The sequence below is a fragment of the Bubalus bubalis genome, chromosome 15 (genome assembly GCF_019923935.1).
Source record: "Bubalus bubalis isolate 160015118507 breed Murrah chromosome 15, NDDB_SH_1, whole genome shotgun sequence".
Classification (NCBI taxonomy): domain Eukaryota; kingdom Metazoa; phylum Chordata; class Mammalia; order Artiodactyla; family Bovidae; genus Bubalus; species Bubalus bubalis.
The window spans coordinates 3,714,983-4,868,415 of NC_059171.1; the positions used below are offsets into that span (position 1 = coordinate 3,714,983).

Consider the following 1,153,433-nt stretch of genomic DNA (forward strand, 5'->3'; position numbering starts at 1 on the left):
GACAATTCTTTGATATACACTTAAGGAAAATCCTTATCCTTTTCTTTGATAAGAATTGGTTAGACTTGGCTGAATAAGCAAAAACGACCACTTCCGAAGCAAAACAAATATCAGGAAATCCATAATACCAGAACTTGATGGTAAATTTCTGATAGCATCAAGTTAATTTTATGTCTATTTTCCAAAACTATTTTAAAGTGCTAATTTTATATATTTACCAAGGGACATAATGAACAGGGAATAATCAATATCAATGGAAAAACATCTAAAACTCCCTGCTTGAGTTTAATTAACAATGTTAGTTTAAGTAAATGTAAAATTATAACAGAAGAAAGCATGGTAATCAAACAAATTCAGATGTGATTTTCCTCTGTGACTGGTTGACTTAATGAACAGAAAGGTAGCTTTTCCTTCTGACTCTAGGCATTTTAGACACTGGACACAGAGCAGTCACATCAGCAAGAGGCAGAGCAGGATACGGAATGACAAGGATCTCGGGATTTGGCAAATAGTCAGCTGCTTGAGGCTTTGGAGAGAGAAAAAACACTGAAGGGGGAGTCAGAAACCAGATTGTTAATGGTTAAGGGGAAAAAAAGAAAAAGATGGGTGATAAAACCAAGATAAGAATGCCAACTGTTAATATTGCTAAAGCATGGTCCTGAGAGGGACGGAGTAAAGGGGCAAACAAGGAGATTAAAGGTTCTTCCACTTGGGACTGTAGCTAGAAAACACCTGGGAGACATCTATGTGTTAATGATTACTCAAGAAAGCAAGTGTGCTTAACCACACAACCGAGCAGGCTTGTTTAGTAACAAAACCACGGAGAAACATACCCCCAAACCACAGAGTAAAGGTGGCATAAGACCCACATCCCACCCAGCGAGCTCGGTAAGTTAGGACACTCTCGCTGCACACACACAAAATAATAGCTTGTGGACCCAGCTTGACTGTGTAGGCACAAGTAAATTCCCTGCCAACCTGGAGGAGGACCTGATGATGGAAGCCTAGCATCTACTCAAGAAAGACAGAGAAGTCCTCACCTCCCCACTTTTCTTTTGATTCTAAAAGTGTAACCCAGTCAAGTTCTTGGGGTGTGGCACCCCCTTACCAGCTGACTTGTAAGCCTCACTTCTTACCTATCATTTTGCTCTTGCTGAATTCTTTTGAGATGTAAAGGACTTTGGTATCGGAGCTCTTCAGAGCCCCTTGAAACAACACCCAATGGTTTCAGTTCTAGGGAGAAGAGTACTGGAATGCTAGGTAAGAATGTAGAAAGAATAGGATCTTTCTCTTTTTATTCTCCTCATCCTCCTCCTCTTGCTCCTTAGAAAGATTAGTTGAGAATATTTACATGCTGAAAAAAATAGTGCTAGTGTGTACAAATGAGTGGAAAGTAAAGGTGAGATGTGGCAATATTTGTGAGCTGAGATTATCAGATGAGACCGTAGAGGATTGGGTTTACAGTGCAGGTAAAGTAATGAGTATTATCAGACCAAAGTTAAATGGCAGGTTTTTAGTCAAGTTCTAGGAATTATTAAATGAAGGCAGCATTTTTTAATTGAATATTATGTAGGTGGCAATTTTGAGAAAACAAGATAGAGAAGTAAGAAAGAGAGATGACAAAGAATAATAAATACAGTTTGTTCCTTCAGTAATCTAGTAAATTTGTTGGAAAAAAAGAGAGAGAGAAACAGTAGATATGTGCCAGGCACTGTGATGGACACATTAATGCATTATCAGAAAGATCCTCTGGAAGAGGGAATGGCTACCCACTCCAGCATTCTTGCCTGGAGAATCTCTTTGACAGAGGAGTCTAGTGGGCTACAGTCCATTGGGTAGCAAAGAATCAGACAAGACTGAGTAACTAATGCTTTCAATTTTTTTTTGTATGTAATCCTGTAACATTCTGGAAGGGAGCATTGTTATTTTCTCATTTTACAAACAAAGATAATGAAGCTGCAAAAGATCAAATAACTTGCCCAGCTCACAAAGCTAGTAATTGACTGACTTGGGATTCAAGCCCAGATCTGCTTGAATGTAAAGCTTATCCTTCATTCACTAAGGTACATATTTGAAAAAAAAAGTGCATAAAATCCTAAATGATCCTTGTGTCCTCTTGATAATTGAATATATAGAAAATTGAAAACTAGGCAGTTAGATTTCACAGCTTATGGTTTCCTTTCTGCCAAAATGAGACTGGTTGCTTTGAATAATTGTATTTGTTATTCTGATAACTTGGACAAGATAACGTTTTGAGTATCAAAAGGCCATGAACAAACTCATTTATATTGTGCAAATATCAAAATTGTAGGAGACAAGAAGATAAATTATTTTAATAATGTGATTATAATACTTAACTTGTACACATACCCAGACATTTATGTTCTGGGAATATTTTGCAGTTTGAGGAAAAGTAAAGTGGGAACAATATCCAGCTTCTGCTAGAAAAAGCAGAGATTTCCATACAAATTTAGATGTTTGGCAACTTTTTTAATTTGTGAGAGAAAGAAATGTAAGCCATTCTTTTGATATCTAATGTGTCATCTTGTCCTTTATTATGATGCGAATAGCAAGGCTGCCCTGGTGCTTGACATGAAGCATCTGGTACATTTGGACGGAAGCGTCTAAATTTTCTCTAACAATGCACGCATTGAATCTCAGACACTGCTATGTGGACATACTTACTGAACAAACTAAGGAATGATAATTTGCAGGAATTTTGTATTTATTTATACTTAATTTTAGAATTTCTAAAACTAGGGTCCACTACCTAAACAACGCTTACGCTTTCTTAGGTGGTCGTGAGTTAGGAGCTTTGAAAATCTACATGACGAACTGATGATCATGGAAAAAGTGACCACACAATGTGTTAACTCAGCTGGAACACATTTCAGAGCAGAAATGCTAAAATGTGTGGAAACGAGCCCAACAGGTCTCATTAGGGCTTGCCGAGGGCAACCAATGCATACTCCAGACTAGCTCTGAGTAACATGAGCTGCAAAAGGGCCCAGCTGTCCATTCCTGACTCCTCTGCACCCAGTCTACTCCACATCTTAATTTGCCTGCACAGGTGAACTGAGCATCAGAACACATGGAAAGGGAAAGGGAAAAATATTTTAGGATGTCTCAGGGAAAATCAGAAGTGAAAAAATTTATAATATTTTCAGACTGCAGATTTCTTGAGGGTAACAGTATATTTGATTTTATGTTTTAATAATGGAACTTTAAAAATAGAGAAAATTTAAAGAAAAATTTGTTTTGTGGTTAAATGATTAAAAAATATTTGCTGAACAACTTCTATATAGACTTGATCAAATACTCTGATAGGAGAATAAGTTGGACATAATTCTTGCCTTTATTAAGTAGAGCAAATGTATGTGATCAGTTCTACAATAGAAGAAGAATTTAATGCATTTTACATTAAGGAAAAACAATTTTAAGACCACTCAATAAATCTGATTAATTCACTAAATAATAACTTTTTAATGTTGCATATTAATATGAAAAAATGATAAGAATTAACATTGATAATAATTTGTTAACCTCACTCTACTTTATAAATATTTCTTGGCTTATCACTAATTTACATATAGAAAATCTTCAGTATACCACAATAATAAAAACAAAGACATAAATGCAAAGAATGCTTCAGAATGTAATCTCAGTAACTGAGACAAATGCAATTAGTTTAAATTCAAAAAGAACATAATATTTAATACATTTTATCAAATGTATGACCATTTGGCAGTGCCACAGAAAACCTAAGCCACTGAATAATATGCAGAATACAGCTAATAGCAATAACAGTATTTCATTTGAGGCATCCAATACCTAAGAAGTGAGCAAGGATATAAAAGTAAGTCAAGTAAGACCACAGTATTATTATTTTTTTTCTATTCTGTAGCATATATTTCTTTAGGAGAGATAATTTTATGGGTCGTAATTTTCTTTGCATGTAAACACTTCTGAAAGTGAGAAGAAAATGTCACAAATTGGTAATTTTATTTCACAGAATGTATTCCTGAAACTGAGCTATAAAGCTGTTGAGTGCTCAGGTGCGCGCGGTTGCTCAGTCGCGTCCAACTCTTTCAGGCCCCATGAGCTGTAGCCCGCCAGGCTCCTCTGTCCATGGGGTTTTTCCGGCAAGAATACTGGAGTGGGTTGCCATTTCCTCCTCCAGGGGATCTTCCAGACCCAGCGATCGAACCCACGTCTCTTGCGTCTCCTGCATTGGCAAGTGGATACTGTACCACTAAATGCTCCTAAGTTACATAGTGACCGAGAGGCAGAGCCGGAATTCAACACCAAGCTACCCCAATCCTGTGGCACTCACACGACAGCCTTCCTACACCTTTACCACTGACGACTGTGGCTGAAATCAACCTGGAAGTGAGCAGCCCAGAGAGAGGCTTCCAAAGACTGTTTCCCCAAGGTATAATTATTTTTATGACTAATTACTCAAAATTTAAACATTTTCTTTGTACTATGTCAGACTTCTTGCTTTCCCCCTCCATAAATTCAGCATTTTACTTTTCTTACATTTCAGGTTACTTAAATGAAAGTGAAGTTTTTATCTAAGAGTCATAAAATATTAACTATAAGGATGTTGCAAATAGGTATTCTAAAGCAATTAGCTGAGAAAAAAAAAATTGAAACCCACTAATGAAAACCTTGGGTCATTTAAGTCTATTTTTCCTCAAGGAAATAGTAATAGATTTCTGGATAAATCACTTAGTGAAAGATGCCAGGGTCATACTGAAGAGATTTTAAGTCTTCTGTGTCGTTCATGACAAATGTGTTTGAAGACTAAGCTTTAATAATAGGTTTCAATCTCTGTGGGTCTTGAACCTCTAATACCCTGTAACTCTCCTCAGATCTCTAAAAGACAGCCTTCTCAACTAGCATATTAGTGCCTAGCATTTAGTAGACAGTCAGTAGATAGAAGTTGACCAAATCAATGAATGAATGAACAAGTGAATGATTAGGATGAGAAAATCCCCAAATACACTCAGTCTGCATATGTTGACATTTTACATTTGATCTTAGTTAACATTTTAAAAGAAAAATAAATTGCAATTTCAAAAAATTCACACCATGTAATACAGTCATTGTTACAGCCCAGAGGCACTGGGTCAAATTTCCAATGTTGATGCTAGTTAGCTACGCAAGTTTGGGGAAAATGGCTAAACCTCTGTTTCTATTTTCTCTCTATAATAATATTAATATTAGTGTCTACCATGTAGTAGCTTTAAAGAGTTAAAGTGTTACTAGACACAGTGTGCTTAGAATTGTGCCTGTCAATTGCTCTATTGATATTTGCCATTTGTATTTCTAAGACCGAGTAACTTGAGACCTACTGAAAGCAGCTCTTGGGCCCTTCTCCTGTTTGTCTTTTTCTATTCCCCTCTAACCTTAAAGAACTTAATGATAGGAATGAAATCGCTAGGCAGTTTAGCTCCTGGCTTGAGCCCTCCCGAAGGCACAGGATGCTTTACCTAACCTGCTGACGTTTTCCTAGATACAAAGAAGTCAGAATGAAGAATTAGGCAGATGAAAGGTGACCAGTTCGTCCCCAGCAGTCCCCTCAGCAATCCTACAGACAGATCTCAGGGGCAAGATACCATCTAAAGGAAGAGGCAACATGTTTAGAATGGTGATTCCGCACAATGGGGAGTGAGGCAGAGCCCAGACTCCCGCCTTGAGGATCCGTGCAGAGTCTCCCTTCTTCCCTTTTAAAAACTGTGGTGGCTGAGCAGGATCTTTGGAGACGGTCTCTCTCCCAGGTTTGGAGAGTCCTCCCAGAGGGACTCTCTCTCCCCAGACTGCCGATTTTTCTGATGAGTAGGTTTCCTTTCTATCGACACTTGCCTCTTGAATTACTACCGGCTTACAAGTGGCTAGTGATTGAATCTGGGTTCAGTCACAGGGCCACCAAACCCAATTTTAAAATAATTCCATTTATCAAAAATGAGAGTAGGACAAAGGCCATATGATATCACTGATATATGACACCAACGAACCTATCTATGAATCAGAAACGGAATCATGGACACAGAGAACAGACCGGTGGTCCCCAAGAAGGCTTCATTCTTACTTCTTTTTACCTAAGAAAAGAATCAACAGGTTAAGCAAGGCATAGTGTGCATTCAGGAGTTCGGCTAAAGTGCCTAGTGATTTCATTTCTATCGTTGGGTCCTTTTAAGGTTAGAGGGGAACAGGAACGGACAAACAGGAAAGGGGCAAAGGACCGGGAGAAGGAAGGAGTGGGAGGCTGGGTTTAGCATATGAGAACTTTCATATGTATAATGGATAAGCACCAAGGACCTACTGGATAGCACAGAGAACTATACTCAGTATCCTGTGATGATAAACCATCATGGAAAACATATTTTTAAAGATGCTTGAGCCACTGGGGCTTCCCTAGTGGCTCAGATGGTAAAGGATCCTCCTGCAATGCTGGAGACCCGGGTTTCATCCCTGGGTTGGAAAGATCCCCTGGAGAAGGAAATAGCAACCTGATCCAATATTCTTGCCTGGAGAATTCCATGGACAGAGGAGCCTGGCGGGCTACAGTCCATGGGGTCATGAAGAACCGGACACGACTGAGCACGTACACACACACACACACATCTGAATCATTTTGCTCTACAACAGTAATTAACATAGCACTGTAAATCAACTCTACTGAAAAAATAAAAGTGGGTATAAAGAAAACGGTTACCATGGAGACGAGAACTCAAATAAGAGGCCCTTAGAGATCAAGGTCCTCTAGCATTAGCTTTCTTCAGTATGCGCAGAGAATTAGAAGTGTACACACAGCATATTCTAAGTTTTGAAATTATGGTTCAGAGATAGTAAACATGTTGCCCAGAAATAAACAGCTTATTAAAAGCCAAGCTACCAAGAGTTCTAATTCAGTAATGCCAGAATGATATTAAGTAGGAAATGCAAATTAAGAAGTATTTCCTACGTAATATCTTTAGAAATGAGGAAATTCTGAGAGAGAAATGGTGATGTTTACTGGGATATTAATGCATTGCCATCAGCAAAGTAATACTGGAAGAAATGTATGACCATGTGAGGACAAATACAAATTGCAAATAAGTAGCTTGATCCACTTTGTTGAAAATAAATGAAGAGATTTTGCTCCCTTCCTTTTTCTTACAACATTTGCTTTAAAAAACTTCTAAGTGCTTTTTCTTGTCTTCCAAGTGTATATAATTCCTTTTGAAACTAGACAGGCTTTTTTTTGTCAGCTTTGTGAACCAAGGATGTCTCTCCAAAGACCTTGCTAGCCATTTCTTTGAAATGTAAATATCAAAGAAGACAGCTTTCTATGGGAGAGTAGGAAGCTAACTTTGGCAGGACCCTTGCTCCAACTTGCAAAACTCCTGTCATAAAGACGGAGGACGTTTGTATTGCCTTTGGATAAAGTCAGTTAACTAATACCGATTATCACAATTACCTGGTGAATCTAAGGTGAACTATACATGTCAAATGATGCTGTCCAGCCCTCTTACCTGAGGACTAGCACTGTTTATCTTAAGAATTTGTAACAGGTGGAAATGAGATTTCTTTCTCTCTTCACAATCTCTGCCTTATAGTTTGGTTTAATGCTTGCTTAATAATAAAGTTGTTTTCTCTTTCTACTATTTTTATGAAGAAATTTTGGGGGTTGGGAGAAGATTTTGTTTTGAATTTTACTTCCCCAAGACTAGTTAACTGAGAAAACACATTTCTGTTATCAGTTTTGTTGTTGATTGTTGTTGTTTACTTACTAAGTCTTGTCTGACTCTTTTGCAATCGCATGGACTGTAGGCCTGGGTTTTCCCAGGCAAGCATACTGGAGTGGATTGCCATTTCCTTCTCCAGGGAATCTTCCCAACCCAGGGATCAAACCCACATCTCCTACAATGACAGGTGGGTTCTTTACCACTGGTCCACCAGGGAAGTCTGGGTGGTATTAAATTCAGTGATATAAATAATCCATTCATGATCAATATTTGGTATAGCATGAAGACTCTTTAGTTATTAACCAGGAATTATTTTCAATTTCTTGATTATATCAGTTCAGTTCAGTCACTCAGTTGTGTCTGACTCTTTGTGACCCCATGGACTGCAGCACGCCAGGCCTCCCTGTCCATCACCAACTCCAGGAGCTTGCTCAAACTCATGTCTATTGAGTCAGTGATGCCATCCAACCATCTTATCCTCTGTCTTCCCCTTCTCCTCCTGCCTTCAATCTTTCCCAGCATCAGGGTCTTTTCCAATGAGTCTATTCCTTGGATATATTTGACCTTAATAAAATCTGAAGAAATATACAAAGAGAGATAGGAAATATATCAAAATAATATCAAGTAATTAAAAAGCTAAATGATGGGATATTTTTATCATTTCAGTTAGACATCTACCTAAGCATTCTAGGTAATTAATATTCTAAAGGTTGAAAAGTATAAATAAATCAGTAAAGTAACAATTATGGTTCCATTGCTAAATGCTTTATCCATCAATTAATCAATTTATTCACTGAATATTTTATTAGAGCAACAACTGGGTGATAAACAGTATTCTGGTCTCTGTGAAGGATGCTGTGAAATAAAACAGAATGTTCTAAAGGACCTGGGGATCAATTAACTGTTGAGCGTGGCCAATGCCTCTCAATTTTACCAGCGGGACCTGGCAAAACCTTGGTCTAAAGACATACAGACTGAACTGAGCATGCGTCTTATTTGACCTGCATCAACATTCAGAAAACTAAGATCATGGCATCTGGTCCCGTCACTTCATGGGAAATAGATGGGGAAACAGTGGAAACAGTGTCAGACTTTATTTTGGGGGGCTCCAAAATCACTGCAGATGGTGACTGCAGCCATGAAATTAAAAGATGCTTATTCCTTGAAAAGAAAGTTATGACCAATCTAGACAGCATATTCAAAAGCAGAGACATTACTTTGCCAACAGAAGTCTGTCTAGTCAAGGCTATGGTTTTTCCTGTGGTCATGTATGGATGTGAGAGTTGGACTGTGAAGAAAGCTGAGTGCTGAAGAATTGTTGCTTTTGAACTGTGGTGTTGGAGAAGACTCTTGAGAGTCCCTTGGACTGCAAGGAGATCCAACCAGTCCATTCTGAAGGAGATCAGCCCTGGGATTTCTTTGGAAGGAATGATGCTAAAGCTGAAACTCCAGTACTTTGGCCACCTCATGCAAAGAGTTGACTCATTGGAAAAGACTCTGATGCTGGGAGGGATTGGGGGCAGGAGGAGAAAGGGACGACAGAGGATGAGATGGTTGGATGGCATCACCGACTCGATGGATGTTTGAGTGAACTCTAGGAGCTGGTGATGGACAGGAAGGCCTGGTGTGCTGTGATTCATGGGGTTGCAAAGCGTTGGACACGACTGAGTGACTGAACTGAACTGAACTAAGTGCACACCTCTTGCACGGAGCTCATTTCCCCTACTCCCTCTTCCCTACTTATTCTAGGAGGACTACAACCTTTGATAACAGCAAGCACATTCTCCTTTTATTATAAATTAGATCATCAGTACTGTTAGAAACGATGCGCTCATTGCTGCGAGTGCCTTGTGCTTTCTCAGGGATCAGTCTGTGCTCTGGATTGATAATGGTTTTCTCCTTGCTCCCTGACTACCCAGCAACATCTCTGAAGATTAAACTAATTCATTAACATATAAAAGCCAGATCCCAGAACACCCCAAAAGCTGGCTGCTCTGGAATAAATCCAATTCAATATAAAAGTCTTTTCCTTTTCTAGAAGAATTAATATTAGATTGCATGATTTTTAAATTGTGCTTTATCAATTGTTAAGCACTTACTAAAAAAGAAATATAGCACTTAATTCAAATATCTTTTCAATAAATAATATAGTATGTATCTACAAGATGTTCTTGTGCTGAATTTTTATCCTTATCATAGCTTTTTATGTGATCTTTGAGCAGTGATATAGTCATATCAGAGGATTTTGATTATTTATGCTTCAAACATTTCTTGTCATATATCTAAGCTACATATTTTCTTGTGAATAACAATTTTATAATTTTATATACTGCAATAATATATTTTTACTAACATTTTCTTCTGAATCTTTATAGTTATGTCAAAATATTAACTTTAAAATGTATGTTAAATTGTTTGATATTATCTGGCACATAGCTTTAGGATATGAAAATTACTCAAAGCTTCACCTCATCTGAAGTCAGATTATTAATATAAACGTCTTCAGATAGTTGCTTCATTCACTCGCTCTTGTGTTTATTCACTCATTTAATATGTACGCATTTTTAGTTGATGTTTTGTTGGCGCCCAGGTGCTGTGGGTGCAGTGTTGTGTTAGTTTCCACTGTACTGCAAAGCGAATCAGCTGTACACACGCGTATATCCCCGCCTTTCTGGCGTTCCTTCCCATTCAGGTCACTACATAGCATTGAATAGGGCTCCCTGTGCTATATCAGATGTCCTCATTAGTTATCCACTTTATACATAGTGTCAATGGCATCAACGTGTCAATCCCCATCTCCCAATTCCTCCTACCGCCTCCCTTCCCCCTTGGCATCCATATTTTTGTTTCCTGTGTCTCTATTTCTGCTTTGCAAATATGATCATCTATACCATTTTTCTAGATTTCTCATATGCATTAATATATGCTTTTATTTTCTCTTTCTCACTTCACTCTGGGTGACTCTCTCTCGGTCCATTCCACATCTCTACCAATGACCCAGTTTTGTTCCTTTTTATGGCTGAGTAATAATTCATTATCTTCCCTCATAGCTCAGTTGGTAAAGAATCTGCCTGCAGTGCAGGAGGCCTGGTTCTATTCCATTGTATACAGGTACCTGCCCTTCTTACCCATTTCTCCAGGGATGGACAGTTAGGTTGTCTCCATGTTCTAGCTATCGCAAACAGTTCTGCTGAGAAATTAGGGTACATGTAGTTTTTTGAATGGTGGTTTCATCTAGGTATATGCCAGTTGTGGAATTCCTTGGTCATATTTTAGTTCTATTTTTAGTTTTTTAAGGAAGCTACATACTGTTTTCCATAATGGCTCTATCAATTTACATTCCCACCAACAGTGCATGCTGCTGCTGCTGCTAAAGTGCATGAGGGTTCCCTTTTCTTCACACCTTCTCCAGTATTTATTGTTTGTAGATTTTTTTTTTGATGATGACCGTTATGACCAGTGTGAGGTAGCACCTCAATGTAGTTTTGATTTGAATTCTCTAATAATTTTGATGTTGAATATCTTTTCATGTGTTTGTTGGCCATCTGTATGTCTTCTTCAGAGAAATATCTATTTAGGTCTTCTGCCCATTTTTTTGGATTGAGGTATTTGTTGATATTGAGCTGCATGAGCTGCTTGTATATTTTAGAGATTAATCCTTTGTCAGTGGCTTCATTTGCAAATATTTTTAATATGTATCTACTGGGTACATAATATGTATCTATAGGTAAGAGACTCTATTAGGTACTGCCTGTTGAAATTAAGGTGATAAAAAGAAAGGTCAATAGATACCCATATAGTCAGGCTTTCCTGAGGAATCAGAAACGTAAGAAGAGAAATATATCTAACCTCTGGTCCTCAATATTTGCACAGAGGAACTCAGTTACATCATTTTGAGGCCATGTTCTGACTCTGCAGAACATTTGCCCTTAATCAAACATACAGCAAACAAATGTTTTTTTGATTATAAGACAACTGCTGAGAAGATCTGACCTAATGATCCTAGTGATTTTATTCTCTATTAGGGAAGAATAAGCGGTCTAAGGAACGTGAGGTTGTTTTGATAACTATAAAAAAGTGAAAGGGGTGTGATGACTCTAAGCGCTACTGTCTCTAACACTGCCCTGCCCGAAATCCTGCCTCATCACAGGAATGAGACGTGCTGTGGGTGGAGTCAGACACACCCTAATACAAGCCTGAGTTCTTCTCTTTATTACAAGTACTCTCTGTATTATCACTTTTTCTGCCTGAATGTTCTCATTTATGACATAAGTGTTGCCTATAAAAAATACTGGCCTAACCTAGGGAAGAGCGTTTTAAATCATGCCTAAAGTTTCTCCAAGGTATACTGAAAGAGACATCCTCCCACAATTTGGAAAAATTCATACACACTGAAAACTAGAAAACCAAACTTCTTAAGATACTTTTTTTCCCTCTTTCAATATTTTAGAGGGCAGTGTCTCCTTCTTAACAGGATTAAGTTGAGAGGGAGGTACACGTTCTTGGGTAAATATTTTTCTGGGTCCCTGCCAACATAAATAGGTTAATTAAGATGTTTAATATAAAACTCATGGGTCTCTATGAGATACAGCTGCTGCTGCTGCTGAGTCGCTTCCATCGTGTCCGACTCTGTGCAACCCCATAGACGGCCCCCTACCAGGCTCCTCCATCCCTGGGATTCTCCAGGCAAGAACACTGGAGTGGGTTGCCATGTCCTTCTCCAATGCATGAAAGTGAAAAGTGAAAGTGAAGTTGCTCAGTCGTGTCCGACTCTTAGCGACCTCATGGACTGGAGCCTACCAGGCTCCTCCGTCCATGGGATTTTCCAGGCGAGAGTACTGGAGTGGGGTGTCATTTCCTTATGTATCAATAAATGTTTAACTAGTGGGTAGATAAAAGAGTGCTACATATGTGCTGATCCTTCAGTCCCTGCATGTGAGGGTGTTTCCTGGTGTTTAGGCACTGGTTTATGTCTAGAAAGCATTTCTTCCTGTTTTTTAATGTCAAATGTTTCACTAGTAGCTGATTTCATATTTTCCACCATGAGACAAAGGTAGCATCACTATTATTACCTGTGATGTCATGGCTTTTGGAACCTGTTTATATTGAAACAATTTAGCCCTTCCTTCCTCTGCCATTTCCTAATCCCATTCATGTAATGCTGGTTACATCTTTACTCATGATCCTAGATTATCCATCATGATGTCGGAGTGTATTGACTCCCAATGACTTTCTCACAGGTTATTCTCATGCTTCAGATCCTCTAAATGCGAATCTTAAGCACAGAAGGCAGAAATGTGGAAAACCGTTCATTTTCTGATCATCTTAAATTTACGACCACAGTTTTATAGAGTAAACATAGAACACAACTTCCAGCTAATTTTTTTTTTTCTTTTGAAATCTTTAGACTGTAAATAACCACATTTCTAGAATTTGATATCTCTCAGTGGCGGCCGCGATCTCCCAAGGGATGTATGTAATAGCTATGACTGTGGGCATCTCCAAACACTGAACAACGAAGAAAAGTGTTTTCACCTTTTCCAGAATCACCGTGGGAAGCTTGTCTATTGCATTCATGGCAAGCTTATTACAGTGTATCACACTCGGACAAATGAAATGCCATGAAATAGGTAGGGGGTAAGGTGGAAATCCAAAACTCAAAACAGAGCCTTTTTTTAAGTACTATGAGTGATAAGTCACTTAAATAATATTAGAAGGAAATGCCAGGCAAGCATCAAGGGATGTGCAGCATTTTCTAGGATTTTTTAATATACCATATAGGGATCCTGAGCTATGGAAATTGGTTACCACATTGTCTAATGCAAAATAAGTATCTGAAATAACTCATTTCACATGAGAACTTTCAGTTTTTGTGTTTTTATTAGATACTGCAGACCATGAATTTGCCAAGGAAATCCTAGATCGTTAAGTGTAACCGAATCATGCAGAGGAAGGAAGATACCGGATACTTAAGAATGATCACTTACATGTCTTGCTTGGTAAGGAGAGCTGATCTTATTTTATTCCTCAAAAAAACATGTAGTATAGACAGGGTTATTTTCACTGCATTCCATTCCTGAAGTGGAAGACCACAAGCCAGCAATGTCTGGTATAAAGCAAAGCTCTGCATTTACACTGCGGCCATGTGATCAGGCTGATTTCAATGGGACCAAGCATGCCTCACTTGCTGAAAAGGAAACTGCTTGCCCAGGGCACCTTCCTGTCTTTTTCCTTTCCTCTGAGCTGGAACACAGAAAATCGAGCTCCACCATATCAGCCAGAAATTAAGGACTGTGGTGAGCATTGGGCAAATCGAACTGAGACCTGGGTCTCACAGAGATTCTTGTGAAGAAGACAGGCCCACCAACCTGGACGTGCCTGACACTCAGGTGAAAGGGAAATAAATTCCCATCTTAGTTAAGCCGCTGTATGCTTTTCACCATTTTTGTAGCTGATCGCACTCGATTGTTCTAATGAATACAGATGATCTTGTTCCCGGATGGCCTACCCACCTGGCATTGACTTTGAACTTGTGGAGTTCTAATGGGTCATGGTGAGTACTGGGTGCTCATTCTCCTTTGACTAAATTACCTGCAATTTCAGTGTATCCACCACATGCTGCTGCCTCTATTTTTGCTGATTTATCATGACAATATAGAGGATGTGAGCAAATCTTGCAAATGAAGGGGGTTATCAGCACAAATTGTTCAAACGGTCCACTTGTTTATAGCAAATTTCACACAAAAGACTGTATCTGTCTGTGCAATTCTAAAAATGCTAAGGCTTGAATCCCATTGCTTTTGGTTTTTAAGATTCACCCTGAATTTCTTTAAGAAATCTGCTTAGCAAGCAGGAATTTTATATGTATTCATATATATTCTGTGCGTGTGTGCTCAGTCGCTTCAGTCATTTCCAACTCTTTGTGACCCCATGGACTGTAGCCCATCAGGCTCCTCTGGCCGTGGGATTCTCCAGGCAAGTATACTGGAGTGAGTTGTCATGCTCTCCGACAGGGATCTTCTTGACCCAGGGATCTAACACACACCTCTTACCTCTCCTGTGTGGGCAGGAGGATCCTTTACTACTAGCCTGCCTGGGAAGCTGGAAGCCCATTTGTATATTTTACTTACCTATGTAACCATCCCCATGGAAAAGAAATGCAGAAAAGCAAAATGGCTGTCTGGGGAGGCCTTACAAATAGCTGTGAAAAGAAGAGAAGCAAAAAGCAAAAGAGAAAAGGAAAAATATAAGCATCTGAATGCAGAGTTCCAAAGAATGGCAAGAAGAGATAGGAAAGCCTTCTTCAGTGATCAATGCAAAGAAATAGAGGAAAACAACAGAATGGGAAAGACTAGAGATCTCTTCAAGAAAATCAGAGATACCAAGGGAACATATCATGCAAAGATGGGCTCGATAAAGGACAGAAATGGTATGGACCTAACAGAAGCAGAAGATCTTAAGAAGAGGTGGCAAGAATACACAGAAGAACTGTACAAAAAAGATCTTCATGACCCAGATAATCACAATGGTGTAATCACTGACCTACAGCCAGACATCCTGGAATGTGAAGTCAAGTGGGCCTTAGAAAGCATCACTATGAACAAAGCTAGTGGAGGTGATGAAATTCCGGTTGAGCTATTCCAAATCCTGAAAGATGGTGCTATAAAAGTGCTGCACTCAATATGCCAGCAAATTTGGAAAACTCAACAGTGGTCACAGGACTGGAAAAGGTCAGTTTTCATTCCAATCCCAAAGAAAGGCAATGCCAAAGAATGCTCAAATTACCGCACAATTGCACTCACCTCACATGCTAGTCAAGTAATGCTCAAAATTCTCCAAGCCAGGCTTCAGCAATATGTGAACCGTGAACTTCCTGATGTTCAAGCTTGTTTTAGAAAAGGCAGAGGAACCAGAGATCAAATTGCCAACATCCTCTGGATCATGGATAAAGCAAGAGAGTTCCAGAAAAACATCTATTTCTGCTTTATTGACTATGCCAAAGCCTTTGACTGTGTGGATCACAATAAACTGTGGAAAATTCTTCAAGAGATGGGAATACCAGACCACCTGATCTGCCTCTTGAGAAATCTGTATGCAGGTCAGGAAACAACAGTTATAACTGGACATGGAACAACAGATTGGTTCCAAATAGGAAAAGGAGTACGTCAAGGCTGTATATTGTCACCCTGCTTATTTAACTTCTATGCAGAGTACATCATGAGAAATGCTGGACTGGAAGAAACACAAGCTGGAATCAAGATTGCCGGGAGAAATATCAATAACCTCAGATATGCAGATGACACCACCCTTATGGCAGAAAGTGAAGAGGAACTCAAAAGCCTCTTGATGAAAGTGAAAGTGGAGAGTGAAAAAGTTGGCTTAAAGCTCAACATTCAGAAAACGCAGATCATGGCATCTGGTCCCATCACTTCATGGGAAATAGATGGGGAAACAGCGGAAACAGTGTCAGACGTTATTTTGGGGGGCTCCAAAATCACTGCAGATGGTGACTGCAGCCATGAAATTAAAAGATGCTTACTCCTTGGAAGGAAAGTTATGACCAACCTAAATAGCATATTCAAAAGCAGAGACATTACTTTGCCAACAAAGATTCGTCTAGTCAAGGCTATGGTTTTTCCTGTGGTCATGCATGGATGTGAGAGTTGGACTGTGAAGAAGGCTGAGCGCCAAAGAATTGATGCTTTTGAACTGTGGTGTTGGAGAAGACTCTTGAGAGTCCCTTGGACTGCAAGGAGATCCAACCAGTCCATTCTGAAGGAGATCAGCCCTGGGATTTCTTTGGAAGGAATGATGCTGAAGCTGAAACTCCAGTACTTTGGCCACCTCATGCGAAGGGCTGACTCACTGGAAAAGGCTCTGATGCTGGGAGGGATTGAGGGCAGGAGGAGAAGGGGACAACAGAGGATTAGATGGCTGGATGGCATCACTGACTCAATGGACCCGAGTCTGAGTGAACTCCTGGGTGCTGTGATTCATGGGGTCACAAAGAGTCGGACACAACTGAGCCACTGAACTGAACTGAACTGAACTGATGTAATCACATGGGCTTCTCTGGTTGCTCAAATGGTAAGGAATCTGTCTGAAATGCAGGAGAATTGGGTTCAATCCCTGGGTTGGGAAGATCCCCTGGAGAAGGAAATGGCTACTCACTCCAGTATTCTGGTCTAAAGAATTCCGTGGACTCTATAGTCCATACAGTTGCAAAGAGTTGGACATGATTGAGCAACTTCACTTTTACTTCATTTTCATGTAATCACACAGACATGAAATTAAGAGAACTGCCAGAGTCCAGCTCCAGCAGCCAGGGGATCAGCCTGAAGGGATGAGTGGTGTCAGCGGGAAATGATGTAGGCTCTGACTCGAGGTACAGGACTACATGTTTATTTCGAGCATCAGGTCCTCTTTTATACTTTTTCAAAAGCATTAGGTTAGAAGTTTGACATTTTCAGTTCCCCCTCACCCAGATTATTGTCTCATTGTTGCCCTTCAAACAGAGTTCCTGCTTCAGCAATTCTCTCAGAATTGTGTTTACTTGTGATTACATTATAACTAATGCTTATGTCTGGGCTGCATACCACATTCCTCAGTTTATTTCTTATCTTTTTAAATCCTGCTCGCCCCTAGCATCCTAAGCTCACTATCTCCTAAAAAGGCTTCTAACTATTCTTAATTATTCCTAAAATCTAAACTCAGCAAACTTCTTTTGACATAAACATTTCCCTCACAAACAGGTCTCAGATAACAATCTTTCCCATGGCCTCAATCTATGGCCTACAAGCTCATCCTGGGACATTCTTTGCAAAAATCCTTGAACAAATGTCGATGGTTACTTTATAGATTATTTTCTGGGCACAACTGCAGAAGGCTTTGTGCTTTCTCACGCTTCTCTCAAGAACAATAAGCAGCTTAACATTCCTTCCAGCCAACTCAACCAAAGAAAGGAAGAAACAAGTCAGAATCACAAGAGCTAACTCCTTCATCCTGGGTCCGTGCCTGTGGAATGAGGAGAGGGGGCTGGGGCCATGCCTCCATTTTGTCAGTAATGCCTCACGTAGCTCCCAACAGAGAGCTGTTTGGGAAGTCTTCAGCTCTAAATCTTCAAATGAGCAAAGATAAATATACATAGCACCTATGGAAGAGGAGTGTACTTGGGCCACCTGATGCGAAGAGCCAGCTCACTGGACAAGACCCTGATGCTGGGAAAGCTTGAGGACAGGAGGAGAAGAGGGAGACAGAAGATGAGATGGTTGGATGGCATCAGTGACTCAACAGACACGAATCTGAGCAAACGCTGGGAGATAATGAAGCAGAGGGAAGCCTAGCATGCTGCAGTTCACAGGGTTGCAAAGAGTTGGACATGACTTAGCAATGAACTACAACAACAAAATATATATATAGAGAGAGAGACATACATACATATATACATATATACAATTGACCCTTGAAAAATGCAGGTTTGAACTGCACGGGTCCACTTATAAGCAGATTTTTTTCAATGTAGATACTGCGGTACTACACGGCCTGTGGTTGGCCGAGCCTGAGAAAGTGGAATATCAACTATGGGGATTGGATCAAAATGGATTTTGATATCCATGCAGGGCCCTGGAGTCAATCACCTGCAGATATTAAGAGAGGACTGTATATATACAGTTTTTACAATGGTCATCTCATGTACATGATCCATATAAACATCACTAGAGACCTACCTAGAAGTCCCTTTTGTGCTCTGATCTGGAGTTGAAATTTCTCAACACACACCTGAAATGATCGCTTTTATCTAATGACTGCTGCTGCTGCTGCTGCTGCTGCTAAACCGCTTCAGTTGTGTCTGACTCTGTGGCCCCATAGGCTGATGGTTACAAATTCCCAGCATTAGTTTGATCCATTTCAGTTGTAGTGCTCTTTGTAGATTTCTCCTGCTAAATCTGTTGTCTGGCCGAAAGACTAGCAACAAAATAGCAAGTATGAAGGAATGAGATAAAGGAAAGATAAATTTGCTCTTGATAGTGAAAGTGGGTAGAGTATATGGGGCCATTTGCGGAAAAGTAGACTTGAGTGCTGAGACTCAATCACAAGTTTTGGTTGCCTAAATGGGAAGGCATAAAAAGTGAACGATACACAAAATCACTAAGAGTGGAAATAAAAGAGGTAAAGAGAAGCCCAAGTCACATTTTGCCTGCTTCCCAGGGTTTCTCCATCACAAGACACCAAGACCTTTGCTCCAGACAAGTGTTTTACCAGATGTATAGCTGATCTCAGCTCCCTGTATTTATTCTTCTGGAATAATCACGTCTTCAAAGGGAAGGGTGATCTTAAGGGAGAGATTATAGCTAAAGAGATTTTGTCCAGGAAATCCAGGAAGGATCACTATTTATAAGGTTAGAAGTTCATCTCTGCCACACAGCACGTCTCCTGCATGGGACAGTTCTAAAGCTGCAAGCATTCTCAATCACTTTGATTTATCTCTACTCCTTGGAAGTTATAAGAAATTGCTCTATTTGAAACTATCTCAGATTTGTTATTACGGATAAGATCTCATTTTTCCAGTTTTCCTGATCTAATCTATAGTTGAAATGTGAAAAGAATAAACAAGGAGGTTCTGGGTGAGGGTTACGCAGACATGAAGTCAAGAGAAATGTTTAGGAAGGCTCAGTCTAAAATCTCAAATAAGCATATGTACACTATCATGGACATAAAAAGTTTCCATTTTTTACATTTTACCAAGAAGGAAAGGGAGGAAGAGAAAGGAGAGGGGAAGAGAAGTTCCTATTTTGGAGTATTTGCTTGTTGCTATATTCTCTTCACATTGCATTAGATGTAGTATTACGGTTCATCTTTTCCTTGTTAAGGACTTTCCTTGTTTTTGATGACCTGAATAATTTGGGGACAGCACTGGTCAGATATGTCACAGGATGTCCTGCAGTTGGGGTTTATCCCATGGTCAGACTGTAGTTAAGAATTATGAGAAGGAGACCGTCGACATTCTTTCAACATGACATGACTGTTAATGTCCACCTTGATCACTGGGCTAGGTGCGTGGTTGTGTTTTCTCCACTGCAGAGCTACCTTTTGGCCCCTTTCCATACTATACTTTTTAGAAGGAAGATGCCACATACAGCCTACATTTATGGAGTAGGGATTTATGCTCTCCTTCCTTGAGGACAGCATATCTACATGAGTTATTCGGAATTAATCCCCATGGAAAACTTGCCCATCCACCTTCATTTGTGTACATATTCAATGTTTCAATTCAGTACAGACTTGTGCATGTTTATTTTATACTCTGATTATAATATAATACTAACACGACTTTGCTGCTCAAATGTGTGTGTGTGTGTTAGCACGTCCTTACACCACACTTACATTAGCGCTACAAGATGCCCCAGAACCACTTGTGCATTCCCTTCCCTAGCCATAAATCCAGCCATTTCTCCAAGCAGTCCTGGCTCCTTTAATTAGAGAAAGGGGCTATGAGGCAAGCTCTGGGCGCTATGTGCACTGGGCACTTTCGAAATTCTTGATTCTCTTCATTCACCAGGGACTGAGAACCTCGGTTCCTATCTATTGTTTCAGATTATTCTGTGCCTGCCCCTCAGATGCTGGTATTTTTATCCACAATCCCTGAGGTTCCCATTCTATACTGTTTAAGTGATTTCATCTATTTTCATGTGTTACATTATACCCTGTACATTGCTGGCTCATAAACTCTGAACTTTCCCTCCAACTAAAGACTCCAACTGCTTGATGAACATAAATGAATCCCACAGGTGACTCAAACCAGACATTACAAACTGAATTTGCCATTATTCCCTCACCAAATGGATTACTCTTCTCATAATCTCCATTAACAGCACCACTGTCTACCCGGCCAGCCAGCAGCTCACTAGAATTATTCTAGTCTCCTCTCTCCTTCTTCCTCCTACTCAACAATCAAGCCCTGTTCATTTTACATCAGGAAAGATTATCCAATCACCCCCTCTCTTTTTTATCGATCCAGTTTCCTTAGTTCCAGTCTAGTTCTAGTCTCTACCAATTGTCACGAGGGCTACTGAAAGTCTCAGTGTTTCCATTTTTGCCTCCTCAAAACCTCTGTCTAACCTGAGTTCACAAGGATTTGTTATAAACACTAATCAGATTCTTATCATTTCCCTATATATATCATATATTATTACAGTTTGAGCACTTGGCATGAGTCTGACAAAAAATAAAAGCATATACTAATAAAGCACCCTGAGCACAACAATACCCCAAGTTTTTTATTAGAACTGTGGGGGTGCTGGAGCAACGAAAGATTTCATTTTAATGGAGAGTAATATTCCATTGTACGTATGCACCACATCCTCTTTATCCATTCCTCTGTAAGTGGACATTCAGGTTGCTTCCATATTTTGGCTATCATACACAAGGAACACTGGGTGTATGCCTCCCTTTGGATCATGTTTTTCTCTGGATATACACTCAGGAATGGGACTGTAGTATCATATGGTACCTCTGTTTTTAGTTTTTAAAGGAATCTCCATATTGTTCTCCATGGTGGCTATACCAATTTACGTTTCCACCAAAAGTATAGGTGGTGGTTCCTTTCTCTCCACACCTTCTCCAGCAGTTACTGTTTGTGGATTTTTTTTTTTTTTTGGATGGTAGCCATTCTGGCTAGTTTGAGATGATATCTCACTGCAGTTTTGATTTGCATTTCTCTAATAATTAGCGATGTTGAACATCTTTGCAGGTGCCTCTTGGCTATCGGTATGTCTTTTTTGGAGAAATACATATTTAGGTCTTCTGCCCATGTGTTGATTGGGTTGTTTGTTTTGATGCTGTTAAGCATCATAAGCTGTTTATAAATTTTGGAGACTAATTCCTTGTCAGTCACATCATTTGCAAATAATTTCTCCTGCAGCAGTCTGGATGGACCTAGAGATTGTCCTACTGACTGAAGTAAGTCAGACAGAGAAGCACAACTATTGTGTGACATCCGTTATTTGTAGAATCTAAAAAGACATGATACAAATGAACTTTTACTAAACAGAAAGAGACCCACAGACTTAGAGAATGAACTAGCAGTTGCCGAGGGGAAGCGATAGTGAGGCCGTTTGGGATGGACATGTACACACTGTTATATTTAGAACAGACAGACTAAAGGGACCCACTGAATAGCACAGGGAACTCCGCACATTATCAGCAGCCTGGATGGGAGGGGAGTCTGGGGGAGAAGGGGTACGTGTGTGTGAATGAGAGTCCCTTCACTGTTCACCTGAAGCTATCACATTATTAATTGGCTATACACCAATACAAAATAAAAAGTTAAAAAAAATATTCCAGAAGAGGTCTCTCATGTTCTAGCGAATTGACTGGAAAAGGAATTCTAAAAATTCACATCAAGAAGGAAAGCATCATACTTACCATGATAGGAGAGTGATCTAAGAATCAATGTAATAGCACTTTAAGGGAAACCCAATGATCAAAATGCAATGCTGTTTCTTCAGGTAGTTATCCTTAATTGCAGGTAGCAGGGCTTTGATGTAACACTTTTTTTTTTTTTTTTTTTTGAGACAGACAATTTTCTGCTTCTAATAAAGCACTGAAATATGTGAATGATTTTCAAGTTTGATAAACTAAATTTTGGAACATGTCCATAAAACAGTGTCTGTTTGACTCATGTCTATGATGACGTGCTTTCTTGAGAGGAAGAGTAAAGCTGTGCCTGAAGTTAGCAAGCTGGCAACCCTGGGGAGTGCCGCAAGCATCTGAACAGCCCTCTCCCTACTCCAGCGGAAAATCAAAGAGGTAAGAACTGCTTCTCTATGTACCAGCAAAACAGAGCTGCCGCTGAGGCCTTTGGGACTCTGAACTGCTTTCACCAACAGTATCAGGCCAATTCAACGTGACGGATCCTTATATCTGCCCCTGGAGGATCACTCACTCATCGCAAATGTTTCTTCAACAGGCATTTATTCCAATTCTGTGCAAAGCGTGAGACTAACAGAGCTCCACTGCAGGTAGCGGCTTTCAGTATCATCCTGTTTAAGTGGACATCCCTGTATTTTCCATTAATAAGTGGATTTATGCCATAGCAAGTATTTAAGAAGCTAATAAAGTGTGTGTGTGTGTGTTTGCACACCAGAGGGTTGAAGAACACAGAAATAATGCCATAGATTAATTCCACGTTCCCACATTCTGTTCCAGATAACATGGCTCAGCTTACTGCCAACCAGGATATAGGTTTATTTTTTATTCTATCCACCACTATTGTGTCTGACACAAGTAGGGTAAGTAGAACTCACTGGCTCTCAGTGACTCTAGAATCTAATTAGAAAAATAAGACTCTCTTTCGCACACACACACATACAATCACACACAGAAACACGTATTGTTAGAGATATTTCCACAGCAGATATCCAAACTGAGTGATACACATAAAATAAAGATATTTGCCATCTATTTTTGCATAGTGTGAAGATGTCTGAGTGGATTTTCAACAGATTTCAAGAGTATGTTTGGGACTGAAACTGCATGCTCTGTGGCACTCATAGAATTCACCGAGGAGAGCCTTGGTGGCAACGTGAAGAGTTGACAATAATGAGAGAGGAACTGAAATGGAAATCCGAGAAGCTCACATTGACAGATGCTAACTACAGCAAGTCTTCCACGCTGATTAGGCAGTTTGGACACAGAAAAAACCGTTTCAAACGTGAGACTCGAGTTACAGGTCACGAGGGCTGGTGCTGCAGTGTGTAGGTATCGGCTTGTAACCGAGCTGCATCTTACTTTGGGAACCCTATGAAGCATATTCCAACATAAAGAGCAGGATAGATTTATTTGTACACTGGTTTATGAATTTCCAAACAATATAGCAGAAGTCGGTCAGATGCCAAGTGTGATGGATTCAGCAAAGGAAGAAATTGCTGTTTGCTAATATGATTGGAGGGAACCATTAGAACCTGATTTTAATTGAATTTAAGCCTTCCAAAATGTCTATATTTTGGATTAGAAACATAAGGAGTAAGGCTTTTTAAGACGAGGAAAGAGATACCAGGACTTTGCCTGTCTTATGGGCTGAATTCCAAGTTAGACCATTCTGTTTAGTTACTACTCTCATGCATTTGTGAGGGCTTAGCCCAGACTTCAGCTCACTGCATCTCCCAAGTTCCCAAACGTCAACCAAGCAGCTGCTTAAAGTTCATTTCTCTGAATTCTGCTATGTTTCCCTTTGTGGTATAACTTCTATTTTTATAATTTATTTTAATTGGAGGATAATTGCTTTCCAATGTTGTGTTGGTCTCGGCCATGCAATAGCGTGAAATAGCTATAAGTATACATATATCCCCTCCCTCTTAAGCCTCCCGCCCACCTCACCTCCATCCCCCTCCTGTAGGTCATCAGAGCCCTGAGCTGAGCCCCCTGAATATCGAGGCTTCCCACTAGCTGTCTATGTTACACATGGTGGAAACACATGTCCACTCTCTCAATCCGTCCCACCTTCTCCTGCCCCCACGTGGGTTTCTGTTCTCTAAGTCTGCATGCCTATGCCTGTCCTGCAAATAGATTCATCAGTACCATTGTAAATACACAACTCACCAAGCTTCACTTTCATCAGAAGATCGTGTTACCCTATCCTTTTCAAAGTCACACTGAATCCATCCCTCCAACACTTTTTTTTTTTAACCAAACAAAGCAAAAATAAAAATCATGCATTTTTTGGACTCTTCTTCCTCTCAGCAGGAATTCTCTTTCCACACTTCAGAGGCTTTCCTAACTACCCAGAAACTAACCCCTTTCTGCTCCATTCTCTTTCTGTGCAACTACTCACCTAGTTCCATTTTTTGTTCACATCGTGTAGGGAGCCTTCCTTTGCAAATAAGGAGAATATTCTACATTCTTCTGCCAAGGTGTTCCTCTGAAGTATTTCGATTGCCTCATCCTAAAATTATGTGTGTGTGTATGAAATTAGTTTTGACTGCTATGAATAACAAATACCTAAAAGCCAGAAACTAATTTTAGCTCTGCAGTAACTCTCATTTTAAAAGAGCTGAAAAAACGCTGTTTTGTACTTATGCTTTGTAATGTTGTTATGGCTAAACTTTGAGAATAAGATATTTAAAAAATGATGTCTGCATAATTTATGTCCTTGATTTTACCTCAACTTTTTTATGTCTGACTAATTTTTAGCATCATTAGGCAAATACTGCAGAAAGTATGATAAATTATAAATATTAGCCTACTAAAACATAGACATTTTCTTTAAGGTTTCTACATAGACATTATAATGTGTAATAGCTGAATTACAAAACCTGTGCTATTTTTCAATGACTGAAAAGGGTGACTTTTCTGATTAAAAAGATGTTTTGCATAAGAGAGTTTTATTAGTTCTTCATACTGCAGGAATGCAAATAATTATCATTTTATATCCATAAATTTTTCCTTAAAAGTTTTTACAATTAGTTTTTGCTGAAAGGCCTTGGAAATATTTTTATCTTCTGATAAATAAACATCGTCATTGAAACCTAAGATATTCAGATGGCCCCACCTTTATGACAGAAAGTGATGAGGAATGAAAGAGCCCCTTGATGAAAGTGAAAGAGGAGAGTGAAAAAGTTGGCTTAAAACTCAACATTCAGAAAATTAAGACCATGGCATCTGGTACCATCACTTCATGGTAAATAGATGGGGAAACAGTGGAAACAGTGGCGGACTTTATTTTGGAGGGCTCCAAAATCACTGCAAATGGTGACTGCAGCCATGAAATTAAAAGACCCTTGCACCTTGGAAGAAAAGTTATGACCAAGCTAGATAGCTTAATAAAAAGCAGAAAAATTACTTTGCCAACAAAGGTCAATCTAGTCAAAGCTATGGTTTTACCAGTGGTCATGTATGGATGTGAGAGTTGGACCATAAAGACAGCTGAGCACCAAAGAATTGATGCTTTTGAACTGTGGTGTTCCCAAACCTATGTCCATTGAGTCGGTGATGCCATCCAACCATCTCATCCTCAGTTGTCTCTTTCTCCTCCTGCCCTCAATCTTTCCCAGCATCAGGGTCTTTTCAAATGAGTCAGTTCTTTGCATCAGGTGGCCAAAGGACTGGAGTTTCAGCTTCAGCATCAGTTCTTCCAATGAACACCCAGGACTGATCTCCTTTAGGATGGACTGGTTGGATCTCCTTGCAGCCAAAGGGACTTGCAAGAGTCTTCTCCAACATCACAGTTCAAAAGCATCAATTCTTTGGCACTCACCTTTCTCTACAGTCCAACTCTCACATCCATACATGACTATTGGAAAAACCATAGCCTTGACTAGACAGACCTTTGTTGGCAAAGTAATGTCTCTGCTTTTTAATATGCTGTCTAGGTTGGTCATAACTTTTCTTCCAAGGAGTAAGTGTCTTTTAATTTTATGGTTGCAGTCGCCATCTGCAGTGATTTTGGAGTCCTCAAAAAAATAAAGTCAAATACCTTATGATTATACAGTGGAAGTGAGAAATAGATTTAAGGGACTAGATCTGATAGAGTGCCTGATGAACTATAGATGGAGGTTCATGACATTGTACAGGAGACAGGGAGAAAGACCATCCCCAAGAAAAAGAAATGCCAAAAAGCAAAATGGCTGTCTGAGGAGGCCTTACAAATAGCTGAGAAAAGAAGAGAAGTGAAAAGCAAAGGAGAAAAGAAAAGATATACCCATTTGAATGTAGAGTTCCAAAGAATAGCAAGGAGTGATAGGAAAGCCTTCCTCAGTGATCGGTGCAAAGGAATAGAGGAAAACAATAGAATGGGAAATACTATAGATCTCTTCGGGAAAATTAGAGACACCAAGGGTACATTCCAAGCAAGATGGGCTCAATAAAGGACAGAAATGGTATGGACCTAACAGAAACAGAAGATATTGAGAAGAGGTGGCAAGAATAAACAGAAGAACTGTACCAAAAATATCTTCAAGACTTGGATAATCATGATGGTGTGATCACTCAACTAGAGCCAGACATCCTGGAATGTGATGTCAAGTGGGCCTTAGAAAGCATCACTATGAACAAAGTTAGTGGAGGTGATGAAATTCCAGTTGAGCTATTTCAAATCCTAAATGATGATGCTGTGAAAGTGCTTCACTCAATATGCCAGCAAATTTGGAAAACTCAGCAGTGGCCACACGACTGGAAAGGTCAGTTTTCTTTCCAATCCCAAAGAGAGGCAATGCCAAAGAATGCTCAAACTACTGCACAACTGCACTCATCTCACATGCTAGTAAAGTAATGCTCAAAATTCTCCAAGCTAGGCTTCAGCAATATATGAACTGTAAACTTCCAGATGTTCAGGCTGGTTTTAGAAAAGGCAGAGGAACCAGAGATCAAATTGCCAACATCCACTGGATCATCGAAAAAGCAAGAGAGTTCCAGAAAAAAATCTATTTCTGCTTTATTGACTATGCCAAAGCCTTTGACTGTGTGGATCACAATAAACTGTGGAAAATTCTGAAAGAGATGGGAATACCAGACCACCTGATCTGCCTCTTGAGAAATCTGTATGCAGGTCAGGAAACAACAGTTAGAACTGGACATGGAACAATAGACTGGTTCCAAATAGGAAAAGGAGTATGTTAAAGCTGTATATTGTCACCCTGTTTATTTAACTTATATGAAGAGTACATAATGAAAAACGCTAGGCTTGAGGAAGCACAAGCCAGAATCAAGATCACCGGGAGAAATATCAATCACCTCAGATATGCAGTTGACACCACCCTTATGGCAGAAAGTGAAGAAGAACTAAAGAGCCTCTTGATGAAAGTGAAAGAGGAGAGTCAAAAAGTTGGCTTAAAACTCCACATTCAGAAAACTAAGATCATGGCATCCAGTCCCATAACTTCGTGGCAAATAGATGGGGAAACAGTGGCTGACTTTATATATTTGGGCTCCAAAATCACTGCAGATGGTGACTGCAGCCATGAAATTAAAAGACGCTTACTCCTTGGAAGAAAAGCTATGACCAACATAGGCTGCATATTAAAAAGCAGAGACATCAATTTGCCAACAAAGGTCTGTCTTGTAAAGGCTATGGTTTTTCCAATAGTCATGTATGGATGTGAGAGTTGGACTATAAAGAAGGCTGAGTGCTGAAGAATTGATGCTTTTGAACTGTGGTGCTGGAGAAGACGCTTGAGAGTCTCTTTGGCTGCAAGGAGATCCAACCAGTCCATTCTAAAGGAGATCAGTCCTGGGTGTTCATTGGAAGGACTGATGCTGAAGCTGAAACTCCAATCCTTTGGCCACCTGATGCAAAGAACTGACTCATTTGAAAAGACCCTGATGCTGGGAAAAATCGAAGTCAGGAGGAGAAGGGGACCACAGAGGATGAGATGGTTGGATGTCATCACTGACTGAATGGACATGAGTTTGAGGTAGCTCTGGGAGTTAGTGAAGGACAGGGAGGCCTGGCGTGCTGCAGTCCATGGGGTCACATATAGTTGTACACGACTGAGCAACTGAACTGAACTGAACTGAACCTGAAAATCGGAGATCTACTTGTTTTATGAAATTATGTTAGTTAGTATATTCTAATTATAATGTTATCATCAACAATTTTATAGTGACTATACTCCCTAAATATGCCAATATTATTACTGTTCACAAATATTCTAATAAGTTCAATCTTTCCTTAGCATACATATTTTTTTTATTTTTTTAAAAAATCCATTTAGTGATTCATGAAATATACGGATTTTAAGATGGTTTTGTATTGCTCCTTGCAGCTTGCATTTAAGCTATCAGTATCATTATAACCTGAAAGCACATGCTGCTTATTTGAAGAGACGCAGAGACAGGCCGTGGAAAAGGAAGGGATACACGAATAGCAATGCAGTTCACAGCAGCATACATTCCTCTTTTGGAATTCAGCAGGAACAGAGTGATGAGAACCTAAAACAAATCACATAAAAAATCTTACTCATATCTCACCATTATTTTAAATTTACAGAAAAATCTTAATTTTTTTCTAATAGTCACATTAGAAATTTCCTACCTTTTTGTTTCATAAACAAACATGTTTCATTTACTACCTTACCAGCTTTTTCATTTACAGCTAATTTGTGATTATCCTTGGTAGTGGGAAATTGATATAAAACAGACAGAAAACATATTGATAAAGTTCAATATCCACTTTTATTCCCCTGATTTCATGTTTGACTCAAAAATGCTTTTAGCACTTTTGCTGAATTTTAAAAAAATTTATTCCCCCCCAAATTTTCTGCATCTTTCAGACCACTGACTAAACACACATCAATGCTACTATTGCTGTTCCTGTGCTATTCGCCCATAGCGAATAGTGAAGTCGCTCAGTCGCGTCCGACTCCTTGCGACCCCATGGACAGCAGGGGATTTTCCAGGCAAGAATACTAGAGTGGGTTGCCATTTACTTCTCCAGGGGATCTTCCCGACCCAGGGATTGAACCCGGGTCTCCTGCATTGTAGGCAGACGCTTTACCGTCTGAGCCACCAGGGAAGGCCAAATTCACCCATAAATGGAGTTTAAAATTCTAAAAGACACAGAAACCCTGCTCTTTTATTTATGTAAATACCGGGTAACAGATTTGTATATTTGCAATCACTACAATTGCCCTAATTTTATTTATTCTCCTCTTCTTTGCTAACAAACCCTGATTTTCGTTTTTCTTAATTTTTATTTTATTTATTTTTTAAATTTAAATTTATTTATTTTAATTGAAGGCTAATTTCTTTACAACGTTGTGGTGGCTTTGGCCATATAGTGACATGAATCAGCCACGGGTCTACAAGTGCCCCCTTCCCTGAACTCCCTTCCATCCCCCTCCCCACGCCAACCCCCTGGGTTGTCTCAGAGCACCTGCTTTGAGTGCCCTGCTTCATGCATCGGGGTTGCACTGGTCATCTATTCACATATGGTAATATACGTGTTTCAGTGCTGTTCTCTCAAATCATCCCACCCTCACCTTCTCCCACAGAGTCCCAAAGTCTGCTCTTTGCTTCTGTGTCTCTTTTGCTGTCTTGCATATAGGGTCATCATACCGTCTCCCTAAAGTCCTTATATATGCATTAATACACTGTATTGGTTACAGTACTTAACTAGTGGCTCAGACTGTAAAGAATCCGCCTGCAACGTGCGAGACCCAGGTCCGACCCCTGGGTCGGGAAGAGTTAAACACAGTCACCTTGCAGGCTTTCCTCACCTTTTTGCCTTTTGACCTTCTCGTCTTCCTTCTGAGCAGAAGGTGGAGCGTCGATTTTGGTACTAGGATGAAAGCCACAGTCTCAGCTTAGCAGAAAAGACCCATGGAAGATGTTGGGTCCTTGAGGACTTGTTGAGGCAATGCCCTAGTCCTGGAAAATTGAGGTGTTGATGCAGGACAGCATGAGACAGAATTGGCAGCATTCACACCTATAAATCTTTCTTGACTGCTAATAACTGAATCCAAGTACAGAAATAACTTCCTTATTAACAGAGATTCTGAAATATGGGTAGCATATTAAGTTTTCTTAGGAAATATCTCTTTCAACTTAGCACAGACATTCATGGAGATGCTTGGGTGTTAATTTTGGTTGCTGAATATATTGACAAAGGCATACCAAAAAAACTTTAAAGTTGGCTTTCATGTTAAAACCGAAAAGTAAGACATACCAGATCATGCCATCTGCAAACTTCCACAAGACAAAGTAAGCTAAGCTAACTTTCTGGTTAGAAAGCCTTAGTTTGGGTGTAGTTAATAATTCTCTTCTTATTCTAATTGCATAATGTTGATCAATTGAAATAACATTCAATTTTTCTAAAAAATGTGTCTGAAGTTAATTTCACGGCCTGCCCCCACCACTTTCCAAGAAAGAGAGTGTGGGCCTTGTTATTCGTGCCAGCTTTGGTACTGTTTCAATTATCTCATGGTTCAGGGAGTTGTTGGGTTTTAAATGGATACTCCCGCTATGGGAAACGGCTGCTGTTTTTCACCATATTTTCTCTTATCATCCACAGATAATTAGTTCTGCCTGACAAAGCACATCACAAGGGACAACTCCAGAGCTTTCATAAGCATCTCAGCAGTATCTTCCTTATGGCTAATTCTTCCTGAACCTGCTTAAAACCGCTTCATTATAATTATTATTCCTCGTCACTTGTCCACACTATAAATATAGGCAGTATTAGCAATATATGTAGCAGATATCTGCATGTCATCTTTTTTAATGCTCCTGGGTATTAGTGTAGCAGGAAATTTGGGCACTAAAAAGCAAGCCTGTCCCTCTGACCCTCAGCATTGATACACATTCACCTCCACTGCAGCCCTGAATAGATCATTATTCTTGAATTCCTAAACATAGCAAGTCCTCCCAGTCTTTCCATAACCCAAGCTAATATGAAAGATAACAAATAGTCTCTCTCCTTTACAGTAATACTATAGCTACAAATCATAAGTGACCATCTAGGAGTACTAGCAAAATGCATTTTTAGATTCTAGGATACTATAAAATTTAAGCTGCAACATCTTCTTAGTAAGAGCTTCTCAAGAATGGAAAACACCTCTATATTAACTACATATATCTATTATAAAGCATGACAATCAAAATATGTTAATATGTGACAATGTGTTTCTTATCAAAGAAATATGGTAATAACATATTTATACTGAGTTCATGGGCTTGTCTGGCAGCTCAGACAGTACAGAATCCGACTGCAATGCGGGAAACCTGGGTTCGATCCCTGGATTGGGATGATGCCCTGGAGGAAGGCATGGCAACCCACTCCAGTATTCTTGCCTGGAGAATCCCACAGACAGAGGAGCCTGGTGGGCCACAGTCCATGGGGTCTCAAAGAGTCAGGCATGACTGAGCAGCCAAGCACAGCACAGCATACCACTGAGCGGATACTTAATCACATTTGCAAAAAAAGTCTGGCACCTTTGTGCTCTCTACTGAAAGTCTCTAGCAGCTCCTTTTCCATTTGGCCCCTTCTTCTACTTTGGTCTTTAATTCTAGACTTCTGAAACTTTAGTCCCTCTGATCTCGACAGGTAGTTCCTTTGGAGGCTCAGACACTCAAAGAGCTTCTGCTTTCAAAATCCATAGCAATTACTCTCAAGACTCTGAAAACGCAACTGAGAAATTTAGGGTACAGAGAGTACATTTTTCTTATTACCTACTGAGTAATTCCATTTGTGGATCTTGCTGTCACTTCCTGCACAGTATGCCCCCAAACTAACTGAGTAACTTTTTCCATCAGGAGTCACAACCCCAACATATCCTCCTGCTCTTTAAAAAAAAAAAAAATCCAGTAACTGTGTTCTTCCAGGAAACAGGCGGTATTCAATTATCTATTCTCTTTTCTCTTCAGTCTTCCAAAATCTGGTAGCGAAACAACATGGGAAACACTGATGAGCTCAAACTGGTTTTGTGTCTTTAAGTTGCTGATGAATCAAACCTTGAGCTATTCTACAGGGCCCACCCTAGGCATGTTCCAAACCAGGTTGCCCTGGAACCCAGAATCTTCAGTCTACAGAACTCAGTTAGAAATGTTGCACCTGGAGCCCCTTTAGGAAGTTTTCCAGTATGGAAATTCTGACCTCTAGAAGTAGCTTGATTGATGATTTGAGAAATCACCGATCAGCTTCTGCACCTAATCTTTTTAATCCCCCTGAACCCTGAATCGAGGAGACAAATTTGAGAGCTTTGGAATAAAGTTTGCTCTTTTCTGAAAAGCTGGAGCCATAGTACTAGCTTCTGTGTGCGTTGGGCAGTACCAGTAGCAATCTCAATCTCACCTCTCAAGTGGCAATCTTGTTATACGTGGTGGTTCTCAAACTCATGAGTTTCCTGGATGAAATTCAAAACTCCCTCCTTGCTCCGGACATGAAAGCAAGTGTCCAAAGAAAGGCAAGAGTCTAAAGAAAGTCAGGAACTGACATGTGCGTCTTGGTCTAGGGTGGTTGCAAGGCTAGTGGATCTCTGCATCTCCCCGCCAAAATCCTAAATGTTTATACAGAGTCCTTAATGGCGCTCAGCGCTCAGTCCCCTATACAGTACAAATTGTTCTCCTAAAGCGTCCTCCTTGAAAAGGCTTTTGATATGTGAACAGGGGGTGGACTGTGCATGACAAAAGGAGGTGGGGTGAGGAGCTTCCAGCTTGCGGGTGGTGGTGGCCAGGTCCCCTTGAGGACCTTCTCCAACCACAGGATAATGTTTTCCCCTCAGGCAAGAATAGCGGGAGCAAACCCCTCTGCAGCTGGGATGTTCCGATTACACAGTTCTCACCTATGAGATACTTTCAGAATCTTTCCCCTGCTTTTCTTCATATCATTTGCTTTAGGACAAAAATCACTTCTTTCCCTTGAACAATCAGCAACACTGACCTCTCTTGACCACTCCGGCCTCCTCGAAACTAGCCTAGTTTTCACTGCATTCTGGTAGCTCCTTTGCATCCTTAAATGTTGGGAGCTTGTTCAGAGCTTGGAGCAACACTGTCGAGTGTGAATTCTGGCTTTGCAGAATGGTGTGTAACCCTAGATAAATCATATCACCTCTCTGTGGATCACTTTCCTCATCCCTGAAATGAGGATACTAAGAATGTCGTTGCCATAACATTCATTATCCCTTTAGGTGATTTTATCCATATTTACAAGCTCTGGTTTAGATCACCCTCCTGAGCCCCAGATTATGCAACAGAGATTTTCATTCAGGTCTTTCACTCTGTCTTCTCTTCTCTCTCACACACCCTCACCTGCCACCTCTGTACTTCCTCCTACCTTTTAAAACTCCAAATTCTCCTATAAGCTCTAGCTTGGCTGCAACCAATGGGCAGGAGATAAGATTAAGTGCTGGGAGAGAAGAGAGCAGTAGAGGTGCAAAGGCAACCAAGAAGGAGATCAAGCACAGACAGATTTGTAGACCATGCAACAATGACTGGAGACCCTTCATCTAGAGGTGTGTACCAGGCATAGCCACTTGCTTCCTCTGTGTCTTCCCAGCATCAAGCACTATGAAGAAAGCATTGCGTGTCTGAAATAACGCTCATTTCCATGAGTAAAAGAAACTCATAGATGAGCAAAGAAATAAGTGAATAAATAAATAAATGATATTACCCATGCCTCTGAAAGGGTTTCCCCGGTGGCTCAGATGGTAAAGAATCTGCCTGCAATTCAGGAGACCAGGATTCAATTCCTGGGTCAGGAAGATTCCATGGAGAAGGGAATGGCTACCCACTCCAGTATTCTTGCCTGGAGAATTCTATGGACAGAGGAGCCTGGTGGGCTACAGTCCATGGTGTCGCAAAGAGTTGGACACGACTGAGCAAGTAACATTGTATGCCTCTGAAAATTTTTGTTTCTTGGTATTTCAGGTGGGCACAAATCAATAGCATCTATAAAAGTGATCTAATCTTGAGTAATTACTACCAGAAATAAAAGTTTCATAATTTATTGAATGGCTCTTTGGAACAAGCATCCTGCATTGTTTAAAGGACAATGATAAGTAATTTCATTCAATAGACACATGGACTTGGATACTTCCGGGAATGCTTTTAAGCTCAATGTCCTGCCAGATCCCTAAAAATGTAGATCTGTTCAATATCAGAGCTGTTTTTCATTTGGGCTGCATTTTGAAAGAATTGTCTTTAAAAAGGTTTAGGGCCTTGTTGCTCTTTTTTTCTTTTGTTTTTCCTTCTTGGCAGGATTATGTATCGTCATAGGATTTGGTGCCAAATTGCCTGGTGCTTTTTTAAAAGCAAAAATGTGTACCTATCTATGGGAATCTGTCCTTCATCACATCCCTTTGGAGAAGTGGCCTGCTTCTCCACCTGAGTGAAATAAACATACCAAGCCCTGGATTCTCACAGAGAATATCATTTCTGTCACCTGAATGCCTGGTATCTAAAGCATATGGATATCTATTCAGCAATACCTTCTATCAGGACTTCAGGCACCTGTCAAAGAATTCAACCATGATTTGACTATGATCTAGTACTTGGGAAAAGCTTGCCTGAAAATCTGATATTTAAGAATGTGTTGGGAAAACATTAACTGTCCAGGACTCCACATTCTCAAAAACCTAACACTGTGTGATTATAGCATAGAAAACAAAATCCTGCAGAAATGCTTTCACTGAGGTGAGATTTAATGTTAGGCTCTTAATTTTGACACAAGGATAACATAAAATATTTATCTGAAAATAATTCTATATTTATTATAAGAGAGTCTTTATAAGAGAGTCAAAAAGCAAAAAGAAATAAAATCCTTTAAGATCTCAGCATTAAATAAAGTTAATCCTTCTGGTGAATTTGTGTGTTTCCTTGATCAGTCAATACTATCAAAGGTTCAGAAAGATATGTAATCCCTTGTTAAAAAAACGAACAGTTGCCAAGTGCCTAGTAGATTGGTTGCTCCGCAACTTTTGAAGATAAGTTGTTCTATTCAACAAAATCATGCTTCTTAACCAGTTGAAAAAAAATGAAATAGGATCAATAAACAAATATTTTATGGAATTTAAGTATTTTAATCTAATTTGAGAATCTTTATATGACATACTTTGGTTTTATCTTATTTAAATCTGAGACTCGAATAAAGAAATCCAAGACTGAATTTTTGAAAGTCTTGTATAATCCATGTTGCAAGTGTCTCTGGGAGAAGTGAACTGAAGCACACATTTCTTTGAGTACAACTTCAGAGTCACATTAACAAAGTCTTAGCTCAAGATTATTCCGTCAGTTTTTCCCCATTACCCACCCCTAACCTTGCTTGAATAGGTTAAGAAGTAATTTTGCATATTGGATAATTGCAAATATTCACATGCTTTAGGCTACCAAAGGAGCATTTCTTTAACACAGAATAAATTTATTTCCTGTTAACAAAGGAAGGTCTTTATAATCATTATTTAAATTGTACACAGCTTGTAGTTTTAATAGTATAATCTACCTCTCTAATCTGTTATCTACTTAAATGTTACACTTGCCAATTCATTGTTATAGTCACTGGATTTTGTTGTTGATGAGAAAAATACATTGTAAATAACATTTAAATTAGCATATAATTATGAGATATTATGTTTCAGGATTCTAAAAAATGACCTTATCCTGAACAGTAGAGACTCTAGTTTTACTGGTAATTATACTCAACCTGAGGAACATCAAGCAACAGAGCAGGCTGACAAGAAGAAAATTAGGAGATGCATTATTTTTGGCAAATTTTTATCAACCAAATCTCAATACAAAAAGGAATGTGTTCTTAGTGGAAAATATAAATTTTAATGCCTATCTTTGTTTTCTCCTTGTAAATTTTCATTTAGTGTATTATAATATTTTGATAATAACCTTTTAAATTAATTGTGTCTTCAGTAAATAGCTGAAGAATATTTTTCTGATTTCTTCTGCTAAGCTTTAAAATAGGTTGTATCTATGGCTGTACAAGTGACAAAAATTACAGATTACCTTTATTTGTAAAAAAGAAAAGTGTCAAGTTTAAATATTAAATTTTATCTGGAATTTATCCATTTTCATTATTTCCTGGGCTTTGAACATAGTTGATTTAGACACTACTAATAACACATGCTCTTTAAGTTTTTTAGTTACCAATTCTTCTTGAAAACAAGCAAAAAAACGATGTGTATCAACTTTTAATGAAATCTTTTCCAGTTCTCTATGTGACAATAGAGAAAAGCCCGATGTTTGATTTTTTTGTAATTTGTAAAGACAAATGCACCTGAAATTGGCTCGCATGCAGGAACATGTGACTACTTATAATAAATGGTGCACTATTTTCCTGTGATGTGAAGCTTAGCTGGAATTTCTAAGTATTTATAAGTTTGTAGTTTGAAATATTCATATTTTGCCCAGTGGCTGACTAGCAGTTCATTATACTTTTATATGGAAAGTCTGTGTTTGATCCTTGTTATTCTTTGCTCTGGAGCTTTAGATGAATAAAATAACAAATAATTTACTGCCCAGAAGCCAAACAGCCAAAGGCTGTATCTTTTTAGATCTTAACAAGTTTGACCCCTCTCCACACTGAGGAGGGAGCTATGTGCAGGGGGAAAAAAGGAATCTGGGGAATACAGACATATACATACCATGCATAATTGACTGTTCCCTAAAATCTTTTTTAGCCAAATGTCTACTAGCACATTAGCTAGTACTACCAAAGATTTCTATTAAGTAAGTAAAAGTAAAGGTCAAGGAATTATTGCATTGCCATGTCCTACCCCTTCCACACATACACAATGAATATATATAGGAAGATATAAGAGTTCTGAGATAGACAAAAGAGAATAGAGAATATAAGAGGAAATTAAGAATATAAAACATAACATTTACATAAAAACAACCTCTTTATTATTTCAATGCCACCAAAACGGGAATTTGGAAAATACAAAGTTACACATGTCACAAATTAGATTTAATTATCTTCTGTAATCATTTTTTAACCAAATACCTATTGACATATTTGTTAGTACAAAACATGTACATGAGCAAATATTGATTATTTAAGGGCCCAATTCTGGAGTAAGAAGCTTACAGTGTATATGGTTACAGAATTTATCAGCATAAAATTATTTTACTGTACTTACCTGGCTTGTGAAAACTCAATCTCATTTCTAGAAAAATTTTGTTTTAAAATGTAAGCTTTGTATTAATAGGAATAAATAAATTTCATGGAAATTAAAAGTGCCTCTTGACAGGAATTGGTTAATAATAGCAAACTAATCTTATGCATTCATCTCTTGAATGCTATAATCCTTAAACAAACAGCAAATGAATAACCCTTACCTTAAAGGAAAAAAAAAAGTTGAGAGTTTAATTAAATTGATACTTAAAAGCAGATCATCTCTAAGCCCCATATTTTAAAACATACAAGTAAACAAAGATTTAAAAAAATCAATGGGAGAATCATACCTTTAACTATGCAACTATATCAGTGTACATAAAGGAGTTATTTCATACTTTTCAATTTGAGATCTTTGTGGACACAGTAAAATGCACATTTTTCCTCATACATCTTCAGGATTCTTCTCCTTAGGCAGAATTGTTTTTCCAGTGAAACCATACTGACTTCTGTTGCCAGTCTGGGTCAGAGGATAAATCAATTTCTTGATCTTTGAACACAAATGAAGATAGCTCTTTCTGGTGTTCTCTCTCTTAAAAAAATGTTACTTCTGCTGCTATACAGTTTTGTTAACCTCAGCAAGATTGTTTCCTGGAGTTTTCAGGCAACATTCAGCTTCACCAAAGAAACATGTTGCAAAGTTTGCAGTGTTTGTCTAACGCGCTTTTGGTCACCTGTCTTTCAGGCCTCCTCCGTGTGACCCAAGTCTGCCCACCTCGGGCACTCCTCTTACGCTCCTCACGTTGTGTATCTGGGGGAAGATTTTCCAGTTCCGCCAGCGGCCGCTCCTGGTCCCACACCTTCTCTTCCTCCCTCCTCCTTCCTCCGCCCTTGTTCCCTCCTTCCTTTCCTTCATCCCTCCCGCCCTTCTTTCTGCCCAGGATTCACTCTCCTCCACTAGCGTCCTCCACCCACTATCGTTTTCTGAGTTTCTTAGCTGTAGTGAGGGTATTATGTCATTAAAGCTATTTCCCCATTGCGGGGCCTTTAGCTCTCTCACTAGATAGGAAAGCTCTTCTGTTCCTTTAAAAAAATTTTTTTTTCATTCCTGTGTCCCTGAGCAGAGTCTTAGAATCTGAGTTTCTAATTATGAAGATTTTATGACAATACATTTGTCAAGCAGCTAAAACATAGCAAGCAGTTATTAAATAGCATGTATTTTCCTTTTCTGGTATTTTTCACTTGTGTTTTGCTGTGTTTTGCTTTGTTTTGCATAATTTCTCCTTGTTTGTCCCTTTCAGGCTCTCTATTACTTTATATTATGTTAATGCAGAAGAGCATGTTTTAAAACCGACAATATTTTTGAACTTTTCAGAGACCCGTTTCTGACTCTAGGATTGTCACGTTTTCATCTTTAACTCTTGGAATATAAAGAGATACAGTGGATAAACCTGTGGCTTCTAAATTTAAAAACTGACATAATTTATACCCTCTTTAGAATGGATGATTGACACATTAGCAATCGATGAATAATAATAAATGGTGCAGAACCCTGTACATGTCATCTACTGCCCTGTTTCCGCTCTGTGTCCAAAGTGTGTTTATCAGGAAACTCATCAGGGCTTTTTTGTGTACCCACTTGAGGTCACTTTATCATAGAACTACACTCAATCTAGTTAATGCAAAATAAACACATTCAAAATGAGAGTATTAATAGTCACAGTAATGTGTTTTAATCGTCTTAGAAATATAAGCATTTTATTAAATTTATATGGAAATAATTATGAGGATACACACATTATAGAGAATTTTATATGTATTTCATTCTACATATCTGATTTTTTGAATTCTACAAAATATGTGAAGAATAAAATATCTTTTAATATTAAATTATACAGAAACTTTGATAGTTCTTTCTTCCTTATTTCACTCATGCCATTTTGTATTGTTACTATTTATTTTCATATCTTTTAATGACTTTGACGAAAATTATTTGACAAGTTTTGGCATTTGCAGTTCCTCCGGTAGAAGTTTGGGAAAAAGTAAAAGAGACCATCTAAACTTGAAAGAGAAGCATAAGGGAAGTATGTTGATAGGCAGATATTGCACATATAATGGGAAAAAAGTAAAATGAATGAAAAATTAAAATCACTGTTGTGAAAAAATTGTCAAGCAAAACAGAAGCAAATGACTTGAGGGCCCTGGATGTAAAACTGTACATTGAATCCAAGATATTGTAGCACATAATTTTTAAGTATATATTCATTTGTTAAATATATGTGTGCACATATGATTCATGTATTTCAATATTTTCTAATGGGAAAAACATTGAGATTATGTAGCATAGACTTCAAAATAGATTTTTCTTAATCATCATTTGTTTGTCTTATTGCAAACTTCGTATACTTTATAGTATACTTTTCAATTATGATTCTTTCATAACTTGGTTCAGAATAGATATATTAATAAAAGGTCACAGTTCATAATTGCAACTTTGCTTTAAGAAGTTTCTTTCATTAACTCCTGAAGATGTGACCAGGATATACATGACCACATTTGCTTGTACAGATTTATGCTAAACAAAAAACTTAGCCCCTTCATCTCTGCTTTTGAAGATTTATTTCCTTCTCCATCTGTCTTGTGAAATCAAAAAAGTGAATGAAAATATGTGGGCAATAATATAGCCAAATCAATTCCCACGTATTTATTTTAGATCTACTTACTTAATTTAGAATAGCATATCTTTATTAACTGGCATCAGCAGCAGTATTTGAAAATATTTAGTATTTTATTCTAAAAATACTTCCTTGTATTTTTTGGAAATATTTTATTCTACCTGAAAAACTAGATAAAAGTTTGGTCCAGTTCCACCTGTAATACTAACAATGGAATGCTTGACAAATTTCTTCCCTCCTCTGACTTTATTTTCCTAATCTGTAAAATGAGTGTAACAGTATCAATGTCATGCAGCAGGAGGAAGAACTACATGAGAGGCTTTGTTCAGTGAATACTAGTTCCCTTGGTCTAAGTTTGTTTATTTTTGATGATGCAACTTAAAAAAAGAAAATGGCATGCTGGAAATAAATGGAATATTTTGAGCACCTTACTGTAATTACATAAGTAAATGGAAAAAAGCAGAGAGGATACTGATGTCTTGCTTTTTCTTCAGCAGAACTGCATTTAACATAAAGGGGAGTCATTTTATTGAATAATAAAAGTCTGACAATCACTGTGATTGGCTGACGGCCATTACTGCAGTGTAATTCTAAACAGCTTGTTTTTCAAAGTTCTTCTTGAATAACTTTCTAAAACCTAGGCACTGCCCAACCTAGTTTAAGGGTTCAAAACTCATTTTTAAAGTGGAGTTTCTCACATTTGAACACTGAAAAACGTGTATTAAAAGAATATTTTCTTATTAAATTATTAGAATCAGGTATTTTTTGAAATGGGAGGAAAATTTTGGAAAATTTAGCAAAGTAAGGGCTTAATGGCAGAAAAGAACTAATTCATGACTCAGAGAAAGAAAAAGACAACATTTGGAGAGATCTTATTTATTTATTTTAAAGAAGCCCAGTGTATTTTGCAAGTGAAAAGCACAGTGTTTGTTCTATACGATCCAGCTTAAAATCCTGCCATTTCTAAATATAACTTAACAGGGCTTCCAAAATTACCAGGTCCACTTTGAAGGATTCATCTTTCTCAGTCAGTATTTCTAATCAGCAACTCTCACTTTAAAGTAGGGATAATAAGTGGGGGTAGAGTTGGCAACTCATCAAAATAAATATTTAATGATATCTTAATGGTTATTTTGTTTCTTTTATTGAAATTGTGGATTCATACTTCATTTGGCCAATGAATTCTGAACCAGAATGCTTGAGGAATATTTTTTGCTGTTGAAGCTGTCCTAATGTGTACTTAATTTTCAGAACTGTCCAGGTTAGATTATCTTCGATGGAGGCGTTTTATCTTAACAGTCAACACTGGAAACACGGAGATATAGATCAGGGGCGGCAATCTGTGAACTGCAGAAGTGTGTTAATTGCTCCTTCTCAAACAGAGCAGTGCCAATTAATGCCACACAACCCAGATCCAAAGCAGCACGGGGGGACGGACCTGATATTACTAGTGCACAAATATGAAGAAAAAAAAAAAATAGATGTCTTCCAGTGCCCAGAAAACTGATTCTTGAACAGGCAGCAAGAGCAGATGCTCAGTGCATCCAGAGATTGGCCGATGGGATCTTTGTTCAGGCGACAGGCTTCCTAAAGCCAGGAGCAGGTGGAGAAATCCCCGCGTCGCCCTCACCTTCACGATCCATGGCTCTGCCACCTGGGCTCCGGCGGGGTGCGCCGCCGCCTCCCGGTCCTCTCTCCGCCGAGACCCCCCCACTTCCAGGGGACCCGTGACCCGGGCTCTCCGATCTCCCCCGCGCCGCCCCTGGGACTTCCAGCTCCGGCCCGCAACTTGGGCAGGAGTCGGGCCCGGGCCTCTACCGCGGGGCAGGACCTCCTCTGGGCGCCGGGAGGCGCGCGCGCGCGCGACGAGGCCGACCATGCCCGGTCCCCGAGCCAACGGACGATCGGGACCCCTGCCCGCGGGAAGAAACCCGGGACCCGGCTGCCTAACGCGGAGATTTCGTTTTGCCTTTCCAACTGCGGGTGTGCCCGGTCGGAGAGATGCCCTGCGCGCTGCTGGCAGTCAAGGCCCCTGACAACGCCCCCCGGTAGCGCGCCTAGCCAGGCTCCCCGAGATCCGCGAGGGGGGCGCGCAGATCCGGGGGGCGGGTGGGGAACCGCAGAGGCGATGGCAGCTGGGGAGGGATCGGGCGAGAAATCGAGGGGTGCGGGGAGGGCGCAGTGGGTGCGTTCGATCGCGCGTTCACAGTGAAACTTCTGGAGAGAGAGGGTTGGCATCTCTCCGCAGGTGACCACCCTGGTGTGGAAAACAGAGGCGAACAGGGGAAGTGGCGAGCGACAACAAGTTGGAGGTGGGCGGCAAGTTGGTGGCTTCCTCCGGGGCGTGCGATCGGCGACCCCCAGCTGCCCCAGGGCGCGCGCTCCCCCCCGTGGGCGGCGGTGCCCGGGCCTTGCTAGCCGCGGCCGGCCCCGCGCTGCGCCCCCTCTCGCCCGCCCTGCGTGTGCGTGTGCGTGTGCCTAGCGCCCGCGTGAGCGGCACCTGCTCGTCCGGGCTCACAGCGGAGCCGCCTCGCCGGGAGCTGCCGCTCGCGGGCGCCGGGCTCCGCGCTCCCAGCCGCCGCCGCCGCCGCCGCCGCCGGAGTGGGGCTCGGCGGGCCCCCCCACTTGGCAGCCCGGGTCCCCCCCGGCCTTGCCTGCGAGTCAGCCCGGCTCCGAGTCACGTGTCAGTGCCCGAGGCAGAGACAGAGAAACACGCGCTTCAGTCCTTCTTCCACCGCCATACTGTATTTTATCCTAAATCTCATTTTTATTCCAACATTTTACTCCCGCTCGGTGAGTACCTTCTCAGTGGCATTCTTGTCCTCTTCTTCTTCTTTTTTTTATTTTTATTTTTGTCCCCCCTTTGTTTTTTTTTTTTTTTTCTTCTTCTTCTTTTTTCTTTCTCCACTTCTTTGATTATTGTTTGCATTTGGGAAAGCTGGAGGAGCATGGTTTTGAGCCTTTTCCTGAATCCAAGTTTTTCTAGCATGCGACGGTTCTGTAGACGAGGCGCTGCGTCTGGGAGTCCGCGGCGACCGTGCCCGCGAGGAGCGACTCCCAAGTCCAGCAAAATGTGCAACTGGTTTGAAGGAAAAAGCGATATGAAGTATGGTGCCTGTTTTTTTTTTCCCCCTTTGTAAAAATAAAAAAAGCATGTTTCTAACTCTTTTTTTTTTTTTTTGCATACTCTTTTTCTGATAAGATTTTTGTATAGGTGGGATCTTGCGGCAGTGTTTACAAGTTTGTGGTTTTGCTATACGAATACAAACCACTGAGCAAAGACATGAATTTTCTTATTTATTTTTTTTTGTGTGTGTGCTCTTTTTTTGGAAGCCGGGGAGAACAAATTCGTTTTTTTTTCCCCCCCCTACTTGTTTTTGATATCCATTGATAACATGAAACTTTTCTTGCAGCTGGTTCCTGGGATTATTTTTAAGCAAATACTTTTTTTTCCTCCTTTAAATTAAGTGTGACTTTTACACATCTGCCTTTTTTAAAAAAAAAAAAACCAAGATCATTTTATGAAAGATATCCTGATATCTATATCTATATTATCCCTTCTTCCTCCCTCTCCCCTCCCTGTAAATCCATTTTCAAATGATGGCAGTGGAAGGTTTTTCTGGAAAAAAAAAAAAATGAAGTGCGGTTTGGTTTCCTTGTCAACGGAAGATGAAGTGAACAGCTGAGCAGCTCGCACAGAGCAGGTACTTGGTCCCTTTGGAGGCGTTTCCCGGGTTTGCAATGGCAACTCTGGTCCTGGCAAAGAAACGTGTGTGTATGTGTGTGTGTGCGCGCGTGTGCGCGCTCGCGGCCCCGGGCAGCGTCCGAGCCCGCGGCGGGGAAACCGCGCCGGGAGCCAGGGGAAGCCCGGGTCCGTGCCCGGCCTGGGCTGCTTCTGAATGAGCGTGAAACACCGCCCCTCGGTCGGCGGGAGGCGTCTGCGCCCCGGGCGGAGCCGGGCGGCCGGGTAAGTTCTCCGAGGGCCACTTGCGGAGCCGGAGGAGCGCGGGGCGCGGGCGCGGGCCGGGCCGGGGGCGCCCGGGAGACCGCGGGCAGCAGCGGCCGGGCCGCGTCCTCCGGAGGCGCCGGCTTCTGGCCGAGGGCCCGGGCCCCGACCTCTCCAGATCCCGGCGGTGGCTCCCGATGGCGCGGCGCCCGCTGCTCCTCTGCCCCGAGTCAACAACGCACTCGGTTTTCCCCTGCCTGTTTTGCCCGTTTGCTTTCTTCCGCGGTGGTGTCTTTGGAGCTTTTCTTTCCCCGTGGTGTTTGTTGCTCTGGGTTTAAGTGCCTGGCGTCTTCCAAGGTGGAGGAGATCGCTACTTTCCGTGATGGTCAGTTGGGTTTCATGTTGAGGATGAAAGCGCCAGTTTGCATGAATGAGGCTGCACCCATAGGAGGAGTGGTAAAGGGACAATGTATTGTCCCTGTTTTTAACCACCTGATAGTGGTCGCAAAGGGTTTCCGCTGAGAGCCCGGCACAGGACGGGGCTTGGGATTTGTGATGGTGGTGATAGAGTCCGTTGTGTTGGTGGCAGAGCACAGAACTCAGTGTTGAATGTGTTCTATGGAGTTGATGTTTTATGATCGTCGTGTTCGGTTCCCGGGGTAATCTGGTACTACTTCTTGCAGATGTACCACGGTTGCTAATAAAAAGCTTTCTCTGTACTTAACACAGTGACAGAATCTGTTGGAAAACTTGCTGTCCAAACAAATTTTGTGTTATACTTTAAATCTTACAGTCTGGAGGCCATTATTTAAATGATTTGATTCTGGAGTGTAGAGCTTGGATTCTGTTAAAATAAATATAAGGCGAGTGGAATAACTTACTTCTCAGATTAGGTTTTCTTCTAAGTTATCTATAGGCATAAAAACTAAATCCAGAGCCCATAATAAACATGTTAATGACATATGCTATGGCTTTTTTCAAACAAATATTTAAGTCTCTAAGCTCAGTTTGTGGAATGAAGTTTTATGACTGTGTTTCTTTACCCTTTGTGGTAACGGAGGAGGACAAGTCATGATTTATCTGTAGCAGGTTAAAAATTATCGTAATGTCTAGAAAGCTATGTATTTTTTAAATTCACAATGCATTGTCCCATTTCAGAGACCTTTGAATGTAGCAATCAATGTGTGTTACTCTTGTATGTAGGGTAGCTTCTCTCTGTTAAGAAAGTCCTGTTGCATTTATATAAGGAAGATAGTTTAAGTCCTGTGTGTGGACCTCCAGACTTGATATTCTGAAAGGCACTGTTCTAAGATTTGACACAAATGTTATGTAATAAAGCTTTAAGTTTTTATTTTTTTGGTTGTGGTAAGCATACTACTAAAATATAGTCTTTCATGTGGTTTAAACAGGGAGCAAATCATTTAAAATGCCACTTGCAACATTCTGTGTTTTTTAAATCACTTTCATCATAATAAAGTATTATGTAAGTAGAAATGCTCATTTATGTAAAAATGCAAGACAATGCACGTGTATAAGATTTCTTTGTAGGTTGTATGCACTGTACGTCATCTAGTTCCTTTAGAAGAGAGAAACAGTGAATGAGAAACAAAGCTTGAGTAATCAAACCATAATTTTCATTACGAGGATCACTTGCTGCCCTAAGGTGGGGTAACTGTCTTAAGGCTGGTACAGAATGCAGACTGCAATGTGTGATGTTTCCAAATGAGATTGAAACCCTGATGGGATGGAAGATATTCATAAGGTTTCAAGTGGGAACAGATACAGTAGTTGTGCTTTGAATTCTGTAAATAAAGATCATGCTAAGAGCCTTTAGTCGTATTAGGTTTTCATTAAATATTGCTTGTTTATTATACTACATACTTATGTTAAATTTCTATTATATTGAAATTTTGAAATCTCCTCCTCCATAAATTATGCTGGGGATTCTACAACTCTGTGTGTTGGTTTAAAATCTTTGAATGTGGCTTCCAAGATTTAGCACCGCCTACTGGTTTCTCATGGAAAAATAATGTTCTTAAATTCAGCAAGCAACCCACTTTGATTCTGATCAACTTAATCATGCAGATTACTTTTAACTGCTTACTGACAGCAAAATAAATATTTGGCTGCAAGAGAGAGGGTTTGGAATGAAGGTAGAGGATGAGGGAAAGAAGACACATAAATTTAAAGTGGCTACTGGACCACTAACTGACTTTAAAAGTATTTTATTACCTGAATGTGACAAATAAATAAATCACACATTTAAAGCCGCCTTCTACATTTGCTAGAACTTTTATAGGGGAAGCCAAAATTTGGACATTTTGAAAATCCTGGATTACTGCATTAACTTTATATTATATGTCCCACTCTTGAACATTGTAGAGAAAGAAAACCCTAGTCGGAGTTCTGTCTTGAGTGTGTTGTCTGTCCAAGAATTTTTAAATGAAGAAATTTTAATCATAAAAAATAGACATTTAATCATTTCATATTTTTTCCTACATGATTATAAGCTAGCAAGGAGCACACTAATTTTTTTCTTAGCGTGGATGAAGCAGCTACACGGTGATGCTGGTATATATAAGGGGAAAGGTTTCAAACACATATTTATAAAGGCACTCTTTTAACTACAAAAGATATATTGCTTAAAAAAAAAAGTTTATTTTTTCTAATTGTAATGAAAGGTTAATGGTTAAAAGAGTTACCAAACTTGTGCAAACTGATGATGCCATCAGAAGGTGAAAATAAGGGGATACAAAAATAACGCACTACATCTGATATACAAAAAAATATATTTTCCTACCTAGAACAACCATGTGCCATATGGGTAACTGCTTCTTTACTAGAACAGTTTTAACGCAGCTTTTTAAAAAAGAAGCTAGTGAGAAGAGTGTGGAGAAGCTCCCTATCGGAAAGCATTTGACTGGAGTGGGAGTGCGGTCATGCTTTGCTTACTGTTTACTAATACTGTAAGCAACTAATTACGCGGTGCATCACATCAAGTCAAACTACACTGGAAGCAGAAGAGAAGTGAAGTCGATGTTCAGAATCGTTTGCATGCTAAAAGGGAAATATTTACTTGCAATTTAATTTTTTCTCCTCTCTGACTTTTGAAAATTTTATTTTTTAAATGTAATTAGCGGTGCCTTTAAAGAAATACAGCTGTTTTTCTTTTATCCCATTGTCACTAAGAAAATTCTATTTTGTGTATAAAAAACCAAGGTAATGATAAAGTGTATTCTTCAAGGTGTCTATGGGGCTCTGGAAATAAATTAAAATCTAATTAAAAAAAATTCCTTGCTGGTCTGAGGTTGTTGTTATTATTTTCTTATTATTTCATTATTATTTGCTACTTCTAGTGACATGCACAAATACCTTTAAAATCCTATTTTCATAATTCAGTATGACGTTTTCATAAATCTCACTTACTGATAGTGGGGCAACAAATTTTCATATTAGTGACAACAAGGACGGTTAGCTTTACTGCGACGTGATTTTGAGGACAAGAATTATTGAAGAAAATGTAAGTAATAATTTGACTTTTGAAAGTACCAACAACTAGTTACATATTTAGCAAGTCTTATAAAAATGCCAGTCACCACTCTTCTTTTTATTATTAAATTTTGGCAGGTAGACTATGTACATCTAACCCCTGCTTTTAGTAGTCTTGCTTCTTCCTGAAGCTTTTTAGATTTTCAAGAAAATATTGGGGGGCATTCATTGTTTGTTTTGTCAGACTCACTGACATTGTGGGAAATGGATTTTGTGCTTCTCTAATTGTCCCATAAAATTAAAAGTCTTTCACTGACGATTCAGTTATTCTAGGACTTCATTCTGGCAAACACAGAGTTATTGATTGCCTTTTTCTTTCCATTCATAGACAGAGAGGGTAAGTAGGAGAACTTCAGTTAATTCAGGATAAATGTCTTCTGGACTGTCTTTGGAGCCTGTGAAGCTGGGGTCAGTACTGCAAGATTTATTTCTTGGGCCATGTAGAAATCTAAATGGAGAAGAGAATTATAGCAGAAATCATGGGGACCCTACCCAGATTTTCTGAAAGATGTAGTGAAATGCATCATTATGTACCTTCATACTTAAGAAAAACTGAAGGTTTTATTTGCATCAGTATGTTTCATAAAATCACATCTGACACATCTATTTCTCTACCTTGCTTAGAACAAAGTAGTTGAATATTTTGTCTAAATTTTAACAGTGGAAATTAATTGTGTTCCTACATCATCCATGTATTTAGACAAAATATTTATACACATTTTGATAGCCATATGCTAAATTATAACAGGAGCAACATATTTTTGAGTCACTTTGGAAACTTAACAGGCTGGAGTAGGGAAAGGCTATTTTTCATTAAATCAAGAGGAAAGGGAAAGAAAAGTAGGACTAACATGTCCTGAGGTGCCCTTCCTTTCCATGAGTAGGTGATGGCATCATGATTTTATTTTTGGGGGGAAACTGAGGCTTGGAGAGATGTAATTTGCTCACGTCTCCATAGGGAGTAAAGGGACACATGGCAGGAGTGTCTGAATTAGCACCCCGTGGCCCTCCTTCTGTACAGGAATGCTCCACTTGAGCAGATGGAATTCTCTTTGTCCGTTTCTTTTACTCAATGCACAACAACCGCTGTGTGCGTTCTTAGTCCGTTATCTTAGATGGTTGTATTTTGGCACGTTTTCACTACTGAGTGCTGCAGCCGGCAATCGCAGAAAATGGCACCATTTACAGAAAGACTCTTACTGGTGCTGAAAGGGTCTTCAAGTGACCAGGCATCACGCGGGTCAACAGGACTGTGGGGATTTTGAAGAGACCCAGTCCGTGGACATTGTGGAAGGCACTCATGCCCTGTGGTCAGGACCGAATAGATGGCCCTGTGTCCACAGTGCTTTTGCCGAGGTTGTGGGCAAAGCACTCTACAAATATTTAGCCCCAAATGTCGTCTCTCCTCTTGAAGCGTTTGTGGTGTGATGTGGGAGATTATTCTTTTACACAAGGAAAACTGAAGAGCCAATTCCTTCATAACACAGCCAGTCTATAAATATAGGTGTCTCCTCTGTCTACCAACATCTCACGCTCAGCATCATCTCCAGCTCAGAATTTCACTGTGACACACATCTGAGTGTGACATTTTTCAAGCTCACTTTATCTGTTTGTTAATAACATAAAACACGTGCCACTGCAAGATGTTATTTTAGGATGCTGTTTTTAATTGCCTCTTTGGATGTGTGAAAAAGGATTCTGTTATTAAACAGTCTCCTTGGAGCTTGAAAAAAGTGAATGTTTTTCAGTAGAAAATGGGAAATGTAGACTACACTGGGGGCAGTGTGAATGAACACCATGAAATGGATTTCAAAGTCGATGATCAGTTGACACGTCTACACTGGTTGGAGGCCAAGATGGGGAAACTATCAAAAGCTGCTTTTGAGTTTTAGAATCTGGATACCTTGAAAGCCTGGAGTATGAAACAAGCCAGGAGAAAATAAGGATATCTAGAAGGGGGCCTGATTCGCCTGGGGGTGGGAGAATGGTTCAGTTTTGGACGCATCACTGATATGAAGTTCCAGTATTAACCTGGGTAAAATGACTGATGTGCAATTGAAATTCAGATCCAGAGCTGGAAAATATACTGAAAGCTAGAAAAAGATGTTACAAGATTATTGACATTAACATTTTAGGAGGCAAACATTTGGGAAACACCTGTGTTTTCCTGAGTGGATGTAAAGGAATCTGCTTAAGGGCAGAGAAAGAGAATAAGGAGGATAGCCACTGAAGCTTAGGAGCGTGTGTGTGTGTGTGTGTGTGTGTGTGTGTGTGTGTGTTGTTCAGCAAGGCAAATGCTGTGTAGGCTTGAAGGAAGGTGAGACCTGTGAAAAAGACCCTTGATCCTGTGATTAAAATCCATTACTTTTAAGAAGAAACTCAATGAATGATACATATTAGACTCAGGTGAGAAAGCTTTCCATGATTCTGGATATGGTATGACATACTACATCAGGAGGTCAGTTCCCAAGATTGTATATGTCACATTCTTGTGTGTGTGTGTGTCTGTGTGTGCATTTGAAAATGTAACATGACTAAACAAGAAGATCAGTAAGAAGGTTTTCTGCAACTAGGTAAATTGATTTTAAATTACATACAGAAGAAATTTTAAAAAGCGGGAGTAGCTAGGATAGGTCAGGAAAAGAAAGGTAAAGAGGGGTCTAAGCTGTCAGATATTGAAATATACCACACATGCCTTTTAAGTACCTTTTACTATCTGGTTCCTTAAAAGACTTCCAAGCAGTGTGTCCAGAAGCAGTGAACACATCCAGTGCACAAATCATGGTTTCTAAACACTGTTTCCCATTCAAGGGGCCCAAACTCTGTGGAAACTTGGCCGATTCTAAGTCTAGGTGGAAAAAGTACCAGATGAGCCTGACTTCTCTCATTGTTCTGGGAAGTGAGGAAGTGTCTGCAAACAAATAAGGTTGTGTAAGCCTATAGTGTTAATTATAATGGTTACCAGGAGCTAGCCTGAAGGGCCTCTCAGTTGCCAAATTCAGATAAATTTGAGCATCAGTGGTTGTTGGTTCCCAAAATATGTGAGTTGCTCAGTCCTTTCTGACTCTTTGCAACCCATGGACTATAACCTGCCAAGCTTCTCTGTCCATGGGATTCTCCAGGCAACAATTAGTGGAGTGAGTTGCCATTCCCTTCTCCAGGGGACCTTCCTGACTCAAGGATCAAACCCGGGTTCTGCATTGCAGTCAGATTCTTTGCCGTCTGAGCCACCTGGCAAGCCGCGATGTCAGGCAAAATTAGAAATTGGCCCCTGGACTGGGAGGGCAAAGAGAGACTGTAGAAAGAAGTAGACCACTCCCTCTTGGTGGGTGGCAGTTTTAATCATCAGGATAACTTAGGTGCAAGGTGTGTCTTTGGCAGCTGCAAGGCAAGTCAATTTCTGCATCCACCTACCAGGAGCTTAAAAGTTTGTTCAGGTCTCCCCCACTCTCTGAATGGCCATGGAACCTTTTGTAAACGGAATGGTGTAAAGTGAAGAAGCAATCACCCTAGGACACATCTTGCTAACAGCTGCACAAAATAAGTTGAGGTAAAGCACAGATGCTGTTAGACACAAGTGAAGGTAGAGAGGCTTACTGCTGGGATGCCGAGTGCGGTTCCGGGGAAGGAGCTCAATGGAGCCCCTCTCTGCTCTGGTCTGTTCTGCCTCTGTAAAGCCTTGATGGAAAATAACGAGCGTTGTTTTCACGTCTTGCTTTTGTGCGTAAAATGAAAATCCTCTTTGGATTTGTTTCAGTTTGTGAAAATAGGTACTAATAAAGGTCTTCAGTAAAAGTAAAGCGGGGGATCCCTGTAGAGAAGCCTTCATGGGGTTCAGTCACCTCTCCTTCAGTCAGGATATTCTCAACAACACATGGCTCTCAAAGCTGAGGCCTGAAGGGGCTGAATATACATCCCAAGGACAGCAGAGGGGACAGGAAGCCTCTGACTGTTTGGGTCCCACTGTAGGGTCATCCAGTGGTCACATGCTCTCAGTGAGCTCCCGCAACAAGAGTGACTGTAACAGATAATACAAAATGAAAGAAAGTCCATGAGTCTGTTGTCATAGTATAAGTTAAAAAAATTAATAAAAAGCAATTCTGACAATAATTAATGCCCTCAGTGATCTCCTCCAACAAGAGTGACTGTAACAGACAGTACAACATTGAAGAAAGTCCATGAGTCCATTGTGATAGTCTAAATTAAAAAAATTATAATAAATGATTCTGACAATAATTAAATTGAAATAAATGGTTAGCCTGCTTTTTAGGAGGAACTCTTGTGTAGTTGATGAAAGACAGCTCTTCTTTAGTACGTCTAGCAAATGGTAGAATGAGAAAATTACTGTTTATAACTCCCAGTGAAATAAATGATTCAGGCAAGAATCATCAACAGGTGGTAAAACCATTAGTTACAAATATTTTGAGGAATAATGTGTTCTCTTTGTACTCAAGATTACTGTTTTAAAAAATATTTTACTAATATAGTGAAAATGAGTATACTACCCAAAGCAATTTATAGATTCAATGCAATCCCTATCAAGCTACCAACGGTATTCTTCACAGAGCTAGAACAAATAATTTCCCAATTTGTATGGAAATACAAAAAACTTCGAATAGCCAAAGCTATCTTGAGAAAGAAGAATGGAACTGGAGGAATCAACCTACCTGACTTCAGGCTGTACTACAAAGCCACAGTTATCAAGACAGTATGGTACTGGCACAAAGACAGAAATATAGATCAGTGGAACAAAATAGAAAGCCCAGAGATAAATCCACGCACATATGGACACCTTATCTTTGACAAAGGAGGCAAGAATATACAATGGATTAAAGACAATCTCTTTAACAAGTGGTGCTGGGAAATCTGGTCAACCACTTGTAAAAGAATGAAACTAGAACACTTTCTAACACCATACACAAAAATAAACTCAAAATGGATTAAAGATCTAAACGTAAGACCAGAAACTATAAAACTCCTAGAGGAGAACATAGGCAAAACACTCTCCAACATACATCACAGCAGGATCCTCTATGACCCACCTCCCAGAATATTGGAAATAAAAGCAAAAATAAACAAATGGGACCTAATTAACCTTAAAAGCTTCTGCACATCAAAGGAAACTATTAGCAAGGTGAAAAGGCAGCCTTCAGAATGGGAGAAAATAATAGCAAATGAAGCAACTGACAAACAACTAATCTCAAAAATATACAAGCAACTCCTACAGCTCAACTCCAGAAAAATAAATGACCCAATCAAAAAATGGGCCAAAGAACCAAATAGACATTTCTCCAAAGAAGACATACAGATGGCTAACAAACACATGAAAAGATGCTCAACATCACTCATTATCAGAGAAATGCAAATCAAAACCACTATGAGATACCATTTCACACCAGTCAGAATGGCTGCGATCCAAAAGTCTACAAGCAATAAATGCTGGAGAGGGTGCAGAGAAAAAGGAACCCTCTTGCACTGTTGGTGGGAATGCAAACTAGTACAGCCACTATGGAGAACAGTGTGGAGATTCCTTAAAAAACTGGAAATAGAACTGCCTTATGATCCAGCAATCCCACTGCTGGGCATACACACTGAGGAAACCAGAAGGGAAAGAGACACGTGTACCCCAATGTTCATCGCAGCACTGTTTATAATAGCCAGGACATGGAAGCAACCTAGATGCCCATCAGCAGATGAATGGATAAGAAAGCTGTGGTACATATACACAATGGAGTACTACTCAGCCATTAAAAAGAACACATTTGAATCAGTTCTAATGAGGTGGATGAAACTGGAGCCTATTATACAGAGTGAAGTAAGCCAGAAAGAAAAACACCAATACAGTATACTAACTCATATATATGGAATTTAGAAAGATGGTAACAATAACCCTGTGTACGAGACAGCAAAAGAGACACTGATGTATAGAACAGTCTTATGGACTCCGTGGGAGAGGGAGAGGGTGGGGAGATTTGGGAGAATGGCATTGAAACATGTGTAATATCATGTATGAAATGAGTTGCCAGTCCAGGTTCAATGCACGATACTGGATGCTTGGGGCTGGTGCACTGGGACGACCCAGAGGGATGGTGTGGGGAGGGAGGAGGGAGAGGGGTTCAGGATGGGGAGCACATGTATACCTGTGGCGGATTCGTTTTGATGTTTGGCAAAACTAATACAGTGTTTCAGGTTTAAAAATAAAATAAAATTAAAAATATAAAAAAATAATAAAAAACTAAAATAAAATACAATTAAAATATAAATAAAAAATAAAAAATATTTTACTTATTTATTTATTTTTTGTTCTCAGGATCTTCCTTGCTACACGCGGGCTTTCTCTAGTTGCAGAGAGCAGGGGCTCCTCTTTTGTGAGGTTCTGGGCTTCTCATTATAGAGGCTCCTCGTGATGCAGTGTTTGGGCTGGAGAGCCCGCAGGCTTCACTAGCTGTGGTGCAAGGACTTAGTTGCTCTGTGGCATGTGGGATACTCCTGGAGCAGGGGTCGAACCCATGTCCCCTGCATTTGCAGGTGGATTTTTTAACACTGGACCACTAGGGAAGTCTAAGCATTACTTCTTAATTTTATCTGGCATCCGCCTTCTTAAGCAGCTGTGTGATCAAACCTGGCATCACTAATAGACAGCCCGATGCCATGAGCCTCGGAGGGATGCAGTCTGAAGTCTTCATTGTCATTTGTGAGATGTTGTTGATGGAATGTTTGAGATGAATCTAAAACCTGTCTAGACAGAGGATGACACCAACTCGATGGACATAAGTTTGAGCAAGCTCCGGGAGATGGTGAAGGACAGGGAGGCCTGGTGTTCTGCAGTCCATGGGGTTATAAAGAGTTGGACACAACTGAGTGACTGAACAGAATAGAAAACCTGTTTAGACTTAGTTTCTCATTTACGGAAAAATATAGGGAAAGTAGAACCTGTTAAACTGAATGAGGAAACACACAAATTCACAGGGTATAGTACTTTTTATGGAAGATACCAGACAGGTGGCCTAGTCTCTTCAAAAGACATTGCTATTGTGGGGAGAGTTTTTAGATTAAAAGAGACTAAAGACAACCAAATACAGTTTTTGGAGATTTATTTTATTTATTTATTTATTTTTTTAACATAAGGCTGCAAAAGATCAAGTAAAGAATCCGCCTGCAATGCAGGAGACCCTGGTTCAATTCCTGGGTCAGGAAGATCCCCTGGAGAAGGGATAGGCTACCCACTCCAGTATTCCTGGGCTTCCCTTGTGGCTCAGCTGGTAAAGAATCCTCCTGTAATGTGGGAGACCTGAGTTCAATCCCTGGGTTGGAAAGATCCACTGGAGAAGGGAAAGGCTACCCTCTGCAGTATTCTGGCCTGGAGAATTCCATGGACTCTGTAGTCCATGGGGTTGCAAAGAGTTGGACATGCCCAAGCGGCTTTCACTTCACAGAAGATCAAAATTGGGTTGAACAGGGAAATTTTGCCCATGGGCTAGCTAATAAATGATATTAGGACATGCATGCTGAATGACTTAGGAATAAATGCCATGATGTCTGTGGCCTAATTTCATGAGTCATGGTAAAATGCATATGTGTGCATGTGTGTGTGTGTGTGTGTGTGTGTGTAAAACATCATTTGTTAATAATTTTTGAATCCAGAAAGTGACTATGTAGGTTTTATTGTATTATTTTTTCAGACTGAATATTTTCAGTAAAAGTGTTGAGTCTGTTAGTTGCCATTGAGAAAAAAATGTGCATATGAGGGTTAAATAGAAGCAGAAATCCAGATCTGTATTTCATGTCCCTTGGGGCCTTTGAAGATATGAGACAAGAAGAAATTTAGTTCAGGATCAATTGTAGAAATGAAATATTATTCAAGGGAGTAATATTGTTGGTGTGTGTGCTTGGCATGCTGTAGTCCATGGGGTTGTGAAGGGTCGGATATGACTTGGTGACTGAACAACAACAACAATGTTGTTGGACAAAGGATGTATTTTTAAGCTATAATAAAGGAAATATGCATGTATATTAATTTCTTTCAGAACGGAAACTCCTTAGCTAGAAGAGATAGAGGTATTGTGGGGGTGGAAATAATTTTCAGGGGCAAATTTCAAGATGTTCTAAGAAGGTTGGTATGATCAGTGGTAGCACAGGAAGACTGGTCACATCTTGGAAGAAGGAAGGGAATTGGATCAGTTCGTCAGTTAGCTAAATGCATTGTTTATTCAGCCCTGTCCTGGAGCATGGAAACTCAGTGGTAAATAAGACTAGCTAAGGGCCCTGTCCGCAGGGAGCTTACCATCTGATGATTAGTTTCCTCAGATATTCTCAAGGTGGTAGGTTGAGATTAACTAGCATGAGGGTAAGAATTTAGGGAATGTAGCAGAGAATATTCAGAAGGTCCAAAAAAGACTCTACAGCCATGGGGAGGAACTTGGCAAAATTAACAATTTGTTGTTACTAGTTGACACAATTGCATCACTCTCTCTGGCAATAGAAAATGTAATCTGAATGGGTCAAGCAGTGAAGTCTTCCTTAAGGATATTAGCAAGGCCTGCATGATGCAGAGCAAAGAGCTGTGCTTTCTAGGTGTAGTGTGTATTTCACGTCAGAGTGATCATAAACCTGGGCTGGGGAGGGAGATGTGTCAAAGTGATCATAAACCTGGGCTGGGGAGGGAGATGAGGAGACTAAGAACAGAGAGGATTAGAAAGCCTGGAGGTCAAGGTCTAAACCAATAGTGATAGGTTCACTGGTTCTAATAGGACGAAAGAGGTGTAAGGATGGATGGTTTTCATCAGAGGAGAATGTTGTATTTCCAGATTGTGAAAGTGGAGCAGAGTCAAATGGAGTGAACGTGTTTCACAGTTTTGGAAGGCTTGCAGTTAACTGAGGCAGATGCTGCTGAGGTTGAGAAGTTGAGAAGTGTTGTGAGAAGAAGCTGAGTGTTGAAGGGGTAATTTTTAACACTTTTAAAAAATTCATAAAGGGATGACAGGGAAGAAAGTGAAAAGGAAGACTGAAACGTGTGCTAAAAGGATCAGTGACATTCCTGGAGGTTTATGATCAAATGATATCATAAAGGAATTTTTGTTTTCTTTTGTGATTGCTGAGATTTTAGTCTTTTGGAACATTTTGAGGAGAGATGTAGATAAATTGTGTGTGTGCATGTGTGTGTTTATCTTGTTTGCATTTGATTAGATTTTTAGATAATACAGAAATAAATTCTGCAACCAAAAGATGGTTGCAGAAAAAATGGATACCGCAACCGAAAGTTCAGTGTTACAAGGATGTCCCTGATCAAAACCAGAGAAATAAATACAGGCTACTACAGTTCAGTACTTTCTAAACAAAGCAGCAAATGATTCCTGTTGAAAAGAACGTTACATAGTGTCTGCCTGTTATTATACTTTGGAGCCCAGTTCACACTTGCCTGTTTTTAATGAGGAGTCCAGTCAGCAGGTAGGTGGACTGTGGCTGTTGCTATTGCCAGGTCCGTTGCTGCAGCTGCTACTGCCTCAGTTCCATTGTTAGATCATCCCTCCTGGCCCAGACGGATGGCTGAATGCTTAGTCCTATTGTGTCTCATCTTTGTAACACCCTGGAGGAAATTTATCATTATCCTAGATAGCAATATTGGAGGAAACTGAGGATCAGACAAGTGTCTTGTCAGACATCTCAGAGCTGTCACATTGCTGAATAGAGACCTGAAACCCCAGACTTTTTGGCTCCAAAACTTGACAGCCCACTCCAGTATTCTTGCATGGAGACTTCCACGGACAGAGGAGACCTGGTGGGCTACAGTCCATGAGGTTGCAAAGAACAATTTGAGTTACACCCCTGTGCCTTATTTAAAATATGCAGGAAAAGAGATACTTTGATGTGTGCATGGATAGATCCGTGACATTTCGTCATAAACACACAACAGCTCCCTGTGTATGGAAGGTTTAAAAACACAGTGCTTTTGGTTAGAACTGTGCTATATACGTTCCAATTCTTGTCTTCTCAGAGTTCCATGTAGTATTTCGCTCTAGGCATAATTAGTGAGATTTTGAATACTTGCTCATTCATTTAGCCAATACTCACTGGGAATCTGCCATATCTAAGTCATTGTGTTTTAAGAGACTACAGAGGTTTATAAACAAGACCAAACGTTGGACCTACCCTCATGAACTGACCATCTACTCGGAGAAGGAAATGGCACATGTGAAAACTGACAATGCATGAATGATTAGAATTTAGAAGAGTAGCCGTGATTAGTTATGGTTATTTAGGTCATTAAGACACTTGCAAATTTTGGAATGGAGTGCCTCTCTCTTCTCAGTGACTTGGCAAGGTCCTTGGGTTGGGAGATTTGACAGCACTTTCTTGACATTGCTGTCCAAAGTCAGGAATATATGGGTGTGTGCAGGGGAAATGTGTAGCAGGAAGAGATGAGAAGCAACAGAAAGGTTTAGAGAGGGCCATCTGGAAAGAGAATGGGGAGATGACAGGGATCATGGGTTTTTGAGGAGAAGTAGATGCCAGAAGAAATTAATGTGTGAAACTTTGTATTTATACACATATTAGGCCCTGAAATAGAGCCCATTGTTTGGGGAAATGAATTTTGTGTTGGAATACGTTGAGATTATTAAAATTTCAAATAAAAATATCTTATTGGATTCTCAAATACAATAATAACTGTAAAATGAGTTCTGAAATGCCTATGCTTTTTTCTCTTTCATATGGATAACAGTATAGCTTTATTAATAATTTATGAACCAATAACATGAGAATAGTTTGTTTAATTTCTGAGCTCTTTCCATCATGTTTGCAGTCTTTTTTTTTTTTTCAGAATTGCGTTATCTTCCCTCCCTATTCCTGACCTCTCTCCTGACATTGTTGCAGTTCTAGAAAAGAAAAATAAAGCAGAAGAAAGGAAAGAGTAGAAGAGGGAAGAGGGGAGAGAGGAAGAGGCTGGTTAACAGCAGTGGCAAGCACTCTCCAGATCAGCACTGTCCAGGGAAAATACAGTGCAAGCCACAGACGCAGGCCTCCAGACGTAATTTTGCATTTTAAAAAGGACATTGAGAAAGTACAGATGAACAAATGAAGCTAATTTTCATAATATATTTTATTGAACTCAGCCTATCAGAAATTATCATTTCAATGAGTGATCAGTATGCAATTACTTTTCAAGTAGACTCCATTTATTCAGCTGAGTTTTTGAAATCCAGTTTGTGTTTGGCACTTAACAGCACAGTCCTAGCCAAGGTTAAAGTGTGGAAGGCTCACGTGTGCGAGGGGCTACCCCAGAGGGCCACTCAGATCCAGAGAGGCCAGAAGATCTCAGGACCATGTCATGGTTTTGAATTCTTTTTGGCATCTTGCTCCTTACCAGAGATTAGTCAGGACATAGTTTAAAATACTCTCTGATTCTCTCAATTTTAGCTATCACATTTTATTATGAAGCTGAACCAAAACACGTTGAAGTTCATTTTTACTAAAAGGTGATCCTAAAATATGGTCAGTTGGCCAAGAACATCAATTTCTATCCAGTAAGTATTTCCTGAAAATTTACTTTTATTTATTGTGAGTGTCATCAGATACGCCATAATGTAGGAGAATGGAGCTTTCAGTGAGGACAAATTCCATAAGAAGTAAAAATAAAATTCTGGGATAAAATGGTTAAAATGGTATCTTATTCTTATATTAAATAAGAGGCTTACTTTTTCTAATTGCACTCACAAAATAGGTTTCTTAATTCAATGAATAAAGTCAAACCAGGTTTGTTGACTCTATGTGGAATGGTACATTAATTGAAGCACCTCTAGTTTGTATAATATTAAGCAATTTGTATTGACTCCGAGCTTTAAAGTGATTTAGTATCTTTGGTTAAAAGATACTAAACCGGTGACTTGTGAACCACCAATAGTTTGAAATTACCATGTGTGAAGTATGAGCACTGGATTTTGGTTTATTATCTCTCATTGTTTCAGAGTGAAGCAGGTATTTCTCTTTTAAGTCTTTCAAGGTTTGTCCTTGTGTAAGCGAGGGCGGATATGCCTGTGAGTGCGTGTAAGAAGGTGGGGAAAGGACTGTGTGATTACAGACATCTTTACAAAATGCTCTTAGGTATCGTTGCCAGATGGAATCAAATTTGGGGAGTAGTTCTCATTATTTTTTTTCCCCATCTATTGGATACCATGTCTCTTTGTTTCTAAAAGATGCCTGATATTAAATTTCTTTGTTTTACCATTAGATGGACTTCCTGTTTTTGATATACATGAAAGGAATTGGAAATACTCAAAGCATATTAATGCCAGATCTTGGGTTCTGAATTTTTGACTGGATATGCTGTGATTTTGGTTCAGAAAAGTACAAAATCATTAATTTCACAGTATTAATGAACACATAATATTTTTTCCCTTCATATCAAAAGTACTCTTGTGGATTTAGTATCTTTATTCATCTAGTGCCCATTATAGGTCTAGCTATCAGATCTTCAATTAGGGGAATATTCCTTACTTCCTCTTGATCTAACAGTAGCAGTTTAATATATCTAGCGGATACCAAAATTCAATACTCTCAGATACATTTATAACATACTGGGAGAAAGGATAACTTTGGATTTGTTACAAATGAAAATAAGTTGTGTGGCCTTATAATTTCTTTTAATATTACGAGTGAGCAGTTTGATATGGAATATTCAGTTCAGTTCAGTTCAGTTGCTCAGTCGTGTCCAACTTTTTGTGACCCCATGGACTGTAGCATACCAGGCCTCCCTGTCCATCACCAACTCCCAGAGCTTGCTCAAACTCATGTCCATTGAGTTGGTGATGCCATCCAACCAATATGCTGCTGCTGCTAAGTCGCTTCAGTCGTGTCCCGACTCTGTGTGACCCCATAGACGGCAGCCCACCAGACTCCCCCGTCCCTGGGACTCTCCAGGCAAGAACACTGGAGTGGGTTGCCATTTCCTTCTCCAATGCATGAAAGTGAAAAGTGAAAGTGAAGTCGCTCAGTCGTGTCCGACTCTTAGCGACCCCGTGGACTGCAGCCCACCAGGCTCCTAGGTCCATGGGGTTTTCCAGGCAAGAGTACTGGAGTGGGGTGCCATTGCCTTCTCCAATCCAACTAATATGAATAGAATATTATTCATTCTTAAAAGTCAAATTTTAAATTTTACGCTCTACTAGATGATTTTTCTCCAAATAATTAAATTGATGTACATATTATAAATATATAACTTTTAAAAATAAAATTTAAATAAAAAATGCTCAAAACATCTTAAAGGGAAACACTGTTCTTACAATAGTGTTGATGTTGAAATGTTAATCACATTCTAGAGAGAAGGCTCAAAATTACATTTGCCTCCTTATTTATATTATTTGGTATATACCCTTTCAGGTTTTGTTTAAATAATTAATGATATAACTTATAGTATATACTTGTAATTATATGATACATTATATATTTATGTAGTTTATATATAATAATCTCATACATGTTTATATGTATAATCCATACAATTATTTATAGTGAAAACTTTTCTCCACTTAACCATATACAAGTACACTGTCATTACTATTATTTGCAGCCTAAGTTTAATGGTTAAATAGTATTTCATTGTAGTAAAGTACCTTACCATACTCCACTGTGAATATATTAGTTGGTTATTTTTACTTTTTCTTTTGATTGTTATTTTAAAGAATGTGTATTCCCATATTTCTCTCTTTTTGTGTTTCTTTCAGGGTTGTAGGAGTGTTTACTTTTGATTTATATGAATTCATATATTTTTGGTTATACTTTTGGTGAAAACACAAGCCTAGTCTTTCATCTCATATTCATTCAAGGAGTTTGTCTCCTTATCCAGCATTGATAGATAAAAATGACTGGGTTGGACTTAGTTACAGATGAGATTAAAAAAAACATAAATTAATGTGTAAGTGGTATAAGATCTATCAAAGGTATTCTTCAGGAGCAATTTTTACAAACAGTAGATGATAACTCTAAAACCTAACCACCAGGAAATAGGCTATGTAATTGCATTTTGGAAAAAAAGTGTTTTTTTCTTTTTTGCATAGGCAAAGACCTTTTGAACACTTAATTTTTAGAAATTGCAAAACATTTTAGAATTTAGAATTTAAAATGCTGTGTTGTTTTTTTCGTTGCTGAGTTGTGTTTGACTCTTGCGATACCAGGGACTGTATCCCGCCAGGCTCCTCTGTCCATGAGATTTCCCAGGCAAGAACACTGGGGTAGATTTCCATTTCCTTCTCCAGGGGGTCTTCCTGACACAGGGATCAAGCCTGGTCTCCTGCACTGGCAGGCAGATTCTTTAGCACTGTGCCGCCAGGGAAACTCCACTGGTTTCTTAATATTTTCACCACATATATATGTATAAGGTAAGTTTTGAGTACTGTAGTAGCTTATTAAGCACAAATAATAGCAATTGTTAGGAATATATCATTCACAGGTAAGAAGTACTTGAAATATATTAACTTAAAAATACTATTACATGGGAAAAGAGTAGAGACATCAGTACTTTTTGAAGTTGTAAATTATTTCCAACAACATAGTAAAGAAATGTTAGTTATTTTCAAAAGAAGCGAATGGAAATGAGGACACCTATGGCATCAACTTATTGCTGAGGGCAGTGGGCTTTTTACCTGCCATCAGGGCAGTGCCTGGTGCCTTGAATTTTTTTCTAGAGGAGAGAAGCTGTTCGTCTACTCCTCTTGAATCCCACAGAGCTGCCAAGATGAGCAGGGTCAGCTGAAAAGAACCGGGCCATTTGGTGTACTGTTATTTATTGATTGATTAATATTTTTGTCTGTTGTGTGAATCACAATAGAATTCTGGAAAGTACAAGATGAAAATGATAATTTTCTCTGAAGATTATCCTAATTTTAATTGAAGTCTTCAAATGCTTTTCTTTCATTTACTTATGGGTTAACTAGGATATTTTTCTATCACATTGTTGAGTACAATAGTCAAAAATTGTGCCACTCAAAATATAGTTTGAAGCCTGTAGGTTGCTAGCTAGGCACAGGAAATTGAAACTTTCTATCAATTTTATAGAATAATTTTATGTCTCATTGTATGTCTCTTTTTATTGTTCCTTATTTTTTCAAATAATTTTTTTTATTGTATCTTATAAAATACTGCTTTGCTATTGGTTGGGAATAAAGAAAAAAAAAGGTCATTCACCACAAGTTGGCTTCAGAAACACTGGTACAAAACTTATTTAGCACATTGTACGTATGCATTTTTAGTCCTTTCTAGATTATAAGCTTCTTAAACATAAAGACTACATTCAGTCATTCACTGATTCACATTCACTCATTCATTCATCAATACTTGTCAGTGGACACTGTTAGTTACTAATATGTGTGTTAGTCGTTGTAACCCCATGGACTGTAGCCCACCAGGCTCCTCGGTTCATGGGGTTCTCCAGACAAGAATACTGGAGTGTGTAGCCATTTCCTTCTCCAGAGTTACTAATATGCATAATAAATAAAGCATTGTCCTATGTCCTTGGACTGCAAGGAGATCCAACCAGTCCATTCTGAAGGAGATCAGCCCTGGGAGTTCTTTGGAAGGAATGATGCTAAAGCTGAAACTCCAGTACTTTGGCCACCTCATGCGAAGAGTTGACTCATTGGAAAAGACTCTGATGCTGGGAGGGATTGGGGGCAGGAGGAGAAGGGGACGACAGAGGATGAGATGGCTGGATGGCATCACTGACTCGATGGACATGAGTCTGAGTGAACTCCGGGAGTTGGTGATGGACAGGGAGGCCTGGCATGTTGCGATTCATGGGGTCGCAAAGAGTCGGACACGACTGAGCCACTGAACTGAACTGAACTGAACTATGCCTCAACATCTCCAACTACCATGAGAGTAGCTGCTCCAGTGTTTGTAGATCCAATAAACATTCTTAGAATTACTGTATAAGTAAATAAACATTTGTGTGTATATCCACTTACAGTGTTTCTGGCTCTTTAAACTTCTAGCTGTGTGCTAAGTTGCTTCAGTCATGTCCAGCTCTTTGTGACCTCATGGACTGTAGCTCGCCAGGCTCCTATATCCATGGGGATTTTCCAGGCAAGAACACTGGAGTGGGTTGCCATGCCCTCCTCCAGAAACTTATAGCATTGCAAGTAAATTGCCTAGCATTTCATAATCATTGCAGTCAAATCATATTGAATTATTTGTATAATTTAATATTTTGAATAAAAAGGAAAAATATATAGAGACTGATTCTCAGGAGTTCACTCAAATGATCTGAGAAAATACCAGAATCATCTATTGATAGGCATACCCCAGCTCAGAAAAAAATTAAAAGCAAAGAGGAGCACAAAAAAATAGTTGTCTTTATGTTCAGATTAAAATATCTAGAATAATACTGATAAAATATATAAATAATATCATGTGATTGTCTGAAGATATTTTTTCTCACAGAGATTATATTTGGATGCAGTTGGTTCTTGTTGAATGTATATAAACCTTCATTGTAACACTGTGTGTTATTACTGCCTACAGCTTCTCCCTGTTTATTTTACATAACCCTGATTGATATCAATTTTACTTGAATTATCTGTTTGTTATTTTCTTGTACAGAAATGTTATCTCACTATAATATGTTCCCACCGTACCAGAGTGACGTTTTGCTTTTTTATAATATTTGGTAATTCTTAAACGTATCTTTTTTGTGCATGCCATATGTTCAATGGCTGTCTCAGATTTCTTCACAAAGATTATGTGGGTATTTCCAAAATCATTTCCAAAAATAATTTACTCTGAAAACATAATTTTAGCAAGCAAAAAGAGTATTCACTATTACTAGGTTTAAAAATGAATGCATAATAGCTATTTAAATTTTTACAGTGGAGTAGGAAAATAAGCACATAGGTTTCTGAGGTTCATTGTTTCTCATAATATATGCTACATTGCCTAGGATTTGATTATTTCCCAATATGACCCTTTGTCTTATGTGTTTGGGTTGCTATAATTATACCACAGACCAGATGACTTATTAATAACTGAAATGTATTTCTCACAGTACTGGAGACTGGGAAGTCTAAGATCAAGCTCCTGGCAGATTCTTTTCCGATGAGGCTTTCTTGTTCCTAGACAGCAGTCTTCATGTTTCTCCCCCACATGATGAAAGAGGTGAGGGAGATCTCGGAGGTCAGTTCTACAGGGGCACTGATGGGTTCTTAAGGCCCCCCATGATAATCACTTCCCCAAGCCTAGCTCACACTTCCCCAAGCCTAGCTCACACCCCCGTGATAATCACTTCCCCAGGCCTAGCACCCTAGTACTCTCACAGTGGGGCTAGGGTTTCACCATATGGATTTTAAGGGGACATAAACATCCAGTCCATAGCACATCTGATGTTGATTATTTTTTCTAACGAGCAAAATCTGTGTTGACCATTTAGCATATCCTCAAAGCCATCAATCTCAGGTAATGCTCTCAATATACCATTATTGAATAGTTGCTACCTTGATTCAAGCCAGCTGCAGTCAGAACAGTTTATAAGTTTTACTCCCCACCCCATTATAGCTCTTGTCTCTAGTATCTAAGGGTAAGATAAATCAGAATGAGGAAGGCTATATGGTTTGAAATCAACTACATGAAGCCCTTTCTTGTTTAGAAATTAAGGATTGGTCTGTTTAAATGAGGATTGGAGAGGATTCTAAACACCTTGTAGCCCGAGAATATTGCACAGTCCCCCTCCACACGTATGCAAGGTATTAAAAGGAGAAACCACTGCTGCTCTTTTACCTGGATCTTCTATCTTTTCATTATTCTTTGATTTCCACTGCAGCTCATTACTTCAAGGAACAAGTAACCTAGATTTGGTAAATCTTTGCTAGGGACTCTGGGGGCTAGAAATAGCAGGACTTTTCTGAAACACCAGGTTAGCAATAGAAAGAACAAAGAGAAATCCATAATTTCAAGACATTTATTTTTGTAAGCCTACCTTAAAAATTGTGGTCAGAGAAAGAGAAAGAAATAACACATTACAAGTTTTAATCCAGCAAATAAATGATGAGTATTATATTAGTTTGTTAGGGCTGCCATAACAAAATACTCGGACTAGTGGCCTGAACCACAGAAACCCATTTTCTCACAGTTCCAGAAGCTACAAGTTCAAGATCAAGGCATCAGCAGGTTCGGTTCTCCAGGCCGGAATGCCGGAGTGTGTAGCCATTCCCTCCTCCCGGGGGTCTTCCCAACCCCGGGATCAAACCCAGGTCATTGCAGGTGGATTCTTTAGAAACTGAGCCATCAGGGAATCCTGATAAGGATAAATCCTAATCAGTTAATCCTAAATCAGTTCTTAGGGGAGTTGCGGTTGTGCTGCTCCTTAATCCCTTCAGGAGGAGCCTGCACTTTCCAGAAGGAGAGCTCTCAGCTCCTCAAGCAGGGAGAGCCTCGGAAAGAGCCTGCGCGCGTAGGCAGGAGACGTGCGGGTACTTCCTGCCCTGGCATTTGCATGGGCATCTGCACTCACGTGACACTTTCTTTGAGCCTCGGTTTCCCCATCTGTAGAAAATGGCTTTAAATCCCTTTGCCCATTCTCATTATTGGAGTGATAGACAAAAATGAACATTTAGTGCTATTCATTTACATTATTTCTTATTTAAATGTGCAATTTCAAAGCATAAGGAATTTTTTCCTTTTTTTACAAAAATCAGTTTATTTTAAGTAGAGGATAATTACATTACTGTGACACTGGTTTTTTGCCATCCATCGACATGAAGCACCACAGGCGTACATGCACCCCCATCCTGACCCCCCGCCAGCTCCCTCCCCACCCCCTCCCCCTGGGTTGTCCCAGTGCACCAGCTTTGGCTTCCCTGCTTCATACAGTGAACTTGCACTGCTGATCTATTTCACATGTGGTAATACACATGTTTCAGTGCTGCTCTCTCACATCATCCCACCCTTGCCTTCTCCCGCGGAGTCCAAAAGTCTGTTTTTATATGTGTCATTGTTGTTACGCTGCATATGCTCTCATCGTTCCTGTCTTTCTAAATTCCATATATATGCATTAATATATAGTGTGTTTCTCTTTCTGACTTACTTCACTCTGTATAATAGCTTCCAGTTTCATCCTCCTCAATAGAATCGACTCAGATGCGTTCCTTTTTATAGTTGAGTACTATGCCATTGTGTAAATGTACCACGGCCTCCTTATCCATCGTCCGCCAGTGGACATCTAGGTTGCTTCCACGTCCTGGCTGTTATAAACAGTGCTGCAGTGAACATTGGGGTACCTAAAACATGAGGAAGTTTTAAAGCAGGGATCACAAATAAGCTGAAACCACCCCTTTGTGACCCAAGAGGATTCTCTAGCAGCATGGCTACCTGAGAGGAGCAGCTCTATCTAATGATGAGTCTTTTGTATCCAGCATTCTGCATCTAGCTACCCTAGGGTAAAGAGATACACAAGAAGGAAGGAGGCCATGTAAAATGTTGACTACACGAAGTTCCCATTCCTTTGGGTGTTATGCAGTGTTCTGTTTTAATTTTGAATTAGAGAAGCCTGTTGCATACACACACACAAAAATGGAAATAAATAAAATGTTAAAAAAAGAGCTAACCAACAAATACTACAAATATGCCCCTTCCCCTCAGAAAGCTCTCCGTATCAGATATACCAGGGAGACTGTTTTTTCAAGAGGTATTGTCTTTTGGATACTTGCTGACGTCCCACAGATTCACATGCCGTTTTCAAAACAACGCTACTGCTGACTGAACAGAACATCACTGCTGATTCTTTGTGAGTCTCCTTTCACTGGCCACTTTGTGGCCCCAGATGTAAATTCCATGAAAGCTTTTTGGTTTACATCTGGTATATTGTGCAGAGCACATCTTTCGAATCAGACAGATCCGGGATCACATACAGGCTTTGCATCCTAATCTCAAAAGCTTCCTTTTGTCGTCTGGAAAATGGGGAGAGTAACGTCTGCGTCTGATGGCTGCTGTGGGCATGAACTTTAATAAACTGAACCAGCACACGATAATGTTTTTAATCAAGGGTGGCTTCTGTCTTTTAACTCAGTGGCCTTACATCCAGTTTAGAAGCATCTGGGAGTTGAAAAAAATGCTCTGTGCTCTGACTGTGGCCTTGAAACTCAGATCCCTGGCGATTTAGGGTAGAACTTGGAAATCTCTGTATTAGAACTTCCCCGTTTTTATTTTAAGGTGCTTTGGGGTTTTAAGCAGTGCTATAATCCTATCAGGTAAATAAAAAATATTACAAAGTAGGTTCAGCCTCCTGGTGTGCTGTTCTTTGACCTTTGTACCCCCAAGTGTGTGTGTGTGTGTGTGTGTGAGAGAGAGAGAGAGAATGCACGCATATGTACATGTGTATATGCACGTGTATGTATGTGTTCCAATACAATGACTATTTCTGAATAGGAAAGTATCATTATTTGTACAATATGCTCCTTCTTTGTATTGTCATCTTACTTTCAGTTGACAATTTATATTGTGTGATGGTGAAATAAGGCAGCTACTTTTCTCCTATGGCAACACCTATACAAAGGCACTTATTAAAGAGAAGTATGACAACCTCATTCGAATAAGTGTGAATCTGTGAAGCTGAGAACTTTGGATTGACAATACAGACACCAGGGTGGATACTCTGCTGTGTTATAATAAAAATGAATCTCACTTCTTTATATGCTGTCTAGCTTTGTAGTCTCAGAACAGTACAAGCTTTGTCATATACTTAGACATGTATATATATCTTCTTAATTATTTTTCAAAATTTAAAAATTACTTTCATAGATTTTCTGCATTGACAGCTGATAAACCTAGACAGTGTATTAAAAAGCAGAGACATCACTTTGCCAACAAAGGTCTGTATGGTCAAAGCTATGGTTTTTCCGGTAGTCACATATGGTTGTGAGAGTTGAACCATAAAGAAGGCTGAGTGCAGATGAATTGACGCCTTCGAACTGTGGTGTTGGAGAAGACTCTTGAGAGTTCCTTGGACTGCAAGGAGATTCAACCAGTCCATCCTAAAGGAGATCAGTCCTGAATATTTATTGGAAGGACTGATGCTGAAGCTGAAACTCCAGTACTCTGGCCACCTGATGTGAAGAACTGACTCAGTGGATAAGTCCCTGATGCTGGGAAAGATTGAAGGCAGGAGGAGAAAGGTGTAACAGAGGATGGAATGGTTGGTTGGCATCATTGAGTCAATGGACATGAGTTTGAGCAAACTCCAGGAGATGGTGAAGAACATGGAAGCCTGGCGTGCTACAGTCCATGGGGCTGCAAAGAGTTGGACATGATTTTGCAACTAAGCAATAACAACAAAGCCTTTGAGTGTTATCTTTAACATTTTGATAACTGGTATTCAATACATTATAGATTTCTCACAATAGATTCCTGTAGTAGGACTCTATATAATTAGTGCCAGAATGAACTGCTTTTTTCTCAATTAATGGGTCATCCATTAAAAATCTATCCCATTTGCCTCCAGAAAACACAAGAAGCCTACTACGATGTAAGCAAAATATATACAAAATCCAAGCAGAAATTAAGTGTACATCATCTGCTCTTCTGGGTCGTTCCCTCTACCAGTGCAGAAAATGGAGAGATGCTTGTAATGTATGGTATTATATTTTGTTTTCCTCTTTGGCAGAATCCAAGCTGTAAGGCTCTGGGTTGCTGAAAGTTTATTTTGTGATTGGCTCAACAGTTTTATATTCACAGCCTTGGTTCTTTTTTAATCAGACTCTGTACTGATCACGCTTACGTGAGAGACACACGTACACAGATGATTCATTTCACTGTTTCCATAAGTTGAATTGTTAACACCAGCATCATAATCAACTTCGCCTACGTCAGGTATGGGGGGCAATGGTATACAATGACTAATGCGATCTCCATGTTGTTCATATAATTCCAGCAAGTGATAATGGAGCTGGGTATGATGCTTAAATGTTGGTTTCCTCCTTAATGCATCTGATAATTTCATGACGACCAGTGAAGATCAGCACCCATTCCTGAATACCATCCATGTGCCAAGTATTCTGTAGTCGTTGTCTTTAGAATTGACACAATCCCTGAGAGGTAGATGCCTTATGATCCCCATTTTATAGATTATGGAACTGAAAATTTAGGTCACTTGCCCTATGTCATTTAGCAGAGCAGAGATTTGAAAATATGTGTGTGACTTTATACCTGACGGCTTTCTTGTGAAGAAAACTATTTTATCATCATAACCTCCACTTTACACTTGCTGTTACTCAAATGTCCTAAGAATCAGATTCCCCAGAGTTCCTTAGTTAATTCTCTAACAGCTCATCTTGGTTTGAAATGTGCAGTCCCAGCTTGGACTGGGGCCTAAAATGGTCTGTTGAGTGGTTGGTTGTGTAAATGACTGCAGCAACTCGCCTGTCTTCTCCATCAAGCTACTGAATAGTAATGTAATTAGATCCAGCACTGAGACTTTTCTTCCTCCCATGATGTTTTTATCATCTGGTGATTAGATTACAATGTCAGTGATTAGCATGCGTGGTTTCCCCACTGTAAGCAATGAGAAAGTCTGTATTCTATGTTTGAGGTTGGCTGCTGGGTTAATCCACTAACTGCCTGTACCTTGATCCAAAATGATACGCTGATGAATGGTGATGAATTCTATGAAATTCAGGAAACTGCTGTGTTGGCTGACATCAAGATGTGTTATGATTTGATATGGCTGTGTATAAATGTTTATAGTCAGTCCAGGAAAATATAGTAAGGATATAGAAAAGAGAATTCATGGATCTGGAGAACCATCTGTAGGGGGAAATCTATGCAGATAGTAGTTTAATAATGCTAACAACATTCTCAAAAGCTTTTTCAGTACTTGACTAGTTTTTACTTTCCAAGCAATATTTTAGCATATGTCATGCATTAATATCTTTAGTAATCACAGTAAGCATTGAGGAAATTGAAGCACAGGGAAAGTAAGCCCAGGTCCCAGAGGGGCAAAGCAAGGATTGCTGCTCAGGCAGTTTTATTCCAGATTCTGTTTGTTGGTTGTTTTTGTTGTTCTATAGATTATGGCAATGTTATGGAGATATAATTGACATAAAAATTGTGTATGTTATAGGTATATAACTTTATGTTTTGGGTATATAACTTGATGTTTTCATAAACATACAGGCTGTGAAATGGTCACCACACTCAAGGTAATAGTCATATCCATCACCCTAAGACTCTTGTGTTCTTAACCATTGTGAATTCTGTCTTACAGAAAACTTCATGTGGATGTAAATGCAGTTCTGAATATAAAATGCAGATTTAATTTCCACGAGGATACTAGTACAGAGATTAATAACTCTAAATATAAATTTTGAGTGAAAATTATGTTTTCTGGGAATTAGTGTTGTTTCCTGGCCAAAAATGCATACGTTTCATATATTTCACGTTTATTGTTTTTAAACATGAAAAATGCTATTGTAGCCATCTGTCTTGCCATCATGACCTCACCGTCTTTTGTTTCTTTATGTTTTATTTTTTGAAAACTATTTTTAACAAGTAAATTGATGTGATCCTCATAATTCCTTTGTGTTTTGGGGACAGGTGGTGTTTTCTAAACCCATTAATGAGGAGATTAATCACATAGATGTGTAAAGAGTAGCACAAAACCCCCGGCAAGTGAATCTGAGGCATAGAAGGAGAACACACGTTTGATCTCTGAAGAAGCAAAGGCTATTGCATCATCCAAATCATGATGACATAGCTTCACAGGCTGCAAGAACCAAGTTTTCAGAATGTGTCTGGGGAACTGCAGACGGAGGACAGGTAGCATGGTTGGGATAATGGAAAGTTGAGAACTGTGCGGATACAACAGTTCCTTTTGAAAAACAAGACATAATTTCAGTATCTCACTAAACAGTATTCTCTGTGAACTATACTTGAAAAAGATCATTATTCTCTTAATCATTCTTTTTTTCCAACTGCCTTTTCATATTTTGAGACACACTTGTATTGGCAATTTTTATCATGAAGACTTTCCTGAGAAGATTTATGTATGTAACAGAAATGGCATTTCAATAGTAATTAAGTAATAAGAAAACAATTTCCATTTATTTCAGTCTACCAAACAAAGTACATTTCTTTTAGCCTCTAGACATTGTTCTTTATGCTATGCCTCAAGAATTATCCTGCTTTTTTCTCCTTACTTTCTGGGTTTTTCTAAGAACAGAGACATAGTGGGTAACTCTCTTACTGAGGGAAAATAGATTTTTGCATGTAAGACAAAGTTGTTTTATGTTTAAAATGATTGTTATTTTGAAACACTGCATCAAAATTTACATAAGAGATCCCCATTATTCTTAAATTTATTTTATTTGGGATAAGTAGATTATGTTTTCCTCAAAAGGAAATTATGTGTGTGTGTTTCTGATTCAAGATAAAAGCAATCACTTAAAACACTGAAGCAAGATGCAAATTAAAAATCAGCTCTCATAAATCCATCCTTGTCATTTTCAAAACAAATCCATGACATGATTTTCATATGTTTGCCATTATTACACTTTAAGGAGTATAGTAATTGCATATTTGTATTTGGATCCTGTCCTCAGAGTATGTATTTGAATATTCACAATTAATATACTATATGGAGTTATGTGCAAAATAACTGTCAAAGTATGTACCATGAGTGTCCTCTGCATATGTTGTTAGTGAAAGAAGGATTTCCGTGTAAACAAAAGTATGCCTCTTTCACTGGTATTTTTGGAAGTTGAATGAAAAAAGTTCAGCAGTTTAATAAAAAAAAAATTGTCAATGTTAACATTCCTTTTCCACCACCCCCCGCATTATTAACACTACTTCAATTTTCTTTGTCTTTAGCTAATTTAATTAGCTATGGCTGTGGTTCATTATTGTTATCAATTGTCATAACTTGTACCTAATACTTTAGGTCTATTATATACAGAATATGCTAAATTAGGCCATATTTCAGTTGTACCCTTGGGTGGAAAAGATCAGGCAAGGTAATCAGACAGTTTATAAATCAACTTTGAAAAATGAAAATTGATAAGTTGCACGGAAGAGATTTATGTTATTTCATATGTACATAATAGGCAGTAGAGTTTTGGTATGTTAATAAGTTCAAACTGTCTTTTGTTTGCAGAATTTTTATAGATTAAGATGTAATATGTGTTTGTGCTTTATCAAGTTTATATAAATTAAGTAGATAATGTATTTGCATACATCTTCATATTTGATATCAATGCAATCACATATTTACCAAAAAAGCCTATTTAACTCAGTTCAGTTCAGTCTCTCAGTTGTGTCTGACTCTTTGTGACCCCATGAACCACAGCACGCCAGGCCTCCCTGTCCATCACCAACTCCCGGAGTCCACCCAAACCCATGTCCATTGTGTTGGTGATGCCATCCAGCCATCTCATCCTCTGTCGTCCCCTTCTCCTCCTGCCCTCAATCTTTTCCAGCATCAGGGTCTTTTCAAATGAGTCAGCTCTCTGCATCAGGTGGCCAAGGATTGGAGTTTCAGCTTCAACATCAGTCCCTCCAATGAACACCCAGGACTGATCTCCTTTAGGATGGACTGGTTGGATCTCCTTGCAGTCCAAGGGACTCTCAAGAGTCTTTTCTAACACCACAGTTCAAAAGCATCAATTCTTCGATGCTCAGCTTTCTTTATAGTCCAACTCTCACATCCATACATGACCACTGGAAAAACCATAGCCTTGACTAGGCAGACCTTTGTTGGCAAATTGATGTTTCTGCTTTTTAATGTGCTGTCTAGGTTGGCCATAATGTTCTTTCCAAGGAGTAAGCGTCTTTTAATTTCATGGCTGCAGTCACCATCTGCAGTGATTTTGGAGCCCAGAAAAATAAAGTCAGTTACTGTTTCCACTGTTTCCCCATCTATTTGCCATAAAGTGGTGGGACCGGATGCCATGGTCTTAGTTTTCTGAATGTTGAGCTTTAAGCCAACTTTTTCACTCTCCACTTTCACTTTCATCAAGAGGCTTTTGAGTTCCTCTTCACTTTCTGCCATAAGGGTGGTGTCATCTGCATATCTGAGGTGATTGATATTTCTCCCAGCAATCTTGATTCCAGCTTGTGCTTCCTCCAGCTCAGCGTTTCTCATGATGTACTTTGCATATAAGTTAAATAAGCAGGGTGACAATATACAGCCTTGATGTACTCCTTTTCCTATTTGGAACCAATCTGTTATTCCATGTCCAGTTCTAACTGTTGCTTCCTGACCTGCATACAGGTTTCTCAAGAGGCATGTCAGGTGGTCTGGTACTCCCATCTCTTTCAGAATTTTCCACAGTTTATTGTGATCCACACAATCAAAGGCTTTGGCATAGTCAATAAAGCAGAAATAGATGTTTTTCTGGAGCTCCCTTGCTTTTTCGATGACCCAGCGGATATTGGCAATTTGATCTCTGGTTCCTCTGCCTTTTCTAAATCCAGCTTGAACATCTGGAAGTTCATGGTTCACGTATTGCTGAAGCCTGGCCTGGAGAATTTTGAGCATTACTTTACTAGCGTGTGAGATGAGTGCAGTTGTGTGGTAGTTTGAGCATTCTTTGGCATTACTTTAACTGAATATTTCTAAAATACTCAAAAAAATTTATCTTGTCTTTTCAGCAGCCTGTTAAAATTTTCAAATATTGTGAAAGAAGTAGTTTAATTAACATGTCATATAATAGTTATAACAACATATATGTATATATGTACATGTATATGTGTATGCTGCTAAGTCACTTTAGTCGTGTCCCACTCTATGTGACCCCATGGACGGCAGCCCACCAGGCTCCCCCGTCCCTGGGATTCTCCAGGCAAGAATACTGGAGTGGGTTGCCATTTCCTTCTCTAATGCATGAAAGTGAAAAGTGAAAGTGAAGTCGCTCAGTTGTGTCCGACTCTTCGCGACCCCATGGACTGCAGCCCACCAGGCTCCTCCGTCCATGGGATTTTCTAGGCAAGAGTACTGGAGTGGGGTGCCATTGCCTTCTCCGGTATATGTGTGTGTATATATATATATATATACACAATAACATAAGTGTATATATGTATATATACATGTACATATATATACATATTTGTATATATACAAATATAAACTTACTTATATATATGTATATTTGTGTATATATATATTTGGGGGCTTCCCTGGTGGCTCAGTGTAGAGAATTGCTTGCTAATGCAGGAGACACAGGAGACGTGGGTTCAATTCCTAGGTCTGGAAGACCCCCTGGAGAAGGAAGGACAACCCACTCCAGTATTCTTGCTGAAAAATCCCATGGACAGAGGAGCCTGGCTGTCTATAACCCATGGGGTCACAAAAAGTCATACGTGACTGAGCATACATCTATCTATCCATCCATCTATATCTGTGATCAGAATTATTTGAGACAAGGATCATTTGAGACATTTTTGTTGAATTGTATGTTAACTCTCTTTCCAGGAAAAATCTATGTGGTGTGATTAACTCAGAGATACTGAGAATGTGGTCTGTGGGGCCACAGTTACCTCACTAGTGTTTTGTTTTGGGTTTGCCAGGAAGCAGAATCTGAGAGTTAATGTTTAGGTACCTTTATAGCAAAATGACAGAGTAATTGTTACCTACTGAGTCTGATAAAAATTTCCTCATCCATTCCCAAGACTGCAGTGAGGAACATGGACAAAGGATCTTTAAAGGACGTTTTAAAAAATGATTCATTTGAGTAACTATGCATGTGGTACAAACACACAAATAAATGGTACGAAAGGTATAAACCAAAATTGAAATCGCCCTTCTTCTCACTGTATCCACTTCTTAGAAGAAACTGTACCAGCTACTGCATGAGAAAATGTACATATTTTATACATTTATACATATAAAGACATATAATCACAAAGATTATTCATGAAGTCAGAATTTATAGTCTCAGTAAAATATTTGAAAGTAAATGATTGCTTCTGTAAATAATGCCTTGCATTTACACTTACCGATAAGGCATGTTAAAAGCATCCTCACCATTAAGATATCAGCCTAGGTGTAGTTATCGCTCTGGTCCACATGAAAGTGGGCCTTACACGTTCAACACACATATATGTATTTCTGAGAAAAATCAAACATTTTGCTAAATCATGCACCAAAATTTATAAGGTTTATGGGGAAAATGGACCTAGGTTTTTTAATCACTCAAAGTCTATATAACCAGGTCATGAAGAAAAATAGCACTGTTTTAATAGAGATCTCAGCATTGTTAAAAAGAAATGTTATTCCCAATAAATGAAGTAATAGAACAGATGTAAAAGTTAACCTTAGAATTGATGGAGGTGGCAAGTGGAAGGAGGCAGAGATAGGAAGGGATATGAAGATGAGCTGTGCAGTTATGAAGATGAGTGAAGAGCACAAAGGTCAGGAAGAAGCATGCAGTAAGCACATTAAGACTGAGTGTCTGAGTCAAGAGCTTCCCTGGTAGCTCAGCTGATAAAGAATTCACCTGCAATGCAGGAGACCCTGATTCGATTCTTGGGTCGGGAAGATTCCCTAGAGAAGATTCCCAGTATTCTTGGGCTTCCCTGGTGACTCAGACAGTAAAGAATCTGCCTGCGATGTGGGAGACATAGGTTTGATCCCTGGCTTGGGAAGATCCCCTGGAGGAGGGCATGGCAACTCACTCTAGTATTCTTGCCTGGAGAATCCCATGGACAGAGGAGCCTGGCGGGCTACAGTCCATGGGATCCCAAAGAGTCAGATATGACTGAGTGACTAACCACAGCACAGCATCTGAGTCAAGAGGATAAAGCAGGCATGATACGTTACAGAATTCCTGTTGCTTGAAGCTCTGCTAATGAACTTTGTGTTCACTTCTACTTGGTGGCATAGATCCTTAACTTCTTGGGCAAATAGTAAGTATGGTCTAGTTGCTAAGTCGTGTCCCACTCTTTGTGACCCTGTGGACTGTACACCCCTACCAGGCTCCTCTGTCCATGGGATTTCCCAGGCAAGGTTATTGGAATAGGTTGCCATTTACTTCTTCCAGGGAATCTTCCTGACTCAGGCATCGAACCCTTGTCTACTACATTGGCAGGTGGATTCTTTACCACTGAGCCACCAGGGAAGCCCTGATAATAGGTATAAACTGGTGCTCTTGTCAGCTTGAATAGTAAAACAGCCAAGAGTCAGTTTATTCAGTAATAGCCAGAGGAATTGCAATTGAGGATATTAGAACTATGGAGGACCACAGGCAATCCAGAGAACAAGGAAGGGGAGCTTACATTTTTAGGAAAAAGAGGGGACTTGGGGGCACTCTAATATCCAAAGGGCTTCCCAGGTGGCTCAGATGGTAAAGCGTCTGCCTGCAATGTGGGAGACCCAGGTTCGATCCCTGGGTTAGGAAGATCCCCTGGAGAAGGAAATGGCAACCCACTGCAGTATTCTTGCCTGAAAATCGCATGGACGGAGGAGCCTGGTAGGCTACAGTCCATGGGGTCGCAAAGAGTCGGACACGACTGAACGACTTCACTTTTGCTTTAATATCCAAAGAGTCCATTGAAGAAAGTATGGAGACTTCTCATTGGTTGGGTTACTACAGTCTCTGGCTGGGCTCATTGGCAGATAAAATTTTGTTCTCCCTAGGGGTTAGTAGAGTAGACAGTTCCGTCCTGTTGGAGATGTAGGCCTGCTGTCTTTTCCTGTTTGGAGTCATTGAGGATGCGTGATGGAGCATGAGAGCTCCCCCTATTTATGTGACGAGGGAAACGCTGTACAGTAGCAACAATATGAATGATTGTTCAGTCCAGTAGCCGCGCATGGCTAAGGAACACTGTAGATGTGATTACTGTGTGAGCAACTGAACTGAACTGAACTGAACTGTGTTGAGAAACTGAATTTCTAATTTCATTTAATTTTAACTTAAGTACATTCAATCCCTTCAAGTAACCAGTGGCGACCAGACTGGGCATTGCAGGTATAAACCAGTTGATTTTCACATTATACTAATATCATTCTCCTATTCACTAATCCATATAAGCTAATTCACTTTCTACATAGAGATGGTGCATCAGATCAGATGGATCTTATAACCAGTTTTCTATGTTATTGTCCTGAAAGAAAATGGAACGAGCTTACATATTTAGGTGCTAGTAGATTAATGTCTATAATAGTAGCAGAAAGGGTTGTGGTGCCTCAGAGTCCTGTTTAATAGAAGCCTGCTCATCACTGAACACTGCTTAGCCTCTGAGCTTGTGCAAACTCTCTGTGTCATTAATATGTAAATCTCATCTTCGGCAGGTAAGCTCTTTCAGAAGTGTGATCCACTTAGGGTGTCCTTGTTTCTCTGTGAATAATCGGTCCAGACAAGCACATTTTGCATTTTAATTTGCTGTGTGAGTTTGGTTTTTAAAACTACCATGCCTTTTAAGATCAATGTTTTCTATTACAAGAGAGACTATTTACAATTTCCAAAATAAAAGTTGTTTAGGAAATGCATGTTAAAAATCAATTTTGAAAATGTCTTAAAGTATTTAAAATATACTAAATATTAAATAATGTTTGAAAAAAATTATTCTTCAGGTTGTATGTGTACAATACTAAAAAATTATCAAAAGAAGATGACAAATTATTTAATGTTAAAGAACTGGAGGCTGACACTTAACCCTAGATCAGCAATAATGAGAAGGAAATCATTATGAGTTAAAATTGAGAATATACAGTTTTAAACCATTCATATCTTGGTCTTACATGTGTTTTCTTTTCAGATTTGTACAACTTGGACCATGTAATAGTAGGAATTCTCAGATCCACTTGAAAAACGGAATGCTCGGGAAGATTTTATAGGAGATCATTCTTGGAAATAGTTTTTCTCTCACTATTTGATGTTTCATAAACATGCCTGTTTTGAAATGCTCTGCATAATCAGGCTGCAAAATAATGGTTGAGAATAAAACTAGTGGGATATTTTATAAGCTGGTTCTCTGCACTGATCCAATAGGATAAGCACTGTATTAACATATTTTCTGGAAAAAATTAGACTCCTTAGAAGAGAGATTTTGAAACATTTTATTTCACCATTTATGAACAGTATGGGCAAGTCAGAGCCATTTCTCATAAGTGGTTAGTGTAGTTATTGACAATTTACTCAAGCCACTTTCCAAGTTGATAGCAGTGATGATGATGGTGTTTAAGTCTTTGTGGAGAGGGACGTGTAGCTCTTTATAATTGGAGAGCAGCCAGTTACGTTATCCCAGTAGAAATATTGCCCACCTAATATTTTGCAGAATGATATCTTCCTGGTATTCTCAACCTTATGGCACCTGTGACTGTCAGAAGTATCTTTATTGTATGCACTGATAAGGGGAAAACGCTGTCAATTAAACAATGCCATGCTCTCAGTTGGATGATATGACTTTCTTTCAGAGATGTTACGCAGTGAAGAATATGTGCCTAAAATGTTATAAAATAGGGCAATAATTTTATTACAAAAATCCTCTGGTGCAACAGCTTTTTGCAATACTGCAGATTGATATCAGGGTAGACCTTCACACCTCACATGTTAGAATTTAGGGACATTTTGCTCCCTCTGAAGGCTTCCCTGATAGCTCAGTTGGTAAAGAATCTGCCTGCATTGCAGGTTTGACCCCGGTTTGATTCCTGGGTCAGGAAGATCTGCTGGAGAAAGGATAGGCTACCCACTCCAGTATTCTTGGGCTTCCCTGGTGGCTCACCTGGTAAAGAATCCAATGCAGTGTGGGAAATCTGGGTTCGATCCCTGGGTTGGGAAGATCCCTTGGAGAAGGGATAGGCTACCCCCTCCAGTATTCTGGCCAGGAGAATTCTAAGGACGGTGTAGTCCATGGAGTTGCAAAGAGTCGGAGACGACTGAGCAACTTTTGCTTTCACTCTTCCACTACCTCTGAAGAATGTTCCCAGTGTAGGTCTGACATAGGTTCCCTTCCTCTTGGCTCCTACGAACTGTGCACAGCTCTGAGGAAGCCTATCTCAACAATTTATTGCTCTTCTGTATCTACCACATGGCTTCTGAGCCTCTAGGGCATATGATAAACACTCAAATTTGTTGTATTGTGCCCAGCACATGGTTGGTATTAAATGACTTTTTCACAAATGAATGCGTGGATGAGCAATAAATAGAAAGGGCGTGGATGACGTAGGATCCACAACACTGAATGAAGGTCTTCTCTTTAAACTCTTCAACAGGCTAATGGTATGCCTTTCCCACATCTGAATCACAGTTCAGTAACATTTTCCAGTTACCCTGGAACCTGTAACTTGGTGCACCCTTAGATCGTGTGAGGTCAGACTGAGGCCTGGAGTTCATTACAGTGAACATAAATTAAAAACTATAGGCAAGGAAAGTTGAGACTGTAGTTTGTGGGTTTTCTGTTGTTTTTTTTTTTTTTAATATAATTATCAGTGTGCATTTTTCACTCACGCTTTGTGTTAAGTACAACTTAAAATGAATAGAACACCCCTGTGATTTTTCTTTTTCTTTTTTTCTCAACAAAGTGGGGAAAGTAAGCACATTTCCCTCAAGGGAAGTAAATGAGGATGTACAGTGTAGCACAGCATATGTGAATCAAAGAAATAAAAAGAAATTCTAACATTGAAAATGATTAGCTTTAGGTGGGTCTCACGCAGAGAGTAGGAAAGAAATATAACATGAGCACCAGGCTACTGCTCTCCCCTTCATCCTAAGAGGTGCTGACAGCAGAAGATGCAGGCGGACATGCAAAGAGGAATCCTGAAGTTAGTCGGGATTTCTTCCTGTGCCTAGATGGTGTAGAACAACAAAGAAGGAGTCCTGTTTTTTTTTTTTTTGCTGTGATGGCAGTAACAGTTCGATGTTTTTCGTTGCGTTGATATTCCTAACCCAGTCGTCGAAATGAATGTCTGACTAGGGTACTCTGCAGAGTTTGGATGCATATCTTCCTGTGTGACATGTGTCATCCAGGTGTTCCTAACAAGGTAGATAAGTGTGATTAGACAATGGATAGATTATCTGATTATGTGGTTATCTACTCTCTTATCATCTCTTTAACATATTGTATTACTCCTTTAAGAGATTAATCAGCTACTATTATAAGCAGTTATGCCATCATAAGCTAAGACCACAGAATCCTGTTTGTTCCGTAGTAATATGTTCAGTCATTCAGTTTGTTATCTATATAAGTGTAAGGTATTTTGGAATGATTTGACTTGATATAATATGTATGGTTTTACTGTGAATCAAAGACAGTATTTCTGTATATGGCCAAATGCGATATTTTTTGTCCCTGATGAATCGACAGCTGGAAAGCAGATAAATTTTTGTAACGCTATCTTTTGGGAAATGTTTATCCCAGAAATGATTGATAGAGAGTTGGCTGTTCTTATTTTTCTTGAAGATTTGGTAAATGATAATAAAAAGAATAAAAACAATCCACTTCCAAATATCTTCATGATTTTTACTTAAGAACATAAATTTTATGCACACATAATAGCTATTTGAAACAATTTCCATATTAACCAATATTTTATTTCCCTCAGGTGATGAAACTAGCCACTCATTTTGAGTTTCTTTTGCAGTTATTTTCATGCAATTAAACCAAACATGAAGAACAATTTCTATAAACCACAGTCTGGAAAAATTAAATAGAATTTTTACATAAATGATTAGAAGTACATTATTAAATAACTATTTTTTTCTATACTTCATTAAAATTTATCTCAAATGTATTCACTTTATTCATCTAAAGTGCACTGTCTTACTAAATCTGAATGAACTATAAATCATTTAAAATAGACTACTAAATATATCATGATATTAGCTTGTATCTTGCTGAACCCTTTACACAACACCATCTTGAACACTTCTAGGTGAGGTGGAATGTATTTATCCTGCATTTTCTCCTAATACTATGGTTGACTGTAAAAGAACAATAATCACGATTGCCTTGGAGTAAATAGGCTTTGAGATTCATTAACCACCTTAGCTTTGCCTCAGCTATTAATCTGAGAATGCATTTATTACTTTGCATATTACAATGCAGTGGGGAATATTCATTAATTAGTTCCATTGGGAGGTTTTGGTACCACCATAAACAACATTTAAAAAATAAATTAATCTTATATGAACATAGAGAGTAGAATATATACATAATATACACAAAAGAAACAGAACTGCAAGTAATTATTTTCACATTCATAGAGGGACAAGTAGCTATTAGTCAACAATTCACAGGAATGAAGGAAACATAGGGTAGAATCTGATTCAGAGGAAGTCAGCAGTGTGTGAACTTGGGGAATCTTGGGTTTAGATACTTAGTGTATTGATTATTAACAGTGAAATCTTACTTTTCTTCTCTAAACCTGGGCTGCATCCATGTATGATGGAATGATGACAGTATTTTTAATTGTTTGAAGAATTTAACAGAAAGTATGGGTAAACCACGACCTTGTATTAAATAAGGTATTATAAAGTGTTCAAAGTAATGCTAAATAAATCTTATCTGTTTGGTATTAGATATCACAAGTCCAGGTGATAGAAATGTGTTTTTCCCAATCTTCTCATGACATAAAAGAACATCTAAAATTAAAATGAGAAAAACATAATATTTCTCATGTTTCAGTATTCATATACTTGGATGTAGGTTAACCGGAGCGCAGCTGGAGGGGACTTGTCTATACTCTTTGGATTCCGGTGCAGAGCATCTTCCTAGAGTCTGCCAATCTTGTTTTCTTGTTTGTTTTTAACACAAAGCCGACAGTTGCTGGGTTTTATGAAAAAGTGAATGTTAGTTGCTCAGTTGTGTCTGACTCTTTGCCACCCCATGGACTGTGGCCATCCATCCTCCATCCATGGGATTCTCCAGGCAAGAACACTGGAGTGGGTTGCCTTTCCCTTCTCCAGGGGATCTTCCTGATCCAGAGAATAAACCTCTTTTTTTCCTTTTTTTTAACTGGCTGAGCCACCAGGAACACTAAGTAATTTTTTTTGTATAATTATGATTTATTTTAACTACCCATTTTTGTGTTTAAATAGAATATGACTATTTTAAATATTTTGGAGTAAAGGGATACTGTGCCTTCATATTAGGCAAATAACATAAGCATTACTTAACCACTGTGTGCACTTCCCACGTGGTGCTAGTGCTCAACAACCCACCTGCCAATGCAGGACGTGAGAGGTGTGAGTTTGATCCCTGGGTGGGGAAGATCCCCTGGAGGATGGAATGGCAACCCACTCCAGTACTCTTTCCTGGAGAATCCCACGGACAGAGGGGCCTCTGGGGCTACAGGCTACATAGAATCATAAAGAGTCGCACACGACTCAAGAGACAGCATGGTACGCCAATCACCTGTGTAATTGGTACACAGATATCAGTTCCTGTAAGAGTTTTTTGAGGGACATTTGAGATTCCTTATCCCCTGGAGGAGGAAATGGCAGCCCACTCCAGTATTCTTGCCTGGGAAATCCCATGGACAGAGAAGCCTGACGGGTCTACAGTCCCCGGGGTCACAAAGAGTTGGACATGACTGAGTGCCTAACACTACTTGAGATTACTTATGTTCTGAAATAGTTAATCAGAAAACATAAATAGTATGCAGAAGTAATTATTATGCTTATAATACTAAAATAAGTAAAAAGTCTCTTTCAAGCATAAGTTGAAATTTGGCCATATAAATCAGTAAAAGTCCACATTATTTATTGAACACCTACCATCTTCCATCCTCTGTGTTAATCTGTGTCTTATTAACACACTAACTTTATTTATCCAACGATGTGTATTTAGCAATGCTTGTGTATTAGCTAGGTACAGAAACAAATATATAACCTGGATCCTGAATTAAAGTGCAGGGTGTTGAGTGCCATAATGAAAGGAAATATAGGGAGGCACGGATTTATTGAGCAGGTCTGCTTTATTGATCAGAGGATCCTGTGAGGGTTTCCTTAAGATGTGCTTGCTTGTATCTCAGTCGTGTCCAGGTCTTTGGGCCCTCATGGACTGTAGCCCTCCAGGCTCCTCTGTCCATGAAATTTTGGGTGATGCTTAAATCTGAGTGAAAAACGTGTAGAACAATTTCCTCTGTCTCGCTTTGGGAAATGAAAGAGCACATGTCCTCCTGTACCATGGAAGTTTATGCATAAAAGTATTTTATGGGCTTGTAAAACCTCACTGGAAGGATATATTAAATCACCTGGCCAATAGTAATCTGGCCCGTGATGTACGAAAGGTCCTTAAGGGTTCATATGCCGCTGACGACCAAGTAGCGTCTGATGTAACTGAAATGGGGGAAGGGACGGGGGAAAGAATGCTATAAAATGTCCAGGTCTTTGGTTGTGCACTGAGGCTGTATGAGTGTCTGTGACACATGTAACTGGATCCAGTAAATCCCTGAAAAGGGAGCCTTAGAAGAACCCAAATAAGCACCAGAGGATCAGAGGAGCTATTACCATAGCATCGCCTACCTGCCATGTCTACCTTGGAACGTTTCTCCAGTAACAGCATATGGTATGTTCAAACTCAAAGTGGGAATTTGGGGGTCATGTAAGATGGAGGCGTCTTATCGATCTCTTTCTCTGTCTCTCTTTCCCCCTCTTTCTCTGCCCCATCCCCTTCTTTCCTCCCCTTCTCTTTTTTACCTGTCGAAAGTGCTCTGTGGGCCACTAGGGTTATGCTGGCAAGATATGGAGAGGCTCTTTTCCCCTGTCTCTTCTGACCAGCTCAAGAGTGATCACCCAGAATGAGATAAAGGTCAGGGAAAGCACTTGCCTCTTCAGTACCGCTCAAAGATAGCAGGGCATTGTGGGCGAGGACAGCGGCAGCAATTTGGAATAGTCACAGTTAGAGAATCAAGAGCGAGCTAAGGGACGGCCTTCTTTCTACACAGGTGGCAGGCAGCACGTAGTTTGTGCACCTTCTTCTAACCCCATCCTGGAACCCACCCAAGTTGTGAGAGAATCTGCCTTCCTCTAGAAGTTTCTATCTCAGTGGATAGCACCAACACCCACCCAGTTGCTCAAGGTAGATGGTGTGACACAACCTTGATTCTGCTCTTTGCTTTACCCCTTCTTCCTAATCCTGAACGAGTCTTACAGGTTCTCTTACAAAATGGGCCTTGAACGTTTTCACCTTTTTTTCCTATCTCCCTCCCATTGCCCTAGGCCAACTTGCATCATTTCTGGCCTAGATTTACAGTCTCTTATCTAGCCTTTCATGTTTACACTTCCCAATCCATTCTCAACACAGCAGTTAGAGGTGATCTTTCAAAAATGTAAATCAGATCACACCACGAGTTGCCTTAGCCCTTCAGCAGCCTTTCCTTACACTTGGAACGAAGTCCGGCCTCCTTGCAGTGATTTACAAGGCCCTGCCTCGTTTCCTTCCTGCTTATCTCTCCAACCTTGTCTTGTTCCTTCTTGTTGATTATGTTGCAGCCACAGTCTTTCTCGGTTCCACAAGGGAGTGTTATTTCTGTCCAGAAAGTCTTGGCCAGTTCTCTGCATGGGAATTTTGCTCTTAGCTTTGTGCGTGACTGATTTCTTCTGATTTTTGAGGTCTCGGGTTTTATTGCACCTACTCAGAGAGGGTTTCTGTGGTCTCAGCCTTGCGTGGCCTCTCCCGCTCCCGATTTCCCCCTCACAGCTCCCTGCACATGGGCTTCGTAGCACAGTGTGTCCTCTGTAGCACAGGCTGCGTGTCTACTTGTGTGTGTGTGTTCGTTGCTCAGTTGTGTCTGAGTGAGTTGCTGAGAGCCAGGGATGGAACCCAGGTCTCCTGCATCACAGGCAGATTCTTTACCGTCTGAGCGGCCAGGTGCCGTCTACTTGGCTGATACCAGTTGGCCTCTGTAGAATGAATACTCCATGAGGACAGATGCCAGGCCTCTCATTTTATCCACTGTGTGTTTATCCCGAGGCCCTGTGCCTGACACATGTGCAGACCCAATATGCTTTTGAGAGAATGGATGACGGGGAAATAATAAGAATAGGTTTTTTAGTGAGTTTTTAGTAAGAGTAGGAGAGCTGATCACTATAGGTAGCAGAATATCAAAATTACAATTTTGATACTAATATATCAAGGGGTGAGCATGACTACCTGTTTATTTAGATCAAAGAGGTGTTGCATTTCTTCAAGTTAGGTCTTATATCACTTCACAAATTTCAAATGCTTATCAGGTTAGTGCTTGATATTTTATTTATAAATTTGTTGACTACTTAAACTTATCATTCACACCTTCATCTATCCTTATTATTTCAACTTATTCGTATTGCTCATTAAAAGTAAAGCAGCTATTACTCAATGCAACAGTTGAAATGCAAAGAATATAACTAAAAGAAACATAAAATTGCTGTACTTACAGTTTTAAGTTTGGGAGAAATTATTATTCAGAAGTCTATTAAGAAAGTATGAAAATTGATGCACATTTGCAGAGAGTTTTTGGAAAGTAGGTTACTTTGCATGTACTTCCCTGGTGGCTTAGATGGTAAAGAATCTGTCTGCAATGCAGAAGACCTGGGTTTGATCCCTAGGTTGGGAAGATCCCCTCGAGAAGGGGATCTTCTCCAGTATTCTTGCCTGGAGAATTCCATGGATAGAGTACCCGGGCAGGCTACAGTGCACGGGGCTGCAGAGTCAGACATGATTGAGTGACTAACGCTTTCACTGCATGTACTAGTTTGGATATTGCTTCATTAAACTTGATTCATTTATGTGTTTGTATATACTTACGTTGAGTGCATGGATGCTCAGTTGCTTCAGTCGTGTCCAACTCTTTGCAAGCCTGTGGACTGTAGCCTGCCAGGATCTTCTGCCTCCAGGCAAGAATACTGGAGTGGGTGGCGATGCTCCCCTCCAGGGGATCTCCCCACCCAGGGATTGAACCCCCAATTCCTGCATCTTCTGCATTGCAGGTGGATTCTGTACCCACTGAGCCTCCTAGGAAGCATTGCATTTATGTTTTCTTTCTTTGCATGCTAAGTCGCTCAGTCATATCTGACTCTCTGCAACCCCATGGACTGTAGCCCACCAGGCTCCTCTGTCTATGGGGATTCTCCAGACAAAAATACTGGAGTGGGTGGCTGTGCCCTCCTCCGGGGGATCTTCCCAACCCAGGGATCGGAACCTGTGTCTCTTACATCTCCTGCATTGGCAGGCAGGTTCTTGGGAAGCCCTATCTTTCTTTAGTAGTGCTCAAGAAAAAATGTATTTCTTGAAATAATTGTGATAAAAAAAAATAAAAACATTTGAAGCTGCCGTTCTAGGTGCTATCATTCTAAAAACTTCGTGTCTAATTTTTGCCAGCTCAGTCTCATGCAGAGTTGCACTGAGCGGGAATTCAATAGTTATTTGTAGGTGTAACCAGAAATGAGAATTTAATCAGTACTTAACAAACAAAAGTTATATAATCTTCTTCTCTACAATTAAAATTTATAAATTCATGTAAAAATGTTGTTTTTTGATATTTTCATCTGAGTGACCCCTGTCATATGAGTCACACTCTGTGATGACGTTTTCCCCCAACAGCTATTCTTCCTGACTCCCCTATTCCTCTGAAGGAATGATGGAAACTTGATAAGAATTATGGCTACAATAGCTATGGGTCATCAGGCACCGTGCAGCAAGTGTTAGAAATTGTTTTCATTATTGCAATAGTGATTTAGAAAGCAGGTTTTCTTCTTGGACTTTTAAAATTATTACTGTCATATGTGACAGTTATGTATCTGTTTATCAAATATCACTCAAGGGACTATTTTGTCCCTATCACTGCAAATTAAAAGTTACCCTTCTGATCCACCAAGAATATGTATTTAAACAGAGGACACAGACTCCTAAACAAATACCCTTATATAGTGAGATCAGTGCTTCAGTAGGCAGAGTGTAGAACGGTAAGGGTGTAAACTGAAGAGATGCTCTTTCATTTTTAGCATTCAATGTGTCCTGAAAGTGTTATTTCATCTGAGACATGAAGAATGAATGCAGGTTAACCCCCCAAATATGATTGAGGTGGTTCATGTTCCAGCCAGAGAAAATAGCATAGTGTGAGAGGATAAAGGTGGGGAGGGCCGTGAGATGGAGGGGCCAGAGCAAGGGAGACCAGCTAAGGGCTTACACCCCAGTCCTGGGGGTGGAGCGAGTATTCAAGTGTACGAGAGCACATTCAAAATTACCAACATAGAGTGATCTCAGTAGCACTGCTGAGCAAGTACACTTGACCTCTGGATGGCTGGGTTAACACTAGACTCTTGAGAATAAGACTAACACTGGGCAGCGAGAGTATGAAGTGACAAATCCTGTAATTTTTGTGTAGAGTTGGAAATGGTAATAGCATCAATATTTCTAAGAAAAACTTCAGAGTTTTGAAACAGAGGAGGTACCTGTACTCTCTTATATCATTTGCTGTATTAAATGTGAATGAGTCATCAAAGTTTTATTTCGTAGGCATGCACACACACACAGCATATGTAAGAATGTATGCACCATCCCCATTCTGTGACTTAAACATCATCTACTCTCTTCTTTAAATGGCCCTTAATACTCAGATCCCAGATCTTTCTTCAGTTTGATCTCATGCTATTCATTCACTCAGTTTTCATTTATAAAAATATTCATATGTTCAGAAAATCTTTCAATGATTGAGCCATATTTGGGGCAGATTATATAAAACGGGGTATACTTCCAGTCTCTTTGATAGGCAAAATAACCTGAAATGTAATTCTTTGCCTTTGAAGAGAAAAGAGGATGTGTTCAGAGTCATAATGGAAGTGCATGTGAATGGCCCTGCCCTGTGTCTTCGTAAGGAAACCAAGGATGGTCTCATCGAGGTAGTGGGACTTGACCTGGACCCTGAAGAATGAGCAGTTTCAGCATGTGGGGTGCGCAGTAGAGGACCGGCGGGTCTCCAGTGCAGAGGGGAAACACACGTGAAACGGGCAGTGACCAAGTTCCTCTTGTACGGCTTCAGCCACGAGAGAATTTGGAACGATTCATTCCATAATATTAACATCTTGTTTGGGATGTAACTGAGACTCACTGACTCCAAGATCAGTCAATGCTAATTTAACCCATACACCGTTTCTCATTTTTATCATCATCATTTATGTAGCTGCTCATATCTCTCACTTCATGTTAAAATGACTCAGGTTTATAATCTGAGTAACTGGAGAATAAATAGAGACTTCAGAGCCAAAAAAAGAGAATGGATCTTATAGAAGAAAGAGATGCTGTAAGTAAGAATAACTTACAGGTATTTCCTGTCGAGCATTCTCATTTTATAGATGAAGATATAGGTTACGTGACACCTGAGGTCAGGTATTCTTGTAGTGGCACCTGGAACTAGAACCCGAGGTTCCTGACTTGCAACGAGCTTCTCCTCATGTGAAGAAAATCTGATTATGTGATACAGGGTAATAAAACTGCCGAATTAATAAAATAGCAGAACTTAGTGTGACATAAATGAAGTGGACAATTGCTAATTGTCCCTTTTATTATACACCCCTTTATTGTACCCCACCCCTAATTAGTTACAAAAGTAGACAGACATAAATAACAAAGAAATAATTTATACTTCACTAAATAAAATTCAATCTAATAGAGTTCATAGATACAGGGTTCATTGTTAATCTCCATTAGTGCCAGCAGACTACATAATGATAAAGAAATTTATTCAAATTTCTATTTTTAAAAATATATATAATAATTCATAAAATTTTCGATGGTGCTGATTTAATTAAGGAAGTTTGCATTTTTGTTCATAATGTAATTAAATAACATAAAATTTATGAGATAATTTATACATGAAGAATTACCAACCCCATAACATTATTCAATATTACTGAACAGTTTTTGAAAATGACACTAATCCATTAATTTGGATGAGGAAAATAATAAATAATAGCATGTATAAACAGCACTTGTGTTTCTTTAAATGTAATTGTATTTGTGAATTTCATAAATTATCCTATGAATAATGTGAACAAAAGGAAATTGTAGTATTTAAAAACTTATGTATTTATATAAGTTTATATAAATTAGTTGTATAGTAAATTATTCTCTAGTTATTCTCCTTAGAGAGATTTTTAAAAACCATGAAGAAATGGAGTTTTTTTTCTTTCAATTTTCATGTTGCTGCTGCTAAGTCACTTCAGTTGTGTCTGACTCTGTGTGACCCCATAGACGGCAGCCCACCAGGCTCCTCTGTCCATGGGACTCTCCAGGCAAGAACACTGGAGTGGGTTGCCATTTCCTTCTCCAGGAGATCTTTCCGACCAAGGGATTGAACCCATGTCTGTCTCCTGCACTGGCAAGCAAGTTCTTTACCACTGAGCCACCAAGGAAAGAAATGGTTATTATTATGGACTCAACTTAATGTAAGTTATTTTACTACAAATAGCTACCACTATTGGGCAGGTATGCCTAACGCTCTACCAAGTCCTTTTTTTACATTGGAAGTGAAAGTGAAATCTGCTCAGTCATGTCCAACTCTTTTCAACCCCATGGACTGCCCATGGAATTCTCCAGGCCAGAATCCTGGTAGTCATTCCCTTCTCCACGGGATCTTCTCAACCCAGGGATTGAATCCAGGTCTCCCGCATTGCAGGCAGATTCTTTACTAGCAGAGCCACCAGGGAAGCCCTGTAATTCTAATAATGCTTACAAGTTTCTTTTTTATCATTTGCATTTCACAGATGAGGAAATGGGATCTTGGGAAGAAAAGGAAATTACTCAAACAACCATTAAATAGCAGAGGTGATACTTAAGTCCAAGCCTTTCTGATTCCAAAGCATTGCTTTTAACTTCCATGTTAAACTACGTTTGTTCCATCTACATCTATTTAGTGGGCCTCCATATAGCAGCAGCAGGTCGCCCTGGTGGCTCAGTCAGTAAAGACTCTGCCTGCATTGCAGACCTGGGTTTCCATCCCTGGGTCGGGAGGATTCCCTGGAGAAAGAAATGGCAAACCATTCCAGTATTCTCACCTGGGAAATATCATGGACAGCGGAGCCTGGTGGGCTATGGTCGTGGGATTGCAGGAGTTAGACACGACTGAGTGTCCCACTAAACCCCTGCCACCATCAAACAGAGGCGTTCTTTCAGATCCGAGTGATGCCAAGATACATGTTGGGCTTGACATATACATACTACTCTGTATAGAATGGATAACTATGAGAACTTACTATACCACAGGGAACCCTACTCGGTGCTCGGTGGTGACCTAAATGGGAAGGCAATCCAGAAAAGAGGGGCTATATGTAGCCATCTAGCTGATTCACTTTGCTCTACAGCAGAAACTAACACAGCGTTGTGTAGAAACTATACTCCAATAAAATTGGGAGAAAAAAAAAAGAATAGCTTTGGCCCTTTGAGGCTTCTCCGGGAAGAGAAGATGTTTAAACAAATAATTGCAATGGAATCTTCCAAATGCTATAGGAGAAAAGCATGAAGACATTGAACATAGCAAGAACACCAAATAGAGCATATTCTTCCTTCCTTGTATTTTAAAGGAAAGACTTTGTGTAAGAAATGATACTTGTGCTAAGACAGATGGGAAGTGTTGGATGGATGAACGAGGGGAAGGGTCACCCAAATTTGGGAATAAATAAGGGACCATGACATGGTGTGTAGAAACGTATAATTTTCAGATTGACTGAAGCAAGATATAAGACTAGAGGAAAAGGCACGTACATATCATAACTGACTTATGTCCAATTAGAAAAGTGAAAGTCACTCAATCGTGTCTGACTCTTTGTGACCCCATGGACTATACGTCTCTGGAATTCTCCATACCAGAATACTGGAGTGGGTAGCCTTTCTCTTCTCCAGGGGATCTTCCCAACCCAGGGATCGAACCCAGGTCTCCTGCATTGCAGGTAGATTCTTTACCAGCTAAGCCACAAGGGGAGCTCAAGAATTCTGGAGTGGGTAGCCTATCCCTTCACTGAGCTATCAGCGAAGCCCAATTAGGAAGTCCAAATAGAAGGAGGTTATAATATATCCCACAGCTCTTGTGATGCTATTGATGATTTTATAGGATAGAAGAAATAGTCACATTTTTCTGTGTGATCACTCTGGACATTCTGTGCAGTGCCACGGAAGAAGTTCACACCAGGGGGAAGGATTACCAACCAGTGGGCTTCCCTGGTGGCTCAGAGGTTAAAGCATCTGCCTCCAATGTGGGAGGCCCGGGTTTGATCCCAGGGTCGGGAAGATCTCCTGGAGAAGAAAATGGCAACCCACTCCAGTATTCTTGCCTGGAGAATCCCATGAACGGAGAAGCCTGGTGGGCTACAGTCCACGGGGTCGCAAAGAGTCGGACACGACTGCGCGACTTCCCTTCACGAGGCTGTGACAGCGGTTTGAGATGGGGGTAAAGCACATTCTAAGGTACTTTCTCTTGTTCCTAAAAATGTTTCTTGGGATATATGATCCCTAGTACATTAATAGAGCTCTGTTTATTTCTTATATGCTTAAGTTACATGCTTGCATCTGCCTCGATGTTGGATTATGCACATTGGAAATGCATGAGATGTTGGAAACACCTTCATAGATGTTGCATTAGGTCCATCACACTCTTCTTGCAAAGTTTTCTTTCCCGTGTTTCCAATTACACTCTAATTGAATGAATGACACATTAAAGGCTTTGTTCATAAGGAGACAGCTAAATATCACAGGATTCTGGGTGAGTCTTCCCTTCTTGCTCAGGAAATTGAAGTGCAGTTTCAGGAAACTGAGAAAGAAATACAGTTGAGTGGATTAGTCACATATACCTGGAATATAGGTATTTCAGATCAGATCAGATCAGTCGCGAAGTCGTGTCCAACTCTTTGCGACCCCATGAATCGCAGCACGCCAGGCCTCCCTGTCCATCACCAACTCCCGAAGTTCACTCAGACTCACGTTCATCAAGTCAGTGATGCCATCCAGCCATCTCATCCTCTGTTGTCCCCTTCTCCTCCTGCCCCCAGTCCCTCCCAGCATCAGAGTCTTTTCCAATGAGTCAACTCCTCGCATGAGGTGGTCAAAGTACTGGAGTTTCAGCTTTAGCATCATTCCTTCCAAAGAAATCCCAGGGCTGATCTTCTTCAGAATGGACTGGTTGGATCTCCTTGCAGTCCAAGGGACTCTCAAGAGTCTTCTCCAACACCACAGTTCAGAAGCATCAATTCTTCAGTGCTCAGCCTTCTTCACAGTCCAACTCTCACATCCATACATGACCACAGGAAAAACCATAGCCTTGACTAGATGGACCTTTGTTGGCAAAGTAACGTCTCTGCTCTTGAATATGCTATCTAGGTTTGTCATAACTTTCCTTCCAAGGAGTAAGCGTCTTTTAATTTCATGGCTGCAGTCACCATCTGTAGTGATTTTGGAGCCCAGAAAAACAAAGTCTGACACTGTTTCCACTGTTTCCCCATCTATTTCCCATGAAGTGGTGGGACCGGATGCCATGATCTTGGTTTTCTGAATGTTGAGCTTTAAGCCAACTTTTTCACTCTCCACTTTCACTTTCATCAAGAGGCTTTTGAGTTCCTCTTCACTTTCTGCCATAAGGGTGGTGTCATCTGCATATCTGAGGTGATTGATATTTCTCCCAGCAATCTTGATTCCAGCTTGTGTTTCTTCCAGTCCAGCATTTCTCATGATGTACTCTGCATAGAAGTTAAATAAACAGGGTGACAATATACAGCCTTGACGTACTCCTTTTCCTATTTGGAACCAGTCTGTTGTTCCATGTCCAGTTCTAACTCTTGCTTCCTTACCTGCATACAGATTTCTCAAGAGGCAGATCAGGTGTTCTGGTATTCCCATCTCTTTCAGAATTTTCCACAGTTTGTTGTGATCCACACAGTCAAAGGCTTTGGCATAGTCAATAAAGCAGAAATAGATGTTTTTCTGGAACTCTTGCTTTTTCCATGATCCAGCGGATGTTGGCAATTTGATCTCTGGTTCCTCTGCCTTTTCTAAAACCAACTTGAACATCAGGAAGTTCACGGTACTTACTGTATGATTAAGGCTGACATTTCAGACAATCATAAAAAGGCAGCTACTACTAAAGAGGCTTTGATAGAAGGTAGTTATTTAGGGAAAAAAAGTCTGGTGAGTACTTCACTCCTTATTTCACTATGAATTCCAAACGCATGAGATATTTAACTGTAAAGTGTCTTTCTCTTAGTCATGTCTGACTCTTTGTGACCGCATGGCTCCTCTGTCCGTGGAGTTCTCCAGGCCAGAATATGGGAGCGGGTAGCCATTCCCTTCTCCAGGGGATCTTCTCGACCCAGGGATTGAACCCTGGTCTCCTGCATTGCAGGCAGATTCTTTACCATTTAATTGTACATTGTACATTTAATTGTACATTGAAACAATAGAAGTATTAACTCAAAATTTAGGTGGCTTGAAATGTAAAGGGTTTCTTTTTAGTAAGTGATACAAAGGACAAAGATTCAAAGAGAAGAGATACCTTTAGCTGTATAAAATATAAAGTTTTTCTACTGTAAAAATAATGTGTACAAGTTGAAAGAAAAAAGTAAAAGCTGTTTTCAACATGTGAGATAGGAGTGGTTAATTGGCCAATAAATATGCAAATATATCCATATTTTATACTAATCTAATAAATGCCAAAAGGCAGTGAGAGGTCATTTTAGGCTATCTGTTGAAAATTATTTTTTCAGCTAACAATATTCAGTGTTTTTCTGAGTAAAAATGGACATTTGAATATACTGTTGGTTGGTGTGTAAAATGATGTACTTCTGGATTTCATTTTGATAATATGTATGAAAATGTTTAAAACTGTATATATTTAGTCATAGAATATGTATATAGATAGGTAGACACATCAAGTAATGTACCCAGAGAGATAGTCGTACAAGTTAATAAAAGTGGTGTTCAACAAAGGTATTTTAACAGTTATCAGTTTATGTGTAAAGTCAAAACATTTGAAACAACTTTAATTCCTATCAAGAAGGAATTAGTTAAAAGCTATGTAATTTAAAAATATAGCCATTTGAAAGTGGCAAAGCAGATTGATATTTGTGGACATGGAAAATCCCTTGATTTAGATAGATTCTGGCAATTAGGTTTTGGATAATTTTTTTTGTTCCCGTATTTGGATTTTTATTTATGACACATTTAATAGAGGAAAAATGCAGGCTTCCATCTTGTAGGAAAAACTCTGGTTTGAAGGAGACGTGTCTATTCCTGTGGCAGGCCTTCGTCTACGATACTAGCACGGGCGGATTCCAAACCTAGCAGCTAAGTGGCTCAAAGCCCCTGACTCACTCCAGCTTTTGTTGTCTGTGGCTTAGGAGCTGAGCAGAGTCAGGATTTGTATTTTAGTTTTTGCAATTCTGAGGGAGAGAAGGAGGACGGGCACTGCTCCCGTGTTGCTGATACGCTGCCTCCATTCTCTATCTGTCCGTTTCAGACGCTGACATTCTCTGTGCTGTTTCCCTTCCTTTGTTGCGGTCACCCTCGCTGCTTACCGAGTCCTATTAATTCTCCCCTCCATGTTCTTTTTATTCCACTTGAACCGACATCCTCATACTTTGGGCTCTTGAGTGCCTGGATGATGCACTAACTTTCCAATTGGTGCTTCCTTCCCTCTCTTTGTCTTTGTTCTAACGCCACGGCTAAAACGCTGCTGGAAATGTCCTGATACAGCTCAGACTCTTTAAGCTACTCCTCATCCCCTGCTGGAGAGTGGCTTCTTTGCTTTTCGTGCTTTTGCTGTTGACAGTGAAACTTTTAGCTGGGCAGCTATTGTTCCACTGATGCACACTTGACTTTCCTGTCTCATTTGTCTAAAATATCCTGCTGCACCTTTGATTACCTCGCTTTTCTTTCCTGTTTTTTGGCAGCTTTTTTACCTATTTAGTTATTTTTTTGTACCTCGCTTTAGTACAAACAGAAACATAAAGGAAAGCTAGATAACTTCCCTAATTTTCAGTGCATTAGGGGATTTTGGAAAAATTCCACAGTTAAATTGCTCATATGCTCTCAAGAGTATAGTCATTTCCAATTAGTCCTTTTTGCTTGGCCGTTTTTTAGTTTTGGCAGGTTCTACCATTTGTCCATTTGTCTTTTGATTCGACTGAAAAAAGGACTCTTGCTTTTAAGAACACTATCGCGTATAACTTCTATCTTTTTTTTTCTGTTCAGTATGATGAAATGACATGTTTCTGTCTCATATCTCCAACAGAAATCACCTGATTCCTAGGCTTTTATACCTGATGACCAAGATACAGTATGATATGGAGATTAAATGTTTGATCTGTAACGGTAAGAGAGAGGGATGGTTTAACATATTTAACAGATGTAAATATCTCTTTCATAACTGATCAGGATGGATGGCTTTGGGAAAATTCTTTAACCTCCTTAAGCTTTCCTTTTCTATCTTGAAAGAGCCGCCACATTTGAGTGATTTGCCTTCACTGGAATGTCTGTTCCTTTCTGTCGCCTTTTAAAAAATTTGCAGCATATTGTGTTTTTCAGTTTGTAAATTTTCTCTTTGTGCCCTTGCCCATTTACCTCTATTAAATCATTCATCTCCCTTTATTATTGATTTGTCAGATGTGTTTTTATTTATTTCTTCCAACTTTATTGAGATATAATTGAAATATTGAGACATAATTGAATTTCTCAATAGTCTCAGTTGAGTATTGAGATATAATTGAATTTCAATTGAGATACAATTGAAATACAATTGAATAAGCTTATGTTGCTTGGATACACTTGCATATTGCAAAACGACCATAACCATAGCATTGGCTGGCACCTGTATTGCATCACAGTTATCATTTTTTGTGATGTGAGTGTTTAAGATCTGGGCTTCCCAGATGACTCTAGTGGTAAAGAATCCACCTGCCAGTGCAGGAGACGCAAGAGACGTGGGTTCAATCCCCAGGACAGGAAGATCGTCTGGAGGAGGAAATGGAGACCCACTCCAGTACTCTTACCGGGAAGAAGTCCATGGACAGAAGAGCCTCGTCGGCTATGATCCATGGGGTCGCAGAGTTGGACATGGCTGAGCACACCCTAGGCTGCTGCTAGCAGCTTTCAAGTATATGATACAGCATTATTAACTGGAACTCCTGCATACATACAAGAACTTACTCATCTTCTAACTGAAAGCCTGTGTCCTTTGACCAAAATATCTCCCCTAATACCCCACCCCTCTACCCTCAATAGTTCCTGAGTAACTACCATTCTAGTCTGTTTCTATGAGTTTATTAGCTGACCACTCCATCAGGGTTTTCCAGGTCTTTAAGACCCTTTTCTGTACAGTTCTTCGGTGTATTCTTGCCACCTCTTCTTAATATCTTCTGCTTCTGTTAGGTCCATTTCTGTCGTTTATTGAGCCCATCTTTGCATGAAATGTTCCCTTGGTATCTAATTTTCTTGAAGAGATCTCTAGTCTTTCCTATTCTATTGTTTTCCTCTGTTTCTTTACATTGATCACTGAGGAAGGCTTTCTTATTTCTCCTTGCTGTTCTTTGGAACTCTGCATTCAGATCAGTGTATCTTTCCTTTTCTCCTTCGCCTTTTGCTTCTCTTCTTTTCTCAGCTTTTTTTATGGCCTCCTCAGACAGCCATTTTGCCTTTTTGCATTTCTTTTTCTTGGGGATGGTTTTGGTCACTGTCTCCTGTATAACATTACAAACCTCCATCAGTAGTTCATCAGGCACTCTGTGTATCAGATCTATTCCTTTGGATCTATTTGTCAATTGCACTGTATAGTCATAAAGAATTTGATTTAGGTCATACCTGAATGGGCTAGTGGTTTTCCCAACTTGCTTCAATTTAAGTCTGGTTTTCGCAATAAGGAGTTCATGATCTGAGCCACAGTCAGCTCCTGGTCTTGTTTTGTTGTTGTTGACCACATAGAGCTTCTTCTCCACCTTTGGCTGCAAAGAACATAATCACTCTGATTTTGATATTGACCATGTGGTGAGGAAGCAACAGTTAGAACTGGACATGGAACAGCAGACTGGTTCCAAATAGGAAAAGGAGTACGTCAAGGCTGTATATTGTCACCCTGCTTATTTGACTTATATGCAGAGTACATGATGAGAAACACTGGGCTGGATGAAGCACAAGCTGGAATCAAGATTGCTGGGAGAAATAACAATAACCTCAGATACGCAGATGATACCACCCTTATGGCAGAAAGTGAAAAGGAACTAAAAAGCCTCTTGATGAAAGTAAAAGAGGAGAGTGAAAAAGTTGGCTTAAAGTTCAACATTCAGAAAACAAAGATCATGGCATCTGGTCCCATCACTTCATGGGAAATAGATGGGGAAACAGTGGAAACAGTGTCAGACTTTATTTTTTTTGGCTCCAAAATCACTACAGATGGTGACTGCAGCCATGAAATTAAAAGACGCTTACTCCTTGGAAGGAAAGTTATGACCAACCTAGATAGCATATTGAAAAGCAGAGACATTACTTTGCCAACAAATGTCCGTCTAGTCAAGGCTATGGTTTTTCCAGTAGTCATGTGTGGATGTGAGAGTTGGACTGTGAAGAAAGCTGAGTGCCGAAGAATTGATGCTTTTGAACTGTGGTGTTGGAGAAGACTCTTGAGAGTCCCTTAGACTGCAGGGAGATCCAACCAGTCCATTCTAAAGGAGATCAGTCCTGGGTGTTCTTAGAAGGAATGATACTAAAGCTGAAACTCCAGTACTTTGGCCACCTGGTGTGAAGAGTTGACTCATTGGAAAAGACTCTGATTCTTGGAGGGATTTGCGGCAGGAGGAGAGGGGATGACAGAGGATGAGATGGCTGGATGGCATCACTGACTGGATGGACATGAGTTTGAGTGAACTCCGGGAGTTGGTGATGGACAGGAAGGCCTGGCATGCTGCAATTCATGGGGTCACAAAGAGTTGGACACGACTGAGCGACTGAACTGAACTGAACTGATGTTGTGATGTCCATGTGTAGAGTCTTCTCTTGTGTTGTTAGAAAGGGTGTTTGCTATGACCAATGCACTCTCTTGGCAAAACTCTGTTAGCCTTTGCCCTGCTTTATTTTGTACTCCAAGGCTAAACTTGCCTGTTACTCCAGATATTTCTTGATTTCCTACTTTTGCATTCCAGAGAGTATATTTCATTATTAATTATTTACTGAGAGAGTATATTTCACTGTTGATTATTTACTGAAGTCCCCTCAAAGTCTGGAAGACCTTCTTAGTTACCTAGTTCATGGATACATCTTTGGACTTAATTCACATAAGGGGTATCGTTTTGGCTTTCTGAGTCTCTTTTCATGATCTTTGTTTTACATACTTTCTCAGAGATGTGCTATACAAATGTCTCATGACTTCAGTTGGTTTACACGTCTACCTCAGGTTGGCAGTTGTGAGTCCTGAACCATAGTGATGGACAACTCTAGTTCTGAAATTTGGACTGTCCTTCTTAGTCTATGTTTAATGGTGTCACTGTAATTTAAGGACCACTTGAAATTGTGATGATCAGAAGAATATTTTGTAATGTTTGCAAGATATTGATACACTAGGCATGTAAACTATAAGAGTGTGAACGCCAAAACGGCCATTCCCTTAGACTGATTCAGCTGTGCGTTGTCTCCTTACCCTGGCAGCCTGGTGATTGCTCTGTAACTTCTCCACGTCCGTAAGGATGCTAAGCGCTGCAGTACTGAAGCAGAATTCTGGGGATGAACGATAAAAGATATGTGAGGGAGAAGTAACATATTACATAACCTATATAAAATGTGAGCAGATGTTTTTGAAAATCCTTTTTTATAATTTTTCAATTGTTGATTACTCACCGTGCCGTATGTCTGCTTTAGCTTGCATGTGTGGGTGCTTAGCTGCTCAGTAGTACCTGACTCTCTGCAACCCCATGGACTGTAATCCATCAGGCTCCTCTGTCCGTGGGATATTGCAGGCAGGAACACTGGAGTGGACTGCCGTTTTCTTCTCCGGGGGTTTTAGCTTGTGTATGCATGTTCAGTTGCTCACTCGTGTCTGGCTCTTTACCACCCCGTGGACTGTAGCCCGCCAGGCTCCTCTGCCCATGGATTTTCCAGGGAAGAATACTAGAGTGTGCTGCCATTTCCTACTCCAGGGGATCTTCCTGACCCAGGGATCCAACTCGAGTCTCTGTCTCCTGCAGTGACAGGTGGTTTCTTTAACACTAGCTCCACCTGGGAAGCCCCTTGAGGTTATACAATTGATTAAGAATCATCCTTGTAGTAGAGGGGTTTCTTTTCCTTCTGCTTCCATGGAAAACAAGCAGGCATAGCAGTCAGTAGTATTTACTGTTTTCATTTAAAAAAAAATGGTTTCATGGAATTTGATAAAGGAGTATTTCTGCACAGGATATTAGAGATTTTGCAATGGAGATTGTTGTGTACTTCTAAATTTATGAATGAAAAGGCTAATGTTTTGAAACTAAGCATTTGATTTAGAAAAAAAAACCTGCAAAGATGATGTAAAGTACAGGATACTACATTTTAGATATCAAAAAGTTCTTTATTTAACAAATAAAGGATTCATGAAGTTCCTTGAGGAAGGCTAAACCTTTTAAGGAAGACAGTTTAGTCTTCTGACTTGTTTACCATTCTTTAGTTTCTTGTGGGTTTTCTGTGCCAGAAATAGAGCCTTGAGACTTTGTATGGAGAGCAGGTTCCCTCGATAATGCCTCCGCTCACCCTCTCTGCCTGTGGTCAGTGCATACAGTTCGTTCTTTGGGAGCCATCTGGTGGGGGGATTGTTGAAACCCTTAACCTGCCTTAACTGTTGCTGCTTAACAGTTGCCTTCTCTGGTGGCTCAGTCGGCAAAGAATCTGCCTGCAATGCAGGAGACCATCTGCAACGTAGGAGACCTGATTTGATTTTTTTGAGTTCAGTCCCTGGGTCAGGAAGATCCCCTGGAGAAAGAAATAGCAACGCACTCCACCATTCTTGCCTGGAAAATCCCACAGACAGAGGAGCCTGGAGGGCTACTGTCTGTGGGGTTTCAAGCCTAGGACCTGACTTAGTGACTAAACCACCAATTGTAGCCAGTTGTATCTCCTGGAAAGGCAGTCAGGAAACTTCAGTTCTGAATTTCAGTCTGCCCCTCCAAATTTGTATGAAACCGTTTTTTGTTGCTGTAAGTTGAAGATGACTTGAAGTTGGGATAGCTGGAAAGTAAGCTCAGAATGTCCAGCAAGATTTCACTATCAAAGGACTCCAGGAATGAAAGCCCCAATGTTAACAGCTGACCACAGCAATAGTGCTGGGGTCCCCACACAGAAGTTGGTAATTCTTAGGGCTTTTTGTAAGGACTGTATTACCGATTCAAATTGGATAAAACTACACTGACATGAAGTACTACATCTTGTGAATTTCTTAGATATAATCAACATGATTCCACTTATTTAAACCTGCTTAGATGGCTGCGTTTCATAGTTTATCCAGATAATTAATTGTAACATATGCATCCAATGTAATCAACATGAGCAATGCATTTTGCAGTGTGTGTATACACATGTACACATACAAAGAATACACAGTATATTTGGGAGGATGTGAACTGCGATGCTTTTTTAGTCATATAGTTATGAATAAGTGTTTGATTTCATATCTATCCAACAAAACAAAGTTATTCAGGGTGAAAAAGAAACAATGAAAACAAATGACTTACATTAGGGAGGTTTCTTCCTGGTTGTTGTTGTTGTTGTTGTTTTCCCTTCAGGGTGAGTATTTGAATAGAGTTAGGGCCTGCTCATAATTGATACTTGTTCTGGAGTATAGTGATTCTGGCCTAATTCAGGTGATCAGCTTTTAGGTTGTAAACCTGCATATAGGTTTTCAACTATATGAAAAGTGATCAACTTTTAACTTCTATCTGTCTAAGAAAGTAAAGCACCATGTCTGTGCCAAAAGAGAAAGAGATGTGGGCAGGATCCACTGTATAACTTTTCCACAAAAGACTGCCCTGCATACACCAGATACAGATGTCACGAGGACTCTGCTTTCTGATCGGTTGGTATGCTTTTCCAGACAATAATTTCATTCACTAACCACAATGATAACACTTTACCATGTCAAAATACTAAGACATAATAAAATGAAAAAAAAAAAGAAGAAAGAAAAAGAAAGTCGTTCCAAGCTTAAGATATGAGTAGAAGACAACAAAATAATTGGGGATGACATGTACTTTAACAAAGCTTTTATTACACTGAAAGAAATCAGTTCAGTTCAGTCTCTCAGTCATGTTTGACTCTTTGCAACCCCATGAATCGCAGCACGCCAGGCCTCCCTGTCCATCACCAACTCCTGGAGTTCACTCAGACTCACGTCCATCAAGTCAGTGATGCCATCCAGCCATCTCATCCTCTGTCATCCCTTTTCCTCCTGCCCCTAATCCCTCCCCGCATCAGAGTCTTTTCCAATGAGTCAACTCTTCGCATGAGGTGGCCAGAGTACTGGAGTTTCAGCTTTAGCGTCAGTCCTTCCAAAGAAATCCCAGGGCTGATCTTCAGAATGGACTGGTTGGATCTCCTTGCAGTCCAAGGGACTCTCAAGAGTCTTTTCCAACACCACAGTTCAAAAGCATCAATTCTTCAGTGCTCAGCTTTCTTCACAGTTCAACTCTCACATCCATATATGACCACTGGAAAAACCATAGCCTTGACTAGATGGACCTTTGTTGGCAAAGTAATGTCTCTGCTTTTGAATATGCTATCTAGGTTGGTCATAACTTTCCTTCCAAGGAGTAAGCGTCTTTTAATTTCATGGCTGCAATCACCATCTGCAGTGATTTTGGAGCCCAAAATAATAAAGTCTGATGCTGTTTCCACTGTCTCCCCATCTATTTCCCATGAAGTGATGGGCCCGGATACCATGATCTTCGTTTTCTGTATGTTGAGCTTTAAGCCAACTTTTTCACTCTCCACTTTCACTTTCATCAAGAGGCTTTTGAGTTCCTCTTCACTTTCTGCCATAAGGGTGGTGTCATCTACATATCTGAGGTTATTGATATTTCTCCTGGCAATCTTGATTCCAGCTTGTGTTTCTTCCAATCCAGCGTTTCTCATGATGTACTCTGCATAGAAGTTAAATAAGCAGGGTGACAATATACAGCCTTGACGTACTCCTTTTCCTATTTGGAATCAATCTGTTGTTCCATGTCCAGTTCTAACTGTTGCTTCCTGACCTGCATATAGGTTTCTCAAGAGGCAGATCAGGTGTTCTGGTATTCCCATCTCTTTCAGAATTTTCCACAGTTTGTTGTGATCCACACAGTCAAAGGCTTTGGCATAGTCAATAAAGCAGAAATAGATGTTTTTCTGGAACTCTCTTGCTTTTTCAATGACCCAACAGATGTTGGCAATTTGATCTCTGGTTCCTCTGCCTTTTCTAAAACCAGCTTGAACATCTGAAAGTTCACGGTTCATGTACTGCTGAAGGCTGGCTTGGAGAATTTTGAGCATTACTTTACTAGCATGTGAGATGAGTGCAATTGTGTGGTAGTTTGAGCATTCTTTCGCATTGCTTTTCTTTGGGATTGGAATAAAAACTGACCTTTTCCAGTCCTGTGACCACTGCTGAGTTTTCCAAATTTGCTGGCATATTGAGTGCAGCACTTTCACAGCATCATTTTTTCAGGATTTGAAATAGCTCAACTGGAATTCCATCACCTCCACTAGCTTTGTTCATAGTGATGCTTTCTAAGGCCTATTTGACTTCACATTCCAGGATGTCTGGCTCTAGGTCAATGATCACACCATTGTGATTATCTGGGTCATGAAGATCTTTTTTGTACAGTTCTTCTGTGTATTATTTCCACCTCTTCTTAAGATCTTCTGCTTCTGTTAGGTCCATACCATTTCTGTCCTTTATTGAGCCCATCTTTGCATGATATGTTCCCTTGGTATCTCTGATTTTCTTGAAGAGATCTCTAGTCTTTCCCATTCTGTTGTTTTCCTCTATTTCTTTGCATTGATCACTGAGGAAGACTTTCTTATCTCTTCTTGCTATTCTTTGGAGCTCTGCATTCAGATACTTATATCTTTCCTTTTCTCCTTTGCTTTTTGCTTCTCTTCTTGTCACAGCTATTTGTAAGCCCTCCCCAGACAGCCATTTTGCTTTTTTGCATTTCTTTTTCTTGGGGATGGTCTTGCTCCCTGTCTTCTGTACAATGTCACAAACCTCCATCCATAGTTCATCAGGCAGTCTTACCTATCAGATCTAGGCCCTTAAATCTATTTCTCACTTCCACTGTATAATCATAAGGGATTTGCTTTAGGTCATAACTGAATGGTCTAGTGGTTTTCCCTACTTTCTTCAATTTAAGTCTAAATTTGGCAATAAGGAGTTCATGATCTGAGCCACAGTCAGCTCCCGGTCTTGTTTTTGCTGACTGTATAGAGCTTCTCCATCTTTGGCTGCAAAGAATATAATCAGTCTGATTTCAGTGTTGACCATCTGGTGATGTCCATGTGTAAAGGCTTCTCTTGTGTTGTTGGAAGAGAGTGTTTGCTATGACAAGTTTTTTCTTGGCAAAAACTCTATTAGCCTTTGCCCTGCTTCATGCCGTACTCCAAGGCCACATTTGCGTGTTACTCCAGGTGTTTCTTGGAAATAGTATGATATAATGTAATCTATTTAATTATCTCCTAATTAGTAAATAAATCTGTGTGGTTCTTAAATGATAAAGCATCTAAATTACTTCAGGTTAAGGATGGCTTTTTAAATTTGGTCTCTCCAAACATCCTACCCACCCCCCCCCAAAAAAAAAATTGAAATCAACAAGGAGAGCAAATAAGATTGCTTTTAACTCATTCCTACAGTAACTAAGAGACAAAGAATTTCAGACTTCAATATAGTTCTAAATGGGAAGTAAGTTATATGGAATCTTTACAACCAGTTCCAAAGCCCCTGCTGGAAGGAAGAATCAGGTGGAGACTGAGCAGTGGACAGGTGAGTTGTGAGGATCTTGCTGGTGGCAAATACAGATAAGGTCTTGTCTGAGAACAGGTCGGGCACCTGGAGGATCATAGCACAGGCTAGCAGAGAATATGAGGAATATAGGAGACGCTTGCCTAAGGGGGAAACAAGAGGAGGAGGAACCCTTCGGGGCTGTGAGGTGAAGGAGAAGAAAGAAGCAGATGGTAGAAATTAAGGGTATTAGAGAGGGGGAAGGAATATCATGAACTCATACAATGCACCATCCTCTTTCTGCCTAATAGTTACTTTAAAAAACACACTTTTAAAATAATTGAAAATACATTATAATAAAATGTATTATACTTAATATAAGAAAATACACTTATTACCCCAAAGAAGAAGGCACTCTTGAACAATAACACCAAAAGAGTTCAAATCTTTCACTCCTGAATAGAACCATTTTCTTGCTGATGCACAAAATCCCAAGATAATTTAAAATGAACAGAAAACATCAGACAGTATCCAACTACATTACTATAAAAAGAAAACAAAAGGTAAGACTGAATATTTTTATCAGATGGTTACACTTCCCAGAGACCATCCGCAGAGCGGAAGAAAATGTAACATGCCATGCATATCATTAAGTCAATATTCGCATATGTGAAGGAGCATTGCAAATTGGAAATTTGAAAACCCAGAATATGAATGGACAGAAACCTGAAGGAGATGAAGCAAGAGTTGGTAAAATCAGGAAATATAAGAAAAAGAAACATAAAAGTATTTGGAAAATAGGTGTTAAAATATGAACTGGTACAAAGATATTAATTTTTAAAATCGTTTTACTTATTTGATTTTATTTTTGGCTGTGCTGGGATGTTGTTGGTGTGTGGGCTTTTCTCTATTTGCAGAGAGCGGGCCTACTGTTCTCTGAGGGCATGGGCTTCTCCTTGCGGGAGCTGGTCCTGCTGCAGAGGCTAGGCTCCTGGGCTCAGCAGTTGCGGTTTCCAGGCTCCAGAGCACAGGCTCAGTAACCATGGTGCACGGGCTTAGCTGCTCTGCAGCCTGTGGGATCTCCACGGCTCAGGGATCGAACCTGTGTCTCCAGCATCAGCAGGAAGATTCTGTACCACTGAGTCACCAGGAAAGCCCAGGAAGACATTAATTTCATCACAAAGTTAATTGATCCATTAATCTAAAATTGCTTGAGCAGCAGTTAGCAAGATGAACATATTTTGAAGTATGATCCACCCTTTCTCCTTCATGAAGCTGGTGCTGCTGCCAAGTCGCTTCAGTCGTGTCCGACTCTGTGTGACCCCACAGACGGCAGCCCACCAGGCTCTGCCGTCCCTGGGATTCTCCAGGCAAGAACACTGGAGTGGGTTGCCATTTCCTTCTCCAATGCATGAAAGTGAAAAGTGAAAGTGAAGTCGCTCAGTTGTGTCCAACCCTCAGTGACCCCATGGACTGCAGCCCACCAGGCTCCTCCGTCCATGGGATTCTCCAGGCAAGAGTACTGGAGTGGGGTGCCGTTGCCTAAATACTATCAAAAGAGGGGGTGCGTGTTTTTTTTCAGACAGTTTGACATTCGTTAGTGAATGAAGACTTGGGGAATATTTATACAGTCTCTCTGTGGCGATTGCCAGAGGTTAACCCTGTGCATCCACCAGAGACACTGTACTGTCGCCTTGCCTCACATTTACAGATTCATGTTTTGTATACATAGATGCGTATATGTGTATCGATCTATCTGTATTTCTTCAATGGTTGCCAGTTCTTGAAGGCAGACTTCGTCCTTCCGTATTTGTGTTTCCATCCCCAGAACTGTCGCGATGCTTCGTGCATCCTTTGCTCACAGGTAGTGCTTGTTCCCTGAACGAGAGCACCCGTCAGCCCGCTGCTTCTTGCCTTATATCCTCCCGTGTTTAGCAGAGGATAACTTTTCTTTTTATGACGTCGTGAAATCCGTATGAATGCCAGGAATGGGATCAGAGAGGGGTGTTGACTGATCTCAGCAGGGAGGCTGTGGGAAGGACGAGGAGTGGTGAAGCTTGTGGTGATAGGTGTTAGGAGGAGATGGAACCCGGAGCTTCCCACTCTGGGCTCAATGGGGACAGCATGTTCCCAGGGAACATGGGGTGATGGCAACCTGGAAGCAGAAGGTGCAGCGGTAGCTACAGCTTCACAGTCTGTAAATTGTGGCTCTCGGCACCCCACTCCAGTACTCTTGCCTAGGAAATCCCATGGATGGAGAAGCCTGGAAGGCTGCAGTCCATGGGGTCGCTGAGAGTCGGACACGACTGAGCGACTTCACTTTCACTTTTCACTTTCATGCATTGGAGAAGGAAATGGCAACCCACTCCAGTGTTTTTGGCTGCCGTCTATGGGGTTGCACAGAGTCAAACACGAATGAAGCGACTTAGCAGCAGTCAAAAATACAATGAATTCCACACGGTCTAATTTTATGACCATCTATAGCATAGGATGCATTTCCTAGGTTGCATGCAGAATTGGAGGCCACGCTGTGAACCACCTTGGCTGTTCAGAGGTAAAGGCATCTTGTGGCAGACTCCAGACTGCCTGGCCACAGGTAGTAATAGCAACTTCCTCTCTTACAGCTACTGGGGATCAGCATACTGGGGATTTACCTGCATACATTAAAAATAGCATGGAGCTACTCAGTCACATTGTTGGGGTTTTCCCCCTGATTTTTAGCTTTACATTTCCAAAATTAATGGGAAAAGTCTTTTTACAAATTAAGGTGGAGGACTTCCCTGGTGGTCCGGTGGTTAAGAATGCAGGCTTGCAGTGCAGGGGACGTAGGTTCAATCCCTGGTCAGGGGACAAAGATCCCACATGCCAAGAGGTAACTCAGCCTGCGGGTGGCAGCTGCTGAGTCTGTCTGCTCTGGAGTCCACACGCCATGACTAGAGAGGCCATGCTGCACAAGGAAAGATCCCCCATGCCCCACTAGCTGTTGAAAACCCGACACAGTCAAATGCACACATAAATAAAAATTTAAAAAAATTAAAATGGGTCTTCCCTGGTGGATCAGTGGTAAAGACTTCACCTTCCAATGCAGGGGCTGTAGGTTTGATCACTGGTCAGGGGGCTAAGAACCTGCATGCCTCCTGCACAAAACACCAAAACATAAAACAGAAGCACCATTGTAACAAATAAAGACTTTAAAAATGGTCCATGTCAATAAACAAATAAATAAAAATTAAGATGTTTTTATGATCCGGAATAGAACATATTCTCACCAACCAAACATTTATACAGCTGATTATTCATTCATGACCACCTCAAGTAGAACATATTCTGATACTCTGATAACTGTAATTGATTCCATTCATGCATTGAACCATTGGGGCATTTTCTAGTTCCATCAGCACAGTAAATACTTCATAATCAAATCAGAGTATGCTTATCTGCAGAAATAAGAGTATGCTTCCCTAGTGGTTCAGATGGTAAAGAACCGGCCTAAAATGCAGGAGACCTGGATTCAGTCCCTGGGTCGAGAAGATAACCTGGAGAAGGAAATAGCAACCCACTCCAGTCTTCTTGTCTGGAGAATCCCATGGACAGAGGAGCCTGGCGAGCTACAGTCCATGGGATTGCAAAGAGTCAAACACGACTTGAGTGTTAACACTGTCTGCAGAAAAGACTAACCCTATCTGCAGAAAACTTTACTCAGATATATATATACATACATTTTAATATACCTACATTGTGTTTATAATGTGCCTGGAAGTGCTTAAAGCCTTGGCATGTGTCAGCTCATTGAGTCCTCATGGTAGTATGCCATGGTACTTAATACACCCATTTTAGAGATGAGGTGAGTGAGGTACAGTGAGGTTAATAATTTACTCAAGATCCCTCAGCTGATGGCTGCCAAGATTCACACTAAGGCAGTCTGACTGTGCCACACGAGCCAAAAAACTGCGTCATGCTTAGTACATTTTCTTCAAAATGGATTTTACACTGAAAAAGCAGTAGCTTAAAACCAGAAAAGTATGATTATTTTTTTATTTATTATTTTTTTGAAAAGTATTATTTTAGTTCATTGTTGAAGAATCAACAATGATTCTTAGTCAGCATGACTGTTTTCTAAAATGATTTACCAGTGTTTGTTAATATTATTGTAAGCAGACTGTTTAAAAATTACATATTTCCTAAACCAGAATTGAGACAAATAAAAAAGTCCCTAACCTGTGAATTTAGCCAATTTATAAAAGTATAAAATTAAGTAAAAATTATACTCTTGATTAGTTATCTTTATTTAGAAATTAAATCATGAGAAAGTTTGGACTTTTCCATAAAATTACTCTATCTAGAATTCTCTTCAGCTCTGATTTGATGTGTTAGAGACTGTGTTCCAAAATTCTAATTAGTGTTGATGAAGGTATTGCTGATTGTGACCTCCTGACTTCCTGAGATCTATCGAAAATCCTGGCCTCTTTCCTATAATCGATTACAATCAACAGGTATTTATTGAGCGTCTACTAAGTGCAACACTGTTACAAAGAAGTGTCTTTAGTAATGTGCAGTCTTGTAGGGACGTTTCGTTCTTCAAGCTGATGCAAGAAATGCTGCAAATGCCAGTATGACTCATTGCCACATGAGCAGAATAAACAGCCAGGGCTGTAGTCTCGGAGAGGAGAGAACTGTCTGAACTCTGCTTCACAGCATGGCTAACTATGTTCTCATGGCAAGACTGGTGTGCATTAGCTGTTTATGGGAATGTTGACTGTAACATTTAAACTCTTTCCAGCTAAGCCACAGACTTTCTATCTTAACAGGAAACAGCAGAAAGGGTGAACTACAGAGGCTCAAATTTGAGAACCATCTATATTCTAGGAGCAGCGTGTTATGTTTTACAAATATGTATTTTTAGTTAAAGCAATAGAGGCACAGAGCTTAAAAATAAAACAGTAGTAGCAGGCTTCTAAAGAAAACAGCAGATATAGACCCTACCCTCCACCTCTCTTCATTTAAAGAAAAGCAGTTTCAATAGTTCTGTTAAGTATTTCTTTTTATATTTACCTGCATACATTAAAATCATACAGGATGCTGCATGTACACACAGAAAGTGTATACAGGACATGACCTATTGATTTTTCTATAGCAGTGGTCAGATACACTTTCTCTTAAAAAAACATGCGCATGCACACAGCATCACGCATCTGTGCACGAGCACACACACAAATGCTTCCCCTCTGATTGCTTCCTGGCAGTTTTTAGTAAGTTCAGGTAGTGCTAGTGTGCTTGCTCTTATTTCTTGGCCATTTCTTCTTTGCTTTCATGGTCTCTGTTTCCTCTTGGTTTTATTTTTCTGCGTGTTTTTGTGGGTCTCTCTCTTCCTGTGTTGGGTGCTTCCTTGAATGTCTCATGACCCCTGGTTATGCTGATATTTAAGAATAGGCCCTGAGGCTCTGTGTGCTTGGGCTGGGCTTGGACCATTAAGAGGGCATGACGTGGGGAGCAGGACAGCTGAGTTGCCTAGAGGGTGACCCATGGTCTGGGCTGAACTGTCTGTTGAGATCCTCCCAGTATCAGTCTCCATAGCGTGTTTCTTTGAAGTTCTTCAGATTTTCCAGAGTGGAACGCTCAAGTTTTCCATCTGAGAGGGATGTGCCTCTCTATTCAAGTTCTGGAAGTTCAGAGAGAGAAAAAGAAAAGAGCTAAGGGTCCCGTAGTTAAATATATAGACTCAGTTACAGTCCCCCTGCCTCCTCATTTTGCTTCGTGAGTTAATTTGATGTACTCTTCCCTTTACTATGGTGAATGTGCTGCCCTCCAGGGTCTCTCATCGTTTGTCTCTCAGGAGACACCACCTTTCCAGATTGTCAGTCCTGGTGCAGCACCATGAGGGTGTCCCTCTCTGGCCGCTGGGTCAGAGGCCTGCCTTCTGAGTCCGGGGATCTGGGGGGACATGTGTCTGCACCCCTCTCTTGGCTGATTCTCCTTAAAGTCAGACTGCCTTGGTGCTGCAAGCTCTGTTGGCAATCTTTTATTTTTTTAATTTTTTTTATTTTTGACTAGAGGAAAATTGCTTTACAATGTTGCATTGGATTTCTGCCATATTGCAACGAGAATCAGCCATAATGGTACATGTCTCCTGTCTCTCCCTTCCCTCCCTCCATCCCAGCCCTCCAGGTCATCACGGGACACTGGGCTGGGCTTCCTGTGTCATATGGTAACGTCTCACCAGCTGTCTGTTTTACACGTGACAGTGCCTTATATCACTGCAGAGGGTGACTACAGCCATGAAATTAAAAGACGCTTACTCCTTAGAAAGAAAGTTATGACCAACCTAGACAGCACGTTAAAAAGCAGAGACATTACTTTGCCAACAAAGGTCCATCTAGTCAAGGCTATGGTTTTTCCAGTGGTCATGTATGGATGTGAGAGTTGGACTATAAAGAAAGTTGAGCGTTGAAGAATTGATGCTTTTGAACCATGGTGTTGGTGAAGACTCTTGAGAGTCCCTTGGACTGCAAGGAGATCCAACCAGTCCATTCTGAAGGAGATCAGTCTTTAGTGTTTTTTGGAAGGACTGATGCTGAAGCTGAAACTCCAATACTTTGGCCACCTCACGCGAAGAGCTGACTCATTGGAAAAGACCCTGATGCTGGGAGGGATTGGGGGCAGGAGGAGAAGGGGACGACAGAGGATGAGATGGCTGGATGGCATCGCCGACTCGATGGACATGAGTTTGGGTGAAATCTGGGAGTTGGTGATGGACAGGGAGGCCTGGCGTGCTGCAATTCATGGGGTTGCAAATAGTCAGACACAACTGAGCGACTGAACTGAACTGAACTGAATCGTTAGTGATGTTGAACATCTTTTAATGTGTTTATTAACCATTTATATATCTTCTTTGGAGAAATGTCTGTTTGGATCTTCTGCCCATTTTTGGATTGAGCTGTTTGTTTTTCTGGTATTGAGCCACCTGTATATTTTGGAGATTAATCCTTTGTCAGTTATTTTGTTTGCAGTTATATTCTCCCCTTCTGAGTGAGGGTTGTCTTTTAATCTGGCTTGTTTCCTTTGCTGTACAAAAGCTTTTAAGTTTACTTGGGTCCCAATTGTTTATTTTTGTTTGTATTCCCGTTACTCTGGGCAGTAGTTCAAAGAGGATCTTGACGTGACGCGTGCCAAAGCGTGCACTGCCAGTGTTTTCCTCTAAGAGCTTTATAGTTTCTGACCTTGCATTTCAGTCTTTATTCCATTTTGAGTTTGCTTTTTGTGCATGATGTTAGGAAGTGTTCTAGTTTCATGCTTTTACATGTAGCTGCCCAGTTTCCCCAGCACCACTTATTGAAGAGGCTGTCTTTTCTCCCTTGTGTATTCTTGCCTCCTGTGTCACAGATAAGGTGCCCATAGGTGTGTGAGTTTATCTCTGGGCTTTCTATCTTGTTTCATTGGCCTATATTGCTGTTTTTGTGCCAGTACCATACTGTCCTGATGACTGTAGCTTTGTAGAATAGTCAAAACATCTATTTCTGCTTTATTGACTATGCCAAAGCCTTTGACTGTGTGGATCACAATAAACTGGAAAATTCTGAAAGAGATGGGAATACCACCACCTGATCTGCCTCTTGAGAAATTTGTATGCAGGTCAGGAAGCAACAGTTAGAACAGGACATGGAACAACAGATTGGTTCCAAATAGGAAAAGGAGTACGTCAAGGCTGTATATTGTCACCCTTTTTATTTAACTTCTATGCAGGGTACATCATGAGAAACGCTGGACTGGAAGAAACACAAGCTGGAATCAAGATTGCTGGGAGAAATATCAATCACCTCAGATATGAAGATGACACCACCCTTATGGCAGAAAGTGAAGAGGAACTAAAAAGCCTCTTGATGAAAGTGAAAGAGGAGAGTGAAAAAGTTGGCTTAAAGCTCAACATTCAGAAAACGAAGATCATGGCATCCGGCCCCATCACTTCATGGCAAATAGATGGGGAAACAGTAGAAACAGTGTCAGACTTTATTTTTCTGGGCTCTAAAATCACTGCAGATGGTGACTGCAGCCATGAAATTAAAAGACGCTTACTCCTTGGAAGGAAAGTTATGACCAACCTAGATAGCATATTCAAAAGCAGAGACATTACTTTGCCAACAAAGGTTCGTCTAGTCAAGGCTATGGTTTTTCCTGTGGTCATGTATGGATGTGAGAGTTGGACTGTGAAGAAGGCTGAGCGCTGAAGAATTGATGCTTTTGAACTGTGGTGTTGGAGACTCTTGAGAGTCCCTTGGATTGTAAGATCCAACCAGTCCATTCTGAAGGAGATCAGCCCTGGGATTTCTTTGGAAGGACTGATGCTAAAGCTGAAACTCCAGTACTTTGGCCACCTCACGTGAAGAGTTGACTCATTGGAAAAGACTCTGATGCTGGGAGGGATTGGGGGCAAGAGGAGAAGGGGACGACAGAGGATGAGATGGCTGGATGGCATCACCAACTCAATGGATGTGAGTCTGGGTGAACTCCGGGAGTTGGTGATGGACAGGGAGGCCTGGCGTGCTGCGATTCATGGGATCGCAAAGAGTCAGACACGACTGAGCGACTGATCTGATCTGATCTGATCTGATGTCAGAAAGGTTGATTCCTCCATGTCTGTTTTTCTTTCTCAAGATTGCTTTGGCTGTTTGGGGTCTTTTGTGTTTGGAAAAGAAGTAAAACTCTCACTGTTTGCAGATGATATGATAGTATCCATAGAAAACCCTAAAGATGCCGCCAGAAAATTACTATCATGAATATAGTAGAACCCAAGATATAAAATTAATACACAGAAATCTCTTGCATTCCTATACATTAACAATGAAAATCAGAAAGAGAAATTACTGAAGCAATCCCATTCATCATTGCAACAACAACAAAAAATACCTAGGAATAAACCTACTTGAAGAGACAAAAACCTGTATGCAGAAAACTATTAAGACCCTGATGAAAGAAATCAAAGATGACACAAACAAATGGAGAGATATACCATATTCTTAGGTTGGAAGAATCAATATTGTGAAAATGACCATGCTACTCAAGTCATGTCTGACTCTTTGCAGTCCCATGGATTGTAGGCTGCATGGGTCCTATGTCCATGGGATTCTCCAGGCAAGAATACTGGAGTGGGTTGCCATTCCCTTCTCCAATGCTATCCAAAGCAACCTATAGATTCAATGCAATCCCTGTCGAACTACCAATGGCATTTTTCACAGAACTAGAACACAAAATTTCAAATCAGTTGTCATTCTTCTAAGAGCTTTCTATCAATTTACATGGGTGTTGCCCTCTTTCTTGTTCTTTGTCCATGTACTTTCATAAAATTTTGTTCTCTGTTGCCATGGTAATGATCTGGGGGAAGTACAGGAGATGATCATATCTGTTCAATCTGCCACAATGAAATAGAAGCAATTGTATTATTATTGCTGTTTTTTTTTTTAAATAATAAACTTCCTAGGAAGCCTGTGAAGTTATCTTATTTAGCAAATAAAGGCATCAGCTTTCAACTAAGGTTAAATGAAGCTAGACGGAAAAGCTTATACTTTTCCCACTGGATCTCAGGAAGAATAAAGGAACATGAAAAGAGAGGATTCCAAACTTTTCAACATTAAGGACAACTGTTTAACATTCTCTTCATATTTTGCACTTAACATAATTTTATCAACCAAGCTAACTGTATATATGAGGTTATACACCATTGCATTATTTTTCCATTTTATGTTTATCCAAGTACATAGACAGATTTTCTGAACAGCATTGAGTAGCTGGAATTGTCCCACAAGGCAGAGGTATCTTTCTTCCAGGTGTCAGTATCATCTTTTACTTTCCTTTAAGTCATCCTTAAGGCCATCAGGCTTCCTCTAACAGATTTTTTTCCCTAGAACGTTCCCAACTTCTGCCCACCACATAGGCTCAAGTGTGCTGAAATATTTGTAGGTTTTTGGCAGGGCAGCACCTCACTCCCATGTCTTAGTTGTTTTTGTGGCTAACTCAATTCCCTGACAACCTATTGGCTTAAAACACTTATGATCATTCATGATGGCACGCATCATGAACGCAGACAGCCCAGAAGCTCTGGCTAGTCTCTGCATTGAGTTATCTGGGGATGGGCTGGAGTAATCAGAGGTTGGGGGCAGGAATCTCCTGCACTAATACCTGAACATGGATGCTCAGTGTTACTTGAAATTCTTGGTAGTTTGTGGAGAACTGTGAAAGTCCTGAGGCTGTTCTCAATGTGTTCTCAGCATCTCAGATGCCAGCAGAGGATACAAGACTCCCACAGTTAGAGGCAAAAGACCAACTCAGAGCACAGCAGCCAGCATGGTTCTCACGTTCCCACTGTTACACTGTCCTCAACCCCCATGGAGGGCGGGGTGGGGGGGCAGGTGATTTAAGTGGATGCTGGACACATAGAGAATATACATCACAGCTGTGGAAGCTTCCGAAACCTCAGACTTTTCCGGGGGTTGCAAGGAAACTAGCTGCAGCTTTGTACTGGAAGGCAGCACTATCTTTATTAATATAGCTGTCAGTGGCGAATCTACCTTTGCTTCAGAGGGAGACACTATGTCTGCCTCACAGTGTTATTTGCTGACACACATTCTTGGAAAGGGAATCTGGAGCAAAGGACAGTCAGTGTGTCTGGGCTTCTAAGATGTGCAGAAACACACAAGACCTGCTGAGAGGCTTGTCTCAATGTAAGGAAGAAGCAGATAGATACTGAAAACAATCAGCAACTCCTGACACAGTGTTTGTTAGAAATAACTGAATTACAAAAAAATAATTTTATGTAAGTGTAATAAATCTGGTGTTGGAGAACACTCTTTAGAGTCCCTTGGACAGCAAGGAGATCCAACCAATCCATCCTAAAGGAAATCAGTCCTGAATATCCTGAATATTCATTGGAAGGACTGATGCTGAAACTCCAATTCTTTGGCCACCTGATGTGAAGAACTGACTCATTGGGAAAAAACCCTCATGCTGGGAAAGATTGCAGGTGGGAGGAGAAGGGGACAACAGAGGATGAGATGGTTGGATGGCATCACGGACTCAATGGACATGAGTTTGAGTAAACTCCAGGAGTTGGTGATGGACAGGGAAGCCTGGCGTGCTGCAGTCCGTGGGGTTGCAGAGTCAGACACAGCTGAGTGACTGAACTGAATAAATAAAAAGGAATTTAAACTTCTTATATTGGTGGCCTGAAAGCAATCCGGCATATTCTGCTTGGGGGCTTTGATTCAGAAAAAGCTTCAAATAGAAAATGTTCAAAGGGAGCAAATGCGATACTGAGGAAATCTTCTATTGTTGTCTTATTGTTATTATTGTCGTTAACTGTTTGAGCATATGCATATGACTTATCACATCTAAGATGCTTCAGTAGTTTTGGATGTCATATTTTCATAAGAACATTTAATACAATTAAAATAAATGTTTTGCCGGAGAAGGATAGACTCAGGACCATGCATGATGCCGTGCTTAAGTGATGTGGAGGAGTGCTGTAGGGCGGCGGGGAAGGAGCTTACACTGCTCCAGGATGTGGACTGAAGATCAATGAATAAAGATTGTAGGGAAGCAGCTTTACCCTCACCCCACAGCAGAACTGTTAATAATTAAAGCACAGACTGGGAGGAATCTTAATTGACAAAGAGAAAGTGCAGCTTTGAAAGCAAATGCAAAGAGCTTCACAGGCAAGCAAGCATGGAGGAATCACAACCTGAATACTCTCCTGCCAGGCACAGGCATTCAAAAGCTGAAGTAAGATGGACCAGAGTAGTGGCCTGAGGAGAGAAGTGCTCCCTGAAAGAGTGACAAGCATTGACTCAGTTTGCCGGTGAAAAACTGATGAAGGTCAAGTGCCCTGAACCTAACTGGCAAGGACCAGTTTGTACCCACAAGAGATGGCCAGTGCCAGTGGAGGTGCATAGAACCAGTTTGGAAGCGAGCACCTCCCGCCCCTTCCCACTCTTACCTGCCCTTCCTTCCTTCCTTCTCTCCATCCCTCTGCCCTCCTTTCCCTTCTTGCATTTTTTTCTTTCATCAGATAAGCACTTACTTTGTGCCAGGCCTTATCCTAAACCAAAGATTACAGTAGTCAACAGAATGTATAGTCTTTACCATCAAGAAACTTGCAAGTTATTGAGAGAAGCCAAAAAAATATATGATTGCAATTCATGAAAATACTCTGAAAGAAATAGACAGAGGGCATTGAAAGAGATTTGCAGGGAGAACTAAAGGAGATGAGGAGAACAGAAAAGTTTCTCTGAGGAAGTGATATTGAAGCAGAGAACCAAAGCTAACTAAGAGATTGCCAGGGAAAGAAAGCAGGGACTGTCGTAGAAGGGATGATGGGAGAGACCTTAGCAGACTCAGAAAACGACTGAAGGCTGCAGGGGGCTGGGGGAACGCTGACATGGAAAAGGGGTCTAAGATGGGCTGGGACAGCTGTGCAGGGTCCATAAGCTGAACTTGGCATCTACTTGGAGAACTAACTGATCGGTGGTGAGGAGATGTACACCAGGATGGACCTCCAGGAGGCTATGGCCACAGTCCAGGTGACGTATGTTGGTGGCAGACACTAAAGAGCTGGCCTTGGAAGAGAGATGTGGAAGGATGCTTTTAACATGACTGAGTAGAATAATTCACCAATGCTTCTAGAAGAGAGACATCATCCAGCAGCATTAATCTTTATGTATCATCAGTTGTATTTGGCCCTTTGAAAGCATGAAGGCTGACAATATAGGCTCTGGAGTAAGACTAACTGTGTCCAGATTTTAGCTCTACCACTAACTAGCTACATGGACTAGTAGTTATGAACTAGTTCATAACTACATAAACTAGGAAAACTAAACTCCAGGTCCCTAAACTTTAAAATATGTTGCAAACAAATAGTCTTTTTATATTATTGGGATATTGTCAGGATAGTGATGGTAATATGTGGAAAGACAGCATAGGCAAAATATCTGAATTTGGAACGCAAAAGTAGGAAGTCAAAGCTACCTGGAGTAACAAGCAAATTTGGCCTTAGACTACAAAATGAAGCAGGGCAAAGGCTAGTAGAGTTTTGCCAAGAGAATGCACTGGTCATAGCAAACACCGTCTTCAAACAACACAAGAGAAAACTCTACACATGGACATCACCAGATGTTCAATGCCAAAATCAGATCGATTTTATTCTTTGCAGCCAAAGATGGAGAAGCTCTATATAGTCAGCAAAAACAAGAATGGGAGCTGACTGTGGCTCAGATCGTGAACTCCTTATTGCCAAATTCAGACTTAAATTGAAGAAAGTAGGGAAAACCACTAGACCATTCAGTTATGACCTAAATCAAATCCCTTAAAATTATCAGTGGAAATGAGAAATAGATTTAAGGGACTAGATATGATAGAGAGAGTACCTGAAGAACAACTGAGGGAGGTTCGTGACATTGTACAGGAGATAGTGATCAAGACTATCCCCAAGAAACAGAAATGCAAAAGGGCCAAATGGTTGTCTGAGGCCCTACAAACAGCTGTGAAAAGAGGAGAAGCTACAGGCAAAGGAGAAAAGAAAAGATACACCAATTTAAATGCAGGGCACCAAAGAATAGCAAGGAGAGATAAGAAAGCCTTTTTTAGTGATCAATGCAAAGAAATAGAGGAAAACAATAGAATGGGAAAGACTAGAGATCTCCGAGAAAATAAGAGATACCAAGGGATCATTTCATGCCAAGATGAGCACAATAAAGGATAGAAATGGTATGGACCTAATAGAAGCAGAAGACATTAACAAGAGGAGGCATGCATACAGAAGAGAACTGTACAAAAAAGATCTTCACCACCCAGATAATCACGATGGTGTGATCACTCACCTAGAGCCAAATATCCTGGAATGCGAAGTCAAGTGGTCCTCAGGAAGTATCACTACTAACAAAGCTAGTGGAGGTAATGGCATTCAAATTGAAGCAATTTCAAATCCTAAAAGATGATGCTGTGAAAGTGCTTCACTCAATATGCCAGCAAATTTGGAAAACTCAGCAGTGGCCACAGGACTGAAAAGGTCAATTTTCATTCCAATCCCAAAGAAAGGCAATGCCAAAAAACGTTCACACTACCACACAATTGCACTCATCTCACAGGCTAGCAAAGTAATGCTCAGAATTCTCCAAGACAGGCTTTAACAGTACGTGAACGATGAACTTCCAGATGTTTAAGCTGGATTGAGAAAAGGCAGAGGAACCAGAAATCAAATTGCCATCATCCATTGGATCATCAAAAAAGCAAAAGAGTTCCAGAAAACCATCTACTTCTGCTTTATTGACTATGCCAAAGCCTTTGACTGTGTGGACCACAACAAACTATAGAAAATTCTTAAAGAGATTGGAATACCAGACCACCCAACCTGCCTTTTGAGAAATCTGTATGCAGGTCAGGAAGCAACAATTAGAACTGGACATGGAACAACAGACTTGTTTGAAATCAGGAAAGGAGTACGTCAAGGCTGTATATTGTCACCCTGTTTATTTAACTTCTATGCAGAGTACATCATGAGAAATGCTGGATTGGAAGAAGCACAAGCTGGAATCCAGATTGCCGGGAGAAATATCAATCACCTCAGATATGCAGATGACACCACCCTTATGGCAGAAAGCAAAGAAGAACTAAAGAGCCTCTTGATGAATGTAAAAGAGGAGAGTGAAAAAGTTGGCTTAAAACTCAACATACAGAAAATGAAGATCATGGCATCCAGTCCCATCACTTCATGGCAAATAGATGGGGAAACAGTGGAAACAGTGTCAGACTCTATTTTGGGGGGCTCCAAAATCACTGCAGATTGTGACTGCAGCCATGAAATGAAAAGATGCTTGCTGCTTGGAAGAAAAGTTATGACCAACCAAGACAGCATATTAAAAATCAGAGACATTACTTTGGCAACAAAAATCCATCTAGTCAAAGGTTCTTACAGTAGTCATGTATGGATGTGAGAGTTGGACCATATAGTAAGCTGAACTCTGAAGAATTGAAGCTTTTGAAAGATGGTGTTGGAGAAGACTCTTGAGAGTCCCTTGGACTGCAAGCAGATTCAACCAGTCCATCCTAATGGAAATCAGTCCTGAATATTCACTGAAAGGACTGATATTGAAGCTCTAACTCCAATCCTTTGGCCATCTGATGAGCAGAACTGACTCCTTGGAAAAGACCCTGATGCTGGAAAGATTGAAGGCAGAAGGAGAAGGGGACGACAAAGGATGAGATGGTTGGATGGCATCACTGACTCAATGACATGAGTTTGAATAAACTCCAGGAGTTGATGATGGACAGGGAGGCCTGGTCTGCTGCAGTCCACGGGGTTGCAGAAAGTTGGACACGACTGAGCGACTGAATTGAACTGACTGGGTGGCAGTGGTTGTACAGAGCAGGAGGCTTTCCACCTTTCCCCTATTGCAGGAAGAAACGTCCCCCACCTTCAAGTTTGTCAGAAGTGCCCCAGCATTCACCCGACCAGAAGGCTGTCAATGTGACTGGTCTTTCTTGATGTTTATTTTGCCGTTTTTATGTGATAACCTTAGCCACTTTTGATGTGTTGCAATGTTTATGATTGTTCCTTAGGTGTATGTAACTAGTACTCCCCAGAGTCTTACTGCATTTTTCTTAAGGTTAGAAAACCTGGTCTCTTAGCAAGTCAGAGATTTAGGTCTGTTTGAAGTTTATTCCTGCAACTTTGTACAATGATTTAATGACATAATTGAGTGAAATACTTGGTCCAAACCTAGAAGATTGTAATACATAATAGAACGCAGACATTGGTTATTAGCCAGTTGTAAAATGTGCTCTAGTTTTGTGCATCTGTGCTCAGTTGCTCAGTCCTGTCTGATGCTTTGTGACCCCGTGGACCATAGCCCACCAGGCTTCTCTGTCCATGAGATTTCCCAGACAAGAATATGGAAGTGGGTTGCCATTTCCTCCTCCAAAGGATGTTCCTGACCCAGGGATCAAACCTATATCTCTCATGTCTCTTGCACTGGCAGGTGGCTTCTTTAACACTAGCACCACCTGGGAAGCCTGTGGTTTAGTTTTAGTTATTGTAAAGTCTGTTCCTAAATTCTTTTCTAAAAAGAATTTCTTCTATTATTTTCCAAGAACCTGTAATAAAACATCCCTTCAAGTGTAATAATCCAGACATGTCTAAATGATGTGAACCAGCTCACCATCTGCTCACAGTTCTGCTGTTTAGGCAGGGATAACAGTGGAAAGAGCCGCCAGACTCTTCAGTTAGGCAGATAAAATAAACATGGACACCCAGACACCCTTCCTATGCATTAATTTGTAAGTCTTAAAAAATAACTGAGTGGGAGCAGTCCCTCTAAGTATTATGTCAAGTGAATATATTTTATAAAGGCTCTGTTTTAAGTGAAACATTCCAAAATACTAATGTTACTGAACTAATAAATTACATCAGTATCAATAATAATCACCAATAAGTTTCATGTGGCTTTATTGCTTCCTTAATTTGCTTAAGGGATGCCTCTATGTGCCTAAGAGTAAAAAAAAGTACAATCGCTAATTCATATGCTGCCCTGTGCGACCCCATAGACGGCAGCCCACCAGGCTTCCCGTCCCTTGGATTCTCCAGGCAAGAACACTGGAGTGGGTAATTAATATGCTAGGTAGTGAAATATCTGGCTGGGACACATTAGGTCGGGCACATCAGGCTGGCACAAGACATCTCTTCAGAATACTCATAAAGAAATTGGCCAGGTCGAGTCTTAGAGCTTGAGGAATGATTCAGAGGCTCATGGGAGTAATTAAAAGTAAAGATTAGTCTGTAATGGCCCTCCTAGCAAATGTATCAAGCCTGGACCAAATAATGTGCTGATAGACAAACAATGCCATGCTTTCCCCGGGGGATAATGCCTGATTTATCCCTCTTAATGCACCTAGGAGCTCCTGGTTGTCAGAATTCAGACATCATTAAAGATTATTCCAATATAGTTTCCCCAGAATAACAGCAGCAATTCGATCCTCTCTTGCTGTGAATAGAGCCCGTCTTTCTGTAGTTCTTAGTCATCTTGTGTTCACCTCCAGAATTTTCTCTCCTTGTTGTAGATTTGCATCATGAAGTTGCAGATGGGGAAAAAAAAAATTCTCTCAACCCTCTCTCTTGCTATTTGTCTTGATGTTATTGCAGATTTTGAGTTCAGAATCAATAGAGAGAGGGAATTGAAAAAAGAGAAAGTAAAAATAAATATCACTTTGTATTCATGCTTTTTAAAAATATACCTGTTTATTTCATACTCATGGAAGAGCTATTTCTTGAACAGAAGTAGGTATTCATTGTGACTAAAAGGACAGCATCATGAACAACAGTGAACTGTGCAGCCGGTATTGAAACAGCTGAATAGGGAAATGAAGAAAATGCTATTTTTTTGTTAAAAAAGGTATTACCAAATTGAGGTAAGAAATTAAAAGAAGAGTACCTGGAAGTTGAGAAATTAAGTTATACAGTTACTCTGTTCTTCCTTTCTCCCACTATGTGAAATTTACTATAGTTAGCCAGGTATAGTTACTTGACACTAGAATTCTCTAAATTTTGCAACTAAACAGATGCATTGGAAGAGACCACATCAATGGTTATTCCTCATCTGTTTGAGATTCCCATCAATGGGGAGTAATTACAGTACAAATCTCATTTAAATTTTTTACTTTGAGATTCTCCAGCAACTTACATTTTATCAATAAGCTATTAAAATATATTTATTTATCAACACATTTCTGAGATAGTAAGTAAAACTTTTAACTTCATTTTTACAGTTCTATTTTTTTTTTTAAAGACAAACACTTGAGGAAGTGAAAAAGATGAAAGTGGAATCTTGTAGTCTTAAAATGGAAAAAGAATTGAGGATATTCATTCTGTGTCTTATAATAACTTACCTGAGTTCTAGAAAATCAAAGGATGCTGCCAGTTTGTTTCAAAGCCAGGACCGAACTCAGATTTCTTGATGTGTTAGAGAATGTCTTTTTCACTCCACTATACGGGTGGCTCAGACGGTAAAGAATTTGCCTGCAGTGCAGGAGACCTGGGCTCAATCCCTGGGTCGAGAAGATCCCCTGGAGAAGGAAATGACAGCCCACTCCAGTGTTCTTGCCTGGAGAATTCCATGCACATAGTTCGTGGGATTGCAGAGTTGGATTCGACTGAGTGACTCACACACACACACACACACACACACACACACACTACATTTAGAAGAAGATTTTAAGTCTTGAAAAATTTCCCAGAGAGAAAATATGAAAAATAATACTACCTCTATTCAAAGTTTCTTCTTTATACATACATATTTGAACTACTAATAAGACATTAATGGGAAATATATGAAACACTCAATTTTTTGACTGTAAGGAAAATGTTTCAAAAATTAGTCCAAAGTTTATAAAAAATGAATATAGAATTTCTGGTTTTAGTCTTATTTTAAATTGGTTTATTATAAAGTCCAATTTCTTACTTCACTAAATAGCTAAGATAATATAGAAAAAGGAAATGGAGAATCCACTTACATACATATACCTTTTTAGTCTCAGGGAAGCAGGGTTTCTAGAAATCAAAAATTTTAATATCATGACAGCCAAATAGCAGTTAACACCTTGTTCTAGAATTTGAGTCTCCAGTCCAGATTTGATGCACGATACTGGATGCTTGGGGCTGGTGCACTGGGACAACCCAGAGGGATGGTATGGGGAGGGAGGAGAGAGGAGGGTTCAGGATGGGGAACACATGTATGCCTGTGGCGGATTCATTTCGATATATGGCAGAACCAATACAATATTGTAAAGGTTAAAAATAAAATAAAATTTAAAAAAAATGATGAGTTTTACCAAATATTTTCTGTGTGTAATTGAGTTAATAAAATTATTTTCTTCTTTCACAACACAGGAAAAAAAATAAAATAAAAAACACTAACTTATTAAAAAAAAAAAAAGAAATTCTTTTTGAACTCCAACTCCACATGAGCATCTGAGCAATTGATGACAAAGCAGAACTTCAAGTGTGTCCTGGCTTCGTGTTTCATACAAAATCTACTTAATTTACGTTCAGATTTAGTGTGGTGATATTGTATTCCAATTTTAAGTGTCCTTTTTCTATTACCCCATGAAATAATGGTCTTTTTTATATTGTAATGGACAAAATGTGCTCAGTATCTTAATTAATACAGAATTATGGGAATTTTGTTTAGAAAAAAGGAATCAAATAACATACACACACTGCTGAATTGCTGGAAAAAAATCAAAGTTTAATACTATAGTCAATACTGATTTTCTTTAGTATAAAAGGTGATTTCTAAAAGCAGAGTCTGCCATGTACTCAGAGACTTTTACTACAGATTTATCAGCAAGTTAAAAGCAAAGTAGGGTCTAATGAGTAGAAAATAGACTTGTAAGCAACTCAATTTCTCCCAACCTTGATATGTTAGAAAGTAACCATTCTAAAGTCATACTTTGGAAAACTGTCTCCGTTGTCTACCTCTTCTCAAGCACGTCAGATGAGTTTTGTATTTTCTCTGAAAACCTATTTGCCTTTTATTCTCCAGTATTAAATACTTTTTTAAGTTCTACAGTAAGAGAATAATGTTGAAAGAGTGTTCCCTGTATGCAATATGACAGAAAAAGAATCTCTAGGTGATGTTTACAAGCCATTATTACCTAGTGGGCCTTTTTTTTATCTCACCATATTCTTGTAAAAATGTAGTTGAGGAAGATGTTAGTCTGTCTGTACAACTGTGAAAACTGAAGCAGGCAACATTTCAATGGTGGATTTGCCCTTATATAATGTTGGCGGGGTTGGAAATGGGTGCAGCCACTTTGGGAATTTTGTATGGAGGTTCCTCAACAAGGTAAAAGGAGGCTTGTCACTGAGGCCATCCAGAAATCTCACTTCTGGGTATATGTTCAGAGGAAATGAAATCATGATCTTGAAGAGCTATCTGCATCCGCATGGTTGTTGGAGCATTACTCACAATAGCCAAGATACAGAAATACCCTGTGTCTCTACAGATGAAGGCAGTGGCACCCCACTCCAGTGCTCTTGTCTGGAAAATCCCATGGACGGAGGAGCCTGGTGGGCTGCAGTCCATGGGGTCGCGAAGAGTCGGACACGACTGAACGACTTCACTTTCACTTTTCACTTTCATGCGTTGGAGAAGGAAACGGCAACCCACTCCAGTGTTCTTGCCTGGAGAATCCCAGAGACGGGGGAGCCTGGTGGGCTGCCGTCTATGGAGGTCTCACAGAGTCGGACACGACTGAAGCGACTTAGCAGCAGCCGCAGCAGCTACAGATGAATAGATAAATGCGATGTGGTATATATATATACACAAAGAGATGTTACTTAGCCTTAAGAAAGAAACATATCCTGCCATTTGGAACAACATGTATGGACCTTGACTAAGTGAAATAAGCCAGGCAGAGAAGGACAGATGCTGTATGATCTCATTTATATGTGGAATCTAAAAGAGAGGAACTCATAGAAACAGAGTAATTAGGTTGTTGCCAAGGGCTGGAGGTGGAGGAAGTGGGTAGATGTTGGTCAAGTGGTACAAAGTTCCAGCTGCTGCTGCTGCTGCTAAGTCGCTTCAGTCGTGTCTGACTCTGTGACCCCATAGACGGCAGCCCACCAGGCTCCCCCGTCCCTGGGACTCCCCAGGCAAGAACACTGGAGTGGGTTGCCATTTTCTTCTCCAATGCATGAAAGTGAAAAGTGAAAGCGAAGTCGCTCAGTCGTGTCTGACTCTTCGCGACCCCATGGACTGCAGCCCACCAGGCTCTTCTGTCCATGGGATTTTCCAGGCAAGAGTACTGGAGTGGGCTGCCATTGCCTTCTCCAAATTTGCAGCTATCAGATGAATAAATTCTGCAGATCTAATGTACAGTGGGGTGGCTGATGTACTTGAAAACTTGCTAACAGAGTACATCTTAATGTTCTTACCACAGAGACACACAAACACACAGGTGAGATGTTGGCTGCGTTAACTGTGTTATTGTGGTAATCATTTTCCAGCCTGTGCATAAATACATATATCAAATCATCACATTGTATACCTTAAACTTATACAATGTTATATATTAATTATATCTCAACAGTGCTAGGAAAAAAATAAACAACAAAATAGAATGCATTTGCCTCATTGAGGTTCTGGAATGCAGACATTAGACTCAATCTCAGAAGCTCTGCTGGTCAGATCAAATAATCAACTTTCTGTGAGGATATTATGTCAGGTTACAGGAATTTAAGGTGCTAATATATTGATGTTGAATTTTAGATTATTACTCACTTTTGTTGTCAAGTAGTAAGTCTCCTGGTACAAAATAAAATAATTCTTACAATAGTAATATTATTTACTTGACACTTCTTTGAATTTTGGAGCTTCTGTGGTGCCTCAGAAGTTAAAGAATCTGCCTTCAATGCAGGAAACCCAGGTTCTGTGTTCAGGTGGGGAAGATATCTGGGAGAAGGAAATGGCAACCCATTCCAACATTCTTGCCTGGAGAATTCCATGGACAGAGGAGCTTGGTGGGGTACAGTCCATGGGGTTGCAAAGAGATGGACATGGACTGGAAAAAGTCAGTTTTCATTCCAGTCTCAAAAAATGTAATATCAAAGAATGTTCCAACTACCACACAGTTGCACTCATCTCCACACTAGCAAAGTAATGCTCAAAATTCTCCAAGCTAGGCTTCAACAATACTTGAACTGAGAACTTCCAGATGTTCAAGCTGGATTTAGAAAAGGAAGCGGAACCAAAGATCAAATTGCCAACATCTGTTGGATCATAGAAAAAGCAAGAGAATTCCAGAAAAACATCAACTTCTGCTTCATTGACTATGCTAAAGTCTTTGACTGTCTCAATCAAAACACACTGTGGAAAATTCTTAGTGACAGGAATAGCAGACAACCTGACCTGCCTCTTGAGAAACCTGTATGCAGGTCAGGAAGCAACAGTTAGAACTGGACATGGAACAACAGACTCGTTCCAAATAGGAAAAGGAGTACGTCAAGGCTGTATATGGTCACCTTGCTTATTTTAACTTATATACAGACTACATCAGGCAAAATGCTGGGCTGGTTGAAGCATCAGCTGGAATCAAGATTGCCAGGAAAAATACCAATAACCTCAGATATGCAGATGACACCACCCTTACGGCAGAAAGTGAAGAGGAACTGAAGAGCCTCTTGGTGAAAGTGAAAGAGAAGAGTAAAAAATCTGTCTCAAAACTCAGTATTCAAAAAAACGAAGATTGTGGCATCGGGTCTCATCACTTCATGGCAAATAGTTGGGGAAACAGTGACTCCAAAATCACTGCAGATAGTTACCGCAGCCGTGAAATTAAAAGATGCTTGCTCCTTGGAAGAAAAGCTGTGACCAACCTAGACAGCATATTAAAAGCACAAACATTACTTTGCCATCAAAGTTCCATATAGTCAAAGCTATTGTTTTTCTAGTAGCCATGTATGGATGTGAAAGATGGACCATATAGAAAGCTGAGAGACAAAGAATTGATGCTTTTGAACTGTGGTGTTGGAGAAGACTCTTGAGAGTCCCTTGGACTGCAAGGAGATCCAACCAGTCAATTCTAAAGGAAATCAGTCCTGAATATTCACCGGAAGGACTGATGGCTGAGGCTGAAACTCCAGTACTTTGGCCACCTAATGAGAAGAGCTGATTCATTAGAAAAGACCCTGATGCTGGGAAAGATTGAAGGCAGGAGGAGAAGGGGACAACAGAGGATGAGATGGTTGATGGCATCACTGATGCGAAGGACATGAGTTTGAGCAAGCTCTGGAAGTTCATGTTTGACAGAGAAACTAGGCATGCTGCAGTCCATGGAGTCGCAAAGAGTTGGACAAGACTGAGTGACTGAACTGAACTGATTGTTAATTTCATGTATCAGCTTTCTTGGAGTAAGAGATGCCTAGATACATGTAGACATTTTTTCTGGGTGTGTCTGTGAGAGTGTTCCTAGATTAGCATTTGAATTGGTAGAGCAGAAGCCCCCCTTCCTGGTGGAGGTGGTTATCCTTTCACTTGCTGAGGGCACAACCAGAACAAGAAGGCGGGGAAGGGTCTGTAGGGTCTTCAGCCCTGTGATCAGTGCGGTCAATAGCCTTCATGAGAGAGGTGGATAAATCCTCATTTAACTGGGTCTAGCCTAAGTATTCTTCCCGAGGGCTCCAACTGTTTTTGACTTTTGAAAATGTATTCTGAGTTCCAGAATATCGGTACTTTGGGAATTCTCAAGTGTGTGTGTTAAATGAGAATGTATAGGTATGTCAGTTTTGTATCACAGAATGGTGCATGCTCATGCTGAAAATTGTAATTATTTTTAAAGTTTAATTCAAAATGTTCTCGATGAATAGCTTTTATATGTAATCTACCAGAATGTATAAGACATACAACTTTAGATACAGACTCTGCCTTCACAGAATTTCCCTATAGTACTAAAGAGTTGCCAAACCTAAATTATTAGACTGCAAAGCTTGAGACGTCATATAAAGGTGATTTAAAAGTGTTGGAAAAGAACTATTTCTGGTTGGTGGAGATCATGTAAGAATTATTTGAGTTAATGTTAAAAGGTACTTTGAACTTAGATAGAAAGCATTGAGAGAAGTATATGAAAAAAAATTGTTTTAGAGAAATAATACATGAAGTGTGTAAGGTCAGGATGTACTTGAAAATTTGAGAGGATACATTGATGCAGGTTAGTACTAATTATTCTGGAGAATTTTGCTAGGACTGTTGGGTAGACACCTTTGAGGTCCAGACCAGGAGTTTAACATATTTATAGAGAAAATTTTCCTTATTTAAATTTCTATCCATAGAATGTTGCCTAACAGGAGACACTCAATAACCTATTTCTGTAAAATGAAATCATAAAAATATAATTGTAACTGTACAATCTGAAATGACTGTGTATGTGCTTAAATGCACTCACGTAGAGTTCTTTTTTTTTTTCAGGAAGTTTATTTAAATTTTTCAGAACCAATTTTATGGAAATAGATGAATGAATGAGATTTGCATATAATTTCACTGTAGACTAAATTGGAAGATTTTTTTTTCCCCTTTAGTAACCAGGAGCCTAAGTAAGGATACCACTTAACAAAATTATTATCATTATGGTAAGGTTTCATTTAAAAATATGTTGGGAGACATGGATTGAATATCATGAAATACCCAGGGTCAAGGCAAAAGAAGCAATTTGCCACAATTGCACAGGTCCACCAAAGGCCAGAGCTGCAAAGGGTACGTCTGAATCCTTGTGAAGGGTATAATTATCTCTGAGGTGACTTGTTTGCCAACATCTGTCAGCTGTTCCAGGGTGCCACATTCTGTTCTAGTTTTTAGCCTTAATATTTACAAGTCTCAAATATCTTAGGCATTTGAGTGGAGTTACATGCAAACGTATAAGCAGGTTTTTTTTTCTTCCTCCCCTGCCACCCCAGACATATGTTTTTCACAAAGAATTACATTTCCAGTTTCTGAAAAGGATTTTTTATTTGCCAGCAGAAACTTATGTTTTGATACATCAGTTTTCACTAAGTCAGGGTGTCTTAAATAGTGGGTAAAAGTTTTCCTGTGTAATAAGTAGAAGTGACTTACATTAAAAGATATCCTCTGACATAAACAACTTTTGAAGGTTATCCTAGGACCTTTAGAGTAACCTTAGCCCTACTTAATATCCCTATCTTTTATTTATTTATTTTTTCTAAGAAAATGGAACCTTCATGCAGCCGTGGTGGAGAAAGTAAACTGGAATTGAGTAACAGAAAGTTATCAGAATCAGGGAAGTTCTACTTATTGACTATGTAACTTTCAACAAATGATTTAACCTCTCTCTCTGTCACAATTTACTTTTCTTATTCTAAGGGCTTTGTATGAATAACTTATTTAATTCTCAGACCACTCCAGGAAGTAGATACCATAGCAGTCATAACGGAACACTGAGGTAGTAGTAGTTTATCAAAGCAGATAATATCTAAGGCTAGGAACTGAGCCAGGCGTCTCTCCCCAGGGCTCCCCTGGTGGCTCAGATGGTAGAGTCTGCCTGCAGTGCGGGAGATCTGGGTTCGATTCTGGGTCAGGAAGATTCCCTTGGAGAAAGGAATGGCAACCCACTCCAGTGTTCTTGCCTGGAGAATCCCCTGGACAGAGGAGCCTGGTGGGCTACAGTCCATGGGGTCACAAAGAGTTGGACACGACTGAGCGACTTCACTTTCTTTCTGTCCCCTGAGTCATAACCTTACCCATTTTCTTCTGTTGTTGTTCGTTCCCTAAGTTATGTCCGACTCCTTGTGACCACATGGACTGCGCCACCCAGGCCTTCCTTTCCTTCACCATCTCTCAGAGTTTCCTCAAACTTATGTCCTTTGAATCAATGATGCCATCTAACCATCTCATCCTCTGTCGTCCCCTTCTCCTCCTGCCCTCAGTCTTTCCCAGCATCAGGGTCTTTTCCAGGGAGTCGACTCTTTGCATCACCTGGTCAAAGTATTGGAGCTTCAGCATCACTCCTTCCTGTGAAAATTCAGGGTTGATCTCCTTTAGGATGGACTGTTGGATCTCCTTGCAGTCCAAGGGACTCTCAGGAGTCTTCTCCAACACCACAGTTCAAAGGCGTCAGTTCATCAGCATTCAGCCTGGACCTTTCAAGTACTATCTATTTTATGATTCTTTTGAGGCATAAATGATATAATACCTGAACAAGTAGATGTTTATTAAATGGTCGTTGATTCTGATTGTAAACTTTTGGAAATGAAAGATTTTAAAAGGTTTAATCTTTTACGAATTTTTATTCTTGATAAAGAAAAACTTGCTGGTAAAAAGACTGTGAGAACAGTGTGGCCAGTACAGGTTATTGGAAAACACTCAGGTGGCTGATAGAGCCCCCATTTTCAGCCTGAATTACTTTATGGAGCATTAGGTCACAGATCGTTGAATCTTAGAATTATAGTGGAAAATTTATGCAGGATTTCATTGTTTTTGCCTACTTAAATTCCAATTACCAAAGGCTATGCCTGGAGTTGAAGGGTCATAGTCAGAGCAATGACACTTGGAAGAAATGAAGACCCAGTTAATTATTTAATGGGACTGCAAAATGCTGTGTATGGCCATAAAATGCTAAAGTTCATAGCAGACAAATCTTTTGGTGTTATAAATTTTCATCATCATCATGGTGATACTGACATATGCCTTCTGGTACCAGGTCAGAAATTACATCATGCTTGGTTTGTGGTCAATTGTTTGCTGACTGCGAGTGACTCCAATGCAGTAGACCGTAGACTCACGTCATACTCAAAGCATCTTTTCTCTGATTCTATAAGCTTACCTAACTGGACAGGTACATTTCCTGAATTTGCATTGGCTTGGTTTCCCAGTAAAAATTTTAAGTGGGATGAAGTATTTGATTTAAGGTATTTTAAGCTAGTAGGGGGAAGCAGGTCTGGAGGACACATGGAAATAACTAGACATTTTGCAACATTGGGTCTAGAGTCCTTGTGGAGTATCTGTGTGAAAATTCTGGAAGATAGCTGGACATAGAGTACTGGAACTTAGGAGAGCTAGTGACTTTAAACGTCAATTTTAGAATCGTCAGCTTCTTTGGTGCTGGAAGAGTGGGCACCGAGTTAGACACACACCCACAGGTTTGCAGTGAAGGGGAGCACCGTGGCAGTAGGATTTTCTTATGGACCTCTTCCACCCTTCATTTTTTAAATCATTTTTTTAGTGATTTAGAGGGTGGGCATTTCAGAATTTCCAATATGAAATGAATGGTGGGAGTACTTGATGAATTGAGTCAGATTCAGTTATTTTCATTTGACTGGAATCAGTGTCTGAAAACAAAATGGCAATTTAGAGGAATAAATATTAAATTTTACATTGAGGTTGAAATGGTAAATACAGCTCTGCAGACAGAATAGGAAAGCCAGGCTTTTAAAAGGCTTGGTTTGAAAATGGACTAGATTTCTTTTCTTTTTTTTTTTTGCACACAAGCCATAGTTTTGCCTGGAGAATCCCAGGGATGGGGGAGCCTGGTGGGCTGCCGGTCTATGGGGTCAAACAGAGTCGGACACGAGTGAAGCGACTTAGCAGTAGCTGTAGCATAGTTTCTTTGTAACTCTCCTTCTTGCCCTCCCTACTCCCACCCAAACAAATTGTTATCTTGGGCGGTATCAACAAGAGATTCTCTATTTCAGAATCTGTAACTTGGGCTATTGTTTCTTTCCTCTTCTTCCTTATTCTTCAGATCTGTAGCACATTCAGAAGATGATGCCAGTTTGCCTGGGTGATGGGTGGATCTGCAAATTATGTACCATGACGTTAATGTAAACACTGTTTAAGAAATTAGAGGGGACATATCAGCTACATGTAAATGACTGAATGGTTGTTACTGTTTATGCTTTTTCACAATCCTTTTTTTTTTTTTTCAGTATTTCTGCACTAACTTATTCTCATAATTATCTGTCAAGACTCAATTCTAGAGACGCATTCGCTGTGAAAACCTGCCTGAAGATCCCAAGTGGATCTGGTGCTTCTTTTATTTTCTTTCTGTGTTCCTGCCCCATCCTTAGAGTTTCAGCACTCCCCACATGCACCTCTTCCCACTAGCCTGGATGACTGGGAGAGCACAGACCTCGTCTTAGTGTCCCCTGTTATTGATATCTGTAGTTCAAATGCCAGTTCAGTTTTTGATGGTGTGCTTTTGTACTGAATCGCACTGGAGGTAGAAATGTTCACGTTGTGCCGTAGGAAAGAAATAGGGCCAAAGGGCAGAAGTGACAAGGACACAGATTATTTAAGTTCATTACTAGCAATTAGAGCTGTCTGAAAATGAAATGACCTGCAGTTACAATGTAGGCAAAGCCCAAGGTGAATGATAATGCAGAAGAGATGCTGCTTAGCTTGACCTCTAAATCCCCCTCCAGCTCCTGTATTCTATGCCTTGCATTTTTCTCATGTGTCATTAACTACCCTCTTGGGTAGTCCTCAAAAGTACTTTCATATATATTATCTCATTTATTTGAACAAATTTCCTGTGATATATGTAGGGGCAGGGATTCTCATTCTAATGGTTCAGTAAAATGAGGCATAAAGATGTTAAGCGACTTGAACAGGGATACTCCGTCAGCATGAAATTTGAGACCAGAATATTATCTTCCTCACGGTTGTTTAACATTCTTTAATAGATAAAAAGATCTGAAATGATCCGATTTGGACATTTGGAGTATTACATACTCATTTATACATTCATTAAGAAATATATTTTTCCTTGTTTATGCTTTTATGCCTGCTTAATTTTTTAAAAAAATGATCATGCTACTACTTGTCTTTTTCATGCTACTTTTAGTAATTGTGTTTTTTATTGTTCTGAGCAGCAAGGACAACAGAAAAGCATATATATATATATATATATAAAAATATAAATCAGTGCCTAAGAGGAAACCGTGATAGCGTATCACGTGTTTCGGAAGTCTGGGTGTGTGATAGATGTCTCTCCGTGTGAGCATGCGCCCTGAATTTCCCATCAGGACCCCTGAGAGTGGAGTCAGGGCTACCACAGGCCAGTGGCCACGTTTGACAGCAGTACCTGGCTTCAGCTCACACCCTGGCAAGGCTAGAATCAGAGAGGGGTTCATTTGGATTGCATCAAGTACCCTTTATGCATTTTATTTTATTGGGTCCTGTCTGTATTCCTACTCTGGCGGCTATACATGAAGGATCACACTGAACATTAGATATTTCCTGCAATAAGGTTGAGAATCATATAAGAAAGTAAACTGACCGTTTCCGTTACCTACCCCTGGGTAACAAACCGCACAGAAACTGGTGTGACACAATAGCAGCTCTCTGTTCCTCATGGCCCCATGTAATGACTCTTTCTCTCTGGTCTTAGCTGTCATCAGTCGTGAAGCTACTTTCATCTGGTCGTAGGACTCTGAGAACTCTGGTTTCAGCCAGAGCCCCAGGTTAGCTCTCCTCCGGGTGGCCTGCCTACATGGCTATCTGGGTGTCTCATGGCATGGGGGTCTGAGCCTTCTAAGGGAGGAGTGGCAGCTGCCAGTCCTATTTAGGCCTGACGCTAATGTCCGAGGATGTGACTTCACGTTTATTATCAGCCACACTGTGCTGATGAGAGTAACTCACGAGGCCAGCTCAGATTAATGGTTGGAGCACTTCTGAATGAGTAAAGGGGTAAGGCAGACCCTTGGTGCCCTTTGTTGGTGGCCGTAGGTGTATGCAGCTTATTACACTGGCCAACCAGGAAAATCGTGACGTGCAAGAAGGAAGACGTGAGCTCTGGGATTACATCGCTGCTTTGTCAAGATAATAGAAATAGTCATCTAAAAGTTACATGAATGATGCTTCTCTCCATCCTGATTAAAAATTCTAACAATCCTGATTTTATTAGAGTAAACCAGGTTGCCATTAATTCTGTAGTTATGATTATGCCTTTCTTATCTGTTTAGTTATTGTTGTAATTTTGAGGTGATATAAATACTTTCTAAAATATAGCAGATGATAATTTTGGTATTGCAAGTTTCTGTCATCAATTTTTTTTTGTAATTGTTATTGATTTTTAAACTGTTTGTGCTTCTTTAATTATATTTAAATATGATCATTCCAACCAACTTTTATGGATGTATAGAAAATTGTTTCCAAATATTCCTTTATTATGTATTTGTCTTTGATTGGTTACTGAATTTTATTCAGATAGAAAAAATCATTTTTCAGATAGAATAAAGAATTAAGTCAAATTCTTCAATACCTATCTAATTTACTTATAAGTTATCACAGCAAAATCCTGAGTCACACTTGCTTTCATTTATAATTTATTGATCAATATATAATAAAAGTTCCATTTCTCCATATGCTCTTTTGCAATAGGAACATATGGCTCCATAATATTAGTCCAAAATGTTTGGACAGGTCTTCATTAATTCTATCTGAATTTTTCATTTTCTAGGCATTGATGCTTGAAAATTTCATTTTCAACATGTTTATTGCTTTATTTATGATATTGCATTAAAATAGCTATCTTAGTGGTTTTAAGATGTATAGACTGCTTTTTTTGAAGTTCATTACATCAATTCACGTTTTTGTACATTTAAAAATAAAATCCATATATGTTCATAAACTAATTGCTTGACAATAGACTTAACATTATAAACCACTTGACAGGAAATTTTGTCTCAACGTTTACTCATCTTGAACCTGTTTGTTTTTTTTACATAGTTTTCTCATCAGTACATACTTAGAATATTTTCGTAGGAACAGTCAGCTCTTCTCTGTTGATAGAAATTTGTGTGATACTGATGGCTGTAGGAGTTATGGTTCCAGGTCAGAAGTTTTTGATGAGGTTTTCTGTTTGTAGATGTTATTAATTTCAGTGTTTCAAGCCTAGCCTTCTGGTTTAACATTTCATTCTGGAAACCGTGTTTTTTCACTAGTGGAAAAATATAGTGTACTCTTTTATTGCAGCTTTTATATGCATAAGAATGTTTGTTCTGATTCACACTGGAGACTCAAAATAACATTTCCAGTTTACTTATGAGCTAAGAATATTTACAAACACTAAACTGAAAGCAGACTGTCTTTCAATGTGTTTATCAAAATGTTTATAGCTTCTTTTTCTGGTGACATCAAATAGTAAATATGGAACAAAGTCTGAATCTGTTTTTTAAGCATTTTTGCATAAAGAAAGTAGACAAACTCTAATTATTGGATTTTATAACTCCCAGTGGGCTTCCCAGGTGGCTCAGTGGTAAAGAATCTGACTTCCAAACAGAAGACATGGATGGGTTCGATCCCTGGTTTGGGAAGATCCCCTGGAGAAGGAAATGGCAACCCACTCCAATAGTCTTGTCTAGAAAACCCCATGGACAGAGGAGCCTTGTGGGCTACAGTCTATGAGGTTGCAAAGAGCCAGACATGAGTGAATGACTAAAATAGAGCAGCAGTATAACTCTTTGCATAGTGAAAGATACAGAATTTAAGTGTAATTTAGCAAATTGTCTTATCCTGTTCTGTAAAATAACTCCTATGAATTATTTTCTACATATATTTCGAATTGAGAAAAAATTTCAAAGTTTTTAGATGAATTGTGTACAATGTTCTGGAACAATAGTTTTCCAGCCTATTGGTCATCTATTCATGGTTGATGACATTAACTTTAAGCTAAATTCAGCATTTTTAGAAGGGTGGACTAGAACTGAGTACACTGGATTAGAGTAGAAAAGGGCAGGTTACACAGGCGTGCAGGAAGAAGTCGATGTTTGGTGTAAGTCCTGTTTCGGTTTTATACGTTTCTATGCAGTTGGTCACAGTGTACAATATGCCTCTGGCTGAGAGTCGTGGTCAAGTCGTTTTTAAAATTATCTGTCTACATGTCATTTTAATTCCTCAGTAACACAAGTACACCGCACTGTCGACCTAAGTTTGGTGTCTCCTGCTGTATTTTGATGAAACACAGGCTGCTTTAAAGATGAGCGACTGTTAGTCAGAAAAAGTGCGAAATTTTGGTCTTACAAATTTTAATTCAATATTGGCCTCCTATTTTAATATTAAAATACTTGTGACTATTGCCTTAACTCACGGTTTTCAGTTTATTCTTCATAAGCGTAGGCCAGTTGTCAGTCATTCTTGCAGTAATTTGACAGGAAACTTTCTGTTGATAGGAGTAAATCTATTTATTTATAGGACAGCAAGAACCGTAATATTAAGGAATATATGGTTCTGCTAATCTTATGTACTCATGGGCTGACAAGATACTTTCAAAATGAGATGATGGATAGTAAATCATGCCAATTCTTCCATTCTGAATGCAATTTAAATCACTAGTTTATGCTTAAATGGCTGTAGTTGTTGACCAAAGGTTAATATGTTGCTTTGATATTGAAGATTGATTTTTTTTTTTTTACTTTTTGTACTTATTCATGTATTTAATGTTTAAGCCTTGGCTTAGCATTCTGCTAAAGCAGCAAAGATGTAAGTCTTCCTTCATGAAGCCAACATTTTAGCTGAAGAGACAAACTATGATCCTAAAATGCATGAACTCCTTGAAGTCGACAGTGATGTATATGCATACTTGTAACAATTACACCTTCAGGATTTCCTTTGAGAAAACTCAGTAAGTATTGTTGAATGAACGGATAATTGAATGAATTAATTTAATGTAGGAAAAAAAAAAAAAACAAACTATGGCATTGCTCATGAGTTTAAATGCTCATGGAAAAGCATGAAATAATATGAGCTCAGTTGCTTTGGAAAAGATTTTAAAGGAGATTGGACCGCTACTGAGTTTTAAAGGCTAGAAAGTGGTGGGTCCTAGACTGGGGAGATGGTAGGAGCAAATCTACTCTCATGAGCTGGATGTGTTTGTAAAGCCTGGTCTTTGCTTTCTCTTTGCTCTTTCCAAAGGAAAACAGCTTTCTCCGTAGGCTTTCCCATTTAGGTGTTTGAGGTAGGCAGAATAAAAGGCTGCCTTCAAGTTGTCTACGTGCTTATCTTCAGAACCTGCGAATGGTATTTTATAAATGGAAGGACTTTGTAGATGTGATTAAGGGCATGGGCCCTGGGACTGGGGGGTAACCCTGGAGGATCTAGAGGGAAGCAGTACGAAAGGAGGAGCAGTCCTGTCTTCTCTCTGCTGCACGCTTTCTCAAGTTTGAGGACCTCGGTGGTCTATTTGCTCCGGGTGTGCATGGTTCCAGCAGCTGCTAGTAACTCTGAGCCGTTTTAACTGGCACTACCTTTGCTATTATTCAGCCTTGAAATCTGCCGCTCAAACCTTGTCCCCACTCACTTGTTATTTTTTATCAGGACCAGACATTGCAGTCTTTGAGCAGTTCTGGTTCTCACGTTCCACCCTCTTTCTGCTTTCTCCATTTATAATCCTAGCCTGATCATGTCTTGACTCACCAACTACATGAGCCTCTTCTCTCCCATCCCTTCCATCTAGTCTTACCTAGAGATAGCTCCACAATAATCTTTTAAAACTCCTTTTGATCTTGTTGCTGCCTGAGTCAAAAACTTTAAATGGTTCCCTGACATTTATGGGCTCCTCTGTAGTATAGCTTTTAAGCTACTCCACAGCCTAGTTTCTACGTCCATTTATCATGCCTCACATCCCATTATATTTCTACAGAAATCATCTTCACCAGCCAAGTTGGCTCACTGCACACCCCCTAAATATACCTCTTGGTTCTTTGCCATTGCGATTTTTCGCCTGTCATCCTTCTCACCTTCAGCGTAGTCCCTGACACACTTTGTCTATTCAGACCCTAGTCCTCTCTTGTTTCCTGTCTTTCCAGCTGGGGAATACTGTGCTTCTGGAATAGATTGTGGTGCTATTATCTTAATAACAATGAGAGGGAGACTTCAGAGCTCCGAGAGAACAAGACCAGTGAGATTTATATTTCCTTTGCTGCCTATCAAATGGCAGTGTCAGGTTATAGTAGGATTTTTTCCAATATCACTTTTATCTTTGGTCCTAAAGGTGGGAGTCTGCAAATATGAAGCTGTCCTAGACTTCAAAGCTGGGTCAGACAGACCAGGCTAGTCCTCTGGCAAGAAGTTGCTTTGACCCTTTGCTTTTCATTACTTTCCCTGGGACAGAGATTGAGAGCTCCCGGAGAAATCAAATTACAACCTCAGTAGGTAAATGCCAATCCTTTCCATTGGTGTGAGAAACAAAGGGATGCCTTTCTGCCTCATCAGCATGCAGGGACTTCTCCGAGAAAGAATGTAAACACCGGGCCTTAAGCAGCAGATGCGCTCATTATTCACTCTGAGAGCAAATCTGCAGGAATCTTACAGGAAAGGGCAGAACGATCTTGGTTGTCAGTCTTGATAGAGGAGAATAATCATAATCTGTTCTTTGCATCTTTCACACAAGAAAGAAGGATTGTTTCATGTAATCTAATGTCATCTGTGCATTTTGGGGCTCTGATTACTTTCCTAAGGATCCTTCAAGACTCCCAGTTCTAATTCTAAATCCCTTTTAGCTGTGTTACCTACAATGTCCTAAATTCTGCACCCCTGCAGTACCTAAAGGATCCATTGCTGATTAACCCCAGAGTGGCTGATGCCTCTTATGCATGGGCTTTTACTCTTTTTAAAATTGTATGTTGTAGTTTCATTGTCTACTTTTGTCACAGCTTGATAGCTAAATCACCAGGTCCTGGAGGGAACCCACTGCTGCTTATTTTCCATTGTGCCTCTAGAGGTGTCCCCAAGAGCTTCCATTAAAATAATATTTGCTAAGCATTTACTGTGAGTCGAGCACTGTTATGCATACCCGCATCTTGACTACACGACATTCTTTTTCTCTTCTCTAGAATGCCACTTGCAAGGATCTGTTAGCAAACCCTGGAAGCTGCATCTAAAAACATAATGTGCTTGCTCCTCGAATGTTCACTGATGCCTTTGCCCTGGATACAGAATACCTTACCTGATTGGGCCACAATAATTCAGAGTTTAGGGTCAGTGATTGAGAGCTGTTTTTCACCAGGGTTTGCATAATCTCCATCACTGCAGTAGAAGTTAGAGTAGAGGGAATTTCAAGAATTTTGTCTATACCAGCCTCACTATCAGGGGACTAGGCTACTCTATTCTAGATTTTATTTTCCAAAGGCTTATTGCCAAGATTATCAATGTTTACTGGTGTCAGAACTGCCTCATTTTTCAGGTCATTAAAAAATGGATAATATGCAGAATGGTTTCAACTGAGAATTAGAGGGAAAACTTCTGTATGGATCCCTGAGAATAACTTAAACAGCTTGTGGCAGCTGTGAATGGTGGCAGGGCTAATCCTAGATGACATGAAGCTATCAGAAGTAGGGTACATCTTTTTTTAGCAAATGCTTCAGGATATTGGGCTCTAAGAGACAGTCCAATATAGTGAGGGGCTCTTCAAATAGCTGCAGTCATGAACTGATGGAAACATTTCATTTATCTTAGGGAGGCTGTTTTGAAGATCATTATTCTGCCTGTTTCAGCCCATACCCACACATTTACAAGTCATGATCACCTCCATAAGTGGCATCACTCTTAAGAGCAATCTGCAGTCCAGTGTAAAATGTGTCACATATGTGGAAGAAGTGATGTGGTAACCCATGGGCACCACACTTAGCAACAGTGGTACTTGTTCTCAGGGGATATCAGTTCCATAGGGCTTCCCCAATGGCTCAGCTGAAGAGTCTGCTTGTAATGCAGGAGATGCAGGAGACACGGGTTCAATCCCTGGTTCAGGAAGATCCCCTGGAGGAGGCATGGCAACCCACTCCAGTATTCTTGCCTGGAGAATCCCATGGACAGAGGAGCCTGGTGGGCCACAGTCCGTAAAGTCACAACGAGTCAGACACAACTGCGGTGGCCGAGCAGGCACAGCACACACACATCAGCTCAGAGCCTGGAGGGGAATGGGAGATGTGGCCCAGGCTCACATGAAGTAAGAACCGCAAGCTTAGACTCCTCAAAATGCTTCCCCCCTCCATTCCCTCTCCAGTGAAAGGAGGGTTAAAAAAACTCTGACAAAGGAAGCTCGGAAGGTCATGTCTCAGGATTTCTTCAGGGTATGAGTGGGAAAAAATCATGATTCTTTTGGGAGAGTTCAGTCCCCAGTTGGGCTGTGTGTGAGTGTGGAGGGTGATTTAACACCAGGCAGGGTGTGGAGATCAAAATGTGAAACCCCAGAAACCTCCTGGGACCAGCAGAAGCAAACACAAAGCCTCCTTACCGGGATGTTTCCACAGCCCAGGGGTAGCAGACCATCATCAGAAGAGAGAGAAAAGGTAAATATGAAAAAAGACACATTTTTGAACAAAAAGTTATTAATGCTATCCAAGAGACTTTGACTGAAGGAGCCACTGGATTGTACTTGAGTGCAAAGGAAATGGCACTCACAAAGACTTTCTTACAACTCCAAATAAAAAGACAAAGAAGCCAATTTAAAAATGAGTAAGGGATGAGAAGAGACATTTCACCAAAGAGGATAGACGAATGGACAATAATCATGTGAAAAGTTGTTCAAGACCATTAGCCGTTAGAGAAACGCAAGCCAACGTCACAAAACCCACTACGGTAGCTATAATCAAAAAGACCGAAAACAGTAAGTCTTGGTGAAGATGTGGAGAAAATAGTTCCCTCGTATATTTCAGGTGGGCCTGTAAAATGATGCATCAATTCTGGAAGACCATTTGGCAGTTCCTCAAGATGCTAAACATGTGGAGTTAACCGTAAGACCTGAATTTCCAGACCTAGGTATATACACATAGGAACTGACAACACTCTGATACAAAAACTTGTTCATCGGTGTGCTCAGCAGCATTATTCCTAATAGCTGAAGGTGGCATGACTCAAATATCCATCAGCTGATGAACAGATAAATAAAACGTGGTAAGGCATGTAATGGAATGCCATTTAAAATTTTAAAAAGGAGTGAAGTACTGATACATGCTGCAACATGGATGAACCTTGAAATCATACTAAGCGAAAGAAGCCCAAAACGCACATGGTATGAACCCACTTATGTGAAACATACAGAACCTGCAAATCCGTAGAGAGAGAAAGTAGATAAGAAGTCTCTAGGGACTGGGGCTAAGGGGGAAGGGAGACCGTCTGCTGGTAAATATGAAATTTTGGGAGAGGATGAAAATACTAATATCTTAAGTTTAGACACACCCTTATTGAGTTGGTGCAGAAAAAGCAATTTACAATCCAATGTATAAAATGTAGGTTCAAAAACTAGTTTTTTCAGGAAATTTTTGGAGATAAAGTTGGCCTAAAGTAAAATAAAATCATGAATAAAAGAAATCGTAATAACAATGCATTTTCTGTGGTTTATTGTATTACTTTGCAGTTTATTTCCTTTCTTGTTTGTTTCAGTAAACCATAGGTGTATCCACTTTACAAATTAAGAAAAGCTAAAATTATTACAGTGATTGTTGACGTTCAGTCCCTCAGTCACGTCTGACTCTGTGACCCCATGGACTGCAGCATGACAGGCTTCCCTGGCCTTCACTATCTCCTGGAGTTCGTGCAAACTCGTCCATTGAGTCGGTGATGCCATCCAACCACCTCATCCTCTGTTGTCCCCTTCTCCTCCTGCTCTCAGTCTTTCCCAGCATCAGGGTCTTTTCCAAAGAGTCAGCTCTTTGCATCAGGTGCCTGAAGTATTGGAGCTTCACCTTTAGCATCAGTCCTTCCAATGAATATTCAGGGTTGATATCCTTTAGGATTGACTGATTTGAACTCCTTACTGTCCCAGGGATTCTTAAGCATCTTGTCCAGCACCACAGTTCAAAAACATCAATTCTTCAGTGCCAGCCTTCTTTATGGTCCAAATTTGACATCCGTACATGATTACTGGAAAAACCATAGCTTTGAATATATGGACCTTTGTCAGAAAATTGATATCTCTGCTTTTTAATATGCTGTCTAGGCTGGTAATAGCTTTTCTTCCAGGGAGCAAGTGTCTTTTAAAATTTCATGGCTGCAGTCACTATCTGCAGTGACTTTGGAGCCAAAGAAAATAAAATCTGCCACTGTTTCCATTTTTCCCCCATCTGTTTGCCATGAAGTTATGGGACCGGCTGCTATAATCTTAGTGTTTTGGATGTTGAGCTTTAAGCCAGCTTTTTCGCTTTCCCTTTTCACCATTCTTAAGAGGCTCTTTAGTTCCTCTTTGCTTTCTGCCATTAGAGTAATACCATCTATATATCTGAGGTTGTTAATATTTCTCCCGGCAATTTTGATTCCAGCTTGAGCTTCATCCAGCCTGGCATTTCTCTGATGTATTCTGTATATAAGTTAAATAAGCAGGGTGACAATATACAGCCTTGATGTACTCCTTTCCCGATTTGGAGCCAGTCTGTTGTTCCATGCCCAGTTCTAACTGTTGCTTCGTGACCTGCATACAGATTTCTCAGGAGGCAGGTCAGGTGTTCTGGTATTCTCATCTCAGAATATTCCTGAAAGATTTTGCTGTTTGCTGTGATCCACACAGTCACAGATTTGGTATAGTATGGAAATAGATGTTTTTCTGGAATTCTCTTACTTTTTCTATGATCCAGCAGATGTTGGCAATTTGATCTCTGGTTCCTTTGTCTTTTCTAAATCTGTTGAAGTCTAGCTTAAAGGATTTTGAGCATTACCTCACTAACTTGAAATGAGCACAGTTTAATGGTAGATTGAACATCCTTTGGCATTGCCCTTCTTTGGGACTGGAATGAAAACTGACCTTTTCCAGTCCTGTGGCCACTGCTGAGTTTTCCAATTTTACTGACATATTGAATGCAGCACTTTCATAGCATCGTCTTTTAGGATTTTGAATAGCTCAGTTGGAATTCCATCACCTCCACTAGCTTTGTTCATAGTAATACTTCCTAAGGCCCTCTTGACTTCACACTCCAGGATGTGTGGCTCTAGGTAAGTGACCACACCATCGTGGTTATCCTGGTCATTAGAACCTTTTTTGTGCAGTTCTTTTGTATCTTGCCACCTCTTCTTAATATCTTTTGCTTCTGTTAGGTCCATACCATTTCTGTCCTTTATTGAACCCATCTTTGCATGAAATGTTCCCTTGGTATCTCTAATTTTCTGTAAGAGATCTCTAGTCTTTCCCATTCTATTGTTTCATCTATGTCTTTGCATTGATCACTGAGGAAGGCTTTCTTACCTTTCCTTGCTATTCTTTGGAAATCTGCATTCAGATAGATATATATTTCCCTTTCTCCTTTGCCTTTAGCTTCTCTTCTCTTCTCAGGTATTTGTTAGGCCTCCTCAGACAACCATTCTCTTTGGGCTGGTTTAGCCACTACTTTCGGTGTTAATTTGGAGTGAAAATGCAGAACAAAAGCTGTCTTAGGACTTTTCCTGTCTGCCAACATAATTGTTCTGCTCAGTCCATTTCACCCAAGCGATGTCTATAACCAAGTATTGCTGACTGTTGTGTGCTGTCTGATGTTTAGTAGTTAAGTCATGTCTGACTCCTTTGGGACCCTATGGACTGGGGCCCACCAGACTCCTCTGTCCAAGGGACTTCCCAGGCAAGAATACTGGAGTGAGTTACCATTTCCTCCTCCAAGGGATCTTCCCAGCTTAGGGATTGAACCCACGTCTCCTGCATTGGCAGACGGGTCCCTTACCACTGAGTCCCCAAGGACGCCTTCATGTGCTGTAGCCTTCTCCAATAAGAAGGAGGACTGGATGGGTCCTTTCCGTCTCACATGTGAATGAATGTTTCCTGCTTTCTTTGGCTTCTAAGTTCTTCTAAGCAAGGGAAGCATATTAACAGCGAAGCGGGTAGGAGAAGACTTGCATGTTATGTAGTAACCTGTTAGCATATACAGGCAAGTTAAAGACAGTTTAAAAAGTCACTCTGACACTCCTCCTATTGCATATAATAAGGCCAGAAAAGGAAAGAGTACTGAATAATTAGTAGTGAGTGTAAACAGTGGTGTTGCGTAGCGTGACAGATGTAATAAACTGCTGGTGTTGCTGCATTTCAGGTGACCACTGTGAGTTTATAACCCATTTTTTCTCTAAAAGTTTTAGTGCTTTCAAGCTCCCTTATTTTACACTGTAGAGATTATAATTAATATGAGAAAGAATATCTCTACTACATAGTAAGAGTAGAAGTGTATTGGTGAATACAGATAAATTAAAAACTAATTAATTTGAAATTTATGGACTCGTGGCCACTTATGCCATGACACAGTGAATGCTTTAGTAAGAAACTGCATTATTCAGCACAAGTCTTAGTGGGACTGACTGACAAATGTGGGGATGTAGGTCTCCTGTTGTGAATACAGATGGAGTCAGCGGGAGCTTATTGCCTTTAGTCATTATTTAATGACTGTATGGTGGTTGGGGACATTAGCTCTTCTTTCTTTCATTACAGCTTTCCTTAATCAATTTTTGAAAACTACATATTTTTATATTTTAAGAAATCCATATTTGCTAATGACCTCACCTTATGAAAATAGATGCCTTTGATTTTGTCTTTGTTATGCTTGTGAAACAGTTGTTATTTTTTTTTATTCAAAATTCTTATTTCAAGTAGGTCACAGAGTACACACACATTATACACACACAGACACACACATGTCAAGCTAGAAATAACCCAGAAAGAACATAAAAAGCAGTAAGAATCCCATTCAGAATAGTTTCTAAGAGATGTAAATGTAAAAAATAGAATTATGAAACTTCTAAAAGAAGTTTTCAACCTTTTTGGGTAAATAATGGCATATGATTTAGTGATAAATGGAATGGACTACTGATACATGAGAAAACATGAATGGATCTCAAAAATATTTTGCCAAGTAAAAGCAACCAGCCATGAGAGACTCCATGTTATATTAATGTGTGTGTGTGTGTGTGTGTGCACACTCAGTCCTGTCTGACTCTTTGCAACCCCATGGACTGCAGCCCACCAGGCTCCTCTGTCCATGGAATTTTCCAGGCAAGCGTACTGGCACTGATTTCATGTCTTCCTCCATGGGATTTTCCTGACCCAGGGATCGAATCCATGTCCTTTGCGTCTCCCGAATTGGCAGGTAGGTTGTTTACTACTGCGCCACCTGGGAAACCCTACATGTTATTTCTCTTCACTTATACTGAAGTCTAGGAAAAACCAAGCTGTAGAGACAGAAAGTAGACCCTTGGCAGCTTGAGGCTGAACGGGAGTGGTGATTGACTGTAAGTGAGCACAAAGCAATTCAGAGGGTTTCCAGGCATTGTATTCCAATACTGTGTTGTGGTGATTGCTGCTCAGCTGCATAAATGTGTTCAAACTGACGTGTGCGTTTAAGATGAGTGAATTTTCTGGTACTAGATTAACTCATTGGTGCTGTTAATAATTATTAGGCTACCCTCAAAGCAAGATTTTAAGATTACTTTCTATTATTAGTAGAAAAATTATATACATAAATGTGTGTGTGTATATGTATATATGTTTATTTGAAAGAAAGAGACTGAAGTTTGTAAAAGCATCCATCTGAAGAGAAGACTAGGAAGCCATTACCTGTGAGATTTCAGAATGATTTTCATTAACTTGGTCAATTTACTGTGATAGAACATCTGGCCGAGAAAACATTTTATCAGAAAAATGAGAAACACCATTGTCACACGGGCCACAACAGTAGTGTCCATATAACTAGTTTATTTACTACTTTAGACAGAACTTCGTGGTAAGTGAAATGAAATTTCATTTATAAATCATGATGAAAACGCACTGAAATATTTTGGGGAATAACAGAAGCAAAGATTTCACCCTGTATGAATGCCTTTCAAGGTACATCAGAAAACTGCTTGATAAAACAGTCAGAGCTAGTGTTGTTAATCAGGATACAATAGCCTGTTCACTCCGTTTTGCAGCAGGGTTGGCCTTTTCTGTGGCCAGTCAGCCCTCTCAGATAGGTGACGTGATATAAATATGTAGATACAGATATGGAGGTAGAGATAGAAAAATAATTATATACTTTTGCTAGATTGATGTCTTTCAGTCTAGCAATTATTCACTTTGACTGGGTGGATTTGCATTTTTCAGCACTGAAAATGAATTTGTCAATCATAAGTTTTCACAGTTTGAGGGCAAATTTATTGCTTTTTGTGTTAGCTGTGTGTTACTACACAGTCAGAGGAAGCACCTTAAAGCGTCAAACATTTATTGTCTCTGTCTCTAGCTTGGGAATCTGGCATCTGGTGGCCTCTGACTCAGGGCCACTCCCAAGGCTGTGGTCCAGTCATCTCAAGGCCCTTCTGAAAGCATGCTCTCCCAGGCTCGATCACGTGTGACCCTTGGCAGGTCCCGGGTCCTCTCTGGCTGCAGGCCACGCACTTGGCACATGGGCCTGTCCAAGGGGCAGTTCACGCTGTGGCAGCTGGCTTCCCCCCGAGCAAAGGAGCAAGACAGCATCCAAGTAGAAGCCAGTTGTTTTATTACTAATCTCGAGTCAATCACGTCACCTCTGCCACAGTGTATCCAGTAGAAACGAATCATTAAGTATCCACTCAAGGGGATAAGATTACACAGCGGCCTGAATACCAGGGGACAGGGATGCTAGTCATCTTCCAGGGCGACAGTCACATTTTGGTTTGTAGATTTAAGGGGAAACCTCAGTTCAGCTGCCAACTTTGTCTGAGATGTCATCAAGGATGAAATATATTTCCTGCAAAGAAACATTGAATTGTGTAGCAAAAATCAGACTGTATAAAAAATAAGAAAGGAGAGAAGAGATATATTCTATTTGGTGGGGGAATGAGAGACGCAGGATTATTAAATACAATAAACATCATGCCTCTCCATGTAAACTGTCACTGTTTGTTTATTTATTTTTAGGCAGAAAACTAGGTTCGACTAGAGCTCAGCTAAAACAAGCTTGAAAGCCCAAAGATTATTCTCCTTTTATCCATCTGTGTGCCAGAAATTTGGGGGAGAAGGAAAATATAGGGAAAAAGAAAAGAAAAATGTAATTTGTTTTAGTATTTGTTATTCTGTATTTAACAATACTAGATGGCAAAGCCATTGTGAATAAAAGGCTATTTACACATTTAAAGAGAGGAAAATAAAAACTAGGAACATGTAAGCATGAAAGAGGCGACTTTTGCGTCTCCTGTGTCCACTGGCTCTGTATCCTTGTCTTCTTTCTCATTGTAAAACTCATACTTGCCTTTTGATTACTTAATTTCCAAAGTACATTTTCGAGCTGCTCTGAGGACTTCAAAATCCAGGTTCATAATCAAATGTCAGTAATGACATTTTGTTTAAATATGAACATGAGATTTTAAAAATCTTACTACTTAAATGTGATAATAGTGTGGCGATCGTGCACCTGTGTGCTTAAGTAAACTGTTAATAAATGTTACAAATCTGAGTAAAAAAGGCCTTTACTTTTTCCTCCATAATAACTTGTTTTTAATGATATTTTATTTACTAGTATTATTTTGCTTTGCTATCTGAGTATTATTAAAATCTAATAATTGAAGATACACTGAGGGAAGATACACTGATGTTCTCTGTTGGTTAAATTCAGAGACCTAGCTGCATATTCTGTAATTAGTATTCTGCATAATCTGAATGTAATATCTTGAAACTAAGTTTACTCACTCTCAGGTAATATTTAGAGAAGTAGCTCAGAAGGAAGAACAGACTTTTCATCCTCTAAAGTGAACCTGCTGTCCCAGGTGGCGCTGGTGGTAACGAATCACCTGCCAGTGCAGAAGACGCAGGAGACCTGTGCTCCATCCCTGGGTTGGGAAGGTCCCCCCGAGAAGGAAATGGCAACCCAGTCCGCTATTCTTACCTGGGAAATCCCTGGCCCGAGGAGCCTGGCGGGCTGCAGTCCATAAAGTTTTAAAGAGTTGGACACAACTCTGCCCACACACAGTAAGACGACAAGCACAGGTGTTTGTATCTACGATTTCTGTTTTGAACACTAAAGTAAATTGAAAACTTTTTGTTTTTAGCCTTACCACTGACATTCATAAAAATGTTGACGCCATGAGGGACTGTTCCTTTGGTCTTGATGTTTTTGTATGATTCAGAAATTCTTTGTCTATGGCTCATGGAAATCCAATTTGTACGAGCCCAGAAGATGTTGAGATTTTACAGAAAGATTCCTATATTACTGAAAAGAAGGTTAAAAAGCAAAGCTGCATGAAAGTCTAGAGCTTTGTCCAGACTCTGCCCTATCTCGTCCTACAGTAGGTCTTCACCATGTGGCCTATGAGAGAGACAGTCCTCAAGGATCCACAGCAGAGATCTTGACCCTCAGAGTGGAAAATCCCCAATACATTCTCTGACAGTGCAGGATTAGGTCAGGTGTCCGCCCTGGGGCCAGTTTTCTGTGTCCAGAGGATCAAGACCCTGTAACGAACACTACTTGGGGCTGGTATTTCTCTTGTGCCAGTGAGCTACAACCCAGCAGTTGGTGTGATACGCAGACACGTAAGCTATAAATCAACTTCTTTAGCCTTTACGCCTAATACGTTGTGTATATTTTTTATAGAGTTCTATTAAAAATATTAAAGAAACACTGTCTCCGTGCTCCAGGATTACACTGGAAAAGAAGATAGAGTAGAAAGAGGAACAGTTTTCAAAGGGAGGAAAGGATGCTAGGAAAGTTTGAAACAATCACCTTTCCATCTCTCAGCCTCTCATATTTTTGAAGATTTAGCCTGCTATTTGTTGAGTATGTTGTGTCATCTAATCAAAGTACTTCACCTGCTAACACGCTATCTTGTAACTGCATCGGGAAGGGCAGATACATATGAATTGGATACCAGTATTAAATTTAGAATTCTTATACAAATAACTTAAATTTCCAAAATCAAGACTAATTTTTCTCAATGGAACATTATTTCTTTCTCAGAGGTAGCCTTTGGAAAGATGCAGTAGCCCATCTGATCCATTTTTCTAATTTCTTAGTGAGTTCTTCATGGATGTCATGCCTGACGTGAGCTAACTAGGAGTCTATGGCCTTGAGACAGTCTTTGTATTTTGGTTCTTTAAGGAAGAAATGAAGCTTACTTGCACAAACTCATTTTTAAAAACAATATGATATCTTTCAACTCAAGCTCAGTAGCCTGCACTCAATGGGATATGAGAAATCATATTGCTTTCATTATTATGCGTATGCTCTTAAAACATAAAAATTTCACTGTGCCATATATATATATATGGTTGTGTATGAGACATACACTTCTCTTTGAAGTAAAAAGAACCCATTGATAATAAGCTGCTTGTTTTCTGTTTATTTGTTAATAACTTTTAAGGCTTTGGAAAGAAGTTGAGCTTTGGAGACAGACTTTGAATCCCAGCTCTGACACTTATCAGCCAGCGTGAATATGGTCATGGTTTCTTCTCACCGTCTTTGAGCCCCAAGTTCTCCTGCACTCAGTTGCACTTGGGAAGGTTAAATGCTGTGAAGCGTTTCCAGGTGTCTTTGGGGACCATAGCATGGCTTAGAACACATGATTTCTCTTCCCTCTTCTTCTAGACTCTTGCCTCCACAGCACTCTGCAGTTTGAAAAGCTCTTTCTTATAATTTGTGCTTTTTGAATCTTGACTTCTTTTTATGGTAAGAAAGCTGTCTTCTCCATTTTTCAGTTATGCAACCTGAGAAACTATTGAAGTGGTAGAGTTTAAGCATGCATCTTGAAAGTTACTAAAAGGCATCTGATCCAGGCTTGCCTGTTGTAAGTCATCCTGTTGACTCAGCCCTGTGTCGTGATAAGCAGACCACAGTGGGATGGAAAGGACTTTAAGGAGAAATCACTGAGGATGAGGAAGACGTGAATCTTAGTGATGGTGTTTAAAGTTTAAATCGGGCTAAATTTAAACACACTTTAGGGCAATGGCACCCCACTCCAGTACTCTTGCCTGGAAAATCCCATGGACGGAGGAACCTGGTGGGCTGCAGTTCATGGGGTCGCAAAGAGTCGGACACGACTGAGCGACTTCACTTTCACTTTTCACTTTCCTGCATTGGAGAAGGAAATGGCAACCCACTCCAGTGTTCTTGCCTGGAGAATCCCAGGGACGGGGGAGCCTGGTGGGCTGCCGTCTATGGGGTCGCACAGAGTCGGACACGACTGAAGCAACTTAGCAGCAGCAGCAGCAGGGCAGGGAAGAGTAGATTAGAAATTAGAGAACAAATAAAATGATTTAATATGTGTACCCCAGTGAATTTTAGGCTTTTCAGTAAGGCAGTTGCACTTACTGCACTGTAATTTTATACAAAAACATGTTTACCCTCATTAATTTTTCCTCCAAGAAATAAACAATGCTGACGTAACAGTGAAGAAAGCACACAGTTGTCAGAGGAACAAAGTTTAATGTGCATTTCCATATCTTTTTGCATCTCTGTTACCTCTCCTGTTTACTTCCTCAGCACTTATGTAGCACATACTATGTACAGGACATTATTTCTAGTGCTGGGGTTTGGCAGCCAACAAGATAGATAAGCTCTGTACCTACATTAGGAATTTTATATTCAAATTTGGTGAAAATTTTGGTAAAAAAAAAATACAATTTAGAAACAAGGCAATCAGGTGAAGGCAAGTGCCATGAAGAAAATGAAAATTAAGTGTAGTAATTTCCTTTTTCTATTTTTAACTTAAAGCAAGACACATTCATTTTCTTACCGTTCTGGAGATCAAATGTCTGAGGCCACGGTGTTGGCTGGGCTGTATTTCTGTAGTCCTCAGGGGAGTATCTGTTTCCTGTAGCCCTCCAGGCTCCTCTGTCCATGGGATTCTCCAGGTGAGAATACTGGAGTGGGCAGCCATTTCCTTCTCCAGGGGATCTTCCTGACCCAGGAATCAAACAGGTGTCTCTCATGTCTCCTGCATTGGCAGGCAGGTTCTTTATTACTAGGACCACCTGGGAAGTCCATATCTGTCTGTCTATCTATCTACACACACACGCACACACACACACACACACACACACACACACACACACACACACTAGGTCATATTAGGAGATTCATAAAGTTCTTTGGGGGAAATGGTGTGTTCCCTCCCATAAGTGGTTAATCTGTGTGAAAACAAATCTCTTTTGGGAGGAGATAATACATTTGTTGTGACCCCATGATGTACAAATGTGGAGAACAATCAGACTGATTTTGTCACTTGAGTTCACTTTCCAGCGTTCGCGCGCTGGGCTGCTGTGAGCCGTGTTTCCACACTTCCCTGGCACCGGGGGGATGTGTGTCATCAGCCGGATGGAGGCGGCGTGAGTGGGAATCGCACTGTTAGCCATGCAGCTTTCAGTAGACTTGAAATGGGGGCTAAGCTGCTCAGAAGGGGAAGTTTCTTAGGCCTGAGTCCTGGCTTCCTTTTTCTAAGCGTTGTTTTGGATTGAAGACCCAGCTTGTGGTGGGAGATCTAAGTGCAACAGTTTCTTAAAAGCAGCCAGGACATTGGAATGTCCTAAGTACAACTGGAGAATTTCTAGATATATGAACAAAGGCAGTTTTATTTAATTTTTTCCAGTATGGATTCATCACATTAATGTTGCTCTGTCTGTCTTAAATATCATCTTCTCTTGGAGAGACAAGTGGGAAGGGATAGTTCTATCTCCACACTTGAGTATGTTTTTTTTTTCAAAAATGGCTAAAAAATGTAGGTTTTTAAAACACATGAATGAAAAAAAGAATGCCAAATGTAACTACCTCAAATGTTCTTTTTTGAGTAGATACTACTGTTTAACTTCACTCCCTTGACATTTGCTATATCCTTTATTCTGCTACCATCTTCTTCAAACTCTAGCATATGAATTATCAAAGAGTTTTTAGAAAGTTCAACAAGAACTAGTCTATCCTAAAGCTCTACCCTAAATTTTTTTCTTTAATCTAGCCACCTGAAAGCACTAAAAAGTAATGAGATATTATACATATATATATTATACATATTTATTATACATATATACATATATATATGAGATGAGAATACCAGACCACCTGACCTGCCTCCTTAGAAATCTGTATGCAAGTCAAGAAGCAAGAGTTAGAACTGGAGATGGAACAACAGACTGGTTCCAAATCAGGAGAGAAGTACATCAAGGCTGTATATTGTCACCATGTTTATTTAACTTATATGCAGAGTAGATCATGAGAAACGTGGGGCTGGATGAAGCACAAGCTGGAATCAAGATTGCTGGGAGAAATATCAATAACCTCAGATATGCAGATGACACCACCCTTATGGCAGAAAGTGAAGAGGAACTAAAGAGCCTCTTGATGAAAGTGAAAGAGGAAAGTGAAAAAGTTGGCTTAAAGCTCAACATTCAGAAAACTAAGATCATGGCATCCAGTCCCATCACTTTCTGGCAAATAGATGGGGAAACAATGGAAACAGTGACAGACTTTATTTTGGGGGGCTCCAAAATCACTGCAGATGGTGACTGCAGCCATGAAATTACAAGATGCTTGCTCCTTGGAAGAAAAATTATGACCAACCTAGACAGTATATTAAAGCAGAGACGTTACTTTGTCAACAAAGGACTGTCTAGTCAAAGCTATGGTTTTTCTACTGGTCATGTATGGATGTGAGACTTGGACTATAAATAAAGCTGAGTGCCAAAGAATTGATGCTTTTGAACTGTGGTGTTGGAGAAGACTCTTGAGAGTCCCTTGGACGGCAAGGAGATCCAACCAGTCCATTCTAAAGGAGATCAGTCCTGGGTGTTCATTGGAAGGACTGATGCTTAAGCTGAAACTCCAATACTTTGGCCACCTGATGCAAAGAGCTGACTCATTGGAAAAGACCCTGATGCTGGGAAAGATTGAGGGCAGGAGGAGAAGGGGACGACAGAGGATGAGATGGTTGGATGGCATCACCAACTCGATGGACATGAGTTTGAGTAAACTCCGGGAGTTGGTGATGGACAGGGGGGCCTGGTGTGCTGCAGTCCATGGGGTTGCAAAGAGTCAGACATGACTGAGTTACTCAACTGAACTGATATCAATGTATATTAATACATTATGTATATATATATGCATAATATATAAACATATTACATCTATATGTATTTATACATATAATGTATAAATACATATAGATACATATGTTAATAATAGTCATAATCATACTATGTATATATACTACATATATAGTATATATAATACTATGTATTATATATATAATATATATATTTGATATATATATGATATATATATATCATACTATGTATATATACTATATATATAGTATAATTAATACTATGTATTATATATTATATATAATATATATAGTATATATAATACTATGTATTATATAACACAATTGTATAATAATAATATCCACTTACTTTCATATAATGATTTTACCCTGTCCTCCTACTCTCATTTGAAAGCCTCCAGTGATTTCCCATTTTACTTGAACAAAACCCTGAATTCTAAATTACATCACGATCTATCCCCTGCGTACCTTTTTATTTCATCTTAATTCCACTCTTCTCTCTGAACCACGTGCTTCGGCCTTGGAGGTATCCCTTCACTTCTCTGGACAGACCACGTTCTTTGCTCTCTCAAGATGTTTCTTCTCCTTGGAAATGCCTTCCTCTTCTCATCCTTCATGGGTCTGTCCTCTTCTGTCCTTCAGTCCTTAAGAAGCACATTCCTGGAGAGACCTTACTCACCTGGGAATTGTCTCCACGCTGCTCCCTTTATCCAATTTGCCCTTTATTACTACATGTACTACATAGCATATATGCACATTTATAGGACTGAAAAAAAATGTTGATTATGGATCTTTGTTGGTTGCAGGCTCTCTTTCTCACTAGATTGAAGGTTCTACACAGCCAGGGACCCTACCACTTTGTTCTGTAGTATATACCCAGTGCTTAGCAGTATGGCTGCTGCTGCTGCTAAGTCACTTCAGTCGTGTCCGACTCTGTGCGACCCCATAGACGGCAGCCCACCAGGCTCCCCCGTCCCTGGGATTCTCCAGGCAGGAACACGAGTGGGTTGACATTTCCTTCTCCAATGCATGAAAGTGAAAAGTGAAAGTGAAGTCGCTCAGTCATGTCTGACTCTTCACTACCCCATGGACTGCAGCCTACCAGGCTCCTCTGTCTATGGGATTTTCCAGGCAAGAGTACTGGCGTGGGGTGCCATTGCCTTCTCCAGTAGTATGGCTGGCAGATAATAATTATAGAAGCATATTTGGATGAATTAGTGAGTATATGAAACAGTGTTCATTTTCCCCCTTCTCCTTACCCTCTCTTGTCATCCTTTGCAAGCTCTGAACGTTTTGGTCTGCTGGGCACAGAAAGGCAGCCGTGGGTGGTGAGTGGGAATGGCTCCTAACCCTAATGTTCTTCCTTCAACTGCACAGAGACTCAACCACAGTTTGAAAGGACAATTTATGTATTTGTTTTGCCATTTTTCTTGAGGCATTGGTAGTAATCAAAGGAGAATGGTGTTTTAACGGCAGAGGAGCAGACATCTAAGCAAGAAAAATAAATAAAATATATGAGGTTGGCAAAATCAAGTCACCATGTGTGTGTCACCCAGACTTTATGGGCTGGACCAAACACAGAATGGGGAATTAACAGAATTCTTTTGTTTTTTTAAATTTTCAAAAGTCAGGTGAGCCAAGAGAACCATTTGAACTTGACAAAATAGAGTAAAGCGTTTGACGAAGTGAATTATCTGCTTTAGTCCTGGTTGGCATAGAAGTTAGATGCTTCTCTTCCCTGGTTTTTAGTGGCCTAGGTTCTTAAAACAAGTTTGCAGAAAGGATTCAGAAAGAATTTGTGCCAGCAAATTAGGATCATGCACAATTTTTGAGTTGAGCATGAGGAGTTCACCTGAGCCTGCTGCTGGGTGTTTTCCGTGGACGTCGCTGACCCGTTGCTTTTCCTCCTGACTTGGGTCAAGTTGCTGGAGCAGAAATCGTGTTTGTGCATCCATGTTTCCTCCTCCTCTACTGAAAACAACCATTCCATTTTTTCTCCACTGCTACTTTGTTCCTGGGATTACAGTATGGGAACATGATCCTGGAGAGGTAGAATCCATCTTGTGATGATCATCATATAATTAAACTGAAGTAGAAATCCCAACATTATGTTGCAATTGGTTAAAAGGATTTAGGTCCTTGTATGACCACTGAATGAAACTTGGAGCCAGACATCATTTTATTACTCAAATAATATTCTTATGATTTGGGCCACAGTTAGTTGGATTTGCTATTATTTGGATGCTATAAGCATCCCTTATAGATTTGTTATTCTTATTATCAGCAAGGCTTCTGGGCTTCCCTAAGACAAGGGGGCGGGGGATGGCATATATGAAAGATTCAAAATTTCTTCTGAGGTGGAAACTTGGAGTATACATGATGCCAAAGAATTCTCCTGGTTAGAAATGAAGAAATATTCTAATGGAATAGTAAGAGATATTGGTTCTATTTATTAAATGGAATATTATTTCTAGACCAGTTAAGAAATTAAAAAGAGATTACAGGAGAGCATATTAAAAATCAATTACAATCAGATCAGATCAGTCATATCCAACTCTTTGCAACCCCATGAATCGCAGCACGCCAGGCCTCCCTGTCCATCACCAACTCCCGGAGTTCACCCAGACTCACGTCCATTGAGTCAGTGATGCCATCCAGCCATCTCATCCTCTGTCGTCCCCTTCTCCTCCTGCCCTCAATCCCTCCCAGCATCTGAGTCTTTTCCAATGAGCCAACTCGTCGCATGAGGTGGCCAAAGTACTGGAGTTTCAGCTTTAGCATCATTCCTTCCAAAGAAATCCCAGGGCTAATCTCTTTCAGAATGGATTGATTGGATCTCCTTGCAGTCCAAGGGACTCTCAAGAGTCTTCTCCAACACCACAGTTCAGAAGCATCAATTCTTCAGCGCTCAGCCTTCTTCACAGTCCAACTCTCACATCCATACATGACCACAGGAAAAACCATAGCCTTGACTAGACGAACCTTTGTTGGCAAAGAATGTCTCTGCTTTTGAATATGCTATCTAGGTTGGTCATAACTTTCCTTCCAAGGAGTAAGCGTCTTTTAATTTCATGGCTGCAGTCACCATCTGTAGTGGTTTTGGAGCCCAGAAAAATAAAGTCTGACACTGTTTCTACTCTTTCCCCATCTATTTCCCATGAAGTGATGGGACCGGATGCCATAATCTTCGTTTTGTGAATGTTGAGCTTTAAGCCAACTTTTTCACTCTCCACTTTCACTTTCATCAAGAGGCTTTTGAGTTCCTCTTCACTTTCTGCCATAAGGCTGGTGTCATCTGCATATCTGAGGTTATTGATATTTCTCCCGGCAGTCTTGATTCCAGCTTGTGTTTCTTCCAGTCCAGCATTTCTCATGATGTACTCTGCATAGAAGTTAAATAAACAGGGTGACAATATACAGCCTTGACGAACTCCTTTTCCTATTTGGAACCAGTCTGTTGTTCCATGTCCAGTTCTAACTGTTGCTTCCTGATCTGCATATAGGTTTCTCAAGAGGCAGATCAGGTGTTCTGGTATTCCCATCTCTTGAAGAATTTTCCACAGTTTATTGTGATCCACACAGTCAAAGGCTTTGGCATAGTCAATAAAGCAGAAATAGATGTTTTTCTGGAACTTTCTTGCTTTTTCCATGATCCAGTGGATGTTGGCAATTTGATCTCTGGTTCCTCTGCCTTTTCAAAAACCAGCTTGAACATCAGGAAGTTCACGGTTCACATATTGCTGAAGCCTGGCTTGGAGAATTTTGAGCATTGCTTTACTAGCGTGTGAGATGAGTGCAATTGTGCGGTAGTTTGAGCATTCTTTGGCATTGCCTTTCTTTGGGATTGGAATGAAAACGGACCTTTTCCAGTCCTGTGGTCACTGCTGAGTTGTCCAAATTTGCTGGCATATTGAGTGAAGCACTTTCACAGCATCATCTTTCAGGATTTGGAATAGCTCAACTGGAATTCTATCACTTCCACTAGCTTTGTTCGTAGTAATGCTTTCTAAGGCCCACTTGACTTCACATTCCAGGATGTCTGGCTCTAGGTCAGTGATCACACCATCGTGATTATCTGGGTCATGAAGCTCTTTTGTGTACAGTTCTTCTGTGTAGTCTTGCCATCTCTTCCTAATCTCTTCTGCTTCTGTTAGGTCCATACCATTTCTGTCCTTTATCGAGCCCATCTTTGCATGAAATGTTCCTTTGGTATCTCTGATTTTCTTGAAGAGATCCCTAGTTTTTCCCATTCTGTTGTTTTCCTCTATTTCTTTGCACTGATAACTAAAGAAGGCTTTCTTATCTCTTCTTGCTATTCTTTGGAACTCTGCATTCAGATGTTTATATCTTTCCTTTTCTCCTTTGCTTTTTGCTTCTCTTCTTTTCACAGCTATTTGTAAGGCCTCCCCAGACAGCCATTTTGCTTTTTTGTATTTCTTTTCCATGGGGATGGTCTTGATCAATTACAATAGGTTATCATTTTATCAAACACACTGTAGTTTTGTTTTAAAGGGTAAAGGAAAGATTAAACAACAAACAGATGGAAATATTTGCCAAAGTAGGCTTCAGAGAATTATTCCTGTTCTGTAATAAAATGTGGCTAAAGAAAATATTGCAATGAGATGCAGTTTTTTAAATGATAGGCATAAAGTCTTTCCTTCCTCAGATTGCCAGGTGTGAAAATATCTAATTTAGTAATACTATTTTCTTCCAATTTTCCATTATGTAAAACGTTAGTTATTCTCAGAAAGTCAAGCAGTAATGCAGAAAATTGCTCTGTTTCAACTATTGTTGTTTAGCCTCTAAAGCCATCTGTGGTTTAGCATTAAAGAAACGTATAATGTTTGGCTGTATAAAACTCATTTTTATTCTCTTATAACAGTGGCACTGGTGTTTTGTTAAACAAGCCAGGGCATGTCCAGTTAAATAATGAAATGTTTAGATTCTTAAATACATCACTTAGAAATATTTAAGGACCAGTTATATAGCTTTCAGGTTTTATTTTTTGTTGTTTAGATATTTTTGCTATTTCATAATAGAATTGTTGAAGGAGAGCTTTGCAGAAGTATTAAAAAATTTTCAGTGCAAAGAGTTTGTAGATGATTAACAGTATTCAATGTTATCATAGTCAGGCTGGCCTTTCGGGGAGATATTTGGATTAAAGGAGTCTATGAAGTCATTAGATGAAGAGGCACAGGTTAAAACTCATTTGGAAGAGACCCTTTATATCCAATAATGGCAAAAAAATGGTTAGGGCCAAAGTCTTTCTTTCTAACTAGTGATTTCCCCCATTATCTTAAAACATTCACTTTGAATTATATTAATTGCAGTGAAAGAGACTGTAATTTGGAAACGTAAAATTAGTGTCACTTCTAATGCTAGGAGTATTTTCAACACAAAGCCTGGCTGACTGTCTGTATCTAAACTGAAATATTCAAGTGAATTCACTTCTCTGGGGGGGGGAAAAAGTGAAGTACAAAGGAATGGAGAGTTGAAGAGAAAAGAGGGAAGGAGAAATGAGAGGAGAAAAATATACTTGTATGTGATGCTGAAAAGCAAAACTTAGTAAGTTCATTTTCCATTTCAACACATTAGTTCACCCTCCATGAGATTTTTGGATATTCTTCAAATTTCAGATATTGCTGTCTTATACCATTGAGGATCTAGGAACGTCAATCAGACTTACAGTGGTACACTTAAAAAACACAGTTAAAAAATATCTTTACATGAGTTCAAAAATTTAAAAAGTCATTTAAGTATAACTGTTCCAGAGATTAGATAATATGTTACGTGATTTAAGAGTTAGCATTAATAATGCATAAGGAGCTAATTGTTAGATGGCAAAAAATGTTACTAAGATCTACACTTTATACCACGTATTCAAGATGCAGGGACTAAATCCAAGGACAAGCCTACCAAAGGAAAACAGATAATGAATAAACAAAAATAATTTATATGGTGTGATGAATGGTTACAAATGCCATGGAGCGTGGAAGGGAGGTCAGCAGTGTTGGGATGGAGAGGTTACAATTTGCAATTAGGTAGTGATGGAGAAGATGACTTTTGATAAAGCCCTGAAGGAGATGAGAGTTATATGGATCTAGGGGAAATGATTCTCATTCAGGAAACAGAAGTGCAAAGGCCCTGGGGTGAACACGTGTCTCACATGTGAGAGGAATGGCAGGGAGGTCCGTGTGCCTGATGAAGAGTAAGAGAGAACACTCATAGAAAACTGAGCCAGAATAATAGAGGCGATTGTGTGCGATGGTGAAGCCCTTTTCACCGAGTGAGAGTAGAAGCTTCTGGAGAGTTTCGAGTAGGAGAGTAACATGATTTTGAAAGGATACCTAGTCAATTTTAAAAGGATACCTATGCATGCTGAGCTAATGCAAACAAGGGAGACCACTGAAGAGGCTATTGCAATAGAAACAGTGAGAATTGAGGGTGGTTCATACCATGGTAGAATTGAAGTGGTGGCAAGCTATCATGTATACTTGGATGGTTTAACTGACAGGCTTTGCTAAGATTTGAATTTATGAGAGAAAGAGTGAAGTCAAGCATAACCTAAATATCTTTGATTTGCATAACTGAAAAGGTGGAGTTGCCATTAGGCACAGTTTTGTCTTTTTCTCTGTCTATGTTTGATTATGTGCAAGCGAAAGCAGAGTATGGGGAGGGTTAAATGTATGCAAGTCTGATATTTGCTGTGTGAGTACAGTGGGCCAAGAGATCGCTTAAGGAGTGTTAAGGATGCTGAGGAGTTGGGTGTATATACAAAAATTTATCATTTTATGATGGGTCAACAATTTAACCCAGATAAATAAAAAAGATGGTGTGGGAGTGGAGGAGATAGGGCGGGGATTGCTTCATGGGAAAGAAGAGGTCAAGAGATTATGGCCCCAGTTCATTGCAAAGATCACTGAACTCACCAGCAATTATGAGTCAGAGCTGGAGAGAGTGACAGAAACCATGAGCTGACATCCTGCAGGAAGGAAGGCAGTTGACAAGGTGGTTGGTAGATTAGTAAAATGATGAGGGGTTATAGGTCGTATCTGATTTCACCACAGGAGATTTTAGGAAGCATGGAGGGACCTGAACTGGTAACAGGAAAAGCTATTGTTTCAAGGACTGTGGGAGAGAAAACAGCCACCTTGATTTAAAGAGCTGTGAGAGAAGCATTGTTCTCAGGGACAGACAGGAGTTCATTAGAGTAAGGATGATTAAAATATCCAGAGAAGAATGTTTGTGGGTAAAGAAGTTTGCTGATAATCAAACCTGAATTCTGGAAAAATCTAGCGACTTCAGAATTGGAGAGTGGTGGGTGGTGTCCATCAGGGGATGTGGAAAGCTGTAAAAGGTTTTTGTTGGGGATAAACCACGACCTTGGAGCCTGGGCTTCTTGTGATGGCAGACATGCGGGCAACCCCCGCTTGGCCCAGTTTTGTGATTACTCAGATCAAGTCGTGTTACCATCAAATCTCAGTTACCATAGAACTGTGCAAAGCAAGGACGGCTGGTTTTCTGAAATAAAAGGAGTAAGGAAATTAATCCAGCTCCAGTGGGCAGAGAAAGCCCACAGGCTGAATCTCAGGTTGGAAGTCAGGACAGCGAGTCTGTGGAGGCAGTGAGCTGATATGGAGGGACGTATGCAGAGCACCAAGACTACCGGTTACAGTGGTGGTTCTGTAATATTTTTGCATATTAGAAACATCTGGGGCCTTTAAATAAGTTTCAACCCTCAGGCCACACCCCCAGCACCAGTAGTTTTTATTATCCCCCAGGCTGGCTCCAACCCGCAGCCAAGTTTGAAGACCACCGTGCCGCGGTATCTCTTAATCCTACAGTATTCAAATCACTGAAGCCGTCTGTCATATGATCATTGCTGATTTCTCTTCTTCAGCTGCTATCTGTTCCAGCCTGACAGGACCTCAATTTTCAAGCGGTTCGTTTGCTACACAAATAGTTAAGAACTTCACAATCATCAACTGCATGAAATTATGCACATATGGAAGATTTATAATGCCACTTGGTGTTCATTTTGCATTTTAGTTGTGTATTATTGTTCTATTGCCTTCTTTGGTGGCTCAGACAGGAAAGAATCTGCCTCCAAGGCAGGAGACCCAGGTTGTAACCCTGGGTCGGTATTGCCTTTTATTGCCCTGTTTGAAACAGTGATTAGCCATCTGATCCAAAGAATGGGAATAAATGCATGGTAATTTAATTTTATGGATAAGGCAGTGGCACCCCACTCCAGTGCCCTTGCCTGGAAAATCCCATGGATGGAGGAACCTGGTGGGCTGCAGTCCATGGGGTCACTAAGAGTCAAGCATGACTGAGCGACTTCACTTTCACTTTTCACTTTCATTCATTGGAGAAGGAAATGGCAACCCACTCCAGTATTCTTGCTTGGAGAATCCCAGGGATGGGGAGCCTGGTGGGCTGCTGTTTACGGGGTCGCACAGAATCGGACACGACTGAAGCGACTTAGCAGCAGCAGCAGTTTAATTTTATACTTCACTTCCCTACAGATTTCTACTTAAAAATCTATGTGTAGAGATTTGTAAAAAGAAAAAAAAAATTCCTCTGATGTATTTTATTTTTTGCATAATTCTTATAATTTAAGGAATTTTTATCACTGAGCATGTAATATTTTTCTTTTTGCTATCAAAAATCACACATAAATACAGTTGCATATACCTTTTCTTGCTTCCAAACTAAAAATTGCACTGCACAAACTTAAACAGGAAAGGCAGACTTTATTTAAAGCTATCACAGTAGTGGAGAGAGGGTGAAAGTCACTCAGTCGTGTCTGACTCTTTGTGGCCCCATGGACTATACAGTCCATGGAATTCCCCAGGCCAGAATATGGAGTGGGTAGCCTTTCCCTTCTCCGGGGAATCTTCCCAACCCAGGGATCAAACCCAGGTCTCCTACATTGCAGGCAGATTCTTTGCCAGCTGAGCCACCAGGGAAGCCCAAGAATACAGGAGTGGGTAGCCCATCCCTTCTTCACCGGAACTTCCTGACTCAGGAGTTGAACTGGAGAGAGACCAGAACTGAAATCAACTCTTTTAAGAAGTGAAGGGCAAGAGGACTTTTAAATGCTGGGGTGAGAGGGAGACTAGAGGCCATCTGCATTTGCTAAACGTTTTTACTCAAAGGAAAAGCAAATTTTCTTTCACCTTTGTGTCAGAAGGTAGTTTTATAATTTGCAGCAAAGCGTAGGCAGGAGTTAGACTCTCCCCCTCTCATGGACACGGGGGATGGGGGTGCTGTCTCCTCTGGTGTCACATTTCTAACAACGGCTCCCAGGCCCTTGAGAAAGATTTCGCTGGGACTTAAAAGTAGCAACCAAGGCACATCTAGTCAAGGCTATGGTTTTTCCAGTGGTCATGTATGAATGCGAGAGTTGGACTGTGAAGAAAGCTGAGTGCCGAAGAATTGATGGTTTTGAAGTGTGGTGTTGGAGAAGACTCTTGAGAGTCCCTTGGACTGCAAGGAGATCCAACCAGTCCATCCTGAAGGAGATCAGCCCTGGGATTTCCTTGGAAGGACTGATGCTAAAGCTGAAACTCCAGTACTTTGGCCACCTCATAAGAAGAGTTGACTCACTGGAAAGGACTCTGATGCTGGGAGGGATTGGGGGCAGGAAGAGAAGGGGACGACAGAGGATGAGATGGCTGAATGGCATCACCGACTCGATGGACATGAGTTTGAGTGAACTCCGGGAGTTGGTGATGGACAGGGAGGCCTGACGTGCTGCGATTTATGGGGTCGCAAAGACTCGGACAGGACTGAGTGACTGAACTGAACTGAAAAGTAGCAAGAGGCTTCTAAACCAGATTTATACCTCAAAGGACAGACAGAGATTTTTCAATTCCAACTTTTCTAAAGTAAACACTCCAAGAAAAGGGAAGTTAGAGCCTAGAGTCAGAAAGATGTCTGGCTAAAGTTTAGTCAAGGTTATTTTCATCAATGGACATCTCATAACGTTAATTCTTAAGCAAGAGCTGTGAATTGCGTGGCGAGTGCAAGAATGCTTTCACGATTTGAATCATAGTAGAAAATCACTGTCAGAACATCAGAATGTTCTGTTTTGCTTTTAATTTGTGTTGTCACCATTAGGGCATGAGGGGTTCCATTTTCCTATATGAGTGCCAATATGGGTGTGGTTCAGGTCAGTTCAGTCGCTCAGTCGTGTCCGACTCTTTGCTACCCCATGAATCGCAGCACGTCAGGCCTCCCTGTCCATCACCAACTCCCGGAGTTCACTCAAACTCATGTCCATCAAGTCGGTGATGCCATCCAGCCAGCTCATCCCCTGTCCTCCCCTTCTCCTCCTGCCCCCAATCCCTCCCAGCATCAGGGTCGTTTCCAATGAGTCAACTCTTCGCATGAGGTGGCCAAAGTACTGGAGTTTCAGCTTTAGCATCATTCCTTCCAAAGAACAAGAGGCTATTTTCAGCTTTTATTTTGAACAGTGTATTTTTTACAACTTTATTTTATTGAAGTATAGTTGATTTAAGTGTTGTGTTAGCTTCTGGAGTTCAGCAAAACGATTCAGTTGTCCTTGTGCATAAATGGTTTGCCTCTGTGAATCCCGAGCTCCCTGTCCGTGCCGCCGCACTCCACCTCCGTCTTGGTAACTGCAGGTCTGTCCCTATGTCAGGGAGTCTGCTTCTGTTTTCTAGATAAGTTCATTTGTTTTCATATTTTAGATTATACACACAAGTGATATCAAACAATATTTGTATTTTGACCAATTTTTAACTGAAGAATGAATATCATACTTCTCATTATCAGTGAGAATGAACTTTAAAACATGTATTTATTATCCATTTGCAATTCCTCTGTTGGCAATTACCACTTCTTTAAGTTTTCTTTTTTCTCTTAAACTGTTTATGTTGTTTTCAAAACAAAACCGCAGTGTCACTCTGCTTAACAGTTCATAAATGGGAGAAAAATCAGTAAAACGTTTCAAGACTTAACTGCAAATCCAGGTATTTGTTTTTTCCCTGTACATTTCAAACCTGGTTGTGACTGAATTCCTTGGTTTTGAATAAGAGCAGCTGCAGTAAGAGAATATGTCTAGTTCGAAGGTATTTTCTTCATTTTTACTTCAGACAGAAGGAATTGCTGTGTCTTAGCTTTACTGAAATATTAGACACTGACGTTTCTGTTGCATAGAAGACACTCACTGCTCATTGGAGGGAGTAAAGGAGAGGATAGGTATTTTACAGGAAACATTAAATAACAGTCAAACCTCTGACTAAAGAAAGAAAACCTTTCTTCTCTCTGCCCACCGCTTTCTCCTGAAACACCCCCGCCGCCACACCTCAGCACACCCGGTGTGTATCTTAAATGTTTCCGCTTGTTACATTAAATGCTCTGGGTTGTAACACGTCCGCTGTCACCTCTTGTTTGCACACTTGGTCTTTTTAAAAGCATCCTCATTCCTACATGTTCATTAAATTCTGAAAGCTTCAGTTTTTCTCAGAAGGAGTCATAAATCACTGGAGAGAAGTAGCACATTGAAATGTAATTCTCCTTTTGATGGCTTCCAGGTCTCTTTCTTTTCTTTGTCTGTTAATTTTATCCTCCTGTTGCCTTTCAAATAATTAATGAGGCGATCGCCTGTTCTGACACAGACGGTATATGTTCATTGGGTTTGAAATACTGATATGAAACCCTACACGCTCATTCTAGAGAGAACAGTCATAAAACACGCAGTTTCAATGCTGTGTATTTAACTACAGACTTCAACAAAGGTAGAAAGGGTGGAATTTGGGAGGGGTGAGGGACGGTAACTTAAGTTCATTACATGTCTTCTGACTGCCAAGCCCTGAGGCAGGGCTAGTCTCACTTAAAAAAAGATCTGTGAGAACACTGTTTACATTTAATCTTCTCAGAATTTACCATGGACCTGACCATAGTAGGCATTCAATAAATTCTTGCTCTGCAGACATATATAGAAGTTTGGAAAATAAGGGACATTTAAACTGGTCTTATGTGGAATAAATGAGCAAGCATGAATAGATTTTTAATATAATATATAAATTTTCATAAATATTATGGATATCAAAACATCACATATTTTTGTCCCTAATATATATTAATTATAAAAATAATTATTTTAAATCATTGCCTAGGAACTAAAGCTGACATTTTATTGACTTGTTAATAACATGACTTTATTGCTGATTGAGAATACTAACAAAGCTAGTTAAATATCATGCAATGTATGTTAATTATGGAAATTATTGTAAATATAATTGGCATCTAGTTTCAAGAGGCCTTATCATTTGAATGGGAAGGGCTTGCCTTTGAAAAAATGACAATTTCTATCTCAACTCATAATCAATAAAATAACATATTTTTGTAGAATCTCAGTGAAGCTGCATGATAATCAATTATGCTTTCTCTAATGAGCTGTTAGTTAGATAAGAAAGGATATTACCTCAAATTCCTCATGGCTCAATTCCAAGAAAGTAATTAAAATAAAGATATAATTGTATATGTAATCCACACATACAGGGAATATATATATTCTATAGTGACTATGTTAAGAATATATATTAGCTGTATATATAGGATATATATGTGGAATATACACATATGGATTTGTATATATATGAAATATGTATTTATGTATGTGAACATATTTATGTTAAATGCATGTATATGTGTACATACATAATCTTCAAACACATCTATCCTGGAACCCCAGGTTACAAGTTTACAAATGGATGCTATTCTATTCTTAGCATAGCATTGATTTGAAATTTGAGTCTCCCTGATTTTTCCTACTAACATGGGATTGTTAACTGAGAAAACCCAGTTTAAAACCTGACCTCAAACCCTCAGGAAATAGCTTTTCATTCAGTCCTCCCTGTCCTCATCACGCTTGGGTGCTTTGAATATTAGAATGCTAATATTTTTTTAATTACTTCTATATTTCATTTTCGGAGAAGGCAATGGCACCCCACTCCAGTACTCTTGCCTGGAAAATCCCATGGACGGAGGAGCCTGGTGGGCTGCAGTCCATGCGGTTGCTAAGAGTTAGACAGGACTGAGCGACTTCACTTTGACTTTTCACTTTCATGCATTGGAGAAGGAAATGGCAACCCACTCTACTGTTCTTGCCTGGAGAATCCCATGGACCGGGGAGCCTGGTGGGCTGCCATCTATGGGGTTGCACAGAGTCGGACACGACTGAAGCGACTTAGCAGCAGCAGCAGCAGCATATTGCATTTTGCTTAATATGATAGTGGGGAAAGTAGAAAGAGGAATTGAAAAAGAACTACTTCTAGACTTACAGTGCAAGCCAGATAAATCATTATCAATACCAACGAACTCACCAATAAGGGTCATTTGTGAACAAAAAAAAAAAAAAAAGAGAGAGAGAGAGAAACAAAGAAAAAGCAACAGCTAATTGTGAGTCTTTACTCACCAGTGATTAGCTCTTGCATGGCTATAGTTACAGAACCATGTGTTGCTGGAGTTCCCAAATTCTCTGGCCTTTATTCTTCCTTTAACATGTAAGTACAAATTAGCTAAGTTTCCATCCCAATTATTATAAAAACAGTCAGCACTTCCCCACTGCTGCTGCTAAGTCGCTTCAGTCGTGTCCGACTCTGTGCGACCCCATAGACGGCGGCCCACCAGGCTCCCCCGTCCCTGGGATTCTCCAGGCAAGAACACTGGAGTGACTTGCCATTTCCTTCTCCAATGCAGGAAAGTGAAAAGTGAAAGTGAAGTCGTTCAGTCGTGTCCGACTCCCCGTGACCCCATGGACTGCAGCCTTCCAGGCTCCTCCATCCATGGGATTTTCCAGGCAAGAGTACTGGAGTGGGGTGCCATTGCCTTCTCCGCACTTCCCCAAACATCTATACAAATACTTGGGATCTGCATTTCTTCCAACCACCTCTTGGTCTGATTTCACATTTCCTCTGCATTCTCAGTCTTCTGACATCTTTGTACACACTTGGTTGATATAAATACATCTCTTTTCTTTGGTTCTCATGATCACAAAGCCCTTGAATTTAGCACAATTTTTCTAAAACCAGTCTGGGGGACTTCCCTCTGGTCCAGTGGCTAAGACTCTGTGCTCCCAACCCAGGAGCCTGGGTTCGATTCCTGGTCAGGAAACTAGACCCCACGTGCTGCAGCTAAAGACCCCTTATGCCATAACTAAGACCCGCATTGTAGGCAGATGCTTTACCGTCTTTGCCACCAGGGAAGTTTACTAACTAGGACCAGGGGCAGCCAAATAAGTAAATAAAATGTTAGGAAAAAAAAAAGGCAGTTTGGGTTGTACAGTATAGAAAACTAACAAATTGATCCTTAGCATATTATTAACAGTCCGAGGTATTCCCACTCTTGAGATTTCCCCCAGGCCATCATTGGTCAGTGGACATCCGTGTCCTCACTGCTTGTGACCCGTGCTTAGGTTCACAGTTCCCACCCTTCGACGACTGAAACCTTCTCCACTGTTTTCCTTCTTCCTAGTTTCTCCACATTTTATTATGTATGAAATTTAGTTCTCCACTTTTCTTGTTTGCAGAAAGCTCTGACTTTTTATACCAAAAGCAACCTGAAACGTGATTTTTCTGAGTAGTCATCCACCCTGGAGAAAAATTACATGCCTGTCTCTGCAGGCACATTGTAGGTTTTCTTTCTTCCTGGCCTAAGAAATTGCAGGATATTTTTTTCTTCTCCACTCTCTATAAGAAAAAAATAATAAAGGCCTCTATAGTCTACTTTTTAACTTATTTTGATTCCTTTTGAAAAAATAGATACCTGGAAAATATCACTGACATTTAAGAAGGATTTAAAGGTAGTAAATTGAGAGTTGAGCATTATTGTAAGTGGTGCTGAAGAAAATAAAAGTGAATTGTGATTAGATAACCAGGTATTGAACTAAAGAATGAAAAACGAGGGAAGAAAACTTTTTTTTTTAAATAGGCAGGATTTGATGGTGAATTTTATATGTGAACTAGATTATGTTGTTCAGAAATGCTTGCTTTTTGTATCCTGATTTCATGTAAGGAAATTAGTAGTATCCAGAGCTAAACTAACTTTTAAACTACCGGATGGGCAGGGAGTTTGTCACTTTCTATTAGAAACTTGGCTAAAATATTAGTAGTTCTGAAGCATATGGTGCCAGATCATTCCTTCTAAAAGCTTCTCTGATATTTTTGAAATTCTGTGGTCAAAAACCAACTCCTGTAGAAAACAAGGAGGACTACTGAAGTGGGGAAAACAGAGGCCATTTAGTCTGAGCTGGTCATTAGAGTGGAGGCAGCCCCCATCATTTGTATTGGGCAGAGGCTCAGAGGCAAAAGGGAGTGGGGAAGCTTAGAGTAATAACAATCTGGGAAGGTGTTCATATTTCTCTGAGGATGTTGACATGGGAAGCAGGAAGCACATGGTCCTGATTGGAGGACAGCTTTTGTGGCTGGTTGGAGAGAGTATTTGACCCTTTCTGGTCGGGCCTGAATTTGCAGTGAGGCCAGAAATCAGCGAAGCTGGCAGGCACTGACCCAAGTCCTGACCCCTCTGAGCTGCTTGCTAATGTGATTGTGGGCTGGTGTTCTTTTGTCACATATGGGTTGTCACTCCCCAGCCATCACCAACCAGAACCTGCTGATAAGACAAAGCCGAGTTTATCGCGTGTCTGAATCGGGGAGAATGCCACCTCACAAAGCTTTGACAGTGCTTTGTTGTGGGGGAGTTAAAGAGTCTGTTGAGAATTTTGTTAAAAAATACAGCGAGGTGCGGTGTTGGCTCTCCGTGTGCAGGGTCACAGTGGGTAGCTTTAGTTCTCTGTCTTCAAACGGACCATCTCCTCTTTGCGTCCTGTAGATGCCCTCGTCCTATGTTGAAGGTTGCATAATAGATGGAATAGTCCTGTTCATTTCATCGTCCTGTTTCCACAAAGCATTTCTCCAGAGTTGTACCCTATGTTCCTTGTGAAAGACAGTGAAGGGAAAGTCGCTCGGTTGTGTCCAGCTCTTTGCAACCCCACGGACTGTAGCCCGCCAGGCTCCTCCATCCATGGAATTCTCCAAGCAAGAATACTGGAGTGGGTTGGCATTTCCTTCTCCTGGGGATCTTCCCGACCCAGGGATTGATCTCAGGTCTCCCGCATTGCAGGCACTCTTTGCCCTCTGAGCCACCAGGGAATCACTGTAGAGAGATAATCTCTGCAAATGCTGTTTAATCCATTCAGAGGTTTCCGGTATGGGTCTGAGAAACCTTGGGTCATTCAGCACTTCATCTTGTTTGGTCCTGCTGATGATACAAAGGACACTTTCTGTGAACAAAATCCGTTAGTGAAGTTTGTGTGTCTGGAGCAAGATGACATCAACTATGCTTCTGCTGGTCCCAGGAGACTCAGAGCTGCCAGGGCGGTGGGAAGCACTCTTCGCTCTGGTGAGTAGCTGCAAGATAGGTGTCGTCCTCAGTCGCGGAGGAGTGGGAGGCTCCGGAGTGTCTGGAAAGTAGATTTTTTTGTGTTCAGTTTTATCTGCATGACAGACATGCCTTTTTTTTTTTTTGACTGTATGTGTCTTTCAAGTAACTTGAAGCTATATTATCCTCAAAACTATAATGTGGCATCTACTACTGGCTGAAAGGTTGCCTGCAGAGGTAGCAGTTATTCAAGGCATGAAAATTTCCCTAATAATAAGCTCAGATCAGAGAGTTCAAAGCCAAAAGAGTCCCAAGCAACCAGAGTATTATCTTAGTGAACAATGCTTTTAATCCCACACGTATATCCCAGGATACATGTTTCCTGGGGCTTGGACGTTGTATCCTGCTCACTGCAGTCATCTTCCCATTCCCTTGAAAAGGCCCCAGGCTCCTTATGTTAATTATTCCATCCAGCTTCCAGAGCTCTAAAAATGTGGCATACTGAGTCAAAAAAATGGTCCAAGAGACATTCCTCTCTTGCATTTATTTGACTGAAAGGTATACCACTAAAAAAAGTAGTAAAAATTAAACCTGCTTCAAGCTTAGTTCTTCATAAATCTAAAGTAATTAGTAGTTTCTCTAGCTTAAAAAAAAAAAATCAGTCAATCAAATCAGGTAATGAGCTTTTGATAGGGACACCCACTTACTATTGCACAACTGAATGAATCTGTAACGATTGATCAGCTCCTTATTTCACTTCCATCTGTTTCTTAAAGAGACTTAGAAACATTGGCATTGTTACTTCTGTGGAGTATACATGTGGTGGGAGGCCTAAGTAGTTGAATTGGTCATGGAAGAAAATGGGAAACTGGAGGTTGATGTGCTGTAAGGTAAGAATTAAGAGAGTACAGATATTTCTTACTTTGTGGGGGAATGTGGCTCTGTTTTTAAGTTGTGTTTGACTCTGCAACCCCATGGACTGCAGCACACCAGGCCTCTTTCCATCACCAACTCCCGGAGTTTACCCAAACTCATGTCCATTGAGCCGGTGATACATCCAGCCATCTCATCCTCTGTCGTCCCCTTCTCCTCCCACCCTCAATCTTTCCCAGCATCAGGGTCTTTTCACATGAGTCTGTTCTTCACATCAGATGGCCAGAGTATGAGAGCTTCAGCTTCAGCATCAGTTCTTCCAATGAATATTCAGGGGTGATTCCCTTTAATGGACTGATTGGATCTCCTTGCAGTCCAAGGGACTCTTGAGAGTCTTCTCCAACACCACAGTTCAAAAGCATCAGTACTTTGGTGCTCAGTCTTCTTTATGCCCCAACTCTCACGTGACTACTGGAAAAACCATAGCTTTGACTATGTGGACCTTTGTTGGCAAAAGTGAGAGTGTGAGACCATAAAAATGACTGTGCAAGCTGAAACTACACAAAATAATTTTGATAATCATTGTGCAAAATTATGATTGCTCTATGACCTTTGCATTCTTGTCAGAATGTCGAAAACTCTCTTACTCTAAAGTATAAATGCATAAGTAAATTTAAAAAATTGTAAAACTAATATTTAGCATACTGTAAGTTAAATCATAATGTTATATAAAAAACATTAGAAACATTGAGAATTATTTTATTTTTTAAAATAACATTAATTTTAGTTTGAATAGTACTTGTCTACATCTTCTTAACATGTATTTTATGATATGGAGTGAACATATTTTCTTTGCCATGGTAAATTGTTGTGTTCCTTCCTAAGAGTGGATCAGAGTCTAATATTTTATCCATTGCACTTGGCATACCAAAATGTATATCTAAAAATTTCTTTAATGAAAGTTGGAGTATCCTGTAAGAAGCCTGACATGGCTCCACTCCCCTGCACAAAGTAAAGCCAATCTATTGACACCAGGTTGTGAAGGGAAGTGCAGTGTTGATTGTAGGTACCAAAGAAGGAACTCAGGCAGCTGATGCTCAAAAAACTCAGACTCCCAGCTGAGTTACAGGGAAGCATTGTAAAAGGCAAGTTGAGGGAAGGGACTCACAGCGTGTGTGGCCAGGTCATGCACAGTCCTCTACTTGGTTGGTGAAGGACAGCTTGGTATCGCAGGGGTTAGCATTATCATTCCTCAGACTTCAGTAGGTTCAAGAGTCTTGTGCCCATGGCCATCGTGTCGTTTACTTCCTCTGGTGGGGGTTTTAGCATCTGTAAAACAACTCTGGACATGTGCATCAGATATCGTTATCTAGATACTTCACAGAGGACCTGAAGACTCTGTGACTGACGTATGGCTGCTTTACTGTTGAAAGTGTGACCCGTTCTCCTGGCCCAGATGCTATTTTCTCACTACGTGTTCACAGCCTTTCCATCAGTAATTCTTGAGCCAGGTTTCCATGACTCAGGGAGGCCTGGGAAGCTCTGGATTTTCTCCCTATGAGAAGCAGTCAGAAGACGTGGTGGTGGGTCGCAGGGTCTGTCCCAGGAAAGCCCTAGAGGGTCCTCTTTGGTTATATAAGATCAGTGGAAAGGCATTTAAAAGTATATGTAGGCAGAAAAAAATATAATACATAGCTTTGCATTCTTATAAAAATATCTATGCAGAATTTTAAAAAGTGACATGGTTTTAGGGAGGGGCAGTGGCATCTAGAGGGGGTTTAATTGTAAATCAAATAATGGGCATTATCATTTACATGATTAGTGTAACACGTAAAGCTTAAGCAGTGGAGTATATGGACATACTAGGCATTAAGGCAGGGAACTCAGTGGCTTTGTGTAACCAAATCATTGTAGGCTCTGGAGGAGCCCCAGGGCATTAATATGCATGGACTGATTTTTATATGAATGGAGTGGATTTAAGAATTCTGGAAGGAGGGTATTCTGTCCAGTTTCTCCTGGGGAGTGTCAGGGATGATGGAGAGCCATGGTCTCAGTTTCTTGACCCCACTCTGGTGACCAGGTCAGACCCTTAGGAAAACAAAAAAGGAGAGCTGTAAATACGAGTAAGATGTAAATGTTTTTTTTTTTTTGTTTTTTTTTTTTCCCACAAGGGACTAACGCAGGGATCAGTGGTTCAGTACACAGGCGGCAGTGTGTGGCCGGAGTCTGGGCTACCAGTGCTCTTAACATCCCTGTGCAAAATAAACTCTGGCTCTGGCACAAGTCGACCTGTTTGGATGCTTAGGTGTGAGCAGCTTTTGGAAAACGAGACAGTACCAGAGGGAGGGACGCTTTCTATAGAGCACTGGCAGGAGATCCACTGCTGACGGGAGTCCTCCAGAGTCCTCTGAGGTGATGAGCATTCACAAGGATGCCGGGGCAGAGTCATGGGAAATGACCAGTGAAGAATTTATACTGGACGCTGGAGGCACTCTCAGAAATAATTTGTGAGTCTTTGAGATGGAGCACCTTAAGTCCTACAGTTTTGTAGATGGGAGTCTGTGAACCAGAGACACTGAATTTGAATACTAAAATGATTTTGTTTTTACCAACATTTTGCTGAGGTTAGGGAGCATTCAGGGTACATTTCCACTTATTATGATAAATTAAATTATTCTCTATGTGTGTTTGTCTCTTCCACTAAACTGTAATCTGACTGATGGTCAATAAGGTGACATATTGATGTTTCTGTCTTAGTAATAACACAACACCTGGCACGTATTAGAAATATAAGAAGTGAGTGTTAGCTCAGTGAATGAATAAGTGAAAGGGACAATATGTAGTTGTCATTCAAATTACCTTGCTGCTGCTAAGTCACCTCAGTCGTGTCCGACTCTGTGCGACCCCACAGACGGCAGCCCACCAGGCTCCCCCGTCCCTGGGATTCTCCAGGCAAGAACACTGGAGTGGGTTGCCATTTCCTTCTCCAATGCATGAAAGTGAAAAGTGAAAGTGAAGTCGCTCAGTCGTGTCCGACTCTTCGAGACCCCATGGACTGCAGCCCACCAGGCTCCTCCATCCATGGGATTTTCCAGACAAGAGTACTGGAGTGGGGTGCCATTGCCTTCTCCGCAAATTACCTTAAGTTGGGTAAAATGTGCTATCATTATTTGCTGTGTTTAAAAATAGACTGAGTTAAAGCTTAGTAATGAAGAGCCACATTATAAACAATACAGAAACCATTTTCAGATAACATTTAATGGCTTTACAAGTGTGTTTTAATGAAGTTTAAGATATAGCTTCCCCTATAATTGCTAACAACTGTGTTGTTGTAGGTTTAAGATCATGCCTGCTTATCAGAAGTCTTATTGACTTATACTTGTTCTGTTTATTGATTACTTAATTAGTTTTCCAAGATAGCTAATCAGGGGGAGATGTAGGTATTTAGGTGTCTTTCATTAAACCATGCTAAGAAATTTAGAACAGAAATGTGTGACCTGAAGCTAAAGCTTAGTAACTGCAGAAATTCCATGGTTTTAACATAATAATCATGAGTAATATCATTACAATTGAATATTTTCATTGTCTTCTTCAGAATAATAATATTTTCTTTTTTGGTCCTTTCGTTGGAGAAAGATATCATATGTACACATCTCTGATTGTATGATAGTTCAGTTTCCATCTGAAACATAGGTTAGCAGAAGTATATGCATATTTCTATGGCCTATATTTGAAACACAGTCTTTTCTTTTTATTAGAAATTTATTGATAAAACATAAAATTCACCATGTCTTTTCCATGTTTTAAAGTGGTATTTTAAAGTCTGTATCAATTTTGCATTTCTGGTCACCTGTTAATGTGATATTATTGAGATATTTTACCTAGCAATCCTTTAACTTCAGTTAATTCTTTTGAAAATACTTTTTGTAAACAGTTTAAAACCACTGGAAGTTTTTAATCATATTCTTTGTTTTATGTGAAATGAAGTCCCACAAATAGTTATGCTCTTTTAAAAAGGAGTGATTTCTAATTTTTTACTTTTTTTAAAAAGTTATAGAATTATTTTGCTTCTTCAACATAATTGTACATTCTGATAGAAGGATGGCTGTTTTATGTTTTGTAATATTATAGTTTATAACGTTGGGTCAGAATAAATGGGGTTGTGCAGTGATGAAAGCAGAATGTTAATGTTGTGTATGTACTTTTAGATAAGCACATTGATTCCAGAGAATTCTAGATGCTGACTTGACTTATGGTAAACCCAAATAGTTTCGGATCTTGGAAATTTTATGTACTAATGATAAAAGCTTTTGTTGGCAAGTTACATTATTTTCTTATTAAAATTATTTTTCATTTGATGTTTGGGAAACAAAAGTTACAGAGCTGATTTGTGAAAACTACTTGAACCTAACAGTGAGAAATTGAGATGATAAAACTAGAAGATAGCATTAGCTTTTCTGTTTTAAGCTTAAAGTTTACGAGATACATGAACTATTGAGTAAAAAAAAAAAATGCCACTCATTTATTCATCCTTTCATCCAAGCATGAAAGCATCCTTTCATAAATAACCAGTATTTATTTAGCATATAATATTTGCTCATGTGAAAACTGAATCAAGAGAGCTTTTTGTTTCAGGGTAAATTGTTTTCATTTAAAAATTCTTACCGTGGAGTACTAAAAGACTTGTATGTACCTCTAGCTGTCACTGATTCCTTCCTTTAATAATTCATCAAGTCATTCAGCTGATATTTATTCAGCAACAGATGCTCATTTACATAAAATAAAAAACAATATGTTTGGGAATGCAGGGAGATGAAAAGCACATAGTTATTTAGAAAGTATGAATAAGCTTTAATTTAGTGGGATATATATGAGGCAATTAGAAAAAAATCTATATAGTTTTTATTGTGTGAAATGTGAAGAAAGGGAACAGAAATTGCATGACAAGGAAACAAATAAAAAAAATGTGTGTTTTCCAAATTCCTTGAATTGTAGTTGTTTGTTTTCTTGTTATTTATAGATGCTTTAGAAAGAGTATAGATTGGATTCATAATGTGTCATTTGTCATATTTACTTACTAAAAAGCTTATATTTCACTTTCTAATCCCATTCTTACTGTTCCTCCATTATTGGTAAGGAAACCACACTGGCTGGTAATTGAGTGTAACAGTGACCATTTATCCCAGGAGGTGACATAGCCTCCTTTACTGAATAGTCAACACCAGTGGGATGATTTGGATTGAGACGCTGAAGGTACAGTAAAATATTACTGTGAAATAAATGAAGGCATTCTACAATCCTTAGGGGAAGAAAACAGGAGAAGAACAAGTAGCTCCAGGACCTTAAGGCAAAGAGATTTCAAAAAACTAGCAACCGTTTTCAATGGCAAAAATTATTCCAAAAATTTTCAGAATAAACCTTAGATGTCTATGACTATGCTCAAAGAGGATTTCTTAAGCAAATATTTTGGCTGTGATAAGTTTTTAGGACATTTTGTAAATGATACGTAAAAAGAAAAATATGGTTTTCAAACCTAGATTTTGGGTGGGTCTGCTAGGTAGGTTGATGCTGGAATCCTGTCTACCAGGCTAAGTGTTTTCAGATTATCATCTCCCAACAGGCTCTGGTCAAGCTTTAGTGCCGTAGGGATTCAGTGGAGCTCCTCCTTCACCCTCCTCAGGGCCAGTTTACCCTTCCCCGGCTGCCTGGAGTACCAGGGGTCCCTCCCTTCAACTTTAGGAAATTGCCTGGCCAAGGTTAAGTCTCCTCGAAGGGGACAGTCCATGGCCATTGACTGGCTGAGGCAAGACTGGCCCCCTCACTTCAGTTCAGCTGGAGGAACTACCCCTGTTTGATAGGGGAGGACATTGGACATGGACACTCAGCACAGATACTTTGAGGATTAAGGACCTTGGACAAAAATGAAGGACAAAGCCTTCCCGTAACTCTAGGAGACTTGTTCGACAAAAGCAGAATACTTATCCTCTGGGGAGGAAGTTCAGTGACCACAGTTCTGTATCCTGGTGCTAAGATCAGGAGCAAGAAAACTGGGGACAGACGCTGTAAGTTACCCTGGGGGAACATTTTCCATTCTTAGTGTGTACCTCGTGGGGCATGGAATTAACAATTTGAAAGCCTTTGAGAGCCTTCCATCTTGGGTGAATGCGGGAAGAGTCACATCTTCTATTACAGTATCTACATGGGCAAAGCCCACTCACCTCCATCCTGCAGAAGCCGCAAGGCAAGCTTCAGGCAACGGTAAATGGGGGCGCGTGCTCGCAGCTGCCATGACGCTTTGCGTTCATTCCAGAGGAAAGGGTCTTTCTCTGAATTCGGAGTAACACAGAGCCTGCTTTTTGAGAATTCTTCTGTGCATTTGCTTGAAGAGTAGGGCTTGCCTTTCTTCCTTCCCTTTTGATTCAGCCTCTTACGGGTATATTTCACCCTGGCCTCTAATATGAGTGGTCAATTTCTAAACGCCCCGGACAGTGGTCTTTGCTTTAAAACCTAGGAAAATACATACAGTGGGTCTTTGATCAGAAAAATGAAAATAAAGTAGAAAGTCTATCTTTCCTTCTAAATCCTAGTTTATATATTTTCACTCTTCAGAGCCAAATTTTTAAAGATACATAGCCATGTATGTTTTAAGTAATTTGTATTGATTAAGGTGATATTAATTAAAAATGATATGACATTAAGAACACACATTTCCTCTTTCTCCTTCTGAAAATTGTTCAAGGCCAGGAGGAGAAGAGAAAACAAACTTCTAATTATATTTTTGGAGACAGTAAATTAGAAAGGTTGCCTGACCCATGCAGAGGAGAAGAGAATTAGGAAGAGAGAGGAGTGGGAGCCCTCCCTGTGTGCCTCTCAGAAAGCCAGTCAGATTCACTTTTCTGAGGGCACATTCTGAGACAGAAGACCAGGTCCTTTATTTGAAGAACTTAGAGTGGGGTGCTTTGTCCGAATCAGGAACTTCCTGGAATGTAGATGGTTTCCCACAGAGGGTGAAGATAAATGAAGACTATGCACCTCAAATGTATTTTTAGGACAAGTCTGTCTCCATAGCAGGGGAATTAAGGAAGTCCTGGAGTTGCCAGTTTCGATTAGCTATCAATAAATAAAGGTTTATTGAGCCTCAACCCCAAACTCTATTTAAGAGGAAGAAAATCCCACTCATCTTGGGACTTAATTCTAATTCCTCCTAAATACAAACAACATATAAATAGATCAGCAAGGAAAAACTCAGAGACTTAAAGAATGAATAATCAAAAAGGAACCAGCAAAATGTCTGTAAAAGCTTCTGTTAAAAAAAAAAAGACAGAAAGAAAACAAATACAGAAGTCAGAAAACAAACAAAAAAGTAGGTACTAAAAATCTGTAGCCACATAGTAGAGAAAACTTTTGTTGGAAATTTAAAAATCTTATCCATCTATGACCAAGTACCAAACAGAGAAACAAGAGTTCATAGGATTTATGGAAAGACAAGGAACTTGTTTTTACTACAGGTGAAGTCTTTGAAAAATCTAAAACAGTCTTCATCCCAGGTTTTTACATGCCTTTGATTTGATGGATCCTGGCACTTTCTAGGTCTCTTCATAGAGTGGTCAGCAGAAGGTTTCAGATAATGGTCAGATGATCCTTAAATGGTTTGCTGACTGAGGATGTCCAGCCATGCCACCAGAATGAGGAGGAACGCGGTGTACTTCTCAGATAGTTTGTGCATTCATGGCAGTGAAGCTGGAACAACCTCTACTCAAAAGCAACAGTAAGAGACTGAAGGGTGTATTACTTCATGGATTTTAATAATCCAGCCCATTTTAGAGATGTTAAATGGGAAAAATGCACATATTAAAACAGACAGAATATATTAAAATGAACGGTCAGAACCAAGATAAATATTTGTGATATAAATAAATATAGGTTAATTATACCTATTAAAATGAAAATAATATCATATTCTATCACAAATCAAAGCTCAATTTTGTCCTTTAAACAACATATATTTCCATAATACATTGATTCTTAATGATTGATTAAGGGAATTCTAGAAAAATATATAATTCCACTTCATTGACCACGCTAAAGCTTTTGACTGTGTGGATCTAAACAAATTGTAGAAAGTTCTTAAAGAGATGGGAATACTAGATCACTTTACCTGCTTCTTGAGAAACCTGTATGCACCTCAAGAAGCAACATTTAGAACCAGACATGAAACTACAGACTGGTTCCAAATTGGGAAAAGACTACATCAAGGCTGTATATCGTCACCCTGCTTATTTAACTTGTATGCAGAGTACATCATGGGAAATGCCGGGCTGGATGAATCACAAGCTGGTATCAAGATGACAGGGAGAAATGTCAATAACCTCAGATATTCAGCTGAAGAACCACTCTAATGGCAGAAAGCTAAGAGAAGCTAAAGAGCCTCTTAATGAGGGTGAAAGAGGAGAGTGAAAAAGCTGGCTTAAAACTCAACATCCGAAAAACGAAGATCATGGCATGCAGTCCCATCACTTCAGGGTACATAGATGGGGAAAAAATGGAAACAGTGACAGACTTTCTTTTCTTGGGCTCCAAAATCACAGCGGACTGTGACTGCCACCATGAAATTAAAAGGCGCTTATATCTCATCTGGTAAAGAGTCCACCTGCAATGCAGGAGACCCCGGTTGGATTCCTGGGTTGAGAAGATCCCCTGGAGAAGGGATAGGCTACCCACTCCAGTATTCTTGGGCTTCCCTTGTGGCTCAGCTGGCAAAGAATCCTTCTGCAATGTGAGAGTCCTGGGTTCGATCCCTGGGTTGGGAAGATATCCTGGAGAAAGGAAAGGCTACCACCCACTCCAGTATTCTGGCCTGGAGAATTCCATGGACTATACAGTCTGTGGAGTGGCAAAGAATCAGACACAACTGAGTGACTTTCACTTTCTGCTCCTTGGAAGAAAAGCTATGACAAACCTAGACAGTGTATTAAAAAGCAGACACATCACTTGCCAATTAAGATCCATATAATCAAAGCTATGTCTTTTCTTTTTTTTGGTAGTCATGTACAGATGTGAGAGTTGGGCCATAAAGAAGGCTGAGCCCCAAGGAACTGATGGTTTTGAGCTGTGGTGCTGGAGAAGACTCTTGAGAGTCTCTTGGCTAGCAAGGAGATCAAACCAGTCAATCCTAAAGGAAATCAGTCCTGAATATTCATTGAAAGGACTGATGCCGAAGCTACAATTTTTGGCCAATTGATGTGGAGAGCTAACTCATTGGAAAAGACCCTGGTGCTTGGAAAGATTGAGGGCAGGAGGAGAAGGGGCAACAGAGGATGAGATGTTGGATGGCATCACCAGCTCAGTGGAGAAACTTGATTGTAAACAAACTCTGAGATAATGAAGGAGGGGACAGCCTGTGTGCTGTAGTCCATGGACTGCAGAGAGTCAGACACAACTGAGTGACTAAACAATGATGGATAATACAAGCTTGACAATGAAAATATGGGCAAAGACAAAACAAATGCTAATAAACAGCTATTAAAGATTGTGACTTTAAATTGCAAAATGTTGATTAAGGACAATAACTGCTAATTGAAACACAATCATAATGTAAAGTATACATAATACAATGAATCCTGTGGTCATGTATGGATGTGAGAGTTGGACTGTGAAGAAAGCTGACCGCCGAAGAATTGATGCTTTTGAACTGTGGTGTTGGAGAAGACTCTTGAGAGTCCCTTGGACTGCAAGGAGATCCAACCAGTCCATCCTGAAGGAGATCAGCCCTGGGATTTCCTTGGAAGGACTGATGCTAAAGCTGAAACTCCAGTACTTTGGCCACCTCATAAGAAGAGTTGACTCACTGGAAACGACTCTGATGCTGGGAGGGATTGGGGGCAGGAGGAGAAGGGGACGACAGAGGATGAGATGGCTGGATGGCATCACTGACTTGATGGACGTGAGTCTGGGTGAACTCCGGGAGTTGGTGATAGACAGGGAGGCCTGGCGTGCTGCAATTCACGGGGTCGCAAAGAGTCGGACACGACTGAGCGACTGATCTGATCTGAATACAATGAAAATAGAGCAATTACAATAATTTTGTATACAAGCAATATAGCTTAAATCCATACAAGCAACCTGTAAAAGGAAAGACCTCCAGAAAGAGCAGAAACCATGAGATAGAACCAAAGAGAACAGAATCACATTATTAGCAAACAGTAATTGGCCACCTGATGTGAAGAACTGACTTATTTGAAAAGACCCTGATTCAGGGAAAGATTGAAGACAGGAAGAGAAGGAGAGGACAGAGGATAAAATGGTTAGATGGCATCACCAACTCAATGGACACGAATTTGGGTAGACTGCGGGAGTTGGTGATGGACAGGGAGGCCTGGCATGCTGCAGTCTGTGGGGTTGCAAAGAGTCAGACATGACTGAGCAACTGAACTGAACTGAATTTGCCTGTCCCAGTGAATGATAAACTAAAGCATGGAAGAGTTAAATAATGTAGTTAGTAAGTACATTATATTAATATTTCTATACTACTATAATCTAAAAAGATCAAATATACCTTCATCGTAGGAACTGATAACGTCTTAGGTTGTAAAGACAGTTTCAATCAATCAGTCCAAGTAGAACTAATTCAGAAAGCATTCTCTAATGAAACTCATCAAAACAAGAAACTAATCACAACATTAAAAAGTTACTGTCTGACTAAAATAATAAAAAAATAATTGATAACAAACTTCTATTTGAAAAAGTAATCTTAAAATTTTGTAGAAACCCTAGACAATTAATAAAATAGAAATTATTACTATTAATATCTAAATTTTTGGGGTTAAGGCAAAACTCAAGAGATATATTCACATACCTAAGATTTATATTAGGATAAAACAAAAAAGCACTTAAATATGCTAAGTATCTAGTTTATGAAAACAATGGATTTAAGAAAAGTCAGCAACATTAATATAATGTTTTCACTATTTTCACTATTTCACTATTCACAGTTTTCACTCCAATCCCAAAGAAAGGCAATGCCAAAGAATGCTCAAATTACCGCACAATTGCACTCTTCTCAAATGCTAATAAAGTAATGCTCAAAATTATCCAACCCAGGCTTCAACAGTACATGAACCATGAACTTCCAGATGTTCAAGCTGGATTGAGAAAAGGCAGAGGAACCAGAGATCAAATTGGCAACATCTGTTGGATCATCGAAAAAGCAAGAGAGTTCTAGAAAAAAAAATCTGGTTCTGCTTTATTGACTATGCCAAAAACTTTGCCTGTGTGGACCACAACAAACTATGGAAAATTCTGAAAGAGATGGGAATACCAGACCACCTGACCTGCCTCTTGAGAAATCTGTATGCAGGTCAGGAAGCAACAGTTAGAACTGGACATGGAACAACAGATTGGTTCCAAATAGGGAAAGGATTACATCAAGGCTGCATATTGTCACCCTGCTTATTTAACTTATATGCAGAGTACATCATGAGAAACGCTGGGCTGGAAGAAGCAAAAGCTGGAATCAAGACTGCTAGGAGAAATATCAAAAGCCTCAGATATGCAGATAACACCACCCTTATGGCAGAAAGCAAAGAAGAACTAAAGAGCTTCTTGATGAAAGTGAAATAGGAGAGTGAAAAAGTTGGCTTAAAGCTCAACATTCAGAAAACTAAGATCCCATCACTTCATGGCAAATAGATGGGGAAACAGTGGAAACAGTGTCAGACTTTATTTTTCTGGGCTCCAAAATCACTGCAGATCGTGACTGCAGCCATGAAATTAAAAGATGCTTGCTCCTTGGAAGAAAAGTTATGACCAACCTGGACAGCATAGTAAAAAGCAGAGACATTACTTTGCCTACAAAGGCCACTATAGTCAAAGCTATGGTTTTTCCAGTCGTCATGTATGGATGTGAGAGTTGCACTATAAAGAAAGCTGAGCACCAAAGAATTGATGCTTTTGAACTGTGGTGTTGAAGAAGACTCTTGAGAGTCCCTTGGACTGCAAGGAGATCCAACCAGTCCATCCTAAAGGAAGTCAGCCCTGAATATTCATTGGAAGGACTGGTGCTGAAGCTGAAACTCCAATCCTTTGGCCACCTGATATGAAGAACTGACTGATTTGAAAAGACCCTGATTTGGGGAAAGATTGAAGGCAAGAGGAGAATGGGATGACAGAGGATGAGATGGCTGGATGGCATATCCGACTCAATGGACATGAGTTTGAGTAAACTCCGGGAGTTGGCAATGGACAGGGAGGCCTGGCGTGCTGCAGTCCATAGGATCGCAAAGAGTCAGACACAACTGAGAGACTGAACTGAACTGAAGTGTTGGCATTATTTCTAAACAATAAAATCTGAAGAAATAGCTAAAAGGAAAAAATAATCAGAACGTAAAGATTAATGAGGAGAAACTAGCCTTACCAGATATTGAAATTTTTATAAAACCGTGATTATCTGAGAAGTGTGATACTGTACATAAACACAGAGGGACTGCTGGAACAATAAAGCTAAAACGAATAAAAACAGAAATAGAGAGCACACAGGCAGGAATTTATGATAAGATCAAAGTGACATTCAAATTGGGTGGATTATACAATAAATTATATTGGGCAAAAAGAAGAAAGAAAGAAAATTCTATCCCATGTGTACTACTTTAAACCCACAACATTCCAAATTAAGCAGAGAATACATGTATAAGTAAAAGAAAAATACGAGTAAAATATTGGAAGAAAAATCACTACATGTACATATATATGTCTATGCAACATATAAATGTGTGTATACATGCATATATGTACAAGATTTTTTAAAATATACAAAACAACTCAAACCCAATTAAAAAAATACATGAACACTTCAGAAATATTCCGCGGACACAGTACCATAAGCAAAACACGATAAAATGCAATGATGAAAGTGACAGGCTGTGATACATGTTTTTCTAGGATACATGAAGAGTGAATATAAGTTCCTAAGAGAAAGATGTCTTCGGCATTGGCAGGCAGGTTCTTTATCACTAGCGCCACCTGGGAAGCCAAGAGAAAAATGAACAATTCATTAGAAAAATAGGCTAAAGATATGAGGTAACAATTCACAAAAATAAATAGCTCTTAAACATATCAAATTCCTTCAAAATCCCTCTCTGGTGTGTGGCTTCCAAGAGGCAGATGCTATCATCCAACTTGGAAAGCAAGTTGGCAGTTATTACTGAAATTATTGCACATATCTGAGAATTTCCCAATAGATATATTCTCATATGTATAAGGGGATATGGGCTAAAATGTGTTCAGTTAATATTTTCTGTGATAATAAAACATTGAAAACAACATGAATGCCCTTCAATAAAAAAATTAATCACATACTATACAACAACCCATCTAAAACATTTCCAATGTATTTCCATATTTACAGGTAATATGAGAATAGTGTTTCAGCTGTTTATGGTCTACCCTATAGAATAATGTGCCCCTTAAAACAGACCTGAGGAAAACTCAGGTACTGCTGTGTGATAATCACTCGGTCATATTAGATGATATGCCAACAGTATGTTCACTAATTTTATATCACTTGTATGCAACTATTTGTATCAAAGACATGCAAAGAATATTCAAACATGTTCGTTGAATGTGCACGCTATGTACCTAACTTTATAAAGAGGAGGCTGATAAAACTTGCATCTTGGAGGAAGAGAACTTTCCGGTCTGAGAGAGAATTGCATGTTGGGAGATTTTCACTGACTGCCTTTTTGGTACCTCTTGAATTTTGAACCATGTCATTTTGCCTTATCTTAGGTTGAATAAAGAAGATTATTAATTTCCGGGGAATCTACACATTGATCAAAGATGTTGAATTAGCCAACCAATTTCTTAATAATCTAAGTCTGGTTAACTAGGCTTTGCATATTAAAGTACAATGAAGCTTCTTGTAGCCTATTTATGGAATGTAACCCAAGAGTATAGGATAGTCACTAGCTGCATATAGACAATTATGAATATTTGAGTGAGAAATTGCCTACATTCCGCTACCCCACTGCCTAGCAATTTTTTTTTTCTGTAGGTACACACATATTAAAATTGTATATAATATCTCCTTGAAGTTTTAAATGTAATGAAAATTATAGGTTGCTTTGATAATAGTTCATTAAAAATTGAAATAAGATTTAGCTTTTAGCATAACTGATCATGTTTAGTAAAATTCCTTGACTAAAAAGCAAAGACTCTAATGCTTTGTAAAAATATTATTTTCAGTTTGGGAATGGCACATGCATGTGAGTACTGATGTATGTAATATCTGTGTCTTCCACTTTGCTAACTTAGAAGTCCAGGTAATCAGACATTTGTAGAAAGTTTTTTACTCAAGTTTCTATCATAATTTATCAAAGCCAATCTTTAGTTTGATTTCCCAGAAATTACTGGAACTTCTCTTGTTAATCAGTTTACTCTTCAGCATCTCCGATATAACTATCTGAATGCCTGGTTTGCAATTTACATTTGCAATTTACAGAAATTCTGCTTAAGAAAGATATAGAAAACTACTACTGGTATTCCTTTCTGTAATCATATGTCATGTACTCAAAATCATTCATTAGACTTTTCTCCAAAACTATTTGTGTATATCATGCTCAAAATTGAGAAAGATAAATTATTTAATTTCTGTAAGTTTTGTCAAGTTATTATTAACATTTGTATTAACATGTTTTGTTAATTGATACAGAAAATTAGATATAAAGTTAGGAAAGGTGCTTTTTATCAATTACATGCATTCTGTTAAGTGCATGCATGCACGCTGAGTTGCTGCAGGCGTGTCTGACTCTCTGCAACCCCACGGACTGCAGCCCGCCAGGCTCCTCTGTCCATAGGTTTGTCCAGGCAAGCGCAGTGCAGTGGGTCACCAGGCCCTCCTCCAGCCATTCTGTTAAGTTCAGTTAGAGTAAAAGTTAAATCTTAACTGATGTATTTTTTTGTCCAATATCCTTTCTACCGTTTGCTTAAACATTGTTAAATTTAATTGTAGTTGTTTCCCTGGTGGATCTACTTATTTTTATTTCAGCATGTGCAAATGTTTATTCTCATTCTGTACCCATAAATTCGATGATTTAAACTCAGCAGCTCTCAATAATTTGAAATTTAAGACACTACCCTTTTTTACTTTCAATATCTTGGCCACCTGATGCGAAGAACCAACTCATTGGAAAAGACCCTCCCTGATGCTGGGAAAGATTGAAGGCAGGAGGAGAAGGGGCCGACAGAGGATGAGATGGTTGGATGGCATCACCGACTCCATGGACATGAGTTTGAGCAAACTCCAGGAGTTGGTGATGGACAGGGAGGTCTGGCGTGCTGAGGTCCATGGGGTCGCAAAGAGTCGGACACGACTGAGCAACTGAACTGAACCCTTCTTTACATCTAGAACCTTTATTGGTCTCTATTCTGACCACATTAAAAATAAGCCCAGATACGAGGCTTCCTATTTCGCAGAGAAAATAACATATTAAACCCTTTTTTAAACACAACATAATTTGAGATTACTAGACAGCTGCATTTATTTGTGTGTGTGTGTGTGTGTGTGTGATCATTTGCTAGGCACAGTTTTAGTTATAGATCAGATTAATTTTGAATAGCACATGTTAATTAAAATTTAATAACACTTCATTTAATTAGGTTAGGTATTCTCAAAATCACTCCAAAGCTCAACTTTATGATTTGTAGAAGCAAAGATACTTGTTATTCAAGATAATGATCCCATGTTAAACGGAATATGGTGAGAACAGCAGGGGTGGAGTGCATGTAAATCAGTACCAAATATTATTTTGTGATATTTTAGCTACACGCAATCCTTGGCTCATAAATTAACTGATCTTTCATAACATGAGATACAGTTATAAGATTGAAAACACTGCATTAGATGCTTAGGGCAAAGCAAAGATGAACAAAACAGCCTCTGACCTCAAGGATATTAAATCTAGTACAGGGTTAAACAAAATGAATTTTATGATTGCATATTAGAATTGCTGAAGTAAGTGCTCAAAGGCTCTGTAATTCAGCCACTGAAAGTGGGGTTTGGGTATCTTGCTGAGCTTGGAGTCTCTTTCCTCACCGTGTCAAGAGGGCTGCGCTGATTCTGGGTTACATGGTAAGGTCAGGTGGAAAAGGCGGGGAGGAAAGACTGGATGTGTTTCTTTAGCAATGGGGAGGTATTTTCAGAAGCTCTCAAGCACATTTCTCATCACACCACATTAGTCAGAACAGTCCCTGTTTCTAAACCACTAGCCAGCAGAGGGAACGGTTTTTCTCCCGATTGTCTTACTGAAGAGGGGTTTCAACAGAACAAAACCAGGCCTCTGGGACCAAGGAGGAATGGAAAAAGGCCTAGATTTGGTGTGGGTAACCACTAATATCTGCAGTAGTATTAAAAACTTTTGAGGAGCAAAGTGTCAGGATCAAAGCTGTGCTTGCTGCCTTGGCACAGTTGGGAAAGCTCATGCTAAGGTTCCTGGGGGCTGGCTGTGTTATGCTTCCGATTTTGTTTCTTCCCTGCCTTCTCTTTCTTTATTTGTTCTGTATTATTTCATGTAATTGTCATTTCAATGATTAAATATTTATTGCCCTTTTTTTCCTCTTAAATATCATTTCCTTTCATTTCCAGCTTAGTTTTACCGTTATCTCTTTTGCAGACTAATTAAATATCATAAAACCTGTCTGTCTTCATCCCCTGTTGACCCCCTCCAATCAGATTGGCTACATCATTTGTGAGGCCAAGTGCAAAATGAAGGCTTTGTTTTCAAAAATGTATTAAAGCTTTAATATAAAGCTTAATAAAACACCTTAGTAAAAAGGCAACAGCAGAGCATTAAACTCAGCACGTGGCTCTGCAGCAGCACCTGCAAGGGCTACGTTCCCGTGAGCCTGGGCCCTGTTGACACCTTGTCCGCCACCCTGTCCCCACAGGGATCTGTTCTGTTATCCTCAGCACGAGGACCTGCACCCTTACCGTGAGCTGAACATTATGGCCTCATTGTCTGTGCCTACAGCACCCGAGTTTGTGCTCTCAGCTCCCTGGACTCCAGCCGTAGACGTTTCCTTTCACCGCCCTTCTTCCACCACGTCACTGGACATTTGGCCATGTTATGCGGTTGGCCAAAGACTTCTTCAAGCTTTTTCCATAACATCTTACTTGAACAAGCTTGTTGACCAACCCAGTGTTTGCACTGTCATTCCCTTTGGCCCTGTTCATTTTTCAAATCACATTATTCATCGCATCCTTTGAAAACTTCCACTGACTTTGTTAACTTCGGGAAGCTTCCATTGTGTGGCCCTGCTTTTTTGTAGCCATGGTAACATTTATAAATAAATTTTTTCTTGTTTTGCATACTTTTTTTTTTTTTTTTTTTTTTTTTTACTGTTTTCCTGGCCATTTGCTCAGGAAGATCAAATATTTTTATTTGTTGATTAGAATTTTACTGTCTGGTACATTGTCAGGCACATATAAAGAATTTACTCAGCAACTGAATGGCAGAATGGGGGCTATGAAGATAGAGCGGAGTACAGGCCAATTCTAGGTTTTGTTACAATAATGTTTATAATATGGACAATTGGTGAGATTCTATGAAACTACTGCTTTCATTTCATTGTGTATAAAATTCTAATGTATTTTAAATTAAATCAATGAAAGATGATTTGTCACTTTTCTCCTGATCTAATTCTTACAGATTTTATTGGTGCAGAATAGAGTGGCCTGCAACACGGGTTGGTTTTGATATGGATAAGACTGTTTTGCTTAGGAATGGCCATTAACAGGGTTAAGTGAATTGAAGTGCTTAATACACTCTGCACTGATGCTCAACCAAGAGCATTTTCTTAAGGGAATTTGAAATGTGCACGTTTCCCTGTGTGACTCAGTCTCAGACAAGTATACCCCTGAAGCAGATGCTGGAACACAGCGTTCAGGTGGGCATCTTGAAGGAGGTCTGTCTCCCCTCTCGGCTCACAGAATCAGTAGATTGATTCTACTTATAATTAAAGTAAAGAAATGGTTATATTTATTCTTGATGCTAAGATTGTTTTAAGTCAGCTGGAAATAACTTCTCAATGCTAAGAGAACTTTCTTCCTGGTACTTCGTCTTCATAGTGAGTTTAGATGGTAAAGTTTTTCTTAGAAATGTTTGATTTTCTAATGGGTCAAAGGTAGTTTTAATACTTTAGACCCTTGGTCTAAAGGCAGTTTGAATACTTGTAATAGAATCTGAACTGCATTTATATTGTGAATAGTTGACCAAATGCATAACCTTCTCTCCTTCTGAGGAGAGGGACCAAAATTCCTTCTCGTTTTCTGTGATAGCAAGACATGGGGGGACTTCCTTAAGTTCTTCTTAAGCTTACTGCAGATACCAAGTGACATGCTCAGAGTGCTTTGCTGGTCGTCTTTTAAACTTCCCATTCCTTTATTCATAGCTAGGAGACAGGTCTTTTAGGAAGCTTCAATATTTTCCAAAGGTAAGTAAAGCTTTTATTAGCAGTTTTTGAGTCATTGGTGCATAGAAAAAGCTTAGGAGAGATGAAGCTATTTGAAGCGAAGAAACACATTTTATTTTTCATCCTTTCATCACTTAAATATATTAGAATGTGTTCCTGTTCAACTTCCAAAGGAAATGTATCTTTTGAATGGTGTTAGTCACAGAAGAATTGTTTTTCAAACCGTACAAATTCTCTAAGGAATTTTGTGAAAGTAGAATTCAAAATGTAACCAGTTTTATTCTCTTTCTTGTTCTCCAAATTATTTTAAATATATATGTAAGATTCTTGCAATATACTTAAATACAGGAATGGTGTCAGTTGTTAAATACGTTTTCTTTTTTAAAAATGTAAGCTAGGTAAGTGCTTTATCCGTATTCACATCCCAACAATTATAGTAAAATTTCTGAATTTTTGCAATAGTAATTACTTTATAGGAAAGCACATATAACTATCAAAGTCAGAATAATGATATGAGATTTAGATTTTCTATATTTGCTTAGGTTTATTATGAGGGGCATAATACCAAATGGTAATGCGTGTTATCTTATGTAGACTGATATGAACTATAAGTAGGTACACAGTGGGCATTCTGTTGCTGTTCAGTCGCTCAGTCGTGTCTGACTCTTTCAACCCCATGGACTGCGGCATGCCAGGCCTCCCTGTCCCTCACCATCTCCCAAAGTTTGCTCAAGTTCATGTCCATTGCATCGGTGATGCTGTCCAGCCATCTCATCCTCCGACTCCCTCTTCTCCTTCTGCCCTTGATATTTTCTAGCATCAGGGACTTTCTAAGCTTGAAATTTTCCTTATCTATTCAAGTTGCCAATTCCCTATCCACTCTTGTCTCTCTCTCCATGTATGTATGTATAGCATATATACCTACACATGTATGGCCTATAATGTGCATATATATGTGTGTGTGTGTGTGTGTGTGTGTGTGTATGTATATATGTATGAGATGGCTGGATGGCATCACCGACTCGATGGACATGAGTCTGAGTGAGCTCTGGGAGATGGTGATGGACAGGGAGGCCTGGCATGCTGCAATTCATGGGGTCGCAAAGAGTCGGACACGACTGAGCGACTGAACTGAACTGATGTGTATATGTATACATATGTATATATACATGTGTATATACACACAGACGAAACAAACAGACCTCTTTCCCACTCTTTATATCACTGTAATAAAGTTGTGTTCAATATGTAATTACAGTTGACCTTCGAATAATGCAAGGCTTCGGGGCATCAGTTCTATCTCCTGCAGGAGAAAATTCTCCTATAATTTTATAGTCAGTCCTCTAAATCTGCTGGATTCTGCCAACTATGATTGTGTGGTACTGTAATACATATTTATTGAAAACAATCCGGGTATAAGTAGGCCCATGCATTTCAAATATTTGTTGTTCAAGGGTCAACTTTACAATACATGTACATGTATATGTATATACACACATATATATAGTATGTAATACATATATAACACATATGCAATTATATACATATATAATACATGCACTATATATACATATACACATGTGTATATATTTATTTACAGAGCCTTCCTAGGTGGTGCTAGTGGTAAAGAACTCACTTGCCAATGCAGGAGATGTAAGAGACGTGGTTTTGATCCCTGGGTCAGGAAGATCCCCTGGAGGAGGGCATGGCAACCCACTCCTATATTCTTGCTTGGAGAATCCCATGGACAGAGAAGCCTGGCAGGCTACAATCCATAGAGTCACACAGAGTCAGACGTGACTGAGATTTAATCGTAAGATTACAGAACTCTCCCCCTTCTCTGCATATTACCACCATGCTAACAGGGCTCTAGTATAGTTATGTGGTGATTTTAGCTGAAAAGGCTTCAAGACACAGACCTAGATGTAAAGGAATGGACGGAAATATACCATGCTCAAAAGAAAACTGATGTGCCTCTTTTAATTTCAGACAAAGCAGACATCAGAATGAGGAAGTCTATCAGGGGAAAAGGGAGTACAAAGAAGTTTAGCAGCTTGCCAGTGACAGAGCCAAGGCTCAAAGACAGAAACCCTACCTTCACCAGAACCTGACTGTGTTAAGACTGTCTTTTATGAAGCTGAGCCAGATGCCTCAAATCTAGTTGGCTTCATTCATCAGTAAGCATTGTACAGGGTGACCGATTCCTGGCACTCTTCCTCCTGTTTTTCCCAGATCCTTTCCCTAATCAGTTTCTGGACTCTTGAACTCCAGTTCCCTGTTGGATCTCAGACCTTCCTCCCCCTTTGCTATAAGGCTTGTTTTACTCTGCAGATCAATTTAGAGTTGTTGTGATGCTTGAATAAACTACACTGCCTCCATCACTTAATGTGATTTAAATGAGTGAAAAGGCTATTATTATAGTAAAGTTAGTGACTTGGTCTGCAAATAGAATTTGGAAGTATCAACTATCCTTGGGTTATGGGAAGAAGCTAGAGGAGATGGTTACAATAAGGAAACCATATTTTTTTCCTCCTAAATTATCATATTTATTCCACCAAGCAAAGATGGACTGCAGTACTTGACATGATTCTTAAGGGCAAGGGTCATAACTTACTCATCTCTGTTTCTTACAACTTGGGATTTGCAAATAGAAATTGTTTTAATGAATGTTAGAGGAGTTGTAGTCCTTCATAATTGTTTAAAATAGTAAAACATGCCTCAGGTTTTAGGAAAAGCTCATAAATGTATGATAAATATATTGTCTAGAAAATTAAATCTATTTCTTACAAAGGAGTGCAGTATGGCATTCAGATAGCACATAAATAAAATAACTCTGTTGTGTCATAAATTTGGCCTAAATCTAACAAGCTAGCTATAAAAAGCACTTCCATTTTCTTGTTCCTTTAAATTTAAAATCGTTTGATAGAGGATTTTAGATGACCTAGGTTTCTGAAAAAAACCATCTTTGGATCTTTGAATCACGCTTCCTTTGATCTCCATATATGTCCCTTAACAAACAGAAAGTCATTCCATTTCTTAGCCTAGGGCTGAGCTCTCTCAAAAAGAAGTCTGCTTTCCTCTCTGCAATTCAGTGCAGTGTTCAGTTGGTAGACTGGTACAGTAGTGGGTAAAGGCACTTGAAATGTAGTTCTAAATTAAATATCCTCAAATAAACCAAATTAAGAAAAGCAAGGACTGCCTACATGACCACTCATAGTGATTTACTAGGAAAGAAAGTTTCTCTGGTATTCTGATTTCCATCATTCATCATCAAGCAAGTGTTTTGTCAGTTAAAATTTTAAACCTGCCGTCTTAAAGCAGATGAGCGCTCCAGCATGACTCAGTGCTAATTATTCTGGTAATCACAGGGCTGGAACACTAGAATGTGCTAACAGAGCTTGGAATGTCACTACACCACTTACGTAATCATCTTTTTAGATATTTTTCAGTCTCCTGTGTTACATAATTGAATCACATAACATACTTAGTAGAATATTTGCAACCATAGAGCTGTGCTGTAGTGCATTCTGACCTCTGTGTCCGTTTGTGATCATGTGTGTCTGTGTTTATGATAGCGTGTGGGTTGTGAATGATGAGACTTTATCTACTGAACAGATATTTTGAAGAATTAAAGGGTCTCTATTTCACTAGCTGTTTTAAGATTCGTGTATTGGTGATTTGCAGTATTCAACTAAGTCAATTGGTTATTTGACTATTTGACTATTGAATATCTTGGTTGTTTTACTGTTGAATCAATCAGATTTTTTAATTGATCCATGGCTGGTTTCCCTCTTTCTCTCCCTTCCTCCCTTCTCTCCCTCCTTACTTCCTTCCTGCCCGCTTGCCTGCCTGTGACTGTAGATAACACCATTCACAGTCTGTACTTCAAACAAGATGAACTTCGACTGGTGATATAGTTTAGGGCCATTTCCTACTGACCTTTCTTAATTACTCCATGACTCAGTTTCCTCATTTAAAGTTAACTTCATTAAGTTTTCTCAGTATATTAAGAACCAAATCTGTGCAGTTTCATTGTGAGGGCTGTATTCCTTTTGAAGTCTTTCAAGTCTTTGTATTTTTCAGTATTATGCTTATCAGTGAGGCTTCTCTGGTGGCAGTAGCGGTAGAGAATCTGCCTGCCAATGCAAGGGATGCAGGTTCAATCCCTGTGTAGGGAAGATCCCCTGGAGCAGCATATGGCAACCCACTCCAGTATTCTCACCTGAAACATTCCAGGGACAGAGGAACTGGGTGGAATACGTTGTATGGGCCCGCAAAGAGTCTGACATGACTGAACGACCAGACACACACACACACGTGTCAGGAAGGATTTGACTTAAGATTAACTCTTGGTAACTAGTGTGATGCTCTTGTTTTCACTAGGCTTAGTTTGGCTATCATAGACCTATTCACGCTTTCTGGCATCTTGCTTGCCTCCTACTTCGGGAATGCATGGATATTGATCCCTGCATGGCTTCTCACTTGAAGAAATTGGTTGTAGCCCTTAATTGCCCAGCTGGGATTCTGAATAGATTCATAATTCTGTCACTGACACGCGCCTCCCACATGACCTGTACCACCATGCTCTCCTCAGGACGTGGTCCCAAATATATCATGCAGGCTTTTTACCTACTGAACTGTGACTTGCTCTGGTACTCTTACAAATTCTAGGAAGCTTCAATAAAACTATGTAAATAATTCCTCTATGCCCAGATTTTAAATTAGCTTTCCCCTTGTAACATAAGGATTGTTGTACTAGTGGAGAAAGAGTGCCATTTTTTCCTACGCCCACGTTTCTGTAGAATGTTCAGTGGAGATCACCAAGTTCATGTCTAAGATCCTCTGTTATGGGGAAAGAGCACCTCACCACTCACCCTTGAATACCACCTTCATTATTTCATTGTCGTCAAGCTACATGTATTTTTAATGAGCAAGTGATTCTTTTATATTGCAATCTTAATATCCCAGTCAATCTTATTCACTGAATTTTAGATTTCCCCTTTCCTGGATAAGTTCCTGTAATTATACTGTTCTCTGACAGCCTCTGCAGTGACTTCATAGCTGATGAAATATCCTAAACTCATAGCTTCCTGACCTCCTCAGCTTCCCTGGCATTTCACCCGCCTTTACTCCAGCCACCAGTGGTTATACCAAGGCTTGAAAATCATCACCCTTCAGAAGTACTCCACCTTCAAGCTGACAAGTAACAAACTGAACTGACAACTGACAAATCTGATCGTGAATTTAACCCTGTTATATATTCTTCTTCATTTATCCACCTCTATTCCTCTGCTGGAGATGAAGATAATTTGTTTTAAAGTTTCCCAGTTAGTATCTCAAGATGGCCTGCTTCTTGGCCTCCAAGAGCTACACTTTGCTGCCACCATTCTTTATGGATAGCAGGTAACTTTTGGTTTGTGCCTCTTGGGGAAAAATCAAGAGTAAAAACATTTTGTTATGTGTTATTTAAAAACAATAAATAATTAACACTTATTACAAACTACTAAGTTTATTTCATATTTACAGTTTAATATACATATATGATCGCATATATTATAGTGCCATATATGACTGTATAGATTACAAGACCTGGATTTCAGTGAAAACTCTCTTTATGACTCTAATCCTTGATATGCTGTTTAAGATAATCTCATGGTCCTTTATAAACTGTATCAGATTCTAGCCTTTCTGATTACTTCTCTGCTAATAGCCACTTACTGTCCTAATTGAACTGTTCATTCCTTTTCTAAGAGATAAAATTAGAGTGTTTTATCTTTACACTTAGCCAATTCCTTAACTTTTCCTATCCCAAGCCAAATAATTGCTGCAATAGACAGTTGAAAATTTTAATCCTCTAGTTTATGCCTTAAACATTTAGTTTATTCTATTTTAAAAATAATATTATAATTAGCAATATAATACAATTATAATAATTAGCAATAATTAGGTATTTTAAAAAATTTATACCCACTTAGTACCTAAATATTTTCATATTCTATAGCAACATGTTTTAAGATCAGAATATTGACATTGTGTATCAATTTTTAATAATTTATAATTATAAAAATTATAATTATGTTTTTTATATAATTAAGATGAAAATGTAATCAGTGTATGATAGACACTGAAATGAGAGTGATTTTAAAACATAAGTTTTTTCTCACATAAAAGTAAATCTTTTCCCTTTAAGGGTAAGACTTTGAATTTGCATACATTAGTTCTGTGCTAATCCCACTAGATAAAACTGGTTGCCAGGGAGGCTTTAAATATGGTCATTTTCAAATATATCTGCTATATATAAAGCAAAATGCCTTCCATGAAAAAAAAAAAAGTCTTTTTTTTTTAAGGCAGCCATCACTTCAGTTCAGTTCAGTTGCTCAGTCGTGTCCGACTCTTTGCGACCCCGTGAATCGCAGCACACCAGGCCTCCCCCTCCATCATAAGCTTGTTTAAATTACAAACTCTTCTACTAAGGATGTTGATGGTTGTTGAGAGGCAACTAGCAGTTCCGCCTTCTGTAAGTAAGACTTCTCTGGTCTTCAGAAACATCCTTTTTTGAGCTCTCATCATAAGCTTAGTTCAGTTCAGTTCAGTTGCTCAGTCGTGTCCCACTCTTTGCGACCCCATGGACTATAGCCTCCCAGGCCTCCCTGTCCATTAACAACTCCCGGAGTTTACTCAAACTCATGTCCATCGAGTCAGTGATGCCATCCAACCATCTCATCCTCTGTCATTCCCTTCCCCTCCTGCCTTCAGTCTTTCCCAGCATCAGGGTCTTTTCCTATGAGTCAGCTCTTCACATCAGGTGGCCAAAGTATTGGAGTTTCAGCTTCAACATCAGTCCTTCCAATGAACATTCAGGACCGATTTCCTTTAGGATGAACTAGTTGGATTTCCTTGGAGTCCAAGGGACTCTCAAGAGTCTTCTCCAACACCACAGTTCAAAAGCATCAACTCTTCGGCTCTCAGCTTTCTTTATAGTCCCAACTCTCACGTCCATACATGATTACTGGAAAACCATAGCCTTGCCTAGATGGACCTTTGTTGGCAAAGTAGCGTCTCTGCTTTTTAATATACTGTCTAGGTTGGTCATAACTTTCCTTCCAAGGAGAAAGCATCTTTTTATTTCATGGCTGCAGTTACCATCTGCAGTGATTTTTCGAGCCCAAGAAAATAAAGTCTACCGCTGTTTTCACTGTTTCTCCATCTATTTGCCATGAAGTGATGGGACCGGATGCAATGATCTTTGTTTTCTGAATGTTGAGCTTTAAGCCAACTTTTTCACTCCCCTCCTTCACTTTCATCAAGAGGCTCTTTAGTTCTTCTTCACTTTCTGCCATAAGGGTAGTGTCATCTGTGAATCTGAGGTTATTAATATTTCTCCCGGCAATCTTGATTCCAGCTTGTGCTTCTTCCAGCCAAGCATTTCTCATGATGTACTCTGCATAGAAGTTAAATAAGCAGGGTGACAATATGCAGCCTTGATGTACTCCTTTTCCTATTTGGAACCAGTCTGTTGTTCCATGTCCAGTTCTAACTGTTGCTTCCTGACCTGCGTACAGCTTTCTCAAGAGGCAGGTCAGGTGGTCTGGTATTCCCATCTCTTGAAGAATTTTCTACAGTTTATTGTGATCCACACAGTCAAAGGCTTTGGCTTAGTCAATAAAGCAGAACCAGATGTTTTTCTGGAACTCTCTCGCTTTTTCGATGATCCAGAGGATGCTGGTAATTTGATATCTGATTCCTCTGCCTTTTCTAAAACCAGTTTGAACGTCTAGAATTTCACAGTTCCTGTATTTTTGGAGCCTGGCTTGGAGAATTTTGAGCATGTCTTTACTAGCGTGTGAGATGAGTGCAGTTGTGCGGTAGTTTGAGCATCCTTTGGCATTGCTAGATCATAAGCTAGATCCTGGTAATTAAAAATGAATGGAGTATAATCTTTACCCTGGAGATTTTAAGCTAATCCTTGTGATAAGGAGAGGCGGAGGACAGGAGTAAGATACAGTGTCAACTTAGGAATTGTTGTTCAGTCGATAAATTGTGTCTGACTCTGCAACCCCATGGGCTGCATGCAGCAGGCTAGGCTTCCCTGTCCTTTACTATCTCCTGGAGTTTACCCAAACTCATCTCCACTGAGTAGATGATGCCATCCAACCACCTCATCCTCTGTCGTCCCCTTCTCCTCCCGCCTGCAATGTTTCCCAGCATCAGGGCCTTTTCCAATGAGTCAGTTCTTCGCATCAGGTGGCCAACGCATTGCAGCTTCACCTCAGCATCAGTGCTTCCAATGAACAGTCAGTGTTGATTTCCTTTAGGATTGACTGGTTTGATTTCCTTGCTATCCAAGGGATTCTCAAAAGTCTTCTCCAGCATTACAGGTCTAAAACATCAATTCTTTAGCACTCAGCTTTCTTTACAGTCCAACTGTCATATCTCTCCATGACTGCTGGAAAAATCATAGCTTTGACTAAATGGATCTTTGTCAGCAAAGTTAAGTCTCTGCTTTATAATATTCTGTCTATATTTGTCATAGGACTGGGGTCATTAATGCAGTTTATAGGGGAGGGGTGAGAAACCTCTAGAGAAGATTAGGTATTAGTGAATGAATTTTAGTTTAATTAGAATTTTCCAGGTGAAGAATGGGCTAAGACATTCTAGGTAGTGAGGTGTATCAGAATACATATCAGAATAAAAGGATTCCTCTTTGGAGCTTTTAAAGCAGTAGAAGTCCATAAATTGGGGAGCTCTTTCAAGAGAGTATGGAATAGCAACTTCATTGGGATATCTTGATATAATAACTTTTGTTTTGCTTTGTTTTTGTTTTATTGTTAGATTATATTTTGAGAGTAGAATAAAAAAGAATCAGAAGAGCATGTACTATAAATAGTTTGTTTAATGCCACTGGGAAAAGTAATTCGGAAAGGATTATAGTTTGCCAAAAAGATATTAGAGTTTGCTTTAAAAGGTCCAAAACTTTTACACTGAAAGAACTGATGGGCTTTGGTTGCTACTTTAATTAATACTTGAGTTTGTCTTCATTTAGCACTTCCACAGTGGGGTCGATTATCGGGAATCGTCCTGACCGTACTCATTGCCACACGGCGCAGTAGGCAGTGTTACAGGGAAGCAGCGTGGGCCACGACGCGCACGGACATCTGCAGGGAACGTCAGGGTTAGCTCACCCTCTCACTAGACTGAGAAGCTTGTCAGTTTTCAGAGTGACTTCTTTCAAAACCAAGCAACGTCAGGTTTTCTTCAATGTGAAGCTTTTAAAGAACTCTTCGTGAAGTTGTCGTACGGTGCTAATGCACAATGAACATCATTCATTAAGCCTACACTAATCTGACAGCCATTATACTTCAAATAATCACTACCTGCTGCGCTGCCTTTATCCTTCGTGAGCTTAAATCTCACCTGTCAACAGCAGTCACTTTGGAGTGTGATATTTGTATATACAAAAGCCTTGCCTTGGCAGATGTGTACTTGAAAGGTAATGCCTTAAGCCATGAACTTCTGTACTTTTGTTCACTTCATTCATTGCCTTTTTTTCCATAGAATTTTAAGGTTAATGTTCATTGTGTGATTTTTGTGTTTGTTGTAATAAAAGTATTTTCTTTTACTAACGCAATATAAATCACTGTTGCTGCTGCTGCTGCTACTGAGTCGCTTCAGTCGTGTCCGACTCTGTGTGACCCCATAGACGCAGCCCACCAGGCTCCCCTGTCCCTGGGATTCTCCAGGCAAGAACACTGGAGTGGGTTGCCATTTCCTTCTCCAATGCATGAAAGTGAAAAGTGAAAATGAAGTCGCTCAGTCGTGTCCGACTCTCAGCGACCCCATGGACTGCAGCCCACCAGGCTCCTCTGTCCATGGGATTTTCCAGGCAAGAGTGCTGGAGTGGGGTGCCATTGCCTTCTCCAAAATCACTGTTCAGATTAGATCAGATCAGATCAGTCGCTCAGTCGTGTCCGACTCTTTGCGACCCCATGAATCGCAGCACACCAGGCCTCCCTGTCATTAAATAAGCAGATTCTATTAGAACTTCTTTATCCTCATAAAAATTGAATTTACCATGAGTTTCCTGGATTTTAAATGACAACCATGTTGTGGAATTCCCCTGTGCTTTGTATACTGAGAATAGAGTGATTTGATGCCTTTAGATGCAGACATGGGTCTTTCGGTTTTTAGAAAGTCTCTTCCTCATTGGAAAGCATATTGGATACAGCCCTTCAAGACATTTTAAAAGCACAAACTGGTAAATCAGAAAAATAATATATTATCATGAATACATAAAGAACTTAAAAATCATAAATAAAACTGATATCAAAAATTTAGCAAAAATATGGATATTAAATTTGTCAGTGCAAATGGGTAATAAATACGTGAAAAAATGCAAAACCTTACTGGGATAACAGAAATGCGAATTAAAAGCGTGATGAAATACTAATATTTCTACTTATCTGATTATAAAGATGAATAAAAAGTATTAGGTTCAGTAGTTTGGGTCCATAAAAACATAAACACGTTAATCTTCTGTTTACAACAGAATGGTTTTTAGTCTTTCTGGAAGACCGTTTGGCTATATATACTACAATTTAATGTCATGTTATTTACATCCCCATTTTGATAATTTTATAGAAATAACTGCTAAGGAAATGGTAGTGCAAGGGCATGAAGATGCAGAACATGGCTCAGGTGACAGGTTTATGGGTCCTAAGAACTAGAAACGTCCAAAGCTATCATCCACTGAGAACTGGCAGAGTACCATACGGTGCCTTCATCAGATGGTTATTAAGCAGCCACTGTGCTGTAAGTGGGGCTTCCCAGGTGGCACTGAGGTAAAAGAACCCACCTACCACTGCAGGAGACATAAGAGATGCAGGTTCGATCCCTGGGTCGGGAAGATCCCCTGGCGGAGGGCGTGGCATTCCATTCCAGCATTCTTGCCTGGAGAATCTCGTGGACAGAGGAGCCTGGTGAGTTGACAGTCTATAGGGTTGCAAAGAGTTGGACATGACCGAAGCAACTTAGCATGCACGCATGCATATTGTAAGTGATGAGTAAAACAACAGTCTCTTTCTCTTCCAAATACTCTTCCCTTTGCTTCCTTCACAGTATACTTATATTTGCCTCTGAGTATCTGGATTTTGCCTGTCTTGGAAGGTTCATCTTCCCCAGCCTAGCTGTTAAATTCTGGATTTCACGAAGTTCTACCTCTCACTTCCTTTCTCATACTCCCCCTCAGTCACTCTTTTTTTCTTTTTTCAAATTGTCGTTGTTGACCAAGTCATGAGTCATGAAATCAATACAGTGAGTAGTAACCAAGAATTTGAACATTTATTGCAAGGAAAATAGAGTGTGCAGAGGTACAGATACACTGGCAATTTTGAGGAATTTCAAGAATTTCTGTAAACTAAACTGTTATATACATCTGGGAAAGATTTATGAGTTGAGTCTGGTGAGAAGACCCTGGAGGGCACTGTATGCTATGCACAATGGACAGCATTTTATCTTAAAAATGATGAAGAGACACTGATATTTTAAGCTAGATTTTTTTTTTTTTTTGGCGGGATTTATTATACTTTCTCTATGGGTTTCCCAGGTGGCGCTAGTCATAAAGAACCCACCTGCCACTGCAGATGTAAGAGACACAGGTTCCATCCCTGGGTCAGGAAGATCCCCTGGAGAAGGAAATGGCAACCCACTCCAGTACTCTTACCTCGAGAATCATGGAACAGTTCATAGGGTCACAAAGAGTTGGACACAGCTGAAGTGACTTAGCAGCACCAGCACTCCATGAACAGGAAGAGTTGTGCAGATTTATTCCATTTACTGAAAATGTACATAAGACATTGTAACATCCTGATGTGTAGGATGATATTTATGCTCATCAGAACATCTCTGCAGAAACTGATCTTGTATCAATAATACTTTAGGAAATAATTCAAGTAGCTAGTCACCATAATATTCATCATTGTAATTTCAGGGATATTTCACTTATAACACTTATCTGTGATCTTTACTATTAAAGCAGTAGCCCAGAGCACATGTGTCTGAAGTTACAGAATGAGGAGTGTTCATCTTATCCTGTACAGTTAGGATATGTGTGACTTTGGCGTCCCAGCATTAAATTCTTATAATCCTCCTCATATCATCTGGACGTGTGCACACATGCTAAGTAGCTTCATTAGCGTCCAACTCTGTGAGGCTGTGGACTTTAGCACACCAGGCTCCTCTGTCCAAAAAAACCCAAATTTACCTTTTAAAGTAGCAGCTATTTTTGATAGATTATAGACTCTGTGAAATTGGACTCCACATATTTCTTCAGGCATCCTCAGAAATCCCCAGAAAGCTCTGTCTTCATTATGCATACTGAAGTCAATAATTGTGCTCATAGTCAGAGTCCATGGCAGAGATGAAGAAAGGCCTTGTGAATAAGAAAACCTTACCTGAAAAGCCTGTGCACATTAACTTTTCCCCAAAATCTTGGTCAGTGAAGTGCATTTTGCTATTACTAAGCTATGCAGAAAAAAGTCAACCAGTTTATCATTGTCTTATTTTCTTATATCAATGACAGAGTGGGAATAAATATTATACATGCCCTGACTTGTGAAGGGCATACATAATATTCTGTAAACAAGTGCATAGCCTCCATCTTTTCTGGATGATTCAGTCATGATTATAGTCTTGCAAATCATAATGATTCCTTAAAGTTATACAAAACATTATGGTAAATAGGTATAGGCTGTATTATATGAATCATGGGCAATTACATGTTTGTGTTATGAAGTTCATAAAACAGTGAAAGCTATTTAACTGTTCATGTAATAGCCCCTCCTGCAACATTTGGCAGTTCTTGAATCTCCTTTTTGTAGGTCTTCTACTTTCCATGTCTTACAGGATTTTAGCTTCTCTTGGTGCTGTAGCCAATGTGGCTTTCTCAAATAATGTCTTTCCTTATAAAGAAAAGACAGTGACTTTCATGTGTAAAACAGAAGGGCATTTGTTAAAATGTCATCTTGAAGTGTCATCTCACTTTTTCTGAGCCTTACGGGTCTGGTTGCCTGTCATATACTTTTCTTTTAGTACTTTCAGGGTCAGAGTCTCAAGAAAATACAGGAGTCATCTGGGAAGGGAAAGGGTCTACAGCTGGAGAAAGGGAAATGAAAGCATTATACAAGGGTTGATCCAGTGCTCATTATTTTTAGATAGTCTGATTCAAAAAAAAAAAAAAAAAAGACAAAGGCAAAGGAGGAGAAGACATTCACAAGCATGAGAAATGAAAACAGAAGGATTATACAAGGTTTGATCCTATTAAAAAAAAAATCAAAGACACAAAAAACTAGTAACCAAATTATCAATGAAGGAGCAAGTTACTAAAGAGCCATCTTGACTTTATTTTTTGCGAAGAATATTGATATAATATTCAGGTATTTAAGGATTTTCACCTTTCAAATGTCTCTGAGTTTGTGATTTTGAACTTTTGCCTACTTGCCTGTTATTGCTGGCTGCTAGCGTCTTCCTAGTGACTTTCGTAAGAGGATCTAAGAGCTGAGAAGGACTCTGATACAAGTACGCCTGGATAATGGCAGCCAAGATGTGTCCCCAGAGCCCCATTCTTTGGATTCAGAGATGAGCCAGAGGGAAGGAAGGGTGACCTGGAAACTAAGCTAAGATCCAGAAGTAAACCTAGACAATTAAATCTTATAGAAGGTCCCTGGGTGTTTTCTCTAAAAATATATCAGTGGTCCTTTTATTTCACACCACTTAAGCCTAAAAACAGACTGTACTACCTTCCTGAGCTAAGGAACAAGGTTTCCAGAAAAGGAGAGAAAGACAGAAATACTCTTAAAATATTTTATGGAAGCATAATCATAGCTGCTCTAGACTCCATTTACCTGTGGTTAATTATGTACTACTTACTTCTTTTGGTTTTCTTTTTTTTTTCATTGCCAGTAAAATTATCTAAAGCCTAACTATGAATTAATACCTTTTTAAAAATTGTGGTCCAAACAATAGGAGATCTGTCCTTTTAACAGAGTTTAAGAGAACAATACATTATTGTTGACTATAGATATTATGTTTTACAGCAGATATCTGAGTTATTTACCTTATCTTACTGAAACTTCGTGCCCAGCAATTAATAACTCCATTTTCCCTTCCTTCTGAATTTACACTTTTAAATAGATAATTCATACCTTACTTTTATGTGCTAATATGGGACAGCTAACTACATTTTTTCAGTTGTTTGATCAGTCTTTCATGAATATCAGTGAAATGACATATAAAAGTAGAGAGCCAGAGATGTCTTAATATTAATGTTCTTCTTATAATTGAAACACCTGTTTAAGGCATGATGGATACTATTAACATGAATTAAAAGCAGAGTTTATCTTTAGAAAGTTCCCAGACTAATAGGGAAAATAATACATACATCTTAATAATAACTAAAATAGAAAAATATTAAGAACCATTAATATTTCAAACCATGGTGTTGGAGAAGACTCTTGAGAGTCCCTTGGACTGCAAGGAGATCCAACCAGTCCATCCTAAAGGAGTTCAGTCCTGGCTGTTCATTGGAAGGACTGATGTTGAAACTGAAACTCCAATAATTTGGCCACTTGATGCGAAGAACTGACTCACTTGAAAAGACCCTGATGCTGGGAAAGATTGAGGGCAGGTAGAGAAGGGGATGATAAAGGATAAGATGGCTGGATGGCATCACTGACTCAATGGACATGAGTTTGGGTGGGCCCCGGGAGGATGGACAGGGAGGCCTGGCATGCTGCAGTCAATGGGGTCGCAAAGAGCGACTGAGTGACTGAACTGAAACAGAAACTGAAGGACCATCAGAAGAACCATAAAGTCTTCTAACTTGACTGTGAAATGACCACTCATTGTCTACCCCCATTTCTTTAATAGTAGTCCATGGAGATTTTCCTTATCTCCTTACCTGGCTGGGTCAACAATGATCTCCTCCCCAATAGGTAGATTGGTCTAGAAAGCTTGCAGACACCTTCATTTCTAGAAAAAATTTATGACATGTTGCAGTTTGCGTCTGATGACCTTGACTTTATAGAACTGAGTCAAATGGCTTATGTGGGAATTGGAGTCGTGATAGCTATCTTTGGAAAAGTCAATGGCTGAAAGTTTTCAGATACAGATAATCCCCTAGAGTATTCACCTCAATTCATGTCGTGTTGGAGAAGACTCTTGAGAGTCCCTCAGATGGCAAGGAAATCAAACCAGTCGATCCTGAAGGACATCAAACCTGAATATTCATTGGAAGGACTGATGCTGAAACTGAAGCTCTGATAATTTGGCCACCTGATATGAAGAGCTGACTTCTTTAAAAAAGATCCTGATGTTGGGAAAGATTGAAGGCAGGAAGAGAAGGGGACAACAGAGGACAAGATGGTTGGATGGCATCACCGACTCAATGGATGTGAGTTTGAGCAAGCTCCGAGAGATGGTGAACAGGAAGCCTGGTGTGCTGCAGTCCATGGGGTCTCAAAGAGTCAGGCACAACTGAGTAACTGAACAACAACAAATTCACCTCGATTGTATTTTTTTAAGAATTTTACAAAAAGGCTAGATTTAGAAGTCCATACTTTATCCTTTTTTAAAAAAATAGACTTTGGCCCATTTAGCTCACCAGAATCAATATTTAAAATCATTTATTTATTTATTTTTGATATTTGGCAAAACTAATACAATTATGTAAAGTTTAAAAATAAAATAAAATTAAAAAAAATAAAAATAGGAAAAAAAATCATTTATATATTTGATCATCAAAAACTTGGCAGAAGGAAAGCAGAATTTTGTGGCTTTATTTTTGTCTGTCTCAATCAAGCTGCTAATATGCTCTCTGATATTCATATGGGAGAAATTTCATTTCCTGATTGCATTTGGTGCCTGTCAAGCTGAATATGCTTTCATTTTGACACCTACATTGTACTTTTTAACTTCCATACTGTTTTCTTGGGCATCTGCTTGTACATGGGCAATCTTTGACTTATGCTATCCATACTTTTGCAGTATTAATTATCTCTGCATTGACTCTCGGTACAGAGAAGGCATTGACATTTTGAGGCAAGAGAATTATTTTTAGGTAATTCTTCTAGCGTTTAAGGCAATAATCACAGTAGAAAGTTTCTTTTTAGATTTATATTTAAATAATCTGACTTTGATTAATGGTAACATGTAGGAATGATGCTAAAGCTGAAACTCCAGGACTTTGGCCACCTCATGCGAAGAGTTGACTCATTGGAAAAGACTCTGATGCTGGGAGGGATTGGGGGCAGGAGGAGAAGGGGACGACAGAGGATGAGATGGCTGGATGGCATCACTGACTCGATGGACGTGAGTCTGAGCGAACTCTGGGAGATGGTGATGGACAGGGAGGCCTGGCGTGCTGCAATTCATGGGGTCGGAAAGAGTCGGACATGACTGGGCGACTGATCTGAACTGAACATGTGGGATAAATGTAGAAGCAGCTTTTACAGTGTTTTCAACCTGGATGCCAACATCATAGCATACATTTTGGTTATCTCCTTTTTACTCTCTGCGTCCTCTTGCTGATACCATGGACCTTTCACTACCACTTTAACTTGGTGTAACTGCCCTCCAATCTGGCTTGATTGTGAAATGAAAGGGTTCAGCTTTGTCTACCTAAGGAACTTAGTAACAAAATGAAACAAATCAAACTCACTTTAGAAAGAAAGAACTTTCCGTCTTGTCTCTCTTCAGTGAGTTGTTAAAGACAAAACAAAGGAACAGTGTTTATCTGTGTCCACAAAATGTGGACTTAACCCCTCTAATTTCTGCTTTGTTAAATGTATTGAGTCAGGAACAAATGGCATATGTAATAAGTCTTGGTCAGTTTAGAAAACTCACACGTAAAAAAAAAAATCAGAAGTGATTACATTCAGAAGATGGTGAACTTTTATTAAAAGAAAAGTCTACCATCAACATGGCATTGTCTTGCTACATTGAAACATAATACATCATTTAGGGAGCATGGGGCAAACCCATAGTTTTGGTGATGAGAATCTGCCATAATCACTTGAGGTATGAATTTAGTGAGTGGAACTATGGTTTCCCAGATTCTGATTGACTAAGGAAAAGTGTCTTTCCTCTAGTTTACATCCCAAAGTAACCGCCTTGAAATCTATACTACAAGCTGGGGTCTTATTCCCCTTCCACATAGCACAGTTGACAAGCTAATAAAGAGCCCTGAGAAATGTTCTGTCTCTAATACACTCCAAGTACCACTCAGTCATGTAAATCCCTGTCCTTCTCTGTATTTACCTTTATTAGATTCAGAGTGTTTTTCTTTTTTTCTCCACTTTTGAGAGTCATCCGTTCTTTCCCTCAAAATTACAGACCTAACTTAAGAATATAGATAATATATTATTTCTCATAAGGAGATAGGCTCAAAACATGAGTTTTCTACCTCTAATCAAAAGCATTTTACTTGTTAAGAAAGCCCCAAAGAACATCCTTTTATGATGCTTTCCAAATTTCACTTGGCCCTGTCTGTTTGGACAGGAATCTGTTATGGGCTTCAGGGGATTGCAATCAGTATAGAATGCAGATAATTCTGGTTTTCTTGGAGAGAACCTCTTAGTTTTACCGCTAAATCCAGTATTACGAATATGCGATGCTAACGTGTCCTCTGAAGCCTCATTCTGCCACGGTTGCCTTTGCCATTAAGCTTTTAATCACTTGGTCCTTGTTTCCAGCTCTCACACTCCTTTGTCTCTGTATTCAAGCACTCTGCTTCGTAGCTTTTGCATTTATTTGTCCCTTTTTCTGGATCATCATATACCAAGTGTTTGAATAACATTTCTTAATATTATTAAAAATTAAGCTCATATATAACGTACTTGCCCTATATCTCCCTTTGCCATGTTTTAGTCTTCATCGCGCTTGGCGCTTTCCAGAACCGTGCTGGCTACATAGTAACTACCAGCCACACGTAACTTTTAAATCTGTTAAAGCCAGATGAAATTAATAGTTCAGCTTTTCAGTCATACTAGGCATATTTCAAGTGCTCAATGGCCAGCTTTAATTAGTGGCTATCTTATTCCATATTACAGATCTAAAATTATTATGTTCAATTATTCCTTTAATCTTGTATTATCTATTTCCTCTCTATGTGTACTTATGCCAACTCTCTTTTTGCCCTTCTCAACTAGAATAAAAACCACAGGAAACCTGAGATGTTGTTTATCTTCTTTACTGGTATTTCTCCAAGCCTGGAACTGTTAGGCAAATAGTGGATTCTCGGACACTTGCTCAATAGATAAGTTAATGAATATTAAGAACTCGAATGAATGGCTTTCAAATGTGCCACTCCAGAATAGTGGTCAACATTCAAAGGATGTTTCTCAATATGGAACTGATTTAAACATGGAAAATTATACTATAAGTCATCTACTGAGAGTACAAGACCATCCTGGGAACTTTGTGTATTTTTCAAGCTTGTTTGGTTACACTGCTCTCTACACTACAGTGACTTCTCTTTGTGGACTACAGGAGAATTTTCTCTCAGTGTTCAATTCTAGGAACAGTTATATTTCTTCTGAGTAGCTTTTTTGTCTTAATGCTGTGCACCCTGCAGTGAAATGCTTTTCACTTGCAATGACCCCTATATCCATTGAAGCTAATATCATTGTCCACCTCCAGAAAATGTGCAAAACTCTAAGATTCAAGTTTTTTGTCTGTAGATACAATTCAGGCTTATTTTATTTGCCTTCCATTTCCATGAATTTCTTCACTTTTCCCTTCAATTATAGCCTGGCATGAGAAAAATTATTTTTGCAACAGGAAAAATATGACTAAATTTATTGGAAGGATAGATAGTAATATTTTATTTCATATCAGGGAAGAACTTCATTCTAAGTTTCTATATGCATTAAGGACAGGATAGGATGCCTTTTAAGTATATAAAGAGTTAAATGTTCTAGTAGATCCCTTTAGAGTAATTGGGGGCTTATTTAAAAATCAGACAAATCTGTAATATTAGGAATGTTTCAAATTTCTTTAGATGACGTACTCGAAGAAAAAGAGGCCTTATTTTTTTTTCATGGTTTGAAACAGCTTCTGATGACAGTTTAAGTAGAGCCGTAACCGTAGCTGCAGCTGACACTAACCGCAGAAAGTGAGGGCCACCGTTCAGAGGCCATGGCGGGGCCGAGCCGTGGCCACGTGGTGTTGGGAGACGGTGCTCACTGCGCACTTAGCAGAGCCTAGGAGAGCAAGGCTGTCCTCAGACACTCGCCTGAACACTGCGCTATTTGCAGTCAATTAAATGCAAGACTGAAGCCCACACGTGCATTATTATTGGCTTGGTCATTTATTTTTATTTGGGGATAATCATTCTGTGCGAGCCATGTGTGTGCCCGATTGTTTTAGTCTGCTTAGTCTTGGGCTTTCCAAGGTAGAGTTGGTAGTAGGTCATTGCAGTTGACTGTGTGTGATGTCTGATCATCTTTGCAAAGGTTTAATTTGATGGCAACATTTTTACTCTAAACCTACATCACAGAATTATACAGAGTGGAAAGCTAAACTATTGCTATTTCATTTTCACAAGTATTTGAGTGCTTATTTGGTTCATTTCGATGTTGTTAGAAAATTAATACAGCATTATTTTTCTGATGCTGTTTCCCATTGTAGTCACTCTAGAAATGGAGCTAATCACGCCAGCTCATTCAAGGAATATAGCTGCAGGAATGAATGTGGTTTTTTTCCTTTATATTGAAATGGTAGTTTTCTAATAGAGGTACTGAATGTTGTGTATTCAAATATCTTTAAAGGAATACTTAATTCAGAATTGAGTGCAAAGAAGCTGTAGAAGATTATTCATCCATGTAGATACAATTATATCGTGGTAGATAATGGATTTGTGTTATTCTGAATGTCTATACATGGTTACAGCGAGACTGAAGTTGTTTTTATAACTTTTCAGTACACTGAACGAAAGAAAAGTATGACAGTAGAAAGCATCTGATAAATTAAATGTGACATGTTTTTTATCTGTATAAAATGGTTTCTGAGCAGCTGGTAATTGTGAATATTTCAGCAGTCATCTTTGATGTGGAATACTTCTTCTGTGTTCAAGACTAATGAGTTGTGAGTCGTACTTCATCAAACTGACAGTCTCCTTACTCTTGTAAACAGGCGCGTGATACACCTTGTAAAACTGGGAAAAGATGCTCAACTCACCTTTGGAGCGCACAGAGCTGCTTCTTTTTTCTCTCTCTCTGTTTCACCATCAGCTTTTCCTCCAAGGACAGATAATATAAAAGGAGCCTCACATGCTCTAGGTACTTGCTCATCCCCAGCATCGTTCTGTGCACCAGGGTACATGCCACCCATTAGACGCTTTTCACCTTTCACGTCCACTGGAAAGCAAAAAGTGAACCTACACATTGGCCAAACTAATAAACGAGTGCAGCAAGAAATCAGAGATTGTTTAAATTGTTTTGATATGAAATGTTTGGCTTTCTGGTTTTAATATAAATTCTTTTTAGAAAACAAAAGATGCCTTATATTCGTCCAACTTTTATAAAACTTTAAAGAATATTTTTACAACACCCATATTCTTAATAATTCCATGAAATGGGAAGTTTACACACTATCCCATTTTAGAGGTGAGGGAAGTTACACAGAGATGAATGCTCATAACAGACAGTTGTGCTTTAGTATGTAGTTCTAATTTCCTAAGTGATAGAAAGAAATTAATCTAACTGCAGTAGGAACATGAAAGTACACAGAATAAGAATTATCCAAAGAGAACTAAAGATGTTAAGATCAATTAATCAAGAGGTACATTTTAATATATCTAAAAGGCTGAAATTAGCAGTGATGCCGGAATGACTAAACCACCTTGGGGCTGATTGAGTGTTATTAGCAATATTAACCCAACTCATTCTCCAGAGAAACATTTAAGATCTCTATTAAAATAAGAACATGACTGTAAACTTTGAGTGGAGATGAAACTTACTGTGCAGCTGCTGCCAGGCTTTCAAGTCAACATGCCTTCTGATCTGTTTCATACTCTGGGATTCTATGTAGTATTACTGTGAAGAAAGAAATCCAGCGCTGACTAACAGATCGCTTCGCTGCTACTCATCTATATCTTCAGGCAATCTTCCAGGGATAACAATTTAGAATTTCAGGAAGAGAAATAATGATGAGACTTAGTAATCTTGTAGAAAGTGAAAGTGAAGGTGCTCAGTCGTGTCCAACTCTTTGTGACCCCATGGACTGTACCCCATCATGCTCCTCTGTCCATGGGATTTTCCAGGCAAGAGTACTGGAGTGGGGTGCCATTGCCTTCTCCAGAGGATCTTCCTGACCCAGGAATCGAACCCAGGTCTCTCCCGCATTGTAGGCAGATGCTTTACCATCTGAGCCACCAGGGAAGTCCACCAGGGAAGTTCTACTCTTGTAGAACATGATGGTTTTTCCAAGGAATTTCATTTTGATGTTTCTGGAAAATAGGTGAAAATTGGTAACCTGAAATCACTTCCAGACATTGTAAATAAAATACAGTATCTTGTGTACAGGCATACAAGAGTTCACAAACAATTAAGGGATGTCCTCAAAAACCATGAAAGTCAAAGAGCACCACATACCAAAAGAACCCCAAAACTCAGACCGGGTCAGACGTGGTCTGAGGGTGGGGTTAACTCAGGGCTGAGGGGGAACTCCATGGAGTAGACCAACAGCAACTTGGGACTACCAAAAGGCTGTAACCTAGATGGACTAGAAAATTCCTCCTTCAGCACAGGGAAATGACAAGGAAACTTTGCATTAGCTGAAATTTCCTTTGGCCCTTCCGAGCCCTGCTGGCAGAAAGCTGTAATGCAAATCAGATGTCTTCATGAAATCACTCCTTCACTTTATGAGATAGGCATCACGTCTCTGTTAAGCTTTGCCTTTTCTAGACTAAACATTACCAGTCTTTCAGGTATATTTATGTGGCATGATTTTGATTATTAGATAACCACATTAACTTTCCTCTTAACTTGGTTAGCGTGTAGAAATTCTGAGTTCAAATTTTAGCTCTTTGAGCCCACTTTCCTTGACTTTAAATTTGAGATAATTGTTGCCTGAGTCAAAAATGAGGTTAGTAGACATGCAGTTCCTTAACACCTGCTGATTAGTAAGTGCTTAATATTTTCCTTTTTAAATTGCTGTTTGTTTTGTAAACTGATTCACTTTGTTGTACACCTGAAACTAATCCAACATTGTTAATCATCTATACTCCATTATAAAATATCAGTTCAGTTCAGTTCAGTCGCGTCCAAATCTTTGCGATCCCATGGACCGCAGCACGCCAGGCTTCCCTGCTCATCACCAACTCCTGGAGCTTACTCAGGCTTGTGTCCATTGAATCAGTGTCGTCCCCTTCTCCTCCCGCCTTCAGTCTTTCCCAGCATCAGGGTCTTTTCCAGTGAATCAGTTCTTCGCATCAGGTGGCCAAAGTATTGGAGTTTCAACTTCAGCATCAGTCCTTCCAGTGAATATTCAGGACTGAACTCCTTTAGGATGGATTGGTTGGATCTCCTTGCAGTCCAAGGGACTCTCAAGAGTCTTCTCCAACACCACAGTTCAAAAGCATCAATTCTTTGGTGCTCAGCTTTCTTTACAGTCCAACTCTCACATCCATGCATGACCACTGGAAAAACCGTAGCTTTGACTAGACGGACCTTTGTCGGCAAAGTAATGTCTCTCCTTTTATTGCTGCTTGTCTGTAAAGAATCAGTTTTGCATTTATATACCTATAAGCATCTTATGTCAATCTGATTCAGTAGGAAAGAAAACCATTGTTTAGATATGCTTCATTCTTCTTGAAGTCACTATTCAATTCACTATTTGATAATAACAAATATCAATTATTTGGAAGTTGTTGAAGTTAGCGTCTTTGAAGCCAAACAGCCTTTGGTTATTGAACTCCACTTCTTAACACTAACTTCAGTGGGAATCTGGAAAATTCATTTAACGTCTTTTTCAGTCTTCCTATGTGTAGAATGTAGTAGGCAATAATAGGTCATACCTTACAGAATTGTAATGACGATTTAGTTATGTTACATACGTAAAGTGATTAACACAGAATATGCTCTGCTGTGCTTAGTCGTGTCTGACTCTTTGCATTCCATGGACTGTAGCCCGCCAGGCTCCTCTGTCCATGAGGATTCTCCAGGTAAGAATACTGGAGTGGGTTGCCATGCCCTCCTCTAGGGGATCTTCTCAACCCAGGGATCAAACCCAGGCAGCCCACATTGCAGGTGGGTTCTTGACCACCTGAACCACCAGGAAAGCCCAACACAGAACATGGCACATGGTAAAGAGTAAATGTTATTATTATCATTATAGAGATAAGAAAAAAAATATTATAAGCAAACAGCACTGACCAGTTAAGTGCAATATAAACATGCACGCACACTAAAATTGATGTACTTTATCTTCAAGGAGAACTAAACTGTTACTCAAGAAACCATTGCTGAGGAATGCTTTTAAAAGGAAGTAAAGAAGAAAAGCCTATCATAAAGTCAGTTAAATTCACAATAGCAAAAATTGTTAACAATACTTTGACAGTGAGTGAGGATACAGAACAGTTTAAAGATCCCCTGGAGCAGGAAATGGCGACCCACTCCAGTATTCTTGCCTGGAAAATTCCATGGGCAGAGGTGCCTGGAAGGCTATATAGTTCATGGGGTCACAGAGAGTCAGATACGACTGAGCACACATACACACACATAAACTCAAAAAGCATGGTCATCCCAAGTCATTTAGTATGAGAACAGCCAGGCCTACAAACGTTAATCAATGTGAATGCCTCAGCACGGAGATAACAGAGAAATACCTAATATATTTCATAGAAAATGAAAATGAAACCAAAAGCTTGGGTCTTTAAGCTGTGAGTTTCCATTATCTAAATAAATCAGTGAAGTAGGTGTTTATTTCCAAGTGGATAAGCCAAGGGTTTCCATAATTGCTTACTGAAGAGATAAACACTTGACCTAAGCTTCGTATACCAAATAGCCCTTGATGTGGGACAGTGGGACTCAGCTAGCCAAGGTCACGCAGATCCGTCTCATGTCGCTTCTGCGTGCCTGAGTCGTATTTTGTTGAGTCAAGTGCTTTCTTTGGCTTCCTGTGGCCTATCAGTATATTACAGAAAAAAGAATGACCTGCGTGGGAAAGTCTACTGAAGCTGGTGTTTCCTCCCGACTGTAATCGCTATGTATAATGTCTATCAGATAAACAGAATCCCGGTCTGGCCCCCAGTTTTTCTACTGTTTGGAATTTGAAACAAGAGCCACAGTGGAAGTATGCAAATCTCTCAAATGCAAAGAAACCCTAAGAAGTGATATAAAATGCTCAAACATTGATTATTTGGTAGACATCAGAGAGGTAAAGAATTACGTCACTCTAAATTCAGAGTGGAACAGAAATTGACAACTCCTGATCCCAGCATTAAAGAATAATTTCTATCAAAGGGGTGTATTTTAAAGATTTAGTTCTGTAAGTTACCTCTTAATGAAAATTCATGGGAAAATCCTCCCACAGAAAGTCACAAAGGATATTTACTGTCAATAGCTTTAGACTATTACCAAGTTATATTCACAGTGGTGTGAAATATTAGTTCTGTCAGTTATTTACAATTTATGGGACTTTTGCAGAGCTTCAGCAATGCAGATAAGCATTGCTGTGCTCACTCAGAATATCGGATACATCCTCCTCACACTTTGAAAAGCAAATAAAGTACATTTATCAATGCTGACATTGATCCCTTTTTACCTAGCTCAGCAGAGAATCATGTAAATAATACAAAATTGAAAAACTGGAAGACCAAACAGAATAAGCAGTCTTGTATTTATAATTGAAATATTTAAAGGAAGAAATGAGTTAAGTAATTCATGGGGTCGCAAAGAGTCGGACACGACTGAACTCTGATTTAAAGTTATTCCTTTTCTTAATTCTCCCTCTCTAAAAAAAAAAACTGCATATAAACAGATGACTAACCACAATCCCATATGTTTTCACAAAAATAAAAAAGAAATTACATATATAAAATGTAACATTGTCCTATGGAATCTCCACTGAGGTACAGCAATTGCTTTACTGATCATGCTTAGAAAAATCCCCAGTGTGTCCAATTTCACATTAAAATGACTAGTACTTCTTAAAATGTTTAGTACTTCTTAGAATGTTATTTTGTGTAATAGGAATTTCATTTTCATAATAAATCATTTGCCATGGTGAGAGGGAACTTGAAAAGGAACTTACTTCTTTGGTTTATCTTTTCTGGCATTGCAGTCCATGATCTCACAGAGAAATATACGATTAAGTATATATTAAAAATTAACTTATTAAGAAATGCTTGTCTTTCTGACATATAATCAAGAAAAAAAACATGTTTTGGTACATTACAGTTAGAAAATTGTATTGTTTTTCATAAGAAATACTGTTTACCATACTTTCAAATTTTACAGTTTTCCTTTGCTGTCTTGTTTTCTATGTAAAGTAGGATAGTACATGTAGACACCCTTTGGGCACTGACACAAGTGAATAAAATGACTTCAGCAGGGAATGGGTAAGATTATGGCATCCCTCTGGTTCTAGTTTAACCAGCATTAACACTTACCTTTTATACTTATTGTTAAAATTACTTGGAAGGCAAAGAGAATACAGTCTTGTGATGTACTAGGCTAGGTACAGCCACCAACTAAGGCTTCCCATTCTGAAGGAGATCAGCCCTGGGATTTCTTTGGAAGGAATGATGCTAAAGCTGAAACTCCAGTACTTTGGCCACCTCATGCGAAGAGTTGACTCATTGGAAAAGACCCTGATGCTGGGAGGGATTGGGGGCAGGAGGAGAAGGGGACGACAGAGGATGAGATGGCTGGATGGCATCACTGACTCAATGGACTTGAGTCTGAGTGAACTCCGGGAGTTGGTGATGGACAGGGAGGCCTGGCGTGCTACGATTCATGGGGTTGCAAAGAGTCGGACACGACTGAGTGACTGAACTGAACTGAACTGAGGAAGATGTTCCCAGAGCCTGTTAGCTCCACCGTACTCAAGTGCTTTGCATTAGGAAATGTCAGCCTCTTCTCCTAAAGGCAGTTTGGAAAAACATCTTTAAAAAGGTAAACAGAATTCTATCCTATTTACGAAAAGGTGTTACACTTACCCAATAGCATCTTTTGAATATACAAGGGTCTTCTCATGTCTTCCCTAGGCAATTAATGAATTTCATTGGTTGAAATATTACCTTTGAAAGTGAAAAGTGAAGTCGCTCAGTCGTGCCCGACTCTTTGTGACCCCGTGGACTGTAGCCCACCAGGCTCCTCCATCCATGGGATTCTCCAGGCAAGAGGACTGGAGTGGGTTGCCATTTCCTTCTCCAGGGAAGTAAAGTCTAAACTCCTTTCGAACGTGATCAACACCCTCTTTTAAAACCCTCTCCAGCCCCACTTCTCTCTGCTCTTCTTTCTGGTTCCGTGTTCTAGAATACGGGACTCATTCCTTCACTTATCCAGGAGTGGAAATCAAGCACCGACGAGCCAGGCCCTGAGCTCGATGGCGGGGTTAAGTACCAGTGGCCCAGAAGGACCCGGTCCTGTTCTTGGGGGTCTCTCAGAGGTCAGTGGGGATGTCCCCAATAACTGTGACTCTGAGGCCCGGCGCGGGGACACTCAGGGATGAGCGTGAGGGCGGCAGGTTTCCAGGCCGCCTGCTGCTGGGAATAAGCTCTATCAGTGCTCCCCCTGCGGGAGTCCTCCTTTCAGCCCTCCAACCTGCATTGCTTTTTCGTTATTTGGGAACACCCTTGTACCTTCTATGAATTTCTTTTATTTTGCTTCTCCATAATTACTCTGAATGCAGTGATTTTCCTGTGTGGATGCTTTCACCCTGAACTGAAATTTGTAACAAGTGCACAATTTTATCTCCTTTGCAGGCCTGGCCCTTGGCAAGGTGTCCAGCCCTGTGGCACTTATTCAATGGGCAATGATAATAGTGAATAAAACAGTGCAATAATAATAAGGAATACAGTACTACAGTAATAATAATGAGGAATAAAACACAGCATGGCTTAATTGTTTAACATTATATAAATTAGTATTGAAACAAGTTGACATCCAGCCTCTGACTTGATTTGCCAAATTCAGAAGATTGTTAACCTCAAATGCTTCTATTAATTGTGTTAATTATTGACTTACAGGCTAGTTTTTCTTCAAACATAGTTTTATTCCTACATGTTGATTTTTGTTTTTAAAAATGGGTTCTGTTTACCCAGAGAGTATATTTGTATTTATAGTAGGGACTTAATAAATATGTATTGCATGAATGAATGAATGGTTGTTCTTGTTGCAGGAGAAATTGATAAATGACATTTTCTAATGTTTCTTTCAGGCCTGGAATTTTTATGCCAAAATATTGATTTTATTGGAGACTTGAAAATGAATACAGTCCCTAGCTTGAAAGTAAACATGTCAGAATACATAAAAGTATACACAAGTAGCATTTCTAATAATACAGAGTTTATATTTATGAAATATTCACAGTAAGTATGTTTACCAGTGTGGTATTTTTTAACTTCTCCATCTTTTGATTATTAGGAAGTCTAAGCTCTCAATCTCTTTGCAGTCCTTCCCTTTTCTTTTCCATTTTTGTATCTTTCTGTGCAGATGCTGTGCTTGGCCGTTCTCTGCCACGCCATGCATGTCACGCCTCTGGTGTGCCTACCCTCTCTCCGTCCTCCCTAACCATTCATGCCCTTGCTGTCTCTTTGTTGCTACTTCATCTTGATTCTGGGCTTCAGAGGAACCTGCCTAATCCTCCACCACATCCTCTCTAAGGTGAACGTTCTGTCTATTGTCAGTTGGTTAAAATCTCTTCGTTTATTTCAATTTGTAATGGAGGATAACTGCTTTAGGGTGCGGCGTTGGTTTCTGCTGTGCAACAACGTGAATCAGCCATGTGTATACATACGTCTTCTCCCTCGTGAGTCTCCCAGGTCATCACAGAGCACCAGGCTGAGCTCCCTTGCTCTACGGCAATGCCCCACTAGCCCTGTACTGAACACACAGCAGTGTGCACGTCAGTGCTCCTCTCTCAGTACATCCCATTCTCTCCTGTCCCCACCGTGTCCCCAAGGCCTTCTCTGCATCTGCATGCCTATTCCTGCTCTGCAGATGGGCTCATCAGTATCCTTTGCCCTATCCTTCATATTTTCCCTGAACCTTTTTACCCATAGGTTCATCTTGGCTCCAATCCAGGCAACGGTCTAGGCCTCTACTGCCTGTTTTCTAAGCAGAAAAAAAAAATCAAATATGCATAAACTGCATCCAAATATTTTAATCCTCTAATCAGTTGTGTTGCTTCTTTGACTGGAACTGGTGACTCTAGCTTCTCTGTAGAGGGTTAGGTTCTGCAGCTTTGCTCTCAGGCTCTGTTGCCAAAATCACTTTTGAGTCAAGATTTTACCTTTGATATCTCTGTGCTGGGCCATCTTGTTAAATGCTGTGACTTTTCCAGAGGTTGGTTTATTGTTTGAAGCGACGACTGAACTTGAAATTGGTTTGCATGCAGTTTTTTCCCGTGTCCTCTATTTACTGTTGCTTCATTTCAGTTAACCTTGCAAGAGTTCATTGAATGCCCACTGACATCCATTCCTCTCAGGTGGTTTTGCAGCTAGGTTGCCATGAACGTCACTTTACAAAGCGGATTATTTTACTCAGTCGGTTGTCCATTTAATGTAGAGAAGTATATGTATGGTAGTGAAGAAATCATTGCACATCGCCAAGGCAGTTAAACCACCAGGAACTATTACTGCTTTACCGACCTTGACAATTTTTCTGGAGTTCAAAATAACAAGAAAACCATGTTCCAGCAGCTTCTCAGAACCATTTATGTTTAATTCAGTCCCACTAATATTTATTGAGACCTAACTTGTTTACAGATTCAAGGTCTATGATAGAAGGTTTATGGCGTATGAGTGTGTGTGTGAAATTAACATGAGATTAGTGGCGAGTCTGACATTTCTGGCATACTCACCTGTAGTTAAAGTTGCCCCACCTTCAGGCTGAGCTTTGTCCAGATCTTCAGGCAACGCTGACACGTGCTGCCAGGGAAGAGCAGCCTGACATCACTGCTGTGGATTTGCTGCCTTACGCCTTGGAGTCCTTGTCTCTGACAGTAGTATCTTGGCACCCCCATATCCAGGAGGTAACCACAGAGATATCATATTTGCTGACTTCTCCTGGGTTTGTCTTCTTAAGTTTTGTCACATTTTCAGACCATACCTGGAACCAGGAGTAAAACCCATTTTGTTTGGTTAAGATTCCTGGTACCCCATTTAGCACTTACACCTGCCTCTGTGCTGGGCTAGGTCTGCAAATTAGGTGAGTCACCCCAAAACACTCAGCTGTTGCCCCTTTGTCATCTGTAACAACAACCTATATGGACAGCTCTGCTAAGCACTTTACATAGATTATATCCAGTTCTCACAATAACATTATGTGATGCAGTTTAAAAAACTGAACAGTAGAAGAGCTGAGATCCAAACTCACATTGGTCTCTGACTTAATTTGGGGTACCATAAGCCCCCCAGAATGTCTGTTGCTGCACCCTTTGGGGCAGATTGGATACCCTTGCACGGCAGGTCAATCATGTGTAGTTATCTGAGCTTTAGATCTTGAGTCGGCCTTCATATTTTTTTTTTCTCCCTGCAATGCAATCTTGTATCCAGTTAGTAGCAGTGATCGTTCTTAATTGCAATCAGTGGATACAGGCTTTAAATAGCAAAGGTATTCATTATAAGGGACTTGATAGCTCACAGAATTGGTGGGCGTCCTGGAAAACCAGGCTCGAGGCTGTGTCATCAGGAGCTAAGCTAACATGCGTGTACAGGAGCATTAGCCCTGCGACTACTATGCAAAGCATGGAGGAATGCCTCCCTTCCCAGTGAGGTTACGTCTGAGCCAGGAACTTGACCTTGCATCATTTGGGTCATTATTGCCCCTGATGCTGTCACCAGGAATAGCCAGAGGCTACTGAAAAACCCCCACACCTCCAACAGAATTAGAAGCTTCTTCCTCACATTATTCCCAGCCGAATGCAATTTCTCTGTTTCTGCAACTGGTTCTGTAGCGTGGATCGCACACCTCCATCTCAATTTAAGGGAATTTGGGTATTTCAGTTTGTGCTTTGAATGGAAATGGAGAAAGTCATATTTTGAAAATCTGTTCAAGCACCAAAGGGCTTTTCAGTAGGCGGTGTGCAACCCCGTTTGTGACTAACATCCAGCACAGTTGTCTGGCCCTGTAACTTAATGACCTCTGTGTACTTTTCACTCCTAAATATCTCCTCCAGCTGACCAATTTACAGGCCCCAAATGCAAACTTTAATAACATTTAATAATACATTAATAACATTTGCCGTACAGAACTATGCAGAAGCAGTTGCAATCGAGTGCTGTGTGCAAAGCTTTTTCTAAAATGAAAGGACTGTTTCCTAATATTACCCATAAATTCAAGTTTTACATTTTATTTTTCTTGTGTTTATAATGTTCTTTGGAAATCTATCCTGTCCTTGGGTTACCCAGTATTATACTGGTCTGCCTGGGGTCCCCACGATGAAATAAGCCAATACGCAAACAAGCAAATAATAAGTAAAAACAGATGATGAACAGGTCATGAGTGCATTGCTCTAGGGTCAGGGCACTGGTACAGTTGACGAAGGCGCATTAATCAGAGTGCTACACCATTTACAATGACGGGCGGCCCCTCCTCATTATTACTGGGACAATACGGCCAAATACGCAAAACACAGATAAAACTCTCCAGAGGAGAGTAGCCACAGCCAACAGGGACAAGGGCTTTGTGGTGACTAGAATGCTGTAATTAGCGGAGGGGACTGGAGCACCAGTGAAGGAGAGGGATGGATCGAAGAGTTATTTTCTCTGCTCAGAGAAGCTTTTTCAGGTATCTTTGTTCAGCAACAAAATGGAGTTATTTTGGAGGAGAAAATGACCTCGGGCTTTCAGGACCTGGGACCACCTTAGGTTGGGAGGGGCCTCCTGGAGCTGGGGGGTTGTGCTGTAGCGTGGTTTTTTGAAATCATGTTGTCAATAGCAAAACAAGCTATGAAAAAATAATGATAATTTATTGCCTTTTTTTTTGTTCTGAGTTACTCTTCCTTTGAACATTAAATATCATACAATATTACTGTAGGTGAACTGCTTGTTTATGATACCCAATTAAAGCCAGTTCAGGGATGAATAGTTATTTACTGTCATCTTGGATCTGATTAAGTAGGTTTTTTTTGTTTGTTTGTTTGTTTGTTTTTTTTGAATGTTCTAAACTGATCCATACCTGAGAGGATACTTGAAATATGAATTTATTGTCCTATATTCCTTTACGGAAAGTGATCATGATATTGAGTACTTATAATCTCATGGTTTTTCCCTTAGGCTGTTTCTTACTGTGGTTTACTTTGAATGTGTATTTTGTATTGGGGCATCCATTTTAAAAGGTGGTTAACTCTTCAGCACTTTGTACTTAGCATTACAGAATGCCATGAAACAGAGGGACCTTACCACCTCTCAGGGATGACTTGAATTTCCCTCTACTACATTTCTGACCAGTGGATAACTGGCTTACATCTACAGTATCCCTAGGGCGTGGCCACCTGTGTTCTTGAATACAGCCCGACTTTGGACTATGCTCACGGATGAACTGTCTCGTTATCAATCTGAACATGTTCCGTTGGCAGTGTCTTCTTTTTTGTCCCAGTTAGTTCCTTAAGATTGGGGAATTTTGTTTCCATTTCTGCTATCAGTTGCCCCACAGCTTTACTAGGAGGGCGTATAAGCTGCTTGATATTGCAGAGTATCTTGAAATATATATTGTGCTTATCTATTTGTAATAATAAACATTTTGGCATTCTAATACATTGGTTGCATTTTCAGTTTACTTAGGAAAGAAAAGAATTTAAGTTTATAGAGATGGAATGGGGTAGGAGGGAGAGTTTGCCAAGTGAAATAGAGAAGTTAATTTCACAGCCTGCAATGATTGTTATTATTTCTATTGAGATAGATACCTCCATGGTGGCTTCCTGGGTGGCTCCGTAGTAAAGAATCTGCCTGCCCATGCAGGAGCTGCAGAAGATGTGGGTTCGATCCCTGGGTTGAGACGACCCCTGGGAGGAAAGCATGGCGGCCCGCTCCACTGCTCTTGCCTGGAAAATCCCATGGACAGAGGGTCCTGGCAGGCTACAGTCCATAGTGTCCCAAAGAGTTAAACGCAGCTGAGCACACAGGCAAACATAATATACCTGTAAGCCTGACTTTCAACCCTGCAGTGGAGAGGGAGCTGCAGAGATTGTTCTCTTGCCCTTAAAGCAAGTTGATTACAAGAGCGCCTCAATTAAGAAAGTTTCATCCACCAATATCTTTTCAATTTCATTTAATTCTTGCTTTGTTTTTGGAGATACTAGAAAATGTTCTTTTTCCTTTAATTTGCTTTTCCAGGGCCAGTAATACAAATCCCCCTGTGCTAAGTTCAGAGGAAAAGATCCTCCTTGTTTTTAATTTCACCTGGGTCTTCCTTGGGTGACATTCTTCAGTAATGCAGATCCTTTGAAAAGCTGAGACTCCTTCAAAAGGTTGCTGTTTTTTATTATATTCCCTTCATTTATAGATACTGCACCAGAATTAATGAGGAATAAGAATTGAATAATGAAATCAGCAGGAGATACAGACATTATAAATACTGAATAGAAATAAATCTTTAAAAATTCCAGTGGTGGTTGGTGGTTTAGTCATGTGTGACCCTTGTGACCCCATGGACTGTAGCCTGCCAGGCTCCTCTGTCCATGGGATTCTCCAGGGAAGAATACTGGAGTGGGTTGCCATTCCCTTCTCCAGGGGATCTTCCCAACCCAGGGATTGAACCTGGGTCTCCTGAATTGCTGGTGGATTCTTCACTGACTGAGCCACCAGGGAAGTCCCCTTCTCTTCCAAAAAATCCCAATAGAGAGACCTCAAATAAAATTCGGATATTTAAAAGGCAAATTGACATGCTTTTGTGATGCTTGTGAGTGGGTAACACTTTGATTCCCATTTTATAAAAGAGGAAGCTGAGGATCAGACAGTTTAAATACCATACCCAGAGCCACAGGACTAGCTGATGCTTGAGACTAGGTAATCAGATTATGTGTGGAAATAAGGTGCATTTAGAAAGACTGCCAGGGAAATGGAAAGGGATCTCATACCCACTGAATGTAAACTGTGGGACAAATAATCTGTTGTCATTTGGTGCCCAATTATTCCTCATCCCAACCCTGTGGATTAGATTTTATCATTTCCGTTCTGCAGATAAGGAAATACAGGCTTAGTGGGGCCAAGTCGTTTTCCTACACTGCCCATTTGAGCAACCGTCATTTGACCATTGAGCTCTGACTGCAAAACCTATGGCTTTTCTACTCTACAAAAGAATTGCAGACTCTTTCTTTTATTTATTTATTTAACTTTACACTATTGTATTGGTTTTGCCATACATTGACATGAATCAGCCACAGGTGTACACGTGTTCCCCATCCTGAACCCTCCTCCCACCTCCCTCCCCATCCCATCCCTCTGGATCGTCCCAGTGCACCAGCCCCGAGCATCCTGTGTCATGCATCGAACCTGGACTGGTGATTCATTTCACATATGATATTATACATGTTTAAATGCCATTTTCCCAAATCATCCCCCCCCTCTCTCCCACAGAGTACAAAAGACTGTTCTATACATCTGTGTCTCTTTTGCTGTCTCGCATACAGGGTTATCATTACCATCTTTCTAAATTCCATATATATGTGTTAATATGCTGTATTGGTGTTTTTCTTTCTGGCTTACTTCACTCTGTATAATAGGCTCCAGTTTCATCCACCTCATTAGAACTGATTCAAATGTATTCTTTTTAATGGCTGAGTAATACTCCATTCTGTGTATGTACCACAGCTTTCTCATCCATTCATCTGCTGATGGACATCTAGGTTGCTTCCATGTCCTGGCTATTATAAACAGTGCTGCGATGAACATTGGGGTACACGTGTCTCTTTCAATTCTGGTTTCCTCGGTGTGTACGCCCATATGGCCGTGCAGACTCTTTCAAAGCAGGAAAATACTTGAATATAAAAAAGAGATTCTGGGCCTTCATACAGAGGTTTTTACTGTGGTCACTACTCCAGTGAGTCCTTTAACACACAGTCTTGATAATATGTGTACATGTTCCATCTAGGCTTTATGCCCCTATAGGACAGGACTTGTGTTTACTTAAGTTTTGTATCTCTTGTAAACATCCATCATGGCAGTATTCCCAATGCACCCCTTCTTTTACATTTTTCTCAATGATAAGCATATAAACTTACAGCTTCTTAAAATCTATCTCTCAACTTAAATAGATTCCAGCTGGGATGATATTTGTAATTTCCTAGTAGCTTGAACTTTCATCAAATTTCTACTTTTAGAAATGCAAATTTGCAATTAGTCAAATGAGTCACTCAGGAAGTAAGATTCGTTCTTTGGTCATATGGCATAGATAAATGTTACAAGGTATGTGACTGAACAGGCGTCCCAGGTGGTACTGTTGGTAAAGAACCCAGCTGCCAATGCAGAAGATGTAAGCGAGAGATGTGGGTCCCACCCCTGGGATCGGGAAGATCCCCTGGAGGAGGGCATGGCAACCCACTCTAATATTCTTACCTGGAGAATCCCATCGACAGAGGAGCCTGGTGGGCTACAGTCCATAGGGTCTCAAAAGGCTGGATGTGACTGAAATGACTTAGCACACACACGGGATTGAACGTTTACTGAATTTCTCACTTTTGGAAAAAGTTTCAACCACTTAAAAAGATTTGTGAGAATTTGTTAAAGAACTAGGAGTTCTCCTCTCAGTAGTGTTAACAGTGGCTGAGTAAATTTTTCAATAAGATCTTCTAAAATGAAATATCAATATTTTCACTCAGATTTGATAGTGTCAGAAAGTACCTTTGTTCCTCTTTGAAAGTTATTATATTACAAAATAATTACTTTATGTAAGAAGTTTTCAGTTTTCAAACACATGTATTTGTTATTAAATATTCTAGGATAGTTTTTGAGAGTCTGGAGTTATTGCCAATTGCTAACCTTGAAAAAGTGCTATTTGTATAGACCTCTGTTTGCATGCCTGGGCAATTCTCATTAAAATATTTGTTCATAGGACCCTTTTTTTAATCAGAATTTTTTTTCAAGATTTACTGAGGGGTAATTGGCAAAATTGTGTGATATTTAAAGTGCACAATGTGGTGATTTCATGTATTGTACATATACATCGTGAAAGGATTTCCCCGAGTTAAGATATCCACTGCGACATTTTTTCCTTTTCTTTGCTCAGAATACTCAAGTTCTCCTTTCTTTGCAAATCCCGGTTATACAAAACGGTGTTATCAATTACTATAGTCACCGAGCCATGCATGAGATCCTCAGGTCTGATCCGTCTTGTAACTGAACTTGTGCGCCCTTTCGCCGACTTTCCCTGTATCCTCCACCTCTGTCCCCAGCAGGCGCTTCTCTATAATGTTTCTCTGAGTCTGACTGTTTATATTCCACATGTCAATGATACTGCACACCGTTCTTCTCTTTTTGTCTGGCTTATGTTTTCACTTAGCATAATGCCCTCCAGATTCATCCAGTCTATTGCAAATGACAGGATTTCCTTCATTCTTAAGGTTGAATATCTACTTGTTGATATCTATCTCCCTCCCTCCCTCCCTATCTCCCTACCTGTCTCTCACATTTTCTTTATTCATTTACCTGTCAAGAGACACCTGTTTCCATGCCCTGCCTATTGTGAGTCATGTTGCTGTGAGCATGGGAATATGTACATCCCTTCCAGATAATGATTTCATTTCCTTTAGGTATATACCCAGAGGTGAGATTGTTGGATCACACGGCACTTCTATTTTTAATTTCTTGAGAGACCTCCATACAGTTTTCTAATAGTGACTATATTAGTTAATGCTCCCACCAACAATATACAAAGTCTTCACTTTCTCCACATTCTTTGCAGCATTTGTTATCTCTTGTCTTTTTGATAACGGATGTCATAACAGGTATGAGATGTCATCTTATTGTGGTTTTGATTTGCCGTTCTTACGTGATTAGTGATATTGAGCACTTTGTCATATGTCTGCTGATCACTTCTGTGTCTTCTTTGGAAAAATGTCTATTTAGACTCTATGCCCATTTTAAAACTGGTTATCGTTTTTTACTATTCAGTTGTATGAATTCCTTGTCAATTTTGGATATTAACCACTTATGGGATATATAATTTACAAATATTTTCTCCGTTCACACTGGTTGTCTTTTCATTTGTCAAAGGTTTATTTTGCTGTGTAGAAGCTTTTTAGTTTGATATAGTTCCACTTGTTTATTTTCATATCTGTTGCCTTTGTTTACGGCGTCAATTCCAAAAAAATTGTTGCCAAGACCAATGTCAAGGAACTTAACTTCTACGTTTTCTTTTATGAATTTTACTATTTCACGTCTTATGTTCAAATTTTTAAATGATTTTAAGTTGATTTTTGTGTATGGTATAGGTTGAAAATCATTTTTATTCTTTTTCATGTGACTGTCCAGTTTACCCAACATCATATATAAGACAGTCCTTCTCCATTGTATATCCTTGGCTCCTTTGTCATAAACTAATTGACTATATATGTATGAGCTTAGTTCTCGTATCTGCATTTTGTTCCATTGAGCTATTTTTGTTTTTATGCCGGGACCACAGTGTTTTGATTACTATGCATTGTATTATAGTTTGAAATCGGCAAGTGTGATGCCTCCAGCTTTATTCCTTCTTCTTAAGATTTCTTTGGCTCTCTGGGTTTTGTTGGTGGTGATTGTGGTTCCATACAAATTTTAGGATTGCTTTTCCTATTAGTGTGAAAATGACATTGGATTTTGATAAGGATTACCCTGAATTTGTAGATCACTTTGGGTCATATGAACATCTTAACAATATTAATTCCTCTCATCCATGAACATGGAATATCTTTCCATGTATTTGTGTCAATTTGTATTGAGTTCATCAATGTCTTATAATTTTCAGCATTCAGATCTTTCTCCTCCTTGGTTAAATTTATTCCTAAGTGTTTAATTCATTTTGATGCATTTATAAATGGGACTATTTTCGTAATTTCTCTTTCTGATAGTTACTTATTGTTGTGCAAGAACACAACGGATTTTTGTTGATTTTGTATCCTGAAATTGACTTAAATCATCTGTTCTAACAGACCGTTAATGGAGTCTTCAATGTTTTCTGTATTTAAGATCAGGTCATGTGCAGACACTGACCCCGCAGTACTGGAAGTTCTAGTTAGGAAAAAAAAAGACAGACATCCAAATTGGAAGGAAAGGACAGTGAAAGTGAAAGTGGCAAAAGCAGGCATCATTGTCTTGTTTCTGATCTTGTAAGAAAAGTTTTCAACTTCTCATCATTGAGAATGATGTTAACTGTGACCTTGTAACATATGACCTTGGTGTTGTTGAGGTATGTTGTCTTTACAGTTATTTTTCTGAAAGTGTTTTTTGTAAATTGGTGTTCAGTTTTGTAAAATGCATTTTTACATCTTTCTTTTGAAATGATTGTATGATTTTTGTCCTTCATTTTGTTAATTCAGTATATCACATTTATTGATTTGTGGATGTTGAACATTCTTTGCATCCCTTAATCATGGTATATGATCTTTCTAACATATTGTTGCATTTGATTTGATAATGTTTGTTAAAGAGTATGTTCATCAGGAATATTGGCCTATACATTTATTTTCCCTCTAGTGTCCACATCTTGCCTTGTTAACAGGTCAATTTTGGCTTCATAAAATGAGTTTGGAAGCATTTCTTTCTCTTTTGATTTTTGGAAGTATTTGATAAGGATTAGTATTTTTTTTCATATTTATTTATTTGACTGCATCAGATCTTAGTCGCAGCACATAGAACCTCCACTGTATTATGCAGGACCATTACCATTATGCCATGGCTTGCAATCTGCAGAGCATGAGGCCTCTGTGGTTGAGGCATGTGGGCTCAGTTGTCACGCGGCATATGGGATTTTAGTTCCCTAGCCAGGGATTGAACTTGTGTCCCCTGCATTGCAAGATGGATTCTTAACCACTGGACCACTAGGGATATCCCAGGATTGAAATTAAATTCTTTAAATTTTTAAGAGAACTCATCAATGAGGTCATCTAATTATGGACTTTTCTTTGTTGGGAGATTTTTGATTACTGATTCAATGTCTTTATTAGTAGTTGATCTGTTTAGATTTTTTATTTCTTCAGAATTCAGACTTGTGAGGCTGTATGCGTCAAGGAATTTATCCATTTCTTCTAGGTTGGTCATATTTTTTTTTGGCATTTAATTATTCATAGTGACCCCTGATGATCCTTTGTATTTGTGTGTGGTATCAGTTGTAATGTCTCATCTTTCATTTCTAGTTTTTTCTTTGCATTTTCCTTGTTTTTTTTCTTGGTAGGTTTAGCTAAAGGTCTGTTGTTTATCTTAAAAATATAGTTCTTAGTTTCATTAGTCTTTTCTCTTGCCATTCTGTTTCATTTATTTCTTCTCTAATCTTTTTAATTTCATTTGACTCTTTAAAAGACATTTCCTGGTGGTTTCCCAAATAAATTTTTAGAAGCTGTGTTAAGGATTATAATTTTATTCAATATATAATAATGATTTTTCCTTTGATTTCAGCTTGGGGAATGCCATCCTAGCTGAAGATGGTTTGTTAGAATTTTCAAGTTTGTGGAAGGCAATTTACTAAATGTATTCGGCAAACTCGGTAATCCTTTATGCCTGCCCTAAGGTTTGATCTCCTTTAAAATAAAATATAACACTAACTCCAGACAGCTCTTAGAATTTTTACTCAATGTTTTTAATGCACAGTGGGGTAGGATTGTACACTGTATGCCGTGAAGCAAACTTCCTAAGAAATCCTTTTCCTCCTCTTTCTCAGTGTCAGATTCATCCAGACACCTCTCTACGGCCATGCTAGCTCACTTCCCCTCAGTCTCTTTTTCAGAATTCCGGCTTTAGCTCCAGGCCCTTCTCATACCAGTTTGAGCCTCTTAACTTTACATTTTCTGTGGCATGTAATTCACTCTTACATACCTCATCTTAGCCTCTCAAGAGGTCTTCTAGTATTGTCTGCATTGAGTTCCTAAATCAATACAAGAGATTTTAGAGCCAAATAGAGCAATGGAAGATTCCCTCTTAGAAAGGATGGATAGCAGAAAGCTTGTGTTATTTGTATTTTGGTATTTTTGTCCTTATCAGAGTAAGAATTTAAGATTTTAATTTAATTTGGGGAAATAGTCCTTTGGGAAAGCCACATCAATAGGGGCTTACAAGTTGGATTTACTTGGCTAAATATACCATCTCTCAGCACTGTAGTGAATCTGATTTTTGTGAGCATCGAAGAGCACTTTTATCTCACACCAATCACAATTCCACGAGACCCATGTGTAAAATCAAAATGCGAGCATGCATGCTAAGTCACTTCAGTTGTATCCACCTCTGTGCAACCCTATGGGCTGCAGCCTTCTAGACTCTGATTAATTTATATGGGCAAGTGCAGCTTTTAAGAGGAGAGGTCTCTGTTTGAAATGCCTAGTTCATTTCCTCCCTGAGGATCTCAGGAGAGAGCCACATTTTATCCCAGGAAAATTGTTTACTGTGTCTAGAATCCAAATGAGGAGATCGAACGGTTCATTGTCCCATCATTCTCCCAGCATCATTTGGTCACTTAGTCTCCAACAAGGACTCTGCAGGGCAGCAGGTCTGCAATGATAAGTCTGTCATATGAACTACTTTCATGTTGCCTAGTCTTCATGAGAATGAGGAACTCCTGATTGACTGAATATATGGATTTGAAAGGCTTTTACAAGGACGTGATATTTTAAACTGATTTTACCTGAAAGTGACTATGAATTAGCGATGCAAAGTGAGTGTATGTGTGGAGTGGTGGGGTGGTAGAGACCAGTGGGAAGAATAGTTTTTCAAGCAGGGGGAATAGCTTAGCTAATGTGTAGACTGCAGGATTCATGGTATGTACCTGGTTAAAGTTTTTGGGAATTTGTTCTGCAGTAAGAGGAGGATTCTTTTTATGAGAGAACTAATATGATTAAATGTATATTTTAAAAAGGTAAGTCCATCATGGCTAGACTGTATGGTAGGGGTTGAGGGAGACCATCAAGGTCAATTAGAAGGCTATAACAGAATATGCAGATAGAACGTGATGGTCATACTGGCTTAGGACGTTGAAAGAGGACAGTGAAAAACGTAAATGGACTTCACATAGTTATGAGATCAGATCCACAGAGCTTAAGACTGCTTAGATGCGGGGGATGGATAGCGATAAACATAACTCTAAGGTTGTTGGCATTAATGGCTGGGTAAGTGGTGTTTAAAACAGTGGGTGATAACTAGGTTTGAAGGCAAGATACTCAATTCAGTTATGCACCAGGTACAACTGATTTAGGCTCTGTAAAATCTGAGTAACAGTCATCTAAACCATGTAAACTCCTCTACCCCAATATATCAAAAGTAGTTCCAAGGAGATCCGATGGTTCAGTGGCATTTGCCCTTTTATTCCAAGCTTGTTTCCACGTTTTGTCACTGTGTAGTCATGTTCTCACTGAAGGCACAAGAATGGAAGAGTCAAGATTGACAAGACCTCCTCTCCTTCTTTCCCCTTTTAGAATAAGCAGGAAGCAAATGCTTTCCTCTAAGACCACCAGGAGACTTCTTTATAGCGTTCCCTGGCCTTGGCCTCCCCTTGCTGCAAATAATGGTGAGTGCTTAGTAAAAGAGGAAGGGATCATCACCGTTGGCTTAGAACAGTGGCTCACAATCAGGTTAGACACCAAACTCCCTGTTAGTAATTTGAAATGAAATTCATGAACAATATAATCTACCTGTATACCCCATAAGAAAAATATATATATCATGCTCCATTGGTCATAAAATAGAAAAAAGGATGCCTAAATGTTTAGGCAAGATTCAAAATGAGGTAGCTGGATGCTTGCCACTGTAGGGTAAATACTGTTCACAGCCATCTGTGGACTCCCGCAGCACAGCACTGCCGACGAGCCCGGCACGTGCATGCTGCGTCGCTGTCGCAAACAGAATGCGTGCTGTTGCTATCGACCATTTTGCAAACTCTTGCACAAGTCTTGGTAGCACTCGGTGAATTTAACACACACACACACACAAACTAACAACCTGCTAAGTCTGATCCTGGAGGCACGTTGAAGAGTGTGTGGAATGGAGAACCGGTTCGTCCATGTGTGCTTTTTTCCCTCGGTTGCAGCGAGGCACTCCCAGGAACCGACCCCCTCCCAACACACACACACACACGGCCCCGTCTATGCCAATAGTGCCTCTGATCTTTGTGACAGGCAAATTTCCAGGGGAAAAAGAAGTGTGATTGGCACACTGTAGATCAGAGCAGAAATGTAAGAGCAACTGAAGGCGAAGAAAGATTGATTTTCCTGATTTTGAGTGGCATCTCATATATTCCCACATACTGCCAATAGCTATGACAGACATTCACCATAAACCTGAATTAAAGGTTACCCTGCATTAATTCTCATTATGTGTCTAGCCCTCAGGGATCTGATTAATTCTGTCCAGGGTAACACTAATTGTAAGATTAAAGTTTCCTTGCAAAATCTTGCTCAATACCTTAGGCACTGGGGAAATGTATCCACTGAAGACAACTTTTAATCCATGTTCTCAAGACTTGCAGTGAAATACCCAACTTATAGTTTTGAATCTCTAGAAAAAAAATTTCATCACTTTACGATGTTTTCTTTTAACTTATTAGCTCATACAGTTTCTCATCCTGTACCAAACTAGCCAGACTTCAACTATTTTTTTTCTTATTATTCACTGTAATCTAACTTGCAAAACATTTTTTGCTGAAGGGTATTTGCTCATTAAAAATCAAAACTTAAAAGCAGTTAAGTTGAAAATGATGAATTGAGAAACAAAAAGAAATTTAATTAGTATAATAAAGGTTAATTTCATTAAAACTTAAATAATTGAGTTTTTTCTTCTGCTACATGAAGGAAATAAGAATTTTTCTTTGCAATCTGGTTCTCCATCTGTATGGATAGCCCAATAAGAAAATAGTTTTTAAATAAAAAAATAATTTAGAAAAATCCATTGATATTTATAGAGCCATTAAAATTGCATTTAAGGTAAATTAGAATTATTTCACTAATCAATTTAAAGTAACAAATAGAAATAGATGTTGAAAAATGAATTTTAATTTGAAGAGTCATATTTTATTGTTTTCTACTTGGAATTAAAAAAAAAAATTGGCCACGTCATGTGGCATGTGGGATGGCAGTTCCCCGAGAGGGAATGGGACCCATACCCTTACTGGAAGCATGGGGTCTTAACCACTAGATAGCCAGAGAATTCTCTCATTTGCAATTTCTTAGTAAAGGCATTGGTTTTTTAATTTCTCAATCCCAAAACTATGTTGAATAAAAGTGGTAAAAATGGACGTCTTTTTCTTGTTCCTGAACTTGGGGAAATGCTTTCAGTTTTTTACCATTGAGAATGATGTTTGCTATGGGTTTGTGGTATATGGCCTTTATTTTGTTGCGTTCCCTCTATCCACATTTTCTGGGGAGTTTTTATCACAAATGGGTGTTCAATTTTGTTAAAAGCTTTTTTCTGTTATCTATTGAGATGATTATATGGTTTTCATTCTTTATGTTGTTAATATGGTATATCACATTGATTGCTTTGTGTATACTGAAGAATCCTTGCATCTCTAGAATAAATCCCACTTGATCATGGTGTCAGTTCAGTTCAGTTCAGTCACTCAGTCGTGTCGGACTCTATGTGACCCCATGAACCGCAGCACGCCAGGCCTCCCTGTCCATCACCGACTCCCGGAGTTTACCCAAGTTCATGTGCATCGAGTCGGTGATGCCATCCAGACATCTCATCCTCTGTCATCCCCTTCTCCTCTTACCCCCAATCCCTCCCAGCATCAGAGTCTTTTCCAATGAGTCAACTCTTCGCATGAGGTGGCCAAAGTACTGGAGTTTCAGCTTTAGCATCATTCCTTCCAAAGAAATCCCAGGGCTGATCTCCTTCAGAATGGACTGGTTGGATCTCCTTGCAGTCCAAAGGACTCTCAAGAGTCTTCTCCAACACCACAGTTCAAAAGCATCAATTATTCGGTGCTCAGCTTTCTTTATAGTCCAACTCTCACATCCATACATGACCACTGGAAAAACCATGTGATCCTTTTAATGTGCTGTTGGATTCTGTTTGCAAGCATTTTGTTTATGATTTTTGCATCTGTGTTCTTCCCTCTGCAGTTTTTTGGAAGAGCTTGAGAAGGATAAGGTATTAGCTCCTCTCTAACTGTTTGATGGAATTTACCTCAGATGGGAAGACATCTGGTCCTGGAGTTTGGTTACAGGACTTTACAGTGGAATTTTGAGAACACTCCAGAATCACAGTGTTTAGGCAGGAAGACAAAATTATGTGTGTCTGTGAGTGTACATGTATGTTTTATAAAATAATAAAGACTACTGCCTTAATGAATATGTGAAATTGTGTAACTTATTGCTATGAGGTTTGAGATCAGGAAACTCTAAAGCAGAACCAATTAGAAAAGATTAAGGAAGAAATTGCTTCCCTGGTGGCTCAGACAGTAAAGAATCTGTCTGCAATGTGGGAGACCGGGTTCCATCCCTTGAGAAGATTCCCTGGAGAAGAGAATGGCAGCCCACTCCAGTATTCTTGCCTGGAGAATTCCATGGTCATAGGAGCCTCGTGGGCTGACTGCAAAGAGATCAGACACAACTGAGCGACTAACATACATACATAAGGAAGAGGTTAGTGAATGATGGATTAGCAAGTGATGAGCATTTTTTTTTTTTCAGGGTCTAGAAGGAAATGATGAATATGTGACAGTGAGAATAATGATATGATGTTGAGGGCTAAGAAAATAGGGAGAAAATAAGGCAGTCTTGAACTGGCTATGGAGGTAGAATGACTTAGCTGCCCTGATAAAAGTATGTTAATGAAGAATATAAAATGGTTAGAAATATGAATGTTGAGAGAATAAGGAGATGGATGATTTAATGTCATAGATTCAGATGAAAAAAATGTCAAAATCTTCCAGAGATGCTGCTTTAGGTAAGAGGGTAGTGTTAGAAGAGTTCAATATGAAATAGATTTATGGTATCTTATTGGATAAGAGCAAGGTTAGAGGGATCCAGAATGGATGAAAAATTGATGAAGTAGTTCAATTATGAGGTGGCCAAAGACTAGAAGATTAAATTGCTGGCCAAAAAAAATATGCAGATACTAGAGATAGAACTTGGTAATGAAAAAAGACTTATGTGTATCTAGTTATCTATTTATGTATCTATAGGTGGATGAATATATGCATATATACACACGTTATTAAACCAAGTTAATCAATTTTATTAAATATTAAAATAAACATTATTTTAATCACTATTTTATAGTATATAAATTATTTTATTTCCTAGAGGAAGAGGGTGGCAGTGAGAAACTCTGAATTATAAGGTAAAAATCCTTAAATTATTTTTGAGGCAAGGTTTTAAAAGTGCAAACAAATCCAGACAGAAATTTCCATAGCTTAATGCTGTTGTCTTGTAGGTTTCTACTGAATCAGCAAAACTACATTTGTTAAATTAACCATATATCCTTGTGAAGTGAATAGAAGGAAGGGTTGAATTAGCTACTGGATTAGAAATGAATCACTTGTAGATGTAAAGATAAATTTATTTACGTAAATTAAGAAAGCATTTATTCTGCTTACAAAATGCTTATTTTATATATGAACTTAATATTTAAATCTTTAAGGTTCTTAACTCTCTTCAGGAATTGTTTCTTTTATTTTAGTATAAAATAGAGGCATCTTTAATGATAACTATTTTATATTTAGTTTTAAATTTAGTCATATTTTTTAGTTATAAAAATATTTCATATTTTATCTAGTCACTTTGAAAATACTGTATAATAAAATAAAAAATAGATTTTCCCCAGTTTGTTTAGAAAAATCAGACACTTTGAGAATCTGAATTCAATCCTGTAGTAGGTATACTCTGAGATTAAAAAAGAAATAAAATCCCTTTTCTAAAATTTAATAATTTCCAAATAAAATTTCTAAATATAATTTTAGAGTTGTATTTACTAGACAGGCATTTACTAGACATTGTGCAGTCTAGTAGTTATTAGTTATGTATGGCTCATTAAACTTAATGAAAATGAAATACAATTAAAAATAGTGTGTGTTCTGGCATTGTAACATGTAAAATATCATGTATGAAACGAGTTGCCAGTCCAGGTTCGATGCATGATACTGGATGCTTGGGGCTGGTGCACTGGGACGACCCAGAGGGATGGAATGGGGAGGGAGGAGGGAGGAGGGTTCAGGATGGGGAACACATGTATACCTGTGGCGGATTCATTTTGATATTTGGCAAAACTAATAACAGTTATGTAAAGTTTAAAAATAAAATAAAATTAAAAAAATAAATAAATAAATAAAAAATAAAAATAGTGTGTGTTCATCTCTTGCTGTGGAGCACAGGAGTATTGTTTGAATACTCTTTGACCATGTTAGGGTTTACTTGTTGCAGTTAATGTAGAATTTGGAAACCCATACTCTTCTCAACTATTAAGAAATATTTTCTTAGACCATCCTAGGTAAGCACTTGAGTTCAATGACAAATGTGAACATTTGTATTAATCCAATATTTCCTGTGACTATTGTAAGACATTGTTCAGTTCAGTTCACTTCAGTTCAGTTGCTCAGTCGTGTCCAAATCTTTGCGACACCATGAATCGCAGCACGCCAGGCCTCCCTGTCCATCACCAACTCCCGGAGTTCACCCAAACTCAGTGTCAGTGATGCCATCCAGCCATCTCATCCTCTGTTGTCCCCTTCTCCTCCTGCCCCCAATCCCTCCCAGCATCAGAGTCTTTTCCAATGAGTCAACTCTTTGCATGAGGTGGCCAAAGTATTGGAGTTTCAGCTTTAGCATCATTCCTTCCAAAGAAATCCCAGGGCTGATCTCCTTTAGAATGGACTGGTTGGATCTCCTTGCAGTCCAAGGGACTCTCAAGAGTCTTCTCCAGCACCATAGTTCAAAAGCATCAATTATTCAGCACTCAGCTTTCTTCACAGTCCAACTCTCACATCCATACATGACCACAGGAAAAACCATAGCCTTGACTAGACGGACCTTTGTTGGCAAAGTAATGTCTCTGCTTTTCAATATGCTATCTAGGTTGGTCATAACTTTCCTTCCAAGGAGTAAGTGTCTTTTAATTTCATGGTTGCAATCACCATCTGCAGTGAATTTGGAGCCCCAAAAAATAAAGTCTGACACTGTTTCCACTGTTTCCCCATCTATTTCCCATGAAGTGGTGGGACCAGATGCCATGATCTTCGTTTTCTGAATGTTGAGCTTTAAGCCAACTTCTTCACTCTCCTCTTTAACTTTCATCAAGAGGCTTTTTAGTTCCTCTTCACTTTCTGCCATAAGGGTAGTGTCATCTGCATATCTGAGGTTATTAATATTTCTCCCGGCAATCTTGATTCCAGCTTGTGCTTCTTCCAGCCCAGCGTTTCTCATGATGTACTCTGCATAGAAGTTAAATAAGCAGGGTGACAATATACAGCCTTGACGTACTCCTTTTCTTATTTGGAACCAGTCTGTTGTTCCATGTCCGGTTCTAACTGTTGCTTCCTGACCTGCACATAGGTTTCTCAAGAGGCAGGTCAGGTGGTGTGGTATTCCCATCTCTTTCAGAATTTTCCACAGTTAATTGTGATCCACACAGTCAAAGACTTTGGCATAGTCAATAAAGCATAAATAGATGTTTTTCTGGAACTCTCTTCCTTTTCCCATGATCCAGAGGATGTTGGCAATTTGATCTCTGGTATTAACATTAAAAACTACCTACTTGAAAAAGATATTGAAATATTCAGAAACACTCTAGTGAAATAGACACTGAAATGTTCGAGAAAGTTTAAATGAGTTATTCATTCCAATGGAGATTGAAGGCCAATAAATAAGGCAAAACAGAAAGCACCCATTATTTTTATTTTAGTATAGTTGATTGACAATATTTTGTTAATTTTAGGTGTACAGCAAAGTGATATATGTGTGTGTGTATATATATACACACACATATATATATTAAAGAAAGCATCCACTCTTGACTACAAACAGGACAAGAGAAAGCAGAGGACACGAAGATACTATAGAAAATGTGATTTTAGTTAGATATAAAGAAATGTTTCCTGGTGTGGAAAGTAATTGCACATTGAAAGGATTTATTGAGTGAGGTTATGGGATTTTTGGAAATCTTTAAAAATAGAATGCATTTCAGTCTCTCTAGGGAGATATGTGATATGCTGGTAGGCATTGAGTGTGAGGATGAATTAGATTCATTGCCGTGGTTTTTTCACACCAAGAATTCTATGAATCTGTAGAGGACAATAAAATTGGATAATTCACACTGTGTTCTTCAGGGAGTCAGGTTTCCAGACTGCTATTTCTAACAGTGAATCAGGGCCAAAATATTACCTAACGTTCAACAACTTTTCAAATTCGAGAAATTTAAAAAAATAAAAACCTGAAAAATACAAAATGCTAGTGTTTTGCCATTTTGAGAAGCAGTGTTTCTTGAAGTGGATTAGCATTTCCTTTCCTTTCATAAGAAGGAAATTACTTGAATCCTAATGTAAACACTATTCTTGGAAAATCTCATATTCTTATTATGCTACTAAGTTGAGAGAAAATTGCATTACTATGACTTGAGAATACATGCAAAATAATGATCTGTGCCTTTAATCTGAGTGGCAGAGTTTTACACATAAGCCCCACTCCTCATTTTGTGTCAAAATATTCCACCAGACTGACACAAGCTTGGTGTTCCAGCCGATATTCAAGCCTGTGGCTGTGGGCACACGGGTCAGAGCCACAGAGAACCGGGAAGCTGGGAAGTGGCCCAAGATACCCACTCGGGAGGCACTGGAAGAGACTGGATGGGTAGGAAACTGGGACAGTGGAGCTGAGCTTTCCGCCATGGAGGACGGTGTGGCTGCTTCAGAGCTGCAGTGATTCTAGTCACACATCCGGTACATCAAAGAAGAAATCCAGAGCCACAACTCACCCAAAAAGCCAATGACTAATTTTTTTTTTTTTAAATCCGTTGATGTAATTCTTAACCAAGTTTAAAATGGAAAACAGAAGCAGGTCAGGCTGAGTCATACTCACAAGGCAAAATTTGGAAGAAGCAAGAATCAAAGTCTGGAGACAGATGGCATTTTAAATCTGCAGAAAACTGTGTTTGAGAATAGCTGACCACATAAACAAAGAAAAATAAGAACTGACCCTGGAAAGAGAACACTCTCCAGGGAGATGAGTGGGTGAGGAAGTCAAGATAAAATTGTCTACTTGAGGCAATTGTCTCTTCGAGTGAGAAAGTCCTTTTGATTGACAGTGTGACATAGCAGAAAGTCCTTGCTTTGGGTTGAGACAAACCCAGGTTTAGGCTCACATATTGGCTGTGTGATTCTGAGTAAGATACTTAATCTCTATTTCATCATCTGTAAAATTCCAATAATAATTCTTATCATCCAGGTTACTGTATTTAAAATTGAACAATCACTGTGCAATTATAATGCAGTAGAGAATCAATGAACATTATTACATTGAAGCTTCAGTGGGTGGAAAGTGCTTTCAGCATTCATTCATTCACTGCATTATGCCTTCATTCATCTGCTCAATAATTCTTGAATAGACACAGACTGCTGGAGGCAGAGGATACAACCAGGAGATGGTTACACTTCCTTTACGATATAGATCACTGGTATCAAAGTATGATCATAGTACTCACCCTAGAGAGGAGGCACCAAGCTTTTAAGTCAAGTACAGAGAGGAACTGCAAGAGCTGGGCATCTCTTCTTACAGGGATCCTAATGGTTTCAGACCTCTCAACAAGTCCTGTGTTTGTAATTATTCTCTCCAGAGGAACTTCTTCCTTTTTGGATAACAGCACTTTAGCCAATCTCACAGGAATTGAGGTGCTGCTAAAGGTTTTCATACATATGAAATTCTGTTAGCGTTTGAGTAGGAATGCATGTTCACCATGAGTAAATAAGAGTTTCATTTTTTATTGGAATTAGTGTAAAAAGCTCTGGGGAAATAAAGATCTGAAAAGGGTGGTTGAGGGGTCAGAAAAAAACACGAATGCCTGGTGAAGAAGTTCTGTGGAAGGCCTGTGGAAAGCAGCTACCGCAAATGGGCATGTGGTTTTGGGCATGACGTCATCGTGAGTGAGCTGGGCAGCCAGATGTAACAGAGATAGAGCAAGGGCAAGCTGGAACCCACAAGGACAAACTCCAAGCTATTAGGACCATCTGAAGCCACGTCCGTCTGTTGCTACATCTAAGCTCAATGTGTCAATTGGTCATCTGAAGAATCCGGTGGCTTCTCCAGGGACCTGAAGATGCGCCTCACTCAGGACGCCCAGGAGCAGAAGAGGATGCACAAAGGGTGATTCTGGATGAACTGCCTGTTTGGCTGCTTTTCTGTTCTCATAATGAGCCATCAGATCAGCCCCCAAGTGAGTGAAACGCAGTGACTCCCCGGGCCCTGAGCAGGCCTCCTGAGAATAAGGAGTGATGCTTTATCCCGCCTTCCACACATCATGCGTATTCCTGTATTACCAACCTAACCCAATGCCACCCAGGAAAGAGACTTCCGGGAGATTCCATTTTCAGCCCTACTAGGTCGGCACAGGGCAAAACCACCCCTGAGAGAGGGAGGGCTTTTGGTATCGCTGTCCTCATAGCCAGCTCCTGCAATGTGGTTCCATTTAACCCTGTCTGTACCCTCGATTCCCAGTAGGAGGCGGAGGAGGGGTTGGGAAGTCTAGAGACAGGTGACTAAGGGGAGGCACTCAAGAATCACTTGGGGAGCTTTTTCTAACTTCTCACTTCTGTTTCTTCACCTCCCAACATACTGAGAGTTTAGTTATCGATTTTGATTTAGAGGAAGAGAACTCACCCTGCTATTGCTATACTCACACACAGAAATCACCAATGCTGGTGGAAACGTGCGTCTTCCATTGGGTGTATCTGTGTGGAATAAAGCTCAGGACCCCTGTTGTGTATTCCATAGTAGTAATTGTTTAACTAATGGATTCTTGGCTCCTTAAAGGCAAGAAGAGAGTCTTGTATAACTTTTCTTCCATCTTTCATGCATGCATGCTCAGTCATGTCTGACTCTTTGCGATCCCATGAACCATGGCTCTCCAGGCTCCTCTGTCCATGGAATTTCCCAAGTGGGAATACTGGATTGGGTTGCCATTTCCTTCTCCAGGAAGTCTTCCCAACCCAGGGATTGAACATGTGCCTCCTGCATTGGCAGGTGAATTCTTTCCCCTCAGTCACCTGGGAAGCCCTTCCATCCTTTATACTGTCTTACAATTTTTATTTAGTCTTGTTATGCAGTAACTCTCAGCTCTCAAACTCAGGTGCCCTCTAGGGCCAGATGTACAACACAAGCATAAGACCAAAGAGGAGGTGAGGGTTGAGTGCTAGAACTAGGGCAGCCGTTGTCCTTGTTCTTTAGTAGATAAGCCGTGTCTGACTCCTTCGTGACCCCATGGACTGCAGCCTGCCAGGCTCCTCTGTGCACGGGATTTCCCATGCAAGGATACTGGAGTGGGTTGCCATTTCCTTCTCCAGGGAATCTTCCCAACCCAGGGGTTGAACCTGCGTCTCCTACGCTGGTGGGCGAATTCTTTACCATTGAGCCACCTAAAGCCTTTCAAATGAGGGGACTGGAAGAGGAGGGCTGGGAGGGAGAAGTAAGAGTGAGAGTTTGAGATGGAGAGACCGAGTGACAGGCATGTGCCATTGCCCCCGCCCCACGCCCAGGTATAGTCGGAGCTGGGACCTCTGCATGCTACCTGCCATCGCTTCCCAGAAAATGGCAGATGTTACCATTTACATGTAAAAAGTTCTTTTATTACTAGGATCATAAGTTTCACTCGGTGTACCTTATATGAAATAATCCAGTATTGTGGATTATACCATGACCAAAAAATGATGTTCATAATACAAATATCTAACAGCTGTGACAATAACCCTGTAATGGAAGCTGAAATAAAAGTATTTTAATAGTTAATGAAGTAGCATATAACCTACTGAAAAAGCCCTTTATTGCAACTTATTTTTATAAGTTGGAAAAAGATAAGAATGTATTAATACCTAAGGTTGGCTTATTCTTCCCCCAACTAATAATATTAGGAGTTTAATAACATTAAAACTGTGACTGTAATTTGGTATTGAATAAAATTCCGTCTACTGTTATGATTAAGTTAAGTTACTAAAAGGGTAAGTGATGCTGAAATAAGAAAAATAAATGATATTTGTTAGTAAAAAGTTCTGTATCTTATGATAAATATTGTTTCATAAATGCTAGCTTATAAAAGTACTTTGCATTTTTAGAATTTTGCAAACAACACTTACTAGTAATATATGTTCTACACTTGTTCTTCAGTTCATAATTTTTTTCTAGTTGTTCAGGTTAAGTTTTTTTAAATATTGTTAAAGTGCTACATCAGAAAATTAATTGAATGCATTTTAAGAGAAATTAACATATGATTTAGCAAAGTTTACCATATATGAGATACAGAAATTTAGAGAAAATCTTATTTTCAGTTCCAAATAAATGGTTTTGAATTATTTTAGCTTTCTTTCTATGTCCCTCCCATGCATCCCAGTGCACGAGCCTCTTCTGGCAGTGAGAGGCATTATGAAACTTTCATAGGTAATAAACCAGCGATGACAGCTGACACATAAGGTTGGTGCCTTTAGAACTGTTTGCTGATAAACAGATAAATGAATGAATAAGTAAGTGAATAAATGAATGATTTCTACCCTTTATTAACTAGTCTTCCTTTTAATGGTAACCTATCTACTAGTCAGTTATAAAATTAAAATGCATAGCTGTTTGGGAGTTGTGAGATACACATGTCTGATGTATTTTATACTTTACATAATATTCCACCATTGCATATTTAAGACACAAATATTTCTCTCATATATTCATCCAATGTTTTTCTCATTCTCAGCTAGACACTGCTTGTTTTTCTTTTTCAGAGTGTCTTAATGACCTATAAATCAGTCTTCATCTATAGGATGAAACAGATTTTCAGTGTTGCAAAACTAATGTTGGCCACAAAAGTCAATACCTTGCCTGCAGTCTATAAGCTATTTATATAAATAATTGATGTTAGTAATTATAACCCAATTTATATCATGAATAAAAGGATAAAAAATTGAACAATTAAAAAGAAATTATTGGCAGCGGAAGGTACCACTGATAGTGCCTAGGAAAGTAAATTTATGTTATGAAAGCAGTGACGTTTATATGATGGAAAAAGAATAAACCTTTAAGGGTCAGTGAGCTTGCGTGTTAACTCAATACTGACATTCATCAGAGTTTTTGGTTTAAACAACAGAAAGCAAATACTGGTTTTAAACGTGAAAGATCGTTTTTTGGAAGGAAGTGGTCAGCTCAGAGAATTAAACCACAGATTTAGAAATTATTAGGAACCTAAGGCATCTATTTGGCGAAACCATGCCGTTGGAATAGAGGCTGGGAGACTCCTGTGCTGACACTGGACCCCGCTGACACCCCGGGCACAGACACAACACGTGGTGGTGCGCTGTGGCTGCAGTTACCATTGGTTTTTGTGTGCGTGCTGAGTCGCTTCAGTTGGCTCCCACTCCTTATGATCCCATGGACTGTAGCCCTCCAGGCTCCTCTGTCCATGGGATTCTCCAGGCAAGAATACTGGAGTGGGTTGCCATGCCCTCCTCCAGGGGATCTTCCCGACCCAAGGATGGAATCAGTGTTTCTTGTATCTCCTGCATTGGCAGGCAGGTTCTTTACCATTGGTGCCACCCAGGAAGTTGACTTTTAACCTGCCTCTAATTCTTCCAATTAGGTTGCATGGCATCACCAACTTGATGAGTTTGAGCAAGGTCCGGAAGCTGGTGATGGACAGAGAAACCTGGCATGCTGCAGTCCATGAAGTCGCAAAGAGTCAGACATGACTGAGCAATTGAACTGAATTCTTCCAAGGGAAGACATTAGTCCCAGATAATGTCTTCTAGTGGGTGACCTGAGTCACATGTTTATACTGTGATGCTGGTAGCCAGAGAAAGCAAGTAACTGGAATTTTCTGGTTCTGCTGTGGGAGTTGGAAGACCCTACTTCCAACTGGAAGCTATAGAAAGTTAGAGTTTATGAATTATATGTATGTAAAATGTGAAATTTACATGTATCAGAATAGCCAGTGACTACTAAAACCATTAGAAAGCTGTGTGACCCAAGAAGGCACATAATTTGACTTCCCTGGAGATAATTTTCAAACCTATCAAATAAAGACTGGGAAATCTATAATGTCTCCCTTAAAGCAGCACAGGTTTTAGGTTCACTTGGAAAGATAATGCAAACACACTGAACAAACACAACAACCAGTGAAGATCTGAGTCAGTGGGGGTGAAACGATGGAGTGCTGGCGAGGAAAATGTTCACGCTGTCACTAACGTGCGATACAGAGATGGGTGACTTGGAGGTTAGTTGACAAACGATGATAGCGATTCACCGCCTCCATGAACACCATAATATCAGCTAGATATTATTACTCTTAAGGCAAACTTTCACAAGAATGGTGGACAGGGTGAGGGATCTGGGGAGTAGCAGGAAATAGACTGTGACAAAACACAGCAATCTTTCAGGTTATTTACAACAGAAAGTGAGGCAAGCCACACTGTGGAGTTTAGAGAAAAACACTTTTGAGAAACTCTTTTGAAAATAAAGCCAGCTATATAGTGATTTAAGAGAAATGTACCTCATATAATATACCACTGTATGTTTCATAATTTTTCATAACTTTCAATATAGTTTACATCTGTCAGGAAAAAAATACATTTTTTTTCATATGCCTTAACAAATCCAAAGGTTAGAATCAGCATAGAAGTACTCACATATTTTTCAGAGTATTTTGAGTTTCACAAATTTTGTTACAAGACATAACAGGCTCTTCTTCTGATAAGACATAATACTTTTATAGCACCTTTCATCCAAGACCACTTCTGTATGTATTTTTATAAGTTTTCCCTATCCTTTTGATCATAATTTAGCTAAGATATCTGAGCAAATAAGTAAATCTGAAAGGACTCAAATGACACAGTGGGCTAGAATGCTAAGAAAGCTGTGTCTCATTGTTTAAATTTTAAAATTTGAAAAAAAAATTATATAACCACACCATCACCAACTCTTTGTGCTTAGAAATTCACTTTTTCTCTCTCCTTCTTAGTTTTCTCATATCATATGACAATAAGGGAGTATCCTAAATGATTTCTAAAATCATTCTCATCTCTGAATATGTGTGATTCCATCACCACTCCTTACTTCAGCAAGTTATAATCTAATACTGTGTGCAGAAGTTGTTTTGAACTGATATTTCTTGATATATTTAACTCTCCTGTTAAAAATGTGTATGTGAAAATGGAAAGTTAAATGTGCAAGAAACACAAATATCCATATATCTATTTGGATATGTGCTCTCTCACTCTGTCAGAAAGAGAATTATAGATATAGGAATATAGATCTCTATTTCTATTACATGAATATTCTAAAATTACAGTAACATTATTTTGTGGATATTTATATTTGTACTATAATAATTCCTGATACACAGTCTCCTCTCTGAAACCTTTAGGAGCGTGTTATGGAACTTATACTCTGCAAAGTAATATAATGCTTATACTCTGCTTTATATAACAGCCCCAGAAGAATTTGGGCGGCAACCCATAATCAAACACTCTACAATTATTTCTACATTCAAATATTTCTATATTAAGATGCATTTACTGTGCACAAATAAACTCTGCAGTTGAATGTTTGCCATGTGCATGTATTACACTTAAAAAATCAAAATGGTATTTAAAAAAGAAAAAATGCAGAATAGTACACTTAGAAAATAAAACCTCGATTAAAAAAAAAAAACCATGTTAGCCTTGCATCAGGCTCATGCCTAGCCTGCCAAATTAATTGGGATCAAGTCAAGTTTTGCCACCAAATGGGATCAAATGTTTATAAAACAAAACCTTTAGTTCTAAGAGATTTTTAGATTTTATCTATATCATAATAGATATTGAACTTGTTCGTATTTTGTTTGCCCAGAAACTCCCTTTTTGAAAACAGCTTTTGGGTTTGCTTTTCTGATCTACCTAGATGTTTTGCACTGAAGTTTAATGGTGTCTACAGACCACCTCCCTAGCTGGACACAGTTGCTTGGTCCACCTGGACCACGTTTGACTCCAGCTATGACAATCATATTTTTCGTTGGCATTTTTAACTTCCTGCAAAAAGGCCCAGTCCATCTGTCAGTTTCTCGCTGGCGGCAGAGGTTTGAGAGCCATCAAGAGCTGTTTTTGGCCTGTGGGAACAGCTTGGCCGCAGAGGGTTAATGAAGGGAGCCGCTATAGAGGCGCGGGGGTGAGAATTGGAGGGCGTCCGGTCAGCACTGCAGGCTGATTCTGGTTCCTGAAGCGTCCCATCTGCAACCCTCACATTCCCAGGAGTTTTGTGAGTCCCCTGGATTCGACAATCAGTGTATATTCATTTACCTGTAATAATGTGAACCAGGTTTCAATCATTTTCATCTGAAAGAGCCTTAACCAACAATGAAAAATCTTTTTTGAGTCACAGATATTTATTTTGAAATTTGAGCCTCTCCACCTGTCTTAAGAATCCTGCGGAGAAACTCCAAAATAAAAGTGAAAGTGAAGTCGCTCAGTCGTGTCCAACTCTTCACCACTCCATGGACTGTAGCCCGCCAGGTGTCCTCCGTCCATGGGATTCTCCAGGCAAGAATCCCGGCGTGAGTTGCCATTCCCTTCTGCAGGGGATCTTCCCAACCCAGGGATCGAACGTGGGTCTCCTGAATTGAGGGCAGACTCTTCACCGCCTTAGCCACCAGGGAAGTCTCAGAACAACCCAGGTGCCCACTAATACTTCATCTCTCAATGGACAGCATGTTTACTCATAGAGAATGCTGCGGCAGCAACTTAACCCTGAAATCTCCCTTGCTTAACACAACAGAAGTTTGTTTCTTATTGACAGTTCCTCTAAGTCGGTTTGAAGAAAGCTCTGCCTCACGTGCTCCCTCGCGGGCCAAGCTGACAGGTTCCACCATCTTTTACTTGTAGCTTGTGGGGAAGGTGGTCTCTCAGTCACCGTGGAAAGGAGGAGAGGACTGAGGCATGAAGCTCATGCTCTGACATGCTGGCTTCAGGAGTGACGCACACCACTTCCGTCTCTGACACGCTTGCGTCAGAGTGACGCACACCACTTCCGTCTCTGACACGCTTGCGTCAGAGTGACGCACACCACTTCCGTCTCTGACACGCTTGCGTCAGGAGTGACGCACACCACTTCCGTCTCTGACACGCTTGCGTCAGGAGCGACGCACACCACTTATGTGCACAGCCTGTTGTCCAGAAAGAGTCAGTGTCTGCACTGCTGGGAAGGACAGCACATGCGTTAGTGAGCAGCACCCACAGTGTCCTCTTGGAATCCAGTAAAGTCTAGACTGGAGAACCAGAATCAAGCTGAACAATTGCGATGGGCAGGGCAGACTTTTTTTTTTTTCCTGGGAAAATAAGTAATCGGTGTAGGTCAAAGGAAAAGAGATTGAAAGCAGCCTGTCTTGGGGACTGTGTGCCTGTTTTCTGTCAGTAAAGACTTCTGATGAGAGTTCTGGGTTCTGCGTGGTTTCTCTTCTTCAGTCATTTCCTAGAGGTCTTCTGATCAAGAGTTAATGATAGATGACAGGAACTGGGAAGGGTCAATGGGAGAGTAGGTTGTGGAAACATTTGCAGGAGAACTTTATTCTCTTTTAATCACTAGTTTTACCTTCACTCCAGCATGTTATTTTAGATTTCCTTAAGAGTATATTTATTTTGGACCTCCTAACACTGCAAATCAGCTAGCTGGGTTTCATATTGTAAAAGAACAAAGAAAACAAATGATACTAGTGAGTAGAAAATATTAATCTCTCACATAATGCTTTATCTTAAGTAGTTATAGGAAAGTGCTCTCCTATTAAAATAGATTAGCCTATAGCAAACCATTAAAAAATTCTAATGAATCCTTTTCTTCCCAAAGAAAGCTATTTAAGCATTCAATCAATTAATGTAATAGATTAAAATTGAACATCATTTAGGTGGCACAGTTTCAAAACAGAAGGATTAGAGACATTCAGATACTGAACATTCAACACAAGCTACAATTTCAGCAGGGAGCCTTGTTTGGCCTTTCTTCATTCTAATTCCATCAATTTCAAATTTCATTAACATCAATGGGACACCATTCCAACAGTGATGCTTTACAAAACCCTGCAAGTTTCGAATAATATTGGTCTTTGTCATCATTTTATTTCTAAGTATATGCGTTTATATTCTTTTGCTAGGAGGAATAACTCATTTCTCCCAATGGGTATTGAAGAATTAAGTTTAAAAGACAATGAGTATTCAATTTCACTATGTATAGCTGCTGCTGCTGCTGCTAAGTCACTTCAGTCGTGTCCAACTCTGTGCAACCCCAGAGATGGCAGCCCACCAGGCTCCCCCGTCCCTGGGATTCTCCAGGCAAGAACACTGGAGTGGGTTGCCATTTCCTTCTCCAATGCATGAAAGTGAAAAGTAAAAGTGTAGTCGCTCAGTCGTGTCCGACTCCTAGCGACCCCATGGACTGCAGCCTACCAGGCTCCTCCGCCCATGGGATTTTCCAGGCAAGAGTACTGGAGTGGGGTGCCATTGCCTTCTCCCTACTTAATCTGTTTTTATTTGGTTATGTCTGACTGTTTGTGATCCCATGGACAATAGCCCACCAGGCTCCTCTGTTCATGGAATTCCAGGCAAGAGTACTGGAGTGGGTGGTCATTCCCTTCTCCAGAGGATCTTCCCAATCCAGGAACCAAACCTGGGTCCCCTGTATTACAGGCAGATTGTCTCCAACTGAGCCACCAGGGCAGCATAACTTGGTTATGAGTAAAAATTTGGGTAAATAAGACAAAGACGAGTTGCATAACATTCTGAATCTACTGCCGAAATAGATTGTTAAGAATAAGAAGTTATTATTTTCATATAAATGAAAGGTATTTGCAGAGTACTTAGAACAATAGTAATATGGGAAGGTATACACACACCTCACCTCCACCCATACACACCTATACACACATAAAGTGGTGTTTGGTGTTTTAGTGTATATCGACCATGAATTGTGTAAATGGGAAAACATGATTTGTTCAGTAAAATTGGTGTTTTACAGTGGTAAGGGACAAAGGAAGTGGGAACAAAGGAAACCAATGAAAGTTTTGAGTTTTGAAACAGTAGGGGTGAGGCAGGTGATTATCAATGTAGAATCTTGAATACTGCTAGATATGGGCGGTTAGCTCCCTGTATTAGAACTTGAATGGTCACACAAACTACCAGTGGGCAAGTGATGAGAAATATTTTGACACTGCGAAGGAGCACACTTGCAGAAGCCTGGCAGCCGGATGCCAGGTTTTTATTCACTTCATGGGAATTAGGAGGTGAGGCTGGCTCTGTGGCCAGTAGCTTATCAGATTTATCAGAGGTTATCAAACAAAATCTTAGATTATCAGCGGTTACTTAAATGCCTTGTTTCAGAGACAAGAGAGGAAATGAGTCTTTCACTAATGAGATGACTATTGTTATTTCTGGGTAAAATATCCTCAAAGAATGGTAGTACTGAAAGCATGAATTATGAGGCAAACACACCCTGGTCTGTGATGCTGAGAAGGAGGATTGCTGTGATACCCCTTTTCTTCATAATCCATCTCTTGTATGCCTCCTCCCAGAAGCCCACTGATTTTGCATTATGTTTAGTTTCCTAAAAGTATCCTAGAATCTCTGTCTCTACTGTCTTCTCTTCCTCTGTTAAATCTTTGCAATTCCTCTTTATTCAGTTTACTATGTGCCAGGAGCTGGACTAACCACGATAATGTATTTAATATCACCTAGTTAAACAGATTTGTGACCACAAGCCTTGACACCACTTTCTTCTTCACCATGAAACGTATCTGCAGACAATATCCTAGGAGTGACATGTTTAGAGATTTTTCAGTGGAAATGTTTAGTGACATTTAGTAGCATTTAGAATCCCAGGGACGGGGGAGCCTGGTGGGCTGCCGTCTCTGGGGTCACACAGAGTCGGACACAACTGAAGTGACGCAGCAGCAGTACCCCTGACTCTTTCTTTCCAACAAATGAACAAACCAAAAAACAAAATTCCAGACAAAATTCTTCATAATTTATTATTTGTTTTGTATGTTTCTATATTATATTCTTTGTAATTGTGACAGAAACTGTAGAGAAAAGAGAGCCAATGTAAGATCTCTGGAGTTTAAATTCAGGAAAAAATAGAAAATAAATTTATAGTAATCATTTATATCTGAAGAAGAAAATGGCAACCCACTCCAGTATTCATGCCTGGAAAATTCCGTGGACCGAGGAGCCTGGCGGGCTATGGTCCATGGGGTCACAAAGAGTCGGATACGACTGAGCACACACACAGTCATTCATATGTTTATAGAGGAAACTTTTGACATCTTATTTAAGTGAACTTACTAGACACTCAAATTCAAAGTCCTTAGGAGGCTACTTTCTGAAACACTGATTGATAAAATTAAAAAATAATAATTATTAGGCTTTCTGGGATGATGGCCTCTCCATGAGAACATGCCTCTCGCAGAGGATGTCCTTCATCCCGCTCCAGGAGCAGAGGAGACTCAAGAAGAAGCACCTGGTGCAGAGCCCCGATTCCCGCTTCAGGAATATGAAGTGCCCGGGGTGCTGGAAAATCACCAGCGCCTTTAGCCACGCACAGCCGTTTTGTGTTGGCGGCTTTGCTGTCCTCTGCCAGCCTGCAAGAGGAAAAGCAAAACTTACAGAGGAATGTTTATTCAGGTAGAAACAGCATGAAAAGCACCCTGAATCAAGATGAATGGGAAACCATCCCATTAAATACATTTTGGATAAAAAATATTAGAGATGAGAAAAGCTTTAGATCAGTCAGCAATTTGGAAAACTGTTCATAAAGGTGAACTCTTTGAAGACGTCTGCCTTCATGGGCCGTGTTTCTGAAAAATAAGTAAAGTTGGTAAATTTTAATTTTGATGAACTCAGGAAACACAGTGAGAATTCAGTAAGATAGGATTCAGGAAGATAAGAATGACCCTGCATGCCACCAGCTTATAAGACACTTAACAGCTCTGATTAGCGATAGCATAGCCTTGCCAGAGAAGTATTCTACGTGAATTTAAAACATAAAAACCAAAATGATAAAAAAAAAAAAGTATTTAAAGTGGTTGGCAGCAACTGAAGTAATTTCTGTATACACAATGCTAGAGATTTGAAGATACAATAAAAGAGGCAGAACAGTGGAGACGTACCTCTTAATTGCTAATGGAGGAAGTCCCATACTCCTTCACAAACTCACAACATCAAACAAAAGTCCCTGGGCCCATTTATTTGTGAACATCGCTGACTGTTACCTACTGCCTAGGGAGAAGAAAGACAAGACACTGGCCTTCCGAGAACCCTGGCAGAGGAGGGGAGGACCTTGGACCACTCTCACTCAGTCATAAACACCCTCCTGGTGTGTGCTGAGTCTGGATATGTCATTGAGAACCAGGAACAGGGCTGCCCTGGTTGTTCAGTGGTAAAGAATCCGCCTGCCAGTGCAGGAGACGTAGGTTCCATCCGTGATCCGGGAATCGTATGCCACGGAGCAACTAAGCCAGTGGCCGCAACTGCTGAGCCTGCGCGCTGGGGCTGGGAGGCACCACCCCTGAGTCCACGTGCACAGCTACTGAGGCGCGTGCGCCCTGCAGCCTGCGCTCTGCAAGCGAGGCCACGGCAAGGGGAATCCCACGTACCGCAACTGGAGAGCACCGGCCGGCAGCAAGGAAGACCCAGCATAGCCACAAATAAATAAATACTGAAAAGCAAATAAACTAAAAATTATATATATATATCAGGATAGTATCAAAAATAGATAGGATCAAAAGTAAATAAAAATTATATATATTTATAAACAAGAATAGTATCAGATCTATTTTGCAAGTGGCAGCAGCAACAGCAGCCTGTGTAAGGTAGTAGTGTGAGAGCAAAGGAGCCGGCACAGCTGAGAAACAGTCTTTGTGAAGTCATCTTGGATGTTTTTCTAACTACCAGGTTTCCTTTGGTTTCTGAAGATTTTCAAGCCTAAAGTGCCCTCATGCCCATCGAGTCTATGAACCATCCGTCATCTATCCATTAAGGTTCTTTTCGGCTCGAGATATACAGGGTCATTTTCTATTTTTTGTCACCCGGAATCTTGACTGCAACCCGTGTAGGATACCCAGGTATCAGTGGATACAAACTGTCCCAGTTTCCACTCTGAGCCAGATCTCAACCATAGGATTCTTTACCATTGTGAACTTCTTAAAGTTTAGAATTATAGCTTACCATAAATTTACTGCTTGCAGTCTGGAAGAGAGCACACAGTGATATTTAAAAAAAAAAAACAAAAAAAAACACCTCTTGAATGAAGGATTTAAGTAGGCATTTTATGCATAATTCAGTGGTAGTTTGAGCCTCACAGATGCAAAGACCTGAAGCTCTTTTACAGAACACACTAAAGCTGGTAACAGGAAGCTATAGAGAGAATTACTTGATCACCTTCTTGGGAAAATTGAACACAGGCAGGGGTATTAATAGTGCAATGGTGGTAGGCAAGGATATGCCACATGCTTTAAGAAAGACTTCCATTTCTAATCATTTTTAATCAGTTTGTTAATATTCTAACACATACTAATGAACATTCAAGTTAATTTGTTGAAGTAGCTATAAATAATTTATAAAGATAATGTCATTCAATACAGGACTTAAAATATGTAAGAGTGAAATATGAAGTCTTTGGTCAAAACATATCCAATACTCTGTGATTAATGTACCAAAATCTTGGTTGATGAAGCAATGTGACAGCCATATTGAAAAAAATATTAGTGATTTTCATGTTCTCATCTTGCAACCTGGTGGAATTAAACAAGCAGAATAGAAGGAGGAAGGTAACAGTTTCAGAAAGGCAAAGCTTCTAGAATTCTTTGAGGAAAAAACTAAATATGTTTACAGGGAAAATGTACCATGCCTAATGTGTTTGCAGCTTTAAGAAGCCCTTTGTAAAGGCCACACACTAAAGACCATTTAAGATTTAAGTCACTGTAGGATGGCTTATTTTGTCATGAATAGAGAATCGACTTACAGGCAGGAAACAAGGGATAAAACAGCTGCTTCTTTGCATGGAAAAACTGTGAACTAAAGCTTGGTACTGGAAATAGTTGCATTTTACAATTTTACCAAAGATCTGACAAGAGTGTGTTTGTAATTGGCAGGTAATACTGAGGGTTTCCAGGTATGCCAGAAATATTTGTGAAGAAAATAAAATTGTGTGTAAGTTTTATTGTCAACAAATGTAAGATAATGTTTTGGAAGCAGGCAATGTGCATATGGCTAGAAGGTTACTGCTTAGGTCTGCGCATCAGAGGCAATTACTAGCGTATAGTGAGGCCTATGACAGAGACAAAGACAGAAACCCAGATCACAGCGGGGCTAGCACATATAAAGTACGACCTCTCTTGTTAATTGGACTTCTCTGGTAGCTCAGTTGGTAAAGAATCCGCCTGCAATGCAGGAGACCCGGTTCTATTCCTGGGTCGGGAAGATCCCCTGGAGAAGGGATAGGCTAACCAGTCCAGTATTCTTGGGCTTCCCTAGTGGCTCAGCTGGTAAAGAATCTGCCTGCAATGCAGGAGACCTGAGTTTGATCCCTGGGTTGGGAAGATCCCCTGGAGAAGGGAAAGGCTACCCACTCCAGTATTCGGGGCTGGAGAATTCCATGGATACAGTCCATGGGGTCACAAAGAGTCAGACATGTCTGAGTGACTTTCACTTCATTTCACTTCTCTTGTTAATTAAGCAGAATATTTGGTAAATTGTCAAGCTTGAGCCTCAAATGACTGGAATTAAAGAAATTTAATTACTCCGACTTGCATACAACAGAGTAACCAGATTAGTGAAGAAATGGGCCAATGTTGTAACAGAACTCACTGCAGATTCATTTCACTTTGATGTTCATGAATTTCTTTATTTCTTATTCATCAAGAGCATCTTCATATCTTTCTGATTGAAGTTCATGTTTATTTCTGACTTTGGAGGCCAGCTGTATTCTGCCATTCAATATCTCTGACCTTGGCTAAGAATAGAGCTGTACAATGGGGAGAAGGATTCAGGCAAGTCAATTTATCTGGCCTAAAATACTATAGCAACTTTGTTGTTGTTGTTCAGCAGCTCAGTCATGCCCAGCGTTTTGTAACCCCAGGGACTGCAGCACACCAGGCTTCCCTGTCCTTCACTGGCTCCAGGAGTTTCCTCAAATTCATGTCTACTGAGCTGGTGATACCACCTAATCATCTCATCCTCTGTCACCCTCTTCTCTTCCTGCCTGGAGTCTTTCCCAGCATCAGGGTCTTTTCCAATGAGTCAGTTCCTCCCATCAAGTGCCCAAAGTAGTGGAGCTTCAGCTTCAGCATCAGTTCTTCCAATGAATATTCAGTGTTGATTTCAAACTTAGGCCTCAGATGTGAAAATATATATATAGCAAAGCTGAAAAACAGCCACTAAAATGAAAAAAAAAAGTTTAATTTTCAAATGGAAAAATATGTAAAAGATAGAATTTTGGGATTAAGAAGTAAATCAAGTTAATAAAATTGAAGTTGGTCCTCATAGACTAAACACAGGTATATTGTCCAAATCTTGGATCATTTGTGAAAAACAATACATCAGGGGATTCTAGACTCCATATTTTAAGTATCATAAGTGGTATGAGATAAATGTACAGTTTATTTTAAGTGTTCTAGGAGTCTGAATCAAGTGCCATGAGTTCCACAAACAAGCAAGTTTGGGACACATTGAAATACATCAGTTAAGTTCAGTCTCTCCATCATGTCAGACTCTTTGTGACCCCATGGACTGCAGCATGCCAGGCCTCCCTGTCCATCACCAACTCCCAGACTTTACTCAAACTCATGTCCATTGAGTCAGTGATGCCATCCAGCCATCTCATCCTGTGTCATCCCCTTCTCCTCCTGCCCCCAATCCCTCCCAGCATCAGGGTCTTTTCCAATGAGTCAAGTCTTTGCATGAGGTGGCCAAAGTATTGGAGTTTCAGTTTCAGCATCAGTCCTTCCAATGAACACCCAGAACTGATTTCCTTTACGATGGGCTAGTTGGCTCTCCTTGCAGTCCAAGGGACTCTCAAGGGTCTTCTCCAACACCACAGTTCAAAAGCATCAATTCTTTGGCACTCAGCTTTCTTTATAGTCTGTGTTTAATCCCTGGATTGGAAAGATCCCCTGGAGAAGAGCATGGCAACCCACTTCAGTATTCTTGCCTGGAGAATTCCATGGGCAGAGGAGCCTGGGGGTTAGGGGTATAGTCCATAGGGTTGGAAAGAATAGGACAGGATTGAAGGGACTTAGCATGCATGCATGCCTAGTTACAGATGTAATGGGTTATTAAGGGAAGCTGCAGGGATTGCTTTGGAAAAATAGCCTTGATGTTTTGAGGAGACATTACTTAGGGCAGCTGTTTTCCCACAAAACTTTATTCTTTGAAGTTAATACCACTTTTCACAGTCTGAGGCCGTAGGAAATTTGTACCCGTCTTTTCTCCAGTAGGTGTGGAAACTTATGTCTCCAGGGAGAGGTTTTGTTTCAGTTTTCTTGAACGTGGGAGATGATCCTTTTCCATACTAACAGTTTTTGAAATATTCTTGTGTTTTATCTATCCCTTCCTCAGATACAGCCCACAACCTAGGAACCAGGAAATAGGATTATTTTCGTGTGAAACAGTTGTGAGTTTAAACTTTGACTCTCCAAGCACAGTCAAAATTCCAAATCCTTGAAACCAGTGTTGACTGATCTTATGCTTAGACCAGAACTCCCCAAAGTTTCAAGATACAGTTGGCTCTTGAGAAACATTGGTTTAAACTGTGCATGTCCACTTAAACGTGGATCTTTTTCACTGAATACGTAACAGTACTACAGATGTGCTGTTGATTGAATCTACAGATATAGAACCACAGATATTGAGGGCTGAGTATAAATTATATTTAGATTTTCAACTGATGGTAGGGTGATGGTGCCCCAACCCCACATAGTCCAAAGGTCTACTGTAAATTAAGATTACCAGTATTACTAAGTTGTCAGTGTACACCCTCTTGAAGAAGAAATAATAAAATGTGAGAATGGTGAGTGAAGATTTTCCCATGCCTTATTTAAAGGATTTAGCAAAGCAGTAAGATTATTGGCTGAATGATGCTGCCCATGTGGTGCTTTTGAAGTAGTGTTTAATAGAGTGGTCTCTTTCTAGAACACGTTACTTTGAGAATTTCCTGCTTGGAAAGATGAACTGTGTACTGCTCTTAATTATCCTTAAACAATGATAGTTAAATGTGGATTTTCACATAACAATTTTGTGAAAATTCCCTTTGAGGGAATTATAATATTTCATATCTTCATAGATATTTAAGAAGATATGTATATATTTACAATTTAATTGCATAGAAGCCAGCATCCTTCTAAGAAAAAAAAGGTGAGTCTGGAGAATTGAGCTTCATAAAAATCTCACTATGGTTGTGGCTGAGTTATTTACTTGTAAAATGGGGGAAATGCTTTACTCATAAACGATAGCTTTTTGGAATACAAAGCAGAATCTAGAGTGATAATTATTATATGGTTCCCACAAGATCTCACCAACATGCCATGATGAGATGGCAACTTCTGTCCTTGAGACACCTCATTTGGTTCTTTTCTCTGCTCTCCAGAAGAAAGTAAAAGTCCTTACCTTGCTTTGAGTTTGCTGTAATATGGCATATGATAATGTGGCATTATAGTTTATTGCTTCAGGTAAACTCACAAATTTTCCTAATTTTTGAGTGCTCACTAGATAACAGGTCAGGCGTTCTAGCTCTAGATTTCTATTGTTGGCCCATATACATTGAACTGGAGAAGGCAATGGCACCCCACTCCAGTACTCTTGCCTGGAAAATCCCATGGACGGAGGAGCCTGGTGGGCTGCAGTCCATGGGGTAGCTGAGAGTCGGACATGACTGAGCGACTTCACTTTCACTTTTCACTTTCATGCATTGGAGAAGGAAATAGCAACCCACTCCAGTGTTCTTGCCTGCAGAATCCCAGGGACGGTGAAGCCTGGTGGGCTGCCATCTATGGGGTCACACAGAGTCGGACACGACTGAAGCGACTTAGCAGCATACATTGAACTGGTGGTCGTCTGTGAACTTGGGTTTCAAATGCAGTTTTGCCCTTGGAAGCTGCCCGTTCTCTCAGTACCTGTTCTGCTCTTGTTGCTGCCTGCTCTCTCAGACTCTGTGGCTAGGTCCCAAATCACTTTCTCATTTAGATCAGGCTTCAGTCTGTAATAGGGAAATTTACATTTGAACAGTGCATTCAAAAACAACAAAATTCTAATTGCCTCCATGGGAACTCTCACTCTGGGAGGCATTGGGAAGATACTTAACAATTTTTGTACTCCTCTGATGGATTAGTTAATGATGATTTAATTGTAGTAATTATCAATAATAACAGTGGTGAGAGAGGTGACCAAATTAGGACCAGATTAAAGTGTTTTTCTTTGGTTTAAAAACAGTGCTTTATGTCACTTTGATTGATTGCACAACTTTCACTCACATATGGTGAGGTCAAGAGTTGTTAGTACATACATGCAAGTACTTGTCAATAAAAGAGGAATACTTCTTAGAATTCATATTACTCTGACAGTGTATTTATATATATATATTACTGTTATCAGCTTTAGTAATAAAAACAACTTGCAATAAATTTAATGACAATTTAAAAAATTTCACAGGTGCCAGCTGTGTACTGCATTGAAAGATTTTCATCTGAACTGTACTGTCCTCCAATCTCAGTGAAAATATTGCTTATTTTGTCTTAATACTGGTTGATTAATGCTGGGAGGTTTCTATTGAGAGTTTTCATGACTGACCAGATTTCATAGGATATTTAGCGAATTGTGTTTTATCCATCTCCCTATCATAAGAAATTTTAATGCTGGTAGTCTATATATTTCTTGAAAGATTAATTTATTAGTAGAAAGAATATGCACTTTGGTTAGAGTTCTGTCTTTGCCCCCATTTGATGCTCTGCAGGTAACTTAAACTTTAACTTCCTCTAGCGCCTAAGACTATCTATTTGTGAAATGGGATGAATAATGTCCGTTTTACAGACTTCTTCAGTCTTCACACCCAATCCTTTATTGATCCCTGTAATTTCTTCCTGTAGAAGCATATTTAAGAAGCATGATATTTCTGAGCTACATAAACCAATGCATCTTCTCCCTTGGTAATCTCTGGTCCCTAGTTGCCATAGGTCTGCATCAACAACCACCCGTGTGTGACCGTCACTGGAGAATTACTTTCATGTTACAGAGAAGATAATCTTTCCACCTGAGTTCACTAGACCATGAGGCTTCCTGCCTCTGTGAATGAGGACCAGAAAATGGAAGATAAACTTAGATCACATGGGAAGAAAAAGAGGATAGCTTGTTCCTTTTACTCATTTAGAGTGTAGGTCAAACAAAGCATGCCGCCAGTACATGTACAAGCAGAAGGGGCTTGGTGCTCAGGACCTCAGCGCCCCCACCCTCACTGTCCCCAAACTATTCCAAGTTTGTGTGTGTTAGTTGCTCGGTCCTGTCCGACTCCTTGCAACCGCATGGGCTGTAGCCCGCCAGGCTCCTCTGTCCATGGGATTCTCCAGGCAAGAATCCTGGAGTGGGTAGCCATTTCCTTCTCCAGGGGATCTTCCCGACCCAGGGATCAAACCCAGGTCTCGTACATTGCAGGCAGACTCTTTATGGTTTAAGCCACCAGGGAAGCCAAGTTAATCTGTGACCTAATTAATAAGTTAATTGACCTGTTTTATCCTTCGTTTTGAGGCTTCCCTGGTGGCTCAGATGGTAAAGAATCTGCCTGCAATGAGAGAGACCTGGGTTTATCCCTGGGTCAGGAAGATCCCCTGGAGGAGGGCATGGCAACCCACTCCAGTATTTCATGCCTGGAGAATCCCATGGACAGAAGAGCCTGGTGGGCTACAGTCCATGGGGTCACAAAGAGTCGGACGTGACTGAGCGACTAAGCACACATCTCTCATTTTAATTGTCTTGATGCGTCTAACATGGCCTGCTATCTTCTTGATACAGTTTTCTTCACTAGTTTCTGTGGTGCTGTTTTTCTTTTATTTTCTTTCTATATACCGGATCATTATGTAGGTAGCTTGCTCTTTTCCCTTCTAAGTATTAATGACTTTTTATGTAAGAAGAAAACTAAAAGCATCTTTTGAAACATTTTTGGTCTGTTGATTACATAAGTTTCACTTATGATTGGAAATGTAATTTCTGTCTAATGTGGTTTTTGAATACTTCTAAATTATAAATAAATTATACGATCAAATTAATATCATCAAAAATCTATTTTTTTGCATTAGAGATATTTTCACTCTTTTTTGTCCCTGTAATGGACATATCGTATATGAGAATGTTGAAAAGTGAACATCTGCTGGTTAAAATACATTTGAGATGGGAATGAAATATACGTTCTTTCTCAACATTAAATCCACTCGGTGATAAAAAATTATTGCAGTAAAGTTTTTTTTTTTTAATTGCAATATGACTAACATATCTCTTTAGAAATAGTTTTTCTTAAGGTTGGCTTTCATTTTTCCCTTGGTTAAACATGGTTAATTAAGTCTATAAAAATCTGTACATAATACATACTGAAGCATAAAGAAAATCAATCAGCTAACCAGATTATTCGACGATACCTTAGATTATCAAGCATTTGCAAGTTAAATTCAACATTACTGTAAAAATTTAAAGAATTAACTGAAATTAACATGGTTTATCTGTTCTGTTAGTGAAGAACCAACATTTTAAAGTTCTTCAGGCTATGTTATATGCTTGTTTGGGTAATTTTAATTATTCATTTTTATTTAAAAAATAAATGATGTTAAACATAGAGTGTTTGATGAATATAAAAATATATGCTATTGAATTATAGATCATCTCCCCTCTAGCTGCCAACTTGAAATGCCAAGCGTTTCACTGATCTTCATGCTTCATGTAATGTAGAACCATCTATGTTCGCTGTGCTGCCATATGGAAAGTGGCAATACACGTCAACCATCTAAGCGTCATAAAGCCAAAAGGTGTTGCTTCGTTTGTGAACTTCTTTGTAGTAAATAGTGATTAGCTCTCCTCTCCTATTTTCCTTCTTGACTTGACTTGACGTTAGGCAGGCAGCACCCCAGGGAGGGTGTTTATTGGGTTTCTCCCTGGCAGGAGAGTGCGAGCTCAGTGAAGGTGGCAGCTGGTCTTTCTGACTTGACGCGATATTCTCAGCACTTAACATAATGCGTGGTTAGCGTGAGTGAATGCACTTATTTTCAGACTTTGGTTTCTGTGCTTTTGAATATAGTTATTAATTAAAAATGAGCCACCCCTAGGTCTTCATCACTGCTTGGTGCCTGAGGGTGTCAGAAAAATATTAAAACATGTTGCCTCCTGTCAGAGGCTTTCAGCACAACTGAAGGTACAGATGAATGAATATGGATTAGTATAAGACATTATATAATTAAGATACTGCTTGAATTTCACAATGTATAAATCATGTAGGTATTCATTAACGAGGGCCTTCCAAAGAGAAGCAGAGTCACGGAAGTGATAGCAAAGGAGAAGGTGTGGAGAAGAGCTATGTGCAAGAAAGAGGGGAACTTTGGTTTCTACATGACGGAGTAAGACTTTGAAGGCTTGAGGAAGGAAAAATCATAGAGCATTAGAAGGGCAAGAGGACCCAGGACTCATTAAAAGAGGGAATAGAGTGGCTGGAAGTTGGATAGCATTTCTATGTTCACTGAAAGGCAAGTGAAGTACTCTTTACCTTAAAGAGAGAGAGAGGAAAAAAAAAAAAAATATATATATATAGGGATCTAATGAATGTTTGTAAGGAAAAGAATCACCTCCTATTACAGGAGCTAAGGTAAGTTGTAAATCAGATAAACTCAAGTACAGTGTGAAATTGAGTGAGGGAAGATCTGGAATTTAGGTGGACACAGCAGGGATTAAAGAGAAAGGGGAGTGATTAATATCAGACAGTCAATAAAAAAGAGGTGAGCAAACTAAACCCATGCTGTCTAACTTGGGTAAAGATGTAAATTGGGGTTCTATGGTTAGGGATTAGACAATTGAGAGATAAGGGTTAGCTTTTAACATGAAATTTTGAGATGGTAGCCAGAAGTTACATGGTACTATCCCCCCAAATAAGGAAACTACCTAAATTCTATTATGCAAAATAACTTCCCAGGTCCACCTACTGGCATATACAGTCACACAATTTCATTCTCTTTAATTGTGCCTCTTTCTCCTAGAACATTTCCACCTTATAAATTTTACTTACAAATTTTACTGGGTTTTCAGTAACTCTCATTTTTAAAATGTATTCTTATAAATGAGTGTTTAAGCAGGCTAGCCTAGATATCAAGAAGAGTGAAACATTATATAATCATTTTAAATACAAAATTACTTATTTGAGAGAGATATAAAGTTTCTCTTTCTTTAAAATGTAGATGATACTTCTTGCCCTACCTAGCTCATGGGGTTGTTTCAAGGATCAGAAGGGATGATGGGTATGAAAGCACTTTGAAAACTAAAATCCCTTACAAATGCAAGCTATCATCATTACGATTATACAGTGCCCTCTATGTGAACCTGAAACAATTTTCAGTTTTCATCTATCATGTCACTCTTCTAATTCCTGTAGAGCATGTCCCACAGATTTTTATCATAGGACTCTATTTTAATCAACGACAAATGCATTTTCATGAAAGCATAATATTGTTTCTATAATAGATATTCTTTGAACTCTGGATGAAGACTAATACACATTTCAAGGACCATTATACTTCTGAGAGTTTTTCCCCATCTCTTTCATTTTATAGCTTCCTTTTCCCCTATTACATGGATGCAGTGAAATGATTTCAGCAGGTAAAGTACCATATAACAATGTAACTGTCCATCCCCTCCTCCTTTCTCCTCGCCTAACCTTTTGCCCCCTGTGAGTCTGGGTTGTAGGACAAGCGCCATCCACGGGGCCCACCCAGTGGCGCCAGGCTGTCCTAGAAATCAGACCAGACAACGAAGGTGTTGTAGAAACACAGCACCGTCAGCCCCATCATTTAAAGCAGAGGCGTGGTTCCAACCAAACCCAAAAGCTATGTGTCAAAGAAAGTTCTAAGTTTTCTTAAGTCTCTCTCACCTGCTGTATGCGCGTGCTAAGTCACTTCAGTTGTGTCCGACTCTTTGCCACCCTATGGACTGTAGCCCACCAGGCTGCTCTGTCCATGGGATTCTCCAGGCAGGGTTGCCATACCCTTCTCCAGGGGATCTTCCTGACCCAGGGATCGAACCCATGTCTCTTTTATCTCCTGCACTGGCTTACCACCAGCACCACCTACTGCTCGATGCTTACAACATTTGTTTGGGACATTGACATAATAATGACAAATGTGATGCAATTACTTGGGTAAGCACAAGTTTTATAATTCCCATCTCCTTCTATCCCCCACAAATCCAGGAAAGGAAACAGTTCATTCAAATCCTCTAGATATACAGTATATATTAGAGCATTTTACAAGCATATGGGTAATCAAATGCTACATTTACATATGCTAAAGTTGCCAGTTTTGGAAAAAAATTAGCAAATCTAATTGTTGTAATACTGGACTACTTTTACTTTCCAAAATACTTTTATTAAAGAATAAAAGCATTGCTGGTTGAAATAATAAATGCAAAAAGTTAAACTTAACTTCTAAGAGGTATATAAATGTATTTTTAGATAAGCCAAATTTTAGATATGTACTGTTATTTTTTTAAAAGTCATTAAAGACCAGCTAATCGTAGGAGAGAAAAGTTATAATAAAATGAACCTTGGGTATTATTCTTCCTTCATCTAAAGATCATTTTAGAATGAAAAGGGCAGGGACTCTGATTCCCCATCCATTTACCCTCAGTCCTCAGTTCTGAAGGAGTTCTTCCCAGGTTCTGGAAGGAATAGGCCCACTGTTCCTGGGTTCTGGCCCACTTGTGTCTTTATTCCTTGCGCACTCTTTACTCCTATGCCCACCACTGCGTAGCTTGTATCGTTGTTCCTGGGCACCTCTTCCCTAGATTCTTCCCAGGCCCTTTCTTGAGGCTGGCTCTCTTTGTATCAGAGCCTGATAAGCAGGTCCTAAGTTTGTGAAGCCCGTGGTGCTCTGCCTTGAGACTTTCCTAGCTGCACCCAGGAAAGGTGCCTGAGATGTTGGGGCCAGCCTTGGGTGTTAGGTAGTTCTCAGACATCCCAAACACTGCACCCAGGAAGCTGACCGGTGGCTGGCCCTGACCTTGACCATTCTCCCTTCTGATCTAAGTTTGTTAGTCGATCTCACCATGCTTCTAAGCGACCATAGGGAGGGACTGATTCCAGGAAGAGATGCTATCTTCTACCCCCTATATCGTTCTGCTGCTCACAAGACGCCCTCATTATATTCCACCCTGATAACTTGAACTCTCTCCCTCTCTCTCCTTTTTCCTAGCACTTATTCAAAGAAATGCAAACATCCACTTAGGGAAGAGGGCATCTGTCAGAGTTGGCTCTCTTCTGATACTTGGATTAGGTCACCGAGTCACCGCAGATTTATAGAGGAAAGAGAAACCCAGCACTTGACAATTTGCTATGATTGCCACAAGCTCCAAACCTGTAATTACTGTTGCTACTCTGAGACCTTCAAGTGAAGCATCCATCTTTAGCTTTTGCTCTTAGCTATCCGGACTTTCCTGCCATATTTTTCTTGTTTGCCTTTGTTAGAATTTACAGTAGAAATACAAGTGTTAAGAATCCAGCTGAATGTTTTAGGATGAGTACAAAGAATGAGTTTTTAAAAATTTGTTGAATGTCCATCATGTATTAAAATGCAGAGGGGAAATTTAATCAGTGGTAATCAAAGTAATTGTTCATTGTGAAAAACATTGGGGAGAATTGACTGGCATTTTCAGTGTTTGAGCTCATCGTGTCAGACTTTTGTAGCACTTTATAATCTAGCATTTCAATAGAGCTCCATGATAACTCCAAGGTGTTATCTTTACTCCATATAAAGATGAGGACACTAAGCGGCTTCACAGATGTTTACAGATGAGGATCGGAGAAGGCAATGGCACCCCACTCCAGTACTCTTTCCTGGAGAATCCCATGGATGGAGGAGCCTGGTGGGCTGCAGTCCATGGGGTTGCTAAGAGTCGGACACGACTGAGCGACTTCACTTTCACTTCTCACTTTCATGCATTGGAGAAGGAAATGGCAACCCACTCCAGTGTTCTTGTCTGGAGAATCCCAGGGACGGGGGAGCCTGGTGGGCTACCATCTATGGGGTCGCACAGAGTCGGACACGACTGAAGCGACTTAGCAGCAGCAGCAGCACAGATGAGGATACTGGGAGGTCAGGAAAGCTCACAGATCAGGCTGATTCAGCAACTAGGGACTCTCAGGCTGTAACACCAACTTCGAGGTTCTGTGTAGAGATCCCCGCGGGGCAGTGACCACTTCCTCACTTAAATTCTTTCTTGCTTCCGCACTGTGTTTTGGGTAAACAAGCAAGGGGAGTTCCAGGTCTTTCCTGACATCACTCCCTCCTGCGGCTCTGTTCCCCTCTAGCTACGTCCCTTCCTGCCCCTCTTGTAGAGCCTAGCTTTTGGAAATTTTGTCCCTGCTTTTTACCTGGATAATTAACTCTAATTTTTTTGGCCAGATCCTTTGGGGAAGCCGAAGTGTAGCCTGAGTTGGCTTCCGAAGACGCCTGGTACTGTCTCTGTTTCAGCCATTAATGCTGTTAATAGACTGCTCTGCTTCCCTTAGATTAAGCTTCTCATGATAAAGACTGCCTCTTTCACTTTTGTTTCCTCTTTCTCTTAATCTGTAAAATAAATATAATAATAGCTGCCTTGTAGATTTATTGGGGGGATTAGAGGCAATATATGTAAGTAAAGTAACTAGACGTGCCAGAGACATGGTAATAAAACTAACAATAACTCATATTTATTAAACTCATTTTCTGTCTGCCAGGTACTATGGAAGGCATTTAACATGTATTATCTATAATCCTTAAGTAACGATTTTATTCAGTGATCTGGACTCAAAGCCAATATAAGCAGCGAGCCCCTTTAATTTTTTTTTTTTTTTTCCTGCAGCCATGTTATCACACATTCTGACCCTGAGATCTGGTACTATGTTAGGCAGAGGCCAGAGTTTTTCAGACCATTGCTTATAAACACAATTTAATTTCCACAACTGGAATTTATTGTGCTATTAAAATTTCCAAGCTGTCCTTAATTCAAATAAAATTCAAAATGTCTCCCATCCTCTCTGTTCAAGGCTACCACTAGCTCTAGCCCTGCGTTTTAGAACAATTGTTTAATTGACTGGGTTTTTCTAGTCTCAGTGATAGGTAACTCTGTTACTGACAAGAGCTAGCAGCCTTGTGGTAGGCTCTTTGGAGCCTTACTATCTCTCCCATACCCCACTATTTGGGACCTCAGCTCTCTGACAACGGGCATATGCATTTTAGCTATCACCCAGCTCCAGCACAGAGTAATCAATCCTCTAACCTCCTTCTCTTACTTTGGCAGGAAGCTCTTTTCTGTAGGAGCCCATAAGGATATCTGCTTACTTTCTGAGAGATGCGCTGAGCCTATAGGAGATGCAGGCATTCCTGTCCTGCCCAGTAATGGAATGCAGGTCTGCTTTGCTGTCTTCCAGCAAGCATTCTGCTTTCTAAATTCTCCAGGAGGGAAAGGGACGGTCATCTCGATGTTCAAGTGTTTCCCCAGACTCCAGGGGCCACAAGTCAGCTTGGTCCAAGGTCTTCTCATCACAGAAACTGTGATGAGGAACTGCAGTTCTGATTTCTCATGCAGAAACTGGCCGGCACATTTCTGCTCAGCAAGCCTGTGGTCAGAATCGAGACACTGGTCTCCAGGGTTGAAAGTGACCCACTCAGTTTTTTAGATCCCTTGGAGCTGGCCCTCTGGCCTAAGTGTGTGCCGTGTGTGCAGGGGAGGGGATAAGCCTAAACCCCTCCCTTGGATCATGTCTCATTGCCTTAAAGGCTTTCTCTCCCCATGCACTCCAAATTTCTGCATTTGAAAATCCGGATGAAGGGCTAGGTTTGTAGCCAGTTTCATTGCTTGATTAGAAACACTAGGAGGGGTGCCTAGCAGCTGTTCTTTAGGATCCTTTCTCTTATTGTTCTCATTTTAGGCTTTAGCTGAAATGTTTGAAGTGACAGGAAAAGCCCTGCTTCGCGTCTTGTTACATATATATAAAGCCCTCATTTACATCCGACGAAACTGTGTCTCTGGAAGTTAGGTTATTTTTCCTATGGCTTCTAAACTTATTTCGTGAAAGTCAAAACCCAATTTGCCCCTAGGTTAGTCTGATCCCAAACGGACTGTTCTGTTCACTGCCCTGTTTATCTCCGAATGCAATCGTTCAACTGGAAGTCATGACCAAAGGGCGTCTACAACCTGAGACACACATCAGTGGCACTCCTTGGGATTTATTTAGATACTTCCCGCGTAAAATGGAGCTCTGATGCTGTAGGCATATCAAGGCTTTTTCCAACTTAATTGACTCCTGCCTTGGTGCTGAAACTATTAGTAACTATTAGTGATTTTCTCCCAGTAAGTGAAGAAACATCTGATATAGCAAGTTTGGTACCCTGCTCACTTGCAGAATTCAGTAAATATGTGTTAAGTGAAAGACTTCAGGGATTCCAAGTCGCCGGGTGCAGCCAGTCCTTGCAAACCCTGACTACTGTGGAGTTGTGTTGACTGTGGTCCATCCGTCCATCTTACATTCAGGGAAATGTCTTGAGCATTTTTATTAGGTGACTGCATGTCTCTTACATGCAACCAGGAGAAAGACCGGTTGTTCAAAAGCAGCCTGATTGTGTCAGAGTGGAAAATTTAATCAGCAAGAACCAATTCAAAAGAGCCAAGTTGTAGCAAAATCTAGAGAATTCTAACTCTAAATGTAAAATCCTTTCCTGCTTCACTGTAACCTCAACATTCTTTCAGTTGTTAAATTAAAAAATGCTGATAAATGGGCACTGCAGAATAGCTTAATTTTTCTCTCAATGTTCAGAGGGGAAAATTCTGGATATATCCCAATGATCTTTGAGGAATTTTAGAAACTCTTCTCTTGATCAAATTAATTTATTAAAGATCAATTAGTAAAAATGCCGTTGGAAATAGTCTCTTTCTTATAGATAATATTATTCATTTGTAAAGAGAATCTATGGAAGAGATTTACATATGAAATTATGAATGAAAAACAAAAGTATTAAATTCAGCTACAGCTGACTTATAGGGTCTGATATCTTTATACCTAGCGCATTTGCAACACACACCAAACATTTGAAAACATTTCTGTGTATGAGATTCTAGACAATGTAAAACCGTACTGAGAAAAAACCCATCAGTAAGTAGTTGCCAGAAGGAGTCAGGAAGGGGGATTGAATGCAGGGGGACACAGAACTTTTCCAGGAGTTGGAAATGCTTCATATCTTGATGGTGATATGACTATTTCTCACTTCAAAAATTTATCAAATGGCATTCTTGACAAGGGTGAATCTTTTGTATCTAGGTTGTATTTCAATAAACCTGGGGGAGCAGGGGAGAAAAAAAAATGTTATTGAGTTTAGGCTCTTTCACGTGTATAATCTTTTATTCTGACAAAGTATATTGGGCCATCGTGAAGAGTCTATTTCAGTTATGTTCTCCATGTAATAAAAATAGACTCTTAAGTTTCAAATTATTCTAAAGATCGTTTAGTTTAATCTTTGCTTCTTTTGTTTTCTCTCCACTGAGTCAGTTGACATTCATAGCTTCCTTCTGTGTTTCGGGAACTGTGACGGTGCTGGATACGTGAAGTTGCATAAGGTCCTTGCCTCGGGAAGGTGTATTAGGTGTCTACTGCTGTGTAACAAATTACCTCTAACTTTTAGTGGCTTTAGATGACACACATGTATCATCTCACAGCTTCTGTGAATCAGAAATCCAAGCACCACTTGCCTTCTATTTCAAGATGTCTTACAAGGCTGCGGTTGAGATGCCAGTCAGGCCTGGGACCTCTCATCTGAAGGCTCAGCTGGTAAAGGATCTGCTTGTAAACTCACTAATGTGTTTGTTGGTGAAATTCAGTACCTTGAGTGCCTTTGCACCTAGGGCCTCAGTTCCTTGCTGGCTGTTGACTAGAAGCTGCTCTCAGTAACTTGGCTAAAGGCCTCCTCTAATACAACCCCCTCATTAAAGGGCACAGACTGAGAAGGCAATGGAGAGAATTGACTAGAGAAATGAAGTTATAATTTTTATAATTGAACAAAGGTGATAACTGGAAAAAAGCTATGGGTTTTTCCAGTAGTAATTTAATGATTGTGAAAGTTGCACCATAAAGAAGGCTGAGAGCTGAAGAACTGATGCTTTAAAATTGTGGTGCTTAGAGTCCCCGGGGAGAAGGCAATGGCAACACACTGCAGTACTCTTGCCTGGAAAATCCCATGGACGGAGGAGCCTAGTGGTCTGCAGTGCATGGGGTCGCTAAGAGTCAGACACGACTTCACTTTCACTTTCACTTTTCACTTTCATGAGTTAGAGAAGGAAATGGCAGCCCATTCCAGTGTTCTTACCTGGAGAATCCCAGGGACGGGGGAGCCTGGGGGGCTGCCGTCTATGGGGTCGAACAGAGTCAGACATGACTGGAGCAACTTGGCAGCAGCAGAGTCCCTTGGACTGCAAGGAGATCAAGCCAGTCCCTCCTGAAGGAAATCAACCCTGAATGTTCATTGGAAGGACTGGTGCTGAAGCTGAAGCTCCAATACTTTAGCCACCAGATGCAAAGGACCGACTCATTGGAAAAGACCCTGATGCTGGGAAAGATTGAAGGCAGGAGGAGAAGGGGATGACAGAGGATGAGATAGATAGCATCACTAACTCAATGGACATGAATTTGAGCACATTTTGGGAGACAGTGAAAGACGGGGGAGACTGGCATGCTGCAGTACATGGGGCTGCAAAGTCAGACAGGACTTGTTGACTGAACAACAACAGCAACATCAACAGAGAGTCATGTCCCTTCAGCATTGCCATATAATCTTGATTAGAAACAAAATACTCAAGAGAAAGGAATTAACAAAGATATCAATACCAGGAAGCAGGGGATCATTGGAAAGCATCTTAAAAGCTGCTTACCACAGGAAACCTGATTGATTCAACTAACTACCCAGGCTTAATCCATCAGAAAAGCATCAGCAAGTACTTTAATTCTTTTTCATATTACAGAATAGAGAATGTAAGTGGGGGCCTTCTAATCAGACTGTTTAACTTCTGGTTCTACCACTTACTAGCCATATGTCTGGGAATTTATTAAACTCTTTAAGTATGAGTTCCCCAATACCTGATAAACTTTCCTTGAAAATTAAACACAGCAATAAATGTAAAGCTTTAGCATGGTGCCTGGCAAATAGTAAGCACTCAATGAATATTATTATTTATTTTAATCTGGGTACAAATCTTACTCCTTACCTGAAATCTAGCTCTCTGAAATTTCTTCCTGTTAAACTTAGTTGAAAAGATGGGACTTACTAATCAAGTCAGATTCACTTTCAAATGTTAGCCCTGCCTTTAAATTACATCAGAAGACAGCATATGTGTTGCCTCCATTTTTCCCCCTCCCTTGCACATTCCAGGTCTCCTTGGAATGCTCCTATAAATGTTCCTTGTATAGCACGATTTCAACTTGTGAGTCACTCTCTTCTCAACGTGTTTGTTAGATTATATTCCATCTGTAAATTGTTGTACAAAACCGAAAAAAAATTTTCAGGTATATTTTAATCCATGCAAAACAAATAATTATTTATGAAAAAAAGAGAGGGAGGAAGGAAGAAAGGAAGGATTATTACTAATGGATGGATAGCCTATCATCATAGAACAATTTTAAGTAATTTGATTTTGACTAGTACAGTGATATTCATGAAGATGATTCTTGGAAATGATAGTAGTTTACAAATGATCTAATGGTGGATATTAATATTTACCTCCTCACTAAAACATAGATTCATGAAAATAGGCATGAAACAAACTGAAAATGAAGTGCAGCCATGCAATTTGATACATCATGATTCTTTTATCTGTTTCATTTAACATGAGTCTGATGATTTGGCAATAATATACTCAGAATACATAGAGTAAAAAATCCCATTTCTGTCATTGCTCAATATTAATACAAGCCTAAAAGCAAGTTCTGAGGTTGAATTGTAATTTATTCCTTTCTACAAAGAAAGAGATATTTCTTATTTTTTGAATAAAATATTTCATTCAATGCTTATTTTGATTAAAATAAGCATTTAACAGCTTGGTCAGATTTTTTTCTTAGAGTTATAAATATGCAATGTTTATCCATATGCTATGATGAAATCTTAACCCAGTATAAATATGATGCTATAAATGTTTTTAACTATGGATTTTCATGACTCAATAAAATATTCTTTCTTGATAATTCACAATTTTGTGCAGAGGATATCCACAAAAGCATAAAAGTAGCTTTAATTTTTTTTTTAACTAAGTGAATAGTTCTTATAAGTTCACACACAAATAGAAACTACTGTTTAAAAAAAGTCAGGCATAGCGTTTTCTGTTTTTGCTCTTTAGAAAATATAGTGAAACTAAGTTCATCTTTAGTTTGGCTCATAAATTAAACATGAAATATATTTTTAACAGAAAGATCAATATTGTTTAGTTCTGCTTGCTAAAATAATACATGTTCCTGGAAAAACATTTTGCAGACACTCAAGATATAAAGAAGAAAATAAAAATTCAACATAACCCATAGATAACCACAATCCACATTTAATGCATATTCTTTCAGACATTTATCATATGCCCATTTTTTATTGAGATAGTGCTTTATTTAATAGTTTTTAAAATGTCTCTCATTTATTTAAACATACGTATGCACATAGTAGAGATTTAAGCTTTATGTGTTTTTTGTTCCTAGCTTTATTGCAATGTTTAAGATGTTCTATTTCTACTACGACCCCAATACCCAATTCCTGCTTTCCCATTTTCAATTAAAAAATAGAATAAAATATTTTGAAATGCAATTTCTATGTATTTTTCTAGTGTATTATGCAGTCTGGTTGTTTTCAGTAACTTGGAATTTTGAATTGAAAATATTTGAGGGTTTCTGTAATCAGATATTTATGTTTGTTTTCTTTTGTAAAAAGAAGTGCCATTATAATTAGTTTCACAAATCTTCAGTGTAAAATGTAAATGAAGTAATTTAATGTCAGCATTTGCCTTTTCCTTCAAGTTACAATAGGAATTCAAAACAATAGCATTTATCATTTTTCTATTGAATACATTTAACATATTGCAAATATTTACATTATCACCAACATTTTTTTAAAACATCAACAAAACTTAGCATGCACATGGGATCCTGAGGTAATGGATATTAGTATGAGGGTAAACTATTTTACATAAATGAGTTCTCTTTCCTTTTTGAGATTGATAGTGAAATAAAGGTCTTTTCTTTGGTTAAAAAAAAAAATCTAGAATGAGAAATATGAATTAAATATACCTGTGAGGAACTACTTCACTTATATTTTCCAGAGATATAAATTTAAGTCAACTAATTTTAATTTATAGATTGTTAAAATGATCTTCCTTTTTAGATAAGCTTCTAATCCCTGACATGATCATATATTAATTTGGAAGTTGATTTTTGTAAACAATTTTAAAGGAAATATATTTTTTAAAGTATTAAATATATTAACTTTATTTAATTCATTGTTTTGTTGCACATCAGCTATTTATCAGTTAAATATTTATCTCATGGCTTTGATATGAATTATAGCAAAAGTATATTAACTGTTCTCGCAAATTCAGCAGGTTGTTAGAAACATGTTGAACTTGTCATGGACCTAGAGTAGATCCTAGATCAGGATGCTTCCAAAATGAAATGAGAATATTTGTGGATCATTTTTAATTGAAAATGTTTCCATTGTAAGACTGACTTGTCTTATTAAGGACTTCTTTAAAATATATATACTAATGTGTATTTGAAATAAGGCTTGTCTGACAAAAACATTTATATGGTTCTTAAAAGTTGACTGACCATCAGATTTGAATTCACTATTTCATACAGTAATTCTACCTTGCTTTAAAGATGTGGAAAGGTAAAAGTAAAGTTTTGTCTTTTAACATTTCAGTTCAGTCGCTCAGGCATGTCCGACTCTTTGTGACCCCATGGACTGCAGCATGCCAGGCCTCCCTGCCCATTACCAACTTCTGGAGTTTACCCAAACTCACGTCCATTGAGCCAGTGATGCCATCCAGCCATCTCAACCTCTGTCGTCCACTTCTCCTCCTGCCTTCCCCTTCTCCTCCTGCCTTCAATCTTTCCCAGCATCAGAGTGTTTTCCAATCAGTCAGTTCTTCACATCAGCAGCCAAAGTATTGGAGTTTCAACTTCAGCCTCAGTGCTTTCAATGAATATTCAGGACTGATCTTTACGATGGACTGGTTGGATCTCCTTGCAGGCCAAGGGACTCTCAAGAGTCTTCTCCAACACCACAGTTCAAAAGCATCAATCCTTCGGCGCTCAGCTTTCTTTATAGTCCAGCTCTCACATCCATACATGACTACTAGAAAAACCATAGCTTTGACTAGATTGTAACATTTAGCCATCTGAAACAGTTTCATTCACTCATTCATTTTAATAAACATTAAAAAAAATACCTTATGTTTTAAGTTCTAGGTATCTAAGCACTTGCAAAGCAGAAGGGAATGACAAGACATATTAAAAGGAAATAATTAATGAAAATGGCTTTGACACAGATACTTTAGTCTTATCTGTATTTGAAATGTCTGGTTTCTCTTAATTAACAGAGAGGAGCAACTCATACATTTATATATTTAAAAGCTTTTCAGTAAGCTTTATGAAATTTTGTGAAATATGGCTTTAGAAAATATTACTTTGAAAAAAATAGTCACGTTACAATTACTGAGATTTTCTTCTAGTTTTATTTGCAATTAATACACAGGGGACCTAATACCTAATGTGTAAATATATTTCCATTAAATGATTAACTTATGGACTTCCCTGGTGATCCAGCGGTTAACAGTCCACCTGCCAACGCAGGGGACACGTGTTTGATCCATGGTTTGGGAAGATTCCACATGCCACAGGACGATTGAGCCAAAATTGCTGAGCCTGCAACCCCTGAGAGCCTGTGCTCTGCAACAAGAGAAGCCGCCCCAGAGAAGCCTCAGCTGGAGAGTGGCCCCTGCTCCCCACAACTAGAGAGGGCCTTGTGCACAGAACATAAGACCCACTGCAGCCAAAAATGAATAATAAAACTTCCTTTAAAAATTAGCTTAGTCCAGCCTTGTTGTAGAAAGAATAATGGCCCCCTAAAATGTCCACCTCCTAGTCCCCACCTCCTGAGAAAATGTTGCCTTCCATGGCAGAGGGACTTTGTTGATGAGATTAAGGATCCTGAGATAGGAAGATATCCTGGATGATCTAGCTGAGACTGGGTGTATTCATAGCATCTTTACAAGAGATCAAGGAAAAGACCATCAAGGACTGAAGATGTCATGAAGAAATGGAGACTGGAGGGACATGCTTTGAAAGCAGAGGAAGGGGCTCAGGCCAAGGACGAGGCAGGCGAAGCAGTTACTGGAGCCTCCAGAAGGAATCGGCTACCTCATATTTTAATTTTAGCTCCATAAGTCTCGTTTGGGACTTCTGCTTTGCTGAACTGTAGCGAATTAATGTATATTGTTTCAGCCACTAAGTTTGTGATAATTTGTTACAGCAGCAATAGGAAACAAATACGTATTTACACGTAATAACACTGTCAAGGCCTCTATTTTGCTAATTTAATTAGAATCCTAAATTCATTCACCAGGTCAATCACTGCAGAGATGCTTATCTAGTAAAATGTGAAGGTGATAGTCCCTCAGTCCTGTCTGACTCTTTGTGACCCTGTGGACTGTAGCCCACCAGGCTCCTCTGTCCATAGGATTCTCCAGGCAAGAATACTGGAGTGGGTTGCCATGTCCTTCTCCAAGGGATCTTCCTGACCCAGGGATCGAACCTGAGTCTCCTGCATTGCAGTCAGATTATTTACCGTCTGAACCACCAGGGAAGCCCCTAGTCCATCAGAATGGAGAACCTTTTTATTATTTCCAGAGAAACATAGGTAGGTAGCTTCTAACTCTACCCATCTTGACAACTAAGTCTTGAAAGCAGCACAAAAGCAGGCAGTGGTGGAACCTGGGCCAGGGCCATTGGGTTTCTTGATAGTCAAGTGTGCCTGTGTTAGCTGCCCAGTCGTGTCCGACTCTGTGACCCCATGGACTGTAGGCTGTCAGGCTCCTCTGTCCATGGATTTCTCCAGGCAAGAGTACTGGAGTGGGGTGCCATGCCCTCCTTCAGGGGATCTTCCTGACCCGGGGATCGAATCCACATCCCTCGCATCTTACGTCTCCTGCATTGACAGGCAGGTTCTTTACCACTAGGGCCACCTGAGAAGCCCTTGATTGTCCCAGTTTTTGTTTAACAGAATCTCCAGATACCCCTTGAATTTTAGAGAGCAACATGAGAATAAAGCATTTGACTGTGAATATCTCAGATGCTTCCTCAATTGTTACACACTCAAAAAAGAACCTCTCCCGGTAAATAATGTGAGCAGTGCTGTTTGGATATCAATCTCAGACAAGCAGAAAACTGAACCCTATCCTGCTCTTCCTGTTTTCTGGATGTATTCAGTGTCAGAGAGATGGATAGTCTTTTTTTTACTGGGTGAGAGGAAAAGCTGTAATAGGTTCTGTGCCATTATTTTTGAAACTCCAGAGTTCATTAAAACTCTCTTTGGCTTTCTTCACTGCCATCTTTCTCCCTCCTTATGAATTATTCAAGGCAGATTCCAGTTGAGGTAAATAGTTTGATTTGAAGGTTTTTGTATCTGGATTTAGATGCAACAAGAAGTGTTAAATGCTCAGAATTTTAAGTGTACAGAATGGCACAGGCTCAGCTATTGAGATGGAAGGCATTGCCGTGAGCACTCGGGGGCCGCTGCTGCGACTTCAGCTTGGTGCTATTTGTCGTTCTGAAGTAGGTAGGCGTTATGATGTCTGAGGCATAAATCAGCCTTTACAGAGTGCGCAGTCCCCAAGCACTTGGAACATTCTAATCCACATCTCAGTTAACAGAACATTTTTTGATTTTTACAAGCTAAAGTTTCCCTTTTTTATTTAACCTTGCCAATGCATTATTAATCTCTATTATTTTTCAGGTATTATATACTGAACAATGTGTTCTCTTGGATAAAATGGAGGTTATAAGTTTTGAGTTTTTCTTTCAGAAAATAATGTGAAAGCTAAGAGGACCTGGGAAACATCTCATTTTTATAAAACTCAAGATAAGCGTGGATTTTTCTTTCACAGTAGGCATCTCCTCCTTGCATTCTCTGCCTTAATTTTAATTTTATAAACACTCAGCTCATGGTGTTACATACCTGAAAACATGATGTGGGAAACACATGGCTGAAAACTATATTGCTTTAGAACTAATGGTCAGAATTGTTTTGGTGCAATGTAGCACATTTAAAAACCAATTCAAGGAAATCTTATTATACTTCTGTCATTTACTAAAATTCACTTCCCTAATGTCAGTTCCCATTAAAGCAGTCTCATAAAAATTATGTTCATAAAATTATGCCCAGGTGCTACTGCTTTTAGGCAAAGCATTTTACTCATGTTCTCTGCTCTAACACGATGTCATTAGCAGTAGGGGTTTCATTTACTAAAGAATAATGAGAACTAACATTTATTAATTACTATATGCTAGAGCATGTGCTAGATACCTCACATGCCTTGTCTAGCTTAATGCTTTGGCTTTTCTGATCTTACAGCTAAAAGTAGCTTCCAGAGCAGTAGTCTTGAATCATCCTCTCTGACATCAAAGCCCATGCTCTTAAATACTCTGCCAGTAATTGAAAATTCAAACACGTAGAACACAGATTTATGAAGTTGCCAGTAAAATGTAATATGGAATGGTGGAGACGATAGCAAACTGATTATAAATTAAATGCATTTATATTAAACTACACACTGGGCAACCAATCCATATTTGTGGATTGCACTCAGCTTTCCAGTTGAGCTATTTCAAATCCTAAAAGGTGGTGCTGTTAAAGTGCTGCACTCAATATGCTAGCAAATTTGGAAAACTTATCAGTGGCCACAGGACTGGAAAAGGTCAGTTTTCATCCCAATCCCAAAGAAAGGCAATGCCAAAGAATGCTCAAACTACAATTATACTCATCTCACACACTAGTGAAGTAATGCTCAAAATTCTCCAAGCCAGGCTTCAACAGTTCATGAACCATGAACTTCCAGATGTTCAAGCTGGTTTTAGAAAAGGCAGAGGAACCAGAGATCAAATTGCCAACATCCATTGGATCATGGAAAAACCAAGAGAATTCCAGAAAAACATCTACTTCTGCTTTATTGACTATGCCAAAGTCTTTGATTGTGTGGATCACAACATACTGTGGAAAATTCTTCAAGAGATGGGAATACCAGACCACCTCACCTGGCTCCTGAGAAATCTGTATGGAGGTCAAGAAGCAACAGTTAGAACTGGACATGGAACAACAGGTACTGGTTCCAAATCGGGAAAGGAGTACACCAAGGCTGTATATTGTCAACCTGCTTATTTAACTTATATGAAGAGTATATCATGTGAAATGCTGGGATGGATGAAGCATAAGCTGGAATCAAGATTGCCAGGAGAAATAGGAATAACCTCAGAAATGCAGATGACACCACCCTTATGGCAGAAAGTGAAGAGGAAGTAAAGAGCCTTTTGATGAAAGTGAAAGAAAAAAGTGAAAAAGTTGGCTTAAAACTCAACGTTCAGAAAACTAAGATCATGGCATCTGGTCCCATCACTTTGTGGAAAATAGATGCGGAGACAATGGAAATAGTGAGAGACTATTATTTTTTTGGGCTCCAAAATCACTGCAGATGGTGACTGCAGCTTGAAATTAAAAGACCCTTGCTCCTTGGAAGAAAAACTATGACCAACCTAGACAGCATATTGCAAAGAAGAGACATTACTTTGCCAACAATGGTCTGTCTAGTCAAAGCTATGGTTTTTCCAGTAGTCATGTACAGATGTGAGAGTTGGACTATAAAGAAAGCTGAGCAGCAAAGAATTGATGCTTTTGAACTGTGGTATAGGAGAAGACTTTTGAGAGTCACTTGGACTACAAGGAGATCCAACCAGTCCATCCTAAAGGAAATCAGTCCTGGGTGTTCACTGGAAGGACTGATGCTAAAGCCGAAACTCCAATATTTTGGCCATCTGATGCGAAGAACTGACTCATTGGAAAAGACCCTGATGCTGGGAAAGACTGAAGGCGGGAGAAGGGGCTGACAGAGGATGAGATAGTTGGATGGCATCACCGACTCAATGGACATGAGTTTGAGCAAGCTCCAGAAATTGGTGATGGACAGGGATTGGAAGAATTTATGTAAGATCCAGTCTGTGACATTAACTGTCTTATAGTCACAAATAGGGGGATGATGGCTGCTAGTAAAGGCAGCTGAGGCAATACTTCTAAGTCAGCTTTCTATTTTTGTAGGTGATTGTTCCCAGGTAGCATTAATGGTAAAGAACCTTCCTGTCAATGCAGGAGACCTCAGAGACACAGGTTGCATCCCTGAGTTGGGAAAATCCCCTGGTGGAGGGCACAGCAACCCACTCCATTATTCTTGCCTGGAGAATCCCTTGGACAGAGGAGCCTGCAGGTTGTGGTCTATAGGGTCACAAAGAGTCGGACATGACTGAAGTTAAGTTAACACGCCTGCACTTCCCAGCCATGGTAGAAGGTAGACATGGATCATTTTTGAGGGATGAGGGGTGAACTGTATGTAAATTTTGCACATGAAAATATTAAGATAGCAGAGTACTTAAATTATCCAAGAAAAAGCTATGAAAAATCTCTGCAGTTACCATTAGTTTCATTAGGTGTGGAAATCCATTTAAGGGACCTTCATTGCCTAGTTTTCAACTAACAAAAAAGGATAGGAAAACATTTGCTATTTGTTTGATTATTTAAGGAGAAAATATATTTTCTTCTGAATTAGCACAATCTTTCTAGATACATTTAGTTAAGTTCTCCCTTCTCAAAAATCTCCAATAACTCTTCATTTTATTTACAGCAGAAATCCTTAATGTCATGAGTTATTTAAATCTTCTGGGCTTTAATTGCTATGTTGCTTAGTGTGTGGTTTGTAAGATTTTTTTCACTGGCTGTGATAATAAAATTTGAAATTTGAAAATCACTGACACTGTGCTTGATCGGGTCCCTATTAGCTCTAAAATCCAACAGGCCAGCAGCCATTTGTGGCAATATCCTCATTTATTGATAAATATTTCTGCTATAATGCACTTAATGCATTCCCTCTATTGTATTACTTCCTTTTTTCACATTTTTATTTTTAAAATTTTTTAAAATTTAAATTTATTTATTTTAATTGGAGGCTTATTACTTTATAATATTATATTGGTTTTGCCGTACATCAACATGAATCCGCCACGGGTGTACACGTGTTCCCCATCCTGAACTTCCCTCCCACCTCCCTCCCCGTACCATCCCTCTGAGTCATCCCAGTGCACCAGCCCCAAGCATCCTGTATCCTGCATTGAACATGGACTGGCGATTTGTTTCTTATATGATATTATACATGTTTCAATGCCATTCTCCCAAATCATCCCATATTGTATTACTTTCTATTTCTAAAAATACATTTCATTGAATCCTTGACTCAGTGCTGGATGTGGGAGCAGCTTACTTACCACTAGGAAGCATCTGAAAATGTATGGGGAATTTTCTGTTTTCTCCATAAGTAAAATAATGGAGGGAACCTGTTTAGTAGCCAGAGGCCAGGGATATCGTTAAACATCCTACAGTAGACGGGAAAATGTTGTTGTTCAGTCGCTCAGTTGTATCCAACTCTTTGTGACCCCATGGAATGCAGCACACCAGGCTTCCTTATCCTTCACTGTCTCCTGGATCTTGCTCAAACTCATGACCATTGAACTGATGATGCCGTCCAACCGTCTCATCCTCTGTTGTCCCCTTCTCCTCCTGCCCTCCATATTTCCCAGCATCAGGTTCTTTTCCAATGAGTCAGCTCTTTGCATCAGGTGGCCAAAGTATTGGAGCTTCAGCTCAGCATCAGTCCTTCCAGTGAATATTCAGGACTGATTTCCTTTAGGATTGACTGGCTGGATCTCCTTGCAGTCCAAGAGACTCACAAGAGTCTTCTCCAACACCACAGTTCAAAAGCATCAATTCCTCGGTGCTCAGCCTTCTTTATGGTCCAGCTCTCCCGTGGGTCCATGACTGCTGGAAAAACCACAGGTTTAATTATGCAGACGTTTTGTCAGCAAGTGATGTCTCTGCTTTTTCATATGCTGTTTGTCATAGCTTTTCTTCCAGTGGGCAGGCGTCTTTCACTTTTGTGACTGCAGTTAGTGTCTGCAGTGATTTATGAGCCCAGGAAAATAACTCTGTACCTGTTTGCATTGTTTCCCCATCTATTTGCCGTGAAGTGCTGGGACAGGATGCCATGATACTGGTTTTCTGAATGTTGAATTTTAAGCCAGCTTTTTCATGCTCCTCTTTCACTTTCATTCTGCCATTAAGGTGGTGTCATCTGCATATCTGGGGTTATTGATATGACTTCTGGCTGTCTTGATCCCAGCTTGTTATTCATCCAGCCTGTCATTTCACAGGATGTACTCTGCATATAAGTTAAATAAGCAGGGTAACAATATACAGCCTTGATGTACTCCTTTCCCAATTTTGAACCAGTTAGTTGTTCCACGTCTGATTCTAACTGTTGCATCTGGACCCGTATACAGGTTTCTCAGGAGGCATGTGAGGTGGCCTGGTGTTCACATCTCTTGAAGAATTTTCCAGTTTGTCATGATCCACACAGTTCAAAGACTATGAGCACATGGATCACAGCCTTGTGTAACTCGATGAAAGTATGAGCCATGCCATGCAGGGCCATCCAAGACAGACAGGTCATGGTAACGAGTTCAGATAAAATGTGGCCCATTGCAGAAGGGAATGGCAAAACACTTCAGCATTCTTGCCATGAGAACCCCGTGAACAGTCTGAATAAGCAAAAAGATATGATCTTGAAAGATGAGCCCCTCCAGGTTGGTAGGCGTCCACTATGCTATTAGGGAAGAGCAGAGAAATAGCTTCAGAAAGAATGAAGAGGTGAGTCAAAGTGAAAATGACGCCCAGTTGTGGATGTGCCTGCTGGTGAAAGGGAAGTCCGATGCTGTAAAGAACAATATTGCGTAGGAACCTGGAATGCTTGGTCCATGAATCAAGGTGAATTGAATGTGGTCAAACAGGTTGGAAAATACTTTCATGAAAAAGATGATTAGTACTTCTTATGCAAAATATCATAATCAGTCATTTTCTTTTTTTTTTTAAATTTTATTTTATTTTTAAACCTCAAACACTGTATTAGTTTTGCCAAACATCAAAAAGTTTGAAAATCACTGAAGTAAATCTAATTCTTTTTCTGATTGGAACTTTCCTTTCAGGCTTTGCTCATGCTTTCTCTGAGCACATCTTTCAGTTACCCTGTCCAAATCCTGCTTGTTTGTTTTTTTAAGGCTCAGCTCAGATCTCATCTCTTTGATGAAGTCACTTGTAAACCTCCCACTTAATGCTCAAAGGTCTTTCTCTTCTTTAATGGCCCTTGTGTAACCTCTCTCTTGAATGCAAGTATGAATAATCTCCAAAGGCACAGGCAGGTGGAGAATAATGTCACTCCCTGTTCCATTTCTTCTTTCCACGTCACGTTTGGCAAAGAACCTTGTAAATGGTCAAGGGAGTTGGCTTTTGTTTTGTTTTATTTATATCAAATTGAAATCCTACAGAGAATTCAATGATAAATAATGAAATAATGCCTTGTTCTCAGCCACAAAGGCATATCAAACATGTTACCTGAAGTGAAGAACCTGAGAGCTCACCTTACATTGTGCATTTCTGTTAATTTCACTTCAGGAATTAAATGAAATCTGTTCTTTAATATCCTTTGCTGTTTGTTGTATCTTGAATCCATGACTTAAAATTCAATATGCAGACTATGTAATGGTAATAAAGAGTTTTGCTTTCTAGAATAAAGTTATCTTCATGACTTCTCTTAAAAAATAAAAAGTATTTACTCAACCACCTACTAGTTGACTGAAACAACACCAAGTACATCGGCCCCCTAGTGATAGAGGAGTTCACGCCATCCTTCAGCTGGATGATTTTGACTTTAAGAGGCCAGAAGTGCTGACTCCTGCTGGATGCTGGTGTGAAATTCCCTCCTGCTAACATCGTTTTCAAGACTTTCATGTGGAAACTGTGCTCCTTCAGATTTTAAAGTCATTTCAGAAAGACTAACACGCCCTTTGAATTGTAGTATGAAAGAGGACTTTGACATTAAAGTTTTAATAAGAGAATAGAATTATTTCTTTGAATATACTAATCTATTTTGAAGAGGTGGCAAGAATACACAGAAGAACTCTACAAAAAGATCTTAAGGCCCCAGAGAACCCAGATGACCAGATACCCCTCCATTTCCCTTTCTGTGAAATGGGGGTAATCATAGCACAAATAGCATAGGTTTGGTTTGAGGGTGAAATCAGGCCTAAAAATGACACACAAAAGCCTGACTTACAAGTGATAAGTACTAATACTCGCCTGTATGATCCTTTAATGTTCTTTTTTGCAGACACGGGCATCAGGTTGCTTTTAGAACTTGATTTCTGTGGTGTATTTCTATGTCTCTGTGTACACTTTCACTGAGTGGTAAATCCTTTAGTGGCTTCTGTTCCTGTTAGTGGGCATCAATGATGGTGGGATATGTGACCCTACACAGGTTCCTGCCTTCCGCATGATGGCCAGTGATTTCAGAGTTGAATATCAGTTAAAAAGCCAAGAAAAGTCTTATATTTTTCTAATTTATATTATGGTAAATTTCAAGCATACAAAATTAGAGACCGTGATTGAAGGGAACATGTATACCTATAACCTAGGTTCAACAATGATCAACAGTGGCAAGCAGTGTTAGAGCAAATAATTCGCAGACATAATGAAACTATCTTGACTCAAGACCGAGCAGGTTCAGTTTCCCATGAATTTTTTCTGCACCTCTTTTTAAAATAAACTTTGCTGAATGTCTGTCACAAAGAACTATGACTGCTGGTGGTGTTCTGTCTTCAGACAGACAAGCCGGAGAAAACTAACTGAATTAACTTTTACTGGAAAATGAAATTTTAAATTATAAATGTTTGAAACTGTTTCACTTTGGAAAGCTGATTCTATTAATAAAGCATGTTGATCTTTCATCAGCATAACAACAATGATATTATTAGCTGTAAATATTAATCAAGTACTCAGAACTAGACACATCATCTCAGTTCTCACAGCAACCTTATTAAGGAGTACAATAATTTTTTATTATATAGATGAAAAATTGAGGCTTTTTCCTGATTATAAACTGTCCAAGAGAAGTGGCAAGACTACAACATAAATACAATGCTGTCTCCAGAGATTACTCCTAAGCACTATTTATTGTTCTTTTTCAGTCACTAAGTCATGTCCTACTCTTTGCAACCCCGTGGACTTAAGCACATAAGGCTCCTCTGTCCATCACTATCTCCCAGAGTTTGCTCAAATTCATGTCCATTGAGTCAGTGATGCTATCTAACCATCTCCTCCTCTGCTGTCCCCTGCTCTTGTTGCCATCAATCTTTCCCAGCATCAGGGTCTTTTCCAATGAGTCAGCTCTTCCCAACAGGTGGCCAAAGTACTGGAGCTTCAGCTTCAGCATCAGTCCTTCCAATGAATATTCAGGGTTGATTTCCTTTAGGTTTGGACTGGTTTGATCTCCTTGCAGTCCAAGGGACTCTCAAGAGTCTTCTCCAACACCACAGTTCAAAAGTCCATTCTTCAGTGCTTAGCCTTCTCTGTGGTCCATCTCTCACATCTGTACATGACTACTGGAAAAAACATAGCTTTGACTATACGGACATTTGTTGGCAAAGTGATGTCTCATTTTTTAATACTATGTCTAGGTTGGTCATAGCTTTTCTTCCAAGGAGCAGGCATCTTTTAATTCCACATCTGCAGTCACCATCAGCAGTGATTTTGGAGCCCAAGAAAATAAAGTGTGCCACTGCTTCCACTATTTCATTTTCAATTTGCCGTGAAGTGATGGAACCAGATTCCATGATCTTAGTTTTTTGAATGTTGAGTTTCAGGCCAACTTTTTCACTCTCTTCTTTCACCATCATTGAGGCTCTTCAGTTTCTCTTTACTTTCTGTCTTTAGTGGTGTGATCTGCATATCTGAAGTTGTTGATATTTCTCCTGGCAATCTTGATTCCACCTTATGATTCATCCAGTCCAGCATTTCACATGATATACTCTGCATAGAAACTAAATAAGCAGAGTGACAATATATAGTCTCATCATACTCCTTTCCCAATTTTGAACCAGTGCATTGTTCCATGTCTAATTCTAATTGTTGCTTCTTGACTCTCATACAGGGTTTTCAGGAGACAGGTAAGGTGGTCTGGTATGCCCACCTCTTTAAGAATTTTCCACAGTTTGTTGTGATCCACACTGTCAAAGCCTTTACAGTAGTCAATAAAGCAGACATTTTTTTTCTGAAATCCCTTGCTTTCTCCATAATCTGATCAATGTTGGCAATTTGATCTCTAGTTCCTCTGGCTTTTCTAAACCCAGCTTGTACATCTGGAATTTCTTGGTTAGCCTTATAATCTAGGAATAGAAAGGGTATGAAATATTTTCTTATTTAAAGATAAAAAATTTTTCAATATATTTATCATTTTAATTATACCTGCAATGATATAACTTTAATATACATATTATACATATGCATGTGTGCTCAGTCCCTTCAGTCATATCTGACCCTTTGTGGCCCCGTGGACCATAGCCTCCCAGCCTCCTCTGACCGTGAGAGTTCCCTGGTGAGAATACTGGAGTGAGTTGCCATGCTCTCCTCCAGGGGATCTTCCTGACACAGGGACTGAAACAGCGTCTCCTGCATCGCAGGCAGATTCTTTACTGCTGAGCCACTTGGGAAGCCCACGTTATATATATAAGCTAAGTCATCTGCTGCGCTGCTGCTGCTGCTGCTAAGTCGCTTCAGTCGTGTCCGACTCTGTGCGACCCCATAGACGGCAGCCCACCAGGCTCCCCCGTACCTGGGATTCTCCAGGCAAGAACACTGGAGTGGGTTGCCATTTCCTTCTCCAATGTATGAAAGTAAAAGTGAAAGTGAAGTCGCTCAGTCTGTCCGACTCTTAGCAACCCCATGGACTGCAGCCCACCAAGTTCCTCTGTCCATGGGATTTTCCAGGCAACAGTACTGGGGTGGGGTGCCATTGCCTTCTCCCACTAATAGATCTAAATATATATAATGGCACAAAGTGATGGAAAGTTCATTCCTGTCCATTCTGTTGGCGTCGGGTCAGTTAACAGTATCTATGCAGCTCTACTGTGTTTAGTTATTTTGGAGCCCAAGCAGATCGAGGATTCTGATTTACCACCTGGCTTTTTGAAAGGAAAGAATTTGCAGTAGGTTTGTAATGCATGATCTGCCTCACTTGGGGATCCCCAAAAAGAAGGAAAGGTGAACAAATCAAATCTTTTTGTAAGCAAGCTGACTAACGACAGGCCTTCTATAAAAACACTGGTGATATTTACCATCTGGAGAGGTTTTTTGTTTGTTGGTTTTGTGTTTCATCTATTGGAATGTTCCTGGTTAGACTAAAATTACGTGCAAATTTATGACACATAAATCTCTGGAAACTGTCATATAAAGGACATAAAAATGAAGTATCAAATGGTGATGCTTCATGAAGAAAATCTCTGTTGTATTAGGGATGTCTGTATTTATCTCTTAGACATTCATGTTCAATCTGGGCAAGAATGAATCCTAAAGTGGTCCTAAACGTTCCTCTGCTCTGCCTTGCCTTCTGGTATCATGGAGATGATCAATAAAGTTTGACATTGAATAAGATCTATGAGTTTGTGTGTGTGTGTGTGTGTGTGTGTGTGTGTGAGTGTGAGTCTGAGTTGATAGTCCAGGGCTCACAGTGTTGACCTGATAAGTATAAGAAAGGTTCTCCACTGCTGCTAGTTTAATGGGCAGAAAGCCCACAGGATTACTCAAGATGAAATTTTGTGGGACTGACCTGGAAAGACCACATGATACTTCCTCTTCCTGTCTGGAACTCAGCAGTATGGTGCCACATTTCCAGGGCAAGAGAACCCTGGGAAATACAACCCAGCTGAATATCCACAAGAAGAGGAGACTGTGGACTTTAGTGAGTGGCTGTCAGTTTGTTAAAATTCATTCTAGAGAAATGACTAAACTATTTGGTACATTTTTATTCATAAGAATAATTAAAATGTAGCTCATACTGATCAGTTGCATACTTTCTACTAGGCTAATCAGCTCATTTATTCATCACAATAGCTCTTTGAGTTAGAAACCAATGTTGTTACTTTTTACATGTGAATTCTGAATCATTTGTTGTTGTTTTGTAGTTGCTAAGTCATGTCCAACTCTTTTCAACCCTACAAACTGCAGCACGCCAGGCCTCCCTTGTCCTTCACTATCTCCTTGAGTTTGCTAAAACGCATGTCCGTTGAGTCAGTGTTGCCATCCAACCATCTCATCCTCTGTCGTCCCCTTCTCCTCTTGCCCTTAGTCTTTCCCAGCATCAGGGTCTCTTCCAATGAGTGGGCTCTTTGCATCAGGTGGCCAAAGTATTGGAGCTTCAGCTTCAGCATCAGTCCTTCCAATGGATATTCAGGGTTGATTTCCTTTAGGATTGACTGGTTTGATCTTGCTATTCAAGATACACTCAAGAGTCTTCTCCAACACCACAGTTAAAAGCATCTGTTCCTTAGCACCCTTAGTTATATATTATCGCCCAGGGACACAACACCAGGACATGGCAGAGGCAAGATAGGTAGGCCCTTCTGACTACCATGGTGCTTTTCAAAGTGCTTAAACCTATCAGTTAAGAAGTCTAGGAGTAAGAATGTCATGTAGGTAGGGTTTCTAGATTTAAAAAATATAATAACATGCTGTATTGCTGCTGCTGTTGCTAAGTCACCTCAGTCGTGTTTGACTCTGTGCGACCCCATAGACGGCAGCCCACCAGGCTCCTCTGTCCACAGGATTCTCCAGGCAAGAACACTGGAGTGGGTTGCCATTTCCTTCTCCAAACATGCTGTACTAGGGACATGCTTTTACTAAAAATATATTTAGTGTTTACCTGAATCTTAAATTTAGCTGGATGCCTTATATCGTTCTTTGCTAATTAGTTCTAGCAACTCTACATTGTATGTAGGATTAAAATTTAAAATAAAAAGAGAAAGTATTGATCTTGCATTATGCTGCTGCTGCTGCTAAGTCGCTTCAGTCGTGTCAGACTCTGTGCGACCCCATTGACAGCAGCCCACCAGGCTCCCCCGTCCCTGGGATTTTCCAGGCAAGAACATCTTGCATTATACTTTTCTATTAATGTTTAGAAAAATATTACCTTTGAATGCATAGCAGTGTGGTGTAATTAACCATAGACGTCCTCACTTGGGACAAGGAGTTAGATAAATCTGTCTTGATTATATTATGGGGGGAAAATGCTTGATTTCCCGTAATGAGATGACCAGGGTTAGAAGCCATGCCCACCCCTTACTAGATCACACATAATGTTGCATAAGCTAACTTTAATATAAAATATCTTAGCATTTGAAACAAAATTAAATATATATTTTTATATCTTGTTGAGTTCTCTTTACCCATCTGTGATATGCTATTTTGTTCATTATATATTAAAAATAGTTAAATATTATACTAGGTTCTCTAGGATATATAGGTTAAAATTATCACTATTTTTGATTCTTTTTAATGTGAATAATTTATTAGCTAAACTGGACACCATTGAGAAGTAAAGGAGTATCTTTAGTTATTATCCCAGAAAACAGGTAAAAATGAGACAGTGATGAGGAACTGGAGCAAAAGTCATGACTTTGGGCCACACTGTCTTAGGATTCCAGATTATAATTGGTCCAATCTTAGAGGAGAAAAGCTTTCACAGACTTCATTTAACATAATCTTATGTTATAGACTGAGAAATCTGAGGGTGAATAAACAGTATTTTCTATAGATTAACAAATCTCATTGAAGTTGATGACATTTTTTAATAAGGAGGGATTAATATGACAATTTTCCCATCATTCACTGCACATCTATAAATAGGACCTAAGGACATTACCCTCTAAAACAATGTTAACTTCAGCTGAGACTCTAAAGGCTAGAATTAAATCCTGCACATTCGTGACAGGTATCTGTATTCATTCGTTTAGAACACATATTCATTTCTTCTAAACCTACTAAGAATGATGTATGTTTTGTGTGAAGTTTATTATATATGTATATATTTTCATCTTATAGCCCAGACTATCATTTTTATATCCTAATGATTCTATGTTGTAGAACAAATGGCCTGTCTCTCCTTGACAGACACAGAGCTGAACCAAGAAATGGCCAAGCCATAGAATCTTCATTAATATGGCCCTCAGTAAACATAAGAGCAGAATACATCTTTGGTGTTTTTAGAAATAACTAAGTATTATTTCACTTGAAATTACTATATTATTCTTTGTCTTTCATATGTCAGACAGCAAAAAATACTCTCTATAAATTCGCCTCCAATTAGCATATATTTAAGCTTTCTCTTTTTTCTACAATATTAAGTAATGTTGAGAATCTGTACTCTACAACAAGCCTAACTGAGTTCCTTTGCTGATGCTAATAACCCTAGCTTTTGAAATATGGGCAGGTTTCTTAACCATTCAGTGTTCTCATCTATCAAATGGGATTTATAATGACTGCATAATCTTATTTGAATAAGTAAATAATATAGTTTATAATAACAATTAAAAGAATGTTCTGTCATATATTAAGCACACAGTAAATAAATTCTAGTCATTGTATTATGTCGTTTCAACAAAATAAATCTCTTATCTCATTGCCCTGTTATTTTTGGTTTATTTCTTTTAATAAACAAGTTCACAAGCGTGAACTTGTGAATGATACACCAGTGAAAATAAAAAGAAATTGCTATTTATAATATCCAGCTTTTAATTAATTGTTAAGGCCAAACTCTAATAGAGAATGACTCTGTTAACCTACCACAGTGATACTATGTTACCTTTTTGAGCATTTTATGAAGTGAAGTGAAGTCGTTCAGTAGCGTCCTACTCTTTGCGACCCCATGGACTATATAGCCTACCAGGCTCCTCTGTCCATGGAATTTTCCAGGCAAGAGTACTGGAGTGGGTTGCCATTTCCTGCTCCAGGGGATCTTCCCAACCCAGGGATCGAACCTGGGTTTCCTGCATTGTAGGCAGATGCTTAACCGTCTGAGCACCAGGGAAGTCCCTAGCATTTTATAGATTAAGTTTAAAAAAAATGATTTAATAAGAGCCATTTTCTAAGTTTGATTAAAGTGTGTTTATTTTATCGTTGTCATCTTAATGCTTAAAGAAAATATTACTGAAGTATTTAAGTTTGAATTTTAAAGTGTATATTAAACCAGAGAAAGGAAATGCAATTATTTTCTGCTTGAATTCCAAGCTTATGATATACATACAAAGGGAGAAAGGAAATAAACTTTAGGATGAATCTCGTTTAAGTAAGTTATGGCTGTTTTTCTGAAAGTAAGAGTTTTTTTTCAGAAGCACTCAGTGTTAATAAATACTCTTATTCTAGATTTAGAAACTAAGACAACATTTTTTTTCCCCAGAAATTGCTTGAAAATGAAATAAATGCCATATGGATGGGAATTTGGCAATAACTAGGACAGTGTTGTTTCCCCCCCCTCCAAAAATGTGTGCTGTGTTCAGAATGAGCGAGTCAAACATTTTATGCCTGACTTTTTCGCACCCTCGCGTGGCTGAGGACCCTTAGTCCAGCACCTGTGCTTTCCGCGGCCCGGCCTGAATCGCAGAACGCGATTAGGGAAAGCGGAGGAGCCTGCTGCCTGGGTCTGCTACCTATGGCGCTTCAGGCTACCTCTCAGCTGGTATTTCTCTCTTTTTAAATTTTCAACAAGTTAATTTTGTTATCCTTTCAGTGGCTTTTCCAATATTTGTCATCAGTTTCACCACATTCTTTCTATTCCCTTTAAACCGGGTGATCTCAAGTTCCTTAATTTAAACAGAGATGGCTGAAGGTTTTTCCTGGTTTTGCTCTTTAGAACAAGCAGTTTAGTTCGACATTTTCTACCACTGTCTGTCTTCAAGTTACTTTGGCAAGCAGATCCCTCACCATCTTGAGGATTAAATGAGGTGATTCATGTAAAATGCTTAGCGTCATGCCAGGCATGTAATAATGATAACTATTATTTATTTTTTTCCATATTAAATAGTGGGGAAAGGTTCAACAATGGATTACTTGTTTAAAACCCATGGGTTTTTTTCCTTTTGTTTTTTTCAGTAAAAATACTTACCTTTCTAAACAAGATACATTTCCAACTGTAATAACTGCATAAAATAGTGGTTAGAAGCAAGGGATGGAAGTCAGACTCTCTAGACTCAGATTTCCCCTTTGTCACAGGATGAATATCCAGACACTTAAATTTGCCTGTTTCCTCACTGATCAAGATGGGTTATAAGAGAGTCTATAGCCAGGGCAGTGAAGAGGAGGGCGAATGTTAGTATATGTGTGGTGCTTATAAGAGCCTGCACGTGCTGAGCACTCAACAATGTTAGCCATGACTGTTCTCACGGCGTTCAGCATTCATTATTTCAGCAAATATGTTGAAACTTTAATCACTATGACTTTAGAATATAAGACAATTTAAAGTATATTCCTTCTAAAGAGTAACAAAAATTAATTAAATAAACACAAAAGTACAAAACTGCAAACTCTATTAAGAGCTAGCGAGCAAAGCATCCAGTGCATTGAGGGGCCTGATTGACCGTGGATCGAGTGTGAGGCCCTAAGGTGAGGAGGTGCTCACTTGAATTTCATTTCATTTTATTTTGTTTTGATGAAGGTACTGTTTGGTTTTCTGAATGCAATAGAGGCCAAAGCATCATCTGTGTTGTTTACCTGATGTTCACTTAGATTCTTCTCAGAGGGATCCAAGACTGTCCCTTGTTAAGGAAAGCAGGGTGCTTTCACTCTAGAGAGATTTTACTGTGGTTTTCATTTATATCACAAGTGAATTGCAGATCCCAAAGGCTTTTACATTGTAAGATGATATTAGTAATTGGGATAGTAAGGTCCCAGTTTTACTTCTTTAATAGCCTCCTAATAACAGGCTTTTTTTTTTTTTCCTTTTTTTCCAGCCTTTATATTAATGATAAGAGTAATCTGCAATCTCCCTGAAATAACTTTTATGCTAAAAGCAATTAAGCAGATATCTTCTTGGCTCCTTAGAGAGAAAATAGGTTTCGACACACAGGAAAAACTTTGTCATTAAGGGCCCGGGTAACTGCAATTCTCTAACAGTTAATAGTACAAGGAATTGGGCTCAGGTGGCAGCATACAGTATAAGGTAAAAACATTTTGCTCCAGAATTCCAAGGTGCTTTCATAATTGGTGAACTTAACGGGTTTCCATGGTGGCTCAGGTGGTAAAGCATATGCCTGCAATGTGGGAGAGCCAGGTTCAATACCTGGGTGGGGGAGATCCCCTGGAGAAGGAAATGGCAACCCACTCCAGTACTCTTGCCTAAAAAATTCCATGGATGGAGGAGCCTGGTGGGCTACAGTCGTGGGGTCACAAAGAGCTGGACACGACTGAGCGACTTCACACTCATATACCAAGAGGTTATGAGAGCAAAACCCAACAGACTTCGGAGGATGGACAGCACGTTCATGAAAAGGAGAGCAGAGAGAGAAATCAAAAGGGAGGGATGAAACAGAGAAAAAGCGAGAGGGTTAATGAAGGTCTTGCTAAAGAGACATTTACTATAATCCCTTCCTCACTGCTGCTTGGTCAGTGTGGTGCTCATCATATGTATTAGTTACATAAATAATAATGTGTAAAGTACTGAGATTTCTCTGTTCAAAATCCACTGTCAAAAATAGAAGTCTCCAATGAAACTGTCATGTTAAGACCGCTAACAGCAAGTCTTGGGAATTTAAAAATATTCATATATTTTCTTTTATTTTATTTTATTTTTTAGCTTTACAATATTGTATTGGTTTTGCCATATATCAGCATGAATCTGCCACAGGTATACATGTGTTCCCCATCCTGAACCCTCCTCCCTCCTCCCTCCCCACACCATCCCTCTGGGTCGTCCCAGTGCACCAGCCCCAAGCATCCAGTATCATGCATCAAACCTGGACTGGTGACTCGTTTCATATATGATATTATACCTGTTTCAATGCCATTCTCCCAAATCATCCCACCCTCTCCCTCTCCCACAGAGTCCAAAAGACTTCTATACATCAGTGTCTCTTTTGCTGTCTCGTATACAGGGTTATTGTTACCATCTTTCTAAATTCCATATATATGTGTTAGTATACTGTATTGGTGTTTTTCTTTCTGGCTTAATTCACTCTGTATAATAGGCTCCAGTTTCATCCACCTCATTAGAACTGATTCAAATGTATTCTTTTTAATGGCTGAGTAATACTCCATTGTGTACATGTACCACACTTCCTTATCCATTTTTAGGTTATTTTCAATAATTTTAAAGTTGTCCATTTCTCAGGTTTTGTTATATCGTGTGTACCCTTTGCAACCCCACGTGCCATAGCCCACCAGGCTTCTCTGTCCTTGGAATTTTCCAGGCAAGAATACTGGAGTGCATTGCCATTTCCTACTCCAGGGGCTACCTTGTGTAATTTTCATTAATTTAAAGAATTATATAGATTTTGGGGTGAAATGGAGGCATTATTCTGACTGCTCATTATGTATTTTAAAAAAACCCCTCTTCATGTCAGACATAACTATACTGACACCCAAATTCTATATATTTAGAAATGTTTTTGGGTGAGCAGTTTAACTTAGTTGGACTTCCATCATCTTTCCGTGTATGCTTTGCATGTGAAAAAGGAGAATTTATCTCACTTTGTCTTATTTTTTCATGATTCTCTGGAATGTATTCCTTGTAGAAAGCCTTACATTTAAAGTTGTCAAACACAGTTGATCTTCAATTAGAACATGCATAAAAGTGCAAATTGTTATAATGTCTATTTCATGCTTTGCTCAAAATGAAGGAGAAATGCGTAAGGTTTTATATGAATTGAATAGATAATCTTCATTTCACAAATAATTTGCATATAGAATGAGTGTTATTATAGGGAGTTACTAATGTAATCAAGAAGATCAGTTTCTTGTTTTCCATTTTAAGTCATGATCTGAATCTTTCATCATTAAGAATGTGGCTTAGATTTTGCTGACTGGAATATATTATTATTTCTAATCTTAGTTTCCTTTGTTTGGCAAATATGTTGGTGGGGTTTTCTACTTATTGAAATCTCGTTTTGGTATTTCAGAATTTTTATTATATTCAATGTAATCTCAAATCTTTTTTTAGGTAAAGAAATCTTAATATGAATTTGTAAAAGAATATACTTTTTTATGATTATAGTAAATAATGTATCTTATTTTATTTATAAATCTGTAAATTTTAAGAAATTCCTTTTATACCATGCTTCTTTTTTTTTTTTTATTTTATCTCTGTGCTTTATTTTTTTTTTTTTAAACTTTACAATATTGTATTAGTTTTGCCAAATATCGAAATGAATCCGCCACAGGTATACCTGTGTTCCCCATCCTGAACCCTCCTCCCTCCTCCCTCCCAATACCCTCCCTCTGGGTCGTCCCAGTGCACCAGCCCCAAGCATCCAGTATTGTGCATTGAACCTGGACTGGCGACTCGTTTCATACATGATATTATATCTGTTTCAATGCCATTCTCCCAAATCTTCCCACCCTCTCCCTCTCCCACAGAGTCCATAAGACTGATCTATACATCAGTGTCTCTTTTGCTGTCTCATACACAGGGTTATTGTTACCATCTTTCTAAATTCCATATATCTGTGTTAGTATACTGTATTGGTGTTTTTCTTTCTGGCTTACTTCACTCTGTATAATATACTTAACTACAGTGTGTTACAAACTGATTTCATCATGCTCCTCCCCCTTGGTCCCCTATGAGATTCATTTTCCCATAATCTCATAATTTTCTTAAAACTTATATTTACCTCTGTTAATATAAATTCTACATCAATGGTTATTCATTGTAGTAAAGAAACATTAACATTTTTCTGTTTTTATCCAGTTTTGGTCTATTTCCGATGGTTTTTCTTTTATTTTATTCAGAGTACATTAATGTGATTTTCCCAGGAAAGGTTTGCTGAAAATAGCCTCTCTTATATGTCACTGTGGTTTATAAAGTTTATTTATGTCAGTATTTCAAATGACTAAATATCTTTAGTGTGTTTAATGGTAGGAGAAGGAAAGCAAATAGAGAAGTAGACCAAGTGTGACTGACGGACACAAACCGTGGAGTGTCTGCTATTCCTATGATTTTGTACTTTCCACTGTGATTTTATAGCATCCAAGATAAATGATTTTGAATACAGTTGATGTACAGATTTATTTAGGATTCAACTACCAAAATTTACATCATTATTAAAATTTAATAAAGTTCTGGTGCCATTTTATCACTACCGGTGATGTCTGAATATCTGAAAAGAAGTGATTTTTCTTTCTTTCTTTGCGTTTTTATGGCTTAATGGTATTTATACTTTATTTTCACTCAAAATAATTAAAGAAAAATATTGTTCTGGGGGGTGCTTTAGAGGTCCATGTGAAGTCGCTTCAGTCGTGTTTGACTCTTTGCAACCCCATCAACGGCAGCCCACCAGGCTCCGCCATCCCTGGGATTCTCCAGGCAAGAACAGTGGAGTGGGTTGTCATTTCCTTCTCCAATGCATGAAAGTTAAAAGTGAAAGTGAAGTCGTTCAGTTGGGCCTGACTCTTAGCGACCCCATGGACTGCAGCCCACCACGCTCCTCCATCCATGGGATTTTCCAGGCAAGAGTACTGGAGTGGGGTGCCATGGCCTTCTCCAATTATATGGCTTAGAAAATCTGGAATAAGAGAGGTGATTGCAGTGATTCTGTGTTCTAGTCGCATCCCAGTACTGTATTGGTTCCTATCCCTGAATGTATATGGTAACCATCTGGAGCTCTTTAAACAAGATTAGACCTATACCCTGTTGCTGCTGCTGCTAAGTCACTTCAGTCATGTCCAACTCTGTGCGACCCCATAGACGGCAGCCCACCAGCCTCCCCCGGCCCTGGGATTCTCCAGGCAAGAACACTGGAGTGGGTAGAGTGGGTCCTAGGCATTCCTAATTTTTATATCTATAGTGATTATGATTGTGATGGCCTGTCAAGACTGAAAATATTTCATGCATTTAATTTTCCAGAAAGAATATAAGAACACAAGTCATTTCTTACTAGCAGAATTGAAGTTAGAATTAGGCCACCTGGTACTCTCATTTTCAGTTTAAACACAAACTCGGTGAACAGTTTCCTTGCCTGGATCCACCAGCCTGTTCTGCAATTCTAACTGAATTGCTAAACTCCTCTGAGTCCTAGAGGCACTGTGTCCGAATGTGCGGACCACGTCTAGAAATAAAAACTGATATTCCTGTATAGATAACAAAAATAAATTGCTGAGTTGTCATGGCAATACCACTTAATTATTTAATTATGTGTACCCTTGGGTGTATACAATTTTTACGTGTATTTTTTATAGGAAATGCACTCATCCTCTGTTATTAGCATGCTTCTTTCTTATTCATTTATGAAGTATTCAACCTTTAACACATCTGTTACTCTTGGATACCAACATCAGTCATCAGACTTCTTCAATGCCAACAAAAGTACATGATTAAGGATCATTTAAAGATAAAAGAAAGGTTACAGATATCATTGTATTGTATAGCATCACTCTTATCCTTGTACAAGCAACATATTGAGTTAGTGAGTTCGGCTTTGCTGAAGGTCATTGAAAACTAGGATAATTGCTTTCCTAGTTTGCCCTATTGTAATAGTCCTAGTGTGTGCTTTTCCAGACTTAATTATTATTAGTGACCTTTTACGAAGTGTGTTCTAGGTTGGATGATACTTTTTTATGATCAGTCTATTTAAAATGAAAGCCAGTACTTTTTAAGTCAATTCTTGTACCAAGTTACAGAGAAAAGAGTTTTTTAAATTCATACCCCAGGAAAACACAGCTTTCTTAGATGTTTTATATAGTTGACACAAGTTCTTGCCTTAGAGCAATAAACCAACCAATCAGTATTTAAGCTTTTTTCTTCCCTTGCTTCCTTTTCTTATTTCAAAGAAATATTTGAATATTTACCGAATATCTACACTGTGTCTGACTGAATGCTAGGAAATGAGTGCAGAGTAGTGAAGGGGATGAGGAAGCAATGAATCTGAGGAGGTGCTTGAGACAGCATAGGAGCAGCTGCACTATATGCACCAATTAGGAAAGGAAAAGAGTATTTTTAGATGCGTTCCTGGAGAGTAGAGTCCATTTCTTTGTGTTCCAAACATATGTATGAAGTGAAAAATCTGTTCTTGCAGACTCTTCATGTCCAAAGCTCCATGAACCATTTTGACAAGGCAGGGTGGAAAATGAAAAGTCCAAATTAGAATCCGCAGTATTCAGTAGATGGAGGAAAGATGCTGGGAACATAGTCCATGTAAAACATGGACTATTTTCCTTTGATAGTGACAGTAATTTTCTTTTGGGCTGCAACAAAATTCAAGGGGCAGAAATGGTATTACAAGATCAGATGGAGACCCTTAGCCCTCCAGTGTCTTTTTTCTTCTGTGGCATGCTTTCCTTGGTGGACTGAGTTTTTTCATGGTCCTTATTGCTGGGACTACAGTCATTTTTTTTTTTTCTTACTCTCATTACACGGTATGAGATTACTACCTACCTTCAGATACCAAGTTGGCAAAGGGTCCTCCCTATGCCGTCACCCCATGCTTGTATCCTGATGTTATCTCAGGGTAGAGAAAACAGGCAAGACAAAGGCCTGTCCCAGAGATACACTACATATTGATACTGATCTTGTTCCACCCCAGTTCTCTCTTTTCGACCCTATTCCAGAGAACACCTAGTAGCTTTCAATTGGGAAAATATTAAAATCCCAAGTATTTTTTTAATTTATTGCTTGTCTCAGCGCATAAGCTCGTGGAAATCAAAAGTCAAGAATTTTGCCTTTCTATTCTGTCCCTCATATTTTTTTTTGTTTAAGAGTAAAATCACCTTCTTGAAGGCATAAAGGTCTTCTTTCTCCTTAAGTGGCTGAACAGAGGATGATCAAATGACATAAAGGAAATGTCGGATTAGAAGTTGACCCTGTAATGCATCACCTGGTTTTCCTGGCGTAGAGTAATTGCTGGCCTCTTTATATTCCAGTTAAAGTGCCCGAGTACACACACTTGAGGAGAACGGTAGTATCTACTCTGGGCGTCCTCACACACCACACAGTGGTGCTCAAGCACTGCGCTCATGCATCCTCATGCACGCCATACGCCGCGGTGTTTAAAGTCAAGACCGTGAGGCAAATGGCTGGATTTGAATTCTAACTCTGTCACTTACTGATTATGGGACTCTGAGCACATTATTTAGGCTCAGAGTGTATCTGTTTCCTCATCTGTAAAATGGAGGTAATAACAAAGCCTTATCATCTTCTGTTGGGAATAAAATGATATAATCCATATGGAATGTACAGCACAGTCCTTGGCATATATTAGGCACTCAATAAATGTTAGCTAGTATTATAAATGTTTAATGGCAAGTTAATTTGCATGTTATCCAGAACTGCTATCTGAATAGAAATAGAGGAAGTTGTCAGGAGAGGAAGTTCTGACCCCAGACTCCCTTCCCCAATAGAAATGAATCATTCCCTTGCTTGAATGCAACGGAGTCTATAAACTCCAAATTTAGTACTTAACTAAAACTTACATTCACTTGAAGGTAAGTGGGACTCTGAATTTAGTCTTCTAGTTTTAATGTAGTTCCATTAAGATCCTTAAATTCAGTGAATGTAGTTGACTCTCTGTCCCCTTTCCAGAAACCAGCCTCTCGCCTGTTGATCTCCTCACCTCCCTCATAGTGCTAACATCTTTGAGCTTTTCTCACCATATCGCCTGAAACCTCCTTTAGATCTTAAGTGGCCCTCCCCTGCACTGTCTCGAGGTCTCCCTGGGATTTCCAGCACTCTCTTGAGCCACAAACTCCCTAGTTCTTTCCTTAAGGCGTCATTTCCTCTGCAGCCGCCTCTGGGGGCCGCTGTTTTCTCTCCAGTTATGTGGAAACATAAGGATGTCAGGGAGATGTTATGAGCATCTCAATTCATATTTCTGCTTTCTAGGCTTTTTTTGTTTCTTATTTTGTCCAGCCTCCGCTTTTCTGTAGCTGATAGCTCTCTAGCCACGCTGTGTTTTATTTTTTCCTGTGACCCTCTTGTAGATTTGTGGAGGTCTTTGCTTCATGGCTTAGTTTCACGTTCATAATTTATGCCATGAGTAGAGCACCCAAACCTCCTTGGTCCCTTTAACATCAGTGCTCATGAATTCTGCCCTAGGAAACTTACCGTGTCATCACTTCTGGTTTTGCTTTTGTTGTTCTGCCTGGAACTCGCTCGCTCTCCAGCCTTTTCAACTCTTTTTGTCCCGTTCTGCACGTGTAGCATCATCCTTCCTACCTGCGTTAATCTAATGACTTTCTTGTCTAGTCCTATACTGAGGTGCCTGCTAGAATTGCTAATACAAATTATCTTAACTTGTACGTATTCTTCAACAGCTTCTTGTCTGATTTTGCAAAATAGCAATTCAAAACTTTTCTCTCCAGCTAATTATCAAAGTAGATGTTCTATACTGGCTCCACTGGAAACTTGATCAGCCTAATTGTGGGCTCCAACTGCAGCATCAGTTGATAGGAAACAAAATTGTGTGTGTGTGTGTGTGTGTGGTGCTTGGAGAATAGCGTCAATAATTGACAACTTGAGGTGCAAAGTAAATATGGGTTTGGTTGCTACCACTGCAGCATCTGGGCAGCAGCACTTGAGGTGATAAAACTGGGAAATAAGACATACTCACTGGTGGCTCAGCTGGTAAAGAATCTGCCTGCAACGCGGGAGACCCGGGTTCGATACCTGGGTTGGGAAGATCCCCTGGAGAAGGGAAAGGCTACCTACGCCAGTATTCTGGCCTGGAGAATTCCATGGACTGTATAGTCCATGGGGTCGCAAAGAGTCGGACACAAATATCTTTTCAGCCAAAAAGATGTACTGTTACCCTGAATATCTTTATACTTTGGAATATATATATATATATATACACACACACACACACACACACACACACACACACACACATAAATATAAATCTAGGGCTGTTTACTAATTTTGCAGTCCCATTTTACCAGGGAAGCCCCATTACAAAGATAAAAACAAAGAGGAATTTGCCTCCAGTTATTCAAAATGGAAAAGAGCAAATGTGTATGTTTTATTTTTGTTTTAGGTTGGAAAGATTTGTTAACGAAACCACTCATTACACACAAATAATTTCAATTCTTTATGGAAGATTATCTGATTTAATTTCATGATACACTTACTAAAAGAAAGGAAATAGAAACAATAGAGAGAAGTAACAGCATATACTCACCAAATTGGGTCAACCACCTACACCCAGATTTGAACAGAACTGGGAAGCCCCTCATATTAACAGCCATGTGGAGTCCATTTGGGAAAGGGTCCGACCAGGGAGGTGTGGCCACTACCCCCCACCCCCCACCCCCATCCCGACACCCTGGATGAGACTTCAAACTGCAGCTTTGGGGGCTTCTGCTTATAATCCCAGGTCGCAGGTTGATCTCATCATCAGTTTGTAAGCAGAAATGCAGCTCTGGTTTTTCTTTTTACAAGGCTGTCTTTTCCCCTTGTGAGTCAGAACATTTCCTTAGGCCCAGAGGAGGATGGAGAAGGGGTTGCCTAGAACCCCAGGGACTTAAGAGATTGCAAACCCACTCCTCTGTTATCTAAAGTGCTGGTTGACTTGCTGGTAACAATTGGTGTGTTTACCAGCAGACATGTAGCCCAGGAGGATCCAGGCAAGGTCAGCAGGGGGTCAGGGTCTTGTCCCCCTACTTCTGAAGCCTAAACAAAACTACCTCCATTTTAATTTCCCAAACAGCATACATGGGAGGAGCGTTTTAACGAGATGATGTAGACAACAGTTTGCCTCAGCAGTTGGAGTAGCAGGTCAACCAGGTGTCCAGCCTCTGCCTCAGCGCCTCCAGTCCTTTGGACACTCTCTTCAGAGTCTTCTTTGGAGAAAGAAATTGATAAGTTCTTATTGCACTTTATCTGGGAGTGACTCTCAAATTTAGACTTCCACAGAAGCTCTTGGGGGGCTTGGGAAAATGATGATTTCTGGACTGCATCCTAGAGATTTTAGATTCTGAGCTTGCCCAGCAATCTGCATTTTAATTAAACATGCTGTGTTTCTCTATTGCTGCTGCTCCAAAAATCACATTTTGAGAAAACACTGACCTACATAATGATGTCCAAACAAATTTACATGAAACAACACACTCTTCAAAGTCCTTTTTTTACTATCGTTTTCTGCTATCTGCTCTTAAATATGTGGTGCTTAGGTATTACTTGTCTTCTCGTGTTCTTTCTCCATGCTTTGTATGTATACATATGTGTATACATACATACATACATATAAAATTATTCAATATACTTTGCTTATATTGAAATTATTTTTAAAATGAGTTCTGTAGAATATATAAAATTAATGTATTATTTATAATTTTATTTATAAAGGATGTTTTTATTTCTCAAAGCTAATATTGGACTAAAAAAACATTCAGGTGACCAGATGGTCATTGATCATAAGAGCTCTTGATTCTGTGTTCATAAAATTTCCATCACTTCTAAGGAGTCCTGTGTGTATCTTGGCTTCATTCTAACATGGGCTGTGAAAAATTGGTTTCATTTCAGATTTAGAGTTTAAATGATTTTCTTTCTTTTGTCTTTTTTAGAATACAGCTAATCTGAAATGGCTCATGGTTAAACAAAACTTAAACACAGAGCTCTTGTTCTAAATGGATTCAGTCAGCCTTAATCCAATTAAAGACCTCTTTCTTTCCTTGACCCTTTGTCAATGTCTTCGCTTATTGCATTCAGAAATTAAGTTAGAAAATCTGCTCTAATATCTCTATCAATTTCTATCCTTTTTTATTTGTTCACAATACATGCTCACGTGCACAGACATACATAGACACACACATATAATATATTCATGAGATGAATGAATTCACAAAGGTAACACATGTAAGTGGGAAGTTACCTGCTATAACTACCATAAGACCTTCTCCTAGTTTATCTGCCAAACAAGACATTGAATATGAAGGCAATTAGCTGTTGGTTATGTCTACTAAAATGTTTCAAATTATAATTCGTAAACCACTTTCAAGATAGAATTGGCAAACTATTTTAAGGGAGAAATTGCCTATTGTTCAGTTTTTCTTTTATATATTTCCCTGGTTTATTTTCATGTGAAAGATTTATAGGTTTTTTTTCCCATATGTTTGTTTTAACAAAATTTATGTTCACTTTTCCTTATCCAAAGAAAGCCAAGCAAAGCGAAACAAAACCCAAACCCCTTTTGATAGGGAAGGCAGAGTGTCTGAGTGAGAGGGTAAGGAAGGGGCAAGAAGAAGCATATTCTATGGTTTAATGCTCTGGGCTTACAAAAGCCTGGTGTTGGAATGGTAATTGGATTTCTGAGCATTGCTTTTGAGAATAGTCTGCTTAAATCATTGAAAAGGAAATCATTGCAGAAAAGAAGCAGTGAAGAATTGCACAGGCTGTTTGAGTACTTACAAAATAAGAATAACATAAGGAACAATGAAGAATCGGTTTAGTGCTGTTGAGATTTGATGAGTTTAAAAAGCTGATATAGTAGCTGTGGTTTTGATCTTTATTCCATTGTTGAATAAAGTTCCAGTGTATTTTGGACCAATATCTTAAATAAGAACTGAAATAAATGAGCCCTTTTAAGTGTTTTTAAGGGAAGAAAACCAACATTTTTCCTCCAAAGGCTACATTATACTTCTGCATGAAAAATAGATGTAGACAGGTATACATCTATTTTTAGTTTGTTTCACATGTTTACTGCTGAGGCAGTTGAATTGCTTTTCTTAACATGTTAGAAGACCCCTAGGTCCTGAACTTTCATGTAAATATAGTAGCAGGCACAGAGGAAACATTTCCAAATTATATAGAGGTCGGGGCAGGTGTTGGGGGAGAGATTAGATGATAGAAATGGGGGAAAAATCTAGGTATTAGCCTCTTAAATCTCCAGTTAAGTTTTGTATCAGCAATTTTAAATAAAATGTTGCATTTACTAGGCAAATAGAGTTTACTACTGTCTTTTCAACAATAGCCATTATCACTGTGTGGATGGCGCAGATGTGGGCAGAACTCTTACCTTCAGATAACCTAGACGTGTTGGAAGTGGAAGTGGCTCAGTTGTGTACGACTCTTTGCGACCCTACGGACTCTACAGTCCATGGAATTCTCCAGGCCAGAATACTGGAGTGGGCAGCCCTTCCCTTCTCCAGGGAATCTTCCTAACCCAGGGATCAAACCCAGGTCTCCCACATTGCAGGCGAATTCTTTACCAGCTGAGCTATCAGGGAAGCCATTATCATTCCTGCCCCCAAATTTTAGCATTTTGCTCTAAAAGAAGAGGGAGGAAACAACAAAAGGCACAGCATGGACTTCTACAGAGAGTTTGCTAAACAAATTGTCCCATTTTTTATAGAGATTATCCAACTTAGATTTTCACTTTCCCTTGTTAGATTTGCCGCAGTAGGAACATTTGTTGAGTGCGTGCTCTGTGTTAGACAATCTGCTAGTTACCTGAGTTCTATATTTAGTGTGTTCTTCACAATAACCTTTTCTTGCTTTTACAGTGAGAAAATGGAAATCTGGATAGTGTTGAAAATTTTTCAGGGATGTCCGTAGCTTGGATTTCAATCCATTTCTGCCTGCCTCAAAAGCATGTTTTTTTTCCCCTTTTATCATCCTGTTGTATATTTTAAGCATTAGTTAAATTTGAAGACAGTTTTGTCTTGGGGGAATATTCACTGCTTTTTGGAGATCCTTTTTATTTCTATACTCTGTTGTTAAGTTCACATGCAAATGTACTCTTCTTTTTGTTCAAAGTGAGGAAAGAAAGTCACTTACAAAGTGATAATGTGCAGAGACTAGAAAAACATTCTTACTCTCCACCTGAGACTCAGCTTTAGAGAGACAGTAAGAACCACTGTGAGAAAACCAGTGTCAGTGGCTTACTCTAGTGTAAAATCTGAAATTATTTCATGAAAGGATTTTCAGGGAGGAAACTTTAGAACTTAGAAGCTTCATGCTTTACCTGTGAACTGTCATTCCAGGTCAGGCTTTAAGTGCCTAAATTACCAGCATTAGAGAGTTACTCATTTGAAGTGAAAATTCAAATACAATTTTTTCTTTCTCCCGAATAATACACTTGTGCTTTTTTATTTTTTTATCAAGTTCTCAGGGTATAAAATCAAGGTAGTTTTGTAAAAATACATAAAATAGTGTAATTATATAAAGAGCTATTTATAAAATCATGCATCACAAGACACAAATGTATTTTTTAAGTAAAATTATGAATAATAGCTTTGTTTTTAATATTGTGAGCATTCTTTATTTTAAAATTTCCTGACTAGATAGATTCATACTACATAATAAGCAAAAATATGTGAATTACTTACTAATTTTCAGATTATGGCAGTGAGGAAAATGTTCCTGTAGCATGTTTCTTTCATACCTGGGGTTAATTTCGTGTATTTCTCAATGAGATGGGACGCTGCCGGCCACAGCATCAAAGCAGCGTGTAATTGCAGACACCGTGTCAGCTCCTGAGGCACTGCGCCGGGTTTCATGATGTCACATTTGCCCTCTCTGTGATGTTAGGCTTGTGAGTTTACCTCCTTGAGCGTGAGTTTCTTTTCAGTAAAGTAGGACGTTAGCATCCATCTCATGATAATTGCAGGGAGAATTAAGCCACCAACGTAGGAGTGTGGTGATGGCAGCTAGCATCGTCAGTGCTTAGCTCTGTGCCCACAGTCTTCTCATATTTACAGGCCTGAGTACATTTATCCTCACAGCAGCCTTGTAAGGTATGTCTGTGCAGGCCACTTCCACTTAACACATGGGGGCGACTACACGGCATTGGAAGCCAGACGCTTTTACTCCATAGATCAACGTAGAACGTACTTGGTCAGTTTAGCGAGCTGACTCCCCCCACCTACAACACAGTAAATTTCTCTAACAAATAGGCCCGCCATCTATCCTCCATCTCTCCATCTGCCTCTGTAGTCGTGCTTGAAATTGTGTTTCCCGAAATAATATGCTACCATCCTGACCCCCAGGACCTTAGAATGGCACCTTATTTGGGGAACAGGTCACTGCAGACGTAATTGGTTACGATGAGGTCTTACTGGAATAGAGTGAGTCCCTAATCCAGCCTGACTTGTATTCTTATAAGAAGATGATGCGAACATACAAAAGAAAATGCCGTGTGAAGACGGCTGCAGAGATAGAATTATGCAGCTCCCGACAAGGGAGCAGAAAGGATTTTAGGCCAACTTCAGAATCCAGAAAGAGACGAAGACTACCCAGAGCGTCAGAGGGAAAATGGCTCTGCTGACGTATTGTGTGGGGCCTCCAGCCTACAGAACGTGAGAAAATTAAATTTCTGATGTGTTAAGCCACCTAGATTGTTAACTTGTGATCTTCTTTATAGGATGTCTAGGAAAATAATGTGGGAAATATATAATATGTATTTGATATGTATATAAAATTATATATATATGATTGTAAGCAATGTGTTAGGTATGATAATCACTCCGTCCATGTTTATCCCTATCTTTTTATAGGTTAGTGGTATGGGAATCTGTGCTTATGGCAATCTTGTAAGAAAAACTTCTTCTGTATATCATTTTCTAAAGTTAAAAATCTGCAAACCTTGAAATTCTTGTATACTCCATCAGGAGACAGATATCTATGGCTGTAAACATAGGTTTTTCTTTCTTTGCACCCTAGTAGCAAATGCACCTAGAAATTGCCATTCATAATACTCACAGCACTTAATATTTATGTCACTCAGATGGGCATCTGTATGACTGTGCAGTATTTATTTCATACGTGGTTTGTTTTTTTTTTTCCTGTATTTCAATTGTAAAATCTTAGAGAAAAGGGATTTTATTTTGTACTGTTTTAAAAAATATAACACCTAAAACAGAATGATGTTTATGCATGGGGTATAATTTTTTTCAAATTTTTTTTCAAATTCAAGAACTATTTTTACAATCAGTGATATTCACATCAGAAGTTTGTAAGCGAGAGTCACCGTTGTCCACCTCCATGGTGTCTTTTATTCTCGAGAGAAACAGTGCAGAAAGGCCTACTAGTGTGGCGGGAAGGCTGGCACAGCAAGAGGACCAGCGGCCGTGCGGCCTAAAACCCGCACAGCTGTGCCTCACAGGGCAGGAGGGCGCTCAGACCAACACGCGGCCGAGCTGGCTTCTCTGAGGCGTCTCTGATGGGCTGTCTTCTCTCGTGCTCCTGCATGCTCTTCTCTGCACAGGCCTGTGTCCTAACTTCCTCTTCTTACTGCTAAGACACCAATCACGCTGGACCAGGGTGCTCCTTACTGTCCTCATCTTAACTTAAAGGCCTCTTTAAAGACCTCATCCCCAAGTGCACTCACCCTCTGAAGTCCTGGGGGTTAGGACTTTAACATTTGAATTTTTGGAGAAACACAGTTTGGCCCAAAATAGAAGGTATGAAATAGCTCATGTGTGTATGGATTTTTAGGACTAAACTAGCTTTTTAAAGCCCTGAGAAATATTTGAATATAGAATCCATATGGCTAGTTATTTTACTTGAAAGGATTTGAAGTCAAGTGAAGTCAAGTCACTCAGTCGTTCATGACTCTTTGCAACCCCATGGACTGTAGCCCACCAGGCTCCTCCATCCATGGGATTCTCCAGGCAAGAATACTGGAGTAGGTTGCCATTTCCTTAAACAAACATCAATGTTTAATAGTAATAGAATTGTTTCTCAACCTGGTAATTTTCTTCAGGTAAGAAAAATAAGTGTATTTAGTTTGAGATTTCATTTTTGTTGATATTTATTTTGTTAAAATAACCTGCTCAAACTAGCGATATATGTTTTGATTTTGTATAGTTTGTTCCCTAATATTTCAAGTAATAATATCTCTAGAAAGTAATGAATATTTATTAATTTCATTAATATTCTGAAGATACTAATACAACTATTCTAAAAAATATAACATGACCTAGTCACTTGCACCCATTGGTTTTAGATGGAATAAAACGGCATTAGTCTTTTAAAGGATGTAATGTTTCAGTCTGAGAAACTTTGAAGAGTAAAGAAAATAGCTGGTGTGGAAAAAAAGGAAGCTTTTACATTCTTTGATGTGTCGGATTCTGTGATTCTAGGAATCTGTGATTATTTCACTCTGTACCAGAGCTTAGTATCTGACACAGATATTACAATTTATAGTTTTATGTAACTCAAATTTATTTCTGTATGTGAGAAGAGATGTGATTCTCTTTTCTAAAAAACATCTAGTAGAGACATAACATTGTCACTGTTACTGGTAGAGATGTTACAAATCTTGGATGAAAATTTTTTCTCAAAGTGCAAATTTATGGTGCCAAGTGTATTGACTCTCATTCAGGAATCTCCCAAAAAGAAGAACATTAAGTAATAATTTGTGGTTTGCAGAATATTCACAAAATAAGAGAAAATAGGGGCTTTTAATTTGACTCCAGAAGCATACATTAATGTAATGAAATTAAGCGTATGCTACAGTTACTTTATGGGTTTCCTAGGTGGCACAGTGGTAAAGAATATTCCTGCCAATGCAGGAGCCACAGGAGACGCAGGTTCAATCCTTGGGTCAGGAAGATCCCCTGGAGGGGAAACTGACTACCCACTCCAGTACTCTTGCCTGGAAAATCCCTTGGACAGAGGACCCTGGTGGGCCACAGTACATGGGGTCATACAGAGCCAGACAGGACTGAGCACACATATACAGTGACTGCATCAGCTCAGTCCAGTCACTCAGTCACGTCCAACTCTTTGCCTGCAGCACGCCAGGCCTTCCTGTCCATCACCAACTCCCGGAGTTTACCCAAACCCATGTCCATTGAGTCGGTGATGCCATCCAACCATCTCATCCTCTGTCGTCCCCTTCTCCTCCTGCCTTCAACTTTTCCCAGCATCAGAGTCTTTTCCAATGAGTTAGTTCTTCACATCAGGTGGCCAAAGTATTGGAGTTTCAGCTTCAACATCAGTCCTTCCAATGAATATTCCGGACTGATTTCCTTTAGGATTGACTGGTTTGATCTTGCAGTCCAGGGGACTCTCAAGAGTCTTTTCCAGCACCAAAATTCAAAAGCATCAGTTTTTGGTGCTCAATTTTCTTTATGGTCCAATTCTCACATCCATACATGACTACTGGAAAAACCATAGCTTTGACTAGACAGATCTTTGTAGGCAAAGTAATGTCTCTGCTTTTTCATATGCTGTCTAGGTTTGTCATAGCTTTTCTTTGAAGGAGCAAGCATCTTTTAATTTCATGGCTACAGTCAGCATCTGCAGTGATTTTGGAGCCCAAGAAAATAAAGTCTGCCACTGTTTCCACTGTTTCCCCATCTATTTGCCATGAAGTGATGGGACCAGATGCCATGATCTTAGTTTTCTGAATGTTGAGTTTTAAGCCAACTTTTTCACTCTCCTCTTTCACTTTCATTAAGAGGCTCTTTAGTTGTCCTTCACTTTCTGCCATAAGGGTGATGTCATCTGCATATGTGAGGTTACTGGTATTTCTCCTGGCAATCTTGATTCCAGCTTGTGCTTCATCCAGCCTGGCATTTTTCATGATGTACTCTGCATATAAGTTAAATAAGCAGGCTGACAATATACAGCCTTGACAACTACTTTATATGTACCCACTATATAACAAGATCGGGTCATGTGAGGTGCTTTACTTAGATTTTGTCATTTGTATCTGAAAACATCATAGATCCTACTGCTTCCTTTTCTCCGGGAATCAGATGTTCAAAGCAACCACTCCCTTGCTCAAAAAGAGGTAGAGGCCAGCCTGTCTTCCCTGAAGCCCACTCGCCCTCACTTCTAGAGCTGCCTTTTCTTTCACTCGTCAGACGAGGCAGCACACCAGGTTTCAAGGTCAGAATCAAGTCTCTCCTACTCTTTTCAGCACAGTTTTCCCCCAGATCACGCCCTTCCGGCTTTCATAGGAGACTCAGGATTGGAGAGAGAGGATGTTCCTTCTTTGGAAGCACAGCCATGGTGGATTAATTATCTCCTACCAGCAGACTAATAGGAGTAATTTTTATTCCAGTTTGCTCCCTTGCTTCTGATGTGTTCTCTGTACTATCCTTGTAGAGACGCTCTTATTTCATATGGTGTAGGGGGTGTATCTAGAAGTTGCCAACTAGATTAGATCAAATGCTAATTTCAGGCCTATGTATGCATAATAGAAGGAGTTTTGCATGATATGAGTTTTTTGATATGGTCTTTTCTTTCTTTATTATGGAGACTAGATTAATTGTGATTGATATTTTGTTCCTATATATGAGTGTTTCTGTGCTTCCCTGATGGTTCACACAGTAAAGAATCTGCCCGCAATGCAGGAGATGCCAGTTCAATCCCTGGGTTGGGAAGATCCCCTGGAGTGGAAAATGGCAACCCACAGCAGTATTCTTACCTGCAGAATCCCGGGGACAGAGGAGACTGGCTGGCTATGGTCCATGGGATCATAGAGAGTTAGACATGACTGAAGTGACTGAGCGCACACAGAGAGCATGCACACGCGTGTGTGTGTGTGTGTGTGTGTGAGATGTTCCTGATTTTAATAATTAAGGCACAGATAATTATACAAGTATTAATATCTTCTTCAGTCAAAATTAATAACATGTCAGATTCTTATGGTTATACCTAAGATAAATGTTTTTGAAAATGTGTTAGCTTCTTTGCATTTAAAAAAATCAGTTGATTTGCTATGCTGGATTTATACTTGATAATCCTTCATACGTGCATACCAATAGCCTTTACTTTTAACTTCAAATTATTTAAAGTAACATAATACATGATGATGTGTGTATTTATAGTTATTATTAGAAACAAATTGTAAAACAGCACATTATAGAGTGATTATTAACTCATAATATCTCCATGTTATGTTACTTCATATTTTTAAATCATTATAATTAAGGCAGAATGTAGGAACTTATCATGAAATATTATGAGAAAGAAAAAACTTAGAGCATTTCATATGCAAATGACTTTCCATATTAGAGTTTTAGGAAGGTAATAATTTGGAATATTTATTGACCAACACTAGTGATATTTATTAGGATTTTGAATGCAAGCTTTCTTAAAGAACTGAAAAAGTATATATTTGTTAAGGGTAAAAGTCATCTCTTTTATGGTATCTATGAATAAAATTTTGACATGGCCCTAAAAACTCTGAGACAGAATAGAAAAATGGTTAAAAATAAAACCTGAGTTCAAATTCTGCTTAAAAAAAAAATTCATTGTCTTCTGAGAAGAGATGAAAGATAGTTTCTGCTTTGTATAGGGTAGTATTGGAGGGCATGAATAAGATAATGGTACATACGTGGCAAGCACGCAGGAATGAGGCCACAGCAATTCCCCCACCTACGAATGAGTTCCATTCTGAGAGCATGTTTGTACATTCAGAAAGTTACCCTAGGTACCCAACTAGCACAACCAGCTATATACTACTGCATTGTAATGTGTTTGCAAGAATTTCCACACAAATAAGACATATAAAACAAAAAATAAACAAAACTGTTTCAATCTTATGGGACAGTAAGCGCAGTCCTGAAAAATACGGTCGGACAGTACAGCAGCCGGCACACGGGGGCGGGCGCCAAGCGAACCGTCTAGAAGAGTTTGCCGACTGGAGGAAGGAAAGGGGTGGGAGACGGTGGAGCTGAAGTTTCACCAGCGACAGGAGCTGGAGGGCGAGCTGCAATTTCACTCGTGCCTGATGTTAACGGCACAAGTTCTGTTTTTTGTTGTTGTTGTTTTTGCCGGATTCAATCCTATCTAAGCACTTAAAGAAGTGATCCAGTGACGTCTGGGTGGTAGCTATATTTCCCTGAACATAGATGACATAGCAGCCCCGGATTGCATTCTGAGCAGCTCCTGCAGCCTTCCCGTACCTTCTACCCCTGGGTCCTGTGCCTCAAAAGCTAACAGCGCCTCCTCAGATCCCCTTGCCATCTCCTGCGTTGTGCATCTCCTCGTCCTTCAGTTACTTCTTCCTCTTGTCTCTTTTTGTCCTTTCTCTGGGCCTCCGCTTCCATCAGGTCTTCATTAGTAAGCTCCACGTTCAGGTCTTTGAAAATTTGCAACTTGAAGGTTCATGTGTAGGCGACTGGCTGTACTCTTACGGTTAATCTGCTGTATTCTCCTGTCCCTGCCAAAGACAGATCAATTTTCTGTCCCTATAGTTTTACCTTTGCAAGAGTGTCATTATGAATATAAACATACTGTATATAGTCTTTTTAAAGTCTTGCTTCTTTTTTCACTTAGCAGTGGATGCTCGTCCACTCTGTTCCACGCATCAGTAATCCATTCCTTTGAATGCTGGGTAGTATTCCATTGTGTGGATGTCACAGTTTGCTTATCCATCACCTATTGAGAGTTTGCCATTTTGCATTCTCACCAGAAATAAACGAGAGTTTTAACTGCTTGACATTTGGGGCATTATTTCTATCAGGATTGTGTCTAATAGTTATGAAGTGCTTCTATTTTACAAACTCTTATAAACTTTAAATTTTCTTGCCATACTCATTTGCGTATAAATATGAAAAAGACTATAAATATGTGTCATTGTGATGACACAGCTAAATTTAATTGGTAACAAAATATTTTATGGATGCTCCATTTTTAAATTAGTATCAGTTTATTTTAGCACTTTCAATTTGATTCTAATTAAATGCTTCAAATTTAAAAGTTGCGTATAGAATATTTTCCTCAGTATCAAAACCTTTATAGTGTTTTTATTATTTGTTCATTTCCTCATTCATCATATGATGACGGTTTTTGCTTGCCTTCTACATATCAAGAACTATAAAAAATTTTAAGGCACACAAGTGAGTAATATCTCCTTCCTACCTCAAGGTGCTTAACTCAAATTTGGGATGAAGTTTCCATCAGTTCAGTTCAGTTCACTCAGTCCTGTCTGACTCTTTGCAAGCCCATGAATTGCAGCATGCCAGGCCTCCCTGTCCATCACCAACTCCCGGAGTTCACTCAAACTCATGTCCATCGAGTCAGTGATGCCATCCAACCATCTCGTCCTCTGTTGTTCCCTTCTCCTCCTGCCCTCAATCTTTCCCAGCATCAGGGTCTTTTCCAATGAGTCACCTCTTCGCATCAGGTGGCCAAAGTATTGGTGTTTCATCTTCAGCATCAGTTCTTTCAATGACTATCCAGGGCTGATCTCCTTCAGGATGGACTGGTTGGATCTCCTTGCAGTCCAAGGGACTCTCAAGAGTCTTCTCCAACACCATAGTTCAAAACCATCAATTCTTTGGTGCTCAGCCTTCTTTATGGTCCAGCTCTCACATCCATACATGAAAAAACCATAGCTTTGACTAGACGGACCTTTGTTGGCAAAGTAATATCTCTGCTTCTTAATATGCTGTCTAGGTTTGACATAGCTTTTCTTCAAAGGAGCAAGCGTTTTTTTTTGTTGTTGTTGTTTGTTTGTTTGTTTGTTTTTAATTTCATGGCTGCAGTCACCATCTGCAGTGATTTTGGAGCCCAAGATAATAAAATTTGTCTCTGTTTCCATTGTTTCCCCATCTATATGCCATGAATTGATGGGACCAGATGCCGTGATCTTAGTTTTCTGAATGTTGAGTTTTAAGCCAACTTTTTCACTCTCCTCTTTCAGCTTCATCAAGTTCGTGTTTGCTTTTGGCCACAAGGGTGGTGTTATCTGCATATCTAATGTTGTTGATATTTCTCCTGACAATCTTGCTTCCAGCTTGTGCTTCATCCTGTCCAGCAATTTGCATGATGTACTGTGCATATAAGTTAAATAAACAGGTTGACAATATACAGCCTTGATGTACTCCTTTCCCAATTTTGAACCAGTCCATTGTTCCATGTCCGGTTCTAACTATTGCTTCTTGACCTGCATACAGGTTTCGCAGGAGGCAGGTAAGGTGGTCTGGTATTCCTGTCTCTGTAATAATTTTCCACAGTTTGTTGTGATCTGCACAGTCAAAGGCTTTAGCATAGTCAATGAAGCAGAAGTACATTTTTCAGAAAAACATGCACTTCTGCTTCATTGACTGTAAGGATTAAGACAGTGAATAACAGAAAACAACCAGGATTTGGTCATGAAAGAATTTTCATAGCATGCTAGAGACTTCTATCTATTTATCTCCCATTTACTGAGAGGGAGCCAGCATGTTATGTGGGTCAAGTATATACTTTGTGCTTTGGTTTGTGCAGTCAATATGCCTGGCTTCCACCTCTGGCTCTGACAGTCCTCTGCTCTGCATCTGCCCCTCTACCCATCAGTTTCCTGATCTGTAAACGGAGGAGGTGATACAGACAAACCTTACAAGGCTGCTGTGAGAGCTGATTATATCAATGCCTGTAAAGATGAGAAGATCGTGGACACACTGTTAAGTACTTAGTATTTAACTAAGATCCACCTACCATTATCACATTGCTACATGGGCTGGTGAATTGTACTCACAATTTTTATGAGATGCATGTCTAAATGCCCTACTTCACAGAAGAGAAACTCATGCTCAGGGAGGTTAACTGACAAGACAAACATCACACAAGAAGTAAATGGCACCTAACAAAGCACCACTGGAGATGTTTCCTGCAATTATAAAATATCTTCAGGGAGTTGCGCCTCTGTGACTCTAGAAATTAGGGACTCACTGATACTAGTTAGGTTAAAAAGCCCAAAATGAAGACAAGGAGAATAACTACTGTGTCCTGGATATTTTTATTTTCAGTTAATGTGTGGTAATTCATCTCTCACAGCCTGGCGTTTCTGTCTAATCCACCAGTGAGCCTGGCTGGCTGCCTTGTGGTGAGCGCGTGGACTAGGAATGTGAGTTTCCTGTTTGTTTACTTCGTCTTTGCCTGCGGAGCCCTTGGTTCCTGCTGGCACAGAGTGGGTGCTTGGGTCATGTGCTGTGATCACAATCTCAGTGCCTCTGGAGACAGGCACACTCTGAGGAAGGCAGCGGTGTAATTCTGTCACAATTTCTTAAGTTAATTCTTTCGCTGCAGAACATTTTCTTTGACTCTTTCTTGAAGCGTGCAGCCCTTTTTTTTAACTTTAATTTTCCCATTTTTTGATATTGGCTTGGGTAGAAAAAATGCCTCACTATCCTTTTGTTTATGTCCTAGTAAATAAATCAACACAAACTTGATGAATAAGAATGTTCAATGCCAGTAAAGTGGTGACGTACCGCGAGGATGCTAATGAACTGAGGAAACCACGCCACACCTAAGCAATCGTGTTACATAGCTCTGCCTCACTGCGGATGGATGAAGCCCCCATATTTTCATTTTTTCCCCCATTTTTCAGGGAAAGCTAGAGTAGTGGAATCTCATGTTTTATTTTTGTTTTTTGTGGATAAGTGATAAAAATACAAAACAAAACGTTGCACGGGCCAACAGTATAAGAGCCAGCCAAAACACTTTGCCCTCCCAGTCTGATACCTCTGTCTAGGTAAGGAGAATATCGGGGGAGTATTCAGCAGTGGATCCATTTGTCTACCTGTGATATCATCCCAGAGGTTGTAGTGAAACCATGAAAGAATGTAAGACTTCCGGAGAGTTGGATAAAATGGAACAAAGAGCCCATGTTGAACCCTGGGCATAAAAGGTAATGAGAGAAGGGTGTATAGCGAAGCAGAGGTGGTGGATCTTCACAGTGGAATATTACCCAGCCATTGAAGAACGAAATAATGCCATTTGTAGGAATATGGATGGAGTTGGGGATTATCATATGGTGTGAAGTAAGACAGAGAAAGACAAATATCATATGCTTGCTTATATGTGCGATCTAAAAAATAATGGCACAAATGAACTTATTTACCAAAAAGACACAGTCTTACAGACTTAGAGAACAAACTTACTGTTACCAGGAGCTAAGAGTGGGGGAAGGATAGATAGGGAGTTTGGGATTGGCATGTACAGAGTGCTATTTTTTTAAAAAAATCAATAAGGACCTACTGAATAGAACAAGGAATTCTGTTCCATACTCTGTAATGACCTAAATGGGAAAAGAATTTGAAAGCTCCCTGATGGCTCAGAGAGTAAAGAATTTGCGGCACCTGGGTTCGATCCCTGGATGGGGAAGATCCCCCAGGGGAGAGCATGGCAACCCACTCCGTATTCTTGGCTGGAGAATCCTAAGGACAGAGGAGCCTGGTGGGCTACAGTCCATGGGGTCACAGAGAGTCGGACACAACTGAGCACACCACATATGTATCACTGAATCACTCTCCTGTACACCTGAAATTAATACATTATTAATCAACTATACTCCAATATAAAATAAAAAAGGAAGAAATGATCAGAGAATAGGAACAAGTTTAGAAGAAAGAAACATCATATGCTTCCAAAATAGCCAGTGAAATAAAGAATTTGAATTTGCTGGGAAATTAATCCGAGGATTTTTGGTAGACAAAGAATCATCATGGGCAGCGTATGCTACTGTTTTGAGAAATGTAGACCAGGAAGGGAAGAATAGGTGTTTAAAGTAAGTAAAAGGGGAATAGCTATTAGGAAGGAGTTTACATTTATGAAATGGACTTAAAGATATTTATTGCCAGGGAAATTTCTATAATACTTACTCAAAAGGGGAAGGAAGCTACCTTTTTCCCCTGATTTTATTTAGTTATTTATTTTAATTGAAGAATAAATGTTTCGACAGAATTTTGGTTTTTTCTGCCAAATATCAACACGAATCAGCTACTGGCATACATATGTCCTCTCCCTTTTAAACTTCCCTCCCCATCCCACCTGTATAGGAGGAGACGACTTTTTATTAACAATTGCCAAGTGCCAGCTCCACATGTTTTTAGATTATCTCATTAACTCTCCTAACTCTGCTGAATGATAGCTAAACATCCTTCTGTTACAGGTGTGGGAAACTTAGTTTCATAGTAGTTGCATATTTTTCAGGAAAATATATGACTTTACAATCAGTATTTTTCCTTTTGTTAGATATTCATCCAATGGCTGTTCTAGAAAGATTTAGGTTCATTTAGAAGGATAGTTAGTACATAATTATGAAACAGGAGATAGTCTTTACTTTTTTCTTTAGAGCACTATACATTTGAGCAGTGTATTTGACTTTTTAATTTTTCTATTAAAACTGTTTTACATGTTTCATTTGCTTCTTGCATATCAAGAAGAGCATATCATCTTCTAGTTCTGTTTAGGAAATAAAACATTAAAAATTTTCCCCTCATCTTTTAACCAGATAAAGTCAAATGAAAGGGAGATGTCTGCTGATATTTAATATTAATTTATATCTTCTTATCAATAATAGGTTATACTATAATATTTAAAACTTTGTATTTGATCAGGATCAAATTACCTTCATTTTATTTATTTGCAGTGTGTTTGAATGAGTTGAAAAACATGGGCTCCCTCTTGTGACAAAATAAGTTATTTTTAACATTTTTCTGTGCCAAACTAAATCAGTCATCTGTGTCCTTTACTTGTTTTCTAATAATATTGTATATAAAATTATTTTATAATTTAATAGCATAATTTTCTTTGTTAATTAATTCTTCCAGGTTTTTGAAAAAGAGACCAATATTAGATTCTGATTTGTATTAAAATGTGTATATATTTTAATATATTAAAAGTTATGTTGAAAATACCAAGGAAAAGAGGAAAGAACAAATTTGCCTTCTTCTTTTGTATTTTGTATGTAGCAATATTATTAGATTTTTTGAAAACTTTTTGGAGAAATTAAATTAATCCTTGTAATATTTTGGCTGATTGGCACTCCCAGGTACGCCTACTATTTAGTTTATATTTTGAATGTTCCCGTGTGACAGATGTGCTTGTATTTCCCATAATGTGTGGGATTTCTCTTCGTTTTGCTCTGCGATCTGTCCACACTTACTGTTTCTGCATTGCCCAAGGAAGCGGTGTGCACTGCGAACTATTAAGAACGTCCATAATGAGGAAGCCTAACAAGAAAGAATTAAAACTACAGCTATTTTTAAAAGGAAAGACTATATGTTGTGTGTCTATGCCTGTGTGTTTGCATGTGAGAATGTAGTGGGGGAAAAAATTGCTTAATGGTTAATTTTATGGACCCAGCTCTGAAGGGTCTTTCAAGATCATTTCAGTACCAGGCTGTGAAATAAAATAACTAGATTTAATCTTGGCCCTGTTATGAACTACTTGCATAACCTTAGGCAAGTCATTTTCCTTCTTGAAATGTGTATTTTCTCACCTGTATAATAAGATAATTAAACCAAATCAGTGCTTTTCAACTTATTTTCTACAGGAACGCATCTGTGGGAAATAGCATATTTCCGTGACTCACTTGTGTATTAAGCATAGAGGCACTTCATGGGGTCATAGAACAGGGACTTTGGCAGCTTGTGAGTGTAAAGACTCGAGTGAGGACACTGTAAAGCGACAGCCCGAGAGGAGCACGCTGTTCTGAGCTGCCAGCGGCGCCACGTAAGGGCCATCCCCCGGTTAATCACAAACAAGCTAGAGTCCATGTTTCATATTTAAATTCTGTGATGGCTAAGCCATTTTGGCATTGCCATACTGATAGGTGGTATGAGAACCAGGACTGGGATTTTACTCTCCCACCAATGTAGTTCCTCTTTTGTTTTAAAATCTGTAATTCACAGATGGCCCAGCGTTGTGCTGGAGTCAGGAACTATAGGTTGTATATAACCCATCAGTTTCAAAAGCTTAAATTCAGGGCATGGGCTTGCTTTCCACCCCAAGTTCTGTCAGTCTACTATTTTCTACTATTTTTTCTTTTCCCGCAGCCTGATTCATTTATGGTACTCGTGAGGCTCCGGGAGGCCTTTGAGTTTGTGTTCTGAAACGGCATACCAGGAACTGGTGTCCACTACCAGCTGGTGTCCCTGGTGTTGCCTTTTGCCCCAAGAACTTCACCAGCAATTCCTCAGGTTGAGCCACAGACTTCTCTAGGGATCTCCAGGTTTTTACCTGCTCAGGAATCACTTCACTTCTGAATCATCTTGTCTGGATCCCTACATCCTTAGTGTCATACTCCTAGACTTTCTCCTTTTTGAGTGACACCTGTGTGGCCTGCTCGCCTTGCCCTTGAATTTCCTTGACTTCTGCGCTACATATCTCAGATTGTGCACAGTCTGTGGCTCATAGACCAATTCTTCCTCTTTTTCCCTGTACTTTGTCCAAGCACTGATTCATCTGAGATCAGCTAAAACGAGCCACAGCAATGGGTAGCTGGATATTTAACACAGTCATTCATCTACTCCTAGTTTAAGCTAAACACATTCACTGAATGGCTCCAATGTAGTAATTAGCTTCCTTTTGTGTTAAAAATTTTGGTACCAGATTAAAACCTTTTGTGGGAAGCTCAGGACAGGGACCTGTTTCTGATCCTTCAGAGAAATATGAAAAAATCAGATGGACATGAATATCTTGATGTGGACAGCCAGAGCTACAAATGCATGTGTATTTTTGTTTGTTCAAAGACATCTATTTTTTTTTTGTTTTTATCTTTCTTAATTTATTTATTTTTTAATTGAAGGATAATTGCTTTACAAAATTTTGTTTTCTGTCAAACCTCAACATGAATCAGCCATAGGGACACATACATCCCCTCCCTCTTGAACCTCCCTCCCTCCCCCTCCCCATCCCACCCCTCTAGGTGCTGCAGAGCCCCTGTTTGAATTTCCTGAGCCATACAGCAAATTCCCATTGGCTATCTATTTACATATGGTAATGGAAGTTTCCATGTTACTCTCTCCATACATCCCACCCTCTCCTCCCTCTCTCCAAGTCCATAAGTCTATTCTCTACAAACACATCCATTTTTTGCCTTCTATGTGTTGAATACTATTTTAAGATTCTCCTGAGAAACATAGATTTGAAGGCAAGGAATACATTATAATGTACATTATGCAGTGGACAGTGGGAGAACACGCATATAAAATACTGTACATAAACAACCGTGTGAGCCCTCACTCTGCCTGGCAGCTCTCGAACTAAGAGGACTTGCATATGGCTTAGTATGTGAGTTTATATATAAGTGACCAGAGTCGATATCATTTTTGTTGCAGTTATTAAAAGAGATAAATTGCTAGGAGTGGCTACATAGGTGGGAGGAACAACCTTCCATTTCTTAGCAACCACTGTCCAGTCCAACCACCCTACCCTCCATTCACACAGACCTAGTTTCTTATCCTAAGCATTATATGACTCGTGTTCCTGTGCATATGTATGAGTGTGTGTGTGTGTGTGTGTGTGTGTGTGTGTGTGTGAGCAGATGTGTGTGTGTGTTTGTGGTAGGCAGAGTTTAGAGGTTTCCTTGTTTGGTTGTTGACATGTCTGAATTGATGAACAATTCATGGACAGTTTCCATTTGATGACTTGTTAAAAATGTAAATTCTGAAAAGGTGAATTTTTTGCCTCAGTTCAGTTTCTCGGTCTCCAGATCAGATCAGATCAGTCGCTCAGTCGTGTCCAACTCTTTGCAACCCCATGAATCGCAGCACGCCAGGCCTCCCTGTCCAACACCAACTCCCAGAGTTCACTGAGACTCACGTCCATCGAGTCAGTGATGCCATCCAGCCATCTCATCCTCTGTCGTCCCCTTCTCCTCCTGCCCCAAAGTGCAGAGTTTATGAAGATGGATGATGAACAGCATACAAGATTTCATACAGGATTATTCACAGTCTAGAATTTGTGCTGTCTTGACAAGCTATTGGTAGAAACATGTCTTCTTTTGTTTTTCTGCAACAGAGAAATAATGTCAGAGTATTTCCTCTGTGACTATTTTTTTTAATGTTAATAATACGCTTATTTAAATAACCACACCTAAAGCATTATATATCATGTAATGGGTATTTTAAAATAAGTGAGTTTTGAAATAAATAAGGCTAGGTCCCTTCACTGTTCACCTGAAATTATCACAGCATTGTTAATTGGCTGTACCCCAATACAAAATGTATACTGTATACAATACAAAATGTTTTTGGTATTAAAAACTAAAAAGAAACTTTGCACCAACTAGGAAGTGCTGTAAGTATAACATCAGATTTCAAACATTTTGTACAGGATGGGGGAAAATCTCCTCTGTGACTCTGAACTGGGGAATCCTAGACCCTAGGTAGGTAATAAAGAAATAAAAGCCCAAAATGAAGATTAAAGGGAGCAACCATCATGCTCAAAACAGGGACTAAGAATCTCTTTCAGGTGAAAGGATATATGAGTTTCACATTTAAAACTCTGTGTGATACTTGATGCAGAATGGATGCTGGGGTCATAAGAGTTCCTTTCTCCTTCTCTCTACTTTCAGTTCAGTTCAGTTCAGTTTCTCAGTCGTGTCCAACTCTTTGCGACCCCATGAACCACATCACGCCAGGCTTCCCTGTCCATCACCATCTCCTGGAGTTCACCCAAACCCGTGTCCATCGAGTCCGTGATGCCACCCAACCATCTCATCCTCTGTCATCCCCTTCTCCCGCCCTCAGTCTTTCCCAGCATCAGGGTCTTTTCAAATGAGTCAGCTCTTCACATCAGGTGGCCAAAGTATTGGAGTTTCAGCTCCAACATCAGTCCTTCCCATGAACATCCAGTACTGATCTCCTTTAGGATGGACTAGTTGGATCTCCTTGCAGTCCAAGGGACTCTCAAGAGTCTTCTCCAACACCACAGTTCAAAAGCATCAATTCTTTGGTGCTCAGCTTTCTTTATAGTCCAACTCTCACATCCATCCATTACTACTGGAAAAACCGTAGCTTTGACTAGACAGACCTTTGTTGGCAAAGTAATTTCTCTGCTTTTTAATATGCTTTCTAGGTTGGTCATAAATTTTCTTTCAAGGAGCAAGTGTCTTTTAATTTCATGGCTGCAGTCACCATCCGCGTTATTTTGGAGCCCCCGCAAAATAAAGTCTCTCAGTGTTTCCATTGTTTCCCCATCTATTTGCCATGCTGTGTTTGGACTGAATCCCATGATCTTAGTTTTCTGAATGTTGAGTTTTAAGCCGACTTTTTCACTCTCCTCTTTCACGTTCATCAAGAGGCTCTCTGCTTTACATTCTCCCCAAAGAAATTCAGAATATCAAGTGCTATAAGGGCGGTGTTTATCCCCATGTATAATGATGCTATGAAAGTATAGAACAAATAGGAGATCCAGTCCCTTCCAAATAATGGAACCAAGGTATTAAGCTCAGAGTACAGGGCCTGTGGACTGTCTGATTTTCTTCTTAGTTTCAGCTTCTATGCTAATTGCAGAATGACCTCCTCTCGAGAGATTAAAAAGTAAATCCTTAAAGAACAGAACTTTGCCTCGCCTAAAACATGTCTGTCTGTACGTAGCTGTACCTTTTTATCTTTTTAAATTGCTGCTGTCATTCAGGACACAGCAGGACAGGACGAGGTGCGTCCTTACCAAAGACAGAAGCAGGGGGCTCTGAGGCACCTTAGCACCTTCAGCACCAGAGAGAGAAGGGATGCGGTGTTCCTTGATGGATTCGGGGGAGAAAAAAGCTTATGATCCTATTTGAGTGCGGCCTGCAAAGCTCTTTCCCATTACTCAAAGCCTTTCCTTTATAGCTGTAGTCTCTCTTCCAACCATAAATGTCCCCAAGAGTTCTTTGGCTAAACTAGCAGCTGAGAGAGGGATTTGCTGCTTTTAACTCTTCAATGTCCATGTGCAGAGCTTCCCAGCCGGGGCTGCCTGAGAATTTCTGAATTGTAACTCAGAATGTTAGTCGTTTGAAGCTAAGGTTCAGAGGCAGCGCATTTTCATATCATGGGTGTTTAATAAATCTCAACTGAATAAAACAATGGACTTAATTAAATTTTTATTTTTTCTCAAAGCTATCCTCTCTCCCATAATTGATTTGCATTATTAATTTTATTCTTCCATCCAGTCTTTTGAGTTTGCTCCTAATATGTGGAGGCAGTAAGGGGAAGTGGTGTATGGCAGGGTGTTAATACATTCAGCTGCTCAGGTAATGGCCTCATTATTGCTTTTCCCACATTCTAGTGCAAAACTTTAAGTACCTGTCTACCTAGAGTAGACTGTGATCCTTGATGGAGGGACCATATCTTCCTCATTTTCATGACCCAGGACACAGACTTATGTCTGAATTTGTAGAAGGTGTTTAGTAGGAAAAAAATGAATGAATGGATGAGTTATAGCATCATTCGGATATTTGTTTAAAATATATATGAAAAGTTCTAGAAGTCTTTAATTTAAGCATATATTAAAACCTTTGCCATTACTCCAAAAATGCTGTTTAAAATGATACCGCCTAAGGGACTGGGTCAGAATTCAGTAAAACTAATAAGGAAAAATACATCATTTGGTTCTGAGGCAGTTTACATATACATTAAAGAATGATTACTAGGGAAATGACTGCTTTTAAAGGATCTGGGAGGACTGGGAAACTTTTGACAGGGGAAATCAGAAATGTGCAGTCCAGTGAAGAATTAAACTACTGGGAGTAATAATATGGGCTGATGCACTCAATATAGCAGTAATGCCCTCTGAGAAGGATAGGAAATAATTCAGTTCCTCCAGCCTGCATAGGAGCTAAATACAGTATGACAAGAAATAGTAGCAGTACTCATTATGTCTGATTGCTAATTACCCCTTTGAATGATTCAGTTATGCCTGCTACTAGATAATTAGTTTAGTAATTTATGGCTGCTGCGCAAACTAGTATTTTAATTTTTGAAGCACAACTTTCGCAATACCTACAGTTCAGATAATATCTTTCTTTTTTATTCAATTTTAAATTGCTTGCTTGAAAGCCTATAAAAGAGCGAAAATCCTTGCATTTTTTCCCACATGTATTTCATGCAAAAGTTAGACACTTTATGGAATTTTATTTAACTTTAAACTGAAGGAAAATAACATCTTATTGAGTCCTGTTTCATTCTGCTTAGTTGTCCCAATTTTGTGGACAAAAGGGGTGAAATATTTTAGAAGAGTCTATAAGTCACTTAATTTAACTGCTGCCAAATTTTATGGTCCAAAGACACTGAACTTTTGATAATTCACCTTCTCCTTTTTATAGGACTTCCTAGGTGGTGCTAGTGGTAAAGAGCCCACATGCAACACAGGAGACATAAGAGACTCAGGTTCGATTCCTGGGTTGGGAAGATCCCCTGGAGGAGGGCATGGCAACCCACTCCAGTATTCTCGCCAGAAGAATCCCATGGACAGAGGAGCCTGGAGGGCTACAGTCCATGGGGTCGTAACGAGTAAGACACGACTAGAGTGACTTCGCATGCACGCGCTTCACATTTTATAAATTTGTGTTACAGGCGTGGGTTCTGTTCATGCCTGGGTATCTTCTTTCAAAAGCAAGGAGTAGCAGACAGCTGTGCCCCACTTCCACCCGAGTCTGGTGTTGCACACAAATGAGTACAGAACTAGATAGGTAGGTTCTAATATCATCCTCGATTCTCGTTTGAGTAAATGTGATTAATTCTAGCCAAAGAAAGTAGAGCTGAGTCACTCTGGGTGCATTTTGGTCTTGGACTGGTTCCTTCTTAAATCCACCTGGAGTCCTCCAACACTGAACCTACACTGATGGGTATTGTAGTGCGGGTAATGGTCACTGTCTCAAAATATTTTATCACTATTCATAAACACCTAGTTTTAGTTCAACATTCCCATCAACTTATAGATTGTTTCCCAAATTCAGGTATTGCTAAAAATCTACATCTGCAGGAGTGCCCTGGTGTTCCAGTGATGAGCTAAAAAATTCTGACTCCAAAATAATGTCAGGTTTTTGGCCCAAAGGCAGCATTGATAAGTTAAATTCACATGACAGTTTCAAGTTAGTTATATGTTTATTTTCTTTATTTGTGTACATAGTGGACATATTTGCAAACTGTTGAATAATATTGTAAATTACTGACTTAAAATACGCCTTACTTAGATTTTGGATGAGGACCTGAATTCCGAGTAGCTGATAGAAAAGTTGTGACTTAAAATCAGTGTAATTAAGACTGGGTAATTTTCACAATGAGAGGGAGCAACATCTTAGAATAACAAATTTTTAAAATCTTATTAAGCATTTGGTTTTGCCATCCCCACTATATCAAAACGAGTGTTCTGAATATTAGTTCACAATACCCCAGACACATGTGCCTTATGGCTAAGACTTTTTAATCTAGCCTCTCAAAATTAAGACTATCTGGCACTGCTTGCTTCTCCTCTTTGCTTTCTACTTGGCGCTTTGCTTTTAACTGTAATACAATTCAAAATCCCCAAGGTTTGTACTTTCTCTATTGTTCTTGTACCTGATATTTACCAGTGAGGGATCAATGTTCTAAAGGGCAGTCCTGACAGTGTTATTTCAGTGAGCATCAGGCTGGTGTTTATTACAGACTGAATCTATGCCCTTTATTGCCAACAGTCTAACTTGAAATATGTGTTCCTTGACCCATTTAATAAATGGTTCCCCACAGATAGAGTGGTGTGCAACTCTTCCCTTTTTCTCAAGATGGCTTTAAAAACATCTCTTATCCATAAGGCAGTCTGTCTAACCATCAAAGCATCATCTTGACCTTCCCAGCTTTGATCAGGGTGGCAGTGGTTGTTGATGCTTTTTTCCCCTAAGTTGCTAACTAGAGAGCCAACAAAACGGTATGCCACTAGGGTCTGAAGCCAGGCAACTGTGTTCACAGGTATAGCTCATTCTTTACTTACTTTAGTTCTAATTGTAGATAATCTAAAATAGAACACAGCTGTTAGAAAATGTATATGTGTCAGTTATGTTAGGCACAAAATGTACGTATAGATTTCTGCCTAATTATAAAGCCCAATAATATATTACATTTTAGTCTATATTATAATATTTTGATTCTCCTCCCACTGGTAAAAAAATTAGAGAAAGCATTGGTTATCAATATTGATATATTATATTGTTAATTGAATTGTTTATAAAACTCTTTAGAAGGAAAATACTAAATCATGGGTTATAAGTCTTAGCCAGCTCAAAATTTTTTCAAGAGTTGAAGAAATATCATCACAATTTTCAAAAATGCATTGTTCACAAAACATTATTTTATTTGGTGCTGAACTTCTAATGTATTCTTTACACTTCTTCCTTGACCTTTAATTTTCTAAATGCAAAATATAATAGATCATGAGATAAAAACATCTAAAAAAAAGGAAAATGTTCTTTACATTTCCGTATATGTGTATTACCTGTAATTAAGATATTTTTGAACATTATTCCTCAGAGGAAAAATCAGTTCATTTCCTGATCTTATAAATTTTATTTGAGTGGTCGGTTTTATCTTATTTGAGTACACTGTTTAAATAGTTTCAGTGCAGTATTTCCTAATGCATCTCATCAGTGCTTCTAAAGAACTAATTAGCTTGACAGAATTTGATAGTTTAAGAGCTAAGAACTTTTTACGCATGATAAATGGTGTTATGTTGCATCAAATAATTTTATATGAATAAGCAATATTTTTATACTCACACCCTCACAAATACATGTGTGGATGTATGTGTGTGTTTGTGTACATACACATATAATAGAATACGATTGGAACTCTTGGCATTTTCCAAGTTCAACCTTTAGAGGTGCTTAATAGTCCGTATAGATTCATGTATAGTCACTTTAGACATGATATCTCTGAAAGCAAGGGGATGAAGGAGAGTGAGTGAGCGCGGACGTAATGACTGATGAGGAACCAACGTTTTAGCACACACGTTGTTTATTTGGTTACGCTTAGTGAGCCACATGCCAAGAATACAAACAGGAATGTAAACAGGAACAAGCCAACTCCATGCCTACAGTGAGTTTAAAATCTAACCAGAGAGATAAATGAACATACATAATTTACAGTCAAAGCGAGAGACGGCAATCAGAGAAATAGACTCAAAAGTGCTAATCTGACCCAGCGAAAGGAAAGGACTACTAATTTAGCCTTGAACAATTGTCTCAGACTGATGCTGACATTGTCCTCATTCAGGGTCACAGTGTCAACGTCATGAGTTTTGTTAATGTTATTTCAAACAAGTTTCACAGGTTTTTAAAGATATTGCATACTTTGGGAGCATATCGATATAAGCAGACATAAATAAAACAGTTGAGAGCCTTAAGAGAAAATGAAACTTTGCCTTTCTATATTTGCAACATTTTGTACCATTTTATGTGTGTATGTATGTATACTATTTGCCAAACACAGGGTAGGCTAACTCAGTCTCAAACTTAAAAGGCTAGCAGAAGTTACAGTCTGGTATAAAGGCATGGCTAGGATTAGATGGAGAAGGCAATGGCAACCCACTCCAATACTCTTGCCTGGAAAACCCCATGGATGGAGGAGCCTGGTAGGCTGTAGTCCATGGGGTCTCACAGAGTCGGACACGACTGAAGTGACTTAGCAGCAGCATCAGGATTAGATACAATAGAGGACCTCCTGCACCTCCAGAATTCCAGTATCAGAAGCAGCACACCTCTGATTTCAAGGTAGACTGGATACTTCCACCAAGAACAAAATGAATATAGTGTAATGTGAGTGTCCCACAGAGGGGTACCAGCAAGAAGAGGGCAGAGACTCTTTCAGGTAAGGCAGACAGCTGGAGAAGACTCTTGTGAGTCCTTCAGACTCTGAGGGGATCAAAGCAGTCAATCCTAAAGGAAATCAACCCTCAATATTCATTGGAAGGACTAATGCTGAAGCTGACACTCCAATGTTTTGGCCACCTGATGCAAAGAGCCGATTCATTGGAAGAGACCCTGATGCTGGGAAAGATTGAAGGTAAAAGAAGAGGGAAGCAGAGCAAGAGATGGTTAGAAAACATCACCAACTCAATGGAAATGAATCTAAGCAAACTCTGGGAAACAGTGATGGACAGGGAAGCCTGGTGTGCTGCAGCCACGGGGTTGCAAATAGTCAGACACAGCTTAGCGACTGAACAACAAAAATGGACAGAATACCTTTCCAAACCAGAGTCATTCCACAGATGCAGGGTGGGGGCAGCGGTAGCTCGCATCATGTAGATAGACAGTTAGACATCTAGAAACTGTGTTTGTTTGGGAAGGTAGGGCACACGATTTTGAAACTCTGGTGTGAGCTTTTGAATTCTTCCAAGAAAACTGAACAAATACATACAAACTACTGTTACATAATCTCGTGAACTTCATAGACTATGTGAAAGCTTTACCAGGTTAAGGACCAGTGGGTAAGTGGAGTCAGGGATAATGGAAGGAGGGCATTTTCCTTCAGTTGCTAAAGAACCTTACATCTCAGATCAGCCTGATGCGTGTTCAATATAACATCCTTGTCTCTTTGCGATCTCATGGACTGTAGCCTGCCAGGCTCTTCTGTCCATGGAATTCTCCAGTCAAGAATACTGGAGTGGGTTGCCATCCCCTTCTCCAGGGGATCTTCCCAACCCAGGGATCAACTTGGGTCTTCCACAGGGGAGCCCTCCCTGATGGACACCGGCATTAAAACCACGATGTGGAGGTCTGCGGCTAGAAGTCACTTGGCTGACCTGGTCATGTGCATTGCCGGGATCTTTGGTGGCAACTCTCTGTGCTCTGTCTCACTTGGCCTATTCTCTGTCATCTAATTTAAGAACCAATTCATACATTTAATCTTTCGGGAAGCTCACCCTTACCATTCTTTGTTCAGTACCTTTTTTAATCTCATAATTCTCTTCTGTAATAAAGTCACAGCTTTGGGGGACTGTGACTTGTTTATTTCTGAATCTCCGTTTCCAGCACAGTGCCACACACGTGGGAGAAAATCTTTGTCTTGTGAATGAATAAAAGCCAACTGCTATATTGTATACAGAAAGTTTTGCTCTGTGCTAGGAACTAAGATACTTTTCACAGCTTCAGAAATTAAATCAATGCATAAAAAATTTCATGTAATCTGCAACAAGTTTTTTTATATGGATTGAATTGGGATGCACACACGCGGTATAATGTAAAATGCACTGCCATGCACAGGGGAACAGAAATGAACCAAGCATAGCACAGCGTTTGGGAACGCTGACTGGCGAACAGTTCTGAAGTAGAGGTCTATTATGTAAGCAAATCTCAGGGTGTTAATCTGTCTCCCCTGATTGTTCAGCTGGCGCTTCAAAACAGACTGTGCTTTCTTCACCTTAACTCTTTTTTCTTATTGAAATATCTCAAGGTTTCAGGACGAGCATACCTTGAGTCTGGTATAAAAGATAAGGCATTCACTGTGGAATACAAAACCAGAAAAGTGGGATTATTTTCCTCCAACAAGAAAAAAAAAGTTTATTATGAGAGAAGAGGTTTTTAATTAGAGTAGGGAAAACAAGTTCAAATACAGTAGGATAAATCTGTGATTTAGCTGTCTTCCAAAAGTACTAGCCTTTGTTCAAATAAGTACCCCAAATCACTGATGTTTGTATTTGTAGAGAAAACATATAATTTTATAGGACTCTGGACCATGTTCTTAGTTTCAAAGAATTATGTCATTCAGGACTTAAATATCAAAAAATAGGTTTAACCTAAACCTGATAGAACACAAAATCAATCTCAAAAATCTACGATAATCAAATATCAAGAGCTTCTTTATATTTACTTATTTTCCTAAACATTAGTAAAAAGTTTCAGTTCTTCAGTCTCTTGCTTTTAGGAACTTTCAAGTTAACTGGACTGAAATCATCTGCATGTCAGCTTGCATATACATTTTCACATCTGTTTTGTCATTGTACTTGAGGTCATAGAAACACACGTATTCTCCAAACATTTTACACAAAACCTTACCCATGGTCATTTACCTAGTCTGATAGCTTAAAATCTTTCTAGTAGCCTCTCAGTTCCCAACTGTTTTCATCTTTGCTAGTTTTTTCTGCCTAGAACCCTAAATCCAATCTCAGTTTTATCTGGTAACTCTTTAGCCCTTACTTATCTTTTAGAATTCAGCTCAAGTCTACCTTCTGGCATTTTTCAGTCTGTTTCAGCTGTGCTTTGAGTACAGTGTACACAATTCTAAAATACCTTTGTCTCTGCCCCACTTTGGCTTTTGGAGACAGAAGCTGTGCAAGAGGTTACTCACTAGTGCACAGCAGATGTTGGACCACGGCAAGTTCTCAAACATTTTGCAGTACATTAATGGATGACCTTTCAAGCTCCAATCTTACAGCCATTCTAAGCACTTCACAGTTATTAACTCATTTAGTACAACATTCATCTGATCTTGCTGTCTGTCTTATACCAAAGAGGAAGGCAGAGAAAACTAAAATAGAGATTAAGCCGCTTTTCTGAGGTCAGACAGCTGGTAAGTGGTGCAGTAGTTGTTAAAATAGAATAATCACGATAATTGTGATAACGACCCTAGGCCTCTGCTGCAGAGCACACTCTCCTGAATATCTCCTTTTCCTCACCTGATATATCTTTGAAAGTACTGGATGATTGACCTTGTTCCCAAGAGAATGATGAATGATTTATTGCTCGTATGCCTGCTCAAAGTACTTATTAACCTCAATCTTGTCATTAATTCAATAAATATTTATTGCATCCCTACCCTGAGGCATGCACTGGGAATATACAAATGAATAAATACACACTGACTACAGGTGACTGAGACTCATAAAAGCAAAATGTTTTATAACATTTTGTATTTTGTTAACATTGTGTCCCAGGAATGCTTGTCCTACATTACTTCATTTTAGAATAAGTGCAATGACAATTTTCAGAAAAGCTTAAAAATTTATCTTCTACCAGGTAGACATTTGACTCTGAGAAAGATATTAAAGTACATTTTGTAGTGAATTATCATAATTGCTCTCCATAGCTGCTCAATTTTAGGAGTTTGTTTGCATCTATACATTTCTCTGCAATTCACCAAGTTTATAAAGCTATCAGAAAATAAAAACATTTCTCTGCAATACACAGTTTATAAAACTATCAGAAAATAAAAAGCCTATCTAAAATTAAGTATCTCTATTTTATTTTTCACTGACAATGAAAATGCTTATCTAATTTTTTAAAAAATTTTATTCTCTGTTCATAACCAAGCACAACTTTAACACTTCTCGCATCTTAGTTTCCTTTCCAACTGTCATTCTGAAGAATAAGTGGAATATAGAGTTTGGAAGTTATATTTGCTTTGCATGAATAAAAAACAATAAAAGCTGTTTGCCCCATCCCTGAATTATGTAGCGATGACTCTTAGAGCAGATAAGGGACATTACAAGATGTCATTTTTACAGACACTTTTCTAAACCTGGCCATGCATAATATAAAAACTTGAATATACTTTAAAATTTTTAAATGCTCTCTGATGGCAGGAGTGGCTTTCATTTTTGTGTTTATTGACAGCATTTTCCTTTCCTGATTTGACCATAGTCTAGTAGGCCATTTCACTTTTTACAAACTGTCTTGCGGCTCTTAACGTATAACATGTCGTTTTGCAGCATTATAGAAAAGGGGCATAATGCTGTGTTTCCGTGTTAGAAACATTCCTTCCAAGGAAGAGAATCACTTTATAATTGTGCTGTTGTATGGCACCATTTTAGATTTATAAAACTTTGTGGCTTGTGTATATTTAATGCATTCTGTTATATTTTTTGCCTTGTCTATTTCACTACCCTAGATATGGGAGTCACTGAGCTATTGCTTATTATTAATGGCTTTCTGTTTCAACTTTAATTATACTCCTTCTTATATTGATAACAAACATAATGTTATGCTAAAGTACAATAATGATAATTCTTCAAAAATTTACTAATTATGCAATCTTTTAAGAAAAAAAATATTTTAAAGTAAATCCTCTAAAAGAGAGCTTTGAGTGTATCAGGATAGTCTTTTAAAGCATTGATGGAAATAATTACTAATGGTGACCAAAGGGTTATATTTGGAAATTACAGGTGATGACTAACAAAGAAGATTTAATGCTTTGTTCAGATTTTTACTGTTGAAAATATGATTCATGAGTATATTTATGCTGTTCCTCAGAAATTACTTAACTCTTTCTAGCTTCTGAGATATCTGTCTACCTATGGATCTCACCTTCCTAATGAAATGAGTAATATCATTGTTAGATAAGGCTTGTACCACAGTGCCTGGATTTAGAAAACAATAGATAGTAGCTAAAATTACCTAAATTTGTGCTCTTTTTAAGCCTAATTGTTCTTTCCAGATGCTTTTCTCCTTTTCATTCATCTTGAAGAAATGAACTTGAATTACTCACCCTTTTGAACTGAATATTAGGTCAGAAAAGGTTATATTTCTTTTCCTTGGTGTTTCTACAACTCCTTTGGCTTTCTTATATTATGACCAATTACCACATTATATGCAGTTAACTGTCTTCTGATTTATATGATGATATCCACAAGATATCAAGCTCTATCTTATTTATGCTTTTAGCCCTACTGCCAAGGATAGTGTCTGGCATAGAGCAGATCCTCAATAAGTATTTTTAGACTTCTGAAGAGTTTACAATATAAAAGACCTTAGGCATCTGTGCAAAAATTTATTCTTGCAGTCAAATAAATCAATATTTTGCTTAACTTCAGCTTAATTGTCAGGAAATAATGTTGAAATAATCAACTTCAACTGCACTAATCAACTTCAACTGCACTTTTCTTTACTAGTTCCTTAAACACAGCAGTTGATTCTTTGCTATTTAAATGATATAACTAATGTCAAATATGATTGACATATAGTCTTGAATCTTCATATCCAGGTCAAGTATAGATAGTTGTAGAAATTTCCATATAGGTAAAACCATGACATCACAAAAGTACAATTCTAAATTTCCAAAGATGGCTCAAAATTAAATCTTTCCATAAATCATTTTAAAGAACATTGTTTAAAGTTTCATACTATATCTAAAATTGTTGTAATGTTACAATATTATATATGATATAACCATGACATAATAATATTGGTTATATCAAGTCTTGAGTCTTGGGACAGGAATTCATTTCTCTTTTCAAAATTTTCTTCACATGACACTGTTACATGCTTTCTCCTAGTATAGAGCTAATCCATTATCTTGCCTTTCTCTCTTCTTAATTAAAAACATACACTGAAACGAATGAGAAAAATTCAACATAAAATATATTTCAAAAACATGTAAAAGGAAAAGATAGATCTAGGTTGGAACCTACTAGTATTTATAATGTTATCTTAAGTTTATGACTGATAAAAAGAATGAAATAGCACATAAAGAGAACTTTGGTTAATTTGAAAAAATTTTTAAAGATTTTATTATGGCCTTAAATATAAAATCAGAAAATATATATTTATAAATGGATCTTTATAAAGCTATTATAAGTGGATGATTTTTATTTGATCACTTTCTACTCCAAATGAAGTACATACTTTTTTTTGATTGAGAAAGCACAAGAATATAGTTTTCTCATGGAAACAAAACCATAATGATCAATTAATTTGATTTTATTTTTAAATAAAAGCATCTGGCATTAGATACTCATAAGACTTAGTAGTTAAGTGTAAAAAAGGATAAGAAGTTAAGTAACAAATCTAAGTCAATTTATGTATAAATACTTTATAACATTTTATTTAGTTTCTACTCTGTATGTACATCTAATGCAATTGATATACATAATAGATAATTGTATATGATATGACAAATGCGATGATTAAAGTCTACAAATTGACCTTGAGACCATCTAGAAGTGACATCTGACCAAAACCAAGGGGTCTAGATTTTTCTAGAAAATGTCGCATTTGGGTTGAGTCTTGAAAAAGTAGGAGGCATAACTATGAAAATAGTAAGGAAAGTGAAATACATTTCAACAGGTAAGAGATTAGGGCAAACATGGCAGATTAGGGAATTGTGAGGAAGTTTAAGCTGTACATGGAAGTGGAGACATAAAAATGAGGAGGCAGGAAGCGTTTAAATCCATAAGGACTATTTAGGTCACATTAGGGATTTTATCTTAAAGGCAATGGGGAGTTATTGAAAGAAGTTAAGCAGCAGTGTCTGCATATCTGAGGTTATTGATATTTCTCCCAGCAATCTTGATTCCAGTTTGTGTTTCTTCCAGTCCAGCGTTTCTCATGATGTACTCTGCATAGAAGTTAAATAAACAGGGTGACAATATACAGCCTTGACGAACTCCTTTTCCTATTTGGAACCAGTCTGTTGTTCCATGTCTGGTTCTAACTGTTGCTTCCTGACCTGCATACAAATTTCTCAAGAGGCAGATCAGGTGGTCTGGTATTCCCATCTCTTGAAGAATTTTCCACAGTTTATTGTGATCCACACAGTCAAAGGCTTTGGCATAGTCAATAAAGCAGAAATAGATGTTTTTCTGGAACTCTCTTGCTTTTTCCATGATCCAGCAGATGTTGGCAATTTGATCTCTGGTTCCTCTGCCTTTTCTAAAACCAGCTTGAACATCAGGAAGTTCACGGTTCACATATTGCTGATGCCTGGCTTGGAGAATTTTGAGCATTACTTTACTAGCGTGTGAGATGAGTGCAATTGTGCGGTAGTTTGAGCATTCTTTGGCATTGCCTTTCTTTGGGATTGGAGTGAAAACTGACCTTTTCCAGTCCTGTGGCCACTGCTGAGTTTTCCAAATTTGCTGGCATATTGAGTGAAGCACTTTCACAGCATCATCTTTCAGGATTTGGAATAGCTCAACTGGAATTCCATCACCTCCACTAGCTTTGTTCGTAGTGATGCTTTCTAAGGCCCACTTGACTTCACATTCCAGGATGTCTGGCTCTAGGTCAGTGATCACACCATCATGATTATCTGGGTTGTGAAGATCTTTTTTGTACAGTTCTTCTGTGTATTCTTGCCATCTCTTCTTAAGATCTTCTGCTTCTGTTAGGTCCATACCATTTCTGTCCTTTATCGAGCCCATCTTTGCATGAAATGTTCCTTTGGTATCTCTGATTTTCTTGAAGAGATCCCTAGTCTTTCCCATTCTGTTGTGTTCCTCTATTTCTTTGCATTGATCGCTGAAGAAGGCTTTCTTATCTCTTCTTGCTCTTCTTTGGAACTCTGCATTCAGATGTTTATATCTTTCTTTTCCTCCTTTGCTTTTCGCTTCTCTTCTTTTCACAGCTATTTGTAAGGCCTCCCCAGGCAGCCATTTTGCTTTTTTGCATTTCTTTTCTATGAGAATGGTCTTGATCCCTGTCTCCTGTACAATGTCACGAACCTCATTCCATAGTTCATCAGGCAGACTATCTATCAGATCTAGGCCCTTAAATCTATTTCTCACTTCCACTGTATAATCATAAGGGATTTGATTTAGGTCATACCTGAATGGTCTAGTGGTTTTCCCTACTTTCTTAAATTTAAGTCTGAATTTGGCAATAAGGAGTTCATGGTCTGAGCCACAGTCAACTCCTGGTCTTGTTTTTGCTGACTGTATAGAGCTTCTCCATCTTTGGCTGCAAAGAATATAATCAGTCTGATTTCAGTGTTGACCATCTGGTGATGTCCATGTATAGAGTTTTCTTTTGTGTTGTTGGAAGAGGGTGTTTGTTATGACCAGTGCATTTTCTTGGCAAAACTCTATCAGTCTTTGCCCTGCTTCATTCCGTATTCCAAGGCCAAATTTGCCTGTTATACCAGGTGTTTCTTGAATTCCTACTTTTGCATTCCAGTCCCCTATAATGAAAAGGACATCTTTTTTGGGTGTTAGTTCTAAAAGGTCTTGTAGGTCTTCATAGAACTGTTCAACTTCAGCTTCTTCAGCATTACTGGTTGGGGCATAAACTTGGATTACTGTGATATTGAATGGTTTGCCTTGGAAACGAACAGAGATCATTCTGTCATTTTTGAGATTGCATCCAAGTACTGTATTTCAGACTCTTTTGTTGACCATTATGGCCACTCCATTTCTTCTGAGGGATTCCTGCCCGCAGTAGTAGATATAATGGTCATCTGAGTTAAATTCACCCATTCCACCACCCTTATGGCAGAAAGTGAAGAGGAACTAAAAAGCCTCTTGATCAAAGTGAAAGTGGAGAGTGAAAAAGTTGGCTTAAAGCTCAACATTCAGAAAACGAAAATCATGGCATCCAGTCCCACCACTTCATGGGAAATAGATGGGGAAACAATGGAAACAGTGTCAGACTTTGTTTTTCTGGGCTCCAAAATCACTACAGATGGTGACTGCAGCCATGAAATTAAAAGATGCTTACTCCTTGAAAGGAAAGTTATGACCAATCTAGATAGCATATTCAAAAGCAGAGATATTACTTTGCCAACAAAGGTTTGTCTAGTCAAGGCTATGGTTTTTCCAGTGGTCATGTATGGATGTGAGAGTTGGACTGTGAAGAAGGCTGAGCGCCGAAGAATTGATGCTTTTGAACTGTGGTGTTAGAGAAGACGCCTGAGAGTCCCTTGGACTGCAAGGAGATCCAACCAGTCCATTCTAAAGGCGATCAGCCCTGGGATTTCTTTGGAAGGAATGATGCTAAAGCTGAAACTCCAGTACTTTGGCCATGTCATGTGAAGAGTTGACTCGTTGGAAAAGACCCTGATGCTGGGAGGGATTGGAGGCAGGAGGAGAAGGGGACAACAGAGGATGAGATGGCTGGATGGCATCACTGATTCAATGGACATGAGTCTGAGTGGACTCCGGGAGTTGGTGATGGACAGGGAGGCCTGGCGTGCTGCGATTCATGGGATCACAAAGAGTCGGACACGACTGAGCGACTGATCCGATCTGAAGCAGCAGTGGCTGCTTGGAAAATACCCTGATGCTGGGAGAGATTGAAGGTGGGAGGAGAAGGGGACGACAGAGGGTGAGATGGTTGGATGGCATCACGGACTCAATGGACATGATTTTGAGCAAGCTCTGGGAGTTGGTGATGGACAGGGAGGCCTGCGTGCTGCGGTCCATGGGGTCACAAAGAGTCGGACACGACTGAGCGACTGAACTGAACAGAAGCAGAAGTGCCGGTGTCAGTCTTACCTCCTTTTTTCTGCAGCCAAAGATGTTGATAATCAAAGAGGAGAGGGAGTCTGGAGAGAAAGGAGCGTGTTTCTCCTTGGATAGCCTCTATTTTCTCTAGGAGTAAATTGCTGAAGTCGTCCCCTGAGAGTGAGGATGAAGAGCACGGAGCAGCCTGTTTATGGACTGTGCTGAAGACTTCACAGTATCATCTGTGGGGAAATGGGGCAGAGAACTGACCCACGAAGTTGTAAGAAGCGACTGGTACACACTGTCAAGCTTTCTTTTCAGTCTGTCATGGCACTGGTTCACATCCAAGAAAGGCCAGGAAACACAGCAGCTGAGTCCCTAAGGCACAGACATCTGAGTTTAGGTTGATTTAAGATTTGGGCTTTAAAAAACATAAGAAACGGGAACAGAGGTTAAGGATATGGGAAGGCAGCCAAAGTGATAGCTGCAGAGTCTTGACTAGATATAGAAGGGAGTGAAGACAGGATGGAGCAACAGATAGAAATTGATGCCTCCTAGTCTAGATCATGTTTAGAAAACACAAGGGTATGAGAATCTTAAAAGGGTATATGATCATGTTGAAAGTGTAGAGTATTGGAGTTTACAGTTTTAAAGGTGGAGGAATTCTGGGAAAGTTCGAGAGAGTCACCTTAAAAACTTTCAGAAACAATGATATAGTTTTGTAAGAGTTTTAAATACATTTTGTAAAATGTATTTAAACAATCTTAAAGGATCCTATCATTATTATCTCTATGATTATTCACCAGGAAATAATTCAAAATGGCACAAATATTCTTGATAACCTAAGATATTCACTGCTGCTGCTGCTAAGTCACTTCAGTCGTGTCCGACTCTGTGTGATCCCATAGACGGCAGCCCACCAGGCTCCCCCGTCCCTGGGATTCTCCAGGCAAGAACACTGGAGTGGGTTGCCATTTCCTTCTCCAATGCATGAAAGTGAAAAATGAAAGTGAAGTTGCTCAGTTGTGTCCGACTCTTAGTGATCCCATGGACTGCAGCCCACCAGGCTCCTCTGTCCATGGGATTTTCCAGGCAAGAGTACTGGAGTGGGGTGCCATTGCCTTCTCCAAAGATATTCACTAGAGCTTTGTAAAAAATACCAAATTATTACAAAAAAGCGAGTGTGTGTGTGTGTGCATGTTCAATACCTCAGTCATGTCCAACTCTTTGGGACTCCGTGGACTGTAGTCCACCAGGCTCTTCTGTCCATGGGATTCCCCAGGAAAGAATAGTGGAGTGGGTTTCCATTTCCTCCTCCAGAGGATCTTCCCTGACCCAGGGATCCTGCAATAACAGAGAAGGGTTTAAATGAATTATGACAAACAAAATATCTGTGGAAGTATTAATTGGTAGAGTCTTTATGGAAGCAATTCAGTCTTGTCCATCAATTTTAAATGCAAATGTCATTCAATCAGGAATTCCACTTCTACAGATTTGCCCTAGAGATATATTTATGTATATGCAAAATGAACAAGGCAGTTTGTAGCTGCATCATTGGTAAAAATAAAGTAGGGAACTCCCTGGTACATCCATTTAATGGGATATTAGTACTCTTGCCTGGAAAATCCCATGGACAGAGGAGCCTGGTGGCCTGCAGTCCATGGGGTCGCTAAGAGTTGGACAAGACTGAGCGGCTTCACTTTCACTTTCATGCATTGGAGAAGGAAATGGCAACCCACTCCAGTGTTCTTGCCTAGAGAATCCCAGGGACAGGGGAACCTGGTGGGCTGCCGTCTATGGGGTCGCACAGAGTCGGACACGACTGAAGCGACTTAGCAGCATGAAGCTATAAAAATTTAATTTGAAAACTCTTTCCTAATGTGAAATGTTCTCCAAGATACATTGTTAATAGAAAAAGTAAAAAACACGGTCAGAACAGAGTATGTGGTATAATGCCATCTTATATTGAAAGGGAAAAGTGCATACATGTATTTACATACATATATGTATGTATACAAATCAGTTTCAGGTGAGTTTAGTCACCGATGAGAAGAGATTTTGGAGGGTGAGGAAAACAGAATTGGAAAAACTCTCATAGCTATTTTATTATAGATCTTTTTCATTCTCTGAATTTTGAATCATAAAAATGTATTACTATTTGGAAATTTAAAAAACCCAAGTTATATAATAAATCTAAGCATATAAGTTGTAAATTTTTATTTTAGTGATTTGTAAATACATTCAAAATAATTATCTTGGGGACACAGTAGAGAAAATTCAAAAGATAAAGCTACATATAGCAGGCATAGTAAGATAAGAAAGTACCCCCAAAGTATCAGTGTGGATATAACAAGTGGTAGGATTGCATTTCAAGCAATATTTAGTCTCTACTTTTTGTTAAAGAACAATTGTGTATATATCTCAATGCATATACATTGTGTACATTTTGGTAAATTGGAAAGTCGTTTTAAAAAATACTTTTCAATAATTCCTGAAACTCCATCCTTTCAAATGTGGAAATGATATTTCAGATTACAATAAAATTTAATAGAGATAAGTGTGATCCTTCTGCTACATCTTTCATTTGAATAGAAGATCGGTCTTGTGTGACAGATATACCTGTGAAGAACTTTTATCTGTTATCATAAATAAACTATATTCATTGATATAAATTAAGAAAAAGTTGCAAGAATAAGTCTCCAAGAAAAATCTAATGAATAATAATATAGATTTTTAGAAGGCCCTCATAACTCATAACTGAAATGAATGGCTATTTTGTTTTATATCTTCAACATAATTGACAATAAAGAAATAACTTACATTAAACATTCAGAGGAGCATATCTTAAAAGTACAACCTCTGCAAAATTTTGGTTTCAGGCAGAAGGTAAGAATTTTAGTAAAACTGTAAAGTAAAATCTGAAATACCACTGTATTTTTTCATTTGCTAATTTACAAGACTATTTAATGTGTAGTCATGAAAGAGACCAAAGAGATATTAGACTCATTCATAGGACAGAATAAGTATTTTTAAAAATTTATATTTAATGTATCCATTATAATTACAATTAGAGTCTTTGAAATATTCTTTAATTGAGTTGTAATAGAAACTTTTGCAAATTTTTTTTAATTGTAAATTTTTTTTTATTTTATTTTACAATATTGTATTGGTTTTGTCATACATCAACATTAGTCTGCCACATGTGTACACGTGTTCCCCATCCTGAAACCTCCTCCCACCTCCCTCCCCGTACCATCCCTCTGGGTCGTCCTAGTGCACCAGCCCCAAGCATCCTGTATCCTGCATCGAACCTGGACTGGCGATTCTTTCCTTATATGATATTATACATGTTTTAATGCCATTCTCCCAAATCATCCCACCCTCTCCCTCTCCGACAGAGTCCAAAAGACTGTTCTGTACATCTGTGTCTCTTTTGCTGTCTCGCATACAGGGTTATCGTTAGCATCTTTCTAAATTCTATATATATGCGTTAGTATACTGTATTTGTGTTTTTCTTTCTGGCTTACCTCACTCTGTATAATAGGCTCCAGTTTCATCCACCTCATTAGAACTGATTCAAATGTATTCTTTTTAATGGCTGAGTAATACTCCATTGTGTATATGTACCACAGCTTTCTTATCTATTCGTCTGCTGATGGGCATCTAGGTTGCTTCCATGTCCTGGCTATTATAAACAGTGCTGCGATGAACATTGGGGTACACGGGTCTCTTTCAATTCTGGTTTCCTCAGTGTGTATGCCCAGCAGTGGGATTGCTGGGTCATAAGGCAGTTCTATTTCCAGTTTTTTAAGGAATCTCCACACTGTTCTCCATAGTGGCTGTACTAGTTTACATTCCCACCAACAGTGTAAGAGGGTTCCCTTTTCTCCACACCCTCTCCAGCATTTATTACTTGTAGACTTTTGGATCGCAGCCATTCTGACTGGTGTGAAATGGTACCTCATTATGGTTTTGATTTGCATTTCTCTGATAATGAGTGATGTTGAGCATCTTTTCATGTGTTTGTTAGCCATCTGTATGTCTTCTTTGGAGAAATGTCTGTTTAGTTCTTTGGCCCATTTTTTGATTGGGTCATTTATTTTTCTGGAATTGAGCTGTAGGAGTTGCTTGTATATTTTTGAGATTAGTTGTTTGTCAGTTGCTTCATTTGCTATTATTTTCTCCCATTCTGAAGGCTGTCTTTTCACCTTGCTTATAGTTTCCTTTGTTGTGCAGAAGCTCTGAAATTATGTTAGCTTTTATCCTTTCCTCCTCATCACCACTGTTGTTAACATCTTGTATTTATAGTGGCACATGTATTATAATTAATGAACCAAAAAATATTGATGCATTGCAATTTATTAAAGTTCATAGTTTACCTTAGGCTTCATCCTATGTTGTACATGAGTTCTGACAAATGTATAATGACAAGTATCCACTATTATGTTATTATATAGACTGTTTTCACTGGCCAAGTATTGCATTTGCACAAATTACAATACCGTTTCCTATCCCTGTCAGCAATGAATGAAAGTTCCTGCTGATCCGCTTCCTTGCTAGCATTTGGTGCTGCCAGTGTTTCGGATTTTAACAGTCCTAATAGCTGTGTAGTAATAGCTATTGTTTTAATCTGCAATCCTCTGTTAACAGATGACGTTGAGCATGGTTTCATGTTCTTACTTTTTGTCTGTTTATTTATTTATCAGTGAGGTGATTGTTCAGATGTTTAGCCCACGTTTAGCTGTATTGTTTTTCATATTGTTGAATTATAAATGTTCCTTGTATGTTTTGGTTCCTTGTATATTTTGGTTCCTTGTATATTTTGGTTACCAGTTCTTCCTCAGATGTATATTTTGTGAACATTTTCTCTCAGTTGGAGACTTGTTCCATTCCCTAAACAGAGTCTTTTGTACAGTCTACATTTTTATTATAATGAAGTCTAGTTTATTTTGTCTTTCAGAGATTAAAATGTTTTTATATCTAGAAAATCATCACTAAATGTTAGGGCACTGAGATTTTCAACTATGCTATCTTCTAGGAGTTTTATATTCTTGCATTTTACATTTAGGTGTATAATCCATTTTGAGTAATTGTTGTGAAGAATGAAAGGTCTGTGTCTCCATTCACATTCTTGTACGTGGATGTGTAGTTGTTCCAACATCATTTGTTGAAAAGCTTTCATCAGAAAAAGGTTTTTTTTTCAATTTTATCCACTGATTTTCTATTTCCATGCACAAATTGCCGGGATTCAAGTTCGTTTCTACTCTGTACCTCAAGTTTTCTCCCCAGAATACTATACCTTTAGAAGAAGCCTTCCAGCTTTTTACCAACCCCTTGTCTAATGGATTAATGTCTTTCATAGCATCCCTGCACCTTATCATCAAGTCCTTATTAATGGGTAGGTGATGAATTAATAAAGCAACTCATCACTGGGTTGGATAACCCAATTTTTAATTCATTCATTCAAAATACATTTCATACTCACTATATATCAGATATTGAACTAAAAACTATACCGAACCTAAAATTATAAGATTTTGGTCTAGCTCTCTTGAGCAATATACAAACATTGATATCCTCTTTTATGCAGATTTTGATAGATGTTACAATGCCCCTCTTCTGTCTTTCAGTTTAACACTTTCCTGTTCTTTCAAACATTGCTAATGTGACAGTGATGTACCTTAATCAGAATGAAATTTCATTTGTCTGTGTTCCTCTCAAAACATTATTGACTCAGATAGATATCCTGCTCTAGAAGTCATCTGTCTGGTATAGAGTGCAGTGCATCTATTTATTTTCTGTGACCTGAATGAAATCTCTATGAAGCAAGACTTAAATCTTTGGTATGTTTGCAGCCAAAATGTCATAATACACCATTATATTAAATTCACTATGAAGTTAGTGTTTGCCTGGTGGTAATGTCCAATATTGTTTTTAAATATGGAAAATCTCACTATGAGATGCCTTGAGTGAATTTAGGAGTTGGGGATTAATTTTAATTGAATCAAGTATTATACAAAATTATCTGAAGAGGCAACATACTATAATAGGAAAAATGCTGGATTTGGCATTGGAAGACCCAACTTAAGCTTGTTTCTGATATATATATACTAGCTGTTCTCAAGTGAGTAATTTAAATTTTTTGAGCACCAAGTATTTCTCTGTGAAATAGTGAAGATAGCAATACTTTCCCCATCTATCTTCTAGTGAGCTTTGGGAAATATGCACTCATTTCTCATGCTGGTATGGTTATGCTCAAAATCCTTCAAGCTAGACTTCAGCGGTACATGAACTGAGAACTTCTGAATGTGCAAATGAGGTTTAAAAAGGACAGGGGAACTAACTATCAAATTACCAACATCCACTGCATCATAGAAAAAGCAAGGGAATTCCAGAGAAACATCTACTTACACTTTGTTGACTACATATTCCCAGAAGCCTCTTTGTAGTCCACCTTGCTGCTGCTGCCGCTGAGTCACTTCAGTCGTGTCCGACTCTGCAACCCCATAGACGGCAGCCCACCAGAATCCCCCGTCCCTGGGATTCTCCAGGCAAGAACACTGGAGTGGTTTGCTAGTTCCTTCTGCAATGCATGAAAGTGAAAAGTGAAAGTGAAGTTTCTCAGTCGTGTCCGACTCAGCGACCCCATGGTGCAGCCCACCAGGCTCCCCTGTCCCTGGGAGTCTCCAGGCAAGAGTACTGGAGTGGGCTGCCATTGCCTTCTCCCGTATTCCACCTTAGCAACCACTAATATTCTATGTGTCCTAATGGTTTTGCCTTTTCCAGAATGTCCTATAAGTGGAATCATACCAAATGTGACTTTCTTCACCTTTGATAATGTTCTTTGACACTTACCCATGCTACCATATTTATCTATACTTTGTTCCTCTTTGTTGGTATATGAAGAAAAGGTGTCTTTAATTGTATCAAAATCCAATTAATATATTTTGAGAAAAAGAATAGAAAGTATTGCTTTTATGAATTTTTCTTGTTAAGTTACTGAATTGAATAAAAATATGTAATACAACTATTACCATAAAATAAAACAATGGCAATTTAATAGTTCTCCTAAGCCCTGTACCATCATTTCGGAAATATATATATATCTTTCTTTCAGATGAAAATTGAATTCCCAAGGGCATAGTTTTCAGAAAATATAACTTGGTGATGTTTTTAGTCATGTAGTTTGAAATGAAATTAAAAACAGGAGGTGGCTTTCTTGAAACATGTGGGACTGAAGGCCAAGGTATGACTGACTGTGTGGGATTCTTTTTTCTAGTTGCCAAAAAAAGCTTTTTTGAGCTGAACAAGACAGGTATAAAATTAAAGGAATTGCACACTTCAGATTTTACTAGCAACATGAAATCTTGTTGGCAATTTGCTGCTTTACAGACTTCGTGGCCTGCGGCTCGGGGTGGGGTGCCTCACATGTGAGTGCACTTTATTGTCCCAGCGACTCTCTGAATGATCTGGTGGAGTCGCTCTTAAGGCAGTGGCCTGCCGGCGGCCTGCCAGCTTGTGTTCCAGAGCCTGCCTCTTTAGATCTGAAAGTTATTCCATTTCCTTTTTTTTGTTTTGTTTGTTCCTAATTCATTGGCCATGTGTGTAATTATAGGTTGGAGGGATGATTACACAAACGAATTACAATCAAACTTGGCTTGTGAGCATACAGAGCTTTGGTTGTTAATCACAATTATTTAAGCAGGAGCTCCCTCTCCCTGAGATGCAGATGCCACATTACTCTCGTTGACACTTCCGCAAATCAGACTCTGCTGATGTCTCATGAAGACCATGTCCGTGTCCCGTTCAGCAGGTCACTTTTATATAACATTGGATGTTGCTTCTTGGCTTTGAGATTGCTAAGACTGGAATCAGTACACAGACCTGGTATCAGAAGTAGGATTTCTCCTCAAAATTGTCTTAGAAAATCAAATTGTACCACACCTAGTGGGAAATATATTGAATTCGTGTATTTCCACATTATTGCTCTAAACGGAAAAATGGATTTTTAAAATAAAGTTTTTGATTTAAGGCTTTTTAATGTAGACAGAAGACAACAGGATTAAAAGATTCCCAGTCTCTCAAATGTCACATTACCATAAATTAATACATACAGAATTATCATACAGCCAAAAGCACTTTGCAGAGCACACCACACTTGAAAGATACAGTATAGACTATGTATCCTCACTATGTCTTTGAGCAAACCTCCTAACCAAGTGAGCATCAGTTCTGAATCTATAAAATGAGAGTTCTAACCTTTCTCAAGGAATTTTATGAGGAAAAAATGAATTATATTGGTAAAGTTCTTGGGACATTTAGTTGGCTCATAAAACATAGAGGATTGTTTATTATATAAGAGAAATAAATCCAGTAGTCTTGGCAGTATATTGAATTACAATACTTTGCACAGTGATTTACACATAGAAATTAGGGGCTCAGTTGAGTGCAGTTCAGTTGCTCAGTTGTGTCCGACTCTTTGCGACCCCATGAATCGCAGCGTGCCAGGCCTCCCTATCTATCACCAACTCCCACAGTCCACTCAAACTTATGTCCATTGAGTCAGTGATGCCATCCAGCCATCTCATCCTCTGTCGTTCCCTTCTCCTCCTGCCCCCAATCCCTCCCAGGATCAGGGTCTATTCCAATGAGTCAACTCTTTGCATGAGGTGGCCAAAGTATTGAGTTTCAGCTTCAACATCAGTCCTTCCAATGAACACCCAGGACTGATCGCCTTTAGGATGGACTGGTTGGATCTCCTTGGAGTCCAAGGCACTCTCAAGAGTCTTCTCCAACACCACAGTTCAAAAGCATCAATTCTTCAGCACTCAGCTTTCTTCACAGTGCAACTCTCACATCCATACATGACCACAGGAAAAACCATAGCCTTGACTAGATGGACCTTTGCTGGCAAAGTAATATCTCTGCTCTTGAATATGCTGTCTTGGTTGGACATAACTTTCCTTTGAAGGAGTAAGCATCTTTTAATTTCATGGCTGCAATCACCATCTTCAGGGAATTCGGAGCCCCCAAAAATAAAGTCTGACACTGGTTCCTGTTTACCCATCTATTTCCCATGAAGTGATGGGACCAGATACCATGATCTTCGTATTCTGAATGTTGAGCTTTAAGCCAACTTTTTCACTCTCCTCTTTCACTCTCATCAAGAGGCTTTTGAGTTCCTCTTCACTTTCTGCCATAAGGGTGGTGTCATCTGCATATCTGAGGTTATTGATATTTCTCCCGGCAATCTTGATTCCAGCTTGTGCTTCCTCCAGCCCAGAGTTTCTCATGATGTATTCTGCATAGAAGTTAAATAAGCAGGGTGACAATATACAGCCTTGACGAACTCCTTTTCCTATTTGGAACCAGTCTGTTGTTCCATGTCCAGTTCTAACTGTTGCTTACTGACCTGCATATAGGTTTCTCAAGAGGCAGGTCAGGTGGTCTGGTATGTCCATCTCTTTCAGAATTTTCCACAGTTTATTGTGATCCACACAGTCAAAGGCTTTGGCATAGTCAATAAAGCAGAAATAGATGTTTTTCTGGAACTCTCTTGCTTTTTCCATGATCCAGCAGATGTTGGCAATTTGGTCTCTGGTTCCTCTGCCTTTTCTAAAACCAGCTTAAACATCTGGAAGTTCACGGTTCACATATTGCTGAAGCCTGGCTTGGAGAATTTTGAGCATTCCTTTACTAGTGTGTGAGATGAGTGCAGTTGTGTGGTAGTTTGAGCATTCTTTGGCATTGCCTTTTTTGGGGATTGGAATGGAAACTGACCTTTTCCAGTCCTGTGGCCACTGCTTTGTTTTCCAAATTTGCTGGCATATTGAGTGCAGCACTTTCACAGCATCATCTTTCAGGATTTGAAATAGCTCTACTGGAATTCCATCACGTCCACTAGCTTTGTTCGTAGTGATGCTTTCTAAGGCCCACTTGACTTCACATTCCAGGATGTCTGGCTTTAGGTGAGTGATCACACCATCATGATTACCTTGATCATGAAGATCTTTTTTGTACACTTCTTCTGTGTATTCTTGCCACCTCTTCTTAATATCTTCTGCTTCTGTTAGGTCCATACCATTTCTGTCCTTTATCAAGCCCATCTTTGAATGAAATGTTCCCTTGGTATCTCTAGTTTTCTTGAAGAGATCTCTAGTCTTTCCCATTCTGTTGTTTTCCTCTATTTCTTTGCATTGATTGCTGAGGAAGGCTTTCTCATCTCTCCTTGCTATTCTTTGGAACTCTGCATTCAGATTAGGGGCTCAGAGGTTGTCTATTACACTACAAACTTCTCAGTTAAAATGCACTTATGACCTATTCACAATAAGTACTTTAATATTTATCATTTTATATAAAATATCCTAATAATTATCTTGGATTGGCTATTTTCTCATCTGCTGCTAGTCCAGTAGCCATGCACTGATGTACAACTTGTAAAAACTTTTTGTTTTTCAATTCATTCTTTCATATGACATTCAGCACTCATTCATTCATTTATCATTTATTAGAATCTACTGTGTCCCTGGCTATACATATCTGTACATAGAAAGTGTTCGACCTCTCCTTTCCTCTTTCAAGGAAGATAAATATGTGAATTTCTATAATACATGGAAGTAAAATGTTACCAAACACAAGTGTGCTCTACTCACTGTGAAGCCAAAGAAACCAAAATGTGGGGGTTAGGGGCAGAGAAAGGTTTATTGCATGACCATGCAAGGAAACAGGTGGCACATAACGCCAAGAATCCCAAGCTCCCTGAAAGTCTTCAGCAAAACAGTTGAGGCAAAGTGAGGGAGGGGCATGATTCATTATGGCAAACTTCTTGGTGTTGGAATCCTTTGTTTTTGCAGCTGTCCATGTTGGTCAGGTCATGATGTACCTGTGACCTCCACCAAGACAAATGTTAATCTCTATTCTGCAACCTTTTAATATCTATATGAATGGACTTTTAAAGGTCAGAGCTTTGAGAATAGGCTGTACTGTACATTTCAGGCTATAGATAGCATTCTTTAGGACACAGAGCCAGCATGGCTAAGCACAGGGAAAACAGTAGATCTAATATGGAGTCTGATTTTTTTCTTTCCTATTATAGAAAGCTTTTGGGTGGCAGAAGAAAGATGAAAAGTCCTAAGGGAGCTCAGAATTGTGGCACTATTGATTCTCTCTGAGAGATTGGGTAAAACTTTAAATTGAGAGGAAGAAACACTTTGGGACAAGCAGACAGAGAATTCTGGGCAAAGAAAACTATAGAACCAGAGGTCAAGCAACATACACTATGTTAGTACTAGGAACCTAGTCCCAGTGGTGTGACTGGAACACATCAAGTTCATAAAGAAGGACTGGGGAAATGAGATTGGAAATACAGTTGGATCAGAACAAAGAGGGCTATGAATGCAAATGAGATCTTTGTGCAGAGTGTGCACTCAAACCTGGAAAATACTGGATGAGTTCATATCTTTTAATGAAATCAAACTGGGTACTATTTAGAGATTTAATGAGGAGGAAAAATACCATTTGACTTATTTATTTTTACTTTTCTGAAAGCTCTCCTTTGTTCTAACAACTCCAAAAATATTATTTTCTTCTGAAAACTGTTCTTTGTGGATTACCTACTGACTTCCTCCCTTACAAAGATTTATTTTAATGGATTCTCTTTGAAATTGTGCCGTAAGACTCTTCTTATGGCAACTGTGAGACCAAATCCTTGACCTTGGTGGCCCACAGCTTTAAAATTCTGTCAGACAAAAACAAAGAAAAAGTGAACAAGTTAGAAAGCTTTAAATGAATTTATTGTAGTCCTTTACATTCCTGAACATATCTTTGAGGCAGGGAGAGGTTCTTTGATTCATTCATGTACTAATAGTATGGTTTATTTTGCCTCCTTTTCATCTTTTCAACTGACTTATTCAGATTTTTTTAAAGAATTAAACTCTCATATGTAATAGAATATTTGTGCAACAAATTCTTAAGAAGTCCTTAATTTAAATTATATATTTAAAAACAAAGGAATGTCAAAGGAAACATTTTAGATTGAGCAGATAATCCAGTTAGGTAAATAATGTTAGAATACACAACTCTGTTTAGAAGAGATATGTTAGATTTTATAGGCTCTTACTAGCATAATTATCATCTTGAAAATATTTAATAGCTTTTAAAATACTTTTACCAAGAGACAAATGAAAAATTTAATGTACATTTAAGCAATTAACATTTAGTGCAAAATATTCAGATTTACTTATTACATTTATTAATAGATCTTCTTTATTAATTATTTTTCAAACTTTGGATGCTTTAAAGAATGAAATCTTTTTTATTTGATTTTTTTTTGCTTTTAAAAATAATCCTCATATGATAAAGTATTTTAAATATAATATGCATTATTCTGTGTATCTCACATTGTATATTTTATGTACATTTCTTATTTTAACAATGTGCTTTGAGTTTTCATTAATTACTAGAAATCATTTTAAGTTGAGAAAATCTTAACATTCCAACCTGTTAGATAAAGACAGTGTCAATTCAAGAAATGAAAATTTCCATACATTTATAGGTGTTGAGCTGTAATTATTTATGCTACATTTATTACCCTGGTCTGGCTATGAAACCTGCATTTCATGCAAATAAGTTCTATATGAAGTACTCTGTGTTATTGCTATTGTTATTATAGATATTATTAGGACTGTTATGCATAAAATCTATTTGTAAAAATCCCTGCCTCAAAGAATATTAATAAAATGGAATATGGTTTATCAATATGAAATTCTTGTTTCTGTTAAAGTGCCTTCTACTTCAGGGAATTGACCTTTCTGCTTTATTAAGTAACCCATGAGATTCTTGTCAGCGTAAGGTAAAGGATGAAATATAAATTGAGCTTATTTGCTGTTTCAGTAATTGATTTATTGTCAGTTTCACCACCGCTGGTACCATCTTTGCTACAGAATTTAACGTGGGAAAGAAAAGGAGGCTTACTAGTGAAATGCACTGTTGACTGAAGGTTATTTCAGAGTAGAAAGGCTGGATTAGCTGAATACAAAATGTTAATAACATAATTTCCACTTTAGTAGTTTCATGCTTGTTTCTGTAAAAGGTCTTATTTTCATTTGCCCCAAATTTTGGAAATCTCTGGAAATGGTTGAGTTAAAAAAAATCTTTTTAATAAAAGTTAGTAACTGTTCAGGTAAAGTAAATTTCTAATTATTTTTCCTGGCTAGAAATGTGTGTTAATTAGTTATAAAATATTGTTATAACCAGGAAATGGGAGAAGTGTAAGTTCATGAGCAAATTGCATGGTGCTTCAGTAAATTTTCTAGCTCTTAAAAGCGTTCTGTAAGTGGAATAAGTTCCTGCAATGGAGTTTCAAGCTTCGTGGGTCACCATTTAGGAGATATATTTGCAGTTACAGTATGTAGTAATTTCTCAGGCTTTGCCTTGACTTTGTCCTGAGGATGAAGACTCCCATTGTCTGGCGTTGTAAAGAGCCATCCCTGTACACGTTCTTCCTGGAAGCGCTTTTGCTGAGGAGACTTTTATGCTTTTAGGAGTATCTTTGACTAAGTTTTGTGTGGTGAGTGTACTCTGTACTCTGCTATTTCTTTGAAATAACCAGACAGAAAAATCACGAACGTAAGCTCCTTTCTAAAGGTATTTTAAAATGTATAAAACAAGTTTGGATGGATGGGGAAAATCTCTACTGCAAAATTTCTGAGGGCAAACAGCCCTAGCTTAGTGAAGGACCGGAAAAATAGAAAAATAGGTTTAGATATATACTAAAGAATGGGGACTATAGTTTCTTTCATATGGATTGTGAAAAGTTGCTAGCTGATTCATTAGACCGTGTTAAAAGAGGCTTCTAATAAAGAAGACGTTTTTGGTACCTAATGGCTAAAGAAGTCATTGGCAGCATGACTGCTGTTTTATTTTTGCAGTTGTCCTACCTTGTCACTTTGGAGTGGATCAAGTCTCTTGCACTAATGAACACGTTTGAGAAAACATATTAAATTAGCATATTTTGGTTGAATGCATGATAATTAAAAATATTATTTAGTCAATTAAATTTCTCAATTTAGCTTTAAGATTACTAAATGATATGAGGTGAAACATAAAGCAGTTAACAGGTCCAAAGGATTATACTAATAGCAAGCAGTCATTCAACAAATATTTGAGTTATTATTATCATGTGTCATGGATAAAATGGTGACTGAAAATGAATACAGCTCCTGCCTTTTCCGTACCTTATAATCTGAGATAGACGTGGCCGTGGGGTCCATATGGAAAATCACCATTAAGATGAGGAATGTAGTTATAGAGGAGCCTGTCTGCAAGATGGTGAGATCAGAGGCTATGCTCAATAAATTGTGAGGTGAAAATGAAAGGTGAAAGTGTTAGTCACTCAGTCGTGTCTGACTGTTTGAGACACCATGGACCCTGCCAGGCTCCTCTGTCCATGAGATTCTCCAGGCAAGGGTACTGGAGTGCGTTGCCATTCCCTTCTCCAGGGGATCTTCCTGACCCAGGGATCGAACCCAGGTCTCCTGTATTGCAGGCAGATTCTTTCCTGTCTGAGTCACTTCATTAAAATGAGAGATGAATATAATCCTATTTCATATATCCAATTGATTATTTACATCAAAGGAAAGCTAACATAGAATCACCTCTGGATAAAACTTTCATGTTCCACAAACAACCTATTAAATATCAAAACATGACTCAAGCTTCTACTTCCATACCCAACACCTTAACTCTGTGGAAAATTGGTCTTGCTTTCTAAAATGATCAAAATCAAGAAAATTGAAGTATCCTTCATCTTTTTTTAAAAAAGAAAAAGCTTAGCAAAATGGTTTTTCTTCAACTCATCATTATCCTTTGAGGTTAACTAATGGAGGTTTGCTCACTGATAATCTCTAAAGATTTGTCTTATTCCTCTTCATACCTGAAGGTCCTTGGCTCATACTGACTATCTCTTCCAACACATGTCTATCACAGTAGTATCTTTTCCACCTCATTGCTACATTTCTTAAATACATTTACTCTTTTTATAAAGATATCCATGGAACCAGAGCAAATACCTTTCCTACCCTCTCCCAGGCTTGTGTCTCACTAATTTGGGAACAATTGGAGCTCTAAAATGCTGCAGAAAGGCTACAGCATTAGAAAGTTTTAATTCAATTGTGAATGTTTTTATTTTGAAGAGGCTCTGTAGATAACTGCAGTAACTACCTGGCTGCTGCTGCTGCCGCTAAGTCGCTTCAGTCGTGTCTGACTCTGTGCGACCCCGTAGACGGCAGCCCACCAGGCTCCCCCGTCCCTGGGATTCTCCAGGCAAGAACACTGGAGTGGGGTGCCATTTCCTTCTCCAACTGTACCTGGCACTCAGGTGTAAACACACTTGTAGCATTCGATTTGTATGTGGTAATTAAGGCACAGTTTTGGAAGGTGAGGTGAATCAGAGAGAGAGCATAGAACAATAGGAACACAGGGAATACTTCTGGACTCTCCACACAGGGCAAAAACGTTGTGAAAGAAAATGTGGGGTCATAGTATGCCACTTTCTTTGTTTCTGTTTGTTTCACTTATCCCTTTATAAAGTATAATACAAGTTTCATCCTTACTTTATTCTCTAGATTAAAGCTCAAATCTTTCTGATCTTATTATCCCACTAAGCTGCACTGGTCATTTTGACCTAACTCACAGATGGCTTTGCACTTCTTTACATCTTTGTCTAAATGTTATTCCGCATGTTTGTTAAGTGCTGGATGTTCGAGTTTCTTCTTTAGCATCCAACCCTGTGTCTTTCTCACCACCAGCATTCTATTTGTTGAAATTCGATGTGAGTCCCGGTTCCCTTTCATAATCACTTTATGCAAAGGTAAAAATACTCAGCAGTTTTTGAAACTTGCACTTCAGACAAAAGAATTGGATTATAGCTTCATAGAAAGTGACTTTTAACATTTCATCTTGATTCTCAGAGCAGAAACAATAGCATTTTAGCATTATTTGTCATAAAATGACTACCAGTGATATCTTTAACTCCCTTCAGGATTCAGAGGAAAGATATGATTCCTGTCAAATAGACTTAAACAATAATTGCATCAGACCAAACAAGTAAAGTATGAGAGTATCAGAATGGAACCTCCTGTGTTTTCATAGTGAGGAGTAGTTTTCATTAATTTTGGTAATGTCTCCAACTAAATAATCATTGAATAAATGACACAGTTTTTAAAATTTAACTGCTCAAATAACATTTTAATTTTTCTTACTTTAAAGTTCTGTTCCTATTTCTTTCAAGCATGAATTCTCAGTGTGAAATTATCAGTAAAAGTGTGATACAGAGTATGAGTTAATGTGGATTAGAATCGTTTTAAAATCCAACATTTTAATGTATGTTGATACAGGTGTCTCTCACTTGTGCCTTTTACGTTTCTCTCCAGAGGTGTCCTCCTCAGGCTCTGTATCACCACCTTGCTTTATCCATTCAGAAGCTACACGCAGGACTCTGCATGCCTCTTGTACATTCCCCTCAATCTCACACATTTTGTAAACAATCCCTTTATTAAAATCTCCTAAATTACTCTTCATTCAGTGTGCTTCATTTTCCCGAAGCTCCTGACTGTTTATCATCGTTATGCACATACCACATGGCACTTGGATGCTCCTGATTTCGACACAGAAATCAGTCTCTCCTGCCTACCCCCATGAATACTGTAAGTGAAGGTGGGCAGCGTAGAATAAGCACCAAGGAACGTTTGGGTCAATCATTTTATTAGCCACAAAAATGGTGCAAGATTTTTCCCCAAAAAATGACTGGAACCTGTGTTTAGCATTCAAATAGTGTATGGCATTCCAAAACTAAGGATCAATTTCACCTTGGAAACAATGAGTGGTTATTTTCAGATTATTTTAATTCATATCTTCAAATTAGTCAGTCCCTGACAGTGTGGGGGCTTCGTTCTGGAAACCTCGGCATATTGTTAGTGGGTATAGTCTTATATCCTAACAGAATGATTGTTCTTATGGGAGAGGAAATTTGTGGCGCAGCCGGAAGAGCACTTCACAGCTCACTCGGCCACTACTTGTAGTATTGCTGCCTGCTTCCTTGTCTGGTTCCTATACGCTAAACACAACTTTTATCGTAGTCCTATGGAGAAGGAAACGGCACCCCGCTCCAGGACTCTTGCCTGGAGAATTCCACGGCCAGAGGAGCCTGGCAGATAACAGTCCATGGGGTCACAAAGAGTCGGACGCGACTGAGTGACTAACACACACACACACACACTTTATTGTAGTCCTAAAGTATCCTCGTTTTAAAAATTGAAGTATAGCTTCTGTCTAATATTATATGTTACACGTGTACAGTATTGTGTGATTCATAATTTTTAAAGATTACTCCAATTATAGTTAATATAAAATGTTGGCTATATACCCCATGTTGTATACCACATCCTTGCAGCTTATTTTGTACCTAAGAGTTCCAATCTCTGACTTTCAACCAATGTATCGTCCCCCCCTTACCTGTCCCCACTGGTAACCACTAGTTTGTTCTATGTGAAGGTGAAAGGCTCTCAGATGATTCTGACTCTTTATCTGTGAGTGTTGTGTAATTTTAGATTCCATGTGTAATGGTATCATAGAGTATTTTTCTTTCCCTGACTTATTTCATTTAGCATAATCCCCTGCAATTCTAGCCACGTTGTTACACAGTAGTTTCTTAATTAAAGTCCAACTGTTTTTCATTTGAGTCAATCTTCCCAGAGTACATTACTTAATCTGCTGAGAATTTGGAAACATTAACCACTTCCGATCATCAGAGTATATTTTAATGTCCAGCAGTTGTTACAGTCTATTTTGACTGAAGTTGGAAATTACATCCTGAGATTTTGCGTTCAGAACTGATCTAGGCAAATCGATTTTTATCCATAATAACATCATCGACTACTCTTACTGGAAAGAGAAAGAGAGAGAGAGAATACTGGAAACTATTTTTGTTTCCAAAGGAACTGATATCAATTAATTCCCAGGTATTTACTAAGAGCTTAAGTTATGCCCTGCTTAATATAATTAAGTATTTTCCTTTTTAAATCCTCTAACACATAATAAACTAGTAGACCAGTGGGGCCCAATCTTGAATCCTTCCTTGCTCCTACCGTTGTCAAATAAATAGGCTTTGGTTATTAATTATATTTAAAAGTGAATATAAAAAATATTAGTCAAAGCCTTTAAGAGATGTTCATCTAGTATATATTCCACATTTGGAACATTATGATGAATAATGAGACTATAAGGTAGAAAATACACTTTAATTGTGACTCATGACTGTGACTCATCTTCATTATCAAAAGCAAACTAAAGTGGGTTAGTGACGTTGCGTTTGACTGTACATTTGGGCTTGTAATGATCTTGACTCACTGAGGGGAAAAATGCTTAGTTTAAGAGCTGTCTATAGGATTCCCTTAGGAAGACAATTGTCTTTTCTAGCAAGGCATCTTATTGAGTGCCTTTAGCTTTGTAATTAAAGACTTGTGTGTGCAGCCTAAATTGGATAGAGTAGGGAAAACAGATAGGTTAAAAGCTTGGTGAGAGGAACTACTCTGCAGTGAGATATACAGAGAATTCTGTACAAGGTAGACAAGTAAGCCAAAGAGGAAATGGAGAGAAGAAAGTAAAGACGTGCAGCAAAAGAGTAGGGTTCAAAGTCGTGTTGTCGTTCCTACTGGGTGGAAAGAGAAGTCATTTTCTAGAGTTCCAGGCAGAAAGTAGAAGGACCAATAATAGTGGAAATGACTTTTTTTATCCCTACAGATTACCGATTCTGAGCAATAAAGCAGAGGTACGAATGTGTGCCCGAGGTACAGGTAATACTCTTGGTTTTAATTAGTTTGCTCTGTAGCTGAGGGTGGTGGCCTTCTAAAGAAAAGAGCTAGTAAAAGTGGCCCATGGAAAGTTTTAAAATGAAGCAAATAATTGACTATCCCTTTAATGCTTTTATATTAATATAATGCTTAGTATCTTCTGAGTTTACAGATCTCTGAATGTATTAGCTACACAATACATACTTTGTTACCGTAGCTAGTTATTATAATAAGAGGAGAAATGGGGTACAGGGTGCTAGTGGAAGGAGGTGAAGAAGTCTTGGCCAGGGCAGGATATAAAGGAAAACCAGAATGTGAGAACAGTCTGTTTTTAAAGGATTATTTCTGCTGTAAACATTCATCACGTTTAAAGGTTTCCTCCTATTCTCCTTATTTACTATTTTTGTCTCCAAACTCACTTAGTTATATACATTAAATATGTACAGCCTTTTGGTATATTATATCTTAATGACATTGCTTAAAAAGATTTATGGTTATCATAAATTGTATTTTTCTAAATCTCATTTTCCAAATGTTCACTAGATTATATACAAATAAAACTTATTTTTGTATATTGACTACATCCTACGGTGTTACAAAATTGAGGTATTGATCTTCTAGATTTTTTGTAACATTTGTAAGGATATTTTCCACAAACAATAATGTTGTTTAAGGACATTGCCTTTCCAATTTTATGCCTCTCATTTCTTTTTCTTGGAGTATTGCACTCGTTAGAAATTCCAGCATTGAAATAAAGTGGTAATAGGAGACTTTTTTTCTGGTTCCTTCTCCTAAAGGAACTAAGTTTGGCATTTCATGATTATGTAAGGTATTTACTGTAGAACTTTTCTGAGATGCAGTTTATCAGACTAAGTTCTCTTCCTATCTTGAATTTTATTAAAAATATATTTTCACTTATGCTCACAGAAATCCTGGAGCACAGTATTTATAATCAGCAAAACCTGAAATCAATCCAAACGTTCATCTGTAAGAGAATGGGTAAAATACTTGAGTGGATTTTAAACATAGTAATATATTCATACTAAGCAATAAAAAGAGAAACAGCTAACACATGGGTAAATCTTATAGACATTTTGCAAAATGTAAGAAGCTAGACAGGAGATAGCTTATGTTGCATTTCATTTGTATGAGGACATAGAAAAGTAAAACTAATATTTTGGATTAGAAGTTAAAATGATTGCTGGAGACTGGATAGTATGGTTTGATAATGAATAGACAAGATACTGGTAAATTGTTTTATATTTAGTTTAAATAAAATAAATAATAAAAAATAAAGTCAGTGACTTCCAAAAACTTAAATTTAAATAAAAATAATTATTTTTATTAGTCTCCAGGTGTTTTTTAAAATTTCTTAAGTAATTCATTGATAATAGTGTAACAAATTGTTTAGCCTCTGTGTGAGTGTTGGTATTTATTTTGGAATTTTTGCCTGCAGTTTATTACTAGACTCATAGCATTTTCATTGGAAAATAAGTTTGATATGATTTCAAACTTCTTAACTATACTGGAACTTGCTTTGTAGCTTAGCATGTGATCTATCTGAAGAATGTTCTATGTGTGCTTGAAAAGAATATACATTCTGCTACTTTGAGTGGAATATTTTCTCTGCCTCTCTGTCTGTCTAAGTCCCTCTGGTCTAATTTGTTGTTTAACTCTTTGTTAAAAACTTTTAACTTCTCAACTCTATTCATCCAATTTATCTTGAGTTCTTTGAACATCTTTAAGATCATTAACTTGAACCCCTTATCAGGTAGATCATTTATCTCCACTTCCCTTAGTTTTTCTGTGGTTTTATCTTCCACGTATTTGTTTGGAACATGTTACTTTGATGCCTCATTTCCCCTAATTTGCTGTTTTTCTTTCTGTGTACCACCTTGGTAAGTTGGTTTTGTTGCCAAACTTTGGGGAGTGGCCTTCTGTAGGAAACATCTTATGGGTCTCCCGTCTGGTGGCCAGAACTCTGTGCTCTGAGGATGCCCCCTATGTGCACTGCATAGGTCTTTCTCTTTTGGCAAATCTATTAACTGTGAGCAGTCTGGAAGGTGTTGCTGACCCCTGGCCTAGTTCATTGCCAGGCTGTCTCTTGTGTAGAGGCTACTGGTGCCTGGTAGGCAAGGTTGGGTCACAAGGCGACTTTCTGCAAAGCCTTTGTGGGGAAGATGCCTGGCCCACTGGTTGGAGAAGTTGGGATCTGGGGTTGGGGACTCTGGGGCTCTGGGACCCAGGTCTGTTGTTGACCTGGTGGCAGGTGGGACCAGTTCCTGACACTTCGGCTGAGCCACCTGAAGGGTCCAAAGTGCACGCCGGCCTGCTGGCTAGTGGGGCTGGATCCTGGGGAAGCTGACTGAGGGGTTCAGGTTGCCGTGAAGCTGAGGCTGGCCTGCTGGTGAGCGGGGCCAGGGCCCAAGGGTCCTCGGGCTAGTGCCAGCGCTGTGGCGTGCAGAACCTGGTCCCAGGGGGTCTGGGTGAAGGACAGTGGGCGTTCTGGAACTGGCATCTCTGTGTTAGTGGGTGAGGCCAGGGCCCAGGGGGGTCTTGTGAATGTGACTGCAGGTGAGTGAGGATGGTGCTGGAGTGATCTCCAGTCCACCTGTAGGTACAGCCTGGTCCTGGGGTCCTTGGCAGCAGGGCTTTGAGAGTCCTGGGGGCTACTAGTTGGCACACTGGTGTGCAGGGTGAGTCGTAAGACCTTTAGTATAGGGGTCAATTGCTAGGATGGCTGTGTGGTCAGGGGTCCTCAGGCAGCTGCCCTGCTGGTGCATGCGGCTGGGTCCCCTCCTGCCTAGCTGCTTGGCCTGATGTGACCCAGTGCCAACTTCTGGGCATGGCCGGGTCCCCAGGGTAATAAGCGAGAAGGAGGATTCCAAAATGGTGCTTGTCAGCTCCAGTGACCTAAAGGTAAGTGAGCACTCAGAGTGGGCTGATGCCAGTGTCTTATGTCCCAGGGTGAGCGCCACTTCTTGCCTGCCTCTCCGAAAGGCTTTCAAAGATCAGCACATGGATCTGAGCCAGGATCTTTTCAAAATTGCTGCTTCTTCCCTGGTTCTCAAAGGGCAACCCACTCCAGTGTTCTTGCCTGAGAATCCCATGGAGAGAGGAGCCTGGCGGGCAACAGTCCACGGGGCTGCAAAGAACCAGACAGGACCGAGTGACTAACGACAAGCACAGCAGAGTGTGTGAGGCTTTGTGTGCGAGGCTTTGTGTGCGTCCTGTAGGCGCCGAAGCTATTTCCCACCGCCCTCTGGCTTCCCCTAAAGCGAGTCCTCCTGGCCTCCAAAGCCGAAAGTCCTGGGGACTCACTTCTCCCAGTCTCGGACCCCAGCTCAGCGCTCCGTCTCTGTGCTCCCAGGGGAGAGCCTCTGCAACTTGCTCCCTCCCCTCTTTATGCCTGGTTCTTAACTCTGCTGCATCTCTGCCCTTCCACCGCCTCTTGTTCCTACTTTCTACTGTGGATTGTGGAATATCTTTTCTGCTGGTCTCCCAGCATTGCTTATTAATAGCTGCTCAGTCTGTCTGCTCAGTCACTTCAGCCGTGTCCAACTCTTTGCGACCCCATCGACTGTAGCCCGCCAGGCTCCTCTGTCCATGGGATTCTCCAGGCAAGAATCCTGGAGTGGGTTGCCATTTCCTTCTCCAGGGGATCTTCCCAAACCAGGGATACAGTTTTTCTGTAAATAGCTGTAATTTAGGTGTGCCCTAAGGAGGTGAATTTAGGATCTTTCTACTTTGCCTTCTTGACACCTCCCTTGCTTGATTGACTCAAATTTCCAGTGATTCTCAAGTTAGGTTGGAATTAGTACATTCTTAAAATTTCAGGTTCTAATTGCAAGTCTGCTGAATTTTTTAAAGAAGAATTTTAAGAACCAGAATTTGGCACTGCTGTTTTAGTTTAATTTATTAATGTTTAAATTTTAAGCTAATACAATTATATATCCTTAGATAATTTTTGTTTTACATTTTTTAAACATTATAATTCCTCAGCATTAGCTCCCGTGGTGAAGTTTGAATCTAGGACTTAAAATCTTTGCTCTACATATGTTATCCACAAAATAGATCCATTAAATAAAAGTGTTCCTTTGATTCAAAAAGGCAAAGACTGCTTTGTTATTCCCTGTACAGAGTAGACACACATGTACAACTGGCTAAAATATAGACATCACAACAAAAATAAGGGACCAGAGTCTAGTTTTTCTTGGTTGTTTTAGGACACACCCCCTGAAAGAAGCACATACTTCTCCACTGAGAACCCAGATATCGGTCACAATCTAGTCCCTTGTTTTCCATTAAAAGAAAGAAAAGAACAAGAAAATATCCTGGGGTCATAGAAATGCACTACAGCTTGTTTGGGCAGTACTGTATAAATGTGCCCAGTTGTTAGGCTTCATAAAATTGAATATTTAAGTGCTAATTTTATAACAACTAACTTTTAAAAGGAATAAAAAATTGAAAATTTAAAAATAAACTGCATTCTAATATTGTTCTAGAAACTTACATGCAAAACCATGTTAATAAAATTGATAAATACATTTAGTAGTGGGTTTCCTTCAGTTAATATATATGCTTACGCTTTACTTTAGTACTTAAAAATAAATAAATAAAAGAATACATAAAAAATTGGTAGAACCACATTATTGAAAACAGAGGAATAGCATCTTAATTCTTCTTTTTAAATTTTACAAATATGGATAAAAATAGTATCCCATATTATGTAGCATTTTAAAATATATCCTATGTAACAAAATTATTTTTGTTTTTAATCTTATGGTCTGTAATAAAGCTACCTTGCTGGTTTGGTTAGAATGAATACTTAGGACACTAATTTTATTTTGTTCCTGAATTTTTTTGTGTGCTTTTTTACACTCAAAGAATAGCTTTGTTTATTTGTTCATTTTTTCTGTTAAATGATTGAGCTATTTAACTGTATACTTCTGCAAGAATTTAGCTAGTCTTAAATCCCATTCAACGTATAGCAATCTCAAAACCTCCATCAGTCTGCAATTACCTACCCTTAAGTTGCTAAAAATGCTCTTGAATAAAGACCAACAGAACATAGACATGCACTATAATGATGTGTGTGCGACAAGGAATATTATTCAACAGTGTTCACAGTGGTACTTGCTTTTATTTTAACAGTTGCTATAGGGAGCTGTGTGTTTCATTTCCTGCTCTTATAGATTCCAGATGACCTCCACTAATGCACCCATCATTAAAAGAACTGCATTATTACCAAATAATTTGGTGTGTGATGGCATAAGTGTAATGATATTTGCACTTTCGTGAGAAATAGTGACACCCTTGTAGGTCACCAATTCACTATTGATAAATAAAAGTCCTAAGCAGACACAGTAAAAATAGCACTTTTGATTTTATCCCTAGATTGCTAAGATACTCAATATAAGAGCTATATTTGAAATTATTTTTCTATATTCTATCTCAATCAACCTCCATATTTATACTTTTGTGATTCTTTGCTGTACAGAATACACTTAAATGATCTTGACAATACACAAAGCAGAGAATTAGAGTAAAATCAACATGAAATGCAGCATTCATGGAGATTTAACATTTAAAGTAAAATTAAAATTGTTTGTTCAAATTTCTAATTGAAAATCTCAGTTTTATGTCTAAACGTGAAATTATATTCTTCTAATCTGCATACCTGTGTAACATGACAGAACCTCCCTGGTGGCTCAGCTGTAAAGAATCCACCTACAGTACAGGAGCCAATTGCTTGGATTGGACCCTTGGGTCCTCAGAAGATCTCTGGAGGAGGAAACAGCAGCCCCCTGCAGTATTTCTGGTGGGACAATCCCATGAGCAGAGGGGCCTGGCAGGCTGCAGTCGTGAGGTGGCAAAGAGTCAGACGCAACTGAGCAAGCTCGTAACATGCTATGGTGCTTTGCTAATACTCTGAAAAGGCAGAGCTTAGCATTTTTCCTCTGGAGATGAGACATCATGTTTTCAGATACTAGAACTGGTACTTGTTTTTTCCCTCTTCATCTTCTCCTTGAGTTGCAGAGTATTCGTTGCTGCTGCAACGTCGACCCTGTGAAGTCACTGAACACCTCTGAGTGCTTGGGGTCAATCAGGCTACGAGGCTGTAACTGATTAATAACTTTCTTAGGATGCTAATACTCTGAACATTTTAACAACCCCTTAATAGTCCTCTGTTCTCTGTTTAATAATAACACAAATGATTGTAAATCATTTCAATGATGTACCTTTGTCCTCAAGCTTAATTCCACCTACATGCAACCAAGCAAGGACATCATCAACTCAAGGGTGGTAAATGTGGTAATTGATGAAAGGATGAGATGATTAATGGGGAAGGCAGTTATTATCAAGAAAGAACAGAGAGATAGAATTATCATATTTTTGCAAAGCTATTAAGAGGCAAAACAGACTGAATTAAATTGAAAGCCATCTTTTAAGCAATGTCATTTTCTAAGACAGAATATAGTTATACTGTAAAATGTTTCACGTCTTCTTTCCCGTATCTACTTATGTACATTCTGTTCCTGTTAAAATGTTTAGATCTCCTTTTAGATAGACACTACTGAATTACATCAATCCATACATGTAAATAACTTTTCCATTTAATATTTCTGAAATTAAGTTGCACTTTTAAACTGCAATATGTTTAATACAGATTCTCTTTCTGGAAAATCTTTTGTTAAGTCTACAGGTTTTCTTGGCATAGATACCACCTTGAAAATCAAGAAAAAAACTGGATCATTCTATAAACTCGTTCATTTAACAAATATTGAGTGCCTCCACTACCAGAAATAAAGCTAGATGCTAAGAAAGTTGCAGCAAGGGCGGACAAAATTTCAATTTTCTTAGAGTTTTAGAAGGTAAAATAAATATGTAAGAAATTAAATAGAATAAAAACTAGTAAATTATCACTGCAGCGTAATGTAGATGTATTTATAATGCCATAGGATAACCAAAGAGGGAGTTAATCACTCTGGATGTGCTATTCAGAGGGGAAAGAACTTATCAAGTGAAAGGATCCAGGCAGGGAAAAGAACATAAGCGAAGGCAGGGAGGTGTGAAATGTCAGGGTGTGTACAGAGAATGATGAGCAGTCTAGAAGAACTGCAGTCTGGGGCCAATTCTCTTAAACATGAGTAATGAACAAAACACTTCCAAAGGAAAGAAACAGCTTACCTGTCTGTAGTGCTGACTCAAATTTTTTACTATGTTATTTCAAATCTGTAATATTTATTTCATTCTGCAACAGTAAAGTTCCAAATGTACTTATTCATTAAATATGAACAGAATCACAAAACCAATTACAATCTAATTATCAACATTAAAGTGATGTGTGAGTTTCATTTTGGAGCCCTGTGAGCTCCAATTAAGCTGTGAACTAGTTTCTGAACTAGTTTTTTTTTTTCACTGACCTGTGAATTAGATACAGATTAGTCAATTTAAGTACATCACAAATTATACTTATTATAATTAAAACTAACAATTGCACTCATTTCACACGCTAGTAAAGTAATGCTCAAAATTCTCCAAGCCAGGCTTCAGCAATATGTGAACCATGAATTTCCTGATGTTCAAGCTGGTTTTAGAAAAGGCAGAGGAACCAGAGACCAAATTGCCAACATCCACTGGATCATGGAAAAAGCAAGAGAGTTCCAGAAAAACATCTATTTCTGCTTTGTTGACTATGCCAAAGCCTTTGACTGTGTGGATCACAATAAACTGTGGAAAATTCTTCAAGAGATGGACATACCAGACCACCTGATCTGCCTCTTGAGAAATCTGTATGCAGGTCAGGAAACAACAGTTAGAACTGGACATGGAACAACAGACTGGTTCCAAATAGGAAAAGGGATATGTCAAGGCTGTATATTGTCACCCTGCTTATTTAACTTATATGCAGAATACATCATGAGAAACGCTGGGCTGGAGGAAGCACAAGCTGGAATCAAGATTGCCGGGAGAAATATCAATAACTTAAGATATGCAGATGACACCACCCTTATGGCAGAAAGTGAAGAGGAACTCAAAAGCCTCTTGATGAGAGTGAAAGAGGAGAGTGAAAAAGTTGGCTTAAAGCTCAATATTTAGAAAACGAAGATCATGGCATCTGGTCCCATCACTTCATGGGAAATAGATGGCGAAACAGTGGAAACAGTGTCAGACTTTATTCTTTTGGGCTCCAAAATCACTTCAGATGGAGATTGCAGCCATGAAATTAAAAGACGCTTACCCCTTGGAAGGAAAGTTATGACCAACCTAGATAGCATATTCAAAAGCAGAGATATTACTTTGCCAACAAAGGTCCATCTAGTCAAGGCTATGGTTTTTCCTGTGGTCATGTATGGATGTGAGAGCTGGACTGTGAAGAAAGCTGAGTGCCAAAGAATTGATGCTTTTGAACTGTGGTGTTGGAGAAGACTCTTGAGAATCCCTTGGAGTGCAAGGGAATCCAGCCAGTCCATTCTGAAGGAGATCAGCCCTGGGATTTCTTTGGAAGGAATGATGCTGAAGCTGAAACTCCAGTACTTTGGCCACCTCATGCGAAGAGTTGACTCATTGGAAAAGACTCTGATGCTGGGAGGGATTGGGGGCAGAAGGAGAAGGGGACGACAGAGGATGAGATGGCTGGATGGCATCACTGACTCGATGGACGTGAGTCTGGGTGAACTCCGGGAGTTGGTGATGGACATGGAGGCCTGGCGTGCTGCAATTCATGTGGTCGCAAAGAGTCGGACACGACTGAGCAACTGAACTGAACTGAGCAATTTAGTTTTATTGAGTGCATATTATTTGCTAAACCCTGCACTTTTTTTTTTTTTTTTTTTTTTTTTTGCTTTCAGGCATTATCTTATTCTTGCAAAGGCTTTTAAATTGGCTTCATGTTTATCATATGGATGTGTTCTTCCTCTTGGGTTACCCCACTCAAGCAACTTTGCTGATTGATACTTTTCTTCTAAACCTCGAATGCTGGAGTAATTAAGGGTTCCATCTTTGGTTCTGTATACACGCTTCTTTGGTAATCTTGTTCAGTGCCGTGGATTTCAGATCCTTCTCTATCCTAGTGACAGTCACCTTACAACAGTCACAACTAGCCGGTTGGATATGGAAATGTGATTGTTGCTAGGATAGAGAAGGATATGCAGTCCATGGCTCTGAACAAGATTGCACTCCTTGCCCATACTACAAACTCATATATTAGACTACTTACTTGACATCACCACTTGAGGAGCAAATAGACATCCTGTACTCAGCACAACCAAATTTGAATTCCTAATCTTCTCACCAGGCCTGTCTCCTTTACAGCCTTCATCATGTCAGTTGATAACAGTTCTATTTTTATCATTGTTGTTCTTGTTTAATTTCTAAGTCGTGTCTGACTCTTTGTAACCCCATGGACTGTAGCCTACCAGGCTCCTCTGCCCATGGGATTTTCCTGGCAGGAATACTGGAGTGGGTTGCCATTTCCCTCTTCAGGGAATCTTCCCAACCCAGTCATCAAACCTATATCTCCTGTATTGACAGGCGAATTCTTCACCACTGAGCCAGCCAGGAAGCCCATTTTTACAATTATTCAGCACAAAAAGTAAAAAAACAAACAAACAAGCAAAAAAAAAAACAACAACTTGGAGTTCTTCTTGAGTTATATTTTTCCTCTCATCTCAGATTCAAAATTGTCCAGGAAGCAAAATGTGTTTAACTGTCAAAATATATCCAGAATGAAGCCTGCTCTCACAACTTCATAGTTCCCACTATTATCTACTATGTTATCTGTTACTTTTGCAGTGGTCTCCTGATCAGTCTCCTTGTTTCTCTGCTTACACTCCTATAGTCCATTGCACTGTGTTCTGAAGAAAGCTGCCAGTGTGGTTATTTTATAATGTGAGTCATATCATGTCACTCTTCTAATTTAAAAAAAATGTATATATATGCAAACTTTTAATTTTTATGTTATTTTATATTGAACCATAGTTTGTTAACAATGTGTTAACAATGTGTTAGTTTTAGGTGTATAGCAAAATAATTCAGTTATAGGTGAATACATGTATTTTTTTTTTCAAATTCTTTTCCCATTTAGGTTATTACAGAACACTGAACAGAATTCCTTGTGCTGTACAGTAGGTCCTAGTTGATCATCTATTTTAAATATAATCGTGTGTTAATGTCAGTCCCAAACTCCCAGTCTGTCCCTACCCGCCTTCCCCAGTGCCCCTGCATTTGTTCTCCAAGTCTGAGGCTGTTGTCCGGCTCTGTTCTGTGCGTTTGTGCTCAGTTGCTCAGTTGTACTCAACTCTTTGTAACCCCATGGGCTGTAGCCTGCCAGGCTCCTCTGTCCATGGAATTTTCCAAGCAAGAGTACTGGAGTGGGTTGTCATTTCCTATTCCAGGGAGTTTTCCCAACCCAGCAATCAAACCCACATCTCTTCATCACCTGAATTGGCAGGAAGATTCTTTACCACTAGGCTGCCTGGGAATCCTGTTTCTGTTTTGTAAATAAGTTCATTTGCATCATTTTTTTTTAGATTCTGCGTATAAGTTATATATCATATTTGTTCTTCTCTCTCTGACTTATTTCACTTAGTATGATAATTTCCAGGTCCACTGGCAGATGAGTAGATAAGGAAGATGTGGTATATAATGGAATATTAATCAGCCATGAAAAGTAATGAAATAATGCCAGTTGCAGCAACATGGATGGGCCTGGAGCTTATTTTTCTCTAAGGGTCAAAATTCTGGCAGTGGCTTTTAGGGCCCACATGATCTGCCCCTTAACTCTGTGCCTGCTATAGTTAACACTCGTAGAGGATTCTTGTTTAAGACTCCCCTCCTCTAGACAAAATATATTTATTCTATAATAATTATGAAATGAAACAAGTAATCATAATAGCCAGAAAAAGATTACATTCAAATTTTTTCTTTTATTGAACTTTGTGTATATATATATATATATATATATACACACACACACTAGTAAACATAAATAAAAATTAAAAATAAAACAAGTGTTCAGTAAAAGTCCTTAGTGGGCAAATTATATTAATACATTTTTTGGAAAATAAAGGAAAAACATACCTATGTTTTAGTTAGTTGCAAAAATAAATGCTAACATTTTGTTTTCAAGCTTTCACTTCTGCAACTTTTCAATGACTTTGTCCAAATTACTCTTCTTTGTCTCTTCATGTTTAATAGACAGTATAAGTAGATTTGGTGATCTATCTGTGCTCGTAGCTGGCTGAAGAATCCTTCTATTAGCTTTGATTTTAAAAACTTTTCCACAGGAAGCAGAAGATATACACAAGCCTGGAGGCATATTCTTAATGTAAGACTAAAGTAGTTGCAAAAATATTTCCATCTCACAATAAACTCCAGAAAATTTATAAATACATAAAACAGCTAGTAATTACATCAAATGACGGGGACGAAGTACCTCACATTCGGTTTCTCCCTGCGCGTAGTCACCGTATCATTCTTGTTTACACCTAGCCTGCTGTTTAAGTGCAGGGATATGCAGCAGCACAGGGGTTAGAAATATGGATTGTGCCAAAAGTGAGTTCAAATGATCCAGAAAGTCACAAATTTACTCTTGAAAGAAATACTCATGCATGTCTCAGAACCTGTTTAACAAAGTTGCCTGAATTAATGTCCATGTAGAATGTTTTTTTTTTCTTTTTAAAGATAAACAATAAAAACGGAACAATTTGAAACTTACGAATAAAGCATTAAAATTTTAAAATAATGAAAACAACTGTGTAGATTTTAGGCTGATCAATAATATTTTTCAGGGAAAGGATTTTTTTTCATTGATACTAGTTAAAATTGCCTGCACGCTGGTGTATTGTTCCCACTGCCCACCCTTGGTAAGCCAATGGATTATAGGATGACAATAATGAGTTAAATTAGGTAAATATACTTTAATGAACTTATTTAGATACATTTGCAGAAATCAAGTTCTGCTTCACTTTGGCTGAATCTTTGATATACAATAAATACACTTTGGAACTGGTGGTTGGTTAATAAATTAAGGAAAAATTCTTTTATGTACGAAATTATTACCCAGTTTTTTAATATAGGGCAGAGGTCAATAAATTATGGCCCAGAGATCAGATCTTGTCTACCACCAGTTTTATTGAAACATAGTCTTGCTCATTCATTTACATTTGTCTATGACTGCAGAGAGATCCAACCAGTCCATCCTAAAGGAGATCAGTCCTGGGTGTTCATTGGAAGGACTGATGCTGAAGCTGAAACTCCAATACTTTGGCCACCTCATGAGAAGTGTTGACTCATTGGAAAAGACCTTTATGCTGGGAGGGATTGGGGGCAGGAGGAGAAGGGGACGACAGAGGATGAGATGGCTGGATGGCATCACCAATGTGATAGACATGAGTTTGAGTGAACTCCAGGAGTTGGTGATCAAACAGGGAGGCCTGGCATGCTGTGATTCATGGGGTTGCAAAGAGTAGGACACGACTGAGCGACTGAACTGAACTGATGACTGCTTTAAGCTACAGTGGCAGAATTGAGTATTTGAAATAGATACCAAATGGCCTGCAAAGCCTAAAATGTATACTCTCTGCCCATTTATAAGAAGGCTGTGAACACCTTTTCTATTACATTTGTGAACAATTTAGGTGTTAAAGTTTACTTTATAATTAATTTATTTATTGAACTCTGTTAATGAGAAACAGAAAAGCAAATAAAATTGATCTACTTTGGCAAAGATGTATGCAGTAAGGATTTACTATCAGAGAAAAATGTTATTGAGGCAAGTGTTTGTAACAGGGCTGTGAATTCAACAGAGGAAAGATGTTTGTTTCCATGTTTCCACAGAGTGAGATGATGAAACATTAACTCTGCTTTTGCATTAATATTGGAACCAAAATAGCATTACAGAGAAAGAATGATTGAAGTGTTAGCATCTGTGCCAGGTAGAGTAACAGGAAATAATTTATCATGAGATAATTTATAACTTCACTTTATAGAGACAGTTATTTTCATGGTACAATCACTTCATATTTGGAAAAGATCATAACAAATGTGATTTTTTCCCCCTTCAGCTTAAGTTGTATGACTTGCTTCACAAGTTTGGTGGTACAAATATGATTGAATGCTGTGCTTGTCCAATTAATTGCATGAGTTATCACCTATAGGGTTTAGCAAAGGGCTTAATATTAACTTTCAGAGGCCTCGTCAATCCAGAATTGCAGTGGATTTGAGGTTTCATAGTCTAAAAAAACATGTCCTTAGTCACTCAGTCGTGTCCAACTTTTTGTGACCCCATGGACTGCAGCCCACCAGACTCCTCTGTCCATGGGGATTCTCCAAGCAAGAATACTGGAGTGGGTTGTTATGTCCTCCTCCAGGGGATCTTTCTGACCTAGGGGTGGAACCCAGGTCTCCCACACTGCAGGTGGATTCTTTACCAATTGAGCCAGCTTTTAGAGGCCTCGTCAATCCAGAATTGCAGTGGGTTTGAGGTTTCCTAGTCTAAAATACCTACCAGTAGTTTGGACCCCGGTCAGTACCCAAGAGATTCCCATTTTCACACACGCCTGTTTCTTATTGTTGCCCCTGTTTCATTGCTACAAACTGCTCCTAAATATAAAATTTCAGTCTTCTCTGGGCCCTGGACTGAAACTCTGAGTTTTGCTCCTTTTCTTCCCAGGAGGCTCCTTGGACTCTTTTAATTGATCTATTTCCTCTTTCACATTCATTTCTTATTACCAAAGAACACTGGCTGTGGAAGTGTTAGACTGGAAGGTCAAATTGCCCCCCACTCCCTGTTCTCTGAAAGGTGAATACTTGCCAGACATTTGCATTGCTCAGAGGCAGTTAGTTGACTCCTATAAAGATTGTTTCCAGGGTAATTCTGGGCCCACCTTGGAAATAAATGGACTATATATAGCTTCCTGTTTCTAAAATAAGGCTTAACATCTGCCTCCCAGTGTTGCCCAGAAAGGTTCCTGGAGCCAAGCAGCTTCCGCGTGTTGGTGTTTGAAAGTTACCTCTAGACAATGAAGGCTGGAACTGTCAAGTAAGAACATGAGCCATTGAGACAAATAAATCTGTTGAGACATTTGACTGCAGGAGGGAGGAGAAAAGAAGACTGGGGCTAGACGACAGTGTGAGAAGAGAATACATATTTATTATGGGAAGGAAATGGATGTCTCCAGGAAGACTTTCCAGGAAGAAAAAGATTTGAGCTTTCAATTTATACTGAGGGAAAACTCAGAGGGAATACTTCAATTTTAAGAATGGCAGTTGGTGGTAGAAATTCTCTGGGAAGGAAGCAAGGATTTCTAAAGCACAGATAGAAGAATTCTGGAGGGATCATTCAAAATGATTTAAATTTGCCTTCATATACATTTCAAATATTCATTCATATTTTTAGACATCCTTCATATAGAGGAAGAATTTCATTTACATTGTGGAATTTTGTAAACAGATTTGAAGACCTCTGGGAGGAGTCAAAATTTGGAAGAACTTTTTTTCCCCCAAAACAAGAATAGATTTATTGTTTCCTCTGATAATATAAGTAATGCATGACAATAATTTTTAAGAATGAATAAAAGCATGGGTAAGAAAATGAAAAAAAAATCTGAAGTTCCATTACAAAAACCTCTTTTTGCTAAGTATTTTCATACTAATTTCTCTATAAGTATCCTTACATATAGAGTTGAGGGAAATAGAATTATATGATACACAGTATCTTGATCAGGGGTGATTTTTAAAAATAGTTTTAAAAGTATGATTCTCTTTTGCCCCTTTTCTTTATACTCTCTAACATTACATGTCTTCAACTCAGATAACCATAGTTAATTATATTGTATATTAATCTATAATTTAGAAGCCTTTATAGTTTTTTCTCTGTTGTTTTTCTAGCTTCCTCGGATATAAGTAAGAAAATCTTATTTTATCTATTTCCCTATAATTTTCTTTTGTCTAGAAGTCATAAAATTTCCTCTGACACTTTATGTGGCTATATATATGTGTATTTAAAAAAAATCTGTTTGGAATTAGCCTTTTTGTGATGCAGAATTAAATCTTCCTTTAAACTAGGGAACATTTGTATTATTATTTTTTTAATTTCTGTTGCTTCTCCAGTATTCTTGCCTGTAGAATTCTGTGGATGGAGGAGCCTGGTGGGCTGCTGTCCATGGGGTCGCACAGAGTTGGACACAACTGAAGCGACTTACATGCACGCATGCACTGGAGGAGGAAATGGCAACCACTCCGGTGTTCTTGCCTGGAGAATCCCAGGGACGGAAGAGCCTGGTGGGCTGCCGTCCATGGGGTCACAAAGAGTCAGACACAACTGAAGTGACTTAGCAACAGCAGCAGCAGCAGCTTCTTCATGAGTTAATATTTTTCCTTCTACTATGACTTGCGTTTGCATTTTCTTTCTCCCAGTTTTGTAATAACCTCCTCATTATTATATTTCCATGGCTATTTTTATCTTTTTGAATGTTTTCTCTCTGTTTCAAAATATATTTTGCTTTTCAGGAGTGAACAATATTTTGTCTTTTAGTTCCTGACGTTCTTAAGTCTTTAGGCTGAATTTCTCATTAGGGGGCTCCTTTGTCTTCTTTCTTTTCTTTCTCCTTTCTTTTTTCCATGAAAAGACAGGGATGAAGCTTAAATGCAAGATTCTAAGTGACAGAAACCAATGTGAGATGGTTACATACTGCAGGGTGCCAACCATATGGCATTCTGGAAAGGAAAATTATACAAACGGTTTTCTTTCCTCCTTTCTTTGCTCTTTTCCACCTTCTTTCCTCCCTTTCTCCTTTTCTTCATTTCCCTGTTCGGGAAAATTGCTCTTTCTTGTTGTGCAGTTATGTCACTGTGAAAGTGAAGTGAAAGTAAAAGTCACTCAGTTGAATCTGACTCTGTGACCCCATGGACTGTAGCCCACCAGGCTCCTCTGTCCCTGGGATTCTCCAGGCAAGAATACTGGAGGGCATTGCCATTGCCTTCTCCAGGGGATCTTCCTGACCCAGGGATCAAACCTGGGTCTCCCCCATTGCAGGCAGATTCGTTACCATCGGGGCCACCAGGGAAGCCCTAGGAGCCATCTATTCTAGTACTGTTTCCCGACCCTTTCCCTCGTTCTGAGATCTGAGGTGCTTCGTTACTCTCTTTTATCTTCTCATGTCTTTGGTGAAGCTTGGAGCAGGTCAAGTTAGTGGGATGTCTCAAGAGAAAACAAACCAGCAGAAGTGAGGAGCAACAGTGTCTTCTGCTGGCTGGCTATGTAACAACTCTGAAGCTCTCTGTCCTGCATTGAGAAGACTCTTGGGTCCCAATTCTTTATGGTCTCAAGACCAAGTTTCAGACGCAGGGATAAGACAGAAGTCAGACTACTTGGATAGCTTTCAAAGCAGGTCTTACTAAGCCAGGGAGACTTAGTAGGTGCTCCTTTCGAGGAGCGAGCTGCCTGGCCTCGTTGGGTGTGCACGGCTCCAGTTCAGGGCCACCATACCCCTAGGCTATCATGACAATGCATGTAGAATGCTCCAGCCCAGCCCAGGGACCAGGGAGAGTGGAATCTTCACTTCACCACCATGCTGCTTCAGTGTGGTCCACAGACAAGCCATTCTCTCTCCCTGTACCTGGCAGAGTGCAAATCCTCCTCCCACGACAGAGCCAGCCCTTCTGTGCATGCCAAATTAAGTCTCTCAGGAGAGTTTGTTAGATTCAGTCTGTGGAGTAGGGCTGCTGCTGCTGCTAAGTCGCTGCCGTCGTGTCCGAGTCTGTGCGACCCCAGAGACGGCAGCCCACCAGGCTCCCCCGTCCCTGGGATTCTCCAGGCAAGAACACTGGAGTGGGCTGCCATTTCCTTCTCCAATGCATGAAAGTGAAAAGTGAAAGCAAAGTCGCTCAGTCGTGTCTGACTCTTAGCGACCCCATGGACTGTAGCCCACCAGGCTCTGTTTCTTAATGCTTTAACAAAAATTAAAGATGAAAGCTTCAGGACAAATCTTTCTACTACCAAGTAATATTTTTTGAAAATGAATTTGAATGTCATAAAATAAGTAGTTAACCTATTATTTAAATCAATCTTATAGACCCTTACTGATGATTTTAGAGAGGTTTTAGATTCACAAGAGAACTGAGAGAAAGAGAAATTTTCCATATTCCCTAGCCCCTAAACAACTTGTTACCATTGGTGAACCTGCATTTTTGCATTGAAATTACCCAGATCCATAGTTGGCTCACTCTTGGTGGTATGCATTCTATGGATTTGGAATAATAAGCTATGACAGTGACCTATCATTTTAGTATCATAGAGAATACTATTGCTGCCCTATAAATCCTCAGTCCTCAGTCTATTCACCATCTTCCCAGCCCCTAATAACTGGGGCCGGTTATTTAGTGTTTATTGTATCTATAGTTTTGCCGTCTCTGGATTATCATATAGTTGGATGTAGCTTTTTTAGAATGACTTCTTCCACTTATTGTTTAGTTGCTAAGTCGTGTCCAACTCTTTGCAAACCCATGGACTGCAGCACACCAGGCTTCCCTGCTCTTCACCATCTCCCAGAATTTGCTCAAACTCATGTCTATTGAGTCGGTGAGGCCATCCAACCATCTCATCCTCTGTCGCTCCCTTCTCCTCCTGCCCTCAGTCTTTCTGAGCATCAGGATCTTTTCCTATGAGTCACCTCTTTCACTTAATAATATGTATTTATGGTTTCTCCATGTCTTTTCATAACTTGAATAGCACATTTCTTTTTAATGTTGAATAATATTTCATCATCTGGATGTACTAGAGTTTATTACCACTTTCCTACTAAAAGATATTAATTCCTTCTAAGATTGGCAGTTATGCGTGAAACTGCTATAAATATCCAGATGAAAGGTTTTGTGTGGATATAGATATTTAACTCCTTTGGGTAAATATCAAGGAGAATGATGGCTGAATACAGAAAGAGTATGTTTAGTTTTCCTCTTCACAGATCACAGCATTGTCATGACAAAGGGCCTTGTGTAACTCAATGAAGCTATGAGCCATGCCATGCAGGGCCACCCAAGACAGACGGGTCATAGTGAAGAGTTCTGACAAAGCGAGGTCCACTGGAGGAGGAATTGGCAACTCCCTGAAGTATCCTTGCTTAGAGAACCCCATGCACAGTATGAAGGCAAAACAATATGACACCGGAAGATGAGCAGAAGGTGTCCAATATGCTACTGGGGAGAAGTGGAGGGCAGTTACTATGGGATGGGTGGGAGGCAGTGCTGAGTCAGTAGACATAAATTTGAGCAAACTCTGGGAGATAGTGGAGGACAGAGGAGCCTTACACGCTAGAGTCCACGAGGTCACCAAGAGTCAGACATGACTGAGTGACTGAACAACAACAACGTTTAGTTTGTAAGACACCAGCGAACTACCTTCCACAATGACGGCAGCATTGGCACTCCCACCAGCAGTAAATGAGGATTCCTGCTGCTCCACACCCTCACCAGCATTTGGTGATGTCAGTGTTCTGGATTTTGACTATTCTAATAGCAAGAAGAGATAAGAAAGCCTTCCTCAGCGACCAATGCAAAGAAATAGAGGAAAACAACAGAATGGGAAAGACTAGAGATCTCTTCAAGAAAATTAGAGATACGAAGGGGACACGTCATGCAAAGATGGGGCTCAATAAAAGACAGAAATGGTATGGGCCTAACAGAAGCAGAAGATATTAAAAAGAGGTGGCAAGAATACACAGAAGAATTGTACAAAAAAGATCTTCACAACCAAGATAATCACGATGGTGTGATCACTGACCTAGAGCCAGACATCCTGGAATGTGAAGTCAAGTGGGCCTTAGAAAGCATCACTACAAACAAAGCTAGTGGAGGTGATGGAATTCCAGTAGAGCTATTTCAAATCCTGAAAGATGATGCTGTGAAAGTGCTACACTCAATATGCCAGCAAATTGGGAAAACTCAGCAGTGGCCATAGGACTGGAAAAGGTCAGTTTTCATTCCAATCCCAAAGAAAGGCAATGTCAAAGAATGCTCAAACTACTGCACAGTTGCACTCATCTCACACGCTAGGAAAGTAATGCTCAAAATTCTCCAAGCCAGGCTTCAGCTATACGTGAACCGTGAACTTCCAGATGTTCAAGCTGGTTTTAGAAAAGGCAGAGGAACCAGAGATCAAATTGCCAATATCTGCTGGATCATGGAAAAAGCAAGAGAGTTCCAGAAAAACATCTATTTCTGCTTTATTGACTAAGCCAAAGCCTTTGACTGTGTGGATCACAATAAACTGTGGACAATTCTGAAAGAGATGGGAATACCAGACCACCTGACCTGCCTCTTGAGAAATCTGTATGCAGGTCAGGAAGCAACAGTTAGAACTGGACATGGAACAATACACTGGTTCCAAATAGGAAAAGGAGTATGTCAAGGCTGTATATTATCACCCTGCTTATTTAACTTATATGCAGAGTACATCATGAAAAATGCTGGACTGGAAGAAACACAAGCTGGAATCAAGATTGCTGGGAGAAATATCAATCACCTCAGATATGCAGATGACACCAGCCTTATGGCAGAAAGTGAAGAAGAACTCAAAAGCCTCTTGATGAAAGTGAAAGAGGAGAGTGAAAAAGTTGGCTTAAAGCTCAACATTCAGAAAACGAAAATCATGGCATCCGGTCCCATCACTTCATTGGAAATAGATGGGGAAACAGTGGAAACAGTGTCAGACTTTATTTTTTGGGGCTCCAAAATCACTTCAGATGGTGACTGCAGCCATGAAATTAAAAGATGCTTACTCCTTGAAAGGAAAGTTATGACCAACCTAGATAGCATATTCAAAAGCAGAGATATTACTTTGCCAACAAAGGTCCATCTAGTCAAGGCTATGGTTTTTCCTGTGGTCATGTATGGATGTGAGAGTTGGACTGTGAAGAAGGCTGAGCACCGAAGAATTGATGCTTTTGAACTGTGGTGTTGGAGAAGACTCTTGAGAGTGCCTTGGACTGCAAGGAAATCCAACCAGTCCATTCTGAAGGAGATCAGCCCTGGGATTTCTTTGGAGGGAATGATGCTGAAGCTGAAAGTCCAGTACTTTGGCCACCTCATGTGAAGAGTTGACTCATTGGAAAAGACTCTGATGCTGGGAGGGATTGGGGGCAAGAGGAGAAGGGGCTGACAGAGGATGAGATGGCTAGATGGCATCACTGACTCGATGGACATGAGTCTGAGTGAACTCTGGGAGTTGGTGATGGACAGGCAATGGCAACACACTCCAGTACTCTTGCCTGGAAAATCCCATGGACGGAGGAGCCTGGTGGGCTGCAGTCCATGGGGTAGCTAAGAGTCAGACACGACTGAGCGACTTCACTTTCACTTTTCACTTTCATGCATTGGAGAAGGCAGTGGCAACCCACTCCAGTACTCTTGCCTGGAGAATCCCAGGGATGGCGGAGCCTGGTGGGCTGCCATGTATGGGGTCGCACAGAGTCGATCACAACTGAAGCGACTTAGCAGCAGCAGCAGCAGGGAGGCCTGGCGTGCTGTGATTCATGGGGTCGTGAAGAGTCAGACACGACTGAGCGACAGAACTGAAGAACTGTTTATAATTTTCTGAAAATGATTTTTCATTGATGCTACAGAATCAATTCCTATATTAAGCAGCAAGTAGCCTTATAACTGGAGAAGGCAATGGCACCCCACTCCAGTACTCTTGCCTGGAGAATCCCATGGACGGAGGAGCCTGGTGGGCTGCAGTCCATGGGGTCACTAAGAGTCGGACACGACTGAGCGACTTCACTTTCACTTTTCACTTTCATGCATTGGAGAAGGAAATGGCAACCCACTCCAGTGTTCTTGCCTAGAGAATCCCTGGGACGGGGGAACCTGATGGGCTGCCGTCTATGGGGTCACACAGAGTCGGACACGACTGAAGCGACTTAGCAGTAGCAGCAGTAGCAGCCTTATAACTCTTATAGATTCCTTTCTAGTTTTATGTTTCTATTGGTGCATTAGATCCAGCCCTTTATTCTTACTCCCTAGATGCTTGTCATTGTACTTTTTGGTAAAATTATGGAAATTGATAGGTGAATGGCAATTTGTGCTATCCTAGTTTTAAAGGCAGAATTTTTTGGAGAAGGAAATGGCAACCCACTCCAGTATTCTTGCCTGGAAAAGTCCGTGGACAGAGGAGCCTGGGTGGCTGCAGTCCATGGGGTTAAATGACTGAGCATGTGTGCATGAGGGTGGAGGGTCACGGGTTGGTAGCAATAAACTGGTAGAACTAAAAAAATATATATATAGGCAAAATTTTTCATACAAATTTCTTAGAAGTCATACAATAATTATAGAATCAATATTTAACTTAGAACTATACATAACTAAGTTATTTGGTACATTGCCAGTTGACAATAACAAAACTTTATTTGAGAGAATGAAAGTTTCAAATATATCACATAATGTAATGAGGCTTTTTTCCACTTCTTTTCTGTTTCTTCTATTTAAATTCAAAGTGAAGATAATTCAGACCCATGGTTTAAAAAAATAAATGATATATAATCAAAATCACTTTCCATCCCAAACCCAGTACAATAATTCCTGCTCTTAGAAGCAATTACTCTTAAGAAATTCATTTATATAATTCAATAGTATAAGTTAAAGCAGAGCTTTTAAAAGAGATTTGATTACAAAATATTTTTTGCAAATATTTAGATAACTATTTTATATCTCTGCTCCAAAAACAAGCAAACAAATGCTTCAATAAATCCTCTTTGCTCTCTAAATTACATTTAAACTCCTTTGCTTAGCATTCAAAATCTCTACAGTCTGACCTTAATTTGTCTTTTCAGCAGATCTCCAAACTGCTTTTTATATGTATGTAGTGCACTCATCAAACTGAATATTCTATGAAGCTATTCATGTTTTTTTAATCTGTTGAAAACCTTTCTCTTTAACTAACCATTAAAATGCCTCAAGCTTCCTAAAGTATAGTGGATACCATAGAAGATTGTGTTTTTACCTACTATGAATATCCATAATACAAATGGGTATACATTATAAAGTGAATGAATACATCTTTGACAAGGCATCACACATAATGGTTTTTTGTGTCATAGTTATATTTGCATTTATGGTTGTATTTGCCCTTTAATAGAGTATAAACTCTCAGAAGCATCCCAGTATACATATTTTCCATACCAGAGCACCAATTGGAGCAGACAAAGCATCCATTAATCTTTGATATACACAATAAAGACTAAGATCTTCACTTTAGCTCTTCCTTGGGGAAAAATTTTCTATTAAAAAAAATCACCTGCAAATTAGCCAAAGGTGAATACTTTATGCTGTAGATGTACCTAGAGTGGGACAGGGATTCTCCTTTTCACATTAGCTGCTGCAGTGTCAGAGAGATGTAAGCAGCTTTGAGACATCAATTTAAAAAGTGTCATACTGAGTTTGTGATGGCTTATTTGAAACTCTTAATTTTTTATTTTCTGTTTTTAGTGCTTATTATTCTTTAATATTTTAAAACTATCCATTAGACGGTGATCTTTTAAAGAAATAGAACTTGATATGAAACCATGAAATTTCATAATTTCCCATTTTTACCTGGCATAGGAACAGGTAACTAACTTATTTGCATAAGGCACATGGTATGCAAAAGTTGTTTTCCCTTTCTTATGGACCTTTCATTTCTATTTATCTCTACTCTGAAAACTTTAGGTAGGTACTCACCTTTCCTTGTCTTACCTTTTTCAACCTTAAAATTAAACAGTTTTGGGTTTTCTCTTCTCTCTGGCTTTGGGCTCCTTTTCACAATATGATCAGAATTGAACGCACAGGGCGGCTCCTCGGAAGGAGCAACGATGAGGAAGCGCCTGCGCCGCCGACCACTGGTTGCTGCGCTGCGCTCAGTCTCAGTTGCGCCCGACCTTTCGAACCCACGGGCTGCAGTCGGCCAGGCTCCTCTGTCCGTGGGAGTCTCCAGGCAAGAATACTAATGTCAGCACAAAGGAAGACTATTCTGAATTTATGATTCTTTATAGTTTGTAATTTGAAGTTTAATCATAGTGTTATGGGCCGTTTAGACCCCAGCCTCTTTCCCACGTAAAAAAGCAAGGTAGTGGAAGGGCCGTTTATATACGGGACACCAAAGATAGTCATGGTCCAAAGCGTGCACACCTGTTGGTACCGTCACTAGGTGCTCAGGTTTGGATTGGATAAGTACATTTGGAATACTGTAGGTTCCCTCAAAGGGCAGTGTGACGGGGTTTCCAGGTTATTGCCCCCTTCAACTGTGCTCAGATGCTTACCTCTAGAGTAACCGTCAGCTCATAACCATGCCCTGATTGGCACAGTTCTCTGACCAAGCAAAGGAAGCGACTGAGTGTATACGCAAATCCTTTCAAGGCATAACTATTATTCCTATATATGTATCTGGGAATATTTATCTAGATATATCTCTGTGTATCTAGCTATATTTATATGTGTTTGTGTATGTAGATAACTATGCATACAGTTAGATGAGATGCTTAACTAACTTAACTATAAATACATATACACACACACATACATATATATAGTTAGACAAATATATATGTATGCAGTTAGTACATATAGTTAAGCCCTGACTTAACTTTCTAAGAACACATCAAACCGCAGTCAGTCAGATCCAGAGTAATGTAATTGCTGTTTGTCTTCAACGTTCTCCCATGTTTTTGTGTTCATTATAAGTAATCAGTATAATGTTAGGACACTTGATGTTTTTGCCATGGTATTATGGCCTCTAAATCAAAAACAAACCAAAAAAAAAAAAAAAGGAAATCTTCCTCTCCTTCTTACTGAAATTCCCAGTGAGGCTACATACATAAAGAATAATTGATAAGAACCCAAATGTGCCTTAATAGCTGCTGGAACACTTAATATTCTAATTCAAACTCTGGAAAAACTGGGTCATGACACCACTTGGGCTTGTGATCTAGTAGTGGTCTAGTAAGGAACCTCTTCAGTTCAGTTCAGTTCAGTTCAGTTGCTCAGTCATGTCTGCCTCTTAGTAACCCCATGAATCACAGCACTCCAGGCCTCCCTGTCCATCACCAACTCCCAGAGTTCACTGAGACTCATGTCCATCGAGTCAGTGATGCCATCCAACCATCTCATCCTCTGGCGTCCCCTTCTCCTCCTGCCCCCAATCCCGCCCAGCATCAGGTCTTTTCCAATGAGTCAACTCTTCTCATGAGGTGGCCAAAGTACTGGAGTTTCAGCTTCAGCATCATTCACTCCAAAGAAATCCCAGGGCTAATCTCCTTCAGAATGGACTGGTTGGATCTCCTTGCAGTCCAAGGGACTCTCAGGAGTCTTCTCCAGCACCTCTTACTACCCCTTAAAACCTTCATCCAGACCTTGGGGTTCTTCTGCTGTCCGAGAGTGGATAGAGAACTGGTCAGCACTGCGGCATGCTATAGAAGCATGTCCTCAGAATCTGTATTCATACATCTGTGTGGAGAAGGAACTAGAGAAAGGGAGCTTGTAGACCCTCTTGAATCGGCCTGCTGCCTGAGTCAGCCTGCTGACCGAGTTTGCTAAGACAGGGAGCAAAGTATGGATTAGTATCTTCAACTCTTGGTGACTACACCTGCTGGGCACTGCAGTTTATTAGATGACACAAAATGAGTGTACCTAATTAACTCCTGCTTCCTAATTTGTACATATGTGCAGAATGGAAAGCGCGACCTTTGGGGAAGAAAGTTAACTTTCTCCCCTTTCATGATATACTAAACACTTAAGACTGTATACACAGGAAAAAACAGTGTGTACATTATTAACAGTGTTTTCTTTCATCTAAGTAATAATAAAAAAAAAAAGAGGAAATGAACTTCAGAAGAAATGAATCACTTTTAAGTTTGCTCTTATTTTTGTGTAGTAAAGAAACTGGAGAAGGAAATGGCACCCCACTGCAGTACTCTTGCCTGGAGAATCCCAGGGACGGGGGAGCCTGGTGGGCTGCCGTCTATGGGGTCGCACAGAGTCAGACTCGACTGATGCGACTTAGCAGCAGCAGTAAAGAAACTATCCCATTCCTATTTTCTGGAAGCCAATGTAACTTTGCTGTAATTATTAATCACGGAGAGCAACACGATTATCACATGTCCTGTAGAAGCTAATATAATACCCAGGTTTGTACGCTGGAAATTCATTAAAGAGTTTCATGTTCCAAACGAATAAGCTGTCTTGAGTTTGCATTTTGTAGACTGAGCGTCATCACCCTAGACTGAGCATCATCACCCTAGGGTATTATTTCCATTATATGATTAGCTCTTCAAAATTCTAACCACTTTATTGAGCGATATCAAGTCCTTCTTTTTATATTCAGTGTCATTTTCTGTGATTGAATTGAATAATAACCATTATTCATAATTCCATTAATTACCTACTTTGACTAAAAAGCCTCATTGCAACTACTAATGGATGTCTTTTAGGATTTTTTAACATGGCACCTTGAATAAAGCACTCAATGCTTGATTGAAATATGTACTTCTAACCTTCCTAGTATTGAAGCTGCCCATTAACAGGACTTTTAACCTCTAGTGAGGGATGTAGGAGATGCTTGAATTGATATACATTTAAGTTCAATCTTCAAAGCTTCCATAGAGCTCTGTATATGTTTTGTTCTTATTCATATCCCAATGAAATGGCTTTTTTCTAATATATTCTTTTAGGAAGAAAAGGATAATGATTACATACTTTTCAACATATTAAGTTAAAATGCTTTCTTTCCTGAGATGATAGGAAAGACATTTTATGATTCCATAAGGAGCAAGTCCAAATAATATCCAGCATGATAATTATATTCATAGCTTATTTTTTTGCTTTCACCTAGCTATGACTGGAGAACTCCTGTTTATTCAGGATATAAAAGATTTTTTGCTGATACTTTTCCCTTTCTATGCTGCCTTAAGACATGTTTCATTAGGCAAAACTTTATTAAGTATTTACTATTGAAATAGTCTTGTGAATAAAAAGTAGAAATACAATACTGAGAATATGCAACCATCTTTCTTCAGTCGTTTATATTGTGGTGGAAGAGCTTATAATGAATTTTTAAAATTGCTTTTCAAGCTCATGGTCTTCCTTGTTATCAATAAAATACTGATTTGGGGGAAATAGGAGTAAATATTAAGTCTTAGCAAATCTTAGCAAACCTTAAAGAAACAAAATGTTCACCACCATCATGCACTAGCATGACATATCCATCACCTCACAGCTTTATCATCCTCCACCACCAAGCGCACATCCTCGCAAGGATGCTTATCTACCCTTGTAGCAAATTTCGAGTGTATACACACACTGTTGTTCACTGCAGCATCACCTGTTCTTTGGGTCCCCAGGACTTATATAGAACTGAAACTTTGTACTGTTTGGAAAACATCTCTCCCTTTCCCCCTCCCTCCAGCACTGAAAATAACAATTTCACTCTCTGCTCTTATGAATTTGACTATTTAAGATTCTTTATGTAAGTGAGATCATTTCACAATGTTTACATATGTTAAAAAATCAACTTGCACACCTTAAATATATATAATTTTTACTTGCCCATATTACTTCTGTAAAGCTGAAAAAACCAAAATGAGAAACATTGGAAATCATTAATAAGATCTGAGAATTATTTTTAAACTTCTGTTAAAATATAGTTACTTTACAAAGTGTTAGTTTCAGGTGTAAAGTTATATATATATATGTGTATATATATATATATATATATAATTTTTATGTTCTCTTACAATATAGTTTATTCCAAGATATTCAGTAAAGTTCCCTGTGCTATAAGTAGGTCTTTATTGGTTATCTATTTATATATACCAGTGTATAGCTGTTAATCCCAAACTCTTAATTTATCTCTCTCCTCCCTCCCCTTTGTAACCATAAATTTGTTTTCTATTTCTGTGAGTCGATTTCTGTTTTATAAATAAGTTCATTTGTCTCCTTTTTTAAGATTCCACATATAAACGATCAATATACTATGATATTTTTCTTTGTCTGGCTTCCTTCATTTTGTATGATAATCTCTAGGCCCATGTTGCTGCAAATAGCATTATTTCATTATTTTTATGGCTGAGTAATATTGCACTGTGTATATAGACAGCATATTAAAAAGCAGAGACATTACTTTGCCAACAAAGGTCCGTCTAGTCAAGGCTATGGTTTTTCCAGTGGTCATGCATGGATGTGAAAGTTGGACTATAAAGAAAGCTGAGTGCCAAAGAATTGATGCTTTTGAACTGTGGTGTTAGAGAAGACTCTTGAGAGTCCCTTGGACGGCTAGGAGATCCAACCAGTCCTTCCTAAAGGAGATCAGTCCTGGGTGTTCATTGGAAGGACTGATGTTGAAGCTGGAACGCCAATACTTTGGCCTGATGCGAAGAGCTGACTCATTTGGAAAGACCCTGATGCTGGGAAAGATTGAGGGCAGGAGGAGAAGGGGACAACAAAGGATGAGATGGTTGGATGGCATCACCAACTCTAATGGACATGAATTTGGGTAAACTCTGGGAGTTGGTGATGGCCAGGGAGCCCTGGTGTGCTGCAGTCTGTGGGGTCGCAAAGAGTCGGACACAATTCAGCTCAGTTCATTTCAGTTCAGTTCAGTAGCTCAATCATGTCCGACTCTTTGCCACCCCATGAACTGCAGCACACCAAGCTTCCCTGTCCATCACCAACTCCTGAAGCTTGCTCAAAGTCATCTCCATCAGGTTGGTGATGCCATCCAAGCATCTCATCCTCTGTCATTCCCTACATATATATCACATATATGTTTATATATATGTCTGTGTATTGTTAGTGAATTGTGAGATACATACATCTCACATCTTCTTTATCTGTTCATCAGTCAATTGACAGTTATTTTATTTAAATTTTATTTACCTATTTCACTACCTTTCAACCACCTAAGCAGTTGTGTTTTTTTAAGCACCAATCACAGATGGTGGAGACCTGTTGTGTCTTATGCTTTTACAGTTTAATTTAGGGAACTCTCAGGCAAGGTAGAGTCAATCAAGAAAAAAATCATGGTGCTTCCTTACCTTCTCAGCGAGGAGATCTAACTTTGGATACTTAATTGAAGGGTCATTAAACTCACTGGCATTTCTTGAGCAAAAACCTGTTCTCTTGTTTGAGAGTTTATAGACAAGCTGATTTGTAAATTATTTTCTATAGCCAATATAATCTGAAGCAGTATAAATTTAACATCATATATGGAACACTAACTATAAAGCTGAAATATGATTTTTTAAATGCAATTTTCCAACTATTACAAGTGGTTGCTTTTCAGTGACGTTCAGAGCTGCAGTGTTTATTTTGCAACCTTTTTCTGGCCTTTTACTTCATGCCATCTGGTAAACTTTGCTACTAATCAAGGCTGAATAACTTATAACATTTATAATCAGTATGTAATCAAATCTGATGAAAAAAGCATTTACACATGCTTATTTCATTCATGTATATATAGGTATACATAGTTTCTTTAAGTAACTATTTTTAAGTGCTGCTATTTAATGCCTTTTCCTGTAGTGCTAGAACTAGAAAAGTTCTTTTTGTTATTGATGTCCTGATATGAATGGAAATATTCAAAATTAATGTGGTGTTAATGATGGCAATTAAAATCCTGGTCTTCATGCTTTTCTTGGTTTGTCCTTATCTTCAATCCAGTACTGATTTGGGGATTAATTCAGGTATTTGTAGGAAAACTGCCTTCTGAGGAGTCACTTCTAAATACTTGGCATCCAAAATATTACTAAATGAAAATTAATTGCTTTTCATAAAAAAGAACATTTTACAACACTTTGTAATCATATTAAAGTAATGACTGGCCTCACTAATGAAAATTAAATGTGATGCTGGGGGTTCTGACAGTGTGGCCTGGGAGCTTGGTTTGCATGTAAAATTGCGATTTCTATCCTCGCTGAGCAGATTTTTTTTTCTCAAAATAATTAGTTCTGTCAAATAATTAATGTTGTTGACAGGACTAAGTTGAGAATTTTCAACCTTCCTCACATATATTATAATTATTTGGAATGACAAGATGATAGTAAACAATAATCTTCAATTCTGGCTGTCAAACTTGATCAGGTCATTTATTTTAGTACTGAAGTTCATTGAATAACCTTGAATGTAACATATAAGTCATCATCTATAGTGCCATTACATGTGGAATATTCATTGTAGTCATCAAATTTGCTTTGTGTGTTTACTGTTTTTACAAAATACTGCAGTTAACAAGGAGATAAGTCCTAAGCCAGTATTCCAATTTTAATATACTGTTCTCTAGAACTCCTTAAAATGATGCAGTTATATAAATTGTTGTTTATTTTGCTTTTCAAAATTAAGTAACATTTAAAATATACACTGTTTACTCTTCCAATGTCATTTGCACATCCAATTTAACTTTCTTCATAGATATTTTAGAATGCCAGAAATAATACATCACATCTTATATGCACATTTACAGACAATTTACTTGCCGACATAATTCTTTATAAAACTGTGAAAGGTTGTGATATTACAATTAAAATCATCAAAAAACGTCCTATTTAATATTACTCTGTAAGTCAACGCAATAAGACAAACATAAATGAAATTATCATTTCCTACAGGTTACATAAATACCATTTATATAAACCAAAAACATCACTATAATAAACATCAGTGTTCAAGAAAGTTAGATTATATTGATTTATTAATCTATGTCTATTTTTAAGTCAGCATTTCTGGCTCTCTCTCAGTATCATAAAATCAAAATCTTTGGGGATGGCTTCCAGGTGCATTTTTTAGGAACTCCTTACGAGGTTCTTTTGTCCTTCCAGGACTGGGGCCTGTTGATCAGTATTTAAAAAATTAGAATTGTACCCAGAATTTAAAACTTTAAGTAAATGAAAATAAATTAAGTAAATGAAACTTTAAGTAAATGAGAATATACCAGCCGTGTTTCTAGAAGGCAGAATTGACTATTGTAAGATATAGATTCTTTTCAAATTAATTTATGGTTTGTACAGTAATCCAAACAAATGCCAATTTTTTAAAACAATTTAGGAAGTGGCATATTAATCGAAAGTTCATATCTAAAAGTAGTTACATCTCTATATACTATTTGAAATAAGTGTAGTAAGAGCAGCACTATTAGATGTTCACATAATATACATCTGTACATACAATACATAGCATAATCCTGATGTGTATAAGACTGTGTCATATCCTACAGAAATGTATTGCAGCCATTGGCTAACCAAATGTTTGTTCAGTATGTGGCCTTGGAATAATTGGCTTTTAGTAGGCGGGGAAGAATTAAATGAGGGTCTGTAAGTCCCATACATTCCTTGACCAAAATTGCCCTAAAAATGATTGAAAATGTTTCTGTATAGTCAGACTTAACACTAAAATAACCTTCCTAAAATTTAATTTGTATATTTAATTCAAATTCCAACAAAGACATCTTTTTAATTTTTTTTTTGGTTGATACCTCCAGTGCCATGCTGAATAGATGTAGTCATGGGAAATATACTTGGATTTTTTTTTAACCATTGAGGGAAGAGCTTCAGGTTCTCATCTTTAAAATGATGTCTGGTGTTGATACTTTTCTCTGCTTTCCTGAGATTTCATTGAAATTTAACATAGTGTAAGACCCTTTAAGATGTACAGTATGATGATTTGAAGCATGTTTATAAAAATCCACTCTTTTAAAGAACTGGAAAAGTGACTTAGAGTTTATTTTGAAGAATGAAGTTGAGAGAAAAAAAAAAATCAAATACCAAAATGAGAAACGTTGGCATTGCAATAGAGAAAATATGGAAAGTATTTAATTATTGTGAGAATTTATATAAAGAGGCCTCATTTGTTGCTATGAGGACTTACAGTTCTTCCCTCAATGATTAAAAAATAAATTCAAGTATATTTCCCATGACTGCTTCTATTCAGCATGGCACTGGAAGTATCAACCAATTAAAAAAAAAAATGTGCCTTTGATGGAATCTGAATTAAACATACAGATTAAATTTTAGGAAGGGTATTTTAATGTTAAGTCTGCCCATACAGCAAAATTGTATAGTTAATAAATAATATGGATACATTGGGCCATCCATCTATAAAAGGTCAGTTCTACAATTCTGTTGTTAGTATTCGGTGACGAAGTCATCTCTGACTTTGTGTGACCCCATGACTGCAGCATTCCAGCCTCCCCTGTCCTTCACTATCTCCCGGAATTTGCTCAGATTTATGTCTGAGTCAGTGATGCTATCTAACCATCTCATCCTCTTCCCCACCCTCCTCCTTTTGCCTTCAATCTTTCCCAGGGTCAAGGTCTTTTCCAATGAGCCAGGTGGCCAAAGTATTGGAGCTTCAGCTTCAGCATCAGTCCTTCCAATGAGTATTCAGAGTTGATATCCTTTAGGACCGACTGCTTTGATCTCTTTGCTTTCCAAGGGACTTTTCAGGAGTCTTCTCCAGCACCACAATTTGAATGTACCAGTTCTTCAGTGGTCAGCCTTCTTTATGGTCCAATACTCACATCCATACATAGCTTTGACTATACGCACCTATGTCGACAAGCGATGTCTCTGCTTTTTAATATACTGTCTAGGTTTCTCATAGCTCTCCTTCTAAGGAGCTAGTGTTTTGCTTTTTTTTTTTTAATTTCATGGCTGCAGTCACCATCTGCAGTGCTTTGGAGCCCAAGAAAATAAAATGTCACTGCTTCTTCTTTTTACCCTTCTATTTGCCAAGAAGTGATGGGACCAGATGCCATAATCTTAGTTTTCTGAATGTTGAGTTTTAAGCCAGCTTTTTCCTGCTCCTCTTTCACCTTCATTGAGAGGCTCTTTAGTTCTTTTTCACTTTCTGCCATTAGAGTGGTATCATCTGCATATCTGAGGTTATTGATATTTCTCTTGGCAATCTTGATTCCAGCTTGTGCTTCATGCAGCCCAGAATTTTGCATGATGTACTCTGCATATAATTTAAATAAGCAGGATTACAATATACAGCCTTGACGTACTCCTTTTCCTATCTGGAACCAGTCCGTTGTTGAATGTCTGGTTCTGTTACTTCTTAACTCACACACAGGTTTCTCAGGAGACAGGTAAGGTGGTCTGGTACTCCCATCTCTTTAAGAATTGTCCACAGTTTGTTGTGATCCACACAGTCAAAGGCTTTAGCGTAGTCAATGAAGTAGAAGTAGATGTCTTTCTGGAATTCCCTTGTTTTCCCTGTGATCAAACAAATGTTGGCAATTTGACCTCAAGTTCTGCCTTCTCTAAACCCAGCCTTTACATCTGGAAGTTCTCAGTTCACATCCTGCTGAAGCCCAGCTTGAAGAATTTTGAGCATAACCTTGCTAGCATACAAGATGAGCACAATTGTACAATGGTTTGAACATTCTTTGACACTGCCTTTCTTTGGGATCGGAACAAAAAGTGATCTTTTTCAGTTCTGTGGCCACTGCTAAGTTTTTCAAATTTACTGGCATCCTGAGTACAGCGCTTGAGTAGCAGCATCTTTTAGGGTTTTAAAGAGCTCACCTGGGGTTCTGCAACCTCCACTAGCTGTGTTTGTAGTGATGCTTCCTGAGGCCCACTTGGCTTCACACTCCAGGCTGTTTGACTCTAGGTGAGTGGTCACACCATTGTGATTATCGGAGTCATTAAGATATTTTTTCTATAGCTCTTCTGAGTATTCTTGCCACCTATTCTTAATCTCTGCTGCTTCTGTTAGGTCCATACCATTTCTGTCCTTTATTGAGCCCATCTTTGCATGAAATGTTCCCTTGGTATCTCCAATTCTCTTGAAATGATCTAGTGTTTCTCATTCTATTGTTTTCCCTATTTGTTTGAATTATTCATTTAAGAAGGCCTTCTTATCTCTCCTTGGTATTCTCTCCTTGGAAATCTGCATTCAGTTGGGTATATCTCTCCCTTTCTTGGGGAAGGAAATGGCAATACCGTCCATGGGGTCACAAAGAGTCGGACACGACTGAGAGACTTCACTTTCACTTTTTCCCTTTCTCTTGTCTTCTTTTCTCAGCTATTTGTGAAGCCCCTCAGACAACAACCATTTCTTTTGAAATACAAGAGAGCAAATTCTATCTCTAAAAAAGTAATGAAAACAAACCAGAAGACTGTAAAAATTTAGTGAAGATTAATTATTCAAGTATTAAAAGGCTAATTAGTAACATTTTAAAAAGATAGAGGAATGTATATTAATGGAGACATGAAATCAAAATGGCTTAATGAAAAATATTAATGTATTATCTGATTTCATAGAAATAAAAATGCCTTGCTGATGAAAATCACCATAGAACCAAGATACAAAGAGAATCCTAGAAGATACTTAAATAAAATAAAGAATTAACTATGGTTCTGTGCAAAGAGCAACTAAAAATTAAAAGAAAAATAAAACTAATTTGGTTTAAAGAAATAGTTGATGTATGGCAAAAAAACCATCAAAATATTAAATAAGTAAATATTTTTGAAAAGAAATAGACAAATAGCCTTAGCAAGCAATTCAAAGGAAGGCAAAGCATATGGATAATAAATATAGGAAATGATGCTAACAATCTATTAGTACAGAAATGTGAAGGGAAATAACAATGAGCTATCCATTGCACCCTTCACATTGGTCAAAAGTAAACTTTTAATAATCAATGCTTTTGTGGGACTAGAAGAATTGGCACCCTCAAACCTCAAATGTTTTTGGAACTGTGAGTTACTATAAATAATAAATGTGGAAGTTATTATCATCATATCTAATAAAATACAAATATAATTTTGCTCAGTAATCAGTTTTGATAATTTTTCTACATAAACAAAAATGCCAATATAGTAAGCATGCATATATGAGTGCTAAGTCGCTTCAGTTGTGCCCAGCTCTTCATGACCCTGTAGACAGTAGCACTTACAAGCATCAAATATTTTTAAATTATTTATTTATATGGCAAACACCAAGAAGTGTTTACCTGGTAATTATATAAGGGACTGGTTAAACAAGATGTATTAACATTTAATTTGTTGTAGAAAATAGTATGCAAGATTTAAAAAGAATGAATCACTGACCTGACGTTTGTACTGACCTGAAAAGATGTCCATATTGTATTGGGAAGTAGCGTAAACAAGTTGCAAATAATGTGTGTAATATGACACTCAGATGTGTTAGGTGAGTTATAGCACATGCAGGACACACACATGCCCACACACACACACATGCAGGACACACACATGCCCACACACACACATGCAGGACACACACATGCCCACACACACACACATGCAGGACAGACACATGCCCACACACACACACACATGCAGGACACACACATGCCCACACACACACACATGCAGGACACACACATGCCCACACACATACACATGCAGGACAGACACATGCCCACACACACACCAAGTGAAGCTGTATTGTTTCAAACGTAGCTAGTCAAAGAAGAGACGGAGTAGAGAATTTGGGATGATTTAATATTATATGAAACAAATCTAAATTGCATGAGATTAGAAATACTTTTAAGTGTTAAGCTTGAAATAGAATAAATAGAAACCATAAGGGAAATTCATTAAAATTTCAACAATAGTTGCTTGGTAGTAAGGTTTAAAAGGCAAGGTTCATAAAAATGTTGGCAACAATACGTTATGCATGGGAATCACTGAATATATGGTAACTACTTTTATTTTGCCATTTTCACTCATGTATAATACCATTATGTGTTTGTCTTTCTATTTTGTGTATCTTCTTTGTATTGGTTAGTGTATTGTGACATGGAACGCCATGACTCCTATTTAAGTCATAGTGGTGAGAAAGTTAGCATTGATTAAATTGACCAGGACATTAGATGAGCCTGTGCTCTGCAACCTCTCATCTGTTTCCCGGCATCGTTGTGACTTTCCTGTTACGACCAACTCTGTTCCAGCTGGATCATCCTGCTGTCTCTAATCTCCTGAGTGTTGACTGTGTGCCCAGGGATGGTAATAGTTGCCTGCACCTCCTTTCCAGGTTTATGAGAAAAGTGGTATCATTATTCCAGTTTTATAGAAAGAGTAAACAAAGGTGAAGGAAGGTAAATACCTTCCTCAAAGACATACGAGTGAGAGCAAGCCGTGCTCCATTTGCACCGAGGCCTCTGGCTCCAGATTTAGTGCTTTCAGTCCTGTTATTGCCTCCATGTTCATAACTTGATTCACAGTAAATTGGAGTTTTCCAAATGTTATCTGTCTCATTAATTATTATATATATGCGTGCATACTCAGTCTGTCCAACTCTTTGTGACCCGCCAGGCTCCTCTGTCCTTGGAATTTTCCAGGCAAGAATACTGGAATGGTTGCCATGCCCTGTTCCAGGGGATCTTCCCGACCCAGGGATGAAACCCGCATCTCTTGTGTCTCCTGCAGTGGCAAGTGGATTCTTTACCATTGTGCTACACGGGAAGACATGTTTATAATTCACATTATCATTTTCTAAAGCACTAGTAATCAAAATATTTTGTGAAGTATGAGGTTGTTAGATTTTTTTTCAGATTTGGGAATATATTTAGTTATGCCAAATGAAATAGTGATTTTTCTTATCTAACATCTTAACAAGGATGTTAAGTAGCATTTCTGAATCTAATTTGAATTAAAAATGGTCTTGAAATTTAGGTTAAATAATAGATTTAGTCACAATAGACTAATTTCCAGTTACTTTGTATTTTTCCCCCCCAAAAAGATAAATGCACAAAAAATAAATCTACACACATGAGATACCCATACTATTTGTGACTTTTAAATAGTTTAGTTGAGGTAGAATACAAGTAAAAATTTACCTGGTTGAAATATCATTTTTAGATTGAATCCTTTCAACCTAAGTCAATCTGCTCTTTAAACTTTCATGATATCTGATATTTTGTTTTTTTTTTCTGAAGGTAACAAAGGAAATATGTCTTCATATCCAAAATCTGTCACAAGGCAAAGCTCAGTTTAACCAAAAATTGTATATACTTACATAATCAGAGAAAAGCTGTCATGTAACTGGTATTTATTTAGAAACCACTGTTCTTTGAAAAAAGTATCCAAAATATACAGTAGAACTGTTTTTTTTTTTTTCCTTCTTTCCATTGACCTGGTAAATTCATGATCATGGTGCTGGTATTGTCCTTCACTCTTTCTCCTCTACACTTTCTCTGCTCCATCTCTTTTTTCTTAAAGAAAAACAGAAATGTTCTAGAATTCCTAAACTAGTGTCCCCAAAAGCTATTTATCCATTAAATCTAGAAATATAATTATTTAAGCTTAAGGTTCTGTTTTGATTGATTCTTACTAACCTTAAGTGCACTGAATTAAATTAAATCTCAGTTCATGAGACACGGGCGTCATTGGTCCATGCATGACCCGTTTTACTCTAATTAATTATTTAATTATCAGACACTGAAATCTAATTATGAATTCTTCAAACGTGGGTTCTCAGGAAAGCAGTATGTAGAGACTGCGGCTCGGCGGGAGAAGCGAGTAGCTCTCCAGCCTGAGACGCAGGCTGTGGCACCTGGTCAGCGGCTTGCAATTAGGAGGACACACAAAGCTCCGCCCGTGTACAGAGCATATTAATTCGCCATCAAGGATGGATGGTCAAGTCTCATTAAACACATAGGGCTTCTCGTTGCCCCTTTGTTGCTCCGTGACCCAGGAGATGAGCCCCAGGGACTCTACAGCTAACAGAGCTTTATTTTTCCCTCCAGTGGCAGGGCGTGTATGGCACAGAGAAAGCCTTGCCCTGTGTTCATAGAGGTGAGTTCTAGCCAACAACTTTGGACCCTGGCATAGACAATGACAAGGCATTTCCTTGGGTTTGTGTTTCACACCGTAATTATTCAGTCCCAGGTAACAGTGTACTTCACTGTTAGCCAAAAGAGAATGGGAGGGTTTTCCTCTGGAAGGCCTTGGATGCAAAGCTAATCCTTTTTAAAGGAGGGAAATTAAGGACGTATTTCATAGTTGATACCGGACAGTACATTGATGACTGGTATTTCCGAGACTCTGTATCAAAGAATTTGAATAAATGCTTACTAACATGATGTGTTAGAGTCTACACACTCTTGTCACTATCATAAAGTGAAATGATTCAGAGAAAAAAATTAAAGGAAGGTATGGTAGGCCCATAGAAAAGATCTTATAGAACTTCAGAAACACTACTTTTAAAGCCTATTATCCGTCAGAATGGAATTCTCGTTCAATGTGATGTTCAGGTTTGCACACTTTGAGAAGAAACAAGATCCTCAAATCTGTGAACAAGATAAACGAGTGCTTGAGACCTCCACCGAAGTTGCAATGAATGACTTAGTCTAGTGGTTTATACTAAAATGCATCACACCAGAAAGAGTGTTGTATAACGTAAATGCTCAGTTAGGTGTTTAACTGGCCCCTAGTACTCAACTCTGTAGCTATATGATCAATATCACTGGATATTTGAAACTTAGTTGGCTTCCATGTAGCAGCACCAGAGTTACAAGTCCCATATATTTCACAAAGTTTAAGAATCAATGAGATAATAATAATTAAGCATTTTGTTTCATTTAAATAAAAAATTGAAGGGAGATGTAGTGTGACACATATGCTGATCATTAACATTTATTAATTAGTACAATATGCCATTCTTTGGCAGTGCCTTTCTTTGGGATTGGAATGAAAACTGACCTTTTCCAGTCCTGTGGCCACTGCTGAGTTTTCCCAATTTGCTGGCATATTGAGTGCAGCACTTTCACAGCATCAACTTTCAGGATTTGAAATAGCTCCACTGGAATTCCATCACCTCCACTAGCTTTGTTTGTAGTGATGCTTTCTAAGGCCCACTTGACTTCACATTCCAGGATGTCTGGCTCTAGGTCAGTGATCACACCATCGTGATTATCTGGGTCGTGAAGGTATTTTTTGTACAGTTCTTCTGTGTATTCTTGCCATCTCTTCTTAATATCTTCTGCTTCTGTTAGGTCCATACCATTTTTGTCCTTTATTGACCCCATCTTTGCATGAAATGTTCGCTTGGTATCTCTAATTTTCTTGAAGAGATCTCTAGTCTTTCCTATTCTGTTGTTTTCCTCTATTTCTTTGCACTGATCACTGAAGAAGGCTTTCTTATCTCTCCTTGCTATTCTTTGGAACTCTGCATTCAGATGCTTATATCTCTCCTTTTCTCCTTTGCTTTTCACTTCTCTTCTTTTCACAGCTATTTGTAAGGCCTCCCCAGACAGCCATTTTTCTTTTTTGCATTTCTTTTCCATGGGGATGGTCTTGATCCCTATCTCCTGTACAGTGTCACGAACCTCCGTCCATAGTTCATCAGGCACTCTGTCTATCAGATCTAGGCCCTTAAATCTATTTCTTACTTCCACTGTATAATCATAAGGGATTATAAGAATCCCTAGATAGCATATTCGAAAGCAGAGACATTACTTTGCCAACTAAGGTCCGTCTAGTCAAGGCTATGGTTTTTCCAGTGGTCATGTATGGATGTGAGAGTTGGACTATGAAGAAGGCTGATGCTTTTGAACTGTGGTGTTGGAGAAGACTCTAGAGAGTCCCTTGGGCTGCAAGGAGATCCAACCAGTCCATTCTGAAAGAGGTCAGCCCTGGGATTTCTTTGGAAGGAATGATGCTAAAGCTGAAACTCCAGTACTTTGGCCACCTCATGCGACATGTTGACTCATTGGAAAAGACTCTGATGCTGAGAGGGATTGGGGGCAAGAGGAGAAGGGGACGACAGAGGATGAGATGGCTGGATGGCACCACTGACTCGATGGACGTGAGTCTGAGTGAACTCTGGGAGTTGGTGATGGACAGGGAGGCCTGGCGTGCTGCGATTCATGGGGTTGCAAAGAGTCGGACACGACTGAGTGACTGAACTGAACTGAACTGACAATATGCCAAGTACTGCATAAATTATCTGTAATATTTTTAAACTGGATTTTTCAAAGTTTTTGTGATTAAATTTTGAGTTTTAGCTAATAAAAAATATGAGCCTTTGTACTCAGAGGAAACCAAAAATGCAAAGAAGTTATGCATTTGCTTTAGATTATATTTCTTAAGCTACTGTTACTCCTTTTGTACCAGGTTGATGATGCATTATACAAATGCATTTGAAAAGACCCTGATGTTGGGAAAGATTGAAGGTAGGAGGATAAGAGGATGAGATGGTTAGATGTCATCACCGACTCAATGGATATGAGTTTGAGTGAACTCTGGGAGTTGGTTATGGACAGGGAGGCCTGGCGTGCTGTGGTTCATGGGGTCGCAAAGAGTGGGACATGACTGAGCAACTGAACTGAAATAAGACATGTTTAATAAAATCTTAGAATCAGTTATAAGAAGGATAAGTATCCATAAACATGTTAGATAAACATGAATGTGATTCTGGTTGATAAACAAATAAATTTTGGATTCCAAAAATATTCTTCTACTTACACATTTGCTTGCTAAAAATTTTAGAACAAAAAATCATTTTTCTAAGTACACATTTGTTTGCCAAAATTTTTTAGAACAAAAATAAAACATAAATAGCATGTTGATTACACATATTATTACATTGCAATAGGCATTTGTTTGGAGAAAGAGAAGTTTCTAAAAACAATGTATTTTATGCTACAGTTGAAAGAGGTAGGGGTTTATCTGCATGGATGGACACTTCTTTTGATATACATGTCACTAGTGTTGATGCCGGAGAAGGCAATGGCACCCCACTCCAGTACTCTTGCCTGGAAAATCGCATGGATGGAGGAGCCTGGTGGGCCACAGTCCATGGGGTTGCTAAGAGTCAGACACGACTGAGCGACTTCACTTTCACGTTTCACTTTCATGCATTGGAGAAGGAACTGGCAACCCACTCCAGTGTTCTTGCCTGGCGAATCCCAGGGACGGGGGTGCCTGGTGGGCTGCCGTCTATGGGGTCGCACAGAGTCAGACACGACTGAAGCAACTTAGCAGCAGCAGCAGCAGCAGTGTTGATGCCATACCTTCCCAGGTGGGTAAAGAGTCCACCTGACGACGTAAGAAATGCAGGAGATGTGGATTTGATCCCTGGGTTGGTAAAATCCCCTGGATTAAGAAATGACCACCCACTCCAGTGCTCTTGCCTGGAGAATTCCAGGGAAAGAGGAGCGTGGCTGTAGTTCACGGGGTCACAGAGACCTACACAACTGAGCAACGGAGCGTGCACGTACATGCTAGTACTCCAAAACACTCTTTAAGCGAGGGATCTTCTGAGGATAAGAAGGCGTTGCGTGCATTTGAGCTGCTCTGCCTCCTTCTCAGTGCCCCAGTACCGACATGTCCGCGACGAGCCGCCGCTGCAGGAGCCACGATGACGTAAGGCGCTGCGGCGGGGCCCCCACGGCTCTGAATTCGGATTCCGCCGTTTCGAAGTTGTGCCACTTCAGACAAGTTCGCCTTGGCGTGCCGTATGCGGTTGATCAGTGCCATGGGAGCAGTGCTGCTGGCTTGCTATGCTTTTTCAACTTCGGAGTAGTTGACTGACTGCCTGGGACCGTCTCTGACACGTTGGGGCACCAACCGGCAGCTGTTAGTAACTCCACGGAGACCGACAGGAGGAAATCTAGCTAAATCCTTGATAGTTCATTTGGTTCTGTTTGTTTTTTTGTTCCCCCTTGGTTGCTCCTTTTTTTTTTTTCCCTCCCCTCTTAATTTTCAGTCACCAAAAAGCTTTTGCCCCATGTCTTAGTTTTTTGTTGGTTTGTCTCATTTCTCTTCTTAGAGGTCATTACTTATGACCCACACACCCAACTTCAATGGTGCCCCTTCTCTGTATACTCTCTACATGGACAAAGCAAGACATATGTAAGTGCCAATATTGTTGAAGTGTTACTTTTTTAAGTGTTTAAAATGTGCATAACAACTGAAGGTAATAAGGATTCGTTTTCCACTGAATTTCAGTGCTTATATCAATGCCTTATTAGTATAGAGACTTACCAGCCAGAGGAGAGTGTTTAACAAGCGGTGAAGGTCTATGGGGGGTATAACTACTGACTCAGTGAGGTCTGTAGTCCACAATGCACAAACTCATGATCTCGAACGATTTCTTGAACATCCTTCTCTGAGGTTTAAAATCAGGAAATGACTTGTTACATTTAGACAAGGTTTCAATAGTTTTTTTTTTTTAATGATGCATACATTCTAAATTAACTTTCTTATTGATAATCACATAATAGATTAAATTAGTTGTTTCATAAAATGTAAAATATGGAAGAAAATTAATATTGATGAAAGTATATTGGGCTTCCCAGATGGTACTAGTGGTAAAGAACCCGCCTGCCGATGCAGGAGACATATGAGACTTGGGTTCGATCCCTGGGTCAGAAAGATCCCCTGGAGGAAGGCGTGGCAACCTACTCCAGTATTCTTGCCTGGAGAATTCCATGGACAGAGGAGCCTGGTGGGCTACAGTCGGACACGCCTGAAGTGACACAGAACACACATGCACACATCTAATATAAACTCCTTCTTTGAAGATCGGAGACACCAATGTGTCACACCCGTCTACGTCTCCTGGCTTAACTGTAGCTTTACAAAGTAAGGAAATACAACAGTGCATCTAAAAATAGCAGCATCCTTTACTGTCATTGCCGTGTCATAAGCACTAACACAAGCACTCATAATGTGGTAAGATCTTCTGACTGATTTTGTTCGATCTCCTAGTGTTTTTAAAGGTTAACAGTGGACATCACTTTTCTGACTCTAAGAATAGGTATTATGAGCCTTTATCCAAATTTTAAGCAGCCTTCATGCTGTGTGTGGGTTGCGGTGTGCAGATGTGGGCTACCCCAGAAAATACACAGGGTTTTGAATATTTTTGCATTATTATAGATGAGGGTGTCCTCTGGAGAGCCCCTAGAATTCTAGCAGATGGTCCTCTAGAAGTGGTTGTTACATGTAGAGTGTGTTATAGAAGTCAGAGATAATCAGATAACACTACAGTGAACACCCAATGAATATGCAATAGGTAAGAAAGTATCAGCATTCTTTTAAAAGTCATTCTGGCTTCTGGATTCTCAAGCCCATAAAATCTACTCATGTATTACAATATCTATGTTTTTCTGTACAAATCTTTGCGAAGTTGTGGACCTTACTGCTTGTGTTTATGACCCAAAGTGACATTCAATTTTATTTTACTGAATAAACTACAGTTATCATCTAAACAATAGCTACACAGGGATAGCTATTACTTCCAAATATACTTTAGTAAAATGCAGGCTTTTTCTTTATACAATGGAGGGAACCAGTCCCCAGCCAATTTTTTTTTTTAATAGAGCTTCTTTCCTGTTTGAATCTACTGTGTATTGTGGATGTTAAAAGTGTTTTCATAGAGAGGAATGTGTTTACACACCATTTTAAAATAATGAGATCCATTCCAAATATAGAATTGCATGTCCCTTAATCCAGACTGAGTACATACTCCTTTCAATGCTGTTCACAAAAATTGTGAAGATGTTTAAAAACATATCACTAACAATAATAATCTAAAACATTTCTTACATACCTCTGATTCTCAGAATTGTGCTTTTTCTCTCCAAAAGCATGATAATCCCTGCCATATTGTGTATTTTAATCTAGTTTACATATGTATTTAATTTATCTAGGCTCATCTATTTGATTTAGATGCTTTGCTAATGCCAAAAAGGACAGTAATCAAACTTTGCATGTGTAGGACATTTACATATGGAATAAATTTTCAGTTGAAAATTCTGTGTATATGTGTGTGTGTGTGTGTGTGTGTGTGTGTGTAGAATATATAGTATGGGCTTCCCAGGTGGGGCTAGTGGTAAAGAACCCATCTGCCAATTCAGGAGACATAAAAGATGTGGGTTTGATCCCTGGCTTGGGAAGATCCCCTGGAGAAGGAAATGGCAACCCACTCCAGTATTCTTGCCTGGAGAATTCCATGGACAGAGGAGCCTGGCAGGCTACAGTCCATAGGGTAGCAAAGAGTCAGACATGACTAAGCAACTAACACTTTCACTTTCATACAGCATCTCAGATTTGTAGGAGAAATTTCCAATATATATGTTCAAAAAGAGCCCTGACCAATGCTATTACTTGAGTACATGAAATGACACTTCGGATGAAAATTGGATCCGCATAGTCATTGTGGTTCCTCTGCAGGCTTTTGCAGACTTTTCTTGCAAAATCAAGGACTCAAGGAGAAGATACATAAAACATGAAAGTCATTTCTGAAAGTGTGTGTACAGACCAAAACACCAGAACTTCTGTAGCACCAGATCCTTGTGTATATGCCAGAGATGTTTAAGGGCTAGGTCATAATACCAAAGGCAAGATACCTGTCCAATCACAACTGCTCAAGAATACATGATAAATATCAACCAAGGCTGTGGTGTGGCATTTGTTCATGAAAATACCTCCAGTATGTTGATTCACAAGACAACCTTTTGAGAACAATATGCTGACTTTAATATTGCAATAATCTCAGATGCATATTATCTGGAGCTGTGCCATATCTCTTGAGTGCCCTACAAAAGCACTTTGGGAAACACTTGGTGTAGAACATTAGAAATCAGAGTTCAAATCCAGCCTCAGAGAAGTTATCAGATTACCAGAACATTGTCTGATAATCTGGAAGCATTCAAAGGGGAGGTGTAAATTATCCTTGACTCTACTCTATGTACCTGAAAATGGATAAATACTATATTCACTGAAAAAAAATAGTCCAGGGCATGAGTTTCTAACCTATCTGTATATTCGGAATAATAACTCAGCTAACATCTTTTAATCAATTCCTATGTGGCAAATGTTGCATTCAGTGTTTTACTACGCTTAAGTCTCTTAAGAGTCGTATCAGTGTTTGGTATTGTTATTTCTAAATTTTGGATAGGAAATGAGCATTGGAGATTAAATAACTGCTCAAAGTTACTCATGCACAAGGAAGCAGAGTTAAGACTGGAAGCCTGGTTTGTATAACTCTAGTAACAGCATTCTTTAAGAGGTAGGTTCACTCCTCAAGTGTGACGAGTTGTACCAGTTATGCTGATATTACAACCTAGCCCATGTGATCTGCCACGTTCGGGCTTACACTGCCTGCCACCAGGAGGTCAGTAAATAAAGGGACAAGCTGCCGGGGAAGGAGTAGGGACCTAATTCAGAAAGCCAGCAGGGCGAGAAGATGGTGGCTGCTGTCCCAAAGAAACCTCTTGCCCAGGTGTGGATGCTGTTCTTTTATAGAAAAAAGAAGGAAGTGAGGCAATACAATAATAAAGGCATTAGTTGTTGCAAGTATTTCTTGGTTGTGGATGTGTTAATTTCTTCTTTCTGGCAGCCATGCATAGACAGGTCTGGTCAGAATATTTCTTGTGAGCTGAATGCAAGTATGTTAGCATACAGTTCAGGCATGGGAGCGAGGTTCGCAGGGATGGGTCAATATGTATACTTTAAATTACAGGTAACATCCATTTAGTGATTCAGTTCAGTCACTGTCTGACTCTTTGCAACCCCATGGACTGCAGCCTGCCAGGCCTCCCTGTCCATCACCAACTCCCAGAGCTTACTCAAAGTCATGTCCATCCAGTCTGTGATGCCATCCAACCATCTCATCCTCTGTCATCCCCTTCTCCTCCTGCCTTCAGTCTTTCCCAGCATAAGGGTCTTTTCCAATGAGTCAGTTCCCCGCATCAGGTGGCCAAAGTATTGGAGTTTCAGCTTCAGCATCAGTCCTCCAATGAATATTCAGGACTGATTTTCTTTAGGATGGACTGGTTGAGTCTTCTTGCAGTCCAAGGGACTCTCAAGAGTCTTCTCCAACACCACAGTTCAAAAGCATCAATTCTTCGGCGTTCAGTCTTTTTCATGGTCCAACTCTCCCATCCATATATGACTACTGGAAAAACCATAGCTTTGACTAGACAGACCTTTGTTGGCAAAATAATGTCTCTGCTTTTTAATATGCTGTCTAGGTTGGTTATACCATTTCTTCCAAGGAGCAAGCGTCTTTTCATTTCCTGGCTGCAGTCACCATCTGTGGTGATTATGGAGCCCAAAAAATAGTCTGTCACTGTTTCCATTGTTTCCTCATCTATTTGCCATCAAGTGATGGGACCAGATGCCATTATCTTAGTTTTCTGAATGTTGAGTTTTAAGCCAACTTTTAGTGATTAACTTGTAGCAAAAGCAATATAATATGATGGTTGAAGTAAAAGAAACAGATCTCATATGGAGTCAGGTTTGTACTTCCTTATTATATATGGGGAATACAAGTGACTTAGGACACTTAAGTAGCATAGTTATCTTACCTAGAGTCTATCCTCCCCTTAACAATTATTTCTGAAGTAAAATCTTAACAAATGTTAAATTTTACTAAGCTTATGAATGTGTGATCATTAATAATAACTTTATATATTTCACTCCAAAAAGAGCATCCATAATTTTGATTTCTACATCCCCTGGGATTTTCTAATGTTTTGTGGAGATTCTGCATTACATAGTTAAGGCGAGGGGAGAATTGTGATGTCTTGTTTGTCATGATAGAAAATTATATCTACAGGGCTGGGATTTATTCCACCAAAGGGAAAGTATGTTCTGGAACCAATTTGTTTTTGTTTTTTGTGATATATGGATTGTGAGATGCTGTCATGAATAACACTGCATCTGCCTTCATAGCTGTTGATTTTGAGGAATTTGTAAACAACAATTTTATCTGATCTAGACATACAGTAGGCATTTTCATTATATTATTTTTATTGCTACTTGATACAACCCCAAAACATTCAAGTTTGTGGAGGGAAATTCACCGTTGCACTTATAGTAGGGCATTTTATTCATATTTTAAGAGAGTACAGAAATTTTAGGGGATGGGTTGTGGGATTTAAGACCTTTTACTCTAGGGCCAGTCTTCCAAAGCCACATCAATAATGACTGAAAATTGTTCATCTCTGCGGGCAGTCTGGTAGCCTACCTGAAATCACTCAGTGGTTTGGATCTAACTCTTGCGGGAACTGTCATGATTGACAGTTTGAACAAAGAAGACAAGAGTGGAATGGACCTGTTAAGTAGGAGTGAGTGAATTTCTCCTTTGGGCATGAGAGTGTTTACCTCCTGCAATTTAGCCTTAACTGACCTGAGAGTCTTAAAATGGAAAAAGGATGTTTTATTCCGTGGAGGCACGTAGGGGTAGAGCAGAATTTTATTTCAGCGAATACACAAGAATAATCCTCTTAGTATTTCTCCACTGCTGGCTTCATATCATGTGTCATGCAGATGAAGGTCACGATGCTTTTCCTTTGAATGGCCATGTTTTCCTTTTAGACTTGAGTAAGTGAACTATGCTCTACTGTGCTCTCCTCTGTGACTTGCTCGAGCGGGCTGCCCTTTCCCCCTCCAGGGTGTCTTCCCCACCCAAGCACAGAGCCCAGGTCTCCTGCATTGCAGGCAGATTCTTTACCATCTGAGCCACGAGGCCTCCCTGTGTGAGTCACGTTGCTGTTGTTCAGCTGCCCAGTCGTGTCCATCTCTTTGTGACCCATGGACTCCTTGTGACTCGTAGAAGGCAAACACAAAGTTGGAATTGGTAAATAGATGGGTCTTATATATTCTGAGAAAAAAAATATCAAAATAAACCTGGCATTCTCAAAGGACGTGTTCCCTGTCATTCTTAATACAGTGTTTAATATAAACCACAGATGAAGTCTTCGCAGCTTGTGGTTACTCCTGCTTCCGCATAAAGTGAGTACTTTCGGTGGTGAAGAGGCTTCTCGGTAAAGAACCCTTGGCCACTATAGTGTTCGGTGTCTTCCTTAAGTAACTTGGAACTCTTCTCTGGAAATACTCAAGATCTCAGAGAAAATGAGGGTAAAGAGTAGCACCCTCTCCTTACTACTGTATGTGAATGAATATTTTGTAAGCACTTAAACCAAGAGCAGGTATATAGTAAGTGCCCTGTGTTTGTTAGTGAAAGTCTCTCCGTCGTGTCTAACTCCTTGCGACCCCAGGGACTACAGCCTGCCAGGCTCCTCTGTCCATGGACTTCTCCAGGCCAGAATACTGGAATGAGTTCCCTTCTCCAGGGCATCTTCCCAACCCAGGGATCCAACCCAGGTCTCCAGCATTGCAGGCGGATTCTTTACAGTCTGAGCCACCAGGGAAATGCTTGTTAAATATACAGTATTGTTGTAAAACTGCTTTTGAGATAGGTTTGATAATTTATAGGCCATCTTTCCAAATTCAGAACTTTCTAAATGGAGGCCCTTTAGCAATGTTTGTTAACAGACATTTTTAAAAATGAAGGTGTGTGACAAATAATGAAGTGGTCCTGAATACTTGTTCTGTACTTTATTCTGACTGCATGGTACCAGTCCACTAAAGGATCTTTTCAAATAGGTCTTGGTTTCTACACGGGTGTGGTTAACTAGTCACAAACTGAGGTACTGGGTCTCATGGCCCATGGCTGTCTGACAGATAATGGTTCAAACAGCAGTTAGTGCCCTGAGACTGTGTCTGTCCTGGGCTCATGATCCCTGATAATACAGACAGAGCACCAATTTCAGCATCTTCGGTAGTTCAGAGGAAGCTTCTTTCTTAATCATTTCCTTTCGCAAAACCCTTATGTCTCAAGCGGGCACCAAATCTGATTGAACTATTCCCACCAGTCAAGTAGAAAGCATCTAATTATTGTTGATTTGACTTCCATGTATAACTCAAAACAATCTTCTGCCTAGATCATGTCGACCAGTGGAAAGTTATCCTGGAAGCACAATTACAGTCATTATCCTAGACAGTTTGTGTGACTAAAGGCTCTGTTTTGGAGAATAGACTATCATCTGTAGTAAAGGCTCAGCTGATAAAGAATCCCCCTGCAATGAGGGAGACAAGGGCTCCATCCCTGGGTTGGGAAGATCCCCTGGAGAAGGGAAGGGCTACCTACTCAAGTATTCTGGCCTGGAGAATTCCAGGGACTGTATAGTCGATGGGATCGAAAAGAGTTGGACATGACTGAGTGACTTTCACTTTCTCCTAGAATTATATCAACTTGTTCATATTCTGCAGGATATGAGTATAAGTGTATCTAAGGACTCATAAGTGTATTAAGTGCATATTTTTTATTTATACAGTAACTCAAATACCATATGACCTTTATCTCTTTGAATCTTTTGATTTTAATTTGAAGTTGATAGCTAGTTTTTCTTATTTATATACATTTCACTGGGATATTTTACATTGAATATAGTGATGAGATAAATAGACAATGTTTACATGATCCCTGATAGAACAGACACAACATCGATTACAGCATCTCTAGTGATTAGAGGAAGTTTGCTGGAATTCCAGAAAGTTCCAAACACAAATAGATTCTTAACCTTGGGTGATGTGAGCATGTAAGAACTAAACCATATCCCCTCTGAAACTCACGCATTGAAGTCTTACCCTCCAGTGTGATGTTGTTGGTAGGAAGAGCCTTTGGGAAGTAATGAGGTTTAGATGAGGTCATGAAATAGGGGTCCCATGGTGGGATCAGCACCTTATAAGAAGAGGAAGAGAGGCCAGCGTGGTGCTGTCTCCACCACATGAGGACAGAAGAAGGTGGCATCTGAAAGCCAGGAAGAGAGATATTGCCAGGAAATGAATGAGTTGGCACCTTGATCTTGGACTTTCAGGCTTCAGAACCGTGAGAAACAAATGTGTGCTGTTTCAGCCACCCAGCCTATGGTAATTTGTTCTATTAATAGCACTCCAGGATGACTAATGTGTGAGCAAAAAAAAAAGTTACACTTATTATCTGTTTCCTGAAAGTAAAAGTCACTCAGCTGTGTCCGACTCTTTGTGACCCCATGGACTATACAGTCCCTGGAATTCTCCAAGCCAGAATACTGGAGTGGGTAGCCTTTCCCTTCTCCAGGGGATCTTTGCCACCCAGGGATCGAACCCAGGTCTCCCGTGTTGTGGGTGGATTCTTTACCAGCTGAGCCACAAGGGAAGCACAAGAATACTGGAGTAGGTAGGCTATCCCTTCTCCAGGGGATCTTTCCGACCCAGGAATCAAACCAGGGTCTCCTGCATTGCAGGCAGATTCTTTGCCAACTGAGCTATCAGGGAAGCCCCATTTGTTTCCTACTTTATGCTTAATGCTTGGCCCTGCCCAGCCAGTGTTCTGTTGGATTGGTCATGATTTCCACATGGATCTGTCTGACCTCACACAAACCTAGGTGATGGTCGGTCTCTTAGAGATGTAACCCTCTGCTCAGTAATGATTAGATCTGCAGCAACTCATTAAACGTTTCCCAGTAGATGGTTTAACACTTCTCATGCCTCTGTTGACCAAATTTACCAAACGTTCCTGCCAGTGCAGGAGACATAACAGATTCGGGCTCAACCCCTGGGTTGGGAAGATCCCCTGGAGGAAGGCATGGCAACCCACTCCAGTAATGTTACCTAGAGAAGCCCATACACAGAGGAGCCTGGTGGGCTACAGGCCATGGGGTCGCAAAAGAGTTGCACATGACTAAGGGACTTAGCACACATGTGTGCATAACACAAAATTGATTAATATTCCAAATTCTTAACTAAGTTTGAAATGTTGTCTCACCAATATTCATTGCTTTCTAATTTTATAGTCACAATAATCAACAAAAATCATTAACTCTTTATAACTATAATTGTTACCTTATTTATAATTATATATTTATTTTTGCTCTCAACTACTTGAACTCTAAGATGAAAAATGTTTATTTCTTAGTAGTTAATGAATCTAATCAAATATACTCATTGCTATGAAGCTATATTAGCTAATACTGATTTACAAAATTAATGCCATTCTTATTTATGTATAGTAATTTTTCAATTTCTTACACAATTTTATTAAATATTTATATTCTGCCTCAAGCTATTGAATTAATTGTCTCATTTTTAAACCTTGCTATATCATATTGTCATTTTAAAATACTTTTCTTTCAATAGTATCTCATATTATTCCATTTTATGAAATTTATCATATCATATTTATTATTAGTGAGTCCTTATTAAAAGAAAGCTATTTTATATTTTTAAATATTTTTACATATAGATTAGTAGTTATAAAAGGAAATGAAAACTGGGTTTCTAGTTTCTTATATGGTGCTAATGCCACAATATTACACTCAATTTCTGAGGAGCATAGTTTAAGAAAGTTATAAAAAATAATTTGCTGTGAATATAAGCAATATGCTTTCAAGATCTGTATAAGTAGAAAATTTCATTTTTTTCCTGAATGTCTTTCATAGCTGTTGCAATTCAATTGCAATATTAAGATAGAAGGGCTCTCTATCTTATCAAATATTTTAATATGTAATTTTAAATTTCTGTATTAACAATTAAAAATTTTAATAAACAGTGGACACATGCTATTCACCAATATTTTAAAACACAATATGTGGATTTAATAAAGTATGCATTTAACAAATGAAATCAGAATAAATTTTATTACATTTTTTAATACTGAGGACTTTGATGATGTGCCCAGTAAGCTCCAAATATTAATTCATGTTCCCCGAGACCAGGAGAATTTTGCTGCTTCTATTATTAGCCTGTCTAGCTAAGCTCTTAGACAAACTTCCTTTCCTTCATTGCAGAGATCAGATTATCCCTCTCTCATTTAGCTCATGGTCTGCCCACTCCTCCCCTACAGCCTGCAGAGTCAGACTCAAATACGTGGGGAGGAGCTAGCAGGCATCAAACTATCACAGAGCAGGACCCCATGGGCTTCCCCTGGACAGGCCTTCACAAATCCTCTGCTCTGATTCCTCTCTGCAGTGCCTAGAGAGCTGTTTGAGGCATACTACTGAGTTATCTGGACAAGGAAATGGCAACCCACTCCAGCATTCCTGCCTGGAGAATCCCATGGATAGAGGAGCCTGGTGGGCTGCAGTTCATGGGGTTGCAAAAGTCGGACACGACTGAGCGACTTCACTTCACTGAGTTATCTTTACAGATATGCAAGTGAGAAGGTCGCTCAGTTGTGTATGACTCTTTGTGACCCCATGGACTACAGTCTGTGGAATTCTCCAGACCAGAATACTGGAGTGGGTAGCCTTTCCCTTCTCCAGGGGATCTTCCCGACACAGGAATTGAACCTGGGTCTCCCACACTGTAGGCAGATTCTTTACCATCTGAGCCACCAGGGAAGCCCTTATGATATGAAAACAGATATGATACGAAACATAGGAAAACAGATATGAAAACCCCTCACCAGACAGAAAGCGTTTACTACTTGCTGACCTCGAGCATTTAGCATCAGGCCTCCTGGAGTGGAAGGATTGATAATGTTATTCCCTGTGACCCCATCCTGTTTCCTCACCATCAGCCAATCAGAGAATTGTGCCTGAGGGACCACATGCCCTGTGACCCGCCTCCCTCACCTGGCTTTTTTTTTTTTTTCCAAATGTACAATGCAAAGGATTTTTTTTTTAATTTAATTTTATTTTTAAACTTTACATAATTGTATTAGTTTTGCCAAATATCAAAATGAATCCGCCACAGGTATACATGTGTTCCCCATCCTGAACCCTCCTCCCTCCTCCCTCCTCCCTCCCCATACCATCCCTCTGGGTCGTCCCAGTGCACTAGCCCCAAGCATCCAGTATCGTGCATCGAACCTGGACTGGCAACTCGTTTCATACATGATATTTTACAAGTTTCAATGCCATTCTCCCAAATCTTCCCACCGTCTCCCTCTCCCACAGAGTCCATAAGACTGTTCTATACATCAGTGTCTCTTTTGCTGTCTTGTACACAGGGTTACTGTTACCATCTTTCTAAATTCCATATATATGCGTTAGTATACTGTATTGGTGTTTTTCTTTCTGGCTGACTTCACTCTGTATAATAGGCTCCAGTTTCATCCACCTCATTAGAACTGATTCAAATGTATTCTTTTTAATGGCTGAGTAATACTCCATTGTGTATATGTACCACAGCTTTCTTATCCATTCATCTGCTGATGGGCATCTAGGTTGCTTCCATGTCCTGGCTATTATAAACAGTGCTGCAATGAACACTGGGGTACACGTGTCTCTTTCCCTTCTGGTTTCCTCAGTGTGTATGCCCAGCAGTGGGATTGCTGTCACCTGGCTTTTAAAAACACTTTGCGGAATCACTTTAGGAGGCTGGGGCCTTTAGGGCAGCCCCCATCTCCTTGCATGGCCCTTCAGTAAACCTTTCTCTGCTCCAGACATGGACGGTTCAGTTTGTTTGGACTCCCTGTTCATGGGACAGAGAACTTGGTGCTAACAAAACTGCTTTGAGGTCCTAAAATAGCCACTGCTGGGAGAGAGGAGCAGTGTGAAGTATTTCTGGAGGATAGCTGAACATTGATAATTAAAAAACTTTAAAAACATCTTTTTTTATTTTATTTTATTTTTAAACTTTACATAATTGTATTAATTTTGCCAAATAGCAAAATGAATCCGCCATCTTTTTTTTTACCCAGAATTTGCCAAAATGTCCATCTGAGATTTTTTGTGATCTAAAAAATTGGAAACAAGCTTAATATTCATTAAGAGAATGAAGAGTATTATGCTATAACTTTTTTACCATGCAACTCTTTGTTAAACCCACTTAGGTTATTTAATAACATAATCAAATGGGTATTGCAGTAATAAGTAATGGCACTTGGATGTAAATTATTTGCAAGTAAATTATGATGACTTTTTTTTTTGTAATTTACAATTTTTATTAAATGCTAGAAAGAAATGAAAAATACATCAAAGTTTTAACAATAAGTATCTTTTCAGGTTGGAGTTATATTTTTTTTCCTACATTGCACATATCCCCTAAAAATCTTTACTTTTGAAAAGTTGCTCTGATTTATTTCAAAGTAGGGAGCAGTTCGAGGTTTAAGAATTGAATCTTAATTGTAATTGTGACATTTGTCTTTAAGAATGGTAGAGGTATCACCAGATATACTGGTGATTGTCCTATTTTCACAAAATAGCGTTTGTGATGCTTAAGATCTATTGAAGAATTGTCACTGCGCCGGTGGATATAAGTTATATACTTCTGAATTGGGGATGGTTTTCTGAAGAATAAATTCTGACTTTCTTCTGGTTTATTTTGTCCAGGAAGAGATACTTAAATACAGTAGTTTATTTCATTTCAGTTGTTTTTCTAATTATAAATCGAAGTAATTTATAGCAATGCATTTTATGAAAAAATCAAGAATGTGTATGTGAGTTAAAGTATTTGAAAAACATCTTTCTGTAAATACTGAGAAGTTAAAAAGATACCCAGTGAATTCTGAATATCATTTAATGGTTAATTCCTATATCATTTGCTTCAGGAAGTTATCTTTGCTCTTCATATGCTCTTTTTTTTTTTCATATATCACAACTTTAGTTTTATATCTTGCAGCATTTGCCAGGTTTTACTTTATTTTTTATGATTTTTTTTGAATACTAGGTTTAAATTTCAGCAGATGATGAATTTTATGGTATGATTTGGTTTTATAAATTCATTTTTGGATCCCTTTAATCTCTTTTCAGGTTCTTGAATACAGTGTGTGTTAATATTATTGGCTGACTTTTTTGAATACCTGGGTATTTCTCATGAGTGTCTGAATGAATCTAAAATTTAGATTGTAAATTCAAGACCATAAAATGAAAAGAAGGGTATAGTTTACTGACCTGTTAATTTTGCCTGTTCCAAAAATATTTTCTCTTAGGTACATTTTAACATTGCCTTTAATTCATAATTAATGTACATATTTTAGATTAGAGAGTAGAAATATCTTTCAAATACAAATAAACATCTTTTTCTAAACATGTTCTTTAAGATTTTACAGAACAGTCACCAACTCAGTTTATATTTCCAGAATGAAAATCCTACTCTTAAATTAGTCCTCATGTGGCAGCTATTTGACTTTTTGTTTTTCTTCTAAAATATTTCTAAAACCATAACTTTTCATAAGTTTCTGGCACCAATATCATACCACAAAATACACAAATAGCTAATTTTTTTCTTATTTATATTCACCTTATGTTTTTAAAAGACCAGAGATTTGTTAGCCTTTTGGGTAGAGAAAACCATTAAATTTTACTTTAATTTTATTTGAGTAAAATTAAAGTCTTAGTACCTTAATCTCAGAAGCCACATTTTAAGTCCTGAAAAGTCACATGGGGAAACTGACTACCGTTTTGGATGGTGCAGACGTGGAGTTCTTCCATCACTCCAGAAGGTTCTGTAGGCAGTGGGGCTTCACAGTTTTCACGCTGCTGCTGCTGCTGCTGCTAAGTCGCTTCAGTCATGTCCAACTCCATGCGACCCCATAGACGGCAGCCCACCAGGCTCCCCCGTCCCTGGGATTCTCCAGGCAAGAACACTGGAGTGGGCTGCCATCGCCTTCTCTGTGACACTAACCATTAACTCCATTCAAACTTCAACTTAAAAATAAAGAGACGAATTTTGGGTTTAGTTGTACTTTCAACTAAATACATTTTAGTTCATTTTAACCTTATCAATTTTTTTGACGTTATAACATTACTTTGACTGTTGTCCTTTACTTCCACACCCCCCCCCCCCTTTAGAATGTAGGCATTTTCCAGTTCCTGAGAACTCCTTGGTTTTCCTCTTTATCACTGGTTTTCTGTAGCTTGATTATGATGTGTCTGGGTGTGGTTTTGTTTCTGTTTATCCTGCTTAGGATTCAGTGAAATTCTGGGATCTATAGGATCATGTAATTTTATCAAATCTTGTAGGGTTTTGGCCAATATTTTAATATTGCTGTTTCTCCAGGACTCCAAATATATGTCTGTTAAATAATTGATACTATTGTATGATTCGTTGAGTCTCTATTTATTTTCTGGTGTTTAATCTCTTTTAAAAAAAATATTTACTCATTTGTTTATTTTTGGCTCTGCTGGGCCTTTGCTGCCGCACAGGCCTTTGTCTGGTTGCTGTGATCGGGGCTCCTCTCTAGGTGCGGTGCTGGGGTTTCTCTCTGCAGTGGTCTCTCTTTCGGAGACGGGGCTCTAGAGCCTGCGGATCTGCAGCTTCAGCATGCGGTCCCGGTAGTTATGGCCCCCAGGCTCTACGAAACAGACCCATTAGCTGTTGCACACAGACTCAGTTGCTCCCTGGCATGTGGGATCGTCCCCGACCAGGGATCAAACCCATGTCTCCTGCGTTGGCAGGAGGATTCTTTACCACTGAGCCACCAGGGAAGTCCCAGTGTTTAATCTCTTTGATACATTTTGGATATTCACTTTTTCTACAACTTCAAATTCACAAACCTATTCTAGAGTCTCTTAAGGTATAACGTCTATCAAGTATAATTTTTGATTTTGGATATTATAGGTTTTGTCTTTATATGATCCACTTGATTATTTTTCTGTCTTTAACTTCTTTCCTGATTATCGGTCATGTTTTCTGATCTTTGGCTATCTAGGAGGTTTTAATTAGATTCTAAAGATTTTGTGTTTTATTCCTTAGTGTCTGGGTTCTAGTTTTCAAAAAGGAATATTATGCTTTGCTCTCACAGACAGTTGGTTGCTTTTGGTTTAGCTTGATCATCTTGAGAGCTGTTTTTAAATTGTGTTGGGGTGGTTCTTGAGTTGGGTTGCAAGAACTGTTTATCCCCATTACTAAGTCCCGACCCTTCGGATGTCTAAATTTAATGCTTCAAGATGCCTATTTGGACTTCCCACTGCTGCTGGTAGGAGCTGAATGATTCACAGCCTTTTGTGGTTCTGGGAGGCATTCAGTCACAGCTTTCCAATAACTTTTTAACCCGCCTCATAGAAATTCACCCACTGCATGCATATCCTGGGAATCAGCATAGATTCAAGGGATCTGTAAGACAGTTTGTGGGATCGCTTCTCTGTGTAGCTCTCTTCTCTGTAGAAATCTGCCTCACAGTTTCCTGCCTTAAACACTGATCTACCACTTAAATTCAATAAGGTCGGTGTCTGCTTTCAGTGATATACATGCATGCCCTCACACGTGCGTGCACACACACACGTGTGCACACACACACTCACACACTCTCACACAAACTCACACTCACACGCACACTCAGACACACGCACTCACACGTGTGTGCACACACCTCACACACAAAGACACACATTCGAACACACACACACACACATGCACACACACACACACAGACCAACTTTAGACATGATATATACTTTCCAGACAAAAATCTAAGGCTATCCTAGAACTTCCTTTATTTTCTGTTTGTTTTGCTCAGATACCATAGTTTGACACTTCCTGTGGCTTTATGTCAGAAAAAAAAACATTTGCTTCATGTACATTAGCCTTATTTTTCAATTGTTTGAGTCAGAGTTACTTTAACCTTGTTATTCCATCATGGCTGAAAGTGGAAGTCTTTCTTCAACTGATGAAGATTCATATTACATTTTAAAACTTAATTTTGCAGAGAATGTTGATAGTGTACAACACAATGACAAAAATCTGTCGTTAAAACCTAATAGAAACTGGCAAGTCAGTCTTCTTGTGAGAGATTAAATACATACAGATTTAAGGTGATCAAAAGTCATTAAATGGAATTATAAAATGGCAGCTTGGACTTATAGTTATGAGAGTCATCTGCATAAAGTATAAGGATGGTCTCAGAGAAAGCATGTTGACACAGTGAAAATTCAGAGTGCAACTGTGCCCCCATTTTAAATTTGACCCAGGCTTACTGTCAAAGACAGACCACTGGGATCTGTAAGCCATGTTTACAACTTAATTTAACAATTCTTGTGTTTGCATTTTGACCAATTTATTCCTGCCCAAGAAAGAAAACATTAGCTATAAGAATCATTAACTCTTGAAAGTAATTTTATGGTGTTTCTAAAAATATACATCATATAAGAGCAAAAAGTAATAATATTACTTCTATGTATTGCATTACTGATATTGACTTAGAGTTGTAAGAAAAATAATCCTTAATACGTTCTGGAGCCACAAACGGGATATTTAGCTTATTTTTTCTCCTCAGTGTGTTTAAAATCTACTAAATTATATGAAGAAGCTGAATGTTTAAAATACATGTGTACACCTTAATTATTTTTTGTTTGAATTGATTCTCAGAGAATTAGCTTGAGGCATGGGCTTCCTTGGTGGCTCAGTTGGTAAAGAACCCACCTGCCAATGCAGGAGACACAAGAGACACAGGTTTGATGCCTAATCTGGGTAGATCCCCTGAAGAAGGAAATGGCAACCCACTCCAGTATCCTTACCTGGAAAATTCCATGGACAGAGCAGCCTGGCGGGCTAAAGTCCACGGACTCACAAAAGAGTCAGACATGACTGAGCAGGCACACACACTCACTCACTCATGCAATAGCTCCAATTGCAAAACTAAGGAAAAAAAAACTATCAGCTTGCCTTTCCTTCAGCCCTAACCTTGAGTAATTCTTAAAGGAAGCTCTAAATGTAGCTAAGATAAAACAAGGCAACAATATAGTCCCTGTTTTTACTGATGCCATACTTTTAATTTTTATGTGAATTTCTGTTTATGAAGTCAACCTTCATTACAAGCAGATATATATATATATATAATGTGTCCAATATTTAGTAAAATTTTAGTAATCTAAGAATTCATAATTAATAACCTAATTTGAAACATTTTATGATACACAGTTGCTCTTGATTTTAGAATTAGCTAGTTTAAACAGGTAGTGAGTAAATTTTCAAGTATATCCAGTTTACATGCCTTTAAAATTTCCACATCTTTAGTGCTCAATTTAGAAATGCCATTTTTAATTATTTTTTAAAATAAAATGCACTTGTTAATTATTTTATAGCTGTAACATTTTAAAAGAGATTATTTGCACAGAAATATAATGTTGCTGATAAAATTTATCCATTAGCTAGTATTCAACATTGATCATCAATATTAGAGATTATATCCTTGCTGAAATTTCATTTTCACCATACTAGTTCTTTAAATTGTTTGGCACTTTAGAAGATGAGATCTGTCCAAAAAAAAAAAATATATATATATATATATATATCTCATGCTTAATACATATTGTTGGATGAATGGATGAATTTTCAAAAGCTTAAAAAATAAATTGTAAGTGCTGGAGTACTTGGAAATAAAAGTTTCATTAAGTTTAATTAAGCACAATTAAAAACTCTGCCAACCTCAGAAAGCAGTTTTTAGAAATAGTAGCAGTCCTTAGGCAACATATGAACTGACAGTTAAATGAATTAAAAATGAGGTTGAGAATGGATGTTCCCACACAGATACCCAGTCTCTACTATTTGTTGATCATTGATGAAAACTAACTATACACGCTGTTTCTTTTTAAATGACTTCTGAGGTTGGTTCTGCTAAAGAGAATATACAGAACTAATTCTGGTTAAATAATTTACTGTCAAAATCATGTTTTTTATGTTAAATTTTCTAATTAAATTTTATTTTTAATACCTTTTTTCTCTTCTACACTATTTATTGAAATGAATTGTTAATTTCCAATAGAAGGATTTTGGTAATGAAACAGCCAATATGTATACCTATTATAGAAAATGTAGAAATAAAAATGCAGGGTTTCAACAATAAATTACAGTACCATATTCCATCATCGGACCATAGTCATATTGGATTTTCTTTTTCAGTAATAGAAAATGTGGCTTGTTTCTCAAACTTGGTTATGAAATACTTCTAGACATAAAAATAAAAACCACTACAAGATGTTTCATCACTGTGTAGGCCTGAATTTTAGATAAATTAATCAGGAATGTATTTGTAACTGTATGCTAAATAATTACAATTATTTTTCTACTTCATTTTGCAATGCAATATTCATCTTTTATATTACCAAATTTTCTTCTCAATAAAATTAATAGTACTTGGGGATTTGAGGTTACCTGGTAACTACTGAACTACTGAAAAATTGCTAAAAGCCAGGGGTATCCATTCAATCTAATTATTTTCCTTTTGGTCTTTCTTTTGTTTAAGGATTGAAACAAGCTGAGCCAACCATGACTGGCAAAACACAGACCAGCAACGTCACCAATAAGAATGACCCTAAGTCCATCAACTCCCGTGTTTTCATTGGCAACCTGAATACAGCCATCGTCAAGAAAGTTGACATTGAAGCTATTTTCTCAAAGTATGGAAAAATAGTTGGCTGCTCAGTTCACAAAGGCTATGCATTTGTACAGTACATGAGTGAGCGCCACGCAAGAGCGGCAGTGGCTGGAGAAAACGCCAGGATCATTGCAGGCCAGCCGCTTGGTAAGTCCTGCTGACTGTGGCTTCACGTCAGAGTTCTACTCTCCAAGCACACTTGGACATAACGTTGTTGTTGAAACGCCAGTACTACCACGGTATTTATTTCTTAACCAGTTAGAGCGCCCTTACATTTATAACTGATATTGTTTTCTTGTTCTCATCTTATACTAATTATAAGTGTCTCATTTTCTCTACAAGTTATAAGCTTGAGATCTAGGCTGATTTGTAATACTTAGTACCACCACCAGGCTTAATAGGCAAGTGAAAGTTATGCATCACATTTAACTTTGTTTGACTTGATTAATGTCTTATCTTCCAGGAAATACTATGTGAAGCAAAAGAATCATAATAATTACTTTTTATACTTATAGTACTTATTCTGAGAGGCTAATGCATTCCCCTCACTTATTGTTTTTATTTTGGGAGGAGAAGGGATAGAAAATAACAAAAAGAAGTAAATCCTGAGAACTGGAAAAGGAGTATAAACTACCCTTTCTTCTCTTGTCCATCATGCCTTTTCAGTCATGTGCAGTAATCAGATTTATGTCTCATATCCAGAAAATAATATAACTCTTTTTTCAAAGAAAGGAGCATACAGTCTGAAGTAAAAAGAAAATTCTTAGGAGAAAATGTTTTGTAGTAAGTATGCAGATAAAAATAAAAAATTAGACAATCTTTTTTCTACTTAAGGAAAAAGTAGAATTAATACCTCAGTGATTCTCTAATTTATATCTCTTGTCACGTTCAGACTCTTGCATTAAACTAATTATACATTGTCTTCTTTTGGATATCCAACAAGCATGTTGGCTTCATAAGCCTAGAGCACAGAGCAGTACTCCTGATTTTTCACATCACAACTTCCTCCACCCTCACACTTCTCCATTGTAATAAGTGGAAGCTTCATTTATCCAGTTTTCAAATAAAATCCTGAGTGTCAACCTTGATTCTTCTCTTCCCCTCACACTCCGAATATAATCCATCATCACGTTTCTCACCATTATTATATCCCAAACCCAATCGACTTTTAAATCTATACCAATAGCCATCTTATACAGGCCACCATTATCTCAGGGGGACTTCTGAAATAACCCCTTAATTGGTCTGTCTCTTTCCACTCCTGCAAGAATACCCGTTTAAAAACATAAGTGAGATTATGCCATTAATTTTCTCTTCCATCTCTAATACATTTACATTGCTCCCAGAATAAAGTTTATATTCTCTGCCATAGCTATGATGCTACCACCTCTTCAACGCCTTCTCTCTGCCTTCCTGTACCACTTCAGTGTTACTGGCTGTCTTGATAGATATACCTCAGACATTCGAAAACTGTTCCTGCCTCAGAGGCTTTGGATTTACTGTTCCCTCTGCTCAGAAGACAGGTCTTTGCTAATTATTTTTCCCTGTTTTATTGTATGCCATTCTCAAGTTCTACTTTCTCTGAAAAGGTTTTCTGACCGACTTATCTAAAATAAAATAGTCTTCTGCCCTCTTATCTGCATTGTCTATTGGATTATTAAACTTTTTATTTTTTTTCATGGCCCTCATGTATCTGGAATTACATTTTTTTGATATTTTGTGTCCATGCCGTGAGGCTTGCATGATCTCAGTACTCCTGCCTGGGACTGCAAACAGGCTAAGAAGTGAAAGCTCAGAATCCTAACCACTAGGCCAGCAGGGAACTCCCTGCAATTACAGATTTTAATTTATGATGTTAATTCTAACATGTCCACCAATGTAAAGATGAAGGTGCATTTAAAAGAAACAAGATAAAAATGCATAGACAAATCAAACTGAGTGTAAAGAATGTTGCATTAAAGTTATATAATTTAATTATCAAAAATTTGGGAGAAGGTGTGGAATTCAATATAGTGCGAGTAAAGTCTGAGGTATCAGTTTTGAGGGGATAAAAGAAGTTTTATGTAAGTGCTTGCAATAAAACCTCAGAATACCATTACCATGTAGGAATATAGTTTTATTTATATTTCTCCAATTAACTTTTTTGTATTTTAAAGAAAAATAAAGCCTTCCAAAATATAGTGGTAAGTTTTTATATTTGTCCTTTGTTTTCAGTGTTACCATTCTACTCCTTTACCTTGATATTGGAATTTTTTGACCAATTATGCCTTACCTTCTAAATTGAAATCTCTACTTCAGGGCCACATCTGAGCCAAGTATCAGAGAAATAACCATTTATTACCTGTTTCATGATTATTATAAAACTAGTACATATTTGTAGAAATGCATTTAATTACTAATTAAAAAAATAATTGCCAATATAAAGTCAGTTAAAAGCTAATCTCCCAGAGTCTCTTTTCCTACATTGGAGAGCGGGCCATTTCCCCCCTCTACCCATCTTGAGTTCTTGTGAGTGGGCTAATAATAAAATTGACACAGCTCAGATTAACAGGAGAAAAAGAAACAAATTGTAATTCAGTCACATGGAGGTCTCACAGAATTGCCTGAGAAATGACCAAAGCAGGCAGCTTATATACTTTTTAGACAGAAATAAATAAATAAAACAATAAATTTGTAAAGAATTGATGGGACAAAGAAACAGGCTTTGGGACTTAATTAGTAAGGCATTTAAACAAAGTCTGAGCTTGGGTAGTACATTAGTAAAGAAGTTGGAAGAGTTGCTTTCATACAGGTTTTTCTGCCCAAATTCCCTATCTCTGAAAATAAGGCTGTCGTTCTTCCCCCAGTTGTAGGGAGGGCACCTTTCACATGAGAGAGATTTATTTCCTGACTTTAGAGAGACAGAGAAGTGGTTCAGCGTCCCTCTTGCATCAACTGCACTTTATTTAAAAATAATCCATATGCCAATGAGGCATCCTTTGGGGCCACCTATCCTTGGTCCAAACACCCATCACCAGCCTTTATCAGAGAAAAATGCAGTGGCGAAGAGGCAATAGCCACACTAAAAATTTAGCGCCTTACTTACCCAAGGGGGAAGGATGATGATGCCAAATCACTGTGCTTTGAGAGCCACAGAATTAAACCATGCTTCTGATAAGAGGCCAATTTTCCCTTTTCAGTCATTCTGGAATCCTGTCTCAGATGTGTCCTCCATTTAATCTCAGCACATAACTTAATCAGTCCTAATCACCCTTTCTGCCTCAATCCAAGTAAAAGACTTCATTCCTTTACTATAATTGAAATCTAGTCTCTCATTCCTTGTGTCTAATCAGAATGCCTTTTCATACAAAATAGGTGTTTTATAGCTTCATAACTTTTGCTTTTCAGGACTCATGTTTCAGTATACCGACCTGGTCTTAAACCATATTGCTAGAGACTCAGGCAAAGGCTTGTCTTCCAGATGTTCCTTATAGGAAGCTGGTTCCTGAAGAAAATACTTAGCTTTCCAGGAGGTATACCTACTCCTGGCTTTATATATTTTGTTTTTGGTGACGGGGGATACTTAGGTGTAGGTAAAATCACTTGCTTCTTGAAATTTTAGACTCTCAATGAGATTGTTTATGATTTGCAGCTCCTACTAAACCTTATAAGCTCTTAATTTCAAGTGAATTGATTATGGATCAAATAATAGACCCCTGTCGCATAAAATTGATAATTAACTTCATGTACCTCAACCTACATAAATATTTTTCTTTTATTTATAATGGGAAGAAAATTAATATTAAGGCATGCACTGGGCTAGTACTTTACCTATATTATCTTATCTCAGTGCGTATTCAAGTAACTTCTAAGTAGAAACAATCTTCACATCACCGTGTGCTTAAATTTTTTATAATGCAATTTAGAAATTAAACTGCAGTAGAGTCAGAAAAAAAATTAAACATCTTAATGTGAGTTCTCATAGTTCTATGGAATTATAGGTATACTCTTAAACTGAGAATTGATTATGCATGTGATGAAACCTAGCTTTTATCAAGTGGAAAATATTAACAGCCATTTTGTGTCTGCAAGTAAGGAGACACTGAAATGTTTTAAGTTGTTGAAAATTTTTTATTGAAAGAATAATCCATTAGCAGTTTGATGGGTGAATTAATGTGATATGAAACTAGAAACAAGGACATGTGTTGGGAGACTACTGAAAGAGTCCAGGTTTCAAATATAGAAATGAAGAGGGAAAAATTAGGAAAATGATGTAGAATCAATAAGACTTAATGGCTAGTTCTCAAAAATGGGTGAGCCAGAAAGAAAGAAGAATCAAGAATGATTCCCATATTTCTGGCTGAGTTCTCTGTTGAATTGCCTTGTGGATCATGAGGATGGTGGAGAATGATTTCCAAAGGGAAGAAAGATTTTTGCGTAGGACAGTGAGTTCAGGATTGAGATTGATGTACTTCAGGATATCCAGGTATATGTATCTCGTAGAATCTTGCAAGTTCAAACTAAGAGGAGGGATTTAGACTAAAAGTAAAAAATGCATGTCATCAACACAGTGTTAACACTATGGAGATGGATAAGCTCACCCCAGTGAAGTATATAGCATGAGAAGAGTACTGGCTGAAGATGGATATGTGGAGAAATCTTTGAGTCCAAATAACTAGAAGAGTTATCACCAGCCTTCTGAAAATCTCCATCTCAACTGCTTTTGCAGCGCTCTTCTCTCCCAATTCTAAATGGCAGTTACTGTGCCCTCCCTAAGCTCCCTGTATTGGTGACTGCTTTCTTAGTGATTGATCCTATGTCAGTTCCATTTCACCATCAGTACCAATGATTCCCAAACCCCCAAGGCCATGTGTGCAAGTATTCTGATTTATTCTAATATTTAAAAATCTCATTTAGGAGAGCTTGATCCTATTATCTTCAAAGCTGGAGTTTCTTTCCATGTCATTGTCTTCTATACTCAAAGTCATTTGCTCAGATGAGTAGCAGAGAAAACTTCATCCAACTTGCCAAATTTCAATGTCTGTCTTTGATAAAACCATTGACATAACCATCTTTCAACCAAGTGCAAGTCAGTCACTGCAGGCCCAGTCAAGATGATGTTACTCACTTGACTACATTCGTATACCTGAACAGTTAAGAACCAGAACTCCATATACCTGTATTATAAAATATTCTCTATCTTTCTGGTGAAAACATCTTTTAACCATGAAATTATCATCAAATTCTCATTTGAAATTTTAAGCAAGTATATATTTTACATTCTTCTCAAATTCACATAAAATGAGAAATTATTTTTTAAATTGCTGGATTCTACCAAAAAATTATAGTGCACAGAGTACTAAGGGAGTTCAGAAATTAGAGCTCAAAATATTGGAACTCTAATTTGAATTTTGAAAGTAGGTCACAGTCTAATGTTTTGATTAAGTTTTCTCTCTTGGATTTTTTATTCATACTATGCTGACAACATTTCTAAAATTTATACCATAACTTATGAAAAGGCACCTTGAATTAGTTCCATGGTCTAGCCATTTTACCAGCATGATAATGAACCCATGGACTATTTTATGGAATACGTAGTTTGTTTGCTGAAGTTGTTTCCCTTAAAGGCTTATAGCACATAAACTAGTAATTAAGGTGATATGTTTCCCTTGTGATTAGACGCCTATATATTTGTTACTCCAGAATGATTAAACAAAAAAACAAAGAAAAATATCTATTTCCTCAAACTGCACTGAATGTCTCCATTATTTTTTAAATCTGTGATCAAGTCATGCCCCAAACCGGACTGTGAATTTGACATGTTTACTAGGGTGCCTTCTCACCTCTCCTGAGCTACTTAAAGTTTATGCCTTTGTTTTCAGTTCACAGTTCACTCATTCAAACTTGTGTGGCATGTGGCATCATGCCAGCGGTGACCACAGTCTGTGACATATTTCAGAATGATCCTCTCTTCTTTTCTCCATTGAGATCTCTTCTTATTCCCAGGGCACAGTTGACCATCTGAAAAAATTTACCTGATAAATGCCCTTTATCCTTTGCTTGGAGAAGTGATATTTGAACACATTGCTGCTGCTGCTGCTGCTAAGTTGCTTCAGTTGTGTCCGACCCTGTGCGACTTTAGACAGCAGCCCACTAGGCTCCTCTGTCCCTGGGATTCTCCAGGCAAGAACACCGGAGTGGGTTGCCATTTCCTTCTCCAATGCATGAAAGTGAAAAGTGAAAGTGAAGTTGCTCAGTCGTGCCTGACTCTTAGGACCCCATGGACTGCAGCCTACAAGGCTCCTCCGCCCATGGGATTTTCCAGGCAAGAGTACTGGAGTGGGGTGCCATTGCCTTCTCCCTATTTGAACACATTAAAGGATTTTAAATAAATAAACTGGGTGGAGAGATGGATTTTGTGTACTGCTGCCTTCCTAGTACCCATAACAGCATACCTTGTGGGTATGATAAGGAAGAAATGTGGAAAAAAATTTAATTTTCTTGGTGTATACATCTTCAGTTCTTCAACACATCTTTTGCGCTACAGTTGAAAAAGTGATGCCCTTTTTTTATCCCTGGTGTCCTGCCTTTGATATGTAATGAATGATTGCTGAACTGTGGAAAAGAACAATTAATTGCATTTCATCCACAGTACTTGGGGATTTTAGAAAATCAGAATCTAACTGTGAAGTTATTCTGAATATGTTTTGTAAAAAAAACATAATTTTTATAATGCACAGCTCTTTACAAAAATGCATTTCAATTTGGTTATTTAACATAACTTAAATAAAAAAATTTAAAAGAGAATCCTCTTCTTAGTACTTCATTGAAATTGAATTCTAGGTTTTGTTAATGTTAGAAATATTTATTATATTTTTAATCCAAATTTAGCCAGTGGAACTACTTTTTCTCAAACACATTATGTGAGAGATGAAATAAACATTTGAAATGTCTAATACTGACAATTTTTATATGAGAGGTCATACATAAAGTGTCATCTTGTACCGAAATAGCATGCAGAGGTTGGAGACTAAGTCTAGATCAGTTCCAATTTGCACTGATCACAGTTGGCTTGATTACACACAGGCTATAAATAAACATTTGTAATGTCTTTATTTTTAGATAATTTCACTCATGATGGTTGCAAGAGCACAATTTATGAACTTAGGAAGTCAGTTATTAATAGTAGGAGAAATCCAACAGTAAAAAAATCATTTATCGGTCGAAACCATTTTGCTGTAACACCTGTAAACAGGTTCCTGTTGTTGAGGTTCAAAGTCTAGCTTAAAAGAAAGAACATAAAATAGATAATTAGATTAATTTGCATTTACACTATAAATCTCCTGAAATTGCTTAAGGAATTCAAAGAAAGTGCATGAATAAGGATTGCTAATTTTAGAGTAAATCTGGTGAATAATTTTAATCCTGACCATGAGAGAAGTGATGGAAAATGAGTTGATAAGAAGAGAGATATTGGAGAACAATCCTGAATATGGACAAAGAAGTAAGGAAACAAATGCTGGTAATACACCAGTATTGCTCCAAGCTGGTAATACTCCAGGCATGTCCTATGAGTAATGGCTTTCAAAAGTGCTTTTATTCTCAGCCACTATTTTGCATTCGGAGTGATCTTTTCAAAAGACAAATTTAACCATATCACCCTTTGATAAAAAATTACCAGTGGTTCCTCATTGTGCTCAGAAAAGAGACTGAAACCCTCCCTGCGGCCTTCAACTTTCCCTGCGATTTGTTTTCTGCCCATCTGTGGACTTGCCACATTGCCCTCTCAGCCTCTCTTGGCACTGCATCGAAGTCGGCTTGTTCTTGGAACAAGTCGTCTTCTCTCCGACACCAGGACTTTTGCACATGCTGTCTGAGCTTGTGGAATATCCTTCCTTACCAAGCTCCCGCCGTCCCACCTCACTTCTCCACTTTAGCACTCCCTTAAGTTGGCTGTTTGGCCTTCAGATCTCAGGTCAAATGTTTAAAGAAATCTACTTTGATACCTCAAAACTATTGGCATCCCTTTCTAGTGCATATCTTCTTTTCAGTTCTATTTTTATACTGACTATTTTGCAATTGGTGCCTGTTCCTTCTCCCCACAGGTCCGTTCCTTGAGAACATGGACGATGCATGTTTATATGCATCTTTCTGCCACCTTGCCGTGTGCTGACACTTTCATGATAAGTGCTCCATGTGTTCTGGGCGAATGAATGAACATTTATAGGAACAGGTGGGTTTCACTGCAGGCCCTTTTGTGCCCAGTTGCTTCAGTCGTGTCCAACTCTCTGGACTCCATGGACTGCAGCCCACCAGGCTCCTCCGTCCACAGGATTCTCCAGGCTAGAGTACTGGGTGTGCCTTCCTCCAGGGGATCTTCCTGACCCAGGGATCCAACCCGCCTCTCCTGCTTCTCCTGCACTGCAGGTGGATTCTTTACCACTGAGCCATTAGAGAAGTCCCAAAGGGCCTTTTACCCCCATTGAAAAGTGTAACACAGAAAAATAAAGACAGGGAAAGAAGGAGAAAGAGAAGGAAGAGAAGGCAGAGAAAGAAAAAGGGGCGGTTGCACGTTTCCAAGGAAGGAAGTAATTATAATGGGGTTGGTGTAAAGAGAAGGCTCTGTGGCTCCCTTGAGGGGGGATTCAGTCTCTCAAAGTCAGACACCCCAGAAACAGCAATGCAATGCATGCCAAGTGGCTTCAGCCGTGTCTGACTCTTTGCGACTCTATGGACTGTAGCCTGCCAGACTCCTCTGTGCGTGGGAGTCTCCAGGCAAGGATACTGGACTCTGTTGCCACGTCCTCCTCCAGGGGATCTTTTGGACCCAGGGATCGGACCTGCGTCTTATTACGTCTCCTGCATTGGCAGGCAGGTTCTTTACCACTAACGCCACCTGGGAAGCCCAAGCTATTCAATAGTCCTGCCTTTATTTTTCTAAAAATAGCCCAGTCTTTAATAAGCATCAAATATCAACATATATATGTTTTGTCCAAATGTTGTAGTAATGATATGTGGGTTTAAGAGAGATTCCATTCATGGAATGCTTCCTTTCCAGTCCTTAAAATGGCACCCATTAGTAGCTTTTTTACTATCATTAGTGGCTAGGTATTTTCACAGTACGTCATCATTGTCAAAGCTTCGCCAGCACAGATTATCTTATTTGATTCTTCACAACAGTGCTGAGAGGGATGTAATATGAATAGGTCATGTCTAGTCTGCTGGCTAGGAACTGAAGTTCAGAGAAAGAAACTTGCCTCCTAGCACACAGATGCTGTCTGCTGCTGGATGTCAAACTCACATAATCTCATTCTAATTGTTTTCAGTATTTATTCTTTCTGCAAGAAAAGATTACTTATTTATTTCTGCTTGGCTGTGCTGGATCTTACTGCTGCGCGGGCTTCCTCTGGTTGCGGAGAATGAGAGCTGCCCTCTAGTCGGGCACGTGTGCTCCTCATTGCGGAGGCTTCCTTGGTGAGGAGCTCAGCTTCAGGAGCTGCGGTTCCCGGGCTCCAGAGCACAGGCTCAACTGCTGTTGCACCTGGGCTTAGCTGCTCCGCCACACCCGGGATCCTCCTGGACCAGGGTTCGAACCCACATCTCTTGCATAGGCAAGGAGATTCTTTACCACTGAGCCACCATAGAAACCCCACTCTTCATTCCTGCCAGCAATTTTTTTTTTCATCTGAATATATCATTAAAGCTACTGCACATTGTATCATCCAAACCAGGATGCTTCTGAGAGTGAGAAGGGATGCTATCAATGATTGTGCTGTGATCCCAGGCTTACCCTAGGCACCCTGAAGGCATGCTCTTTATTATCTATTGCACCTTTCCTGAAAGTAGATTTGTCAACTAGCTTGTTATTTCTTATAGGACAGTTGTTCAGTATTTTAGTTAAAGTATAGTAGCCTCAGTGCCAGACAATCCCTAACATTTTAATAGTTAACACAGTAGAAATTTATTCCTTTCTCACATAAAATATAATCAATGTGCTAAGGAGGAGATGGGTGAGGATGAGAGCTCTGTCCCTTTTTAATCCAGGGTCCAGGCTGTAGGCTGTTCTTACATTTTGCGGTTAGTGGATACTGTAAGGAAGATGAAACTTTTCTTTCTTCTCGTCAAAGTTCGCTAGCAGATCTAATTATTAAATTGATATAAGAGAGAGTAACTGGAGAAAAACAAATTTGCTTTGTATGTACAGGAGCTTATCAGAAATACTAAACTCAAAGAAGTGACCAAAGCAGGCAGCTTTTATAGCTTTTAGACAAAGAAACAATAAATTTGTGAACAGTTGACAAGGTAAAGTGGTTTGGCCTTGGGATAGTGAATTATTTAAGAAGTAACAAAGTTTGTTTATACAGTCTTCACAGCCTCAAAATTCCTGATCTCTGGTAGTAAGGATGTCTCTCTAACTCGTGGTGCAGAGAGAGTGAGTACCTTTTCCATGAGAGTTGTATTTATTGATTTCAGGGGGACAAAAAAGGGTCAGAGTGTCCTTCTTGCATTGGCTGTCTCTCAAGTAACTCTGGGAGAAGGCAATGGCACCCCACTCCAGTACTCTTGCCTGGAAAATCCCATGGATGGAGGAGCCTGGTAGGCTGCAGTCCATGGGGTCGCTAAAAGTCGGACACGACTAAGCGACTTCACTTTCACTTTCTTGCATTGGAGGAGGAAATGGCAACCCACTCCGGTGTTCTTGCCTGGAGAATCCCAGGGACGGCGGGGCCTGGTGGGCTGCCATCTATGGGGTCGCACAGAGTCGGACACGACTGAAGCGACTTAGCAGCAGCAGCAAGTAACTCTAATTCTAAATAATATAATAATAAATATGCCAAAGTGGAATATTTTGGCATCTCCTGATCCCCATAACTACCATGTATCCAGAAAGATGTCAAACCAGGGGACTAGTGGGAAAAGAGGGCGGCACCCTGCCAGTTTTGCATTTCAGTCCTCTGAATAGTGCTCACCTGACTGCTTCTGTTTCGTTGCCCACACCTGGATGCCAGTGGCTTCCCAGGTGGCACTAGTGGTAAAGAACCCGCCTGCCCGAGCAGGAGACACAAGAGATACAGGTTCGATCCCTGGGTCGGGGAGATCCCCTGGAGGAGGGCATGGCAACCCACTCGAGTACTCTTGCTGGAGAATCCCATGGACAAGGAGCCTGGTGGGCTACAGTCCATCGCGTCTCAAAGAGTTGGACACAACTGAAGCAACTTAGCAGGCATGCAGCTTGACGCACACGGGGCTGCCACTCCCCCCAACAACCAGTAAGTCTTTAGTGGGCAGGTACTTTGCCACATCTGGTAAAGTAACTTGAAGCAGGTATTCATTCAGAATCCATTTCCTAATCTGTAAAGTGGAAATAATAGTGTTCAGTCCAGTGTGTAATACAGAACTCATATATTTGTGAAGGGCTTAGAACCTTGCTTGCTTATGGTATAAACCATGTGATAAAAATCTGTACATGGTGATTTCAGCCTCTGAAATCATTCTAGTGCTGTGAAAAATCCTCCCTATTCTGTTTTTGTTTGTTTGAGGGTTTTTTTGTTTGTTTGTTTGTGTTTTTTTGGCTGCATCATTCTGGGCAGATTTTGAATAGATGGTATAGATGGTCCGTAAGAGTAGAGTCAGTAACTGCTGAGAATAAGAAATTAATTCAGGTGATTGCAAGTGTGATGAGAGATGACTCTATAAAAGCAGATACTGAGAATCATAATTGGAAGGATGGGTGGATATGGAGAGGTAATTCTCCATGGCTGAAGCATTATATCTGGAGTCCTAAATCAGGCAGAGGTGAATAAAGGCCTGTGGGTGAAGAATAGTCTCATAAGACTAAAGAGAGATGAGACTGATGCCAGACTGTGAAGGAGCTTGCAAGATATATTATTGAATCTAATTATATAGAAATATTTATGAGATTGTATTCACTGTAATGAAGATTGGCTTCAAAAGAATATCTTATATTTGTTAACTATCATTTAAGTTGCTGTTACATTTTAGTTATGTAATATATTACTTAATATGCATATTGATTTCCTTGTACTGTTGAAATATTCATTCACTTCTTCCTTCATTTGTGAAAGAATTATTAACGGTCTGTACCAGCCAGGACATCAGCTAGGGTGAGCTCTGCTGGAAATGAAGATTACGCTCAGATTTAGTGCCATTGTACATGCTATTTACTGAGGATTTCATTTTTATTCTTTGTTGTTATAGTTATCTGTCATTAAGTGACATGGTGTCTGCACTTTGAAATTTCTGGTGGACTGTATATGGCCATAGACATCTTTAGAGCAATATTTCCTAACCTTGGTACTGTTTAAGTTTGGGGTCTTTGTTTTGCGGGCTTGCTCTGTACACTGTAGACTGTTTAGAAGCAGCCCTGACTTCTACCTACTCGACAGTACCCACTCCTAGTGGTGATCATGAAAAAGTCCTCTGAGGGGCAAAACCACTGCTGGTTACAGTCACTGCTGCTAAGCTGCTGCTAAGTCGCTTCAGTCGTGTCCGACTCTGTGCGACCCCATAGACGGCAGCCCACCAGGCTCCCCCGTCCCTGGGATTCTCCAAGCAAGAACACTGGAGTGGGTTGCCATTTCCTTCTCCAATGCATGAAAGTGAAAGTGAAGTCGCTCAGTTGTGTCCAACTCTTAGGGACCCCATGGACTGCAGCCCACCAGGCTCCTCCGTCCCTGGGATTCTCCAGGCAAGAGTACTAGAGTGGGGTGCCATTGCCTCACTAGCACTCTTTTAAAGTAATCATAGCAAAAGAAACTCCATTCATTTAGAAAAGTTTTAATGGTTTCAAATAAGATAACCTATGTGAAAGCACATAGTGCTTGTCATTATTTTAGCAATAACATTATTTATAATATTGATACATCTTTTCTGTTTGTCCAGAAAAAGAACACTCAGTAGGTGCATTTCAGAGAAACTATTATAGGGTGTTTATGGCCATAGCTTACCACTTGTATCACCAGTTTGTTTTAATCCTTAAAAACACAAAGACCAGAAACAAATTAATCCATCTGTGCAGTTGACAGGTTCATATGTTTATTGATTTAAACAGTTTTAAAAGCTCTCTTTCTCTTCGCATCTTTAGTATAGTACCTTGCAGAGATGTGATTTCTTTCATTCAATCTTTCCATTCAAGCATTTCGGATCACCACTAGAAATTGTGACGAACAAGCCTTATAAAAGTGGGAAGTGAAAAATATTGAGTGTTGAGACTGCTCAGATGCTCAAATATATGTGATTCAATGGTAGCTCTAAAAGCTTGTTAAGCAAAGAGATTAGAAGTGCAGCATCCCTAGGTGGTGCTTTCTCTAACAAATACATCGGCTCTCCCATTGCGTCTGCCCTCCTCCATTTTGGTGAGAGTTATTCTCCTTCCTATGCCTTCAGCTACAAATCAGATGTGATGTCCGAACATACAGTGAGGACAGACAGTCAGATAACCTCAGCCAAAATGATGAGTGCTGATGATTATTTTGGACAGGCTAGACCGTTGCAGAATACCTTGAGACATACACAATCCTTGTAGGGGCTTCTAAGTCATGAAAATCTTGTAGAAAACTTCCGGAGTACTGCTGGTAATAAGGAGCCTTTTTTAGTAAGGCATCATTATATAAACCTATTGCAATTTTTACTGATAAGAAATTAGTTTTTGCCTGCCTCAGTATCTAAAGAGTGTATTATTAACAGACATTATCAACTTTATAGTTTTACAGAGTTTTTATTTCCCAAGATATAAATTATATGCTAATCTTTCAGTTAATTTGAACATTAGCTGCAATAAGAATATGAACATTGAATTATTAGTGAATCTTTGAACCTACTTACCTCTCCACCGTTCTTTCTCCCCTGATGTCCAATACATCTCTATATTTTAAGCAACCAATTTTCCAACAATTTTATATTATCCAGATATACAAAATTGTTGCCAGTTACAAAATGTTGTATTTAGATGACCATTATATATGTTTTCAAATTTTTATTCACAACGCGGTGAAGGCTCTTGAATGTTATGCACAAGTGAAATACTTATTGGGTGGTATTCAATATGTCACTTTTATTTTATCTTTTCTGTAATTGACAGAAATGTGCTACTATTTTAAAATAGTAGGCTTTAGTAAGGACATTATCAGCTCTACATTATTTGCACTCACCGAAATTCTCAAAGAAATTCAAGATTCGCTTTGTTACATTTAAAAACCTTATCTTTCCAACATCTGTCATGGATTCTAGATTGTTAGTTTAATTAACCCCATTTTACAAACAGCAAATCTTATAGCATGCTAAATGTTATAGAGAGCATCGTTTCATGAAGACAGAAGTCTTAGAATTTCTTTCTAGTATTTTTCAAGACAATTGTAGGTTATTCTTAATTCTACTATCTGAACTATACATATAACATCTGGTAATTGTTTAAGAAGTCTTCCTCCTCTTCCTCCTTCCATCTTCATCTTCATCATTCACTGTTCTCAGATAATAAGTATTAAAAACAATACTCTGTGGACTGCAGCACAAAAGACTTTTCAGGTTTTCAGTAAACAGAACTACAATATTTCATGCTCTCTAAACAAATGCTAATTAGCAAAATCCCAGAATAAATTGAATCGCAGAGTTAATGATGTCAGCCCGGGAGACACATGCCCCCACATATGGCAGAAAGCCTGGGGGCTTTTCTTTATATTTCCTTTTTGCTTTGACTGCGCTGGGTCTCCATTGCTGCACACGGCGGGCTACTCTAGTTGGCGCGCGCGGCCTTCTCATTGCGGTGGCTTCTCTTGCAAAGCATGGCTCTAGAGCACGTAGGCCTGAAGAGCCACAGCACGTGGGCTCCGTGGTGCAGCTCACGGGCTCCAGAGCGCAGGCTCAGGAGCTGTGGTGCACAGGTCTAGTTGCCCGGCAGCACGTGGAACCTTCGCGAACCAGGGATCAAACCCATGTCCCCTGCACGGGCAGGCAGACTCTTAACCACTGGATCACGTCTTTATCTTTTCCACTTCTGAAATTGTGTATTTGACTCAATCACTGAACCTAGATTAGTTAAAGCAGGGCTAGATACTGTTCCTGAGCAATTTTTCATTTAATATTCTTACTGTAAACTCCTAAGCAACAGTTGCTGCTGCTGCTAAGTCGCTTCAGCCGTGTCCGACTCTGTGCGACCCCATAGACGGCAGCCCACTAGGCTCCCCCGTTCCTGGGATTCTCCAGGCAAGAACACTGGAGTGGGTTGCCATTTCCTTCTCCAATGCAGGAAAGTGAAAAGCGAAAGTGAAGTCGCTCAGCCATGCCTGACTCTTAGCGACCCCATGGACTGCAGCCCACCAGGCTCCTCCGTCCATGGGATTTTCCAGGCAAGAGTACTGGAGTGGGGTGCCATTGCCGTCTCCAAAGCAACAGTTAGAAAGACTTTATTTGCTCTAACCTGTTCGAATTTCTTCCATAGAACAAACCTAGACACACTAATAGATAAAATAAAATACCTTGTTATCCTTTAATCTTAACAAAATGTCTGTAAGTCACTTGGGAATTGATCTCAAAGTACCGTTCTAATAAAAGCATTTATTCTTTCCCCAGGATTTGTGTAATTGTTAGAGGCTAGTCAGCCCATATGAAGCACGAAAGGAACATGGAAACAGAAACACAATGCCACACCCAAATAAAGTGAAGTAACATAAAGTAACATATAACGTGAAATAGTGCCCTCAGAAAATAAAGTAGACTGCCCTTAGAAAATATATTGTGTAGTAAACTATGTACATATAAAATAGTCTGCAAAAGAAGATGGCAAATACAAGATAAAGCTTGTCATAATGCATATCAGGTACCATAAAAAATTAAGTATTATAAGTTAATTGGGGCCACTGTGGAGTAAAATATACAGGTGTGACATATACACAATAGAAGGTAGAAACTATAATGGTAAATCATATTGTAATGCACGTTAAGTATTATGGGAATTTTTTGAAAGGATTGCAATATTTTGAGACTGTTGGAGAAGGTCTTTTGGGAAATGTAGATTTCAATTTGAATAGCTTAGAAATATCTAAAATAGGTGCTAAATATTAGAGTATCAACTCTTGAAAAAATATAGATACTGCAATTCTGAATTTAAATGAATTGAAATTAAAACACAGAAATTGAAATTAATCTTTCCATTGTTTGTGAAAGATCGTGATTAAGAGCACAGGTTCTGGATTCAGGCCTCCTAGGTTAGAATTCTAGCTTTCCACAGACCAGTTGGATAATTTGGGGCAAGTTACTAAAGGTCTTAGTGTTGGTTCCTTGTCTGTAAAATACAGATAATCTTAAGAAAGTCCACCTCACTGATTTGTTTTAAAGATTAATGCTTCCATAGGCAATGGCACCCCACTCCAGTACTCTTGCCTGGAAAATCCCATGGATGGAGGAGCCTGGTAGGCTGCAGTCCATGGGGTCGCTAAGAGTCGGACACGACTGAGCGACTTCACTTTCACTTTTCACTTTCATGCATTGGAGAAGGAAATGGCAACCCACTCCAGTGTTCTTGCCTGGAGAATCCCAGGGACGGTGGAGCCTGGTGGGCTGCCGTCTATGGGGTCGCACAGAGTTGGACACGACTGAAGCAACTTAGCAGCAGCAGCATATGTAAAATGCTTAAAATATCACCCAGGATACACAAAGTGCTATAAAAAACAAAGGAAAGTGAAAGACTAGACATATTATTAGGCTTCCCTGGTGAGACCCAGGCTCAATCTCTGGGGCCCGGAAGATCCCCTGGAGAAGGGAATGGTTGCCCAGGCCAATATTCTTGCTTGTATATTGCTCCTGCTCTTTTTGTTCTGTCCAAGAAGTGTCTGTTTACTCAACTCTCATGAATGCATTCTCCAGGTTTCCTTCCAAGGAGACTTTTAAATTTTACCATTTATATTTAGGCCTTATCACTGTACATTTGGAATTGAAATTTTTTTTTTTTTTTTATGTTGCCTGTCAGTGAACAAATTCCATGGACAGAGGAGCCTGGTGGACTGCAGTCCAAGGGGTCACAAAGAGTCAGACACGACTGAGTGACTAACACTTTCACTTTCAGACGTCTGATTAAGTCCTGTCGTTTAATGATTTTGAACCCCTCCTAACACTGAATTTAGAAGATTGGAGCCCAGGTCTTTAATTTGAGCTTTCTGGAGGCGCTGAGCCTATTCACGAATTTACATGCCTGCGTTCTTAGTCATGTATGAGCAGAGCATGGGCTATGAGTCCCCCAGAAGGACTCATGTTCATTACGGCTCCTGCTCTTTTTGTTCTGTCCAAGAAGTGTCTGTTTACTCAACTCTCGTGAATGCATTCTCCAGGTTTCCTTCCGAGGAGACTTTTTTAATTTTACCATTTACATGTAGGCCTTATAACTGTATGTTTGGAATTGAATTTTTTTTATGTTGCCTGTCAGTGAACAAATTCACTTATTTATTCCCATACAAATATTCAGCTAATTATATTTTTAAAGACTGTATTCTTTCCATACTGCCCTGAAATGTCAATCTGAATATAGAACAAATATGTGCATACTTGTATATAATATAGAGTATATTATATATGTAATTAGACATAGAATTTTATTTAGTTTCACTGTATGTATATAGTTACATTTGTGCTATAGATACTGCACTGTAAATAGCGTTGATATTAATGTAAATGTCATCCTTTTAGATATTCCATCGCCTAATTCTTCATTAGGAGTTAGTCACTCAGTAGTGACCCCATGGACTGTAGCCTCCCAGGCTCCTCTGTCCATGGGATTATCCTGGCAAGAATACTGGAGTGGGTTGCCATTCCCTTCTCCAGGGGATCTTCCCACCCAGGGATGAACCTGAGTCTCCTGAATTGCAGGCGGATTCTTTACTGTTTGAGTCACCAGGAAAGTTCATCACTGGCACATGTATTGATATACTCACATGTCTTCTGAATTCACTTACCTTATGGTCATAAAAGGTACTTAACATGATTTTAGTCTGGTCAAATTTATTGAGACTTGTTTTGTAGTCTGGCCTGTGATCTTTCTTGGAGAATGTTTCATATAAATTCAAATGGAATATCTGTTCTTCCATTTTGGATGGAATGTTCTTTATACATCTAGTAAGTTCATCTGAACTAATGCTCTGTTCAAGACCAATGTCTCCATGTTGATTTCCTGTCTGGATGATCTGTTGATTGATGTAAGCAGGGTGTTCAAGTTCCCTACTACTATTGTAACTCTGTTAATTTCTCCTTTTATATTTGTTAATGTTGGCTTTATGTATTAAGTGCTCCTATGTTGGGTGCATATATATTTGCAAGTGTGTTTTCTTGTGGAATTGTTCCCTTTATCATTGTGTAATGTTCTTTATCTCTTGTTACAGTCTTTGTTGTAAAGTCTAATTTGTCTGATATAAGTACTGCTTCTAAAACCTTCTTTTTGTTTCCACTTATATGGAATATCTTTTTCCATCAGTTCACTTTCAGCCTGTGCCTGTCGTTAGATCTAAAATGAGTCTCTCATATGTAGGTTATACCTGGGTCTTACTTTTTTATTCAAGCAGCCACGCTATGTCCTTTATTTGAGTCTCTTTTCTACTTACATTTAAAATAATTATTGATACATATATCCTTATTGCCATCTTGTTAATTGTTCTCATTTGTAGTTGTTCCCTTTTGCTCACTTCCTCTATAGTAACTGTCTTTAGTATTATATTTGGATTTATTTCTCTGTATTTTTTGTGTATCTATCATAGATTTTCAGTTGTGGTTACTTTGAAGTTTGTATATAATGAGTTACATATATATGTCTATTTTAAGTTGATTATCTCTTAATTTTAAATGCATATAAGTTCAGTTCAGTTCAGTCACTCAGTCGTGTCCGACTCTTTGCCACCCCATGAATCGCAGCACGCCAGGCCTCCCTGTCCATCACCAACTCCCGGAGTTCACCCAGACTCATGTACATCGAGTCAGTGATGCCATCCAGCCATCTCATCCTCTGTCGTCCCCTTCTCCTCCTGCCCCCAATCCCTCCCAGCATCAGAGTCTTTTCCAATGAGTTAACTCTTTGCATGAGGTGGCCAAAGTACTGGAGTTTCAGCTTTAGCATCATTCCTTCCAAAGAAATCCCAGGACTGACCTCCTTTAGAATGGACTGGTTGGATCTCCTTGCAGTCCAAGGGACTGTCAAGAGTCTTCTCCAACACCACAGTTCGAAAGCATCAATTCTTCGGCGCTCAGCTTTCTTCACAGTCCAACTCTCACATCCATATATGACCACTGGAAAAACCATAGCCTTGACTAGACAAGAAAAGTCCTAAATGTTTACTTTTCCTACAGTGTTTTATATTTTCTATATTTTTATCTTGTGTCTTCTTTAACCACTTAAATTTTAGTTGTAGATGATTTGCTACTTTTGGCTTTTACCTTTATTTCTAGGTATATATATGGCTGAACCAGTAGCTTTACTGTTTGCCTCTACTGATGAGATTTTTTCTTTTTTTTTAATTTCTAGTTGTAGCTGTTTCTTTTCTGCTTAAAGGTGTCCCTTTAATATTCCCTGTAATGCCGATTTAATGTTAATAATTTTTTTTTTAGCTTTTACGTGTCTGTAAAATTCATTATTTCTCCTTCAATTCTTGTTTTTCTTTCTTTCTTTCAATTCTGAATGATAACTTCACTATGTAGATTATTCTTTATTGTCATTTTTGTTTGTTTGCTTTTTCATTTTTCGTTTTGGCACCCTTGAATACATTGTATAACCCCTTTCTTGCCTAAAAGTTTCTGTGGAAAATTCTGCTAATAGCCTTAGGGAGTTCTCTTATATGTAAATAGTTGCTTTCTCTTATTGCTTTTAAGAATCTCTATCTTTCTTTTTTGCCATTTTAATTATAATGTATATTGGTGTGAACCTAGGGATTCATCTTTTTTGTGACTTTGTCTTTCTTTGACCTGTGTGTTTCTGTTGGTGTGTGTATGTGTGTGTGAGGGGGGATTTTAATGTGCCTGTGTACTGAATTTAATCAGACATTATTCTAACATCTGTTGAGATGATCAACCATCCTTGCATTACTAGAATTAGCCTCACTTGACCACAGTGTGTGCTGCTACTGCTGCTAAGTCGCTTCAGTCGTGTCCGACTCTGTGCGACCCCATAGACGGCAGCCACCAGGCTCCCCCGTCCCTGGGATTCTCCAGGCAAGAACACTGGAGTGGGTTGCCATTTCCTTCTCCAATGCATGAAAGGGAAAAGTGAAAGGGAAGTCGCTCAGCCATGTCCGACTTTTCGAGACCCCATGGACTGCAGCCTACCAGGCTCCTCCGTCCATGGGATTTTCCAGGCAAGAGTACTGGAGTGGGGTGCCATTGCCTTTTCTATGCTAGGTGTATGTTAAGTAGGTTTGAGGTTATCTGATCATTTAAATATTTGGTAGAGTACTCCTGGATAACTATCTGTGTTTAGGTGCTTAAATTACCTTGTTTATATCTTCAATAATATTTGTAATATCTTACCTCTCCCTGAGGTTATCTGATCATTTAAATATTTGGTAGAATACTCCTGGATAACTATCTGTGTTTAGGTGCTTAAATTACCTTGTTTATATTGTCAATAATATTTGTAATATCTTACCTCTCCCCATGCATTTAATTTTCATTATGATGGTTGTCTATTTTGTTGAACTTTTAAAAAAATACTTCCAATAAATAATCAATTTATTATTTTTATGTGTTCTGTTTTCATCTTCAATATGTTTAATAATTTCTCTTTTCTAGATTTCTGAATGTGCTGCTTTTATTATTAATGTTGATTTTGTAATTGATATTATTAGCGTTACTTGTGGCATTTGATATCTTATGCTTTCATTCTTATTTTTTTAATTCTGTAATTTTATTTTTATCTACATTTTGATCCCAGTTACTTAATAGCATTTTTATTTTACCTCTAAGAATACCATTTTTTAAAATTAGTTTCTTGTCTTACTGAGATTTTCTTTATAGTCTAAGATGGAGCCACGCTTTGGTGAATATTCATGTGAGGATTCCATATTAACTTCAAGAAGTGAAGTCTCTAGTCTTATTTTTTATAATTTAATATACTGCAATAACTATCTTACCGATTGTGTTGTGTATTTTAAATGCTCACCACAAATACTTAATGGTTTTGTCCTAAGCCTGATTTAAGCAGATTCCTCAGGAAGGCTCATGAAAATAATAGTCCTCGAGTTTTTGCATTTTTCCTCAAAGTTCTAGTCTTTATTTTTGAAAGTCAACTTGAATTGATATGGAATCCATGTCTTACTTTTGCTTTACTTGATTCTTTCTTTTTTAATTGAAGTATAGTTGATTTACAATATTTTGATAGATACCAACAAATCACTTGTGATTCATGCATGTGTGTTCTCTTTGGGATTCTTTCTCATTATAGGTTATTAAATATAATTCCCTGAGCTCTACAGTAAATCATCACTGCTTATCTATTTTATTCATGTAGTGTGTATCTGTTGCTTTCCTTGATTCTTAAATACATTTCTGGATGGTTTTCTGCTATAAAGCTTTGCTGTAGGGCTATGATAACTGATTTTCTTGCCATTATAAGTGACTTGATATTTTTGAAGGAATTTTTAAACTGTGGATTAAGGATTTTTAAAGTATGTTTTGAAAGACACTTTGTTTAGACTGTTTGTGTTGGCTATTTCCGGTCAATATTCTCAGGCATGCAGCGTGTTCTTTTAGTATATATTTTAAAGTTTGATTTTAGGAAAGCATTCTTTAATTATAATTTATAGTTGTTACCTCATATGAGGTTTTTTGCTGTCTTCTATATATATAACTTTTCTCAAACTCTTTTTCTCTTTTTTCTTCACTTAATTTTTATTTTTAAAATTTGCCTCCTTTCTGTCCCTATTTCTCCTAAGACATCTGACGTGTTTATTTTTTCATTGTGTTAGATTTTCTTTGAGAAAATATTTTTCTATTATTTCCAGAACTTCCAAGTTCTGTTATGTATTTACAAATATCTTCCATTCAATTTTTTTTTTTTTTTGGCTACACCACAGAACATGCAGGGTGTTAGTTAAGGATCCAACCTGTGCCCCTTGCGGTGGAAGCACAGAATCTTAACCACTGGACCACCAGGGAAGTCCCCTCCACTCACTTTATTTCAGAGATTTTCTTATTTTAATTAGTGTAGTTGATTTGTAAGCTTCTACACTTTCTTTAAATTTTTAAACTAATTTAAAAATCATAAGGTATAATTTCGTTCTTTTCATGCATTTCTGGTGTACTTTTATTGCCTATATTAGTATTTTTTATCTTCCTTACTTTATTTTCTCTTAAAACTTATTTTGATACTTGTGTATCAATTGTATTTTCTTACAATTTTAAAATTAAATTCATTATCTAATATTTTCAGAAGAGAGGTCAGAATAGGTTCTGTAGTTTTACAACTTTAAAATTCATACCTTGTTTTCATGCGTGACTTTAAAATATGTCATCTTACAACTTGAGATCTCGTTCCTGGGTTCCTTTATTCAGTTTTACCTTCATTTTTCCCTTTTGCAGCCTTTCTGTTAAATTTAGAATATTTTTGTTCAATTTTGGGGAGAGATTTTACTTGGAATAGCATTGCTAGTTGTTGGTTAAGAGTTTAAAGGTCAAAGCTTCTCTGGAACAAAAAGGTTTGCTGAAAAATCAGACCCGTCTTTTCAACAAATTGTATCATAAAAGCCGTCTTAAGGTTTTGACTGCTGTTTCCATACAGCCTATTACGTTTGCAGGGAGTAACTGCTGGTAATGCTGGACCAGTTATTTTCACTCCTCTTTCTCCCACACGGATACAGTGATTGCATTTAGGTCTTTTCACAGGTGATGATTTTCTTGCATGCACTTTCTAACCCTTGGAGGTTCGTGGGCATACTTTTGTCAGGATCAGCTGAGCTGGGGAAAGCCGAGCTGCCAGATATCAAAGTAGCTGATTAAAACAAGAAGCCAAAGTGAGAATAATGGCCAAGCCTTTCATCATTTACTGTGATGAAAGGTTATAAGGAAGATGTTAAACTGAGGAAAGGGCCAAATCCTCCCTGTTCGCTTTTTCCCCAAGGGTTGCCACACTGGTTGAGGGTCAGGTAGATGGGAAGAGATACGGGGTCATCTCTGTCTTCTCATTGCTGAAGGAGACGTGAACATATGGATCCTGCCGTTTTATGAATGCAACACTAAAGGGAAGAGCAACGAGCAGGGCTTGGTGTGGAAAAGTCCTGAGTATTGAGTGGAAAAGAGCATCTTCAGGGTTTCCTGCCTCCTGCAGCTAGTAGGTCTTGGCAGAGACTCCGAGGAAAATATCTTGGAAAGGCTCCACACGAAGAGTTTAGAACAGAGGTCCCTGGGCTCGTAATGCAGAAGAGCGTGGCTGGGGAGGGCACCCCAGGTGCTCGACCACAGCTCTGCAGCTCCGCTCAGAGACCGCAGTGCGCTGGCCCTGCAGCACTCCTGGTGCAGGGAGTGCAGCTCCCGAGTCCCAAGACTCGACGTTACATATGCTGAGACCTGAAAAACCAAGAACGTTCCTAGCTGGGAGCTGAACTTTTCAACCTCCTCACTGATATTTGTTGCATATGTCATATTTGGATTGGTACCGCAACCCTCTGAGTTGCTGTGTTAGAATCCACGGTCCCAGCACCACCTGTCCGTAGTAATCTACATGGAGAAGGTTGCTTTCACAAGTTATAAAAACTGGGTTGGCAGTTATTTTGTTTCATCTCTTTAAAGAGTCCAGAGAAGTACTAGGGGAAATAACAGAGATATTTTCTAAAAATTGAACAGCCTTGATAAACACAGAAATTAAAGTTTAATCAAAATACATGAACAAAATTATTTGCTTTATGTTTCTTCCATGATATTCAGTGTGTATTTAGACTTCAAATTGTATTATAGCATTCCTTGCTTAACCACTTAGTCACTGAGTGAATTGAAGATCTGCCCATGGGGATTTAGTTAAATTAATGCTTATTCATTTCTAAAAAGATATACTTTTTATTATACAGCTTTCTACCTTAGTTTGCCAAAGCAAAAGGAGGTTTATATTATAGCAAAAATATTGTAGCCCTTCAGAAACTCATAAGATAGTCTCATTATTTCAGAATATAAAAGCTACAAACGGAATTTCTACAAATGCTATTATTCTGAAAATTTCTCTACTATTGAAAATAAATATTTACAATAAAAAAATAGACTTTCCAAATGTCTTAGTGAATTGTAAAAACTTTGTTTACTAGCTTAAAATATCCTAAGAAACATAGAAACAAATTATTTTTCAAGTTAAGAAAATAATTACTCCATGGCAATTGAATCTTTGTTCTATAGCTATTACTCATGTTATAAATATAACCTAACATTAAAAAAACATCAAGGAAAATTAAGTACAAGAAGAATTTTCAAAGCTATAGACATTTAGATGCAAACCCAGGAGGCATTAACAAGAGAACATGGCAAATCTTCTAGTTTTAAAGTTAAATTTACTGTATTTGTTATAATTTCCTGGGTTCTTTTTTATTCAAATTTAGATATATTCTAGATAAACTCTAGAGCAAACATACAAATGGTCCACAAAATTGGCCTTTTTAAATAATTATACCAGAAACATCAAACGTTTTTCACAATATAACTTTTTATATTTTAAGTAAACAAGCTTTTTAAAAAATGGTTTGTTGATGAGCATTTTGCTTCTGGTTTGAAAATGAGAATAATATATGACACAGCTCGTACCTCAGAATCTTTCGAGTCCAGATCTACCTATAGTTCATAGAATGAACAGATTATTTTATATATACTTTCTAGGTGAACATGGTGTAAGAAGAAAGGAAGTTGTGATAGGAGTAATTAGGTAAAGCTTTCTTTTCTACAAGGTGACTTTTCGGTTGAAACATTGTCATTAATGACTTGGTAGAGATGTAGGTAACCACATTCCTGTTAAGAAGAGTAACTTTACAAAAATCTGTAAGGAAAGAAAATTCTTAAGTAGATGGTGTGCTGAGGTAATTAAAGGCAGTGACTGCCTACACTGGAGAGCAAGGAAAAATAATTACAAAAGATAAGTACTTTTGGGGACAGAGGTCCACATCAAGTTGTTTAGGGTTGTATCCCCATTTCCTAGGCTACTGAATGGTGCTGAATAAATATTTGTAGAAATAGATCCCTGTCATTTCTTACATGGTTGGACCAAAATAGTAACTAAATGAAGGGGAGTCATTTAATCATTCATCCTCAACTCTGCTTTGAATGCCTACCGCAAAGGGAATAAAACATTGCCCTGGTTCTACAGATCTTCACATTTTCCTGGAGGCTACAGAATGACAGAAATATATATATAATTTCAGTACATTTTGATAAGTTCAAAAGTATTGTGATGAAGAAAGTAGGAGTAACTCTGTCAGAAACTTTTAGGGGAGGAAATTTCATGACTTGGTTATCAGATATGGAAAATGAAAAAAAAGAGAGAGAAAACAAATTTGAAAATAACTCCACAGTTGTGCTGAACTTGGAGCAATGTGGTTTCAGAAAAGTTCTGTGAAAGTAATAATAAGATAGCTATACTTCCAATTAAATTTAGGACATATATAGATGTTTGTTTTATCTGTCATGTGAATTTTAGTGAGATGTGTATTTGTTTGGGAAAATGGGGATATAGCAATGGTAACTGTCACAGTGGGATCATTGTTGTGTGTCTGTCTGCCTATATGGTCTCATCCATATACACGTCTTGTTCTTACGGGATAAAGCAAATTAGCCCAACTTTCTGATGAGAAGAATCGTACTTATAAGCAAAAACAAACAATCCTGTTCAGATTATATGCGGTCCTTTCTTGATATAGCTTGGGTTTATAATCATGCTGTTGTTTAAAACTGGTGCTATGATTTTGGATCTTTGTTTTGACTTTGGCTTCCTGATTAGACCCACTTTGTTCTTCATATTCCAACTGCCAACATCTCGATATAGCTTCATGGAGTGGAGCGCTCATATTAATTCTATCCAATTTACCAGCCTTGCATTTAAAATACTTCCATCAAATCATTACATATAAGAAGTAACTGTTTAAATAAAGTTATTATATTTAAAGAGTCTTCAACATGAAACAATGATAACAGAGAGGCGGCTATTCAATAAAGGAGTTTAAGATGCTGGACTGAAAGTCAAAAGGCATTAGAGAGGAAAAAGTCCACACGCAGACATAAACAGACAAACACGCACACATACAGAGACTCACACAGACACACGTAAATGATCTGTATGAGGAAGAAAGCAATCTTATGCTATCATTCAAAATAATTAAATGTCAAAATCTGCATATTTTGAACCATTTCAAATTCATATACAGTGAATACACAATCAAATCAAAATTTGCTAAGGAAACAACCCCACTCCTTGTTCCCAAGCATGGAGGCGAGGCCGATAGAATATTCTGGGACTGAGCAAGTTATTTTTTGCAGATTTCACCTAGGAGCCTTGCATCACCCCTTGAGTGAGGCAAGTTTAGGGGGCTGAGCTCTGTATCTCAAACTGTTTCAAGGCAAAAATAGTAACATGGAACATTAGAAGTGTTCCTGTAAGAATCCCTTGTAAATTATTTAGTAACCTCTAAAAAGAACTAGAGTAACCTTTTCTGGAGGTATGCAGAACACCATGAAAATTAGTAACTTCCTGGCCTCTATGCCTGGAAAAAATATGAATGAGAATTTAATGAAAATCAGGTCATAAACCCAAGTGAAATCAAGCTATAGGTGACAGTGGACCTTTAGGAAAATGAATGTTCTTGGCCTTTGCTGCCTATTTCCCATTTACACGTGTATCTATGTTAGTAGGTATTTATATTAGCCTACTGATATGAAGTGGTGGAGACAGAACAAGTAGCTGTTGTACAAACATTTGCTGAGATGAATCATCTTTCCATACACATAACTATTTTAAGATAATTTAGAATGCTAAATTGACCTCTGAAAGCCTTTAGAGCAAAGAATTAATGTGACATAATCACATTCTTAATGGAGTTTTATTTTCTCATATTCCTTTAATTCTCTTACTGAATTGAAGTTTAATAGGTTTCTTTTGGAAACTTGATTATCGTGATGTAATAGTAGTTTTATAATAACAAAATTCCTTGCAAAGTTAACCAATCATGGCTGAAAGACATTTATTCATGTTTGTAGGCAACAATGCTTTATCATTAGGTGAAATCATCTCAGTATATTTCACTTTAGGTTAATTAGACTATCACATTTAAGAAACTGAAAATGTAATAAATGTGACAATTTATTGCAATTTCTGGCAATTCATTGTGTTTTGCTTTTCCATCAGAATGAGTTCAGTCAAATGTGAGTGTGTCTGACTTATTTCACTGAGTATCTTGACAATCTCTATATCAGACACAGAAAGAGAAATGCTATCTGATACTGCTTATATGTGGAATCCTAAAAAAAAGTGTGCAAATGTACTAATTTACAAAACAGAAATAGTCACAGAGATGTGGAAAACAAACCTGGTTATCAAGGGGGTTAAGGAGGGACAGATGCATTGGAAGATGGGACTGACATATACGCACTACTCTATATAAAAGAGATATTAATAAGAACCTTCCATGTAGCACAAAGACCTCTATTCAATACTCTGTAATGATCTATATGGGAATAGAATCTAAAAACATGGTGGATATATGCAAAACTGATAAATCAGCATAACTGATTCACGTTTCCGTATGCTTGAAACAACACAACATTGTCAATCAACTGTACCCCCATAATTTTTTTAATCTAAAAAAAAATATGAGTTTGTATCTTTTGAAGACAAAATAGCAAAGTAATTTAATTGTTGTCCAGTGGGCTTCCCAGGTGGTAGTAGTAGTAAAGAACCCACCTGCCAATGCAGGAGACATAAAAGACGTGGGTGTGATCCCTGGGTTGGGAAGATCTCCTGAGGGAGGAGATGGCAGCCCGCTCCAGTTTTCTTGCCTGGAGAATCCCATGGACAGAGGAATAGAGTCAGACATGACTGGAGCAGCTTAGCTCGCACACAGGTTTCTATTGCAAATTCACAGGTTTTTCTGTCTTTGCAAGGAACACTTATAAATGAACACAGTTGAACAAAGCAAAAATATAAAACTTGCCAAATTATATTGCAGTAAGTGTTGGTATCAATCAAAAAATGCTAAAGAGATTCTAGGCATGTTGTTCCAATAATCCTTCCACCTTCTGACCTATTGTTTTCTTCAATGACTGGTACTTCTTGGGAGTCTTGTTCTCCTGCCTCAGAAAAACCCTTTTGCCCACAATATATTCCATTTTTTTAAATCACAAACCAAATGTCAGTCACCTCCAGCCTCATTTCACTACTTCCTTTGCAATATTCACGTGGGCTACAACATCTGGTTCCCTAAGATAAGCAATCCTAGATAAATCCAAGTGAGTAAAAGTTAAAAGTCTAAAGCATTCTTTAGGTCTAATATAGAATTTTTTATAAATTATTTCTTTCAAAAAATAAGGAGTATGGCAAAGTATCAGCCTTCAGAATAAGTCTTACGTTTGGTCTATTTAAGGAATTTTTCTAGGATAATTTTGAGCCTTTTTTTTGGGGGGGGTTTCATATGCTATCTCTAGCTCCTAACTTTGTATGACATGTTTACTCCCCCCCAGTTATATAACGGTTCCTTCCTTATCTAAATTGTGATCTCCATGGCTGTGGAGCCAAATCGCTGCTACATACCCCAGCATATTCCCAGTGGCTGGCAGGTAACCTGTTGGCATTCTTTGGGCTCCTGATTGGCCCTGGAGACCCTCATTAGGCTGTCCCATGCCACAGACTCACTGCAGGAGATTGCTCCCTTCTCTTTTCATAAACGATGTAACTCCTCCAAGAACCATTTTCCTAACCAATGAACACTTGAATGAGTTGACGTAATGCTAAGGTTTTGGTTAGAAATTTTCATTTAATATGTTCCAAGGTTTTATTTAGTTCACTGAAGCTTTCTCTTTTTTTGGAAATAGATTTAGCTTCTAAAATCTGACCTCCCCTCTTTTGGAAACAGCCCCATGCTGCACATATAGAACATTTCCTAAGTGCATGAAGATCATCGTAGGCTAATAATGTGTCGTCATTTAGAAATTCTGACAGTAATACATAACCCTGAAGCTACTGGCTAAGAGTTTAGTGTGAAATAAATATAGCATGTAGATACTTTCACTAGATACTGGAAACGATTGAAGGCAAAAGAAGGGAGCTTCCCTGGTGGCTTAGCGGTAAAGAATCTTCCTGCCAATGCAGGAGACGCGGGTTCGATCCGTGGTCGGGGAAGATCCCACATGACTTGGAATAAGTAAGCCTGTGCACCACAGCTACTGAGCCTGTGCTCTAGAGTCTGCGAGCCGCAAGTACTGAGCCCAAGTGCCAGAACTCATGAAGTCTGTGCCACCTACAGCCTGCCCTCTGCCATAAGAGAAGCCACGCAATGAGAAGCCTGCACACCTCGGCGAGAGAGCAGCCCCTGTTCTCTGCAGCTGGAGAATGGTCAGTGCAGCAACAAAGGCCCAGCACAGCCAAAATAGATAACAAATAAATAAAATTATTAAAAAATAAAAGAAGGGGATGGTAAAAGATGAGATGGTTAAATAGCATCACCGAGCCAACGGACATGAATCTGGGCAAACTACCACAGACAGTGGCGGACAGAGGAGCCTGGCGTCCTGCCATCCGCGGGATCCAGAGAGTCAGACATGACTTAGCGACTGATCAACGACAATTTACACCAGAAAGAACAGGGCGGTGTATAAAATTTTCACTGTTTTGGATAGTTTGCTTTTGTAAAAAGTCATGAACGTTAAAAAGAATGTCAGAACTTAAAATGACCTGATGCTCACTTGGACTTACTTCTCCAGAATATTTTTTAATGGAATTTTTGTACTCTCTTAGAAGATCGATTGCACTTATATACATTTGCAGGAACAATGTGACAAATGATAAAAACAAAATAAGGTCATTTTATTTCATTCAGGACAAGAGTGATTCATGCAAAATAGTATTAAAAATGACTATTTAAATTGCACATTGCCTGTACTTTTCAGAATTAAAGTGATATATGATGTAGAGATGATGGATGAGGGAGCAGTGGAAAGCATATTAATATACAAAGTAGCTTAAATTTTCTAAAAGGATATTTAAGATTTTTACACTACCTCATTTAATACTGAGAATAAAGCTGTGAGACAATTATTATTAATTTTTTAGATGAGAAAATGGCGGCAGAGACAGTTTTCTCCAAACAGCTAATGAGTATCAGAGTTGGACTCATATCAAGGCTACTTGACTTGAAAGACTGAGCTCCTAGCCACCATGAGGAATTTGTAAAAGATAAGAAAATTGGCTATATTGCTTAATCAGATTCCTAACACATTATTTAGAGTGGTAAGTTTTGTAACATTGGGCTCAGTTTTGGACTTCTCCCAGACTCTTGCAGTGACTCCTTGTAGGCAGAATATTTATTCATCCTGCTGATGAAACTCATTTTGGGACTAATAAGATGAATGGACGTGAAATGTGTTACTTCTAAGAAGCAACTTTCTTTACTCGTGGTGTTCAGACTTGCCACTTCTGTTTCTGACCATTGAAAGTTTAAGAACGTGACTACGTCGGGGCGCTGCTTTAGCCTGAGCCTCTGAGAATTCAGCGGTGCGGATCTGAACACTGACCACACGGACCGCAGTCTGACGCACAGACGTAACCCTGTGATTTAAACGGGAGATAAGTATTACAGCCACTGGTGTTTTGGGTTTAGTGGATCTTCAGCCTAACTTAGAGAAATCTGAATAATTCATTTACCAAGCATCTATGAAATACTCTGCTAAGCTGTTTCAGTTATGTCTTAACTCTTTGCAATTCTATGGACTGTAGCCCACCAGGGTCCTCTGTCTTAAGAATACTGGAGTGGGTCGCCATGCCTTTCTCCAATGAAATAATCCAAATCAATCTAAATTGATCATTGGTCGCATTTTACAGTAGAAAACCTAACTTGTCACAGTCCTCTTTTAATTTTTATAGAAAACAGGAAGTTGTTCTAGAAAGATGTATGCATCCCGTGTAGATGTGTGTGCTGTGTTTAGTTGTATCCGACTCTTTGTGACACCCTGGACTGTAGCCTGCCAGGCTCCTCTGTCCTTGGAATTTTCTAGGCAGAATACTGGAGTGGGCTGCCATTTGCTGCTCCAGGGCATCTTCCCAACCCAGGGGATCGAACCCTTGTCTCTTGTGTCTCCTTCCCTGGCAGGAGGATTCTTTCTCACTGTGCCATCTGGGAAGCCCTATGTAGATAGCGCTGGTTAAATGTAATCGAATTCTGTTGACATAGACAGGATACAGCTTGCCGGCATAGTTTTGTTTACCTGATACCAAGAAAGGGCTTCTCTAAAAATACGTATCCTTACAATGGTAGGGGACAGAAATCATTCATTCTGTATGAGCGTGGTTTCTCTGCATGGATGCTGTCCTGTAAATAATCCTGGGAGTGTTTGCTCATTACAACAGCAATGCTCTCCTGTGTTCATCAGAGTGATTTTCTCCCTGGTTGGATAGATCTGGGGTGGATCCTGAGTGACCAGTATTCACTGGATAGGGAGGAAAGGATGGAAGCCTAAAAGCAGAGGGAAAAGAGGCACAGGCCAAAGACTAAGAGGAATATCGCGACTTCCTTTATATCACTGTGATCACTTTATAACACAAGCTGGCATAAGAAAATATGTTATTTGAGCTGACACTTTCTCTTTAAACATTCTAATATATGTATCATGGTTGGTGGGTGAGAATGATGCACCATAATCTGAAGTATATGAATGACCATCTTTTAAATGTGTATCCTGCACAATTTTGGTGCTGCTGCTGCTAAGTCGCTTCAGTCGTGTCCAACTCTGTGCGACCCCACAGACGGCAGCCCACCAGGCTCCCTCGACCCTGGGATTCTCCAGGCAAGAACAGTGGAGTGGGTTGCCATTTCCTTCTCCAATGCATGGAAGTGAAAAGGGAAAGTGAAGTTGCTCAGTCGTGCCCAACTCTTAGCAACCCCATGGACTGCAGCCTACCAGGCTCCTCTGCCCATGGGATTTTCCAGGCAAGAGTACTGGAGTGGGGTGCCATTGCCTTCTCCATTTTGGTGCTAGAAACTTACAAAAGTATGTGTTTGCAATAGAGTTGACACCCAATGTCACAGCTATGATTTCCCGGACTAACGGGAAGAGAACAAAGGCTGATGTAATAGGCCACTGGTACATTTGAGTGAAGAATAAAGTTATGACTTCAAGTCACACTGCCCGAAGGAAGATGTTGCAATAGGTTAACAAGAAAAGCCATATAATGCTGTCATTAAGCACATCGCCCTGGGGTTTTCCACAAAGCAGAAATCCGGAAAAGACCTGCATCGCACAGCTAAGTTATGTGTTTGTTGTGTCAGCTACAATTTAGTCTGTGACACAACCTTATCCACCATGATAAATTTATATTGATAATTTGAGTTTATTGATATTATGGCTTTCTTTTTAATTTGTGTGAGTTTAATTTTATATGTTTAGTTTATCTGTTAATTCTATACCTAATTTATATATTGATATACATAGTTTATACTTAGTTTTATGTTTATCTATTTTTAAGTAGTGTCATAAATAGAATCTAACAACACTGAGGTTTGCAAGAATTTTGTTTTTCTCTTTATAGCTTTCTACTCATTAAAGAAATCCTATTCTCCAAGTATATATATATACACATATATGTATATTGCTCAGTCGTGTCTGACTCTTTGTAACCCCATGGACCGTAACCTACAGGCTCCTCTGTCCATGGGATTTTCCAGGCAAGAGTACTGGACTGGGTTGCCATTTCCTTCTCCAAGGGAAAATATATATATATATATATATATATATTAAGAATGGACATACTATATATATATATATATATAGTATGTCCATTCTTAAACTTACAAAGAGAGCAAACTATGAAGTTTGCAGTTAAGATTCACAAATGATTTTGCTTTATAAAACATTATCCTACTCAGCAGGGCACGGGATAGAAAAATCTGTGTCGGATGAATGAATATTTAGAGAGAATGAGACTGGAAGTCTTGAGTTCATAATCTACTCTACTGCAAGGAAGTTTGGGAAATGGTTGTGACAAAGCCTGCTCCTGAAAGAGCCCGATTTTAGTTTCATGTGCCATATGATAGCTATATTTGCAGCTGACATAATGCGATATGAAAGAGTATTTTTTGTTTGAAGTCCAGTAATCTCTACTGACAACATTTAGAATCCTTTAAAGACAATTGTTGTTTGATGTAACAACAGCAGTGGAAAGCTTCATTCACAGACACTAGCATCTTTATGCCGGGTGTTGAGAATGTTGACAAGCATCCAAGGTGAAGAAGGAATTATGAGTCCTAAACTCAGTCCATCCTTAACTGCTGCTTTCCTTGGCTCCTTATGCACTCAGATGTTGCACTCATCAACCCAGATTGGTGTTTTCAGATGTTCTCCTGAAGGAGAGGATGCTCAGAGACAGTGAGGGTCGGGGGACAAGTTCCAAGGGAGCTGCAGGGGCATCATGAGAGTGTTGCACATCAAGAGTAATGCACGTCCAAGCAATGCATTTGGGTTTTTTAAATTCCCAGAGATAGGTGCCCGTTAGATGCCCTGTAGTTCTCTCAACTATATAACCCAGCACCCCGGAGATCTCAGTGCATGAAAGTTCCTTGAACAGCCCTCCTTTTCCTGGAATATGTAGGCTGTTCGCTGGAATATCTGAGTATTTTGGGAGTAAAGTTGCCCAGTTTCTTGGTGTGATCATTTTAAACTCAAATGTTGAGTTCCTCAACAACTCAAATGTTTATTTGTTCCTCAAAGTAATATTAGATTCAGAAATTTCATGCACAGAAATTTCTTCCTTGAAACTGATCCAGCCAATGCACCTGTGTTCCTGGCCAAATTCCCTTTGATTCTGAATGATAAAAACCTTTTCCATTGAAAAAAATGCATCAAACTCTTTCTCTTCCTTTCAACTGACATTTATGATCCATCTGAGGCTGTAGTTTCTTGGTGAAAAGATCCAACTCTGCAAAACTGGCCTTTAAGAGGTGAGGAGTCACTATTTCTGAACTGTCGCTTACAGACTTTCTTTTTTAGAAGATTAGACTATTTCTTGTATTACATTAAAGAATGCCTTTTAAAAATCTGGTTTGGAATGATAGTTGCTATTTCTGTTAGCAGCACTCACTTCTGTACTATTTCTGTTAGCTGAAATCACTTCTGTGGGCTTAATTTATTTCCCAGTTTTGCAATTATCAGTTCTTTTTTTTTTGTTTCTTTCTGGGTATAAATTATGTTGACCTATATATACTAAAATTTGAATTTAAAATTTCTGGTCGCCGGAGATGAAAGTCCCCCTACAGAGATAATTAGGCAGCATGGATGTAGTTTTCAGCATGTGCTGTAAATTTCAGTGAGGACTGTCCTCTGTAATTGCTTTCAGCATTTTCTGATTTTGTCCTTGGCTCCACGCGTTGAGTTCAGCAGCAACCGGAACACATCAGTTCTCTTTCTTCTGAAGAAGGTCACTAGCCTTTGCCCTCTGCAGCTTCAACTGTCCTGAGACTGTGACAGAACACAGTAGCAACCAACAGTAACGTTATGCTATAAATAATCCAACAGCACATTAAACGGTAATCACATTTTCATGTAATTATATTTTTTTTTCTGAAAACTCATTGATTGTTTGTTCCCTTAAGCTCAAAATAGTACTTTACATTCATTCATATGGTTCTTTCTGTAACATTTCTGTTGAAATTATTGAGTGATATTTGCTCTTTATTTGGGAAGAAAAGATGATAAAATGGTATTTTTGTCTTCATATTAGTATTTTGATTAATGAAGTATTTTTATAGCAAATTTATAAGTATTTAATGCAAGACTTATTTTGAAATCATAAAAATGCACAGTGTGATGACGTAGAGAAATAACTGTATTTATGGAAATAGGAGCAGAATTTTCTTAGAAACAAACTAGACTTTTATTTAACCTCCACTGCAACTACAAAATACATCTAAGGATATTTGAAAAAAGCAGAAATAAGACTCCTTTGTTCTTTGCTTTTAAAAAAAATTTTTTTAAGTCATTAATACAGTCTTTGCTATAACCCTCTGGACAGTTTGAAAAATATTTATCTTTGATGAACTTAAATTTTTATTTCATGCTGATTCATTTCATGTAGATGATCATGATTTTAACTTACTATATTGAACTATTACTTTGAATAATCATGAGAGCATTAGAAATGGTTTAGTACAATGGGGAAGATTAGTATATGATTACCAAATAAAGAGTAACAAGGCCAAGGTCTGGCTGATAAATATTACTGTTAATGACAGTGAGAACTTATTTCAGAATATATGGGGCACATGTTGGGGAAAGTTAGACTTCTCAGGATATGACCAGTCTGTGGTCAAGTTTTTAAAGTACATGAGATCAAGTGAGAGCAGAAAACTAACACAAGTCAGCTGTGAATGAGTGAGAGATGGGAGGAAAGGGAGGATGCTCAGAGACAGTGAGGGTTGGGGGACAAGTTCCAAGGGAGCTGCAGGGGCATCATGAGAGTGTTGCACATCAAGAGTAATGCACATCCAAGCAATGCATTTGGGTTTTTTAAATTCCCAGAGATAGGTACTAACTCTGGCTAGTGTAAGCAAAAACACAGAATTTATTGAAAGACTATGTAAGAACTTATAGCATCCAGCAGAAGATTAGAGAACCAGCCATGGAAAACAATAAATCCCAAGTGACTCTAAGAAAAAGGACGAGGGCTTCCTAGACTCATGGGGGCACATTTTCAGTTTTTGTTCTTATGTATGATTCAAATTGTAAGAAGAGGGTGCAAATGCCAGGCTCGGGTTATCCAGCTACCTCTTAGCTAGAGAAGGGCAATACAGCTTGCATAAGGCTTGCCTGGGCTGCAAACAATACGAGAGGAGACAAATTCTCAAAAGAAGAATTACCCAAAGAAGGAGAAACGGATGCTATACAACAACAACTATTAATAATTCTAATAGCAGCAAAAGATCGAAGCTGTCTAAGGCCACGGATAATTCTATAGACACCTAGCAACTTCTGAAGGAACAACGCAACAGAAGTAGAAGTACCGTTCAGTTCAGTTCAGTCACTCAGTTGTGTCTGACTCTTTGTGACCCCAAGAACCGCAGCACGCCAGGCCTCCCTGTCCATGCCAACTCCTGGAGTTCACTCAGACTCATGTCCATCGAGTCGATGATGCCATCCAGCCATCTCATCCTCTGTCATCCCCTTCTCCTCCTGCCCTCAATCTTTCCCAGCATCAGTGTCTTTTCAAATGAGTCAGCTCTTCCCATCAGGTGGCCAAAGTATTGAAGTTTCAGCCTCAATATCAGTCCTTCCAATGAACACCCAGGACTGATCTCCTTTAGGATGGACTGGTTGGATTTCCTTGCAGTCCAAGGGACTCGGAAGAGTCTTCTCCAACACCACAGTTCAAAAGCATCAGTTCTTCGGCGCTTGGCTTTCTTTATAGTCCAACTCTCACATCCACACATGACCACTGGAAAAACCATAGCATAAAATATAATGATATTTTTATTAAGGATCCATCACAATCACAATTTCAGTTTCATAATTGTGATTACTAGCTGTAGCAATGGTTTTCTTCCCTAAAAAGGCTATGAAAAACTCTCATTAAAAAAAAAAAAAACTCTCATCAAAAATACCAAAGATAAAGCATGTCAGTTAATCTACTTTTTAAATTAGAACTAAGTATATATGAATACATAAAGAATTCTAAAGAATAATGTCTAGGCAATGGCTCTGGAAGAAGAAAGAAAACAAAATTGGCAAGCATGTAAACATTCTGTGTTTCTCTTGGAAACCTGATGGTTAAAGGAGCTGCTTTGGTTAAGGTCATCCACGTATTTTGAAGTATGGCTGGAGCCTGTGTCTCTGAACTGTTTTCAACTACGCCTTTCAGATTTAACTCAGCAGTCTTTCTCTGTTTCCAGCACAGAGGATGGTTTTATCTGCTGTCACCTTGCAGGGCTTCACAGCCATGCCAAGCTTCAGAAGCTGTAGTTCAGCTTAACGTCCAAGGGTTCACTTATTTGTCCTGCTTATGTTAGGGCTTCCCAGGTGGTGCCAGTGGTAAAGAATCCACCTACCAATGCAGGAGACACAAGAGACGCAGGGTTCAAGCCCCGGGTCATAAAGATCCCTTGGAGTAGTAGGCAGTGGCAGCCTACTCCAGTATTCTTGCCTGGAAAATTCACGGACATAGGAGTGAATAAATGTCCAAACTCAGTAGCCAAACACTTTTGGATTTAAATCCTGATCACACCACTGGCCACTTGTATGATGGAAATATGTGCTTCCAAGTCTCTTTCCATTGGTCTGCAAAATAGTTAATCTAAAAAATGCCTGCCATGTTCATGTAAAACAGTGAATCAGGCACTGGTGCATAACTAGCACTCAAGCAGTACTATCTGTCTCTACATCACTGTTCATTTCACTGGGCTGCTTTTCTTACAGAGACATTCTGGAAGAATTCCATCTGAGTGACCCTTGTCTGGGTTTTGATCAGTTGGGCAATTATAGAAAGCTGATGCATCTTGTTATTTAACTCTCAGTAAAAACCCTCTAGAAGACTGGTTACAATAATTTCCTTAGTTTTGTTTGTATTTTGACCTAGTAGTCCTACTTTTCGGAGAAGGCAATGGCACCCCACTCTAGTACTCTTGCCTGGAAAATCCCATGGACGGAGGAGCCTGGAAGGCTGCAGTCCATGGGGTTGCTGAGGGTCGGACACGACTGAGCAACTTCACTTTCACTTTTCACTTTCACGCTTTGGAGAAGGAAGTGGCAACCCACTCCAGTGTTCTTGCCTGGAGAATCCCAGGGATGGGGGAGCCTGGTGGGCTGCCCTGTATGGGGTCGCACAGAGTTGGACACAACTGAAGCAACGCAGCAGCAGCAGTCCTACTTTTTAATTGTCTTCTATTGTTTGATAATTAGGAATATAATTATACAGTATAAAAATTCCCCATAACTCGTGAAGCACAGTGACTTTGCATATAGTTTTCCTGACACAGGTTTCTATGTACTCTTGCCAGCCTTTAGAGCTGGGAATAATTCACATGTTTACAGTATAGACTGTAAGCTCAAAGATCACATATACTAATTATTCTAATTTACATATTATGACCCAACCCCAAATGGGCTTGACTCTCAGGAACAAAAGCTAGGGAAAGCAATAAAAATTACATCCTGGCATAGAAGTCCATCAGCAGAAGAATGGATAAGAAAGCTGTGGTACATATACACAATGGAATATTACTCAGCCATTAAAAACATATTTGAGTCAGTTCTAATGAGGTGGGTGAAACTGGAGCCTATTATACAGAGTGAAGTCAGAAAGAAAAACACCAATACAGTATATTAATGCATATATATGGAATTTAGAAAGATGGTAACGATGACCCTATATGCGAGACAACAAAAGAGACACAGATGTAAAGAACAGACTTTTGGACTCTGTGGGAGAAGGGGAGGGTGGGATGATTTGAGGGAATAGCACTGAAACGTGTATATTATCATATGTGAAATAGATTACTAGTCCAGGTTGGATGCATGAGACAGGGCCCTCAAAGCCGGTGCACTGGGATGACCCTGAGAGATGAGATGGGGAGGGAGGTGGGTGGGGGGTTTAGGACGGGGTGGGGGGGGACATATGTACACCCGTGGCTGATTCATGTCTATGTACGGCAAAAACCACCACAATATTCTAAATTAATTAGCCTCGAATTATAATTAATTATTTAATTAAAAAATTCTATCCTGGCTCAGTAGTCCATAATCATACCAACTTGGAAAATGTGCGAAAGGAATGAGCTGCCACATTTTGTAGCAGAAGAGTCCAATGGTGCAGCAGTGCAGGAAGTCAGAACTCTGGAGGCCATCCCGACGCACCTGGTCTGTGTCCTCTAAGCCTCGTGCACACAGCCGAGGCGCGTATCAGGCTGCCCTGCAGCTCCAGTCCTCTCCAGCACCTCCTGTTTACTCGCTAAGCCCTTCCCCTAAGGTCTCGTCTCCGATTCCCCACCACATCTGCCCAATTCCTGCCACCAGAGGGGAGCTTACCAGGTATCATATGAAGCCATCCCTGATTGATAACTTTTTATTTGCCTATGATTTTCCTCATTACAATGTAATTCGCACATGGAGAGTGAACTGCAGTTCTCCATCGCAGTTAGAGCTTGCACAGTCCTTTCTGCCTTCCTATGGTTAATTCTGCCATAACACTGATGCCCTCCATTTTTAATGGTATCAAAAATCTAGAAACAGAACTTATCCACGTCTTCATATATGAACACATACACTGGAGGCGGGGCGGGGTGAACGGGCTTCTCTGATAGCTCAGTTGGTAAAGAATCCACCTGCAATGCAACAGACTCCAGTTTGATTCCTGGGTGGGGAAGATCTGCTGGAGAAGGGATAGACTACCCACTCCAGTATTCTTGGGCTTCCCTTATGGCTCAGCTGGTAAAGAATCTGCCTGTAATGTGGGAGAACTGGGTTTGATCCCTGGTTGGGAAGATCCCCTGGAGGAGGGAAAGGGTACCCACTCCATTATTCTGGCCTGGAGAAATCCCATGGACTGTATAGTCTATGGGGTTGCAATGAGTCAGACACCACTGAGAAACTTTCACTTTCACTTTCTACACTAAAAATTCACCACTTTAATGTTTATATGAATACATTTATATTGATATAATCCACAAATCATTTAAAGGCAAGCAGAATTATATTATTTTTTTTACATGATCTTGAACCAAATTCAGTTCCTATGCAGATTATATAATCTAATGAGGTTCCTTAACCTGCTAAAGCCCATTATAATTCTCTCTAACCAGTGATGACCATTCAGGGTTGCTTGCAATGCCTGCCTGGTTTACTTTTAAATCACAATCACTTCACAGGGTCTTCGGCACATAATAGATTTTCGATATATGTGTTTTGAATGAATGAATCAAACAACCATTTTTTTCTAGAATATGAGGATCCCTACAGGCTTTGGTATACAGAAATATTTAAAGCATAAATATTGACTAATTTATAAGGTAATTATTTAATTTAACGGCACTTATTTAAATAAGCAAATAAATAAACACTTGAGGAATCCATGCCAATTGTCTTACTTGAGTGTCCCCAGCAATTCTACTATATCTACTTATTTTTCTGTATCAGGCCATGGCCCAAACCATCAGAGCAGATTGTGCCAATTATTCAAAGTCAGGACCTGGAACTGGAGTGGCGATTGGAGTCAAAGAAGCCAAGAATAATATCAAAATGTTATGAAAAAGTGAATTCCAACCTGTTGGAACTAGGGATTCCAGCAAGTGGGCAAATGAGTATAACAGGAATTTCATAGGAAGAGGTTCTCGAAAATGAAACAAATGGCGTTCAGCTTTAGCACCGTGCATCATTCATTCATTGAGCTGGACTCCTGACCCAGTGGTATCGCCATATCCTGCACGTAAGGGCACCAGCAGACAGGGCACTTAAGGGAAGTTTAGGAATATGGAAATAAGAATAGACTTAGTTGCCACTTTTTTCTGTACAAATTACTACTAACTACATCAACTACCTCCTTCTTATACAAAGTGTGGTCTGCAGACCCAGAAACGCCTACCTCACCTGGGAGACACTGGAGCCCAAATGGAGAGCTACTGAATCAGAACTTGTATTTTAGTAAAATTTCTAGGTTTCTTTTTTTTTTTACCTTTTTGCACACATGAAAGTTGGAAGAAGCATGTTAATCTCCTGAGATGAGCAAAGATTGATCAGAGACCAAGCAGAGAGGCCCTGAGGATAGGATTTAATTACCATAGATGTAGTGTAGGAGCCTGTAGTTCTATGGCACAGAGTTCACGGGCTATGAGGTCAGAATACTTGAAACTCACTTGGCCTACAGTGAAGTTTAGTTTTGGGAAATGAATTGCAGTCACTTGTACATGCGCAGTTCTAAGAGTACATATTTGGTGATTCCTTTGAAACAGGTGAATGGCGTTGGTGGTAGTACTGAGTGTAGCTGACTTCTTTTGAAACAGATCAACTACACAATACTGGTCTTGACAGCAAGGACACCCGGGAATATAGATACGGCCTGATGCCTTCAGTTGAAGACTGGTTGCTTCCCAGCTGGTATATCAAAGACCTATAGAATAAAAGATTCTACGTAAGATTGCTTCTGCATAAAATTCTATAGCATCTTGACCTGATTCTCATAAGAAAATAGGTTCATGAGAAAACAAACAAACAAAAAAAAACAAGAATAACAATGAAATGTCCCTGCGCACACTGAGACATTATACAGAAGAAAATTGAGGAAAATAATCATCATAGACATCTGCTAGGGAGGAAGTACAAATTGGAGGAGACAGACCGTTACTTTCACCAAACAAAAACGAAAACAAAAGCAACCAAGGGAATCTATTGCATAAGAATTTACACTGTGATGACAGAAACATTTGACTCTAAAAATTAAATAAATGAATTAAAGAAGAGGAGGGTTACTGCTGAGAATTTGATTATTATCCTAGAATATCTAGAATAAGAAACATTTAAAAATGTATAGCCAAAATGCAAAAAAGGTAGAAACCATGAAGGAAAAGGTTGAAATGAGATAAGGCATTTCAAAGTAGTGCCTTATAGGAATTATAAATAAAAAGTTAGAGATGAAGGAAAATCAATAAGTAAAACATAATAGAGAAGCATTTTCCTGAGAGTACATATTGAAAGGGCTATGGGAAAGCTTGATTACAAAAGAAATTACTTAGACATATCTTGCTAAAATTCTCAAAATCTAGGCCTAAAGAAGAAAAAAATGCAAGTTTTCATGCAAAAATAAGAATAACAGAATAGTCTATTATCAGACTTCTCATTTACAACACTATAAGCTTGAAGACAATAGAATAATTTGACAGATGATTACTGAAGGAGAAAGTGTACCACCGAAGAAATACATACCCAGCCAAAACACCATTCATCTGTCAGGAAAAAAAAAAAAAAAACTTGCAAGAGCACAAGGACTCAGGGATTATATCCATTTTATTCTCTGTCAAAAATGCTCCTAAGATCACTTTGTTAAAAGTACTCTTAATGAATCAAAACAGAAACCTCAAGAAAGGAGTAGGAGACTTGATAAGGCAGCAGCGGTAAGCAGTGAAGCTTGCCAAGTCCCGTTGTGTGCATGTGTGTACGCGTGTGTATGAACCTACATGAATAGTGTTGGGGTGACTACGAATTTGTAATAAAATAAAGATTTTTATAATAGAAGAACTGTGCTTAGATAAAAACCTAATAATTGCTTGGGATTAAGATTTTTAGACCATCTCAGAGCCAAGGTGGCAGAGGAGGGCACTCAGTGGAGGGAACGCATTCTACTGTAGGAAGCGGGGGCGGGCAGTGAAGAGCGAAAGCAGTTTAAAGGCATCAAACTGCAAGGGAAGCGAGAAGACGGAGGTGGGGGAGTAACCCAGCCGGGGAGGACAGGACGGATACAGCTTCTGTTTTATTTTGATGCGATAGAGAAACACGTGGTTGACTGCAATTGTGGAAGTGGAGACAAACCTCTCCTGAATGCAAAAGGAAACAGGGAACTAGACAGATAACAGTCATCAGACCAGCCCCTCTGAAAGAGGCCATGGTTAAAAATTCAGTTATCCTGAGTAGGATAGAAGTAGAATATAGAAAGATTTAATGCTAAGAGTCAGAGTGTTGTTAGAATTACTTAGATTTTTTCAGAGTTGACAGTGGAGGCTAATGTTTAGCATCAATTTTACTGTCAATGCCGTTTAATATTTAATGACCTAATAGTCACTTTAAATCTTTAGAATTGTAAAAGTAAACTCCTCATAGATACTGTTTTTATATTTTTCCAGCAACGTGTGGAAATCTGAAGTTCCTTACTGTCCAGATTCTGGAGTAGGAGCAAGTTATTTTTATCAGTCATCATTAACATGAAAACATATCAAAAATAGCCTTTTTTTAGAAGGGGAAGTTATCAGATGACTTATCTGCGAGAGATAATTGCTCATATTTATAGTTGGAATCTTTCAATGCATGTCTGAAAGTTCACTTTGAATGTCTGAAATGATCCCAAACTTTTCATGAGCTTGTTTAAATTTTTTTTTCAAATGATAGCTTGTTGTTCTATGCGATTTAACAATGTAAATGTATATCTGAAGTTTAACCTGACTAGTCAAGAGATTATATTTAACTCAAACTCAAATATATTTCAGAAAGTAAAGAGTAAGCATGCCAATATGATATAGCTATACATGATGACAATTTCTTTATCTAAGTCTCAGTTTTATCATCTGTAAAATGGGGATAATGTTTTAACTGCACACAGCCCTGGGCAATCTGAGTCAACCTGCGTCCTCATTTCTGAGTCCCTTTCTGCCTCCCACCACCCCGCTTCTCCACATCTCAAAATAGGCAGTTTCTTCAGCAGGACTGTGTTGGGGTCATAACATGTTAAATCTAGCCTAGTTTAGGCTAGTCTAGGGGTTGCATATCTTCAAAAAGAGAAACAGGAAGAGATACCTCTGTTAGAGAAAAGCTAAGAATGGTGAATGTATTTATCCACAAACTTACCTTAAATCACACAACCACAGGGTTGCAGCTGAGGATTAGGATGCAATAGAGTTGATTAAACGGAGAAGGCAATGGCACCCCACTCCAGTACTCTTGCCTGGAAAATCCCATGGACGGAGGAGCCTGGAAGGCTGCAGTCCATGGGGTCGCGGACAGACACGACTGAGCGACTTCACTTTCACTTTTCACTTTCATGCATTGGAGAAGGAGATGGCAACCCACTCCAGTGTTCTTGCCTGGAGAATCCCAGGGACGGGAGAGCCTGGTGGGCTGCCGTCTATGGGATCACACAGAGTCGGACACTACTGAAGTGACTTAGCAGCAGCAGCAGCAGAGTTGATTAAAAAAAAAGAGAGAAAATCCTGTTCTTACTCCATGGTTACCATAATTATCATAGCAATTGCACCTAGCAAGCCCACAAAATTACTATGGAATTCAAGTACCTAAAAATATGAAATACAATTCTAATCTCATGGAAACTGATATTAGATACAGAACATGGTTATATATGATTAATGTATATCATATATACATTATGTGTTCTTTGATTTGATATTTTTTAAATAGTTAAGCACATGGATAGGTGGCTCTCTTTTTATATTTGGTGTGACTCTTTGAACAATTTTCTGCAGAGGTGTAATTTTGGGTACCAAGGGGACCTCAGGGAAAGCTCTGTGCTTTATCTTAGAAACACCAGAAGTTTGGGACGGATTTAGAGTCTTTAGTATAAGCAGAAATAGAGTGATTAAATTGGGGAACTCTTCCCTTTTGTGTGTGTGTGAATTCCCAGAAGTCAATATGTTGCTGTGAACTTAGATCTTTTCTTTGTTGTTTTTATGTGCAGGGAATTGCTTCACTAGAAATAAAACTTTTCCTTAAACTGTGGCTAAAGATAATGTTTTAAAGGAATGTTTCTTTGTTATTTAACCTTAAAAGTTTATGATATTATGAATCTGTTGCTTATTTTAATAATAAGATTCTATATATATTTGGCAGATATACTTTATGGTTCAGTTCAGCTCAGTCACTCAGTCGTGTCCCCATGGACTGCAGCATACCAGGCCTCCCTGTCCATCACCAACTCCCGGAGTTTACTCAAACTCATTTCCATCGAGTCGGTGATGCCATCCAACCATCTCATCCTCTGTCGTCCCCTTCTCCTCCCACCTTCAATCTTTTACAGCATCAGGGTCTTTTCAAATGATTCAGCTCTTCGCATCAGGTGGCCAAAGTATTGGAGTTTCAGCTTCAGCATCAGTCCTTCCAATGAATAGTCAGGACTGATTTCCTTTAGGATGAGCTGGTTGCATCTCCTTGCAGTCCAAGGGACTCTCAAAAGTCTTCTCCAAAACCACATTCAAAAGCATCAATTCTTTGGTGCTCAGGTTTCTTTATAGTCCGACTCTCACATCCATACATGACTACTGGAAAAACTATTGCTTTGACCAGAAGGACCATTGTTGGCAAAGTAATGTCTCTGCTTTTTAATATGCTGTCTAGGTTGGCCATAACTTTTCTTCTAAGGAGCAAGTGTCTTGTAATTTATGGCTGCAGTCACCAACTGCAGTGATTTTGGAGCCCAGAAAAATAAAGTCTGATGCTGTTTCCACTATTTCTCCATCTATATGCCATGAAGTGATGGGACCAGATGCCATGATCTTGGTTTTCTGAATGTTGAGTTTTAAGCCAAATTTTTCACTCTCCTCTTTCACTTTCATCAAGAGGCTTTTTAGTTCCTCTTCACTTTCTGCCATAAGGGTGGTGTCATCTGCATATCTGAGGTTATTGATATTTCTCCTGGCAATCTTGATTCCAGCTTGTGCTTCACCCAGCCCAGAGTTTCTCATGATGTACTCTGCATATAAGTTAAATAAGCAGGGTGACAATATACAGCCTTGATGTACTCCTTTCCCAATTTGGAACCAGTCTGTTGCTCCAGGTTTTGCCAAATGTTTTTTTCTTTTTTTTTGAGGACCGTAATTTTAATAGTTAAAAAATTTCAGTATTAATTCAGGATTTCCTAGATTTTTACACTTATGTGAAAGCATATTTGAAAATTTCCATAGAAGGACTGACGATATATGTCTATACAAAAGATGTATTTATATAAACTATTTCAGGTGGCTGGATATTATGTTTTCTTACTTCTCTCAGATGTAATTTTTCTAACCATGTTTGTTTGGTCAATTCCAGCCTAAAGATCAATATAATCGATGAAAAAATTGATCCAAAAATATAAGTTAAATAGCCCTGCCTCTCTCTATTATCTCTTGATATACATCTCCTTTTGGTAGATGCTTGTATGTGCTCAGAATAATGAATCCTAGGACATAGGGTGACATTAGCTATCCCTTGCTCAATGTGGCAGTCAGTGTAGGAATGCCCCTGGATATTATCTGTTACAAATGAGAATTTGCCTTCTCGTGTATGCTTTCAAGAGTTATTAATACCGTTGCAAAATATATTTTGGATTAAATTTTTTGGATTAAATTTAAGTCTGCATTTTTCTAATGTTTAATATTGTCCTAATATGGACAATAAATATGCCCCAGTACCCCAAGGCCTGCATCTGTATCTGTAGAGAAGCTTGAGCCTTTATCCATGTGACATCCATCCAGACATTTAAGCACTGCTATCATTATCCTATGAAAGTCATATTTTCTCTGTGCTGAATAGTCCAAATCCTTTCAAGATTCTTCCCATGGATGGTTTCTAGTGTTTTATTTACGTGCTTATCCTTACCCAGTTCCTACCCAAATTGTTGGTAACTTTTGTGAACAATTGGGATTTTAATTGTATACAGACTTATTCAATTATTGTCTGAACATGAGAAAGTTTTCCTAGGTCCAAATCTCTTAAGCTATACTTTACCATATCTATGCAAATATGACCCAAATTTAATGGATGTCTTAGTTAGCAATGCTTTATTCTACATTGTAATGATTTTTCAATCAAAAAATATTAAAATCTTGTTCATATAAAATACTATTTAGGAAAATGCTCTTTCATGATGTGTTCATGCAATTTGTTTATCTCAATGTAATACAAAGGCATTATATTTATCACTGTTAGCATTCATTTTATTAACTGTGCTTCATAATTTCCTATTAGGAAATTGTTTTAATTTTTAAAAATTTTATTTTCTAATATATTAGCAACCACTCGCAGACTTCTATTATCTATCTTTCAGTGACTCATGAATGTGTGTGTATATATTCAGTTGTGTCCGACTCTGAAACTCCATGGACTGTAAACCCCCAAGCTCCTTGGTCTATGAAATTTTCTAGGCAAGAATACTGGAGCAGGTTGCCATTTCCTACTCCAGGGGATCTTCCTGACCCAGGGATCAAACCCACATTTTTGTGTCTCCAGCATTGGCAGGCAGATTCTTTTACCACTGCGCCAGCTAGGAACTTGACTAATAAATGGGGCGCTATAAAATGATATCTTAGACAAACTTTTCAGAGCTATATAAATGACCTAGGTGGATGATGATAAAATAAGATAATTATCTAATACTGTCTGAGTGCAGAATTTCAAAGACATAAATTTACCAAGCTGTTTATCTAACCATACTTCTGTAATATTGCCTATTGGACTAGCACAGGAAAATTTATGACATGTCTTGCCAAAGTTAAGATTTTCAATTGCTGTAGCTTTTAATTTATATAAATTAGTATTTATATAATACTAGTATTCAATTAGCAAATATTTATTTTAGATTATATTAGCATTTCAGTATCATTTAGTTTTACTATACTCAAGCTAGTTTCTAAAGAATTCAAATAACTATCTGAGAATTAGAGAGCTTCCATAGTAGTCCTAAACAAAACTCTTATTTCTTGTAGCTACAGGGTTGACATAGCCGAAAGTGAAACACAAAATGTAGTTGTGTGGATGGTTGTATTACAATTCCAGTTGAATTAACAGTCTCAGCAAATGTCTCATGTGACTCAAAGCATTCATTGATAAAGAATGAGACCCCGAATCTTGGAAAGTAAACTTCTGTTGTTCAACATAGATGAAACTGCCAATCTTGAGCCCCCAGATCACTTTGAGACGCCCATCCAAGTGGAAGTAGCTTTCCCTCCAGTATCTGAGGATGCTGATTTTCTTTTGTTTGAAACCTTGTGACAGCCTCACTTTGGATGAACATCTGAAAAAGGAATCCAGGCTGCAAAACCCACTACTTCCTCTTGCTATTGTACTCGTAATTGGAATAAAATATTCCAAGAGGGACAGATATGTAATACTACCTCAGAGAAAATAGCTTAAAGAGCAAAAGAATTGCAAATCTTTGTAAATATATATCAACAGAAATCTGAAGAATGGATGAGAATAGATTCAACCATGAAGAGTGGAATAAAAAATGAAGTCTGGCTGAATCATAGATAAGGATGGACCTGCTGGAGAGTCTGTTCTTATGAATTAGCTCTGCAGCTGAAGATGACTCTGAAAGATTACTTGGTTCATTGACTAAAAGTTATTGGACACCATGGTAGTAGTAGTAGGGCTTTCCAGGTGGTGCAGTGGTCAAGAATCTGCCTGTCAATACAAGAGACACACGTTCAATCCCTGGGTCAAGAAGATTCCCTTGAGTAGGAAGTGGCAACCCACTCCCTTGCCTGGAAAATCCCATGAACAGAGAAGACTGGTTGGCTACAGTCCATTGTATTGTAAGAGTTGGACATGACTGAGCAACTGAGCATGCACATATGCATTTCAGTGCAGTTCAGTCGCTCAGTCGTGTCCAACTCTGAGACCCCATGAACCGCAGCATGCCAGGCCACCCTGTCCATCTCCAGCTCCCAGAGTTTTCCCAAACTCATCGGTGATGCCAGCCAACCATCTCATCCTCTGTCATCCCCTTCTTGTTCTGCCCTCAATCTTTCCCAGCATCAGGGTCTTTTCAAATGAGTCAGCTCTTTGCATCAGGTGGCCAAAATATTGGAGTTTCAGCTTCAGTATCAGTCCTTCCAATGCACACCCAGGATTGATCTCCCTTAGAATGGACTGGTTAGATCTCTGTGCAGTCCCAGGGACTCTCAAGAGTCTTCTCCAACATCACAGTTCAAAAGCATCAATTCCTCGGCGCTCAGCTTTCTTTATAGTCCAACTCTCACATCCATACATGACTACTGGAAAAACCATAGCCTTGACTAGATGGACCTTTGTTGACAAAGTAATGTCTCTGCTTTTTAATATGCTATCTAGGTTGGTCATAACTTTCCTTCCAAGGAGTAAGCATCTTTTAATTTCATGGCTGTAATTACCATCTGCAGTGATTTTGGAGTCAAAAAAAAATAAAGTCTGACACTGTTTCCACTGTTACCCCATCTATTTGCCAGGAAGTGATGGGACCAGATGCCATGATCTTAGTTTTCTGAATGTTAAGCTTTAAGCCAACTTTTTCACTCTCCTCTTTCACTTTCATCAAGAGGCTTTTTAGTTTATCTTCACTTTCTGCCATAAGGGTGGTGTCATCTGCATATCTGAGGTTATTAATGTTTTTCCCAGCCATCTTGATTCCAGCTTGTGCTTCTTCCTGCCCAGTGTTTCTCATGATGTACTCTGCATATAAGTTAAATAAGCAGGGTGACAATATATAGCTTTGACATACTCCTTTTCCTATTTGGAACCAGTCTGTTGTTCCATGTCCAGTTCTAACTATTTCCTCCTGACCTGCATACAAATTTCTCAAGAGGCAGATCAGGTGGTCTGGTATTCCCATCTCTTTCAGAATTTTCCGTAGTTTATTGTGATCCACACAGTCAAAGGCTTTGGCATAATCAATAAAGAAGAATTAGATATTTTTCTGGAACTCTCTTGCTTTTTCGATGATCCAGCAGATGTTGGCAATTTGATCTCTGGTTCCTCTGCCTTTTCTAAAAACAGCTTGAACATCTGGAAGTTCACGGTTCATGTATTGCTGAAGCCTGGCTTGGAAAATTTTGAGCATTACTTTACTAGTGTGTGAAATGAGAGAAATTGTATGGTAGTTTGAGCATTCTTTGGCATTGCCTTTCTTTGGGACTGGAATGAAAACTGACCTTTTCCAGTCCTGTGGCCACTGCTGAGTTTTCCAAATTTGTAGGCATACTGAGTGCAGCACTTTCAGAGCATCCTCTTTTTAGGATTTGAAATAGCTCAACTGGAATTCCATCACCTCCACTAGCTTTGTTCATAGTGATGCTTCCTAAGGCCCACTTGACTTCACATTCCAGGATGTCTGGCTCTAGGTGAGTGATCACACCATCGTGATTATCTGGGTCGTGAAGATCTTTTTTGTACAGTTCTTCTTTGTATTCTTGCAACCTCTTCTTAATATCTTCTGCTTCTGTTAGGTCCATACTATTTCTGTCGTTTATCGAGCCCATCTTTCCATGAAATGTTCCCCTGGTATCTCTAATTTTCTTGAAGAGATCTCTAGTCTTTCCCATTCTGTTGTTTTCCTCTATTTCTTTACATTGATCACTGAGAAAGGCCTTCTTATCTCTCCTTTCTATTCTTTGGAACTCTGCATTCAAATGGGTATATTTTTCCTTTTCTCCCCTGCTTTTCACTTCATTTCTTTGCCCAGCTATTTGTAAGGCCTCCTCAGACAGCCACTTTGCTTTTTGGCATTTCTTTTTCTTGGGCATGGTCTTGATCCCTGTCTCCTGTACAATGTCATGAACCTCCATCCATAGTTCATCAGGCATAGTTCATCTGATCTATAATCAGATCTAGTCCATTAAATTTATTTCTCACTTCCACTGTATAATCATAAGGGATTTGATTTAGGTCATACCTGAATGGTCTAGTGGTTTTCCCTCCTTTCTTCAATTTAAGTGTGAATTTGGCAATAAGGAGTTCATGATATGAGCCACAGTCAGCCCCTGGTCTTGTATTTGCTGACTGTATAGAACTTCTCCATCTTTGGCTGTAAAGAATAAAATCAATCTGATTTTGGTATTGACCATCTAGTGATGTCCATGTATAGAGTCTTCTCTTGTGTTGTTGGAAGAGAGTGTTTTCTATGACCAGTGCATTCTCTTGGCAAAACTCTATTGGCCTTTGCCCTGCTTCATTCCATATTCCATGGCCAAATTTGCCTGTTACTCCAGGTGCTTCTTGACTTCCTACTTTTGCATTCCAGTCCCCTGTAATGAAAAGGACATCTTTTTTGGGTGTTAGTTCTAAAAGGTCTTGTAGGTCTTCATAGAACTGTCCAACTCAGCTTCTTCAGCATTACTGGTCAGGGCATAGACTTGGATTACCGTGATATCGAAAGGTTTGCCTTGGAAATGAACAGAGATCATTCTGTTGTTTCGGAGATTGGATCCAAGTACTGAATTTCAAACTCTTTTGTTGACCATGATGGCTACTCCATTTCTTCTAAGGGATTCCTGCCCACAGTAGTAGATATAATGGTCATCTGAGTTAAATTCACCCATTCCAGTCCACTTAAGTTCGCTGATTCCTAGAATGTCGATGTTTACTCTTGTCATCTCCATTCCAAAGTGGAATTTGAGCACTTCCAATTTGCCTTGATTCATGGACCTGACATTCCAGGTTCCTATGCAATATTGCTCTTTACAGCATCGGACCTTGCTTCTATCACCAATCACATCCACAACTGGGTGTTGTTTTTATAACTCCAGAAAGAAATAACTCTTTCTGGAGTTATTTCTCCACTGATCTCCAGTAGCATATTAGGTACCTACTGACCTGGGGAGTTCATCTTTCAGTGTCCTCTCTTTTTGCCTTTTCATACTGTTCATGGGGTTCTCAAGGCAAGAATACTGAAGTGGTTTGCCATTCCCTTCTCCAGTGGACCACATTCTGTCAGACCTCTCCACCATGACGATAGGTGCTGATAGAGGGCATCAGAGGGCAGACAGACTGAAACCACAATCACAGAAAACTAGCCAATCTGATCACATGGACCGCAGCTTTGTCTAACTCAGTGAAACTAAGCCATGCTGTGTGGGGCCACCCAAGACGGAGGCAGGGGTTAGGAATTGGCAAATGAGTGAAGGGGTCAAAAGGTTAATGCCCTATATAAATTACCAGTTATGAAATGACTAAGTCCTGGGGATGTGATGTACAGGCTGGTGATTGTAGTTAATGATACTGTATTTCATATTTGAAAGTAGATAGGAAAGAGGATTAAAATTTCTCATCATAAAAAAAAAAAGTGTAGCTCTGTATGGTGACCCATCTTAACTGGGTTTATTGTGGTGACCATTTTGCAATATATACAAATATTAAAGCAGTTAATTATACACCTGAAGTGAAATATCATGATATTTCACTTACATTGCAATAAATTTTTTTTAAAAAATCAAATGCAATGGACAGAAGAGCACAAAATTGTTAGTTCTCTTCATTTCTTTATCCCATTCTTCCCCCCAGTAACTGAAAATGAAAAGGATTGATTGCCTTGTGCTTTCATACATTGAACACAAAACCAATTCATTTGAATTAGGTCAGGGAGGATGTCAGTGATTTGGCTACTAGTATCCATCCATAATGGATGTATGATGGTGTGTGTTTTTTCATAGCAGCCATTAGACTGTAGGCCATTTGAATGTCTTTAGAAAAAAGAATGATGATCTTGAATTGCATAGAACATTCCGTGCTTTCTCATGCTATAGCCTTTACTCTTTACCTTTTTAAGAGAAGTCCTTCTGCAACAAGAGAATTGAAAAACTATATCCTGATGATATAGTGCGATATTGGATAAAAAATTACAAATACCCAAATAAATTCACAGTATACGAAAATCGGTGGAGTAAGTATGGAGACTATTAAAAAAAGCAATCAAAGCAAGGTGGATGTGTTTCTGACTTAGAAACAATTATAGACGAAGTGACTAAAGACTTTAGAAAGCTATGGCACAACAAATGATTTCTTCCTCCTTTATATATGCTAGAGCTGTTTGCTTTTCTCTTTGATTTATATATATTTATTATAGAACTGCATTTATGTTTACTGAATATATGTGTATAAACTGCATTTATTATTTGCTTTCCTTAGTTATTTCGCTTATGCTCTACAAATGCTTATCGACCTTGTGAATGTCTGTTCAAAAGTAATGTAACTAAATGAGACATCATATCCGTGATTTTTTTCAGATGTTACAGACATTTATGGTTCAATTATCTAAGTTAATAAACAAATAGAGTCAGACAGCTAATCCTGAGAGTATATAATCCAAACTTTACTGGGTAATGTAGTATTTTTAAAAAGCTGAAATGAGACAGGCAGTTTTCTAAAACCAATTGTTATATTGAGGGAAGTTATTTAAATTATTGAAATGCTCTATGCCTCGTTGTCTCGGGTTACACTGTTTTGTACAACCAGAATATTCTTTAGTCTGTGATTATATTAGGTTTTCCAGACTGACTGTGTTCCAGACTGATTATATTCAAATCATACATTTGAATATAATTATCTTCTTTGACAGTTTCTTTTTAAACTTCTCCTATATTCTGGAACAACTTCTTCCTATTCACCATTTTCATTGAATGTGGACCGAATTGCATCTTCGAGTCATTTAAATTATCAGCCTACATCATTTCTTGCCGTCATTTTCCCTCATGGCTTCTCGAGGACAAAGAATACTACTAATGGTATAGTTTCAGAGGCTTTTTGAGGTCTTTCTAGGATGCAGAATATAAAAGGAAAAAAATAACAACTTAAGCCGTAAGGATCCCTCAAATGACCTGCAGTAGTAAAGTGTGATGTTTTCTGCACAAAGAAATGTAAATTGGGATTTGCACTAGGTGTAATAATTGAAAGTGTATTGGAATCTAGAGATTAGTGGTTCTCAAAATTTGGATTGTTTTAAACATGTTAAATTTTAAAGGTCCAAGTCCTGCCCCAGATTTACTGGGGTAAAGGGAATAAGACTGAGAAATGGTAGACAGCTATGTTTTTAATGGGATTCTGATGCATCAAAATTAACCCTTTGTCATGACAAGTATTTAAGGCCTGAATATTGGCATGTCTTCCTACTTGAGTGATCATATAATACATTCTCTGAATAAGGATTCATTTGAGAGTGAAAGAGGGCTTTCTTTAATAATTATGTCAGTACAAAGGATAGGACTTTTGAAGCAAACCAAAACCAGTACTTAAAAAATTTTAAAGAGAATTGAGAAGCTTACTTCCTCTTGTGTAAAAAGCAAGTAACATCTTTTAGAATCAGTTTACATGCTGTTTCACACTGTAATACTTTGCTTTAAACTCCCCCTTTCAAAACTCATGTTATTTGTCTACATGGTACAAAGATAAATTGCTTTGAGGATAACAAAGATTTCTGAAAACAATATGAATAGCAAATCACAACCTGTCTTGTCTCTCAATCTTATTAAATCAACTCTTTTACGTATTACGGAAACATACGTGGAGATTTCTTTTTTAGTAAGTTAGGTTTACAGAAAGATTTTAAAAGATTGATTATATAGAACTTTGCCCTGCTCAATTTACAATCAAATAAATGAAAATAAAGTCATACTCATGAGCAGAAATAGGTTATAAGCAGAAGAAAACTAAAATGCATGCTGTACAAAAAAGACTTAGAGGGAAAAAATCAATGTTGAATGGATTTACTTGTGAGAAGGGAGTTTTTAGTAAACACTTAAAGAGAAAGAGGTGGCTTTTGGATTAAATAAGAAGAGAAGAATGATTCAAAAAGGAATACAATTAAAAAAAAAAAAGATTGTAATCAGCCTTTTGTTCTTTAGTCGCTCAGTTGTGTCTGATTCTTTGTAACTCCATGGACTGTAGCCCCCCAGGCCCCTCTGTCCATGAGATTTTCCAGGCAAGAATATTGGAGTGGCTTGCCATTTCCTTCTCCAGGGGATCTTCCAGACCCAGGGATCAAACCCACATCTCCTGTGGCGGCAGGTGGGTTCTTTACCGCTAAGGCCCTGAGAAGTCCAACCCCAGTCATGAGCAGGACCAGTTGCAGAGCTGGATGTCCAGAAATGTTTACTGTTTGTGATTATTAAATGTTGTCAAACTGGCCAGGCTATAGTGTCTAGTCATATGATCAGACACTAGTCTAGATGTGGTTCTGAAGATAGGTGTAGATGTGGGGAACTTTTACGCTTATTTGCCTTTCATATAAAGGATAGCACCCTTGATAAAACTGATGGACCTCATCCATTAAATTAAAAGCCTTACACACACTGAGGTTTCCTGGAGAAGAAGTAATCCTGATTGAAAAGCGTAACATAGAAATCCTTTCTGACACTTCAACTTGACCTACAGATTGTGGACTCAAGACTGTAACACCAACTTTTGCCTGAGTTTGCTGCCTTATGGACTGCCCTGTTGATTCTGGGTGTGCCTGCTCCTGAAGTTGTGTGAGCCTGTGTCTTAAAATTAAACACACACATACACATACATTCATTTTGTTGATTCTTTGGAGAGTATCATTACACTGATATTGACCAAATTAAGACCCATTATTTCAACTCATTTCACTGCTCACGCCTTCCCTCTTCTATTTAAATAATAAATAAAATGCTTTAACTACTAAATAAATGAATGCTTTCATAAATCAGTTTATTAATTAATATACAGAGTTTGAGAGATACCACTATACGCCCATTAGAATATGGAACAGTCTCAGGCAGACCACTATGCAGACCCCTGACTCTCATGTCCTCATAGCTCCCCATTCTTTAGCCCTTTACCCTAGATATTCCAGCTGCTTCAGTTTTACCAAACATATATCTGCCCCCTCAACTGAGAAAGTCCGCTGTATCTGCTTATCTCCACCCTCTTTCTACCTTCCTCTCCAGCACCTTGATCTGGGAAAAGCCTCCTGGCAAGACGCTGGGGCTGTTATCACAGGATTCATTTCACATGTTTCCTGTTTCTCTGTTTTTTCAGTCTTGTGCTGTCTGCTGTTCAGAGTCTGAACGTGTTTGCTTTATATGTATTTTTTAGATTTATGGCAATGGGGCAAGATGATTTTAGTAATTCTGTCATGGCTGAAAGTGGGAGTCAGTAATGCTTTACCTTACATTTTTAAGCCATACATAAAGCTACCTATTTGGGTATGTCTCCATTCTTCTGTCATCATACAAAATTGTTTAAGAATCCTCATCATATTCTTCTCTTTTGTGTCCCTAATTGGGCAACTGTTGTTTATATGGCATATAAGGTAAAAGTCCCTGGGATGTAGAAAATTCTGACTATCTTCACCCCATGTCACAATAATTACAATGCAATTTTGCTTTCATTTTGTTACGATGATGATGTAAGTCTCCAGCCTCAGATTTGTGAATTAAAATGGAAAAAAAATTAACTGTGACTTATAATAACATTACTTTTTTATTCTGCAGCAGAAATTTAAAATCTTTCTATTTAGTTCAGTGTTGCTGAGTCTCTCATTTACTCTCCCATTAAAATCTGACATATGCCTGTTGCTGGTCTACAAGTCAAAACTAAATGTGTATTGTCTATTGTTTGTCTATAATAAATATAAACATAAAATATTATATCTGAGATATTTTTATATAAAGTATGGAAAGCTGATTTTTAAAAAATCCTAAAAAGGTAACTAAAGATAGTTTGAAAGACTTGCCTCCTTCCACAAAATCCTAGGAGAGGACAATTGTTTTGCTTTAGTAGTTTGAGAACAGTTTTCTCCATGAAACAATTTGCTTTACATTTTTAGGCATTTGTGCTGGTCAATAACTGTCTAGTGCAGCATGGAAATGGTCTCCCTCACAAGATTGAGAAGGACAGTTCAGTCAATAAAGGATCATTCTTGTGGGGCTTATCTTGCTGACACAGCAAAAGTTCATTCCTAACGCACAGGTTCATCAGTGAGAACTGGTGTGCCATAATGAATACAGACTTGCATGCTCCCTTCTTTTCCTTAATCAGGTTAAGGTAATGAGAGAGAATTCTGTTATTGTATAGCCAAGAGTCTGTATTTGAAGATTAACAGAAGCCATGTCAATCACCTAAATGTGATGGTTAGTTTTGAGACAGCAATTAAAGACAGCCCCAACTTTGCTGACCCTACAGTCTAGCAATTGCAGTGCTGGCTGTGAAGCAGGTGTTTATTATAGCGCATCCCACCTTAACTGTAGAACAAAAAGAATACTTTATAATAGTTTGTCTACTAAATATTAAAGAGGAAATCATCAGTCATTTATTTGATCATGAAATTATCTACCATTTGGGATAACCAGTGTATATCTTCTTTTGCGTTGTTTGTTTTTCAGCTTTAAACTTTATTTTGTATTGGGATATAGCTGATAAACAATGCTGTGATAGTTTCCCATGAACAGCCAAGGGACTCAGCCACACATGCACATGCCTCCATTCTGCCCCAAACCCTCCTCCGATCCAGGCTGGCGTATAACACTGAGCAGTGTATATTTTCTTCAACCACTTACTTGTTAGTGAGAAAAAAAAAGACATTAACTCTATATTTTAAACTGTGAAAATGAACACCTTTCTTTTATATGCAGTGTGAAGTTTTTAATGTTAGTTTCTTCTCTGCTGTAGAAATATAAATAAATGCTGTTGACCTGAAAATATCACAACATTGTTTGTTAATCCTCTATACCCCAATAAAAAATTAAAAAAAAACACATTATAAATCAACTACACTTCAATAAAACAAATTAAAAAATAGTTCAGCTATTAAAAAAAGAAAACAAGCAGTGAACTTAAATACTAAGGAATCAGTTCAGTTCAGTCTCTCAGTCGTGTCCAACTCTTTGTAACTCCATGGACACGCCAGGCCTCCCTGTCCATCGCCAACTCCTGGAGTTTACTCAAACTCGTGTCCATCGAGTTGGTGATGTCATCCAACCATCTCATCATCTGTTATCCCCTTCTCCTCCCGCCTTCAATCTTTCCCAGCATTAGGATCTTTTCCACTGACTCAGCTCTTCACATCAAGTGGCCAAAGTATTGGAGTTTCAGCTTCAACATCAGTCCTTCCAGTGAACACTCAGGACTGATTTCCTTTAGGATGAACGGGTTGGATCTCCTTGCAGTCCAAGGGACTCTCAAGAGTCTTGTCTAATACCACAGTTTAAAAGCATCAATTCATTGGCACTCAGCTTTCTTTATTGTCCAACTCTTACATCCATACATGACTACTGGAAAAACCATAGCCTTGACTAGATGGACTTTTGTTAGCAAAGTAATGTCTCTGCTTTTTACTATACTGTCTGGATTGGTCATAACTTTCCTTCCAAATATTAAGGAATAAAAGTATAGGAAAGGCTTCTTAAAGCATGCAGTTTGATTGTTAAAAATCAAACTGTTTCACAGTTAGATATTTCTATTTAATTTTGGATTGCATGAAAACACATGACCAGAATTTAGGAAAATTATGCCAATGTTTATTTTGTCTGGGATTGCAGATAAATCAGTTGCTAAACTGAATGGCAGGTTGGGTATTTTTGCCCCCAAAAGTGAATGCCTTCAGACAACACGTTTGTTTTTTTGGGTTGACACAGGTGCCACTACTCTGTGTATCAGGGTAGCTTGAGATTAAGACGGTGGGCTCCAGAAGTAGCAAGTTTAAAACTGAATCCCACACTTGGTTACAGTGTGTGACCTTCACAATACTACTCCAGGCCTTTATGGCAGAAAATGAAGAATAACTAAAGAGCCTCTTGATGAAAGTGAAAGAGGAGAGTGAAAAAGTTGGCTTAAAGCTCAACATTCAGAAAACTAAGATCATGGCATCCAGTCCCATCACTTCATGGCAAATAGACACAGTGGAAACAGTGTCAGACTTTATTTTGGGGGGGCTCCAAAATCACTGCAGATGGTGATTGCAGCCAGGACATTAAAAGACGCTTACTCCTTGGAAGGAAAGTTATGACCAACCTAGACAGCATATTAAAACGCAGAGACATTACTTTGCCAACAAAGGTTCATCTAGTTAAGGCTATGGTTTTCCCAGTGGTCATATATGGATATGAGAGTTGGACTATAAAGAAAGCTGAGCGCCGAAGAATTGATGTTTTTGAACTGTGGTGTTGGAGAAGACTCTTGAGAGTCCCTTGGACTGCAAGGAGATCCTACCAGTCCATCCTAAAGGAGATCAGTCCTGGGTTTTCATTGGAAGGACTGATACTAAAGCTGAAACTCCAATACTTTGGCCACCTGATGCAAAGAGCTGACTTATTTGAAAAGACCCTGATGCTGGGAAAGATTGAGGGCAGGAGGAGAAGGGGACAACAGAGGATGAGATGGTTGGATGGCATCACCAACTCAATGGACATGGGTTTGGGTGGACTCCGGGGGTTGGTGATGGACAGGGAGGCCTGGCGTGCTGCGATTCATGGGGTCGCAAAGAGTCGGACACAACTGAGGGACTGAACTGAACTGAACTGAAAATGAGGAGAATTACATTGTACCTTATATCGCTTTTGTGACAGTTAAGTGAATGTATATAGATATTGCCTGAAGCTATGTCTGACGTATAATTAAACCAGCGACCATGACAATGACGCTGTTAGCAATAATAATAATATCTGGCCTTTCCACTAATATTTTGCCCGCTTGGCTCCGAAAACACATTGTAACAGAAGCTCTAAACCTCCGTGAGCGTCTTGTCCGGTCCCAGAAGAGAGTGACACGGTGATTGGCAGAACTCGGGGCCAGGCTGCTTTCCAGCCCACAGCATCCCCTGCTTTTCATGGCAGTCCCGCGCCCCGATGTCTTCCTGCTCGCTGAACTGGTGACTGTAGGAAGAAGCTGGCAGGTGTCTCCCCGGGGCTGACACCAGCCGCAGCACACAGCTGCTATCTGACGGCGCCCGGGTCCTCCTGAGCAGGGCGCAGGGCGGGAAGGCCATCAGACAAGCAGGCCGCCGGCGGTGCAATTACACCCTTCCCGGGGGAAGGAACCCGTCCGTCTCACGGCTTTTAGTCGGGCTGGCACTCTCCCCCTGTTTTGCAAGGTACATCCACAGAGTCCGAGCAGTTGATTGACTGAAGCTGAGGAGGAAAGGCTAAATGTCAGGCTTTTACGATGGAGCCGGTGCAGCTCTCTCGCAGCCTGGCAGGTCGAGTGACGTCTGGAATGAAGAGCGGCAGGGAGAGGCGGGTGCTGAAGGGAGACTGTGCTCGCTGGAAAAAAGCCCGCCTGTGCTTCGAGCACCTGTGGGGTTTGATTAGCGGGACAAAGCCTAGAATGTATACTGCTTTGCGCCTGCACAGTTATCTCACCATTCAAAAGAGAAACGTTCACAATTTTCATAAAATCCAGCTTTCAATCTCTGTACTTAAAAAAATGATAGTATAAATTCCTCCTTTTCAACAGTATAGTGAGATCCTGCTTAAAGATCATTTTATGTATTTATTACATTTTTATTATGCTGGTTTCTGCTTTAAGGGACGTGAAAATCTAGGAAAATATAAATAAATGACATTGATAAGATGGCAGAGAGTAGAGAAAATAAATTTAAAGTTAATAAGAAAATAAAATGTGAAAAGCTTGATTCATGGTATTTCCATGTAAAAATAAAGAAAATATTTTAAAACAATCAGAATTTAAATAGTACAAGAAAACAGTAAATAAAACATTCTTGCTTTAATTAAAATCAGCATCTAATGTTAACACCATTAGCTGTATGTGTTTCTTATACTAACTCTTCCCCCCCTTATTTTGAAATGAGAGACAATTAAAATTCATATATTAATGAGTTGGTTTATAGAAGTCATTAGATAAATTAAAACCAGTCTTCTTGCTTTTCGGAATTGAAGAAAACTGTGACAAGATGAGATTTATTAATTAGATTCTGTTCCACTTTTTTATTAGTTAAGTAGCTAATAAGTTTTCAAGAAAGAATTATGGTTATCCAGTTCTGTCCAATAGACATACAATATGAAACACAGTTAAATTTAAAATTTTCTAGGAATGAGAAAAAGAAACAGAGGGAATTAATTTGCAATATATTTTATTTAACCTACTATTCAAAATATCATTTCAACATATATTTCACCTTGGGCTTCCAGGTGGCATTAGTGGTAAAGAACCCGCCTGCCAATGCAGGAGACGTAAGAGAAACGGGTTCAACCCCTGGGTCAGGAAGATGCCCTGGAGGAGGAAATGGCAACCCACTCTGGTATCTTTGCCTAGAGAATCCCATGGACAGAGGAGCCTGGAGAGCTGCAGTCCATGGGGTTGCACAGAGTCAGACACGACTGAAGCCATGTAGCACATGCACACACAAGCAATATAGAAACTATTGAGATAATGTCCAAAATATTTCTTAAGTGGTTAAGCAATATAAAATTATTAATGAGATTTTTACATCATTTTTCATAGTAAGTTTTCAAACTCTGATGTGTATTTTCTACTTACAACATTTCTCAATTTGATCAATAGCCACATGTGTCTAGTCACTACATACCATAACCAATCTCGCTGATTTAGATAATTTACCTGTATTCATTCACTATATCCTTAACAGTCATAAATGAGATATTAATTAATGCTAGGTGTATTTTATATTCTAAGTTCAGTTCAGTTCAGTCACTCAGTCGTGTCTGACTCTTTGCGACCCCATGAATCACAGCACACCAGGCCTCCCTGTCCATCACCATCTCCCGGAGTTCACTCACACTCACTGGGTGTCTAATCTGGGAGCACCGGGAGAAGTGAGCTGCTGTGTGGCCCGGCCTCTGACAGCGTGGCGCCCCGAGGTGGCTGGACGTTCCCCACAAGGCTCAGGGCCGTGAGTGTGAGTGTTCCAGCTAAGGCCCAAGGTGCACTGGCGTATAACACCCACCGTCGCATTTTCACTCCTTTGGATTGATTAGGTGCTGGTCATTGAGGTTCAGTCCATATTCAAAAAGAGGTGACATGGACCTCAGCTCTCCATTCACGTGTCGGAGAATTTTAGCACATATTTTACAGTCGTTGCATAATTTTTCCTTCTGAAAACTTTGCTTCCCCATGCCCACAGTTGTGTGAGCTCTTTGAGTCCCCCTCAGTCTTCATTTATTGTAACTCCAGATAATGACTGTGTTCAGAGATTTCAGCAGAGATCTGCACGCCCAGAGCCTGATACAATGCCACCTTACTGCACACATAATTTATGGACTTGTGAGGATTGCCTTAACTGATCACACGGTAACTATTCTGCAGAGGCTTGGCACGCTCTATATACTCAGTAACTGTTAGCTTTAACTGTCCTAGAGAGCTATGACCATAATGATAAATCTTTGTTTCAGTTCCAGCTCCACTGCCTTCTACATGTTTTGCCTTCATTAAATTGCTTGAGTTCTCTAAGCCTCTTTTTCCCTTTTGTACAAGGATGATGACAATAGTCAATTTTATAGGATTTTAGGAATAATTCATATAAATGCTTATTATAATATCTGGTACACAGTAAGCAAAATCTTTTATGAAAATTTGTCCAGAAGTTTTAACTCCAACAAATTTCTCTATAGATTACTCCACGAAGAAAGAACTTTTAATCAACAATTCAGAGGAAGAGGTAGTTATCTACTCTAATCAGTATAGGGGCAAATCTGGGGCAGTTTAATTATGATATATATTATCATATAATACATTTGTGTCCTTGACATAGTCTAAGACTAATCAAAGTAAATTTCCATATTGATCTTAATAATACAGAGCATTGGAAACATTTACAATTAAATAAAATTAGGATAATTAGGTGTCTTCTCACATGACTGATTCTTATGCTTCTGTAGAACATTAAAAGAGCTCCAAACAATATTTCATTGTGGTTTCCCATTCTATATATTTCGGTGTATCCAGTACTTCCTAAGCGGCTAAGAATTGCTCTTCGTATATGTTCAACCGTAACTTCGTTGTCCAATCATGACTAATAGAGTTTAAAGCTGGTTAATTTTATCAATAAACATTGAAGAGTTATTGAATTACAAAAATAACTACTGTTACAGCAAATATAACTTGGATGTTTGTTCAAATTTTACTTTTATTTCCTGAACAGAAACAGATAAAAATCCATAAAGAATCACATCTTTTTGAAAACAGCACACTGGGCTGGTGAGTTATCTGCAGCTCTCACCCGCTTTACAATGTAACTGAAAAAGAGCCAGGCATCCTACTTAAGTTGTTAAAGGCTGTGTCATTTTTCTACATGACCCATTTGACTGATATTACTACCAACGCATAATATTTTCTGAAACACTGTTTTTACCCTCCTATTTAAGGTTTACATATAATGATAAGAAAACTGTTTTAAAATGTAGTTGAAGTTACTCAGTAAAAACATCGCTAAGATGAGAGTTAGGACACCCGCGTTATAGTCTTCTCTCAGTTGCTAACCAATTAAATGATTTTGTTGCTCCTGGGCTGGTTTGGGATGTAGTGGTTGGTATTGTTTAGCAAGTATGAGGGTTGTACTAAGTCACGGCAGTCGTGTCTGACTCTGCCACGCTATGGACTGCAGCCCACCAGACTCCTCTGTCCATGGGATTTTCCGGGCAAGGATACTGGAGTGGGCTGCCATTTCCTCCTCCAGGGGATCATCCCTTCCCAGGTATCAAACACACAACTCCTGGGACTCCTGCATTGCAGACAGATTTTTTTACCGCTGAGCCAAGGGGAAGCCCAAATATGAGGTCATTTACCTACAAATGTTCCTTGATTTCATAAACTACACATAGATTTGTGTCTCCTTATAACAAGCAATATTAAATATACAATTTTATAGACTAAAATCTATATAGAGTTTTGGATGTTATGAAATATTAATTTAAATTTCCTTTGTTCCTAAGTAATCAATAACATTCTTGACTTTCTTCCTGACTCCCATCTATCTGCATACTAAAAGACGTTGAGCTGCCTTAATAACAAATCAATAACAGTGATTTGGTCTTTCATTTCGTTATTTAGTGTTTTATTTTTCCAGTAAAAACTGGCCCAGTATTTTTTTGATCTTCTGATAAATAAGAATGCTCTTTCTGTGAAATGAAATAACTTTATAGACTTTTCGATCTTTAGTTCACATGTGAACTTATTAAAATCAGTCTTGTGGCTAGTTAGGGTAAGAATAGTTCCAGATTGTTAAGTTTGAAGTTTTTCTAAATTAAATGTTGAATTCCAGAATATGGGTAATAAATTTAATTGATGAAAACCATGTCTATATACATTAAACTTTCTTCCTATCTACTTTCAGACCTTAAGATGATCTTTAGATTGTTTTAAGTTTCTGGAAGAGTGAAGGAAACATCTCTGCATAATTATAAACTTAGTCAACAATAAAAACCCTACCATCATGACATACTGTATGACAACCTAAAATATATTGCATCATTAAATCCTTGCAACGAGGATGGAAGTTATTATTGAAAAGTTTAGAAAATAGAGGCTTAAAAAACAGTGAAGTTATTAGCCACATTTAATTCACCTGGGAAAGTTTAGAGCATGCATATAACCCATGTTCACAAAATTTTGGGTAGCCACACATCTGAGGATATTTTTAACTGGAAAAGAATTGGATGATATCAGAACAGATTATATGGAAGAATATATACAGAAAGCTTATGCAAACAAATACAGCATATTTCCATAATTTCATACCTTTCTTAAACACCGTCAGGGATTTGCTCTTTACTATACACCTTTACTCTTGCTCTTTACTATACAGCCACAAGATTCCCTGGTAGCTCAGACAGTAAAGTGTCCGCCCACAAACGTGGGAGATCCGGGTTTGATCCCTAGGTTGGGAAGATCCCCGGGTGAAGGAAATGGCAACCCACTCCAGTATGCTTGCCTAGAAAATTCCATGGATAGAGGAGCCTGGTGGGCTACAGTCCATGGGGTTGCAAAGAGTTGGACACGACTGAGCAACTTCACTTTCACTTTCATACACCTTTAGGGATTAAAGGATGAAGTGAGATGGCTGCATGGCATAACTGATGCAGTAGTCATGAACTGGGCAAACTCCAGGAGGTGCTGATGGACAGGGAGGCCTGGAGCGCTGCAGTCCACGGGGTCAAAAAGAATCAGACACGGCTGGTGACTGAACAACTGCCGGGGTCCAGCCCCGGCTGATCCAGGGTATTCGAAGAGGGGACGGCGTCGGCGAGGATCAGGATACAATAGCTTCAATTAGATATTAATTAGAGATGTAAAGAGTAATAGAATGAGGATAGCTCAGTAGGAAAATTCAGTGGAGGAAAGAGGCTGAGTAGCTTGGTTTACGTGGGAGACCAATAAAACTTCAAGACAAGAAGTTTGCACCACTTACATAGGCCGCAGGCGTCCTTCTGTTCTCCCGAAGGAGAGGAGACACTGAGGCCTCCCCGGTCGGATCTTAGAAGCCCAGGCATAATTAGTAAGCATGGCGGGTTCCACGCTCCAGATGGAGACTCAGCCAGAGTGAGAGAGAGAGCGACATGGGGAGACCAGTATTTCGAGAAACTGATCCCAATTCTTTATTTTCCATGGTCTACTTTTATACACTGAGATGTTATGCAAAAGTCACGTGGGGTCAGCAGTCCTGACTTTTATCAAAGTCAGGTGCTTCATACAAATGTATACAGAGGTCTTAGGGGTGTTACATCATCTTCTGGCCGGAGGGCCTGCTGACAATTTATGACCCTCTCCTTGTGACAGCGGTCAGTCAACCAGGACACTTATTTCTCCAGGGGTGATTATTCTTAAAACAGACGCCACCCAAATAAAGTTACATTCCTATAGGGTGAGGGTGTAGTGGGTTTTAGTTAAGGAAAGAATTTACTTAGCCTAAGGTCTAACGTGATTAATATCAAAGGTTAATACTTATTTCTTCTATATATTCATTAATATGTGTAAGGGCAGGGGATGTGGAGACTTAGCAACAAACATTGGCTCAACAAATGAAAAACCCTTCACCAATACAATTTCTAATCAGCCCACTATACTTATACTAACGGTTTTCTAACTTTTCTAAGGAACCTGTTTTTAGAAGGTTTAAAGCATCTCGTGCCTCTCACGGTTGGGAGGCTGTGAGCAATCTCATGTGGCCGGACAAGCCTGTCAGGCAGGCTAGAGAACCTTCAGAGGAGTTTGTAGGTTAAAACACTCTTGTCACGCCCAGGAGTTTTTGGTAACTGGAGCTCTAAGTTAACTCCTTCTCCGAAAGAGGTGGTGGGGGACAGCCCCCCGTAAAGTCAGAGGTGTAGGTGAGAGCACAAAGTAGTAAAGCAGGCAGGCTCTGGTTATGGGGGTAGATGCTCGAGGATTTCCAGGGGGACTCCTGAGGCTCGATCCCGCCTTTGCGTATGTCGAGCCTCCTTCCTCATGACCTTTGCCATGGGCGGAGTGCCTCACTCTGGCCCCCAACAAACAGCAACAAGGACTAAATGGATTACATTTAATAAGGATTAATACTGATTATTTTTTTCTTATTCTCTGAAAAATTTATTAATATTTACATGTATTTTATTTCAAGTTTCTTTTTCCATCAAGTAATATTATTTTGTAATCACCTGAGATACACAGAAGCAAAAGAAATTTGATGATGGATATGTTAAAGAGCTGAGATTGTGAGTTGAGAAAAAAATAAAGTATCACACAGGGGTAACAGATCCACTAAAACACACCTCTTTTCCATCTTCTAATATTTTCTTAGCATCATGAAGAAACTGCTAAACGGATGGTTTTTCACTTCCACTAAAAGTTTTTTGGTTTTGTTTATGTTTTGTGAATGGAATTTCCTAGAGCAACTCTGTTGTATGTCATGTTACTAGCATCTAGGGAAATGCGACCCTTGTTTCTGCCTCACTGATTGTTTAATGAGCAATATATCTGGGGTCCTTCTTTGACTTGAGACATTTAAGTCAACCTTCACCCAGAATGTGTGTTTAAGTCTTTGTGGTTGTTAGGGGTATTTTTGATAACGGCATTGACTTGTGTTAAGCAGTTTAGAATCTCGCTTTCCTCTTAAGCATCAGGCATTGATGTATGTGCCGTGATGTCACTCACTTTTTTCCTGCATGCATTAACCTTCATTCTCTGTGTTTGTGTCCAGTCTGCCTAATTTGGAATTGAAGCTCTCTGGGAAAAGTCTAATTTGGTGCTGTGCACATTCTAAAGTCATTGCATGAGCTAAGTAAATGTTTATCAATGAGTGTAATTGTCAACATTAATAGTAGATGTTATTGATTCATAGTAGTGATAATAATATGCATTGATTATTACTGGAAGTAGATAGACCTAAGTTTTCTTAATGAGTAAAATACAGTTGTGTGTATATATATATATATATAGATAAATATATGCTTAACAATGATTGTTTTCCATATCCACAGAAAATGTTTCTTGGATGACTGTTTTACACTTCGTTTAAGTATACTTTAAAATGACAATGGAAGTAGGCAGCATATATCTAAATATAGCAGGCATTTGAGTTAATTCAGTAAATACATTTTATTTATACATTAACTTATTTGTCAAATGTGTTGAAGACAAAGGAGACACAAGAGATGGTCTCTCTCTTCAATTTGCCTGTCATGCAAGGTACATACAAGCAGACACTTGCAGCTCAGGGCGCTAAATGTGGAGACGGGTCAGGGTGGAAAGTTAATCTAAGAGTCCCTTAGGAAACTTGCCTTCTATAAGTCTTTCTCTATTCCAAGAGGGGGGCCTTGTTAAGCATTATCATGGACTCGCCAAAGTTAAGCTTCAGAAGAACCATAAGAGATATTGCATTTCCATTTCCATGTGGGAAAACTGCAATTTAGTGATAGTTGTGATTAACTTGTCCAAAGTCTCAGAGCAGCGATTTGGATTCAGACTGGCCATACATGAGGCCAAAACTCTGTCTACTTAATGACTCCTTTATAAAGCTCTCAGATCCAAGCACTTAGAAAATTAGGAAGCCTTCCTTCATTTGATCTACTTATGGATGTATAATGAACCTATGGTTTGAATTATTAATAGATAGTATCCATAGAAGAAACATAAATAATATTTAAATGCTCAGTATCAAGCTAATACTATAAAATTAAGCTAGAAAATAATACTAGCATTGTTTAAAAAAAAACACAAAGAAGATTTCTATATGCTCTTAGGGCTAAAGGTAAATTTAATATTATTCTTACTATTTAAAAATATGTCTCTTGACCTGATAATACTCTGTACTTACAGGAGATGCACATTTTCTTACACTTTGACTCAGTAATTCTAGTATGTGTTTGAACACACACACGTGCAAATGTATGCACACTCAGTTGTGTCTGATTCTTTGCAACCCCACAGATTGTAGCCCACCAGGCTGCTCTGTCCATGGAATTTTCCAGGCAAAAATACTGGAGTGGGTTGCCATTTCCTACTCCAGGGAGTCTTCCTGACGCAAGGATTGAACCCGCGTCTCTTGCATCTCCGGCACTGGGCGGCAGATTCTTTACCACGTGCCACCAGAGAAGCCCGATGTCAGAGAACCATAGGATATATTTTTGTGATACCCATGACATTTCACAAAAATCATATGACTCATTTGATTCACTTTGGTTAAAAAGCAACATATGTGTCCAAGCCTGAAAAATGAATGTTTACAATTCAGTTCAGTTCAGTCCAGTCACTCAGACGTGTCCAACTCTTTGAGACCCTATGAACTGCAGCATGCCAGGCCTCCCTGTCCATCACCAACTCCTGGAGTTCACTCAGACTCACGTCCATCGAGTTGGTGATGCCATCCAGCCATCTCATCCTCTGTCGTCCCCTTCTCCTCCTGCCCCCAATCCCTCCCAGCATCAGGGTCTTTTTCAATGAGTCAACTCTTCGCATATGTATCATTACATACAATAGTCAGCAACCTCAGCACAGGCTTCAAGTAGCAGTACTAACTCTTGAGGAGCAAAAACTACAGACTAGCCCTGGCAAATTCAAGTCTGTTTTATTGGCGCTGCCATTCATCTATTTGTAGAACGAAAGGTTATGAAATAAACATGTATTAAAAGTGGTCATTTTATTCACCCCTTATGATGGCAACATTGAGATACAGCCTTTTCGACTAAATGTTATAGTGTCAAACTCTATTTTGTATTAATTTCTAGACCTACATGAGGCTAAAAGTTTCTTGAGATGGAACTGCAAGAGACTTAAGTCCTAGAGAATCACTCACTTCTTAAGGCATTGATAACTGATGTTAACCTACAATCCATTCCCACTTTAGAACTATTGCATTGAATTTCAGAAAGCTGTATATTAGCTTTAAATGTTATTTTTTAAAATCTGTTCCATAAACTGTATTCCTAAGATACTCATTCCACAAGATAGAAGAGAAATTCATGCAGAAAAGTTATGTTGCTTAAAAAAAATTAAATAAGTACATTTTTTCTATAACGCTTTTTAGAGCTTTTCATCTCCCAGAAAGGTTATAGAATGCAGCACTTCCAAACTTATTTGACTAAGAAATATTTTATGATTAGGAACTAAAATTAAGTATTTTCCAGACAAAATATTGCAATAGGCATAATATACTATTTTATTAGCTGAAATTTTAAATTAAGCATAAGTATATATACTTGAATGGAGCATCCATATGTAAATTAAGAACCAGTTCAATGGAAAATTCTAGATATCTCAGATTATTGTTGAAACTCCAAAACTGAGAACAACTGGTGCTAGTCCACAATCTGCTTAGAACGGGAAGGCACATTCATTACACCTGAATAGGCAGGGGTGCTCAGCAGTTTCAGGTCTCCTTCAACCCATAGAAGAGAAGGCCAGCAATTCATCAGGATGGTGGCCCAAAGCCTGGGGAGTAGAGTTGTCCGCCTCACTAGAGACTGAAATGTCATCCCTTGCGCCTACTTCCCTTCTGCGCCCATGTCATTCCTACAAACACACACACACACACAAACGCCCACACGCACACACACGCACACAGGCGCATGCCCACACACAGGCATGGGGAACGCGACTGCCTCTCTAAGCCAAAGGAACTACTTCACAGCGTCGTGGCTCACTACTTCGCTCTTCTCAGCTGGTGAGGTGCTGAGCTGAAGGAATGGGTAGAACTCACATGTGCATTTGGCAAAATGACTCTTCGGAGAACTTGCTTTAGGTCAATAAATTAAGGAATGTCCATGAACAAGGAGACCAGTACCAGAGTGTCATGCCTCAGATTTTTCAAGCTGTGGGCAGTTATAAATGGTTTACATGAAGGAATGAGGAAGGAGGCCTCTGTTTCTGCATGTCCAGAATGTGTAGAAAGTATGAGTTTAATGTGGACCAAGTGGCCTGAGCGATTATCAAACCACAGCGGCCACTGAGAAGGCAGAAAGAAGCTTTGGTGGGAGAAGTGTGAGAGTCCCCAACTCACCAAGGCATGGTCAGAAGTCTGCGCGGGCAGTGAGGTGTAGGGCAGTGTCCCTGAGGATGCCTCTAGGGAATCACAAGTCTGCCTCCCAAAAAGCTCTTATTTGCAGACATGCACAGTGGAGGGCCTGGTATGGTCAGCCTGTTAGCCAGATGAGACCTGCCGGGGAGCTGAGACGTCCACGTGTCTGCCTGAAATTCCCCTTCACGTGCACTGACCTTGGAAAACGCAGGAGATGCAGGTGCCAGGACAGCCGATGACTAAGCCTCGCTGCCTTCCCCGAGGCTTCCTCGAGAACCACACTTCGGACCCAAATGAAGAGGGGAGAAGAACGTTTAACTGGCTGTCAGGGTGAATTTCAGATGTATTTAGGACTGGGGTGCTTAATAAATAAGAGTTTTTGTTTTTGTCCTTTCCCCCATTACTTGCTAACAGGATTTTTTTTTAAATTAATGATAGTGACTGAAAAGCCATCACATGAGATCTATTCTAGAGCTCCAAGGATGACCCAAAGAGCACATTGAGCACATAGGCTTGAGTTTTTCTCGTCTTTATTTTTAAAGACTTTATTTTCTTTATTTTTAAAGCTTCTTTACTGAATCGTTTCCTATTAGACTCTGCTTACCTAATATGCCAGTTTCAGACATTATGCTTAATTTCTTTGAAACTGACTTTATGTTGAATTATCAAGTATTCATCGTTAAAATAATATAAATTTACTAACTTCAGATGAGGTTACCGATGTAACCATCTAGGAAGTAGCATATATTTCCTATACAGATATGTAATTTATAGGATAATAGCTAATGAGATAATAGTGTAATCCATTGTGAAAATACATATTTTAGAACATCAGACTTTGTATCAGGAAAATGCTTTAAAACAGCTAATGTTGTGTTCTGTCACCCTAATTCATAGCTCAAGGCCCAGTTATTATATTAATCATATTCTGCTGACCGTATCTAACACTGTCAGAGCGAGGGGGCTCGTGGCAACTTGGATTAACCGTCTGTGTCACACTTTAGGAGAAGAACAATAAGAATGCCAAAGGGGAAAAGGAGCACGAGTGTGAAATAAATTCAGACATTTGGTTTTGTAAAATTATTTAAAAAGTCATATATAATGTCTCCATGTCATGTAGCTTGTGGCAAAGACATCAGTCATCATATTATCTGTACATTGGACATGATGAATTGATTGTGTTCCAATGAGAGGACCTAATTACTTAGAGAAATGAAGAGGACATATGAGAGCTCTTTAGCTCCAATGGCCATATATTATCACTAATAACACTGAACCCTGTGTGGTTTAATTCCTCTGTCCTGTCTGTTTTGGAGCACATAATCTTCCTAATTCATTTCTTTAGAGACAAGTCAGATAATTAATTTATCCTCCTCCTAAAAGTAGCAAGGGAAAATATCACAGGAAGTTCAAGCAATAATGACCCAAAGTTTTGCACTTGTAATTTCAATTTCCAGTCCTTGTTAAACTTCCGTAGGTAACTAACATAAAGTTTGTGCATAATCATTGGTTCAGAATATAATTGTTAAAACTCATTTAGTAATTTCCGCAGCATATCTGACCATCAAATTATGTTGTCACCTTGCTATGGATATAAAACAAAATCAAGACTCAGAATTATTTCAACCATCTGGAATTTAAAGTCAAAATCTGTGAGATGAAATATAACGGGAGAAATGGAAACATATGTGTTTGGGTGTTAGTGATCATTTGTGTGAATGTAGTATATGGAGACATATGTTGACAAATGAACTGCTGAATAAGCCCAGTTAAGAGTGAGAACATCACGCAAGAAGGACACTCTTGTGGAAGGATTAGAGCTGTAGGCAGGTGAAACTATGGGATTTAATCTTTAAGCAGTTTTAAATTCAAGAAATAACATGTTAGCAGCCAAATATCAGAAGTGGAAATGACTGCGTTGCAAGATGGGGAGTGCTTTGTCTCTAGTGTCATTGCACATTTCCAAGCAATGACTGTACAACTATGTCAGGACGTCTGATTATATAAAAAGCATTTCTGCAATCAAATCTGGAAGACATGATTATGTCACTTGTGAAGTTTCTTTGATTTTAAGATTCCTGGATTGTATTTGTTCACTTATGTAACTCATCAACTCTCTCACTGGCATTTATATTCTGTCTTACTAAACCGTGGCTACTTACGTAAGTGTCTAGTTTCATGCTAGATTTTTTTCTTACATAGTGCTAAGTCGCTGCAGTTGTGTTTGACTCTGTAACCCTACGCACGGTAACCCACCAGGCTCCTCTGTCCATAGGATTCTCCAGGCCAGAATGGTGGACTGGGTTCCCATGCCCTCCTCCAGGGGATCTTCCCAACCCAGGGATCGAACCCACCTCTCTTACATCTCCTGCTTTGGCTGTTGGCTTCTTTACCACCAGCGCCACCTGGGAAGCCCTGCATAAGACTAGTAACTGCACTTTATTTATAATCTTATGTCCTAAAGGAGGCTGAGAAGCCTTGAACATAAACGCACACCATAAATATTGGGTATATTATAAACCTAATATAGTGCTTTCTTGAACAACATATAAGAGAAATACTCAGTGTAGTATTAAAATACCATTTTCATGAGAGAGAGCTCTCAAGAACTATGGGCTTGAGAGAATATACACCCAACGTACATGCTAAGAGATTAGTTCTATCTCAGTTTTATAGATGCTGACCAAACAACCCAAGATTCTTGGGTCAGAGAATGTTAACAGAGGACCCAAGACTCCTGGGTTAGAGACAGAGGAATTTATTACAGTACAGCAAAGAACATGATCATCAGCATATGTGCCTCCGTAATGCATGTGGGAGAAGATGCATATGGGAATGCATATGGGAGAAGATGGCAAAGCATAGACCCAGTGAGCTGCACTGCGGAAAATAAATTTGAGCTTTATAACACCAAATGTTTTATAATGGATAGTAATCATATTTTCCCTCTGCTCCAGGGGGAGAACATAACTTTATCTTCCTAGGCTGTTTGTTATTTGACTACATTTGGATGAAAAGCTAGTTCAAAGAAAGTTTAGTTGGTGCTTCTCACAAGACATCCACAAATGCAAGAGACTCATGAAGAATTGCCTCAAACTCATAAAATGTTTCTGCATTGTGAACAGAGAAGTGTCTGATCCAGACTTGCATGCAGCGCTTTGCAGTAATGACGGGGAGGGAGTAAGAAACCATGGAGCATGAATTTCATAAATTCATTGTGCTAGAAGTGACCTCAAGACTGGGAAAATTGCCTTTAGATAAATAATTAGCACACATCTGACTCAGATCGAATAAGGTGGATGAGCCTAGAGCTTATTATACAGAGTGAAGTAAGTCAGAAAGAGAAATGCAAATGTCATATATTAGTGCATATATATGGCATCTAGAAAGATGATGCTGAGGGACCTGTCTGCAGCGCAGCAGTGGAGACTCAGAGAGAACAGATGCGTGGGCACAGCGGGTAAAGGAGAGGGTGGGACGGATGGAGAGATCACATCACATCACCATATGTAAAATTAGATCGCGGAAATTTTCTGTATGATGCAGGGAGCTTAAATCCAGTGTTCTTTGGTAACCTAGCGGGGTGGGATGAGGTGGAAGAGAGGTTCAAGAAGGAGGGGACACGTGTATACTGATGGCTACGTCGATATATGCCAGAAACCAACACAACATTGTTAAGTAATTATCTTCCAATTAAAATAAATAAATTTAAACTTAAAGACAATAATTTGTGCAGAGTACAGAGAGCAGTGGCTAGCTACCGACTCATGATAGCTATAGCTATTTTTATTGCTAGAACACCTCTGATTTTATCTTCACAATAGTTTGTTTCTTCTTTGTGGTTCAGATGTTACTTTTGAACCTTTTTTAGTCTGTACTTTAGCTCTTATTTCACTGGTCACACGCGTGAGCAGCTAGCATGTCATTTTGGGGAGATGGTGGCCCTAACCAGGATGGGACACTTAAAAATTGATCTATAAAAGCACAATCTCCAAAAAGCCAGGTCCTCTATAAACATTTCTGTAACTTGGTTGGTTTTCATACTTCAGAGACCAGCAATTCCATTTAAAGAGCTAGGAAGATGACAGTAGATATTATCATGAAAATATACAGGAACAAGATCCTTTTTTACTTTAAAAGTTTGAGAGATAACAAGTTCCCTTTCCAAAATAACAGTGTTCACTCTATTCAGAAATAACCAAAGCCTTCATTCTCTTTGCTTTCTTTTTTTTTCCTTCTGTAGATAGGCAAGGTTTGTAAATTATACAGCTATGTCTATTTAGGATGCCTGGAATGTACGTTTTAAATTTCTTTAAATTCTGTGCAACTTTTTGCTATAAATAATTACTAATTTTAATTTCATGGAATCTGTTCTCATCATGAACGTCAGCTGCTATTTATGAAGTACTTAATTGGATGGGGGCCTTTGAATAGTATTGAACAATGATAATTAATGCATACGAAATCAAGTAGATGATTATAATGAGATAAAAACTTTCTCATAATAGTACCTGGAACAGAGGAAGTACTCCACAGCTTATAGTTGAACTGAACAGACTGAGTTTTTGAAGACAAAGAATAAAAATCACAATTTTCATAAACTGTTTCAATAATTATAAAATGAACTGAATATCATTTTCTTTATTAAATTTGTCATTTCTGCTTTCATCACTGTCTGATTTATGTACAAGGATAAGGATACCATCCGCTAATAGATTAGCATTATCACATTTAATAGGTGCATTTTTAGCTAGCAGGCTCTTTGTAAGTCCCTGAGACTTGCTTCCTGGGTAGATAGAATGCACTTAGACTCTAAAACTGCATTAAAAGCATTGACTTTAGACATGTACTTTTACACATTATGTTCTTACAGTAAACTTTAAAATGTTCCTGTTTGGATCTTATTCTTTTACTTTAGCAGACAAATAATGAAATGCCTATCTTATTTGTTTTCAAAGAGAAGACAGTGTCTCTAAAGGTTAGACTGAGGTCCCAGAGACGCTTATCCTTTCTGTTTGACAAAGTGATTCTGAGCACAGGTGGCAAAGAGAGCTGGGTGGGCTCTCCACTCTACCCTCAACTCTGCTGCCTTCACCATCTCCTTAATCACCAACTGAATCCTCAGGTTCCTCCTCTTGAATAGTGACCATTCCTATCAGACTAGAGTCTTGCATATCAAATATATATATAAAGGACTGAGCACAATCCTTTGCACATATTCAGCTATATTATTTCAGCTTGTCTGGGTCTCACTTTCTTTATCTCTAAAAATAAGATCAGACTATATGATCCCTAAGGCATTTCCAGCTCTAACTGTATTGGGTTTTTTTACCTAAGGTTCCTCATTTACTATTGCATATGGTTCTTCTTGCTTTTATTATCTTTTTAGAACAATTTTTGTTCATTTGTTTTTATCCACTGCCACTGAGTATGTAGGACCTAGGGACTAGAATACAAATGTATGATCATATATTCCACACCATCATGACAGACATCTAACGGACATGACACGTGAGGATTTTTCATCCATAGCCTTGCTCCTTTTCTAGCTCTGGTTCCCCTTTGATAACCAAATCATTGATAAGGACAAGAGAGAGAGACAGGGAGCAAGGGAAAAAGGAACCAGGGCAGAAATCGGGGTTAGATTGAGCATCCCGTGGATTCCACAACCTGAATACTCCCCAGATTAGGATTAAAAAGAAGGATGGACAGGGCATGACAGAGACCATAAGTGTCCAACAGAATTCAAGTTCCACGATGAAAGGCCGGTTTTCACTGAGAACAGGTCTTGACATTGCAGAAATGAGCCTTATGTTTGTAAAGGCCAATTGACACAGTGTTGTTAGACAACTCAGTTGTCTCTGAAAGTCTAGATATTATCTGATGTTACATTAGATATTTATTTATTTATTTATTTATTTTTGAGTTACATTTTTTTTTAATTTTATTTTATTTTTAAACTTTACATAACTGTATTAGTTTTGATATTTGGCAAAACATTAGATATTTAAAAGTCATTTAATTTTTTTTAAAGTTTAAAAATTTCTTCAGCATGAAAAATATCAGTAAAGCAGGGTCTCTAATATCTTTTACGGGACTAAGCAGAGTGAAAGTGTGTTAGTCTCTGAGTCGTATCCGACTCTTCGGACTGTACGCCACCAGGCTTCTCTGTCCATGGAATTTTCCAGGCAAGAATACTGGCTTGGGTTGCCATTTCCTTCTCCAGGGAATCTTCCCAATCCAAGGATCAAACCTGGGTCTCCCGCATTGCAGGCAGATTCTTTACTGTCTGACTTAACAATTGCCTATTTGCAGAAAAAATGACCCATTTTCTTTGAAATTGTATCTGTAGATGTTTTGATTTTTGAGAGGGGACAGTCATGCACATGGGGCTTCCCAGGGGGCACTAGTGGTTAAGAACCCAGCTGCCAATGCAGGTTACATCCAAGATGCAGGTTCAGTTCCTGGGTCAGGAAGAGCCCCTGGAGGAGGGCATGGCAACTCACTCCAGTATTCTTGTCTGGAGAACCCCATGACATGAACCATGGAGGGGAACCCCGCAGGAGCCCAGCAGGCTATGGTCCATAGGAATGCAAAGATTCAGACACGACTGAGCATCTAAACAGCAACAGCAAATCATAAAGATACATATAAATAACTGGTTAGAGACCTCATGGCCGCTGTCCTATGCAGAAGTCCAAATGGGTTTTCTTTTGTCTACCAATGTAGTTACAGATTTAGGACTTGGTGTATCATTTAGATCATTGTTGGTATATCTGAGATAGCCTTCTTTTTCTCTGGACTGCAAGTAGCTAAAGGATTATGTGTTGGTCGTTGACACAACACTAAGGCACAGAAAATGCCACCGTCTGTGCCCCTGAAGAAATACATGCTGAAACAGCACGAAGTTGAACACTTGACTTTTCTCTTTTGGTCTAAAAATTTCACAGATGTGGAAAACTATATGGTTACCAAAGGGGAGGAGAAGGAAGAGGGGTAAATTAGGAGTTTGTGATTAAAATGTATACACTCTTTTATATGAATAGATCACCAAAAAGGACATACTGTGTAGCACAGAGTACTATATTAATATCTCGCAATAACCTATAATGGAAGATAATGTAAAAAAAGAATATATATTTATATGTGTGCATGTATAAATGAATCACTTTATTGTACACCTGAAATGCACCATTGTAAATCAACTATATTTCAGTTTCTAAAAAGTAAAAAAAAAAAAAAAAATTAAATCAACCTAATATCTCTTAAATGAATAATTTAATGTCTCTTAAAATATTTCTATAAATCTTACATATTTTTTTCTCATAGAAATGCTGGTTTGGCTTTTCCAAAGGGTCTTCTGTGGTCTTCCAAGGTGAAATGTATGGAGTTCATTAGCTATAGGGCTTTTCTCCTCCAGACAGAATTCCTTGAGAGAATCTTCTGTCTCAGCAGTTCAGTGTTATAACAGAAATAAGCTAGCCCACCGCTCTCCTAATAGGATGTGGGCAAGGCACTTCCTCCCTCATGAACCTTGCAGAATGCTCTTGCCTCCTTGAGGTTCTCCTGAAACCCCCTAGACATGGTTAGTTGAAGTGTTCTCTCTAAGCTAGCAGTGCTTTGTAAACACTCATTATAACAGCCATGACCTTGTATTGCAGTGTGTTATCTTAGCCTCCTCTGTTAAACTGTAGATTGCCTCACTCTGCGAACAACCAGCATCTCTTAGTATGTCATCACGAGGGTGCCCTCCTTGAGTCCCGTACGCTGAGCGTATCAAGTCCAGAACATGCCAAGAACAGCACACAACATCTCTTGCAGTCACTTATATCCAGCCCAAATGAGAATGAACTGAACAGAATACTTTAAAATTATGACCTAAAAAGTATTATTTGCAAGGAACCAGCTCCTCTGTTAACATTCCCTGTATTATTCTCAAAAGAAAGAAATATTTTCCCTCATCTCAGAATCAGTTGATTGTTACAGATGAGGTTGTAGAATTAGATGAAGTTGTAGAATATATCTACTTCTAAAAATATATGTCCTTTACCATGATATATAAATAAATTCTCTGTGCATTTTAAATAAATTCTATGCCTAGCACAGAAATAGCGTACAGGGGACAAACATCCATTGTTTGGTTAATTTATTACTTTCAGAATGTTGACATAAGTTACAATATTGCAATAAAAAGACTTTTTCCTGTGAGATATTTAGTACCATAGTTAAAAAAAAAAAAAAAAAAGCACTGTGATCCTATAAATCTCAGGGCTCCTGAGGTGAACAGGGTTCCTTGAAAGAAAGCTGAGGTCGCAGTGGATTTACTTGGTATGTCAGATGAGTCGCCTTTGGGCACTGCGTTAGTTTCCAAGGGCGACTGTAACAAAATACCACATTGGGTGGCTTCAAACAAAAGAAATTTACTTTCTCTAGGTTCTGGAAGTTAGAAGTCTGAAATGAAGGGATTAAGAGTTGGTTCCTTCTGAGCTTCTGGGGCTGACCAAAACTCCTTGGCCTTCCTGGGTGTGTAGGCGCATCCTTCTCTCGGTCACCAGCATTCTCCTTGTGCGTCTCTGCCACTTACAATTTCTTTAGTCGTACTGGATTAGGGCTCACCCTAATGAGCTCATTTTAAACTGATTACATCTGCAAAAATCCTCTTTCCATATCTGGTCACATTCACAGGTACTAGGGGCAAGGACTCCAACTTACCTATTCATATCAGATACATATGTGTTTATTATATCAAACACAACTACTCATTCAAAAATATATGCTTACAATTCAGCGTCTGATAAGCACAGTTGAGTCAGGGTTTGTAATTCCAGCACTAGAAAAACGAAGACAGGCACCACTTGAAATTTGTAGCTTTCCATATACTAATAAACACCATTGGGTATTTTGGGGCCTTATATCTCTGTGCACTAGTATATCAGTTCTATATTAGGAAAGCAGTTGGACACAGTATATATGATAGACACACAAAATAACCGTTTTAAATTGATAGGTTTGAATAGGAAGATCATTAACCTTGTGATCTAGACACCTGATTATGCAGTTATGCAGTTATGACAGTATGAATATTAAAACCTAGGCTAGTCTCTTCACCTCCTTCTATGAATTCTAAAGTTTAATTTGTGAAAAAAAATTGCAAGAAGATGCTTATAATACATATTGACATACTGGTTTTTCTTAGGTAAAATTTTGAAATTGCCTGAAAATAAGAAAGTCTCTATTTGAACCAAGACCTCCCCCAGATAAACCTATGGGATTTTTCTACATGGCACTCATTCTAAACACCCAAGCACAGAATGGTTTCTGCTGATTAGATTCAGGGACTTTTCCTTTTAATTCTTATTAAAGATCTTCCTCATAATCCCTTAGCTTCCTAGCACACACTTAAGACAGTGGGGACTGTGAAATTGAACACATCTTCATGTGAACTCGCCTGTCAGCATTTTCTGAATTCATATAGAAGAGCCAAACTTGCATTATATACTAACAAGGGCAATTCATGCAATGGAAAATGTGGAAAGGACAGATAGTTACCTGTGACACAGCTAGAATACAAGGGAACAGCAAAAGATGTCACTATAATTTATGGACCTTGAAAAATTATTAGTAAACTGATAGAATCTATCTTTTTGATAACAGCTTGTTAAGCTATTTCATATATATACAATCCATTAATTTAAAATTTAATGGATTTATAGTATATTCACAAGGTTGTATGATTACCAGAGTCCATTTTAGAACATTTTCGTCACCCAGAAAAGGAGACCTCATGCCCTTTAACACTACCCCTTCCACTTCCCTCTCCACCGGAGCCTGAGCCAATGACTAGTCTACTTTCTGTCTTTATGTATCTGCCTATTCTGGACACTTCTTATAACTGAAATCATACAGAACAGGGTCTTTTGTGACTGGCTTCTTTCCTGTAGCGTAATTTTTTCAAGATTCATTCTTGAAGTGCCATGTGGATATACTACATTTTATGTATTCATTTGTCAGTTGATGTAAATTTGGATTTTTCTCCTCTCTGCCTATTATGAATAATGTTGCTCTGAACATTTGTGTGCACATTGGCTTTCTTTTTTCTTGGGTATACACTTAGGAGTGGAATTGCTGAGTCATATGGTAACTTTATGTTTAACCTCTGGAGGAACTGCAATACTGTTTTCCAAAGTGTTACCATTTTACATTCCCACCAGCATTGTAAACGTGTTTGACTGCTCCTCTCCCAGGCCAACACTCTTCTGTGCCTATGATTATAGCCATCCTTGTGGATGTGAAGCGGTATCTCACTATTTTTTTAATTTGAATTTTCCTCTTGGCTATCTAATGATGTTGAGCATCTTCTAATGCACTTAGTAGCTATTTGTATATCTTCTTTGGAAAAATATTTATTTTATCAGATCAGATCAGATCAGTTGCTCAGTCGTGTCCAACTCTTTGCGACCTCATGAATCGCAGCATGCAGGATATGATTTATAAGAATTAGCCCTTATTCTGCAGGTTTTTTAGTGTTTTATTTTTTTCACTTCCTAGACTATCTTTTTCAAACACAAAGATTTTTTTTTTTTAATTTTGATGAAGTCCAATTTCTGTATTTTTTTTTTGGTTGCTTGTACTTAAAGTGTCATATCTAAATGATCAAGAAGATTGATTTTAATCCAAGATAATGAAGATTTACATCTATGTTTTCTTCTAATAGTTTTATAATTTTAGCTCTTACATTTATCTTTTGTTCCACTTGAGTTGATTTTTGTATATGATTTGAAGTAGAGGCTCAAATTCTTTTTTTTTTTTTTCTGCTTCTGTAGTTCTTAGTTTCAGTTCAGTTCAGTTCAATCACTCAGTCATGTCCAATTCCTTGCAACCCCATGAATTGGCGCACGCCAGGCCTCCCTGTCCATCACCAACTCCCAGAGTTCACCTAAACCCATGTCCATCGAGTCAGTGAAGCCATCCAGCCATCTCATCCTCTGTCGTCCCCTTCTCCTCCTGCCCCCAATCCCTCCCAGTACCAGAGTCTTTTTCAATGAGTCAACTCTTAGCATGAGGTGGCCAAGGTACTGGAGTTTCAGCTTTAGCATCAGTCCTTCCAATGAACACCCAGGACTGATCTCCTTTAGAAAGGACTGGTTGGATCTCCTTGCAGTCCAAGGGACTCTCAAGAGTCTTCTCCAACACCACAGTTCAAAAGCATCAATTCTTTGGTGCTCAGCCTTCTTCACAGTCCAACTCTCACATCCATACATGACCACTGGAAAAACCATAGCCTTGACTAGACAGACCTTTGTTGGCAAAGTAATGTCTCTGTTTTTGAATGTGCTATCTAGGTTGGTCATAATTTTCCTTCCAAGGAGTAAGCGTCTTTTAATTTCATGGCTACAATCACCATCTGTAGTGATTTTGAAACCCAGAAAAATAAAGTCTGACACTGTTTCCACTGTTTCCCCATCTATTTGCCCTGAAGTGATGGGACCGGATGCCATGATCTTCGTTTTCTGAATGTTGAGCTTTAAGCCAACTTTTTCACTCTCCTCTTTCAATTTCATCAAGAGGCTTTTTAGTTCCTCTTCACTTTCTGCCATAAGGGTGGTGTCATCTTCATCTCTGAGGTTATTGATATTTCTCCTGGCAATCTTGATTCTATCTTGTGCTTCTTCCAGCCCAGCGTTTCTCATGATGTACTCTGAGTATAAGTTAAATAAGCAGGGTGACAATATACAGCCTTGACATATCCCTTTTCCTATTTGGAACCAGTCTGTTGTTCTAGTTCTAACTGTTCAGTTATATCCAGTTCTAACTGTTGCTTCCTGACCTTCATACAGGTTTCTCAAGAGGCAGGTCAGGTGTCTGGTATTCCCATCTCTTTCAGAATTTTCCACAGTTTATTGTGATCCACACAGTCAAAGGCTTTGGCATAGTCAATAAAGCAGAAATAGATATTTTTTTCTGAACTCTCTTGCTTTTTCAATGATCCAACAGATGTTGGCAATTTGATCTCTGGTTCCTCTGCCTTTTCTAAAACCAGCTTGAATATCTTACCTATAACCTGATTTAAACTCTTCCCTGTATATCTGATCTTTTCTACCTCTTGATTCTGCTACTCATAACTTCTAATTACTCAGTTTCTGCAACTCAAGCTTTCAGATGTTTCATATTATTTACTCTATCTTAAAGACTCTTGGCTTCCCATCTATCAGTTGATAAACTTTCTACATGTATCTCCAATCTCTAGTTGAGAATCTTGAAAAAGAAAATCTAGCTGATACTAAACAACAAGATCTCAACTTGGGCAGAACTTTTGAAAAATCTCCCTAGCAGCTTATCAGCTGATTTTTAATCTAGTAAATGCACATATTCTTTTTTGCATCTACCCTCATATATGCAATCATATGAGACAGCATGTGGACATAGTATATTAAATAATATGTAGCTATGTGCCTTTTAACTTAGCCGTGAAATTAAAGGATGCTTGCTCCTTGAAAGAAAATCTATGAACCTAGACAGCATATTGAGAAACAGAAGCAGAGACATTATTTTGCCAAAAATGTCTGTATAGTCAAAGCTATGGTTTTTCCAGTGGTCATGTATGGATGTGAGAGTTGGACTGTGAAGAAGGCTGAGCACCAAAGAATTGATGCTTTTGAACTGTGGTGTTGGAGAAGACTCTTGAGAGTCCCTTGGACTGCAAGGAGATCCAACCAGTCCATCCTAAAGGAAATCAGTCCTGGATATTCATTGGAAGAACTAATGCTGAAGCTGAAACACCAATACTTTGGCCACCTGATGTGAAAAGCTGATTCATTTGAAAAAACCCTGATGCTGGGATAGATTGAAGGCAGGAGGAGAAGGGGACAGCAGAGGACGAGATGGTTGGATGGCATCACCAACTCAATGGACACGAGTTTGAGAAAGCTCCGAGAATAGGTGATGGACAGGGAGGCGTGGTGTGCTGCAGTCCATGGGGTCGCAAAGAGCTGGACACGACTGAGCGACATGACTGAATAACAGTGTGCCTTTTAAGAAAGCAGAAGTGATAGAAATGTTAGAAGGAAAGCTTTAGGTACATAAGTACTTTTGAATTTATGTACCCAGTATAAATCTCTGTACATACAGACTATTTGTAATTTCATAGATTTTTTTTTTTTTTTTTTTTTTGGTCCTCAAGCTGATTCACTTAATTCAGAGTTGAGAATAGCTTAGGGATTATTTGCCTTAGGCCTAGGGGAATACTGCATATATTCCTTTTGCTTGAGGTATAATTTTTCCTTTGCAAGGTGAACATCTACCATCATAGCTGCCTCAGTTTAGCTCTAGTCCTCCTTCGTTTTCCTAGATACCCATGCATACACCAGTCTTTCTTAGGTCCTTCCCATCTGCTGGCTTAAATTTACCTCCTACTTGACTATATACCTCATGACTCACTATTCTGTCTCATCATGGTAGCATTTGTGCCCATTTTAATGCCTCTTGTAGCTCTTTCTACATCAATTCCCACCATGTTTTCTTACATACCTCAACATTTTCCACTTAGATTCCTTTGCATCCATATCTCTGCTGCAATCCTCATGCAGTTTATATATGTGGCTTATATATTGGAGCTTCCCTGGTGGCACAGAGGTTAAAGTGTCTGCCTGCAATGTGGGAGACCTGGGTTTGATGCCCGGGTCAGGAAGATCCCCTGGAGAAGGAAATGGCAACCCACTCCAGTATTCTTGCCTGGAGAATCCCATGGATGGAGCTCGGTGGGCTACAGTCCATGGGTCTCAAAGAGTCAGACACGACTGAGAGACTTCACTTTCACTTTCTAATTTTCCAGCCCACTTTCAATATAATCTATCATTCAACTCCCATGCCTAAAAACCATTAATGTCTCTGAACTATTTATCCTTATTTAATAATTTAAACTTTTGTCAGAAATGAAAAGAATCATGGTACAGTCTGCAAAAAATTAGACAGAATAGGATATCTCAGGCAATATAACCATGTTACGGTGCATTTGTTAGTCGCTCAGTCGTGTCCTACTCTTTGTGACCTCACTGACTATAGTCCGCCAGGCTCCTCTGTCCATGTAATTGCCCAGGCAAGAATACTGGAGTGGGTAGCCATTCCCTTCTGAAGGGGATCTTCCCAAGCCAGGAATTGAATCCAGGTCTCCTGCATTACAGGCAAATTCTTTACTGTTTAAGCCTCCAGGGAAGCCCTAAAGAGAGAAGCGTCCCAGGGTGGGCATTTAATGGTATCCTAAAACATCTAAATTATTAAATTACTCATTGTAAGACAAAAAAATTCTTCCTTTTTTGGTCCACAGTGAAAACTTTTCAAAGATTTACTTTATTATCAGTACTATATTATATATCTATATGTAATACTGAATATAATTAGTTATAAATAATTTCAATTTTCAGAATACATTGTTATAAATAGCACTGGGGAGAAAATAATTGATGCATTATACTTTTAAAACATGGGCAAACCACAGTCAGCCTATCTTTTTAAATAGAGAACATGTTTTATTATCATAGCACAAATCATCATTCCTCTTGTCTCCACAATCTTTACTTCAGTTAAAACCAAATGTGCTTTTGGCTAACAGAGGAGAGGAGACATTTTCAGGTTGACAGTCCTGAGGTTCTTTTAACTTAAATGATTCCAACCTATTGATCCTGCATCCACATCTTCAAATAAAACTGATTCATTTCATTAAATGGAATATTTAAACCAGAGAAGTCTATCAAGTTGGGGTTTCAGCTTGAATGAACCACCTCCATTTAGAAAATTGATCGTCCAGTCACACTTTTATTAACCTTGAATTTTTAGAGCATGGTTGCTTTTAAAGAGAGAGAGAGTGGGCAAGCAAGAAATCTTCTCCAGTAATATTTTACATCATTGACAAGTCTGAGTCAGTACTATAAGAGGGACATTAGGGCTAACTAACTTTGTTTATAATAACCTCCCCACACACAAGCTACATGAATAATGCACATGTTTAAACATGCAAGCCAGATGACCTGCAGAGCGGTAGAAGGAGGTATTATGACAGAGCTGCTAGGACTCCGTGCACACTGGTGATTCTAAAAACAGAAGAAAAAACTCCAGGAAAAATAATAATTCCTCAATGATAACTTTCATGCCTTAAATTATGAGAATAAGTTAATAAACTACTGAGCCATATTTATGAACAGTTGAAAATGTCCTTGAACAAGCAGCTATACAACTTGCCTCTTGACTCATTAGGAGGAATTGTTGGGATGCGATTTGCCTGGGTCTACAGAGTTTGGTGCCCAGAATAAAATGGACACAGGGTGACTATCTCAATCTAAGCAGCTCACAGAGCACTCGAATACTTCCTGGAAAACTGACTTATAAGGAGACCGTTTGGTGGAGTAGCGAGCATGCAGGTTGGAGTCCAGCAGAACTAGCTTTGACCCTGGCAGCTGTCCTTGAAGTTACGTATCTCTGGGTAAGTTTCTTAATTTCCAATAGCCCTTTCGTTTGGGTAATGTGCTTCCATAAATTTGCATGTTAGACAAAGTATCTGTAGTCATGACTTCTAAAATGCAGCCACTCTCTAGATAGTGGCAATAAAATATGAAACATAAGCACCAAGGGCCACAGAAAAATTCCATCTTCTGGCAAAAGCATTTCCCTCTGTAGAAAATCATAGGGAGTGAAATTGAAGTCAGAAAAGGTTTTTTTTTTAGAATGCAAGAAATCAGAGCAAAAAGGGTTGAAGGGTTTGTGCCATGAGCCTGATGTTTAAGAGGTGCATGTCCAAAAAAAAAAAAACACTTCATGAAAACTGATCAGGCATGAACTTCAGTGAGGTTAATCTTTCCAGGGAACAGAGTTCAGTTCAGTTCAGTTCAGTCGCTCAGTCATGTATGACTCTTTGCGACCCCATGGACTGCAGCACGCCAGGCCTCCCTGTCCATTACCAACTCCCAGAGTTTAACCAAACTCATGTCCATTGAGTCGGTGATGCCATCCAACCATCTCATCCTTTGTCATCCCCTTCTCCTCCTGCCCCCAATCCCTCCCAGCATCAGGGTCTTTTCCAATGAGTCAACTCTTTTCATGAGGTGGCCAAAGTATTGGAGTTTCAGCTTCACCATCAGTCCTTCCAGTGAACACCCAGGACTGATCTCCTTCAGAATGGACTGGTTGGATCTCCTTGCGGTCCAAGGGACTCTTAAGAGTCTTCTCCAAAACCCACTTCAAAAGTGTCAATTCTTCAGTGCTCAGCCTTCTTCACAGTCCAACTCTCACATCCATACATGACCACTGGAAAAACCATAGCCTTGACTAGACAGATCTTTGTTGGCAAAGTAATGTCTCTGCTTTTGAATATGCTGTCTAGGTTGGCAATAACTTTCCTTCCAAGGAGTAAGCATCCTTTTATTTCATGGCTGCAATTACCATCTGCATTGATTTTGGAGCCCAGAAAGATAAAGTCTGACACTGTTTCCACTGTTTCCCCATCTATTTGCTGTCAAGTGGAGGGACTGGATGCCATGATCTTAGTTTTCTGAATGCTGAGCTTTAAGCCAACTTTTTCACTCTCCTCTTTCACTTTCATCAAGAGGCTCTTTAGTTCCTCTTTGCTTTCTGCCATAAGGGTGGTGTCATCTGCATATCTGAAGTTATTGATATTTCTCCCGGCAATCTTGATTCCAGCGTGTGCTTCATCCAGCCCAGTGTTTCTCATAATCAGGGTGACCATATACAGTCTTGACGTACTCCTATCCCTATTTGGAACCAGTCTGTTGTTCCATGTCCAGTTCTAACTGCTGATTCTCGACCTGCATACAGGTTTCTCAGGAGTCAGGTAAGGTGGTCTGGTATTCCTGCCTCTTTAAGAATGTTCCACGGTTTTACAGAGTTTTACAGAAACTCAGACACCTGCTTCCCACACGTCTCCCTCTCTCCATCCAGTTCCCACACTTCAAGTGACATACATGTTCCTTAGATGGGACAAGAGAATTTGCTCAGCTAAGCATTTCTTAGACGTCTTATTAGTTTACTATCAAATGGACCAAAGGATAAAACAGCTCTAAAATTGCAACATCTAAGTCACCATCTTGTTTACTTGGCCCCAGTGTAAAGACAAGAAAACTCAGGGTATTATGGTTCATCAAATACACTGACACTTTTAAACAGGTCTACAAAACCTTTCCCTTCTCCAGGGGATCTTCCCAACCTTCCCAACCTTCCGAACCCAGGTCTCCCACATTGCAGGCAGATTCTTTACCAGCTGAGCCACAAGGGAAGCCCACTATTTTGTTGCATTGTCCATTTATTGTCATGGCTATTGGCAGTTTTGTGTTGCTTTGTATTCATATAACTTACTGTATTTTATTTGCTCCAGATTTTAGCTCTTTCAATAGTTTTTTTTTCTCCCTCAATGACTACAGTGATTCTAAAGCCATCTCTCTCTCCTTTCTGGCAAAGTCTCATTTTGAATCCTCCTTTGACACCTGGTTCTAAATTCCCAAGAGGGTTTGGGAAGGTGCCATCAGTTTTCCAGGGTTAGAAAAAACAGTCTTACTCAGCAGAGAACACCTATTTCCTCATCTGTTTTTGTTAAGCTATGCCTGTTGGCAATTTATGTACTTTCACTCCTATATTTCCTCAGGGGATTAGGTCCAGGACCCCCAAGGATACCAGAAGCCATGGATGCTCAAGCCTGTTATGCAAAACGGTGTAGTATTTGCGTATAACCTATGCACACACTGCAGTATACTTTGCATCATGTCTAGATTACTTATGTGTGTGCTAAGTCGCTTCAGTCATGTCTGACTCTTTGCGTCCCCATGGACGGCAGCCCACCAGGCTCCTCTGTCCATGGGATTCTCCAGGCAAGAATACTGGAGTGGGTTGCTGTGCCCTCCTCCAAGGGATCTTCCCGACCCAGGGATTGAACCTGTGTCTCCTGCGACTCCTGCATTGTAGACGGATTCTTTACCACTGAGCCACCAAGGAAGCTCTTCCTATAATACCCAATGCGATCAATGCTATGAAATAGTTGTCAGGGTACAGCAAATTCAAGTTTTGCTTTTGGGAACTTTCTTGCATTCTTTTTCTCAAATATTTTCTATCCAGGTTAGTAATCTGAAGATGCACACCCCGCAGATACAGAGGCCTGACTCTAACCTAAACATCCGTGGCCTTAACTGCTTTATTGTTATTTTTCCTGCTGGGGACCGTGTGGTGGGAGCAAGGCTTACAATGAAGGCAACCCAATTACAGAAACAAAAGCCAGTTTACTTCTCCTGTCTCTAGTTTTCTTTCCAGCCTGCTTTCTGATTCCTAGGGACAAATTTTTCCTCGTGCCAACTCCCTTCAAAAATTCTTAATTATCCAGGTCAGGGTATACAGAAGACAGGACTCCCTGGGTTTACAAGCCTTTTATGTTTTGCTTTCATTGATTTTCCTGGATATGCTCTTGCCTTAGCTTCCTTCTTCCAGCTCTTCAGCAATGACCAGTGTGCTCAGCTGGGCTCTCGGGGGGAGTTAGGAAGATCCGGTAGTTAATCCAGTGTAGACACACATCAATGTGCTTGGCACCTCCCAGGCCTCTTGCAATGTTCAAAGTTACCTTTGTTGTCCAGCAACAGAAATCCCAACTGGGAGTTTAAAAAAATAGTTGATTTCCATTCATGTACTTTTCTTTATTTCCAACTAATACACTGTGTTCAGATAAGAACATTTTAGAAGTTTTTTAGTTTTTGACGTTCAGATGATAGTGACAATAAAAATCACTTATAGTTTTGTTTTTTTTTTTTATAAATTTGTTTTCCAATTACCAAACTATTTCTTCACAGGTTTCATTTTGTTTCGTAAGACACATATCTTTGCTAACACTGACCTTCTGTATGGGTCAAGGACTTGCTTAAAATTTCTACAAAGGCAGACTCACAGATTCTACTAAAAACCCAGTGACTTGTATCTAGCAACTAGAGGGATTTGTATTGATCATTGGAGCAGAAAGGAAGAGATTGGCAGATTCTCCCTGTTCCTTAAAGAAGTGACATGCAAGTTTAAGGTAATATAAAATAAATAACAGAAAACAAATTAACAAACAAACAAAAATCCAAGAGGCTACAGATTCAATAAACTGTATATAAGCTTCAATAGGAAAATGAACTATTTTAAAAGCTGTTGCTGCTGCTGCTAAGTCGCTTCAGTCATGTCTGACTCTGTGCAACCCCATGGACGGCAGCCACCAGGCTCCCCCGTCCCTGGGATTCTCCAGGCAAGAACACTGGAGTGGGTCGCCATTTCCTTCTCCAATGCATGAAAGTGAAAAGTGAAAGTGAAGTTGTTCAGTCATGTCTGACTCTTAGCGACCTCATGGACTGCAGCCTACCAGGCTCCTCCATCCATGGGATTTTCCAGGCAAGAGTACTGGAATGGAGTGCCATTGCCTTCTCTGATTTTAAAAGCTAGCTTCTCTGAAATAAGAAAATTTGAACTAACGCCAGGTGTTCAGAGCAGTGAAGTATGTTCATAAATGTAAAAGCAGAGAGGACAGGCAAGTCTTTCTAAAGTAATGAAATATGGCTTAGTTAATCCATCGAGTGAGCTTCATCGCTGTGGCTTTTAAGCTTCTCAGAACTCTCTAAGTCTATCGCTGTTTGCCCTAGGCCAGACCAGCTCTCCCTGACTCCTCAGAACTCTCTATCACTGTGAAGTAATATATGAAGTAATATTCATATATTCTTGATATGAAAATCATATTAAGTTCAGATTTCAGTATCCATAACTAAAGCTTGATTGGAACAGGGCCACACGTCTTTAAGTTATTGCCTGAGGGTGTTTTTGCACTTTTAACAGTAGATGTGAGTAGTTGCAATAGGGACCGTAGGATCCATGAAGTCTGAAATACTTACTGGCCCTTCACAGCAAGAGTCTGCCCAGCCCTGCTCTGAAGCACAGAGATGACCCCATGATTCCTCTGCTCAAAGTCTTTTTCTGATGCTTCGTCAGCTGCAGGACAAACCAGCCTCCCGAGCGTCATGCTCAGACCGTGGTCAGCAGGGCTCTGCGTGGTTCAGCCCACCTCTGCCTGGGGCCCTGCGCTTTTCCTCCTGGGATGCCCCGTTCCTCCCTTTGGAAGCTTCCTGTTCTCCTTCCTTTAGCAGTGCCGAGGCCATCTCCTCAAGGGAGTTTCCGAGACTTCCCTCCAGAGCGGTGTGTCCTCCCTGACATCTCAGATCCCACATGTTACATTATTTTATGGGCATTGACTTATGCTGTCTAAAGAGCGAGCCCTGGATGTTACTTCACTAGCTGAAAAAGAGTACTGTTTATTTTTCTATCTCCAGTGAATATCACAATGTCTTTCACTTAATATTGGCTCAAGTAGTGTTTGTTGAATAATTTAAAATATCTGGCACATGAGTTAATTAGCAATAACTTAAGTCTGAAAGAGAACTTTTTGCATAATTTAAAAAAAAATCACTCTGTCACACAAATGCATTAATAACATAAAATTATTTCCAAACATTTAATTTTTAGATGTCATTACAAAAAATGTGATTTTCAGTTTGGGAATATTGCAGCAAAATATATACACTTAAGCTACTTTTTTACATGCAAAAATAAATTTCTATCATAGGGCTGGATAACACATTTAATAAATATTTAAACAACTAAGCTTGCCGTTATCCCTTATTAACATGTATCATTGACCATTAAAAATGTCATAAATGTACTGGTTATAAATAGAGAAAATTAAAACCTCATGTAGCTGAAATATTTTATGTACGCAATCTTGGCTAGAAGAAAAGATTTAGTATGGTGGCATTAAATTTCTAGATGATATTTTGTTTATATTTTGCACATCAACAAACTGTATAGCAAAATAAGCTGCTTCCTCCCACAGGAGTTAATAAAATAACCACGGTAAATATATCACTATTTCAATAGTAGTGAAATGTTCTTTTAAAAATTTAAGACAGTATTTATCTAGGGAACTTACCATGGCTAAAATTTACTTGAAATTATCGACATAGGAAAAGGAATTACTTTCTTTGATATTTCTAGGGGGGAAAAAATCTAGTGTTTTAAGTGTTTTATCATTCATTCCTTTTATCCCCTCCCTTTAAAAGAGCATTTTGATTTATTCAATTATATGGAAAGGGATGCGTGTGTTTTAAACAAGGAAAGCTTTGTTTCTGATATTTAAAAATGTTATTTTCCTTCAAGCTAATTGTTCCAAAAAGGGACACTACTTTTGTTATTGCAGAGTAATATGAGAAATTTGTTCAGGGTTTCAGTGCTCGCTAAATCGCTTCAGTGGTGTCTGACTCTGTGGGACCCTACAGACTGTAGCCTGCCAGGCTCTTCTGTCCATGGTATTCTCCAGGCAAGAGTACTGGAGTGGGTTGCCATATCCTTCTCCAGGGGATCTTCCCAACCCAGGGATCGAACTCACATCTTTTTGGTCCCTTGCACTGGCAGGCAGGTACTTTACTGAGGTTTAAGAGGATCAAAATATTCATTCTCTTCCCCTGATCTAATCTGAGGATAGGATCATGTTCTGTTTTGAATGTAATTTTTACACTGCTGCTCTTTGCCAAATTGATGGGTAGTATCCTAAGTACAGACATTGGTGGGTTTTCAGTCATTGTTTGACTTATTCAATCCTGAACTTTTAATTTGAAAACTTGTTATTTTTTGCCTTTATATTGGTTTTATTATTTTGTTTTGTTTTTTCACTAAAAGCAAAATAGCCGATGTAATCTTATATTGGGCTTCCCTGGTGGCTCAGACACTAAAGCGTCTGCCTGCAATGCTGGAGACCTGGGTTCGATCCCTGGGTCGGGAAAATCCCCTGGAAAAGGAAATGGCAACCCACTCCAGTATTCTTCCATGGGAAATCCCATGGATGGAAGAACCTGATGGGCTACAGTCCATGGGGTCCCAAAGAGTCGGACACGACTGAGCAACTTCACTTTCACTTTCACTTTCAATCTTATATTATACTCTGACCCTTAAGTTGGGCTCATCCTCAATTCACCAAGTATAATCTTTTCTTTAACTTTTTTATTTTATATTGGAGTATAGTTGATTAAGTAATGCTGTGTTGGTTTTAGGTGTACAGCAAAATGATTCAGTTATGCACAGACATGTATCGATTCTTTTTCAAATTTTTTTCCCTTTTAGGGAAAAATGTTTATAAACATTCCCTGAACTATACAGAAGATCCTTGTTGGTTATCCATTTTAGATATTCCATTGTGTCCTTGTCAGTCCCAAACTCCCTACCTAACTGCTTTCTTAAAGCATATAAAATAATAACACCTCTCCCGGGGATGAGCTGAAGTGTTCGTTCTTTTCTGTACAGACGAGTCGCAGACTGGTCGTGCGCTCTTTTCCCCCCTTTTTGGTTTATGTTAGCGTGTACTCCCAGCTTGACTTCTTCAGTTTATCTTGTGGCCATCCACTCTGTGTTGTTTGCCTGCTGAGCGCGCACTCTTTCTTTCGCACACCGGGTAGAAAGGTCTTCTCTTTAAGACGTTAATAGGTAAAGAGAGGTTGGTATTTGAGGCAAAATGTGTTTCCCAGAGGCTGCTCCTCACTGACCTTTGCTTTCCTTGCAGATCAGCCAGTCTGAATTTGCAGGCCCTAGGGCTCCATGCACAGCACATCTGGTGAGGCAACCCTAAGCCAAGATGATTTGGATATGACTGAGGAGAAGGAAGAGGGAGCTGGAAAAAGTTGTTGTCATAGTGATTTGTTTTTTGTTTAATGCAAAGCCCCATTGTTAGAAGGAACAGGATTCCACCATCCTGAAAAAAATGGCACCATCATTAGAAATAAACATCAACGAGAGCCTGTCAAAATGTCTGTGTATATTGGGAAAGGCATTAGGTTTAAGATTTTGTGTATTTCTGCTTAACAATTTGTATTATTGTGCTGTTAGTTACCATCAGGAATTAATTAAACTCAGCAAGAGGTTCAGGAAACAGTTAGTGAGTTCCTATGAAGCATAAAACAAGATTATGCAGAGATACCTAAGATGTTCTTCCTTCTCTCAAGAAGGTCCCCAAACAGCAGAGCTAAGATGCAGTCAGAGAGAAATATAGATACAATTTATAAATACAGATAGGACAGAATTAATATTGATAACACGTATCTTACTATTATATATTTTTACTCCACTAAAGTATGATGTATATTATTGCATTTAATAATTTAATCTTATGACAAGTGATCTTCAGTTTACAAGGGTGAAAACTGAAGACAGAGGGCTGTGGCCTCATGTCCCACAGGTCATCAGGAGTGGAGCCTCTCTTAGGCTAAGATATTTAGCAATAAGCAAAAATGCCTAGAGAAAGAGAAGACAGAGAAGAGGAAGCCAGCAGTGTGCTCAGTGCCCTGGCAGACCGCCATTAGAAATGGTATAAAAAGGAAAGATCCATTTTTACCAGCCTTTCTGAAATAATGACCTTGGAACAGATTCTGCGCAAAGTCTACTGATGAGTTCTTAAGCACATCAGATGAGGCTGATATCGCTTCCCTTCGCCCTACCCTGTCTTCCTGCCTTAAACGTAGGTTCAATGGCCAGAGTTGCTGCCAACATCTTGCAATGTGGGGAAAAAATGCAAGAGATTCTACAGACCTTGGCTCTATGGAGTTGATGAGCATTTCTAGTAGCTGCCCTCCTCCACACTATTGTTTCGTGAGAAAAAGAATGCCCTGCTGCTTGAAGCCATTGTAAAGCAGGTTTTCTGACATTTGCAGCCGAACAAATTTAAGAAACAAAATCCACGTTTAACCTACGGTGGTTCACTGAGTAAAGATTCCACCTGCAATGCAAGAGACACAAGAGACAGGGGTTTGATCCCTGGGTCGGGAAGATCCCCTGGAGGAGGGCTTGGCAACCCACTCCAGTATTCTTGCCTGAGAAGCCCATGGACAGAGGAGCCTGGCAGGCTATACAGTCCCTGGGGTCACAGAGAGTCAGAAGGGACTGAAGTGACTGAGCACGCACACACATTGATGCTATAATGCTATTATCTTCTTCCCTATGGACGTTTTTGCTTTCATTGATTTTCATAGCTTTACTTATTCTTGGTGTCAGGATAACTGTCTGGTGAGCCATAATACATTTCTTCTGTAGATAATTTCACTTCCTGTCTCTGTCCTATTCCCACTATTCCTCGAGGTTCCATTCTTTCCGCACCACCCCCCAGGTTTATGGAGATATAAATGATATGTAACCTTAAGTTCAAAGAATATGATTTTATACATTTATATATTGCAAAATGATTATATGACCTCACATAATTATCATTTCTTCTTTGTGATGAAAATGTTTACGGTTGACTCTCTTAGCAACTTGTAAGTATAAAATACAGCATTGTTAATTATATTCTTCACATTATCTGTTAGATCTCAAGAATTTATTTATCTTGTAACTGAAAGTTTGTACCCTCTGACCAGCAAGGCCCCATTTCCCCAGCTCGTGGCAACCACAACCGCTCTACTGTTACCATGAGCTTTGCTTTCTAAGAGTCCACGTACAGGGGACGTCATACAGCGTTTGTCTTTCTCTGTCTGACCTAGTTCACGTAGCATGATGTTCTTGACGCTCATCAGTGCTGTTGCAAACTGAGGAGTCCCTCATTTTTCATCTCATATATATGTGCCATATTTTCATATGCCAATTTCATATTTTCATATATGCCAGTATGGCATATATGTAGGCCATATTTTCTTTGTCTACATATCCATTGGTGGGCATCAGGTTATTTTCCACATCTTGACTACTGTGTCTGATGTTGCAAGAAACATGAATAATGACTCTCTCTTCAATGTCGTGATTTCATTTCTTCTGGTTATATAACTGGAAATGGGTTTGCTGGATCATAAGCTACTTCCCTTTCTTAATATCCTAGAGAACTCCTTACTTTTTCCATAATGGCTGTGCCACTTACATTCTCACCAACAGTTCACAGAGGTTCTCTTTCACCACATTCTCACCAGCACCCACTGTCTCTCGTCCTTTTGACTACAGCTGTTCTGACAGGCGTGCGGTGATATCTCACTATGGTTTTCATTTGCATTTCTCTGATGATTAAAGATGAGAATTTGTTCATATACTTGTTGGCCTTTTCTGTGTCTTCTAAACAAAAGTCTAGCTCCTCTAATATTGATTGGGTTGTTTCTGTTTTTGCTATTGAGTTCTATGTGTTCTTTATATATTTTGCATATTAACCCTTTATCAGATATAGGATTTTCACATGTAGTCTCCCATTCTGTTGGTTGCTTTATCATTTTGTTGATTTTTTTATTGTGCAAAAGCGTTTTGGTGTGACATAGTTCCACTTAAGAACTTTTGCTTTTGTTCTTGTGTTTTTGGTGTCATCTCCAAAAATTGTTCCTAAGACTATTGTTAAGGAACTTTCTCTCTATCTCTTCTTCAAAGAGTTTTATGGTTTCAAGTCTAATGTTTAAGACTTTAATACATTTTGAGTTACTTTCGTGAGTAGTGTAAAAAAGGGGCCCAATTTCATTCTTCTGTATTATGTGATTATCCAATGTTCTGAACACCATATGCTATAGGGATTTCCAAATTTTCCCATATGTTTGGGAAGTATTAAGCCATTATTTCTTTAAATAAGCTTTCTGCCTCCTTCCCCGAATCTTCTCGGATTCTGCTGGGAACTCCAATAATTTGCAAATTGATTCTTTTGAAGGTATCCCCTAGATCATATAGACTTTCTTCACTCTTTTTAATTCTTTTCTTTTTTCTCCTCTGTGTGATTTAAAAGGGTCATGTCTTCTAATCCACAAGTCTTTTTCTTCTGTTATTTTCATATGCTGATGCTATTCTATTTTTTTTAACTTCATTCATTGTATTCTTCTGCTCCAGAATTTCTTTATAATTTTCTTATAATTTCCATCTCTGCTAGCATTCTCATTTTGTTCATGTATCACTTTTCTAATCTCATTAAATTGCTTTTCAGTGTCATCTTGTTGCTCAGTGGGTTTCCTTAAAAAACTATTATCTTGAATTCTTTGTCAGGGGGAGCATAAGTCTCCCTGTGTTTGGGATAGGTTACCAAAAAATTAGTGTGAATTTTTTTTTGCTGATGGTTTCTTGATTTTGTTATGGTCTTTGAAGTTCTGCACCGCCGTCTTTCTTACGAGGTCCTCACTGCCTGCGGGGAGACACGCTTCTCACAGCCCGCTGACGGGGCGCCTGAGGCGTGCTCTGACCTCCTGCGCTGCTCCCTCTGTGGTCTTGCTCCTTCCTGTGGCAGAGTTCTTCAGCTGGCGTGTCTTCTCTTCATCCTGACGTGTTCCAGGCTGGATGAGAGCAGCCATCCTTTCGCTTCTCTGAAAGGCGGCACTAAAGCGCCAGGTGCTCACTAGCCACGTGCCAAAGCTCTCTCCTGCCCCCACTGTGGGGAGTGTCCGGGGAGCTCGCCCCTGGTTGGGGGTGGGTGCCAGTGAGACGCGTGCCCTGGGGGCGCCCCCGGCCGGCTGTGGGGCTCTGCAGTCCAGGTGTCCCCGGGGGCACCCAGGTGGGCCCCCTGGGGGAGTCTGCGGCTCAGTCAGCGGCTTCCCCACCCCTTCAGGCCCTCTGAGGGCTCTGCCTGCCTCTCCCCAGCCTTCCGGGTGCAGGCCGGCGGCTCCTGACCCCGCACTCGGGAGGAGACGGGCGGGAACAGCCGCTGGGGCAGCGTCTCCTGCGGCCGCGGGTGTGGGCGCCGCCCCCCGCCGCCTCGGGACAGACCGAGGGCTGAGCCTGGTCCTCAGCCGGCTGCCTGAGCAGTGCGGGGAGAGGGCAGCGCGCTGCGGGCACAGCCAAGCTGCTCCCCTTGCCCTCTCCAGTGCACCTAAGCTGCCTTTGGGGGCCCAGTGGGGCACTGGAACTCCTCTGCAAACGGGGACTTCCGCGGAGACGCTCTGGGCCGTGGTGATGGGCGGACACGCTGAGCCTCCAGATGCAGCCCGGAGGGGCCCCGTAGGACCCGCAGCCAGCACCGGGGTTTGTGTGCTCAGCACCTGGGCTGTGAGACTCAGCCTGGGCCCCTGGGCAGTTGCCGTATCTCACAGCCCAGCCCAGGCACTTTGTCTGCGGACGGACGCCTAAATGTTGCTGTTGGGGCAGGCCGGGGCGGGGGACAAAAACAACGGATGTTGGATCGGCCGGAAGCTGATGTCACTCCGTGCCCCTTTCTTCCCAATATCCTCACCACAGACGCTCTCCGTGAGTTCATCCACCCCCGGCTGTCTGCCGAGTAGCCATGTGCCTTCGCCTTTAAAGCACCCAGCTCCAGACATCATATGCATCAGACTCTCCAGTACGGATCCTAGACCTCTCACCTGCACTCCAGACCAAAACACATCCCGAAGCACTTTAAGCTCAAACCACTCAACACCTACCTCTCATCTTCACGCACAAATGTTTTGTTATCGTCTCAGTTGTCCAAGTCGGGAGCCTAAGTCCTTTTAGATTTCTCTGCATTCTCTTTTCTAGTCACGCACCAACCTCTGTCCATTTGTGATAAGCCATGAATCTAGGCGGGCCAGCCTTAAAGCTGCTCGCTGAGCCTACACTCTTGCTGCATTCACCACCTGAATTCCTGCAGCAGGCCCTTGATAGATCTCCCTGAATTAAGCCTGTCCTGACTTCAATCAGTCCCCCCGCGTTTTCTCCCAAACGATTTTCTATACTGAAACAGGCATTGGTTCCATGCGTTCACTACGATCCTTCCAGGATTTTCCAGAGCTTTTAGGACTTAGTGCATGCCTTCAGCATGGCGCTTCCTGACCTTTGCTTGGTTATGTGACCTGTTCTCTAGCTGTCCTGCCCCTGTACTCACATCCATTTATCCACTAAAGAAGCAGTTATTGAGCACGTGATGTGTGTGAGAACCAGGCTAATTGCTGGAGTTGAAGACTTCTCCTGACCTTCATTGTGCTTACAGATGAGTAAGGGAAGCAGACAGTTTTAAAAGTCAATGACAGGAGATGAGTAAAATAAAATAGATTTCTATCATTGAAAACAATGACAGGGACAATAGTTTATAATGGATGATCTGAAAACGTCACACTGAAATACAGCCTTCAAGTTAAGACTTAAAGGATGAAAAGGACTCAGCTACATGAAGTATTGAAAGTAATGATATCCTAAGCATGAGGATCAGGAATTATTAAATGTGTCAAAAAGGTAGAGGCTGGAACATTCTAGAAATTGTAAGAAGGCCTATGATGGAGGAGAATAAGCAGTGAGAAAGATATTAAATTATGTCTCAGTTCAGTTCAGTCGATCAGCTGTATCCCACTCTTTGTGACCCCATGAATCACAGCAGGCCAGGCCTCCCTGTCCATCACCAACTCCTGGAGTTTACTCAAACTTATGTCCATAGAGTCGGTGATGCCATCCAGCCATCTCATCCTCTGTCGTCCCCTTCTCCTCCTGCCCTCAATACCTCCCAGCATCAGGGTCTTTTCCAGTGAGTCAACTCTTCACATGAGGTGGCCAAAGTACTGGAGTTTCAGGTTTATCATCAGTCCTTCCAATGAACACCCAGGACTGATCTCCTTTAGAATGGACTGGTTGGATCTCCTTGCAGTCCAAGGGACTCTCAAGAGTCTTCTCCAACACCACAGTTCAAAAGCATCAATTCTTTGGCACTCAGCTTTCTTCACAGTCCAACTTTCACATCCACACATGACCACTGGAAAAACCATAGCCTTGACTACACAGACCTTTGTTGACAAAGTAATGTCTCTGCTTTTTAATATGCTATCTAGGTTAACTAACTAACTAGGTTGGTTGAGGTTAAAGCGTCTGCCTCTAATGCGGTAGACCTGGGTTCAATCCCTGGGTCAGGAAGATCCCCTGGAAAAGGAAATGGCAACCCACTCCAATATTCTTGCCTGGAGAATCCCACGGACGGAGGAGCCTGGTGGGCTACAGTCCATGGGGTTGCAAAGAGTTGGATACGACTGAGCGACTTAACTAACTAACTAGGTTGGCCATAACTTTCCTTCCAAGGAGTAAGCGTCTTTTAATTTCATGGCTGCAGTCACCATCTGCAGTGATCTGCATCATCTGCAGTGATTTTGGAGCCCCCAAAAATAAAGTCTGACACTGTTTCCACTGTTTCCCCATCTATTTCCCACGAAGTGATGGGACCAGATGCCATGATCTTCGTTTTCTGAATGTTGAGCTTTAAGCCAACTTTTTAACTCTCCTCTTTGACTTTCATCAAGAGGCTTTTTAGTTGTTCTTCACTTTTTGCCATAAGGTTGGTGTCATCTGCATATCTGAGGTTATTGATATTTCTCCCGGCAATCTTGATTCCAGCTTGTGCTTCTTCCAGCCCCACATTTCTCATGATGTGCTCTGCATATAAGTTAATAAGCAGGGTGACAATATACAACCTTGACGTACTCCTTTTCCTATTTGGAACCAGTCTGTTGTTCCATGTCCACTTCTAACTGTTGCTTCCTGACTTGCATACAGGTTCTCAAGAGGCAGGTCAGGTGGTCTGGTATTCCCATCTCTTCCAGAATTCCACAGTTTATTGTTATCCATGCAGTCAAAGGCTTTGGCATAGTCAATAAAGCAGAAATAGATGTTTTTTCTGGAACTCTCTTGCTTTTTCGATGATCCAGCGAATGTTGGCAATTTGATTCCTCTGCCTTTTCTAAAACCAACTTGAACATCTGGAAGTTCATGCTTCACATATTGCTGAAACCTGGCTTGGAGAATTTTGAGCATTACTTTACTAGCGTGTGAGATGAGTGCAATTGTGCAGTAGTTTGAGCATTCTTTGGCATGGCCTTTCTTTGGGACTGGAATGAAAACTGACCTTTTCCATTGCTGTGGCCACTGCTGAGTTTTCCAAATTTGCTGGCATATTGAGTGTAGCACTTTCACAGCATCATCTTTCAGGATTTGAAATAGCTCAACTGGAATTCCATCATCTCCACTAGCTTTGTTTGTAGTGATGCTTTCTAAGGCCCACTTGGCTTCACATTCCAGGATGTCTGGCTCTAGCTGAGTGACCATACCATCGTGATTATCTTGGTCATGAAGATCTTTTTTGTACAATTCTTCTGTGTATTCTTGCCACCTCTTCTTAATATCTTCTGCTTCTGTTAAGTCCATACCATTTCTGTCCTTTATCGAGACCATCTTTGCATGAAATATTCCCTTGATATCTCTAATTTTCTTGAAGAGATCTCTAGTCTTTCCCGTTCTGTTGTTTTCCTCTATTTCTTTGCATTGATCACTGAGGAAGGCTTTCTTATCTCTCCTTGCTATTCTTTGGAACTCTGCATTCAGATACTTATATCTTCCCTTTTCTCCTTTGCTTTTTGCTTCTCTTCTTTTCACAGCTATTTGTAAGGCCTCCCCAGACAGCCATTTTGCTTTTTTGCATTTATTTTCCATGGGTATGGTCCTGATCTCTTTCTCCTGTACAATGTCATGAACCTCAGTCCAGAGCTCATCAGGTACTCTAGCTATCAGATCTAATCCCTTAAATCTATTTCTCACTTTCACTGTATAATCATAAGGCATTTGATTTAAGTTCATACCTGAATGATCTAGTGGTTTTCCCTACTGTCTTCAATTTAAGTCTGAATTTGGCAATAAGGAGTTCATGGTCTGAGCCACAGTCAGCTCCTGGTCTTATTTTTGCTGACTGTATAGAGCTTCTCCATCTTTGGCTGCAAAGAACATAATCAATCTGATTTCGGTGTTGACCATCTGGTGATGTTCATGTGTAGAGTCTTCTCTTGTGTTTTTGGAAGAGGGTGTTTGCTATGACCAGTGCGTTCTCTTGGCAAAACTCTATTAGCCTTTGCCCTGCTTCGTTCTGCATTCCAAGGCCAAATTTGCCTGTTACCCTGCCGCCCCTGACCTCTGGCGTGGGGTTGCTCCTCTCAGCTGCCTCCCCCGACCTTGGGTGTGGGGTGGCTCCTCTTGGCCATGCTTCTGTGCGGTCTGTCGCATCCAGCCAATCTAATCACACAGACCACAGCCTTGTCTAACTCAATGAAACTAAGCCATGCCGTGTGGGGCCACCCAAGACGAGTGGGTCATGGTGGAGAGGTCTGACAGAATGTGGTCCACTGGAGAAGGGAATGGCAAACCACTTCAGTATTTTTGCCTTGAGAACCCCATGAACAGTATGAAAAGGCAAAATGATCATCTGAAAGAAGAACTCCCCAGGTCGGTAAGCCCACTATGCTACTGGAGATCAGTGGAGAAATAACTCCAGAAAGAATGAAGGGATGGAGCCAAAGCAAAAAACTATGTCTAATCTCCCCTCAAAATGACATGCGCTCTAGTGTCTCTTCTTTATGCGTGCTTTTATAACTGCAATGACATTATTGTTGTTACTGCTTTATTTTAATTAATACTACCTACAAGGCTTCCTTCTTTTACCTTTTTCAGGTTCAATTCTGGTCTTTTTTTTTTTTTTTTTTTTTCAAATTCCTCTAGGGAACAAGAGTTAGGTATCCCTTCCTATCTTCTCATCTCACACTGTGAATAACTCTGATAGTAATGATCACATTCCAGTATAATTACATCCTTGTTTCTCCCCTCAAACTAAATTCTTTATAGGCTTATGCTGGGATTTATTCATCTTTAAATCAACAGTAGCTAGCAGAGAACCTAGTGTATAATTAGAACCTAATGAATGCTTATTGGATAAAGGAGTGCATGAATAGTAGTATTGCTACTGTGTTATAACTGAGAAAATATTTTAAGAATCAGGAAAAAGAGAAGAAGGGAAGAAAGAAAGCACTCTGAATTAGGTTTGAAATTTCACTGGGCTTCTCAGAACAAGATGCAGACAGGGTTATCATTCTCTCCACTCTAGAACAAAAGAACAGAGGAGAAAGAGGTCAGGTACCTCCCCCAGTTTGGTACCTGAGTAAGTAAAAGAGCTCGGATGAGACCCTAACCTGGCTGGCTGAAAAGCAAGTGCTACACTTATAAGAAACACTTTCTGGAACAAACACGGACATTTCCACCGTAGGCTACAGGTATGTCCCTGTGGTTTTGGTTTGATTAAATCTAGTATCTGTGTAGCTCATTGTCAGTCAGTTTACTCAAGTCTGCTAAAATAACACTTCTTGAGAAGTGCTTTCCCAGAGCCTCGTTTAAGAGAAATCTCACTATTCTTGCTCTAGACCTTTTTTCTCAGTTGTTTTTTTTTTTTTTTTTTTCTTTCCTTCCTATTTTGTGAATAGCACTTGTCCCTATCTGGCATTTTCTACTCATTGGCGTACTTTTTATGAGAGCAGGGCCTGTATGGAGCCAGCAACTTGAGTGAGAAAGCTAAAGCCTAGCTTTTCCTTCTCAACAAGTTTCCTCAGATCAATTCGAAATAAGACGAATATTTTTCTCTTTTAAAATCAGGGCCCTTTACTGAAGAGCACGGCTTTAGACTAATCTATTAAAACCTCTAACGATAAATTATAAATTTCCATGTCTTACTCACTGGAAATATTTTATTTTGGCTGCCTGTAAGCTGTGAGCATTGGGAAAATATTCTAAATAACATGGGGCTTATTGTCTGTCAACACAGGATCTTCGTTTGGCTTCCTTTTTGTTGATCTTAACTTTTATCTTCAACCTCTGCTGCCTACACAAGGGGGCACATGGTAACCCATGGAATAAGGTGGGTCTGAGTGCCCTCCACGTCCACGTGAGATTGATGAGAAATACACCGAGGACCGTCTGCACTCCAAGGGCCAAAAACATCATCGCGTTTCCCTGCTTGTGCCAGCAGGGTGCACAGTATTTCTCGGCAATAATTCCCACAAACTCTTAATTTGAATAATTTATGCAAGGCATTTAGACTATTTCCACAAATATATTGAACATATAGGAAGAATAGCTACACATTCTTTTTTTTTTTTTTTTAAACCTCAAACACTGTATTAGTTTTGCCAAACATCAAAACGAATCCGCCACAGGTATACATGTGCTCCCCATCCTGAACCCTCCTCCCTCCTCCCTCCCCAAACCATCCCTCTAGGTCGTCCCAGTGCACCAGCCCCAAGAATCCAGTATCGTGCATCGAACCTGGACTGGCAACTCGTTTCTTTAAGACGTTTATTGTTTCTGAAATTGTGGGACGTTTTAATAGGGTTGTTTTCTTATTCCTTACCTTAACCTCAGATCAATTTGAAATTCATCGACGTGTCTCATCTGGGATTCGCTACCGACAGAAACGTCACGGCCAGGCTTCCTGCTCCCTTTCAGGGGATGAAGAATGCTCTGTAGCTTTTAGTTGTTATGTGTGATGGATGAAGGCGACCAGGGAATGCAACAGATGTGCAGGCAGGAAGGGTGTCTTTGAAAAGCCCCTTGGTGCCACCTTGTGGTAAAGACGTGGTATTTTTCAACTATTTTCAGATACTGGTTTCCTCACTCTATTTGTACACACATTATCTTCCTAAAATCCTTTCATTATCCCTGAAAATGGCAACCCACTCCAGTGTTCTTGCCTGGAGAATCCCAGGGACAGCGGAGCCTGGTGGGCTGCCGTCTATGGGGTCGCACCGAGTCGGACACGACTGAAGCGACTTAGCATAGCATACCTTCCTTAAAATCCTTTCATTAGCCCTGAAAAGGTGATTAAAAAAAAAATTATAAAGTAAATCAAAGAAGTGTCAGAGATTGATTTGGAAAGCATTTAACTTTTCAGCCAAAGTATTTTTCTTTATGTTTTTTTTTCTTTAATGTGAAATGCGGAGAAAGTCTTAACTCACAAGCTTCATTTAAGCATTTAAAAAAAGAAAAAAAAAAGACCATTATCTTTCTTTTTTTTATTATCTTTCAACTAAATCAATACGTCTCATTTGCGTTTCCCTGTTAGTGCGCAATATAAAGCAGGGGTATATTTGCGTTCCAATTAAAAGAGCATCAATCCTGTGACTGTTTACGGAGATTAAAATGGCTTACTAGAGCCTCGGCACTGTTGTAAGCAGTCCGCCAGAACTAACATTCAGCCTTTGGCCGGCCTTTCGCAGTAAGCGTCGTCACCCCAGCCTTCGCTGTCGTGTCCGCGGTCCCCAAGCCTGTGTGGGCCGACGGCCCAGAGTCCCGTCTCCACCGCCCGCGGGGGACCCACTGCTCATCGCCACCAGTCTCCAACCTCCGCGGAGGCTCTCAGCTGCGGGCAGGGCTCCCAGCCTGCAGACTCGGCCCTGTCCGGTTGCTCAGGGGCGGGGGGTCCGTGTCAGCAGCCGCAGCGGCCTCCAGTGCATGGGAGCCGTTCCTAGCCCTGGACTCTGCGGTGCTGGGGTCGAGCCCTGCAGACGCTCAGGCCCCCTGGAGGTCCATCATGCTTTCTCCCTGTGCTGTGGGTCCAGCCAGCATGAGCTCCTGACGCAGTATCCGAACACATCCCTTACTCCCGAGTGAAGAACACTACCCTGAATTCTGACCTTCTGTAAGTGATGGGACTGTGATAAGAGCCTGGGGCCCGTTGAGGACGGTCTTCCTATTGAAACGCATCCCTGCCAGGTCAGACCTACCGGAGACCAGGGGCAAATGAATTTGTCTGCAGGTTAGGTGGTGCTAGTGGTAAAGAATCTGCCTGCCAGGGCAAGAGACAAGACACGCAGATTTCCATCCCTGGGTCCGGAAGATCCCCTGGAGGAGGGAATGGCAACCCACTCCAGTGTTCTTGCCTGGAGACTCCCATGGACAGAGGAGACTGGTGGGCTGCAGTCCGTGGGGTCACAAAGAGTCAAACACAACTGAAGTGACTTAGCAGGCATTCATGCTCTTACACATAAGCTCGTTCAAGCCTGCCTCGCACTGGCGTCCATTCCCGTGGCCCTAACTCCCTCCCAGCTCGGCCCCAGCGTGTTCTCTTATCATGAGCACAGGCTTCCGCGCTGCTCTCTGACGCCTGACTCCCCCACTTGCTCCGGGTGCGTCCCTGTTCCTGCGACGCCCCTGCACCCTCACACACACAGCAAACACCTTCCTTTTTTAAAAAAGCACTGCTGACATCCTTCCTTTTTCATGAAGTTTTCTCTAATAAGTTAACCTGAAGGACGAAATTGAGCAGTTTCTTCAGTCATTGGATAGAATATATATCATTGTCAGCAAATTATCTGTCCCTCCATTGTTTGAGCAGGAACATGCCGAAAGCATGACCTTGCTCTGCATTTAGTGGGTGGTTGCATTTGTGTCTGAAATCTTGGGACTGAGAAAGACTGAAGGTGTATTTTATGTTATTTTACTTAAAAGCACAAGAATATAGCTCTAGAGCCTGATGTCATTCTGTGTATACAGAAAATAGCATGGCGTCCTGAATCACTTCATTGAATATTATTTACTTTGATGCTCCTTTAAAGATAGCTCTATATTTTAAGTGTTTCTATACAGAAGCGGAGGATCTTTCCCCTGCACGCACATAACTCAGATGTGACGAGTGTAAGCTTCCAAATGTTTATCCAACCTGAAGTTGCTGTTCTAGGGACCTTTATTCATGGCCCTGGGGGTTTTCATAGTTAATAGATGTTGTCTTGTGATAATGGATTTCTTTTTTTCTTTTTTTCTTTTTTGCAAGAGGAGTATAAAATGTCTAGTCATTAAAGAGTAGTATACTATAAATAAACATGCTTAAGGTCATTCTATGGAGCAAAAAACTCTGTGGTACACAGGTAAGACACAGAGTCATAGAATTGAGTTCTAATTCTGCTCCTGCATGAATGACTTCTCAGCATTCCATTTCAGTGAAAAATGTCAATGTTCACTGAGAAAGTAATGCTGTCCTTCTAGAAGTGGTATATTTGTGTGTGTGGTTGGGTGTGTGTGTGTGTGTGTGTGTGTGTTGTGAATCAAGATGATAAATATAAGTTGTTGTATAGGTGATTGCTATACTTTAGTTGTTCCATAATGTTTAATTTTTTATTAATTTTAATAAAATTAAAACAGCATTTCTCTCTCTCGTTTTTTGTTGCTTCCCATCCCTTCTTGTTTTCCTCTGCTTGTCTCTCCTTCCCTCTCCTTCCTTCTGAAAAAGCAGTAGAAGGTGAAAAAGAAGTGATTTGTATTAGTTTTTACTGGTCGATTGCTTCATTTCCTGGAACCCTCTCCGGCCAAAGTATAGATAGAATTTGCAGCCATTCAATACTAAATTTAGGAACATTTATAAAAGTAATCTTGGTTGGAGAGGCATTAAATATGAATTCAGACCCTAAAACGGATTTTAAATTGCAGGAATACATCTCATGTTCCAGGTTAGAGAAAATTAACAAAGTTTGACTCAGCAAATGATCACTCAGCAGTAGAAGAAGGACCCTGGCAGGTTAGCAAGCCTGGGCGTGGTGCTGGGTGGGTCACGGGCTGAGTGGGCCGTCTGACCACGTTTCTCTTGTTTCTGAAACATAAGATGGGGTGTGAGCTTTTCGCTCTGCCTCTCTGATACAGTTACCGTGAGAGGAAACTGAGGCAAACACAGACCTTTAGAAACCATTTAGTGCTCTAACAATATGATTATTTATGGAGGTGTTGAGAAGAGTATGATTTAGAATATATTTATTCTCAATATAATTATCTTCTCAATATATATATTTTCTTTCCTTTTTCCCTAACACATACAACTTTGAAACCTTCATATGATGCTATTTTATAATTTACATGAAGTCTATACCTGCTCCTAAAATTTCATTTACCAGAGAGTATGAAAATATGTTTATTTTCAAGGTTTTTTTAATAAAAAACAAAATCCATTTTACATCAAAAAGAAATAGGCCTCCTAAGACTGTTTAATTCCTATTTAAATACACACTTTGCTAATGACTATATGACTAAGTAATTACCTCATTAAAAATCATAAAAGTAATTTATGCCGAAAGATTGAAACTTTGGTGCTAGACCAGTTTTAAGGAAATATAGTTTATATACAGGTGGCTCAAATGGTAAAGAATTCACTTGCAATGTGGGAGACCAGGGTCGGATGCCTGGGTTGAGAAGATGCCCTGGAGGAGGAAATGACAGCCCATTCCAGAATTCTTGCCGGGAGAATCTCATGGACAGAGGAGCCTGGCGGGCTACAGTCCAGAGGGTCACAGAGTCAGACACCACTGAAGTGGCTTAGCACAGCACAGCACATTACAGAATTTATTTGGAATTTTTCTCATATATTTATAAACTTACTCAACTATTTATATCACCATGAAGTCATGGATATGCATATATAAATACATACATACATACATACATGCGTATACATACATACATACATACATGCGTATAAATACATATATATACACACATACATATATCACATATACATGTACACACAAATATGAGGCTTCCCAGGTAGTGCTAATGGTAAGGAATCCTCCTGCTAATGCCGGCAACATAAAAAACACAAGTTGATCCTGGGTTGGGAAAATTCCACTGAAGGACAGTACAGCAACCCACTCCAGGATTCTTGCCTGGAGATTCCTTTGAACAGAGGAGAGGAGCCTGGACGGCTATAGTCCATAGGGTCGCAAAGAGTCAGACACGACTGAAGCAACTTAGCACGCATACATATATACATATACATAACTGTGTATAGTTAAGCTACAGTTCAGTGCTTGGATGGCATCACCAACTCAATGGACGTGAGTTTGAGTAAACTGCGGGAGTTGGTGATGGACAGGGAAGCCTGGCGTGCTGCGGTCCATGGGGTCGCAAAGAGTCAGACACGACTGAGCGACTGAACTGAACTGAACAGTACCTTGTTGCTCACGCTGCTCCAGCTTTGACCATTCGGAGCTCTTTCGGTTGGGCCCTGTGCTTTTTGACATAGCCTCTTCAGTGTTTGAGTGTGTGTGCTGCAGGACTTTCTTACTCTCTGATGCTACAGGATATTCCAGGCTTGTGTTGTCTACCCTCCGTCCCAGTCCCAGAATCAGCCCTTCTCCAGGGAGCTCATGATTTTGCTCAATGGAGAAGGACTTTAGAAACTAAGATCCCAGCACTGGGTGTATCGCTGCTCCTGGCGTGCTGTTTCTCTCAGGCATTCAGATCTCAAAGTCCACATCCACAGTGTTATTTTACCATGGTTTATCTTACCTTGCAAAAACCTAGATGTGGTGTTCTATGATTAGGCCATTGGGTGCTTTTTGTAAATATCTTATTCAATAGGGTTTTCCAGTAAGTGACTCATGAGTTAATGCATAGAGAAGGTCATTAACATCCTAGAAGTTATTATATATATCAAAGAGGTAAAGTAATTATTTTTATAAAAATTAGCAGTGATATACTGCTAATATTTTCCATTTTGCTAACACTTTTTCTTCCAAGGGTGACAATATCCCAGTTTTCCTGGGCCTGAGGGATTTCCCAGAATACAGTACCTTGATTTTTAAAACCAGGAGAGTTTTAGCAAGCACTGTCTATGGCCCCCCTATCCAGAGCTCCTATAACCATGACCATTGGGTGTTAGGCATAGACTCAGGTAGAGATGAAGAGGTCTCTCTGTTTATGTGTTCGTGTGTGTGTGTGTGTGTGTGTGTGTAAACACTCACAAGCACATATGAAATTTGGGATTTTACCTGGCTATTTTCATCACATTATCCCTTGCTTAATGCCTGACTCACAGTCGTGTTAGCTGTTAAGTCATGTCCAACTCTTTTGTGACCCCATGGACTGTATCCCGGCAGGCTCCTCTGTCCACGGCATTCCCCAAGCAAGAATGCTGGAGTGGGCTGCCTTTTCCTTCTCCAGGGGATCTTCTCGACCCCAGGATCGAACCCAGGTCTCTTGCATTGCAGGCAGATCCTTTACCATCTGAGGCACAAGAGAAGCCCAATTCACAGTAGGCACTCAATAAATATTTGTAAGTTAAATGAATGATCAATTATATGAATCTGTAGCATGTTTCATTAATGCAATAATTATGTGGCCAAGCCTTCTGTTAGGCATTTACATATCACATTTCTGTTTTTAGAAATATTTTCCATCTGCTTTCTTTTCATCATAGTTCATTGATCCGTATTTTCTCTATCCTAAAGATATGTTGTGATCTTGAGAATAGTTTAGAAATTTTACGATTACAGCCACAGCGGTGGTGGGTGCACAACCCCATAACACAGAGAGTTACCGTTTTGATGGATAAAATATGGGCTTCTCTTTTTTTGAGCTTCAATTTTTTCCTATGTTTTTGATTATTTGTCTTTGTTTTCTTATGAATTCACTATTCCTCTTTTTTTTGGTAATGTTTACTTGTACATTTGTCTTACTAATCAGACCTCTTTCTTAGTAATGCTTTTAACCTGTTTTCTAATATAGGCTGAACTTTTTCTCTTGGATTGTGGTTTGTCTGCTTCCCTTCCCATACAGAAGTTTTCTATCTAGAGAAGTTTTGTTTCTCATGGTCAAATATATTTATTTTTATTTAGGATCTCTGGCTCTGGTGTCATCTGTGAGACCAAAAAAAAAAAAAAAGAAAGTTATTTATTACAAAAACAGCATCAAAAGGGGCTCGTGTGGTTTTCAATGTGTAACTCAAGTCATGAATACCTGGTCATATCCATTTCCAGAAGGCAGATGTCGCAAAAGCACAGCAGAAGAACACAGTGCCTGTGACGGAATCTCACATTTGCTTGCTTTGCCAGCAGTACATACGGTGCTTATCTCTGAGCCAGAACAAGACCTCTAATGCATTTTGTAAAGCCAGTAAGCAGCCGTTACCTGCTTTGGGAAGTAACTATGAGAAAGAAAATAGACCCAGCCTATTGCTGTGCTCCAGAACAAGACACAATAAAAATCAGTAAGCTTCAATATTCTTTTCAGAGAGCATATGATTCTTTTATTTGAGGCATCACATTTTCTTTGCCTTTGGTTAGAGCAGTATGAGAATTTTGGAAAATGTACATCGCTGTGTTACTTTGGGAGGGCTGTTTTGTGTGGTTCAGTGTAAGATGGAAAATTACCAAAATCATTTAAATGTGCTCTGAGTAAACAAGGGATAAAAAGAATATGACAACTTTGTTCAATGTGCTTAGAACCACATTGCTAATGTAAGTTTAAAATGAACCCATAGTGACACCATGCAAAGAAAAAGATTGTCACTGCATGTAAACTGCTTATATTTTCCAGTAAATATAATTTAGTTATGGAAGTAAAATACACTGTGCAGAATGGATTATGCTCACTCCTTCCTTTGAAGGTAGCTGCAGAGTGTTTACTTATGATCCAAGTTCATGGAGTGCAAACGCTCTTGAAAAGATTAGGGGTTTATGTGTTACTTTGATTAAGTAAATCAAATGCTGGAAAATATAAAATATATAGGTAAACATAGAATTTCAATGTCAAAGATTTTAAATGGAAAGAGTTATGCTTGTTTTATAGAATTACAATCAGAAAACTGAGTCTCTGTTTTCCTAAGACCTAAGAATGAATCCTTTAAAAAAATGAATGTTAGCACAGTAAGTTTAGTTGCAAAGAGTAGAAACATAAAAGGTTCACTTCTTTAAAAATATACAGCCCTAAAGATGTTTTACCATGTATTCATCCTTTCAAGAAATAATTGATTCTAAATATAATCATAAAATTTTGGCAGAAAGCTCACATGACATTTTCCTGACTTTTAATAATAATCCGGAAAACAATAGTTAGAATATACTGAATACTTACTTGCCAAGTGCAAGACACTGACTCTTAAGAGTCGCTCAGTGGTAAAGAATCCGCTTGGCAATGCAGGAGACACAAGAGAGATGGCTTTAATTCCTGGGTTGGGAAGATCCCCTGGAGGAGGAAATAGCAACCCACTCCAGTGTTCTCGCCTGGAGGATCCCAGGGACAGAGGAGCCTGGCTGGCCCTAAAGCTTCGGTCCATACGTTGCCAAGAGTTGGACACCACTGAAGTGACTTCACACACAAGAATCCATTAAAATAAAGCAATGCATTTGAGAAGGAGTTAGGCAAAGCTTTAAGCCCCTGAATATCTTTGCCAACAATTGCGGAAGCAGCAAAGCCATTTATATAGCTTTATAAATACATAGTGAGGCCATAACATAATAACCATGGTAACACGGAGCTAACATTGACCGACTCTTCCCGTGCGCATCACCACGCTAAGGATCATGCTGCGATATTTAACTTAGTAACTGCTCTTTCCCACATCTTGCAAGTGAAGATTCTGGGACTTATATAAGTTATGTGATCTGCCCAAACTCACAAGGTAGTCAGCAAAGTAAAGACGCAGACCCGTCCTGGCCTCAGGGCATCTGTGCTCGTCAAAGCTAACGTGCTCACCTGCCACCTGGGGATCCTGTTAGTGCTGCAGCTTCTGACCCAGAAGATCTGAGTGCAGCCTGCGAGGCCGTATTTCCAAAAACCTCTCAAATGATGCCAGTGCTTCTGGTCAGAGCTGGCTACGATGGCTCAGTGGGTAAAGAACCCACCTGCCAAGGCAGGAGACATGGGTTCGATTCCTGGGTTGGGAAGATCCCCTGGAGAAGGAAATGGCAAGACAGTCCAGCATTCTTGCCTGGAGAATCCCATGGATAGAGGAGCCTGAGGAGCCACCATCCATGGAGTCTCAGAGTCAGACATGACTGAGTAAACAGCAACAACAGTGCAAAATGCATGTGGAGCCTCTGGTTAATCACTTCTGAAAATGGCAGAGCATAACTCAAGTTCAGGTGTTCTTAGGGCCGCTGCGCAGGTCACAGTGTCACAGAACCAGCCAACCACACAGCGAGGACTGCGGAGTCAACATGACGCACGCTCTCTCTCTTGTCCACGGATAGCTAGTGCTTTGTGTAAATGCTGGGCTGTCCTAGGATATCAGTAATCTCTCTGATAATTTCTCCTTTAAGTTTAACTCTACATTAGAAAGAACTCATTCCCGTGCTTCTCCTGACATGAGAATTTCTCAAGGTTAGGTTCCTATTGTGCTTGGCACATAGAAGTCACTCAGTCTAATGTAGATTCTTTTGAGATCTTCAGAAGTTTTTTTTTTTTTAACTTTTCTGAGCACCACTTTCTTCATTTTACACTGTGAAAAAATTACGCTGCCTTACTTAATTAAAGGATCAATATTATCATCTCTCAAATATTTTGCAATCTCTCAAATATTTTCCTAATTTACACTGTATTACACTTGATCTTTGAAAGAAAAGTTATGACCAACCTAGACAGCATATTAAAAAGCAGAGACATTACTTTGCCAACAAAGGTCCGTCTATTCAAAGCTATGGTTTTGCCAGTGGTCATGTATGGATGTGAGAGCTGGACTATAAAGGAAGCTGAGCACTGAAGAACTAATGCCTTTGAACTCTGGTGCTGGAGAAGACTCTTGAGAGTCCCTTGGACTGCAAGGAGATCCAACCAGTCCATCCTAAAGAAGATCAGTCCTGGATGTTCGTTGGAAGGACTGATACTAAAGCTGAAACTCCAATACTTTGACCACCTGATGCAAAGAACTGACTCATTTGAAAAGACCCTGATGCTGGGAAAGATTGAGGGCAGGAGGAGAAGGGGACAACAGAGGATGAGATGGCTGGATGCCATCACTGACTCAATGGACATGAGTTTGAGTAAACTTCGGGAGTTGGTGATGGACAGGGAGGCCTGGCATGCTGTAGTCCATGGGGTTGCAGAGAGTTGGACACAACTGAGTGAATGAACAGAACTGAACTGAACTGTGAATTATTTCTTAAAACCAAAATTTTCTCTGCAGCTTTTACTCAAAATAATTTACTTCATAATGCTTGAGAAATTCCATATAGAAACTTTTCCACTCCTATGTCAAAAGTTACAGAATTTGAGGCCGACAAGCCACCTTTCATCTTTGGGCTTCATCATATAGTATTTTGAGACACAGTGTCTGCCCTTTCAAGTTAGAACTCTACAGTTTATAAGCTCTGTGCTGTGCTGTGCTTAGTCGCTCAGTTGTGTCTGACTCTGTGACAAAGTATCCTCTGTCCATGGGATTCTCCAGGCAAGGATACTGGAATGGGTTGCCATGCCCTCCTCCAGGGGATCTTCCCTACCCAGGAATTGAACTGGGGTATCCTGCATTGCAGGCAGATTCTTTACCAGCTGAGCCACCCGAGATTAAGTCGGTAAGCCTTCATGTCCTTGTCTGGAAATGAGATCCTATAATAGGAACTTCCCCAGAGGCATTCTTTTATGTGTAGCTCAGTTCAGTTCAGTCGCTCAGTCGTATCCAACTCTTTGCAACCCCATGAATCGCAGCACGCTAGGCCTCCCTGTCCATCACCAACTCCCGGAGTTCACTCAAACTCATGTCTATTGAGTTGGTGATGCTATCCAGCCATCTCATCCTCTGTCGTCCCCTTTTCCTCCTGCCCCCAATCCCTCCCAGCATCAGAGTCTTTTCCAATGAGTCAACTCTTTGCATGAGGTGGCCAAAGTATTGGAGTTTCAGCCTCAGCATCAGTCCTTCCAATGAACACCCAGGACTGGTCTCCTTCAGGATGGACTGGTTGGATCTCCTTGCAGTCCAGAGGACTCTCAAGAGTCTTCTCCAACACCACAGTTCAAAAGCATCAATTCTTCGGCGCTCAGCCTTCTTCACAGTCCAACTCTCACATCCATACATGACCACTGGAAAAACCATAGCCTTGACTAGATGGACCTTTGTTGGCAAAGTAATGTCTCTGCTTTTGAATATGCTATCTAGGTTGGTCATAACTTTCCTTCCAAGGAGTAAGCGTCTTTCAATTTCATGGCTGCAGTCACCATCTGCAGTGATTTTGGAGCCCAAAAAATAAAGTCTGACACTGTTTCCACTGTTTCCCCGTCCATTTCCCATGAAGTGATGGGACGTGTAGCTAGGCATGGCATATACTAGCTTTTTACCAATACCCCTGTTTGGGATTCAACCTGAAATCCTGGTATGATGTTTTTCTTAATATTTTATTAAATTACATTTTGAAATTATAAAAATAGTAGCTATGTCATAGAATTGATATGAGCAATACTGTTTGTTAAGATTAATTTTCAAATATCAACAAATTTAAAGCACCATCTCTCTGCCTGCTTAGTCCTTAGTAAGGACTAAGTAAGTTTTGTTGTCCCTATTATGAGTGGGATTAGTAGTACCTGCAGTGTAGGTTGCAATGTTGGTGTCAGCGTTGATCTTTCAAGAACAAGGGAGAAGTCATTCCCTCTGTGCCGGGATTCCGTGCTGAAATTACAAGGGTATAATCAACCTACACCTCCCTGTCTCTCCAGTGGACTCTGGGCCTAGCTCTTCACTCTTCCTCTAGGATAGGCTGCTTAACTTGCCCTCGGGACACTTTGCATATCCTTCGATGTTTGAGGTTGGAAGGGATCCTGGATGTCATTGAATTCCACTCCTTTGTTTCTACAGAGGTCTGTAAAACGAGTGTGCTAGCTGATAAAATGCTGGTACCACAGCCAAATGTTTCTTCACTTTTTTCAGTGTATTCTTTTGAAAACACGTGCATATTTTGCATGGTGAGGAGGATGCTTTGTCTATGTTGCATATGGCATTTCGTGACTTCAGGAAAACATCTTCCTGATCCCTGCCCTTGGGGAATGATAGCATAAATTACTGTAAAATTAGACTATGTAAGCAGAAGCCACTTATTTCCTTGTGTGCCATCATATTTTCTTTTTTACAGTACCAATACAGTACCAATGCCTAATAGGTATTTCAAAAATATTTAATAAGTAAACCTAGGCACATTTCCTTTTAAGTAGAACCATCTCATAATGTTCCACTTTAAGATGCTTTATGATATTCTATGGAAATTTTTCTGGAATGCATTATCACTTTTTTGCTATACTCTTTTTACTAAATTGAGTTTAGTTCACCTAATTTAACTAGTTTCAAGGAAGAGTGATGGAATCTTTCTCTCCTATTAAATCTTATTTCCCAACTATATCAACTTTCAGCAGCTAGCCTTCTTTTTCCGCTATCATGTTAAAAATTATGAAGCTTTTTTTTTAAAAAAAGGAAAACCAGGCAGCGTCTTAGTGCTTAGTTTGGGCTTTTGCACAGAACATGCAGTCAGTGTTGACATGAGGTTATGTGCTATCTCATTCATAAAAGAATTTCAACCACGGAGTCTCTCAACAAAAGTTTTGCAGAGTCAAATCAAGTTCGATTAGTCAGCATTAAACAATCGACTACATCTAAGTCAATAGGTTCCATGATAACTTGACTACAGAGCCTTCATTAAGAACAAAAACAATGTCCGTGCAGTCCAGCATTTGTTGTATTAATTTACACTATGGGTGGCAATAACCTCAAGGATGCTAAGACAGACTGTAAAGGGTGGGTTCTACATTTCAACCCTCTGAAAAGTGACTATTTTGAATGTGTGTGATGTCAACCTTATGAGGATTCCTAGATCTAGGGTGTGTTAATTCGGGCATTATTTTTAGGTCCCTCTTTTGTGAAGCTAATTTAACCTTTAACACAGTAGACATAACACTTATTATTCATGAAACTATATCTGTATAATTATTTTAATAATGTAGATAGTTTAAATATTTGAGTTAAAATCTTGAATGTATGAAATGAATCAGGAGAAGCCACAGAAAACTGATGCTATGTCCATAATAGAACTGTGGAGGGAACCATTCAAGGCAGAGGTAGTGGTGAGTGAGAATTGGACCTGTGCTTCGATAAACATGAGAGGACAGATGGGTTTGATGCCTCAAAGCGGATACAGCAGTGGGTGGTAATAACCTAGAGAGATGCAAGCGAAAAGCTAGTCCCGAGTTGTATTTCAGTATGAAATCCTTCTTCAAAGTTTATTCTAGGGAAAATATAGAAGTCTTTGCTTTATTGATAATGTCAGATAAATCTGAAGAGTGATTTTCTTCCAACTCAGAATTCAGTCTCAGACATGAACATTCATCATTTACTGGCCAGACCATATCCCAGGCACTGAACAATCTTTATAACCTAATTGGAGCCATTGAACTTCGGGCAGGTTTTTACAGAGGTGGTCAGAATTTCCCAGAAAAACAGCAGCCACAAATGTTGGAAGAGAAAGAATTCCCTGACAGGCCATGCACTCCACAGAATCTCATGTGCACTGGTATAATTTTTCTAGAAGAGTCCTTTAAAGCTCATAAAATAAACCCCTGGTTTCCTTACTATCCTGTGAGAAGGATCCAAGCATCTACGCAGTGTGTAAACTCTGCCAACATAAAGTCCTGGGGATCATGAAAAGCTTAGGTAGTATATAATGAGAAATAAAGCGAGAAAAAGTATTTTGGGGTTTGAAAAACAGACCCATTCTTATTTCAAGGCGTAAGATTTGGAGTAAAAATCCAAAGTTGTTACCTCTATGGGGATAAACTATTAGATGATGGATCTGAAGTCTTGTATAAAGTGAGAATTAGATAGATTTCACGGTTTTATGAGATAGTCTTGTAAAATTTTAAGTGACTATCTCTTTTGAAGGCTTTGTACACATCACATGTGCTCAGAATACAAGATGTGTGGCTAACTAAAAATTAATCATGATTGCAGTATACAAAGTTCTTAGTAACAATAATAATAGTGATAAGCCTAACAGAAATTTGAATGTGGCCCTGTATGAAGAACTTGTTCTTAGTTTCATTCCATTTTCAAATATTAGATCAGTTCTGTTCCTCAGTTATGACATGCAGTTGTATTTGTTATTTTATTGTTTAAAATTTCAATAGGACCAGGTTGTACATTAGGTAAAGAGTTGAGTTAAATTATAATATTAGTTCAAAAGCATGAAAAAATAGCTTGATCTAATTCACCACATGAAATAACGACTACCATATTCAGTTTTAAAAGGCATTGCTTGTTATGTATGGGAAGTATAGTGATTAGAACAGAGGTGTTTGTGAAATTAATAAATCTCCCAATCAGTATTTTGCAAAACACCCTTAAGTTTCACTTTTTCCAGTGGTAAACCGCCAACAGCAGCAGAATTGAATTTGTATTCTCTTAATATTGAGATCGTCACTGGCCTTCATAAAAGTTCTCTCGGGGGAGTGTGGGGAGGGAGTTTTCAATTGGGTGCATTAAGCAGAGGGCGCAAGGTGGGCACATGGGATCAGGAATTACAAACTCCTGGAAGGATGGTTTGCAGTTCACTCAGTTAAGAGGACAGCTGCCCAGGGGGCGCTCATGGTCAAGAACCCGCCCGCTGGTTCTGGACACGCTGGAGACTCGGGCTTCACCCCCGGGTGGGAAGACGCCCTGGAGGAGGGCATGCAGCCCGCTCCAGTGATGTTGCCTGGAGAATCCCATGGAGAGAGGAGCCTGGGGGGCTACAGTCCATGGGGTCGCAGAGTCGGACACGAGTGAGCGACTTGCACCCACGCAAGTCCGAGCGAGGACCCCCGGGCAGAAGACAGGGGAATGTGAGCACCCTGACCCTGAGCCCCCGGATTCCAGGCGGGGCCCTGGGCCGCGGTGCACGCGTCTGTGCTCCGTTCGCTCTGCCTGCTTTACGCTCTAAACGGTTTGTCAGTTAGATTCTGAATATCGAAATAAAGAGTACCGTATAGAAAAGTCACTGCCACTCTACTGCCGTTGTATTACTCAGCTTTAACCACACGATGGAGCCCTTTCTCCATTTTTCCTCATACTAATTTGGAAGGAACGATGCTAAAGCTGAAATTCCAGTTCTTTGGCCACCTCATCCGACGAGTTGACTCATTGGAAAAGACCTGATGCTGGGCGGGATTGGGGGCAGGAGGAGAAGGGGACGACAGAGGAGGAGATGGCTGGATGGCATCACTGACTCGATGGACGTGAGTCTGGGTGAACTCCGCGAGTTGGTGATGGACGGGGAGGCCTGGCGCGCTGCGATTCATGGGGTCGCAAAGAGTCGGACACGACTGAGCGACTGAACTGAACTGAACTGAATTTTGAAGAAAAATCCATGCAGGTAAATACTAGATGTAATAAATGACGTTTAAACTTACCAGAATATTCCTCTGAAAATTTTAGGTTCCTTTTGACAAGGGAATTAATTAAATAAGTTCACAACCAGCCACAGATTGTTTCAGATGAAATTTCAGATGGCTGAAAAAAATCAGCTCAGGAACATTGATTTTAATAATTCTTAGAGGAGACACTGAAAAAAAAAAACATAAATATATAACCACTTCAGAAAAGAATGCTATTTCATTGTGATTGATTGAATGCAAATTTTGTCAACATTTCACCAAAAGTTTCAACTTTCAGCTCAGGTTAGAAGGATCTGTTGACAACAACAACAAAAACACTCCTGATACACAAATAAATAATTCCAATATTTAATAAAGAGTTATCTATCTTATTTTCAATAAGAAATCATTAACTGGAAAGAGAAATAGAACAGTAAAGGGGAGTAACAGTGCTTACATCTCCAAATTGGGTTTTGAGTGACAGGCGGACTCAAACAGCACTGGGAAGTCCTGTATCATAGCAATCTGGAGTCCCAGTTGGAAAAAGGTCACTGGAGTGTATCTGTTCCACTGGTGGAACTTCAGAATTGCAGTTTCAGTTGTTGTTGTTCAGTCCTTCCATTGTGTCCAACTCTTTCCGACCCCATGAACCACAGCTCGCCAGGCCTCCCTGTCCATCACCAACTCCCAGAGTTCACTCAGACTCACGTCCATCAAGTGGGTGATACCATCCAGCCATCTCATCCTCTGTTGTCCCCTTCTCTTCCTGCCCCTAATCCCTCCCAGCATCAGGGTCTTTTCAAATGAGTCAGCTCTTCGCATCAGGTGGCCTAAGGACTGGAGTTCAACTTCAGCATCAGTCCTCCCAATGAACACCCAGGACTGATCTCCTTTAAGATGGACTGGTTGGATCTCCTTGCAGTCCAAGGGACTCTTAAGAGTCTTCTCCAACACCACAGTTAAAAAGCATCAATTCTTCGGCGCTCAGCTTTCTTCACAGTCCAACTCTCACATCCATACATGACCACTGGAAAAACCATAGCCTTGACTAGACAGACCGTTGTTGACAAAGTAATGTCTGCTTTTTTTTATGTTGTCTAGGTTGGTCATAGCTTTTCTTCCAAGGAGCAAGCATTTTTTAATTTTGTGACTACAGCCACCATCTGCAGTGATTTTGGAGCCCAGGAAAATAAAATCTGTCTTTGTTTCCATTATTTTCCCATCTATTCATCATGAAGTGATGGGGCCAGATGCCATGACCTTAGTTTTTTGAATGTTGAGCTTTAAGCCAGCTTTTTCATGCTCCTCTTTCACTTTCATCAAGAAGCTCTTTAGTTCCTCTTCACTTTCTGCCATAAGTGTGGTGTCATCTGCATATCTGAGGTTATTGATATTTGTCCCAGCAATCTTGATTCCAGCTTGTGCTTCTTCTATCCCAGCATTTCTCATGATGAACTCTGCATATAAGTTAAATAAGCAGGGTGACAATATACAGCCTTGATGAACTCCTTTTCTAATTTGGAATCAGTCCATTGATCCATGTCTGGTTCTATCTGTTGCTTCTTGACCTGCATACAGGTTTCTCAGGGGGTAGGTTAGGTGGTCTGGTATTCCCATCCCTTTAAGAATTTTCCACAGTTTGTTGTGATCCACACAGTCAAAGGCTTTAGTGTAGTCAAAGAAGCAGATGTTCTTCTGAAACTGTTGCTTTTTTGATGATCCAGTGGATGTTGTCAGTTCGATCTCTGATTCCTCTGCCTTGTCTAAATGCAGCCTGAACATCTGGAAGTTCACAGTTCACATACTGTTGAAGCCTGGCTTGGAGAATTTTGAGCATTCCTTAATGAGCGTGTGAGATGAGTGCAATTGTGTGGTAGTTTGACCTATCTTTGGCACTGCCTTTCTTTGGGATTGGAATGAAAACTGACCTTTTCCAGTCCTGTGGCCACTGCTGAGCCTTCCAAATTTGCTGATGTATTGAATGCAACACTTTCACAGCATCATCTTTTAGGATTTGAAATAGCTCAACTGGAATTCCATCACCTCCACTAGCTTTGTTTGTAGTGATGCTTCCTAAGGCCCACTTGACTTGTATTCCAGGGTGTCTGGCTCTAGGTGACTGATCACACCATCATGGTAAACTGGGTCTTGAAGATATTTTTTGTAGAGTTCTTCTCTGTATTCTTGCCGCCTCTTTAATATCTTCTGCTTCTGTTGTGCCCATACCATTTTGTACTTTATTTTGCCCATCTTTGTAGTTTGAGGGTTCCCACTTACAATCTCAGGCCTTAAACTCAAAGGATCATCAGTTTGCTCACAAACTGCTGCTCTGGTTTTACGTTACTCTTTCTTACAATGCTGTTTGCTTTGTCTTGCAAATCTTGGAGTGTTGTTAAGCCCTCGTTTCAGTTGGCCAGACCCCCTCTAGGGACTCAACACTTTCAAGACCTGCCTCCTTTGTTATCTGTGGTACTCCTTGTCTTGCTCTCACAGCAAGCAAGCCATCAGGCAAGTTCCTGGCAGGCCAGAAGCCTGTGTGCCTGCTTTTCCCTGAAGCCTGAACAGAGGACTTCCATTTAATATCCCTAACAGCCTGAACCAAGTCTTACAGTTATTAAAAACCACTGAGTACTTATACAGAAGTATGTCATCAAATTACATTCCACTGTATGTCTGTTTCTGCCAGATTTAGCATGTATTACCAGAGATTATCTGTCTTTAATCTTTGATTAATAATGTTTTAGAGTAGTTATTAATCAAATAATCTAGATAATGATTTAGATAATTTAGAATAGAGTAACACCACCATGAGATGTTTGGATGCCATCACCAACTCGATAGGAGATGGTGATGGACAGGGAGGCCTGACGTGCTGTGGTCCATGGGGTCGCAAACAGTAGGACATGACTGAGCAACAGAACTGAACTGCTCACCACCGAATATCTGGTGTTGGTGGAGAAGCTTACAGTTTACTGTGTGTTCACGGGCTTTATTTCACATGATGCTGAAGGACCAATCAAATCTCAAATTTCAAAGAAAATTTAAAGCCCTGATGGATTCTGGAAAAAGTAAAATTGGTACCATTACTTCCCTCCATCTTAAATATTTATACCGCCATTGGTATGCTTCTGTTCTTTAACAGCCTATCTTTAATTTGACATGCTAGGTAGCTTTAAATTATTGCAACCATAAAAGACATGGTTCATGTCATTTTTGGACTGGACTGAATGACCTAATCAGCGCCGAAGAGCTGATGCTTTTGAACTGTGGTGTTGGAGAAGACTCTTGAGAGTCCCTTGGATTGCAAGGAGATCCAACCAGTCCATTCTAAAGGAGATTAGTCCTGGGTGTTCGTTGGAAGGACTGATGCTAAAGCTGAAACTCCAATACTTTGGCCACCTCATGCGAAGAGTTGACTCATTGGAAAAGACCCTGATACTGGGAGGCGTTAGGGGCAGGAGGAGAAGGGGACGACAGAGGATGAGATGGCTGGATGGCGTCACCAACTCAATGGACATGAGTTTGAGTGAACTCCAGGAGTTGGTGATGGAAAGGGAGGCCTGGCGTGCTGCAGTTCACAGGGTTGCAAAGAGTTGGACACGACTGAGTGACTTAACTGAACTGAATGACCTAAAAAAAAAAAAAAAAAAAAAAAAAAGCTTCTAAAATCTTAAAATTTAGCATTCCTATCCCCAGTTCAGAATCCTATTTTTCCCATTAGGTGGTGCAATTCTTTTGGAACGATTCCCTTTTCAACTGTGATACTTCTCCAATTCTCTGTTCAGAATCAGGGTCTCTGAAATTCCTGCCTATGGCAATGTCTTTGTATCAGGACATTGTTTGGAGGAGCTTTAGTGCTAATACACTTGTTCTGAATCTCGCTGTCACCTGAATTTCCTCCCAGTCCTCTCCAGAAAGCCGTCTTCCTGAGCTCTTGGGCAGTGGCCGGGCTCGGAACCGGGGGCGGGGCGGGCAGCTCCCAGTGCTCCGGGTCTCTCGGCGCTACACGTGCCTCTCTTCCTGGGACGCTCTGTGCTTCCAGGTTTCTGGCTGTGTTACTGGCCACTCTTTATCAGTTGTTTTTTTTCCCCCCCCCGTATTTCCTTCACTTCTGACTCCATATTCTGATAAACTCCAGACTTATTTCTCTAGGTCAGACCTCTTCTCTAAGCTCATGCCTCGTAGCTAAAGTTGAATTCTTGATGTTTTCCCCTAGCCCACTGCAATGAATGGCATGATCGTCCATTCCCTGGCTCGTGCAAGTCAGGAAGCTGATGCCTGAGTCTGTTCCCCTTCTCCTCTAACGTCCCCAATGCCGACACATAAGCAGACTTTATGCAACGTATTCCAAATCAAGTACCCAGCTTAATTTGCTCCTATTTCTTTCTAATCCTATTGCCATCAGCTGAAACAGACCATCATGTCCCACCCAGACTATGGTATTAACCTTCTAATCTGTGTCATATTTTTCTTTCTTTTCCTTCGTTCAATCCATTCTCTAGAGCCTCAAAGTCATCTTACAAATAAGCATGGTGTTACTCATTGTGCGAAACACTTAAGTGAATTATTTTTGAATATAGAATAAAATCCTGTTAACCTACCTGGTCTGGTTTGACTGGCGCTTGCCTCTCCTCCAGTATTTCGAGTCACTTTTCCCTCTTCTACAGCCACCAGCCTTGAGGCATCTTCCTAACTTATTAGGTATTTCTTTTCAGCATAGGATGTATTAGGATTCATTTCTCCTGTCTTTTCTCATCTTTCAAGTTACAAATTGAGTAATAACACCTGAGAAAACCTTCCTTATTAGCTTGTCCCACTATATCTCCATTAGATGTTGTCTGTTTTCTTTACATTGCTTCTTCATTTGTGCACATTTGTCTTCATCCTTTATTACAATATAAGCATCTTTGGAGATAAACCAACTTGTTTTTGCTCACTCACTACAGGAAAATTTAAAAAAATTAAATCCTAAACAGTAGGTGGTTTGTTAATATTGAGTAAATTTATTGCTTACCAGCTGACATGGTAGTTAAATTCTGAAGAAATGACCATGGAAAATGACAAGCAGGATCATGAAATATTATTGATGAAAGTGTTGGGATAGAGTGCTGATCACTGAGCCAGCGTCAATGAGGATCATTGAGCTTTAAAAAACAAGTGAGAATAAGGGTAGATTGAGAGGTGGAACAGAAAGAATAGAAGACTTTTGCAAGAGAATTCACAGTCTCAAATTGAAGTATCAGTGAAGAGAAAGGACATGAGAATTTTCAGCATTAATATTTTGGTAAAAATAGCTATTGTTGTTCAATCACTCAGGCATGTCCGACTCTTTGCAACCCCACAGACTGCAGCACACCAGGCTTCCCTGTCCCTCATGGTCTCCCAGAGCTTGCTCAAACTCATGTCCATTCAGTCAGTGATGATATCCAACCATCTCATCCTCTGTCACCCCCTTCTCCTCCTGCCTTCAGTCTTTTCCAGCATCAGAGTCTTTTCCAATGAGTCAGCTCCAGATCTTACTTTTACTGGCTGTATAAAGCTTCTTCATCTTTGACTACGAAGAACATGATCAATGTAATTTCAGACCAACTGGTGATATCCATGTGTAAAGACATTTCTTGGGTTGTTGGAAAAGGAACACTCTTGACAAAACTCTGTGTTAGCCTTTGCCCTGCTTCATTTTGTACTTCAAGACCAAATTTGCCTGTCATTCCAGGCATCTCTTGATTTCCTACTTTTGCATTCCAATCCCCTATGATGAAAGGACATCTGTATTTTTTGGTGTTAGTTCTAGGTGTTGTCCGTCTTTGTAGAACTGGTCAACTTTAGCTTTTTAAGCATCAGTGGTTGGAGCATAGACTTGGATTACTGTGATGTTGAAATGCTTGCTTTGGAAATGAATGAAAATTATTCTGTTGTTTTTGAGATTGCACCCAAGTACTGCATTTCAGACTCTTTTACTCCATTTTTCTAAGGGATTCTTGCCCACAGTAGTAGATATAATGGTCATCTGAGTTAAATTCACCCATTCTCAGCCATTTTAGTTCACTGATTCCTAAGATGATGATGCTCAATCTTGCCATCTCCTGCTTGACCACGTCCGGTTTACCTTAATTCACTCCAGGCTCCCATGCAATATTGTTCTTTACAGCACTGGGTTGACTTTCACCACTAGTTACAGCCACAGCTAAGTGTCATTCCCTCTTTGACCCAGCCAATTCATTCCTACTAGAGCTAATAATAATTTTTCTCCACTCTTCCCCAGTAGCATACAGATTATTCTGCTCTAAGCCTAATTGCTGATTTCTCTGACCACAGTTCTCATTTTGTGGCATATTAACTTTGCCCAACATGAGGCTTATCTTTATAATACACTTTGAAGAACCCAGTAGAGAGGGGAAAATAAAGACCAGCAGCATGGCCATAAAGCTTTAGCAAAACCTCCACAATGAAGTGGACTATTCTTTCCCTGAAGCTGAGTCTTTGAACAAATGCAGTAAATGCTTAGATTATGAATTGTTTGAACTTCATTTTCAATAAGATATTGGCTTTGGTAATAAAAAAAAAAGTTTGCTTTTAAGATGAAAAAGACCTATGCTCAAACAGAAAGAACTATGGTGAGTAAACTTGATTGCTCAGAATATACATGGGTTTAAAAGGAATTTTGGAAACTTTTATGGGTCAGAAAGGGCTTTCCTGATGGCTCAGGTGGTAAAGAATCTGCCTGTGATACAGGAGACCCAGATTCAATCCCTGGGTCTGAAACTTCCCCTGGAGAAAGGAATGGCAATCCACTCCAGTATTCTTACCTAGAGAATTGCATGGACAGAGAATCCTGAAAAGCTACAGTCCATGGGGTCGCAAAGAGTCAGACACGGCTGAGCATGCATATGAAAGGAATGAATAAGTCAGATAATTCTTCCAAGCATTGGCGTGTGTATTATCACTTTGTTAGATGTTAAACATGGGGAAAATGACTGATGCAGTTTCCCTTTTTCTTCCACGTTTTTCCTCAATAAAGCTCAACTTCAAATTAGGAACTGCAAGAATTTGATGTTGAGAAAACTAAAGATCAGAACTTTTTTGTTTGGCATGGCTAAACTGGAAAGTATTTTAGTAAGAGTGGTAATAACTGTATTTTCAGTGCCTAACTCAATGGCTGTTGCTTCAGAAAATATCTGGAGGACAGCATAATTGCGCAGAATTTCAGAGAAAGATAAACATTTTAATTAATCCATCTGCATTTCCAAGGGATTAAATCCTATAATACAAGAAGAAAAGCTTGACCATGAAATTTGATTTTGTAAAAGTCAGGGAACTTTGGATAGTATTAGGTGAATAAAACATAATTATGAAGAGCTAAAATTAAAATGTATTGTGTACTGCTTTATACTATAGCTTAATAATATATTTTGAAAGAAGAAATGGTGACTGCTTTTACAGTGTCCCACAGGTTTTGGGTTGTTGTGTTTTCATTTTCATTTGTTTCTATGCAAATTTTGATTTCTTTTTTGATTTCTTCTGTGATTTGTTGCTTATTCAGCAGCGTGTTGTTCAGCCTCCATATGTTGGAATTTTTAATAGTTTTTCTCTTGTAATTGAGATCTAATCTTACTGCATTGTGGTCAGAAAAGATGCTTGGAATGATTTCTATTTTTTTGAATTTACCAAGGCTAGATTTATGGCCCAGGATGTGATCTATCCTGGAGAAGTTTCCATGTGTGCTTGAGAAGAAGGTCAAATTCATTGTTTTGGGATGAAATGTCCTATAGATATCAATTAGGTCTAACTGGTCTATTGTATTATTTAAAGTTTGTGTTTCCTTGTTAATTTTCTGTTTAGTTGATCTATCCATAGGTGTGAGTGGGGTATTAAAGTCTCCCACTATTATTGTGTTATTGTTAATTTCTCCTTTCATAGTTGTTAGCATTTGTCTTACATATTGTGGTGCTCCCGTGTTGGGTGCATATATATTTATAATTGTTATATCTTCTTCTTGGATTGATCCTTTGATCATTATGTAGTGACCATCTTTGTCTCTTTTCACAGCCTTTGTTTTAAAGTCTATTTTATCTGATATGAGTATTGCTACTCCTGCTTTCTTTTGGTCCCTATTTGCATGGAAAATCTTTTTCCAGCCTTTCACTTTCAGTCTGTATGTGTCCCCTGTTTTGAGGTGGGTCTCTTGTAGACAGTATATGTAGGGGTCTTGTTTTTGTATCCATTCAGCCAGTCTTTGTCTTTTCGTTGGGGCATTCAACCCATTTACGTTTAAGGTAATTACTGATAAGTATGATCCCATTGCCATTTACTTTATTGTTTTGGGTTCGAATTTATACACCGATTTTGTGTTTCCTGTCCAGAGAATATCCTTTAGTAGAAATAAATGCAAAAGAAACAAAAGAGACCATAGCAAAAATCAACAAAGCCAAAAGCTGGTTCTTTGAAAGGATAAATAAAATTGACAAACCATTAGCCAGACTCATCAAGAAACAAAGGGAGAAAAATCAAATCAATAAAATTAGGAATGAAAATGGAGAGATCACAACAGACAACACAGAAATACAAAGGATCATAAGAGACTACTATCAACAATTATATGCCAATAAGATGGACAACGTGGAAGAAATGGACAAATTCTTAGAAAAGTACAACTTTCCAAAACTGGACCAGGAAGAAATAGAAAATCTTAACAGACCCATCACAAGCATGGACATTGAAACTGTAATCAAAAATCTTCCAGCAAACAAAAGCCCAGGTCCAGACGGCTTCACAGCTGAATTCTACCAAAAATTTAGAGAAGAGCTAACACCTATCCTGCTCAAACTCTTCCAGAAAATTGCAGAGGAAGGTAAACTTCAAAACTCATTCTATGAGGCCACCATCACCCTAATACCAAAACCTGACAAAGATCCCACAAAAAAAGAAAACTACAGGCCAATATCACTGATGAACATAGATGCAAAAATCCTTAACAAAATTCTAGCAATCAGAATCCAACAACACATTGAAAAGATCATACACCATGACCAAGTGGGCTTTATCCCAGGGATACAAGGATTCTTCAATATCTGCAAATCAATCAATGTAATACACCACATTAACAAATTGAAAAATAAAAACCATATGATTATCTCAATAGATGCAGAGAAAGCCTTTGACAAAATTCAACATCCATTTATGATAAAAACTCTCCAGAAAGCAGGAATAGAAGGAACATGCCTCAACATAATAAAAGCTATATATGACAAACCCACAGCAAACATTATCCTCAATGGTGAAAAATTGAAAGCATTTCCTCTAAAGTCAGGAACAAGACAAGGGTGCCCACTTTCACCATTACTATTCAACATAGTTTTGGAAGTTTTGGCCACAGCAATCAGAGCAGAAAAAGAAATAAAAGGAATCCAAATTGGAAAAGAAGAAGTAAAACTCTCACTGTTTGCAGATGACATGATCCTCTACATAGAAAACCCTAAAGACTCCACCAGAAAATTACTAAACTAATCAATGACTATAGTAAAGCTGCAGGATATAAAATCAACACACAGAAATCCCTCGCATTCCTATACACTAATAATGAGAAGACAGAAAGAGAAATTAAGGAAACAATTCCATTCACCATTGCAACGGAAAGAATAAAATACTTAGGAATATATCTACCTAAAGAAACTAAAGACCTATATATAGAAAACTATAAAACACTGGTGAAAGAAATCAAAGAGGACACTAATAGATGGAGACATATACCATGTTCATGGATTGGAAGAATCAATATAGTGAAAATGAGTATACTACCCAAAGCAATTTATAGATTCAATGCAATCCCTATCAAGCTACGAACGGTATTCTTCACAGAGCTAGAACAAATAATTTCCCAATTTGTATGGAAATACAAAAAACCTCGAATAGCCAAAGCGATCTTGAGAAAGAAGAATGGAACCGGAGGAATCAACCTACCTGACTTCAGGCTCTACTACAAAGCCACAGTTATCAAGACAGTATGGTACCGGCACAAAGACAGAAATATAGATCAATGGAACAAAATAGAAAGCCCAGAGATAAATCCACACACATATGGACACCTTATCTTTGACAAAGGAGGCAAGAATATACAATGGATTAAAGACAATCTCTTTAACAAGTGGTGCTGGGAAATCTGGTCAACCACTTGTAAAAGAATGAAACTAGAGCACTTTCTAACACCATACACAAAAATAAACTCAAAATGGATTAATGATCTAAACGTAAGACCAGAAACTATAAAACTCCTAGAGGAGAACATAGGCAAAACACTCTCCAACATACATCATAGCAGGATCCTCTATGACCCACCTCCCAGAATATTGGAAATAAAAGCAAAAATAAACAAATGAGACCTAATTAAACTTAAAAGCTTCTGCACATCAAAGGAAACTATTAGCAAGGTGAAAAGGCAGCCTTCAGAATGGGAGAAAATAATAGCAAATGAAGCAACTGACAAACAACTAATCTCAAAAATATACAAGCAACTCCTTCAGCTCAACTCCAGAAAAATAAACGACCCAATCAAAAAATGGGCCAAAGAACTAAATAGACATTTCTCTAAAGAAGACATACAGATGGCTAACACATGAAAAGATGCTCAACATCACTCATTATCAGAGAAATGTAAATCAAAACCACTATGAGATACCATTTCACACCAGTCAGAATGGCTGCGATCCAAAAGTCTACAAGCAATAAATGCTGGAGAGGGTGCGGAGAAAAAGGAACCCTCTTACACTGTTGGTGGGAATGCAAACTAGTACAGCCACTATGGAGAACAGTGTGGAGATGCCTTAAAAAACTGGAAATAGAACTGCCTTATGATCCAGCAATCCCACTGCTGGGCATACACACTGAGGAAACCAGAAGGGAAAGAGACATGTGTACCCCAATGTTCATCGCAGCACTGTTTATAATAGCCAGGACATGGAAGCAACCTAGATGCCCATCAGCAGATGAATGGATAAGAAAGCAGTGGTACACATACACAATGGAGTATTACTCAGCCATTAAAAAGAACACATTTGAATCAGTTCTAATGAGGTGGATGAAACTGGAGCTTATTATACAGAGTGAAGTAAACCAGAAAGAAAAACACCAATACAGTATACTAATGCATATATATGGAATTTAGAAAGATGGTAACAATAACCCTGTGTACGAGACAGCAAAAGAGACACTAATGTATAGAACAGTCTTATGGACTCTGTTGGAGAGGGAGAGGGTGGGAAGATTTGGGAGAATGGCATTGAAACATGTGTAATATCATGTATGAAACGAGTTGCCAGTCCAGGTTCGATGCACAATACTGGATGCTTGGGGCTGGTGCACTGGGATGACCCAGAGGGATGGTGTGGGGAGGAAGGAGGGAGGAGGGTTCAGGATGGGGAGCACATGTATACCTGTGGTGGATTCATTTTGATGTTTGGCAAAACTAATACAGTGTTTCAGGTTTAAAAATAAAAGAAAAGAAAAGAAAAAAAAAGAAGAAATGGTGATAGTTCTAGCTTGGTTCTTTCTAGAGATTGTTTTGGCTATTTGCAGACTTTTGTAGTTCCAAGTGTGTTTTAAAACTGTTTGTATTTCTGTCCATTTGGGATTTTGATAACATCTCATTGAATCTATAGATCATACTGGACAGTATGGACATATTAACAATGTTAATTGTTCCAACATAAAAATGTGATATGTCTTTCCATTTGTTTGTGTCTTTTTAATTTCTTTAATCAGTGTTTTATAGTTTTCAGTGTATAGTTCTTTCACTCCCTTGGTTAAGTTTATGCCTGTGTATTTTATTATTTTGAGACTGTAGTAAAAATGTTTGTTTTCTTAGTTTCTCTTTCTAGATAGATTGTTGTAAATACATAAAAATGAAGCTAGCAGGAAGACAAGCATGTAGACCGATACAGAATAGAGAATCCAGAAATAAAACGATGCATATGCAGTCAGTTATTCTTCAACACGGATGCCAAGAACATACAATGGGGAAAGAATAGATTCTTCAACAAATAGTGTTGGGAAAACTTTCTATCTGCATACAAAAAAGAAGGGGAATTTAGACTCCAATCTTATACACAAAAAATGAACCCACAGTGAATTAAAGACTTAAACATACAACCTGAATCTACAAAATCCCTGGAAGAAAACATAAAAAAAACTTTGTAACTTTGATATTGGCAATTATGTCTTGGATATGACACCAAGAGCACAGGCAACAGCAGTAAAAATAAATAATAAGGACTGCGTCAAACTAAAAAGGTGTACCTGCAAAGGAAGCGAGAGTCAAAAGAGTGAAAGTCAGCAGAGAAAAGACAACATCTCATTCAACTGAACTGAGAAAACATTTGCAAATAAGATATCTGATAAGGCATTAGTATAGAAGGCAGGTAAGGAATTCCTTTAACTCAATAGCAAAGAAAAAAAGAATTAATTAATTTAAAAATGGGCAGAGAAACTGAATAGCCATTTCCCAAAGGACACAAATAGCCAACAGGCACGTGAAAGGATAGCAACACTAATCACCAGGAAAATGCAAATCAAAACCACAGTGAAGTATCACCTCACACGCCTGTCAGGACGGCTTTATCAAACAAAAGATAACAAGTGTCCGTGAGGAAATGGAGAAGTCAGAGCCCTTGTACGCCATTCGTGGCAATGTAAAATGATCCAGCCATTGTAAAAAATAGTGTGGATGTTCCTAGAAAAATTACAAACAGAGCTGTCATATGATCCAGCAATCCCATTCCTGGGTATTTATCCAAAATAATTGAAATCTGATCTCAAAAAGATATTTGCAATCCTGTGTTCATTGGCGCATTCACTCACAAGATTCAAGCTGTAGGAATAAGTTTAATGTCCATCAGCAGATGAATGGATAAAGAAAAAGTTAATACAATGAAATATTACTCAACATTATTAAAAAAAAAAAGTCTTGCCGTATGTGGCAATCTTTGAGGTAAGTCAGACATAGAAAGACAAAGACTACATGTTCCACTTAGATGAGGAATCTGAAGTAGTCAAACACATAAACCGAGTTCACTGGTGGCTGCCAGGAGCAAGGGGAAGGGGGACTGTGAATTGCTGCTCAGTGGGATGAAGTTTCAGTTGTACATGATGATTAAGTTCCTAGAGAGCTAATTTTCTACCTTGGGTTTGTAGTTAGCATGATATTGGACACTTTTTTGTGGAAAGGGTAGATCTCATGTTAAGTGTTCTTACCACTGTAAAAAATATTACATAAACAACAGATGGATGAAGTTGAGACTAATTCCTGGTACAATTCTGGAAAGCATGCACTTGTTTTAGGAACATTCTAGAAAAAATAGTGGTGATTACGAGAGGACAGCATGTGACTACTAACAAGCCCCTCGCTTCATTTCCTTTTCTGATGCATCAATGGGTAGATAAGCTCGATAAATGCCTTTGCTGCATCTCTGAATTTAAGCAAAGTCCTCTTTTTTAATTATTGAAAATACAGTAAGATCTATGTGCACATATATACATACACATGCTACATGTATGTCTATTTGCATGCATGCATCATGCACATACATACACACATAGACATGTGTCTTCTACTCTTTTCAGTATCTTTCTGTCTGAACATTTAATATATTCCAGTGTAGCAGTGACCTTGATTTAGTCTTGCTGAAAGCAATTCTTTAAATGCTATTATTCTGTAAAGTACTGCACGGAGACTGTCTGGAAGATAGTTTTGTGGAAAGCCATTGGTATATCTCCAAACAAGCATTATTTTGAATAGGAAATGAAGTAGAGCTTTCCCCAGAGGAGTATACAGTGTTTTTATCTCAGCAATATTGAGTTCTCACTGCACACTATTTTCAGAGCACATCTCTATAACGACTTTATGCTGTGTATATCACATTTCTGACCAGAATGAATGCAGTTTAGTTTAAATATCTATCTCACAAATGTTTATGATAGTAACTGCAATTGACTACTTTTTACTGGCCATAAAATTGGAGAGTTAGCCACAGATTTAGACTTGGGATAAATGAGTTTGTTTACTACAGCTGACAGAATTGAACATTTTTCCAAAATTCAGACATGACTGAAGTGACCTAGTGCACACGCCCCCCCAACATTGCCTGTGGTTGTTAGAATTCTGAAGACTTGCTCTTGAGTATGTCTTCATTTATTGCATTTTTCCAGAGATAACACTATAAACTGTATTACTTTAAAATACCCTGTTTCTCAGTAATAAAATTTACAGCTAGATACGATCACAAACTGATGACGCCCAAACACATCATGGATGGTTCGAGGTAACTACTTGCGGTATCAAGTAAATAAAGTGGAAATTGGATCTCCACTGTCTTTTTTTTTCTTTTTCTTTTGATCCGCAAAATCTGAGATACCAAAAGATCGCTGTTTCAATAAAAATAACATTTTAAAATGGATTTGGTATTCAACTGAAATACAGAAACTTTATAAAATAAAGTCCTGATTATTATTTCTTTTGATAAACATGTTATTCCTTTTTAAGTTAAGATAGAGAAAGAAAAAGAAAGTGAAGTTGCTCAGTTGTGTCTGACTCTTTGTGACCCCAAGGACTGTAGCCTGCCAGGCTCCTCCATCAGTCAAACCTAGGAATGAATACTTTTGCAACTTGCAATTGTTTTAATTTGGGGCAAGTTACTTAGCTACTTCCCTGGTGGCTCAGAGAGTAAAGCATCTGCCTACAATGTGGGAGACCCGGGTTCAATCCCTGGATTGGGAAGATCTCCTAGAGAAGGAAATGGCAATCCACTTCAGTATTCTTGCTTGGAAAATCCCATGGACAGAAGAGCCTGGTAGGCTACAGTCCATGGGGTCACAAAGAGTCGGACACGACTGAGCGACTTCACTTTCTTTCTTTCTTTCTTTCACTCAACTATTTTAAACCTGTCTTCAAAATGGAATTATAAGTTTGTACATTAAGAAGGGTTAACTAACAAATGATATATTGAATGAACTAAGCACAGTTCCTGTCAAACAAAATCCTCATTAATGAGTAGTTGTCTTCATAGTTGTAATTGTAAGGGTTACAGATGAGATTAAGATTCAACCAGATTAATTTTTACCTTAGACTAGAATAGAATTTTATAAGATTATTCTTTGTGCGCGAGTTCCAAACTGAAATGAGTGCGCACACAAACAGGATGCTCCATTCATGCGGTTTGTGTGCTGCCCTTAGACGTGTCCGCCTCATTTATGCTTCTTTCCTTCATGTTTTTGACCAGCAAAGCCTTCCCTTGCCTTCATACCTGCTGTTCAAAGACATACGCAGTAGTGAAAACCCAGCTGAACTGTTCTGTCTTCCTTGAAGTCTTTTCAGATATTGCAATTCGAATAAATCTGTCCTTGTCTGCCATTCCCATAGTATCTATTATGTTCAACTTTTGCAGCTATTTATGAAATATCCATCTGCCCCATTAGACCAAAATATGCATGTATTCAGTTCTATGTTCTCTGCTGCTTGTAACACAGCCTTGTGTACTCAATACATTTGTTTACCACAAAGTTTTCTAGCTGTTTCTGTTTGCAAGTCACTGAGGGAGTATAAAACGTAATAGTAAGTGATAACAGTGTGTGCTTTGTGCCAAGGATTTGACTTCTCACAGCTGTTACATTTCTGGTAGACTCTGCTACCAAGAGCACAGGTGTAGATCTAAAATGTTTTAAAAAGGCAGGGCGTAGGGGGACATGCTTCTAAATACTAATGAATACAATTCTCCTAAAGCCTATAGCTTACTCTGTGGGTTTCTCAGTGCTCAGATCAGAGTGCACAGACTTAACTATGTGTATATATATATATATATATATATATATATATAAAATTAAACTAAGGGATTCATATATTAGATACCTGGTTTCCACTGGCAATTGTTAAGTCCTAAGTCCGAGTACCGTAGACTATAATCAGAGATGGAAGGGAACCGCTTGGAGCATACTCAGTGACAGCATTATAGAGTGTCAGTGGTGAGGAATGATACAGAATATATTATAAGAATGGCAAACTGGACCTTTTAGTGGGAGAGCACCCAACTCTACTTACATCAATAGATTGTGAAGGGTTCCTACGGAGTAAAAATAAAGTGTTTATCACCAAGGATAAGCATGCCTCCAACAAACAGCAATTTGAAGCTATAAAATGATTCAGCATCAGCGGAGATGAATGCACTCATCGTAACAAATGGCTGTAAAACCATTAGGGGCTGCAGACAATGAACCCCAGGGGCTTACACAGGCCCTGATGGTCATAGCAGTGCATCCAAGCTGAGAATAGACTCAAATGTTTGTAAGCTATCTTTACCAAAACAAGTATTCTGCAACTATTTAAAAGGACTTTTTCAATAGTGGATAAAATTTTCCTAAATAATGTCTCACAGGTAATTAAAAGACATAGTCCATATATTGAGGAAATCCAGCTAGTCAAGACTCATGTTGATTTAACATCAGTTGGATGGACTTCGCTGTGCATTCAACAAGAACAGTGAGAACAGCAGTTAGTTCTCAGGCATATTCCGGAGTATCTAATTTTAGATTGTATGATTTGTTGAGCTTGGAATTGATATTGTGATGTGAAATGAGGAGAGGACTATCATATATCTGGCTTCCTGGAAGAATTGAGCACTGTTCGCTCAGTGGTGTCCAACTCTTTGCAACCCCAGGGAGTGCAACCCGCCAGGCTCCTCTGTCCATGGGATTCTCCAGGCAAGAATACTGGAGTAGGTTGCCATTCCCTTCTCTAGGGGATCTTCCCAACCGAGGGATAGAACCCATCTCTCCCGAATTGCAGACAGATTCTTCACCGTAGGAGTCACCAGGGAAGCACATAGGAGATACTGACTTTAGATTAGCTGTGATCAAACTAAAATTGCAGTGTTTAATTCATAGCCGATTAGACAGTTGAGCTAATCATTTCAAGGATTTGAAGTCATCAGCATACAAATTACAGTTGAAACCACGGAATTAGATACACATATCACCAGATAGAGTGAATAGAGTGTGAAGGCAGCAAATCCTCTAGGACTGAAGTTTGAACAGTGGAGAAGGTTCAGGAAAGAAGCAGAAGGAATGGTCAGCGAGGTCAGAGGGGAAACGACTGCGCAGTGAGTGACCGAGAACACCAGCAGCCGGGGGAGGTCAGCATGGGGAACGGACGGCCTCTCAGTTCTCATGAGCGCGTCCTTTGACATGCAAGTGCTGGGAAAGCGCTAAACCACTTTGTTCCGCTACGTTGGCTCCGCTTTCTTTTTTGAGCTGAAGCCTTTTACTCTGGAAGTCACACTCCCAGTTCTGTTTCTGAGCCCAGCAAGTCCACAGCTATATATTCACCATGTGGTTAGGGGGACCTGCTATCTGCCAGATGATGGTGATATACGGGTATGCAAAGGGAGTCGTGACTCCTGATTCTTGCCATTATGAAGGGCACATCCTAGTTACGAAGGGCGGTGCTTGTTGAACATTCACAGTGAGTTAATTAATGTGCTAAGTATTCTCTGCATGTTTTCTCAGTTGATTCTTACAATGATTCTATTAGGAAGGCTATCATATTATAACCTGTACTTAAGACAAAAGTGAAATAAATTTTAATTGCTCTGCTATGTTGGGAGAAGATGAAATAAGTCCAGTTATCTTTTATTTTACACCCTTTCCAACTTTCGTAGCAACTGCCATGGTCTGTAAGTACTGCCTTTTACAGAAGAGCTATTCCTTTTATGACAAAATTTTCAAGCCTTTTGTCTTCCTAGATAAATTTATCAAGATATTCTAACTGGGCACAGTGACCGCTTCTACAGCATTGTTGGGTATAGTCTTTCAAACACAGTGGGATAATTATCTCTTTTATTGTATAAATTCCAGGTCTCCTGACATGATTTTATAGCCAGCTTTTCTGCAGGTATACGCTGTCAAGAGATTTAAATAAAAGCCATAAAAACCTGTCATTCTTTCCATATAAAGTTAAATTATGTCACCTTGTCCTTGGATATGAATAATCTGGGGGTTATTGTTTCCTTAGTTCTAGTAGATCAAATAAAATGGTGCTGAAAGCACAGGTCTTGAAGGGATCTTATTCCACATGAGGCTCTTATGACACCAGGGATACACATACTCAATAAATTCCAGGGCCTGCTTCTATCACGGTTTTGTTCTAGAGATGAGGAAACTGAATGATTTAGGTTTCTCACTCTTAACAAACAACTTTATTGGGTCTTTTAACCCAATGTATGGATTTAGGGAACCTTTGGTTTTCTCATTCTGAGAAGAACAAAGACCACCTTTGGCTCGTGAACTCTGCTTATTCCTGACTTGAGGCCTTCGGGCAGCATTTATTTTTCAGCCCTCCCGCCCTAATTCACTTGTGTCTTGATATCTTTCTGTAAAGTACGCTTTTCCATCAAGAGCCCATTTGAGAGTCTAGTAGCCCTATACACTTTCTTTAGAGCTTCTGAATTCTTTTCTTGCCAGAAATCTGGTTGTTTTACCAAAATTTAATTTTGTACACATTGAAATAAAGCCACCTTCCTTTCTAACATCACTCTTTGAAGTTATTATTCTTATATTTGCTCTAAAATTTCTGCATCGCACTCCTAAAATGTGGAATCATGACCCTTATCAGTGCTTCCCTTCTGGAGGGTATAAATTCAAAGTTGGAAACATACGCTTCTCTCTCTGTACTTCGTTAAGCTGAAGCAACTCTCTTTATTATTAGGGAAGAACGTTTCCTGTGAGACTTGTAAGTGGGACAAGTTAAGAGCTATACACATTTCATTTATAAGAGTAAAGGAATCCAGAAGAAACCTCCAGTAGGAGCTCTTCCCTGTGACGTGTTGCTTCCGTCAGCTGGGTGACCTGTAGCAGGATCAAGTCGCCATGCCCTCTGTCCCGCTGGCCAACCTGTGTGGAACACATGCTCACAAGATTAGCACTTTGCCTTTTTATTTTTTTCCTTTCATCAGCACCCAAATGTTTCATCTGGGATCTTAGTTTCCTGACCAGGAATCAAACCTGTGCCCCCTGCATTGAAAGCACACCGTCTTCACCACTAGATCACCAGGAAGTCCCCACAGGCACTGATTCTTTTATAGCGTTTTTCTTGTTGACAAACAGGGCTATTCCATACTTACTTTTTAGACTGTTTTCTTTTTAACCAAGAAAGCCTTCCACAGCCAGAAGAAAATCTATCACTCACAGTGACATTGATTTTTTTAGACTGTGAGAAGAAGAAAAATATATAGCAGTATTAAAGTACATCTTCAAATCTATTTAAGAATAAGATAATATCTTGCATTCCCTGCAGAAAAAAACACCTTCACAGCTTATTTTTCTCTATTTCACCCAACCAGAAGGGCTCTTTATTTGACTTCTAACTATTGTGCTGTTGCCTGTCTTTATCTTTTTGAAGTTTGAGTTTAGGGTCATATATGAAAATTAAAATAAGAATGTAGTCAAACTTCTTTACTTTTCAGAAAATATACATAGAGCTATGTATACGTAGAGCTCTATATAATAGAGCTATGTTTAATGATAGTATCAAAGTTTACTATACTCCATGTTCCAAAATTCTGTGAGTTTATGATTCTACATGCATGTGAGACACACAAATTGTTACTTCACTTGATGTTATTATAGCTATTGATAATTCACATTACAGACGGTCCTAAATGTACACCTAAACACCCGAAAATGGTTTTTTAGTATTTCCTTTTTGTTAGGCTTATACACAATGAAAATGGGGAAATGGAAGAAAATCAAAGCTAAAAAAGAACCATATGTCTTAATATCTGTAGCTCATATATCTTGTGGTTGCTTATCACTTGTGTTTTCTTGCATGTTAATTCATTCAATGAGTTTGTGATGGGACGATACTGAAGGCAGGAATTGGAGTATGTGTACCATAGTAATTAAATTCTGTTGAATTAAAATATGTTTATTCCTTCATTAAATTTTACTGCTACTCAATAGAAAAGTGTTTCTGTCAATGAAGAAGATGGTGTAGAGAAAGCTGCTGCTGCTAAGTCACTTCAGTTGTGTCCGACTCTGTGCGACCCCATAGATGGCAGCCTACCAGGCTCCCCGGTCCCTGGGATTCTCCAGGCAAGAACACTGGAGTGGGTTGCCATTGCCTTCTCCAATGCACGAAAGTGAAAAGTGAAAGTGAAGTCGCTCAGTTGTGTCTGACTCATAGGGGCGTCATGGACTGCAGCCTACCAGGCTCCTCCGTCCATGGGATTTTCCAGCCAAGAGAAAGCTGGAAGACCAAATTTCAGTAATCTACTTGTTACTATTTAGACTCATCTAAATAGTAACAAGTAGATCAGTCTAAATAGTAACAAGTAGATAAGACTCCTTCAATTCAGTTTTTGTTTCCTTTAGGATGATTTTGGTTTTTCAAAACAATATTCCAAGGTGTTTAAGGACATAAGGAGCTAGTTTTGAAATGTTTACTATCGTTACTATTAGTATTGTTATTATTAAAGGCATCCAGAGGTCAGGTGAGCCTTTGCTAAATATTTTAATGCATTTTTTCTTGTTTTCACGTCACAGGTGAGAAAAACAAATAAAGTTTATTTATTCATTCTCTTAACTGATATTTACTGAGCAGTTTTTTTTTTTTTTTTTTTTTTGACCCCAGAGACTTGTTTTTATGTCACCCAGACAGGGAAGGTGAGCAAACAACGCCCTCCTTCTGGCCATGGCCATGGCTCTGATAGGCCTCCCACCCTGGGCGTGTTGGCCCTGCGCCCAGCCGGCTGAGAGGGTCCCTCCTGGTCAGCTGGGGGGCGGCGGGAAGAGAAAAGCAGGCATCGGCCCGGGGGTCCAACAGGGCACTGCCGCCCCCTCCCCACCCACCCTGAACCCCCAAGAGCTACGGGCCAGACAAGCCGGGAGACCTGAGAGGGAGCTCTGAAAACAGCCCACCCCAAAATTCTAGAAAGTCGGTGCACGCCCATTCAAAAGCAGGTGAAATACGTGCCCTCATGGGCCGGCGTGCTGACAACACATTGACTCACTTATTACCAGACCCAGTAAATGAGGTAAACTATATGTTAGAAGAGGATACGTTCTTTAGAAAATAAAAAGTTAAACAGAACAAGTGGAGCAGTGGGGAGGATCCGACTGCTGGAGTGACGGCAGGCAGTCTGGGACGGTAAAGAGTCACTCTTCCCTCCATTAGAGCTTTTGGTTTAAATTCTGCGGCATCTGACATCAGGACTGTGGTCTCTGCACTCTTACGCTTCATCTCGTCTAGTAAACTGTGCACGTTTCTTTGGTTTTCAGAGCTTGAATCACTGTGTTTCAGGTATCTCTTGTAAACAGGGTAGGGACCAGTTGTGCTTTATGAGCCAATTGAAATCTGTTTTTTCATTAAATGAGCATACCTAATGACATTTATTAGATTACTAATATGTTGGATCTCAGTTCTGTCATACTATCTTATAATTACCATGTGTATTGTTATCATACTTTTACTCTATTTTCACTCTATTTTTGTATATCCTCTTTGTTGTTAATACCATTTATTTCTTTAAATTTTTATACTATATTTGGTATTTTATACTATATTTTGATATAAATTTTATACTATATCTTGGTATGTATTTATATATGTGTTTATATGTGTTTTAATATATGTTTATATACTTATATATTTGTGTGTATATATATATACATGAAAGTATATACTATACTTTGGTATTTTATACTATATTTTGATATAAATTTTATACTATATTTTGGCATTTATTATATAAAAGTTTTGGAGAAGGAAATGGCACCCCACTCCAGTGTTCTTGCCTGGAGAATCCCAGGGACGGGGGAACCTGGTGGGCTGCCGTCTATGGGGTCACACAGAGTTGGACACGACTGAAGCGACTTAGCAGAAGCAGCAGCGGCAGCAGCAGAATTATGCTTATTATCCTCTTTCTGTTTCTGTATTGAATCTCATATTTACCTGTCAGGCTTCCCTGGTGGCTCAGACAGCAAAAAATCTGCCTGCAATGCAGGAGACCCGGGTTCGATCTCTGGGTCCAGAAGATCCCTTGGCGAATGGAATGGCACCCCACTCCGGTGTTCTTGCCTGAAGAGTTCCAGGGACAGGGGAGCCTGGTGGGCTGCAGTCCATGAGGTAGCAAAGAGTCGGACATGACTGAAGCGACACAGCAGCAGCAGCATATAAGGGTTTCTATCTTTGTTCTAGTTATTACTATGTTATTATACTTCTGTGTGGGTGCTAAGTCACTTCATTTGTGTCTGACTCTTTGCGACCCCATGGACCATAGCCCACCAGGCTCCTCTGTCCATGGGATTCTCCAGGCAAGAATACTGGAGTGGGTTGCCATGCCCTCCTCCAGGGGATCTTCCCGACCCAGGGATCAAACCCAGGTCTCTCACATCTTCTGCATTGGCAGTCAGGTTCTTTACCATTAATGCCACCTGTTTACAGTGATTTATTTCTCCTTTACTTTACTATCTCTTTTAAACGTTTATATCTCTTCTGTTTTTTAATTTGACTCCAACCCAATATAGATGCAATAGTTAATGAACTAATCCTACTTTCTTATCTCCTCACTTTTTCTTTGTTTCATTATTTTATTTGTCAGAGTATATTATATTTACATATCCTTCTTCTACAATTCTTAGTTTTATAATTAAAAATTAGAATTTTTGTTGTTTTTATTGCTGTTGTTCATTCGCCAAGTCATGTCTGTCTCTTTGCGATCCCGTGGCCTGCAGCATGCCAGGCTTCCCTGTCCCTCACCATCTCCTGGAGTTTGCCCAAGTTCACATCCCTTTATCAGAGTTTCTCCTCTTATCTTTTGACTGGGAAAAGCTCATCCTCTAGTGGATTCCTTCAGAAAGGTGCATGTGTTCTTTGAGATTTTGCACATTCAAAACTGATTTCTAACATATGATATAATTTATTAGTGGAATCTATAATGCAAATGAATTTATTTACAAAGCAGAAATAGACACACAGGCATAGAGAACAGACATGTGATTGCCATGGAAGGGGAGTCGGGGAGAGATGGGATGGGAGTTTGGGGTTACCAGGTGCAAACTAGTATATATGGAATGGGTGAATACCAAGGTCTTACTATAGAGCACAGAGAGCTATATTTAATATACTCTGATAAACCATAATAGAAAACAATATAAAAGAATGTAAATATATATGTGTGTGTGTAACGGAATCGCTTTACCATGTAATAGAAAATATACACAATATTGTAAATCAACTATATTTTAATTAAAAATAAAATTTTCAAAAACCTGAGTTTCTATTATTTTTACACTTGAAAAAGCTCATGTCAGGATTTTTTTTTTTTTTCTGGAAATTCTTCTTCATGTTGCATTGATTTATATTTCATTTTTGAGAAGTCTGATTGCCTGTTTACTTTTCATGCCTTTGTCATCTTTGGGGGTCCTGAGAATGTTAATTTTCTTTAAGGTCTAATAGTTTTAATCAGATGTATTTTGGAGTTGCTTGTTCTAGTTCAGTTTTTTCTGATAAGCGTTTGGCCCTTTTGATATACTGATTTAAGATTATTTTATGGAAAGTTGTCTTGGATTATAGTTGTAAATGTTAGTTCTGTTCCAAGGTTTTACTTTTCTTCCTCAAGGACTCCAAATATGCAAATTTTGCACAACCTTTGCTCCTGTCTGCGATGTTTGAGGAAATAAACGGGAGGCGGAGAGGGCTGGAACTGATGTGATGCGGCTGCGTCTGTAGCCGTGGGGAAAGAGTCCGGTGGGAGGTCTGAGGGGTAAGGAGATGTCGGGCACTGCACGGGCCGAATTAACTGGTCTGAGGTTTACAGCTGGTGGAGCTGATATTCAAATCTGTCTGCAACCTGTGTTCCTTGCACAATATGCTTTTCTCGAAGATTTTTATGAAGTTCACCCAAATTAAAGCTATAACCCAGATTCTTCAATTTTTGGATTGGTACAATAATGTTCTGGTGTGGAAATATGATTGGGGACCCAATTTATCTTTGGTCTTTGCCCTTCCCCTGAGCCAGCTAGACATTTCCCCTGCCATCCCTGCACACAGTTCTAGGAAATAATTGAACCCTTTTAACATGCTATTCAGACAAATAGACAATCCTTTATCTCATACCTTTGTAAATCTTTTAAAAATATAATAAATATAGCAGCTAAGACAATAAACCAAAGATTTATTAGAAGTAAAGAGGAAACAATGAAATAACAAAACCTGTAATACTGACATTATGTAGTGCCTATTATGTGCTAGGAACTATCGTAAGTCCATTATGTATATTCAATCATTAATTCTGCAAAACAGTCCTAAGAACTAGGTATATTGTCAATTCTATTTTAAAGATGAAGAAATTGGGCCCAGTTAAGCAGCCCATGGAATTTAGCTGATCTGGTTTATAGAACCATCTCTCTGCACAAGTATAAGTACATTATCTCTACAAAAATCTATTGAACTCTTAGAGAAAGGTTAAGTCCTTTCTTCTAGCTGCCTTTTCCTATCTCTGTATTTCTCTCTTGCTGTCATTCCTGGATAATTGACACGAGGCTGTTATCTCTTTCTCATATGACTCCACTTCCTTAGCAAAGGGATATGTCCTTCCCTTTTAACCACAAAGAAATAAATTTCATAGCACTTTTACTGGAAATAAACTGGGGTAAGGGCATGGATTTCTTTAAAATAACCTAGTGGAGATTGTATTGTCTCTCTTCTGTGTCTTAAATTTCTTTGTACATTTCAAATATCTTTGTGTCTAATTCATTACTGGGTTTACTGAAAAAGATAGGCAAGTCTGATTTCCCTTTTGTGTTGTCTTCCAGTTTGTTAGATACATGCTTTCTCATCAGGAACACTGGGAGTATCCAAAAAGAAAGAAGCATGAAGAAGCCTTTTTAACAAGTGTACTCCTTTTAAGCAGTGGAAACAGTGTCAGACTATTTTTTGGGCTCCAAAATCACTGCAGATGGTGACTGCAGCCATGAAATTAAAAGACGCTTACTCCTTGGAAGGAAAGTTATGATCAACCTAGATAGCATATTCAAAAGCAGAGACATTACTTTGCCAACAAAGGTTCGTCTAGTCAAGGCTATGGTTTTTCATGTGGTCATGTATGGATGTGAGAGTTGGACTGTGAAGAAGGCTGAGTGCTGAAGAATTGATGCTTTTGAACTGTGTTGTTGGAGAAGACTCTTGAGAGTCCCTTGGACTGCAAGGAGATCCAACCAGTCCATTCTGAAGGAGATCAGCCCAGGGATTTCTTTGGAAGGAATGATGCTAAAGCTGAAACTCCAGTACTTTGGCCACCTCATGCAAAGAGTTGACTCATTGGAAAAGACTCTGATGCTGGGAGGGATTGGGGCAGGAGGAGAAGGGGACGACAGAGGATGAGATGGCTGGATGGCATCACTGACTCGATGGACATGAGTCTGAGTGAACTCCGGGAGTTGGTGATGGACAGGGAGGCCTGGTGTGCTGCAATTCATGGGGTCGCAAAGAGTCAGACATGACTGAGTGACTGAATTGAACTGAACTGATTCAGTACTATATAGTCAAGTAAATGCTTCACTTGCTTCTGAGAGTCAGGAAGCAAACTCAAACAAATGAATGCATGGGGTTACAAGGATGGGTACAATTATAAGCTGATCATTAAAGCACAGGGCAGTGGGTGCTGTAAATAGAGAAGGTCAGAGAGAAGACTTGCGATCTTAGGTCAAACAAGAGAAGCCAGGGCGTCCTGACCCTCCTTCCCCTCCATGGTCTATCAGCGGAATGTTGGTCTGTGGCCACCTCTCTGCATCTTCAGGAAGGCCCTGCAGAGAAGTGTCAAGCATGCAGGTATTTGCACAGGCACATGAGAGACAGCATTCCTACTGTGTGCCTGGTACATGGAAGCCACTCTCCAGGAATACATTAAATCCTGGAGAAATGAGTGGTCACTTGAGGTGTGTCCTTTTTCTGGTTAATGTGGAGGAGTTGAAAAGTAAAACTCTTGAATGGCTTAAGTTAATGAGACACTGACCATAGTGTTTTTGTTGTGAGCAGGGTGAAAGGATCATAGCTTGTGGCAGTAGAAAGGCCATGTAAAGAATCATGGATTCATATCCTAGCTTTACCATCAAGTGGGCATTCATTAATTTACTCATTTAATTAACAAATGTTTACTAATCATCTGCTCTGTGCCAGGGACTGTTTTGGGGCTGAGATGACAGTCATGATAGAAAACAGGTAAAATTCCTAGTATCATGCAATTCACATTCTGTGGAGGGAGACAGACGGGACGCAAGATACATGCAATGGGCGCTATAGTGGTAATTACTAAACAATGGAAGGAATAAGAAATGTGAGGGGTCTGGTGTTCAAAATTTCCAGCACAATTGCTGGAGAAGTGCTTACTGGAGGAAGTGACATTTTAATGAACTACCTGGGACTCGAGGGGCAAGATGTTTAATCTCTCTGCCCTTTGTTTCCTTATCCCTAATTTGGGTTAGGATTAAACTGAATCATTCCTGCTAAAGGAAATAGCTGAGTAACGACACCTAACCAATGCTTTCTACACAGTTGTCCTTCTGACGCCCAGGCTCAAACTCAGCACCACAGAGGGTGGTGCCAGCAGGCTTTAAGTGCTTTAAAGGAAAAAAAAAAAAAAGACACACAAGAGAGCCAGTTCATGCTGGTAAAGATTATTTTGGCCTCTGATTAGACATTGCAGCATGAATGTCACCTGTGGAGATGGGCCCCTGCAGACCACATTAAAGCAAGTTTTCATTCGTGATTAGAAGGCAACCTTGGATTCCAAGGGCGCAGGATACATTTACCGACATTTCTGATGGCATCAATGACTGTCAGCGTCAATGGCTTAGGCTGCTCATCAGTAACAAAAAATAAGAAAGAAAGATGATGTTTCATTCATTCAGTACTAATTTGCATATGTCTTGATGCAAAAAAATTAAGCAATTCAGCCAACAGATGGTGCCAGAGAGTTGCTTCTCACTGTAAGGCCAAATTAAGTGTTTGCTCGAATTGTAACTATTTGAAGAATTGTTAACATAAGAAAAATCTGGAACTTTGTTAGATTCACATAGTACATGGAGTGGATGCTTATAAATCTGTTCAACAACTATTTAAATTTAGAAATTTCAAATGAGTTAGAAAGGAAAAAGTTAATTCTAATGTTTCATAATCATAATTAAACAACTTCAGCATTTTAGTAAAAATATTACACACATGACTTGAATATATATTCAATGTATTGAACTATGAATATGTATGTGTGTGTGTTTGTATACACACATGTATATATTTTAATAATGCTGGAACAGTTGAACACAAATTATGCATGGAATACATGATGATGCTCTCCACCTGTCTCTGGAGGTTTTCTCACCAAATTATTTCTCACTGAAGTGCGTTCTTCTGGATGAAAGGCCCCATGTCTGACCCACCCACCAGGCTTTTGATCATAATGACATTACATAGTTTCATTCATTCAGCAAATATTGTTTGAATTAAAATCTCACATAGTGATATTTTGTTTTCAAGACCTCCCACCTTCTGTATTATTTTTATAAAACATTGTCTTAATTAATAATATTTAATCTTCTCTTAGGTATACATACTGATTACCCATGTTTTATCCAAAACGTTGTTATAATATGGAGTATATGAATTTTTTAAACCATTAAGTTCTCTTAGAATAGTGCCAGGCAACACGGAGAACATGGTATAAATGTTGTTATTAATTAATTCATGTTTGTAACACTATTAGTAACATACGTAGAACCACAATATTTGACAACTTATTTCAAAGTACAAAGAATGATAAAAATATATATCACATTAAGACAGATAATAAAATTTAATGAACTCCAGAATGTACTTCTAACTCCAAGTTTTGGCAGTATTTAAGTTTAGAGATAGGAGCAAATGTTTTCTGTGTACTAAAAAGGGTTTGAAGTTGTTTCATCTGAGTGTGAAGTGTCAAAATTAAGCAATAGAATCTGCAGATTTGTCACTTGAAAGATATTACAGATTATGCAAATTGTCAAAAGTTAAGATAACTATTGAAAATTACCATAATTTCATAAAAATTTGCATATTATATGAATTTTAAAAAATAGAAATATACAATCTAGTAGAAATGAAGAAATAAAGATAATCATTGGAGTAAATTTGGGGAGCAAAATAGATAATTATTGCTACTGCTACTACTAAGTCACTTCAGTCATGTCCGACTCTGTGAGACCCCATAGACGGCAGCCCACCAGGCTCCCCCGTCCCTGGGATTCTCCAGGCAAGCACACTGGAGTGGGTTGCCATTTCCTTCTCCAATGCATGAAAGTGAAAAGTGAAAGTGAAGTCACTCAGTCGTGTCCGACTCTAGCGACCCCATGGACTGCAGCCTACCAGGCTCCTCCGTCCATGGGATTTTCCAGGCAAGAGTACTGGAGTGGGGTGCCATTGCCTTCTCCAAGATAATTATTAAGAAGGTCAAATTCTGTGAATAAAGGCTGGGGAAGAAAAACTGATTGACATTGGAAAGAGTAGCAGGAGTCTGAATATCTTGAATTTCAGAAAATGAGAATATTTGAATGTCTTTTATAGAAAGCATCTTAGAATCTTTGACCAGTACACTCAGATTTGTGTTTGACATGAAAATGGGATGTGTTGTTAAGTCTCAAGAGCACAGAATGTCCCATGAGGACTCCCAGCAGGAATCAGAAGTGCGAAGTGATTTGGTGGCAAATGTGTTTCAACACTAGATATGGCACTGGACTATAATTTTAAGAGGAGGGGAAAATTGTCAATCTCTTCTACCAAAGAGACTTTTGTTATCATAACTCCCCATTTTAAGTCAATCAATCTGATACCGAAAAACTTAAAAATTGTTTCTCTATCATGAGGCTCATTATTCTGACATTAAGACTACAGATACCATGTTTCATGATTCCATCACTTCCATTATTATGATTTAAGCTAAAGAAATAAGGACTGCAGTATTATTCATGCCAGAGTACACTCATAAACACTACTGGCTACTTTGATCCTCACTGAGTAGTTATAGTTCTACACTGCTGCTGCTAAGTCGCTTCAGTCGTGTCCGACTCTGTGCGACCCCATAGACGGAAGCCCACCAGGCTCCCCCGTCCCTGGGATTCTCCAGGCAAGAACACTGGAGTGGGTTGCCATTTCCTTCTCCAATGCATGAAAGTGAAAAGTGAAAGTGAAGTCGTTCAGTTGTGTCTGACTCTTCGCAACCCCATGGACTGCAGCCTACCAGGCTCCTCCGTCCATGGGATTTTCCAGGCAAGAGTACTGGAGTGGGGTGCCATTGCCTTCTCCGAGTAGGGCCTTAAACTTAGCCCAGGAGACTTTTATAGTAATCCCCTTTCAATAATTTCTATAATAATTGAATATAATTCTTTCAGACTTCCCATTTCTGCTTCCATCTGACTCTTTAAAATGGTTCTATCCTGGACATGTTTGCGTTTTCACCTGAATAAATTCTCCTAAGCAACAAAGTTAGGTTTCCTAACTCTATATTATGGGTCTAACACAGCCTGGGTAAGCGTCCATAAGAGGTAAGGCTGTTTTTCAATTCTAGGCATATTGATAACTTCAAGACTCTTGTTCGATCTATCTCCAGGGCCCATATGGTCTGCTTGTCTGGGACAGTTCTGATTTATGTCCTTCCAGTTCAGCATTTGTCCTCCACCAAAGTGTCCTACTTTAGATGATAAATTGAACGGTCACTCTAGATCGCATTAAGAACCCAGAATTACTTAATCAAGATTCAGACACAGAATCAATTCATGGAAAGCTAGAAATGTGGTTTCTACTTAAGAGCTTTACAAAATTTAAAAAGAGAATCCAAGCAGCTATTCAAGTTAGTGTCTAACAGATATTTGCATGAGTATCAGTGTGTACACCAGGTAGCCTAACACTAAAAAAAAAAAAGATATGAAACATGGGGGTGAGTACTAGGGATTAGTATTAGAAACTTGCGTGCTGCAAACACGATTTGTAGAAAGAATCCGTCCCTGACTAAAATTTACTAATAAAGGGTGCTCTTCTTCAAGTGCTTTTATAATAATTCCCCACCACTATTTTTCTAAGTGACTTACAACAAAATAGGTTATGTTTTAGGTCAACAGAGTTCTAAAAATATTATCATCAAAATAATTATCTCTATGTAGATGCAGACAAGCTGAGCATCTGGTCAGTTTTTGAATGACCCCTGGAGCCTTGGAGGTTGGCATTCCCTGTACTTGGAATTTTTTTTCCTTTTGAGGTTCTCGTTGCTTGCTTCTTCTCCATCAGATCTTTGCTCAAAGTCATCTTCTGATGCAAACCTGTTTAACTGAACTAAAACAGCACTCCCCTCATTCTCCACACACCTTATTTTTTCGTTCTTTGACTCTTCTCGGCACACCCGTGCTTTCTAACATACTGTATCGTTTACATGTTTCTGACTCTTTACCCACCGCTCTAAAATGGAGGAGGGCATGGCAACCCGCCCCAGTGTTCTTGCCTGGAGAATCCCACGGACAGAGGAGCCTGGTGGGCTACAGTCCATGGGTCGCAAAGAGTCGGACACGACTGAGCGACTGACACACACAAAATGCTACCCCATTGAGAACAGGTTTTTATTTAGCTTCGCTTTGTTTTTTAGTGTCTATTTCTTTCACTAATATTCTTGCAATATATAACATAATGTCTGACATATTGTAGGTCTTCAATAAATGTTTGCTGACGAAAAGAATAAAGACATAGATTCGGAATATGCTGAATTTCAGCTTAGAGATGAATGCTCTGACATTCTTGTTGGAAGCATGTTTCAGAGATTAACGTGGTGATTCATGGGAACGGCAGCATCCTTTGGTTACTCAGATATTAGCCATCTCGAGAACCAACACTGGTTACATCTTTTGTGCATACGTAGTACCAAAACTCACAATAATGCTACATGATGGATATGAAATTAAATAATATGACTCTTTCTTATAGTTATTGAAAGACAGGGGTTCTATGCATAACCAGTCAGTTGTTTTTTTGTTTGCTTGTTTGTTGTTTTGTCTTTCCTATTGCAATGGGACACTTTTGCAGTGTGATTGAACACAAAGTTTAAGACTGATGTTCTTTCTTGGATTGTGAATCCAGCCTCATTTCCTTGTAGTTACACCACATTGAAGAGCTGATTCCCAAGGGCCCAAGAGAGCTTACTTTCTGATATTATTGAGGTTCCCATTTGATAGGCAAATATTAATCAGTCATTCTATGGGCAACCGTGAAAAACACTTGTTCCCTTGAAATAGCTTTTTCCATTCAAAGTAATATGACCAATCTCATTTAGATTAACTCATGAAGATGGGACACTAAAGAAAAATAACATCACAGACTGACTACTGACTATATGCTAGGCAAACCCAGTCATCATTTGAAATTTACAAGGTTGTATTTTTTAATTAATTTTTTATTGGAGCACAGTTGATTTACAATTGTGTATGAATTTCTGTGTGCAGCAAAGTAAATTAGTTACTCATATATGTACTATTTTTTTAGGTTCTATTCCCATATAGGTCATAGAATATTGAATACTCTATTCCCATAGAGTATTGAATAGAATTTCCTGTGCTGTACCATAGGTTTTTATTATTTATTTATTTTATATATAATAGTGTGTATTGGGGGCTTCCCTGGTGGCTCAGCTGGTAAAGAATCCCCCTACAATGCAGGAGACCCTGGTTCAATTCCTGGGTCGGGAAGATCCCCTGGAGAAGGGATCGGTTACCCACTCCAGTATTCTTGGACTTCCCTGGTGGCTCAGATGGTAAAGAATCCACTGCAATACAGAATACCTGGGTTTGATCCCTGGGTTGGGAAGATCCCCTGGAGGAGGGCATGGCAACCCTCTCCAATATTCTTGCCTGGGGAATCCCATGCACAGAGGAGCCCAGCGGTCTAGAGTCCATGAGGTCACAAAGAGTCGGACGTGACTGAGTGACTAAGCATAGCACAGCACAGTGTGTATATGTCACTCTCAGTTTTCCAGGTTATCCCTCCACTTCCCTCCCACCTTGGTAACCAGAAGTTTGTTTTCTACATCTGTGGTTTGTGATTCAATTTCTGTTGTGTAAATAGGCTCATTTGTAGCATTTTTTTTTTTAGATTCAACATATAAATGATATATTTATCTTCCTCTGTCTGTCTAACTTCATTCAGTGTGCATATCTTTAGGTCCACCCATGTTGCTGCAATGGAATAATTTCATTCTTTTTTATGGCTGAGTAATGGTGTTCTTTGGAAGGAATGATGCTAAAGCTGAAACTCCAGTACTTTGGCCACCTCATGCGAAGAGTTGACTCATTGGAAAAGACTCTGATGCTGGGAGGGATTGGGGGCAGGAGGAGAAGGGGACGAGAGAGGATGAGATGGCTGGATGGCATCACTGACTCAATGGACGTGGGTTTGGGTGAACTCCGGGAGTTGGTGATGGACAGGGAGGCCTGGCGTGCTGCTGTTCATAGGGTCTCAAAGAGTCGGACATGACTGAGCGACTGAACTGAACTGAACTCAACTGAATATTCCATTGTATACATGTACAGTATCTTCTTCATCTGTTCCTCTGATGATGGACATTTAGGTGCTTCCATGTCCTAACTGTTGGAAATAGTTATGCAATGAGCAATGGGAATGCATGTATCATTTTGAATTATGGTTTTCTCCAGATAAATACCCAGGAGTGGGATTGCTGGGTTATATGGTAGTTCAATTTTTAGTTTTTTAAGGACTGTTATACTGGACTCCATAGTGGCTGTAGCAATTTACATTCCCACCAAAAGTGCAGGAGGGTTCTCTTTTCTCCACACCCTCTCTAGCCTTTATTGTTTATAGACTTTTTTAGGATGGCCATTTTGAATAGTGTGAGGTGATACCTCATTGTAGTTTTAATTTGCATTTCTCTGATAATTAGTGATGTTGAGCATCTTTTTAAGTTCTTTTTGGCTATCTGTATGACTTCCTTGAAGAAATGTCTATTTAGATTTTCTGCCCACTTTTTTGGAGGGAGGATTGTATTTCTGACATAGAGCTGCATGAGCTATTTATTTTAGAGATTAATCCCTCATCAGCTGCTTCATTTGCACATATTTTCTTCCATTCTATGGGTTGTCTTTTTGTATTGTTTATGGTTTCCTTTCTGATGCAAAACTTTTTAAAGTATACCTAGGTACCATTTGTTTATTTTTGTTTTTATTTTCATAACTCTAGGAAGTGGATCAAAATAGATATTGCTGTAATTTAGGTCAGAAAGTATTCTAGCTATGTTTCCAGAGTTTTATAAGAGTTTTATAGTGGCCAGCCTTACCCTTAGGTCTTTGATCCTTTTTGAAGTGGTTTCTTTTTTTGGTATGGTGTTAGAGAATGTTTCAACTTCAACCTTTTCATATTTAGCTGTCCAGACTTCCCAGCACGAATGACTGAAGTGACTGTTTTATCTCTGTTGTATAATCTTCCCTCCTTTGCCGTAGATTAGGTGACCATAGGTGTTGGGGTTAATTTCTGGTCTTCCTATTCTGTTAACATTTATCTCTATTTCTGTTTTTGTACCAGTGCCATACTGCTTTGGTGACTGTAGCTTTATAGTATAGTCTGATGTCAGGAGCCGGTTTCCTCCAGTTCTGTTCTTCCTCAAGATTATTTTAGCTATCTGGGGTCTTTTGTGTTTCCATACTAACTGTAAAATTTCTTTTTAGAATTCTATGAACACTGTCATTGATAATTTACAGGAACTTTATTGAATTCGTGGTTTCCTTTGGGTAGTGCAATCATTTTCACAGTACTGGTTTTCCCAATCCAAAAACATGGTATATCTCTCCATAGGTAGGTTTTCCTAGGTATTTTATTCTTTTTGATTTGATGGCAAATGAAATTCTTTCCTTAATTTCTCTTTCTGATCTTTCAGTGTCAGTGTATAGGGATGAAAAAGATTTCTGTGGATATATTTTGTATCCTGATACTTTACAAATCCATTGAGGAGCTCTAGTAATTTTCTGGAAGTGTCTTTAGGGCTTCCTATGTATAGTATCATGTCATCTGCAAATAGTGACAACATTATTTCTTCTTTTGCGATTTGGATTCTTTTTTACTTCTTTTTCTTCTCTGATTGCTGTGAGTATGACTTCCAAAACTATGTCAGATAATAGTGGTGAGAGTAGACATCCTTATTTTATTTCTGATCTTTGATGAAATGCTTTAAGATTTTCACTATTGTGAGTGATGTTTGCTGTTAGTTTGTCATATGTGGTCTTAAATTGCATTGAGGTATATTCCCTGTATGCCCACTTTCTGGAGAGTTTTTATCATAAATGTGTGTTGAATTTTGTCAAAAGCTTTTCCTACATCTTTCGAGATGATCATATGGTTTTTATTCTTCAGTTTTTTAATGTGGTGTATCACATTGATTGATTTGTGTATATTTAAACATTCTTGCATCCTTGGGATAAATCCTTCTTGATCATGATATATGATCCTTTTAATGTGTTGTTGAATTCTGTTTGCTAGTATTCTGTTGATGATTTTTGCATCTATGTTCATTAGTGATATAGACCTGTAATTTTTCTTTTTTCATGATTTCTTTGTCTGATTTTGGTACCAGGGTGATGGTGGTCTCATAGGATGAGCTTGAGAGTATTCCTCCTGCAATTTTTTAGAAGAGGTAGAGAAGGGTAGGTGTTAACTCTTCGTTAAATATTTGCTAGAATTAACCTGTGAAGCCATGTGGTCCTGCACTTCTGTTTGTTGGAAGATTTTTAATCACAGTTTCAACTTCAATACTTGTGACTGGTCTTCTCATACATTTTAGTTGTACCTGGTTCAGTCTTGGAAGATTTTACCTTTCTAAGAATTTGTCCACTTCTAGGTTATTCATTTTCTGGTCATATAGTTGCTTGTAGTAGTCTTTCATGATACTTTGTATTTCTGAGGTGTCAGTCAAAACTTCTTTTACATTTCTATTTTTATTGATTTGAATCCTCTCCCTTTTGGTCTTGAGGAGTCTGGCTAAAGGTTTATCAATTTTGTTAATCTTAAAGAACCAGTTTTTAGTTTGTATGAACTTTGCTATTTTCTTTATCTCTACTACATTTATTGGCTCTGACATTTATGATTTCTTTCCTTCTACTAATTTTGTTTTGTCTGTTCTTTCTCTAATTGCTTTAGGTGTAAGTTTACGCTCTTAACTTGAGTTTTTTCTTGCTTCCTGAGGTAACATTGTATTGCCCTAAATGTTCCTCTTAGATCTGCTCTTGTTGCATCCCATAGGTTTTGAATAATTGTGTTTTTGTTGTCATTTTTCTCTAGGTACTTTTGTATTTTCTCTTGATTTATTCAGTGATCCATTGGTTGTTTAATAATATATTGCTTGGTCCCCATATGTTTGTGCTTTTTACCTCTAATTGATTTTTTACCTTTAATTGATTTCTAATCTCATAGTGTCTCAATCAGAAAAAATTATGTTTGAAACAATTTCAATTTTATTAAACTTACCAAAGTTTGATTTGTGACCCAAGATGTGATTTATCCCTGGAGAATGTTCCATGTGTACTTGAAAAGAAAGTGTATTCTGCTGCTTTCAGATGGAATGTCTTATAAGTATCAATTAAGTCTATCTGGCTTATTGAGTCAATTAAGACTTGTGTTTCCTCATTAATTTTCTGTCTTGATCATCTGTCCATTGGTGTAAGTGGGGTGTTAAAGTCCCCCACTGTTGCTGAGGATTCTCCCTTTTATTGTTTTATTTATTTACCATATATATTGTGGTGCTCCTATGCTGAATGCATAAATATTTACAATTTTTATGTCTTCTTGGATTGATCATTGATCATTGTGTAGTGGCCTTCCTTGTTTCTTGTAACAATCTTTAAAGTCTATTATGAATACTGCTGTTCCAGCTTTCTTTTGATTTCCATTTGCACGGGGCCCCTTTTTCAGTCCCCTCCCTTTCGGTCTGCATGTGTCCCTAGGTCTGAAGTGAGTCTTTTGTAGACAGCATATATATGGGTCTTGTTTTTATATCCAGTCAGCCAGTCTGTGTCTCTTGTTTGGAACATCCAATCCATTTACATTTAAGGTAATTATCAATATGAATGGGCTTCCCTGGTGGCTCAGATGGTAAAGAATCTGCAAGCAATGCAGGATACCTGGGTTCAATCCCTGACTTGGGAAGATACCCTGGAGGAAGCCATGGCATCAATATTAATGTTCTTATTGCCATTTTCTTAATTGATTAGGGTCTATTTTTGTAGGTCTTTTTTCTTCCTTTGCTGTTTTGTTCTCTTCTCTTATGGTTTGATAACCATCTTTAGTGTTGCATTTAGGTTGCTTTTTCCTTTTTGTGTGTGTATTTATTGTAGTTTTTGACTTTGCTGTTCCCATGAGATTTTGATTTCAGTTCAGTTCAGTTCAGTCACGCAGTCATGTCCAACTCTTTGCGACCCCATGAACTGCAGCATGCCAGGCCTCCCGGTCTATCACCAACTCCCGGAGTCCACCCAAACCCATGTCCATTGAGTCTGTGATGCCATTCAACCATTTTGATTTAGCAGTCTATAAATGTATAAGGTTGTTTTAAATTGCTGTTCTCTTTTTCACCTACAGAAATTCCTTTAGCATTTGTTGTAAAGCTGGTTTGCTGCTGCTGCTACTGCTGCTAAGTCACATCAGTCGTGTCTGACTCTGTGTGACCCCGTAGACGGAACCCCACCAGGCTCCTCTGTCCCTGGGATTCTCCAGGCAAGAATACTGGAGTGGGTTGCCATTTCCTTCTCCAACGCATGCATGCATGCATGCTAAGTCACTTCAGTCGTGTCCAACTCTGTGTGACCCCATAGACAGCAGCCCACCAGGCTCCTCTGTCCCTGGGATTCTCTAAGCAAGAATACTGGAGTAGGTTGCCATTTCCTTCTCCACTGGTTTAGTGGTGCTGAATTCTCCTAGGTTCCACTTGACTGTAAAGTTTTTTATTTCTCTGTCAAATCTGAATGACAGTTTTGCTGGGTAGAGTATTCTTAATGGTAGACTTTTCCCTTTTATAACTTGAAATATATCTCACCACTCCCTTCTGGTCTGGAGGGTTTCTGCTGAAAAATCAGCTGATGACCTTATAGGTCATTAGTTTTGATATGTTTTCTTTGTCTTTAATTTTTGTCAGTTTGATTAATACACGTGTTGGCATATTCCTCTTTGAGTTCATCCTATATGGGACTCTGCTTCCTGGACTTGAGTGAGTGCTTCCTTTCTCATGTTAGGGAATTTTTTCAGATTTAATATACTCAAATATTTTCTCTGACCCTTACTCTTTCTCTTCTCCTGAGACACCTATAATGTGAATGTTGGTGTGTTTAATATTGCTCCAGAGGTCAAGATGAAATATTACTATTCTGATATTGAGGCTTAAAAAAACAAAAACAAAAAAACAGTCCTAAACTAGTTTCACAATGCTTGGTAGCAGTAAACATTCAAAAAGTGTTAGTGCCTTTTATTTTCTTCACCAGCCCATGGAGTTCCCTTGTATTTGAAAACTGAATGTAAATATATGAACTTACCCAAAATTGAGTATGGATTTCCTAGAAATTAGAGAAATTGTGAAAATTAAAGGAAGCATTACCTATATATTTGTAAATATCCCTTAAATGCATACAAAATGAGTAAAACTCATTATGTCTTAAAATGCATTCAGTTTAAGGAGCCATATGAGATTAATCAATTGTCTGTTCTCCCATTAAATATCTGAAGTAGCTTGGGAGGTTTTTTCTTTCATTTTACTTGATTTTGATTATAATTTTATAGCTAATATCATTCTCAAACACATAAGACAATGGAAAAATCTTCTACATGGCAGAATGAGCTCACTTTAAGATGCTGATTCAGATTTTACATGATGCTAAAAATTGTTTCAGTGATCACATTATGCAAGTGAAAGGAATTTCAGCTGCTGACACTATAAAGATTGCTTTCATTGTACTTTTATAAAGCATACCAAAAATCTATAGGCTTCAACAGACTTACCACATAGTGACAAATCCAGAAATTGCGGTGCTGCTTTAGTGATAATTTCTTTTTCAAATTGTTTAATTGGTGTTGGATTGTCTTCAATCTTTTGTACCCTCAAAAACTGTCCAGAGCAATGCCTGGTACATAGTAATTGTTTTATAAATGTTTGTCCATTTTTCAAATTAGTTTTCTTTTATTGAAAAACAAATGAATATGCTTTCATAGTAAAAACTTCCAATAGCTCAAAATAATTGCAATCCAAGGAAAGTGTCCCTTCCTTCCTAGAATCCCAGTCTTATTGCCAGATGAACATCATCCAAGTTTCCTGGAAGACTTCTAGCTGACAGAGAGCATTCGTATTGATACCTTTTACCTCATGATACTATATTAATAAAAGGATTTAAAACAATGTACACTAGCCAGTTTTAAAAGAACAGAATGGTGTTCATCTGCAAACAAATACCTTCAACAATTCCAAGGAGACCGATTTTGACGGAAGAAAGTCAAATGAGGAAACAGAGAAGAGAATGTCCCAAAGTGAAGCAACACTGTAAGGGAGAGCCAAGGGGTCACTCCAGGGTGTCTTTCTTATAAATGGGGGAACAAATCAAGAAGGAAGAAAAGAAGTTCAGGAGACCCTGCATCAAATTCCAGATGAGACTGTGCAGCGGGACTAGAGAGTGGGCAGTCCTGGTTGAACCTGGTGCACCAAGTGGAGGAGCAGCTGGAGAGGAGGAATACAGGAGAAGAGTATCTTAGAAGGAAAGAGTGTCCTTCATTTAACATAGGGTGCTATTCTCCCTTTTAAGTTCATATCTATTTTTAAAGTATGGATGACATTTCTTTGTAAAAGCAGATATTTTCATTCTTTTTCCTTCTCACTATTATTATGAAAATGTATACCTGTGAAACCATGGATAAGCCACAAAGTTTCAGAAACAGCAGGAAGTGTGCCAAATACAGAGTCACTGGTACTGATGACCACATAGGAAAAGGTTTGGACATTGTATTACAAGACGTTGGATTAGTCAATAGCCCAAGAGGAGAAATGACCCCTCAGAGCTGATGGCCTGTCTGCTGGAAGATGAAATTTTTCTGTGTGGCTCTAAGAGTTATAAAAAGATATAAATAAGGAAACATGAAATAAATAGTGCTATGGATTGAATGTGTTTCCTCAAAATTCATCTGCTGAATCCTAAACCCAATGTGATAGATTAGGAAGTGGAGCCTTTGAAAGATGATTGCATCCTGAGGGCTCCATTCTCAGGCGTGGGATTCATGCTCCTAGAAAATGGATCCCAGCGAATTCCTTTGCCCTGTTCCCACCATGTGAGGATACAATGAAAGGTCAGGAATCTGCAAAGGGTTCTCACCAGGACGACCATGCTGGCAATCTGATCTCAGACTTCCAGCCTCCGGAGGTGTAGGGGATACATTTCTCTTGTATACAAGGCATCCAGTCTGTGGTAACAAAAGTTACAGCAGCTCAAATTAAGACAAACAGAAAACTGATGATGGACCTTCTCTGTCTAGGATTCTTCTGACACAGGAAAGGGGAGGCATCAGGAGAGGAGTTGGGGGAAGAAAGAGAGGGAAGGAGAGAATGAGAGAGGGAGAGAGAAGACTGAATCTTGGACTTGTGTTTAACCGGGTTCTCCTTCTGGCTTTATGTCTCAGTTGGCAGCTGGATATGGGATCCCTCAAGAGGTAAGCATGCCCTGCTAGAGAAAGGATGAAGGGAAGTCTTGCTGGATGGACTCTGACTTGCTCCCAGCAAGGACAGTTTACCACAAGTGGGATGGCTGAGAAAGGACACCTGGGGGATATTTCTTTAGTACTAGTAGTTTTTGGCTGGATGGCATCACCGACTCAGTGGACATGAGTTTGAGTAAACTCCGGGAGTTGGTGATAGACAGGGAAGCCTGGCGTGCTGCAGTCCATGGGGTCGCAAAGAGTCGGACAGGACTGAGGACTGAACTGACTGAGTAGTTTTAGACTCTACCAGCGTTCTGTTGGAGAAGGCAATGGCACCCCACTCCATTATTCTTGCCTGGAAAATCCCATGGACAGAGGAGCCTGGTAGGCTCCAGTCCATGAGGTCGCTAAGAGTCGGGCACAACTGAGCGACTTCACTTTCACTTTTCATGCATTGGCGAAGGAAATGGCAACCCACTCCAGTGTTCTTGCCTGGAGAATCCCAGGGACAGAGGAGCCTAGTGGGCTGCCGTCTATGGGGTCGCACAGAGTCGGACACGACTGAAGCGACTTAGCAGCAGCAGCAGCAGCGTTCTGTTCATTGGCCTATCTCCAGGTCACTGAGCAAAGTGCTAGTCACACCAGAACAGCATGGTTGCAAATGGGTTCTCCAGAAAGCAGACTCTGGGATGAAATTAGTACCAGGGCTTGACTGTAATCGGGATCAAGAAAGGAAATGGCAACCCACTCCAGTATTCTTGCCTGGAGAATCCCAGGCAAAGAGCAGCCTGGTGGGCTGCCGTCTATGGGGTCACACAGAGTTGGACACGACTTAAGTGACTTAGCAGCAGCAGCAGCAGCAGAGAGGAAACAGGATTGGGCGGAGGGAGAAGTGGACTGTGATGCGACTTCGACATCGTCAGGCAATCCCAGGAAAGCGCTGGAGTGAATACTGTCTGTCCGAGTTGCTCTCCTTTGGGCCCAAAATGGGAGCGCTTTTATCCCCCTGCCTGGACAAGCAGTCTCTTGAGAGCCACCCTCAAATATGTGTCCTTGGTCAGTGCAGCTCTCTGCATGTGAGGCAATCTGGCGAAGACTGTCAGCTGAGAAAAGGCAGCTTGCTGGCAGAATTTTCAACTGCTGAGGCAGGTTCTTCCTTAAAGGGGAGCTAAGTAGTGTCATAATATGCTTGAGACATCAGAGAAGCCAGACAATGACAAAGGCAAGGGGAAAAAAAATAGAAAAGGAAAAGAGGACTATTTTAAAATCTGTGACAGTAGACGAGCAGGAGGGAGACAGTCAAGGCAAAATTTTTCAGGAAGTCGATATAATAACCATTTATCTTTACGGAGCTGTAATAGCCTCAACATCATTTATTTCTTTGATTTTATATTCAACCTGCTTAAGTTCAGAAGACTGATAATTATGAACCAAAATGCATTTGTTCTTCATACCAGTAATCAAAATTTAAAATAATAGAGAATTGGTGTTTGGGAGTAGAAAGTAGAGACAGAAAGAGCAGAGTTACAAGGCGAAGAGGGAAAGCAAATATCAAGTATGTTAATGGGACAAGAAGTGGAGGTTTAAGTAAATTATTCAAATTTGCATGGTTACCAATAGTGAAATGAAAACAGTGATGTGATTATATTTCAAGGAATGACACGGGAAAATAATAATGATAGTGTAAATAAGCTATCTTGTAATGTGAGAGCAGGAATCATATTATTGAGAGAAATATAAGAACCTTGCTGGAGGATGTTTTAGAGCTGTTGAAAGTTAAAATACTCGCAGGGAAATAACATAAGTAGAGGGAACTGAGGCAGAGAATGGCTGCTTTACTTATAAGTTTCCACACTATTTCTATTCCTAAGTATTTATGTATACAAAATATTTTTAAATTTTGAAAGATTTCTATTGTATATTTCTAAAAAGTTTCTCTGGACTTTTTAGATACCTAGGATCAGTCTTGTTGTTCTGCATCTTATTATGTTACAGTAAGTGTTTTTCCTTATTAGCTTATTTGTTTGCAATAGTATTCTAGTGAATAAATATTTCATTGTTTATTTAACTAGTGCCCAGTAGGGAACTGTAGACACAGTGCAGTTTTTCCAAAGATGTTGAATCCATATCTCCTCACACAAATGGTGTATGAGCATGCCTGTTTCATCATCTGCCCCATGTTTAAAATGTGTCTTATAAAACTTGTTACATTTATTAATGTGGCAGATAAAATATATATTCTTGTTGATTTATGTGCATTTCCTTAACTATAAATGAAATTAGTTCATATGCATAAGCTTTTCCTGTGATGCACATATTAATATTTGTTATTATATACTTAAGTATTAGATTTTTTTACTTATTTGCAAAACATATTTTCTAAGATAAAGTAAATGCATTATCATCATTTTAAATTTTTACTTGCATCGTGACCATTTTTAAATTTTTACTTTTAAAATCATATCTAGAAAAAGCTTTGTAGTCTAAATAGTATTGATATGCAGTCAAATAAATCAAACTTTAAAATGTTTCTTTCTCTATGTACTTCCTAGGAGGTTCTTTTTTTCTTCTTCTATTTAAAAGTTTTGGGCCTTGCTGTGCAGCATGTGAGATCTTAGTTCCCCAACCAGGAATTGCACCCAAGCCCCCTGCATTGGTAGCATAGAACCTTAATCACTGGACCACCAAGGAAGTCCCAGAAGCTCTTTCGTAAACAAGTTTCTTAGAAAATGTTTCTTCTAGAAATTTTGTGATTATATTTATATTTTTATCATTAAGACCGTGACCCACTTGAAATATTTAGAGTAAGAAATAAGGTATTGTTTCTGTGTCGGTTTACTTGTCTCAATATCACTACTTTCAATAAAACATATTTTCCCTACTGATATGAAATGGCACTTCATAATATTCATTATCTTGAAGCAATTTCTGGAGTATCTTTAGCATTTCATATATATGTATACATATATGTATATATAGGTTTCCCTGGTGACTCAGTATAAAGGATCCATCTGCCAATGCAGGACACATGGGTTGAGTTTGATGCCTGGGTCAGAAAGATCCCCTGGAAAAGGAAATGGCAACCCACTCCAGTATTCTTACCTGGAAAACCCCATGGACAGGGGAGCCTGGCAGGGTAGAGTCCACGGGGTTGCAAAGGAGTTGGATATGACTTAGAAACTAAACAACAACATGTGTATATATAAATATGTATATATATATATATATACACACACATATATATGTATGTATACATATAAATATATATATATATATGCTATGCTAAGTCACTTCAGTTGTGTCCGACTCTGTGTGACCCCATAGACGGCAGCCCACTAGGCTCCCCTGTCCCTGGGATTCTCCAGGCAAGAACACTGGAGTGGGTTGCCATTTCCTTCTCCCATGCATGAAAGTGAAAAGTGAAAGTGAAGTTGCTCGGTTGTGTCTGACTCTTAGCGACCCCATGGACTGCAGCCTAACAGGCTCCTCTGTCCATGGGATTTTCCAAGCAAGAGTACTGGAGTGGGGTGCCATTGCCTTCTCCAATATATATATATATATATATATATATATATATACACACACACACACACACACACACACACACACACACATATATATATTGCCAACAAAGGTCCATCCAGTCAAGGCTATGGTTTTTCCTGTGGTCATGTATGGATGTGAGAGTTGGACTATAAAGAAAGCTGAGTGCCAAAGAATTGATGCTTTTGAACTGTGGTGTTGGAGAAGACTCTGGAGAGTGCCTTGGACTGTAAGGAGGTCCAACCAGTCCATCCTAAAGGAAATCAGTCCTTGGTGTACTTTGGAAGGACTGATGCTAAAGCTGAAACTCCAATACTTTGGCCACCTGATGCAAAGAGCTGACTCATTGGAAAAGACCCTGATGCTGGGAAAGATTGAGGACAGGAGGAGAAGGGGACGACAGAGGATGAGATGGTTGGATGGCATCACCAACTCAATGGACATGGGTTTGGGTGAACTCCGGGAGTTGGTGATGGACAGGGAGGCCTGGCCTGTTGCAGTCCATGCAGTCACAAAGAGTTGGACACGACTGAGCGACTGAACTGAACTGATAAATACATATATACTTATAAATACTAGTACCAACTACCAAACCCAGCTTTATGATGGGTTTATATTTTCTAACATCTGATATGGCTATTCCCTTTCAATATTTATTTTATTTCTATCCCTCTTCCCCATTCACCCCCAATTATATCTGTTCTTAGATGTTTATTCTTTCTGGATCACATTTCAAGTCTCCCAAAATGATGTTTGGAATTTTATTATTTGTTTGCTTTTGGGGGAAAGAGTATACTATATTGAATTTTCAAATTAATGTGGAAGAATCACCACCTTTCCAATGTTGTTTGCCTATCTAAGAATAAAGTATATAGGACATTTATTCACTTAGGGTTATAGTATGCAATTTTTGCATCACTGCGGTTCATGGGGTCATAAGGAGTTGGACACGACTGATCAACTGAACTGAATTGATCATAAATGTGATCAGGCCATAGTTTTATTTGTTTTGTGACTATATCTTTATCAGGTTTTGGTCCAATGATATATGGAATTTTTTAAAGAGTTTTGAAGTTAAATTTTTTTTCTGGTCTTAATGAACTTTGAATTGGTTTAAATAATAGTAGAAAATATATATTCCATTGATGTTTGATTGGTTGCACCTATGAAATCATATCAGCACTACATTTTACCAATTTCTTAACTTCCTCTATTATAGTTGATCCGTTAGTGTTTAGTTTCTCATGATGTACTCTGCATATAAGTTAAATAAGCAGGGTGACAATATACAGCCTTGACATACTCCTTTTCCTATTTGGAACCAGTCTGTTGTTCCATATTCAGTTCTAACTGTTGCTTCCTGACCTGCATGCAAATTTCTCAAGAGACAGGTCAGGTGGTCTGGTATTCCCATTTCTTTCAGAAAAAGTTGGGTTAAAACTCAACATTCAGAAAACGAAGATCATGGCATCTGGTCCCATCACTTCATGGGAAATAAATGGGGAAACAGTGGAAACAGTGTCAGACTTTATTTTTCTGGGTTCCAAAATCACTGCATATTGTGACTGCACCCATGAAATTAAAAGACACTTACTCCTTGGAAGAGAAGTTATGACCAACCTAGATACAATATTAAAAAGCAGAGACATTACTTTCCTAACAAAGGTCCGTCTAGTCAAAGCTATGGTTTTTCCAGTGGTCATGTATGGATGTGAAAGTTGGACTGTGAAGAAGGCTGAGCGCCGAAGAATTGATGCTTTTGAACTGTGGTGTTGGAGAAGACTCTTGAGAGTCCCTTGGACTGCAAGGAGATCCAACCAGTCCATTCTGAAGGAGATCAGCCTTGAGATTTCTTTGGAAGGAATGATGCTTAAGCTGAAACTCCAATACTTAGGCCACCTCATGCGAAGAGTTGACTCCTTGGAAAAGACTCTGATGCCGGAAAGGATTGGGGGCAGGAGAGGGACAACAGAGGATGAGATGGGTGGATGGCATCACTGACTCGATGGACATGAGTCTGAGTGAATTCCGGGAGTTGGTGATGGACAGGGAGGCCTGGCGTGCTGCGATTCATGGGGTCGCAAAGAGTCGGACACGACTGAGTGACTGAACTGAACTGAACTGATTAGTACAAAGAAAAGATAACTCATGGATAACTGTGAACATAGATTTGAAAATTGAGAATTATTTTAATATTTTATTTATTTTTCCAATTAATTTTTCTAACTTTGTGATTTGTCCATTTGACTCTTAGTTTGCTTCATAAAAGTTTGTCTATTTTAATATTTCTTTCAAAGAACCACCTGTTGGATTTATATATTAGCTGTACTATATTTTCACCTTCCTAATGTCATTAGGAAGACGGGTGGGTCATGGTGGAGAGATCTGACAGAATGTGGTCCACTGGAGAAGGGAATGGCAAACCACTTCAGTATTCTTGCCTTGAGAACCCCATGAACAGTATGAAAAGGCAAAATGATAGGATACTGAAAGAGGAATTCCCCAGGTCAGTAGGTGCCCAATATGCTACTGGAGATCAGTGGAGAAATAACTCCCAAAAGAACGAAGGGATGGAGCCAAAGCAAAAAGAATACCCAGCTGTGGATGTGACTGGTGATAGAAGCAAGGTCCGATGCTGTAAAGAGCAATATTGCATAGGAACCTGGAATGTCAGGTCCATGTATCAAGGCAAATTGGAAGTGGTCAAACAAGAGATGGCAAGAGTGAATGTCAACATTCTCAGAATCAGAGAACTCAAATGGACTGGAATGGGTGAATTTAACTCAGATGACCATTATATCTACTTCTGCGCGCAGGAATCCCTCAGAAGAAATGGAGTAGCCATCATGGTCAACAAAAGAGTCTGAAATGCAGTACTTGGATGCAATCTCAAAAACGACAGATGATCTCTGTTTGTTTCCAAGGCAAACCATTCAATATCACAGTAATCCAAGTCTATGCCCCAACCAGTAACGCTGAAGAAGCTAAAGTTGAATGGTTCAATGAAGACCTACAAGACCTTTTAGAACTAACACCCAAAAAAGATGTCCTTTTCATTATAGGGGACTGGAATGCAAAAGTAGGAAGTCAAGAAACACCTGGAGGAACAGGCAAATTTGGCCTTGGAATATGGAATGAAGCAGGGCAAAGAGTAATAGACTAATTTTGCCAAGAAAATGCACTGGTCATAGCAAACACCCTCTTCCAACAACACAAGAGAAGACTCTGCACATGGACATCACCAGATGGTCAACACCAAAATCAGATTGATTATGTTCTTTGCAGCCAAAGATGGAGAAGCTCTATACTGTCAACAAAAACAAGACTGGGAGCTGACTGTGGCTCAGATCATGAACTCCTTATTACCAAATTCAGACTTGAATTGAAGAAAGTAGGGAAAACCACTAGACCATTCAGGTATAACCTAAATCAAATCCCTTATGATTATACAGTGGAAGTGAGAAATAGATTTAAGGGCCTAGATCTGATAGATAGAATGCCTGATGAACTATGGACTGAAGTTCGTGACATTGTACAGGAGACAGGGATCAAGACCATCCCCATGGAAAAGAAATGCAAAAAAGCCAAATGGCTGTCTGGGGAGGCCTTACAAATAGCTGTGAAAAGAAGAGAAGCAAAAAGCAAAGGAGAAAAGGAAAGATATAAGCATCTGAATGCAGAGTTCCAAAGAATAGCAAGGAGAGATAAGAAAGCCTTCCTCAGTGATCAATGCAAAGAAATAGAGGAAAACAACAGAATGGGAAAGACTAGAGATCTCTTCAAGAAAATTAGAGATACCAAGGGAACATTTCATGCAAAGATGGGCTCGATAAAGGACAGAAATGGTATGGACCTATCTGAAGCAGAAGATCTTAAGAAGAGGTGGCAAGAATACACAGAAGAACTGTACAAAAAAGATCTTCACGACCCAGATAATTACGATGATGTGATCACTGACCTAGAGCTAGACATCCTGGAATGTGAAGTCAAGTGGGCCTTAGGAAGCATCACTACGAACAAAGCTAGTGGAGGTGATGGAATTCCAGTTGAGCTCTTTCAAATCCTGAAAGATGATGCTGTGAAAGTGCTGCAGTCAATATGCCAGCAAATTTGGAGAACTCAGCAGTGGCCACAGGACTGGAAAAGGTCAGTTTTCATTCCAATCCCAAAGAAAGGCAATGCCAAAGAATGCTCAAACTACTGCACAATTGCACTCATCTCACATGCTAGTAAAGTAATGCTCAAAATTCTCCAAGCCAGGCTTCAGCAATATGTGAACCGTGAACTTCCTGATGTTCAAGCTGGTTTTAGAAAAGGCAGAGGAACCAGAGACCAAATTGCCAACATCCGCTGGATCATGGAAAAAGCAAGAGAATTCCAGAAAAACATCTACTTCTGCTTCATTGACTATGCTAAATCCTTTGACTGTGTGGATCACAATAAACTGTGGAAAATTCTTCAAGAGATGGGAATACCAGACCACCTTACCTGCCTCCTGAGAAATCTGTATGCAGATCAAGAAGCAACAGTTAGAAGCAGACATGGAACAACAGACTGGTTCCAAATAGGAAAAGGAGTACATCAAGGCTGTATATTGTCACCTTGCTTATTTAACTTACATGTAGGGTACATCATGTGAAATGCTGTGCTGGATGAAGCACAAGCTGGAATCAAGATTTCTGGAGAAATATCAACAACTTCAGATATGCAGATGACACCACCCTTATGGCAGAAAGGGAAGAACTAAAGAGCCTCTTGATGAAAGTGAAAGAGGAGAGTGAAAAAGTTGGCTTAAAACTCTACATTCAGAAAACTAAGATCATGGCATCTGGTCCAATCACTTCAGGGCAAATAGATGGGGAAATAATGGAAACAGTGACAGACTTTATTTTCTTGGGCTTCAAAATCACTGCAGATGGTGATTGCAGCCATGAAATTAAAAGACGCTTACTCCTTGGAAGGAAAGCTATGACAAACCTACACAACATATTAAAAAGCAGAGACATCACTCTGCCAGTAAAGGTCTGTCTAGTCAGAGCTATGGTTTTTCCAGTAGTCATGTATGAATGTGAGATTTGGACCATAAAGAAAGCTGAATGCTGAAGAATTGATGCTTTTGAACAGTGGTGTTGGAGAAGACTCTTGAGAATCCTTTGGACAGCAAGGAAATCCAACCAGTCCATCCTAAAGGACATCAGTCCTGATTATTCATTGGAAGGACTGATGCTGAAACTGAAGCTCCAATACTTTGGCCACCTGATGCAAAGAGCTGACTCATTGGAAAAGACCCTGATGCTGGGAAAGATTCAGGACAGGAAGAGAAGGGGACGACAGAAGATGAGATGGTTGGCTGGCATCACCGACTCAATGGACATGAGTTTGAGCAAGCTCTGGGAGTTGGTGATGGACAGGGAAGCCTGGCGTGCTGCAGTCCATGGGGTTGCAAAAAGTCGGACACAACGGAGCAGCTGAACAACAGCAATGTTGTTAGTTTCTGTATTTCTTAGATTTTCTCATCTGTTTCTTTAGATTTATTTCATTTTTTTTTAGTTTTTTTAGTTAGCTAATTAATTCAATTTATATTTTTTAATTTTGATATGTATTTAAGACTATAAATTTTGCAGTAGTGGCAAATGTGGCTTGTATTATAGGTATTGTTTTTTGGTGTTTTTTAAGAGTTTGAACAAACTGCAGGAGATAGTGAATGACAGGGAAGCCTGGTGTACTGCAATCCACGGGGTTACAAAGAGTTGGACATGAGTGAGTGACTGAACAACAACAGCAAATCATTATATTAAGACATTCTATAATTTTGTTTTTGCTTTCATTATATTCCATATTTTTATTTGAAATTGTCACTAGAAATCTAGGTATATATAATTCATAAATTGTGGAATTCCCTAAAGAATAATTGGAGCCTAAAATGTAGTAAATTTTGAATATATATCCAAGAGAATTTGAAAGAAAGTGTATTTTCTGTTTTCAGGGTATAGCATTCAATATAATCTTATACAGCTAAAATGCCTTACATATGAATTATATTTTAAACTTATAGTCTATAAATTCTTACCATTTTACCCTACTTGATGAGCCATAGATTAAAAAACATAAAGTCACCCACTTTTTTATATCTACTTCATTCTCCAAGTATTCTGTTTCCATTTTTGCTTTATACATGTTGAATGAAAAATCTTTATTTTGAATTATAAATATACACAATCTTGTCTTCTTTAGTGATTTGACCTTCAAGTTAAACATAACTTTTACTATTATAATAATATCTCCATTCTTTTTCTTTATATCAAGATTTAATTTCTAGACTCTGAGTTATATTGTTATAGGCGAGCCTTTTGTTTATAGCAATAATTATTTTTACATATTTGTCTTTTATTATGCATGTTTTTTTTTTTAGAAACAACAGGGGACTTCACCTGATTGTATGCTCCTTTGATTTTGCTCCATTTCTTCCCAGGTAAACCTGCCTGTCCAATCTAGTAGAAATTCTGCAGAGTGCTTTTTCTCTTTTCCTCGAGTTGAAGCAGCTCTTCATATTAACATTTTTATTTTGTCATAGTAGCATCTTTATTTTGTCATATTCATATCTATGTTAACATTTTTATTAGCATATTAGCATTTTTATTTTGTCCTCTCCTCATGGACCCGTACTAATGACAGTTATCCAAATTGGAAAGTTGCTTTCCTCATGATCTTACAAGACCTGCAAGTTCAGTTCTCATAGAAAGTTTAAAGTCAGTCCAGAAGTTTGCAGGCTCTGAAACCCATGATTCAACACACAACCTTTTTTCCAGCTCCCTTAACTTTACTCAATTTCTTCTACTTTTAAATATATGCACATCTTTAAACACTTGGGCTTCCCTTGTGGCCCAGCTGGTAAAGAATCCACCTGCAATGCAGGAAACCTGGGTTCAATCCCTGGGTTGGGAAGATCCCCTGGAGAAGGGAAAGGCTGCTGCTGCTGCTGCTGCTAAGTCGCTTCAGTCATGTCCAACTCTGTGCGACCCCAGAGACGGCAGCCCACCAGGTTCCCCCGTCCCTGGGATTCTCCAGGCAAGAACACTGGAGTGGGTTGCCATTTCCTTCTCCAATGCATGAAAGTGAAAAGTGAAAGTGAAGTCACTCAGTCGTGTCCGACCCTCAGCGACCCCATGGAAGGCTACCCACTCCAGTATTCTGGCCTGGAGAATTCCATGGATTGTATAGTTCATGGGGTTGCAAAGATTCGGACACGACTGAGCGACTTTCACTTACTTCACTTCAAATCCATACATTCACACGAACAAAAGATGGAAGAAGTATGCATATGTACAAACAGTTATACGGTTAGCACGTTAACACTACAAACCAGGCTCTGAATCAGGATCCAAGTGTAACAATGCAGGCTGTACTTACAGGAGGTTAAAGTTTGGAAGACAAGGTAGGGTAAGTGAAGTCGCTCAGTCGTGTCCGACTCTTCTGACCCCATGGACTGTAACCTACCAGCCTCCTCCATCCATGGAATTTTCCAGGCAAGAGTACTGGAATGGGTTGCCATTTCCTCCTCCAGGGGGTCTTTCCGACCCAGAGACTGAATCAAGGTCTCCCGCATTACAGGCAGTCGCTTTACCATCTGAGCCACCATGGAAGGCCCAAGGTAGGGTGGAAAGATATTAAAAACAGTTACAGTTCTTAATCCAACCCCACAATTGTATCTCCTCAAGATTTAAAAAATAATATACCTCGGTTCCAGCCAAAATGAAATCAATCAGAATCTCTGGAGTTGGGACTAACTTGACTCAATGGACGTGAGTCTGAGTGAACTCCGGGAGTTGGTGATGGACAGGGAGGCCTGGCGTGCTATGATTCACGGGGTCGCAAAGAGTCGGACATGACTGAGCGACTGATCTGATCTGATCTGATCTGAGAGGTGTTTTTAAATTTTTTCCAGATAATACTAACATGTAGCAAATGCTTAGAACACTGATAAACAAAGTTTTGCAAGCCTTTTTCTGAGGTCAGAGGCAAAGCTTTTTTGCCACTTTGCCTTCCATTGTTTACTCTACTCTCAGATCTGGTAAAAGTTATAAAGATAGGAGAAGTGGCAATTAGATGGTGCTCGGAATTTAGTCACTTATTTATTCTGCAGAAATTTATTGAGCGCTTGTTATGCACCGTATGCTGGATGTTCTGGTAGTTGCTAGTAATATAAAATTAGTTAAACATTGAGCTTGTTCTGTCTACTGGGAAAGACAAGTAAAAACTCTGATTACAAATCCTAATGATAAGTGCTGAGTTGTAAGATAAATTTCGGTTATCCAGGCGAAAGTGAGAAAGTGGAGTGGTTCTACTGAAACAGAGGGAAGAGGTCTGCCTCTGTCTTTTCTGTTTTTCCACTTAATTCATTTGTGGGAGAAAAAATGGGCAACTTGTCCCATGGTAGTTTTAACTTTAATCTTCTAATATTTTAAATATTTGTTTCCACTGCCCTGTATTTCCTATAAACTGCAAGTTAAATCTAAAGATGGATCTGGTTCTGGTTCAAGTTTTGACAGGAATACATCATAGATAGTTTGAGTACTTCCATCAAGAGGCCACAGGTATCCTCTCATCCCTCTTCTTGGATTTTAGTGACCATTTATGATCATTGCCTAAAATCTGGTATTTCATCAAGGACTCCAAAATGGCGATTTCTTCTTATTTGCTGTAATATTTATGTGAAAAGAACTTCTGATCAACTCTTTAGTTATGCTGCAGTACAGTGTATATAGGAAAATCAAGATAAATGCTCGATTCCTTATCAGTTTTCAGAACAATGAATTGGCTAGTATCATTTAAATGTGACTGATGAAGCATTTCTCTATCATTAGGAACCCATGTGCTTAAATATTTAATGTTTTCAATTCATTACAGAGATTCTCTTTTGTTCCTCCAATCTCTGCAACTTAAGTCAGTGTGAACCACTTCAGATTGGCTCCAGAGAAATCGGAAGCAGAGTCCTCTCTGAGAGCGTCTCTGCTTCTGGTGTGATCGAGTGTAACCAGCCGTCTTCTGCCTTTCCTGATCCATAGCCAGAGTTAGCCAGTCTTCAAGTATGTTAGTCGCAAATGATGTATAGGGAACCATTTTTGCAGCCTTTAACCTGAATTTGTATAAACTGGAGAGGATGCTGGTGATTTTCCGAGAGTGAACATGAGGAGTGGGTATTTCCATGTAGCATGGAGTGTGTGATGCTCTGTGAGGAAACAGTGCCCTCCTGACAAGCTTTTTCCCCTAAGCGTTCTCAGTAAACCTTTCAGGCAAATATTTGTAGGCTGTGTCACCTTTCCCCCATGGCTTATCTCCTTGGATAAGAAAAGCCATGTGATAATAGCAGGTAATTCTCTTATAGAGGAGTACTGTTACATGTCATGGAGCTGTGTATCTGTCAGGGTTTGATGATGAGCAGAAAATGATGACTGAAGAGTCACTGTGTTAGGGTTAGGGGATCAAACATGATTAAAACTTTATTTTGCCTCATCCTTCAGCTCACTTAAATGGTGCTAAATGCTACTGTGGGAACCCAGAGAAGGAAGTGAGAAGTGATGAATTCTCCTCGAGCGAAAGAGACAAGCATTCGAGAATGAAGATTTTTGTTGTTGTTGTTGTTTTAGGAAGATGGTTTTGAGTAAAGGTCTGGAAAGGAGTAATACTTTGGTTTTGGGGGTACGAACAGGAGATGGAGAATAGAGTGTAAGATATTATTTAAACAACTGGGACATCAGGAGTAAAAACTAGGAATTTCCAAGGGGTGGCTGATCCACATGGTTATGACATAGAGAGCCTCAGTGGAAGTTTGACTATTATGCTGAGACACTTGGGTTAGTTTGTTAAGGCAGGGGAATCCCTTAAAAGATATTATCTAAACTTAGGCATTGCTGTGAGAAGTTAAGAGAGAAGCAGATTGCTAAGACACTGTAGAGACAGAGCAGACATCTTGGTGAATGAATATGGGGGGTGGGATTTAAAGAAGACAAAAAGGGACTCTCTTGGCTGTCCAGTGGCTAAGACTCCACATTCCCAACGCAGGGGGCCGGGGTTCAATCCCTGATCATGGAATTTGATCCCACATGCTGCAACTAAGACCCAGCACAACCAAAAAATAGTAATAAAAAAAAAAGATGGCAAAATAATTTTGTTTTGATGACTGGTATTATTCGGTTGATAATGCAGTGAGACCATCCCAGGGTAGTCAAAGCTCGAAAACAACCAAATATTAAAGAACTAAAAAAGTCAAGCACTGTAAACAGGTCAACTAGGCAAGAATCATAGAGATTCACTAATAAGTGAGTTATTTAGCAGAATTGGGGTTAATTGACTTGCTCAACACCTCATTCATTTATTTAACCACTTATATGAAAGAATGATCATATTTATTCATTCACATTCTCTCTGCCCAGAATCATCTTCTCAGCATAGTACCCAGATGTCCACAGAGGTACTTTATATTGCAAACACACATATCAGCTACCCTTTCAAGTCTGAAGTCACTGTTCATTGTAACTTGCTATGTTCAAGAAACAGAAAAATAAATGTGGTCCTGCCCTTGGATCTGTTACAGTATAGAGGTAAGTTACAGCTAGCAGGTGATAGAAACTTGAAATAACCTAGTGTGAGTTTCATCACGACACCTCTAACCTGTCCTATCTTACGTGTCTGCTCTTCACTCTTTGATTCAATATTTTATACCAAAGGCAACATCACGTTTGCCCATTTTTGCTACAAGTTGACGTTATAACTGATCATGAAGAGTCTCTGTGCTCGGGCAGGGCCATGTGTGGATTCCCACTTCAGAGCCCTCATGTGAGTGTGTTTGTGAATCTGAGCATGTTTATGATCAACTCTGTCCAGAGCACATGTTAAGGAGTCATAAGCCCTCCTCAGTGAAGTGTGACAGTTCACCTCTTACCGTTCAGGCCTCAAGTTAAGGGCATGCTTCTATCACTAGAGGAGCTGTGTCTTTTACCCTGCTTCTATACATTAGATCAGGGCTTCCCGGGTGGCTCAATGGAAAAGAATCTGCCTGCCAGTTTAGGAGTTGCAGATTTGATCTCTGGGTTGGAAAGATCTCCTGGAGAAAGAAATGGCAACCCACTCCTGTATTCTTGCCTGGAAAATCCCATGGATAGGATGAGCCTGGTGGGCTATAGTCCATGGAGTCACAGAAGAGTCAGACACAAGTTAGCAAATAAACAGCAACGGCAGTATGTTAGGTTGTGCTGTGCGCTGAGTCACTCAGTCGTGTCCGACTCTTTGGGACCCCATGGACTGCAGCACGCCAGGCTTCCCTGTCTGTCACCAACTCCCAGAGCCTACCCAAACTCATGTCCATTGAGTCGGTGATGCCATCCAACCATCTCATCCTCTGTCATCTCCTTCTCCTCCTGCCCTCAATCTTTCCCAGCATCAGGGGCTTTTCAAATAAGTCAGCTCTTCGCATCAGGTGGCCAAAGACTGGAGTTTCAGCTTCAAATCAGTCCTTCCAGTGAACACCCAGGAATGATCTCCTTTAGGATGGACTGATTGGATCTCCTTTCATTTTCATCAAACTAAATTTAAATAAATATTTTACTTCTCAATACATCTCGGTAAATAGAGCAGCTCACATCTAATAGTGTGCCTCAAAAATGATGCCAAGGCCTTCTTCTCTTTTCTTATACTCATCTTCCTTAATTTAGTCTCAAAACACCCCCAGGCAGTTGAAGTTGACTCTTGCTTATTTGACATCAAAATTCTTGAAAGCTTGTTCCTCCGCAGGAGGGTTTAACTTTTTTCACTCTAAGATATCTTCTCTAACTATTTCACACGGACAGAAAAGAAAACCCATCCTCTTCCATCTATTGCCCTGATTTCCTCCTGCTGCTGGGATCCTGGTTATGAACTTTCTGCTCAGGATCAGTTCTAACTTTTTTTTCCCCTGAGAAGACACCTAAATAACTTCAAAGATATGTTTTGCCTTTATTCTTTTCCTGTATAAGGAATTACTCATAACTCTTTCTGCCAAGCCTTCAGTGCGTTTTGTCCACAATGCTTATAAACCTATTAACAATGGCTTAGTGTACCGTTCCTTTAGAAGACACTTTGGGAAAGGAACATCATGGATTACTTATCTTTCTTTGTGAGATGATTGCCAAAAATGTGAGAATTTTAATAATCTCACAGTAATCTCAGCTCCTCTCACCAAGAAGTTCTGATTTCTAAAAATGTGTTCTTCTAATTGTGTTGGACAAATTTGCAAAGATTTTGCTTTACTAACTCAACTATGGTTTAAAAAAAAAGAGTTACTGAATTTTCAGAATTGGAAGAGATGGTAGGTTGAGTTTCACGCTCTCATTTTTCAGGTGATTGCCCCGAGGCCCAGAGAAAGGTGGGCACTGCTAGATTCTGCAGGCTTCAGGAGGATCAGGTTAGGCCTGGACTTCCTGCTCCCTGCCCGCTCTCTCTGTTCATCACACTCTTCAGCATCACTCCTGATGTCAGCTCTCTGGGGGGATCCTCTGGCCTCTTCTTGCACAGACTCATTTGTATAGTCAGGATGATTATACAAGACTTTATAAGTATCAAAAAGGTAGTTTTTCTTATATCTTCAAGACTGAATAATCCTGGTAGACAGGATAATTTTCTTTATGCTTTAGCATATTTTAGCATATACTGGACACTCAATAAAAATCCAGTGTACAAAACAACTCTCATATGCGTATTAGTGTGGTCCATTCTTGCTTACTAAGTAACACAAGAAGTACAACCTTACAGAATATTTTAGAGTAATCCCTTCAAAGGAAACAGAGGTTAATTTAAACGTGGTCCTCAGATTTGATCTTGCTTACTTTTACATTAAATTCAATTATAAGAGGGCATATACCAATGTTTTTGGTGCAACAGTAAAAAAGACAAAATTCAGTTTTATCTATTAAGTTGCTTAGCGTTCTTAAAATATAAATATGCTTAAAGAACTAAAATAAAGCATTTTTCAAACATAAAAACCATAATTAACAAGATTTTCTGTACTGCCAGTTCCAAATTGTTTGATAAATATGTTATTCTGAAAGGTTAACAAATATATCAATTGAAACTTACTTGTATTTTCCCATGAAATTTGTTTGCTGTTGTAGTTCAGTCACTAAATCATGTCCAAATATTTGTGACCCCATGGATGCAGCATGCCAGGCTTCCCTGTCCTGCAGCATCTCCCAGAGTTTGCTCAAACTTATGTCCATTAAGTCAGTGATGCCATCCAACCATCTCATCCTCTGTCACCCTCTTCTCCTCCTGCCCTCAATCTTTCCCAGCATCAAGGTCTTTTCCAATGAATCTGCTCTTAGCATCAAGTGGCCAGAGTATTGGAGCTTCAGCTTTAAAATCAGTCCTTCCAATGAATATTCAAGGTTGTTTCAATTAGGATTGACTGGTTTGATCTCCTTACAGTCAAGGGACTCTCAAGAGTCTTTTCCAATGCCACAGTTAGAAAACATCAATTCTTTGGCACTCATCCTTCTTTACAGTCCAACTTTCACATCTGTCCATGACTACTGAAAAAACCATCCTTTGGCTATATATGGACTTCCCTGGTGGCTCAGATGGTAAAGCGTCTGTCTACAATGTGGGAGACCTGGGTTCAAGCCCTGGGTTGGAAAGATCCCCTGGAGAAGGAAATGGCAATCCACTCCAGTACTATTGCCTGGAAAATCCCATGGACAGAGGAGCCTGGTAGGCTACAGTCTATGGGGTCGAAAAGAGTCAGACACGACCGAGTGACTTCACTTCACTTTACTTTGGCTATATGGACCTTTGTCAGCAAAATGATTTCTCTGCATTTTAATATGCTGTCTAGATTTGTCATAGGTTTCTTACAAGGACCAACTGTCTTTTAATTTCATGGCTGCGGTTATAACCTGCAGTGATTTTGGAGCCAAAGAAAATAAAGTCTTCCACTGTTTCCATTGTTTCCCCATCTATTTGCCATGAAGTAATAAGACTGGATGCCATGATCTTAGTTTTCTGAGTGTTGAATTTTAAGCCAACCTTTTTACTCTTCTTTTTCATCTTCACAAAGAGGCTCTTTAGTTCCTCTTCACCTTCTGCTATGAGGGTGGTATCATCTGCATATTTCAGGTTGTTGATATTTCTTATGGCAATATTAATTCCAGCTTTTGATTCATCCAGCCCAGCATTTTACATGATGTACTCTGCATGTAAGTTAAATAAGCAGGGTGCCAATAAATCTTAATGTACTCCTTTCCCAATTTTGAACCAGTCCATTGTTCCATGTCTGGTTCTAACTGTTGCTTCTTTATCTGCATACAGATTTCTTAGGAGGCAGACAAGGTGGTCTGATATTCCCATGTCTTTAAGATTTTTCCAGTTTGTTGTGATCCACAGTCATAGTCAGTGAAGCAGAAGTAAATGCTTTTCTGGAACTCCCTTGCTTTTTCTATGATCCAGCGGATGTTGGCAATATGATCTCTGGTTCCTCTCCCTTTTCTAAATCCAGTTCGTGCATCTCAGATCGCATACTGCTGAAGCCTAGCTTGAAAAATTTTGAGCATTGCGTTGTTACCATGTGGAATGAGCACAATACCTCCGTAGTTTCAGCATCCTTTGGCACTGCCTTTCTTTGGGATTGAAATGAAAACTGACCTTTTCCAGTCCTGTGTCTACTTCTGAGTTTTCTAAGTTTTCTGGTGTAATGAGTGCAGCATGAGCTTCCCTGGGGGCTCAGATAATAATCTGCCTGCAATGCAGGAGACCAGGATCTGATCCCTGGATCAGGAAAATCCCATGGAGAAGGAAATGGCTACCCACTCCAGTATTCTTGCCTGGAGAATCCCATAGACAGAGGAGCCTGGCTACACTCCATGGGGTCGCAAAGAGCTGGGCACGACTGAGTGACTGACACTTTCACTTTTCTGAGTGCAGCACTTTAATAGCATCATCTTTCAGGATTTTAAATAGCTCAGCTGGAATTTCATCACCTCCAGTAGCTTTGTTCGTACGTAGTAATTCTTCCTAAGGCCCACTTGACTTCACACTACAGGATATCTGGCTCTACGTGAGTGACCACAACATTGTGGTTTTCTGGGTCATTAAGACCTTTTTAATATAGTTCTGTGTATTCTTGCCACCTCTTCTTAATCTCTTCTGATTCTGTTAGGTCCTTGCAGTTTCTGTCCTTTATTGTGTCCATCTGTGCATGAAATATTCCCTTGGTATCTCCAATTTTCTTAAAGAGAGTTCTGGCACCCCACTCCAGTACTCTTGCCTGGACAATCCCATGGACGGCGGAGCCTGGTAGGCTGCAGTCCATGGGGTCGCTAAGAGTCGGACACGGCTGAGTGACTTCACTTTCACTTTTCACTTTTATGCATTGGAGAAGGAAATGGCAACCCACTCCAGTGTTCTTGCCTGGAGAATCCCAGGGACGGGGGAGCCTGGTGGCTGCCGTCTATGGGATCACACAGAGTCGGACACGACTGAAGTGACTTAGTAGCAGCAGCAGACTTTCTAACGTTCTACTGTTTTCCTCTATTTCTTTGCATCATTTCTCTTAAGATTGCTTTCTTATCTCTCCTTGCTTTTTTCTGGAACTCTGTGTTCAATTGGTTATATCTTTCTTTTCTCTTCTCCTTTGCCTTTCACTTTTCTGCTGTTCTCAGCTATTTGTAAGGCCTCCTTAGACAACCATTTTGCCTTGTTGCATCTCTGTTTCTTGTGGATGGTTTTGGTTACAGCCTCTTGTACAATGTTATGAGCCTCTGCCCATAGTTCTTTAGGCACTCTGTCTACCAGATCTAATCCCTTGAATGTATTTGTTATTGCCACTGTATAATCATATGGGATTAGACTTAGGTAATACCTGAATGGCCTAGTGGTTTTCCCTAATTTCTTAGATTTAAGCCTGAATTTTGCAATAAGGTGCTCATGATCTGAGCCACAGTCAGCTCCTGGTCATTGCTGACTGTATAGAGCTTCTCCATCTGCAGCTGCAAAGTACATAATTAGTCAGATTTCAGTATTGACCATTTGGTGATGTCCATGTGTAGAGGCGTGTCCTGTGTTGCTGGGAGAGAATGCTTGCTATGACCAGTACATTCTCTTGGAAAAAACTCTGTTAGCCTTTGTCCTGCTTCATTTTGTACTGCAAGGCCAAACTTATTTGTTACTCCAGGTATCTCTTGACTTCCTACTTTTGCATTCCAGTCCCCTATGATGAAAAGAACATCTTTTTTGGTGTTAGTTCTAGAAGGCCTTGTAGATCTTCATAGAACCATTGAACTTCCTCTTCTTTGGCATTAATGGTTGGGGCATAGACTTGGATTACTGTGATATTGAATGATTTGCTGTGGAAATAAACCAAGATCATTCTGTTGTTTTTGTGATTGCACCCAAGTACTGCATTTGAACTCTTTTGTTGACTCTGAAGGCTACTCCATTTCTTCTAAAGGGTTCTTGCCTATGGTAGTAGATATAATGGTCATCTAAGTTAAATTTGCCCATTCCAGTCCATTTTAGTTCACTGATTCCTAACATGCCAATGTTTCCTCTTGATATTCTCTGCTTGACCATGTCCAGTTTGCCTTGATTCATGGACCTAACATTCCAGGTTCCTATGCGATGTTGTTCTTTACAGCATTGGACTTTACTTCGACCACTAGACACATCCACAACTGAGCCTTGTTTTCACTTTGGCCCAGCCATTTCTTTCTTTCTGGAGCTATTTCTCTGCTCTTCCCTAGTAGCATACTGGATACCTACTGGCCTGGGGAGTTCATCTTTCAGTGTCCTATCTTTTTGCTTTTTCATACTGTTCACGGGGTTCTCAAGGCAAGAATACTGATTTGGTTTGCCAGTCCCTTCTCTGTGGACTGCGTTTTTTCAGAACTCTCCACCATGACCTGTTCATTTTGGGTGACCCTGCACAGCATGGTTCATACCCTCACTGAGTTACACAAGGCTGTGATCCCTGTGATCATTTTGGTTAGCCTTTGTGATTATGTTTTTCTCTGTGGAGGCTGTTCAATTATAGCTCTTACTTCTCCTGTCTGCCCGCTGATGGATGAGGATCAAAGGTCTGTGCAAGCTTCCAGATGGGAGGCCCCAGCTGTGGGGAAAACTGGGTCTTCCTCTGGTGGGCAGGGCCCTGATTAGTAAATCAACAATCCCAAAGAAGTTTTCACACTATTGCAAAGATCTAGGCCCCACGTTAGACTGCTCAACCTGGTGAGCCAGCAAAGAGACAGGGAATCCCCAGTGAATCTGACTTTAAAGGACAGCAAGGTTTGATACAGAACTTCCACGAGACTGGGGGAAACACCGCCTCTTAGAGGGCACCAGCACAACCGTGCACCCACCAGGAAGCAGGGGAAGGAGCAGTGACCCCCAAGAGACTGAGGCCGACCTCCCTGGGAGTGTTTGAGGGCCCCTTGAAGAGCCTTGGGTTGGCAGCAGCCTGCCGTGGGGATGGGGGCATTGGCGAGCGGCAGTCCTGGAGTGTGTGTTGGCCTAAGTCCTTTTGAAGCCAGCCTTCTGCCCTGCCATCAAGCCTGTGGACTCCAGGACTGGACCGCCTCAGGCCAAGCAACCAATGGGGAGGAAGCACAGCCCCACCCATCAGCAGGACTTTCTTAGATATGTTTATTAAATGTAACTTTGTATAATATGTTTCAGAGATCACTTCGAGGAATTTCTTTTTTCAAAAATGTATATAAGCATAACCAATTTACCAGTTCAATTGTTTTTCCACTAATGTTTTTACCTAATTTATCTTAAATAAAACCTTACAAAATACTCTTTAAATACAGATCATAGGGGAACTATAGGTAATTGCCTGATTCCCCAACTAATAGTTTAAATTTCTCTTCAAAAGTACAAAAACTTCCATCCAAAACTTGGGAAATATTTTCAAAACTAAATTACTAACCGAAATTTTAGAACATGATATTAAATTTAGGGAAAGATATCTGATGGTATTCATGCCTCAAACAAAAACATTATCAAATTCAAACATATCTTTTCTTCTGGAAGACCAACTTTTTTTTCTTTGTCAGATTCCTTCATGATACAGACACATAAAAGTCGGTATTTTCTAGTCCTCCATTTTCCATAGATGCTACACTGCATGTCTTTTAATAATAACTTACAGATTTTGGGTTATCTTTTCTTAATGAAATGATGATCATGGGATATACTATTTTTAATGTCTTTACTTGAAAGAAGTTTTCCCTCTTGGAGATATAGTCTGATTCATAAAATCCCAAAGTGAAGGAATAGCTGACCTAGAAATAAAAGTGTTAAATTAGGGTTGCTTATCCTATGATTATATTAAAAGTGCAGTTTATTCCTTTCTTCAAATAATCTGTGAGATTTTGTGGCTGTCCATATGGCAGAAATAGATCTTAGTTTGTGACTTGCATGTAAATGTATTAATACGAAGCTTGATTGCAGACATGATACTTCTACATGTGGATTTTTTAGGAAGATGCTGCAGTCAAAACCATGGCCTAATATTCTTAATGTGCTCCAAAATCCCATGTCTCAAATAGCATTTAGTCAGGAGAGAAAACTGATCTTACAGTTTTCTGTAAAACTGTAAGCCATGAGCTGTCCAAATCTGTCTCTATGGATTTCAGTGTGTTACATGTATGAGCAGATGACAATTTAAGATCCCCACCCAATCCTTTAAAAATGTTATGGATTCCACTCAGCTAAATAATAGCAAGTTATGCCATAGTTATGACCAACAAAATGATTATCAAGGGCCTTCTGTGTTCAGCATTAATGAGGAACACCAGAATGAATAGAATGAACGAAGAGTTTATAATCTTCTAAAAATGTTTTCTGTTGCTTAAGCTTCATTACGTACACTTTGGAGGAATAAACTGGGAATTAGAAGAAAGAAGACGCAGAAAAATTTAATCAAAGTGGGACCATTTGAATTAAGCCTTAAAGACTTAGCTTGTTTTTTTCCAACTGTCAAAGTCCTGGATGAAATGAAATTTGACCTTGGTTTGTCCTTGCTGAGTAAGACAGTGAACAGGTAAAATACAGTGGAAGTAACACGGTTCAGCTATTTTCAGACAGTACTAAATACAGATTGGAGATGATATGAACAATTAAAACCTGGCCACGATTCTTCTTATACCTTTAAAAAGAGATAAAAGAAAGTATGATAAATGGGAATAAGAATAGATTACCTATTTTAAATGTAATATTGTAATATTAAGAATAAATAATTTGCCTATTCCTTAATGGTCACAACAAAATGTGTTTTTCAGAGACTTTCTGAATCAGAAAAATGTACCTACAACATACTCTATCTAACAATTTAAACTGGTGATAAACCTGGAAATGGAAAAGAACGAAGATTGCTTCTGAATGGAAAATGCTTAAGACCAGCAGTATTTATTGATACCTTGTGCAATAAAAGAAAATAAAAGATGCAATTACTTCAACTGCTTTCTCAGTTAAAGCAGTTTTCTCAGGAAAACTTCTTAGAGCAACGGCTAAACTGGCTCCCACATGAGATGACTTTTTTATGACATTTTCGATGCACCTTCAGCGCATGTGCTCCTCGTCTAAAGTATTAGCTTGAACGACTTTGCCTTTACCCACTTCAGATAGCATCTTTAAAGAAATAAATACATATAGCCCAAATGGAAAATAAAACCACTTTCTCTTTCACTCTTTATAGGAGGTTGAACTTCTTTGGATTGCTGGAGCTATAGACTTTTCAGGATGTGTGTTTCAAAGTGAAGTGATATTACTTTTCTCTCAAATTATCAGTCAATTGAAAAAAAATTAGATCCAAATTTCAAATTCCACCTATATTGTAAGTTATACAGGAATATTTTACTTTTTTCACTTTTTAAAAAAATATTGTCTATATGAGAATGGACAACAACTGATTATTAGAGCTGAATTTTCAGCTTTGTGGATTACCTACTATTCGAAGAACCTCCTGCAGCATTTTCTAACACAGACAACAATAAATGTGTAATAAAAATTTTTTCAAGAGGCTGCAAAAGGTCAGAAAAATTATTTGAATCTACTTCAACATAATGTTGTTTCTCAAGTCTCTTTCTTATTTTCACATTTCCCAAAGAAAGCTAATGCTGGTTGAGCATTAGAGCATAACATAAGTATTGGTAACAACTGCCATTTATTGAGAACATGACACTCTGCCAAGTCTCTGTGCTGGGCACATCTGTTTGTTTATTTGATACATATTTATGGAGTATCTGCTATACATCCGGTAATATGGAAAAATTAAAATAAGAGAAGTGACCACTGTCCTCAAAGAACTTATAATCAAATATTGAAATAGATGTCTTTAAAGCAATGATAAAGATATGCTATGGGAGTTATTATGGAAGAATAGACTAGCCCTTAGCAAAATTTTCTGGAGGAGTTGGGGACAGAGCCAAATGTTAAATGATAAATTAGGAGATTTTCACATAAAGGCCAAGAAAAATGACATTCTAAACAGAAAATTTGTATAAACAAAAGTATTAATGGGAAAACACTATGTGCTAAGGGAGCTACTGGATTTTGGTGTTGAGAAATTAGACTGATGAGTGGTAAGCCGGGGAGGGTATGTATAGTTAAAATCATGAACTGGTGTGACAGCCACAGATATTTAAACTTTATCCTATAGCTTTGAGAAACCAATCAAGAGTTTCAAAAGTTCTTCATTGCTTATATACATACCTTACATATATTTCAAAGTAGAGTTTGCATTTATGGGGATATATTAGCTGCAGAAATAAATTATCATAGACTAGGCAGCTTAATTATCATAGACTAGGCTTCCATGATAACTCCATTGGTAAAGAATCCACCTGCAATGTGGGAGATCTGGGTTCAATCCCTGGGTTGGGAAGATCCCCTGGAGAAGGCAAAGCCTACCCATTCTAGTATTCTTGGGCTTCCCTTGTGGCTCGGCTGGTAAAGAATCCACCTGCAACGCAGGAAACCTGGGTTCTATCCCTGGGTTGGGAAGATCCCCTGGAGAAGGGAAAGGCTACCCACTCCAGTATTCTGGCCTGAAGAATTCCATGGACTGTATAATCCATCAGGTCGCAAAGAGTTGGACACAACTGAGTGACTTTCACGTTCACATTAAGGCAGCTTAAACAATAGAAATTTATTTTTTTCACATTTCTGAAGGTTGGTAAGTCCAAGATCAAGTTGCTGTAAGGAGGGTTTCATTCTGAGGCTTCTTCCCTTGGCTTATGGGTCACCATTATATAGCTGTGTGCTCGCATGATTGCTTCTTTGTGCTTGAACAGAGAGGGAGAAGGGGAGAGACAGCTCTATGGTATGTCTTCTTCTGAAGACACTAACGCCATCATGAGGACTGTACCCTCATGACCTCTTCTCACTTTAATTACCTCCTAAAGGCCCCATCTTCAAATCACTTCACTTTTGGGGTTAAGACTTCAACACAGGAATTTGGGGAGGATGCAAACATTATGTTAACAGGAGAGCAAATGGTTGTCATCATAGTAAGGGGGTAGGATAATGAAGCCTTCACGTAGAGGAATAAAAGAGCAGTTACGAGATGAAATCAGTGGGTTTTGGCAGGACAAAAGGCAGTCCATGTTTTCCATCTTCATTGTCATCCAGCAACTCCAAGACACCAGTGAGGCTGCTGCTTAGCCTTTATCCTGGTTTCCCTCCCGCACATCACGCATCACCCAGTACCCACCCATTATTTCCACTGCGGTCCTTCACCCACCCTCCTGGGTACATAGTGACTCTGAACAGCTTGCTTCAAGTCCCTGATTCTCTGCATATTCTGGTGAAAGAAATAGATAAGTATGCAAAGAAATGCAACCCCGTATGCTAAGTACGACTGGATTATAGAAGAGGAAGCGACTAATGAACGTACAGTCAGTTCTCTATAATACAGCATATGCTTTTCTAAAGATTGCCACACTATAAAAAATGTGCAATTAAAAAAATACAGGACTAAGAAGATCTGGATTTGGAGCATAACGTTAAAACATTTCATTAGTGACACAGGTTTTACATTGATAGGAATCTAATAAAAGTATAGCACTGTTTATATATATATTGCTGTTGTTCAGTTGCTAAGTCGTGTCTGACTCTGCAACCCCATGGACTGCAGCTTGCCAAGCTTCCCTGTCCCTCACTATTTCCCAGAGTTTGCCCAAGTTTCTGTCCATTGAATCAGTGATGCTATCCAATCATTTCATCCTCTGCTATTATATATATTAATATATTGATATCAATATATAACTGTGATAAATATATATATATATATAGTGTGTGTGTGTGTGTGTGTGTCGCTCAGTCCTGTCTGATTCTGCAAAACTTCATGAACTGTGCAGGTTCCTCTGTCCATGGGATTTTCCAGGCAACAATAGACTCTGATGCTGGGAGGGATTGGGGGCAGGAGGAAAAGGGGATGATGGAGGATGAGATGGCTGGATGGCATCACTGACTTGATGGACGTGAGTCTGGGTGAACTCCGGGAGTTGGTGATGGACAGGGAGGCCTGGCGTGCTGCGATTCATGGGGTCGCAAAGAGTCGGACACAACTGAGCGACTGAACTGAACTGTTTGTCAAAGTGGATTGCTATCAAATATATAAATAACACAACATATAGGCTACTTTTACCTTAAAACCTGACGTTTGTATTTGCCACTGGAGAGTTGTAGCTGTGTATTTTTGTGAGGGACAGAAGGAACGGACAGCTGAAATCAGAGGGACGGTTGTAGCTCATGCAGATGGACGCGGCTAACGCATGCAGTGAGCTCAGCATGTCTGAGGGGTGTGTATGGTGCATTTTATGTGTTTCTATTCAGCCTAAGTTCAGCCAATGCCATTTTTGTATTCACTCCCTGTTTCTCATTGAGGAAATCACACATAAGCAAGATCAAATCATTCCCTTCTATCAATTGTTCTGGAACAAATTCACATTTTCAAAATAAGCATCAGAGCAGAACTGAGTGTAATTGAGCCTGGAGCAGATGGGGAAATCACCCTAAAGGTGGTGACTTGAAAATGTGTGAACCAGCAGAAAAGAGAGATGAGAGCTAGGTGAAAAGAACAGTGTGCATGCCCAGGGGGCCAGGTGTGAAAGGGAATTCCGCCTTTGGCAAATTTCTCAATGTGTGATTCTCTTATCTTAATCCCTTATACATATTTTCTATTGTTTTGAAATTTCTTTTTTCCTCATAGTAACTGTTCCTAATTTGCCTTCTTTTTTAACACTTGATTTGTTATTGTTTATAATATTGGGGGAAATTATTTGCCTTCACTTGATATCTCAAAAGCATCTCATGTGTGTTTGTTTTTTTTTTCTGTGTAATTCACCAGATAATATGACAACTTTGTGCACATTTCAAATGCCTTCATCTTAACAACTGAGCTGGCTTTGCCTCGGTGTCAAATATCACAAACAGTCCTTCCAGGTCCCAAATTAAGGGGGATTTACATTCTTGGAATGAGTAAAATTAATTCCATTTAAATACTTATAATGAGTAAAATTGCAACTTTATGAATTCTAATCCAGGGATAATCATGTTTTTATTTTATCTGTATTCTCAAATATTGCAAATGTAGTGACTAAAATTACTGTTAGAGTTCTAATTCAGTTAAAGAAATATTGCTCCCAGGGGTTTAATTTATTTAGTCTATTCAGTTCAGTTCAGTTCAGTCACTCAGTCGTGCCCGACTCTTTGCGACCCCATGGACTGCAGCACACCAGGCCTCCCTGTCCATCACCAACTCCCGGAGCTTGCTCAAACTCATGTCCATCGAGTCGGTGATGCCATCCAACCATCTCATCCTCTGTCATCCCCTTCTCCTCCTGCCTTCAATCTTGCCCAGCATCAGGGTCTTTTCCAATGAGTCAGTTCTTCGCATCAGGTGGCCAAAGTATTGGACTTTCAGCTTCAGCATCAGTCCTTCCAATGAATAATCAGGATTGATCTCCTTTAGGATGGACTGACTGGATCTCCTTGAAGTCCAAGACTCTCAGGAATCCTCTCCAACACCACAGTTTAAAGTCTATTACAAGTTAATAAGACAGAAGATGTGCTCTTATATTACATGGATTCATTACATTAATTAACAATCACTTATTAAATGCCTGCCATATGCATAATACAGTGGTATATGATTCTATTTCATTTCAATTCTTACATCGTAAGACTTACAATGCTCCCTCCTGCACTGAGTATCACGGATATATTTTAACAACACTTTTGAAGGAAGTACGCTGAATGAGAAGAAATACTTCAACAAAATACAACAATATTATTTCATTCACTCAAATGATTGTGTTAATTGATTTCCTGATAGACATGGTCCTTGTTTTTCCACATGGATGATCAAATTTGTTTTACAGTCTAATCCTTTGAAGATTAGACTGGAATCTAAGTTTCTCCATAACTTACTACTTCATACTGGTAAATATCTTTTTAGATGAAGCAGTCACTTGAGAAATGAGTATTGTAGCAATGAAAAAACATCACATTATCAGCAAGATCATCGAACCTATTCAAGCTGTGTAGTACACTGTCCCCTTCAGGGTGCTCTGAATTGGTTTATGAAATGTTCTAAATACTTCTTTTATTTTCCACAAAAAAATCTCTAGTACTTTAGTGTTCTGGGTATTCATTAACTCTCCCAGCACATTTTGAGGATGCTTATTTTACTCAAATCTCAGAGATAGTCACTGTAGTGACTCTTATTATCTAAGAACTGCTATGCAGAGTCTTTATTGTTTCCCTTGACCCTTCCTGACCTTTTGCTGATTTCACTTAATTCACTTTACTTTAGATATTTTGCAGCTAGAAATAGTATGGCTTAATAAACTTAGTATCAGTTAATTTTACTATTGTTTATTGGGATAAATCAAAGTAAAAGATTATAATGGATTAATGAGAACTCTAAATATTCACTTTATTTGGCTCTTTTCTCCAAACACATTCGATTAATAGGCTGTTTCTCTATTCTTCATTGTTTTCTTTCTCTTTTTGTTTAACTTTGGATGAATATTTGTAACATAAAACAATGTGGGTAAGTTAGCTGTATGTTTTAAATAATATGTCTTGTTCATCAGTATCAAATTTATTTGGAGTCCTAGGGCTTCCCTGTTGGTATAGTTGGTAAAGAATCAGCCTGCTCAGTGCAGGAGACACAAGAGACATGGATTCAATCCTTGGGTCAGGAAGATCCCCTGGAGGAGGAAATGGCAACCCACTCCAGTATTCTTGCCTAGAAAATTCCATGAACAGAGGAGCCTGGTAGGCTACAGTCCACGAGGTCACAAAGAGTGAGACACAACTGAGCATGCACACACACTTTGGAGTCTTATCATTCAAGGATGTTAGGTGGCAAAATGACAATGGACAAATACAGTCAAATATGTGTCCATTGATAATATGCAAATAAAGTAAATTAGAAATTACTAATGTAAAATATCAAAGAACACTTACAGCTTAAAATTACTTTCATAATCATATACAAATAATATAAAGGAGATCATCAATCTTTCAGTTTTATGACCAAATATTAAATAATTAAGGCAGGAAAATGAAGAGAAGTGGATGATAAAGTCTCAGGAGCTGGAGTGTGATCACCCAGTTTTTTGACACAGCGTATGGCAATGGCACCCCACTCCAGCACTCTTGGCTGGAGAATCCCATGGATGGAGGAGCCTGGTGGGCTGCAGTCCATGGGGTCGCTAAGAGTCAGACACGACTGACCGACTTCACCTTCACTTTTCACTTTCATGCATTGGAGAAGGAAATGGCAACCCACTCCAGTACTCTTGCCTGGAGAATCCCAGGGACAGGGGAGCCTGGTGGGCTGCCGTCTATGGGGTCGCACAGAGTCAGACACGACTGAAGTGATCTAGCAGTAGCAGATGCCAGCAAAGGTTCGTCTAGTCAAGGCTATGGTTTTTCCAGTGGTCATTTATGGATGTGAGAGTTGGACTGTGAAGAAGGCTGAGCGCTGAAGAATTGATGCTTTTGAACTGTGGTGTTGGAGAAGACTCTTGAGAGTCCCTTGGACTGCAAGGAGATCCAACCCGTCCATTCTGAAGGAGATCAGCCCTGGGATTTCTTTGGAAGGAATGATGCTAAAGCTGAAACTCCAGTACTTTGGCCACCTCATGTGAAGAGTTGACTCATTGGAAAAGACTCTGATGCTGGGAGGGATTGGGGGCAAGAGGAGAAGGGGACGACAGAGGATGAGATGGCTGGATGGCATCACTGACTCAGTGGACATGAGTCTGAGTGAACTCCGGGAGTTGGTGATGGACAGGGAGGCCTGGGGTGCTGCAATTCATGGGGTCGCAAACAGTCGGACACGACTGAGCGACTGATCTGATCTGATCTGATGCTAGTTCATATATTTCCAAAAGTTTATCAATGAAACTAAGTCATAGAAATGTGAATCTGCAGGCAAAAAAAAAAAAAAAAGAAAAAAGAATAACCACTTTAGTGTGATTGCCAGAATTCTTGTCCTTGTAAAAGTGATTTTTGAGGTTAAAAGGAAAAGAAATCCAGCATCTGTAAGCATTTTACTCTTATAACATTTTCACAGGCAAGTTAAAGCACTGTTTGGAGAATTTCCACATGGCTGGTATTTATTAAACCTAAAAGTTAAAATTACTTTCTTCAGTTTTATTGCGGTGCATTTTGTATTGTTTGTCAGGATAACTTTATAAACGATCTAGAAATGATAAATATGCTGCTGATGAACCACTACTGAGGAGAGCCAAAGGGACGTTGGTTCCTGTTACGTGTGAAGTATGGCATTCGCATTACAAGGAGGGTTATCTTTGTCTACACATCTCTCCTGAGATAGAATCCGGGACATTCTAGCCGTCTCTGGCTAGTTGAAAGTACAGATTATTTTTTAGGTTTCTGAGTCTGTTTGCCAGAGGAAAATTAAATTGCGTGTTTTAATAGAGCGGTTTATTTTCATGACTATGTAGCTGGGTGAGAGTGATTCAGAACAGGCACCGTGAGCTGCGTGCTTAGTCGCTCAGTTGCCTGACTCTTGCAACCCTATGGACAGTAGCCTGCCAGGCTCGTGGGATTCTCCAGGCAAAAATACTGGAGTGGGTTCCTCCACCAGGGCATCTTCCGACCCAGGAATTGAACCCAGGTCTCCTGCATTGCAGGCCTACTCTTTACTGACTGAGCTACCAGGGAAGCCCAAAGAAAAGGTACAGTAAGGATCAAAGATGAAGAGTAAAATCTCCAAGTTATTATCTGATTGTGTTCCTAAGGGATGAATCACCATCCCATTTGATTTAAGAAAGATCAGTGGTGTACCTCCTAGCTGCAAACACTGGCATTCTGTTTCTCCTGGGTCTGGTGTGGCAATGGCCAGGCCTATCACAGAAGAATGCTCTAGGTGCTACGGAAACCACAGAAGAGAATGGCTCCATCTCTCCTGAAAGAAAGGCAGGGAAGGGGTACCCCCACAGAAAGCAAGCTCATGCAAAAGAAGCAATGCTAAACTCAGTGGAGTGGGAAACTCCAGTCTGACTTTTCTATGTGCGTAAGTGCAAAAATCTAAACAAGAGTAAGTCAAATGCAGTAATCCATAGGAAAGATAACATTTAACATTGATCAATAATGTTGATAATCAATAGCATTGATTGCATTGAGTTTGTTGTAGAAAGCAAGTCTGGTGTAACATTTACAAATCAATAAAAATATTTCAGAATAACAGAAAAAAATCACATACATCAGTAGATGAATAAAAAATTTGACAAAATTCAATATTTAATCATGATTTTAAGGAAACTCTTGGAAATAAAGGAAAATGTCTTTAATGTGCTTAGGTGTTTCTGAAAATAAAAATATATGTAAAAAAGAGTTAAAACATACTTGCTGGTAATTATTGAAACTTTTTGTCCTGAAATCAAAGTGACAGAAGAATGCCCACTCTCACCATTAATATTTAGCGTTACACTAGAGGTCATAGCCTTTGTAGAAAGGAATAAAAACTATCCTTATTTACAGATAATGTGATTGATATATAAGAAATTAAAACAATATAGACTGTTACAATCAACTAGTTTAGCAATTCCAGAAGGTCAATGTACAAATTCAACATTTTTTGTCTATACCATCAAAGGCAGCAAACATGAAAATGCAATTTTAAATACAGTATTTAAAATTTTTCTTAAAAATCCCAGTATTTCAGAACAAATCTAATTGAACATGTGGACTGAAACTTTCAAGACCTGTTCATGGATTTGAATACTTGCTATTAAGATATCATTTCTAAACAAATTAATCCTTAGATTCAATGCAAACTTAATCAAAACCCCCAAAATTTTAAAATAAAGACTGATAATCTTATGCTAAAATTCAATATGGAAATACAAAGGGCTAAGAATAATAAACACTCATGAAACGAAACAAAAAAAATTGGTAGGCATATACCATTAGATATCTAAACTCATTATAAAGTTACAGTAGCTGAGACCATGTGTGTGGTACAAGGATAAATCAACAGACTAGAGGAAATGGGTATATAAACTCCAGAAGTGGATTTACCCATATATAGTCAATTAGTTCATAACAAAGGTAACTCTACATTTCAGTAGGAAAATAATAGTCTGTTTAAATGATGTGCAATAAATTGGATCTCCATTAAATAAAAGCTCTAAATCTCGATGCCCTACCTCACACCATACAATAAGAAATTACAGATCAAAAGATGAAAATAATAAAACATATATAAGTAACCATAATAGCATATTTTCATTATCGTGATGGGCACAAAGATTTCTTAAGAATAACAGACATAATAACTACAACAGGAAAGAATTGAAAATTTGGATCTTATTTAAAATTAGAACTTCTCTTTAGAGAGTGAAAAGCAAACCACAGTGCAGAAGAAATTTGATGTATTTTTTTTCTACTGCTGCATGATTTTTTCTCATTTATTCTGAAATATTTGATTGATTTTAAGTGCTGTATCAGACTTGCATTTCTAGAACAAACCCAATATGATCATGATATGCTCTCTTTTCTATGGATCACCACATATGATTTGCTACTATTTTGCTCTGGTGTAGATTTCTGCATCTATGAACATGAGAAAGCTTGGACTATATTTTTCCACTCCATCACTTCTTTTGAATGCTCTACCTTTCTGTATATATATATGTATATACAAAGAACTGTTATCCAGAATTTATAAACAATTCCTACAAATCAAATTCAAGGAAAAACACTGAAAACTCAACAGAGAAATGAAGAAAAGCTTGAAATAGCACTTTAAAAAAGAAGATATGCCAATGAACAAAATGTAATGGTTTTCAACCTCAATCACCAGGGAAATGCAAATTAAAAGTATAGTGATATCCCAGTACATAGCCACCAAAGTGATTAAAATAAATGTACTGACAAATGTTAGCAAAGATTTGGAACATCTTGAACTGCCATGCATATCTGGTAGGAATGTAAATTAGTATAAGCACTCTGGAAAACGTTATAAAGCTACAATAATTAAAGCAACTTTTTAGGCATATCTATTAACATCTGATTGTGCATTACCTTATGAATTAGTAATTCTATTCCTGTCTATAAATATATGCCCCTTAAAAAATATACATATTTACCAAAAGACTCATTCAAATATATTCACAATACAGTTAATTCTAAAAACCCCAAACTGAAAGTACCTAAAAGTCCATCAATAGTAGAATGGACAAAAAAAAGTTGTTTTAATTGATACAATCAACCACTACAATACTAATGACAATGGATAGAATATGTGGCACCCACCAACATGTTTAAACATCCCAAACATAATTTTGGGCACAAGAAGCCAAGTATATAGAGTGAAAGTCCCTCAGTCGTGTCTGACTCTTTGCGACCCTATGGACTATACAGTCCATGGAATTCTCCAGGCCGGAATACTGGAGTGGGGAGCCGTTCCCTTCTCTAGAGGATCTTCCCAACCCAGGGATCAAACCCAGGTCTCCCGCACTGCAGGCGGATTCTTTACCAGTTGAGCCACAGGGAAACCCAAGAATACTGGAGTGGGTAGAGGGTATGATTCCATTTGTAAGCAATGTGAAAGCACAAATAATTCGTGGTATTATTATTTGGTATGGTGGTTACTTTGGGAAGAGTTCACTGGGAAAGCACAGGATGGAGAGAATTTCTCGATGTGAATGCTGAGTTACATAGTGTGCTCATTTTGTCAAAATGTACCAAACTCCTCATGTATTCTGCGTTCACTTCTCTGTGTGTATATTATCTTTCAATACAAATTTTGCTCACATGCATATTGCATACAGAGGTATTAGTATGGGCTTTTTGGAAGAAGCAAACAGAAATATTTACATTTAATTATAAAACAAATCCCACTATAGTCTATTGTAGTAGACTGTGATCAATACTGTAAATAATTAATTATGTTGACATAAAAGAAGGAAAAGCAAATACCCAGATGAGGGTATTTGGAGAAAGCTTCAAAACAGATGTTCTCTTTGAATTAACTAAGGTAGAAGGGAGAACCATTCAGAAAATAGACATACTGAAAATATTACTAATTGACAGTTAAGTTTATGAAACAACCTAAATCCATGTACTCTGCCTATTTTATGGAAGATGGGGGAAGCTAAGAATATGAAAGAAAAATTGGTGAGTCTTGATTATGGCAGATCATAAATGTCATGCCAAGAATTTTAGATGGTATTCTCCAGTTATTTGGAAGCCACTTAAACAAGGCACCAAAATGGGAGGGGGTAAGGAAAACATTTCTGGAAGCAATGTGATAGCTAGATAGCCAACTGAAAGATTGGAGCTGAGAGACTTCTCCATTACTAGTGGAAAGATTTGAGTGGGAAAAGGTGATAATAGTATAAATGGGGTATGTTGGGAGATTAGTAATCACATGACTAGTTATAAGAGAAGGAGCCTTAGAATATGAGTAAAAAAATAGCTTAAGTATGGTATACCACTCACTCAATGTGGAAGACAGAATAGCGTTCTTAGAATATCCATGTCCTTGTCCCCAGAACCTGTGAATACATTAACTTAAATGGTAAACAAGACTTCGAAAATGTAGGTAAATTAAAGATCTTGAGATGAGAAGAGATTACCCTCCGTTATCTGGATTGGCCTTATAATCAGAAGTGCTCTTATAAGACCTACAGTATGATCTGGCCTTTTGAAGATAGAGGAAAAGGCCATAAATCAAGAAATGCCAGCAGCCTCTAGAAGCGGGAAATGGCAAGGAAATGGATTCTGCAGATTCTACCCTGAAGCATCTAGATGGAATGCAACTCTGCCTACAGTTTTAGATCTTCCACCTCCAGACTTGATAAGATTTGGTTGTTTTAAGCCACTGTTATTATGACAATATGCTACAGCCACAAAATGAAACTAATAAAAGATTTCGGTACCTAGAAGTGGGGTATAGTAAACACTTGGCAGTGGCTTTCGAATTGGGTATTGTAATGACTAGAGGCTGGAAGAAATTTTGAGCATTCTAAAAATCGTAGATTGCATTAAACAAATTGTTGTTAAGGATATGGATGCTAAAGTTGTTGCTAGACAGAACTCAAAAGGAAGTGGGTAGCATGATAGAGAAAATCTATATTGTCTTAGAGAACACTTAACTCATTAAGCAGAACATTGGTAGAAACAGGACATTAAATCTGAACTGAGGAATGCTGGTGAGGATTCTAAAGGAAAAGAGGAATATGTTATTGAAAACAGGAGGAAAGTGGATCCTTTTCATATAATGGTATAAAGCTTAGCTGTGTTCTGCAGTTTTGTGGAGAGCAGATGAATTGTTATGTGAACATATAATATAGCCATGTGGTAAATGATGAGCTTGGATATTTAGCTGAGAAAATTTTCAAGTAATAAATTGAAGGTATGACCTAATATCTTTTTGCTGTTTGTAATAAAATGCAAAAAGAAAGAGATAAGTTCAAGAAAGTACTGTTAAGCCAAAAGGAACCAGGATTTGTTGATGTGGGAAATCCCCAGTCTATTGAGACTGCAAAAGGTGCTAAAATAAATAATAATAAAGTTCACAGTCAGGAATGCTTTTTCTGAAGCTATTGCAAAGTATATGACTGGACAATTTTTTGCTAGTGCTTTGAGAGGATAAGTATAGTCTGTGTATTCAGTCACACAGAGAGCTCTTTGAAGAGATAATTAGCATGTGTCTCATGGATTCTTTCAGTTATCTCAGCAGAATCCAGAAATAGAGGTAGGATTGTCCACAAGAGAACCATGGATGATCTTGTCTGATGGAGTCAGACCCCATACCCTTCATGGGAGATCCACAAGGTTCTTAAGGGCCTTTTACAGGCAGAGATGCTGCCAGCTCGAACCGAAGGGACAGAGAAAGGACAAAATAAACAAAGGCCACTGAGCTCCCCAAATTCTGCAGTATTTGGAAATACTTTCTTTTGTGAAAAGGAGACAGTATGATACAATTTCTCTTTTGCAAACATTTGCTATCTTCAAGAAGGAATCAGAACATCTCTGATGGTGGAGCTTCAGGCTCAGTGGACAAAACCAAGGACCCAGAGGGTAGAGCTCTGGTCCTTGAGGGAAGAACTGAGAAACATGCAGTGTTCTTCCCAGGCCTTGAATCATGATGAAAGTTTCCCAGTTGGATTTTGGACGTTCAAGTCAATGAGATAAAATGAAATTTTGAGCTTTAAGTGGATGATGTAATGGTCTGAGACCTCACAGGACGCGTGCTGTACGTGGGATAGACATAATTCTTTGGGAGCTAGAAGGAAGACTGAAGTGTAAAGAATAACAGCTTTCCTGATATGTCCACATCCCAGTCTCCAGAATTTGTGTGTGTTACCATATTTGACAGATGGATTTGGCAGGTGTGAATAAATTAAGGATCTTAAACTACTGGAATTATCTGAGTGGGCCAATACAAATGTAAGAATCTTTATAAGAGAGAGGTAAGAGGGTCAAAGCAAGAAGGAAATATGGTGATGGAATAAGTGATTGGAATGATGAATTTTTAACGTGGAAGAATGGGGCATGAGCCAAGGAAGACAGAAAACCTCTAGAAGTTGGGGAAAAAAAAATAAAAAACAGAGTCTCCTCTGAATTCTTCAGAAAAAGTAGCAGCAGTGACCGCTGCTGCTAAGTCACTTCAGTCGTGTCTGACTCTGTGCGGCCCCATAGCCTAGCTAACACCTTATTTTCAATTTCTGACTTTCCAAATTATGAGAATAAATTTGTGCTATTTTAAGTCAGAAAATTTGTGGCAATTTTTGCAGCAAACATAGAAAACCAATATCCTAATTTATAAATAAATAACTGTGCAGCAACTGGTATATCTCAGATACTGAGTGGAATACCAGGGATATGGTAGCAAATAAGATAGACATGGTAGATCATAGTGTTATAACTTTATGGTATGTTGTAATCGGTCCAGAAACAATGAAAGAGAAGCACCCTTTTTTTTGCACCATGTTGGATTTGATATGACTTTTGAATATCTACATGAATATATTTAGCAATAATACCTATTAGGCTGGTCACTGTTCTAAACATTTTTTATTTATTAATGTGCTTAATTCTTATAACTATATTAATTATAAATAATAATGTGCAGATGCGATAGATGAGGAAACTTCTGCAGATGAAGAAACTGATATGTATATACAAAGCAACTCGCCCAAGATCACAGAGCTGGTGAGCGGCAGAACTGGTATTCAAATAAACCAAGTCAGTCTGGCTCAGAATATTGAGCTTGAAAGCACTTTTAGCAAATATAGAAGTTGAATCTGTAATTCTGCATAGTTGAATCTATAAATATTAATACATTGAATATTAAAAATTAATTAATATTCATATTAAATTTTTTTTCTGGTAAAGAAAACAAGAAACAACAATGGCATATAAGCCAAGAAATGGAGTTTTCAAGAAAAAAATAATAATTAATATTGTCAAGTATTGATTAATGATATCAAGTAGAATGAAGATTAAGCAGAAATGCCTTGATTTGGTGTTCTTTTCATAAACTTTTCTTATCAGCATTTTCTACATTTATATGTATTAGTCACTATTTCTTGGTAACATGTCAGGTCTTTGCACACACTTTTCGGCAATTTCTTTGTTTCATCTGTTTTCGTGTATGTAGGCAGCTGCCGCTAACCCATTCATGTGATGGTCACCAACTCACATACATGTATCTTGGCTTACGTTTCTGCGATGTCCTCTAGGACAGATATTATGTCTTCTACTTCCGTTGAAATTTCCCAAAATATCTTGTCCAACGATCTGCATGGAATGAGCTCTTGTCAGATACTTACTGACTTATTACACAAATTTCTATCACCACTCACTGCCACTTTTGCAAAACTAGAAGCAGCGTTTAGAATGTCAGGGTTCCGGATACATTTATTCTCTTTGATACAGACACATATCTTCATTAAAACATAACCTTTAAAGCCTTTAGACTTCCCTACTATCTATTAGTAAATAAAAGCTTAAGATCATGACCATTTTACTGTCTTCCTCTGCCTTTTATATCTTATACAAGTATACACTTAAGTTTTTGTGGGATGGAGTAATGAGGAATAGAATTCTATTAACTACTATTGTCTTAATTTGACTAATGAACAATTAGGTGGAATATGATGACAATTGGAAACAAACAATAACTTTTATCAACATTATCTGTTGAATACCAGTGGTATATAATCACTGACTTTCTATATCAACACATGTGTTTCCTAGAAGCTCTCCACTCATCTCAGTAATTCTCTCACTAACACTTTATGATCACCCATGACTGTTCTTTCAGCACATCATCCATGGCACTCCTCCATGTAACCTCAGAGGAGACAGAGTGGACCTAATGACTGTCAAAGACTATTTTTTTTTATACATTCTGAATAGGACTGACTACACATCTACTTTCAGCATACCTATTCTGAACCTATAGAATATATTCTTTCCTATTACTCAACTTATTACTCAATTCATGTCTATATTCCACACTAAAATAAAAGCTGCATAAACAATCACATCTGCTTTTGCTCAGAGCTCCAAAGTGCACAAAGTGCATATATTAGGTATATGGAAGAAAACAAGTTAATTTAATTTCAATGAAGATGCATATCTGGATATTAAATTAAATTAATATCTGGGCAATATTAATATTGCCCAGAAAGGCCAGCAGGCCCAAGGGAATCCACTCTGAAGTGCCAAGAAGCAGGTGACTCTGATGACCTGATGTCCAGGAGAGTGAATTTTGATCACGCGCTTTTGTGACCTTCCCTGGGACGTAGTGACCCCACAGAGGCCAAGAGGCAGAGCAGGGCCGAGTCTCCCCAGAAAGACCCTCCGGGGCAGCCAGGCTCCAGCTGGGTTCTTGAGACACTCTACCTCGCTTTGCAGTAGCAGGAACAGCAAAGAGTCGGACACGACTGGGCAACTGAACTGAACAGAGGCCCCAGGTGGTGGTGGCGGCCAGTAGAGAGGAGCCTCCATCTCTGGAAGTGAGGTGCAATATACGTGTTCACAGGTACTTTCACATTTCTCCCCATCATTGCCCTGCAGTGTGTTCTGCTTAGAAACAGGCCCTGGTAGGAAGCTAGGGACCCAAGAGGTGTCCATATCTGTGTTTTCCCTTCCTGCCCCCAAAGTCCCAGCACAGGGACGCTGCTGCTAGGATGCCCTGACTGCTGTGTTGATGGCGCAGAATGCAGCTGGTTGCTTCTTTCTGAATCCTGAGCTGGCTCCTCTGTAAGTGTTTCGGGGTGTGGACACTTGGCCAGGTGGGGCTGTGTCTCTGGGAGTGTAGAAGGATCTCGGGCTGGCGGGAGTGAGCTGGGGGCTTTCATCTTGGCCCAGTGCCTTCCTCAGAGGTGGGCCTCCCCCTGCTGGAGGGCTGTGAGCAGCTGCAGCCCCTGATGTTCTGCATCCAGGTTTTCACCTGAAATCGCCAGATGGCATTTTAGAAGTGGACTCCAACCCTGAGTCCTCAGCAGTGTGGCCGTGGACAGTTGTGTCCCCTCCGTCCGCCCGGTATTCAACTCCCCACCCTGACTTGCCAGAAGCATAGTTGGAATGTCTGTTCCAACCTGTGTGTCAGTGGCCAGTCTCTGAACTGTGCTTTTGTATGACCACTGTATTTGTGTCCTTAACCACCATGTAAACAATAAATTCATGACGACTTCTGCCTTTCAAAAAAAAAAAAGGCTTAATATTAAAATAATAAAGAATCAGGCTAACCTGACCCAGGTGGGAACATGGGTAGTTATGCTATCAGAAACTTGCACAGCTCTTCCAGAAAATAGAAAAAGCAAAACATAATTTTTTTTCATTTTATCAAAGTAGTTTTTCTGTATAAAATTAAGTATAAAAACATCCACATCTTCTTCACTGACTATACTAAAGCCTTTGACTGTGTGGATCACAACAAATTGTGGAAAATTCTTAAAGAGATGGAAATACCAGGCCACCTTACCTGCCTCCTGAGAAATTTGTATGCAGGTCAAGAAGCAGCAGTGAGAACCTGACATGTAACAACAGGCTGGTTCAAAATTGGGAAAGAAGTACGTCGAGGCTGGATATTGTCACCCCTCTTATTCAACTTCTGTGCAGAGTTCAATTCAGTTCAGTCGCTCAGTCATGTCCAACTCTTTGTGACCCTGTGGATTGCAGCACGCCAGGCCTCCCTGTCCATCACCAACTCCCAGAGTTTACTCAAACTCATGGTGATGCCATCCACTATCTCATTCTCTGTTGTCCCCTTCTCCTCCTGCCTTCAGTCTTTCCCACCATCAGAGTCTTTTCCAAAGAGTCAGTTCTTCACATCAGTTGGCCAAAGTATTGGCCTTTCAGCATCAGTTCTTCATGTGAAATGCTGGGCTGGATGAATCACGGGGTAGAATCAAGATTGTCTGGAGAAATACCAACAAACTCAGATATGCAGATACCACTCTAGTGGCAGAAAGCGAACAGCCACTAAAGAGTCTCTTGATGAGGGTGAAAGAGGAGAGTGAAAAGGCTGGCATAAATCTCCACATTCAAAAAACTAAGATTATGGCATCTGGCTCCATCATTTCATGTCAAATAGATGGATAAAAAGTGGAAACAGTAGCAGATTTTATTTTCTTTGGCTCCAAAATCACTGCAGACAGTGACTGCAGCCACAAAATTAAAAGATGCTTGCTCCTTGGAAGAAAAGCTGTGAGAAACCTAGACAGCTTATTAAAAAACAGAGACATCATTCTGCCAACAAAGGTCTCTATAGTCAAAACTATGGTTTTCCCACTGGTCACATATGGATGTGAGAGTTGAACCATAAAAAAGGCTGAGCGCTGAAAAACTGATGCTTTTGAACTGTGATGCTGGAGAACACTCTTGAGAGTCCCTTGGACTGCAAGGAGATCAAAGCAGTCAATCCTAAAGGAAATTAACTCTGAATATTCATCGGAAGGACTGATGCTGAAGCTGAAGCTCCAATCCTTTGGCCACCTGATGTGGAGAGCCAACTCATTGGAAAAGACCTGATGTGAGAAAGATTGAGGGCAGGAGGAGAAGGGGACAGCAGAGGATGAGATTGTTGAGTGGAATCAGCAACTCAGTGGACGTGAGTTTGAGCAAACTCCGGGATATAGTGAAGGAGTCTGGTGTGCTGCAGTCCATGGGGTCGCAGAGTCGGATGTGACTTAGAGACTGAACGATAACAACAAATCCAGGTAGTTACAAGCTGAAATCCCCCTTCCTTCTCCGTTATACTATTTTCTTACAATCATTTCCCTAGTTGGGCTTAGAAGTTAGGAACCAAAGGTTTTTAAAATTGAATAATCACCTTACACACTCTGTATTTGTCTTCATATTTTGTGAGCCTCTTAATGACTTGTATTGCACAATTCAGGTGGGCTTTCTAAAGCTTTTGAGGTATAATTTAAAGACAGCATGCAATATAGCGTTCACGGAGCTGAAGGAGACAGTTTGGGAAACAAAAGTGGAGACTCTTTTTTTCCATCTATAGCTCCTGTTTCTATATCTAAACCCATTTAAGTAAACATCTAAAAATGGTTTTTATGGCAGTAAGAGAAAAGAGAATTTCATTTACATATTTACTCTTCACATACTGCTGTGCTGGTAATGGCAGATGCAGAGTTTATTGAAATAGTCGTCTTTGAACACACATGCGCGGTCAAAGACTATCCAGGTGGCTCTGAGCCCTTTAGCAGACACAAATACACACAAAATGAGGGTTGGAGTTGGATTCCTGAAATACCCTTGGGCTATGTAATGCTAAATTATACCTGAAAATTCAATCTATTCAACTCAGCAGGCTGAAGTAGCTCATCAATGTGATAATTATAACTAAATATGAACAGGAAAGGAATTAGGAGAACAGGACTGCTGTGTATACTGCTTTATAGACAGGCTGAAATGAATTCTATTAGTATATACTTAAGATACTTTATGCACATTTTACATTGGAAATGCTTAGACATTTTGAAGTAACAATTTTGATATTATCGTTAGAAACCAAAATGTGCTGAATGTGATCCATAAATAGAAATTTGTTTTTGCTAATATGTTTTAAAAGTCCATAATCACATACCTAGTTTCTTTGCCTATTTAAACTATTATATTTTAAACAATGAAAATTATTGTAATGTCTAGCCTAGTATTTTCAATATTTTGTGTGTATGTGTACTTAACTTTTTGACCTAATTTTATCCATTTTTAGTTGAAAACTTTTTCTGGGTCATTCTGAATTGCTTAATTCATTTTCCTGAAGAATATTTTAAAAGTCCATAGTAGGGTTTCATGCATTCGTGATCATTCGTGTCCAACTCTTTGCGACCCTTTTCCCAGGAGAGAATACTTGAGCGGGTTGCCATTCCCTACTCCAGGGGACCTTCCTGACCCACAGATCAAACTTGCATCTCTTGCATCTCCTGCATTGGCAGGTAGACTCTTTATCACTAGTGCCGCCCAGGAAGCCCAGAGCCTCCAGGGAAGCCCCTGTACTTGACCTTGCTGCCACTGCTGCTGCTAAGTCGCTGCAGTCGTGTCTGACTCTGTGTGACCCCATAGATGGCAGCCCACCAGACTCCCCAGTCCCTGGGATTCTCCAGGCAAGAACACTGGAGTGGGTTGCCATTTCCTTCTCCAACACATGAAACTGAAAAGTGAAAGTGAAGTAGCTCAGTCGTGTCCGACTTCTGGAGACCCCATGGACTGCAGCCTATCAGGCTCCTCCATCCATGGGATTCTCCAGGCAAGAGTACTGGAGTGGGGTGCCATTGCCTTCTCCAGTACTAGATCAGATCAGTTGCTCAGTCGTGTCCAGCTCTTTGCGACCCCATGAATGGCAGCATGCCAGGCCTCCCTGTACATCACCAACTCCTGGAGTTCACTGAGACTCACATCCATCGAGTCAGTGATGCCATCCAGCCATCTCATCCTCTGTTGTTTCCTTCTCCTCCTGCCCCCAATCCCTCCCAGTATCAGAGTCTTTTACAATCAGTCAGCTCTTTGCATGAGGTGGCCCAAGTACTGGAGTTTCAGCTTTAGCATCATTCCTTCCAAAGAAATCCCAGGGCTGATCTCCTTTAGAATGGACTGGTTGGATCTCCTTGCACTCCAAGGGACTTTCAAGAATCTTCTCCAACAACACAGTTCAAAAGCATCAGTTCTTCGGCGCTCAGCCTTCTTCAGAGTCCAACTCTCACATCCATACATGACCACAGGAAAAACCATAGCCTTGACTAGACAGACCTTTGTTGGCAAAGTAATGTCTCTGCTTTTAAATATGCTATCTAGGTTGGTCATAACTTTCCTTCCAAGGAGTAAGTGTCTTTTAATTTCATGGCTGCAGTCACCATCTGCAGTGATTTTGGAGCCCAAAAAAATAAAGTCTGGCACTGTTTCCACTGTTTCCCCATCTATTTCCCATGAAGTGATGGGACCAGATGCCATGATCTTCATTTTCTGAATGTTGAGCTTTAAGCCAACTTTTTCACTCTCCACTTTCACTTTCATCAAGAGGCTTTTGAGTTCCTCTTCACTTTCTGCCATAAGGGTGGTGTCATCTGCATATCTGAGGTTATTGATATTTCTCCCGGCAATCTTGATTCCAGCTTGTGCTTCTTCCAGTCCAGCGTTTCTCATGATGTACTCTGCATATAAGTTAAATAAGCAGGGTGACAATATACAGCCTTGACGTACTCCTTTTCTTATTTGGAACCAGCCTATTGTTCCATGTCCAGTTCTAACTGTTGCTTCCTGACCTGCATACAAATTTCTCAAGAGGCAGATCAGGTGGTCTGGTGTTTCCATCTCTTTCAGAAGTTTCCACAGTTTATTGTGATCCACACAGTCAAAGGCTTTGGCATAGGGTTAGTCTTATTTAAACATTGTTGTTTGTTTGTTTGTTAGTAACTATTCGGTATTTGGTTGAATGGTGTCATCAACTCAGTAGACATGAGTCTGAGCAAACTCTGGGAGTCAGTGAAGGACAGGGAAGCCTGGTGTGCTGCAGTCCATGGGGTTGCAAAGAGTTGGACATGACTGAGTGGCTGAACAACAACAAAAGCATGTGATTAAAAAGATAGAATGTCATTATCCTTGAGATGATGCAAATATATCCAAATAAAAATGGGCAAATAAGACAATGAAGAAGATAGAACTAAGTCTGAATAATCAAATTTCAGCTAAAAGGAAAGGTGAAAACTGAGATAATATGCAATGGAAACCACACAAAGAAAGGGTAGCAAGCAAATATGAAAATGCTCAAAAACAATTATCACTCAAGAGATTCAGTGAAAATAAAGTCATTTCTAATGTGAGTTATAAAGGAGACATATTTTAACTGTATTTAGTACTCCTAAGTATTAACTGTTTCAAAAAATTAATGATTTCAAATACTTCTCTGATATCAGAGCATAAGAAATTGGAGGAAGTCCAAAGAAATAAATGAAGACTTAATAATAACATCCAATTATAGTTTACAAAAATCTTAGAAAAGTCTTTTCCAGATACCTAACAGTGTTTAATGAACCAAAATGAGGAACACAAAACTGAGTTGTTTGTTCATTGTTTCACTTTCAACAATGGTCAAGTATAAAGAAGTATCATTCAGGAAAGTTTTGATACTTTGATACGTGGCTGTCCCTGCCAGAAGCCAGAACTCTGCAGTTCATTACATCCACCCGGCTTAGAACGTAGTGTGACACCACTTGTTGCTATGGAAACACGTCCCTTGTGGGTCCTCGTCCACCACCACCTAACCAGCTACTGAAAGTGTCCCTTTAGCCTCACACTGCGTGTTCTAGTGAACTGGCTCTGGAGATATACCAGCCACTTCAAAGCAGGGCGCGGCCTCTTGTTCTCTGGGAGACTTCAGTTGGAACGCTTTTGCGCTCAGCCTCAGTTAACTGAAATGTAAAATGATGATGATGATAATAATAAATAATGTGAAGATGATGATAACAATGATATTAAGTCCATCATAGAACTGTTTTCAGGATGCACAGAGTAAGGCATATAAAACTTGTGGGAAAGAGCCTAGCACCTGATGTGAACTCCCTAAGTGAGTGTTAGCTCTTATTAGACCATACGGTGTTCACTCCCTGTGACGGGCTCCAGCAAAGGTCATTTTGTTGATTTCAGGACATTACCACTGACATTATGGTGGCCCTTTTAGGTAAGTCGTCTCCAGCCACTGCCCCGTGCAGTGCCCCCTCATTCAATCCTAAAATCATTTAGGTTTAGTTCCTGGTTACATGTTCTCAGCATGACTGTGTAAGTCGTGCAGCATCCCTGAATGTTACCTGTCCTTGTCCTCGTTTGGTTAAAGTCTGCTGCTGCTGCTGCTAAGTTGCTTCAATTGTGTCCGACTCTGTGCGACCCCAGAGATTGCAGCCCACCAGGCTCCCCCGTCCCTGGGATTCTCCAGGCAAGAACACTGGAGTGGGTTGCCATTTCCTTCTCCAATGCATGAAAGTGAAAAGTGAAAGTGAAGTCGCTCAGTCATGTCCAACTGTTAGCAACCCCATGGACTGCAGCCCACCAGGCTCCTCTGTCCATGGGATTTTCCAGGCAAGAGTTCTGGAGTGGGGTGCCATTGTCTACTTATTTCTAAATCAGAGTTAAGGATACCGAGGGAACAGGATTCTAGTGAAGATTAGTGACACAGTACATCACTAGCCTAGTGCTCCACACACGGTACACAGTAGCTCTCTCTTTCATTCACACACACACACACACACAGACACACACACAAAGACACACACACAGAGACACACACACAGACATACACACACAGGCACACACACACACACAGAGACACACACACAGACACACAGACTCATACACACACACAGACACATGCACAGAGGCACACACACAGACACACACACACAGACACACACAGAGACACACACAGAGGCACACACACAGACACACAGAGACACACAGACACACACACAAACACACACAGACTCACACACAAACACACAGAGATGCACACACAGACACACATACACACAGAGTCACACACAGACACACACTGACACAGACACACAGACATAGATACACAGACACAGACACTCACACAGAGATGCACAAACACAGAGATACACACAGAGTCACACACAGACTCACACACAGACACACACACAGAGACACACACACAGACACACAGACTCATACAAACACACAGACACACACACAGAGGCACATACACAGACACACTCACACACAAACACACACACAGACACACAGAGATACACACACAGACACACACAGAGGCACACACACACAAACACACACAGACACACACACACAAACACACACAGAGATGCACACACACAAACACACATACACACAGAGTCACACACAGACACACACACACAGACTCACACACACAAACACACACAGAGATGCACACACACAGACACACATACACACAGAGATACACACACAGAGTCACACACAGACACACACACACAGACACACACTGACACAGACACACAGACACAGACACTCACACAGAGATGCACAAACACAGAGATACACACAGAGTCACACACACACTCACACACAGACACACACACAGAGACACACACACAGACACACAGACTCATACAAACACACAGACACACACACACAGACACAGAGACACAGACACACACACAGACTCACACAGACACACAGACACAGACAGACACACACAGACTCACACACACACACAGACACACACAGAGGCACACACACACAGAGGCTTGCTTCTTCCCTCCTCTTTCTCTTTCTTTCTCTTCCTTTCCTTTCCATATGTGTTATTCACTCACTGTTAAAAGATATATCCTTCTCTTTGCCAGGTACTTTTATTTCAAACTGATTCCTACCATCCACAAAGGAAAACTGTTGATATAATCATTTGATTTTAGATGGGAACTCATCCTTCCTCATTAATCAACATTCATTGAATTTATGTTTAACTACAAAGTAAAAAGATTGATCCCATTAAAGGAAATCATATTGCAGGGGAGTAGGCGGGAAGATATTTTATAAAGCAAGTGAGCTTTGACCTCTGTCCATGATAGGCATAAAGCTGATTTTGAAGTCAAAACACCTCTATTCAATCTGGATTTTTAAAGAGGGTGGGAAAAATGAGGGATACGCCCACACAGGTCCTCTCTTTAATGATCTCTTGTCTCATTGTGTCTGCATCCTTCCGTACCATTCTCCTGGCTGAAAGTTTCCAGGTTCTGGTTCTGCTTTTAGTAAAGCGCCTCTTCTCCCCAGCCCCTGCTCCTTCTCTCTCTTGTCTTCCTACCTGGACTGCATCGTGGGACTCATCAGTGTGGCCTTACCTAATCATGTATACCTGAGATCCACGTTTTGTGCTTTAAAACAGGATTTAAGCCACTGGCCCCAGATATAAGATTTAGGAGTAGATGCACCATATACCCTGAGGTGAGAAAAGTAATGTAGAAAGGACTTGATGGGATGAAAAACCCTATGTAGAACCTAAGAAAGTCAACTTTGGTACAAGATGTGTCAAATATTGACAATCATGAGTCAGGATGTTTGCTTTAACATGTATCTGTGTGTACGTGTGATGATGAATGAGGCTGGATGAAGGATTCTTGTGTGTGTGATGCATATGTGAATGAAGTTAATTATTGTGTAGGTGAATGAAGGGATTGTTGCATATGTGAATGAAGTTAATTACATTGCTACATGATCCTTGAAAAGAGTGTTCAGGTGGATGTTAATTATAGATAATGAATTTAAAATGACATAAAGAAAAACTACAGATTTGATTGTACAATGAAATATTATTAAAATTAATAGCATTTGTGCCATTATGTAACTAGACTATTTCTGCCTAATAATCAGTAATGACATGGTATTTCATATCAAAAATATATATACCATACATCTCAGACAAACCCTGTTTTAATTTTGTTTCATGATGATAGGTTTTATGTTCATTGGTCTTATGGAATGAGCAATTTTTATAAAGGAGAACTTATTGGTTTAATAAAGGACAACCAGTTGCTTATTGGTTGTGACTTTGCTTATTTTAAAATACATTTAAAAATATATCTTCACATCTCTTCCCTGGTGGCCCAGATTGTAAAGAATATGTCTGCAATGCAGGAGACACAGGTTCAATCCCTGGGTCAGGAAGATCCCATGGAGAAGGGAATGGCAACCTGCTCCAGTGTTCTTGCCTGGAGAATCCCATGGACAGAGGAGCCTGGTGGAATACAGTCCATAGGGTCTTAAAGAGTCAGACATGATTGAGTGACTAACACAACACACACACACACACACACACATCTCTGAATAAACAACTTCATCTAAATCAGTGAATTTCTTCAGACCAATCTGAGACCAAAAGATAGATGTGAAATGACAAGTACTTGCATTAAGTAAAAAAGTAATTCTAGTCAAAAAGTATGAATTTGGCTATTGTACTAATTTATCAAAAAATAATCTGTGATCATACTGTTTTTGTAATTTAAGTTTGCTCATAAAAGTCATTTATTCAGCAAATGTTTACTGAGAGCCTACTTTATGCCCAGCACTGATATACTGTCTGGCGATACATCTCTGTAGAGAAGAAAGCTCCATCTTCTGGAAGCTTATGTTCCAATCGACAGAGACAGACAGGAGGGAAGTAAACAAGTGAATAAAGATCGTGTCGGGTGGTCACAAAGTGCTACGGAGAAAAATTAAGCAAGTCAGGCTGTGGACCATAAGGCGGGTTATATGTCATTCAGAAAAGGCCCGCCTTCTTTTTGAAATATTTTTATCTCACTATTATGGAAAACCCAAGGAAAATCCTCCTAGGGTTTCACATTTTATGTAGATAAATACAGATACTGACTGTGTATCAGTCTTGTTAAGAAATTATTGTTAAGAAATACCCACCGTGGTCTTGGACGGAGTCTTACTAAACAGTGCAGTTTGTTAGTCTGAAATCAAGGGAACCAGAGAAGAATTCCGCTAAAAAACTTAAAATGCTGTTCTTGGTATCTGGGAGTACAAACTGTAGCAATTACTTACATACAAAGTATTAATGACACAAAGAGTCCTTCTATTGTGAAGAGTTGTGGGAACGATTCCCTCCTCCTATTAACAAGTAGCTTGAGTTCGCTAACACTAAAAAAGAATTTTGTCCGTTGAAGATGTTTCCTGGTTTGGGCTGGAAGATGAAGGTTCCTGCATAGTCGAGTCATAGCATGCAGAAATTCTTTACTAGTGTAAATTCTTCTGTATTTTAAGTAAAAACTGCATTGCAGACACCCCAACGAGCATGTGCAGGCAGTTTGAAGCCAGACATTCCTGTGCAGGAGTTGAGAGGGGGTAGGCCCTGGGCTTCAGCTGGGCTCCAGGCACAGCTTTCAGAGGGGAGAGAGCCACACATACAGAGACGAAGCTTCCTCAGTTGAGGTGACGCTCTTCAGATAAGGATGCGCCCAAGACACTGTGAAAGCGTGCTGTGAAAATAGAGGTTTGCGGACTCACCCGAGGTGGCAGGGTGAGGGCAGGAGGGAGCTTCATGGCAGGCTTCTTTCTGGAGGGGGCCAAGCGTGGAGCCCAGAGTGAGGCACTCCCCAAACCTGAGACCATGGTGTGTGGTCTGCACTAGGCCTGAGGACATAACGTGGAAACATGCAATTCCTGCTTTGCCCGAGAAACGGTCTGGTTGGAGAATTAGACAAAACTAAAAGCAATAATGGCTTTAATTATCGAAACCACAAAGTGCTTTGGGAGCTCAGAGAGGGAAAGAACTTAGACGTTTCAGAGTAAAAGGCAAATCTAAACATTCTAGAGTGGCTGAAAGACATGGGAACCCGCAGGATGGTTTTTAATTTCTGTGAATATCAAACAGAGGTTCTTATATTTCACATTTAGATTTTTGAGGTTTACTATTCTTGCTAAACATATGAATCCTTTCTTAATCCAACATTGCTTCGAGCACAGCACTTTAGCAGCAGAGATTTTATTAGAGAACTTAACTGATACTGGTTGGGGGAGGTGAAGGAACTACAGTTTGCTCTAGAAGATTTGCATTAGAGAGAGTAGTTACAGGCTGTGGCGTCTCCCCTGTAATTTTATGAGAATGGTATTACCCTGGCTTTCCCTGTGTGACTGCTGGTTACCTTCTGTCAGTGAGCAAGTCTTACTGCAAAGCAGGAGCACAACCCGTCTCTTTGTCTCCGTGGTCAAAGCAATTACTTCTTAGAAAGTCGGATTTTTTTTCAGAATGACCATGTACAGGAGCAAACGCAGACATCAGAGATGTAAGTAAATTCAGAACCAACTTTTTCATATGGCTGTGGTGGGAGAAACATACTCGATTTCTTAAAAGACTAATCATGACTTCAGATATATCCTGGGAGTAGAAAAGATATTGTAGCTTTTTTCACCCTAACCTTCATCTTTATCCCTGTTACATGCTTGAAAGATGTTGGGGGGAATCGGACTGATTCACTTGTTACTATGGAAACCTTTGGAAAGGTTTACAAAATCAACAGAGAAACAGATCAAATGCAATTTCAGTCTAGCTCAGCATCCTTCATACAGGCATGGTAACTGGACAGTTCTCTCTCCCTCTTTCTCTCTCTCTCTCCCTCCTTAAAAAAAAAAACAAAAAAACAAAAAAAAACTTCCATTTATTCATTCAATTTCAGTCATAACTCTCAGGGGAAACAAAACAGTTCTGAATGAAGGGGACAGAATTAATTGTGAATGGCAAGCTGAATATGTAACAGGATCTTCATTGCCAAACTTCTTGGTCCAGAGCATGTTTGTAACATAATTCACTACAGGCACCGTTTCCAAGGGTTAAAAGGAGTCATCTGTAATCTAACCTAAAGGGACTGATTCTGACGGGAAAAGAGCAGCACCATCACCCTGGTCTAAAGTCCAGAACAAAGATGATTATGGAACTGAAAGCCTTTAGGATGCGGCTAAAAATCAGACGTCCTACAGTAAAGCTGTGTTTTATGGTAAAGCAACATGCCTGTCATGGAAAGCTCTCCAGGCACATCTGTCTCCAGGGAGCCCAACTCTGGATGCCTTGCTCTCCTGCGTTGCCTGAAGTAATTATCACCGTGGTGAGCCCACTGTGCCCTGTCACTGACTCTATTTGCCATCTTAGACAGGTGACTACAACTTGTTCTACAGCCCAAATCGGCACTTTTCATGATCCCTATGATACCCTTACGATATCAAGTATTTTAAAATATAGGAATACTATTAACATTAATCACTCCATCAAAAGACCAAACTATGATAGACGTGATCTTTTTGAGTGATTTTTATTTTTTGCTCATTTTTAATTTAAGGTATGAGCACTGACATTTCTCTTGCTCGAAGTTTTACGCAGCACAGAAGGCTCTGAGGGACAGGACTTCCAGTCTGATTTTCTATGGCTGATTGCCTTTTGATACTATTTCTTTCTTGTGATTGAGAAGCAACAAGCAATAATTTGCTACTTTTTTTCTTATAGAAGTGATTGGTACAAAATCTACAAATATATTGCTGATTAATTCCCTTGTGATTCCCTCCCACAAGAATGAATCTAAATTGTGCATGTACTTGAAAACCATCTTGCACCTTTACTCCTGTATCTTTTCTACACCCCCTCATTTCTTTCCATGTGAGTAATCATTGCCTTAATGCCCATGACAAATAAAAGATTCACAGAAAAATCATACTGAATCTCTCCCCCTAAAATGTGCTTGCTGAAGTCTGAGATTAAGCAGCAGGAAGAAATTGTGAATTACATGAGACAAGTTAGAAGATGTATAATTATACAGGTTGAACGCAGTAGGGTGTACTGAATGGTTTAGTTTAAAAAAAAAAACTAATGTGTTACTTATGTTTAATTGTTATCAGTTAGTTGTATTATATTGAATTAACTTTCTATATTCTAACCATATAAAATATTGGAGAGCAAGAATATAATAAAGTATATAGGAAGCTTAGCAATAAAAGGAAATAGAATCCTTAAATGAAGTTGTTTCTTATACTAATAACATTTGCCAAAGTGGAATGTAATACAATTATTTGCTATCTGAAAATATCTGAATTATCCTATCACCAAAATACAGTGCATTTCCATTTTAAATCATGTCTTTTATGTGTGTTTTTGATCATATGAAGAACATAAACTAACCTAGAGGCAATTGTAATCCAATTAAAGCAATAATTGCACACTTAACAAATTTCAATGTGGGAAAAAAAGTGTTCTTATGATTTTTTTTTGAATTGGAACATTACACAAGTAAAGTTTCTAAAGTCCTCATTCCCTAGCAATCTAATATAATGTCCTTTAGTAAAAATAATGCAACTTTCTTTTAGAAGCTCCAAGAGGAGAAATAGGAAAGGTGCAGAAGATTATGCCAGGGGTTTATAAAGAAGCAGGAGAGCAAAAATCCTGGAAAAGATATTTTAAAGTATACACTGCACCAAGTCCTTAGAAATCCATGGGGGACTGTGAAACCCACTCCTTAATCATGTCTAGATTGGTTATTTATAATTCCCTGTAGAGAAGGAGGAGAGAGAGGGAAGAGTCCCCTTTCCTTGCTCCATCAAAATAGAGCAATTGTTTTCGAAAAGGAAACTGCTTCAGTGTTCATTCAGATGGCAGATCTTACCTGTGCATAACTGCATGAGGGCTTTTAATTAGATACAGGATTTTTCAAGTGGTAGTAAAAACATTTCCCTGTGTCAGAGATGTATTTTGTCAGAGCCAAGCAGGTAGAAACCACTTTAAGGAACTCTTAACATATATAAGCCTGTTTGTACAAATTAGGTTGGGGAGGTAATCATCACCGGTATAAATTTTTCGTTTAGCATTTAAATATTGGATTTTTATACATACTGAATCAATCCATTTGCTGAAGTGTGTGGCTTATGTTTAATTTTCAAAATCTTTATTATGCATAAAATAAGGTACACCTGTAATCTCCTTTGCTGAAATTCTAGATGACCTTGAGAAAATAATTTTTGGTTTTTAAAAGAGCTGCAGAGATACATTCTTAAAGATGAATATGTTTTTGAAATAGAGGCTTAAGAGAAAAACTATAGTGGGATCCATATGATATTAGATATGGAATTTGAAAAATATTACAATCCTTGTACCATGGAAGACAGAACTGTGTACACTGAATTTTAAGTGTATAGCGTTTTGTTTTACTAACTAGGAACAGGTTTTTGATTGCTAATGATATGTTTGGGGGATCTTATCCATCATATTATGGAAATAGGTGATGAGATCACTTCAGGAATCTGAATCCTAGTTATAGTTCTCGGCTCACAATCTCAGCTGATACCTGTTATCTCTGTGGGTTGCAGTTTCTTCTTCTCTAACTTCAGAAGACTGTGCAGAGATGTTTTCCACGGTGTCTTTCATCTCTAACCCTCAGTGTTTCACAACATAGGCCTCTCATGTAAGCTTCCTACCGAAAGACAGGTGTAAATTCTCATCCCCTATGCCGTGGCTTTGCCTCGTGGGCTTCCTGTCCATGTGACCGTGGTTTTACTGTGAGAGACTCTAGTATCCATAGGGATGTCAATCACTGCCCGTATAATGATAAAAACATGTATATGTATATTGTATACACGTACATATATACCCACATGCCCACATTTTTTTGGTTCTAATGAAAACTAATGTACTTAAAAGGCTGTACTGGATTTGTAACAGCTTTTAATGCCATGTATCTTATATTTAAGACAGACAACCATATCACACAGGGATCTCGGGTTTCAATGTTTCAGAAGGTGTTTTCATATTCTCAAATACTGGGGCTTGCCGAACTAGAAGATGAAGCACAACCATAACCTTAAAGCACAGACACTGACGTCATTGTCACTCACGGCACACTGCCTTCCTGGTAACTGTAGTCTAGCCTTTATCGGGCTACATCATTATCCCCAATTCATCAGGCGCTCGCTCGCCTGTGTGTCTCTTCCCGTTGATGGGAGGCCTCACTTGCATCTTCATGTATAGAAGCATCTCTGCCATCCAGGAAGCAGGGTTTGCCCCTTCATTTCCCTTGGGTGTCTGATCAAGGGCCACCTTAGTGGCATTGGCTTTTCCTGACTACCCCACTGAAAAGTGAGAGCCGCTCAGTCACATCCGATAGCCCTCCAGGCTCCTCTGTCCATGGGGTTTTCCAGGCAAGAACACTGGAGTGGGTGGCCATCCCCTTCTCCAGGGGAGCTTCCCAACCCAGGGATTGAACCTGGGCCTCCTACCCTGCAGACGGATTCTTTCCCGCCTGAGCCACCAGGGAGCCTCCTATTTCCCACCCCATCTTCCGAAACTCCTTTTCTGCCATTTGCTTTATTCCTGGATAGTTCATATGCAAGGTGCCTAGGGTACTTGGGATATTGGAGGACCACAAAGGAGGCAATAAGTGGAGTTAATGAAAAGACGTGAGACTGAGATTAACAGGTACACACTACTGTATATAAAACAGATGAACAGCCATGGCCCACTGTAGGCTTCCCTGGTAGCTCAGCTGGTAAAGGATCCGCCTGCAGTGCAGGAGGCCCCAGTTTGATTCCTGGGTCAGGAAGATCCCCTGGAGAAGGGAATGGCAACCCACTCCAGTGTTTTGCCTGGAGAATCCCATGGACAGAGGAGACTTGCAGGGTACAGTCCATGGGGTCAAAAAGAGTTGGATATGACTAAGCACAGCACAGCATGGCCTATTGTATAGCCCAGGGAACTATATTCAATATCTTATAATAACCTATAATCAAAACTAATCTCAAAGATTATATATATATATACATATATATATATATATTTAACTGAATCACTTTGCTGTATACTTGAAACTAACACTCCATTGTAAATAAATTATACTTCAATAAAAAAAAAAATTTGAAATAAAAAGCATTGGGAGCACTGACTGGGTAGACCAAGTCATAGAATTAAATGGAATGGTATATTCTATGTATAATTAAATTGACATATAAAGTATATTTATTAACTTTTAACTGACTCATGCAATGCTTTGATTAAAATGACAGTTGTGAGAATGCTTTAATTTCGTTCCACTTTATACTAGGCAAGGTATCCAATCATTAATTGAATGACAGTCAAACAGTGGTCATCCAGAGGTCAGAAAGACATTATTTGAACAAGAATATTTTCTGATTTATCTTCTTATAAATACCCTTATATTCTTGATATGTTAACACTTTCTTTAAAAATCTTGTTATGAGAAAAAATAAGTTTATAGTTTGATAGAATTGCTACTAGACTTCTTAAGGCTTGGGCAGAGAGACACAAGATCACTGTACTCTCTGGAGTATGCTCTTAAATTCAATCCTTGATTTTTCTTTTATTGATGCTTATTGAGAATTCTGCTTTGACATCTGAAATTCCTCAAATCTTTTTTTCTCTCAAGTTCTTAATATGAATTCTATGACTGGTATGCACTGATAATTTGTGACTTTGTACATTCCTCCTTGGAATCATGTCTGCAATGGATAGAATCAGGATGATCTGACTGAGCATGTTCAATGGGACCATAGTTGCCAGTTTGGGAGCAGAGATGTTCAAAGGCTGAGTGATGAGACTCTTGATACAAATTGACCTTATATGGAAATGCATGTTGGTCTGCCCTGCATACCTTAATCATCTGCTTGGCTGTTACAGGCTCCAGCCTGCAACTGATTCTGTCTCTGGGAATACTTACTCATTTCTCTTTCTCTCAATCTACTCCATGTATTTTCCAATCTAACAATGCTCTGCAAAAGTAAAGGTCACTTTGTGAGCATTTGTACATTTTCTTTTAGCTGATCTACATTCAGAAAACAATGTGTCTCTCATATATCACCTGTTCTCTTAGGTTCTCTAGTCTAACAATCTGTGCTGCATTTTTATCTAGACCTGCCTAAAACCCATGGCATTGCCTCTGCCTCAGGATGTTCAGGTAAATGTTCTCTACAAACGGCATTTCTCTCTCAAAGAATGTTATAGTTAAAATTATGCTGTAGATTTGTATTTATTGAGCACAGAAGATACACATGTGGCAACTAGGCTCTTAGCAAAATAAGATTACTGTTAAACTAGATATCAACACACCTTTTGAACATATTGTCATGAATGCAGGGGTGTTTTACATGATTATATGAAAAGATGACCATTCAAAAGCGTTGATGGATAGTGGAAAAATATAGGAAGTAGTCTTTGTCCCACTTGGAAAGCAACTTTCTTAAAAACCATAATCTAGTATAATTATGTTTTTTGGACAGTCTATGCATTTGGTTGAGCCATTTTAAATTGTCATTTTTTGTAAGTAAAAAAACAGCAGTTTCACATTGTTAAATGCAAATACCAGCTATGACAGAAGTTGGCCCAAAATAGATGGGGCCAGATAGCTAAAACAGCAATGCAAGCTGACATTACAAAGGTCAAGGACATTTCTAGCTAAGCATGAAGGTGTTAGCTGCTCAGTCGTGCCCGAATCTTTGTGACCCCATGGACTGCAGCCCACCAGGCTCCTCTGTCCATGGGATTTTCCAGGCCAGTACACTTGAGTGGTTTGCCATTTCCTTCTCAAGAGGATCTTCCCAACCCAGGGATCGAACCCCAGTCTCCTGCATGGCAGGCAGGTTCTATACCAACTGAGCTACCAGGGAAGCCCTAAGCTAAGTATGAGTATTTCATATGCTAAAAGAGTAGAATTAAGTAAAACTATGTATTCATTGTTGTTCTTTATGGTAAGTAAATTTAACCTTCCCCAAAGAAAGTGTATTCAGCCTTGTCAACAGAGGTTAATTAAGACGACCTTTCTTTTGCAAGTGAAACATCCTACTGGGCTTCGAACAGGATCGAAATTTTTACCATTCTTCCACCAAACTTAAAATGTTTATTTTAAAAATTTGATTTCTAGTTTTACATGATTTTAATGTTAGAACTTTGCTTTCATCCAAATGAAAAATGGGACTTCTGTAAATGAATTAAAAATAACACCAAAAACAATAAAAATAACATTAGACATTTATTAAATTCTTGCTATAGGCCAAGTATTGTTTTAAGCATTTTGGTACTTCTGGCTAATGTAATTTATGTAATAGAATAATAATTGAACATATAAAAGCAATAATATAGTAATCCATGGCACTTTTGATTTTTATTGCACTTTCAAAATGTTATTTATAATTTTGATATCTAATCTTTAGGAAATTGTATGCCCAAAGTTAAATTAAAATACCTATTGACTAAAGTGAAAGAATAAGCTTATATGTCCCCTGAGGAAACTAAGAAATTAACTTTAAAAAGGCAAAATATAGTGTTTGATCAATATCCCTATTCTTTGAGTCATATAAAAACAGAAAAAAATATATCCTGAGGAAAAGTTTTACATAGGTATATATTCAAAGAAATGTTCACATATGAATGAATTTACTTTGCGTGCTCTCTTTTCTGCAAACAGATTAAAGATTTCAGGACTTAAAAAAGCAAAGTGCTTTACCGTGATTGAGTAATTCACTGAGAGTCGTTACACTCCTCTTGTTTTGGAATACCTAAATTGTTTGGCATAACCTTTTGATTCATTTTCCTTTTTGCAGTTATTGATTTTCTTGGCAGTATTTACTGAATTGTACTCTCATTCTGACTATGGAATTTCAGACACCTTTACTTATACAGAGCTACATTATATATGTATTCAAGTGGATTCAAAGTTTTAATGGTCTCTTACATTGATGCTATATTATCTCTAGAACTTCATTTGTATTTTAAAATAAAGATAAAATCCATATCTATTTCCTTGAACTCCTTATAGAGACTGTGGCATATATTTTTGCAATGTTTCATGCCTTAGGCTGCTTATCATTGGAAAGTATATTTTTATATTATATGATTCTTTTGACCCTCGGTGAACTTGAAAATGCCTTAGAGGAACAGCTGGATGTATTTCCTTAAATAAACACACATTGTTCTTTAAATTGCTAGTATCTGTCTTCTTAATAGTCTCCACAGGCAATGGGAATTTTGACTTTGAAGTCACCTCTGCTGGGTTCATGTAGCTGTCTGGCTACTTTATACCTTTTTGCTTCCATAATTGAACAGTGTCTTTCAACTCAAGTGTATTTTTAAATAAACTGTATGACAAGAGCATATAGTCATAACTTAACCTTTACCTGTACTTTTGGGTTATAATATTTTTGGTGTTTTATTTTATATGATACCAAACATAACCTAAATACAATATCAAAAATATACCACACCTGTGAAGGTACAGATCCCTGGATTTAATTCCACTTCATTTATAGTGTCAGGAATTAATGAGAGATTAGTTCAGAATGAAATAGAAATTCACATACAAAAATTCAGAAAACAGTTATTTTTATTTGGAGTGAAAGGAAAAACTCATTTCCTTTTTCACTTTGGCTTTGCTAAGGTAGCAAGGGAAAAATGGACACTGGGATTTTAAAAGTGGTCACAGAATGTTTCTCAGCACTGAATTTGTCCTCAGAGAACTTTTTATGTGAAAGTAGCCTTTTTCCAATGATCATTTCTAACAAAAAGAGTACACTCAGATTTGATTAATGGGTACAGAGTCTTCCAAAGAGGCTGTAGCAGTGATGCTCCATGAAGGTTTCTAGGATTTGCTTGTTTATTCACAATTTAGACATAAAGCATCTTCAGATGATTCACCGTGCCAGTTCTCCAGAACCCAAGCTTGATTTGGAGGGAGGAGGCTATTTGAATGGACCTGAAAATTTTATTTGAAATTGAGAGAAAAACAAGTCATTTAAAATTCTTTTAAAAATGTTCTTGGTTACTTGAATATTTAAGGAAGACGTTAATAAGCCAGCGCAGGAACAAGATATAAGAAACTGTGTCATGAAGATCATAGATATGGCTGCTGCTGTGATTTTATTGAGTCTATGGAAATGGGGCTTTGGAAATGGGAAACTTACTACGTTAGCTAGTGATCTATCAGGTTAGAGATGCTTATAAGTTGTTTTTGTCTGATGGAAACAGTCATCTAATGTATTTAGTTGGGGAAGCCATTAGACATAAGTGCAAAAGGAAATGTTTCTGCCCTACTCTCTACCTGTAAACAAGCCTTTTCCAAATAAAAATTCCTGAGTCCAAGTGAAATAAAGCCAGCTATTCTGAGGCCATCAGCTACGTCAGCTGAGGAGCTGGGGGGCTGTGAGGGGCGGCCATCCACCACTCCTGCCGTCTCTGATGGTAAACAGGGTATTAAGTTGTGAGCAATTAAGAAAGCAGGATTGGCCCCACGCAGATATGAAAGAAAGGATTTCAGTAAGCCCAGACACTTGCCTCTTCCCATACAGAGAAGATCACCAAATCTCTTTACGTGAGAGATCTGGGTTTTCTGAATTAACAGTAATCTTTTGATATTCAGATTACCTGCCCCTTTGCAGCAAACTTGTATATAGCCCGGCTTCTCCCCCACCTCCTCGGAGTCAGCTCTCTTGAAGTCACCTGGGATACTGCCTCCCAGACTCAAGTCCTAACATTCTCACAGAATAAAAACTCCCAACTCTTAGGTTACACCTATTTTTTTTTGAGTCAACATAAGTAATACTATTTCTCCTAGATTACCACTGACAGTAGTTAAATCAACAGTTGTAGTAATTTTCCATATACTTTAAGCCCAATTAAGTAAATCTTGCCTTGTTTATCTGAACATCAAAGGATCAGGTGGCTTAGAGCCCAAAATTCTCAGTAAGTTGCCCACATTGTTAACGTATATCAGAGTTAACCTAGGAACTGGTTGTACAGAAGTATCTAATATAATATTATTTCCCCCAAAGCATGCTCTAAATATTGTAATTCAATGTAGTCACATCATTATGATAATGTAACTTTATTTTGGGACCAGGATAATTAAAAGCCTAGAAATATATAAAGTATGTTGTAATGATGACTAGATCCCACTAATCTTTGGAGATCTTTTTTGTAATTTAAAAAAAGTTATTGGAGTATAGTTGATGGTGAATGATTGAAGGCAAAAGGAGAAGGGGGCTGCATAGAATGAGATGGTTAGATAGCAACACCAACTCCATGGAAATTTGAGCAAATTCCAGGAGATAGTGGAGGACAGAGGAGCCCAATGTGCTACAGTCCATGGGGTCCAAAAAAGTTATACACATACACATATCCACTCTTTTAAAATCCTTTTTCCATATATGTCATTATAGAGCATTGAATATAGTACATATGCTATACAGTAGGTCTTATTAGTTATCTATTTTATATATAGAAACTGAAGTCACTCAATCGTGTCTGACTCTTTGCGGCCCCATGGACTGTAGCCTACCAGGTTCCACCATCCATGGGATTTTCCAGGCAAGAATACTGGAGTGGGTTGCCATTTCCTTCTCCAGGAGATCTTCCTGACCCAGGGATTGAACCCAGGTCTCCCACATGGTAGGCACTGTAGGCAGACACTACCATCTAAGCCACCAGGGCATTTATATATATAGTAGGGTGTATATGTGCTTCCCAGGTGAAGTAGTGGTAAAGAATCTGCCTGCCAATTCCGGAGATGCAAGAGACACAGGTTCAATCCCTGGGTTGGGAAGATCCCCTGGAGGAGGAAATGGCAACCTACTCCAGTATTCTTGCCTGGAAAATACCATGGACAGAGGAGCCTGGCGAGCTGCAGTTCATGGGGTTGCAAAGGGTCGGACACAAGTGAGCACACACACACACAGTGTGTATGTATCAACCCCAACCTCCCAGTTTTTCTCTCCCCTCCTTTGCTTCTGGTAACTCTAAGTTGTTTTATTTTTTTTACATTTTTGACTCTATTTCAGGTCTTTAAATAAGTTCATGTGTATCATTTCTTGACTAAGATTTCAGTCACTGGGTGTGGACTGATACTTAGAATATGACTGCCAAACAATTCTTGGTTCTTGGAGACTTTCTGGTATACTGGACAATTTTTACACTTTACTATACTTTTACTTGTTCTAATTTAAATAAACTTTAACTGCCAAGTTTCCTTAAAACCCATGTAAGTCTAGAGGTCATTTCAGTTGACAAGCAAGCGTCATCACTCTGTGTTACCACCTAGAAGTTTTGTGGGTTACACCTTTCAGTTATTCTGAGTAAATGTCTACATCAATATTAAAAGTCTTCCTATTACTTGTCCATCTCAACTTTGTTGCATAGGTATTATAGCGAACAGATTTTTCAATCACTGCATTAAAATATATGTTAAGAGAGCATTGCTTAATTTTATGACTTTAAAAAGACTTATAAGGCATTCATTTCCAGATCAGATATTCCCTTGCTTTGTGTATGGATCCATTCCAGGCCATCCCACTTCGCACATTCCCATGTAGTGTGTGACGCTGTTCTGTGTATGATTCTTCTGTTTTGTGAAGAAATCTTTCCATTATGAGTTCCTTATATTGCTTCTTATATTTAGAACACCCTAACCCCCATCTTAGTTAATTCCTACTTATCCTTCAGGGGCCAGTTTAGACAATCACCTCCTGCTCATTAATTTCTCTAAGCTCCGCATGACTAGTGGAGTTGACCTTTATATGTATTCCTGTGTACTAATGTGTGCCTGTGTGTAAATTATAACATATCCAATCATTTAACTATAGCTCCTGAGGACAGAGACTAGACCCCCTTCTTCACTGCTACATCCCAGCGTGGTCTGGCATTGGGAGACCCTCAATCAATAGTTGTTGAAGGATTAAAGGAATAGATTGCTTTACTTATGCACCTGCTTCACAAAATAGAAACTACAGTTATTCCCCCCCCCCCAAAAATCACTGTGATAGTCTATCGATGAAATATCTCTTCCTTTTTATATTCAAAAATATCTGTGGATGATGTTCATGTTCTAAGTCCTTTTGAGCCTCAGCTTTTAGAGTTGTTTTTCTCTATCAACAACTCTAATATACCTAACAGGAATTAAAAGATGTATTAAGAGGAATCTAAAACCATTACATTATGTCTTGGGTAATTTAATATTGCTTACCCAAAATTAAAGGCACACTTTGAAAGTGATATGAAATAATAGCTGTCTCCTAAGGACTTCTGTTGCACTAATCATTGGGCTGCTGCTGCTGCTGCTAAGTCGCTTCAGTCATGTCCGACTCCATGCGACCCCATAGAGGGCAGCCCACCAGGCTCCGCCGTCCCTGGGATTCTCCAGGCAAGAACACTGGAGTGGGTTGCCATTTCCTTCTCCAATGCATGAAAGTGAAAAGTGAAAGTGAAGTCGTTCAGTAAGTGTCTGACTTTTCGCGACCCCATGGACTGCAGCCTACCAGGCTCTTCCATCCATGGGACTTTCCAGGCAAGAGTACTGGAGTAGGTTGCCATTGCTTTCTCCAATCATTGGGCTAGTTTCTAGTTAAAGTTTCCAGATTTTTGTATGCTTACAAGAATTGAAGATTTAAGGCTGATAACACTTTCAGAATTAAAACTTGCTTCTCTACATTCTCAGTTTTTTCTCCTATCCAGGGTTGGTTCTATTTCTAGGTTTCATTATTTGTTAAATCAATTTTGCATCAGTTACAAGAACAAATTGTTTGTTTCTCCACAGATTTGTAGCTATTAATCTCAGCAGTAAGTCCGTGGCTGATTTTTTTTCAGACCTCAGCATCACAGAGACAGACCTGAAAGAGTAACTTGAACCAAGTCCAGGACCTACTGGCTGAATCTATGAAAGTTGAGACTTCACGTCATACATAATACATCTGTGTTACTAAGTGGTGATGTCACTTTTCAACTTTGGGATATAATTAGAATGATCAGATAAAGTCATTTCACTGCCTACTTTTTTCTTCTTTTCTTTCAGTGTCCTTTCTATTATTCTCACTACTCAGTAGTGATATCAACTAGAAATTCTTGAATTGTAACTCAAAGTGACCTCATTACCAAAGCATTTAAAGTTATTGCAGGTAAAAGCTCTCTCAAGGGCTTTCAATGTTTCAAATATGTGGATGTACAATCCGTGTCAATAATGAATACTGCACATTAAATTGACCTGAATGGTTAGAGCACAAAATTTTTTCTCAGAATTGGCAGATTTCTGACATAAATGCTTAGAATGGAACAGCTGAAAAGAAGCTATTAGAATAGTGCAGAGACCCTGAAAAGATCTGCATGCTACATGTTTTTTTATTTTTTAAGTATAATTGAGATTTCTAAGAATTTTTACTGACAAGTCATTTTACTTTCTGGACTTGGTAATTGAAAAAAGGATAGAATTGTTAAAGGAGCAATAAGGAATTCAATAAAGAAAGTAAAATATTATGTGCTTGATAAATGTATTTCAAATGTCTTACCTGAGTTGGTTAAAACACCAAGCTAAAGGCTCCAAGGTCACAGATTTGAGCTTTCTATGGCCTAGATGGCTTAACCCCTTTACTGGATCAGGGACCACTGTGGTCACCCTGCCCAGCCATCCTTCAAAGAATGACCTCCTTGCAAGATAACACGGATGAAATGAGGAAGACAGAGCAGGCTAGGGCCAAAACATAGCCATCAGAACTACAATGTCTCTTTCATATACTTTTATATACATAATATTTGTGCCACATTGCTTGTGACATCTTCATATACAAAATGGAGTACACCTCTGTTTGAATAAATAATTATTTGTTTTTATTTTGCCTTATAAAGTTTATTTGCCTTATAAACTTAAAATCCAACCACCTTAACCTTCTTTTTGGTCGAGTGTCAAGTGTGTACACTCGGAATTTCACAGAATACAAACGTACAATTTCCAAAAAGGCTTGCTTCACAGAAGGATGTGAAGTTAATTCCAAATAATATTTTTCATTATAGACTTTTCATTTTAGCAGGCATGTTAAATTTTAGATATTTTGAAGGACACTAAACTAATGAAGTATTCTATTATCTGTTCCTTCAAGGCTTCAGAGGAGCATGACTAAATTTCTCCAAGAAAATTTACTTTGCTGATCATGAAAGAATCTAAGATTTGTTTCATTGAGGAAGAATTAGGATGGGTTCAGGTCCTGCTTTAAGTAAAATTAGTAGTGAAATTTCCAATTTCATCTAGTTAGGATGACAGTCTCTTTAATAACCACACACCTTACACCTTCATTAGCAGTGTAGATGACAGAATACTGATTTTCTTCCAGTTTGAACCTAAAGTTACCATGCTAACCACACGCAATCTCAGTGCTCCATAGATGGGTCTGGTTGGACAGAATTGCCAGGACTTTCATCTGATTCATGCTCCATTTTATATAAATGTTACCCAACAATGACACAGAAGCAAGCAAAAAGACTGCAAAGTTATTTCTGCTAATGTCTTCAATTTCACAGAAGAGAAATGGATTTATTCCATTACTCATCAGCATGTATTGTTACCAATAAGTGGGGGATTAGGGGTTTATTCAGCTCTAGTTATTGCATTAAAAATAACATTGTTACTGAAAAGCTAAGGTTTAATAGAAATACATGTGATAATATTCTTTTCTTATATTCAAATGAAAGAAAGAAAAAAGTGAAAGTGTTAGTGGCTGAGTTGTGTCTGACTCTTTGCGACCCCATGGACTATAGCTCGTCTGTGTCCATGGGATTCTCCAGGCTAGAATACTGGAGTGGGTTGTCATGCCCTTCTCCAGAGGATCTTCAGCTTTCGAGTAGTTCTTTTTATTATTACAATTGTCTATGTTCCTATGTACAGCCACTTTTTCTAAACTCATCATTCTGCCATGTGACTTCTCCCTCCATGCTCTTCCATTATCCTTTATAATATCTAGTGAAATACTCGCCATACTGCAAATTCTATTTCTTTGCACAGGTCTAGATTTGTATCTTGTACTTTACCTGACTCTGTACCCTGCTCATGGTAGGAGCTCAATGATTATTTGATCAATAAATGAGTGAATTCACTAATATAGTTAAGTCTTTGACTTTAGTTTTATCTTCTCCTGCTGGCTCAGAGGGTAAAGCGTCTGCCTACAATGCAGGAGACCTGGGTTCGATCCCTGGGTCAGGAAGATCCCCTGGAAAAGGAAATGGCAATCCACTCCAGTATTCTTGCCTGGAGAATCCCATGGATGGAGGAACCTGGTGGGCTATAGTCCACGGGGTCGAAAAGAGTCGGACACGACTGAGCGACTTCACTTTCACTTTTCACTTTTATTGTATTTTTTAACTTACATGATTACATTCAGTAACATAAACTAACACATATATTTACCTTCTAATGAAATTGTTCCTGAGGCAGCCATAATATTCTTTGCAGTTTTTAAAATATTTATTTATTTTTGGCTGTGTCAGGCCTTAGCTGCAGCACATAGAATCTTCACTGCAGCACGTGGCTTCTCTCTAGTGCCTGAGCTAGATAGCTCGCAGCCTGCAGGATTAGTTTGCCCTTGGCATGTGGGATCTTAGTTCCTGACAAGGGATTGAAACTGTGTCCCCTTCATTGGAAGACAGATTCTTTACCACTGCACCACCAGAGAAGTCCCTCTTGGCAGGTTTTTACATGTGCAAGATTACAAAGTTTTAAACCTCAACTCCTCTTCATAGTTGGCAATCTAATAATTATTCCAAATTAATAATATGAAAATGTCAGTGTCTGTATTTCAGTAACGATATAAAGACAGGTTTCATGTCTGAATTAAAGATATTTCATCATAATTTGTTCACCTCTTTAGAGAGCTGCTGCTGCTGCTGCTGCTGCTAAGTCACTTCAGTCGTGTCCGACTCTGTGTGACCCCATGGACTGCAGCCCACCAGGCTTCTCCGTCCATGCGATTCTCCAGTCAAGAACACTGGAGTGGGTTGCCATTTCCTTCTCCAATGCATGAAAGTGGAAAGTGAAAGTGAAGTCGCTCAGTCGTGTCTGACTCTTAGCAATCCCATGGACTGCAGCATACCAGGCTCCTCCATCCATAGGATTTTCCAGGCAACAGTACTGGAGTGGGGTGCCATTGCCTTCTCCCCTTTAGAGAGCTAGGCACCTTTATTATAGATGTTCAGTTAGCCCTTTGTTTATCTGTGGTATAAGAACAATGTGCAAGACTCCTGAACTACTGCTCCAATTTCTGGTAAACTTAAAAAGTATCATCTTTGACATTCATTTACAATCCATCTTTTCTGTCTTTTCTGGCCCAGAGCCACAGGCTTTAACTGAAGACTTCTAAAGCAACTTGTTCTAGCCTCTGCCCTGTTACTTACCAAATCATTATATAACCAAGTCAAAAAAAAAAAAAAATCCTCCTCTATATTTTGACTATGTGATTACCAAAATTCTCAACTATTCCTCTGGGTCTTACTTCATCATCTCCCCCCCTACATTATTCACATTACACTGTTTGATATTTTATAGGCAAGTCCCTCATTTCCCTGAAATTTGTGCTTGGAACTTCACCAAATAACTATCAAATCAATAGTCCATAATCAAACTCTAAGTAGAAGTACTCTGTATTTTTCACAATGCCTAATTAATCTCACCCAATGGAACACTTCAGTATTATTTTCATAATAGGAATAGTATTATGAGTTTTAAGAATATTATATTTTGCAATCACATATTAATTATGAGCATAGCTTCTTTTATTCTTTTCCATGATGTGCAATCACCTGCTATTTATCATGGTCTGAATTTAATAGCAGGTAAAATTATTGTATATACTTTAATTGTATGTATTTAATGGATATTCTCTAAATTTCCCTCTGCTTAAGATCTTCCTAAACCAGTATTATTTTTTTTTTAATCGTCTGAGCACCAGTGTTATTCAAAGGCATTGTGTCAAAATGTTATTTTCCTCTTTTGAGAAGTGGCTTAATTACAGTTTTGTTTTTTTTTTTTCCTTTCTAGATATAACTTCATTGCCAAGGTCATTAAATTATATATGAGGATATATTGTCATGACAAAAAACCAACCAAGAAAGGATATAGGCCACACTGGTTTCTTTCCCCATTGCTGTAGAAATTTGATTTCTGATAGTGATAGTTAATTATTTTGAACAATGAATCCAATCAATCTAGTCAGTTTACCAAGGAAAAAGGATAGCATTAAATAAGAAGTTTGATAAGATTAGAATGGACTACTAAAATAGATTAATTAGTTTAATGCATGCTTTAATCAGAAAGTGTTGTAGTGTCCTTCAGTAGAAAACACGTCTGTTCACGCTTTAAAAAATGATGTTTCTTTTAAAAAACGTGATTTTCCGTTCCTTTAATAATAATTTTTACATTTCCCACGTTCTAGTTGAGTGTGAACATTATGTAGTATACATCTATGAGTCCTTCAATTTAGAAATATGACTTACTGTGAGAGAGAGAATAAAACTGCCAGAACCCAGATACATGAATCTCATACTGAATGATACAGATTTCTATATACTCTACTCATAAACACTGGAAATGATGAAAAGCTTAATCTAGTTGTAAACAACCTGCATAAATACATTTTATGTTTTTTTTTTTTTTTTTCCTGGATGCATTCAGGAGTAGCGAACGATTTAATAACATTGAGCAATCTGGTTGGAAATCATTGGTCTCCTTTAAATTTTAGATGAAGATTATGACAATAATTACTCTTTCCAAGCAAGTAGCTTTGTATGTTCATTGGATATAAAACAATAAATTATTACTACTTCACAAAATTTTAAGAGAACAAAAACTATAAAATGAATTCGGATATTTAAAATGACCTTAAAGCAAGTTGAATGTATAAAATCAAGAAAGCCTTAAATAACTATCATTTTGAATAGCTTCATAATAGACAAACCTGCTAAGAGGCAACATAATTGATCCAGATTACATTTACATAACTTTTTTCTGGGAGTGTAGTCATATGTAATATCTTTCTTGCAGATAATTTTCAGAAAATTAGAGAAAGTCCGAAAGAGATGTTTTAGTTACCACCTAGCAGTTTACTTGGTTTTTGTGGGCTATAACTAAAGGATAATCATTAACATAATATGATTTAAACTCTATTTAGACTTTCAAAAGAGAGAAAACAGCATATGCCACTTTTAACAGCAATATTTATAAAACATAAATTGGCTTAAATCCATGTTGGAAACAAAATATGCAATATCATAAAATATCCATAAATTATATATGGATATTTTAAGTGATAAAAACATTAAATTCATTCACATATTTAGCAAATGTTTATTTGATGATAAGCTATACTAGGGCCTGTAAATATATATAAGGTAGTAAAGAAGTTTATACAAATACAACATAAACTATTCTCAAAATTCACTTGTCATCTTGAGAAGATAAGATTATTCCTGCTATGATATTTAAAATTTGAAGGGCAGGTATTGGTGATTGGAAGTAGGGAGGAGGTTATACAATGAAACGGAAATGGAGAGTGGAAGTTCATGGTTTAGAGAATAAACAGGGGTTAAGTTTATCCCCAAGATGGAAGTCCTCTTAAACAATTCTGCTGGAAAGGGAGTTATGAGATTTAAGTATGAATAGACATTGGATTGGAAGATCTCCAACAGTTTACTTTGGAAGTGTGACATTCATTCTGTGATGATAATGACATCAACTATTAAATATCTCCTGACATGTATGAGGCATGATTCCAAGCATCTGAATGCATTATCTCAGTGATCCTCAGAACAAGCCCATAAGGAGTCAGTGTCTCCATTTTTGGAAGAGGAGTCAAGCCCTAGAGACACGTGGTAGTTCCCTCTAAACGGGTGAGTGCCTGAGCCAAAAATCAAACCAAAAAACACAACAAAGCAACCCTTTCTGACTCCAAAGATCTAAATAAATCCTCATCGAATTTCGATTTCACACACTCATCAATGAAAAGCTACAAAAGGTTCCGAGCAGCATAATGAGACGTGGTGGGGAACACATGTATACCTGTGGCGGATTCATTTTGATATTTGGCAAAACTAATACAATTTTTTAAAGTTTAAAAATAAAATAAAATTAAAAAAAAAAGTTTAGGAAGACTAATCTGATGGGGGTTGGGGGTGGGCTATCACATGATTTGGAGGTGGCAAGTCCAGAAGCAATGACACAGTTCATCTTAGGAGAGGGATGAAGGAAGAAAGTCCAATAGTTGCTGGGGGTAACGGGAATGGAAATAAAAGGGCTAATACACAAAGGGAAGGAAAAGTCAGGTTGAGGTGAATGAATATGTTAATGAGTAAGAAGAGATGGGAGGAGGAGAAAGAGAAAAATGCTAACTACGGTGGGTGGGTGGAGGAGGAAGGGGAGAAAATGGAGACACTAGAGGAGAAGGTGCAGGAGAAACAGGGGTGGAGGAGAAGAAAAAGTGAAAAGGAGGAACAGGAGAATTTATTCCCTGAAAAATCCCATTTGACAAGAAATAGACTAAACAAGAAGGCTACATGGAACATTTATTTGCTTTTTATGACACCTTTATACAGTCAGATAGCATTATCTCTGATTTGTACCAGGGGAATGATGGCTGGGAAAACCTCCCTTGCCTGGGGCCACAGAGCCTGTAACAGAGGAAACAGAACTAGGGGGCAGAGCTCAGAATCCCTTGACCTTTCAGTGACTCTGTGAAGTGAGCAGGATGGGTTTGTTAACCTTCTTTCAAGGATAAAGCTCAGAGAAGCATTTTACCTGAAAGCATGGGGTGGAATTTTCTGCTTTAAAAACCTCCCTCTCTTTCAGAATAAAGAGAAGCAGCATGCATAATGATTATGCAAGCAATTTATCTGGTAATCATCCTTGAGTCTCTTTTTCCTTTATCCTCCGTCTTTACTCCACCCCTGAACCTCACTGACTGTATCTCTTAAATTGTCCTGTAGTCCATCCACTTCTCCCATCTTCACACCTCCCGAGCAAGCATTAAAGGTCTTGTATCTGGGCTACGGCAATAACCTTCTAAAGTGGCACCTCCCACATCTGTTAGCTCCATGCTGCACTTTATTTTTTATACTCTAGCCAGGGTGATGTAAAAACTCAAATCTAATCTTCACATTTAGCTCCCCAAAATAAAAATAAAATACTGATTCAAAACACCTTTAATGGCTTCCTTTGCCCTTAGTACAAGACCGAAGTCCTTCAACCACCGACAAGGTCACACCCAGGCTGGCAGGACCACCCCTTTACCTTCTGCCTACATTCCATGTCACTCTGTCATCTCAGCCACCCTGCCATCATTTCCCATCCTTCAGCGAGCTGGGACTCCATTCGCGATGTTTTCTTTCATAAACCATTCTTAAATCCTCACTCCCACGTTTTCTTTATGTAACACACATTTCGTGTCCTTGAAACCTCAGGTCAAATGAATCTTCCTTTATCTCCCATATTGAGAAGGTCTCCCTTTTATGGGTCTCTCAAGCTCTCTATAGAGCTCCACAGACGGTGAAGGGGTAAAGAATCCGCCTGCCAATGCAGGAGACTCGAGAGATGCAGGTTCGATCCCTGGGTCAGGAAGACCCCCTGGAGGAGGAAATGGCAATCCACACCAGTATTGCCTGGGAAAGTCCACGGACAGAGGGGCCTGGAGGGCCGCAGTCCATTAAGTCACAAAGAGTTGGACATGACGGAGCAACTGAGCATGCACACACAAGCTCTCCCTGCTTTTCTGTGTAACCCTCACCTCTGTTGGGACATATGGATTCACAAATGTGTTCTTTGTTTACTATCTGTTCCTTCCATTTGTCTAGAAGTACCCGAAAAAGAAATCACACGTTGTGTTCATTGTTTTATACCTAGAACATACACCAAGACAAAGTAGGTGTTTAGTAAATATTTGTTCAACTGAACCATGAATGATTAATAGCTCCATCTGTGTTTATATACTAGCTCCTCCATTTACTAAACACAAGGCCTTGGATAATTTTCTTAAATTCCAGAAACTTTTCTTTCCCTACTAGATGAAAAGGGATAGTATACAATCCAATGAGTAAGGTTATTCATGCAAAACTCTTAACATATATATATGGTACTAAAAAAAATACTATTATTATACTGTAAAAATATCAGACATCAGAGATCTCAAAGGACAACATTAATATTAATTGGAGGGAAAATGTCTTTTCATATAAATTAAATAAAAATACTTTTTAATTTTTTAGCATTGTCTAAAAAGCATGTACTTATAGCTTACTTGACAAGACTATTTTTTAATTTTTTAAAAAAAATTTATTGAAGTATAGTTGATTTGCAATGTGTCAACTTCTTCTGTAGGGCAAAGTGGCTCAGATATGTTATAGGTACGCTTGTTCATGTTCTTTTCGATTATGATTTGTTGTGAGATATTAAATATAGCTCCCTGTGCCACATGGTAAAACCTTGTTGATTCTCCAGTAGTTTGCCTCTGCTAATCCCAAGCTCCCAGTCCGTCCCTACTCCATCCCTCCCTTGCCACAACTCCGTTCCCTATGTCTGTGAGTCTGTTTGACAAGACTATTTTTATAATCATAATTTGTAGTACTTACTTTGAAAATCAATATGCTTTTTATCCTGATCATGTTGGGGCTCAGAGTCAGATATTAGTTTGGGGAAAGTCATTTCACTGGTCATTCTCCAACAAAAAATCAAATCTGTGACCCACCATACTACCATGTACCGTTTGGATATGCTAATACTTACTGCTATCAGGTACATGGAGATTATGAAGTGTTTAAATGAACAAATAGGACACAGGTTTAAAGTGAAAAGAACTTCCCTGGTGGCTCAGTGTTAAGAATCCACCTGCCAATGCAGGAGACGCACTGTTAACTGGCATCCACACGTCGCTAGTTTCAGATCGCTAAGATATACTTTCTCATTCACGTGTACAAAATACAAATGTCCTCATATTACCAAATTAAAAAATTAAACTAACCTAAAACTGTAGGATTTCTTTTCATTCCGACACTGCATGATTTTATCCCCAATCTGCCCATCATTGTGAACTTCGGAGCATGGCGCTTTATGTGAGTACACAGAATGAAGAAGTACGTTATGTTCGTGCTAGTACCGGAAACAGGAAGATGAAGGTAGTCCTGATGATGGAGGGAATGGGGAAACAATATAGCTGCATTTATGTAGCCTAAGCTTTATAGGAAACGAACTTATGGTTACCAGACCAAAGTGGTGGGGGAGGGATAACTGAGGAGAAGGGGATTAGCATATACCCTTCTATATATAAAATAGGTAACCAGCAAGCACCTATTGCATAGCACAGGGAGCTATACTCAACAGTTTGTAATAACCTACAAAGGATAAGACTCTGAAAAGAATATAAATACATGTGTACAACCAAATCTCTGTGCTGTACCCCTAACATGACTTTGTAAATCAACTATGCTTCGATGAACAAAGAAGCGCTTTGCTTGGAATCAAGTGGGCCAAAGTTAGAACGCTTCCCCGCCTCACTAGCCTGGTTGCTCATCTGTGTAAGTAGGATTTACATCATATGGTTGTTTAGGAAATAGGAAAGTTTCCTCAAAAGCCTTAGCCCTGTGCACGGGCCACAGTGAGCCCTGGATGAATGGTAGTCAGCACTGAAACACCGGTCCTGTCGGAGTCAGTGAAGTCCAGAGATGGGAGAGATTTGCAGCACAAATGTGCCATCTATGTCTGGATGGAACGTCTCAGGTGGCGCTAGTGGTAAAGAACCCCCCTGCCCATACACGAGAAGTAAGAGACATACCAAGGGGTTCAGTCCCTTGGTACGGAAGATCCCCTGGAGGAGGACATGGCAACCCGCTCCAGTGTTCTTGCCTGCAGAATCCCATGGACAGGGGAGCCTGGTGGGCTACAGTCCATGGGGTTGCAAAGAGTCACACACAACTGAAGTGACTTAGCACACACACACACACACAATCATGCCTCTGGATTAAATGTTCAAATGAGGCTAATGAAGCTATTAAAAAGGCAGAACAGTGTTTGCTGTCGCTGCAAAATAAATGTGAGTGTTGACCTACTTACAAAGTATTCTTTCTGTTTGAAAATGCACATAATCATTATACTTGGGGATTCTGTTGAAAATGAGTCTTGCTTTATGTGTATGAACTGCATGATTTATGCACACAGATTGCAATATACAAATTCTACACAGTCTATTTGAATCAGCAAGTGGGCAGTCAGATTTATTTCTGCTTATCCTTGAATATCTTGCTGTTAATTCATTTTCTATTTCTGTTGTGCCTATCATCACTCAATTTAAATCTCTAAAAACTAATTTACTAAATGAAATTGTTTTTAGAGCAAAATATTTTTTCTCATTTAAAAATATTGTAATTGACTAAAACAATGAATTTTTTGTATTGTTGTTCAGTCACACAGTCATGTCCAACTCTTTGCAACCCCACGGACTGCAGCATGCCAGGCTTCCCTGTCCTTCACCATCTCCCAGAGCTTGCTCAAACTCATGTCCATTGAGTCAGTGATGACATCCAAACATCTCGTCCTCTGTCATCCCCTTCTCCCCCTGCCTTCAATATTTCCCAGCATCAGGGTCTTTTCCAATGAGTCAGTTCTTCGCATCAGGTGGCCAAAGTATTGGAGCTTCAGCTTCAGTATCAGCCTTCCAATGAATATTCAGGATTGATTTCCTTTAGGATTGACTGGTTTGATCTCGTTGCTGTCCAAGGGACTCTCAAGGGTCTTCTCCAACACCACAGTTCAAAAGCATCAATTCTTCAGCTCTCAGCTTTCTTTATAGTCCAACTCTCACAGCCATACATGACTACTGGAAAAACCACAGCCTTGACTAGATGGACCTTTGTTGACAAAGTAATGTCTCTGCTTTTTAATAAGCTGTCTAGGTTGATCATAACATTCCTTCCAATGAGTAAGTGTCTTTTAATTTCATGGCTGCAGTCACCACCTGCAGTGATTTTGGAGCCCCCCAAAATAAAGTCTGCCACTGTTTCCACTGTTTCCTCGTCTCTTTGCCATCAAGTAATGGAAATGTTGAGCTTTAAGTCAACTTTTTCACTCTCCTCTTTCACTTTCATCAACAGGCTCTTTAGTTCTTCACTTTCTGCCGTAAGGGTGGTGTCATCTGCATATCTGAGGTTACTGATATTTCTCCTCATGTGTGTGTAAGCATAATTCCAGGATAATTAGATGTTTTCAGATCAGGTAATGCAAATCAATCATGTTTTTTTCATTAAAAATATACTGGTTACTTACTGTATGTCAGACATTGAGCTAGGTATTGACATGTGATCAAATTATATATGTTCTTTCCCTTGATGAAATTGCAGCCAGATATTCAGGCAAATAAATCAATAATTTTACTAAGTACTATGATAAAGGGAAGCAGAGATTCCCATGGGAGCCAGAGGAACACCATTCAAATCAGATGGTATAATTTAGGGAAGGTGGGGGAGGTGCAACTTGAGTTTGAAAAGTAGGAATTCAAAAGAAGTTAACATTGTGGGTGGAGAAAATGGAGGAATAGCATCAAGAAGTCCTTAAGAGATGTGGTTAAGACGAGACTAGAGCCAAGCTATGATTTACTCATGTGCCAAACTAAAGGTTTAAATGCTCTCCTAAAATCAATGAGGAGTCACTGCAGGACTGTTAGCAACATGTGAGGTTAGATCTTATAGAGACTCTTAAAACCTGGATTTGCCTCATTGTCAGCAAAACTCCTGCAGATATTTTTAATACCCTTTGTTACTTTGTATTTTTTAACCTTCTGCCTAAATAGCAAAATCCTCAGGGAAAATATAAACAGAAATCACCTTTGCAGCTACATCTTGAACATGGCATATACATGTATATAGTTACTAATGTGAGCATCATAGATAACGCAATATTACTCTGTAGTAACTAAACATACTTTAGTATACTCTGAACCACATCTCTGAATGTCTTGATATTTTTGGCCATATGGTTTTTGAAATGACTGTAATGTTAAATGTAGTGAAGCTTAACGGAATCATTTAAACAGTAACTTTCCAAACCTATTTATAAGGGTTTAAACTTTGCAATTGTTTTGAGATTTAAGGTTGATTATTTTCTTAACTGATGAAGCTTAATTGTAAAATTAAACATTTATTCATAAACTAACCATTTGGTATGAAGCTGATTAAGAGATAAAAGGCTCATTAAATAAGAACCATTTTTAATATATAAATAACTTATTGTTTTTTGAAGGTGACATTGGAATTACCAGCAAAAACATAAATAATGTAGATTTTAAAGTTAATTAATGTATTTACCCATTTTTAAGATACAGTTTTTACTCTGAATGTTTAAATTTGTATATTGCTTCTTCCATAGTTCTCATTGAAAATTAAGCTCATTAGTATGACTAAATTTAGATTAAAAGTGTTCAGGCTGAGGCTATGGTTTTCTTTTTTAGGTTCATAAACAATTATCAAGTGCTTCACATTGTATTATCACTGGAAAGAGAACTCTCAGTTATGTTAACCAGTTGAATTAAACACTTTAGTACAAAAGAAACTAGAAAAGCTTAAGATCAGATAGAAACATGGAAATAGAACAATGTAAATGAACTGTTGGTCCACAATCTCAGGAGCCTCCTGGTATAATCTGAAACCTCCATCTCCTTACAAGGAGGGCAAGGACAGACCTAAGAAAAACACACACCACTCCAGTTTGGAAGGTGGCAGGTATTTTTGTTGTTTTTCTTTTTTAATTGGAGTAAAGTTGATTTACCTATGTTAGTTTCAAGTGTACAGCCAATTGATCCAGTTAGACATACATATATATCTATTTTTTTCAGATTTTTCCCTTATAAATTATTGCACAATATTCAGTATGTTTCTTTGACCTATACAGTAGGTCTTGTTTTGTTATCTATTTTATATATAATAGTATGCATATGTTAATCCCAAGCTTCTAATATATCCCTCCCCACTTTCCCTTTTGGTAACCATGAGTTTGTTTTCTATGTCTGTGGGTCTATTTCTGTTTTATTTATAAGTTCATTTGTAACCTCTTTTTAGATTCTGCATATAAGTGTTATACAATTGCCTTTCTCTGTCTGGCTTACTTCACTTAGATCATGTCTAGGCCCATGTTGCTGCAAATGCATTGTTTCATTCTTTTTTATGGCTGAGTAATACTCCACTATGCACGCATGTGCGCGCACACACACACACACTCACACACACACCCCACATCTTCTCTGTCCATTTCATCTGTCCATGGACATTTAGGTTGCTTCCAGGTCTTGACTATTGTAAATAGAGCTGTGATGAACACTGAGGTGCATGTATATTTTAAAATTATAGTCTTCTCCAGATATATGCCCAGAAGTGTGACTGGCACGTGGCAGTTTTAATAAGTAAGGGAACTTACTTGTGAGACTTGTTTTGGGCAGCCACAAGACAAGTAGATTTCTGCCCCTGCTAACCAGAATCTTAGAAGTTTATATAGAAGACCTCAGTGGGTTCAGTCACCTATACTGTCCATGTTGGCTCATCATCCCAGTAACATCTCAAGCTGTGTCCTTGGGGCAGTGTTTGGGAATAAGGAGTGAAATAAGGACACGCATGCCAAGGACAGGTAGGGAAAGAGGAGTCTCCAACTGCCTGGGTCCCGCTCGTGGGCCAAACTGGTAGTCAAGTCTCCTCCATGACCTCCCCAAATAAACAACTGGGTAAAAGCCAAGGAAATGAGAAGTTTAGACACAAAGAGCCATGACCTCCCCAAATAAACAACTGGGTAAAAGCCAAGGAAATGAGAAGTTTAGACACAAAGAGCCATGATCTCGAATGTTTCAAAGAGAAATGCTATGCTCGGTGTCTTGAGGAAAATAATGAAAATTATTGATCAGGAAAGAGTGAAAATACATTTCATGTAGAAAAAATATTTGAGCAAAATTATGAAGGAAACAATTAGCAACACATCTAGAGGATGGATGAACGTGGTTCAGTTGAAGGAAGCAGATGAATCATTTTTAATAACAGTGAAAGATCACTTTGGAAAAATGCAGCTAAGAACTATGAATGGAGTATGATTTAATGGGACTCTTTAAAGTGAAACCTCAATAAAAAAGAGTCAAAAATAACTAAGACACCTTAACAACAACAACAACAAAATGAAATTATATAAAAAATTAAATAAACATGTGTAAAATGAACAGACCAAGAGAGCCAAGCATTCGCCCAGGTGTATGTGTTTGATGGGTTTGTTTGAGGGGAGTAACTACAGCAATTGAAAAGAATCATTGCATCATGAGGGCTTAGTTCCATGATGAATGTGGTGAATAAACAAAGCCAAAGAATACTTAAGAATCGTGGTCTAGTGGTATGAAAAAAATTGGAGAAAGGCGATACTGTTTACGTGTAGGAAAGAGCCGATGGAACAGATTTCCTTAGGAAAGGAAGATCACCAGTTTAGGTTTCTATGTTACATGTTAGCTATATATCGTTTTCCTCTGGAAACAGAAGACTTCAAAAATGAAGTGAAAAGATTTTGAGAGATCTGGAGTCATCCATGGGAAGATAGCTTTGAAACTTGAAGAGTTAGTTTCTCTAAGTAGGATGAATTGCTGAGGAAAAAGACAAAAAGACTAAAGTCCTGGGTGTTAACTGTTAAAATTCAGGAGAGAAAAAAAAAAGAGCAACAAAGTTTTCTCTCACTGGTTGTAGAGTAAAAGCAACCAGTGACAGAGAAATTATATAACAGAGTATGATTTATTCAAAAAAGGGAGTCTGTAATTTAAAGAAAAGATTTAAGGATGCACTGAGATGCCCAAAGCACATTAATAATTTCTGAACTTGCAGTATAAGTCCAGAGGTTTACATTATATAGGGCATAAGGTTGATTGCTCCAACAAGTGGCTGAGAAGTTTCTGTGTTATTCTGCCAAAAGCGTTCAGTAATTGAAAGCTATCCTAGTCTTAACAGGAGGCTTCAGTGGCAACAAAACACCGGGAAATGCAAATATGATGACAGGATTATGCTCCTAATGTAACCAAACTGCCAGATGACTCCTATTTGTGTTAATATTATAGTTGCACACTAATAGGTTATGTCTTCCGAGGCCTGAAGAGTCTTGCAAGAAACATAAAAAAGGAAGATGAGAGAGAAAGAAGGAAAGAGGGAGGGTAGGTGTCTTGAACTAGAGAACCATCAGAAAAGGAGTTGTGGTTTATCTAGCCAGTCCCCCAGATGGACTCGGAGGAGGGGTTAAAGGGATCTGACCTTGGCCCTAAGGCTGTACTGCTTTAATGTCTTGCTCTAGATGAGACTTGGGCAGAAACCCTGAGGAGAAGGAACACAGTGTCTCATGCAGAGAGTGGAAAGATGAGGCTGGCAGGGCAGTTAGCCTTTGGGGCAAGTCTCTTCCAGGCTCACGCGCCATCACTCCACCACTGCTGCCTGTTCCTGGAAAGTGATGTGCAGAAAGTCTGGGTAATTTACAGAAGAAAATGTCACTTTGAAAAGAAAGAATTTGTGCCATGGCATGCATATAGACTGGAAAAGGTCAGTTTTCATTATAATTCAAAAGAAAGGAAATGCCAAAGAATGTTCAAACTACCATAGAATTGGACTCATTTCATATGCTAGCAAGATCATGCTCAAAATCCTTCCAGCCAGGCTTCAATGGCACTTGAATTGAGAACTTCCAGATGTACAAGCTAGATTTAGAAAAAGTCAGAGGAACCAGAGATCAAACTGCCAACATCTATTGGATTATAGAAAAATAAAGGGAATTCCAGAAAAACATCTACTCCTGCTTCATTGACTATGTGAAAGCTTTTGACTGTGTGGATCACAACAAACTGTGGAAAATTCTTCAAGAGATGAGAATACCAGACCACCTTACCTGCCTCCTGAGAAACCTGTATGCATATCAAGAGGCAGCAGTTACAACCAGACACGGAACAATGGATTGGTACCAAATTGGGAAAGGCTATATATTGTCTATATATTGTCACCCTGCTTATTTAACTTCTATGCAGAGTACATCATGCAAAATTCCAGTCTGGATGAGTCATAGGATGGAATTAAGACTGCTGGGACAAATTTCAGCAAACTCAGTTATACAGATGATGCCACTCTAGTGGCAGAAAGTGAAGAGGAACTAAAGAGCCTCTTAATGATGGTGAAAAAGGAGAGTGAAAAAGCTGGCTTAAAACTCCACATTCAAAAAACTAAGATCATGGCATCTGGTCCTTTAACTTCATGGCAAATAGAAGGGAAAAAAATAGAAGTAGTGACAGCTTTTACTTTCTTGGGCTCCAAAATCACTGACGATGGTGACTGCAGCCACAAAATTAAAAGACTCTTTCTTCTTGAAAGAAAAGCCATGACAAACCTAGACAGCATATTAAAAAGCAGAGATATTACTTTGCAACAAAGGTCTTTTAGTCAAAGCCATGATTTTTCCAGTAGTCATGTACAGATGTGAGAATTGGGCCATAAAGAAGGCTGAGCGCCAAAGAATTGATGCTTCAAAATGTGTTGCTGGAGAAAAGTCTTGAGAATCCCTTGTACTGCAAGGAGAACCTGTTGATCCTAAAGGAAATCAACCCTGATTTTCATTGGAAGGACTGATGCTGAAGCTGAAGCTCCAATACTTTGGTCCCCTGATGCAAAGAGCCAACTCATTGGAAAAGACCCTGATTTGGGGAAAGATTGAAGGCAGGAGGAGAAAGGGGTTACCGTGGATGAGACGGTTGGATGGCATCACCGACTCAATGGACATGAGTTTGAGCAAACTCCTGGAGATAGTGAAGGGCTGGGTAGTCTGGTGTGATGCAGTCCATGGGATTGCAAAGAGTCGGATGTGACTTCGCAACTGAACAGTTCCAACAGACAGACAGACATAAATAGCACATGTACAAGCCTTCCTGTAAGAATCTTGCTTAGTTTAATGAGATTTTTTAATTTTCACCATTGTCTGTACTACATATTCTTTAAGTTGGTAGCTGATTAAGAACGTGAACCAATATTATCCAAGGTTTAGAAATTAGACCGGCCATTTATTTCCAAGGCTGTATTTTTTTTTTTAATTTAGCTTCCCCCTCGTGTCTGAGGTTGGGTGCAGAATGGAGTAGATGTAAAGACAAAGAAAAGATGAAAACTTATAAATGAGAGGTTGATAGTCAAATCAGGATTAATTTTTAAAGGTTCAAATGTCCTTGATAACCTTATCTATTACAAGTTTAGGTAGAAAAACCCTGGCAAGGCTCTATGTAGGCATTGGACTATAGCCTTATGAATTTAATGATAAATATCCAGTATAACATCAAATACCTTCACGGACAATTGGTTAGCATTTTATACATAATAGCAAAAGTTTCTGCCAACAAAAGGAGTTTGTGTTCTGATAATACAGTACTTTAAGAATTTTTTTGTGATAATTTGAACTATCATGCAATTTTGTGTTTGTGTGTCAATCGCTCAGTTGTATCCGACTCTTTGCAACCCTGTGGACTGTAGCCCACGGGGCTCCTCAGTCCATGGAATTCTCCAGGCAAGAATACTGGAGTGGGTTGCCATTTCTTTCTCCATCATGCAGTTTTAGTTTTCCTGAAAAAAATTTCCTCAGCAGATAATATACAATTACAAGCAAGGGGTAACTGATCAATTCATGAAAACAATAGTGGAGTCCAGGAAGTTAATTAGAACAAGAATATTTGTTCAAAAAAATATCAATCCCCCAAAGTTGACTCTATGCAAAAGAAGAAGAGAGGGGGGTACACCCAAATAACTGTTACTTCCTGTTTCAAGTTTTATCAGCTGTCTGCTTCAGTTACACGTGTCATAACTGTGTCCAGGCGTAAGAAAGATCTACAGAAAATTGAGAGAGGTAGACATCAATTCCTACAGGTCAATGATTTTGAAGTGCATCAAGCATTTAAAGCAAGGAAAGGCAGATATAATGGAACATCCACCAAGGGAAAACAATAACTTTCCTAGGATAATACGTTACGCGTTGGTCCTGGCGAAGTGTTACAGAGAATCAGCCTGTCCTTCAGCAATCAGATTAGGTTATCCATCAGGCTGACTTGGGCACTTATAGTTTAAATCAGGAAAGAATAGATAGTTGTCCTAAATGTTGTGTGCTCCTAAGGGGAAAAATAATTGAAAGCAGAAATTAAGGCTACTTATTGACCAAGTGAGATCATTGAATAACATTAAGTTTGGCATTATTCAATTTATCTCTCCCTTGTCTGGTACCTGATAGAGTTATTTCTCTCCTGCTATTTCCTGGCAATCCCAAGAAAATAAATTACAGTCACACTATCTACTAGTTTTAAAAATGTACTCAATTATTTTTGTATCACTTTGGACAGCTGTAACACTTGCTAACTTCAGACAAATTGACTGCAGGATTAATGTAATCATTTCTATAGAAAGCATTTCAAAGCTTTAAAACGACAGCCTTCTAAGTAAGGTAGTGATTCCCTGACATGGGATACAGCTCAATGGAGAAGTTTTCTACTCTTTGCTCTTTCCTCTGCTTCAAAAGTCACATTGCATTTGAGTGTGACTCTTCACTCCTTCATGTGAAACAGTTCAGCCACAATGAGTATCAGAAAATAGGAGGTACTGCCCCAGGAAATGCCACCTAGCTCTCTTGCTTATCTTGCCCTCACCAAGCTGAACATACCTCTTGTGGAAACACGGTCAAGTTGTGCTCGATATTTTAAAACGGATTGATGTAAGAAAATGGTTTCAGCGTTCCAGTCACCAATTTTATTCCTAGCTGGAGAGTTACTGGATAGGACTCACTGTTTTAAAAGCTTGAATTATTCAGTCTGAAGAAGAAAAGCCTGAGGAGTAACAATATGTTCAAGCCTATGGTGTCAGCCATGAACATCTGGTCACACTATCCTCAGCGCTGCCACAAAAAAGGCCAAGACATAGAAGGTCTAGAAATAAACGCTTAGACTTTTTTTCAGTTCAGTTCAGTTGCTCAGTCGTGTCCGACTCTTTTTGACCCCATGAATCGCAGCACGCCACGCCTCCCTGTCCATCACCAACTCCCGGAGTTCACCCAGACTCACATCCATCGAGTCAGTGATGCCATCCAGCCATCTCATCCTCTATCATCCCCTTCTCCTCCTTCCCCCAATCCCTCCCAGCATCAGAGTCTTTTCCAATGAGTCAACTCTTCGCTTTTGGTCAATATCAAAAGAAAGTCAGAGAGGAATATTATTCAGTCTTAAAAGGAAATAAATTCTGACACATGTTACTACGTGAATGAACCTTGAAGACATTACACTAAATGAATCAAACCGGACAAAAGTTGTTTGATTCCACTTATACAAGGTAGCTAGAGTGGTCAGACTCAGAGTAAGAGAAAACAGAATGGTGGGTGTCAGGGTCTGGGGGCACGGGGAAGTGAGAAGTTGCTGTTTAATGAGTAAGCAAGGTTTCATTTTGGGAAGACAAGGCAGTTCCAGGGGTGGATGTGGTAATGATCACACAGCAGAGTTAACACCAGTGAACTGTGCTCCTAAAAATGGTTAAAACAGTGATTTATGTTATATTTTATCACAACTTAAAAAAAAGAAAGCAAATAAGGAGGAAATATTGGAGAATTATGAGAGGGATGGAATAAAAAGCAAATCATTCATTAGTTACTGCTTACTCAGCAATATCCTTAATGCTAATCTCAAAGCTCCCGGAAATGCCCCTGACCCACAGACGCCACTGGCTCTGGCTGGAGGGGTAAAGGGAGGCATGGGCGCCCCACTGTGAGGCCCACCCGCAAACCCAGCATTGCTCCGGTTTGCCTAAAAGTGGTGCTGGACTGAGCCAGGCATTCTCTTGCCCTTACCTTTGTCTCTCTGGGTCCCAACAAAGAAAAGCAGGAAGTCACACCCTTAAAAGAGACAAGAAATCTAAACCTACCCCAGCAGGCTCAGAGCACCAACTGCTTGGCCTCTTTGGGAAGAAACTAGATCCCATGTAGTCGTGTGGTCTCATTTAAAACACAACGCAGCCTGTGTAGGGGTCAGCTGTTTTTTTGTGAACCACACTTTGAAAATCACCAACTTAATCTACTCACAAAAGGTCAAGGTCGTTCAAGATTTCATAAGGTAGGATCCCTCATAGAAGGCCCCGAATTGCCTTCTGTTTTACTGATACTAAAATTAGAGGGAATCATTTTGTTTAGAGAAGCAGAGATCTGGGACTGGTATCAGAATGGTGCTTCCGTTTTAAACCATTTCATCTACACTGGAGGTGATGAAGAACAGATGATGATATTCACCCTTGAAGTGCAGGCAGTTATTCTGGAACTGTGAATCTGTTCCAAAGTAATTAATCTACTAAAGAGTAAGCATAACAGGAATTATCTCTTTGTGTCTATAAGTTTATCTAGGAGAAACATTAAATGAGCATAAAACATTCACCCAGTTGAACCTAGCCAAGGATGAGCACACAGCCGCTACCCCCAAACATTTACACAGAAACACACCCTCAACACCTACAGCTAAATGCACCAGGCACCTTAGTCCTCCCATACCTGCTGCTCCAGGCTCCCGTGCGATTTCAGGTCACCCCTGCCCCCCCCGCCCCCGCCACCTTGCGCCAATTCACCTCGACTCACAAGTCACAACCTTTCCACAAGCAAGTGTCAGGGTTTTTTTTGAGATCAAGTGCTATATTTATTGCAATGTCTATGTATTTCTCAATAGCTTAGCATGTGTAAAACTGCTAATGTTTTTATTAGGATCCTTTCTTTTTTTTTAATGTATCACTGATGGAATGCTTGAGTGCTGAACAACGACCCACGTTTCCCCATAAACTCCGTGGTTTCTATTGAGCAGCGTGGCAGAGTCTGGTGTTTGTGGGCACCTATTGTAACAGAGATGGGAATACTAGATCACCTGACCTGCCTCTTGAGAAATTTGTATGCAGGTCAGGAAGCAACAGTTAGAACTGGACATGGAACAATAGACTGGTTCCAAATAGGAAAAGGAGTTCGTCAAGGCTGTATATTGTCACCCTGTTTATTTAACTTATATGCAGAGTACATCATGAGAAATGCTGGACTGGAAGAAACACAAACTGGAATCAAGATTGCCGGGAGAAATATCAATAACCTCAGATATGCAGATGACACCACCCTTATGGCAGAAAGTGAAGAGGAACTGAAGAGCCTCTTGATGAAAGTGAAAGTGGAGAGTGAAAAAGTTGGCTTAAAGCTCAACATTCAGAAAACGAAGATCATGGCATCTGGTCCCATCACTTCATGGGAAGTAGATGGGGAAACAGTGGAAACAGTGTCAGACTTTATTTTTTGGGGCTCCAAAATCACTGCAGATGGTGACTGCAGCCATGAAATTAAAAGACGCTTACTCCTTGGAAGGAAGTTATGACCAACCTAGATAGCATATTCAAAAGCAGAGACATTACTTTGCCAACAAAGGTTCATCTAGTCAAGGCTATGGTTTTTCCTGTGGTCATGTATGAATGTGAGAGTTGGACTGTGAAGCAGGCTGAACGCCGAAGAATTGATGCTTTTGAACTGTGGTGTTGGAGAGGACTCTTGAGAGTCCCTTGGACTGCAAGGAGATCCAACCAGTCCATTCTGAAGGAGATCAGCCCTGGGATTTCTTTGGAAGGAATGATGCTAAAGCTGAAACTCCAGTACTTTGGCCACCTGATGCAAAGGGTTGACTCATTGGAAAAGACTCTGATGCTGGGAGGGATTGGGGGCAGGAGGAGAAGGGGACGACAGAGGATGAGATGGCTGGATGGCATCACTGACTCGATGGAAGTGAGTCTCAGTGAACTCCAGGAGTTGGTGATGGACAGGGAGGCCTGGCGTGCTTCGATTCATGGGGTCGCAAAGAGTCAGACACGACTGAGCGACTGAACTGATCTGATCTGATTGTAACAGAAGTGGCTCTCTTGGGTAAGCTGGGGTCGCGAGGTCACTCTCAAAAGAAAGCGTGGCTTCTCCATTTGTCTGCAGCTACTCAATTTTCTTCATGAGGCTCCCACTTCACAGGTAGCATATAGAATTGTACACTCATGAGGTATATCTTATTTAGGCAAGTTATGTCAGTCTGGAAACTGTCCTTCAAAATCTCGCACAAAAACTGGCAAGAAAGCCTATAATGTTGTCTTTTCCTTCCATCCAGTCACTGCATTTTTGATGTATAGCTCGCACTGCCTACCTCCTACATCTATTCCTATTCCTACACCCCTTGCAGTTAAGTGTTCGATTTCCATCTCTATAGTTTTTGCTTGGACTTCTCTTATATGTTATGTTTCTTCCTGAGGCAACTAGCCTCATGGTTCAGGCAGATTAGCTGAAGCACGGACTTCTTTAAGCGATGGAAGAACCTAAGGTTGGGTGTACAGGGAGTCTCTTGATATTTACTAAGGAAGAGTAAAGGAATAGAAATTCTTTTATCTCTCAACAAAGCCTGGATTTCAAGATTGTTTTCTAGTTTCCGAATCAAACAATCCCCCTCTGGATATCAACATTTGAAAGTTTTTTTTTTCCCTAAAAAAAAAAAAGTTTGTTTTGTTTTGTTTTTTTCTTTTCATTCTGTGATAACAATTTGAATCCAAGGCAGTAGACCCTTACCACCTCCCACAGGATTTTTTCAACAAATATTAGTTCTGTCACAAGTGTATAACCTATTTAGACTGACATCAGTTCAGTTCAGTCACTCAGTCATGTCAAACTCTTTGCGACCCCATGGACTGCAGCATGCCAGGCCTCCCTGTCCATCACCAACTCCCGGAGTCCACCCAAACTCATGTCCATCGAGTCAGTGATGCCATCCAACCATCTTATCCTCTGTCATCCCCTTCTCCTCCTGCCCTCAATCTTTCCCAGAATCAGGGTCTTTTCCAATGAGTCATCTCTTCGCATCAGGTGGCCAAAGTATTGGAGTCTCAGCTTCAGCATCAGTCCTTCCAATGAACACACAGGACTGATCTCCTTTAGGATGGACTGGTTGGACCTCCTTGCAGTCCAAGGGACTCTCAAGAGTCTTCTCCAACACCACAGTTCAAAAGCATCAATTCTTCGGCGCTCAGTTTTCTTTATAGTCCAACTCTCATATCCATACATAACCACTGGAAAAACCATAGCTTTGACTAGACAAACCTTTGTTGACAAAGTAATATCTCTGCTTTTTAATATGCTGTCTAGGTTGGCCACAACTTTCCTTTCAAGGAGTAAGTGTCTTTTAATTTCATGGCTGCAGTTACCATCTGCAGTGATTTTGGAGACCAAAAAAATAAAGTCAGCCACCGTTTCCACTGTTTCCCCATCTATTTCCCATGAAGTGATGGAACCGGATGCCACGATCTTAGATTGACATAGGCAGAAAGAAAAAGCTATTTAAAAACATGTAGAACGTGAAACTCTAATCATGCTTTGAGTCCTTTGAAAAAAATCATATTTTTTAAAATTCTCAGACAATTTGGCAAAGAGTAAGTTTTTAACTTCAGAAAGGGCACAGCAATTTCTTCATCAGAACATAGATAAGGCAGAGTATATAATGAAGAGATAATTGGGGGATCAGTCATGGTCTGTAAATTGAAGTCTTGTGGCCTTTTAATTTTATTGGACTATGCCACCAAACACAACCCTTGGAAGGCATTTTTTTCTCATGGAAGGCATTTTGTAGGGAGAAAAATAAATTATATTTATAACCTGATAAGAAGTTGCATTGAAATGGCCTAGTACTCCCCAAGCTAGCTCAATAAGAAACTAGCTCCATGCATAAAACTGAAAGAATACAGAGAAATCTGGCAATTTACCTGAATGTCAAACATTGAAAAATAATTGTTCAGTCACTAAGTCATGTCTAACTCTTTGCAACTCCATAGACTGCAGCTTGCCAGACTTCCCTGTCCTTCATTATCTCCCAGACTTTCCTCAAACTCCGTCTGTTGAGTCAGTGATGCCATCCAACCATCTCATCCTCTGTCACCTCCTTCTCCTCCTGCCCTCAATCTTTCCCAGCATTAGGGTATTTTCCAGTGAGTCAGTTCTTCAAATCAGGTGGCCCAAGGATTGGAGCTTCAGCTTCAGCATCAGTCCTTCCAATGAATATTCAGGACTAATTTCCTTTAGGATGGACTAGTTTGTTCTCCTTGCAGTTCAAGGGACTCATAAGAGTCTTCTCCAGCAACACAATTCAAAAGCATCAGTTCTTCAGCCTCAGCCTTCTTTATGGTCCAGATCTCACATCTGTACCTAACTACTGGAAAAACCATAGCTTTGACCAAATGGACCTTTGTCAACAAAGTAGTGTCTCTGCTTTTAATATGCTGTCTAGGTTTGTCATAGCTTTTCTTCCAAGGAGCAAGTCTTTTAATTTCATGGCTGCAGTCACCATCTGCAGTGATTTTGGAGCCCAAGAAAATAAAATCTGTCACTGTTTCTACTTTTTCCCCTTCTATTTACCATGAAGTGATGGGACCAGATGCCATAATCTTAGTTATTTGAATGTTGAGTTTTAAGCCAGCTTTTTCACTCTTCTCTTTCGCCTTCATCAATTGGTGCTTTAGTTCCTCTTTGCTTTTGAGCATTAGAGTGGCATCATCTGCATGTCTGAGGTTGTTGATATTTCTCCAGAAATCTTGATTCCAGCAGGTGACAATACACAGCTTGAACATACTCCTTTTCCAATTTTGAATAAGATCATTTTTAAATACCCACATCTGTTGCTTCTTAACCTGCCTACAGATTTCTCAGGAGACAGATAAAGTGGTCTGGTATTCCCATCTCTTTAAGAATTTTTCACAGTTTGCTGTTTTCCACACAGTCAAAGGCTTTTATGGTCCTTCAAAATAACTAATAAGATTTACTTAAAAACCAAATAATGGGCTACAATTTAATATTGTTGTTTAGTGGCTCAGTTGTGTCTGATTCTTTTGAGACCCCATGGACTGTAGCCCGCCAGGCTCCTCTGTTTTGGGATTTTTCTCAGGTAAGAATACTGGAGTGAGTTGCCATTTCCTCCTCCAGGGGATCTTCCTTATCCAGCGATTGAACCCTCATGTCCATGTCTCAGATACTTCATGTGTAATGTTATATACACATGTATAATGTTAAATATATAGATATTTAAGTAAGTAAAATTTATTTAAGTATGTTCATTTTTGCTTATTTAAGTTAATTTTTAATTTATTAAATTACACATTCAAGTCTTAATTTTCTTAAGATTAAGGTTCATTAGTCTTATATAACTTTAAGTTATGCTTATACTTTTAGTAATTGTATTAAAATAAAAATAAGTGCTTATTCTTAATATATTCTTTGAAATTTAAGTTAATTCTTTTCTAAGAAATTGAATTTCTCTATAAAACTAATCCAATTTACAAACAATTATAATGTCTTAATCATTCATGAAACTAAATATATAACTTTGGTACATCTGGTTCTCTCAATATTTTAAATGCCTAAAAGGGAAGATATAAATATAGCATGCACTCTTTTTCCAAGGAGATAAATATTAAGCTATAATTATTATTTCAAGTAGCTTAAGTAACAAAGTTTAACAGATTACACTAAATATTTAAAAAGTTAACAGAAAAATTATAATAATGACTTAATTTAATTTGCCTTTTCTCTACTTATTTTTTTATCTTTTCAGAGTTTAAAGATACTTAGAGAGGAGAATAGAGTTTCCACTGTACTGAGAATCCAAGATCATCATATAGACATGTGTCTCTTGATCACGTATTTGAGCCCAAAAGAAAACACTGGGCCCTGTGTGCACTCTCAGGTTCTAGGCAAGGCGCAGGCAAATGCTTGGAAAGTTTTCTTGGCGTTGATTCCATACGCTTGGTCACAAGTAAAGGACAAGTCCACATATTTCAGCTGAGAATTTGTTTTGTACCTTAGTGAATCACTTTTCTTTTACACTTTATTATGATCTCTTGAATCTGTTTTCAGCTCATTGGATGGGGAAGTATAATTTTGTAACCCACTAAAGTGAAACTCCTGTACTTTGGCCACCTCATGCGAAGAGTTGACTCATTGGAAAAGACTCTGATGCTGGGAGGGATTGGGGGCAAGTGGAGAAGGGGACGACAGAGGATGAGATGGCTGGATGGCATCACTGACTCGATGGACGTGAGTCTCAGTGAACTCCGGGAGTTGGTGATGGACAGGGAGGCCTGGAGTGCTGCGGTTCATGGGGTCGCAAAGAGTTGGACACGACTGAGGGACTGAACTGAACTGACTTAAAGTGGCAGGTAGCTTCCAGCACTTGTTAAAGGAATTCATCGAATCTTCTCACTGCTTGAGAAGATTCTGAATTCTTATTTTTTTTTCCCCTCTAACTCTTGGCCACAATTCAACAGAAAGATTATTAGCTCAACTGTATCTTTGCAGGTAGAAATAGTAGGTCTGGAGTGGAATGCTAAGCATAGTTTACCCAAATGTCAAATAAAATATGCACCTTTCAGTCATCACAGTACAAGCTTGAAGAGTATGTGGATAATATGGATGGAAGATGAGTAAGATAGGAGAGAAGCAGCTCAAATGAAAAATGATAAGATCTACCGCTAGCCTGACTCTCGTATCTAATCTTTGAAAATCACTGAGAGAAAGATGATCTATTATAATTCTGCCTCAAGTTTCTATACCTGAAACTCTTTCAGTGACATAAAAAACAAAGGAAGTGGTATATTGTCTAGAAAGATTTTGAAACCAATAGCTACTGTAGGAAAAAAAAAAAATATATATATATATATAAAACTTACAGTAAAGCATCGCTTTCTTGTGTTAGCATTCTACATGAATGGATCACTTCAAATACACTGACTTTGCATCCTGACTTCAAACTATGCCAGTGTTTGGTCCTTTGATCAGAGTCTGGAGTCTGCTGACTGGTTGAATGCAAATGTTTAATATCTGTTTTTATGTGTGTGCATGCTCAGTTGTGTTCAACTCTGTGCAACCCCATGGACTATAGCCCGCCAGTCTCCTCTGTCCATGGGATTCTCCAGGCAAGAGTACTGGAGTGGGTTGCCATTCCCTTCTCCAGGGGATCTTCCTGAGCCAGGGATCAAACATGGGTCTCCTGCATTGCAGGCAGATCTTTACTGTCTGAGCCACCAGGGAAGCCCTAATATTTGTTAAATAATCTAGAACTATGTAATCATACCAAAGGTTTTCCCAAATACTATTATGAATACAAGCCATTACTCTTTAACCTATTGATTATATTTTGATGTAGGTTTTTGTACAATACAAAGTATCAATGAGCAGGCATTTTCTGCCATTTTCTGTGGTATCTTTTATGTCTTTTGTCTCCTTACTATTTTCCTTGGCAATCTTCACTTGCCCTAACATCTGTTCTCTGCAATTAACTTGATCATTTCTGTTTTAAATACTTTCTGAAGAGAGAATTCTCCATAATGGCAGTGGCATTGTTCTGAGAATTCAACTGAATGATAAGTTAACCTCCCCACTGTCCAATAACTAGTTAAGTGAGGTAGTGAAGTTGAAAGAAAATTATATGCCAAATGTTCAAAGAAATATAAAGTCTAGATATGAGAATCCTTCTGTGACACATAATGGGAGTTGGAAGAAAATAAATATTACTAACTTTTTGCAGTGTTCTAACCCCAAACACTAACACTATTTATGGCCTTTTTATAATTTTTCATCCACATCATTTTAATAATGTCTTAACTGATCCCACTTTATGATGCATTTGCTGCTAACACTTTCCTACAGACTTGTGGTCATATCACTTTGTCTAGAGTACAACTTCTAATTATCCTTCTTTTGAGTCCTGTGTTCATTTATCTTGCAAGCCATTTTTAAACACTTATTATGTGCTGAGAAACTGTTAGGCACTGTATTTTAGGGAAAGTCACCAATAAATATATTCTATATACTGTGAAAGATGTACACTTGAACTGCATAGAGAAAGGAACTTAACCAAGGAGTCCAGGAAAAATTGCCCTGGAGAAATGATAGCTAAACTGAATTTTAAACCAGTCAACCTAGATAGCATATTCAAAAGCAGAGACATTACTTTGCCAACAAAGGTTCGTCTAGTCAAGGCTATGGTTTTTCCTGTGGTCATGTATGGATGTGAGAGTTGGACTGTGAAGAAGGCTGAACACCGAAGAATTCATGCTTTTGAACTGTGGTGTTGGAGAAGACTCTTGAGAGTCCCTTGGACTGCAAGGAGATCCAACCAGTCCATTCGGAAGGAGATCAGCCCTGGGTGTTCCTTGGAAGGAATGATGCTAAAGCTGAAACTCCAGTACTTTGGCCACCTCATGCGAAGAGCTGACTCATTGGAAAAGACTCTGATGCTGGGAGGGATTGGGGGCAGGAGGAGAAGGGGACGACAGAGGATGAGATGGCTGGATGGCATCACCAACTCGATAGAAGTGAGTCTCAGTGAACTCCGGAAGTTGGTAATGGACAGGGAGGCCTGGCGTGCTTCGATTCATGGGGTCACAAAGAGTCAGACACGACTGAGCGACTGATCTGATTTCAGTCTCTGGAGAGTCCAGGTATCAGTCTGCTATCCAGTTAGTGGGATCACTCCAACAAGTTCTGACATGTGCAACTTGTTGTCCCCAGGTTGAGGCAATTTCAGGCAAGTCTACAATTACCATCCATGGATAACTCATACTTGTCAGTGACAGAACAGAATCCTGATTTGAATTATGAAATCAAAATGGTGGTCCTTGCCCCTGCCAATCTACCATCCCAACTTTCTTGTTGCTGTTCAGACACTAAGTCGTGTCTGACTCTTTGTGACCCTATGAACTGCAGTGCATCAGGTCTCCCTGTCCTTCACTAGCTCCCAGAGTTTGCTCAAACTCATGTCCATTGAGTTGGTGATGCCAACCAACCATCTCATCCTCTGTTGCCCCTTCTCCTCTTGCCCTCAGTCTTTACCAGCATCAGGGTCTTTTTCCAATGAGTAGGCTGTCCCAACTTACCTTCTCCCAAGTTCCCCTTTTCCTTTGCAGGTAGCTCCAGGAAGGTAGATAAGCTAAGTGGTTAGGTAAAAATCCAATGACAAAGCTATCAGTAGTCCTTTCATGTTAAAATCATTGCATTTTATGAGTGATTTTCTTGAAATCTTTAGAGGTGTACTCAAGTTGGGTACCACTCTCACCTTTCTCAATGTGAAGAAGAAAGGAAAAGATGGGTCATAAGTACTGCACATTCTGACTAGGCAACTCTACCCACCACAACACCTCCTCTTTTATTAAATAAAGTTCAGAAAGATAAGGAGGAAAGAGAAGTGATGGATAACATCACCCAATAGCCATTATTATACAACCCACGTATAAGATGGTGGAGTAGAAGGATGTGCTCATATTCTCTATGATTTTTCTACACCAAAATCGTAGCTAGCTGCTGAACAACTATCAACAGGAGAATGTTGGACCCCACAAAAAAAGAGATACCCTGCATCCAAGGGCAAAGGAGAAGCCCTAACAAGATGGTAGGAGGAACACAATCACGTTTTAAATCAAATCTCAGACCCGCCAGAGACAATCGGAGGGCTCAAACAAAACCTTGTGTGCACCAGGACTGAGGGAAAGGAGCAGCAACCCCCACAAGAGACGGAGCCAGACTGTCTTTGAGTGTTTGAGTGTCTCCTGCAGAGGCATGGGTCCCAGTGACCTGCCACGGGGACCTGGGAGGTACAGCGTGTGGCCTAGGTCCTCTTGGAGGAGGCGCCGTTATCCCTACTACAGAGCCACAGAGCAGACAACCCCCAAACTGGAGAACAATTATATCAAAGAAGTTTTTGCACTGTTGCAAAGGTTCTAGGGCCCACAAAGATTTCCCAACCTGGGGATCCAGCAAAAGCACTGAGAACCCCCAGGGAAACAGACTCTTGCAGGGCACGACTGAGTGCACCAGGACCCAGAGAAAGGAGCAGTGACCCCACGAGAGACTGAGCCATATTGCCTGTGACTGTCTGGGAGTCTTTGGTGGAGGTGTGGGTTGACAGTGGCCTGCTGAGGGTCAGCAGCACTAACTGCAACAGTCCTGGGAGCCGAAGTGTGCTGGCATCAGTGCTTTTGAAGGAGGTCACCATTAATTCCATTACAGCTACCATAGTTTGGCCTCAGGCCAGGAAACACAGCCCCACCCATCAGAAGAAAATTATATTAAAGATTTATTGAGCATGGCCCTGTGGTGTTGGAGAAGACTCTTGAGAGTCCCTTGGATTGCAAGGAGATCAAACCAGTCCATCCCAAAGGAAATCAGTCCTGAATATGCACTGGAAGGACTGATGCTGAAGCTGAAACTCCAATATTTTGGCCACCTGATGCGAAGAACTGACTCACTGGAAAAGACCCTGATTCTGGGAAAGATTGAAGATGGGAGGAAAAAGGGACAACAGAAGATGAGATAGTTGGGTGGCATCACCAACTCAGTGCACATGAGTTTGAGCAAGCTCTGGGAGTTGGTGATGGACAGGGAGGCCTGGCGTGCTGCAGTCCACGGGTCACAGAGTCGGACACGACTGAGCGTGAACTGAGCATGGCTCTGTCTACCAGTGCAAGACCCAGTTTTACCCACTGCCACCACGAAGCTTCCACAAGCCTCTTACCCTCATCCATCCGAGGGCAGACAGAATGAAAACTACAATCACAGAAAACTAATCAAACTGATCACATGGATCACAAAGTTGTCTATCTCAATGAAACTATGAGCCATGCGGTGTAAGGTCACCCAAGATGCATGGGTCATGGTGGAGAGTTCCAACAAAATGTGGTCCACTGGAGAAGGGAATGGCAAACCACTTCAGGATTCTTGCTTTGAGAACCCCATGATCAGTATGCAAAAGGAAAAGTTATGACACTGAAAGATGAACTCCACAAGTCATTAGATGCCCAATATGCTACTGGAAAAGAATGGAGAAATAACTCCAGAAAGAAGGAAGAGAAGGAGTCAAAGCAAAACAACACCCAGCTGTGGATGTGACTGGTGATGGAAGTAAAGTCTGATGCTGCAAAGAGCAATATTGCATAGGAACCTGGAATGTTAGGTCCATGAATCAAGGCAAATTGGAAGTGGTTAAACAGGAGATGGCAAGAGTGAACATTGACATTTAGGAATCAATGAGCTAAAATGGACTGGAATGGATGAATTTAACTCAGATGACCATTATATCTACTCCTGTGGGCAGGAATCCCTTAGAAGAAATGGAGTAGCCATCATAGTCAACAAAAGAGTCCAAAATACAGTACTTGGATGCACTCTCAAAAACGGCACAATGATCTTGTTCGTTTCCAAGGCAAACCATTCATTATCACTGTAATCCAAGTCTATGCCCCAACCAGTAATGCTGAAGAAGCTGAACAGTTCTATGAATACCTACAAGACCTTCTGGAACTGACACCCAAAAAGAGATGTCCTTTTCATTAAAGGGGACTGGAATGCAAAAGTAGGAAGTCATGAAACACCAGGGGTAACAGGCAAATTTGGCCTTGGAGTACAGAATGAAGCAGGGCAAAGGCTAACAGAGTTTTGCCAAGAGAACACATTGGTCATACCAAACACCCTCTTCCAGTAACACAAGAGAAGACTCTACACATAGACATCACCAGATGATCAACACTGAAATCAGATTGATTATATTCTTTGCAGCTGAAGATGGAGAAGCTCTATACAGTCAGCAAAAACAAGACTGGGAGCTGACTATGGCTCAGATAATGAACTCCTTATTGCCAAATTCAGACTTTAAACTGAAGAAAGTAGGGAAAACTACTAGACCACTCAGGTATGACCTAAATCAATCCCTTATGATTGTACAGTGGAAGTGAGAAATGGATACATGGGATTAGATCTTACAGACAGAGTGCCTGAAGAACTAAGGACAGAAGTATGTGGCATTGTACTAGAGGTGGTGATGAAAATAATCCCCAAGAAAAAGGAATGCAAAAAAGGCAAAGTGGTTGTCTGAGGAGGCCTTACAAACAACTGAGAAAAATAGAAGCAAAAGGTAAAGGAGTAAATGTAAGATATATCTATCTGAATTCAGAGTTACAAAGAATAGCAAGGAGAGTTAGAAAGCCTTCCTAAGTGAACAATGCAAAGAAATAAAGGGAAAAAATAGAATGGGAAATATTAGAGATATCCTCAAGAAAATTAGAGATACCAAGGGTATTTCATGCAAATATGGGCACAATAAAGGACAGAAATGGTATGGATCTAGCAGAGGCAAAAGATATTAAGAAGGGGTGGCCAGAATACACAGAGAACTGTACAAAGAAAATCTTAATGACCCAGATAACCATGATGGTGGGATCACTCACCTAGAGCCAGACATTCTGGAATGCAAAGTCAAGTGGGCCTTAGGAAGCATCACTATGAACAAAGCTAGTGGAGGTGATAGAATTCCAGCTGAGCTATTTAAAATCCTAAGAGATGATGCTGTGAAAGTGCTGCACTCAATATGCCAGCAAATTTGGAAAACTCAGCAATGGCCACAGGATGGGAAAAGGTCAATTTTCATTCCAATCCTTAAGAAAGGCAAGGCCAAAGAATGTTCAAATTACTGCACAATTGCACTCATTTCACATACTAGCAAAATAATGCTCAAAATTCTAGAAGTCAGACTTCAACCATATGTGAACCAAGAATTTCGAGATGTTCAAGCTGGATTTAGAAAAGGCAGAGGAACCAGAGTTCAAATTGCCAGCATCTGTTAGATCATAGAAAAAGCAAGAAAATTCCAGAAAAACATCTACTTCTGCTTCATTGACTGTGCTAAAGCTTTTGTGTGGATCACAACAAACTATGGAAAATTCTTCAAGAGATGAGAATACCAGACCATCTTACCTGCCTCCTGAGAAACCTGTATGCAGGTCAAGAAGCAACAGTTAAAGCCAGACATGAAACAACAGACTGGTTACAATTTGGGAAAGGAGTACATCTGGCTGTATATTGTCACCCTGCTTATTTAACTTATATGCAGAGTACATCATGCGAAATGCTGGGCTGAATAAAGCACTAGCTGGAATCAACATTGCCGGGAGAAATATCAATAACCTCAGATACACAGATGACACCACCCTTATGGCAGAAAGTAAAGAGGAACTAAAGAGTCTCTTGATGAATTTGAAAGAGAGGAGTGAAAAAGCTGGCTTAAAGCTCAACACTCAGAAAATGAAGATCATGGCACCTGGTTCCATCACTTCATGGCAAATAGATGGGGAAACAATGGATACAGTGACAGACTTTATTTTCTTGGGCTACTAAATCACTATAGATTGTGACTGTAGCCATGAAATTAAAAGACGCTTGCTCCTTAGAAGTAAAGCTATGACTAACCTACACAGTGTATTAAAAATAAGAGACATTACTTTGCAAACAAAGTTCTGCCTAGTCAAAGCTATGGTTTTTCCAGTAGTCATGTATGGATGTGAGAGTTGGACCATAAAGAAAGCTGAATGACAAAGAATTGATGCTTTTGAACTGTGGTGTTGGGGAAGACTCCTGAAGTCCCTTGGAGTGCAGGGAGACCAAGCCAGTCAATCGTAAAGGAAATCAATCCTGCATATTCATTAGAAGAACTGATGCTGAAGCTGAAACTCCAATACTTTGGCCACCTGATGTGAAGAGCCAACTCATTGGAAAAGACCCTGATGCTGAGATAGATTGAAAGTGGGAGGAGAAGGGGACGACAGAGGATGAGATGGTTAGATGGCATCACAGACTCAACGGACATGAGTTTGAGCAAGCTCCGGGAGTTGGTGATGGACAGGGAGGCCTGGTGTGCTGCAGTCTTTGGGGTTGCAAGGAGTTGGACAACTGAGCGACTGAAGAACAACAATAGGCATGGGAGGTGGATAATAATAAGAAGAAGAAGAAGAATTGAAATAAAAATCACCACCACAACAGCTAACCATTGACTGTCATATAATGATATGCCAACCTCTCTCTAAAAGTTTTTCATGTACTCTTTCACATAATTACTCCCCTAAGCATTTTGAGGTAGTAGATTTTTTTTTTTTTGAGGCATCAGGTTAGATAATTTTCTCATTTCCAGTCTAGTGAGTATCAAAACTAGAATTTGATTCCAAGCAGTCTTGCTCCTGAGCCTGATGCTATGATCAGCTACAAATATAATGATACTTAGCACCACGGGACCTTGAGGTTCAACTGTCAAGACAACAGGGAGAGTGCATATCTACAATTTAAAGGAACTACTGAAACATGGGAAAATGTCATGCGTATGCTCTAAAGCTATGAGAGAGGGGATGAGTCAGAATAAAATTCTGGTGTGGCCAAAGAAGCAGTCATATCTCCTGCAGACAGATGCTATGTTCCCTAAACCAAGTAACAGTTTTTTGAAGGGATGTTGAAAATCATTTTTGACCCCGTATCAGTCTCTTCTGTCACAGCTGCGCACATGAGCAACATGCTGTCAACAGAGCGACCTTCTTAAGGCTTCAAGGACGCCGACGTATAGCAGGTCCTTGAAATCTCAGTGACTATTGAGGCTTCTTTTGTGCTGTTTCAATATGCCCACACATCTAACACATGCTGTAACCATGAATAAAGTGGACTTTATTTCAGTTTTGCAAAGGCAAAATTGAAACGTTTAAAGATTTTCTAGTTAGAACTGGTGGACTGTTGCTTTCACTGAATTTGTAGATTTCTCAACATGGTTGACTTTGTATGTGTACGACTGCTGTGTCTTTATAAAGCTGCCTCTTTACGAAATCGGAAATTACCTATCTTATGTTGCTTTACAATATTCAAATGCACATGTTTTACATACTAATGCAAACGTAATAATAGAATTATACAGCCACAGTAAAAATTCAAGATGTTAATTATATAATATTCACTAAATTTGTAATCCACTTAATTTAATCATTATTGCAAATGTTTTATGGCTTGACAGCAGTTAGAAGAAAGGTAAAATGTGGCATATTGTAAAAAAAAAAAATCAACCTTTTACTGAGTGGTCTTAACACTTGTGCATGTGTGTGTGTGTGTGTGTGCTCAGTGGCTCAGTTATGTCTGACTTTTTGTGGCCCAATGGACTGTAACCCTCCAGGCTAGTCTATCCATAGGATTCTCCAAATGAGAATACTGGGGTAGGTTGCCATTTCCTTATCCAGGGCGTCTTCCCAACCCAGGGATCAAACTGGCTTCTCCTGCATCTCCTGCACAGGTGGGCATCGGATTCCTTTACCGCTGAGCCACCCAGGAAGTCCCCTTGGCACGTGTCAGCACCTAGAAGTTAAAAGTACAGAAGTCAGAGTTCTAAATCATGTGAGCTACGATTAACCTGAGTATCTCCAAAAAGATTTATAGAAGCAATGTTATAATTTATTGCCACCAACAAACAAAGGTACCCTACAGCTTTTTGAATCTTAATTATATACCCATAAAGTATAAGGGACATACATTATCTATACCAACACACCATGGATTTTATTACCCATATGCATCTACAACCTTCTCCCCACCAAAAATAGCAGGAATGTTGAAATATGAAGTGATACAATGTTTCAGACACTTTAGATGCCTAACTTCTAGGTAAACAAGAAAAGAAACAGTAAAGCAAAACAGAGAGGTAAATGAGAAGTATGAGTGATACAAATTTATTAATAGGCAGCGCTTAAGTGAAGGGAAAAGATTATGGGGATAGCATACAAAAATACCTGAGTAACTTCTGTAAAATCACAGATGGGCCATAACAGTCCCGCAGTGGTAGTCCCTTATTCTTTCCTACAGATAGAAGTTTAAACACGCTAACACATTCTAGTAACAGTTATATCGTCTTCACAAACCACACCTACAACTGAAAATGTTGGCTTTGCCAGCACTGAATTGTCGCATTTCTAAGATAAAATATTGATGGTTTAATGTCATTTTATTTTTGTGTATATTTTAGGAACCCACTCATAATGTGACTCTCTTCCCAACAACTCCCTTGTTAGCATAATAATTTATACAGCATCACCCGCTGATAGTGGGGCTCCACTCTGAGGAGGAACACAGTTGTGTATAATTAATTATATTCACATTTTAATATTCATATTGCTGGCCATGATTTATTATCCAAGCTTTATATGCAGGGCAAAGGCATAATACAAAAGCTATTCTACTTTTTGTTAGCAGAACTAATTGATTTGTAGATGAGCACATTTTCCTTTACTTAATGAAAGCACATTTTGATTACCTTGTGAATAAAATCACGATTACTTTTCCCTTTTTAAAATATATACAAATTATTTTTCTCATTTATCAATTTCTTACTTGATTTAGGGACAACAACCACGAACTCTACCATTCTTATTTGAAATTTTCTGTGGTGCTATACCTTGTTCTCCTCTTAAATTTAGCAGTAAAAACATATATGTTGATTCACTAACAAAGAAAATTTAAAATAAGGAGAAAAATTACTTCTGAGATATAGAACTCCATATCTTCTATGTAGAGATGTGGAGCTAATTTGTTGCTATTGAATATTAGTACCCTGCTTATTTAACTTATATGCAGAGTACATCATGAGAAACGCTGGGCTAGATGAAGCACAAGCTGGAATCAAGATTGCTGGAAGAAATATCAATGACCTCAGAATGCAGATGACACCACCCTTATGGCAGAAAGTGAAGAGGAACTCAAAAGCCTCTTGATGAAAGTGAAAGTGGAGAGTGAAAAAGTTGGCTTAAAGCTCAACATTCAGAAGACTAAGATCATGGCATCCGGTCCCATCACTTCATGGCAGATAGATGGGGAAACAGTGGAAACCGTGTCAGACTTTATTTTTCTGGGCTCCAAAATCACTGCAGATGGTGATTGCAGCCATGAAATTAAAAGACGCTTGCTTCTTGGAAGGAAAGTTATGACCAATCTAGATAGCATATTCAAAAGCAGAGACATTGCTTTGCCAGCAAAGGTCCGTCTAGTCAAGGCTATGGTTTCTCCTGTGGTCATGTATGGATGCGAGAGTTGGACTGTGAAGAAGGCTGAGCACTGAAGAATTGATGCTTTTGAACTGTGATGCTGGAGAAGACTCTTGAGAGTCCCTTGGACTGCAAGGAGATCCAATCAGTCCATCCTAAAGGAAATCAGTCCTGAATATTCATTGGAAGGACTGATGCTAAAGCTGAAACTCCAATACTTTGGCCACCTGATGTGAAGAGCTGACTCATTGGAAAAGATTCTGATACTCGGAAAGATTGACGGCAGGAGGAGAAGGGGACGACAGAGGATGAGATGGTTGGATGGCATCACCGACTCAATGGACATGAGTTTGAATAAACTCCGGGAGTTGGTGATGGACAGGGAGGCCTGGCGTGCTGCAGTTCATGGGGTCACAAAGAGTCGGACACGACTGAGCGACTGAACTGAACTGAACTGAATATTAGTAGAATTTATAAATATTTGTGATAACATGAATATGTGGTTATATGCTATAAATTAAGCTCAGATCAGATCTAATATCAAATATTACTGTGGCAGTAGAGGACACTGGGCTTCCCTGGTGGCTTAGCAGTGAAAACCTGCCTGCCAGTGCAGGACATGAGGGTTTGATCTCTGGGTGGGAATGATCCCCTGGAGAAGGAAATGGCAACTCACTCCAGTATTCTTGCCTGGCAGATCCCATGGATAGAGAAGCTTGGCTGTCTATATAATCTTTATCCACTAGAAATGTCCTTAGGAGTTAGTTTCAAAAGGTAAAACTAATGCTGATTTCACAGAGTAATCAATAACAGATATTGGTTTATATAACATAATGATTTTCCCTACTGCAGCATTTAATTAGGGAAATTCATTAAACTCATGCAGACAAATCCCCAGTGTGCAGTTTGTTCATCTCCCTTATATTTGAACAGGAGCTGATTAACATATAAGTCAATATTTAAACTGAATTTGGGGAATTATATTTTAACAATACAAGAGCAGTGGATTTGATTAAATAACATTTCCATTTAAAAGAAATTATGAGTGCTGAATTTGTGATCTGAATGTTAGTCAAATTAAAAAAGAGGATGGAGAGAAGTTGGCTACTTCTCGTGATAAGTGTAGTGTGGATAATAGTACATATATTTCGCTAGTTGAGATGAATTACACTTATACACTTATAATAAGAAAAAAGAGGCTCTGTTTGAATAAGCGTATTCAATTTGAAATTCAACTTAGGAGTATCATGAAGTTAATGTCTATTTTCTTTAGCTGATGTATATATGCATATATGTATATATATTTTTGGCTGGAAATCATTAAACTTTATAAATTACAGCCTACAGAATATTTCTATATAGAAATTTAGAAAAGCCCATTAATTAATCTCAGTTTATGACGTGCTTTGTTCTATTAAGTATAGACTTCAAGGGAAAAGCAAAATACAAGAGAAGAAAGAATAGAGGGAAAAATCAGAGGTTAATTGCCTTACTTTATCACAGTAGTTTTGACAGCTCTGTTCCATTAAAATACGTGTAAAAATGGATGATTGTATTTTTAGTAAAACTGTGTTTTGAGAAATTTTATTCAAATATTGGGGTTTTAATTCCATTTATAATCTGAATAGGACTACCCTGGTGGCTCAAATGGTAAAGCGTCTGCCTACAATATGGGAGACCTGGGTTCAATCCCTGGGTTGGGAAGATCTGCTGGAGAAGGAAATGGCAACCCACTCCAGTACTCTTGCCTGGATAATCTGAATAAAAGCTGAATAAATTACACTTATAGAAATGTAAGCTTTTGTATGTATACATTGTTACATTTAAAGTATCATTTTTTTCTTATAACTTACCAATGAAATAAGCACATTCACATCACTTTATTTGTAGAAAAGGAGAAATATTCACCTAAGTTGCATTTTCTTTTCTTTTCTACTTGTTTCCTCTTTTAGCAGGTAAATAAGAAGATTAGGGGGAAAAAGAACATTAGAGAAACTGTATTAATTATCTATTGAAGAAAGAAATGGCAACCCACTCCCGTATTCTTGCCTGGAGAAGCTCACGGTCAGAGAAGACGGGTGGGCTACACAGTCCGTGGGGTCGCAAGAGTCAGACGCGACTCAGCAGCTCAACCACCACCACCCTTAGTATCTATAACTACATAACAAGCTATCATAAAGCCTCAGTCTAAAATAACAAGCACTGACTATTTCATGATTTCTGTGGGAAAAGAGGTTAGAGCAGCTTACCTGGGTGGTTCTGATGTAGAGTCTCTCACAAGGCTTCCATCCAGGTGTCACCTGGGGCTACAGTCATCTTAGGGTTTGACCGGGAAGACATTCTTCCTGCTTCATTCAGGTGGCTGCTGAGGGTGCTTGGCTCTGCACCATGCGGCTTCTTCACAGAGTGACTGATGACGTGCAGCCAGGTCCCTGGGAAATGTAGAAGAAATCCAAGAAAAAGTGAGTGTACCTGAGATGGGAGGCGCCATCTTTTTGAAACCTAATCTAGGAAGTAATATTCCGTTTTCTGCTGTGAAAGTGAAAATGAAAGTCGCTCAGCATACAGTCCATGGAATTCTCCAGGTCAGAATACTGGAGAGGATAGCAGTTCTCCAGAGGATCTTCCCAACCCAGCGATCGAACCAGTTCTCCCACATTGCAGGCAGATTCTTTACCAGCTGAGCCACCAGGGAAGCCCATTCCGTCTCCTGCTAAGTTCTGTTTATTAGAAGTGGGTGTCACATTCTACTCATTAGATGTAAGTCCAGCCCACACTCACACAGAGGTGAATTACACTCTACTTGTTGAAGAAAAGAGTATTATTTTACATTTATATTGCTGCTTTAACAAATGATAGGCATACTTCATTTTATTGCATTTCACTTTATTGCACTTTGCAGATAGTGCCTTTTTTTTTTTTTTTTTTTTTGGCAAATTGAAGGTTTGTGGCAATCCTGCATCAAGCAAGTCCATCAGAGCCACTTTTCCAACAGCATTTGCTCACTTTGTGGGTATGTCACATTTTGGTAGTCTCATAATATTTCTAACGTTTTCGTTATTATTATATTTGTTCTGGCTCTATATGATCCGTGATCTTTGATATCAGTATTGTACCTATTTGGGGTTACCAGGAACTGTGCCCATATAAGATGACAAATCTAATTAGTCATTGTGGACATTTTAACTGCTTCACCGACCAGCTGTTTACCCCTCTCTCCACTTCTCCTCAGGCCTCCCTATTCCCTGAGACACAACGATATTAAAATTAAGTCAGTTAATAACCCTATAATGGTCTCTGAGTGTTCAAGTGAAAGGAAGAGTCACATGTCTCTCAGTTTAAATCAAAAGCTAGCAATGATTAAGCTAGTGAGGAAGGCATGTCGAAGGCTGAAAGCTAGGCCTCTCACATTAAACAGTTAGCCAAGTCGCATATGTAAAGGGGACATTCTTGAAGGAAATTAAAAGTGCTGCTCCAGTGAGCACACAAATGATAAGAAAGCAAAGTAGCATTGTTGCTGATAAGGAGAATGTCTTCATGGTCCAAATAGATGATCAGTCAGCCACAATATTCCCTTAAATCAAAGCCTAACCTAAAGCTAGGCTTTAACTTTCTTCAATTCTGTGAGGGCTGAGAGAGGAGAGGAAGCTGCAGGAAAAAAAAAAGTTTGATATTAGCAGAGATTGGTTCATGAAGTTTAAGGACAGAAGTCATTTCCGTAATATCGAAGCACAAGGGGAAGCGGCACGTGATCAAGTGAAAGCTGCAGCAAGATATCCAGAAGCTCTAGCTAAGACCCTTAATCAAAGTGGCCACACACGACAGCAGATCTTCAATATAGATAAAACAGACTTCTATTGGAAGAAGTCATTTAGGACTGTCATAGCAAGAGCTGACATCAATGCCTGACTTCAAAGCTTCAGAGGACAAGCGGACCCTCTTGTCAGTGGCTAATGCAGCTGGCTACTTTAAGTTGAAGCCAAAGCTCATGTACTATTCCAAAAACCCTGGGCATCTTAAGAATTTTGCTCAGTGTACTCTGTCTGTGGTCTGTAAATGGAACAACAAAGCCTGCACGACAGCACATATGTTTACAATGTGATTTACCAAATATTTTAAACACACTGTGGAGACCTACTCCTCAGAAAAAAAAAAAAAAAAGATTTCTTTCAAACTATTACTACTCATTGATAATGCACCTGGTCACTCAAGAGCTCTGATGGAGATGTACTATGAGATTCATGTTTTCATGCTTGCTAACCCAACATCCATTCTGCCGTCCATGGATCAAGGAGTAATTTTGAATTCTGTGTCTTATTATTTAAGAAATATATTTTTTAAAGCTATTGCTGCCATAGATAGTGATTCCCCTGATATATCTGGGGATATATCAAGTAAATTTTTCAATTTTCAAGTCAATTGAAAATTTTGTGGAAAAAATTTATCATTCTAGATGCCATTAAGAACATTCCTGATTCACGGGAGGAGGTCAAATCTCAACATTAACAGGGAGTTTGGGAAAAGTTGATGCCAGCTTTCAAGGATGACCTGGAGAGATTCAAGACTTCAGTGAAGGAAGTACCTGCAGATGTGTAACTAGCAAGAGAACTGGAGTTAGAAGTAGATTCTGAATATGTGACTGAAGTGCTGCAAGTTCATGATAAAGTTTTAATGATGAAGAATTGCTTCTTATGGATGAGCAAAGAAGGCAGTTTCTTGAAATGGAATCTGCCTCTGATAAAGATGCCGTGGAAATTGCTGACATGACAGTAAAGGATATAGAATATTACCAAAACCTGATGAAGCAGCAACAAGATTCGAGAGGACAGACTCGTTTTGAAAGCAGTTCTACCATGGGTAAAACGCTATTGAACAGCATTGCCTGCTACAGGAAGAGTCAATCGAGGCAGCAAACTTTGTTGTTCTCTTATTTTAAGAAATTGCCTCAGCCACTCCACCCTTCACCAACCACCACCCTGATCAGTCAGCAGTCAGCACTATCAAGCCAAGCAAAAAGATTACTACTCCCTGGAGGCTCAAATGGTGGTTAGCATTTTTTAATGATAAAGTATTTTTGAATTAAGGAATGTACATTTTTAGGCATACAGCTATTGCACACTTACTAAACTATACTATGTGTGTGTGTGTGCATGCACACACACACTCAGTTGAGTCCAACTCTTTGCAACCCCATGAACACCTGCCAGGCTTCTCCCTTCATGGAATTTTCCAGGCAAGAAAACTGGAGTGAGTTGCTATTTCCTTCTCCACAGGATCTTCCTGGCCCAGGGATCGAACCTGTGTCTCTTGTGTCTCTTGCATTGGCGGGCATATTCTTTACCAGCTGAGCGTAAATTTTGTATGCACTGGGGAACCCAGAAGTCCATGTGACTCACTTTATTGTGAAACTCTGGGACTGAATCTGCATTATCTCCTCAGCACGCCTGAACCATAAATTTAGAGAATTAAAACAATATGAATTTCTTATCTTAGAGTTCTGTAGATCAAAATTCCAGCCCAGGTCTCACTGGGTAAAAGCAAAGGTGTCGGCTGGGCGTGTTCCTTTCTGGGGCACTTAGGGAGCCTCTGTCTCCTTGTCTTTTAAGCTTCTAAAGGCTTCCCACGCTCCTTTGCTCATGGTCCCCTTCTTCCATCTTCAAAGCCAAAAATAGCGGACTGATTCCTTCTCACCCTGAGTCATTCTGACCTTCCTACTTTTTCCGTATTTGAGGATCATTGTTATTACACTTCGTCCACCCAGATAAGATAGGCTAATCTCCCTATTTCAAAGTCACCTTAGTTACCCTTTGCTCTGTATTGTAACATAGTCCCAGGTTCTGGGACTCAGGGCATGCGTGTCTTTGGGGGATGATTATTCAGCTTACTACATGTTTAAAAGAGTTTGTGGACATGGACATACGTGGAATTTTAAGCTACCACAGTAATCAATCACAATCAATCACTATCATATAAGGTCTCTAGAATCTGTCTCCTTCACAAATGCATGCACTCAAGATCCTGTCCGTTAAAGATCTTCATCAGACACTAATAACTCATGCAACAAGCCCGCCTGCACTGGTCATTCAATATCCAGTGGAGATAAACATCTCTTCCTTTCTTTTTCTCAAGCTTTTGTGATTGCCAAGAGCAATAGCATAAAATTTCTACCCACAAAGCAGGAACAGATAATTGGGGTATAGTTTGAAGACTGTACCTTTGGATTCAGAAAGAATCTAATTTAAATGTGGATTTTGCAAGAACATTACCTTAGTAGCCTTATGCAAGCTATTTTTCTCTCTTGCCTAAAATTTAATTACCTGTAAAATGGTGAAAACAATATAAAACATTGCATAGATATTGTGCAGGTTCGTTTGTAATTCAGAAACTTATTATTTAGTCTTCTCTATTGTCCAAAATCTAATAATTTTTATTAAATGGTTACTATTAACCCTACTACATGTCTGTGACATTAAATTCTTCCTTTAATGCCCCTAAGTCACTAATAAGCAGTGTTTATTTAAAGCCAAATTCTAGACATTCCACCAATTATTTGTAATTCTGAGCCCCTGAGACAAGTACCTAACCTAGGCATCAAGAATTCCTTTTGAGGAAAAAATTAAAACTAGGAACTATCATATGACCCAGCAATTCCACTTCTGGGTATGTATCCAAGGAAATAAAAATGTTAACCTGAAAAGATATCTGCAAGCTTATTTCACGCAGCATTTTTATAGTTGCTAAGAAACCAACTAACTTATTGTGAAACAAACTTTGTGTCCGTTGATGAGTGAATGGATAAAAAACAGGGAAGGAAATTTTGCCATTTGTGACAACATGGGTGTACTTTGACGGCATTATGCTCATAGATCTCTGTATCATTGATACGGATAACAGATGGGTGGTTGTCAGAGTTGCAGAGCGGGGGTTGCTGTGGTGGAGGGTGGGTGAAATAGGTGAAAAGGGTGAAAGTCAAGTCACTCAGTCGTGTCCGACTCTTTGCGACCCCATGGACTGTAGCCTACCAGGCTCCTCTGTCCATGGGATTTCCCAGGCAATAGTACTGGAGTGGATTTCCATTGCCTTCTCCAGGGAATCTTCCCAACCCAGGGATCGAACCCAGGTCTCCTGCATTGTAGATAGATGCTTTACCGTCGGAGCCATTATAAAATAAATAAGACATGGGAATGTAATGTACAGCATGGGGACTGTAGTTAATAATACTGTATTATATACTTAAGAGTTGCTAAGAGAGTCGATCTTAAAAGTTATCATCAAAATAAATAATAATTTGTATGTATTTCGGGGACAGGAGGAGAAGGGGACAACAGAGGATGAGATGGCTGGATGGCATCACCAACTCAATGGACATGGGTTTGGGTGAACTCCGGGAGTTGATGATGGACAGGGAGGCCTGGGGTGCTGCGATTCATGGGGTTGCAAAGAGTTGGACACGACTGAGCGACTGAACTGCACTGGTGATAGATGTTAGTTAAACTTATTGTGGTGGTACTTTTGCAATATATGCATATATCAAATGATTATATTGCACGCCTGAGACTACTGTAATGTTATATGTCAGTTATGTATCAAAATGATTTTTTTCATTTTTTTAAAAAATGGCATTGAAACATGTAAAATATCATGTATGAAACGAGTTGCCAGTTCAGGTTCGATGCACGATACTGGATGCTTGGGGCTGGTGCACTGGGACGACCCAGAGGGATGGAATGGGGAGGGAGGAGGGAGGAGGGTTCAGGATGGGGAACACATGTATACCTGTGGTGGATTCATTTTGATATTTGACAGAACTAATACAATTATGTAAAGTTTAAAAATAAAATAAAATTAAAAAAATAAAATAAAATAAAATCACATATTTCATTAAAAAAAATATTTTTTTAATTGAAGGATAATTGCTTTACAGCACTGTGTTGGCTTCTACCAAATATCAACATAAATCAGCCATAGGTAAATCTCCCAGTAGATCATCCCTCCCATCTCCCTCCCCTAAAATAATTTTGGTGGTGGTTTAGTCACTAAGTCATGTCCAACTCTTGCAATGCCATGGACTGTAGCTTGCCAGGCTCCTCTGTCCATAGGAGTCTCCAGGCAAGAATATTGGAGTGAGTTTCCATTTCCTTCTCCAGGGGATCTTCCAGACCCAAGGATTGAACCTGGGTCTCCTGCACTACAGGCAGATTCTTTACCAACTGAGCAACGAGGGGAGCCCTTAAAATAATTTTGATTCCTTCTGTTTTAAGATAAAGTTGGTATATACACTATATAACTTTCAGGTGTTCAGTGCTATGATGAGACGTGTGTGTTCCTTATAAACTGTTTATCACCAAAGCCTAGTCACCACCCATCTCCATGCACCAGACTCCCTTCAGCCATTCTGCCTCCTCCAGTCCCCTTCCCAGTCCAGTAACCACTAATCTGTGTCTATGTCTGTGAGTTTGTGTTTTATATTGCTTTGTTTGTTCACTTTTTTCAGACTCCAGGAGTGAAATCATATAATTTTTGCCTTTCACATTTTCAATTTAATTCACTTAATATAACACCATCAAGTCTACTCACGTTGTTAAAAATGTCAAGATTTCATTCTTTTTTATGGCTGAGAAGTATTCCACTGTGTATATACACAAACATCTTTATCTATTCATACATCAATGGACACTTCATAGCTTGGCTATTATAAATAAAGCTTCTGTGAACATATATCTTTTCAAATTAAAGGTTTTCTTTTTTATTCTTTGGATAAATACCTAGAAGTAGAATAGCTGGATCGCATGGTGGACGTGTTCTTAACCTTTGGAGGATTCTCACGTGTTTTTCACAGTGGCTGCATCAAGTTACATTTCCGCCAACATTGTCTCGTCGTTTCCTTTTCTGCACATCCTCTCCACCACTTATTTCCTATCTTTTTGATGATAGCCATTCTAATATGTGTGAGGTGGTATCTCACATGGTTTTGATTTGCATTTCTCTAATAATTAGTAATAATGAGGGTATTTTCATGTATCTGTTGACAATCTGTATGTCTTCTTTTGAAAAATGTCTGTTCAGATCCTCTGCCCATTTTTAACCTGTTGTTTGTTTTTTTTTATTGTTAAGTTGCATGACTTCTTTATATATTTTGAATATTAACCTCTTGTCAGATATGTGGTTAGCAGATATCTTCTCCCATTTAGCAGGTTGCCTTTTAATTTTGATGATGCTTTCCTTCACTGTTCATTTGATGTAGACCCGTTTGTCTATTTTTACTTTTCTTACCCTTGCCTTTGGAATCAGATCCACAAAAACATGGCTAACCTTGGGGTCACAAGGGTAAGCCCCTATGTTTTCATCAGATCTCAACATTCAAGCCTTTAATTCAGTTGCAGTTATTGTTTTTATGTAGTGTTGAGAGAGTGGTCCGGTTTTATTCTTTTGCTTGCAGCTGCCCAATTTTCCAAATACCAGTTTCTGAAGAGACTGTCCTTTCTCCAGCACATGCATGTTCCCGATCCTTTGTCCTAAATTGGTTTTCTGTATATTGTGAGTTTATTTCTGGAATCTCAGTTCCAATCCATCGATCGATGTGTTTGTTTTTATTATGATATCATTACTGTGGCTTTGTAGTACACTTTAAAATCAAGGAACATGATACTTTCAGCTTTTTTTTTTTCTTAATATTGTTTTGCCTACTCAGGCTCTTTTGTGGTTCAATGCAAGTTTTAGAATTATTCTAGTTCTGTGAAAAATGCCGTTGGACTCTTAAAATGGATGGCATTGAATCTGTAGATTACTTAGGTAGCATGGACATTTTTGCAATATCAATGTTTCCCATCCGTTGGCACAGAATACCTTTCCTTTATGTGCACTTTCTTTCATTTTCCCCATTAGTGTCTTACAGGTTTCAAAATATAGGTCTTTCACCTACCTGTTTAACTGGATTACCAGCTATTTTATTATTTCTGATGCAATTGTAAATGATACTGCTTTCTTGATTTCACTTTCTGATAGTTTTTTATTAGTGTATAGAAATGCCACTGATTTTTAGGTTGATTTTGTATTCCACAACTTTACTGAATTCATTTATTAGTTCTGAACAGTGAAATGAAAGTGTTAGTCATTCAGTCATGTCTGACTCTTTGAAACCCCATGGACTGTAGCCTGCCAGGCTCCTCTGTCCATAGAATTCTCCAGACAAGAATACTGGAGTGGGTAGCCTTTCCCTTCTCCAGGGGATCTTCCCAACCCAGGAATTGAACCTAGGTTTCCTGCATTGCAGGCAGATTCTCTACCATCTGAGCCACCAGGGAAGTCCTTATTAGTTATAACAGGGTTTTCTTTTTGGTGGAGTCTTTAGGGTTGTAGCAGCTTTTTTGACAGAGTCTTTAAGGTTTTCTACATAAAGTATAATGTTATCTGCAGATGGTGATGGTTTTGCTTCTTTTTGATTTGGATGCTTTTCATTTATTTTTCTTGGCTAGGACTTCCTATACAATGATGAATAAAATAACAAGGGGGCATCCTTGCCTTGTTCCTGATCTTAGAGAAAAAGTTTTCCGCTTTTCACAATTATGATGTTAACTGTGGGTTTATTATGCAAGTCTTCATTATCTTGAGATTCACTCCCTTTATACTCACTTTGTTGAGAACTTTTATCATAAATGTTGAATTTTGTCAAATGGTTTTCCTACATCTGTTGGGATGATAATATTTCTTTTATCTTTTGTCTGGTTAATATGGTGTATCACATTGATTAATTTGGGGATGTTGAATGCTCTTTGTATCTTTGGAATAAATCCCCGTTGATTATGATTTATGACCCTTTTAATGTGTTTTTGAATTCAGTTTGCTAATATTTTGTTGAAAATTTTTGCATCTATGTTCATGAAAGACACTTCTGTGGTGACGTTGTCCAGGTTTGATGTTAGAGTAATGCTGGGCTCATAAACTGACGCCCTCCCGTCTTCAATCCTTTGGAAGAGTTTGAAAAGTATAGGTTTTAAATCTTTCAATTTTTGATAGAATTCACTAGTGAAGTCATCTGATTTACTTTAGCCTTTACTATTTCTTTCTTTCTACTGACTGTAGGCCTTGTTCTTTTCCTTTTTCTAATTTCTTTAGGAGAGAGTTGTATTGTTTCAGATTTCTCTGCTTAATTGAGACAGACTTGAATTGCAATGAATTTTTGTCTTAGAACCACTTATGCTCCATGTCATAGATTTTGGATATTTTATGCTTGTCTCTATGTATTCTCTATTTTTTCTTTGATTTTTGATAACCCATTGATTATTCCATAGCATATATTTTAATCTCCACATACATGCACCTTTTCCAGTTCAGAATGTTCTAATTGTATCTATCAAGTCAATCTGGTTTAGTGTGCCATCCAAGGTCTGTGTCTCCTTACTTATTTTCCATCTGCTTGATCTATCCATTGATGTAGGTGGGGTGTTAAAGACCCTGCTTTCATTGCATTGCTGTCAATTTCTCCCTTTATGTCCATTAATATGTGCTTTGTATATTTGAGTGCTCTTGTGGTGGGTGCATATATATTTATAAATGTTATATTTTATTACTGGATTTCTCCTTTATCAATAATATGATGCTCTTCTTTGTTCTTTATTGCTGTGTTTATCTTAGCGTCTATTTGTCTGATATGAGCATAGCTACACCAGCATTCCTTTCCTTTCCATTTGAGTGGACTAGCTTCTGCATCCCTTTACTTTCATTCTGCATGTCCTTACTTTTAAAGTGAATCTCTTATAAAAAGCATATAGATGAGTCTTGTGTCAGTCTTTTTTTTTTTATTTTTCCTTTTTTTCTTCACCTAACCACTCTTTCTTTTGATTGGAGAATGTAGTCCATTTACGTTTAAAATAGTCACTGACATTTTGTTTACATTTGGTGTCTGTTTGCTTGCCTGGTGGCTCAGATGGTAAAGACGTCTGTTTTTCTAGTTGCTCCTGTTTCTTTCTTCTTCCCTGTCTCTCCTCTCTTGTGGTTTGGTGGCTTTCTTCCTTGTTCTGTTTAGATTCCTTCCTCATTTTCTTTTGTGCATTTACTATGAGTTTTTGTTTGTGGTTACTGTGAGGCTCACATATTGCTCCTGTTTTAAATTGATAGCAACTTAAATTTAAACACATTCTAAATGTTTACATTTTTACTCCCTCCCCATCACGTTTTATATTTTTGATGTTTCTTCAACTCTTCCAATTTTAATTGCAATTCTTCTTTGTGTGGATTTCTTTGGGTTCATTCTATCTGGGATGTTTTGGGCTTCCTGCACCTGAATATCTACATTTTTCCTCAAAACAATAATTTTGTTATTATTTCTTCAAATACATTTGCTGCCACTTTCTCTTCCTGTTCCTTTCATGAGAACCCTATAACGAGAATGTATTCCACTTAATGTTGTCTCAGTTTCCTTCAAGAATTTTAACTTTTTAATTTTTTTTCTTTTTGCTGCTCTGTCTGGATGATTTTCATTGGTTTGTCTTCCAAGCCAGTGATTCATTCTGCTGCTTCATCCAGTCAGCTGTTGAGTCTCCCTAGTGTATTTTTTCAGTTTAGCTATCATATTCTTAAGTTCCAAAACTTCAGACCTTTCTTATATTTTCTATCTCTTTGTTGAAAATGTTGCCATGTTTTACATTCTTTATCTGAATTCATTATCTTTATGACCATTACGTTAACGTCTTTATCAAGTAGATGCTTATCTCCATTTTATTAATGCTTATCTCCATTTTATTAATTTGTCTAAAGTGTTTTCTTGTTCTTTCATTCAAAATATATTTCTCTGAATCCTCATGTTGCCTGATTCTTTGCTTGTTTCTGTGTGTAAGATGAAACTGCTGTCTCTGCCAGTCTTGAAGGAGCAGTCACGGGAAGACTAGGAGTGTGTTGTGGTCTGTCTGTGCAGTGCTTTGGTGCCAAGATCTGTCTGTGTTTCAGCCTCATAGGGCCCAGAAATGCCAGGAGTTGAGTGGGATTCTTTGTGTGACATGCACACACCTTCCAGGATCAGTGCTATGGGGGCTGCAGTAAAGCTGTTCCAGGCCTGGGTGAGCACGGCCACCAGATCTGGTGGAGCAGGGGTTGCTATGAATGGCCTTGAGACTGGGCCAAGCCTGTTCACCAGTTCTGGTGAGAAAAATAAATTTCTTTTTTTGAGGATCCATGTATCATCCTGGATTCTCATTCTATGAGCGATTTCTAGCCATAATAATTAGTCTAAAGGCTTAAATAACAATAGTTAATTATTTTATTCATAACTTTTATAAGGCCATAAGTTAATTTACTTATGTACATTAGATACTTATTTTAAAACCAAAACCCTTATAGTTATATTTGGAATGGATGACCAATGAGTACCTATGCTATAGCACTGGGAATTCTGCTAAAGGTTATGTGGCAGCTTGGATGGGAGGGGAGTTTGGGGGAGAATTGTTCAGTTGCTAAGTCATCTCTGACTCTTTAAAACCCTGTGAACTGAGCATGCCAGGCTTCCCTGTCCTTCATTGTATCCCTGAGTCTGCTCAAACTCTTGTCAACTGAGTTGGTGATGCCATCCAGCCATCTCATCCTCTGTCGCCCCCTTCTCCTCTTCCCCTCAATCTTTCCCCGCATCAGGGTCTTTTACAATGAGTCAGCTTTAACATCAGCCCTTCCAATGAGTATTCAGAGTTGATTTCCTTTAGGATTGACTGGTTAGATCTCCTTGCAGTCCGAGGGAATCTCAAGAGTCTTCTCCAGCACCACAGTTCAAAAGCATCAATTCTTTGGTGCTCAGCCTTCTTTATGGTCCAACTCTCACATCTATACATGACTATGTGGGGGAGAATATTTAATCAGCTATATTCTAATACAAAATCAAAAGTTTAAAATGAAAAGAAAAGAAAATCTTTAAAAAAATAAAGAAAATCAATAAAAATTTATAATAAGACATACATATATATAAAACAAAAACCCTTATTTTTGATTACTAAATGATTACTGTGAAATTGCTGACATTATATGTGAATGATGGTTTAAATTTACTTTAAAAATTCGGTATTGAAGATAAAATAATGTGACCTTTGTAGTGATACTTTGAATACAACTTTGAGTGGAATACAGAATGGTGGTAAAAAAATAATGATCTTAGTAATTTAGGAGACATACAAATTAAAATACATTTGGAGTTGGTTATGTTACATAAAGAACACATAATTACATTAAACAAATGCAATCATGTGATTTCTACTGATTTACACAAACTGAGCTGTATCACATTTTATAAATATTTTATGTTTATTAAGTGAAAGTCTCTCAGTTGTGTCCAACTCTTTGCAACCTCATGGACTATACAGTCCATGGGATTCTCCAGGCCAGAACACTGGAGTGGGTAGCCTTTCACTTCTCCAGAGGAAAATCCCAACTCAAGGATCAAACCCAGGTCTCCGCATTGCAGGCAGATTCTTTACCAGCTGAGACACAAGGGAAGCCCAGTTCTGGAATGCAAAGTCAAGTGGGCCTTAGGAAGCCTCACTATAAACAAAGCTAGTGGAGGTGATGGAATTCCAGTTGAACTATTTCAAATCCTAAAAGATGATGCTGTGAGAGGGCTGCACTCATTATGCCAGCTAATTTGGAAATCTCAGCAGTGACCACAAGACTGGAAAAGGTTAGTTTTCATTCCAATCCCAAAGAAGGGCAATGCTAAAGAATGCTCAAACTACTGCACAATTGCACTCATCTCACTTACTAGTAAAGTAATGCTCAAAATTCTCCAAGCCAGGCTTCAACAATACATAAACCATGAAGTTCCAGATGTTCAAGCTAGGTTTATAAAAGGCAGAGAAACCAGAGATCAAATTGCCAACACCTGTTGGATCATTGAAAAAGCAAGCGAGTTCCAGAAAAACATCTATTTCTGCTTTATTGACTATGCCAAAGCCTTTGACTGTGTGGATCACAACAAACTGTGGAAAATTCTTCAAGAGATGGGAATACCAGACTGTCACCTTACCTGCCTCCTGAGAAATCTGTATGCAGGTCAAGAAGCAATGGTTAGAACTGGACATGGAACAACAGACTGGTTCAAAATTGGGAAAGGAGTACATCAAAGTTGTATACTATCACACTGCTTATTTAACTTATATGCAGAGTACATCATGCAAAATTCCAGGCTGGATGAAACACAAACTAGAATCAAGATTGCTGGGAGAAATATCAATAACCTCAGATATGCAGATGACATCACCCTTATGGCAGAAAGCAAAGAAGAACGAAAGAGCCTCTTGATGAAAGTGAAAGAGGAGAGTGAAAAAGCTGGCTTAAAGCTCAACATTCAGACAACTAAGATCATGGCATCCAGTCCCATCGCTTTATGGCAAATAGATGGGGAAACAATGGAAACACTGAGAGACTTTATTTTTGGGGCTCCAGAATCACTGCAGATGGTGATTGCAGCCATGAAATTAAAAGACGCTTGCTCCTTGCAAGAAAGTTATGACCAACCTAGACAGCATATTCAAAAGCAGAGATATTACTTTGTCAACAAAGGTCTGTCTAGTCAAAGCTATGGTTTTTCCAGTGGTCACGTATGGATGTGAGAGTTGGACTGTGAAAAAGGCTGAACGCCGAAGAATTGATGCTTTTGAACTGTGGTGCTGGGAATCTTGAGATTCCCTTGGACTGTAAGGGGATCAAGCCAGTCAATCATAAAGGAGATCAGTCTTGAATGTTCATTGGAAGCACTGTTGCTGAACCTGAAACTCCAATACTTTGGCCACCTGATGCAAAGAACTGACTCAGTGGAAAAGACCTTGTTGTTGGGAAAGATTGAAGGTGGGAGAAGGAGACGACAGAGGATGAGATGGCTGGATGGCATCACTGACTTGATGGACGTGAGTTTGAATGAACTCCGGGAGTTGGTGATGGACAGGGAGGCCTGGCATGCTGTGGTCCATGGGGTCACAAAGAGTCAGATGTGGCTGTGCGACTGAGCTGAACTGAACTATGTTTATATGGTCAGAAAACCACACTACGAAATTTTTCTGATGAATTTTATTTTGAACTAAAAAGACAATATAAGTATGTTACCATATAGTCTCCCTTTGCCACCTATCATCAGTTGAATTTTAGAAATTTTGAGCTTTTGAAGAACTACTTTGCAAATCCTTTTAATGTTGATTACATTTTGCTCAAAAGTAATTGGAAACCTCTCATTGGAATGTTCCACAAAATTCAAGTTTTGAGTTTTTAAAGAATTTCCATATTAAAAGAAAATCTTACAAATGAGAAGACAAATTCTTACAGAAGCAAAGGACTGGAGTAGATAAACAATGAATGTTATAAAGATGTACATGATTTAATATTGATTTTTCTATGACAATGTTTTGAAATAACTCAACTTGGCTAAAAGCCTTTTGATGGGGCTTCTATTTATAATTAGATAGTTGTATTTTATACCAGAATGAAAACAAATTGAGAATGCTTGTGGTTGGATGGCATCTACATTTGCTGGAACAGTCAAAAGGACATTAGACATGTTGGAGAAGTTTTAACTTATTAAAAAAAATATGTCAGGAAAAGTACCTTATGAATGGTAAAAAGACAGTACCTATGAAAATATTTGGGCTAATATATTTACACATATCAGTGTAAAAATTGATATGTGTAAGAATTGAGACTGTTTTCCACTAATAATTATTACTGATATTATTTCCCTCAACACCTATAGAAGTATTTTGTCAATTAAAATTGGGAACAAAGACAATATTTATATCTGTTTACAAAATCCTTAGCACAGTTCCTGGCACGTTCTGTACGTTCAATAATTATTTGATAAATGAAAATGAATGATTCGTAACATCTCTATTTTCTTCATAATATAAACACTGGAAGTAATAGACATAAATCAAAATAAGCATCCAAGTATATATGCCTCGAAGGAGGCAATGGCACCCCACTCTTACCTGGAAAATCCCATGGACGGAGGAGCCTGGTAGACTGCAGTCCATGGGATCGCTAAGAATCGGACACGACTGAGTGACTTCACTTTCACTTTTCACTTTCGTGCATTGGAGAAGGAAATGGCAACCCACTCCAGTGTTCTTGCCTGGAGAATCCCAGGGATCGGGGAGCCTGGTGGGCTGCTGCCTATGGGGTCGCACAGAATCGGACACAACTGAAGTGATTCAGCAGCAGCAGCATATATGCCTACTTTTTTTTTTCTTACTTCAGTTTCTATTGGGGTTAAAAGCAGTTTGAATCTGAATAAGGCATACAATGATCAGATTTACCAGTTAATTAGTAATAAGTTCAAGTTTCCATTTTCATTTGTCCTTGCAGACGGGGCCTGGGAGCGTCAGGGTGTTTTCTGGTAACAAATGGGAATCTGGCCAACCAGTGATCTTTGCATTAGCATTCTAGTGACAGAGGCCGGCGTGCCATAGAGCTGTGTCAGAGCCAATTTATGAAACTAGATCCAGAGGCTCATTAAAACGGTCACAATTCAGTGACTGCCTGGTAAAATTAGACTACAGTTTCATTCCCATAACAGAGAATATTTTAACATGCTATTAAGGATATACATCAAGTATGAAAACTAGCTTTGAATCTGTGAAGGGAAAAACAACAAGATTAGAAAGCCATTTCCTTTTGTGCGGAATTGGTTCCACTCTCAGATTTAGGCTTAAAGTGCTTCAGATGGTCATTTTTAGAACATACGTTTACCTCGGCAAATCTGGTGCATTTTTCTCTCAGAGTAAAAGCACTTTGGTAAAGAATCTGCCTGCGATGCAGGAGACCCGGGCTTGATTCCTGGGTCTGGGATAGAAGGGATAGGCTACCCACTCCAGTGTTCATGCCTGGAGAATCCCATGAACAGAGGAGCCTGATTGGTTACAGTCCATGGGGCACAAGTGTCGGACACGACTTCGCAACTAAGCCAAGACACGTCAAGCAGCTCAGTTGAAAGTCAAGTTTGTTTCCCCATTGCTGCCAGCCAGATCTCCCTGCAGCATTCTTTTATCATACATCTTCCACAGCTCCTGGGGGTTCAGAATATATTATTCTACAGGTCTTTCCTCAGTCAAACCAGGTTTAAGCAGCTAAGAAATATGGCATCCAAAGTCTGGTTAAGAGCAATGCAATAGTACAGAAAATTCTAGAACATGAATCTGGTGCAGTGCCCAACTCTCAGCCATCTCTCATGGGGCAGGGGCACGGTACCCCCTCTCTTACTAGTTCAGTGCCTGGCACCTGCGCCATGTTCAATAATAAAGACGAGAGTGAAATGAGCTAACGATATTATTAGGAAAGCCATTTAATTTCTCGATATCTCAAACATCTATATACATGACACAGAAATAAAGACCCCCTGCTCTGCTTATTTCACAGGATGGGCTGAGGCTCTAAACTAATAATAACTGCAAAGGCACTTTTTAATGGTATAGTGCTTATAGTAGGGTAAGGTATGGTTTTATGCATTCATTTGTCAAACATAACAGACTATTTTCTTTACCTCCTGAATTTTTATTCAATGGAACGGTAATGAATCCCTAAATCTTCCAAATGTGAACAATAAAAGACTCTGAATGACTTTTCCTGGCAGTCTATATGCCATGGATGAATTATTTAAACTTTTATTTAAACCTGAGGAAAGAAAGAAACACAAAACAATCCCAAGAGTAAAGATGCTACTTTTAATTAATTTCTTTAGAAAAATATCTCTTTTCATTTTTCCTCATCTACAAAAAAAAAAAAACAAAAACAAGCAAAAACACCTTGATAATGTGGGTGCCTTATTATCAGTTAGAGGTCACTTCAATATCAAGCATAAATTTCTCTAGAAGTAACAGATGCCATCAGGGTTCACTGTTGGCAGGGATAAGTAACGAGTATTTGTTTATTGTAGTAGTATAATTCAAAATGTTAAATTATCTTTCCAAAAGGGATATTCTAAATTGAAAACACAGCAAATAAATAAATGGGAAATATTTTTGCATATATTTCAGGGTATCTCATAAACCAATGTTCAGAGGCATTCTGTTCTGTTGGATGTTAACAAGTGTGCTGTCCAAAAACTTATCTCTCTCTCTCTCATATGCATTTGAATTAAACACCATGGGATGTTTCTTGCTTCCAGAATCTTTTTCCTTTAATATGCATTACAAATATCTGAGAAAGAGAAATATTATCACATTTTTACCAAATTTATTTTACCATGACTTGTTTATTTGGCAACATTCTTATTAACACCTTCCAGAACATTGTTTAGATAAACACCACTTTAGGAAGTGCTCTGACAAAGCGTGTTTGGCTGGACACTGACGACCGATGCAAGAACACAACCTGTGGCTTGTATGAATTTGGTTAACCAGTGGACTCCTAGAGCACGTACAATACCAACAGCTCTGTTCAGGACACTGAAGAGCCTGCAAAGCTGAGCCATGACTACCCTTTAGAAGGCCAAAGTCAAAGGGACAAACACTCAGTGGTCAGTTCTGAGAGAAGGATGTAATGAAGTAAAACGGGGAGTGCAAAGGAGAGTCACATCTGTTTGGGTGCAGAATTGGAGGTATCTTCCCAAGAGTCCAAAGCATCAAATTATCGAATGCTTTTACTCTTGTCTTTAGTAGTACCCTAACAAGAATTGGCCAAATAAATATGTTTGCGTGTGTTGGATATCCTTTTCAGGGGTGATGCTTTGGAATGGTACCGGTCTCCCATTTGCCTCATCTCATTTACCTCAAACCAGAATAGGCTCAGCTCATTGACTTTTTTCAGTTTTGTGAGTTTATAGCATATTTCTCTCATGGTATTAGCTTCATTTATTTAGTTTAAAAATAAAGAAGAAAATTGATTAGATTTTGGAACCCTTAATATACTTCAAGCAATTTACTGTGAAAAGACATAGTTAGCAACCCAAAGGGATATGTTTCAATTGTTTGAATCTGAAATTTAATAGTAGAAGGATCATTTTAGAGTTAATTTGAATTTTTTCACATTTTTTCATGCTCATTTGAAATATTAAAACTTCAAAGGAGACATAGGATCTGTTCGATCAGCTTCATAATTGGTTCTTACCGAGGTTCATAATGTCACATGACAAAGTGCAAATACCTCTTCTCCCTCCATGTAGAGGTCTGCAACCTCCAGTCATCTCCTGAAAGAAAGTGATAGTTGCTCAGTGGCGTCCAACTCTTTGTGACCCCATGGACTGTAGCTCACGTGGCTCCTCTGCCCATGTAGTTCTCCAGGCAAGAACACTGGCACGGATAGCCATTACCGTCTCCAGGGGATCTTCCCAGCCCCGGACTTGAACCCAGGTCTCCTGAATCACAGGTGGTTACTTTACCATCTGAGTCACCAGAGAAGTTCCAGGCATAGATAAAGCTTTAAATCCGTTTAGCTGCACTGTCCTTACACCTGGACAGGGTTGGAGGGGGGGGCGGGGCTTGTCTCTACACAGGTGTGATATATGGTGAACCTGTTACTGACTAGTGCTCTTGACCTCTTTAATCAATACAAATCGATCAGAGACCAGACAAGCAATTCTGGCAAAGCTTTATTGGGCCCATCATCCAGCACGAGGCAGAGAAAAACAATGAACAGGTTCTCTTGTTGCTTCCCTGCCTGCTTGCTCAGGGGATGCAAGTTGCTTCCTTCTACTGGGTGAGGGTAGGAGTGTGTTCAGAGGTTGGGCTGGAGGGGTGGCTTAGGTGGGTTGCCCACTCCTTTGGTGGCATTTGTGCAGAGATCCTGTGCAGCACTCTGCTTTTGCTTCTGACCCCCAGCTTTTGCTCCCTACTCTTCAAAATTGGTTTTGGGCTTTGTTGGTCTTCTTGTATCTTTTTGTCCAGAATTTGCCCCAACTGTGCATGCATACAGTTATTTTTCAGTTCAGTTCAGTTGCTCAGTCATGTCCGACTCTTTGCAACCCCATGGACTGCAGCACGCCAGGCCTCCCTGTCCATCACCAACTCCCGGAGTTTACTCAAACTCATGTTCATCAAGTTGGTGATGCCATTCATCCTCTGTCATCCCCTTCTCCTCCTGCCGTCAATCTTTCCCAGAATCAGGGTCTTTTCTAGTGAGTCAGCTCTTAGCATCAGGTGGCCAAAGTATTGGAGTTTCAGCTTCAATATCAGTCCTTCCAATGAACACTCAGGACTGATTTCCTTCAGGATGGATTGGTTGGATCTCCTTGAAGTCCAAGGGACTCTCAAGAGTCTTCTCCAACACCACAGTTCAAAAGCATCAATTCTTCGGTGCTCAGCTTTCTTCACAGTCAAACTCTCACAGCCATACATGACCACTGGAAAAACCATAGCCTTGACTAGACTGACCTTTGATGGCAAAGTAATGTCTCTGCTTTCTAATATGCTGTCTAGGTTTCCTTCCAAGGAGTAAGCGTCTTTTAAAATCATGGCTGCAGTCACCATCTGCAGTGATTTTGGAGCCCAGAAAAATAAAGTCAGCCACTGTCTCCACTGTTTCCCCATCTATCTGCTGTGAAGTGATGGGACTGATGCCATGATCTTAGTTTTCTGAATGCTGAGCTTTAAGCCAACTTCTCTTTAGTTCTTCTTCACTTTCTGCACTTGTTTTTAGCCCCTTATAATTTCTGTAATTTGTTGCTTGAGGAGACATTTGTCTAGGTGCCAACGCTGCAGCACGGCCACAAAGGGCCCAGGTCTCAGCCTATCTCAAACCCAAGCAGAAACTCTTCAGGAGACTTCTGTTGCATAATGCTTGTCTAGTTTTATCAACGCCCTCTACAAGAATATGATTTTAATTCTCCGATAATACAGTCCATCACCTTGGTATATAAGTACCTCAATATATACTTTTGCATAACAAGTAGGAATTTAACTAGGATTTTTTTGACCCATTTCAAAAGCATTTGTTGCGATGATGAAATCTACATTCTTTTTTGAGGGTAATGTAAGATTTTTTAATGTTGGTACTTACTGAGAATCTTTGCAAACTCGGGAATTTAAGAAAAGCCACTTCATTTTTTGTATCTCAGCCTTTTGTTCCAAAGTTCCTGTCTTGTGAGAGTGGCAGAAAATTGGACCTTGGTCATTCTTCCTCTGGTCCCTCCTGTGGGTGACTTGTACAGCCCCAGCACAGTCAGGGAAGGAAGTCTTGGGAGGTCTCTTTGCAGCTGACCACAAAGTTCAGGGTCCAGAGGCTATTTACACTGTCTGGAGGCTTTCTTCAAGGCCAGCAGCTTTTGAGATAGACAAACCTGAACTTTGCCTTCCAAATAAGATGGGTTGTTCCAAAACCACAGTGAAATCTTGTATCAATAAAGCTAAACACAAAGGAAACACTCACTCATCCAGACCCTGGCCATGCTTTATGTTCCTTGATTTCCTGAGCTCACTCCCACTGTTCCTGCTCCCCTGTCTACATCCAGCCCCTCTCACACGCATCCTTGTCCACTAACGCCAGGACATGGATGATCTTTACTATAGCCATGTAACATACATAAATTTCCATATTTAATCATACATTTATAAACATTCAAAGGAAAATGATGCATTTGAACACTATTCAGTGTTCAGACTTTATCCAGTGTCTATAAGAAAAAAAGATTTTTTGCACCTGATGTCTGAAATTGCTGAGTAACAACCTCTCATAAAGCATCTCCGTGGTATGTTGGGCTCCCCGGGTGGCACTAGTGGTAAAGAGTCTGCCTGCCAAAGCAGCAGTTGCAGGTTCAATTCCTAGGTTGGGAAGATCCCCTGGAGTAGGAAATGGCAAACCTCTCCAATATTTTTGCCTGGGAAATCCCACAAACAGAGGAGCCTGGCAGGCTCTTTCCCATGAGCTGTAGCCTCCCAGGTTCTTCCATCCCTGAGATTTTCCAGGAAAGAATAATAGAGTAGGTGGCCGTCTCCTTCTCCAGGGGATCTTCCCAACACAGGGATGGAACCTGTGTCTCCTGCACTGGCAGGCCGATTCTTTACTACTGAGCCGTCAGGGAAGCACTCCATCGTATGTAGTTAGTTAGTGTTAGTCACGCAGTTGTGTCTGACTCTTTGCAACCCCACGGACTGTAGCCCATCAGGCTTCTTTGTCCATGGAATTCTCTTGGCAAGAGTCTGGAGTGGGTAGCCAGTCCCTTCTCCAGGGGATCTTCCTTACCCAGGGATCGAGCCGGGTCTCCTGCCTTGGCAGGCAGATTCTTTACTGTCTGAGCCACCAGGGAAGCTGCCCCACTGTATGGATCCACCATCAAACTCAGAGCCACTAGCTACAGATGATTTATAAAATGGATGTTACAATACTTGTTTTGATAGTCTTAAGTCTCTCTCTCTTTTTTTTTTAATTTACTTATGAGAATTGTTTTTTTGTTTGTTTGTTTCAGTTCAAAAGTAAAGAATTCTAAGATAGAAATACAATAGTGTGTCTAATGATATTTCCTGGATATGTACCTCTACCATCATTACAGAGCTTATAAAAATAACAAATCTTCATTTGTTTCACTCACTTTTTTGTTCCAACTCTGTCATATGTGAAGGGTTAGACAGCCTAGATCTTTGTTGGGCCTTATTCCAAATTATATGAGTCAGTGTCTTCCTAATTCATTCTCAGGACTGTTTTTTACTCAGAATCCAAAGTTATTTCCCACTCAAATCAGATGAAAATTTCCAACTGGAGGCTCTAATAATCTTCTCCCGTCTAGTAATCCATCCTCCCAACAGCTCTTTTCTTCTATTTACCCACTCACCATCTCTACTGAAATCCTTATTCACCAAAATCCACTGCCCTGACCTGAATATTTATCAACACACACCTTACTACCTTTGTTATCATTTTCTTTTATAATTTTGTATTAATTATTATACAAATTAAATTTTTGGATAGACATTAAATATAAATATATGAAGAAAATTAAATATTTATATAAAATTTATATTCAAAATAAAATTTATAACATATTTAAGTTATACAGTGTGATGCTATATTATAAACTTACTTCCTCTATCCAGTTTAAGAAATAGCACATTATGATTAACTTTGAAGTCCTTTAGATATCCTTCACAAGTCCCGTATCCTCATCTGCCCCTTTAGAGGCAACCTTCATCCTGAGCTCATTTGCTTATTTCTGCTTGCTTTTCTTAGTTTTATCATGTGTATTTTCATTCCCATGCAGTGTATTGTTTAAGTTTGTATTTTTATCAACATAAAAGGATTCAGTCTGCCACTGTTCTTCCAGGATATCATCTTTTGCTCAGTGTTATGTTCCTGATTCTTCAGTACATCAGCGTTGTAGCCAATAGCTCTGTGTTTCTCTCTCTCTACCCCCTACTCTTTCCTGCTTTGTAGTATGCTGATGTGTAAATATATCACAAAATTCTTTTATCCAGTTATCTGCCAATGAATGTTTGTGTTTTTCTATGAATTTTTTACTGTACTGCAATAAACATTCTTACAAGATACACACATCCAAGAGTTTCTATATGTGCGTGCCTCCTGGTTCACAGGACTTAGCATTTTATGTGTATTATAAACTACTAAATTATTTTCTAAAATAGTTTCACTAATTTATGCTTATAGTCACAATGTATACAAGTTTGACTTGCTCCAAAGCCTCATCAACTTTTGATATTGTCAGACTTTGTAAACTATTGTAAATCCAGTGGGCATCAGTTATATGTCATTGTGGTTTTGCTTGCATTTACCACTTCTACTGAGGTTGAGAATATTTTCATGTGTTTATTCAGCGTTCATATTTCCTCTTCTGTAAAGTGCCTTAACCAATTTTTGCCCAATTTTCTATTTGGTGGTTTGTCTCTTTTTCTTCTTACTTGAATGCTTTATATATTCCTGAAACAAATCTTTCATCAAGGATTTCTTTATCTAATTTGTGACTCTTCATTTTTAATGTGACTTGAATGGGCAGAAGCACTTGATTTTTAATGCAGTAGAATCTATCATTCCTATGTTTTAAGGCTAGTGCTTTTTATGTCTGGTTTAAGATTATCCTTCTATACTCTGATCTCATAAAGATATTCTGCTGTATTTCCTCCTAAAAGTTTTATATTTTGCCTCTTACATTTAGGTTTTTAATCTAATAAGTAATCTATTTTTAACAGATTTTAATAGATTTTAATTATTTTAATTAGAGGTCCAATTTCATATATTTCCTTGCTACAATAACCAGTAACCAAAAATAAACAATAACAACCAATAACCGATTGTTACAGCATCAGAAGTCTATCTTTTACTCACTCGTCAGCTGAACCGGCTCTAACATAATTTAAGTATTTCATCTACTTGTAAGTTAGTTTGTGGGGTCTCTAGTCTGTTCCATTGGTTTGTTTTCTCTTTTTGTATCAAAACTGCTCTCTTCATTATTACAGCTTTAAAATAAATCCTGATACGGCAAATTTGCCAGCTTTTGTTTTCAAGTATATTATGGATATTTTGATGTTTTGCTCTATCATATAAATTTTAGAATCAGCATGTCAAATGCCCCATAGACATGAAAAGAGTATTTGGGGATTTTATTGTGAACACGTAGAATCAATATATCAACTTGAGGAGAATTGATAAATTTATTTATCAAGCCTTCCAAATTCTCTTTTTATGTAAAATAACTGTAAAATCTCCCAATACAGAGTTATAATTTTCTTCATAAACATCTTTCAAATTTTATAATGTATTTATCCCTTGGTACTTATATGTTACACAAGTGGCATCCTTTAAAATCATATGTTTAAATATGTATTGGCATGTAGGAACGTGCAATTAAATTTTGTATATTGGCTTTGAATACAAGAAACTTGTAAAAACTCTTTTAATTGTAGTAATCTGTGGATGCTTCAGAGTTTTTTTGTGGACCCACATGTTATAAGCAATTATGACAGTTTAAGTTCTTCTTTTCCATTTCTGATATTGTTTTCCTGTCTTACTTCACTGTCTACAATATCCAGTACAGTGTTATATAGAGATGGTGGTAGTAAAAGCCTTTGTAAATCCCTTGATCTTAAAGAAAATGTGCCCATTGACCCACTATTAAGTATGGTGTTTACTGTGGATTGTATATTGATATTCTTTGGCAGGTGGAAGAGGCTTCCTTCTCTTCCTAGTTAAGGATTTCCCCACATATGGCTGTTGACTTAGATGGGCAAGCATTTCCTATCCTTCAGTGTGGGCCCTGCCTCCTGTCCCCTCGGATTCCCAAGGACATGAGAACGAACGCTCGAGTTCTGGTTTCAGCAGACGTCTTCAAGACCAAGCCGGGCTCAGTGTTCCATCTCCATTGGCTTGCCACGCCCACTCAGATGTAGGCTTCCGTGAATGCCTTACTTTGATGTTAGCCCAATGTGTTTTTTAAAAGAGATAACATTATGCTATTTGAAGCAACATGATTAGAATTGGAGATTGTCATACTGAGTGAAGTAAGTCAGACTGAGAAAGATGAATATCATATGAAATCATTTATATGTGGAATCTAAAAAATGTGTACAAATGAACCTATTTACAAAACAGAAATAGCATCACAGATGTGTAGAAAGCAAATTTGTGGGTACCGAGCGGGAAGAGGGCAGGCAAATTGAGAGACTGGGATTGACATCTACACACTACTATATATAAAATCAATAACAACAAGGACCTACTGTACAGCACAGGGGACTCCGCTGAATCCTCTGTAATGGCCTGTATGGGAATACAGCCTAAACGAGCAGTGGAGAGAGGTATACGCACAACTTTCATTTCATTAGACAGCAGAAACCAGCTCAGCGTTGTGAATTGTCTATACACCAGTGTTAGTTACTTTAAAAGAGATCCATTATTTTCCATCCAGATATGTTGGTTGCTTTTACTGATGGGTGGTCCATCCATCCCAGACAGTGTATGTAGCCCCCTGTATGTAATGCAGGAGACCTGAGTCTGATCCCTGGGTCAGGAAGATCCCCTGAAGAAGAGAATGGAAACCCACTCCAGTATTCTTGCCTGGAGAATCCCATGGATGGAGGAGCCTGGTGGGCTACAGTTCATGGGGTTGCAGAGTCAGACACAACCTGAGTGACTAACACTTCCATTTTTCACTTGTGAGAAATAGAACTTTGCCCTTCTTTTCTGTCAAAATAATGCCCCTCACTTCTTTCAAAGCTTTTCTTAAAGTTCACTTCCTTTAGATTTTCTTTTTTTATCATCCTCTGGAAATGTTAACTTTATTAAATATAACAGTTTATATCACTTCCCAAACCTTTACCACCCAACTTCATAACAGTTTTACACATTTTTAAAAAATATTAAGGTTGGTAATTCATGCAAATGCTCTCTTGTCATGTATTTACTTTAGGCATCTTCTCGTCTTATCTTAGAGACTCTGTTATAGTTTTAGTTCTTGAAAGCAAGCGACATGCTGTCTTTTCCTCAGATCATTCCAGAACTCTGTAATTGAACATGCCAGTTACCGAATGCATCTTGCTGTTCCCTCAGTAAACCTTGTCCGCTCCATAATTCCACCTTTCTAACACTTCTTCTCTGCTTACGTGGAGAAGATATTACCAAAGGGAATGTAACAATTCCTCTCATGAACAAAGCTTCATTCTATGAAAACGTCTATACAGAGACATTCCAGGCAAAACTGCAAATCAGTAGGACATCTCATTCTGCCTCTTTCTTTTATTTAAATTAATTTTTATGGGAGTATACTTGCTTTACAATCATTCTCCCTCTTTCCCTTTACAGTTTTAGTGAGCATTCCTGATCCCTCTACCTTGTCCAATATTTGCTATTTTCGTTGTACTTTGCACCTTCTGATATGTTACATCATTTTCCTATTTGTTATGTTTGTGGTTAACTATCTATGCCCTCCCTCCCCATAGAAGACAAGTCCCACAAGGGCACGGATCTAACACATTTGGTACATGAAATACCTCAAACAGAGCCTGGCCTAGAGTAGGTGCTCAAAAAACACTTGTGAATAAATGAATGTCATATAACATTTCATAGACAAAAAAACAAAAGATAATGCAACATCACGATTTATTTTCACAAATGGTTTAATACTTTCTCAATCAGTGCTATTTTATGTTTTTAGATATCAATATGGCAGGAGAACCAAAACCATACAGACCAAAACCTGGAAATAAGAGGCCCATTTCTGCGCTTTACAGGTGAGTACGCAAGCACTATTTTATGATTTTGTTGTTCAGTCACTCAGTCATGTCCCACTCATTGTGACCCCCCTGGACTGCAGCATGCCAGGCTTGCCTATCCTTCACTATCTCCCAGAGTTTTCTGAAATTCTTGTGATGCCATCCAAACAGCTCATCCTCTGTCATCCCCTTCTCCTCCCGCCTTAAATCTTTCCCAGCATCAGGGTCTTTCCCAAAGAGTTAGATCTTCGCATGAGGTGGCCAAAGTATCGGAGCTTCAACTTCAACATCAGTCCTTCCAATGAACATTCAGGACTGATCTCCTTTAGGATGGACTGGTTGGATCTCCTTGCAGTCCAAGAGACTCTCAAGAGTCTTCTCCAACACCACAGTTCAAAAGTATCAATTCTTTGGTGTTCAGACTTCTTTAGGGTCCAACTCTCGCCATGGGTACATGACTACTGGAAAAACCATAGCTTTGACTAGATGGACCTTTGTTGGCAAAGTGATGTCTCTGCTTTTTAATATGCTGTCTAAGTTTGTCATAGCTTTCCTCCCTAGGAGTAAGTGTCTTTTAATTTCATGGCTGCAGTCACCCTCTGCAGTGATTCTGGAGACCAAGGAAATAAAGTCTGTCACTGTTTCCATTTTTTCCCCCATCTACTTGCTATGAAGTGATGGGACTGGATGCCATGATCTTAGCTTTTTGAATGTTGGATTTTAAGCCAGCTTTTTCACTCTCCTCTTTCACCTTCATCAAGAGGTTCCTTAGTTCCTCTTCACTTTCTGCCATAAGGTTATTGATATTTCTCCTGAGAATCTTGATTCCAACTTGTGCTTCATCCAGCCCATCATTTCACATGAAGTACTCTGCGTATAAGTTAAATAAGCAGGGTGACAATATACAGCCTTAATGTACTCCTTTCCCAGTTTGGTAATCTGTTGTTCCATGTCCACTTCTAACTGTTTCTTCCTGAACTGCATACAGATTTATCAGGAGGCAGGTCAGGTGGGCTGGTATACCCATCTCTTGAAGAATTTTCCAGTTTGTTGTGATCCACACAGTCAAAGGGGCTTTGGCAGAGTCAATGAAGCAGAAGTATATGTTTTCCTGGAATTCTCTTGCTTTTTCTATATCCAACAAATGGTGGCAATTTGATCTCTGATTCCTCTGCCTTTTCTAAATATAATTCGTACATCTGGAAGTTCTCAGTTCACATGCTGTTAAAGCCTGGCTTGGAGGATTTTGAGCATTACCTCACTAGCATGCAACATGAGTGCAGTTGTGCGGTAGTTTAAACATTCGTTGGCATTGTCCTTCTTTGAGATTGGAAAGAAAACTGACCTTTTCCAGTCTTGTGGCCACTGCTGAGTTTTCCCAATTTGATGGCATGATGAATGCAACATATTAACAGCATCATCTATTGGTATTTGAAATACCTCAGCTGGAATTCCATCACCTCCACTACCTTAGTTCATAGTAATGCTTCCTAAGGCCCACTTGACTTCACATTCCAGGATGTCTGGCTCTAGGTGAGTGATCACACCATCATCGTGATTATCGGGGTCGTAAAGATATTTTTTTGTACAGTTCTTCTGTGTATTCTTGCCACCTCTTCTTAATATCTTCTGCTTCTGTTAGGTCCATATCATTTCTGTCCTTCATTGAGCCCATCTTTGCATCAAATGTTCCCTTGGTATCTCTCATTTTCTTGAAGAGATCTCTAGTCTTTCCCGTTCTATTTTTTTCCTCCATTTCTTCGCATTATTCACTTAGGAAGGCTTTTTCATCTCTCCTTGCTATTCTTTGCAACTCGGCATTCAGATAGGTATATCTCTCCTTTTCTCCTTTGCCTTTCACGTCTCTTCTTTTCTTAGCTATTTGTAAGGCCTCCTCATACAACCATTTTGCCTTTTCACATTTCTTTTTCTTGGAGATGGTTTGGATCACTGCTTCCTGTATGATGTTATGAACATCCACATCGTTCAGGCACTCTATCAGATCTAATCTCTTGAATCTATTTGTCACTTCCACTGTATAATCTTTACGGATTTGATTTAGGTCCTACCTGAATGGTCTAGTGGTTTTCCCTACTGTCTCAATTTAAGTCAGAATTTTGCAATAAGGAATTCATGATCTTACTTACAGTCAGCTCCCAGTCTTGTTTTTGTTGACTGTATAGAGCTTCTCCATCTTCAGCTGCAAAGAAAATAATCAATCCGATTTCAGTATTGACCATCTGGTGATGTCCATGTCTAGAGTCGTGTGTTGTGTTGTTGGAAGTGGGTGTTTGCTATGACCAGTGCATTCTCTTGCAAAACTCTGGTAGCCTTTGCCCTGCTTCATTCTGTACTCCAAGGCCAAACTGGCCTGTTACTCCAGGTATCTCTTAACTTCGTACTTTTGCATTCTAGTTCCCTTTGATGAAAAGGACATCTTTTTTTTGGTGTTAGTTCTAGAAGGTCTTGTAGGTCTTCATAGAACTATTCAACTTCAGCTTATTTGGCGTTAATGGTTGGGGCATAGACTTGGATTACTGTCATATTGAATGGTTTTCTTTGGAAATAAACAGAGTTCATTCTGTCGTTTTTGAGACCGCACCCAAGTACGCATTTCAGGCTCTTTTGCTGACACTGAGGGCTACTCCATTTCTTCTAATGGAGTTTGATTAGAGTGGGATTTTTGCCCACAATAGTAGATATAATGGCCATCTGAATTAAATTTTCCCTTTCTTGTCCTTTTTAGTTCATTGATTCCTAAGATGTCAGTGTTCACTTCCAATTTACCTTGATTCATGGACCTAACATTCCAGGTTTCTATGCAGTATTGTTCTTTACAGCATCAGATTTTACTTTCACCACCAGATACATCCACAACTGGATGTCTTTTCTGGTTTGACTCAGCCTCTTCATTCCTTCTGGAGCTATTTCTACACTCTTCTCCAGTAGCATATTGGGCACCTATGGATCTGGGGAGTTCCTCTTTCAATGTCATATCTCTTTGCCTTTCTACTGTTCCTGGGATTCTCAAGGAAGGAATGCCAAAGTGGTTTATTTTATGATTTGTAGTAGTAAAAATTCTTACAGTTTTAAAGGAGAATATAACCTATAAAGAATCAAATATTCTGAAGAGAAATCCTTATTGGCATAAAGTACAGCAAAATGTTGGTGGTATATCTATATCAAGGAGCATTGGTAGGGATCTGGCCTAACCTTTTCATTTTCACTTAAACAACCCTTAAGAGCCTTCAAAAGATAGCTTGGAGCTGTGTTCTTGCCTTTGTTCTCTGAAAATTAGCCTATCTCCTTTTCAGCCACTCACAGCTTCGTTTCTCAGACTATAAAGTAAAAGGGTCAGAACTAGATGAGTTCTAAGGTCCTTTTCACACCTAATATCTATATGATATTCCTCTAGTAAAATCTAATAAAAATCTCTCATGACTCTACCTAACAAGTGGTAGAAGGTTAATATTTGCTGACTAGTGCATGTCATGTACTGCACATATTTTATATATATTATTTAATTTTCACAGCAATTCTGCAATGTAGATGTTGCTACTCTTATCTTGCAGATCAAGAACCTGATATGCCATTTCTTAGAAATCTTCCCTAGGTCATGCTACTGGTAGATATGGTTCAGTTCAGTTCAGTCACTCAGTCATATGTGACTCTTTGCAGTCCCATGGACTGCAGCATGCCAGGCCTCCCTGTCCATCACTAACTCCTGGAGCTTGCTCAAACTCATGTCCATCAAGTCGGTAAATAATGGCGCCAGCTATTAAGCTCATGATTTCTGATGCCATGCCCTGACTTCTTTCCAACAGATCATGCAGCCTCTTTGTTACAAAGAATGTGTTTCTTTCACCTCTATTTCCTCGAAAAAACAAGTAAAATCCTTCTCTTTTCTACAGAGATATTAACTAATTCCTTTAATCTTTCCTAATATACTTGAATCTGAGTCAGTTTAACATTCCAGTCTTTCTCCTCTACATGCCCCGATTTAGGGTCATTGCTTATGGTCTCAATTTCAGATGGATGGAGTAGAACACACTTACTTAGACTAGACTGTATCGTTCTATATAGACTTCTGTTTGGTTAAGTAAAATTCAAATGATTTGGAGAAGATGTCAAGATTAAACTCATGGAAATTTTGATTCTTTAAAAACAGCCACTTTTGGGGGAAAAAAAAAAGTTCCACTGCTAAGCTATATATTCCACTTCATGTACTTTTGCCATTGCTTTTTGTAATCTAAGTGCTGACTCTGCATCTCTGTTAAATCCCCTTTGGTTAGACTTAGCCAATTGTTCCGCACTGTTGAGATCGCCTATCATGCAATTTATATGGCCCTGTCCCAGACACGTATCTTCATTCTGTCAGGGTCCACATCCAAAGAACTAATGTAAGTGGTGAGCGAGGCCCCTTTCTCCTGATATCATTTGAATAAAAGAGAATTGAGTTATGCATATCAAAGTCGATTATATTCTGATATACTGTAGCATGAAGAGCCCTCAAAAGATAGCTTGGAGCTGTGTTCTTGCCTTTGTTCTCTGAAAACTAGCCTTTCTCCTTTTCAGCCACTCACAGCTTCGTTTCTCGGACTATAAAGTAAAAGGGTCAGAACTAGATGAGTTCTAAGGTCTTTTTCACGCCTAATGCCACAGGGTTCTGTAAGGTATGACGATCAGCAATCTGAAAAGACACACTTGAAATATATCATAATTGCTTTTTCATTTTGGCCGTGTTCTTTTATTTAATTTAATAAACATTTTTATATAAAAAGAGAAAGCTACAGGACTTATCAAATGTTGGTAATTGGTCATAAAGCAGTATTGATATTAAAACTCAGAGATGAAGTCATCAACAAACGCCAAATGATGCTTTCTGTACCTTGTTAGAGGTAAAGGACGATGTTTAAGAAACCGAGAAGTGCAAATAATTTGTAATCAGATAGATTTTTAAATGTATGCATAGAGTTGCAGCTAATGCAGAATTTTTGAAATGTCATAATTTCAATTATTATCAGAAAAAGCTGCCAATGGCTTTTCTTCTCATCAAAGAACTTCCACTGTCTGTGCAATGATGTTAATTTCGCATTTTCCCTGTTCTTGGAATGTTTCGGTTTTCTTTTGAGAATAGAAGCTTATGACAAGAAACAAATGTCTTTTTAACTGTTATTTCTCTAAGTTATGTTGAATTGTGAATTCAGAAGACTTAGAAGCAGAAGTTTATTTAAATCTGATATTTTGTATACAGAACATTAGAGGGGAAATGCTTATTTATCCTAGTTTCATCTGTTTACACAAAAGAAGGCTGAGACGTTCTGAAATTGCAAGAAAAACGAGAACAGAGGGAACAAAAGAGCGTGAACATGCAGTTCAGAAATCCTTTTTATTCACATGCCCCCATTCTTACGTAAGCTTAATAATAATAATACCTTACTTTATGCAGACCAACTGTGATTTCACAGTCATTATTCATCGGTTCACCGCAGAACACGACCAAGGTGGTATTATGTGCCTTGCTCCATAGATGAGAAAACTAAGTTTCCAAGACAATAAAGGATTTTCCCAAAGAAAGGTAACAAGATTAGGAACTGAACTCTGGTTTTCAGCCTTCAAGTCTAAAGATCTTGCCCCTTGATCACAACTCCCTGTGTTTACTTACCTTCTACCATATAAACAATACAAATTCTGAAGCACAGAGATTTCTGCCCACAAAAACCAATAATCAATTATGTTTCTGTTCCATAAATATCTTGCCAGCAGGTGACAGAGGAAAGCCTGTAGACTCTACTTAGCATGAGAACAAGATTTGCCACTGATCTGTGTTCTTACAGGGCACAGGTTTTGCGTTTCAAGTTCTTTACCTAACATAATAGCTGTACCATTTTTCTTAATAATATAAAATGGAATAATTGAGATGAAAGCACAGTTCATTGAGGGAATATAGTAGCAGCTTGAAAAAGGGTGGTTTCTACTTTGCTACTCTTTGCATCTTCGGGTCTCTTTCTTCATCTGTAAAATGAAAGAGCTAGAATAATTACATTTGTTCATTCATTCTTTCATACAAGACATATTCATTCTGTGTCTACTGCGGTCTAGGCACTGAGGTAGCTGCTCTTCTGGACAAATGATCCAGAAAATGCAAAGGCCGCAGGGCAAGGAGAGGGCATAATGAAATAAAAGGAAACCATCTTTATGGTCATGAGTAACCTCTGATTTATCTTTGTGCCCTAAACTACTGTGTCTCTACGTCTATTTCCTCTACTGGGGATGTCAGTGATCTGCCATTAGATTTTTTTTTCTTCGCTTCTGTCCATTTTATCTGCGTCGTCAACCACAAAGTAGTATTTACAATGGAATATTCATGGAGGCATTGCTTTGATTTGTTACTTCTAACAGGATTCTCAGTTTAGCCAACCTTCACTAAGCATATCATGTGCTAGAATATCACGGTACACAGAGATGCTATTCTTAAAAAGCACAGTAAGGTTTCAGTATATTAATATCATGTATATAAGTTAGATACACCCATAGCATACATGAAGGACACATATAGTTCTATGAGGAAATACATGGGAGAATTACAGATTCTGCCTGGTGGACAGGAAGTGAAAAGCCTGGTTGACAATTAGGCCAACTTCTGAAGAAGCAGGCACTCACTCCACAAAGGACTTGAGGACAGGCATGCCAGGCAGAGAACACGTGGGGACAGTCACAGAGATGAAGATGGCATCTCGTGCCAAGAACTGGGATACACCTCTTGGATCACCAGGCTGTGGAGGCTCAGTCATCCCTCTATGACTGCTAATCAGACAAAGGAATCTGGCTCTTATTCTGCCAGCGACAAGGAGCCATTTGAAAATGATGAGTGACTGGAAATGGGGTGTTAGGATGAGTGTGAGTTACAGATATGTCCCAGGTTTCTAGCTTAGGCAACTGGGGGAAATGGGGGGTGATCACTTGATTCCACTAAAGCAATAAGAAAGGCATGATGAGCAGCAGAAAGCTCAGGTCTGCTGCTGCTGCTACTAAGTCACGTCGGTCATGTCCGACTCTGTGCAACCCCATAGACCGCAGCCCACCAGGCTCCACTGTCCCTGGGATTCTCCAGGCAAGAATACTGGAGTGGGTTGCCATTTCCTTATCCAAGTTCAGGTCTGGGATTGGGGAAAAGAAGTAAAAAATAAAATTATTTCAGTCTTGCCCATGAATTCATAGACAGACAATTCATTAAAATAACACTTATAATAAAAATGAGGCTATTTGTAAATGAAATGTAATTAATCATTTGCGAACACTCCATAAATATTAGAGCTAGTCCTAATGATGAATAGCAAATCCATTCTCTAGGAAGAATGTTGTCACTTTTCATAAATTGCTGCTTCACATGTGCTATGCACAATACAAAGTATCTATGGTGCTCTGAAATAATCACTCTCCCCCAGGAAGTGAGTTTCCCAGCATGCCAAGTTCCAATTACTGCTAACAATTGCTAAATGAGAAAAACTGTATGATGGTTTTGCGTCTGCTTGTAAAGGAGACAGAGCTTTCCCTTCTGATGTGAGTAAAGCTGACAACTAGAGAACAAAGATATTATTTATCAAAGCTGAAGAGCACAGGTTTTTAACACCCAGAGGAAGCTCTCTGGGTCACAAGGAGCACAGCTCAGTAAGACACATAAGGCATCAAGTGTCTTCCACTCATTGCATGGATATTACTAAGGATCATTCCTAAATATGGCTTTGTTGCTATTATAAACTTGTTTTTCATAGCAACCTTTCCACCCCACAGAGATGACCATGGAAATCAAGATTGCCACTTCAAGTGCCATTAAGACTCCTTAAGATGGTCACAGAGTAACCTATAGTATTACCATCTCACGATCACCAAAGTTAGAGGTGAAAGCCATGAATGCGGGTTACTAAAGGAAAATCAATGATCAAAATCTTTCAAAGTGTGGGCCGAGCAAGGTGACTCTGCAGCAGAGTATCTGTGGTGACTTGTTTCCCACTTGACCTATTGAGTTCTACTGCCGTTCCTCACGGTGACTCTGGCACATCACAGCAAAGAGGGACCCTCGGGGATCCACAGTGTCCCGCAGAACCTTAACAATAGAAAGGAAAGCAACAGAAGCTAATTTCAGCTAATGCTAAGCCCCAAAATCAATATGAAGCAAGAGCGTCTGGGTATCTCCACTGTATTGATTTGCTCTGTGTACTAAAAAGATGTTTACCAGTTAGCTATTGATCATTTGTTTTATGTCTTCTTGTATAAGGTCAAGGATAATCCACATTCACTTTCAGAAGCTCAGTCCTTCCAGCGTCAGTACCCCCATTTACACTGGTTGCTGCTGCTAAGTCGCTTCAGTCGTGTCCAACTCTGTGCGACCCCAGAGACGGCAGCCCACCAGGCTCCCCCGTCCCTGGGACTCTCCAGGCAAGAACACTGGAGTGGGTCGCCATTTCCTTTTCCAATGCATGAAAGTGAAAAGTGAAAGTGAAGTCACTCAGTCGTGTCTGACTCTTCACGACCCCATGGACTGCAGCCCACCAGGCTCCTCCATCCATGGGATTTTCCAGGCAAGAGTACTGGAGTGGGGTGCCATTGCCTTCTCCACTTTACACTGGTAAAGGCGTCTATTTCACCTGCCAAGTCTGGTGAACCCCCTCAGAAATGGGCTCTGGGGCTTTTAAATGGACTGTACGGAGAACAGGGAAATGTATTCCTACCCCCTATACTAATGCATCCTGTCCTGAAATGGATACAGGCCCAGCCTTGATATGCCTATAAGCTTCAGTCTGAAAGCAAGTTGTCGCCAGGGCTGTGTAGAAGTCATTATCTCTCAAATCACTCTCTCTCTTTTTTTCTTGCTTCTAATCCAATTTCCCTGGGCAACCAACTTACTACCACGGAAAAGTGCAGTTGCCAATATCTGTGAGAGAAAATACGCACCAGTGTCTACTTCTAAAACTCAAAGCTGAACATCCATATATCTGGGTAACTGAGGGCGACTTCTCTTCAATTCACGCTTCCCAAGCAAACATAAAATGCTTTTGAGCCAGAATAGGTTCCAAACACTTACTTTGTGGTTGCTTCAAAATTGTGCACGTGTTTGATGAAGAGAGTTTTTAGGTGGCCTGGATCCTAAAACTGGCAGGGCATAATCACCAGTAATTCAACTAAACTAAAATCACCAGTAATTCAAAGTGGAGCTCTTATTCTTTAGTATTTTCAGCTTCATAAAGGAAGAGGAAAAGTTTTCTGAAAGATAATATGTGTTTAAAGAGCCTGGAACTCTGATAGATGTTGTCTGTATCTTAACTATTCTCATTATTATGATAATTTTTTTTAAAGTTCTATAACAAAGTATTTTAAGAAGCTATTTAAAATGAGCTGTGAGCTATGATAATGTTGCTAAAATTCACAGTTAACTAAACAGGTTAACATTTCCTTTAACTGCCTAAAGAGGAGACTTAAAAATAAACGATTATGCTTACTTATAGTATATAGCTCATATTTCAACATGAAGCAAATATAATTTATAAACCTTTTAATGTAAAATGTTTAAAGAAATGCTGACACAATACCCATTAAAATAGTTCTGCTGCAGGCAATTCTCTGCTAGGTTAAAGGATGACCTATTTGCAGTCTTCTGTTATGTTCTTAATGCATAAATATCCATGAATAAATTCTTGCTTATAGAAAAAAAACATGGTACTGGTACAAAGAAGCTGAATAGTACAGTTCCTTGATGCAGAAAATTCATCTTTAAAACTTTTTGAAAGACTATGGTTGTATTAGTTTGATTTGAGGCAACTTATGATAAAATCAAAGGAAGCAAAAATCATACAATCAATTTTAAGAAGTAAAAGCCAAGAACGAGGTAGAAGTTGGGAGTGTTGTGGGGGGGGGGGGCTGGAAAATTGTACTTAGAAGATGTGTACAATAATAAGATATTAAAAGTGGGCATCAGATTTAGCTATGAGATTCCTAGCAGTCAACCCAAAAGGGAATGCATGATAATCTATTAATCATCTATTAAAGAGAGTCCTCCAATCCGTGACAAGAAATTGATTTTTTTCCCTAACTCTCTCTTCTGAGAGGATTACTATTGCACATGAAATCCTCTAAACAGCATAACAGATACAACCCTCAGTAATAGTTATGCAACACACACACACTATTTTTAGACTAATGGGAGTTTTCTCATCAAGTCTTTCAACAAAAATCAAGGATAAACGGCAGTGCAACAAGCCACACAGTCTTCCTTTCTGCTTCTCCCAAAGCAATTTACTATCCTGTAATGACCGCATGAAACTCAAAAAGAGCGATGTCCCAAGATGGCTAGATCTGTAGACCAGCACTGTTCAGATCAGTCACACGGCTGCCTGATGGGAGGAGGTGAAAGCAAGAGTGAGCTGCCCAGCCCCAGAGATGGAAAGAGAAATGACCGCGCCTGGATGTTTATGATCTTCACACGAGGGCCTCTGACCTCCTCTTCTGGAACTGGGAGAAGCGGGAAAGGAGTGATAGACCTAGCATGGGAGGGAAGGGCCGAAATGTCACCCCATCCCCAGAACTGGCCTGTGTGAGGAAGACGCACAACTCTTTTCTTCCAGCTGGCAATTTCACTGTGCTTTAGAATCTCCTGCACGTCATGAAATAGTTGTTTTCTTTCATTTGTAAAAACAAGCTTTTCTGTTGAACAAAAGCCTCCTGAGAAACAGAACTCAGGTGCCATTGCCTTTGTGTGATGTATTCTCTGTGTCTCACTCTGTGTTTTCATGCTTTGCATGATGAGATATCGAGAGTTAGAGCACCAGCAGTCATCAGGGAGGTGCTCTCTGCCGGAGTGGAACTTGCTTTTGGACTTTTTCTTCCAAAAGACACTGCCCTGGCTTGGTCACAAGATGGAGTGTATTCACTATCAGTACTGATTTCTTAATTTATTCCCATTTGTAACATTCTGGGATCTCGCTGTTTACTTTCTAAGCCAGAGAGTAAAGTAAGGCATAGGTTCTTCATTAGCAGGTTTATGCTTTTATTCCTTCATACTCTACCCAGTATCTTAAAATATTTGTATCTTTTGATTTAGTAACTCCATTTCCAGAAGTATGTCTAAGTGAATAATCCCAAACATCTGAAAACATAAAAAAGTGAAATTATTCCCAAGATGTTTTTTGTGGTTGTATTTATAATACTGAATAATCTGACTCAACCCAAGTATTATGCAGTAATTATATGACACATCCACTAGATAGAATGCTCACAAGGTATTCAAGTAACAAGGGAAGAGGTGTGAGAGTTGAATTAAAAAAATATATGGACAGCATATATAATAGCATCTAATTATATAAACTATGGATTATAGACACAGAAAAACAAAATTACTCACAAATGAAACAAATATATGAAGAGAAAAAATAGAGATCAAAATATTAGCTGTAATTGTCTTTGGACAGTGAGAATATGGATAGTATTTTTATTGCAACTTTAATACCTAATGCAAATATCTTTAATGAGAATTTTATAACCAAAGAGAGAGAGAGAGATTTTAAAAGCAGATTTTACCAGCAGTGGATGATAAGCACAAAAGCACACAAGCAAGTAAGCATGAGGACTTTTGTACTCAGTACTGTGTGAAACCAGTTCAACACATATGGCCCTTCATCTTTAAAGCCAGACTCTCAGTCACTGTGGTTGTTAGAAAAGTTAATTTTCTAAAAGGGCAACGTCATTAACATTTGTCTTAGAGTTCAGCTCAGGCCAGCAGCCCCACGTGGAGAGGGGGTCCCTGCCTGGGCTAAACGCAGGGTCAGGAGCTCACAGTGCAGAGAGGAGTAGGGTGCAGGCAGGGATGCAGCTGAAGTCAGCCGATCTTCAAAAACAAAAAAGTCAAAATTTATGAGCCCTTCAAGTGGTGCAATAAAATCGCTAATCAGGGATGCACGGGGAGGGCAGTTCTGACTGCAAATTAGTGAGCCAGTAAGGAGGCAAGCGGTGACTGACACTAACCGGCCCGTTGCATTGAACTCTGTTTCAGCCACTTTGCCCCCGATGCTGTCGCTGCTGCTTGGAAAGGGCACAGTGCAGCGAGCTGCAACGAGCAACCGAGTAGATCCGAATAAGGCACAGGTGACAGCCTCAGTGCACAGCGTACGGTCCATGGCAGAGAGAGGGGGCAGAGGTTCTGTGTTCCTGACTCTGCACAGAGAAAACCTATCACTGCAGGACAGCCAGTCATAATGAGTCTGGAGACGGTCAACGTGTTAGATATCGTTTTAGGAAAATAATACACCAACCAACAGCTATTTTTGAAAAGGAAGCAGAAGGAAAATATGGATGATCGTGTGTAAAACAGCATTTTGAGTTGGATTGCCTAGCAACTGTTAGAGGTTCCTTACTAAAACTATCCACAATATCAGGGTGAAGGCATTTCTAGAAGAACTTAAGTAGAATTGGAATGTCTAATTTCTTGATTTGCTGAAGACTTTGTTTTTCCCATTTGTTTTACTGCTTATTACCTAAGCTCAATATAGCATAGCTCACGTTTAGAGGGTTGAGAAAAGAAATATCACACAACCAATATTTTAAAATAAGAACTAAATCAAGTGTAAAAAAAGTTGAAGTGTGGCATGAAAAAACCCATAAAGATAGTATGAAAGAAATAAGTAATACCAGGCATTCATTTTTAACTGAAAAACCAGGTATATTATTAATGCTGAAGAAATAAAACTCAAGAAAGAATGGCTTTGTGTACAGATGAGAATAATGTGTGCAGGCAGTTATCAGACAGACATTCTATACTCAGCCTGGCCAGAGACAGTTGTCTTCCAGTAGCCAAGCTGTGAGCACTGACCATAGATCCTGTTCCAGAACAAAGCCCCAGTCCTGGGATACTGACCAAAAAAGGATGAGAAGGTAGCAGGGCAGCCCACTCAGCTGCTTTCCACGAGGGATCTTGAGATGGCACCACTGGAACTTCAGATCAGATCAGATCAGTCACTCAGTTGTGTCCGACTCTTTGTGACCCCATGAATCGCAGCATGCCAGGCCTCCCTGTCCGTCACCAACTCCCAGAGTTCACCCAAACTCATGTGCATCGAGTCGGTGATGCCATCCAGCCATCTCATCCTCTGTCATCCCCTTCTCCTCCTGCCCCCAATCCCTCCCAGCATCAGGGTCTTTTCCAATGAGTGAATTATTCACATGAGATGGCCAAAGTATTGGAGTTTCAGCTTCAGCATCAGTCTTTCCAATGAACATCCAAGACTGATCTCCTTTAAAATGGACTGGTTGGATTTCCTTGCAGTCCAAGGGACTCTCAAGAGTCTTCCCCAACACCACAGTTCAAAAACATCAATTCTTCAGAGCTCAGCTTTCTTCACAGTCCAACTCTCACATCCATACATGACCCCTGGAAAAACCATAGCCTTGACTAGCCTCTCTGCTTTTTAATATGCTATCTAGGTTGGTCATAACTTTCCTTTCAAGGAGTAAGCATCTTTTAATTTCATGGCTGCAATCACCATCTGCAGTGATTTTGGAGCCCAAAAGCATAAAATCTGACACTGTTTCCACTGTTTCCCCATCTATTTCCCATGAAGTGGTGGGACCTGGTGCCATGATCTTCATTTTCTGAATGTTGAGATTTAAGCCAACTTTTTCACTCTCCACTTTCACTTTCATCAAGAGGCTCTCTAGTTCCTCTTCACTTTCTGCCATAAGGGTGGTGTCATCTGCATACCTGAGGTTATTGATATGTCTCCTGGCAATCTTGATTCCAGCTTGTGCTTCTTCCAGCCCAGCATTTCTCATGATGTACTCTGCATGTAAGTTAAATAAGCAGGGTGACAATATACAGCCTTGACGTACTCCTTTTCCTATTTGGAACCAGTCTGTTGTTCTATGTCCAGTTCTAACTGTTGCTTCCTGACCTGCATATAGGTTTCTCAAGAGGCAGGTCAGGTGGTCTGGTATTCCCATCTCTTTCAGAATTTTCCACAGTTTATTGTGATCCACACAGTCAAAGGTTTTGGCATAGTCAATAAAGCCAAACCTATTAGGAGCCAAAAGAGAAACCTATTAAGAGCTGGAACCTATTAGGAGCCAAAAGAGAAACCAAATGCTAGAGACAACTCAAACTGATAGAGACAGAGGGGCGGGGGTTAGAGATAAAGGACGAAATAGGAATTTTACATGGGGTCTGTCTCAAGAGTATACAGCAGAATGATGGAGACCTGGAGAAGGATCTCTGATCCCAGAAATTTTAAATGGTTCACACAGACTCCAAGCTGGAAGAACGACTTATCTCTAAGCCTCTGTAAACAGGGCTAGCTCAGAGATTGACCAAATTCAGCCCATATTAGAGACTCTTAACGGATCTAGTGGAGGAGAAGAAAACACAGATTCACTGATACAATCATTCATGAAATCATTATTATACAACTGGCTGAACTTGGTTCTGGGAATTGAGAGCACCAGCTGTTAACTAATTAGGCTTCTTATCCCTGTCCTTGCCTTCCAGCATGATGTAAGTGATGATAAACAAAACTAAACAATTAAATTAACCATAAGTTAGAAGGTAGGAGGTATGAAAGAAAATGCAAAGCAAGGAAAGAGGGATAAAGGAGTAGAAAGGGGAGAAGTGTTGTGATTTGAAATAAGGCTTTCCATGAAGACATAGCTGGGAAGGTAACATTTGAGTGAAGACTTGAAGGAGGTGATGAGCATGTGAGGATTTACCTGGAAGAAAAGCATCCTGGCCAGACGGATCAGCAGCACAAAGGCCCTAAAGCAGAAGCATGCCCATGTGTTTGAGAGAAAGCAAGGAGGCAGATTTTCTCCAAGCAAATGGTAGAGATCTAATGGGAGCACCAAGTCATGTAAAGCCTTATGAAAGTGAAGTGAAAGTTGCTCATTTGTGTCCAACTCTTTGTGACCCCATGGACTATACAGTCCATGGAATTCTCCAACCAGTATACTGGAGAGGGTAGCCTTTCCCTTCTCCAGGGGATCTCCCAATCCAGGGATCAAACCCAGGTCTCCCGCATTGCAGGTGGATTCTTTAATCTGAGGCACAAGGGAAGCCCAAGAATACTAGAGTGGGTAGCCTATCCCTTCTCCAGGGAATCTTTCTGACCCAGGAATTGAACCAAGGTCTCCTGCATTGCAGACGGATTCTTTACCAACTGAGCTGTCAAGGAAGCCCTTAGAACCTTATAGACCATTGCAATTATTTGGCTTTTACTCTGAGTGAAATGGAAGGTCTTTGGAAGGTTTTAAGCAAAGTAGTACCATAAGAGGACTTCAGTTTTAAAGGACCATCTTAGCTTTGTGCTAGGAATAGGTTATGAAAGGTCAGGGAGGAACATGGGAAAACAGGCAGGAGATTGTGGAGACTCAGATAAAACAGTAGCATCTGAGATGAAACCCATAGTTATGTTATGGTTATATTTTGAAAGTAGAGCCAAGAGACTTACTGACAGATTGAATGTGGACTGCTAGGGAATGTACAGAGTCAAGGATATTATTGCCCACTGCTATGGAAAATTTACTGGCTTAAAAAATGTATTATTTGTCATACCCAGGAATCTAAGTTGGGTTCAGTTGAGTGCTTCTGCTCTGTGTGGTGTCCAAGAAGGCTTCTTCACTGACATATCTGGTATCTCAGCTGGAGCCGCCTAGAACAAACCACTGGGCTGGCTGAGCATCTTGTTCTACATGGTCTTTCCATGTGATGAGCTCAGAATTTATCACACCACTGTGGGCTCAAGGTAATCAGAGTTTCACTTAGAGACTGAGTTCAAGAAGGAAGAAGATGCTGCCTATCCTTGTAAAATCCAGGTTGGAAGTGGCACAATGTCACATCTGTCAAGTATTCGGTTCACTGAAGCAAGTCACAAAGCTAGTCCATATACAAGTTGAGGGGTATAGATTTCATCTCTTGATGGGTGGATGGAAGGAACTGGTGATGGTCAGGCTATCTACTATAGATGTTTTCAAGATTTTTTGACTGAGCATCCGAACATGTGAAGTTGCAATTAAATGAGGTAAGAAATTCTCAGAGCAGAGGTCAGAGAATGCCAAGGTAGGTGGTAGAGATTAGGAGTGCAGCTTTTAGACATACTAAAGTTAAGATATCTTTTAGACATCCAACTGACGATGTCAAGTAAACAGTTCGATATCCCATCTGGAGTTCAGGTAGAGGGCTGGGCTGGGCATCCACATCTGTCAGTCATCAGTATGTAGATGGCACTCAAAGCCATGAGGCTGGATGGAAACAAACACCAAAAGTGTAATTAAAGATGGACAAGAGGAGAATTCCAAGGACCTGGCTCTAAAACACACTAATATTTTAAGTCAAGAACAGGCAAAGGAGACTTGAAAGAAACAACCAAGGAGATGGTTACACTAAGTGGTATGAAACCCAGAGAAGAAAATGTTTTCAGGAAGAAGTAGTCAACTGGGTCAGTGCTCTCCAAAGGCCATATTAACTAATAACTCACCAGTGGACTCAGCATTCTGGAGAGTGTTGGAATATTTTACAAAACTGTATCCATCAGGTCTGGGGTCATGGTCAGATCCTGCAGAAGGAGAAACCCAGGAGGGGCTGGAACCTAGAACCATAAAGCCATGCTCTTGTGAGACAGCCACAGCGGTAGAGTTAGAGGGACACTAACACAGATCCTTGCCCTGAAACACAGCCTCACCAGCTGGGTGGAATTTTCAACACAGTCCAGGAAGAGGTAATACTGAGTAGCCCAGGTAGACAATTCGCACAACAGTTGTAACCAGTTGTGACCACATGGCACAGATGTGTGCCAGTTGTGACCACGGAGTTCATCAAAGTCTGATATTAAGAGCCAGAATTTTTTTTTTTTAAACCAGCTGGTTGAGAAATTGTGTCTGAAAGAACCCAAGTCTTCCAAGACAAGAACTCAGCCAGGAGACTATCAGCTGGACAAGTGTGTTACTGGGAAGAGCAGGGGCTGAGTTAAGCCACACACGTAAACATGAGCTGTTTCCAAGCCTGGATCGGACATTAGCTGCAACTTAGGCTGAAGAAGCCTCACATGTTTTATGAAGAGAGAGCAGAGGAGAGGGGTGAGGTTGCACCTGGGACCAAAATGGGAGTGAGAATGTGGGGCACAGGTGAGCAGTGGAGACTGGAGGAAGGCAGAGGGGCTGTGTGTGGGCAGGAGAGGCTTGTGAGGACAAAAGTGGACACACATCTCGGCCAACTGGGGCAGCCCCGCAAACCCGTGTGTTATTGTCATTTAGCACCATTCACACTCTGAACAACTCATTATGACTGGCGATCAGAAGACCGCACAGAAGTGTATTGGCTCTGATAGGTTCCCTTAAAATAGAGGGAAAAAGATAATGACGTTAGAATTCTGCAAAGCGTGGGACTGAGGATTGAGATAGGAAGCTGGGTGGCTCTGTGACTGATTACCTGCCTTCCTGTCTGTGCTCTGGGCCGTTGCACAGTTTCCCTGCAGGATTTAACAGCTATTAGTGAGTAACTAAATAAGACAATGGAAAGAGACAGCTGAGCAACCACTTGCGAGCTTTTCTTGAATTTAACTTCCCTTCACTACGTAGGGTTGGAACTGAGAGGAGCAAATCTTCCAATGCAAAAGTAAGGGAGTTTGAAGGTCTCTCTTCTCAGAAAATCATTTTTCTTATTTCACTAGAAACATTCAGAGCTGCATGCCTTCCTCTGCAATGTGAGGGGTGACGAGGTTGATTCTGGAATCAGAGCAGAGCAGTGTTTGGACACTTTGCTAAACATTGCAGGACTGTTGGAGAAAGCACTTCAAGTCTCCCAGGGGAACCTGCCAATGGTTGATGGCCTTTCTTACCAGGAGATTCCTCTCCATTCTTTACCTCTGTCCCTCTTGCCGTGGCTCAAGCCTCTCGGTACAGCTAGGAAAGCACATTATGCCTGTCCAAGGGAGATGAGCCCTGCGGATTCAATTTCCAAGGTGGCAAAAGTCATCACTGTGAGTGTCAAAGCTGCCCCTGAGATTCTTGGTTGACACCACAGCGATTCATCAGCTTGTCCCTGGGGTCAGCCACACAGATGGTGGTGAATGTGAATAGAATGTGCCAAGGAGCCTGAGACCCCTAAGCAGAGATTTCAACTGGGCGTGAAAGCCCTCGAAAAAAGTTTCACAGGAAATAAGAAGGAAAGCTTTATGTTTTGTTTTTAAACTCCCAGAGAAAAGGAATCCATTGTAGGCAAATTCCACCAGAGGATTGGAGGAGCCTGGCTGGCTACAGCTTTAAGGTGAATTTGATAGTTGGTAAAGAATCCGCCTGCAATGCAGGAGACCCTGGTTCAGTTCCTGGGTCAGGAAGATCTGTGGAAAAGAGACAGGTTACCCACTCCAGCATTCTTGGGCTTCCCTGGTGGCTCAGCTGGTAAAGAATCCACCCACAATGCGGGAGACTTGGGTTCAATCCCTGGGTTGGGAAGATCCCCTGGAGAAGGGAAAGGCTACCCACTCCAGGATTCTGACCTGGAGAGTAAGCAAGAGGACCTTAGAATGATGAAAATGACATGTGGATGTGTTTAGATTACAAATGACTAATGATGAAATGTAACTGTTGTTCAGTTGCTAAGCTGTGCCCGAATCTTTACAACCCCGTGGACTGCAACACACCAGGCTCCTCCACTAACTCCTAGAGTTTGCTCAAATTCATGTCCATTGATTCGGTGATGCTATCTAACCATCTCATCCTCTGCCACCCCCTTCTCCTCTTGCCTGCAAACATTCCTATCATCAGGTCTTTTGACTTCTCCCATTAAGTGGCCAAAGTTTTGGAGCTTCAGCTTCAGCATCAGTCCCTCCGATGAATATTGAAAGTTGATTTTCTTTAGGATTGACTGGTTTGATATCCTTGCAGTCCAAGGGACTCTCAAGAGTCTTCTCCAACAGCACAATTTTAAAGCATCAATTTTTTGTGCTTAGCCTTCTAATTGGTCCAAATCTCACATCTATACATGACTACTGGAAAAACCATAGCCTTGTTAGACGGACCTCTGTGCGAATACGTTTTTGTTTTTTAATACGCCAACTGGGTTTGTCATTGCTTTCCTTCCAAGGGGCAAGCATCTTTTAATTTCATGGCTGCAGTCACTGTCTGCAGTGATTTTGGAGCCCAAGAAAATAGAATCTGTAACTGCTTCCACTTTTTTCCCTTCTATTTGCCATGAAGTGATGGGACTGGATGCCATTATCATATCTCTTTCACCTTCATGAAGAGGCTTTTCAGTTCCTCTTCACTTTCTGCCATTAGAGTGGTATCATCTGTATATCTGAGGTTGTGGATATTTCTCCCAGCACTCTTGATTCCAACTTGTGATTGATCCAGCCTGGCATTTTGCATGATATACTCTGCATAGAAATAAAATAAGCAAGGAGCCAATATACAGCCCTGCCATACTCTTTTCTCAGTCAGTTTTTCCATGTCCAATTCTGTTTCTTCTTGACCTGCATACATGTTTCTCAGGAGACAAGTCAGATGGTCTGGTTCTCCCGTCTCTTTTCCACAGTCTGTTGTGATCCACACAGTCAAAGGCTTTAGTGTAATCAATGAAGCAGAAGTAGATGTTTTTTTCTGAAATTCTCTCGCTGTCTCCATGATCTAAAAATGTTGGTAATCTGACCTCTGGTTCCTCTGCCTCTTTGAAACCCAGCTTGTACATCTGGAAGTTCTTGGCTCATATACTATTGAAGCCTTGCTTGAAGGATTTTGCTCAGTTACCTTGCTAACATGTGAAATAAGTGCAATTGTATGGCAGTTTAAACATTCTTTGGCTTTGTCTCTCTTTGGTATTGGAATGAAAACTGACCTTTCCAGTCCTGTGCCCACTGCTGAGTTTTCCAAATTTGCTGACATTGAGTGCAGCACTTTCACAGCATCATCTTTTAGGATTTTAAACAGCTCAGCTGGAATTCCATAACCTCTACTGGCTTTGTTCATAGTAATGCTTCCTAAGGCCCACTTGACATCACACTCCAGGATGTCTAGATTTAGGTAAATGGCCATGCCATCATGGTTCCTGGATCATTAAGACCTTTTTAATATAATTCTTCTGTGTATTCCTGTCACCTCTTCCTAATCTCTTCTGCTTCTGTTAAGACATTTAGCATTTCTGTCCTTTATTGTGCCCATCTTTGCATGAAATGTTCCCTTGATATCTCCAATTTTCTCGAAGAGCTCTCTAGTCTTTCCCATTCTATTGTTTTCCTCTATTTCTTTGTATTGTCCATTTAAAAAAGCTTTCCTATCTCTCCTTGGTATTCCTTGGAATTCTGCATTCAGTTGGGTATATCTTTCCCCTTCTCCCTTGCTTTTCACTTCTTTCCTTTCCTCAGCCCTTTGTAAGGCCACCTCAGACAGCTACTTTGCCTTCTTGCATTTCTTTTTCTTTGGAATGGTTTTGGTCACTGCCTCCTACACAGTGTTATGAGCTTCCATCCATAGTTCTTCAGGTGCTCTGTCTACCATATCTAATCCCTTGAATCCATTCATTACCTGCACTGTATAATCATAATAGATTTGATTTAGGTCATATCTGAATGGTCTAGTGGTTTTCCCTACTTTCTTCAGTTTAAACCTGAATTTTTCAATACAGAGCTCATTACCTGAGCCACAGTCAGCTCCAGATCTTGTTTTTGCTGACTGTATAGAGTTTCTTCATCTTTGACTGCAAAGAACATAATCAGTCTGATTTCAGTATTGATCATCTGGTGATGTCCATGTGTAGATTTTTCTCTAATATTGTTGGAAGAGGGTGTTTGCTATGACCAGCATGTTCTCTTGATAAAACTCTGTTACCTTTGGCCTTCTTCATTTTGTGCTCCAAGGCCAAACTTGCCTGCTACTCCAGCTACCTCTAATCTTCCTACTTTTGCATTTCAGTCCCCTATGAGGAAAAGGACACCTTTTTTTGGTGTTGGTTCTGGAAGGTTTTGTAGGTCTTCATAAAACCAGTCAACTTTAGCTTCTTTGGCATCAGTAGTTGGGGTATAGACTTGGATTTCTGTGATGTTGAATGATGTGCCTTGGAAATGAACCGAGATCATTCTGTCATTTATGAGGTTGCACCCAAGTACTGCATTTCAGACTCTTTTGTTGACTGGGAGGGCTACTTCATTTCTTCTAAGGGATTCTTGCCCACAGCAGTAGATATAATGGTTATCTGAATTAAATTCACCCATTCCTGTCCATTTTAGTTCACTGATTCCTAAGATGTCAAAGTTCAATCTTGCCATCTCTTGATTGATTACGTCCAATTTACCTTGATTCATAGACCTGACAGTCCAAGTTCCTACACAATATTGTTCTTTACAGAATAAGACTTTACTTTCACCACTAGACTCATCCACAACTGAGCATCGTTTCTGCTTTGGCCCAGTCACTTCATTGTCTCTGTAGCTATTAGTAATTGCCCTCCACTCATCCCCAGAAGCATATTAGACACCTTCTGACTATAGAACATAAAGATGTTCATGGGGTTCTCCTGGCAAGAATACTGGAGTGAGTTGCCATTTCCTCCTCCAGTGGACCATGATTAGTCAGAACCCTTCACTATGACCCATCCTTCTTGGGTGGCCCTGCATGGCATGCCTCATAGCTTCATAGCTTCGTTGAATTATCCAAGCCCCTTCACCACTAGCAGGCTGTGATCCATGAAGGGGGATGAAATGTAGACTACATTTTAAGTATCAAAATAAGATTCCTGTAATCCTTCAGAAGGTAATTAAGCTATTTATAAAGTAACGTATCAAATTATTCCATAAGTAAGGAACAATTGGTTAACAAGTATTAACTTGCAGTGGCTTGGTCCACTCTGTGTCCCATGTGGGACATGTGGGACACAGAGAGACCAGAGGTCTAACCAGCAGAGCGTTTACTGTGTCCTCTCCCATTTCTTAGAGGATGGAGCAGAGGCTCAGATACAGACGTGGGAGACAGGCCTGAAACTGAATTCAGCCTCTATAAAATTTCTGTGTGAATTTGAGCAAATTAGTTAACATTTCTGAACTTCAATTTTCTCATCCGCTCTTGTCAAAGTTAAATGTGTCAGAGAGCCCAGCGTAGGTTCTGGCACATTGTTAGCTCTGCCTCTGGTGATCATTATTACTCTCCCCCGGGGGCTTGTGGAGAAAATGATGGAACAGATAGGAATCAAGCACACCATTCTCTACATAAAACCTTTGCACCCATGTTTGTCTTTAAAACACTATTTGAAATGTAGAGGAAGATCAGTCTTTTTTTAAGAAAAAAAAGTATGCAATGAAATAAAAGCCTTTCATCCCTTTAATAGAGTAATTAATTCATTCATTAAAAATTATATGTCAAATGTCACTAGATTTTAGTACTAGCTTTGACCTATAAATAGACTCTGATCTATATTTAAGAATGAAGTCCTCCTCCATTTCTCCTCCTTTCTTAGCTTAGCACATGTGGGCTACTTCAAGAGAGAAACCTTCCCTTTTTGAATTTACTCCTATCCCACAGAACTGACTGAAGGCTGGTGAGAGATCCAGAAACAGATTTGCTCCCTCAGCCCACGTGGTGGGCCATCAGCTCTGTGTTGGGTGTCATGCCAGTTACAGAGGAGTGCCAATGGCCACAGTTCTCCTGCCCTCTTTGAACTCTGCATTGACCTCTGGAAGCCTGCTAGTGATCCCAAATATTCTCCCCGAACCCTTTTTTCCCATTCTACACACTCCCTCTGGGGACCGTCATTATCTCCTATGATGTCACATCCTAACTCTGTGTTGATGACATGACGCTTGAATCTATTTCCTCAGATGAGTTCCAGGCCTGCGTTTCCATCTATTGCCTCCAGCACATCTCACCAACATAGCCCAACATATATAACTGCTACAACAATTTATTCCCAAACCTGGGCTCCCTGTAAGTGCTGTATTTAGTTATTTATCTAATTATCTCAACATCCATTAAGAGTTAGATGCATTATTACCTCCATTTTGCAGATGAGATCATTGAGGCACAAAGAAAAGCACCTTATTTTTTCAAGATCGCACAATCAGAAGGTGGCAGAGTCAGGACTAGAGTCTGGCAGTCTGATTATGCAAATTGCATCCTTTGGTTCATCCATCTGAAATATCAGTCATGTGTGGGTTATCATTGCTAGAGAGGATAGATTAAATAGTGGTAAAGAATTGCTGTTGCTTCAAAATTTTAACTACAAGATCATATAAATATAGTAATGAATCATATTTATGTCTCTTTAGTTTATAAAAGATTACTAGTTTTATAATCCTCCTCCAAGAGCCAACAATCCTTTTAATCCTACCTCAAGAACCAAGGTAGTTGAAGTCATTTCTGCAAAAACCCAGTAAATGCCAAAGCACATGGATTTGAGGAAGAAGAGGCCGCCCAACAGTGCTGTTGGCTCAGCGTGGCTGGAATACAGCATCTGAAGTGGTAGCAGACAAAGGCAGGGGAGGCATCCTAGAACCAGACTGTGAATCAACTTTAGTTATACTAAAGAACTGGGACCTTATTCTGTAGGCAAATAATGGAAGTAGGGGTCAAGGAGCCAGGCACAGAAAATTCATTTGACCAAATCATTTACTAAGACAGTCTTAATGAGGAGCTTGGAAAATATACCTACAGTTTGTAATACATCATGATTAAGTGTTACAGGGGCCTATGGGAACAGTTATGAAGCACTTTTAACCACCCTATGGTGCCTTATAAAGGAATAGTTCCCAGAAGCACTCAGATATTTGCAATGAAAGGAATTACATGATAGCACTTGTATTGTAGAGAGTTTCACCAGTAGATACAGCAATTCCAAAGAAATACAGAATAAGGGGCGGGGGCAGTCACTGAGGACATTATTTTATTAGCCCACGTAAAAGTTGATGATCACTAGAACTGTAATAATAACTGACAGGGAAAAACAGAATGAAGAGGACTTTTGGAAATAAGAGCAGAACTAGGAGAATCTACTGAAAGTGAGCATTGCTAGAAAGGACTTAAGGAGAAAGATTCCAACCTTTCTAGTCTGAATATCTGGGAGTTGGTTATGACACTGAGTTAGGGGTAAAGCAGAGCAAAGGGAGAGAAGAAGGTGAATTTTGTTTGAAACATGTGAAATTAAAGGTATCTGCAGCTGGAGATGTATAGTGGGTGGATACAGCCACACATCAGCATATAGTGTGGTGCTGCAGACATAAGTTTATGAATATCCATCATTTGGAGACAGCTGAAATCAGACAAGGTTTCTCAGTAGAGCACTGAAAGAGAGGGAACGTGGCGGTGCCAGAAGGCACACATACAAATAAAGCAAAGCCAACAGAACAAATAGACCGGTGCCAGGCAGCACACCATGCAAGACATGACCACAAGAACTTTGGAGTCAGATGCCTAAATTCAAATCCAAGTTCAACCCCTCTTCAGCTCTGTGACCTTGTGCAAGACAGTTAGCATCACTGGGTATCAGTTTCCTCCTCTGCAAAATAAGATCTACTTCAGAGGCATCATGATGCGAAAAGAAGCCAATGTTTATAAAGCATTTTGAGTCATCTTGGCCCTTAGTAAAGACAGCTTAGTTTTTTTATTGTTGTTAAATACAAAGTATTATAAATCCTCTAGCCCCAAACATAGATCTTCATTTCTCATTCCATTTTATTCTCTACTGGCTCTTATTTTTCTGAAGGCTATCATTTATCTATCTTATTCTACTCCTAATTCTAGGGAGTCCTGAGTAAAGTATTACCAAATGCACTACCTACTTCACGTTCAAAGAAAATCCCAGGAAAGATAAAATCAATCCTCTTCTTCGCAAAACAATTATCTTACAAAAAAGCTCAGAAAAATTCTCTCTGGGCATATCACAACATAATCACCTGTTGCTAAGGGTGAAATTGATAAACAATTTTCTCCAAAGGTGTATTTCTTTTAATAGTTTTTTTTTCTTTTACATTTTTTCACTTTTCAGAACTAAAATTGCAAAAAATGAGCTATTTATAGATTCAAGGCAGTTTCATCCCTTAGAGTTAACTATTAATATCTGTCTTTGGGACAGTCGTGGCTGGCAAGATCCCCTCTCTGCCAGGAACTGTGCTAGCTTTTCTGTATTCTTCATTACAGCCCCTTGAGTTGATTATGATGTTTGCTATAAAATTAATGAGAACAATGTAAGGCTCTCTGAATCATCTCAAGGTGAGAAAAGCTGACTTCACGTAATGAGCAAGGATTGGATAGTTGGTCACAAAACACAGCAGGATCCAGTGTGGATCAACTGTCCCTTTCCTCTGCTGTGTGTGATCATCTTGAGGATAAGACATGAGAGGATTTCCTGGTGGTGCTCCCCACTAAGATTTCCTGTTCCCCGTCACCACTGAAAATGCTTGGGAGTCCTGGTACCTTGTCTTCATGACTTAATAGTGACTACTGGGCAATAATCTTGCCTTTCTGCTCAGCTGATATAGCATCACCAAGTACGTCCCCCGTGAGCCCATTGGAAGGCTTAACACAGTGTCAGGAGCTTCTTATCCAAGCAGAAACACAAGTTTAATATTCTTACCAGTCTTAATGAAACTCTCAGGTAGCCTATTAACCAGGATTAATGTCCTGAGACTATGACATAGTGATAGAGATAATAAGTAATAGAAGCCTAAGACAGGATGGTCCCTGGAAGATGAAGGTGTCAGGATTGGCTTTTTAAATTAGATAAACTCAAAAGATAAATAGAGCATGATAGAGAAAGGAAGGGGAAAACAGTATTCCAGTATAGGAGCAGAAATCACACCAAAACAGGGCTAAACCAGATTTGTTTGGGCTATAAATAGACAAATCTCTTGGAATAATATGGTTGGCAAGAGAAATGATTTAAAAAAAAAAACAAAACAAGAAAAGTTGATATGGGGCATGTTTGTGAAGAGGTTTTAAATGGCAAGCTAGAAAGTCTGGGCATCTTTCTATGGTTAGTAACATTATCAAGAAAGGTGGTAACATGAAATTTGTATTTTAGAATTATTCTTTCACTAGGCTCAGAGACTGACTTGGTATTATAGAGAAGAAATGCAAATTATTTTGAACTTTGAAGTCTGTATCAAAATAAAGAGTGCCACATTTGAGTTGTTTCCAGTTCCTTCCAACTGTATCATTTTTCATCTAATGGCAGCTTTTTTCCTGTAAAATCATATAGTAAATATTTTAAGATATAGACCCTGTTGCAACTACTCTCAACTTACTATTATAGCACAAAACCTCCTTAAACAATATATGAATGAATGAGCATGACTGTGTACCAATGAACTTTATTTATGGACACTGAAATTGGAATTTCATATGAATTTTCAAAAGTTCACAAAATATTCTTCTTCTGCTATTTCCAACCATTAAACTTAAAAAACCCCTTAGCTTGTGGGTTGTGTAAAACCAAGCGGTAAGCAGGATTTGTACACCCTTTGTTTATAGCACATCAGTCAGAATGTTGTGCAGCATCATTTTGAAAACTTTGGATTCTCTTCTGAGATCTTCGGTTGAGAACTTGGAAGGAGATAATTGAAGTGGTGAGTGATGTGGTGAAAGTGGAAGAAGGTAACTAACTAGTAAGACTAACCATGTTAACCATTGGGGTCAGGGGGCAACATATGTACCTTATATGCTCCAATCCACCAGCTATTTATATGAAACCTTCAGGGGAAAAAAGGGGAAAATCAATCAATAATTATTTTAAGCACATTCTGAATTTGGCATTTTAGTTATCACACAGGGAAAGGCAAGTGGTGGGTCTTGCTTCTATTAATGGCAACCCACTCCAGTGTTCTTGCCTGGAAAACCCCATGGACAGAGGAGCCTGGTGGGTTACAGTCCATGGGGTCGCAAGAGAGTCGGACACGACTGAGCGACTAACATGCACAGGACGCCTGTAAGGAAAATGACACAGTGCAGCCCCTAAACAAGTGGGGTGGGCAGCAGCATGGAAGCAAGCTTAGTGCGAGTCACGTGCACCAAGCTGGAGCAGCTCTGAACAAAGAGTTTCCATGTGGAGAGACCAGCCAGGCTGGGATAGGGGAGGAGAATGAGCCTGGGAACTGAGTGATGAGAGACATAAGAGGCACATAAAAGGAAAACCCACTGAACATTGCTAACTGAGACGTGGAGAGGGAAAGAGCAGTCAGACAGTCAGCGTTTCCACATTCTTTCTCTGCATCGCTCAGTGCTAAGAAGCACACAGCACTGAGGGGCATGGGGCCAGCTGAGGCCGTGGGGAATGGAGAGAGACGAGACTGGAGCCGAGCACCTTCAGTTCAGTTCAGTCGCTCTGTCGTGTCTGATTCTGCTTCCACATGGACTGCAGCAGGCCAGGCCTCCATGTCCATCACCAACTCCCAGAGTCCACCCAAACCCATGTCCATTGCGTCGGTGATGCCATCGAACCATCTCATCCTCTGTCGTCCCCTTCTCCTCCTGCCCCCAATCCCTCCCAGCATCAGAGTCTTTTCCAATGAGTCAACACTTCAAATGAGGTGGCCAAAGTACTGGAGTTTCAGCTTTAGCATCATTCCTTCCAAAGAAATCCCAGGGCTGATCTCCTTCAGAATGGACTGGTTGGATCTCCTTGCAGTCCAAGGGACTCTCAAGAGTCTTCTCCAACACCACAGTTCAAAAGCATCAATTCTTCGGTGCTCAGCTTTCTTCACAGTCCAACTCTCACATCCATACATGACCACTGGAAAAACCATAGCCTTGACTAGACGGACCTTTGTTGGCAAAGTAATGTCTCTGCTTTTTAATATGTTATCTAGGTAGGACGTAACTTTCCAAGTAGTGAAGTGAAGTCGGTCAGTCGTGTCTGACTCTTTGCGACCCCATGGACTGTAGTCCACCAGGCTTCTCCATCCATGGAATTTTCCTGGCATGAGTACTGGAGTGGGTTGCCATTTCCTTCTCCAGGGGATCTTCCCGACCCAGGGAATGAACCCGGGTCTCCGGCATTGCAGGCAGACACTTTACCATCTGAGCCACCAGGTTGGACATAACTTTCCAAGGAGTAAACGTCTTTTAATTTCATGGCTTCAGTCACCATCTGCAGTGATTTTGGAACCCCCAAAAATAAAGTCTGCTGCTGTTTCCACTGTTTCCTCATCTATTTGCCATGAAGTGATGGGACCAGATGCCATGATCTTTGTTTTCTGAATGTTGAGCTTTAAGACAACTTTTTCACTCTCCTCTTTCACTTTCATCAAGAGGTTCTTTAGTTCCTCTTCACTTTCTGCCATAAGGGTGGTGTCATCTGCATTATCTGAGGTTATTCATATTTCTCCCAGCAATCTTGATTCCAGCTTGTGCTTCATCCAGCCCAGTGTTTCTCATGATGTACTCTGCATGTAAGTTAAATAAGCAGGGTGACAATATACAGCCTTGACGTACTTCTTTCCCAGTCTTTGAACCAGTCTGTTGTTCCATGTCCAGTTCTAACTGTTGCTTCCTGACCTACATACAGATTTCTCAAGAGGCAGGTTAGGTGGTCTGGTATTCCCATTTCTTTCAGAATTTTCCACAGTTTATTGTGACCCACACAGTCAAAGGCTTTGGCATCGTCAATAAAGCAGAAGTAGATGTTTTTCTGTAAGGTCGAGCACCTTACACATACAAATAACACACTTAAAGTGAAGTCTGATTGACGTTAGGTTGAATCATTGGCAAACACGGGAAGGAGGGCTTCTATTAATACCCACACGTTGGCTATTTCTCAAGTATTATTAGATGGAAAAATAAGGGAGCAGTGATATCGTGATGATTTGATGGTGCAAATAAGTAAACAGTCTCCTGAATCATATAATATAGAATCCCCCTTATTTCTTCAAGGTAATTTCTTTTGATCATTTGTCACTGGTCATGTCTTATAAAACAAACAAATGTATTTCATTGTTTATCCTCAATGTTTTTCTCTTTGATCTGTTTGCCTATCCATACCATAAATATATGGGGAAAACAAGCACATAATATGACCAATAACTTATGTGGAAGTCTTAATAATATTGGAATTCAGTAAGGGAAAAAGTTTCATAAATATACGTCTCCAACTCAACACCAGCAATTAATTTTCTCTGTTTCTTTCCTAAGTGTTGCTGCTCAAAGGGAGTCTAGGGTGCCTGCTCCCTAAAAGAGTCCCTTCCTGCTATAATATTATTCCCCAAGCAGCAAGACTTTAGGCAGAGAGCCATGTCAGCTCATCCAGTAAGCAGACAAGGCATATTTCTAATAAGCCATTTTTATATATACAGAATGAAATAGAGATCAAAATGATATTATTGTCTTCATTGTTTAGACTTGTAGAAAAGTAAAGATATTTGGCTTAATTCTAAAATAGTCCCTTTAGCTGTCCATGTCAAAATACAATCATCTGGTGATTAGTAAATTTTTAGTGCAGAATTAAATTTCTTGCCATTTTCCTATAACTATTTATTTATGAATAAAATAGTTTAAAAGATGAAAGTTTCTCAAAAATTTTAAACACTGGGGTTTAGATTAAAATGTCCTCAATATTTGCCTATATTTAACCCATAATTATAAGTTGAAAAACTTACATGAAAATGAAGTGGTCAGTACACACCTAGTAGCTGGTCTCCATAGCTATTATTAGGAAATATTTAGAAGTAGATCCTTTCCTGATTCATTTACCTTTCACAAATAGTTAATTTACGAAATCATAAAATTAGCTAGGAGCAAGTCCTAGCCTGTATTATAGTGGAAAAAGCAAGCCCCAGAAGGTTTTTAATCGGCTTGCACAAGATGCCACAAGTAGCCAGAAGCTTCGGGATTATAATTCTCCTTCAATGTGTTAGGAAGCACAAAAAACAACTGGCTCTTAAGAAACACAGAGGAGACAGGAGTCCCTAATTTCTCTCCTCCAGCCCTAAGTGGGGTCGCTTCTAATAAATGACCAGGAACAGTATGATGCTTCTCTCTTCACCACTGGAAACAAATTATTCAGTCTATATTCAACCAAACGCATTACAAATCGCCTCACTACTACATAACCATCAACAGATGTATTAAAACTTCCACAAATTACTATTAAAAAAGGAAATAAGTAAATGTAGAAAGTACAAATCAGAATTAGACTAACAATATTATCTTAATGTATTATTTAAATGCTACATTTCCATTCCATGTCTCTCTCATCTTATTTAGCTTCTGCATTAATCCAGCCAGAATTTGAATTAGTCTAGATTAGGTCTTAATATATTATTTACGGTGTTTTAATGGAAAAAAATTGTGCATTTTCCTCCAAACAAGTATAATAATTCTGTCATTCAAGTAAAAGAAAAATTTTCAAAATTCTATCATTCATGTAAAATAGAAAATTGTTATATTAAAATGTTTTTCTTTTTTTTTTCATAGACTTGAATCAAAGGAGCCTTTCCTGTCAGTTGGGTGAGTATATGTCTAAATTTTCAAAATCTCAGTTCTCTAACATCTTTAATTCAAATTAACAAGGTCTTCTGAGATAATGTTTTCAGTCATCAAACGCCATATTCAAGGGCATAACCTGCCATTGATGCATCGTTTCCTCAGTAATGTGGCTATTTACCCTTAAAGGACAACTAAAATGCTCCTTGAGACCACTGTTTTGTGATCTCAGAAATTAAACTAACCAGTGTATATGAGATCCTGTATCCTCTATAAGAGCTAAAAAAACGTTCACAGTGATTATCTCATCAGATGAAGGTATGGTTTGATGGTTTTAAAAATCCCTCTGAACCACAGCTCACTCTTCCTAATTACTCTGCTCATTTTTGTACTGTTGCATTTCATCTACCCCAATCAGTGTTTCTTCCCCTTTTCCTCTAAATCTGTCTCCAAAATCTTTATCTTTTCCCCTGTCTCTCATTTCGCTTTTATTTCACCTCTGCTTACACTGACTGCTTCTTTAAACACAAAGCTGAGGAACCCTGGAGCAGATTAAGTAAGACTAAGGCTTGCCCTCTCTGATAGTATCATTCTGAGTCACAGAACGTGCTCCAAAAATAATATACCGTTGACAAGAATACACATGTACTATTTTTAGGTGTTTAGCTAATTGAGACTCTGCAAAATCGTTTTCACTCATCTACCACGTAATCTTTCACTAACATACCAAAATGTCTTACTAAAGGACTTTTGCAGCATTAGGGTGGATGTTTTAAAATATCAGAAAACATTGGAAGATATGACGTCTACTTCAGAAGAAATCATGCTGTTATTTGAAGAGGGGAAAAAAAAAATCACATGTCAGCAGCCAAGGCCAGAAACATGGGAAGGCATCACATCTTTCAGTGACGGCACTGGATTTCTTTCATTACTTTGTTCGCAGCCATTGAATATTTCTCTCACTCACTGAACAACACGCTTCCCTCTGTCTTTCTAGTCCTCCTAAAAGCGTTTCAGGAGGCCATTTGAATCAGAAGAATCACAGTAATTGCTGGGGCTTCTGGGAGAGGAAAACGGAGTAGAGGCCCTTACTGGAGGACTTCATGAAAAATGAAAGGTCAAGTTGGACTGGCCCCCAAAATCGTTAGACCATGCTTCTTCCTTCATTCATCATCAGCTCCCACTGTTAAAAACCTTTAAGCCTAAAGTGATCTTTTTAATTTTGAATTCATGTGCGTCCCGCCCTCAAGTCCAGAGGCTGAAATTGCTTTCTTCACGCCTCACTTGACACAGTTGTTCGGCCGCATTTCCCGTTCTCTCGACTACTTTGAGACAAAAACCCATTTATTGCAAACTTCTATTTTACAAGGGCAGACCCTGAGTAATCTTTGTTTTAAACGTCTCAGAAGTTTAGAACTCGGTATGAGAAGACTGAGAAAAAGTTTCCCGAAAAGAATGATCTAGCACTCGGCAAATACTACTCAAAATGGGAAAACCAGTGTGGCAGCAAGAATATATTGCTTTCCTTAGGTATGTCTTAAAATAAAGTGGGGTGAAACAAGCAGCCCAAATAGTCTTGCTGACTAGCTATTTTGATTTATAGTGAAATATCTCCATTCCCCTCCAAGAAAATGATTTTAAATAAGACCATTCAAAAGTATATATGAATCTCACTCCTTACCCTGTTCAGTAAGAGGTGATGATGAACATAATGGACACTTATGAGCCTACTAGGCAACAGGCAATCTACTATAAGAACCATGATTCAAATTTGTGACTGAATTAATCCAGTCACTTGGCAAAGGGAATGAATAATCTGATGTATTGTCTGTGGTATCAGTTGACATGTGAGTACATACGATTGAGTTTTTCTAGAGCCCTGTACACCTTACTCACATTAATTTTAATTCTATAGTCAGTAAAACTTATATTAATGAATAAATCAGTACTAAATATTGCATGTTTCAGTCCATTGCCAGACAGAGTCTGAAAGCACTTTTATGTATTTATGTACAGAAGTATGTATAGGATTTTCTTTTGCCTTCATAGGCTGTGACATTTATAAACTAGTTTTATTGGTTTCTGCAGTTACATAAACTCCCAAGCCTCAGATTCCTAATTTGTGAAATGGAGATCAAAACAGAAAATTTAGATCAAGGATTTAGCATTGTTCTTATCACTGTTGACAGCTCTCAATGAGAGAGCTCTGAAATAGCTCAGAGAATAAACCTCTACTTTTACAGATTATCCCTTGACTTACATGTAGAAACCAGATTATCCCTTGACTTACATGTAGAAACCAAAGGAACTTTTTATGTTGCTGTTGTTTAGATGCCAAGTCCTGTCTGAATCTCTGTAACCCCATGGACTGCAGTACTCCAGGCCTCCCTGGAGTCCCTTACCATCTCCTGGAGTTTGCCCTAGTTCATGAAACTCCAATATTTTGGCCACCTGATGTGAAGAACTGACTCATTGGAAAAGACCCTGATGCTGGGAAAGATTGAAGGCAGGAGGAGAAGGGGATGACAGAGAATGAGATGGTTGGATGGCATCACTGACTTGATGGACATGAGTTTGCACAAGTTCTGAGAATTGGTGATGGACAGGGAGGCCCGGTGTGCTGCAGTCCATGGGGTCACAAAGAGTCGGACATGACTGAGTGACTGAACTGACGGATGTCCATTGAATCAGTGAATGCCATCCAGCCATCTCATCCTTTGTTGCCCTCTTCTTCTTCTGCCCTCAGTCTTTCCCAGCATCAGGGTCTTTTCCAGGGAGTTGGTTCTTTGTATTAGGTGGCCAAAGTATTAGAGCTTCAGCTTCAGCATGAGTCCTTCCAATGAGTATTCAGGATTGATTTCCTTTAGGATGAATTGGTTTGATCTCCTTGCTGTCCAAGGGACTCTCAAGAGTCTTCTCCAGCACCACAATTCGAAAGCATCAATTCTTTGATGCTGTGCATTATTTATGGTCCAACTCTTGTATCTGTACATGACTATTGGAAAGACCATAGCTTTGACTATGTTTCTCACCAAAGCAATGTCTTTACTTCTTAATACTGTACTCTCTAGGTTTCTCATAGCTTTTTTCCCAAGAAGCGATCATCTTCTAATGTCATGGCAGCAGTCCCCATCTTCAGTGAGTTTAGAGCCCAAGAAGAGGAAATCCGTCACTGCTTCCACATTTTCCTCTTCTATTTGCCATGAAGTAATGTGACAGGATGCTATGATCTTTGCCTTTTTAATATTGAGTTTTAAGCCAGGTTTTTCACTCTCCTCTTTACCCTCATCAAGAGGCTCTTTAGTTCCTCTTTGCTTTCTGTCATTAGAGTGGTATCATCTGCATATCTGCGGTTGATGATATTTCTCCCTGCAAACTTGGTTCTACCTTATAACTCATCCAGCCTGGCATTTCACATGATGTGCTCTGCATATAAGTTAAATAAACAGCCTTGTTGTTTTTCTGACATAAAAATTGTAAATGGAATAAACATGAGTATAGATATTCTGTTTCATATTTCAATGATGAACACTAATAATTATTATTTAAAATTTTAATGGAAAAACATTGATAAAACTTTAATGTGCATCTCTTAATGTAAATTAGGGAGCAAAATTCCTCCTTTGATAAATGTGCTACAGTAATTATGAATAAAAAATTTAAATATTACAAACATAAATTCAAGCTAAAGATTCCAGTGGAAAAATTTGTCACAGAAAGTTATAACACAAGGAAATATCTGCTTATGGAAGAAGGTTAGGGAATTATGAAAGGAAGTTAAATGAAATTTCAGATCTTAGACCTTCAACTGTGTGGTGATATGAGAGGAACTTTCATATGCACCAGTGAAATATTAGTAAAATAATGTCATTAGGAAACATTAAAAATAAACTTGAGTCTAGAGAGACATGAAGGCTCATCCCAGAGTCTGAGTCTGTTAATTCAGGGAGGTCAATGCTAAATTGCATCAGTCATGTCCGACTCTGTGCGACCCCAGAGATGGCAGCCCACCAGGCTCCCCTGTCCCTGGGATTCTCCAGGCAAGAACACTGGAGTGGGTTGCCATTTCCTTCTCCAATGCAGGAAAGTGAAAAGTGAAAGTGAAGTCGCTCAGTCGTGTCTGAATCTTCACGACCCCATGGACTGCAGCCCACCAGTCTCCTCCATCCATGGGATTTTCCAGGCAAGAGTACTGGAGTGGGGTGTCATTGCCTTCTCCAGGGAGGTCAGTAGGTGCAGTATTTTCCAAAGCTATATAGGCAGTTCTGGTACCAGCCAGGCCTGTAGCCACCGTCCACATTGTTTGCAGCTCCCTCGTCCTGTCTGTACAAATGTTCACAGGTTGTTCGTGCAGACATTTAAGGTCCGTGGAATCTCTTCAGAAAGTCTTCACACAGCTTCCCATGGGTCTTTTCCTGTCTTGGATGTGTACGGCGGAGGTGGACACATTGATCTAGAATTGTCCACCAGAGACCAGGGTAGATGTAAAGACACCAGAAGATGTGCCATGGAGGTCACCATGGTTCACAGGGAGCACAGCACCTGTGCGGCATAAAGCTCATTCCAATGTTGTCCTAGACCTAGGGTTGGGGTATTTAATAAACATTTTGTTATAGGAAAATAAAATGTTTTATATTTAAAATATTAATTTAAGTATTAATTAAATACTATATTTAATATAGTTTATATGTGACATGCATTACATATATAAACTGATTAAAATATATCACATAGAATACATTTTTTTATAAATATGATAAATTTAAAATAATAGATTCAAAAATTTAAGTATTTTCCTATCTCACTCACCTCTCAATAGTAAAAAAGAAAAATCAACTGTATTTAGAACAAAGCTTAGCTTGAGTGCTAAAAAGTGCTAGATGGCTCATAGTCTGTTGATCCTCAAAACATTACATTTTAAAGTGATTTAGAAAACTCTTCTGGCAAATGTTTTCTTGTATGTGGCATCAGTTAGATTCTGATTTTGGAAATCAACTGAGAGAGAACAGACGCCAAGTTTGCATTCAGCAAAGTGAGTAAGAACCCGGTGATGGTCCCAATTAAAAGTCTAAGATATAAATCTTAGTTTAAAACGTCTTGCCTTAGAAAAGTTTTACAGCTTTTTAATGAAGAAAGAGATGAGGGGAAAGGAAACTCCTGTTCACTTGACATTTGAGATTCATAGAGTAAAAGGACATGTTAAGACGATGCATGAATTCCCTTCAAGAGCAAGTGGCTGTGTCGACAGTTTGCAGACACTGAGCCACTTAAAAGTACACTCTGTGGCGGACTCATTATGATATTTGGCATAACTAATACAATTTTGTAAAGTTTAAAAATAAAATAAAATTAAAAAAAAAAAGTACACTCGAGGCACTAAGTGAAAATTCCCATGTAAACTGTTTCTTCTTATCTCTTTAGCATGAAGTTAACCTTCTTCAAAGAAAACTTTTCATGAGTTGTATTTTAGAATCGAAATTTTAAATCATACCAACTTTTCGGTTGATGAATTTTCCTATAAGTAGCTTTATTAGATGGAGAAGGCGATGGCACCCCACTCCAGTACTCTTGCCTGGAAAATCCCATGGACAGAGAGGAGCCTGGAAGACTGCAGTCCATGGGGTCGCTAAGAGTTGGACACGACTTCACTTTCACTTTTCACTTTCATGCATTGGAGAAGGCAATGGTACCCCACTCCAGTACTCTCGCCTGGAAAATCCCATAGATGGAGGAGCCTGGTGGGCTGCAGTCCATGGGGTCATTAAGAGTCGGACACGACTGAGCGACTTCACTTTCACTTTTCACTTTCATGCATTGGAGAAGGAAATGGCAACCCACTCCAGTGTTCTTGCCTGGAGGGTCCCAGGGATGGGGGAGCCTGGTGGGCTTCCATCTATGGGGTCACACAGAGTCGGACATGACTGAAGTGACTTAGCAGCAGCAGCTGTATTAGGAGGATGGTTATTTACTGCATGGGTAAATATTTTTTTTTTCAGGCTTATTTCATTGTATTAGAATAATTTAAGTAACTCAGAAGAATTTAAAATTTTTTATTAATATAGCTCAGAATGCATTGTCTCTCAGGCTTGGCTGAGAGAGATTCAAAAACACATCAAGGATAAAATTATCAAAATTATTATATTTATCTGTTAAAGCACTGGCTTTAAGAGTGAGTCGATCATGCCCCAGCCAAGCCTGGAGTTCCCACAACCCTGACAAGTCCCTGACCTATTCTACTAAGTCCAGCTGAGTAGGAGCTTACACTGTCAAAAGAGCAAAGCTCTGGACTGAACTGAAGCTCTGGACTCTGCAGCTAACAGTATTCCTCATATAATTGCCAACACCTACATTTTGTCAAATAATTTTCCTTGGGGAATATTTTCCCCTTTTCTTTGCAGTCTTGGAACTGAATTTGGAGCTTCAGTGTACTTCTGCTGGTGTTAATACAGATGTTATTACACTTTGACATTCTTATTAGGTCAAAGATTTACATTAGTTTACTTCTATCCATGTTTTGTTTGAAACTTTGTGTTTACTGGTGCTTTACATTATTATACCATAGCTGCCTGTTTTAAGAGACTAAATTCTGCCATTGATTTCCTTGATTTAAATTCCATTCTGTCATTCCCCAGCTAGGTGCCTTGGGCAATTTAAGTCCTCTGAACCTCCATTTTCTCCCTTGAGATAATAACTAATTATTAGGGCTGTTGTGAGTGAGATAATATTGCAAAGTGCTTAGAACAGTATCTGACATATAGTAAACAGAAAATAGATACCATTTGTCATTAACACTTTGTGCAACAACTAAGTTATATTATAAACCTCTCTTAAAGAAGTGAGTTCTTCCGAATGGCAGAAATTCCAACTAATTAAATCCAAAGGCCTGAATATTCTAGAAAAGTGGTAATGGAATTGAATTCTTGGAGAAGAAGCTCAGAAGAGAGGGAAATCAGCACAGTCGTGAACAGGGACTTTACCTTGGAGATCTTTGAGGAAGATAGACAAGAAAAAAATAGCATGAAGACAGGACACAATTTTGGAATGTGCTTACATTTTCATAAAATAACAAGTACAGTATTTAAAACTCCAATAAGAGCATGAAAATAGGAAAGCAATACCACCATAGGGATAATTACAAAAGAGCTTCAAAAAGTAAACAAGAAAATTATAGACTACTGTAAAATGATTGGTGTTGGTCAGTCGCTTAGGGATTAAAATGTTTGATCTAGGAATTGAGACATTAAAGAAATTAGCCAAATTGTCCAGAAAATTTTTAAAACAAAAAGTAGAACTTGAGTCTATCCTCCATGTGAACTAAGAATTCAGTGGAGAAGTAATAAGAATAGTGTCCCCGGAAGAAGGAACTGGAAGGAAAAATTGGCAGCAGGGAGAACTGACTGCACCGAGCACATCAGGCACCCCAGTCCAGCAAACTTGAAGGTTCGTGAAATGAGAGGAGAGATTAAGATTGGTGGGTTAAATTAGTGGTTGTTTGCAGAGAAATTATACTAATGCATAGAACCATCTTTACCTTCTGTGGGTTTAGTAGAGTCATTGAATTATTGTGGGCTTCCCTGGTGGCTCAGCTGGTAAAAAATCCACCTGCAATGCGGGAGACCTGGCTTCGATCCTTAGGTTGGGATGTTTCCCTGGAGAAGCGAAAGGCTAACCACTCCAGTATTCTGACCTGGAGAATTCCATGGACTATTCCATGGGGTCGCCAAGAATTGGACATGACTGAGAGACTTTCACCTTCACTTTTCACTTTGAATGATTGTTATGTGTATTTGTTTGTCTGTTTTGCTTTTAACTGAAGAATGTTCTCCAAAGTGAGGTTGTAACAGAGCCACTTAGAACACTGTTGCAGTATCTCAGGCATGACTTGAAAAGAATCAGAACTTGAGCAGAATGACATCACTTTCACCTGTTAGGATTCAGTTCAGTTGCTCAGTCGTGTCTGACTCTTTGTGACCCCAGGGACTGAGCACACCAGGCTTCCCTGTCCTTCAACTCCTGGAGCTTACTCAAACTCATGGCCATTGAGTCGGTGATGCCATCCAACCACCTCATCCTCTGTTGTCCCCTTCTCCTCCTGCCTTCAATCTTTCCCAGCATCAGGGTCTTTTCCAATGAGTTGGCTCTTTGCATCAGGTGGCCAAAGTATTGAAGTTTCAGCTTCAGCATCAGTCCGTCCAATGAATATTCAGGACTGATTTCCTTTAGGATTGAATGGTTGGATCGCCTTGCAGTCCAAGGGACTCTCAAGTTTCTTCTCCAACACCACAGTTCCTCTGTCCATGGGATTCTCCAGGTAAGAATACTGGAGTGGGTTGCCATTCCCTCCTGCAAGGAATCTTCCCAACCCAGGGATCGAACCCACATCTCTAATGTCTCTTCATCGACAGGTGGGTTTTTTACCACGAGGGCCATATGGGAAGCCCTTCATAATGTGTATGTAATTTCAAAACATCATGTTGTATACCTTAAATGTATGCAATTTTCATTTGTTAAAAACAATCAAATCTGAAAGAAAAAAAAGAATGGAAAAGAAATGCCTGATGAAATATTATTTTCCTTAATAGTATCAGAATCAGTGAGTGGTTGAGTGATATCTTAGGGAAGGAAGTTCAACTGAATTGGGTGGGACGCGGTGGCAGAATGACAGGCTAAAATCCAGGTGTAACACTGACACTAAGGCAGAGTTAACAAGAAACTGCCTCTAAGCCTTAAATACACCCATCAGACATCATGGGATCACTAATGGCCAATTCGAAACCTATCTTTTGATGGTGTGGATCCAATTTTCTCTAGGTCTCCAGGGAAAAAGGGATAAGGGGATAAAGTCAATTTTCCTCTTCTAAAAATCTATTTTTAAAATTTTTTTAGACACTGTGCTACCACAAAATTAATGATTCTTTTAGCAACTGCACTTGTTTCATTTTTTCCAAGGTCCTCCAGGCTACTTCTCTAGAGAGTACACAAAGTTTCCACAGTGCTATTTTTGTAATCTAAAGCAGTTGTGCTTTCAGGCCTGATGCTACAACTGTAATTTTAATTTATCAACCTGCCACTCAGTAAAATGCTGTAAAAACATTGGAAGGCTTAAACCCATCATTTGTTTCTGCACTTGTCAATGACACTCTTCTGTACTTGTCAAAATCATTTAAACTGCACTAGGATAGCATACACAATATCACCAATAAATTGGATAATCAATCATGTATGTATATATTTTGACAGTGGTGTCTTGAATGCATGGGTTCCAGGACACACTTTTAAGAAGCAATCATTGTGCTTCAATACTAAAAAACAGTACACTCATCAGAGTCTTCCTCAATTCTTACAATTTAAAAAATGTCTTAGGAAGCAGAGAGGCTGACTGTGACTCAAACAGCTTTTACTGCTTCAGTGAAATGTTCTCCTTGGGGAAAAGGAAGTAATTGCAGATTATAGCAGGCAGGAATATAGTGTTACTTGGAGAGAAGAAAATACATAGGATCATTAAATAGATTTATTTAAGTTCTGCTTATAAAGAAAGCAGCGGTGCAGGACTTTATAGCTGATGATATTTCAGAAGAGTGCTATCAGCACTTTCACTACCATCTAATTGGTTCATATAATAAAGTGTCACATTAAGCCAAATGTCACAATTCATATCAGATTTATTTTGAAATTGTTGTCATTATATATCATAGGGAGCCTCTCTCCAAAATTTGGATGAGGTCTTTGATCATAATTGTCATTTAAAATTAATTTATCATTTGATATAAATACATGTAGGAAAAAAAAAAGCACCTGTTCAGTCATTAAGTCCATTCAGATCAGATCAGATCAGATCAGTCACTCAGTCGTGTCCGACTCTTTGTGACCCCATGAATCGCAGCACGCCAGGCCTCCCTGTCCATCACCAACTCCCGGAGTTCACTCAGACTCACGTCCATCAAGTCAGTGATGCCATCCAGCCATCTCATCCTCTGTCGTCCCCTTCTCCTCCTGCCCCCAATCCCTCCCAGCATCAGAGTCTTTTCCAATGAGTCAACTCTTCGCATGAGGTGGCCAAAGTACTGGAGTTTCAGCTTTAGCATCATTCCTTCCAAAGAAATCCCAGGGCTGATCTCCTTCAGAATGGACTGGTTGGATCTCCTTGCAGTCCAAGGGACTCTCAAGAGTCTTCTCCAACACCACACTTCAAAAGCATCAATTCTTCGGCACTCAGCCTTCTTCACAGTCCAACTCTCACTTCCATACATGACCACAGGAAAAAGCACAGCCTTGACTAGGTGAACCTTTGTTGGCAAAGTAATGTCTCTGCTTTTTAATATGCTATCTAGGTTGGTCATAATTTTCCTTCCAAGGAGTAAGCGTCTTTTAATTTCATGGCTGCAGTCACCATCTGTAGTGATTTTGGAGCCCAGAAAAATAAAGTCTGACACTGTTTCCACTGTTTCCCCATCTATTTCCCATGAAGTGGTGGGACCGGATGCCATGATCTTCGTTTTCTGAATGTTGAACTTTAAGCCAACTTTTTCACTCTCCACTTTCACTTTCATCAAGAGGCTTTTTAGTTCCTCTTCACTTTCTGCCATAAGGGTGGTATCATCTGCATATCCGAGGTTATTGATATTTCTCCCAACAATCTTGATTCCAGCTTGTGTTTCTTCCAGTCCAGCGTTTCTCATGATGTACTCTGCATATAAGTTAAATAAACAGGGTGACAATATACAGCCTTGACGAACTCCTTTTCCTATTTGGAACCAGTCTGTTCCAGCAACAAATCTGGTATCATACAGGCTACATGACTGTTTAGCATAAATGTTGTTAAAATTGTAAAAATAATATTGACCAATCTAACTGCACCATCTAAACTCTCAGCCATTACAATTTTCACCATTTAATTATTTTTAAAAGGCAAATCTAATGAGACTACAAAATCTGTGGAGGATTTAAAATCATGTCTTTATCACACAATTCTAACTTATCCAAGCAAATTTATGGACATCAAATACCTATATATAAGAAAATAAATTGCTAAACTTGGCATACATAAAATTCCACAATGAGAAGAACTAATCTCGAGTGATATTATGGAATCAAATCAAAACAATTAAGGCTTTGACAGGTATGTTAACTAACACAACTACCACTGTTTCCATATTGCCACTGATACTGTTTTTGAGGAATTAGTTTTTAAAATGTGAAGCCACATTGGAAAGGGTAAGCATATAATCTGATTGATGATAGATATGTTTACTGAATGTATTTATGAATAAAATAGAAATGGTGGCTCAGATAATTTAGATGTCATATGTAGAAATACTGCATGAAGAGACTGCTATTCATCCAATTTGAAATAAAATCTTAGTCTTATATGCTTATGGACTCTGTCCTGAACACAATCACTCACTAGAAGTAAGTATGCAAAATAAAGTGCTTTGCTTTCATTCATCTGAAATCAACCCAGCTCAAAGAAAAGAAAATTAGTTAAGCTTATTTGAAGAGAATAAATTCTTGCTTTTTTTTTTAGCTCTATAAAATATACCTAAATCTGGCTTTCTAGTTGAATCATACTTGATTATCTAAATAATTCCCCAGCAGTAAATATTCTCCATAGAGGGCTCAAGGTATTGATTAGCTTTTATTTTTTGTTGCTCATTGAATCGTTACTAATTCTCATGTAGATACTATAGATACTATAATTCTTTCAATACAAGAAAACAGAAGGAAAGATGATGTAATGTCCATAAAGACATATGGCATATTGGTAGCCATTGGAATGGAATCCAGCTTAGGCTTTTTTTTAAACAGCTGCCAGTTTCACGTATACTAACACTTCATGCTCTCTTCTGAGTTTCATATTCATTTGAGTCATCATGAAGGCCTAAAAAATACCCTTAATTATTCAGAAAAATATATAAAAAGTTATTTATTGCTTTCAGAGACATTACAAATCCCAGATTTGCATTATAAAAGCCCTGGCAAAAGTTTCAAAGCCTCACTTTCCAATTAAATCCTGTTCATCCAGCCAAGAATTACTGATCTTTATTTCTTCAATCTCAAAGTTGTGACCTTTTAAACATTTTTAATGACATTTTCAAAACACAGAATACTTTTTGATTCAAAAGGTTTTCTGCTTAACTCTGCAGAACAAATCAGTTATCACAGCATAATCAATAGTGGCCAAATATAAGCATAAGAGATAAGAAAGCCTTCCTCAGTGATCAAAGCAAAGAAATAGAAGAAAACAATAAAATGGGAAACACTAGTGATATCTTCAAGAAAATTAGAGATACCAAGAGAAGTTTTCATGTAAAAATGGGCAAAATAAAGGACTATACAAAAAAGATCATCATGACCCAGATAATCATGATGGTGTGATCAGTCACCTAGAGCCAGACATCCTGGAATACGAAGTCAAGTAGGCCTTAGGAAACGTCACTACAAACAAAGCTAGTGGAGGTGATGGAATTCCAGTGAGCTATTTAAAATCCTAAGAGATGATGCTATGAAAGTGCTGCACTCAATATGCCAGCAAATTTGGAAAACTCAGCAGTGGCCACAGGATTGGAAAAGGTCAGTTTCATTCCAATCCCAAAGAAAGGCAATGCCAAAGAATGCTCAAACTACCGCACAATTGCACTAATCTCACACACTAGCAAAGTAATGCTCAAAATTCTCCGAGCCAGGCTTCAACAATACATGAACCATGGACTTCCAGATGTTCAAGCTGGATTTAGAAAAGGCAGAGGAACCAGAGATCAAATTGCCAACATCTGCCGGATCATGGAAAAAGCAAGAGAGTTCCAGAGAAACATCTATTTCTGCTTTATTGATTATGCCAAAGCCTTTGACTGTGTGGATCACAACAAACTGTGGAAACTTCTGAAAGAAATGGGAATACCAGGCCACCTAACTTACCTCCTGAGCAATCTGTATGCAGGTCAGGAAGCAATGGTTAGAACTGGACATGGAACAACAGACTGGTTCCATATAGGAAAAGGAATATGTCAAGGCTGTATATTATCACTCTGCTTATTTCACTTATATGCAGAATACATCATGAGAAATGCTGGACTGGATGAAGCACAAGCTGGAATCAAGATCTCCAGGAGAAATATGAATAACCTCTGAAATGCAGATGACACCACCCTTATGCCAGAAAGTGAAGAACTAAAGAGCCTCTTGATGAAAGTGAAAGAGGAGAGTAGAAAAGTTGGCTTAAAGCTCAACATTCAGAAAATGAAGATCATGGCATCGGGTCCCATCACTTCATGGGAAATAGATGGGGAAACAATGGAAACCGTGGCTGACTATTTTGGGGGGCTCCAGAATCACTGCAGATGGTGACTGAAGCCATGAAATTAAAAGACGCTTGCTCCTTGGAAGAAAAGCTCCAGCATTTCTTTAATATGCTGTCTATGACTAATCTAGACAGCATATTAAAAAGTAGAGACATTATTTTGCCAACAAAGGTCCATCTCGTTAAAGCTATGGTTTTTCTAGTAGTCATATATGGATGTGAGAGTTGGACTATAAAGAAAGCTGAGAGCCGAAGAATTGATGCTTTTGAACTGTAGTGTTGGAGAGAAGACTCTTGAGAGTCCCTTGGACTGCAAGGAGATCCTACCAGTCCATCCTAAAGGAAATCAGTGCTAAACATTCATTGGAAGGACTGATGCTAAAGCTGAAACTCCAATATTTTGGCCACCTGATGTGAAGAACTGACTCCTTTGAAAAGACCCTGATGCTGGGAAAGATTGAAGGCAGGAGGAGAAGGGGATGACAGAGGATGAGATGGTTGGATGGTGTCACCGACTCAATGGACATGAGTTTGAGCAAACTCCAGAAGTTGGTGATGGACAGATAGGCCTTGTGTGCTGCAGTCCATGTGGTCGCAAAATTTTGGACATGACTGAGCGACTGAACTGAACTGTAATGTTAGCAAAAGCCTGGCATTTCTTGTACTTCTAAAGCTTATCAGGTAAAAAAAAAAAAAAGAAACACACTGAGCAGCTATATTTTGGCATGCTAACTAAGGTGTAATTTTAAAATGAAAAACCAACTCCCAAATATTTTATGTTTTTAAAAACCTTATTATTTCTTTTGTGTAGTTTTTACTAGGTCACATTTAAAACTCAGTGTTTACAACCTGCAGACCATGTTCAACTTCAAAATGATATAATGGTGCCTGTAGTTTGACTCAGTGGTAGGCAAACCTTGACAATAACCTCTCTTTAGCTTCAATAAAAAGCATATAAAAGATGAAATACTTGATGAGACATTTTTCTCAGAAATTGGCTAAATTATCATAACATGCAGGAGGTATTTCAGTGAAGTATGTGTTATAGCCCAACTGGATAGTAACAATTTTGAAAACCTTTTTTAAAAAGTGAGGGTCTCTAGAGAAGTTATTTTAAAACTGTGTTCCTTGACCACAGGCCCTTGATTATCCACATTAATCTCAGTAGGCCCATGGCAGTCTAAATTCTCCAGCTTTCTGTGTAAGCCCACCAGGTCACAGATTAAGGGTCTGCCCCATAAATTGGAGCATCCTAATCCTAATTTTCTTTAGTCATCAGGTTTTGGTTTGAAGCTGGTGAGAAGGGATTTTATAGCATCTCTGCCCTTTGTATAATGAACAGCCATTCAATTCCAATAAGTGCATCAATTCATTATTTGAAGGGCACTGTAAGAGTGTGTGTAAAATATTATGTGATGACAATGTCAGCTGCTGTTCTAAACCAGGCACTACACAGGAATAGTTTCCTACTGTCGTGACTGAATATTGAGCTTTCCTTCCATATTGCAAAGATCACACCAAATTACCATTGCTGGAGAATTTTGTCAAATGTTTAGACATTTATTTTTGACAATGACAAGTGAAGGATGGTGACAGATTATTTAAATATCTAGTATGCTGAAAATATTCTGCAGTTCACAATATTGTTGAGCAGTGTTAACTGCTTAACATTTAAACTTTCAAAGCAAACATTAAAAACAAGAAGTGGATGTTTGCTATGATATCATTTCATTATAATCAAGACTTCATTTCCAAGATTTTTATCCTCAGTTCTGAATATCAAATCAGTTATACTTGGATGAAATTTATGTGGTGTAAAATCCTGTTAGAGCCATCTTGCCAGGTGCAAAGCAAGATAAAAAGGTAGACAAGTGTTTCTCACCATCATCTCAGTAAAACAATGCCAATCCATGAATTGTTTTTGACCAGTGTATGGCTAATTAAGGTACAAAAGAAGAGGAGTAAGCATTTAGAAACTTTTATAGCATTTTTGATACTGCTGTGACCTCTAATTGTTTGATTTTGTATTTTCTGAAATCATCAATTTGTGATGGATTGGTAATTATAAAATTAAAGACCTCTTGGCTAAGACTAAGCCTTTGCTTCAAGGATGTTACTTAATAAAGAGGATAAAGCAAAGGAGCTGGTATCTTTAATGCCATACATTGCTTGGTAACTCTAATCTAAAGAAGATAAAATAGGGTAAAATAGGAGGAAACAGAATTTGCTTCTACTCACAAGTACATCAAGAGTACATCTACAAATGGAAGAGTTCTCACAGATCAGCAGCTGAACACTAGCAGAAGACCTGAGACACCCAAAGGCACAAGAAAATCTCCACACAACCGGGTTAGACAGAAGAAAGGAAAAAAAGAAAAAATTGGAAGGGACCATCAACCTCGACAGGTAGCTGAAGGTGAAAAGAAATCCCTACACTTGGAAAAGCCCCTCTGCAGGGAAACCAGCTGGAGCAGAACAGGAGCTCCAGGGGGTCAGAGGGGAACGCAGCAGCTGGTCTGCGGAGGGCAGGGCAAAGGAAGAACTACACGCGGGGTCAGCGCTGAGGTCCTGCACGCCCCAGGCTGAGTTATGTGTCTCTTGGCGCAGAGGGGAACTGAGCCCTGAGACGTGGGGTTTGGAGAGCAGACCCAGGGAGAGGACTGCTGTCGGCTGTGAAGAGGTAGCCTGACGGGACGGCAGGAAGGAGCTCCCCAACCGGGAAAGTTCTCTGAAGAAGCCCAGGACGCCCGAGAAGCAAGGGCCACTGTCGAAGGGCCAGGCTCACCACTGCAATGCCTTCACAGACACCGGGAGAGGCCCCGGTCTGAGCAAGCTCACCCGCACCGCAGGCCAAGGCCTCCTCAGTCCACACAGCCTCCAGGATCGTGGGAGGGATTTTCACCGGAAAGAGTGCACCCCAGTCTGTTGCAACTTCCGGTCCGTCGCTGCCACTGCCGGCACTTCACACAGACCCCAGCTGTGGCTGCCTTATTCCTCCTAGCCTGAGGGAGTAAGTGTGCCCCCATCAGCTGCTGCTTTCCCTCTTTCTCACCAGGGCAGGGAACAGACACCCACGGGGGTCCACACGCTGAGCTGGACCGGAAATCAAAGCTGAGGCCCAAGGGCTGTGTGACTAAGGAAGAGGAATGGCAGTCTTTCCTTGCAGACACACAATCCCCAGATGGCAGAAGTGCAGAAGCCTTAGTCACTCAGTCGTGTCTGACTCTTTGAGACCCCATGAACTGTAGCCCACCAGTCTCTTCCATCCATGGAATATTCCAGGCAAGAATACTAGAGTCAGTTGCCATTCCCTTCTCCAGGGGATCTTCCCAGCCCAGGGATCAAACCTGGGTCTCCTCCATTACAGGCAGATTCTTTACCATCTGAGCCACAAGGGAAGCCACAGATTAAATACCCACTATCAGCTTCTCTGGTGGCTCAGAGGGTAAAGCATCTGCCTGCAATGCAGGAAACCCAGGTTTGATTCCTGGGTCAGGAAGATCCCCTGGAGAAGGAAATAGCAACCCACTCCAGTACCCTTGCCTGGAAAATCCCATGGACAGAGAAGCCTGGTAGGCTACAGTCCATGGGGTTGCAAAGAGTCGGACAGGACTGAGCAACTTCACTTTCACTTTCACATCAGCTTGGTAAATCCTGCATCTAAAGAATATTTGAATGGACAACAAACGCTTCCACAACTGAGATTCATCTAATTTTAGCAGCTGTGGACTTTGGGAGCATGTACACATGGGAGTTGAGCTAGGTCAGAGGCTGAGTTTCACCCACAGTACCCACTGCTGGTCCAGGGGCCTACTTAGAGGTATTGGAGTGCCTACTCGGAGGTGGGGGTTGGCTGTGGTTCACTGTGGGGGCAGGGACACTGACGGCAGAGGCCCCAGGAAAATATTATTATTACTATTATTTTTGTTTGTTTCATTTTGTTCTGTTGTGGTGGGGGTTGTATTTTATTATTTAATATTTTTCTTCTTTTAAAAATAATATATTTTTTATTTTTCTACATTAACTTTTTGTTATGTTTTTTCTTATTATTCTTTATTTTGTTTTGTTTTGATCTTTTTAAAATAATTTTTGTGTATTTTCTTTATGTTTACCTTTTTTAGTTTGCTTTCTTTCCCTGTTAGTTTTGTTTTTTAGTTTGTTTTCATTTCAGAGTTCTTTTGTTTGATTGTTCTCTTGTTTTCTGCATTCTTTGTTTTTTGTTGTTATTACTGCTTGTTTGTTTTTGCTCTTTGGTTTGAGTTTTGTTTATCTGTTTTCTTACTTTTTTTTTTCTTTTTTTGCCATGCTGCAATACTTCCAGTGTCTTGGCTCCCAGGCCAAGAGTTGGTCACAGTATCCAGGGTGGGAGTACCAAGTCCAGGATCTGGACCTGCAGCGAATTGCCCCGCCCACCCCCCCAGGAAATATTTGTCCATGGTATCAAGATGGAATCATCTTGACCTGTTGCTGCTGCAGCTAAGTCACTTCAGTCGTGTCTGACTCTGTGTGACCCCATAGACGGCAGCCCACCAGGCTCCCCCGTCCCTGGGACCCTCCAGGCAAGAGCACTGGAGTGGGTTGCCATTTCCTTCTCCAATGCATGAAAGTGAAAAGTGAAAGTGAAGTCGCTCAGTCGTGTCCGACTCTTAGCGACCCCATGGACTACAGCCTATCAGGCTCCTCCGTCCATGGGATTTTCCAAAGCAAGAGTACTGGAGTGGGGTGCCATTGCCTTCTCCGCATCTTGACCTGGTAACACCCAAATGCCTGTGGGCTCCAGTGCTGGAGGTTCACGCCAACCAACCAAGAATACAGGAGCACTGTGACACTGCCCCAGCCATCAGCAGACAGGCTGCCTGAAGTCCTACTAAGCCCATAAACCCACCCCAAAACACACCACCTAACCCAGCCCTGCTCATCAGAGGGGCAAGACCCAGCTTCACTCAGAGTGCAGGCACTAGTCCCTCCCAGGAGGAAGTATACACAGGCCCTTAGACTAAATTCACCCGCCAGGGGGCAGACACCAGAAGCAGGAGGAACTACAGCCCTGCAGTGTGGGGGAAGAAGGCCAAAAACAGGGAGTTAGACACAATGAGATGACAGAGAAATATTTTTCAGACAAAGGAGCAAGGCAATAATCCACAAGACCAAATAAAGGAAGAGGAAATAGGCAGTCTACCTTAAAAAGAATTCAGAGTAAGGATAATACAAATGATTCAAGACCTTGGAAATAGAATGGAGGCTCAGATGGAAAAGAAACAAGAAATGTTTAATAAGCATCTAGAAGAAATAAAGAAAAAGCAAATAGTAATAAATAATACAATAGTTGAAAAAAAATACACTAGAAGGAATCAATAGCAGAGTAACTGAGGCAGAGAATGGTGGAAGATTCTGGAAGATAGAATGGTGGAAATAACTGCCATGAAGCAGAATAAGAATGAAATGAAGACAGTCCCAGAGACCAACGGGATAGCAGTAAATGCACCAACATTTGAGTTATAGGGATCCCAGAAGAAGAAGAAAAAGAAAGTGTCTGAGAAAAATATTTGAAAATCTTATAGTTAAAAACTTCTTTAACATGGGAAAGGAACTAGTCAACCAAGTTCAGGAAGCACAGAGAATCCCATTGAGAATAATTTTGAAGAGAAACACATCAAGACACATATGGATCAAGAGGAAAAAAAATTAAATACAATGAAAAATATTAAAAGCAGCAATGGAAAAGTAAAGATAATATACAAGGAAATCAGACTGAAAAGTGAGGAAATAGAAAATGATACACCGTGCAAATGGAAATCAAAAGAAAGCTGGAGTAGCAACACTCATATCAGATAAAATAGACTTTAATATAAAGAATATTACAAGAGTCAAGGAAAGACACTGTATATTGATGATGGAATTTATCCAAGAAGATAACATTTGTAAATATTTATAAACTTAACATAGGAGCTCCTCATGCTGAAGCTGAAACTCCAATGCTTTGGCCACCTGACGTGAAGAACTGACTCATTGGAAAAGACCCTGATGTTGGGAAAGATTGAAGGCGAGAGGAGAAGGGGATGACAGAAGATGAGATAGTTGGATGGCATCACCGACTCAATGGACATGAGTTTGAGCAAGCTCCAGGAGTTAGTGATCGACTGGGAGGCCTGGCGTACTGCAGTCCAACAGAGAGTTGGACGCAACTGAGTGACTGAACTGAACTGAGAGCTCCTCAATACAAAGGCAATCACTAACAGTCATAAAAGGGAACACCAGCAGTAACACAATAATAGGAAGGGACTTCAACACTCTAGTTATATCAATAGGTAGGTCATCCAGAGAGAATATTAGTAAGGAAACACAAGCCTTTAATGACACATTACACCAGACAGACTTAATTGATATTTATGGGGCATACCATCAGAAAGCTACAGAATACTTTCTTCTTAAGTGCACATGGAACATTCTCCAGGATAGATTACATCTTGGGTCAAAAATGAAAAGCTTTGGTAAATTTGAGAAAATTAAATTCTTATCAAGCATCTTTTCCAATCACACGACTATTAGATTAGATGTCAATTACAGGGCAAAAAAAAAAAAATAATAATTCAAAAACATGGAGGTTAAACAATATGCTATTATATAACCAATGGATCACTGAAGAAATCAAAGTGGAGGCAAAAAAATACCTAAAAACAAATAACAAGGAAAACATGATGATCCACAACCTATGGGATGCAGCAGATGGAGTTCTAAGAGGGAAGTTTATAGCAATACAATCTTATTCAAGAAACAAACAAAAAATTTCAAATAAGTAACCTAACCTTCAATGTAAAGCAACTAGAGGAAGAACAAACAAAACCCAAAGTCAATAAGAGGAGAGAAACCATAAAGATCAAAGCAGAAATAAATGAAATAGAAATGAAGAAAACAATAGTAAAGATCAATGAAACTGAAAGCTGGCCCTTTAAGAAGATAAGCAAAATTGATAAACCTTTAGCTAGACTCATCAAGAAAAAGAAGGAGAGGACTCAAATCAATAAAATCAGAAATGAAAAAGGAGAAGATACGACTGACACCACAGAAATACAAAGGATCATAAGAGACTACTGCAAACAATTATATGCCAATTAAATGAACAACCTAGAAGAAATGAACAAATTGTCAGAAGGGTACAACCTACCAAGACTGACCAGGAATAAACAGAAAATAAGAACAGATCAGTCACAAGTACTGAAATTGAAACAGTGATTTAAAAATGTCCAACAAACAAAAATCCAGGACCAGATGGGTTCATAGGGATATTCTATCCAACATTCAGAAAAGGGCTAACACATATCCTTCTCAAACTCTTCCAAAAAAATTGTAGATGGAGGAAGACTTCCCAGTTCATTCTATGAAGCATCAACACCTGGAACCAGACAAGGATATCACCAAAAAAAAAAAAAAAAGATTATTACAGGCCAGTATCACTGATGACCATATGCCGTGATCAAGTGGGATTTATCACAGAGATGCAAGGATTCTTCAACATATGCAAGCCAATCAATGTGATGTGGTAAGTCACTTTAGTCATATCTGACTCTTTGCAGTCCCATGGACTGTAGCCTGCCAGGCTCCTCTGTCCATGGGATTCTCCAGGCAAGACTACTGGAGTGGGCTGACATTTCCTAATGTGATACACCATATTAACAAGCTTAAGAATGAAAACTATATGATTACATCAGTAGATTCAGAGAAAGCATTTGACAAATCTCAACACTGATTTATGATGAAAGCTCTCCAGGAAATGAGGATAGAGGGAACCTACCTCCACATAATGAAGGTCATATATGACAACCCACTGGGAACATCTTTCTCAACTGTGAAAACTTTAAAAAACTGAAAGCCTTTCCTCTAAGACAAGCAACAAGACAAGGATTTCCACTCTCCCTACTATTATTCAACATAGTTTTGAAAGTCCTAGCCATGTCAATCATAGAAGAAAAATAAATAAAAGGAATCTAAGTTGGAAAAGAGGTAAAACTGTTACTGTTTCCAGATAACATGATACTATACCTAGAAAATCCTACAGATGCCACCAGAAAACTATGAGAGCTGATCAATGAACTGGGTAAAGTTACAGTACACACAATTAACATACAGAAATAGATTGCATTCCTGTACACTAACAATGAAAGGTCAGAGAGAGATAATAAGAAAACAGTCCCATTTACTATTGCCTCAAAAAGAATAAAAAATATCTAGGGATACACCTTCTCAAGGAGGCAAAAGACTCATACTCAGAAAATTCTACCACAATGATGAAAGAAATCAAAGAGAACACAAACACCAGGAGAGAGATACCATGTTCTTGGTGGGATCATGCTTGCTCTGCATCTATTAATGTGATCATATAGTTTTGATTGATTTCCATGTTGAACAACCCCTGCATCCTTGTGATAAGTCCCACTTGATCATGATGTTTGATATTTTTAATGTGTTGTTAGATTTGGTTGATATTTTGTTGAGGATTTTTGCATATATACATATATATATATAACTGATTCAGTTTGCTGTATAGCAGAAACTAACAAAACATTGTAAAGCAACTGTATTCCATCAAAAAATAAAGAATATAAAATGAGCTAAGCAAATATCTGCAATGTAAGGCATTACTCTTCCTCTCTCTCCTCCCAATTCTCCACATTTTCTGCTTCCACCTCTGCTTTATCTCCTCTTTTTCCCTTTCTGCTTATTCTTTCAGATTCCTCATTTGTAAAATTTGTATGTGCTCTCCCAAAGGAGCTTATGTCTTCTTGTCTAGTCCTCAACTATTCCCTTTGCTTCAAACCAGATTTTACCATTAGAAGGAATGATGGGATATGTGACATGCTTACTGTGTGCCAGGAATCACATTAACTGCTAACACTCCAACCTGTATCCTAGCTTCAAAATTGAGGGAAAAAATTTTCTGCCACTATTTTAATGGCCTATGGAACAATTAAGGTAAACCCAAAATACCATTATTTTTCACCATTATACTAGGATAAGACTAATTTTTGTTTAAGACCTAGCAGTTTATCCTCACTAAGGAAACTGACTATTCCAGAAGACCTGGAGACACTGACACTTTACAATCCTAATAAATTCCTAGGACACTGGCCCATCACAGTCTAATGACACCAGCAGTTGGTAAGACATGCATATGCACACACACGTATGTGCACACACAGACATGCATTTACACACACAAAGAGCTACTTGTCAGGTTTTGAGTGCCTTGCTCTGAATTATGGCCAAGAAAGGATCACCATATATTTGAAAAATTATTCTAACATGAAACAAAAGACACCCCAGAGAAAATCAGAACTCCACAGAAATAGAGGAAATAGAGTGTAAAAGTAAACTAACCAAACCAACAAAAACTCTGAAAATGTATAATTACTATCCCTATAGATACCTCTGTTTCATTGACTACTCTCAAGTCTTTAATTGTATGGATCATAACAAAAAGCTCTTTAAGAGATTTGTGGAAAGCTCTTAAAGAGATGAGAATTCCTGACCATCTGACTTATCTCTTGAGAAACCTGTATGCAGGTCAAGAAGCAACAGGGACTGGTTTCAAATTGGGAAAGGAATACATCAAGGCTCTATATTGTCACCCTGCTTATTTAACTTATATGTAGAGTACATCATGTGAAAGAAATGCCAGGCTGGATGAAGCACAAGCTGGTATCAAGATTGCTGGGAGAAATATCAATAACCTCAGATATGCAGATGACACCACCCTTATGGCAGAAAGTGAAGAACTAAAGAGCCTCTTGATGAAGTTGAAAGAGGAAAGTGAAAAAGTCAGCTTAAAACTCAACATTCAGATAGATCATGGCATCCGGTCCCATCACTTCATGGCAAATAGATGGGCAAACAGTGGAAACAGTGTCAGACTTCATTTTCTTGAACTCCAAAATCACTGCAGATGGTGACTTCAGCCATGAAATTAAAAGACGCTTACTCCTTGGAAGAAAAGTTATGACCAACCTAGACAGCATGTAAAAAGCAAAGAAGTTACTTTGCCAACTAAGGTCTGTCTAGTCAAGGCTATGGTTTTTCCAGTAGTCATGTATGGATGTGAGAGTTAATCTATAAAGAAAGCTGAGCACTGAAGAATTGATACTTTTGAACTGTGGTGTTGGAGAGGACTCTTGAGAGTCCCTTGCTGCAAGGAGATCCAACCAATCCATCCTAAAGGAAATCAGTCCTGAATGTTCATTAGAAGGACTGATGTTGAAGCTGAAACTCCAATACTTTGGCCACCTGATGTTAAGAGCTGACTTACTGGAAAAGACCCTGATGCTGAGAAAGATTGAAGGTGGGAGAAGGGGCCGACAGAAGATGAGATGACTGAATGGCATCACCAACTCAATGAGCATGAGTTTGAGTAAACTCCAGGAATTGGTGATGGACAGGGAGGCCTGGAATGCTGCAGTCCACAGGGTCTTAAAGAGTCAGACATGACTGAGAGACTGAACTGAATTGAACTGAATTGATAGACAAGGTGACATGCTCTGGACTTTAATTGGTTGTATTGATGCCTTGGTTCTCCCATTTATGAAATCAGGATAATATTAATACTAAGAGGATTTTTAAGACAATTAAATGATCATTCAGTAAACATTATCATTGATGATATTATTATTATTGCTATTATTCCCATTTGACATCACTCCCAAATATTTTAATGTTAGTTTATACCATGGGGAACATGTGCAGTTGATATATTTACCCTTGAAGGAAAACAGTTTACAAGAATCATTATAATTCAATAAATTAAATAATAGTAATAATAAAAATATCAACTGTACAAGCTATGAAAAAAGGTTCACTTAGAAATAAAGGATGTGTCAGATCAGACCAGTCGCTCAGTCATGTCCGACTCTTTGCGACCCCATGAATCGCAGCACGCCAGGCCTCCCTGTCCATCCCCAACTCCCAGAGTTCACCCAGACTCATGTCTATCGAGTCAGTGATGCCATCCAGCCATCTCATCCTCTGTCGTCCCCTTCTCCTTTTGCCCCCAATCCCTCCCAGCATCAGAGTCTTTTCCAATGAGTCAACTCTTCAAATGAGGTGGCCAAAGTACTGGAGTTTCAGCTTTAGCATCATGCCTTCCAAAGAAATCCCAGGGCTGATCTTCTGAATGGACTGGTTGGATCTCCTTGCAGTCCAAGGGACTCTCAAGAGTCTTCTCCAACACCACAGTTCAAAAGCATCAATTCTTGGGTGCTCAGCCTTCTTCACAGTCCAACTCTCACATCCATACATGACCACAGGAAAAACCATAGCCTTGACTAGATGAACCTTTGTTGGCAAAGTAATGTCTCTGCTTTTGAATATGCTATCTAGGTTGGTCATAACTTTCCTTCCAAGGAGTAAGCGTCTTTTACTTTCATGGCTGCAATCACCATCTGCAGTGATTTTGGAGCCCAGAAAAATAAAGTCTGACCCTGTTTCCACTGTTTCCCCATCTATTTGCCATGAAGTGATGGGACCAAATGCCATGATCTTCGTTTTCTGAATGTTGAGCTTTAAGCCAACTTTTTCATTCTCCACTTTCACTTTCATCAAGAGGCTTTTGAGTTCCTCTTCACTTTCTGCCATAAGGGTGGTGTCATCTGCATATCTGAGGTTATTGATATTTCTTCCGGCAATCTTGGTTCCAGCTTGTGCTTCTTCCAGTCCAGCATTTCTCATGATGTACTCTGCATATAAGTTAAATAAGCAGGATGACAATATACAGCCTTGACGAACTCCTTTTCCTATTTGGAACCAGTCTGTTGTTCCATGTCCAGTTCTAACTGTTGCTTCCTGACCTGCATACAAATTTCTCAAGAGGCAGATCAAGTGGTCTGGTATTCCCATCTCTTGAAGAATTTTCCACAGTTGATTGTGATCCACACAGTCAAAGGCTTTGGCATAGTCAATAAAGCAGAAATACATGTTTTTCTGGAACTCTCTTGCTTTTTCCATGATCCAGCGGATGTTAGAAATTTGATCTCTGGTTCCTCTGCCTTTTCTAAAACCAGCTTGAACATCAGGAAGTTCACGGTTCACATATTGCTGTGTACCCTTTGACTATATATCACATGTGTCACTGTCTTGTTTAATTCTGTTGGAGTTTTGTTGATTTATAATGTGTTAATTTCAGGTGTCCAGCATAGTGAGGGTTTCCCAGGTGGCACTAGTGGTGAAAAGCATGCCTGCCAACGCAGGAGACATAAGAGGCACAGGTTTGATCTCTTGGGTCAGGAAGATTCCCCTGGAGGAGGGCATGGCAACCCACTCCAGTAATCTTGCCTGGAGAATTCCATGGACGGAGGAGCCTGGCTGATTACAGTCCATGGGGTTGCAGAGATTTGGACGTGGCTGAGCAACTACCATTTTCACTTTCTGAGTGTAAATAGCTAAATGGGAATATACATGGTTTTTGAATAGCTAAAATGCTAAAACATGTACTTACTCAAATGTATTGCAGTTTTATTCCAGAAAGACTCTAAAAGCAAAACTTGAACTTGTTATAGGCTGGGAATTATTACATAGCATTTACATTGTATTAGATACTATGAGTAACCTAATGTGTGTGTGTATGTATATGTGTGTGTATATATATATATATTATTTTTCATATTTCTTACCCATACAGTTTATTACAGAATGCTGAATAAAGTTTCCTGTGCTTACAGTAGGTCCTTGTTAGTTATCTATTTTATATACGGTAGTGAAAGTGAAAGTGTTAGTCACCCAGTCACGTTTGACTCTGTGACTTCATGGACTGTAGCCTACCAGGCTCCTCTGTGTATGTTAATCCCAGTCTCCTAATTTATCCCTCCCTCAGCATGTTTCCCCTTTGGTAGTCATAGGTTAAATCTGTGAGTCTGTTTCTCTTTTGTAAATAAGTTCATTTTTATCATTTTTCATTAGATTCCACACATGAATCATATCATATAATATTTGTCTTTCTCTGTATGACTTACTTCACTTAGTATGATAGTCTCTAGGTCCATGCACATTGCTTCAAGTAGCATTATTTCATTCTTTTTTATGGCTAATATTCCATTGTATATATATACACCATCCATCTCTGTGGATGGATATTTAGGTTGCTCCCACATCCTGGATATTGTAAACACTGATGCAGTGAACATTGTGGTGCATATATCTTTTTGAATTGTGGTTTTCTTTGGGCATATGGCCAGGAGTGAGATTTCTGGCTCATATAGTAATTATATTTTGAGTTTTTCTAAGGAATTTCCATACTGTTCTCCATAGTGGTTTTACCAATTTACTTTCCCCTCAGCAGTATAGAAGGGTTCCCTTTTCTCCATACCCTTTCCTGCATTTATCATTTGTAGACTTTTTGATGAGACCATTCTGACCAGTATGAGGCAATACCTCATTGTAGTTTTTATTTGCATTTCTCTGATAATTAGTGATGTTGAGTATCTTTTCATGTGCATTTTGGCCATCTATAAGACTCTGATGCTGGGAAGGATTGGGGGCAGGAGGAGAAGGGGACAACAGAGGATGAGATGGCTGGATGGCATCACCGACTCGATGGACATGCGTTTGAGTGAACTCCGGGAGTTGGTGATGGACAGGGAGGCCTGGCGTGCTGCAATTCATAGGATTGCAAAGTCGGACACGACTGAGCAACTGAACTGAACTGATGTCTTCTTTGGTGAAATGCTTAGATCTTCTGCCAACTTTTCAGTTGGGTTGTTTATATCTTTAACATAGAACAGCATGAGCTGTTTGCATAGTTTGAAGGTTAATTCCTTTTCAGTTGCTTCATTTGCATGTATTTTCTCCCATTCTGTGGGTTGCCTTTTCATTTTGTGTATGTTTTCCTTTGCTGTGAAAAGCTCTTTAATTCAGTTAGGTCCCATTTGATTACTTTTGCTTTTATTTCCATTACTCTAGGAGATGAATCAAAAAAGATCTTGCTGTGATTTATGTCAGAGTTTTCTGCCTATGTTTTCCTCTAGTAGTTTTATAGTGTCTGATCTTAAATGTGGGTCTTTCATCCATTTTGAGTTTATTTTTGTGTATGATGTTAGAATGTTCCAAAGTCATTCTTTTATGTGGAGGGTCCATTTGTCCCAGCACCACTTGGTGAAGAGATACTCTTTTCTCCATTGTATATTCTTGCTTTTTGTCATACTTTAGGTGACCACAAGTCTATGAGTTTATCTCTGGACTTTCTCTCCTGTCCCATTGATCTATCTTTCTGTATTTTGTTCCAGAACCACACTGTTATGACTACTGTATTTTGTGCCAGTGCCAGCACAATAAAATGATAAATGTCCCATTGATCTATATTTCTGTATTTTCTTCCAGCACAATAAAAATACCATTTTGAGTGCTGTAGCTTTATAGTATAGTCTGAAGTCAGGGATCCTGACTCCTCCAGGTCCATTTTTCTTTCTCAGAATTGCTTTGGCTATTCAGGGTCTTTTGTGTTTCCATACACATTTTAAATTTGTTTTGTTCTTGTTCTGTGAAATATGCCATTGATAGTTTGATAGATATTGCATTGACTCTCTAGATTGCTTTGTGTAATATGGTCATTTTCACAATGTTGATTCTTCCAAACGAAGAACATAGTACACTTTTCCATCTCTTTGTGTCATCTTTAATTTCTTTCATCAGTATCTAATAGTTTTTTGACTACAGGTCTTTTGCCTCATTCAATTCAGTTCAGTTCAGTTCAGTCACTCAGTCGTGTCCGACTCTTTGTGACCCCATGAATCACAGCACACCAGGCCTCCCTGTCCATCAGCAACTCCCAGAGTTCACTCAAGCTCATGTCCATCGAGTCGGTGATGCCATCCAGCCATCACATCCTCTGTTGTCCCCTTCTCCTCCTGCCCCCAATTCCTCCCAGCATCAGAGTCTTTTCCAATGAGTCAACTCTTGGCATGAGGTGGCCAAAGTACTGGAGTTTCAGCTTTAGCATCACTCCTTCCAAAGAAATCCCAGGATTGACCTCCTTTAGAATGGACTGGTTGGATCTCCTTGTAGTTCAAGGGACTCTCAAGAGCCTTCTCCAACACCTCAGTTCAAAAGCATCAATTCTTTGGCGCTCAGCTTTCTTCACAGTCCAACTCTCACATCCATACATGACCACTGGAAAAACCATAGCCTTGACTAGACGAACCTTTGTTGGCAAAGTAATCTCTCTGCTTTTGAATATGCTATCTAGGTTGGTCATAACTTTCCTTCCAAGGAGTAAGCGTCTTTTAATTTCATGGCTGCAATCACCATCTGCAGTGATTTTGGAGCCCAAAAAAAGAAAGTCTGACCCTGTTTCCACTGTTTCCCCATCTATTTCCCATGAAGTGATGGGACCAGATGCCATGATCTTCATTTTCTGAATGTTGAGTTTTAAGCCAACTTTTTCACTCTCCTCTTTCACCTTCATCAAGAGGCTTTTGAGTTCCTCTTCACTTTCTGCCATAAGGGTGGTGTCATCTGCATATCTGAGGTTTTTGATATTTCTCCTAGCAATCTTGATTCCAGCTTGTGCTTCTTCTAGCCCAGTGTTTCTCATGATGTACTCTGCATATAAGTTAAATAAGCAGGGTGACAGTATACAGCCTTAACATGCTCCTTTTCCTACTTGGAACCAGTCTGTTGTTCCATTTGCCTCATTAGGTAGGTTTATTCATAGGTATTTTATTCTTTTTTGATACAATGGCAAATGAGATTGTTTCCTTAAATTCTTTCTGCTTTTTCCTTATTAGTGTATAGGAATATGGGGATTTATGTGTATTAACTTTGTATCCTGCAACTTTACTAAATTCACTAATGAGCTCTAGTAGTTTTCTGGTAGTATTTTCATGACCTTCTATGTATAGCATCATGTCTTCTGTGAAGAGTGACAGTTTTACGTTGTTTTCCAATTTTGATTCCTTTTATTTCTTTTGCTTCTCTGATTGCTGCAGCTAGGACTTCATAAACTATGTTGAATAGAAATGGGCATCCTTGTTTTACTCCTGATCTTAGAGAAAATGCTTTCAACTTTTCACCGCTAAGAATGATATTAGCTGTAAGTTTCTCATAAAAGAAAGAAAGTGAAATCACTCAGTCACGTCTGACTCTTTGCAACCCCATGAGCTGTAGCCTGCCAGGTTCCTCCATCCATGGGATTTTCCAGGCAGGAATACTGCAGTGGGTTGGCATTTCCTTCTCCAAGGGATCTTCCCAACCCAGGGATCAAACCTGGGTCTCCCACATTGCAGGCAGACTCTTTACCATCTGAGCCATCAGGGAATCATAGATGATCTTTATTATGTTGAGATAAGTTCCCTCTATGCTCAATTTCAGAAGCTTTTTTATTATCATTAAAGGGTGTTGAAATTTGTCAAATGCTTTTTCTGCATTTATTGAGATGATCATATGGTTTTTATTCTTTAGCTTGTTAATGTGGTATACCATGCTGATTGATTTGCAGATATTGAAGGACAGTGCATCCCTAGTATAAATCCCACTGATCATGGTGTATTATCCTTTTAATGTGTTGTTAGATTAGGTTTGCTCATGTTTTGTTGAGAATTTTTGTGTTATGTTCATTAGTGATATTGGCCTATAATATCCTTTTTTTTTTTTTTTTTGCAGTATCTTTGTTTGATTTTGTTATCAGCATGATGCTGGCCTCATAAAATGAACTTAGGAGAGTTCCTCCACAATTTTTTGGAAGACTATCAGAAGGATAGGTGTTAACTCTTCTCTAAATGTTTGACAAAAAAAAAAAAAAAAAATGTTTGACAGAATTTGTGAAGTTGTCTGCTGCTGGACTTTGATTTGTTGGAAGGTTTTTAATGACTGTTTCCATTTCAGTACTTCTGATTGGTCTCTTCATATTCTCTGTTTATTCCTGGTCAGTCTTGGTAGGTTGTACCCTTCTAAGAATCTGCTCATTTCTGCTAGGTTGTCCATTTAAATTGGCATATAGTTGTTTGTATTAGTCTTTTATGATCCTTTGTATTTCTATGGTGTCTTTTGTATCTTCTTTTTCATTTCTAATTTTACTGCCAATCTTTCCCCCAATATAAATGATTATGAACTAGCAAAGTATGGCTAACTACATAAGGATGAAAGAGACTGAAAAGCAACATGAGAGGAGAAAACGTAGGGAATGATTAATATCTCTGTGGCTGAAGAAGAGTATCTAAGGAAGGAACATCCTAGAAGACCCTCTCTCTCCTAGGCTAAGATGCATATCTTATTTGGAGAGAGGTGTCCTCAGCCCTCTGCATGTCAGAGAGGTTTGTTGAAGAATTGATGGACTGCGGATAATGGGTAGGCACCCTCTTTCTGGGGTGCCAGTGAGCTGCAGTGGGTGTCCTGTGTGGTGTGAACAGCTGTGCCAGAAAAGCAAGGAAGAAAACACATGGGAATTTGGAAAAAGAAGCCCCTTACTCTTCAATGCCTTTCCGTTTTCCTCCATAAAGACTCTACTAATAAACTCTAGCAGGGTGCATGTATGCTCAGTCGCTCAGTGGTGGTGCCAGCTATCAAAGGAAAAGTGTTTACAAGATCCAGCTCCATTATCATGAAGCAAGAGCAAAAAGGAGGTAGATTCAGAGCTAAGACACAAAAAATTGATTCTTATTGGCAAAAAAGTTCTGGCCTGACATGGTCCAACCTAACTGTAATGATCTGTATGTTCTAATATTAATCTTCATGTCTCTAAAATTCTAATACAGACATTTTATTTCCTTAAAAAGAACAATAAAAATAAATTTTGTACTGAAAAGTTCCACATAAATCTAATATTCAATTGAAAAAAAAATATCTACTGGGTGCTACAAACACCCTGTGTCAAGAGGGAGATGATATATATGTAGTTATGACTGATTCACATTGTTGTACAGCAGAAACCAAAACAACATTATAAGCTGATTTTCCTCCAATTAAAAAGGGGGAAAAAATGCCTTGTGTTTTCAAAGCTCACAGTCTTGCGAGATAGAGTCATGTATTGTCAATTACAATATAAGACTGAAGCATGCATAAGAAGCTGTAAGAATATAGTCTACACATTTGTGAATAAATTCACCTAAGATAAAAAGATGCATAATGTGTTACAGGATTTTGACAAGAGTCATCCTAGAATATTTTACTCTGAAAGCTTCAGTGTCAAGAAAATCAGACAAATTAGATTAAGTTCAAAGATGGAAGACAAGAATGATAAATGAAATAGATTGGTTTGTGAAAGTCTAAGACAAATCTATATATTAGATTAGCTCTATGACAAGAAAAGAAGAGAACTAATAAGCATGCTGCTGCTTCTGCTAAGTCGCTTCAGTCATGTCTGGCTCTGTGCAACCCCAGAGACGGCAGCCCACCAGGCTCCCCTGTCCCTGGGATTCTCCAGGCAAGAACACTGGAGTGGGTTGCCATTTCCTTCTCCAGTGCATGAAAGTGAAAGTGAAGTCGCTCAGTTGTGTCCGACTCTTAGCGACCCCATGGATTGCAGCCCACCAGGCTCCTCCGTCCATGGGATTTTCCAGGCAAGAGTACTGGAGCATGAGTCAGATGTAAATACAAAAAATTGTAATCAAACAATAGCACAGTAAGTGGAATTTAGCCTAAGTCTACAAACTTTTTAATTGGGAAAGAGATAGGGCTTGAGTTAGGCCCTAAGTATGGATACATATTCAACAAAAAGAAGACACATGTGTTGACAAATGGAGAGCTTGAGCAGAGTCCCATTACAGGAAATTTCTGTTGAGCTGCCAGTTGGGCTAATGCAGAAGATTGTGGAGAGATACAAGAATAGCTGTGTGTGAGAGCAAGGAGCTACTTTTTCCACCCAGAGAGTAGGTACTGGGCAAGTCTGGGTGAATAAAAGAGTAATTAAAGGAATTGTTAAAGAATGTCAGAAGAAGGAGCTGCATGTGGAGAGCACTGAAAGTATGAGTCTGACCATTACCTGGAGACCGTGGGGAGTCATTGGAGGGTTCGTTGCTGTTCTCTTTTGTTTATTTTTTATAGTCTGTAAAAAAAAAAAAAAAAAAAAAGAATTGTGTAAACACAATTTTGGAACTACATCTGTGAACATCCTTCCTATGGGAACACAGCATAAAGAAGGGTAAGAATCATACCCCATTTAAGATGACACTTCTGAAATCAGAATTCCTGTGTTAACCCAGCAAGAGAGAGAAAGGTATTTTTCTTTTTTTCCCTCCTCTTTCTTGTTCCTAGAATTTACTCTTCACACAATCCTTCAATAAGTAATCATCCTTTAAATCTGTGAGACCGTAAGTTTGACTCACAACTAAGAACTCTTAAATGAGCTGAATGGATTGTTTTAATCTTTGAACTTCCTAGTCACTTCACCTTTCTAAGCTGTCAGGTCAGTTAGCCAGAAATTCTATGAATGTGCCATAATCCTTGGGTCCCTGCCAGCCTCCTTCCCCATTCTAAAATCCTTGGTAGTCAATCTGAGTGTTTTGCCAAGGCAGTGTAGACTTAATAGCTTATTCCATTGTTTTTGCATTTTCACACACACACACACACACACACACTCCAAAGTAAAGATACACATTTATTTGTACTCCTTAATGAAAATAGATTTTTGTCCACTTATTATCTTAGCAAAATTTATAAGTCTGTTCAACTGTATATTCTATGACAGTCAGAAACCCACATCAGATTTGTAAGTTAGAAGTAGAATCCTGTATTATCTCTGAGGAAACTTTTGATTTACTGGGAACCTCAACCATAGGGAAATTTACTCTGGAAATTCAGCTGTCCAGTATTATAACTTTTGCATTCACAACTCTGTAGGTATCTGAAGAACAGCTGTGATAAAGAGGGAATAACATCATAAACTGTTGTTTCCATACTGGTTCCACATTTTCTACAACTAAATCTTGCCATCTAGAAGGACTACCTTTTAACATTCACTTGTCAAATACCTATATCCTTTTTCAAGGACTAATTAAAACATCATCTCTCTTATGAAACCTTGTCTGAGTCCTTGTCCCAACCACATCCTATTTCTTCTGTCTGTAAGCCCTCATAGTAGTTTTAATTTTTATTTTAACATTTGTCAAATTTGACTTTGAATTATGATCATCTGTGTATTTGCCTAGCCCTTAAACTTTGATATTCCTTGAAGTTAGAAGCCATGCTCTGCTGATATGATATCATTATTCACAACTCCCAATATTATATTTAAAATAAATTTCAGTAATTCAATTTAATTTATAGATCCAGATATAGTAACTGAGAAGGCTTCAGTCATTATTTGTAGGATGTCTGCTAATAAACAATTAAAATGCTCCCTCCTTGTGCTAAGAAATTTATTAATATTCTTAAGAGTATATTTTAATAACATTCTATGATAAAAAATAAAAAGTACTTCTGTGTATTAGTCTACTCATATGAAACTGGCTTTATGAATTCAAAAGGGTTATATAAAATGGACCACATATATTGCAAAACCCAATGAAGTGTGATTTCTTCTTCTATAAATGAAACAGTTTCAGTGAAATTCCAGGGAAGTTACTAGATCTCATTTAATTTCCAATAATGAAAGAAAGAGTGTGAGTGTGCAACTCTGAACAATCATTTTACCAATTCCTATTTCCCATTAAATTTCTAGGGATCTGAGCAAATAGAATAAAGGTACATTGAAAAGTAGAATAAATGTTGTAAATGTGTACAATATTGTAAATTTCAAATATAAACTGTATTAAATTCAAAGCTATTGTTTCACTTTTCTAGAAAGTCAAGTACTTGCCCTTTGTCACTGACCGTACTCCCAAATGACAAAAACATTTTCAATCACTGGAATTAACTTCCTCCTGGACAGTGCCCTAAACATCTCTTTTATTCTCATTTTTATTTCAATGGCCTAAGAACCAGACTGTCACACAAAACTACCACAATGAAAGTTGCAAAAGTTCCTCGTCTAAAAACCAAAATATGTGAAACAGATCACCAGTCCAGGTTCGATGCATGAGATAGGGGTGCTCAGGGCTGGTGCACTGGGATGACCCTGAGGGATGGGATGGAGGGAGGTGGGAGGCGGTTCAGGATGGGGAACACATGTACACCCATGGCTGATTCATGTGAATGTATGGCAAAAACCACTGCAGTATTGTAAAGTAATTTGCCTCCAATTAAATAATTTACAAAAAAAAAAGAAAGAAAGCCAAAAGAGATTAACTCATGAGCATAACAGCATCCCTCTTGGCTTGTATCAGGGAAAGAGGATCTTTTCTAATGTAAAAGATCAGTTTTTCCTGGCACCACAATTCTAGGATACATAAGATACTTACAGTGCTGGATATGACTCCTGGAAATGTCACTTTTTGACAGCTAATTTCAAATAAAGGTTCACACAAAAAGAAAAAAAGAAGGGATTTTATGAGGGAGAATCTGTGAGAGAAAACAAAAGACAAAAAGAATTGAGAGCAGGAAGAATCCTGAGGAAAGCACTTGGCAGGCACAGATCAGACTTGCTCTGTGCTAATCTCTTTTCATCTCCTTGAATCTCTTCCTCTTCCTTGGAAACCCAGCTTGATTTTACAGCTTAGGCCCTGAACCAACTACGGCCATGGCACTTTTGCAAAAAGTCCAAACCATTAAGGCAAAAGCAGCCTTGTCAAGATTACATAGAGCTGTTTGTACACTGTATTTCATTTCTAACTTGACAGGTGAAATTGACTTTATGATGGCAGAAAGTGCAACTTGGAGATCAAACAATTTAGGCTGCTTAGCTATAGCTTGTCCTTGCAAATATGCCTCACCAGTCAGAATTGAGCAAAAAAATAAGCAGATTGGACAAGATAATTTAAGCATCAAATGAGAAAAATAAAAATGAGCATTTTTCTCTCATGCACTCTTCAATTTCCTGAAGGCTGGTAAATTATTGAGGTATTTCTTAAAGGTATTAGAATTATGAGTAGAATCATCACTCTCATCCATATTAGTAACGTCATATTTTCATCTTACTCTACTCTAAAATAATATTTTTTAAAAGTTTCAGAATAAAAGATGAAACAATTTACCTACACATTCTCTCTATTCAGTCACATCAGAAAATATTGATAATTTTCACTGTGTGAAAACTATTGTCCCATCAAACAATAGCTATTAAAAGCATCTAAAATGTCTATCACCATGTATGATACTTAAGTTAATATCAACTTTATCTATTCAAGTAAATAACTTCTCAACATTATGTAATCATTATCATTAGCATGACTGGTATTATTTAATTTCAAAGACAGTTCCCAGGTCCTTAAGAAAGACAAGGCATGAGACTGGCAGATCATTTACACATGTGAGTGGCAGAGAACTTACAACTACAATTTACAGAGAGTTCTAAAGTAAATACTCTAATAAAAGAGAGGTCAGAGGCCCGTGTTCAGGAAGAAATCTGCTGATAGTTTAGTCAAGATGGACAAGGTATCAAGAACCATCTTAATCACCACTTCAGTTCAGTTCAGGTCAGTCACTCAGTCATGTCCTACTCTTTGTGATCCCATGAACCGCAGCACTCCAGGCCTCCCTGTCCATCACCAACTCCCGGAGTTCACCCAGACCCATGTCCATTGAGTCAGTGATGCCATCCAACCATCTCATCCTCTGTCATCTCCTTCTCCTCCTGCCCTCAGTCTTTCCCAGCATCAGGATCTTTACAAATGAGTCAGCTCTTCGCATCAGGTGGCCAAAGTATTGGAGTTTCAGCTTCAGGATCAGTCCTTCCACTGAACACTCAGGACTGATCTCCTTTAGGATGGACTGGTTGGATCTCCTTGAAGCCCAAGGGACTCTCAAGAGTCTTCTCCAACACTACAGTTCAAAAGCATCACTTCTTCAGTGCTCAGCTTTCTTTATAGTCCAACTTTCACATCCATACATGATCACTGGAAAAACCATAGCCTTGACTAGATGGACCTTTGTTGGCAAAGTAATGTCTCTGCTTTTTAATATGCTGTCTAGGTAACTTTCCTTCTAAGGAGTAAGCGTCTTTTAATTTCATGGCTGTGATCACCATCTGCAGTGATTTGGGAACCCAGAAAAATTAAATCAGCCACTGTTTCCACTGTTTCCCCATCTGTTTGCCATGAAGTGATGGGACTGGATGCCATGATCTTAGTTTTCTGAATGTTGAACTTTAAACCAATTTTTTCACTCTCCTCTTTCACTTTCATCAAGACGTTCATTAGTTCTTCTTCACTTTCTGCCATAAGGATGGTGTCATCTGCATATCTGAGGTTATTGATATTTCTCCCGGCAATCTTGATTCCAGCTTGTGCTTCCTCCAGCCCAGCGTTTCTCATGATGTACTCTGTGTAGAATCATCACTAGACTGTGAGATTTGTGAGCAAAAAAAGTAACTATTTCACTTCTGAACCTAAGTGCCTAATACAGTTCCTGACCACAGGTCCTTAATCACATTTTGGTCAATGAGTATATGAATGACTGTGCTAGAATACTAGAATACTTATCTGTGTTAGAATACTTATCTGTGTTATTTAGGGTATTTAATATCTCTAGGCCTCAGAGTCCTATAAAATTGGAAGAATGTTCTACATCTTATAGGTTACTGTTAAGGCTAAAACAGCTTATGTATGGAAAGGCACTGAGAATATTGTTTCAATAACTAGAATGTTTTCCCCCTCAGCTACCATTCTTCATAAACCACGCCTCAACAAAACTCTTAAAATAATATACTGCTTTGTCTTTTCTTTTTCCTCTGCTTTGACTGGTAGGAAACTCTTTTGTGTTATCCAAACATGAATGCTATCACACATATATTTGTATTCGACCAAAGTATTCTTTTTCCCCGGCTTTTTGAGGTACAATCGACATAGAACATTATGCAAGTTTAAGGTGTACAAGATAATAATTTGACACACATACCACAAAATTATTACCACCATAGAGTTAGCTAACAGGTCCATCACTACACATAACTATCACTTCCTGAGCTGTGTGTCATTAACTGAATGGATAAAGAAGATGTGGTATGTATATATAATGAAATATTATTCAGCATGACAAAGAAGGAAATCTCTTCATTTATGAAAGATGGCGGACCTTGAGAGCATTATGCTAAGTGAAATGAGTCAGAGAAAGACAAATCCTACGTGGTGTCACCTATATGTGGAATCTGAAAAAGCCAAACTCATAGAACAGTAAAATGGTGGCTAGCTGGGACTGGAGGCAAAGGACACGGTGAGGTGTCGGTCAAAGGACACAGACTTTCAGTTGTAAGATCAGTAGGTTGTGGAGATCTACCAACATGGTCTTGAAAATAATCAAACCTAAGAGACAACAGTGATTACTTATGACAAATATGTATGAAAGTAGCATAACTTCACTTGAGATTTTAAAAAACTTTTGGCTAAGGTGCCATCATATCTCTTCACAATGAAAATTATATGCACTACTATATCAGGAAAGTTTCAAGGTGAAATTTATGCCTTGAATTTGATGATAGCAAATAGGTTATCTTTAAAATCCCTTGACTCAATGCCATAGTTGAGTCTAACACCAGTCAGTCAGTCAGTTCAGTCGCTCAGTCGTGTCCAACTCTTTGCGACCCTATGAATCACAGCATGCCAGGCTTCCCTGTCCATCACCAACTCCTGGAGTTCACTGAGACTCACGTCCATCGAGTCAGTGATGCCATCCAGCCATCTCATCCTCTGTCATCCCCTTCTCCTCCTGCCCCCAATCCCTCCCAGCATCAGACTCTTTTCCAATGAGTCAACTCTTTGCATGAGGTGGCCAAAGGACTGGAGTTTCAGCTTTAGCATCATTCCTTCCAAAGAAATCCCAGGGCTGATCTCCTTCAGAATGGACTGGTTGGATCTCCTTGCAGTCCAAGGGACTCTCAAGAGTCTTCTCCAACACCACAGTTCAAAAGCATCAATTCTTCGGCCCTCAGCTTTCTTCACAGTCCAACTGTCACATCCATACACCAGTAATATCAACTAAAGCAGAAATCTTTATAACTTTAGCAATCTGCAACTGTGGGACTAAAGTGGGGACTTGTTCTTACTCCTTTGCCAGTGGTCTCCTTGTCTTCTTTGGCTTGCAGAGGTAGATAAACAGCAGTATTGCTCTGGTTAGACAATGCTCAGTCTTCCATCTAGACATTCACATGAAGTAGGTCTCCGCTTTACATTCCAGAACGTGGGTTCAAACTCAATGTGTTCAGTCAGGCTGTGTTGGACAGGAACCAGCCCTATCTGATAAGCCAATTGTGCTGGGTCAGTACCCCTGCCCTGTACATAATGTGTGAGGACAAACATGTAATCTATACTGAAAACCACGAATGACAAGCCCTCCTTTATATGTTCTTTCAATTTTCTTAACAAAAGAAGTTATAAAGGACCATTAAATTGATATTTGGGGAATATAAAATTACTTGTCTGTTGCATGGTGGTTAGACACAAAATTACCCCATGACTCAGCAATTCTACTGTTAGGCATATACTCAAAAGGGGTGAAAGTAGGAGCCGCCCCAAAAATGTATGCTCACCAAAGTTTGTAATAGGATTATTCACAACAGCCAGAAGATGGAAACAATTCAGATTCTATCAACAAATGAACAGATAAACAAAAATTCACACACACATGAGTGGAGAATTATTCGGGCATTAAAAAGGGATTGAAATTATGATATGTGCTAGAACATAGATACGGCTTGAAGAATTACACCAGGTAAAATAAGCCAAGCAAGAAAGGACAAACAATATATGATTCTACTTATATGCAGTATCTAGAGAAGACAAATTCACAACTATAGTAAGTAGAATAGCAGTCACCGAGGCTTGGGGAAGGACCAAGGGAGCAACGGAATGAAGAAATATTGTCTAATGGGCACAGAGTTTCTGTTTGAGATGATAAAAAATTTTTGGAAATGGTTAATTGCTCAACATTGCCATTGAATTTTGACATTTGAAATTGACTTAAAGTGATTAGAAATGTAAATTTAGTTATGCATATTTTATAACAGTAAAATAGATGAATATTAAAAATTACTCCCCTGTAATACCAATATTCTATTTAGCGTAAGATTAAATTTCTTCCAGGCTGCAGAGGGCTGCACGGTGATGAAAAACAGCTCCAGATATGGATTCAGAAGGCTATTCCTCCAGTCTCAGCCCTGTCACTTACTAGATATAAAATTTGAGCTAGCCACTGAGGTCCCTTGCACTTAAATTTTTTCCAGTTATAAAAACCAATACAGCTGTTTTGAGAGCTTAAAATTATTAATAAAAAGTAATAATGCATATAAAGTGTTTTGTAAACTCTAAAATTTATATGTGGATGGGGAAATTTTTATTATACATTCATTTAAGGAGCTTAGTAATAATCTTATCCTTGAAATGTGCTTATTAACTCTTCTTTAAGTGCCCTACAATATTTTTATTGTTGGTAAGTCTCAAAGTTTCTTTTTTGTTCATTTTTCTCTGCATCAAGTACTGAAGAGAAAGTGTTTAGAATAACAAGAATATGCTGAATTTCTGAGGAAACCACTTTTGTATTTACTTTACTTACATTAAACTTTTCCGTTTATATTATTTATATACCATTTGTTTATTGTTTATTTAGCCTCATTATACATACGTTAGGAAGAAGGAATAGCTATATTATATTTTGTCTGGGAACAAATGGTTCTACAAGTATTAAAAGTATTTAAAAAATTAATTTTGCTACCTGTTCTCATCTTCATTCCAAACCAACTCAATCCATTATCAGTGTTTACATTATCAAACATATAATAAGAGTTTGACGTGGCAGTATATCTAACAGGCCACGATCTTGTAAAGTCCTTTGGATACATAATTACATTGGAAAATAAATATGCAAAAGTAATATAAATTTATTACACTTACATTATACTGTAATATAATAATATAATAATAAACCAAAATCACTGTGATGTCAACAACTAGTTTCTTGTTTCCCTCCGCAGTGGCTATGTCTTTGACTACGACTACTACAGAGATGATTTCTACAATCGGTATGTAAATGTCTCATCCTTGTTTCCCTTTGATTTAAATTATCTTTTAACTCTTCTGTACCTTTCATTCACAGACATTATTGATTAATACATTTAAATGATATTTTACAGTAAAAAAGTAAGTTTCAATAAAATATAAGATGGGCAGATTTCCATCTTGTGAGTGTACCTAGTGCAGTCCAGAAGATCTCGCTCGGGCCTTTAGACTTTGGTGCTGCTTAAGCCTGAAATTTGGTTTCTGATATTTGGATGATATTTTAAAGATTTATTAACCAATATTATTTTCCAGATCTTGAAACTGGAATTCTTGACTTGGAATTCTTCAAGACTGAGAGATTTATAAATTCAGACAATGAGTCCAAACTTCTAAAATACATCTACTTCCATACAACACTCAAATTCAGTAAAAATTACAGACCAGTCTTTCTCTGCATGGTAGTGTGGGACTGTAAAAGAAAACCATGCAGAGTGATGTTAATAATCAATAGGAGAAATAGGATTTTCCATGACCTTTAAAAAATTTTTGTCAGAACATTAAAAACTCTGTTATAAATGTATATATTATACATGTATGCATATATACATTTATATATAGAAATTCCTCATGCATACATATAGGAAAATACAGTGAAACAGTTATTTAGTATACTAATTTAAAATTGGAACATTTTAATGTAAAAATACTAAGAGTTAGTGTGCTTTTTTCTTGTAAAAATGACTTATCAAAAGTAATTTGACTAGTACTAGCCTTCTTCTTGTATCATGATATGAGGCAAGCACCTCTTTTACCCCTCAGTGAATACTACTAATACTGGGCCAGCTTTGACATTTTATCAATGTTGTGAACTACCTCTAAGATTTCCTCAAGATGATTCCTTTTCTTTGCCAATTTCACTTCCTCTGGGGCACCTTCTTCCCTTTTCAGCACATCACAACCACTTACCTCATTTATGTCAGTATGTTTTATTTTACTAAATTCCTCTGTCTCCATCTCTAGAGTCTCTTGAGTGGAAGAGTGTCCACATCCCTACAAACAACTATTTCTCCTATAATTCCATTTATGTTTAATTTTAATTTTACTCCCAGTTTCACTCCTCGGTTCTCTGCTATACAATTCCCTCTTTTGATTACCCATTCTTACAAAATTCCACGTGGACTCATCACCAGGAAGCAAAGAGATCTGTGTGTGAACTAACAAATACACAATGACAAATCACTGACAGACTTTGAAAGAGGTGACCTGATCGTCAGGAACATCTGTTAATTAGGTAGAGATTTGTGGACTGAAAACCAGTAGCAAAGCTTGGACTTTATGAAATTACTCACAGTTAATATATGTGGTAAAACTGAAATTTGACTTTTGCTGTTGGGGGGATTGGTGTTATTTAACTTAGGATTGGCAAATGAAATTCTGATAGTAGAGGTATGCGAAACAAGAATTATCTGTGCTAGGTCAATGGACCGTACACACGCATACAAAAACAAAGTAAATATTGTTTAAAATTCCATTCAAACAAACAAACAAATATGCCAAGGCATAAAAATGCAAAGCTTGAAAAACAGAACATTTTATGTAGGGAAGAAACTACATAATTCCTCGTAAGGGTCTCCTTTTTGCTCAGCCGCACGGGTCCTCTCCCAGCCCCAGGAGATCTCCGTGTTCCTTCCTGTCTGGGGACCTTCCTCTGCGCGCTTCTTCTGCTCCTGCCTCTCTCCACCATCTAGTTAAGGACTCCTTCTTCAGGTCTCAGCGTGGACTCCTCTCTCAGACTGAATGAGGTTCTTCTGTTTCCCTCTCTGCACCTGTTACTGTTCCTTCACAGTACTGTTCCTCGTTTATATTGCTAGATTTCTCTCTGCAGTAACAATATTTGGTATATTTCTGCTTGCTTTCCTTCCTCCCAGAGGGCAGGAAAGATGCTCAGCTCTGCTTATTGTATCCTCAGGCACTATTATTAAGTCTCACGCATACTGGAAACTCAGCTTTTGTTATTAATTCATTTCCTTAGATTTAGAGACATTTTGCTTTCTCCAAGGTCACATAGTTAATTAGTGGCAGCAGTACAATCATAAACAGTCTCCATTTATATTCAATAACCAACTGTGCAGATGCACACAACACAAGGGGAGCAATATTGGCCTATGGCTTTACATAAAAGGAAACAGCCTCATCTACACAAAATCAAATCCACAGCCATACCTTTAGCACCACTGTGTTCAAAGCTAAGCAAGTGATTTCTCTAGTCATCCTTTTATGACCAAATATAAATTTTTAAGGATGACTTTCTCAAATAATTTTTAAAATTTATGTAAAATATAATATTTAATTTTAAATATTTACTAGCTTGTAATAACCCATCCTAACAATGATGTAAAGATCTGGCAGCATTAAAATAATCCCATTTACTGTAAAAAAAAAGATAACATTTAAGTAGTCTTTCAATTATTTGAATATTTCAGTTTTTGACAACTTCAAAACATTTTCTGATACTCTTTTGTGTTTCAGGATACAGAACACTGTCTTCATTGCTATGAATAAAGTTGCCAACTAATATACATTGTCTTTTAGACTGTCAATATGAAACTGTTTTCACATTGTTCTCGCTTAAATATTTTCTATCATGTGACTTCCTTGCACATTTAAAGAATTTCTACTTAAAATGGAGTAGATGGCAGGAGACCCAAGTTCTGGCAATCAACCTGTAAACTTTGGGTCAGGTTTACAGTTTTCTCAGCTACCCAGGCAGCACTCGTGGTAAATAGCCTGCTTGCCAATGCAGGAGACATAAGAGACGTGGGTTCGATCCCTGGGTGAAGAAGATCCCCTGGAGGAGGGCATGACAACTCACTCCAGTATTCTTGCCTGGGGAATTCCATTGGCAGAGGAGCCTCACAGGCTACACTCCACAGGGTCACAAAAAGTCAAACATCAACTGAAGCAACTTACCACTCGCCCAATATTTGCGTTTTACTGTGAATATATTACAGCTAAAAAAATCGTAAGATACATATGTAGATAGATGATAAATAAATGTATTTTACAAGCAAACAAACAAGAGCCTTAATCAGCAATTAATTACAGAGCCTGAAGCTTTCAGATGGTTCTCCATCTCACACAAAAAGCTAACTCTGAATAATTTCCGAAATCATTTGCTTCTCTTATATAAAACCTGTTTGGTTTGTAGGTGTACAGAGATGAGTATGGGTGTGCTGCTAACAGACTGTCTGAGCAGCCTGTGCTCTCATTAGCTAATTTTCCATCTTCTGCATTTGGCTAAGAGAGAGAGAAGCATCTGCCATAGTAGACACAGTCAGGAGTTCCCTGTGAACCTAGATTCCCCAGGAAGGGACAAGAGTGGAGAGGCTGGACCAGAGAAATAGCCTCACAGGCCAGTGCTAACAGTTTTATCCACAGTAATCCCTCCTTAGTTACATTCTGCTTGTGTTTATCGTTAACTTTTTGCTCTTTTTACTAATGGCACAAGAGTGGGCAATTTATTTAATGCCACAAAAACTTGTCTCATCGATGAAGTGAACATGAAATTAATGTCTACCCCATAATACTGTTCTAAGGATTCAATGAAGTAGCATATTTTTATGACTTGCATTGTGCCTGCTATGTTTTTTGTACTTAATCAATGTTAGCTGCTGGTAGCTGACAATAACCATTAATAGTGATAGAGAATATGTTCCTTATACTGATATTCAAGTAGCAACGTCCCTGTGACTGAGGAATACACTGATTGATCAGCTGTCCTTTCATAGTAAGTCCATTGTGACACCTCTGGATCATTCTTTTTGTATTGTTTTCCCTCCTCCTGCCCCCTAGAGCATTCCAGTTGCAGCTGAACACTCTTATCAACACTCAGCTATTTCCATTCACTCCACGCTGCTTGGTTTTCTGTCAGGAAAACAGACATCATACAGTTATGCTGAACAAGGAGAATTGCTTGTAAGAACTTTCTATGTATTAAGGAACTAAAAAAGGCAAAAACAAATAAACAACAACACAAAACCCACAATGATATGATGGAGTCAGCAAACTACCTCTATCTCTACCACCTCTGGGGTTGGAAAACAGGAAAAGGAAGGATTATCAGATATCACTCTAGAAAAGGGGGCTTACAGAGCTCACATTGAGAGTAGGAAGTTCTGCTTAGTTGCTGCTACTGTATCTGAACCTGGAGAAACCCACGGGGCTGGAACCCAGACCTCTAAAGAAACAGTGCCACCTGATGCCTGGGTCTCTGAGGAAGTGTGGAGACTGTTCTGCGAATATTGCAAAAGTTTTCAAACTGGATTCAGCTGCCACTACTGGAATGCATTGCTGCTGTCAGGGTGAAGAAACAAGGCTGCAGTAATGCTGAAAAAACAAGAAGCCAAAACAAAACCAGGAAGCAAAACAGAAAGCATCAAGTCCTCTCTTCCTGTTCCAATCTTAGTCTCCTTCTCAAGCCCTTAACTGGCTGAGCCTAGAAAGGAGCCAGCTGGCCCCGGCAGAAGTGTGGCTTACTGAGTCTCAACTCCAGCTGTTACTAAATGCCTCTCATGAAGCTGAGAGATAATGTCTCAGTAACTGACATTCATTTACATCCTATTTCTGCCAGGCTTGGGAATTCTCATATAATGGGCGAGTTTCAACTCTCGCATTGTTTTAGCTTAGAAAACTTCTCTTCACAAAGTTCCATCTTAATGTGAAGGTTTCAATACATTTATCCAACAGTAACTTTTCCAACGGAGAAGGCAATGGCACCCCACTCCAGTACTCTTGCCTGGAAAATCCCATGGACGGAGGGGCCTGGTGGGCTGCAGTCCATGGGGTCGCTAGGAGTCGGATACGACTAAGCAACTTTTTTATTTTTTCACTTTCATGCATTGGAGAAGGAAATGGCAACCCACTCCAGTGTTCTTGCCTGGAGAATCCCAGGGATGGGGGAGCCTGGTGGGCTACCGTCTATGGGGTCGCACAGAGTCGGACACGACTGAAGCGACTTAGCAGCAGCAGCAGCAACTTTTCCAAAAACTAACTTAGTGTCTCTCCATGGTTTCGGGAATCATTAAGTGAAAGTGAAGTGATAGTCACTCAGTTGTGTCCAACTCACTGTGACCCCATAGACTGTAGCCCTCCAGGCTCCTCTGGCCGTGGAATTTTCCAGGCAAGAATACTGGAGTAGGTAGCCATTCCCTTCTCCAGGGGGGTCCTCCTAATCCAGGGATCAAACCTGGGTCTCTCATTGCAGGGAGAGTCTTTCCTGTCTGAGCGACCAGGGAAGAGTATCACTAATAATAGACTTGCGAGGTTATTCTAAGCTGTACAAAAAAAACTGCCCAATTTACAGCATTCAATGGCGTTTTCTTTCAAAGGTCAACTATGACTCTAAATGAATGACATTACATGTTATTAAAATGAAACATAAATATTTGTACTATCCCAAGTAAAGTAAAAGGAGAAGTATACCTAAAATTCTGAATACCCCCAAGGAATGTTTTCAGTTTCTGAGATATCAGCAGTTTTAATGAAACCTCTCTTCAATAGTACCAGGAAAGACACTGAGGCATTTATAACCTCCAGTAATGAGCAAACTTCTATTGATAGAAAAAAAAAAAAGAAGAAGAAGAAATGCCAGAGCTTCCTGACCTTAAATATATATATATATGTGTGTGTGTGTGTGTGTGTGTGTATACACATACATATCAGTGATTCAAAATGGGGCATTGCTCAGTTCTGGAATCCATTTTGACATTGAGTAAATTAACATAGGAGAAGCTACGAGAGTTGCAGTTAATGAAAAACAACTCTAAGTCAAGTTGTACTTGTCTCAGATCATTGATTATGAAGCACAGTATATATTCATGAATATTGGAAAAACATATTAGCAAGAAGCAACGTCTGTTTCACTATGCAAATTTAAATTACCATCTGGTAAAATGGGATTCTACTTAAAACATTTGGAAGGCTTAGCATGGCACGGTTGATGAAGGATGTGATTCAGAGTTAGAAGATAAGTTGCAGGTCTCAATGCACAAGTGTTGACTGGTTAAACTTGGGGGTGGGAGGGTTATCTTATCCGTTTCCCACAAGTTTCCTTCATGGGCAAAATGGCTTAACAATACACATGTTACAGAATTATAAGAATTAAATAGAATCAGTTTATTGATTAATAACCTCACAATTGCTACCTGAATCCATTCACTTTTTAACAAGATACCAAAATTGTACAAAATATAAAGATTAGATTAAGGTCAAGATATTGCTAAAATAGATCATTGATGATCACAGTCAACACTTTAAAAGCATGTTCAAGAAGCATTTGTACAAGACCAGGGATGGGGCTTGCTGGCAGGGGGTGGGCTGTTGGCAAGGGTGGCTTCACGGAAAATCATGGAAAAGTTTAGTGACAAAAAAACAGAAATAAGAATTACTCATTTACTGGTCTCAAGTGAAGTGTGCCTATAAAAAGCATTTTTTGGATTCAGCTGTAACCAAAAGCTTATTTGAAGTCAAAAGGTAGAAATTATAAATAGATTTTATGAATTTCAAGTAGTTCAAACAGTACAGAAAGCAGATATTCTAATAGGCTAGAATCATTCATGTGGATTTCAAATATAGCCTTTTTAAAAAATGAATGGCATCTTAGTTTGGTTTTATAGATTCTGTTTATCAGAAGTCAAATAAGCTGAAGACAGAAACCCTTCTTGTCATTCAACAAGGTTGAATGAAGACACAGCCAGAGATCGCCGATCCTAGAGTTATTGATCTTCATTTATCTGCTAAAAGCGTCCAGGGAGAACATGGCCCTGAATAGGTGGTCAGATTTTGGTTCTGGGAAGGCCAGTTGTTTAACCCAAAGTCCAGACTACACTTTTTGGTTAGCACTTAATCACATAGTGACTGTAAATTTGGGTTCGTAAGTAAGGAAAATGAAAAAGTATTTTTATGTGGGAAATTTAGAAGAAAACAGATAATTACTGATTTTTAAGTTATTATTTATCTAAATGATAATCTAGTGTTCAGTGACAAAATAATACACAAATATTACATTTTCAATTTTTTTCGTGAATTTTAAAATCACATTGGTTGACAGTGAAAGTTCAGTTCAGTTAGTCGCTCAGTCGTGTCTGACTCTGCAACCCGATGAACTGCAGCACGCCAGGCCTCCCTGTCCATCACCAACTCCCAGAGTCCACCCAAACTCATGTACATTGAGTTGGTGATGCCATCCAACCATCTCATCCTCTGTCATCCCCTTCTCCTCCTGCCCTCAGTCTTTCCCAGCATCAGGGTCTTTTCAAATGAGTCAGCTCTCCACATCAGGTGGCCTAAGTATTGGAGTTTCAGCTTCAACATCAGTCCCTTCAATGACAGTGAAAAATGGGCATCAAATTAAAAGTCCAGCAATCAAGTAATGATTTATTAGACTGTGGTATATCTACTTGTGAAAATGCATCACAAAACTTAAACGTTGTGAATGAGTGAAGTTCACTCAGTCACGTCCAACTCTTTGCAACCCCATGGGCTATACAGTCCATGGGATTCTCCAGGCCAGAATACTGGAGTGGAATAGCATTTTTCTGCTCCAGGGGGATCTTCCTAACCCAGGGATCGAACCCAGGTCTCACTGCATTGCAGGTGGACTCTTTACCAGCTGAACCACATGGGAAGCCCAAGAATAACGGAGTAGGTAGCCTGTCCCTTCTCCAGCAGATCTTCCCTACCAAGGAATCAAACTGGGGTCTCCTGCATTGCAGGTGGATTTTTTACCTAATGAGCTAAAAATAAACATTAGAAAGACCATTTAGCAAACGTGGGAAATGTTTTTAATATAAACCAAAGAGAATTAGCCAGGATACATTATGTTTTCAGTTATGTAAAAAAATACGAATTCTTGTAGAAAAAAGATTAGAAAATGACAGTAATTGTTTTAGGGTAAGAGATAGAAGGTTATTTTTTCCATATATATTTTCTGAAAATGCATTGAAATGTTGCTTTTTTATTGTTGAAGTTTAATAATAAAAGGCTTTTAGTAAAAACAAGAATTCAAAATTATATTCATTTTATACATCAATATGCCATTAAATTGTCTTTGTCCAAAAAGCAACTGTTAAAAATAATATCCTTATTTTTTATAGACACAAGCTGTGTCTATTTTTTATCAATAAATCAATATTAAAATTGCTTACCACTTTTCAGCTTTTGTTTGATAATGAAATGACATATCTCAGATATTATTAAAGCAAACAAAATTCCAAACAGAAAATGGTCCCATGAAAAGTAGAAATGTTTATTAAATAAAACAGACCTTCAAACTTCCTCAACCTGCTGTTTTTATTAAAACCTGACATTTGCTTTATTTATTGCTTGAGAGTAGGTCTTTTAAAGTTTTTGTTTTAAAATAGGCCTTAGAGAAAAGAGAATTATGTGTTTGACTTTAAATCATTATTTGTTTGACCTGTAAACATAATGGGAAAAACAGTATTCTAATAGTATTAGGGAAAATGAAGGGCCATTAAAGGAAAGGAAAGGGAATACAATTCTGAGAGTGGAAGAACACAAAATCAAGAAGGAAAGAATTTAAAGTTTTCAAGTGACCTTGGAGATTTGAATTCCATTGAATTCTATCAGATGGAAATTTCTCTTGGACTATTTTCTCTGATTTGCCAAGGACAGGATTCTGATGAGAAAGGCAATGTTTGTGTCTCCTTCATAGGCTGCCTTTCACCTACTTCCTTCTGTATTTAGAAGAACTGCTACATCTTGCAGTCCTAGAGAACGGCCTTGCTTCCCATCCTTATCTTGTTATTAATATGTTTTCATGCTTGAAAACAACTCCCAGTCTTCCTCCTCTTGGTTTCTGGTAAGCTCAACTTTGCCCAGTGAAAAGTAACAAACTTCCGGCTCCATTAAAATTTAAAATCATGCTCTTATATGAAATGCCCTTTTAGCTTTGTTTGTGTGTTACAATATCACTTTTATCAAAATCAAGTTCTAATGCTGCATATCTTCCCAACAGAGAGACAGAATGAATTGACAAAACCTTACCTGATTCTGTAACGGGAAAGGAGTCATCTTTCTTTGAAGTAACACATCCAAATACTCAGAAAACAAGGACCTCTCCCTATAGGAACTTACAACAAAGAACACAACATATACTACTTTACGAAAATGTACATCCTATGCTAAAAATATGTCACAAATATAGTGAACAAATGCAGCTCTGTTTTTTCAGCATGAGATCATACCTGGCCAACACTGGAAGTTTTGTAATCCTTGTCTGGGGGGAAACAACAGAAATATCAATGAACAGTGCAGTTCTAAAATATTACTGAATTGCACTATCATTAAAGTAGTAGTGAGATGATGTCTTCACCTGACCTGACATCCAGTATAGCACTGTTACACCATTTTATATTTCAGTTGTGCTTTAGAGATTTTCTTAACTCAGTGTGTAGATTAGTTTATTTCATGAACCTGCTAAATGGCATTCTGATGTCCTGGAGAAATGATTCCTCCAAAAGAGCTTCCCTTTCGTCTCAAGCAGCAACTTCCACCCTGGAAGAGATGGGTCAATTGTCACATTTCTGTTCTTTCGGTAACTTTGCGGGTGGTAGCTCATGAAAAGCACCTTTTGTATTTTGGTTCACTGACTTAGGTTGCTCTGTGAATTCAACGTATAAATAAATAATGTAGGTCCTGTTTTGTGATTGAAATGAGGGGCAGGCTTAGTTGACCCTTCTGATTTTCGAGCCCCTAGTGGTATGAAAATGGTCCACAGCGCCTTTCGGCCCCTTCGTCCTCCACCCTTTGAAGTCAGCTATAATGTGTAGGCATCCGTGACCTGTTCTTTGCTTGCAGCTCCTCGGCTCTAATGGACTTTGCTTATGCGCAGAGGATGACCCCCCTCTTGAACTCTGTCTCCTTTCATTTCTTTTCCTTTCCAGACATCTCTTAGTATTTCCTAGCATGTTCCCAAATCATTGTTTTTGGATCTGTTAGCTCTCTAATATAAAAGACATTCTTAGTACCAAGGTCTGCTTCAAATGTGGTTTGTGTGCATCCGACTTTTCTTCCCTCTGGTGTCCTAGTATTCAGTGTTTCTGAATGAGTATTTGGAACCAGCCTATCTTAATCATTATCTTTCATATACTATTTTCCAAAAAGAGATTATCACATTTCCATTGGTATATACAAATGAGATGTAATTCTATGAAATAACCAATTATAGGAGGTTTTAAATATTTTAAAATTTAAAGCTGTTTTCATTTTCTCGTTTCTGTCTTTCACATTAGATTCTCTATTGACTGTTTCAAACCAGTTATGAGAATCCATATAATAGTGTCATAATAAAATATATAATAACCATCATTTTAAGTCAATAATGCTATTTTATTTATAGTAGACAATGCAATAATACCTCTGCCTCAGTGGCAAATAGTTTTAAAAATAAATGAGTATATATATATAATTTTTCCCTCTGGTCCTTTTATGCTGCTCAAATGTGCTTAATCACATTTGTTTTTTGTGTGTATGCAGTATATGAGACTTTGAATATATTAATTACATATTTTTATAAATATGTAAATACTCTTATACTTTATCCCTTTCATTGTCTAATGCAAATACATTGGTTATAGTGCGTATCATTTTTCACTTTTAAGCAGAAGCTTCAGCATTTTATTGGTATTCTTTGTTAGAGAAATTTTTAATAGCTAACTACAAACATCTCTAGTCTCAATTTCCACATCCACCAAATGGTCAGAAAAATAAAATATCATCCTGATAAACATTTTCTAGCAGTTCTTTAGTCAAGAAAGTTTTGTGCTCATGCTACCAGCCTTTCATCCAAGTTCAGCTCCCTTTTTTCTAGTCAGAAAAGTCTAGTCAGAAAAACTTTTCATTACTTAAGAAAGTCCTTAGTGAGAGCGAAGGAACCATGTTGATTTTTCTCTCACAGCTGCCCTCTTTAAACTAGTCATACTTTTATTTTTTTCCCGCCTCCTGAGATATTTTCTGATTATACACTCATTTTCTTTGCTCTGTCCCTGATTCTGCATGATCTTTTCCTCCTTTCAAACTAATGTCTTACTAAGTATCTGATGTGGAAAAGGAAGATTTCTGTTCCTAAAAAGGATAAATCTGTTAAATCAAGCAAAGAAATATACTTGGGAATGAAGGTCAGAATAACTCCAACATATTGCAAAGTTCTTTGTTCTTTCATGCCTTTATAAAAGTGAGTTCATATGAAGAGTCAGATTTTAATGTTCAGAAAGCATAGACTATACTAGCATCCCATTCCTTTAGTGAAAATGAATCTTCCTGATTACAATATTAAAAAACGTGTGGACATTTTTTGCAAGGCCATTCTCTTAATCATCTCAGACATTTGGTAGAACGCGCAGGTGTGAGCCACGGCTCTCAGCCGCGTTTGTGTTTCGTGAAGGTTGTTTGATTACCACGGCCGCGTGCCTCCGCCGCCCCGCGCGGTCATCCCGCTGAAGCGGCCCCGAGCGGCAGTGACGACCACGCGCAGGGGAAAAGGAGTTTTCTCCATGAAAGGAGGATCGAGGTCTGCTGTCAGCGGCTCTTCTTCATCGGGCTCGAAATGTAAGTAATCTTCTTCGCTTCCCCGTAAAGAAGGGTGGGGGTGTGGACCATTGCATGAATGTCTGTACTCAGTAAATTAATCAAGAATTATGGCAGGGTTGCTATGTACGATGTTTGAGCGAAATATCAAATGGATAAGAAACGGTCTCTGCTTTCCACTATACTGCATTGGAATAGTGTGGTGGAGACAGACACCAACATGACTAACACAAACCTGGGGGCGATCAGGAAGGTGGTTTATTAGAGCGAAGAATAGCTCTGACCCACCTAGCTTGTGACACGTCCAAGTCTTGCTGCTTTTGGTGAAGAAACAAATTTCACTTCCAAAAAGAGTCATAGAGTATCTTTTCAGAGAAGCAGAACGCAAAATCAGTGCATGCTTTGAATATTTGAGCCCTGGGATGACTAAGAGGGAAATACTAGAAAGGCTAAAAGGGTAACTAACTTTCCATACTATTCTAAATCAGGAGAATGGTGTCTGGAACCATATGTAATGTCATAAAAAATAATATTGACATAATCTCACATGAATTAATAAAAAGTAGAGCTACAAACCTCCCAATGAAACACATTGTCAAGTTTTATATGGACAGATCCAGAAAAACATAATTTGTTATGAGAGTATTATTCCTAAGGTAGAGATAGCAGTTTTTCTTGCATTTCTTGCGGTTACAGCCTACAAAGATATAGACGATAGCAAGCAAGGTAAAATCTGAGGTTTTAACACGGTAGATCATCACTATGTCAAAGAATAAAGTAGAATAAAGCAGCAGAGACAGAGGAGAGCTGCGTTTCATAGCATGGTGTGTGGCCGCCTCTCTGACAAGGTGCTGTGTGAGCAGAGACCTCATGGAGGCAGGGGAAGGAGTGTGTGCGTGAAGCTGTCTGTGGCAGAGCGTCTGGGCAGAGAGAAGGGTCTATACAGAGACCTTACCCTGGAACAAGGAAACCAGGGCCGCAGAGTGAAGAGGAAATGTGGTGGGGATAAAGTAGAGCCAAGGCAAGTTCCGGTGCAACCTGTTAGGCCCCGTGGGGGGTTTCTAGTTACTTTAAATCTGTCCTTCAAGACAAGTGAAGCAAATCCTTTATCCTAAGTTTATTGATGGGTAAGCACAGAGAAGCTAAATCATCAAGCGAAGAACTGACTCATTGGATAACACCCTGATGCTGGGAAAGGTTGAAGGCAGGAGGAGAGGGGGACGACAGAGGATGAGATGGTTGGATGGCATCACCGACTCAAAGGAACATGAGTTTGAGTGAACTCCAGGAGATGGTGATGGACAGGGAAGCCTGGGGTGCTGCAGTCCATGGGGGCGCAAAGAGTTGGACACGACTGACGGACTGAACTGAACTGAAGCACAGAGAATGTTACATAGTTAGTAGATGGTAGAGCCAACACTAAACCCATATTCCTTCATTCTCATCCCTATATATGCTGTCTACTCTAGAACATTGCCTTGTACCTTAGCACCATCAGAAATACTAAGAAAAAACACTGTTGAGATACTTTGCTTTTATATGAAGAAGTGTGAAAAATAGTTACCCTCAGCACTGATGCTTCTGTTAACTAAGTTTGGTGCACTCAGAATTTAAATTAGTTAATCTAAACTAAATAGCAAATTACATAGATTTACATTTATTTCCCCATGTACTGACTCATCCATTTGTCTAATTCTTCTACGGATATAAAAATGTGAATTCCCTTTTTGAGTCTTAGTAATAAAAGAAAATTAGTTTCTGCAACAATCTCTAAACAATCTTACATGCTGTCTGTTTTCAAAAACAAAGAAAGTTCTTGAATTTTGTTCTTTCTGTGGAAAATTGAGCATTGAATTGTCTGCTATGTTTATAGAAGACTTTTTTTTTTACCATAGTAGTAGTAAGTTAATTTTAAATAGAAATATCTTGAGCATCTGTGGATGCTTTGCCCTGGAGTCATTTTTAGAATGCTGTTTAGCAATGGGAGTAGTATTGATGTTTTGGCCATGGCAGTTCTACACTGTGAAAGAATATTCCAAGCTTTGCAGAACATTCAGCATCCCTGACTTTCAAACCTTCAAGGCCAGCAGCACTCTTCAGGCTTTTTAATAACTGTATGTGTGCTTATGCATTTCTAAATTTTCCTTAAGGAGATGTAACCACCCTGGTTTAGAACCAGTGGTTTCTGGCCATTCTCGGGTAAGTACAGCTTTGTACAACTCAACCAGTTGATTGCTATAAACCTCAGTGATGCGGAGAACAGTGGTAGTTTCCAGGAGTTATTTTTATGTAAATAGCTTGATCTTCAAATAATTAAGTTGTTTCTGGCCTTTTATTTTTGATTTCTAATCCTCTTGGGTCATGGAGAGAGAATGTGAATATAAAATCTTTTTGAGTACCTTAGAATTTATCTTGGTTTCATAATAATAAGATTTTGTGAGTGGGAAATAGGATCTATTTTCTGCCTTTGGTATAATACTGTGTGTGTCTTTTATCTTGGTTGTATCATCCGATACTCTGTAGACTTTGTTCTTTTGTGGCAAGTTGATAAGTGAAATTCTGAAAGTAATTATTTAAAATTCTCTACCAATTAGTGACCTTATAAAGTTCTTCTTTTCTTGAGGTTTTATTTTATATTCCATGTTGCTTGGCTAGTATTTATATGGTGTTTTACAGTAATAGTTAAATAATAGCTAATATTTTTTTGATGTTTGTTCTATGGTAGCTATTGTTTTAAACACATTATTAATACATACATTTTCATATATAAAGTATATTAATTCATTTATTTCTCATAACTGCCAATAACTGAAATATTATTATCATTCCCATTTTATAAGTGTAGAAAAGTTAAGTAATATCCCTAAAGTCACAGAGCTATTTAATAACAGAGCCTGGAACCACAGCCTGATTCTAGAACATCTGTTTCTAGAGTATAGGATCTTATGTCTGTGCCCTTTTTAGTACTTCTTCTCTAAAACTTCTTGGAGAATTGTAACTTTCACATTTATGTAATACTTCATTTTCTATCTGTACCCTAGAATTTTGCTTTTTTCGATACGTTGCTTGGTTCTTTACTGATAAGACTCTCTTTTGGTTTGCATTTCCCTAGTCTACCTTTGGAGAAGGCAATGGCACCCCACTCCAGTACTCTTGCCTGGAAAATCCCATGGATGGAGGAGCCTGGTAGGCTGCAGTCCATGGGGTCGCTAAGAGTCAGACACCACTGAGCGACTTCACTTTCACTTTCATGCACTGGAGAGGGAAATGGCAACCCACTCCAGTGTTCTTGCCTGGAGAATCCCAGGGATGGGGGAGCCTGGTGAGCTGCCGTCTCAGGGGTTGCACAGAGTCGGACACAACTGAAGCGACTTAGCAGCAGCAGCAGTCTACCTTTTATTTGCCACCTTTCTTTGTCATTAGTTTCCCAGGGCACATGTGATAAATCATGACACACTGAGGGTTTAACGACAAACATTTAGAGTTTGAACATCTGAGATCAACGTGTCCCAGAGCTGGTCTCTGTTTCTGGAAGTTCCACGGACAGTCTGAGACTGCCTTCTGGACAGTCTGTTCCATGCCTTTCTCCTAGCTTCTGGAATGCTGCAGTCCTTGGCATGCCTGGGTTTACTGACCAGTCTCCGCCTCCATCATCACACGTGCTTTTCCCCTGTGTCTTTGTGTCTGTGTGTCTTTTCCTTTTCTCATGAAGACGCTAGTCATGTTGGACTAGGACTCACTCAATAACCTCATTGTAATTACATCTACAAAGATGTATTTTCCAGTAGGTAACATTTACAGGTACTGGGATTAGGACTTATCTTTTGAGAGAACATTTTAACCAACACCACTATCACTTTATTTTTGCATAAATTTTTTCCTAAAATAACATATATCTGGACCTTGTTTTTGAAAGCAATATGGAAGTCTTTGTTTTTTACAGGGAAATTTAATTATTTTACATATGTTTTACTCACTAGCCTGCTAGATTAGTTTATATTTCATTCATCCTAACTCCAAGTATTTAAATTATCATTTCCTCTTTTCTTCCTTTCCTTATGCTTGTTTAATGAATTTGCTTTTAATTCTGTCTCTTCCTTCACTACAGTCTTAATTTGGATATTCTACTACATCCCTCTTTTTCATTAGTGACCATAATAATATATTAAACTTTTATAGATAAAACTATTTTATCTATTTCTGTCCTAAAATCAAATAATACCTATCCTAACTTGCATCGAAGACATGAATTTTAGAAAGCTTGTACTTCATCGCTCCCAAACCACCTGTGTCTCCTCCCTCTTGAGCCTTCCTCCCAACCCCCACCACGCCCCACCCCTCTAGGGTGTCACAGAGCACCTGGTTGAGCTCCCTGTGTTGTACAGCAACTCCCCACGAGCTATGTTTTGCATATGGCACATGTATATTTTTCAGTGCCATTCCCTCAGTTCCTCCCAACCTCTCCAGCCCCCACTGTGTCCACAAGTCTGTTCTTTATGTTGCATCTCTAATCCTGCCCTGCAAATAGGATCCTCAGTACCATTTTTCTAGATTTCATGCATGTGCATTAATGTTTGATATTTGTTTTTCTCTTTCTGACTTACTGCACTCTGTATAACCACAGGCACTATGCTCATCCACCTCACCAGAACGGACTCAAATGCACTCCTTTTCATGGCTGAGTAATATTCCATTGTATGTATGTACCACAACTTTATCCATTCATCCGTCAGCAGATATCTGGGTGCTCCTGTGTCCTGGCTACTGTGAGTAGTACTGCAGTGAGCATGAGGGTACATCTGTCTTTTTGAATTATGGTTTTCTCAGGCTATTCAGGGCTTCCTAGGTAGCTCAGCTGGTAAAGAATCCACCTGCAGTGCAGGACTCTCTGGTTCAATTCCTGGAGACAGGATAAGCTACCCACTCCAGTATTCTTGGGCTTTCCTGGTGGCTTAGAGGGTAAAGAATCCACCTGCAATGAGGGAGACCTGAGTTGAATCCCTGAGTTAGGAAGACCCCCTGGAGGAGGGCCTGACAACATACTTCAGTATTCTTGCCTGGAGAATTCTCAGGGACGGAGGAGCCTGGTGGGCTATAGCCCATGGGATCCCAAAGAGTCAGACATGACTAAACATAGCAAAGGGTATATGCTCAATAGTGGGATTGCTGGGTCATGTGGTAGTTTTAGTCCTAGTTTTTTAAGGAATCTCTATAGTGTTCTCCATAGTGGCTATATCAATTTACATTCCCACCAACAGTGCAAGAGGGTTCCCTTTTCTCCACACCCTCTCCAGCATCTATTGTTTGTAGATGTTTTTGATGATGGCCATTCTGACTGGTGTGAGGTGACACCTCATTATAGTTTTGATTTGCATTTCCCTAATAATGAGCGACGTTGAGCATTTCTTCATGTGCTTATTGGCCATCTGTATGTCTTCTTTGGGGAAATGTCTGTTTAGGTCTTTTGCCCATTCTTTGATTGGGCTTTTTTTTTTTATCTGATATTGAGCTGCATGAGCTGCTTGTATATTTTTGACATTAATCCTTTGCCAGTTGCTTCATTTGTAATTATTTTCTCCCATCCTGAGGGTAGTCTTTTCATCTTCTTTATGGTTTCCTTGGCTGTGCAAAAGCTTTTATGTTTATTTAGGTACCATTTATTTTTGTTTTTATTTCCATTACTCTAGGAGGTGGGTCATAGAGATCTTGCTGTGATTTATGTCAAAGTGTTCTGCCTATGTTTTCCTCTAAGAGCTTTATAGTTTCTGGTCTTACAATTAGTTCTTTAATCCATTTTGAGTTTATTTTTTGTTAGGAAGTGTTCTAATTTATTCTTTTACACACAACTGTCCAGTTTTCTCAGCACCAACTATTGAAGAGACTGCCTTTTCTCACTGTATACTCTTGCCTCCTTTATCAAAGATAAGATGCCTACAGGTGTGTGTGTCTACCTCTGGGCTTTCTATCTTGCTCCATTGGTCTGTATTTCTGTTTTTTGTGCCAGTACCATACTGTCTTGCTGACTATAGCTTTGTAGTATAGTCTGAAGTCAGGACCATTGATTCTTCCAGTGCCCTTCTTCTTTCTCCAGACCTGCCAGCATTCTTTGTATCTCCTTCAGTGGCAGATTCAGAGGCATTGCTTTTAGTAATGTTTGTTAAATTCTAAATATATATATTAATCAACTCCCTGTAATAATGTTACACCTCACAATTATAGTGTAAAGAAAAAATGGTAAAAATAAAAGTGCAGTTCTTACATTAAATGAAACTACCAAAGCACATAAATATAATCTATGAATTTAATGGAGATGACATATACTAACCTATTACACAGAGAGCAGAAATGTGTAAAAATTAGAGACGGAGAACAAAGAAAAGAAGGTTAAATATTAGGCTTAACTGTGCTTAGTCTTTCAGTCGTGTCCGACTCTTTGTGACCCCATGGACTGAAGCCCCCCAGGCACCTCTATCCATGGGGATTCTCCAGGCAAGAATACTGGAACGGGTTGCCATGCCCTCCTCCAGGGGATCTTCTCAGCCCAGAGACCAAACCCAGGTCTCCCACATTGCAGGTGGATTCTTAACCATCTGGGCCACCAAGGAAGCACTAGGTTTAACTAGCAGGCCTCTTCCAAAGAGATCTTTGTCATGAGGGACAAGCATAAGAAATGAACATAAAATTAGCATCACTATCAGTTCTTCACAGGCTGTGGTTTTTCACAGTGGTTTTGATTTGCATTTCTCTGAAGATTAACAATGTTGAGCATCTTTTCATGTATCTGTCAGCCATCTGTATGTCTTCTTTGGGAAAATGTCTGTTCAAACCCTCCGCCCATATTTTAATCAGACTTTTTTTTTTCGGCTATTGAGCTGTATGAGTTCTTTGCATATTTAGCATATTGGCCTCTTATCAGATATGATTTGTAATTATCTTCTCCCACTTATTAGGTTGCCGTTTTATTTTGGTGGTGGTGGTTTTTGTTTTTGTTTTTGGCTGTACAGAAGCTTTGATGTTTGATATAGTCATTTGCTTATTTTTCTTTTGTTGCTTTTGCTTTTGGTGTCATATTCAATATCATTGCCTGGACCTGTGTCATGGAGGTCACTGCCTACATTTTCTTCTGGGAGGCTTATGGTTTTAAGTCTTGCATGCAAGTCTTTAATCCATTTAGTTAATTTTGGGGTGTGGTATAAAACAGTGGCCCAGTTTCATTTTTCACATGTAGTTGTCCAGAGTTCCCAACACCATTTTTTGAGGAGGCTCTTCTTTCCCCGTTGTACATTTTTTGCTCGTTTGTCATAAATTAATCGACCACTTACGGATGGGTTGCTGGTTTTCTGGGCTCTCTATTTTGTTTGCTGACCCACGTATCTGTTGTTGTGCCGATGCTATTCTGTTTTGATTATTTATACGTTTGAAGTATAGTTTGAAATCAGGGAGCATTATGCTTTTGCCAGCCTTGTTCTTCTTTCTTAAAATTGCTTAGTGATAAAGTCCCATTTTGTGGTTCCATACAAATTTTAGAATTGCTTGTTATGTTTTTTATTCCACAAACAATCTTGTCTTTCTCATGTGTCATCAATGGAAAATTTCTTCCTGTCTCTTTTCCTTTTGGCATGTATTTGCATATATGGGCTCTAACTTCAGTCCCCTGTGTCCTTATCATTCTTTTTTGTTCACTTGTTTCTATTTTTACTCTTTATTTTGTGATAGCTTCTTTCAACCTTTGCTCTCCTAAATTTGCTTTTTAGCAGTTTTATTAATAACACTTTTTTATTCAAAAATCAAGTTTTTAGTTCTAGAAATTCTTATTTTACTTTGCTCCTGTTTAAATGTTGCTGCTGCTGTGCTTTGCTCAGTCATGTGTGACTGTAGCCCACTAGGCTCCTCTGACATGGAATTTTCAGGCAAGATACTGGAAAAATACTGGAGCAGGTTGCCATTTTCTACTCTAGGGGATCTTCCTGACCCAGGGATCAAACCCGTGTCTCTTGCATCTCCTGCATTGGCAGGTGGATTCTTTACCATGACACCACCTGAGAAGCCTGATTAAGCGTTGAGGCCATGGCACTTTTATTAACATTTTCTATCACTGATTTTGCTTCTTCAGTATCCATCTCCTCCAGTTATTTGCCTCATCTCTCTCTTGCAAAACAGGGCTTCCCTGATAGCTCAGTTGGTAAAGAATCCGCTTGCAATGCAAAAGACCCCAGTTCTATTCCTGGCTCAGGAAGATCCACTGGAGAAGGGATAGGCGACCCACTCCAGTATTCTTGGGCTTTCCTTGTGACTCAGCTGGTAAAGAATCCACCTACAATACGGGAGACTTGGGTTCGATCCCTAGGTTGGGAAGATCCCCTGCAGAAGGGAAAGGCCACCCACTCCAGTATGCTGGCCTGAAGAATTCCATGGACTGTATAGTCCATGGGGTCACAAAGAGTTGGACATGACAGAGAGACTTTCACTCTCTTGCAAAAACCTGCTCCATTAGTCACTTACTTTCTTGTATAATTCCCTGACATTGTGCACCTCAAGCTATTTTGGTCCCTCAGAAAATGAGGAACTAAAAGTCAATGTGATTTCTAATTACCTTGACCAGTAGCTATCTTGGGCCTCTTTTATGACATGTGAGAAGACTTCTTTGCTCACCAATATCAGTTCAGTTCAGTTCAGTCGCTCAGTCGTGTCCCATTCTTTGTGACCCTATGAATCGCAGCACACCAGGCCTCCCTGTCCATCACCAACTCCCGGAGTTCACCCAAACTTATGTGCATCAAGTCAGTGATGCCATCCAGTCATCTCATCCTCTGTCGTCCCCTTCTCCTCCTGCCCCCAGTCCCTCCCAGCATCAGAGTCTTTTCCAATGAGTCAACTCTTCACATGAGGTGGCCAAAGTATTGGAGTTTCAGCTTTAGCTTCAGTTCTTCTAATGAACACCCAGGACTGATCTCCTTTAGGATGGACTGGTTGGATCTCTTTGCAGTCCAAGGGACTTGCAAGAATCTTCTCCAGCACCACAGTTCAAAAGCATCAATTCTTTGGCATTCAGCTTTCTTCACAGTCCAACTCTCACATCCATACATGACCACTGGAAAAACCATAGCCTTGACTAGACGGACCTTTGTTGGCAAAGTAATGTCTCTGCTTTTGAATATGCTATCTAGGTTGGTCATAACTTTCCTTCCAAGTATACACTGAGCTAACTGTCCACTCAACAGTGCCTCTTCCCACAGGGAATACCTTTAGTGTCGATGGGACTCTCAGACTCTCCCAGACTGTACGTTGCAAGGTGTTAGGTATAGTCCTCATCACTCTAAGAGAATTTATAATGGACTCCTCTCTTCTTGCCCAACACACTCAGGGAACGTTAACATTCTTTCCCGTCTTCCAGGAGAGGCAAGTTAGCCCTTTCCTGAACATCTATAAACTTAGTGTCTTTCCTTGCCCCTGCATGTGCACATACTCCAATCTCATGCCTTTTTTCAGAGGATATGAGGTCTTATAGGTGTATGTGGATGTGCCTCCCATTTCCATGGCAGCCACAGTTTATTTTACTTTATTATTTAATTTAATATTATATTCTGGGGGTAGAGTCATCCAGGCATAGCGTGTTTCTATCTCTCAGAAATCCCCAAGTACTGAAAAATCTAATGACTTTTTTCTTACATTGGAATAAATCAGTAATGAAAGGACGTTTGCAGAAACACAAATTTCCAAAGTCAGCTACTTGAGAACATAATTCAAACTAGCTTTCTGTAAAGACCTTTGAGTAAAATAATTATTTGAAATTTATTATAGATGTATTAATTCTCAAATATGCTAATTTAAATAAAATTATTAATATTTAAAGGCAACAGACTGATCAATTCTGTGCATGTTTCACACAGTTCTATATATTTAAAGATTCAATTCGCAAAAACTGTAGTTTAGTGTTATTATAGTGAAACATGAATCTAAACGAGATTTGTATATAATTAATTGGCAAGATTAACTAGACTCACAATTGCATATTCTCTCTAAAAGTATATTAGCAGACTATATTATATATGAAAGTGAGTGAATACAAATATTAATTATTTGATAGTACTTTTACAATTAGCCTGGTCTGTGGGAACAATAATTTTAAAATTCAAATCACACATGAAAAAACTTCAGTGAAGTGTGAAATACACTATGTTAATATTTGCTTAAGTGAATGACTATTTACTGAGGTATATATTTTGCTCTTTTATTAATAGCTATTTCCCAGTACTAAATGACTTGGTTTAAGTTTAGAGGAAGAAATTAATGTTATAGCTTAGGCAATTTGTCATTTCTTATTTCAAAATTTTTAATAATGTTTAATTCTACTGAGGAGAAAAACTATATAAAGAAAATATATTAGTGCTGTAATTTTCCAAGGTTGAATACTGATAAGCTTTTTAAATGGATTGCTCTTTTAAAAAATTATATCACCACTAGGTATTTCTGTCCTTTTTCAAATCAACTTGAGCTAAAACTATAACCAGCTTGTCCCATTCCACATCATGAAATCATAAAATAAAGATGTGATGTTGCTATTAAACACTTCATAAAAGAGAAGACATAAACATCTATGAGCTTTGGCAGATGTTCTTAGTAGAAAAAAAATCAGCCTTCTGAAAAAAATATAATATTAAATAAATCTCTTTAAGTAATTAATTTAAATCCTAGGGTCTAGCAAGAGAAATCCCAATAAGCTGTTGTGCCTTTGGAGTTCTGCTGGTGCAGTTTTCAGTGACATAAGATCCTTGAAGCACCTAAAGGGCAATTAAAGGCAGTTCAATTAAATTTAAGAAGTAGTAGTTGAGAACTTATCCTCAACACTAGGGAAGTATTGTGTTGGTTTTTCCCCCCAAATCCATATGATTTTAGTATAGAGTTGAAGCATCAATCAGGGAAACAAATGTTAATATCCAGCAAAGTATCACTAAATATCCCTTTCCATCCATTATTTTGGCCAAGGTATTTATTATGCTTTCAAATATTTGGCCAGCAGGGTTAGAGAAGTCTTAATAGTATTGAGAATACTGAATTGAGCCTAGGATAGGTGGGTTTGGAAAGAAAGTGCGAGAGACTTCCGTTTCCCTGAGTGGAGAAGAGCAAAGGCCTTATTCTTAGATAGTCTGGGATGGAATTCGCGTTGCACAACACACTAATACTGTGGCCGTGAGGAAATCCTCGAATCCATGTGTGCTTCTATTTATTTTCTATCTGTAAAATGGAAATAATACTTTATATATAACACTTTGTCGTGGGAATTAAATGACTGATGCATATAACACTCTCAGGCAAGTCTCGTTAAACAGCGAGTGAAGGGGGCGGGGGGTTACTGTCTCTGTTGGTAGTTCTGGCACAGCAGAGTGCAGCAGGGAAGAGGGTGGGGCATGAAACTGCTGTAACTTGAATCCAGCCATGGCTCTGCCGTTTTTGAGCTGTGTGCCTCGGGGGAAGGCTCTTGGTTTGCTGTGCCTTAGTTTCCTCACCTATAACATGGGAATGGTAATCTCCCCACCGCTTCCATAAAGTTTGTGTGAGGATTAAATGAGTTAACCTGTGCAGTGCTCTTAGAATAGTGTCCCCCATGATGAAAGTCTTAATTATAAGCCTTAGTAATAATAATGTTGTTATTATTACTGTCCGAAGCAAAGATCTATCACTAGCGGTCTCAGTTAAGAAGCCAAGGATATTATGATTAACCAAAACAAAAGATAAAGAACGGTTAACAGGAGAGTGAAACACTGTGGAGAATGCTGAAGGATTGAAATTTTATCCAGGGCTGAGGGGAAAGACTCTCAGAAAGATGCTGTCTGAGCAAAATGATATTAGGAGTTTAAGAAACGTATGTGATGGTTGTGTTCACGTGCTGAGGCTGCTGTAACAAAGCACCACACACTGGGCGGCTTAGGGAACAGGAATCGATTTCCTCAGAGCTCAGGAGGCTGGGAGTTGGAGACCCAGGTGTCGGTCATGTTGGTTCCTTCGAAGGGCCTGAGGGGAGCGTCTGGGTACCGCCTCTCCTTGGCATGCTGGTGGCCGTCTTCTCCCTGAGTCTCCACGTCTTCGGCCTTCTGTATGTGTATTTACTAGGGTTCTAGTCATATGGGATTAGGGCCTCCTGGTCCGGTGACCTCCTTTTAACTTGATTACCTCCTAAACTGCCCTGTGTCTAAATAGACTCACCCTGCGGATGGCACTGGGGCTAGAACACTCATATATGAAATTTGAGGTGGATGCAGAATTCATCACATAACACAGGGTTATGTGCGTATAAAACATAAGCTAAATGCGGAGATCTCAGCATACACTTCAGCTCTTTACCTTTTGATAATCAGCTTCTTGGATATTTTTTACTTGGCTCATCCTGGTAAACACATTGAATTTCTCAGACACACATGGCTTCACAGTCTGGACACTGATGAACACTTTATTTACACAGAGTAATAAGTCCTTACTAAAATCCCCACCTGATATTTAGATACACAGCAGCCAAACCAAAACAATTACTGTGTGCTTAAAATAAATAAATACATTTGTAAGCATCTGTGCTTGGCTTTTCTGCTAGGCTTTAATGTGGCTCATTTAACATAACCAGATTTTAAAATGCAGGCAGAAAAGAAAGAAAATAAAATGTTCGATAAAATCTTTATATCAACATAGCCTTTGAGCATTTGAAATGGTTTTCTCAGTTCTACTGTTGTTGTCCTTGTTCCATTGCTCAGTCGTGTCCAACTCTTTGCGACCCCATGGACTGCAGTACGCAGGCCTCCCTGTCCATCACCAACTCCCGGAGCTTGCTCAAACTCATGTCCATTGCAGCAGTGATGCCATCCAATGATCTCATCCTCTGTCGTCCCCTTCTCCTCCTGTCTTCAATCTTTCAGCATCAGGGTCTTTTCTAATGAGACAGCTCTTTGCTTCAGGTGGCCAAAGTATTGGAGCTTCAGCATCAGTTCTTCTAACTCGGGATTGATTTCTTTAGGATGGACTGGTTTGATCTCCTTGCTATACATGAGACTCTCAAGAGTCTTCTCCAGCATCACAGTTCAAAAGCATCAATTCTTCAGTGTTCAGCCTTCTTTATGGTCCACTCTCGCATTCATACATGACTACTGGAAAAACTGTAGCTCTGACTACAGACCTTTGTCAGCAAAGTAATGTCTCTGATTTCTAATATGCTGTCTAGGTTTGTCATTGTTTTTCTTCCAAGGAGCAAGTGTCTTAAATTCATGGCTGCAGTAATCTGCAGTGATTTTGGAGCCCAAGAAAATAAAGTCTGTCACTGTTTCCATTGTTTCCCCATCTATTTGCCATGAAGTGATGAGACCGGATGCCATAATCTTCATTTGAAAGTTGAGTTTTAAGCCAACTTTTTCACTCTTCTCTTCCACTTTCATCAAGAGGCTCTTTAGTGCTTCTTCACTTTCTAAGGTGGTGTCATCTGCATATCTGAGGTTATTGCTATTTCTGCCAGCAATCTTGATTCCAGCTTGTGCTTCTTCTAGTCCAGTGTTTCTCATGATGTACTCTGCATATAAGTTAAATAAGCAGGGTGACAGTATACAGTCTTGACGTACTCCTTTCCCAATTTGGAACCAATGTGTTGTTCCACGTCCAGTTCTAACTGTTGCTTCTTGACCTGCATGCAGGTTTCTCAGGAGGCAGGTCAGGTGATCTGGTATTCCCATCTCTAAGAATTTTCCACAGTTTGTTGTCATCCACAGTTAAAGGCTTTAGCGTAGTCAATGAAGCTGAAGTAGATGTCTTTTTCTGAAATTCTCTTGCTTTTTCTATGATCCAATGGATGTTGGCAATTTGATTTTTGGTTCCTCTGCCTTTCCTAAAACCAGCTTGAACATCTGCAAATTCTTGGTTCATGTACTGTTGAAGCCTAGCTTGGAGAATTTTGAGCATTACTTTGCTGACCTGAAATGAATTTAATTATGTGGTAGTTTGAACATTCTTTGGCTTTGCCCTTCTTTAACATTGGAATGAAAACTGACCTTTTCCAGTTCTGTGGACACTGCTGAGTTTTCCAAGTTTGCTGGCATATTGAGTGCAACACTTTCACAGCATCATCTTTTAGGATTTGAAATAGCTTAACTGGAATTCCATCACCTCCACTAGCTTTGTTTGTAGTGATGCTTCCTAAGGCCCATGTGACTTCACATTTCAGGATGTCTGGCTCTAGGTGAGTGGTCAGACCATCGTGGTTGTCCAGGTCATGAAGATGTTTTTGTATAGTTCTTCTTGTATTCTTGCCACCTCTTCTTAATATCTTCTGCTTCTATTAGGTCCATACCATTTCTGTCCTTTATTGTGCCCATCTTTGAATGAAATTTTCCTTTGGTATCTCTAATTTTCTTGAAGAGATCTCGAGTCTTTCCCATTCTATTGTTTTCCTCTATTTGTTTGAATTTTTCACTTAGGAAGCCTTTCTTATCTCCTTACTGTTCTTTGGGATGCTGCGTTCATATGGGTATATCTTTCCTTTTCTCCTTTACTTTCACTTCTCCTCTTTTCTCAGCTGTCTGAAAGGCCTCCTCAGACAGCCATTTCACCTTTTTGCATTTCTTTTTTGGGAGATGGTTTTGATCATCCCCTCCTGTATAAAGCCACAAACCTCCGTCCGTAGTTCTTCGGGCGCTCTGTCTATCAGATCTAGTCCCTTGAATCTGTTTGTCATTTCCACTGTATAATCGTAAAGGATATGATTTGGGTCATATCTAAATGGTCTAGTGGTTTTCTCTACTCTCTTCAATTTAAGCATAAATTTTCAATAAGGAGTTCAAACTCTGAGCCACAGTCAGCTTCCAGTCTTGTTTTTGCTGCCTGTATAGAGCTTCTCCATCTTCAGCTGCAAAGAAAATAGTCAGTCTGATTTCAGTATTGACCACCTGGTGATGTCCATGTGGAGAGTTGTCTCTTGTGTTGTTGGAACAGGGCATTTGCTATGACCAGTGCATTCTCTTGATAAAACTCTGTTAGCTTTTGCCCTGCTTCATTTTGAAATCCAAGGCCAAACTTGCCTGTTACTCCAGGTATCTCTTGACTTCCTACTTTTGCATTCCAGTCACCTATAATGAAAAGGACATCTTTTTCGTGTAAATTCTAGAAGGCCTTGTAGGTCTTTGTAGAACCATTCAACTTCAGCTTCTTTGGCACTAGTGGTTAGGGCAAACGGTTCTACTGTAGAATTTATGTTTTTTCATTGTGCTCCACTAACAGCACCAGAAAAGTTATAATTGTTCCAGAAAGAATAAGAAAGAAAGTTGGAGAAGGAAATGGCAACCCACTCCAGTACTCTTGCCTGGAAAATCCCATAGACAGAGAAGCCTGGTAGCTTACAGTCCATGGGGTCACAAGAGTTGGACACGACTGAGCAAATTGTTCCAGAGTGGGATTATAAAAGTTTGTGAGCATTAGGTCTAGTCAGTAAAATTTAACATTTCTAGCCTCTGTTTCTTCCTCTTCTGTTCTTTTCCTACGTCTGGGCCTAATAAGCAAATCCTTGACTACTCTAATAGTCTCTTACTGATTAATTTTCCTGACTCTGTATTCTTCCCCAATCTCATTAATTGCATGACCAACTGCAAGATTATTCTAAACTAAATGCTTTGTCACTGCCTCACTCAAAACTCAGAATTACTCTCATTGAGCAGGTGAGGATCCAAGCTCCTCATTGTAGTTCTCCAGGCAAATCTGGTCTCCCATTCCTGGTTCTGCCATTCCCAGTTCTCAGCGACTCTTCTCCTGGCTTAATTGAACACGTAAATGTTTCTGGACTTATGTTCATGTACCTCCACGTGAAAGTCCTTTCCTTTATCACAAGAAATGTGTTACCAACACATTATCTACCTCTTATAGACAAATTAGTGCGATTCACAGAATTACCTGTCTTTCAATCCAACCCGGGTAATAACATTCTCGTGAAACAGGTTTGGACCCTCCTGTGGCACAAAGGAGGCATCTGTCCTCTAAAGCCAAACCGGTTATTTGTCTTCCTAATTAGGATACTTAAGGCTTTCTGCTTAACTGTATAGCTATTTCCGTGAACATCATTGCATTTTAGATTACAGATTTGCCCTTCAAGTCATCTTGCACGAAGTACATTCTCAAATATTCACAGACTGTGTGTCCTCAGTGTTCTTTTGGCTTCTTGCATTTTGCCTTTTCTGTGCACGCTGTGGTTGGCCACGACCTACATCTTTAGAATTCTATTCCGTTGTTATTGTTGTTTAGTCTCCAAGTCCCGTCTGACTCTTTTGCGATTCCGTGGACTATAGCCTGCCAGGCTCCTCTGTCCACGGGATTTCCCAGGCGAGAAAACGGAAGTGGGTTTCCACTTTCTTCTCCAGAGACTCAGATCTAATCTTCCCAAGCTTCCAGCTTGTCTGTATTAGGGAACAATTGCATAACAACAAGTTGATTTAAAATATTATTCTTAGTAAAAGAAATACTCCTGACTCATGCTATCTGCTACTGTCTGTAAAAATAACTCATGGTGTTATATCCTCCACAACCCATCTTTAATGATGAAGATTATGCAGTCTGAGTACAGAGGTGGGACTGGGAAAAGAGTCTTGCCCAAGTCATGGGTTAGTATCATATTCCTTCATCACAGTGCTTCTGATGGAGAAAAGGCACATTTTCATGATTGGTTTTTTTTTTTTTTTTTTGCACTGCCTGTCTGCCTGTCTATCCCCCATTAGACAGTCAATCCAAAAGTATTGCCAGGACTTACACAAAGCTTTTAATAAACGTTGTTGGTCTATTTGAAGTTGGCATGAAGTGGCCATATCTGTAATACATAAGCATGCCTACAGATTTTGTGGTATTTGCTAATTCTGACTGTAGCTCAGATCATCAGCTGCTCATAGCCAAATTCAGGCTTAAAGTAAAGGAAGTGGGGAAAATCACAAGGCCAGCCAGGTACGACTTAAATAAAATCCCCTATGAATATGCTGTGAAGGTCATGAAAAGATTCAAGGGCTCAGGCCTAGCAAACAGTGTGCCTCAAGAACTATGGACAGTGGTCGTAATATTTTACAGAAGGCAGTGAACAAAACCATTCTAAAGAAAAAGAAAAGCAAGAAGTCAAAGTGGTTATCTGAGGAGGCTTTACAAATAGATGAAGAAAAAAGAGAAGCAAAAAGCAAGGGAGAAAGGGACAGGTATTTCCAACTAAATGCAGAGTTCCAGAGAACAGTGAGGAGAGACAAGAAGGCCTTCTTCAGTGAATGGTGCATAAAACTGAAGGAAAACAGCAGAAGGGGAAAGACTAGAGATCGCTTCAGGAAAAGAGATATCGAAGGAACATTTAACCTGCCAGGGTCCAGCCCCGGTGGATCCAGGGAATTCGAAGCGGGGACGGCGTCGGCGAAAATCAGGAAACAACTGCTTAATTAAACGTTTATTAAGGATATAAAGAGTGGTGAAATAAGGATAGCTCAGCGAAGAAATTCAGTGAAGAAAAGAGGCTGAATAAAATTCCAAAGCAGGGAATTTACGTCACTTACGAAGGCTGCAGGCGTCCTCCTGTTCTCCCGAAGGAGAGGAGACACTAAGGCCTCCCCAGTCAGATCTTAGAAGCCCAGGCAAAATTAGTAGGCTTGACGAGCTTCCCTGCCTCAGAGGAAAAGTTCAGCTAGAAGGTGAAAGAAAGAATGACATGGGGAGACCAAATTTCGGTGAACAAAAAAAGGGCATACTTTATTTTCCAAAGTAGTTTTATACCTTAAGTTGTGCATAGAGGATAATGGGGGAAGGGGTAGAGTCATGCAAAGACAGCAGTTCCTGATCCTTATCGAAGCCAGGCTTTCAAACTTATCATATGCAAAAGTTTAGGTGATTTACATCACCTTCTGGCCAGGAGGCCTGTTAACATTTTAAGAAACTTATTTTTCTCTAAAGGTGATTATTCTAAAGTCAGGCGCCAGCCTCCAAAAAGCATTGGATAAAGTTACATTCCTATAGGGCAAAGGTGAGGTGGGCTCAATCAAGAAAAGAATTAACTCAAGGGTCCAAGGTTACAAACATTGAGGCTACTACTTACATTTCTATACACCCATTATATCAATCAATACACCGCCAAGGACACAGTAGGTAAGGGATATGGAGACTTAGCAGCAAACATTGGCCCAACAAGTGAAAAACCCTTCACCAATACAATTTCTAATCAATCTTTTAACTACTCAAAGGAATCTGTGTTTAGATAGTTTAGAACATCTCCTGCCTCTCACAGTTGGGAGGCTCTGAACAATCATATGTTGCTGGAAAAAACCTATTCAGGCAGGCTAGAGGACTTCCAAAGGAGTTTGTAGGTTGAAACACTGTCACACCCAGGAATTATTACCTGGAGCTGTAAGCTAACTCTTTTTTCAGAGAGAGGTAGTGGGGGACAGCCCCCCGTAAAGTCAGAGGTGTAGGTGAAAGCACAAAGCAGAAAGTAGGCAGACTCTGGTTTTGGGGGTAGATGCTCAAGAATTTCCAGGGAGACTCCTGAGGCTCGATCCCGCCTTTGCGTATGCCAAGCCTCCTTCCTCAAGACCTTTGCCAGGGGCGGAGCTCGCTCCCCGCATTAACCCAAAGATGGGCACAAGAAAGAGACCTAGTAGACGCTGAAGAGATCAAGAAGAGATGGAAAGAATACACAGAAGACTTGTAAAACACAAACAAAAAGCGATCCTAATGAACTAGATTACTACAATGGTGTGATCAGTCACCCAGAGCCAGACATTCTGGAAAGCGAAATCAAGTGGGCCTTAGGAAGCACGGCTGTTAATAAACCCAGTAGATGCAATGGAATTCCAGTAGAGCTATTCAGAACCCTAAAGGATGATGCCATCAAGGTGCCGCATTCAATATGTCAGCAAACCTGGAGGACCCAACAGTGGCCACAGGTCTGGAAAAAGTCAATCCTCATCCCAATTCACAAGAAGGATAGTACTAACGAATGTGCTAACCATCAGACAATTGCACTCATCTCCCAGGCTAGTAATGTCATGCTTAAAATTTTGCATGCTAGGCTTCAGCATTGTGCAAATGAGAACATCCAGATGTCCAGGCTCAGTTTAGAAAAGAAAGATGAACCAGAGATCAAATTGCCAACATTCACTGGATCATAGAGATAGCTAGGGAATTCCAGAAAAGCATTCAACTCTGTTTCATTGACTACATGCTAAAGCCTTTGACTGTGTGGATCATGACAAACTATGGAAAGCTCTAAAAGAGATGGAAATACCAGACCATCTTACCCGTCTTCTGAGAAACCTGTATGCGGGTCAAGAAGCAACAGTTAGAACCCTATATGGAACAACTGATTGGCTCAAGACTGAGAAAGGAGTATGGCAGGGCTGTCTACTGCCACCCTGTTGTTTAACGCATATGCTGAGCACATCATGAGAAGTGCTGGGCTGGATGAGTTACAAGCTGGAATCAAGATAGGCGGGGGAAACAACAACAGCCTCAGATATGCAGATGATACCACTCTAATGGCAGAAAGTGAAGAGGAGCTAAAGAACGTCTTGATGAGGGTGAAGGAAGAAAGTGAAAGAGCTGGCTTAAAGCTAAATATTAAGAAAACTAAAATTATGGCATCCAGCCCCATTACTTCATGGCAAGTAGAGGGGGAAAATGTAGAAGCAGTGACAGATTTCCTCTTCTTGGGCTTTAAACTCACAGTGGACAGTGACTGCAGCCATGAAATCAGAAGATGATCGCTTCTTGGCATGAAAGCTGTGACAAACCTAGACAGTATGTTGAAAAGCAGAGACATTACTCTCCCGACAAAGATTCGTATAGTCAAGTCTATGGTCTTCCCACTGGTCAAGTACAGTTGTGAGAGCTGGACCATAAAGAAGGCAGGCAGAATGCCAAAGAACTGATGACTTCAAACTGTGGTGCTGGAGAAGGCTTCTGAAAGTCCCCTGGACAGCAAGGAGATCAAACCAGTCAATCCTAACGGAAATCAACTCTGAATACTCAATGGAAGGACTGATGCTGAAGCTGAAGCTCCAGTATTTTGGTCATCTGATGTGAACAGCCAACTTATTGGAAAAGTCTCTGATACTGGGAAAGATTGAGGACAGAAGAAGAAGATATCAGAGGATGAGATGGCATCACTGACACAATGGACGTGAACTTGGGCAAACTTCGGGAGATGGTGAGGGATGGAGAGGCCTGGCACACTGCAGTCCATGGGGTCACAAAGAGTCAGAAACGACTGGGAAACTGAACAACAACTGTGTTTAATACACTGAACTAAGTTCTATTAAGGAGAAGGCAATGGCACCCCACTCCAGTACTCTTGCCTGGAAAATCCCATGGATGGAGGAGCCTGGTGGGCTGTAGTCCGTGGGGTCGCTAAGAGTCAGACACGACTAAGCAACTTCACTTTCACTTTTCACTTTCATGCATTGGAGAAGGAAATGGCAACCTACTCCAGTGTTCTTGCCTGGAGAGTCCCAGGGACGGGGGAGCCTGGTAGGCTGCCATCTATGGAGTCACACAGAGTCAGACACGACTGAAGTGACTTAGCAGTTAGCAATCAAGTTCTATTAAGAATGCAAAAAGATGAAGGCAGGCAGGAAGGAAGGAACTAGAGGTAGGGACAGAGAGGAAAGAAAGTGGAAGGAAGGAATTGGATGTTCTCTTTTCATTCAAAGAGTTTGGCTGTAGAGAACCTAGGAAGGGTAAATCCATTAATATGCCTTACTTCAGACAACTGTCCAAAATTTCTTCTCTTTGAAATGTTGTGTCATGAAAGATCTGAATAACTTAAACCAAAATCTAAATACTTTTCCATGGATGTTATATAATAGAAGACAAAAATTGTCATTAGGTACCAGTCTGATATAGGATCTCTTCTTAAATCTGTTGATTTCATTTTTTAATTAAGGGGGACAGACACTAAAGCCCAGGACCTCATAGTAAGCATCCGAAGTCTCATTAGTCAGTAAGAGGAGAAAGAAAGTGAAAGTGTTAGTCATTCAGTCATGTCTGACTCTTTGTGACCACATGGACTATGGCCCAGCAGGCTCCTCTGTCCATGGGATTCTCCAGGCAAGAACACTGGAGTCAGTTGCCATTCCCTCCTCCAGGGAACCTTCCTAACCCAGGATGCAACCTTCCCACACTGCAGGCAGATTCTTTACCATGTGAGCTACCAAGGAAGTCCAAAGAACTTTTTATAAGAAGAGAAGGAGCTTATTAAACACAGAAAAGCATGACCCCTCAAATTCTTCAATGCCTAATTAGATCTTCATTCTCAAAAAGCTTACAATTTAATAGGAAAAGTAGATATATAAAGGAAAACCCAACAAGAATATGGTGTCTAGCAGTAAATGTGAAATGCTATTAAATAGATTGCAGATGAGAAATCCACCTTCCAGTGGGCTGAACTAACAAGAATTAATAGGGGAAGTAAGATTAAAACTAAGCTCCAAAAAGCAGATAGACATAATAGAGAAAAGAAAGACTCTGCTGGAAAAGGTATGTAAATAATAGTAATGGTATTTTCTGCTTCTGTCATGTATTTTGCTTGATGATATTCTGGTCATGATGTTAAGTGCTTTATGTACATTGTTTAATTAAATTCTTATAACAAGTCTTTAGGGTAAAGGGTGGAAGTTAAAGATAAGGAACCTGAATCTTAGTAATTACAAGTGACTCTCCAATAAACATAGATGCAAATCAGTCTATCTGGTTGCACACACTATTAGATCAAGCATTAAGTTATCCTGTTCAAATGACGTTGCTTTGATAAACAATGGCATATATACCTGGAAATATACTTTAGAGCAGACCCTGAAGACCAGTTTGAAGAATGGTGCATGAGTTCAGTTCAGTTCAGCTGCTCAGTCATGTCTGACTCTTTGCAACCCCATGAACCACAGCACACCAGGCCTCCCTGTCTATCGCCAACTCGTGGAGTTTACTCAGACTCATGTTCATTGAGTTGGTGATGTCATCCAACCATCTCATCCTCTGTCATCCCCTTCTCCTCCTGCCCCCAATCCCTCTCAGCATCAGGGTCTTTTCCAATGAGTCAACTCTTCACATGAGATGGCCAAAGTATTGGAGTTTCAACTTTAGCATCAGTCCTTCCAAAGAAACCCCAGGGCTGATCTCCTTTAGGATGGACTGGTTGGATCTCCTTGCAGTCCAAGGGACTCTCAAGAGTCTTCTCTAACACCACAGTTCAAAAGCATCAATTCCTTGGGGCTCAGCTTTCTTTGTGCTTTTGGTCTTTTTTCTATAGAAATCGGGACATTCTGGAAGTTTTCAATAAGGAGGACTTACGGCTTTTATATATATGACTTTGCATTCACTATTTAAGAGGCAGTGTGAACTAAAAGCAGAAACCCAATTAAGAGTTCAATGGAAATGGATAGGAAAAGAAAGGTGTAAAAAGAAAAGAAAGGAAAATGGACAGGGATGCTTTACACCTAAGACTGTCCTCAATTCTGAACTGACTTTAAGTTTTCAAAAAATGTCCAACATCTAAGTTGCAAAATTTTTAAAACTCTAAGTTTGGAAATCTATAGTTGTGAAATATACATCTATTTTGGCAGAGTAAGTAAAAACAAGCAGGCGCTTAATCCCAGGTTCAGTAGAAACATTCTTAACAAGAGCCCCACCTCCCAAAGTAGAACAAGGCAGAAAAGATTACAGACAAATGCATATTGGACACAGAGATGGCTTGTCTCAGGAGCATCATGTGGAAACCAGATACAGCAGCCCAGACCCAGACCCCACCTACAGATAACCCTACTGAAAGAGGAAGCTCCAGGACTGCAGGCTAGGTGATCGGGCAGCCTTCTCCTGAGAAGAGCCCTGAAGGGCACGAAGCCAACAGCTTTCCCAATCGCTCAAGAAGCAGCCAAGATTGTCTAGGCTCTAATTTGCAGGACTGTAATGAGCATCTGCTGCTTACCATCCCAAGGGTGGAGCTGGGCCATTTGCACAGGGCTCAAGGCTGATTCAGAATTCCCTGGTAGGAACAGGGAGGAGAAGACAGGTTACATCATTAGTTTTATCTAAGCTTGAATCACCTTGACTAAGTAATCCCAAATTTTGTAGTAATATCACTCCAATCTTAAAAGACATTCTATTAAGTGGGATATTAGTGATTTATTTGTTTATGTCTTTTTTAAGGAGATAGTCAACCTCATTTCTGGGCTGAGGAATTGACCCCACTTACTGAAAATATATATTCTATTAATCTCCAGCCACAGTCCTATTTCTCTTAGCCCAACATCTAATGTTTTAAGACAAAATAGTTTCTATCACGTTTGATAGATTTAAGTAAAACTACATGACATGCTTCCATCAAAGGAAATTAAAATCATTCTTCAAAGCAGAGTCAATTTGCAATTATGACAGATGATGATTTTCAAATTTAGTTGAGATTCAACAATGGCACTTTGATGTCTTGGAAATAATTGACGTAGGAGTAATTCTCTATTTTAAACTATGTTCTCCTTTCAATCTGGTTCTTCCTAATAGAAACTCTCTACAGGGTCACTTATTCTTGCAGTTTTTATTTTGCAAACTACTTTATATCATAAATAAAAATTTGCTTGTTATGGAACTATTCTTATTTTATAATAGAAAATGTTTTTTTCATGTTTATATTGGAGAAAGTCTGGTGAGCAATTAACATATATTGATGCATACTTTATCATACGGCTTATATTATATGCCTTAGTTGACAGATAGCTCTGTTTCAAGCAAACATATGCTGCATTCAGTTTTTTATTACTTACAAAAATTCAGGAAGACTAAAGACTCAAACACTCAATTTCTTCAGGAATATCCAACCAAGATTATTATAAACTTGAAAGGAAAAGTGAAAGAGATGGATAGTAGACTAACATCAAAATCCTCACCCCAGATATTGAGGCACATCTCTCCACTTGAGGCATGGGTACCCAAAAACTCACTTAATGAAAGCTCATAGACAAGTATAGCTCTTCTAGAGTTATAGTTTTAAAAATCTTTGATCTTATTACTGAGGGTTCATGACAGAGTTTCCAGTAGTTCTCAGAGAAATGAGAAATTAAGAACAAGGCAGTGAATTTTTCATAAACATAAGCATTTTTCATTGAAACGATTGTCCTTAAATAGGAAACTGACTTTTTCTTAAGTCTATCACTTTATAAAATAATTGTTATTATCATTGATAGTAGAATGTCTGTTGTTATTTTTAACATCCTTACTTGTGTTAATCCCATTTTTTAGTTAGTCCCACTAAACACCCAAAACCTCGAAGAGGAACCACTACTCTAGAAAATATCAGTGGGAACTTCAGTGAATTTCCTTTCCTTCCAGCCGCAGGGCTTAAAAAGAGGCATGTTCAACCCACTGCTGCAATTTTTAATAAAAGAAAGTAGCAAAAGTCCAGCAAGTTGGAGAGAGTTCTCTAGCATTAAAGATTTTTCTTTAGAGGATAAATGTCATGCCCTGATTTCAATCCATCATCAGGGAACTGGATTAAAACTGACTGCTGAAACATATATTGCAACATAGTTCCTCAAAGCAGTATTAACATACCTGTCATGATTTAACCATTTCTCAATCTGAATCCATCTGATAGAAGAGACTTACCCTACCATTTGCCAAAACTGAATTCAGTATCATTTAGTTATTGCAAAAAACATTTCTAGGTTCTTCTGTCCCACTGCATAACCTTCGGTGAAAAGATTCAGTGTCAAATGCTGAGAATCACTGCTTGTAGTCGGCAAAGTCATCCAGTATTCCAGGGTCCCTGGAAGCAATGAGAAACAGATAAGACTGAAAGGTATCCTGTGGGATGTGACAGAGTGTTGAGGAAATGTAGGGTGTCTGTGGGTTGCATTCTAATTGGGTCACGGCGCATTTGACATTCTATTGCATTCTTTCCCTTCTCCCCTTTCCAGTGAAATCAGATGAGTTACAGACAATCAAGAAAGAATTAACCCAGATCAAAACTAAAATTGACTCCTTGCTAGGGCGCCTGGAGAAGATTGAGAAGCAGCAGAAGGCGGAGGCTGGTAAGTGAAAAAGAGCTGTGGCCGCAGACGTGTTGGAATCAAACCACTCACACCTTGTCAGTCACCGAGACAGAGCAGGTTCGGGCACACTGGCTGAGTCTTACAGCGTTTAGCACAGATACACAAATATCGTCTTTAAACTTAGAACTGCGATGATGGAATCTGATTTTTTACTTTTTAAAGAAGATGAGCCAAGTTGCCTAAAATTCATATTTTTTAAAAGAGGAAAAGGAAAAGTATTTTGATGCCAATAAGTAACAGTTGGATTATATTAAAGGTTTATATCTCAATATCGAGTGACCTTTAAGAAAATTAAATCAATAAATGGAATATTCTAGCAGGGCTAAACTTATATTCATATTTCATTAAATTAACTGCAGCAAAATTGAACAGATTTCAGAAGCCATGATTGTAAAGTCCCAGTCTTGAACTGCTGCAACTCCACAAAACTTCAGAACTCAGTTTCAGGATGTCAGTATCAACTATATGCCTGGCCACCCAAGGCCATTTCATTTGACTTAATTCTTTAACTTAATGTCCTCTCTTTGAAATATCAGCCCTGACCCTAGTTCCATGCTAATACTCTTTATTTGTTTATTTATTTTTAATTGGAGGATAATTGCTTTGCAATATTGTGTTGGCTTTGCCACACATCAACATGAATTAGCCACAGGTACACGAGTCCCCTCCATCTGGAACCTCCCTCCCACCCCATCCCACCCCTCTAGCTAGTTACTGAGAGCCAATTTGAGTTCCTTGGTCTAATACCCTTTTATATGGCAACCGAGAGTTATAAAATTATGCATTTTAAACAGAACTGGCATAAACTTAGAGAAGAGCTAGTGCGTAAATTGCAAATTGCATTCTGCTGGGTCTTTGATGTCTCAGAAGCTCCTTGAAAATGAGATGAGGGCTGAAAGGAGACCTGGGAGATGGAGGAACTCATGACTCCTCCAAACCTGGCCCTTTCTCCAAATAATGTGGCTCCACCTGTGTCTATTATAAACGTTGAAATTCATCATAAGATTTCCCTGGCTGAAAGAGCTTCACTTTTCAAAATTAAGCAAGACAGTTTTGAAAACTGCTTGTCAAACCCAGCTTTCTCATTTTGCAGATGAGAAAAGGAAGGCCCAAGGAAGTAAACTGACTTTTCCATGACCACATGAATGGTTCGTGACAGACCTAGAGTCTCAAAGCCAGCTCTGGTGAGGGAAAGCAGTGCCTCCTCTGAGGTATCAGCCTCAGGTTCCCCTCAGGGTCTGCCTGCAGTGAGGCTCCCTGGGTAACAACCGATGATGAGATCCAGCCTGTCTGTTGCCCGTGTCACTGGGCAGGGAACCAGCAGTGACCTTCCGGTGATGAGTGACACGGGGTTCAGAAATGAAGCCGGTGTTGAGGGGGTGTCGAGCCTAATGATGAGAGATGTGCACTGCGGTTCAAATCCTCACACGCCACCTAGCCTCCGTGTTCTCATCAAATGAGAACAGCAGTGGCCACCTGACCTTGTGAGAAGTGAGTCAAGCGGCAAATGTTAGTTACTTACTAGCCCAGAATAAATGCTTCATAACTGGAGCCATTTAGTGTCCATAGAAATGTAAGCATATATAGACAAATACTTCCTACGACTTCCATGACACCAGCTTTTTAAATCAAAAGCCATATACCTAGATTCTCATTAACTTTTATTGAGTTAGTGTGGAGGAGAAATGATAGATAAATAATAGACAAAATAAGATCATTTTTATTACAAATTTCAGTCACATTTTCCATTGAGAAAAGATATGCTGCCTATACTTCTTAATGGAGAAATTTAGATTTCAGAAAGTTTTTTATGCGCTGTCTATGGCACTAATCTAAACTGTTGCCAGAACTCAAATATCCTGTGATGTTGCCTGAATCAATGTTTCCCTTTGAGGAACTTCTGTGAAATTCGTTATTATGTAAAACAACCCTTACAGCAAAGGACTTTGATAACCAATTTGCACTTCAGTTTAAAGGATTATGGAGAACTCATTTAAATATAAATCACCTCAAAGAGAAAAATGTGATCCTTATTCCATCATATTATAACTTCCAGTTTCCTGCAATGAAAAATGCCTTCCACATATCTTCTTAGAAGATCATCTATAAACATGCCACTAAAATTCAAAGCTTGCATTTTCTTTTCATGAAAGGCTGTCACCTTATTTTTGTATGTTTTTCAACTTTCCCAGTCACAAGGCAGTTATCTTTAAAATGATAGACTTAAGCCTTTGATATTTATGTCTTTCCTACTTGAACAAGTAGGAAGAAAATGGAATTATTTAATTTGTCATTTCATTCTCTCAGTAATTGTCTCCTGAACAATATTCATATTTATGGAGTTAAGATGATCACTTTCTAAATTTTCTTTATGAAAAGAAATCAGGGTTGCACGGTGTCTATACTACATGGTAGAAAGTGGAGAGAAATATTTTAAATCTTTTTAAGTGCCCGATACCTCCTTAGTGAATTTAAGGGGATGCTCATTTTATTGTTTATTTGATTGCAGGCCAGTTATTCAGTAATTAACATTCACTCTTCACTATTGCTCTTTTATAGACCTCTCATTTCCAACTTATTCCATCTGATGATGAAAATGTCCAGCTTAGGGTAGTGACAGCAAAGAGATGGAGGGTTACAAGCAGGATAAACCACACAGCATGTAACCTGTCCTGAGTTCAAATTTCATAGGATCATTTTTTTCATTTTTGTATGAAATCCTAAGCTATCAGGAGTAATTGTAATGAGGTTATAATGACATCATTTTGGATTTTTTTTTTATGTGTAAAATTGCTGCTAATAGATGTTTGCATAGTATCTTGTCTCTTCCTTTGAGATATGAACTTCCTCAGAACAAGGTCATGTTTTCACTAGTTTTTCTAAATCTTCAAACACTGTGTGCTGTGCACGAGGCATGACTTAGCAAGTCATTTAACTTCTCTAGGTCTCATGCCCCTCAAATGAAAACTAGTGGAAGGGATTATGGCCTCAAGCATATGTTCTAGCTTTAAAATCATGATTATGAATCCACTCTGCAAGTGTTATTTTTTCCTACTTGAATAATTCAAATACCATTGCTATGGAATATGGTGACTATGGATTATTATAAACAACAAATAACATATCAGTTTACCTCCAGTTGTCCTTCTTAGATGATCCTTTTAAAAGAGAGTTATAAATTGACACATACAAAGAGCACAATTTATGTGTGGTTTACACAGAGATGCAAAATGACCATAAAAGGTAAAAAGGAAAAAGAAATAAAACTAAAGACGATATCATACAGTGGACAGTGACCTCTTTTTAAAAAAACAAATTCCCTGCAAAGACTCTCTGATATGAAAAGGCAATTAGGCATTCTTTAATTCAACTTTATTCTCAGTGGTAGGCCTCATGTGTGACCCCAGACTCACTTGGACAATTCCAGTGAAAACAGCTAACCTATCCTACCCATTAGACCTGACCATAGAGAGGTCACACTTCAGTCCCACAGGATAAATTCATCCTGCCAGTATGTTTGGTATATACAAAAAGGCAAAATGGCTGTCTGATCCTCAGACAGACCTTACAAATAGCTGAGAAAAGGAGAGGCTGAGACAAAGGAGAAATGAAAGATATACCCATTTGAGTGCAGAGTTCCAAAGAATAGCAAGGAGAGATAAGAAAGCCTTCCTCGGTGATCAGTGCAAAAAGATAGAGGAAAACAATAGAATGGGAAAGACCAGAGATTTCTTCAAGAAAATTAGAGATACCATGGGAACATTTCATGCAAAGATGGGCTCGATAAAGGACAGAAATGGTAGGGACCTAACAGAAGCATAAGATATTAAGAAGAGGTGGCAAGAATACACAGAAAAACTGTACAAAAAAGACCTTCATGACCCAATAATCACGATGGTGTGATCACTCACCTAGAGCCAGACATCCTGGAATGTGAAGTCAAGTGAGCCTTAGGAAGCATCACTACAAACAAAGCTAGTGGAGGTGATAGAATTCTAGTTGAGCTATTTCAATTCTAAAAGATGATGCTGTGAAAGTGCTACACTTAATATGCCAGCAAATCTGGAAAGTTCAGCAGTGGCCACAGGACTGGAAAAGGTCAGTTTTCATTCCAATCCCAAAGAAAGGCAATGCCAAAGAATGCTCAAACTACCACACAATTGCACTCATCTCACACGCCAGTAAAGTAATGCTCAAAATTCTCCAAGCCAGGCTTCAACAAACAGTACATGAACTGTGAACTTCCAGATGTTCAAGCTGGATTTAGGAAAGGCAGAGGAACCAGAGATCAAATTGCCAACATCCGTTGGATCACAGAAAAAGCAGGAGAGTTCCAGAAAAACATCTATTTCTGTTTCATTGACTGCTGTAAAGCATTTGACTATGTAGATCACAACAAACTGAGGACAATTCTTAGAGATAGGAATACCAGACCACTTTACCTGCTTCCTAAAACATCAGTATGCATGTCAAGAAGCAACAGTTAGACCTGGACATAGAACAACAAACTGGTTACAAATTGGGAAAGGAGTACGTCAAGGCTGTATATTGTCACCCTGCTTATTTAACTTATATGAAGAATACATCATGAGAAATGCTGTGCTGGATGAAGCACAAGCTGGAATCAAGATTGCTGGGAGAAATATCAATAACCTCAGATACACAGTTGAACACCACCGGTACGGCACAAAGTGAAGATGAACTAAAGAGCCTCTTGATGAAATTGAAAGAGGAGAGTGAAAAAGCTGGCTTAAAGCTCAGCACTCAAAAAATTAAGATCATGGCATCCAGTCCCATCACTCCATGGCAAACAGATGGAGAAACAATGGAAACAATGACAGACTTAATTTTCCTGGGCTCCAAAATCACTGCAGATGGTGACTGCAGCCATGAAATTAAAGGATGCTTGCTCCTTGGAAGAAAAGCTATGAGCAACCTAGACAGTATATTACAAAGCAGAGACATTGCTTTGCCAAAAAAAGTCCATCTAGTCAAAGCTGTGGTTTTTCTAGTAGTCATGTATGTGTGTGAGAGCTGGTCTATAAAGAAAGCTGAGTGCTGAAGAATTGATGCTTTTGAACTGTGGTGTTGGAGAAGACTCTTGAGAGTCCCTTGGATTGCAAGGAGATCTAACCAGTCCATCCTAAAGGAGATCAGTTCTGGGTGTTCATTGGAAGGACTGATGTTGAAGCTGAAACTCCAATACTTTGGCCACCTGATGTGAAGAGCTGACTCATTTGAAAAGACCCTGATGATGGGAAAGATTGAAGGCAGGAAGAGAAGGGGACGACAGAGGATGAGATGGTTGGATGGCATCACTGACTCAATGGATATGAGTTTGAGCAAGCTCTGGAAATTGGTGATGAACAAGAAAGCCTGACATGCTACAGTCCACGGGGTCACAAAGAGTTGGACATGACTGAGCAACTGAACTGCATATATTTGGTAAAAAATAGAGATTAAAAAAAAATAATGTCCAAAAATTAGAATATTACAAACAAATACCACATATTTATGCATCAGTGCTCCTTATACTGAGCTGAAATAGACTTTGTTTGCATTTGGTTTATGTATCCTTTTATGGCCTCTGAAACTAAGCTGAATGTCTAATTTCTTGTAATAGAATAGAATGTAATAGCCAATTAAATACATAAAAGAGTTATAGTATTGTAACCCTTCCAAAACTTCTGAATAAGAAGTCAATATAAGTGGCCATAGATGCTCAACTTAGTTGCATTCAAATTTTGGTCAAAGAATCTTTGAAGCCTTCTATTCTCTAGATCAGTTTAGTTCAATTGCTCAGTCATGTCCGACTCTTTGAGACCCCATGGACTGTAGCATGCCAGGCTTCCCTGTCTATCACCAACCCCTGGAGCTTGTTCAGACTCATGTACATCAAGTCGGTGATGCCATCAACCATCTCATCTTCTGTCGTCCCCTTCTCCTCCTGCCTTCAGTCTTTCCCAGCATCAGGGTCTTTTCTAATTAGTCAGCTCTTCACATCAGGTGGCCAAAGTATTGGAGTTTCAGCTTCAGCATCAGTCCTTCCAATGAATATTTAGGACTGATATCCTTTAGGATGGACTGGTTGGATCTGCTTGCAATCCAAGGGACTCTCAAGAGTCTTCTCCAACACCACAGTTCAAAAGCATCAATTCATTGGTGCTCAGCTTTCTTTATGGTCCAACTCTCACATCCATACATGACTACTGGAAAAACCATAGCTTTGACTAGATGGAGCTTTGTCGACTCTGGATAAATATCAGTAATTTTTTCAGCTGCTTCTCCTGTACCTTAGTTTTGGATCTTGAACCACTGTCATCCCTCTTCTCTGGTTATTCTATAGTTTATTAACTGCAGACTGTGGTACTCAGAATGGAAAATGGCGCTCCAGATATAATCTGCTGCTGCAGCGTATAATGTGACTGCTATTTCTGTTCTGAATACCTAACTGCTATCACTTAGACTTTGGATTAGATTGGTATTGTGTCTGGTTACAGATGTTGAACTGCACACGTGAATTAAACTCTGCTCCTTCCTGATACTACATTAAAATAATGTCTAGGTTTTAAAAAAGAAAATTCTTAGACATAAAAGAGAATGAGAACAAAATTTTAGAAGCTGGAAAGCTGAAGGAAAACTCTGCCTGACTTAACACATTCTAGAAATGAGTCCAGTTTTAACCACAGAACTCATGAAAGGCTCAGAATCAAAGCTATCATATTCCTATGGAAAAGAGGGTATAAATGGCTAAAAGTCTGTTAGGAAACAGATTTCTATGTCACCATTCCCAACTCTTCCTGGTCCACTAGAAGCCCTAAGAAGTTTCCTCTAGGAAAGTGAAAACAACACATTTCAGATGTAATAGACAACTAACAAATTTGAAGGCAGTTTTTAACGGCGAAAAGCAGAAATTTACAGTTACTATAGAAATTCCAGGAGAAGGCAATGGCACCCCACTCCAGTTCTCTTGCCTGGAAAATCCCATGGACAGAGGAGCCTGGTAGACTGCAGTCCATGGGGTCGCTAGAGTCAGACATGACTGACCGACTTCACTTTCACTTTTCACTTTCATGCATTGGAGGAGGAAATGGCAACCCACTCCAGTGTTCTTGCCTGCAGAATCCCAGGGATGGGGGAGCCTGGTGGGCTGCCGTCTGTGGGGTCGCACAGAGTCGGACACGATTGAAGTGACTTAGCAGCAGCAGCAGCAGCATAGAAATTCCAAGAATTCTTTTCCCCTTCGGCTGCCAGACTACTGGTAGGCCACTGGAAGAGGTTTTAATTGGGAATATGAGCAGCTTAAGAAAAAAGATTTAAAGACATTGGCATGGGTACAAGCCAAGGAAACAGTATCACCCTTTAGAAACAAGATCCCGTTATTCTTACAAAACTGCCCATCCATATTTTAATACTGTTAATATGAGCAGACAGGGTTCACCAGATGGTAGAAAGCATTTAACATTAAAACCAAATACCAAAAAAGAAGAGAAAAAGAACGAAAAAACTGGAGGAAGCAGATTGAGCAGGAAGAATAAAACTTCAAAATAAAACAGTGAACCGCTGATTAATACCCTCAGAGAGAAAGAGAAGATATTACATTCACGAAATAAAAGCACAAGATTAAAACTCAGTATTTAAAAGGCAGATAAAAGTGGTTTTAGAAATTAACATATGATAGCACAAATAAATAACACAGAATTGAAAGACAAAATTGAGGAAATTCTCCCAGACAATACAAAAGAAACTACAGATGGAAAATAGGAAGGGAAGGGTATGGAAATTACTAGATGAATATCTGAAAAACAGGGTTTCAGAAAGAAAGGGGAGAAGGATCATCCAAAAAAAGTTTTTCAGGGAAAAAGTTAACCAAAACTGAAGAACATAGTCAACAAGATTGAAAGGATGCCCTGAGTGCCTGTAACTGACGCACATCAAAGCAGGAAATGGTGACATTTCAGAACACGGGGCCAAAGATAAGATCCTACAAGCTCCTAGAGAGACATCGAGGACAAGAGACAGAAAGTGTTTTATATAAAGAAACAGGAGTCAGAATGCCAATGGGGTTGTCAGCAGCCACACTAAAAGCTAGAAGGCAATGAAAACAGGCCCTAAAAATTCTGAGAAAAGTATTTGCAGGCTGTAGTTCTATACATAATTCCCAAAGCAAGGAGTTAGACTCCAAAAGGGAAACACATGACTTTCCCAAAGCAGGGAATCCAAAGGCAAAGGGAATCTTGAGGATGATGGTGAGGAAGATTCTAGCATATGAGTTAAGAAAGAGACCTGGAAATAACTGAGTCCAGAGAGACCAGTTCAGAAGTTCCAGGAGAGACTTTGTCAAGAAGATGAAACAGGTCCAGTGGCTAATAGGTGGGGAAGTGAGTTCATTGAGATGAGACTTACACATGTGGCTGAGGAGCAGGTAAGTTTACATAAGCATTTGTACAAATCAAAGAGGCATAGAAGTACGTAGAGAATTAAGTTAACAACACACAAACACCCAAAGGAAATGGGTGTTTCTTTTACCTCCAAAGAAAGTAAAATACTGTTTGGGAAAGAAAAAATTACTCATTATATACTCACAGCTTAGCTTCCCAAAGCATTTACATAGTTAAATTTATGTAAAAACTGAAAATTGATCTAATCTAATTTACAATATAGCTCTCTAAGGAGATGGGAAGTGGGGACTTGTAGACAGAGAACTGAGTCTCCAGTTTCCCAAGGGTGATGTCAGTAGACAATGAATAAAACTAATCAAGAAGTAGCAATAGAAACATCCTGTTTGGGAAACAAAGCCAAGTTTTTAACAGATCAGCTACGCAAATGCAAAGCCCTTAAAGAGCTTAGAATGGTGAAGCAAGTGGGACTTGCTATTTTTCTTAACAAATCTTATGGAAATATTTAACTACAAAAGTTGTTTTCAAGAAGCCCAATTTACAGGGTGACAGGGATGAGATTGAGTTGTCTTTAGCAAATGGATCAGAACTTTCCCAACTACTTCTTGGAGAGATCCTGTGACATCCATCAGATAAGTGTCACTGGACACGTGTTAAAAATGACAAGGAAGACTTCACTCAAGACTGCTGTGGTCAGGGTCAAAACTGTTGCAATTTCAAAAAAAAAAAAAAGACTATTGCAATAGGGGATAGAAATTGAATTCAACTCTACTAAAACAAAAGGCAGGAAGGTTTTTAAATGCAAGAGTGCAATGATGAAAATGTACTGGAGGATATTAGTAGGGAGGTTGATCAATAAGATGAGGCCACCTGTGTTTGCTGACTGTGCCTATGGAAGTCAGGCTCCTGTTGGTCCATGGAGACAGGGAGACAGGAGTCGTCCCATCTTTTTCTAATGATTGAATGTCAAAGGGAGGGCCTCCAGGTCTTGAGAAGACATGCCAGATTTGTAAAAAGATGTACACTTCAAAGAAGCACAGAAAGAATCCGCAGTTGCAAGGATTCTAAAGTAAACGCTCTAAGAAAAAGGAAGTCAGGACCATAGTCAGAATGAAGGGTGTCAAAGAGCAGTTATGCTGAGGCTAACAGCAAGGTTTTCTTTGTAATAGCGTAGTCATAGCCTTTCAGAGTGGACCTCTTTCTCTTCTAAATACACACTTCTTTCCATGTCCGACTTCTGTCACATCACCACGTAACAAATCCTGTCATCCACACTGCCGACCTCAACATCATCTTCTGACCCTACTATGACTAGCATTGCAAAATCTGACCTTTGGCATCCTTTTACTCAACACCTTCTATTTTCTGATTGCTGTTCACTCGTTCAGGGAATTGTGTCTGACTCTCTGTGACCCCATGGACTGGAGCATGCCAGGCTTCCCTGTCCTTCACCATCTCCTGGAGCTGGCTTAAACTCTTGTCTATTGAGCCAATGATGCCATCCAACCATCTCATCCTCTGTCATCCCCTTCTCCTCCTGCCTTCAATCTTTCCCAGCATCAGGGTCTTTTAATGAGTCGGCTCTTCGTATCAGGTGGCCAAAGTATTGGAGTTTCAGCTTCAACATCAGTCCTTCCAGTGAATATTCAGGAATGATTTCCTTTAGGATCGACTGGTTGGATCTCCTTGCAGTCCAACGGACTCTCAAGAGTCTTATCCAACACCACAGTTCAGAAGCATCAATTCTTCAGTGCCCAGCTTTCTTTAGGTTCCAACTCTCACATCCATACATGACTACTGGAAAAACCATAGCTTTGACTATACAAAACTTTGTCAGCCAAGTAATGTCTCTGCTTTTTAATATGCTATCTAGGTTGGTCATAACTTTTCTTCCAAGGAGCAAGCGTCTTTTAATTTCATGGTTGCAGTCACCATCTGCAGTGATTTTGGAGCCCAAGAAAATTAAGTCTGTAACTGTTTCTATTGCTTTCCCAGGAACTTTTTCTGGAATTCTCTTGCTTTTTCTATGATCCAGTGAATGTTGACAATTTAACCTCTGGTTCCTCTGCCTTTTCTAAATCCAGCTTGAACATCTGGAAGTTCTCAGTTCACGTACTGTTGAAGCCTGGCTTGGAGAATTTTGAGCATTACTTTGTTAGTGTGTGAGATGAGTGCAATTGTGCAGTAGCTTGAACATTCTTTGGCATTGCTTTTCTTTGGGATTGGAATGAAAACTGACCTTTTCCAGTCCTGTGGCCACTGCTGAGTTTTCCAAATTTGCTGGCATATTGAGTGTAGCACTTTCACAGCATCATCTTTTCGGATTAGAAATAGCTCAGCTGGAATTCCATCACCTCCACTAGCTTTGTTCGTCGTGTTGCTTCCTAAAGCCCACTTGATTTTGCACTCCAGAATGTCTGGCTCTAGGTCAGTGATCACACCATCGTGGTTATCTGGGTATGAAGGTCTGTTTCGTATAGTTCTTCCATGCATTTATACCACTTCTTCTTAATGTCTTCTGCTTCTATTAAGTCTATGTGGTTTCTGTCCTTTTTTCCAATGGTACTACTAATACCCAAGCCCACTCACATGCTCTGTTGCCCTTTTCTTATTTTTTTAAGAACTTTTACCTGTTCTCTCCAATTCTAGTTTGTTTCCTCCCTAATTCATCTTCCATGGGACACATAGATTTATACTGCTAAAACATCCAAGGGCCCAGTTTGGAAATTAACAGAGCTAGGTTCACATCCTACAAGAAACTTATTTCCAGGACTTACTAGCTGCAGAAAATTTGGAAAGGTCCTTATAAAATGTATAAAATGAGTAAAATAATATCTGTTCCTTAAAATTAGTGGGATTTAAACAAACAGTATCTCAGTAATTTTTTAATGATTTTATTGAATTTTTGGTTACCTCTACTACCAAGGGTGCTTCTTGTGAACACTTTGAGGTCATTTTGTCCCAGAATATACTGATGTAACTAATATTTTAATCTAAAAGCATTCTTCTTGAATAGCTTCCCTAATGCTCATTTATGTCATTATTAGTAATGCCAGTCATAAAATGTACATCTTTCTAATTGACATTTACTGGAATAATTGAGTTAAATTCATATTATATACAGGTGTTGCAGAATTTTTTAAAAATATAGTTTATATTTCCAATGCAAAAACAATGGTTTCAGGATACTAGCTGACTCTGATGAGTAATGTGACTGTTTTATGTCAACATCCTTTCCAACCATCTGCTAAGTACAATTCAGCTAGCAATTAGCTAGCAATTAAGCCAGCATTTCAAAAAACTTAATTGCCAACTCAACCAATTTTCAGAGTTATATTAATGATAATAGCTCTACAGCAAACTGAATTTAATAAAAATGCTTCTAACATAAATCCCAACCATTCTAACTTGTTTTCTAGATCATATATATGTGTTGAAATAGAATGAGATGTACAGGAAAAGCATTTGAGTATGAGGATTGAAGTTTAGTATCAAGTTCTTTCCTTTGAAGGCTTTTTAGAGCCTGAGGCATTCTTCCTTACACAGAGTGTTTACCCATCACTTGCACGTCTTTTCCTTTGATAGCCACTGCTTAGTTTGAACATGTATCCCTAAGCAGACTTCTTTATTCTTGAATTTAAAATTACCTGGTTCCTCCCTCCTACACTGTTGGTAGGAACATAAGTTGGTTCAGCCACTGTGGAAAACAGCATAGATGTTCCTCAGAAAACTAAAAACGGAATTAACACATGAGCCAGCAATCCCACTCTTCGGCATTTATCTGGACAAAACTATAATTCCAAATGATACGTGCACCCACTTGTTTATAGACACACTATTCACAATAGCCCATATATGGAAACAACTTGCACGTCCGTGGACAGATGAAGGGATAAAAAAGATGTGGTATATATATATATATATATATATACACACAACTGAATACTACTCAGCCGCAAAAACAACCAAATAATGTCATTTGCAGCAACATGGATGCAACTAGAGATTATCGTATTAAGTGCGGTAAGTCAGAAAAAGAAAGATAACAACAGATGGTATCACTTGTATGTGGAATCTAAAATATGACCCAAAGGAACCTGTCTATGAAATAGACTCAGACAGAGACATAAAGAGCAGACTTGTGCTTGCCAAGGGAACTGAGGCTGGGGGAGGGTGAGCTGGGAGGGTGGGGCTAGCAAATGTCAGTTTTTATATACAGGACCAAGAAACAGGCTTCTGCTTCATTGCAGTAGTCCCTGCCGCCCCAGGAGCGACATTCAATAGCCTATGATAAACCCTAATAGAAAAGAATGCTTCTTTAAAAAGACTGTGAGTGTATATAGACACACATTTGTGTTATATGTGTGTGACTGAATCACTTTGCTGGACAGCAGTAATTAACAGTATTGCAAACCAATTATACTTCAATAAAAGATTTTAAAATTAAAAAAATTTAAGCCTAAAAAAAAATTGTCTGGCTTCTGATTCAGCACTCACCCAGTGTGTTAAATTAGGCCTTTTTCCTGAGCTATGTTAGGAAACAACCGAGGCTGTGGAGTCAGACAACCCATGATGGGAATTCCAGCTCACTGTGGCCACCTTCCTGAACATCCGCACGCCTCACTTTTCCCTCTGGAAAATGGGAAATAAGCCTGCCCTTCGGATGCTCCAGTGCCTAAGGGTAATGAATGTCCACTTTGTAAGCGCCCACTAACTTGCCGCCAAAATGAACTTTTTTTCTGTTGGAATTCTTAGTTTATATAACATTAGAGATACTTTTTAGGCACAAGCTATGAACTTGTTGGCTCCTGACATATTCTTTTTAAAAATCTAAAACTAACTCACTGTTCTCCCAAAAGAAATGTTGTGGTCACACTCACTCTGACTTGAAAAGTCAGTGAGGACTCCCAGACACCAGTGTTCAAAGGCAGCCCGCCTCCGACCTCCACCTGAAGTCTTCACAGATTATTTTTTTCCTCAAGACCTGTCAGAATAACCGTGAGCAAGTTTTCTCTGAGACTCTCTCACACTCCGCAGTTGACGTTGCCTTAGTGGTGTGGGGCTCTTGTGTAGAGTGTGGCAAGGAGGTTTCTTTTAGTTTCTTGCTGAATTTTTATTGTTGCTACCATGGTGCCAAATTCAAAAATCGCTTTGACTCTGTGAAAAGAATTTGATGCCCAAACATTTATTTTCATTTTTTAGCTCCTTAAAAATTCAGGAATATAGTCAACAAATGTTTCGTTTGCACATACGGCTCTAAGTTAAAAAATCTATAAAAATGTTTCTGACCCAAAGAAACTTCGGTAGTAGAGTTATAAATGCACACATGTGCGCACACACATACAATCACAATAAAAAGTAAAAATAAGTAGAAAAAGAATTGCAGATAAATAGAATGCTATGACATTAAGAATAAACTAAAAACCTACAACTACTACTAAGCTACTCATTTCTAGGAGAAGTAAAATTAGATAATTATTCGAAAAAAAAACAAGTTGCTTTCTTTCTATTTTAGCAATATAGTAACTGGATCAAAACTGCTTATTGTGAACCAACAGTTTAATAAACAAGATAAGCTTTCATGTGTGTGTTTTTCTTTTTTTTCATGAAACCTATCACCATTTAGTGATTATAACATTTTCCAGTGATAATGACAAAAATCTGTGATGACCACATTACTAAAGCACATATTGATTATATGTCTGTTAAACTCCTATGAATCAATTAAGCCTTTTTTCTCAACTCAGATAATATCTCCCGTTCATTTAGCTTTCAAATTAATGAGTGGATGAATGAGGATGTTATAGGGTTTTTTGGAATGCGCTATATTAATGCACAACTGCCTTTGAAATAGGTCATCAGAGGAGTTACACATATATGCGATATTAATACACAAAACAGAGTAACTTAAAACATTGTCTGCCTAAACAGAAATTAAGGGACCATGTCAAAGCCAAAGTTGTCTTTGTAATATATAATTCTTAATGATCAGTAGTGATGAATTATTTTGCCATGGACAATTTATCTATAGCCATTAAGCAATCAATACAGATTCAACTCAATAATTATTTGGAACCTCCTAAGGTAGCATGTTTGAGTAGCCTTTATTTAAAAACATATTCACTTCTTTCTCCTCAGTTGAGTACACTGAAACCCTCTGAAAGATGTTATTTTTATGCTCATCTTTCAGAAAAGAACATTACAATTACTAGAACTAGTAATGAGCAAAAGTGTGGATCTCAAATCCTATATTCTCTCTAATACCTTCTCTCTTCTGTGTATGAGGTATTCAGTGAGGGGTACAGAGCACATCAAAATATTTCTTGATAACTGACTTGTGTTGCATTTTTCACTTTACAAAAGATCAATATCTTTATTATCCGCTTAGAGTGTGACAATGACCTTTTGAAGCAATAGCTCAAGTTTCAAGGAAGCTTAAACACTAATGAGAAAAGGAGAGGACGACAGGGGAGCTATTCGATCCAAGCTTTGGTTAATCAAAGGAGAAGGGATTGTATTCAGCTAAGAAGATCAGGAAAGTCAGCTTGGATTCCAAAGATAACTGAATCATATTGTTATGTAAAGCCAAATGAGAATTACACAGCTCCAAGATCTAGTCATGCATAGATTCTGTGACAGATTTTCTAGAGTCGGGGGGTGGGGAACTATATATATATATATATACTTTCAATATCAAAAAGTGGTGATTTTTAAAGAACAAGTATTTCTGATATCATTAGAGAAGAAAGAGAGATGCCAGATTAAATGAATTTCCAATAGAATGTGAATTTCAACCAGAAGCCCATTTATGTATGATAACAAAAGAATAAACACAATGATTTAAAATAAGAAAGTTTGGCACTTGGAAAAGTTGTAAGGTTGGAACATTTTTTAATAAAATAATAGTTATCCAATGCCAAACCTTCATTTTCTTTTTTTTTTTTCGGTCTTAAAATGCCAACACCAGGATTTGAGAGCCGGAGCATTTGAACAAGCATCGTAGTGACCCAAAGTGGCTAGAAGGAAGGGCATCAAGTGATAGGTACAAACTTAGGAGAAAGAGTAGAAGATCGGACCAGAGTAGCAAATCCACGTGCCCTCCAAGGGATCGTGATATAGACGCAGCAGAGTAGAGCATATGACACGATTAATGCCAGAGGAGTCCAAGCTTTTCTGTGCTCTCTCTAGTCCGCCCATCATAGCTTTTTTTTAAATTTAAAATATAGTTTATTTTCATATTGTCTTATCTCCAGGTCTACAGCAAAATGATTCATACTTTTTTTTCTATTCTTTTCCATTATAAACCTATAATGCAATAACCATTGCAAGACATTGAATATAGTCCTCTGTGCTATACAGTAAATCCTGGTTGTTTATCTGTTTTAAATATGACAACTTATATCTGCTAATCCCCTAGTCCTGATTTATTCCTCCCCTCCCCTCCCTTCTGGAGACCACAGATTTTTCTGTCTGTGAGTTTGTTTCTCTATTTGTATTGGGCTGGACAAAAAGTTCAGGTTTTTCCATAAGATGTTACTGGAAAACCTGAGCAAACTTTTTGTCTAACCCAATACATAAGTTCCTCTGTACTGTTCTTAGATTTCAAATATAAGTGATATCGTATGATATTTGTCTTTCTTTATCGACTTTCAGCACTTAGTCTGATAATCTCTAGGTCCATCCATGTTGCTGCAAGTGGCATTATTTCATTCTCTTTATGGTCAAGTACATTGCATTTTGTGTGTGTGTGTGTGTGTGTGTGTGTGACATATCCTCTTTATGCGTTCATTTGTTGATGGACACTTAGGCTGCTTTCATGTCTTGGTTATTGAAAGTAATGCTGCTGTGAGCATTGGGGTGCAAGTGTCATTTCCGATTAGGGTTCCCATCTTTTCTGGCTATATGTTCAGGAGTGGGATTATATGTATAATCAGGAGTGGATTATACGGTAACTCTGTTTTTCATCACAGTTTTTTCTCAGCGGGTACTAGTCACATGTGTGTAACTTGGCCAGCCTCAGTTAAAGGTCTGGAACTGCAGAAAGCAATGATATGTGAAGAGAGATGAGATGAGTAAAATCTCGCAATTTTCAGTAACAGTTAAGTTCACTGTGGTTTTGGTTGTATCTCTTGCCTAATTTACCTTTCTTTTAATCCAGATATTTAGGTTATTTTCTCTAGATTAAACTTTTTTTTTCTTTAACCTATTTCCCTATTTGGAAATAAAATAATAAATAATTTTCTAGATTTAGGAAAAAAAACCTTGATTAGCTTTAACAGTAACCACTTTGTAGTGATCATAGGACTTTCTATGTAAAATTTATTTAGATGTCAGAGAAAAGGGGAGAATTTATGCCTCTTGCTTCCATCAGAACATTCAGATATGCAAATGAAGATAAAATGTATAGCTTTCAAAGAGTTTACATCATCATATTGTTACACGGAAAAATCTGAAGCTAACAAATTGATTTTAAAAATCTATCAAGGAATAATATATAGTCCGCATCTATACATGTAAAGTAAATGTGAAGAGAAAGTGCCAAAGTTTTGTCATTTTAAAATGCCTCTACTAATTATTTTTAGCCTTAGTTTAATCAGTCAGCTCTTTTCTTCTGAATAACCTCAGTCCCACAGGTTTTTTCACTGTTATTCTCTGGTCTTATCAGCCTTCTTGTTTCAGACTTGTTGGTTTTGTTATTGTTGTCTTAACACATTCGCAATGAGACGTATACCTTTTTATATGTAACAATACACATTTATGTTATCGTCCATAGTCTGCAAAACACTTCCCAAAAATAAACTTCATTAATCCTCATAATCTACATATTATTTTGAAAGCTTTTTTGTACTTGAGGAAAGGTCAGCTTAATATGTTTGTATGGCCTGACCAAGTAGCTAAAACGGACTCAATCCTCTGTGCATAATCCACTGGTGAATAACTAAGCTGGAACTAGTAGTCTGTCCTGGACAGCAGGGCCAGGGCACAACGCTTCTGTCCTCTTTTCAATACATAAACTTTATTACTTGAAGATTTAAAATGCAAGAACTCATTTAGAGGCATCAGCACCATTTTTGCTACAGCTTTTGCTTACTTCATGTCTTTGTGTCTCATCTTGGTGTTTCTTGAAATATTTAAATCCTCCACCAGCCAAACGATTAGGACTCACTGAAGGTTCAGATGATGATTACGATTTTTCAGCCATAAAGTATTTTTTAATTAAGGTACGTACATTGTTTTTTAGACATAATGCTGTTGTCATCTTAATAGACTATAGTGTAAACATAGCTTTTATATGTACTGAGAACCAAAAAGTTCATGTGACTCGCATTATTTTGATATTTACTTTTTTGCAATGGTCGAACTGAACCCACAATATCTCCTTGACATTACACCTGTATTTCATAAGTAACTATTATTGCAATTTTAAATTATTTATAGAAGAAGATCTCTGCTTATTTGTACATAATGTTTATCCATTTATTGATTTACATATTTGCAAAGATTTGTTCTGAGTCAAAATGTATATGACAATGTTTATTTCTTTCTTAACCCATATTATGAAAGAGTCCAGGAATGAATACCCCCAAAATATTTTGGCCCTATAAACTATCCTTACTGCTATAAAATATAAGCCCACTCAAAATGTAACATCTTTTAAAACTCAAAGCAAATATTGGGGTAACCATATGATCAAATAATAATAGTCAAAATGAGTGAAAAGCACCCAGCTTTAGGGATAGTTATGTACACATGGGAATAAGAGAAGGAAGTACCTAAGAATGATCTCATTTATTCAATACTCAATCCTTCTTGATATTTTCACAAAAGATGAAAACCAGCCACTAGGGAAAATAATTATTTTGTTGTCTGCATAATTCCCAACTTGGGCAAATTTCTATTAATGGAATGCACACACCCTGGTATTAGAAAGAGTTCTATTCATGTAGAATGTAGCTTCATTTGTTGAGCACTTATTATTTGCAAATCACTAAGCACTTGGATTCACTACTTGAAGTGGTATCTATCCCGACTGTGTGGGTGAGAAAACGGAGGCATAAGAAGGGTTAATCATTTAAGAATCCCAAAGCTGGTAAGTGATGAAGCTCGACCTTGAACCCGGCCCTCCAACCCCAGAATTTTAACCATTGCAGTTAATCACATCTACCAACAAAATTTAGAATAAAATATCAAAGGATTGGTCACATGGACGTGCTGTCTGACAGTCAACATACCTGCTTTTGCACTTTTTTCCTCAGTGAATTTTTGTCTTTTTCACTTGGGTTTGAACTTATCAATGAGCTTTCTTCGTCCTCCTTCCTTGAGTGAACAAGTTCTACTTTTATCTGATTTCCCCCTTTTTTCTTGCTGTATTTTCTCCTCAGAGGAAACGTCCTTATCAGAAAGGACTATATATAGCCAGAAAGATTAATCTGTTTACGTAAATCTTTGTTTCTTTGTATATACAGACCCTCTGGATTCCCCAAACTTTGCTAATTCTGTAACACATGATTACATGTAAACACATGCCTGTATATGAACATAATTTACACAACTGAATTAATTCGACCTTAGCATGACTTTGTCTTCCTCACACCCTCCATAGTACGGTGTTTGCCCATTCCTAGACTGCTTTTTCATGGTTTATCCAATGGCTCGTGAGCACCCCAAGGTAGCAGTCGTTTGCTTTCTCCCCCTCCTCCAGAAGCTCAGAAGAAGCAGCTGGAAGCAAGTCTAGAGCTGATCCAGGATGAGTGTGTGTCAGAGAACGCGGACCACTCCGCGGAGGAGCCCGCAGAGGGAGCGCCCGACGCGGATGGGGAGGAGCTGACCGACGGCGTGGAGGAGGACTTCGACGAGGACGGGGCTCACGAGCTGGTAGGAAACAGTCCCGGCATGTCCGCAACCCGTTCGTTGTAAAGTAGAGGTGAATTCTCTGGGGCTTATTTTTTCCTCCTGTGCGCATGTTTAAGGCACACGTGGACAGTGCTCTGCACATAATAAGTGCTCAATATACTTTTGCTAATTTAAAATATGAAGGAACAAATGAACGAACAAGAATATAATAGGTTAGAATTCACAGTCTCAGATGAAAAATTCTCTTTCTCAAGAGCTTCATCACAACAGGAATCTTGCGTTTGAGCCATTACACATGAGCTGTACTTGGGTATGATATCCTGGCAATAAAAGTCATCTACTGGAGACGCATGGCCCCCCTCCCAGTTAAGAGTGTCACTCATTGATGATGACTGTGTTGGTTACACGGTCAGCAGTCCTGTGCACTCTGCTCTCTAAGGTTGCCCTTCAGCGTGAGGCCAGTTTATCATCCCGTGTCTGTGCTGCTTGACGACCAGCTCTTATGAGCTGTAGATTTAAGACCTGATTCTTTACATGTTTTATTTCCCCAATGTTGTATAACTATACTGCTCATTTCCAGATGTTCTTTCCTGTTTAAACACACCAGGGAAATATATGCTGGTAATATTGGTAAATATATGCTGATGAGGATGCTATTTCTCATATTTTATCAGCCATGAAATTAAATATGCTATCTTTAAGGGACTAATACAAATGATGAGAAGGCAAGTGTGTGTGTGTGTGTGTGTGTGTGCTGCCAACTCTCAAATATATATGGACTGGTTATATTAAACTTGACTTAATCCTCAGTAATACCAGATTCCAATCTGTTTGAATACCCACTGTTACTGAGGTAATTTTGCTGTGGTTGTTGTTTTAGCATGGTAACTACCCTGTCCTTGTTAAATCTGTGGAATTCTGTATTGATTTTTTAGCATTCCAAATCTGTTTAAATTGCATGGTACCTTTATTTAAGCTTTTGAGATAGGAGCCTTTAACAACCATTCTTATTTCTACAAAAGTCTGCCTCAGTTTGAAGGGTTGAAGTACCTGTTTTTAGACTGTTTTGATCTCTGGAATCTATTGAGCAGGGCTGACGAGTGTCTCTGCTTCTCCTCAGGCAGGACTTTGATCCACCAACACGAGTTCCTCAGCCCGTTCCTGTCCGACTTTTGTTGTCACCGTCTCAGGGTGACTGCTCTTGTTGAGGTCTCAGGACGCTTCCACGATGTCATTACTAATGGTTGCCTCTCTGTTCTTATTTTAATTTACCCCTCAGTGGAATCCGGCTAGAAACTGTTTAGGAGAATTTCTCAGAATACCAAAAGCTCATTCTTACCCAGCTGTGCTAGAAACTTTCCCTCCACATCCCCACTTTAAATACTGAAGTCGCCCTGGGCTTTGTCGTGGGTCACCTTCTCTCTCTACACACTTTACCAATGTAACTGCATCAAATACCAGAGCTTTAAGTACTATTTATAGGCCAGAGATTTCTAAATCTAACTTTCTACTTATTATCTCTTCCTGGAATTCTAGACTCGAGTAGATGCCTATCTCCTCGGAGCTGTTGGATAAGAAGTTGAAACTTAACATGCCAGAAACATTCTTGATTCCAGGATTCCTCATTCTCATACATAGCATCATCATCCACACAGCTGTTAAAAAGCAAAAAGACTGAGATGACTTTTGATTTGTTCCACCTATCCCCATTAATTCTACCTCCAAATCGTAGCCCAAAGCTAGTTCCATCTCCAGTACAGCTAAACTGAGCTTTTTGCTTCAGCCCATGCAATCTGTTCTCTGCACAAGAAGGATGAAAGTCATTTTAAACTGTAAACCAGACAATGCTGCTCCTTTGCTTAAACATCTACAGTGCTTTTTATCATATTTCAAATCAAAATCCCCAAGTGTGTGAATTTAAATTATGATGAAGTCGGGTGGAAGAGGCCAAGAGAGAGAGAGAACATGGTGAGAAAAATGGAGAAACTCCCTGGTGCGGATAGGAAAGAAGTCTAGGATGTAGATGTACGTATAGGCTGATCTTCGACATAAAGAGGAACACTGTTTCATTGCAACAAACTGTATTAAATCTGAGGATGCGGTGGCAGATCCTTAAAGGAGTTCAAGCACGAATTATAAGTCAGAGAGTGATAATCTTTGAAGCGTGAGTTGTTCAGTCGCTAAATTGTATCCAACTCTGTGATCCCATGGACTGCAGCATGCGGGGCTTCCCTGACCTTCACTATCTCCCTGACTGTGCTCACACTCATATCCATTGAGTCAGTGATGACATTCAATCATTTCATTCTCTTTTGTCCCCTTCTCCTCCTGATCTCAATCTTTCCCAGCATCAGGGTCTTTTCAAATGAGTCGGCTCTTCACATCGGGTGGCCAAAGTATTGGAGCTTCAGCTTCAGCTTCAGTCCTTCTGATGAATATTCAGGGTTCAGTTCTTTTAGGATTGACTGGTTTGATCTCTTTGCTGTCCAAGAGACTCTCAAGAGTCTTCTCCAGCACACAATTTAAAAGGATCAATTATTTGGTGCTCAGGCTTCCTTATGATCCAACTCTCACATCCATACATGACTACTGCAAAAAACATAGCTTTGACTATTTGGAATTTTGTTGGCAAAGTGATGTCTCTGCTTATTAATATGCTGTCTAGGTTGGCCATAGCTTTTCTTTCAAGGAGCAAGCGTCTTTGAATTTTGTGGCTGCAGCCACCATCCACAGTGATCTTGGAGACCAAGAAAATAAGGCCTGTCACTGTTTCCATGGAGTGAGGAGAGATGGGCATTATCATAGGTTTGAGGAGAATTGAGAAGATTCGAAGAAGCTAATATGAAAAGCATAGAAGACCACTAATTTGAAAATATATAAAGATTGATGGTTACTGTTCATAGCTAGCTAAGGTTAAAGACCAAGAATTGAGTACTCCTCTAATTCTGCAAACTTTAAGGTGGATCAGAAGTACCAGGAGCTTGTTAACTCCCATTCCAGATAGTTAAAAATGCAGATTGCAGTGTCCCATTCCAAGCATCTCTGATGAGTATGCCGAGTGTGTCTGTTCAGTTCAGTTCAGTTCAGTGGCTCAGTTGTGTCCGACTCTTTGTGACCCCATGAATCGCAGCATGCCATGCCTCCCTGTCCATCACCAACTCCTGGAGTTCACCCAGACTCATGTCCATCGAGTCAGTGATGCCATCCAGCCATCTCATCCTCTGTCATCCCCTTCTCCTCCTGCCCCCAATCCCTCCCAGCATCAGCGTCTTTTCCAATGAGTCAACTCTTCACATGAGGTGGCCAAAGTACTGGAGTTTCAGCTTTAGCATCAGTCCTTCCAAAGAAATCCCAGGGCTGAACTCCTTCAGAATGGACTGGTTGGATCTCTTTGCAGTCTAAGGGACTCTCAAGAGTCTTCTCCAACACCACAGTTCAAAAGCATCAATTCTTCGGCACTCAGCCTTCTTCACAGTCCAACTCTCACATCCATACACCATAGGAAAAACCATAGCCTTGACTAGACGAACCTTTGTTGGCAAAGTAATGTCTCTGCTTTTGAATATGCTATCTAGGTTGGTCATAACTTTCTTTCCAAGGAGTAAGCATCTTTTAATTTCATGGCTGCAGTCACCATCTGCAGTGATTTTGGAGCCCAAAAAAAGAAAGTCTGACACTGTTTCCCCATTTATCTCCCATGAAGTAATGGGACCAGATGCCATGATCTTCATTTTCTGAATGTTGAGCTTTAAGCCAACTTTTTCACTCTCCTCTTTCACTTTCATCAAGAGACTTTTTAGTTCTTCTTCACTTTCTGCCATAAGGGTGGTGTCATCTGCATATCTGAGGTTATTGATATTTCTCCAGGCAATCTTGATTCCAGCTTGTGCTTCTTCCAGTCCAGCGTTTCTCAAGATGTACTCTGCATATAAGTTAAATAAGCAGGGTGACAATATACAGCCTTGACATACTCCTTTTCCTATTTGGAATCAGTCTGTTGTTCCATGCCCAGTTCTAACTGTTGCTTCCCGACCTGCATACAAATTTCTCAAGAGGCAGATCAGGTGGTCTGGTATTCCCATCTCTTTCAGAATTTTCCACAGTTTACTGTGATCCACACAGTCAAAGGCTTTGGCATAGTCAATAAAGCAGAAATAGATGTTTTTCTGGAACTCTTTTGCTTTTTCCATGATCCAGCAGATGTTGGCAATTTGATCTCTGGTTCCTCTGCCTTTTCTAAAACCAGCTTGAACATCAGGAAGTTCATGGTTCATGTATTGCTGAAGCCTGGCTTGGAGAATTTTGAGCATTACTTTACTAGTGTGTGAAATGAGTGCAATTGTGCGGTAGTTTGAGCATTCTTTGGCATTGCCTTTCTTTGGGATTGGAATGAAAACTGACCTTTTCCAGTCCTGTGGCCACTGCTGAGTTCTCCAAATTTGCTGGCATGTTGAGTGCAGCACTTTCACAGCATCATCTTTCAGGATTTGGAAAAGCTCAACTGGAATGCCATCACCTCCACTAGCTTTATTCTTAGTGATGCTTTCTAAGGCCCACTTGACTTCACATTCCAGGATGTCTGGCTCTAGGTGAGTGATCACACCATCGTGATTATCTGGGTCGTGAAGATCTTTTTTGTACAGTTCTTCTGTGTATTCTTGCCACCTCTTCTTATTATCTTCTGCTTCTGTTAGGTCCATACCATTTCTGTCCTTTATCGAGCCCATCTTTGCATGAAATGTTCCCTTGGTATCTCTAATTTTCTTGAAGAGATCTCTAGTGTTTCCCATTCTGTTATTTTCCTCTATTTCTTTGCATTGATCACTGAGGAAGGCTTTCTTATCTCTTCTTGCTATTCTTTGGAACTCTGCATTCAGATGCTTATATTTTTCCTTTTCTCCTTTGCTTTTCACTTCTCTTCTTTTCAAAGCTATTTGTAAGGCCTCCCCAGATAGCCATTTTGCTTTTCTGCATTTCTTTTCCATGGGGATGGTCTTGATCCCTGTCTCCTGTACAATGTCAGGAACCTCATTCCATAGCTCATCAGGCACACTATCTATCAGATTTAGGCCCTTAAGTCTATCTCTCACTTCCACTGTATAATCATAAGTGATTTGATTTAGGTCATACCTGAATGGTCTAGTGATTTTCCCTACTTTCTTCAATTTAAGTCTGAATTTGGTAATAAGGAGTTCATGATCTGAGCCACAGTCAGCTCCGGTCTTGTTTTTGTTGACTGTATAGAGCTTCTCCATCTTTGGCTGCAAAGAACATAATCAATCTGATTTCAGTGTTGGCCATCTGGTGATGTCCATGTATAGAGTCTTCTCTTGTGTTGTTGGAAGAGGGTGTTTGCTATGACCAGCACATTTTCTTGGCAAAACTTTATTAGTCTTTGCCCTGCTTCCTTCTGTATTCCAAAGCCAAATTTGCCTGTTACTCCAGGTGTTTCTTGACTTCCTACTTTTGCATTCTAGTCCCCTATAATAAAAAGGACATCTTTTTTGGGTGTTAGTTCTAAAAGGTCTTGTAGGTCTTCATAGAACCATTCAACTTCAGCTTCTTCAGCATTACTGGTTGGGGCATAGACATGGATTACCGTGATACTGAATGGTTTGCCTTGGAAATGAACAAAGATCATTCTGTCATTTTTGAGATTGCATCCAAGTACTGCATTTTGGACTCTTTTGTTGACCATGATGGCTACTCCATTTCTTCTGAGGGATTCCTGCCCGCAGTAGTAGATATACTGGTCATCTGAGTTAAATTCACCCATTCCAGTCCATTTCAGTTTGCTGATTCCTAGAATGTCGACATTCACTCTTGCCATCTCTTGTTTGACCACTTCCAATTTGCCTTGATTCATGGACCTGAAATTCCAGGTTCCTATACAATAGTTCCTTGCTTCTATCACCAGTCACATCCACAGCTGGGTATTGTTTTTGCTTTGGCTCCATCCCTTCATTCTTTCTGGAGTTATTTCTCCACTGATCTCCAGTAGCATATTGGGCACCTACTGACCTGGGGAGTTCCTTTTTCAGTATCCTATCATTTTGCCTTTTCATATTGTTCATGGGGTTCTCAAGGCAAGAATACTGAAGTGGTTTGCCATTCCCTTCTCCAGTGAGCCACATTCTGTCAGATCTCTCCACCATGACCCGGCCGTCTTGGGTTGCCCCACGGGCATGGCTTAGTTTCATTGAGTTAGACAAGGCGGCTGTGGTCCTGGTGTGATTAGATTGACTAGTTTTCTGTGAGTATGGTTTCAGTGTGTTTGCCCTCTGATGCCCTCTTGCAACACCTACCATCTTACTTGGGTTTCTCTTACCTTGGACGTGGGGTATCTCTTCACGGCTGCTCCAGCAAAGCGCAGCCACTGCTCCTTACCTTGGACGAGGGGTATCTCCTCATCGTCGCCCTTCCTGACCTTCAACGTGGTATAGCACCTCTAGGCCCTCCTGTGCCTGGGCAGCCACCGCTCCTTGGACATGGGGTTGGTCCTCCCGGCCGCCTCCCCTGGCCTCAGGCATGGGGTAGCTCCTCCCGGCCGCCGCCCCTGACCTCGGACTTGGGTAGCTCTTCTCTGCCGTTCCTGCGCCGTTGCAGCCTGGCACTCTCGGCCGCTGCCCCTGACCTCGGACGTGGGGTAACTCCTCTTGGCCGCCACTCTTCGGGCATTGGGTCCTCCCGGCTTCTGCCCCTGACCTCGGACGTGGGGTAGCTCCTCTCGGCCGCACTTAGCAGCCACCGTCACGCTTAGTGCGCCGGTTGCAGTCGCCGCAAAGTGTGTCCGAGACTTCACATTTCTAACAGGTTCCCACATTGTGCTGCTGCTGACAGTCTGGGGAGCTCTTTGAGAACCGCTGTTACTGAGGCATCAGCCAGCATAGCTGTGGGGTTCTCTCCATCAGATTTTATCAGTTGGATTGTTGTCAAATAAATCAAACACAACCAATAAATAGAGTCGAGGACGTAAGCAAAAAAGAGTGGAAATCATGGAATTGAACCTGAGCAGGGAAGTCAGGGAAAAGAAGAGGGGACTGAGAAGAAGAAAACAGGCATAGAGTGAATAGAAGCCCCTATAGTGTGAAGGGCAAGAGGAAAGAAGAGGAAATAAATAAGAGAAAAGTGATGGCTGTCCTTCGAGACTGAGATAGTTCAGAGGTGTTGACAGATGATGAGAAAATCCATGGGAGGGGCTGATGGAAGTGGGATCAGAGGAAAAGTCCCTGAATCAGGAAGAATTCAGGAAAGCGAGGGGCTCGGATGCAAGATGGCTCATCTACATGTGCATGAGATCACTCCAAGTATTAGCTAGGAGTAAGAGGAGACAGAAAATGCCAGCTGTCATGAAAAAGATAGCAAGGCCCATTCTAGCCCCAGAGCTGTCACTGTCTGATCCAGTCGATCCTCCTTCATTGTAGCTTCTCTCTCAACTTTCTTATTTGCAAATAGCAAAGTTAGATTGAAAATTTCTAAAATCAGTTCTGTTTGATCTTTCCTCTGAGTGAATCTGTGTTCCAGGAACACTGTTTCTGAAGGTCAAGGGTTTAGCAAGGGTTTAGCCAGTGGAACAAAGCAAACCATGGTGTTCGGTTTATGCTCTAAATGCACAGGAAGTAACTGATTAGAACTCTTGCTGCTGGAGGTTCTCAGGTTCTTTCTCCCTCAACCTCTGCTTTATAACTGGGGGACTTAGCTAATGGGAGGTAAGGACGCTATCTCCAGTATCTCCTTTTGTTCCTAAGCCTTGGAAAATAATGAGTGAGCGTGAGTAAATTCAGTCCCTCTTGGCCAGTTCCTAGGAGTGACTCCGCAGTCTCCATTTAGACTGCGTCTTTTCCTGACCACATGATCTGAGTCATCCTTGGTTCCTAGAAAGGAAAGACATATATCTTCTCTTTTTGAAGGGCAGATATGATTACAGATTCAGCAAGAATATAGTCTATCAATAATTAGGTTTTTAGTGCCTACAGTTGTAACTAAAAAGAAGAGCTGGTATACATGTGCTTAGGCAGCTGCTCAGAGAAAATCTAAAATGAATGGGAAATAAGACTTGTATCTTGTACAATAAACAAAGGAGATCCAGCAAAATGTGTTAGAGGAGTAGCCATAAGTGGGGCACCCCTTGCAGAGCTTGTGAAAAGCTGACGGCGTGAACACTAAGCTCTATGCATCATCTAGATCTAAATATCCAATTAGTGGGTTCCATTTCCATTAAGCAAACCATTCAGTCTACATTTAGGGGCCTGTTGTGTGTGAACCAGGTGCTACAAAAGCTGTGCAGATAACTAAAATTATTGCTTTTCTATAAAATGAAATATTTAAGTCAATGGTTCTTTTACTCCAGTAGCTTAGTGCCTAGAGAAGACTTATTTCCTTATGTAAAAGTAATAGACTTGGACTTGATAATTTATGAGAAGTCAGCCAAGGCTAAAAATCTGTGACTCTACAATAATCTATGCCCATATATTTCATTAGTGCCTGTAAGTTAAGGTTTGAATATGTTTCAAATTGAACTCTAGATCAACACATTGTACATACAATTATCAAACTGCTACCATACTCATTTCTGAATAAATCCATTAGCAAATATTTATTGATTGACCACTAATGAGATTTTTGCTATGGGAAAAGTAAAGGAAATCATATTATTTCCCCTCAAGAAGGCGGTGAATTAACTGAGGATAAAGGCTATAAGACAAACATACTAAGCAGTATATCATGATAAGACCCATATGAAAGATGCAATTTACAACTGGGGAATCACACATACCTGGGAAGTCAACGAAGGCTCCTGGCAGAAGAGATATTAGAAATTTACCTCAAAGGATGCTAAGTTAAGGAACAACACCTGCTAACATGCACAAGAATATTCAAATCACCCTTCATTGTTTTCAGATCATTTTACGGAAAGTACATTTAATGTCCAAAATACATTAGGTGTTTCATATTATGTGGGGGGTGGGAGCATGGATGGATAGACAGATAGCAAAGTAGATTTTTTTGTAAAACTACTAAAAACTTCATAAATAAAATACTTGCCTTTCAAACTCTTTTACTTTTTCCATATCCCCTTTCATATAAAATGACATAATCCATAAAGTAGTAATCTGTGCCGAAATGGAAATTCTATAGAGAAGTGAGGGCTTTGTTGTTCAGTCGCTAAGTTGTGTCTGACTCTTTGCCACCCCATGGACTGCAGCACACCACGCTTCCCTGTCCTTCACTATCTCCTGGAGCTTGCTCAAACTCATGTCCATTGAGTTGGTGATGCCATCCAACCATCTCATCCTCTGTCATCCCCTTCTCTCGCCTTCAATCTTTCCCAGCATCAGAATCTTTTCCATTGAGTCAGTTCTTCGCATCAAGTAGCCAAAGTATTGGAGTTTCAGCTTCAGCATCAGTCCTCCCAATGAATATTCAGAGTTGATTTGTGCCGTTAATTTAAAAGGGCAAATGAAATCTCCCCAGGTGCATGAGAAAAGATGAATGAGAAAGATGACTGTGCACATCCAAGGACATCACAAACTGTCAACTTCATTCAGGAGACATTGAGAGTCTGATGAGTGTTTTCCAAAGCAAAGTTTTTGGTCGACTTATATCCAAAGGCCTAAGGTGCTTCTTAAAATGCTAATATAGATTATCTGGGGAAGAATTCAGGAATCTGTCTTTTTATCAGTCTGAGGTTTGAAATGACAGAGTGACATCAAATCCCAAAGGAAACTGTAGACAGTGCAAACATTTAAATGCATTAGAGAATTTGAGCTTTTTTGAATTCTACTTGTAATTACTTCTGCTGAGTACATGTAGTCAAATCAGGCAAATCTAGTAAGAATCCACAGTAGAATTACCTAGCTGGCAAGTCTCATACTTAGGTATGCAAGTTGAGTACTATATTAGAGTACATCTTTCAGCATTTAACAAAATATTCAACTAAGCAGTGAGTCACCTGGGCTTACAAGCTATTGAATTTCTGTGCACACTTGGGAAGGTGTGGACCGCAAATCCGGTGCTGTAATTGAAGAGAACTCAAAGCAGGCATTCTGATATACTATTGAAAAACTGCAATGCATAAAGCATTTTAATCAATATTCTTGGTCTTTATGAAGTGGACTGAAAACATTTCCTTCTTTTTGAAGCTTTCTGTTTCTTTCCTAATTAAATCCTTCACCTGAATGCTCCCCCATATCCTCATGCTGCAGTCTCTTTTTAATATTGTCATTTGGACTAAACACTAGCTAGAGGACAAACAGGAATTTGGGAGGCACATTCCCAAAGATGGTGCTAAGTGAGTAAGTTAGTGGTATGTATCACAAGGGAGCAACAAAGTGTTGTTTTCTCAGCCTTTTGCTTTGAGTCTGTATTCAAGACCTTCATCTCGACCTCTGGCACGCCATCGTAGGCTGTCTTCCCAATCCTCCTGCCACAGATAATAAGGACAGAAAGAAAGTTTCTACCCATAGTTTGTAAGGAGTCAGGGATGACCAGTCCTGGTGCATGCGTACAGCATGCATGCCCTGCTTCTGAGGTACAAAGGACCAGGGCCATGAAAGCTCCGTGACCAGCACTGCTCAGGGGAAATAGGCTACGGCTAAGCCTTTGATCAGCAGAAAAGGGTGTGCTAGGCTGACATTTCGGAGAAGGCAATGGCACCCCACTCCAGTACTCTTGCCTGGAAAATCCCATGGATGGAGGAGCCTGGTGCGCTGCAGTCCATGGGGTTGCTAAGAGTTGGACACGACTGAGCGACTTCACTTTCACTTTTCACTTTCATGCATTGGAGAAGGAAATGGCAGCCCACTCCAGTGTTCTTGCCTGGAGAATCCCAGGGATGGGGGAGCCTGGTAGGCTGCTGTCTATGGGGTCGCACAGAGTCAGACATGACTGAAGCGACTTAGCAGCAGCAACAGCAGGCTGACATTTCTGCTCTGGCGTCCCACCTTGGAATCCAGCCTCTTCCTCTGCCCTTTCTGTAATAAATGTTCCTCAGAGTCAATCTTACACTAGTTTGTTTGGCATCTCCCTTGATTTCAATCAAGGAGAAAGTAATGGCAACCCACTCCAGTGTTCTTGCCTGGAGAATCCCATGGACAGAGGAGCCTGGTAGGTTACCATCTATGGGGTCGCAAAGAGTCAGACGCGACTGAGTGACTTCACTTCACTTCTTCACTTTGCTTTGATTTCAATCATTTTTATTTTAGCTGAAGAACTCTGCTTAGACCATTAGGGTAAACTTTCATTTTCCCCGGAAGGCTAGATGGCTGGGTTGTTAAATCTGAATTCTGTCTTCAGTCTGACTGAAGCAGTTCAGATCTTCATGACTTTGGACAAGCTGGTTATCTGTCTTTCGTAGCCCAGAGCTGTCTGTGAAAAGTTTGCTACGTGCTTGAAGTTTCGTTGTAGGGCATTTGTATTTTGCACGTGTGTTTAACTTCATCCATTTAATCTTGTTACCTTGAATGCTTCCATGCCTATCTAGGTGTAAATTAGATCCCGGTTAAGTTAACAATAGAAGTCTAGAGCATCATACGAACCCTCGCAGGACTGCAGGACCTCGCCGTCCCCCGCCAACCTCTCCGGTTGTTTCCGGGAGCCCGGGAGGATCCCGGCCATGTGCGGGAGCGCGTCTCCTGCCGCCCGCCCCTCACCTGCCCTCCCCTGAGAGCACAGTCTTGGCAGCCCTGCTGCTGCCTTTGTGACAGAATATCGCTCTCTGCGAGTAGGGCTGCCTCGTCTGCACCAAAGATGCAACACCCACACGGCGCGCCTGGATCCGGATCCCCTCAGGCCTCCGCGTGAAGCCGCACCAAACTCAAGACTAAAACTGGGAGAATGATAGCCCTCTCTCCCGCTCCACGTTAGACGTTACCACCCAGAGCTTGAAGCCTGAGCCCGTAAAATCTTTGAGGGCCGAGAGTTCATGGAAAGCAGCCTCTTGAGCTGCTGCCTGAATGTTTGCCTCGGCTCCTTGCTCCTCCCCTTCCACCCTCGTCCGTCTCACGTTGTTCTCCGAGCCCTAGTCAGTTTGGTCTTGTTGAAACTTAAGGCGGGTGATTCTGTTTAAACTCTCTGCTGCCTGTCCACCTCCTCAAAGGAGAACCGGAGGTCCCCACAGCGATCCCCACACCCCACACTGTCTGCCCGTTCCCCCTCTGGTCTGCTCTGAGCTCTCCCCACTCAGCCTGCAGCAGGCACACTCACCCCAGACTCACACCTGGCCCAGCTCCTGCCCCACAGCGCATGTGGGGTGCCCCTGATCCTGGAGATCCGCAAAATGGAATCCACCTTGTACAGGGTTCTTGAGGCTGTGTTAAATGTTTGAAGTTTATGCCACAATTTCTTGTAAGTAAATCAAGAATTACCTGTAAGTAAGAGAGAATTAAGGTGCATGTAACCTAGCGGTCTGATGCAAATTTTCTGGAGTGAGACAGAAGTAGGTTGTCCAGATTGAGCAAATAAAAACATAGGATACCAGTTAATTTTTAATTTCAGATAAACAATGAATAGTTTTCTAATATTATCATGTTCCCAATATTCCATGAGATATACTTGTAACAAAAGAAGTATCATTTCTCTGAAATTCAAGTTCAACTGAGCTTCCTGTAATTTACCTGGCAACTCTCCATAGAAATAAGCTTGAATACTGGCCTTCAATACACTATTTAAGTTCTTTTAACTTCTTTTCATTGTTACCTATGAAAGTGCAATAATAACACCCCCTCATAAGGCAAGGGCAGGAGGAAAGGGGGTGACAGGCGATGGGATGGTAGGATGGCATCACCAACTCAATGGACTTGAGTTTGAGCAAGCTCCGGGAGATGTGAAGAACGGGGAGCCTTGCATGTTGCAGTCCATGCGGTTGCTGAGTCAGACATGACTTAAAAAAATAAGGCAAGGAGAGCAAACCAGTCCATCCTAAAGGAATTCAACCCTGAATATCCATTGCAAGGACTGATGCTGAAGCTGAAGCTCCAAAACTTTGGCCACTTGATGTGAAGAACTGACTCATTAGAAAAGATCCTCATGCTGGGAAAGGTTGAAGGCGGGAGGAGAAGGGGACGATAGAGGATGAGATGGTTGGATGACATCACTGACTCAATGGACATGAGTTTGAGCAAAGTCAGGGAGATGATGGACAGGGAAGCCTGTTGTGCTGTAGTCCATGGGGTCTCAAAGAGTCACATTGAACTTAGCAACTGAACAACATAAGGCTCTAGTAAGTTCGGAACTGAAGTGAACAGAACTGAAGGATTAAATGAGATAATTCATGAAGTGCACTTAACAAAGTCTCCAACATAATTTAAGATGCGAATTGCAGCTATTATCATTATTAATATTATAGTTGCCATCTCATTTTGCAAATGAAGCTTTCAATAAAATATTACAGAATTTCTAGCAACATATTCTTTCATATGGAAGTTTGCATCTTTAAAGTCTCTAGAGAGTCAAATTTGTTTGAAAGCACTTCTTATTTGATAAGAAAGCCTTCAGGAAACAAATGCAATATTCTGAGAATTATACTTTGTTTTCATCTTGTAAAATTTTTCTTTGATTTTGTACTTGCTGGCTTATTCAATTCAAAAGAATTCCTTTTCAAGTCCTTTAATGACTTAAAAAAAAAAGATAATGCTAACTGTAGCCTACAGTGACATATGGCTTTTATTTTAGTTTTTGTTATAGATTTGTTCTCTGGCTCATGTGATCAGTTAATTGAGTCCTCTGTAACCTGTGCAGAACCTTATTCAGACACTCACTTCATTGCTGCTGCTACTTTTTTAAAATGTCCATTTCCACCCCTTGCAGGCTGGATGGCTTCTTTTGGTTTTGGATTTCTCATGCATAACCCAGCCTTCATCGTCTGGCAGGGCATAGGGATGAGTGAGGTGGGTGGAATAGAGGGATGCTGGATTACTTGACAAAATCTGACGCATTATATCACACTTCTGGGTATACCATATCCCTCCCTCCTTGAATATCCTTCCCTACTCTTTTTTCCATCTGACTGCTCAACACATGCTGTCTCTTTAAGACCTGTGTTGCGTGTCCTGAATCCATCCCTGCCACGGTCCCCAGCCTGTTCTGGACACCACTGGGTTTGCTTCTTTCTTAGACCCCAGTGTACGTGCTTCCTCACACTTAACTTGCTTTATTGTGATTACCAATTTCCTTTCTTTCTGGCTCACTGATTTGTGAATTTCTCAGGGCCTGTTTTCTTTGGTGTTGTTCCTTAGTGTGGTGCTTATCACGTGTTAATGTTAATGAATATTTCTTAAAGAAAGAGAGAAACATATCTACAGACTACCTCAAACTGGGAGTGCTCTTATCATTTTTAAGTACATTTTATTGTTTTGTGTTCTTAATAACACATGTATGGTGCCCTCTGTGATTTAGAGCAATACTATACAAAGCAGAGGAACAAACAGTTTTCATTATAACTTACGCACTAGGTCGTTCAGGCAGCAACCTGCACCATCGAGGCACTGAGGAGGAACAGCAGGAGGCTTAAAACCACACATCACAGTCAGCGCGGCAGTGTTCACTCTGTTGTGTTGGTTTTCTGTGATTTTGTATTATTACCACCCATGAGAGATAAAAATGCAAATTTAAGTAACCCAAATTTAGTTCAGTTCAGTTAAGTTCAGTCTCTCAGTCGTGTCAGACTCTTTGCCACCCCATGAATTGCAGCACGCCAGGCATCCCTGTCCATCACCAACTCCCGGAGTTCACTCAGACTCACATCCATTGAGTAGGTGATGCCATCCAGCCATCTCATCCTCTGTCATCCCCTTCTCCTCCTGCCCCCAATCCCTCCCAGCATCAGAGTCTTTTACAATCAGTCAACTCTTCGCATGAGGTGGCCAAAGTACTGGAGTTTCAGCTTTAGCATCAGTCCTTCCAAAAAACACCCAGGGCTGATCTCCTTCAGAATGGACTGGTTGGATCTCCTTGCAGTCCAAGGGACTCTCGAGAGTCTTCTCCAACACCACAGTTCAAAAGCATCAGTTCTTCGGTGCTCCACTTTCTTCACAGTCCAACTCTCACATCCATACATGACCACAGGAAAAACCATAGCCTTGACTAGACGGACCTTTGTTGGCAAAGTAATGTCTGCTTTTTAATATGCTATCTAGGTTGGTCATAACTTTCTTTCCAAGGAGTAAGCGTCTTTTAATTTCCTGGCTGCAATCACCATCTGCAGTGATTTTGGAACCCCCAGAAATAAAGTCTGACACTGTTTCCACTGTTTCCCCATCTATTTCCCATGAAGTGATGGGACCAGATGCCATGATCTTAGTTTTCTGAATGTTGAACTTTAAGCCAACTTTTTCACTCTCCTCTTTCACTTTCATCAAGAGGCTTTTGACTTCCTCTTCACTTTCTGCCGTAAGGGTGGTGTCATCTGCATATCTGAGGTTATTGATATTTCTCCCGGCAATCTTGATTCCAGCTTGTGCTTCTTCCAGCCCCGCGTTTCTCATGATGTACTCTGCATAGAAGTTAAATAAGCAGGGTGACAATATACAGCCTTGACGTTCAGTTAAATTTGAAACTTAGTTAGGAAAGCTAGAACACCAAGCTTTAAAACAAACAGAAACTAAGTTTCCCCATCTGCAATTTTTAAGTCCCCAAAGTATACAAAAAACCAAAAAATTACATGTTCATAAGAAAATAAATTTCAGAGAATTCAAAACTAAAGTATGCCCAAGATAAGTATACTAGATGTTATGATTCCAACTTCAGCTGGAGGGCAATGTGGTCTCTAGAGTTAAAAGAATTTTGAGATGTTAAAAGTATTGTGGTAGACAGACAATTTCCAAATGGTCTCTCTATGAATGTTAAGAGGCAGAATAATAAATCTAGTCTCTCTACTAATGTGAAGAGGCAGAATAATAAATCTAGAGTATAGACTCAAACAAAATAAGATATTTTCACAATCCCAGAGCTTCTGTGAGGAGAGAAACAAAAGATGAAGAGAATGGTACTGCAGTCCTTTAGAAATGAGAGGCAGTCCAAAAATAAGTCTTAAGTGTACAAAAAGATGGGAAAAGCACTGTTTTTCTAGTAATGCTGTAATGTGCTGGAGGGAAATAGAGCAATCTGAGGTACTAATGCTGACAGATTTCCAAAGGCTAGTTATGAAAGTTGTTGGAGAAATAAAACAATTCTGGCAACAAAAAGACCCTCGTCTACCAACATAGAAGAGAAAGTGCAATTTCTTGAGTAAACTTTCACACATTTGCATGCATGCAAGCACCAAAGTAACCACAAAGTTAATGTCAAAGAAAAATTGCACTGTATATGGACTTTACTAAGTTAAGAGTTAAGGTTAGGAGATGATTTATTTGAAAGAATCATTGCAAGGAAAGATGGAACTATTCTGATAGCCTTGAACATAAGATCTGTGAGTGTCTCCAGAGTCAGGCCAAATGGGTTTTTCTTTTAATAGAGAGAGTAAACAAGACTAGAAAGAACTGAATGTTAGGAAATGGGGTGAATGGCAATAATGGGAACAGCCGGTCTTCCAGGAGGGATTCTTTTGGAGGGACTGTATATTGGCTCAGGTTGATGTTGGGCCAAAGTTCAGTGTCCCGGAAGGGAGAAGTTTATCCCAAGTTTGGTTAATGAGAATTTTGTTATCATTGATCAACAAGGATAAAACAGGTTAGCTAGTCATTTATGGGTTCAAGAATAAGAATTCCTCTGTGTCTAGCTGTGTCATAGGTAAACAAGGAAACATCAGTGATCTTGCCAGAATCATAGTGGTTCTTTGCAGGAAACATTTCCCAAAACACAGAGGGTGAAATAGTGGCCGGCGGGGGCGTGAGGGGTTCAGGGTGGGAGGCAGGATTCTTGACCATCACGGTTTCTTAGGATCACAGGGCTCAAGTAAAATTCAACATTATTATGTAGGCTTCCCTGGTTACTCAGACAGTAAAGAATCTGCCTGCAGTGCGGGAGATCCAGGTTTGACCTCTGGGTGGGGAAGATCCCCTGGAGAAGGAAATGGCAACCCACTCCAGTGTTCTTGCCTGCAGAAAACCATGGACAGAGGAGCCTGGGGAACTGCAGTCCATGGGGTTGCAAAAGAGTCAGACACGACTGAGTGACTAACAGTTTCACTTTCAGAGGTTTTTTTGGCCCATTATTTTGGAGATATCTCTACGCTGTAAACATTCAAGAGTAGGGTTAACTCCTGTTGAGATTTATTCCTGTGTCAAAAGTTGGAAGAAAGATCCAGATTCACTTGACCTTCAAACAGACACTCTAAGAAAAGCGGTGAGGGGAATTTGGTTCCTTCGTCCTTTTTATTTATTCATAAGTTTTATTTATTTATTTTTGTCTGCACTGGGTCTTTGTTGCGTGGGCCTTTCTCTAGCTGCAGTGAACGAGGACGACTCTTTAGTCGTGGCCCAAGGGCTTCTCATTGCGGTGGTGGCTTCTCATCGCGATGGTGGCTTCTCATTGCCAAGCACAGGCTCTAGGCACGCGGGCTCCAGTAGCTGTCTTCAATCTGAATGCAGAGACTCCAGTCCAAATAATCAAACACACACACACACACACAATGAAGTTTTATCTATGAAAAAGAAGCATCCTATTCTGACTAACTGGGAGACAACCATTATTCCAGTAAGGATGAGTAAGATTCTACACACTCATATTGGTGACATAGGATTCTTAAAGGAGCCCTTCTGTGTGGTCTGCTCATAATGCCTGTTTTTATGTCAAAAGGATAAAACCCATGCTGTCGTTCTCATGATGTCTAGCCAAACATTAAGTCAATAAATTCTTATAAGATTTGAAGAGGCAAAATTATCTTTCTCTTCCTATAAATTATTCCCAAATCCCAAATGGCGAAAGCTATTGAAAAGAGGGTCCTCAGTGACACTGAACTTTATGAAACATAAACAGTTGACCATAGATATATGTTCTTCCATTCATGCCATCTTAATTCAGAAAGCTAGCAAATACTTATTAGATGATTATTATACACAGGCACCATTTTAAGCACTGGTAAAAGAAAGTGAATAAGAAGGAAAAAAACTCTTTGGGGAGGTAGCTGAGTAGAAGTTTACATTCTGGTTAATTGGTGCTCATGCTCAGTCACTCAGTTGTATTGAACTCTTTGCGACCCTGTGGACTGTAGCCCATCAGGCTCCTCTGTCCATGGGATTTCTCACCAGGCTCCTCTGTCTGTGGGATTTCTCAGGCAAGAATACTGAAGTAGGTTGCCACTTCCTCCTCCAGGAGATCTGTCTGACCCAGGAATCAAACCTGTGCCTCCTGTGTCTCCTGCATTGCAAGCACATTCTTTACCACTGGGCCACTGGAGAAGCCCTATATTCTGCTACTACTGCTGCTGCTGCTGCTGCTAAGTTGCTTCAGTCATGTCCGACTCTGTGCGACCCCACAGACGGCAGCCCACCAGGCCTCCCCGTCCCTGGGATTCTCCAGGCAAGAACACTGGAGTGGTTTGCCATTTCCTTCTCCAATGCATGAAAGTGAAAAGTGAAAGTGAAGTCGCTCAGTCGTGTCCAACTCCTAGCGACCCCATGGACTGCAGCCCACCAGGCTCTTCCGCCCATGGATTTTCCAGGCAAGAGTATTGGAGTTGCTCAGTCACTCAGTTGTGTCTGACTTTTTGCAACCCCGTGGACCACAGCACGCCAGGCCTCCCTGTCCTTGACCATCTCCCAGAAATGCTCAAACTCATGTCCATTGAGTCAGTGATGCCATCCAGGTGTTGGGGGAGTGTGTAGTTTCTTTGGTTCTGTCTTGCCACAGCTAAAATTTGAAGTGGCAAACAAGTGTTACAGCTCGGTTACAGCTCAGTTTTATTTGGCAAGCAAAGAAAAATACATCCTTGAGGCATGAGGGTGGGCCAACCCAAAAAAAAAAAAAAAAAAAAAAACGAGCAGAGAAGACAGAGGCTCAATCTTGGCTCCTCTTTTTATATGTTTTTCTCCTCCCTCTGAGCCTACCCTCTATAAACTGAGCTAGGTAGGAGGGCTGTTTCTTTCACCTGAGGTTCTCACTCCAGTCCTTGGACCTTCCTTTGTTCTATTTTCTTTGTTCTATTTCCTTTGTCTTTTAGCCACCGCTATTTTGGACTCCTTTTTCCTATTCTAACTACCTAACACAACCGTCTCATCCTCTGTCATCCCCTTCTCCTCCCACCTTCAATCTTTCCCAGCATCAGGGTCTTTTCTAATAAGTCAGTTCTTCACATCAGGTGGCCAAAGTATTGGGGCTTCAGCCTCAGCCTGAGTCCCTCCAAAGAAATCCCAGGGCTGATCTCCTTCAGAATGGACTGGTTGCATCTCCTTGCAGTCCAAGGGACTCTCAAGAGTCTTCTCCAACACCACAGTTCAAAAGCATCATTCTTCAGTGCTCAGCTTTCTTTATACTTCAACTCTCACATCCATACATGACTACTGGAAAAACCACAGCTTTGACTAGATGGACCTTTGTTGGCAAAGTAATGTCTCTGCTGTTTAATGTACTGTCTAGGTTGTCTTTTCTTCCAAGGAGCAAGAGTCTTTTAATTTCTTAGCTGCAGTTACCATCTGCAGTGATTTTGGAGCCCAAGAAAACAAAGTCTGTCACTGTTTCCACTGTTTCCCCATCCATTTTCCATGAAGTGACTGGATGCCATGATCTTGGTGTTTTGAATGTTTAGTTTTAAGCCAGCTTTTTCACTGTCTGCTTTCACCTTCATCAAGAGGCTCTTCAGTTCCTCTTTGCTTTCTGCCATTAGGGCAGTGTCATCTGCATACCTGACGTTATATAGAATGAGGCTAATATTCTAGTTAGAGACATATTCTAAAATATATTCTTCAATCTGAACCTACTCCATAAAATTAATACAATCACTAGAGTATTCAATTAATGGCTACTTGAGTGTTCATTGTTAAGCACTCCTTCATTATTTAAATTTTAACTTCCAAATTAAAAGGTCTACTTGGAATTCTCTGAAGAAAATGAATATGTTAGATACTTTAGATAGAGGGCCTGTGAAAGGTGAATAGAAGTATAAGTACAAAGTGAATTCTGTTAACCACCAGTAATCACCTAAATTTTACCTTTAATGAAACTAGTAGTGAAAAATATGTGATATTTAAAGCTACTAAAATTTGCTACTTTTTTTTAATTTTTTAAAATTTTTATACAATTTTAAAGTGCTGCTTTCCTTTTACAGTTATTCTACCATATAGGCTGTATTCCTTATGGACAGTACATCACTGAGCCTATCTTTTTTTTCCTAATTGGAGGGTAATTTCTTTACAATGCTCTGTTGGTTTCTGCTATACATCAACATATCAGCCATGGGCATACATATGTCCCCTCTCTCTTGAACCTCCCTTCCACCCCCCACCCCATCTCACCCCTCTAGGTTGTCACAGAGCTCCAGGCTGAGCTCCCTGCATCATATATCAAATTCCCACTGGCTCTCTGTTTTACATGTGGTAATGTATATGTTTCAGAGAAGGCAATGGCAATCCACTCCAGTACTCTTGCCTGGAAAATTCTATGGATGGAGGAGCGTAGTGGGCTGCAGTCCATGGGGTCGCTCAGAGTCAGACACAACTGAACGACTTCACTTCCACTTTCATGCACTGGAGAAGGAAATGGCAACCCACTCCAGCTGTTCTTGCCTGGAGAATCCCAGGCACAGGGGCACCTGATGGGCTGCCGTCTATGGGGTCGCACAAGTCGGAGACAACGGAAGTGACTTAGCAGCAGCAGCAGTGTATATGTTTGAATGCTACTCTCTCAGTTTGCCCCACCCTATCTTCCCCTGTTGTGTCCTCCAGTCTGTTCACTTTGCATTAAGCTTATCATATGCCAAATAATTTGTGTCTCCCCACTACCCCTGTATCACCCTTCCCCTCACTGGTAACAGTTTGCTGTATTTTTTAGATTCTACATATGAGTGATATCATACAGTATTTTTCTTTCTCTATCTGACTTATTTCACTTAGCATAGCACCTTCTCAGGTCACGCAGTGGTTAAGAATCGACCTGCCAATGCAGGAGATGCAAGAGACATCTGGGTCAGGAAGATTTCCTGGAGAAGGAAATGGCCACCCACCTCCAGTATTCTTGCTTGGACACTTCCATGGAGAGAGAAGCCTGGTGGGCTACAGTCCATGTGGTAGCAGAAAGTCAGACACGATTGAGTACCTCAGCAGGCGCACAGCATGAATACCCTCCAAATCCGTTTACGTTGCTGCAGATGGTGACATGGCTGAGCAGCATTCATAAATACATATATGTCGCATCTTCTTTATCCGTGCATCTTTTGATGGGCACTTATGTTGCTTCCATATCTTGGCAATCATAAATAATGCTTCTATGAACACTGGGGTGCATGCTTCTTTTCAATCTAGTGTCTTTGGTGTTTTTCAGATATATAAGCAGGAGTAGAATTGCTAGGTCATATGCTAGTTCTGTTTTTAGTTTTTTGAGGAACCTTCATACTGCCTTACACAGTGACTGCACCAATTTTCATTCCCGCCAGCAGTGTGCACGAGTTCCTTTTCTTCACATCCGCACCAACATTTCTTAATGTTCTTTTTGATGATAGCCTTTCTAAAAGGTGTGAGGTGACATCTCATTGTGGCTTTATTTGCCTTTATCTGATAATTAGTGATGTTGAGTATCTTTTTGTGTGCCTGTTGGCACTTCTGCATTTCCTCTTTAGAAAAAATGTTTAGTTCTTCTGCTCATTTTTTAATTGAATTATTTGGTTTTGATGCTGAGTTGAACAGGCTATTTATATGGGTTGAATATTAATCCCTTATTAATCATATCATTTGCAAATATTTTCTCCCATTCAGTAGGCTGTCTTTTAGTTCTGTCAGTGGATTTCTTTGCTGTGCAAAAGGTTTTATGTTTAATTAGGTTCCATTTGTTTATTTTTGCTTTTATTTCCTTTATTTTAGGAGACAGATCCAAAAACATATTGCTGCAATTTATGTCAGAGTGTTCTGCCTATGTTTTCCTGTAGGAGCTTTATAGTATTGAGTCTTATATTTAGGTCTTTAATTCGTTTTGTGTTTATTTTTGTATGTGTTGTAAGAGAATAGTCTAATTTTATTCTGTTACATGTAACTGTCCAGTTTTCTCAGCACCACTTATTGAAGAGATGGTCTTCTCTCCACTGTATGTTCTTGCCTGCTTTCCCATAGATTAATTGCCCATGAGTGCGTGGGTTTGTTTCTGGACTTTCTTCTGTCCCATTGATCTATGTATCTGTTTTTGTGCCAGTGCCATACTGTTTTGATTGCTGTAACTTTAAAGTATAGTCTGAAGTCAAGGAACATGACTTCTCCAGCTCTTCTTTCTCAATATTACTTTGTCTATTTGGAGTCCTTTGTACTTTCATATGAATTTTAAAATTATTTGTTCTAGTTCTGTGAAAAATGCCATTGGTATTTTTATAAGAATACATTTAATCTATAGATTGCCTTGAATAGTATGGTCATTTTAACAATATTTAAATGACTGATACTTGTTCATGTAACAATCCAAGAGCCTGTTATATCTTTCCATCTGTTTGTGTTATCTTCAGTTTCTTTCATCAGCATCTTAAACCTACCTAAGGAGGCAAAAGATCTTTTTTCTGTAAATTATAAGATACTGTTGAAACAAATATACAGTATTTTTAAGAAATAAAGGGCTTCCCTGATAGTTCAGTTGCTGAAGAATCTGCTTGCAATGCAGAAAACCCCAGTTTGATTCCTGGGTCAGGAAGATCCACTGGAGAAGGGATAGGTTACCCACTCCAGTATTCTTGGTAATCCCTGGTGGCTCAGCTGGTAAAGAAACCACTTACAATGTAGGAGACCTGGGTTCAATCCTTGGGTTGGGAAGACCCCCTGGAGAAGGGAAAGGCTACCCACTCCAGTATTCTGGCCTGGAGAATTCCATGGACTGTATAGTCCATGGGGTCACAAAGAGCCAGACGTGACTGAATGACTTTCACTAATCTTTAAGAAATAAAAATAGTTTGAGGAAATGATGTAAAGCATAAGAGAATCAAAAGAATTAATTTTATTATTTTATTAATAATTTTATTGATTATTAAAATTGATGCTTTTATTTCAATAAAATAATTTTGAAATATGTGAACACATGTGCTTATGAGTATGCTCAACAAAGCTTATTATATGTTTGTTAAAATGCTTCCATTTTTCTGTCAGTCACTCATGAGAAATAAATAACTCACTGATTGCCTAGTAGGGGTAGATTTGCTTCATTTGACTTTTAAAGGATCATTTTAACTAGAATTACTTTCAGTTTAGGGGAAACATAGAGAATACAAATGGCATCTTGTAAAGGGGCCTTTTTTAAATACCCTGTAACCATGGAAATATCATTTTAGAGTCATAAAATTTTAACTAGACGTCGTCCTGGTATCTAAAGCATCCTGTGTGCACCATGACATATCAATGCAAATTCTATTAAATTCTCTGTGCCTTTTCACTGCTTACTGTTTTCAGATGGACAATTGTGTGTCAGTAAAGACTCCAGGCACTGAAGTGCATGTGAATGTGTTCACTGCGTTTGGTTAACAGCCAGGTGAAAATTAGTGTCTTAAACCTTTCCTACCTATTTTATATTCAAAGATGTCCATGGAAGTAATTCATTTCATCCTGTTAAATAATGAATGTTGGATCCCTGGCACAATACTAATATATTCCTTCATTCTTCTGGCACTAATGCTATTGATACTAAATTTTTTTAATTATCATTTTATTCTTCTAGATGTGTATATTAGTAATAATTTCTTTTTCTATAATATCAAATCTATAAAACACTGAAAACTTCAGTTATGTTTTCTTTATTCTAAATCTAAAATGTTATTCACAAGTAATATTCTATCTGGAAATATCAGAAACTATTTCTTAGGTACATCAGGCAATTCATTCATCCCAAGTTTTAAAGTATATTCAAATTACACATGATGATGTTCCAACACTTGTCTATTGGATGGGTTAATAAACATTTCCAGAAAGAGACAGTTAATTGTAGATACTAACCTCCCATTGTCTTATACAAAGGTTGTTGAATTTATTGGCCTAAGAATTTTACCCACAAAATGACTAGCACTTTTTTTTTTTTAAGTTTTGAATTTTAATGTTCCAAATATAGTTGATCTATTACCAAGTATTATAAACATAGGACTCTACTGACTTTTTATTGCTAGTTTTCAAAATATTGAGTGTGATAAACTTAAAAAACTTCAGAACAAAAATTTTAAAAGTAGTTAAATGACTATGATCATTTGATAAATATCAGAGCCAAAAACTTGTGCTTGAGTAAGCTAAGAGAGTCATTAGCAGCAGTATTTCTGATGGAACTAATGTTACACCTTTTCAGGCTACACTGAATCTAATAATCTGTGACAGAAGAAATGAGAAAAGGTGTGAAAGCTTTTCATTAGATCAGAAATTGAAAGAAAGGGGAAAAAGGTTTTTTTCAATTTGATTCATAGCTCAACTGACAGGGTCCCAGTGGAAAGGAAATTAATTGTCTAAATGGTGCCGACCTTTTACACTCCTTGCCCCATATTCTGGAAGTGAATTCCTAAATCTATTTGCCTGTGATGATATGAAGTTTATACCCAGGCAGCATTTGAATTGCAAAGGGCATCTTCACTTCACATTCCCCCTCCACAACCCAACCCCTCACCCCCACACCATGTGCCTTTATTACGAAGCAGTAGGGGCCTGTGTCTCGCTGTTCCCCATGCTTAAAACCCTGGCAAGAGCAAACCAGTCCACACCATCAGCCCTGCTCTACCTCAGAGTCTCCCCTCACGAAACTCCATTGCCGGGGTCCAGCCCAGGTGGATCCAGGGAATTTGAAGCGGGGACGGCGTTGGCGAGAATCAGGAAACAACTGCTTAATTAAACTTTAATTAAGGATATAAAGAGTAATAGAATAAGGATAGCTCAGTGAGGAAATTCAGTGGAGAAGAGAGGCTGAATAATTCAGCCAGAAGGTGAGAGAAAGAACGACATGGGGAGACCAAGTTTCGGTGAACAAGGCCCGCACTTTATTTTTCAAAGTAGTTTTTATACCTTAAGTTATGCATAGAGGATAATAGGGGAAGGGGTAGAGTCATGCAGCAAGCCAGGCTTTCTTCCTGCAAACTTATCATATGCAAAAGCTTAGGTGATTTGCATCATCTTCTGGCCCGGAGGCCTGTTAACATTTTAAGACCCTTTCTTCAGAAAACTTATTTTTCTCTAAAGGTGATTGGTCAGGAGCCACCCTCCAAAAGCATTAGATAAAGTTGCATTCCTACAGAGCAAAGGTGTGGTGGGCTATAACAAGAAAAAGAATTAACTCAAGGGTCCCAGGTTACAAACATTAAAGCTACTACTTACACCAATTATATTAATCAATACACTGCCAGGGACACAGCAGGTAAGGGATATGGAGACTTAGCAGCAAACATTGGCCCAACAAGTGAAAAACCCTTCACCAATACAATTTCTAATCAATCTTTTAACTGATCAAAGGAATCTGTATTTAGACAGTTTAGAACATCTCATGCCTCTCACAGTTGGGAGGCTCTGAGCAATCACATGTGGCCGGAAAAACCTTTTCAGGCAGGCTAGAGGACTTCCAAAGGAATTTGTAGGTTGAAACACTATCACACCCAGGAACTTTATTAACTGGAGCTGTAAGTTAACTCTTTTTTCAGAGAGAGGTAGTGGGGGACAGCCCCCCGTAAAGTCAGAGGTGTAGGTGAAAGCACAAAGCAGAAAGTAGGCAGACTCTGGTTTTGGGGGTAGATGCTCGAGAATTTCCAGGGGGACTCCTGAGGCTCGATCCCGCCTTTGCGTATGCCGAGCCTCCTTCCTCATGACCTTTGTCATGGGTGGAGCTCCTCACGCTGGCTCCCGGCAGTGATAGAATTCCAGTTGAGCTATTCCAGACCCTGAAAGATGATGCTGTGGAAAGTGCTGCACTCAATATGTAATATGCACTCAATATGCAATATGCCGGCTCCCGGCACTCCATGGTCTCTCAGCTTGCTCTGAATATGGAAAAATGACAAGCTTCAGGGTAGCCTGGGATGAAATGAAAGTTCAGGCCTTCGGAGGACTGATAAGAATGCTTATCAGCTAGAACCTGATAAGTATTCTGGATACCTTGCCACATTTTTAGGAATACATATTAATAATGTGCAGTAACATTTCCTAAAAGCACACTTTGCTAACCCATGGTCTACTGGAAATAACATCTATAGCTGCTGCCATTTAAAGCTCTGTGAATTGGATAAGGTGTGGAATCTTTGGGGGCTTAATTATTTCAAAAATGTGGAAAAATAGCTTATCTTACAGAGGCAGAAAACTGAAAATGTGTGGTACAATATATACATATGCAGAGACACAAATGCACACAGAGAGAGATTTTTATTTCAGTCCAAGTCAAAAAATAAAAGAGGAAAAGGAAACTATTTTTTCCATTTTCCTTTCCTTCCAGGAATAATAATGAGTTTTTCAATATATGTCATTTCATTTATTGCCTAAAATAATGTTGGGGAATAGGCATTTTATAAGTAACTGGTTTTAGAGAGTAACTTCCCTAAGGTCATCCTGATAATAAAGGCAGACTCAAAATTCAATAAACGTCTGTAAGATTCCAGTGACCTTAGATACTTTCACAGACTAGTGTTCACAGATGTTATTAATTTTAATTGGTGCTGTACCTTTATGATCCTTGGTGACAATTTAACTTAATTTTAAAATCAAATTGACTTATCTTTTTAATGTAAAATAAATGTATCTTTAAAACTAAACTTTAGTTCAGCCCAGTAAATGGAAAACCATATAATCCTTTTCATAAGTAAGGAATATATTTTAAATAAATATAATGAAAAGACACGACTTTTTAAATTTAGTTTGTTGTTTTCATATGTTGAAAAATCTTGCATACTTGTTTTTCTCTCTCACCCCCTCCCCTCTCTCACTGAAAACAAAGACAAAAAAATGTAGACAGTAGTAGAGAGATATCAGAATAAGCGTGAGCAGAAACTTTCTCTGTAATGCAATCAGAACTGTAAGAACACGGAGCGGGACAATTTTCTCATGATGCGAGTCAATGTCTCGAATGCACCTTCCTACCTAACAGCGTCTTGGGCACCTGCTGCCGTTCGCTTTCCACTCTGAGAACAGGGAGCTCAGCCGTGCCGCCCTGCACTCCGGGCTTGATGTGAGGATGACTGAATGACACTCTGATTGGCCATCACCCTCCTACAGTCGTCTGCCTTGTAGTTTTCTCCTTGAAATTGGCAGAAATTTTACATGCAAATTGACTTGTTAGCTCACAGTAGGAGAGTATGCCAAATTTTACAGAATTTGATACTTTTTAATCACATGCATACCTTCTCATTTAAATACCTTGATGCATCTCATTCCTCTGGATTTTCTGTGTGCTCAAAATTTGCAATTTTTTTTCCTATAAAAAGCACTCAATGTCATCTCTTTTAAAATTTTTTTCTTAATTTTTACTGTAAGAAAAATGTTAATATGAATTGAAAAAGCTTAAATTATCATGGTATTTATATAAAAAGTAATAACTATGAAGTCAGTCTCAAATTTTATCCAGAATTTTAAATAGCCTTAAAATTTAAGCTTAATTTCATTTTCTAATCATTGAGGCCACATTTGAACTCTGTAAATACTAATGCTAAGCAAGGACATTTTTCCTTGAACTATCCCTAAATCAAGTAACTATTTCTGAAAGTAAATTGTTCAGTGCTCAGTCGTGTCCGACTCTTTGCTACTCCATGGACTGCAGCACGCCAGGCCCATCCTTTACCATCTCCTGGAGCTTGTTCAGACTCATGTCCATTGAGTCAGTGATGCCATCCAACCATCTCATCCTCTGTCACCCGCTTCTCCTGCCCTCAATCTTTCCCAGCATCAGAGTCTTTTCCAATGAGTTGATTCTTCACATCAGGTGGCCAAGTATTGGAGCTTTAGCTTCAGCACCAGTTCTTCCAACTAATATTTAGGGTTGATTTCCTTTAGGATTGAATGGTTTGATCTCCTTGCAGTCCAAGGGACTCTCAAGAGTCTTCTCAGCACCACAGTTTGAACACATCAGTTCTTCAATGCTTAGCCTTTATTATGGTCCAGTGCTCACATCCATACATAACTACTGGAAAAACCATAGCTTTGACTAAGAGGACCTTTGTCGACAAAGTGATATCTCTGCTTTTTAATACACTGTTTAGTTTTGTCATAGCTTTTCTTCCAAGGAGTAAACATCTTTTAATTTTGTGAATGCAGTCACCATTCACAGTGATTTTGGAGCCCAAGAAAATAAAGTCTGTCACTGTTTCTAGTTTTTCTCCATCTGTTTGCTGTGAAATGATGGGACTGAATGCTATGGTCTTAGTTATTTAAATGCTGAGTTTTAGGCCAGCTTTTTCACTCTCCTCTTTCACCTTCATTAAGAGACTCTTTAGTTCTTCTTCACTTTCTGCCATAAGGGTGGTGTCATCTGCAAACCTGAGGTTATTGATATTTCTCCCAGCAATCTTGATTCCAGCCTGAGCTTCATCCAGCCCAGCAGGAAAATAAGTTAGGTTGAAGACGTTCACCATAAAATTGATGTCTTTCCTATATGAGATATAGTATTTTCTTATGGAATATTTTCTTCAGATAAAATTGGTTACTTCTTTTCACAACTCAGATGGGTTTAGCCAATGAAATGATTACACTAAAATATTTAATAATGGGAAGCTGTTATCACCTTAGAGTTATGTAGCCATTGATAGTGCTATAAAAATAAAAATGATACAGAAGTCCAATTACAAAATACTATTATCTATGACCCTCTTAAATAAAGTTTATTTATTTAAAATGTTTTAAGGTTATGTACAAATAAGTAAATATTCGTAATTCTTCTTTGTGACTCAGAAGCCAATTTCCTGTATTCTTTTATTTGCCTACATTGTTAGCAGAAAAATAGAGAATCTGCAGAATAGTGTCATAAACGCCTTCTCTATTGGCTTCTGAGCACTCATCTACCAAAACCCCACTAGACAAAAGGCAGCTTCTGAGGCCTGAAGAAACCAGCAAGTCATTGGGGACATTCTGTCTGAAACTTCATCTGAGCCATTGTTTTCCCAGCATCTCCCATTGAGAACACATTTTTTTTTTTCTTTTTTTTTAAATTTATGTTATTTTATTTTTTAACTTTACAATATTGTATCAACATGAATCCGCCATAGGTATACACAAGAACACTCATTTTTTAGAGGATGTTTTGTGCGGAGAGCACCTTGTTGCCTAAACTCAGACATGAGCCACCTATTCTTTGATGTTTATTCCAAACCACGTATTTATTTCAGTTTGGCCTTCAAACAAGGGCCACAGTGCGATTCTGGACTGGATTTATTTTACCCCTTTCAGTAAGAGCCCGGGTAGGTGACTTTCTTTCCTTATTTCCTCAGACTTCTCTCCATTAAGATTTGTGCATTTGTAAAATGCTATAGAAATCATTTATAGTTTCACATGTACATAGCAGTTGTAGGAGATATTGCATTTATATGCCCCATAATAGCACAGAGGGATGACTCAGCAATAAACACCAGGTATAGGTGATAATTACAGAGAGCTAGGCAGACGCAATGCCCTTCCTCTTTAACACACGGCACAGTTTAGTGGTCATGAGTCTTTCCTAGGTTTCCAAAGTCAAAGCCGATGAACAGATGATGATACTGCCTTCTGTTCAGGTCCATAAAGTGTGATTTCTTAGAGGAATCTAATTATAAAGGAAAAAATCATTTCCAATAAAAATTGGGGACACATTTGTTTACAGAAGTCTTCCAGAACTCAGCTTATCTTATTTCATCAATTTATTGAATTAAAATGCTCCAAGCTCTTATTTATCTTGACCCGTACCAGAATGATCCTATAATTGATACTATTTCTAAATTCTGCATTCTCTGATAGTATTAAAAAGAACACAGAGGTAAGTGAGCTGGTATCCAAAACCTGTTTCAAAAAGGCACGAGTAGGCGGTGTGATATAAATTTGTCCTATAAGACAAAGTCCAGTTCCCAATATCTCCTTCTTGTTTCACAATTCTGGGATTTATTTTTTAATAATCAGGCAACGACTCTGAGATCTCTCTGAATTATTCAGGATTGTATTAGATCCAGCATAATTTGAGTGCCAAGAGTATTTTCACAGTATTCCAAAGCTTTAAACCTTAAGATTTTTTAACTAACTGAATTTCTCAAATATTGATAAAAACACTTTATTAATAAAATAATAGTATAATTATTTCTTTTACTTTACTATTTCACTTGCTCTCTCAGATTAATTTTGCTCAATTTTAAAATTGAAGATATTTTAGTATGTTCTAATTTTTTGACAAGTATATACAATAAATTTAATTAAATGAAAATTGTTAAATGACCATGAAAACCTTTCCCTAGCTATTCTGAATGGTTGTGAATTAACTATGTTATTGTTAAGGGCTTTTAAATTTCAACCTCTAAACCAATCAATTCTAAATCACATTTAAGTTATATATAAAATAATTTTTAAAATGTTTCTTCTTGTGTGCCAAAAGCAGTTACTCAAAGAACCATAGAAAGCAATAAAATGTGTAAAATTTCAAAGTTCATAATAATCTTTAATTATCAGCATTAATCAGCTTTTGGCTTCTAGCATTGGAATTAAGCAATTTGGAGTATTATCCTAAAATTATCATTATCTTTTACCAGCATTGGGAGTAACTAATGGTTGGTAAGACACTATATAATTAGCATGAGAAATCAGAAATCAGTGCATGATCAAATACAAGTTATGGGCCAAATAAGATTACTATGATTTATCAATTCAGCTACTCAAATATGATTGTCAGTGAGCCCAAAACACAATCATAATTATCTTCAGAAAGTATCAGAGGACAGTTTTGAAAGAATTAAGAGAAATATTAATGTGTTACTTTGTGTAACAGAACATTCAAGCTCTGGTAAATCATATAATTCAGCAATTATTTTTCAGTATTTAATTAAATTTTTACAGAGACATTTTAAGTAAAACTTGTAACCCACATTAGATAATTTTACTCTGAAATTAAACATTCTTTTTTTTTAATCAAATGTATTTTTACTACATAAAAGGTCTCCTTTAGACAGATGCCTAAAGTAAGATTTTAATTTAAATGATTTGAATTAATCCAAGGCAGAACTTTTAAAAAAAAATCCAAACAGAGAAAGGTAGGCTGTATACGAATCCTAGTACTTTCTCAGTAATCCCGTCTTTTTTACCCAACTCACCATCAGAACACCAGTGTATTTTCTTTTTTTTTTTTTTTACTTTTATTTTATTTTTAAACTTTACATAACTGTATTAGTTTTGCCAAACATCAAAATGAATCCGCCACAGGTATACATGTGTTCCCCATCCTGAACCCTCCTCCTCCCTCCCTCCCCATACCATCCCTCTGGGTCGTCCCAGTGCACCAGCCCCAAGCATCCAGTATCGTCCATCGAACCTGGACTGGCAACTCGTTTCATACATGATATTTTACATGTTTCAGTGCCATTCTCCCAGATCTTCCCACCCTCTCCCTCTCCCACAGAGTCCATAAGACTGTTCTATACATCAGTGTCTCTTTTGCTGTCTCATACACAGGGTTATTGTTACCATCTTTCTAAATTCCATATATATGCATTAGTATACTGTATTGGTGTTTTTCTTTCTGGCTTACTTCACTCTGTATATATAATAAGCTCCAGTTTCATCCACCTCATTAGAACTGATTCAAATGTATTCTTTTTAATGGCTGAGTAATACTCCATTGTGTATATGTACCACAGCTTTCTTAGCCATTCATCTGCTGATGGACATCTAGGTTGCTTCCATGTGCTGGCTATTATAAACAGTGCTGCGATGAACATTGGGGTACACGTGTCTCTTTCCCTTCTGGTTTCCTCAGTGTGTATGCCCAGCAGTGGGATTGCTGGATCATAAGGCAGTTCTATTTCCAGTTTTTAAGGAATCTCCACACTGTTCTCCATAGTGGCTGTACTAGTTTGCATTCCCACCAACAGTGTAAGAGGGTTCCCTTTTCTCCACACCCTCTCCAGCATTTATTACTTGTAGACTTTTGGATCACAGCCATTCTGACTGGTGTGAAATGGTACCTCATAGTGGTTTTGATTTGCATTTCTCTGATAATGAGTGATGTTGAGCATCTTTTCATGTGTTTGTTAGCCATCTGTATGTCTTCTTTGGAGAAATGTCTATCTAGTTCTTTGGCCCATTTTTTGATTGGGTCATTTATTTTTCTGGAGTTGAGCTGTAGGAGTTGCTTGTATATTCTCGAGATTAGTTGTTTGTCAGTTGCTTCATTTGCTATTATCTTCTCCCATTCTGAAGGCTGTCTTTTCACCTTGCTAATAGTTTCCTTTGATGTGCAGAAGCTTTTAAGGTTAATTAGGTCCCATTTGTTTATTTTTGCTTTTATTTCCAATATTCTGGGAGGTGGGTCATAGAGGATCCTGCTGTGATGTATGTCGGAGAGTTTTGCCTATGTTCTCCTCTAGGAGTTTTATAGTTTCTGGTCTTACGTTTAGATCATTAATCCATTTTGAGTTTATTTTTGTGTATGGTGTTAGTGTTCTAGTTTCATTCTTTTATAAGTGACTGACCAGATTTCCCAACACCACTTGTTAAAGAGATTGTCTTTAATCCATTGTATATTCTTGCCTCCTTTGTCAAAGATAAGGTGTCCATATGTGCGTGGATTTATCTCTGGGCTTTCTATTTTGTTCCATTGATCTATATTTCTGTCTTTGTGCCAGTACCATACTGTCTTGATAACTGTGGCTTTGTAGTAGAGCCTGAAGTCAGGTAGGTTGATTCCTCCAGTTCCATTCTTCTTTCTCAAGATAGCTTTGGCTATTCAAGGTTTTTTGTATTTCCATACAAATTGGGATATTATTTGTTCTAGCTCTGTGAAGAATACTGTTGGTAGCTTGATAGGGATTGCATTGAATCTATAAATTGCTTTGGGTAGTATACTCATTTTCACTATATTGATTCTTCCAATCCATGAACGTGGTATATTTCTCCATCTGTTAGTGTCCTCTTTGATTTCTTTCACCAGTGTTTTATAGTTTTCTATATATAGGTCTTTAGTTTCTTTAGGTAGATATATTCCTAAGTATTTTATTCTTTCCGTTGCAATGGTGAATGGAATTGTTTCCTTAATTTCTTTTTCTGTTTTCTCATTATTAGTGTATAGGAATGCAAGGGATTTCTGGGTGTTGAGTTTATATCCTGCAACTTTACTATAGTCATTGATTCGTTCTACTAATTTTCTGGTGGAGTCTTTAGGGTTTTCTATGTAGAGGATCATGTCATCTGCAAATAGTGAGAGCTTTACTTCTTCTTTTCCAATTTGGATTCCTTTTATTTCTTTTTCTTCTCTGATTGCTGTGGCCAAAACTTCCAAAACTATGTTGAATAGTAATGGTGAAAGTGGGCACCCTTGTCTTGTTCCTGACTTTAGAGGAAATGCTTTCAATTTTTCACCATTGAGGATAATGTTTGCTGTGGGTTTGTCATATATAGCTTTGATTATGTTGAGGTATGTTCCTTCTATTCCTGCTTTCTGGAGAGTTTTTATCATAAATGGATGTTGAATTTTGTCAAAGGCTTTCTCTGCATCTATTGAGATAATCATATGGTTTTTATTTTTCAATTTGTTAATGTGGTGTATTACATTGATTGATTTGTGGATATTGAAGAATCCTTGCATCCCTGGGATAAAGCCCACTTGGTCCTGGTGTATGATCTTTTTAATGTGTTGTTGGATTCTGATTGCTAGAATTTTGTTAAGGATTTTTGCATCTATGTTCATCAGTGATATTGGCCTGTAGTTTTCTTTTTTTGTGGGATCTTTGTCAGGTTTTGGTATTAGGGTGATGGTGGCCTCATAGAATGAGTTTGGAAATTTAACTTCCTCTGCAATTTTCTGGAAGAGTTTGAGCAGGATAGGTGTTAGCTCTTCTCTAAATTTTTGGTAGAATTCAGCTGTGAAGCCATCTGGACCTGGGCTTTTGTTTGCTGGAAGATTTTTGATTACAGTTTCAATGTCCGTGCTTGTGATGGGTCTGTTAAGATTTTCTATTTCTTCCTGGTCGAGTTTTGGAAAGTTGTACTTTTCTAAGAATTTGTCCATTTCCTCCATGTTGTCCATTTTATTGGCATATAATTGTTGATAGTACTCTCTTATGATCCTTTGTATTTCTGTGTTGTCTGTTGTGATCTCTCCATTTTCATTTCTAATTATTTGATTCTTCTCCCTTTGTTTCTTGATGAGTCTGGCTAATGGTTTGTCAATTTTATTTATCCTTTCAAAAAACCAGCTTTTGGTTTTGTTGATTTTTGCTATGATCTCTTTTGTTTCTTTTGCATTTATTTCTGCTCTAAGTTTTAAGATTTCTTTCCTTCTACTAACCCTGGGGTTCTTCATTTCTTCCTTTTCTAGTTGCTTTAGGTGTAGAGTTAGGTTATTTATTTGACTTTTTTCTTGTTTCTTGAGGTGTGCCTGTATTGCTATGAACTTTCCCCTTAGGACTGCTTTTACTGTGTCCCACAGGTTTTGGGTTGTTGTGTTTTCATTTTCATTCATTTCTATGCAAATTTTGATTTCTTTTTTGATTTCTTCTGTGATTTGTTGGTTATTCAGCAGCGTGTTGTTCAGCCTCCATATGTTGGAATTTTTAATAGTTTTTCTCCTGTAATTGAGATCTAATCTTACTGCATTGTGGTCAGAAAAGATACTTGGAATGATTTCAATTTTTTTGAATTTACCAAGGCTAGCTTTATGGCCCAGGATGTGATCTATCCTGGAGAAGGTTCCATGTGCGCTTGAGAAAAAGGTGAAATTCATTGTTTGGGGATGAAATGTCCTATAGATATCAATTAGGTCTAACTGGTCTATTGTATGGTTTAAAGTTTGTGTTTCCTTGTTAATTTTCTGTTTAGTTGATCTATCCATAGGTGTGAGTGGGGTATGAAATTCTCCCACTATTATTGTGTTATTGTTAATTTCTCCTTTCATACTTGTTAGCATTTGTCTTACATACTGCGGTGCTCCCGTGTTGGGTGCATATATATTTATAATTGTTATATCTTCTTCTTGGATTGATCCTTTGATCATTATGTAGTGACCTTCTTTATCTTTTCACAGCCTTTGTTTTAAAGTCTATTTTATCTGATATGAGTATTGCTACTCCTGCTTTCTTTTGGTCCCTATTTGCATGGAAAATCTTTTTCCAGCCCTTCACTTTCAGTCTGTATGTGTCCCCTGTTTTGAGGTGGGTCTCTTGTAGACAACATATGTAGGGGTCTTGTTTTTGTATCCATTCAGCCAGTCTTTGTCTTTTGGTTGGGGCATTCAACCCATTTACATTTAAGGTTATTACTGATAAGTATGATCCCGTTGCCATTTACTTTATTGTTTTGGGTTCGAATTTATACACCGTTTTTGTGTTTCCTGTCTAGAGAATATCCCTTAGTATTTGTTGGAGAGCTGGTTTGGTGGTGCAGAATTCTCTCAGCTTTTGCTTGTCTGAAAAACTTTTGATTTCTCCTTCATACTTGAATGAGATCCTTGCTGGGTACAATAATCTGGGCTGTAGGTTGTTTTCTTTCATCATTTTAAGTATGTCTTGCCATTCCCTCCTGGCTTGAAGAGTTTCTATTGAAAGATCAGCTGTTATCCTTATGGGTATTCCCTTGTGTGTTATTTGTTGTTTTTCCCTTGCTGCTTTTAATATTTGTTCTTTGTGTTTGATCTTTGTTAATTTGATTAATGTGTGTCTTGGGGTGTTTTGCCTTGGGTTTATCCTGTTTGGGACTCTCTGGGTTTCTTGGACTTGGGTGATTATTTCCTTCCCCATTTTAGGGAAGTTTTCAACTATTATCTCCTCAAGTATTTTCTCATGGTCTTTCTTTTTGTCTTCTTCTTCTGGGACCCCCTATGATTCGAATGTTGTAGCATTTAATATTGTCCTGGAGGTCTCTGAGATTGTCCTCATTTCTTTTAATTCGTTTTTCTTTTATCCTCTCTGATTCATTTATTTCTACCATTCTATCTTCTAATTCACTAATCCTATCTTCTGCCTCTGTTATTCTACTATTTGTTGCCTCCAGAGTGTTTTTAATTTCACTTATTGCATTATTCATTATATATTGACTCTTTTTTATTTCTTCTAAGTCCTTGATAAACCTTTCTTGCATCTTCTCAATCCTTACCTCCAGGCTATTTATCTGTGATTCCATTTTAATTTCAAGATTTTGGATCAATTTCACTATCATTATTCGGAATTCTTTATCAGGTAGATTCCCTATCTCTTCCTCTTTTGTTTGGTTTGGTGGGCATTTATCCTATTCCTTTATCTGCTGGGTATTCCTCTGTCTCTTCATCTTGTTTAAATTGCTGCGTTTGGGGTGTCCTTTCTGTATTCTGGCAGTTTGTGGAGTTCTCTTTATTGTGGTGTTTTCTTGCTGTGTGTGGGTTTGTACAGGTGGCTTGTCAAGGTTTCCTGGTTAGGGAAGCTTGTGTTGATGTTCTGGTGGATGGAGCTGTATTTCTTCTCTCTGGAGTGTAATGAAATGTCCAGTAATGAGTTATGAGATGTCTATGGTTTTGGGGTGACTTTGGGCAGCCTGTATCTTGAAGCTCAGGGCTGTGTTCCTTTGTTGCTGGAGAATTTGCTTGGTATGTCTTGCCCTGGAACTTGTTGGCCCTTGTGTGGTGCTTGGTTTCAGTGTCGGTATGGAGGCATTTGATGAGCTCCTGTCAATTAATGTTCCTTGGAGTCAGGAGTTCCCTGGAGTCAGGGTTTGGACTTAAGCCTCCTACTTCCAGTTATCGGTCTTATTTTTACAGTAGTTTCAAAACTTCCCCTTCTGTACAGCACCGTTGATAAAACATCTACATTGAAGATGAAAAGTTTCTCTACTGTGAGGGTCACTCAGAGAGGTTCACAGCATTACATGGAGAAGAGAAGAGGGAGGAGGGAGTTAGAGGTGACTCAAATGAGATGAGGTGGAATCAATAGTGGAGAGAGTGGGCTAGCCAGTAGTCACTTCCTTATGTGCACTCCACAACTGGACCGCTCAGAGATGTTCACAGAGTTATACAGAGAAGAGAAGAAGGAGGAAGGAGACAGAGGTGGCCAGAAGGATAAAAGGGGGAAATGAAAAGGAGGGAGACAGATCCAGCCAGTAATCAGTTCCCTAAGTGTTCTCCACCATTTGGAACACACAGAAATTCACAGAGTTGGGTAGAGTAGAGAGGGGTTAGGGAGGAGGTACAGGCAACCTGGTGGAGAGAAAGCAGTCAAGCCAGTAATCTCACTCCCTAGTGAAAAATGGGTCCTGAAGATTGGGTTCTTAAAGGTATAAAATTGGTAACAAATACATAAAAGCAAAAATTAAAAATCTAGAGTAGAGTTTGGAATTTCAAAAATGTGATGTTAATGAAAAGAAGAAGGAAAAGAAAGAGAGAAAAAACAAACAAGGTCATGAAAATTATAAAGAAACTACAGGTGCAAAATTGATAACTAATACCAAAAAGCAAAAATTAAAAATCTAGAGTAGAGTTTGGAATTTCAAAAATACAATGTTAAAAAAAAAAGAAGAAGAAAAATAAAGAGAGAAAACAAACAAACCAACTAAAACAATGTCACAAAAATTATAAAGAAACTACAGGTACAAAATTGATATCAAATACCAAAAAGCATAAATTAAAAATCTTGAGTAGAGTTTGGAATTTCAAAAATACAATGTTAAAAAAAAGAAGAAGAAAAATAAAGAGAGAAAACAAACAAACCAACAAAAACAATGTCGCAAAAATTATAAAGAAAATACAGGTACAAAATTGATATCAAATACCAAAAAGCATAAATTAAAAATCTTGAGTAGAGTTTGGAATTGCAGATATATGATGTTATATAAAAGAAGAAGAGAAAGAAACAGAGAAAAAAAATTCACAGAAATTATAAAAAAAACTATAGGTACAAAATTGATAACATATACCAAAAGGCTAAAATTAAAAATCTAGAGTAGAGTTTGGAATTTCAAAAATACAATGTTAAAGAAAAGAAGAAGAAGAAAAAAAAAACCTGGTCAAAAAATTACAAAATATATATATGAAGTTTGCTGAAGAAGAAAAAAAATAGGGTCTTTTTTTTTTTTTTTTTTTTTGCAAAGTAATAGGTTATAAAAGTGAAAATTAAAGGACAATAGAGGACTTAAATTTTTTTTTTAAAAAATTAAAAAAAAAAGAAAGATTGATCGTAAAAATAGTAAAAATATATCTAGGACTTTCTCTGGTTTTGTTGTGAGTATTGTGGGTTCAGCTCATTTTTGGCTAGTTTCTTGGTCCGACTTATATTTCTCAAGATCTATAGGCCCCTTCCTATGTAGTCCGTAGTAACCACAGGGTTTTAATCTATGGCCTGTAGCTTCCAAGGCGTTTCCCTCTGTAGTGTCTGGTTCCCGCCCTGACACAAAGGGGACGGTGGAGGACACTTTTTTTTTTTTTTTTTAATTTAGGCTCACTTGTTCAGCCGCGCTGTGGGGAGGGAGGGAGGGATGCTGCAAACAGATAACACTGGCGTGCGCTCGCAGTGCCTCAGCCACACTGGGTCTGCCCCCGCTCACGGCGCGTGTAGCCTCCCTGCCCATACTGCTCGGGCTCTAGGTTGTTCCGCCGGGAACAATCAGAGGCCGGCCCTGGACTGAGCTCCCAGGTCCAAGCCGCTCAGGTTCAGGCACTCGGGTAGTCCTCAGAGGCGCAGACTCGGTTGGGCCTGCGTTTTGTGCTCTTCCCAGGTCCGAGCAGCTCAGGTGATGAGGTATTTGGCAAGCGCCAATGCTGCGACTTATCGCCTCCCCGCCACTTGGTTATCTGGGTGTAAAACCGGCACACCTTCTCAGGCAGATGTTGACCATCCAGACCCCCAAGAAGTTTTAGTTAGCAAAGAAGCCTGCTTACAGTTTTATAGATAGCATCTCTCTGGGGCTGCGATTGCCCCCTTCCGGCTCTGGCTGCCTGTCACCGGAGGGAGAAGGTCTGCAGCCGGCTATCTCTGTTCAGTCCTTTGTTCCGTGCACGGGCCTGGCGGTGTCTTAGGTTAGGGCTGGCTTTTCGCGTGGTAGATATCCCACAGTCTGGTTTGCTAGCCCAAATTATTTCGCTCAGATAGCGCTCAGGACATTTGGGCCAGATTCTTACTCTAAGCGACGCAGCCCGCGCCGCGCTTCCCTGCCCAGCCCCCGCTTGTTAATGCCATGTGCAGGCGTCTGCGCTGCTTCTCCACTGGGGGAGTTACCGTAGGGCTCGCAATCTGTGATTTTTAATTGTTTATTTATTTTTTTCTCCCTGTTATGTTGCCCTCTGTGCTTCCAAAGCTCGGCACAGATTCGGCAGTGAGAAGGTTTCCTGGTGTTTGGAAACTTCTCTCTTTTTAAGACTCCCTTCCTGGGATGGAACTCCATCCCTCCCTCTTTTGTCTCCTTTTTTGTCTTTTATATTTTTTCCCTACCTCCTTTCAAAGAGTTGGGTTGCTTTTCTGGGTGCCTGATGTCCTCTGCTGGCATTCAGAAGTTGTTTTGTGGAATTTACTCGACGTTTAAATGCTCTTTTGATGAATTTGTGGGGGAGAAAGTGTTCTCCCCGTCCTACTCCTCCGCCATCTTGGCTCCTCCTCCAACACCAGTGTATTTTCATATCCCAGTTGAGATCACCTCTGCTAAAATTAATATCATGCCCAGTCTGAATCTGCCTGCAATGCAGATTGGGTTCGATCCCTGGGTTGGGAAGATCCCCTGGAGGAGGAAACTGCAAGGCACTCCAATTTTCTTGCCTGGAAGATCCCACGTACAGAGGAGCTTGGCGGGCTACAGTCCATGGGGTCCCAGAGAGTCAGACTCGACTGAGCATGCACACACCTGGCTCCCCACTGTCCTGCTCACAACTAGGCAGAATAGAACGCTACTAAAAGCACGGCTCCCAAATAAAGCAATTTAGTCAAGATGCTCACTGTCGGATCCAAGGAGAAGTGACTAATATGAGGATGATTCTTGCCCAATGACCTACCTCACTGGTTTGTAATTAAAATCAAACAGGAACGTACTTAAAGTGGTCTATGAACTTTCACACACTATATACATAAAATCTATTATATTGATTGTTGTCCATGCCCGTCTTAACCCAGTCCCAGATACTAAGAATAGCCCAAACACAATCAACTTGCTTGGGACAAATTAAGGGAGTCTTGGGTAAGTAATTCAGATGCCACACAGTGTAAGACATTCTTGTTTCTCTTACTGTAAGTGTATCCATTGCTCATTATTTGTGATTTCAATTAAATGACGTGGACTCTAGAAACACAAATGATCTGTGTGTCTAGATGTAAAAACCATTACTGCGCTAATGTATTTGTTAGAGACAGCAGCAATTAGATACAAAATGATGCAATTAACTCTGAAAAGAGTTTTTTAGAAATCACATACAGTAAGCCATGTCCCAAACCAAATATCCATAAAGAAAATGGCATTTTTAATTGTCATTTTACATCAGCACGTTATTTTCAACTCAATATCAAAAACTGTATTTTATCTATGCCATCAGTGTCGTAAACTAAAATATGAAAGTCATAAGTTTGGCAGTCACTTTATAATATTTGTAAGAACACAAGTTATTTGGATTTGGTAAATTTAAATTAACATTAATCTTGTTTTCTTTTTCCTTTTCTGATGGTTTTATAATATTGCTTTCTATTTTTCTTCATTTTATAAGAGAGGACATCAAACATCTGAGCATTACCTTTGTAGTAAATCCAATGATTTTATAGAAAATGATTGATTTTGCTACTCTTTTCATCTTTCCATTTGGCATGAAATAAAGCCTAAGGATCTGGATATTTGTGAACCACTATAATATAAACAGCTAGGGTTTTGTCTCAAGGTCATACTTTTTTGATGAATGTTGAAAGACAGATGGAGCATAAGATAAAGATATGGGAATATGGACAGAATAATGAGTGTGGATTATAAAGCTGAACTGTTAGGAATTGGAGGTAAAAACAAGTAAGGAGGAAGGAAATGGGATGGAGACAGGAAAGAAGCAGCAAGAGTGACCAGGTAGCACGGCCAGAAGACGGCCAGCGGAGTCTTGACTTACCGAGAATCACTGGAGTTAACGTGAGCTATAGGTCGGTCATCAGTTGCACCCAACTTAAATGCTTGACGGTAGTTAGACAATTGAAGCAGAACTCCCACCAGAATAACTGTACCAGCTTGTAACATCTCTCAAGCTCCCTTCAAACTCCCTTTCTGCCTTTAATCCCCTAGTGGGATTTCTGAGTTTACTATTTAATTATCCTACCCAGCCCCTGTCACCAGGATTAGAGGCTGTCAGCCTCTAAGGCTCACATAGCAGAGCAGCTGCGTTCATTTGTAGACGCAGCAGTGAGTCACAACCCTCTTGGTTTTCATGTGATTGTGGATCTTCTGCTATGGTTCTTTCATTTTGAAGTATAATGCAATTTTGGCCCCAGAGTTTATCAATCGAAGGTAACTTTTGATTTATAATAAACAATCACTGCTGGGATTCTGTTTATATTACTTAGAAATTTGGATTGAATTGGATCCCAGTTGTAATAAGGGATTTGTAAAAGCCAGATGTATTCACATTGCTTATAAAAAGTGGATGGTTGAATAATTACTCAGTAAACATGATTAGTGGTGACAAAAATATAGAGTATTCCTGCTCATGAGAACTGCTTTTCCATAAAATGTTATATAGCTTCCATTACTCACATTTTATTTTAACTTTTTTGCTTTTATAGAAATACAGATTATCTATATTTATTTATTATAATCTTAATTCAAAAAATATTTCTGACATGAACGAAAGACTATTTCTTTAAAGTATGTTTTTGTGGTAGAGTTTTAAATAAGGTGTATTTATGCAACATATTGCTGTACTTATTTTATTTCAAATATATTAATTCATGAGGTTCGAAATTAAATGTGCTTTCCCTGTAGATTAATACTCTCCTTTTCAACTTTGTCGAATAGAAGTAAATTGCTTGGTTCAATACAAACTAAGCCCGCATGAGTGGCTGTTTTTCTTGTTTTTCAGAAATAGGAGACACTAAGAGTTGAAAAAGCATTCATCATCAGGAGAATTTATTTTAAAAGCATCCAAGCTCCTATACAGCCAGTAGATAAATTATCCACTATTCAACAGAAGGAAAGCACAATTAGTTTCACATTATACTAAACAAATCAGCTCTTTAAGTGACAGTCGTTTTTGAGAAAAAGGCCGCAAGAATATCATAGTTGTTCCCTTTCTCCCATGTCTTTAGAAGCAAACAACTAGTCTTTTCTCAGACTACAAGTTCTATGGAAAGCAGGGTAAATATATTTTGCTGTTGGTTTAGATAAGGAGAATTATATTCATGCCTTGTATCTATATGGTTAATAACACCCACTTCATGTAATCTGCCATCACTTAACCTGAAGAAGCACGATTAGTAAACTTTGCATACACAGCTACTGCAGCATTTTAAGCTACTTCCATCTGTAATAATGAAGTGATCAATGGAGGTCTTGGAGGAAAGAGTGCAATGCAAGCATATAGCCTCATGCACACATAAATCATCTGTCAAAACCCCCAAACCACAATGCCTTAAGCTTGCAAGTCAGTCATAGCTCAGTTGTAAAAGAATCTGCCTGCAATGCAGGAAACCCCAGTTCTATTCCTGGGTCAGGAAGATCTGCTGGAGAAGGGGTAGGCTACCCACTCCAGTATTCTTGGGCTTCCTTTGTGGCTCAGCTGCTAAAGAATCCGCCTGCAATGCGGGAGACCTAAGTTCCATCCCTGAGTCAGGGAAGATCCCCTGGAGAAGGGAAAGGCTACTCACTCTGGTATTCTGGCCTGGAGAATTCCATGGACTGTATAGTCCATGTGGTCTCAAAGAGTCAGAGAGGACTGAGCAGCTTTCACTTTTCACTTTTATCCTTCTATAGGCTAAGTTTAAATTTATTTATTAAGGTATTCATTCCACATTTATAAGGGATAATTTTTGATACATGTATATAAGAAATGTACACAATGTCTTTACACCACACAAAAAGTAGCACATTGAGTTTGACCCTTAAGTTCAAGATTTCATTGTCTCTTTTCACATAAATGAACACAGCCTGGAACTACATAAAGAACACATAGAATGATGTCTTAATTTTTTTAAATACATATGTATTTTATCAGTAAGGATATAATGTATATTGTGTGAGGAAGAAGATAAGAAGAAAAAGCGGGACTAAGGGAAAGAAGCAGAGAGAGAGAGAATGTCAAAATATTAAAATGCACTTAAGCCTAACCCGTGCAGTTTCTTTCCTGGTGATATAAGTTTTTTCTATGCTTTGACTGGAGAAAAGATTATTAAGGGTATATATTTTGTTATTCTTAGTTGTTTAATTTATGAAAGCTTTAAAATGAAAATTGTTAGGTATTAACTATTAGGATTATATTTATAAGTAGAGCAAATTTTACAAAGTACTTCCAAGAATTCTTTGAAAAATGATTGTCCCTGATTAATTAAATGTTGTAAATGACACTTGTAAATTTAACATATTGTGTATCGTGTTTTTAAGTACTTTAATTGTCTGGTTTAACAAATCTTTCTGAGAATTAAATAATTCTTAAAATCTAATAAGTTAAATATATGATGCCCTAAAGTTTTCTTAGACTGTCCAGTATCACACTTGAATATAAGATATGGATATAAGGCAGATCACAAAACTGAAATATTAAGTCTCAATTTTTAACTGCAAATTCTAAGACAAAATCATACGGCTGTCACATTAATAGACTAAATTACCTTATTTTTTTTTTTTGACTAAATTACTTTAAATAACACATGTTTACAGTACCAAATGTTCACAGATTTCTTATCACAAAAATATTATGGAGACCACATAATATAATGGAGACCACAAAATAATATGGAGACCACATTTTCTTAACACAAAAATATAACACAAAAAAATTATAACATACTATGATTTCTGTTCCTGTAAACATATTCGAGTCAACTCTAAGTCTTCCTAGAACTAAAAGGTATGTCCTCACTAAGGAAGATGACATCCAGTTAACTAAAGTCTTCGAGACGTACATCAGCTCTTGAGTGTGAAAGGCACATGCCCACGAAAGAAGAGAAAATACCTTCCAGGCTCCCTGAGTTCCTTTCAGCCTGGGATCTTAACTGGACACGTGACATAAAGCTGCCGACGTCCAGGGCCGTTCTCAACACCTCAACTGCTATGTCAGTCTTTTTCATTATCTCTGTATCACAGGCCTCAAAACTTTAGTAGAAGGTCAAGTTCCCGGGTTCTCCGGCCACTCATAGGTGTCAGTAACTACCAGAAAAGCAGCCTGTGTGCGTGAGTTGCCAGCCCCCATTCAGCCTCATGAGATAGGGCTTTGGTCTGCAACATTTTCTTACTAAGAAGTAAAAAGCCCACAAAGCTTTTGTCAGCCTCAAAGCTTTGTACGGAAATACTGGACTGGCCAAAACATTCCTTTGGTTTTTTTAAGTAAAAATAAGAGACACATTTTTCATTTTCATCAAGAACTTTGTTTGGTTCCATTACCTTCTGCCATTTTTCAGCCAACTTCATAATTCCAAAATCTTCCCCAAACTTATCTTTTTGAGCAAAGAATCATCTTCCAGAGAATTAAAATTGTTTTTCCTTTAAGAGAATTTTGCAAAGACCAAAATAAATAGACATCCAAAGATGCCATGTCTGCTTGATACAGCAAATGAATCAGAACTTCCCAGCCAAGCTGTAACGGTTTTTCCCTGGTCATCAAAGAAACATGTGGTCTTACAATATCCTGATGAAGGAGTATGCATTTTCTGTTGACTAACTCCGGATGCTTTTCATGGAGTGATGTTCTCAGTTGGTCTAATTGGGAGTGTACTTGTTGGAATTAATTGTTTGGCTTTCTGGAAGGAGCTCAAAATAGAGGACTCCCTTCCAATTCCACCATACTCACAACATTACCTTCTTTGGATGAAAACCTGCCTTTGATGTGGTTGGTGGTGGTTCACTTGGCTTGTCCCATGATCTCGTCCATTCCACATTATTGTACAGTATCCACTTTTCATCACCTGCCACAATTAGTTTCAAAAATGGAACATTTTCGTTACGTTTCAATAGAGAATCATATATGGAAATTCTGTCAAGAAGGGTTTTTTTGCTTAACTTATGTGAAACCCAAACATCAAAGTGATTAACATACAAAGCTGATGCAAATGCTTTTCAGCTATACTTTGAGTATGCTGGCTATCTGCCCTGTGGTGTAACTTTGATTGTTCTCAATGAATGTCTCAATTTGATAGCTGTCAGCTTCAACTGGTCTCCTTGACCTTAGAGCATCGTCCAGCAAGAAATCTCAAGCACAAGATGTCACAAACCACTTTTGACATGGTTTGATCAGTCACAGAACCATCTCTATACACTGCACAAGTTTTTTTCTTGCATTTCAGTTGCATTTTTAACATTCTTGCAATAATAAAGGATAATATGCCAGAAATGCTGCTTTATTTTTTCATCTTCAATATTAAAATGGCTACACAAAAAAATTCACCAGTTTTGATACAGTTGTTTTTTTTTTTAATGCACAATGATATCCCAGCTGTCACAATACAGTCTAACAAAATTGTTTCCAATGAAGTTAAAGGCAATGAAAGGCAACTAGAGCCAGCTTACAGCAGGAGGGGGGGAGGGGGGAAATGAATGAATGAACTTTTTGGCCAACCCAATACATTTCTGGTTTTAAGTTAAATAAGTGTTCCTTTGTTCTGCTTAAGGGTGTAAAGCAGTGGTCCTCGGACATGCATCTATCTTCTAGCATTTCGGACTCCATGAGGGTGGGCTCCGGGTCATTTTCAGGCAGCAGCGGGGATACACGTAGATAATTTACCCTCCATCCACTCTCAGGGAGACTCACTAACCGTAGGGACCAGCACCATACGGTTAGAGCTGTAAAGGGTCATCCCATCCAAAGCTTGATCATATCAGGTTTTGCTTGACAACCTTGATACCACAATACCAAGACAAAAATGTTTGGAGTTCTCCCCTGGGATTGATAACCAGGAGCACTGCTAGGTATATTGATAACAGATGTATGATGTTCCACTCAACAGCAACTCCCATCCTAATTGATTTGCTTGTCTTTGACTCTAAGACATAGGTTTCCCATCTAACACCAAAAAAATCTTTGAAGTTGATGGATAGTGGGTTTAGTTATATATTTTACCTGAACAGAAAGACCTCAAACTTGATAGTAGAATAAATAATTGCCCTCTCCACTAGGCTAAATAGTCTTGCATTATTTTATCTCCATATTCATATTCAATTTCTCAATTCAGTTCTTCAGCCAATTGAATTTTCACTCTTAAATGGTTTCCTGGCTCATGGTTGCACCCCGAGTCTTTCACTGTCCTTCCTGCCTCTAGATTCCTTCTTTAGTAACCAACATTGCGTAACTCAGATCAGATCCCTGCATTGATTTTTTTCTCCTATCCTAGGAATATGAGGCTTAGGAATGCGCTCTTAAAAGCCTTTTCCAGGTGAAAAATGCTCCATGTTCACTCTTTAGGGGCAATAAAGGGTCCTGAGCAGCTCAGACCTCTTAGCCTAGATCTACTTGTGGTTCTCTTCTGACCGTGACAAATAATTGAAAAATAATTGTTGGTCTCAATCAGTAAATCAACTGGATTTAAAAAAAAAAAATCATTTCATGCTACAAACATAAATAATTTTAGTGTTGTATACAACAAAGGATCTGAGAACTTAAAGCTTCTCAGAAGTATTTATCCTAGAGATCTAAGACTCCTTTTGTCTTTTGCCTCATTAAGCCTTAAAATCTAACTTATATATCTTTGCATGCTATCAGCAATGAAATAAAAATTTCTGTATTTTAAATAATTTTTCTTTCTCAGTTTCTACAGATAAAGTGATTTAAAGTAATGAATGATGCCATCAAAGCAGAAAAGAGAAACTGTGAAAACCCCCAGAAATGTGAAAGGAGGTTTCCTACAGGATAACAGCATCTTCGGTTCAATTTATAAAAACCCAAATAAATAAAATGGACAGTATTGTTCAATTTTAGAAATTCCATTTCTTCTATGTTCTAAGCTGTATAATTGTCAGGTTTTTATGGTTTAGATTGTAAATGTGTTCTTCCCTTTGCTAATTATGTTTTTTTTTTAAGTCTTAAAAGTCTTAAAATGTGAAGGACATTTATGAATGGTAAGGGAGACACTGTATACAAATGTATATTTGTAAAAGCTATTTTTATGATTAGCATGTTTTACTGTTGATCATATATAAAAGTCAGGTGATATTGCAATTATAAACTTAAAACTTATTTCCAACAATGTCATGTAAGAAAAGATACATTGTATGCTAGTTTTTATAATTTATTTTTGACTTATAGTTTAAAGTACTTCAGATCATAATGATAAAATACTTAAAAAATTGTATTTCTGCCCTCAATAAGCACCATTTTTATTAATAAAGAATGCAGATATTTCAGATGTGATTCAATAGTTAAAGGATTGTTGGTTTGACCTGTAATTAAATTGAGCATCCTCTGCTTAACTGAACTGAAATGATCCAATTAATACCCAATATTTCAGTCTGGGTAGGAGATCCCATGGATGGATTTTAATGCCAATACAGATGAGAACTAGATTGGCAAGGAAGATTGTTTTGCCTTTGGATCCAAAAGTTCAAATTAGTGCATACATCACTTCATTCCATCTCCTATTACTAAGGATTCTCCATTCCCTGGCATTGCAAGTGTTTTCCAAATGCCCTTAGCTGTTGTCTTGTGCTGTGGAAATGGAAGAAACCATCTTCACAGACTAGGAGAATTAAGTGTATAATTTCTTAATAAATACTGCTTCTTTTAAAACAAAGTTGGTGTGTATCTTTCTTTTGGGGTGCATTTAGTTTTAATACTCAGTTTGAATTTTTAAGTCATTTGTAATGTCACAAAATCAGTGCAATAATGAAAGCAGCATAACCTTATTAATATGCAGATTACATGTTCTATATGCCTACATGTTATATGGGATGACATATTCTGGAGCACATTAATTTGGTATGTAATAGAAAGTCAGAGGGCTCTCAACCATGACTGAAGGAATAGTATGCTTTATATTTCTAGAAAGCATATTTTTAATCCAAATACAGAATTTTGAGACAGTATTTCAGGATAGAAGGCAAAACTGCTTGAATATAGGTATTTATGTTCTGCCCAACTAAAATTCTGCTACTAAATGATTGTCAGCTCATCATCAAAGAGCAGACAGAAAACATGCAACCTCACCAAGAGCACTTTATAGGCTTAAGGCCACTTTTTTCAAAGAAATTGAGCATCTAAAATCACCTTTGTGGGTTTTCTTTTATTTTTCTACTTTAATTTCACTAAGGTGAGTAATCCTCTTTCTCTTTTAATTGTAAACTAATACAATCTTACACAATTTCATCCAACAAATATAAAAAAAAAAACAAATTTTGAAGAACACAAGGAACTCTGTTATTAAAGAAAATAAATATATTGCATTTTCCTATTTAAAGTGTTTAACAATTTGCCCACTACAACCTAGAGGCTGGGTCAGGAATGTGTTTCCTTTTTAAGGAAATGTGAAAGCCACAATGTAGCATACTGGTTTTAACCGTAATGAGTATTGGAGATTTTATAATTGTTGTGTTTTAATTCTGAAGCTGCAAAGAGCCTGTGTATGCTTCTGTAATGGGCTTTCCTGGTGGCTCAGACAGTAAAGAATCTGCCTGCAATACAGGAGACCTGGGTTCAGTATCTGGGTTGAGAAGATCCCCTGGAGGAGGGCATAGCTACCCACTCCAGTATTCTTGCCTGGAGAATTCCATGGAGAGAGGAGCCTGGTGGGCTACAGTCCATGGGGTCACAAAGAGTTGGACATGGCTGAGCAACTAAGAACAGCACACTTCTGTAAGAGAATAAAATTAACAAAGTGATTTCATAGTTTGCTGCCAAGCAGATGTGTTTGCCTGGCATAATCTGATGCTCCAGAAAGGGACTGTTGCAGGTACTGTCTGCTAGAAAAGTACACATGTGTATATTTTCCCAAATTTACCATTTGTCTGTCCTCATAGTAGTCAATACACAGTGTAGCATCTATATAATTTATTATTATAAATTAAGGATGGTACACTTTCTCAGATATTCATTAACTGCTCCCAAAGTAAAATGAATAATTCAAATGTATGAAATAATTCTTTGTTGTTGGAGTTGATTTTCTCCACACAGGCTTTGAAATATAAAACCATGGGTCTTTTTCTTTATTCACTACCCATTCCTGGCTTAGGAATTTCCTTTGATGACAAGGATGGAACAAAATATACACCAGATCAACAAAATATAGATTATGGGGGATTATGATCCCTGAAGGTTTAGTTAACAAGGAAGGTTTTAATAAATGAGGAGAGGAGTGTGGACTTCTAATTCAGATAACGTCAGTCTCATGAAAGAAAGAAAAGTGGCATTTCTCAATGCATTCAAGAAAAACATACGGGACAATAGCCCCACTGCTCGGGAAGTTAGGTAGACTGGGCACTTGCTTGGGAAGTTAGGTAGACTGGGCACTGGTGATAACGGAAAGGGGAAATACCAAGTTTGCATCCACCTGCTTCAACAAAAGAATAGTTTTCAAAGCAGAAATACACAAAAAAATGATAGAAGTGAAACAGAAGGTAAGAAGAAACTACTTTAAATGGATTAAAGTTCAGAAAACAGGAATTACAAGTACAAATGCCTGCAGAGGCCTGATAGGAAATACAAACGCACGAATCAGGCCTGAAGTAAGTCAGTAGGCCTTCAAGCAGCCATGAAGATGAGGAGACCCAGTGGCTGTCTAATTCAGAAATGCAGACCTGGATTCACCCGTTTTCCTGATTTTCCCAGAGGAGGCAGATATCCAGAGTTTTAAATGAGATTTTCTATTTTGTTTTGCTTTAAAGTGAACACATGTATACCTGTGGCGGATTCATTTTGATATTTGGCAAAACTAATACAGTTATGTAATGTTTAAAAATAAAATAAAATTAAAAAAATAAAAATAAAGTGAATATGAATGAAACCGTACCTAGGATTTAGTAGTTCCAAAACAAAGCAAAAAAATTCTACAGTATGGGGGAAGGACAGATTGAGAAAGTAGTTGGCACATATACACTATCATGAGTAAAACAGATCACTGGTGAGCAGCTCTGTGTAATAGGGAGCCCAGCCTGCTGCTCCCTGAAGACCTGGAGGGGAGGGTGGGAGGGGAGAGGAGGCTCAAGGGGGAGGGGACATGTGCATATGATTGTAACTGTTTTGCATTGTTGTTCGTCAGAAACCACAACAACATTTTAAATCAATTATCTTCCAATTGAAAAAAAAATTTCAAAAACCCTATAGTAATGAGAAAAACAAGTTCAGGGTTATCTCCATTAAGAAAAAGAAGGGAGGCTAACTACTTTACAATATTGTAGTGCTCTTTGTAAAGTAATTAGTCTCCAATTAAATAAATTAGTTTTTTTTTTTTAAAGAATGGAGAATAAAATAAGGGTATTTAATAGCATCTGTAACATTTTTTAATGTATTAGGAAAAATGTTTGAATCAAAGATAGATCAGGCACAGTGATAAAGAATCCACCCACCAAAGCAGGAGACACAAGAGATGCAGGAATATCTGCTGGAGTAGAAATGGCAACCCACTCCAGTATTCTTGCCTGGAAAATCCCATGGACAGAGGAGCCTGGCGGACTACAGCCTATGAAGTTGTAAAGAGTCAGACATGACTGAGCAAACACGCACATACACATTGGTGTTCATTTCACTTTCTCTATCCTTTTGCAGGCTTAAAATACCTTGGAATGATAAAAGTGTGTGATTTATTTCAAAACGTTTATATATAGGTACATAGAAATATACATACTGACGATATAGAGATATGGGTGATATGAACAGCACGTAAAAGGTAGAAATTTGGAACCTTGACGCAATCAGAAATCTGTAAGCCTGTGATCTGCCTTTTCTAGAGACGTTCAGAGTCTAAAGACTAAAACTTAAAGAGTGATGTGTTACTCTAATGTTCTAAGCCATTCTTGCAGAGAGGAACTTATAAATGTATTTCTCATTTGTTAATGAAAAGACTTCCCATCAGCCTTTGAGGTATTTAGAAGTACACTAGGAGCCTAAGCATGGTTCATGCAAGAGTTTGGGGTGCCCGAGCATGTAGCATAGCCCCGTATTTATCTGTTGCATCTCTAGTAATAAGGACTATGTCTTCTCTTTGTACCCTGTACAAATGACGCCTTTTACTTAACTAGTCATTTCTCCATAAATGTCTGTGGAATTAAATGAAAGAGGGTATGTTCTGAGTTTCTACCTTACTGTAAAAAAAAAAAAAAAAAAAAAAAAAAGCTTAAGCTATAATTTGTTAAGCAACTACTATGTTCTGAGAACTATATCAATACCTTTATATGCATTATCACGAATGCACAGAAAAGCTGCAGGAGAGCTCTGGTTAGCTCCAGTTTCCAAGTCAAGAATGCAGATCGTTTAATCGGTCAGTTTTTAATTGGGTACCAACTCTGTGCTACGCGCTATTCCTAACGATAGGGTCCGGCTATAAACATTGAACACTGAAAAGTCCTGTCCTTGAAAAGCTTACATTCTTAAGGGGAATGACACACAACAGGCCAATTAACAAGCCAATGTCCAGCACTGCGGGCAATCATGATAACAGACTAGACAAGCTGGGAAGGAATGAATACCTGGAGAGGTTCTCCATGGGGGTCTACATAGGCTCACAGGGAAGGCTCCCTGCGGCGGCGTTGGACAAGGACCTGGAGTCTGAGAAGGGGCGGACCTTGGGCCATTTCTGGCAAAGTGTCCTGAGCAGGAGGTGTGGGGTGTAAACCCCTTGAAGCATGGATGTACTTGGTGTGTTCAGGAAAGGCAAGGAGGGCGGTGCAGCTAGGTTAGAATTAAATGTGGGACAGGAAAGTAGATGAGGCCAGAGAAAAGCCGTGGTTTCAGGTCGCAGAGCCTTAAACGCGATTCCGAGTTCCCTGGATGTATTAGCGGCACTGGACGGGGAGATTTTGAGAGCAGGAATTACAGGATCCAACTTAAAAGAACCACTTGGGCTGCCAAGTCCAGAATAGACTCTAGAGAAGTAAAGAATCCGCAAGTCCTTCTATGTTGATTAACAGCTCTGTGAGTCTGGCCTGTGACTAGACCGGTCTGCTCAGAGCAGAGAAGCCTGTTCACTTGTTCAGCAAATCTGTGTTGCGCCCTTACTGTATCCCATATGCGTACTTGATGGTGGGCATGCAGGGGTGACACAGAATCTCTTTGCTCAGGGCACCTAGTCTAGTGAATAAGAAAATACCAACATTGTTCCAACCTTCACCCCTGTCTTCAGAGGAGCAGGCATACCTTTCTGAAGGGAGATCAAGCAGGTATCCCCTCATATCTTGATGGAAAGAGTTGCATTATGTGCTCCTTCCTAAATAACAACTTGTAAGAGAGAGAGAGAGATTTATATAACTGGCTTAGGTCAGTGGTTCTCAACCCTGTCTGTACATAAATTACCTGGGCAATTAAACAAACAACAACAATAACAAAAACTAATTAAATTGGAATAATATTGGAAACTAGCTGAATAAAGATATAATTTTAAAAAAAGTTTAAAACAACATTGCAAATTAAAAAGAGCACTCTCTGCCCAAGTCCTGTTCCTTACAGCTCCAATGGAAGTGGACGGACATGCATTTTTAAATTTAACTTTGTTCAACCTGCTGAAACAGAGAAGCATAGGTGCTCCAAAGTATAAAGCGCAAAGCTTAGATTCACCACAGCTTTCTACCCTGATTCCTCAAATATTGAAGAAAATGAAGCTATTCCCCACATACAAAGAAACTCTCCTCCAAGTCAGTCACAGTGCTAACATGCCTGCATGCTCATTAGCTCCTTCCTTTCCACAGCTGCGGAGACACTTAACTGCCCAGCACACAAAATCGCGAGTAGCTGAACAGCATAAAAATGATAGCCTGTCGGCCACCCCTTCTTTGAATCAAGATACTGAAATAGTGAAGCGCAGGCAAGGCTGATGTGCTGCAGTCCATGGGTCGCAAAGAGTTGGACATGACTTAGCAGCTGAACAAGGGCTGAGAACCACTGGCTTAAGCCAGTTATAGAAATGTATCTCCCTGACAAATTATTATTTAGGAAGAAGCATACAGCGCACTTCTTTCTAGCAAGATATGAGGGGCTTCCTGCTGGATCTCCCTTCAGAAAGGATGTCTGCTCCTCAGAAGACAGAGGAGAGAGTTGGGTTCTTTGTTCTTGCTTGCAAACCAAGCTGTGTGAGAATGTGAGGTCTGGAATTCCTACAGCCACCTCTCAATGATGAAGAAAGTGGCCAACATATTAAAAATGGCAAAGAAAATAAAAAGGAAACTACCTGGGATTTTATAATGTCTTTGAGCCACTAAATGAAAAGGCCTGGATCCACACTGCCACTAGACTTATTACGTGAGTTAAAAAATATGTTTCTTATTTCAAATAACTTACAGTTGTGTTTTCTGTTAAATACAGCTGGACAAAAATCCCAAATAATTGTTGTAGTTAGTTTTAAAAAAAAAAGAAGAAGCTAATTAGAAGTAGTGAATATTAGAGGAAAAAGTTCTTAGGGTTTTGTTTTTAAATAATATATGTCAATAAAGAGCTCCCTTTTTTGCTCTATTATGGCAGAGAGCAAAATAGTTAAAATAGGAGAAAATATCTGTTAATCCCAGAACAAACCAAACTAGCCAAAGTCTTTCTGTGTATTGCAAATTGCCAGAGACTACGGCAAGTAACCTGCCGTCGAAGCCTGAATCTTGGACAAGGAAGTGACCTTCATGCGAGCAGTGAGAGCCAGTCAAGAAATCCCCCACCCGCCCCGTGACTGCAAACAGGAGACTCAACCCTGAATTCACAGATGGGCATGTGAGCAAAGAGAATCAACACAAAATATTTCTAAAACAAGCTGCATTGTAAAGAAGAGGGGATGTTTCAGCCAAAATGCAGAGAATGAACAGATTTCTAAAAGTACCTTTTTCATAAAACAGGAGAAAGTTTTTAAAACAATTGCTCTGTTCTTCTTTTAAGGTATAAGATAATGAAAATGTAATAAAATGTGACCACAGATGCATTTTTAAAAGAACTGATATAAACAGTAATTTTTAATGAAAATACAAGAATCCCCAGAACAAAATAAACAACAGCAAACTTCTTGCTTCATCAAACCAAATAATTGTTTTGTAGGGGAAATTTAAGAGACTTCCAAAGAGTACAGAGTAAAAGTAAAGAGGTGAACATATAAAAAGATGACATTAAATGCTGACGGTAATCCTTCAATTGAAAATAAATTAAAAAAATCAAAAAACCCTGAGGGCAGAGAAAGAAGATCCAACATAAACATCACAGGTGATCCTCAAGAAGAAAAGAGATCAAAAAAAAAGTTGTGAAAATCAGACACCATTGGAGAAAATTTGGAAAGACTGAAAAGGCTTTCCATATTCTCAGAAATGTCAATTTTAAAAGAAAATCAAACATCATAAAGAAAAAACCTAAAAAGTTCTCAGTCATTCCAAAACAGGGAAAATTGAAGCTCTGAGAAGAAACCTTTTATGTCCAAAATGCTGCACCAACAAACCTGCACTTAATGTGTTCAGGCACCAGGGAAATATTTCAGATATTTATAGACTCAGAACACATATCATTCACGTTGTTTCTAAAAAAATTATAGAAAAATTTACCTGAAAGCATTATGCTATATGATTTCAAAAACTAAAAACAACAGTGTGATAGACATTTATAATACAAATACCTAATGATAATCACTCAGTTCAATAAATCATAGAGAATTGCACATACATAACTGCTATGATATTTATAAAATGAAATATAAAAATAATGAACAAAAACATAAAAAACATAATTTTATGTAAATATAATCACTGCTAAACAACAACCCGGTTAATAATTCCAGATTGAGTTAGAGCAGTTCATTAGGAGAGGACAAGAGAAGGAAATATGTTGATGCCTCAGACCCATTTATTTAACAAGTGACTGTGCATTGAGAGTGTCAGACTCTCTCCTAGGTTCTTAGAATGCATCAGTGAATAAAAGAGATGAAACCCTCAACCTTGGTGAAATTTAAAATAGCAAGTGTCAAGTCTATATTTTATATAAAAGCAACCATTAACAGAATGAGAAACAGAGTATAAATTCTCAAAAATGACAAAATCGAGCATGACACAGTCTGCACCCCCAGAAGAGAAAGGAAGGTGGGAGAGAACGGTGGGAGGGAAGGAGGGGGACAGAGGGAGGCAGGCAGGCACTTGAGCCCGAAGCAGAGTTTTACTTTTCACGCCGAAATACAGAATGAGAAAACACCATTTAGAATAATAAATGAAACCACTTAGTCACCCTCAGATCAGATCTGTCGCTCAGTCGTGTCCGACTCCTTGCGACCCCATGAATCACAGCACTCCAGGCCTCCCTGTCCATCACCAACTCCCGGAGTTCACTCAGACCCATGTCCATCGAGTCAGTGATGCCATCCAGCCATCTCATCCTCTGTCATTCCCTTCTCCTCTTGCCCCCAATCCCTCCCAGCATCAGAGTCTTTTCCAATGAGTCAACTCTTCGCATGAGGTGGCCAAAGGACTGGCGTTTCAGCTTTAGCATCATTCCTTCCAAAGAAATCCCAGGGCTGATCTCCTTCAGAATGGACTGGTTGGATCTCCCTGCAGTCTAAGGGACTCTCAAGAGTCTTCTCCAACACCACAGTTCAAAAGCATCAATTCTTCAGCACTCAGCCTTCTTCACAGTCCAACTCTCACATCCATACATGACCACAGGAAAAACCATAGCCTTGACTAGACGAACCTTTGTTGGCAAAGTAATGTCTCTGCTTTTGAATATGCTATTTAGGTTGGTCATAACTTTCCTTCCAAGGAGTAAGCGTCTCTTAATTTCATGGCTGCAGTCACCATCTGCAGTGATTTTGGAGCCCCAAAAAATAAAGTCTGACACTGTTTCCACTGTTTCTCCATCGATTTCCCATGAAGTGATGGGACCAGATGCCATGATCTTCGTTTTCTGAATGTTGAGCTTTAAGCCAACTTTTTCACTCTCCACTTTCACCTTCATCAAGAGGCTTTTTCGTTCCTCTTCACTTTCTGCCATAAGGGTGGTGTAATCTGCATATCTGAGGTTATTGATATTTCTCCCAGCAATCTTGATTCCAGCTTGTGTTTCTTCCAGTCCAGCGTTTCTCATGATGTACTCTGCATAGAAGTTAAATAAATAGGGTGACAATATACAGCCTTGACATACTCCTTTTCCTATTTGGAACCAGTCTGTTGTTCCATGTCCAGTTCTAACTGTTGCTTCCTGACCTACATACAAATTTCTCAAGAGGCAGATCAGGTGGTCTGGTATTCCCATCTCTTTCAGAATTTTCCACAGTTTACTGTGATCCACACAGTCAAAGGCTTTGGCATAGTCAATAAAGCAGAAATAGATGTTTTTCTGGAACTCTCTTGCTTTTTCCATGATCCAGCGGATGTTGGAAATTTGATCTCTGGTTCCTCTGTTTAGTCACCCTACTGAGTGGTAAAAACAACCAATATTGGGCTAGCCACATCTGCGATGTGTTACTTAGAAGAGTCATAAGAAAAATAACACTAAAAAGTTAAAAATGAAGAAATAAATCTTCAAAAGAACTGTAAGTTCAGTGGTTTCACAAATATCACCAGCTCTTCCTGAATATTCAAAGAACAGTTCATTTCCCTGCCATGAAATCCATTTTAAGATACATAAAATGACTTAGTCTACCCAATTCATTTTATGAAGACAGTATGACTATCACATAAAATCTTGATCAAAAAGTAACACCCCAAAGTCAGATGTAAATAGCTCTCTAATATAGACATAACTGAAATAAAACAAAATATAAGCAAAAAATGCAACAAGATGTAAAAGATTCTCTATGATTAACTAGGACTTCACGACAAAAACCCCCACATACCGCATACATAGGTACATGCTTGTGCAGGAGCAGCCGTGCAAACACGTCCCTGGTGCTTCAGTGGGAAAGAATCTACCTGCAATGCAGGAGGTGCGGGTTAGACCCCTGAGTAGGGAATATCTACTGGAGAAGGAGATGGTAACCCATTCCAGTATTCTTGCCTGGGAAGTCCCATGGACAGAGAAGCCTGGAAGGTCCATGGGGTTGCAAAATAGCAGAACATGCTCCGCAACTAAACAACCATTGCAAACATGCACCCTTACAAGAATCATAAAATAACATTACACTTCATACCCATAGCAGATGCCACAGTTGAACTTACTTTAATACAAGAATACCCTCTACTTAATATTTCTAACTTGTTCTAGATGAGCAAGTTAGTGCTGCTGCTGCTAAGTCACTTCGGTTGTGTCCGACTCTGTGTAACCCCATAGACGGCAGCCCACCAGGCTCCCCCGTCCCTGGGATTCTCCAGGCAAGAACACTGGAGTGGGTTGCCATTGCCTTCGCCAATGCAGGAAAGTGAAAAGTGAAAGTGAAGTCACTCAGTTGTGTCCGACTCTCAGCGAACCCATGGACTGCAGCCCACCAGGCTCCTCTGTCCATGGGATTTTCCAGGCAAGAGTACTGGAGTGGGGTGCCATTGCCTTCTCTGGCAAGTTAGTGCAGTAAAGCAATAAAGAGAAATTAATAGTATGACAATTACAAAGATGAGAACATCTTTTGATTGCATAGGATGTGATTGTCAACCTCAAGACCCAAGAAAGTAAGAAAAAAACACTATTAGGCTTAATTATGAGTTAATTTCTTCAATATTTAAAAAATAAAGGTGAATATAGCTTTATATTATACAAATAATAACTGTGGAAAATCTAATGAATAATAATTGTTTTTATAATGTTAAAGCACCCATTTAAAATACTTAGGAATAAACCCAATAAGAAATGCACAGAGCTATGTAGTGCATACCACAAAATTTTATTCATAAAATAAAAGATACGAATATATGAATAGATAAAAGTTACCACCAGCTGGTAAGTTTTGAAGTTTTAAATAAATCAATCCCTTGTACAGTAATTCAATATAAACTTTTCCCTAAGTCTCAAAGATCTTGTCTACTCCTTTGCTTTCATGCCATTTTATATGCTGATAAATCCCGTAAGTTTACTTATTATCCTGGCCTCTCATTTTCTACAGCCAACTTTTCATTGGACAGTTTCGCTTAGATGCCCCACAAACATGTCAAACTCAGCTCTTGATCTTCCACCCAAAATGGATCCTACTCTAGAGAATCCATCTCTGTTAATGGTTACCCTTATCTACTCACCACGAACGTGCTCAGTGGTGTCCGACTCTTTGTGACCCTATGGACTGTAGCCCACCAGGCTCCTCTGCCCATGGGATTTTCCAGGCAAAAATACTGGATTGAGTTGCCATTTCCACCTCCAGGGGATCTTCCTGACTCAGGGATTAAAACTATGTATCTTGCATTGCAGGTGGATTCTTTACTGCTAAGCCATCAGAGTGGACCATATACTCACCATTAAACCAGAAACCGAGGAGTCATCTTAGATTTCTTCTCTCTTACTTTTGTCTCCAATCTCCCACTGCATTTTCTTGCTTCTATCCTCAAATATACCCTGGGTCCTTTTGCTTTTCTCAATTTCATCTAATATTCCAGAAATCACCCCCCAAATTAGCTCCTTGTTTCCACACCACCTATAGCACTGCAGTCCATGGCGTCACAAAGAGCCAGACACGACTGAGCGACTGAACTGAACTGATAGATCCAATCTAAAAGTCATCTTTTTTTAAATTTCAGTGTAAATTGTTACCCGTCTATTTCAAAACCTAAATATTTTCTCAATTAGCCTCAATATTAGCCTAAACATTATTTCAATTAGCCTAAATATTTTCTCAAATCCATTAGAGTAAACCCAAAGCGCTTGCCATTCCCCATGAGGCTCCAAAGAGCCAAGCCCTTCCCTGCCTCTTCTCTTTCTTCAACAAACCGGAGTCTCTTATACTTCAGCCTCTCGCCTTTGCTAGTCTCGTGTCCAGAAGGCTGACCCTCCACCTCTTCATTACCAGCTAAGGGTTGACACCATCCTGAGATAGTCTGCCCCATCCTTTGCCCTGACTCCATTACTCTTTATCAAAGCATCTTGATGGGTTCTTTTGTGGCATTTCATGATTTGTAATTTACATGCTTGTTGATGTTTTTATTGCTTGTCTTCCTGACTAAACTATAGCTCTTGAGAAGAATAGGTTCTTGTGGGTCTGTTTGCTCAACATTCAGCATCTAGCTCAGGGCCTTGCAATAGTGTAAAACCAGTGACAGCATCAGTGAAATCTGGGTTTTAATGGAAATCTTGTTTATTTTAAATTCCACCTTTTGGCCAGTAAATAAAATATATAACAAAAAATTAATAATAAAGAATTCTAAGGATGGAGAACTTGGTATCCCATTACAACAACAATTAAACCAGAATGTTAAGAAATCAAAGACAAAAAAGTAGGAAAGAACTTAAAAAATGGCAGCAGATTATTAAATAGACTAGATCACCCTGGAAAGACCCCATTATATGTAAGAACTTAATATTTGATAAAAGTATTTATTATATAAATAAAAATGATACAATAATTAATACATAAATCTGGGGCAGTCGATTAGGTACTTAAAATATATATAAAATTTAATGACAATCCTTATACTGCTTATTATAATAAATTAAACATTTATATTTGAAGTTAGTATTTTTAATCAAACTTTAAAAACACTTTAAGCTCTCAACTAACACTATCTCTTCTCTGGATACAGAAGAACTTTCTATGCATAAAAATAGTAAGAACTCAGTAGGGAAAAGATTTTATCACCAAAAAAAAAAAAAATGGAATGTTTGTAAGTCAACATTATCAAACAAATAAACTGTAAGAAGCTTTGAACATGTAAGATTAATATCCAATTTTAGGAAAAGATTAAACTGATGAGAGACTTCAAGCACATCACCAGATATCTTGGCAAATGGCACAAACAATTTGCAAAACCTGACAGCCTTGAATCCCAGCTAGCTGGAGACAAGGCGGTCACCTGAGCACTGGCTCCCGGAACTGGACATGGTCTTCCTACTAATGTGCTTGGCTCGGGAGCTAAGATGACTTAGTTGTCTACACAACCTTATAGAAGAGTTGTCAGGATTATTCTTTAGCAGTGGTAATGTGCTGCTGAATATAACAGAAACTGGTGAACTGATCATTTTTCTTCTTTTTCACCTTTGGAAAAGTTGCCAGCCCCACAGGGCGTGTGAACAATAAGAAAGCTGCATGGATATACATTTCATCTGCTTCTGCTCTGTGTAGCCATATCTTTTCTGATAAATTTTGCATCTTTATCCAGACTGGGGCTTTATAACATTATGTGTGTGTCATTTCTTCTGACTGATCCAAACACAATTGAAATTCTGCTATGACTAAATAGCTAATAAACATAAGCCTGCAAATTAAAGTAGCATTGAGATTCTGTTTAACAGCTATAAAAATAGCAGATATTAAAACATATATAATATTCAGATTTGATTAGGAAACAGTGGGGGTCAAACTCTAAAATTCACGTATGTAAGTACGCTCATAAAACGCTAGTGGGAGTATTAACTGGCAAACTTTCTGGAAAGGGATTTGACAATATATCTCAATATGTTTCAAGAACTTTGGCAAAATGTGCAACCATTCTGATTATGTAGAATTTCTAATGATGGTAACAAGCTTAGAATTAAAGACGGGCAGAAACAGGGAGGGGCATCAAGACGGCAGGGGAGGATGGCCCCGAGCTCATCTCCCTGCACAAACACATCAAGAGGGCATCATCACGGGGAATAAATCGAACTGAAAACAACCCGAGGACTGGCAGAAGGGCTCTGCGACAACTGAAGCACCTGGTCTTGTTTTTACTGGGCCAAGCATAGACTTGGAGCTTCTCCATCTTTGGCTGCAAAGAATATAATCAATCTGATTTCGGTATTGACCATCTGATGATGTCCATGTGTAGAGTCTTCTCTTGTGTTGTTGGAAGAGGGTGTTTTCTATGACCAGTCCGGTTTTTTTTTTTTTTTTTTTTGGCAAAACTCTATTAGCCTTTGCCCTGCTTCATTCTGTACTCCAAGTCCAAATTTGCCTGTTAACCAGGTATCTCTTGATTTCCTACTTTTGCATTCCAGTCCCCTATAATAAAAAGGACATCTTTTGGGGGTTCTACAAGGTATTGTAGGTCTTCATAGAACCGTTCAACTTCAGCTTCTTCAGCATTACTGGTCCAGGCACAGATTTGGGTTACCGTGATATAGAATGATTTGCCTTGATCATTTTGTCGTTTTTGAGACTTTATCCAAGTACTGCATTTCGGACTCTTTTGTTGACTCTGATGGCTACTCCATTTCTTCTAAGCATCAGTCCTTCCAATGAATATTCAAGATTGATTTAATTTAGGATTGACTGGTTTGATCTCCTTGCAGTCCAAGGGACTCTCAAGAGTGTTCTTCAGCATCACAGTTCAAAACCATCAATTCTTTAGCACTCAGCTTTATTTATGGTCCAACTCTCACATCCATACATGACTACTGGAAAAACCATAGCTTTGACTGTTCAGACCTTTGTTGGCAAAGTAATGTCTCTGCTTTTTAATATGCTGGATAGGATGGTCATTTGGTGATGGACAGGGAGGCTTGGCGTGCTGCAATTCATGGGGTCGCAAAGAGTCGGACACTACTGAGCAACTGAACTGAACTGAGGATGCTCATAGCTTTTCTTCCAAGGAGCAAGTGCATTTTATTTTCATGGCTGCAATCACCACCTGCAGTGATTTTGAAGTTCAAGAAAATAAAGTCTCTCACTGTTTCCATTGTTTCGCCATCTATTTGAAATGAAGTGAAGCCATGATCTTAGTTTTCTGAACATTGAGCTTTAAGCCAGCTCTTTCACTCTCCTCTTTCAGTTTCATCAAGAGGCTCTTTAGTTCTTTTTCACGTTCTGCCATAAGGGTGGTGTCAACTGCATATCTGAGGTTATTGATATTTTTCCTGGCAATCTTGATTCCAGCTTGTGCTTCATCCAGCCTGGCATTTCACATGATGTACTCTACATATACGTTAAATAAGCAGTGTGACAATATACAGCTTTGACATACTCCTTTCCCAGTTTGGAACCAATCTGTTGCTTCATGTCAGGCTCTAACTGCTGCTTCTTGACCTGCATATGGGTTTCTCAGGGGGCAGGTAAGTTGGTCTGGTAGTCTCATCTCTTGAAGAATTTTCTACAGTTTATTGTGATCCACAAGTCAAAGGCTTTATCATAGTCAATAAAGCAGAAGTAGATGTTTTTCTAGAATTCTCTTGCTTCTTCTATGATCCAATGGATGTTGGCAATTTGATCTCTGGTTCCTCTGCCTTTCTCAATCCAGCTTGAACATCTGCAAGTTCTCGGTTCATGTATTGCTGAAGCCTGGCTTGGAGAATTTTGAGCATTACTTTACTAGCGTGTGAGATGAGTGCAATTGTGCAGTAGTTTGAGCATTCTTTGGCATTGCCTTTCTTTGGGATTGGAATGAAAACTGACCTTTTTCAGTCCTGTGGCCACTGCTGCATTTTCCAAATTTGCTGGCATATTGAGTGTAGCACTTTCACAGCATCATCTTTTAGGAGCTGAAATAGCTCAGCTGGAATTTCATCTCCTCCACTAGCTTTGTTCATGGTTATGCTTCCTAAGGCCCACTTGGCTTCACATTCCAGGATGTCTGGCTCTAGGTGAGTGATCACACCATTGTGATTATTTGGGTAGTTAAGATCTTTTTTGTACAGTTCTTCTGTGTATTCTTGCCACTTTCTTCTTAATATCTTCTGCTTCTGTTAGGTCCATACTATTTCTGTACTTTATTGTGCCCATTTTGCATGAAATATTCCCTTGGTATCTCTAATTTTCTTGAAGAGATCTCCAGTCTTTCCCATTCTATTGTTTTGCTCTACTTCTTTGCATTGACCACTGAGGAAGGCTTTCTTTTCTCTCCTTGCTATTCTTTGGAAATCTGTATTCAAATGGGTATATCTTTCTTTTTCTCCTTTGCCTTTAGCTCTCTTCTTTTCTCAGCTATTTGTAAGGCCTCTTCAGACAATCATTTTGCCTTTTTGCATTTCTTTTTCTTGGGGACGGACTTGATCAGTGCCTCCTGTACCGTGTCACAAACCTCTGTCCATAGTTCTTCAGACACTCTGTCTATCAGATCAACAACTCCAGTCTTGGGTATATATCTGAGAAAAAAAAAAAAAAAACAGAAATACTAATTCAAAAATATATATGCAAGCCGATGTTTATTGCAGCATTATTTACAATAACCAAGATATGGAAGACACTTAATACTTCATCAACAGCCAAATGGATTAAAAAAAAAACCTCAGCCATGAAAAGGAACAAAATGTGCAATTTGCAACAACATGAATAAAGCTGGAAGGTATTTTTCTCCCTGAAATAAGTCAGGCAGAGAAACACAAATATTGTATATTAACACTTATATGTGAAATCTGAAAAGTAAACATTTTAAATGAACATAATAAAACAGAAATAGTCTCACAGATACAGAGAACAAATGAGTGGTCATCTGTGGACAGAGAGTTGGGAAAGAGGCAAGATAAGGTAGGGGATTCAGAGGCACAAGGTACTATGTGTAAAATAAACAGGCTGCAAGTACATATCGCATAACACAGGGAATACAGCCAATATTTTACAGTTTCAAATGGAGCATAATCCATAAAAATACTGAATAACTATGTTGTATATCTGAAAGTATACAGTATTATAAATCAACTTTCAAAACATTTTTAAACCCAAAATAGATAAAATATATAGGAATAAACTTAACCAAGGAGGTGAAAGACCTATATGCTGAAAATGATAAAATATTGATAAAGAAATTGAAGGTGATTCACAATGGAAAGATATCCCATACTCTTGATTAGAAGAATTAATTGTTAAAATGTCCATACTACCCAAAGCAATCTCCAGACTTAATGCAGTCACTGTTGAAATAGAGAAATGCACTTACAATATCACTACTACATATAATCATAGTACATGTTGATTTCCCTGAACCAAAAACCTTTGTATTGAACCTACAAATGGTCATTTTACAATATCAGTGCAAGTGGGGCAAGAGATCTATCAGAAAAAATAATCAGCAGACTTCAACAGCTTGTTACAAGTTGTTACAAATATTTCTACATTCTGTAAATGAAGTCCTCCTCAGAATTAGGGGCATGGGTGAACTGTGTCTAACAATTTTATAGATAGCAGTGAACTAGTTAGCCGTCAGTTCACACCCAGTTTTGGATAATCTATCTTAGAAACTCAAATCTCAGCCCTCAGTTCCTTGTTAAATTCCCTTTGGATACCATTCAACACTCAGGGTAAAATTTGAGCAGAAAAAGACCTTATTCACTGGTAATCAGGGCAGAATTAAGGGGTGAAAGAAGTCAAGGCAAAAATCCATAAAATGTGCTAAATTGAGTTATTAGAAATAGAAGGATACAATTTTATTTACCAAGACATTTCTTGAAAAAAGAACTATAAGCATTTATAAGGATGACTATGACTTCCCCTTTGCTCAAAGAAGGCCAATAATAAAGAAGGAATAGATGGAAACTTACTAATTCCAATCTTCTTTTCTGTTCACGGAATATTTAAATGAGGGATCAACCTCCAGATATCCTTCTCCATTCTTCTACCTTTCACCTTCACATCAACACATGTACACAACACACACACAAACAATTGTGTCAAAGAAATTTTTAATGATCATCTATTAGAAAATGCGCAAAGTTATTAGCCTGACACAGGTACATAACAGGTTATACACCTCCTGGAGCATCTAGTCTATAGGCAAAACTAGCCCGGTGAAAGATATTCTTTGCTTGTCTGTTTTGGACATTAATGAAATGCCAGCTAAACTGAAATTTTTCAAAATATGTCTTCTACATATATCCCGTCCACAACCCTGTCCCATGGCCCAATAATCAATGTTTAGTTAGCTCCTTTTCAAGTTGAAACTGAAAGCCTTTTGAGTGAAGCCATCCATGAATTTCACAGTCTTCTGGCTTCTTGCTGTATAGCATTACATGGTATACAGTGATTTTTGAGCCAAAATCACTGCAGATGGTGACTGCAGCCATGAAATTAAAAGACGCTTGCTCCTTGGAAGGAAAGCTATGACAAACCTAGACAGTATATTAAAAAACAGAGATACCACTTTGCTGACAAAAATCTGTGTAGTCAAAGCTATGATTTTTCTAGTAATCATGTACAGATGTGAGAGTTGGACCATTAAGAAGGCTAAGCACCAAAGAACTGATCAAACCAGAAAAGACCCTGATGCTGGTAACGACTGAAGGCAAAATAAGAAAGGGGCTGCAGAGGATGTGATGGTTAGACAGTATTACCAACTCAATGGATGCGAATCTGAGCAAACTGGGAGATAGTGGAGGATAGGGAAGCCTGGTGTGCTGCACTCCATGGGATCTCAAAAAGTCAGACGCAACTTAGCTACTGATCAGAAAAACCAACCATTTTTAAAGTTTAGAAAGAACAGCCCCATTCAGGGCTGCTTATTCGAGTCTCAACTTCAGTTCTCTCTGTTTACCTCCAAACAAACTGACAAAAAGAGCATCCAAGTTCAGCTTTGCTGTCAATTTTCTGTTCCAGTGAAAGAAACTTTGATGTAAAAATCCTCTCTGGAGTCATAATTTGCCTTTATGCATTGTGTTCTGTTTATTTATTTTTAGATATCTTCAAAATTCTAGTTTTACCCTTACGCTTGGGAGAAAGTATTATTAACTTTTTAATGATTTTGTTTGTTAGGCTTTAAGGCTGAAAGCACCTTTTCTTTATAGATAAATAGAAAAAAGTCTGTGTAGAAAACTAGCCTTCTCTTTAGCCTTCCTGAATTATTTTTCTAATGCATTAAATTCCTTCTTGACAACTGTAGGCTTCAAAGCAAGTCAAATGAGATTAGTTCATTGTAGTTAATATAAAATGCTTTATCTTTTAAAAAGTGTCAAAACTACTATCAGAAACTCTCAGAAACCAAATGCATTTTTACTGACCTTTTTTTCATGTTGATACTTTCTCTTTCACCTTGCTATAACTGGAAATGCAGTGAAAGTTAGTCTGTCATTTAAAAAAAAAAAAAGCACTTATCATTTCAGTATATCTTAAATTTATTAATCTTCAACCTTCATCTTTAAATAGAATATATATTCTTACTGTCTAAATCTCTCTAATGCACAGATATGGTCACATTACTTTCTTTGTTTAAAAACCAAAATTGTATTACTCTTTAAAACATGAATGACTTGGCATTCCCCAAAATACTCAATCCAGCATTTGACATCCAGAATTATCTGGAATCAATTTACATATCTGGGCTTCTCTGTTCCTATTTTCCTATGTGTGTGTGTGCTCAGTCATGTTCGACTTTTGCAACCTTTTAGACTGTAGCACACCAAGCCCCTCTGTGCATGGGATTTTTCAGGTAAGAATACTAGAGTGGGCTGCCATTTCCTCTTCCAGGGGATCATCCCAACCCAGAGATCAAACCTGCATCCCTTGTGCCTCCTACATTACAGGGAGGTTACCACTGAGTCATTGGGGAAGTAAAATGTTTTTAGCAAAAACAAACACACTTCAGTCTCTCATTTCATTAAAATTAAACAAACATAGATGACTCTTGAGCAAGTCTGGTGTTAGGGTTGCCAACCCTTCAAGCAGTCAAAAATCCTCATATTACTTACTGTCAGCCAAATATGCAGTTCCTCCACAGATCCAACTGACCACAAGTCCTGGAGGCCTGTAGTAATTACTACTGAAAAAATTTCAGGTATAAGTGGACTTCCATATTCCAAGTCTGTGCTGTTCAAGGGCTAATTCCATTTTAAATATTTGTATAATATCCATTGTAATTTATACACTATTCTGGGTAGAAAAGCTCTGCCTTTTCTGGGAGCTGCTAATGCTCTTATTCCCCCTTCTCATTTATATTTAATAAAACTTTGCATGTACATATACATTTATATACACCCTATTTATTAGGAATGAAGGTGGGCACTATTTATAATTGTTTACTCATTTGCTCTCATTCAATGTTTATAGAGAACATCCTGCAGACACAAAGGACTGTAAAACAAAATCATTTTTTAAGAATTCGCAATCTAAGGAGGTTGACAGAAGCATGAACTAAAGAGTAAATACTGAGTGATCCTTTTGTGCTTATACTGAGTGGTGGCAAGGGTGAGCTACTCCGAAGGGTGAGGTACCCACCCAAGCCAGACATGAATCACCAAAGGGAGCACTACTGCACAGAGCCTGGCTCTCAAGGATCAATTGCTATATCCTAGTTGGGTTGACTGTGGACTCACTGATTTCTAGCAAGTCAGCAAGTCCCAGAATGCTGTTTCAACCCTCTTACTAGGACTCCATTCTTATTCTCTTCCCTTTTATCTAGTTTAAGCACAAACTATATACATGGCTTTGTTTTAGATGCCGTGAAGGTTGCCTTTCACACCAGATTTAAACCACTCATACTCATACTTAATGAATAAAACATGGTTATCAAGAATATATCAATAATTTCACTACTGTAATTATGAAAAATATTTCTGTCATTAAATTGTTCCAAACTCTAGATTTTATTAACTTATTAATGTCATTAGTAAAGCTCATTTATCATCTATACAATGAACTAGATTAGAGTTTCGTTTCATTATATAATCAACAAAACTGGCCCTTTACAAAAGTTAGGGTGACTGTGAAATATTAAATTTTCTTTCTCATGCGCCAATTGAATTGTCATTTTCATTTTTTATATGTAATTTAAATAGAGCATTTATTGACCACCTGTTGAATGTAGATCCCTACCTAATAGAAGAATACTACAAAGTAATTCAAACCAGAATTCAAGCTATAGCCTCAAGCAAAAATAAAATAAATAAGAATGACTTTTTCCAATTTGACTTCTAGAGTAAAAGCTTCCCTTTCTATGCCTGAAGAGTAGAAGAGCCAAGGATATAAATGTTTGATAACCTGAAATAAATCTGTCAGGAAAGAAATCTAGCTGCTACTTACAGCAAAAGAGTAGCCAAAAAGGATATGAAGCAATCTGAATCCTCACTCTTGACAACTTCAAATTTATTACAGAAGACCTCACGCCCTGGGAAGCTTCAGGATGTCTCAGTTAAATAATGTTCAATTCATTTTGGTTACCGCCCAGGATTCCTGAAGGATAGTTTTAGCAAGTCTTAGAGAACACTGAGGTAAAATGCCTTGTAACTCCTTTGAAGATTCCATGTTTAGGCAGATGAATCAAATACACGCAGCGTGTGAGTCTCTGAGTGAGGGGTAGGCTCTACCTGCGAAGCAAAAGAATACGTGTGAAGTGCTCATTTTCGGTGGATTAATAACAGTCTCGTCACACAAAATGTTCTGTTTTCGCTCATAACAACAGCCTCAGCACAAGCTATAGACATTGGGTCAACATATGTTTGGGGAAAATGCTGATCCAGAAGCCACGGAAGACAGCTGGCCACGGATACAGCCGGCATCGAATATGGCCATGATGAAACTATGGTGTGTTGCTGCTCCCGTTGAGGACGCCAACTGTCGTGCATTCGCGCTTTTCGCTGAACCCAGGGTAGGCAAGGCGTGAGCTAAGAGGCTGGAAGAAGACACGAGGAGCCGGAGGGCCTGCAGACACGTTCATTCTCTCCTGGCGGACGCAGCAGCCGTAGCAGCAACCATAACATCACCTCAGACAACATAACCATGGGGTCGCTCCAAGGTGACCCCGGTGCGGCCGGAGCCAGAGCTATCGTGGTGAGGCCCATACAGGTGTACCTCACAAGGAAGGCCACGGCCAAGCACGCACCTCGTGACACACATGCACAGTGCTCTGTGTGGTCTCAGCTGGCGCATAACCGTGCAGAGTCACCGTCTGCAGAACACGGGGCAGGAGGCGTGAGCGCGGTGGGTGACAGAGCCCGACCGGCGCCATCGTACTGATTTCCTCACATACGGAACCGGACCTGGGACTCACACAGAGCCAGCAGCAAGAAGTCCAATGGCTCGGCACGCTGCTAATTGACCTGAAGTTTATCTATGTACGTTCTCCTTGGCTTGTGAACAACTCAGAGGAAGAGAATGCGAGAGGAATCCCAGCTGATGTGTGTAGAATCAACCAACTGAAATAGTAACATCTGAATATAGCCGACACGACTGAGTGACTTCATTTTCACTTTTCACTTTCATGCATTGGAGAAGGAAATGGCAACCCGCTCCAGTGTTCTTGCCTGGAGAATCCCAGGGAAGGGGTAGCCTGGTGGGCTGCTGTCTATGGGGTCACACAGAGTCGGACACGACTGAAACAACTTAGCAACAGCAGCAGCAGCAAATATAGCCAAAGAACTTCTGTGTTAAACTTAGCACCTAAGAGTTAAAAATTAATTTTCTGCAACTCAGGAATAAGTGAACAAAAATATGTTCAGTTATAAAAGAAAATCCTACATTTTCATCTTTGAGATATATGTTGTGCTTAGTCACTCAGGCACTCTATCAGATCTAGGCCCTTACATCTATTTCTCACTTCCACTGTATAATCATAAGGGATTTGATTTAGGTCATACCTGAAGGGTCTAGAGGTTTTCCCTACTTTCTTCAATTTAAGTCTGAATTTGGCAATAAGGAGTTCATGGTCTGAGCCACAGTCAGCTCCTGGTCTTGTTTTTGCTGACTGTATAGAGCTTCTCCATCTTTGGCTGCAAAGAATATGATCAATCTGATTTCGGTGTTGACCATCTGGTGATGTCCATGTATAGAGTCTTCTCTTGTGTTGTTGAAAGAGGGTGTTTGTTATGACCAGTGCATTTTCTTGGCAAAACTCTACTAGTCTTTGCCCTGCTTCATTCTGTATTCCAAGGCCAAATTTGCCTGTTACTCCAGGTGTTTCTTGACTTCCTACTTTTACATTCCAGGCCCCTATAATGAAAAGGAAATCTTTTTGGGGTGTTAGTTCTAAAAGGTCTTGAAGGTCTTCATAGAACCATTCAACTTCAGCTTCTTCAGCATTACTGGTTGGGGCATAGACTTGGATTACTGTGATATTGAATGGTTTGCCTTGGAAACGAACAGAGATCATTCTGTCGTTTTTGAGATTGCATCCAAGTACTGCATTTCAGACTCTTTTGTTGACCATGATGGCTACTCCATTTCTTTTGAGGGATTCCTGCCCGCAGTAGTAGATATACTGGTCATCTGAGTTAAATTCACCCATTCCAGTCCATTTGAGTTCGCTGATTCCTAGAATGTTGACATTCACTCTTGCCATCTCTTGTTTGACCACTTCCAATTTGCCTTGATTCATGGACCTGACATTCCAGGTTCCTATGCAATATTGCTCTTTACAGCATCGGACCTTGCTTCTATCACCAGTCACATTCACAGCTGGGTATTGCTTTTGCTTTGGCTCCATCCCTTCATTCCTTCTGGAGTTATTTTTCCACTGATCTCCAGTAGCGTATTGGGCACTTATCCACCTGGGGAGTTCCTCTTTCAGTATCCTATCATTTTGCCTTTTCATACTGTTCATGGGGTTCTCAAGGCAAGAATACTGAAGTGGTTTGCCATTCCCTTCTGCAGTGGACCACATTCTGTCAGATCTCTCCACCATGACCCACCCATCTTGGGTTGCCCCATGGGCATGGCTTAGTTTCATTGAGTTAGACAAGGCTGTGGTCCTAGTGTGATTAGACTCACTAGTTTTCTGTGAGTATGGTTTCAGTGTGTCTGCCCTCTGATGCCCTCTTGCAACACCTACCATCTTACTTGGGTTTCTCTTACCTTGGGCGTGGAGTATCTCTTCACGGCTGCTCCAGCAAAGTGCAGCCACTGCTTCTTACCTTGGAGGAGGGATATCTCCTCACTGCAGCCCTTCCTGACCTTCAACGTAGGATGGCTCCTCTAGGCCCTCCTGTGCCTGCACAGCCACAGCTCCTTTGTCGTGAGGTTAGTCCTCCCGGCCGCTGCCCCTGGCCTTGGGCATGGGGTTGTTCCTCCCGGATGAGGTTCATGACATTGTACAGGAGACAGGGATCAAGACCATCCCCATGGAAAAGAAATGCAAAAAAGCAAAATGGCTGTCTGGGGAGGCCTTACAAATAGCTTTGAAAAGAAAAGAAGCGAAAAGCAAAGGAGAAAAGGAAAGATATAAGCATTTGAATGCAGAGTTCCAAAGAATAGCAAGAGATAAGAAAGCCTTCTTCAGCGATCAATGCAAAGAAGTAGAGGAAAACAACAGAATGGGAAAGATTAGAGATCTCGTCAAGAAAATTAGAGATACCAAGGGAACATTTCATGCAAAGATGGGCTCGATAAAGGACAGAGATGGTATGGACCTAACAGAAGCAGAAGATATTAAGAAGAAGTGGCAAGAATACACAGAAGAACTGTACAGAAAAGATCTTCATGACCCACATGATCATGATGGTGTGATCACTGACCTAGAGCCAGACATCCTGGAATATGAAGTCAGGTGGGCCTTAGAAAGCATCACTACAAACAAAGCTAGTGGAGGTGATGGAATTCCAGCTGAGCTATTCCAAATCCTGAAAGATGATGCTGTGAAAGTGCTGCACTCAATATGCCAGCAAATTTGGAAATCTCAGTAGTGGCCACAGGACTGAAAAAGGTCAGTTTTCATTCCAATCCCAAAGAAAGGCAATGCCAAAGAATGCTCAAACTACCACACAATTGCGCTCATCTCACATGCTAGTAAAGTAATGCTCACAATTCTCCAAGCCAGGCTTCAGCAATATGTGAACCGTGAACTTCCTGATGTTCAAGCTGGTTTTCGAAAAGGCAGAGGAACCAGATATCAAATTGCCAACATCCACTGGATCATGGAAAAAGCAAGAGAGTTCCAGAAAAACATCTATTTCTGCTTTATTGACTATGCCAAAGCCTTTGACTGTATGGATCACAGTAAACTGTGGAAAATTCTGAAAGAGATGGGAATACCAGACCACCTGATCTGCCTCTTGAGAAATCTGTATGCAGGTCAGGAAGCAACAGTTAGAACTGGACATGGAACAACAGACTGGTTCCAAATAGGAAAAGGAGTTCGTCAAGACTGTATATTGTCATCCTGTTTATTTAACTTCTATGCAGAGTACATCATGAGAAATGCTGGACTGGAAGAAACACAAGCTGGAATCAAGATTGCCGGGAGAAATATCAATAACCTCAGATATGCAGATGACACCACCCTTATGGCAGAAAGTGAAGAGGAACTCAAAAGCTTCTTGATGAAAGTGAAGGTGGAGAGTGAAAAAGTTGGCTTAAAGCTCAACATTCAGAAAATGAAGATCATGGCATTTGGTCCCATCACTTCATGGGAAATAGATGGAGAAACAGTGGAAACAGTGACTGACTTTATTTTTCTGGGCTCCAAAATCACTGCAGATGGTGACTGAAGCCATGAAATTAAGAGACGCTTACTCCTTGGAAGGAAAGTTATGACCAACCTAGACAGCATATTCAAAAGCAGAGACACTACTTTGCCAACAAAGGTCCGTCTAGTCAAGGCTATGGTTTTTCCAGTGGTCATGTATGGATGTGAGAGTTGGACTGTGAAGAAGGCTGAGCGCCAAAGAATTGATGCTTTTGAACTGTGGTGTTGGAGAAGACTCTTGAGAGTCCCTTGGACTGCAAGGAGATCCAACCAGTCCATTCTGAAGGAGATCAGCCCTGGGATTTCTTTGGAAGGAATGATGCTAAAGCTGAAACTCCAGTACTTTGGCCACCTCATGCAAAGAGTTGACTCACTGGAAAAGACTGATGCTGGGAGGGATTGGGGACAGGAGGAGAAGGGGACGACAGAGGATGAGATGGCTGGATGGCATCACTGACTCGATGGACGTGAGTCTGAGTGAATTCAGGGAGTTGGTGATGGACAGGGAGGCCTGGCATGCTGCGATTCATGGGGTTGCAAGGAGTTGAACATGACTGAGCGACTGAACTGAACTGAGTCACTCAGTCCTGTCCGACTCTTTGCAACTCCATGGACTGTAGCCCGCCAGGCTCCTCTGTGTATGAGGATTCTCCAGCCAAGAATATGGGAGTGGGTTGCCATGCCCTCCTCCAGGGGATCTTCCCAACCCAGGGATCAAACCCAGGTCTCCTGCATTGAAGGTTGATTCTTTACCGTCTGAGTCATATATGGTCTTTTAACTACAAAAGCTATGATAGTAATATCTAACTGGTCCTGTTAGTATACAAGATTTTAAGTAAAGTCATGAGAAGATTCAACTAATCCAGTCTCTGAAATATAAAGTACCTAAAAGAGTTATTTTAAGCCATGTTTCTTGAAACGATAAAATGATTCAGTGAGAAATTGAAAAATTAAAAGGAATAAAATTATTCTTCCATGCAATTCAGCTATTTTGAGAACAAATTTAGGCAACAACTTTAAAATACTTTGTTACAGTTCTATTATTAATTTCCAAATATGCTATGCTGTTATTGGTTAAAATGATTTGTATTCAAATATTCACTCATTTTATTGATTAATTCAGTCAATGTGTTCTTATGAAACCCCAAGAAGATCAGGCACTGAGGCTATAGAGACATAATCTTTCCCTGCAGGGATCGTACGATCTCATAGGGAGACAGATACACACACATAATTATAATACCGTGTGATAAACGCAACAGTCCAATAATGAATGGAGTATAATGGTAGTGCAGGTTCAGTTTGGCTTGAGACAGTTAGCTAGCACTAGCCAGGCAGAAAAGGAGACCATGGCAAGCAGCAGGAAAACATGGAGGTCAGCAGCAGTGGCATTTCCAGGGACCTATGAAAGAATAAGGATAATTTGCGTTTGGTCTCTGTGGTACTTCTATGCTTGTGTCCAGGGAAGCCAGGAGCTATGGGACTGACCCTTGGTCAAGAAAGAAAAAAATTGTCATAGCTGGTGATTAAAATGTGCTGTTTGAAATCTAAAAATCCCCGAGGCATTCTTTATTAGCTTGTCTACACTGTTTATTGAAAATGAACAGACTTCTGCTCCCTCCCAGTCAAGATGGAGTCACAGGGACTGGAACTAAAAACCTAACAAGATATATGAGACAATAGCTTTTGACATAGTTAAATAAAAAATGGTGTCCTGAGATTTAGGAAATAAATAAGGTGAGTCCTAAAATTGCCCCAGTTTACTGTCTGGAGATAAGTTTCTAGGTGATGGCAGAGATGAGCAGCTTAGGCAAAACCCTAGGTTAGTGTACATGAATTGAAGACGTGGTACTGAGCTGTGCATGAAGAGGCAAGAGCTGTACAGAGAAACACCTCCAGAAGCCATTCGAGAGTCTTCCTTAAGGACTGAGTTGAGTGCTAGTGAGTATTTGCATATGTGGAAACTACCTGAGTTTGAAGAATAACCATTCCCAAAGAAGAATAGTGCCTGGGAGTCTCATAGCACTTGAAACAGTGTCAATACCCAATGGTTACAGTGGGAAACTTCATAATTCACTGGATATAAATTATAGAAGTCAAAGGGATCTTGCTTCAGGAGTGGGGAAAAATTATCCCCAAGCTAAACATGGCTCTGATACCACCTACTAAAAGTTAAATGAAGACTCAAAGATCAACATGCTTTCTGGCATTGAATCAAAAATCACTGGACATGGAAAATACAGAGGGCATGGCCCATAATGAGAAAAATGAATCAAATGAAACTGAACCAAAAATGATACAGAAAACAGAGATAATGGGCAAAGATATCATAACAGTTATTATATTGCATTCCTTATGTTCAAGAAGCTAGAAGAAATTTGCATGTGCTAAGTAGAGACATGGAAGATATTTTTAAACTCCCAAATCAAACTTCTAAAAATGAAAAAATACATTATCTGAGATTAAAAAAAAAAAGTACACTGAATGGAATTAACAACAGGTTAAGCATGGTAGAAGAAAAGATTATTGAATCTGAATACATATCAATAGAAACTATTAAAGATTTCCATATATTATAGAAAGATATATTAATAGTTTGCACCTGATTTCATCAGTCATGTGGTGTGGCTTTTGGCAAAGTGACCAGCAGCTTCTTAAAAGACCCCCATCAAATTGTGATTTGACTCCCTTAAGACCAAGGTATTTTGCACTCTCTTGGTGGTTTGCAATCTGAAGAAGAAGCATATTTTGTGGAAAAAATAAAGAACCTAAGAGCCCTATGAGCGGTACCTAGATGTTTCACACCTTTCTGATCTTTATGTGTCGTCTTTCTCCTGCTATGCCAATATTCTTTATTAAAGTCTTAGATGACTATACCCTGTGCAGTTTTGTGTTTATCTATGTAACACTGTGTAATTAAAGGAAAATACAGTTTTTTTGAGGAAGGGGAAGTAGATTATGATCAATTAAAAAAATGATAATTTAAGGTGGGATGAAAGAAGATATAAACAGATTGGAATTTTGTTTCTCGTGTGAAAAAGTGTTAGTTGCTCAGTCATGTCCAAATCTGTGATCCCATGGACTGTAGCTGCCAGGCTTCTCTGCCCATGGAATTCTCCAGGCAAGAATACTGGAGTGGGTTGCCATTCTCTTCTCCAGGGGATTTTCCCAACCCAGGTATCCAACCCAGGTCTCCTGCATTGCAGGCAGATTCTTTACCTTCTGAGCCACCAGGGAAATAGAATGAAATTTAAGAAAGACAACATAGTGAGGTAGGTAAAAACATAGACCCTAGGATCAGAACTCCTTTGGCCTTCACCTAGTTGTGTGACATTAAGCGAGTTGTTTGAGCTTTCTATAGCTCAATTTCCTCCAGTGTTTAGCAAATCTGGTAGATAGAAAACACTGTATGATGTTTGCCATTGATTTGCTTTCATTTCTATCCACAGATTCACTGAGGTGTATTCCTATATTATTAATTTTACTAATTAATATCATACTTAAGATTTGGGTTAGATATTTATTCCAAAAACAAAACAAGAAAATAAAGACTGTATATGACAATGAATAAATTATCTTGTATCTGCAAATCCTTTACTCGCATAGCTATTTTCTTACCTGTAAACATCAATTTTTAAAAACTACTTTCTGTTGACAGGCCTACATAGAATTGATACATGCCTCAATAAATTAAATGCCCATTTTTACCTTAAATAATATAAAAGCAAATGTATCTGAAATAGAGTTATATAAATATCCTGGAATGAGTAAACAAAGAAAATTGAACAATTTAATAGGGAGAACAATGCCATACAAACATAAAATAAATCTCTCCTTTTAAATCACTAACTAGACTCAGAATCATCTACTGTATCTTGAAAGTGTCGCTTAGTCATGTCGACACTTTGCAGCACTATGTACTACAAGGTCCATGGAATTTAGGCCAGAATACTGGAGTGGGTACTTCTCTTCTCCAGGGGGTCTCCCCAACTCAGGGATGGAACCCAGGTCTCCCACATTGCAGGCAGATTCTTTACCAAGTGAGCCACAAGGGAAGCCCAAGAATACTGGAGTAGGTAGTCTATCCCTTCTCCAGTGGATCTTCCAGAACCAGAAATCGAACCAGGCTCTCCTGCATTGCAGGCAGATTCTATACCAACTGAGCTATCAGGGAAGCCCCCAACAGTGAAAGTCATTCAGTCGTGTACAACTCTTTGCAACCCCATGGACTGTATGGTCCATGGAATTTTCCAGGCTAGACTACTGGAATAGGTAACCATTCCTTCTCCAGGGACTCTTCCCAACTCAGGGATGGAACCCAGGTCTCCCACGTTGCAGGCAGATTCTTTACCAGCTAAGCCACAACTGTATCTTGGATGATTGCAAAATGAAACAGAAGAAATAGAATAATTTATATCACTATATTAGCCTAGAGGTTTTGAATATTAATAAGCCATTGATACCTGCTTCACTAGCTCAAGTGGTTATCAACGTACATCAGGTTGTTAATATTAATAACTCACAGTAAATTTAATGTTATTTCTTAATTTCAGCAGTAAGGAGGTCAAAAGACTTTGCATTTTAAAAGATTCTCTCTTCAAAGCACACTTTGAAAGTGAAAAATTATAATTATAGCTAATAAAAACAGAATTTATTAAGAAGCTTTTGGAGGGAATGACAAAGTGAGAACTGTGAAAGGTTTCAAGTTTAACGTGAATAAGTTGACCTGTTATTACTTTATTGATACTGAAAAAGACACAAGGCTTCTGGGTCAAGACACAAAAGCCTATATTATTTATGCCACCAGGCCTCCCTGGTGGCTCAGACAGTAAGGAATCCACCTGCAGTGCAAGAGACCTGGGTTCAATCCTTGGGTTGGGAAGATCTCCTTGAGAAGGGAACTGCTGCTGCTGCTGCTAAGTCGCTTAAGTTGTGTCCAACACTGTGTAACCCCATAGACAGCAGCCCACCACCGTCCCTGGGATTCTCCAGGCAAGAACACTGGAGTGGGTTGCCATTTCCTTCTCCAATGCATGAAAGTGAAAAGTGAAAGTGAATTTGCTCAGTAGTGTCCGACTCTTCAAAACCCCATGGACTGCAGCCCACCAGGCTCCTCCTTCCATGGGATTTTCCAGGCAAGCGTACTGGAGTGGAGTGCCATTGCCTTCTCCGGGAGAAGGGAACCACCCACTCCAGTATTCTGGCCTGGGGAATTCCATGGACAGAGGACATGTAGCCTGGCAGGCTACAGTCCATGTGGTCATAAAGAATCGGACACGACTTTCACTCCCACTTACACCACAACATGCAATGTGATCTCCATATCTAGGCTTGCCGGTTCCCTTTGTCCCAAGTGCTGGTGATCAGCTGAGGCCGTGGTGGATGCCGTCTATACACTCGGCTTCTGTCACAGCTGAGAGATCCGAAGCTTAGGCAACTAAAATCTCTAATCAGAGCGGCAAGGAAACCTACTTTTGTCCTCTGAGGAGCCATCTTTTTCATACTGGACAGTATAAAAGTTCACCTTTTCTTTGGAAAGAGACACTACATCTATCTTCCAAGGCTGTTCACTCTAAAGACATTCTTGGAAAGATGGTCTAGGACACAGGCTGCCAGTGCCTCTGTTTGCAAAACATTTATAAGCAAAAGAGACCCACGAGAATTGTCTCTTAACAATTCCTTAGGGTATTTTAATACCTAGTAACTTACCTTCTATTTTGTCCAATTAAAACTAAGTATACTGGCTAAATATAAAATTAAAATGACATAAATTTGAAGTGGGAATCAAACACAGAATCTGACCAACCACGCTGCCCTGCCACCATTGCGTCTGCTCCTCCCTGTCTCTATGTACCACCTCTGGCAAGGTCTTAGCCACAGTTGGCGATTCCCTGAGGGACATATTGTTAAATCGCTTGATGCTTCAATCTTCTATTAATTGCAGTTTTGCTCAGGGCAGTGGCAAAAGGTGGTAAAGTCCAGGGAGGTAATGTTGGCCTCCATAGAGGAGTTGATGAACAAGAAACACAAGTGTTTCAGGGTCTATGGTAGCCAGTCGATGAAAACCAGATGAAAATAGCTGAAGAAATAATATCTGAGCAAGATGATGGACAAAACTACCAGCTTTCATGAATATTGTCATTAAAAATCCACTGCAATGTAAGGCCTTATTTTGGATCTGGAAGCACAATAGTGTTTGGAGCTTACAGATTAATGGAGCTTATAGTTTAAATAACAAGAAATAAAAATAATCTTAAGGAAGAAAAACAAAGCTGGAGATACCATACTCCCTGATTTCAAACTATACTACAATGCGACAGTAATCAAAACTATATGGTATCAGCACAAAAACAGACATAGATCCATGGAAAAGAATAGATCAGTGTAAAAGAATAGAGAGCCCATAAATAAACTCAAGCCCATGTGGTCAATTCATTTATGCCAAAGGAGCAGAGAATATACAGTGACAGTCTCTTCATTCAATAAATGATGTTGGAAAAAAATTGACAGGTATGTTTAAAAGAATGAAACTAGGCCACTTTCTCACACCACATATAAAGATAAATTAGAAGGGGATTAAAGACATAAACATCAGACCTGAACCCATAAAACTCCCAGAAGAAAGCATAGGCAATATGCTTTCTGCTATCAGTCATCGAGTTTCTTGTTGTATCTATCACCTCACATAAGAGCATCAAAAGTAAAAATAAATAAATGGAACTGCATCAAACTGAAATACTTCTGAACAAGAAAGAAAATCATCAACAATATGAAAAGACAAACAACTGGATGGGAGAAGATGTTTGCAAGTAAATATCTAATAAGAGGTTAACATACAAACGTAAGTTTCCCAGGTGGTGCTAGTGGTAAAGAACCTGTCTGCCAATGCGGGAGACACGTAAGAGATGTGGGTGTGAACCCTTGGTGGGGGCTTCCCTCGTGGCTCAGCTGGTAAAGAATCCACCTTCAATGCAGGAGACCTGGGTTCAATCCCTGGGTTGGGAAGATCCCCTGGAGAAGGGAAAGGCTACCCACTCCAGCATTCTGGCCTGGAGAATGCCATGGACTGAGGAGCCTGGAGGGCTGCAGTCCATAGGGTCATAAAGAGATGGACAAGACTGAAGCGACTTAGCAAGCATACATGCATCTAAAATATAAATATAAAAGTATAAATAACTCACAAAATTCAATATGAAAAAACAAACAAGTTTATTAAAAAATAGGCAGAGGACCTGAACCTTTACCAAGGAAGACATATAGATGGCCAACAGATACATGAAAACATAATAACTATCACAAGTCATCAGGGAAATGCACATCAAAACTAGAGTGTGCAATCACTCATACTTACGGTGACTATTATCAAAAAGACAAAAATTACAAGTATTGGCAAGTGAAAGTCACTCAGTCTTGTCCGACTCTTTATGACCCCATGGCCTATATAGTCCATGGAATTCTCCAGGCCAGAATACTGGAGTGGGTAGCCTTTCCCTTCTCCAAGGGATCTTCCCAACCCAGTCTTTCCCAATCGAATCCAGGTCTCCTGCATTGCAGGTGGATTCTTTACCAACTGAGCTATGAGCAAGGATGTAGAGAAAAGGGAACTCTCTTGAACTGTTGGTGAGAATGTAAATGAAAAACATTATGACGTTTCCTCAAAAAATGAAAATAGAACTACCATAGATCTAGCAAACCAATTCTAGATATTTACTCAAAGACAAAATGCTAATTAGAAAATAACTATCAGTTCAGTTCAGTCCCTCAGTCATGTCTGACTCTTTGCGACCCCATGAATCACAGCACGCCAGGCCTCCCTGTCCATCACCAACTCCTGGAGTTCACTCAGACTCACGTCCATCGAGTCAGTGATGCCATCCAGCCATCTCATCCTCTGTCGTCCCCTTCTCCTCCTGCCCTCAATCCCTCCCAGCATCAGAGTCTTTTCCAATGAGTCAACTCTTTGCATGAGGAGGCCAAAGTACTGGCATTTCAGCTTTAGCATCATTCCTTCCAAAGAAATCCCAGGGCTGATCTCCTTCAGAATGGACTGGTTGGATCTCCTTGCAGTCCAAGGGACTCTCAAGAGTCTTCTCCAACACCACAGTTCAAAGGCATAATTTCTTCGGCGCTCAGCCTTCTTCACAGTCCAACTCTCACATCCATACATGACCACAGGAAAAACCATAGCCTTGACTAGACGAACCTTTGTTGGCAAAGTAACGTCTCTGCTTTTGAATATGCTATCTAGGTTGGTCATAAGTTTCCTTCCAAGGAGTAAGCGTCTTTTAATTTCATGGCTTCAGTCACCATCTGCAGTGATTTTGGAGCCTCAAAAAATAAAGTCTGACACTGTTTCCACTGTCTCCCCATCTATTTCCCATGAAGTGATGGGACCAGATGCCATGAGCTTCGTTTTCTGAATGTTGAGATTTAAGCCAACTTTTTCACTCTCCACTTTCACTTTTATCAAGAGGCTTTTAGTTCCTCTTCACTTTCTACACTTTAAAAAAAGTATTGTGTTGCAAATCTGAATGTTGCTAAGAAAATATATCTTAAAAGTTGTCATTACAAAAAAAAAATTCCCATAACTTTGCATGGTGACTGGTTATGATAATTTCATAATGTATGCAAATACTGGATTATTATGTTGTACATCTGAAGATAATATAATGATGCATGTCAATTAGACTCCAATTAAAAAATTAAAATGTCTGCCAATGGAGTTTTAAAAAAAGATGTATGCCCCCCTCTGTTCATTACAGCATCATTTACAATAGTCAACATATGGAAGCAATCTAAGTGCCTATCAATAGATGAATGGATAAAGATGTGATTATATATATATATATAGTATATATATTGTATATATCGGAGAAGGCAATGGCACCCAACTTCAGTACTCTTGCCTGGAAAATCCCGTGGATGGAGGAGCCTGGTGGGCTGCAGTCCATGGGGTCGCTGAGGGTCGGACACGACTGAGCAACTTCACTTTCACTTTTCACTTTCATGCATTGGAGAAGGAAATGGAAACTCACTCCAGTGTTCTTGCCTGGAGAATCCCAGGGACGGCGGAGCCTGGTGGGCTGCCGTCTATGGGGTCGCACAGAGTCGGACACGACTGAAATGACTTAGCATAGCATAGCATTCTATATATATATTAATATTATATATGTATATTGTATTATACATATATTGTTGTTTAGTTGCTGAGTCATGTCCAACCCTTTGTGACCCCATGGACTGTAGCCCTCCAGGCTGCTCTGTCCATGGGATTCCCCATGCAAGAACACTGGAGTGGGTTGCCATGCCCTCCTCCAGGGACTCTCCCTGACGCAGGGATCGAGCCTGTGTCTCTTACATCTCCTGCACTAGCAGGCAGGTTCTTTACCACTGGTAGCACCTGGGAAGCCCCATACGGGTATATACATGTATCTAAAAACAAAACAGGGCTGACTTATAGATACAGAACAAGCCATGGCCAGCAGAAGGGAAGGGAGTGGGAGAATGGGGAAAATAGTTTCAGGGGTTTAAGAAGTACAAACTTTCACTCATAAAATAGATAAGCCATAGGGATATAATGTACAGCATAGGGAGTATAGTCAATTAGTCAATAATACTGTAATAATTTTGTATGGTGCATAATCTAGAAAAGTATTGAATCACTAATATATAATCACTCATATCTAATCACTAATCACTAATATAATCATTACTATCTGAAACTAATACAATAGGTTAAAAAGTAACAAATAAATAACAAGAAACAAGGTCTATAAGGAAAATGCACGTGTCATATGATGTGCCCTGTCTTATGGCGACCTTCGTCGGTATCTGATGATGAAAATTCATCCTTTTTCAGAAGAGTGTGCTCTTAATATTGAACCACTGGATATTCTTTAAACAGAGAATATGGAGGAGGCACACTGGAGCTTTACACCACAGCACAACCACTGGAGGTGAACCTCTGATGACATCGAGTCCAGTCTCGTATTTGACACTACAATCTCTGTTACAATACCTGGCAAATGGTAATTTGGTTTTGTTTGACTAGTTTCAATGCCAGAGAGAGCACTATTTCAATTCCCTTTAAAAATCTTTATATACTTTAATTTTAGACATTTGTGCTCATCTTTCTGTAGGACAGATTGCTAAAAGTGGAGCTAATGAGGGGAAGGGCATGCATATTTCAGAGGCTGATGTAACAGTCTTTATTTAAAGTCTGTTTTGTTTGATATGAATATTGCTACTCCAGCTTTCTTTTGATTTCCACGGCATGGACTACCTTTCTCCATGCCCTCACTTTAGTCCGTGAGTGTGCCTAGGTCTGAAGTGGGTGTCTTGTCGACAGCATACATGCAGGTCTCACTTTTGTATCCGTTCAGCCAGTCTGTTTCCTTTGGTTGCTTTGACCAGTTACTGGAAGTTAAGTGAAGAGAACTTTGATAGTGACTTCAGTCTTGAGGAGTCTCCACTCTTTCGTGGGTTTTACTTCCAGGAAGCCCACCAAGTTTTCAAAGTGAAAGTATAAGAAGACTACCCTTGGGTTTGCAGAAGAGAGAGAGAAAATTAACCATTTTGAAATATTCCCACAGTAGCCTCCATAACAAAAACCTGTTCTCCAAATAAAATGACTTTCCCATACCTTATCCACTGAGGACAATTACCCAATTCAGCTCCTTCTAGACTTTGTGTCACTTAAGAGGAGGTAAAAGATGACTGAGAAACATGGCTGAAGTGAGTCCAGAGACCCAGCCTCTCAAAAAACTGACATTTAATCATAAGATCACAGAACACTTCTTCTTCCACACATCTGACCACTGTATCAACAGAGCTACAGTACAGTAACAGTGGATTAAACTGAAAGATTGCATGATACAGAATTTATTTAATAAGGAGTTTTTAGGAAAAGACAAAAGGGAAGAAGGAAAAAAGCAAGGACACTACTGAAGTTTCTTTCACATCTAGGAACAGTAAATGTTAAACATAGCTCAGCTCCATTTAGATTAACACAAAACCTCACACAGGCTTATTTTCTGCCCCCTCTAGTCTGGCTACCAACAAAAAAATTACAAGACAGGCTAAAAGGCAAGAGAAACACAATCTGAAAAGAAAAGTCATGCTTCCAAACCAGTTTCAGGTATGAGACAAATTTTGGAATTATCAGATACAAAATTAAAAACAACTTTGATTAATATGTTTAAGCCTGTAATTGGAAAAAACATGGACAATTTGCAAGAATAGATGAGTACTGTAGGCAGAGAAATGAAAACTGCAAGAATCAAAAGGAAAGGCTATAAATTGAGAATGCCATAACAGAAGTAAAGAGTTTCTTTAGTGGGCTCATTGGCAGCCTGGAAATGACTGAAGAAGGAATCAGTGAGCTTGAAGGCAAATCACTAGATATCTCCCATGAAATAAGAGAGAAAAGAAGAAAAAAAGAGTGGAAAAAATAGAACGCCTAAGAACTTTGGACCAATTACAAACATGTAATCTACACACACTAGAAATACCAGGAAGGAGGAAAATACTCTGAAGGAATATTTGAAATAATAATGACAGAGTAATTTCCAAGTTAATGACAGACACCAAACCACAGATCCAGGAATCTCAGAGACTATCAAGAAGGAAACATACCCAAAAATCTACATTTAAATCTATTCAAAATACAGATAACTTTTTAAAAATCCATGGGGATGAGCGAGAGAAAGTTAGCGAAAAATAGCACCTAATCTACAGAGAGAAAAGGATAAGAATTATATAATATTTCTTATCAGAAAACATACAAGCAAGAAGATTTTTACTGAAATATTTTAGTTGGTGGGGGAAACCCACTAATCTAAAATACTATAGCCAATTAAGTGATTCTTCAAAAGTGAAGGAGAAATAGACTTTCTCAGATGAGAAAATTGAGAAAAATTTTTACCAGTACACTTGACCAGCAAAAATGTCAGAAGCAATCTTCCATCTTTAACCACCCTTTTATGTTGCTTATCTTGTAATATATTCAGAAAAATCATTTGATAAAGTTAAACCCTTTGTATAAATATGCTAGAATACTAGGAATAGAAAAAAAAAAAAAAAAAACATTTTTATGTAAAAAAAGCTATGTTTACCAGAAATTTTTATGTTAGATATATTTTGTTTTAATTTAAGGACTAAGAAAGAATACACCTTACCACTTCTCTTGTCCAACATTTAGTCACTCAACAGATACTTGTTTATCACCCACTATACTGCAAGCATTCTCTTTGGCACCAGGGATACAGTTTGAAAGAAAACAGACAAAAGAATTAAAAATAGGTAGAAAGAAAGAAGGAAAATAATATATATCAGAAAGTAATCTACATAAAGAGAGGTTAGAGAAAGAATAAAGATAAAATATTCTATCTTTTCCATAATTAATAATAGTAACAAAATATTCAGTAAATATAGCATATGGACAAATAAAATGAATAATAAAACTGTTAAAGGGATGGAAGGGAAGAATTGAGATTACTCTGCTATATGGTATATGCATTATTCATGGAAGGTATAGTGTTCATTGAAAATTGACTTAGATTAGTTGTAAATATGTATTGAAAATGTTAAAGCAATCACCAAAGAAATATCTTTAAGTAGCTAAGAGAGAATATAAAAATATAACAATACAAAATGTTTAATTAAAACAAGAGAAGGCAGAAAAAGAGGTAAAAATTGAAAATAAATAAATAGCAAATGCAGTGAGTATAAAACAGTTGAGCTTCCCCAGTGGCTCAGTGGGTTAAGAATCCACCTGCAATGTAGGAGACATAGGAGATGCAGGTTTGATCCAGGGTCAGAAAGATCCCCTGAAGGAAGTCATGGCAACCCACTTCAGTATTCTTGCCAGGAAAATCCCCACAGAGGAGCCTGGCAAGCTACAGTCCATAAGGTCACAAAGAGTTGGACACAACTGAATCGAATGAACACATAAAATAGTTACAAACATGGTAAGTATTAATCAAACTGTAGCAACAATCAGTTTAAATGTGAGTTATCTAAATATACCAATTAACAACAGGATCAGGGTAGATAACTAAGCAAGACCCAACTATATGTTTTCTGTAAGAAACTTGCTCTGAATATAAAGAGAAGGGTTAGAAGTTATAGGATGAAGAAAGTTATATATCTCAAACAAAGTAGACTTCAGAACACTGAAAATTATCAGAAATAAAGAAGGCTGATGCATAATTTCTAAAAGTTCAATTCTACCAGAAGACCAATATTTAAACAATCTTTAAAATGCAGGCACCTGTGACAAAGTGTCAAATACTTGAGGCAAAAACTGATAGAACGCCAATGAGAACTAAATAAATCCAGTGTCATAGTTGGAAACTTCAACACCCCTCTTTCTGTACTTAATATAGATCCAGCTGGCAAAAACCCAGTAAGAATACACTTGAACTGAATAGCACCATTAATCAATTGGATATTGACATTGATAGAATACTTCATCCCACAACAGCATAATATACATCCTTCAAGAGCCCATGTGGAATTAAAATAGAGCACATTCTGGGTCATAAAACACACCTTAACAAATTCAAAAGAATAGAAATCATGTATTATCAGAACAATGGAATTAAACTAGAAATCAACAATCAGATCAGATCAGTCGCTCAGTCGTGTCCGACTCTTTGCAACCCCATGAATCACAGCACACCAGGCCTCCCTGTCCATCACCAACTCCCAGAGCTCACTCAGACCCACGTCCATCGAGTCAGTGATGCCACCCAGCCATCTCATCCTCTGTCGTCCCCTTCTCCTCCTGCCCCCAATCCCTCCCAGCATCAGAGTCTTTTCCAATGAGTCAACTCTTCGCATGAGGTGGCCAAAGAACTGGCGTTTCAGCTTTAGCATCATTCCTTCCAAAGAAATCCCAGGGCTGATCTCCGTCAGAATGGACTGGTTGGATCTCCTTGCAGTCCAAGGGACTCTCAAGAGTCTTCTCCAACACCACAGTTCAAAAACATCAATTCTTTGGCACTCAGCCTTCTTCACAGTCCAACTCTCACATCCATACATGACCACTGGAAAAACCATAGCCTTGACTAGACGGACCTTTGTTGGCAAAGTAGTGTCCCTGCTTTTGAATATGCTGTCTAAGTTGGTCATAACTTTCCTTCCAAGGAGTGAGCGTCTCTTAATTTCATGGCTGCAGTCACCATCTGTAGTGATTTTGGAGCCCCAAAAAATAAAGTCAGTCACTGTTTCCACTGTTTCTCCATCTATTTCCCATGAAGTGATGGGACCAGATGCCATGATCTTCATTTTCTGAATGTTGAGCTTTAAGCCAACTTTTTCACTCTCCACTTTCACTTTCATCAAGAGGCTTTTGAGTTCCTCTTCACTTTCTGCCATAAGGGTGGTGTCATCTGCATATCTGAGGTTATTGATATTTCTCCTGGCAATCTTGATTCCAGCTTGTGTTTCTTCCAGTCCAGCATTTCTCATGATGTACTCTGCATAGAAGTTAAATAAGCAGGGTGACAATATACAGCCTTGACGAACTCCTTTTCTTATTTGGAACCAGTCTGTTGTTCCATGTCCAGTTCTAACTGTTGCTTCCTGACCTGCATGACTACTGTCAAATACTAGAGTTGTTCCTCCCTGTGAGGAAGAAATTCCAGCATGGTACTTTTCTGAGACGTCCCTTGGCCTAATAAATGAGTAGGCAGAAAATCTAAGGAGGATATGGTGTGTGTCTCTCAAAGGACCTGAGCAAAAAGCTAGTGATTGCCGAAGCCTGATCATATAAGTTAACTGAATGATCTCCCAGTTTTTATTCCAGAAAACTTATAGGGTTTAATCAAATCAATGATTTTCATCCAGTGCTACACCTGGTCTTACCAACAAGTATACAAACTAGCTGATGTAAGTCAGAAAAGCCAGGCTGATAAATTTGAATGACGATATTTGACTCGTCAGCAAATCTGTGAGAACATTTGATTACTTTGAAAAAACCTTTGCCTATGGCTCACAGTTAAGCATTAGTCAGGGCGTGTAAGAAAGTAAGGACTTAGTTTCGAGGTCCTCAGAAAGCCACATTTTAAGAGATATGTTCTGATAAGTTCAGTAGGAAAAGATGTGGGGAGAATTTCAACCAAAAAAGACAACTGGAATGAGAGACCAGTGTGGGGAAGCTGAGAGCTTGGAGGAGGTGTAGGCAGTGTAAGAGAAAGGATAAAGATTGGTGTGCGCACAGGTCCAAGGGGGAAGAGCTGGAAGCTTCGGGAGCCATTTCCTCTTTCCTTCCTCTTTTATCTCGGTTAAACTTAAAATTTTATTTTGCAGAGAAGCAAGTTTAGACTCCTGATGACATCGAGAGGACTCAAAATACCAATCGAAATAAGCATTCCATCAAGTTCTGGACATTTTTGAACAGTTATAGTCCAATTGTTGGCTTAAAACTCAACATTCAGATAATGAAGATCATGGCATCTGGTCCCATCACTTCATGGGAAATAGATGGAGAAACAGTGGAAACCATGTCAGACTTTATTTTTTGGGCTCCAAAATCACTGCAGATGGTGACTGCAGCGATGAAATTAAAGGACACTTACTCCTTGGAAGAAAAGTTATGACCAACCTAGATAGCATATTGAAAAGCAGAGACACTACTTTGCCAACAAAGGTCTGTCTAGTCAAGGCTATGGTTTTTCCAGTGGTCATGTACGGATGTGAGAGTTGGACTGTGAAGAAGGCTGAGCGCCAAAGAATTGATGCTTTTGAACTGTGGTGTTGGAGAAGACTCTTGAGAGTCCCTTGGACTGCAAGGAGATCCAACCAGTCCATTCTGAAGGAGATCAGCCCTGGGATTTCTTTGGAAGGAATGATGCTAAAGCTGAAACTCCAGTACTTTGGCCACCTCATGCGAAGAGTTGACTCATTGGAAAAGACTCTGATGCTGGGAGGGATTGGGAGCAGGAGGAGAAGGGGACGACAGAGGATGAGATGGCTGGATGGCATCACTGACTCGATGGATGTGAGTCTGAGTGAACTCCGGGAGTTGGTGGTGGACAGGGAGGCCTGGCATGCTGCAATTCATGGAGTCGAAAAGAGTTGGACACGACTGAGTGACCGAACTGAACTGAACTGAACTGATAGTCCAATTTTGGGCTTTTGGAAAATTAATCTTGGGGATTTCAAAAGTTCCCCACAACGATCATCAGTATTCTAAACTGTCTTTGGTCAGATCACTTAGTTTAGTTAGAAATACCCAAAAGGAGGGCTTTCAATTCCTAAATGTAAAATCAGCTGGACACCCCATAGGAAAGACACCTTCAAAATACTTAGATAACTGAGACCCCATTTCTCAGAGGATTTTTGTTTTTTTAAAGAGTAAAAAATCAATTTTTAGACAGCTCATACAGCTCAATTTAAACCACTTGCAAGCTTAAATACTAGCTGATTTTTAAAAAACAGTTGGTCCCCTAGGAGCCGGGTCAAAGGCTTTCTTAGCTGATTTCCCAGAATGTAGCCTCTTCCAACAGAATAGGCTAAAGGCTGAAAACCCAACACAGAATAGGCTAAAGGCTGAAACACCCGCACTGGGCTTTTTCACTTTTTCAGAGCTTTTTCAGTGAAAAAGCCCAGTTTCCAAAGAAATGGGTGGAAGGTATTTTCACATAGCTTCACCCTCATGGGTCAGAGAGTGAAGAATCCATCTGCAGTGCAGCAGACCCAGGTTCAGTCCCCGGGTCAGGAAGATCCCCTAGAGAAAGAAATGGCTACCCACTCCAGTGTTCTTGCCTGGAAAATCCCATGGACAGAGGAGCCTGGTAGGCTGCAGCCCATGGGGTAGCAAAGAGTCGGACACGACTGAGCGACTTCACTTTCACTTTTCACTTTCATGCATTGGAGAAGGAAATGGCAACCCACTCCAGTGTTCTTGCCTGGAGAATCCCAGGAACAAGGGAGCCTGGTGGGCTGCCGTCTGTGGGGTCGTGTGGGGTCGCATAGAGTCGGACACGACTGAAGCGACTTAGTAGTAGTAGAAGCGGTCAGATCTCAAAATCAGATTAAAGTACCATGTTAGTGCTTGCATATAGAACAAGGCTTCAGCCAGAAGGGTGAAAACTTAAAATCAATCTCAGATGAAACCTGGAGAGCTTCACCAATATATTTTCCTTAGTAATTAAAGGAGAAAAAAAAGAAAACTGGAATGCTTCAAACACAAAGAAGGCATGAACTCAGGTCCAGGAGAAAGACCCACTTTCAAACTCCAGGGTCAATGAGAAAAACAGCGAGCAACAGTGGGTCCCACACCTGTTGCTCACGGGTCCCAGAGTCTGCAGATCTTCTTTGCTCCCTACAAATGCTACAAAAATACTAACCGGAATAAACAGGCATATATTTTTTTTATTTTTATTTTTATTTTTTTTTAGAAAACTGAATCACGTGCAAGTTCCCACATGGCAAGGGAAAAAGAACGTATTTACAGAGAGGAAAAGGAATTTGGGAAGGCTATAGTAAACAAAGAGTCCATGGCATTTCAAGGGCTGAGTCCAGCTTATTGTGAGTACATACTTAAAAAAAAGGAGTTTGTGCCAAGGTGCCGTGGTGTTTCAATACTTTATTAAAAATAATGTTCAGAAATTCAGAATAAATATGATTTAAACACTTAGAAGATATGCAAAGTTTTTTATCTCATTATTTCTTCACTCACTCACTTGTTTGCTCTTTCATTTATATTTATGAGATGTCATTTGGTACTAATCATTTCCAGATTAAAAGACAAGCGTCCATCATTGTCAACTGTACAAGTTGTTCTCTTATGTGTGTTTCTGCCTGAGAAGGAGAAAATGTGTTTTATAATCCCAACCAAGCTGATAAGATTTATTTATATTTCTGACAGGTAGAATACATGCTGCCTTTTTTTTTGTATTTCCTTTGCTTAAATCTAGCAAACAATTTGTTTAAGAGACTTGCTTTTAGAACTTCAAATCTCCCAGTTATTCTGATGAGGCAAGTGTAGGAAATAGTTAACGAATCATTAATCATTTTATAATCATTCTATCAAATAGTATATTACAAAAAGTCATAAACTAGAATTAGTAGATGTTATCAAATTCCTTTGAAAATACTATTTTTTGAGAATGGGCAACCATCCACTACATTATTAAGTTTATAATCTAAACACAGAGACACTGAAGAGTTCAGATCATTGATTTAATGACAGAAAATGAATTCTCCCAAATGATATTAATTTCTGAACTGCGGTAGCTATTTTCCAAATTCAGGTCCCGTAACAAACTTGTTGTGCTTACACTGTGAAAATGAAATGGATTTTTTTAAACAAGCACATCATAATCTGTGCATCCAAGTATGTGTTACTTCTCAAAATAGTCATGTTAAAATATTTTCAATTTATTGCAAAAATGTTAGTATTCCTCCAAACATTTATTATAGCAGGACTAAATATAAGTCTCTATTTCTTCACATTGATCACTGAGGAAAGCTTTCGTATCTCGCCTTGCTATTCTCTGGAACTCTGCATTCAAATGGGTATATCTTTCCTTTTCTCCTTTGCCTTTAACCTCTCTTCTTTTCCCAGCTATTTCTGAGGCCTCATCAGACAATCATTTTGCCTTTTTACATTTATTTTTCTTGGGATGGTCTTGATCACTGCCTCCTGTACAATATAAACAAATAAGAGTAGATCAGTCTAAATTGTTTCTGCTCATGAAGGAGACCACCAACAAAATGAAAAGGCAGATTACGGAATGAGAGAAAATAGTTGCAAACTGCATATCTAATAAGAGGTTAACATCAAAAAATGCAAGGAACTCCTGCCACACAAAGCAAAAAACAAACCAGTTAGGGCATGGATAGACATTTTTCTGAATCAGACATACAAGTGGCCAACAGGTATATGAAAAGGTGCTCAACATCACTAATCATCAGGGAAATACAAATCAAAATCACAATGAAGTATCATCTCACATCTGTTAGAACGGCTATCATCAAAAGGGCAGGAGATAAATACTGGCAAGGTTGCAGAGCACACTATTAGAGGGAATGTAAACTGGTACAGCCACAGTGAGAACAGTATGGCGTTTCCTGGAAAAAGTAAAAGTGAAAGTCATTCTGTCATGTCCATCTCTTTGTGACCCCATGGACTATACAGTCCATGAAATTCTCCAGGCCAGAATACTGAAGTGGGTAGCCTTTCCCTTCTACAGGGATCTTCCGAACCCAGGGATTGAACCCAGGTCTCCCACATTGCAGGAGGATTCTTTACCAGCTGATTTCCTTAAGATAGTAAATATACAACTATGATATGATCCAGCAATCCCACTTCTGGGCTTCCAAAGGAGACTTTCCAGGTGGTGCTCTTGGCAATGCAAGAGATGCAAGAGATGCAGGCTTAATCCCTGGGTCAGGAAGATACCCTGGAGGAAGGCATGACAACCCACTCCAGTATTCTTGCCTGGAGAATCCCAGACAGAGGAGCCTGGCAGGCTACAGTCCATGGGGTTGCAAAGAGTCAGACACAACTGAGCGACTGAGCACACTCAGGAAAAATTAATAATCTTTTCACCAAATACAGTGTAATACACCAGAAAATGATTTTCCTCAAGAAGGGAAGAACAAGCCTTTCACTTCTAGGTTTTGCTTTTCTGCAGTTGTTGCTGCTTCCATTACAAACTTCATATGTCAGTAAAGCAAGAATAATATACAATTCAAACTTAGGCCTCCAGCTTCCCAACTACATATCTTTATAAGCAGCACAGAAATAATGAGTGGCAGTAGATGAACCCATTTCTAACTTCAGACTAGACAATGAACTAGGTAGGTTATAATTACAATAAAAACTTGATGTTGTACATATAGTAACCTACAATATTTTCCCTTTTCTGTTTGGTTGGCACATGAAATTTTTATGTTTAAGTTTTGGATAAAAAGGTCAAAATCTATTCTATGAAAAGTCTGTTGCTGTTTAGTTGCTCAGCTATGTTGGACTCTTTTGCAACCCGATGGACTGTATCCCAGCAGACTCCTCTGTCCATGGAATATCCTAGGCAAGAATATGGAGTGGGTTGCCATTTCCTTCTCCGGGAGATCTTCCAACCCAACGATTGACCCCACGTCTCCAGCACTGGCAAGTGGATTCTTTAGCACTCTGCCACCAGGGAAACCATTATGAAAGAAAGGTCAATGTCGGTGCTTTTAAAATTTTGATATGCATACTAATCACTTGGGGATTGTGCTAAAATATGTGTTTTATACAGCATGTCTAAGTAAAGGTTTGGGTTCTGCATTTCTAGCAAGCTCCCAGGTGAGGCTGATGCTGTTCTTCAAAGAGTTCTAACTGCATAACCCATGTTCCGGCCTTATTACCTAAGTCTGGCGAAATACAGGCTAGTCAGAAACATCTCGAATTCAGATTTCACCAAGCTTTGGAGGAACTTTCTAATAGATAGACGATGGTTCCGTAGATGTGGGAGATAGGGATATGTCTGTCTAAACAGATCCTCAGGTGGTGCTAATGGCCAGCCAGGTTTGGGAACCACAGCCTAAATTACAGTTTAAACAAATGTGACAACACCGGAATAGTCGCATAAAACCCAGATAGCAAGTCAGTGTGTCTCTGTTTACCACAGAATAAAAAGGTCCAGTCTTCCACACCATCAGTTCTCTTTATGAGCTTTGAACTCTCATAAAGGAATTAAATGAAGTCCTTAGACACTTGATGTGAAGGAAATAACATTATTTTCCAAGCAGAAAATGAACAAAGTACCAGGGTATATGTTTGTTTTAAAGGCACTTGAGTCCAGAGCAGGAGGTGCTGTAATATTGCCTGAAATGGGTAGATGATGCAGTTTCCAAGCCAATTATTTTCATTTTAATCCAAGGCTTTAAAAGAATCAAGAGTGCTGACTATAAAATGTATTAGCATGTGCCATTCTAAGCTAGGTGAGAAAACGAATTTGCAAGTATCTTTCTCTAACCAGGGTTTTTTAATCACTTCTGTTTCCTTTGACAGGAGGATGTATTCCAGGTCTTCAGAAGAGCTTTGTGATTGAAGTCAGTTTTATAATGCTAAAATGGCTAATAATAATGACTGTAATATTCATATTATTTTGAATAATAACACATACCAATTTTGAATGCCTAAAATATACTAGGCTCTAGGCTAAAAATATTGTACTCACATAAATTAGCAAATATAGAACTAAGAGCTATTGCAAAATTACTAATATTGGAAGCATTTTGTAAATAAGGAAAATGGAGGCTGGAGAAGCTGCCCATCTTGTGCCGTGTGTGTTAACCACTCAGTCGTGTCCGACTCTGTGTGACCCCACTGCCTGCAGCCTGCCAGGCTCCTCTGTCCATGGGATTCTCCAGGCAAGAGGACTGGAGTGAGTTGCCATACCCTCCTCCAGGGCATCTTCCCAACCCCGGGATTGAACCCAGGTCTCCCGCATTGCAGGCAGATTCTTTACCATCTGAGCCACCAGGGAAACCCTTATTTTAATCCATACCTATGTACATCGATGGTGACTGCAGCCATGAAATTAAAAGATGCTTACTCCTTGGAAGAAAAGTTATGACCAACCTAGATGGCATATTGAAAAGCAGAGACATTACTTTGCCAACAAAGGTCCATCTAGTCAAGGCTATGGTTTTTCCAGTGGTCATGTACGGATGTGAGAATTGGACTGTGAAGAAGGCTGAGCGCCGAAGAATTGATGCCTTTGAACTGTGGTGTTGGAGAAAACTCTTGAGAGTCCCTTGGACTGCAAGGAGATCCAACCAGTCCATTCAGAAGGACATCAGCCCTGGGATTTCTTTGGAAAGAATGATGCTAAAGCTGCAACTCCAGTACTTTGGCCTCCTCATGTGAAGAGTTGACTCATTGGAAAAGACCCTGATGCTGGGAGGGATTGGGGGCAGGAGGAGAAGGGGATGACAGAAGATGAGATGGCTGGATGGCATCACTGACTCGATGGACGTGAGTCTGTGAACTCCGGGAGTTGGTGATGGACAGGGAGGCCTGGCGTGGTGCGATTCATAGGGTCACAAAGAGTCGGACACGACTGAGCGACTGAACTGAACTGAATGTACGTCGTATGCAGATAATATAAATTCCACTATGACTTTCAAAAATCTGTGAATTGATAAAGCAGAAGTGGAGTCCATTTCAACTTCATAAAATTAAAGAACTGTCATAGCATCAGTGACCCCAGCTTTTAAGAAACCAGGGAAGTTGTTTTCTCTGTGACAGAACACATGAGGATACAGATCCTTTAAGACTGGAAGCCTAGTGTTTTTGCTTCACTTCAACTTTTAAATTAGATGCCAAATTACAGCCTATCAGATAAATAGACTTCCAAATGACAAAAATGTTCATAACCACTACTTACTGCGTTACTAGGAGGAAAAGTTGCACCAGCTTAGAGCAGCTTGGGGAGCCTGGCAGGAAATGTACAAAGTTGTGTAACAAAGTCTTTGCAGAAGTGGTAAGTAGGACCAACCAGGGCGAATACCCCAAAGAAGAGATCTCCATGCTGATAAAATACAATTTCTGAAGGTATGTCTGAGGCTTGTTAACACTGCTAAAGGGACTTATAAGGAAGGGTTCCAGAAAGACTATTTTGGGAAGAGACAGGGACACACTTTGGAAAGCTGATGCAGTGCTGTTTAGAGGTATCACCTGCTAGCAAATGAAAAAGAAGAACTGAAACAGTTGAGAGTATGATCCCGTTAAAACAGATTTTAAAAATCAGAGCAATCCTGCAAAAAAAGCATCCTATACTAAATAAAGTGTTCTTAACATAGCAGTGGAAAGAATCTTTGAAAGGGGAAAAATGACCAGAAATAAAGATAAAAGGAATTAGAGACCAAAACGATATAAATAAAAGTCATGCGAAGATTGTTGCATTAGCTTCCTGGGGTGGTTAGACCAAAAACTGCAAACTGCGCGGCTCATAACAACAGAACTTTCCGGTCTCTTAGTTCTGGAAACTGGAAGTTCAAAATCAGGGGTCATTAGGGGAATCCTTCCTTGCTTCTTCCTAGCTCCTAGCAATTTGCATGTAATCTTAGGTTTTCCTTAGCTTTTAGCTGCAGAGAAGGCAATGGCAACCCACTCCAGTACTCTTGCCTGCAAAATCCCATGGACGGAGGAGCCTGTGAGCTGCAGTCTATGGGGTCGCTAGGAGTTGGACACGACTGAGTGACTTCACTTTCACTTTTCACTTTCATGCATTGGAGAAGGAAATGGCAACCCACTCCAGTGTTCTTGCCTGGAGTATCCCAGGGATGGGGGAGCCCTGTAGGCTGCCGTCTATGGGGTCGCACAGAGTCGGACACGACTGAAGCGACTTAGCAGCAGCAGCAGCAGCTTTTAGCTGTGTTAAAACTCCAATCCCAATCTTAATTGACTTGAAAGAAATGGCGTTCTCTGAGTGTCTCTCTGTCTTCACACGGCTGTCTTCTTATTAAAAAAAAAAATCAGTCATATTTGATTAGGGACCCACTGTACTCTAGCAAGACCTTATCTTAAATAATTACATCTGCTCTGACCTTATTTCCCCGTAAATTCATATTCTATGGTACTCGGGGTTTGGACCTCAGCATAGATTTCTTGGTGAGGAGGGTATAATTCAACTTACAAAATCATATATATGTATATTGTATTTTTCTCTGAAGAGGAAATCTAAAACAATTAAATACAAGTATCTAAAACCATGAGGAGGAAATGGCAGCCCATTCCAGTATTCTTGCCTGGAAAATTCCATGGACAGAGGAGGAGTCTGGCAGGCTACCCATGGGGTCTCAAAGAGTCACACACAACTGAGCTTGTACATGTACACACACACACACACATCTAAAATCAGAATTCAAATTCAAGACATTTTCAGGAATTAAAAATGGTGTCTATACAACCACAGGCAGATGCATGGTAAATGAAGCAGTAAAATGACAGCAATGTTAATTAACTCTGATGGGAAAAAAAGCTACTTAGAAAGAAAATTATCTTGCACACATAAACACATTGAACTCCAGGAATAGTCACACAATATCTACTAGGTACTCAAAGCAATGAGTGTACACATTAAATTTTCATCTAGCCTAGATGAACTGAAGTATCAAAATAATTTGGAAAATGCAGAACGGAGGAATATTGTACCCACGTGTTCTTCTTGAAGAATTTCCTACAAGAAATCTCCACTCAACCAATAAATAACTGGAGAAACTTCATTAAAATAGCTGATGGTGAGCAGTGGATTTATTTAACCAGAGGTCTAACATTAAAACAAAATTGGGGATTGGTGTTTTCAAAAAATACCCACAAAATCTTTTATATCCCTCTTTTTAAGAGGTCTGACTCTTCCTACTGGGTGAGATCTGGACTTAGTGAATCCCTACAAAAGAAAACAAAACCCAAAAAGCAGAAGTGATGATATGTGACTTTGGAGAGTAGGTCATAAAAAAAAAAGAAAAACATGCCTTCGTCTTTCTCTCTTTTCTCACTCACTCTTGGAAAACCACTGCCATGTCATGAGGATACTCAGACAGCCCTGTGGAAAGGCTCATGTGATAAGGAAATAAGCCTACTGTCAAAAGCCAGCCAGCAGTTAAGGCTTCCTGCCAACAGCCCTGTAAGTAAGCCATCTTTGAATCAGAAGTTTCAACTTGGTCAAGCCTTCAGATGACTTCAGCCCTAGCCAACATGCTGAGTGTAACCTCAAAATAGCACTCAAGACAGAATCGAGTTAATTCACTTGTGGATTTAAAAGCTACCTGGATAACAAAACTTTGTTGTTTGAAGTTACTAACTTTTGGGTAATTTGTTACATAGCAGTAAACAGCAGTTAAAAGTATCCACAACTATTAAGTCAAGTGCTCTCAAAGTTGTTGCTCAGTCGCTCAGTCGTGTCTGACTCTGTGACCCCAGGGACTGCAGCACGCCAGGCTTCCCTGTCCATCACCATCTCCCAGAGTTTGCTCAAGTTCATATCCATTGAGTCAGTGATACTATCTAACCATCTTATCCTCTGCTGTCCCCTTCTCCTTTAGCCTTCAATCTTTACCAGCATCAGGGACTTTTCCAATAAGTTGGCTCTTTGCATCAGGTAGACAAAGGATTGGAGCTTCAGCTTTAGCATCAGTCTTTCAATAAATATTCAAGGTTGATTTTCCTTTAGGATTGACTGGTTGGATCTCCTTGCACTGCAAGGAACTCTCAAGAGTCTTCTCCAGCACCACAATTCAAAAGCAACAGTTCTTTGGTGTTCAGCTTCCCTGGTAACTCAGAGGTTAAAGCGTCTGCCTGCAATGCAGGAGACCTGGGCTCAATCCCTGGGTCGGGAAGATCCCCTGGAGAAGGAAATGGCAACCCACTCCAGTATTCTTGCCTGGAGGATCCCACGGACAGAGGAGCCTGGTGGGCCACAGCCCATGGGGTCACAAAGAGTTGGACACGATTGAGCGACTTCACTTTCACTTTCATTATGGTCCAACTCTCACATCCATACATGACTACTGGAAAAACCATAGCTTTGACTGTACAGACTTTTGTCACCAAAGGGAGGTCTTTGCTTTTCAGTGCACTGTCTGGGCTTGCCGCTTGCCATAGCTTTCCTAGCTCACATAGCAGATGAATGAAAATGTTGGTGTGGCTCAGGAACCTGGCAGAGGGAAAATCTGGAAGGACTTAAAGGAGATGGTTAGTGAAAGTCTAGAGTGCTTTGAGTAGACTGTGAGTAGAAGTCTATACTTTGAAGAGGCTGCTGGTGAAAGTTGAAGGGAGTTGAGGAAGACGTGATTAGAAACAGAAGGAAAGGAAGTCTGTGTTCTGCAGTGATAGAAAGTTGAGAGTTACTTTGACTTGCCTTTATGTAGAAATTAGAAAATGTACCTAATTAATTACATGATTTAGCAAAGGCTTAACCATAATATTAAAATTGCCATTTGGCTTATTCTTTTTTTTTATTTTTGCCACTTTATTTTTTTAATTGAAGTGTATTTGCTTTACAGAATTTTGTGGTTTTCTGTCAAACATCACAAATCAGCCAGAGGTACACCCATGTCTCCTCCCTCCCAAACCTCCCTTTGATCTCCCTCCCCCTCCCACCCCTCTAGGTTGTCACAGAGCCCCTGTTTGAGTTCCCATACAGCAAATTCCCTTTGGCTATCTATCTTACATATGGTATATAAGTTTCCCTGTTACACTCTCCATACATCTCACCCTCTCCACCTCCCCTCTCCCGTGTCCTTAGGTCTGCTCTCTATGTCTGTTTCTCCACTGCTGCCCTGAAAATAAATTCATCAGTACCATCTTTCTAGATTCCATATATATGCATTGGTATGCAATAGTTATCTTTCTCTTTCTGACTTACTTCACTCTGCATAACAGGCTCTAGGTTCATCCACCTCATTAGAACTGACTCAAATGCATTCCTTTTTGTGACTGAGTAATATTCCATTGTGTATATGTACCACAGCTTCTTTATCCGTTCATCTGTCAATAGACATCTAGGTTGCTTCCGTGTTCTAGCTAGAGTAAATTGTGCTGCAATGAACTTTGAGGTACATGTGTCTTTCTCAGTTTTGGTTTACTCAGGACAAAGGAAACAACTGACAAAGAATTAATTTCCAAAGTATACAAGCAGCTTATACAGCTCAATATCAGAAAAACAAACAACCCAATCAAAAAGTGGGAAAAAGACCTAAACAGACATTTCTCCAAAGAAGACATACAGATGGCTAACAAACACATGAAAAGATGCTCAGCATCACTCATTATTAGAGAAATGCAAATCAAAACTACAATGAAATATCACCTCACTCCAGTCAGAATGGCCATCATCAAAAAGTCTACAAACAAATGCTGGAGAGGGTGTGGAGAAAAGTTTGAATCACCCAGAAAAGCCACCTTTGGACTACTGACCCTCAGAAACTCCATGACATAAAAATATCTGTGGTTTTAAAGTAAGTTTTGAGGGTCATTTGTTACATAGAAAAAGTATTTTTAAAAACATAAATGACATATTGATAGCTAACAGCGAATGATGGTGGATTCATGATATCCAAAGAAGAAGATTTCGCTTTGGGACCAGGGACCAGGCTTGATCACTCAAGAGCTTTTGTGTAGCAGAGTTTTATTAAAGTGAATGAGGGACAGAGAAAGGTTCTGACGCAGACATCAGAAGGGGACAGAGAGTGCCCCACTTACTAGTCTTAGCAAGGGAGCTGTAAACTTTTTTAAATTAATTACTACAATAAATCAAAAGAAGTCTCAATTTTGTCAAGATTTTACCAGACCCACTCCCATAATATACATTTTAAGATAGCAGGATTAGCCAGAAGGTTTTTCAAGAAGGAGAAACTGTCCTCAAGCAGGTTACATTGTTATATAATCCTTACGAAGGAATGTAGAAAAAAGCCATTTGTCCTTTCCTCCTCCTTGAGAATTCCAGACCCGCATCTCCTCCTTGAGAGCCCCAGACCCCTTTCTCTCCCCCTGGGACCCCTGACCTCCTATCAACCTGCCTAGGAACTGACTCCATGGAGAGAGGGAACCCTTCTACACTGTTGGTGGAATGTAAAAATTGGTACATCTATTACAGGAAATAGTATGGGTGTTCCTTAAAAAATTTAAAATAGAAATACCATATGACCCTGCAATCCCACTCCTGGGCATATACCCTGAAAAACACATGATCCAAAAAGATGCATGCACCCCAGTGTTCATTGCAACTCTGTTTACAATAGCCAAGACGAGGAAGTGCCCTAAATGTCCATCAACAGAGGGATGGACAAAGAAGATGCAGTACATATATGCAAAGGAATATTACTCAGCCGCTAAAAAGAATGAAATAATGTCTTTTTCAGCAACATGGATGAACCTAGAGATTGTCATGCTGAGAGAAGTCAGGCAGAGAAGCAGGAACGTGGTATGACTCCCTATCCCTTATGTGGAAGCTGGAGAGCAATGGTACAAATGAACTTACTTAGAAAACAGAAACAGACTCACAGGCTTAGGGAACAGACTTATGGCTTCCAGGGGGAAGGACAGGCGGGAGGGACAGTTAGGGAGTTTGGGATGGCGTGTATACTTTCTTTATGTTTAAAATGGATAACCAACAAGGAATTACTGTATATATAGCACATGGAACTCTGCTCAGTGTTATGTGGCAGCCTGGATGGGAGGGGGTTTGGGGGAGCGTGGATACAAGTATATGCAGGGCTGAGTCCCTTCACTATTCACCTGAAACCATTACATTATTAATTGGCTATACTCCAATGCAAAATAAGAAGTTAAAAAAATAATAATAAACAAATGGGAACCAATTAAAATGTAAAAGTTTTTGCACAACAAAAGAAACCATAAACAAGACAAAAAGACAACCCTCAGCACGGGAGAAAATATTTGCAAATGAAGCAATGGACTAAAATTAATCTCCAAAGTATACAAACAGCTCATGGAGCTCAATATGAAAAAAAAGAAAAAAACCTAATCTTTTAAAATGCATTTTTATTACAAAATAAATGCACACAGCTGCATTACAGTTGAGATAAAAACTACTTGACAAGCCTTAGTTTCTCATTAACATGTAAACCAAGCCATGTTAGGTATCATCTGCCAAGTGCAGAGTCTGCTGACAGTGAAGCCAGGACATTTCAAACTTAAAAGGACAGGCTTTCCTTCATTTGAAGAAATAACAGCATATTGAGGAAAAGGCAGTAAGGATGCTCTGCCCTCCAGAATCATGGTGTTCTGAATGAGCTGAGTTCAGTTCAGTTCAGTCTCTCAGTCATGTCCGACTCTTTGAGACCCCATAGACTGCAGCGTGCCAGGCAAGCTGAACCTGAATATAAATACTTTGATAAGGATCCAGAGCATGGTTTTATCCTTCAAGTTGCTTTTACCAGTTGTATCTTATCACTATAAAATGTACTTTTATAGAAAAAGAAAATAATGCCAAGGGAAAAAACAGTACATGAATGCCTTCTACATCAGCTCTGCTCTCAAACATGAGGTAATTCATGGTGGAAAATGCACCATGAATAAAGCACATGGCCTCCCATAACAGTGACGTACAGACAACTATTTAATATTTATTGACTGGAATTAAATAGGAGTACAAGACAAGAAAACTGAGGAGAACTAAATTTCTCACCAAGATGGTCAGAAAAATGTTACAAAGTTCACTTTCTTTTGTCTAGATATAAACCAAGCCTGCATGACAAAAAAAGAAAAAATAGACTTTTTTTCTCCTGTAAATATGACCAACTCACCACAGTTAATGATCTAATTATAATACAATGTCTCCTTTTAGAGAGAAGATATTTATGTCTTTTTCTGCATGGCTAACACCATAATATAAAGAGTATATTGAATTTATCAGGATATTATACAGTCTCTTTCATAGATGAAAGAAAACTATAGTCCCCTAGGTAGTAGAAATAAAAGAACCTAGAATGAAATAACCCATATGTATATTAAATTAGAATTTGTGAAAATGAAGCCTGCCAGATATTAAAAGAAATGATCTCATTATAAAATCCTCAGGTTCTCATTTCTTGGAAAAAGCCCTAATTGTAACTTTATCTTTTTAGTGGCCAATTACTGTATTCAGCATATTTTCTGAAATAAATGCTTTGCTATTTTTATGACTTGCCTGTCTGTATTTCCAATTCCAAGAATAATAATCTACAATATCGCTATTTTCATAAGTAAGAAATCTGGAATAAATGACATTGTTCTATCAAAACACAAGTGAGGAAAAAAGCCTTTAAATTTTAGATGAAATGTAAAATAGAAATCCTTTATTAGCATAAATAAAGCATCTTAGATGAGAATCTTGCTATCGCTTCAATTTATCAGATTAGGTCGTTAGAGCCTTCCAAGACAAGAATACACTCTGCTTGAGCCATACAAAGGAAGTTGGCCAACTTTGCTAAATGAGTTAGTTTCTTGTGTTAAAAGGAAATGGTAGCTGATTTGCATTCCCAAAATATAAAAGTTTTAAAAACTCTTATAATACTATAAAGTATAACTTGTCCTGTGCAAAATAATGTTCTTATTTTGCATTCTTGTTCATAAACAGGACATTCACAGTATAAGCCCTGCTTTCAAGGTGACTGTATGTGGTGACAGAAAGGCTGGTGAAATGCATGTGGACTGGAAGCCCGACAGTGGCCCCACAGCACACCCTCCCCAACACACGCGCTGAGAAACACAACCCGAAGGAGACTCAGTTCCCCAAAGCGACCATTGTTCTAACACTTTATCACTGAAATCATTTGGAAGATTAAAATATATATATTATCCAACCTCACTAGAACATGTTTGATATTTGAGTATCACTCAGAAGATGATGGGCTATCACTGCTGAAAAGTTAGACATGGCTCCAGCTATCTGACAATTGATATGATTGGATCCCCTTCCTCTAAAGAATTGGCTTTGGAAAAATAATCAGCTGATATAAACTGCTGGCTTTCATATGAGCAAATGAATGGAGTCCTGGTAAACCAGCTTGGAAACAAAGTTAGCCACGCATTACAGAGAAAATGACACCAAAATTCTGAGTGCCTCTGGTTTACCAAGATGCTGGAAATGTCTTCTGAGTCTGATTTTCTAAATTTTAGCTTCTGAAATCACTTATTCTCTCAACTTTTAGGTTTTTTTTTTCAATAAACAAAGTGAACTTCTTAAGTAGTCTGGAGCTGAAATTGATATTCAAATCTCTCTTGGATTATAGTTTAGGGTTTCTCAGCAGCAGTAATATTGACATTTTGGAGCAGGTTATTCTTGGTTGTATGGGGCTGCCCTGTGCATTCTAAGATATTAACAGCATCCTTGACTTCTACTCACTAGATTCTAGTGGCAATCTTCCCACTCCCCCTCAGCAACTGTGACGACTGAGAATTCTTCAGACATTTCCAAATGTCCCTTGGGATATAAACAGCTCTACCCACTGAGGTCCCCTGGAGTGGTGCTTTTTTTTTTTTTTCTACATTTCTTATGGGGATGAAGAAGAAATAAGACTGTATAAACATTTGAAGAGAGGAGACGAAGATGACAGAGTAGGAAAACCGCGAGCTCACCTCTTCACACAGACCCACCAGAAGTGCAACGACAGAGAGAGGAGCTCTCTGAAAACAGCCGAAAGGCAAGCAGAGGAGCTCCCCTCAATTAAGGGCATAAAGGGAACATCGCATCAAGATGCTTAGAAGGAGCAGAAAGGCAATCTAGTCAGGACCCGCAGCGCTGATGAGCAACCCAAAAGTCGAAGGGGAAATTAGAAACTCAGAGCTTTTCCACAGGAAGTGAGGGGTCTGAGCCCCGTGCTGGACAAATCCCCTTACAGGGCTCACAGTCGGGTGAGTCACAGGGCTGTAGGAAACTGAGGCTCCACTCTTAAACTTATTTGCTTCGAGTCCCACACAGAGGCAGCACTCTGAGCAGAGCCCGGTGCTCTAGCCATCTTTCCAAGACCACTCTAGCACATCCCTCAGCCCACATCAAGCTCTGCTCCAGCCTCTGCCTCTGCCCGCCAAGGAGGCAACTTCGTCATATCCCAGGAGAAGCCCCGGCTTGCTCCTGACCCTGGCTCCACACATCTCCACCAAAGCCGCAGCCTTGGCACGCCCCAGGAAAAACCTTGGTTCATGACCGATTTGGCTCCAAAGTAGGACTATTTTGGCTTCCCACCAAATCCATTTGAGACACAGTCTGCATGGGGGTGCTCCACATAAAGACATGCCTTTCCCATCCCCCTCCCCACCCTACCCCTCTAGGTGATGCAGAGCCCCTGTTTGAGTTCCACGAGTTATGCAGCAAATTCCCATTGGCTATCTGCTTTGCATATGGTAATGTGAGTTTCCATGTTACTCTTTCCATACATCTCACCCTCTCCTCCCCTCTCCCATGTCCATAAGTCTATTCTCTATGTCTGTTTCTCATTGCTGCCCTGCAAATAAATTCTTCAGTACCATTTTTCTAGATTCCATATATATGTGTTAGAATATGGTATTTATGTTTCTCTTTCTGACTCACTTCACTCTGTATAATAGGTTCTAGGTTCATCCACCTCATTAGAATTGACTCAAATGTGTTCCTTTTTATGGCTGAATAATATTCCATTGTGTATATATACCACAACTTCTTTATCCATTCATCTGTCAATGGACATCTAGGTTGCTTTGATGTTTCAAAAGGGAGGGGATATATGTATACCTTTGGCTGATTCATGTTGAGGTTTGACAGAAAACAGCAAAATTCTGTAAAGCAATTATCCTTCAATAAAAAAAACAGATTAATTTAAATAAAGATACCTTTAAGACAGAGACAGGTAACCATTTCACTAATTCATAGAGACCAACACAGAAAAGCAAACAAAATATGAAAACAGATAAAATGAAATGAAATGAAAAAACAAGATAAAAATCCCAGAAAAATAGTTCTAATGAAATGAAGATAAGTGATTTATCAGATAAAGAACTCAAAGCAATGGTGATAAAAGTGCTCACCAAACTCAGGAAAAGAATAGATGAAAACCGTGAGACCATCAACAAAGAATTAGACGATATAAAAAAGTCTAGAGCTGAAGAACACAACACTGAAATGAAAAGTGCACCACGGGGAGCCAACAGCAGACTGGGTGGCAGAGACGCATGCATAAGTGGACTGAAAGGAAGAATAGTGAAAATAAGCCAAGCCAGCAAAAAGATAAGGAATTTTAAAAAGCAAAGAGACTTCAAGAGACACTTAAAGCAACATCAAGTGCAATAACTTAATATTATAGGGGTCCCAGAAAGAGAAGGGAAAGAGAGAAAAGAGCAGAAAATGCATTTGACAAAATAATGACTGAAAACTTCCCCAACCTGGAGAAGGAAACAGAATCCAAATCCAAGAAGCGAAGAGAGCCCCAAACAGGAGGAACCTAAAGTGACCCGCACCAAGATATATCATAATGAAATTGAAAAAAGTTAAAGAGAAACTGTTAAAGGAAGCACAATAAAAGCCAAGAATCATATACAAGGGAACTTACTACCTGATTTTTTAGCAGAAACTTTGCATGCCAGAATAAAATGAAATGATACTATGTAAAGTGCTGAGAGCCAAAAATCCTCCAAGCATGGATACTTCAGACTGCAAAGTTATCATTCAGGCAAAGGATAGATCAAGAGTTTCTCAGATAAGCAGAAACTAAAAAGAGTTTATTAGCAATAAACCAGCCTTGCAAGAAATATTAAAGGGCAATATTTTCGTGAAAAAGAAAAATTCATAACAAGAAATAAGAAAATATATTTTTAACATGTACTGTAAAGGTACATTTATAGTAAAAGCAGGGACTCAAACGCTTAAAAAGCTAGTATGAAGGTTAAAAGACCAAGGTTATAAAATCAAGTATAATCAACTTTCTTTTTTAACTCTAAGCAGTTAAAGAATAAAAGAAAAGATCTAAAATATTTAATTAGAAATATGAAACATGTCAAGGGAGTACAAACTGTAGAGCTTTTAGAAGGTGTTCAAACTAAATGACTCATGGCTTAAAAAATACACACACATGTTGATATATATGACACTCACATCTGTACATGACTACTGGAAAAACCATAGCTTTGACTGTACAGATACTGTCAGCAAAATGATGTCTTTGCTTTTTAATACACTGTCTAGGTTTGTCATAGCTTTCTTTCCAAGGAGCAAGCATCATTTAATTTCATGACTGCAGTCAACGTCCACAGGATTTTGGAGCCCAAGAAAATGAAATCTGTCACTGCTTCTACTTTTTTCCCTTCTATTTGGCAAGAAGTGATGGATGGGACCAGATGCCATGATCTTTGCTTTTTGACCCTTGAGTTTTAAGCCAGCTTTTCTGCTCTCCTCTTTCACCCTCATCAAGAGGCTCTTTAGCTCCTCTTCACTTTCTGCCCTTAGAATAATATCATCTGCATATCTGAGGTTGATATTCCTCCCAGCAATCTTGAGTCCAGCTTTGAATCATCCAGCCCAGCATTTCACATGATGTACCCTCCATACAAGTTAAATAAGCCGGTGACAATATATAGTCTTGTCATACTCCTTTCCCAATTTTGAACCAGTCATTTTTTCCGTGTCAGGTTCTAACTCTTGCTTCTTGGCCCGCATACAGGTTTCTCAGGAGACAGATAAGGTGGTTTGGTATTCTTATCTCTGTAAGAACTTTCTGCAGCTTGTTGTGATCCACCCAAAGGCTTTAGCACAATCAGTGAGGCAGAAGTTTTTCTGGAATTTCTTTGCTTTCTCTAAAATCTAATGAATGTTGGCAATTTTGTCTCTAGTTCCTCTGCCTTTTCTAAACCCAGCTTGTACATCTGGTAATTCTCAGTTCACACAGTGCTGAAGCCTAGCTTGAAGTATTTTGAGCATCACCTTAGTAGTATGTGAAATGACCACAATCGTCCTGTAGTTTGAACATTCTTTGACATTGCCCTTCTTTGGGATTGGAATGAAAACTGACCTTTTCCAGCCACCCCCTCCTCCAGTAGACCACATTTTGTAAGAAGTCTCCAGTATGACCTGTCCATCTTGGGTGGCCCTGCAAGGCATGGCTCACAGCTTCAGTGAGTTACCCAGGCCCCATGACAGGACTGTGATCCATGTAGGGTTCCAAAGATGATATATAGATAATTAATAAGTACATCAAAGTATGCTCAAAGTTGCTAATCATTAAAGAAATACAAATCAAAACCATAATGAGGTATTGACTAAGTCCTGTCAGAATGGCCATCCTCAAAAAGTCTAAAAAAATAACAAATATTAGAGAGGATGTGGAGAAAAGCGAACCTTTGTACAGTTTTGGTGGGAATATAAATTGATGCAATCACTATGGAAAAGAGTATGGAGGTTTCTTCTAAAACTAAAAATGGAATTCCCATACGATCCAGTGATTTCACTCCCGAGTATATACACAGAGAAAATGGGAACTGTAACTTGAGAAACATACATGCACGTCAATGTTCATAGAAGCACTATTTTCAATAGTCAAGATATAAAAGCAACCCAAGTGCCCACAGACAGTTGTTTTAAGAAGAGGTGACAGATCGATAGATAAATAGACAGAAAACAGACATAGACACAATGGAATAATATGAAGTCTAAAAAGAATGAAATACTGCCGTTCATAGCAGTGTGGATGGACTTAAAAATGTGCTTTGTGAAATAAGTCAGACAGACAAAGGCAAACACCATGTGATATCACTCGTGTGCAGAATCTAAAAAACAATATAAGTGAATGTATACACAAAACAAAAACAGACTCACAGATATAGAAAATAAACTTGTCGCTACCAAAGGGGAGCCAGAAGGGGGAAGGACAACTTAGGGATATGTGATTAACAAACTATTACATATAAAATAGATAAGCAATAAGGATTCACTGTAGAGCCAGGGAAATATGGGTTTCTTTGGTGGCTTGGATGGTAAAGAATGTGCCTGCAATGCAAGAGGCCCAGGTTCAGAAAAGCCCATGCAGAAGGGAAAGGCTACCTACTGCGGCATTCCTGCCTGGAGAATCCCATGGACAGAGGAGCCTGGTGGGCTACAGTCCATGGGGTGGCAAAGAGTCGGACACCACAGAGTGACTAACACACTCACTCACAAGGAAATATATCTACTATCTTGTAATAACCTTTAATGAAATCAGATCAGATCAGTCGCTCAGTTGTGTCCGACTCTTTGCAACCCCATGAATCACAGCACGCCAGGCCTCCCTGTCCATCATCAACTCCCGGAGTTCACTCAGACTCACGTCCATCAAGTCAGTGATGCCATCCAGCCATCTCATCCTCTGTCGTCCCCTTCTCCTCTTGCCCCCAATCTCTCCCAGCATCAGAGTCTTTTCCAATGAGTCAACTCTTTGCATGAGGTGGCCAAAGTACTGGAGTTTCAGCTTTAACATCATTCCTTCCAAAGAAATCCCAGGGCTGATCTCCTTCAGAATGGACTGGTTGGATCTCCTTGCAGTCCAAGGGACTCTCAAGAGTCTTCTCCAACACCACAGTTCAAAAGCATCAATTTTTCGGTGCTCAGCCTTCTTCACAGTCCAAATGAAATATAATCTGCAAAATTCATTATATTTTAATGAAATATAATCTGCAAAAATACTGAATCACTATGCTGTACACCTAAAACAAACAATCTCATTTAAAATCACAACAGACTCATCACACGTGCCTCTCCAAATTTCCCCAGACCTGACGCCGAGGTCCTCCACCACCTCTCCTTCAGCCTCTCCCATGCTCCCCTTCAACCTGTTCCCCTTCCTATCACTCCTCCTCTGCACCCCAAGGCCCCCTCGACTCCCCACACCCGTTCAGTGGCCTCATATCATGAACACTCTCAACCCCCTCTAAATCTTTACTTTTCTGTGAGGTGGCCAGCGGGGAAATGGGCACTGTTTGAGTTCACATCCCCTTTCCTATGTCTGACTTGTCACAAACCAAAGGAATGAAATGGAATAAAGAGCCAAGAGGTAAACCCACTCACTTATGGTTAATTAAGCTACAAAAAAAGGAGACAAGAATATACAATGGGAAAGTCTCTTCAGTAAGCGGCATTGTGAAAACTGAACAGCTACATGTAACAGCATGAAACTAGACCATTTTCTCATGCCATATACAAAAACAAAATTCAAAATGGATTAAAGACAGCTGTCACATGTGAAACAGTAAAACTCTTAGGAAAAAACATGGATGGTATACTCTTTGACATTGGTTTGAGTTATATGTTTTTGGATCTGTCTCCTCAGGTAAGGGAATCAAAAGTAAAAACAAAACAAAAAAAGCAAATAGGACCTAATCATACAAAAAAGCTTTTGCACAACAAAGGATATCATCAACCATAGGAAAAGGTAACCTACTGAATGACACTATTTCCAAAGGACGTACCTAATAAGGGGTTAATATCCAAAATAGATAAAGAGCCCATTCAACTCAATGTCAATGACACAAGCAATCAATTTAAAATGCAAAAAAGTCTGAAATAGACAATTTTTCAAAGATGGCCAGCAGGCACACAAAAAGATGCTCAGCATTACTAACCATCAGAGAATGCAAATCAAATGAAATATCATTTCACACCTGCCAGAATGGTTATCATCAAAAAAACAAGAAATAACTATTGTTGGTGAGGGTGTGATGAAAAGGGAATCCTTGTGCAATGTTGGTGGGAATTTAAATTGATACAGCCACTATGAAATGTATTATGGAGGTCTCTCAAAAAACTAAAAATAGAGCTGTTATATCATCCAGCAATTCCACTTGCATTTCTCAAAGAAAACAAAAAGATATGTGCACCCCAATATCCATAGCAGAATTATTTACAATAACCAAGACATTCCTTCCTTCCTTCCTTCCTTCCTTTCTTTCTATCATAGTTTCTAACATATTTCTATCATAATGTAATGTTATTGTTTTCAGTCACTAAGTCGTGTCCAACTCTTTGCGACCCCATGGACTGCAGCACACCAGGCCTCCCTGTTCATCGCCAACTCCTGGAGTTTACTCAAACTCATGTCCATTGAGTGGGTGATGCCATCCAACCATCTCATCCTCTGTCATCCCCTTCTCCTCCCGCCTTCAATCTTGCCCAGCACCAGGGTCTTTTCCAAAGAGTCACCTCTTGGCATCAAGTGTCCAAAGTATTGGACCTTCAGCTTCAGCATCAGTCCTTTCAATGATGGATGAATTCAAAATTACCCATGGGACAATTGATGTTAGATTGTTGCACTTAATGATATGTTGCTAAAGATATAAAAAGGGAAGCAAATACAAGAATCAGCTTACAACTTCTGCAGAAGCCCAGATCTATCCTATTTTCCTTACCAGGTGACTAGCTTCCTCAATGTTGACCTACTTTTCGTGACTCAGAGCAGCTTACTTTTTTCACCGACAGGACTAGCAACACTCCATTTATCAGAGCAAAGTGACTCTTCACTTCAGCCTAAGACCCATCTCCTGTACATTATCTTGACTTCTTCCAAGAATGACTGAAAACTAAAGTGGCTATCATTCTCAGAAGAAACCACACTTCTGCCAGTCCCAGTGTGTGGTCTAGCCCCATGTTCTAGCAAAACAAGCTCATAAAAATGCAATAGTAAGTCTTTTTTGAAGTCAAGGTTTTAAAAAGTCTTGGAGTCTAGTCTCACAAATGATCACCTGGTGATGATATAAAAGTGATCAAGATATGATAAATGTTTAAGATGTGTTATTAGTGAAGAATCACTGAGTCAAGATCCAGGACAGGACAGAAACTCAGAGAAGAGAGTTTGGAATATTCTACCTTAAAGTGAAGGGAAGTTGCTCACTCATGTCCAAGTCTTTGCGACCTCATGGACTGCACCCTACCAGGCTCCTCCGTCCATGGGATTTTCCAGGCAAGAGTACTGGAGTGGGTTGCCATTTCTTTCTCCAGGGCATCTTCCCAACCCAGGAAAGTAGCTAATTCCATAAAAAGTGACTGAATACCTGAGCAGTGTTCTTAAGAGCTTCGAGGCTGAGGGGGAGAAAGTTGGGTTGCAGTGCCTTCATGTTATGGAAGGGCTGCACTCCTGGGATGAGGATGCAGTGAAAGTAATTGCCCACACAAAGACCATATCCCAGCTTTAGGCCAGCTGGGTGACCCGAGAGAAAGAAAAATTCTTCACAGTATTTACCTTTATTTGCACCACATTGTGTAGTTTATAGAGTGAGGAAGGCAGTACATTTAGAATCTTGTCTTATGCTTGAGCAGATGTGTTCCCAACATTTGCATGAAGCTCCCCCACATAAGTGGTGGGAAATGGATTTTTTTAATTATATTGCTACAATTCAACCATATTCTTTTTTAAAAAAAGTTTATTGAGGTAACATTAGTTTATAATGTTATATGATTTTCATGTGTATGATATTATGTTTCAATTCTTATATACACTACAGTGTGTTCTCCACCTAAAAGAAGGATAGTGGCTTGGATCTTTCAGTTCAGTTCAGTTGCTCAGTCGTGTCCGACTCTTTGTGACCCCATGAATTGCAGCACACCAGGCCTCCATGTCCATCACCAACTCCCGGAGTTCACTCAGACTCAAGTCCATCGAGTCAGTGATGCCATCCAGCCATCTCATCCTCTGTCATCCCCTTCCCCTCCTGCCCCCAATCCCTCCCAGCATCAGAATCTTTTCCAATGAGTCAACTCTTTTCATGAGGTGGCCAAAGTACTGGAGTTTCAGCCTCAGCATCAGTCATTCCAATGAAAACCCAGGACTGATCTCCTTTAGGATGGACTGGTTGGATCTCCTTGCAGTCCAAGGGACTCTCAAGAGTCTTCTCCAACACCACAGTTCAAAAGCATCTATTCTTCGGTGATCAGCTTTCTTCACAGTCCAACTCTCACATCCGTACATGACCACAGGAAAAACCATAGCCTTGACTAGACGGACTTTGTTGGCAAAGTAATGTCTCTGCTTTTGAATATGCTATCTAGGTTGGTCAAAATTTTCCTTCCAAAGAGTAAGCGTCTTTTAATCTTATGGCTGCAGTCACCATCTGCAGTGATTTTGGAGCCCAGAAAAATAAAGTCTGACACTGTTTCCACTGTTTCCCCACCTATCTGCCATGAAGTGATGGGACCAGATGCCATGATCTTTGTTTTCTGAATGTTGAGCTTTAAGCCAACTTTTTCACTCTCCTCTTTCACTTTCATCAAGAAGCTTTTGAGTTCCTCTTCACTTTCTGCCATAAGGGTGGTGTCATCTGCATATCTGAGGTTATTGATATTTCTCCCGGCAATCTTGATTCCACTTTGTGCTTCTTCCAGCCCAGCATTTCTCATGATGTACTCTGCATATAAGTTAAATAAGCAGGGTGACAATATACAGCCTTGACGAACTCCTTTTCCTATTTGGAACCAGTCTGTTGTTCCATGTCCAGTTCTAACCATTGCTTCCTGATCTTTAGATTTTAAAAAATCGATTTCCTGCCACTTACATAGAAGAGCTTCACTCAAACATTGGGAACACATCTGCTCAAGCACATAGCAAGATTCTAAGGTTTTTCCCGGGTGGAGCTGGTGGTAAAGAATCTGTCTGCCAATGCAAGAGAAGCCAGAGATATGGGTTCAATCCATGGGTAGGAAAGATCCCCTGGAGAAGGAAATGGCACCCTACTTCAGTATTCTTGCCTGGGAAATTTCATGGACAGAAGAGCCTGGTGGGCTACAGTCCACGGGGTGGCAAAGAGACGGACACGACTGAGACAGCACATACTGCACATACTGCAGCTGGTACACAGTAACTCCTTGTTGGTGATGTGCAGGGAAATCACACACACACACACACACACAGGATTTGGGGTTCAGAATATCCATACATATGGCGAGATAGATTTTGCAGATGTGATTAAAGTAAGGATCTTAAGGAAACTATTCTGGATTACCTGGATGTGCACTCAATATAGTCACAAATGTCTTTATAAGGGTGATTTAGTGTAGAAGAATTTGATATCATGGTGAAAGCAAGACACAGTGGTGATCCGAGGAAACAGTCATGGACCAAGAAATGCAGATGGCCTCCAGAAGCCAGAAAAGGCTAGAAACAAATTGTCCTCTGAGCTTTCAGGAGGAACCAGCTCAGCTAACACCTTGACTTTATTTATGTTGGTTTAAGTCACCCAATTTGTGATAAATTGGTACAGTATCCATAGGAAAGTAATGTAAACTTTATCACCTTTAAAATTTTGGCCAACTTAATAGTTTTAAAAGTTATCTTGCTTACTTATGTTATTTTTGGTATTATCAAAAGTGTTGGACATCTTTTCTTATGATTTTTTTGCCATCAGTGTTTTTTTTTTTTTTTTTCTGTGAAATGTCTGCTAATATCTTTTGCCCCTTCTCATGTTAAATATAGAAGAAGGCAATGGCACCCCACTCCAGTACTCTTGCCTGGAAAATCCCATGGACGGAGGAGCCTGGTGAAAGGTTGTTGTTGAATCACACGAATACACCTGGATTCTTGGCCCCCAGAGGAGAAGAATTCAATCCAGGGCCAGAGACGAGGCTTGATCGCTCAGAGCTTTTGTGTAATAAAGTTTTATTAAAATATAAAGGAGATAGAGAAAGCTTCTGACATAGGCATCAGAAGGGGGCAGAAAGAGTACCCCCCTGCTAGTCTTCAGCTGGATGTTATATAGTCACTAGCAGTCTGTTAATGAAAGAAAGGAATGTCTTATAATTCAGAATAGCACCAGGCCCCTCGCCCATAAGATGCATTTTGGGATAATCTTGGGCCATAAAATAATTAACTTGAATCTTAAAGAAGGGCAGACCACCATACAAATAGTTTCATTTACATAGATTACGGGAACAATATCTGAGTATAACATACTGGTTTGTCAAGTAGGTTTTGGGCCCAGAGGCGGAACCGACTTGGAGACCGAGTTTGGGGTAAAGGTGTAGTACATTAGCATAGCTTAAGACAAACATTTCCATAAGAAAAAGGCATTGGTTATCTCTAGGCTCAAGAATAGCTAACTTCAGGTGAAACCAGGTGTCATTATGGCAACACAGTATTTTAAGAGAAACCTCTCTTTAAATTTGTATAGAGAAGGAAAAAAATATTGCTAGTTTGTTTCCTCCTGCCGCTTAAGAGAGATAAAAATGTCTGACACTTGCAGGCTATTTCCTCCATTTGGAGACCCCTGGCCTTCCTGCCTGTTACCCTCTCACTGGTAGGCTGCAGTCCATGGGGTCACTAGGGTCGGACACGACTAAGCGACTTCCCTTTCACTTTTCTCTTTCCTGCATTGGAGAAGGAAATGGCAACCCACTCCAGTGTTCTTGCCTGGAGAATCCCATGGACAGGGGAGCCTGGTGGGCTTCTGTCTATGGGGTCGCACAGAGTGGGACACGACGGTAGTGACTTAGCAGCAGCATGTTAAATATTGATTGTAGATTTTCTTATTTACTCTTCCCATTTCTTTCCTCCCAAAATTAAGGCATTAGATTCTGAATCCTTTGAGAGGCTGGGGTCCTATCACTCATGATAGATGTTCCTAAAGATCTTGTCTACACTTTTGAGACACACCACTCATACATCGTCTGTTTCTAACCACTGCATTTTTGCAAAACCCACAGACTAATAATTCACCTTCTTCATCATATCTTAACCAGTCCTGTGCTTACAAACTGGTAGACTTATTACTGTGATAGAAAGAACCAATAAATTCATCATTGTCTTTTAAAAAAAAAGAGCTCTCCTTCATGCCTTGGATTTTAGATCACTGCCTTTGCTCCCCAAATCTGACAACGGCTCCCAGACATGCCACAGATGCTACTACTCCAGTCTGAGCTTTAATTTCCGTCATAGTTCATTTCTGTGGCTTTTCAAATAAGCACGCTGGACCCCCATCCCAGACCTACACAGTAATCCATCGTATATTTACCTAGCTCTGCAGATACTTGTTATATGTACTCCCAGCAATAACATGTCCACACTCCTTCTTCTGGCCAGCTCTAGTCTAGTCCTTCTGTAACAAAGAGCAGAGCTGACTCCATACTGGATCTATTTCTTTAGCGCCAACCTCTGTGCTTTGTTGCCTGTGCTTAGTCATGCTGCCTATGCGCCTCTGTAAGAGTGTTGCCTACAGCCTGAAATATACATGAGAGTCCATCTCAAGACTCTTACGTTAAAGGTATAACACTCTTCCATTCATATAGAGATAAAAAGTCGTAGAACAGAAAATAGCAATTGTCTTGTCAGAGGTTAATAGGGACATGGTGACCAAACCTGCTGGATAGCTACAAGAACAAAGGATTGCTGCACCAAGAAGTCTGTAACAACCATCCACATCCCCTCCCCTTTGAGTATAAAAGAAGCTTGAATTCTAACTCAGGTAAGATGGTTTTCAGGGACACGAGTCCACCATCTTCTCAGCAGCTGGATTTCCAAATAAAGTTGCCATTCCTTGCCTTAACAATTTGTCTCTAGATTTATTGGCCTGTCAGGCAGCAAGAACTCAGAGTTTGGACTTGGTAACAGTTCCTGTCCCTGCATTCTCTGGTAGAAGAAGGTGCTTGTAGTTCATGGTCCTGCCAGGCAAACTCGCTTCCCACACATTAAAAACTGAGCATGTTGGACAGCCGTCAACACCCACACACTTTGTATATGAATATTGTTACATCTTACTTAAGTTTTTTCTGCAATAAAAAGAAAAATAAATAAGAATAAATAAAAGAAAAATAAAACAAATTTTTTTCTGGAACTGTGTCCTGTGTTTGCATCTTTACACTTACATGCACACAAATACTCTTAACACTACTGCCCATGTCCAACCCCACTAAGAAACCCCAAACCCTTCCAACTGCTTCTTACCATAAAATGTAACTTTTTAAGCTTAGATTTTATGATACTATGATTTTGCCTACTACTTGAGGTAGTTAGGAGGAAAAAATATGGATATGGATAAGGAACTGTGTACGTTTAAGCTATGATTGTTTATCAAGTTAGTTGAATTTGAAGTGTATTTGCAGTTGAATAAGATCTATAGTGCTAAATGTAATTCTTTTCAAGATTAGTATATACTATTTCCATTATTGGTGAAATGAGATATTATATCAAAAGAACTTATATCAAGTCTTCAATAATATGTAATTGATATTAAGTGAAAATCTTTCTCCTGGATTTTACTTAGGAATCTATGTTTTACTTACCTTATTGAAAATCAATCTAGTTACCAAGAACATAAAATATTCCAAGCACAGATTAATAATTATAAAACAAGCAGTTTAAAAAAGTAATCTCCGTAAGTAATCAAGAGAGAATACCCAAAGGTAGTTACTTTTATAGTTTCAGAGGTATTCAAAGAAAATATTACCTTCATCCAGCATTTTTGAAGGTCTGAAATAAAGCTGTTATTACAAAGTAAAGAAAGTAACCTAAAAGTAAGGAATTGTCTCAAATAAATTGAAATGCTTGTATCTTAGCTTTCAATTAATTTTTGAGTACATATAAAAAGCTATTGGAATATTTAAAAAAAAAAAATAAGATTAATGATATTCCCCTGTGTCTTGATGGCCATGAAGTAAAATCACCAGATTGTTAGTGAAAGATAATAAGACCATTCCAAATATAATCAAGGTAGCTAACTAAGAGAATGCTGAACAAACACATCAAAAATGCAACTACATATGGAGAACTGTCACTGAAGGTAGTGAAAATTCTCACAGAAAATCTGGAGACCAGCAGAAAGTCTCTTCTACAACCAAGGCTATTTAAAAAAAAAAGAAAAGGAATAAAAAAGATCAGCACTGACACTGGTAGGAAGGGAGGAAAATCAGTTTGGTCAGGACCCTCACTCCTGGCAGGCTCAGGGACCCTCCCGGGGCGGGGAAGGAATTCCAGCCGCGTTTGGCAGCCCAGCCCTGGGGTCCAACACCAGAAAGGCGAGTTCCCTCAGCTGGTGTGAAAGCCGGTAGAGCAGCTGAGGGCTGTGAGAAACCCCGACTCCAACCTACAAGAGCATCCACACATGTGCTTTACTCCCACTCAGCACTCAGATAAGCTGCAAAATGGGAGGACGCATTTGCAGATGATATGACCAATGAAAGGTGAGTATCCAAAATATATAAACAGCTCATACAACTCAATATCAAAGAAACAAGCAACCCAGTTAAAAGAAATGGGTTTAACAAAGAAATATAAAAGACATATTTTTTCACAGACATACAAATGGCTAGCAGGCACATGAAAAGATGATCAACATCACTAATTATTAGAGAAACGCATATTAAAACCACATATTAAAAACATCAGAATGGTTATCCTCAAAAAGCCTACAGATAACAAATGTTGGCAAAGAATGTTAAAAAACTGAACTCTTGTACACTGTTCGTAGAAATGTATACTGGTGCAGCAACTATAGAAAATAGTATGGAGATTCCTCAAAAAACGAATAAACAATAAGGATATACAGTACAGGGAAATACAATTATCTTGTAACTACTTTTAATGGGGTATAATCTGTAAAAATACTGAATCACTATACTGTACACCCGAGACTAATGTAATATTGTAATCAATTATACTTCAAAATATTAAAAATAAAAGTAAAACAGTTTAAAAAACAAACATAGGAAAAAAGAAACAAAACAAAATGAAGAATAAAAATCACATGACTGTCTCAAGAGACACAAAAAAATCATTTGACAAAATTCAACATCTATTTCCAATAAAAACTTTCATCAAAGTTGTTATAGAGGGAATATAACTCAACATAAATAAGGTTATTTATGACAAATGCACAGTTAACATCATACTCAATGGTGAAAACTGAAAGATTTTCTTCTAATGTCAGGAACAAAATAAGGATGCCCACTCTGGCCATTTCTGTTTAAGATAGGACTGGGGACTTCCCTGGTGATACAGTGGATAGCAATCAGGTTGCAATGCATGAAACAGGGCTTCAATCCCTGTTCCAGAAAGATTCCACATGGTGTGGAGCAACTAAGCCTAGGCGTTGTAACGACTGAGCCCACATGTGGCAATTACTGAAGCCCATGTGTCTAGAGCCTGTGCTCTACAAGGGATACCACTGCGATGAGAAGCCCGTGCACCAAACAGGGCAGCCCCTGCTCGCCACACCTAGGAGAAGCCTATGCAGAGCAACAAAGCCCCAGCACGGCCAAAAATAAACATATTTTTTTAAAAAGATAATACTGGAAGTCCTAACCATAACAATCAGACAAGGGAAAGAATAAAAGGCATCCAAACTGGAAAGCCATCCAAAAGTGTCACTATTTGCAGATGAAACGTTACTATATGATGGCGATTTAGTTGCTAAGTCATAGGCAGAAAGTGAAGAGGAACTAAAAAGCCTCTTGATGAAAGTGAAAGAGGAGAGTGAAAAAGTTGGCTTAAAGCTCAACATTCAGAAAATGAAGATCATGGCATCTGGTCCCATCATTTCATGGGAAATAGATGGAGAAACAGTGGAAACAGTGTCAGACTTTATTTTTCTGGGCTCCAAAATCACTACAGATGGTGACTGCAGCCATGAAATTAAGAGATGCTTACTCCTTGGAAGGAAAGTTATGACCAACCTAGATGGCATATTCAAAAGCAGAGACATTACTTTGCCAACAAAGGTTCGTCTAGTCAAGGCTATGGTTTTTCCTGTGGTCATGTATGGATGTGAGAGTTGGACTGTAAAGAAGGCTGAGCGCCGAAGAATAGATGCTTTTGAAGTGTGGTGTTGGAGAAGACTCTTGAGAGTCCCTTGGACTGCAAGGAGATCCAACCAGTCCATTCTGAAGGAGATCAGCCCTGGGATTTCTTTGGAGGGAATGATGCTAAAGCTGAAACTCCAGTACTTTGGCCACCTCATGCGAAGAGTTGACTCATTGGAAAAGACTCTGATGCTGGGAGGGATTGGGGGCAGGAGGAGAAGGGGACGACAGAGGATGAGATGCTGGATGGCATCACTGACTCGATGGACGTGAGTCTGAGTGAACTCCGGGAGTTGGTGGTGGACAGGGAGGCCTGGCATGCTGCGATTCATGGGGTCACAAAGAGTCGGACACGACTGAGCGACTGATCCGATCTGATCTGATCCAACTCTTGTGACCCCATGGACTGCAGCCCACCAGGGTCCTCTGTCCATGGGATTCTCCAGGCAAGAGTACTGGAATGGATTGTCATTTCCTTCTCCAGGGGATCTTCCTGACTCAGGGACCGAACCTGTGTCTCTACCATTGCAGATGAATTCTTTACCACTGCGCCATCAGGAAAGCAGTATACAAAACTCTAAAATCTCCACCAGAAAAACATTAGAACTGTAAGTGAATTAAGTACATATGCAGAATATATAATTAATATCCTAAAATCTGTTGCTTTGGTATACTAATAATGGACCATCAAAAGAGAAAGAAAGAAAACAATTCTCCTTAAAATCACACAAAAAAAGAATAAAGTGCCTAAGAATAAACTTAATTAAGGAGGTTAAAGACCTATACTCTGAAAGCTATATAATTTTGATGAATAAAACTGAAGATAATACATATATCTAAATGGAAAGATATACCGTGTTCATCAATTGGAGTAATTAATATTGCTAAACTGTCCATATTATCCAAAGAAGTATACAGATTTAATGTAATTCCTGTCAAAATATTCATGACATTTTTCACGGAACTAGAACAAATAATCCCAAAATTTACATGAAATCACTAAAGATCTCAAATAGCAAAAGCAATCCTGAGGAATATAAAGAGCAAAACCAGAGTACTATGCTCTCTGACTTCAGACTATGCTACAAAGTTACAGTAATCAAAACAGTATGGAAGGGCACAAAAACAGATACATAAATCAATGGAACAGAATAGTGAGCCCATAAATAAATAAACCCACATGCCTGTGGTTAATTAATCTTCAATAAAAATATGCAATGGGAAAATAGCAGTCTCTTTAATAAGTCGTGCTGGGAAAGCCCGGCGATTAAGTCTGAAAGAATGATATTAGGCCATTTTCTCTCACCACATATAAAAATAAACTCAAAATGGATTAAGACTCAAAAGGTAAGACTAAAAACCATAAAACTCCCAGAAGGAAACACAGGCAGCACACTCTTTGACATAAGTCTTAGCAATAATTTTCTGCATCTGCCTCCAGGAAAGGGAGAAAAAAAAGCAAAATAAAGAAATGGGAGACAATTAAAAGCTTTGCACTGCAAGTTAAACTGTCAATAAAATGAAAGAACAACCTAGTGAACAGGAGGAAATATTTGCAAATTATGTCTGATAAAGTCTTAATATCCAAAATATAGGGCTTCCCCAGTGGCTTGGCAGTAAAGAATCGGTCTGCAATGCAGAAGACACAGGAGACACGGGTTCAATCCTTGTGTTGGGAAGATCCCCTGGAGGAAGTCATGGCAACTCACTCCAGTATTCTTGCCTGGAGAATCCCATGGACAGAGGAGCTTGGCAGGCTACTGTCCACAGAGCAGCAAAAAGTAGGACACAACTGAAGCAACAGCATGCATGCACGTATCCAAAGTATAAGCAGCTTATACAGCTCAGTATCAGAAAAAGGCAAACAACCTGTTGTAAAAATGGGCAGAAGACCCAAATAGATGCTTTTCCAAAGAAAACATACTGATGGCCAATGGGCACATGAAAATATGCTCAACATCATTAATCATCAGGGAAATGTAAATCAAAACTACCGTGAGATAGAGCCTCACACTTGTCAGAATGGCTATTGTGAAGAAGTCAAGAAAAAACAAATGTTACTGAGGATGTAGAGAAAATGGAACTCTAGGACACTGTTGGTGGAATTAAGTTGGTACAGATGCTATGGGAAACAGTGAAGTGCCTATTCTTAAATATAAAACTGCCACATAATCCACAATTTCACTGCTGGATATATTTCTAAGGAAAAAAAACACACTAAATAGAAAAAACATATGCACCCCAATGTTCATAGGAGCATTATTTACAATAGCCAACACATGCAAGTAATCTAAGTGTCCATCAAGAAATGAAGGATGAAGATGCGGTGTATACATAATAGAATAACACTCAGGCATAAAAAAGAATGAAATTTTGTCATTTACTACATGGATGGATGTGGAAGGTATTATGCTTAATAAAATATCAGACAGAAAAAGGCAAATACTGTTTTCACTTATATGTGAGTCTAAAAAATAAAACAAATATAAGTGAATATAAGAAAACCATAACAGACTCACAGATATAGAGAGCTAACTACTACTTACATATGGGGAGAGAGATATGGGAAAGGTCAAGATAGGTGTAGAGGATTAAAAAGTACAAGCTACTAACTGTAACATAAATAAGATATGAGGATATAATGTACAGCACAGAGAATATAACCAATATGTTATAATTACTTTAAATCAACTATAATCTGTAAAAATATTGAACCACTCTCTTGTACACCTGAAACTAATATTGATTAACAACCATGCTTCAGTTTAAAAATAGGAAAAATAAAAGAATTGGAGAAAAAACAAAAAATAAGAACAACAGAGACAAAAAAACTACCAAAGAGACAGAAGACACACTGTGGTTGCTGCGGTCTGAGAGGAGTGGGTACATGGAAGCAACTGCTCAGTGGATGATTACTCTGTGGGTAGCAAAGTAATTGCACACCATTGTAAATACCCCCTAAATGCTACTGAACTGTTCACTTTAAAATGGTTAATTTATGCTATGTGAATTTCACCTCAGTTATAAAATAAAGAATAAAAACCAGGAGAAAGGAAGACAGTGGTAATACAGGTGAAAAACATTGGCCATGATTTAATAATAGGTGCAAGAGAGTTTATACACTATTTTGCAAGTGTTAGAAATATTACATAAAAATTAAATGAAAGCAAGAAAAACCAAACCTTTGAAAAAATCAGTGAGCGTTTTTGTGGCAGAGACATAGCTCTTTAATTTTATCCCAGATATCCACTTGTCCAACTAAAAAATAACTTATTCCAACTTCCCTCACAGCTCTGCGACTAAACCATGTGACTAAATGTGGGCCAATGAGTTGTTAGCAAAAATGTTATGTGGGTCTCCAAAAAGTAAGGAGATAACCTCAAGATAATAAGAACCTCTTATTCTTATTGCTTGCCTGCAATGTAGACATGCTATCTAGAGCTCCAGCAGCCTTCTGTATCCAGGGGCTCTACAGTCACAAATTCAACCAACTTGGGATTTAATATATATTTTTTTAATGAAGACATTTTTAAAAAACAAAGCTTGAATGTTGCACAGGCTGGCAACTATTTATAGAGCATTTACATTTTATTAAATATTAAGTATTCTAAGTAACCTAGAGGTGGTTTAAAGCATATGAGAGGATATGTGTAGGTTATAGGCAAATATTGCACCATTTTATGTAAGAGACTTGAGCACCCACAGAGTTTGGTATCTGTAGGGGGTCCCAGAATGAATCCCCCAAGGAAACTGAGGAATGACTACTGAGATACAGAGCAGAAACGTAGAAACTAGGATGCCTGACTCACAGAGGAAAATCTGAACCATTCCCGAACTATCAACGTTCAGGCTTAGCTTATGAAAGAAGGAAATTGCTGTCTTGTTTATACGACTACTACTTGTGAGATTTTTTTTTTCTGGTGCATGGGTGTGTGTTTCTAAACCTAACCCTATCTACTGCTTTTCTAATTTCTAACTGGAAATTTCTCTTGCTAATAATTCATACATAAACAGTTCTATGTGGTTTCAAGCAACATTATATGCTTCAAACATATATTTCTTTCCCAATTCTCTACTAGGCAGTGTAAAGAAGAAACAGAAATTTATCAATTAAGACTGTAGAGAAAACTTCACTAACAGGATCATGTATAAGTGGGGGAAATACATGGATTCAGTTCAGTTCAGTTCTGTTCAGTCGCTCAGTCATGTCCGACTCTTTGCAACTCCATGAATTGCAGCACACCAGGCCTCCCTGTCCATCACCAACTCCCGGAGTTCACTCAGACTCACGTCCATCGAGTCAGTGATGCCATCCAGCCATCTCATCCTCTGTCGTCCCCTTCTCCTCCTGCCCCCAATCCCTCCCAGCGTCAGAGTCTTTTCCAATGAGTCAACTCTTCACATGAGGTGGCCAAAGTACTGGAGTTTCAGCCTCAGCATCATTCCTTCCAAAGAAATCCCAGGGCTGATCTCCGGATTACATGATTGCAAGCATAAGTCATGTGTTTTTGTTTTTGTTTTTTTCCCCAGGTTCTCGACAAAGACGTGCAGAAACCTCTGTGACATGAGACAATCCGCCTTTCCCAGTATTAAATTCTGGCTGGAATTAAACAGGATTGGGGTTATTGGGTCTCCTAATTTCTAATTATGCACCAATTAACAGAGAATGAAAATTATTAAAAAGTTTTCCTTTTGTATGTCTTTCTTCTTCCTAAGAGAAAGAATTCCTAGACTTATTTCTCTTACTTTTTCCAGCCTCAATACAGTATTTCCCGGGAAGTCCATTGTCCTTATAACCAATGGTCCTGGGGTGAGGGTGAGAAAGTTATCTTTCAAAACACCATTCAGGACCCTCTTTCTTAGACAATGAGCCCACTGACATTCTAAAATGTCAACATTAACAGATAAAATCCCTCAGTGTAATAAAATGCTTTATATAGGCCATTAAAATTCAATGTTCAGATGAAACAAAAAATATGTATGTGAAACATTTTTCGTATGTGGCTTTTTAAATCCTAGAACTATATTTTTTAATGGGACGAAAAGGTATTCTATTATCCTCCATTCCACTTTTCAAGACAGTTCATTGAAAAGAGCTGACCTATAACTCACTCTAAGAATTTTATGGCTATTTAAGGCTATTTAAGAAATGCTGCAATTTCAGAGCTTAGTCCAATATTCTATACGATAAAAGGTAAAGGTTGGACGCTCTGGACACTTCGGTACAGAACAGCTCTCAAGCTATTAACAGCAAACTGAGATATTTTCAGGGAATCTGTAAGGTTAAATTTTTTTCATAAAACTACTTAGACATTTTTTATCTTTTTCATTTTACTCACATTTGCACTCTGAAAGTACAAAAAACAGTGGGTGAAAAGGCTGCTGTCTTAGTCTGAATCAAGGCAGTGGCACCAAACTATACGAGCACACCTTGCTTTCTTCACCTCCACATCCACACACCCTCAGTCAAAAAAGAAAAGGAAAGAGCCAGTTTCACTTAAGATGTCTTCGATGAAATAGGAAAATAACTAATTTTTTAAATATTGAGAATTAGGGAAACAATCTGTTACAATGTGGCTCTCCAGAAACTTTTCTTATGAGTTTAATAAGTAATATGGTATCGACAAATTTTAAAAATACTGCACAATGAAATGTATCACCATTTGGAAGATCTGCATAATTAAGTGAACCAATATTCACCAAATGACCAAAAAATATTCTAAAATCATATGTGACTTTGTAAGAGGAAAAAAATCTCATTAATATTGTTTTAGATTCCTCATTGCAATTTACTTTTAAGAACCTACAACTTGTTGAATTTTGGTACATCAAAATACAATTGTCTGCAAAAGTTACAAAAATAGTTCTACTTTAATACTTGTTTTGAAAATTGGAATTTATTCCTACAATCATCACTAGATGAATGCAGAAAACTGCACCCAGCTGCAATGAGCTATGTAGGAATACATAAAACACACGCACGTGTCTCACAAGAATATTGAGATGCACCTACGCACATCCAATGTCCCAGTGTTCCGTTAGATTCCACATCACCCTCCTACCACTGCTACACAGAAATCCACAAGGGGCAACCCTTCCAGCTGCTAAGGACACGGGCCCCACCCTCTCCCCCCGTTAGTCTTCCCCATTTCCTCTCTGTCACCCTTGTACTTTTCCTGCGTCTGTGTTTTCCTTTCTTTCTTCATCTCTCTTCTCTCATTTTTTCTGTCTCTCTTGTTTTCTTCCTTTTGCTCTTAGCGTGGTAGACCTGGGAGCAGGTTGGTAGACCTGGGAGCAGGTAGGCAGCCTGGCCAGGGTGCCAGACCTGGACAAACTGTCGGTCTTTCGCCAGGTACTGTGCGATATTATAGTATTTACTCATTTGTCATATTTAATGTGTAAAACTGTACTACCATTTTACTAGATGCCAGCCTGGTTTTTTTGTTGTTGTTCCTGTTGTGTGGGTTTCTTTCTTTGCTTTTTTTTTTTTAACTTTTAATTTTCCTATCCATTTTAAAACTAAATTCCTATCTAGTTCTTTGTATCTCACTAAGAAGTTTTGAAGTGCTATATCCATTCCCAACCTCCTTTTCAGATAATTTTTTCCTGAGCTTTTTAGGAATGCATGCATGTCAGTATTGCAGAACCGACTGTATGCCTTCCAAAGAATTTTTCATATACTTCTCTGAATATTACCTGTTCTCCATAAACTTCATCCAGATTTACTTCATATACTCAACCAAGACACTGTACCATAACATCTTCCATGCAGAAGCAGAAATGTGAATCCATTGTATTCTATTAGGAAATAATAAACACTATGAAAGAAAACCCACAGATTGGGGGAGAATATTTGCAAATCATGTGACCAATAAAGGATTAGTCTCCAAAATTACAAACAGCTCATGAAGCCTAACAGCATCAAAGCAAACAACCCAGACAAAACATGGGAAGAAGGCTTTTAAATAGACGTTTCTCCAGAGAAGCTATACAGAAGGCCAAGAGGCACATGAAATGATAGTCAACGCCACTAATTAGAGAAATGCAAATCAAGACTGCACTGAGCTATCACTTCACATCAGTCAAATGACTATCATCCAAAATCCACACACAATAAATACTGGGCAGGGTGTGGTGAGAAAGGTACCTGTCTACACTGTTGGTGGGAATGTAAAGTCGCACTGTGGAGAGCCGTATGGAGGTTCCTTAATAAACTAAAAACAGAGCTACCATGCATGCTGCTCTAAGTTGCTTGAGTCATGTCCAACTCTGTGCAGCCCCTAGACTGTAGCCCATCAGGCTCCTCTGTCCAAGGTTTCCTCCAGGCAAGAATAATGGAGTGGGTTTCCATTTCCTACTCCAGGGGATCTTCCTTAACCAGGGATCAAACCTGCATCTCTTGCATCTCCTGCATTGGCAGGAGGGTTCTTGACCATGTGTGCCACCAGGGAAGCCCAAAGAGTTACCATATGACCCTGCAGCCCCAGTCCTGGGCAGGTATCTAGAGAAAAACATGATCTAGAAGGACACATGTGCCCCAGTGTTCATTGCAGATGCTTACGTAGCCAAGACACGGAACAACCTAAATGTCCATCCACAGAGGGATGGATAAAGAAGATGTGGTACATAAATATCAGTCATTAAAAGAAAGAACGAATGTCATTTTCAGCAATATGGATGGACCTAGAGAGTGTGGTACTGAGTGAAGTAAGTCAGACTGAGAAGTATAAATATCATATGACATCCCTTATGTGTGGAATCTAAAAAGAAATGATACAAACAAACTTACAAAACAAAAAGTCACAGAGTTAGAGAACAAACTTACGGTTGCCCAGGGGAAGGATGAAGGGTAGGGATAGTTAGGGAGTTTGGGATGGACATGGTCACACTGGTATATTTAAAACAGACAACCTGGAAGGACCTACTGTATAGCACATGGAACTCTGCCCAGTGTTATGTGGTAGCCTGGATGGGAGGGGAGTTTGGGGAAGCATGGATGCACGCATACGTATGGCTAAGTCCCTTCACTGTTCACCTGAAACTGTGGCAACATTGTTAGTCAGCTATATGCCAATGCAAATTTAAAAGTTTTTAAAAATAAAATAAAAATGTACAAGCCATAAAAAATAGATAAAACACTTGTGAAAATGTACCAGGTTATCATTCTCAGGAATTTTTTGTTTTGGAAAACATGGTTATTTTTCATAAAAAGTTAACTGCATGAGTATATTATTGTTATCTTCAGTTCAGTCGCTCAGTCGTGTCTGACTCTTTGCGACCCCATGAATTGCAGCACGCCAGGCCTCCCTGTCCATCACCAACTCCCGGAGTTCACCCACACTCACGTCCATCGAGTCAGTGATGCCATCCAGCCATCTCATCCTCTGGCGTCCCCTTCTCCTCCTGCCCCCAATCCCTCCCAGCATCAGACTCTTTTCCAATGAGTCAACTCTTCGCATGAGGTGGCCAAAGGACTGGAGTTTCAGCTTCAGCATCATTCCCTCCAAAGAAATCCCAGGGCTGATCTCCTTCAGAATGGACTGGTTGGATCTCCCTGCAGTCCAAGGGACTCTCAAGAGTCTTCTCCAACACCACAGTTCAAAAGCATCAATTCTTCAGCACTCAGCCTTTTTCACAGTCCAACTCTCACATCCATACATGACCACAGGAAAAACCATAGCCTTGACTAGATGGACCTTTGTTGGCAAAGTAATGTCTCTGCTTTTGAATATGCTATCTAGGTTGATCATAACTTTCCTTCCAAGGAGTAAGCGTCTTTTAATTTCATGGCTGCAGTCACCATCTGCAGTCACCATCTGATTTTGGAGCCCCCAAAAAATAAAGTCTGACACTGTTTCCACTGTTTCCCCATCTATTTGCCATGAAGTGATGGGACAGATGCCATGATCTTCGTTTTCTGAATGTTGAGCTTTAAGCCAACTTTTTCACTCTCCTCTTTCACTTTCATCAAGAGGCTCTTCAGTTCCTCTTCACTTTCTGCCATAAGGGTGGTGTCATCTGCATATCTGAGGTTATTGATATTTCTCCCAGCAATCTTGATTCCAGTTTGTGTTTCTTCCAGTCCACCATTTCTCATGATATACTCTGCATATAAGTTAAATAAGCAGGATAACAATATACAGCCTTGACGTACTTCTTTTCCTATTTGGAACCAGTCTGTTGTTCCATGTCCAGTTCTAACTGTTGCTTCCTGACCTGCATACAGATTTCTCAAGAGGCAGGTGGTATTCCCATCTCTTTCAGAATTTTCCACAGTTTATTGTGATCCACACAGTCAAAGGCTTTGGCATAGTCAATAAAGCAGAAATAGATGTTTTTCTGGAACTCTCATGCTTTTCCCATGATCCAGCGGATGTTGGCAATTTGATCTCTGGTTCCTCTGCCTTTTCTAAAACCAGCTTGAACATCAGGAAGTTCACAGTTCACGTATTGCTGAAGCCTGGCTTGGAGAATTTTGAGCATTACTTTACTAGCATGTGAGATGATATTGTTATTTTAGTGAATTATTAATATATAAATAGTTTTAACATTTCTCTTAATTCCTGGTAGGATAAATATCAGGAGATACAACCCACATAAAGCTTCTCTGGTGACTCAGATGGTAAAGAATCTGCCTGCAATGCAAGAGACACAACTTCATCCCTGGGTCAGGAAGATCTCCTGGAGAAGGGCCTGGCAACCCACTCCAGTATTCTGGCCTGGAGAATTCCATGGAGAGAGGAGGCTGGCTGGCTACAGTCCATGGGGTTGCACAGAGTTGGACATGACTGAGTGACTAACAAACCATATATAACCCACATAAAGAAAAACTCTTTAGGTCCCTCAGTGTTTCAAGAGTATAAGGAGGTCTTGAGCTCAAACAGTTAAGTGTTTAGAAAGACATGTATTTATAAGCTTTTTGATTGTGATAGACAACATCCAGTTTGAAACACAATATCATAATTGGTCTCTATGCAAAAACTATATGAAGATTCAGTTTTCCACCTGGTAAGTGAAAGGTAGGTCCCTGCACCTGAAGCATTATGAAAAGAATCTCTTTGTTATTTTGAGTAGAAGTAGACAAGAAAGAGTTAGAGTAGTATGGAGAAATTATACCTAAATGTTCAGAAAAAGTCTAGGGGACTTGGCAGGAAGAGTTGAAACAGCAGGCTTACAGGCAACAATCAGAACATGCAATGACCCAAATCAAACCCTTGAAAGTCCCACCAATCACAAGAGGATTCTAAGTTTTCTGTGATAAAATTCAAAATAAGCAGACAATTATTTTATCGGTTATTAAAATAATATTGAGCCCAGAAAGCTGGAAAGTTTGGCATCACTCTGGCGTTTATGATTGCATCAGACATTTCCCTTCTGTCACTGACACTTCCTCCGTGCCTCCATTTCCCTGTATCAGAAGTGAGGCCAACCTGTTTCCCAGATGAAACCAAGGGGTAAAAACTGGAAAAAGCCAAAGGCTTTGTGTTTGCTTGTGTATCTAAATGCTAATCCACTTCTGATAATCTTTTAAGTTTCCTGGGTCTCAAAAAATAAAATAAGGCAGCAGGAGGACCTCACTCTGCAGTGAAATTATTCTTGATTTATTTCTTTGTCCCTTACCCTTTATGAAATGTATCCTGTAGTTCCATCAAAAATAACACTCTGATGTAGACCACATAGTAAGTGAAAACCAGGGACGTGATTTATGCTGGAAACATTCATCAAGTTATGTCATTTTCATTTTCTTTTTTGGTCAAACTATAGTAAGTATTATAGGGAACAAATTATAATTTCAATCCCATTAATTGATATTAAATCATATTATTTTGAAGATGCCCTTGATTTATTAGATTTTTTAAAATAAATTTATTCATTTTAATTGGAGGCTAATTACTTTACAATATTGTATTGGTTTTGCCATACATCAACATGAATCTGCCACGGGTGTACACGTGCTCCCCATCCTGAACCCCCCTTCCACCTCCCTCCCCGTACCATCCCTCTGGGTCATCCCAGTGCACCAGCCCCAAGCATCGTGTATCCTGCATTGAAGGTGGACTGGCAATTTGTTTCATATATGATATTATATTAGATTTCTTACTATTAAATGTTGACTGTCTTAACAGTACACTTAAATGTATTTGCATTATTGGACAACATTTTTCTCTAAGAAAATAAATGCTGATGATAGCTGACAACCCTGGCTGAAGCTGCAGCGATGGCCTTCCGCTCTTGCTGCCTGTAGAAAGCAGTGGGGTAGGATGGGCAAATGATCCAAATCTGGGGACACCCCCTTGTCTTTCTAGAACAGGCTATCGACTCAGCTCTGTCCATCTTAGAGAGCATCACTGAAGCTGTCCCGGGGAACCACAGTCTCAGGAATATGCACCGCATCTTCCATGTGAAATTAGACTTCTGAGGGATTTTTCATTCTCCTTCCATATTATTCTAACTCTGTAAATTCTATTCTCAGGCAAAGCACGAGTATTTCACGCACCAGGAATATGTGAGCTGTCAGATTTAGAAAAAAATGAGCATCCTTTTTGCTGCCTATTGTCAACACTGTTTCTCATTTTACTATGCTTTATTCCACATTCTTATCTTAGAAAAATTAGGTGGTAGTAGTTGTCCCTTATTCTGTTTAGCAGTAAAGAAGTTACAGTGATAATTATTAACATTTTGCTCAGCTTTTATTATTGTCATACCATTAGGTAACATTCACTATCTTTTTTTAACTATTTCAAGATTTGAGTTGGTAGCCTGTCTTGCACGTGGGTAGAGAGGCTTTGGAACAGTATAGTATAACAGCAATCACTTTGATCTCTCCTCACACAAGAGTTTTTAGACAACACAGTCTTTTGTCTACAAATGACTCATTCCATGATGTTTTAAAAAAGAAAAGAAAAAAAGTAATGGACACATAGGCACAAAATTATCCCCTAGGTAATATTAGGTGAACACGGAAAATTCAGTGTGGCAGAATTTTTAATAATCACTTATGAAAGGTTATTGATTGATCATCTTAAAATCTACTAATTATTATTGTTTCTGAGGGGAAAATAATGAGATAATTTTTCCTCCTAGATTGAAAGATCAACAAACTATAAAAATAAGCAATCCTAGGTATAATAAGAAAAGAGAAAACATCCGGATTCAGAGTAGCGGTAGTCCCTCTGTAGTTGCTAAAACAGAAATAATTTCTAGAACATAAAAGCAACTACAATTCTTGTCACTCCTTGATTTCCTTAATAAAAATGGACTCAGTTACAAATGCAGCTCCAATGTGAAGAATGTAGCTTCCCTGTTAATGCCCATCATCATGAAAATGAAGCTTAGAACATTTACATAGCAAACAAGACTGTTTAGATGAGCCATGAAGTTCTGAACTATACTATCACCTTGGTATTAAAGTAGAGACAGATTCCAAGTTGCAGCTATTAATATTTATCATTTTAATAACTTCAAATGAGAGGTAGATGTAAATAAGCTTTGCTATTATTGTACTTAGGGGATCATGAGCATTGATGTGCAAGACTCCAGAATAATGAGCTTATGAAAGAGATGTTCCCACTCTGGAAAGCAATACAATTAACTAGCAAATTTTTCCAATACATTTTATAAAAATTAATCACATTGCAACATCTTTTTGAAAGTAGTCAGTAGTACCCCTTCTTTGTGCTTTAACCACAGTTTTTTTTTTTCTTTCCTTTTTTATGGGGCCTAATATCAGGAAAACTGTTGTGTCAAACCCCCGAATGTTTAAAATTCTTTGCCTCAGGCCTGTGAACTAAACCCCTGCCAGTTTCACCAGCTCTGCAAGCATTAATACTAAAGTTGAGGGTAGGAGGTACTGTCAACATTACCCCAAGTCTAAGAACTGAGAACTGTCAGAATTGCAGTTTTTCTAAGTAGCCCGATAGATAATCTGTGTCACTATGCATTTCCTTCCTAGGGGCCATAAGATAAATCCTTCAAAGTCAAGGGCAATAATCAGAAAATGGCAAATGAACACTTGTGAAATCAACTTTAGGGTTTCATTTATCTTTTCAAGTAAGAAACAGAAATAGTGTTTGAGAAGGCCAAGAAAGTTGGGAGAATCAGGTTTCTATTTGGACTTCAAGGATGAATTTCTAAATGCTATGCTATGCTATGCTAAGTCACTTCAGTCGTGTCCGACTCTGTGTGACCCCATAGACGGTAGCCTACCAGGCTCCCCGTCCCTCGGATTCTCCAGGCAAGAACACTGGAGTGGCTTGCCATTTCCTTCTCCAATGCATGAAACTGAAAAGTGAAAGTGAAGTCACTCAGTCGTGTCCGACTCTTAGCGACCCCATGGACTGTAGCCTACCAGGCTCCTCCGTCCATGGGATTTTCCAGGCAAGAGTACTGGAGTGGGGTGCCATTGCCTTCTCCGAATTTCTAAATAGAACCAAGCAAATCCGCTGATATTTGGGAAGCTTGGAACAAGAGTAACACAGAGTCACATGAAGTGAAGTGAAATAAAAGTTGCTCAGTCGTGTCCGACTCTTTGCAGCCTCCTGGACTATACAGTCCATGGAATTCTCCAGGCCAGAATACTGGAGTGGGTAGCCTTTCCCTTCTCCAGGGGATCTTCCCAACCCAGGGATCAAACCCAGGTCTCCCACATGGCAGGCGGATTCTTTACAAGCTGAGCCACCAGGGGAGTCACATGGAACATGTCTAAATATTTAAAGTTATAAATCAAGCCAAAAAACTCTTAAATAAAATGTTATACCCTCCTCCCTTTGCAGTTCTTAGATTTCTCAGACTGCCACTCAGGAATGTAGCAGTCTAGGACAAGCCATTTCCACATCAGTGCCCACTTTGACCCCTGTTCCTCGCACCCCAAATCTGGAGTGAAGATTCTCATGCCATAAGAACGTCTATTCCAGCCTACACATTCAGGCTGTACCTACATCCCTCTGGCACAAGCAGCCACTCTTTAGCCACCCCTTGGGTCAACCACTGATGCTCCTCTCCATTTGGACTAGTCTGTCATTAGTCTTGCCAGATGTCAAACTCAGGGGACTCATTCAGACTCTGCTAAGTATAATGCTTTTGAGGAGTGGAATTCTAGTGTCCTGCATATTCAGAACATGGTCTAAATGGATTGATGCTGCAAAAACTGCAGAGTGTTAGTATTAGTCACTCAGTCGTGTCAGACTCTTTGTGACTCTGTGGACTATAGCCCACCAGGCTCCTCTCTCCATGGAATTCTCCAGGCAAGAATACTGGAGTGGGTTGCCATTTCCTTCTCCAGGACATCTTCCCAACCCAGGGATCGAACACAGCTCTCCCACACTGCAGGCAGATTCTTTACCTACTGAGCCACCAGGGAAGCCCAGAGGTATGTCCAATTGGACCCCATGGTCTAAACAGGGTGATGCTGCAAAAACTGCATGGTATATCCAGTTGGACCCATGAACTCTTTGACTGTGGAGAATGTCACAAATAATGAAGAACAAGAGCAGGGCAAAGGCCCAGATCATTTGGGTGTAAGGATGGTATTACAGATTAGGATAGTCTATTGATTTTCCAGAAGAATTATCTGTGGGTAATATCTGTCCTTAGATGTTTTGTGGGATTTTTTATGTCGTTGTATATTCCATCAATCAAATGGCCAGTGGGCAAGTCCAATGCAAGTAAATTTAAATTTAAAAGATCAGGAATGTTGAACCAAGAGAAAGAGATGGAAAATCACTGGAGACACCCACAGACTCCGCCATTTTCTAATGATGTACTTTGTCACGGTTAAGAACGTGGAGCTTCCATCACCATGCAGCTGCCCTGCAGGAGGTCTGTGTGGCTGTTCAGAAGCACACACTATGCTTGTTCAAATCTGTTTCACTTTGGATAAAGTCTAACACATTGGAGGAAGTAATCATTGTTGTCCATTCCTAACAAGTACTCAGCACCAGGCATCCAAATGAACTCAGAGGACTGAGAATTTGTTGATCTGGAGAGTCATACTAGATGATAAATTGAAAAGAGAGCAACTTACCTAGGAAAGCCTGGGCAAATTGGGCAGGTATAACTCTGACCCCTCACACTGCAGGCAGAGGCAGAAAGGGCATTCCACAGGACTTTCCTGACTTAGTAGGCTACCTTGTGGCAGTTATATCCATAATTTATGTGTCTTCTGCAAAGAAGTGGTGACCAAATCCCAATACAAAGTAGAAGGAATGGGTCTCTAACGGTTTGTGCTTTTCCTTAACAGGACTCTCTGGCTTTCTTTATGGTTGGCCTCCAGATTCCTGGGGACCCCAGCACAGCTTCATCTGTTTACATCCACAGCTGGCCCAGTCATCACCAGCATCTCAAGGGCAGATCTGGGCAAGTCTTGCCACAGCAGGACATCACTCATTTCTGGAGTCACCAGATGCAATAAATGTAAAGGGATTTTGTAATCAATTATCCAAATCCCTCATTTTATAGATGGGGACTAACAATTTAAGTGACATGTGCTTGATCACATGGCTTGAGAATAGAAGTAAGGGTGGTCGTGGTTTAGTTGCTTAGTCATATCTGACTTGCAACCCCATGGACTGTAGCCTGCCAGGCACCTCTGTCCATGGAGTTCTCCAGGCAAGAATACTGGAGTGGATTGCCATTTCCTTCTCCAGGATCTAGGGTAGAGGAAAGGAAAAGAAAGAGAAATAGCTAATTGGCAGCCGGTAGCAATAGAGTTTTGCTAAGAAAATGCACTGGTCATAGCAAATACCCTCTTCCAACAACACAAGAGAAGACTCTACACATGGACATCACCAGATGGTCAACATGGAAATCAGATTGATTATATTCTTTGCAGCCAAAGATGGAGAAGCTCTATACAGTCAACAAAAACAAGACCAGGAGCTGACTGTGGCTCAGATCCTGAACTCCTTATTACCAAATTCAGACTTAAACTGAAGAAAGGAGGGAAAACCACTAGACCATTCAGGTATGACCTAAATCAAATCCCTTATGATTATACAGTGGAAGTGAGAAATAGATTTCAGGGACTAGATCTGATAGATAGAGTGCCTGATGAACTATGGACTGAAGTTAGTGACATTGTACAGGAGACAGGGATCAAGACCATCCCCATGGAAAAGAAATGCAAAAAAGCAAAATGGCTGTCTGAGGAGGCCTTACAAATAGCTGTGAAAAGAAAAGAAGCGAAAAGCAAAGGAGAAAAGGAAAGATATAAACATCTGAATGCAGAATTCCAAAGAATAGCAAGAAGAGATAAGAAAGCCTTCTTCAGTGATCAATGCAAAGAAATAGAGGAAAACAACAGAATGGGAAAGAGTAGAGATCTCTTCAAGAAAATTAGAAATACCAAGGGAACATTTCATGCAAAGATGGGCTCGATAAAGGACAGAAATGGTATGGACCTAACAGAAGCAGAAGATATTAAGAAGAGATGGCAAGAATACACAGAAGAACTGTACAAAAAAGATCTTCACAACCCAGATAATTGCGATGGTGTGATCACTCACCTAGAGCCAGACATTCTGGAATGTGAAGTCAAGTGGGCTTTAGAAAGCATCATTACAAACAAAGCTGGTGGAGGTGATGGAATTCCAGTTGAGCTATTTCAAATCCTGAAAGATGATGCTGTGAAAGTGCTGCACTCAATATGCCATCAAATTGGGAAAACTCAGCAGTGGCCACAGGACTGGAAAAGGTCAGTTTTCATTCCAGTCCCAAAGAAAGGCAATGCCAAAGAATGCTCAAACACACACGCACAATTGCATTCATCTCACATGCTAGTCAAGTAATGCTCGAAATTCTCCAAGCCAGGCTTCAGCTATACATGAAGCATGAACTTCCAGATGTTCAACCTGGTTTTACAAAAGGCAGAGGAACCAGAGATCAAATTGCCAACATCTGCTGGATCATGGAAAAAGCCAGAGAGTTCCAGAAAAACATCTATTTCTGCTTTATTGACTATGCCAAAGCCTTTGCCTATGTGAATCACAATAAACTGTGGAAAATTCTGAAAGAGATAGGAATACCAGACCACCTGACCTGCCTCTTGAGAAATTTATATGCAGGTCAGGAAGCAACAGTTAGAACTGGACATGGAACAACAGACTGGTTCCAAATAGGAAAAGGAGTTCATCAAGGCTGTATATTGTCACCCTGCTTATTTAACTTATATGCAGAGTACATCATGAGAAATGCTGGGCTGGAAGAAACACAAGCTGGAATCAAGATTGCCGGGAGAAATATCAATAACCTCAGATATGCAGATGACACCACCCTTATGGCAGAAAGTGAAGAGGAACTAAAAAGCCTCTTGATGAAGGTGAAAGAGGAGAGTGAAAAAGTTGGCTTAAAACTCAACATTCAGAAAACGAAGATCATGGCATCCGGTCCCATCATTTCATGGCAAATAGATGGGGAATCGGTGGAAACAGTGTCAGACTTTATTTTTTGGGGCTCCAAAATCACTACAGATGGTGACTGCAGCCATGAGATTAAAAGACACTTGCTCCTTCGAAGGAAAGTTATGACCCACCTAGATAGCATATTCAAAAGCAGAGACATTACTTTGCCAACAAAGGTCTGTCTAGTCAAGGCTATGGTTTTTCCAGTGGTCATGTATGGATGTGAGAGTTGGACTGTGAAGAAGGCTGAGTGCCGAAGAATTGATGCTTTTGAACTGCGGTGTTGGAGAAGATTCTTGAGAGTCCCTTGGACTGCAAGGAGATCCAACCAGTCCATTCTGAAGGAGATCAGCCCTGGGATTTCTTTGGAAGGACTGATGCTAAAGCTGCAACTCCAGTCCTTTGGCCACCTCATGCGAAGAGTTGACTCATTGGAAAAGACTCTGATGCTGGGAGGGATTGGGGGCAGGAGGAGAAGGGTACAACAGAGGATGAGATGGCTGGATGGCATCACCGACTCGATGGATGTGAGTCTGAATGAACTCCAGGAGTTTGTGATGGACAGGGAGGCCTGGCGTGCTGCGATTCATGGGATGGCAAAGAGTCGGACACGACTGAGTGACTGAACTGAACTGAACTGAGCAGTAGAGGAATCCATTCCAGTATTATTGACTGGAAAACCCCATGGACAGAGGAGCATGGCAGGCTATAATCCATAGGGTTGCAAAGAGTTGGACATGGCTGAGCACACATGCACACACTCAGCATTAGGGAAGCATGTGCACTGTGTGAGGCACTTGACTTGGTTGACTGTTTTCAGTCTTCATATTAGTCATATAAGATGTCTATTTATTAATCTCATTTGCAGACAAGGGAGCAGAGGCTTGGCTCAGCCACATGATTTTCCTGAGGTCACAGTACAAGTGGCAGAGCCAGGACCCACGCTCTGTGTTCATTGCACCACATCACGTGGCCTCTCGTATTCTGCACACTTTTATGTTGTTTGCAATATTTACAGTTCCTGTGGTGGGAATACCTGATCAGTTCATTTAGAAACAGACAAAGTAGAGTGGACCATGTGGAATTTCCTGTCTTCCTATGGTGACGTTGTGATGAAGATGGTGGCACACCACGCTCCTTTCATCTGTCCACAGTAATACAAGTAATAACTCACTGTGACTTTTATTTACAAAGCATGTTTATAATCCCAAGCCTGTGAGGTCATTGCCACTAGTATCTGTTCCATTTTTAAAGTAATGAAACTGAGACACAACAAAGATTTTGAGAAACATGGCCCAAAGTCATAAAGGTAAGTTAGGAAGCATAATAAAAACTTAAAAATGAGTTTTCTGACCACATATACACCCAAGATTTTGAAGAACCTAAATTTCTTAAAAATTTGAAGAGTATCTAAATAGAGACTACTTTGGACTCTGTGGGAGATGGAGAGGGTGGGATGATTTGGGAGAATGGCATTGAAACATGTATAATATCATATAAGAAACGAATCGCCAGTCCAAGTTTGATGCAGGATACAGGATGCTTGGGGCCGGTGCACTGGGATGACTCAGAAGGATGGTAGGGGGAGTGAGGTGGGAGGGGGGTTCAGGATAGGGAACATGTGTACACCCGAAGCGGATTCATGTTGATGTATGGCAAAACCAATACAATATTGTAAAGTAAAAAAAAAAATAATAATAATAATAATTGTAAAATGATGCTGAGCATCTAATAAAGTAGGAGAGAAGCCATTTGACCAAAAAAATAATAATAATAAATAAATATAGACAGGTGTCTTACCGATGCTGGTCAATGAATATACATTTCTTATTAAGAAAATGACAGAGATTTATGGCTCCTATTTACCACAATTACTTTGAAGGATTCACAGAAATTTAAACTCTTAATAATTGAGTTGGTAATTGAGCTTAGGAAGGCTGAAGCACTTGGCAAAATGTGTCACAAGTGAGAAAAAGAGCAAGCCAAGAAGCTCATTAATCACTGCCTTCCATTCACTGATTACAGAAAAGTAAGAAACTCAGTGCTGCTAAATAGGGGCTACATAATTTCTTTCACAACACATAGTCCCTGAATTTCCAGACAGAACACCTTTCAGTCATGACTGAAGTAAAATATGATTCTTTTAAAGGGTTTTCTTGCAAGTGATTTTATTAGCAAAACTATGGTAAACAGTATATTAACAAAGAGACTATTCTCTGATTTTCACATGTGATGTTTCTATGCATGTATCACTTTGGCTTAGATGAAAGCAATTAAATTAAAAAAATTGCTTCCTCCCCAATTCTATCTCCACCCAAAAAAGTATTTAAAACAGCATCATGTAAAGTACCAGTCAATGCTTCTTTCATAAATCCATACACACACACCAAAAAAGGGGGGGAAATGACATGTTGAAAATGTTTTGCATTTATCTTAATGTAGAGTGGTAAAAATTCTTTTACTCTAAGTGTGGTAATAGTATAATAAGGTTATATGACTATCTTTTTTAAAATATCAAACATGTATTTTTCCAAGTAAGTGTTAGCCTTTCTCAACCTTTTGGAAATAAGGTAGAATATAAATGCACAATGAAAAGTGAATGATGTTGTCAGCTCACCATACATAATCCTGTAACACTTTCATTGTTCAAGCTCCTTCTATTTCCCTTTCAGAATCACTTTCAAAGTCTGTGGCACCTCATTTAAAGGAATGTAATGACAGCAAGTGCTCATCCTTTCAGCAGTCTTTTATTTTTTGGAATTATAAAAATATCATTTTTCTCCAACTCAGTTAAGTTTGGAGAGTCTATGAAGTTATACATTTAGAAGTCTATTCCTCACAATCAAAGAAATCTTTATGTGAGCACTAAGAAAAGAAAAGTCTTAAACAGAATGTCAGTCCACACCCTATAGATGTGAGTTTTCACCTTTCAAGGATTTTGTTTTTGGTTTCTGTTATTAATGTCTCTCCCTCTCTCTCTCCCCTCCTCTCTCTCTCCCTGTGGTTAGGTGACAGTGGTAGAATGTGAACAGGTGGGTGTGTATTCTGTGTATCTTTTCCAGAGTCTTCTGTCCAAAGAGAAAAGCTACTCAAACATAGTTCATATCTTGATTTCTACGTCAGCAATGTAGGTTAAAACACAAATATCATCCTGATTCTCAAAAATAAACTCTGAAAGAAACATTCTAAGTGGATTTTCTAGGACCACTCAAGGAGTTTCTCAATTAACATTTCTTAAATTCATGCCCCTAAAAACAATGCCACAATTTTTTGGCGAATCTTCCCTAAGACAAGATCTGTAATATTTTTAACAAATTATGAAGAATGTGATAGCCTAAGCTAAGAAAAAATAGCATCTCTGTTTAAAATTTAATTTCATTTGGAATTAAATCACTTATTCATTACAATTAGTAATATTTGGATTATATTGTGTATTAGGTCCATAATACAGTATACATACTGTCCATGTGAAATAGTCCTAAAGAACATAAGCTTTCCATTTTTTATAAAAAAATAAGTGGTATTATATTGGCCTTTCTATCCACCTGGAAAATTTTTAGGCCCAATATAAGATTCTGTGTTAATGTGAAGACTCTTCATTCCTCTAAGACAGATAATTGTAGGACATCGGTTCAAGATGGAAGAGTAGGACTCCTGTGAGAGTCTTTGCTCATCTTCTCCTGTGAGAGCACCAAAATCACAACTAGATGTTGAACAATCATCAGCAGGAAGATGCTGGAACATACCAAAGAAAGATGCTCCATGTCCAAAGACAAATGAAGAGCTTCAATGAGATGGTATGAGGGGTGCATGTTAAAGTCAAATCCCATACCCACTGGGTGGGCAACCCACAAACTACAGAACAATAATACCAAAGAAGTTCTCCCACTATTATGAAGGTCTGAGCCCCACAGCAGCCTTGGGATCCAGCAAAGGGACTAGGAATCCCCAGGGAATCTGACTTTGAAGAGCAGTGGGATTTGACTGTAAGACTTTCACGAAACTGGAGGAAACAGACACTCCACTCCTAGAGGGCACAAACAATACTTTGTGAGCACCAGGAACCAGGAGAAAGGAGCAGTGACCCCATAGGAGACTGACCCAGACTTATTTGTGAGTGTTGGAGGGTCTCCTAAGGAGTCGTGAGTTAGCAGAGGTTCACCACAGAAATGCAGGCAATGGCAGCAGCAGTTCTGGGAGCTGCCCCTGGCATAAGCCCCCTTGTAGGTTACCATTAGCTTTACCATAGAGTGTGTAGACCAGAGAGCTGGGTTGCACACACTGGGAGGGAGTGAAGCCCCATCTATCAGCAGACAATCGGATTAAAATTTTTCTGAGCGCTATGCACCAGAGACTCAGTTTTGCTCACCTCCAGTCCCTCCATCAGAAAGCTTGCACAAGCCCTTAAGCCTCACCCACCAGAGGGCAGACAGAAGAAGCAAGAAGAACTACAGTCCCACAAGAAAGTCCAGAACTAAAGTCCAGAAAGAAAACCACAGTCACAGAAACCTGATCAAAATGAAAAGGCATGGGATTATTTCCCAGATGAAGGAGCAAAATAAAACCCCAGAAAAACAACTAAATTAAGTGGAGATAGGAAACCTTCCAGAAAAAGAAGTCAGAATAATGATAGTGAAAATGATCCAGGACCTCAGAAAAAGAAAGGAGAAGATGAAAGAAATGTTTACCAAAGACCTAGAAGAACTAAAGAACAGAGATGAACAATACACTAAAGGGGATCAATAACAGAATAACTGATGCAGAAGAACAAATAAGTGACCTAGAAGACAGAATGGTGGAATCACTGTCACAAAACAGGATATAGAAAAAGAATGAAAAGAAATGGAGACAGTCTAAGAGACTTCTGGGACAACATTAAATACACCAACATTCCCATTATAAGGGTACAAGAAGGAGAAGAGAGGGAGAAAGGACCTGAGAAAATATTTGAAGGGAAAATAGCTGAAGACTTCCCTAACATGGAAAAGAAAATAGTCAACCAAGCCCAGGAAGTGCAGAGAGTCCCAGGCAAGATAAACCTAAGAAGGAATACAACAAGACACACAGGAATCAAAATTAAAGACAATGATAAAATATTAAAAGCAACAAGAGAAAACAATGAATAATATGCAAGGGGACTCGCATAAGGTTATCAGCTGATTTCTCAATAGAAACTCTACAAACCAGAAGGAAATGCCACAATATACTTAAAGTGATGAAAGGGAAGATGCTACGACCAAGACTACTCCACCCAGCAAGACCCTCATTCAGATTTGATGGAGAAATTGAAAGTTTTACTTGAAATTGAAAGAGAAAAATAAAAGTTAAGAGCACTGCTAAACCAACTTTACAACAAATGCTAAAGGAATTTCTCTAGGCAGAAAACACAAGAGAAGGAAAAGACTTACGGAAAATAAATCCAAAGTAATTAGGAAAATGATAATAGGACCATACATATCAATAAGAAGAGGATGCAAGAATACACAGAACTGTACAAAAAATATTTTCACGACCTAGATAATCAAAAAAGTTTAAGTGTGAGTAAAATCAGCAAAGAAAAGTTATTCTAAACCACTTAGTAGATCAAAAGGAAAATTCAGATGACAACTCAAGGCTATTGACTTCTGCCTTCACATTTTATTTAACAGCTCATTCACTCTTCTTGTAATACAAATATTCTTACAGAAACAGCTAAAAATTTCTAAGCTTTTGATTGGAACCAAAAAGAGAGAGACAGATCTAAAATGACTCAAGTTTTATGCCCTTCATATTATTCTTCAATTTGGTAACTGTGTTTTCCCATTCAGTGAGTCATAGACCAACCTACAAAAGATTATTCATGAAGACAAAGCACTCAGGCCAAAAACACAGTGGTAAAAGCTCAAACAAAATATTTGTAAGAACCTTAATTAATTCTGATACTAAAACCTCTTTCAGATTGTTCAGACAGAGAAACTAAGTGAATAGTGTCATTACTTTCAAGCATAAATGTAAGAGGTATTATAAACACTCTTTTAAAATTATCCTTGCAAGTCTCAGGAAGACAGACTTGTGTCCAATAGCTCTGTGAGAAATACAGGGGGTGCTTCACAGCCCTAGAGGTAACAGCAGACAAGGGAGATTAAGACACTGGACCTGGGACCATGGAATAGCCTGGATCAAATTCAATCTCCACTGCTTTCTAGCTGTGTGAAATTGGGCAAGTCCTCAACATCTCTGATTCTTAGATTCCTTTTCTATAAAGTGAGGTTAACAATAGCATCTGCCTCATGGGGTTGTGATGTTACATGCTAATGCCTAGCAGAGTGCCTGCTTGTATCAATTATTAGCTAATATGATTAAAAAATTAAGATCTCGTAAGCAAAATAGATGGCCACTTTACCTGCTTGTTCATGGATAAGCAACAAACAATGGCTGCATCAAAAGGATTCCAAAGAAAACTCCATGATTTGACAGTCTGTAAGCAAAGCAGAGGAAAAGAAAACCCCCTGGAGAAAAACTGCCTCTAGCACAAAAATGCCTAGCTTCAGCTCTGCATTTTATTAACACATTGGGAGAAATTTAGAGTAATCTGGTAACATAGTTCTTAAAATGGGATTTTTCTCACATCATTTCAACAGTACCTTTCAACGCTCAAGTAAACATGTTCATTTAGAACCTAGTCTACCACAAAGAGCAAATCAAGAGAAAAAATAGTTTTTCTGCGTTGTCAATCCAAGTCATCACATGAGAATATGTCAGTAATACTCAAAAAGTCCCATGAATATAAAAATTACCATTTTAGAGACAGTTATTTGAGTAGTTTCACGCTGTTTGTCAGAATCAGAAATTAAGTGATTCTTCCAGAAAACTAGAGAATAAAATAGACGTGCTCCCTTCACAGTAGATGGTGTGGACGGGGGGTGATAGTGCGGTTTGTTCATCAGGCACGTTGACAGTTTATAAGTTTGCAAAATGCCTGATACATAAATGTCACAGAGGCATGAAGTGGTTGTTATTAAAAAGTCAATCTATAGGCCAAGTACTTAACCTTTCAGTTCTACCTTTTGGATTGTATCAGAACTTTAGCCTTATAAGTTGTAGCCCATAATAAATACATTTCATTAAGTGAACAACAATCCTATAAGGCAAATATTACAATTTGTATTATAGTTATGGAAAAACCACACAAAACTAACTGACCCATTCAGAGCCATGCCAGCTCAGCAGTGTAGTGGAAAGAATTAATCAAGCTGGGTTTGAATACGGTTGGCACCTTCCATTACCTCTCAACTCTGACACCTTAAGGTCTTTGAAATTCAATTTCTTCTTTGTCAAATGGGCATAGCAATATCTACTTTCAAAGTTACTGTGAGAAATATGCAAGATGCATGCGAAAAAGACTGGCACTTTATAGGCTCTCTATAATCAAATGTACAAAGAAGTTCCACATTTCCAACAAGAAAAGAAAGTGAAGTTGCTCAGGCATGGCCAACTGCTTGCCACCCCATGGACTGTAGCCCACCAAGCTCCTCCACCCATGGAATTTTCTAGGCAAGAGTACTGGAGTGGGTTGCCATTTCCTTCTCTAGGGGATCTTCCCGACCGAGGGATTGAACCCAGGTCTCCCACATTGAAGGCAGACACTTTACCATCTGAGCCACCATGTATGTACCACTTAGAACAAGGTTTGGAATTTATTGATTGTAGACTGTGACAGATGTCTTCCGAGTAACCCGGTAAAGGGAGTTTTCTGCTTCCAAACAGATGGAGATGGACATGACTGAATTTTTAATAGTATGGACTGTGCCTGTCAGGAAACTGACTGTCCACGCAAGACTGCAGGTCAGTTAGGATCCTATAGATGCCCACTGGGTAGGTGGTCCTGCCAAGAGAACTGAAACCAAAAGGCAAGACGTGGAATAAGCAATGGATCAGGCTCTCAGGTCTCATGGCCACCAGTTCAGAAAAAATAATAGGAAAAAAAATAGTGCATCCTCTATCTTTCCAACCCTCAGTCGGACAGGCACGGAGACGCTACTGGAAGTAACACCATGAAGGCTGCCCAAGGAGAACCCCAGGTTCTGTTCCAATGTGGTTCATGATGATAGTGCTGGGAAAACGACACTCACGAAACGTCATCTGATGGGTGAATCTGAGATGTGTGTAGCTCCTTTGGGTATTGAGGAATATCCTCCTTGTGCTCCACACCAACAAGGGGCCTATTAAGCTCAACGTATGGGATTCAGCTGGTCAGGAGAAATTGGGTGATATGTCCAAGCTCAGTGTGTCATTATAATGTTTGAGGTAACCTCGAGAGTGACTTACAGGAACGTGCCTAACCAGCACAGAGATCCAAGACCCATGTGTGAGGCCATCCCTATTGTGTTGTGTAGCAACAAAGTGGATATTAAGGACGTAAAGGTTAAGGCAAGTCAACTGTCTTCCACCAAAAGAAGAATCTTCAGTAGTGTGGCATTTGTGCCGAAAGTAACGACACCTCTGAAGAGCCTGCTCTGGCGTGCTGGAGGGCTGACCGGAGACTCTGACTTGGAGTCTGCTGCTGAGCCTGCTCTTGCCCCGCCAGAGGTGGTTGTGGACCCAGGCTGAGCAGCGCGGTAGGAGCGTGACCTAGATGCTGCCCAGACCACTCCTCTCCCAGATGGAGAGGGCGCCCTGTGAGAAAGTGAGGCTGGGGCCCCGCGTCAGAAGCCTCGCTCTGTCGGCAACTGTCCTGTGACGTCAGCGGTGCAGTGTCTTTCCCACTTTCCTACACAGTGAAGCACAACGTGTGTGATCTCTGGATGCTGAGGGAGGCAGATGGGCTTCAGAGTGAATGTGGACATTAAACAAATGCCTTCACTTTTCGGACCTGCATATTTAGGTGTTTTGGAACATCGTTGCTTCCTCCTTCAGTTTCAAATATAAAACTGCTATAGTTAAATTGAAGAAAGTAGGAAAAACCACTCATCCATTCAGGTATGACCTAAATCAAATCCCTTACAATTGTACAGGGGAAGTGACAAATAGATTCAAGGGATTCAATCTGATAGACAGAGTGCCTGAAGAACAATTCACAGAGGTTCGTGACATTGTACAGGAGGCAGAGATCAAGACCATCCCCAAGAAAAAGCAATGCAACAAGGCAAAATGGTTGTCAGAGGAGGGCTTACAAATAGCTGAGAAAAGAAGAAAAGTGAAAGGGAAAGGAGAAAAGGAAAGATATACGCATTGGAATGCAGAGTTCCAAAGAACAGCAAGGAGAGATTAAGAAAGCCATCTTAAGTGAACACTGCAAAGAAATAGAGGAAAATAAAAGAATGGGAAAGTCTAGAGATCTCTTCAAGAAAGTTGAAGATACCAAAGGAATATTTCGTGCAAAGATGGGCACAATAAAGGACAGAAATGGTATGAACCTAACAGAAGCAGAAGATATTAAGAAGAGGTGGCAAGAATTCACAGAACTATACAAAAAAGATCTTCATGACCCAGATAATCACGATGGTGTGATCACTCACCTAGAGCCATACATAATGAAATGTGAAGTTGAAGTCAAGGGGACCTTAGGAAGCACCACTATCAACAAAGGTAGTGTAGGTGACAGAATTCCAGCTGAGCTATTTCAAATCCTAAATATGATGCTGTGAAAGTGCTGCACAGAACAAGCCAGAAAATCTGGAAAACTCAGCAATGGCCACAGGACTGGAAAAGGTCAGTTTTCATTTGAATCCCAAAGAAAGGCAATGCCAAAGAATGCTCAAACTACCGCACAATTGCACTCATCTCACACTAGCAAGGTAATGCTCAAATTCCTTCAATCTAGGCTCAAGAATACATGAACTGAGAACTTCCAGATGTACAAGCTGGATTTAGAAAATGCAGAGGAACCAGAGATCAAATTGCCAATAACCACTGGATCATCGAAAAGGCAAGAGAATTTCAGAAAAGCATCTGCTGCTGCTAAGTCACTTCAGTCGTTTCCGACTCTGTGTGACCCCATAGACAGCAGCCCACCAGGCTCCCCCATCCCTGGGATTCCCCAGGCAAGAACACTGGAGTGGGTTGCCATTTCCTTCTCCAATGCGTGAAAGTGAAAAGTGAAAGTGAAGTCGCTCAGTCGTGTCCGACCCTCAGCGACCCCATGGACTGCAGCCTTCCAGGCTTCTCCATCCATGGGATTTTCCAGGCAAGAGTACTGGAGTGGGATTCCATTGCCTCTACTTCTGCTTTATTGACTATGCCAAAGCCTTTGACTGTGTGGATCACAACAAACTGTGGAAAATTTTTAAACAGATGGGAATACCAGACCACCATGTCTGGCTCCGGAGAAGCCTGTATGCAGGTCAAGAAGCAACAGTTATAACTGGAGATGGAACAACAGAATGGTTCAAAGTTGAGAAAGAATTACATCAAGGCTGTACATTGTCACCCTGCTTATTTAACTTATATGTAGAGTACATCATGAGAAACACTGGGCTGGATGAAGCCCAAGCTAGAATCAAGAGAAATATCGGTGACCTCAGATATGGAGATGGCACCTTCCTAATGGCAGAAAGTGAAGAGGAACTAAGGAGCCTCTCGATGAAGGTGAAAGAGGAGAGTGAAAGAGCTGGCTTAAAACTCAAAATTCAAAAAACACAGCTTATGGCATCTGGTCCCATCACTTCATGGGAAATACGGGAAACAATGGGAATGGTGACAGACTTTATTTTCTTGGGCTCCAAAATCACTGCAGATGGTGACTGCAGCCATGAAATGAAAAGATGCTTACTCCTTGGAAGAAAAGCTATGACCAACCCAGACAGCATATTAAAAAGCAGAGACATTCCTTTGTCAACAAAGGGTCATCTAGTCTAAGCTATGGTTTTTCCAGTGGTCATGTACAGATGTGACAGTTGGACCATAAATAAGGCTGAGGGCCAAAGAATTCATGCTTTCAAACTGTGGTGCTGGAGAAGACTCTTGACAGTCCCTTGGACTGGAAGGAGATCCAACCAGTCAATCCTAAAGGAAATCATTCCTGAATATACATTGGAAGGATTGATGCTGAAGCTGACACTCCAATGCTTTGGCCATCTGATGCAAAGAGCTGACTCATTGGGAAAAAGACCCTGATGCTGGGAAAGATTGAAGGCAGGAGGAGAAGGGGACGACAGAGGATGAGATGGTTGGGTGGCATCACCAACTCAATGGACATAAGTCTGAGCAAACTCCAGGAGACAGTGAAGGACAGGGAAGTCTGGCATGCTGCAGTCCATGTGGTCTCAGAGAGTTGGACACAACTGAGCAACTGAACAACAATGAATAGTAACATGACAATGCTGGGAGGTGGAATCTTCTTTGTTACTGCCATCCCCATTTTTCTTTTTTTTTGTTTAGTCTGAATACAAGTTATATTTCAAACACCTTAAAAAAAAAAAAAGAAGCAAAGGCTCATTATAGGGGGATGGTGGAAGAGAAGTCATTCCATCTTTATCTGAAGCACTGATGAGACCTTTGATTCTAAAGATCTGAGACATATTCCTGGGGATCCACATTGCCTCTAGATCTATCTGCCTTTTGTTAGCCAATAAATGTAATGCCACTAAATCTTTTAGTTTCTTGATTGGATAGAAAAATTATTGGGGTACTATTACAGCTCCACCTGATTGTTTAGTTGACTAAAAGTCCTCAAAGAGAACTTTGATCTTTTCCAAGAACACTTTATGTTATTGTTAAAACTCTCTTTTCCAGCTCAGGGTCAATTACCCAGTCACCCCTCTATCTAGAGGATATTCCCCTTTTTTTACTTTCTAAAAATTCATTCTTTCATCCTACCATCTAGTAGCTACTTTCCCTTCCCTGCAGCTGGTTATAATTAATAAATTATAAATTAGACACATTTCAGCTGTTTTCTCTTAGCAGCATCTTAGCAATGACTCCTTGTGGGAGTTTGGCAAAAAATATTTCTTCAGAAATGGTTCCAACTAAAAATTCAGTAGTTACCAAGTAATAGAGTCCAAATCTTCAAAACTGTCATTTTGGGATGAAAGCTGAGCTATGAGGATATGTGTCTAGAGACCCCTTTCTATTTAAAGAGCCAACACCTGAAACCAGTGTCTCGATCTTCTGATTCTTGGTTAATTTTTGCATTGCTTCTTCTCTTAAAAGTTCAGTATAACTGAACAAATGCAGAACATTTTTAACAGGATTACATAGAAATTTGGGGGAAAATAGACTGCTCCCATCAGATATACTCAAATGAGAAAAATAAAGACAGCTAGCCATAGGAGTCATAAAAGTCAGTGAGGTGTAGGAATGGGATGATTTGAGTCAATTCATTAAATCATGAGCTGCACCCTTGATACAGTTTCTCCAGAAGGACACTTATAAATGAGTCACCTAAATCTCCATTTATCAGATCACAAATAGCTTTGTAAGCAGAGGAAACTGTGATCCCCACACCTACCTGCAGATGCTAACTGCACAATAAAGATATTTACATAATGAGTCAACGAGACAGTGAAAGCAGAAATGTCAGTGAAGAATGTGATCGGGCAGGTACACAGGCCCCACGGTGATGGTTTTACTCTCCTCTTGGCAAGCTTGTTCACCTGCTGTCAAAGAAAAGTCACTGGAGGTTTCCTGAGCTGAGGCCTACACAGTAGGAGTTATGGGAGATACAAGATTAACCTTATGAGACATGGGGCCTATCTTCCTATTGGGGCTGCAAAATTTAACATAGACTAATGTAAAAACTGCATAAGTACTCTCTAAATGATAAAGTGTGGGTTCAGATATCAAATACTCACATCATCTAGTAATGGAAATAAAGTTATTCCATGTAAAGATTTCTGTGTCTTTGTTATTACCACTTTATATGTTTGTATATATGTATTTATGCTTGATGCATGCTAAGTCACTTCGGTCATGTCTGACTCTTTGTGACTCTATGGACTGTAGCCCACCAGGCTCCTCCGTCCATGGGACTCTCCAGGCAAGAATACTGGAGTGGGTTGCCAATTCCTTCACCAGGAGGTCTTCCTGACCCAGGGATCAAACCTGTGTCTCCTGTGTCTCCTGCATTGTAAGTGGGTTCTTTACCTTTTGAGTTACTGGGGCTTCCTATGGGGGCTTAAGAGGTACAAACTATTAGGGATAAAATAAGCTACAAAGATATATTGTACAAAATGGGGCATATAGCCAGTATATTATAAGAACTATAATATAAATGAGCTATAATAAATGAAGTATAAATTTGTGAATCACTATATTGTGCATCTGACCCCATGGACTGTAGCCTACCAGGCTCCTCAGTCCATGGGATTTTCCAGGCAAGTAGGTTGCCATTTCCTTCTCCAGAACTTACTTAATATTGTACATCAATGACACCTCAATTTAAATAAAAATACAAAGAAGGAACACAGATACAAGAGACTCCATGAAGTTTGATGATTGGTTAAATCCTTAGGCTGCCTGGAGAAATGCAGTTTTGAATTTTAAGTACAGATAACCATAAAAACAAGTGTACTATTATTAAAAGCAGCAGAGAACTCAGGAAGAGGACTTTTCTTCTGTGAGAGGTAGCAAGGATGGGGAAGAAAATATGCTAAACTCAGGTTGATTTCATGCTAAGGTTAGAGTTCAGAAGGATTTCTGGTTAAAGATATCCATAAGGTATATCTAGGACAAAAAGTTTCAGTCTCCAGGTCTGGATATAAAGATGCAGGACTTGTAACCAATTTTAAAATAATTGGTAAAGTGAAAAGTGAAAGTGAAGTCGCTCTGTCATGTCCGACTCTTTGCGATCCCATGGACTGTAGCCCACAAGGCTTCTCCATCCATGGGATTTTCCAGGCAAGAATACTGGAGTGTGTTGCCATTTCCTTCTCCAGGAGATCTTCCCGACCCAGGGATTGAACCTGGATCTCCCGCATTGTAGGCAGAAGCTTTACTGTCTGAGCCACCAGGGAAGTGTTGTTAAACTCATAGAAATAGATTAAGTGGCCAACTAGTGGAATATAGAAAGAGAAGATTATGGGCAAGACACCAAAGAACACTAACTTTTAGGGGATGGGAAAAGAAAATAAGTCAGTAGAAGAAACCAAAAAACAGTCAAAAAACTGAAAGGAGCATCAGGGTAGGCAGTGTAAAGACACCGAGTCTGAAAAGCATTTCAAGGAGGAAAATCAACAAGGAAAATGCATCAGAGACCCCAAAGGAGTGAAAGGATAAAAGACTATTCATTGAACCACTTGGTGGTTGTTACTGATCTTAAAAGAACAGCTTTGGTGAAATGTTGAGAACGAAAGCAAGAGAAGGCACAATGAGAGCGTTCAGTCAGAGTTCTTGGCCTACTTTCAAGAATTCTATCGTAGGAGGGAAAGAGATGGAAGCATAGCTTAAGAGGGAAAATGTCAAGGGGAGTTGTGTGTCTATAAGAGAGAAGAGAGTGGAAAGGGAAGCATTTAAGTGGCAGAAAAAGAGACACCGATTGACAAGACAACATTAAAAAAAAGGGGGCCAGCGTCAGGACACAGGGGTAGGGACCATGTTTGTAAAGAAGGAGAAATATTTTTTCCTCAAGTAGGAATACATTATCAGTAGACTGGAGAAACAAAGGTTAATTTTATGGCAGAGAGAAGATAAAGTCCCAGAAGCTGTCACTTAGCTTCTCATTCTTGTTAAAGAAGACAAAAGTACACAGGATGATCAAGTTGTCACAGTTTTCCAAGAATTTTTCCGATTTTTTAGCGCTGAGCGTTCTGCTTCGTGGGAGACCCAGGCAAGCGGGGATGGTTGGTAACCGTAACCGTGTGGCAATTGAGCGCTGCTGATGTCGGGTGGGTGCTGGTTAGTATTTTGTTGAGATTAAGAGAAAATTTTCAGAATAATTTGATGGGGAAACTTGATAGGAGTTCATCGAAGATGGATGAATAGAAGCCTGAGCTGCAGGGATAGACTGTCTCACGTCACATCAGAGGACAGGAATCTGTAATGTCATTCATTAGAGGCGCTCAGCTGCACAGGCTTGCGCTCCGCAGTGAAACAGCATGAGCAGTAAAAGAGAAAGCAGAGGAGGGCGTGGAGAAGGGCGTGGCAACCCACTCCAGGATTCATGCTTGGAGAATTCCACGGACAGAGGAGCCTGGTGGGCTACAGTCCATGGGGTCGCAGAGTCGGACACGACTAAACGACAAACACCCACGCACACACAAGCACACACAGGAGTGCGGAGCAGTGCAGTTTAGGGGATTTGTTTCAGCTTATTGTAGGTAATGCACATAAATTCTTATGACTGTTTTCAAATGTGGGAAAACGTCAGTTTCTTCTATATATGAGCTGAAAGATTTTGAAGAATTTTTGCCAGTTAATTTCTGGCTCTGATGATTTCTCACTTTTTCTTCCTCTCTACCTTTCTACCGCTGATGTTGAGCACCAGAGGACCAGTTCATAGCACAGCATGAATCCTGGCCTTAGAGTTTCATGCGTTGCTATTCAGTTAACTACTACTGTGGATTGTAGCATTCCTGGAAGTCACTCAGACAGTGAACAAAAACTTAGCTGTAAATAGAAATGACTGTGAGCCACATAAGCTTATTTCACTTTAGTCAGATAAAAGGCACACCCAACTCCTCTTCCTTGGGGCCAAATCTAAATTCCCTGTGAACTTTCACCACCACCCAACCTGGGAGATTCAACAAAGGGGAGTCAGGATGAAAAGAGGTCATCATTTTAACCAAATGCAGTTAAAATACTTTGGCAACTTTTATGCAAACTCACAGCCTTCTAAGCACATTAATAAGGCTTCTCCCCAGGCCTTTGGAAGGTGCTCGTGTGACTGAGGGATGCTGAAGCTCCATGAGCTTATGCTCAAATCGGCACCAGGGCACCAGGTTTATGGCCAATACTTGGAGCAATGCTACCTTACACGCACATGCAGAATTTATGGTTGGGCCTTATTAAAAGTCTATGGTTTCTACCTTACTCCTTTATCCCTTTACACAGATGACTGCTTCTCTCTCAGAGAGTTTTCTAGGGGTCAGCTTTCCAGATGAAAGGAACAGCAAGTAGAAAGGCCCTAAGGAGGACACATGTTTGGTGAATACGCAGCTTGTTGATTTGGGGTTCAAGGAACAACAAAGAAGCCACTGTTGTTGGGAAAACACGAGAGGAGAGTGGGGCGATGTGGAAGCAGAGACAGGGCCAGGCAGGGACCTGTCTCCCTGCAGAGACCTCGCCTCTTACTCCGAGTGAGCTGGGAAGCCAGGGAGAGTTGTGGGCAGAGGACTGACATGAACCGACGAACAACTTTAAAGTATCACACAGTTGAGAATAAACTCTGGCAACAAGAAGCAGAGTTCCAGGTTATTCATCTCTGAAGTAAGGGTGGTGAAGGAATATTATTTTTAAAGCTGGAAACAGATTTCCTCTTGAGGGGAAAAAGTTTGTTTAGAAAAATAAAGCCCTGGGGACAAAGGCCACTGTGAACTCAGACAAAGGTCCCGAGGACTGAATGATTCCACATGATAGACTTGGAGAAACAACGAGCTCTGGGGGATGTGGGAGACGGAGGTTCCTGCGTAGGCAGCCTTTGGAGAGAGGAGGGCAGCCCAAGGCAAGAGGACAGAAGATTCAGGAACGAAGCTTCCTGTGGTGGGAGGAAGAGGGACAGTTAGGAGGAAAATATGAAATATTCCGTTTTGGATCATCTGAAACACGATCCCTGGATTAGGAAACCCTTCAGAAAACAAACAGTCTAACTCACACAGGTGCTTTCTGTGAGTGCTGTCTTGAAGAAATCAAGTGTTTTGAGCACCCTGACCATTTGGGGTTGACTTGAGGGAAGAGAAAATGAAGTCGCTCAGTCGTATCCTACTCTTGCGACCGCATGGACTGTAGCCCACCAGGCTCCTCTGTCCCGGGATTCTACAGGCAAAAATACTGGAGTGGGTAGCCATTCCCTTCTCCAGGGGATCTTCCTGATCCAGGGATGGAACCCAGGTCTCCGGCATTGCGGGCAGACACTTTACCATCTGAGCCACCAGGGGAGCCACTGAGGGAAGAAAAAACATCGTAAATAGAGGGCAGTATGTGAATATACCTGATAGCTGAACAAGTATAAGTAGAAGCAAGAGAGGAATATAGAAACATTTTCTTGGAAAAGATACTGGGTAGCTCATCATGGCAAGAAGGATTTAAACCATGATTATCTAAGTAGTAAAGGAAGGTCAACTGTAATGCTCAATGGCTAGAGGGACGTAAGAGCCAAATATGACCACTGGGGTTACATTAGTATTCACAATATACTGTGCATAAGTTTTAATAAGGCAAGAATGAATTAATCGATCGATGTCAAGGAATAAAATTCATTTTAAAAATGAATTTTGAAACAGCTAACCATGATTTTTTGCTAAGTCATGCAAAAAATGTCATCTCTAATATGTATGTATATGAGCTTTATAGTTCCATTATATGTTTACTTCTCAAGCAACATTTATTTGAGTTTGCTGTATTCCAAACCCTATGCTAAGTACGCTATAAGACCTCTATAACCTAGGTATCATTGTTGCTGTTGCTGTTGTTGTTGTTTAGTAGCTAAGTCATGGCTGACTCATTGTGACCCCCTTGGACTGTAGCCCTGTCCCTGGGATTTTCCCAGGCAAGAATACTGGAGTGGGTTGCCATTTCCTTCTCCAGGGGATCTTCCCGACTCATGGATCAAACCCACGTCTTCTGCCTTCCAGGCATTGGCAGGCAGATTCTTTACTTCTGAGCTACCAGGGACTCAGGCTAGGTATCATTACTGCTGCTGCTGCTAAGTCGCTTCATACTACCCCCTTTTAAATATTGGAACACCAAGTCTCAGATAAAGTAACTCTCAAGCATGTACATCCCGTAGGGGAGGAGACCAGGGCAGAGCCAGAGTCTGAACTCAGGTTGCAGAGTCCATAGTCTTCATGCCATCCCTGGATACTTCCATTTCACATGTCTCACATCCATCATCATGCTTTAACTCACACACATGCCATTAACTCAAAACATGGAAGAACCGAATCTATTTGAAAAGAAATCTGTAACAGATCCTAACATGTTCTACTGGAGGATATTCAAATCCTGTGGGGAAATTATTCAGTGTTTATATTAGAGGAAATCTAAATATTGTACTACAAAGGAGAAATGGACAAAGTGATCTATTCTATGGGAAGGAAAAAAAGAGACAAGAAAAGGAAAAAAAGCAGGTGAAGTCATTACAGCTTTGAAGATGTACATTTTCTAAACATTTTTTTGGAGCTCCATGCTTTTAATATTATTGTTCTACCAGTTCTGATCCAGGCAGTGTTGCTGTGGTTATGGTAGTCTGGAGACAAGGGGACTGGAGATTGTATAATTCATGATACAGGAAGAAAAATTTTAACCAACAATTGTTGGCCAAGGTTTTTATTTCTTCTGGTAGCTGCTTCCAAGATAAATTCAAAATGATGACTCAGCCATCCTGGTCTCGTGGACAGCTCACAATCACATGGTAACGTGATTAGATAATAAGGGAAAGGACAAACTGTCAGGAAGAGATTAAGAAAGGACAGCCCTGAGATGCTGATAAGACTTAAACCTATATTGGCTTTTTTTTTTTTTGTAACTGAAAAATGTCACAGCTTATAAAGTAAGTTTGAAGAAGTAATGAGTTTTTTGCCCTTGAAATACTTTTTTGTTGAAAAAAAAATGAAATGTATGTAGTTCAAGTTTTATGATATAATTGACTCTATAAGGAAGAAATAAAATATCTTTGGAAATTAATGAGTGCCCAGTATCTTGAATATTTCTGAGACTCTTGCCCCCAGGGTTGTCAGCAGTCTTCTAAAAGCAGGACTTTGGGGGCATCCTTTTCTTTCATTACAAGCTCATGCAACATGGCTACATTCACTGAGCACGTGAACCTGTGAAACACTAAGGAGACATTTAAAACTATTTGTTCACCTTACAAATACAGGTTGAGCACCTACTCTGAGGTGAGCATTAGAACTTGGGATCCAAAGTTAGAGAGACACAGTTCCTAACCTTGACTCACAGTCTAAAGGAGAGTTAAACGCGCAAGCAATCATAACTGGCACTTGGCTGGCGTGTACAGATGACCTTTCCACCTGTTCACACTTCTGGTGCTTATACGATGCTAGTGCCTATGCCAAAGTGGTTATTAAACACTTACAACATCACCCCCGTGAGCAACTACAAGTATGGTTATGTCCTATATTAAAATCACATATTTGATGCCAAAGAAACAGAGAAAAGACATTCATCACATCTTAAATTGAAATGGAAATAATGAATAGCTTCACGTGCTCTGTGACACTCCCCAAACATACCTTCCCACAGCAGTATGGATGATGATTTCTAAGGTCGGGAATGGCCTTAGACACTAGCTAGACCAACCTCTTCACTCTCGGCGAAAGAGATGAAAGGACAGAATGCTCCAGCGGCCTCCCACAGTCCCCCACCCAGTTCAGATCAGAGATGGAATGAGAACCAAGTCTTCTCATTTCTGGTCCCCAAACTCTCTGAACTGCTCTCCCATGTTAGTCAGTAACTATGCCTCCTTAACTGATCCTTGGTTGCTTTATGCTCACTGCCCTGCCTTCAGCGCCTTCCACGTTTCTTCCCTAATGGCTAACAGCTTCCCCACTGGGATACCAGTTAGGCTGGAGCAAAGCCCTGGGCTTACGGTTTGGAGTCCAACCCCTGTTCTGCCCTAGTCCGGGAGGCGTGCGCACGGCTCTGGTCTCCACGGTCACGGGGAGCCAGGCGGCAAAAGGAGAATATGACCCTGTCCCTCCAGCCACAGAGACAGTCACCAACCTGGTCCCCGCGGCTGCAGCAGACACACCTGCACAGCCAACGGCCCTACACGCCGCCGAGGCAACTGCAGCTTTGGTGTCACTCTCTCCTTCCCCCAAGACGGCAGTGGAGGGCTTGACCCAGGCAGCCTTAAATGCAACAGAAACACCTGCCCTCGCAGTATCCCAGAGGATGACACCCAGCACAGCCAAGCAGCAGGAGAGCACAGTGACCCTGGAGGCACGACAGGAACAAGGACACCAGCAGCCCCTCTGTTAATCCCCAAATACAGCCGGAAGCAGCTCAGGTAAGACAAAACCTGTGCTGTGTGACGCCATCTGCTGAAAAACAAAAGAAAGACTTCTACTTACTAACCTGTAAAATTGTTAGAATCAAATTTTTAAAAATTTACCTAAAGAAGAGAGGTAGCTGCTGTTAATACTTCAGATGCACTGGCATTGGAAGAACTCATCAAGCACCATGAAAAAAAAAATATGTTTTTCTAGAAACCAAACTTAAAGTCATGGAATATTGTGACTATAACTGATAAAGAATACAAAACACTATCATGAAGAAACTCAGGAGCGGTAAGAACACTCAGAAAGGCAGTTCAATGAGCTCAGAAATAAAATTACTGAGTTAAATAAATATTCTACTGGAGAGATTAGAATGCAAAAAAGGAACCAAACAGAAATTCTGGAGCTGAAGAACTTGATAATCAAGATATAGAATGCATTAGAAAGCACTGGAAATAGAGCAGAATATACAAGGGAGAATTAGAAAGTTGTAAGATAGAAATCTACAAATAATACAGGTAGAAAAGGTGAGAGAATTGAGAGCTTTAAAAAATAAAGAAATTCCACTAGAAATATTTGACTCAGTTAGGAAGAGCAGCATAAGACAATGGGTATCCCAGAAAGAGAGGAGAGAGAAGGGAGCAGGGAGTTTCTTTAAAGAAATAATAGCTGAGAACTTCCCAAGCCAGGGACAGGAACTAGACATACAACTCCATGAAGCTGAGAACACAATTATCTCAACACAAAAAGATCTTCTCTAAGACATGTTATATTAAACCTGTAAAGAGTCAACAACAAAAAAAAAGAAAGAAAAGTAGCCAGGAAAAAAAAGAACAATAACCTACAAAAAAACCTCCATTAGGCTAGAAGCAGAATTCTCAGAAGAGACTCTACAGGCCGGGAGAGAGTGGAGTGACATTCTCAAAGTGTTGACAGATGAAAAACTCTCAGCCAAGAATGTTGTACTCAGCAGAGTTATCATTCAGGTATGCAGGAGAAATAAAGGCTTTCCCAGACAAAAGCTGAGGGAGTTTATCACCGCCAGATCTGCTTTACAAGAAATGTTAAAAGGAACTTTTCTACCTGAAACAAAAAGACAACAGTACACAGAATTTTGAGTAGGATAGCAAACAGGCAAAATTCACAAAGTTGCAACTCTGCATCAGAATAGGTTGTTAAACAACCGTAGCATAAAGGTTGAAGGAAAAAATAGCAATATAGAAAAGGGTCATTTGAGTCAACAAAATCATAAAAGAGGAAGAGAGAGGCAAGTGAAGGTAAGATGCTTTCAGCAGAAAAAAATACTATCTTATCTATGAGATGTTTGATACAAACTTCATGGTAACAACAAAATATAAATATAGATAAGACACAAAATTCTTTTTAAAGGAAACAGAAAACTTCATAGAAAACCATCAAATTTGGCAAAACTAATACAGTGTTTCAGGTTTTAAAATAAAATAAAATAAAATTAAAAAAAGACCATCAAATTAAGTAATAGAAACACAGGAAAAAAGAACAACTGAGATATAGAGCAACCAGAAAACAAAACATAAAACGGCAGTACTGAGTTCTCACTTGTCAATAATCACCTAAGTGTAAGGGCTCCCAGGTGGCTCAGGGGGTAAAGAGCCCACCTGCAGTGGAGGAGATGCAGGGGACGTGGGTTCGATCCCTGAGTCAGGAAGATCCCCTGGAGGAGGGCATGGCAACCCTCTCCAGTATTCTTGCCTGGAGAATCCCATAGACAAGGAGCCTGGGGGGCTACAGTCCACAGGGTCACGAAGAGTCAGACAGGACTGAAGCAACTGAGCACACACACACACCATAAGTATAAAGGGACTGAATTACCAATCAAAAGACACAGTTTCCAGATGGATTTAAAAATAAGACCCAACTACATGCTGCCTACAGGAGATTCATCTCAGCCCTAAAGGTAAATGTGAGCTTAAAAGCAAAGAGATGGAAAATAATACTCCAAACAAATGGCTCTCAAAGAAAGCTAGTATAGCCATACTTATTTCAGACAAAATAGACAACAAGCCAAAAAGTAACAAGAGACAAATATGAACAGTATTAATGATAAAGGGACAATTCATCAACTATTAATATAAATTAATATAGGAGAATCAAAATATATTAAGAAATTATTAGCAAACCTAAAGGGAGAAATTGACAGCAACATAGTAGTAGTAGAAGTCTTTAACAACCTGACTTCCATCAGTGAATAAATCATCCAGACAGAATGACAACATAATAACCTCAGCCTTAAAGGAAACATTATATCAGATGCACTTAATAAATTTATACAGGACAACTCATCAAAATGCAGCAGAACACACATTCTTTTCAAGGGCATGTGAAACATTCTCAAGAACACACTGTGTGCTGGGACACCAAAAAAAAAGTCTCAAGAAGCTTAAGAAGACTGGAATCACATAAGCATCTTTTCTGATCATGAGGGTATTAAATTAGAAATCAACTACCAAAAAAAAAAAAAAAAAGCTGGAAATATCACAAACACCTAAAACTAAACAGCATGGTATTGAACAACTATTGGTTCCATGAAGAAATCAAAGAAGAAAACAACAAAAAAAATCTGAACACAATATAAATGAAAATATTACATACCAAAACCTATGACATGCAGCAAAAGTAGTACTAAAAGGGAAGCAGACAGGAAATACAAGAAAAATACCAAATAAATAATTTAAACTTATACCTGTGCTGTGTTGTGCTTGCTGCTGCTGCTGCTAAGTTGCTTCAGTCGTGTCCGACTCTGTGTGACCCCATAGACGGCAGCCCACCAGGCTCCCCCGTCCCTGCGGTTCTCTAGGCAAGAACACTGGAGTGGGTTGCCATTTCCTTCTCCAATGTATGAAAGTGAAAAGGGAAAGTGAAGTCGCTCGGTCATGTCCGACCCTCAGCGACCCCATGGACTGCAGCCCACCAGGCTCCTCCACCCATGGGATTTTCCAGGCAAGAGTACTGGAGTGGGGTGCCATTGCCTTCTTAGTCATGTCCAATTCTTTGTGACCCCATGGACCATAGCCTGCCAGCCTCCTCTGTCCATGGGATTCTCCAGGCCAGAACACTGGAGTGGGTTGCCATGCCCTCCTCCAGGGCATCTCCCCAACTCAGGAATTGAAACCAAGTCTCCCACATTGCAGGTGGATTCTTTACCATCTGAGCCACCAGGGAAGCCCAAGAATACTGGAGTGGGTAGCCTATCCCTTCTCTAGGGGATCTTTCCAACCCAGGAATCAAACTAGAGTCTCCTGCACTGCAGGCAGATTCTTTACCAGTTGAGCTATTAAGGGAACTAGAAAAAGATGAATAAAGGAAGCCCAAAGTCAGTAGGAAAAAGGAAATAATAAAGATCAGAGGAGAAATCAATGAAATAGAGACTAGAACAACAATACAAAAGATCAATGAAACTAAGAGCTGATTCTTTGAATAGGTATACAAAATTGCAAACCTTTAGCTAAACTCCCTAAGAATAAGAGGTAAGACTCAGATAAATAAAACCTAACATGAAAGAGAAGAAATTACTACCAATACCACAGAAACACAAAGGATTAAAAGAAATTACTATGAAAAGCTATATGTCAACAAATTGGACAACCTAGGAGAAAATAGATAAATTCTTAGAATCACGCAAACTTCCAAGACTAAATCCTGAAGAAACAGAAAATCTAAGTAGAACAATTGTTCATAAGGAGATTAAGACAGCAAAGGCTATCAAAAACACAAAAGTCCACTACCAGATGGCTTCACAGGTGAATTCTAATAAACATTCAAAGATTTAATACCCATCCTTCCCAAATTCTCCCAAAACAATGGACAAGATGGGAACACTTCCTAACTCATTTCATGAGGCCAATAGTACCAAAACCCAATGACAAAACCAAAGACAACACAAAAAAAATGAAAATTACATGACAACATATCTGATGAACATAAATGCAAAAATCTTCAACCAAATATTAGCAAAGCAAATACAACTGTACATTAAAAGGATCACACACCATGATCAAGTGGAATTTATTCCAGGGATACAAGGATGGGTCAATATCCATAAATCAGTTAATGTGATACTCCACATTAACAAAACAAAGAATGCAAATCATGTGATCATCTCAAGAGATGCAGAAATAGCATTTGACACAAAAAAATGATAAACAAATGTATGATAAAAACTCTCAATAAAATGATAGAGATGGAACTTACATTATCATAATAAATGATGTACAAAAGAAACCCAAAGCTAACAGCACACTCAATGGTGAAATGCTGAAAGCTATCCCTCTATGAGCAAGAAAAGACAAGGGTGCTCACTTTTACCACTCTTAGTCAATGCAATATTGAAAATCCTAGCCAGAGCAATTAAGCAATAGAAAGAAATAAAAAGCATTCATACTGGAAACAGAGTAAGTGTCATTCGCAGATGACATGATTTTTTATCTATGCATATATATGTATGCATGTATATAACCCTAAAGACTCCACAAAAAAATTATTAGAGATAATAAATGAATACAGTAAAGTTTCAGGGTACAAAATCAGTATACAAAATCTGCTCCCTTTCTATGTGCTAATAACGAACTAACTGCAAGAGAAATTAAGAAAAATAATCTCATTTACAATTGCAACAAGAAAAAAATATCTAGGAACAAATTTAACCAAGGAGATAAAAGATCTGTACACTGAAAACTATAAGACATTGTTGAGAGAAACTGAAGATGATGCAAACAAATGGAGAAATACCCTGAGTTCATGTATTGGAAGACCTAGTATTGTTAAAATGTCCTTATTACCTAAAGAAACCTACAGATTCAGTGTAATCTTTATCAAAATCCCAAAGACAGTGTTCACAGAGGCAGAAAAAAGTTTTTTTTTAATTTATATGGAACCAAAAAATAACCCAAATAGCCAAAGTAATTCTGAGGAAAAAGAACAAAGCTGAAGTATCATAGTCCCTGATCTCAAACTAAACAGCAAAGCTATGGTATTCAAGACAGCATTGTACAGACAGATAAACAGACATACAGATTTGTTTCAAACAAATCCACACATACATGGACAATTAATTTATGACAAAGTAGTTAAGAATATACATTGGAGAAAGGATAGTTCTTCAATAGATGATGCTGGGAAAACTGGATAACCACATGCAAAAAAGAAGAAGGAAGAAAAAAATGAAAGAAAGAAAGAAGCTAAACTCCTATCTTATACCATAAACAAAAATCAACTAAAAATGAATTGAAGGCTTGACTGTAAGGCCTGAAATCATAAAACCTCTAGAAGGAAACCCAGGAAGTAGGCTTTGACATCAGTCTTAGTAATATCTTTCTGGATCTGTCTCCTTAGGTAAGGGAGACAAAGGCAAAAACAAACATATGGCCCTTCAACTAACTAAAAAGTTCCTGCAAAGCAAAGAAAACCATGAACAAAATAAAAAGACAACCTACCAAATGGTAGAAAATATTTGCAAGTCATATCTAATAAGGGGTTAATATCCAAAATATATAAAGAACTCATACAACTCGACAGCAACAACAAAAAACCCCAAACAATTTGATTTAAAAAATGGCCAGATATTCTGAATAGGCATTTTCCCAAAGACATACAGATGGACAATAAGCACATGAAAATAAAAGTTCAACATCACTAATTATCAGGGAAAAGAAAAGCAAAACCACAATGAGAGATCACCTCACAACTTTCAGAATGACTATTATCTAAAAGTCAAGAAATAGTGTTAAAAAAGATGAGATGAAAGGAAATACTTGTGTACTGTTGGTGGGAAGGCAAACTGACGTAACCACTACAGAAAGCAGTATGAAGATTCTTCAAAAACTTAAAACTAGAATTACCATATGATCCAGCTATTCCACTTTTGAGTATTTATCCGAAAAATAGAAAAACACTAATTCAGATATATATATATATATATATATATATATATATGCACCTGATATTCATTGAACCATTAGTTACGATAGCCAAATACAAAAACAACCGAAGTGCCCATCTGTATATCTATAGATAGATATAAATATATAGATAGAAATCTACATATCTATACATAGATACATACGCACACATATATGTAAAAAACTGGAGACCAGTGGCCATTGAAGAACCCACCTAACATCAGGGCTGCCTGAAGCCCCTCTCTGCAGCCACTAGGCAGCTTTTTAACACCCTGGAGCCCTCTCTCAAGCCTTGGACCAAATGGAAACAATAAAGCTTTTTGCAGCATAAAAACAAACAAACAAAAAAAAACATATACTACTCAGCTATAAAAAATGATGAAACCTTGTCCTTTGCAATAACATGGATGAAGCTTGACGGTATTATGCTAAGTGAATTCAGTCAGATGGAGAAAGGCAAATGCCATACGACTTTGTTCATATGTGGAATATAAAAACAAACAAGAAACCAAAGAAAAAAGAAGATACAGAGGACAGAAAAGCAGTTACCAGAGGGGAACATAAATGGCTAAAGAGGGGTGATTACATGGTGACAGATGGAAATTAAACACGTGGTGGTGAGCCCAGCGGAGTATGGACAGAAAGTACGATGCTGTGCACATGGAACTTATCTGAATGCTTTAAGCCAATTTTACCTCAAAAAATGTTTTTAAGAAAATGGAAATAACAAGACTTCACATTTGTGAGACTTAAAATAGACTATGCAGACAAAATCCCTTGAGATTCCTGGCCTTCAGGCCCCTCCTACTTAAGACCATTCCCAAAATGATCTTTCTAGTACAAATCCAATCAAGTTATCACTCTGCCCAAGAGAGAGAAAGCTAAGCTTCTAAATGTAGCAGGCAAACCTTGACTCAGCTTTCTTTGCAATCTCATCCCCCATCACTTCCCATAATATCCTGTGTACCAAGGGCATCAAACTACTAACTCATATTTCCCAAATACCCAATGCTGTCTACGTCTCTGTTTTGCATATGTATTTCCACTCCCTGGGACGTCCTCCCACCTCTAGACCTACCTCTTATTCATGGATTTGTCTTCAACCAAATTAATTATTAAATTAATTAATTATTTAAATTAATTCCAATTAATTATTAAAGACCTTGCTTCAATGTTTGATGTTTTTACAACTAGAAGGTGTTTATGTACTACTTTTGTAACAAAAGATTAAATATTCTACTCCAAAGAAAAATTATGGCCCTATTTAAATATCAAATTTTCTGTCATAATTAATGTAAGTAATTATTTTGCCAATTCTTAACTGAAAAATATTTTGCCAAGCCTTTTCTACCACTTTCTGTGTAGTGTCTTTCTAAATTCTTCTTTAAAAAGAGTCAGAAAAAAAAATTAGATATTTATTTACTTGTAAGGGACTATGGTGACCATCATTATATTTAAGCATGGACCTAAACAAAGCAGTACAATTCAAACAAGAAAACTATTTTATCACATGCTAGTACAATATTTTCTTTTTCTCTCATGGACCCTTTGTGTAACTCTTAATTCCAGTTTTCTCTGGGAACTCTGTTTCTTATTGAAATGGTTGGGCTTTCTCATTAAAACAATTCACACAAATTCATTTAGAAACCAGCATAGCTGTGTAGTGGATGGAATTAGTGAGTGGCTTAGACTATATGTCTGGGAGCAAGACATCTATTTATTCCACTAGGACCTGGAAAAAGCCTTTAACAACCATTGTTCTCAGTGACCACCCACGAAAATTCACATATGGACAAAATCAGTGTTTTTCCATCTTTGCAACAGCATTAAACTTTCTTCACAGACAATATTTTACCAAAGCTCACCAGATAAGCAGTGTTTCTCTGGGTAAAAGAAAGAAAAGGAGGCAGAGAATTGCCAGCTTGAACCGTCATCTGCTTCCCAGGGAACTCGGAGATAACCGAAAGGAAGTATTCAAGATTCCATACAACAGCGTGAAACCCACAAAAGAAAATATGATCACTAAGATCATTTCTAAATCTAAAACTTATATAAAAATTCTATAATGTGTTCCTACTGGTTGGGTTGTTCAATTAGACCAAATGAAGGCTCAAAAGGTAATGGCTACATGAGTACAAACACACAGCAGAGAATACTATTCTGTTTTCCATTATATAAGAGATGACAAAAAGGAGACAAAGCTGTGCCATTTTAACTCTTTCTCAATCCCTTCACATTTCATGATGTGAAAGTGAAAGTGAAAGTGAAGTCGCTCAATCGTGTCCAACTCTTTGCAACCCCTTGGACTGTAGCCCACCAGGCTCCTCTGTCCATAGGATTCTCCAGGCAAGAATACTGGAGTGGGTTGCCATTTCCTTCTCCAGGGGATCTTCCCCACCAAGGGATCAAACCCGGGTCTCCCATATTGCAGGCAGACGCTTTAACCTCTGAGCCACCAGGGAAGCCCACCCAAAACCAAATGTCAATTTAAGATAAAGTACTATCAGAAAAAATAAAATAATCATAATATAGGTCACATTGACTATGAGCATTTAGCTTTGGTGATATATATATATGTATATATATACACACACATATATATATCACATGTATCCATACATTATATATTTATACATTCATAGTTACTCATATCTACTATATATATTCATACATTTATACATATTCCTCTTCCAAAGTTTCCTTTGATTATTTCATTTTGGGAACTTCTATGTCTCTAGCCAGATTCTAACTTAGACCCTCAAAGCCACTGCTCCTATACCCTAATTGCAAGTATCCTTTGGTGATAATTATTAAATGGTTTGAAAAACTTAAGAAAAGCTGAAAACTACAAAATCTAATTAAGACAGCCAGGAGAAATATCAATTACCTCAGATATGCAGATGACACCACTCTTATGGCAGAAAACGAAGAAGAACTAAAGAGCCTCTTGATGAAAGTGAAAGAGGAAAGTGAAAAAGTTGACTTAAAGCTCAGCATTCAGAAAGCTAAGCTCATGGCATCCAGTTCCATCACTTCATGGCAAATAGATGGGGAAACAGTGGAAACAGTGGCAGACTGTTTGGGGGGCTCCAAAATCACTGCAGATGGTGACTGCAGCCATGAAATTAAAAGACGCTTTACTCCTTGGAAGGAAAGTTATGACCAACCTAGACAACATATTACAAAGCAGAGACATTACTTTGTCAACAAAGGTCCGTCTAGTTGAGGCTATGGTTTTCCAAATAGTCATGTATGGATGTGAGAGTTCAATTATAAAGAAAGCTGAGCATCAAAAAACTGATGCTTTTGAACTGTGGTGTTGGAGAAGACTCTTGAGACTCCCTTGGACTGCAAGGAGATCCAACTAGTCCATCCTAAAGGAGATCAGTCCCTGAATATTCATTGGAAGGACGGATGCTGAAGCTGAAACTCCAATACTTTGGCCACCTGATGCAAAGAGCTGACTCATTTGAAAAGACCCTGATGCTGGGAAAGATTGAGGGCAAGAGGAGAAGGGAACGACAGAGGATGAGATGGTTGGATGGCATCACCGACTCGATGGACGTGGATTTGAGTAAACGCCGGGAGTTGGTGATGGACAGGAAGGCCTGGCGTGCTGCAGTCCATGAGGTCTCAAAGAGTCTGCACAACTGAGCGACTGAACTGCACTGAACTGAACTGAAGTGCTGTGCTTCAAACACTGCATAGCTTCCTGCCTCAGGATGAAAACCCAAGACTCTCCCTGACTTGACCCCCGTGGAACTCACCAGCCTCATCTCGTCCCACTCCCCTGCCCCCCCACTTCTGTTCTGAGGTGGCAGCTTGGCCTTCTCTCAGTTCCACATCCTCTCTCGTGTCACTGAGGCCTTGGTTACGCCATTGCTCAGCCTGGAGACCGAGTCTTTCCAGCCAGCTGCTACAGCAGTGTGCTCATCCTGCAGACTTCAGCTTGGGCCTCTCTTCCTCAGAGAAGACTTCCTTGACCCGGGCTACACCAGGTATCCCCTATGTATTCCAGTAGCACCTTCTATCTTTCCACAAAGCTTTACTTATTTGAAACTGTTCAATATATCATTTTTAGTTATTCATTTTGCTTCTGAATTCTTGTTGCCAGGAAATTCCATGTAGAAGAGACCACATCTACTTAGCTTATCCACACAGCCACAGCATTTCTCCTAGTAACTGGCATTTGTTAGATACTTAATAATTTATTGATAACAAAGTGCACTTGGAAAATTCACAAATTTCTGAATTCATTCCTTAATGGCTCACAGTAGTTTTTAACTCACTTTCTTATAACTAAAAAAAAAAAAAAATTGTTTTATTTTTTAAATTTTCTTTTGTTATAAAAGATTTTACGATGTCTTCAAATTCTTGAACTAAATGAAATGCTTGGAATATTTGTGCTTTTATAGAGCCATCTAGTGTCCATTTTGTTTAGTGAAGCTAAAAGTAAAATAAGGCAAAAAATATATATATATTCTTAGTAGTGAGGTATACATAATATCCATTTGGCAACAGCAATTTAACACATCAACTGGCCGCTTGAATAATTTTTTTTTTCTCCTGAGTTTCCTCTGCCCTTCAATATAGACACGGTATCAGTCATTCTAGAATTCTGGTAACTAAAAATTTTATGAAAGATCTTTGGCTAATGTGATATATTAGAACAAATGTGCTATTATCTGCTCCTTCCTGAAAATTAAAACATTAGGAAATGAATAAAATATGCATAACTTTATATAGATAAAGAGAAGAAGTTAGGAATCATCAGATAAGAGATGTAATAATATTTTGGAACTTAGAAAAAAAGAATGGATGGTAATTTACACCACCACTAGAGAAAGCCAACTTATTCGCAAAAGTGCCATCCTGGATGAATCACAAGCTGAAATCAAGATTTCCTAGAGAAATATAAACAACCTCAGATATGTAGATGATACACTCGAATGGCAGAAAGAGAAAAGGAACTAAAGAGACTCTTGATGAGGGTGAAAGAGGAAGAGTGAAAAAGCTGGCTTAAAACTCAACATTCAAAAACTTAAGCTCATGGCATCCAGTCCCATCAGCTCGTGGCAAAAAGATGGGGGAAAAGTGGAAACAGTGAAAGACTTTATTTTCTTGGGCTCCAAAACCACTGTGGTTGGTGATTACAACTATGAAATTAAAAGATGCTTGTTGCTTGGAAGAAAAGCTATGACAAACTTAGTGTATTAAAAAGCAGAGACATCACTTTGCCAACAAAAATCTGTATCGTCAAAGCTGTGGTTCTTCCAGTAGTCATGTACGGATGTGAGAGCTGGACCACAAAGAAGGCTGAGTGACGAAGAATTGATGCTTTCAAATTGTGGTGCTGGAGGAGACTCTTGACAGTCCCTTGGATTGCAAGGAGGCCAAACCAGTCAATCCTAAAGGAAATCAACTCTGAATATTCACTGGAAGTACTGGCGCTGAAGCTAAAACTCCAACATTTTGGCCACCTATTGTGAAGAGCCAACTCTTTGGAAAAGACCCTGATGCTGAGAAAGATTGAAGGCAGGAAGAGAAGGGGACGACAGAGGATGAAATGGTTGGATGGCATCACCAACTCAATGGACATGAGTTTGAGCAAACTCCAGGAGAGAGTGAAGGACAAGGAACCCTGACATGCTATTCATGGCATTGCAAAGGGTCAGACCTGACTTAGCAACCAAACAACAACAAAAGCTATGGAAAATAGTAGGTGAAGCCAGTAAGATGAAAAACCTAAGAACATCTCAAAAATTAAAGATATAGTAAGCTCTTCTCAAGAAAGTCCTATAGGATGTATACTCCAGCAGAGTATAAACCAAAAAAAGAAAAAGAAAAGTGAAAGTATGGTATCCAGCATGCAGAATATCCAAGAAAGGAAAGAAATAAAGCAAATTTCCAGGATGGTCAGGAAGGGAAGCCTCAGAACTCCAAGAAATATATATATATATATATATATATATATATATATATATATATAAAATCTGCAGTTTGAATATATAGGAAGGATATTATAGTTCTTCCAGTATATTCAGGAATGAATTAGTCATAGGTAGAGAAAAAATTTTAAATACAAGAAAAAATATCAAAATAATAAGTGCCCAGCTGGCAATTATATATAAAAAGCAGTAATAATGTAAAAGCTAAATATTGACTTAATCAATTGTGATATAACTGCATTGAGAAGATAGGAAGAGGGAAAACAGTGGGTGTGGTGGGGGCATAGAAGAGAGCTAAATTTCTTTAGCTAAATATTTGAATATCTGAATTGAAAAAAATAACAATCAATTACATCGTTTAGATACATGGAGATGAGCTCAGGAAGTAACTTTTAGATGATCAAGATGGCCAAATAGGAGGGCATCAAGATTACATCATCTTAGGAACTCATCAGAAATACCTATCCACGTGGAACAACTCTCACTGAAGGCAAACTGGAGACCGGCAGAAAGACTCTTTCACAGCTAAGGCTGTGAAGGAAGAGCTCAATAGAGTCGGGTGGGAAGGGAGGCAAAGTCAGGACCCACGCCCCTCCCAGGGGACAGAGAAGAACAGGGTATCACGGGCTTGAGGACCTTCTCTGCAACGTGAGGAGTCAAGCTGCATATCGGGGTCTAACATCAGGAAAATGAAGTTACCTTAGCTGACCTGAAAATAATCAGGACAGAATACAGAGCACCCCAAATCAGTCTCAGTCTCTCTCTTCCCCTCCCTGACCCCTACACTTGTGAACTGGAAACGCTATCACACTCAAATCTAAGCAGGAGCAGCATAGGAGTAACCCCTATCTTAATAAAGGAAATTTAACATTTTAAAGTATTGTCAGACATCTCAGAAAATTATATTAGCAATTGCTAATATAATTTAAAATGTGTTTAAAATGTCCTAAGAGTCTGTAAAAATAATTTTTTACCTCCCTTTTGCCTGTTTCCAGCACCAAAACTCACAATTGGAAAAGAAAGCATTGAACCACCAGTAAGAATACAGTTTACGGTTTTACATGAATATTGGTTTATGTCTAGCATAGCAATAGCAACCTGTATTAATTAGTTCTTGTTGTGAATATAAAATATAGCTCAACTATTAGAAAAGCCCCTAATGCTGGGAAAAATTGAGGGTGGGAGGAGAAGTGGGCAACAAAGGATGAGATGGTTGGATGGCATCACTGACATGAGTTTGGGTAAACTCCAGGAGATGGTGAAGGACAGGGAAACCTGGCGTGCTGCAGTTCATGGGGTCTTAAAGACACGACTGGGCAACTGAGCAACAGCAGGAGAGCAAGACTCCTCCAGTGGAGAGTACACATGTGCGGGCTTGTTTACCCCAGGGAGAGTGCTGCGGACGCGGACTGAAGGCTAGCTGGGGCTCTGGCCAGACCTTCCGTGACTCCCAGAGCACTTCCCACAGCCTGCACGGCGCCTGCCCGGCCCTCTTGCTCCAGCACTGTTTTCCACCAGACAGAAGTGCCAGTGCTGAGGACAGTGGGCAAATGAGAAGGAAAGTAACCAGCTCAGGACCTTACCCTCAGGGTGTACAGTCAGGACTACGTGTCCACCCCCACTCCCAATATGGAGCAGTGATGGCCACTCAGCAGAGGAGAAGCCCCAACTCACACCTGACTGCGGCTCGAGTCCCTCCATCACTAGCCCACCTCCCAGCAAGGTGGTAGATGCCAGCACACCCCAGGGAAAGAAGAAATGCATTCCCACTTTAGATCCAGCTATTCCGTCAAAGCCACTGGGCACATAAAGACTGCCTGGGGATGCTCCCGCACAATGACACAACCTCCCCCATGACAGGGGGAGGTAACCATTTCATCTCATTGCACAGAGACAGTGAGAGATAAACAAAATGAAAAGACAGAAGAATAATTTCAAAAGAGAAAAAGAAGAGAATCCTAGAAAATAACCCTGTTATGTGTGTGAGTCAGTCAGTCATGTCCGACTCTTTGCAACCGCACAGACTGTAGCCCACTAAGACAGAATTCCTCTGTCCATGGAATTCTCCAGGCAAGAATACTGAAGTGGTAGCCATTCCCTTCTCCAGAGGAATTTCCCTACCCAGGGATTGAACCCTGGTCTCCTGCATCGCAGGCAGATTCTTTGCCATTTGAGCTACAGCGAAGTCCTAAAATAACTCTAAAGAAACATAAATCATTTGCCAGATAAACAGTTCAAAGCAATAGTGATAATACAGCTAACAACTTGGGAAAGAATAGATGAACACAGTGATAATGTTAACAAGGAACTAGAAAATATAAAAAAGAACCAGAACTGAAAAAGATAATAACCGAATTAAAATAAAAAATTAAAAACAGACTAGGTGGTAAAGAAGGCAAAAGCAATCCGGAATACAGAATAATGAAAATCACCCAATCAGACCAGCAAAAACATTTTTTACTGTGAATAGTTTGAAAGTCGTATGGCGCAACATCAAGTATACTAACATTTGCATGGTAGGAGTCCCAAAAGGAGACGAGGAATGGGTCAAAAATATGTTTGATGAAATTATGACTGAAAACTTCCCAAAGTGGAAGAAGGAAACAGATTTCCAAGTAGGGAAATCAAAGAGAGCCCCAAACAAGATAAATTCAAAGATATCCACAAGAAGACATACCACAATTGAAATGGCAAAAGTTAGAGAATTTTTAAGGCTTCAAAAGAGAACAAAGGGTTACATACAAAGGAGCCCCTGTAAAGGCTATCAGCTGATTTTTCTGCAACTATTTTGCAGGACAGAAAGGAGCGGCATAATATTTAAAGAGCTGAAAGGAAAAAAAAACCTAAAACCTAGGACACTGTAGCCACAAGGTTATCATTCAGAATTAGAAAAGAGATAAAGAGAGCTTGTCAGACAAGCAAAAACTAAAGGAGCTCATCGAAACTACACCAAAATTACAAAAAGTGCTAGAAGTTTCTCATTAAGTATAAAAGATAAGGCCACAAAAAGGATAGATTTATAGGAAAGAAAAAATCCCATTAGTAAGGCAAATACATATATGAAAAAGTCTATGGGGCAACCACTAAAATAAGCTGGCACAAAGACTTAAAACTGGGGTTGTAAAATCAACTATAACCACAATAAATAGTTAAGGGATAGACAGGAAGATGTAAAACATAAAAACAAAAATACAAAATGTGGAGAGGACACAGGAGTAAAAAGGTAGATCTTTAGAATGTGTTTGAACTTAAATGACTACCAATTTAAAGCCGCCAAACCTATAAGTATAGGCTGAAGTATTTAAACGTCATGGTAACCACATCAAAAACCTATGATAGCTGTATAAACTAGGGAGGAGAGAACACACGCATATCACTAGAGCAAATCATCAGATCACAAGGGAAGAAGCTAAAAGAAGAACAATGAACACAGCCATAAAACAAGCAACAAAATGGCAGTAAGTACAAATTAGCAATAATCACCGTTAAGTGCCAATGGACTACATTTTTCAAGCAAAAATCACAGGGTGAGAGATTAGATTTAAAAAATAAGACCTATTTATTTGTTGCCTACAAGACTCATTTCAGAACTAGACACACACAGATTGAAAGTGAGGGGATGGAAAAACATATGCCATACAAATGGAAACTAAAAGAAAGTTGAGGTAGCAGTATCATACAAGACAAAGACTGCAACAAAAAACAAAGAAAGGCACTGCATAATGATGAAAGAGTCAACACAAGAAGAGGATATAACATTTGTTAACATATATGCACATAAAATTTTTGTTATTGTTGTTTGGTCACTAAGTCACGCCTGACTCTTTGTGACCCCATGGCATTAGCCCACCAGGTCCCTCTGTCCCTGAGATTTTCCAGGCAAGAATACTGGAGTGGGTTGCCATTTCCTTCTCCAAGGGATTGTCCCAACCCAGTGATCAAAGCACCTAAAATATGAGCACCTAAAAATATGAAGCAAATATAAACAAACATGAGGAAAGAAATTGGCAATAATCCAATAATAGTACGAGAACTTAACACCCCACGTGTCAACCGACAAATCATCCAGGCAGAAAATCAATAAGGAAACAGTACTCTTAAGTGATGTATTAAACCAAGTGAAGTTGATAAGTGATTGTAGTGCATTCCACTTAAAACAGTACACATTTTTTTCAGTGCACATATAACATTCTCCAGCACAGATCATGTGGTCGTCCACAGAACAAGTATCATCAAATTTAAGAGGTTAGAGATTATACCAGGCATTTTCTCCACCACAGTGCTGTGAAACTAAAAATTATTTACAGGAAAAAAAACCGTGTGGAGACTAAACATTCTACTAACAAACCAGCTGGTTGATGAAAAAAATAAAAGAGGAAATCAGAAAATAACTTGAGACAGATAAAACTTTCAGGAACATGGCAAAGGAAGTTACCGGAAGGAATATTTTAGAGATATAAGCCTTTTACAATAAACAAAAAAAAAATCCTTCAAATAAACAACCTAAAATACCATCTAATAGAACCAGAAAAAGTACAAGCAAAGCCCGAAGTCAAAAGAAAGAAGGACATAATAAAGACTAAAGAGGAAATAAATGGAGATTAACAAAGAATAGAAAAGATTAATGACAAGGACAAATTTTTTAATTTTAAAAACTGATAAGCCTTTAGTCAGATTCATTAATATAAAAGAAAGGACAAAAATAAACAAAGTAAGAAATGAAGAGGAGAAATTACAACTGCTATCACAGAGATACTAAAAATCATAAAAGAACACTATTTATAGCTAAATGCCAACAAATTGGACAACCTAGAAGAAATGGATAAATTTCTAGAAACACACAATCTTCTAAGACTGAATCAAGTAGAAATGGACAATATGAGCAGGCCAATTACCAGTTACGAAATTAAATTAGTAATCAACTCCCAGTAAACAAAAGTCCAATACTGGAAAGCTTCACAGGGGAATTCTACCCAACATATAAGGAAGACTGAATAGCTCTCCTTCTCAAACTTTTCCCAAAAAAATTGAAAAGGAGAGAAACTCCCAAATTCACTATACAAGGCCACAGTACTCTAATACTAAAGCCAGACAAAGATGCTACAAAGAAAAGAAAATTATAGGTCAATATTGGTATTTCATATAGATGCAAAAAGTCTGTTCCCTCTACCAATTCTGATGAGAATTTTAATCATGAATGAATGTTGATGGTTTTTGCACCTGTTGAAATGGTCTTGTGATTTTTATCTTATGTTTTGTCAATATGATATGTCACATTGATTGCTTTGCAGATATTGAAACATTTTTGCATCCCATTTGATCATGGTGTATGATCTTTTTAATATATTGTTGAATTCAGTTTGCTAATATTTTATTGTTTCATGACATTAACATTTTTTTAGTGTTCCTTAATTTGGATTTCTCTGAAGTTTCTCTGTGGATAGATTCAGTTTATACACTTTAGCAGGAATAACCACTGGCTGTACATTGTTCCATTACTGCTTAGGTTAGTTACTTTTGAAAACTTGTCTAAGATAGAATTCCTCCATTTTCTCCAATGCAGCTACTAGTTTTTCCATTAATATTAGTAAATAATTTATGGGAAAGTCTTTGGAACTGTTTAAAGATTTTATCAAGTTTTTACTCAAAGTTTAACAGCCATTGAGCATTCTTGTTTGAATCAATTATTATGATGACTGCAGCAAAATGATTTTTAACTTCATTATTTCTTGTAATTTTACTAATTGATATTCTGTTGAGCAGATTTTTTAAATCTCTCACACAGGGCTGGATCCTTGTAATCAGTCCCTTTCTGAAACGTGGAAGAAAAAAATTAGCATTACTTAGCCTAAAATCTGATTTTACAATATTTTTTTAAGTATAAAAAGTTCTTAAAGTCTACCAAGCATAATGTTGGTAAAAGTTTAAATCCAATATGTGTTTAATGTTAAACATTAAACGCCAGCACTGTCCTTTTTACCTCGGTTGTATTTCTTGTGTTCACCATTTAACATGACCTACAATTTTAAAAACACATTAACCACAGTATTTCTGAAAAACACAAAAACCTGAGTAAAAGTACATGTTTTGTAAGATGAATGTTGCTAAAGCCCAGACAGATTTACAGTTGTCTAATTCTCACATTTTACAGATGAGGAAACAAAGTCCCCACACAGACAAGTAATTTATACAAAATCTCATCAATAATTAATTTTAAAAAAATAATTCCAGAGCCAAGATCTCCTGGTTTTTTATATGTTAAATTATCTAAACGGCATGATAATTAACCAAAATAAAATTTTATAACAAAATGGTTAAAAAAAACAAGCTTCCTTATTTCTCTTCAGATAATTATGTGAGATCTTTTGAGAGACAAATAGGGAAAAAAATGATCATGACCAATGACTTTTTGAAAACTGTTAAAAGTGCAAAATAGAAACCACCAAGCTTCTAAAGGGAATGAATTTTTTGTTTCGGGAATCAAGGATTTCAGAAAACCAGGTTTGGGAACCTTTCTGTCTCCCAGAGACACTGAAATACTTCTCCCTCAGGGAGAGACCTGTCGCAGCTGTTCGGGCTGTGTGTTCAGGCGAGGTCTGCTCTTAGTCATGCGGAGACAGGACAGCTTTCTGGAAGTGGAGCACAGCGCTCTGCTCTCTACCTTCTGATCCGCCTGATGTCTCAGCAGCATGAGGTGCCTGCAGAACATCACAGCCAGTAGAGCGTATAACCTAGCCTTTCCATCCCTGATGTTCCACGGTGGATCTCCACAGAAAGGATTTTGTTTGGTGATTTTGCAGTCTTGAGAAATTTAGATTTTTCTGAAGCTTCAGTACGTGGTTTCAGTGTATATGGGAATAGCAGTTGTCCACTTTATTTCTTTAACTGCTAATGTGCTCAGGTGCAGGAAGAAAGGAGTCTGGTGAAGACTTGTGACCACTCTCAGTGACAGTCTCCTGAAGACACTGATGAAGACAACTGAAAAAGGCATAAGTTAAGTGGAAAGCTAGAAGCAAAGAAACAAACTCATAAATGCAGAGGACAGATAGGGGTTTGCCAGACAATAGATTGATGGAAAGAGATTCCATACTCGTGGCCTGGAAAAATCAATATTGTTAAAATGTCCATACAATTTACAAACAAGTCTAAAATTTGCATGGAACCACAGAAGACCCCAAAGAGCCAAACAATCTTGACAAAAAGAAGAACAAAGCTGGAGGCATCATGGTTCCTAATTTCAAACTATATTACGAAGTTATTACTATAATGACCAATAAAGTATTGGCATAAAAACAGACAGATAGATCAATGGAACAGAGTCGAGCGCTCAGAAGTAAACCCACATATTTTTTTTTTTGAAAGTCTCTCAGTCGTATCCTACTCACCATATATGGAGATTAAATTTATATATTAAGACATCATTCAGCCATGAAAAAGCAAGAAATCTTGCCATTTGCCATGATATGGATGGACCTTGAGGACATTATGCTAAGTGAAATAAATCAGATAGAGAAAGACAAATACTGTATGATGTCACTTAAACAAATAGAAAGACTCTTAATTATAGAGGACAGATTGGTGTTTGCCAGAGAACAGACTGACGGCAACTGGGTGAAACAGGTGAATGTGGTCAAAATGCATTACAAACTTCCACCTCTAAGTAAGCCATAGGGACAGCCTATTTGAACGTTGCTAAGAGAATAGGTCCTAAAAGTTCTTGTCACAAGAAAAATGTGTAACTATATGTGGCGATGGATGTGAGCTAAACTGACTGTGGGGATCATTTCACCACAATACTGCTGTACACCTAAAACTAGCATGTGTTATGTTTCAATTACATGTCAATTAAAAAGAAGAAATATCATAGGTTTTGATATCTGAACCAAATTTTGGATGGCAGAGTATGGGGTCCATTCCATCTCAGTGGGATGACTATGATATCTTTGAAGATTATTTTTATCTTCAAAATCATGTTAATTTCACTTTCTGCACCATAATATATGCATGCTTGAAGTAAGTGTTGCAAAATAAATTTAGAATGCTTAAATAAATGCTTCAAAAATTTTCTGAAAAAAATGTACTTTGTGGAAGATGAATGACATTGGTCCCATGGCTTCATCTCACTCTCTGGCACATAGTTATTTGAGCAATGAGTATTTCAGTTTGAGAGTTATAGATGAAGTCCTGCTTCATTAACTTATAAATGACAGAAACAAATCCATTGAAATCAAAGGAAATTTCTAAGGTTACACAGTCAACCAGAACAAAGATCCTGTGTTTTCAATATGACAAATATTCCAAAAACCTAGTTTATTGTTAACACAGAAAAGCTAGTGCAGTCAGGATGTTTCTAAAAGTTATTCACAAGCACAGTCAAACATAAACACCAAAATCAAATAACTATCTTAGGAATTAAAAGCATAGAGACAAGGGGAGAGTTACAAGTGCGTGTGTGTGTACTCAGTCGTGTCCAACTCTTTGCACACCCGTGGACCACAACCCACCAGGCTCCTCTGCCCATGGAACTTTTCAGGCAAAAATACTGGAGCAGGTTACCATTTCCTCCTCCAGGAGATCTTCCCAACCCAGGGATCAAATTCACATCTCCTGCATCACCTGCATTGATAAGTGGATTTATTACCACTGTGCCACCTGGGAAGCCCAGAGTTACAAGTGCTACTGCTGCTGCTGCTAAGTCTCTTCAGTCGTGTCCGACTCTGTGCGACCCCAGAGATGGCCTCCCACCAGGCTCCCCCATCCCTGGGATTCTCCAGGCAAGAACACTGGAGTGGGTTGCCATTTCCTTCTCTGATGCAGGAAAGTGAAAAGTGAAAGGGAAGTCACTCAGTCGTGTCCGACTCTTAGCGACTCTATGGACTGCAGCCCACCATGGCTCCTCCTTCCATGGGATTTTCCAGGCAAGAGTGCTGAAGTGGGGTGCCATTGCCTTCTCTGAGAGTTACAAGTAAACAGCTACAAAAAAAGCAATCAGCATCTCTTCATGTACCTGTTAGCTACTTTTAAGTCCTCTGCCAGCTTTTAATTAGACTCTTTTTTTGCTATTGAGCTATATAAATGAGTTCCTTATATATTAGATATGAACCCTTATCAGATAGATGGTTTGCAGATATCCCATGCTATCTCATTTTGCCTGCTGCTTCTCTTGCTGTGCAGAATCTTTTTCATTTGATGTAGTCCTACTTGTTTATTTTTGCATTTGTTGCTCACACTTTTGGTGTGATATCCAAAAAAATCTTTGGTAAGACCAATTTGAGCATCTTATTTTCTCTTTTTTTTCAGGAGTTTTACACTACTAACTGTTATGTTTAAATCTTTGATCCCGTTTTGAGTTTAATTATTGTGAGCATGCATGCCTCATGGTATAAGATAGGTATCTAATTTTGCATGTAAATATCCTATTTTTCCAACACCATTGATTGAAGAGACTATCCCTACCTCACTGAGTATTCTTGACTTCTGTGTCAAATACTAGTTGACTATAGACACATGCATTTATTTCTCTATTCTGTTCCATCGGTCTGTGACTGTTTTTAAGCTACAAAAATTATAGACTATTCCCAACGAGTTTTGCTTGTAACTGTAGAAATATGTCTTTTGCTGTTCAGTCACCAAGTCATGTCCAACCCTTTGCAACCTCGTGGACTGCAGCACGCCAGGCTTCCCTGCCCTTCACTATCTCCTGGAGTTTGCTCAAACTCATGTCCACTGAGTCGATGATTCCATCCAACCATCTCATCCTTTGTCGCCCCCTTCTCCTCCTGCCTTCAGTCTTTTCCAGCATCAGACCTTTTCCCATGAGTCAGCTCTTCACATCAGTGGGCCAAAGTATTGGCACTTCAGCTTCAGTATTAGTCCTTCCAATGAATATTCACAGTTGATTTTCTTTAGGATTGACTGGTTTGATCTCCTTGCTGTCCAAGGGACTCTCAAGAATCTTCTCCAGCACTACAATTCAAAAGCATCAATTCTTCGATGCTCAGCCTTCTTATGGTCCAACCTTCTCATATCTATACATAGCGACTGGAAAAACCATAGCTTGAACTACATGGACCTTTATTGGCAAAGTGATGTCTCTGCTTTTTAATATGCTGGCAAGTTTTGTCATAGCTTTTCTTCCAAGGAGGAAGCATCTTTTAATTCTGTGGCTGCAGTCACCATCTGCAGTGAATTTAAAACCTGAAAAAGTAAAATCTGTCACTGTTTCCACTTTTTCCCCATCTATTTACCATGAAGTGATAGGACAGGATGTCATAATATGCCTAGTGATCTTCAGAATACTGTTCTACAGCCAAGACTTGAATTAAAGTCTATTTATCCAGTTGCAATAACCTACGCTGACAGGCCATTGTAATTGTGCCACTTGTGAGAGGAGAGGGAAGCTGATAGTGTGCTCAGAGCTGTGAGTCTGACTCAATACTGCAAGTTGTTTCTTGGTTCCTTGTGGCTTTATGGATTTCTTTTTCAGTAAAATCATAAATATATATTTAAAACGTGTAAAGTACATTAAATTCATTAATTAAAGTGAATAGTTAGGTAATCTTGACAAATTACTTATTATTCCTTAATTTCCTTATCTATCTGTACTATATCACAGGTTGTCGATTTGACTTAAAGAATTAATATAAGTGTTTTAATATAAGTTTTTAATATAAGTTCTGGACACACAGCAGGTGCCAGACAAATGTTAGCTATTAATATTATCACACTGAAGCTCACAAACAGTATTAAAAAGTCTACATCACCGACTCGATGGACGTGAGTTTGAGTGAACTCTGGGAGTTGGTGATGGACAGGGAGGCCTGGCGTGCCCCACATCCAAGGTCAGAGAGACCCCAGTAAGATGGTAGGCACTGGAGCAGCTGTGAGGAGCTACCCCACATCCAAGGGCAAAGGAGAAGCCTTGGCAAGATGGTAGGAGGGGCAATTTATGGGGTCGCAAAGAGTCGGACACAACTGAGCGACTGAGCTGAACTGAACTGAACTGAATTTATATACATCTTCTCTAAACAGTAGCTTCTGGAGGATAAGAATTGTCAAAACAGATTTACTGAGACATACCGTGTAACCTGAGCTGGGCCAGGTGCCAGAGTAAACTGGTGAACAAGATCCAGACCATGTCTCAGTCACTCCTGTACATGCACTGATTCACACAGTACCAGGCAAAAAGCAGATGCTCAGTAGAGTGTGCCCTAAATCAGACTAGCTGAAAACATAGAAAAAATTAATAATGCTAAAAGATTAATCATGCCCCTACTAGAGTGTTGACCCGGAAAATGTAAAACCCTAAATATGTGTACAAAGTGAGCTGTTTGTCAAAAGTGAAGTCTAATTTGCAACTAACTAAAAAAAATTTTTAAAGACCTTACATAAAAATAATAAAAAGTAAAATTTAAAAAATAATAAAAGACCTTAAAGAAGCTGAAGAACTCTGTATATAATGCAGATAGTGATAATTAAAATAACCAATTATTTCGGTGGCTGCATGGTGCTGGAGCAGCGAGCAGCCATGAGAGATGCCCCACGTCCAAGGTCAGAGAAACCCCAGTAAGATGGTAGGCACTGGAGCAGCTGTGAGGAGCTACCCCATGTCCATGGGCAAAGGAGAAGCCTTGGCAAGATGGTAGGAGGGGCAAAATCACATTTAGAATCAAACCCCATTCCCACCAGAGATGCTTAGAGGGCTCAAACTAACCTTGTGAGCACCAGGACCCAGGGACCCCACAGAGACTGAGACAGAACTGTGTCTGAGCGTCTCCTGTGGAGGTGACGGTCAGCAGTGGACTGCTGCAGGAACGGGGGCTCTGGGTGCAGCAGATCCGAGTGTGGCATAAGCCCTCTTGGAGGAGATCGCTACTAACCCCACCGTAGAGCTGCCAGAACTTACACAGGACTGGGAAATAGACTCTTGGAGGGCACAACAGAACTTTGTACACCAGGACCCAGGAGAAAGGAGCAGTGACCCCACAGGAGACTGTGCCAGACTTGCTGTGAGTGTCCAGGAGCCTCCAGCAGAGCCGTGGGTCGGTGATGGCCTGCTCAGGGTTGGGACACTGAGTGTAGCAGGGCATTCATGGGATCTTTTGAAGGAGCTCACCATTATCTTCATTACCTCCACCATAGTTTGGCCCCAGGTAAATAGCCAGGAGGGAACACAGCCCCATCCATCAACAGAAAACTGGATTAACAAAGCTGGTGCAGGTGATGGAATTCCACTTGAGCTATTGCAAATCCTGAAAGATGATGCTGTGAAAGTGCTGCACTCAATATGACAGCAAATTTGGAAAACTCAGCAGTGGCCACAGGATTGGAAAAGGTCAGTTTTCATTCCAATCCCAAAGAAAGGCAATGCCAAAGAATGCTCAAACTACCACACAATTGCACTCATCTCACACGCTAGTAAAGGAATGCTCAAAATTCTCCAAGCCAGGCTTCAGCAATACGTGAGCTGTGAACTTCCAGATGTTCAAGCTGGTTTTAAATAAGGCAGAGGAACCAGAGATCAAATTGCCAACATCTGCTAGATCATTGACAAGCCAAGAGAGTTCCAGAAAAACATCTATTTCTGCTTTGTTGACTATGCCAAAGCCTTTGACTGTGTGGATCACAATAAACTGTGGAAAATTCTGAAAGAGGTGGGAATACCAGACCACCTGACCTGCCTCTTAAGAAATCTGTATGCAAATCAGGAAGCAACAGTTAGAACTGGACATGGAACAACAGACTGGTTCCAAATAGGAAAAGGAGTACGTCAAGGCTGTATATTGTCACCTTGCTTATTTAACTTATATACAGAGTACATCATGAGAAAGTTGGGCTAGATGAAGCACAAGCTGGAATCAAGATTGCCGGGAGGAATATCTATAACCTCAGATATGCAGATGACACCACCCTTATGCAAAAAGTGAAGAAGAACTAAAGAGCCTCTTGATGAAAGTGAAAGAGGAGAGTGAAAAAGTTGGCTTAAAGCTCAACATTCAGGAAACTAAGATCATGGCATCCTGTCCCATCATTTCATGGCAAATAGATGGAGAGACAGTGGAAACAGTGACAGACTCTTTTTTGGGGGGGCTCCAAAATCACTGCAGATGGTGATTTGCAGCCATGAAATTAAAAGATGCTTACTCCTTTTAAGGAAAGTTATAACCAACCTAGACAGCATATTAAAAAGCAGAGGCATTACTTTGTCAACAAAGGTCCGTCTAGTCAAGGTTATGGTTTTTCCACTGGTCCTGTATGGATGTGAGAGTTGGACTATAAAGAAAGCTGAGCAGTGAAGAATTGATGCTTTTGAACTGTGGTGTTGGAAAAGACTCTTGAAAGTTCCTTGGACTGCAAGGAGATCCAGCTAGTCCATCCTAAGGAAAATCAGTCTTGAATATTAATTGGAAGGACTGATATTGAAGCTGAAACTCCAATAATTTGGCCACCTGATGAAAACAGCTGACTCATTTGAAAAGCCCCTGATGCTGGGAAAGATTGAAGGCAGGAGGAGAAGGGGATGACAGAGGATGAGTTTGTTGGATGGCATCACTGACTCAACAGATGTGAGTTTGGGGAAACTCTGGGAGTTGGTGATGGACAGGGAGGCCTGGCATGCTGCAGTCCATGGGGTCACAAAGAGTTGGACACGACTGAGGGACTGAACTTAACTGAACTGAAAATAACCAAATGACAAAACTAACTTTTATGGATCCCTAAAATATGTTAGGTGGGGCTTCCCAGGTGGCTCAGTGGTAAAAAATAAGCCTGCCCATGGAGGAGACGCAGGAGATGTGGGTTCGATCCCTGGGTCAGGAAGATCCCCTGAAGGAGGAAATGGCAACCCACTCCAGTACTCTTGCCTGGAAAATGCCATGGATGGAGGAGCCTGGTGGGCAGCAGTCCAAAGGGTCATACACACCTGAGCACACATGCAAACTATGTTAGGTATAGCACTAGAAACTCTGTACTAGTATTTGCTTCATCAGTAAATTACCTTATTTGATTCTATTAAAGAAAAAATAAGATAAGGATTATCAGTCCCATTTTTCAAAATAAAAAAATAATCAAAAGTGACATGGATTTTCTAGTAAGTGGCAGGTGTGTGTGTGTGTGTGTGTGTGTGTGATTGAAACCAAGATCTGCTAACAAGGGGCAAACTTATGATTCAGACCTTGTATTTTTGTCATTCTTTGCAAACTTCCTTAGAGTACAAAGTTTTAAAGAATTACTTGTTTAAGGATCAAAATGAATGTGGTTACATATCCATAGAGGAAACCCGACTGGGAAGTTTTCATCTCTTATTCCCAATTAGCTGTGTCTAACTTGTTTAATTGTGTTTAACTTTTAAAATGTTTAACAGTAAAACATTTTAACCCTAATTTTAAGATCTCATAAACTTCAGTTTAATTAACTTTACAAGTTAACTTTTTTTTTTTTTACTACTATGCTAAGGGCTGTGAGGAAGTTTATTTGAGGAAGACAAGAGGAGGGAACCAAAGCATTTAACTGTAAGAAGATCAGAAGTGTCACAGAGGAAACACTGAATTTATGTTAGCTTTGGACATTAAGTGTCAGACTTGAGAAAATGAAGGTGGGAGAAAGCACTCAGCTACGGCGGGTAATAGGATATTTCCATGGGACAATTTTTTTATTCAGTATCATCATAGGTGCGGGAATATTTATTGCTCCTATAGGGGTGTTAAAATACTCTTCACTCAACGTGGGGGTGTCCCTAAGCATTTGGGCTGCTTGTGCCCTGGTGTCTATGCTGGCTGCCCTGAGTCACGCAGAGCTGGGGACCACCTTCCCTAGAAGCGGAGCACAGTATTATTTCCTCAAAAGGTCTCTTGGACCCTTTATTGCTTTCTTCTACCTCTGGATCAATCTATTCAGTACTCCCGCAGGAATTGCTGCCCGCAGCTTGCTGCTAGCGGGCTACATTACGCAGCCTTTCTATCCTGGGTGTTTTGTTCCTGAGATGCCAAAGAAATGTTTGGCGTTGGCTATCTTGTGGTGCTTGGGAATTCTGAATGCTCGGGGAGTGAAGGAGGTGACGTGGTTTCAGACTGTCAGTACGGCTGTCAAAATGACAGTTCTCGGCTTCATCTCTGTAACTGGAATCGTGCTGTTGGTGAGAGGAAGAAGAGAGAACCTGGCCAGGTTTGAGAAAGCTTTCGATGCTGACGTTCCGGATGCTTCACAGATTGCCGAAGCCTTCTTACAAGGATTGTTTGCATATTCTGGTTGGGGAGTCCTTGTCCGAATAGCAGGTAAAGTTATTATTTTTAAATTATAAAGAGCTCCACCAAGCTATAAATATACAAGGGTTAGTCAGCTTAATTCTAAGAAACACATTATTTCTCTATAATGTGTGTTTCTCTTCTATCAGGTGGGTGGAAATGCACTAAACTCTCTACAAATGTGGTTTTCTATCTTTGGAAAGCAAAATATTTTCTGGGTGTTTACAAATTAAAACAAGTAAGTGTAGAACTAATACAGCTTAAGGACTCAACAACAATTTTTTTTTACTGAACAAATATTTTAATAGCAGAAGCTCATCAGAGAAAAATTTAAATACAGAATATATAAATTAAAATGAAGATTACCAATTATCTCATATGTACACACATGCAGGGATCACACTTATGCATATACTCATCATTTATTTTGCTTAAAGCACATAGTGAGAATTCATAAATATTATTAAATATAAATGCTTTTAAATGAATACACATTTTATCATATGCAATTTGACCATTTTTCAAACATCTCCCATTGTTGGATACCAGAATTTTTTCTAGTTTTTCACTTCAAAATTTTATAGTTATTGTTCCAATCAGCATCCTTTTATATAAACCTTTGTGGATCTCTCATTGTTTTATTAGGAAAAAAGTCTTGAAAAATCTTAGTAAAATTACCAAGTGAACCATACAAATATTTAGAAATGTCTTGAGAAATATTGCCAAATTGCAACCCAGAAAGGCTTTACAAATGTCTATTAGTGTGAATTAAAATGATGGCACCTAAAGTCATCAAACCTTTTTCATTCTTTAGTCACTTAAAGTTGTGAAAATAAAATTTCAGAACTCACTCTTTCTTCAATGTCTAGTGAGAGGCAGAGTTTTGCAAATGTTAATGACCAGTTTCTTCCTTGTAAGACAGGTAAATGGCTTTCTTAGTTTATCATTAACCTGTCTGTCAAGTCTTAGTTGTGGCCTGCAGGGTCTTTTGTGGTGCATGGGCACTCTAGTTGGGCATGCGGGCTCAGTAGCTAAAGCATGTGGGCTTAGTTGCCCTGCAGCATGTGGGATCTTAGTTCCCTGGCAAGGATCAAACCCATGTCTCCTGCATTTCCGGGTGGATTCTTAACCATTGGACCACCAGTGAAGTCCCTGTTGTTTGGCTTTTTTTTTTTTTTTTTCATTTTGTTCATAAGATTTTAAAAATTTCAATCTTAAAGACTACAAGTTTAATGCCTATAAGTATTAAACTATCTATCTTTTAACTTTTCATTATCTCCATACTTGAAAAATCTTTCTCCATCTCAAGGTTTAGATACATATGTACCTGAGCTTTTTTTCTCTAAATCTTTGCTATGCTATGCTAAGTCATTTCAGTCGTGTCCGACTCTGTGTGAACCCATAGACGGCAGCCCACCAGGCTTCCCCGTCCCTGGGATTCTCCAGGCAAGAACACTGGGGTGGGTTGCCATTTCCTTCTCCAATGCATGAAAGTGAAAAGTGAAAGTGAAGTCGCTCAGTCATGTCCGACTCTTAGCGACCCCAAGGACTGCAGCCTACCAGGCTCCTCCGTCCATGGGATTTTCCAGGAAAGAGTACTGGAGTGGGGTACCATTGCCTTCTCCGCTCTAAATCTTTATGTTCTTTAAATTTTTCTTTTTAATACATGTGAATTATTTTGAGGGAGTTGCATACTCTAAGTTAAAAATGTTCCAAGTAGTTAAACATCTGTGTCAAACTGGTGTTGGCAATATACAGTCAAGTTTAATCTAAGATTTAGCTAGTCTAGAAACTTAACCCAAGGAGTGAAAAGAGCAGGAGAATATACCCTAATGTCCTAGACTGTTGTGACCAGATTAACAGAGGAGCTATTCCATCACTTCATTAACACAAACGTGTACTTCTATAGTGTTGGCCGTATGGTAAGGGAATATTTGCTCCAGTCCTCCTGGCCTAGAATCCAGGTTTTCTGAGTTGTTCTCTTATCCAAAAAGCTTATGTTGGGCACATCAAAGATACAAGAGTAAAACCCAGAGTTCAGCAAAATTCCATTGCTGCTGAAGTTAATACTTTGTCTAAACTCGGTAAATAAGCATTCAACTCTTGCTGTGTGTAGTCATGTCTATTTCTTTTAGTTATTGTGTGTTATAATGAAGCTATTTCCAAAGATGATCTGATTAGTCATTTTTTCTGAGTGGCACTTTTTTTTTTGCAGGAGAGTTGAAAAGCCCTAGTGAGAATATCCCCAAATGTGTGGTCACTGCACTTACCCTCGTAGCCCTGATCTACTTACTGGTTAACGTTTCCTACCTGGCCGTCCTGACCCCAAAGGAAATCATGTCCTCAGGTATGGCTGCACAGAGCCAGAAGGAAGACACTCTGTTTCATTGTCCTGAATAAAGGGAGTTTCGAGTATACAGTGGGTCTTTTTGCATACTTCAAGAGAATTAGGCTAATTTGGTTCATGTCTGGGTTATTTATTTATCTATTTATTTAAAGGTAGATGTTCAAAAGGTCAAGCAATTTCTTTAGAGCATATAGTAAAGGGTAAGGTCTAGCAGCCAAAAATATGGAAAACACTAAGAAATATAAAAGGAAAAAAAGGCAGAACACAATGGATAGAGTAGAATAGAAAATATGAGAATACTTATCAAATCCTCTTGAGATATACTTTATAAGGAGCAGGTGGGTGTTCTGGGTCAGCATTTGCCTCCAGGAAATATAACTCATATACTTTGTCTTCAGACATATCCCCAAAATCTATACAGAGCTTGAGTACCTAACTTTTCCTATTAGTGAAGTGGACACGAATCCTTCCATATATATATATATATATATATATATATATATATGAGAGAATTTCAGTTTATCATAAAAATTATTCAGATTTTTTCAGATTTTAAAAAATTACTAACTTATAGTGCAGAAACTGATTTTTTGCTCTAAAAATAGACAAATTGAAAGAAGCTCAATTCTCAATTGAACTTAATATATCTATATAAATATATTAATAAAATGGAGAAGGAAATGGCAACCCACTCCAGTGTTCTTGCCTGGAGAATCCCAGGGACAGGGGAGCCTGGTGGGCTGTCATCTCTGGGGTCACACAGAGTCAGACATGACTGAAGCGACTTAGCAGCAGCAGCATATTAATAAAATAAATATTTTTTAAACTTTACACCTTCAGTTATCAGAAAAAGAAAAGAAAATCAGTAATAGGCTTTCATTGAAAAGAAGAATAAGGTTTATCCTACATCCAAGCTTGACGCTCCCCAGTTATCTCAACTCTAAAATGACACTACTTACAAGGTCATGCATGCAACCTCAGTGTCCATCAACAGATGAATGGATAGAGAAGATGCAGTAAATAGACAGACGGATAAATACTGTGTGTGTGTGCTCAGTCAAGTCTGATTCTGTGAATCCATGGACTGTAGCCCCCCAGGTTCCTCTGTCCATGGAATTTTCTAGACAAGGATATGGCCATTTTTTACACCAGGGGATCTTCTCAACCCAGGGATCTAACTCGTGTCTCCTGTGTCTCCTGCATTGGCAGGCAGATTTTTTACCACTGTGCCACCTGAGACGCCCCAGATAGACATTCACAGCCATAAAATAGAATGAAATATTGCCTTTTGCAGTAACATGAATGGACATGAAATTATCATACTGAGTAAAGTTAGACACAGAAAAACAAATATTATACGATATCACTTATTTCTGGAATCTAAAAAACCACACAGATGAATTTATTTTACAAAACAGATAACAAACTCACAGGCATAGAAAACAAAATTATGGTTACCAAAGGGGAAAGGGGGAAGGAATAAATTAGGAGTATGGTGTCAACAAATACTCACCACTACACATAAAATAGATAAACAACAAGGATTTACTATATAGCTTAGGGAACAATATTCAATATCTTATAATAACCTATAATGGAAAAGAATCTGGAAAATATATATATATAACTGAATCGCTTTGCTGTACATCAAAAAAGTAACACAATATTCTGAGTCAACTAATACTGCAATTTTTAAAAAATGTAAAAAGTAAAATGAGTGTATATTATTGATTCATTTCACGTATTAGTAGTAATAATGAATGTGAAAATGTATGTGAAGGCACTTTAACAAAAACTGAAAGAATTCATTGCTAGAAGGCTTACTGAAGGAAATTCTTCAGACTGAGAGAAAGTAACTTGGATCAAAGGGAAGGAAGAAAAAGAACCAGAAATATTAAATATATGGATAAATATAAAAGACTCCATGGGTGTATACACACATTGTTTGAATTCTTTAAAAATATCTTAGATTATTTTAGGTAATAACTCTGAAACTTAAATGTAGGGCTTATTAAATATATAAATATAACATATATGGCAGTAAAAGCACCAAGAAAAGAGAAGAAAATGAGCCACAGCAGCAAAGTTGTCATATTTTAACTGGAAGTAACTGGAAATTGACTTGGATTAAAGGTGGATTCTGTAATTACCAGGCCAACTACTAAGAAAATAACTGAACAAATCAACAGAGGAATTAAATGGAACATTAAGAATATTTCTTTAGGGAATTCCCTAGCAGTCCAGTGGTTAAACACTTTCACTGCCAGGACCCAGGTTAGATTCCTGGTTAAGGAACTAAGATCCCAAAGGCCATATGGTATAGAAAAAAAAAATCTATTTAACAATAAATAGATAAACAAGAAATAAATGATAAAATATAACAATAAATAAAATAAACAATAAACAATAAAATAGAAGAACAAAAATACATAAGACATAAAAAAACAAATAGCAAAGTGACATAGGTAAATACGACAATATCAATAATGTTAAATGAGAATATACAAACACAACAACAAAAGGCAGAGATTGTCATACTGAATAAAATTATCAATCCAACTATATGCTGTCTATATGAGACACACTTTAGACTCAAAACACAATCAAGTACAAAGTAAAAGAATGGAAAAGTTTATCATGTAAACATTAACTGTAAGAAAAGTAGAATAGTAATATTATTAAGACAAAATAACTTAAAGACTAAAAGATTACTAGAGACAAAGAAAGGTATTTTGTAATGATATTAACAAAAGGATCAGTGCATTAAGAAGATATAACAATTATAAATGCATACACCTCTAAAAACACAGCCCCAGAATACATGCAGTCATACTAATGTAACTAAAAGGAGAAATACTAATGTAACTAAAAGGAGAAATACTAATGTAACTAAAAGGAGAAATAGACAATTCAGCAGCTATAGTTGCAGATGTCAGTATATCACTCAATAACTAGATAGAAAATCAATAAGGATATAGAAGATCTGCACACCACTATCAATCAAACTGATCTAATTGACATTTATAGAATGCTCCACCAAACAGAAGCAGAATATATATTTATTTCAAGCACTTATGGGACATTCCTTCAGATAGACATAATGTCAGGATATAAAACAAGTCTCAAAAAATTTAATATTTCTATCATACAAAACACTTCCTTCAACAGCAATAGATGCACAATAGAAACCAACAACAGAATGTAACTTGAGAAATCTCACATATTTGAAAATTAAACAACACACTTCTAAATAACCAGTGGGTCAAGGAAGAAATCACAAGACTCTCAGCAACTATGAAAAGCTTGAGATTTAACCCGCTCATAAGGTAGCTGGGCACAGTTTCATGGATGCTGGCGATGGAGACAAAGACAATTTATTTTTCATATAATAGCAGTAGCTAGAATGTCATTTATGCTGTTCCCCAAACCCTGATTCCCAAAAGACAAAGCAAGGAAGGCCAAGTGATATCTCCACATAACAGTAGAAGATCCTCAAGCTTAGGGAATCCAAATCTTTTACAAGTCTTCCTTCAGAAGACAGGTCCCAGGAATGGCTCTAAAAGACACAAGATCACTGTTGTCCTTCCATCCCCATATTTTTCAGTCTAAATATTCCCTTCTAGAAAGCCACAATTACCACTGTAAGAGCACTTACCAAAGAGTGAACTCAGTCAAGTGGTTATTATCTTTGTAATCTATGACCACATCAGTCCAAAAAGAGAACCCAGACTTGTGAACCAAAATGGATTTTGAATCCTCTTGGCTTCTTTATGGTCATATTGCTGCCCAGAGGCTAAACCAACCAGGTAAGTTAGGGTTGCTGTGTGAGGAAAATAAGAAGCATAAAATCCAGCAATAATCAGGAAAGCTTCCTGAGTTTTCAAAATAGGAATATATAACTACCTATGCTATTCTCCCTGACCATCACTCAGGAAGAAGCCAAGAGTAGGTGATCACTCTCTGAGAGTGAAAGTGTTAGTCACTTGGTCATGTCCGACTCTTTGCAACCCCACAAACTGTAGCCCACCAGGGTCCTCTGTCCACAGGATTCACCAGGCAAGAATACTGGAGTGGGTTGCCATTTCCTTCTCCAGGGGATCTTCCCAACTCGGGGATGGAACCCGGGTCTCTTGCATTGCAGGTAGATTCTTTACTGTCTGAGCCACCAGGGAAGATCACTCCCTAGGGTTTATTCAGTGACCAAACTACCTGACCAAGGTGTGTGGACCAGAAGGGTGTGAGAGAGGTAGAGTCAGAAATATTTCTGGGTTGATTTTTGAGGAAGCCATCCAAACATTAAACAGTATCAGAGGCATTCAAATGGTGTATATGAAAGACACTGAATACCTTTGCCTTCAGCACGTTGATGTGCTTTGGTAATGTACAGTTCTCACATTATGAATGGCCAAACACGTGACACAGATGAGTTTCAAGGGCCACAGTGGTGTGGCCACAGAGCGCTGATCAAATTGGAACAGCAATGCCACAACCTGAAAAAGTACCAACAACCATTAGCTGTCGTCCCAAGAGAGGGTCAAAAGGGCAATGTAGTCAGTTTGCCAGAAGTGAGCAGGGACAATATCTTGTGCAAATGGCCTTCTTCACCGTGAACAAATGGTCAAATCTTGGCAGAAGTCACAGTGTAACATTTCGTGTCAGCCTCTGTAGCAAAAATGTGGAGTCCTTTTTCTTCTGTCCAGTATATGATAGTCAGTGTGTTGCCATGTCTAGAAAGATGATGCATTCAGACATTGTCACGGCAATCTGAATAGTTCAGTATCAATCAACAGTTTTATTCCAATTATTCTCATCAGAGAATGGGCTCCATGGACCTAACTGAAGCCTATTCTCATAGCTCTGGCCAATTCCCCTCTTGATGAACCACGCTTGTATTTCTAATGACATGAACTATTGTCGATGGCCTGGGTGTTTGGTCTGTCGCTTGGAAAACCACAGACTGGCAGACTAAAGACACCCCTCTCCGGGGCCATAAACTATAGAAAGGAATCAAGGCTGCTGACTCAATAATCTGCTTTTGATCTCCAGTTCCTGAGTAGAATATCCTGTCTATTTTCCATTCTGCATAGCTGGTGCTGAGGCTCCCTGCTGCAGCAGCCTGGCGGGCACCACAGGGCTTCAGCTTAGCTAAACCGTCCGTGGACCATGGCCAGATACTTACAGGGACCCTTGTGAACAGAGGGCCCTGCTGAACCAGCAACCCTGCTTCAGTCAACAAACTGGGATGTAATTTGCACTTTTTCATGCAAAACCAAGAAGCCACTGGGCCAGGCTAGCTGTGTTCTTGAATACACGATTTCGACCTGATAAGATTTTGGGGGCTCTTCATACCTTTTCAATAATTGAATTCAATTTGATTCATCCCAAAATGAGATTATCAGGCTGGAAAGTCATAAGGCCTCCATGAGTCAGGTGTTCAGTTTTACAATATCCCAGTGCTGCTTGCTAAGCTAGTATTATTTTTTCAAAAGGAATTTACCTGATAGTTGTTATCAAGGAGGGCACCTCCAGCTATAAGGTGCTTCTCTTTGCCAGGAAATGCAATAGAAAAGGGGCTTCCCTCGTGGCTCAGACAGTAAAGAATCTGCCTGCAATGCAGAAGACCATCATCAGTCACAGAAACTTCTAAATCAAAGCAGTAATTATGGTTGTGGATCCCCACTGGTAGAAAGTGTGCTCGCTGGACAGCTTTCAGTACAGTCCGCTGATCTGATCCTCCAGTTAAAGGACATTGATCTGTGAATTCGCTGATATGGAAGACTAAGTAGAATCCCAAGTGAGACACATGCTAACTATAACACATGAAGAATTCATATGGTGCTGAGTCTTCTTTTAGTAGTAGGGGGCCATAGACAAATTTTTTTTTTTTACTACCAGAGAGACTACGTGTTGCAAATTTAGCCACGCTTCCAAGAAAACTTACTTGACAAGCAGTACCTTAAATTTTATTGGGGTTGATCAGCCTGTTGGTAAAAGTGTAATAATACCAATTCAGATCTTTCTAGAGTGAGGCTTTTAACTTGTCAACCAACTGATCATGAACAATATAGTATAAATTTTGGATCTTGGATGGCAGAGACACTCTTGAAAAATCCTGAAGTCCAGCTGGGGGCAAAGAGCAGGGGAGTTTAGGAATCCTAGTGGGGTACTGTGAAAGCCTATTGACGGCCTTGCCACATGAATGTGAATTAGTCTTGGTCTTCAGGGGCAAGTGAACAGAAAAGAGGTGCTGGCAATGTTTGAGACAGGATAGCAACTGGCATCAATGTATACAGTGTCTCCATTACAGTCCCAGTGTCTGGAACAACCACAGCTGGGGCTAGAGGACATGTGGTCACCTAGTAACGATCCCCTGAAAACCTCCAGCTCCCAGTAGCTTTTGTCTCTGGTCACATCATAGTTAGATTGAGATATTGCATCTTTCACCACCACCATCGCTGCCTTGAAGTTTGCCATCAGGTCTGCGCTTTCTCCCACTGAGATTCAACATTATTTTTTGAACCTCACAAGGAGGGAGAAAGGAAAGGGGTTTCGAAGGAACTCACATGTCCCATTATACTCTCTACACACACCTCTACCTAAAATATCAATACCAACAAATGGCCCACAGTCGAAGCCATGAAACTATAGCACTTTGAGTGGACCCAAAGGGCTTTATTCACAAAGGAACTTCTGTGGGTAGAGGGCTTGCTTCCCTTCTGCACTGTGAGTTCAACCCAGATCCCCTTAGCTGAATCGACCTTTCATTCCACAGTCCTGGGCTTGTTGATGATTTGGGAACCCATATCTAAGAGCCATCATAAAGTTTCCCAGCCTACTTGGATGGGTATAGCCTTTGGGGTAGGGAGACCTCAGTCAACTCCTAGTCATCTTTCTCCTCAACCAGAGGCTGAGGAGAAGGGGAGAGCCCATGGAAAAGAGAGTGGCTGTGTGCCACGGAGTACTTTTTACTACTCTTGAGTTAACAGAACTGCCTCCAGAAGACATAAAAATATCTGAATAGATCTATATTTTTTTAAAAATGGGTTAAAAATCTAAAATCTTCCCACAAGTCAAATCCCAGGCCCTAGTAGCTTCACTGATGAATTGCATCAAATATTTAAGAAAGAAATAATACCACTCCTAAACAAACTCTTCCAGAAAATGGAAGAGGGGACACATCCAAACTTATTTTATGAAACCAGTATTTCTATGATACCAAAGCCAGAAAAATTCTTTACACAAAGAAAGAAATTACATACACATGTTGCATACAACATGTATTGTTCTGTGAACTACAATGTAACACAGTTCTCAAAAACACTGGTAAATTGAGTCCAGCAACATATAAAAAGGAGCATACACGATGAACAAGTGAGGTTTATCATTGGTTGGTTTAGCATCCCATAAGCAATTAATATTTTACTATATTAATATGACAACAGACAAAAATCAAATTATATTAAGAGAGTCATAAAATGCATTTGACAAAATCCAAGACTCATTCGTGATTTTTAGAAAACTTTGGCAGTTTCAACCTGCTACTTACACCAGTCCTTTGTCTTTGCTACAATTATAACTTAATACTTTCTAAGCTAATTAAAAATACTATGCAGTATAAATATTACATCAGTTGCGTAATTAACGGCTTCTCTACTCTTTTACAGATGCTGTTGCAATCACTTGGATGGATCGAGTAATCCCTTCCTTGCAATGGGCCATTTCCCTTGGTGTTTCTTCCGCAATAGTTAGCTCCCTCAACTGTACTGTATTTTCAACATCAAGGTTATGGTGTATGGCAAGCCAGGAGGGTCAGCTACCTTTGATCCTCTCAACTTTGAATATTCACTCTTGTCCAGTTGCAGCTGTGATTCAGATGCTCATCTTTGCCTCCATCTTAATTATTCCCTCAGACTTAATCCTTTTAATAAATTATGTGGGATTCACAGACTGGATTCAACTTGGGCTAATGATGATGGGCTTGCTTAAACTGAGATTCCAGGAGCCCAACCTATCCAGACCTTACAAGGTAAGTCAAACTGAGAAAAAAAAAAAAAAAATCCTATATCTTTTTAAAGAACATTGTGTACTTTTAATACTTTTTTCTTATATCTACGTAAAAAATCTTTTTAAGCCACTGTGACCCCATTTTAGGAACATTTGAGAATAGATTTTATATTTAGGATTTTCTATTATATTACAACTAATGAAATTTGAGTCAAGAAGAACCATATGTGGGATGCACAAGGTCTGTACTCAGTCTCAGTGTATGAGACTCACCAGTGTCCAGGGCCAATGATTATTTGAGTGTCCTGTTAATGGTACTACCTTAGATTAACTTGTAGGCTTGCCTAGGGCTTTTCAGGCTTATCAATTTAAATGTGTATCAATGTATAAGTCTCTAGCTTTAATGGCCAATACGGAAGAGCTACACTTTAGGTATTTGTGATGTAGTATAGTTGCAAACTCATTCATCTTTTTTTTATTATTTTTTTTAATTTAAATTTATTTATTTTAATTGGAGGTAATTACTTTACAATATTGTACTGGTTTTGCCATACATTAACATGAATAAAATCTCACCTCAGAGTCAAGAGTATCTATCAAAGATTGACTGAGGGATAAGTACTCTGTTGATTCCTCAACCACTGAAACCTCTGTCTACCTTAACTGCATCTGAAATGTTTCATATAAGCTTATGGAAAACTTTTTTCTTCTAATTGTCTACTATAACCCATCCATCTATATTGTGGATGTACCCAATATTCTGTTTAACCAAACAACCTCCAGCAACTCATTCCTATACTTACTGCAAAGAGTTTAAATGGTTTATTTTTACATTATGCTACTGTGTTAGACCCACCAAAGAAAATTATTTCTAATATTTAAATCAAAAATACTTGTGTTTCTAGGCAGATTATTTAGTTTTCTTTGCAGATCCTGATACCAAAAATCAGCCTGTACACACTGGTATCAAACAGAATCTTGGAGACAGAGTTTGGATGAAGTAGAAAAGAACAGCTGTATTGCTTTGCTAGGCAATGGGGGCCACAGTGGGCTAATGCCCTCAAGACTGTGTCCCAACCTGACGTCAGGAGAGCTGTGAGGAGTCTTATAGTGGAGGGACAGGGTTGCTGATAAGGGTCAGGGGGCCTGCAGGGCCTGCCTTCCTTCAATCCCAATATCCTCTGACATCTGGGGGTTTCGTGATGACTTTCTCTCTAAGACCCTCTCTCTGGAGTGAAGGATGCTTCATCAAGCAGTTAAAAGTCTTCCATCTGGTGGTGGTTTTAGTCCTGCTGCTGCTAAGTCGCTTCAGTCCTGTCCGACTCTGTGTGACCCCATAGATGGCAGCCCACCAGGCTCCCCCGTCCCTGGGATTCTCCAGGCAAGAACACTGGAGTGGGTTGCCATTTCCTTCTCCAATGCATGAAGGTGAAAAGTGAAAGTGAAGTCGCTCAATCGTGTCGGACTCTTAGTTCTGCAGAAGAGCTCAAAGATATTGCTAGGCACATCCCTTGAGGGGAAGCCGGGCCCCGCCCCCGCGCTGCACTCCCGCGTTCCGACCGCTTCTCCCTTTTCTCTGCATCCCCGCTCCTCTATCGACTGTTTGAACTGTGCTTTGGAACTCAGGAAAGGTCATGGAGGCCGAATGAAGCCTGTTTCCTACAAATAAGAAATGGGGGACACAGAAAGGCTTTTGTACCGAGGAGTCCCACAGGGTCCTGCTCAGCTTCAGTACTTAGACTATTAAGATCATGCTTCCCTTTTCATGTAGGCTGCTAGAAGCTAAGTTAGTGGTTAGTCACTTACTCAGTTAAAAGGCTTACGGCATGCATGTCTTACTATATCACCTTTTATTGTTAGGCCTATAAGTCGTTTTTAATGGGGGTAGGTTTCAAATGATCATTGTTTTATCAGTGCATCATATTCTAAATAAATCAAGGGGCCTCTTTTATTACGGACCTTGTATAAGGTAAAAGGATGTACCAGAATACCCACAGAAATACCTCAGCAGTACACAAAGGTGCAGGGTCGACTAGAAGGTGAAAAAGGAAAACCAACAGAGTTTAATAACTAAGATTTTTAAAGTCGACTGTGAAAAAAGTATACCTTTCGAGTTTCTTGTATAAATTCAGTTTCCTAGACATCACCCCTGAGAATTCTAATGCTTAGGATGAAGACCAGAAACCTACATTTCAAAACTGAAAAAAACGAAAGATAATGATAATCTTGCATCTGAGTCACTTAATGATCCAATAAATACTGAAGCAAATACTAAGGAAATACTATGTAAAAAACACTAGTCTAAACACTTAAAAGATAGATGGATAAATTGCCCATTAATAATGCATCAATAACTTCTTAATCTAATAGGAGAGAGAAGAGTTACACAAAATACAGTTATAGGCAAGAATCAACAGCATTTAACTAAGCATTTTACTTTTGCAATTACTACTCTTTAATTATATATAAATGTGCATGTTTGTGTATTCTTTAATTATCCAAATTAAGACACACAAATTTGAAAGATATACATTGTTAAGATCCATATTAAGGGAAAAGTGAAGATCAGAGAAAATGAATCCAACCCTGTGGTCCTTTTATGATAAAAACGTTCCCCAAAGGAATTATATATAGGTTCAGTTCAGTTCACTCACTCAGTCCTGTCCAACTCTTTGCGACCCCATGGACTGCAGAATGCCAGGTCTCCCTGTCCATCACCAACTCCCAGAGTTTACTCAAACTCATGTCGTGAGTTACTCAAACTCATTGAGTTGGTGATGCATTCCAACCATCTTATCCTCTGTCATCCCCTTCTCCTTTCCTTCTCCTGATCTTTCCCAGCATCAAGGTCTTTGCCAGTGAGTCAGTTCTTCCCATCAGGTGGCCAAAGTATTGGAGTTTCAGCTTCAGCATCAGTCCTTCCAATGAATATTCAGGATGATTTCCTTTAGGATGGACTGGTTGGATCTCCTTGCAGTCCAGGGGACTCTCAAGAGTCTTCTCCAACACCACAGTTCAAAAGCATCAGTTCTTCGGTACTCAGCTTTCTTTATAGTCCAACTCTCACATCCATACATGACTACTAGAAAAACCATAGCTTTGACTAGATGGACCTTTGTTGGCAAAGTGATGTCTCTACTTTTTAATATGCTGTCTAGGTTGGTCATAACTTTCCTTCTAGGGAGCAAGTGTCTTTTAATTTCACCATCTGCAGTGATTTTGGAGCCCAAAAAAATAGTCTGTCATATTAGGTTATATACAGGTTGTGTATTACATCATTATGAATAATATTAGATTGAGGTACAAAAAATATTAATTTTGATATTGCTTGAAAATGAAAAGAAAAAAATTTATAATGAAAAAAATGCTTTATGGTAGTAGTATGGGATGTTTCCGAGGGTCGTTATTCAAGAGATCTGAATGGGACTTCCCTGGTGGTCCAGTAGTTAAGAATCTGTCTGCCAATGCAGAGGACACAGGTTTGATACCCGGTCCAGGAAGATTCCATATGCCACAGGGCAACTAAACCTGTGTGCTAGAGCCCACGAGCTGTGCCACTGAGCCTGTGTGCCAAAACTGCCTGAAACCTGTGTGTCTTAGAGCCAGTGCCCTGCAAGCAGAGAAGTCTCCACAATAAGAAGCCCACACACTGCAACTAGAGAATAGCCCCTATTTGCCAGAACCAGAAAAATCTTGCACGCAGAGATGAAGACCCACACAGCCAAAATAGATAAAGAGAGCTGAATGGACAAGCGGCATGGACTTATGAAAAAAAATCAAAGGGAGAGCAAAATGTTGAAATTATTAGGAAAAGGCTTTCACTTCTGTTATTTCACACTCGGAGGAGATTCCCAGCAGATTGTTTTCTCTTATATAAAACTAAGGAAGACCTGGTAGGTAAATATTTTTTTTTATCAATGAAACCAACTTCCTCCATATTAAACAAATGTCTGTATATAAAATATTTTACACTATTATTTGTAATAACTTCCAGTTCAGCTCAGTCGCTCAGTCGTGTCCGACCCTTTGCAACCCAATTCCAAGGCCACTCTAATACAAACTTATGTTTGTTCTCAGGTACGTTTGCCATTTGTATTTGGAACCATGGCCACATCTTTGTTCTTGGTTTTGACACCCATCATCAAGTCTCCTCAGATGTACCATGTCTACGTTATTCTTTTTATCCTCAGTGGACTTTTGTTTTATTTGCCTTTTGTGCATTTTAATTTGGGGTCTATATATTTCAACAAGATAACTTGCTTTTTACAGTTACTACTAAATGTTTCACCTACTGATGACATTGATGAATATATTTCAACAGGAGGAAATGTACAGAAAAATCCACCTGCAACTGCGACCAAAAAAGAATAAATAAAGTATGCATATTTGGCAAATGATTGACATTAAAAGCATCTTTCTCTTTCAACTAGAATATTCCTAATACATATACATATTCCTTATGTGTATTTGTACGCATGCCGCATATGTAACACACAACCAGCACAAAATACTTGATGTCCAGAACGTTAACACTTTAACTCTTGTTGTTTGTAACAGAAACCTTACTTCTCCAATAAAGCATGCTGATTCCCAATTTTCTAAGACTGTAGTAGATGTCCCTCTTTGTGCATTAATGCTTCTGAGTTTATTATTAATATGTCAGAGTCCACACTCTTTTTTAATTGTCTACTTACTTTTTCCCTAAAGACAGTGAGCTCCCCAAAGGTAAGGATTATTCCTTAGCTATTTAAAATTTTTTTAATTACATTTCATTTATTTAAATTTGTATACTCTCTCCCTAAGGCAGTGTGTGCATAAAAATAGACAACCTATAAAATAAATATCTGAATGCACAGGCAAGTGAGTGAGTAAGTGAATGGGCTGTCAGTACACATCCCTGTAGAGGGCATCTCCCTTGATAGCCTGTCTCAGTTTGGGTTCTCAGCAGCCCCTCAGAAGTGTTCCATTAATGACTATAGCTCTACATTTCGGCCTGACTGAGGCTGGAACGCTATATAGAGATGGTACTAAAGAAGAGTTTAACTAGTTCCTGCTGCTGCTGCTGCTAAGTTGCTTCAGTCGTGTCTGACTCTGTGCGACCCCAGAGACAGAAGCCTACCAGGCTCCCCCGTCCTTGGGATTCTCCAGGCAAGAACACTGGAGTGGGTTGCCATTTCCTTCTCCAATGCATGAAAGTGAAAAGTGAAAGTGAAGTCGCTCAGCTGTGTCCGACTCTTAGCGACCCCATGGACTGCAGCCCACCATGCTCCCCTGTCCATGGGATTTTCTAGGCAAGAGTACTGGAGTGGGGTGCCATTGCCTTCTCCGTAACTAGTTCTTACCAAATATTTATTCTCTTTCACCTCCTAACTGACTTCTCTGAAACTGCTTTTGTCAATATGGCCCTACCAGTGTCAACATAAATGTATCCATTTGTATTTATCACGATGGTCACGGGGGACCTGACATCACTATTCCAAACATCACTGCAAACCATTTTTAGTGATAATATTGAAAGGATTAATACAAAATGAAAATCAAATCCTAGAGAGGGCAAATAGGTATCAGAGAACCTAGGCTGAGGAAAAAAAAAAAAAAAACCTATGGGTAATTGAGGACGAAACTAGTATAGCATATATACTCGCTTATTACAGGAATGTGTGAGGACCGAGTGAACACTTGGTAAGACAGAGCCCCTCTCTTCCAATCAAATTTTGTCTCAGTGCGGTTTTTGACAAAATGTGTCTGGCAAAGAAACTCACAAATAGTAGGGATCTGAACAGTGTGTAGTCTATAATCTGTTTGAAAGTTGACTCAGATGTTCTAGAATATAGGCCTTTGAGTTTAAAATTTGACATTTTCTAATAATAACTAGGGAGTCTGGTTTGTAGGACGCAAGTCAAAGGAAAACCTCACAAATGACAGCTTCTTCAGACTCAAGATAACTTACAGGCACAAGGCTGGTAGACTACAGGTGGTCACACGAATGCAGAACCAGCAAGGCGTGTCTGGCTGTGAGGAGGACAAGAGGGCTGGGAGCACTGGGGGCCCCACTCTGGGCGACACCTGCCGGCCTGCCACCTCACGTTTCCACAGGGAGGCTGGGAAAGAGGAGAGACTTGACTGTATAGAAGGATGCTGAGCTTAGCAGTTAAGGTGTCAATCCAGCAGGAATGAGCAAACGCAAAGTAGTACTAACTGCTGCTGCTGCTGCTAACTCACTTCAGTCGTGTCCAACTCTGTGCGACCCCATAGACGGCAGCCCACCAGGCTCCCCCTTCCCTGGGATTCTCCAGGCAGGAACACTGGAGTGGGTTGCCATTTCCTTCTCCAATGCATGAAAGAGAAAAGTGGAAGTGAAGTCGCTCAGTCGTGTCTGACTCTTCGAGACCCCATGGACTGCAGCCTACCAGGCTCCTCTGTCCATGGGATTTTCCAGGCAAGAGTACTAGAGTGGGGTGCCATTGCCTTCTCCGATGATTATCATAGATAAACTCAAACATATATTAAAGAAGAAACTATGCTCCTGCCAGAAGAAAGACTGTTCCTGCCACACTGAATTTAATAGTGAAAAGAAGTTTATCAAAAGGCAAATAGATACATTCTATAGATACAGAAGTAAATGTAATATTTGTAATGACACTTGAAATTACATTTGTAATTCCATTCTATTTACATAAATATAAATATAAAACTATACATTCTATAGACCCAGAAGGTAAATGTAATATCTATAATTAAATTTGCAATTATATTCTATTTACATAGATGTAAATAGAAAACTGTAAAGTCATCTTCATTTTTCCAGTTGCAAGGCCCACATAGTTTGGTGAATCTTATTCCTGTCAATCTCTCACGCCCCCACATCTAATTCAAAAATATATTAAGAGTCCAATCACTTCAAACCCCTAGTGCCAACATTCTTTTCCCTAAGCTTAAATACTTGCTAGTTCTATGTACTTGGAGTGGTCATCCTCAGTTCCTTTTCTAATGCGAAGCTCTAATTCCAAAACTACAAGTTACACAATAGATAATCCAGACAGCCAGTTATTGCATGCTTAGGAACATCCTTGCATCAGGAATCAGTGATAGAAACCTCATTTATCTCCAGTTGCAGTAAGTTCAGTTCAGGGCAAAACTTCCCTCAAGGATGCGTATGGTAGAGATATAATTCATATACCATATGACTCACCCATTTAGAGTGAGTTGTATGGTTGTTTTTTTTTTTAATTATGACTCTTTAAAACTTGTGGCAAAATGCAGAGAACACAACGTGTGCCACTTTGATCACTCTGAAGTGTGCAATTCAGTGGCAGTAATCACATTCAGAGTATTGTGCAACCGTCAACAGGCGTAACTGAATTTTTAAATAATTAACGTGTGGAACATTTTAACTTGGGCCTTCAGAGAGGCCACACGATTTTAGAACTCTTCACAAGTTAATCATTTTTAAAACCAAGTTAAGTGCAGTAATAAAATGCTTATGTAAGGACCATGGCTAAATCCCGAAAACATGGTGCAGAAGCACCGTGAGAGGAATGCATAAGAGTTAGCAATCCACGCGAGATTTCAGACTTACTCTCCAGGACTAAGAAAACAAACAGGGGAAAGGCAAAAGCATGCAGCTCCTAAGGGCAATAGGATTCTTCCGAGGAAACATTTTAATCTTAAGCGCCACAATAGGGGCAGGAATCTTTGTGTCTCCGAAAGGGGTATTAAAATATTCCTCACTGAATGTGGCTGTCTCCCTGAGTATCTGGGCGGCTTGTGCGGTACTGACTTTGATCTCCGCTCTCAGCCACGCAGAGCTGGGGACGACCTTCCCTATAAGTGGAGCACAGTATTATTTCCTCAAAAGATCTCTTGGATCCTCCGTTGCTTTCCTCAATCTTTGGATCAAACTATTTACTCATCCCTTAAGGCTAGCTACTGAAAGCTTGTTGTTATCTACCTATACAATTCAGCCTTTCTACGCCGGGTGCCCAGCTCCAGAGCTACCAAAGAGGTGTCTAGCATTGGCTGTCTTGTGGTCTTTGGGACTCCTAAATGCTCGAGGGGTGCAAACGGTGGCTTGGCTTCAAACTGTCAGTACTTTGGCGAAGATGACTGTCCTCTGCTTCATTTGCTTCACTGGGATTGTGCTGTTAGGGATGGGGGAAAGGGAGAATGTGGCCAGGTTCGAGAACGCTTTGGACGCTGAGCTTCCTGATGTCTCACAGATTGCAGAAGCCTTCCTACAAGGATTGTTTGCGTACTCTGGCACATCAATCCTGAACAGCATGGCAGGTAAATCTCTTTCTGACATACTTCTGCTGTAGGCATAAAGTTTTGTCTGCAACCGTCTGGAGAAAGACAATATCCAATCTGTTTCTTTGGGAGAAAGTGAATTGACTCTGCTCTGTACTCCATGCAAGTGGCACAGTTTAATCATCATTAAGCCTTGGTAGATAATTATCTACGTAAAATACTTAGAATTTAGTGCTTTTCTGGTCATCCCGTTTAAACAAACTTGGGAAAAGTTTGCTGGAGAAAAGATCACTCTTAGATTCTACTGTAATTTATTCTAGCAATTTTTCAAGACATTTTGAGTTAAATATCAATTATATTAGAAATATGTTAATAATGTTAATTTTTAAAAAATGAAACAGATTTTACACATCCCCTACTGCACTGGTAAAATGCTGCAACCTAATTTTGATTCCACAGTATGTCTTAGAGAACTTTCCATAGTACTTCTTAGTCACCTAACACATTCTTTCAACTGCTGCATAATATTCCTTAGAATGGCTTTGCTGCACTTTCACAATAGTGGATACTTGAAATGTTTCCCATTCTTCACAATTACGAGGACTGGCGTAATATCAATGCTTCCGTTTATATGTGCTGTTGTTTCTGCAGGGCGCACTGTTGCCTCTGACGTCATGGCACCAAAAGATTTTGGTAATACTTGCACAGCTCTCTAGAGTAAACAAAAGAACTAAACAGAAAATAATTCTTTATATTACTTTTTGGTTATAAAATTATAGGAATATAAAATATTAAGGATATATTAAATACCAAAGTTGTATAAAATTCTAAACAAAAGCTTTATACAAATTCTCAATCTTTGAATTACTGAAACTTTTATGTTACTTTTTATGTTTTTTATGTTGGTCAATGAGATGCTTTGTTCAATCATGTAGATTACTAAAATTTTATAGTTGATATGATTAAGTACTTTAACATTTTCTTTTTTAGTTGGCAGATGTAATGTTGAAATTTCTCACTGTAAAATGAATGGATTTTTAAATATCAAGGTTTTTCAAATAATGATGAGACCTGAATTTATCTAGCACAAATTAATTATGACATAATCACCTTGCTGCTAGCTTGGCCATTAAAAGGTGTCTGAGTGCTACGTGGAAATTCTGGATAGACATGGAGGCAGTTTCACAGGTCACTGCTTGTGCAACTGCATCCTCCAGAGGTCCCCTGGTCAGTTGGTGGGGGCAGTGGTCGGTTCTGCAAAATTAAATACCCAGATGTTGGAGCACCCCTTCTAAAGAAAAGCATCGCACGGGAGCAAGCAGACGTGTTCCTGATAGTGATCATTACCTAAAGACACAGCACAGTGCTGCTTGAGACTTCAGTTCTGTTTGGAACACTCATCTCATTCTCCTCCTGCTCCCTGGTCTAATTTGTCATCAAACAAGTAAAACCTTGAATTAAGGACAAGAATCTCACAACTGGAGCTGGTCAGAGAAATGTGAGCAACCTCAGGTGAATATGGCTGTGTTTGAAAGGTCCAGTGAAATTTTCCAGATCTGCAGAGTAGTAGTGTGTGCTCAGTCACTCAGCCAGGTCTGACTCTCAGAGCTGAAGGTCGAATGCTGGGAGTGAAGTAATAGGGTCAGAACTTGGGGCTAACTGAATGGGGCTGGCTATCAGAACCAGCACTTCATTAACTTGCCAAATTTAGAGATCTGGCTTCTTCAATATATCAAAATAGGGTGATCCTGGCTAGAAAGAACTAGCTCCCTCAGGTTTGGTTCTCAGAGTTTCTGAGCTGTCGTATTCCTGACCAAATATAAACAGAATAGACAGCTTGCATCTAGATTCTTGTGCCAGGGCCTCCTGAAGGAATAACACTGAATCCCAAGCACCACTAGACATCCTTTTATATTTAATTCTGAAATAAGAAATTTTATTAGGTCTCCTTGTGGTGCAGCTTGGAGAAGGAAATGGCAACACACTCCAGTATTCTTGTGTAAAGAATCCCGTGGGCAGAGGAGTCTGGTGGGCTGCTGTCCATGGGATCACACAGAGTCAGACACGACTGAAGCAACTTAGCAGCAGAAGCAGTAGCTCAGCTGGTAAAGAATCTGCCTGCAGTGCAGGAGACCTGGGTTCGATCCCTGGGATGAGAAGATCCCCTGGAGAAGGGAAAGGCTACCCACTCCAGTATTCTAGCCTGGAGAATTCCATGGAGTCTATAGTCCATGGGGTTGCAGAATCGGACGCAACTGAGTGACTTTCACTTTCATTAAGTCTCAAAGCCATGAGTGCAGCCATCTCAGTAGCAGGTCTGACAATATTCAAAGAAGTCTCTAGTGATGTAGAAAATTGTTGGACTTGAGTTCTATCCACGCAAGGACAAAAGGTCTCTGCTTCTATAACCAGACTTGTGTGACTTTTGCAAGGAACGATCCTTTTGCAAGGAACCATGGTATGCTGTTTAGAAAATCAGGATCACATAAAACACATTAATATTGGGAGAAATTTAAGAGAGCCTCAGATTTCATTATCTGCCCAGCATTCCCATTGTTAGTGAACGGAATTTAGGAGGAGAAATAGATAGCTGCAGTTTTGGTTGACCCTTAGAGAAAGCTGCAGTATAATGACCCCACTAGCTTAGATTTGCATCCACTCCTCTTCCAAAGACCTGAAAGCGGACTTGAAAAGTCTAGTTCCCCAGTGCTGCACACAAGGTTGCCCCAGACAAATTCACTTTTGGCCAGAGCAACACCCTGATTGGCTGCCTATTAGAGGAACTTTTCAGAGACAGAATTCACATACATACTTAGAAACCCTCCTCCTGACATTGAGCATGTTGCAATATACAGTAATTTCCCCTTATGTATGGCGGATTTGTTCTAAGATCCCCAGTAGCTGCCTGAAACCATGGATAATATTGAATCCTACATATACTATGCTTTTTCCTATACTAAGGGATCGAATCAACACATATACAGCGTGGACCCTAGAAAAAGGGGTGATTCCCATCCTGGGAAGGACAAGAAGGATGACGTGCGATTTCACCATGATACTCAGAATGGCATGTGATTTAAAATTTCTAAATTGTTTATTTCTGGAATGTTCCATTTAATATTTTCAGATCGTGGTTAACTGCATGTAAACGAAACCACGGATCATGAAACTGTGGATGTGAGGGGTGGGGTACTGTATGTCAGTTTCAGGGGGAAAGGGGGACTTTTTGAGGACTGGTGAGCCTGAAGCACCCATTCTCTTGCTTAAGTTGCTGCAAGATGGAAGTCAATGACAGACTTCATTCACCCTCAAGAATCCATGCTAGTCCTCCAGAAACTGATGTTGTACACACATGGAAGAAAAAAAAGGCTCATGAGGCCTAATCTTCCTTCGCTTTATGGGACACCAAGCAGGAAGTCTAAGCAGGCAGATCCCCTCTCCTATGATTGGAAATCAGAGGCCCTGGTCTCAGCTCACGCTGAAGACAGGAATAAGGCAGGAAACACAACCTAAAGAGTCTACTACTTCCCTGGACATACTTAAAATTTTATAATACTCCCTGGTCCTAAGGATCTGAGCAAAGTTGGGATTTGTTTGGGAGGACAAGGAATTTTCCATATTAAAAACAGCCAGGCTGAACCAAGAGACAGTATTCGCAAAGGACTCTTTATAAAGGATGCTGTTTATCTGAACTATGGTGGGGAAAAGGCAGGATGAAGAAGAAAGAACTGTTACGTTGGCACAGGTTAAATTTTTCTTATCTTTCACTCTTCCCTTCTTAAAGAAAAAAAAAAATTCCGTGTTAGATGTTAATGTGAGTTTTAGAACTTCCCAAAGTTGGAGTTAAAATTATTAGTCAATTTTCTTACAGTATAAATTCAAAATCATAAGTTTTCAAAAACCACTAACTTATAAATAATGATATACATATGTAAAACTAAATATTTTACATAAAATTCACTTTTTCTTGTATTAAGTGGTTGACTAATATATTGAACATATTAAATTTCACTAAAGAATATAACCTCATTCTTTTAAACTCTTTCAGTTGTGTGTTAAAATGTATTTAATTTTTAAGCATTTTAAATGTGTGACTTGAAAAATCTTTCTAATATCATATCCCGTAATGCTAAAACATTGCCTCATATAAGATGAATTTTATTTCCTTAAACACTTAAATATGGTTTATAAACTTAATGTCTCCTATACTTGCAACATTAAATCGCACATCTGAAAATTCATTTACGTTTCAAATCTAAGTAACAAGGCTGTTCTTTCAGATGATCTCACATGCCAGATTCTCATAAAAATTAGACACTGGCACAATTCGTATAATTTAGCAGAAAATAAATGGTGTCGGGGCTGATTATTATTGCATTTAATTTGAAACATTCCCATCTTATATTGGGTTAATGCGAAGCAAAGCCTGAGATGGGGATCCTTGTGGCAACACTTTGTTGAGGATCTACCTCCCTGAGACAGCCGTGAGGCATGAAGGAAGCAGGACAGGGAAGGGAGAGTTGCTGAGCAGACGTGGTTTCAGCTGAAGTCTGGCCTCAGCCAGATCCTACAGAGCCACACTGCCCAGCCTGGTAGCCACCAGCCTTATGGAGCCAGTGAGCGTCTGAAATGTAGTCAGTCAAACCGACGTGCTCCACCGATGTAAAATACACACCAGAAATCAAAATCTTGAATGAACAAAACATTGTCCATGGTCCAGAGCTCATTAATTTTTTACAAATGTTACATACTGCGATGATGACATTTTGGATATTTGGGGATAAATATATATTATTAATTCCATTTCACCTGTTTTTCACTTATGTAGCCACTAGAAATTTTAAAGTATGTAAATGGCTCACAGTATATTTTGATTAGACAGTACTGCTAGAGTAGGAAAAATACAAAACGTTCCCAAGCAGTGGCCTTAGGAATGGACTTTTGTACCTTTTATCAGTTAATCAACGACTGGAGGCTGCCTCTGAGGGGAGAAAGTAAACTTGTAGGTTTTTCTAAGCAAGCCAGCTTACGCATCCCTGCCGAGCCACCCAAGGCCAAGGGCAAATCTCAGGAGAAGGGGTCAGTTCTGGGGAGCCAGCAGCCGTTGCTCCCTGAAGCTGGAGGAGGGGAGCATCTGCCTGCCGTGTTACAGAGTCATTGCTCACACCGGGCTCAGGGGCACTCTCCGGTGACTGAAGCTGCCGGGGGGAGATGCCAGCGCACACAGTCACTTACACTGCCCAGACTCCAGACAGAACATGGGATCCGAGCACCTCAGGTCGCATTTGCACAAACTGGTTCCATCACCCTATTGTTATGGTAATAGGGGACCCCGAGAACTCACAAGTCACCTAACATTGATTTCATATCACCGTTTCCTGATTTCTTCCCAATCTGAATTTGGGTAGACAGACTCTTCTACATGGCTTACAACAAATTTCCTTCACCACTTGAGTAGATTCAAGCAATCTCTTGATTACCTAATGGGCTCTGAATTGTTTTCCTCTTATTATTTCATTCATATTCCATAAGATGAATTCCGTTCACACTTAAGCCTAGGTAAAGAAAAGCTTGCTTGGGAGAGTAAGGGAGAGAAAGGAAATTCCTCAGAGGTCCGTTTGCTTGAGGGAAAGAGATAACGAGAGAAACACTACTTCTGAAAAAGGGGGAAACATATCTCAGGTGGGATGAAGAGACAGGCTACATACTAAACAGTCTTTAACAACTGTACATTTTTTATTTGCACAGATATCTGAACCGGTAATCTTCGTTGCCAACTGCAAAGCCTGTTTCCCAAGATCCAACAACTAGTGAGAGTTAGGGCCAGGTTCAAGCCCCGAGCCCTCTAGCTCCAGAGCCTATGTTCTTAACTACTTCCCTGAACTGCCTTTTTAAGAAAAACAGTATGAAGTCTAGGAATTTTGAGATAATATGCCAATTTCCAGAATTCACTGTTGTTGTGGTATCTCCTCCCCTGAGATAAGGCCCCTGCAATTGACAAAAACTGACATTGTTAGGTGATTTGAGCTCATCCCTGCTATTGGTTTGAAAACGTTATTATGTATCAAAGCTCAAAGATTTTCCCAACTGAAGCCTTCTATCCAGGAAGTTGGGATTAAGTGTCAAAATGGACTCTGTACCTTCTGTCCAAGAAACCCATCACCCCAAGGTCCAAGAGATCTAGCTACACCCAGGCTGGAGGGCGCTGTGGTCACTGTCAGGTGTCAAACTAAACGCTTTCAAATCCTTCCCTCACCACTTGTGACCTTGGGTGAGTCTCTTAACATCTCTGAGACCCTGCAGTTTCCTCTGTGTTTGAAATGCAGACACAGCCCAGTATGTCCTTAGCGCCATGGCGGGTATTCAGTACCACACTGTGGAAGCCTCTGTGACAGGCAGAGACATAAAAGTGCTCACAAAAAGCTGCTGCAGTTAGGTGGGGGAGGGAGTTGTTTTCCTTCTGCGCCTACTGTTCCCTTTGCATAGAAGGCTCCCTACTGAGATCTTCAAGTATCTCCCTCCCTCCCTTCCCTTTGGTCTTCCCTCAAATGTCATTTCTCATGTCTCATATAATGCAAACTTTCTCCCCTGCTCTGCTCTCACCTCTGTTTCATTTCTTTCTCTCTTTTATTGAGGCATAGTTGATTTACAATATTGTAGAAGTTTCAGGTGTACAACAGAATGATTCATGGGTTTTAAAGGTTATACTCTATTTATAGTTATAAAATATTGGCTACATTCCGTGTGCTGTACAACATATCCTTATAGCTCATCATTTTGCACACAGTAGCTTGTACTATATAGTCTTTTCCATCACTGTAAACCCATAATCGTGAAATGACTGGGATAATTGGATTTTCAGTATAAGATGGTGAGAAATCCAAGCTTTCAGGCAAAACTTGCACAGGACCAACGTAGAAACAGTCAAGCAGATGAGGAAACAACAGATATATGAGTAATACTTTTTCATACATTTTATCACAAAGTCTTCAAAAGTCTCATAATATGTCCTTTTCTGATGAGTTTATTTGTGTTTCTTAGGAGAGATAAAAAATCCTGGTAAGAACATTCCCAAATCTCTGATCACTGGCATTCCCATGGTAGCCGCGGTTTACTTACTGGCTAACGTATCCTACCTGGCAGTTTTGACTCCCAAGGAAATCGTCTCTGCAGGTATGAATGTATCTAGACAAAGAGGAAATAGTCACTACTGTCTGTTCTGAATAAACAAGGACTCCCATATACTACTGATCTGTTCAGTACTCCCGTAAGAGCACAAATGCAATGGGTTCCTGCTTTGGTTTTTATGAGGAAAGGAAAAATAGTCATCTAAAAATCTATAAAAGATGAGTACATACTAAAAGACCAAAATCAAAGGCTGGAAGACTGTGAAACAGCAAGAAAGACTGTGAAACAGACAGAGAAAGAGGAGAAGGAGGCGGAAAAAGAGGAGTGGGACACAGAGGACAGAGGGGAAAGAGAAACAGAAGCCAGCAAGGCAAGAGGGCAAAGAAGCAACACTCTGTTCGGAGACGCTCCACTCTGTGGGGCGCACCCAGATAGCCACCCTCAGAACAGTCATTTGGAACAAGCAGTATCGTCTTCTTTTTTCAGATGAGGAAACTGCAGTGCCTGGGAGTTAAGCAATAAGCAAACTTAATAAGATTCAAAAGTAGGTTTCAGTCATACTCTTCTTATGATAAAAGATAGCTTCTTGTCCAGGTTATTGCTAGCAATGGGTTGTAAATCTGGACAGCAGTTTATAAGATTGTACCTTCAAAAAATGTATTCTTCCCAATTCTACCAAGTATGGTGCTCAAAGCTGCCCAGCTCGTAATTGAAACAGACAGACTCAAATCCATGTTAACTCCAAAACCTATGTTCTCAATCACCATACTAAAGTATGTCAGTATAAGCATATGAAATCAAAGCAAAGCAAGCAATCGTATGAATACATATTAATATACATCAGGTGATAAATTTTATTAATACATATTATTTTATAACATATACATATAGACATGACTAAATGGAAATATAATAAAAAGTTAATAGTAAATGGTGCCATCTGAATGGTAAGATTATAAGAAATTTTTATTTCTTTTTTTATACTGTTCATATTTTCCACAATTAGCACCTTATACTTAGGATCAGAAAAAAATCATTTTTCTAATACTTGATAATTATATTTCCACAGAATTAACTGATGATTTTTAATGACAACATTGGGTCTTTTTCCCAAAAAAATGTTAAATTATGTTCATTGTACTTTAAAAAGGCAGAGTAGTGTTTGAAATATATTGGAAAAATTCCCCCAAATTTTAATTTTTAAAAAATAGTTATTCCTGAAAGAAGTTTGGTTATCTAGAAAATTCACTTATTGAGAGTGACTAGCTCTTCAAGTATTCTGGATAAAGGCCAAATAACACATCAAAAAAAAACGTAGACTACAAAAATGCTGTACATACAGACAGGCACAGGGGCTTATGACCACGTGCGGTGTGTGTGGTCGTGGAGGGGCTGATGATGCCACTCCGGCGACCTGAATCCCCTGCCCTGGGTGTGCCCTCGAGGCAGAGGTCACAAAGGCTCAGTCTCCTGTCATCTGCGCTCAAAGCCTTCTCCAAAACCAGAAGCTTTGAAATTCATTTTTAAAAAAACAAAAGCTCTACGTGGCTCAAAAACACCAAAAGATGTATTTCTGCATCTTCTCTGAGACTAGTCTAAAAATGGTGTGTTGATTCTAAAAGAAAAAGAGAAATACAAATTTTTAAAAGTAAACAAAAATGTGCTCCTTGCCACAATTTGGTCTCACAGAAATACAGTAACATGCTGAAGAAGAATTTTTTTACTATTAAACTGAAGGGGAGAGCTATAATTTGCCTTTCACCCCACTTCCAAGCCAGGCTGCCAGTTCTGTGAAGACCCACCTCACTCACATCTCTTCGGGTGTTCTTTCCTCTTCCTTCCCAGGCCCCTATTTTCCTTACTTCATTCGCAGCAACAACCTCCAAATTTCCACCCTCACCTCTAATTTTCTTCTTCTATCCAGCCTCCACTCAATCTCAAGAAATAATTCTATGAGGGGCTTCCCTCGTGGCTCAGACAGTGAAGAATCTGCTTGCAGTGCCGAAGACCTGGGTTCAATCCTGGGTGGGGAAGATCCCCCAGAGAAGGGAATGGCTACCCACTCCGGTACTCTTGCCTGGAGAATCCCATGGAGAGTGCAGCCTGGAGGGCTACAGTCCATGGGGTCGCAAAGAGTGGGGCTCTATAAAACACAAATATAATCCTGTCACCTCCCTGCCCAAGTGTTCCGCCATCTGTTTTCTTACGTCTCCTCCTAAGCGCACTCCCACTCCATCATCACCTTCCTTCAGGCCAAGTGTCAGCTCCTCAGCTGACCGTGGCAGGTTCTCCAAGATCTAACTTAAGCCTAACTTTCCATTCTCACCTCCTGTCTCTGTGCAGACATACACTCTCACCACACAACAGCCTTTCTAAACAGCTTACTGTTTCCACAACAGATACTCTCTGCCTCCCCCACAATGTCATCTCACCCCCTTCAGCCTGATTGAGATGCCTATCTCCTGCCTGATGTCCCACTGATAAGATTGTTTCTAAGTTCAATACACTTGGGCTTCTCTGGTGTCTCAAATGGTAAAGAATCTGCCTGCAGTGCAGGAGACCTGGATTCAATCCCTGGGTTGGGAAGATCTCTTGGAGAAGGGAATGGCTACCCGCTCCAGTATTCTTGCCTAGAGAATCTCATGGACAGAGGATCCTGGCCAGCTACCATCCATTGGGTCACAGAGTCAGACACAACTGAGCGACTAACACTCACTTTACTTTCACTTCAACACACTTTGAGCCCTGAAAAGTCCTGAAAAGTGCCTCCCAAATCTTACGCACAAGCTAGTCTTAGAAAGTTTGAAATGCAGGGGCAAACTACCCCTTCCAATGTGCATTCTACTGGCCAAAACAGACCACAGGGTCAAACTGTATTCAAGAATAAGTAAAGAGACTCCCTTTCTTAGAATAAGCTACAAGATTTATTACAAAGGTATAGATGCAGGAGGAAGTGAAGAATTGTTGCTATAATTTCAATCAAAGTCAAAATTGACTATTTTGAAACTTTTCTAAAATTTTTGTAGATGCCGTTGCTCTCACCTGGACGGACAAAATAATCCCTTCTATGCAATGGGTCGTTTCTTTTGGAATCTCGACTTCAGTGTTTAGCACCATGTGCTGCACGGTGCTGTCAGCATCAAGGATGATCTACAGGGCAAGCCAAGAAGGACAACTGCCCTTCATCTTCTCCATGCTCAATAACCACTCCTGTCCAGCCATGGCTGTTAGCCAGCTAATCATCTTAACTTCCATTGTTATTATAACCTCAGATTTAATCAATTTAATAAGATATTCAGGATTAGCATTATGGTTTTTAAGAGGGCTACATATGATAGGTTTACTTAAACTAAGGTACCAGGAACCCAATCTACCTAGACCTTACAAGGTAAATCAAGTCTAAAAACTTAATATTAAACTTCTATTCTCTTTTTAAGAATATAATTTTTATTCTATGTTAAGTGTTAGTCACTGAGTCGTGTCCGACTCTTTGCAACCACACAGACTGCAGTCTGCCAGGCTCTTCTGTCCGTGGGATTTCCCAGGCAAGAATACTGGAGTGGGTTGCCATTTCCTTCTCCAGGGGATCTTCGTAACCCAGGAATCGAACCCAGGTCTCCAGCAGTGCAGGTAGATTCTTTACCATCTGAGAGACCAGAGAAGCCTTTTTTTATTCTATATGGGATGCTTCTAACCAATCATGAGTCAAACTTTGAAACATCTGAACCAAACCTCCATTGCCCAGCTTACTATGCTGGGAAAGATTGAAGGCGGGAGGAGAAGGGGACGAGAGAAGATGAGATGGTTGGATGGCATCACCAACTCAATGAACATGAGTTTGAGTAAACTCCGGGAGTTGGTGATGGACAGGGAGGCCTGGCATGCTGAGATTCATGGGGTCACGAAGAGTCAGACACGACTGAGTAACTGAGCTGAACTGAATGTGTAATTGGCCGTATGGGGTGCAATTGGTTTGATTTTTTTAGAGTATAATGTCAAAACTGATACTCTATGAGGAAGATAAATGTTATCCTTTTCATCATCTTTCAGGAGTTAGGCAATAACACTTTTGGGGGAAGAATCCTGGCCCTGTTCAAAAGCATCCCCTCAGTCCATGACCCAATGTCAGCCCTTGTCGACCCATGACCCATGACATGGCATTCTCTTCTTGAGTATGTCCTTGGAAGGTCTTCATTTTATCCAAGAAGATGATAATCTAAGCCTCAGTTTAGTTGATTCTAAAAATTTAGAACCTGAACTTAACTAACAAAATGGAACCACCATCCTCTAGGTAATGTCGGCAGGGCTACTGTAGGTTCCTAAAGTGTCTTTGTGCAAAAAGTAATAAAGCACCCCTGCTTCTAGGCAGACACAGCTCCATGTCCAGACACAGAGCCTGGTGAGCAGAGCACAAGCTAGAATCAGCTCCCTGTTGCCCCCTCAGAGGGGTATGCCTGGATGAGTAATGAACTACCTAAGCCACCATACGCTTCCCAGGTGGCACAGTGGTAAAGAGTCCGCCTGCCAATGCAGCAGATGTGGGTTAGATCCCTGGGTCAGGGAGATCCCTGGAGTAGGAAATGGCTACTCACCCCAGTATTCTTGGCTGGAGAATTCCACGGACAGAGAAGCCTGGCTGGTCACAAAGAGCTGGACACGACTGAGCGACTGAGCATGCATGCAAGCAACTATATGCAAAAGAAACAAAATCAAACTCTCATTTGAAAAAAAAGACCATTCTGACAATAGTGTAGGAAGTGTATTAGAAGGAGGCGTGAGCATGACCTATTCAGGTCAAACAACTGGCATAGATTTTCTTAGTTTTCCTCCACTTAACTTCAGGAAAATCGTGGAGCTCAGAGACTAGGTAAAATTACCCTAGTGGAAAGGATCAGGGATCAGGTTTAAACCACACATTGTAATTTCAGAAACCAAAATTTTGTTATATTTACTGAAAAGATAGTGATGAAATCTTTATTCTATAAAAGATCCACTGAGGAAATTTTCTCTGATTTTAGCATCAGGAACACTTGGGCCTCTTCTAAACAACGGTTTAGCCTATGCCTTTTGGTGGCCTGCTTCCAGAATCTATATGGGGCTACATGGCAAGAAAAAATTCCTTCTTTACCCATATTTATTTCCCTCATTTCTCTTTCTTATTTTCATTTATTTTGCCTTGGTATAAAATAAGCCATACCTTGCTATAATGTAAATCCTAAAAGGCACCAAACAGTCTTTGTAATATTTTGTTTTGTTTTGTTTCTTGACTGTGCTGTGTCTTCATTGCCGTGCATGGGCTTTCTCTAGTTGCCACGTGCCGGCTTACATCCCCTGGCATGTGGGATCTTAATTCCCTGACCAGTGACCAAACCCACATGCCCTGCATTGGAAAGTGGATTCTTAACCACTGGACTGCCAGGGAGGCCCCCAAGTAGTCTCTGTCTTACTCTTTAATTGTGTTCTAATTATAATCCAGTGGTCAATATAGTTAAGATACTTCCTGGTTGTAGAGATTGTGTGGAAAATAAAATGATAGTCCCTTATGTCATGCCACTGACCGTAAAACCACTTGAGTATGTTTACTGAAATCCAAATTCCCAGACTCACTCCAGGGGTTCTAATTTACTAGATCTTAGTCAGGCCTTAGGAATCTGTGTATTTATCAATTATCTTGGGGATTCTTATGCAGAGAGGTTGACTGATCCTATTTTAAGAAACACTAGTTTAGACAATCTTGACTTTCTTCTGCCCCAAAATGGATGCCTCTTGGCCACACTTCATGTGGAAAAGAGTGAACAATATCTTGGATTTCAGTCATCCATTTATTCAACAAATATGCAGTGACTACCTGCTGTGTTTCAGTTACTTTCCTAGGCAGTTCAGAAAAATAAAGATGAATCTTTTTGTTAAGAATCTTCTTAGTCCCATAGAAGAGTAAGAAGTGTATATAAATTATTTTTATAAGGTTAATTAAGAAATGCTATTTTGTTGAGCACATTCTACTGAAGTACACTGTATGCAGTTCTGACAAAGACTTTAGAAGACCAGAAAAAACTCATTTTGCAAATGGGTCTAAGAGCAACATTTTTTTTTTTTTGAAACTCAGACTTTAAATGGTGTGTGTTTAGTTACTCAGTCGTGTCTGACTCTACAACCTCATGGACTGTAGCCCACCAGCCTCCTCTGTCCATGGGATGTTTGAGGCAAGACTACTGGAGTAAGTTGCCATTTCCTTCTCCACACAAAACACACATATTTCACAAATATTTGATTGAAAACCCCGAACGTATTTATCCCTTAGCACCAGCTGACCCACCACATCCTTCTGTCAGGGGTTGGGGGTGCGTGGGGCCCTGAAGATCTCGCTATGCAGTGTTTGGGGTCTCCTTGGGGAGACCACCAAAGAGACTTGGGGAGCCACCTCCTGGCTTTCTCTGCAAATGGGCCTGAAGATCAGATTAAGTAGGTAGACCAGTTACACTGCTAGATTCTGGCACTGAGTTCCATGGAAAAGAATCTTCTTCATCCATTTTAAGTATCTCTGGAGAAGGAAATGGCAACCCACTCCAGTATTCTTGCCTGGGAAATGCCATAATGGACAGAGGGGCCCAGCGGGCTATAGCCCCATGAAGTTACAAAGAGTCAAACACAACTTAGCAACTAAACAACAATAACAATAATCCATAGCACAGCTTGTGCCATTTAGAATTTCAGTGAATACTTCTCAAAAGAATGAGCAGTTAAAATACCAGAGGTTACATTTCTAACCAAACTTTTCTGATTCCAGCGTTCCTGCTATTTCTATTACTTGATGCTCCACTAAGAAAGACTGGCACATACCCCATTAAAGAAGCATTATAAACAAATATTACAGTTATGATTTGACTGGGTTTCCATATTCCCAAAAGTAGAAGTGCTTCAGTGACTAATACTGGGATGACACAGATAATTTTTATCTATGATGATGATGCCTAAATGTATTTTTTATATGCTTGAAAATAAAGCACTACTCTTAGAAAATAAATAACAATATCTTATGGCTAGGGTAGGCATTCTTGATAAGTACAAAATGAATAAAATTAAATAGTTTTACTTTTTTCCATTCAATCTGCCTTTGATTTACTTTTTACAATGTAATACTGACATTCTCCCTCTAAATATATTTGAAAATATATTTGTAGTTTTCTCTCTGGTGTTTGGAAACACTTGCTCCAAAAGAAAGAGATTTTTCTCATGTTGTTTATAGAAACTTTTAGACAATGTCATCACTAATCTTAATTTTTTGTTTGTTTTTTTAACTTTCAGGTGCCTTTGCCATTTATATTTGGATCCATAGCTATATCTTTGTTTCTGATTTTGACGCCGTTGATTAAAACTCCTAAAATGGAGCATGTCTATGGGCTTATCTTTATATTCAGTGGACTCCTGTGTTACTGGATTCATGTTCATCTTAATCAACATTCTGTGAGTTTTGTCAAAGTCACCTGTTATTTACAATTACTGTTTAATGTTTCACCACCTGAAGACCACAATGAAGGCAATTCAACAGAAAAAAGTGATCTTAAAGAAATATTTTTGTAAATAAGAAATTTTGCGATGTAAAATTTTTAGTGAATGAATACATTTTTAAAGGTAAACTCTGTTTTAAACTATGCATTCGTAAACACAAAGCCTTCTACCTCCTGCCCAGTTCCCAGCTACACATATCAGATTACCTCCCACTCAGTTATGTGCTCAGATTCTTTACAGTTCAAATTATTTCCATTGTAATTGAAGCTTTAGCTCCCTAGTGTCCGATATGTTTCTCACCACTTTTTTCCTGGTCAGAAATTTTAAATGAATGCATGCACACACAAACACACACAAAGTTAAAAGGGCATACTATGACTTAATCACTTAATTACTGCCCATTTCCATGTGTAGAAAATATTATAATGCTGTATGCCTGAAATATTATCAAATTGTATACCTGAAACTAATAAAAATTGTATGTCAATTATATATCAATAAAATAAATTAACAAATAAGCAAGCAAAATAAAAACAAAAAGAATCATTGCCAGAAAGAGAAGTTCGCTGGTGAACAGTACTTAGTATATAGCAGCCAGTTAGTATCTGTTGAATGAATATAAGGTGTATCTGCAAAACTAACAGAAAATATTGTAAATCTGAAATTTATATTAATAAATACTATTGCTTCCTACTCACTGGTCTAAACTCTTCACAGTGATACCAATTAAAAGAAAATATTTTAAATTTAGGCCTCTGTGTTTAGCCTTTGTAAAGCAGGAAATGCTAAATTGTGGCCCTCAAAAATATGTCCATGTCAATTAAGTTCATAACTAGTAAGAGAAGTTTGTCAAAATGTTTCCCAAATTCTGTGGGATCCTAAAATCAATGCATTAAGTGGCATTGAAAGGGGAAGAAAAGACCATAACAACACTAAAGCTTCTCAAGTCCAATAATACTGAATTGACTTTATCTTATTCTATTTCTAGTGTAAACAAAAATAAAACATTATTTTTTTTTAAACGGGGACAGTGACACGAAAACTTGTCAAAGACTTTGAAATTGGGATGAGGGGAGGATTACTGGATATCCGGTAAAGTGCACCTTTCTGAGTTGCTTGCACCTTTTATTGTCTTTGAGCTATTTTTCAACATTGTTAAGTTGTAGAATGGGCGTCCCCGGTGGCGAGTGGTAAAGAGTCCGCCTGCCGACGCCTGCAGCCTAGCACACACAAGCCTTACTGGGGCAATACTCTGCTTCACAAAACACTTTCCAGAGGCCACGGCAGGTCAAATCCAGGCGGACGGCAAAGCAAGAAAAATCCTGGGAGGAAGGAGAATCCGACAGGGGGCTTGCCAGTCTAGAAGGCGTCACTCAGCAGCACAGCAGGCAGTCTCTGGGTCAAAGAGCCCCCAGGGGCAGCAGTGATGGGGGGTCTTTATTGCCCTGAGCTTATCTTACTTGTGGCTAAGAGGAGCTGGGCAGTTTCAAGGGCATGCAAAGGAGGCAAGTCCTAAATGGTTAAACACGTCCTTTCTTGGGCTTTGTGTTAAGCATTCGAATGTTTAAAAACTTGAGTTTGGTGCTTGCTGGCTTTAGGGCTCATGGGTCTCAGCCTGCTGTGAGGAACCAAACAACCTGGAGTCCAGCACGCAGGGGTCACCTTTGGCTTCTTCATATAACATGGGTGAAATGGACAAAACGTCAGTACACCTTAATTTCTCTATGGCTGATCCTGCCACCGAACGAGGGCAGGAATAAATGTTTGAATTAATGAATAAATACACATTGGCTAAATTTACACATATGTATTAGGGGAAGAGTAGTAGCCCTACATAAATTTTATACTAGACTGGTTTGCATATATCGTCAGGGCCAATAAAGATATTCTAATTAATCCTAACTGTGGAGTAATTATCTCTAATAAGTGAGGAAATCAGTGGGTATGTCACACATATTATCTCATTCAATACTATGGAGCTGATCCTACAATATTAAAGTGTTATCCTCATTTCATGGATGATGAAATGTGGATTCTGAAAAAAACAAAAAAAAACACCAATTGCTGAAAACCATGCTGCAGGTAAGTGGCAGAGTGGAATTCAAACCTCTGCTGACTTGAATGCAAAGCTTACATTCTTTCCTTTAAACTACAACTTCTTCCCTAGATACTCATCTACAAAGGACTATTTCAGAGTTAAATAATATCATTGCTACACCTCCGGAGCAGACGTCTTCACTCAGAACTTTTGAAACCTCCTTTCTTAATTAGCCGTGACTAACTTTTTCAGTGGCCTAAGTCTTTTAAAAAATAATAATAATTAACATGAGAAACATTTTAACTCTGGCCTTCAAAGAGGTCACAACATCCTATAACAATTAGCAAGTCAATCATTTTTTAAACAAACTCAGTCATTCAGTTCAGTCACTCAGTCGTGTCCGACTCTTTGCAACCCCATCAACTGCAGCAGGCCAGGCCTCTCTGTCTGTCACCAACTCCCAGAGTCCACCCAAACTCATGTCCATCGAGTCGTCGATGCCATCCAACCATCTCATCCTCTGTCATCCCCTTCTCCTCCTGCCCTCAATCTTTCCCAGCATCAGGGTCTTTTCAAATGAGTCAGCTCTTCACATCAGGTGGCCAAAGTATTGGAGTTTCAGCTTCAACATCAGTCCTTCCAATGAACACCCAGGACTGATCTTTAGGATGGACTGGTTAGATCCCCTTGCAGTGGGGACTCTCAAGCATCTTCTCCAACATCACAGTTCAAAAGCATCAATTCTTCGGCGCTCAGTTTATAGTCCAACTCTCACATCCATACATGACCACTGGAAAAACCATAGCCTTGACTAGACGGACCTTTGTTGGTAAAGTAATGTCTCTGCTTTTTAACATGCTATCTAGGTTGGTCATAATTTTCCTTCTAAGGAGTAAACGTCTTTTAATTTCATGGCTACAATCACTATCTGCAGTGATTTTGGAGCCCAGAAAAATAAAGTCTGACACTGTTTTCACTGTTTCCCGATTATTTGCCATGAAGTAAGGTTTAGTAATAAAATGCTTGCAGAAGGATAAGATGATGAAATTAAGGGAATGTTGCTGTTTGGGGTGCCTTCCAGGAATATGAAAGGAAAATGTAAAAACACAGTAATTCACACAAAATTTTTAAATTACTTTTCAGGATTTAAAAAAGGAGGGGGTTGCAAAAGGTAAAAGCACGCAACTCCTGAAGGCAATAGGATTCCTCCTTGGAAGCATTCTAGTGTTGAGTGCAGCAACAGGAGCAGGAATCTTTGTGTCTTCCAAACGTGTATATGCCTTGCTGACTCAGCTCCGTGCTCTATGTCATGCTAGAGGGGTGGGTTGGAGGTGTGAATGCGAGGGAGACTTAAAGAAAGGGGATATATGTATACTTGTAGCTGATTCACATTGTTGCACAGCAGAAATCAGCACAGCATTGTGAAGCAATTAACTCCCACTTAAAAAATTTTAAATGGGGCTTCCCTCGTGGCTCAGTGGTAAAGAATCCACCTGCCAAAGCAGAAGACACAAGACTGATCCCTGATCTGGGAAGATCTCACATGCCATGTGGGAGTAATGAAGCCCAGGCGCCACAACTATAGAGCCTGTGCTCTGGAGCCCCGAAACCTCAACAAGAGAAGTCACCAGAGTGAGAACTCCACACACCGAGGGGAGGAGTCCACACACCACGGGGAGGAGTCCACACACCACAGGGGGAAGTCCACACACTGCGGGGAGAAGTCCCCACACCGCGGGGAGGAGTCCACACACCACGGGGAGGAGTCCACACACCGCGGGGAGGAGTCCACACTCCGCCGGGAGGAGTCCACACACCGCGGGGAGGAGTCCACACTCCGCCGGGAGGAGTCCACACACCGCGGGGAGGAGTCCACACTCCGCCGGGAGGAGTCCACAGACCGCGGGGAGGAGTCCACACTCCGCCGGGAGGAGTCCACACACCGCGGGGAGGAGTCCACACTCCGCCGGGAGGAGTCCACACACCGCGGGGAGGAGTCCACACACCGCGGGGAGGAGTCCACACACCGCGGGGAGGAGTCCACACTCCGCCGGGAGGAGTCCACACTCTGCCGGGAGGAGTCCACACACCGCAGGGAGGAGTCCACACTCCGCCGGGAGGAGTCCACACACCGGGGGGGGGGGGGGGGGGGGGGGAGGAGTCCACACACCGCGGGAAGGAGTCCACACACCGGGGGGGGGCGAAGTCCACACACCGTGGGGAGGAGTCCACACTCCGCCGGGAGGAGTCCACACACCGCGGGGAGGAGTCCACACACCGCGGGGAGGAGTCCACACTCCGCCGGGAGGAGTCCACACACCGCGGGGAGGAGTCCACACACCGCGGGGAGGAGTCCACACACCACGGGGAGGAGGGAGGAGTCCACACTCCGCCGGGAGGAGTCCACACACCGCGGGGAGGAGTCCACACTCCGCCGGGAGGAGTCCACACACCGTGGGGAGGAGTCCACACACCGCGGGGAGGAGTCCACACACCGCGGGGAGGAGTCCACACACCACTGGGAGGAGTCCACACACCGCAGGGAGGAGTCCACACACCGCGGGGAGGAGTCCACACTCCGCCGGAAGGAGTCCACACACCGCAGGGAGGAGTCCACACTCTGCCGGAAGGAGTCCACACACCGTGGGGAGGAGTCCACACTCCGCCGGGAGGAGTCCACACTCTGCCGGGAGGAGTCCACACACCGCGGGGAGGAGTCCACACTCCGCCGGGAGGAGTCCACACACCGCGGGGAGGAGTCCACACTCCGCCGGAAGGAGTCCACACACCGCAGGGAGGAGTCCACACTCTGCCGGAAGGAGTCCACACTCCGCCGGGAGGAGTCCACACACCACTGGGAGGAGTCCACACACCGCAGGGAGGAGTCCACACACCAGGGGGAGGAGTCCACACACCTTGTGGAGCAGTCCATCCACCACGGGGAGACGTCCACACACCGTGGGGATACGTGCACACACCGCAGGGAGAAGTCTACACACTGTGGTAGGGAGTCCACACACCTCGGGGGGAGGAGTCCACACAGCGCAGTGAGAAGTCCACACACCACAACTAAAAAGTAGGCAGCACTCACCACAACGAGAGAAAAGCCCAAATAGCAATGAAGACCCAGCACAAAGTTAAATAAATTAATTAATTAAAAATAAATAAAATTTAAATTAAATAAATAAATTTTTTTTAATTTTTTTTTAAAAGAAAGGAAAGTGGAAGAGGAAGGGAAGCAAAACCATTTTTTTCTTTAGTATACAGGTCTCCTATTCCTATGCCTGTGTGTGGGCTCAGTCGCTTCAGTCGTGTCTCTTTGTGATGCTTTGGATTGTAGCCCACCAGGCTCCTCTCTCCATGGGTATTCTTCAGGCAAGAATACTGGAGTGGGTTGCCAGGCCCTCCTCCAGGGGACCTTCCCAATCCAGGATTGAACTCGCATCTCCTGTACTGCAGGCAGATTCTTTACCCACTTAACCACCTGGGGAGCCCTCTATTCCTATAGGAACATAAAATACCCTTTTGTTATAGGTGAAAAGTGAAAGTGAAGTCACTCAGTTGCCATTTCCTTCTCCAGGAGATCTTCCCAACCCAGGGATCAAACACGGGTCTCCCACATTATAGGCAGATGCTTTACCATATGAGTCACCAGGGAAGTAAACTGCATTAAATCCAGGTTTCCCAACTAGGAAAAAAAAAAAAAAAAAACTTAGTGAAGGTAGCTATCTTCCTGCTTATGTAGTGTGACTTTGATCTCCAGTCTCAGCCATGCAGATCTGGGGATGGCTTGCCCTAGAAGTGGAACACAGTATCATTCCCTCAAAAGATCTTTTGGATCCTCTGTTACTTTCCTTGGTCATCGATCAAACTTTTGTTTAGCCCATAAGAATGGCTGCTCAAACCTTATTACTATCTGCCTATGTACTCCAGTGTCTGTGACAGGTTCTAGGTGTCCATGGAGCACAGGTAGGGAAGCAGTGAAATGTATAGCAATGGAAGATGGGGAAAAAAATAATTTTGTAAAGTTATTTTATTGTTTCCTCATGTGAGCAATGTTTCTCATTGATGGTCACCATTAAGAACTTGAAGAGATTACCATTAAACGTTTTTGAACTGAAATGTTAAGTGTGTGTGCTTTGTTGCTCACTTCCGTCCAACTCTTTGAGATCCTTTGGACTGTAGCCCACCAGGCTCCTCTCATGGGACTTCCCAGGCAAGAACACTGGGGTGGGTGCCATTTCCTTCTCCAGGGGATCTTCCAGACCCAGGGATCGAACCCACATCTCCTGTGTCTCCTGTATTGCAAGCAGATTCTTTGCCTGCTCATTTTCAATATGAAAATTCTTTTAGCTTCAAAATTAATTTTTGAAACCATGTCAGTTCAGTTCAGTTCAGTCACTCAGTCGTGTCCGACTCTTTGCGACCCCATGGACTGCAGTACGCTAGGCTTCCCTGTCCATCATCAACTCCCAGAGTTTACTCAAATTCATGTCCATCGAGTTGATGATGCCATCCAACCATCTGATCCTCTGTCATCCCCTTCTCCTCCCACCTTCAATCCTTCCCAGCATCAGGGTCTTTTCAAATGAGTCAGTTCTTCTCATCAGGTGGCCAAAGTATTGGAGTTTCCACTTCAGCATCAGTCCTTCCAATGAACATTCAGGACTGATGGTTCCTTCAGGATTGACTGGTTGGATCTCCTTGCAATCCCAGGGACTCTCAAGAATCTTATCCAATGCTGCAATTCAAAAGCATCAATTCTTTGGTGCTCAGCTGTCTTTATAGTCCAACTCATAACTACTGGAAAAACCATAACTTTGACTAGACGGACCTTTGTCAGCAAAGTAAGGTCTTTGCTTTTTAATAGACTGTCTAGGTTTGGAGAAGACGATGGCACCCCACTCCAGTACTCTTGCCTGGAAAGTCCCATGGATGGAGGAGCCTTGTGGGCTGCAGTCCACTGGGTCTCGAAGAGTCAGACACGACTGAGCGACTTCACTTTCCCTTTCACTTTCACGCATTGGAGAAGGAAATGGCAACCCACTCCAGTGTTCTTGCCTGGAGAATCCCAGGGACAGGGGAGCCTGGTGGGCTGCCGTCTATGGGGTCGCACAGAGTGGGACACGACTGAAGCGACTTAGCAGCAGCAGCTTAGCAGCTAGGTTGGTCATAGTGTTTCTTCTAAGGAGCAAGTGTCTTTTAATTTCATGGCTGCAGTCACCATCTGTAGTGATTTTGGAGCCCAAAAAAATAGTCTGTCACTGTTTCCACTGTTTCCCCATCTATTTTCCATGAAGTGATGGGACCAGATGCCATGATGTTAGTTTTCTGAATGTTGAGTTTTAAGCCAGTTTTTTTCACTCCCCTCTTCCACTTTCATCAAGAGGCTCTTTAGTTGAAACCATATGCATTTTAGAATAATTTTGTCGAATTCCATAAAAGATTCAGCTGGGACTCTCATAATGGAATTTCATTTGAAGTGTATTTAGGGAAAATTGACACCTTTATAGTAATGATTAAAGGTTTCTCTTGATTAAACTTTTTGAGGGAGCAGGGGGAAGCTTTTCTCTAAGCTTCAATTTCTTACACAAAACTTTGCATACTTCCTGTTACTTATTTTACAGCTTACAATTTTAGTTGCTATGTTGATTTAGAAAATCCAAGAAAATTATATCTTATGCAAATAAAAGAAGCTTATCTCTTATTTTTAAATTCTTAAAACATATTTTTTTCTTACAGCATAAGTTCTAGTTCATTTCAAAAGAAAAACAGGAATCCTGAATTTGCTCACGACTTCAATGAAAATATTTCTAATGTTACATATTAAGCATGATATTTGCTATAGGTGTTTAGAAAATGCTGTTTAGTTATCTATACCATTGTCTACTCTTCACTTGCTAAGATTCTAATTATGAAAAAAATATTGAATCTACTAAACAACCCTTGGCTTCCTTAAGATAACTATGGTTTCTTCTTAATCAACTAATGTAGGATACATTTTGCTCATTTTTGGCTTAATGAGTCTTCCCTCTTTTTTTCTGTTACTCCAACAGTTTCTCCATTTTATCTTAAAAAAAAACACAAAACCCCTCTGTTTTGTAGAGTTTTCCTACAGATTTTCTAGTCTCTAGCTCTCTTTCTTCAGGAGCCCATAGTCTCTTACTCCCTCTGGTGTACAACCTCTGTACTAACAGCCAGGATGGGAAGGCAGTTCCACAGTCCTTACTTTCCTGTAAGAAGCCTCAAGTCCGGGCTTTCTCAACCTAGCAGAATTGTGCCTGGATGCTCAACAAGCCTCTGGTCTCTTTTCTTTTGTTCTTAGCTCCCCACCCCATCCCCACCGCCCTGCAAAGAATGCCAAAGCCAGCCCCTCTAGCACTCCGTCAAAGGCCAGGATGTTCTGGCATGCTCTGTCCATTGTTTGGAGGGGTGATGTACACAACTAAGTATAACTGGAATTCATGAGTGATGCAGATTTTTTCAAGGCCACAAGTTACAAAGGAGACTGATCTTCTGTGCCCATGTCATTGACCTGGTGTTCTGTACTGGGATCTGAAAGTATCACATCATCATAACGTTTTGAAAGCTTTGGGTTTTATTTTGCAAAAAGCTTGTACACATTTTATGTGGTTAAAAAGAAAAATGGTTTTGTACCTTGTCTGAAAAAATTGTCATAAAAGTGCTAGTACAGTCTAACAGAAAAAGATAAATGTAAATTGCAGGATGTGTAATGCCATTACATTTTGGTCTCAGGTATGGGTAAAACACAAGAGGATATTTAAAAAGTATCAAAATGAAGAAAAAGTCAACAACTATAGTTATCTTACACCCTGCATCCAAATCAGTCAACAAAGCTTGTAACATCTCAGGTATTTTTCTTTCCCGTCAGTCCCACACCTAGTGCCTTCGTCCAGGTTTTCATTTTTCTCACCCGGTTTATGCAACTGTATCTTACTTTATGCACCCGCCACCAATATTTTCCCTCCAATCCAGCCTCCACTCAGTTTCTATACATATTATAAAACACAAATCGAATCCTGTCACCTTCCTGCTTAAATATTCCGCCTTTTCATTTTCTTGCATCTTCTTCCTACCTCACTCTCACAACTGTGCGACCAGCACAGCATCACCTCATCATCACCTTTCTTCAGACCAAATATCAACTCCTAAGCTGACAATGGTAGGTTCTCCAAGATCTGATTCAAGCCTAACTTTCTACCTTTCTGCCTCATCTCTTGCCTTTTCTTGCATGCACACACATGCACACACACACACAGACACACCCTCACCACACACCAGCCTTTCTACACAACTTACCATTTACAGAATAGATTCTATTATCTCTGCCTCCTCAACAATACCAGCTCATCAACCTGACTGTCTATCTCATGCTTGATTACACATTGATAAGAATGCTTCCAAATATATTGCCCATTTTGCAACCACAAATACTTCATAGATATCATGTAAAGCAAGTCAAAGGCAGACTGAAGTGCAATTCAAAACTGTAAAATACAGGGACTTCCTGGTGGTACAGTGGACAGGAATTGGACTGCCAGTGGGGGAAATGTGGATGCAATCCCTGGTCCAAGAGGATCCCACAAGCAGTGCAGCACGCACAGCCAAGCGCCACAACTACTGAGCAGTGCTTTAGAGGCAGCAGCTGCAACTACCGAGCCCACAAGCCGCAGCTGCCGAGCCTGCGTGCCGCAACTGCTGCAGCCTGTGCTCCACAGCGAGAGCAACCAGCTCGATGAGCAGCCGCTGCACCGAGACCAGGAGCGGCCCCAACTCGCCACACCTGGACAAAGCCCATGCACAGCAACCAAGAGCTAGCGGAGCCAAAAGTAAACAAATAAATAAACTTTTCCTAAAAGGAATTTTTTTTTCAATGTAAAATACAAAATAAAATTGTGGTGTCATTGCTGAAAGGGGTTGATTACAGATTATTTAGCATGATATATTTTTTTTTAATTTTAGAGCTGAGATCTTCTATCTAAAGTAGAGCTGAGATCTACTTTAACAATCCTTTTTGCAGATAATTAGAAGCAAAACTTCAGGTTTCTAAGCATTAGTGATTTTAACAGCCAAATAATAGAAATATAATTCACCAAATTGTCATTCTGAAAAAAACAATCTTTCAGTACTGAGGCAATTCAGATACAATCTACAAGTTTCAAATTTGACTAACTATAATAAATATTTTGATTAATTTAATGAATCCCAAAGAAAGGCAATGCCAAAGAATGCTCAAACTACCGCACAATTGCACTCATCTCACGCGCTAGTCAAGTAATGCTCAAAATTCTCTAAGCCAGGCTTCAGCAATATTTGAACCGTGAACTTCCTGATGTTCAAGCTGGTTTTAGAAAAGGCAGAGGAACCAGAGATCAAATTGCCAACATCCGCTGGATCATAGAAAAAGCAAGAGAGTTCCAGAAAAACATATATTTCTGCTTTATTGACTATGCCAAAGCCTTTGACTGTGTGGATCGCAATAAACTGTGGAAAATTCTGAAAGAGATGGGAATACCAGACCACCTGACCTGCCTCTTGAGAAATCTCTATGCAGGTCAGGAAGCAACAGTTAGAACTGGACATGGAACAACAGACTGGTTCCAAATAGGAAAAGGAGTATGTCAAGGCTGTATATTGTCATCCTGCTTATTTAACTTCTATGCAGAGTACATCATGAGAAATGCTGGACTGGAAGAAACACAAGCTGGAATCAAGATTGCCGGGAGAAATATCAATAACCTCAGATATGCAGATGACACCACCCTTATGGCAGAAAGTGAAGAGGAACTCAAAACCCTCTTGATGAAAGTGAAAGTGGAGAGTGAAAAAGTTGGCTTACAGCTCAACATTCAGAAAACAAAGATCATGGCATCCAGTCCCACCACTTCATGGGAAATAGATGGGGAAACAGTGGAAACAGTGTCAGACTTTATTTTTCTGGGCTCCAAAATCACTACAGATGGTGACTGCAGCCATGAGATTTAAAGACACTCCTTGGAAGGAAGGTTATGACCAACCTAGATAGCATATTCAAAAGCAGAGACATTACTTTGCCAACAAAGGTCCATCTAGTCAAGGCTATGGTTTTTCCTGTGGTCATGTATGGATGTGAGAGTTGGACTGTGAAGAAGGCTGAGCACCAGAGAACTGATGCTTTTGAACTGTGGTGTTGGAGAAGACTCTTGAGAGTCCATTGGACTGCAAGGAGACCCAACCAGTCCATTCTGAAGGAGATCAGCCCTGGGATTTCTTTGGAAGGAATGATGCTAAAGCTGCAACTCCAGTCCTTTGGCCACCTCATGCGAAGAGTTGACTCATTGGAAAAGACTCTGATGCTGGGAGGGATTGGGAGCAAGAGGAGAAGGGGACGACAGAGGATGAGATGGCTGGATGGCATCACTGACTCGATGGATGTGAGTCTCAGTGAACTCTGGGAGTTGGTGATGGACAGGGAGGCCTGGCATGCTGCGATTCATGGGGTCGCAAAGAGTTGGACACGACTGAGTGACTAATCTGATCTGATCTGAATGCAGTTAATTTTGGAGGAAAGATCTGGTACATTTAAAATCAAATGATTTATTTCTTATATCAGTTGTTTAAGGTTAGATTATAATACTTATCCCAATTGAAAAAAATCTCTATTTTAATTAACATTCAGTTATCGTATAAGTGACTTACCTGTCATCTAATCCTATCTCCTCCATAATTTACTGACCTAAAACAAAACTGTTTATTTAGCTTCTATTTCTGTTATTTGGCAATTTGCACTTGTTCAACTAAGTGCTTCCAGACTCATGCATGCATCTGTCTGTGCTTAGCTGGGGTGACTTATTTCTGCTCCATGTAGCCTGCTCAAATAGCAGCTCAGGCAGTCTTCCAAGAGACAGAGCAGAAGCATGCAAGACATCTTGAGGCCCAGCACTACAATTTCAATGAATTCTACTGACCAAAACAAAAAGTCACATATAAACCCAGAATCAAGGAGCTAGTAAAGAGTTCATACCTCCACCTTTTGTTAAAAGGAGCTGCAGACACATGGTAAAGCATGTAACTGTAAGAAACAGTGAATTGTGGCTACAAGCTTTAGAATATAATAGGTACATCTATACAGCATGTGACTAATGACAGTTAAGTTTGTAAATATTTTCCATTTTAGATTAGAAAGTTGGGCCTTTATTTAGATGGCCAATGTTGACACTGTTAATCAATAAACCATCTATAATAAGAATAGGAAAGAGCTTTATTCCAACCAAACTAAGGATTATAGCTCAGTAGGCACAGATTCAAGAAGAACTTAAATAATGTTCTGCTGGGCTGCAAAATGGGGAAAGTCTACATAGGCAAAAACAGCAAAATTATATAAATTGCTTGTCCAGAATTAGGATTGGAGCTGGTAAGAAGTATGGATGCTTATTAAACAAGGATTCGTTGGGGTCTGAAATGGTTGCATAGTTACAAGGGGAGATTTGTGACCATAATGTTGCAGCTGGTGGCCACTAGCAGATACTGTTTTGAAAACAGCTGGTGGTGTCCTAGAGTTTGACAGAGCATAGAAAATTCAAATTCTCAAAGATGCAGAAATGTGTTTGAAACCACATCCACAATGGCCACTCAGCTCCATTTTGAATGCCTGAATCAGTTAATCCATTTTGATTTTTAAATGCACTCTCTCATTTAATGGTGAAAGCAGATGTACTCTGCATGTTTGACATAACATAGAAGTTCTAGTTAGCATAAATACAAATCATATAAAAGCCAGAATGACTTCTGCATGACTTAATATATGAAAATTTCTTCCATCACTAATGAGAAACCACTGAAGATTTTAGTTCAGGACAGTGGCAGGTCCAGGGTTGAGCTACAACTTTTGTCTCCATTTAAAGATACTCCCAGTGGCCTTCCCAGGTGGCACGGTGGTAAAGAATCTGCCTGCCAAGGTAGGAGATGCAAGAGATGCCAGTTCAATCCCTGAGTTGGAAAGATGCCCTGGAAAAGGGAATTACACCCCACTCCAGTATTCTTGCCTAAAGAATCCCATGGACAGAAGAACCTGGTGGGCTTCAGTCCATGGGGTCTCAGAATTGGACAAAACTGAAGCAGCTAGGCACACAGCTCAACTGAAGTGAACTGAACTGAATCTCATGGTTATTTTAGCCACACTATGGTTGTGTAGGGCTTCCCAGGTGGCACAGCGGTAAAGAATCTGCCTGCCAATGCAGGAGACATGAGATGCAGGTTTCATCCCTGGGTTGGGAAGATCCCCTGGAGGAGGGCATGGCAATACACTCCAATATTTTTGCCTGAGAATCCCATGGACAGAGGAGCCTGGAGGGCTATAATCCATGGGGTCACAAAGAGTTGGACACGACTGAGTGACTGAACACAACACAACAAAAATTTTCCCATGCCACAGAGAATAATCTAACCAGGAGTGTTCTTTGACCTTATCTGGGCCCTGTTTGCTTACCTGGAATGATATTCTACACAGAACACACTGTAACCTAGTAAGATCCTACTCGGGCATCTATTGATGACCTCATTTTAGAAACTTTCCCCACTCCCCACAGGAACTGTGCAGTTGGCCATAAATGCTATTGTGCTATTCCAAGTAACAGCATCGCTGCACATTGGTTCTTCATTTCCGCTACTGAACGATGAATGCTTCCAGGAACGAAAATGGGCTTCATCTTATTCCTTATCACAAGGTGAAGTCCCTGGCACAAGTAAGGCATCTCACAAATATCTGTGGAATCAACAGGCGAGCCAATAGCCCCCCGGACGAGGGCGGGGGGCGGGGAACAACTTAAAGATACGGAAGCCTATGCTTTGGCCAAAGAACTGACTCATTGGAAAAGACCCTGATGCTGGGGAAGATTGAAGGCGAGAGGAGAAGGGGACGAAAGAGGATGAGATGGTTGGATGGCATCACCGACTGAATGGACATGAGTTTGAGCAAACTCCCGGAGTTGGTGATGAACAGGGAGACCTGGCGTGCTGCAGGCCATGGGGTCGCAAAGAGTCGGACGCGACTGAACTGACTGAAGTGAAAGTCTATACATCTGTAAGAACAGCTGCTGTGAAATCACCTTCAGAAGTCAGTCGCCCACAATGCAAAAACCATACAGAAGAGCCACACAGGAAAGACCTATTCATTCCCCAAAAACCCAAGGGCCCGCAAGATGTCTCGCTTTACGGCAAGTCCCGAGCGTTCGCCATAGATGCCGTAAAAGGGAAGGACGCCCTCTGTGGAGTATCTCCGGCTTCCGGCTTCGCGACGCCGTCCGGGCGGGAAAGGGCCCTCCGTCGGTTGGAGGGGGGGGTTTTCGCCCCGCCCTGTCGGGCCGGGCTTCCGCCGACCCGGGAGGCGTGTTCCGGGCTCTCAGGCCCTGCGCTGGGCGCCGGTTACGACCCCGCTCCCCGTCTCCGGTGCCATGGAGGCACCGGGGGAGGCGGAAGTCGAGAATGAGGACGGCGACAGCAACTGCGGGGATTTGTGCTTCATGGACAAAGGCCTGCGGAGGTAAAGGGCGCTCCCGCCGCCGGGAGCGGCCCGCGCAGCCCCGGGCGGGGGTCGTGGGCCTCGGGCGGCCTCGGGGGAGAGCGGAGGTGCGGAGCGGCTTCTCCGAGCCCGCGCCCAAAGGCGTCTCGCTTCGGCCGCCGCTCCGCGCCACAGCCGCGCTGCTGAGGGGCCAGCCCCGTGTCCAGCGGGCCGCCCGCCCTCCGCTCCCGGGACTGCCCGCGTGCCTGCCGGCCTTTGCTGGTCCTTTCTTCACCGCTGCTGTTCGTTTCCTCGCTCTGTTGTTCCTGGTCCTCCCGGGTTCTGTCCTCTCTGCTCCTTCCTTGTGACGGAAAGTGGCAGCGGAGTGTCTCTGGCAGCTGTGAAGTAAGACTTGGTTTTGCCTCGGCTCTTCATTGGTTTTGCCTCGGTTCTCTTTGCTCCCATTCTGATTTCTCCTTTGCAGAGCGCTGTGATACGTGTATTGTTCACGTTTTTTGAAAATGCTACCGATTTCTTTCATGCAGCCCAAATGTGTGCACGATGCGTTGCTGATTGGCCCCTGTGTGCTTTTTTTGTCTCACCCCTCTCCCTTTTTCCAGATGACACCCTGTGATTAGGCACCCTAAAGCCTCAGGCAGGCAGTTCTGTGCCGCAGTAGGCTTGTCTTTGCCTTTCCCCATACGTGGTTTCTTTGTTGCCTGCACTCTGTGCACACCCTGCTGATGATCAAAGCAGCTTGTTCTGGATCTCGATCTAAAATTTGCCAGAAAATTCCACGAAGATGTTTTTTCAAAGGAATATTTACATTTATATTTAATAATAGCTGCCACGTTGAATGCCATCTATGTGTGTGACTGTATTATCATCAGTCCTCAGAATTGTGCAAGGTAGTAATGTTACAGGGGACATATCTGAGACTCAGAAGATCTTTATAACTTTCCAAGCTTCATGAAGCTGGTGGACTAAGTTTGAATTCAAAATCATTTCTGTCTAATTTCACAGTCTGCTTTTTCAGACAGTTAACTATACTACGATATCTGCACAATATTAATTTCTGGAAACAATGTTTCAGAAAATAAATGGCTGTCATTAAGAGGGTGTGTTACTAGCATAAGGTCTGGCACTAAATAATAGCTCATCCTGGGTCTCCTGCATTGTAGGCAGATTCTTTACTGTCTGAACCACCAGGGAAGCCCCAATAAATGGCAAGCTAGATAATTGGAAAATATTAGAAATAATCACATTCAGAGAGTGCTAGTGTGAAATTTCGGAGAAGGCAATGGCACCCCACTCCAGTACTCTTGCCTGGAAAATCCCATGAACTGAGGAGCCTGGTGGGCTGCAGTCCATGGGGTCGCTAAGAGTTGGACAGGACTGAGCGACTTCACTTTCACTTTTCACTTTCATGCATTGGAGAAGGAAATGGCAACCCACCCCAGTGTTCTTGCCTGGAGAATCCCAGGGATGGGGGAGCCTGGTGGGCTGCGGTCTATGGGATCACACAGAGTCGTCTATGGGATCACACAGAGTCGGACACGACTGAAGCAACTTAGCAGCAGCAGCAGCATGAAATTTAGAAAGGCATAACCTTTTTCTTCAAGGGGTTCTCATGAGCTTCGGTCTGAAGAGTAAAGTGTAAACTGAATTATACAACATATTCAAACTTTATGCGTTTCAATTTTAAATTTGAGATTCTTAATACTAATTTGGAAGCAAACCTGAATTCCTTGTTTTCCCTTTTTACTCCTTGACTGCTAATTCATTTTCCTGCTGTGAGATTTCCTACAGCTTTACTGTAACTGCTATAAAACATGGAAGAGATGCCCCTAATTTTATGTGTCCCAGTTCCAGCATATCTAAATTATGTACACTGTAGCTTACATTCCTGGAACTCCTATCTTCCGAAGAGACTCTAGTTTAAAATAGCAGCAATTCAGAGAATGAAAAGATGAGTTCCATCTAGAGGAGATGCAGTCCAAATTTCAGCAAGGGAGGACAGAGACTGTTTCACTACAAATGGCAAGAGTTAGTGGCTTATTTTGAAATCAGCTACATTCTGAGTTAAACAGACATTGCAGACAGTGATGAGAGTAAGATTGTAAACTCAAGTGTCAGATCCATATTTATCCTGGCTCTATTAGGTGATTTGTACAAGAACTTGGACAAGTTACCTACTTTCTGTAAATCGTATCCTTAAATACCTACTGCTTGGAGTTGTGAGGATTAAATGAGCAGGGGGAAACAGGTTTAGAGAGACTAATTCATTTACTCAAATAACATAGCAAAAAAAGTGCAGATTTGAACTTTTATAAATATTGCTTTTGCTTTATACTGATGACTGTTTGCATATAAAACCAAGAAATGCCCAGCATCCCTTTCCTTTCTTGACTGAGTTACTTATTTATATAAATGGTACCAAATGCAGGCTGGTTGTAAGAAACATTGCACCTTATGAGACATTTCAAAGCTAGCATAAGTACGAAGAATTTTATTATAGAATGAATAGAGTACCTGCATACTATCTACATGCTCTTTGGTTAATTTTAGTTTTTTTGGTCATGATTTTTAAGAACATTTTTTACTTGTTTTTAATAATATATATTTTCCTTTGTAGCATTTCAGAGTTATCTTTAGATTCAGCTCTTCATGCCATCAATCTTCATTGCAATAACATCTCGAAGATCACATCCATTGATCACGTTTGGAATTTACAACATTTAGATCTGTCATCTAATCAAATAAGTCAAATTGAAGGACTAAACACACTGACAAAACTATGCACTTTAAATTTGTCCTGCAATTTGATCACAAGAATAGAAGGTTTGTAAGTGCTTTTCATGTATTACTTTGGGTAAGGGAGATGATAAATATTCATAAATTTTTCAAAGCTGACTCTAAAAGTCATTATATAAAAAGTTTTTTTCTAAAAAAGTTACCAGTTTTTTAAAAAATTATTTTGCAAAATATCAATAAAATTGATTTCATTGTTATCAGATTATAGATGTGCTTCAAAGCAATCTGAAATAGTATTGTAATAGTATATAACCCTAATTAGTTGATTATTTGAATCTTATAATGACTTTATTTTATTTTAGGTCTTGAAGCACTAAGTAATCTGACTAGACTGAATTTATCTTACAACCACATAAATGATCTTAGTGGTAAGTAGATAAGCTTCTGTTTTCTATAAAGCTGAGTACTGGTCACATGTAATGAGTGATATAGCTCTGCATGTTGTAGAACTGAATAATCCAATTTTTGACTTAAAATCTCATCTAGAGTGTTTCTCAGTCATATTTTTTTGCTGGAGCTAAAGCTATAGCTGAATAAAAACTCAGGAGTGAAAACAAGAGTAACAAGTTACAGGAAAAATTTGGTTAGGAAGGATGTACTTTGGGAGAGACGTACTTTTAATCTTAGAGAATTGATGAGTTATCTGTTATCAATGTATAGAGAGGAATAGTTCCAATAGAGCTTTTCACAGTGATGAGAATACTCTGTGTGTGTGCTGTCTGGTATGGCAACTAATAGACGGATGTGCCTTTGAGCTCTTGAAATGTGACTAGTACACTGAGGAACTGAATTTGTAATTTTAGTTAATTTTAATTAAATTTTTATTTCAATTTAAAAAGCCACATGTGGCTAGCGCTACCACGCTGGATGTAGCATAGGTGTGTAGCATTCCAAAGGCTATAGCAAATTGACTATCACAAAAGGTTTTTTCTTTTTGACGTTTCCATGTCTAAGAACATTAAAAACTGTTAATCTTTTAATGACTTACAGTGATACACTAACAGTGAGCAAAATTTTATGATTATTCTTAAAATAATACTTCAGAACCAGGGAAATTCTGTAACTATCTTCATACTGCTGCTTGTCTGTTAGTCAGTCAGTCTCGTCCAGCTCTTTGCAAACCTAGTCTCTGCCAACCTCCTCTGTCCGTGGGACTCTCCAGGCAAGAACACTGGAGTGGGTTGCCATTCCCTCCTCCAGGGGATCTTCCTGACCCAGGGATCGAACCTCTGTCTCTTGCATCTCATGTATTGGCAGGTGGATTCTTTACCATGGAGCTATCTGGGAAGCCCCTAATTATCTTCATCAGATCAGATCAGATCAGATCAGTTGCTCAGTTGTGTCCAACTCTTTGCGACCCCATGAATCACAGCACGCCAGGCCTCCCTGTCCATCACCAACTCCCGGAGTTCACTGAGACTCACGTCCATTGAGTCAGTGATGCCATCCAGCCATCTCATCCTCTGTCGTCCCCTTCTCCTCTTGCCCCCAATCCCTCCCAGCATCAGAGTCTTTTCCAATGAGTCAACTCTTCGCATGAGGTGGCCAAAGGACTGGAGTTGCAGCTTTAGCATCATTCCTTCCAAAGAAATCCCAGGGCTGATCTCCTTCAGAATGGACTGGTTGGATCTCCTTGCAGTCCAAGGGACTCTCAAGACTCTTCTCCAACACCATAGTTCAAAAGCATCAATTCTTTGGCGCTCAGCCTTCTTCACAGTCCAACTCTCACATCCATACATGACCACAGGAAAAACCATAGCCTTGACTAGACGAACCTTTTGTTGGCAAAGTAATGTCTCTGTTTTTGAATATGCTATCTAGGTTGGTCATAACTTTCCTTCCAAGGAGTAAACGTCATTATCTTCATAATCCTTATCAATACCGTATTTGAATCAGTCTTATTTCATTTGTTAGCTTTTCTCCCCTGCTAGGAACATACTATCCTATGCCAGGAATTTAGTACACAAAAAATAAAATACAGTGACCTAGTCCCTACCCTAAACCAAAGTAGCAACCGTATTTTAATTTGTAAAAACATTTTTTCCCCAAAAATGTAAAAGTGTTAGAATTGAGTATTAACCATAGCTCTGACTCTGCTGTATGATGTTGGGCAAAGTATATTGTTCTTTGGATGCAGCTTCCTTAACTGAAAAATGTGAATCTTGGATAAGATAGTTTTACTCAACAGATATTTATTGAAGATCATTCTATCAAGCACTATTCAATAGTGATGAAAAAATATTATAATGGATAGATAAGTTTCTTGTCACAGGGCTTACATTGTAGTGGGGAAATAAAACAAATGAGATCATGTCAGCTCCCTAAAAAAAATAAGCAAAAGATTTGAGCAGACTCTTCTCCAGAGGCTATCCAAATGACAAGCACCAGAAAAAAAGTTTTGCATCCTTAATAATTAAGGAAATGCAAATTAAAATCACAGTGAGATCCATTTCATACCTCTAGACCAGATATAGTTTAAAAAACTTGCAATACAAAATGTTCATGAGATAGATTACAGCTTTCATACATTACTAGTAGAATTCAAAATGGTAAAACTACTTTGGAAAATAGTTTGAAGGTAAGCATATAATCATGCATTTCTACTCCTACGTGTTTACCTAGCAGAAATGAAAACATGTCTAATCAAAGACTTCTATATGAATGGTAAAACGATTATATTTCTTTTTAAAATTATCATGTTTATATGGGTATTCATAATCTCCAAAATTAGAAAACACCCATATGTCTATCACCTGGTAAATAGATAAACAAATTGTGTTACATCCGTAGGATGGGTTATTACTTGGCAATAAAAAGGAATGAACTATGGAGTCTTCCCTGGCAGTCCAGTGGTTAAGACTCCATGTTTCCAATGCAGGGGATATGGGTTGGAGCCCTGATCAAGAATCTAAAACCCCATTTGTACAGCCAAAAAAAAAAAAGAGAGTGAACTATTGATATATGCAGCAACATAGATAAATCTAAAAATGTTATAGTAAGTTATGCTAAGTGAGGACTTCCCTGGTAGCTCAGTTGGTAAAGAATCTGCCTGCAACGCAGGAGACCCCAGTTCAATCCCTGAGTCAGGAAGATCCACTGGAGAAGGGGTAGGCTACCCACTCCAGTATTCTTGAGCTTCCCTGGTCACTCAGCTGGTAAAGAATCCACCTGCAATGAGGGAGACTTGGGTTGGCTTAAAACTCAACTTTCAAAAAATGAAGATCATGGCATCTGGTCCCATCACTTCACGGCAAATTGGGAAACAATGGAAACAGTGGTGGACTTTATTTTCTTGGGCTCCAAAATCACTGCAGCCATGAAATTCAAAGATGCTCCTTGGAAGAAAAGCTATGACCAACCTAGACAGCATATTAGAAAGCAGAGATATTACTTTGCCAACAAAGGTCCATCCTGTCAAAGCTATGGTTTTTCCAGTAGTCACGTGTGGATGTGAGAGTTAGACCATAAAGAAAGCTGAGCACCGAAGAATTGATGCTTTTGATCTGTGGTGTTGGAGAAGACTCTTTAGAATCCCTTGGACAGCATGGAAATCAAACCAGTCAATCCTAAATCAGTCCTGAATACTCATTGGAAGGATTGATGCTGAAGCTGAAACTCCAGTACTTTGGCCATTTGATGCGAAGAACGACTCATTGGAAAAGACCCTGATGCTGCAAAAGATTGTAGACAAGAGAAGCAGGGGATGACAGAGGATGAGATGATTGGATGGCATCACCAACTCGATGAGTTTGAGTAAGCTCCAGTAGTCCGCAGGGTTGCAAAGAGTCGGACACAACTGAGGGACTGAACTGAACTTAGGCTAAGTGAAGGGAGCAAATCACAGAAAATTATATTGTGTGATCCTGTTTGTGTGATATTCTGACAAAGGCAGAGATACAAAGGCAGAAATGAGATAATTAGTTACCAGGGACTGAAGACGAGAGAAGACTGATTTACATAGGGACACAGTGATTTGAGTGATGAAAATGTTCTTCATCTCCATTGTAAGGGTAACATAACCATATATGTTTGTTAAAGCACATCAAATTCTATGTATATATTTTCTATACAGAAAATATATAATTTTGTTGTTGTTCAGTCACTCAGTCATATCCAACTCTTTGTGACCCCATGGACTGCAGCATATCGGGCTTCCCTGTCCTTCACCATCTCCCAGAGCTTGCTCAAACTCATGTCCATCAAGTCAGTGATGCCATCCAATCATCTCATCCTGTCGTCCCCTTCTGCTCCAGCCTTCAATCTTTCCTAGCAGCAGGGTCTTTTCTAATGAGTCGGCTCTTCACATCAGGTGGCCACAATATTGGAGCTTTAGCTTCAACATCATTTCTTCCAGTGAATATTCAGGATTGATTTCCTTTAAGTTGACTGATTTGATCTGTCTGCAGTCCAAAGGAAAATATAATAAAACTGTAAGTTTTAATAGATAATTCTTGTAATGACATTTTATCTGTTTAAAAACACTTCAGTAGGTAATGATAGTTTATATTATTAAGCACATGCAGAGACTTGAAGGTGTGATCAAGCTTGCCAGGATAAGGAACAGGAAGAAGGCTCCTGCAACTAGAGCGTAGCAAATGATGGATTGATGTGCTAAGAAAAGAGGTGGGAAAGTAGGCAAAGTCAGATCACATAGAGCTTCATAAGCAGGGTGAGAAATTGGCATATTATTCTAAGAACAGTAGGAGGCCATTGAAAGGCTTTAAACCAGTAAGTACTTAATCTAATCCATCTGCTTAAAGAATCACTCTGGCTGCTGAGTGGGTGAAAAAGAATGAAGTTTAGTAGGACAGGAGTGAAAGGCCAGTGGCTAGTTAGAAAGCTCTTTCCGTGGTCTGGGTGTGAGGTTACAGGGCCTTGGACTAGTATGAAAATAGTGTAGAGGGGTAAATACATAGAGTTTACATGTGGAGTTCATAGAATTTGCCGATAGACTGAGATGAGGAAGTGAAGGCAAGAGGAATCAAAAGGCATTTTAAGAGTTTTCTTTCTAATAATGAGTGGATGATGGTGCTATTTCCTGACATGGGAAAGATTGGAGCAGGGATAAGAATTGTGGATTCTCAAATTTGAGAACCTCGTAAGGTATATGTGTGTGTGTGTATGTGTAGGGGTAAGAATTAAGGATTCTGTCTTAAATTTGAAAACCTCATTGGAGGGGGTTGTGTGTGTGATCAGCAGTTTTGGGGTAGGGCATAACACAGGGTGTTGTAGATTCAGGACTTCAGTGGTGTTTGTTGCCATGACTCTGGGAGATTCTGAGAGTCTGTGGCTAGAGAAGGAGGACCTGCAATGAGCCCCCAGGGGCACTTTAAAATTGAAACATAAAAGGGACATGAAGTTGCAACTTAAGAGAAATAACGGGTAACAGGGAACTGGAACTCAGAAATGTGATGGTGAATTGAGAAGAAATGTTGAGTATGCATAAGAATACATGACAGGCAATCTGATCTTGTAGTGAGTGGTCAAAGAAGACTTCTGAGGGTGTGACAGATGAACAGAAGTTAGTGATAAAGCCTATGAAGAAAATAAAAGAGGCAGCTCTGTAAAAAAGATAAGTAGAAGTTAGCAAGAAACAAAGATCATTGAGGAGAAAATAGTATTCCAGTCAGGTTGAAGAAATGGAAGGAAAAAAAGAAAGGTGAGTCCTCTTACGTTATTATCAATAGTGTTAGTATAGTACTATAATGGTCTTCCAGAATCCCCTGCAATGCGGAAGACCTGGGTTCAATCCCTGGGTTGGGAAGATTCCCCTGGAGGAGGGCATGGCAACTTCTCCAGGATTCTTGCCTGGAGAATCCCATGGACAGAGGAACCTGGTAGGCTACAGTCCATGGGCTCACAAAGAGTTGAACACAACTGAGCAATTAGGCATGGTACTATATTGTGTACTTATCCTTTTATTATTATGTTAGGGCAGTTTTTGTATTAATTTTTATATTTTTTCTTCCTATTTGTGTTAATGTTTTCAAATAACTAGAAATTTGTGTATTTATGAATGGAGAGTACTAAGCCAGGCAAAATTTGAAAACTAAGACCTTCAGTGGAGCAGAGTAGAGAGGTCCTTTTGAAAGAATGGCCCTTCTGAAAGAAGGGAAGCTAGGGCCTGCCGCCATGGGTGATTCTCCTTTCATTGAGGGGTACTCCTGGAGGTTTTGACTGCCTCACTGCTGCTGCTACTGCTGCTAAGTTGCTCCAGTTGTGTCCAACTCCGTGCGACCCCATAGACAGCAGCCGGCCAGGCTCCGCCATCCCTGGGATTCTCCAGGCAAGAACACTGGAGCGGGTTGCCATTTCCTTCTCCAATGCATGAAAGTGAAAAGTGAAAGTGAAGTCGCTCAGTCCTGTCCAACTCTTAGCGACCCCATGGACTGCAGCCCACCAGGCTCCTCCATCCATGGGATTTTCCAGGCAAGAGTACTGGAGTGGGGTGCCATTGCCTTCTCCGTGACTGCCTCACACTCTTGGGTTAAACCTTGCTCAGCACACTCGGTTTTGAGTAAAACTCTGACCCCTGTGCACCGCAGCTGAAGTGCAGGCCTGCCAGGAGCTGTGCCGGCGCCAGAAGCCTCTACTGCAAACCTAGTTTCTGATGTCACCTTGCTCTAGATGAGTTTATGTGAGAAATGTTACCAGGGAACTAAATCAAAGGGATGTTATTGGTGTTTATTTTATACTCAACCCAATAAAATTGGAGTATTAGCTTATGTCTGATAATTTAAAAAGGTGTGTTGGTTGAGAACTTGGAAGCCATTGCCTTATTCTTATTCTCATAAAAGTGCATGGGCCTGGGGAGGCCCATTTTTTTGTTGGAGGAGAACCAGAGCCTAGGTACCCCGAGCTCTGGCCTCAAGAGATGCCAAACCCTCGTTTCTTCAAAACAACAGCTCACTTTGCTGATAGCCTTTTCGCTGGCTAGCTCTTTGCAGCAGAGTCTTATTGATGCAGCTCCTTTGCCTCTTTAAATAAAAAGAATATGAAAGTTATTTTTAATTAGCTGTTAGAAAAATGACTGCTGTGACATCACAAGAGCGTTGCTTGTGTTGCAGGGTTGATGCCTCTTCATGGAATTAAACATAAACTTAGATACATTGACCTGCACAGTAACTGCATCGACAGTATCCATCACCTACTTCAGTGTACGGTAGGATTACACTTCTTGACTAATCTTATTTTGGAAAAAAATGGAGAGGATAATCCTGTCTGTCATTTACCAGGTATGATTCACTTAATACTTTTTATAACAGTGATATTAAAAGCTTCTTTATTTTCTGCATCTACTATCTATGATCTCCTTGAATTTGTCTTAAACTTTGCAGCTTCATATTTTTGGAAGAATATAATTACAAATAAATTATTAAGACTAAATTACTGTTAAAAGAGGGATACAAGCTGAACAGATAAGATTGTATTTAGACAGTTTTATATTTAATAAATTATGCTTCAAAATTAAATTGTGTTAATGATATATTCTTATAGTATAATGCTGTTGCTGCTGCTGCTATGTTGCTTCAGTTGTGTCCGACTCTGTGCGACCCCAAAGATGGCAGCCCAAGGGATTTTCCAGGCAAGAGTACTGGAGTGGGGTGCCATTGCCTTCTCCAATAGTATAATACTAAGCAACCATAAAAAAAAAAGAATATAGAATCTCTATAGCTATTGATAGTTATCTCCAAGATATACCACTGTTAAGAGAAAAAAAAGCAAGCAAGTTGCAAAGCAGTGTGTATAATAGACTACTATTTGTGTTCAGAGGATAACTGTGTGTGTTTGCTGACTATACATATAAAATAGCTAGAAGGATTCACAAAAAGCTGATAATAATAATTAGCTTCAGTATTTGGTGGGTAGGGATCAGGAAATATGCAAAAGGCAGCTGAAAATCAGGAAATGTTAGAAAAACTTTTTACTGTCTTCTGAATTTTACACCATGTGAATATCTTAAATTATTAATAAGTAATGATTTTTTTAAGAAGAAAGCTTAAACTTAATATCATGTATAGAAGATGCTACTGAAATGCCATTTGATCTAATTGGAAATCATTGAGATCCGTGAAGATAAAGCAGACGAGACTGCCATTTCTAGAACTCATTTATCTCAAATTGCTTAACCTAACATCTGCTGGATCATGGAAAAAGCAAGAGAGTTCCAGAAAAACATCTGTTTCTGCTTTATTGACTATGCCAAAGCCTTTGACTGTGTGGATCACAATAAACTGTGGAAAATTCTGAAAGAGATGGGAATACCAGACCACCTGACCTGCCTCTTGAGAAATCTGTATGCAGGTCAGGAAGCAACAGTTAGAACTGGACATGGAACAACAGACTGGTTCCAAATAGGAAAAGGAGTATGTCAAGGCTGTATATTGTCACCCTGCTTATTTAACTTATATGCAGAGTACATCATGAGAAACGCTGGACTGGAAGAAACACAAGCTGGAATCAAGACTGCCGGGAGAAATATCAATAACCTCAGATATGCAGATGACACCACCCTTATGGCAGAAAGTGAAGAGGAACTCAAAAGCCTCTTGATGAAAGTGAAAGTGAAAAAGTTGGCTTAAAGCTGAACATTCAGAAAACGAAGATCATGGCATCCGGTCCCACCACTTCATGGGAAATAGATGGGGAAACAGTGGAAACAGTGTCAGACTTTATTTTTTGGGATTCTAAAATCACTACAGATGGTGACTGCAGCCATGAAATTAAAAGACGCTTACTCCTTGGAAGGAAAGTTGTGACCAACCTAGATAGCATATTCAAAAACAGAGACATTACTTTGCCAACAAAGGTCCATCTAGTCAAGGCTATGGTTTTTACTGTGGTCATGCATAAATGTAAGAGTTGGACTGTGAAGAAGGCTGAGTGCCAAAGAATTGATACTTGTGAAGTGTGCTGTTGGAGAAGACTCTTGAGAGTCCCTTGGACTGCAAGGAGATCCAACCAGTCCATTCTGAAGGAGATCAGCCCTGGGATTTCTTTGGAAGGAATGATGCTAACACTGAAACTCGAGTTCTTTGGCCACCTCATGGGAAGAGCTGACTCATTGGAAAAGACTCTGATGCTGGGAGGGATTGGGGGCAAGAGGAGAGGGGACGGCAGAGGATGAGATGGCTGGATGGCATCACTGACTCGATGGACGTGAGTCTGAGTGAACTCCAGGAGTTGGCAATGGACAGGGAGGCCTGGTGTGCTGCGATTCATGGGGTCGCAAAGAGTCAGACACGACTGAGCAACTGAACTGAACTGAACTGAACAATAAGATTCAAACGTAGAATATGAACATACATTCTTAAGATCTTTTTGGATAGAAGTTGGCTGAAGAGGCTCTAGTCTCATTAATATGCAGTTATAAGAATGCTTTTCCCAGAATGGAAACCTGTTTTGATAGTTTTACTTTGCAGAAGAATATATTAGGTTTGAGATCACCTGTTTTCCTCAGCCCACATAATAATAGAATCTCCCTGAAAATCAGAACAGATTTCTGTTTGGGAGGGAAATCCTTTTCTTAGAAGAAAACCTTATCCCTAAGACAATTTATTTTCCTTTACTAACCCACAAGCTGGATTTATTTTTTCTAATAATCTCATCTCAAGAGCCTCTGGTTCCAATAGTTTGAACCCTTGCTTTTCGCTTTCTTTCCTAGACAGGGTGTTTCTCTGAACACAGTTGCCCACTCCCCAGAGTTATTTTTTACTGAAATTACTTTTCTTTCCTTAAAATTTCTAACGTTAATTTGCTAGACTTCTTTCTTTTGGAGTTTTTTCCAACCACTTTACTTGCAGTTGAGCAAAATTAATTAAAGCATTTTTGTTAGCCTAAAAACCAAATTAATGTTCATTTGCCAGATTTCTCCTATTTAATCATACTTAAGGAAGATGATCATATTTTTAAATACTCGATAGATTGCCTATTTTCATCCTAGTTATATATAAGAGGAGAAAGTGGAAATGTTTAAGGTAGTTAATACTTATAGACTCACTAGCAAAATTTTCATCTCTGATTGTTACTCTTATCATCCTGATTTACATCTGTACTAGTTGTATTACAGATAAGGAAGAGGTATGTTTGGCCTCCTGTCTAGAGTACATTGCCACTTGTTTCATGCATTTATACCTTTAAGGCAGTTTTATGAACAATGCAGAAATGATATTAACTTTCTGATTTCATCAGGATGATTGGGAGGGATTTGGGCATAATGTTTTGTTTGTTCTGTATTTAATGATTGCGCACTGGAGAAGATGAGTAGATTTTGTTAGTTTATTAGTTCCATTCCAGGACTAATTTTATCATTCAGGTGATATATGTGGTAGCTGATAAGTTTACTTTATTCTAAACGTAATTAACCTTTTTTTTATGCTTGAGTTTTCATTTGAATGATTTGTTTCCAAGGATACAGAGCAGTTATGCTCCAGACTTTGCCACAGCTCAGAATCCTAGATTGTAAGAACATATTTGGTGAGCCAATAAATATGGCAGAAATAAACTCATCGCACCTACAGTGCTTCGAAGGTCTTTTGGATAATTTAGTTTCTTCTGAGTCTCCCCTAAATATAAGTGAAGATGAGGTATAGTACTGTTCCGTTTATTCTAATGTAAAGGGTGTTTTCAGATTTTAATAAATATAAAGGTAAAGGGCTCTGGTTTGCCTCCATGTCCCAGGTCACGGACGGGATGCCAGCGGCGCCCCGCGGCGGCGACGCGGCGCCCTTGGGCCGGCCTCCAGGCGCGCCGACTGACGCCGGCTTGACATCGCTCACATCTGTGTGTCCCTCTTCTGAGCCCGAGAAAGTGCATCACGAAAGTGATCTTCAGAATGAGGTGCAACTGCAGAAATTAGATGATCAAATTTTACAGCTTCTCAGTGAGGTAAGTATTTTTCCTGTTTTTCTAAGCAGTGTGTTTGTTGAAGAAAGAGATTAAGAAAATGGGCAATAAAATTGCATACAAGCTAACCAACCAGAAACAATCTATATTTCTGGCATTGGTGTGCATGTTTATCTTTTTCCTTTAAAATTGTATTGTCTTGTAGTACTAGTAGTAACACACTTTTTTCACTCATTTTCCTCAAGGATCTTCTTCAAATCTTATGTAATTCATTGGGTGTTCTGCTGTACTTCACATTAGTTCCATCCATCTACCTTTTACTTCAAATAAACAGAACTCTTTGGATTCAGTGCTTACTAACACAGAGGATGTCTGAGCAACTTCTGGCCTCTACTTTCTCTTCAGTTGTTTTTATAATCAAAACCACTTCTAGAATTTACAGCTAAGTGGCCAGTTAAAATTCCTGCTTCGATTCCTGAGAGCGGGTAATAGAAAATGCTTATATGATTATGGTTCACTGGTTTGTAATAATTCTGAACTCTTATCTTTAACACTAGCAATGCTTAATAAACATGAAGTCTACCTTAAGTGAGTACGTGTATAAGACTGTAAGGATCCCATGTGCCAGAAATCCCTGGAGGCTTCAGCTTGGGCCAAGAGGTAATTCAGAGGAAAGCTGGGAAGGGAGTGCTGGCAGATGCATGCCTTGGCATCACTGGTAACACCCTACCGAGCTGGTAGGACCTTCGTCTCCTCAGAGCTCATCTTCCATCTTTTCCAATGGCCAACTCTTCTGCCCGTGTCAGAGCTTAGATTTAAGCTTAACATCCTCATGCGAAGTGAACTTTTCAGCTTCTCTTAGGCCATCCTCATTTCATCCTCACGACATTTCAATCAACTAGATAAGGATTAATATATTGTTGTTAAATAGAATAGAAACTCAGTTTATTTGAGTCCTTTATTTTAGTGAGGCAGAGTTGAACTTCAAACACAAATGTCCTAAAATCCACTCTGGTATCCTTTCCGCAGTCATATGTCTCACTCAGTGATAATTCTTCCTACTTTATGACTGAGAATAGGAGTCTAGTTCGTGGGGGCGGGAGAGGATAATTTATTGCTATGCATATAAAAAATGTTTAAGAGAAGGACCTCTTTTGTGTAGTGCTGTGCTTAGTTGCTTAATAATGTCCGACTGTGTGACCCCATGGACTGTAGCCTGCAACGTTCCTCTATCCATGGGGATTCTCCAGGCAGTAATATCGGAGTGGGTTGCCATGCCCTCCAAGGGATCTTCCCAACCCAGGGATCGAGCCCAGGTCTCCCACATTACAGGTGGATTCTTGACTATCTGAGCCCCCAGGGAAGCCCAAAAATACTAGAGTGGGTAGCCTATCCCTTCTCCAGGGGAACTTCTGATCCAGGAATCAAACCCAGATCTCCTACCAGCTAAGCTGCCAGGGAAGCCCTTCTTTTTTACTACCTTACTGTAAAGGGTAAACATATAATTTGAATTTCAACTGATATATACACTTAAATTATAAGTAAAGTCATAAAGTTACTGAAAATGTGCTATAATATAGTGATAATTATTCTTCCTAATTATTGTACTTTAATTATTATACTAATTGTGAGAATTCTTTCTGTGAAAGACTGCTTTGTCTTTAGGTTTTCATTTTTCAACACCATTTTATTATGAATGTTTTAAAACTTAGAGCAATATAAGAGACTTTCTTAGTGAATACCAGTATATCCACCAATTAGATTCTACTATCAACGTTTTACTGTATTTATTTCATCATATGTCTATCCATTTATCAAACTATTATTTTATGACACATTTCAAAGTGAACTATACATGTCAGTATTCTTCCCACTGTAAATATTTAAGCCTGTGTTATCTATAGAGTTCAGTGTTTTTTTTAATTTACATTTACTTTTTTTTTTTTTTTTACTTTTGATGTAAAATAGAGATGTTTGTATTCTCTGAATTGGCTCTACAATTCTCTAAATTGCCTGTTAACGCAATTAACAGGCAATCATTCTGATTTTGGTATTGACCATTTGGTGATTTCATATGTAGAGGTGTCTCTTGTGTTATTGGAAAAGGGTGTTTGCTCTGACCAGTGCGTTCTCTTGACAGAACTCCTGTTAGCCTTTGCCCTGCTTCATTTTGTACTCCAGGGACAAGCTTGTGTGTTACTCCAGGTATCTCTTGACTTCGTACTTTTCATTCCAATCCCCTGTGATGAAAAGGACATCTTTTATTAGTGTTAGTTCTAGAAGATCTTGTAGGTCTTCATAGAACAGATCAACTTCAGCTTCTTCAGCATTAGTGGTTGGGGCATAGACCTGGATTATTGTAATGTTGAATGTTTTGCCCTGGAAGTGAACCAAGATCATTCTGTTGTTTTTGAGATCACACCCAAGTACAGCATTTTGGACTCTTGTTGACTATGAGGACTACTCCATTTCTTCTAAGGAATTCTTGCCCATTCCCTTCCATTTTAGTTCCTAATTCCTAAGATGTTGAGATTCACTCTTGCCATCACTTGCTTGACTACGTCCAACTTAGTTTGGACCTAACGTGGACCTCAACATGGACCTAACATTCCAGGTTCCTACGAAATACCATTTTTTATAGCATCAGACTTCACTTTGACCCCCAGACACATCCATGACTGAGCATCATTTCCCCTTGGCCCAGCCGCCTCATTCTTTCTGGAGCTGTTAGTAATTGCCGTCCACTCTTCCCAGTAGCGTATTGGACACCTTCCGCCTTGGAGGGGCTCATCATCCAGTGTCATATCTTTTTGGCTTTTCACAGTGCTTCATGGGATTCTCGTGTCAAGAAAACTGGAGTGGTTTGCCCTTCCCTCCTCCAGTGGACCACGCTTGTCAGAACTCTTCACTGTGACCCATCCAACTTGGGTGGCCCTGCGCGGCCCAGGGCTTCCTTGAGTTACACCAGGCCCTTTGCCACAGCAGGGCTGTGATCCAGGAAGGGAACTGAGCAGCAGCATTAACAATGCGTGTTGCCCAGACTTCCAGGGAGGTAAACACCACTGTCGTCTTAGAATGTTCCCTCGAGCTGCCGCTCACAGGCAGTCCTCTCCTGCCTTCCACCCCCATCCCCACCGCACAATCACTTTTCTCGTGTTTTTTACCATATGCTATTTAATACTTCTTCCAGAACCTAATGTACATGTAATTTTACAGTGTGCTAACACTTTTGTGTAAGGCCCCTTTCACTCAGCATAACCTTGGAATCAGTCTGTTATTATGTGTATCGGTAGTTTGTTTTTATTGCTATGTAGTATTCTGTTGTATGAGTATTCTAAAGTTTATTTTTCCGTTATCTCTATTGATATGCCACTGAATTCCTTCCAGGTTTGTGAATAAAACTGAACAATACAGTGCAAGTCTTTTTGTGAACTTATGTCTCCATTTCTCTTCAGTGAATAGCCTAGAACCAGACTTTCTAGATGACAGGGTAGGTGTTTGTTTAGTTAAATAAGATGCTGCCCGTGCCTTCCCAAGGTGAGTGTTCATTTCACGCCCACCAGCAGTGTGTGACTGTCCAGTTGTTCCACATACTCAGCAGGGTTTACTGTCAGCATTGATCTTATTTTATCCATTCTAGTGAGCTATACAGGTATTAATTGTAATTTTAATTTGGATTTCACTGATGAATGGTGATAAGCACTTTTTCGTGTGCTTATTGAATTTTTTGTGAAGTGTTCAAAAATCTTGCCCATATTTTTATTGAGTTGTTAGTCTATTACTGGGTTATAAGAATATTTTGTATCTTGAATGCTAATTTTTTGTCAGATACCTGTGAATTGCATGTTCATTTCCTTAATGGTCTATTGATAAGTAGCAATTTTAATTTTACTGATTTTTTTGGGTCTGTTTGTGGATTTGTCTATTTCCTGGCATTCTCTCAACATTTGCTTTTTATATTTTAAAGCTCTATATTTCTAAGCACATATACATTTATGGCTACTTTTTTTTCCTAATAAACTGACCCCTTTTATCATTCTTAAATGTACATTTATGTCTTTCCTCAGTTTTGGAATTTTTGGACATCATTGCTTCAAATATTTTCCTGTCCCATTCTCTTTCCTCTTTTTTCAAATTTCACTTAGGCCTTTTGATGTATCCCACGGTCCCCTGCGGCTCTGTACATTTTATTAAATTTTTCCTCTGTGTTCTTCATATTGAATAATTTCACTGAGCTATCTTCAAGTTTACATATTCTTTCTTTTATCATCTCATTCTCTGTAGTGTGGCAGTCAGTTTTTACTTCAGACATTGTATTTTTTCAGTTGTAAAATTTCCATTTTTTAAATAATTTTTACTTTTGTGCTGAGTTTTCTTTTCATTCATGATAAACATTTTTTATATCATTGAGCATAGTTATGATCAGTATTGTAAAGTTCTTCTCTGTTTATTTTAACATTTAGGTCTCTGAGGTTAGGTCTCTGTTGATTGCCATTTCTCTTAAGAATAGGTCATATTTTCCTGGTTCTTCCTATTGTGAGTAATTTTGGATTTTGTCCTGGACAGAGTGAGTGTCATTTTGTGAAGACTTTAGATGCTGCTATAGGCCTCCAAAGAGTGTTAATAGTTTTGTTATAGCAAGCATTTAGTTTGCTTTGATTTAACTGCTGCTCTTTTGAATCCTTTACTGAACTTCCTATTCCATACTTTCTAATTCTTCAGACTCAAAAGTTTGTGGTTTTTCCACTTGAGTTTTAAGACTCCCTACATAATGCCAATTGTGGTATGTTCATAGGCTAAAAACCATAAGGCAGAAACAATTAATTCTGGTCATTTTTTCAAGGGTCAGCTCTTCTTTAGAATAAGCCTGCTGTTTTTCACTTTCCAAGATCTCTAAGTAGTTTTTGTTTTATTTGTATTTCTGCCCTGGTTTGTAACTGTGATCTTGAGAGAATCAAATCTCATGGGATCATACTTATCCATACTAGAAGCTGAATCCCTTGTCTTTAGTTGCAAACATACCTATTTTATAAATCCTTAAACTTGTAAAAAGTTTTAACATTTTAGAAAATGTCAAATTATATTCTTTTACCAAAGTGAACTTTTAAAATACTTTGTTGTTGTTGTTGTTTTATTCTAGACTTCTAATTCTATAATAGATAATGTTCCTGAGAAAGATCCCAGACCAAAAAGAGACACAGATGTGACTTCTGAAAGTGACTATGGAAACAGAAAAGAATGTAGTAAGAAAACTTCTCGAAGATCAAAAATCCCCTATTATTCCAAAACTATTCAGACTATTAAACACCACAGTAAAAACAGCAGTACTTTTATAAGGTACTTCTTTTTTTGTTCTAGAAATTCAGATAAGACACACAGACGTTTATACTCCTGACTCCTTCCTTAAAGCTGCCTCGTGGTCTTATTTTTTTTTACTTTCCTAATGTCAAAGATTTGACTTTTCAGCCTTGCCAGCTCAGGTTTGGTCAGTATATTCATATACATTTGTATAAAAGGATCTCTTTATGCTAGATTGTCATTACCTAAGTTGTAAAAATTTTAAGTGTCATACATTTCTTTGCGTTATTAACTGTGTTTTTTATTCGCAGTTGTAATCGTAAAATGAAACCACCTTTCCTTAAAGAATTATATATAAGTTCGTCTTTGCCAAACAATAGTACATTAGAAGAATCAGAAAACCAGAAGACTGAAATAATGAAAGTAAACAATGATGGTTCAGAAGATGCCACTTACCGGGTATGATTTAAGAGATTAAGAAAAATTGAATATGAATAATCTTAGTTTTAAATACAAGTTAGTCCCAGAAAAATAATGCGTGTTTTTTTTAGCACAAAATATTTTATTGAGGGGATGAAGTTGGGTTATTTTCCCCGTCCTGATTTCCAGATTTTGTGTAATGTCACTATTTTTATAATTTTTAAAGGAATGGAAATTACACATTTTAGATCAGATTTTAATGAAATCATTTTGTCATATGCTTCAGAAGGAGAAAATAGGTCTAAATTTTCAAATTCTTCCTAAAACAGTGATTCCTAACTTAGGAGTCTTAGAGTCTTTTAAGTATCTAAGGAAATCTATAGTCTTCTCAGAGAAACTTTCTTAGAGAAACTCATAAAGTATTTGAGTAATATTTTGAAAATAATTTCAGGGTTTTCATGGACTCTTTTGAAACCCAATTTTGGATGCATGGTTTCCAGATTTAGAGTCATTTAGGAATTTTTAGTACAGATTGACTTATTTTATAATTTTTACTTACTTTCCCTTATTTTACTTGTGAACAACTGGTTATACTTTTGATTGTAAAGTACACTTTACTTCCAATATTATGCTATTGGTTTTGCCCTTTTGTTCTCAGTTATAAAGGCCTTAGTATTTAGAAAATAGTAGTAGTCATTATGACAGTAATAACAGCAGCTAGTGTTTATTGAAGGCTCCCAGGTGGTGCTAGTGGTAAAGAGCCTGCCTGCAAGTACAGGAGATGTAACAGATGCTGGTTCGATCCCTGGGTCAGGAAGATCCCCTGGAGGAGGGCTTGGCAACCCACTCCAGTATTTCTTGCCTGGAGAATCCCAAGGAGAGGAGCCTAGCAGGTTATAGTCCATAGGGTCACAAAGAGTCAGACACGACTGAAGTGACTTAGCACACACTCACACATTTATTGAGTGGTTATTTTATGCCAGGCACTATTCTGCATGCTTTACTTTCATCTTTTGTTTAATTCTCACCGTAGCCCTTTGAGTTAGATACTTTTATCCCCATATTATAAATGAGAAAATTGAGGCAGTGAGAGGCCACGTAACTTTTCTGAGATCACATAACAAATATATTGGTGTATTTTTTAGGCACTTGTTGAGGAACTAGATGAAGAGAGAGAGAAGAGATGGAAAGCTGAACAAACTGAAAAGAAGCTTATGGATTATATTGATGAACTGCATAAACATGCGGATGAAAAAAAAGATATTCATAGCCAGGCTCTTCTTACTACAGACAGGTAAGGGAAAAGTCTGTACACCTAAGGTTATCTTGGTAGGAGAAAAAAGTGCTGAACTTGGAACTGGAATGCCTTCAATTAGCTGCAGTATGATCAAAAACTATGCATGTGGTTTTAGTTTGAATTGAACTAGTTTTATTTAAAGACTTTGGGCTTTATCAGCTTTTTATATAAACAAAGGATTCAGGATATTAATTTGAGCCCTCAAGGTGGGAGATGTCAGATAGATAAAGTATTACAAGTGAAAAACAGGAAAAGCGTAGAGCAGGGATTGGCAGACTTGTTCTGTAAGTGGCAGGGCTGGGCAGACTTTCTCTATAGGTTTTCTGGGTCATAATCAGTCTCTGTGTGCTATTCTCCACAATGGACTTTGGTATCAGATAACCCAAGTTTCTTAATTCTAATGTTTTTATGCAGTCTTACTTCATTTCCCATTTTATCTTTTTTTTTCTATATTGTATTATGTAATACAGGAATGTCTTATTCCAATATGTGAGAATACCACACAGTTTTTCTGAAATGACAATAACTTTTTTCTTTGGTTTCCTGTAGGCAATTATTTCTAAAGTTATGCTTTTTCTCAAAAGGTTAAAGGTTTTGTCCATGGAGTTCTTTTTGATTTTTATCTCTTCTTACCCTTGAACAAGCACTAGATTTCTAGACTTGGTATTTGCCAACAAATAGGCATTAGGAAGTTGCTCTTGGTTCCATTTCCTACCTATGTATACAGTAGATAATCCCCTATCTACAGTCTTCATTGATTAGTAAGTTTGTGTATATGGGCCACAGCCCAATTCCCAGATTCTGTTTATACATATACCTAGTAAAGTTTTGTGGTCCTGATGTGGTAGTTTCTAGCAGATTCTCTCATTCTTTGTACCTATGGAATATAAGGAAAATTGCAATACACACCATGTGTTCTATGAAAACCTCTGTAATTAGGCAAACTATGATGCTTTATGCTACTACTAGACAATCCACCACTTAGCCGTCAATTTCTTACCTTATATGTTGTGGAAGTTGCTACTCCTGATAGAATAGTAACAACAGAATGGGTAAGTAACAGTCCTATAACCACTTAGAAGAAACAGAACTTCTATTTGCAGGAGGTGCACAGGTAGCCAGCATAGTTTAATGATAGATACATACAGACTGTGTGACTTGATGAGCCACAATCAGACAATGAAAGAGAGGGATTTATCTTCCTTTTTTATTTTGTTCTCTTTGCTTATTATTGAAATTCCTCCCAGATTTTGGCATTGTGTTTTCTCTTGTTTAGAGTCGTTTGTAGATGCATCTTTGTTTTACTCTGCATTTTAAGTATTATCTGCTGCTGCTGCTATGTCATGTCAGTCATGTCTGACTCTGTGCTACCCCATAGACGGCAGCCCACCAGGCTCCTCTGCCCATGGGATTTCCCAGGCAAGAGTACTGGAGTGGGGTGCCATTGCCTTCGTGGAATATTAAAGGAAGCTGTGCCTGGGATTGCGAGCCAGATTCTGTTTTGATTGGAAAGCTTTGGACATGCCTCGTCTTTATCCTTCTTTAACCTCTCTGTTGTTGTGTCATGTTTCCCATGTTACATATTCATTGTTCTCTTGAAAACTTAGCTTCAGTCTGTTCTGATTCATCTATCCCCCAAAATGGGTTTTGGAGATCAGATCCTCACCAGTCTTCATATTCCTTTATGTGACTTGGTAGGGACTCTGTATTCTTCATACCTACCTATACAGGGTCTGACATCTAGGTACCAAGCTATTAGTACATATTATCTCAAAAACTGAGTCTTCTCTATTGTTTCAAGTCCCTAAGTTGTATCTGACTCTTTGTGACCCCGTGGACTATAGCCCATCAGGCTCCTCTGTCCATGTGATTTCCTAGGCAAGAATACTGGAGTGGGTTGCCATTTCCTTCTCCAGGGCATCTTCCCAACCCAAGGTCAATTCATGTCTCCTTCATTGGCAGGCGGATTCTTCACCACTGAGCCACCTGAGAGGCCAAATCTTTGATCTCTACTGTGCTTTTAATGGCAAGCCACTTCAGTATTCTTGCCTTGAGAATCCCATGAACAGTATGAAAAGGCAAAAAGATACGACACTGAAAGATGAACTCCCCAGGTCAGTAGGTGCCAATGTGCTACTGGAGATCAGTGGAGAAATAACTCCAGAAAGAATGAAGAGATGGAGACAAAGTGAAAACAACACCCAGTTGTGGATGTGACTGGTGATGGAAGTAAAGTCCAGTGCTGTAAAGAGCAATATTGCATAGGAACCTGGAATGTTGGGTTCATGAATCTAGGCAAATTGGAAGTGGTCAAACAGGAGATGGCAAGAGTGAACATTGACATTTTAAGAATCAGTGAACTAAAATGGACTGAAAGGGAAAATTTAATTCAGATGACCCTTATATATCTACTACTGTGGGCAAGAATCCCTTAGAAGAAATGGAGTAGCCCTCATAGTCATCAAAAGACTCTGAAATGCAGTATTGGGTGTAATCTCAAGAATGACAGAATGATCTCTGTTCATTTCCAAGGCAGACCATTCAATATCACAGTAATCCAAGTCTGCCCCAGTCAGTAATGCTAAAGAAGCTAAAGTTGAACGGTTTTATGAAGACCTATAAAACCTAGAACTAACATGCAAAAAAGATGTCCTTTTCATCATAGGGGAATGGAATGCAAAAGTTGGAAGGCAAGAAACACCTGGAGTAAGAGGCAAATTTGACCTTGGAGTACAAAATGAAGCAGGGCAAAGGCTAACACAGTTTTCCCAAGAGAACGCACTGGTCATAGCAAACACCCACTTCCAACAACACAAGAGAAGACTCTACACGTGGACATTACCAGATGGTCGACACCAAAGTCAGATTGATTATATTCTTTGAAGCCAAAGATGGAGAAACTCTATACAGTCAGCAAAAACAAGACAGGGAGCTGATTGTGGCTCACATCATGAACTTCTTATTGTCAAATTCAGGCTTAAATTGAAGGAAGTAGTGAAAACCACTAGACCATTTCAGGTATGACCTAAATCAAATATCTTATGATTTTACAGTGGAAGGGACAAATAGATTCAAGGGATTAGATCTGATAGACAGAGTGCTTGAAGAACTATAGCTGGAGGTTCATGACATTGTACAGGAGGCAGTGATCAAGTCCATCCCCAAGAAAAAGTAATTCAAAAAAGCAAAATGGTTGTCTGAGGGAGGCCTTACAAATAGCTGGAAAAAAAGAGAAGAAAAAGGAAAATGAGAAAAGGAAAGATATACCCATTTGAATGTAGAGTTCCAAAGAATAGCAAGGAGAGACAAGAAAGCCTTCCTCTGATCAATGCAAAGAAATAGAGGAAAGCAATAGAATGGGAAAGATTAGAGATCTCTTCAAGAAAATTAGAGATACCAAGGGAACATTTCATGCAAAGATTGGCTCAATAAAGGACAGAAATGGTATGGACCTAACTGAAGCAGAAGATATTAAGAAGAGGTGGCAAGAATACACAGAATAATTATACAAAAAAGATCTTCATGCCCCAGATAACATGATGGTGTGATCACTCACCCAGCACCAGACATCCTGGAATGCAAAGTCACATGGGCCTTAGGAAGCATCACTACGAACAAAGCTGGTGGAGGTGTTGGAATTCCAGCTGAGCTATTTCAAATCCTGAAAGATGATGCTGTGAAAGTGCTGCACTTAATATGCCAGTGAATTTGGAAAACTCAGCAGTGGCCACAGGACTGGAAAAGGTCAGTTTTCATTCCAATCCTTAAGAAAGGCAATTCCAAAGAATGTTCAAACTACTGCCCAATTGCACTCATCTCACACACTAGGAAAGTAATGCTCAAAATTCTCTAAGCCATGCTTCAACAGTATGTGAACCATGAACTTCCAGATGTTCAAGATGGATTTAGAAAAGGCAGAGGAACCAGAGATCAAGTTGCCAACCTCCATTGGATCATAGAAAACGCAAGAGAATTCCAGATACCATCTGCTTCTGCTTTATTGTATAACCAAAGCCTTTGACTGTGTAGATCACAACAAACTGGAAAATTCTTAAAGGGATTGGAATACCAGGCCACCTGACCTGCCTCCTCAGAAACCTGTATGCAGGTCAAGAAGCAACAGTTAGAACCAGACATGGAACAACAGACTGGTTCCAAATCAGGAAAGGAGTATGTCAAGGCCATATATTGTCACCCTGCTTATTTAATTTATATGCAGAATATATCATGCGTAATGCTGGGCTGGATAAAGCACAAGCCAGAATTAAGATTGCCAAGAGACGTATCAGTAACGTCAGATATGCGATGACACCACCCTTATGGCAGAAATCAAAGAGGAACTAGAGAGCCTCTTGATGAAAGTGGAAGAGGAGAGTGAAAAAGTTGGCTTAAAACTCAACATATGGAAAACAAAGATCATAGCACCTTGCTCCATCACTTCATGGCAGATAGTTGGAAAAACAATGGAAACAGTGAGAGACTTTATTTTCTTGGGCTCCAAAATCACCGGAGATGGTGACTACAGCCATGAAATTAAAAGACACTTGCTTCTTGGAAGAAAAGCTATGCCCAACCTAGACAACGTATTAAAAAGCAGAGGTATTACTTTACCAACAAAGGTCCATCTAGTCAAATCTTTGGTTTTTCCAGTAGTCATGTGTGGATGTGAGAGTTAGACCATAAAGAAAGCTACTGCTGCTAAGTTGCTTCAATCGTGTCCGACTCTGTGCAACCCCATAGACGGCAGCCCACCAGGCTCCGCCATCCCTGGGACTTTCCAGGCAAGAACACTGGAATGGGTTGCCATTTCTTTCTCCGGTGAATGAAAGTGAAAAGTGAAAGTGAAGTCACTCAGTTGTGTCTGACTCTTTGCGACCCCATGGATTGCAGCCTACCAGGCTCCTCCGTCCATGGGATTTTCCAGGCAAGAGTACTGGAGTGGGTTGCCACTGCCTTCTCTGAAAGAAAGCTGAGCGTGGAAGAATTGATACTTTTGAACTGTGGTGTTGGAGAAGACTCTTGTGAGTCCCTTGGATTGCAAGATCCAGCCAATCAATCCTCAAGGAAATTTAGGATTTCCAATGAATATTCATTGGAAGGACTGATGCTGAAGATGAAACTCCAATACTTTGGCCACCTGATGTGAAGAACTGACTCATCTGTAAAGACCCTGATGCTGGGAAAGATTGAAGGCAGAAGGAGAAGGGGACAACAGAGGATGATGTGGTTGGATGGCATCACTGACTCCTTGCACATGGGTTTGGGTGGACTCTGGGCATTGGTGATGGACAGGGAAGCCTGCCGTGCTACAGTCCATGGGTCACAAAGAGTTGGCCGCGACTGAGCAACTGAACTGACCTGATACCTTTAATACCTAATCTATAAACTTCCAAATCTCTTATCTATTATCCAGGCCTCCTTGATTAACAGATTGTACATCTAATCATCTACTAAAAATTCCTTGTCTACATTTCTTTAAGTTCCTAAGATTAACATATCGTTAGGTCAACTTTTCCTGCTCCCTTATTTTATATTCCTTGTTCTAATAATGATGTTTCATATCGTCAGCCACCAAAGCTAGAAATTTCAGAATCATTTTTTTGCTTCCTTCCTCTTTCTCAGACTTCATAACCAGTAGGTCTCGATACCCTGTTCATTCTACTTAAAAGGTGTTGAACCATCTTCTTTCTGTCCCCAAATTTTTGCATTAGTTTAGGCCCTTATCTTCTGCTTACAGGATTACTCTAATTCTTTTTATTTGTAGCTTTTCTGCCCCTTCCACCATATATTTCACAGACTAAAGTCTAATATTCTCTCATGTAACATACCAAACTGGAGTGGAAAGACCAGTTTGGAGACCACTCTCAAAGGCAAGAAGAGAGATATTAAGAACAAAAATTGGAGCAGTGACTCTCATGTAGGAGTTGATAGGTACAGGGATTTTTCTCAGTTATAACTTAGAAATTACACATTGGAGTGGCTGCCTGGCTCAGAAATTCCTTCATGAGGCTCTGTCTTTGCTATTCATTGTCCCCTTTTTAAACACTCCGGTTCTGTCATGAACTGCCTCTCTGCCTATAATATTGGTCAAGAGAGGAACCCCTGACCACGGTGGGTAAAGGTAAACCTTAGCTATGGCCACAGTGACTGGTGCATGAAGCGGGCATATGAACCAAATTGGACTAACGGGCTTTTCCCAGAACTCAGTTCAAAGTTGAGGTAGAGAAAGGTAATCTCTTCTGCTTGGTTCTCACTGCTGTCAGAACATGAGTCTAGAGATGTTTGTAGCCTTCCCTATCTCCCCTGAGTGCATTCTAAAAAACCTGCCATGGGAAGAATTCAGACCAGCCTGTAGGGAATCAGAGAGACCTTATAGTGTTCATATCCTTGGTTTCAGTGGTCCCTCAGAACACTGCCATCCCTGCCTCTCAATTGGTTAGTTACATGTTTCACTAAATTCTCCTTTCTTCCTAAAACTGAGAATTTTCAGTCAAAAGACTCTGAGTAACACCGAGCTGGTATAGTACTAGGCTGTGGTACTTAATGTCTGGGAAAGATGCAGGAAGGTCAGAGTTGATTTGCAGGCATCTGTTCAGAGTTACTTCTCTTCTGTAGCTTTATAAATGGATGCGTGTCCTCTGCCAGATGTTAAGCTCCTTGAAGGCTAGGCTGTATCTTAATTATCTTACTTGCTTTTAAGCCCACATCTGCACAATGCCTGAAACAAATAAGGTGTTTTTAAGTTTTGCTGTCAAATAGTAAAGTTCACAAAAGATAAAGATTCATTAATTTATGTAAAATGTTTTCCCTTTGACACAATGCTAGTTTCAGGGATCAGGGGGATGGCATACTGTTTTTCAGCTGTTTTTTAATCTAATGAGAATTTGGAAGATACTTCAAATCTTCCTCTCTTCTGTGTTCCTGCCTACGAATCTTCCTCTCTACTTCCTCTCTAAGCTTAGTATTTAGTACAGTTTTCATCTTTTTTATATGTATAGTATACTTACAATGTGATTTATGCTTTAGGCTAAAAGAAATTATTTTTAAAGAGAGAAATTCCAAGCTTCAGCTGGAAATTATGGTTCACAGACTTCAAAATGAAATTAAAAAACTAACTATTGAATTAATTAAAGCAAGAGACCAACAAGATGATCACATTAGACACCTGAGAACCCTGGAAAAAGCGCTGGAGAAAATGGAGAGGCAGAAGGGGCAGCAGCAAGCCGCACAGGTACGCTCTGCCATCTGTGCTTCCGCGGGTTACACGCTCATAGCGTCTCTCCTGAAACACGCTACATCATCATACGCAGACAGAGATGTTAGATTGGATGCAAAAATTACACGTGCCAGTCATTCATTACACGTGCGGAATTATTTCTTGAATTAAGGCCTCCAGCATTCACAAAGCAGTTATAAGAAGAGTTGGTGGATATACTGCTAGTTGCTAGGCTTGTGTTTTATTAGAGCCAGTTTTTAAATGACTCCTTGGGGGTGCTTGAAGGCTTTTAATTTTTGTGTTTTCTGAATAGAAATTTTTTTTAAGATTCATGGTGCAAATAAGATTTAGTCTAATATGTTTGATGCTTCTGCATGCATGCTGAGTCGCTTCAGTTGTGTCCAACTCTTTGTGATCCTGTGGAGTGTAGTCCACCAGGCTCCACTGTCCATAGGATTCTCCAGGCAAGAATACTGGAGTGGGCTGCCTTGCCCTTCTCTAGGGGGATCTTCCTGAGCCGGGGATCGAACCCGCGTCTCTTATGCCTCCTGCATTAGCAGGTGGGTTCCTTACCACTAGCACCACCTGGGAAGCCCTTGATGCTTCTAAGACTTAACTTTATGTAACCACACTGTTATTTAGTTAATTTTGGAAATCAGCTTAGTCACTAGGTCCTGTTACTTAGAGGACACTTTTCTTTGGGTAACTGAAATTAAAATAGAAGCAGAGGAGATTATCTAAATACTGTAATTGTGTGCATTTTACTCAGATGCGACTTATCCAAGAGGTGGAACTCAAAGCTGCTGCTGCTGATAGAGAAATAAACTTACTTAGGACTTCTCTTCATCAGGAAAAGGAACAGGTGCAACAACTTCATGAACTGCTTGCATTAAAAGAAAAAGAACACAGGTAAGTGAAATATGTAAATATCAGGAAAATACAGACGTTGAAAAACAGAAAAAGTCACTTGGTTCTCTCTGCCCCTCCCCCCAGAACTAGACAGTGATGCAGCAATGGTGAATTCTGACAGAATTAGCTCATGAAAAATAACATGTTTATGTATACTTTAGAATCAGTCTTATTGTAAGAACTTGTAACTTAGAAACAAATCAGTTACTTTGTTAAGGTTGAAGTATGGATTTAGAGCAGTGAAGCTCATTTTGCGTTTCTCTAAGCCCAACCAAAAGTTGATCGTTATAAAATAGAGAAAACTGTTTAATTGACTTCCAAGTAACTACTTATTAAATTATCAGTATACTTTATTCCTTGGAAGCAGATTCAGCAGACTTTTTCCTGTGGAGGTCCAGATAGAAAATATTTCAGGCTTTTCAGGTCATGCCTAACTGTCTCTTTGTAGCCCAAAAGTAACCATAGACAGTGTGTAAGCAAATGGATGTGCTGTGTTCCAATAAAAATTTATTTCCCCACAAGAAGGGCACCAGGCCACATTTGGTCCAAGGGCTGTAGTTTTGCCCTGTAGACTGTGTTTACTGTATATTAAAGACTCAAGCAACATAGAAGATGCAGTGAAGCAGAACCTGACTCCTGTGAATACACCCAAAGGATATTAGAAACCATAAAATGACTGTGAACTATCTCAGTGAAGTTAAGACTTGGCATATCCCTGTCACCACTGAATGAACAGTCAAATAAACTTGTGTTCTTCCTGCATCTACCATCCTGTCCCTAGTTTTGTGTTTGAAAGTAAGGAGCCGATCTTTAACAATAGGAAATACAGAATATTTAGTACCTAAAGGCCTTTAAAGTTTTCTTTCCATGTAAACAGCATCCTTTGATTTTTGTTTTTCATTCCAGGAAAGACATTGAAACAAGGGAGTTTTTTAGTGAAGCTGAGTTCCAGGAAGCCTTAGCTAAAGAAATTGCTAAAGAAGAGAGAAAGCATGAGCAAGTTATAAAAGAATATCAAGACAAAATTGATGCATTAAATCAACAGTATATGGATTTAGAAAATGAATTCCGTATTGCTTTAACTGTTGAAGCCAGAAGATTTAAAGACGTAAGAACTGGCATCTAGCTTTTTATTGAAAACAGAATCAGCAAGTTATGATTTGATAAGAGGACTACATTTTAGAATTCTAGCTCTATTTGCATGCTGCCTATAGGATCGTAAGCAAATTAGGTTCTTAGAGCCTTATTTCTTCACATAAATAATAGCTAATCTTCAGTGCTGTTGCCAAAGCTAAGTGACATTATAAATGGTCAAGTAAAGAGAGCACTCGAATAGGAATTAGGAAACCTGCATTGTCTATTATTTGTACTTTAGAGCAGGGATCGGCACACTAAAGTCTCTGGGCTATTTTTGGCCCACTACCTGTTTCTGTAAAGTTTTATGAGAACAGAGCCATGCTCACTTGTTTACACAGTGTCTGGCTGCTTTTGTGTCAAAATAGCAGGGTCCAGACCTTAAAACACATAAACACATATGGCCTGGCTGACCTGTGAAGCCAGTTACCTGTGAATTTCATGCTATTGCTAAACTCAGATACTAAAAATGAAAAAAGTAAGCTATTTCCAAAATCAGATATTTTCTAAATATTCCGAGAACTGCTATTTATAATGCAATTTTAAAATATAGGTTAAAGATGGTTTTGAAAATGTTGCAACTGAATTAGCAAAAAGCAAGCATGCTCTCGTTTGGGCTCAACGAAAAGAAAATGAGTCATCTTCTTTAATTAAAGACCTAACCTGTATGGTGAAGGAACAAAAAACAAAACTTGCAGAAGTTTCTAAATTGAAACAGGAAACAGCAGCAAATTTACAGGTAAGACACTACCACTATATTTCCTTTTTAACTTCTTATGTCATTTTTTTCAAGTATATTGTGATCATTTTAGGAAGTATACAATTGTGAACTAGATAACACCAAGTATATTTTTATGTGTGTGAAGACTAATATAATTAGGAGAAAACCATGGCTACCCAGGTTGTACTACTTACACTAAAATCGTATTTAAATAAGTAAGTGAATTAATTTTAAGAAGCATACTAAGTAAATAGATACCAGTTTTACAGTGATACAGATGGTTGAAGTTTGGAAAATATCAAAGGAATTATTGATATTAATTTTGTGGTAGTGGACGTCTTTACATACTAATATACCTAACTATAATACTTTTTTAATTACTTTATTTCTGTTGTCTCAGTTTTAAATATTAGTGATATTTTGCTCAAAAGGACTCACTTTATATAAGTGACCATTAGACTGTTGATGGAAATCCTTGGTGAGAAATTTTGACTAATACATGTGTAGTTGCTCTTTTTAAAATATTAAATAAAATTCAGAGTTTTTACATAAATAGCCTCTTAAAATTTGACTTTTTATTTAATGACCTACATTTATTTTTAGTCAATAAAATTAAAACATTTTCTATGTAAAATTTAGGAACATTACTTTGCATTTGCTTAAATAACATTTTTTCTCACTATAAAATACAGAAAGAAAATAAAGAAGTACTTAAATATAATAATCACTTTGCATTCTTTTCAATGTTTTTTGGTGGTATACAGAATCAAATCAACACACTTGAAATTTTAATTGAAGATGACAAGCAGAAGAGTATTCAAATAGAACTTCTCAAGCAGGAAAAAATGCAGCTTATTTCCGAGCTAGCTGCCAAGGAATCGCTAATTTATGGTTTAAGGACAGAAAGAAAAGTATGGGGACATGAGTTGGCACTACAGGGTAAAATTCTCAATTTTTCAAAAAATAGCCCCTTCTGCTCATCCTGCAAACCAGTGTATTAGAAAAGGGAGGGTTAATTCTTCCTAGACATCCCAGGAAAGAAGGTGACGCTTTATACAGAAGGGTAACTGGTCATTGGTCAGTCAGACAGGAATGAAATTATACTAAGGAATTCAGAAGGAGTTTATCACACCCATTTTATAGTTATAGCTCTGATATTTTGCTGTCTCTGATTTTCTTCCCAGTGTAATTTGGTTATGTTTCTGAACAGGTATACCTTTATGATGCTACAGCTGAATAAGTTATTGAAAACAATTCTTTCTTATCTAGTGATTTTAAATTGTACATATGCAGCATTCATTTTTTTGCTAAGAAAATAAATGTTGCTAACATTTATCTTGTTACATGTGGAGAAATGTGAAATCAGTTATGAATAAAAGCCATTTTAGGTTCAGGTAAATTTATCCTTAGTCTCATTCCCTTTCCAGTCACCATAAAGCAAGAGATATACACTGTTTTAAGGCATTCATGGAGACTTTACAAATTATGACTAGTAGATGTTGGCCTAAATGGAACATTGCTTATTTGACCATTCCATGTAGGAATCTGTAATATGATTACAAATTAATTTTGTTTGTATGGACAGCATAACATGACCCATTAAATATTTTGTGTCTCAGTTAGTTGTTCACCGGAGAAGGCGATGGCACCCACTCCAGTACTCTTGCCTGGAAAATCCCATGGACACAGGGGCCTGGTAGGCTGCAGTCCATGGGGTCGCTAAGAGTCGGACACGACTGAGTGACTTCACTTTCACTGTTCACTTTCACGCATTGGAGAAGGAACTGGCACCCCACTCCAGTACTCTTGCCTGGAAAATCCCAGGGACGGAGGAGCCTGGTGGGCTGCCGTCCATGGGGTCGCGCAGAGTTGGACACGACTGAGCGACTTCCCTTTCACTTTCCCTTAGTTGTTCACAAAAGTAGCTGCTTGCATGGTTACTGTGGTTTTAGGTTCTCAAATACCCACAGTTTTTAAAAGGCCCCTTTCTTCTCTTTCCACTTCGTATTATGTTGTTACGTATTTTGTTTCTTTATTCAGCTTCTTTTATTCATTCTGTCATACACTATAAAATTAGATACTCGTTAAAAACAAATCTCTAAGGTCTTCTTAAGGTTTTTACTGTGATGTTTGTTTCCTAGGGTCTTGTCTAGTCCAAAATCATGGGAGAGTAGAGGCTCAGCTTGAAAGTTTGTATAGGGAGAATGAATGTCTGCGAAAAGCAAGCGAGCGTGACAGTGACACAATAAGAATCAAATGTAAAATCATAGACGACCAAACCGAAACCATTGGAAAATTGAAAGAGGTGAGTTTGACGTTTTATTTTAGGAACAGCTCATAGGGAAAGTTTGAAAATGTGTGGATCGAACTATCTAATAAATACTTGTCTCAGTGAATCCCAACTGTTGTGGAATTTAAGACATACTATCGTGTTTTTTTAATAACGTTTGCCACTTTGCTTTTAAAAGTTATATAATACATTTATTAACTTGAAATTACTTTTACCTCAAAATTTTATGGAGGGTGTTATTATGGCCCTCCAGAGTAATTGCAACTAGTGTCCATAATGGGTGGTGGTTGCTCTTCAGTTGCTGAGTCATGTCCAGCTCTCTGCGACCCCCTCTGTGCATGCAGCACACCAGGCTTCCCTGGGCTTGGCGGCCGGTGGAGTTATGCACACTCAGCGAGGACCAGCAGTGGGACGTGCAGGGAGCCAGCATGCTGTCTGGCCACGTGTGGCGGCAGCAGGGCCTGGCAAAGCATGGTCCACTGGAGGAGGACGTGGCAAGCCACCTCAGTGTTCTTGCCTTCAGAGCCCCGTAAAGGGTTAGGAACCAAAAAAAGGTAGCATTTTTATTTAAACTTTGTGTTGTTTAGTATCTTCCAGTATTGCTAACTCAGTTCTCAGAATTCTCTGTGACGAAACCTTGTTGTTGTTCAGTCGCCCAGTGGTGTCCCACTCTTTGCAACCCCATGGACTTCAGCATGCCATGAACAGAATGTAAAAGATTCGTGCTTATTTCCAAGACACACTGTTTTTACCTTCTTCTTTAATATGGCCTGTCTTAGGGAAAACTAACAGCATCTCTTGTTTCAAAGTATATTACGTGAAAATTCCCAGAGAAATATTCTGAAAGTTAGCATGAACTCCAAAATTTGAATCATATTTGAACTCCAGAATTTTCTTCTGAAGATTATCTTCAAGGTGTTAAAAAAATAGCCCAAGAAACGGGGTTTTAAGAAACTTCTAAATGGGATTATCACCCACAAAGTTAGGAACTCATTCTCTCTCTTTTTTATTTTATTTTTTTAAGGAACTCAGTCTTTAATTATAACTATCTAAGATTTGATTTTTCCCCCCTTAGTCATTTTTAAGAAACAGAACTTCATCAAGTACAGAAAATTAAGAAACATTATCACCATGTTGTTATATCCATAATTAGATTTAGACTATGAATGCTTGAACTGGGATTTTTGAACTGTATTTAGATAATATAATTACCCTAAACAATTACATCATTGTTTTTGCTTTTGGAAGAAACCAAAACTTCCATTATATCTGTCATACATGCCAAGCTACACTGAAAATTATTCAAAATTTTTAATCAGTAAGCATTTTTTCTATATTCAGTATAATACCATGTTTGACATAACGACTTCTGCAGTAAGACTACTGCTTATCAGTCTCTGAACAGAGTTTTGGGAGAAAATCACTAGTAATGAATAACACAGTGGAGCCAAAAAGGAAATTAGTTTTTAGATTTTTGGTTTTAAAAAAAAAAAGTTTTCAACTCATCATTTTTCTTTCTTTTCACAATTTAGTACATTTACTTTAAAGACCGTTGTATCAAGCTCAAAGATATGAGCATTAATGGTGCATCCCAGCTCATTACAGAACATACAGAGATAACTAGGTATAATTTCTTATAGTGATAAATTCACCGTGTGCTCAGTTGCTCAGTCGTGTCCAACTTTTTGCAACCCTATGCGCTGTAGCCCACCAGGCTCCTCTGTCCATGGGATTCTCCAATACTGGAGTGGGTTGCCATTTCCTCTTTCAGGGACCTTCCCAACCCAGGAATAAAACCTGTGTCTCCTGCATTGGCAGGAGGATTCTTTACCTCTGAGCCACCAGGGAAGCCCAAATAGTTCACCATAGCTAATAACTTAAAGGGATAATGAGCTAATTTGCAGAATTTGGAGTTCAATATTTTCAAATAAGTAGATTCTAAAACAGGATTTTTGAGGTTTGGTTTCCTCATATGTATTATTTTGGTACTTTTAAGTATGGGTCACAAGATTCTCTGATGCTACAATGTTATTTTTATTAGCAGGGTTATTTCATAAGAATCTTCTGTAGTTTTTATGAATTCCTAATAATAATAAGCTTTAAGCTCAACATTCAGAAAACAAAGATCATGGCATTTGGTCCCATCACTTCATGGGAAATAGATGGGGAAACAGTGGAAATAGTGTCAGACTTTATTTTTGGGGGCTCCAAAATCACTGCAGATGGTGACTGCAGCCATGAAATTAAAAGACGCTTACTCTTTGGAAGGAAAGTTATGACCAACCTAGATAGCATATTTAAAAGCAGAGACGTTCGTTACGTTGCCAACAAAGGTCTGTCTAGTCAAGGCTATGGTTTTTCCAGTTGTCATATATGGATGTGAAAGTTGGACTGTGAAGAAGGCTGAGTGCCGAAGAATTGATGCTTTTGAACTGTGGTGTTGGAGAAGACTCTTGAGAGTCCCTGGGACTGCAAGGAGACCCAACCAGTCCATTCTGAAAGAGATCAGCCCTGGGATTTCTTTGGAAGGAATGATGCTAACGCTGATACTCCAGTACTTTGGCCACCTCGTGCGAAGAGTTGACTCATTGGAAAAGACTCTGATGCTGGGAGGGATTGGGGGCAGGAGGAGAAGGGGATGACAGAGGATGAGATGGCTGGATGGCATCACTGACTCGATGGACGTGAGTCTGGGTGAACTCCGGGAGTTGGTGATGGACAGGGAGGCCTGGCGTGCTTCGATTCATGGGGTTGCAAAGAGTCAGACATGACTGAGCGACTGAACTGAACTGAATAATATATTAAGACTGCTCTCCCCTAAGTACTTAAGTATGAGAGTTGTGGGGAGAAAATAAATTATGGAAATGTTGGTCAAGACTACCTGATACCATTGCTTAGAATTTTTAGATGTATAACACACTGAGGAATTGAACCACATTTTCTAAGATACTGATGAATTCATTCCTAAATAAGCCTCATTCAGTATTTGTTTGTTTGCCTCCATCATCTTCCCAAAAGGGAAAAAGGCAAGGTGGGACAGGGGAAACAGGATGAAAATAGGAACTACTAATTTCATTTTTTTCTTACTGGTAGAGACGGTTATCATTAGTTGATGTTACAGGGTTCCAGCATCCAGGCATGCACCTGTAAAGCAGATATGTTCATTGGCATAAATAAGTCAGATGAGGCCTAATACCTGCAAACACTTAACAAATCACTGCAGATGGTAATTGCAGCCATGAAATTAAAAGACGCTTACTCCTTGGGAAGAAAGTTATGACCAATCTAGATCGCATATTCAAAAGCAGAGACATTACTTTGCCAACAAAGGTCCATCTAGTCAAGGCTATGGTTTTTCCAGTAGTCATGTATGGGTGTTAGAGCTGGACTATCAAGAAAGCTGAGACCAAAGAATTGATGCTTTTGAACTGTGGTGTTGGAGAAGACTCTTGAGAGTCCCTTGGACTGCAAGGAGATCCAACCAGTCCATTCTGAAGGAGATCAGCCCTGGGATTTCTTTGGAAGGAATGATGCTAACGCTGAAACTCCAGTACTTTGGCCACCTCGTGCGAAGAGTTGACTCATTGGAAAAGACTCTGATGCTGGGAGGGATTGGGGGCAGGAGGAGAAGGGGATGACAGAGGATGAGATGGCTGGATGGCATCACTGACTCGATGGACGTGAGTCTGGGTGAACTCCGGGAGTTGGTGATGGACAGGGAGGCCTGGCGTGCTGCGATTCATGGGGTCGCAAAGAGTCGGACATGACTGAGCGACTGAACTGAACTGAACTGAACAAGGTAGTTTTGATCTTTCATTAATCCTCTGATGTGTAGTATGCAAATAAGAGGATACAGTTGGCCTCACAGGACAGAAGATGAAAGGAAGTTTGGGGGAATGTAGAATCTATTTTCATGGGACATTTCAATAGTGATGAAATTATACTTTAAAGTATTTGTTCACTCTAATGCAGAAGACACTTGTTTAGCAGAGTAGAAATCGTACTTTGTGTCATACATGCATCGTGAATATCAATCTTTGCTATATTCCATGTTAAATAAAATTGTCATTATACTGTTTTTCTTCCCGTGTACTCCTTTTGTGTGGTTGGTAGTAACCTAATGAAATAAAAAGTGTACATAGTGTATCATTCTTAATGGCATTTAAAACAAAGTAATGGTGCTATTCCTTATTGATTGTGATTTTTTAAATGTTCTGTAGAAATCTTTTCTAAAACATTCCCTGAACATTCAATTTATTTTTTAATCTTTAGTTTTTATAGTAATTTTAAACCATATTGAATTTGGAAATAAGACATTTAAGATTAAGAAAAATAATTGTTTTTTTAATAATGATTTATTTTCTGTAAAAATGAAGTGTTTACAGGAAAGAGAGGAACAAATCAAAATATTACATGAAAAGATCACTGAAATACAAAAATGTACTCAGGAACAACTTGAAGAAAAATCTTCACAACTGGATGAAATAGTTGAGAAACTAGAAAGACACAATGAAAGGAAAGAGAAACTAAAACAGCAGCTGAAAGTGAAGGAATTAGAACTTGATGAAATCAGAAAAGCTTACAGGTATTATACAGTATTTCCCATTGAGTAATAACATGTGGCTTAATAATTTCATGTAACCGGTTTTTTTAAAATTATTTTTTTTCATATTAGTACACTTAATCAGAAGTGGCATGATAAAGGAGAACTTCTATGTCATCTTGAAATGCAAGTAAAAGAAGTGAAAGAAAACTTTGAAAACAAAGAAAGAAAACTTAAAGCAGAAAGAGACAAAAGTATCGAACTACAAAAGTAAGCATTAAGTCCTAAAGTATGTGGGATATCTTTAAAGAAAACCAAGTACTCTTGCCTGGAAAATCCCATGGGCGGAGGAGCCTAGTAGGCTTCAGTCCATGGGGTCGCTAAGAGTCGGACACAACTGAGCGACTTCATTTTCACTTTTCACTTTCATGCATTGGAGAAGGAAATGGCAACCCACTCCAGTGTTCTTGCCTGGAGATTCCCAGGGACAGGGGAGCCTGGTGGGCTGCCATCTATGGGGTCGCACAGAGTCGGACACGACTGAAGTGACTTAGCAGTAGCAGTAGCAGGCATGAGGAAGGTAAAAACATTTTGGACATGGTTATTTGCCAAGCACTTAATTTCCATTCCATCTATAAAATGATTATAATAGTTCCTCCCTTAATATTTGATGGAAGTTTAAACTTTGTGTATGTGTGTATTTATGTATGTATATGATTTGTATGGGCTGTTTAGCATTTAAATAGTGCTTGATGCATAGTAATTGCTGTATATTTAGTTTTTATTACTAGAATTACTGTTTTCAAATTCTGTTTGAATGGAAACAACTCATATTTTTGGCTGTTGTATGTGGAGTTGTGTGTGGAGTTTTGGCTTCCCTGGTGGTTCAGCACTAAAGAATCCGCCTGCCAATGCAGGAGACCAGGGTTCAATCCCTGGGTTGGGAAGATCCCCTGGAGAAGGAAATAACAACCCACTCCTGTAGTCTTGCCTGGGGAATCGCATGGACAGAGGAGCCTGGCAGTCCATGGGGTTGCAAAGAGTTGGACACAACTTAGCGACTAAACAACAACATGTGAAGTTTAGAGGAAAAAAATCACTGACTACCAGGGACAGAGAGCTTCTGAAGAATCTAAAACAGATGTCGGTAGCAGTTAGCCTGCACCAACTGAGGATGAGAGCTGATTTTAAATAAGGAAGAAATCTGTACGCATATGCCATTGTTATATGGATTTTATAAAATACTCTAGAGGAAATGAGGGTTTTACCTTATAAACTATATGACTAGACTTGTTAAAATAATTTAAAGTTAACTGACCTAAAAAATAGGTAGATGGTTTAGTGACCAGTTCTTATGTCAAAATATAGAATGGTGTAGATAATGTGGCATGTAGGTAGCCCCAAAATTTCATATAGAGGTAGGTTCCCCATTATATCAAATCTAATAGAACCTCGAAATTTGATTTTTCATATTTTAACTCAATGTAAATGAAAAGGTGAAAGGTGTTATTATACACCCCAGAAGTTTTAATTGATAATACAGTCCATTGTCTGCTAATGGACCCTGTTATACTTTGCTTTACAACCAAACATTAACGCAATGAAACATTGACTTAGAGCCTGTTTTCTTTCCTGCTGGTCATAGCTTTGCAGTATGAAGTCCTTTTGATCCTAAAAGACACAATCATTTCATATAACTAGAAGTTCCTAAACTTAATAAAAACCATAAAGCCTGACAATTTTTAGAATCTCTTATATTGTTTATTGTGTTTTTAAGAGCAAAACAATAAAAAGGCCTGATTTTTACCTTAATGTTCTTATGACTGAGATTGGTAGGTATGATTTTTAATTTAATAGAACTTTAATAAAATCATTGTTCATAAGAAAGATTTTATTTGCATAGGTTTCTATAACATATAAGTTGATTATTTTCTTATATCTTATTTTGAACCCAGCAGTAATTTTGTGAGATTAGCCAAACAGGCAGGATTATCGTGTTATAGTTGACAGACTTTAAATCCAGAGGTTGTGAACTTGCCCTTGGTCACATAGCTACCAAATGTTGCAACAGGAATAAAAGAAAGACTTTTGATTCATGATCCTAATGCTGAAAGTTCAGTCTCCCTGCACCTGTGCCCAACGAAGTGTCAGAGACAAGAGTTTTGGGTGATGTAGAAAAGGATCACTCTGTTGCTTTGCCAGACAAAAGGGGACGCAATAGGCTTGTGCCTCAAAACCTGTGTCCCAGCATGGGAGGGTTTGGCAGGTTTATTGCAGTGGTTCAGGGGTGGAGTTGCTGTAAAGAGTAGGGTATGTGCAGGGCCTGTGCTCTGTGGATCGGGCCTAAGGTGGTCTTCTACCTAATCTCTGCATCCCTTCCCTTCCCTGGTAAGTGACTGTTCAAATGTACCTGTTGAAACTCAGGGAAAGTCTTGGAGGCTGGAATCTATTCCCTGCAAACAAGAAATGGGGGACACAGAATGGTTTCCGTGCCCAGGAGCACAGTTTCGGTCCTAATGTTCAGTCCACTGTTGCAGTGGTCTTTGCCAAAACCAGGAAGCTTGTTCATTATGAGCTTAACGTTTTTAATAAAATTATTCATATTTAATATTAAGAAATGGGTATTTTGCTTATAAGAAACATTTAGCACTGAAATTTTGTAAATACTGTTTATAATATGTTTATTAACATAGGGTTTTATCTGATAAGCATAAACATAGGAAAATCAGACATACGTGCTTATAAACTTGAACCTGCCTATAGTATAGACACTGTAAATTATTATCATACTGCTAATACATGGAGGAAAAAAAATTGAAAGCATCTGTGAAGATGCTTATCAAGCATATCCTTAGACTCCCAAGTGAGAACCAATGTATCCTAACTTTCAGAGGATAATGTAACAAACTTCCACTTATGTTACCCTGCTCTAAACTGTTACTAACAGATTCTGTTGGATGATGAACTAATAACTTTAGTTACCCAAGATAGTCTTTTGATATTCAGTGGAGTTACGCTCCCATTAAAACATGAATATGAGTGCTTCCATGTTAAAAAAAAAATCCTAATTTTTATACATCCAGGTAGATATGTGGTTTTGTTTTGTTTTTAAGGGATGCAATGGAAAAGCTTCAAAGTATGGATGATGCCTTTAAGAAACAAGTTGATGCAATTGTTGAAGCTCATCAAAATGAAATAATACAACTGGCAAATGAAAAACAGAAATGTATTGATTCTGCAAATTTAAAGGTACTGTAAGTAAAATTCACTTTGATAATCAGTATTAAATTGTTATAGCTAAGTAAATTGTATCTTCAACAGTGATAAGGAGAAAAGGCAGCATGATTTAACAACCAAATAGATACGAAGAATGTTACTAATACAGTCATGAAGCCAGACCTACATGTTGATAATACTTAGATTAGTTGTAGAATAGAATTTTAATGAAACCAAGATTATAAATTTGATCCTGAAATGCACCTGCTCCATGAGCTCTGGATAACAATTTTTATATCCTTCACCAATTTGAGCTGGAAGCCCTTTTGGTTACACATAGGCAAGGTGAGAATGTGAATGTATTAAGTACAATCCATTACTGCCTTGGACAAGTTCTCAAGGATTGTTTTATTATGAATTAGGGTTCAAACTGTCAAGTTTCTCATTGACAAAGGAATGGGTATAGGATTATACTGAATGACAGGGAAACATCAGAATTAACTTATGAAGCTTTAATAATACTTATGTATGAGCTTTCCCCTCATACTTTGATCCACTAAGACTAGGTTCAAACCTGGATATTTTTAAAACTCAACAGGTGATTCTCATGTGACTTCACTGTTAAGATCCACTAAATGAGACAGTTATGAACTTTCATTTTTCCCAGATTTTGAAGTGTTAATAAGAAACACATATCTTTAAGACTGGAAATTCAGAAATCAGCAACTAGAAAAGGAAAAGAGTTAATAGAAAAGGAAAGGTATACTAAATATTTTATAATCAAGGTTGTGTAGTTAAATGACATTAAAGGAGCCTGTATAACCAGAAAGAGGGAATTAGGTCTTTGAAAATAATCACAATTAATAAAGAAATACAGTTTGTTCAAAATTTAGTTATTTCAGTGCAGTGGCTGTTTCATATATTTAAAATCTACTGAGTGTTGAACAAGAGTACACTAGGTATTATTAAATAAGGTATGATATTAGGCCTTTAACTCAAAGCAAAATACTGTGTTTGATTTTGGACATCTTGCCAGTATGATGTAGTATCATAGGGAGGTGTTTGTTAGGGAATTAGAAAAATGGCACCAAAGTTTAAATGTGGTAAGACTGAAAAAAGGCATTACATACAGGTGATCATTTAAGTTAGGAGAAATGTTAATTTTTAGAAGGAAAAAAATTAGGAAGTCTATATTAGAGATTAGGAAGAGGGAAGTAGACAGATAGGGATGACTATATTGGTATTACCCTCAGGAATGTTGTATAATAGGAGAGAGAGTTTCAAGCAGAAATTAATAGTATCAAATACACTGAATCCTAGGAGAATAAATATGAGTTAACAGTAAATCATAAAATTATCTCTCAAAAAGATGATAATGTATAACCACCAGCAGCAGTTTTAGAAATGCAGTGTTTAAAGAGTTTCTTTGGGAAGGGAGGTGATTTCAGTTTTGAAAGTTTGTAAGGATAAGTCAAGAGTCATGATTTGACATTCATAAGCATCATAGGACTGCTTAGGAATGAGAAAGCAGTTGAGTCAGAAGATTAAGTCAGAAGACTGGGTTTCATCCAGATATGCTACTGAGAAGTACCACTACCTTGAACAAGTTTTCTGAACTATAAAATAGAGTTAAATTATCATGTGTTCATTACAAGAGCCTATGAGAAATAAATGGATAGTACACATGTGAATATTTTGTATACAGTATGACACTGTTTTCCATATTAGTATTTGAATAGGTTAACATTTTATTAACCTCTTGCTTTAAATGAACATCAACATCACAAATTATAAAATATATACAAATCTTTTACTGTCTGCATTTTTAAAAATGCATTTTCACTGAGAAATTTAAATGTTATAAAATGTACATATTGATTTAGGTCCATCGAGTTGAAGAAGAAATGCGTGGACTTCTGGAAGAAACATGCAAGAACAAAAAAGCAATGGAAACAAAAATTAAGCAACTTGCTTTTGCTCTAAGTCAAATTCAGCAAGAAATTTGATGGTTCTGAGAACAAATTTAATTGAAATGGATCGGCAGGCCTATTGTAAAAATGATTAAATATTGTAATAGTAGTAACTGCTGTGACTTTGAAATGTCTCTTTCTACACATTTCATTCTGATTATATTTTAAAAGACTTTTGATCAAGTATTAATTGTATATGTAGGTTTTTTTATAATAAATTGTTGACAATTATGTGTATTAGAAAAACCTATCAAAATAACTAGACTTAAAACACTTTTTCTTGTTTCTGTGCTATATACATTGTGTGATCATTACACATTTGCCTATAAGTATGTTAATGGAAATTTAGTATTTTGACTACATGAGGGAAACTATTTTAATACTGTTAACCTTACTGTGTTGATGAACTAATTATATTTATTGGTTGTCCTTCAGTTGAGGTAGCTCCATTCTTTTAAAATGCTCATAAGTGTAGCCAAAAAATATTTTAAATCTGTATAAGAGTTGTGGTATTTTTAAGAATGCATATATATGTCTCCACATCACTCATAATGACTCCTTTTTAGTTAGTTTATGAGGAGAATTCTTACTTTACAACTTAAAACACTTTTATTCCATTTCATATCAGTTCATTTATTCCTATTTCAATTTTGTTATCTCTTATGTTCCTGTGTATGCAGAACAAAGATCTGAATACTATTCTCCTTACTATTTCTGAAAGAAAGAGAATATAATACCAAACTCTAACTAATAGCCAGTGAACTATGTTTTTTAAAATTAAATGCAATCAGAAAAAAATGTAAAGAGAGGGCCCCATTTATTACAGGCAAGGTTTATACTGAAATCTGTGGGACATCAAGCATATCAGCACGTAATGGGAGCCTATAGGGAGATGGGAGGACATAAGAAATATTGGGTAAAATAATAGCTGGAACCTTCCTTAATTTGATGAAAATGATGAATCTACATGTTCAAGAACTTCAGTAAAACCCAGGATAAATAAACACAAAGAAAACCACACCTAGACACTTCACAGTCTAACTGTTGGGGGAAATCTTGAAAGTAGCAAGAAAATATGATTTAATGTAAAGGAATAATTAACAGTTGAGAAATTTCTCATGAGAAATAATGGAGACTAGAAGGCAGTGAAGGACATATTTTAGGTACAGGAAATAACAATAAGTTGAGAATTCTACATCCAACAAAATTATCCTTCAAAATAAAATGCAAAACACACTAGATGCAGTGGGCTGATAAAGTTTTCAACAACAACAAAAAAATCAGCTAAGAATTCTATATCCAGCAAAACTGTCTTTCAAATGAAGCCAAAATAAAGTCATTCTCAGGTAACAGCTGGGAAATATGTTCCTACCAGACCCACTTAACGAAAAAGGCTGAAGGAAGTTCTTACTTCAAATCCTTTCAGAATGTGACCCTAGAGTAATTTGAATACACATGAGAAGAAGAAAGAAACACTCATAAAGTGAAATATACAATTATACAAAAATATAAATACATATTTTCCCTTCATCCCTTAACTGATTAAAAAATCAAAAAATATAAAATAATGTATATAATTGTATTATTGGGAGTAAAACAAAATGTAACATTTCTCCATATCAGCACACAGGTGGATGGAAGCAAAGCTGGATTGGGAAGTAAGGAAATAGGAGATAGTAACTTGAAACCCATAGGAACAAGTGACAATAATGAGTTGTAAATACGAAAATTAACTGAATATATATTTGCTGTCCTACTTGGACTTTATATGAAACAAACAGTTTCATAACAAAAAGTGGAAGAAAATAGAACTAAATAGAAACATTTCTACATTTCACTGAAATTGGGTTAGTATAAATCTGTTTTATATATAAACTTGTGAAGTCATTAAGGATGTAACTCAAAATGTATAACCAAAAAATAGTCAAAGTGAATTAAAATGTTACACTAGAAAATATTTGTGTAATACAAAAGTAGGAAAAAGCAATAAAGTATTAAGCAATTTTTAAATGCAGTAAAGAAAACAAGATAGGAAACAGTAAAATGGCAAAGGTAAAATTTAAAATTTGCATAATTTAACTATATCAATAATTACATTAAGTGTGACTGGATTAAATGATCCAATCAAAAGAATAGGAAAACAAGATCCAACTACATAACACTTTCAAATATGCAAATAGATTGGAAATATCAGTAAAAGGATAGAAAAATAACGTAAACAGTGACCATAAGAAAGATGGAGTGACTATACTAATATCAGACAAAATAGACTAAAAAATTGTACTAGAAGAAAAGAGATGAAACTATGTCAATTCATCAGGGATAATAAGTATACACATGGATACACCTAACAACATGTTCCCCAAATTCATGAAGAAAAACTGACAAAAGACTTGAAGGCAGGGGGTGGGGTGGGGGACAAGATTATTCAATAGGAACACAGACCCTCCCTGGTGGTCCAGTGGTAAAGAATCGACCTGCCAACGCAGGGAGCACAGATTTGATCCCTGGACCAGGAAGATCCCATGTGCCATAGTCACCTAAGCCCACGCACCAGAGTTACCGGGCCTTGCTCGAGTTGGTGAACCACAGCTACTTCAGCCCAAGTGCTGCAACCGCTAAGCCTGTGCACTTTGAGCCCAAGGTCTGCAACAAGAGAAGCCACCACAGTGAGAAGCCCATGCACTGTGACGAAAGTAGACCCCGGTCCCCGCAACTTAAACTCCATGCTCAGCAACAAAGACCCGGTACAGTCAAAGAAACAGTAAGAAAACACCACTTTGAACAATGGACAGAACAGTGAAGCAGAAGATCAGCAAGAAAGTGGAAGACGTCAACAACACTAAACCTACTAGGCCTAACAGACAACTGTAGAACACTTTAAGAACAGAATCTTCACATCCTTCCGAAGTGCACCTGGAACCTTCTGCAGTATAGATGAGACGCAAGATCAAAAAGCAAGCCTCAGTGGATTTGGGATTATTGAAATCACACAAAGTAATACTTTGGCCACCTGATGCGAAGAGCTGACTCATTTGAAAAGACCCTGATGCTGGGAAAGATTGAGGGCAGGAGGAGAAGGGGACGACAGAGGATAAGCTGGTCGGATGGCATCACCGACTCAATGGACATGGGTTTGGGTGAACTCTGGGAGTTGGTGATGGACAGGGAGGCCTGGCATCCTGCAGCCCATGGGGTTACAAAGAGTTGGACATGACTGAGCGACTGAACTGAACTGATGCTCTCTGAACACAGTGAACTGAATTTAGAAAAGAATAACAAATTTGGGGAATCTACAGTGTGGAAATGAACACTACTGGATCAAAGAATAAATCACGAAATTAGAAAAATTCTTTGAGGCGAATGGAAATAGAAAATAGGAGATGTAGCTAAAGTAATTAGAAGGAAATTTTTTATCTGCAAGCAACTATATTAAAAAAAGAAGAAATATTTGAAATCAACATCCTAACCCTCCACCTATAGTGTTAGTCACTCAGTCGTGACCAACTCTGCGATCCCATGTACGATAGCCCAGCAGGCTCCTCTATCCATAGAATTCTCCAGGCAAGAATTCTGGAGTGGGTAGCCTTTTCCTTCTCCAGAGGATCTTCCCAACCCTGGGATGGAACCTGTGTCTCCTGCATTGCAGGCAGATTCTTTACCATCTGAACCACCAGGGAAGCCCCTCCACCTATAAGATACTGAAAAGGAGGAAACTAAAGCCAAAGCAGACAAAATGAAAGAAAAATTAGAGCAAAAATTAATGAAAGAATAGAAAAAATGCACCTAAATTTTTGACTGAAAAATTGACAAATCTTGAGGTAGATGAATTAAGAAAAAAAAGGCTTTAATCACTAGAATCAAGAATGAATATAAGGAAATAACAGTAAGAGTGAGAGGAAACTTTGGAAGCTGATGAATATGTTTACTTCCTTATGGTCATAATTTCATATGTGTATACTTATTCCCACTCATCAAATTGTGTAGATTAAATATGTGCAGCTTTTACATGTCAATCATACCTTAATAAAGTGGTTTAAATTTTTTTTTAATTCCATTGACAATAAATTTTAAACAAAATTCTTGGGTTTATATTTAACAAAAGTTCAGATCTCGTACTCTGAAAACTACAAAACATTATTGAAAGACAAATATTCATGGAATAGAAGACTTAATATTGACAAAATGGTAATTCCCCAAATTCATCTACAGATTAAATGCAATCCCCACCAAAATCTCAGCTAGCTAGCTTATTTGCATAAGTTGACAACGTGTCTCTAAAATTCATATAGAAATTCAAGGAATATAGGCCAAAACAATCTTCAAAAAGGAAAAGGTGGAAAACTCACACTTATTTAAAAATTTAACTAGAAAACTACAGGAAAAAAGCAATCAAGATGGTAGAGTTGAGGGAACCTAAGCTCACCTCCTCTCAGGAGCACCCCAGAATCACAACAATCTTCAGAAGAACCATCATTTAAAAAGACCGAAACCTACCAGAAAATATCGTCTACAGCTAAAGACATAAGTAAGGAACCACATGAGACTGGCAAGAGAGGCAGACCCATGATATAATCAAATCTCATACCCACAAGGTGGGCCACCCACAAACTAGAGAATAATTGTATTACAGAGGTTCTCCCACAGGAAGAGAGCTCTGAGCCCCTCATCAGGGCCCCCAGACTGGGAGTCCAGCGCTGGGAAGACAAACCCCCAGAGCATTCAGCTTTGAAGACCAGTGAGGCTTGACTGCAGAAGCTTCACAGGGTTAGGGGGAAATAGAGACTTCATTCTTAAAGGGCATGCACAAAATCTCACGTGTACCAGGACCAACAGAGAAAGCAGTAATTTGATAAGTGCCAAGGCTAGGCCTACCTGCTGGTCTTGGCCGGTTTCTTAGGGAGGCAGGGGCAGCTCTGCCCCGCCCTGGGGACATAAACAGTGATGGCAGAAATACAAGGGAGTGTTCATCTATGTGAATTCACTGGAGGCAGACATCTTGCTTGGATCATTAGACTTGGCCCCACCCAACAGCCTGTAGGCTCTAGTGATAGAATGCCTCAGGCCGAACAACACAGCCCCTCTGGTCAGCAGACAGGCTCCTCAAGACTTCCTGAGCCCACAGCCACCTCTAGACATGCCCCTAGTCATGGTCCTGCCCACCATGGAACCAAGACCCAGCTCTACCCCTGAGGGGTAGGTACCATTGCCCCTCTTGCCTAGAAGCCTGCACAAGCCTCTCGGTTCAATCACTCAGTTGTGTCCGAATCTTTGCGACCCCATGAACCACGGCATGCCAGGCCTCCCTGTCCATCACCAACTCCCACAGTTTACTCAAACTCATGTCCATTGAGTCGGTGATGCCATCCAACTATCTCATCTTCTGTCGTCCCCTTCTGCCCTCAATCTTTCACAGCATCAGAGTCTTTTCCAATGAATCAGTTCTCTGTATCAAGTGGCCAAAGTACTGGAGTTTCAGCTTCAGCATCAGTCCTTCCAATGAATACTCAGGACTGATCTCCTTTAGGATGGACTGGTTGGATCTCCTTGCAGTCCAAGGGACTCTTGAGATTCTTCTCCAACACCACAGTTCAAAAGCATCAGTTCTTCAGCACCCAGCTTTCTTTATAGTCCAACACTCACATCCATACATAACTACCAGAGAAACCATAGCATTGATTACACAGAACTTCGTTGGTAAAGTATGTCTCTGCTTTTTAATATGCTGTCTAGGTTGGTCATAACTTTTCTTCCAAGGAGCAAGCGTCTTTTAATTTCATGGCTGCAGTCACCATTGGCAGTGATTTTGGAGCCCAAAATAATCAAGTCTGTCACTGTTTCTACTGTTTCCCATGAAGTGATGGGACCAGGTGCCATGATCTTAGTTTTATGAATGTTGAGCTTTAAGCCAACTTTTTCACTCTCTCTCACTTTCATCAAGAGGCTCTTTAGTTCTTCTTCACTTTCTGCCATAAGTGTGATGTCATCTACATATCTGAGGTTACTGATATTTCTCCCAGCAATCTTGATTCCAGCTTGTGCTTCCTCCAGCCCAGCATTTCTCATGATGTACTCTGCATACAAGTTAAATAAGCACAAGCCTCTAGACCAGCCTTAACTACCAGGAGACAGATACCAGAAGTAAGAAAACTAAAGTCCCAAAGCCTGCAGGCTGAGTCCGCACATGCAGGCCAGACACTTTCCTGGAACCAGCTGGCCCCTAGCCTTTGGGTGACGGGAGGCGAGGACACTGGGGCCACACAGGAGGGCCAGGAGGGACAGTCACTTCTCCAAGGTAGAGAAACATAAAAATGACTCCACTGTTAGAGGGTGTGCACAGACTCTCATATACTCGGGACCCAGTGCAGAAGCAGTGGTTTGAAAGGAGCCTGGGTCAGACCTACATGGAGATCTTGGGAGAGTTTCCTGGAGAGGAAGGAGGCAACTGGAGCTCACCCTAGGGACTTAGACCCTGGCAGGAGCCATTCTAGGGGGTTCATTTCTACCTCATGGACACTGATGCTGGCACATGCCCATGGGGAATCTTCCCTCAGTTCATAAGACTCAGGACCCAGCCCTGCCCCTACCCACCAGCCTACCGTCACCAATACTAGTGGGCAGGCACCCAGCCCTGCCCACCAGTGAGCCTGCTCTAGCCTTGAAACCAGCCTCAGAGGCCAGAGGGCTAATCCTAACCCCAGGACAACTGAACCCCCATGGTCTATGAACCCAGCCCACCTACAAACGGTCCAGCACGAGCCCTGGGATGGGTGGGCCTCGGCCTCGCCCACCGGCAGGCCCACCCAAGCTACAGAACATGAGAGGGGTGTCAGGAACCAGTGCTATCCAATATCAGCTCTGGGACTCCACGGGCCCTGCAAGTGGGCCTCAGGATGTGCTTATGTCTATGAAAAGGTTAGCACTAGCCCCAAGTTCACCCACCAGTGGGCAAGAACCAACCCTGGGATTTCTTGGAACCTGACCCAGCCCACTGCACTGGTGAGTGAGTATTAGTCCTCTGAGCTTCTGCACCCAGCCACCTCATGACCTGGTCTCAACAACCAATCGTCAGCAGCCTCCACACAAAGCAGGGCCCGGCCACCAGCTGGACCAGGGACTGACCAAGCCTACCAGACTGCTCACAGTAGTCAGCCTGCCATAACAGAAGGACCCTAGCAGCCCACATCGAGTTACCCCTAGAGCATTTACCTCTTGTGACAAGAGGGGAGAAGACTGCTGGGACTCATAGCTGTGTCTCCTACAAGAAGCTACTGCTGGGAAATATAAGCAACCTACCAAATACACAGAAATAAAACATCTAGTCAGGCAAAATAAAGTGACAGAGGAACATGTTCCAAATGAAGGAACAAGATAAAACTCCAGAAAAAGAAGTGGAGATAGGCAATCTACCTGGAAAGAATTCAGGATGAATAAGTTTTAAAGATGATCAAAGAACTTGGTAAAGAATGGAATTCTTTAGTGCAGAACTATAAGTATTTAACAGCAGAGTTAGAAAATACAGATAACAACCAAAGATGAATATAATAACTGAAATGAAAAATACACTAGAAGAAATCAACAGTAGACTAAATAATACAGAGGAATGGATCAGCAACCTGGAAGACAGGGTATTGGAAATCACTGATGCTAAACAGAAAGTTGGACTATAAAGAAAGCTGAGCGTGGAAGAATTGATGCTTTTGAACTGTGGTGCTGGAGAAGACTCTTGAGAGTCCTGTGGACTGCAAGGAGATCCAACCAGTCCATCCGAAATGAGATCAGTCCTGGGTGTTCATTGGAAGGACTGATGCTGAAGCTGAAACTCCAATACTTTGGCCACTTGATGCAAATAAGACCCTGATGCTGGGAAAGATTGAGGGCGGGAGAAGGGGACGACAGAGGATGAGATGGTTGGATGGCATCACCGACTCAATGGACATGAGTTTGAGTAAACTGCGGGAGTTTGTGATGGACAGGGAGGCCTGGCGTGCTGCAGTCCATGGGGTCGCAAAGAGTCGGACACGACTGAGCCACTGAACTGAACTGAACTGAACTGAAGCCCCTTTGCCCAGGCGGAATCCACCTCTCGCCCCGCCCCTTCTTGCCCCGCCCACCCTTCTCGCCCCGCCCAGCTTCCCGCCTTGTCCCCTATCGCCCCGCCCCCTATCGTCTCGCCCCGCCTTCAGCGAAGCGCAGCGGGCCGTGCGTCACTTCCGGCCATTTAAAGGCGGGCCCCGCCCCCGGCGCGCCGGCTCGCGCTTGCACCCCGCCCCCGGTCGCGGCCCCCTCATCACGGCCCCGGGCTTGGGGAGGGGAGGGGAGGGGCGGAGGCCTCAGGTGGGTGGGCGCCGCGCACCTGTAGCTGCCGGGAGCCGGCGACCCCTCGTCCCGCCCTTGGCGGGCGGCGACGGCCGCGGCCGCCCCGGGTTCGGCCCGGCAGGTGGCGGAGCGCGGGGACGCGATGGCGGCGGCCGAGCCCGCGAGCTGCGCGCCGCCCGGGGCCGGCAGTAGCCGGCACGAAAAGAGCCTGGGGCTGCTCACCGCCAAGTTCGTGTCTCTGCTGCAGGAGGCCAAGGACGGCGTGCTGGACCTCAAGGCGGTGAGCGCGGGCCGCGGTCTCAGGAGGAGGAAGGGCGGGCCGCGGGGTGAGGGGCGCGGGGCGTGAGCAGGGGCCGCGCCGCCGACAAAGAGCCGCGGCGCCCGCGTGGCGTTCACCTCAGCGCGCGGGGCCTGGGCCGGGCGCCCTGGGGGTCTCCGCTGGTGCGGACTGGCGGCTATTGTAGGCGATTCCTGTGAGGGCGTCCGTAGGTTGTTGAAAACGCAAGCAGGCAAAACCCGAGTTTGCCACCTCTTCTGGATGAAACAAACAAAACGTGAACTCTTCAGTCCTCCTCTTAAAATAAAAATAGTAAATAAAAGCACCTCTCCCTCTTACACTTCTTGTCACAATCCTGGTGACCAAGAGGGATGTTTGATTTGTGAGTTAATTTGGTATCTGAAGCAAGCAAGCAAAACCGGTGTTTGCCACCTCTTCTGGATGAAACAAAAAAGTCAACTCTTCAGTACTCCTCTTAAAATAATAATAGCAAATAAAAACTCCTCTTTTACACTTTTCACAATCCTGATGACTAAGCAAGCAAACAAAACCCAAGTTTGCCACCTCTTCTGGATGAAACAAAAACGAAGTTTGAACTCTTCAGTCCTCCTCTTAATAATAGTAAATAAAAACACCTCTTGCTCTTACACTTCTTTTCATAACCCTGATTACTAAGGCATGTTTGATTTGCGACTTAATTTGGTATCTGATACACATGTATAAAAGTGAGACTTGCCATCACACGTTTTATAACTTTCACCAAAAGAGGTGGAAGTGCCGCGTAAACTCTCTGGGTTTCCTGAGACCTTGTGCTTGGTCTGTTACTACAGTTTCAGAATTTTCAAACAACAACATGCATCAAAAGCTGTTCTGTTAAACAAAGTGACTTAACCGTTCCAGGCCGGATTTGGAAGGATTCCACAGCTCTGAGGAGCAAGAGAATGTGATCATTTGTATTAAAATTCAGCCAGCACACCCAGTTTAAGAACTAAAGCTTTAAGAACAAATGAAAATTTAACGAGTCAGTAAGCATCGCAGGCCTTTCCTAGGCATTACCCCTCAATCTGGTCTGACACGGGGGATTGGTCCTAGCCCCTAAGGGAGTGCTGGGACAACCCTACCTCCCTTGAAGGCTGCAGTTATCAAGGCTGTGCTGAAAGTAGGCTGCAGCGTCTGAGCAGAGAGGGTCTTCTAGTTTTCCCTTACCTGAAACTCAAAAAAAGAGGCCAACTTGATGGCCCCTGCTAGGAGCCCTCCTCTCAGGTTACCCCAGGAGGTGAGGTGTGTCTTGGAATGTCCTCTCCATCTCTTGGGTATAATAGGTGTTCAGTAAGTGATTGTTGAGTTATTTGAATTGTTCTACTTTTATACAAACAAGGCGTGATGCACAAATTTTGCATTTTTGAAAGTGATTTCTAGTCTTTTTTTCTGGAAATGTTATTCCTAGAATTTTCCTACACCTTTTGTAAATTCTAGTCCTTTTTTTCCCTGTCCCCTGCCCCCAGCTCTTTCCTCCATACCTCTCTTCCTCCCTAAAAGTGGTTTACAGCATATATAATAGTTATGAACTAAATTGGATTCTGCTTAAAGAATGTCACAGTAAGTTATGAAGTCATCAGTGAAAGCCAGGGATGTTACACAACACAGCTTGCAAACTGCTATTCAGAATCTAGAAATTCACTTGTATCCTGTGACTTCAGTACAGAATCAGGAAAATTTGGGGTTTTCCAGATGAAACTGAGCTCTAAGGGCTGACTCTGAGGGCTTCTACAACTTGCCTTGGAATAGGATGGAAGTTTGCCCTTACTTTTCCCTCAATTCTTTTGTGTTCTTCCTGTTTCATCTGTGGTCAGATTTTGCTGTCCAGAAATGAAAAAGGCAGTGAGCGGGAAGTGGAGTTTTAATATTTCATAACAACTTTGTTTCATTCATCCTGAAACTTTCCTAAAAGTTCAAAGGTTTCTGCAGTAACAGTAGGTCTCATTATATTAATGACTTTTTACTTGTAGAGAGCAGTTTGAAAAAACAGTATTCTTTTTTACATATATATGAATATGTTTGTAAATTTCATTTATTTGCATTTGCTTATATATGTGTAAAATCTTATATTATAAAAATCTTATACTGAAATCTTTCCAATGATGTTTCTTACTGTGCACCATTGTAAAAGATCATAATGACTTTTGATGATACATGTTGAAGATGAATTAACTCTGATAAGTTTCTCTAATTTGAAATTAATTATAAAATCATTTTCTCTTATATTCTTACTTGGGAGTAGTGTATTTCTTACATTCTTACTTGGGGGTGGTTTATTTCAACCTTATACACTTGATATTTTTTAAGAGCAATTAATGAAAGATTTCTGTGAGTATCATGAATATAAAAAATATTATTTTTTACTTGGATGTGTATTTAACCATCACATCCAAGTGTCTTGAGTTCAGTTCAGTTCAGTCACTCAATCGTGTCCGACTCTTTGTGACCCCATGAATCCCAGCCCGCCAGGCCTCCCTGTCCATCACCAACTCCCGGAGTTCACTCAGACTCACGTGCATCGAGTCAGTGATGCCATCCAGCCATCTCATCCTCTGCCGTCCCCTTCTCCTCCTGCCCCCAATCCCTCCCAGCATCAGAGTCTTTTCCAATGAGTCAACTCTTCGCATAAGGTGGCCAAAGTACTGGAGTTTCAGCTTTAGCATCATTCCTTCCAAAGAAATCCTAGGGCTGATCTCCTTTATAATGGACTGGTTGGCTCTCCTTGCAGTCCAAGGGACTCTCAAGAGTCTTCTCCAACACCACAGTTCAAAGGCATCAATTCTTCAGCACTCAGCTTTCTTCACAGTCCAACTCTCACATCCATACATGACCACAGGAAAACCCATAGCCTTAGATATCCATAAAATATCCACACCACGTAGATGCTATTTTTTCCCTAACTTAGGACATATACTACTGAAGAATAACATAATGCTGTATCTTAGTGATAACTTTCTTCTTAGTAATTTAACTAATTGAACTAATTGAGGACATAGCTTAACAAAGCACACACATTCTAATAAAGCTATTCTAGTATAATTTAACCATAAGGAAGGAATGGAAACACTTTTGAAGTAGTTTAAGATGTTTTTATTCAATATGTTCCTCCTACACCCCCACCATATAGCCTCATTTACAACAGTGGGAGTGGGGTAGTTACTGTTTATTCCAGTGAGATGACAAGTTATGTCATGGTCCTCTCCATTTATGTGGTTTGTCAATTTATGCTGTTAGTAGTTGGCATTTATTGCAAGCTTAGTACATGCCAGGCATTTTACATATGCTAACTAATGTTATGCTCCTAACTTTAGAAATTTGGCTGCTGCTGCTGCAAAGTTGTTTCAGTCGTGTCCGACTCTGTGCAGCTCCATAGATGGCAGCCCACCAGGCTCCACCGTCCCTGGGATTCTCCAGGCAAGAACACTGGAGTGCGTTGCCATTTCCTTCTCCAGTGTGTAAAAGTGAAGTCGCTCAGTCGTGTCCGACCTCTAGCGACCCCATGGACTGCAGCCTACCAGGCTCCTCCGTCCATGGGATTTTCTAGGCAAGAGTACTGGAGTGGGTTGCCATTGCCTTCTCCGAGAACTCTGGGCTAATCATCCCCAATTCACAGATGAGAAAGCTGGTAGGTTAAGTAACTTGCCTAATGTCACACAGTAGAAAGTGACAGCTGTGACTTGAAACTAGACAATTTTTTCTTATTTTCTGGGCTATACTGCCTTTCAGTACTCTTAAAAAAGTTAATTTCTTATTTAAGTTTTTCATCTCTGTAAGGGCATGGAATCTTTCTTGAAAGAAAAATCAGATCAGATCAGTCGCTCAGTTGTGACCAACTCTTTGTGACCCCATGAATCACAGCACGCCAGGCCTCCCTGTACATCACCAACTCCCGGAGTTCACTCAGACTCACGTGCATCGCCATCCAGCTGTCTCATCCTCTGTCGTCCCCTTCTCCTCCTGCCCCCAATCCCTCCCAGCATCAGAATCTTTTCCAATGAGTCAGCTCTTCGCATGAGGTGGCCAAAGTACTGGAGTTTCAGCTTTAGCATCATTCCTTCCAAAGAAATCCCAGGGCTGATCTCCTTCAGAATGGACTGGTTGGATCTCCTTGCAGTCCAAGGGACTCTCAAGAGTCTTCTCCAACACCACATTTCAAAAGCATCAATTCTTCGGTGCTCAGCCTTCTTCACAGTCCAACTCTCACATCCATACATGACCATAGGAAAAACCATAGTCTTGACTAGATGAACCTTTGTTGGCAAAGTAATGTCTCTGCTTTTGAATATGCTATCTAGGTTGGTCATAACTTTCCTTCCAAGGAGTAAGCGTCTTTTAATTTCATGGCTGCAGTCACCATCTGCAGTGATTTTGGAGCCCAAAAAAATAAAGTCTGGCACTGTTTCCACTGTTTCCCTATCTATTTCCCATGAAGTGATGGGACCGGATGCCATGATCTTCTTTTTCTGAATGTTGAGCTGTAAGCCAACTTTTTCACTCTCCACTTTCACTTTCATCAAGAGACTTTTGAGTTCCTCTTCACTTTCTGTCATAAGGGTGGTGTCATCTGCATATCTGAGGTTATTGATATTTCTCCCGGCAATCTTGATTCCAGCTTGTGTTTCTTCCAGTCCAGCGTTTCTCATGATGTACTCTGCATAGAAGTTAAATAAACAGGGTGACAGTGTACAGCTTTGATGAACTCCTTTTCCTGTTTGGAACCAGTCTGTTGTTCCATGTCCAGTTCTAACTGTTGCTTCCTGACCTGCATACAGATTTCTCAAGAGATAGATCAGGTGGTCTGGTATTCCCATCTCTTTCAGAATTTTCCACAGTTTATTGTGATCCACACAGTCAAAGGCTTTGGCATAGTCAATAAAGCAGAAATAGATGTTTTTCTGGAACTCTCTGGCTTTTTCCATGATCCAGCAGATGTTGGCAATTTGATCTCTGGTTCCTCTGCCTTTTCTAAAACCAGCTTGAACATCAGGAGTTCACGGTTCACATATTGCTGAAGCCTGGCTTGGAGAATTTTGAGCATTACTTTACTATACTTCAACTCATGATAGAAGAGAAAGTATTAATCTCCTGCATTGAAAATGAGGATATTGGTGGCAAATTCCATAATACTTCATAAATTAAACTAGTCCTATTTTTCTTTTTTTTTTTTTTAATTATTATTTTTTTGTTTTTTTTGTTTTTTAATTTTATTTTATTTTTAAACTTTACATAACTGTATTAGTTTTGCCAAATATCAAAATGAATCCGCCACAGGTATACATGTGTTCCCCATCCTGAACCCTCCTCCCTCCTCCCTCCCCATTCCATCCCTCTGGGTCGTCCCAGTGCACCAGCCCCTAGCATCCAGTATCATGCATCGAACCTGGACTGGCAACTCATTTCATACATGATATTTTACATGTTTCAATGCCATTCTCCCTAAACGAGTCCTATTTTTCTAACTAAGAATTTAAGTAAGTTAGAATAGTTATGACTGTTGTGGTTAGTTATATGTTGTTGTAAAAATTCCTATTATAACTAGGTTTTCATATTTGCTATTTTGATGCTATATTCAACTTTTTAAAGTATGCTCGATTGCTTATCTTTTTTATTGTAATTGTTCAAGTTATCAATTGCGTGAATGATACCTGGATTCATATGATAAAATATTTATGATATTTCTTATCTCACAGGTCCTTGACTCACACCCATTTATGATTAGCTGATTAATACACATCCTGCAAGAAATACATAATTTAATCTAAGGCCTTAGTTTGTGACATTGAGCAAAGACGTGATGTTACAGAATAAAGCAAGGATTATCCTAGGGAGAGAGATTTAGGTGGAACAGCCAGAACTTTAGTATGTGCTTAAATCTTCACAGGACAATTTCACTTGTGAGTGTATACCTGAAATAATTGAAAACAGTGTCTTGAACATATACCTGTATACTATGTTCATACAGCATAATTCACAATAGCGAAAAAGTGGACACAACCCATCCACAAATGAATTAGATAAGCAAAATGTGATATTATATATGTATAATGGAAGGTTATGCGACCTTAAAAAGGAAGGAATTTCTGACACATGCAGAGATGAACCTTTAATACCTTCAGTTCAGTTCAGTCGCTCAGTCGTGTCTGACTCTTTGTGACCCCATGAATCACAGCACGCCAGGCCTCCCTGTCCATCACCAACTTCCAGAGTTCACGCAAACTCATGTCCATTGAGGCAGTGATGCCATCCAGCCATTTCATCCTTTGTCACCCTCTTCTCCTCCAGCCCCCAGTACCTCCCAGCATCAGAGTCTTTTCCAGTGAGTCAACTCTTCGCATGAGGTGGCCAAAATACTGAAGTTTCAGCTTCAGCATCAGTCCTTCCAAAGAACACCCAGGACTGATCTCCTTTAGGATGGGCTGGTTGGATCTCCTTGTAGTCCAGTGGCCTAGCAAGAGTATTCTCCAACACCACAGTTCAAAAGCATCAATTCATCAGCACTCAGCTTTCTTCACAGTTCAACTCTCACATCCATACATGACCACTGGAAAAACCATAGCCTTGACCAGACGGACCTTTGTTGGCAAAGTAATGTCTCTGCTTTTTAAAAAATATGCTATCTAGGTTGGTCATAACTTTCTTTTAATACCTTAGATAGTCACAAAAAGACAAATGCTGTATGATTCCACTTATATGAAGTGATTGGAGTAGTCAAGTTCATAGAGACAGAAACCAGAGTTGTTGTTGCTAGGGGAGGGGAGAATGGGAAGTTGTTGCTTCGTGGGTGTTTTAGGGCTCAGTTGTGCTCCCTCAAAATCTCTATGTAAGTCTTCACCCCAGGTACATTAGAATGTGATTGTATTTGGAGACAGGGCCTTCAAAGAGATGATTCTGTTAAAATGAGGCCATTAGAGTGAGTGAAGCCAATCTGACTGGTGTCCCTGTGAGAAGCAGTCTGGACCCGCGGGCACCAGGGATGACCAGACACAGGGAAGCTCGGTTGAGGACACGGCGAGGTACAATATCTGCAAGCCAAGGAGAGAGACGTCAGAAGAAATCAAGCCTGCCCACGCCTTGATCTTGGACTTCAAGCCTCCGGGACTGCGACAAAATTCTGTGGTATTTTTATTATGCAGCCCTAGCAAACTAGTACTGTGGGTGTAGAGTTTCAGTTGTGCAATGTGAGAAGAACTCTGGAGAACTGGTTGCACAGCAGTGTGAAGGTACTTAAAACTACTAAACTGTACACTTGAAAAAGGGTTAAGATGCTAATTTTCAGTTCAGTTCAGTTCATTTGCTCAGTCGTATCCGACTCTGTGACCCCATGAATTGCAGCAGGCCAGGCCTCCCTGTCCATCACCAACTCCTGGAGTTTACTCAAACTCATGTCCGTCAAGTTGGTGATGCCATCCAGCCATTTCATCCTCTGTCATCCCCTTCTCCTCCTGCCCCCAATCCCTCCCAGCATCAGAGTCTTTTCCAATGAGTCAACTCTTAGCATGAGGTGGCCAAAGTACTGGAGTTTCAGCTTTAGGATCAGTCCTTCCAATGAACACCCAGGACTGAAGTCCTTTAGGATGGACTGGTTGGACCTCCGTGCAGTCCAAGGGACTCTCAAGAGTCTTCTCCAACACCACATTTCAAAAGCATCAATTCTTTGGCACTCAGCTTTCTTCCCAGTCCAACTCTAACATCCATACATGACCACGGGAAAAACCATAGCCTTGACTAGATGAACCTTTGTTGGCAAAGTAATGTCTCTACTTTTGAATATGCTATCTAGGTTGGTCATAACTTTCCTTCCAAGGAGTAAGCGTCTTTTAATTTCATGGCTGCAGTCACCATCTGCAGTGATTTTGGAGCCCAAAAAAATAAAGTCTGGCACTGTTTCCACTGTTTCCCCATCTATTTCCCATGAAGTGATGGGACCGGATGCCATGATCTTCTTTTTCTGAATGTTGAGCTGTAAGCCATCTTTTTCACTCTCCACTTTCACTTTCATCAAGAGGCTTTTGAGTTCCTCTTCACTTTCTGCCATAAGGGTGGTGTCATCTGCATATCTGAGGTTATTGATATTTCTCCCGGCAATCTTGATTCCAGCTTGTGTTTCTTCCAGTCAGCGTTTCTCATGATGTACTCTGCATAGAAGTTAAATAAACAGGGTGACAGTATACAGCCTTGATGAACTCCTTTTCCTATTTGGAACCAGTCTGTTGTTCCATGTCCAGTTCTAACTGTTGCTTCCTGACCTGCATACAGATTTCTCAAGAGATAGATCAGGTGGTCTGGTATTCCCATCTCTTTCAGAATTTTCCACAGTTTATTGTGATCCACACAGTCAAAGGCTTTGGCATAGTCAATAAAGCAGAAATAGATGTTTTTCTGAAACTCTTGCTTTTTCCATGATCCAGCGGATATTGGCAATTTGATCTCTGGTTCCTCTGCCTTTTCTAAAACCAGCTTGAACATCAGGAAGTTCACGGTTCACGTATTGCTGAAGCCTGGCTTGGAGAATTTTGAGCATTACTTGACTAGCGTGTGAGATGAGTGCAGTTGTGCGGTAGTTTGAGCATTCTTTGGCATTGTCATCAGCTTCCAACAAATAGAATGGATGTGATCAAATTTGACTTAGATGAAAAGGCATTCCCAGCAGGGTAGCAAGTGCCAGAGGCTAGAGAAAGAGATGGTACATTTAAGAAGCTATAAATCAAATGACTATTGAATTTAGAGAATGTGCTTGTCATTTAGGTATGATTATAGGCCTGAACTAAGGTAGTTCAGTTAAATTCAGTTGCTCAGTCGTGTCCGACTCTTTGCGACCCCCTGAACCTCAGCACGCCAGGCCTCCCTGTCCATCACCAACTCCTGGAATTTGTCCAAACTCATGTCCATTGAGTCGGTGATGCCATCCAACCATCTCATCGTCTGTTATCCCCTTCTCCCCATGCCTTCAGTCTTTCCCAACATCAGGGTCTTTTCAAATGAGTCAGCTCTAGAGGCAGTGGAAATATAAAGAAGTGAAGAAATATTTAGTTGTAGAAGGGACAGAACTTGGATACTGAGTCTAGGCAAAGGATTGCCGAGTAATGGCGTGGTCATCTGAGTGGATGGTGGGCATTTTCACTTAGACGTTACAAAAAGAGAAAAGGAATTTGAAGGAAAGGGAAGTTCAGTTCTAGATATGTGTGAGATGCCTGCAGGCCATCCTTGAGTGGATATTTAGCAGCCTGTGGTATTTATGAATCTGGAGCCCAAGAAGAGACCAGGGTTACCAGTTTGATTTGGAAATGATTGGTTCATGAGGTTTAGAGTGGACAGAGGACTAAGTGGAATTCTGCGAAACACAGCCCAGGAGCAGTAGAGAAAAAGGAGACTTGGAAACAGCCCGAGACCGAGTAGGAAATAAACCTGTGAACTGGTGGCAGCAAGGCCAGGGAACAGTGTTTGAGGAAAGAGGGAACCAGAGTCAAGTGCTTCGAAGGATACAAGACTTTGTAGTATCCGTTGGATTTAGCAACAGATGTCCAGGAAACATTTTTGGCATTTAGACATTTTGAATGATTTCTGCTGCTGATAATCTAAACAATGACTAGATCAAAGGATATTAAAAATGCAAAAAACTTTGATGGCTGTTGCCAAACTGCTTTACAAAAAAAATGATACTTAGTCTACTAGAAGCATAAAATCATGACCAGGAACCCTCACCACATCAGGAACAGCCTACTGGCTAAAAGGTCAGCCCACCAGGCTCCTCTGTCCCTGGGGATTCTCCAGGCAAGAATACTGGAGTGGGTTGCCATGCCCTCCTCCAGGGGACCTTCCCGACCCAGGGATGGAACACAGGTCTCCTGCACTGCAGGCACATTCTTTACCGTCTGAGCCACCAGGGAAGCCTACACCCTGACTTTATTTACCATGTTCAGTGGCCTTGGGCAAGTTACTGAGTTAACTTTCTGCGTTTACAAAGTTGGTGACAATGGTGGTGGTTATACGAACGGCTAAAGGGAGTTCTACGTTTAAAACACTGAAAGTACCCGGCGCATATAAGTGCTGTTTCCAAGTAGATAACTGGGTATTCTGATGTTGTCATATTCTGGAGATTTGAAAGGTGATGAATAATAATATCTCTTTTTTATTAGTCAGCTTTATAAAGGTGTGATTTGTTCAGTTCAGTCACTCCGTCCTGTCTGACTCTTTGCTCCCATTCTAAGTGTACGATACAGTGAGTCTGACAAAGGCTTGTTCCTGTAACCACCACCACAGCCAGGTGTAGAGCATGGCCATCACCCCAAACAGCTCCCTTTTGCCTTCTCCCAGCCACCCCCCGACCTCCACATCCCACTGAGGACCATCGCTCCGTTTTCTTTTCCATGGATTAAAACTCAGAGCTTCATGGGAGTGTGCCCATACAGAATGCGCTCCAGCTTGAGCTGCTTTCCCTCAGCAGGACGTTTTGGAGACTCACGCCTTTTGTTACCTATATTAGTAGTTCATTTCTTTCTGTCCCTGATTGGTATTTCGTTTTGTGGCTATACTTCACTTTGCTTACCCATTCACCTGCTGCTCCCAAATTTGGGCTTTTATTCAGGTACAAGTCTTTGTGTAGAGCTGTATTTTCATTGTTTCAATTTGCATTTCTTTATTCTTTTGTTGACTCTTTAAAAGTTTGAAAACTTTTTTAAGGCTGTTAATTTTGGGGTGTGAAATATGTCTTTTGTCTGTTTTAATTTGTGGTTTTAATGCTTTCTTATATGTGAGTTTTAATTATTGAAATACTCAAATCTTTATCTTTTCATTTTAATTTCTTCTGTAGATTTGACATTTAGAAGTTTTTGGTGAAGGAAATTTTTGATATTTTGATGCATATATGTGTGTGTGTGTGTGTGTGTGTGTGTGTGTGAGAGAGAGACAGATCCCCAGTTATTTGGGGGTGGGGGTTAATCAGTCTGCGGAATAGGCTGCCGGTCACAGTTACGAAGGAAACTGACATGGAAATGGAGTGTAACTCAGCCATCGGGCACATGCACTGTAATCCCTTTGAGATTTTTAGGTTCATTTTAAAATCCGACTAGTGTATCCTTGAATGTGATAAGTCCAGGTATTCTGAAACCATTGTTTATCCTTTAGATAATAAGATTTTTGTCCATAGCAGGAGTTTTCTGATTAGCTAAGGGTTTATGTCTATTAATAACATTTCTTACAGAAGAACATTTAACCATTTTGGTTTGAAAAATTTCCAAAATCCATTACTTGTCTGCAGTTTAAAGCTGAAAAGACTGCACTTGGTTTTAGTGTAACTCAGATTAGTCATGATGAATATTATTCTTTGTATCCTTTAGGTGATAACCTAAGGATTATCACCTTAGGTTTTGAGGTGATAACCCCAAAGCTTTTCTAAGTGTGGTGGCTTATTGCTGTGTCCAGTGGCCTCAGCGTCGTCTGCTTTGTGAGTTTTTATCCTTCCTATAATCTCTGCCACATCCTTTGATGGTTGTTGTGGTTCCTCACCAGTGTCCTAGATGGTACTTCCAGTTTTCTTGTGCACATTGACATTAAATAGCCCCACCATTAGGAATCATAGAAAAGGAATAAATAGGATCCAAATGAGCAAACTCTTTTTGAGTAGTAAAATATAGTTTTTTGCATCTATTTTTGCTTCTACAGAAGCCCTTTCTTCTACTTCATTGTGCTTGACTGTGTTCTGAAGTGTTAAAGTTGCAGGTAAATAAAGATGGTCTTTACATTCCATGATACATTTTTCAAAGGTGAGTGTTTTCTTACTATAAGTGAGAAACTGAATCAATAATAGTCATAATGACTAACACGATGTAATACTTGTGCAAGGCACTCTGCTCAGTGTTTTGGATATACTCATTTAATCTCAACATCTTAACTGCTATCTCACAGCCTAGCCCATGGCCCTGACTTCTTTGCCACTTCTGTGGTTCCTAACTTCTAACCGTTAGTTCAGTCACTCAGTCATGTCCGACTCTGCAACCCCATGGACTGCAGCACGCCAGACCTCCCTGTCCATCACCGACTCCCGGAGCTTACTCAAACTCATGTCCATCAAGTTGGTGATGCCATCCAACCATCTCATCCTCTGTCCTCCCCTCTCCTCCCGCCTTCAATCTTTCCCAGCATCAGGGTCTTTTCAGATGAGTCAGCTCTTCGCGTCAGGTGGCCAAGGTATTGGAGTTTCAGCTTGGGCATCAGTTCTTCCAATGAATATTCAGGACTGATCTCCTTTAGGATGGACTGGTTGGATCTCCTTGCAGTCCAAGGGGCTCTCAAGAGTCTTCTCCAACACCACAGTTCAAAAGCATCAATTCTTTGGCGCTCAGCTTTCTTTATAGTCCAGCTGTCACATCCATACATGACTAACCATCAGGGTTATAAAAAATGTGCAGATGGAGAGCCGGGTGGTAGAATAGCAGATGCTGCCTAGTTTGGTTCCTGGTTTAACAACATAACATACATGAGAATTTCAAAGCATGCAGCTGGGGACTCGGGCGAGCAGTCTCTAGAAATGAGTCTTAGCAGGCTTTCCCTACTTAAATAGATACTTTATCAACTGTCTTCTTTTTCCTTTTGAGAACTCTTTGGTGACTTGCGTAAAACAGTACAATTAAGCTTATTTTGAAAAGCTTATGCAGAGTCTGTTCAAACATTTTAAGAATTAGGACAAAGTTAAAGCTTGTGCACTTGAAAATATCATATGCTACAGTAGCAGTTAGTTTGGGGTAGTGAATGCACCACAGAGTTTTAAGTAGAGATTCCTTCAGGAAAAGGTCACTGATTGAAAACACTTGCATGCTTGGTGCTGGTTCTGGAGGGAGCGGTTTGTATCCTTAAAGTAAGTAAGTTATTTTGTGGTGTTTAATTTCCTTATTGATTTAACAGCTACAGATGCCTTGAAAGCAGAAAAGCAGCCTCCTCCAGGAACTCTGTCCTTTTTGCCCCCACCTTCAGTAATCTCTCTTTTTTCAGTCTCTTATAACATTTCACTTTCCAGAACTGTTGCATTTTTTCAGCCTCATTCTAGAAGGTGGTAGCCATGGTCTCAAAGTCTTGAATATGTTTACAATTTTTTTTACTGGTCATAATTTTTAAATAAACAAATAAATACATGGAAATGAAGATCTTTTGGCTTTTTCAGACCATTTTTATACTCTCAATGAAACCATCAGTGGTACTTGAATTGCTATTCAGTGCATCTGTATAGCTTGGGAACTTTTGACTGTCCACCACATGTGTTTAAAGTCTTTTAAAATGATAGCCCATTTGAAAATATTTTGCCATGATTTTGTTTCATAAATGTATAATTAATGCCAAATTTCATCTGACTGTTCATTAGCCTTCTGAATCTGTTTCCTAAAAAAACAGGGAGAATGATACCTACTTTACAAAGCAGTTGTGAGCATTAAATTAGATAATATCTGTGAAACATCCTATTACACAATTACCCCATTACTGGCTTATAAATGGTTCTTAACTGTGGGTTGAAATCAAACATTTTACATCTCAATTATCTTTAACAGTGTTTGAAATGAGTAATCTTATCATGAGATAAAGCAAAATAACATTATCGAATGTTGAAAATGAATTTGCTCAGGTTTTTAAAGAATTCTCATTAAAATATTTTATAAGCCATCTTGACGCATCACTTGAGGTCCTCCTACCTTATTTTCAGGATCCCATCACTTGTGCATGTTTGTGTGCATGTGTGTGTAGCTAATTGATGTTTTGTAGTGTTTCTGTTGCACAGTTTTGCTTTTTGGATCTGGACCTCCTCGCTGTAGTGTTAGTCTCGGAAGCACAGTAGCTAAGACATTGAGTGCATGTGTGTCAACAGTTGTGGTCCTGGAGGAGTGAAGTTTCTGCTTTGCAGATGGAGAACCTGAAAGACAGGACGTTTCCGTAGTTACTGTGTTTATGTCAGCCCTTTTGAACACAGCGTCAGGCTCCATGGGGATAACATCCTTGAGCAAATGAGCTGCAACTAATCCTAACCCAAATAAAGCTAGCAGCCATCTCTCCAACCCGAGTTAGCAGGGGTCTTACTGGAGTTATCTGCTAAAGTGAGGGGGCGGGGCCAGAACGTCCCTGAAGCCCTGTTAGCACTTACTCGTGATCTCTGTCAGCTCTCTGGGTTGTTTGACTTGTCCACCTTTTAAAAGCATCACAAGCTCTTATTTTGTTCCAACTATGGATATCACTTTGTTCACTGGTGGTGAGATTTTTAGAAAAAGATCTCATATTTGGAGGGGAAATCTGTGTCAAAGGGTTCTGTCTGTCTGTCTGTTCTGAAAACTCAAGCATCTAGTAGATGCTTCCTTTATGGCTTACGCTCCCCTTACGGTCAGGTGTTACAATAGTAAATGTAAACTTTCAAAGTAAATTTGATGCGTTTGACACATGGGCGTTTATTCAGTGCTACAGGGCAGCATGGGATGAAGCCGCCCCTGTTTTGTTCTCTGCCTGCCCCTCGTCAACATCTCGGCATTCTGCAGGGCCTCGGGGACATGCCCAGTAATGCCAGTGGCTCACTTGAAATTCAGGACCACTGAGCCCAACGGGGCCTTAGTGGGGCCCAGCATTGCTGCTCCAAGGCTTGCTTACCTTGGGCTCTCCTAGACAAGGATCACACTTTCTCCTCTCTCAGCCACTTCTCTCCTCTCTCTGCTGGAGGAAAAGCACCCAGAAGGAGGTGCCTAACCTCTCACCTTATCTTCCGTCCTACAACCTCTCATCGTATCTACTATCGTATAACCATATCTATTGCCGTATAACCGCTCACCATATCTACCGTCGTGTAACGGCTCACCGTATCTACTGTAGTGTAACCTCTCAACATGTCACTGTCATGTAACTTCTCACTGTATGTACTATCGTGTGACCTCTCACCGTGTCTACCGCCATGTGACCTCTCACCCTATCTACTGTCGTGTAATCACGTCATCTACTGTCGTGTAACCTCTCACCGTATCTACCGTCGTGTAATCTCTCACCTCATTTACTGTCGTGTAACCTCTCACAGTGTCTACTGTCGTGTAACCTCTCACCGCGTCTACCTCCCTGTAACCTCTCACCATGTTTACCGTCATGCACACGCGCGCTCCTGCAGAGCTCCGGTTGGTAGCGTGCCCTCTTACTGTCTAGGGCTGATCGCCCCGCTCGTCTGGTCACGTCCCCCCACTGCCCACCTTCCACTGTCCCTCTTACTGTCTAGGGCTGATCGCCCCGCTCGTCTGGTCACATCCCCCACTGCCCACCTTCCACTGTCTCTTTGGTGGCTGTCCCTTCTCTCTCCTGCATCACGAATTATCCCTCTCCCCCCTTGACCAGCTCATTCCTCTCAGCATCCTCACGTGTGGAAATCATTCCCTCTTTAACAGGAAAGAGAGATGAAGGAAAGTGGAAACTCCCTGGGGAGGCCCCATAGTTTCCTGCAGCTGCTGCCCCCTTCTGTTCCTCTTCCCAATAAATGTCCTCAGAAGAGCTGTCCACTCCAACTTTCCTTTACTCTGTCTTAATCTCTCCAAGAAGGCTTTGCTGCTGTCAAAACTGGCTGCAAGGTCACCACGATGTCTCCATAGTCAAATCCAGGGATGCAGGCTCCGTGAACTGGCTCGCCCTGCCAGCAGCCCTTAACACACTTGCTGTTTCTTGGCTCTTGGCTTTCAAGACCCCACTCTCCCTGCTTTTCTTACTTCAGTGGCAGCCTGCTCCTCATTCCCTGGATCTTTTAACACTGCCAAACCCAAGGGTTGGTCCTCAGATGTCTTCCGTGTCTATGCTCACCTCCTAGGCGAATCCAGCGGGTGCCAGGCTGTGTCCCAAAATGTCTTACTCACTGATGACTCCTGATACTGTACCTGCACTGGGACTTCTCCGTTAACCCACACACTTCTCTTATCCAGTGGTCTTGATTTCTCCCCTGGGGTGTCAAAACGGCCAGAGCAGAGTTCCTGATTTCCAGGGCCCCAAACCTGCCCCTCCTGCAGCCTTCCTGTCTCCAGCTGCGCGCGTCAAAAAGGGAAGAGTCTGTTGATTGCTTTCTCAGTATCACCTGCTTACCGTACCTTCAAAACAGATCCTGGATGTCACCATTTCTCAGTCTCCACGGCCATCTCTTGAACGGATTGTCACCGCTGCCTTCTCACTGGTTTCCTTACTTCCACCAGAGAACCTATTAAAATGTTGAGTCAAGTTCCCGTGTGCTCAGAGCTTTCCAGTGGCTTTGTTTCAGCGGGGGGAAAAGCCAGTCTTCACAGTGGCTGCACGAAGACCCGGTGACATGGCCCCTGCCGCCTTTTCTTCCTTGTCATCTCTGTCTCCCTCTCCCTGTCTCTCCCCTCCCTCCTCCTCTCTCCTTGCCCCGCCTCCTGCCCTCCCCCCACTATGCCACCTGTCCTCCCCCGCACCTCTTCCAGGTGTTCCTGGGGTCACTGTCTTCAGTTCAGACTCACTTTATCAGGGAGCCCTTCTCTGAAAAGTCTGTCAAATACAGTAGCGGCCTACATGCGCTCCTCCTGAGAACACTCACATTGATACACTGCTCACTGCCTCCCTCTTGAGGCAGGGGTGTTCTATCACCACTGTACCCTCAAGACCCAGAACAAGCCTGCACCCCGTGGGAACTGAAGAAATGAACGAAGGTGGTGGTGGTTCGTGGTTTATGAATACAAAGGTCTTGGATTACTTAATAAAATTAAGAATTTAATGCAACTTTTTAAAACCCTACATAAAGAATATGATAGGTCCATGCCAACTCTTACCCTTGATCCCTTGTTTCAACCTGTATTTGATGATGAGGCTGTTACCAACATTTAAGTATAAATTACCTAGAGGACAGTATAATTTAAGTATAAATTACCTAAGATTATCCTGCATAGCCCCCACAATTCAGCATATGTTATCCCATTTTATGAAAAGGAAATGAGGTTTAAAAAGCCTGAAGCCAGTTGAAGACAGGAAGTGGCAGGGCTGGGTTGCATCTGGAGCTGGTGTGTCCAGCTCCAGAACCAGACTTCAGCTGATGCAGCTGCTAAGATAAAAGCCTCCTGGAGATCCTCTTTAAGTTTGGTCATTTGTATGTTTATATGCTTTAATAGATTTTTAAGAAATGATACTTCGTTTTGGGAATCAGGTATTCAATTTTGTAATTGTTCAGTCAGTCGTGTCCGACTCCTTGCAACCCCACGGACTGCAGCCCGCCAGGCTTCCTTGTCCATTACCAACTCCCAGAGTTGTAATTGTTAAGCAGTGATAAATAATAATGGAGAAGGAAATGGCAACCTACTCTAGTCTTCTTGCCTGGGAAATCCCATGGACAGGAGCCTGGCAGAGTACAGTCCACGGGGTCACAAAGAGTTGGACACGACTTAGTGCCTGAACAACAACAAATAAACTGTAAATGAGATACTTTTTACAAATTTTGAACTAAACTTGAGATCTCATGGCTCTTTGCCTAGTGATCTAGAATAGCTCTGTGACCTGGTTCATACCTGGTGAGCTGTTGCTTTGGTGTATGAGTCCGTAGCTATGGATGACGCAGAACTGAGAGTGCTCTGGCTACTTCTCAAGAGGGAAATGAGACATGAATTCACAACTTAAGATTCTTATAGTTAGCTTTGCGGCAGACGATTACTCTTGAGAAAGACAGCCTCACACTCAGAACAGAAACTCTGCTGGTAGATGAGACAGGGAGGGAACCGCCGAGTACAGTGAAGAGGGTATGGGTGAAACTGTGGTGAGTCCTCTTCGTTTTCTTGTCTTCCAGAAGAGATGAGCCAAGTAGTCAGAGCTGGGGATTCAAACAGCCTCAGGCCCTGCTTCCTTCTTTCTCTTCCACATCCAGTCACCCTTCTGGTCCGCTCTCTGAGGCACGAAATCCCTGCTGAAGACCTCAGAGGTTGGCAGCAGGCACTTGGTGTTTCTGGTGATACAACCACCAGATCTCACTTAGAGGTTCCAGATGCCTGCGGAGTGAGCTGTTGTTGGTCACACTTGCTCCCTGTGGAAGGAAACAAAAATGCTTCCCTGGTTTTTGTAGGAGGAACTTTATATATATAGAATGAAGCAGCTAGTGACGCCCTAGGGTAGCCAGTAACTAATCTGAGACTAAATCGTGTAGATAATGTACTGAATATTGTCAGTAAGGACATACATGTATTTTTTTGTTACTACCATGAATCTTAAATGTGACTCCACGTTCAAAATAGTCTTGACTAATCTAGTCTGAAAAAAGAGCTTTCAGGTAACCTCTTCTCTGAGGTTCTATTTATACTGTTGGGGAACAAATGTCAGAAATGTGAGTGAGAACCAATGAGAGGAACTATAACAGCATTCCTCAATTCATTCATGACATGGTAGGTAGCATGAAGTATTTTTGTTGGTCTTACCTAATGTAAGTGAAACTACCAAGCTTTTGTATTTGCTAGTACCACAACCTTGTGCAATAGGTTTTTATTTCTTGTCAGTTTTATGCTTTGTTTTGGGATGGCATGATTCATTCCTCTGTTTTCATTGAATTTAGAAAATGCAGATTGTGCATTTCAAGGTATTATACAATGTGTGTATAATTTAGAATTTTCTACTAAGTATCTTGACTTCATTGTTTAAAAATCTCTTGAGATATAATTTAAAAAAAAAAGTAACTAAGGCTGTCTTTAAACAAGACTGTTCTTGAACAGAGAAATAAGATAAGAAGTGACAAGGGCAGACAATTAGCAGCGCCTCTAAAGGATTAGCCCATAACGTGATATGAAGTATTCTCATTGTGTTCTTTTATTTTTGTGGGCTTTGTGTCATGACCTTTTCATTTTTTTTCCTCCATTCCAACATCTGCTGGCTTTTAAATGAAATCATTTCTTTGGTATTTTCAGTGTTTGATGGTTGCTTTGCACATACCCTGCTATTGTTCCCAAGCAACTGACCGGGTCAAATTTAAGACTGGGCTCTCATGCTGTGACCTTAATAACCAAAGCCTTTTTGGCCTTAAAATATGAATTGTAATTTATTTCTTTGTTCACCTCCCCGCCTTTTTAAACAGGCTGCAGATACTTTGGCTGTGAGGCAGAAAAGAAGAATTTATGATATCACCAATGTCTTGGAAGGAATTGACTTAATTGAAAAAAAGTCAAAAAACAGTATACAATGGAAGTAAGTTACAAATCGCTCTAGTCTACCTTTTTCTTCTCAATGCTCTGTGAACGCTGACCTTTCTGCTATGTATGTCTCCTGAGTCCTCTGTCCCAGCCATCTACACTGGTCACACAACCCCTCGCATGTCCCCGCCACACCTCTGGGCTTCTGTGTCCCTCCTATGTGACACAGGATGGCCCCTGGCTCACTCCGCTGTTTAATTTACACTCTCACAGTTCAAGTCTTCTCCCTCCAGCTGCTCACTTGGTACACACTGCATCCTGCTCTGTATCATTAATCCTTCTTTGCCTGGGTGTTCTATGTACTCACCTAATATAAACTCCTTGAAAACAGGAACTAAGTCTCATACATACAAGAATATGTACTTTGTAAATAATGATTAGTTGAAATGCATGTTGTCATTTGTTAACTGTTGTATGTTTGACTGTGACAAACATGTTCTTTTCCACAAATTTGCCCCCCTTATCCTTTGCTTTTCAGTTTATTTTAGCCAAAAATCCCAACAAAAGACTAAAAGATGGTAATCTGTTTTACCCGCATCCGAGTCCACGTAATGAGACTACCAGTGTGACCATTCAACTCCGGCATTCTTTGGTGCCTCAGTCACCAGTTGACCTTCTAGAGACAAAGAGCACGCTAGGACAGACTGAGAATTTTGTAATTTGGGTGTTTGTTTAGACAATGGTATGGTGTTTAAGTTTTCTCAAGATTTTAATGGTTAATGATTTTAGAAGAGTGTAAAGATTTTTGTTTTAAATATATTTGGTGAGTTTTACAGTTTTTACTATAAAAATTAAGTGATGTTAACCTGGGTCTAATACTGGGGATATTAATTTTCATATGTTTTTAAGAGGTGTAGGTGCTGGCTGTAATACTAAAGAAGTCATAGATAGATTAAGATATCTCAGAGCTGAAATTGAAGATCTAGAACTGAAGGAAAGAGAACTTGATCAGCAGAAGTTGTGGCTACAGCAAAGCATCAAAAATGTGATGGACGACTCCATTAATAATAGATATCCTTTTGAATAGAAATCCTTTTAAATCTTTAAATACATAGATATAATACGTATTTATATATTCTTTCAGTCTGAACATCAGTTACTTTATTCTAGTGTTTTTAGAGACTTCAGTTTTGCAAGTGATTATAACATTTTAATTTTATAACATTCTTCTAATAATTTATATGAATATTTTAAAATAGTTACTTTTTCAAGTCATATAGTACATCTATTAGCAAACAGATGCGTCTGTTGCAGATTCCCCTATATGTGGTCTACCCATTGACAGGATACACTACGCTAGCTAACGTGTGCTTACAGGGAGTCTGCGAATGTGGAAGTCGTTGTTAAACCATTGTTCTGAACCTAAATCATTCAGTGTTTCAGTTTTTTAAAAAATTAATTTTGGTTTGAAAATGAAATATCACAGGCCTGCAATCAGTCCAGGATACATTCTGCCTAATATTAACCCAAAGATAGTACTTTAGTAGAGGGTAGGGTTCCAAGGCTGGTTGGTATATCTACCATATTTGGGGAAAAGCATTAGTGATACACTCCATGTGTTCCTTATGACCACTGTGTTCTTTCAGATATGTGACTGTTGATTTGTGACTTACCCATACTCATATGGAACATTTTAACTACATTTATCTTGTACCACCTCTCATGAACTTTTGAGTGTGTATATAATTTTTCACTGTGTCTTGTCTTTTGTGAACAAGTCCATGATGTCATTTGTTATTTCCTTTCTAGAATCAGAACTCCTTAACAGTTTGATAATAATGGGGGTCTTCAGCTGTGCCTTGTGGAGCCCCGAGATTCCACAAAGCATTGAACTAGTTGATCACGCACTTTGCTGCACTGCTTGCCAAGATCGTGGGCACGCCTAGTTTCCCAAACCATGACCCAAGAAGAGTCTCGATGCAGCGACTTCTGTAGTTGACTCTTCACTCCCACCGACAGCATCCTTCCCCCATCAGTGTCCTTCCCCCAGAAGCTCCTGTCTCCATGGAATGGGTTTCCTTCCCTCTCCCTAGAGTCCTCAGATGACACAGAAATACAGAGTGGCTTCTTCTTAGAGCAAAGGATGGATACTTCTCTTACTGATCTTTGATTGCCTTTTCAGACAAAAGACTTGTGTTCTTTCTGATCTGACCGTATGTGACAGTCCCTTCATGCATTTGGTCACTTTGGCCTTCAGATTTATTATCTTAATTTATATATCCAGGCCTTGATATAAATGTTGTTCCTTAACTCTCTGACAGTACATTTTCCTATGTAACTCATGAAGACATCTGTAATTGTTTTAATGGTAAGTACTGTTAGTAAATTTTTTCTTATGTTCTTCCTTTGATCAACTTATTTAGTGTAATGTGATTTAAAATTCCCCATGCAGTCACCTCAAGTCATTATTTTCTGTATTTGTGGACATTTTTTGGTCTCCCTCTATAGTGCTATGTGTTGATAGGCTGCTTTCATTTCTGTTCTCATGACAACTGCTTTTCCCAGGTTTCACTTCATTTCCTGCCTTGGTAGGTATAAACTCTGTGTGGGAGAGGCAGCTAAGACAGAGAAGGATTAAATAACAGTCTCAGAGTCAGAGAATCACAGAGTCAATGACTAAACTTGAACTAGAACATGGTTCTCATTGGTACTGTTTATAAAAATATATGTAGCAGATGTGCCGGAGAAGGCAATGGCACCCCACTCCAGTGTTCTTGCCTGGAGAATCCCAGGGATGGGGGAGCCTGGTGGGCTGCCGTTTATGGGGTCGCACAGAGTCGGACACAATTGAGTGTCTTCACTTTCACTTTTCACTTTCATGCATTGGAGAAGGCAATGGCAACCCACTCCAGTACTCTTGCCTGGAAAATCCCATGGATGGAGGAGCCTGGTGCGCTGCAGTCCATGGGGTCTTGAAGAGTCGGACGCGACTGAGCGACTTCACTTTCACTTTTTACTTTCATGCATTGGAGAAGGAAATGGCAACCCGCTCCAGGGTTCTTGCCTGGAGAGTCCCAGGGACGGGGGAGCCTGGTGGGCTGCCATCACCAGGGTCATGGGCTCACACAGAGTCGGACACGACTGAAGCGACTTAGCAGCAGCAGATGTGCTGGTAAAAAATGCACAAAAAATGCTCAAAGAAAGCATGAGGACACAGTAAGGTTTATCCATTTGTAATCTGGAAAATTATTCCTCACCTTATTCCATCCCTGGCTTCCATGTTTTCCCCTTAAGATGATATGCTCAGTTGCTCAGTCGTGTCCAGCTCTTTGCAGCCTGTGGACTGTAGCCTGCCAGGCTCCTCTGTCCATGGAAATTTTCAGGCAAGAATACTGGAGTGGGTTGCCACTTACTATTCCAGAGGATCTTCCTGACCCAGGCATCGAACCTGCAACTCTTGCGTCAGCAGGCAGGATCTTGGCCACTATGAATAACTAAAATGGGGGTGGGGGCTGAATTCCCATAATATATATAACACAAGTAAAATATGCATGGGCTATTAAAAGGACAGTCTTGTATCATGCACATACCAAAAAACAAAATCTTCCAAACGCTTTGCCAAGTAGAATCTGACTCTAAGACTACGCTGGTTTTATATGTGGCCTTACTGCTCTATTTTGTCACCGTATTTCCCAAGCTTTCAAAGAAAGTTTGGGGAAATATTCTTCATGTTCAGCCCAGCAGATACTGCTGTAGATGCTGGCTTCAAAAGTGCGTGTAAGCTTAAGATTTCACTGTATCTTACCTATTTAAGCAGTATAAATACTTAACTAAACAGTGTTATTTAACTAAGGCTAAAAGGAAGTTCTGAGAGTCTCAGACATGACATGAGCCTGAATGAAAGCAAAATTAACTTGAGCAGAATTTGTTAATGAGAATAGAGTGAATACATTTACCCTGTTGTAAGATCTACTAACACGTGTGTTTAGTCGCTCACTCGCGTCTGACTCTCTGTGGCCCTATGGACTGTAGCCCACCAGGCTCCTCTGTGCATGTAATTCTCCAGGCAAGAATACTGGAGTGGGTTGCCATTCCCTTCTTTAAGGGGTCTTCTTGACCCAGGAGTGAAACCAGGTCTCCTGCATTGCAGGCAGATTCTTGACCATCTAAGCCACCAGGAAAGCCCTTGAGGATTAAATGACGTTATATATATCTGTATCTCTGTATATAAAACTGACAGATATATTACCTCATTTAATCCTCAAAAACCCTGTGTGGTAAGTTATGTCACCTCCATTTTACAGAATAAGAACCAGAGCCCAAGGTCACCAAGTCCCAGCATTCTGACTCCACAGCCCACTCTCTTGGCCGCTGTATTGCAAGATCAATAGTGTTCCTAAAATGTAAAAATCTTTATTTCTTAATTTTTTTTTATTAGGTGATACACTTTTGGCCATTCAAGCACCTTCTGGTACACAACTGGAGGTACCTATTCCAGAAATGGTACGTATGTAGGATAGCTTTTGTTAAAATGGATCTGCTGTTTCACGAGGGACAAACATTTTCTGGAGCTGAACATGAGCTAACTGTAAACACTTTCAAGTTACTGCTTTTAAGTTGTCTGTAAGTATTCATATCTGAAGTTAGATGTCTTCAGTACTTTTGCAAAATTATGGATGTGACTGATCATTTAACATATTAGTTTTTGAAAAATCTTATTTGAGCTAGAAGACATCAAGGAATGAGTGATGATACAGTCAATAACCTTAAAAAATTGGTTTGACCAATCTACAGCCAATATAACAATCCTGAGGAAAAAGTTCACTTTAAATATCAACAATAATATACTGCTTTAAATTAGGTCTTTTAAAAAAACATTTTCTGGCTTATTGAGTCAAAGATATCTGTTGACTCTATGCTAATATAAATTTCATGATTTTCATTTTCAAATTTCCTAAAACAGATTTGAAAACTAACAATTTAAAAAGGTGGAAAAAAATTACTGTTACCTCCTATTACCTCCTTTGCTTCTCCCAGCCATCCTAGAAGTTCCTATTTAGGCATTTATAGTTCCTGAAGCCTCAGGATACAAATTACCTTTTTGAAATGGAGGGGATTTACATTTATATCTCTGTAGGAAAAATCAGTTGTCTTTGTGCTTTGCTGAATGGAAAAAAATTTTGCCTTGTGAAACTTGCTGTTTAAGACCACGTGTTGAGATGACCACCGTAAGCATGGCTGCCGCCGCCAAAGGAGATAGCATTCCATAGCTGAGGGGAACGCTCTGAGCACTGCTGAGCACAGAGTGTATCATTATAGCAAAAATAGATGCCTTCCAGCGTTCTATAGCTGGGAGTTTTTGATGACCAGTATTTGAGAAAAGCTTACTTTCTAGAGTCAAGAGCTTTGTAGTCCTCAATATCCCATTCTACTCCAAGTCGCTACACTATTTTGACTTAATGACTTACTTTTGTTGTATTTAGTTAGTCCCTATAGCTTTGCCTTTCTTTTTTTAAATGAAAATATGGTAACACATTTATAGTAGACTTGGAACAAACATAACAAGGTTACAGAGAGTTCCATCATGTATGGATGTTCCATTAGTTATTTTTTTAAGTAAAGATTTTTAGTTGGAATTTCAACATGAAACTCTCAAGAATAGAACACATACACAGAGAAGTAGAAGGATACGTAGTTGCCTGCCTGTCTCATTTTTAATGTTTCACGTTAGTTAGAGGTGTTAACCTTTGTTCATTTGTTTATGCCCAATAACTTCAAAGGGTCAGAATGGACAAAAGAAATACCAGATCAATCTAAAGAGTCATTCAGGACCTATCCACGTGCTGCTTATAAATAAAGAGTCCAGCTCATCTAAGCCCGTGGTTTTCCCGGTGCCCCCCCCAGACGACCTCGCGCAGCCTCCCTCTCAGCCCCCCACCCCAGTGCCTCCACACAAGCCCAGCTCGGCCGTCCAGAGCCTGCCTGAGCCACCTGTCTCTGAACGAAGCCAGCCTCTCCAGCACACGCCCGCCACAGACTTGTCTTCAGGTGAGTTCAGAGCCATTGTTTTCAAAAGCAGAGGAGAAAATATGAAGACTGCATTGGACAAGTTAGCATTTCTGAATCTCTCAGTTGTGATGTTATTCTCTTATCTAGTATAGGAGGCAAAATAGTAAACCTAATCGACAAGTCATAATTTTGTGTCTCCTGTGTGCCCAGCACTGGAATATGCATTATGAGGAAAATTTAAAAACAGATCCTGTCTTTAATTATATTCTGTTGTTTAGTCGCTAAGTCGTGTCCGACTCTTTGCTACCCCATGGACTGTAGCCGCCAAGCTCCTCTGTCCATGGGATTTTTCAGGCAAGAATACCGGAGTGGGTTGCCCATTCCCTCTCCATTTAATTGTATTACTACTACTTGTTTCATAGACTGTGTAAATATATATGTATTTACAGTTTTCCTTAGGATTCCATTTTGGAATTAAACCATATTTGTTCTTTTTGCTGTTAAAATATATAAAAAGAAATGTAAAAAAACTTTATCACATTTGTTTCCAGCAGGATCTATTAGTGGAGATATCATTGATGAGTTAATGTCTTCTGATGGTAAGTAGTTAAAAAAAAATAACTAACCTTACATATTAATAATGCTTTTCTAGAATTTATGAGTGGCATTATGATTTAAAAGACATGAAGAACCTGTATTTTTTAACTGCTTAATGTACTGTGACGGTTCATGGAAGTTAGTTAAGTTATAGACATCATGAAGCATTTCTCTGCCTGCATTTTTATGAAAAATAATTCATAAGGGGATACTTAATCATGTTTACAGAATAAACTTCTATACTGTTGGCATACTAGCCCTTTTCACACCTGAAGAATCTGGCCAAGAAGAGTAAAACAATATATCTGAGTCAACCTGAAAACATAGTTTTGTAAATATGCCCATCATGGCCAATTTCTGTGTTAGCCACATCATCTAACCAGAAATAATTCCTAAAAATCAGCTAATTTTAAAATTGTAGTTACTTTAACAGTTACTCTCTGGGCCTCCGCTTCCTGTAAGTTCTTGGATTCCTAACACATGCATACAACACGGCAGCTGTTAAATTAGCAAGCATTCTGCTGCTGCCGCTGCTGCTGCTGCTAAGTTGCTTCAGTCGTGTCCGACTCTGTGCGACCCCATAGACGGCAGCCTACCAGGCTCCCCCATCCCTGGGATTCTCCAGGAAAGAACACTGGAGTGGGTTGCCATTTCCTTCTCCAATGCATGAAGTGAAAAGTGAAAGTGAAGTCGCTCAGTCGTATCCGACTCTTAGCGACCCCATAGACGGCAGTCTGCCAGGCTCCTCTGCCCACGGGATTTTCCAGGCAAGAGTACTGGAGTGGGGTGCCATCACCTTCTCCGAACAAGCTTTCTAGTAACCACTTAAGAGACTTATCAAACATTTCTGTAAAAGCAGAGAATTTCAGCATATTTATTAATTTATGTCTGATTCCTTTCTCTGTTTTCAAAGTGGTAGCTTATTTAGCAGATCAGAGAAAATACTGTTTCTGAATCATTTTAGTGATGAGTTCAACCAATAAAATTTCTAACTTCTGTTTTCCAAGCTAAACCTATAATCAGTGCATAAAATGTTTTTAAATAATCTTTGAAGATACACACAAAATACAAATGATTAATTTGATCATTACATTTCTTATTGTATTTTTTTAATTTCCTGTATAACATGGGAAGCATAATTTGGTTTGATGTTTTTGATAGTGTTTTATCTTAGACATCATTACCTGTATGCGGAAACCATCTTTAACATTGCATTTGTTTTTTTGCTTGCAGTGTTTCCGCTCTTACGGCTTTCTCCGACCCCAGCAGATGACTACAACTTTAATTTAGATGATAATGAAGGCGTTTGTGATCTGTTTGATGTTCAGATACTAAATTATTAGATTCCATGGAAACTTGGGACTGTTATCTACCTCTAACTGTGTAACATTTTAGACTTCTTAATAACCTAAGTATTTAAAATAATGAATGTAACACCTTTTTAGTTCACTGATTCTGAAATGTTCTTCCCTAATACTTTATTTTTGCTTCACAAAACTTCAACCATAAAAACAAAGGATTCTGTTTCAGGAGAAAAAATGATTTCACATCCACCAACCCTCCACCCTCAAGTAATTACTTTCTGAAATTTCAACTTTTCTTCCCATTCTGAACCCTTCTGTTTTCTTCCCCTTATATGAGAAGAAAGTTAAAGTAGACTTCAGGTCATGAGAAACAAGGAAGTTGGCCAAGGGCTTATCTCTTGTTCTGTCTTCCACTTGTACTGCCACAAGACTGTCCGTGTTCCTCTGTGTCCTCCAATCCAGACATTCACTGCCACTTATAAAGTGAAGGGTGTAAACTAGGATATATTAACTGTTTCAGTGAACAGAGTTTGTGAAGTGCCTTCTGTTTTAGCACTTTAAGTTTATCACATTTTGTTGACTTCTGACATTCCACTTTCCTAGGTTATAGGAAAGATCTGTTTATGTAGTTTGTTTTTAAAATGTGCCAATGCCTGTACATTAACAAGATTTTTTAAATAAAATTGTATAAAAGATTAAATTTATTGGTCTTTTTGGGGAATTTGATGCATCATTGGTATATTACAACTGAGCCATCAATCTTGTAGCTTCATCAACATTAACTGATACATTTTCATGACACTGCTGAGGTATCTAGAGAGAAGAAATTACATTTTAAAATTTAGATAACAACTGCAAACAAAAATGACAGTCTACTGACATATAATCCAATATAATTTCTTCCATTTGTACTTTTGGAAGTAGAACAATAAATTCCCATATTTAGACTCAATGTTTTAAAGTCTGAATGTGCTATACATACTACAGAGCCAAGTACTAAAAATTACAATCAATATGGGCTTTGAAAATTTGGAATTTAATTTATTAGCCAGAACAAAAGCAAGTGATTTCTACTCACCAGTTGTTTCTGCAGAGGTTCAAGGGAAAGGCCTTTTGAGAAGTTTGCCAGTTCCTTCTGTATATCTATAAAAGCTTTATTCACTCTGTTAACTTTTTCATCATTCACAATGTTTATCTTTTAAAAAAAGAAAAGAGCAGTAATTCATGATCTTAAATCCATTACAGATAAAATATAGGCAACTTTAATCTTATTAAACCCCCATATAAACTCTTATCCATCCTACCAATTTGTGCAGATAACTCACACTAAAATTTTTAGTCTTATTGAGACACTTTAGACAAAAAGGTTCTGTTTAAAAAAAAAAAAAAGAATTATGTAGCTATACCTTCTACCTTGACTTTTCCTGGTATAAGCAGGCCAAAACATGTGCCTATAATCTTTCCAGGCTATGACGCTACCATCTCTTATCTGTGAAACGAGGACCCTGGATAGAACCCTTCCAGAGTCCCAACAGCGCCTCTCCAAATCCTCCTTGACAGCAGCACCTGGCCGTCTCCTGAGAACAGTGGCCCGTGCAGCCCTCCGTGCCTGAGTCTACAAGGCGGGGGGGCATTCTGTTCACTGCTGTGCCCCAACCATTTCTCCTTCAGACTCCCAGCTCCTCCGCACCTTACGCGCCAGGACATCTGACACCTTCTCACTACTGTCACCTACCTAAACCGATTACTTACTCCTTTGTGAAAGATCTCAAACGTTGGCTCACTGACCCCCCACATGCCTGGCATCACTGCTTAGTGGCTTCAACAAGAACCTACCCGATGGCCACTTAATCTTTTCAGGTCCTCGACTCCAGGGATCTTTTCCACGACTTAACCTTGCCATCACTGCCATGCGGTACCTTAGGCTGCACCACCTCCTGTCCCTCTAGTTCACTTAGTTTATTAGGAATTCTTAAATCTCACTGAAACCTTTTCTAAGTTCACTACTGTTCACATTCTCCACCTCCACTTCTTCCTTTAGCCTACACAGATCCCATGACCACTCGTCAGTCACTCCTTACACCCTCTTAACTGTCTGCCTTTCCCTTCATCAGACTTGTGTGGCAACTTGGTTACACTCAACCATCAGCCTTTTCTGAGCCTGAACCGGAATCTGTAGCAAGTCACAACTGGCTGCCTGGCTTCATGTAAGTTCATTTCCACCAACTTCAATTTACCTTTTTTATGTGCTGCCTGGCAATCTTACCCTAATAAGTTAGGCTACTTTCTGATAAAATTATTTGATACTTTCTCCAACCAGGCTGCCTACCCACAGGTCTTTTCCAGTAGCGTCCATGAAGCTTCTGGGACTTCTGTCTAAACAAAGTAATCTTTCTCAAATACACCAAGCTCTTCCCCAACTGGAGGCCTTTGCACTCACTATTCTTCCTGCCTAAAACATGCTGCTGCTCCCAATACTTCACTGCTCTTGGCGTCACTAGCTCTGTCCCTCAGGTCTTGGCTTCAGCATCAACCTCGAAGACAATTCTATCTAGAGCTGTCACCCCAAACTCCAGTCATATCATTCAGCTTTATTTCCCTTTCAGCATTTCCAAAGACAAGAAACTGCTCCACCATAAAGTTTAATTCAGCTAGTTCATGAAGACTGAAAGATAAAATGTTACATTTCTATGGACCATTATGATAATTAGTAAGTCCTTCAGAGCTGACTCCATCTGGTACTTAAGCTTGAAAACATTTCCTTGAATCATGTTCTTAAGGCGTCTACTTGAAATTTCTCATTCCCCAAATATTTTGAAAAGAAGATAAAGCAACTCTTTTCATTTTGTATTTTAAGAAACAAAATATTTTATCTCCTATTTTCAGGTTTTTATTTGAGCTCTAGGTATCTCCAGAGAAATAAGAATTAACTGAGGAGAAAAAGAATGGGTGCTGACTGACATTCCGTGTCTTGGCTCTGTTAAGAGCTTCTTGAATATATATAAATTTACAGAGAACTTTTCCATAACATTTTTTTTTTTTTTATGATTTCCAGGCTCTGAGAATTAACTGTTACTTGGAGCCTCATACATTTGCAGTTAAAATGTTTTCCTTTTGCACATTTGGATTCAAGAAAGGGAGGTTATTTTTCTTCATCATTTTTCTTTTTAAAACAAATACTTAAAATCATCTTGCTTTTTTGTAGGAAAGGCTAAGAACCTGTTTTAGATATTAACATTCAGCTTTTCAGTAGCTTTACAATTATGCTTTGCTTGTAAACAGTAAAGTCAGAGTGCTTAAGTGATACTCACCTTCTTAAGATTAGTGGTAACTGGTTTTGCTTTATTTTTAACCTTAAAGCTTTTTTGGCTGGCTATGTGGAATACATTCCTGGACTTCTGCCCTCTTAGTTTGTTCTTGGCCATTGTCTAGGAAAAAAAGAAAGAGCTCAATTAAGTTGCCCACACTTATGAACTGTAAATCAATTAAAATTTAGGAAGGTACCGATTAAATTTAAGAAGATCCACCTTGCTCCTGATTATTTTTAAAACTGCTACTTGTATTAAATTCCATGTCTTTTGGTCCTACAGATTTTCCTGTTTGAGTGCACAGAGTATCTAATTCTTTTCTGCATCTCTGGCACCTGGACTGTAAGAGGTTCCACATTAATTTCTGCCAGTTAGATACATTAAGTAATATCACCAACACAACAATGGGTTTTTTCAACTTTCTGTGGCATCTGACAATGCTAACCATCACCGCCCGTCCCTCTGCTAGTTTACATACTGGTATTCCACTGGGGTTCCTTGCATACTCTAAGACTGGCTCCTTTCTTCTTCTTTCATCCCTTTTTACTTGCTCCATTTTCACTCCTATGTGCACCTCCTCAAAGTTAGTCACTAGTCATGTCTTTGCAACCCCATGGACTGCAGCCCTCCAGACTCCTCTGTCCATGGGATGCTCCAGGCAAGAATACTGGAGTTGGTTGCCATGCCCTCCTCCAGGGGATCTTCCCAACCCAGAAATTGAACTCTGGTCCCCTGCACTGCAGGAAGATTATTTACCTCTGAATTACCAGGGAAGCCCCAGCTCCTCAAAATCAGTACTTAATCTTGCACATCCAAATCCCAGCCTTACTTTCATGACTTCCATATCACTTCTGTGTGAATGGTTCTTGCCTAAAAACTTTAGATGTTATCTTTGTTCTACAGCTAAACAGACTAAGCCTATAAATTCTACTTTTGATGTTGAGAAACATCTCTCAAACCTGTCTTTAACAATGCATGTGAGGAACAATTTCAAAAATATTAATAGTTAAGATTTATTAAGCTTTGACTACATGTACAAGCACTATGCTAACATTTTATGTGCTTTTTAACTAATTTACTTCTTACAAAAATACTTTGTGGGTTACTTCTTACAAAAATACTTTGTGGGAGGTACTATTTCATCATTTTATGGATAAAAAAACTGATGCAAAAAGAAGTTAATCTACCCATTGTCACACTGTTAGTAGTCAAGGGATGCCACGATTCAAAGCCAGGAAGACTAGATCCTGAGCTCTCATTATGTGATATGGCCTCACATATACATAAAAATGCAACACAAAACCATGATTTAGTACTGCCTAGTTCAGGACTAGGTTATTGCTTTAGCCCCTAGGACTATTTGGTTAGACTCTGGGTTGGACAAACTTTACCCACAGACCAAATCAGGTCAGGCCTTTGTAAACGACTGTTCATTGGAACGCAGCTCTGTCCATTTAATTATGTATGTATTGTCTGTGGCTGCTTTCCTGCTACAACTGTGGCTTGCAAAGCCAAAAATCCTTACTATTTGGCCCTTTAAAGAAAAGACTGTCAAGCCCTGGCTTAAACTATATGCATTCAAGTCTATCCTGCACAGTGGTACAAAATGAACAGTCCCAATGTTAAAATCCTTCAATGGCTTCTCCAACCCACAAAAAGCAATATTCTCTGTCCTGACATGTTGCAGGAAACCCGATTCTAGCATAAATGTGTCAAAGGTATCTTCTGCTATATCTCTGTAGCCACCTTAGAATACTAATTAATCTCTAAAGACTGCACATTCTTCCTTTCTTCCCTTTGCTCACATTGTATCTCTCCTTCAATGTCAAACTTCAGGAAACAACAGAAACGGCAAAGCTTCCCGAATCCTAATAGTACTCCTTAAACAAAAAAAAAAAAAGAACACAGTAGAAAATACGTATTATAGAAGCAGAAAATACACATAGAAAGTCACCCCAAATTAAAGTCCTTCCAATAAGTAACCAGAATCCGATCATTCATTAACCAATTACTACGTGCCAAGTGCGGTACAGAACTCATATGCATCATATGAAACATATACAAACACAAGACACATAGACAGGGGCTGAGACTGGCAGCATAAAGCGGAGTGAGCAGACGGAAAGATCCAACGGGCCTGGGGGACTCGGGGAAGGCTCGTGCTAGCGGGGGGCAGGGTGGTGACAGGGGTCGCCCGTGACGACCCCGTGGAAACGAATGACAAAGACTGTACACTGGTCCCCCACCCCGGGCTGAGGGCCCAGGACTCGGCCTTCCGGCCTGAGCCCGCGGGCCGGCGGCCGAGGACAGCCGCCCAAGGCAGCGAGCGACCGAGCCGACCTCCGGACGGCAGCGGCCCGCAAGGCCCGCCCCCGCCCCGCGAAGCTTCGCGCTAGCGCCCGGGAAGTGTCCCTTACTAACTTCTCACCAAGCCTCCAACACCCTCGTATAGCCTCTCAGGTTCCAGGTAACGCCATCTGCACGCGCGAGACCCGGAAGTTCCGGGATGAGAGGGCCTGTCAAAGGGCCTCCTCAGGGCCGCGGTTCCGCCCCCGGGCGAAGCCCCGCCCACAGAGCGTGGTTCCCGTCCCAGAGCTTGGGGAGGGGAACAGAGGTAAGCCCCGCCCACAGAACGTGGTCCCGCCCCAGAGCTCGGTGGGTAGACAGGGGTAAGCCCCGCCCACAGAGCGTGGTCCCGTTTAGGAGCTCGGTGGCTGGACAAAGGTAAGCCCCGCCCCCAGGGCGCGGTCCGGCCCAGGAGCTCGGTGGCTGGACAGGGGTAAGCCCCGCCCACAGAGCGTAGTCCGATCCAGGAGCTCGTTGGGTGGACACGGGTAAGCCCCGCCCACAGAGCGTAGTCCCATCCCAGAGCTCGGTGGGTGGACAGAGGTAAGCCCCGCCCACAGAGCGCGGTCCCGTCCCAGAGCTCGGTCAGTAGACGGCTATAAGCCCCGCCCTTTCCGCCCACGCTGGTTCCCAGCCACTCGACGTAGGGCCGCCCACAGGGCCGTCTCCGCCGCGGAGCTCGCGCCCCAGAACGCCGCGAATCCCCTCCCGCAGCGCAGAGTCCCGCCCGCCGTGTGAAGTCCCGCACGGTATCGCGTCTGGCCCGGTGCTACCTTGAGGCGCTCTTCTCGGGGGAGACGCCGAAGACGCGGCGCGCCTCGAGCTCCTCGCGCGGGCTCGCTTACAGAAGCCAGGCGGCGCGTCTTGGTCACCGCGCGGGCCGTCTCACAGGGGTCGCCCCTCGGCCGCGTCCTGCGGGCTGGCCGGGACGCGCTCCCGGGACGCGGCGCCGCGCGCCGCTGGGGGCGCCCCAGGCTCGCTGGGCGGCGCAGAGCGCCTAGGGTCTGAGCGGATCCAGGGCTAGCGCTGGGACTTCCTAGGGGAGGACTGTCATGAGACGGAGCTGAAGTGCTTTCCTCAGTCAGATGAGAACTTCTGACAGCACGGCAGAAGCACAGGAAAGTAAAGAAGCCGCGCAGCAAGAATGAAGTGAGAGCCGCCCCGTCGTGTCCGTGGGATTCTCCAGGCCGGAACACTGGAGTGGGTATTTGCCTCTCCAGTACTGAAAGCTACCCTTCAATGAAATATGCGTTTCTTGTGAGGAGCCAATTATCATGAAGAGTTTCATGATTTATTATAGGAATGCAGAGTCTTTTCTTCCTTTAACCCCTCAGTGACAGAAGAATTTATTTTCAGACTAAAACATCTATAACATATTCTGTATAATAAAGTAGAGCAGACAGGACCTTCCATCTTTTTGTCTAGGTCAGATTCCTGGAAATATCTGTAGGATAAGAATCAGTAACACTGCAGTGAAGGAAAAACGGCACTTCCTCAGGGTATTCTAAAGCTGTAGGAGGTGGATCACAGACTTTATATTGTTATTATTTCTTTTCTATAACTTAAATATCATATTACTGGTATGTATGTTTGTTTCTCAACTAGTCCATGCACTCTTCAGGGGCCAGGTTCACTACTCACCTTTATGTTTCCATCCAAGATTCCATATTTCCAGTGCATGGAAGGTGTGGCATAAATGAAATAAAATTTCCTTAAGTATAAGAAGCAGAGAAGAGATTGTAGCCAACACACTAAAAATAACTTTAAAGCTCTATCAGCTTTAGCAAGACTGAAAAATACCCAGAACACTTCTTTTTAGCTTCTTGTAGTACTATTCCTTGGAAGTGATAGGTGTTTGACAAATATGTTTTTAATTTAATTAAGCAGATTTTATTCAGAGTAATCTCCTGGCCAAATGCCTAGAAATCCTGCTACTGCTGCTACTGCTAAGTCACTTCAGTCATGTCCGACTCTGTGCGACCGGCAGCCCACCAGGAAATCCTGAACCTGAACTAATTGCAGTCACAAAGGATGGCTTACGTATGAAATATCTGAAGGTGAGGAATAGTGAAATCCCTATCACAAAGACAATAAATATATTCAAAGAGTACATGAAGTCCTTTCACATTTTTTGTGATGCTAGGTTAAAATGCAAACAATGGTTAAAACTTACAGGAATTGGGAAATACTTAGCAAATGCATGTTTAAAACAGAAAATTGGTAACTGCAAAGGAGGCAGTGAGCTATTAAATTATCATTTGGCACTCCAAATTTCAACAGTGTTTAAAGCAAAATTAAAGGCTGCTGTGATTTGTAATTACCATGTTTAGTTGATAATGTAAACACTCAAGTTGTCTAAAGCTCAGCAATGATTTTGAGATTTTTTTTCTGTTGATATTGTTCTGTTCAGTGTCTATATGAGGCAGGAAGCAGATGGGCCCCCCAGGGTAAAGCAGCCAAAGGGAAGAGATTGGATCCTGCACAGACCACATATTTCTCGTCCCAAAGTCAGGAGACCCTCCCTGGCCGCATATGCACAGAAAAGGCTCCTTTGCTGTTCTACCCAGATGCCTTTTCGGTAGAATTCATCTTGGCTAAGATGCGTGCACACACGGGAAGATCCTGAGATATACAGAATATGGACTGTGAACCCAGGCAAGTCAAAATGAGCGGCCAGAGGAAATCTGGAAGAAATGCCCCACATAAGTGATTTAAACTGCCACCAGGGCGCAACTCGGGGACTCTGTCTCTGAGTCTGCCCATGTGTCTATCCATATGTACTGTACTTTTACTCCTAATAAATACTTTACTTGCTTCACCACTCCTGTCTTTGTGGAAGTTCTTTTCTGCAGCGCCAAAGGGCCGGGGCCCTTGTCACTAACTGCCGGTCTAGTCGCTGGGATCTGGTGCTTTTGCTGTTGTGACCCAGCCTCCATCTCTGGTTGGGAACCCCAGCCTTGCTCCAAGGCTCTGCAGGCCCAGGCCACCCAAGATTATATCTAGACTAAAGTTGACAGTTTCTGACTCTCTTTTTGTGTGGTGTTTGTTCAGAACTATGTTGTTCTGAAATCCTACTAAGAATTACGTAATTGTCTATATTTTGTTAAATAAGATAGAAATTACTGAGGACTATGAGGATTTCATGAGCATCTTTTTATCCTTTTGGATTAGAAAAGTCATGAAGAGTGCTTGTAGAAATTAGGGAAATTCAGAAAAGCATAAAGAAGGAAGTGAACAGACAGCAGTTACTGCATTCTGCTTAACTCACCACAGTCTTTCTCTCATTTCGATTACTGTAATAGCTTCCTAACTGGTTCCCCTGCTGTACTCTCTACCCACCCCAGAAGGAATCCCACTAAGATATTAATCAGATCATGTCATTCCTCAGCTCAGAAGTTCCAGTATTTCCCACATCACTCGGGATAAAGGCCAAAGTCCTTACAATGGCCTGTGAAGCCCTATTTGACAACCTTCCTCCCCCAACCTTCTCACCCCACCCCTGAACCCTGAATGCTTTCTTACTTCTCTGCCTGGAGTGCTCGCCCACTAAATATCTGCAAAGCTCCTCCCTCTCCTCTTTGAGTGTGTGTTCAGTCGCTCAGTCATGTCTAACCCCTTGTGACCCTGTGGACTGGAGCCCACCAAGCTCCTCTGTGCATGGGATTTTCCAAGCAAGAATACTGGAGTTGGTTCCTATTTCCTCCTCCAAGGGATCTTCCTGACCCAGAGAGCGAAACACGCATACCACCCCCCTCCAACTCCCACCCAAATCCTGTGTCTCCTGGATTGGCAGGTGGATTCTTTGCCTCTGTGCCACCTGGGAACCTCTTTCCTGTCTTCTCTCATACGCCCTTGTTTTCAGTGAGGGCTTCACGACTACCTCTGTAAAATCCCAAGGCCTCCCACATCCCTGCCCTCCTTCTCCACCATCTATTATCACCACATAGCATCCCATATATTTATTTACTTTGCCTATTACCCGTCTCCTCCTGCTAGAATGTGAGCTCCATAAAGGCAAAGCATTTTATCTGGTTTTGTGTGCTGCTGTATTAGTTCTCTAATGCATAATGAATCACTCCAAAATTGAGTTTCTCAAAATAAGAGTCTTCATTTATTTTCTCATGATTTCAGTGGGCTTGGAATTTGTGAGAGGCTTGGCTTGATGGTTCTGGCCCAGGGTCTTTCATGAGATTCAGTTAGATATTGGCCGAGGCTGCAGGCATCTGAGGGCTTGGCTGAGACTGGAGGGTTTTCTTGCAAAGCAACTCACATGGCTGCAAGCTGATGCCGGCTATTGCCAGGTTGCCCCAAATCCCCTCCTGAGCTTCTGTGCTGGACTACTTGAGTGTCCTCTGCCGTGGAAGCGGGCTGGTCCCAGACTGAATGACCCAAGAGAGCAAGGGAGAAACTGCAATATCTTTTATGCCCTAGACTCAAAAGTTATACACCTTTGCTTCCACTGAATTTTTACAATTACACCTGCTGGCCCTATTCGGTGGAGGAGACTACAAAAGGAGCTGAACACTAGGTGAGGATCATTGAAGACTATCTTGGAAGCTGGTTAGTGCAGCAGCTGTATCCCCTGTGCCTATAACAGTGCCTGGCATGTAAAGGGAGCCCAACAGATATTTTTGAACAATGAATAAATTCCACCACTTAACTTTCTAAAAATATATTTCTTTGCAGCCTTTTTTTCTAAACAGATAAACTATGTTGTTTCTCAAAAATTGGAATTTTTCTATAGATAATTTATAATTGATAAATATAAACATATATACTTACTAAGCATATTTAAAAATATACTTAGTATCTTTCTAAAGTTACATCTTCTTGATGTTTGATATTATTTCAATCATCTTATGATTTCCATTGTTTCTAGATTTCTTGTTATGAATATGTTGTGATGAACACCCTTCTACATAAACCTTTGAGCAATCTAACTTTCTTGGAGAGCATGACGAGGAATAAGATCTAAGATTATAAATACTTAAAATACTTAATTTACCAAATTGTTTCCAGAAATAGAAACATATATTTTACGTTTCTACCAACAGTGTATGAACATGCCTATTTCACTGCATCCTTATGAATATGGAATGTTGATGCCTTTTAAGAAACTGAAGTTTTGGTTAGGAAGAAAGAGCATAAAGACCTTTATAGAATTATACGTCTTTTGAACTTCATTATATGTTTAAAGTGAAGTTTTCTTTCTTTTCTGTTTTTATCATATCAACAGGTTGTTTAGGAGTAAAAATTGATAAACTTTAGAGGTGAGGGGGGAGAGCCAAGTTGGAAATATGAGTAGCAAGGTTCTGACTTGTGCACCTGAGTGTGTGGTAGTGCCACTTAATGACAGAGAGAAATCTGTGAGAAGGAGAATGGGGCGGAGGAGGGGAGAAGTCATTCCTTTGTGGACACCTGAACTTGCAGCCACTGAGTACAGTCCAGGGGATCTAGAACTGTGCTGCCCAGTACAGTAGCACTGAGCCACACGGCCATCAGTCACTTACAGTAAGGCGGGCCGAACAGACAGTCCGTAAGAGTAAAATACAAAACTGATTTAGAAGACTCCCTAAGAAAAAAGAATGTAGAAGATATATTGTTTCACTTAAGATCCAACCAGGAGACAGAAATCACACAATAACTTGAACAGGAAACATTTACTATAAAGAATTATTAACTCTAAAAGGAAGTAAGAACACTCTAAAAGTCAGAGAACACTCAGGAACACCCTTTGGCTAAGGGAGAGTTTCCAAGGAAGACAAGCTTGGCGGTTGGCCTCCTTTCTGAAGTTAGGACTCAGATCAATGGAGAAGCCTGGTTGCAGCCCATTGGACAGAAGAGAAGTTTCAAGGGTGGCCCAGATGGGAGCTGGTCCGTGGTTGCCAGGCAAGCAGAAACACCCTTCCAGGGTACAAAGGAATACATCTGGCGTGCAGGTTGCAAAAGGGACTCAGGGACGGGAAATCAGCTCTGGGCAGGGCGATACACAGCCTAGAGTGTACAGTACGGGTCCTGGTCACGAGGACCGTGGTGGATGCTGTCCGTGGGGCAGACCGCCTGAGGCTGGTGAGCAGCTGGGCACAGCGAGTGGGGATGTTTCTGTGCCAACAGGGTGGCATGGCAGCTGGGCCATGTGGGGTCCACCCTAGAAGGGGCAGAGAGACAATCGCTGGGCTGGGGCAGAGGCTGTGAGCTTGCCGAGTGACTGCACACGCTTGGTGTGAGGCTGCGGCAAGGCGCCCCTGCAAGAGCACTCACGCCAGGGGCCCAAGAGGAGCAAGAAGAAAACGCCAGAACCAGGAAGACAGCCTCCCCCCTTAGGGGCCCTCCACGGAGCAAACATCCTTGTGCTTGTTGCAAAGAGACTCTTAAAGCTCTGTTATCACAGAGCAGGTAGTTCAACGCTGAATTTCATATGACATTTAATCTAATATTAATCAATCTAATAAACTGATAATTGGCACACTCAATATTTTTTTCTATTAATTCATGTTGAAACAATAAGGTTTTGGATATATCGGGTTAAATAAGACACATCACTTAAACAAACATCACTTTTATTTTCACTTTTCTAAAAAAAATGCAAACAGTTGAGAATGTAAAATGTGGATAATGCTGGAAGAGCATTATCCATCATTAGTGGATATCCAGCAAAAGTGGATATCTGATCTCTGGAAATTATATCCTAGAAATTGATAGAGGGACCTAGAAGAGCATCCAGAGAGAGCAGAGGTCCTAGGGGGAGGCCCAGTCCCCCCAAATTTAAAGGTTTGTGTGCTGGTTAGTTTCTTCTGTCAGCCTGACTGGGTTGCCAGGATGTTTGGTCAAGCACCACCCTGGGTGTTTCTGTGGGGCTGTTTTTGCATGAAATTGGCATTGAAATCAGTGCATGGAGTGAAGCAAATTGTCCTGCTTAAGGTGTGTGGCTCTTCCCCTTCACCTGAAGGCCTGAATGAAACAAAAAGACTGAGTCTTTCCCAAGTAAGGCAAACTTCCTCCTGCCTGACCACCTATGAACCAGGACAGAAGCTTTTCGCCTCCCTCGGACTGGGACTGAAACACTGGCTCTTCCTGGGTCACCGCCTGCCAGCCTTCAGACTGGGTCGGCACCATTGACTCTTCAGGGTCCTCAGCTTGCTGGCTTATCCTGCAGATCTGGGGACTTGTCAGCTTCCATAATTGTGTGAACCGATTCCTTATAATAAACGTCTTTACAACACAGACACGCCCACACTGTGTGCGCCTGTATCTCTGGATGAAACTTACTAATATAGTTGAATAGAGAAAGAAAAGGGCTTCCCAGGTGGTGCTGCAGTAAAGAATCTGCCTGCCAATACAGGAGATGCAAGAGACGCAGGTTCGATCGCTGGATCAGGAAGATCCCCTGGAGAAGGAAATGTCAACCCACTCCAGTGTTCTTGACTGGAAAATTCCAAGGACGGAGGAGCCTGGTGGGAGTCAGACACGACTGAGTGACTGAATACACATGGAGAGAAAAACCTAAGAAACACCAGAGACAATGGGTGGGTAGCCAATGGGAGCTGTAGGAATGTGCTGGGAGAAACTTCCCCCTAAGAGAGAAAATTCTAGAACACATTCTTAGTATGCTGATGGCAATGATGGCATGGGGTTGGTAACGTCGGTTATAAAGGATATAATGGTATGTGGAGTGGGAGGTTTTGTTGGGTGTGCAAGGGTAGTGCATCAGACCTTCAGTAGTGGAATGGTGGGATCCACGTGAGGCTTATCAAGCCTTGCTTGGTACTGAGATAGAGATATGGGTACCCTTCTTGATAGAATAGACTGCCCTTTCCTAGAGGACAAAACAGGATAAATAAGCTTTAGAAGAGCTGATGACAGAATGTCTGTTAGCACCTGAATTTATCTCTGTCATTATGTTTCAAAATGTTGGCAGGAATCGAGTGACATTGACTTACTCATTCCAAGTCAAGGAATAACTAAATTCTTTGGCACTTGAATTATTTTGGCATCAATTATCTGGACTTTTCAACACTGTAATGTTTACAACTTCTGATGTTTATGCAACTTCCTTTTCTTTTAAGTAATCTTGGCTCTCCTTTGTCACACTTTATCTGCTTTTATACTATGTTCAAATAAGACACAAAATACTATAAAATAGGGTATGGATACATATTTCTACTGCTTTACAAAGCAATGTGAGATTAAAGAAAAGACCAAAAATGTAGAAGGCAGGGTTTTAGCAATGTGCTCTTCTCTGATCCCAAGGGACAAACTGTTTAGCTTCTAAAAGTTGTAATCTGGGAAGTGACTTAAGAGCTGCCTCTTGATAGACACCTTTCCAGTTCTGATCTGAGAGTTCTCAACCAGGTGTGAAATCTCAGTCCCTTGAACAAGACCTTTAGCCCCTTTGGGCCTCAGTGTGATCTCCTGGAGAGCCTGCCTTACACAATTCTAACCTCAGGATAACCTTAGGAATTGAAAATTAAAGACAGCGAAACCGGCATACCGTATCAGCTCCATAAAATCAACACTTTATGCAAGACATCAAACAAAGCAAATGATAAGACAGTCTCTCAGTTAATCAGTCTCAGTGGCACAAATCAAGGACTTGGTGACTACAGGAAATGGGAGCAAAGTGAGAGCACCTTGGACTTGGGACTCTGCAGACTGAGGCAGTGTTCCTGCCTGTGGGGCTTGCCCCTCTAGGTAAGCGAGGAATAGGGAACCTTGCTCGTGTCGGTTTCCTGATCAGTAACTCCTAGCTCAGCTGGTAAAGAATCTTCCTGCAGTGCAGGAGACTTGGGTTCAATCCTTGGGTTGGGAAGATCCCCTGGAGGAGGGCATGGCAACCCACTCCAGTATTCTTGCCTGGAGAATCCCCTGGACAGAGGAGCCTGGTGGGCTTCAGTCCCTGGGGCCACAAGAGTCGGACACGACTTAGTGACTAAACCACGGCCAAAAGTCAGATGAAAATAGCCACTTCAGTTGACATTTAGACTTTGTAAAAAGAATCCCTGAAGAAAAATGTGTATTTCAGAGAAAGAGTCTGTGTATATCCCCTAACAAAAGAATTTTAATTCATACTTTGATATTTCTTTAATATGCTGCTATGTTTAATCAAATATTTGCATGGCTAGGGTGGTAACTTAGGTAGGAGTGCCTCACATACGTACAATATCTGATTCAATGAGGAGAGGTGAGTTAAGCGTGCTTTTCTGCAAAGGAAACTTGTATTGGATTAACTCATTCAAGGGTGAAGTAGAGGGCATGAGCATGTCCTTGGTCAGGATTTCTGGGTTCTCTGACTAGTGCAAACCTCACTTTACTTGATGATTGTGATCTCAGACAGAGGCTTCTTGTTAATGAAAGTCCACACAGAGTTATACAATTACTTAGCAAGTTAATAGGTTCATTGCTTTGAGGAAGTAGAAGGTTTTTGTCCCCACAGATTCTTTTGGAAAGCTAAAACCCACAGAAAAATGGCAAGGATGGCATTATTAGCATCCAAACATCCCTCAATGAATGTCCCAGGTATTGACTGAGACTCAGTTAATAAGTGAGGTAGCATCAGGTAGTTCAGCCTTATGAACGTTCATTTCCTAAAGTGCTCCCAGTACCACCGTCTCACCTATGAAAATTAACGTCATTTCAATAATATCACACAGCATCTGTGTTTATATTTCTCCATTCATCCCCAAAGCATCTGTGACAGCTTTCCCCCCAGTCTACAATGTAACCGAGGTCACACATTGTGGGTTTTTTAAGCATTTACACATTGTGTTTTGTTGATATGTACCTTTTGTCTCTTAATCCTAGATAGTGTGAATATCTTATTCACCAATAATAAAGTCTTCCACCCAGAAGTTTTAGCACCCGCTACTGATCCTTGCCAGAAATAGGCATAACATTGGCCTTGCAAAAATGGTTGCTTAAAATTCTATCATTTCATCTGTAGGAGTTGCTATTCTCTCATAAGGAAGTTCATGCTCTCTCACTGTCTCTCTCGTTCTGTATCACTATGGACCCCTGGACATGTGAAGGAGAGGTTTAATGTATTAAATTATCATTTAATGATAATTATCATTTTTCTTTCTGATGGCCAAATTGTCCCAAATTTGGCAGTGGGACCTCCTGCAAGCTAGACCATATGGTGGCGGTGGGGTGGGGGAGGCGTATGTGTTTTACATGACCCTATTAGTTTTTTATGGGTCCATTTTGTAATGATTTATTTTGGGGTGGCAGTTTTAGGTTCACAGCAAAATTGAGAGGAAGGTGCAGAGAGTTTCCAAACACCCTTTACCCCTACACGTGCGTAACCTCAACCATTTTCAATGGTCTCCCACCAGAGGGTATCTTTGATGAGCCTACCTTGCCACATCGTCATCACCTAAGGACCACCGCTTATGTTAGGGTTCATTCTTGGTGTTATGTTTGGTGGATTTGAACAAATTCGTAATAACATGTGTTCATCATAGCAGTATCACACACTGTTTCACTGGTGGTGATACTGTATGGATACTGTACGGTTCCAGGTGATTTCACCGCCCTGAAAATGGTCTATGCTCTGCCTGTTCATCTTGGCGCCCCTTCGGCAACCTTTTTACTGTCTCCATAGTTTTTTCATTTTCAGAACATCATATAGTTGGAATCATACAGTATGTAGACATTTCAGATTGGCCTCGTTCACTTAGCAGTATGCAATTCAGGTACCTCTATGTCTTTTCATGATGACAGCTTATTTCTTCTTACTCCTAAATATTATCTACTCACCTACTAAAGGACATCTTGGATGCTTCCAAGTCTTGGTAATTATAAATCAAGCTGCTATAAACATCCATGCGTAGACTTCTGTGAAGACACACGTTTCCACTCATTCAGGTAAATCCCAAACAAGTAGTGTAATAGCTGGATTGTACAGTAAGAGCATGCTTAGTTTTGTAAGAAACTGCCAAACTGTCTTCTGAAATGGCTGTACATTTTGCATCCCCAGCAACAATGAATGAGAGTTCATTTTGCTCTACATCGTTGCCAGCGTTTGGTCTTGTCAGTGTTCTAATAGGTGGTATCTTGTTTTAATCTGCATTTCCCTGATGACGTGTTGATGTGCAGCCTCTTTTATGTGCCTATTTGCCATCCAATAGGGCTTCCCAGGTGGCGCTAGTGGTGAAGAACCTTAGACAATCCCGTGGACAGAGGAGCCTGCAGGGCTAGAGTCCATAGGCTCATAAAGAGTCAGACGTGAGACGTGACTTAGCCGGTATGCCATCTGTATATCTTCTTTGGTGAGGTGCCTGTTAAGCTCTTTAGCACATTTGAAAAACCAAGTGATTTTCTTCCCGTTAAGTTTTAAGAGTATTGTGTCTGTCTTGGACAGCAGCCCTTTGAAAGCCTTTTCTCCAGTTCTGTGGCTTAGTCTCATTCTCTTGACTCAGTTTTTGAACACTTTCTAGGTTTCTGGCATAAAAATAGGTTCTAGGCTCACCTCAATTTTTCCTTGTTCTGTTTCTGAAAGCAGCCACTTCTCCAAGGGACTCTGAGTCCTTGTAAAGAGCAATCTGGGTACCCGGTGCTCCACAGCAAGAGGGAGGTGCAGATTTGCGGAGTCTGAAGCTAATATACTGAGTTGGCCAAAAGTTTCCTGCCTTTTTTTTTTAAAGCCAAAATGAAAGACACATTTTTCATTTTCACCAAGAACTTTATTGAACAATGCATTCATCATTTTGTTCCACGACCTTCTGCCATTTTTCAGGCAACCTCATAATTCCATCTTCCCAAAACTTATCTTTTTGAGCAAATAGTTGTTCTGGTGCCTTCTGCAGTCTTCCAGGGAACTGACATTTTTTCATTAAAAGAATTTTGCAAATACTGAAATAAATAGACATCTGAAAGTACAGTGTCTGGTGGATATGGCAGATGAATCAGAACTTCCCAGCCAAGCTTGTCGTCAAAGAAACACGGAGTCTTTTATTATCCTGATGGAGGATTATGCTTTCTCTGTTAACTAATTCCAGACACTTTTCGTCGAGAGCAGCTTTCAGTTGGTCTAATTGGGAGCAGTACATGCTGGAATTAATCATTTGGTTTTCCAGAAGGAGCTTATAATAGAAGACCCCCTTCCAATCCCACTATATACACAACATCACCTTCTTTGGATGAAAACTGGCTTTTGGTGTGGTTGGTGGTGGTTCATTTAGATCTTTTCTTTTTCACATTATTGTACAGTATCCACTTTTCATCACCCATCACAATTTGTTTTAAAAATGGAATGTTTTCTTTCATCATATAATTTTATTTTATTTATTTTTAAAATTAATTTATTTTAATTGGAGTCTAATTACTTTACAATATTGTGGTGGTTTTTGCCATACATGGACATGAATCCACCACGGGTTACATGTGTTCCCCATCCTGAACCCCCCCTCCCACCTCCTTCCCCATCCCATCCCTCTGGGTCATCCCAGTGTACCAGCCCCGAGCACCCTGTCTCATGCATCAAACCTGGACTGGTCATCTATTTCACATATGATAATATACATGTTTCAATGCTATTCTCTCAAATCATCCCACCCTCGCCTTCTCCCACAGAGTCCAAAAGTCTGTTCTTTACATCTGTGTCTCTCTTGCTGTCTTACATATAGGGTCATTGTTACCATCTTTCTATATTCCATATATATGCGTTAATATACTGTATTGGTATTTTTCTTTCTGACTTACTTCCCTCTGTATAATTGGCTCCAGTTTCACCCACCTCATTAGAACTGACTCAAATATTCTCTTTTTTATAGCTGAGTAATACTCCATTGTGTATAGGTACCACAGCTTCCTTATCCATTCATCTGCCAATGGACATCTAGGTTGCTTCCATGTCCTGGCTATTGTAAACAGTGATGTGATGAACACTGGGGTACACGTGTCTCTTTCAATTCTGGTTTCCTCAGTGTGTATACCCAGCAGTGGGATTGCTGGGTCGTATGGCAGTTCTGTTTCCAGTTTTTTAAGGAATCTCCACACTGTTCTCCATAGTGGCTGTACTAGTTTGCATTCCTGCCAACAATGCAAGAGCGTTCCCCTTTCTCCACACCCTCTCCAGCATTTATTGTTTGTAGACTTTTTGATGACAGCCATGCTGACCGGTGTGAGATGACACCTCATTGTGGTTTTGATTTGCATTTCTCTGATGTGAAGAGCTGACTCATTTGAAAAGATCCTGATGCTAGGAAAGATTGAGGGCAGGAGGAGAAGGGGACTACAGAGGATGAGATGGTTGGATGGCATCATTGACTCAATGGACATGAGTTTGGGTAAACTCCGGGAGTTGGTAATGGACAGGGAGGCCTGGCATGCTGCAGTTCATGGGGCCACAGAGTCAGACACGACTGAATGACTGAAATGAATTGAACTGAACTGATAATGAGTGGTGTTGAGCATCTTTTTATGTGTTTGTTAGCCATTTTTATGTGTTCTTTGGAGAAATGTCTGTTTAGTTCTTTGGCCCATTTTTTGATTGGGTCATTTATTTTTCTGGAATTGAGCTGCTTGTATATTTTGGAGATTAATTCTTTGTCAGTTGCTTCATTTGCTATCATTTTCTCCCATTCTGAAGGCTGCCTTTTCACCTTGCTTATAGTTTCCTTCATTGTGCAAAAGCTTTTAAGTTTAATTAGGTCTCATTTGTTTATTTTTGTTTTTGTTTCCATTACTCTGGGAGGTGGGTCATAGAAGACCTTGCTGTGATTTATGTCAGAGAGTGTTCTGCCTGTGTTTTTCTCTAGGAGTTTTATAGTTTCCAGTCTTACATTTAGATCTTTAATCCATAAAGATGGAATGTTTTCCTTATGTTTACATAGAGAAATAGGAGTTAAGAAGGTTCTTTTCCACTTAATTTATGTGGAATGCAAACATCACAGTGATAAATATAACCAAGCTGGTGCAAATGATATTCAACACTTGATTTGGATATTTTGAGTTATGTTGGTTATCCCTAACCCTAACCCTAACCCAATGTTGATTGTTCTCAACTAATGTCTGATTTTGATCGCTATCAACTTCAACAGGACTATCTGACCTGCCAGTGAGAAATCTCCAGCATGAAACTTCACAAACCACTTTTGACCTGTTTGATCAGTCACAGCACCTTCTCCACACTGCAGAAATCTTTCTTAAAAATTTTGGTTGCATTTTTATCTTTCTTGAAATAATGAAGCATAATATGCTGAAAATGTTACTTTTTTCTTCCATCTTCAATATTAATGGCTACACAAACACTCACCAATTTTGATCATTTTTAAAATGTATGTTGACACAATTCAACTTACAAAATTGTTTCAAATGAAGTCAAAGACAACTAAACGGCGCTGTGTGGAGTGATGTCGGTGAAGTTAGACAACTAAACGGCGCTGTGTGGAGTGCCGTCGGTGAAGTTAGACAACTAAACGGCGCTGTGTGGAGTGCCGTCGGTGAAGTTAAAGACAACAGGTGCTACTACAGCCATCTTACAAAAAAGTGAATGAAACTTCTGGCCAACCCAATAATTTTGGAACCTGTCTTTTTTAAAAAGAGGAATGCAAAGTTGCAAATATAAAATCAGGCATTCAGCCTTACAAGAGATCCATAAACAATGAGCTATAAAGTTTGTTTTCTTAGCTTCCCTGTCTTTGGGGTATTATTGCTTCGGCATCAGTGAACAGAATGTTCAAACCCAGTACCACAGTGTTCATCTTAGCTTTTGCATTCCATATTTGTATTAGCCAGAATGAAAGTCAATGTGGAAAACAATATATTTACTTATTGGTTTTAACATAAGAAGTGTACACAAAAATGATTTCTCAATCACAACACTAACAGTAGGATCAAAATTAAATCTGGCAGTAAAGTTCAAGACTGTTTTGTTGTTCTTCTTAGTATGTAATATATTCTACTAAGGATACACAACCAGAGTACTCTATTCAAAACATACTTTTTTTTTCTGTGCCATTACATTATCACATTAATATACAGTTAAATTCAGTACTTTCTTCCAAAATTCAATTTTAGGTTTTGCTTTTTATCTTTAATTTTTCTGAAAATATAAAACATGTATGACTAGAAAGTTAAAAAGATGTACTGAGAAATCTCACTCTCATCTCTATACCTACACCGCATCCTCAGCCATCTGCTATAGGGAACCATTTTTGGTAATTTGTGGTTTATAATTTTTTGTTTTTTTTTAGAAAACCTGCAAATATGTATGTGTGGGTGCATGCTCAGCCTGTCCATCCTATAGGACTCTTTGCAACCCCA

The 1,153,433-nt window shown here is 39.5% G+C and overlaps 7 protein-coding genes, 1 long non-coding RNA gene and 1 pseudogene across 25 annotated transcripts; 8 read left to right on the forward strand and 1 right to left on the reverse strand.

Moving 5' to 3' along the window:
• Positions 1 to 41,812: 41,812 nt before the first annotated feature.
• Positions 41,813 to 870,857, forward strand: RALYL (RALY RNA binding protein like). Of its 6 annotated transcripts, XM_044928502.2 has the most exons (10): positions 42,675 to 42,752; positions 43,567 to 43,663; positions 410,339 to 410,617; positions 696,072 to 696,147; positions 726,550 to 726,582; positions 766,827 to 766,874; positions 778,313 to 778,476; positions 803,397 to 803,510; positions 822,633 to 822,805; positions 869,877 to 870,857. In XM_044928502.2, exons 3-10 carry the CDS (start codon positions 410,362 to 410,364, stop codon positions 869,892 to 869,894), a joined length of 882 nt encoding a protein of 293 aa, XP_044784437.1. In that variant the 5' UTR covers positions 42,675 to 42,752; positions 43,567 to 43,663; positions 410,339 to 410,361; the 3' UTR covers positions 869,895 to 870,857. The 6 variants fall into 6 exon arrangements, with proteins under 6 accessions (XP_044784438.1, XP_025120759.2, XP_044784437.1 ...); XM_044928503.2 differs by lacking the exons at positions 42,675 to 42,752; positions 43,567 to 43,663 and adding an exon at positions 41,813 to 42,007; XM_025264974.3 differs by lacking the exon at positions 43,567 to 43,663 and having other exon boundaries at positions 42,501 to 42,752.
• LOC112579115 (40S ribosomal protein S27-like) lies at positions 248,554 to 248,839 on the forward strand. The gene has a single exon (XM_044928504.2). It carries the CDS (start codon positions 248,554 to 248,556, stop codon positions 248,767 to 248,769), a length of 216 nt encoding a protein of 71 aa, XP_044784439.2. The 3' UTR covers positions 248,770 to 248,839.
• Positions 870,858 to 967,236: 96,379 nt separating the features above from the next.
• On the forward strand, positions 967,237 to 967,653 carry LOC102392677 (annotated as a pseudogene).
• A 38,008-nt stretch (positions 967,654 to 1,005,661) lies between these two features.
• LOC102392367 (solute carrier family 7 member 13) lies at positions 1,005,662 to 1,021,366 on the forward strand. The gene is made up of 4 exons (XM_006045590.4): positions 1,005,662 to 1,006,446; positions 1,008,632 to 1,008,763; positions 1,016,428 to 1,016,789; positions 1,020,845 to 1,021,366. Exons 1-4 carry the CDS (start codon positions 1,005,762 to 1,005,764, stop codon positions 1,021,136 to 1,021,138), a joined length of 1,473 nt encoding a protein of 490 aa, XP_006045652.3. The 5' UTR covers positions 1,005,662 to 1,005,761; the 3' UTR covers positions 1,021,139 to 1,021,366.
• Positions 1,021,367 to 1,024,258: 2,892 nt separating this feature from the next.
• LOC102413134 (solute carrier family 7 member 13) lies at positions 1,024,259 to 1,040,112 on the forward strand. The gene is made up of 4 exons (XM_006077404.4): positions 1,024,259 to 1,025,053; positions 1,032,056 to 1,032,187; positions 1,035,169 to 1,035,530; positions 1,039,448 to 1,040,112. Exons 1-4 carry the CDS (start codon positions 1,024,387 to 1,024,389, stop codon positions 1,039,721 to 1,039,723), a joined length of 1,437 nt encoding a protein of 478 aa, XP_006077466.1. The 5' UTR covers positions 1,024,259 to 1,024,386; the 3' UTR covers positions 1,039,724 to 1,040,112.
• Positions 1,040,113 to 1,053,803: 13,691 nt separating this feature from the next.
• LRRCC1 (leucine rich repeat and coiled-coil centrosomal protein 1) lies at positions 1,053,804 to 1,097,137 on the forward strand. 7 transcript variants are annotated; one of them, XM_006077406.4, is made up of 19 exons: positions 1,054,030 to 1,054,230; positions 1,056,824 to 1,057,029; positions 1,057,305 to 1,057,370; positions 1,064,070 to 1,064,237; positions 1,067,413 to 1,067,588; positions 1,067,683 to 1,067,889; positions 1,072,988 to 1,073,184; positions 1,073,457 to 1,073,604; positions 1,074,711 to 1,074,859; positions 1,081,889 to 1,082,093; positions 1,082,848 to 1,082,987; positions 1,083,894 to 1,084,095; positions 1,084,675 to 1,084,860; positions 1,085,607 to 1,085,781; positions 1,086,984 to 1,087,147; positions 1,091,509 to 1,091,717; positions 1,091,808 to 1,091,945; positions 1,094,789 to 1,094,924; positions 1,096,775 to 1,097,137. In XM_006077406.4, exons 1-19 carry the CDS (start codon positions 1,054,142 to 1,054,144, stop codon positions 1,096,895 to 1,096,897), a joined length of 3,084 nt encoding a protein of 1,027 aa, XP_006077468.1. In that variant the 5' UTR covers positions 1,054,030 to 1,054,141; the 3' UTR covers positions 1,096,898 to 1,097,137. The 7 variants fall into 7 exon arrangements, with proteins under 7 accessions (XP_025120762.2, XP_044784441.1, XP_006077468.1 ...); XM_044928505.2 differs by lacking the exon at positions 1,067,413 to 1,067,588 and having other exon boundaries at positions 1,064,070 to 1,064,164; XM_006077407.3 differs by lacking the exon at positions 1,054,030 to 1,054,230 and having other exon boundaries at positions 1,056,892 to 1,057,033.
• An 8,015-nt stretch (positions 1,097,138 to 1,105,152) lies between these two features.
• E2F5 (E2F transcription factor 5) lies at positions 1,105,153 to 1,133,215 on the forward strand. 2 transcript variants are annotated; one of them, XM_006077411.4, is made up of 8 exons: positions 1,105,153 to 1,105,460; positions 1,124,551 to 1,124,660; positions 1,125,515 to 1,125,676; positions 1,126,930 to 1,126,973; positions 1,129,044 to 1,129,108; positions 1,130,386 to 1,130,653; positions 1,131,169 to 1,131,213; positions 1,132,445 to 1,133,215. In XM_006077411.4, exons 1-8 carry the CDS (start codon positions 1,105,323 to 1,105,325, stop codon positions 1,132,552 to 1,132,554), a joined length of 942 nt encoding a protein of 313 aa, XP_006077473.1. In that variant the 5' UTR covers positions 1,105,153 to 1,105,322; the 3' UTR covers positions 1,132,555 to 1,133,215. The 2 variants fall into 2 exon arrangements, with proteins under 2 accessions (XP_006077473.1, XP_006077472.1); XM_006077410.4 differs by having other exon boundaries at positions 1,105,154 to 1,105,460; positions 1,131,166 to 1,131,213.
• On the reverse strand, positions 1,133,199 to 1,138,409 carry RBIS (ribosomal biogenesis factor). Of its 6 annotated transcripts, none has more exons than XM_025264982.3 (5): positions 1,138,252 to 1,138,360; positions 1,137,629 to 1,137,703; positions 1,135,827 to 1,135,943; positions 1,133,594 to 1,133,710; positions 1,133,199 to 1,133,328 (listed from the first exon to the last, which is right to left on the reverse strand). In XM_025264982.3, the coding sequence occupies exons 3-5, from the start codon at positions 1,135,938 to 1,135,940 to the stop codon at positions 1,133,257 to 1,133,259; spliced, it is 303 nt and encodes a 100-aa protein (XP_025120767.1). In that variant the 5' UTR covers positions 1,135,941 to 1,135,943; positions 1,137,629 to 1,137,703; positions 1,138,252 to 1,138,360; the 3' UTR covers positions 1,133,199 to 1,133,256. The 6 variants fall into 6 exon arrangements, with proteins under 6 accessions (XP_025120767.1, XP_025120765.1, XP_006077471.1 ...); XM_025264980.3 differs by having other exon boundaries at positions 1,138,245 to 1,138,348; XM_006077409.4 differs by lacking the exon at positions 1,137,629 to 1,137,703 and having other exon boundaries at positions 1,138,252 to 1,138,409.
• A 517-nt stretch (positions 1,138,410 to 1,138,926) lies between these two features.
• On the forward strand, positions 1,138,927 to 1,140,990 carry LOC112579116. The gene is made up of 3 exons (XR_003103516.3): positions 1,138,927 to 1,139,369; positions 1,140,057 to 1,140,226; positions 1,140,580 to 1,140,990. It is a non-coding gene; the product is annotated as an uncharacterized LOC112579116 (long non-coding RNA).
• The last annotated feature ends 12,443 nt before the right edge of the window (positions 1,140,991 to 1,153,433 follow it).

Excerpts from the sequence above, each read along its gene's own strand:
- LOC112579115 (XM_044928504.2), top strand. The coding sequence starts at position 248,554 with ATGTCCTTCATCCCGCTCCAGGAGCAGAGGAGACTCAAGAAGAAGCAC.
- RALYL (XM_044928503.2), top strand. The coding sequence starts at position 410,362 with ATGACTGGCAAAACACAGACCAGCAACGTCACCAATAAGAATGACCCT. Across the intron at positions 696,148-726,549 it reads CCCATTTCTGCGCTTTACAG|ACTTGAATCAAAGGAGCCTT; the intron begins GTGAGTACGCAA and ends TTTTTTTCATAG. Across the intron at positions 726,583-766,826 it reads GAGCCTTTCCTGTCAGTTGG|TGGCTATGTCTTTGACTACG; the intron begins GTGAGTATATGT and ends TTCCCTCCGCAG.
- LOC102392367 (XM_006045590.4), top strand. The coding sequence starts at position 1,005,762 with ATGAAGGTGGGAGAAAGCACTCAGCTACGGCGGGTAATAGGATATTTC. Across the intron at positions 1,006,447-1,008,631 it reads AGTCCTTGTCCGAATAGCAG|GAGAGTTGAAAAGCCCTAGT; the intron begins GTAAAGTTATTA and ends TTTTTTTTGCAG. Across the intron at positions 1,008,764-1,016,427 it reads AAAGGAAATCATGTCCTCAG|ATGCTGTTGCAATCACTTGG; the intron begins GTATGGCTGCAC and ends ACTCTTTTACAG.
- LOC102413134 (XM_006077404.4), top strand. The coding sequence starts at position 1,024,387 with ATGCAGCTCCTAAGGGCAATAGGATTCTTCCGAGGAAACATTTTAATC. Across the intron at positions 1,032,188-1,035,168 it reads CAAGGAAATCGTCTCTGCAG|ATGCCGTTGCTCTCACCTGG; the intron begins GTATGAATGTAT and ends AAATTTTTGTAG. Across the intron at positions 1,035,531-1,039,447 it reads ATCTACCTAGACCTTACAAG|GTGCCTTTGCCATTTATATT; the intron begins GTAAATCAAGTC and ends TTTAACTTTCAG.
- LRRCC1 (XM_025264977.3), top strand. The coding sequence starts at position 1,053,819 with ATGCAAAAACCATACAGAAGAGCCACACAGGAAAGACCTATTCATTCC. Across the intron at positions 1,067,890-1,072,987 it reads TTTTACAGCTTCTCAGTGAG|ACTTCTAATTCTATAATAGA; the intron begins GTAAGTATTTTT and ends GTTTTATTCTAG. Across the intron at positions 1,084,096-1,084,674 it reads AAGCCAGAAGATTTAAAGAC|GTTAAAGATGGTTTTGAAAA; the intron begins GTAAGAACTGGC and ends TTTAAAATATAG.
- E2F5 (XM_006077410.4), top strand. The coding sequence starts at position 1,105,323 with ATGGCGGCGGCCGAGCCCGCGAGCTGCGCGCCGCCCGGGGCCGGCAGT. Across the intron at positions 1,125,677-1,126,929 it reads GACGACTCCATTAATAATAG|ATTTTCCTATGTAACTCATG; the intron begins ATATCCTTTTGA and ends CTCTGACAGTAC. Across the intron at positions 1,130,654-1,131,165 it reads CGCCACAGACTTGTCTTCAG|CAGGATCTATTAGTGGAGAT; the intron begins GTGAGTTCAGAG and ends ATTTGTTTCCAG.
- RBIS (XM_006077409.4), bottom strand. The coding sequence starts at position 1,135,940 with ATGGCCAAGAACAAACTAAGAGGGCAGAAGTCCAGGAATGTATTCCAC. Across the intron at positions 1,133,711-1,135,826 it reads TTACCACTAATCTTAAGAAG|ATAAACATTGTGAATGATGA; the intron begins GTGAGTATCACT and ends TTTTTTTAAAAG. Across the intron at positions 1,133,329-1,133,593 it reads AACCTCTGCAGAAACAACTG|ATACCTCAGCAGTGTCATGA; the intron begins GTGAGTAGAAAT and ends TCTTCTCTCTAG.